The following is a 1,153,433-nucleotide window of genomic DNA, read 5'->3' as shown; positions in this document are numbered from 1 at the left end:
TGAACCACCATGATGCTTCAAGAAGCTTCATTTGGCCATCACTGCTCCATTGGAGGAGACAGTGAACCTCAGCTACCACCTGCTGTCAGTACTGTTGTCTAACATGCCTCTTGGCATGCATTGAAGCGCTACAAATGTAAATAATCAAAATTCATGTTCTGTGCTAATTATTCAATTACTGTTCCAGTTGTTTCATTAACTGCTAGTTTTGGTATTTGGTAACATTTTATATGACAGTGGCACCATTGGACTGTCATGAGCATTAATGAATGCCTATAACAGATGTCATTTAGTGTTATATGGCAAATTACCTCACTTTTGAATGCATGTAAAAGATCCAAGCTGGACATAAATGGAGTTAGTGACATAATTTGTCGGTTGACACTTAATGACATCTGTCATAAGCATTCAATAATGCCTATGATAGTTATGAAATTATGACAGTCTTATGACGCCGCTGTCAAATAAAGTGTTACCTCTTAACCCTAATAAATCAACAAATAAGCCACACTGGACTATAAAACACAGGATTCAAAATGAAGGAAAAAAGTAGTGTAGTCCAAAAATTACGGTAATAACATTGGAAAATTATGTTCCGACATACATCCAACAAGACTACGTCATGACATCCTGTATCTTTATTCCATTTATTGAATTCCCTCCTACGTACCGGAAATAACAACTAAAGATGAAATGTAATCAAATTACATCAAAGCTTTAACGGATCTTTGGATTTGCAAAATGCCGTACCCTTGGAATGTCATTCAGTGGAAGATTGAATGAACCTACTGATTGGCGAATGACCCCCGTGTTGTGACGTAACTGCAAGTAGGTTGATCCAGTGCCGATTCTGGCCAATGGTGAGGAAGGCTGCCTCGACGCTCGCCAATCGGCCGACACAGATACCGGAAGTAGGTGGAGCCTTCCCCTACTCCGGCCACAGACGCTGCGGTGAACTTTACCGGTGCTGAACTGCCCCCTCCCCTGGAACCAATCCTTTATCGTGAGTAAACTGAACGTCAAATTCCACCATATCCGCCATAATTTAAGTTATTTCTTCTTGTGCGAGTGGAAGCAATAACCGGTGTCGCCGGTGTTTGCACGTACAGGGCGAGAGGATCTCGTGGCCATCCACATGGCTTCGTCTCCGGCTAGCAAGTTAGCTTCTTAGCACAAGCATGCTAGCTAGCATCACCCACTTCGATTTACATGATAAATTACTCTTGTGTCTGACTTTGTCCGTAACGATAATTTGTGGGTACAAATACCTGCGTGTTCACGCGTTGTGTGCACTACATCTGTTTAGTTGGAAGGAATAGAAAAGTACCCAATTGGGCCTGAACTAGAAGCTGCTCCACTACATCTACTCAATTCCTTAGATGGCTAATTTACCCTTCGTTTACTGTAATTGTCATTGAGATACTGGACGTGTGTTATCGCCATTCTCATTCTCAATTCTAATATTCTTTGTATTTTCCTTTAAAAACAAACAAACAAATTTTACCATTACAGTAGTCATAATCTAGATACTGCAATACATCATTTACTAGTAGTCGTGATTTTAGAACTCTTTAGAACTCTCAAACTCTTTTTGGGTAAAATCACAACGCTTGTTTGTACAGTAAAAACTGCACTTAAGCACAATAATCCCAATTTCAAGTTAGTGTTTTTTGTGTGCAACCTACTACTTTATGAAAAGCTCACCTATTCACATTTTTAAGGCCACAAGAGGCATCTTGTGAGTTGAGTAGCTCTCATCTGAAGCCCATGCATGTAAAATACAACCCCTAGCAAAAAGTATGGAATCACCAGTCCTGGACGATCACTCACTCAGACATTTGATCATGTAGAACAAACTGTTGAAAAAGCTTGAAAAATAATGAATTAGTTCAAAAGTGCAACTCTTTAGCAGTCAGAAACACTAAAAGAAATGAATAAAAAACATTGTGGTGGTCAAAAAATTTTACTTTTATAGAGCAAGTGCACTCCATTCTCAGGAAAAAAAAAATGGAATCATGAGAAACAAAGAAATAACAAAACACATCTCTAGTATTTAGTAGCACCACATCTGGCTTTTAAGACAGCTTGTATTCTCTGAGGCATGGACTTGATGAGTATTTCTCATCAATTTGGTGCCTTGAAAGGTGGAAAAGCGCTATATAAGTATAACACCATTTACCAACTCTCTTTGATTGCAGTTGCCAGATCATCCTTGCAGGTCGGAGCCTTGCTGTGGACCATTTTTTTCAATTTCCACCACAAGTTCTCAATAGGGTTGAAATCTGGGCTATTTGCAGGCCATGACATTGACTGGATGAGTCTTTCTCCAAGGAATGCTTTAACAGTTTTAGCTCTGTGGCATGATGCATTGTCATCTTGGAAAACGACAAACATATTTTCAATTGAAGAGATAAGAAAGCTGTCTAAAATTTCAATGTAAACTTGTGCATTTATTGAAGATTTAACCACAGCCATCTCCCCAGTGCCTTTGCCTGACATGCAGCACCATATCATCGAGGACTGAGGGAATTTTGATGTTTTCTTCAGGCAGTCATCTTTGTAAATCTCACTGGAACAGCACCAAACCAAAGTTCCAGCATCATCACCTTGTCCAATGCAGATTCTTGACACTTTGTCCATTCATTATTCATTAATTAATTTTTCAAGCTTTTTATCTGAGTTTGTTCTACATGATAAAATGTCTGATTGAGTGCTCGCCCGAGACTAGTGATGCCATACTTTTCGCTAGGGGTTGTGCATTTGTAATATGCAATTTACAATAGAAAACAGTAGCGGCAATAGATGTCTATTGCTGTCAGTGGCAGCGAATGAGTGTGCGTGAGTTTGCTTTCAAGCGAGTTATTAATCAACCATACAATCTCTTCCAGTTTCTACCAACCTCAGAGCATGGGCAGTGTGCTAGCTGCCGCCTCCCCCACGTCCACCCCGGCTGCAGCTGGAGTGGGCCAAGGGGTGCCGGGGTTGGTTTCGGTGCCACCGGGTTTCACCATGCCCGCTGTGTCTCCCGTCTCTCCATCGTCAGAGCTGCAGATAACAGACGCCACGCAGCCGTCACCGCTCCCCAACCCGGGCACGTACGAGGAGTGCCATCGCAAATGTAAAGGTAATTCTTTAAAAAATTCATTCGATTTGGTCCAGTGACATTTTTGACTGACCGCCCCCTAAAAGCAACAGTTACGAACGTGAGAATAAATTGGAAATGAGAGGGGGAAAAAGCTTCTTCATTAAGTACTGATATTTCAGTAAGTGCTACTGAAACTTGATCACACACTTTTGATCACTTGGTTTTAAAGAGTAACCTTGTTTCTGTGGTTACCCCTTTTACAGAGGTGTTCCCTCTACAGATGGAAGGTGTGCGGTTAGTGGTGAACAAGGGCTTGAGTAACCACTTCCAGGTCAGTCACACCATCACGCTAAGCACGCTGGGAGACTCCGGATATCGTTTTGGCTCCACGTACGTCGGCAGTAAACAGACAGGACCTACCGAGGTTAGAACGGAAAGGACCATTGCTTTTCCTGTTCACCTTCGAAAAAAAAAAACTCAGTGTTGTTTAGTGCTGCAAAAAGCAATTACAGTGGTATCTCGACATGCAATCCTTTCGACATCCGACGTAAAATTTGGTCATTTGTCTCGACATAAGACGACATGCTCGAAACACGACAGGACGGCAGATTTTTTTGTGAGGAAAATCAAGACGGATTCCAAGTAGGTGGTGAAAAAAGGGAAGTTTACCATTTAAAGTAAGCTGGAAATTATGGAAAAATATGAGCGTGTTGCGCGCATCAGTGAACTGGCTCGGAATAAGTCAACAATCTCGGCGGTCCTCTGTTCGGCAGTGTTTATAAGTTAAGGTGACATTATTATTATTGAAATATCGGCAAGGAAATGACTAGCTTTGTCAGGTTGTTAATCATTTATGTCAGAACCTGTGCAACACAACACTGCTACTTTGTGCCGTAGCCAACGCCAACAACAACAGAACATTAAAAGCCGCACCTCTCTCACTCTCTTCAGTCTGTTCAGGAACAGCATGCAAAACAAAACTGCCACATTAAAACTCAATTCTTTACATTATTATTATAACATTATTCCGATTTGTATTTATAATTTATTTCTTTTGATATGTGTAATTGCCATTTGTAATGTTACCTGCAGTATTTATTTATAAAGGAGTTAGCGTAGGTTTTTGGGCTGTGGACTGAAATAATCTTATTATAATGTATTGTTAAGGGAAAATCACACTCAGCATACGATCATTTTAACTTACCAACCCGGGCTTGTAACTAATTAAATTCGTATGTAGAGGTACCACTGTATTTTGATAGTCGATTAATCAGCTTATAAATACAGTAAATCATGTTATTTCATGTTTTAAAATAAATATCTGAAAAATAAATTTGTTAGGAAAACAAAATTAAAAAAAAAAAAACCTTAATACTTCATAAATATAAAATTTTTAATATTTACTCTTAAGAGGCTCATTAAAGAAGATTTGGACAGTTATTAGCTCAATACGTCCAAACAACTGACTATCAAAATTTACACTGTTGGAAAAAAAAAACACAGGAAAACCTCATTCATTTTATTTAAACAATGTTAAAAGTGCTCTTTCTTTTAGTCTTTTCCCGTCATGGTTGGTGATATGGATAACACAGGCAGCCTCAACGCCCAAATCATCCACCAGCTTACCTCTGCCGTCCGCTCCAAAATAGCCCTCCAGGTAAGTTTCTCGCATGCAGTAAAACCTTTCGTTGAACCACACACACACACACACACACTGTATGTGGATGTCGTGTTTTCTTCCAGACCCAGCAGCACAAGTTCGTCAACTGGCAATGTGACCTGGAGTACCGCGGCGCTGACTTCACCACCGCACTGACGCTGGGAAACCCTGACGTCCTCGTCGGCTCCGGTATGACTTTTTGCATTCAGTGAACTGCTGCATATTGGTCTCTATAAGTGCACTTTTGGTTTTTTTTTTGTCAGGAATTGTCGTAGCTCATTATCTCCAGTCCATCACGCCCGCGCTCGCACTTGGTGGCGAACTCGTATACCACCGGCGACCGGGTGAGGAAGGAACGGTCACATCCTTCCTGGGAAGGTATACAGGTGGGAAAAAAACAAAGAAATTCTCAATCATTTGTGGCCACTCACTGAAGGAAACAAATAATACAATAGAATTTTCCAAGAAAAGGTGTTGTTTTGTGAGAAAGTTGCACTTTTTTTGTCATCAGGTGACAACTACGTGGCCACACTGACAATGGGAGGAGCCGGATGTCACGCTACATATTATCATAAAGCCAACGAGCAGGTAGAAGCACTAAATATTTTTTCCTTTTACTGTCCCAAACTTCAAAAAATGTCTATTGTTTATTTTAGTCTAGGGCTGCAGCTATCGAATATTTTAGTAATCGAGTAATCGACTGAAAATCCTATCGATTAATCGAGTAATCGGATAAAACAAATATTTTTTAGGTAAAGAGCAATTATAAATATACATGAGAAAACAAGACATTTAATCTAATATTGAACCAGTTATAGTCAATCAATGTCTTTATTTTTGATGTACATTGTTGAAAACTGCCAACAATTGCCTCTCAGATGTGACTAGAATAAAAAGACCAATTCACTGCTTTCACTCCAAAAACTTATAGATCTTATATAAAAAAAGATATATATATGTGTGTATAAATGCCATTACGCTTGATAACACACATCACTTAAAAGTTAGGTGTTTTCCCCATGTGTTTCAATTGAATTTCCATTTGTGTCAAGCCATTTTTAAGTTCTAGTTTTAAGTTAGTCTAAACTGTAAGTCCTGGTAGGATTTTGAGGTTTTGCAGTGTTCAAAACAAATGTATTGTAACATATCAGGTTATAATATGGCGGGGATATTTGCATGCGTTCCTGAATGCACCGCGTGACGTGCTGGGGTGAGGGAGGTGCGGGAGAGCGAGAGACGTGACTTCCTGTTGTTGTTCCACAAGTTCCTCAAAAAGAAATAATTGCAACCTAACGAAACCGGTGACTCATTGTCAACGTTACAGTATGATACCTGCTGTATTGGAGCACATTAGGGACCAGTGCTACTTGGTGTTTTATCCAGCAATGACTACTGAGCTAAATTTGACAGTTACCTTTATCATATTTTCATTTTACACCCTCATCACTATACAGCGCTATGTTTTCACAGATTAAATAAAGCCTGTATGTAAGACACGTTAGCTACGCATCGACAGTGTTCTTGATGAATAGAAACCTAGCCCTCCGCAGGGCTAACGGTACGTGAGCGAGTGACAGTAACGTTAATCTTATTTATTAGCGCTGAGAAGTGTACTGCTTTAAGATGGCAGCTGTTTACTAACACTGCTGACTCTGTCATTTCGCATCTAGTTTAACATACATGTGATATCTATGAGACGCATCAGATGCTACCTGCTACCACTGTAGCATCATACGGGCTAGTTTTTAGCAACGTTGGCATAGTTTGTAGCGGCTGTTGGCTGCAGAAAGGTTTTTTATAATTTTTAAAATCGCTTTTCTCTCTACGCACGTGACATCAGCGCGTTGTCCCGCATTAAAAGTAGTCTGTGCAAAACATGATGCTTAGAGCTGGCAAAATTAAACGATTCCTCGAGGTGAATAAAATTACTCGGATCAGTTTTTAAACTGGAGTTGCTCGAGTATTCGTTTCAGCTCTATTTTAGTCAACAAAAAATGTCAAATTCAACACACTGATTATTAGAGCTGGGAATCTTTGGGCACCTAACGATTCGATTACGATTCAGAGGCTCCGATTCGATTATAAAACGATTATTGATGCACCCCACTCCTTTTTTTAAATTTTTTATTTTATTTTTTTTTTATTTGTTTTGTACATTAGTTCCAAAATTGTTCAAAAATCCTCTCAGGCTAAACCAAACTACTATTTCGGTATCAAGTTAACATATAGCAGTAAACAAATATACAAAAATAACAGTAAATAAAAAGCTCCAGTCCCCATTCTATATCAGCAGCTTTAAACTACTTTCAATTAATTTAATGTTGTGAATCAACCGTTAAAGTTGTTAAAATTGCTCCTGTTATTCCATAATTTCTCTTTTGTCTACTTTCAACATGTAAAAGTTTTAAAACTATTTTAAAGATAGATTCAAGTCAATATTTTACCGATTTAGGAGTATTTTAGATAAAAAGTTAATTAGGTTCGCTTGGAGGGTTCGCAACAACAGCCTTGCAGGAAGTGTACTGCTTTAAGATGGCGGCCGTTACTAACGCCCGCATCTAGTTTTTTTGTAGATGTGCTGGTAACGATACCGAAGCTATAATGCAACTAGTCCTATATAAATGATATCTACCGCAACATAATGTGGCTTGTAGCAGCTTTTCGGTAGCAGTCAGGTATGTTTTTGTTTTTTTTTATATCTCGTGGCATGAGTTGAGCTAGAGCCGTGAGTTGAGCATTGGCGTTACCCGAGGGGCCGGGTAATGAGAAGCATGATGTTTAGCTACTCTCGCTCCGTCCCTAATTGCGTACCAAAGACCGCGCGGCGCGCTGAGTGTGTCGTACTTCTGCTTTACTTGGCATATTTCAATAATCGGAATTTGAATGTTTGTGAATCGTTCTCGAATCTTCCACGGCCGAATCGCGAATAATCTAAGAATCGGAAATTTTGCACACCTCTACTGATTATTAACATTTTTGATAAACATTTTTTCAATACAGCTTCAGTACAATGTAAAAAGGTTTACAATACTTAATGTTTTATCCAATGTTTACTTAATTTTAAATGTCTAAATATGTTTTTAAAGGGGACCATGGATATAAAGACTTGTAGTGCTTAAAAGACAAAATGTAGTATGAGTTAAAATAATTTGAAAAGCAAAATGAACAGGAAAGACTGGTTGAGTTGAGACAAGAATGGGACAAAACCGGGGTTCTGCCAAAATGTGCTACATAGGCGAAATGTCCTACAAGAGGCGAATTTGACACCCAAAGTACTACCGTGCGCTTTCAACTTGTTTTGTTTAGATGCATACAGGCAGAACATACTAAAGATGCCTTAAGAAAATACTTCAACGTAGTAATATCAAATAAGGGTGGTTTAAATACACTACATGACTAATGGGGGCAACATATCAGCAATCTGCTTTGTTGCAATGGATGTATGTCATACTCCCATGTGATACATTAAAACTGTTTAGATCAATCGGAGACTCAGATCTCCATTCTCCAAGCTGCTGAACAGGACATGTTTTAAAAAAAAAAAAAATCTGCTTTTAAGCTACTGCAAGTAAACACAATGCTTAAAAATATGAGCGGGAAACACATGCAAAAAGTATTTTGAGGCAGTAAAAAAGGTAATAAAAGACTCAATAAAAACACAAATAGTAAGTACTCGCTGCTTTTCCAGGTTTGAGCATGTGTTGGATGTCTCGCCGCGTAGGAAGGAATTGCAGAACACGGGTAGTGTTCGCCAAGTGACAATGACAGCTGTGGACTCCGCACTGTTGCTGCATGCAGAAAGCGTTCAAGACAAAAAATGAAAGCGTTCAAGACCACACTGTGTAGTAACATTAAGTAACCACAAGGACCATGTTTTGTTTTTCCACATCGATAGCATGTGTACTAGTATATTGTTTATCGATCTATTAGCTCTATTATCAGTAACTCAAGTCCTCAGATGAAAACCAATAAATCTGTTACGGTCCGTGAATGCGGAAGCAAGGTAGGACCCCAAATAGAGCTGTCCCGACTAGTCGACATAGTCGACGTCATCGATGACGTAAATCTGTTGACGAGCACAACATCCTGTCGACGGTTAATGAAGGGTTAAAAAAAATATATGCGTGGAAAGTTCAGAATGTCGGACGCTCTGTATGCAAGCGGGGAAAGCGGCACAAAGCCAAAAAAAGCGCACCAGTGTCCAAAACATCGACTTATTTCAAAGAAACAAAGGAGGGTACACTCTTTGTGTCCTGTCTGTTCAATGCCAAGCTTGGCTGCACGTCAGTCGTGAATAAACACCTAAAGCGCCGTCACCCAGTTTGTGAGTCCATCTAACTAACGACATGTTTTATTGAAGTTGCTAAGCCTGTCACGATATGTAATACAAACTCAGTCAGTCACACTCCAAACTCCACTATGGCCAAGACCAAAGAGCTGTCCAAGGACACCAGAGACAAAATTGTAGACCTGCAGCAGGCTGGGAAGACTGAATCTGCAATAGGTAAAACGCTTGGTGTAAAGAAATCAACTGTGGGAGCAATTATTAGAAAATGGAAGACAAACAAGACCACTGATAATCTCCCTCGATCTGGGACTCCATGCAAGATCTCACCGCGTGGTGTCAAAATGATAACAAGAACGGTGAAAAAAAAATCCCAGAACAACACAGGGGACCTAGTGAATGACCTACAGAGAGCTGGGATTACAGTAAAAAAAACCTACTATCAGTAACACAATGCGCCACCAGGGACTCAAATCCTGCACTGCCAGACGTGTCCCGTTGCTGAAGAAAGTACACCTCCAGGCCCGTCTGCGGTTCGCTAGAGAGCATTTGGATGATCCAGAAGAGGACTGGGAGAATGTGTAATGGTTAGATGAAACCAAAATAGAACTTTTTGGTAGAAACACAGGTTCTCGTGTTTGGAGGAGAAAGAATACTGAATTGCATCCGAAGAACACCATACCCACTATGAAGCATGGGGGTGGAAACATCATGCTTTGGGGCTGTTTTTTTGCAAAGGGACTAGGACGACGGATCTGTGTAAAGGAAAGAATGAATGGGGCCATGTATTGAGAGATTTTGAGTGAAAATCTCCTTCCATCTGCAAGGGCATTGAAGATGAGACGTGGCTGGGTCTTTCAGCATGACAATGATTCCAAACACACAGCCAGGGCAACAAAGGAGTGGCTTCGTAAGAAGCATTTCAAGGTCCTGGAGTGGCCTAGCCAGTCTCCAGATCTCAACCCCATAGAAAATCTGTGGAGGGAGTTGAAAGTCCGTGTTGCCCAACGACAGCCCCAAAACATCACTAATCTAGAGGAGATCTACATGGCGCAATGGGCCAAAATACCAGCAACAGTGTGTGAAAAGCTTGTGAAGAGTTACAGAAAACGTTTAGCCTCCGTTATTGCCAACAAAGGGTACATAACAAAGTATTGAGATGAACTTTTGGTATTGACCAAATACTTATTTTCCATCATGATTTGCAAACAAATTCTTTGAAAATCCCACAATGTGATTTTCATCCCCCCCCCCCACATTCTGTCTCTCATGGATGAGGTTTACCCATGTTGACAATTACAGGCCTCTCTAATATTTTCAAATGGGAGAACTTGCACAATTAGTGGTTGACGAAATACTTATTTTATCCCCACTGGATATCAATTTATTCCTGAAAACATATTCAGCACTCAAGTATTTTTTGTTGTTGTTGTTGAACAACATGTTTGAACAATGTATGGCTTTCATATATTATTTTCTCTTTTTTAGTCCCAACCTCCAAACCTGTTTAAATGCAGGATTCTAAATAATCCATGCCTCTGTTTTTGCAGTCAAAGCCAAAATGAGCCCAAATTTCAGATTTATAAAAGGACTAATCCGAGAAACCGCTAGAAGGCAACATACACAAATCTCTACTCGGATTAGTCTAATGTTGTTGTTACTTCAGCAGACTGCAAGGCAATGCTGCTGCGCGCTGCCAGCTACTGGACGGGAGTAGAAGTGCAGCCACTGAATTATTTCCAGATAAAAAACACTTGTAAGGATCGATAAAAGGATTTTGAATCGATACGAGAATTGCGTGATGTAATGTCAGGAAATATATCTCAGAATCGATTTTTTTAACACAAGTAAAAACACATAATCATTGAATTTAAAAAAATGTTGAATGCATGTAGTGACATTTCTACTTTATTGATAATCTTTTTTTAATTTGCAACAGTTGCAGGTAGGTGTGGAGTTTGAAGCCAGCACGCGAATGAAAGAGACCACGACATCTTTGGGTTACCAGCTGGATGTGCCCAAAGCCAACTTGCTCTTTAAAGGTGAACTGACTTGGACTCCATTTTGGATGAAGCACATACGTACGGTAGTTCATAGTCTGCCGCTCTCTTCCAGGTACCGTGGACAGCAACTGGGTGGTAGGTGCCACGCTAGAGAAAAAACTGCCTCCCCTGCCGCTCACCATGGCGCTCGGAGCGTTCCTCAACCACCGCAAAAACAAGTTCCAGTGCGGCTTTAGCGTTATTATCGGTTAGAGGGGCCCGTAGCCGCTGCCCTCAACGACCCGGCTCGCGGGGCGCCGCTCGGACCGACAAGGAGACACACATCATATACACACAAAGGAACTCGGACTGAGTTTTTCCCATTAAATTCAGAGACGCTCTTTTTACTACTGTGATTTCTGGGGGGAAGACGCCACAGAGAAGACCACCAATAAGCCGGGACTGGCCGAGCCGCGCCTGCGTGGTGTTGCACACTCTTATTTACTTCGGGAGGAACGTCGACGACGTGGTTGTCGTGTGAAAATCAAACCAAGTCTGTGCTTAGACGTAATATATGGTGATGTGTTATGGACGCAAATAAATGTCACTACTTTTTCTAAACATGCCTGCGGCCTGTCTCGATGAAACAAGACTTTATGACAAAAAAACAATTCATATAATGAAAAAATGTGTGCTAATGTTGTGCATACTATGGTCGGCTTTCAAACTAGGGTTAAGGTTCCAAAGTAGGGATTAGAACCCAAGTTAGGTATTTAAAAGTAATTGGACGACCATAGTAGTCCAAATGCACTGACACAAGATCCGTATCTGCAGAAACCCTCCACCAGACAATATTATTCTATTGGTTTCCAAATGTTCTTTGTACAAAAAAAGGAATTGTTTTCCCCCACCCAATTTTTTTTTTAATTATAAAAAAAGTTTTATTTGTAGAGGCAACTCTTCACTAATGTCTAACTAATCATCAAAATACTATTATTAACTGCTAAGTATTATATGAAATTTATATAGTGAACTATTGAGCCACGGGTCTAGGCCAAACAAACAAAAAAAACAACCGGAAGACTAAACTCCCTATTCCTGGGGTTAAGGTTAGGGTATAATTTTGGGTAAACCATCCAAAGTATTTTTTTTCTTCCGTTTTAAGATTAGGCCCACCCCCCCATCCTAATTTAATTAAAATTAGGGCCCCCACCCTTAACCTTATATTTAGGGTACCAATTGGGTCTACTGGACCCAAATCTACCGCAAAAAAAAAAAAAAAAAATTGAACTAACTTAGCATTGAAGTGCTCAAAATATTAAAGGGCAGCTGAAGAGCTTTTCGGATTTCCGTGTAATTTTACGAATAAAAACTTTGGACGAGTTCATCAAAAGAACCATATCATAATTAATGCGTAACTGCGAGGATGATTTGCGTTTTTTTTTTTTTTTGCACTCCCTTAATTGTCCCTTCCCAAACCCAGAAGTCTGACGTAAATTCCTGAACGCAACAGAAGACTACACAGCGAGCATAGCAGTAGCAGCAGCGATATCAGTGCTATTTCCACTGAAAGTAGCCATTCAGGATCACTAACGATGGCAAGGGCTCCCAGGAAAAATGATCTACAATGAATCCCTTCATGTTTGAACCTGAGGCGTCAATTGACGACGATTTACTCGGCACTTTTGAGCGTAGACAATTTTTTTACTTTCGTGTAAGGGGGTGCTTATGCGTTTTTTTTTTTAATTTAAAAAATGTTCAAAAAACACTTTTGGGCCAGGGAGTGCAGGGAAAAGTTACAAAAACCAGTCAGGACTCATGGCGCAGCCCAAATATGCCAAAGAAGTGTACTTTTGGGCGTTGTTATTTTTTGACTTTTTTGTAAGGGGGGTGCTTAAGCATTTTTATAAAATTTCAAAAAGGTCAAAAAACACTTTTGGGCCAGGGAGCACCGGGAAACGTTCCAAAAACTCATCAACACTCTTGGCACAGCCCAAATATGCCAAAATAGTGTACTTTTGGACGTAGTAAATTTTTGACTTTTTTGTAAGGGGGGGGGGGGGGGGTTGCTTACGCATTTTTTCAAAATTTCAAAAACTGTCAAATAACACTTATGGGCCAGGGAGTGCAGGGAAATGTTAGAAAAACCCGTCAGGACTCATGGCATAGCCCAAATATGCCAAAGAAGTGTACTTTTGGGCGTTGTTATTTTTTGACTTTTTTGTAAGGGGGGTGCTTACGCATTTATATAAAATTTCAAAAAGGTCAAAAAACATTTTTGGGCCAGGGAGTGCCGGGAAAAGTTCCAAAAACTCATCAAGACTCTTGGCACAGCCCAAATATGCCAAAAAAGTGAACATTTGGGGCGAGTCAATTTTTTTACTTTTTTGAAAGGGCGGTGCTTACACATTTTTTCAAAATTTCGAAAACGGTCAAAAAAACACTTTTTGGCCAAGGAGCGCCAGGAAACTTTCCAAAAACCCGTCAGGACTCTCGGCACTGCCCAAATATGCCAAAAGGTGTACTTTTGGGGGAAGGCAATTTTTGAGTTTTTTGTAAGGTCCAGGGCTTAGCCATTTTTTCAAAATTTCAAAAATGGTCAAAAACACTTTGAGGCTAGCGACCCGTGGCTGCATCCAAATGGGCTTTCTCCCGCTGTCCTCTGTAATTCCAGCGCCAATAGCGTATCTTATAGTTGCTGCAGTGAAAAATCTCATAGTTAGATCTCGGGATCGAGCTGATGGTCCGCTGCGAGGCGAGCCCCCGTCCGTCCCAGCCTCAGCCTCTCGGCCGCCCCCGGGTAGAACGCACGTAGTCTCGATATACAGTATGTCCATCAATGTACAGTAAGTGTTGTTGTGAGACACATCAACTTGTCTTCCCTTGCCCGGTGCTTTTCACCTGTAAACAAGCGAACAAAAAACTTGCATTTACGCGTTGACATAATTGTGCCATCCTACACGTACTGCTTATCAACAGGCTAGCAGCAGATAGCATATGTTGCAGCCACAGCAGTACAGTCATTGTAAATAAAATTAAAGATCATCATAATTACAACCATCATCGTAAAAACAATATCAAAGGCATCAAGTCGTTTAATGCCCAAGATTTTAGCTTTAGTACTTTTTGAGCACCGGAAACATGAAAATGCAGGCATAGGAAGAATATACCTTCCATAACACAGAGGCAACATGGCTACAAAAACACCCGATCTTTGCGGTGGCACAAGCTTAGTTCCACATCTGCCTTCATGAACATGTTGTCCTTCCATGTCGTGATTATGGCTGAGATTAATGCGGTATTTCCAAATTGTCTTTTTAAGGGATTTTGATGAGTAATGTTACTCAAACCCCAATGTTGTTTTGGGTGTAGAAAATGTAAAACAGAAGTCGTAAGCAGAAATGCGGAAGTACCTTGGAAAGTTGCCTATAGCCCACATGCAAAAAACCTTTTTGCACTTTTAGTAAATAACCACTAGATGGCAATACATCTTTTTAATTGCCAACTTCACAAGCACTTCAACATGTTTTCTCAATTCACATCTAGCTTTTAGAATTGAAAAGCAAACTATACATTTACATGAAGAAAAATTTCTAAAACTTGTATAGCCTACTTTCTATTTTGTATTGCGCTAACACACAGACAAGATAAAAACCCTCACTGTGCAGTATATGCTATAACAGAAACAGCTGCTTTATAGGCCCTACTCACCTATGTCACAAAATGACGTGTCGCTGTATCCGGCCGCCATATTGTCCGTCATTTTTAAGCCCTAGTCTCAATGGTTTCAATTAGTCGTGCAATTTATAGAGCAATTCATGGAAGCCCCGGAGTTATCTGACACTGGAAACTCATTGGATGCGTTGCATAAAAGGCATTATGTGGAATAGCTTCAGTTTATCCATTCGCCAGATCCATATTTGATGCCTAAATCGATGTTTTTCGACCCGCTGTCTTCGTCGTCTCTGCCTGACATCTGCTACCCTGATATTTACAACTATCATGTCCACACAAAATCAGCCTATTCTCACGAAAGTTTGAAAAACTTTAAGAGCTTGGAGGCATATAAATACTTCGTTGCTGGTTGGGTGAAACAGGTCCTCGTCCACGAAAATTCGGCAGGAATCTATCTTGGGTGAGTTACGAAATTTTCAATTCAAAATCTTTTGTTCTTGCTAACATCCACTGTCAAGTCTAATGTATTTGATGTCATTTGTCAATGGAGCTAGGGCTTTTAATGTTTATATGGTTTAGCGATAGCACTCTCACTACATACATACAGTGCCTTGCAAAAGTATTCGGCCCCCTTGAATCTTGCAACCTTTCGCCACATTTCAGGCTTCAAACATAAAGATATGAAATTTAATTTTTTTGTCAAGAATCAACAACAAGTGGGACACAATCGTGAAGTGGAACAACATTTATTGGATAATTTAAACTTTTTTAACAAATAAAAAACTGAAAAGTGGGGCGTGCAATATTATTCGGCCCCTTTACTTTCAGTGCAGCAAACTCACTGCAGAAGTTCAGTGAGGATCTCTGAATGATCCAATGTTGTCCTAAATGACCGATGATGATAAATAGAATCCACCTGTGTGTAATCAAGTCTCCGTATAAATGCACCTGCTCTGTGATAGTCTCAGGGTTCTGTTTAAAGTGCAGAGAGCATTATGAAAACCAAGGAACACACCAGGCAGGTCCGAGATGCTGTTGTGGAGAAGTTTAAAGCCGGATTTGGATACAAAAAGATTTCCCAAGCTTTAAACATCCCAAGGAGCACTGTGCAAGCCATCATATTGAAATGGAAGGAGCATCAGACCACTGCAAATCTACCAAGACCCAGCCGTCCTTCCAAACTTTCTTCTCAAACAAGGAGAAAACTGATCAGAGATGCAGCCAAGAGGCCCATGATCACTCTGGATGAACTGCAGAGATCTACAGCTGAGGTGGGAGAGTCTGTCCATAGGACAACAATCAGTCGTACACTGCACAAATCTGGCCTTTATGGAAGAATGGCAAGAAGAAAGCCATTTCTCAAAGATATCCATAAAAAGTCTCGTTTAAAGTTTGCAACAAGCCACCTGGGAGACACACCAAACATGTGGAAGAAGGTGCTCTGGTCAGATGAAAGCAAAATTGAACTTTTTGGCCACAATGCAAAACAATATGTTTGGCGTAAAAGCAACACAGCTCATCACCCTGAACACACCATCCCCACTGTCAAACATGGTGGTGGCAGCATCATGGTTTGGGCCTGCTTTTCTTCAGCAGGGACAGGGAAGATGGTTAAAATTGACGGGAAGATGGATGCAGCCAAATACAGGAACATTCTGGAAGAAAACCTGTTGGTATCTGCAGAAGACTTGAGACTGGGACGGAGATTTATCTTCCAACAGGACAATGATCCAAAACATAAAGCCAAATCTACAATGGAATGGTTCAAAAATAAATGTATCCAGGTGTTAGAATGGCCAAGTCAAAGTCCAGACCTGAATCCAATTGAGAATCTGTGGAAAGAGCTGAAGACTGCTGTTCACAAACACTCTCCATCCAACCTCACTGAGCTCGAGCTGTTTTGCAAGGAAGAATGGGCAAGAATGTCTGTCTCTCGATGTGCAAAACTGATAGAAACATACCCCAAGCGACTTGCAGCTGTAATTGGAGCAAAAGGTGGCGCTACAAAGTATTAACGCAAGGGGGCCGAATAATATTGCACGCCCCACTTTTCAGTTTTTTATTTGTTAAAAAAGTTTAAATTATCCAATAAATGTTGTTGATTCTTGACAAAAAATTAAAATTTTATATCTTTATGCTTGAAGCCTGAAATGTGGCGAAAGGTTGCAAGGTTCAAGGGGGCCGAATACTTTTGCAAGGCACTGTATATAATATGTAATAAATATGAAGTGCGATAGCACTACTCCAGATTGTCCCTAGTTGAATTTATTTTTTGGCTTTTGACCTCAATAGTGAAATTGTAAATTAATTGTATGACAACTGTCTTATTATCCCCTTATAATTATATGTTTTCAGGTAGTTCATTCACAACGTCTGAGTGTATGTTGTCGGCGATTAGCCGAGCAATGATCTTAATTGTGGTTGTCAGCCCAAAACCCTCTAAATATATATATTAAATGCATCTTACCAGATATAAAATGACTACTACATAATCTGTGGTAATCGTTGGGTAGTTTTCTCGTCGAATTGCAGCAGTCCATCTCGCTCTCCTCACCGGGTCTCTCGGAATACGGTAGAACTTCAAGTCTCTCCGTCTATCTTCTCTGTTATTGCAACCGACCGCCACACACGCCTTCACCATTTTGATTATTAATGTTAACGAGCAGAAAAACACGCCATAATAGGAGGAATTTACGTAGCGGTAATGCGTCAACACGACGAGTTGACGGACAATATGGCGCGGGGGCGTGGTTGTGACGTCATGTGAGTAGGGTCTTTACCCAGGGATGCACATAAGTGGTCCGCATGCGTACCGGACGTAGACAAACGCGCTGGTCCTCAACGGCTTCCATACGCTTTTGCGTACCGATGGCTGACCACTGTATTTGCGGCGGACACGAGAAAATAACTTCTCAAAATGTCGAAGAGGCAGGCCACACTGAGTAATTACTTCTGTGTTCCCCCATCCCCGTCAAAAGACAGACAGATGACAGAGACGTCACCGGAGCTACCAAAAAAAAGGACTTTTGCTGAAAAGTGGCTACAGGAGGCTAGAAGCAAATGATGCTCGCACGGAAATGCGGTACAAAATGTGCCGTGAGAATTCCAATGTCGCCAATAAGAGCAGCGCATTTTATGTAGGGTCAAAGAATTTCAGCCATCCAAACTTTGAAAAGCACAAAAAAACCATGTGGCAATTAAGCAAACTATCGATGTCAAACAGGACCCCACTCGCCCTATGGACAAGTGGCGGAAAAGGGCGGAATAAAGGTAATGAACAGCGACATGCACTGACAAACGTGTTTTTGCTCGCATTTTACAAAGCTAAACATGCACGTTCAATGAGGTCTTATGAGGAGGACATCCCACTTTTAAAAAGGCTTGGAGTTAATGTGGGAGCCGCATAATGCCCTTTATTTTGAATTGGTGCTTTTTATTTCTTTACATTTCACTTCAAAGTAATGGCAATTTTGTTGTGCCAGTTGATGTTAATCCAGCATTAATTGTTGATATAATTAATTAAAGTTAATTGGCTCTAAGTAAAGCTTGTCATAAATTTATCGCATCAGGCGGGTCGGCTCTCAAGCTCAATGAGGACCAAGTCACATCTCCAGGTCCTCCTCTGAGAACCTGGGCAAAAAAATTATGTGCACCCCTGTTTATACCACATAAACAGCTATACTACGATTTATACAAAAACATTAACAACTAAACCAAAAACTTACTGCTAACAAACCATGTACTTAATACACAACAAGTAAGATGTAATAACAACTACAGCAACAACAATACAAACAACTAATCAAAAGTTATATAAAAATCTAGACCAAGAAATGTGCTAGTCACGGAAGATACAAAATCAAAATACAAAAAAATATAGGCAAACTATTACAATTTCTCTATATAACAAGTTACAAGTTATCTATATAACTTAAAGAGCAGCTGAAGAGCTTTTCAGATTTTGGTATTATTTTACAAATATAAACTCTGGACGAGTTCGTCATAACAACTGTCATTATCAAGCGCAACTGTGAGGATAATTTATGTTTTTTGTTGTTTTTTTTTTTGCACTCAGTTAACTCATTTGCTCCCAAAAACGTATGAAGACGTTCTATTTTTAATTGTTTCAGTGTCCCAAAGACGTCTTTATAGACCCTACCCACGTGACGTCACAACTCCGCTCTCCTGACTGGTGCCGCCCACTTGTCCGTCAACACATCGTGTTGACCTGTTACGGCTACGTACATTCCTCCTATTTACGGCGTGTTTTTCTGCTCGTTAACATTAATAATCAAAATGGTGAAGGCGTGTGTGGCGGTCGGTTGCAATAACAGAGAAGATAGACGTAGAGACTTGAAGTTCTACCGGATTCCGAGAGACACGGAGAGGAGAGAGCGAGGTGGGCTGCTGCAATTCGACGAGAAAACTGGGCTCCAAACGATTACCACAGATTATGTAGTAGTCATTTTATATCTGGTAAGATGCATTTAATATATATTTAGAGGGTTTTGGGCTGACAACCACAATTAAGATCATTGCTAGGCTAATCGCCGACAACATACACGTATGTATGTATTGAGAGTGCTATCGCTAATCCATATAAACATTAAAAGCCCTAGCTCCATTGACAAATGACATGAAATACATTAGACTTGACAGTGGATGTTAGCAAGAACAAAAGATTTTGAATTGAAAATTTCGTAACTCACCTTCCGAGCACAAGATTCCTGCCGAATTTTCGTGTACGAGGACCTGTTTCACCCAACCAGCAACGTAGCATTTATAAGCCTCCAAGCTCTTAAAGTTTTTCAAACTTTCGTGAGAATAGTCTGATTTTGTGTGGACAAGATAGTTGTAAATATCAGGGTCAGGCAGAGACGGCGAAGGCAGCTGGTCAAAAATCATCGATTTAGGCATCAAATATGGATCTGGCGACTGTATAGAACGAAGCTTTTCCACATAACGCCTCCAGTGAGTTTACGGCATCCGAAAGCACCGGGTCTTCCATGAAATGCATTTTAAATTCCTCGATCAATTGAAACCAATGCTAATACAGAGTCAAAATGACGGACAAGTGGGCGGAACCATACAGCGAGCACGTGGTTTTGTGACGTTGGTGGGTAGGGTCTACACATCTTTTACGTTGTTTTTACATGAGACATCTCTGGGTTCTGATTCAATTTAGCTCCAAAGCACAAAGCTGAAAATCCATTTTAAAGCAATAAAACTAGCCACTGGATGGCAGTAGCGCATTTGGTAAGACCCGTAACCCGATTCAACAGCAACGAACGGCCTGGGTGCACGGCCGGGGCGCCGGCGGAAGACGACCGAATGGAGAACAACCTGGATGACGCCCGGAATGCCAGGCGCTGGACGAGACGCAGAACGACCGGGACCATCAGTGCAGCGGACGATGCCGTTGAGTCAGTGCCGCTCGCCGAGCAGACCCCGCAGAGACAAAAAAAAAAAATCCATCTTTATGAGACAGGCAGCGATGAGGGAAAAGTTTACCCGGCTGTCACGGCGACAACAACTTTTATTCTCACTTTATTTATTGCCTCTTGGTTCTGTTTTTAGAAAACATGGTGTTTCATTTCATTTGTATGCTGATGACTGTCAGATCTATTTTCCATTGGCGCAGAATGGCACTTTCTGTCAACTTATTGAATGCCTCAACAATATAAAGTCGTGGTTCTCATGTAATTTTTTAAGTTTGAATGACAGTAAGTCTGAAGTCATGTTGTTCAAACCGAGTAGCCAGGCCTCCCTGAATGTTGACCTCGGTTTATTGTCTCCGTTTCTTAAGAATTATGTCAAAAATCTAGGGGTCCAATTTGATGCTGATTTTAAATTTGAGAAGCAGATTTCTTGTGTTGTTCAGGACTGTTTTTATCAGCTTCGCCAGATTGCTAAGGTGAAATCTATTGTTTCACGCTCTGATATGGAAAAATTGATTCATGCTTTTGTCACAACTCGGCTGGATTACGGTAATTCTTTGTATGCAGGTGTCGGTCAGGCGGCACTGGCCCGTCTGCAACTTGTACAAAACTCTGCTGCTCGACTCCTAACTAGAACCCGCAGGCGTGAACATATCACCCCAATTTTAGCATCTCTTCACTGGCTCCCGGTACATTACCGAATACATTTTAAGATATTATTATTTGTTTTTAAATGTTTGAATAATCTTGCGCCGCCATATTTGTCAGAACTGCTTCAGCCTTACAGTCCAACCAGAACCCTCAGATCAGCTGATCACCTGCTTCTAGTAGTCCCAAGATCAAGGCTGAAGCTTAGGGGTGACCGTGCATTTGCGGTGATGGCGCCCAGGCTGTGGAACCAATTACCACTTACTATTAGACAGGCCCCCTCACTTACGGATTTTAAATCACGTCTTAAAACATTTTATTTTTCTTCAGCTTTTAATGTGCAATGACAGTTTATGACCTCGTCTTCTATTTATTTTATTTTATGTGTTTGTTTTATCTTTCAAAGTTGACTTATTTTGCTGTGTTTTGCTATGTAAAGCACTTTGGTCTCCTTGGCGGATTTTTAAATGTGCTATACAAATAAAGTTGATTGATTGATTGATTGATTGAACAGCGTCATCTCCCAGTTAGTTATGTGTAAATAATTTGTTGCTTTTTAATCAAAAGTTCTATTTGTCTTGTTGTTTATGTTATTTTGTAAAAGGAATACATTATTCAGATGTTTGGGATGTAACTAAAGCAAAAAATAGCTGTGTTAAAGTCAAAATTATGTTTGAAATGTATGCTTTGACAGAAAGCTCAATTTCTCAGTTTTTTCATCAGGAAAAAATAGCTCAAACTAAGCTATTTTCTAATGCTGATTTGTAAAGAATGGAAAATATTATGAACTAACTTTTTTTTCCTGCTGAAAGAAGAAAGTCCAATCTTTCTTTTGGTGGGTTCCATGTTTATATAGCAATAGAACCGAATTTTCTGTGACCCTTGCAAAATCAGTCAAAATCCAGTAAAACGGCCGGGAGCGAAGGGCCATGCTCAGGTGAAAATGGCTGGGAGTGAATAAGTTAATAGTCCCTTCCCCAAACCCGGAAGTGTGACGTACATTACCCAATGCAACAGAAGACTACCCACAGGAAGTGTAACAGCAGCAACAATATCAGTGCTATTTCCACTGAAAGTAACCATTCAGGATCGTTACAAATAATCCCTACATGTTGGAACCTGGGGCATCAGATGACGACGATTTAAGGCTGAGTTATGCTTCTGCGGCAGACCTACGCTGCCAAGGCAGACCCGATTTACAACCCATCGCCGTAGCATGACACGCATTTCCACGTCAAGTCAACGCATGGAAACGTGACGCAAATGGACTGTGATTGGTCCGCTCAGACTGTTGTTTCCGGTTCAGTGCGAAATCACCAGCATTTTCAAACATTGTTGTGCTCAGTGTTGTTAATCTTACTTTTAAAAAGATTACTTCTTAATTACAGTTACAAATTACTTCTCCCAAAAAGTAATTGCATTAGTAACTCAGTTACCTGAATGTAAGAGTAATTAGTTACTTGGCAAAGTAACTGGTCAAACACAAAAAAAACAACAACAAAAAAACAGGTCACACAATGTGAAGTTTAAAGGGTTTTTGGGACATTTGCCCTAGCCCAATTCTTTACTCTAAACTTAACTAGACACAGGGGTATTGCGGATATTGCGATAACTAGATAGTGCCCTTTCCTAAGTGTGGAAGTCATTTAATATTGTGAATCAACCGTTAAAGTTGTTAAAATTGCTCCCGTGATTGCATTAGTTCCCTTCTGTCTTCTTTTGACATGTGTAAGGGGCCAGTGACTCTCCAAGAATACGAAAAATGTCAAATTTGCATTCGCGTCTCCATTCGAACAATGTCGCAATTCCGCATGAAAACGATGTAGTATTCATGCCAGGCCCTGGGGGGCAGTGCAAATTTACAGGGTGACAGCGAATGATGCACTTTGACCCCACCAAGCTCCCTCAGCCCGGAAAAAAATATGCCCGCCATCTCGAAGCAATGGCATTTTTCTTTTGTTCAAAAAGGCACAAAAATGGAAACATTCAACACATTTAATTTGTAAATATTATTAAAACTGTAAATTGAAGCTGACATTCCGCCATATTTGCTGTTTTTAATGTTTAGTAGCACCGCTGCGCACGGCCAATGTGACGTGTACGAGTGCTTACGTTATCGGTGCGGTCTCGCGCCGCGGGAGCCTTTGAAATGCATGCAAAGGAAGCCCCCCCCTCAATCCCCCGCAATTGGATTCTTCCACTTCAGAGGCAGGATTCAGAATTTCTCGTCTTCGCCGACACCACATGCACTCGAGGCGAGTCCGCTACTCAGTCATTGCGTCTTTGTGTCACAGAGTCGCCATGTAAACTGCCCCTAAGTTTTAAAACTGTTTCATCATTTAAAGATAGATTTAGGTCAAGGTTTTGCCGATTTAGGAGCATTTTAGATAAAAAGTTACTTAGGTTCGCTAGGAAGCTACAACAGAGCCTTTCTTTATGATGGCGGCTGTTTAATAACGCATCTAGTTCTTTATACATGTTGCGAATGCCGCCGTGTCTGTTATTTGCATCTAGTTCTAAGATATGTGATATCTACCGTAGCATCATGTGGGTGTAGTTTTGAAGGCTATCGGCTACAGTCAGGTATTATTGGAGCCACCTAGCATCGCGTTTGCAATGGCATCACAACTCCCTTGCCTCCTCACCACTCCTGCTCTGCTCTCTCGTCTCCGTGAGTCCGCCTCTCTCAGACTTTTCTCGCGTCATTCAACCAACATAGTAACGCACACCTTTCCTGTCTCAGTAACGGTAACGACGTTGCCAAGATGAGAAAAGTAATTAATTAGATTACTCACTACTGAAAAAAATAACGCCGTTAGTAACGCCGTTATATTCTAACGCCGTTATTAACAACACTGGTTGTGCTACACGCAAAAATGGACCAAGCCGATGAGAGTATCATCGAAGAGGTCTGCAAGTACTACAACCTCTACAATGTCTCGTCAAGACATTATAAAGATTGCCGAATGGCAAACAAAAAAACTCAGTTGGCATTGTTGTGTAACCAGAAGAAAACTAGAGGAAGTCGACAAGTCCCCCAAAACTGTACAAACACAACGCGACAACCCTCTAGTGGCTTGGCGGTGAGTTACAGAGCAACGCCTTGCCGCAGAACTATCGAATGCTCATTGACGCCGATTGACAGCTCGACACTTCACGAATGAGAGAGTGGTAAGCCTATGTCCAGCATCGTGATTTTTGTATGAGCCTTTCTTCCACCAGTAATTCTGTGATATAATTAGTAGAGGTGCACGATAATTATCGGTCCGATAATAGGAATTATGACGTCATCCCAATAAATCCGATAACATTACATATTATCGGGGTTATTAACAATATTTTGGGCACGGTGTCGGATTGGGATGTGTGCGTTTCTTTCCACTCCTGTTTTGCCAGTATGCAAAGTTTTGTTACTGTTCTAGAGGCCGTATTTTTCCTTCGCTGAGAACCTTACTATGGCAGTTAGCAAATGTTTGCATTTTACATGTTTACTAGTTCTTGAGAGGCATTTTGGTAATTAATAAGCTAGTTCTATAATTGCCAGGTTAAGAAAATTGTTTCATGGACCAAGATAACAAAAGTCCCCTCTCCTGTTGCACCAAATGTTTTATCTGCTGACAAAGCACAATACCTGTTGGGTTTATGTTTGTTTTTTATCAGTGTTCATTGTTCAGGGGAACACATAGTCAATAATGTTGGCTGATTGATTGTGATTGACTCAAATTATATTTATTTGAAAAAATGTATACGGGCACTTTATTTGAAGTCAAAACTGTTATTGTCTTTGTTTTGTTCATTATAATAATGTTCATGTTATCATGAAAAGGCAAATCTATGCTGAATCAACCACTAGCAGTTTTGACCTACAGGTGCTCAAAAACTCAGGTGAATATACATTGAAAATTTATATATATATATATATATATATATATATATATATATATATATATATATATATATATATATATATATATATATATATATATATATATATATATATACTAGGGCTGTCAAACGATTAAAATTTTTAATCGAGTTAATTACAGCTTAAAAATTAATTAATCGTAATTAATCGCAATTCAAACCATCTATAAAATATGCCATATTTTTCTGTAAATTATATATATATATTCTGTAAAATAAATTGTTGGAATGGAAAGATAAGACACTATGGATATATACATTCAACATACGGTACATAAGGACTGTAGTGGGCATTTCACTCTACTGTCATTTAAATCTGTCTATGCTGTCCTCACTCCGAAGCGTCTACTTTTTCCAAAGCTAGACAGCTAGTGAACGACGCCTTAATAATTAGACTTCTTCCTTTTTCATCTGATTTATTAATAAAATGGCCTCAAACCATTGTCCTCTTTAGACCGTCGTAAAACTACAAAATAAAAGTACACAAGCATTGCATTAGCAACAACGTTAGCTTAGCACGCTGTACAGGTTCACTAAACATAAACAAAAAGCGTCTCATACAAAAAATATAACATTTCGCTTACTAACATAATATGTACATTCTTTACAACAACCATACTTACGGACAAATCTTGTCCAAGGATCATATAAGCACAACATTATCAGCCCGAGACATCGTGCAGCCATAATGAAGAAAGAAAAGAAGAAAATAATAAACCATGTCGCAAAGCGACCACAAGAGTTCGCTGTTGGACAGCGCAAAAAGCCTTGCTGTAAAACTATATATATATATAATATCTGTTATTGTATCAGTATCGGCCTTGAGGAGCAGGAAGTTATTGATATCGGTGTCGGTTTCAAAAAATGGATCGTGCACCCCTAATAATTAGCTGTAACTGCAAATACAGACGATTAGTTATGGCAACCCAAAGCCCAAAATCATAACCAACCAAACTCAGTAATGAACAACACATCAAACTCAATACACATTCACTGTGATTAGAGAGAATGCGATTGATTGCATGGTTGTTGTTGTTTTTTTTCCCATGCTCTCCACATTGCTGAAACTGGATATTAGTTTATGGGACAGCTCCAACCCATCTAAATATGGTAAAGCTTGCCCAAATATGGCTAAATAAATGTTTTATTTATGGTAGTGATTTTAATCTTCGAAATAAATGACAAAACAATTTTATTTTCCAGGTGTAGCTGTAAACTGACAAGTAATTACCCTTCCAAGAGAATGCCTGTGTTTACAGGAGATCCCAGATGTGAGAGTTAAATTTGAGGAGGCTGAAGCACTGACAGGGGCATGAATTACATTAAAAAAATAAAACCATAATTTGTAAACAATATTGTCATTTTTGGATGACTTTATTCTCTTGGTATGTAAAATATTGTAATTGTATTACATTCTGAAACAATATTCAATAGGCCACAATAATAACAATGATAACAGATTTATGTTGAATCAGCATCAGCTTTCACTGTCAGACTGTGAAACAACATAGAAAGCTAAGATATACCAGGCAAACAATGGCACACATTAAGAACATAAATCTAGTCAGCAGCACAAAGTTAGGATAGCAACGGACTAGCGCAACATTAAAAAATGATAATAGCAAAACGCTGAGTAGCAGTTTAAAGTGGAAAAAATGTATTTACGCTTTTGTCTGTAGCACTGAGTGTCTTCTGGATGGAATCAGCTTCCAGCTAATATTAAAGAAGCCGAGACAGTTTGCACATTTAAGATGAGATTAAAAACGTTCCTATTCGACAAAGCTTATGGTCAGGCTAGTTGAAGTCACAGTAGACTCACAGTTTTTCTCACTCTACCTACCACTTGTCTTACTTTATTTCTATTTTCCAACGTTAATATCTAGTTGTCTAGTCTCTTCATCACTAGTCACCCGGTGTCCCCTTTCCCCCCTCCCCTCTGGGGAGGGGCTATTTTTCAGCTGCAGCCTCCTGACTGTCCGGACCCCTGGCTGGATGGACGTCCTCGTTGCTACCCCCGTCTCATCTGGCTAGATGGACCTCTTCTTGTTCCTTTACTCCACTGCATCTTTATGGACTGTAATTTCGCCTGCTAATTCCCATTAGCAGTCCTGGTGCTTCTTGTCTATCCGTCCTGGGAGTGGATCCCTACTGACTGTGGTACTCCCCAAGGTTTCTCATTTTTCCCAAAGACTCTGGAGTTTTTGGAGTTTTTCCTGGCAGACGTGGAGGGTCTAAGGATGGGGGATGCCCAGGACTTGAACTTTATTTATTCATCTTTGTTGCTTCATTTGCTGTTTCTGATTGTGTATCATATTGCCTCTGCAAAGCCTTTTGAGACAACCTTGTTGTGATTTAGGGATATACAAACAAAATTGAATTGAATTCTCTATACAAAGATAAATCATTATAATTATTAATGTATGAAGGTAATTAGATTTTTCTTTTCAAAATATGTATATATGACTAATTTATGAAATTTGCTAAATTTATTTCTCCCAAGTCCTCATCATCTGATGTCGCAGAGGGAAGAAATTCAGCATCTGAGGCCTTAGGCTCTCTTCCGTCGTTATCGCCAAACCCCGCATCACTTGTGTCATCATCTGACCCACTCTCTTGATTTCGGGAAACTGGGTGGCGACTGACTTGCAAGACTATTTTCGTCGTGTTGAGTGTTTCCGTCGCGTTATCTTTAACGTTTGACATCCCGAAAAAAAAAAAAAAATCACAGTAGCATGAAAATATAGGATGAAATCCCAATTTTGCTTTAATAATTAATTTTTAATAATACTTTCTTGGTGATGAAATAATAATGCCCCAGACAAAGCAGCATCTATTTCACGCGATCGTTTCCTCTTCAAATAGGCAGACCTCGGTGTTGAGGCTGTAGTACAATAGTCATTGTTTTACTGAGATGTATTTGGTACATCAGGGCCTGGCAGGTGGATTGTTGGCACTGAATTAGCCTTCAGGTGGCGCCTCGATATGAATAACAAAGGAATATAGGGCATCATAGGCTAGTAGACTTTATATTTACCCTGTAATAGGCCAACAAATAACTAGCCAAGGACCTATTTGGTGCTGGGGACATTTTAATTTACATAATACCTATAGCTCTAAAAAAAAAAAAAAAATGTATCAAAGTCACATGAAGAGACGACCTGTCAGCTAACCTATCTACTTATAACAGGCCAGCAACAACAGAAAAAAAAACATGTCTCAGTTCAATGAACAGGCAGTAGGATTTCCCCTCGTTTATCAACAGAAGTGCATCAAATTTTAGAATTAGTAAAGCCAGTAGGGGTCTACTTAAGTCTTTGTAAAACCAATGTTGTATTGTTGTAGGTTTTCAAAGCTGTCGTCGCTGAAATGATGAAAACAAAGAGCCGATCGAGGAGCTGTATGCATGGTCACAAAAACGGTCCAAATCTTTGCAGAAGAGTTTTTTTTGGGCCACTGATAGAGTCTCGAGCCTTCCTGTGAGCAATTCATTGCTACACATCAAGATGGCATGACGAATCTAGCGAGTAAAACCCAGATATTTTTTGCAAAATATATCGAGGGTAGCGTGGTGTTATATCGCCGTGAGTGCTGGCGAGGCCCCCTGGTAATTACGTCATCAGGTAGCGGTCGGCAGCGAGGCGCGTCTCTCGTTGCTAAGGTGTTGCTATGGCAGTAACTCAAAAACTGCGAGGTCAATTGTTTTTTTTATGAGTTTTGAGACAGCAAATGATGCATTTAATACAATTCAACCGAGTAAAACGCTGAAGAACAAAATCCGAAAAGCTCTTCAGCTGCCCTTTAAATGCTGGTATGGTGACTGCTCTTGATACATAAACATACAACAACACAAACTGCAGTATAAAAAGCAACCACACAAACAATACAAAAAATATAGCCATAGATAATAAAAGTGTCATTAAATCATCTTAATATCAACAAACAATTTGAACTACAATCAAACCAATTTGATTCACAAATTCTATAATATTTGTGTTTCATTTTGACACGTCAGCCTGGCCTTGGGACTTGGGAGGTCTATGGAAAAGTGAAATGGTCCGTGACTGGGGGAATAAACATTCGACAAGAGTATCTGTCATCATCTCCTGGAACAGTCCAGGCCAGGCCAGGTCACCCTCTTATCTGCATCCCAACAATGTGAGCGGAGCAAAAATCACAACAACAAGACCTGTCTTGTTCGAAGACGGGCAAACATCCGCCTGGGTTGCTTGCAGGGGGGCAGCACCCATGGCCTTTTTCAATATTGTTGTCAAACCAACAGTTCATGTCAGCGCTTGTTGACGGCAGATCAGATCTCTCACTGACTCGGAGGCGCAACACTACTTACAAGCCATTATTCCACTCTTAAGTAATAATGTTCGGTTCAGTGTGATCCTTCGTGAGTATGTCTAGAAACAAGGCTAACCTGCTATAGAACAAAATCTATCACCTAATTTCAGGGCGTGATTAAAAACCTTGACTTTAACTTGCAACCTTAACTTGAAGCCCAAAATGTGACCACTTTTTTAAGGTTTCAAAAGGGTAAAATCAAAACCCTAACTAACTTCAATCATAAAAAAGAGTAATCCAGCCAGCGAGTGAATCCTTGGCCAATGTTCTGTATATCCTGGTAGACTCCCTTTCTTTTTCCTCCTCAGACAAAACTTATTGTCTCGTTTTAGACATTTATCGTGATGTGTTGTTTTCATTTCTTTTCTCAATGTTATTGTATAATACTTTCCTTCCTTTTATTTATTATTAACTATTCTGTTGTTGTAAAGTTGCTGAACTCCAGACTCACTGCTGTACCAGCGATAGAGTCTGGCGACCGTTGCGCAGATCAAATTCAAGGGCGGAGCAAGCTACAGCAAACAGACAGCGGAGTGGACCAATCTGCGATGGGCAAACGTGACGTTGGTAAAGCGACAAGAAATTCTAGTGCGTCGAAATAAACATACGAGGAGAGCGGAGAAGTTTGTTCAACATGGGTAGCGCGAGACTGTTGGTTTTAGCGACTCAATGTGTTTTTGGTCATTTTAAACTGAATTTACAGCGGATTGGAACGTATTTATGGCTCTCCCGTTCGCCATCTGTGTTGTTGTGGAGATGACTTAAGTGTTAAGAACACGTCACGCAAATAATGGAATCTGATTTCACGGATGATTTCGTTCAGGCTCGCTAGGACAATTAAGGAGCTGGGTCCCAGACACTTCTCACGGTGTTTGAAAAATACAGGGAGAACAGTTTGGCCGTGCCAAGCAAGTTGTAAAGCACTTTGCGGAAACTTTCAGGTTTTTGTAAAGGGTTGTATAAATAAATTTGATTTGATGCTCTGCCATCCTTGCAGAATTTGCGCAAAAGCGTTAGCAGTGACTTCAGTCTTTATAATGATTGGGGAAAGTTGACGTGACGTATGCCGTAAAGCAGTCAGCACATTTGTAGTGTTTTTTTGTTTGGCAGGGTTCCCGCCACCCTCCTCAAAGTTAATTAGTGCCGGTGAAAGCGATACAGACCCCCTCAAGGTATAAAAGAGGTGTCATTCAACTAGTTGTCAGTTGACATATCATCACAAAATATTTCATAAAGGTTGAAGTTATCTAGTGTTGCGTTAAAGTTTCCAGTTAGCTAAATAATAACCATAACTTGAAAACCTAATTTAAAACACTAATCTGAGACGTAACCTAAAAGTGTAATCTGAATTTGAGACCCTAATTTGAAACCACAACCATAGACTTCATAATGGTATTGACGGGTCAGATCGGTCATGCACTGCGCTTCACATTCAAGTAGGGGGCTGCCCACATCAAGAGGAACTATTAACAAACGCATGCACACAGCGATCTAACGCCGGATTTCTGTTGAAAAAGTACGAAAGCTGTACCGCATACAAGCAGGAAGTATTGTGTCAGGAGTGATTTGTTCGAGGATTCATGGTAATTATTATATTTTTCGTACCATGCATACATTTTGAAACGTTATTAGCCGTTGCGAATTAGCCGCCACTGCATTGGCATCATAGTTCGCAATATTTACGTAAAATAAATGCTAACTGCACGTTTTTTTTTTTTTTTTGCTTTTAACCAAGAATCAAGACTGTTTTACATCCACATCTATAAAGAATTCGGAGATTTAAGCATTTATTCACAAGAATTTTCTCCGGAAAAGCCCTGTTTACATAAGGCGGCCGCTAGCTACATTCAATAACAGACTACCATTGTACTTTGACATACAGTATTTATGTAAAATAAATGCTAACTGCACGTTTTTTTGTTGTTGTTGCTTTTAACCAAGAATCGAGACTGTTTTACGCCCATATCTATAAAGAATAAGGGGATTTAAGCTTTTATTCACAAGAATTTTCACCCGAAAAGCTCTGTTTACATAAGGCGGCCGCTAGCTACATTTACGAACAGACTAACATTGTACTTTGACATATTTACATCAAATAAATGCTAACTGCATGTTTTTTTTTTTTTTTGCTTTTAACAAAGAATCGAGACTTTTTTATGTCAGTATCTAAAAAGAATTCAGGGATTTAAGCATTTATTCACAAGAATTTTCAACAAAAAAATCTCTTTGTCTGTGATTCCACTCGGTCAGTTTTGATGGCCTCGCCAACAATGTAGGCCCCCTATTTATCGCACCCGCGCCCTGTCAATACTTTATGAAGTCTATGCCCCAACTCTAAAGATACATATTTTCCACAAATTAACAGTTTTAGTTAAGTACCCTGTCATTACATAGTGTATATGAGCCCTATGTTTAACATAACCCTATACGTTCAGATTAAATATTCATCAAAATTTAATTGGTATTAGGGCTACAGCTATCGATTATTTTAGTAGTCGATTAATTGATAAACCATTAGTTCGAATAATTGAGTAATCGTATCCGATTACTCAATTATTCGAACATGATAAAATTAAATTAACTGAGCTGAGCCTCAAACGGTATAAAAAAAATAATAAATGAGGACCTATGTACAACAAAAGAACAACTGGCTAACTTACATCTCAAAAGTCCGCGAGTTCAAATGCTATAAAATGCTAAAACTTTTTTACAATGCTCTTAACAAATGGTTCAGACACACAATCCCACAAAAATAGGCTAAATATACCTATAAAATAAATTAACAAATGCATTAAAAAAAATTTCCTCAAACAAAATTTTGCTTATGTTGGTCTTAACAGGGAGCACCTGGATTCAGCCATGTGAATTGAGGCCGAATAGAAGGCAGTGTATCCACCCTTATCAATAAAACTAAATTCAAGCACTTTCAAAATACACCATTACAACGTCACTTTAATTAAACGAATACTCGAATCAGCAAAATTTAATTCGAATATTTTTTTCTAATCGAATACTCGAGTTAATCGATTAATCGTTGCAGCTCTAATTGGTACTATTACACACTTATAAAGAAAGGTTTTTAAACTTTATACAACAATCTAGAACTTCAAAAACAAAGAAAAAAATATGCTCAAGCGTGATTAAAAAGAAAAAAATCACTTGAAGGATTGAACTCTGCCCCTCCACGCTGGAGGCTTACTGAGTCATCACAGGTCAAACGTGGTGTGTTTATGACTTTTTTTTCATTCAATCACAACTTGAAACCGAAATAGGATTATAAAATGGCTTTAATTATAACAACAAGTCCACCTGCCACTAAATTTAAAAAAGGTCACTGAAATTTAAATAGGTTTGGTATTTCAAATTAGTGTTCCAGATAAGGGTATCAGGTCAGAGTTAGACTTTATAAAGGGAAAAAAAAGAATAGTTGGATGACCTCACATTTTCAATGCTTGGTAAGTTCCGTATTGGTGAAAGTTGGCTTTACCGCATTCCACAACAAAGAAATGAGTTTCCAGAATTGTTGCCCCTAAATCATAATTGACAATATAAAGTAAAAACAACCAGGTCAAAATATTTAGCAGCAAAAATCTCGCTTGCTTTGTGCTGTTAACTAGTTTTGCCTTATTAACACAGATTTTAAAGTTTTTGCAACTTAAATGACTAATTTAGGTCAAAATACAAGTTGTTTTTTTTTTCCTCATCAGCAAATTAGGGTTTGAAATTAGGCTTAAAAAATGCATTGGTTAGCATCTGCTGAACACAACATTTAGAGTTACACATCGATGTTTGCGAAACGCAGCTTGACTGCATGCCGTGACACGCTTCAGAAAAAACAATGTCGTGCCTGTGGCCGGAATGGCAGACCAAGCAGTTGTGTCATCCCAACATGTCGAGACGAGGACACGACCATCAAGTCAAAATAAGACTTCATGCCTACTGGCAACAACACACCCACACATCTCATTGACAAAAGAGCATAAGAATTGCACAAAAATGGACAAGCACATATTAAAATGTGTTTTGTTTTGTGTGGACATCATGTATACAGTAATCATTTTAAGATATTAATGCAACAAACTAGGGTTGTTCCGATCATGTTTTTTTGCTCCTGATCCGATCCTGATCGTTTTAGTTTGAGTATCTGCCGATCCCGATATTTCCCGATCCGATTGCTTTTTTTTTTTTTTTGCTCCCGATTCAATTCCAATCATTCCTGATAATTTTTCCCGATCATATACATTTTGGCAATGCATTAAGAAAAAAATGAATAAAACTCGGACGAATATATACGTTCAACATACAGTATATAAGTACTGTATTTGTTTATTATGACAATAAATCCTCAAGATGGCATTTACATTATTAACATTCTTTCTGTGAGAGGGATCCACGGATAGAAAGACTTGTAATTCTTAAAGGACAAATGTGACTTTGTATATTGTGACTAAATATTGCAATCTAGTGGACTTTTATGAGCTTTCAGTAAATGATAATTCAGCCAATTAACCTTTGCCCAAATGCATGTTAGGAAGTGCAACCATGACTGTGCGTAATGGTACCAATTGATATATCTTCTCAGCGTTGGGAAATATAACAGGGTGTTAAGAAAAAGATCAACTACTACCTTTCTTCCCCACATTGCTTCCCGCGATATTTCTCGTGGGATCGTTGTGAGAGGGATTGTAAGGCTTTAGCCAATTAAAAAAAGGCTTCAAAGGCTGCCAAAATTCTCTCTACTTACATTGCCTTTAGTTCAATGAATACGTAATACGGTGCCATTATAGATTGAACGTGACATTGCGTGAGTGGGTAGTGCAGTGCATGCGTTAATTGCGTTAAATATTTTAATGTTATTACCACTGATGACGCGATAAATTTGACAGCCCCACTTTAAGCCAAAACTAAAGACTCTGGATGAGTGTAAGACATTGTGTCTGCAACGTTAAATACAATTAGAAAACGATTTAATAATAAAAAAATATTAAAAAAGGTATGTCCTATATTTTTTTGCCGATTCCGATACTTTGAAAATGACGTGATCGGACCCGATCGATCGGGACATCTCAACAACAAACCATGTTTGATGACGATTGTGTTTATTTTGCTTTAAAAAATATCAGTGACAGAGTTAAAAACAATAAATATTTGTTGAGCAATTGATCTTCAAAATAAATACAAATTGGATTTCAGCAACAGTGCAATTGGGAAGACATTTTCAGGAGAATCTCGCATTCTTGAGTTTGGATTAATTGCTGTTTACCAAGGAGTCATATTTGGCCATAATCTGTTGTTGGATGTCAGTAGCAAAATGGTCAAGCTTTTCTTTAAAGTCTTCGGCATAGGGGGCCACCATGCGTTGCACCTCTCTGCTTCTGAAGCTCAGCTCGTCCTGGACCCTGTGGGTGACGGGGCCGATGTTGCGTTTGAAGGCCATCAGGTGGTCGTCAACCTGCCTCATGAGATCGTCAGTGTAGGGGCCCAGCTTGCTCTCGATGTCGGTGATGCTGCGCTGCAGGCTGGACATCAGTTCCTCGCTGTTCTGCAAAATGGTGGCTCTCAGGGTGTCTGAATCTACATTGTCAGTGTAGGTGCTGAGGTCCTGCTTCAGCTGCTCTACTTTCTCCTCGATCTGAGCCTTCAGGGTGCCGGAGTACAGCTCAAACTGCTCACTGACTAAGCTCAGGTCCCGGCTCAGAACGTTCCTCAAGACGTCGGCCTCAGTGCTGATCTTGTTCATCAGGCCCTTGGCCGCCAAGGGAAGCTTTTCCTTCAGGTTGCTGGCATACTTGCTAGCCACGTGGGCGGTCTCAGCCAGGTGGGCGCTATGAAAGAAAACCAGAAAATCAGATCACAATCTTGATTCAGCATAAAAATGTATGTCAGTACAATCTTATTGTGAACTGACTTACTTGATTTCCTCTCCAAACTGCGATTTCATCACCATCTCCAGTGTGTCGTCAGCGGTCTTGCTGGCCTTGGCGATGTAGTCCCAGAAAGCATCGGTCAGAACCTCCATCGGAGGCTTGGGTGCATCAGCGTGGAAGAAGTTGGCATTGCAGCCTGTTTAGTGAAGACAGATTGGAGACGGCTTTCTATCATTCATGACCTTTTGCCAGTGAATCAACAGTAAACAAAAACATCAATAAAGGAACTGTGGATATACAATTATAACTCTATCTATCTATTTCTATAGTCCTCCTTCACATTATAGTCACCACTTACCAGAAACCACCGCCAAAGCGAGCAAAACAAAGACCCTCATGATTGCTGCAAACATAAAGAGGATTTCAATTGAAATTCAACAACACGTGACACTGATATTTAAAAAAAAAACAAAAAAAATGCCTGCGAAATCCTCACCTGCTCTTGTGTGAGTGTGTCTCTCTTTGTCAAATGTGTCTGGCTGCAGCTCGTTCTTCCTATTTATACTGAAGAAGCATGACAGTTGTACCTGAGGAGGCAAAGTCCAGGAGTCCCTGCCATGTTGTCACAAACTGGTCACATGACTTAGCCAAGTGAAGCTAACAAATTGATTTGCAAATGATTTTAAAGAAGGACTGAGGCCTTTTTGGTTTAGGGTAGTTTTCACCAAGTAGTAACACTGAAACACACATCCTGAAGTGAACTGAGGTCTATCTTTGCCACAAATGGTGTCTAGATAAAAGAAGATAAACGTCAGGGTGATGATGACGGTGAACTTTGTAACAGGGTCACACCAGGTGTGTCTGACTTACATTTTCATTGATTCATATTTTTCGGACTTCAAGGTTCACTTAAAATACCGTATTTTCCGCACTATAAGGCGCAAATTCAATGAATATTCTATTTTAAAACAGTTTATTTATTATTATTTTTTTTAAATATAGGCCACGCCGCATTATATGGTGCAGTAGTAGTAGTAGTAGTAGTAATGGGTGGGGCTGTGTTATGCATCCAGTAGATGGAGCTATGCTAATGGGAATGTCATCCCATGATTAACCAATATTGATCCATATATAAGGGGCATCGAATTATATGGCTCATTGTCGGCTTTTGAGTAAATTGAAAGCTTTTAGGTGTGCCTTATAGTGTGGAAGATATAGTACTTAATTTTTTCTCAAAAAGTAATTGTGCACTAGGGCTGGGTGATATGGCTTTAAGAGCTTATCACGGTAAATTGAGCAGATTTACCTCGATAATGATAAATGACGATAAATTCGCCCAAGCGGACTGTTATATAATTTGAAAATCTGAATCAATGTATGAAATACAAATTACCCATTTCTCGTTGATTTATTTACCAGCTTTCAATTTAACATAATTTAACAATTGCACATGAAGTGTAAAAATTACGTATATAGAAATATCTTGTAAACAATGAGCATTCAAGTATGAACATTTATAAGCGCTTGTATGACTTGAACAATGTACAACATTATAAATATCAATATGGCCACTGTGTTAAAATGTTATTGTAAGACAAATGACTTCGAGCAAGAGGGGCTTGAATGGTAAACTTCAGACAACTTTTTGTCAATGGTTGCTGTGACATGAATACTCAAAACAAGTGTTTACGTCAATGTTTTAGTTTTTTTTTTAATTCCCCAGAGCACTTTCTGAATTACATGCACGCACCCCCCCACACACACATTACTTTAAGTAAGCTATACTGCTCTAACTCTTATGCAAATGAAACATTTAAGATTTTATTATGGTAGTAATGACACAGAATAAAGCAAGCACATGCAGAAAAATAGCTGTGGCCTTTTAAAGGTCATAATATAGGCTACACTTTTGGATTATACTTTATGCTAAATGCTGTACCACCCTTTCCCGCTTGGGCCCATTCACCGGACTGACGCACAGGACAGAACGAGTCCTTGCGCCCGCCCGCCTCGCGACGTCACCGGTCGGGCCACATCATAAAAGTTATCAGAGAAATCACACACACACCAGATACAAAATAACGTGACATACTGATTGCTAGGTGCAGTACGTGGCCAATCCACTGTCACAGTTGTTTATGGCGACTTACTTGGCACCACACTATGAGCGTCGACTTTAATGCTATTCTCGAAATGGCATGGCTACCAGTAGCCATTTCACTATTATCTGACTCCATCATGCTCATTTGTCGCGTTAGCCGCTCGCGTTAGCGTGCTGGGCTTCTGTTAGTTTTATTTCCTGATAGCCACGTGACATCGCACGTATGCACACTGGCTGCTCTCTTAAAGGGGAATGAGCATAGCCGAACAACACAGTCAAAGCGGGCTGAAATGACTATTTTTTCGTTTCACTAAAATACCGAATTTACCGACATGGTCAAAATTACGTCGGCCATCGTGGACCATCTCAGTAGCGTTAAATTTTCGTTAAACCGCCCGGTCTATTGTGCACCTTATAATCTAATGCACCTCATACATGAATTCTGCTTGTTCTGAATCACCTCAAAAACATTTTTGGCACCATAATTGTAATAACTGCTCCAATAAAATGCTTAAGACATTCATTCATTCATTCATTTTCCATGCCGCTTCTTCCTCACGAGGGTCGCGGAGGTGCATATACAGTGTATATTAATTATTCATCAAACCAATAAATAAAACATAACAAACTGATTTATAAATAAAACAATCGTTACAAGGTTAAAAGATAAAGAACAAATGAAGAACATTGAAGTACATAAGTATACCATATAATCAGATGCACCTTATGTGTGAAAAAAATCTAGGGGGAGGGGGACTAATTGATGGTGCACCTTATAACCTGATGCGTCTTATAGTCTGAAAAATACCATAATCCTAAATATAGAAAAAAAAACAACCAATCCTTAAAATGTTCGGTAACAAGATGGCACGCTCCAATCCCGCAAAAACAGCTTCAACTAGAAATTGTAATTTGGCAAGTGTCCAACTTAGAGTATAACTTCCATGTGTCATCATAGACAAAAAACCTGTGTCGGAGGGGGTGGACTTTTGTAACTCCCCAGGCGACGCTACTGAATGATCTATGAAGGGTCGTGTGGTGAAGTCCTGCTACATTGTTTGTAAAAAGTTTATCGTTCGCACTGCATTACAGTTTTGTGCCACATCATGCCAGGCAAAAATGAGGTCTACTGAAAAAGAGAAGAGGAATACAGCAACCCGTTTTGGTGTTTTAATACCATTTGTAATTCCCATAGAGCAGAGCAGAGCAGAGCCGATACAGAATGTTCTAATGTAATCTGTTTGTCTATGTTGCCGCCCGTTGTGTATTAAAAGTTTGTAAGTATAATACATTTGTTTCACATTTTTAATATGTTGGTATCAAGAGATATGACACTTTTTGACTAATCTAAATGGTTTGAATAAACATTTTGTTGCTTTAAACTAACAGTTTTTAATTATCTTGTTTTATGTGTCAATTTGCTGTTAATTTCAACAAGGAGTGACAAATAACAGCTTCAGCAAGCATGCTCTGCATTGTATTTGGAGACCTGTGCGAGTGAGAGGATGAGAGCAGGTGCTATGAAATATTTAAAAAACAGCGTTTTTTATATGGTAGGGTATGTTGCAAATCATATACTGTACATTTGTTTGAACACCCAAGTAATCTGTTAACTTTAGTTGAATATTTTTCACCACCAATTCTTGACCAATACCTAATTGTGCAGACTCTCTAAGCATCAATCTGACCATTTTCTCAACAACTTGTCCTTACTAGGGTCAGATGTGAACTGAGGCCTATCACAGTGCACTTCAGGCACAACACAGACAACACCCTAGATCGGTCGCTAGCTAATCAGACACATAATGAGATAGATGGCCACTCAAAATCACATAGTCATTGTCACTCAGAGGAAACGGAAGCCACACTTCCAAAACCTAACCCAGACGAAAAAAATATGTCCAAATATTTTATTATATTTTTTTAGTTTTATAACTTGTAACTAGGAAGCTGATTAACTCAAAATGTGAAATGAAATAATTCTATGAGTGTATGTTGTTTTAATACCGGAGTTTTAATAGATCTGTAAATACTTGAGGATAGTAGTGTTTCCATTTTTTTCCTCAAGGAATTCAAAGACTGTAGTCTGTTTTTACTGGTTAATGTTTTTGGAGCAAAGTCTAAATTTTCTTATTTTCCCTTTAAAGCACTGTTTCTTTTTTTAATGTATCCATTATATTGTAATACTGAATGAATTAAGCATTCCAACCCTTAAGTCTGGATGCCCTTAAGATCTGGAAACAAGTAGTAGAATTAACATGATTTTGTATAATAAGTACAGAAGTACAGAATCAAAAACAGAAGTGGTGATGATGACTGATTAGAGTGACGCTTGTCTACATTGTTTGTAAATGACTTAGACGTTGTGGTCAATCAATCATTCTAAGACCCTGCGGCGATGACCTCACTTTACATCTTTTGATGTCATATTACTTTCAGGGCCAACACCTCAAGAGGCTGACGATGGCGCAGTCTGCTGACCCTTGGTCAGGACTGACTCAGTGCAGCTGTCATGGGAACTTTGACCCAGAAAATGAAGGTATGTGTGTTGAGCAGGCACGTTGTATAACGAACAGTGGGCATTTTCCTCCAGCAGCTATCTAATCAGCTATACCTCAGTGCCTATAGATAAAAGTTCATTTCGAGTTGAAAATCATGGAAAAGAACATAAAATATAGTGATTCATTCCCAAAAGGTTATGTTCTTAGGAAGCGTGCTTTTGCTTAGGACATCATTGCAGATAGTGAGTGACAGCAAGGCACACGCGGCCTGGACTTTGGGATCATTACCGTCTGCTGTACTATAAAAGCTGCTGCACAGCATCAGTTGAGCAGAAGCACTGCAGAGTTTTAACTGGCAGATACTCTCACAGGTAAGAAATACCAGATCATCTCAGTGCCTTCATTTTGCTTTATTAACTATCCTGCTGTGGCACAATGTACATTGCAAATCCAAATGGTGTCTCTTTTCACTCTAGATCCAACAACCATGAAGGTCATCGCTGTTCTGGTTCTGGCTGTTTTCACTGGTGAGTACAAAGCTCAGTGGTCTTAGAGAGCGAATTGAGGGGTTATATTGGTGTCTTGAAGAATACAGTGTTTTCAGACAAAGATAATCAAGTGGAACTTGTTCAAACGCTGTCAGATAATTTATCCATATGCTGACCTCAAACTGAGAATTTTCTCTAAAGGAGGATGCATGGGGTTAGCTTTGGGATTTTTTGCAACCATTAAAGCGCTATAATGTTCTTCTCTGAAGACCGCTTGTTGAGGCTCTTGGTTCTTTTGAAAGAGACTTTGCAAACATAGGTGAAAACCCTAAAAAAAAAAAAAAAATCATTCTAAGTTAATTTTGTTAAATGAGCTTTCATGAGGTACGCTTCAATTTCGAGACAGTGAGACCTTGTTAGTACAGTAGTAGTAGCATAAGCTGGCAACCACTAAACTTTAAAATTTACTTCTCTCAAAACCTCCAAACGCTGATTATTGCTGGGAAAAAATGCTTCACATCAACCTGAAAAATAAATTTACACAACTAAATTGACATATACAATGAGTCAAACTTAAATTTTGTCAGTGACACTCACAGTGCTGTGCCAACCAACGATGAGTATTTGCCAAATTCCAAAATAATATGACTTTTATGAAACCAACCCTAGACAGTTAATTATTCAGATCAATTAATTAGGCCGTAGATTACCGATCAAAGTAATTAGTTAAGATCCTTAAAGAGGAGAATAGAGGAAGAATTTGGTTCGATTGTCAGACCAAAACTGTTCTCTTTCTATGCTTTAGGCTGCAATGCCAACCTCTTCCATGCTGATGCGCCCAAGCCCCAGCTGGAGGTGCTGACTGATGCCTTCTGGGACTACGTCGCAAAGGCAACTCAGACCGCTGATGACACGATCCAGATGATCAAGAAGTCTCAGTTGGGACAGGAGATCAGGTATGCCCGCATACCCTTTAGTAACCATCTGTAGCGAATGCTGTTGTCTCACAGTCCTGTGTCCTGCAATTTTACAGCGCCCGGTTGACCGATGGCACTGACATGGCCAACCAGTACGCCGTCACCCTGCACGAACAGCTCCCACCCGCAGCCAAGGAGCTGATTGCCAAGGTGAGCACCGAGGCCGACAAGCTGAAGGAGCGCGTGACCCAGGAGCTGAACACCGTCCGTGAGAAGGTGGAGCCTTACGCTAACAACGTGAAGGAACAGTTCAACGAGAGAATGTTGCAGCTTCAGTCAGAGATCAACCAACTTCTCGCCATGGATTCCGAGACCCTGAAGACCGAGCTCGTGAGGAGAAGCGAAGAGATCAAGGCCAGCCTTGAGCAGAGCGTGGCTGATCTGCAAGCTCAGCTTGAGCCCCACACCGGTGAACTGATGCAGAAGGTGGACCAGCACCTGCAGACCTTCAAGGACAGCATCTCCCCAGTGGCAGAGAAAGTTCAGGTTGAGCTGGCCCAGAGAGCCCAGCAGATGAGAGATCTGGCCACCCCTTACATCGGAGAGCTGAAGGATAACCTGGACCCCTACGCCCAGGATCTCCAGGCCCGTCTCCTTGCCCTCTATGAGGCCTACATCAAAGCCAACTAAGTCAACTGCTGCATTTACAACAATAAACTGAAAATGAGTATAAGGTTCCTTTAGTGACATGCTCAGTATCTCATAAGAGTGGCTACACAAGTTCATCAGTACCTCCAAATGTTCAAGCTTTACAGTCATAGTCGGTGTTGGTCTGTTCCATGCAGTCTTCCATAAAAATTAAAATAAAGCCTTTCAAAAAAAAAAAAAAAAAAAAGAGCCCACTTGTGACTTACTGTTATGTGAGAGGTTGTGTTTGGATCACAATTTGTTGCTACATACACAGAATTGTGCAAAAAGTCAAAGACAAAACAATCCATTATTCATTGATTCCTATCCCATTAGGGATTACAATAGGGCGAGAGGAGTATACCCCTGCATCAATTAACTCTTTCTCCACCCTAAAAAAAAAGAAGTAGCCAGCTAATTTGTGCCAATGGCAACAACAATACCCCCCCCCCCCCTCCCATTTTTGTCAACAGTTGATAATAGGGTTATATTAGATGTTACCCACAAAAGCAGTATTGGTAGTCTTGAGTTATGATGTGAAAAATAATCATCTTAGACAAATAAAGCATTAGTGGCTGTATTTCTAATCAGACAATCAAAGACGATTTGGACAAAGATTGGGTTTCATACAGTCTGGGAAGAATCTGATTTTTGAGATTTCCCCTCGAAGCCTACATTTACACCAGTTAATGTTTATTGTCTCACTGGAATAAATGTGAAGCATATCAAGCTGCCTCTGAAGGAAAACAACAATGTTAAAGCTGAGATGAAAAACGCAATTAATCAAATCCACTGATCAAATATTTGCCACGAGTCATACAACCATTTCATCCAGTAGAGGCTCGTTTCTCCTGTCTCGGCCTTGTAGTCAGAACTATAGAGGTATGAGTACAGGATGGACTGTTCCCCCCCAAAAAATGCAAGGACTGGTTAAAAGAGTTATGGACCGATGAGCAGTGTTGTTAATAACGGCATTAGAATAGAACGGCATTACTAACGGCGTTATTTTTTTCAGTAGAGAGTAATCTAATTAATTATTTTTCTCATCTTGGCAACGCCGTTACCGTTACTGAGGCGGGAAAGGCGTGTGTCACTGTTAGAGGTGGGAATCTTTGGGCACCTAACGATTTGATTACGATTCAGAGACTCCGATTCGATTATAAATCGATTATTGATGCCCCCAACCCCCCCCTTTTTTTTTTTTTAATGTTTTGTATATTTGTTCCAAAATTGTTCAAAAATCCTCTCAGGCTAAATAAACCAAACTACTATTTTAGTATCAAGTTACCGGTTAAAAACAGTAAATAAAATACTCAAGTCCCTATTCTGTATCAGCAGCTTTAAACTACATTCAATCAATTTAATGTTGTGAATCAACCGTTAAAGTTGTTAAAATTGCGCCCGTTATTCCATAATTTCCCTCATGTCTACTTTCAACATGTGAAAGTTTTAAGACTGTTTCATGATTTAAAGATAGATTCAAGTCAAGATTTTGCCGATTTAGGGGTATTTTAGATAAAAAGTAATTAGGTTCTCTACAACAGAGCCTTCTAGAGAAGTCTACTGCTTTAAAATGGCGCCTGTTTACTAGCGCGGGAAAGTCTGTCATTTCACAACTAGTCAAGATATATGTGATATCTACCATAGCTGTATGTTGCCGTATGTTTGTAGCAACTAGCAACTGGGCGCTGTTTGTAGCGGCTGACGGCCGCAGTCAGGTATTATTGTTTTTTTTTTTACCTAGCGTCATTAGCTGCACATGATATTTACTCTCGGTCCGTTCCTCATTGCGTCCCGAAGACCGCGCTGACTGCGTTTTATTTCCGCTTTACCTGGTATAATTCAATAATCGGAATTTGGATGTTTGTGAATTGTTCTCGAATCTTCCACGGCCGAATCGCGAATAATCTAAGAATTGGAAATTTTGCACGCCTCTAGTCACTTTGCATTACTATGTTGGTTGAAAGACACAAGAAAAGTCTGAGAAAGACGGACTAATGGAGACGAGAGAGCAGAGCAGGAGTGGGGAGGAGGCAAGGGAGTTGTGACGCCGTTGCAAACGCGATGCTAGGTGGCTCCAATAATACCTGACTGTAGCCGATAGCCTACAAACTACGCCCACATGATGCTACGGTAGATATCACATAAAATAGAACTACATGCAAATGACAGACACGGCGGCATTAGCAACATGTATAAAAAACTAGATGCGTTAGTAAACAGCCGCCATCTTAAAGCAGTAGACCTCTCAGAATGGCTCTGTTGTAGAGAAATTTCCTCGCGAACCTAAGTGTTTTTATCTAAAATGCTCCTGAATTGGTAAAATCTTGACATAAATCTATCTTTAAATGATGAAACAGTTTTAAAACTTACACATGTCGAAAGTAGACAGAAGGGAACTAATGCAATAACGGGAGCAATTTTAACAACTTAAACAGTTGATTCACAACATTAAATGACTTCCACACATAGCAGAGGTTACTATCTAGTTATCGCAATATCCGCAATACCTCTGTGTCTAGTTAAGTTTAGGTTAAAGAATTTGGCTAGGGCCAATTGTCCCAAAAACCCTTTAAACTTCACATTGTGTGACCTGTTTTTTTTTGTTTGTTTGTTTGTTTGAGGAAAAATAAAACATGAAAATTATCACCAGTTACTTTGCCAAGTAACTAATTACTGTTACATTCAGGTAACTGAGTTACAAACGCAATTACTTTTTGGGAGAAGTAATTTGTAACTGTAATTAATTACTTTTTTAAAGTAAGATTAACAACAACACTGCTTGCCGATGAAATTAAAGTTTTAAGATTCACCAAAGCGATGAAAAGACTAGTTTGGAGAAAGAAATTATCTGGTCATGTTCTCAAATGATGGAGGTAGAAAAGTTTTTGTCCTTCACAGCTGGAACTGACTGAACATAATGACAGACTGAATTTAATAAATTAAAAACAGTTCGCAATTGTTCCAATCAATCACAAGCTACTGGAAAACTTCACATGCGAATGAAGCCAGGCATGTTCAGGCTTTATTTGTGTCAAGAGTTGCAACACCACGAAGAGACTGGACTGGACATGTTGGGTTACTTGAAGTTCATGAACACATCCTGTTTGCACTGTTTTGTGCCACCATCCCTGCTGGCTGATTGCACACACGCTGTGCTACAGTGGCAAACAACATTCCTCTGTTCTGCCTCCAGCTGCTTCTGAACAAGATTAACCCTTAACATTGTGTTTGGGCTCTTTTCTTCGAGTACATGTTGTTTTTCAATGCACTTTAATGAAATAACACTGTATTTCTACTAGTTCTATGGATGCAATAATCACATACCGTTAGGCATACTGGGCTTACTTGTAAAATATTAAAATGTGAACTTAATCTGAGTTTTGATAAAATTCTCTAAAGGTTGCCATCATGGAGAAATATATTTTTTGTATACATTTTCCAATAATTGACTCTTAAATATATAATTATCTAAATGTACATCTTCAAAACTCACACATGCCAATGCAGAAATTATTTACATAAAGTCACACCACAACATACAGTGGGGCAAATAAGTATTTAGTCAAACCACTAATTGTGCAAGTTCTCCCACTTGAAAATATTAGAGAGGCCTGTAATTGTCAACATGGGTAAACCTCGACCATGAGAGACAGAATGTGGGGGGAAAAAAAACTAAATCACATTGTTTGATTTTTAAAGAATTTATTTGCAAATCATGGTGGAAAACAAGTATTTGGTCAATACCAAAAGTTCATCTCAATACTTTGTTATGTGCCCTTTGTTGGCAATAACGGAGGCCAAACGTTTTTTGTAACTCTTCACAAGCTTTTCACACACTTTAACTGGTATTTTGGCCCATTCCTCCATGCAGATCTCCTCTAGAGCAGTGATGTTTTGGGGCTGTCGCTGGGCAACACGGACTTTCAACTCCCTCCACAGATTTTCTATGGGGTTGAGATCTGGAGACTGGCTAGGCCACTCCAGGACCTTGAAATGCTTCTTACGAAGCCACTTCTTTGTTGCCCTGGCTGTGTGTTTGGGATCATTGTCATGCTGAAAGACCCAGCCACGTCTCATCTTCAATGCCCTTGCTGATGGAAGGAGATTTTCACTCAAAATCTCTCGACACATTGCCCCATTAATTTTTTCCTTTACACGGATCAGTCATCCTGGTCCCTTTGCAGAAAAACAGCCCCAAAGCATGATGTTTCCACCCCCATGCTTCACAGTGGGTATGGTGTTCTTCGGATTCAATTTAGTATTCTTTCTCATCCAAACACGAGAACCTGTGTTTCTACCAAAAACTACTACTATTTTGGTTTCATCTGACTATAACACATTCTCCCTGTCCTCTTCTGGCTCATCCAAATGCTCTCTAGTGAACCGCAGACGGGCCTGGACGTGTACTGGCTTCAGCAGGGGGACACGTCTGGCAGTGCATGATTTGAGTCCCTGGCGGCGCATTGTGTTACTGATTGTAGCCTTTGTTACTGTGGTCCCAGCTTTTTGACGCCACGGGGTGAGATCTTGCATGGAGCCCCAGATTGAGGGAGATTATCAGTGGTCTTGTATGTCTTCCATTTTCTAATAATTGCTCCCACAGTTGATTTCTTTACACTAAGTGTTTTACCTATTGTAGATTCAGTCTTCCCAGCCTGGTGCAGGTCTTCAATTTTGTCTGGTGTCCTTCGACAGCTCTTTGGTCTTGGCCATAGTGGAGTTTGGAGTGTGACTGACTGAGGTTGTGGACAGGTGTCTTTTATACCGATAATGAGTTAAAACAGGTGCTATTAATGCAGGTAATGAGTGGAGCCTCGTTAGACCTGGTTAGAAGACCTCTTTGACAACCAGAAATCTTGCTTGTTTGTAGGTGACCAAATACTTATTTTCCACTCGAATTTGGAAATAAATTCTTTTAAAAATCAAACAATGTGATTTTCTGGTTGTTTTTTCCACAATCTGTCTCTCATTGTTGAGGTTTACCCATGTTGACGATTACAGGCCTCTCTAATCTTTTCACGCAGGACAACTTGCACAATTGGTGGTTGACTAAATACTTATTTGACCCACTGTACTGGTCTGGCATCACATAGGAATGTGTGAACAGGACTCATTTTGCAAACTAAGTTTGTGCAACTTTGATCATTGTTTTTCAAAACAGATGAAGAAAGTGTAGACATCTGAGAAAATCAGCTGATGTCTAGCTGCCAACATCCTTGCTGACTTGTCCGAAATAACAGGCCTGTCGGCATAGTGACTTCATTCTGTGTTAGCTCAGACGACCGTTTACATAGTCCCCTCTTACTTTTTGTTTTTCCACTTTGTCAGACCTTTTACTGTAGCTTCTCATCACTCTCACTTCCTTTTCATCCTCCATTTGGTCTGACGAAACACCTTTTGTTTCAATTCCTCTCTAAGATAACACAATAATGAAAAAAACACCCACTTTGCACAACTCATCCATGTTAACCACTGCCATCGTGGCCATGACTATGAGTCAGAGGGCAGCGTTTAGTCAACAATACTGTACAGTTACCGTAGAATACAAGACATTTCTGCACACACAAAAGCAAGAAGTAAACCTCAATGCGGTGTGTTTACAACCTAAAAAGATGTAAAAGTGGTCGCCAGGACACTTGAGAGTAGTTAGCTCCCCACCATTACACTCCCACGTCCTCATGCTAGGTTATGTGTTATCACAACCAGGTCCTAATTACTTGAACAAGCCAACTCAACTAATCTTTCGTTGTGTGCATGATTATCTCAAAGTCCCAAAGGGCAAGGACCATGACACACGACACGCATGACGCTTATGTCTTAGGGGCCGTTTACATGGTGACTCTCCGAGAATACGAAAATGTTCAAATTTGCATTTATATGGGCCCGTCTCCATTCGAACAATGTCGCAATTCCACTGTAAATGGTTCATGCCAGACCCTAGGGGGCAGTGCAGATTTACAAGGCGACAGCGAATGATGCACTTTGACCCCACCAAAGTTCCTCAGCCCGGAAAAAATATGCCCACCCACTTGAAGCAATGGCATTTTTCATTTGTTCAAAAAGGCACAAAAATGGAAACATTCAACATATTAAAACAGTAAATTAAAGCCGACATTCCGCCATATTTGCTGTAATGTTTAGTAGCACCGCTGCGCATGCCCAATGTGACGTGTGCGAGTGCTGACGTTATCAGTGCGGTCTCGCGCCGCGGGAGCCTTTGGTATGCATGCCGAGGAAGCCCCACACAATCCCTCGCAATCGAATTCTTCCACTTTGGAGGCAGGATTCAGAATTTTTTGTCTTCGCATTCCGTCTTCGCCGACATGATATGCACGCAAGGCAACACAGTCATTGCGTCGCCATGTAAACTGCCCCTTAGACAAAAAAAAAAAAAAAAAAAAAAAAAAAAATCTAACATTTCATTTGTGTTAACAATACAGTTTGCAACAAACACATAGAAGCATTGATATTTTTAATGGTTCTTAGAAACCCCAAATTAAAGCTTTGGTGGTTGTCTTGGGTACTTGAGTCTTTTTGTGGCCTAATTATTGTTTTATCAATCAAATTTTTAAAACAAAAATGTTAAATGTCAAAACAAAATGTTTTATCAGACTTTTTGTGTGGCCTCAACTCACAATGCTATGAGAATTTTTTTTTAGTTATTTATTTGGCTCAATGGAAAAACTTCATCAAATTACATGAAAATAATTTTAAACCAGACATGTTCAAAGTCCGGTCCGGGGGCCAAATTCGGCCCCTGGTGAAATTTCATCCGGCCCCCAGCCTCTGTCATAAAATGTCTGGCCCGCACACACTTAATAAATTGGTCAGCAGTACTGCAATCAGCATATGAAGTAGCTTACACACTAAATGCTGCTCCTCATTTAGCCACTAAAAGGCAGCAGCACTCTAAGCAACATTACCGCTTGTGACCCTTTACTTACATTTTTTTAAAATGGCGACAATCAACAAAAAAAAGTTGACTGCGACGGCCAACGCTTCAAGGATAGGTGGATATTGGACCATTTCTTCACTAAAATACGCAACAACTGTGTCTGCCTCATTTGCAAAGAGACAGTCACTTTTTGAAAAAGTTTAATGTGAGGCGATATTGCCAAACAAGACACGCTGACATGTACGACACGATTACAGGGAAGATATGCAGCGAGAAACTGAAGCAATTTTAAGCTAATTTAATTTTACAGTAGCAGTATTTTGCAAGAGCCCGACAGTCGAAAGAGAGCGCTACAAAGGCGAGTTGCGAGATTGTTGAAATTATTAATTAAAAAAATAATAAAGCAAATGTGACACACAGAATGGCTTGCTTAAATTTTGCTTAAATATATTGTTCTGCGTAAAGGACGTCACCCACAATTTTACCACACCAAATCTGGCCCCCTTTGCAAAAAGTTTGGACACCCCTGTTTTAAACCATGGTTCTCAATTGCAAATGGTGCTGGTCTTTATCCACAGAGCGGTATAAAATAGCCAATAGCAAAATAAAGTAGTGAAAAAATTCAGCTCACTGGATTCACAATACATTCAATAAATCAGTAGATGTTTTTTTAGTAGGGAAAAATGTAACCTCCAGGACCGTCACTCATGGCCTGCCCATCACAGAGAATGACACAAAACAAAAACTCATCTGAGTCTAATATAAGTACATAAGACATTGCCTTAGTGTCACTTACAGCCTTGACCACCATGCATACAACTAACCAGCGATATTAACCTCCACAGCTAATCAAATCAGCACACTGGCAGCTTAAAAAAGGCTTTTACAAAAACAACAACTCTTTCTTGCTTCCTGTGTGTCACAAGTAATTGAGTGATACAATTGTATTTGTTATACCGGTCTCATACTGCTGCAGAGAGCATTCAATTTGGACCCCAAATTGCAGGAAGGGTGTGTCTGTGTTTCTGGGCCAGACTGCCTAAATGACAATGATGGCATTTGCATGAAAAAGCTCACATGAGAGGCCGACTTGACATCCTGCTGCTACATGGTGTTTATATTCACATGGGGCCACTTGGTAATGCTGATCAAAATGTCGTGGAGATTCAACACCTGCTGAGTGTCAAAATAGGCCATTTTGTAAACTGGGGGTGGGGGAGAAATTAAGATGGACTTTATGCATACGGTAAAGCAAAATATGTTAATATAAAATATGTTACAACGTGTATATTTAAAAGCAATGGTACAGATAGCCATCAAAGCAAAGACATTATTTTGTATTAACGTAAATTTGACAATGAGAAGCTAAACTTTAAAGTTGGAATACTAATACGTGTATAATTGGATGATATGTGAAATGAGATGAAGAAAAAAACACATGAAACGTTTGCTTACTAAATTCTTCTTGTAGTGCATAATTTATGCACATAGCAACAAGTAAAACGCAAATAGAATTAAATAAATCTTATGGAAATGCTTTCCATATGCCAACTTTTATACCAACATTTTACATGCTGTATTAAAATTTGCTCAAAAAGTGAATTTTGATTTTATTTTTTGTTATCTGCAAGGTGTAATTGTCAAAATTGTGAATGCATTACCGTATTTTTCGGACCATAAGTTGCAGCTTTTTTCATAGTTTGGCTGGGGGTGCGACTTATACTCTGGAGCGTCTTATGTGTGAAATTATTAACATATTATAATATCATTTCACATGTTATTTTGCTGTTTTGGAGTGACACTGAAGGTTTGGTAAACTTGTTAGCATGTACTTTATCCTACTAGTATAGTTATCTGAATAACTTCTAATAGCTATGTTACGTGAACATACTGGCCACGTTCACATTTCGTTGTTCATGCATCATGTAACATTATCATACTGTACACTTATTCAGCATGTTGTCCTCTATTGTATTTTTATTTTAACTTGCCTTTCAAGATGACATATCTGTTCTATGTGTTGGATTTTATCAAGTAAATTTCCCCCAAAAATGCGACCTATACTTCGGTGCGACTTATGTATGTTTTTTTCTTCTTCGTTGGGCATTTTATGGCTGGTGCGACTTATACTCAGGTGCGACTTATAGTCCAAAAAATACGGTATGTACCCTTATCTTTACAGTGAATGCCTTTTAATTTTTCAACTGAAATTTGGAAATGAATAAACTTTTCTATTATATTAAAATGATTGATACATTAAAAGTGTCTGTATGGTTATATTAATCATGATTTAGACAATTTCATCGTAGTACAAAGCCGTTACCAAAGAAACTAACCAGGGTAAGAGTCATAAATGCTGTCCAGTTATGCAAATGTAATTATCAAGGTCACAGGAGATATGATATCACAGCTTTTTTATTTTGGAATAATCAATGATGTCATCACATTGATAGAAATGTACAAAATACTGTTGTGAGGCATCAACAAAGACAAACAAAAACAATGTTCCTTATGGATCTTACTGATCTGGGTCGATTTGTGAATTACATTTCATTTCTAGGGTTGTTGCTTTTGCTGCTGGGCTTCTTTCAGAGAAAATTGAAACTAAAATAGTTTTAAAAAATGAAATCGATTTACAATAAGCCTATTAAATGGACGATACTCATCCATGTTTTTTTTTTCTTTTATGATTTGCTGCAATTATGACATTTATTTACCATTATTATATATTACCTCTGTGTCAGGCTGGCAACCAGTTCAGGGTGTACCCTGCGTCCAGCCCATAGTTAGCTGGGGAAATATATTTGCCAAATACAGATTAATAGATTAAAAAGCACACAATCATGGATTTGTAAATGATACATAAAATGTGCAAGTCTTTTTTTTTTTTATTATTAATCTATAAGACTTTTTAAATATGGTTAAGAAATACAGCTACAGAACTAAATGTCATATTATATAAAAGTAAAATAGAGAAATTATTCTTTCTATATTGTCCATGAGACCATGAACTTTTTTTTTTTTTTTTTTTAACCTCCACAGTCCACGCTGGCCGCCACGTTGCCTAAATGGCGTGGAGGAAGAACTGTAAAAAAAATGGACGCACACACCGAGGTTGAGAACTTCGGACGCGCCGCTGCTTGTTGTTGTAGGGAACAAGTAGGAGGTGGGAGGCCTGAACACGTGCTAACTCCTCCCGCCCTCCCCCAGCCTCCTATATAACAGCGAGACACCGGTAACCTCAACACGGAAGAAACTCAACAGTTTCAGGTGAGACCAAAAAAAGTTAATCTTGAATTGATCAAACTCTTAATCTTTTTGTTTCTAATTAAATTGTTTTTTTTTTTGTTTCATTTTTCCAGGTGTATCTGTCAGCAACTGATCATGAAGGCTGTAGCTCTCGTTCTTGCTTTGGCAGTCATCACTGGTATGTTTTATTATGCTTTTCATAACGCATGATTTAAAAGTATTATTTCTCAAACTTTGAATCAAGGCACCCAATCTATATTTAAATAAATTCTTGCATCTCTAAACATTTTCGCAAAAAGGATGTTTAGTGCATATAATGAAGATATTGTTCTTCTGTTTGTCACTGTCTGTAGCTGACATAGCTGAGAGTTGAAGACAGTTTTACTCCTTAGCTTCCATCGACGGCAATAGATGTCCAATCTATTTTGACTTGGGGGAATGGCAGCTAACTACCATAGCACATAGTTTTTAAGTACTATATATATACCTGGGCTGGCAGTGATTAAAAAATCTCAATCGTCTATTGGCGGAAATATAATTGCTATTACAGCATGTTTCAATTGGCACCCTGTGATTGGCTGGCATACACTGCATCTTGTTCAAAGCTGTGATAGGCTTAGGCTAAGCGCTATAGGAAATTGATAAATGTCAATTTGATTCAATATAAACAAAAAAGCATTATCTATAGTAATTATTTTGTTTGGGTAATTTCCTACACCACGCATGATGATCTCTCATGGTACAATAATGAAATCTATATAAGATGTGTATACAATATTAAATCCGTACCATCTCCTTTTTTAGTCAGCAATGCCCGTGTGGTACCCCAGGCCGATGCCACTGCAGACCGCTGGGTGGAGACCGTGGACCGCTTCTGGCAGTACGTCTCCGAGCTGAACCAGAAGGCCGATGGAGTCGTGCAAACCATCAAGACCTCGCAGCTCAACCGGGAGCTTGAGTAAGTTGCTTCATATATCAACACAGAGAAAGAATGGGTGGGCTGGGGTTCATCGCATCTGTCTAAGACTATCAAAGATGAACACGCTTAAATATTTAGTTGTAATTTTCTGTTAACAACAAGTACAAACTTAATAATAACAAGGTAACAACTCTGAGAGTATATAGAATAAACTGCCACAAACATCTAAAAATCCCCAAATAATAGAGCTCCTCCAAAAATGGAATTCAAATTGCATATAGTTACCACATGATGGCGGATAAGCACTTAAAATGCTTCAACATGCAGAACAGAAGCTTGAAAAATACGAAACTGTTCAATTTTTACTGTTTATTTTATCAACCCCTTGTGTTTTTAGATGGTCTAATATCATGGACAGCTATTTAAAAACAAAGGTTTTTTTTTTTGCTTGTGTATTTTTGCAATTAATTAAAGGCCTCATTTCAATTGGTTAAGCTAATTACCGTATGGCCAGAATATAAGATTGTAAGACCCCCCCCCCCCTCTTTTTCAAGACTCAAGTTTGAAAAAAGACTTTTTGAACACCAAAATAATTTTTTATACAGAAAATAATTACAATACGTCCGAAACAAATGATTATAACAATATATTTGAGAGAAAAAGCATGTTATTTTGCCTCATTCAAATCTTAATATCTGAACATTTTAAATATGTAAACTAAAGTGCAATCACATTCGTAAATGAATGGCTTCTGGTTTTTTAAATGTAAATAAACCAATCTATTGTGATAAAACTACTAAATTGCAATAACTGCATTAACCATCAAAGTGAAGTCTAACTGTAACCGTAGTCTTGAAACAAATCTGAATAAGGAAAAACATTGCAATAAAATAATGCAAACTGGTTAAACTTGAGAGTAGCTGAGATCTTTCATGACAGAACATTGCTTCAATGATATCTGGCGCTATCTAGCGTCGTGAATGGGTATAATGTCTAGACCTCGAATATAAGATGACCCCCTCTTTTTCAGTCTTATTTCAATGCAAAAAACACTGTCTTATATTTGGGCCAATACAGTAGTTATAAGTGATCAGCGTTATGAGCATGGAACAAATGAAACTCCTAAATTAAGGTACCGATCCACAGAAAAGCAGACGATTCAGTGTCAAAATGAGATTTGACACCCTCTACTGGCAAGCTGTGTATACCAAAACATTTTGTATTAAATCTCAAATCAGATATAGAATGTTTGTTTCCTAAAGCTGTCTGAGTGTGCTTTGCCTGTTTAATATGCAGCTGTCACATATCAGCTGCTAAATTCAATAGCTAGTTGCACTTTTCCATTGCTTTATTTGGAAAGCTCCTATAGAAGTGCATTTAGAAATACTGATCTCATTTTATTCAATTCTTAAACCAAGCGCCTGTTCCAGTGGAACGGTTCACACACTTAGCGATAACCATGAGAGCTCTGTTACCTTCTGACAAGCCACCTCCTCTTTGCTCGCAGCACCCTGATCACAGACACCATGGCAGAACTGAATACGTACAAAGAAGACATCCAAACCAAGCTGACTCCATTCGCAACAGACTCCACAGGCCAGCTGACCGCTGACCTGCAGCTGCTGGGCAACCGACTCCAAAAGGACATGCTGGATGCCAAGGAACGCAGCACCGTCTACCTGGGTGAGCTCAAGGCCATGATGGATCAGAACTCTGGCGATGTGCGTGGCCGCATCAACGCCTACACCAACAAGCTGAGGAAGCGCCTCAGCAAGGACACCGATGACATTCGCAAGTAAGTTGAAGCGTGGGTTTTGAGAGACCCAATGCAGCATGGGTTTTGAGAGACCCAATGCTGGGAAAAAATGTCCATTTTAGCACAATTCCCACTCTGTGCCACACTAATGTTCTTAATAAGAACATTGTCTTTTTCTTCCTGTAAACAAGCACCGTGGCCACCTACCTAAGTGAACTCCAGTCCCGTACCTCCCAGAACATGGACACCGTGAGGCAGCAAGTGCAGCCCTACATCCAGCAGGCTGGCGATAGCGCTTCCAAGAAGATAATCGACCTCTCTACCGTGCTGAAGACCCAGGCTGAAGGTCTCGGCCAGCAGCTGGAGACCCAGGCCGAGGGCCTCAAGACCCAGCTGGAAGCCACTGCCGAGGAGCTCCGTACCTCCTTGGAGGGCAAGATCGACGAGCTGACCGAGCTCTTTGCCCCGCTCGCCACCCAGATCCGTGAGAAGTTCGACACCATTGTCGAAACGGTCAAGGAGGCTGCCACGGCCTAATGAGTGACACTTTAAGGGAAAGAAGAGAGGTGGTTTCCAAGGCCTTGGTAGAAAAGGAGGAGGAAATTGAGAGTTACTGATTCCATCTTCACTTTTGATGCTCTCCAGTGTCAAGTTCAGAAGAGAGTGTTTCTCATTCTTGTAAATAAATATTCACTGAGTGGGCCTTACTCTAATGCAACAAAATGTCTTTCGTTTCAAGTCTTTCATTTCAATAAACACTTTTTCCTCACCCACTCGAAGTCTCTATGACTATGGGATGCAATAATGACAATCAGCCACTAGGTAGCGCTGCCTTGCTTGTTTGTGCTATGTAACTTTTCCAGCAAGTCACATTGTATAACGGCTTCTGCTCTGTGGCCAGTAAATAAAGTCAGAAAATTGCTTTTGTGCTTGTTTTTTCTCCCCACCATCACACAAGATTCGCAATATTATGTACAATACTGTAGTGTATCATATGGGATTTTTCATCATGTAGACAACAGTTCAAAAGTTTGGGGTCGCATAGACCCCAAACTTTTGAACCCCAAACGTTTGAACGGTAGTGTACACTAAACATGTTAAGAACATTACATAATGCTTTTGAACGTATATTTAGTAAGAAATTTTGGGGTTGTTTCAAGTTTTTACAACAGTTCATGTGAATGATCATTTTTGTCTGTTTGTTTTTGGTCCATCCACCCACTGCTGAGGCCTATATAAACTGTGGGCCAGTGTGGGGAAAAACACAGAGGAACTTCCACAGCTTCAGGTGAGACAAATAGGGATGAAAATCTATTAATCCAATTTTAATTTTCAACATGGAACATGAATAGGTTTTATTACTGATGTAAGGCAGTTAGCACGTCCGAAGGTTCTGACGGCCCCGTGTAGAGTTTCCCAGTTTGGGCTTCCTCCGACATTCCAAAAAAAGACTGATTTCTACTTTATATATTACATATTATTAATAGTATTATTACATAATATTAATAATACTATATTACATGTCTGAATGTGAGCGCGAATCTTGGTTATCAATAAGTGACCAGTGACTGGCTAGTGATGCATCCAGTGTATTTCACCCAAAGCCAGCTACTACTGAATAGGCAATAACTCACCTGCCACTACTAGACAAGTGCAAAGGGATGGATTCAATGTGTTAATTTTTTCCCCCCACCTTCCAGATGTTTCCACTGTATGTAATGACCATGAAGGCTGTAGCACTCATCCTTTCCCTGGTGTTCCTCACTGGTATGTTTGTAAGTACAGTACAGTACATAACCACATGAACAAAATGGAATTAAATATGTATATACTGTACATTTTTGCAATACAGGCAGCACTGCCAATGTGCAGCAGCTGAGGCGGCAGCAGCAGCAGCAGCAGCCGCCGCCGCCGCCGCCGCAGCACCAACAGCAGCAGCAGCAGGCCAGCAACACCCCGAACAAATGGGAGGAGACCGTGCAAGAGTTCTGGCAGTACTTCGCAAAGCTGGGCGAGGGGGATGTGCAGGCAATGGATTCGGACATTAAACTTGAGTAAATCCAATTTACATAATCACATTGCTGGTGGTGAGCTGTAAAAAAACAAAAAAAAGTATGCAATGGTAGTACTACCCTACAATAACAGACACTAATAGTAGTTAATTAGCAATGAAATCTAGAAATGTGTTGCAGCATTAAGATCATTATCTGTTATCTTATATTGATTTTTTGAGGGGTCAATCCTGCTATTTTCTGAAAAACATTTTATTAGCTGTTTTTGTGCTCAGGCCAAAGCCCTGCGTATTATAACTGGATTCTTATGCTTTTTCTAATTTATCACCTATTTATTTGCTCTTTTGCCCACTATTCATTCATTCAAGTCTGTATATACTGTATAACGATTGCAGGATACTCAGTTAGCTTCTTACATACAACTTTCTGTCTGCTCATAGCTCCTTGATCACTGCTAGTATGTCTGAGCTGACGATGTACATAGATCGTATCTCCAATGGTCAACTTAGCTCCGACCGCAGAATACAGAACCTATTAAGCAGACTGAAGGGGGATTTGCAGAGCGCCAAGGAGCACACCATCCTTTCCCAGGGTCAGCAGAACAGCCAAGAAGCACAGAACAACATCAGAGCATTCAGTATTGGGTTGAGGGTCCTCCTCGACAAGGACATCAATGACATCCGCAAGTAAGTTGAAGTTGGATAATCGGTCTTTAAGAACTATATTATATTATATTATATTATATATTAACACTCAGGTGACTTGAAGTTTTGCTCCAAGACCCCCAATTTAGCCAAATTTCAAAATTGTCCGATATGCATGTGTGATACATCATTGGAAATCTTAAAATCTCTATTTTCTGGGAGAAGAAAAATTTTGAACAGGAGGGCATTTAAAAAAAAAAAAAAAAAAAAGTTTTTTAAACAGCAAAACCCCATCTGGAGCAGAGGTTGCGCTAGACTTTTTTGTTGTCTGTCATTTTGACTGACAGTGTCATAAAAATCCGGTCATAATATATTTCTACCCGTCACTTACATTTTTAAAATGATAATAATGACATTCAATAGTATTTACTTTTCATTCATTTTTAATTAATATTCTGTCCGAACAAGCTTAACAAGAGGCAAACAGACAGCGGAGTGCACCAATCAGCGATGGGCAGACGTGCCGTTAGCAAAGCGACGAGGGCAGGAAGAGGGACTTGCGCGCGGAAGTAAACATACGAGGAGAACAGAGTTTATTCAACATGGCTAGCGCGAGACAGACTGTTGTCAATGTCTCGTGTCGATGTGTTTTAGCTCATTTAAAACTGAATTTACCGCGGATTGGAACATATTCTCGGCTCTCCCGCCATCCGTGTTGTTGTAGAGACGACTTTCGGCGCGCAAGAGTGACGTTGCTCGTGAAGAACACGTCACGCAAATAAACAAATCTGATTTGTCGATTGATTTTGTACCTACTCGAGAGGCTGTGTCCCAGACTTTTCTCTCAGTGTTTGAAAAATACAGGGAGAAAAGTCTGGCCGTGCCAGGCAAACACTCAGTTGCCTTGGCATTTTTCCGAGTAAGGCAAATGACGTCATGCATCAAGAGAGACAATAGCTAATTAATATGCTCACTCGCCACCCTGTGGTCTGGGGTGTGAATTGCAACCTGTCAAAATGATGGATGGACTTCAGTTTTTTCCGTCACCGTTTTAAAAAACCGGTCAACGACGGAAAATATTCAGTTAACGCGACCCCTGATCTGGAGGTGAGAGCACGCGAGAGCAGAATTACAGACGCCATGACTTTAACGAGATATTATCACGTACTTACCTTGTTTCGATCCCAAAACTCCATGTAGCATGCATTACTGAGTGTCAAGACACAGCTGTGAATGGCCACAGCCGGATTTTTGGGGGATTTTATGGGTGAAACATGGTGATATAACAAGGGTCGCGATGCAGAAATCACAGACATCAAGGAGTGGTCGAGATTTTCTTTTCCATATGTTTACCCTTTTAAACGTTTTTTTTCCCATATTTTTTTTAGTTTGGATCGATATCATCTAACATATCAGAGAAAATGTGACAGTAACAAAAAAAAAATACAATTAAGCGATAGTTATGAGGTAGATATCCGTGACTTTTTTACAGACGCCATTTTTTTCATAAATATGTGAGTGAAAACATTTTTAAAGTCGATTTTTTAAAAACGAAATATGAGACATCAATTAATGATTCTAAGCTAAAAACGACAGACACTTTAAATAATAAATATAATCAATTGCCTTCGTTTTATGGCTGGGTTGAAGCAAAAGCGGTTGCGCGACGTCTGTAAATGGGGGTTTTCAGGGTAAAATGGACAAATTAAAAATAGTTTGGGGGCTGAATACACCATAAATCTGCTATGGCAGCATATAGACATGTTGTTCTATCAAACACAACGGTTGTTTTGGCTTAAAATACAGCAGTTTCTTTTAAAGAGGAGCGCAAGAGCAGAAACTGCTTTTTCAGTCTTGTCTGTGTTTTCCGCGATATACGTGGTATATATACACTATGTACTATGTATGTATATAACAATCAACATCTCCTTCCAAATCAGCTTCATATCCATCTACCTGAGTGAGCACCAGCAATCCCAGGACCAGGACACAGTGGATCCCTTTTCCCAGCAGAGCTCCCAGAGCCAAGCTGAGCTTCTGCACCAGCAGCATTCGCAACAGCACCAACAACAGACATTGAATCTGGACCAGCAACAGCAGCAGCAGCATAGGCCCCCCATAGTGGATCTGGGCCAGCAGCAGCAGCAGCAGCAGCAGCAGCAGCAGCAGCAGCAGCAGGATAGGCCCCCCATACTGGATCTGGGCCAGAACCAACAGGGTACAGTGTTGGAGTCTACTGTTCAGTGATTGCTTCGTTACATCACTAATTGCAATCATTTCTGCGCATTTTGCAGACCAAATATGATTACCTCAGCAAAAATACTGGCTAACCGACTTAGTACTTTACGCTCGCACACTCTTTCTCTGTTTATCTGTTGCTTAATTGCCGTCTGGCTGCTATAAAGCAATAAAACAATCTTAAGAAACGGCTTGGTGTGTTCCTGCCTCAGACCATGTAGACCTATGCAAGACAGCATTATGTACGATGCAGCAATTGACTTCACCATATTTACTTGAGAATCAAATTAAATCCCTATAAGTCATTGGTTATAGAATTACAGAAAGTACTCCCCCCATAAAAACACTTAAAAAGGTGAGTTTTTTTTTTTTTTTCCTTCAAACAAATAGGTCCAGAAGTACACCACAGGAAAAAATGCAAAAAAGTGGACTGCTGGCAAGAAAACAACAAATAGATGGGTTACACTTCAAAGGCAGGCTGAAACAATGACTTTGAATGACAACAGGTACAAACATTAATCGTACCTTGTACTATTGATTGAAAGGGCACTACACAAGACATATTACTTCATGAAAATAAATAAATAAATAAATAAAATAAAATTAATGGATGGATTAAAAGAAAAAAAGTATTTGTATATTTATTTCCCTTCTCAACTTTCTCCACATTTGGTTCGGCCCCTGAACAATTTAATTTAAAAAAATTTTTATCTTTATTTTTTTCAATAGTGTTATTTATTTCCTGGCTTTTTTCTGTGAAGAACCCAGAGAGGGTTATTTGGTTATTATTTATTTAATTAATAGTGTTATTATAATATAATATAATATAATATAATATAATATAATATAATATAATATAATATAATATAATATAATATAATATAATATAATATAATATAATATAATATAATAAAATATAATATAATTAGGGCTGTCAAAATTATCGCGTTAACGCGCGGTAATTATTTTTTAAAAATTAATCACGTTAAAATATTTGACGCAATTAACGCACATGTCCTGCTCAGAAAGTATTCTGCCTTTTGGTACGTTTTCAGCAAGGCTTTTTGTGCTGTCCAACAGCGAACTCTTGTGGTCGCTTTGCAACATGGTTTATCGTTTTCTTGCCAGTTCATTATGGCTGCACAACGTCTCGGGCTGATAATGTTGTGCTTATATGATCCTTGGACAAGATTTGTCCGTAAGTATGGTTGTTGTAAAGAATGTACATATTATGTTAGTAAGTGAAATGTTATATTTTTTGTATGAGATGCTTTTTGTTTATGTTTAGTGAACCTGTATAGCGTGCTAAGCTAACGTTGTTGCTAATGCAATGCTTGTGTACTTTTATTTTGTAGTTTTACGACGGTCTAAAGAGGACAATGGTTTGAGGCCATTTTATTAATAAATCAGATGAAAAAGGAAGAAGTCTAATTATTAAGGCGTCTTTCACTAGCTGTCTAGCTTTGGAAAAAGTAGACGCTTCGGAGTGAGGACAGCATAGACAGATTTAAATGACAGTAGAGTGAAATGCCCACTACAGTCCTTATGTACCGTATGTTGAATGTATATATCCATCTTGTGTCTTATCTTTCCATTCCAACAATTTATTTTACAGTTTGACTTCCGGTGGAGAGGAGAATGGAGTAGGACGCATGTGCTAAACGCTCCCGCTCCGATTTGAAATCTCAATTACTTTTGTATCCGGTGCCTGGTCAAAAACCGAGTAAGCAACAGCTATCACTTTTTGACGTACCTGATGGCAACCGGGACCAGACAAGCGAGGGAAAAAGACGCGAGGAAGGAGGATCCATCCACTGCTAGCCACATTACCATGACGGCGTTGACAAGCCTGTTGGAAGAGCATCGACAATCCATAGCGGCGGCGATGTCGGCAGAACTCAAGTCTGCATTCTCCTCCCTCGAAGCCAAACTAGACTCCTTACAGTCAACTGTGACCGACTTTGGCGAGCGAATTACGAGCCTGGAGACCAATTTTAGCTTAGCCGTGGAACGCATCCACACTTTGGAAGTTTCATGCTCCTCGCTAGCTGACACTTGTGCGAAACTTAAAACCCGGAACGCAGATTTGGAGGCACGAAGCAGGCGAAATAATCTTCGGATCATCGGTCTGCCAGAGTCAGTGGAAGGTCCAAAACCAACTGAGTTCATCGCCGAGGCACTGAAGGAGATTTTCGGTGTACAGCTGCTGCCGTCCTCGCCGGAATTGGACCGGGCCCATCGCAGCTTCGCTCCCAAGCCGAAACCAGGGGATAGACCGAGACCAGTGATCGTGAGCTTCCTTCGATACCAGACAAAGGAGCTGATCGTTCGCGAGGCCCGTCGGCGGAGGAACATGCTGAACTACCGGGACTCGCCGATTCGGATTTATGAAGACTACTCGCCCGACGTCTTGGAGCAACGATCGGCCTACCGAGTAATAATGGCGAAACTATACGACTTGGGCCTCAGGCCAGCTCTGCTCTACCCGGCGAAGCTACAGATCACCAAGAAAGACGGTAATAAACGGCGATTTTCCTCTCTCGATGAGGCTACTGCCTTCCTAAACTCTTTGACTTCTGCCTAAATTTATTTTTCCACCTCTTTTTCTGACTGGACGGCCTTTATTAGGCTTGGACTATTAGTGAGATGGTTTTTTTTTTTTTTTTTTAGTACTGGTGGCTAGTGACCAGTTAACTTTGGGGTTAACTACTAAGAACTGTTTACACTCAATGTTTTTTGTTTTGTTGTTCTCACACTCCGTGGGAAGTAACTATAGAGTGTTTTTTTTCTCTCTCTTTCTCTCTCCTTCCCTCGCTCTCGTTTTATGAAATTCTGTACAGGGTTCAACTTTTGTGGACTGGTTCTTGTTTAGTTTTTGTGCTCACTCTCGAGATTTTTTTTTTTTTTTTTTCCCTCGCACTCTCCAATCCTCTCAAATGCAGAGGAACCAAACGAATTCTTATATTTCAGTGCTTTTTTTGTGTTTCAATGGTCCCACATGTTTCTTTCATTCAGTTTTTCTTTTGTCTGCCTCTCACTTGTGTTTGTTGGTTTGTTTTAACGCTCGGTTAATACACTTGCTATCAAGTATTGTTTGTATGCCTGACCTATTAGATAGGGGCCATTTTTCTTGTGTGGGATTTTCATTGAGTATTTAAAGATGTATTATTATTATTATATTTATAATAATATATATTAATATTATATATATATATATATATCTTTCCTCTCCCAACCATTTTCCGATCCTTTAAAAAGAAAGAGGGGGGAAAAGGGTACATTTCTTTAAAAACTCTTACTGAGGGAGTGCTCCTTGTTGAGAACCTGGGCTAACTTTACGTAGAGCGGGAGCGATGTTGGTATGGGAATCAATGCGTATGGTAGAAACTGGAGGCTATAGAGATGTATGTACGACGTTTGTTGTTGTAGTTATTATTATGTTTTTGTATTGTTTTGTTTTGGGTTTTGTTATGCCTCGTTTTGTTTTGTTTTTTTCTTTTATTAGTTTTGTGTGTTTTCCCCCTCCTTCCCAACTGTGCAGGGCAATGTTGCTGTGTCTATTTCTATAACATAAGCATGTCCATCATTTCTACATATAAAAGTAAAGGCTGCAGGTTTGTGTCCTGGAACGTTAGAGGAATTAACAACACAATAAAAAGGGGCAAAGTTCTATCACATTTAAAACAGCTCTGTGGAGATATTTACTTTATTCAAGAAACTCATCTTAAAACATCCGAGGTTTCCCTTCTTAAGAAACCCTGGATGAAGCATGTGTATCATTCAAAGTTTTCAGTGAGGTCAAGAGGTGCAGCCATTATCATAGGCAAAAATACACCCTTTGAGCCTATAAAGTCAATTGAAGATCCAAATGGTCGATTTGTTGCTGTTTATGGCAGGTTGTTAGATATCCTGGTAGTTTTAGTGAGCGTTTACGCCCCAGTATGGGACGATGCCCAGTTCATTACACGTCTGTTTTCCTCCCTGCCTGATATAGAGTCTTGCTACCCCATTATAGGCGGCGATTTCAACCTTATCCAGGATCCTGTTCTGGATAGGTCCTCATCCAGACCCTTTACTCTATCCAACTCCGCTACTACATTAAAAGCTTTTGCAGATCAGCTGGGACTCAGCGACCCTTGGAGACATCTCAATCAATCCGACAAGGTTTTTTCTTTTTTTTCCCACGTCCATCACACTTATTCTAGAATTGACTTTTTTTTAATAGACAATAGATTGTTGGACTGGGTAACTCTGAGTGAATATCACAGTATAGTTGTTTCAGATCACGCTCCTGTTTCACTGGATATATATTTTCCCAATTACATACCTCCATGCATTCAATGGAAACTCTCCTATTTTTTGTTAAATAACTTCGAATTCAAACAGTTTTTTCAGAAAGAAATCATAACTTTTTTTCAGATTAATGATACTCCTGAGGTCTCCAGAGGCAATCTATGGGAAGCCTGCAAGGCATATTTGAGGGGACAAGCTATTTCTTTTGCATCCTACCAGAAAAAGGCAGAAGCGGCTAGGATGACTTGGCTCGCTAATCAGATTTTAAAAATAGACGCACAATATTCTGTTACCCCCACTAATGCTCTATATGACGAACGTCTTAAACTCCAAGCTGAGTATGATTTACTGTCGACCTCAAAGGTAGAAATTAAATTGTTACACTCAAGACAGCGTTACTTTGAGCAGGGCGATAAGGCAGGTAACCTACTCGCTCATCAAGCTAGATCAGTTGCTCTTTCAAAATTGATACCAAGAATAAAATCAACCTCTGGGACAATAGTGTCAGAACCCAACCTTGTGAACAGAACTTTTTTAAAATTTTATTCCGATCTGTACACGTCTGACTCCCCACCAGAGGTCTGGGAGGGGGATAACCCGCTGGAGAGCCTTACTTACCCTAGAATTAGCACTGAGTTAGTTTGCGGAATGGGTGGTCCGGTTTTACTATCGGAAGTACAAGAAGCACTTAGTAAACTACAGAATGGGAAATCCCCAGGCCCTGACGGATTTGGGGTGGAATTCTACAAAGCCTACTCAGATGTTATTTGTCCACAGCTGGTCAAGGTCTACAACGAGGCCTTCTTTACTGGTAGATTACCTTCAACTTTCTATGAGGCCAACATTTCTCTTTTATTAAAGAGGGAAAAAGACCCAGCTGAGTGTGGGAGTTATAGGCCTATCAGCCTTTTAAATGTTGATCAGAAGATACTTGCTAAGGTTCTAGCAACACGTCTACAGCAAGCCCTACCTACTCTTATCGCGGCTGACCAGACAGGGTTCATGGCCGGCCGAGACTCGTCGTTTAACACAAGAAGACTTATTAACATCATTGGCTCTCCTAGTTCTGAGGTACCTGAAGTGGTGATCTCATTAGATGCTGAAAAAGCATTTGATATGGTTGAATGGAAGTATTTGTTTTATATTTTAGCAAAGTTTGGCTTTAGTGACGATTTTATTAAATGGATCAAAATGCTTTATCAGTCTCCAACTGCTCAGGTCCTTACAAATGGGGTACGGTCAGCTTCATTCCCCCTTCACAGGGGTACTAGGCAGGGCTGCCCCCTTTCTCCACTTCTGTTCACCCTGGCAGTGGAACCACTGGCTATATGGCTTCGTGAGGAGGCACGAGTAGTGGGCATCTCCAGGAATGAAGTAACCCATAAATTATCTCTTTACGCAGACGATTTGTTGTTGTATTTGTCAAACCCAGTCTCATCCATCCCGATTGTCATTGACATTTTAACTCAGTTTGGCAAATATTCTGGTTATAAATTAAATATTGGAAAAAGTGAACTTCTGCCCATCAACACCTTATCAAGAATGATACCAGCATCCTCGTTTCCATTCAAAGTTACAGCTAAAGGGTTTCGATACCTGGGTATTTTCATCCCTGCTTCTTTCGCGGACCTTTTTAAGAGTAACTTTCATCCGTTAATTGATAAATGTAAGCTTGACATGACACGCTGGTCAGTGCTTCCACTCTCATTGACAGGCAGAGTTAATTTGGTTAAAATGGTTTTACTCCCTAAATTTCTCTACCTGTTTCAACACATTCCGATTTTTTTAAGGAAATCCTTTTTTCACAATCTAGATAAATTAATCTCTGCATTTCTATGGCAGGACAAGCACCCCCGTATTAACAAAACAATACAGCGGTTGCCTAAGAATCAGGGAGGCCTTGCTCTTCCGAATTTTATTCTTTACTACTGGGCATGTAATATTGTCAAAATAAATAATTGGCTGTTGGAAGACACAGACTTGTGTCCCTCATGGGCCCAGCTCGAGTTAAGATCCTCTAGGCTGTCGCTGAAGTCTCTACTAACTGCAAAGCTTCCTTTAAAGATTCGCCGTATTTCCCAAAACCTTGTTGCCATTAATTCATTAAATATTTGGATTCAGTTTCGTAAAAACTATGGTCTGGTAGGTCCTTCAATTCTTGCACCAATAGCAAAAAATCATTTATTCCCTCCGTCTAACCTCGATCCCACCTTTTGGAATTGGCGCAACAGAGGCCTGATAAATATTCGAGACCTATACGTCGACGGCCGCTTTATGAATTTCGAAGAGCTATCGCAGAAATTCAACCTACCTCAATCCCACTTCTACCGTTTTTTACAAATTAGGCACTTCGTCCAATCTACCTATCCAAATTTTCCCAATCAGCCACCAACCTCTTTGATTGATTCTTTGCTTAACCTCGACCATGCCCATAGACAAACCATTTCATTCATCTATAATTCCTCTGACTGTCAGAGTCATCTATATACTCACTCTTTAAAACAGAAGTGGGAGGACGAGATCGGGACTGCAATATCTGACAACCGTTGGAAGCAGATTTGTAAGCTGGTCCATTCCTCCTCCATTTGTGCCAGACATGGTCTATTGCAATGCAAAGTAGTTTTTAGAGTACACTACACTAATGCTCGACTCGCAAAAATTTACCCCACTACCCCTGACTGCTGCAATAGATGTAAACAATCACCTGCCGATCATACACATATGTTTTGGTCCTGTCCCAGTCTCACTGGTTTCTGGCGGCAGATCTTTGATACTTTGGAAACCGTGTCTGGCACAAACCTGGGGAACGACCCATACATAGCACTTTTTGGTTGCCCTCCTCTATCACTTGTTTTATCTGCACCGACACGCCATGTAATTGCTTTTACGACCCTATTAGCGAGACGGCTCATTTTATTCAAGTGGAAACATGTACATCCCCCATCTTATAACTGTTGGCTCAAAGAAGTTCTGACTCATTTTAAGCTAGAGAAGATGAGATTTTCACTCAATGGTAGGGGAAGTATCTTCCACAAAACCTGGCAGCCCTTTAAGGACTATCTAGATGGACTCACACTCTCTCAAGAAAGTGACTAGAAGCCCTGCCCCCCCCCCCCCCCCCCCACTTCCCTTTTTTAATTTTTTTTTTTTTTTTTTGGTCAAATTTAGTTAGTTTAGTTAATAGTTAATTTAACTTTTATTTTGAATTTTTATTTATTTCTTTAAAATTTTTTTTGTTATTATATCACTGCTACCAATTGTATTATCAAACTTCATGTGTTTTGTTTCTTGGTTATTATTCTTTCATTTATTTATGGTTAAACTTATTTCCATTTATTTTTGTGTAGGTGTGTGTGTCGTTTCCCTGTGTTTGTTTTTTTTTGTTTTTTTTTTCGTGATGTATATGTGGTTTGTGTAAAAAAAGGACCTGTTTATGACACAGCCAAACACAACTTTGGAATTAAAACAAAGACCAAGCGTTTACCTTTCCGCTGTTACCAAACGGACCATGAATAAGATTATTCTGTTACTTTCGTTTTGGCTGAGATGTTCTGAACTCTGTTAAAAAACTCAAATAAAAAGATGTAAACAAAAAAAAAAAATTATTTTACAGAATATATATATAATTTAAAGAAAAATATGGCATATTTTATAGATGGTTTGAATTGCGATTAATTGCGATTAATTAATTTTTAAGCTGTAATTAACTCGATTAAAAATTTTAATCGTTTGACAGCCCTAAATATAATATAATATAATAATATTATATTATATTATTATTTTTTAAATTTTATTTACTTTTGTTCCGTGAAGAATTCAGAAAGGGTTATTTGATTGTGGCTTTCTGAAAAACAATAATTTTTTAAACATTTAAGCACTCCTGCAATCGTCACACCTTTTCTGTTACAAACTGACCTCGGCCCCTCATCAGTGAAGGGAAAAGTCATGTGGACCTCACAGGAAAAAGTTTGGGGACCCCTGGCTTAAACAGTCTAACTACCGGTAGAGCTGGTAAAAGCATTCACACTTGCAGAAGTTAAGACACTTGTGTAATAAAACACTCTAGGAAATGGAGAAGCACTGATTCAATTCCTGGAATTGAGTAAAATAAAATTACACAGAATCAGAATATATACTTCATTTCAAAAGTAAAAGTATAAAAAATTTTACTGTACTGTCAATTAAATACTATATAGCCCAGTTTGAGTGCTTACTATTGTCACCTACAAAACAAAATTTGTAAAATCAAAAAAATATATACAGTATATTTTGCGGAGGGGACACGCCTCTCCCTGTGCGAGGGAGAGGCGTGTGCGCCTTTTTGGGGTTTCAAAAGGTTTCCATTCACCGGTGGGTATTGGCCAAAAAAAAGCCCTACTACTGTGGGACCACGGGACTTATGAGGAAGTGAGTAAACATTGTGTTTTGTATTATGTCAAATATTAAATAATTTTAATATGTAGGTGGCTTGCATTTTGTGGCTGACGTGCTTGTCGCACATCCCCCCGCTGGGAGAACACTATACTCGGCTTATTGCCCTCTTCATGTGCCCAGTGTTCTGTCAAATTTTCCTACTGATCAGAAATGGCAACTTTGTGTTAAAAATAGCCACAAAAACAGCGATTACAAAGAAAACACTCCAAACTTTCTTTAAATAAAGGACTACAGTGGTACCTCTACATACGAAGTTAATCCGTTCCAGGACCTTGTTTGTAAGTCGAAATGGTCGTATGTCGAGCAGGATTTTCCCATAGGAATACATTATAATTCCATTAATTCGTTCCACAGCCCAAAAACCTGCACTAAATCCTTAAAAAATACTGCTGGTGCTATTACAAATGGCAATTACACCTAGCAAAACAAATAAATTATAAATCAAAATTGGAATAATGTAATAAAAAGAATAATAATAATTCCTGTAATAGTGTAACGAATCGGGTTCTAATAAGGCGGACGTTTTTTTGTGTACCTGAACGCACCGCGGGGCTCACGTGCCAGAGACAGACCGGTGAGCTTGAGTTTCACTTTCACTTTGAATGTTCTCTTGAGAACACCATCAATTGCGGCAGACAGCAGGCGTTTTGTGTTGAATAAGTTGTAAAAGAAATGATGAAAACGTGGCGAAGCTGGCGATTTCTTTGGAGACAATAAGAATTGTCAGCTTAATTTATAAAGACTGGCGAACGATGGTCGGAGGAGGACCGTGGAGATGTATTGTTGAGCCATTTCACGGATGCCCACCCCACGCTCATATTTTTCTGTCATTTGCATCTTCATTTCGAAGGTAAGCATCAACTTTTTCCTTGTTTCACCACCTGTACCAACCTTTTCTGAAACCTGTGTTGATTTGTCACACAAGAAAATCCGCCGTGCATTCGTCTGCGGTGCTGCCATTGTCGTCGTATTTCGAGCATGTCGTCGGATGTAGAAACAAATGGCGAGTCAAATTTTACGTCGGATGTCGAAAAGTTCGTGTGTCGAAGCGATCGTATGTAGAGGTACCACTGTACTTATGTTTGATCATCGATGGGCATGTAAAAAGCTCTCCTCATACACGTATTGTCATGTTAGCTGCATAACAACTGGAACCGCCCTCCTGAGTCTTTCGCTGTTTACGACTTTGCAGTATAGTAAAGCATTATTTTGCCATATTCGTGTTAACCATTTGGCAGCTACACGCTCTGCCGACGTCGGACGGTTTGTCCGGCGGTCATTGTTCAGCTGCTTCCCCGCAAACGAGCCCTCTGCCCTCAGCAGGGGAACGATGAGCTGTAACTTGTTCGCCACCATGCGGGTCGAAGACAATCGACAAGCCAGTCGTCATGTGAAATGATCCGAGCTAGATATGTGTGATTTTCCGCTTCAAAGACTTTGAAACATCACTCGGTTCGGGTTAGCATGTTGGCCAGCTGTCACGCCTCTTGGTTTGTTTACATTCTCTGAAGCCGTGGGAGGGAAATGACATAAGCCCGATTTAGGTGGCATAAAATATCGTTCGGGAGGTGGGACAGTAAAGGTGAAGTTGACAGTTTTGACCATTATGGAGTAATTTTGCCATGTCGTCTTGAATAAATGCATTTTTACTATTTCATATTCCATTTAGCACAAGACTATTATTTGTCATGACCATGCCATTTATTTAGCTATTGGGGAAAAATATTGGATAAAAAGACTATCCTGTAAAAATATTGGAGTAGTGAGACTGAAACAATGACATTTCGCGGCTCTCTTCGTCGCGTTTTTCTCCTTCTGAATAATCCCCCCTCATTGGGCGCATACTAAATCAGATGAAATCGTTACTCCGCTGACGTCATCCACCTGTTCGGGACGCTAGAGCCCTATAATGGTAGGCGTGGCTAACCGGCAAATTAAAAGACTAATTTCTCGTCTCTTGCGCTTTGCTAAATTGTTGTATATAGTCGAATCGTCTCAAAATATGATTGTAATTCACATAATAATGCTTCTTTTTTTCTCCAGTTGTACGCACTTTAAATCTACAGCCCCTTCTATAGGACACAATGGTCCTTGACCCCTAATGCAAAACCCAACCTTAAAACTGGACAAACAGTACCATGCCATCTGCAAAAACATAAGCACTCTGCATATAAAGCAATTGAATGAAAACATGCGTCCTGCAGGACTGACACAGACAGCTGTGTTTTCTCTGAGCTCAGCACGGGGCCAAGCACATTGTGACATCTGCACAGCTGTTTGAGACGCATAAGGAGAACACACCAGAAGCAGATAAAGCCTACTCAAAATGAAGAAATGAATAAAACTAATGCATGCATTACGATATCGAGGATGTTTCCTTTTGGTGCTCTGCTGGCAGCTACTCTTCTGATTGTGCCAGGTGGGAAAGTGATCGCTGGGACGGTCCTTATGAGGTGGTCTGAAGGACCCAGCGACGCCAGTCCCTCCAGGCCATGAGTCCACAACCGGAATGGCAATGCAACCTACTACGAAGCTGCGCAACCTTGAGATGAATGTTCGTCGGGAGTCAGCAAGGAATGAAAACTGCGACGAGGATTAAGTCGACAAAAGGAGGGTGGCGGACACGGCCTACCGTCGGTCCTCAGCTATTCTTTATCTTCTGGATCGAATCAACTGAATAAACTAACTTCTGAATTATGATCTAATCTACTGGATCTAATCAACATAACGAGCACATTGCCACGATCGACAATGGACTATTGGGAAAATGAACAATCACAGGGGATGGTTATTGTATTAAAAAAAAAAAAAAACCTTAAAAAAAAACCTTGAAACCTCTATGAAATCTGAATGTCAAAAACCGATATTTGATATATTCTGCGTCCTATATGGTATACTGGGGACGGGTTTCAATAAGCTTCGGCTTCTCCCGTCAGCCCTTTTCTTTTCAGGTTGAATTAATTGTAAACATATATAAATGCTGTATGTTTGTTTGGATTTGTCATGCCTGAAGGGCAAATAAATAAATAAATCAAATCAAATGCATTACAAACAAAGTGTGTTGAATACATGAGAAAAAATAGCCAAACAAATTTATTTAAAAAAAAAAAAAAAAAAAAGTATGCTCGGGTCCAAAGTCTTCCATCCATAGACATAAAAAAATAAAAATAAAAATAAACAAATGACCCTTTCTTCTATTAGAGGTGAGGTTTTTAGCTATTTGAGCTGATTGTGTTTTACGAAACAATTTCATGACAGCAACATGACATATCTGTGCATGCGTGGGTGAAGTGAAGAAGCGTGAGAGGCAATTGTTTCTCATTCCTTGATTTTGGGGAAAGAGTTTTTTTCGTTACTTAAAGGTATTGTGCAAAACAACACATTACTTGCTCAGCATGTCTACAGTACTCCATCTGTGCTGTGATTATATAATTTGAAATGTCCAGAAATTAACAGGTGCTTGACTGCTAGTAACCTCTCCCCCAAAATATAACCCTGCAGAGATGTTACTTCCTACTAAAAATATCGTCAATTCCCTCCCCCTCTATCACAAAAGGGCCCACTTTTGTAAACTTGTTAATACCAGTATGGACTTGCACTTTCACACTCTGTGCCTCGTACAATTATTCAAGCTTACATGCACGCAAGCACCCAACACAAAAGAGATGGAGATTAACTCGTCAAAAGCTGTGGGGACTCCAATGCGGCCTTTTCAATCTGAGCCATGTCTGCCAAACAAAATGGTCACTTAACCCTTTAACACCTAAGCCTATTTTGGCCGAATTTGCATGCATTTGATGTTGCCTTTATATTTCAAAGAAAAAATGGTTTACAATGGCCAAATTGGGTCCCTTTTTTCAGGACACCTTGAACTTCATGTCTAAACTGTTGTTTTCTTCACTGACCAATTATAATCCACATGTTGGACCCAAAAAGACAAAAAAATCCCAAAATCTTTTTTCAAAATTTGTAATGTTGACGTCCCATTGACAACCAAACATGCTCGACCAACCGTTTTGAAGCTTAATAATATTTATTCAACTTGTTAGGATAAACATTCAATAGAAAAAAATAAGATTAAATAGTTTTATGTTTGACAATTCAACACAAACAGCAGGTATGGTCAAAGGCGTTTTTGGCCTTTACACATACTATGGTCAAAACAGTCTATATAGTGTGCAAAATAGTGAGAAAAAAATTTACATATATCATCTAACACAAAAAGGGTTAGGAAGATATCTCTTTGTGAAGTTAGGTGTTGTACCCATCACCTTATCAAAAGTATATACGTACATGCAATCAAGCTTCTCGCACACACATCTACATAAAAATTGAAAAGATTACAGTGAAGAAAAAATATATATAACATTGAAAAAAAGTATTTTAAAAAATATTGACAAGTAGTCCAATTCAAATTTTTCAGGCATGCGACCCAATAAAGTTTTTTTTTTTTTTTTGCGCACTCAATAAAGCTTCTTGAACAGGTCACGGAGCTGCGTCACACACAACGTCACACAGCCTACTCTTTCGCCATTTGCGCTCTACTGTCACTTCTACTCGCCGAGACGCCGATTCATCAGAGGAAAACAACGACAAATACGATTCATCTTCTTCCTTGAGTTAATGAAATAATGCATTAGCTTGTGCTAAATGTAGTTTTAGATTCATTCTGCACGTTTCAAAGTCGCTCGCTCAAACCAACCGGTGTTGTGCATTTTTCGGCACGACACCGCTGCTTGCTTCGCATGTCTCCCTTTCAATAGTTGGCGCCTCGCTTGGAAATTTATTAAAAATGATCACATTCGGTTCGTCCTTCCTGACATCACAACGACTCTTGGGATAAGTAGTCTTTTGTGCTGCTTTCGCTTTTGAAAAAGGACAAGAAATGATGGAAATATGGAGATGGATACATGGTCCATGCAGCGTTTTAATGCATATTTATGAGTGCAATAAAACTATAAAACTCAAATGACATTATCTCCCGTTTTTCTTGGCCGATTGACTTCAAATAAAAACTGGTGTGGACATCAACTTCCGCACTTTCAAACGAGACCAACCAGCAGCACGTGGGTGATGTAATTACAGCGTGACGAAGCTTCAAAGATGATATGCGTAAACGCGTCGCTGCCGACACGTTCGGTGTTAAAGGGTTAAGGGCTTACTTGTGTAAAAGCAAAAATGTGTAAAACAGCAAATAAGACGGTCGTCTTGGATACTGCTTTGAATGCATTTGCAAAGGGGAGAGGAGATAGTGGGTTAAGGAAGTTCAGATGCCACTATTAGGTTAGTCTGGTTTATTTCCCTCCTGCAGTAAAAGAGGAACGTCTGTGTGACAATGGAAGTGAGGCAATCCAATCCCTTTGCTGCTATTTTCTTTTTTTGTACCAAAACAACACAGAGAAGTACGGATTGGCTGTGTGCTGAATGTGGCAAGGCACGGATCAATGAAATATAGGTCAAAGAGGTACTGGATTTAAAGTCTAAGAGGTGAAATAAACAAAATAAAAGCACAATCATTCATCTCACGAGGGTCGTGGTGGTATTGGAGCCTATACCAGCTAGCCCTGGTCAGGAGGTGAGCTACACCTTGGAACTGGTTGCCAGGCAATCGCATGGCACATATAGACAAACAACCATTCACACACACACTCATTCCTACGGACAATTTGAAGTGTTCGATCAGCCTACCCTGCATGATTTTTGGGATGTGGGAGGAGGGCAGTGCACCCAGAGAAAACCCACACATGTACGAGGAGTACATGTAAACTCCACAAAGGAAGGTTTAGGCTACATCTACACAAGGAAGGATACTTTTTTTTTTTTTGCCTTGTAATTCAGACAATATTTATACCTGTCTGCACTACTTTTAATTTGTAGGCGTTGTTCGATGTCCAATTCTCCGGACACGTTCATGCGTAAAAATTACAAGCTCTTTCATTTGTAAAAAGAAAAGCAGAAAAGCCACGTCTGTACCATACGCCTCCATTCTTTACGATGCTGTAATGCAACACAAAAAAATTAGGATGACGCGTCTCATGACGCAATTTCTGTTGGCTCCGATTTTACACGGTTAGCCGGCGGCTACACTAGACAGGGTGTCCGGCATTTAACAAATTAGCTGGCTCTCCAGCCCGTGTTATAAAACATCTGGACAAGAGGTAAATTAGTGTAGCCAACATGACGTATAGTATAATACTTTAAATGGTTAAGGCGATTATCGGTCCTAGTGTAGATGTACAGTGGGGCAAATAAGTATTTAGTCACCCACTAATTGTGCAAGTTCGCCTACTTGAAAAGATTAGAGAGGCCTGTATTTGTCAACATGGGTAAACCTCAACCATGAGATACAGAATGTCGGTGGGAAAAAAAAAAACAAAAAACAGAAAATCACATTGTTTGATTTTTAAAGATTTCCAAATTAGAGTGGAAAATAAGTATTTGGTCACCTACAAACAAGCAAGATTTCTGGCTGTCAAAGAAGTCTAACTTCTTCTAACGAGGTCTAACGAGGCTCCACTCGTTACCTGTATTCATGGCATCTGTTTTAACTCATTCACTCGTTACCTGTATTCATGGCACCTGTTTTAACTCATTATTGGTATAAAAGACACCTGTCCACATACTCAGTCAGTCACACTCCAAACTCCACTATGGCCAAGACCAAAGAGCTGTCGAAGGACACCAGAGACAAAATTGTAGACCTGCACCAGGCTGGGAAGACTGAATCTGCAATAGGTAAAACGCTTGGTGTAAAGAAATCAACCGTGGGAGCAATTATTAGAAAATGGAAGACATACAAGACCACTGATAATCTCCCTCGATCTGCGGTTCCATGCAAGCTCTCACCCTGCGGTGTCAAAATGATAACAAGAACGGTGAACAAAAATCCCAGAACCACACGGGGGGACCTAGTGAATGACCTACAGAGAGCTGGGACCACAGTAACAAAGGCTACTATCAGTAACACAATGCGCTGCAAGGGACTCAAATCCTGCATTGCCGGACGTGTCCCCCTGCTGAAGCCAGTACATGTCCAGGCCCGTCTGCGGTTCGCTAGAGAGCATTTGGATGATCCAGAAGAGGACTGGGAGAATGTGTTATGGTCAGATGAAACCAAAATAGAACTTTTTGGTAGAAACACAGGTTCTCGTGTTTGGAGGAGAAAGAATACTGAATTGCATCCGAAGAACACCAAACCCACTGTGAAGCATGTGGGTGGAAACATCATGCTTTGGGGCTGTTTTTTTTCTGCAAAGGGGCCAGGACGACTGTTCTGTGTGAAGGAAAGAATGAATGGGGCCATGTACTGAGAGATTTTGAGTGAAAATCAATTTCAATCACCAAAGGCATTGAAGATGAGACGTGGCTGGGTCTTTCAGCATGACAATGATCCCAAACACACAGCCAGGGCAACAAAGGAGTAGCTTCGTAAGAAGCATTTCAAGGTCCTGGAGTGGCCTAGCCAGTCTCCAGATCTCAACCCCCATTGAAAATCTGTGGAGGGAAGTTGAAAGTCCGTGTTGCCCAATGACAGCCCCAAAACATCACTGCTCTAGAGATCTGCATGGAGGAATGGGCCTAAATACCAGCAACAGTGTGTGAAAAGCTTGTGAAGAGTTAAAGAAAACGTTTGGCCTCCGTTATTGCGAACAAAGGGTACATAACAAAGTATTGAGAGATGAACATTTAGTATTGACCAAATACTTATTTTCAACCATGATTTGCAAATAAATTCTTTAAAAATCAAACAATGTGATTGTTTTTTTTTCCACATCCTGTCTCTCATGGTTGAGGTTTACCCATGTTGACAATTACAGCCCTCTCTAATATTTTCAAGTGGGAGAACTTGCACAATTAGTGGTTGACTAAATACTTATTTGCCCCACTGTATGTAGCCTCAGTGATTGAATTGAACCCCCTATCTCAGAACTGTGAGGCAGACGTGCTAACTACTCTTCCATCGTGCCTCCAGTACGAAAACACAATAAAATTAAATTCAAAAAAGGCTAGCATACCAAAACAAAACAAAAAAGCACTACCAAAAAATAACACATTAAAAAAATAAAAAAAAAACTATACAGCAATGGTTTCAAGATTCACTGATAGCGATACGATCCCACCAATACCGTACACACGATATGTACTTTTTCATTTTAAACAATATTTGATAGTTTGTGTACTGTTAGAAGTTATATTTTCTTAGAGTAAGATTTCTTTCATGCTGTAGATTGTGAATTTTCTTTTCTACATCTGACAATCAATTTGTAAATCTTTCAGGGGTAAATGATTTTTTTTTCTTCAATATTTTTTGGGTTCAAACTCTTAATAAAGTCAATGAGAAACATGAATGTGGGTAGGATTGTGTCCATGTGAGATTGATGGTGGTAAATCAATTAAATAATTCTTCCCACGCAAAGAAACTTTGAACTCTGGAGTGATCGTGTCAGAACACTCAGTGCAATCACAAATACTTGATTACATGCATTTTGGCTGAGCTGTCACTTTGGGTCCAAAGGAGTATCCGAGGAGCTCATTTAAATTGATTGTTATGCAATCAGCAGTGAACTAGGTCATGGTATCTTACTAATCAATGAACTCCACTCTGACTGAAGGTCACCCTGAGTAACTTTCGAAATTGATTTGGATCTTTACTTGTGAGGTCTACCGCAACAAGGGCACAATAAAATAAAAAGGTGTTCAAATGTTACAAAAAAAAAAGGTAAATAAATAAAATAAATCAGGAAATAATATAAATTTGAGTGTTTGGCCATTCGAGAAAACACAAAAAAAATTCAAATGATTTACAGAATAAAATGAAATGTAAAACACAGTAGAACAGCAGCGAACAGAAAAATGCAAACAATATCACAGTGACGAAAACAACCATCCATGGTCGACTGACACCAAACAATCCATTTGTCAGTCAACTTCTGATTTGCTTCACCGTAAATTGATTACTGAGGGGAAAGACAAAACAAAATCACTCAGGTGACAGCTCTGAACCTTGAAAATATCCTAAATCAGCTTATTATGATCTGTTTCGACTCAACTAGGTTTGGGGAAATACTCTAGCAAAATGGCAAAAATTTAGGGTAAAGTGAATGGGGTGAATGAACTATGCTGGTCACTTGGTTGATGTCAACACAAGAGGGCGGCTTTATCTCAAGGTTGCTACATTGATGTGTTTGTTTAATCCAGAGTGCATCACCCCAGTGGGCACACAGATCACAACAAGTATGTCTGTTTTGTCCTAACCCATGATGGCAATAGACACCCAATCCACTTGAACTGGGAGGTTTGGCAGTGAATGATCATACTTGAGTACCATTGGCGGTTGGAGACAGCTGGTAGTGACTAATCACTGCCAGTGCTCCCAGTTAAAATGGACCGACTACTACTGCTGCCATTGGCAGTCAATAAGTTAAGGACACCAAACAGGATCTCATTTTTGACGCAAACGATAACCGTGGAAAATAGGTTCAACTAAGTCCAGCAATGGAATCAAATTAGTGTGGAGAGGACATAGTATGACATTTCGTCAGAGGATTGAGATATTTTTCTTTCTGCCCATCCCCACCCCCATCCACCCACGCTAATCAGCAGCGGCACATATAATCTGCTCACTTGGCACCGCTGGCACAACAAGCAGTAACATTCATCTCTTCAGGCGTTACACTAGGAGAAAATTAAATTAAACGAAAACTTTGAAATCTATTCCTGGTGAGTTGCAGAATGCTAGACTGGCGGTTAGCACATCTGTCTCATAGTTTTGAGTTAGCGGAGACGAATCTCTATTCCAGTCTTCCTGTCTAAAATGTAGTGCCTTCAGATTCCCACATTCATAAACACAAAAGTCTGGGTTCAATGAAGACTCAAATGCAGCGAGGAGCGTTTGTCTGTGTAAATGTGCAATGTTGACCGGCTGAGGTCAAGTTCACGTGTCTAATCCAACTTCAACTGGTAACTCCTGTTCACCTGTGACTGATTCAATGTGCTGTACTGTTTTTTTTCTTCTTTCCAGGTCTAGCTGTCTGCATTGACCATGATGATCATTACTCTCTCCCTTTCCCTGGCAGACTTCTAAGTATACTTGTTTGCAGTGTTGTTAATTTACTTTAAATAAGTAATTAATTACAGTTACAAATTACTTCTCCCAAAAAGTAATTGTGTTAGTAACTCAGTTACCTGAATGTAAAAGTAATTAGTTACTTGGCACAGTAACTGGTGATAATTTTCATGTTTTTTTTCCCTCCCAAAATAATAAAAATAAAACGTAAACAACAATAATAAACTAAAAAAAAAAACAGGTCACACAATGTGAAGTTTAAAGGGTTTTTGGGACAACTGGCCCTATCCAAATCCTTTACCCTCAACTTAAGACACAGGGGTATTGCAGATATTGCGATAACTAGATAGTAACCTTTGCTATGTGTGGAAGTCATTTAATGTTGTGAATTAAAGATAGATTTAAGTTAAGTTTTGCCGATTAAGGAGCATTTTCGATAAAAAGTTACCTACGCTCGCTAGGAAGGTTCTGTACAACAGAGCCTTCCTGAGAAGTCTACTGCTTTAAGATGGCGGCTGTTTACTAACGCATCTAGTTCTTTATACATGTTGCTAACGCCGCCGGGTATGTCATTTGCATCTAGTCCTGTATATATGTGATATCTACTATAGCATCATGTGGGCATAGTTTGTAGGCTATCACCTACAATGAGGTATTATTGGAGCCACCTAGCATAGTAGCATCGCGTTTGCAACGGCGTCACACTCCCTTGCCTCCTCCCCACTCCTGCTCTGCTCTCTCGTCTCCATGAGTCTATCTTTCTCAGACTTTTCTCGCGTCAGTCAACCCACATAGTAATGCATAGTAACGCACGTGTTTTCCCGCCTCAGTAACGGTAATGGCGTTGCCAAGATGAGACAAGTAATTAATTAAATTACTCACTACTGAAGAAAATAACGCCGTTAGTAACGCCTTTATTAACAACACTGCCTGTTTGTAAATATAAAACCTTACAAACATAGTGGAAGTGCATTTGACCTCCCTTCTAACATACTGTAGAATTCAATGCCACTGTGGTGTTACTATAACTAGTGGAGCTGGGAATCTTTGGGCACCTAACGATTCGATTACGATTCAGAGGCTCCGATTCGATTATAAAACGAGTATTGATGCACCCCCCTCTTTTTTTTTTTTTTTTAAATGTTTTGTACATTAGTTCCAAATTTGTTCAAAAATCCTCTCAGGCTAATCCAAACTACTATTTCAGTATCAAGTTAACATATAACAGTAAACAAATGTACAAAAATAACAGTAAATAAAAAACTCCAGTCCCCATTCTGAATCAGCAGCTTTAAACTACATTCAATTAATTTAATGTCGTGAATCAACTGTTACAGTTGTTAAAATTGCTCCCATTGTTCCATAATTTCCCTTCTGTCTACTTTTGTCAAAGTTTTAAAACTATTTAATCAAGATTCTGCCGATTTACGAGTATTTTAGATAAAAAGTTAATTAAGTTTGCTATAACAGAGCCTTCTAGAGAGGTCTACTGCTTTAAGATGGCGGCTGTTTACTTATGCCGGAAAGTCTGTCATTTCGATCTCTGTTCAATAATACATCTTCTAACACCGACGTCGTCTGTCATATTGCATCTAGTTCTACATATATATGATATCTATTGTAGCCGTATGTTTGTAGCAACTAGCAAGTGGGCGTTGTTTGTAGCGGCTGTCGGCCGCAGTCAGGTATGATTGTTTTTTTATCTAGCGGCATGAGTTGAACATGATATTTACTCTCGGTCTGTTCCTCATTGCGTCCCAAAGACCGCGCTGACTGTGTTTTACTTCCGCTTTACCTGGTATAATTCAATAATCGGAATTTGGGATGTTTGTGAATCGTTCTCGAATCTTCCACAGCCGAATCGCGAATAATCTAAGAATTGGAAATTTCTCACGCCTCTAATAACTAGTCTGCATATTTTTGTGCCCGGCTGCTATTAAGGGCTTTTGTTTGTAAAGTATTAGATACAGGTGGCCATCTGCTGGTTTGATAGCACACAGCAGTGTGAGGAAAGATTCCAGTAAAGGTATTCAGGCAGGAGAAGATCCTTGCAAGGTGGTAAACATCTCAACAGAGTAGGTTCAGATTGCTCTGGGCATTGCTGGAAGTAAAGCATGAAACATCTGATTACAGCTTGTTGCTCAGTGCAAGATACAGATAAGTGTTCATACAAGTTTTCTGTGATACACAGTACGTATTTAGTAAGTAAGTATTCATGTAAGAAAGTAACTGGTATTTTTACAGGCTGCATAATGGTGATATTTCAGGTGCATTTTTCCAGAACAAAACTATGTGATCCATATAATTTGAGGGGTAATAAAAAAAAACAACAACAAAAAACGTGCTTGTCAAATTAAAGTGTCCTCAGGTATGGCACAAACACACACACACAAAAACCTTCTACCACTTCTGACATTATCAATCAAAACTGATCTGATTTTGTTTTTCTGGCTGCATTTAGCCTGAACTGACTTACTGATGTGGCATTGGTGACAAGGTCAATAAAAAGAAAAGAGGGGGGCACCACGTGTGCTTGTTTGAGTCCAGCCTTCGTCACATTTCTGCAAGGCAGCAGGCATATAAAGGGAGAGAGACACACACACACCTACACAGATAAAAACACACAAACAGAGCAGTTTTATCCACAAGAAGAAGACCAACAACAGGTATGAGACATTTGATGTCATGTCAGTGAGCGAACTGATTTAAAACAAATACTAATTTTAACTCAGTAATATTCTAGGGGTCTTTTTTCTCTTTCCATTTTAAAAATATAGCATTTTTGTGTTTATTTTATACATTTTCAAATGCATTTTTTTTTTTCCTTTCACAGTCAAACGATGAAACTGTACCTCGCAGTTGCTGTGGTCCTGCTGGCTCTGATAGCCTACGCAGGTGAGTATTGAGTCCACTGTACCCAGTTTAAACGATGGATTTAATTATGACTTTATAAATAATTTATCTAATAGACATTTATTTATGTATTCAATTATTTTTGTACACAAATAGATGCTCAGGATGAGACCTTTGAGGAGAAATTGAGCAGGTATGGCGATCAGATATCCGATGTATTTAACAACTTGGCGACGCAAACCAAACAGTCATTTGACAAGCTGAGCAACAGTGAATTCGCCACAGGCATCAAGTATGTTCAAAATATCTCTTGCACCACCAACACACAGACACCCACCCACCCACCCCCCACCCCCCCCCCACACACACACACACACCCACACACACACTTTTAATAATGTAATCTGTGCATTTCTTCTCAAACAGGAAATGGTTTAAGGACCAGTTTGGCTCTGACTAGGACCATCAAGTGTGAATCATTGGTCTGAACATCCTCATCATCACACTATGTTCTGCTGACTTGCTAAAATGGTTTATTTTCTCTTTGTATGCTATAATTATACCTTATGCTTCTTGGAAGACATGTTACATTAAGTGAAATTAAAAGGCTTTGTTAAAAAAAAAACATTTGAACATGTTTTCAAATATGTCCAATAAATGCAACCTAATTGTCAAAAGTGTGTTGAATATGTGAATAAATGATCTGTTCTGCTGGGGAAATACATAACATTTAGTGCAATTTGTTGCAATACAAGCATTCTTTCAACTGTCAGGGTTAGATTCTCCGTATTAAACGGTTTTCGTTGTCATGTAAATTACCAAGTTGCCATTTTTTCAATTAGAGCCAAACTATATATTTATTCTTCCAAATGATCCATCTGTAGCTCGTTGAAAATTAATACAAAGATATTTATTGTGAATACAGAGAAAGGAGCTCTTCAATAAATAAATAAATAAATAAATAAAACAACTCAAAAACATTTCAGGAATCCACTACATGTCTGAGAATGTATTAAAGGGGAGCTTGCATGAACACTCCCAATTTCACTGTTTATACATTGTTTAATACAAATGAGTGAAGCAAAAAAACAAAGAGAGCCCCAAGTGTCTATTTAAATAACATTTCTGTACATAGAATTGCAATATTTGTAGAACTGAGGATGCAAATAGCATTAAACAGTGGTGGCCAGCCTTATTTTGATTATGATTTAGACAAATGTTGTTTTTTAAGGGGGGGGGGGGGGGGGGTCAAAAAGGTACTGTTATAATTAGATAACAAACACACACAAAAATATGATGGCTAATGTTAGCCAACTTAGTGTGGCTAACTAGCATAATCACTAACATTCAAATTTCAAAAAGCATTCCCAGATCCAGTACCAATTGTGTTTCAAATCAACTTTTTAAAGAACTTCTGTAACTTTATAAAAGACAAAAAAAAAAAAACCCAAAAACAAACAAACTTACAGCTCATGCTCTCAAATGATCCTATGTAGGAATAGCTTCATGTTTTTGTTTTTGTTAATATTTTTTGCGTGTTTCAGTGATATCCTCCTTTGACATAGCCTAAACTAAATAATTGCTCAAACAGTATATGTATTTTGTATTACTGTATGGCAGGGAATTAAAGTTTATGATTAAATGTTTGCGCATCATTGTGTATATGTGTCAAAAGACAACTGGAACAAAGGTGAACTACCAACATGACTGCTCATCTTCCAAACAGTTTCACAAGAGCTTGACTAAAGTTTATGGCGATTAATGATCCACCAGGGGCTGCATTGCTTCTTTGAAGGCTGATGCGTGGAAGAGCAGCTGACCACAGATTATCATCATTAGCAGAACTAGGAAATATCTTAGAGAAAATAATTTTAAAAAATAAATAAAGGTTTAAAGCAACACGAGGAAACTGCTTTTCATTTAATAGGTGAATTGATAAATAACAACTACTTCTGCCATATTAACCCCCGATCACAAACTGTAGCGGTCAACTATGTCGCTGGAACAGCATGACTACCTCTTGTGTTCTTAGGGCAAACAAATATTGATCAGGCTAAATTTGAGTAGTGGCCTGATTGTTGGATGTCAGGGTGTAAAATGGTGTTCAGAGATTTTTCTTCTCAAATGTACTGTAATGGGAAAATGGTTAATGACCATCGTAAAAGTGTTGATCACAGATACAGTGGGGAAAATAAGTATTTAGTCAACCACTAATTATGAAAGCTCTCCCAATTGAAAATATTAGAGAGGTCTGTAATTGTCAACATGGGTAGACCTCAAACATGAGCATCATGTGGAAAACCCCCTCCAGAAAATCACATTGTTTGATTTTTAAAGAATTTATTTGCAAATCATGGTGGAAAATAAGTATTTGGTCACCTACAAACACGCAAGATTTCTGGCTGTCAAAGAGGTCTAACGAGGCTCCACTCGTTACCTGTATTAATGGCACCTGTTTCAACTCATTATCGGTATAAAACACACCTGTCCGCAATCTCAGTCAGTCACACTCCAAACTCCACTACGGCCAAGACCAAAGAGCTGTCGAAGGACACCAGAGACAAAATTGTAGACCTGCACCAGGCTGGGAAGACTGAATCTGCAATAGGTAAAACACTTGGTGTAAAGAAATCAACTGTGGGAGCAATTATTAGAAAATGGAAGACATACAAGACCACTGATAATCTCCCTCGATCTGTGGCTCCATGCAAGATCTCACCCCGTGGCGTCAAAATGATAACAAGAACGGTGAGCAAAAATCCCAGAAGCACACGGGGCGACCTAGTGAATGACCTACAGAGAGATGGGACCACAGTAACAAAGGTCAGTAACATAATGCGTCACCAGGGACTCAAATCCTGCACTGCCAGACGTGTCCCCCTGCTGAAGAAAGTACACGTCCAGGGTCGTCTGCGGTTAGCTAGAGAGCATTTGTAAGATCCAGAAGAGGACTGGGAGAATATGTTATGGTCAGATGAAACCAAAATAGAACTTTTTGGTAGAAAAACACGTTCTCGTGTTTAGAGGAGAAAGAATACTGAATTGCATCCGAAGAACACCATACCCACTGTGAAGCATGGGGGTGGAAACATCATGCTTTGGGGCTGTTTTTTCTGCAAAAGGACCAGGACGACTGATCTGTGTAAAGGAAAGAATAAATGGGGCCATGTATCAAGAGATTTTGGGTGAAAATCTCCTTCCATCAGCAAGGGTATTGAAGGGGCCGGATCTTTCAGCATGACAATGATCCCAAACACACAGCCAGGGCTACAAAGGAGTGGCTTTGTAAAAAGCATTTTAAGGTCCTGGAGTGGCCTAGCCAGTCTCCAGATCTCAACTCCATAGAAAATCTGTGGAGGGAGTTGAAAGTCCGTGTTGCCCAATGACAGCTCGAAAACATCACTGCTCTAGAGGAGATCTGCATGGAGGAATGGGCCAAAATACCAGCAACAGTCTGTGAAAAGCTTGTGAAGAGTTACAGAAAACGTTTGGCCCCCGTTATTGCCAACAAAGGGTACATAAAGTATTGCGATGAACTTTTGGTATTGACCAAATACTTATTTTCCACCATGATTTGCAAATAAATTCTTTAAAAATCAAACAATTTGATTTTCAGTTTTTTTTTCTTCCACATTCTGTCTTTCATGGTTCAGGTTTACCCATATTGACAATTACAGGCCTCTCTAATATTTTCAAGTGGGAGAACATGCACAATTCGTGGTTGACTAAATACTTATTTGTCCCACTGAATAACCTAATCAACCTGTGAGAGGCACAGTTGTGCTACAGGGCACAGTACAATGTTATAGTTATGGTTGGATAACTGACTGCTTATCTGGTCATGAAATTGGGGTGACAAACACAAACAACACTTAAAGTGAGCTTAAGAATCTGCTATCATAAATAATAATGCAAGTATAACACTTTTGAAGACGATCACAGAGGAAAAGTAACTTTTAACCCACCCCTAGGCAATCATCTTTTTGTTGACTTCTACAGAAAAGACTAAAAAGATGCTTGAGTTTAACCATTTTTTAATGCCTGACATTAGTTTTAACAATTTTACACATCCATAAAAATATAATCTCCCTGACTGATGATAACTGTCCCTTAGCAGGGAAGGTGACCCTTTAGGGTGTTCTTTAGATACTTTTTTGGAGGGGGAGGGGGGGCTTGGGACAAACAGTCTTCACCCTTGTGTGTGTTTAGACAGCTGTGGGATCAGGACTGTTGCTTCAGAGATCAAATAGATTTTTTTTGCCATGGACTCTGTCCACGGAAAAGCCGAACATGTTTATCACATGGGCTCTTTTCTAAAACTCCTAGCCAGTCGCGCAAGATCTGAGACTTTGACTAGTCGGCAAACACATCAACGTCTGCAAAATGGGCTCCAAAGGGCACTTGGATGGTTGTCTAAGACTGCAGATGTAGGCCCCGACCACTAATAAAGAATCTTTGAGGTTAATTAGTGTATTAGAATTATTAGGGTGAACACAGTATACAGAAATTTAAGGGCAGTGCCCTAAACTATCATATGACAGTTTCTAAAACAAACAATAAAAACATTTAGAAAAAAAACTTCTACATGGAACTCAAACAAAAAGTCATGCCATTGGGACCAATGTACAACCTGTTGCCTTATATAAATAAAACGGCTCAATAACACTTGTTTCATTCAACTTGTGTCTGCTGGAGTGGCTGCGCAAAAACAAATAAAAAAAGGTACAAAATGGTTACAATTTCCCTACTTAAGGTTGATTTTTGATGAGGTTCAGTTTTGTTTGAATAATGTTAAAAGTGACCATCGCAACAGGTTCCTAGGACAGAATGGACCCGCGAATAATAATAATAATAAGGAAAAGATGAATAAAGTTGTTTTTGTCTGATGGCAGATGAAATTTTTCATCGTTGCTCTCATTTTACTCATTCAAGGTATGTTTTTTTCCCCCTCTCGTTTTCATTTCCTTCTCTTTTTGAAAAATTTCCATTGACAAGATTTCGCCTCCATTTTCCAGCATGTGGCCCACTTTGGGCACAAACGCCAGCCCCAGGGCCACCAGATTCTCCGGGAATGCTGACAAGACTGTTTGACAAGGCCCGGTATTGCTTCTACATACACAACCAAGCACATGCAAGCGAACACACAAAAATCATAAACACATTCTAACAAATGAACACTCAAACTGCAAACAAAAATTAACACTTACTCACATATGACCACACAGAAACACACACAAGTAAACACAAAAACATGGAACCACATAAATTCTATTATACATAGAACACTTTTTAATCATCGTGCTGAACAGATGAATTAAAATGAGCACAAATTTAGAATGCAATGAGCACACTAGGCACGTGCCGGTATGATATTCTGAATGTAAGATAACTTTAAGCCAAAATATCGCGATTTCACGGTATTGCTATTACAGCTCTAAAATGTGTGGATAAAAATAAATAAATAAATAAATAAAAAATGTTTGCCATTTAACAGGATTTTTATTTTTCTAAAAGCCGCATGGAAAATGAATGAATGAATGAATAAACATATTAACATATAACATAAGTAAAAATTAAAATTAAAAAAAAATATTAACGTATTCTAAAATTAAAATAAATTCAGTCCTTTAGGTGAGCCTAAACCCACAGCCACAGCGCAACATTATTAACATCAGAACAAAAATAATTGAATTATTTTCCATAAAAAGTACGTGTGTATGACTCGTATCATGTTTACTTTATACACACAATCTCTTTCTTAACACAGACAGTTGCCAGAGAGAAAAAAAACACTATGTTTGACCACCACTAGACACACTAAACACACTGGAGTTAACTCTCGTAGCTGGTGGGAAACTTTCATGACAGTATTTACCAACCTTTAATTTTGTATAAATGCGAAATCATATTGGAGGTGTTGCCTCCTCGGCAGCCACCCTCCTCAACCATGTTTTACATGTCGGTTGGCTTGCCTCCTCTGAGCCGGGGCATTCTGTAACCTTTCTGCAGCTGAATTATTCCCATACCGGCGATTTTGTTTTTTTCAATGGGGAAACAGAGTTCAGCAGTTTCACCTCCTCCAGCCATCGTGTAGCACAGCTGACTCACTGACACTGAGCAACAACCGGCAGAGGAGGGTTGAGCCTTGCAGCTGCAAACAAGGGATTTCTTCATGCATTTTTGGGACATAAAAAATAGCTAATACCTTGGGGACGGTATGATGAAACATTTTTGCGGTTTTGAAAACTTGACATTTTCATACCATGGTATATACCTTGAAACTGGTAATCGGCACATGTATAGAGCACACACAAATATACAGACAGTATATAGAGTATCTATCCAACTAACATGCCCGTTCTTTCACGATTGTAAGCCTTTCAGTGGTGTTGAATATTGACTTTCTCTGCTTCGGAATGTTTGCACCTTCCTATTCATGCTTTGTACTTATGCACATGTATCACACAGTGCAGCCAAAGAGAATGTCGAGACTGCGTTGGATGTGGTGATCGATTTTGCGGGCGAGTACTATGGCGAGCACATCCAACCTGTGGTGGACAACTATAGGAACTGGGCAGCTGGCATGAGGACATCTGCAAGGGAGAAGATGCACTACTACTTGCCATTATTTATGCCAAATACAACTGATGGCTGAATTTAAGAGAAGAGTTGCTAGCTGTCTTTTTGTTCGTCCACAGCAAATAACCACAGATATCATTAAAGCAACAATACGCAGATGTCATCAAATGAGAGTTTTTATATTATGTAGACGATTGACTTGCAATAAGGGGAAGTTTGTTTCATTTGAGCCAGGCCATTTTTCATGTTGTTAGTTTTAATGTCCAGTGATGTCAATCCTGAATGCTATGTTCAATCACTAACGTCAACATTTTAAATCAAGTTATTTTATAATGCATCATTGACAATTATTTATTCGACTCTAAGCTTCGTCTCTTAGGCCCCTTTTACACTGCCTGTATACATTTTTCCAATGCCACCATTTTGTATAAATGGCACCAAGATTGAAGTGAAAGGATGGAACTGATTTGATAGTTTTACCACAATGCAGTTTCTATAGACAAAAAAAAAAAATCTTCAGATTTTGATTCAGAATATTCATTATACCCTTGAGTAAATTCAGTTTACAGGGAGTGAGCCACATTGTATTATAAAAACAAAAACTGAATAAAAGACAGAACCAGACAAAGTGAGTATGTACATGTATTGCAGCCTTCTTTGATTTTAAATTTCTTTGATTAAATATGTTACTGTGTAAGGATAGTGAAAATGTTTGTCCATTGTGGCAGTAGTCGTATTGCTAGTCACTGGATGAAGCTCTCCACCAAATGACCCACATCCATCTATTTGTCTTTAAATGGCCAGAATTCTATATTAATTATGGATGTTTGACTTTATGCCACACTGTCGAAACAAGAGCAAAATCTGTAGTTGCCCCAAAGGTTAAAAAAGAAAATCCTCAAGATAAAAAGCTGCAAGTACCTTGATGCAATTGTCTGCTACTTCAAATGGAGTACCGGTATTTCAAGTCATTTTCCGGCTACCACCTTTGATCACTAACACAGTAGTGCAATCTAAATTAAAGGAAATAGTTGTGCATTGACTTCATAATGGTATTGACGAGTCAGATCGGTCATGCACTGCACCTCACATTCAAGTAGGGGGGCGCCAACATGAAGAGGAGCTATTTACAAACACGCGCACGCAGCATCTAACGCCGGATTTCTGTTTAAAAAGTAGGAAAGCCGTACCGCATACAAACAAAAAGGATTGTCTTGGTAATTATTATATTTTTCATACCATGCATGCATTTTGAAACGTTGTGGAAAAAATCAATGGGAGAAATTAGCCGCTACTGCATTGGCATCATAGTTCGCAATATTTACGTAAAATAAATGCTAACTGCACGTTTTTCTTTTCTTTTAACCAAGAATCGAGAATGTTATATGCCCATATCTGTAAAGAATTTGGGGATTTAGGCATTTATTCACAAGAATTTTCACCGGAAAAGCTGTTTACATCAGGCGGCCGCTAGCTACATTCACTAACAGACTAGCATTGTACTTCGACATATTTACTAAAAATAAATGCTGCAAGTTTTTTTTTTGCTTTTAACCGAGAATCAATACTATTTTACGTCCATATCTATAAATAATTCAGGGATTTAAACATTCATTCACAAGAATTTTCAACGAAAAAGCTCTTTGTCTTTGATTCCACTCTGTCAGCTTTGACGGTCTTGCCAACAATGCAGGCCCCCTATTTATCGGCCCCGCGCCCCCTCAATACATTATGAGGTCATGATTTGTGTTAAAAGCACTTGTACCACATAAATCTGCAAAACGATAAAGAAAAAAAAAAAAAAAATCAGCCAAACAGCAGTAAATGAACGTTTTCTAAGGCTAGGTTCATACTACAGGTCTTAATGCCAGGGCCGGCCCAGCCTATACGCAGACTATGCATCTGCTTAGGGCCCCTGACCACTAGGGGGCCCCCAATCTGGCAATTGTTTAATTAATATTCTATTTTGTTGACTACAGTTTGCTTTATTTGATTTTTGTGAGTTTTTTGATTACAAGCTTAAAAAAAATAAAAGTTCTTCTTTAACTTCTTTCTTTCCTCTTTTAGAAAAAGTTTTGGCGCTATCTACTGTAAGTACTGACAATCATTTGGGGTTAGAAGTTTGAAATATGCAGTGCAACAAAATGTGATTAATATAAAAAATATGGACATATGGCTTGGATTGCATGTATGGGTTTCACACTACAATGTGATGAAATGGTGGGCCAAAGTTATGGGCCCCTTTGCATTATTTTGCTTAGGGCCCCCAAATGGCCTGGGCCAGCCCTGCTTAATGCACAAATCCGATTTTTTGTCGTATCTGTTTTTTGGCGTGCCCGTTCAGACTGCCTTTGTCCATTGAGACCATTCAAGTATTACGCATGCGCACTAATTCGAAGTCCGACACGCGCTGAGCAAGACAACCCGCATGCGCAGAAGCATCAAAACAAATGACCACACATGCTGGCTGTCATCCGTCATTCCAGGGATATCATATTTTGCTTTTTAAAAAGAGGACACAAATAACAGACATAAATAATCCCAGTTTATGTCAGGGACGCGGGCAGGCAGGCAGGTTGTGTGGACCCAATTGCAGGGATACAAAAAGCGAGGCAGAAAGGGCGGCGCAAAAAATGATTTAATTAAGGCCGACAGAAAAAACAAGGTACAAACCAAAACTGAGGTGATCCCAAAAACACAGCAGCAAAGAAAACTCAGGTTACTAACAAAAGGCTGGGTATCAAAAAACTTACTTGGAACACGAGGGCTAGGATAGACATCAACTCTGGCACTGACATAGACAATGACGCAACAAGGAGTGACAAGAAACTGGGTCATTATATACGCAGACAAGGGGTAACGAGACGAGGAACAGCTGGGTAAAACAGGTGGATGCAGATTGCAGGATACACTGGGAAAACACACACAGGTGAGAGCAATGGGTAATCACAGGGACAAGTCACACAAGGAGAAACCAAACACAAAACCTAACAGTACCCCCCCCTCAAGGGACGGATCCCAGACGTCCCGAGGAAACAAAAAGTCAGAAGGTTGCTCGGAGAAGGGAGCAACACCAGCCCGTCACGGCCAGTCAGGCGAGCGTCCAGGACGCCAGACGTGGGCCGATCGCACGGGTCGATCGGGAGGGCGCCCGGGGCGCCAGACATTGGGTGACCGCACGGGCAGATCAGGCGGGCGTCCCAGACGAGGTAGTGCTCGGTCGTCCATACCGCCACGTTGTGGCAGGGAACGGGGAGCAGCATCGTCGGGGCGAGGGTCAGGAACAGAGTCGGAGTCGTCGTGCAAACCAGGAACAGAGTCGGAGTCGTCGTGCGGACAAGGAACGGAGTCGGGGTCGTCGTGCGGACCAGGAACAGAGTCGGGGTCGTCGTGCGGACCAGGAACAGAGTCGGGGTCGTCGTGCGGACCAGGAACAGAGTCGGGGTCGTCGTGCGGACCAGGAACAGAGTCGGAGTAGTCTGCTGGCGGAACAGCTTTTGGGTCGTCTGCTGGCGTGACAGCAGCGGAGTCGTCGTCGTCTGCTGGCGTGACAGCGCCTGAGTCGTCGTCGTCTGCTGGCGTGACAGCGCCTGAGTCGTCGTCGTCTGCTGGCGTGACAGCGCCTGAGTCGTCGTCGTCTGCTGGCGTGACAGCAGCGGAGTCGTCGTCGTCTGCTGGCGTGACAGCAGCGGAGTCGTCGTCTGCTGGCGTGACAGCAGCGGAGTCGTCGTCGTCGTCGTCTGCTGGCGGGACAGCAGCGGAGTCGCAGGAGTCTGCTGGCGTGACAGCAGCGGAGTCGCAGGAGTCTGCTGGCGGGACAGCAGCGGAGTCGCAGGAGTCTGCTGGCAGGACAGCAGCGGAGTCGCAGGAGTCTGCTGGCGGGACAGCAGCGGAGTCGCAGGAGTCTGCTGGCGGGACAGCAGCGGAGTCGCAGGAGACTGCTGGCGGGACAGCAGCGGAGTCGCAGGAGACTGCTGGCGGGACAGCAGCGGAGTCGCAGGAGACTGCTGGCGGGACAGCAGCGGAGTCGCAGGAGACTGCTGGCGGGACAGCAGCGGAGTCGCAGGAGACTGCTGGCGGGACAGCAGCGGAGTTGAGGAGACTGCTGGCGGAACAGCAGCGGAGTCGCAGGAGACTGCTGGCGGGTGGCACTTGACTGCGGGGAGTCGGCGCGGGTGGCACTTGACTGCGGGGAGTCGGCGCGGGTGGCACTTGACTGCGGGGAGTCGGCGCGGGGGGCACTTGACTGCGGGGAGTCGGCGCGGGGGGCACTTGACTGCGGGGAGTCGGCGCGGGGGGCACTTGACTGCGGGGAGTCGGCGCGGGTGGCACTTGACTGCGGGGAGTCGGCGCGGGAGCCACTTGACTGCGGGGAGTCGGCGCTGGAGCCACTTGACTGCGGGGAGTCGGCGCGGGAGCCACTTGACTGCGGGGAGTCGGCGCGGGAGCCACTTGACTGCGGGGAGTCGGCGCGGGAGCCACTTGACTGCGGGGAGCCGGCGCGGGAGGAACTTGACTGCGGGGAGCCGGCGCGGGAGGAACTTGACTGCGGGGAGTCGGCGCTGGAGGAACTTGACTGCGGGGAGTCGGCGCTGGAGGAACTTGACTGCGGGGAGCCGGCGTTGGAGGAACTTGAATGCGGGGAAAAGGCGCTGGAGGAACTTGACTGCGGGGAGCCGGCGCTGGAGGAACTTGACTGCGGGGAGCCGGCGCGGGAAGAACTGCCGCACGCCGTCGGCGTTGGTGACCACGCCGAGGCCTTTGGTGAGCGCCTTCAGGTGGCAGGGGCGGCAGAACAGCCTCATTAGGCCGCCTTGAGCCTGGGCGACCCCGTAGACCACCTCGGGGGGGGTCCCCGATAGATGGCCCAACGGGATCCCAGGTAGGAGTCCTTGGCTATGAGCTCCGAACGGGACACAGAGTGCGGAGGGTGGAAAAAAAAATATTCAGGGGAGACAGAGGGCATGAAATCAAAATCAGAATCGGAGAGAAGATCATATAAATTATGATCTTCCTCAAAATCAGAAAAATCTGAATCCAAAAAAATGTGTCGAGGAAAAACATAATCAGACGAATGGGCGGATGGTCGTCGGCGTGCTCGCCGTTGGCGAATTTTTCCCGCTGGGTCCACAAGTGGTTGCGTCATTTTGTCAGGGACGCGGGCAGGCAGGCAGGTTGTGTGGACCCAATTGCAGGGAAACAAAAAGCGAGGCAGAAAGGGCGGTGCAAAAAATGATTTAATTAAGGCCGACAGAAAAAACAAGGTACAAACCAAAACTGAGGTGATCCCAAAAACACAGCAGCAAAGAAAACTCAGGTTACTAACAAAAGGCTGGGTATCAAAAGACTTACTTGGAACACGAGGGCTAGGATAGACATCGACTCTGGCACTGACATAGACAATGACGCAACAAGGAGTGACAAGAAACTGGGTCATTATATACGCAGACAAGGGGTAACGAGACGAGGAACAGCTGGGTAACACAGGTGGATGCAGATTGCAGGATACACTGGGAAAACACACACAGGTGAGAGCAATGGGTAATCACAGGGACAAGTCACACAAGGAGAAACCAAACACAAAACCTAACAGTTTAGGCTTATATTCAAACTATATGGATCGATAGCATGCACGCACTGTCCGTGCATGTCACATGCACATACGGGCAGTTTGCCCCGACTCTCGGCCGTGTAAGCAATGTTGAACTATTGCTTATATGGAGCAGACAGAAAACCGATCATTCTCAGGCTTATCCTCAACCCATTTTTATTTTTTTATGACTGTTGTCAAGTCCGACCCTTCCTTATAAGCCGCGTTCAAGGCAAGCTAGGCGCTAATGACGCACAGCTGCACCGCTACCGTAGTGTCTCTCTCGCTTTTTGATGACGTAATTGCTGCATGAATTCCAATTTGAGAGACTGGACAGTACAGACCGCCACGACAGTCTGGAAAAATGTGGCCCAGGTCGGATTTGAACCACATACGAAAGTGACCCAGATCGGATTTGAAATGGTCCAGTTTTATGCGACTTGTCCCGTTCAGACCGTCAGGTTAATGCCTCACTCGAGTCGGAAAAACACGAAAAAATCAGATTCGTGCATTAAGACCTGTAGTATGAACGTAGCCTAATTCTCTCGCCACTGTGCCAAGTAGTTCCTTACACACCGTTTGCAATGTTGAAAGCCATAGGTCAGAACCATCACAGAGGACCCTTCCATTAAACGAGTTTAGTTGAAGACAAAAATGCTTGGTGGCAATAGACAGGAAAATGTTTTTACAGAGTAAACATTTTTTTTTGTTTTATCTGTAATGCCACAAAAAGATTTCTATGAAACTGCAGAGGCGAACTGAGTGTGGGCTAAGCCAGAAAGTGTTAAATTTTGGTTTTACGTATGCAAAGCAATAGTATTTCTCAGTGATATAAAACAGGAATCTAATTGATCAAATTCACTCATCATCATTAGCATTAGGATTATCATTTGGTCATCATTCAAACTAGGATTCTTGGGTTCATATTGAGGGACATGCTGCATTATCTAATTAAAGAAATAAAAAAGTTACTAACAGGCACGTGATGCATATGAAAAGGTATTAAAAAAAATCATCTGCAAAACGACATTGACTGCATGTAAGAGGTCAGCGAGGTAGCATCCAGACTGGCGCTTCTGGCCTTGCTCGAAACAGAAAAACTGATGCCGAGCTCAAGATAATCTAATCAACGGGGAGTTTTATGAGCAAACTGTAGATTAAGACATACGTGCGCAGCAACATGTGTGCTATCAGGAGGGTCTCTGGGTGCATTATGAATATACAGCCCCAAAGATGCTGTAAATCGAGGTGCATTTCGCAAGACTCAGTTGGGTTTTGAAGCGAATACCATGTACACTGGACTTTGTTTAGGTGATGTGTGTGCGCGCGTGCCCTTGTGCATGTGTGTCCTGATTAGATGACGTGTGCTAGCAGTCCCCCCTATATCATCTGGTCCAGATGTGCGCTTCCAGTTGCAGACAACTCACTTTCAGAGCAGACTGTCACTTCTGGGATCCAGACACAATCAATAGCAGGTATGCGTTTCAACTACTTAATTTTCCAGACAAAAGTGTTAAACTTTATTACATTCAAGGATCACAGGAGCATGTGTTTTAAGATGTATTGGTCATCTGTATGGGAAAAAAGTGCAGAAGTATTGATTAATGCAGTAATTTCTTCACCTTTCAGACATGAACGCAAAATACGCCATCGCCTTGATCCTGGCTCTGCAGGGTGAGAAAAACCATTCTTGATCTGAAACTTCAATAAGACTTTATGACACAAATTATAAACTTTTTATGGAAGACAGATGATTCTGGATTCTTCAGTATAATATAACAAAAACTTGCCAATGGCTTCACGTGCAAACCTCATCTTTTTCTGCTCAATATAAAAAATTAGAAGGATTTTTTGAAATGGGAAAAAGTAACAAAATCTTGTCAACGTTTCAATGTAAAGTGCTTCAGATGTTCTCTGATTCATTGCAGTTTCCATGAGCCTGTGCGAAGTTCCTGCACCAGACCAGGAGCTTGTGGATAAAGTAATCGACATGAGGACTACCTTCCTCAAGCGCCTGGTCAATTTTTACGGCAAGATGCAGTCTGTTGCTGCCCCCGTCATTGAAAAACTGGGGGAAGGAGACAACGGCAAGGCAGTCAAAGAGTTCTTTGAAGGTCTTCAGACCAAACCAGAGCTTCAGGCCATCGCCAAGGTTTCCGGGTGAGCATTTGAAAAAGCAATGGTGCTATGCTTTGAACTTTAACTGCAATCTTGAACTTATGCACGTTGTCTGCTGTGCAGGGGTATTGCTGAAGAGATCACCCCCCTTGTGGACAAGGCCCGTTTAAGCATTCTGGGCCTGTACGGACACTACGCGCGCCCATACGTTGGCCAGTTCCTGAGCGACCAGATCGACATTACTAAGAAGTTCCTTGACATTTTCTTGCCTGCAGAGTAAATGGCGATGTCGGCTTTTCCCAGAAACTTGATGGAGACCGCACAGTGCTTCAACCAAAAAAGAGCACAGAGCATTATTTCACGTCATCAAAAACTCTCCAACCCCATCCACACCAGTTGTACTCAGAGTTTGCAAGATGTTTGTGTTCGTTACACCAACAGTAGTCTTTGAATGAATGTGAATGTTTGTTTCTGTGAGTGTGTGCAATAAAAGGAACAGGAACAAAAAAAACGGTGGAAAAGGTGCTTTTTGGGGAATATGTTCATTTTATATCATGTTTGATCAGAAATATTATTACTAACTGATGTGTACAAAATTTTTCAGAAGACTAATTTACAGTGTTTAAACAACCACCATCAGTTGTAAGTTCTTCGGAATATTTGTTCATAAATGAAATGAATAGAACTATTCATTCTTTGAAAAAACTTCATCACACAAGTCCTCAAGTACCTTTCTTTAAACTATAACCAGTAACACAAACATTATTACAGAAACAATTCCAAAAGTGTTGTATTTTTATTTTTTCCCACTAAAATATGCATTTTTGATAGCTGAGACAGAAAACCGCAAAATCTATAGGGGAAAAAAACTCAAATCGTTACAGCATGGTAACAAAACAGCATGGTAACAAAAAGACTCACAGAAACAGTATTTTGGACAATAGGATGTTGTGCAAGACACACAGAGAGTGCATTGTATTTTTTGTGGTGGGAAAGATGTTAGAGGTGCTATTTTGTGTTAATGCATTGAAAAGAACAATAAAGATGAGTTGAAAAGGTGGATAGACCGTAGTAGAGGACCGCTAACACTTTCTCACCAAAAATACAATGCTCTCTGCCATACCGCTGTAGGGCTCTCAAGTGAAGTGAGTTCAGAGTGAGATTTTACTGGCGACAGTGGGAATTTGGTTGAGGTAGGGATCGATGTCAATTTAAATGAGGCATGAGTTCATTTGAACACAAAAATTCATAGACATACACATGTGATTTTAAGTGATGTGTTGTTGCATTTCTGTGATTAGAATTTAAATGAATATAGCATTGTCACGGACACCAGGAAAAATAATTTTTACTTTGGTAAGCATTTAGGGATCCATAGTAAAGGAGAAAGATGTACTGCGCATGTCCATATGTGACCCAGAGATGTGAATTAATTTTTGTTAAATTTTATTATCTACCTCTACCTTGCATGACACACTGTTTCATTTAGGGTTGTCCTGATCATATATTTTTGCAGCAGAGTACAATTCCGAGTCATCAAATTTGGAGAATCTGATAATACTAATAGTCCCAATCCGATACAGAAAAAAAAAAAAAATATATATATATATATATATATATATACAGTATATATGGTGGAAAACAGAAAAGCCTGAAAAAGAAGTTTCTGCTCTTGCATTCCTCCTTAAATGAAACTGCTGTATTTTAAGCCAAAACAACTGTTGTGTTTGATAGAACAATATATCTATATGCTGCCATAGCAGATACATGGCGCATTAAGCCCCTAAACTATTTTTAATGTGTCCGTTTTACACTGGAAACCCACATTTATAGATGTCGCGCAACCGCTTTTGTTTCAAACCAGCCGTAAAACTAAGGTAATTATTTATTATTCAAAATGTCTGTCATTTTTAGCTTAGAATCATTAATTGATGTCTAATATTTCGTTTAAAAAAAAAAAAAAAAATGTTAGATGATAATCGATCCAAACAAAGAAAAATTGGAAAAAAAAGAAGAAAAAAAAAACGTTTAAAAGGGTAAATATATGAAAAAGAAAATCTCGACCACTCCTTGATGTCTGCGATTTCTGCATCGCGGCCTTTGTTATATTACCGTGTTTCACCCATAAAATCCCCCAAAAATCCGGCTGTGGCCATTCACAGCTGTGTTTTGACACACAGTGATACATGCAACATGGAGTTTTTGGACCGAAACAAGGTATATATGCGATAATATCTCCTTAAAGTCATGGCGTCTGTAATTCTGCTCTCACGTGCTCTCACCTCCAGATCGGGTTTTTCTGTGTGAATTTTTTTTTTTTTTTAAATGCCCTCCTGTTCAAAATGTTTATTCCCCCAGAAAATTGAGATTTTAAGCTTTCCAATGATGTATCACACATGCATATCGGACAATTTTGAAAGTTGGCCAAATTGGGGGTCTCAGAGCGGAACTTCAAGTCACCTGAGTGTTAATCCGCCATATATTTATTTGTGTACCGTATTTTTCGGACTACAAATCGCTCCTGAGTATAAGTCGATCCAGCCATAAAATGCCCAACGAAGAGAAAAAAAACATATACAAGTCGCACCGGAGTATAAGTCGAATTTTGGGGGGAAATTTACTTGATAAAATCCAACACATAGAACAGACATGTCATCTTGAAAGGCAATTTAATATAAAAATACAACAGAGAACAACATGCTAAATAAATATACAGTGTACAGTGCATGAACAACGAAATGGGAATATACTGTCCTACGCTACAGCTCGGTCCTGGCTGTACAGCGAACTCCCAAAAGACAATGCTGGACGTCCGTATAATTTGCTGAATCAATTTGGTCCTCGATAGAAAACAGGTTCGCATCAACGTAAATAAATGATAATTAGGTACTATTAGTAATAAGTAACAGGTTAGCATGCGTTCGCTATCATTAGCACATCGTTCAAACAACCACACAACTGGCTCTAAGTGTCCGATCGCGGGTGGAAAACACACAACAACAACAGAAAAGATGATACACGCAGGCGTTGCCTCTGCAGAGATGATTTTAAAGCATAAACAATGAAAGTAGGCTAGCAGCCATCTATTCTCTCTCGCTGTAACTCGCCCACTCACTGACTCACTCACTCAGAGCTACGTAGCTGTCCGTCTTCTTCTGGTGTGTGAGCACTCTTCTCCACGTAAACAAGTGCGAGTGCGCCCTCACGTGGGCATGAAAGCGCCACAAACTAAATGCATCCATTTCAAGATAAAAAAGTCAATAATACAATTGAACATACACTGCCAAAGGCAGAACGCGAACGTGGCCATAGCTATAAAGAGTTATTCAGATAACTATAGCATAAGAACATGCTAACAACTTTACAAAACCATCAGTGTCACTGCAAAACACCAAAATAACATGTGAAATTATATCATAATGTGTTAATAATTCCACAAATAAGTCGCTCCTGAGTATAAGTCGCACCCCCAGCCAAAATATGAAAAAAAACGCGACTTATAGTCCGAAAAATACGGTATATGTTTTTATTTGAACAAAAGTTCCAAACATGTTACAGTACTTTACTTTTTAATATAGTGATACCTCGAAGTTAATTCGTTCCAGGATCTTGTTTGTGTCATGTCATTGTTTGTGTCATGTCATGTCATTTCCTGTTTTATTTTGAAGGCTTCACCCTCCTCGTATCTGTGTACTTGTCCTCGTGTCGCCTAATCGCCTATTGTTTCCATCTGTTCCCCATTACAATGATGTGTATATATATTGCCTGAGTTTCCCTTGTCTTGTGCAGAAGTGTCTTACTACCCATGTTGAGCACGTCAGCCTTGTTTAGTAGCAATTATGGTTGTCTAGCTATTATCTTACATTTGGAGTGCTTTGTGTTTGAATTTTTGATCGTAGTTGTCTTGGCTTATTCCTCCATTTGGAGCGTTTTATGTTTGTACTTTTCCTCATCCACACATGCCAGCGGACGAACCTTTATTTCTTAATAACGTTTTTGTTGCAAGAACTCCGCACCTGAGTCCGCCTCGTTATAACTAAATCCTTAATAAATACTGCTGGTACTATTGCAAATAGGAATTACACAAAGCAAAACCAATAAATTATGAATAAAAATAGGAATAATATTCATTCATTCATTCATTTTCCATGCCGCTTTTCCTCACGAGGGTCGCGGAGGTGCTGGAGCCTATCCCAGCTAACTCGGGGCAGTAGGCAGGGGACACCCTGAACTGGTTGCCAGCCAATTGCAGGGCACAAGGAGACATACAACCATTCACGCACACACTCATACCTACGGGCAATTTAGAGTGTTCAATCAGCCTACCATGCATGTTTTTGGGATGTGGGAGGAAACCGGAGTTCCCGGAGGAAACCCACGCAGGCACGGGGAGAACATGCAAACTCCACACAGGAAGGCCGAAGCCCGGGATTGAACCCTTGATCTTAGAACTGTGAGGCAGACGTGCTAACCACTCAGCCACCGTGCCGAATAATAATATAATAATAATAATAATACCTGTAATAATGTAACAAATTGGGTTCTAATGTGTCCAATGTGTTTTGCGTGGTGTACCTGAACGCACCGTGTGGCCTGACGTGACAGAACGCACCGTGTGGCCTGACGTGACAGCGTGAGAAAGTACTTTTTACTTTCACTTTTCATCTTCAGCTGCAGCGGACAGTAGGCATGTTGTGTAGCACAAGTTCTGAAATAAATTATTAAAAACCTGACGAAGCCGACGATTTTTTGCAGTGTTACAATCATAATTATTGTCACCTTAACTTATAAAGACTGGCGAACGGAGGTCGGAGGAGTAGGAGTTCATGGACGCGCACCCACGCTCATATTTTTTTATCAGTTCCATCTTCATTTCATTGGTGTGCCTCAGTTTTTCTCTTTTTTCACCACCTGCGCTAACATGCTTGGAACCGATGTTGAGTTCTCTCACAAGAAAATCTGCCATGCGTCCGTCTTGCGAGAAAACAAACTGCGACGCTGTCATAAATTGTCGTATTTCGAGCATGTTGTCGGATGTAGAAACAAATAGCGAGTCAAATTTTACGTTGGATGTCGAAATGATCGTGTGTCGAAGCGATCGTATGTCTAGGTACCACTGTACTTCCTCTTCCAATGTTTCCATGAGTGGAGTGTAAAATTTATATATGTTTGTATCTTTTGGCAATGCCATTGTATTTCTGGATTATTTTGTTACTTTTTATCCCTTAAAAAGTAAAAAAAAAAACATTCATCCTGAATGATATTTGAAAAAATAACTCCACATTTAATTTTTGGATTTGGTTGCACCTACTTTTTTTCTTCAGGTGCACTAACACGAAATGTCGGCACACAGAACTGAGTGGTGGACGAGCTAACCACTGTCCCACCGTGCTGCCTTCATGATGTGAATTATTTTAAAAGAAGAATAACGTTAAATGCTTCATTGAGTGAGACGATATGACGATTTATATCGTCACAACAGTATAAAATGGCATATCATCAGGATCTATGGCATATCATCATGAGGATCCTATATCGCCAATATCAAGATATGTTAGGCATTAGGCATGTGGTGGTATGAGATTCTGACGGAATGATAACCTTAAGCCAAAATATCACGGTTTCATGGTATTGCAATTACAGCTCTAAAATGTGTAACTTTGAGACATCTGGGTTAAAAAAAACAAAACTTTTTTCCATTGAACTGGTATTTTTTTCTTTTTCAAAACATATTTCCAAATTGAAGTATAATGTTAAAATAAATATTAAAAAAATAAAACTGAAATATTCTAAATACAATTTAAATAAATGAGGTCCTTTAGACACACTAAAAACTTTCGTAGGTGGTGGAAAACATTCATGCCAGTATTTACTAACCTTTAATTTCTTATAAATGCGAAATCATATTGTAGGTATTGCCACCTCTTCAGTCACCCTCTGCAAACATGTTTTACATGTTGGTTGGCCCTCCTCTAAGCGGCGGCTGTCTGTAACTTTTCCATAGCCGAAGTTTTCCTATACCAGTAATTTCATTTTCTTCAATGAGGGAAAAAGAGTTTCACCTCCTCCAGCCATTGTGTAGCACAGCTGACTCACTGACACTGAGCAACAACCGGTGGGGGAGGGTTGAGCCGTGCAGCTGCAAGCGAAGGATTTCTCCCTGCATTTTTGGGACATAAAAAATAGCTTATGCCGTAGGAACGGTATGATGGGAAAATTTTGGAGGTTTTCAAACCATGACATTTTCACACCATGGTATACTGTACCTTGAAACCGGTAATCGGCACATGTCTATTGGGTAGAAAGTGCAAGCCTGCAGCCTTTTGCACTTACTGCTCACTTACTGGAACATCAGCTACGCTTTAAGTGACCTCTATGTGTCAGTCTGTTTAATATATAAATATACTGTATATGTATATTTTAATTTCATTTCATTCCAGCCAGTTACATTTATTTTTATCGTTACAGTTCTTCTGCTTTCAACTGGTCACGTAAGAAGTAACAAAACTAACATAACGAAACAGAAGAGAAGTACATCAGTCTGTGAAGACCTGGACCGTTTATTAACCACCACTAAATAAATTGGTCTTACATTGTGTATGTAAATGCATAAGCTTACATTTACCTCATATCAACCAATAACAGCAGGTCATTAAATCAAATGTCATTCAAACTCATGCTTTTAAACGAAGCTAAAATGATTACATAAAAAAAAAAAAAAAAGCATGACCAGCAAGTAACGAAAAAGCTGTATCGGCTGGATGTTGCCTGCTACGGTGGGGGACCCTGGGCTTGGTGGGCCGCTGGGGGCCCCGTGGCATGCTGTGTCGGCTGGGGGGCTGCGGCGGTGGCTTGTGGCCCGGGTGGGCGGATGGGCGTGGGGTTGGTGGTGCGTCCCCTCTTGCCATCCCCGAGGGCCGGTAGATGGGCCGGGAGACCACCCTGGATTGCAGGGGGGGGGGGGGGGGGGGGGGGGGTACGATGGCTCCTTTGCTGGGCTGCGGGAGGAGGGATGGACTGCGCTGCCCCCCGCCCGGAGGCCACCCTCCCTCCCCGGGCTGGCTGGGTGGGGGTCGTGGCCCTGTGTCGGCGCCCACGTGGAGTCTCCGCTCGACTGCTTGACTGCTGCGCCCCTGGCGGGGCTCGCGTGCGGCTGGATGTCATTGGGCGCGCTCGGGCAGGGCGTCCCGTGCTGGGATTGGCGATGGGGCGGCGTAGGGTCGGTCGCCAACGGGCTTATACTCACAAGGGATTCTAACGATTACTGGGTGCTGGATCACAGAGATGATTTGTGTACACTCTACCCCTTTCTATCACTTAGCTTATAGACTCCCCCACCTTCTTCCCGCTCTTTCCCTGATCAACAGGCCCCCCACCTGGTGTCAACCGGAAATACATTTAGCTGACGATAGCACCAACATATTAGTAGTTAGTGTAGTTAGGCGTTCAATGTATTTCTTGTTGTTGTTTGTGTTTCTTCTCTTTCTTCTCTTGTGTTTCTTTTCTTCTGTTCCCCCATAACCCCTTCCTGTTCGCTGTTTTGTCATAATAAATGAGGTATGCTGAATGATCACAAAGGGAGTATGTCAGACTCTCAATGTGAAACATTAAAACTGTTCAGACTATCCGGGCACTTAAGACTTCCATTCTCCGTGTCAAACAGCTGAACAGGACAGGTTTAAAAAAAAAAAAAAAAGTAACAAAAAAGCTGGAATAATGACTAAATAAATAATTATCACAGGGCATGAACTTTGAACTTTAGTTATGTTTGTAGCAATGCATGCTGGGAGGCATGAGGAACAAAGCACCAATATACTGGACTATCAAACAAATGACATTTATAGCGTTCCTCACATAAGAGGGTCTGAAAATCATTTGGATTTCTTCAGGGGCTTGGAAAGCCTGACGTAAGTATTGCTGGCCAAATAAAGCTTCTTGAAGCAATTAAGCTTTGAAGCCTATTTGCACATGGCTCAAAGTTTCATGGTGTATCATTGGATAAATGGCGCCATCAAGTGGTTCTAAAGGCAAAGAGGTCAACAGTCTTCAGAATTCTATGTCAATTTGTTTAAGAAAATAATATGAATATGCTTGATTTACAATTGAATAAAGTGCTATAAGAATAATTTGTCTGTGAATGGCTGTGTTTATCTGCAACCGTGAAATATCAAAAACTACCTGGATACAGCCATTCTACTTTACGATTGACTGTTTGGTATAGCTTCCTGTATTTGATTGACTTGTGTGTGGGACGCAACGTCTGAACTCTCAGGGAAATTCACGATTCCCGTCCTTAGAGTTTGTTTAGGTGAATCAAATCATTAAAATTCCAACGGTCTTTTTCACGTCAAACATAATATTCTTCGTGAAACTTGGTGGACATCACCGTAAAATTTCAATGTGTGAGAAATACAATGTCTAGCCTGAGATTTGAAACCACTGCTGCAAACACTCTGATCCTAAGAAGGTTCCACAAGACAATTAGCTACCTTTCTGTGATGTCATTAGGCTACTGGTCAAATGTGTCCCTCCAAATGAACAGAATAGATTATCTTTGCACTACTGAGTAAACAATGGTCAATTACACCCCTAGAATTCTTTGTATGAGTGTCAAATCTAATCTACTTTACCTTAATCTTTCATAACCTAAAGTGGCCCGGGTGACGTGTTCATCACCCTCTCGACTATGGTCCATCTTCACAAGACCTCTTGTTACACATCATGAATGCAACATAGCCTTTATGTAAGTCATGAGAAGAAGGGGTAAGAGCAGGTCAATTAAGACATGAAGGGTTGTAAATCACTAATTTGATTCAATTCAAAGGGCCTTTCTTCAATTTAATACAATATTATGTACACATTTAACACAGTCACGTTTACCTAAGCAATGAAATGAAGGCAATTTCGATGTTTTTAATTATTTTGTTACTGAAACATTTCAGACATTTGAATGAAAACCATCCTTTTCAACAAAACAGCATATCTTAAAATGGATGGTTTGGATTGAATGTTTGCGATTTGATTGGATCATTACTCCACCAATCAATGTATAAATGAATCCAGATCAATCCAAAGATGTATCGTTACACCCCAAGTATGAAATCAATAATTGCTTGGAACCGGGGGAAAAAAATGATTACGGACACTTCAAACCAGACTGATGTCGTTTCAGAAAACCTGTTGTACCAAACACTTCTCAGAAGCCTCCTCCGTGTGTTCACACAGATTGTGTGTTTCAATCAACACATAATGCCACGCAGCACAGACTAAAAATCACGGGTTGGGTGATGACAACAACGCAGTTTTATCTCCCAAAGAGTGCACTTTGGCTCCCCGAGCGACAAGTCAACACATTGCTACCTCTATATATATGCAGCAGGCCGGCTGAGGAGTTGATCCGTTTTTCCTCATCACACTTCCGGAAGGGAATACAGTGAGTACTCTGACATTTATTTTAGCAAATAATATGTGTGGGTAATATCAAATTCACTAATTGAAACAGTTTTTGGACGCCTGAGCACAAAGACAACAGGAGAGGGACAATGTTGCACCCTAGTGGATAACGAGTAGAAATGTTTACTCTGTTTGCAGATCCACCATCATGAACAAGCTCTTGGTTTTTACTGTGCTCCTTGCACTGCTAGCTGTCAGTAAGTAGCCACTCTTTAGCCATGCAAAGAAAGAAAAACAAGCAGTGGAGCCTCTAAAGTTATAGTGGAAGTTCTAAACTCCATCCTCTAAATAAAAATTAAAACGATCATAACGTTAAACTGAAAATTATCTAAACAAGTAGAACATTTAAAATGTCATTACATATTTTGTTTATTTTATTCATGCACCGGTCCCCAAATGAATAAAATGTTTTCAATAATTTTGTGGACCCCACAACAATAGCTGTCAAACTTCTAGAAAACCAGGGTGTCTCGTTCCAGAACCACTGACATAATTAACCATTTTACAAGTAATTCACAATCTTCACAAGGTTTTGAGGTTACAACCTGCTCATAAAACTTGTGATGTGTGAGGGAGAAGCACTATACCCACAGTTAGTTTTTGTTGCTGCCCGGTTACTGCTTTTGTTTTTAGTGTTTTAATTAGAATATTTAATACTTTGAAGAAGTGATTTTAATACAAATCTTTATTGTAATGACATTAGCACAGGGGTGAAAGTGGGCCAGAACGATCAGGAACGCAGTTCCGGTATAAGATTCAGGGCCGGAATGCTGTTCCGGTATAAGATGCAGGGCCAAGATTCAGGGCCGAAATTCTGTTCCAGGACACGGTGCTTTGATTCCGAAAATCAGACAGCAACTGTCAAAACGCTATTACAAAAAAAATGCTAAGCTGCCACACATGCATTTCAGTTCCAGGAAGAAAACAATTTACCAACATCAGATTTACATACACAAGTGTTAGCAACAAGCATAAAGTGCTTGTGTAGCGTAATCCGTTTCCACCGATATTTATTATTGATTTTATTGATTTTATTCCTTGGAGGTTTCCCCAGCTGCTGCAGTTATCAGAGTCTGACGATGATGAGTCACATCAATGTGCGAATGCTCGCAGCAAAGCAAAATGCCTGGACTCATTTATCCATTCAATTGGCTGACATACAGACATGTGATCAGCAGAGATGGTTAGCTCTGATTGGTTCAAATGTGCATGTTTTCTGGAAGAGCATAAATTAAAAAAAAAAAAGCTTGTTGAATAGATGCGACAAAAAAAGAGCAATGCAACATAAAAAGGATCAAATCTTTAAGAGCGACGAAAGAGTTGAGGAGGCTTATTTATCATATTTAGTTTTATTTGCTCTGATGAGGAGGTTCAGAACATCTTAGCTGTCAATGTGCACTTTGGACTTATATTTCTTCATTTATGTTAGGCTACTTATTCATTTCCTTATGATTTAAAAAGTCAATGTTTGCGCGATCTTCAAAATATATTCCATTTCACTCTGCATAATATAAGTCATTTGTACTTATTTTTCTGAATGTATGTTACTTATATCTTTATTATTAAAAAAAAAAGTAAATGTTTACATGAACTTGAATTTTAATATTGAGATTTGGCATTTAGTATGTGAGGAAATGAGAAAGAATATAAATTAGAAAAACTTTTTTTTGCAAATCATTGAAAAAATACAATTTTGAATGAAAAATAAATAAATAAAATTTCTGGCTCCGTGGCAACCTTCACGTCGGGGAGTTTCCACAAGAAATTCTAGCCACTTTCACCCCTACATTAGAATACAGAAACACAGCTTTAAATCCAGTCGTAAAACACAATTCATTTTTTGTGTGTGATTTTTTTTTCCCCAAATGAATGTAGAACTTTACAAAGTTCCACTGCCTACTTGATGTATTGATGCCCCCCAAACCCCTGGTAACCCCTTTCCTGTTGTCACACAGGCACGGAAGGCTTGCGAATGCCGAGGCAGGTTGACGATGAGGCGCAAGGTCCCCTCACCATGATCTCCGAAACAATCAAGTCCTACTACAGCAATGCGGTGGACAAAGTTAACGACTATATAGACACTATCAAGGGCTTGAAGATAGAAGAGAAAGTCACGTAAGCTGTCAAATAGCGGCGTCAAAATGCAAATAAACAATAGCAAACCTCTGTTGTTTCTGCAGGAATCTTTACGCGGAAACCACCACTATTTTGGGCACCTACATTGGCATCTTTCAGGATCAGCTCTATCACCGGTTTTACACTCAGCAGTAACAAGGAACTAATATGACTAAATACCCACCGACTACAGCCATTGCTGAAATGAAAACAGACCAAACACCTTAAACAAAGTGGACTTCCAGGACAACAGGAGCAAGAAAACACTTTTTACAGCTGCTTTAGATGATTCATAGGAAAATCGTCAAGTGAACCTTCAAGCCACTCAGGCCCACCACACATATTGACCACAACTACATGTCTTCAAATATTAAAATTATTTATACAAAACTGCCATACGTGTTTGATAAATTGTTCGGGTGTGTTCTGTATGAACAAGAACCATGGATGACAGGTTTCTGTTTGTATCAAATATTAAATGCAATGATACAAGTTCAGTTTCAGTGCAAATGAACAAACAACTGCAACAAGTATGGTTTGCACTCCATGCATCTAACAATTTTTCAACAACCCTCACCTAACAAAAAGGTCTACCGTAATTTTTGGACTATACATAAGTCGCTACTTTTTTCCTTCATTTTGAATCCTTCGGCTTATAGTGCAGTGTGGCTTATTTGTTAATTTATTTAGGTTAATAAGTAACACTTTATTTGAGAGCGGCGTCATAACTGTCATAAGACCATCATAATTATGACATGACACTATCATGGGCATTACTGATTGCTTATGACAGATGTCATCAAGTGTCTCATCTGGCAAATTATGTCAGTAACTCTATTTATGTCCAGCTCGGATCTTTTACATTCATTCAAAAGTGAGAATTTTCCGGATAACACTACATGACATATGTTATAAGCATGCATTAATGCTTATAACAGTGTTATGTTATAGTAATGATTGTCTAAGGACATTCTTTTGGCGCCACTGTCAAGTAAAGTGTTACCAAAAACCATAACTAGCAATTAATGAAACAACTGGAAGAGTAACTGAAGAAATAATTAGCACAGAACATAAATTTTGATTGTTATTTACATCTATATTACTGCAATGCATGCTAGAAGGCATGTTGGACAACAACAGTATTGACAGCAGGTGGCAGCAGAGGATGACTGTCTCAGTTATGACAGTTATGGCCAAATGAAGCTTCTTGAAGCAATGACGTTTTGCAGCCAATTGGTTCAAAGTTTCATGGTGGTTCATTTGGTCTTATGACAGACACTTGTAATGCAGTGTGGACAGCTGTGGATTATAGTCCAGTGTGGTTTATCTATGAACAAATGCCGTTTTCCTGTCAAATTTGGTGGGTGGCGGCTTATAGTCAGGTGCACCTTATAGTGTGCAAGTTATGGGTAATCATAAATCTGTCAACATGCCATCTTTTCTACTTTTTTTCTCAGCCAAGTCACGACAAAAGAGAAAAATATCCAACAGTGAAGAAAAATGCTACAAAACTACATTTTATACTGTCTCACCTAAATTTACTTAGAATTTGACTTGTGCCTGTTTAGTTGAACAAGTAGCTTTTATTTATAGCTGTCAAAATTATCAGCGGTAATTAATTGTTAAAAAATTAATCACGTTAAAATATTTTACGCAATTAACGCACATGCCCAGCTCAAACAGATTAAAATGACAGCAATGTAATCTCCATTTGTTACCTGTGTTTTTTGGAGTTTTCTCGCCCTCTGCTGGCACTTGGGTGCGACCCATGAGCATTGTGTACTTATTGACATCAATCAATGGCGAGCTACTAGTTTATTTTTTGATTGAAAGTTTTATAAATTTTATTAAAACGAAAACATTAAGAGGGGTTTTAATATAAAATTTCTAGAACTTGTACTAACATTTATCTTTTAAGAGCTACAAGTCTTTCTATCCATAGATCGCTTTACCAGAATGTTATTAATGTTAATGCCATCTTGTTGATTTATTGTTATAATAAACAAATACAGTACTTATGTAAGGTATGTTGAATGTATATATCCGTCTTGTGTCTTATCTTTCCATTCCAACAATAATTTACAGAAAAATATGGCATATTTTATAGATAGTTTGAATTGAGATTAATTCCGATTAATTAATTTTTAAGCTGTAATTAACTCGATTAAAAACTTTAATCGTTTGACAGCCCTACTTTTATTCTGTTGAATCAAACTCACAATACCATGCTGGAATAGATAAATAAACAAAGGTACATTATTTGTTGTAATTAAACAGCGATATTCTGATCAATTAAGAGAAATAGTGGAGCAGTAGTTGAAAGTCACTCATCTATGACACCTGGTTTCCTCTGGGGCTCAGCTAAACAAATTCCCCAGTGGAAATCTGTCAAAGTATGACCCCTGAATTTTAATAAAAATCGATGCTTAAAAAATATCCCTGCTAAATTTCATACATTGCAGACTTTGTGCAGCATGTGACAACAGACAAACACACAAAATTTCTTGCCAATCAGAGATAATGATGTTGGGGTTCATTTTGTCTGACTTTCCTAGGGCCCTGCAATGAGGCCACATGTTGAGGTAAAAATTATTAATTTAGTTTCAATTTACAATGGATACAAAAAATCTGTACAACACTCTTTAGGACCAGGATTTTGTAGTACAAAGAGATTTAAAAAAAAAAAAAAAAAAACATAAATCTTGTCCAGTGAAACCATGGACAGAAAAGCACCCGTGTTGTATTTATAGCATGGTTTCAGTAGAGTAAAGTAACTAGGCTTTCAGATTGTTTTGATCATTTCTGGTTGACACTGCATGGTATTTTACGGTGAACACTATTACAGTCAGATATAGTATCTTTGAACCATCATTATACTTTGTTCCACTTACGTTCAGCAGCTCTCAAAAAAATTGAGATTTGCCATGGCCAGTTTCAAGTCTGCTCAGTACACATTTTTAAGTGTATATGTGACGTATTACAGAAGACTTTTCATTCGCGTGAATCGACTTGCCATGTTCATTTTGATAAACATTCTCTTGTATAAATGTGTATATGTTGTTCCCCAATTGCCCCAATTTGGTTTTGCTTATCGGCAGGATGCTGTAGAGACCAGCAAATATTTGGCCCTTCAAGGCCTGACTATTTGTGTAATCAGGGATACTTGATTAAAGAACATGCGGGGGTGAGGTACAATGGTAAAATATTAACTTCAAATCTAACAGTTATTATGCAACAAATGATTTGCTCATGATGCCAGATATGTGCCCTGTAACCTTGACTGGACAGGGATGGGCATAGTAGTAGTATGGAGCTAGCATACAATGTATGACCCGCTATTTGACATTATTAAGATTCCCGTAACTATCAAGCATTTATAACTCAAGGTTGTTGAAAATAATGGATTCCCAAGAGTATATGTGTTCAACTAAAACGGCCCAGATTTCCCAGGAAGTAAAATTTGCAACTATGTCATGTTATGTCAGTATACTAGTTAGGGGGGTGCGAAATTTCCGATTCTTAGATTATTCGCGATTCGGCCGTGGAAGACTCGAGAACGATTCACAAATATCCAAATTCCGATTATCACCAGGTAAAGTGGAAATAAAACACAGTCAGCGCGGTCTTTGGGACCCAATGAGGAACGAACCGAGAGTAAATATTATGTTCAACTCATGCCGCTAGATAAAAAAACAATCATACCTGACTGCGGCCGACAGCCGCTACAAACAACGCCCAGTTGCTACAAACATACGGCTACAGTAGATATCATACATATGTAGAACTAGATGCAAAATGACAGACGACGTCAGCGTTAACATGTATTATTGAACAGAGATGCGAAATTACAGACTTTCCGGCGTAAGTAAACAACCGCCATCTTAAAGCAGTAGACCTCTGTAGAAGGCTCTGTTGTAGCGAACCTAATTAACTTTTTATCTAAAATACTCCTAAATCGGCAGAATCTTGTCTTGAATCTTTAAATGATGAAATAGTTTTAAAACTTTGACAAAAGTAGACAGAAGGGAAATTATGGAATAACGGGAGTAATTTTAACAACTGTAACAGTTGATTCACAACATTAAATTAACTGAATGTTGTTTAAAGCTGCTGATACAGAATGGAGACTGGAGTTTTTTTAAATATACTGTTATTTTTGTATATTTGTTTACTGTTATATGTTAACTCGATACTGAAATAGTAGTTTGGTTTAGCCTGAGAGGATTTTTGAACAATTTTGGAATTAATGTACAAAACATTAAAAAAATAAAAATAAAATAAAATAAGGGGGGTGCATCAATAATCGTTTTGTAATCGAATCGGAGCCTCAGAATCGTAATCGTAATTGAATCGTTAAGTGCCCAAAGATTCCCAGCTCTAACACTAGTATATATTATTTATAGTCAAACTATGATAAGGGTGTACATCTGAATAACAGTTGGGAAATACAGTCTAGAAATGTTTCCTTGGGTAGGAGAAAGAACATAACTGGAAACAAGGTGTGATCTTCCAACTATTAGTGGCATTACAAAGGTCACGACATGATCGGAAGTAATGGGAAAATACAGTTCCTCCTTTACTTCTTATATAAGGAGGAGACCGTGTGACCTGAGAAATAGGACTCAACCTCACAAATACAACATCATGGAGCTTCTACTTCTGCTGCTTGCTTGGGGACTCACAGGTACACGACCGCTGAAATAAACACTTGGAGCTTGAGCCTCATTGGGGTTTATGATAAATTGTTATTAACAGGAGCGTTCCCACTGGAGGACACCAAGCTGTGCCCACTTCACTCCCAACCCTGGCAAGTGTCCCTGCACAGTCAAGGGACGACGTGTAGCGGCGTCCTCATAAACAAGTGGTGGCTGGTGACATCATTTGCCTGCGCGCCCAGGTAAGCAATACAATGACAATAAGAGTTGTCTGATATTGGCCAATAAAAGCATTTTAAAATGATATTGGACAATGTCGATATCGAATTTTCATTATAGGCTTTGGGCTAATATGCATGTTGCCTTCAAAGTGAATGTAGAAGCCTCAAGGGCTGTTCACAGCTTAGAACAGCAGTTACGCTTATTGACCATCAGATGTTTATGAACTAAGATTCTTGGGATTTGTTATGCGAGTAGACCATCTGCATTCATGGTGCAAAAATTAAATTAACAATAAATGATTGAAAAATAATGAATTATAAACTCATTCCATATCACTGCTGTGTTACCAGAAAGAAATATTTCCTATAAAACTATAAAAGTAATAAAATACAAAAATCTGTGCAAAAGCCCAGCAGTATGAATCTTTGGAATTGTCATTGCATTGTCATGTCCTGCCTGCCTGTATTTGTAACGCTTTGGTAGCCCCTTAATGGCTCTTTGGGGTAACTACTGTAAACATGATTTAATTGTGAATGGTTCCTTTTATTTAATTATAGATATTTTGGGCTCATTTCAATTTAAATGATTTATATGGGACAGTTATTTTCTATAACTTCAGTTGAAGTTGTTCTCTTATTTTTCACAGAATGTTTATTTTATTCGGAGAACCTCAAAGTTGTTACATTTATCATTATTAAAACACCCAGTGGGGCATCACAATAGAATTAGCAGTAATACGTTAGATGCACAACCACATACATCAGCATCGGATTCTTGGAGTTCGATAATCGATCAGGATATCGATTATCTGTTAAAAAGTCATTATTGGACAACTCTAATGACAATGAAGGCAAACTTTCAACAACTTAAACATTGCTGAGACAAAAGCCTGGACCACAAGTGTGCAGGTACTCAAATCCCTGAAGCTAGATCCGGTCCGCATCATCATTTTACGGTACATTAATGCAATTAAAATGCATCTAAGTCATGTTTCTTGTTAAATGGTAGCATTGTGCTCAAGACTACAACAGTGCAACCCCACCAAAACTTGCCCGACATCAGGAAACACCATGATTAAATTAAAACATTTGAGAGTCAAGGCCAAGAAACAGGTTATTCGATGCATACAGAATATTCATAGGGGTGGTTTAGTCTTTTTTTCCATTTGATGAGTAGTAAGACACCACAGAGCTAATTATCGGAAGAGAATTCAAATGTCATTTTTCCTTAACACACCTTGTGTGCACCTCAGTTTTTCAATTTATTTTTGTCCTTGCCCTGTGTCACCACCAAGAGCAGTAAAATAAGAATAAATAACTTTAAGAACGGTATAATTGAAAGAAAAAAAACAAATACAAAAAAACACCAGCAAAGAGGTACAGTATGCTAAATCTTACATAAAGAAGTTGATGCAATGACTAACCATTTTCCTCATGGCACTCAATTGGCCATGACAGAACTCAGAGGCACTCATTTTTTTCAAGAATCGATTTAAGGTGCAGCCACTAATAAAACATATTCTGATTAATATTACGTTCTAGAGCTGGGAATCTTTGGGCACCTAACGATTCGATTACGATTACGATTCAGAGGCTCCGATTCGATTTTAAAACGATCATTGATGCACCCCCCTCCTTTTTTTTAAATTTTTTTATTTTTTTAATGTTTTGTACATTAGTTCCAAAATTGTTCAAAAATACTCTCAGGCTAAACCAAACTACTATTTCAGTATCAAGTTAACATATAGCAGTAAACAAATATACAAAAATAACAGTAAATAAAAAAACTCCAGTCCCCATTCTGTATCAGCAGCTTTAAACTACATTCAATTAATTTAATGTTGTGAATCAACCGTTAAAGTTGTTAAAATTGCTCCCGTTAATCCATAATTTCCCTTTTGTCTACTTTCGATATGTGAAAGTTTTAAAACTATTTTAAAGATAGATTCAAGTCAATATTTTACCGATTTAGGAGTATTTTAGATAAAAAGTTAATTAGGTTTGCTTGGAAGGTTCGCTACAACAGCCTTGCAGGGAAGTGTACTGCTTTAAAATGGCGGCCGTTTACTACGTCCGCATCTAGCTTTTTGTAGATGTGCTGCTAACGCTACCGCTATCGTTGTGCATCTAGTCCTATATAAATGATATCTACCGTAACATTTTGTGGATGACGTACTTTGTAGCAGCTTTTCAGCAGGACTCAGGTATGTTGTTGTGTTTTTTTTATCTCGTGGCATGAGTTGAGCTAGAGCCGTGAGTTGAGCATTGGCATTACCCGAGGGGCCGGGTAATGAGAAGCATGATGTTTTTGCTACTCTCGCTCCGTTGCTCATTGACCGCGCGGCGCGCTGAGTGTGTTGTACTTCGCTTTACTTGGCATATTTCAATAATCGGAATTTGGATGTTTGTGAATCGTTCTCGAATCTTCCACGGCCGAATCGCGAATAATCTAAGAATCGGAAATTTTGCACACCTCTATTACGTTCATGGAATAACAAATAGATGATTACATTCATCGCAGCAGTCTGCATTTTTTCCCCCAACACAAGTCATTGTCATTGACCAATATTAATGTCACAATGCCAGTGGACGTGAAAGTATACAGTAGGGCTGCAGCTATTGATTATTTTAGTAGTAGATTAATCGATTAACTAGTTAGTACGAATAATCGAGTAATCGGATAAGGAACATAAAAAATTAAAATACCTGAGCTGAGCCTAAAACGATATTTAAAAAAAAAAAAAAAAAAAAAAAAAAGAGGATCTATGTACAACAAAAGAACATTTAACTAGCTTAAATAGCAACAGGCCGCTATCTTCAATGCTATAAAACGTTAACTTTTAAATTTTTTTTTACAATGTTCTTAAAAAAATAGTTCAGACATATTCTCACAAAAAACGGCACAATATAACCATGAACTACTTTACGAATGCATTAAAAAAATTTGCTAAAACAAAAACTTAGCTTATATTGGTCTTAACAAGGAGCAGCTGGATTCAGTCACGTGAAATGAGGCAGACTAGAGGGCGGTGTATCCACCCAAATCAATAAAACTAAATGCAAACACTTTCAAAACAAACCATTGGAATGCCACTTTAATTAAACGAATACTCGAAGCAGCAAAATTTAATTCAAATATTTTTTCTAATCGAATACTCGAGTTAATCGATGAATCGTTGCAGCACTAGTATAAAGTATGACCAAAGCTGGAAACCGGATGCACCATCTGAGATGACAAACATTTATGAGCTGATGATACTGTATTAAGTCTGAAACAAAATACAAAAACATATATATGGCAAGAGGGAAAACTTAAGGGTTCACATGGCTATAGAAGGTACTTCCTGAATTAGGAGATAGTTGTTTACCTTTCTATTCTGACCAGCGCTGACTTCCCCATGCTGAACTCTAGATCCACCAGCGTCATCGCGTCACTTGGGGAACAAGATGTGACAGTGGATGAGGGAACTGAGCAGCACATTCCTGTGGCTGACGTCATCTACCATGACCCGTATCGGTCGCCCCTCCACAGCTTGGTCATGGTGCGCCTGGTTGAGCCAGCCCGTTTGAACCAGTACGTCCAACCTATAGGTCTGCCGGGTCGCTGCCCTCAGCCTGGAGATAGTTGCAGTGTCAGTGGCTGGGGTTCCACTGTGCCACAGCAATGTAAGTGGCAACTGTTGATTGTGATACTGAAGGATTTATTGTAGTATTATTGCAAAAGGGGTTGCCTGTTCTTCACAAAATTGTTTTATTCTTGTGTTTGTACCATTTTAATATAGCCAACGTTAACACGCGATACAAAACAGGCTAAATACAGAACTACCTTTTTCATTAAAACCAAGTATGCCAAACTACGAGTGCATTTCCTCTACCGACAATAGCGGTATGGAACTACAACTAAATACTCGTGAAATGTTCATGTTTTCCACAGCTTTTATGATGAATTGTACAATTGTTTGTTATAAACTTGGAACAGCAGAAATAGCACCACAGTAGTCTGAAGCCTCCGCATTTCATTGCCTCATCTTAAATGAATGCCTCAAGAGAAGAGGAAAAAAAGGAATCTTACCCTTATTTTTTTAACAGATGAGTCTCCTAAGTTGCTAAAGTGTTTGACTGTGACCGTTGTGGAGGATCAAACTTGTATGAGCACCTTCCCTGACTACATATTTTGGAGCATAGGCATGGTGTGCGCTGGTGGGGCCAATGAGACCAACTGTTTGGTAAGCTCAAATCACCGACAATACCTACCAAGCCACTTGTTCCTTTTTTATTAAACATTAAATCTAACTAATCTTGTTTTTTTTCTTAACGTAATCCCATACCACCCACACAGCATGATAATGGAGCAGTGCTGGTATGTGACGGGCAGCTGCAGGGTGTGCAATGGTTCAGTCACGGCTGTGAAAACGAGGAGCACCCGAGCGTCTACACCAAGCTTTGTATGTACAATGACTGGATGCGCAGAGTGATGGACAACTACATACCAACTACAACCAAAGCATGGTCTACAACCTCGTTATGAGGGGGCGTAAAACACAGGAGAAAACAATACCTTGGGCATTCTTGTTTAATTCAACTGCTGCCTTATGACTCATGTGAACTAGCAGATTAATGAACAACCTTACCACAACATACCTCAAACTAGAAGTCAGAGGGTATGCATTCATTTGCACCTGCAAGGCTAGCTAAAAAAATACCTTAATAATTACCACCTGAAATTAAGTTGATCACGTTTAAACATATTCTTAATACCTAAAAACTAGGGGTGTACGGTACACAAAAATCTCGGTTCGGTACGTACCTCGGTTTTGAGGTCACAGTTCGGTTCATTTTCGGTACAGTAAGAAAACAAAATGCAAAATATAAATGTGGTAGTTGTTTATAACACACCTTTGTGCTTTCAACAATAGGAACATTAGCCTATACAAAGCAAGAATTCTGCTCAAAAAGTAGCGGGTATTTAAAGATAATCCAACAACAATTTGCCTTTCAGACCCCACGTATTGGTAAGCTTTCTTTATGAAAGAAAGAAGAAAAAAGAGGTCCTGTGCTAAAGAGAAAAGCAATCCCAATGACAAAGATTTTAAAATGTATTTTACAAATGAAATGCCTCAATGAATCTTTTTTTTTCATGAACGGTTTTCAAAAGCTTTACTGGTGGATTTTCTCAAGTTAAAGCGCCACACAGAAATGAATAAATGTACTTGTGTAAGCAGGATCTGTGTATTATTGTTATTATTTAATTACAGGTGTTTTAGTTCATTTCAATTTATTTTATTTAAATGGGCTATTATTTATTTTATTATGTGTTTATATTTTACAAATGTGATGTAGTATTCATTTATATTGTATATTTTATGTTGTGTAACTTTAGTTCCTATGTGAATATTAGTTCCTACTTGTTTTGTTGTGGTAGGAGGGTTTTGTATTGAACACGGGGCCGTGTTGGTTATTATTAAAGCAGAGAAGACATCAGTAAATCAACAAAGACAAGTCAACTGTGCCCCAATCTGCCACTCAAGAGATCTGATGGACTCAAAAAGTGGGTTACGATTGCATATTAGTTTGAAAATCCACCGGATCCACAGTATTTTTACACAAGTGACTTCCGGCCTGCCTGATCCTAGCTACCGGTAGTAGTATTGACGCAGGAGGGTCGCGTCTCGCGTCAAATAATAAACTCTGCTGTTCTTTTCGCGTGCGTCGTGTTGAGCCGCTTCTGGGACGCGTCTAACACGCGACCGCACTGCGACTGGTGTGCATTGGCTGATTGACTTTAACGCCCACGTTTCACTGCGTTCTCATGGCGGTCGCGTTGTCGCGCCGTTGACGTTTCTGGGTTATACTGTCCTACCGTGTTGGTCCTCATTATAGTAGAGAAGTCGGAGTAAATATAATCTACACAAAGAAACTGTAACCCGATTGACTCCTCGGCAGCCTCGAAAAGTAAGGGTTACATTACGTCAGAAACTCGTTCGGTATGCCTCCGTTCTCAACAGATTACCACGTACCGAAACGGTTCAATATACACACACAAAAACACACAAAAGTTGTCTTTGAGTACTCACGTAAATGTCTCCTCTTATTTCTGCATAACCAATACAATGAGAATATTTTATCAAATGATTTTGTAATAAATCTTTAAATTAATAATCTGTGTACACATATCCTGGAATGAGATCACATTTCCACTCACTTGTGTGTGCTGCATCAGAACAACAACCACCAGAGGGCAACCTAACTCAGTATTAAACTCTCTCAAAAGATAGGTAGGATGAAAGTATTTCCTCTGCTTCCACCCAAGACTGAATTCTTCACCATCTTTTGTGTAGTAGACTATGATATGAGATCAGTACTTTGTGCAGTGACAGAAACACACTCGTGCCAAAAAGTCAGGGATATAGCAATATTGAGTAGCCTATACAAAGGTGGACACACATGTGCGCATACACAGATCCAGAGAGACAGCTGTCTCCATAATCAGCCAAGACTGTGGAAGGAGGAGGCCATTGTGCCATCTGTTGTCAGCACTGCTACCCTTCCCACTCATGGTACTTCTCCCCGGTGGGAGGCCCAATATCAAACTGAGCGGAGAGACGTTGCAGAAGCCACTGTGATGTTAATTGCTGTGTTGTCACAAGCGCTGTGTTTGATTGGTCTCTCAGGCATAATCTATCAATTTGACTGGCACTAATTTAATGTAGGCCAAGGTGTGTGTGTATGTGTTGCCGAGGTGTGTTTGGTGTAATTTGGTAATGTGCTTTGCCCTTAATGTTTGGAGTTATTTTGATTTTTTTGGAGACTCCTCCTCTCACAAAATAAATGCTGACATGTTTGAATTTTTAATCTTTGCATTGGCGTGATGTGAAGGCTTGTTTGTCTTTATGTGCTGGTGATTAGCATGCATGAGAAGTCCAGGATGTACCCTGCTCCTCAACACAGGTAGTTGATTGGTTTTAGATCACCTGTGGCCTTGATGAAAATGATCGTTATAGAAAATTCAAGTGCAAGTTTAGAACAATTAGGAATTCCAATGCCATAGAATGGATAGTGCTCAATTTGAAAGTTCTAATGCATATGGCGGAAAACACAGACATGACTGAAAAAGCAGTTTCTGCTCTTGCACTCCTCAAGAAACTGCTGTATTTTAAGCCAAAAAAAAAAAAAACTTGTGTTTGACAGAACAATATGTCTATATGCTGCCATAGCAGATTCATGGCGCATTAAGCCCCTGAACTATTTTTAATTTGTCCCTTTTATCCTGGAAACCCCAGTTTACAGACGTCGCGCAACCGCTTTTGTTTCAACCCATCCATTAAAAGGTAAGTAATTAGATTATTCAAAGTTTGTGTCATTTTTAGCTTTGAATCATTAACTGATGTCTAATATTTCGTTTCGTTGTTAGTCGCATTTTCTCCAATGTTAGATGATAAATAACCGATCCAAACAACGAAAAGTGAAAAAAAAATGCTTAAAAAGGGTAAATATATGAAAAAGAAAATCTCGACCACTCCTTGATGTCTGCGATTTCTGCATCGCGACCCTTGTTATATTACCATGTTTCACCCATAAAATCCCCCAAAAATCCAGCTTTGGCCATTCACAGTTGTGTCTTGACACTCAGTGATACATGCTACATGGAGTTTTTGGGATCGAAACACGGTAAGTACGCGATATTATCTCGTTAAAGTCATGGCGCCTGTAATTCTGCTCTCGCGGGCTCTCACTTCCAGATAGGGTTTTGCTGTTTATTTTCCTTTTTTTTTTTTTAAAGCCCTCCTGTTTTTCTTCCCCCAGAAAATTGAGATTTTAAGCTTTCCAATGCTGTATCACACATGCATAAAGGAGAGTTTTGAAATTTAGCCAAATTGGGGGTCTCCGAGCAGAACTTCAAGTCACCTGAGTGTTTTCTGCCATATACTTATAACAAATGTAAAAATTGACTAGAATTATGTCTCAAACTGATTCTTGAATAATATGCACAAACCCATTGAGAGGAAAAAACATGTTTTTGGTTTCTTGAAGATCATCTAGCTTCGAAGTATTTATTCTTTATGCCCCCTCTTTTTCTGCTATCTCCAAATAAGGGGGTGATTTATTCGGAATTGGACACTTTGTGGGCGGAAGAGGCTGAACTTTCCCTCCGATTTGGCGCGCCAGCTGATGACCCTTCTGAGCTCCCGCTCACACTTTAATGGAGCGCCATAATCACAAGTCGCAAAGATAAGACGACCTTGGTGGCCGGAGGGATTTCAGCAGCCCGATAGAACTCCGGAGACTAGTCCGACTCCCACTCAGTGCAATCATTCTTTCTGTCCTTCAGTCTTTTATGATCACATAGCGGAAGAAATATGCATTTGTTTTTGTTACTAGCCCTATTTATGAGCACATTTCCTTTTAAAATCTTGGAAGAGATCTGGTCTGAACATGTCTGAATGTTTATCCACTGGCTTGCCAGTCCTCCAAATTCCATGACACTTGAATAGAAAATTACTAGATATTAGGTATTAGACTACAAGATTTAGTATGATAAACGTTATTACAAATAAGCATTTCAAATTACCAGCTCAAATTGGGCTTTCAAATTAAGAAAAATGCTTATAATTGAGGTTTCCAGTTTAGGTATGAGGGCAGAACCATGGTTCTACAGTTGTGGTGTAAACATTTACACTTCACAATTCTGAGGTCGGGGGTTCTAACTTCAGTCACCACTTTCATACTTGGAGTTTGTATGCTCTTTTGGTTTGGAGAAATTGTGGGGTGAGAGTGCATGGTTGTTTGTCTGCAAAAAGTGTGCTTTGTGATTGACAGGCCTCTCGCCCAAGAACAGCTAGGATAAACTCGATCAGCCAAATAGCAGATGTGAAATGTTTCATAATTCATACAAGGAATTGACTTTTTGTATGACTTTTTATGGTCGGTGAACATAAGACGATGTACACTCCTTCCTCCCTGCTTCAATCACTCGTCACCATCTTACACATTCCCAGCATTCCAGAGTGACATGCGACTCCCAAACGTGGAGTGAACAATGTGCAATTCGAACGAGCATTCACAAACACACCACTTTCCATTGTAGCTGCCAGCTCTTTTCATTGCAAAAGTACATCGAAAGGCGGCCATTGTTAACACGTGTATACCGACGGCCGACTAATGGCTCTGCCAGATCATCCTGGGCCACGTCAATCACGCCGAGTCTCTTCCACGCTGTCCCACCGAGACCTGTGGCTCATCAGGACAAGATAATTAGCCTGAAAAGCTTTTATGACACTGGCCTAATAGCAACCAGAGCGGATGAAGAGGCCCCGAGTGGGGATGAGGATAATGTGTGAGCTTATTAGGTAATGAATACAGAGGTGATGGTTGCATTCATATACAGCAAGATATTGTATTAAAAGTCAAATTAGGAGTCAGTGTACACAGGAGAGCATCCAAACACTATATGAATATAGTGTGTTAAATAGAGGTGTGACAAAATATCGTGATACTTTGTATTCCAAAAGGTTATCGACATACTCTTGCCAAGAATCGAGAATGTTTTAAAAAGGTGTCAATGTCGAAAAAAATAATAAATAAAAAGGAACCAACAAGGTGCTACCAAAATCTTCCACCATAATGGTGTCTCAGTTAACTCTACGGCTGCATTGACGGTGCACGACGCCCAATCTATTTAGAGAGGGAACGTTCGTTCATTCGAAACCAGGGTATTCACAGTCATTCTGTCCGATTTTCAGGGCATTTACAGATCACTTGCGGTTCATTTTAGGGCATTTACAGGTCATTTCCTGTTGAGTTTGAGTCACTGCCTATTCATTTGGGTGATTCCCAGGTCACTTCCTGTTCTGGAACTCAAAATAAACAGGAAGTCACCCATAAAATACCACAAAATCAACAGGAAGTAACTGAACATCAACATGTAAATGACCTTAAATGGCCCAAAATTACCTCATTGCCTGGCATTGGCTGCCACTGATGGCCATAAGACATTGAATCAGTTTGAAGTGGGAAGGATGGCAGCGAATGAATTCGTTCATTCGCTGCCACCCTCCCAGTTCAAATGGATTGGAGGTCTACTAGTGATGTACTCATTCCAATTCACAGCGGAAGCTTGTTTTTCTGTTTATTAGTTGTTGGTAGAATATTCTAGAATGATTTCCTGACCAGTTTATCAATAATCGTTGTCTCGCCATATGGTTAGATCATCGTTATCGTGAGCTTTGTATCGCAAATCGTATCGTGAGGTACCAAGAGGTTCCCACTCCTAGTGTTAAAGCATTACAAATGTAAACAGCTGATTTTGTGTGAACGCAATCATTTTCTAACAACATATACTGTATAAAGAAAACCATGCGCTGGTTTACTGTACTTCATTTTAGTGAAATATATTATACTGTACTAATTTTGAGGCATTAAGTGCAAACTTTGAAAATTATTTTGTTAAAAGGTTGATCAAAAAGAGAAATAAATAAGGTACATGGCTGCAATGAGACATGAGATAGGATTAAGAATGCGGAGGAAAGTATACTAGTCCTTCTAAAAAAATTTGCATATTGTGATAAAGTTCATTCTCTGTAATGTACTGATAAACATTAGACATTCATACAGTTCAGATTCATAACACACAACTGAAGCAGTTCAAGCATTTTATTGCTTTGATATTGATGATTTTGGCAAAAAAGTCAACAAAAAACAAAAATCCCTATCACAAAATATTAGCATGTTTCATCCGACCAATACAAAAAAAGTGTTTTTAATACATATAAAGTCAACCTTCAAATAATTATATCAGCTATGCACTCAATACTGGGTCGGGAGTCCTTTTGCAGGAATGACTGCTTCAATGCGGCGTGGCATGGAGGCAATGAACCTGTGGCACTGCTGAGGTGTTATGGAGGCCCAGGATGCTTCGATAGCGGCCTTAAGCTCATCCACAGTGTTGTGCCTGGTGTGTCTCTCAACTTCCTCTTCACAATATCCCACAGATTATCTATGGGGTTCAGGTCAGGAAGAGTTGGCAGGCCAAGTGAGCACAGTAATGCCATAGTCAGTAAACCATTTATCAGTGGTTTTGGCACTGTGAGCAGGTGCCAGGTCGAGCTGAAAAATGAAATCTTCATCTCCATAAAGCTTTTCAGCAGATGGAAGCATGAAGTGCTTCAATATCTCCTGATAGCTTGCTGCATTGACCCTGCCCTTGATAAAACACAGTAGACCAACACCAGCAGCTGACATGGCACCCCAGACCATCACTGGCTGTGGGTACTTGACACTGGACTTTAGGCATTTTGGCATTTCTTTCTCCCCAGTCTTCCTCCAAACTCTGGCACCTTGATTTCTGAATGACGTGCAAAATTTGCTTTCATCTGAAAAAAGTACTTTGGACCACTGAGCAACAGTCCAGTGCCGCTTCTCTGTAGCCCAGGTCAGGCGCTTCTGCCGCTGTTTCAGGTTCATAAGTGGCTTGACCTGGGGAATGCGGCACCTGTAGGCCATTTCCAGCACACGCCTGTGCACGGTGGCTCTGGATGTTTCTACTCCAGACTTAGTCCACTGCTTCTGCAGGTCCCCCAAGGTCTGGAATCGGCCCTTCTCCACAATTTTTCTCAGGGTGCAGTCTCCTCTTCTGGTTGTGCAGCGTTTCCTGCCACACTTTTTTCCTTCCCACAAACTTTCCACTGAGGTGCTTTGATAAAACACTCTGGGAACAGCCTATTCACTCAGAAATTTCTTTCTGTGTCTTAGTCTCTTGTTTGAGGGTGTCAATGATGGCCTTCTGGACAGCAGTCAGGTCGGCAGTCTTGCCCATGATTGCGGTTTTGAGTAATGAACCAGGCTGGGAGTTTTTAAAAGCCTCAGGAATCTTTCGCAGGGGTTTTGAGTTCATTCGTTAATTCAAATTATTAGGTTAGTAGCTTCTTTAGAGTACCTTTTCATGATATGCTAATTTTTTTAGATAGGAATTTTTGGTTTTTCTTGACTTTTTTGCCAAAATCTTCAATATTAAAACAATAAAAGGCTTGAATTACTTCAGTTGTGTGTAATGAATCTAAAATATACAAAAGTCTAATGTTTATGAGTACATTACAGAAAATAAGGAACTTCATCACAATATGCTTATTTTTTTAGAAGGACCAGTACAGTAAATGCACAGGCTCTGTGCACGTGGTACAAGCAGCAAACACATTGTTTTCTTTGACCTGAGTTACACCTGAATTCTACCAAAAGACTCACAGTCATTGCCCCACATGAGCTGCACTTCATCATACAGTCGATAATGCATTTGTATCGCTAGTCAGGTAAATATGCCGTTATTGCTTTCTGTAAAAAGGGGCCACAATCAGAGGTAAACTCAACAGGGAATCAATTTGCTTTCACGGGCACTCAACACACACTTCACACAAAAAAAATCGGTTTCCATGGCGATGCACCGCTTCATTCCTCCCTTACAAATGTGCCATTTTTTTTTTCTCCTGTAAGCCCCCTCGGGTTGGTTAAAGCTCTGGCTACATACCAAAACATGTTGTTTTCCGTATGTAAGGATGTGTCACTATGTGGAATGCAGGAAGAAATCTTCACCCGAGGGGGAAAAGAAAAAGCCTCCCGATGATCTAGGAAACAAAAACACTGTGTAGTGCTTTTAACTGAAATGAAGCAGCAGCATGGAGCGTACTGGTCCTCTTGTTATTTTCTGTAACTTGGGCTAAGGTAAAGTAGCCTTGTGTCACCTGGTAAAACTTGCTACCTGCAGCAACATATCTACAACACAGAATGTTCTATAACCAAAGTAAAAACCAAAAATTGACCAAATAACACTCTAGATTTAAAAAATTAAAAAAAATTGAGGTGTTTACTGCAGTCCTGGCAAAAGCCTGGATTGAAGTACAACTGATGTTCTGAGTGAAAAAGTGAGCACTTTTAACATGATGACTTCTATAAATAAAGACAAAGTGGAGTAAAGCCTGCAGGGAAGACATGGTGTAAATCAAACATCAGATTTGCAGGAGATTAGACAGACTAATGTTTAATTCTTGCCTTTATTTCTCTAAAACAAGGATTTCAGACGGCAGCTCCTTTGCTGTCAAGGCTTAAAATCTCAACGCAGGAAGATCAAGATTACAAATGATCCCTGTCAATCAATATTTACTTTCTGCCAAAATTCCCTTCCTATGGTAGTGACGCAAAGTAATTCAAGGTAAATATTTCTATGAAAAAAGACTAATGCCATCAATATCAAATCAACAAATGAAAACACCAAGTGTTCCCGTAACCGTGAATGGCTGTGTATACCATGTGATGATGTAGCCTTATGCCAAAGTGTAAACTAGTGCATGACATGTTCAGAGTGTAAACTTTAAACGAGGTCCTGCATCCCATACAAATATTTTAGCTCATGACATATTCCTGCATTAATAGTTGTATTTTCTTCATAGTTTCAGTACCTGCTCCAATGCACACTATTATATACTATTTTTTAAGAATATGGCAAAAAAAAAAACCACACACACAAAAAAAAAAAATAAATAAATAATTGCATGAAGCATGGCCATGTCTTAACTAATCCCTCATGACTGGATGCCACTTCCTCAATCTATATGCAAATAAACATTGATTATGCATGCAAATGCAATAACTGGAGTTACTCACAATTAATTAAAATAAAAAAAAACACAAGGTAATTGGGTCTAGTGCTTGGCATATCACGTATATACAATCCACTATGACTTTTTCACGGTGGAAAAATTGTAAAGTAGGGGGTGATGGTTCTGATTACAAACTACTTAATATTGTCCAAATAAATTTAAGAAGACATCCTCAAAAATCATGAATTGGTTCAATATTGGGTAGAAAATGCACGCTGTAAAGATAAGAATTTGGTATCCAACTGGGCATCCTCCATTGGTACAGTGGGGCAAATAAGTATTTTGTCAACCACTAATTGTGCAAGTTCTCCCACTTGAAAATATGAGAGGCCTGTAATTGTCAACATGGGTAAACCTCAACTATGAGAGACAGAATGTGAAAAAAAACCCAGCAAACCATATTGTTTGATTTTTAAAGAATTTATTTGCAAATCATTGTGGAAAATAAGTACTTGGTCAATACCAAAAGTTCATCTCAATACTTTGTTATGTACCCTTTGTTGGCAATAACGGTGGCCAAACGTTTTCTGTAACTCTTCACAAGCTTTTCACACACTGTTGCTGGTATTTTGGCCCATTCCTCCACGCAGATCTCCTCTAGAGCAGTGATGTTTTGGGGCTGTCGTTGGGCAACACGGACTTTCAACTCCCTCCACAGATTTTCTATGGGGTTGAGATCTGGAGACTGGCTAGGCCACTCCAGAACCTTCAAATGCTTCTTACGAAGCCACTCCTTTGTTGCCCTGGCTGTGTGTTTGGGATCATTGTCATGCTGAAAGACCCAGCCACGTCTCATCTTCAATGCCCTTGCTGATGGAAGGAGATTTTCACTCAAAATCTCTCGACACATTGCCCCATTCATTCTTTCCTTTACACAGATCAGTCGTCCTGGTCCCTTTGCAGAAAAACAGCCCCAAAGCATGATGTTTCAACCCCCATGCTTCACAGTGGGTATGGTGTTCTTCGGGTGCAATTCAGTATTCTTTCTCCTCCAAACACGAGAACCTGTGTTTCTACCAAATATTTCTATTTTGGTTTCATCTGACCATAACACATTCTCCCAGCCCTTTTCTGGATCATGCAAATGCTCTCTAGCGAACCGCAGATGGGCCTGGACGTGTACTTTCTTCAGCAGGGGGACACGTCTGGCAGTGCAGGATTTGAGACTATTCTCGCAGTGCTTGAAAAATACAGGGAGAACAGTCTGGCCGTGCTAGGCAACTCGGTCCCCCCGTGTGGTTCTGGGATTTTTGCTCACCGTTCTTGTTATCATTTTGACGCCACGGGGTGAGATCTTGCATGGAGCCCCAGATCGAGGGAGATTATCAGTGGCCTTGTATGTCTTCCATTTTCTAATACAGTAGTTGCTCCCACAGTTGATTTATTTACACCAAGCGTTTTACCTATTGCAGATTCTGTCTTCCCAGCCTGGTGCAGGTCTGCATTTACCATTTACAATTTTGTCTCTGGTGTCCTTCGACAGCTCTTTGGTCTTGGCTATAGTGTAGTTTGGAGTGTGACTGACAGATTTTGGACAGGTGTCTTTTATACCGATAATGAGTTAAAACAGGTGCCATTAATAAAGGTAACGAGTGGAGCCTCGTTAGACGTTAGACTTCTTTGACAGCCAGAAATCTTGCTTGTTTGTAGAAGACCAAATACTTATTTTCCACTCTAATTTGCAAATAAATTCTTTCAAAATCAAACAATGTGATTTTCTGTTTTTTTCCCCCCCCACATTCTGTCTCTCAGAGGTTGAGGTTTAATCATGTTGACAATTACAGGCATCTTTAATATTTTCAAGTGGGAGAACTTGCACAATTAGTGATTGACTAAGTACTTATTTGCCTCACTGTATATGGTGCTGTAAACAGTACGAGTGTTGTAGTTATATGAAAGTAAACACTTAGGTGCCAGTGAGGTCAGCTCAACAATAAAATGTATTTGGAAAGACTTTTGAGCTCATGTTAAGATCTCAAGTAGGCAATTGTTACACACAGCGACACACAGAAAGAAGGCAACCTGCATACACGCAATTAGGTAGGAATGCTAGCCTTTCTAGCCCAACCGCTTGCTCTGGCCCTCGCACGGTAAATCACAACGGGGGTCAAGATGACTGAACTAGAAATCTTCATGACACTTAAAATATTTCAATAAGGTCTAAGGTCAAAATTATGGCCAACACTTACATTCAATAATATATGTGTTTGGGGCTTACATACTGTGGTGGTAAGCATCACATAGAACCAATCCATCTGAACTCATATGCTCTTATAAGAAGTAAACTTGATATCAGCTGCGCTCAATTAATGACGGTGTTATGGTTGCAAGGCAATCACCATCCAAATTTAAGCCTAGTAAGGACAAAGGAGAATAGGCTTCAATGAACCTCATATGCATGTTGGGTGAAGGCAGTACTTCTCAAATAGTGGGGCACGCGCCTCCAGGGGGGTGCAGAGCGATGCCGGGGGTGGCGCATGTGACCTCAGGGACCATACTTTTTGCCTCACTAGAATAAAGTGTACTCAGTGGGTGGCAGTGCCGCTCTCACTTTCAGAGTGTGCGCAGTATTTTTTTTAACCAAACAAGAGCACAGTAGTAGCACACAGCAAAGAGATATGAAGAGCTGTCCGCCGTTTTCGGGCCGAGCTCACGCTGCGTCTTTTCCGGTTCACACGTGTGCGCCCAAGAAGCGCCATGTTCGGCTTAGGAGCGTCACGACGACTGCCCTCACCTCTGGTTCTCCCCCGGCCGCCAAGAATTCGCTGTTTTCGGGCCGTTTGGCTTCGACTTTTAATACTGTGGGAGATGAGGAAAGACCACCCTGTTTACTGTGTCTAAAAAATGTTTGAAGTGGACAGCGGGAAGCCAAATCAATTAAGACATCACTTAAAGACATTAGATCGCAATCTCATTGATAAGCCGCTCAAATGTTTTTCTTCGAAAACGTGCCGAATATTGCCAACAATCGTCCTGCTTTGTCAGTGTTATATCAATAAACCAGAGAGCACTGTTTAGCATGCTCAGTGCTAAATAGCCCATACCATTGCAAAGGAGCGGATACTGCGAGCAGCAAAAATAAAAACTATCCCTCTGTCCAATGAGACTGTCGTTTTTGTTCTATTCATTTGTTTTTCGGTCAAATTGTTTTGCATATTGTCCTCATGAGTTAATACAGCTAATCAATTTTGATTTTATTATTATTTATTCATTTTATTAAATTTTATTTTTCAGTATCAAATGGTCAAAAATGTACTTTGAGTGTCTTTAGTTTGGACATGACTTCTTTTATTCAGGCAAATTGTCTTCTCTGTTACATGCAATGTTAATAAAGTTATACATTATTGTAAGCTGATTTATGTTACTTTTTTTCTTTAGTACACTGTAAATGCAAAAATTGTCCTGACTCAAGATTAAATAGTTCATATCACTTAATTCATACTAGTTTTTAAAGTTTACTTTCTCATATTGAGTTGTCTGCACTTTTTACCTGCTTACTTGTTTTATTAAGTTGTATGAACTTGAATCTACGAAGTGAGTAGCATGGTTTGTGGAATGAGAGCTGCGCACCTGTAGTGCGCATGTCCATTTCCGGGTGGCGCGAATCTACCACTGGAGGAAAATTCGAGAAAGCGGTCAGAACAGAACCATTGCGCCAACTGAATGTTGCCCTGACTTGGTTTCGGTAAGTAAATCTTTTGTTTCTAACTTTGTCAATATCATTTAATGTTTAAAATGAGAATTGTTGGAAGGAAGTCCACTCTTAGACTTCGTGTTGGCATGGTCGCCTGTGTGTGTCTGCCTGCGGGTTCATAGACCAGTCGGTGTAGCCGTAAGCTACGTGTTGTGCTAACATGTCTCCGCCGGCCGGTCCTGTCTGTTGTTAGCTGTTTGCGTGATGCTTCTGAGTTAACTAGTTAGCTCAGTGTAACAAGCTGCAATGTCGGGTGAGAAGTGTGTGTGGACGCGGGGGTGTGGGTGTGTGTGCGCGCGCGTGCGTGTTTGAAGGGGGGGTCATGCTAGTGCTGGGATGTAAACGTGTGTAACGTCATTTATGTTACATTTATAGGCGCCTTTTCTCTGAATCAGTACATGTCCAAAAAGTTGTTAAAGTTAAAATTGGGATATCGTCCGACACAATATCTTGAGAAGTGCACCAAATGCGAAAAAAGTTATATGGGTGAGTGAAATGATGTGTTTTACTTAAAAAATAAGGTGTCAAATGATAAAAAAGTGATATGAGTGAGTTAAATGTTGTTTTACCAAAATGCAAAGGAAAAAATATACTTTTTCCAATTTAAGTGGGGATGTCACAAAAAGTGACATATTCTGAATCAGTTGGGAGTTACAAATTTGATGTCCCACATTTGATTTTTTTTTTTTTTTTTTGGTAACCTTTTTGTGCAGGTTTAATGACGAAATGTAGCCATTTCCACCTGCTCGTAATCTAAAGAGCTCTCTAAGACAGTATTAGAGTTTTGGTTTGTTCTGTGATTTTGTGCAGGCACTTCAATCATCAAAGTGAACACACTATAATATGTGTGTGATGTCGTACCATCTTAATTGAATTTATTTGTGTTTTTTATTTAAATGCAGGATTCAGACTCTTCCGATGACTTTGTCCAAGTTCCTGTTGGGGTTCTGCAAGTCATACCGGAGGACATGCCACTAACGCCATGCAGCATTGCGATCATCCTTGAAGGGAACCTTGTTATGGATGAGGTTCCCACAATGTCGAAAGCAATTTGTCTTGTTTTTGCTTTAATTTTTGCACTGCATCTTGAATACCCAAAAACTATGAAAAACATTTTTGAGTTTTTTCAGAAGGTTTTGTTGAACCTGGGACACCAAAAGCTAAGCCCAAAACTGCAAACATTAAAGAATGTACTTTTGGCCTAGTGTTTGCAGCTCGCAGCTCTAGGCCGTAGATGTTCTGGCAAGGAATATGTGTAATGGGAAATGATGTGTTCTGAATGTTAGTTTTTATTTATCAGTTTGTATTTTTATTTTTATAGACTAAATGTTGCCAAACCGTTTTGTTGCGAAGTCTGTTTTTTCCTGTGTTGTCATATTGTTTGGAAATACTAAAGTTAAAAAAATAAAATAAAATAAAAAATGTTCGTAATGCTATTTTGTGAATTCTTATTTTAAAGTTGGCGAAACTAGATATGTTATAGAAACTGCAATTTCTGGAGAAATTACTCTGGACTTTGCTGTGTGAACATGAAGATCTTAACCCCGCCCACGTTGGTTTATGGACATTTCAGAGACCATATCTGGCCAGTTCCTGCTGATTTGGGGTCATTTCTGGGACATGTCATGGTCATATTAGGTCACTTCCTGTTGATTTGGGGACATTTGGGGGACATGTCCTGGTCCTATCAGGTCACTTCCTGTTGATTGGGGCGACATGTCCCGGTAATATCAGGTCATGTGGGGACATTTGGGTGGCGTGTCCTGGTCATATCAGGTCATTTTGGGACATTTAGGGGGCTTGACCTGGTCATTTTGGGACATTTAAGGGGCGTGTCCTGGACATACTGTATCACGTCATTTGGGGGACATGTCCTATTGATATTTGGTAATTTCCTGTTGATTTGGGGACATTTGTTTTTTTTGCCATTGAAAATGAATGTAGGCAAAGACCAGACAATTTAAGTACTGCCCACTTACTTCAGCATAGTATATTGTTATTGTTACTAATCTTTATTGAGTTCATGTCAACTTTATTGAAGTGGATTACACTAAAATACCTCAAGTAAAATAATACAAATTTCAAGTAAAGCCCACTTCTTTTGGCACAATATATTAAAGTTCATTAGACTCAAAGTAATTGAGTTGTAACAACTTGATTTGAATTAACTTTACTAAGATACATTAAGTTCTCACAACTTAAAAAAAAGTACCACTCACTCAAATTTGATAATTCCACACTACTTAACACAATAAGTTTGTTTACTTACTTTTCCCAAGGTATTCGGTTTCCTCAATTTATTTAAGTAAACTTAACTTGTTAGAATTTACAGTGTAGAAGAAAAGGCCACAATATTAGGCAGAGGTGTACTTATAATGATAATAACTTTACAGAAATATCATACTATTTACAATGGCAGCAGAGAGTTGGGGGGCCACGAAACATTTACATCTTCCTGAGGTGGGCGTAACAGAAAATAATTGAGAAGCACTGGGTTAAGAGGGGGGCGTAACAGAAGATAATTGAGAAGCACTGGGTTAAGGCCACTGTGTTGCCCTATTATAAATCGCTGTTGAAAAAAATATTAAAAATCCTAGAACACTGGTGCAAACACTTATAATGTCTTGATATTTTGCCATGTAAAAAAAAGATCTGCTTACTCTAGTTTCCCTTTTGGAATGGTAGGTAACGTTAAATACACCAGTTGAAAAGGGGACATTGAAAATGGAAAAGAAGATGAAAATGGAAAAGCAGCTATGAAACACTTGAAAGACATTGATTCGATGTGAACACTAGGTAAAGCATTGGTACACGACTAGGGCAGATTATTGAGTAAAACTTTCACCATAATTTATTCCATATTCCTTACACACCAAGTCAGGCAACAAAGTCAAGTGGTTTAAGTACCTAAATCGCCTAATTGCTAACACAACAATACATTGCTCAAATTCAGAGCTATTTTTAGCTAAACAGTACTCACCAGCTTCCTGGCTGACATCAGGGGCTGGGCGGGGTCAAGGACTCACATAAAAAAAAAAAAAAAACCTGGAAAAAAGGAACGGACCATTTCAAACATTAACGAGGGCTCGGGACTGCTCAAGATGTAATTTCACACTGGATTTAGCATTTAGTAGCATACTGTGCGTTATTGATCCAGCCAAGTCTATGTTATTTTCTCAAGAGTATTTTTTTACTCCATTGTGTTGGAAGCAATGTAGATATTGACGATGTGGCCCACCTGAATAGTGTAATCCATGTAATCAACGAAGGCTGGAACTGCAGCGTTTTTGCAGAAATTGCAGAAATTACGGTATTTAATTATATTTTTTCATGGGACAACACTGAAGATATGACTCTCACACAAGTAGTCAGTGTACAGCCTATGTAGCAGCGTAAATTTATTGTTCCCTCAAAATAACTCTAAAAGCAGCCATTATAATTATTATTATTATTGGAATTGTTATCAAGTATTAATAAACATTGTTTGGGGAAAAAAATCCACAAAACACATCACATATCCAAACTGTCATAAATAGGTCGCAAATCAAAGCATGAAGATTTAGCTTGTGCATGTAGTACGCAAGCGCCAGTCACATCCTGTCGGTACTCACATTGAGTTACAACAGGATCTACAAGCTATTGATTTGCCTTGAAACAAACAAAGAACACAACACCCTTCTCTTTGTGTCAACAATATTCCATTCAAATCTACGCCACACATTTGCCTGGCAGATTTATATGACAATTATAGATGCAATCAAAGATACCAGAGCCACCTAGTACCACCATGTTGTAAAACACACAAAAAATACGCCAGCGTGCGAGCACACAAACTCCAACACAGGATATGAAATTGCACAACTAGAGGAAATAAAGACAAACCAAGCGCTCCCTCATTCTTCTCTCCTTTATCTTCTTAGAGCTCACATTTGTTTCAATCACAGTCCAAAATCCAGATTTATGACATCATAAGCTTCCACTTTCCTCTCTGTGACTGCGGCCCTTTTTGTATCCATCCGTCGATTATCGTCGCGACTCCCTTCCCTGCCTACGGTCTCGTCGCACCATCTCTGCCTACTTCCAGTAAAGCTGAAATTGACTGAACTCGTCGAAATTGAGTTGGAGGCCCGTCGGTTCCGACATAATGGTTTTCATTTCTCACCAAAATTGACATTAATAAGTCATTCTAGTGAAGGCCGCAATAAAACTTCCAGTGGGTGTGTGAGGAAAGCAAGGATAGTTGACTCATTCTGAAGGCTTAGTTATGCTTCTGCGCAGAGGCGTCGCATCCTATTAGGCAAACCAGGCAATTGCCTAGGGCCCCCAGCCAGCAGGGGCCCCCAGAGGGCGAACAGATTTAGCACACGCAGTTTTACTGCACTGTCGCAGTGACAGGTGTAGGGAGTATTTTAATACCATGGAACCAATTGGCAGACTAACGATTCTGTTATCAATCCCAATCAGCACTAACCATGTCACATACATTATACATGTTTAAAGTCCAATCAGCTATTAATACCACATGATTGTTTTAAGAGTGACTCACCAAGTTCTCTCTGGAAAATCCTTGCCGAGTTGTTTTGCATTGATTTTCACAGGCCACCTCATTATTCAGGTGACTACTTAAAGAAATGGTGATTTTTCCCAAAAAAGTCTATTAATGGGTCTTTCGTATTCCTTGTCGAATACTCTATAAGAAAAATATAACATATATGCATCTAAAATAATCTTAAATAATTTTATTAGCAAATTTAATACTCATTTCGGTCAGTAGCCCACCAATCAGTGGTTTTTACGGAATAATTTGAATTTGGTGGGTCGTAGGGCCAATCTGACTACTGATTTCACACAAAGGTATATACCTCCGCATCTAATGGTGGTATTTTTGTGTTGCTACAAGTCCAACTTGCAAATGCTCGAAGGGGCCCATGTTGCTTGTTGCCTGTGGCCCCCGGGGACCCTTGCTATGCCTCTGCTTCTGCGGCAGACCTACGCCACAAAGGCAGACCCGATTTACGACCCTTTGGCGTAGCCTGACGTGCATCTCCACAATTTTCTGACTTCGCGTCACGTCTCCACGCGTTGACGTGGACTGTGATGGGTCCGCTCAGACTGTTGTTTGTGGTTCAGCGTGAAATCACCGCCATTTTCAAAAATAATTGTGCTACACACTAAGCCTGAACGATATATCCTTTAAACATCGCCATCGCGATGTGCGCATGTGCGATAGTCCCATCTCAAGGACGCGCGTTTTTTTTTCCCCAATCCACAAACCTTTGATTTGCTTCATTCGCTCACACAGCCTATCTCACCCCCTTTCCCAGCTCTCAGTCAATGCGGCACTTGCTTATTAAAGTTAACGAAGGCTTTGATCTGGTCAAAGAAGCCGGGCGGCAATCTGTCAATCATCGTTTAACTTGTTAAACAGTTTCTGCAAAGAAGCGCGGGCTGGAAATAATGTGTGTGTCTGTGGGGGAAGAATGTGGAGACATTCGAGACATATAATATAAACGCCAGAAGTGATTATGAGGAGTTTGTAATTTCTACATGTCACTCCAAGAGTCGCAGCCATGTTAGGTAAACAGAAGCATTTAATAAAGCCAAGCATTTTTCTACTACAGTACTTTATTCTTGTTTAAAAATGATTCAGTGGGACAGTTATGTTTAAAACTGATCATAATTATTACATTTGAAGTACTTAAAAAGCATTTATTAAAATATATACACACTTTTAAAAATCATACTTAGGGGGAAAAAAGTGAGAAAAAAACATGTCTTATATGTATCTCTTTCCAGTGCTAGATCTGAATAAATACATTGAGCGCACACACACACACACACACACACACACACACACAAATGGGAGGGGGGGTATGCGCTACTTCGCGGTTTTTCACATATCGCAGCGGGTTCTTGTCCCTATTAACCGCGAAAAACGATGGAATACTGTACACTGTGGTCATGATGAGTCATCTTAAGTCTTTCCAAACAGCTATTCAAGTCATCTAGTAAAAATATATTTTTAAAAAGATATACATATACATATATATATATATAATATGTATATATATATATATTTCTTTTTAACCCTTTAAGGTCTGGGCCTATTTTGTCTGATTTTGCATGCCTTTGAAGTTGCCTTTAAATTTCAAAGAAAGAATTGTTTACGATGGCCTGGTTTGGTCCCTTTTTTTGTGACACCTTGAACTTCATGTCCAAACTGTTGTTTTCTTCACTGACCAATTATAAATCATCATTTTGAGCCCAAAAAGACCAAAAATTCCAAAATCGTTCTGTCAAAATTTTTAATATTGATGTCCAATTGACAACCAAACATGCGTAACGAACCGTTTTGAAACTTTGTAATATTTATTCAACATGTTAGGATGAACATTCAACCAAAAAAATTTAGAATAAATAGTCTTATATTTGACAATTCAACATAAACAACAGGTATAGCCATAGGCGTTTTTTGCCTTTATACATGCTCTAGTCCAGTACTTCTCAAATGGTGGGGCGCGCCCCCCCAGGGGGGCGCAAAGCGATGCCAGGGGGGGCGCGAGTGACCTCGGGGAACATGCTTTTTTTTTTTCTTTTTTTTGCCGTACTAGAATAAAGTGTACTTGCACATCCACTCCGTGGGTGGCAGTGGCGCTCTCATTTTCAAAGTGCGTGCAGTATTTTTGAAGTAAGCAAGAGCACACGGAAGAGACTCATGCAGAGCTGGACTCACTTAGCGACCCACTGTCTTCTTCGGTTCTCACGTGTCCCGCCGAGAAGTGCCGTTTTCGGCTTGGGATCGTCACGACCACCGCCCTCACCTACGGTTCTCCCTCGGCCGCCGAGAATGCGCTTTTTTCGGGCCGTTTGCCTTTGACTTTTAATATAGTGGGAAATGAGGAAAGACCACTGTTTACTGAGTCTAAAAATGATTATAGCGGAGAAGCCAAATCAGTTAAGACGCCACTTAAAGACATTAGACCTCAATCTCATTGATAAGCCGCTTGATTGTTTTTCAGCGAAAATGTGCCGAATATTGCCAATTGTCACAATCGTCCCGCTTTGTCAGTGTTATATCAGTAAACCAGTGAGCACTGTGGTGAATCAGCGAAAATAAAAACTTTCCTTCTGTCCAAAGACTCCACCCCCCCCCCCCCCCCCTTCTATTCAGTTTTGTTTTTTTTTCGGTCAAATTTTTTGGCATGTTGTCCTGAAGAGTAAATGTTTCTAATCAATTTGAATTTGTTATTATTTACTGATTTTATTACATTTTATTTTTCAGTATCAAATGGTCAAAAATGTTCCTTGAGTGTATTTTTACAGTTTGGATGTGACTTTTTTTTTTTTTTTTAACTTCAGGCAAATTGATGCGCGTTAAGTCTTTTCTGTTACAAGCAACACAATGTTAAAAAAGTTATACTTTATTATAAGTTGATCTATGTTACTTTTTTTCTTTAATAGAAAAAAAAGGACAAAATGTTAGGCTGAGGCGTACTTATAATAGTAATATAGACGAATGATACTATTTACAGTGGCGGCAGAGAGTTGGGGGGGGGCGCGAAACATTTACGTCTTCCTTGGGGGGGCGTAACAGAAAATAATTGAGAAGCACTGCTCTAGTCAAAACAGGTTATATACAGCAGACCGAACAGTGAAAAAATATATACCATCTAACACAAAAAGTGTTTAGAGGCCATCTCTTTATGAGTTTAGGTATTGCGGCCCATCACCTGATGAAAACTATGTACACACAATCAAGCTTCTTGAACACACATTTATATACACAAATTGAGAAGACTGATTGTGGGGGGGAAAAAAAAAAAATATATATATATATAACATTGGGGAAAAAAAGTATTTTCAAAAATATTTACAATAAACAAGTTAAATTTTTTTCAGGCATGCCACTCCGAAAAGCAGCTTCGTCCTGGAATTAGACACAGGGCGACATCACACAGCCCACACTTCCATGGGGTGCCGGTCCTCTTTCCACCCTTCCATTTTCATTTCACTTTACTTTCATTGTCACTATAAATGTACATGAAAAAAGTCAGTATTTATGAAAATAATAAAGTATAAAATAAAAATATATACAGCAATAAATAATAATGGAAATCTATATGTATGACCATAGAAAGAATACCATAGCTGAATATGTGCTACATCCCTAATCTTCATATAGAAAGAAGAACACCACAATTATAAATTCCTGCCTTGGATACACACAGTGCACGTACGACTTTGATCTGATATGCACATTTTATTATTAAATACACAAACACACACTTATATTGCATCATAATTAACTTTGTCTTGCAATATCAAAAGAAACTTTCAAAAGAAACTTTTTCAGCATAAAAAAAAAAAAAAAAAAAAAAAAACAGTTTGCTTACCTCTGCTCGTCGATGGCGTCACCCACGTGTTCAAATCCGTCACTATCTTCACTCGAGGACTCTTCCGAAGAAGACGATGATGACGAATTTGGACCATCCTCTTCCTCAAGTTGATCAAAAAGCACAATTGCGTGCGCTAAATTTAGTTTTCCGTTCATTCTCAAAGTCACACAAAGTCGCTGCTCGATCCAAACGGCCGTCGCTCGCCACCTCGCTGCTTCAGAACACTCCTCCCTCTCGTTCGGTGGAACCTCGCACGGCAGTTATATTTATTAAAAAAAAAACGCATTTTGTGCTTCCACTGTGACTTCGAAAGGGTTCGTTTGATTTGTGTTTTTTTCATGGAGCTTCCATTTTGAAAAAGGACAAGAAATGATGGAAATATAGACATAAACAAATGATCCATGCAGCGTTTTAATGTTTTTTTGAGAGGACAATAAAACCATAAAACTTAAATGACAATATCTCACGTTTTAGTTGGTCGATTGACTTCAAATAATGAGAGTAAACCGCAACTTCCGCACTTTAAAACGAGACCAACCAACGGCATGTGGGTGACGTAATTAAAACATGAGGGCGCTTCAAAGACGACGTGCGCTGAGGACGCGCCGGCGCGTCCTTCGACTCTCAAGGGTTAATATCGCAATATAATATCGCAATATATCGCAAACCCCTCAAAAATCGCAGCAATAGTTTTTTCCAATATCGTTCAGGCCTACTACACACAAACAGGGACCAAGGCGACGAGAGTATCATCGAAGAGCAAGTACGAGAACAATGTCTCGTCAAGGCATTATAAAGATTGCCAAATGGCAAGGTCAGCGATTGCATAAAAATATGGAAAAACCTCTAAGACAAGTATGTGTGCGTTCGGAAGTGATTGGCCACACAAAGCGGTGACCCAGTCAGCCAAAAACTGCTAGCTTTTTATCACTTTACGTCGTATTTTGTTGGTGACCTTTATCATTTATTGAGTATATATGTTTGCTGAGAGTCGGTGACTTTACATTTTACACTTGAAGTATATGAAGAATAAAGCACAGGTTTGGTGTCAAAAAGAGTTGTGTTGATGTTTAATTTTTCAACAACAGTTCACACACTTGATACATCACCACTGATTGAGAGTGACTCGGTGCTTTTATGATAACGTGTTTACCATCAAGGCTTCCAACACAGTTTGGGAAGTTCCATAGCTGCCAGAAATCTGCTATGGCTTGCCACTGGCTGGTTGTAGGACACAACAAAGAAATCGGACGGACTACCTCCGCAACAGTCTTCTGCGTCACCTGCGCCTCAACATTTGCATTGTAATAGCCCCAGATGGGGTCGAAGAAGGAGAGGAGTTGATGATGGCTTACCCATTTTATTGTGGCAACATGAGACCGCTAACTTTCACTTTCTCCCGTTCTTTCCACTCACTTCGCACTACGTCACCGGTCCCCAGTCTGATCGCCTCTTAAAGGACCCGCGCTTAGTTACGGACATTACACTATGATCAACATTTGTTGTTCAATGTTGATGAGCTGTAGAACCACATTCAAGCGTTCCATCTCCACTGGCATTTTTGTGTAACTGGAAAAAAAATTAGAGGAAATCGACAAGAGTCCCTTCAAACCGTACAAACACAACGCCACACCCATCTAGTGGCTTGGCGGTGAACTAAAGAGCAACGCGTTCCCTTGCCGCAGAACCATCGAATGCTCATTGTGGCCGTAGTCGCTACGCTGTCACCGCAACGCAGAAGCATAACTCAGGCTTTAGTCGTATTTCAGACAATTGCCAATGGAAGTTTCTAAATCGCCGTCATTCATCAGTCAAAATGGAGTAAGGTTAACAAATTACACCTAACATCCACGTTTAGCACCCTGGTTGGTTTTGGCTAATTGAAATTAGCTACCGCTTAGCCCAACCCTGTGTTCTCATTGAAACTGTCAAATGTGCTTTTGTTATGTTGATGAGCGGAGGTGAAGGTCGCCCAAAATATGAGCAAAAATTGCCACATTCAATAATGGAGGCAGCACTCAAATTGACCTTGATAACACTGTGCTTATGAGTTGGCTTTTGTAACCCCTGATACGAGATGACGGGGTTCGGCTGTAAGTGCAACTGTATTTGGGCAGAGAACTAGGTTCTCGGAGATTACAATGAGGAAAATAATGTTTAGTAACTGAAATAACTGGAGTCAAGATGAGTAACAAATTATATTAATACAAGAAACTATTTACAAATTTAAGCCGGCAGTCTACATACACAAATATATACAATCTAATATACAAAAATTAAAACCAGACAGTTTGTCTAAATTCCAATCAGTTGGTTTCCGGGCATAGGCTCGCCATCTTCATTCATTGAAAAAGTCTTTATACAGTTTCGAATTCTTCATCAACATCCAATGAAAGGAATGAAAGGAGGAAACAAAAAAACCCAGCCAGCATAACAATAACTAAATTATTGTATACAACCTTTTATCAATAATTGAATCTTTTCAGTAGCTATAGTTTTTTCTCGTTGTCTAAATATTACATTTTATCAGTAATATTCACATGTTTCAGAAACATCCAAATCAAAGTTACTGCTTATGCATCTGCCATTCAAATGCAACATAACATCATCATCTTAATCAATACAACACAATGGTCACATCGTTTTGTACTACAACACAACAATTCTTCATTGAATGAAAATGGTAAATGGTGTTATACTTATATAGCGCTTTTCCACCTTTTAAGGCGCTCAATGTAAAGTTTGTTCCCCCCTTGCTAACGTTGGAGTCGCGCTAGTTTAGCGTTAGCTTCACGTTAGCATCGCGATTAGCATTAGCATTTCGCTAGCTTCGCGACTAGCATTTAGCCAACTCACTGAGAACAAGACAACTCACCAAGAGTTTTGCTTCTAATGTGAACTTGGGTGGATGCAGGCTCCAATCCTCCGGTTCACATACACACTACAAGTTTAAAATGACATTCTCAAATTAGCAATGATGAATGTATGCACCACTTTCCCTCATTTTGTCAACACTCACCGAGGAAATGTAATTTCCTTCTTATAAGTTGTTCAAACGGCCTTATTTCAGCGTTCACTATTACCTTCCTTTCCTCCTTGGTATCCAAGCGGAACAGAACGGTAAATAAAGAACCTTCGAGACATGTCTCAAGAGGGCGGGATCATGTTAATCAGACCAATTAAAAAAAAAAAAATCCTCACATGTGAATGCACAGGAAGTAAAGTGTCAAAAAAACAACAACTATTTCCTTTTCAATATAATTGCACTTTCAAAATAAAATGGCTTCATAATTTCTGTACTGGGTTACACTTTGGTCTGACCATGATTCTGTGTAGTTGCTTGTAAATGGTGGATCTTGGTGATATCAGTGTCAGACTATGTGTGGAGGTAATATTACAGGAAATGGACTTGGGTTTGTTGAGATGCTGGGTTCAAGATCAAAAAGGCTTCGAACAATCAACTGACAGACCGGCAGACAAACCAATGTGATTTCAATCAAAATGGCAGAAGGATTGGATATAGTGATTGTGAAACCACTTATACACGAATAGAATCTGCACATGCATGCAGAATATCACTAGAAATGGATATAATCAGTTTTCTCTCACTGTCTTTGTTACTTTGAACAGATGTCGGTTGCTGATTGATAGCTGCTTTGATGGCGAGACACGTCTAATCTGCTAATGGATAGATTGCCAATTGCATGTGAGAGAGATGATGATTCTGCCAACAGTGGCATATACAGAACTGACACATTTTCACACTTTCTTGATTGGCTATTTTTTTTTCCGATTTCAATTCGATCTATTGTAATGAGTTTGATGTGTCATCCGGGTTACTGCTATTTGTGATCTGTGCGCAGCTGTCTGATGATGATTGATTGCTCAGTTAATATGGTTCAAAAGTAATTTTGCTTTGTGTCAGAACAAATCAAGGAAGGAGGGTTTCTACAGTTTGTAGGCAAGTTTTTTTTTTTTTACCCTGTCTAAGGTGTTTGCCATCACAAATTATACATGAGCAAGTGGATTTTGTTTTTTTGCGTGTTTAAAAAAACAGTTCGAAGCTAGCTCAAAGGAATACTTTTAAGGACTGGACTGGAGTAGGTGTAAAAGTTTTTTTTAATATGGTTTCAATTGGTTTGGAATGTTTCTTCTAGGGTCCTTGTTCTGACCAAATCTAGAAAATGTAACTAAAAACACTTCAATACATGAAACCTGTGATGTTTACATTGGAATAAAAACAAAAAACAATGTTTTTTTCCATTATAAATTTTAAACAGCTCAAACGAAATACAAAAAAGATACATCACACCACAAGAGCGTACCACAAAATATACAGTTTACAGTAGAGAGAAGCAACACACGAAGAAAGTCATCCAAATAATAATCATTAAAGACAACTTAGTAGTCCCAAACGTGACCAAAAAAGCAATTAACAAGCACATTATTTTATATCAAACAGTGAGTAAAACAAAACAGATGGTCCAAGTTTAAACCTGCCGTGACAGGTTTTCTAACAGTCAAGATCAGTAGACACACATTGAAATACAGAAATCAGATAGTGGTTTGAAGTGACCCTTTTTGTTTAGATCTTGTAAAACTCAAGGCCATTAGTTCCAGTGTACAACAAAAGTCAAAGGCCACATCAAGCCTCTATCGGCAAGGACAGGAGATAATCAATACCCCCCAAAATCAGACCCCAACATGAACCTATTCCTAATTTGTTGATGTGACATTTTATAGTAAATGGTAAACAGGTAAAAAAAAAAAAAGACATTTCACCCTTTCCCTTCATCAAACTGACGGGCCTAAGCACCTCAAACCACTGCTCAAGTGATCCATGATTGTCCCCAACATCATCCACCCTTTCACACCTGCAATTTCACCTCTTATTGACTAAAATTGGGCTTTTAAATTATTTGATCCTGCTAAGATAATGGCCACAGCTCAGACCCTTCAGTGATCAGTTTTGGATTTACAGTTTTAAAAAAAGAGGGTAAAATGGACGTACCTAAATTATACATCTATAAATGTGCTGCTTGTGTGCTGCAAATGGCTCACCTGGCCCTTGACCCCCGGAAAAAATAAATATAGTAAAATAATAGTGAGGAATCATTCTACAAAAAATCTAGAGGGATCTCCCATGAGAATTCTATGCCAAATAAATGATCGTTTTGATGTGGTTTTCTTGGAAGCCAGTTTAAAAGGTAATCTACAAATACTTCCCTGTAAGAAAGGCCAGAAGAAGAAAGGAAAGTCCTACATTTTGGTGTCTAGTGGCTATTTTCCAAAGTCTTGAAGACAAACCTGCCCTAGAGATCATTGTCTACATGCTGTCAAATTGGATCCAATCATACAAGGACAAACAATTCCAAAATGTTGCGTCTTTGTTAAACATTTGGGTGCAAATTTTGACTGATCCCATCATCCAGTTTGATTTTAAAGTTAGATTTGGCCTGGAATCTTGTGGTTTGAACACAACCTCTAATTTAATACCCACCCCTTTGTAAAGCGTCTTCCTAACACAATCCATGCTACACAAAAAAAAAAAAAAAAAAAAAAAAAAAAAACACGACATTTTCTTACAAGTTTAGACTGGATTTACACTGCACGATTCAAGTGACAGAATTCAGATTTTTTGTTCTCAAGTGGCACTTTTATGACAATTTAAAATATTCATCCTGAAATTAGAGCTCTTCTTGTTATGGTCATATGGATTTTTAAAAAATGATGCATACGGATTATCTGCCAATGTAATTGATGTCATCGAAATACACGGATCAGTCACGTATGCACACACCCGTGTCTGACCAAATACTACCAAAAAAAATAAATAAATAAAGCCCCGCTGAAAATCTAAAGTACACCAATAGACTAGACATAAAAATATAGTCTTAAAAAAAATGCTATATTAACGGTGTGTCCACACTAAAAAAAAAAAAAAAAAAAAAAAAATTGCAGGTGGCGATCAGGAGAGTGATGTCAAGGTTACAACCTTCTTTTGAATCAATAGTGAAATGAGTCAGCAAGTACATGCTGAAAGTTTCACATTTGAATTATTAATTATTGACTTAATTCAGTTACAGGAATTTTTTTTTTTTTTTATGTCTGTCTGAAATGTAAGTGGAGTCAGACAGTCCAAAAATATTGGAAATCGCATCAAATCAGAATTGGGCACTGGAATACATAGTGTGAATCCAGCCTCAGTCAGTTGTTCTAATACCTTAGACCATACAGTCTAGCGTACATACTGTATACAAGATGCCGAAATGTAACATGGGGTGCTGGATTTAAAAGCAGACAGGTGGGAAAAAACAAGCGTCCCCAAATTTCACACACATAAGAAAATGATTGGATTTAAGTGCAGACACCAAAGCAGAGTCGTAGTGTGAAACTTGAATGCACAAGGTCAAAGGGGCATAATGATTTTTAATTTGGGATTAATTCGAATTTCTTTTTCTTTCAAATCATCTGTTTTTGAGGCACACTTTTGCAGTACTCTGCCAGGAAGTCAAATCCCAAAGAAGTAATAAGTTGTTAAAAGCGTCTTTCAGTGATGTAGCACTTACGGGTAGGGGTTTGGCCCACCTCACCTCACACCTCTTTTCAAAGCATAGTAAAATACAAATCAGTCCTGTTTTTTTCTTCATAACTGCCGAGCGAGCGCTCTTCCCTTGGTCCCTCTGCCGATTTTCTTCCATCACTGCAGGAGTCGAGCACATAGAAAAAAAAGACAAGCATAAACGCCAAAAAGTAACATCCCTAAACTGACAGCGTGGCATCGAGGTGGACATACTGATGGTATTTCATTTAGACTTTTTTTGTGAGAAAAAAATACATTCTGCTCAGATTCAAGACAAGATGCTAAAGGGAGCGTGTCAGTTGGCTGTCAGTCATAAAAGACCAGCTGTCATAGCTTTGATGAAACATCTTACATGCGCGATGGCATTCCGGATGGGAGTTGTCACACCCACTGAGCTGTTGGGAACGACATTTTCAATCTGCCTGAGTTGACTGACGAGACTGAACGGCAAGAAATTTGCAAGTAAATACGGCCACCCAAAACGGTTTGCAATTGCCCTCATATGCCAAAAGATGGCTGCAAAGCAATATTCTTAAAATGGACATTTTTCTGAGCATAAAACAGCAAATATTTGAGTTTTTCCACACCACAATTGAGGAGGGGTTTCCACAACAAATCAAAGAAAAACTCAATAATCTGCAGTCTCTTGACCATAATTGAGGAGGGGTTTCCACAACAAATCAAAGAATAACTCAATAATCTGCAGTCTCTTGACCATTAAAAAAATATATATAAAAGCTAACAATGAGATGTAGGGTTGTTCCGATCATGTTTTTTTGTTCCCGATCCGATCCCGATCGTTTTGAGTATCTGCCAAACCCGATATTTCCCGATGCGATTGCTTTTTTTTTTTTGCTCCCGATTCAATTCCAATAATTCCTGATAATTTTTCCCGATCATATATATTTTGGCAATGCATTAAGAAAAAAAATGAATAAAACTCGGACGAATATATACATTCAACATACAGTACATAAGTACTGTTTTTGTTTATTATGACAATAAATCCTCAAGATGGCATTTACATTATTAACATTCTTTCTGTGAGAGGGATCCACGGATAGAATGACTTGTAATTCTTAAAGGATAAATGTGACTTTGTATATTGTGCCTAAATATTGCCATCTAGTGTATTTGTTGAGCTTTCAGTAAATGATACTGTAGCCATTTAACTGTTCTGACCAAATGCATGATGGGAAGTGCAACCATGACTGTGCGTAGTCGTACCAATTGATATATCTTCTCTGCGTTGGGAAATAACATAGGGTGTTAAGAAAAAGATCAATTACTACCTTTCTTCCCCACATTGCTTCCCTCGATATTTCTAATCGTAGGGAGAGGGATTGTAAGGCTTTAGCCAATTAAAAAAAGGCTCCAAAGGCTGCCAAAATTCACTCTACACTTCATGGCGCATTAAGCCCCGAACTATTTTTAATTTGCCCGTTTTACCCTGGAAACCCCCGTTTACAGACGTCTTGCAACCGTTTCTTTTAAACCAGCCATGAAAACAAGGTATGCAATTAGCGTATATTTATTATTCAAAATGTCTGTCATTTTTAGCATAAAATCATTCATTGGTCTAATATTTTGTTAAAAAAAAAAAAAAAAAAACTTTAAAAAATTATTCACTCAACTTTTAAACAAATTACGTAACAATGAAAAAAATGGTGTCTGTAAAAAACGTCACGGATATCTACCTCATAACTATCGCTAAATTGTATTTTTTTTATTATTGTCGCGTTGTTAGATGATAAATAATTGATCCACACAAAGAAAATAAATAAATAAATAAACGTTTAAAAGGGTAAATATGAAAAAGAAAATCTGGACCACTCCTTGATGTCTGCTATTTCTGCATCGTGACCCTTGTTAGATTACAATGTTTCACCCATAAAAATCCCCCAAAAATCTAGCTGTGGCCATTCACAGCTGTGTCTTGACACTCAGTGATACATGCGACATGGAGTTTTCTGATCGAAACAAGGTAAGTACGCGATAATACCTCGTTAAAGTCATGGCGTCTGTAACTCTGCTCTCACGTGCTCTCACCTCCAGATAGGGTTTTGCTGTTTAAAAAACATTTTTAAAAAAGCCCTCTTGTCCAAAATGTTTCTTCCCCGAGAAAATTGAGATTTTAAGCTTTCCAATGATGTATCACACATGCATATCGGACAATTTTGAAATTTGGCCAATTTGGGGGTCTCAGAGCGGAACTTCAAGTCACCTGAGTGTTTTCCGCCATATATAGATATAGTTTTCAACATGCAGGCTAGGCTCTGAATCTTCTGCCTCTCCTGTCTTTAGTTGTTTTGATTACAAAAAAAAACCCCCAAAAAAACATCACACAAGGTTCATGGATACACCATTCAAGAAAAGTTCAGGGGAAATGACTATTTTTGGTAATAATCATGAAAATTATTATATTGTAGCATCTACAAGGACAACGCCAATTTGGTTATGATAATACACACTCAGCAGGAAAATAGTCTATTATTTTCAAATCATTGTACCCGCATGGACACCACGAACTGTATGTAAAAAAAAAAAGTTTCCCAAGATTTTAAGATGATGCTCGACGCTTGCCACTGTAAATGCTAATGCTAACCTATCACCATTGCATTTGCAACGGCGTCACCAGCCATTTCCCGCCTCCTCCCTCGTGCTCTGCGCTCTCCTGAGTAGGCAGGCGGATGTGTGACAAAATCAGACAACTTGCACTTTATTCAACCAAATTGTAGTAACGCGCCCCTTCACATCCGCAGTAACGGTAACGGCGTTGCAAATATGGGAAACGTAATTATTAGATTACTCACTACTGAAAAATATAACACCGTTAGAAACGCCTTAATACTCTAACACCGGTATTAACAACACTGGCCATAGATTTGTTCATTCATTTCATTACTGATAATTTTTCAAAAATTAGTTTGTGAGCAAATCCTCCTGATTATTGCTGAATTGCAATTTAGAAGGAACAAGACAACTTGAAGTTTTTTATATTGTGAAAGTAAAATATTGCATGACAAACATCTAAAAACTAGCACACATATTGGTGAACTTCATAGCACATTAGCTCACCTGTTCTGCGGGCGGTCTCTTGTTGAGAAGACCAGCCTCTTCATTGGCCTTGTCCGTCTTCATCTCCACTACAATGTCATTGTTTACATCTCTGTTGGCCCTGTAGGGAGAAAACATGAAAAATCTTGACATTTCAGGACAACAGTATATACAGTGCCTTGCAAAAGTATTCGGCCCCCTTGAATCTTGCAACCTTTCGCCACATTTCAGGCTTCAAACATAAAGATATGAAATTTAATTTTTTTTGTCAAGACTCAACAACAAGTGGGACACAATCGTGAAGTGGAACAACATTTATTGGATAATTTAAACTTTTTTAACAAATAAAAAACTGAAAAGTGGGGCGTGCAATATTATTCGACCCCTTTACTTTCAGTGCAGCAAACTCACTCCAGAAGTTCAGTGAGGATCTCTGAATGATCCAATGTTGTCCTAAATGACCGATGATGATAAATAGAATCCACCTGTGTGTAATCAAGTCTCCGTATAAATGCACCTGCTCTGTGATAGTCTCAGGGTTCTGTTTAAAGTGCAGAGAGCATTATGAAAACCAAGGAACATACCAGGCAGGTCCGAGATACTGTTGTGGAGAAGTTTAAAGCCGGATTTGGATACAAAAAGAATTCCCAAGCTTTAAACATCTCAAGGAGCACTGTGCAAGCCATCATATTGAAATGGAAGGAGCATCAGACCACTGCAAATCTACCAAGACCCGGCCGTCCTTCCAAACGTTTTTCTCAAAAAAGGAGAAAACTGATCAGAGATGCAGCCAAGAGGCCCATGATCACTCTGGATGAACTGCAGAGATCTACAGCTGAGGTGGGAGAGTCTGTCCATAGGAAAACAATCAGTCGTACACCACACAAACCTGGCCTTTATGGAAGAGTGGCAAGAAGAAAGCCATTTCTCAAAGATATCCATAAAAAGTCTCATTTAAAGTTTGCCACAAGCCACCTGGGAGACACACCAAACATGTGGAAGAAGGTGCTCTGGTCAGATGAAACCAAAATTGAACTTTTTGGCAACAATGCAAAACGATATGTTTGGCGCAAAAGCAACACAGCTCATCACCCTGAACACACCATCCCCACTGTCAAACATGGTGGTGGCAGCATCATGGTTTGGGCCTGCTTTTCTTCAGCAGGGACAGGGAAGATGGTTAAAATTGACGGGAAGATGGATGCAGCCAAATACAGGAACATTCTGGAAGAAAACCTATTGGTATCTGCACAAGACCTGAGACTGGGACGGAGATTTATCTTCCAACAGGACAATGATCCAAAACATAAAGCCAATTCTACAATGGAATGGTTCAAAAATAAACGTATCCAGGTGTTAGAATGGCCAAGTCAAAGTCCAGACCTGAATCCAATCGAGAATCTGTGGAAAGAGCTGAAGACTGCTGTTCACAAACACTCTCCATCCAACCACACTGAGCTCGAGCTGTTTTGCAAGGAAGAATGGGCAAGAATGTCAGTCTCTCGATGTGCAAAACTGATAGAAACATATCCCAAGCGACTTGCAGCTGTAATTGGAGCAAAAGGTGGCGCTACAAAGTATTAACGCAAGGGGGCCGAATAATATTGCACGCCCCACTTTTCAGTTTTTTTTTGTTAAAAAAGTTTAAATTATCCAATAAATTTTGTTCCACTTCACGATTGTGTCCCACTTGTTGTTGATTCTTGACAAAAAATTAAAATTTTATATCTTTATGTTTGAAGCCTGAAATGTGGCGAAAGGTTGCAAGGTTCAAGGGGGCCGAATACTTTTGCAAGGCACTATACACACAATTAATAGCTTTCCACCGTGTCCTACTTTTTGGTTAGCAACAGATTTTAAGGGAACATACTTATACTCACACTTCCTTCTTGTCTTTCTTGCCACAGGGAAGCTTGCTCCTCTTGTTCAGGAAGTAAATAAGGGCCACCAGCAGTAGGAGCAGCAGCACGCACACCACCACAGCTATCACAACTCCACTGGAACCGCCCTGCTGCTGGTCAGCTACAGCGCCGCAATGATGGAGTGGGTGAGGATGGGGACGGGTGAGGGTTCAGGCAAAGGTTGAGGGAGATCAGATGGAGGTGGAAATGTGTCGTGGTGAATTTGGAGGGAAAGGGGGTGTTATTGATTTTGGAAAGGGGTAATCATGTGATGAGGGGTTGATTCATGTGGGAGCATTTGGAGGAAGAGGATTTTATTTCAGGTGGCAGGGTAGAATGAATGAGGATGAAGATGGGAAGAGGGAGGGGATGACAGGTGGGGGTCCAAATAGGGGCATGTAGGGGAGGGGGTTGGGGGGAAGTGGGATGTGAAGTTAGTCTTGAATGTAAAAGACTGAAATGTGATGGGACCCAAATAAACGGGACCTGCTTATTTACAACAATTAAGCTGCTGACCAGCCACAACACAATAACCACATTACAAAACCCCCAACCCACTCACACTTGTATTACTGGACTTGTGGAGACGTGATAATACTATTCCATTACGATATTAAAACCAGCCCTGTCACGATTAATTGATTAATTAGAGTAATTCAATTAGAAAAAGCTTCGAATCAATTCAAATTTAGCTGCTTCGAGGATTCGCTTAATTAGAGTAACGTTGTAGTGGTTTGTTTTAAAAGTGTTGCATTTAGTTTCATTGATTTGGGTGGATAAACTGGCCTCAAGAGGCAACAGAGAATATGCCATAACTCCTGTAACATGGCTGAATCCAGCTGCTCCCTATTAAGACCAACATAAGGTATGTTTTTTTTTTTTTTTTTTTTTTTAGCTAATTGTTGTTTATGCATTCGTTATTTCGTTTAAAAGTATATTTAGCAGTGTTTTGTTGGAATTTGTGTTTGAACGATTTGCTATGAACACAGAAAGAAGAAAACATTTTCTAGCATTTAAGCTAACTGAATTTTGCTTTGCAAGTTAGCCAATTGTTCTTTTGTTGTATTTAGATCCACATTTATTAATTTTTTTCATATCATTTGAGGCTAAGCTCAGGTACTTTAATTCATTTTTATTTCTTGCTCTTGTAAAATGAAAGTGGATTTCTGCACAGTTAAAGAAACGCCCAGGAATTTTATTTTGTATTCGCATTTCATTGTCTTTTGAAAGTGTAATCTTAGCAAGCCAAAATAAATATTATTGCAAGCATAAACCACTTTTTACATATTGTGAAAGAATATATTTCATTTATGCTTATAAAACACATTACTGGTGTGATACTATATTCATTTGTTAGACTGTATTCATCCATGTTCATGTGTGTATTTCTTTGAACATAATACAAAGAGGTTCAGTTGACTGTGTTATCAAATTTTCCCTCCCTTTTGGTGCCAGCCACGGCTGTGTTCTCAAGGTCGTAAGCTGTGGAAAATCACCAGAGTTGATACTTCAGTTTCATTCTCGTTTTCATAGGTATCGTTTCACAGTAAGCATCCAGTTTTGATAAACAACACCAAATAAGGCACTTCCTAAACTGTTGCTATTCTGAACTAACCAATCACTGCACGCCATGTACTCACTTTCTGCATATTCATGTGTTACCATGTATTATCATGTGATTTTTGCCAAATAAAAGGGCGTGCACGACAGAGGAGAGTCGGAGATCGTCCCCGTGCACGTAAGCTGAAACTCGAGTGACTCCTGATCTGGATGTGAGCTTTCCCGGTTCCTTGTGACTGTCTTTAGAATAGAATACTGGTTGTGTTTTATTTCCTGACACAAATTTACTCTGCAACGTATTAAATGTTCATAATCTGATTACTCGATTATTCAAACTAATTGATAGATTAATCGATAGCTACAGCCCTAATTAAAACAGAATGTAAACAACTACTTTGCGAATTTTAGCATTATGTTATATTCCATGTTAAAATAGAGGATAAAAGTCCAGGAAGGTTACATTTACAACAGTGTTCCTGTCCTACGATGGAAATATTTACTACCTCAAGCTATAATTTGCATGATGTATGGATGATTGTATGACATTTTCCGACCATTTTGACTTGTTGTCTTAATTTATAGTCATTTTCAAGTAATTTTTTAAAATTCAAACTACAGTATGAAATACAATAAATAAACATGCTCCTGAAAAGCATTCCATTGAAAAGCATGTAATGTTGAATGTTTTTTGTTTTTTTTAACCTAAATATGACATTTGTCTGCTAAATGTTGCTGTTTGGTGCAAGAAAAATAACTCGTGCATCTCCATGAAATACTGTATAACAACAAAATGTATTTAAGATTCATTATTCGAACGTGTGCTGTTGTGTGCTGTGTTTCTTTACCTGCATACATACTTCAATGATTTCAAGTCAACGGGAATTGCAAAAATTTGGATTGTCCCTGTCCAATGAAAAGTATGTACATTGGGTCCAGGGTTTATGACTGAGATCTGTTCAGAAACAGACTAAACCTGAAATTAAAAGTCAGAACGTGCTGTAGTCTATCACCATCTTAAGATAAAAGCTGTAAACTTGAAGGTCTGACAATGTTTTGGATCTATACGCAAGACGTCTGTTCCCACAACGGCAGTAATACAAGCATGGAAAGACGAGCAGCTCGTCAAAACACAACAACATTACGTCATATGCGCACAGAAAAGTCAAAACACACATATAGGAGGACAAAGAGTATGTGACTTTTAAGTTAGCAGTTACAGACCTGACTCAAGCATAGGGTTTCCAGAGAGCAGCACTTTGAAAGAAAGAAAGTAGCTCAGTCCAGTTGCTTAGCAAGCGAACCACCACAACGCACACATAAAAGGACACAAACGGCGAAGAAAAGAGGACAAGCGTGCAACTAAAAGCTGATAGGAGACACACAAAGTGGAAAGGAAGGTAAAGAATATAATAGAATCCTTTATTGTTCCCCTGAGGGCCACCAAAACATCGCAGCATCCACAAAATATCTGACAGACATTACAAAGGTGACAAGAAAAGAAGAACAATATACAATATCCACAGTGTTTGGTAGCAAGAAGGCAAATGTACAAGAGTGCAGTGCAGTGGTGTAAGTAGAGTTGTGTGAGTGTGTGTGTGTGTTTGCATGTGTACTGTCGGGAAGGTGTAAATGGAGGCGGGTGAAGGAGGAAGGATTTGGGAGGGTGTACTAAAACGACAGGGTCTATACAACAAAGAGTCCTGAGAGCAGGAGGGACAAGAGGAGGAGGAGGAGGGAGAAGGCTCTACCTCTGTTGGCGGAGTTTTCATTAGCTGCAAAAAGGAGTAGAAGAAGAAACAAGTGATGGTGGTGCAGGAAAACAGAAGAAAAGCATCAAGATTGTGCGCTTTCACTATGATTTAGTTGGATCGTTAACTAAAAAAAATAGAATGCGGTGAAATTAGCAGAAAGGCAGCCCAAAAAATGCATGAGTTGCTTTGAAAAAAGGTTGATTTTGAGTGAAAAATAACGCATTGAAATGTACAGAGTGTCAACTATACAGTATTCAAAAAAAAAAAAAAAAAGTTTTTTTTAAGGAAGATTAACTGTACAGATGTTTACTTATTTTATACAGGGGTCGTGTTAACCGAATATTACCCTCGTTGACCGGTTTTTTAAAACGGTGACGGAAAAAGCTGAAGTCCATCTGTCATTTTGACAGGTTGCAATTCACACCCCAGACCACAGGGTGGCGAGTGAGCATATTAATTAGCTATTGTCTTTCTTGATGCATGACGTCGTTGGCTTTACTCGGAAAAATGTCTAGGCAACTGAGTGTCCGAAGTTTCTTCAAAAAGCCCCAAAACGACGACGGTGTTGATAAAAGAGGTGAAAAAAGAGGGACTGATGCAGTGGAGGATGAAGGATGACAACGAATCAAGTGAATCGCCGGTTCACTCCTCACTGCGGATAGCAGTTGAAAACGCCGCCAATTACCAAGAAGGGCAGAATTGGTAACACGGTGAAAGCGGCATAAAGCCAAAAAAGCAAACCAGACTAGCCATAGCCTGAAATTATTTCAAGGAAAATATGGAGGGTGCCACCGCTGTGTGTATTCTTTTTGCTAAGCTGAGCTCGCATACCACGGTAGCACGTCGGCTATGAACGAACACTTGACGCGCCGTCACCCAGGTGTATTTCGGAAGACAACAGGAAACAACAAGCTAGGGGATTGTAAGTCCATACAACTTTCTAACGATTTTTTTAAAAATTGAAGTTTCCTTTATGTGCGTCGTATCAACGTGCCTGAGCAAGAAGACCCGCATGCGCAGAAGCATCAAAATAAATGACACACGTCATCCGCCATTCCAGGGATATTATATTTTGCTTTTCAAAAAGAGGGCACAAATAACAGACATAAATAATCCCCGTTAAGGCTTATAGTCAAAGTTTATATGGATCGATAGCATGTACGCACCGTCCGTGCATGTCACACACATACGGGCAGTTTGCCCCGACTCTCGGCCGTGTAAGCAATGTTAAAATATTGCTCACATAGAGCAGAGAGAAAACCGATTATTCTCAGGCTTATCCTCAACCCATTTTTATTTTTTATGACTGATGTCAAGCCCGGCCATTCCCCAAAAAGCCGTGTTCACTGCAAGCTAGGCGCTAATAATGCACAGCTGCACCGTTACCTTAGCGTCTCTCTCGCTATTTGATGACGTAATTGCTGCATGAATTCCGATTTGAAAGACTGGACAGTACAGACCGCTGCGACAGTCTGGAAAAATGTGGCTCGGATCGGATTTGAACCACATAAGAAAGTGACCCAGATCGGATTTGATATGGTCCAGTTCTATGCGACTTGTCACGTTCAGACCATCAAGTTAATGCCTCACTCGAGTCGGAAAAACACGAAAAAATCGGATTCGTGCAAGACCTGTAGTATGAACGTAGCCATAGATTTTTGGGCCGCGAGAATTCAGGTGGATTTTGTACTAAAACTAAGGCATTCTCATATATTTTGCCTTAAATGCATGGCCCTTCCTTTTCTGTAAATTGGAGATTGAAGACTCACTTTGACCTGCAACTTGAGAGCAGAGTTAAATGTTGGGAACATATGTTGAGGGAGATATGAGGGGAAAAAAAGCCTTAATTTTAATGTAAACACGAGCGAGTTACTGTTGTTTGACTTGCATTTTATTTGCTAAACTCAAACAAATTTACATAAATTTTTGTGCTGACCTAATACAATTACCAAAAAAAGCACATAAAAATTGTTTAATTTAACACTAGAACAGCATTAAATTTGGTTTTAGATTAAGAAAATGCATTTGTGAAGAAAACTAGTAGAAACTGATGAATGAGGATGAATGAAAACATTACTTCACTGGCATGAAGCTTGGAAACCTTTGATAGAGATAAAGAAGAAATGGTATCTGACCTCTTTTGAGCGATACGGTGAAAGTCTTGCTATCTGTGCCGTGTTCATTGGCCACCTCGCAGGTCACGCCATCCTTCATTATGGCCGCAGTGGCCGGCATGATGATGGTGCTCACCACCTTGTTGCCCTCCACTGTCACTGACTGTAGGATGGACACAGAGGACAATGTTATATTCAAGTTAACCTCATCTTTAAACAGTTACACATTTTGCTGTTGTACTTGCGTATGTAATTATTAGTTTTTCTTTTGGTTTTTTTTAAATTGGAAAAACTCCAATCCGAATTCTCTTTTCAAGTTTTAATACTGCAGCCATCAGCATTTGCAGATGAAACAGTGCGGTTTAAAGGAGGATTCATTATAGTTTTATCCTGTTTTATTATTTCACTTGATGTCACGCCAAGCTGCCTTCTGCCTACAGGGGCTTTTCTTTTCAACTGTAGCACATTAGTAGAAAAATAGCGCAAGCAAAATACAACTTTCCATCCCTGCTCAAGCACACTAAACCTCTCTGAAGTTGTAAACTTAATTCCGCAATAGCTTATAAAAATGTTGATAACATATTTATAAAACCACATAAAAAAAACGTATAGATACGTTTCAAGAAGAAATGTGCAATGTGCCAGTAATTGTCCACACTGCCTGTCTGCTACATCATGGCCATGGGTGAGCTTGTGTCTAACTGACTTAGGGCAAAACATTGCCTGGTGATTAGACCAGGGCCTATTCATTTAGTCAGCAGACAATCTCTTAGGAAAATAACACCTTTTCTTAAAAAGTAAAGTCATACTTTTCAAAGAAATAGCCTGTAATAGGGTGACCAAACATCCTCTTTTGCCCGGACATGTCCAACTTTCACGTTGTGTCCTCTTCATCCGGCCGGGTTTTATAAATTCATGAAAATGTCCGGTTTTTATGATTTTTCACGGGACCAATTTGAGGAGAATCCCTCCGGCCGCTGGGGGACAGCGCTTGCCTGCGTTGTCGTGGCTCATACTAATAGGGGCGGGAGAAAGGAGTACAGTTTACCCCCTGTATTATGGGGGCATTACTGCCATCTACTGGGCTGACAGTTTGGCAAGAGAACAGGCAGTTACAGACTACAATAAGGAGTAGTTTTAAGAGACGTTTATAGTGCTCCGTACACCTTTCTGTAAGTTTATCTTCTGTTAATGTCGCTCATGTGTCTTCTGTTATATATTATACAATATATGGGTACAAAGAGATGCAGTATGTTGTATTAGTCTTGTATTAATTGTTCTGCGTTCGTGTATTTGGTTGAATGTTAGTATTATATTCTATGTGGGAGCGCCTGCACAGTTGTTAAGTTTTTTACGATAAATACGTATATAATGGCAACTGTTGACTTCTGTCAGAGTTTTGTACTGCGTGAACTGTAAAATCCCGTTTGGTGTCGCATCGTTGTGCTACAGATGATTGTAAACTTATATAGCAAAGTTTGATTTTGCCTCGTCTCCCGGTACTCACTAACAGGGTAGCTATCAGTGAGCTAACTAAGCCGCACTAGGCATTATGGGAAACGTAGTTTTGAACTGCTGCGTTTGGAAACATGCCGGTTGAATAGTTTGTCAGTTTATTTTAGTTATTGTTTGCGTGCAATCTAGTCATTGAATGAGAATAAAAATTGAATGGAAATAACAATTTCTCAACGACAATTGTTGTGATAACAATTTATAAAAATGTTTGTGTGGCACAAGCCTACTGTGTGTCTGTATTGACTGTACTATATTTCCACGGGTCTGCATATTTTTTTGGTCATTATTTAAATTTTTTTTGGGCGTTTTTTTTTTTTTGGGGGGGATTATTTTTTACTAAAAATAAAGCCTGTTGAGTAAAAAACTTACTTCCATATAGTATATAATATTTACTATATGGATTGTTTTCTTTTTTTTTTTTTTTTTAATAAAACTGAATTTTTCTGTCCAGACGGAGGAGGCACACTTTGAATATATTAAAGCGATATAGGCATCTTTGAGTGAACTTCGAGTAAAATTCAAGTATCTCGAGGCCGGGCAAAGTGTCCTCTTTTTTGGAAATCAAAATATGGTCACCCTACCCTGTAATATGAGAATGAAGTTATAATTGTCTGCAGGGTTGTGAAGAAAGGTTATTAAAGGAACAGTTTGTCACCCTCTAAAGGCTGAGTTATGCTTCTGAGGCAGACCTATGCCGCCAAGGAAGACCCAAACCCTAACCCTACCACCCTTTGCTGTAGCCTGACGTGCATCTAACAATTTTCTGACTAGTCACCACGTCAACGTGTGATGACATGGCGCAAATGGACTGTGATTGGTCCGCTCACACTGTTGTTTCCGGTTCAGCACAAAATCACCACCATTTTCAAACATTGTTTTGCTACACGCAAAAATGGACCAAGCCGACGAGAGTATCAAAGAGTAAGTACGACAACTTCTACTACTTCTATCTTCAACTCAGCGATTGCATAAAAAATGGAAGAAACAACGAGACAAGTATGTCTGTGTTCTGAAGCGAATGGCCAACCGAAGCGGTGACCTAGTTAGCCAAACACTGCCAGCTTTTTATCACTTTATGTCGTATTTTTGGTTGGTGCACTTAATCATTTATTCTGTACATACTATATGTTTGCTGTGAGTCTGACTTATTTACATTTCACACTTCAAGTATATGAAGAATAAAGCACGGGTTTGGTGTCAAAAGAGTTGTTTTGATGTTTAATTTTTCAACAACAATTCACACACTTGATACATCATCACTGATTGAGAGTGCCTCGGTGCTTTTATGATAACGGATGGTAAATGGTGTTATACTTATATAGTGCTTTTCCACCTTTCAAGGCGCTCAAAGCGCTTTACACTATCTCGCCATCCACCTACTGGTGATGCAGCACTAGGAGCAACGTGGGGTTCAGTATCTTGCTCAAGGACACTTAGGCGAGTTCATCAGGGCGGAGAATTGAACCCACAACCTCTGGGTTGGGGGACAACTACTCTACCACTGAGCCACGCCACCCCGGATGGGCGTATGAAGGAGAGGAGTCAATGATGGCTTTCCCCACTTTATTGTGGCAACAATATAATGAATTAAATAACAGCGTGCTGCCACAACATGCGACTGCTAAGTTTCACTTTCTCCCGTTTTTTTCCACTCGCTTCCCGTTACATCACCGCTCCCCAGTCTGATCACCTATTAAAGGGCCCGCGCATAGTTACGGACATTACAGTATGATCAACATGTGTTGCTCAATGTTGATGAGCTGAAGATCCACATTCAAGCGTTCCATCTCCGTTGGCATTATTGCATAACTGGAAGAAAACTAGAGGAAGTCGACAAGAGTCCCCCCAAACCGTACAAACACAACGGCACACCCCTCTAGTTGCTTGGCGGTGAATTACAGAGCAACGCGTTCCTTTGCCGCAGAAGTATCGAATGCTCATTGATGCCGTAGTAGCTTCGCTGTCACCACAACGCAGAAGCATAACTCAGGCTTAAGACATTGACCAACTTTGTGTGATCTTCAGTGGCTGCTGTCAGGCATTTCAATCCCTATTTATGCTGTTTAACAAATACTTAACAAAGACTGACTGACACCTTTACCTGTTTTCCTGAGGGCTTCCAGGTAAACTGAGGTGCGGGTGAACCGTAGGCGGAGCACCTCAGGGATACTGAATCTCCTTCCTTGGACACCTCACCACCAACTGGTGTCTCGATCATAGGTTTCCCTGCAGGGGAGGGAAAAGGCGTAAAATGGTTCCATCCCGTGTTGGGCGTTAACCTAAAGAGGTGGGAAGCGACACCCTCGCTATGCTGCTTCCTTCAACTGTGCTGTGTCCTTCCTGACAAACACATAGCCAGCTACAACCCATTGTGAGCATCCTGTTGGTACGGAAAAATAGCTTTCGATTGTTGCAAAAGATTAAAGAGCCCAGTTTAGGAGAGAGGTGGGATGCATCATGGACTAGTGCCAGTCACTCAAATGGTATACGCACTCTGTTAAAGGGATCCTTGGACTTAAAGACTTGTAGGCTCTAAAAAGCCACAATTGTTCTCTTTTGCTAAAATACGGTATTAGAAACACATATATATTATTGCTATTGATTTAAAAATCTATAATATTCAAAACATGTTTTGACCTACGGAGGGCGCTAAGTTTTACATGCGCAATGCATGCTGGGGGTCATGATGCGGTTGGCCTGGACTGGGAGAAAAGCTGTGCTAGCTAGCAAGCTAAGCTAGTATAACGACTGGCATGATTTTGTCACATTCTGCTGTTCGTCAGATTGTTTTGTTACAGAGATGTGGGACAAGTTTCTAACATCGTACCTGCATCCAATTCCAACTCATCAGCAGTGTCTTTGAACCAATCCTAGGCGGCTTGTATTTACTTGCTGCCATTTGACAGTTTGTATATCCCTTAGTTGTTAGCGGCATCATTGCCTTGTTTTTTTTTTCATTTGTCTGCCACTCACCGCGATTTCCCCCCCCCTTTTTTTTTTTTTAACTCGATCCGACCTACTGTCACAGATCGTTTTGTGTCTCCCTTTTTGCGATTGCATGTTTTTTTTTGTGTGTGTTCAATAAACCCTTTTACGCAATCCCTATATTCTTGTTGTCTCCTTGCTGTCTGAAGTGAGCCGCGTTTTTAAATTCCGTGGTCAAGCCAGCCGCACTTTTCAGTTGTGTTTCCTTTTCAGGTTTTACCGCACAGACAGACAGCGCATGTGGGTTGTGATTGCTTTATAAGGAAAATGATGGCTCCAACATCACGTGGAAGTATAGTCCTATGGTCTAGGTGCTTGCCTGTTGCATGGGAAGCGTGGTTTCGAATCCCACTGGAGACTTTCATTTAATTGCTTTTGCTGCTCGTATTGTGAAATACAGTGCTGTACTGCTCATTACTTTTCCGTTCAGGCTCAAATTGAAAGGGTTGAACCGACGACATGTTTATGTAGCTAACGAGTGACACTGTGGAAGTACAGCAGAGCTGCCCAGTAACATCACTGCATTGTGTCGTCAACAACAATGGCGACCTACTACTGTAGATAAGTAATTTTTTTTTTTTTTTTTAAACGAAAACATTGAGAGGGGTTTGAATATCAAATTATTATAACTCATACTAACATTTATATTTTATGAACACAAGTCTTTCTGTCCGTGGTTCCCTTTAAAACATAATTTAGTCTTTAATTGACACAAGAAATTGAGTTTAGGAATGTGAAGAGAACCCGGCCTACTCTGAAAAACCCAAATAAGCGCAGGGCAAACATTTAAGCTCCACAGAGGAAGGATAATTCAAAAAAAAAAAATCTATTGTGAAGACATGCTCAAGTCAGTGTGGTACCTTTGATAGTGAGGACAGCGCTAGCCTGGCCTGTCAGTCCTGGCACAGACGGCACGGCACCGACACACATGTACTCTCCGTCTTTTTCGTAGGTGTCAGCTGTTATCGACAGGGTCCCATCCTGAGAGAGAACCTCTGAACCCTGTAAGGATGACAACCCAAACAACAAAGCTAAAATTACATTCGGAGAAATCAATACATCCAATTTCTATAGAGTTTTTCTAACGAGGAGCACACGTGAGTCAGAGGCTATGCCAACTGATTTTGGGTTGTTTGAAGCTATTTTTATTTTCTTGAGTAAAAAAAAGGACATTTCCTGAAAAAAATGTTTTTTCCTCAAAAACACGAGTTTACTGTAAAAAAAAAAACATGTCTGTATGAATCAGATTTTTAATCGCCCATCTTAACATGTGAACTGCTAGCGTATGATCATGTACTGTATTTTGATGTGCGAATAAATTGAAACTGAAAAAAACAAAAAAACAAAACTTGATTAAAAATGTTTTATTTACCAATAAATAATCTATTTAAAAAATTAATAATACTAGATTTTTTTTTTAAATGTAATTTTTCCAAGAAAAAAACTAATGATTGTGTTAGTCCAGTACTTCTCAAATGGTGGGGCGCGCCCCCCCAGGGGGGCGCAGAGCGATGCCAGGGGGCGCGCGAGTGACCTCGGGGAACATGCTTTTTTTTTTTTTTTTTTTTTTTTTGCCGTACTAGAATAAAGTGTACTTGCACATCCACTCCGTGGGTGGCAGTGGCGCTCTCATTTTCAAAGTGCGTGCAGTATTTTTGAAGTAAGCAAGAGCACACGGAAGAGACTCATGCAGAGCTGGACTCACGCAGCGACCCACTGTCTTCTTCGGTTCTCACGTGTCCGGCCGAGAAGTGCCGTTTTCGGCTTGGGATCGTCACGACCACCGCCCTCACCTACGGTTCTCCCTCGGCCGCCGAGAATGCGCTTTTTTCGGGCCGTTTGCCTTTGACTTTTAATATAGTGGGAAATGAGGAAAGACCACTGTTTACTGAGTCTAAAAATGATTATAGCGGAGAAGCCAAATCAGTTAAGACGCCACTTAAAGACATTAGACCTCAATCTCATTGATAAGCCGCTTGATTGTTTTTCAGCGAAAATGTGCCGAATATTGCCAATTGTCACCATCGTCCCGCTTTGTCAGTGTTATATCAGTAAACCAGTGAGCACTGTGGTGAATCAGCGAAAATAAAAACTTTCCTTCTGTCCAAAGACCCCCCCTTCTATTCAGTTTTGTTTTTTTTCGGTCAAATTTTTTGGCATGTTGTCCTGAAGAGTAAATGTTTCTAATCAATTTGAATTTGTTATTATTTACTGATTTTATTACATTTTATTTTTCAGTATCAAATGGTCAAAAATGTACCTTGAGTGTATTTTTACAGTTTGGATGTGACTTTTTTTTTTTTTTTTTTTTTTTTTTACTTCAGGCAAATTGATGCGCGTTGTCTTTTCTGTTGTTACAAGCAACACAATGTTAAAAAAGTTATACTTTATTATAAGTTGATCTATGTTACTTTTTTTTCTTTAATAGAAAAAAAAGGACACAATGTTAGGCTGAGGCGTACTTATAATAGTAATATAGACGAATGATACTATTTACAGTGGCGGCAGAGAGTTGGGGGGGGGCGCGAAACATTTACGTCTTCCTTGGGGGGGCGTAACAGAAAATAATTGAGAAGCACTGTGTTAGTCTTAGGAAAATTAACCTTTAACAATTAAAGGAGAGGAATTTCAAGCACCGTTCTTTTTAAATTTGTCTCCAGACTTGGAATTAAAAGTAGAAAAGTGTTAGATATTACTACACCCTGCCGTTTGCAAAATAAAGGGAAAAGATTTGTTTTAAAAAATAAAATAAAATAAACGCACGCATTATGTCTTTTTTTTTTTTTTTTTTTTTTTACTGTGGTTACGGTACATAATGCATCACACTGAGTTGTTTCTCTCATTTTTTTGTTTATTTATCAAACACATACTATTGAGAATCACAGTCGACTGTGCAGGTGTACTCAATGTTGTGGCCTGTAAGTATATGGGAAAGCAAAAGTGCAGTTTTCACACACGCAAACAAATAGTGATAACAAATAACAATCCGTTGGCTGACAATTTTCTCATGGCGATATTGCCATACAGCAAACAACATTGAAGGTTTTCTTCCTCAAAAGCAGGAGCGTATGCCAAGCAGACACAACAAAAGATATAAAAGGTATGACAACAATGGAGTAAAATTCTTTACATTACTAAGTGGAAGATGTCCCAATGTGTCAAGCAGTAAATTGTAAATCGACACGCGGAGTTTGATAGAATAAGATTACATTTGTTTTGAAACGGGAAAAAAATTGGTTTCAAATAGTTTTTCCCAGAAATGTTTTCATCTTATTTAGGAATTGAAAATACTGTAAAATCCTTCTTTCAATTAAAAAAAACAAAAACAAAAACACCATATAATGTGCATGGATATACATTTAGGGAGGAATTGTTTTCAAGAAAAAAAATCCCAATATATGGAGATTCGTTCCACTTTTTGTACTACTTGTCCTTCATAACAAAAAAAAAAAACAAACAAACATGCAAACTTGTATGAGTGATGAAATTGGATATTAATAGACAATAATTAAGTTTTTGTTTAATAATATCTAAAAGTAGAAATGTTTTCTAATTTCAGGCTTTGGTTGCTGATACTTTTGTTTTGCAACTCTACCCATGATAGAGATGCCAGACATGGAATTTCTTTTGCTATGTGAAACAGGCTTTTGTGGGCTGATTAAGGGGGAGGGGAAAAAAAAAAAAAAAAGAAAAAGGGACTGATCCAATTTTCAAGGGTCACTCCTGCTTTCCACCAGGTGCCTGGGCCCCAAAATGAAATGTCACATGAAATAATCCTCCAAATGTCAAACTATCACCTCTCTGGTATTAAGTCGCTGTGGAGGGGAAAAGTAAAGAAAAAGGCATGGCTCACCTTTTTCCATTGCACTGTATGTGGGGCAGAAGCTTTAGTCTTGCATTGCCACTCCACACTGTCTCCAAACATGACAACCTGAGGCTTCACCGGAGTCACACTCATTGGATCAATGTCTGACATGGAGAAAAAGAAAAAAAAATCAATTAAGAGCGTTGGCAAGCATTTAATAAAGCTCTTAAGAGGGTTATACAAATTGGAATATTTGGAAGAACAAAGCTAATGCTTTTCTGTGAAGTTAAGCCCACTTTATGCTAAGCCTGTTCCACACCATTTTGAGGTTATCTCCGCTTAATGTTTGTGATGAGCTCAATTTAGGATGACTTAAAAGGGACGCCTGGACCGTGAACAATCCAATCGGACAGTCGGATCCTTTCGTCCTTTCCACAATTAAGCGGAATTCACACTTACTGATAATTTGGCATAGTATTTTTCCTCTCTTCTGTTTAAAGTTGGTGAAAGCCTAATTATACAATGTGTCAAAAAGATTATCCTGAGTGATTATCCTTTGGTGAGGGATGTGGGCCGTTTTCATCCTCAATCTTCTCAGTATTGAGTCCGATAGACAATAATGACTGATATTTTGTCAGGAGAAGAGACTTGCTATGTGTCTCGTGAGTGCTTTTGGTCATCTCAAGTTCACTATTGAGAGTAGTAAAAACGCACTTGCTGATTTATTCCTCTCAGCAGGTAATCCCATGTTTGACAAAACTGGTTAAGATGTTAAAAAAAATGTGTGTACGCTTTAACCCTTTACTTACAGTTCACAGTGAGAGTAACATCGCCCGTCAGTTCGGCATCGAGGTTGTCGAAATCAATGGCCTTGCATGTGTAAAGACCAGCATCAGTGCGCTTGGCAGATTTCAATATTAATAGGCCACCTTGGCCGTTGATGGGCTTGCCCTGAAGAGTGAGAGAAACTGTTTTAGATCCCCTTTAAAAGGAGTAACAATACTTGACAATTTTATATATTTTTTTTTATTTATACTTTATTCACACAACGGATGATACACTCATGGACGAAATTATCGGCACCCCTAAAATATTTCCAGAAAATTCAGCATTTCTCACAGAAATTAATGCAGTTACAAATGTTTTCAGTATGAATGTGTTTATTTCTTGGATGTGCATTGGAAAAACATGAAAAAGCTGAAGAGAAAAGCCAAAATGTACACAATTTTACACAGAATGCACCCATGACTGGCCCAAAACATTTTGATAGTCTCCATATTTCATGACTCCTTGCACACCGTCAAGGCACCCAGTGCCAGAAAAAAGAATGAGGCCTACAGAGAAAAGAACACCGTGCCTATCATCAAACATGATGGAGGTCCAATGATGTTTTGGGGTAGTTTTGCTGCCTCTGGCACTGGGTGTCTTGACAGTGTGCAAGGAGTCATGAAATAAGGAGACTATCAAAATGTTTTGGGCCACAATGTAGGAAGTAGTGTCAGAAAACTGGGTCTGCGTCAGAGGCCATGGGTGATCCAGCAGGACAATGACCTCAAAAATATCTCAAATAGGACCAAGAAATGCTTGGAAAGAAAAGCGCTGGAGAATTCTGAGGTGGCCATCGATGAGTTCGGATCTAAATCATATTGATCACTATGGAGAGATCTCAAAATTGCTGTTGCAAAAAAAAGCACCCTTCAAATCTGAGAGACCTGGAACAGTTCGCAAAAGAAGAGTGGTCCAAAATTCCATTTGAGAGGTGCATGAAACTTGTTGATGGTTATAGGAAGCAATTGCCTTATTTCTTCTAAAAAATGCGCAACCAAATATTGATTTGAGGGTGCCAGCAATTTTGTCCAGCCCATTTTTTGCATTCTGTGTAAAATTGTGTACATTTTGGCTTTTCTCTTCAGCTTTTTTTTTTTGTGTTTTTCCAATGCACATCCAAGAAATAAACACATTCATACTGAAAACATTTGTAATTGCATTAATTTCTGTGAGAAATGACGTATTTTCTGGAAATATTCTTCAGGTGCCAATAATTTCATCCATGAGGGTTTAACCTATGTGTAGAAGACAAATTGAAAAATTACAAAGCATTCAGGAAATGCACAGATTGAGATTTTTGTTCGCTAACAACGTGACTGTTTTCGTTTGAGTTGTAATAATACATGTTCCTATTGTTGTTCTTGTTCATGGGAAGGACACTATATAAAATTGCTACTCCTCCCTTAATTGAGGTTGGATCAGAATGAAATTTGGGAGGTAATGGATGGATGGTAGGGGTGTAACGGTACACAAAAATCTCGGTTCGGTACGTACCTCGTTTTTGAGGTCACGGTTCGGTTCATTTTCGGTACAGTAATAAAACAAAATTCAAAATATAAATGTGCTAGTTGTTTATTACACACCTTTGTGCTTTCAACAATAGGAACATTAACCTATACAAAGCTAGAATTCTGCTCAAAAAGTAGCAGGTATTTAAAGATAATCCAACAACAATTTGCCTTTCAGACCCCGTGTATTGGTCAGCTTTATTTCTGAAAGAAAGAAGAAAAAAGAAGTCCTGTGCTAAAGAGAAAAGCAATCCCAATGACAAAGATTTTAACATGTATTTTAAAAATGAAATGCATCAATGAAACATTTTTTTCTTATGAACAGTTTTCAAAACTTTATTGGTGGATTTTCTCAAGTTAAAGCGCCACACAGAAATTAATAAATTTAATTGTGTAAGCAGGATCTGTGTATTATTCTTATTATTTAATTACAGGTGTTTTAACTCATTTCAATGTATTTTATTTAAATGGGCTATTATTTATTTTATTATGTGTTTATATTTGACAAATGTGATGTAGTATTCATTTATATTGTATATTTTATGTTGTATAACTTTAGTTCCTATGTGAATATTAGTTCCTACTTGTTTTGTTGTGGTAGGAGGGTTTTGTATTGAACACGGAGACGTGTTGGTTATTATTATAGCAGAGAAGACAGCAGTAAATCAACAAAGACAAGTCAACTGTGCCCCGATCCACCACTCAAGAGATCTTATGGAGTCAAAAAGTGGGTTATGATTGCATATTAGTTTGAAAATCGTCCGGATCCACCATAATTTTACACGGGTGACTTCCGGTCTGCCGGATCCTAGCTACCGGTAGTAGTATAGACGCAGGAGGGTCGCATCTCGCGTCAAATAATAAACTCTGCCATTCTTTTTGCGTGCGTCGTGTTGAGCCGCTTCTGGGACGCGTCTAACACGCGGCCGCACTGCGACTGGTGTGCATTGGCTGATTGACTTTAACGCCTGCGTTTCACTGCATTCTAGCGGCGGCCACATTTTCGCACCGTTGACGTTTCTGGGTTAAACTGTCCTACCGTGTTGGTCCTCATTATAGTAGAGAAGACGGAGTAAATATAATCTACACAAAGAAACTGTAACCCGATCGACTCACAGCCTCGAAAAGTAAGGTTTACATTACGTCAGAAACTCGTTCGGTACGCCTCCGTTCCGAACCGAGCACCACGTACCGAAACAGTTCAATACAAATACAGTACATGTACCGTTACACCCTTAATGGATGGTTATTCAAATTTACATGAATTGATTGCAGAATTCATATTGCTACTCCACTATTATTTGCTGACGGATCAGAATGAAATTTGGTAGGTATATTATACAAGGGATGTATACGTATCAATCCTTAGAGATGATTAATTAGATAATAAATTGTGCAGTTAAAATTGCTACTCCTTCATTCATCATTCAAAGAAAGGCGCAAGATAAAATTTGGTAGGTATATTCTAGGGATGGATATTCATTGAACCTTAGAACCCAATGTCAGATTTTTTGTCTCAAACGTGATAAATTATATTCATTAATTGTGGACTTATTGTTGCCTTGTTGTTCTAAAAAGCCCCATCCCCAAAAACTATTTTCTTGCCATTTTGGATGAAATGAAAGTTCAGTTTTATAAAACAATGTTTTAGACCATACATCTTTGGTGAAGTCAAACTCGGGCTGTGGGTTTCCATCGGTCTCGCACTTCATAGTGACTTCGTCGCCTTCTTTGATACCGCCTTTGTTGAGCAGGGTAAACGTCGCTGTCTCCGAGGGGTCTAGATGGACATGGACAGACATTGGGAGAAAACAGGTGAGAATTCCTCCGTTGGGTGAGTTTCTACTGCCATACTATATGTCATCAATAAGAGCTGTACAAAGCATTCCACAAGCACTTTCCCAGTGACTCCTCTTTCCTCGCCTCATTCTCCACATTCTCCCTCCTCTGTGGTGGCATATGAACCATGACGACACCAAAGAATCAGCTAAATTACATTTACTTAAGAGCAAAAAAGGTACAAAGGCGTTCTGACTGTCACAGTGACAGTTTGCTCAAACTACAGTTGGAAAGTGAGCGCTGTAATGTCACTGCCATAACACCGGCTATACATACTTACTTTTATAGTCGTTTAATGTAAAACAACAGTTAAATAGTATATAAATAAACAACATTTATCCATCCTTCTATTTTCTCATCCTTAATAAAATATGGTTCTTTTTACGTTAATGTTAATTTGACAATGAACATTTTATATTTTTCGTGTTTTATATCTTATCATTATTTAGGCCTCTTTGTAACAGAATAGGGACAATTTATTGTCACACACAGGAAGACAGATGTTAGTTGTTGTTGGCAGAGGTGCCTACAAGTTGACAACATATCAGATGTTAGGGAGAAATAGCACTTTCCTAAGTGCTTAACATTGCGTACCTGCACTGAAAAAAATAACTGGTGGATTTACTTGATAAAATCATTGTAACAATTTGCACTTACTTTTATTAAGTAAATTTTACTGCTTGCTTTTACTTTTAGTAAGTGCATTTGACAAAGTAATTGCAAATTGTTACAATGATTTTATCAAATAAATCCAAAGGTTATTTTTTTCAGTATGTAATTGCACTCAAAACAGCGAGCATTTGCAAACACAGTGGATTGTGTTGCATTCAGGTGTAACTCCAAAAAGCTAAGCTGGACAGAATGCAGGACCATTTGAATAAAGTACTATTCTGCATTAAGCAGGACGTATGACAGCCCTATTTCAAATGCGTATCAAACTTCCATTGGAGCAAACACATTTCCCCTTCCATCAAGTAAAGGATGGTGTCCTTCTTATATTCAGTGGGGCAGATAAGTATTTGGTCAACCACCAATTGTGCAAGTTCTACTTGAAAAGATTAGGCCTGTAATTGTCAACATGGGTAAACCTCAACCGTGAGAGACAGAATGTGGGGGGAAAAAAAACAGAAAATCACATTGTTTGATTTTCAAAGAATTTATTTCCACATTATAGTGGAAAATAAGTATTTGGTCACCTACAAACAAGCAAGATTTCTGGCTGTAAAAGAGGTCTTCTTCTAACGAGGTCTAACGAGGCTTCACTCGTTACCTGTATTAATGGCACCTGTTTTAACTCATTATTGGCATAAAAGACACATGTCCACAACCCTCAGTCAGTCACACTCCAAACTTCCCTATGGCAAAGACCAAAGGGCTGTCGAAGTACACCAGAGGACACAAAAATTGTAGACCTGCACCAGGCTGGGAAGACTGAATCTGCAATAGGTAAAACACTTGGTGTTAAGAAATCAACTGTGGGAGCAATTATTAGAAAATGGAAGACATACAAGACCACTGATAATCTCCCTCGATCTGGGGCTCCATGCAAGATCTCACCCCGTGGCGTCAAAATGATAACAAGAACGGTGAGCAAAAATCCCAGAACCACACGGGGGACATAGTGAATGACCCACAGAGAGCTGGGACCACAGTAACAAAGGCTACAATCAGTAACACAATGCACCGCCAGGGACTCAAATCCGGCACTACCAGACATGTCCCCCTGCTGATGAAAGTACACGTCCAGGCCCGTCTGCGGTTCGCTAGAGAGCATTTGGATGATCCAGAAGAGGACTGGGAGAATGTGTTATAGTCAGATGAAACCAAAATAGAACTTTTTGGTAGAAACACAGGTTCTCGTGTTTGGAGGAGAAAGAATACTGAATTGCATCCGAAGAACACCATACCCACTGTGAAGCATTGGGGTGGAAACATTATGCTTTGGGGCTGTTTTTCGGCAAAGGGACCAGGACGACTGATCTGTGTAAAGGAAAGAATGACTGGGGCCCTGTATCGAGAGATTTTGAGTGAAAATCTCCTTCCATCAGCAAGGGCATTGAAGATGAGAAGTGGCTGGGTCTTTCAGCATGACAATGATCCCAAACACACAGCCAGTGACACAAAGGAGTGGCTTCGTAAGAAGCATTTCAAGGTCCTGGAGTGGCCTAGCCAGTCTCCACATCTCAACCCCATAGAAAATCTGTGGCGGGAGTTGAAAGTCCATGTTGCCCAACGACAGCCCCAAAACATCACTGCTCTAGAGGAGATCTGCATGGAGGAATGGGCCAAAATACCAATAACAGTGTGTGAAAAGCTTGTCAAGAGTTACAGAAAACGTTTGGCCTCCGTTATTGCCAACAAAGGGTAGACAACAAGGTATTGAGATAAACTTTTGGTATTGACCAAATACTTATTTTCCACCATGATTTTCAAATAAATTCTTTAAAAATCAAACAATGTGATTTTCTGGTTTTTATTTCCACATTCTGTCTCTCGCGGTTGAGGTTTACCCATGTTGACAATTACAGGCCTCTCTAATATTTTCAAGTGGGAGAACTTGCACAATTAGTGGTTGACTAAATACTTATCTGCCCCACTGTAGCCCTTAAAGAGTTACATAGAAGCTTGTGCACTTAACATACTAGTGCATCAAATTAGCCACATAGCATCTGGAGCTAGAATGACAAATCTTTGACTTTTCTTGTTTTATATCTTAGGTTAGTTTGCTCTGGCATGGTTCACCTTTACTCTTGATGGTTAGAGAGGGCAGCATGTACAGTTGGCTAGATAACGTGCTAGTTGTTGATAAAAGACGTAAGATAGCAGGAAAAATAACAACAAGAGCCAAGCAAATCAGAGACATTTTTGAAGGAGGCCTATGATTCCGTTCACTCACAGTTCAGGTTAAGGTTGATCGTGTCAGACTTCTTTTGCAAGATCTGGTCTCCTGGCAGGCTGTACTCGACTGTGCACTGGAACACCGAGTCCTTGTCGGCTTTGGTGGGTTGCATGTACAGAGTGCTCTTGATTGTGAACAAGCCTGATGCTTCCTTCACCAGAGAGGGCACCATGAAGGTCTCTTTACGAACAAGAGTGAAAATTTAGTTTTTTTTGGTCAAAGTAACTTTAAAAATGATATATACATACTTTCTTTCCTGTCCTTGACCTCGGCAAGGGGCTGACCATCTTTAAACCAGATGATCCTTGGTTGCGGGTGTCCATTCATTGTCACACATGTACCAATCTGATTGGCAGGACCAAAAGGTGGCAAATAAATAGGTACTTTACCAAAACAGCAGTACCTTGACTTTGAATTTAATATGTCCAAGGACCAAACTTGTAATTTTTTTCATTCACATCTCAATCGCAATTTTCTGATCCAATTCATTGTGCAAGTAAGTGCACTTAAAGAAATGTCCACTACAGAACAAAGATACATAGCAACTACATTGCAAACACACCTCTGAGCTGCTTGACTGTCCCACAGAAATGGCTTGGGTAGATGCCTGTGTGAGGGTGGGCTTCTCTGGAGGAACTGAGGGAGCGATAAAGGCAGAAGAAGATGAGTGTGGTGATAAATGATCATATCATTATGATTCACAGGAAGCAACACCCGCACCTTTAACCTCGAGACACAAACACACATAAAACACTGCGGCCATCCCACACTGGTTCCTGACCTTGTTAATTCACTTGAGCAGTAAATATCCTGCTCGGCGTTATTCCAACCATGACCCGCTTCACATGAGCCGATAAGGGTCGAATCACACACAAGCACATACACACACACAGCAATGAAAAAAAGAAGGAAAAAAAAACCTCTTCACAGCTTGTAAAAACAATAGCACAGGTGTAAGATCCCCGTATATTGGCTGACTTCTTTCTCCTACTTGCATGCAAAGTCAATTTATCATCCAAAGCTGTCCAATTCTTAGAAAAACAAACAGTCCTTTAAGGGAAAAAAAAAACATCTAGGATTATACATACTGTTTAAAAGGAAAAAGTTCCAATTGTGTTGGAGTTGAAAGTGTAGCGGGAAAAAAAGTATAACAACCAGAACTAAGTCAAGGCATGATAAACTTAGGTAATGTCTATGGACACAGTAAGTATACACATTTTATTCAAGAGGGCTAAGGGCTGCTTGCAGCACAGTGGAGCTAGTGTGTATTGAATCTACAGAATACTCGTGCCTTGGAGGAGACCCGGGCTCAACTAAGGCTTTTTTTCTACTGAAACGCTAACTTCTACGTAAGATTGTTAGAAGCAGGGAAGAGCAAAAACCACACCTCATTAAAGGCATCAATTGGAAGGAGATACTAACATGTGGGACAACGTGCATGGGTGTTTTTAAACAACATCCAAATGAATGAGGCTCTCCTCTACTTATGGTGGTTACACGAAATTTATCCAAGATAAGACAAAGGGGATGCTGGAGCATCCATTCTTGTTATCTAAAGTCCCTGTGAAGGGAAAATATACCTAGCAAATGAATGAAATGAATGAATGAAATGTTTATTGTCATCGTCATCGATATCATTGACAGTTACAAAATGTGGAATAATTTGACCAAAGAAAGGGAGAATCATTGACAGTCACAAAATATGGAATAATTTGCCCGAAGAGACCGATGACAGACAAAGGCAGATGGGAAAAAGCATATGCTTATCAATACCCGTCCCCCCACAGCCCGAGACGCACAGTCTAGCATGGTAGATTTGCATCACATTACATGAGCTTTTATTTTCCGTTTTTATTTTTATTTTTGTCCTTTTTCACTTGTATATCTTCCCATAAGTCATTGATTGCCATGGCACTACGCAATATTGTCAATTAGAGTAGGTTCATTGGATAGGTTGATTTTCAAGTTCGTGTAGGGAGGGATGGCCGGGGGTGTCATGGAGGCCCACGTCCGCTGCAATCCGCTCAGGAAGATTAGTCGTCATCCGCCCTAGCCCGGTTCACGCAAGCGAGCCTTTCTTGATCCCGGATCTTCGTAATGATTTTCGTGACCTTTTGAGCGGCGGTATCACTTAACGCTGCTTGTTCCTTCTTCACCTGGGACAATTTGTTGCCGATATTACGAGCAATCTCCATTGCCTCTTTGTGTTGCCGCATCATTCTCACCGAGAATCGGTGTATCCAGAGGGCACCAATAAGCAGCGGGAGGGCGAGCACCATCAGTGAGCCGAAGATAAAGAAGTCTTCGACGTCCTCAATCTGGAGAGACATTAAGCATATGGGCCTCCATTTTCTCCAGGCATCCTCCGCATATCCAGACGTGAAGGTGTTGGCCGGACATGGCCGTTGGTTTGGTGTAGGTCGCATTGTAGAGAAAATTCTGTCCAATGAGCTTAGCGTCAGTTGTAATCCAGAGATGATGAGATCATTTGCGCGTCTACCTTGGTCAAGATCATCAACTAGAATTTCCATCCTTTTGATGCGAACCTCCTTCTCCTCAACCGCTTGCTTGAGTTTCTCGTTTTCAGCGCGCATTAGCTGTAGTTCTTTCATGACTTCTCGATTCTGGCTTTGAGCTTCAGGCTGGCCCTGAGCGCTTATCGGCACAGATAAAAAATCCGTGGGAGCTCAGGAGAGTGCGTCTGTGCACAGCAAGAGCTGAAGCAAGAATCCGACACATTAGAGGAAAACGGTTCTTAAAAATCAGCCAGATTTAAAAGGTCAAAAAGATTAAAAAGTATAGACAAATTTCCGAGGTACTTTCGCATTTCTGCAAGCGACTTCTGTTTTTAAATTTTTTACCATTGACTTCAATGGCACTGGAGTGGCATCACTCACTAAAACCCCTAAAAAAACACGATTTGGAAATACTGCATTTTTCATTCATCTCGACATGGGAAGACAACATTAAGAAATAGCCGAGGGTGACCACAAGTAAAATATTATCGTATTTTATTGACTATGGCAGTGGATGGAAATGCCATCAGGAACCTGATAAGCTCTGAGGCATTCCAGTACCTGCACCTGTGTCCGGTGCTGAAAAAATACTAACGCTAAAATCTTGTGCATGTAACGACTTGTTGCCTTTGATATTGTTCTTACAATGATGATTGTAATTATGATGATTTTTAATATTATTTACTACAACTACTGTATCTGCTGCTAGCCTGTTGCTAATCAGTACGTGTAGTTGGCACAATTATGTCAACGCAGAAATGCGAGTGTTGCAAGTTTTTTGTTTGTTTCTTTACAAGTGGAAAACACTGTTAGGCAAGGGAAGATAAGTTGATGTGCTTCACAGGAACAGTTACTGTACATTGATGGGCATATATTGAGACTACGTTGTTCTATCCAGGGGTGGCCGACAGGCTGGGGCTGGAGGCGGTGGCTCGCCTCGCGGCAGACCGTCAACTCAATCCCGAGATACAACTAAGAGCTCTTCAACTTCAGCAACTTTAAGATACGCTATTGGAGCTGGAATTACCGAGGACAGCGGGAGAAAGCCTGTCTGGAGGCCGTAATGTCGGGTGAAAGTTGGCGAGGCTCCGGAGCTCTGGTGTCTGATATCACATTCTCGTATGGTATTTTTCCTATAATTTTATAACTAGTTATTTATTGACCTGTTTTGCACATGCACCAATCGTTTTAAATAAAACAAGAAATGGAATCATGTTGTCCTAATGTTTTATTGCGATCAGTATCTGCAATAAAAAAGAACGACATACAATTTTTGTTTACATGTACTGTACACACCTTGTAGTATTTCCTTGTAACAACAAAATCAATGTCAGCCCTTCTGTATTCGGCAAATGTAATATAATTTGTAATTTCACCTCATTTTGGTCACTCAAGTGGCCGGCGTATCAAACTATACCTGACGTCAACACAGGCTGACAGGTTGTTATAATTTTGTCCACGAATGATCAACGAAGTGATAAGAACAATCATACAATCTCATCTACGTCTCATCTACGTTGTGCTGAATCCATTCTTGGATATTCTGTCGGTTCCTCCGGCTTGATTTTGCAGTTTTAACTTTGTCAACACACTGCTTACTTCAACCGCAACTCATGAGGTTTTTCCTAAACCCAAAGTTCGAAGCAGAAATTTTCCAAGATGGCGCTGCCCATGTTTTGCTCAGGAAACTTGTCTATAAAAGTGTCCAAATTTTGAAAAATTAAGTGTTTTTTTTCTTTTGAGCTTGTGTAAAAAATGTACCGAAACAACATTGTGGCCATGCAGGACCCGGTTTGTGTCACAGGGCCCTGTTCTGACCAAACACCAAAAAACATTAAAACTTAATTGTAGCCAACGGTTTTTGCAACATTTTATCTTCAAACTAGAGCTGTCAAAATTAACGCGTTAACGGGCGGTAATTAATTTTTAAAATTAATCACGTTAAAATATTTAACGCAATTAACGCATGCGCGGAACGACCCACTCAAGCATTGCTGCGAACAGAAGACAATGGCGCCGTTTGAAGTATATTGAGAGCTAAGGGCAGAGACAAGCAAGTGGAGTGGACGCAGGTGTTACCGGCACCCGCCAAGGGGGCCGCTGTTATTTTCAATGTGACCGGCATTGTCAGATTGAGCAGTGAGGAAGAAAGTGGTCGAGCGAGAGAGGGAGCGAGAGAGTAGAGTAAGTGCGCAATTAGCGCAGGCCCGAGTGCTGCGTTTCCCACATGCTTTTGTTTTGTTAATAAAAGTATTCATAAAAAGCCATCTGACGCCTCTCGGTGTTTAAATGTTCACCACCGTCTTCCTCAGGAGGTAATCGGACAAACCGAGCCATCTGACGACAATGAGCCAACATGATTCACCGGTCCAATGGCGTCCATAGCACTACCAATTTCCTAGCAGGATGAATTGGTAACTAAGACATTTATTGGAGCCGCGCTATTTAATGGGTTACGCGGTAACATCTCTTCCACAAATGTTATAATTATTGTGGCAAGGAACACGATCTTATACTTAACACCATGTATTGTACTCAACGCAGAGAAGATATATCCTTTGCAGCAACCACTGTGACTCGTGGTTGCTCAAATTCCCATCATGCATTTGGGCAGTTAAGAACATTTAAATCGCTACAGTATCATTTAGTGAAAGCACAACAAAAATAATATTCCTATCTCTCAAAAATAAAATAATGTTCACAAAAAGAAAAGCGCTCAATGCAAAGAGATCTGGCGTTCCCAATCAAAATAGCTATGCAAAATAATATGCTATTCAAACATTAAGTTTAGCTAAAAAAAAATACACTAGATGGCAATATTTAATCACAATATAAAAACTATCAAAATTACTTTAACTTGTACTCACATTTATCTTTTATGAATTAAAAGACTATCCGTGGATCCCTTTCACAGAAAGAATGTTAATGTTAATGCCGTCTTGTGGATTTATTGTTAAAATAAACAAACACAGTACTTATGTACAGTATGTTGAATGTATATATCCGTCTTATCTTTCCATTCCAACAATAATTTACAGAAAAATATGGCATATTTTAGAGATGGTTTGAATTGCGATTAATTACGATTAATTAATTTCTAAGCTGTAATTAACTCGATTAAAAATTTTAATCGTTTGACAGCCCTACTTCAAACATAATAATGAATTTAGAAAAATCCACTTTTCAGGGTCTTTAATTATATCTCTCTATCACCAGTCATTTGCTCTCAATTGCAAAACCTAAAAAAATAGCACAGCTCAGCTTTCAGTAAAACATTAAAATATGGCAGACATTATATAATTTATCCTCCCCTCTTGTAGGCTCCGTTTGCCAAATGTGACCAATGAATAACTGTAGACTGTTTTCTTCCGCTAAGTGCTTAAAACTAAATGGTCAAACAGCACTTCATTGCGGTATTGCCCAACGCCCCACTTTTAATAAAAGTCGCCTACTCACCACTGACGAAACTTCATTTCTTTACCTTTTGACAAGTACATTACAGTTAATGGATACTATTTTAGCACTGTTTTTCAGTATAGGCTAGAATACTAAAACCTATGTTTTGCTGCACTTTCAACGTTAAAAAGTTTTGAGTTGTCAAATGTGACAGATTCTAAAACTTGATACAATTATTCCCATAGCAAATTTGATACAAAATGAATTTAGGCAGAATGATAAGGATTTTGCATCATGCCCAACAAGTAAAATGTCAAAAGGATAATAAAACATGTTTTTTTTGTTATTTATAGGCTAATACACAGTTTGAAGGAAGCTGTTATTTGTCAGGATTGTGCAAATAAAAATATCTCCTTGTGACGAGTGCCATCCACAAGTACACAGCAATTCCCTTTAATAAGTTAAAGGGGAGTAATTAACCGCAAGCTAATCATTCATGACACAAGTTCAATCACACCTGTCATGTCTCATACATCTCACCTAAATAACACTTAAGTGCAGGACTTGTACGCCCACAAACTCTGTGTGTGTCCTTGGACCACCCACAACCACCCCTGATTAAACACCCTTCATAGTTTAACATGCATCACACCAGAGTTAGCGCAATTTATTTGTTGCGGAACTCACAACATAGAGATGCACAAACCGAGCTGGGATACACAGGCCTGTTTTCAAGTAAGAAAATGCAGGCGTTTGTGTGATAAAATCTGATAAAATCACCATCAAATGTGATCTGATCTTTGTCAAAATCACACAGATGAAAAAACTGTTTGCTTTAACTAAAACCCCCAAACATTTAAAGGTTTTCATATTTTAATGAGGATAGTATGCAAACAATGACAGAAGGAAAAAAGGAAAAAATAAGTGAACAGTCACATTTAATATTTTGTGCGCCCCCCCGTTTGGCAGCAATAACTTTAACCAGATGCTTCCTGTAGCTGCAGATCATTCTGGCACATCGATGAGGACTAATCTTGACCCATTCTTCTCCACAAAACTGTTATAGTTAGGTCCGATTCCTGGGATGTCTGGCATGAATCACTGTCTTTATGTCATGCCACAGCATATCAATGGGGTTCAAGTCTGGACCTTGACTTGGCTGCTCCAGAACATTTATTTTGTTCTTTTGAAACCATTCTGAAGTTCATTTACTTCTGTGTTTTGGATCATTGTCTTGTTGCAGCATCCATTCTCTTTTTAGCTTCAACTGTCTGACAGACGGCCTCAGGTTTTCCTGCAAAACATCCTGATAAACTTTTGAATTCATTCTTCCATTAATGACTGCAAGTTGCCCAGGCCCTGAGGCAGCAAAACGGCCCAAAATCATGGTGTTCCCTCCACCATGCTTCACGGTGGGGATGAGGTGTTGATGTTGGTGAGCTGTTCCAGTTTTCCTCTACACATGACGTTGTGTGTTACTCCCAAACAATTCAACTTTGGTTTGATCAGTCCACAAAATATTTTGCCAAAACCTCTATGGAGTGTACAAGTGCCTTTCTGCGAACATTAAACGAGCAACAATGTTTTTTACACAGCAGTGGCTTCCTCCGTGGAGTCCTCCCATGAACACCATTCTTGGCCATAGTTTAACATATAGTTGATGTGCGCACAGAGATATTGGACTGTGCCAGACATTGTTTTTAAATCAGTGTGATCATATTTGATGGTGATTTTATGCAAAAATGTGAGAAATTCAGAAAGGTTCAAATACTTTTTCATACCAACCATGTTAGCCCTCACATCAGAAATGCCTAATTGCTGGAAATATTAAAAAAACAACAACAACTTAAAACTCACCTGTTTAACCTATCTTTCATTGTCTAGTGCCCTCTTCTTTGTGTTTGTGTGTGTCTAACTTTCTGTGAAGCATATTAAGAGTCTGAAACTTGCTACAAATCCAAGACATTATGAATTATTATTATTAGTCTTGTTATGCAGTCCTAGAAATACAAACATAGTATCAACCTGGAGTAGGATATCAGGATGCAATATTCTACTTCTAGTTATCTACTTATCTCAATGGGCCCTTAGCCGAGCAGGTGCTCGTGCTCGTTCCTGGCTTGTGCTTAGGTTTCTGTTTCCCCAAACCAAGTGTTTGCTCCAGAGACTGAAAATGGGGGCTTCGCAGGCCCAAAATCGTGCAGGTCCTTACTATGTCAGGGGGTGTGAGGAGGCAGAGGTGTGGACTCTGTGGAGCTCGTGTGAGCAGCAGTCGAATGGCAACAGGAGATGAACGTTATTACTCCATGTCACATAAGCCTTCGTGACTGCTGAGGGCTAACGATTTACGGCTTGGCTCACAGTAAGGGCCGTCGTCAAAATCCTGGTTCTTAGCCTAAGTTTAATTCTGAGTCAAAAAGCCCAAAGTGAAGCCCAGTGAGGCTTACTGACTGTCGCTCACCCACCAGGCCACTTGGTGCAACCCTTGTGGAGGCATTTACAAGCATTTTCGGAAGAAAATACATTTCTGAGCCTTCACAAACGACATCCTGACTTTTGTTAACGCTGAAGTTACAATATTTTTGGCTTTCCTCACGCAAATTCTGCTTACGCCTCAACAATTACGGTAACAGTAGCAGGACTAAATGCATTACACCGTTCCGTACTGCTTAGAGGAGTTGCAAAAAATCGATTATTACATGCATCGCGATTCGACACGTGACGATTCGATTACGATTCATAGAGGTTGAAAAACGATGTTTTTCCCTCATAGCTTTATGGCAGCCGTTCGTAGCAGAACGAAATTCAAGACAAGTCTGCCCCCGGGCACCGTTAACGGGCACGCACGCGCATGTTATGATGGATGCTGCCGGTTACTGAGAGAGAGATTTACTCCTTTTTAAAAGATTGGAAAATAAATTTGTGTATTAGACAGACAGGAACAGAAGCGCGATTGTGCGCAAGTTATTTTTTTTGGAGCAAGAGGGGAAGAGAGAGAGAGAGTTGTTCCTTGTCATTTAGATGTCCAGCAGTAGTTTTAAGGCATTTCAAATGAAAAATGTCCTGAGTGTGTTGCTCAGACCCGTGTGCATCTAAAAGAGGTGAGTACACGAACCCTCTTGGACTGTTTAGCCTTTATTGTTGTTGTTTTTGACATGTTAATAGTTAGCGCCGAGCGCTAAGCTAATTAGCTAATTCGCTAACGTGTATTTCATATGCTGAACGTGTAAAACCACGATTAAGTACAGCGGTAACACTACAAACATGCGAAATAGTACAGAATTCTGTAAAAAAGTATATTGGTTAAAAGAAGTCTTATTTCTATAGAGACCTTGTTTCCAGAAAATGTGAAATTCATTCCACCTGTGTAAATTTTATTGTATTGTTGAGAGAAATAAGTACTCCCTTTAAAATGGTTAATGTTTTTGCACTTTCTTGTAAAAAATAAATAAATAAAAAAGCAGCTTAAAGAGCATACGACAGGAGAGAAAAAGTCTTAAAAAGCATTATTATGTGAATTAGAATCATATTTTGAGACGATTCGACTATATACAACAATTTAGCAAAGCGCAGATGACGAGAAATTAGTCTTTTAATCTGCCGGTTAGCCACGCCTACCGTTATAGGGCTTGAGCGTCCCCAACAGGTGGATGACGTCAGCGGGAGACTTGGCTCATCGGTTTTACTATTCAGCCCATTGAGGGGGAATTATTCAGAACGAGGAAAACGTGACGAAGAGAGACGCAAAATGTCATTGTTTCAGTCTCTCTACTCCAATATTTTTACAGGATATTCTTTTTATCCAAGTATTTTTCCACAATAGCTAAGTAAATGGCTTGAGAAGGACCAGTCAGCCCGTCGAGGGGGAAGTATTCACAACGAGGAAAACGCGACGAAAAGAGCTGCAAAATGTCATTGTTTCTGTCTCTTAACTTCAACATTTTACAGGATATTCTTTTTATCCAAGTATTTTCCCCAATTGCTAAATAAATAGTATGGTCATGACCAGTGTTGTTAATAACGGCGTTACAATATAACGGCGTTACTAACGGCGTTATTTTTTTCACTAGTGGGTAATCTAATTAATTACTTTTCTCATCTTGGCAACGCCGTTACCGTTACTGAGGACGGAAAGGCATGCGTTACTATGCGTTACTATATTGGTCGAAAAGTCTGAGGGAGACGGACTCACCGAGACGACAGAGCAGAGCAGGAGTGTGGAGGAGGCAAGAAAGTTGTGACGCCGAGCAAACGCGATGCTAGGTAGCTCCAATAATACATGTTGTAGCCGATAGCCTGCAAACTACGCCCGCATGTTATGGTAGATATGGTAGACATGGTAGATATCACATGTACTGTATATAGATATAACTAGATGCAAAATGACAGACATGGCACTAAATGCGTTAGTAGACAGCCGCCATCTTGAAGCAGTAGACTTTTTAGGACGGCTCTGTTGTAGAGAACCTTCCTAGCGAACCTAAGTAACTTTTTATATAAAATACTTCTAAATCGGCAAAATCTTGACTTGAATGTATCTTTAAATGATGAAACAGTTTTAAAACTTTCATATGTCGAAAGTAGAGAGAAGGGAACTAATGCAATAATGGGAGCAATTGTAACTTTTAACAGTTGATTCAGGGTAAAGAGTAAATTAGGGTAAAGAATTGGGCTCGGGCCAATTGTACCAAAAACCTTCACAAAAAACTTCACATAGTGTAGTCAATGTTTTGTTTTGTTTTTTTTTTTAATTGAGGGGGAAAAAAAAAAAGTAATTATCACCAATTACTTTGCCAAGTAACTAATTACTCTTACATTCAGGTAATTGAGTTACTAACGCAATTACTTTTTGGGAGAAGTAATTTGTAACTATAATTAATTACTTTTTTTCAGTAAGATTAACAACACTGGTCATGACAAATAACAGTCTTGTGCTAAATGGAATGTGAAATCATAAAAATGCACTTATTCAGGACGACATGGCAAAATTACTCCATAACGGTCAAAACTGTCGACTTCACCTTTAATGTCGCACCTCCCGAACAATATTTTATGACACCTAAATCGGACATATGTCATTTCCCTTCCCCGGCTTTGGATATTGTAAACAAACCAAGAGGCGTGACAGCTAGCTGACATGCTAACCCAAACCGAGTGATGTTTCAAAGTCTTCGAAGCGGAAAATCACACATAACTAGCCCGGTTTATTTGACATGACGACTGGGTTGTCGATTGTCTTCGCGGACCGGCAAACCGCCCGGCTGAGAGCAATTTACAGCTCGTTCCCCAGAGGAGGGCGGCTGCAGCTAACGTGCAGCTAATGTGCATGAGGAGAGCTTTTTACATGCCTATCAATGATCAAACGTAAGTAGTCCTTTATTTAAAGAAAGTCTGTAGTGTTTACTTTGTAATCGCTGTATTCGTATTTGACATAATACAAAACAAGATGTTTACTCACTTCCTTGTAAGTCCAATGGTCCTACAGTAGTCGGGCTTGTTTTGGCCAATATCCACGATGAATGGGAACCTTTTGAAACTCTAAAAAGGCACACACGCCTCTCCCTCATACAGCATGATTTTTCTGCAGCCGTTTGGCTGGCGTGATGCGAAAAATAAATGTATTAATCCGCAAAATCAGCTGAATCCTTAGTCCTCATACACAACAGTACGGCTGGAAAGTGAAGAGGAAGCCTTCAACCGTACACGTCACAGCGCCCTCCTCCTCAATGCAAGACCGAAGCCGGAAGTCACTCATTTTCATGGCGCGGTATTCAAAAAACTAAATAAATATGGCCATCGCTTCCACACACATCCAAGCGGTCCATATCATTCAGGAGCATAAAATAACGTGTGTATTATGAAATAAACATGCTTTTTCGTGTCACTTGCACTTTAAGGGCAGCTTTTAGTTGTATGGGTATGTTTCCATCGTTCCTATTGAATCATTAAGATATTTAAAATAAATAATGGATATAAATTTGTTTGGCTACTGTATTAAGTAGTAATGCACGATGCATCGATAATCGTGATAATCCCGATTATCATCCATACAGCGATCATCGTTCAATAATCGGATTTTAGCACCCTGAATCGTAATCGAATCGAATCATGGAGTGCCTAAGATGGCACACCACTAGTACTGCTTATGTAATGATGTACTGACGTTTTACAGTGACACAGTGACGTGACTCCCACTTTGCTTCTTGCCGATGGAATACCAAAACTGTTCTCGAGAAGAATCTTATTAGAACCTACAAGCACTACTATGAAAATCCTACTTCATTTGGTGGAAAGGAGGGAACTATAAACTTTAGAAGTGAGGCATTTTAGGTGGACTCACAGAAGACTTTGAGCATTGTGGAGGCTTCTCCATTGCCAGCGGGTCCGGCAGTGACTGAACAGAAGAAGACAAGGCCATCGGTGGGCTGGACCGATGTGATGGTCAAGCTGAAGTCGTCGCCAATGCTGACGCGGCCGCTCAGTGGGGTGCCCTTGTCGCTTTTAGATTCACCGTCCTGCGTGCGGTAAGCCACGCGCTTCCTGTTTCCCTGCATCTCCTGAAAAAAAAAAAAAAAACAAAGCCACCAGTGATAAGACAACATACAGTATAATACAATACTTATGGCAACAAAAGTCAAAGGTCAAAAAGCTGGGGGTTACTTACGATGTGCCACTCTACAAGGGTGTTGCTGGACGACGGTGACACGGTGTACGTGCATGGCAGCGTGGCTGTCATGTCTTTCAACACCTCCACTTTTGGAGCCACATTGACCGTCACTGACGCCTGGCACACTGCGGTGACAAAGAAACACAGTTGGGCATACTTAGCACAAGTGAGTTTACACAAGTATCTCCCTAACCCAGCAACGCAGCGCGTGAATAATAAATGAACCATGTCGTCAATTTCTCAGCTACAAAATCCACACATGAATAATTGATTCGTTGTGAGAAAGCTAGAGAAAGCGGGAAGGAAAGGAAAGGAGTAGGACAAAGTCTAGTCGGGGGGACTGTCCTAATAACAGGGCGAAGACAGATGAAAGCGAGTTTTCTGTCTGCAGTGATATAAGAGGAGATGAGTGGACAACCTGGGAGGAAAGATGCAGGGCAACAAGGAGGGAGGGTAACAGAGGTGCGAGAACCATGAGGAGACAAATAGGGTGACCAAAAAAATCTGCATCAATCTGCCTAAAAGCATTATTGGTATACAGCATAAGGCACTGTAGCATATTGTTAGCATTTTCCCATTAGGCTACTGTACATACTGTGTCTGAATATTTATCAGGACTACTACTGTACCTTGGTACGAATCAATTTTGTGTGTATCAATAATGACACACACCTCACATTTGGCTCCATTCACCCATCTGATTACAATTACTTAAGCCTAATGTTCTCAGTTTGCTTGGAGGATCCTCATGTAATGTGGTTGCCAACGCAAACGGCCAGCCAAAAAAGCAGCAAAGCATCCAAGAGTAAATGAAACTGCACACCCATTAGGTTTTAAGAGCAAATACTCTACAGCAGCTAAGTGGTGCTTGGGAAAAACACATATAGTAGAGCATATTAGATCAAGTGACTCACTGGCACATGTAGAAAGAGACAGAATGTAACACACTTAGTCCACATGTTTGAAAACACGCAGACTTAATTTGCATCTAGGACAGCGTCTGTGTGTTGCAGCTTGTGGGAATGTGTGGTTCTAGGACTGATAGATTGGAAACAAACAATAATTAAATAACTGCAATTTGCTCAAAATGCTGAGGCTTTGAAAAATGAATGGCACCAGAGTCATGTATTTTAGAAACACAAACAAAAAAACAACAACAACAAAAAAGCAACGAAAAAAAAAAAAAAAAAAATCTTTATGATTAAAAAATATTACACATGTTCTCCCACAATTTAAGAGCTCCCAAGTGTCTCAATCAAATTGTATGTCTTGGACAGACTAATCAAAATACCTGAAGGAACAAGAGTTCAAAAAATTCAGGTCTCATTAGCGAACATGTTTTCTGCAATAAGCAGCTCATCAAAGATTCCCTTAATTGTATGATTTCAAACTTGGCAGGTGACCAGGCACTTCATAGACCTGCCAATTTGTATTAGCGATCGACCGATATAGGTTTTTCAGGACCGAAAACAATTATTAGTAGTTAGATGGGCCGATAACCGATTTTTGGAGCCAATATTCATTTGCAGTAAAAGTGTAAAAATTGGTGTAAAAAATGAATAATGCAAACACTGAACTTAATTGAAATGCCTACAGCATGTTTATTGCATTACACAAATAGAAAATAATAGCTCCAGAAGTGCCTAAGTTTGAGTTTCTACCCGGAGCTTCTAACACAAGAAAACTTTTCCTCTCACTCTCCAGTGTGTGTGAGGACAGCTTCTTCAGAGGCTCTGCCTCTACCGCTTTGGGGGGGGCGTGGTTCAGTGGTAGAGTAGTTGTGCGCCAACCTAGAGGTTGTGGATTCAATTCTCTGCCCTGAAGACCTCGTTTAAGGGATATAGTGTGAAGCGCCTTAGGGGCCTTAAAAAGGTGATATTTCGACATTCGATCTGTTCAACATGCATCGTAAAATTTGACTCGACATTTCTTTCTGCATCTGACGACATGCTAGAAATATGAAAATTTATGACAGCGCCGCAGTTTTTTTGTGTTGCCGCAAGACAGTTGCAGGCGGATTTTCTTGTGAGAGAAATCAACAAGGGTTCCAAGGAGGTTAGTGCAGGTGATGAAAAAAAAGGAAAAAGGTGACGATTCCCATTGAAATGAAGATGAAAATGATAGAAAAATATGAGCGTAATGTGCGTATCCGTGAACTGGCTTGACTAAACAGCCGTAGAATGTCTATGATCTCGACGGTCCTCCTCCGACCTTCGTTCGCCAGTCTTTATAAGTTAAGGTGACAATTATTATTGTGGTAACATTGCCAAAGAAATCGCCAGCTTCGTCAGGTTTTTAATCATTTATTTCAGAACTTGTGCAACACAACACGCTTACTGTACACCGCAGTTGACACCACCAACAACAGAACATTAAAAGAGAAAGTAAAATCTCTACCGCACCTTTCTCACTCTGTTACGTCAGCCACACGGTGCGTTCAGATACACCACGCAAAACATGTCCACCACATTAGAACCCGATTCATTTCATTTTTATAGGAATTATTATTTATCATTATATTATTATTCCGATTTTTATACATAATGTATTTGTTTTGCTATGTGTAATTGCCATTTGTAATAGTACCAGCATTATTTATTAACTCATTCACTCCCAGCCATTTTCACCGGAGCAACCCGCTTCGCTCCCGGTGGTTTTACTGGATTTTTACTGATTTTGCAAGGCCCACAGAAAACTCTGTTCTATTGCTTTATAAACTTCCTACACATGGCGTCCTGGACGTCCTCCTGGTCGTCCGTTTGGTCATCTTCCACTGGCGCCCCGGCCGTGCGGCCCGACCGTTCGTTCCGTTAAATCGAGTTGTGCCTGGCGTCCTGTGTGGGTGGATTCTGGGGGGGGACCTGTGTGGTGACTGCTGCCTCATGGCAGAGTTCACCTGGGGAGCTTGTGTGGGGCATGTTGTGTTCCTGGGGGGGAACTGGTTTGCCCGTACGCGTTTCCGACTGGGTCGTTCTCCACATTTTTCTCACGCTTCTTGCTTCGCCCGACTTCCGTTTCCTGACATATGACTTCTTACCAAATGCGCTACTGCCCTCCAGTGGCCAGTTTTATTGCTTCAAGAGGAATTTTGACCATTGTGCTTTGGAGCGAAGTTGCATCAGAACCTAGAGCTGTCTCTTGTGACACAGAAACAATTAAAAATAGAATGTATTTATACGTTTTTGGGAGCAACTGAGTTAAAGAGGTAGTGTAGGTTTTCGGGCAGTGGAACCAATTAATGGAATAATTTATTCTTATGGGAAAATTCTACTCGACCATTTCGGCTTACAAACAAGGTCCTGGAAGGAATTACCTCCCTATGAAGAGGCAACCCCGGTCCAGCCTGCAGGAAAGAGTGGCATGGCTGCATCTGAGCCAAAATAATCCAGTTTTAAATATATTTTCTTCATATCGGCCGGTCGGATTTAAAAAAAAAAAAAAAAAAAAAGGGCCGTTACAGATATAGTCAAATTTCCAAATATCGGTGCCGATAATTGGCCTGGCCAATAAATTGGTCTATCTCTAATTTGTATACAAGCTACTGTGTGCGGTGAAATGTTGACTAGTGTACAAGAAAGTTATAGTAAAACACCTATAGACCCTACCCACCGACGTCACAAAACCACGTGCTCGCTGTATGGTTCCGCCCACTTGTCCGTCATTTTGTCTCTGTATTAGCATTGGTTTCAATTGATCGAGGAATTTAAAATGAATTTCATGGAAGACCCGGTGCTTTCTGATGCCGTAAACTCACTGGATGTGTTGCATAAAAGGCGTTATGTGGAAAAGCTTCGTTCTATACAGTCGCCAGATCCATATTTGATGCCCAAATCGATGTTTTTCGACCCACTGTCTTCGCCCTGTCTGCCTGACATCTGCTACGCTGATATTTACAATTATCTTGTCCACACAAAATCAGCCTATTCTCACGAAAATTTGAAAAACTTCAAGAGCTTGGAGGCTTATAAATACTTCGTTGCTGGTTGGGTGAAACAGATCCTCGTCCACGAAAATTCGGCAGGAATCTATCTTGTGCTTGGAAAGGTGAGTTACGAAATTTTCAATTCAAAATCTTTTGTTATTGCTAACATCCACTGTCAAGTCTAATGTATTTCATGTCGTTTGTCAATGGAGTTAAGGCTTTTAATGTTTATATGGTTTAGCGATAGCACTCTCCCTACATACATACGTGTATGTTGTCGGCGATTAGCCTAGCAATGATCTTAATTGTGGTTATTTGTTAGCCCAAAACCCTCTAAGTATATCTTAAATGCATCTTACCGGATATAAAATGACTACTACATAGTCTGTGGTGATTTTTTGGTGCCCAGTTTTCACGTCGAATTGCAGCCGTCCATTTCGCTCTTCTCTTTGGATCCCTCGGAATACGGTAAAACTTCAAGTCTCTCCTTCCATCTTCTCTGTTAGTGCAACCAACAGCCACACACGCCTTCACCATTTTGATTATTAATGTTAAGGAGAAGAAAAACACGCCGTAAATAGGAGGAATGTACGTAGCCGTAACAGGTTAACACAATGTTTTGACGGACAATTGGGCGGTACCATTCAGGAGAGCGGAGTTGTGACGTCACGTGGGTAGGGTCTATAGTAGGAAACCAATTTTTTATTCCTAAATTATTCCTAAAATCAATTTAGGCACAGAGGAACACTTCTGCGACCTTGGTGGCTATAGTTATACAGTGTAGTTGTTTTATTAAAAATTACTGTCAGTGTTTTCTAAACAGGAATCATGCTCAACACCTCGCCACTTTATCCCGACATACGGACATGTACACCCAAACACACGTCAATTCACAATGTTTGGTGCTTCAATGATCAATCTGCTTAATACACCTGGCAGCTGGACAGACAGAGCTAGGCAATTACAGCATAATTAGGGAGTCCTCAGCCCAGTGTGCCCCTCCAGCCAAGTGTGTGCATTTAAGTGTGTGTGTCTGTGGAGAGTGGACAGGAGGAGTGCAGCATGGGTGAGGTTGCGGGTAAATGGAGGGGATTGCTACATGGGGGTCTCGTTAGCTGATGCAGGCCAGATAATCCGATTTACGTGAAAAGAGGGAAAGTGTGTGTATTGGTTTGATGGGGTGCATGACTGGGCAGTGAGACAGATGGGAACGAGACGGTCAGACTTTGATGTGGACACACAAACAAGCATACACACGCAGACACACCCCTGCATACATTTGATCAATTATTAAGGGAAGTTTTATGAGCAGCTGAAAAATGGTTAAAATTTACAGTTAAGTACTGTGCGTGTGCAGTTGGGTGTGTACGTGTGTTTGTGTCACACTGTCAAAAGAGTCAATCCATGGCAGCATAGTGCAGACGACCCACAGAAGCAGTATCGGTCCCACGTCTCCTGAAAAGTTAATGCAGAGCCATCTTCAATGCTTTCGCTCTCGTCTTTTATGCACTTTGCTTCAGCTCATCTCAGTGTGGCTGCACACACACACACACATCCATATACACCCCTTCCTTCTCATTACCAAAAGAAGCCAACTGGATACTCTCCTCTCCTTTTCACCTTCAGTTGTATTCCGGACATCAAAACCAAGACTTGTTTCATGCTCCTTTTTCAAACAGCATTGTTTAAAACATAGCACACATACATGCACACTGTTGAGAGGAATAGCAAAAAAGCAGATTTTAAAACTGCACATTTTTCTTCTTGCTAACCCAAACACTGCTTACTAGTACACTGTACACTTACAAAAAAAGAGCTGGTGCATGCATCATGGCCTCCGTGTCTTGGTGTACCTGCATGAGTGTGTGGTCCAAAACAACCTTGGTGATTAAGTGGATTATTGTGTGTTGGACTGTTGGCAAAGCAAACAGACTGTTCTGGTGCAGGAGGGAAAAGCAAGGACTGAGTCACCTACAGTAGGGCAGAAGGTCACAATAGGCTTGATTTACATTGCAAGTCCAAAATTTGCGAACTAATAACGATGTGATTCTACTAGAGCTGAAACAAATACTCAAGTAACTTGAGTTTAAAAACTGATCTGAGTAATTTAGTTCACCTCGAGGAATCGTTTAATTTTGCCAGCTCTAAGCATCACGTTTTGCCCGGGTTACTTGCGGAACAACGCGCTGATGTAACGTGCTGTATAGGGAGAATCAATTAAAAAAAAAAATAAATAAATAAATAAACCTTACTGCAGCCGACAGCCGCTACAAACTACGCCGACGTTGCTAAAAACTAGCCCGCATGATGCTACGGTTGTAGCAGGTAGCGTCTGATGCGTCTCAAAGATATCACATGTATGTTGAACTAGAAGCGAAATGAGACAGTCAGCAGCATTAGTAAACAGCCGCCATCTTAAAGCAGTAGACTTCTCAGCGCCAATAAATAAGATTAACGTTACTGTCACATGCTCACATAACGTTAGCCTTATGGAGGGCTAGGTTTCTATACATTATGACCACTGTGGATGCGTGGCTAACGTGTCTTACATACAGGCTTTATTTAATCTGTGAAAACATAGCGATGTAGAGCGATGAGGGTGTAAAATAAAAACTTAATAATGCTAACTGTCAATTTTAGCTCAGTAGTCATTGCTGGATAAAACACCAAGCAGCACTGGTCCCTAATGTGCTCCAATACAGCAGGTATCATACTGTAACGTTGAGAAAGAGACACCCGCTTCGTTAGGCTGCGATTATTTATTTTTGGGGAAATTGTGGAACAACCAACACACGACTGCTGTCTGCCACAGCTGACACACACGCACCTGCCATAACGACAACAACAGGAAGGCACGTCTCTCGCTCACCCACACGTCACGCGGTGCATTCAGGAACGCATGCAAATATCCCCACTATATTATAACTTGATATGTTACAATACATTTATTTTGAACACTGCAAAAACTCAAAATCTTATCAGGACTTACAGTTTAGACTAACTTAAAACAAATGGAAATTCAATTGAAACATGTAGGGAAAAACGCCTAACTTTTAAGTGATGTGTGTTATCAAGCATAAAGAAATTTTTTAGGTAAGAAATAAGATTTTTATTATAAGATCTAGAAGTTTTTTGAGTGAAAGATGTGAATTAGTCTTTTTTTTTTTTTTCTTTAATTCTAGTCACATCTGAGATGCAATTGTTGGCTGTTTTCATCAATGTACAGTACATCGAAAATAAAAACATTGATTGACTGAAAATGGTTCAATATTAGATGAAATGTCTTGTTTTCTCATGTATATCTATAATTGCTCTTTACCTAAAAAAAAATTGTTTTATCCGATTACTCGATAAAATTTTCAGTCAATTACTCGATTACTAAAATATTCGATAGCTGCAGCCCTAGATTCTACCATGCATGTAAAGTTAAAAGCACTGTCGTATTTGTTGCATCAATCCAGCTGTTTTCCATGAAAACATACAATATAATTAAAATGCATATATTTGATACATATAACATATACAGTTTTCTCATACTTTTAAATATCAAATTAAATTGATTGAGTTTACCAATCAGTTTGACTGTTCACTCTCTTCGATAAATGGCTGGAGTGAATTGCTAACTTTTGCCCTTACTTTTTTAACTTCACTTGAGCATCAGAATATCTAAAGCCCACTCATAAGTACAATGTTCACAAGTTAAAAAACAAAAACAAACAAACAAACAAAACCTGAACAAGAAAAAGCTTGTAACTTGAGAAAATTGCAAGTCACAGAACACTTAAGTAAAGCCCCAATACAGTTTTTTTGTCTTTTTGTTTTTTTGCATATATTACCATTTTGGCTGCCATTCCCATTCACTTCTGTATAAAAAGTATGTATGCATGAACAGTTGTCATTCACATCTGCATATATTGTACTTCTTATCAATGCACAGTTGACGCATTTGCTCTTATTACGTTCCGTCTATTGTCCTGATGTTGTCAATATTATTCATACTCTGATTCGCTTTGCTCTTTTAAGAATTCAGTTCCCTCACCACGGGACTAATAAAGCTGTATTCCATTCTATTCTCTTAAAAATCCTTTCACACTGTGCATTTTGCTTCATCTGATGTCCGCTATTAGCATTATCACAAAAGCTTTGTCCTCGACTACACAGGATGAGCCACTATTCGCTTTGTGATAATACAACATAATGGTCGACTAATGCAAAAATTACATTTCCTGGGCTCTTTTAGTTTTTCTCTTGTGACAGTCATTCAAAGATAGGACGACGCTGCAGTAAATTTGTGATAAATGGGTTTCATTTTGCCAAACGAAGCCACCATCGTTGGAAATCCTCCGAGAGGAAATAAAAGAATTATGTTGTTGTCCGTAATTATAACTTTGACACAAGATCTGCTTTTGCATGGTTGGTGAGATTTATGTGCTTATTGTGTAGCCTGTATATCCATTATTTTACAAGGGCTGTCCTGAGTCCGAGTACATTTTGAGAATCGGCTGATATCAACTGCAGATCCGATACCTAAAAAAACATTTAACACTATTGTACTGTTTACAGTACTGACTCTTCCGCTTTTTACGGGAGTGTTGGAGTATAAAACATATATATTTTTATTTCTTTAGGCAATGCCTTATATTTTCGGATTATTTTGCTACGTTTTAGCCCTGGAAAACTTAAAAAAAAAAAAAAAATTTTTTTTACAAATTAAAAACCCGAATTTTTTCACCCAATTCTGATCCGCTAAAAAACTGGCCTGATCGATCCGTTTTCCTATCACCTGATCGGATCGGGGACCTCCTTTGTTTTTACTAGAGATCGTCCGATTTTTTCCGAAGTTTTTCAGGACCGATACTGATTTTTAGTAGTTAGAGGGGCCGATAACCGATTTTTGGAGCAGATATTCATTTGCAGTAAAAGTGTGAAAGTCGGCGCAAAAAACTGAATAATGCAAACACTGAACTTCATTGAAATGACTAAAGCATGTTTAATGAATCACACAAATAAAAAAAAAAATAGAAATAGCTCCAGAAGTGCCTGAATTTCCCAGACTCAGAAACATTTCTTATAAAGTTGAATAAAAGTTTAAATTAGTAGCTCAAGGGAAGAAAATTGTTTCAAAAAGTTTTAATTCAATTCAATTCAATTCAATTCAATTTTATTTGTATAGCCCTCAATCACAACATTTAAACATGTTACTATCCCACAGTGTCGCCTTCATAATGCGAATTATTTTTAAACAAGAATAACGTATAAAAATGCTTGTCTTTATTAAATATAATATTAAAAAATATAAACAGACGCACACACACACACACACACACACACACACACACACGCACACACGCAATGATTTGCCACAGAATGTGTTTAACCAGCTAAACAATGTGACACATTCGGAGTCTTTGAAGGTAGCGCTGCCAAGCTTCTCTGGCACGATCAAATCTGCAACGTTTGTCAATCATCGTTAACGTTAACATGCAAAACTCGAAGTGCACTGCTGACCAACAAAAGCAGCAGGAGGGAGAGCGAGGCTGTACGAGCATGAAACAGAAAAACATTTCTTTAAAAAAAAAAAAAAACGGATCCTTTTCACCCAATTCCAATCCTCTGAAAAATGGCGCGATCCCTAGTGCCTGCCCCTAAAATTAAAATTGTCCCTATATTTAAACGGACTTTTTCATATTTAAAAAAAAAAAAAAAAAGGCTGATATCGATACACATCAAAATTCCAAATATCGGCCGATCGGTCTCTATAGTTTTTACAGTGCTTGTTTTCATTAGGCTTGTGGATGAGTTGGCGTTTATTACGACCGAGTTGGGGTACACCTCAGCCTGGGCGCCAGTCAATCCTACCCAGGACTGTGAGGTAGCTGTGATGACCACGATGCCTGTTTGGGTAATCCCAATTCGGCCAAATAGCAGAGCTTTCATTTGATTTGCGTGTTGCACAATTTTTAATGGTACAGTAGATTCAGTGCATACAGTATGTATGAGGGATGATAATGGAGGGTCAGAGAATGGGGAGACCCCATGAAAAGCCCTGCAGTCTTTCAACGTTGGGCTGATGAGAGCAGAACAGGTGCAGGGCAGCTGCTGCCACACACAAACACACTCTCTCATACACTCAGAAAGCCAACAATGGCCGTCAAAAAGCGAGGTTGAGTGTGAAAGGCGATAGTGGCGACACACATCCGAGAGGGAGGCGGCGTGGTATATATAGGTGAAAGAGGAAGTTGAATATAGTAGAGCTACTGTAAACAGAAAAAAAATGTTCCACTGGAATCCTAATGGATGAAAAATGGACTAATTAATTGCTTGTATACAACAACAGTGATCTACTAAAGGCATAATGGATTCACCAGGTCTTGTCTGCAAGCTAACTTCAGCAATTAAAAAAGATCATTCTTTTTAAACTATGCTATAATAGCTTATGGCATTTTGATGGAAGCGGCATTTGGGAACTGTTATAAATTGTGAAAAAGAAAATGTGCAGTATATGTATTTGAAGTGTTACGCTACAAGCGTTGAGCTGTGCACTGCTTCGTAACTGCATGCCCAATTGGCATAAATATACATAAGCAGCTTGCGGGAAAGATGTCAGGAAAAAGAAAAATCACCATTCCCAAGACACAAACTGCAAAAAAAGAGCAATATCTCTCAATACCAGGATCTATTTAAGGCCTGATACAAGCTTAAACAAAATACGTTTAAAATAAATAAATAAATAAGTTTAACTTTTATGAAAGTTAAACAAAGCTAACTTTTTGGTGTAATACTTTTATTTCTTACAATTGCCACCTTAGCTACTAGAGCTGGGAATCTTTGGGCACCTAACGATTTGATTACGATTACGATTACGATTCAGAGGCTCCGATTCGATTATAAAACGATTATTGATGCACCCCACTCCTTTTTTTTTTTTTTTACATTTGTTTTGTACATTAGTTCCAAAATTGTTCAAAAATCCTCTCAGGCTAAACCAAACTACTATTTCAATATCAAGTTAACATATAGCAGTAAACAAATATACAAAAATAACAGTAAATAAAAAAACTCCAGTCCCCATTCTATATCAGCAGCTTTAAACTACTTTCAATTAATTTAATGTTGTGAATCAACCGTTAAAGTTGTTAAAATTGCTCCTGTTATTCCATAATTTCTCTTTTGTCTACTTTCAACATGTAAAAGTTTTAAAACTATTTTAAAGATAGATTCAAGTCAATATTTTACTGATTTAGGAGTATTTTAGATTAAAAAGTTCATTAGGTTCGCTTGGAAGGTTCGCAACAACAGCCTTGCAGGGAAGTGTACTGCTTTAAAATGGCGGCCGTTACTAACTTTGATTAAAAAGCTATTTATTTCAAATTACAACCACACATTATTCAGTTTATGGAAGACCATTCACCAGAGTTTCAGCTATTTCTGTCAATTTTTAGTCAATTTATGGCTTTCCCAAGATGTGTTCCAAATGTCCACCATTCCGTTGCAAGCAAACCTGTACTCGTCTGACAAAGTTGTCAATCACTTTTACACACTCCTCTTTCGGGATGGCTCTTCAAAGACAATGTATACCAGGGAAATCCACAAACAATTGAGGAACTGAAAACTGCCATCACAGCAAAAAATAAGAGCCATCCCGAAAGAGGAGTGTGTAAAAGTGATTGACAACTTTGTCAGACGAGTACAGGTTTGCTTGCAACGGAATGGTGGACATTTGGAACACATCTTGGGAAAGCCATAAATTGACTAAAAGTTGACAGAAATAGCTGAAACTCTGGTGAATGGTCTTCCATAAACTGAATAATGTGTGGTTGTAATTTGAAATGAATAGCTTTTTAATCAAAGTCACAATTGAAATTTTTATGGGTACGCATCTTTTTGGGTCACCCTGTAAATGATATCTACCATAACATAATGTGGCTTGTAGCAGCTTTTCGGCAGCAGTGTGTTGTGTTTTTTTTTTATCTCGTGGCATGAGTTGAGCTAGAGCCGTGAGTTGAGCATTGGCGTTACCCGAGGGGCCGGGTAATGAGAAGCATGATGTTTAGCTACTCTCGCTCCGTCCCTAATTGCGTACCGAAGACCGCGCGGCGCGCTGAGTGTGTCGTACTTCTGCTTTACTTGGCATATTTCAATAATCGGAATTTGGATGTTTGTGAATCGTTCTCGAATCTTCCACGGCCGAATCACGAATAATCTAAGAATCGGAAATTCTGCACACCTCTATTAGCTACAGTACATTATATTGAACGGAGCAGCCAGAACAGACAACAATGAATTCCATTTCAGTTGAACTTTTAAGAGGAACAACATTGTGAAGCTGATGTCTGAGCCTTTAATTATCACCCATCTTTCATATCTTGAGGATAATATGAGCACGCACCCTCAATTTATGAGATATCCACAGTTGTTGTGTGACATGTTTTCCTGTGCATTTAACAGGGCAGGCTGCTGATTAAAGACCAGATTAGTGCCAAAGAGGAAACAGTGATATTACTGAGTCACTGCACTGCAATTATAGGAAATAGGAGCCTTTAGTCCACTCTGTTTAAACTTGTAAACGCTGTCCAACTCAGCAAGTAAAAATCACACCTGGAACCCCTGTGGCTACACATAAACACAGTAAAACACATGCTGGGGTCGCAGTTGGTGGTCGAGATCTTCTCACTCTGTTGCTCGTTTAGTGGTGTTGAACCAACAGCGCAATAAGATCGGCAAGCTTTTTTTTCCTTCTATATTCTACATCGTTTGATACCAAATCATCTTTATTATCTTTTTGAGCAGCACAGCACTGTTTGTATTTAAAACTGGCCTACCTTCATCTGCATTCAGGAGTTGCACTCAAGAAGAAGGGGAGGCACAGGACATCAGGGGGACACGGCAAAGGACGAGTATGTCTGACTCTGATGTTCCCACAAACTTATGCTGACGTAATGGGGCAGAGCGAAACGTGAGGCTGCTAAGTGATTAGTCTATCCATACGTGCCTACCTTGCAGGAACATAAATATAACAATATCCCTAATTTTGCATGCACAGTTTGATTGCGCCATCACTTTACGACTTTTAAATTGGATTGGCGTCGTCCAAGAATAAATAAACACGAGACGGGAAAGATTCATTGTGTGACCAGTTTGATGTATTACAGCACCAAATAAGACTACTAAATTTTGCCATTCAGCTCCTTCTACAAGAACAGATATACGATGAACTCAGGTTAAATCGCGGGAATCAAGTAGGTAGACCAATTTGGAAATCAAAAAAATTCCGGGACGGTGAGGGGCATAAAAGTTGTATACAGAATTTGGAAAAAATTTATGGTTCCTCGGAAATATGCCAAAACTTGCATGGATGCAACGTTCAAATTTCCCATTGACCTTCAATGGATTATCCAGCATTTATGCCATTGACGGCCGTGTATGTCGAATCTATTGATGTCAATGTACTTGGATTCCATTGACATATATGCAAGTCGATGCCAATGACAGCCATGGACATCCAAAATTTTCCCATTCATTTTTAATGGCAAAAAAAACAATGTCCCCAAATCAAAAGGAAATGATTAGATGTCAATAGGACGTGCCCCCCAAGAGTCCCCGATTCCATTGACGCTTATGGAGGGTGCTTCCATTGACGGCCATGGACGTCCAAATTTCCCATTCATTTCTAGAGGTGTGCAAAATTTCCGATTCTTAGATTATTCGCGATTCAGCCGTGGAAGATTCGAGAACGATTCACAAACATCCAAAATCCGATTATTGAAATATGTCAAGTAAAGCGGAAGTAAAACACACTCAGCACGCCGCGCGGTCTTCGGGACGCAATGAGGAACGGAGCGAGAGTAGCTAAACATCATGCTTGTCATTATCCGGCCCCTCGGGTAATGCCAATGCTCAACTCACGGCTCTAGCTCAACTCATGCCGCGAGATTAAAAAAAACAACAACATACCTGACTGCTGCCGAAAGCTGCTACAAAGTACGTCCACAATACATAATGTTAAGGTAGATATCATATGTATATAGGAATAGATGAAGAATAGACTCTGTGGTGATAGCAGCACATCAATAATCGATTTATAATTGAATCGTAGCCTCTGAATCGTAATCGAATCGTTAGGTGCCCAAAGATTCCCACCTCTATTCATTTCTAATGGCATTTACTTTGTTTAATGGCATTGTCGGGCATGTTTGTCCATTCTATTGCTGCCGATATACTTGGATTCCATGATGCCGATGTAAGTCGATGCCATTGACGGACATGGACGTCTGCATTTTTTCCAATTCATTTTCAATGGCAAAAAAAACAATGTCCCCAAATCAACAGGAACTGACCAGATATCAATAGGACGTGTCCCCCCAAACATCCACGATTCCATTGACGCTTATGAAGGGTACTTCCATTGACGGCCATGGATGTCCAAATTTCCCATTCATTTCTAATCGCATTTACTTTGTTTAATGCCATTGACAGGCATGTTTGTCCATTTTATTGACATATCACAATCTGTATCCCCACACAGCAAAGACCCAGAGTAATTTCTCAAGAAATTGCAGTTTCTAGTTTCTAGCTTGCTAAGATTAGAGAAGGTCGGATTAAGATCATCAAATAGAGTCATGTGGATCTAAACCACATGTTTATATCCTACCTACCACTATATTTATTTATTTATTATTAAAGGACTATACAGAGTTTGTTTTTTTTATAAAAAAAAGTTAGTAGCAAGACTTAGAGGAGTCGGAAAAGTGTTTTGCCAAGCGGAGACTAAGTGGCGGCTCTGTGAGACACTGCTGTTGCCACGGGGACGCTCGTGGACATGCATAGGTGCGTGATCACCCAAAATGGTAGACCTGAACCCTAGAAATGTTTTTTTGGGACAGTCTCAGTTAAAATGCCAGGACTGTGTACACGTCAAGGCATTGGGGGAGCATGCATGGAGTAGAAAAGTATTTTAAATTAACTCTAAAAATCCTGTATAGTCCCTTTATAGTGGACACATTATAGAAATGTCATTGTGTAAAAATGAAGTCTGAAGTGCCTGCCCACCCATGAAATGTAGACATTAAAAAGTTTTCCCCCCTGCCGAATTCTGAAAAAGTGTCTGTTAGTGAGACACTCTATATTTGGTCAAACATCATAATCCAGTATAAATGATGTGTCAATGTGCCACATACACACGCAGTTTTGTATAAAGTCCTGCCTCAATGAGTGAAAATTGTTTTGTTGTTCAGGGTGCTTGATTTTTTTTCACATTACAGTCAGCAGTATACTGTATTAAGTACATGGTTCCCTTGACTAGTCGCAATTTTAAAAATTTAATCTAATTCTGGATTTTAAAACTTGGAACAGCTTTCTCTAACTGTACACTACCTTAAAAACATTGAATTCATACATCAATTTCCTACAACCTTTACTGGTGTACACCACGGATTGGTCGCGAGCCACTGGCAGCATAGGTTAACAACCTGAGGACAATTTAGGAATATAAATGAACCTAACATGCATGTGTTTGTAATAAAGTCTGCAAAATTTCCGATTCTTAGATTATTCGCGATTCGGCCATGGAAGATTTGAGAACGATTCACAAACGTCCAAATTCCGATTATTGAAATATGCCAAGTAAAGTGGAACTAAAACACAGTCAGTGCGGAGTAAACATCATGCTCAACTCACGGCTCTAGCTCAACTCATGCCGCTAGAATAAAAAATACAAAAAAACAAAACAATAATACCTGACTGTGGTCGACAGCCGCTACAAACTACGCCCACATAATGCTACGGTAAATATCACATGTATAAAGAACTAGAAGCGAAATGACAGACTCGGCGGGAATAGCACATGTATAGAAAACTAGATGCGAAATGATAGCCTCGCTAGCGTTAGTAAACACCCGCCATCTTAAAGCAGTAGACTTCTCTGGAAGGCTGTTGCAGCAAACCTTCCAAGCAAACTTAATTCTTTTTATCTGAAATATTCCTAAATTGGCAAAATCTTGACTGAAATCTATCTTTCAATTTTAAAATTTCCCCTGTTGAAAGTAGACAGAAGGGGAATTATGGCATAACGGAGCAGTTTTAACAACTTTAACGGTTGATTCACAACATTAAATTAACTGAATGTAGTTGCTGCTGATACAGAATGGGGACTTGAGTATTTTATTTACCGTTTTGAACTGGTAACTTGATACTGAAATAGTAGTCTATTTAAGCCTGACAGGATTTTTGTACAATTTTTGTAACTAATGTACGAAACATTATAAGCAGCTAATAGCTGGGGGAGGGGGGGCAGGGTGCATCAATAATCGATTAATAATCAAATCGTAGCTTCTGAATCGTAATCGAATCGTTAGGTGCCCTAAGATTCCCATCTCTAGTTTGTAATGTAGAGAAAACCCACACGGGAAAATATACAAAGTCTACATATGAAGGTCAACAGACTCTGAACTATGAGGAAGATGTGCTAACCACTGTGTCACCATGGCTTATTTCGGCAGACTGAAAAATCTTATGTAAAATGTGCTAAAATCTAGAAGAGAATAGAATAAATTTGCACAGGACGGTGCAAAAGCACTCAAGACACAACTCATCAAACCGACTAATCAGCAGGTGTTGTCTGCCGGCTGGGCTGCATATGCGCATTCCTCACTGGCGCACACATGACACTAAAGTGGCAGCATGTGCAGTTGTAACTGATAAATCACACTCTTTCTGGTGTGTATGTGTGTGTGCATTGTGTCACCCCGCGTGCCCCTTTTTAAGGGGACAAACAGTGTTGGAGTGGGCAACAAGGTCCATCTCTCAGACACTCTTTTGTCTGACAAGAGATTCCCTCCGTCGTCCCAGCGACGGTGTTGGTGATAAAAGTCTAGCACATTCAAAGGGCGTATTTTAGGGCGGTCTGGTCAACAAGTGCTTTTTGTCCGACAAGAGGAGTAGGATAAATGTATAAAAGAGGTAGCAGAAGAGAAAAAAGGACAAGGGAAAGCCGGACTGAGCAAAGTGTACTACTTGGCAGCCAATCTCACAATCAAGTCAGTTAGTGTCCAAAAAAGGCAACAGCATGATGTCATCCTTTTGAAAGTGAGCTGCAGCCACTGCTTTGGTATACATGATGCATAGAGAGCAGAGTATAAATAGCAGCACCAACCATGATTCCAGAAAACCTTGACATAATTCCAAACTTATTTTAAATTACTCAATACATACTAAATCACAGAATACTTTAGTTTTGGGAAAACTCTACATTATGGGGCGCAGTTTGTAAAGCAGCACATGCTTAAAATTACGACATTTTCTCACATTTAGCACCACACAGTGTTTAAAACATGGTGTGAAATTTTTAGAGTCACTTTTTTTTGTACATTTACAACATTATTTAGCAACTTAAATATTTATTTTTAAATAAGAAGTTTTGGACCTGATTGTTTAAATCCAGAACTAAATATTTAATTTAAATCCTAAATTTATATCCGATATCCTAAATGCTAAATCTGGAAACGGTTGGAACTAAACATTTAGCTTAATATGCAAATTCACATGACTGGAGACATGAAGTAACAAAATAAAACCTGGAGCACAAAAAATACTCTTTAAATAGTTTCTCCTAAATATGTATTTTACCTATATATTGTTATTATCACAATGACTCATGTCCAAGAGCGGACTGCCACCGTTGAGTAGGTTTTATTTATTTTCAAGCAACGTAAACAGACAGTCTGAGCTGCTCCACCAGCTTTTATTTTGTTACTTCCGGTCTCCAGTCATGTGAATTTGCATATTAAGCTAAATATTTAGTTCCAACCATTTCCTGATTTAACAGTTAGGATATAGGATATAAGTTTAAGATTTAAATTAAATACTCAGTTCTGGATTTGAACAATCAGGTCCAAAACTTCTTATTTAAAAATAAATATTTAAGTTGCTAAATAATGTTGTAAATGGGCAAAAAAAAAAAAAGTGACTCTAAAAATTTCACAGCATTTTAAACACTGTGTGGCGCTAAATGTGAGAAAATGTTGTCCAAAATCTTTACCAGTCAAAATTTCTCACTTGAGCATACTTCCTTTGCCACCTTGTGGCTTCAGTTTCAGAGAGAGCTAGAAAAAAATGTGAATAGCTTTACAGCAAATAGCTTAGTATGATTTCTTAAATGTCGTGAATCTTCTGATAAAATTGGTTAGCATGGCAAAAGTTTAACCACTTGATGGTGTTAATAATAGACACTTCTATATTTCATAGCAATGAATATGAATAAATAGAATCTCATTACTTTTCAGTCAAATCCCACAAATTGAAGAGTGTATTAGTAAGTTAGCATGCTAGGCTAGGTCTCCTCCCCGCTTACCCTTCATAGCCCTCCCTTAATTCAAACTAAATTGAAAAAAGAAGCGTGAGACGGACTGCGAGAGAAAAAAGGCAATCAGTAGGGTGTCACCAAGGGGCCAGAGATGAGAGAGGATGTTAATATTTAATGTTTGGGTCCGCCACCCACATCACCCCACACCCGTCCCCCAAGAAATATTGGCCTCCTTCTACCTTGCAGGGCTTCCAATTAACACAATGCTGTCCTCTCCTTCCCCTTGTTGCCCCGCTATTCCCTCATCTACAGCCGCTGGCTAGATATGAAATTGGGGAAGAGATGGTAAAAACATACGAGAAGGAGTAAAAGTGAGAGCACATGGAGTAAGATAAATTGACAGCATAATGGAGTCCCCTGTGTGTCTTCGCCACCTATTTATCTGAGTAAATGACTTAATGGTTAGAAATGATATGCAGAGTTTGGTTGAGAGATGCAATCTGCCTGCATATGCAGTCATTCGTAATGGCTTTTCCTAATGAGGCACATTCAGTGAAGAGAGCAGTAGGCCCAGGCAAGAGTGATGCAAGAGTAAGGAATAATGGTTTTGTTTTGCCCCTCGATTGCTGGTTAGACTGCAAAAGTTCAGACACACACACACAAAAATAAAAAGGTGGTGAAATGTTGGGTGACCAAACGTCCCCTTTTGCCCCGACAAGTCCACTTTTCACGTCCTCTCCATAGTGTCCGGCCGGGTTTTATAAATTCAAGAAAATGTCTGGTTTTCATGATTTTTCATAGGACCAATTTGAAGAGAATCCCTCCAGCCACTGGGGGGGCAACGTCTGCCTGCGTTGACGTGGCTCCTGCTAGTAGGGGGAGAAGGAGTAGTTCTTGTTTTTTGTTGACAGTTTACCCCTTGTATCATGGGGCATTACCACCATCTACTGGGTTGATGGTTTGGCAAGGGATCAGGCAGTTACAGACTACAATAAGGAGTAGTTCTAAGAGATGCTTATGCTGTTGTAATTTATAAAAATGTTTAGTTGGCACATAGCCTACTGTGTGTGTGTGTCTTTACTGGACTACATTTCCATGCGTCTGCATTATATATATATATATATATATATATATATATATATATATATATATATATATATATATATATATATATATATATATTTTTTTTTTTTTATCATTATTTAATTCGGTTTTTTTATTTGTTTTTGTTTTTACCTGTAACCTGTTAAGTACAAAAAATATTTCCATATAGTATATAATATATTCTATATGGCAATATATATTATATATAAAACTGAATTTTTCAATCCAGACGGAGGAGGCACAGTTTAAATATATTAAAGTGATATAGGCATCTTTGAGTGAACTTCAAGTAAAATTTAAGTGTCTCGAGGCTGGGCCGAGTATCCTCTTTTTTTGGAAATCAAAATACGCTCACCCTATGAAATGTGTATTAGGCTAGTGCTAATAAAGAGGTCATCACATCCTAGTGTCCTGTCAGATTTTTTTAAAAAAGCAATTCATTGTCCTTCTTCTTTCTAAATATTTATAACTCACTGGCTGCCACTGACGGAGATAGACATCCGATCCATTTTAACTGGGATGACTGGCAGTATCACTACTGTAGCACCCCTGACTGCGCGTAGTGTCACCTAATGTGTATACCTAATCTGCAGCTCTACCTAAATAGCAGAAATTGTGGTTACAGTTTTACAGGTTTTACATATTTACTAGGGCTGTCAAACGATTAAAATTTTTAATCGAGTTAATTACAGCTTAAAAATTAATTAATCGTAATTAATTGCAGTTAATTGCAATTCAAACCATCCATAAAATATGCCATATTTTTCTGTAAATTATTGTTGGAATGGAAAGATAAGACAAGATGGATATACAGTATATATTCAACATGCGGTACATAAGGACTGTATTTGTTATAACAATAAATCAACAAGACGGCATTAACATTATTAACATTCTGGTAAAGCGATCCATGGATAGAAAGACTTGTAGTTCTTAAAAGATAAATGTTAGTACAAGTTATAGAAATGTTATATTAAAACCCCTCTTAATGTTTTCGTTTTAATAAAATTTGTAAAATTTTCAATCATAAAATAAACTAGTAGCCCGCCATTGTTGATGTCAATAATTACTTACACAATGCTCATGGGTGCTGAAGCATATAAAATCAGTCGCACCCAAGCGTCAGCAGAGGGCAGCAAAACTCCACAAAACACAATTAACAAGTGGGCATTTGACCGTACTGTCATTTAAATCTTTCTGAGCGGGGTATGTGCGTTAATTGCGTCAAATATTTTAACGTGATTAATTTTAAAAATTAATTAACGCCCGCTAACGCGATAATCTTGACAGCCCCAATATTTACATATTTTAACATATAACCTGGTGCAATCAAAGAACAATCAATATCTTCAGATACATCATGATTACTAAAATTTAACAGTGACTTTTGTTATAATTGTATGGAGCACTTTTGGCAATTTCTATCATGTCTTTTGATGGCTGCACTTAATGGCACTTTAGCTCGCAATTCAATTTAACCTGAAGGTAGTTTGTTAGTGTTTTTTTTTTTTCTTCATTTTTTCAAAACAAACAAACAAAAAAACCTTTGCTATGTTTGGAAGTCATTTAATGTTGTGAATCAACCGTTAAAGTTGTTAAAATTGCTCCAGTTTGTGCAATTGTTCCCTTCTGTCTACTTTCGACATGTGAAAGTTTTAAAACTGTTTCATCATTTAAAGATAGATTCAAGTCAAGATTCTGCCGATTTAGGGAGTATTTTAAATAAAAAGTTAATTAGGTTTGCTAGGAAGGTTCACTACAACATTCCTTTCTAGGAAGTCTACTGCTTTAAAATGGCGGCTATTTACCAACGCTGCCGAGTCATTTCGCATGTAGTTCTATATGCATGTGATATCTAGGCGTAGATTGTAGGCTGTCGGCTACAGTCAGGAAATATTGGAGCCACCTAGCCTAGCATTGCGTTTGCTACAGCGTCACAGGACACACTAGTCTCTCTACGTGTCTCTGACTTTTCTCGCGTCATTCAACCAACGTAGTAACGCACACCTTTTCGGTGCATTGTCTCGTTGCCGAAACGGTGACAAAATCCGAACAGAGAAAAACATAATGCACGAAAAACATACCGATTTTGAACGTAACGTACGGCGTACACATTTAAAAATCAGTGCTCACTTGTACAAATTACGCCGAATCCGTACAACTTGACAGTTATGTTAATGTTATAGTCCCAAAGAAATTATAGAATATTAGTTACTGGCTATCCGGAACCAGCAAGTCTACAAAGAGGTTATATAATTTTCAGCCATTGGTTGGCCCTAGATTCAGTTCAAGGGGTTGGGTTTTGTTTTTTCACAGAGTAGGCGCTTTGTGGTCACTGTACATTATGTATCTTTTCAGAAACTAAAGAAAACAATCTGTATTCTGTCAAAGCAAAACAGGAGGGACGAGAAGGCTGACTCGGTATAAATAAAAATGGAAAGACATTAAGGCTGCAGCTAATCTCACTAAAAGGCTCGGGATAAAGTGCTGCCGCCTGGGCTGTTTCGTCTCGCTCTCTGTCACTTCCCCTTGAATCAATTCATCCTCAAAGTCATTTCCAAGCATGCTGCGCAGATAAATACTCAGCCCATTTACTGTAATGCAATTCTGCGGATGTATGCGTGCAGAGTTAGGAACACATGCAGGTTTAGCACAGTTAGAGGGGAAAGGAGATAAGTACAAATGCACATACAGTATCTAAAGTATGCTGTAGATGATAACCTGCGGTCCAGCTCCAGCGCAGCTTGTAGCATTTCTTGTGGAAGTCGTCCGCAAGCAAGCCTTCTTGATCTTTGGCAATGATTCCATTCTTTATACATTTCCTGCTGTCAAGGTATTTTATTTTATTTTATTTATTTATTTATTTTTTTTACTCACGCCCGCAACAGCTGGATTTTAGCACCCGAGCGTTGTGTTGGCCAAACACAAAGGTTCACACAACATCCACAAACAACGAGGGTAAATAACACAGACGTGCCAGGGTACTATGCTTCTTTATTTCACGTTTCAGGAACTTTTTAAAAAAAAAATTATGTCACTTTGGAAATTATAGTAATTTCAAAACCACAGAATTGTTAACAGTGACGACAAAGAAGAGGAATTATGATAAAAAACTGGACAAAGAAAATAGAAGTTATTGCAAATAAGATCAAGTCTGGTATGTATGTAAGTATGGTTAAACCATATCTTTAAAAACATACAACAGATGTAAAATAATTTTGGAAAGTTTAAACATTATTGGGAAAGTTTTACATTCGACAAAAAAAAGTTTGACTCATACATTCAAATTCGTCTCTTATTTGGAACATTTCCAATGCTATTAATAAAGATTTTCTTGAAGGTGGCAGTTCAAACCAGGAACAAATGGATTTAATTCCATCTGGTCTGAATGTGAAAAATTGCTTTGAATTTAGAAGTCAACTACAGTGGGGCAAATAAGTATTTAGTCAACCACCAATTGTGCAAGTTCTCCTACTTGAAAATATTAGAGAGGCCTGTAATTGTCAACATGGGTAAACCTCAACCATGAGAGACAGAATGTGGGGGAAAAAAACATAAAATCACACTGTTTGATTTTTAAAGAATTTATTACCAAATTAGAGTGGAAAATAATATTTGGTCACCTACAAACAAGCAAGATTCCTGGCAATCAAAGAGGTCTAACTTCTTCTAACGAGGTCTAACGAGGCTCCACTCATTTTCGGTATAAAAGACACCTGTCCAAAATCTCAGTCAGTCACTCTCCAAACTCCACTATGGCCACGATCAAAGAGCTGTCCAAGGACACCAGAGACAAATTTGTAGCCCTGCACCAGGCTGGGAAGACTGAATCTGCAATAGGTAAAACGCTTGGTGTAAAGAAATCAACTGTGGGAGCAATTATTAGAAAATGGAAGACATACAAGACCACTGATAAACTCCCTCGATCTGGGGATCCATGCAAGATCTCACCCCGTGGCGTCAAAATGATAACAAGAATGGTGAGCAAAAATCCCAGAAACACACGGGGGAACCTAGTGAATGACCTGCAGAGAGCTGGGACCACAGTAACAAAGGCTACTAGCAGTAACACATTGCGCCGCCAGGGACTCAAATCCTGCACTGCCAGATGTGTCCCCCTGCTGAAGCCAGTACACGTCCAGGCCCGTCTGCGGTTCGCTAGAGAGCATTTGGATGATCCAGAAGAGGACAGGGAGAATGTGTTATAGTCAGATGAAACCAAAATAGAACGTTTGGTCGAAGCACAGGTTCTCGTGTTTGGAGGAGAAAGAATACTGAAGAACACCATACCCACTGTGAAGCATGGGGGTGGAAACATCATGCTTTGGGGCTGTTTTTCTGCAAAGGGACCAGGAAGACTGATCTGTGTAAAGGAAAGAATGAATGGGGCCATGTATCGATTTATTTGTATGCTGATGACTGTCAGATCTATTTTCAAATGGCAAAAAATGGCACTTTCTGTCAACTCATTGAATGCCTCAACGACATAAAGTCATGGCTTTCACTTAATTTTTTAAGTTTGAATGACAGCAAGACTGAAGTCATGGTGTTTAGACCAAGTAGCCAGGCCTCCCTGAATGTTGACCTCGGTTCATTGTCTCCATTTCTTAAGAACTGTGTCAAAAATCAAGGAGTCCAATTTGATTCTGATTTTAAATTTGAGAAGCAGATTTTTTGCGTTGTCCGTGACTGTTTTTATCAGCTTCGCCAGATTGCTAAGGTGAAATCTATTGTTTCATGCTCTGATTTGGAGAAATTGATCCATGCTTTTGTCATAACTCTGCTGGATTATGGTAATTTTTTGTATGCAGGCGTCGGTCAGGCTGCACTGGCCCGTCTACAACTTGTGCAAAACTCTGCTGCTCGACTCCTAACTACAACCCGCAGGTGTGAACATATCACCCCAATTTTAGCATCTCTTCACTGGCTCCCAGTACATTACCGAATACATTTTAAGATATTGTTTTTAAATGTTTGAATAATCTTGCGCCGCCATATCTGTCAGAACTGCTTCAGCCTTGCAGTCCAACCAGAACCCTCAGATCCGCTGACCACCTGCTTCTAGAAGTCCCAAGATCAAGGCTGAAGCTTAGGGGTGACCCTGCATTTGCAGTGATGGCACCCAGGCTGTGGAACCAATTACCACTTACTATTAAACAGGCCCCTTCACTTACAGATTTTAAATCACGCCTTAAAACATTTTATTTTTCTTCAGCTTTTAATGTGCAATGACTTTTTGTTTATTTTTATTTTTATGTGTTTGTTTTATCTTTGAAAGTTAACTTATTTTGCTGTTTTATGGTATGTAAAGCACTTTGGACTCCTAGGGGGATTTTTTAAATGTGCTATACAAATAAAGTTGATTGATTGATCGAGTGATTTTGAGTGAAAATCTCCTTCCATCAGCAAGGGCATTGAAGATGAGACGTGGCTGGGTTTTTCAGCATGACAATGATCCCAAACACACGGCCAAGGCAACAAAGGAGTGGCTTCGTAAGAAGCATTTCAAGGTCCTGGAGTGGCCTAGTCAGCCTCCAGATCTCAACCCCATTGAAAATCTGTGGCGGGAGTTGAAAGTCTGTGTTGCCCAACAACAGCGCCAAAACATCACTGCTCTAGAGGAGATCTGCATGGAGAAATGGGCCAAAATACCAGCAACAGTGCGTGAAAAGCTTGTGAAGAGTTACAGAAAACGTTTGGCCTCCGTTATTGCCAACAAAGGGTACATAACATATTGAGATGAACCTTTGGTATTGACCAAATACTTATTTTCCACCATGATTTGAAAATAAGTTCTTAAAAAAATCAAACAATGTGATTTTCAGTTTTTTCCCCCACATTCTGTCTCTCATGGTTGAGGTTTACCCATGTTGACAATTACAGGCCTCTCTAATATTTTCAAGTGGGAGAACCTGCACAATTAGTGGTTGACTAAATACTTATTCGCCCCACTGTATGTCTGATCAGGAAAATAGGTCTTTGATTCTGGCCAGGCACTCACACAAACAGTCTATTTTCCTAAGTGCCTCCTTCACTGACTGTCTCTCTGCTGGAGCAATAAGCACAAATCTCCATTCCAACCACTCCTTCATGGAGCCTCTTTTTGGCACTGGTAGCCAGAGCATCTCCACCACTTCAGCCTCACCCTCTCAAAAAACTCCTCTAATGTTCACAAGGCATGGCAAAATGGAACGGATGCTAATGCTGGATCAAATGAATGAACTCTATCTCTAAAAGTAATGCACAGCATATATTCTTCCACTGCACTTTGACTTGTGTTTCCAACCTTAGTGTTGGGGTGAATCATTATCGAAGCAAAACAGATTGGTTTTAATAAAGCGCTAATCAATCTAATCATCAATCTGCACCTCTATCTAATTTGCAGAGGATGATTAAAGCACCTTGCATCCTGGCAGGATTTCATAATCCTTATGGGGATTTTTTGTATTTCCTTTTCCATAGATCATTATAAAATAACACATTGAAGGATTTCAACAGTGACAAGCCAGTCTTGCTGTAATGAGATAACAGACCGCTAAAGTACACGTTTTTTTAGATTATTCCTCCTTTCTTAACTTTCTCCTCATCACACTTCCATCCAGCACGCTCAATAGAGTGGCTAAACCCTCCGCCTGAATGTGCGGCACTGATAGAGGGATATAGAGGCTGAGGCGTAAACATGCTACACGCCTGATAGGACGAAAGAGAAAGGGAAAAGAAACGGACAGGGAGGGCCTGGTGTAATGAAAGGCAGCAGAGACAGGGTGTAGCGCACAATACGGGTCACTGGCTTACCTCCACACTCCCTCTTACAGCACTCAAATTAGCCCCCCAGCTGACCCCTACGCCTCCGCTCTCCCGTCCGCCTCCTCCCTCACGGGCAAATGGCGTTATACAGTCACGACAAAGGCGATGCACAGCAAGAGTGCAGCAAGGTCCGAGGAAGCCCTGCTGAAGCGTGAACTCCAGCATTGTGCCGGGAAAACCAACGCCGACGCATGACCTTCAAATGACCTCCATGTGTCCTCCATTGCCTACTTGTCTTTCACACCTCGTCATGCAACCACGCAGAGAATACTGTACGACTGCGTCTAGTTGAGTGTAGGGTTGAAGTACAAAAGGTTTTTGAAGCTGACAAAAAATGTGATGAAAGTAAGTCGGCTAATCTATGATCTCTTTGATATTTTGTCAGTTCATTAACGTTGGTACAGCGCAGCTATACTGAAGAACACATGATGTCAAAATGAATTAATCCCTGACCAGTGTGACCATACAACGAAAATGCTATACTAATATACAGTATACTATAAATCCTTTGGTATTCACCCATTTCTGGACAGTGAGTGAAGCTTCACACCAGAGGTGGGTAGAGTAGCCAAAATGTTTACTCAAGTATGAGTAATGTTACTTTAAAATAATTTTACTCAAGTAAAAGTAGTAGTATTACATATTATTTAGAACACACTTTACATTTGAAAAACTAATCTCAAAGTGCAATGCACTCAAGTACAACTAAAAAAGTATTTGGTGAAAAGAATACTCAAGTAATGAGTAACATTGTGAGTAACTGCTTATGATATACATTTCTTTTACTATGATATTTTTTCCCTCTCAGCACAAACTTATCTATATGAACTGGTGTTATAATGATACTGTATAATAACCCATTACGTTACCACATTAAGTCTCTGCGTCTCTGTTCTAACATTTATTTTAATCTCCTCGAGTTGGCAGAAAAATTAAACACAAGTTTTCTCAATGATGAAATAGTCTACATGATCATTATAAATGCATTTACACAACAAAATAACGCTGGAAAATTTTTGATAAATATATTTCTCGTATGAGACCAAAGCGACACATTCGTTTACATTCAGCGAAGATTTGACGCGATTTCTTTTGACGCGCAGATTTCTGTATAGCAATTTGAATCCTTTCCATATCCCATTCCTACCGCAGTTGTTTGCTTTTCAATTCCCCTATCTTTAATTTTTTTTTTCACTCCTATGCTGCTCCATATCAAAAAAGAAATACCACTGCGTTCAAATGCGAAGGCATGCACAGCGCCTTCTCTGTTTTATCCAAATTAATTATTTTATTTAACATCCATTCATCGTTTAAATATATGAATATATATTTAATTTTAAAAAATTTAGCGAGAGAGAAGTCGGCCCGACCCGACCGTAAATAATCACACATAAGTCGCTCCAGAGTATAAGACGTCTGCCAAACTATGAAAAAAAACTGCGACTTATAGTCCGAAAAATACGGTTAAAAAACATTTTTTAAAGGGCTAAAAAATATCCAGAAATACAATGGCATTGCCATAATAAAATTGTTGTACGTTTTATACTCCGCAACACTCTCGGAAAAAGCGTAAGAGGAAATACTGTAAACTAGAGATGTCCCGATCACGTCATTTTCAAAGTATCGGAATCGGCAAAAAAATACTGGCCATGCCTTTTTTTAATATGTATATATTTTTTAATTAAATTGTTTTCTAATTGTATTTAACGTTACAGACATAATATGTTACACTCATCCAGAGTCTTTCGTTTAGGCTTAAGGTAGGGTTGTCAAATTTATTCCGATAACGGCGGTAATTAATTTTTTAAAAAATGTATCACGTTAAAATATTTAACGCAATTAATGCATGCGCTGGACGACCCACTCACGCATTGTCGCGCTCAATCTGTAATGGCGCAGTTTTACCTATATAGAGAGATAAAAGGCAGCTTTAAATGTGTAGAGTGAATTTTGGCAGCCTTTCGAGCCTTTTTTTAATTGGCTAAAGCCTTACAATCCCTATTCCCACGATTAGAAATATCATGGGAAGCAATGTGGGGAAGCAAGGTAGCAATTGATCTTTTTCTTAACACCTTATGTTATTTCCCAACGCAGAGAAGATATATCAATTGATAGCACTACGCACAGTCATGGTTCCACTTCCCATCATGCATTTAGGCATGGCTACAGTATCATTTACTGAAAGCTCAACAAATACACTAGATGGCAATATTTAGTCACAATATACAAAGTCACAAGTCTTTCCATCCGTGGATCCCTCTCACAGAAAGAATGTTAATAATGTAAATGCCATCTTGAGGATTTATTGTCATAATGAACAAATACAGTACTTATGTACTGTATGTTGAATGTATATACAGTGGGGAGACCAAATATTTGATTGTATTGAAGTATTGCTGTATTCGTCCGAGTTTTATTCATTTTTTTCTTAATGCATTGCCAAAATGTATATGATCGGGAAAAATTATCGGGAATGATTGGAATTGAATCGGGAGGAAAAAAAAGCAATCGGATAGGGAAATATCGGGATCGGCAGATACTCAAACTAAAACGATCGGGATCGGATCGGGAGCAAAAAAACATGATCGGAACAACCCTACTGTAAACAGTAAAGTACTTTGGAACTTTTGTTATAATAAAAAAAAAAAAAAAAACTTTTTTTCCCCCCGATATCAGATCAGGACTCGGTATCGGCAGATTCTCAAAATCAGTTGACTCGGACCCAGACTCGGGTGAAAAGTATGCAATCAGGTCATCCCTAATTTTGTTTAGTTTAGTGTACGTTATAAACATATTTGTTTTGCTTTGATCTGCGATTGTGTTGTGTATTCAAAATGGGCCTGACTGAAATCCATTGTTTTAGATATTGAAATGCTCGTTTAGAACACGTGCTGTGTATACCGTATCGCTACTGATTCTTCATTTATGGTCCACTTCAAAGAAACATGAGCATTGAAGACACAAGGACACACATTTCCTTCCTTGTGTATCTCGATTAGGACTTTCTCAATGTATTTGTGTGGATTTATTGTCACATGGTCTTAAGATTTTATCGTCTGCTGTCCCCAAACACAACATAAGCCAATGATTTAGTCTGACTCAAAATCATAAGCCTTTTGCTTGTCAAACCACACACACACACTTGGAAAAACTTTTTCACTCCTCGACTACCTCTACCCCCACCACCATCGCTCACTTTCGGGTCTTTTTTGCCTATTATGGTGGATTAACTTTCGAATGCTTGGATGAACTCCAGTAAGTGGGGGGTACAGAGTCACACATCAGTACACTGGCAATCTCTGGTTAGCTGGCAGGCAGATATGGTCACAAGCCCGCTGGCGCAGACAAATGAAGTCTTCTGTAGCGAGATACAGGAGGCAGACTCCCATGATGCATCTGAGCAAGGGGTGCAAAATCCCGACCAAAGACCCCCTATTAATCCCGCTTTATCCCTGCGAGATATTCAGAGTTAATTACTATTCTCGCGCATTCTTTCCTTTCTTCCAGTTGATTTCTAAATCCGTTGAAGTCCCGCTGTGCCTCAGATACCCGTGTGCCTTTGTTTTTTTTAAAAATAAACATTGCAGTTTCATACGCCGCGGTTTCCACTTTGCTGCAGCACAAATGCAGCATAATCATGCACAAATTATGCTAACCTAAATAATGATTATTTTCTTAATTGTTTTTTAAACTTTGTAGATTCGATCAGAAAAAATTCCCTAGATTTTGATGAAATTAGTCTCCTTAAAGCAGGAATGCTCATTACGTGGATCACGATCTCCCAGGCGATCGCAACACTAGTGTGGATAGACTGCTGCATCCCAAAAAATAATGTTATTTTCTAAGGCCGAAAAATGCTCAGTTATGTTTTGGTGTGCAATATACTTCATCCCACATGTAATTCAAGAATTTAGAATTAATCCCGATTCTCCTGAATTCTTCACTTTCCTTTAGCTGACTTGTGAACCTGTGAAATCATTGCCGCAAAACCACAGATATGTTGCATTTCTTTGTCTGCTCTCTACATGTACTCCAGAGTGGCAGAGTTAAAAGAGTAGGCAAACATGGTTATGAGCTTCTGCAGACAGTGGCACTCACTGACACGGTGCAGTCTGGCGTCAAGGTTTAGGGAGCAGGGTGAGTTTAATTAGAGAGGAGAGAGAGGCTGCATGGCTGACTTGTTGTTGTGTGACGACGTACAGGCTCACTAACAACCGCGACTAGCAAACTCTCGCGACAATACAGCATAACACGCAGACGGACGCCTCAAATATCTCCTTCCAGTCTCTGAACTGATGCCGCCTTCCACACAGATAGTCTCATTAAAAGGAGATAAAAGTAAGCCTATCGTTGAACGCGGCCTTCATCACACCTGATGTGGCACCGCTTTATCTTATGGATGTCTGCGTTGCTCAAGTGTGTATTTGACACAAGGCAATGGCACAAAGTAAGTTCTATTTTTGCAGCGACACCTCAAGACAGGCTGGAAGATAAGCCAGCAGACAAGGAGATAGCGAGCATCTGCTCATACATATATACATGGACTATATGTGGCTATAGGGTACGCGAAAGACGAGAATGCAAGAGACTGCTAATGCAATTATTGACTTCATGAGGTCCCAGGTTCACGAACCTATGCTACCATAGTATTAGGGGTGTAACAGTACACAAAAATCTCGGTTCAGTACATACCTCGGTTTTGAGGTCACGGTTCGGTTCATTTTCGGTACAGTAAGAAAACAAAATGCAAAATATAAATGTTGTAGTTGTTTATTACACACCTTTGTGCTTTCAACAACAGAAACATTAGCCTATACAAAGCTAGAATTCTGCTCAAAAAGTAGCGGGTATTTAAAAATAATCCAACAACAATTTGCCTTTCACATCCCGCGTATTGGTCAGCTTTCTTTCTGAAAGAAAGAAGAAAAATTAAGTCCTGTGCTAAAGAGAAAAGCAATCCCAATGACAAAGATTTTAAAAAGTATTTTACAAATGAAATGCCTCAATGAAACGTTTTTTTTCTGACGAACAGTTTCCAAAAGCTTTATTGGTGGATTTTCTCAAGTTAAAGCACCACACAGATATTAGTCAATTTAATTGTGTAAGCAGGATGTGTGTATTATTCTTATTATTTAATTACAGGTGTTTTAGCTCATTTTAATTTATTTTATTTAAATGGGATATTATTATTATGTGTTTATATTTTACAAATGTGATGTAGTATTCATTTATATTGTATATTTTATGTTGTATAACTTTAGTTCCTATGTGAATATTAGTTCCTACTTGTTTTGTTGTGGTAGGAGGGTTTTGTATTGAACACGAGGCCGTGTTGGTTATTATTATAGCAGAGAAGACAGCAGTAAATCAACAAAGACAAGACAACTGTGCCCCGATCTACCACTCAAGAGATCTGATGGACTCAAAAAGTAGGTTAGGATTGCATATTAGTTTGAAAATCGACCGGAACCACCGTATTTTTACACGAGTGACTTCTGGCCCGATCCTCGCTACCGGTAGTAGTATTGGTGCAGGGGGGCCGCGTCTCGCGTCAAATAATAAACTCTGCCGTTCTTTTCGCGTCCGTCGCGTTGAGCCGCTTCTGGGACGCATCTAACACGCGGCCGCACTGCAACTGGTGTGCATTGGCTGATTGACTCTAATGCCCGCATTTCACTGCGTTCTCGCGGCGGCCACGTTGTCGCACCGTTGACATTTCTGGGTTATACTGTCCTACCGTGTTGGTCCTCATTATAGTAGAGAAGACTGAGTAAATATAATCTACACAAAGAAACTATAACCCGATCGACTCACAGCCTCGAAAAGTAAGGGTTATATTACGTCAGAAACTCGTTCGGTACGCGTCCGTTACGAAGCGAGCACCACTTACAGAAACGGTTCAATACTATTACATGTTACACCCGTTACACCCTTACATAGTAGACAATTCAAAATTAAAATAAACATTGCCAACTAAATTGCACAGTCTCCACTATGCTGCAGCAGCACTGAAACACCTTTTGGATAAGTAATCATTTTACTAGGTAAATAGTAGAGGAGTTCCAAAAAAATCCATTATTACATGCATAGTGATCCGACACGTGACGATTCGATTACAATTCTTAAAGGCTCAAAAACAATGATTTTCTCCTCATACTTTATGACAGCCACTCGTAGCGGAATGAAATTCAGGACACATCTGCTGCCCGGACACCTTTAACGGACACACGCACGTTATAATGGATGCTGCCTGTAACTGAGTGAGAGATTTACTCTTTTTCAAAAGACTGGAAAATAAAATAGTGTATGAGACAGCCTGTGTGCACGTTATTTTTTAGAGCAAGAGAGGAAGAGAGAGAGTTCGTTGCTCTTTGTCTTTCAGATGTTCAGCTGTAGTTTGAAGTCATGTCAATTGAAAAATATCCTGAGTGCGTCGTTAGACCCGTGTGCGTCTATAGAGGTGAGTACACGAACCCTCTTGTACTGTTTAGCCTTTATTGTTGTTGTTTTTGACATGTTAATAGTTAGCGCCAAGCGCTAAGCTAATTAGCTAATTCGCTAACGTGTATTTCATATGCAGAACGTGTAAAACCACGATTAAGTACGGCAGTAACACTACAAACATGCGAAATAGTACAGAATTCTGTGAAAACAAAGTATATTGGTTAAAAGAAGGCTTATTTCTAAAGACACTTTGTTTCCAGAAAATGTGGAATTCATTCCACCTGTGTAAATGTTATTGTATTGTTGAGTGAAATAAGTACTCCATTTTAAAATGGTTAATATTTTTGCAGTTTCTTGTAAAAATAAATAAATAAAAAAGCAGCTTAAGGGCAGGTTTTTGTTGTATGGGCATGTTTCCATCATTCCTGTTGAATCATCAGGATATTTTAAATAAATAATACTGGTGCACGATAATTATTGGTCCGATAATTATCGGTCGGATAATAGGAATTATAACATCATCCCGATAAATCCAATAACATTATTAATAAAACCGATAATATGTACTGTGCTGGCTTTACAGTTTACACACTAGTATGGAAAAGCAGTTGACCATTTGCGAGGCATTGCTCCCACCTGCTGGTCAGAATAATTCGCTGCATCTATTTTTTGTTACAGTAGTTTGGTTCACATTACAAGCTCATTCACATACACATTGCGGTATCTAGCGGTAGCACTGACAATCGTGAATGCTTTCTGTTACGTTTCCGCCTCGGAAATATAAGTATTTTATGTTTACTATAACATGTGGATGTGCAACATGTTTACTTCTGTGGTGAAGGGTCATATGTACAGAACTTAATAAGTTGTTGTGTTGTCGAAGCCAGCCAATGTTTTAATAGCCCAAGCTAGTGTGCTATGCTATAGCTACATATAATAGATGTGTATATACGCGTATTGTGCAGTTTGTTGTATATTGAGTATTGTATGTGTATTTTTCTGTTGTACTTTCACAATATTAAGACTAGGGCTGCTGCTATCGAATATTTTAGTAGTCGATTAACCGATGGACTAGTTAGTTCGAATAATCGAGTAATCGGATGAGGAACATGAAAAATTAAAACACTGATAGCTGAGCCTCAAATGGGAATTTTTTTTTTTTTTAAATGAGGATCCATGTACGACAAAAGAACAATTGGCTAACTTACATAGAAAAAGTACGCAAGTTTAAATGCTATAAAATGCTAAAGTTTTTTTTTTTTTTTTTTTTTTACAATGCTCTTAACAAATGGTTTCAGACACATATTCCCACAAAAATAGCTAAATATACCTATAAACTAAGTTATTAATGCATTAAAAAACATTAGCTCAAACAAAAACTTAGCTTACGTTGGTCTTATCAGGGAGCAGTTGGATTCAGCCATGTGAAAAGAGGCAGACCAGACAGCAGTGTATCCACGCCACTTTAATTAAACAAATACTCCAAGCAACAAAATTTAATTTGAATATTTTTTCCTAATTGAATACTCGAGTTAATCGATTAATCGTTGCAGCACTAATTCAGACGAGTGTCTTCCCATAAAATCAAGAAAGGACCCAGCCTTGTGGTTTATGGAAGTGCGTTCATTTTTAGCTGGCTGTCTGGCAGTGCACTGTTTTGTTCATGTCATTATGAAAAATCTGGTGAGATCAAAGGCAAATCTATGTTGAATTCATCACTAGTTTTTTTTTGTTTTTGTTTTTTGAAACCTCCAGGTGTTCAAAAACTCAGGTTATAAATTTAAAAAATTATATATTTATTATCGGTTATCGATATCGGTATCAGCTTTGAGGAGCAGGAAGTTATCGATATCGGTTTCAAAAAATGGATATCGTGCACCCCTAATAAATAATGGACACAAATGTGTTTGTCTACTACATTAATTAGTAATGAACGATGCATCGATAATCGTGATAACCGTCAATACCGTTCAAGAATCGAATCGTAGCTTCCTGAATCGTAATCTTAATCGAATCGAATCGTGGGGTGCCTAAGATGGCACACCCCTAGTAAATAGACATAGACACATTTACAATGACACAAATACTGAAGAGAGATGTCCTGAAATTTGATTTTTCCAATCTTGTTGAGCCGTAGTCTGCAAACATCCAACCATTCCAAATTTCGGTACACCACAGTCACCACCTTGGTGCTGCTGCCCTTACTCTTCTATCACATAAATATTCACATGTTCGATTTCAAATGTTCATGTTCCATATTTACATGACCACAATCTTGGTGACAGGTTCCCCCAAGTTTCATGGTTTCACTTCATGCAGGTGTACCAACCAAGCGTCCCTTTACTTGTGCCTAAACAAACAAAGTTGGCATAAATGTGTGCATTAACCTTCCGCAAATGCCAACTAATCTTCTGCATAATAGCCCACCTGTCGTCTCCCATCATCTCCGCAGGGATACAGTAGGGCCATACAAAAGGGGGGGATCTAGGGGATGTTCATTTACTATAATCATGAGCAAACAGCTGATCTATCTCCTTCTTTTAATGCCCTCAATTTTCATTTATATTCCTCTCTTCTGTTAGCTGCTGCAGTGCTGCCATAATTGCATATTTTCCTCAAACAAGAGATTTGCTCACACTTTGGGGGGCATTATGTTGCCACGGTTACAGACATACAGTCTGTTTTATCGCAGCAAGACAGGCATTATTGGTAAAAAGAAGGAAAGGACGGGGCACGCGAGGGTCTTTGGGGGTCACACGTTGGAGCAACGCGGGCCGGGGGGTGAATAGAGAAACGCAGCGGGCAGGCCCAGAGTGGACAGTGAGGTCATGTGATTATTGATTGGCAGACATTATGCCGACGGCGGGAGAGTGTAAAGAGAGACGGGACGAATACATTGTGGCACAACATCAAAGCCTGACTGCTGACATGGAGTCCACGGGAGATGTGATATGCCAAAGGGTGCATTACAAAGCGGGTTGGGGGATAGAGACCCCAAAGGAGCAGACTAACCTCCATTATATGGTGTAAGGGGAAAACACAATAAAACAGGAGGAACACCCCCCCCCCCCCCCAAAAAAACTAAATATCGATTAAACTACTATGCAGCCATTGATTCATTCAGAACTACTGTAGTTTAAGACAATATGACAAAAGCTGCATGGAAACAGGCTCATAAAATATTCGCGTTACAAGGGTTAATTTCCAGTGTGGTCACAGAATTTAAACTCATACACTGCTGGCCAAAAGTATTGGCACCCCTGCAATTCTGTCAGATAATGTTCTATTTCTCCCAGAAAATGATTCCAATTACAAATGTTTTGGTAGTAATATCTTCATTGATTTTGATTGCAATGAAAAAACAAAAGAGAATGGGAGAAAAAAATTAATCATTTTCATTTTACAAAAAACTCCAAAAATGAGCTGGACAAAAGTATTGGCACCCTTTTAAAAATTATGTGAAGCTTCTCTAATTTGTGTAATTAACAGCACCTGTTACTTACCTGTGGCACATAACAGGTGGTGGCAATAACTAAATCACACTTGCAGCCAGTTAAAATGGATTGAAGTTGACAACCTCTGTCCTGTGTCCTTGTGTGTACCACATTGAGGATGGAGAAAAGTAAGACCAAAGAACTGTCTGGGGACTTGAGAAGAAAAATTGTGAGGAAGGGCCAAAACACACTTCAAAAAGCACTAGAAAATCGTTTGAGAGAAAGCACTGGAGACTTCTAAAGTGGACAGCAATGAGTCCAGACCTGAATCCCATAGAACACCTGTGGATAAATCTGAAAATGGCAGTTTGGAGAAGTCACGCTTCAAATCTCAGAGACCTGGAGCAGTTGGCCAAAGAAGAAAGGTCTAAAATTCCAGTAGAGCATTGTAAGAAACTCATTGATGGATGCCGGAAGCGGTTGTTCGCAGTTATTTTGTCTAAAGGTTGAGCTAACAAGTATTAGGCTGAAGGTGCCAATACTTTTGATTTAATTTTTTTTTTCTTTTTTTTTTTTGTGTTTTTTCATTGCAAGCAAAATAAAGGAAGATATTACTACCAACACATTTGTAATTTAAATCATTTTCTGGGAGAAATTGAGCATTATCTGACAGAATTGCAGGGGTGCCAATACTTTTGGCCAGCAGTGTATCTGAAGGCGCGACCTCACAATTGTGCAAACTCTTTTAAACCGACACAATTTTTTGAGTGTTCCAAAATAAAAGAAAATACAAGTCATAAATTAGAAGAATATAAGTCCACTCTCTGCCGGGATATTCTTCAACTACACTGGTTAAGTCTTCCGATTAGTATTCATAGCTTGAATGATGAAGTGATTAGCTATGAAATTGGAAGCAAGAGATTCAATAATAAGGGTTGTGATTTCAATATCCATTAACATTTTGAGGGATTCCACATATCTGCATAGCACAATTAGCTTGGAAAAAAGATGTGTTGAGCGCCATCAGTCAAAGTCACGCCAAATAACTCCCTGATTACTATCAGCTAAAGTTAGCCGGAGCTGCTTGATAACCATCGCGGAATGCGCTGAAGCCGAGAGAGACAAAACAACGACGTGTCTTGACCTGCACGCGGCTCCGCCTCCAGGTTGATGTAGATCGCACAGATAACTAGTGGTCGACGTGCCGGACACTAAAGAAGAAACCGCGAAACCCACTGGTGTCAACACTTCCTTCTTTCACATCCGCTTTCCATGAGAACTGGTAAAAAGACCTGCGTGGCAAACTACATGGTCATTTTGAATTAGAAGGACAATCACCGAAGTTATCCAGTTGTCAACAATGCTGAACAAAAAGCCATGGATTGTCAAAATATTTAAACTTGAAAATGTCTTTTATTAAATGATTTTATTACTTTTATTGGGATGGTAGAATTTTCCACTGAATTTTCTTCCATTGCATATAATAATGCAACAAGCCCAATACAGTAAGGCAAATAAGTATTTAGTCAACCACTAATTGTGCAAGTTCTCCCACTTGAAAATATTAGAGAGGCCTGTAATTGTCAACATGAGTAAACCTCAACCATGAGAGACAGAAGGTGGAAAAAAAAAAAAAAATCGCATTGTTAGATTTTTAAAGAATTTATTTGCAAATCATGGTGGAAAATAAGTATTTGGTCAATACCAAAAGTTCATCTCAATACTTTGTTATGTACCCTTTGTTGGCAATAATGGAGGCCAAACGTTTTCTGTAACTCTTCACAAGCTTTTCACACACTGTTGCTGCTATTTTGGTCCATTCCTCCATGCAGATCTCCTCTAGAGCAGTAATGTTTTGGGGCTGTCGTTGGGCAACACAGACTTTCAACTCTCTCCACAGATTTTCTATGCGGTTGAGATCTGGAGACTGGTTTGGCCACTCCAGGACCTTGAAATGCTTCTTACGAAGCCACTCCTTTGTTGCCCTGGCTGTGTGTTTGGGATCATTGTCATGCTGAAAGACCCAGCCACGTCTCATCTTCAATGCCCTTGCTGATGGAAGGAGATTTTCACTCAAAATCTCTCGATACATGGCCCCATTCATTCTTTCCTTTACACAGATCCGTCGTCCTGGTTAGGGATGTCCCCATCCAGGTTTTTGCACTTCCGATCCGATACCGATATTGTTTTGCACTTCCGATCCGATACCGATACTGGCCGATACCGATACCGGCCTATCTGAGCATGTATTAAAGTTTTAAGTAATTTAGCCTTCTTACTTAGTTGTCAGACTCATGTTGAAAAGGGTTTTAGTACTCTTGATAACAACTAGCCAGCTGAATTAGGTGAGTTTGAATAACACACAATGGTTGGTAACAAGAAACTGACCTGTTTATTCAGTGACAAACACAAAAGATTATAAATAACAAACAGAAATGGCATAGTCAGTCAGTAAAACCTGCAAATAATATTGTAAACTGCCAGTGGAAAATCCCACAAATCCCCCAAGCTATTAGATGCTTTTAATGTTTCGTGCATTAGTTACAAAAATTGTATAAAAAGCCTCTCAGGTTTAAATAAACGACTATTTCGGTTTCAAGTTAACATTTTAAAACAGTAAATAAACTACTCAAGTCCCCATTCTGTATCAGCAGCTTTAAACTACATTCAATTAATTTTGCGAATCAATTGTTAAAGTTGTTAAAATTGCTCCCGTTATTCCATAATTTCCCTTCTGTCTACTTTTGACATGCGAGTTTTAAAACTGTTTTGAAGATAGATTCAAGTCTATCTAAAAAGTTAATTAGGTTCGCTTGGAGGGTTCACTACAACAGCCTACAACGGAAGTCTCCTGCTTTAAGATGGCGGCTGTTTACTAACGCACCTAGTTTTCAATCCATGTGTTGCTAACGCTCTTGAGTCTGTCATTGTGCATCTAGCTCTACATACATATGATATCTATTAGACAAGCATGATGGACCGCATTGCGTCCCGAAAACCCCGCTGTGTATTAGTTCCGCTTTACTTTACTACTATTTGATCGCTTATAGGAAGGCAGGTTCGCTGGAGGTCAAAATGTCTTTGGATGGCCAAAATAAAAAACACTTTGTCGCGATCAGCCATCTTTGTTGTTTACATTTGCTTGAAACGCTTTGAGGTCGGAACTGGTACCATCCGAGTGGGACAGCCGGCTTCCTACTTCTCTGGAATGCAGCATAATGTGTTGGATGGTGCATCTTTACTCACGGGAGATAATGCCTCGTCATCCAGAATGAATTCTTGATTCTTCTTCTTGCAATGACTCTTGTTATTCCCTGGGCTTTGGGACTGTCGAATGCCAGTTTGTCACGCATAGCAAACGTTTCTGCCAGTGCTAGTTGCGTAGGACCTTTCTTTTTGTCTTCGGTTTTCTTAACATACTCGTTATATTGTTTGTGGTGGTATGTCGCTAAATGCTTGATTAGGTTGGTTGTATTAAAACTTCTTACAGCTTTACCACCATGTTTGACTTTGTGGCATATGTTGCACTCTGCCTCTTCGTCTTTGTCGTCCTGTAAGGTGAAATGATCCCTGGGATTTTTGCTCACCGTTCTTGTTATCATTTTGACGCCACAGGGTGAGATCTTGCATGGGACAATGTCATAGACAATGACATACCACAAAAAGAGTAAGAATTGTTTTGACTCCTGTTAAAGAGGTGAAGTCTCAGTGTTTCCGTTTACATTTTTTTTTTTTTTGCACTAGTTAATGCCAGCAGCATTTGACGTCATTGTTTGTGATTTATTATTGATATTTATGTTATTTATTTATACGTTAATAAAGAGTTTAGGTGTTCCAAAATGCTTTTTGTTAATTAATAAGCTTCAACAAAAATGTAATTCATAAAGTAGTTTAAAAAATATATATATATATATATATATATATATTAGATTAGTTGACTAATCATAAAAATAGTCGGCTGACTAATCGGGAGGAAATTAGTCATTCGGGACAGCCCTAGTCTTGTATGTCTTCCATTTTCTAATAATTGCTCCCACAGTTGATTTCTTTACACCAAGCATTTTACCTATTGCAGATTCAGTCTTCCCAGCCTGGTGCAGGTCTACAATTTTGTCTCTGGTGTCCTTCGACAGCTCTTTGGTCTTGGCCATAGTGGAGTTTGGAGTGTGACTGACTGAGAGTTGTGGACAGGTGTGTTTTATACCGATAATGAGTTAAAACAGGTGCCATTAATACAGGTAACGAGTGGAGTCTTGTTAGACCTCGTTAGAAGAAGTTAGACCTCTTTGACAGCCAGAAACCTTGTTTGTAGGTGACCAAATACTTATTTTCCACACTAATTTGAAAATAAATTCTTTAAAAATCAAACAATGTGATTTTTTTCCCCCACATTCTGTCTCTCATGGTTGAGGTTTACCCATGTTGACAATTACAGGCCTCCCTAATCTTTTCAAGTAGGAGAACTTGCACAATTGGTGGTTGACTAAATACTTATTTGCCCCACTGTATAGTTCACCTCAGGGTTATCAGAGAGTGAAGATGTTTCTCTTTGTGGGAAAAACATACACAAAGAAGTATTTTAGGAAGGTATTTCTAACTCAAGATAAACTCTATTATTAAAGGAGGCACACTACTGTAAATCACTAACCCTTGTCAGCCTTTTTGGCATGGCATCATTCAAGAAGTACGTGAACACGCTCTTTTTATAAACTTAGGTCATCTTTTGATCCTTCAACCATTACGGCTTCTTTATAGGTTTGCCAAATTCCCACTTTTTTCCCCCCAAAGAACACATTTGGATGTTTGATCTGGGTCAAGTTAATGGCCTTTCTTAACAGCAGTAAACAAGAGAATTTTATTATTTGATTTTTGTTCGTAGATGATTTTTGTCTTTGTCTTTGAAAACGTTTTGGGGGGGAGTGTTAACGCCGAACCCTCAGCGCCTTGACAAACCTGGCACCGTCACCCCCTCCTCCTTGTCCCACTGCCAGGCATCTTGAGCAAATAAAGGCAAGGAGGTAGAGGAGGAGAAAGACGGGTGAGATGGGTGGGTTTAATAAAAAGAGGTTTTTGAGCATCAATATTTTGATGACACAAAAGATGAAAACAAATCAGTCCTTATGGATTTTTTGTTTTAAACTAAAAGCCTTGCACGTGGATATAAAAAAAGGTTGAAGTGCAATTAAATGCATCCAATGTATCACTGGACATGTGTTGATGTTCATTCAGAAACTAAGTGTGGGAGACAGAGAAGGAAAAGGAAATGGAGATGAAAGCCGTGCTGACTCGTTTGAACTTGTTTCATTGAGACGAGAACTTCAAAAGCTCCAAATCGGCATCCTTTATTATGTCCGGCAGTGAGATTACTTTTTATCCGCATTTTATTTTTCAGAATGAGCAGCAAAGTGAAGAGAAACTTAAAATTTATTGATTTTTTTTTTTTTTACGACAAACTTTCACAACAATTTTTTAGAGGACAATGCTCTGAATATCAACAGTTTACTAAGCACAGGGGATTTTTTCAAATAATACGTGCTATCATCACCTCAATGTGATTCTCCTATACTCAAGTGTCCACCCTGTCTGCTATGAATGTCACAAAAGCGTAAGTCGGGAAATGTCATCGGAGAACACTGCACTTTTGAATGCATGTAGAGGTTAGAATTACACACATTCCAGCTTTAGATTGGATGCCCAAGGGCAGATTTTGACATTTATAGAGAGACAGAGATGCATGCTCAAAAGCTTGTCAATGCAGGTGGAAGTGGCTTGCGAAGTAGAGCGAGTTGGTATAGTGAGGTGGAGACCGGAAAGAGGGGGTTACTGTCAAACACAGGAAGAGGTGAGAACTACTGTGAACAGAGGAATGTTAAGGGGGTGAGATTGTTGATGGACAGGAGATGTAGTGGCAGCCTTTCATCAGTGCAGCTCTAAAATTTTCCATGACTGTAGTCTTCCATTATGGAGAAGCAATAGAAGGGTGATGATTCAACTACTTGGTATGGGGACATCTGCAGGTATGGGTGTATGGGTCTGTACTAGAGCTGAAACGAATACTCGAGTAACTCGAGTTTAACAACGGATCCGAGTAATTTTATTCACCTCGAGTAATCGCTTAATTATGACAGCTCTAAGCATCACGTTTTGCCCGGACTACTTTTAATGTGGGACAACACGCTGATGTCACGTGCGTGGAGGAAGAAGCAATTTAAGAAAAAAAAAAAAAAAACTTACTGCAGCCGACAGCCGCTACAAACGACGCTGACGTTTCTAAAAACTAGCTCGCATGATGCTACGGTGATAGCAGGTAGCGTCTGATGCGTCTCATAGAGATCACATGTATGTTAAACTAGACACAAAATGACAGAGTCAGCGGCGTTAGTGAACAGCCGCCATCGTAAAGCAGTAGACTTCGAAGCGCTAATAAATAAGATTAACGTTACCCCCTGCGGAGGGCTAGGTTTCTATTAATTATGACCACTGTCGATGCGTGGCTAACGTGTCTTACATACAGGCTTTAAAATAACGTAGCGCTATGGATTGATGAGGGTGTAAAATAAAAACTTAATAATGCTGTCAATTTTAGCTCAGTAGTCATTGCTGGATAAAACACCAAGTAGCAGTGGTCCCTAATGTGCTCCAATACAGCATGTACTGTATCATACATTTATTTTGAACACTGCAAAAACGCAAAATCCCATCAGGACTTGTGTTTAGACTAACTTAAAACTTAACTAGAACTTAAAAATTGCTTGACACAAATAGAAATTCAATTGAAACGCGTGGGAAAAACACTTAACTTTTAAGTGATGTGTGTTATCAAGCGTAATGCATTTTTAGGTAAGATATATATATATAAGATCTAAAAGTTTTTTGAGTGAAAGCAGTGAATTAAGTCTTTTTTTTTAAATTCTAGTTACATCTGAAATGCAATTGTTGGCTGTTTTCAACAATGTACATCGAAAATAAAGACATTGATTTACTGAAAATGGTTCAATATTAGATGAAATGTCTTGTTTTCCCATGTATATTTATAATTGCTCTTCACCTGAAAATATACAGTACGTTTTATCCGATTACTCGATTAATCGATAGAATTTTCAGTCGATTACTCGATTACTAAAATATTTGATAGCTGCAGCCCTAGTCTGTACATTTTCCTGTAGAACTCCACACACACATACAATATAAACTAGTGGTTTGATCTTCTACTTTGTTGTGAGTTGGATGAATAATTTCTTCTACACTCCTCCAAGTACTCCTCCTGAATGATTAAAAATCAATAAGGTGACAAAATGTTGGCTTCCATATCACGAGAAATGAGTCATCAATTAACAAAAAGGCACCCACAGGCGGTAAAACCAGAGGCGTAAATCCCACCAACGGTTTGCTCCATTCAAAACACTCCACCACGTATGGGCCCACATATTTTCTATTGGAAAAAGAAGTCATTGCAATATATATATAGTATAGTCAACCAAAATAAAACAATCAGGCCAACTAGGACAATGGTACTGTGGATTTATGACATACAGAGTGGCACCTGTTCTAATTGATAATCATGCGAGAAAAGCTATTTCAAAAGAACACGACAAAAAACTGGTATGGTAATATTCAAATTCATTCACTGACTCCTTCTTTCGATTGATTTACACTTTTTTTTTTTTTTCTTCGTCATACGATGCCAGCGAGAGCAGCTGAGCAAAGAGTGCTATCAGCTACCAATTCCTGCTGCCTCGCTGCTTTTGCCAAGTGCAACACGTCTTGCAAACTGATTTGTCTTCCTTTTCACTCATTCTCATTTTTAGTTGACAATATGAATTTGCCACTCACTGGGCAAAGTAAAAAATGACTTCTTGTTTGGCTGCGTTATATGCAGTATAACACACAAAAAAACCTCATAGTTGAACCAAATTTCTTAAAAAAGTATAATAAAAGAAATATAATACAGCAATAGCTCTCCCACCTTATAATTACTTGTAATAATAATTTTAACAATAAATTTACTACAAACTATGATAGAAACTCGTTTATATCATTTCATACTCATAGTAACAGATGACCAGAGCACCCTCTGCAAACAAACTGCAACAATGCCTGATACTGTAGCTTCTGTATTTATCTGATACTTCATTTTACGAGCAAATATAAGCGCAATTCGTCCCCCCCACTTGTTGTGTTTCTAACCGGGTCTGGCTCAGTCTGATATGACTGCTTGTTTCTACAATGTGCGGATCATTTGGATAATGTCTCCTGTTTATACAGGAGGATCTGGCCGCCCCCTCTGTGGGTAAACAGTTTGGTGATCTACTGGCTATGTGAGCTCTGATCACTTTAGCGCTTTTGCTAAACCTACAGAATGCGTAGCTATGTATCCATTTCAGCATAGTTGATAAGCACATTCTGCCACCACATGTCTAAGAATCCAGTCTGGGACCTTCATCATTCACACTCAAATCATTTGCTCGTGGTCCGCCCCTGCGGCAGGTTCATGTCGACTCCAACATAGCCAGTTTTTAATATTTTTGTATACAATAGGTGTACCCATTAGGGATGTCCCGATCCAGGTTATTGCACTTCTGATCAGATACCGATATTGTTTTGCACTTCCGATCCGATACTGATACTGGCCGATACCAATACCGGCCTATCTGAGCATGTATTAAAGTTAAAAGTTATCTAGCCTCCTTACTTAGTTGTCAGACTCATGTTGAAAAGGGTTTTAGTACTCATGATAACAACTAGCCAGCTGAATTAGGTGAGTTTGAATAACACACAATGGTTGGTAACAAGAAAGTGTCCTGTTTATTCAGTGATAAACACAAAACATAAATAACATAACATAAATATAGTACCGGACTTCAAAAAACTGGATCGGGAGTCTGGATCGGAATTTTTCCGTGTCGGCCGATCCAATACCGATGCGCATTTTTTTGCGCATATCGGCGCTCGATCCGATCCAAATTTCAGATCGGGACAAACCTAGTACCCATGAAAGCCATGACCACAAAATTTGATCTTGCAAGAAGAAACGTGGATGAATCAAAAAAAGAAATCCAATGGCTGTTTCAAGGCAAATTCACGAATATCAAACAAAGGATCTACAGGTAGTCCCCACGTTACAAATGAGTTCCGTTCCTGCGCCAGCGACGTAACCCGAATTTCCGCACAAGTCGGAAAAAACCCTTTAAGTATTACTAAAAAGCTAAAAAGAAAAAAAAGTAGGCTACCCCGAAATCTCAAAATAACTATGCAAAAACATGCATTATATGTCATATTATTAAAATAAAGTAAATAACTAAGATACTGTGAGGTACATTGTGTTAAACCCCGTTATATTTAATGACCATTCGGGCGAGTCACCGTGCTGAGAGAAAAGGACACTGTTGGAAGAAGGGAGGAGGGGGGATATCATGGCCGTTCAGGTCACCAGCGTCGCCTCACTCAACGCGAGCCCGCTGTCTGAACTCAAAAAAGCGGATCAGGACTCACAAGAGGAGCCAGCGCCGGGGGAACAGCAGCAGCAGCCCGAAGAAAACAAGGAAATGGGATCTGAAGGCAGATCTCCCAGTATAAAGCAAATGCAGGACGGCGGCGACCCTGCTTCGGGGAGGAGGGGATCCTGACATGATGAACGGCAATGGGAACTAGGTAGGTCTCTAGGTCTCTCTGGCAGCGTAAAGTCAAAATCACGTACAACCTGGGGATTACCGGTACAGATATGTACAAATGATACATACATACATACATACATGATACAAATATGGCCCAATGTATTGATAAATATTGTATTTGATATAATATATATTAAATATTGATAATATAAACAATGTTAGTTGCTACTAGACATGTGCCATGTGACTGGTTTCAAGGTATACCATGGAATGAAAACATCACGGTTTTAAAACCGCGAAAATTTTCCGTCATACCGTCCCTAAGGTATTTTCTATTTTTTATATCCCAAAATGCAGGGAGAAATCCTTCGCTTTCAGCTGCAAGGTTCAACCCCTCCCCCACCGGTTGTTGCTAAGTGTCAGTGAGTTAGCTGTGCTACACGATTGCTGGAGGAGGTGAAACTCCTCAACTTTTTTTCCCCCATCGAAGAAAACAAAATCGCTAGTATGGGAATACTTTGGCTACAGAAAAGGTAGAGAGCTGCGGTTTAGAGGAGAAAGGACAGCCAACATGTAAAGCATGTTTGTGGAGGGTAGCTGGTAGGACTGTCCCAAACGACTAATTTTCTCCCGATTAATCAGCCGACTATTTTTACGATTAGTGAACTAATCTTTTAATTTAAAAAAAATATATTTATTTTTTTTTTTTTACTAATTTTGCAATGAAATTTATGTTGACGCTTATCAATTCACAAAAACATTTTTTTTTTTTTTTTTTTTACTAATTTAGCAATGAAATTTTTGTTGACGCTTATCAATTCACAAAAACATTTTGGAACACTTAAATTCTTTATTAAAGTACAAATAAACAGATAAATAACAATAATAAATCACAAACAATGAGTTCAAATGCTGAGAGAATTAACTTGTGCAAAAGAATGGAATGTAAACAGATTCAGAACACTGACTTCACCTTTCAAACATGATTCAAAACAATTCTTAAAAAAATACCTAGCATTAATATTATAGTATACTGTAGTACTATATATAATAGTAGAGCTGGGAATCTTTGGCCACCTAACGATTCGATTACAATTACGATTCAGAGGCTCCGATTCGATTATAAAATGATTATTGATGCACCCCCCTCCTTTTTTTTTTTTTTTTTTTTTTTTTAATGTTTTGTACATTAGTTCCAAAATTGTTCAAAAATACTCTCAGGCTAAATCAAACTACTATTTCAGTATCAAGTTAACATGTAACAGTAAATAAAAAAACTCCAGTCCCCATTCTGTAACAGCAGCTTTAATCTACATTCAATTAATTTAATGTTGTGAATCAACCGTTAAAGTTGTTAAAATTGCTCTTGTTATTCCATAATTTCCCTTTTGTCTACTTTCGACATGTGAAAGTTTTAAAACTATTTTAAAGATAGATTCAAGTCAATATTTTACCGATTTAGGAGTATTTTAGATAAAAAGTTAATTAGGTTTGCTTGGAAGGTTCGCTACAACAGCCTTGCAGGGAAGTGTACTGCTTTAAGATGGCGGCCGTTTACTAACGCCCGCATCTAGCTTTTTGTAGGTGTGCTGCTAACGCTACCGAATCTATATTGCATCTAGTCCTATATAAATGATATCTACCGTAACATTATGTGGATGTACTTGTAGCAGCTTTTCGGCAGCAGTCAGGTATGTTGTTGGCATTACCCGAGGGGCCGGGTAATGAGAAGCATGATGTTTAGCTACTCTCGCTCCGTTCCTCATTGACCGCGCGGCGCACTGAGTGTGTTGTACTTCCAGCTTTACTTGGCATATTTCAATAATCGGAATTTGGATGTTTGTGAATCGTTCTCGAATCTTTCACGGCCGAATCGCGAATAATCTAAGAATCGGAAATTTTGCACACCTCTATATATTAGTATTATAATAATTATTCATTACCAATCAGACTTTTCATAAAGGGTGTCATTTTAATGGTATTCTTAGTGTAGAATCTGAAGTGTGTGGGATTAACTCCAGAAATTGTTATTTATATGACGAACATGACATGCTTTTATTTTTAAATGTTCACCGGAAGTACGCTCGCTAAACCGCTAACTTATGCTTTACATTCCGCAAAAAAAAAAAAAAAAACACTTTTTGTCATCGCATGTGTTGTCAGTAATAGATTTTTTTTCCTTTTGCAAATGCTGTTAACCAGCGATTTTTCATGTTTGAAGTGTCACCTTTTAACTGCAAGTTTTGGACAAGGCTGCCTGTTTTATAGCCGGCTAAAGTAGGTCGTCTTTTTCCCCATTCACCTCAATGTAGCAATACTAACGTATATAGTGTTTAATATGGATGTGTTTTCTTATTTTGTATGTCTGAACTTTAATTCTACAGCGTGTTGATGACAGAAAAGAACTGGAGTCTCATATGCTATCAGCACGCACGCGCGCGCAGCGATAAAACACAGCCGTGAAAATGACCGCCCTCATTTTTATTTACCATGCGATAAATGGAATCATAGCGTATCGCGACAGGCTTAGCAACTTCAATAAAACATATCATTAGTTAGTTAGATGGACTTACAATCTCCTGTCGTTATCATTCACGGCCGACGTGCAGCCAAGCTTGGCATTGTAGAGACAGGACACAACAGTGTACCCTCCTTTGTTTTTTTAAAAAATAAGTCAATGTTTTGGACTCTCTGGTGCGCTTTTTTGGCTTTGTGCCGATTTCCCCGCTTGCATACCAAGCGTCCGACATTCTGAACTTTGCACGCATATATTTTTTTAACCCTTCATTAACCGTCGACGGGATGTTGTGCTCGTTGACGGATTTACGTCATCGATGACGTCGACAATGTCGACTAGTCGGGACAGCTCTAGTAGCTGCCGAGGAGGCAACACCTCCAGTATGATTTCGCATTTATACAAAATTAAAGGTTATTCAACACTAGAGGTGTGCGAAATTTCCGATTCTTAGATTATTCGCGATTCGGCCGTGGAAGATTCCAGAACGATTCACAAACATCCAAATTCCGATTATTGAAATATGTCAAGTAAAGCGGAAGTAAAACACACTCAGCGCGCCGCACGGTCTTCGGGATGCAATGAGGAACAGAGCGAGAGTAGCCAAACATCATGCTTGTCATTACCCGGCCCCTCAGGTAATGCTAATGCTCAACTCACGGCTCTAGGTCAACTCATGCCGCGAGATAAAAAAAACAACAACATACCTGACTGCTGCCGACAGCTGCTACAAAGTACGTCCACATAATGTTACGGTAGATATCATATTTATATAGGACTAGATGCAAAATAGACTCGGTGGTGTTAGCAGCACATGTACAGAAAGCTAGATGCTCTCGTTAGTAAACGGCCGCCATCTTAAAGCAGTAGACTTCCCTGCAAGGCTGTTGTAGCGAACCTTCCATGCGAACCTAATTAACTTTTTATCTAAAATACTCCTAAATCGGCAAGATATTGACTTGAATCCATCTTTAAAATAGTTTTAAAACTTTCACATGTCGAAAGTAGACAAAAGGGAAATTATGGAATAACGGGAGCAATTTTAACAACTTTAACAGTTGATTCACAACATTAAATTAATTGAATGTAGTTTAAGGCTGCTGATACTGAATGGGGATTTGCGTATATTATTTATTGGTTTTAACTGTTAACTTGATACTGAAATAGTCGTTTATTTAAGCCTGCAAGGCTTTTTTTTTAAAACAGTATTTATAACTAATGTACAAAACATTAAAAGCAGCTAATAGCGGGAGGGCCGGGGGGTGGGGGTGGGGGGGGGGGATGTCATCAATAATCGATTTATAATCGAATCGTAGCCTCTGAATCGTAATTGTAATCGTAATCGAATCGTTAGGTGCCTAAAGATTCACACCTCTATTCAACACTGTCATGAACGTTTCCCACCAGCTGCGAGACTTTGCATAATGCAAAGCTACCAACAGTAATCCTCAGACACTAAAGAAACCTCAGATATATATTCAATACTATTGCATCATACAAGTTGTTTATTTTAGTATGGCTCTAGAAAAATAAGAAATGGCCCTTTCTATGAAAAATGTGTTATAACCAGTAGATTCTAGTCCTGTGAATTCTAATTATTCTTGCCTGTGCCAACTGCCCTGAACCGCCCTCGAACACATTATAAACAAACAGATGGACTGAGGAGTGGGGATCCGGTGTTGTGTGGGTGAGGGCTGTGCAGAAAAGAACGCAGGAGTCTGAGCTCTCTGCCAAGGAGGCGCAAGGTCTAACTGCAACAGCCTGGCTGACACACTTCCCCCAATTGACAAGACGGTTTCCACATAATGCAGACAAGGCAAGAACTAATCGATGCGTTGAGGAAAAAAAAGAGTGTAGAAAACAGAAAAAGAACGGTCGACAAAATGTGAGGGCCAGTGCAGAGCTTTGGGTCAGATCGCCAGCTGGTACTGCCGTTCATGTGGACACCCCACACATGCACACGCCTATTCATAACCTTGCTTAAATCCTAGTAACATTCACATGTGCTGATTAGCTCCAAGTGATGGATGCCCACACACATGGTAGAGTCATGTCCTCCTTAATCCCTGATGCACACGATGGCGTTAATGCAGTTGAAGTGAAACACTCGTCGCACATGATAGGCTCAGACTTTTGCTGAAATGTTTTCTTACAGGAGAGTGCAGATGCATTGTCGCTCTCTGTTTCCTTCCCATTCCTTTTCACTTGTCTGCCGGGTGTGTGTGTGTGCTTAGTCCATTATTAATACCTGAATTCCAACAGCCCGAAGGAATGTCTTAACAATGTGGCCTTGTTCAGGTACCCCACTGAAAAATGCATGAAAATACACTGCTTCACCTTTTCTAATGAAATGAAACCATTTAGAACCTATAGAACACTTAAAAAAGAAATGATAGAATGACTATTCATGTAGCACATTTTAAAGTTTTAAGCTTTATTTTGTATTTGTGCACAAGGGTTTCGTTTGGCAAGCTCAATTCTCCCCTTCTCTTGTTGGCTCTAATTACTGCACAGCATGTAGCAAGTACACAGATTGCAGGTTCTTGGGTTTGAGTTGACTCAGTCAAGATGAGTAAAAATATCTATATAATTTGTTAGACTTCAATAGGGCTGCAGCTATCGAATATTTTGGAAATCGAGTAATCGACTGAAAATTTTATCGATTAATCGAGTAATCGGAAAAAAAACTTTTTTTTTTTTAGGTAAAGAGCAACTATAAATATACATGAGAAAAAAACATTTAATCCAATATTGAACAATTTTCAGTCAATCAATGTCTTTATTTTCGATGTACATTGTTGAAAACAGCCAACAATTGCATCTCAGATGTGACTTTAAAAAAATTCACTGCTTTCACTCAAAAAACTTCTAGATCTTATTAAAAAAAATATTTCTTACCTAAACATGTAATTACGCTTGATAACACATATCACTTGAAAGCTATGTGTTTTTCTCACGTGTTTCAATTGAATTTCCATTTGTGTCAAGCTATTTTTAAGTTCTAGTTAAGTTTTAAGTTAGTCTAAATTGTAAGTACTAATAGGATTCTGAGTTTTTGAAGTTTTCAAAATAAATGTATGATACCTGCTGTATTGGAGCACATTAGGGACCAGTGCTACTTGGTGTTTTATTCAGCAATGACTACTGAGCTAAAACTGACAGTTAGCTTTATTATGTTTTAATTTTACACCCTCATCACTCTACAGCGCTGTGTTTTGTGTTTTTTCGGATTCCTTGTTACCAACTGCGCAAAATGCATCTTCGTTCCAGGTCCGGCAAAAAATAGCGCCGGAGCCAATCGTTTCCATTATATCCTATTGTTCAATGTATACCGGCCGCGTCAGTGCTTCGGATTGACTGCGGACAATCCCCGGCACGCCGGTGTTGTTGACGTGTGGGCGCTCCCGTCAGGGGTGACATTTCACGCGGGGCGGCTATTTTTCGGCACACCGCCAGATATTTACAACGAAGTCCGCCAAAACATTGTTACCGACTTGGCTGCTACGAACAACCTCGCTTTGACAACGGACAGCTGAATGGAAAATGATGAACATTGAGTGGAAAATTAATAGCGCTGTGCTTCAAACTCGTCCTGTTTATGAAAGTCGATTGTCATATGCTGGTGTTGTGCAGTAATGAGCAGACTTGACTTCAGCGGCGTTTGCTAACTTTTTTAATGCGCGCGCACACACTAGATATCATGAAATAGCAAACTAGATGTGCTACGTCCCATGCCATTGGCAACGTGAGCCCAGAGTGATTATGGGACACGTAGTCCATAATGTACATCGATTAATTCTAAACTGTCATGACTGAATGGATGTTAAGAAGGCCAAATCAATCCGTACCAGTGACTATAGATAATGTTGTTGTAAATATTGTTAATTCAGTACGTGACACAGATTGATTCGGACCACAAATAGGATGTCTCGCTCATGTAGTAAACCTAGCTGCTAAGAGAGCTGTAGCAATCAACTTTTATACAAAAAATTTTCAGATCAGTAAGAAGTAAGCACATAAATATTATTCACTAAAATGCATGTTTATATGATGGCAATTTATTGAATTGGATCGAAAATCGTGACCCCCGTTTCGAAAATCGTACCGAACCAAGACTTAACTGTATCGTTGCATCCCTATGGAACACCATTGCAGAAGCTATGAGGGGAAAAGTTAGTTAGTTCATTTGCCTAAATGCTAAAGTTATTAAGTGCAATTTTATTATTTTTTTCTTGAAAAACACTTTTTATTTATGCTGTGTTTCTGTGCGGTATTAATATTGTTGTCTTTTACTTAAGAGGCACGGCCAATGTTTTTTAGTTGTGATTTCTTAAAAAGTATTTTTGAATTTAAGAGTAAATATTTATTGCGTTTAACTGGGTGTACTTGATCTATTAATATATACTGTATTCTCACTGTGTTATTGTAAATTGGTTTAAAAAAAAAAATTGGGGGCGTAATAATATCGCATATTGCAATAATTTATGAGCTAAATTATCACACACTAAAATTTGTTATCGCGACAGGCTTACTGAGAAGTCTACTGCTTAAAGATGGCGGCAGTTAACTAACGCTGCCCAGACACGGCCGAGTCTGTCATTTCGCATCTTGTTCTAAATGCATGCGATATCTATGAGATGGACACTACCTGCTACCACACTAGCATCATGCGGGCGTAGTTTTTAGCAACGTTGGCATAGTTTGTAGCAACTGTCGGCTGCAGTAAGTTTTTTTTTTTTTTTTTTTTTTTTTTTAATTGCTTCTTCCTCTACGCACGTGACATCAGCACGTTGTCCCGCATTAAAAGTAGTCCGGGCAAAATGTGATGCTTAGAGCTGGCAAAATTAAACGATTCCTCAAGGTGAATAAAATTACTCGGATCAGTTTTTAAACTCGAGTTACTCAAGTTGCGCGAGTATTCGTTTCAGCTCTAGTCTTCAATAAAGTACACTGTAATAGTAGCACTCTAATAACTGCATTACTCAATTGATAAAGAATTATCTGCTTCAAATAAATCAGTGCCTTATCCTAAATAGTCACTGCCCTTTCCAAGTACTCTATGTCAGTGTTTGAGTGTCTTTTAGTTTTCAGAAATTACCTTTAAATAATATGCATTTATTAATATTATGAAAAACCCTTATATGTGCCTGGTCCTCTATGCAGTTAGGTAAATTAACCAATGGAAAAGGAATAAAGGGGTATTTTTTGGTTCAGGATGTAAAGGCCATCCTGGGCTGAAAAGGAGTAACCCACTTAAATAGCCCATCATCCTTCCTCCATACCTCCCTCTCCCTGTTCTCTTTTGTCAGGCCTTATTATTGAACATGTGTCCTCTGTGCCCCGGCCATTAACCAAGCTCATACACTACCCTTACACACGGCTTTCAATCGACACACACACATAATGCATAGCACACACTTTGGGGCTGCTAATTGACAAGAGGAGAGTCGGCACATCTTTCATCATTATCCACAGAGACAAATCTTCAAGTGTGTGATGTGAGTGGGGAATGGGATCAAAAGGGGCTGAGCATGGGCGGGGTGCGTGTATGTTTGGAGGGTGGGGAGTGTACGTTATGCAGCTTGTCCTGCACCTCTTTGCTTTCCAGCCAACTGTGCGGTAAAAACCAAATATTCCCTTGTGCCCTTCATAATAACAACATCATTTAGCTGGAATAAACATTAACAAAGTTTGAAAATGTTAAGAGAGACTCTCAAGGCAAGATGGCTGGATTGTAATTACTTTAGCCCATTTTAATAACAACAGGCTAAATCGGTTAACCACTCTGTAAGTCTGACATTACCCGACAATAACAATTTGTCAATGTTGCTGCTCTGCACAATGTACAGACACGGAATTGGGAATCATTTAGCCTGATGGAGTTGTAACCCAATTGCAAGCTATTGATTTAGGATTAAATATTCATAGAAAAGTAGGGGCAGCCTGGTTGCCTTTTCCTGCTGATGATGAATCAAAACAGTGAAACTGAGAGCGCTCGTTTACCGCTACAGGCTAATGCGAGCTGAAAACAAGACAACTCAACTGAGTATTCAAGAAGGATTTTTGCAAGAGAAAGCTTTCTAACCAATGCCTCATATTCCAACTATTGATGACAACACTGGTAATATAAGGCTGGAGAACTTTAAGCCAATAGATAAGTCATAAAATTGTGAAAATTCCAAGGAGAAACGTAACCTGCAAAGCATCAACTCAGGTAAAGCACAGGATGAGACTTGTGCAGCATTAACACTCAGCGCATGCAAATTGTACTCTTTCCGCACAAAGTCAAGTTCACACAAGCAAAGAAGAGCAAAGACAACTTCCGTCCCATGGTAGTTGCCTCACAGGAGTTCCTTGTAAGCAAAACCCTCAATAAAAAGACAAGCAATGTCCTTGAGGCAGCTGCCTGGGTGACTGACTGCAATGCCGCGGAAATTGACACCTATTTTTGTGACGATACTACCGGCCCAGCGCTCAGGTGACATCCCCCTTTCCCACACACGTAGACATGAAGTCATGCTTGCCGAAGATCATTTCAAACTTCCGCCAAGCATTAGCAATTTGGATGGCACACCAATGCAAACCCAAATTCCAAGGCCTTACCCAAGCTCTGAATACTGAGCCCTAAGACCAACCCATGACCCTATACCCTTACCCCAACGAGAACCCATTAATCACTTCTCTGCAAAACATTCTGAAAATTATTCAAATTGTTTTTATACTCCCAAAACAAAAACCCTCCCACTAATTGCAAACTATCTTGAGTTTGACAAGCAACAACCAGCAACCAGAACACATAGCCAACCTAATATCTGCATACATTTTTTTCAGTAAGTCCTCTGCATAAATCTCCAACAAATAATGAGTAAAGGCACCTCCCCTGCAGCAATCCAACGGAATGAAAAAAGTAATAATTCTGATCAAATATTTTATCAAGTGGGCCTTATCTAACCCCTCTATTAAAAAAATTGTGATTTATGCATAATTATTAAGGGTGTAATGGTACATGTATTTGTATTGAACCGTTTCGGTACGTATTGCTCGGTTCAGAACGGAGGCGTACCGATCGAGTTTCTGACGTAATGTAACCCTTACTTTTCGAGGCAGTGAGTCGATTGGGTTACAGTTTCTTTGTGTAGATTATATTTCCTCCGTCTTCTCTACTATAATGAGGACCAACACGGTATGACAGTATAACCCAGAAACGTCAACGGCGCGACAACATGGCCGCCGCGAGAACGCAGTCTTCTCTGCTATAATAATAACCAACACGGCCTTGTGTTCAATACAAAACCCTCCTACCACAACAAATAAGTAGGAACTAATATTCACATACGAACTAAAGTTATACAACATAAAATATACAATATAAATGAATACTACATCACATTTGTAAAATATAAACACATAAAAAATGAATAATAGCTTATTTAAATAAAATAAATTGAAATGAGCTAAAACACCTGTAATTAAATAAAAAGTATAATACACAGATCCTGCTTACACAATTACATTTATTAATTTCTGTGTGGCGCTTTAACTTGAGAAAATCCACCAATAATGCTTTTGAAAACCGTTCATAAGAAAAAAAATTATTCACTGAGGCATTTCATTTGTAAAATACATGTTAAAATCTTTGGGATTGCTTTTCTCTTTAGCACAGGACTTATTTTTTCTTCTTTCTTTCAGAAAAAAAAGCTGACAAATACGCGGGATCTGAAAGGCAAATTGTTTTTGGATTATCTTTAAATACCCACTACTTTTTGAGCAGAATTCCAGCTTTGTATAGGCTAATGTTCCTATTGTTGAAAGCACAAAAGTGTGTAATAAACAACTAGCACATTTATATTTTGCATTTTGTTTTCTTACTGTACCGAAAATGAACCGAACCGTGACCTCAAAACCGAGGTACGTAACGAACTGAGATTTTTCTGTACCGTTACACCCCTAATAATTATACTAAGCACTTTTGTATAACTCCAACAAGGCCCTCAAAAAATCCCAGGATTACAAGGAACTTGCACACCTTCTAAATAACCATAAAAGCATATGGATGGCATGCCTGGGAAATTGATTTTTTTTCAGTCTTGGCTTTAGAACTACTTTTTCTGAAAGTTTCATGAGAAACCGTTTTCGAGCCAATATACGGCAATAAAAATAATTCCACCTTAGCATATGCAACAGATAAAAATGGGCAGAAACGTCATTAAACACCAACTCTTACAGTTCTTAACCAAAGAAAACCTCCGAGGTCAGACCATCACTCCTCCATCTTGTGATCCTCGGGCACAGAGGATTTATGTCTCTACTCTTGTCTCACAGGTCCCCACGGCCCAGTTAAAAGCAATAAGATCTCATTGTCAAACAGTGACCAGCCTCACTGGAGAGGTTAAACACCGCTGCTTAACCATTAACTAGATTAAATTCACAGGGCCGCAGGAATGTTCTCGCGCCGATGCGAATCGAGATTGGACATGAGAAGTGGCTCAAGTGATAGTGTGATCTCCGCGGTCTTGGCCTTCGCTTTAGTCATGGCGGCTTTATGAATTTGCACACATGTATTTACACACATACACTATACTCGTAGCTAAACATAATCCTTTCAAAGTACAGTGAACTTTCAGTCACCCTCGTGGTCAATATACCACCAAGATAAGCACAAGAAAGAATTCCTCAGGAATTCACTGTCACAATTCTTCGACCACTCCTTCAAATATGTACTCTATGATTACAGCAGTAGCTGGTCCTTACCTGGAGGTTTTCCAGTCAGATTATCAGGGGAAACTAATGGTGGCAGAAATAACTTGACTGGCTGGTTAGCTCTAGCATATCAGAACTGAGACCAGAAATGTAAGCAAGTGAAGCGGCAAACAAGTTTTCTTATCTGATCATCCAATACATTACCCAAATATTTTTTAAAGATATGGCGGTGTGTGTTGAGGAAATCATTCATCACGCTTGAGAGGGAATGGAAAGGGAAGTAACTTGAATTATGGCTTGTGGTGGGGAAAGATATTTCCTTGGTTTGTGGCACTTGTTTATAGTTAATATCGGTACATATTGCTGTACAGATCCACACTGGTGAAATTCACACTAGACCACTCGGTTTCTTTTCTTCTGGGATTTAATATGTGCCTTTCATGCAATTGTTCCCAGGGATGAACCACACAGAGGCATGAGGATATCATGCAAGCTGCACAACTGTGCCACCAAGCCAGCAGGGTGGATCACCACAAGGTGGTAATTGAACCCAAAGTGTGAGGGAAAGGGGGTCGGTGGTTTTTTTTTTTTTTTTTTTTTTTTTTTTTTTTTTTTGAAGGGGTGCATTAGACAACTGCTGCTGAGGCAACTGTTGAGGTCTGAAAAAGCAACAGCTTGCGGGACTCCCAGAGGACGCCCTGCCAGCCAACAGTCAGATGGTGGGTTTGGGGTTTGGAGGGGTTAGGATTACTTCCGTGCTGCCAAAAAAAAAAAAAACTATCTAGTCCACGGTTCAACTTTTATTTTTTTCAGACTCCCCTTTTAATTGGTATTCTTCACTGCAGGTACAGTTTTTTCTTAACAGCAACTATCACGTGTGATCGTTTCATCTGTTTTACTAAAAAAAAAACTTGACTACAGGCAAAAAAAGCACTTTTTGGTTCTCCAAGAGACTGCTCAGATGGGCGTATTCTTCATTTGGTGGTGCCATAACAAATCATGTTTCCTTACTTACCGAAAACAATAAATACATTTTGAAATAAAGCTTGTTATTCGTATCTTGCTGCTGCCCTCTCTTGCTAAAAGGATTGGATGCACTTAACCTCGCTTCCCTACATGAGTGAGCTTTGTGAATTTTCAATTTTGCTCCATCCTATGAATTGCAACCCCTCTCTATGTCGTTATCACTACCAGCATCGAACGTAGGGACACAAGGACACACATGCAGACCCACTGAGCCTATTTTCATTTCAAGGCCATGTTTTTAAAATTGCTCATCACCGACATCGTCCTCCCCGGAGAGAGGAACAACAAGACTCCACAGTGGCAACACAATAGTCAGCTTTTTAATCATCTTCCATCCCATGCCTTCATCTGGGCTACCCTTCCTTCCTTCCTCCTTCCTTTACAGCTCCCACTGATGACAAGGAAGCTCATCTATAAAGCAAAAGCCTTTAACCAAATCAAAAGATTTACCAAGCTTCTCTCTTCCCTTTAGTCTTCATACATGATTAGACTATATGCACTATAGACTATATTCATCTTGCAACCAATGAAATGCTGTGGATTGCAACAGAAATTGTAGGAGATGAGACACCATGAGTGCTTTGGATAGTTGATAATGCTGCCAAGTGTGTGTGTATGCGTTGGGGGATGGGGGGGTGCTTGAAAAAACTGTAAATAGCGGTGATAAATTTCCTGCGGTAAGGCTACACTGATGACATAAAAAGCTAACGCAGCCATTTCCCTACACTAAAACACACCAGGCAATCTCCCTGATGTTACATGGGGTCATTAACTAGAAATTGTACACAATAGCACAGAAGCTTTGAAAGTGTGGTACATCACAGCTAGCAAACACACGCAAAATACCACTGGATGCTAGGGGTAACGCAACTTCAAAAAGGATCTCAACCAACCAGTGAAGAATAGCATTAATAACTGATGGATATACCAGAATTCAAAAATTTAGTTTGGGGGAGCAATTGGATATAACTGTCGGTGTACAGTTTTCTTGCGTGTAATTCTGCAGTACCAAGAAGAGACTTTCCAGTCACAAATGCCTTGCTTAAAGGAATAGTGTGTGTGGGTCAATACTAGGGGTGTAACGGTACACAAAAATCTCGGTTCGGTACGTACCTCGGTTTTGAGGTCACGGTTCGGTTCATTTTTGGTACAGTAAGAAAACAAAATGCAAAATATAAATGTGCTAGTTGTTTATTACACACTTTTTTGCTTTCAACAATAGGAACATTAGCCTATACAAAGCTAGAATTCTGCTCAAAAAGTAGCGGGTATTTAAAGATAATAATCCAACAAAATTCTACTTTCAGACCTCGCATATTGGTCAGCTTTCTTTCTGAAGGAAAGAAGAAAAAAGAAGTCCTGTGCTAAAGAGAAAAACAATCCCAATGACAAAGATTTTAACATGTATTTTACAAGTGAAATGCCTCAATCAATCATTTTTTTATGAATGGTTTTCAAAAGCTTTATTTGTGGATTTTCTCAGGTTAAAGCGCCACACAGAAATGAATAAATTTAATTGTGTAAGCAGGATCCGTCTATTATTACTATTTAATTACAGGTGTTTTAGCTCATTTCAATTTATTTTATTTAAATGGGCTATTATTTATTTTAATATGTGTTTATATTTTTCAAATGTGATGTAGTATTCATTTATATTGTATATTTTATGCTGTATAACGTTAGTTCCTATATGAATATTAGTTCCTACTTTTTTTGTTGTGGTAGGAGGGTTTTGTATTGAACACGGGGCCGTGTTCGTTATTATTATAGCAGAGAAGACAGCAGTAAATCAACATAGACAAGTCAACTGTGCCCCGATCTACCACTCAAGAGATCTGATGGACTCAAAAAGTGGGTTACGATTGCATATTAGTTTGAAAATCGACCGGATCCCCCGTATTTTTACACGAGTGACTTCCGGTCTGCCCGATCCTAGCTACCGATAGTAGTATTGACGCAGGAGGGTCGCATCTCGCATCAAATAATTAACTCTGCCGTTCTTTTCACGTGCGTCGCGTTGAGCCGCTTCTGGGATGCGTCTAACACGCGGCCGCACTGCGACTGGTGTGCATTGGCTGATTTACTTTAACGCCAGCGTTTCACTGCGTTCTTGCGGCGGCCACGTTGTCGCGCCATTGACTTTTCTGGGTTATACTGTCCTACCGTGTTGGTCCTCATTATAGTAGAGAAGACGGAGTAAATATAATCTACACAAAGAAACTGTAACCCGATCGACTCACAGCCTCGAAATGTAAGGGTTACATTACGTCAGAAACCGAACCGAGCACCACGTACCAAAACGGTTCAATACAAATACATGTACCGTCACACCCTTAGTCAATACTATAATTCCGATATTACTGTTAAATCCATTCATAAAAACTCTCCTACGCTCTTCGCCATTCATGCATACCTGAGGCCTCAGATGCCCTAGTGTTGCCGACTGCCAAATTATCAAGGTCTGAACAGGGCTACTCTGAGTTTCATGTGTCATTTACCACAAACGTAAACAGCAAAAGGTGGTTTGTCAAAGGTTGGGTAATTGAAACCTGTATTATTTCCCAGCTCAAAGGACATCCTTGGTTGGGAAACAAGAACCAGTCCTTTAGTCAAATGAGTGATGGTCCCAGTTTGTCTCCTGAATATTCGGTGAAGCAGAACTTACAAAACAATAAATGTGACCTCAGTGTGAGCTTACGTTGCACCTCTGCAAATCTCTGCCAGCACACTGTTAGTCTGTTTGTTTGTAAACGGATTATTGATGGTGAGAGGGGGGCTTAAGAGAAAGAAAGGAAGTTCTTTTTCCGTGGAATGCAAAGAGACGAGTAAATGCAAACTTTACAGAGCGCGCTACGACACGTCCGGGAAAATGCCACTAATTCCATCTCAGGACTCTGTTACTGTCAGGAAAACATACACTCACCCACCTGTCAACCTTCTGAGGGGTGTGAATCACCTCAATAATTACAGCCCTGACATTCCTAGACCTACAGATGCCTGAATGACAAGGGGGCAAACATAGACTTGCTCTTCCCAAAGCATCTGTCACTCAGGACTACACAACCCAAAGATTCCAGCTTAACCTCAACGCCAAGACATTTGAAAAGTGGGGGTTCCTGCTGGCTTTTATCGCCTTAAAGCTAAATGACCCTTTTTCTGGCCTAATACCATAATAATTACAAATGGCTGCAGGGGGTTCTTGCTTCCAGGGTAAGGCGGGGGGTATAGAAATTAAAAGTGAGGAAATTAATGCCAGAATGAAAGCGGCTATAGACAAAGAAGTGACACTTCTGACTCGGTCGACGCTTGTCGCTACGATTCCTTCCACTTGGTGCTACTACTTTGGGGTCACCCACAGTTTGCCTAATACTTCTTTTACTGGTTTATTTAACATCAATTTGTTATTTTCCCTTAGAAGACTTCCAATTCTGCAAAGCCCTTCCATCTTAGCATGTTCCCAAGCCAGAGTATCCCTGTCGCAGTTGGAACGGGAAACTTTCAACGACAAAAGTGGAGTGGGTCATAGGGCAAAAGCATGAGAACATGCATCAAATGCTCTTGAGATAGCAAGCATGCCGTAAGACTGATATGTGTCCCATGATGCTGTTTAGTGCATTTACAATTTTTGTGCGTGTGCGTGTGACAGGGCAGTAACTGAGAATGCGGGTCCCACTGAGACCCTACAAGTATTGCTATTATTAGACCACAAGCATGCTAGATACAGATGGGAAAAAACTAAAGGCATTTGGTCAACAATGTTTTATGGACAAGTTGAAAAGATGACTTTCCCACAACTGAGACAGTGCACTCAACTTCAGGGATGGAAGGGGCAGGGTAGTGCTTAGTCTTTAAATCAATGAATCACTGTTGCCAAAGAGTAGCGAGATGTGTCATCTGCACTGCGTTCTTCAATTATAAGCTTTTCCCAGGTTTTAGTTTAAAGGTATCTGATAAAATGCTCCGTAAAAGGGAAGTAGACAATGTAGTACACACGGAAAGGTGGGACAAGAGGAGCGCTGAAAAATCTGGTACTTATGAGTCAACAATGGATTGACACAGTGAATACACTCTTTAAACCAGGGGTCCCCAACCTTTTTTGCACCACGGACCGGTGTGATTTGGGTCTTTTTTTCACGGACCGGTGTTTTGAAATATTTTGCAACCCATCAAAAACTGCAACTATGCGGTTCTGCGCATGCGCGTAACATTAAAAACGGTCGCGAATGCAGCGATTCCAAAGTAAACACTACAAACTTTCTTTAAAGAAAGGAATATTAACTTACGTTTGATTGTGGATGGACAAAAGTTCTCCTCAGACCCATCCTGCCATGTTAACTGCACACCGCTAGCTCACCGTTAACGCCTTCGCCGTGTCGTTTAGCATTAATTAAGAAGCGATGTTGAAAATTGTAGCAAGGTTTTCAGTGTTCTCGTAGCGCTGGTAGGATATTCCGGAATGACTTTAATTGTCTCAAATGTACATTTAAGGTCGCCGACATTTGCGATCTCTACAAGCTGATCCTTCTGTTGCACAGACATGCTCGAATCACTCGGTTTATTCACAAACGGGTCACGAATGCACTCCTTCGTAGTTCGTGGCTCTTCGAGGTTATAGGCTCATCTTCTGGCTCGTCAGGTGCCCTTTTTCACCGTAAAAAATATCTCCAAAGACGTCTGTTTTCCAGTCATTTTCGCTAGTGTGGTTGGGGAACAAATGTGCTGCGCCCGGGGCTTAGTCATACGTTACTATGGAGGAAAAGCGCCCATAGATATAGTTTAACTATATATACAAAACAGGATGTACTGCTTGCAGTCCAATCAATGGATTTCTATGACGACATTCTAATCTATACTGTAGTATTATGTCTAGAGGAGACAGGGATATTGATGTGTTAAGCAGAGGCACAGGCCATAGTTAATTCGGGCAGAATGCGGTCGTTAATAAAATATTATTTCTGTGCGCCCCGGTAGCAAATGCGCCAAGGACCGGTACCGGTCCGCGGCCCGGCGGATGGGGACCCCTGCTTTAAACATATTGATCATACAATCCAGACTGAGAAACTGGAGGGACTCTAGATCTCGAAAGACATTTTAGGACCGCTGTAATCTGCACACAGCAATTAAACAGTGACCCGGACCTGGAACAGTTTGGATCGGAAATGTTTAAGAAGTCAAAACAAGCATCTGTGTATCAAACACGTGAAGGCAGGAGTTGTACCAATGGACCATGAGAGTTAGGTGCTTCCATGATGGAATACTTTGAGGGAGAGGGGAGCCCATTACAATGGCACTATGGTATATAAGTTTATATTTTTTATGAATTCTTGCCCCAAAACATGATGCCCCAAAAGCGACCGCCACCCTCCAAACTTCCCTAAGCCAGACGCAAACATCATAACGAGGCACCAGAATGATGGACAAGTGGAGGAGGGGGTGCGCGGTGAACAGTTGCCAATGTGTCATTAGTCTTTTTGATCTTTTTTAAACATTGAGCGTGTCCTGAAATGCCCAAGGGCAAACACCCCTTTGTGATCCTCCCCCATGGTGCCTGGTACACATTTACTTTTTTATTTCATCCTTTGAAATTTTGCTCTCTGCAAAAATAAGCACACTGCCACCCAACGCTGGCCAGAAATTAAAGTGCTGTGGCAGACCTTTTAAAGAGGTAGAGGCAAGTTGTTTCAAATGTGTAATTGAATATTTTTCCTTCTTTGTAAATGCTGCAGTCTTCCAAAATTTAAAGCCCCACAGTCACTTCCCCCCCATGATGCACATGCATGTTAACTTCACGGCTGTTACCAACATAATAGACAGTGACAGGAAGCAGGAGTAAGGCTGTTACGACTTTTTCTTGTGCTCCAAAAATTGTTACTTCTCAAAATTTAGTAACCAAGGGGAACCATCTCCCTCATTCACACCCTAACAGTATGTCACTGCAGCGACAGACCAGGACTCTAACAGGTAGTGAAGGGATGAATGACACCTTAAATGTATTTTTTTTCTTCATTCGAAATGTTGCCCCCTAAAATTTGGTATTCCAGGGCAACCACAGTTCTTCGACACAACCACCATCCCCCATGCTATTCCGGAAACCTCTAGATGGGTGCGGTCATGATGGACAGATACTCTTTACCAGGTATAGGGGTGAGGTCCTTGAATAAGTACTAATGCAGTAATTTTCTTTTTTTGAAAAGTTACACTTTCAAACTCTCGTTGAACCTTCTCCCATATAATGCTTGAAACCATATAGCAGACAGTAGATGGTTTAATTACCTGAACATGGGAGCATTGGGGCAATCTTAAAATGTTGAAATGTATAGATATATACATACACAGTGTTTAAAAGGACAACTGAATTGAATGAACTGAATTAGAGGGAATTGACTTTTTGACTACAGTATTTTTTAATGGGAGTCTGTTGGGTTTCTTTTTTATGTTTTTGTGTGCACTGTGATTGCAATTCAAATGAATGAATTGAAATTCAAAGTGTCTTATAGCTCTATTATTTACTGTTTTGTGTATGCATTTATTTATTTATTAACAATAATTATTACTATTTTTTGGCATTGATTGCGCAAACTAGAGTGAGGCTGCAGCGTTTTCCAAAAGAGAAGAAAATGAGTTTGAGGGAGGTGTGCGCCAACAAGTGCAATGAAGTGTGGACAAGGGGGACTTCCCTGCCTGCACGGCTTCAGAGGACTGCCACTAGATTTAAGCGGACCGTACCGGACTGGAACATTCTCATGTGGAAGTTTGCACTTGTTGTACAGATGTCGGAATCAATCCCACACGTGTTGTTTTGCCAAACCACCACATGAAAAGTGTGATAAGTTACTGATGTGGAACACAACGGCAACCAAAAAAAGTTTCAAACTAAAAAAAAAAAAAAAACAGCCTGAGGGTGTAAAAAAAGCTGAAGAAATCAAGAGGACTTACGTTGGAAAGCGCAGAGAAGCAGCAAGGTGCACTCAAGCCACACGGGTCCGAACTTTATCCCTTCCATGATTAAAGCCACTTTTCTTCTTCTTTTTCACAAGTTTGCACCTTTCAGTTATGTGCGAGCAGCTAGTGTGAGCCTTGTGTCTTCTTTTTGGAATTGAAAATCTCTCTCTCTCTCGCTCTCTCTCTCTCTCTCTCTCTGAGTAATCTGACGCGGGTGGTACTCTTCTTATTTGCACAAAAGGTGCCCCCCTCAAACCCCTCCTTACTTCTTTCTCCCGCACTCTCCGCTATCTGGCTCTTTAAACTAACCCCCCACCTCACTCACTGGCACAGAGGAAGGAGGGATCTGCTTGACTGAGCTTTCCAGAAACGGAAGTAAAAAGGAATGATTTTAATCAAAAGTCAGGTGAACGACACAACTACATTTCTATTTTATGACTTGGATTTTTTTTAATTTTATTTTGGAACACTCAAAAAATTGTGTTGGTTTAAAAGAGTTTGCACAATTATGAGATGGCGCCTTCAGATACACTGCTGGCCAAAAGTATTGGCACCATAGGCGGAGTTTGACTTTTGGGCCGGGGGGTGGTGGGGGGGGGGGACGACAACGATGTTGATGACCCCTAAACGCAGTGTCAGCAATAAAATTAACTTACAAGAATATTGATAATAATAAGCTGACAATAAGTGTTTTTTGTTTCCCATCATTCTTGAAGGGAATTCTAAATCAGGCCGCTTCGGCAATACTTTTCACCAAGATCGTCATCCATTGAATATGGTACGCCCGCCGGTGTCGTGCCAATGTAGTTACCCCAGTCAAAAATTGTATCCCCTGGGCGGAGCCATATGGAGGTATATTTTTGTCTTTATAATTCAATCAAAAAAAGTTGCTTCAATAAAAAAAAAAAGTTGCTTCGATCAAATTATATATTTCCGACAAAAAAAAAGTTGCTTCAATCAAAAAAAAAAAAAAAAAAATGTGTTCCAATGCAAAAATAAATTTGAAACTCAAAAAACAAAAAATGCATTTGAAAGCTATGTTTCTTTGATTTTTTTTTTTTTTAATTATTTTTTATTGAAGCAACTTTTTTGATTGAAGTAATGTTGATTTGTGTTTGGGCCACATTTTGGCTAGGACATTTTTGTCTTTATTATTCAATCAAAAAAAAAAGTTGCTTCAAAAAAATATATAATTTCAAAAAGAAAAAATCAATCAAAAAAACGAAAAATTTCAATCATAGAAAAAGTTTTTGATTGCGAAAAAATATATTAGATTGAAAAATTTGCATTTGAACACTTAATTTTTCATTGAAAAAGTTTTCTTTGGTGCAAGCAATCCTTTTTTTGTTTTGATCATATTATAGGTAAGAAGTTTGTGTCTAAATTAGTCAATTCCCAAAAAAGTTGCTTCAGTCAAAAAAAAATATGTTCAATCAAAGAAAAAAATCATTTGAAAAAAAAAATTTGCCCTCCCCGAATTTTTAAAAAAATTATATGCAAAGCAAATGACTGTCTAAGATGCTAGTCACATGCTCTGTTTAAAAAATAATTTTGACCCATTATAAAAATATTTTTTGTTAATTTCATTCATTTTTGTAGCAGTTTTATTGCTTTACAACTTATATATATATATATATATAAATAGGAAAGTCAATTACGTGCAATGGCACTTTTCGGGACCAGGGGGGCCCTAGCCCCCCTTAAAATCCGCTTATGTTGGAACCCCTGCAATTCTGTCAGATAATGCTCAATTTCTTACAGAAAATGATTGCATTTACAAATGCGTTGGAAGTAATATCTTCATTTATTTTGCTTGCAATGAAAAAACACAAAAGAGAATGAAAAAAAAATGATGTCATTATAATTTTACACAGAACTCCAAAAATGGGTCGGACAAAAGTATTGACAACCTCAACTTAATACTTGGTAGCACGACCTTTAGATAAAATAACTGTGAACAACCACTTCTGGTATCCATCAATAAGTGTCTTAGAATGCTCTGCTGGAATTTTAGACCATTCTTCTTTGGCCAACTGCTCCAGGTCTCAGATTTGAAGGGTGCCTTCTCCAAATTGCCATTTTCAAATCTCTCCACAGGTGTTCTATGGGAATCAGGTATGGACTCATTGCTGGCCAGTAAGTCTCCAGTGCTTTCTCTCAAACCATTTTCTAGTACTTTTTGAAGTGTGTTTTGGGTCATTGTCCTGCTGGAAGACCCATGACCTCTGAGAGAGACCCAGCTTTCTCACATTGGCCCCTACATTATGCTGCAAAATTTGTTGGTAGTCTTCAGACTTCATAATGCCATGCACACGGTCAAGCAGTCCAGTGCCAGAGGCAGCAAAGCAACCCCAAAACATCAGGGAACCTCCACCATGTTTGACTGTGGGGACAGTGTTCTTTTCTTTGAGGGCGTTGTTTTTTTCCCCTGTAAAGTCTAGGTTGGTGCAATTTCCCAAAAAGTTCTACTTTTGTCTCATCTGACCAGAAAACATTCTTCCAAAACGTTTTTGGCTTTCTCAGGTAAGTTTTGGCAAACTCAAGCCTGGCTTTTTTATGTCTCTGGGTCAGAAATGGGGTCTTCCTGGGTATCCTACCATAGAGCCCCTTTTCATTCAGATGCCGACGGATAGTACGGGTTGACACTGTTTTACCCTCGGACTGGAGGACAGGATGAACTTGTCAGGATGTTAGTCGAAGTACTTTATCCATCATCCGCACAATCTTTCGTTGAAATCGCTCATCATTTTTTCTTTTCCGTCCACATACAGGAAGGTTAGCCACTGTGCCATGGGCTTTACACTTATTGATGACACGGCGCACGGTAGACACAGGAAGATTCAAGTCTTTGGAGATTGAATTGTAGCCTTGAGATTGTCCATGCTTCCTCACAATTTTGCTTCTCAAGTCCTCAGACAGTTCTTTGGTCTTTTCCCCATGCTCATTGTGGTACACACAAGGACACAGGACAGAGGTTGAGTCAACTATAATCCATTTTAACTGGCCGTACGTGTGATTTAGTTATTGCCACAACCTGTTATGTGCCACAGGTAAGTAACAGGTGCTGTTAATTATACAAATTAGAGAAGCATCACATGATTTTTCAAAGGGCGGCAATACTTTTGTCGGGCCCATTTTTGGAGTTTTGTGTAAAGTGATGATTATTTAAATTTTTTTTCCCATTCTCTTTTGTGTTTTTTTTAATGCAAGCAAATTAAATGATTATATTACTAACAAAGCATTTGCAATTGCAATAATCTTCTAGGAGAAATCGAGAATTAATTGACAGAATTGCAGGGGTGTCAAAACCTTTGGACAACAGTGTATGCACTCTTTTGGTACCTGTGATAGCAAAAAGAAAAAGTGCAACAATATCAATAGGACAAGAAATTGGACCTATTGTTACCTAATGGCAGAGTTGGAAGGATTACATTGAACGTGTACAAATTACGATGGAAAATTGCACTGTTGTGCAGTTAATAGTTGCCTAAAATTGTTTTAAAAAAATTATAATTGGATTACATTTGAATTACTTCATTCATTTAGAATAAATGCTCTCAAATTATTGAAAAGATAGTTGCATTATGTTTGATACTTGATATCATATCGCAACATAGATAAGTGATGGCATTACTGCACCATAAAAAGTCTTGAATCAAAGCTGAAAGTGTCAATTCTTGTGTTAAAATTTTCAATTACTCATTGGAATTTCCAAAAGAAATTGCAATCCATTGCATTTTTTTTCACCTGTCCTGTTCAGCTGTTTGACACGGAGAATGGGAATCTGAGTGTCCGATTGGTCTATTACCGATTTCAAGGTATACATATGAAAACGTCACGGTTTCAAAAGCGCAAAAATTTTCTGTCATACTGTCCCTAACGTATTAGCTATTTTTTATGTCCCAAAAATGCAGGGAGAAATCCCTCGCTTGCAGCTGCAAGGTTCAACCCTCCCCCCACCGGTTGTTGCTCAGTATCAGCAAGTCAGCTGTGCTACACGATGGCTGGAGGAAGAAATACTCCTGAACTTTTTCCCCTATTGAAGAAAATGAAATGTAAAACATGTTGGCGGAGGGTGGCTGCCAAGGAGGCAATACCTCCAATATGATTTTGCATTTATACAAAATTAAAGATAGGAAACACTGTCATGAACATTTCCCACCAGCTACGAGAGTTAAGGCAAGGCAAGGCAAATTTATTCATATAGCACAACTCAACACAAGGCCATTCGAAGTGCTTAACTCCAGCGTGTTTAGTCTGTCTAGCGGAGGTTAAACATGAGGTGTTTTTTTTCTCTCTCTGGCAACAGTGTTGAGAAAGAGTGTATATAATGTAAAAATGATACGAGTCATACACACGTGCTTTTTATGGAAAATAATTCAATTATTTTTGTTCTGATGGTAATAATGTTAAGCTGTGGCTTTAGGCTCACCTAAAGGACTACATTTATCTAAATTTTATTTAGAATATTTTTTTTTTTTTTTTTTTTTAAACTTAACTTTACACTTTTGTTCCAATTTGCTAATATGTTTTGAAAATAAAAATCCTGTCCGATGGAAACCCCCTTTTTTTTTTTTTTTTTTTTTTTTTTTAACTCAGATAACTCAATGTAACAAATTTTAGAGTTATAATAGCAATACCGTGAAACCATGATATTTTGGCTAAAGGTTCTCATGCCATCAGAATCTCATACAGACACATGCCTACATTAGATTATGACATATCCCATTGTGAACATTCAACGTGCCTCCTTTATTTATCATTATACATTTTCTCCCAGTAATATAACTTATTCAAATAACATGCATTTTGTAATTTGATCTCATTGTCTTGCTAGTTGTAATTTGTTATTCCCCTACCCTGCATCTAGCATAGGCTAGCAAGCGACTGTCCTGGCATTGTTCAACATACTTGGCTCACTTAAAAACAGATTTCCTTCCCCTGGATAAAGGAATGACTATGCAATCAGGATTTTTCCGGTGATCTGCAGAAAGGTTGCCAGTGATGACTGAGGCAAATTGTAATAAAAAAACTATACAGCCAGAAATGGAGGTAATAAATTTCAAAAGAGCATTTGGGTGGCAGAAAAACTCTTAGTCACTGAGTAAAACATCACATTGATTAAAAACTTTTAAGAACTATTTTCTTTCCCCCAAGAAAAACATAGCATTATTTTCGAACAAATAAATTAACTGGAAAAAGTTAATTGCTCAGAAATCAAAACTTTTTACATGTTTTTTTTTTTTTTGAAAAAGAAAACCCACAGCTTTATTGTCACAGTTTTTCAAAATTACACTGCTACTTAAAAAAAAAAAAAAAACACACACTTCGTCCCACGATAGAACCTTTAGGGGGAATTTTATGACTATTTCACGAAAGTATATACAGTAGAAGTCCGTTTGCACCAGTAAACACTAAATCATAATTATGTTATGCTATATTTTAATTATGGCTTAGATTAACCAAAACCGATTCCAATCATTCCCGATAATTTTTCCCGATCATATACATTTTGGCAATGCATTAAGAAAAAAATGAATAAAACTCGGACGAATATATACATTCAACATACAGTACATAAGTACTGTATTTGTTTATTATGACAATAAATCCTCAAGATGGCATTTACATTAATAACATTCTGTTAGAGGGATCCATAGGTGGAAAGACTTGTAATTCTTAAAGGATAAATTTGACTTTGTATATTGTGACTAAATATTGCCATCTAGTGTATTTGTTTAGCTTTCAGTAAATGATACTGTAGCCATTTAACTGTTCTGCCCAAATGCATGATGGGAAGTGCAACCATGACTGTGCGTAGTGGTACCAATTGATATATCTTCTCTGCATTGGGAAATAACATAGGGTGTTAAGAAAAAGATCAATTACTACCTTTCTTCCCAACATTGCTTCCCACGATATTTCTAATCGTAGGGAGAGGGATTGTAAGGCTTTGGCCAATTAAAAAAAGGCTCCAAAGGCTGCCAAAATTCACTCTACTCCTTTTACGCGGCCTTTTAGCTCTATTTATAGGTAAAACGGCGCCATTACAGATTGAACGTGACAATGCGTGAGTGGGTCGTGCAGCGCATGCGCTAATTGCGTTAAATATTTTAACGTGATAAATTTAAAAAAAAAAAAAATTACTGCCGATAACGGGATAAATTTGATAACCCTACATTAAGCCTGAACTAAAGACTCTGGATGAGTGCAACATATTATGTCTGTAATGTTAAATACAATTAGAAAACGATTTAATTAAAAAATATATATATAATAAAAAAAAAGGCATGTCCGATATTTTTTTGCCGATTCCGATACTTTGAAAATGAGGCGATTGGACCCGATCGATCGGGACATCTCTAACACATAGTAAATTAATAGTTTAAAATGCAAAGGTTTTATGTATTTACGAGCTATTATAGCCCATTTCTCTCCTTTGCTGCTTAGCCTTTGTAAAATAGCGCTAGGCTGGTGTGACTTGGAGAATGATAACTACTATGGTTAGTCCGGCTGGAACTATTGTGATGCCAGTCCCGAAATAACCAGACCAAACTTGCTCTTCACAACAATTGCTTTATATACTAGTATGTTTCTATGAAGTTTCTACAAATACAAATAGACAGAAAAACAATAAGTCGCACTGTACTTACAGTACTTCGTCTGTGCTATGCTAATCAGGCTAATAACGCAGCTATACATAAAAAGTTACAAATATAACTGCAGGTGCTCGTATATATACATATGAACAACTTAAATCTTTCAAACAATTGACATATTATTGTACATACTTGCGAATGCTTGCACAGACAACATTTAGATGATGAGAAGCTTGAACATTGTTTCTCAATAAACATAGGTCTTAGCTTTTGGTGGCCATAAAGATGCCTAAACAGAACAAATAACAAAAGGTAACTTGCCACCAGGGGGATTCAAAATCACAAAACATGCAAACAACCTGGCATTTTTAACTGCCTGTTTGCAAAGATGACCAAGATGCATGATGCTGCGTTTAATACACTAGTAAAATATGAATGCGGTTAAACGATTAAACGACTAGCCGCGCACATCCCTAGTCTAGACAACCTTATCAAGTTTCATTTAATAGTCACTATCTGTGTCATAGCCAGGATCATTATGCAAAGGTGTTCCTTGGCAACTATTCCAACTCCAATGAATTTGGAGGCGGAATCTTTCAAAAATTGAAATCACAGCATCAGCCAAGCCTCAGCCCCAATGAAGGAAAAGTGAATTTTGGTATGAACAAGCTATGGTTATCTACAATCACTTGATGAAGAGCTCAAAACAATGATCAGCATCCTCCAGCTGCCTTGTGGCATAATATGACCAAGTTCCAGCCTCGTGCCGTCGACCCTCACCCTCATCCAGAATGCAAACATGCTTTTCATTTTCAAAGCAAGTGGGACCAATTTGTTGGGAGTGGGTTAAGCTGTCTGTTACGACCAGACATACCATTCATTCCGAGACAAGAAATCCCCTTGCAATCTGTTTGGGTATTTACAGGCTATACTTCAGGCACACTGTTATTGTCGAGGGGTGAAGTGGATTTTGACGAAAGTGGTCTGCAAAATGGTTCAAACTGAAACTGATGACTTGACTCAGGTAAACCATAAATTCAGCTTGATCGATGTAATCGTCATTATTTTGTGCTTTGATCCCCAAAATTTTTCAATCGAGTTAATCACAGCTTAAAAATTAATTAATCGTAACTAATCACAATTCAAACCATCTATAAAATATGCCATATTTTTCTGTAAATTATTGTTGGAATGGAAAGATAAGACAAGACGGATATATACATTCAATATACTGTACATAAGTACTGTATTTGTTTATTCTAACAATAAATCAACAAGATGGCATTAACATTATTAACATTCTGTTTAAGCGATCCACGGATAGAAACACTTGTAGTTCTTAAAAGATAAATGTTAGTACAAGTTATAGAAATTTTATATTAAAACCCCTCTTAATATTTTCGTTTTAATAAAATTTGTACAATTTTCAAACAAAAAATAAACTAGCAGCTCGCCGTTGTTGATGTCAATAATTACACAATGCTCATTCATGGTGCTGAAACCCATAAAATCAGTCGCACACAAGCGCCAGCAGAGGGTGACAAAACACCAAAAAAACACAAGTAACAGATGGACATAACACTGTGCTGTCATTTTAATCTGTTTGAGCGGGGCATCTGCGTTAAATGCGTCAAATATTTTAACGTGATCAATTTAAAAAATTAATTACCGCCCATTAACGTGATAATTTTGACACCCCTACTACTACCCACCAATACTAAAAAACCTAATCCAGAAATAAGAAAACAGTAAAGAATCCAAAACAACAAAAATAGTAAACAGGGTCACTCGTAAGTCAATGTATTTTTGCTAAATTGTGGTTCGGTGGTGTGCTGTGAGTTTTTTTTTTTCTCCGTTTGCCTCTGCTTATATTCTGGGGTTGATGGTGGCTAGCATAGCAGCACCATATAATGGGCACATCTTGCAGGAACAGTTGACACACATTCCAAACGCGGTTGGCTCTCGAAACAGCTGGCTAATATTTTTTCAGGCCTGTTGGAAGAGGTGAGGTGATACTCCCAACCTGCTGCTCGGCGCACCCCCTCCACCCACTTTGTGTAGAGCTCTGATATCAACCCACAGCTGTTCTATACATAGCGCGCCTGCTACGAAATGGGCTGCAGTTGATTCACGCTACTGAGGCTACCAGTTGCCCTTTCACATCTTCCCCGAATTCTCCTTTTTCTATTCTAGAACTTCTCAGCAGGAGAATGGAGTAGGCTTTACCACTGATTAACATCAATACACCCACTCATCCCTCGTATTGAACCTTTAACAGTCATGGATCTGCGTGGTTGAGGCAGACGAGCTAAGAACACATCCTCTTAGTTTGGTGTAACCTTCACATCTCCTTACATAAGTCCAACGTCATGCCGCATAGCCTTGTTTTACATGCTGATGTAGTCGAGCAAGGGCATTCTTACGTAACGACTGTAGTCATAGATAGTGTGATTTACTGTATTGGTTCATTACCTAATGGAGCTGCAGAAGAGTAGTAAAGGGGCGGAGGATGGAAGAGGATGAATAACAGAGGTGACCGGTAATGAGGAAAGCAAAGTAAAGGGAGAATATGGATGAATCAAAGCTGTAATGTAAGTGATTGTAGCCCTTTTTACATAGTTTTTCTACAAAATTGTATCACAGACATAACAGGAGATCCATCCTATATATCTGTTCATAAATTCCTGGATTGTGTTCCATTGCTTTAATAATATATGACCCAAAACTTGCTTTTAGGATCCTGTCTTAGCTGAGCTCAGCTTAAATATCCCCTCTCACCTGGGAAGGCCTGCAGCTAAGGCCAGAAATTTGATCCCCTGTGCCTACGGTTATCCTCTGAGATGGATGCACTTGGAATACCTTGACAGTTTGAGTGCATTAAGGAATCCCTTAGACTGCTTTTTAAAATGAACAATCCAGATGTTTCAACCTTTTAACACTGAGTGGAGATCGACTGGCAAATTGGCAGCCAGGTACAATTTGTTAGCCATAGCACAATGTCCAATGAACACTGGCACATGGGCACAATTCCCACATGGTTTCAGCCAGACACGATCCTACTCTCACGCCAGATAAGATAATCAGGTAAGGGCCTGGGGGATCATCAGTGTCCACCTCCACAAAACGCATGTCAGCTGACTACTTCCATTTCCATTCAACAGTGAGCCCATTTATCTAATCAGAATTCCTGATGAACATATGGGATAGCCCGGTAATTGGTGCACACAACCTGGTTCCCCCCTGATTTTTAAATAAGGACTGAATTTCCATCTGCCAGGAGGTTGACTTTAACTATCTGATCAGACCTTTGTAGTTCCTTTCACACGGACTGCAAAAGCCAGCATTTTCTCCATTTTTATTTTCTATATCTACCTAAATGATTTGAGGTGATACATTAAATATATATTTATATATTAATGTGTAATAATATATTGAATTTTATGTGTATGTGTGTGTATATATATATATTATATTATCATATATATTATTGTGGGGTGGCGTAGCTCAGTGGTAGAGTAATTGTACCCTAGCCCAGAGGTTGTGGGTTCAATTCTCCGCCCTGATGAACACGTCTAAGTGTCCTTGAGCAAGACACTGAACCCCACGTTGCTCCTGGTGCTGTGTCACCAGTAGGTGGATGGTGAGATAGTGTAAAGCGCTTTGAGCGCCTAGAAAGGTGGAAAAGCGCTATATAAGTGTAACACCATTTACCATATATTAGGGCTGTCAAAATTACGGCGTTAACAGGTGGTAATCATTTTTAAAAATTACTCGCATTAAAATATTTGACGCAATTAACGCACATGCCCCGCTCAAAAAGATTAGATTGACAGTGCAGGGTCATGTGCACTTGTTACATTTTTGGAGTTTTTTCACCCTTTGCTGGCGCTTGCGTGCGACTGATTTTATGACCATGAGAATTGTGTAATTATTGACATCAACAATGGCGACCTACTAGTTTATTTTTTGATTGAAAATTTTACAAATTTTATTAAAACGAAACATGAAGAGGGGTTTTAATATAACATTTCTATAACTTGTACTAACATTTATCTTTTAAGAACTACAAGTGTTTCTATCCATGGATCGCTTTAACAGAATGTTAATAATGTTAATGCAATCTTGTTGATTTATTGTTATAATAAACAAATACAGTACTTATGTACAGTATGTTGAATGTATATATCCGTCTTGTGTCTTATCTTTCCATTTCAACAATAATTTACAGAAAAATATGTCATATTTTATAGATGGTTTGAATTGCGATTAATCGCGATTAATTAATTTTTAAGCTGTGATTAACTCGATTAAAAATTGTAATCATTTGACAGCCCTAATTATATATACAGTATCAATTCTACTTTATTATTTACAATAAATAAATCAGTTATTTGACGAGATACATTTTATACAACAAAAAGAAAAATAACTTAATAAAACACATTTCATGGGAAAAAAAGGTTAGAGCAACACTTTGTAGATTTTGTTTGGTCAATTTTAGCGATGCCGGTGGACAAAAGTGGTAGTGTTTTGCCTTAAAAAGTGCGTACGACAGGATTAAAAAAAATGTCTTAAATAGCATTATTATGTAAATTAAGATCATATTTTGAGACGATTTGACTACCTTATACAACAATTTGGCAAAAGATGACGAGAAATTTGTGTTTTAATCCGCCGTCTAGCCACGGCTATCATTATAGGGCTCTAGCGTCCCCAACAGGTGGATGACGTCAGCGGGAGATGGGTTTCATCTTATTTACTATTCAGCCCATTGACGGGGAATTATTCATAATGAGGAAAATGCGACAAAGAGAGCCGCAAAATGTCATTGTTTCAGTCTCTCTACTCCAATATTTTTAAAGGATATTCTTTTTATCCAAGTATTTTCCCAATTGCTAAATAAATGATATGGTCATGACAAATAACAATCTTGTGCTAAATGGAATATGAAATATTAAAAATGCATTTATTCAGTACAACATAGCAAAATTATTCCATCATGGTCAAAACTGTCGACTTCACCTTTACTGTCGAACCTCCCGAAAGCTATATTATGCCGCCGTAGTTAGTCAGCCTTTTGACATTTCCCTGCCCCCTGGCTTCGGAGAATGTAAACAAACCAAGAGGCGTGACAGATAGCTGACAGGCTAACTCGAACCAAGTGACGTCTCAAAGTCTTACTTTCGCTTTTCCAAGCGAAAAATCACACAAAACTAGCCCGGATCATGTCACGCTGCTGCGGGGTTGTCAATTGTGTTTGCCGATCGGCAACCCGCCCGGTGGAGACCAAGTTACAGCTCGTTCCCCTGCTACTACGGCCAGGAGAGTTCACTGGGGAAGCAGCTGGAGAGTACCGACGGACAAACCGGCCGACGTCGGAGGAACGGATAGCTGCCACATAGTCAACATGAATACAATGAAAAATATGCTTTACTACACGGCAACGACGTTAACAAACAGCGGCGTGCAGTTGTTGTGCAGCTAACATGACAGACAGAATGTATCTTAGGAGATCTTTTCTACCTGCCCATCCATGATGAAAGTTAAGTAAATAGTCCTTTATTTAAAGAAAGTTTGTAGTGTTTACTTTGTAATCGCTGTATTCGTGGCTATTTTCAACACAAAGTTGCCATTTCTGATCGGTTGGGAAATTTGACAGAACACCGGGCACATGAAGAGGGCAATAAACTGAGTATAGTGCTCTCCTCGCGGGGGAATGTGTGACAAGCCGCCGGTGGCGTTGGGAGAGTGGAGGAGCAGCAGGTCAGCCACAAAATGCAAGCCACCTACGTATTAAAATGATGCCAGTATTTGACATAATACAATACACGATGTTTACTCACGTCCTCTTAAGTCCCATGGTCCCACAGTAGTAGGGCTTGTTTTGGCCAATATCCACCGGTGAATGGGAACCTTTTGAAACCCCAAAAAGGCTCACACCTCTCCCTGGTGCAGCAACATTTTTCTGCAGCCGTTTAGCTGGCGTGATGCAAAGAATAAATGAATCCGCAAAATAAACTGAATCCTTAGTCCTTCCCATACAACAGTACGGCTGGATAGTGAGAGGGCTCCTTCTACCATACATGTCACAGCGCTCACTTTCTCAACTCGAGACTGGAGCCGGAAGTCACTCATTTTCATGGCGTGGAATTAAAAAAACTAAATAAATATAGCGATCGCTTCCACACAAATCCAAGTGGTCCATTTCATTCAGGAGCATAAAATACCCCGGAAAATATGAAAAAAAAACCCATGTTTTTTGCTGTCATAGGCACTTTAAGGTTGACTGCATTTCCCATGACGACCAGCGCACACCCGAACAGTGTCGTAAAATCATCAATGAATCAAAAATCAATTTCACGGTCGCCTGCAGATGTATTAAACATTTCTGTTTCCAGCAGCTGTGTGAAAGACGAATAGTAACAATGTAATTAATTCAGCTGTGGCTAAACAATAGCATATGGCGGTTAGCAACCGTGTCGCTTAGTGTGGCTAACTCTCCCACCCTTGAGAGGGGTGGGGCATCACGCCAGTGAAAGAAAGCCATGCCAATGTTTATCTGTATATCCTGCTAGCCTCTTTTTTTTCCTCCTCAGACAAAACTTTTTGTCTCTTGTTGCTCTGGCATCTTTGCAGCATTCGCATCGACTTCCGTCTTTATAATCAATGGGGAAAGGGGGAAGTGACGTGTGCTGTAAAGCAGTCAGCACATTTGTATTTTTTTTTTTTTTTTGTGGGTAAGGTTCCTACCACCCTCCTCAAAGTTAATTAGTGCAGGTGAAAGCTATGCAGACCCCCTCAAGATTAAAAAAAAGGGGTCATTAACCTAGTTGTCAGTCAACATATTATCACAAATGTTTTGGAAATATTTTTCAAAGGTTGAAAAGTTACCTAGTGTTGCTTTAAATCACCACAATGAGTATTACAGTACAGGAATCTTGATAATTAATGTCACTGTAGATGGCCATGGTGAAAGACTTCACCTCAAAGAGTTACCAATAGTCTGGACATTAACGCTACGAGGTTCAGATGAAACAGCAATTGGGGATAATGATCAATTATCTTTAAAAAAATGATAAAATCAAACCAAGCATGCAGGCAATGAACAAAGCAAGACTAGTCAGCATTTTTTACATTTCAAGGGTGTCACGAGCATACAGAGATGTGGCTCTTGATAAAAGGTCCACAAAAGCAGAACTGGCAGACCTTGCGAAAAAACATGAACGATCTGGCGTCACGTTAAAATCACTTGTTCTATGTGACATGCAACCCCTCCGCCTACCTCTTTTACTCTATGTCAAAAACCGTAGAGAGAATATTTAACACATCAGCCCGCAGCCAAGAGTTTCAGTGAAACAGACGCAGAGGCACTACAAAGGCAGGATACGTGTGATGAAAGAATAATGAAGAGAGCAGATTAAACGTGGAAGGGGGAGGAAGGGAGAACTTTAATTCCAAAAGTAAGGGGATGAGTAACATGTAGCCCAAAGGAATAACTACAAGGGAATAGGGGGTAAAAAGAAGGGGAAGATTGAAAGTGAAGGTAGAAATAATCTGACGGGATGTCGCATTGCAGGGAAGGATGAAAGACAGACACGAAGACCATAACACAGTTTCCCACGTGTTTGTGAGCGTTTGTTATGGTCTGTAAAAAACTACTGGACTGAAATGAGTTATCACTAGCCACGTTTACATGCTGACTTTTATTCATACCGATTCAAATCATTCCGAATGGAAATTTCACATCAGCTCTTTACATGTCACTTCATCTATTCCGATCCAGCGTTTACATGTGACTGCCTTTATTCCGAAAGGACGTTTGACAACTGCCGTCTGACATGTGCAGATTAATCAAAACAAAGCGTCACGTTGCAAAACATGGAGATCGATCGTCAGATCAGCTGCTGTTTTAACTTTTCGAGTGGAAACAAAACTTCAGAATGATACGCCGTTCATCTAAAAAGTTGTGTGGGTGCGCTGTGCGTGTGCTTGGAAGCCATGTTGCAAGTGACATTACTTACGTCACCAAGTGACGTCACCACGTCAGTACGGAGCATGCGCAGAACGAACGCAACCAGACACCATTCCGCTTCCCTGTTTACATGATATAATTTTACTTCTAATCGGTTTGGGAAAAGGAATATTCCACCCCTGTGAATCGGAATGAAATTCCATTCGGTTTGGGCCTGTTCATTCCGAATGAGGTGTTTATATGGAACACATTTATTCGGTTTGAACAAATATTCCGATTGTAATTGGAATATTTGGCTCCATGTAAACGTGGCAATTGTCTCAGCTTTATACTAAAAACCTGACATTTGAACAGGGGTGTGTAGACTTTTTTATATCCACTTTATGTGTTTGGTCATCATTTCTGACGACTTTTTAATTGTTTAAAATCTTTATTAACTCCTCTTCAGCCCTATTACGGTCACTATTGTCCACCACAATCATGAACAGCTCCGTTACCCCAGCATTATTACATTATTAGTCACCTTGCAGTGAAATTGCTGGGAATTCCACATGTATCATGTGAGGATGTGATCAATAGAGCAAGCAACTGTGTCGGTAAAATGACTCATTTATTGTGATTCATCTCAACAGGACTTTTTGTTGTTTATCTTTTTCTACTTTCACTGCTTCACAGACTAATGACAGCATCGTTTGCTAAGATGATAGATGCTTACAAATTATTCAGGATGTCGATTAGGACAGAGGAAAATGAGCTCCTGCTGTTTCTTTGGAAGACTTCCCAAATGTTGAGCTCAATGTTGGTTGCTCGCCAGAAGGACTGCCATTAACAGCATTGATCCATTTCAACCCAAAAGTTCTTTTTCAAGATGTTAGTCACAGTCAGGGAAAAAAACTTATTTTGATACACAATTAAAGGATACTACCTATTCCTTATCCTAAGTTACAGAGACGGATAGAAAAAAAATGATTGGACCTTTGATACTAAAATTTGAACACAGCTTGTCAGCAAACTCAGTGGACACGACGACGCAGTCCGACTGCTAGAGGAGGAGTGAGGGCTCTAATTTTAATAATTTTGGAGCCTTATTTCATATCAATATATTCTAAAAAAATTTCATTTTCAATTTGCAGGGACTAGAATGGAATATCTTAACATTTAACGAGTAGCTCCCAGTCAAAACAAATATCCGAAGTCACTCCACAGAATTTTTAAAAGTACGTTTGATGAAAGAGAAAAAAAACTTTTAAATGGGAAAGAAATGGCAAAAAAACTGGCTTTCCAAGCACACAATTAGGTTAATAGCACGTACAGCACAATACTTATTTTTTTAATTTGGCTTTTTAATTTTTTACATCTTTCCCATAGCCAGATATTGACCCTGGCCCACATAAACTCAATTTCCCCAAATACAATGTGCTTAAAGTGCCTATGACATCAAAAACATGTTTATTCCATAATTCACGCGGTATTGTATGCTCCTGAATGAAATGGACCGCTTGGATGTGTGTGGAAGCGATTGTTTTATTTATTCAATTTTTTTAATCCCACGCCATGAAAATGGATAACTTCCTGGTTTGAGGAGGAATGCGAATGTGACGTCACCCAGGTCAGCAACTCACAATACAGCATTGGTTTATAGCATGCAGATGGACTGTGGATTCAGCTGATTTTGCGGATTAATCAATTTTTCGCATAACACCAGCCAAATGTGCTGCATGGATTTGTTGCTGCACCAGGGGGAGGCATGTGAGCCTTTTTGAGTTTCAAAAAGTTCCCGTTCACCCTCGGAGAATGGCCAAAACAAATGTGGGACCATTGGACTTACGAGGAAGTGAGTAAACATCGTATTTTTATTACGTCAACCACTGGGATCATGGCACGCGTTTTAATAAGGAGGTGGCTTGCATTTTGTGACTGAATGTCCACCGAGAATTCCACTCGGCCGACGACTGGCGGCTTGTCGCCCACCCCCCTCGGTCCTTCGCGTGCCCGCCGGGAGAGTGCTATATTCGGCTTATTGCCCTCTTCGTGTGCCCGGTGTTCTGTCTGTTTCTCTGTGTTAAAAATTACAAAGTAAACACTACCAACTTTCTTTAAAGGACTATTTACTTACTTTTGATCATGGACGGACATGTAGAAAAGTTCTCCTCAGACACATCCTGCCAACAACTGCACGCCACTCTCCCACTGTTTACTTCTTCGCCGTGTAGTTAAGCATTAATTTACGCTATATTCGTGTTGACAATGTGGCAGCTATGCGCTCCTCCGACATCGGCCGGTTTGTCCTGTGGTCATTCTCCAGCTCCTTCCCTGGCAAACGAGCTCTCCTACCCGCAGCAGGGAAACGACAAGCTGCAAATTGCTCGCCGCCGGGCAGGTTGCTGATCGGCGAAGACAATACACAACCCCACTGCCGTGTGACATGATGCAGAGTAGTTTTGTGTAATTTTTCGATTCGAAGACTTTGAAACATCACTCGGTTCAGGTTAGCATAACGGCTAGCTGTCACGCCCCCTGGTTTGTTTACGCTCTCCGAAGCCGGGAAAGGGAAATGACAAAAGCCGGACTAACTCCGGTGATATAAAATATCGTTCGGGAAAGTGTAAGTAGACAATTTTGAATATTAGGGAGTAATTTTGTCATGTCGTACTGAATAAATGCAGTTTTAATATTTCATATTCCATTTAGCACAAGACTGTTATTTGTCATGACCATACCATTAATTTAGCAATTAGGGAAAAATACTAGATCAAAAGAATATCCTGTAAAAATATTAGAGTAGAGTGATTGAACAATGACATTTGGTGGCTCTCTTCATCGCATTTTCCTCGTTCTGAATAATTCCCCCTCAATGAGCCGTATTCTAAATCAGATGAAACCATGACCCTGCCGACGTCATCCTCCTGTTGGGGACGCTAGAGCACTATAATGACAGGCAGGGGCTAAATGGAAGATTAGACTAATTTCTTGTCATCTGCGCTTTGTAAAATTGTTGTATATTGTCAAATCGTCTCAAAATATGATTCTAATTCACATAATAATGCTATTTAAGACTGTTTTTACCCTGTCATAGGCACTTTAACCTTCTGGTTCACAGATTATTGTTCATCTCGAATGCAAAAACACTTTAAATGCTTTCTAATTGTCAATTCTAGTATCACTGCAGTGGAACAAAATGAGCATCCTGTAATGTAATGCAAAGTAAAATAAACTGCATGTTCCAGTACAATAATAGGATGCAAATGGAATTACAACTATGGTCACCAGGTCAAGTTGTAAAATATAGAGCAATTTAATGGGGGTGTAAAAAGTTACAAATATGAATTTCTCGCTGTAATTCATTTTAGTCAGTCGCTTTCTTTACTTTGAACCCCTCTTGGCTTCTGTTCAGATACCACGTCTTGTGTTAAGCATGTAAATTCAGTATTCGGATCATAATTAATTAAGGAGTCAGCTCTTTGCCTTCAAAGTCTTAACGTCTGCGCTCTGCACTTTCTCGCAAACAAACCCGTTTGCTATCTACCATTGCCCGGCGGGCGTAGGTATGGTGTGCATGGACTCCCTCATGTACCATGCCTACGCAACTCAAGGTTGGCGTTGTCTCTGCACTCGTGCGTCAACAGATATGCGCGCACACCACACCCGAGGGTTTGAATTAAAATACATAAACAGTTCTGTGGAATATTAACTTTCAACAAACCTTTTGCAGCAATTTTTGGTGTCCACCCGCTTGAGAGTAAATAATTCTTACTATAGTGTGAGCACCTTCTTTAAACTACATATCATACATTTACAGATACAGTGGTGCTTTGAGATTGAGTTTTATTAATTTAGTGATCACTCGTCACTCAATACGCTTGTATCTTTACAGATGAAAAGTAATTCCTGACACTGTATGAGAAAAATAACCTCCTGTACGAGGAAAATAACCTATTTTTGTTCATTCAAAAAATAAAAAATAAAATGCAACCATCTATTCAGTCGTGAAACAACAACATGATGGATGCATGAGCCCCGCCTCCATTTGTCAACCTCTTTGCAACTGTCGTATCTGTCCTCCCCACCTGCATGTGTGTCCACTGTACAGTACATAAATTGAGGGACCCATCTGTGTGTGGCTGATGAAGCATGAACCATTACATCTCTACTAATGCGGGGGCCCCCATGACAGGGGCCAGAAGAAAGGCATCCTCTGAGACACCCACACCCAGCCTACATCTCTCTCTCCCTCTGCATCACACACACACACACAATGCACAAATTTGATGCAATATGCTAATAGGCTCTTTTCACACATTGTCAAAGCACAGGTGGAAATGTTAACACTAATGACAGCTCCATGCTGCAGAATAAGCACTAGAGATAGCAACGCATCTGGACAAACGGAAATAGATGCAGCATTCATTAATTCGGTCGTTACTTTTAACTCCCTGCTTCGACTCTTCCTGGAAGTTTAAACACATGTCCACTCTCATTTGGGTATATTGTCCTCCTGCTTTTCCTCTTTTGGCCAACAATGTCGACCTCCACATCTCCTGCCACACACAAAAATACTCTCTATGGTCTGTTGAGACGTAATGGGGAAGGGTAATTACAGCATTAGAGCTACAATGACAGTGCGGCGGGGGGGCTGGGCAAGTGTGACACACGCTCATGTGGCCAAGTTCAAGTGCTGCCATCAATACCCTCCTCTGTGACTCTGCAGGGGGCAAAGCTGGAGGCAGAGTGGAAGGAAAAACGAGGGGAATAATAGGAATTAAATGAGCGGTGCCTGTGTCAACACAATTTCAAAATGTGACAGACCCCACATGCATATGACGAGAAAAGGTAATGGCTTTCATGTGTTCTTGGGGTGACCAAAACAACACACCATGCATGTACGACATTGTCATTGACAATAGTAAGTCTTCTACCCTCACTAGTTGTCTGCTTACAAAAAGAAAAGCAAAAAATGTAACATGAAGTTCATCTTTCAGAGGTTCACTTAGCTTAAATATCAAGTATGAGACAAGTAGCATTTACCCCCCATTTACTGTCAAATAGAAAAAAATTGAACAAACCTGAATACTAAGGTTTTCCCAGCAAACAATAGAGTATTGATCCGCCCACCCTCAAAACAAACAAATAAAACATATGACAATATTATATGACAATACACCATGATATTGGATAATGCTGGTACAAATTTAGATAATAAATACTCCAATTTTTGCCTCTTAATGGAAAATAGTCAAGTTTAAAGTGTCTATGACAGCAAAAAGAATGTTTATTTCATATTTCACGCAATATTTTATCCTCCTGAATGAAATGGACCGCTTGAATGTGTGTGGAAGCAATCAATTTATATATTCAATTTTCTGAATCCCTCGCCATGAAAATGAGTGACTTCCTGGATTGAGGAGGAATGCGAATGTGACGTCACCCTAGCCTGGTACTCCAGACTCACCGCTGTTCCAGCTATTGAGTCTGGCCACCATTTATCGGATAAAATTTCCAGAGCGGAGCAAGCCACAGCAAACAGACAGCGGAGTGGACCAATCAGCGACGGGTGGGATGAGGGACTTGCGCGCGGCAGTAAACATACGAGGAAAGCGGAGTTTATTCAACATGGCTAGCGCGAGACAGACTGTTGTCAATGACTTGTGTCGATGTGTTTTTAATAATTTAAAACTGATTTTACCGTGGATTGGAACATATTCTCGGCTCTCCTGTTCGCCATCCGTGTTGTTGCGGAGACGACTTCCGACGCGGAAGAGTGACGTTGCTCATTAAGAACAAGTCACGCAAATAAACAAATCTGATTTGTCGATTGATTTTGTACTTGCTCGAGAGGCCGTTAATGGGGTGGGTCCCAGACTACACTCTCAGTGTTTGAAAAACACAGGGAGAACAGTCTGGCCGTGCCAGGCAAACGTCACCCGGGTCAGCATCTCACAATCAGGGTTGTTAATCTTACTTTAAAAAAGTAATTAATTACAGTTACAAAATACTTCTGCCAAAAAGTAATTGCATTAGTAACTCAGTTACCTGAATGTAAGAGTAATTAGTTACTTGGCAAAGTAACTGGTAGTATCCCCCCCCCCCCCCCCCCCAAAAAAAAAAAAAAACGGTCACACAACATGAAGTTTAAAGGGTTTTTTGGGACAATTGGCCCTAGCCCAATTCTTTACCCTAAACTTAACTAGACACAGGGGTATTGCGGATATTGCGATAACTAGATAGTAACCTTTGCTATGTGTGGAAGTCATTTAATGTTGTGAATCAACTGCTAAATTGTTAAAATTGCTCCCGTTATTGCATTAGTTCTCTTCTGTTTACTTTTGACATTCGTAAGTTTTAAAACTATTTCATCGTTTAAAGACAGATTTAAGTCAAGATTTTGCCGATTTAGGAGCATTTTAGATAAAAAGTTACTTAGGTTTGCTAGGAAGGTTCTCTACAACAGAGCCTTCCTGAGAAGGCTACTGCTTTAAGATGGCGGCTGTTTACTTACGCATCTAGTTCTTTATTATACATGTTGCTAATGCAGCCGTGTCTGTCATTTGCATCTAGTTCTGTATATACACTGTATGTGATATCTAGTTTATAGGCTATCGGCTACAGTCAGGTATTATTGGAGCCACCTAGCATAGTAGCATCGCGTTTGCAACGGTGTCACCTCCCTTGCCTCCTCCCCAATCCTGCTCTGCTCTCTCGTCTCCGTGAGTCCGTCATTCTCAGACTTTTCTCGCGTCAGTCAACCAACATAGTCACGCACGCCTTTCCCGACTCGGTAACGGCATTGCCAGGATGAGAAAAGTAATTAATTAGATTACTCACTACTGAAGAAAATAACGCCGTTGGTAACGCCTTTATATTCAAACGCCGTTATTAACAACACTGCTCACAATACAGCATTGCTTTATAACATGCAGATGGACTACGGATTCAGCTGATTTTGCGGAATAATTCGTTTATTTTTCGCATCACGCCAGCCAAATGTGCTACAGGGTTTTGTTGCTGCACCAGGGAGAGGCATGAGAGCCTTTTTGGGTTTCAAAAAGTTCCCGTTCACAACAGAGATTTGCCAAAACAAGTCTGACAACTGTGGGACGATTGGACTTACGAGGAAGTGAGTAAACATCTTGTTTTGAATTTTGCACACGTTTTAATAAGGAGGTGGCTTGCATTTTGTGGCTGACAATGGTCCTTGTCGACCGAGAAGGCCACTCGGCCGACGACCGGCGGCTTGTCATACACCCCCCTCGGTCTTCTTTGCGTTCCCGCCAGGAGAGCGCTATACTCGGCTTACGCTCGTGCAGGCCCCTGCTCTCGGTTGCCGTTCTCCATATCGTCCAGACGTCCAGCCCCCTCTGCCCTCTTCGTGTGCCCGGCAATAGGCCACTATTCTCGGGTTGGGCTCGGGCTGCTACGCGCTCCTCCAACGTTGGCCGGTTTGTCCGGCGGTCATTCTCCAGCTGCTTCCACGGCAACGACCACTCCTGCCCGTGGCAGGGGAACGACTAGCTGTAACCTGCTCGCCGCTGGGGGGCTTGCCGATCGGTGAAGACAATCGACAACCCTGCCGCCGTGTGATATGATCAGGGGTAGTTATGTGTGATTTTTTATTTTCGAAAGGCGAAAAAGATTGGAACAGCTGTTCGGTTCGGGTTAGCATGTCGGCTAGCTGTCACGCCTCCTGGTTTGTTTACACTCTCCGAAGCCGGGGCAGGGAAATGACAAAAGCTGGTGGCATAAAAATATCGTTCAGGAGGTACAAGAAGTCAGCAGTTTTGACCATTATGGAGTAATTTTGCCCTGTCGTATTGAATAAATGCATTTTTAATCTTTCATATTCCATTTAGCACAAGACTGTTACTTGTCATGACCATACCATTTATTTAGCAGCTGGGGAAAAAATAAATCAATATCCAGTAAAAATATTGTAGTAAAGCAATTGAAACAATCATGACATTTTGATGCTGTCTCATTTTCCTCGTTCTGAATAATTCTTCCTCAATGGGCTGAATTCTAAATCAGATGAAATATTAACCATGCCGACGTCATCCTCCAGCTGAGGATGCTAGAGCGCTATAATGACGGGCGAGGCTCAACGGCAGATTAAAAGACTAATTTCTCGTCATCTGCGCTTTGCCAAATTGTTGTAGATAGTCGAATCGTCTCAAAATATGATTGTAATTCACATAATAATGCTATTTAAGATGTTTTCATGCTTTCACAGGCACTTTAAGCATGACTAAATCCTCATGATGGCAAATTAATTGTGAATAAAACTAATTAATGCATAGACAAAGATCTTTTATCGGTTCCTTGTTTGTGGGCAAATTGCATTCATTTTAAATAAAACATTAGGGACAACGATACAAAAGCAGGAGTGCCTGGTGACAACGCTATTAAAGATTTAATACGTAGATTAAATGGCCAACACATTTTCTCCCACCTCATTGACTCACTATGGGCAAATTACTTTTGCTGCTGCGTTTGCCCATTCAAATCAATATCTGTTATTATAATCAATTGGCAGCAGATGTTTTTTCGCCATAAATGGGATTCACTTGCAACCTGAGTGCCCGGCTTCACGGCCGATTGCATTAGGGGCCTCCCACCACAATAACGTCAATTAGTATGAGTGTGTTTGTATCGCTGATATGCATGATGGCAGCAGCGGGCTCAAGCTCAAGCGTACCATTTCCCGAACCCCCCGAAAACAACCGTCCGCATTCACTGGAAGAACGTGACTCAGTCGTGACTGCTTCACAGAACTCTGACGCCATAAACACGAGTCGGGCCGCTAAAATCATGAGCACGCTCATGGACTCGCGCTTTGTCATCAAAGAGAACCTGAGCGAATTTGAGAAAGTGTTGGACCTCGGCCAAAGATGAACAGAGACCAACTATGAGCAGACTGAGTCATGAAGCACACGGCAAGGATTTGAAACCAAACACTACAACTGAGTGTGCAAGGAATCTACAGCTCATTTGTGATGCTTTATCCTCTAAAGAATTTGATCTAATAACAAAATTGTGATAGATTTGCTGACAAACAATTCATTATAAAACAATTTATGGTGCAGCTGATGACTTGACAGTTTGGACCTGAATTTGTTGAAATGTACAAACTATCATGTCATCAACCCACAGCATACACCAAGGGCGTAGGTTTGCATAGGGATCGTAGGGACATAACACTACCAACTTTTCAGGATGCTCAAATTGTCCCTACCAACTTTTAAGCCATCTTATTTGCATTATACAATGAGTTCAGTTATATGCGTAATTTTGATTGTCTTCCCATATGTTGTAAATATCGAATAGACCCTACCATTATTAAGTGAATATTTTCATTATATTCAGACTTACATGTATCCCTTTTCACTTGGTGAATGTGCCAGTACCTTTTTCCCCCCACAAACACAAATTTGATTGGCTGATGACTTAACCCCCCACCCCCTACTCCCGCCACACAGACACACATGCACACTCACACAACCTCTCCAACAGAAATACAACATTCCGCCTCCAAATATCCCTCCTCTTTGAAGGGGGTGGAGAAGTTTTTTTTTCGGCCAGCAAAAGCCACTGTAGGTAATGTAAAAAGACATCAATGTTGCGGAGGTATGGGAAACACCGCTAATTTTGTAACTAAAAGTCCGACCTGCATCCGAGTTAGCATAGCATTAATCTGTGTGAACTTGATAACCTGCAAAACTACTGCGGTCAGGCCAGCCTCCACAAGAAACAATAGAGTCAAGCTAGCCGACCCTCATTTGAATCATTGTTTGCAATATGTGCATTACCGTAATGCAACGCAATGGCTTCAGAGTGCAAGTCCTGAGAATGAGGGACACTGATATGAACTGACATGAAAAAAGGTGAAATGAAATCACACATCAGAATTTCATGAGAGTACTTTGGATGCCTCAGATGTAGATTGGTCCTTGGATTTATCTTAATGATTTTTGTTCCTCTAATCACTTTTATATTAAAATACTTTAGTTTGAGTCTAGGGTTGCGCCAGTGTCCCCCAGAAGTGGACTCATTCTTGGATAACTCCATGTTTTATTTTAATAAAGGGACTTACACTTCAAAATGTTGTAGTTTTTTAAAACAAAGGTTTGAATCAAGTGTTTTATCATGTGAACCAATACACATACAAGTTAGTATAAGTCAATACATATTTATTTTGTTTTGATCATTTCACCTATCAATTAATCAGGTTCATATTCATGAGTAATGTGGCCGTGACCCCCGTTCAATAATCTGTTTAGTCTTATTAGTGTCCCGTCCACACCAAAAAGTGTACATGCAGGTTATGCTGTTATATCGTCCCTACCAATGTTGAGACCAAACCAACGCCCTTGGCATACACAGAAACTCAAGTGACGTTTGTAACGTACGATAATGGTTGTCATGTTAATTTTGGTTGCCAGGAGAGGGTAACATTGGCCAAATGGTGGTCCCCTGAAACTGATGATGTGGTTGCTTGAGTGTCTCATAACTAGAGATGTAGCTACAGTGTATCACAAAAGTGAGTACAGCACTCGCATTTCTGAAGATATTTAAGTACTGTATTGGCCCAGAATATAAGACGGTGTTTTTTGCATTGAAATAACACTGAAGAGGGGGTTGTCTTATATTCGCGGTCTAGATATTATACCCATTCACGACGCTAGATGGCGCCAGATATCATTGAAGCAATGTTTTGTCATGACAGATCTCAGCTACTCTCCCCATTCACGACGCTAGATGGCGCCAGATATCATTGAAACGATGTTCTGTCATGAGAGATCTCAGCTACTCTTTTAATTTTAACCAGTTTGCATTATATTGTTGCAATGTTTTTCCTTATTCAGATTTGTTTCAAGACTACTGTTACAGTTAGACTTCACTTTGATGGATAATGCAGTTGTTTTATCACAATAGATTGGTTTATTTACATTTCAAAAACCAGAAGCCATTCATTTACGAATGTGATTGCACTTTAGTTTACATATTTAAATGTCCAGATATTAAGATTTGAATGAGGCCAAATAACATGCTTTTTCTCTAAAATATATTGTTTTAATCATTTGTTTCAGATGTACTGTAATTATTTTCTGTATAAAAATTAATTTGGTGTTCAAAAAGTATTTTTTCAAACTTGAGTCTTGAAAAAGAGGGGGTCATATTATAATCAGGGCCGTCTTATATTTGGGCCAATATGGTATATCTTTTCATGAGACAACACGGACAAAATGACACTTTGACACAATAAAGAGTCTGTGTGAAGCTTATATAAGAGTTAATTTATTTTCCCTTCAAAATAACAAAATATAGCCATTAATATCTAAACCCCAGGCAACAAAACTGAGTACACCCCTATGAAAAAATGCACATTCCTAAGTACATCCCTAAATGTCTAAATTGAGTACTGCTTGTCATTTTCCCTCCAAAATGTCATTTGACTCATTACAGGAGTGCTGTCAGCATTGCCTGCAGAGATTGAAGAGGTGGAGGGTCAGCCTGTTAATGCTCAGACCATACGCCGCAAACTACATCAAATTGGTGTGCATGGCTGTCACCCCAAGAGGAAGCCTCTTCTGAAGACCGTACACAAGAATGCCCGCCCGTCTCATCAGACCATAGGACATAGTTCCAGTAAACCATGTGCTTTGTTGACATGTCTTCAGCAAACTGTTTGCAGGCTTTCTTGTGTACCGTCTTCAGAAGAGGCTTCCTCTTGGGGTGACAGCCATGCACACCAATTTGATGTAGAGTGCGGCGTATGGTCTGAGCACTAACAGGCTGGCCCCCCACCTCTTCAATCTCTGCAGTAATGCTGAAAGCACTCCTGTAACGAGTCACATGACATTTTGGAGGGAAATGACAAGCAGTACTCAATTTGGACATCTAGGGATGTACTTAGTTTCTAAGGGGTGTACTCACTTTTGTTACCAGGGGTTTAGATATTAATGGCTATATTTTGAGTTATTTTGAACGGAAAATAAATTAAGTGTTATATAAGCTTCACACAGACTACTTTTCATTGTGTCAGAGTCATTCTGTCAGTGTTGTCCCATGAAAAGATATAAATATCTGCAGAAATGCGAGGGGAGTACTCACCTTTGTGATGCACTGTATGTGTATAATTGACCAATCACATTCAAACAAATGAAAATGGGAGTCAGCACCCAACTGCTGTCAGTGAAATTGCCTCAGATTAACCACAAACACAGTTCTGGTGTCATTCTTGGAAATACATCTTTTAGCACAAGTCATGGCCTGAAAGAGCTTCCACGGCATCAGGTGAATCACATTGTTAAAACCCTAACGCTCTAATAGAATTTCCCGGATATTAAATATAAAAAGGAGCACAGCGAAGACAGTCATGTAGAGAAACTATAGCACAATAGCAGCATAACCAAGAACTAAATGGCTCTCCAAAATGGCGTACCGCACGCAGGCTATTTTTAGACCGTGACGTCGCATCGTAGAGCGGAAGTATAGCCGAAGTGGGACATTATAGACCCGCCCTCGCATAGACGCAACGTAATTTGAGCTACTTTTCTCCGGTAATCTTTCAAAAACGAACATGCCGATCACGCATTGCTTTTTTGGAACTTGTAAAAAAGACTCTAGACATTACGACACATGAAGGATGTTTTCTTCATACGTTTCCGGAAACCAAAAACTTGGGAGGAAAAAATGTGAAGACCGAATCAACTTGCGCGGACTTTAACACCAGCTCGGTGAATCCATTCACATTTTATATGCAGTAAACATTATGCTGGGTTGGCATGGTCTTTCAATGGACAAAGAGGTAAGCCATTTTATATTTTTAACTTATTTTTTTAGCTTAACGTTGTGCCGTACTACTTCTGTCTGACAATGAATGACCTGAAAAGAATTACAATAGTATCTGACTGCCACTGTTACCGTTTCTGTTATATATATAAAAAAACAACTTTCGTAAGGGGGAAGTGTAAATAAATTATAAAATTAAGATGTGTTATCAATGAAAAAATTAAAGTGTTCGTTGGCTTTCACTGAGTAGCATTTGCGATCGCTACACAAAGCTAACTAAATTACCCTCAAGAACGGTAAGAGACGTAGGACAACCAGAGGATATATAAGAAAGACAGGGCTGATGGTAAAGGATAGCTTGTTGAAACAGGAGAATGTCATTGTCAGTCACGTTGATAAAAAAGGTAAGCTATGCTTAGGTCGGCTCGTTTTTTTCGTCTTTTTCAGCCTTCGACACTCAAGCCATCTCTTTAACTGAACATTTTTATGTTCTTCCACATCTTTGCCAGTGGATTTGGCACCTGGCACATCATTTTCGGAGAGAATTGGTAGATTTAGCTCTGTAAACATCTCCTTCGTACACGATTTCCATTCATTTCCTATTAGGGACAAACGGTGGCTTGTCCCGACTTAGCAACAGTAGCTAATGTCATGAATATTAATGAGCGGAAGTGACGTGTTGCTTGCGGTACGCCATTGATGAAAAGAAATGAAAACTGGTCAAAGAAGCTGCCAAGAGACCAACGTAAACATTGAAGGATCTGCAGAGATTTCTGGCAAGCACTGGCTGTTTAGTGATAACAATCACCTATAAAATTTCCTTAGGCTCTCATGCCAAGCTTATTTCAAAGTATGGAAAAGTAAAGAGCAAGAGTCCAATATAATTTTAAATTAGTGTCCTTGTTTTGATGCTTCTGCCCTTATTGACTTCTCCTGTTTGATCCATAGTTTTTCTCTCCTTGTCGGTCTGTTTTGCTTCCCGTGTCGAATGCACTGACCCAAAACAACATTTGCAATCGTCCTCCATGCACTCTGTATCAGACTGAATAGTAATGAAGTGGAATTGAACGATTTCCACCCGTTAGCAACAGTTGCTTTGCATCACAGCATAATCTGTCACTCTCCAGCCTCCCAGTCTTTCCTGCCTGTCTCTTTATGGAGAAAAGTGGCCCGTGCTCATCTGCATGCACAGCAGCCTAGGTTCCAGCTGTGAACGCGTGATTGAAATGGAAATCCAAAAGGGGGAGAAAGAACAGATTACGCGCTTGAATCGTGTGTAGGGCCTGCTGGCTGGCCCACCAGCTGAGTAGAGAAAGTGAGGCGGCCAAAAAGAAACATGGCTGCTTGGTTGATGGGGGCTAAAAGCAGGGAGCTTAAGTGGGAAGCATGATTAGAAAGCAACAGAGGAGCTTTTTTAAGACATACACTGAAATCCGGTAATGTTCCGGTCTTTACTCTGGTGTCGCTCATCTCTGAAAGCAATTTCCCGGAAATTTACCGCGTCGCGACCTAGTGTCACAACCTAGTCAAATGTCGGGAACTTTCCAGCAGTGTTATGCCTGAATGTATCAGTTTGTTTCGCATCAGAGCGCAGAGACACAGCTATCAAATGACTATACTACATATCCTTATTTTCTTCAGTGAAAGATGAAACAACATTTGACAAACAGTAAACACATAACTTATTAGCTAATTTTTTAACAAACTAGACTTAGCAACTGTTCGCTTATCTGGTTTTAGGAAGAGACAACTTTGAATGGGCTGTGGCTGAGCAAAGGCAACACGAATGTTCATAGCGTATTTTTTTCATATTTATTTTCATTAAAAAAAAATAAACGCTGTGGTTGAGGACGTGTCGTTTTCAGTGTGATCTCGTACAAATGAATGGTTCAAATCAGCACAGCAAATTCATTTTATTTCTACAGCTTAACCAAAAAAAAAAAAAGGAAACAGGCATGACGTCATGCCTGAGACTTAAGCTGCATGGGAAAACTGTCGAGCTCTGGGTACTACTATATTTCCTCATGAAAGCCATGACGCGAGTAGGTAGCAGGTTACAGTACATTACTGGCAAAAGTGATGAGGGCGAGAGTGGAAGAAGCGTGGAAGAATGAAGAGAGAGAAGGGAAGTCACCTATTCAAGTCTTCCTCTTCAGTCAGGCTTGATTTGTCTGCCGTATTTCTCAGAATATGAAAATGATCATTTTCGTGTAAAAATGGTCAATATACTGTATGTCTAAAATTTAGTATTCCATTTTGTTATTTAGATAACAATTATTTTGCACTTCTTTTCCTCACGTTAAAATCGATTTTCAAATTAAGCATGAATTTTTCAAAATTTAGTTCTCCTCAAATTTTGTTTAATCTTGCCTAATTAAAAATCTACATCAATTATTTTACATAATTCTTGTGATTCTTCTTTGACCTAATCAACTTTTCTCCCAATTCGTTTTGAAATAGGCAAAATAACATGCACAATTTCTTTTTGTATTGTTGTAACATATTTTGGTCTTATACCCCCACCCAAATTATTGTTTTCCATTAGATTTAGAAGGATCTAGGTTTTTACGCTTTTCATCGCAGATTTAGTATAAACCAAGTATATTTTCACAACTTCTGTTTTCTTTTTTTTATTGAAACATATTTTTGCTGGATTTTCGTCCATCTGATCGTTCGTCCATCCACCCATCCCCTTTCAATTTAGGGTAGTAAGCATTAAATTTGCTCATGTACTGTATATTAAAAATATGTCATAATTTATACATTTTTTCCCCTCAAAAACATGATAGTTTATTTTGATCAAGTTATGTACCTATTTAGCAAAAAATGCAGTTTTATTTGCTCTAATTTTGCATACAGTATGAATCCATTTATCAGTAAACAAGAATCAGACATGTGTACATCCACAGAGATTTACACATGCCCACACTCACCCATACGTGTGACCTACCTGCTTGACAGTAAATCTGCAACCTAAAAGTTGGATGGCTTTTTGGGGGGAATATTTAAAAAAGCTGCAAGACAGACAGCGACAGAGGTAATTAACTATGTAACACTTAACATTGTGCGACACAAAAGAGAGACAGCAACACATGATAACACACAAGGCTGTTGGGTGCGATAACAGCAAGGTTCAGGCATACTGGCTGCATTGTACAGGGGCATTCAAGATCATGATTTATACGGGAAAATGGTGGGGGGGGAAAATTGAAACTTCAATGTAACAGCATACAGTACACTATTTGAAGACATCTGTATGACTATACTGAAGGTAAGTGGCAAAACCTAAGCCCCTTTTAGACATATGCTGAACTCCAGTTAAATCCCGGGATTTAAACAGGTAGCCTTTTTGAATGAAAGCAATTTCGCGGGTTTACTGACACGGAAATTAACCAGGTCGTGTCCTAGTGTAATCTCCGGGATTTACTCCGGACGTGGCATGTGTGAAAGCAGCCGTTTGATTCTGCAGTCACAGCACAAAAGCTGATGACGTAAATATTATGATCGTCATTTCCTCTTTCTTTGCAGTATGATGAAAAGCAGTAAACAAACATCCCAATTATCAACATTGCAAACTGGAGGGATAGGGAAACATAACAAAATTAAATTGCTACTGGATATTAATGCCGTGAAAGAGACAGTCCATCATCCATCTTTGGAAATGTATAGTTTATTTTGCTCAAGGGCGTAGGTTTGGTGTCAATATTGGTAGGGACGATATAAAAGCATAACCTGCATGTACACTTTTTGCTAGGGGCGGGACATTAATATGACCAGATTGGGTGAATAGGTGTCAAGGCTACATTTCTCACTAATATGAACCTAATTAATTGATAGGCTAAATGATTAATGCAAAATAAATCTGTATTGACTTATACTAACTTTTACACTGCAAGTTTATAACATCTTAATCTGATCATTTTTCTTAAATCTAGTCGAATCATTTTCTCCATCTTGTTTTGAGTGTTAAAGGCTAGTTAACAGATGAATTCATCTGATTCTTCCACTTACTTTAAACTAATATTCCTACCTACCAAAACTTGGTCATTTTTCACCTATATCAAGAAAAAATGCTTTCAAATGTTTTGAACAATATCTGTTCTTGAATTAAAACCATTTCTGACAAACTTTTTTATTTTTTATACAAACGTTTTGCTTAAAATAAGTCTTTTAAGCTTATTGTCAGCTAGCTATCTTTCAAGAAATCTGAGTAAAATTTACTTGAATCATTGGCAGATAATTTCACTTATTTTTTAAAAATAGATTTACACAGAAAACAAGGGAATCTAAGTTTTTTTTTTTTTTTTTTTTTTTTTTACAATTTTAAAGAGGCGGGTTTTTGCAGTGCATATGTATTGGTTCAGGAGATACACCATTCAATTAAAATCTATGTTTTTTTTTAAAACTACAAAAGAAACATTATGAAAGCTCCCAGAATGAATGTCTGGGTTTTATTTAATTTAAATTGCAATATTCTAACACAAATTATATTGAAATACACAAGAAATACAAACTTGTAAATCATCTCTTAATTATTCAGGAAAAAATAAACATGCAATAAAAATAAACATTTGTCTTGATACCACTCAAAATTGTCTGCCCAAGTCGGGTCCTCGAGAGCCCCTATCCAGCTTGTTTTCAATGTCTCCCTCCTTGAACACACCTGAATCAAATGATCAGCTCATCAGCAAGCTCAGCAGGAGCCTGATAATGATCCTGATGATTTGAGTCAGGTGTGTTGGAGGAGGGAGAAATGAAAAACAAGCTGGATAGGGGCTCTCGAGGACTGGATTTGGGCACCCCTGGTCTAAATGAATTAAATATGACGAAAAAAAAACTTCTTAGTCAGGGAATAACAAAAAGAAATAAAAATAGAGCCTCCTTCAGGTAAAAACACTACTGCTTTTATCCACAAGCACAGCCAAACTCAACAAAAAAATGAAAGCTCCTTAATTTGGGCTGCTTTAAGACCACATGAATAAAATAAAAATCAAAAGTGGGGAGAAGAGGGTAAACCTTGGTTCACTACATTTCTAACAGTTTAATGAACGTTAACGAAAACATACACGAGGATATTTCTCTCAAAGCAGCTTCTTCCCTAGACTTCGAGAAATTCGCACGAATAAATGTTATGGTAACGCTGATGCAGGTCGAAAAATCAGTTGCAAAATTAGTGGTGTGTTGCCCGCCTTCACAACATTGATGTCTCTTTACATTAATTACAGTGGCTGCTGCTGTTGGAAAAAGTGTCTAATATCCCTCATCTTCGAAGGGGGCAGAGGAGGCGGCACGTTGTATCTCTGTCGGGCTGTGAATGCGTGTGTATTTCAAGCCAATCAAACGTGCGTTTGAGGGGGAAAATGAACTGGCACATTCAGCCAGTGAAAAGGGGTCAATGTAAAAGTCTGAACATAATAAAAGTACTGTAATTCACCTAATAATGGTAGGGTCAGTTCTATCCTTACAACATATGGGAAGACAATGAATCTATATTACCTATATAACAGAAGTCATTATATAATGCAAATAAGGTTGCTTAAAAGTTGGTGGGGACAATTTGAAAATCCTGAAAAGTGTTATGTCCCTATCGTCCCTATGCAAACCTACGCCCTTGGAATACCGTACAAAAAAAACAAAACAAAACGTAATAACAGGGTTACAACCCCCCCCCCCCCCCCCACACCCACCCACCCTCGGACAGAGATGACCAAGTCGCCAACACAGGACAAGTGTGAAAGTGTCCGACCCAGGTAAATCCCGGTACATTTCCCCATGTCTGAAAGCCATGACACTGATAAATCCCGCGTCCCCATACACGGGAATTTAACGGGATATAAGTCTGAAAGGGGCTTTAGAAGACTATCAGGAGTGGGGAAAGTGGGCTTTCACAATAAATTAAAAAAAAAATGTATTGATAGTTTTAGGTAGCAGCATGACGGCCATATTATCGTGCTGGGCTATTGGCGTTCTCAGGAATTAACATTTATAAATGTGCTGAAAAATTATGAACATGTGAGCTGGCAAGCTATCATGGCACAAGCAGTTGATTGACGGTCTATCAGAAAGTTAAGCAGGGCAGTGTTTTGAGAGAGTTCCATAGGTAAGCCTACAAAAGTCAGAAAAAAAAACAAACAAACAAAAAACGGAGCCTCTTTTTAAATACTTAAGGAAGTCTTTTTCTGTCAAATTTGACAGACTTTTTTGAATGCCCTACAGTACAGATCAGTGCACATGACCAAACTCTACCTTGTACTCTACATTCGACAAAATAAAACATTTTATGTCATTCAGAACAAAGTAAGTATAATAAGAAAAATCATGATGGTAAGACAGACACCCTATATTTTACACCATTTAAAGTATGGAAAAAGTAATACACACTAGAAGTCGTATATGGACACTGGCAATCAAAACATTGAAATGAACTTCACTTTTGCAATCCATTTTGTCTGGCAGTATAAGACATTTTCTATTCATGAGATGTGTGCACGCAGATGGGTGGCTGTTGACCTCGGCTGTGGAAGACAGCTGCGACAAACGAGTGCATGAGGGAAAGGTTGAGCGGAGTCTCCACAACGGAAAATGAGAAATATAAAATAATGAGAAGAGAAAAGGAGGCAGAGTGAGACCGGGAGACCAATTTCTCTATCTGGAAACCACACAAGTGCGTCCATGTGGTCTACCGGGTCCTAAGGCCAGAACGAAATGCTATCTGATGGAGTGAACCAAGCCATAGCTTGCATAAACAGGCCTCACGAGAATTATTTTTGTGCTTCAGGGTCCTGTGAGGGGAGGAACATTTTCTTTGAGGCAATTAGATTAGCCGCTCCAAAGTGGTTGATCAAAGTTGTCCCATGCAGACAGCAAATGGATCAGGAAAGCTACATACATACGACTGGTATTAAAACCACACTAAAGTCTCTCCTATGTTGGAAGTTGCGATTATGATAACTCTAAAAATATGTGCACCAATGACTTTTACCAGTCAGGAGTATCTTGGATGAGAGTTTAAACATTAGTCAAACACACTGTGGGTTGCCAAAAGTCTAGTCGTTGAATTGTGTCTGGTAACACAGTCACTTGTAGATTCTGTTGTAAAAGTAATAAAGATCAATCGATATGAATTTATTAGGTCTGTGACCACACCCATTTTGAGTAACGGGTGTGGTCACAGAGCAAATGCGCTTGAGTGATTTTTTTTTTTTTTAAACCCGGCTTGTTCAGCTGCTTGACGCGGAGAATGGAGATCTGAGTGTCCGATTAGTCTGAACAGTTTTAATGTATCACATGGGAGTATGACATACTTCCATTGTGATTATTCATCGTACCTCATAGGAGAAAGCAGCAAACAGGAAGGGGTTATGGGGGAACAGAAGACAAGAAAGAGAGACAGAAGAAGTGCAAACAACAACAAGAAATACATTGCACGCCTACACTAAAGCCTGAGTTATACTCCCGCGTTGCGGTGACGGCGCAACGACTACGGCGTCATTCGACATTCGAAAGTTCTGCGGTGAGGGAACGCGTTGCTCTGTAATTCACCGCCGAGCCACTAGAGGGGTGTAGCGTTATGTTTGTACGGTTTTGGGGCATGCTTGTTGACTTCCGCTAATCTAGTTTAAGTGAGAAAAAATAAACAATGAAAGATGGAACTCTTGAAAGTAAATATTCTGCTCATCAACATCAAATAAAAATGTTGAGGGGCAGGCGACGCAGAATACGGTTTCGAGGCGGTCTGGCCGACTTTTGATGCCACACAGAGAGTTTTAGACTCGGGTGGAGAGAGCTAGCTGTGGCGGCTAGCTTCAAACTGGCGCACTGCGTTCAAGGTTTGCAAAGCCCTCCAGCCCGATTTGTTTGCAGTGTCCTAGAACCAGCCAGTGGGAATCCATAGCAGATTTCTGGCATCTATGGAACTTCCCAAACTGCGTTGGGAGCCTCGATTTTAACGTTATCATAAAAAGCACCGAGGCACTCTCAATCAGTGATGATGTATCGTGTGTGAACTGTCAGTTATTGAAAATTAAAGATCAAAACAACTCTTTTGACACCATATCTGTGCTTTATTCTTCATATACTTGAAGTGTGACACGTAAATAAGTCACAGACTCACAGCAAACATATGTACACAATAAATGATGAAGTGCACCAACCAAAAATACGACGTAAAGTGATAAAAAGTTGGCAGTTTTTGGCCGACTGGGTTGCCGCTTCGTGTGGCCACTCGATTCCGAACACACACGTCTCGGTGGTTCTTCCATTTTTTTTTTTTCCCCCCAATCGCCGACCTTGCCATTTGGCAATCACAATAATGTCTTGACGAGACTTGCTCTTCGATGATACTCGCGTCGGCTTGGTCCATTTTTGCGTGTAGAAAATAATGTTTGATTCTATTCTACAATGGCGGTGATCTCGCGCTGAACCGGAAACAACAGTCTGAGCGGACCAATCACAGTCCATTTCTGCCACGTCATACGCGTCTACGCGATGCGAAGTTTAGAAAATTCGAGAGGAGCGCGTCAGGCTACGGCGCAGGGTCGTAACTCGGGTCTTCCTTGACGGCGCAGGTCTGACGCAGAAGTATAACTCAGCCTTAACTATGACTGTGTTGGTGCTATCGTTAGCTAGTTGTAGTTCCGGTTGACACGATGTGGGGGCCTGATAACCAAAGAAAGAGGGAAGGGGGAGGGGGTGTCTGAGAGATAAGTGATTGGGAAGGGTGGTGTGTACACAAATTAGCCATGTGGTCTAGAACCCAGTATTTGTGTGAATCCCTTGTGAATGTATGTCGGCATCCTATTCTATGCTGTCTCATCGCTAATCCTGACACCGAGGTTTTTTACTTGAGTGTATCTAATTTCACCAAGTCATGCGTGACTATGAGCTTGAGCAATTGAAATCATTGGTTTTGCCATTGATCCGTTCCAGCCTCTCCAAAGATAAGAAAATGTCGTTGTCTATTAAGCAGAAAAAAACTATGGCAAGCGAGGGCAGAATAATACAGATAGAAAAACACGCTGAAGAATTTCTTGTCTGACTCAAAATTCTGACCTCACTGTGTACAGCTACGTCTGATGGATGATTTCAAAATACTTCCAGGGAATGTGTTAAAATAAAAAAAAATAAAAAAACATGTTTATTTAAACCAAAGTTTGTTACTGTGACTAGTAGAGCACCAAACACACCTCTCATAATGCAGTAGCCATTATTTTCCCATCCTTTGATGTCTTGACAACATAAAAATGGACCGTAAGCAAACCCAACTTCAGCGACGTGCATTTACAACCACATCCTGTTTACTCCCCATATAAGCCAACCGAGGATAGACGCAATGTTGATGTCTTTTTTTTGAAGCGGGAACCTTTGAACGCAGTTGCCCTTAATTAGATTTCCCCCACACAGCCTCACCTCTGTCTCATTGTGATTGCAGATAGGCGCCGACAGGAAATGTTCGCCGTTTTCACTCCCACACAAAACCGCTCGCTGACCAGGTTTGCGTTCTACCCAACGCGTGCACACTGGGCAAACAGTAGGCCATTGAAACGGTAAATGATAACTAAAAGCATATCTCTTCACATACAAAAGCCCATTGAAAAAGCCCAAGGTCTCCAGTTTCAAGATCAATATCAATATAAAAATACAGGAGAAAAAAAAGAACAAGTCTTAATTTTGAATGTTCAGTTGAAAGCTAAATGGATGTGCTTTGGAAAACAACATGCACTCCATTGACAGAGGTTATAAACAGTTGAAGAAACCTGATTTGGTTTGAAATCTACAAACTTCTTCCTGTGGTAAGGTTTAAATTTTCAAGATTACTTCAAAAGTTACGTACTCCACGACAATAATAATTTACTTAAAAGAGACTATAAGTATAAAAAGACTACAGCCCTTCCTGCGACCTGCAATTGGTTGACAAACAGTCTTACAACAAATTCTCAGAGGTGACCATAAAGAGGACAATCACAATAGAAAATGGATAGATGGCCTTCTTGTAAACACCAAAGCGTTAAGCTTATGGAAAAATTGACATAAATGTCTTCAGGTTGGTGAATTCATCGTACACGCAAAGTTTGTACTAGAGTTGTTCGCCCACCTGGGCAATATAATAATTGCAAAATATGTCTAATTAACCTCACCATATCAAAGGAGACTTAACAGCTGAAATTTGGTGCAGCGAAAGCAGAGACAGCAACGTCCTTCAACATACAGTGGTATGAAAAAGTATCTAAACCTTTTGGAATTTCTCACATTTATGCATAAAATCACCATCAACTGCAATAGCTATTTGTCAAAATCACACAGATGAAAAGTCAGTGTCTGCTTTAACTAAAACCACCCAAACATTTATGGGTTTTCATATTTTAATAAGAATAACATGCAAACAATGACAGAAGAGGGGGAAAAAATTAATGAACCCTCTGCCTAAGGAGACAAAGAAAACTTAATGTGATGTTTCACTTACTTATTTTCCCCCTTCCGTCATTGTTTGGGTATTTTTAGTTAAAGCAGACATTGTATTTTCATCTGTGTGATTTTGACAAAGATCAGATCACATTTGATGGAGATTTTATGCAGAAATGTGAAAAATTCCAAAAGGTTTAGATACTTTTTCATACCTCTGTAGATGAGGGGGATAACCCACCACTCTCTCACTGTCAAGTAGTCAATCTAAAGGACGTGAATATATGAATTAGTCTCAAATCATCAAAATCTCCACTTGCCTTGTACTCCAGATACAATATTCTGTGTTGTACCTCTGTGTTTGATTGATAATTCAAAATATACAGGTTACTAGGAAACTTTTCAGCCTTTATAAAATATTTTCATAAAATTTGTGTTGTTATGTCAACTGACAACTAAGGTAATTGAATGATGCCTGTGTTGTATCTTCATGGGGTCTTTATCACTTTAACTGGCACTAATCACCTTTGAGGAGGGTCGCAGGAACCCTTATGGTGAATATGGTACAAAATCAAACGTCTCTATTTTCAGCATCATCATATACTATAGTTTAGCCAGAACTGGATTCATTACCTGATTACTATTTATCCTCCACACAGCCGCCGGAAACAAAAATGTTGTTTAATCCATCTGCAGGCGACCAGTTGATCAGGATTTTACGACACAATGCGGTAGTCCTCATGGGAAACGTAGTCTTCCTTAACCCTTTAAGGTCTGGGCCTATTTTGTCTGATTTTGCATGCCTTTGAAGTTGCCTTTATATTTCAAAGAAAGAATTGTTTACGATGGCCTGGTTTGGTCCCTTTTTTTGTGACACCTTGAACTTCATGTCCAAACTGTTGTTTCCTTCACTGACCAATTATAAATCATCATTTTGGGCCCAAAAAGACCAAAAATTCCAAAATCGTTTTGTCACAATTTTTAATATTTATGTCCAATTGACAACCAAACATGCGTAACGAACCGTTTTGAAATTTTGTAATATTTATTCAACATGTTAGGATGAACATTCAACCAAAAAAATTTAGAATAAATAGTCTTATATTTGACAATTCAGCATAAACAACAGGTATAGCCATAGGCGTTTTTTGCCTTTATACATGCTCTAGTCAAAACAGGTTATATACAGCAGACCAAACAGTGAAGAACAGTGAAAAAATATATACCATCTAACACAAAAAGTGTTTAGAGGCCATCTCTTTATGAGTTTAGGTATTGCGGCCCATCACCTGATGAAAACTATGTACACACAATCAAGCTTCTTGAACACACATTTATATACACAAATTGAGAAGACTGATTGTGGGGAAAAAAAAAAAAAAACATTGGGAAAAAAAGTATTTTCAAAAATATTTACAATAAACAAGTTAAAAAAAAATTCTGGCATGCCACTCCGAAAAGCAGTTTCATCCTGGAATTAGACACAGGGCTACATCACACAGACCACACTTCCATGGGGTGTCGGTCCTCTTTCCACCCTTCCATTTTCATTTCACTTTACTTTCATTGTCACTATAAATGTACATGAAAAAAAGTTTGTATTTATGAAAATAATAAAGTATAAAATAAAAATATATACAGCAATAAATAATAATGGAAAACTATATGTATGACAATAGAAAGAATACCATAGCTGAATATGTGCTACATCCCTAATCTTCATGTAGAAAGAAGAACACCACAAATGATAAATTCCCGCCTGGGATACACACAGTGCACGTACGACTTTGATCTGATATGCACATTATTATATACACAAACACACACTTATATTGCATCAAAATTAACTTTGTCTTGCAATATCAAAAGAAACTTTCAAAATAAACTTTTTCAGCATAAAAAAAAAAAAAAAGTGAGTTGGCTTACCTCTGCTCGTCGATGGCGTCACCCACGTGTTCAAATCCGTCACTATCTTCACTCGAGGACTCTTCCGAAGAAGACGATGATGACGAATTTGGACCGTTCTCTTCCTCAAGTTGATCAAAAAGCACAATTGCTTGCGCTAAATTTAGTTTTCCGTTCATTCTAAAAGTCACACAAAGTCGCTGCTCGATCCAAACGGCCGTCGCTCGCCACCTCGCTGCTTCAGAACACTCCTCCCTCTCATTCGGTGGAACCTCGCACGGCAGTTATATTTATAAAAAAAGACGCATTTTGTGCTTCCACTGTGACTTCGAAAGGGTTCGTTTGATTTGTGTTTTTTTCATGGAGCTTCCGTTTTGAAAAAGGACAAGAAATGATGGAAATATAGACATAAACAAATGATCCATGCAGCGTTTTAATGTTTTTTTGAGAGGACAATAAAACTATAAAACTTAAATGACAACATCTCACGTTTTAGTTGGTCGATTGACTTCAAATAATAACGAGAGTAAACCGCAACTTCCGCACTTTAAAACGAGACCAACCAACGGCATGTGGGTGACGAAATTAAAACGTGAGGGCGCTTCAAAGACGACGTGCGCTGAGCACGCGCCGGCGCGTCTTTCGACTCTCAAGAGTTAAGGTAAAACACTATCGCTTTTGCCCACCGGCTTCGCTAAAATCGACCAAAACTGAAAAGTTACCTATCGTTGCTTTAAACTAATGTTTTAGTATTTACATTTTTTAAAAAGTTCATTTTTACCTTGATTCTTTACTAATTGGTTGTAAAGACGAGTAAGAGGTACTGAATTGAACGAAGAAATGACTGCATAACTAAAGGTAACAACACTTTCATAGCATACCTCCCTATCATAACATCCTTACCCCAAAGGCACTTTCACCAAGTTACATTAAATATTGTATGTATGTCTAGCATAAGTACAGTATATCCACAAAAAGGTCTGAAGAACCCATGCCCATACTGTGAAGAGAAATGTACATTTCCACCACGATAACGGCAAATAATAATAGTAATACTAAAGCAAACTATGTGGTTGGTTTAAATCAGGCACAATAGTGAGCTGCAGTGAGTGAGTCAATGTGCACTGCAACTGGGTCAGGTATCCGCATATTCCCTGCAGCCAATAGAATGCATTGCAAGAGTGAAAGCGTTGAATTGAGTGCTCTCCTCCCCCGTTACCAACGGTAACTAAACTCAATTATGAAGCATGTTAGGAGGTCACAAGATAATCACACCAAAGCTTAACTGTACATTTACAGGCAGATGTGAATACCGACTAGCCACCCAAGTCAGAAGAACTAGAAATCTTCAAAACCTGAACTTTTAAATCATTGAAATCCATACAGGTTTAACAGATATAAACTATTGAGTCCCAACACACTGAAAAAAAAACAGATTAAACAAAACACGTTTAAATTAAAAGTTAAAAGTCAAATGTAATTAGGTTGACTTACATTCTCAAATATATATTTTGTGTTGCTGCATATACAGCGGAGCAAATAAGTATTTAGTCAACCACCAATTGTGCAAGTTCTCCTACTTGAAAGATTAGAGAGGCCTGTAATTGTCAACATGGGTAAACCTCAACCATGAGAGACAGAATTCGAAAACAAACCAAAACAGAAAATAACATTTTTTGATTTTTAAATAATTTATTTCCAAATTAGAGTGGAAAATAAGTATTTGGTCACCTACAAACAAGCAAGATTTCTGGCTGTCAGAGGTCTAAGTTCTTCTAACGAGGTCTAACGAGGCTCTACTAGTTACCTGTATTAATGGCACCTGTTTTAACTCATTATCGGTATAAAAGACACCTGTCCACAACCCTCAGTCAGTCACACTCCAAACTCCACTATGGGCAAGACCAAAAAGCTGTCGAAGGACACCAGAGAGAAAATTGTAGACCTGCACCAGGCTGGGAAGACTGAATCTGCAATAGGTAAAACGCTTGGTGTAAAGAAATCAACTGTGGGAGCAATTATTAGAAAATGGAAGACATACAAAACCACTGTTAATCACCCTCGATCTGGGACTCCATGGAAGATCCCCTGGCGTCAAAATGATAACAAGACCGGTAAGCAAAAATCCCAGAACCACACGGGGGGACCTAGTGAATGACCTACAGAGAGCTGGGACCACAGTAACACAATGCGCCGCCAGGGACTCAAATCCTGCACTGCCAGGCGTGTCCCCTGCTGAAGAAAGTACACGTCCAGGCCCGTCTGCGGTTCGCTAGAGAGCATTTGGATGATCCAGAAGAAGACTGGGAGAATGTTATATGGTCAGATGAAACCAAAATAGAACTTTTTGGTAGAAATACAGGTTCTCGTGTTTGGAGGAGAAAGAATTCTGAATTGCATCCGAAGAACACCATACTCACTGTGAAGCATGGGGGTGGAAACATTGCGCTTTGGGGCTGTTTTTCTGCAAAGGGACCAGGACGACTGATCTGTGCAAAGGAAAGAATGAATGGGGCCAATTATCGAGAGATTTTGAGTGAAAATCTCCTTCCATCAGCAAGGACATTGAAGATGAGACGAGGCTGGGTCTTTTAGCATGACAATGATCCCAAACACTCAGCCAGGGCAACAAAGGAGTGGCTTCATAAGAAGCATTTCAAGGTCCTGGAGTGGCCTAGCCAGTTTCCAGATCTCAACCCCATAGAAAATCTGTGGAGGGAGTTGAAAGTTCGTGTTGCCCAATGACAGCCCCAAAACATCACTGCTCTCGAGGAGATCTGCATGGAGGAATGGGCCAAAATACCAGCAACAGTGTGTGAAAAGCTTGTGAAGAGTTACAGAAAACGTTTGGCCTCTGTTATTGCCAACAAAGGGTACATAACAAAGTATTGAGATGAACTTTTGATATTGACCAAATACTCATTTTCCACCATGATTTGCAAATATATTCTTTAAAAATCCAAGAATGTGATTTTCTGTTTTTTTGTTTTTCCAACATTCTGTCTCTCATGGTTGAGGTTTACCCATGTTGACAATTACAGGCCTCTCTAATATTTTCAAGTGGGAGAACTTGCACGATTAGTGGTTGACTAAATACTTATTTGCCCCACTGTACATATGAATTTATTTGATCTTAAAAAAAGCGTTGCATTTTAAGGACTCCAGTTGTCAAATTCTTGTCTGAAACAGACTACAAAATATATATATATATATATATATTGTTAGGAAATTAATCTTCCCTGAAATCTTAAGATTTTGATCAGTTCATGGATAGGATAATGATGTTTCCACATACCCACATGGGCTATCATCTATTCTGTTATCAAATGATACCCCTAAAACATGACATTCATTATATGCCTTTCCGTAGTTATGGTCATTTTCTACAAGTTCAGCATCCGCCTAAATCCTTTAAAAAAGAAAAAACTGCAGTAAGGATAAAACACCTGAACTTGGCTATGATGTTTTATTGATGACATGGAAGCTTTGCAGCAGAGGCAAAGCGCAATGCTGAGAGCCGAGGGCTTTTAGTTTTGATGAGCTGCTCAGTCTTGCAAAGGGGCTAAAGTCTGCAAAAACTGAGGAATGAACATGGATAATAGTGATACAACGAAGCAGGTAAGTGGGTACACAGTCTAAAATAACCGAGGACAAATCTGGAAGCTGGTTAAGTGGGTAAAGAGTGTAAAGTGTGAGGCTCTTGCAAAGGTCCATCATAATTTGTGGGTGCCAACAGTTGCGCACAGGAGGACTTAATTAACTTTACTCACTATTTCATGCATCAAGCATATTTAATGTAATCACTGACTTTACTACCAGGGTGTTAGGGGAATGATGAATGAGAACCGATGGGTGACACCCACAATATTATTATACTTCACAAAATAAGTTTGTTTTTTTTAGGACACCTGAATATTGCTGAAATGAACCTAAAATGGCCTAACAATATTTAATCAAAAATGACTAATTTCGTAGTCTATTTTGGTTTGGTTGTTAGTTTTTCCCAATTGCTTTAGTACGTTTCTCTGCTCAGACGTGAAATTCTCAAAACTACTTGTTCAATCCTCACAACATTGTATCACTAGTGCACATCAAAAAGCAGTTTCTCTTTTTTAAAAAAAAAAAAAAAAAGCCGCAGATGTTTTCGTACATCCATGGAAATGATTTGTACAATTTTCTGCTGTTTCCTACATTATCAGCTGCATTTGTCATGATGGTCGAAATAGATTATCATGGGTCACTATTGAATAGTCTCCCCGCCCACAACATTTAGTCATTAGTTTATGGCATAAGCCTTTACATGCAAAATGGATTAACATGTCAGAATATGTCAACATGTACGTATGTGCTCATTTCTAAGCATTTTAATTCCTTATTTTACGTAATTTATGTTAACCTGCCAAAATTTGTAATAGTTTGGGATAATGCCAGATTACACCACACCAAAATAATCAGGGAATGGTTGGCCTCGCACAACAGAAATGGTAATGTTCCTCCCACCATACTTCCCATTTCTCAATTCCATAGAAGAGTCAGTCGCCAGTCTCACACTCAGATGACACTCCTGGATGCCATGAATGCAGCATGCAGTGACATCACAGCAGATGCCTGCAGAGGCCGGATAAGTCATTGAAGAAGACTCTTTCCACACTGAATAGCGAGTTGTGATGTGGATGAAAATTCAAGATGTGTAGAAAGATTGGGGGGGGGATCCCGACAGCACTTGAAGTTTAGTTGTCCAGATTGTCTTATGTTCACATTTCTAATTTTGCTTTTATGTTGTTTTTTTTTCAATGTGATGCTCAGTGCTGTCTTTTGCTCTCTGTTTCACAATGACATGGTCTGTAAAGACATTGTCAAAACAGTAAAAGTGTAAACTCTTGGATTCTTGTCCAATCCCTTGCAATCAATCTCAATCTCACAAAGGTGTCATTTACAATTTTCATCAAAACTTATGTAAACCATCTTCAGCATCAGAGCCTTCCACTAGAGTTACTGTTATATTGAAAGCATGACAAAGCAATTTGACTGTCTTGTCTGCACACAATGTAACAAAAACTTGTCATTCTGACAGCACTAACATGTTTATTGACACAGAAATTTAATTTTGAGTGAAAGAAAGAATTTTGCACAAAAAACTGGCTTTTGGAGGTAATCCATTTTGTTTTGCTACTTGTTTTGAGAAATGCACAAACTGTGTTGAGAACTTCATTTCTGATCTGAGAATTGTACTAAAGCAATTGACAAAAACTAAGAGCGCTCAGATCAAAAGTTAGCATCTGTGATGGAATGGGGTTGCATGAGTGCATGTGGCATGGGCAGCTTGCACATCAAGGTCAATGCAAAAACGGTATATTCAGGTTTTGAAGAAAAAAACATACGCTGGCATCCAAACAACATCTTTTTCACGGATGCACGCACCAACTTATTTCAGTGGCAAGACAATATAAAACCATATTCTGCAGGTGTTAAAACAGCATGGCTTAAAATAAATAAATAAATAAATAAATAAATAAATAAATATAAATAAATAGAATGCAGGGAGTAGACTGGCCTGTCTACAGTCCAGACCTGTCTCCTATTGAAAATGTGTAGTGCATAACGGAGCGTAAAATATAACAATGGAGACCGCGGACTGTTGAATAGCTGAAGCTGTACATCAAACGAGAATGGGAAAGAATTCCAACTACAACGCTTCAACAATTAGCTCCTTCAATTCCCAAACATTTATTGAATATTGTTAACAGAAAAGCTGATGTAACACAGTAGTAAACATGACCCTGTCGCTAGTTCTTTTAGAACGTATTGCAGCCACAAAATTCTAAATTCAATAATTATTTACTAAAAACAATTAACATTTATCAGTTTGAACATTAAATATCTTCGTCTGCCTAGCGCATTTAAATACAGATTGAACATGATTTGATGTTTCACACAGCATCTAAAGATCCACAAAACATCACTACCCAGTAACAATGTTAGTCACTCACCACGGCGATTAATTTAGGTAAACACGATGTACAGTATTTTAAATGGACACATGAAAGTCTTGTCGACCAATGGCTTACAGCAACATTAGGTAACTTAAGTTTTGGTCGATTTTAGCGACGCCGGTGGGCAAACGCGGTAGTGTTTTGCCTTAAAGAAGACTGTGCTTCCCATGAGGACCAGTGCACAGAGTTGTAAAATCATGATCTCCCGGTCGCCTGCAGATGGATTAAACGACATTTCTGTTTCCAGCGGCTGTGTGAAGGATGAATTGTAATGATGTAATGAATCCAGTTGTGGCTAAACAATAGCATATGACGATGACAATAAGAAACGTACGTTTCATTTTGCACCGTATTCCCCCACCGGCCCTCCAACCCTAACCCGCCCACCACCTCCCGAACTTGTCAGCGCTTTTGAGTTCGGTTGAGCGGGGGTTCACGCCAGCGACTGAAAGCCGGGCCTATGTTTATTCTTGAGTGCCCTTTTATCCTGGTAGCACTTTTCTTTTTTGTCTCCTTGGACAAAACTTTTTGTCTCTTTTGTTGCTCTGCCATCTCTGCATAAAGCGTTCGCATCGACTTACGCCCTTATAGCAAATGGAGAGAGGGGGAAGTGACGTATGTTTTGAAGTAGTCGGCACATTTGTATTTTTTTTTGTAGCAGGGTTCCTGCCACCCTCCTCAAAATTAATTAGTGGCGGTGAAAGAGCGACAGACCCGATTCACGATATAAAAGAGGTGTCATTTAACTAGTTGTCAGTCGACATATCAATTGTTATGAAAATATTTTATAAGGGTTGAAAAGTTACCTAATGTTGCTTTAAATTGAACAGAAGGTCAGCCCGTTTGGGCAGAATCTAGTGCTATGTGAGCAAATCTGCCAAGGCCCAATGTTGACAACAATTAGCAATGTTCTATGTTTGCTCACTCCATTGTACGTATGTGGATGCTCATACAATCGGCAATAAAAATTCTGATCAGAAGGGCTGTTTATCACCTGAGAGAGAACAACCACAGATCAACATAAAAACATACTTCCTCTTAGACTGTCAACCACATTCACCGTTACAATGTGTGGTACTTGGGTCTCTCTTCTTTGTTGACCCTTTTGTTATGCATTGAAAACCGCTAAAGGCGCCGCATCAAAGTCGGAACAACATGAAAGCTCTGATCTGAGAGTGAGTGTGCACGCCATGCAGAAGAAATAAGCATTTGTGCACAAACACACACATACACACTGTGCCGAGTGTGGTTGGCTTTGAGGACTGCATCTGTTCCGTGCCCTGTCACCCTCCTCCTCTTAACAGGTGGATAGGATTCGGAATAAAGGCAGACGCACGCACAGGAAGCCTAAAAGTCACTGACACATGGTATTTTTCCTACACACAAACACACACACCTGCTGTGTAGCAGTGGTGCAGGACACTGTGGTGCCGGGCTGGCGCAAGCGGCGTGGAGCATTTTGACACCACCTGCTACCAAGCCAAAGACAGGATGAGGGATTAAAGACTGTCTCAAATATTACCATAATTTTAATTTTGTTTTAACATATCCTGAACATTTACAACTTTATTTTAAAGCAACACTAGGTAACTTCAGTTTTGGTAGATTTTAGCGACGCAGGTGGACAAAAGCGGTATAGGAAGACTTTCGCACGAGGACCAGCGCACGGTGTCGTAAAATCATCGTCGCTTGCAGATGGATTAAATGGCATTTCTGTTTCAAGCGGCTCTGAGGAGGATGAATAGTAATATAGTGAGGTAATGAATCCAGTTGTGGCTAAACAATAGAATATGGCGATGTTGATAATAGGAAACTGTTGTCATGCCAGCAAGTGACAGCCGGGCAAATGTTTATCCATTAGTGTGCTTCTAGCCCTGTAGCCTCCCTTTTTCTTTTGTCTACTCGGACTAAACTTCTTGTCTCCTTTGTTGCTGTGTCAACTTTGCAGAATTCACACAAAACAGTTCGCATCGACTTCTGTCTTTTTAAGGAATAAGGAAAGAGGGAAGTGACGTATCCCGTAAAGCAGTCAGCACATTTGTCGTTTTTAGTGTGGGAGGGTTCCTGTCACCCTCCTCAAAGTTAATTAGTGGCGGTGAAAGTGTTTCAGACAGTTTTGGTCCATTTTAGCACCACAGGTGGACAAAAGCGGTAGTGTTTTGCCCTAAGGAAGACTGCGTTTCCCATTAGGGCCTTTCCCATTAGGACCAGAGCACAGTGTCGTAAAATCATGATTTCCCGGTCGCCTGCAGATGGATTAAACAGCATTTCTTTTTACAGCGGCTGTGAGAAGGATGAAGTCATGAGGTAATGAATCCAATTGTGGCTAAACAATAGCATATGACGATGTTGATAATACGAAAACGTCATGCCAGCAAGTGAAAGTTTGGCCAATGGTTTTACCTTATTGTCTTTTTATCCCTGTAGCCTCCCTTTTTCTTTGGTCTCCTCGGACAAAACTTCTTGTCTCCTTTGTTGCTCTGCCGTCTTTGCAGAATACACGCGAACCCGTGCACATCGACTTCCGTGTTTATAACGAATGGAGAAAGGGAGAAGTGACGTATGCCGTAAAGCATATTTGTAGTTTTTTGTGTGGCAGGGTTCCTGCCACCCTCCTCAATGTTAATTCGTGCGATACAGACCCCCTCAAGATAGAAAGAGGTGTCATTCAACTAGTTGTCAGTCGATATATCACAAATGTTATGAAAATATGACAAAGTTTGAAAAGTTACCTAGTGTTGCTTTAACACCATCAAGAACAAAATGGGCATCTGCTAAAGCCACAAAATAATGCCTGACAGTCTTTCTGGGGGTGGGGGTGGGGGGTGTAATAAACGGCATACTGTCAACATACCACTTCATTGTGTATGTGGTGAGGGGGCGGTAAGCGCAAAGGAGAGTTTCGAGGCGTTCTGTGCAGCGGCGGAGAAAGAGTACATTTGAGATTCACAAGTCACAGCCTAAGGATAACGGAGGGAGGAGGTTCTTGATAAATGTGCATTTTTGAGTTTGTGGCTTTAAAACTCTCTCTGCTCAGCCTAAATTACACAGTGGGTGTGGAAAATATTCAGACCCCTTGAATTTTTTCACTCCTTGTCATTGGAGCCATTTGCCAAAATCAAAAAAAGGTCAGTTTTATTTCTCATGTAGCCTATTTATTTTAAAGTTTCTTATTTCTCATTAACATACACAGAAGCCCATCGTGACAGAAAAAAAAACATATTTGCAAATTTATTAAAATTATATATATGATCCTAAGTATTAAGATCCTGTGCTCAGTATTGAGTAGAAGAACCCTTTTGAGCTAGTACAACAGTTTTCTTTGGAATGATGCAACATGATTTACTCCACCTGGATTTGGGGATAATCTGCCATTCTTCTTTGCAGATCCTCTCCAGTTCTGTCAGGTTGGATGGTATACGTTGGTGGACAGCCATTTTCAGGTCTCTCCAGAGACGCTCAATCAGGTTTAGGTCAGGGCTCTTGCTAGGCCAGTCAAGGACAGTCACAGAGTTGTTCTGAAGCCGCTCTTTTGTTATTTTAGCTTTGTGTTCCGGTGTTCTACCTGGTCAGTCTGAGGTCCTGAGCACTCTGGAAGAGATTTTCCTCTAGAACTTGGTCACATTCATCTTTCTTTCAATTGCAACCAGTCACCCCGTCCCTGTAGTTGAAAAACATTCCCACGATATGGTGCTCCCAACACATTTCACTGTAGGGACTGTATTGAGCAGTGCCTGGTTTTCTCCACACAGCTTAGAATAACCACGAAAAAGTTTGTTCCTCGTCTCATCAGACCAGGGAATCTTATTTCTCAGTCTGGGAGCCCTTCATGTGTTTTTGGGCAAACTATGCAGGTTTCGTGTTTTGCAGAGGAGAGGCTTCCGTTTGGCCACTGCCATAAAGCCCTGTTTGGGGGAGGGCTGCAGTGATACTTGAATTTGTGAGACTTTCTCCCATCTTTCTACTGCATCTCTGGAGCTCAGCCACAGGGATGTTTCTTCTTTACCTCTCTCACCAATGCTCTTCTCTCATGATTGCTCAGTTTGGCTGGAAGGCCAGGTCTAGGAAGAGTAGTGGTACACACTTCTTCCATTCGAGGATTATGGAAGCCACTGTGCTCTGAGGAACTTTGAGTGCTGCAGATTTTTTTGTAAACTTGGCCAGATTGATGCCTTGCTCCAATTCTGTTTCTGAGCTCCTTGGGCAGTTCCTTCAACCTCATGACTCTCATTTGCTCTGACATGCACTGTGAGCAGTAAGGTCTTATATAGACAGGTGTGTGCCTTTCCTAATCACGTCCAATCAGTTTAATTAAACACAGCTGGACTCAAATAAAGGAGCAGAACCCTCTGAAGGAGTATCAGAAGAAATGGAAAGCATGTGAGTTAAATATGGAGGTCGCTGCAAAGGATCTGAATACCTTTATAACCATAAAATTCTTTCATTTATTTCTAAGTTTATACATTTTTCTCCTGTCAAGATAGGGTTCTGTGTATACATCAATGAGTCATAAAATGAAGTTTTTTCATTAGGGCAAATGGCTGCAATGGCACAGAGTGAAAATTTTCAAAGGTTCTGGATATTCTCCAGACACACTGTATCTTGAAGTGGTTTGGGTGAAAATGTAACTCATGAATGAGAGTAAACTCTACAATCCCAGCGAAAGAACTTTTAACAGCTGTTACACCCCCCCTCCTCCTTAAAATGAGCAAAACTGGCTTTCTTGTGCTGGAATGAAAAAAATATCGTTTTATTGTGCAGACCATAATTCTCGCTTACGAAGCCTTGCTTTTTACTCACTTAAATGTTGCCAAATCAACACTTCTGAATGTGGTCATGTTGGCAAATGGTGTGCCTCCTTTGAGAGAAAACAAAAACTCATTTTAACGTGTAGACATGGAGAAAAAAAAAAAAAATCAACAATTGCCAATATTCCCAAGCCAAATAGCCGTTGTCAGATATTTTCAAGAGCCAGTACGATTTTAGCCAATCAAATTAGAGTATTTCCAATTGTCTACTACAACTCATCAGGCACTTTTAGCACATCTATTGAGGAAACAACCCTAGTGACACGAGCTTCGCCCAAGTCCTACACAGAGAATGGAGACAGACACATATTGCACATGTACAGGAACTAAATTTGATAGTTGTCACATTAGTGTCGACTGGCCTCTGATCAGCACAAAACTGTAAAACGGGTTTAAATTGGAGCAATACCACATTTACCTGTCGCCTGTATGTTTTGTTGGGTTAGGGTTAGGTAGACAAGACATGGAAACCAATTTAAATTCAGAGCTTGTGTGAAACGTGATTGGGTGATCTCTGGCAAGTGAAATTATCAGGTAGTCCCACACTGGATTCAAGAAAAGCAGTAGGAGACGGTGGGAAAACTTTGGTAAGGTACACCTTGTCCCAAATGGAAAATATGCCACAGGGCATGAAGCCGTGGGTTGATGAAAAGTGTGTGCATGTAGGAGCTCCCCCGATAACAGTTCTATTTTGGAGGGACTTGAGCTGTAGAAGCATTTCTTCACTATCTGCCGTTTGCAGCCGAGAGGAGGTGAGAGGCAGGCCTGCATCCATTCCATTTGCAGTTTGTTCAAGCCCAGAATCAAAACGACAAAAGTAAAACACTCAGACACGCATCTGTGCTTTTTGAAGTGGAACTTGTTCCCGGGAAGCCTGTACAGACAAGCACAACCACCAATCTCTTAACATTGAGTGGCAGATGCCATACATTTCTATCCAACACTGAAGGTCATGTTTACCCTTTCTGGCAAATTACAGGGTGTGGGTAAAGGGTGGTTTTGGCAAGATGGGCTCAGGTCTAACGAAACAGCTGGTCGCCACTAAATAAGAGGGAGCGGGTGGATGGGTAAGCAGGGGTCAAGGCCCAAAAGGTTGTTTACAAGTGAGGTGGGCATAAAAATGGCTGGGTTGATGGGTAAAAACAAAATTATCAGTATCTTTCATCTGTAAACGACAGGTATGAGTCAGAATGTGGTGAGTGCAACTTTAACACATGAAATGGAAAAAGGTCACAGAGGCAAATCTACACCCACTCTTTTTGTTTGTAGTGAAAGATTAACACATTGCTGGTACAAAGTGATTATGTTTGGATCCATTTACATTGAAAACAATTCAAATAACTGTACTTGCTGCCCAAAACTAATGTACTGTACTCCAAAAACGCAAAAATAGTTGCCTTTCCAAAAGGGTTTCAAAACATTTCTGGCTACGTTTGGTCATTTGGCGCCCTCTGCAGGGTGTTTGGAATCACCAGGTTTTCTTTGTACTTTTAGCACGCAATACTCAAAACTGCGACGTGATTACCAACCTTATAGACCTGTCGCACACTTTGCTCCAGTGTTCAAAACCCAGCAATTGTCATTTCTATAAAGTGTAATTCATTGTATGCCCAGGTATCTGAAATGGATTGAAACTAAAACTTCAAATTTGGGACAATTGTTCATACATTGAAATGACAGTACTATATGTGTATACCAAAATTACATTTATTATATCCCACTCAAGATTTTCTCCAAATATATATGCTGCTAGTTGATGCTGGTGACAGCTGCAGTATTTTTATGTTCTACAGATGGCAGTCAAGTTGCAGTGTGTCAGTTTTTTTGCATGCATTACATTGCATCATTTTGACAGCTACTTCTGACCCTCTCTGAGAGGTAGAAAATGTCAATTACCTGTTAATAGAATGGTCTTTATTGTTATTGTATAGGGAATAAAACTTAAGTGGCTTCTCATTATTTGCATCAAAACAAATCAGCATCCAGCTGGTCAAGTTGCAAATTATCTTAATAAAGCAAAATGTTCAGACATGAAGTGAAAATGTAGCACTGTTTGCTTGTTTCTTATACAAGAGAGAAAAAAAACAGAACAGTAATTCATTTCTCCAAAAGATTTATTTAAACAGTTTTCTTGTTTGCAGCCGCAACCTGTTGGGAAGAGGAAAAAGCGTCAAGCATCTTTGTAATATGAAGCCTACAGCAGGAGGTGGTGGTTGTGCATGTTAAACATCACGTCTGCAAATTAAAATGCATTGACTTCCTGGGGGAAGTGCCTTAACGGCTTTATTCAGCTGATCAAATGAAGTCTCCCGGCTCTTTCACATTCTATTTACACGCATTTATCCCACTTGATGACCGAGCATAATAGTGCATTCCAAACAGAGAATGTTTGAAAACAATGCTACGAGATCTTGACTATTTACTGCCAAACGCAGTGTCTAGTGTGCTGACAGATGAGTGAAAAGGCACCACATAGTACAATACACATGGGGAGGTGGGGGCAAACACGTTTCCTGCCAATTTGTGTGGTGGGAAGGATGTGTGCGTGCTGCTCGTCTGCTTACTGCTCATTAGCATTGGTAAACAAGGAGAACGCGCCATAAGGACGTCTTGCCAAGCATGAAATTCCTTCCTAATGTTTACCCCCTTTACCCTTGGATTATTACACTGCCCCCTCCTGATTCTTGACAAGACCCAAGGGTTGTGTTTTGGGGAATGTAAGGTAGACACGCAACAACTCACTAGGCTGACAGGTAACATTTGTCCAAGGACAAGGGCTCTCATGATGGAGTTTGATTTGATCCAAGATGTGATGACTCCGATACTTTGAGAAAGTGGAGTATGACGTATCGCTAAACCGAAGATGCTATATTTAGCCGCTAAGGAGGCTGTTAAGAGGTTTTGGTCCACATTGACCTGACAAATCTAAATAGGTATGTCTTTAAGCGCCATTGACGATTGTAGACTTCCATTCGTTTTGCTCTTTTCATCCTGCTGTGAATTTAAATTAGTTCAGTAGATAACATCTAGTCTATTTGAGCTGGGAGGGTTGGCAGTGAATGAACATTTGTTCATTTGCTGCCAGACCTACCAGTTTAAATGGATTGGCTGTCTATTGCTGTCAATGGCAGCTCCTGAATTAAGATGGACACACAAGCACACTGATAGAAATTAGGAGTGGGAACCTCACGATACGATACGATTTGCGAAACAAAGCTTACGATAACGATCTGACGATACAACGATTATCGATACAGTGGTCAGTAATCATTCTAGGATATTCTACAAACAACTAATGGACAGAAAAACAAGCTTCTGCTGTGAATTGGAATGAGTTTATCACTAGTAGACGTCCAATCCATTTAAATTGGGAGGGTGGGCACACTCCCAGTTCAAATGGATTGAACGTCTATATGGCCGTCAGTGGCAGCCAATGCCAGGCAATGAGGTAATTTTGGTCCTTTCAAAGTCATTTACCTGTTGATGATTTTCAGTTACTTCCCATTTATTTTGAGTTACAGAACAGGATGTGACCTGGAAATCACCCAAATAAATAGGCAGTGACTCAAACTCAACAGGAAATGACCTGTAAATTCCCTTAAATGAACAACAAGTAACCTGTAAAATGCCATGAACATCAGACAGAATGACTGAATGCTCTGGTCTCGAATGAACGAATGCTCCCAGTCTAAATGGATTGGGCTTTGAACACCGTCAATGGCAGCCTTAGAGTTAACTGAGACACGATTATGGTGGAAGGTTTTGGTAGTAACTTGTTGGTTCCTTTTTTAAAATTATTTTTTAAAACATTGACACCTTTTTAAAACGATATCTCGATTCTTGGCAAGAGCATATCGATAACCTTTTGGGATACAAAGTATCACGATATATCACTATTTCGATATTTTGTCACACCCCTAGTGGATCATCAGTCTTTGAAACAGTCCTACAAATACAAAACGCCAATATTCAGATGAATGTACAATTGAAGCGCATTTCAGGTCAGTCAGGATTACCCAAATTATTTTGTTAAATGTCACAATACAGAATTTCTTCTAGGTCACATTTTCATATATTTCCTTTGAACTGCAAGACTTGGGTCAGATGTTTTGGGTAACCTTCAACATGCCGACGTAATTTTGGGTAATTTAATAAAACAAGAAAATATAATCTTTTCATCCTGCTTTGACTGTGTTGTTCGGCTATGTTCATTCCACTTTAAGAACGCAGTCAGTGTGCTTGCGTATGAAGTCACGTGGAACTCAAACAGAAGCCCAATGCTACAAGCAAACGTGATGGGAGCCTGGCTTAAGGGAGCTTCGACAAAATTTCACCCGACATTAACTCATTTGCTCCCAGAAACGTATAAATAGGTTCTATTTTAAATGCTTCATTGTCCCCAAAACGTATTTATACGTCTTTTGCGTTTTTTTTTTTTTTTAAACAAAAAGCATATACAGGCTGCCGCTCTATCTGAGAAACACAGAAGCTCCAAACCCATTTTAAAGCAATAAAACTGGCCACTGGAGGGCAGTAGCGCATAATGTAAGACCAGGCAACCCGATTCAACAGCAATGAACGGCTGGGCACCACGGCTGGAGCGCTGGCGGCATGATGCCAGGCGGCGCTCCGACCGAACAAAATAACCGGGAGGACGCCTGGGAGGCCAGGCGCTGGACGACCAAGCAAAACGAGAGGGACCCCCAGTGCAGCGGCTCGCCGAGCAGACCCCGCAGAAACGCAAAAATAATTCATCTTTGTGAGACAGACAACGATGAGGGAAAAGTTTACACGGCTGACGCGGCGACAAGGGCGTTATCTCGGCGACAAACCGTCATCTCTCAGTAGTCAGGTGTGAATAAATTGTTACTTTGCTATCAAAAGCTCTATTTGTCTGGTTGTTCATTGTATTTTGTAAAAGGATAACATTCAGATTTTTGGGATGTACAGTAACTAATGCAAAAAATAGATTTGTTAAAGTCAAAGTTATGTTTGAAATGTATGTGTTTACAAAAAGCTCATTTTCTCCGTTTTTTCATCAGAAATTAGAAAATGGCTCAAACTACGCTATTTTCTAATGCTGATTTCTAAAGAATAGAAAAAGGTATGAACTTTTTTTTCTGCTGAAAGAAGAGAGTAATCTTTCTTTTGGTGGGTTCCATGTTTATATAGAAATAGAACAGAATTTTCTGTGGGCCTTGCAAAATCAGTCAAAATCCAGAAAAACGGCCGGGAGCGAAGGGACTCTTGTGAAAATGGCTGGGAGTGAATGAGTTAAGTGGACCCTTGGCAGGCTTTGGTCTGGCTTTCACCCGCTTTCCTCCCTGGTTCTCACGATTTCAAAAGAGTGTGCTTTCAGTGCTTTCTACTGGTAGCCAGGCAACAGGCTAGCGCTAGCGGCTAACAGCAGCTACAAATAAACGTGATGAGTCTAATAGCGGCAACACTTGCCACCCGTCCTTTGAAATAACGAATCGTTCTGAATTAGGAATTAAAAGTTGCGTTCCGTATTAAATCAATACGGAATATATATGTAAATAGATACATTTCCATGCATTTTAGGAGTTTTGGGGATGTCACCTGTATGGCTTTGGGCGTGAGACCGGCGTCCCTTATTTCTGAAAGGTGGCAACCCTACTAGCGGCTCTAACCTTGTCGAAACGGCTGAATTTAATGAGTGGATTGGGCACGGACTGCATCTAACAATTAGTATGTCGCGTTATTTTGTATCTCTGCATGTGTGTGATCTCGTTGATATCTTTTATGATGGTACAGTAAATAAATTATAATCAACAGTGACCTTTTAATGGCCACAGCAATTTCTGTATGTGCTTGCCTTATTCTGTGTCTGTGTGGGGGTGCATGTATAAACACTTGTGTTGAGTAATCATGTAACAGAAGCCATTAACAATAAGTCGTGTTTGAAGTGTACTGTTCAAGCTGTAAGTCATTTGTGTTACAATGACATGTTTGCACAGTCGTCGTATTGATTTTTACAATTTTGTACATTGTTCAAGTCATAAAAGCGGTTATAAATGTTCATAAATCTTAATGTTTACAAGAATTTTTTTATACTTAATGTTTAGACTGCATGTGCAATTGTTAAATGTTAAATTGAAAGCTGGTAAATATATCAACGAGAAACGGTTAAATTGTATTTCATGCATTGATTCAGATTTTCAAATAAAAACAGTACGCTTGAGCGAACTTATCGTCATTTATCGTCATTAAGGTAAATCTGCTCAATTTACCGTGATATGTACTTAAGGCCATATCGCCCAGCCCTAATACAGGCCCAGGTGTAAAGATGCAACAATGCTCGGTTTTATATTGAACCGTTTGATATGCACTGTTCAATCCAATATGCAAAAACATCCCATCCAAGCGAAAACGCTCCCAAAATTAATTTCCGAATTTATATTTGTCGTCTCTCTCGCTAAAATGTCCGGCGGAGCTTCCACTTAAAAAAAACTAACTCTGCACTCTGCAGCTCGCAGCCCTCCTCCTCCACTCCTCCCCCTAACTGCCTGTAAGGTGGGAGCTGATGAGCACGAGGATCATTGCTCTTGAGGAAAGAAACTTGAGACGGCGGCTTGCCGGTTTCGAACGTCGTACAGATCCGTTGTTTGGCAGCATTTAGAGTGATCTGATATGCTATTCCCACTCGTTCATATTCAACAAAGATGGTCTTTACAGATACATACAACGAAGTCCGCCAATATATAGTGTCCTACTTGGCTGCTATGAATAACCTCGCATGGGGTTATCAATTATCGATTTATAATCGAATCGGAGCCCCTGAATCGTAATCAAATCGTTAGGTGCCCAAAGATTCCCACCACTAGTAAACATACCTGCTGAGAGCAGTCGCAATCAACAGTGTGCCACACCTCACTTTACGGTCAAAGATTGTTCTCAGCGTTTGTATACACAATTTCTTCAGGTCAGTAAGTAAGCACGTAAATATTATGCACTATAATCAGGGGTGCACATAATTTTTTTTGTCCAGGTTCTCAGAGGAGGACCTGGAGATGTGACTTGGTCCTCATTGAGCTTGAGAGCCGACCCGCCTGATGCGATAAATTTATGACAAGCTTTACTTAGAGCCAATTAACTTTAATTATATTAACAATTAATGCTTGATTAACATCAACTGGCACAACAAAATTGCCATTACTTTGAAGTGAAATGTAAAGAAATAAACATAAAAGCACCAATTCAAAATAAAGGGCATTATGCGGCTCCCACATTAACTCCAAGCCTTTTTAAAAGTGGGATGTCCTCCTAATAAGACCTCATTGAACGTGCATGTTTAGCTTTGTAAAATGCGAGCAAAAACACGTTTGTCAGTGCACGTCGCTGTTCATTACCTTTATTCCGCCACATGTCCATAGGGCGAGTGGTGTCCTGTTTGACATCGATAGTTTGCTTAATTGCCACATGCTCTCTGTTTTTTTCGTGCTTTTCAAAGTTTGGATGGCTGAAATTCTTTGACCCTACATAAAATGCGCTGCTCTTATCGGCGACATTGGGATTCTCACGGCACATTCTGTACCGCATTTCCGTGTGAGCATCATTTGCTTCTAGCCATGATACCTCCCGTAGCCACTTTTCAGCAAAAGTCCTTTTTTTTTCGGTAGCTCCGGTGATGTCTCTGTCGTCTGTCTGTCTTTTGACGGGGGTGGGGGAACACGGAAGTAATTACTCAGTGTGGCCTGCCTCTTCGACATTTTGAGAAGTTATTTTCTCGTGTCCGTCACAAATACATTGGTCAGCCATTGGTACACAAAAGCGTATGGAAGTCGTTGAGGGACAGCGCGTTTGTCTACGTCCAGTACGCATGCGCATGACCACTTATGTGCACCCCTGACTATAATGCATGTTTATATGAGGGCATTTCTATTTTTGCTTGTTCGCAAAAAAAAAAAAAAAAAAAAAAAAAAAAAAAAAAAAAAGACTTGTATTATTTTGTTTTAGAGCATTAAATGTATTGAATCTAATCGAAAACCGTGTCCCTCGTATGGAAAATCGTACCGAACCGTGACTATCGTTGCATCCTTACCCGGGTGTGCCATCAATTAACACACGTTATCAGTGAATCTACCAGGAGCCATGAAAACATCTCTGGACTTCATGTTTTTTGAAGAAATTGTTTTTTGTACATGTAAACTTTTGCCATAAAGAAAATATAAAATACTGGAAAAAAAAAATATTTCTTATCCTTAAATTCTTATTGTGGTATTTAAAAAAAATAATGTCTGTATTCCTGACTGACCAGAAACAAGCGAGGTTTGGTCCGATTTCACTTCAGACAATGAGAAAAAAATGCATAAATAAATAAAATGTATGTTTTTGCAGTGTATGTAAATTTCTGGCTCCAACTGTAAGCTACCTCAGGGAGGCTCATTTTTAGTTCACAAAGGAAGTGGTTGCTCACCTGGCCGGCAATTCTATCCAGGTCTCTGGTTCCCTGGGAGGTTAGTCTGCGACCACTGGAGGAGAAAGAAAAACAAATAAGATCAAAATGCTAACAATATCAATCTTAAACAATTTACCTAAGACGCTGAAGCACAAATGTAGACTAATGAGCTGCCAATTAGCCATACAAAAAACAGTAAGACAGAGGCTACAACAGATTGAGAATTTGAGACACTAACCCACTGGGGTCCCTCTCAATCATCTTGAGTGCCTCAAGGGCCTGCAGCACTTTGCGGGCTACGTTCTTGGATCCGACACTGTAGTGAGCTGGACACACGCCGTTCCTATTGCGACCTCCATAGATTTTGGTCATAGAGCCCACACCAGCTCCTCCACGAAGGTATAGGTGGCGAACTGTGGAGGCTGGTGAGCAGAGGGAAAAATATATTACACATATATATGGTGGAAAACACTCAGGTGACTTGAAGTTCTGCTCTGACACCCCCAATTTGGCCAACTTTCAAAATTGTCTGATATGCATGTGCGATACATCATTGGAAAGCTTAAAATCTCAATTTTCTGGGGGAAGAAAATTTTTGAACAGGAGGGCATTTAAAAAAAATGTATACTGCGAAACCCTATCTGGAGGTGAGAGCATGAAAGAGCAGAATTTAAGAAGCCATGACTAACGAGATATCGCGTACTAACCTTGTTTCGATCCAAAAACTATGTAGCATGTACAACTGAGTGTCAAGACAGTTGTGAATGGCCACAGCTGGATTTTTGGGGGATTTTATGGATGAGACATGGTAATACAACAAGGGTCGCGATGCAGAGATCGCAGACATCAAGGAGTGGTCGAGATTTTCTTTTTCATATATTTACCCTTTTAAACTTTTTTTTCTTCAATTTTTCTTTGCTTTGATTGATTATTTATCATCTAACATATCAGAGAAAATGTGACAGTAACAAAAAAATATATATAATTAAGCGATAGTTATGACAACATCCAATCAGAAAATTTGCTATTAACCGGACATCCAGATCCAGCAACAACAGAAGAATGTGTGATGTACTCCACCTACCAGCTCTGATGTAGAACCAGTTCTCATCACAGGGAGCCAACTCCTTATGTTTGCCCAGCTTGACAAGGTCAACCCAGTCAGGCACTTTCAGCTTTCCTGACCTAGGGGAAAAACAAATATAACCACAACATATTAATGTACAAAGTTAATTCTTCACATCAACATTGGTGATGTGAACTGTTGACGACCTCGCCCCCTCTGATTTTGAGTTACATGGACCAAATAGCAATAGCGTACCGCACGAATGCCATTTTTAGACCGCAAAGCTACGTGAGATCAACATCGTAAACCGGAAGGGGGTCACCATAGAAGCACGCTCGCATACAACCCATGCAAGTACCGCTTGTTTTCTGCCGGTAATCTTCCAAAAAAGAACAAGCCGAGTAAACACTGCTGCTATGAAACACATAAACGCCTCTAGACATTATGACCGTCCACATATAAAGGATGTTTTCTTCATATGTTTCCCCGAGTCAAAAACTCAGAGGGGGGAAAAATGTGAACAATGGATCAACTTGTGCGGATGCCCAAAAGACCAGTTTAACGCCAGCTAGGTGAAGCCATTCACTTACATATGCAGTAAACATTTTGTTAGGGGACCATGGTCCTATAGATGACAATCCCGATCCATTGCCTGCCACGAAGAGGTAACCCATTTTGATATTTTTACTTTTATTTTTGGCTAGGCATTTTGTCGTGCAGCTTCTCTTTGACAATGACCCGGAAAAAAATTAAAATTTTATTACTGTAATCACAGCAGTCATGTAGGCCTATTTTTCTAAAATACAGATATTTAAATTAGCCATGTTTGGCCTCAACCTTTTTGTAGCAAGCCTGTTCATACCTACAGGTAGGGTCTAGATTTAACAGCTTTACCTTTTCTGTTGTAAAAATATCTTAGTAAGGGGGAAGTGTAAATAAATTAATAGAATTAAGATTTGTTATTAATGAAAAAATTAAAAGTGTTCGATGGCTGTCACCGAGTTGCATTTGCGATCGCTTAACAAAAATAGCAATATATATTACCCCCAAGAACGGTCGTAGAGAGACGCAAGACAAAAAGAGGATATAAAATATAAGAAATACGGGGCATATGGTGGTAAAAGATAGCTTGATGAAAGGAGACTGTCAGTGGCGTAAGGCAATGCTCACAAGAAAAAGGTATGAACAAAAAAAGCTACCTTTGGATCAGGTGGGCACTTCTTCCAGTCTTTTCAGCCCTCGCACTCAAGCCATCTCCTTAACTAAACATTTGTAATTTCTTCCACATCTGTACCAGTGAATATGGCACCAGGGACATAATTTTCAGACAGAATTGGTAGTAAACATCTCGTTCCTACACTATTGACATGCATCTTGCATGAGGGACAAATGCGAGTTTGACCCCCCAAGCAATAGTTGCCAACATATTAACGAGCAAAGGAGACGCGTTACGTGCCGTACGCTATTCTCGCAGTCGGACATCCGGGCATTAATGACGTCACTAGCCACAACAAAGTGTCGCCATATTGAAATGGGGGCAAAACACGAGTCACGAGCAGTTGCTCTGTCGTGAATTGTAGTACAAACGCATTGGACTTTTGTCTTATTTGGGGTCTTTGTTTTCCGTCGGAATGACTAACAGTTGCAAAGTTGTGGGTTGTAACACAAGGAAGAATTCGGAGCCGCATTTGAAGTTCTTCATTCATCCTCGTGAGAAGAAAAGGACAAGCAAATGGCTGAAAGCAACTGATCGAGGAACAGTAAAAAGACTGCTCGGTGGACCATTCTCGCCAGTGGGAAGCTAAATCCAGGCACATTTACGTTTGCAGCCGACATTACTGGTGAGTAAACTTTAACCGATTTTTTTTGTTGTTGCCCCAATTAGCAGCTAGGATTCAATAGGCTAGGCAGTGGTTATTATTAACGTAACCGACAACTCGCAAAGCGTTATTTTTCTTTTACCCTGAACTGCTCTGATTGGTCAATCAGTATATTATTGGCCTGGTGGGAATTGGTTATTTTGCTGTGACGTGACTCGTGCACTGCGTTCTTGCCTCGTGACACCCCATTTATTTGTACTACCACGGTTCACGGCTAAATAATGCTTGGAGGCGAATTACCGGTTACGGCAGAAATAATGACTCCTATATACTACCAGTTTTCTTTGTTCCACACAGTACATATTCCACGTAATTGATAAAGGTCAACTTACTGGGTGACTTTATGAGTAGTTGTAGATGTTTCCGAACTCCACTACAGGCAATTCCTTTGGAATGTTTATACAGCCATCAGCTGCGACTTTGTATGGGCAGATTTGCAAACCAATACATGCTAATTTTAAGTTGTATCGTCTCCTCGTGCGTGTCGCCAGTGACTCGTGACAATAATAAGTCATGTTTAAGATGTTTTTATGAAAAAAAGACGCAAACATAGCTGAAATATAATAATTTCAGACGTTTGTCTACGGATGTTTACCTCTGCGTGCCCCCATCTCAAATGGCGACACGCTGCTATGCGAAATGACGTCATTGTGACATCACACCGACTGTGAGAATTGTAGCTGAACTACAAGTAGAAATGAGGGAACAGTGTTTTTCTTACAAATGCAGTGATTTTTCGCGAGCATGTTTTGTGAACAAGTATTTTGGCTGCAGTTCATATGCGGGTGTATTTATGAACTGACCTTCTACTGTAACCCATGAAATTGGTAATAAGTTAACAGCCCAAATTGCAAGACTAATTAAACAGTCATAGGAATTTTTGCCTCGCTTCAGGCATCGCTTACTTCTTCAGGAAGGCAGCCAGGGCTGTGACGAACTCCTGCTGGTTGACGTCTTTTACCGTGACACCTGGCATCTTAAAAAGGAGAAAAAAAGACTTTAAGGAACCAATTCAAAGACATGCGTGGGCAAGGCGTTTGACAGTATATCAACTACAGCTAACAATTCCAAGTAGACGCTCATGCTTCCGTTATATACTCATTTGGTATAAATTTACTCGTAGGCTATAGCTAATTCCTCTTACAATGATTACATACTAGTAGAATAGAACGCAAAGCCTAGATGTGAAAGGTAGTCATGCCGGCGTTATCTCACATTATGCTCACAGTTAGCCAAGCTATTACTTTCAATGGCACGACACTAAATTTAAAGCGCCGCGAAACGATACTGCCCATTTCCTCCGACCACACTCGGCATAGCGATCTCATACACCCAAACATACACATTGAAACAAGTACGGGGATACGACTTTATTCAAACACAGAGAAGGGCTAGTAGGCCACAACGAGGCGGCATGGGAGCAGCCATTACTGCCAAAGCGACAGCAGAGCGATGCACTCCAACTACAAACCTCTTCAAGTCAATTACGCTTATGGTTGCCATGATAAACACTGAGGTTTAAAAATAATTGCGTATTTCGGAAGTCCATATGCAAGCTATGACGCTTACAGACGTTATATTTGAATACAATAACCGTGTTGTAATCAGAAAATAAGACGCGCGCTTACCTTGCTTGTGCACAGCGAAGGGAAAGAGGGTGGAAAGGGGTTTACCACGCGTGATAACACGGGCAAATCTCGCCAAATCACGCGAGAACATCGCAAAGTTGAAGTCAGGATGAGATGCACAGACAGACGTGGATTTGATTAAATTTCGTTAACAATTGATATTAAAGGAATACCTTTTGAAAATTGCAATTGAAGTTAAAATATTTAGCACATTCAAATATACATAATTTGGAAACTGGTTCTTGGACTATTCTCAGGTGCTGAAAAGGTTGGAGGGAACAATGAACGGTTAAATTTTTAAAGAATAATTATTGAGGTGCACAATGATAAAGGTTAAAGTTATACAGTATCTTTTACTGCAATTTGTCGTTTAAGTCTTTAAACAGGGATACTGGTATCTTTCTTAGCACTGGTTAAGTCCAAATTTAGAACCAAATGATTTAAATCAAATGAACCTGTAAAGATGCAATGAATAAATAATTATTACGACCCCCCCCCCCCCCCCCCCAAAAAATCAAAGTTTACCAATTTCTCATAATCAGATAACTCCCCTTTTCTCAATGAATGGTATAATATTATGCTATTCTAAGCGTTCAGAAATCCCAGAACTCATTCTTATGCCCTAAAGAATGGTTTAAAAAATATAACCCATTATTTTATTTGCAAACAAAACAGGTAACTATGGCTACTTCCCCTTGGAGACAAAAACCATCAATACCTAATATAATAAATCATTCAGATAAATAAATCTAAAACGTCATTAAAATCTGAACTATTTCTGATATCAATATCTAGACTGTTAGCCATTTAGAGCGACAGAGATAGATAAATAAATAAATAAATACATGTAACTGTCACTTTATGCTTAGCTATTATGAGCTTTTAGCTTAGCTTTACAGCACACAGTAATGGAGAGTATACCTTTATACAATGCAGGATAAATTATTCAGATAGCCTGAACCTCGAGGATTTGGTTCATGGAATGTTTTAGAACTTGTGTTACTGTGTTTGTGAGTGCATAACTACTGGGGGGCCCGATAGTCACAGGAACTAAGTACCCAAGTTCCTGTAGGGTGCAAAAAGTGCCTCATGTCTCACCCGATCGTGCAAGGGCGCACTATAGGCACTAAAGCACAGAGGGAAGACGATACAGAGTTCATCCTATACTGTGTTGAGTGGACTTGTGATTGAACGGTAAGCCATTAAATATGGATCCAACACAGACGAGGAAGTTTGTGTAGAATTTTTGACATAAAGAACCAAGGGAGCACACCAGAACACATGAGAAAAATACAAACAAAAAGAGGCATGAACCGAGTCGGTGTGAGAACCAAGGGAAATTTGTCGATGGCCAGAAAAGGTCCAAACAAAAATGCTAGCACAAAAACAAAATGTACCACGAATACAAACGCAAGTAGGCGGGAGACTTGAAATGACGCTCACAACGGTAAGCAAGCAATAGTCCGACACTCACAGGTGGTGACAGGAGCCTTTAAATGTTGAGCGCTCCAAATGTGCTACAGGTGTGTTGCACGGCCTCGCCCATCCAGTTGATTCAGGTGCAGGAATGGGGAAAAAAAAGGACTGAGAAGGCACACACTCACACATGTCAGGACTAAACCATTTTCAAAGAAGGGAGGGGTGGGGAAAAGATTTTAATATTTAAATAGCACATAATTGTGCAACTAAATTGAGAACTAAATAGAAAATTTTCTATTAAAACTTTGAATTAAGTCTACAGATTCAAAGCACTTATCGTGTCCCAAATTATTGGGGGGACAGCTTAGTTGAGCAGGGGGACGATGCCCCCCCCCTTCCGGGATATCTGCCTTTGCATGACTTATACCTGCCATGGAGAGTAAAACATTTCTGCTCTCATCCGTGGATGAGGTAGAAATAAAATAATAGATAAAACATCTGTGGCCCTTATAAATATGTCGTATTTTCCCCTGTTGGGGTATTAATTTTTTTCTAGCTCTTTTGGGGCTTCAGATCAGTGGATCATCTGTGAGCCTGTGAAGCCCTTTGAGGCATTTTTTTTGTGATGTAGGGCTATATAAAAAAAATTGACTTGACTTAAAATGCAATAAAATTCGACAGGTACTCCGGTTTTCTCCCACATCCCAAAAAACATGCATCCATGGTTGATCGATCACACCAAATTGTCCCTAAATGAATTGTTTTTCTCACTGTGCCCTGTAACCAGTTCAGGGTGTACCCCACCTGCAGCCCTTCGTCAACTGGGATAGGCTTCAGCGCACCCGGATTTCTCATGAGAATAAAGCATTACAGATGACTGAATAAAAAAAAACTTTGGTGCATTGAAACTAGTTTGCTTTAGAAATGTATATGTTGAGTGTGGTCCTTGAGGGCTATCTTCTACCTGCAGAGACCAATTTTTTTGTGATCAGAGCTTGAAACTTCTGGAGGTGCGAATTTTTTTATTTTTTATTTTTTTTTAAATTACTGTTTTTTTGGGGGAAAATGTGCTGGATTAATGTGCCAAATATTGCTGGAGATGAGATTGACAGAAGAACGGAGCTGGCAAATCTTTACCAATCCTGATTAAACTACTATACACTTAAACCAATGATCACATTCAGTTAAAAAAGAGCAAAATACTCATTGTTGTTTTGACACTTTTTCATTCTGTTTTCTTGTATTAGCCAAACAGCTCTTCATTTTTTTCATGTGAAATATATATATATTATTTTTTTGAACACCAAAATATCCCACAGGAATCAGCAAAATCCTATTATGTATTCTGGATTGGCTTTTTACCATTAAGATGCCTGGGGCTGGACCCTTCTAGCATGTAAACGGGAGAATAAATTTGACACAAATTCCCCTTCTTCAGTGAATCTTCTGAGCCAGAAACAGTCAGCCCTCAAGTTCATTAAAAACAATCTGCATATTAGAATAAAAACAACACAGTAACGGTTCATAAGTGCTTGGCGCAAAACTCTCCTCTCAGCTCATTTTCATTTTTTTCCTGCACGCTTTAGCTCTCAATTGCCGCATTTTGATTTCTTGCCTTTGTGTCGCACATGTTATCTATTATTGAACGAGCCATCTAAGATCACATGAAATAATGTGGATGGTGTAAAGTGAAAGCCCAGGGGTAGCCTACATTCTTCAGTGAGGGCATGCATATTCCCTTTGGTTCTGTGCACGATGCGTCGGTCTCATGCTCGGTTACAACAGTGGCCTTTTGATATTCTTCATCACCTTTATCAGCTCCAAGTCAGACACATTTCTAAAAGCACTTCACTAGTTGATAACAGTTAGCTTTTACAATCTTTTGTGTATGTGTGTGTGTGTCTGATTTACATTTTTCGCTTGCTGGCAGTGGTGCTGGCATTGCCCTTTGCACACCTTTGACAGAAAGGGCATCCGTGATACAACATTTACACAATTGATATGTTTGCATAGACACGGGCAGAGAGATACGAGTCAGCTGGAGGTTTATAAATCAGGTTTCATCCATCACACAGTTTTAGAGGTGTGAGCTAGAGAGGGGGATATAAATGCAGTCATAAAAGGGACACATCGTAGATTGAAGTCAACCACTTTTTTCCCAGCACCAGGTAACTCGCATCTTTTTCAATCATGGTGTAATAATTTTTCACCTAAGAACTAACAAAAATCAATTGATCTTAATTGACTCTTCTAGCCAATTGTTCATGCACAGTGGGAGGTTAAAATTGAAGAGACTTCACTTTTTAATGTGTTAGTTTCTCAAAGCCGTTTAACTGTTAAACAGTTGCAGAGCTAATTTTATCTGGATTTTTAATAAGGGAGAGTGACTGGCAACACTAAGCGCCAGAGAAAGGTCAAGTAATTACTTTATATGAGAGTGGACAGGTGGCATACAGGCAACTCCAATACTGGGCTGTTTATGAGGTTGCTATTTGAGCATATGTAGGAATTATGTGTCAATCATTATCTAACATGATTTGCAGTCAAAGAGGAGAGAATTTGCTCTTGTTACCCACGTTAATTATAATAGAATCCACTATTCAGAGTATTTGATGGGAAACTGAGGATCAATGGTCAAAAGTGTGCAGCTGACTGTTGCGTGTTTGTATGGCGCTCATATTCTCAGTGGAGCACTTCTGTGACCTGTTCTCTAGCTTTGTTTCCAGCATCTTGTTCAACCCACCAAAGATGTCTCCCCACATACATCTAGTTTTTACAGTTCTATATAGGGACTAGGCACAGCCAATGACTATTCCGAACAATTACAACTCCCTCATTCATAAAAACTAGGCTGTCAAGCTATGCCAACAAGTTACCCCTTGCTGCCCAAATATATCTTCCCTTAGGTGTTTCTGTCCTTTATGTTATTTGGGTTCTGTGTAAAAACTCACGGAAACAGCCAGCCGGCTATTTTGCATCGGTGCTTGCGAGCCACGACCCAATGTAGGAGGAGAAAAAAAATTGACCACCACCAGGGAAACCCCAGATGAGGGTCAAATGCCTAGTTAGCAGTGGCCAACACTGGGTCTATCAGTCGGCTACAGTTCCGCCAGCAGCACAGCACTTAGTGTTAAATTTTGGAGAAAGGGAACAATAGTGTTCCCTGTGGTGTGTTAAATTTACAATACATATTTTTTGTTACTTTACAAGATCTTACACATATTGATTTTAGTGTCCGTAGTGTGCTCTGACCATTTCAATAAATCACACCACACAAAGTTTCTGATCCATCTCCAAATTGAAATTTGCTGAAATCTTGATGTAATTTACAGTTTGTGATTTCAGAGACCATTTTTCAGCATATGTTTCATCATTGCAAATCGTACGACCCATTGTCTTAAAATGTCCTACCTTCTTGCCAGCCGTCTCTGAATCCGTATTCATGATAGTCTTTTAAGCCTTGAGAGAGAATGTATACGGCGGAAAACACTCAAGTGACTAAGAGTTCCGCTCTGATACCCCCAATTTGGCCACATTTCAAAATGGTCAGATATGCATGTGTGATACATCATTTGAAAGCATAAAATCTCAATTTTCTGGGGGAAAAAATTTTTCGAACAGGAGGGCATTTAAAAAAAAAAAAATTAAACAGCAAAACCCTAACTGGAGGTGAGAACACACAAGAGCAGAATTAAAGATGCCATGATTTCAACGCGATACTAAGGCGTACTTAACATGTTTCGATCCAAAAACTCCATGTAGCATGTATCACCGAGTGTCTAGACACAGCTGTGAATGGCCACAGCTGGATTTTTTTGGGATTTTACGGGTGAAACATGGTAATATAACAAACTTCGCGATGCAGAAATCGCAGACATAAAGGAGTGGTCGAGATTTTCATTTTCATATATTTACCCTTTTAAATGTTTTTTTTTTTCTCAATTTTTCTTTGTTTGGATCGATTATTTATTATCTAAAATATTGAGGAAAACGTGACAGTAACGAAAAAAATACAATTAAGCAATAGTTATGAGGTAGATATCTGTGACTTTTTTACAGACGCCAATTTTTTCATTTGACAGTAAAGAAAAAAATACAATTAAGCAATAGTTATGAGGTAGATATCTGTGACTTTTTTACAGACGCCAATTTTTTCATTGTGACATAATTTGTTTAAAAGTTTAAAATATGGGAGTGAATAGTTTTTTTAAGTCGTTTTTTTTTTTTTTTAAACTAAATATTAGACATCAATTTAGGATTCAAAGCTAAAAATGACAGACGTTTCGAATAATAAATATGATTACTTACCTTTTTCTAATGGCTAGGTTGGAACAAAAGCGTTTGCGCGACATCTGTAAACGCTGGTTTCCAAGGTAAAACGGACAAATTAAAAATAGTTTGGGGGCTTAATGCGCCATGAATCTGCTATGGCAGCATATAGACATATTGTTCTGTCAAACACAACAGTTCTTTCGATTTAAAATACAGCAGTTTATTTTAGAGAGGGGTGCAAGAGCAGAAACTGCTTTTTCAGTCTTGTCTGTGTTTTCCGCCATAGGTATTTACATAAGGATCAATAAACCTTTAAGTTCTTCAGCATCCTTGTTAAATCCTCTTGGTTTTATCCCTCCAGGCATGGAGTTTTTGTGGCTGTACTCTCTTTGCCAGTGCATCGTCTCAGTGGCCGTGATAGTGGTGAGCGTGAGGTTATGTATGGCGGTAGGGGGTACAGCAACTGACGGCCACGGTGGGAGCCAGGGTGCAAGACCCAAGCACGGGAGTGTGTCCTGCTGTCTTTGCCTGTGCCTGGGCTGGGTGGGCGCCATAGGCGGTGCACTAGAGATTCCCGTCGTTGTCTTCCTCAATTTGAGGACACCGCAGTGCTTGTACACCTGTATCACCTTGGTGTGCTGCCCCCTGCTTGTGAGGCAGTTTACCATGTGCCTGTTTGTGCTGATCACATTGGATCGCCACCTACAGCATCACTGGCCCAGCAGGTGAGTTCAGGTTTACAAACACAGAAGTAGCCATTATGGCACCTCTAAATCAACTTTCCTACAAACACATACTGTTAATTAAGCGATAAACACCATTAATTAGTGCTTGTGTAGACCTATACGTGTGACAACAGAGGAGTCAGCGTGTGGGAGGTTGGAGTTGACAAATACACTCTCAAGCTGCTCTCTGCAATAAATGGAGAAAATCAATCTAAAACTAAAAGAAAAAGGCCTGTAAACATGCCAAGATTTGCCATATGGGACTCTGTTATATCAAAACAGACTGCACACTGCTTTTGCTGCACACTTTGCTCAATATGCAAACAAAGATAAAAGGTAAGTATATTTGAATAGGCTGAAAGATATTTGATTGACAGCCATTTTTGGTAGAAGGTAATTGGTGTTTTGTTGTTGTTGTGTCAACGAGTTATTTTTTAAAACTACAGTGGGGCAAATAAGTATTTAGTCAATCACCAATTGTGCAAGTTTTCCTAATTGAAAAGATTAGAGAGCCCTGTAATTGTCAACATGGGTAAACCTCAACCATGAGAGACAGAATTTCGAAAAAAAAAAAAAAAAAAAAAAAAAAAAAAACAGAAAATCACATTGTTTGATTTTTAAAGAATTTATTTGCAAATCATGGTGGAAAATAAGTATTTGGTCAATACCAAAAGTTCATCTCAATACTTTGTTATGTACCCTTTGTTGGCAATAACGGAGGCCAAACATTTTCTGTAACTCTTCACTCTTCGCTTGGTGTAAAGAAATCAACAGTGGGAGCAATTATTAGAAAATGGAAGACATACAAGACCACTGATAATCTCCCTCAATCTGGGGCTCCATGCAAGATCTCACCCCGTGGCGTCAAAATGATAACAAGAAAGGTGATCAAAAATCCCAGAACCACACGGGGGTACCTAGTGAACAACCTACAGAGAGCTGGGACCACAGTAACAAAGGCTGCTATCAGTAACACAATGCGCCGCCAGGGACTCAAATCCTGCACGGCCAGACGTGCCCCCCTCCCAAAGCCAGTACACGTCCAGGCCCGTCTGTGGTTCGCTAGAGAGCATTTGGATGATCCAGAAGAGGACTGGGAGAATGCGTTATGGTCAGATGAAACCAAAATGGAACTTTTTGTAGAAACACAGGTTCTCGTGTTTGGAGGAGAAAGAATACTCAATTGCACCATACCCACTGTGAAGCATAGGGGTGGAAACATCATGCTTTGGGGCTGTTTTTCTGCAAAGGGACCAGGACGACTGATCTGTGTAAAGGAAAGAATGAATGGGGCCATGTATCGAGAGATTTTGAGTGAAAATCTCAATCCATCAGCAAGGGCATTGAAGATGAGACGTGGCTGGGTCTTTCAGCATGACAATGATCCCAAACACACAGCCAGGGCAACAAAGGAGTGGCTTAGTAAGAAGCATTTCAAGGTCCTGGAGTGGCCTAGCCAGTCCCCAGATCTCAACCCCATAAATACCAGCAACGGTGTGTGAAAAGGTTGTGAAGAGTTACAGAAAACGTTTGGCCTCCGTTATTGCCAACAAAGGGTACATGACAAAGTACTGAGATGAACTTTTGGTATTGACCAAATACTTATTTTTCACCATGATTTGCAAATAAATTCTTTAAACATCAAACAATGTGATTTTCTGTTTTTTTTTCGACATTGTGTCTCTCATGGTTGAGGTTTACCCATGTTGACAATAACAGGCCTCTCTAATATTTTCAAGTGGGAGAACTAGCACAATTAGTGGTTGACTAAATAATTATTTGCCCCACTGTAGTTTAAAAAAGGAAGTTAAATAAAAAAGGTGTTTCTCAAGTGAGCAAGAAGACAATTCAGCAACATTATTATTTGAATAGTTTTGAATGATAACTCGCATTCAGCTCGTTCCCTGTCTGAACGGCACAAAAACTAAACTAACAAGGACGCCTGCACATTGCGCTGCACACAGTTTGACACAACACCATGAAATGTCAACAATGGAATTGTAAATAACCTTTCATCTGTCAAAATTATTTGGGGCTCGTCACATGCCCAACCTCAGAATGTAAGACTATGAGATACCACAAAAGGTATGCGCGTATAGAACTGAACAAAACTATAACGCCGTAGGGGGTGGAGGTCAGAAAAGAAGAAGTGACAAAGACACAACCAATGTCCAAGGATGCATTCATGCACAATAGCATTTGTATAGCTTGGTGTATAGCTGTTCACCAACTGTCAAAGAACCTGGAAATATGCAAGTTGTTTAGGTAACACCTCATAAAACTCGCCTGGATGTGGTAAAGTCCTGGTTCTGAAATGCTTAGGGATTTCTCTCAAACTACAATTTGTCATTCGTAAACTTTTGCTGACTTCAGTAGCTATGCGCGTCATGCATGAAATAATTAGGTACAATGCGTTGTCACGGATTTAAAATATGCTCTTTGCAAAAGAGTGGTTTGATTTACAAAATCGATTGCCATTAAATCCCAAACCACATAGAAGGCAAACTTTAATCCAGGTAACACTCATTTTGACATTATGCATGAAGCAGTAGAAAATAGTGGAATTCCAAAGACGTTGGTTGGTTTGAAGCACACATTTTTTTGTGCCTTTTTTTGTGTAAACCAGGTACTCCTGTTTGGTGACCCGTCAGCGAGCCTTATGTGTCGTCCTTCTGTGCTGGATGGCCTCTGTTCTGACCTCTTTCGGCCAGTTCATCAGCTCCGATGTCCTTGACAGGTGGGGTAAGATGGGCCTAGATCAAGACACAGCTGACCCTGAGTTGGATGGCAACTGGACCACACCTTCACCTAATCTGACCCCTCCCCCTCAATATCCACACGAGCGCATGGTTATTGGAAAGCACCTTCCGTATGGAGGTTTTTTGTCGAAGTTTTACATGGAGGATTTGCGCAATTTCACCTATGCAGAAATCCACAGTAGCCACTGGGGTATTTGTGCTCCCGATTTAGTGCTGAGCCCCCAATTCCTGGTCTATGTACATGGGACGGCTGTGTTCATGCTCCCATTGCTTTTCCTGCTATTTCTTTACCTCGATCTTCAGTGCAAAAAACCCAAGCATTTTAGTTTGTCAGATATGCCAAAATATGACTCCTGGAGGCTCCGCTCTTTGGCTCTCTCTGTGTCCTTCTTAGTTTTGCTGTGCCTGCCGATGCAAATCATCCATGCCGTCTTGCTCTTCACCCCCAGCAAAACCCTCCCATCCTGGGTTCACGCCATGGCTGTGTTCTTCTTCCAGTTGTACGGTCTTGTACCCCAGGTTCTCTTCACTCCTCCTGGGAAACAAGAGAGTGATGAGAGGGCAGCATTTGCTCTCTCTACTCCTCCCCTGGGGGTTTTGCCACCCTCTGGGATGTCTGCCCATAAGGCCTTGTGTGAGGCAGCGCGTGCGGCTCCATGGGCCTCGGCCAAAAGCTCTCTCAAAGTCAAAGTGTGCCCAGAGGTCTGAAATCCAAAGGTTCCTAAAATTTCCCTTCCAACAAAGTGTGGCCAGAGGTCTAAAAATAAAAGTTCCCGCTGTCGATAGGAACATAGGTGATTTAAAATATATGTACTTACCATATTTTTCGGACTATACAGTACATTTAACCCCCCACCCCGAATTTACAGTGCACCTCATGTATGAATTCTGGTTGTGCTTAATGACCAGTGTTGTCACAGGTTACCATATTGGCCCGAATATAAGATGGCCCTGATTATAAGACGACTCCCTCATTTTCAAGACTCAAGTTTGAAAGAAGACTTTTTGAACACCAAATACATTTTTATACAGAAAATAATTACAGTACATCCGAAACAAATGATTATAACAATACATTTGAGAGAAAAAGCATGTTATTTTGCCTCATTCAGATCTTAATATTTGAACATTTAAATGTGTAAACCAAAGTGCAATCACATTCGTAAATGAATGTCTTCTGTTTTTTGAAATGTAAATAAACCAATCTATTGTGATAAAACAACAAAATTGCAATAACTGCATTAACCATCTAACTGTAACTCATGTCTTGAAACAAATCTGAATAAGGAAAAACATTACAATAAAATAATGCAAACTGGTTTAACTTGAGAGTAGCTGAGATCTGTCATGACAGAACATCACTTCAATGATATCTGGCGCAATCCAGCGTCGTGAATGGGTATAATGTCTGAACCGCAAATATAAGACGACCCCCTCTTTTTCAGTCTTATTTCAATGCAAGAAAAACTGTCTTCTATTCAGGCCAACACGGTACTTGAAAAAGTAATTTAATTACTGGTTACTGATGACATCTCAAAAAAGTAACCTAGTTACTTTACTGCTTACTTTATCACCAAAGTAACAAAGTTACTTTAAAAGTAATTTATCCGTTTCTTTTTACCAATTTTTCTCCCTTTGCTTACAAAAAACTTACAACACCCCAAAGATGCTAAACGAATGCGTCTCCTCACGGCATAAATGTGCAACACGAATATGATGTAAACAATGCTCGCCGACTGCTGTGATTACTACCCGCCGTTGCAACGGCAAAGCTACGAAACGGCCCCTCAACTTATCGCTGGAACCCTCCAGAATGAAGGAAAAAGACGTACATTCATGGACGCACACAGATCAACATTCCCTCGCACATCTCAACAGGTGGCTGCACTCGGCTCGAATGTGCACACGCGATCCTCACACCTTTCTCAGTCCCAAAACACTTAGCGCGTGTGACTCGAGACCAAAACAGGAAGCAACTATGAACTGTTACCATGAAAACTAACGCGAAGTAGGAACCTTTTCTCACATTTTATATTCAAAATGCTCTTCGTAGATGCCTATAATATTCTTCATTCTACATACGTTTTGAAGCAATAACAAAATAGCAACGCATAGACACAAAGGACATTAACTTTACTGGATTGGAAAAATGAACGCGTTAGATTGCTCATCACCCACGACCCTCAATTAACCTATTCTACTGGAGCATATCTGTATTGTACTGCATAAATAAAATGCTCAAAACACACATTAATCATTTATTGAACCTATAAAAAACAAATACATTGATTGAATATAAATCAATAATAACAATGTTGAAAGCTTAAGACCAAATGACAAATGGAGTAAATTATGTAATAATATGCCTTATAATTAGATGTATAAGAACAAACTTGTTCATCAGTGGTGTGCTTTATAGTTCGAAAAAAATACGGTAATCCAACAATGACTCGGTTTTATTGCTGTTTGTTTGCCAAAATATCTACAACCAGTGTGCTGTGTGCCCTAGAAAAACCCAATAAATATGGATGAAAATCTGTCCTCAGCACAATTGGAATCACGTACTGCATTATTTTAATCATTTTGTTTGGGTAATTTATTTTTTTCTGCTTAAGCCTTGATGAAATTATTTCCCCTGCCTTATAATAGAAATATTAGACTCCTGTATTGATAAATGTTAAATAATCACTTGATGGTTTATAATTTTGCAATTTTTGAATTGATTAAAAAACAACACAATTAAAGTCACAATGGAACAAATATTGTCCTAGAGTCCTATCCATCAATTCCTAAGGTCAGCACCAAAAAGTAGCTTGGTCACTCACAAATGAACAGAGTGTGAGTGGCAGAGGCTTTTTAAAAATATGATGAAGGTTACACAGCCGGTTTTCCTACTGCAGAGTCCCAAGATGAGTTGATAAACACAACACAAAAGTTGTCGCAAAAATTTCACATTAATTGTAAGTACTGATGCACCGCTACTGATGCCAGTATCAGCGTTTGGGGCGTTCCGGCCCAAAAGGGTGGTATCGGCAAGTGCCAACAAACAGGGCGCTGATACCATTTACTGGTCCGGTAACTCTGAACGCAGCCTTTTTTCTCCTGACACTCACTACACTCTGCTATGTGATCACACGTGATTACTTTCCATGCCAAGCAGCTATCGCTATTGACCTGCTCCAGACCAATGAGACAGGCCAGTAGTTGCTCTTAACCAATGCCGGGGCAGCTTTTTCATATGGAGGAAAAACAAACTAGGAGAAGAAATTGTCGGCGGTTTCAGAATATTTCAGCGTCGAGTACAATGGCTGGGGATGGACCGCAGCAACAAGCCCTGGGCAAGAAGAAGAGAAGATTGAAACAGGAAGACAGATGTCTGAAAAAAACCCGAAATGACTGTTGTCTGTAACCTGCTCCTTGCCTTTGTTGAAAGCATGGGAATCCTGCTTTTTATGGCTCACGCATGACCTAAGTATTAGGTCCCAAGTTGCAAATACATTAAGGAGCCAACTATCCTGCACAAAAAAAAGTAACGAAACATGTTTCAGAAAAGCTGGAGAAGGCAGGGACCATAAGCTTTTCAACCGGCGTCTGGAGCAGCCAAGTCTCCAAACTTTTCCTGCTTAGCTTGACAGCCGACTGGAAAGCTTAGTACTTCATGTGAATGAATTCAAGGGCTCACACACACCGGCCAAGCTATTGCTGCTCTGCTGGAACATCCCGAAGTCAAAGGTACTTTACTTTTCCTGTCTTTTGCTGTAAGAAATGCCGCAGTAATTTGACACCTGTTTCAAAAGTGCTGTCGAAGTAAGCAAAGTAAGCTAAGCTAAGTGGCTACGCTGTATGTCTGTGTGTGCATGCTTTTTGCATTTGTGCGTTGCTATAGATGGAGTTGAGTTATGTTGCTGCTGGAGACAAGATGCTGTTGTCAATTATTACTTATATACATATACTTATTACTTATAATTTCATGAAAGTTGCACTTCATGAAAGTTGCACTGTTTGGCCTTTGAGGGGTTTAAAAAAATTTATTCGGTTCATTCAGAGTTTATTATTATGAATGTATTTTTACTTTCTTACTGTTGTGCTAGTATTATACATGTTTTAATTTCACGAATTTAGCACTATTTTGCCCTTTGACTCCTGGCTCCCCCTTGATTTTAATGCATCACACACCAAGGTTGTGGTATGGATGGGACCTGTTGGGGGGGAGGAGGTGACATCACGTTTACCTCCTCACGGTAGGCCCCGCCATTCCCGCACCTTTTTTTAACGCACCACACACATCATATTTCATGGGGGAGCTCCAGCAAAGGGCGGTGGGATGGGTGGCTGGGTAGAAATTCCATGCAGCGGTCCCACTGCCCCATCCCTGAGGGCCGGTTGATGGGGGCGTGGGTGGCCCGGGGGACCACCCTGGACCCTGGATCCCGGGGGCGGGACGATGGCTGCGGGAGGAGGGATTTGCTGCGCTGCCTCCCCCCCACCGTGGCCCTGGGGTGGCGCCTGCGCAGCGTCCCCGCTCGTCTGCGTGGCTGTCGCATATTTGATGGAGCTCGCGCACGGCTGGGTGTGATTGGGCGTGCTCGGGTGGGGGGGGCCTCGGTGCCGAGATTGGTAATGGGGCAGCGTAAGGTCAGTTGCCAATGGCCTTACACTCACAAGGAATTCACACGATTACTGGTTTCTAGATCACAGAGCTGATTTGTGTATACTCCACCCCTCCCAATCACTTATCTTATAGACCCCCCCCTTCTTTCCCTGGTCAACAGGCCCCCCACATGGTGTCAACCGGAAATACATCTAGCTGACGATAGCACCAACATATTTATAGTTAGTGTAGGCGTTCAATGTATTTCTTGTTGTTTGTGTTTCTTTTCTTTTCTCCTGTTCCCCCACATCCCCTTCCTGTTCGCTGCCTTGTCTTAATAAACAAGCTTTGTTGAATACTCACAATGGGAATATGTCATACTCTCAATGTGAAACATTAAAACTGTTCAGACCAACTGGACACAAAAGCCTGAGTTATGCTCCCGCATTGCGGTGAGGGCGCAGCGACTACGGCGTCATGCGACATTCGATGGTTCTCCGGCCAGGTGACGCGTTGCTCTGTAATTCACCGCCAAGCCACTAGAGGGCTGTGGTGTTATATTTGTACGGTTTTCGGGCATGCTTGTTGACTTCCTTTTGTCTAGTTTAACGAAGAAAAAAATAAAGAATGCAAGATGGAACACTTGAATGTGGCTCTTCAGCTCATCAACATTAAATAAATGTTGATCATACAAATGTTGAGGCACAGGCGACGCAGAAGACGGTTTCGAGGCGGTCTGTCCAACTTTTTATGCCGCTTAGAGAGTTTTGGCCTCGGGTGAAAACCAACTAGCTGTGGCGGCTAGCTTCAAACTGGCGTCAAGCACTGCGTCCAGCGTTTTGTCCGAGGTCTGCAAAGCCCACCAGTCTGATTTGTTTGCCGTATTCTACAAACAGCCAAGTGGAAGCCATAGCAGATTTCTGGCGTCTATGGAACTTCCCAAATTGCGTTGGAAGCCTTGATGTTAACTTTATGATAAAAGCACCGAGGCACTCTCTATCAGTGATGATGTATCGCGTGTGAACTGTCTTTTGTTGAAAATGAAACATCAAAACAACTCTTTTGACGCCAAACCTGTGCTTTATTCTTCATATACTTGAAGTGTGACACGTAAATAAGTCACAGACTCACAGCAAATAGATGTACACAATAAATGATGAAGGGCACCAACCAAGAATATGACAAAGTGATAAAAAGCTGGCAGTTTTTGGCCGACTGGGTCACCGCTTCGTGTGGCCACTCGATTCTGAACACACACGTCTCGGTGGTCCTTCCATTTTATTTATTCAATCACTGACCTTTCCATTTGGCAATCTTAATGATGTCTTGACGAGACTTGCTCTTCGATGATACTCCAGTCGGCTTGGTCCATTTTTGCGTGTACAATGGCGGTGATTTCGATCTGAACCGGAAACAACAGTCTGAGCGGACCAATCACAGTCCTTTTCCAGGATTGGGGTTTGAAAAATCAATAGGACCGCGTCAGGCTACGTCGCAGGGTCATAAATCGGGTCTTCCTTGACGGCGCAGGTCTGACGCGGAAGTATAACTTGGCCTTTAGACTTCCTGTTAGGTCTAAACTCACTTTTGTAATTAATTAAAGACCCAGAGAGGGACCTGAGAAGGATCAGACCAGGAACGGAGATACGTTTTTATGCTGACGGCCGTCAGGAGGAAGGTTGATGCGGAGCGAGTGGCTCACAACAAGCTTCTCTAACTTTCCCCCTGAGGAGCGCAGCCTTTTATTGACAAAGTGAGAGAGTTTCAACATACATGTTTGAGTTTCACATCTTGAGAAATAGCTGTTATCTTGAGAGATCGGTGCGGGCAGTTATTTGTCTTGTCTCATTGTGTTGAAACTTTATGGTCAGCAATAGAAACCTAAAACAGGAAATCTGCCCCTCTGGTCATGCTGGCATCTGTCCTTCAGTTGAATGTGACCTTCCGCGACACATTCTTTCTTTTGTAAGGCCTTAAGACTGTAGTTATAACTATTAGTTTTAAACACACATTATTAACCTTAGCACGCAAAAGCATTAAAGCACATCTTACACGTCCCATTATCCATGTCAAACAGCTGAACAGGACAGGTAAAAGAAAAAAAACAAAAAAAAAAAAAACAAAAAAAAAGGTACGGGCCGAAACTGCACAGCCAGGACTCTGTATAAGGGCCAAAAAATGTTATCTGCAACACTAATTGTAAGTATCGTACGTAAAAATACAGTTGAACCTTGACTACTTAAAAAATGTCAATCTAAATTTGAAATAGGAATCATCACCACAGCCCACCAGGCTACTTGGTAGACCTCATTTCAGTCAGTCTCTTAATACTCATGTGCTGCTGTATTTGTCTTTTCCTTTGGTCAAAACATTTTGATCAAAGGATGACAGTCCTACAATAATTCTTATTGTTGTAAACAGCTTCTGTGACTCAGAAAATTGCTCTGTTTATTCTTTGTAAGACCACAATCCTTCTACTACTGCAGTCTGTGGCTTTTAAACTTATGAATCATTAACCTCATACACAGATGCTTGGAGGAACTTGCAAATGAAAAGGCCACTTCATTATTGTCTCCCACGCCAAATGTCAGCAAGAAAATTAAGTCTCCCAATGATGACAGCAATCCTGATCACAGATGTCACTTTTGCCACCATGCCCCATCCTTTGTTTTGCTTTTTTCAAGTTTCTGCCAAGCCAGCCACCCATAATGTGCATATGAGTGGCAGCGTTTAATTAAACATTCACTAATAACATTACAGTCCAGAGTGGATGCTGCATTGTAAAGCGGGGAACATAATTAACCTGGTTTTGACACAATCTTCAGTGGTTGTTTTGATTACACTTGAAAATACAATGCAGTGCTCTCTTGTAATGAAAAAAAAAAAAACAGAGGGGAATGCCTCACATTAATTGGATTGTTCATCTCGAACAGCCATTGAAGTGTCGGCGAAACATGAAAGAGAATATTATTCTTCAGTTGTTCCGCTTGTGATGTTCCCCTCCCCCACACCCACTACATCATGTACCTCTTTTGTGTTGAAATTGTTAAATTCAGTTTTGTTGTTGTTGTTTTAAGCATTATGCATTTACATTTACTGGCTGCCTTATTAGTCAAACCTACAAGATAACGAGACTAAATACAAAATATATTTCAAGAGACAGACATTTCATGGTTGTTTGGTTATTTCCATCTGTTCTCGTCACCCCTTTTTCTTGATTCAACCATTCAGCTTTCTCTAGCCCAGTGATGTCAAAAGTAGGCTGGAAGTGGCCCGCCAAGGGGTCCAATTTCATAGGGGTTGTTTGGCCTGACAGGAACATTTTAAATATTTGCAAGGTGTGATCAGTCAACTAGATGTTGTCAAGATTTGGATGTCGAAGATGAAATCATAAAGGATGGATCCAGCAAAAGTATGATACCCTGGGATCTGTAATTTGCACAAACTTGTCATGTAAATGACAACACTGTTTCATCGTCATAATAAAATTCAAAAGTGAATATAGATTTACAGAACGATAGCAGATATTCAGTGAATTTATTTGCAAAATGGGTGGGGTAAATTGTTATTTTCAACTTATTTGGCCAAAAAGTAAACTTGGTCTGGTCCACTTGAGATCTAATTGCTGTGAATGTGGCCCGCGAACCATAATGAATCTGACATCCATCTTGCCCCTTGTGTCTTTTCCAGGTATGCCTTCATATCTTGTCAATATATCTATATTTAGTTCCCTTCTTTCCTTCAGTCTGTTGGTTCATTGTTGCCTTCAGTGAGTGACACAATTTCCCCCATCATATTAAGTGTTGTTTCTTCGGTTTCTCGGTTTAAAGTAGGGTTGGGAATCTCTGGCATGAAGCCGATTCGATATGTATCTAGATACACAGGTTACGATTCGATTAAAAAAACAATACATTTTCAAGGCCGAGCGATTGGTACGATTTGATACAGTTTAAGAACGATACGGTTCGATACAGAGTGAGAACGATACGATAGTAAACATTTGTTGTGTGTGTTCGTACAGTATTTTAAACATATAAAAAAAGATTAAAGATTAAATTAAACAACAAAATTTCATACCAACCATACCTCTCTTGAGTTTCCAGTTATTTCTACAACTCTGATTTTTCTCCGATAGAGTGATTGGAACATATACTTCTTTGTCACAAAAAAACATTCATGAAGTTTGGTTCTTTTATGACTTTATTATGGGTTAACAGAAAAAGTGATCAAATCTGCTGGGTCAAAAATATACATACATGGATCTGAAAAAGCGAATCATTGACTTGAACAAATCAGGAAAGTCACTTGGAGCCATTTCAAAGCAGCTGCAGGTCCCAAGAGCAACAGTGCAAACAATTGTTTGTAAGTATAAAGTGCATGGCACTGTTTTGTCACTGCCATGATCAGGAAGAAAACGCAAGCTATCACCTGCTGCTGAGAGAAAATTGGTCAGGAGGGTGAAGATTCAACCAAGAATCACCAAAAAGCAGATCTGCCAACAATTTGAAGCTGCTGGAACACAGGTGTCATTGTCCACAGTCAAGCGTGTTTTGCATCTCCATGGACTGAGAGGCTGCCGTGCAAGAAGGAAGCCCTTGCTCCAAAAACGGCACCTTAAGGCTCGACTGAAGTTTGCTGCTGATCACATGGACAAAGATAAGACCTTCTGGAGGAAAGTTCTGTGGTCAGACGAAACAAAAATCGAGCTGTTTGGCCACAATGCCCAGCAATATGTTTGGAGGAGAAAAGGTGAGGCCTTTAACCCCAAGTACACCATGCCTACCGTCAAGCACGGTGGTGGTAGTATTATGCTGTGGGGCTGTTTTGCTGCCAATGGAACTAGTGCTTTACAGAGAGTAAATGGGATAATGAAGAAGGAGGATTACCTTCAAATTCTTCAAGATAACCTAACGTCATCAGCCCGAAGATTGCGTCTTGGGCGCAGTTGGGTGTTGCAACAGGACAATGACCCCAAACACACATCAAAAGTGGTAATGGAATGGCTAAATCAGGCTAGAATTAAGGTTTTCGAATGGCCTTCCCAAAGTCCTGACTTAAACCCCATTGAGAACTTGTGGACAATGCTGAAGAAACAAGTCCATGTCAGAAAGCCATCAAATTTAACTGAACTGCACCAATTCTGTCAAGAGGAGTGGTCAAAGATTCAACCAGAAGCTTGCCAGAAGCTTGTGGATGGCTACCAAAAGCACCTAATTGAAGTGAAAATGGCCAAGGGACATGTTACCAAATATTAGCGCTGCTGTATGTATATTTTTGACCCAGCAGATTTGATCACTTTTTTCTGTTCACCCATGATAAAGTCATAAAAGAACCAAACTTCATGATTGTTTTTTGTGACAAAGAAGTATCTGTTCCAATCACTCTATCAGAGAAAAATCAGAGTTGTAGAAATAACTGGAAACTCAAAAGAGCCATGACATTATGTTCTTCACAAGTGTATGTAAACTTTTGACCACAACTGTATATGACCGTCATTTTGTTGGATGGGATTGATAATAAAATAAAACTCCAGTGACAGACAACAATAAAGTGCAGTAATTTAATTACTGTATTTCCTGGTGTTTTGAACACAATAGGTAATTAATTTAAGTGCAAACTTTCAACGTAAACATCTTACAAGCAAAAAATATTAATTATATGCAGCAGCTCTAGAAAAAAAAATTAAACCTGCTGGTGTTATCAGAAATAAATAATAAATTATGCTTTACCACTGGTATAACTGGGGGGGAAAACATGGCATTTTAGACAGGCAGGTCTATAATGATTACTTTAACCTTATACACAGCAAAGTCATTCACTTATGCCTATGCTTCCACATTTTTTTTAAATTCCTCATCACCGTCTATATCTTTTTTGAAGGGCAGATTTTTCTTGAGGAAGATCAATTGATCCACATGTTCATGTTTAAGGTGACTGTGTTTCGTGGAAACAATATGCCGCCCTTTCCACCATTGTAGTGGGTAATTTTTAAGGGTTAAAAACTCACGATCTCTGTACCGCTTCACACTTCACACTAGCTCTGTCCCATGCGAACAGATCTGGCTGCCTTCGTCACTTCAAAGTCCGACTTTTGTTTTCCGGGGTGTGTTGAAAATCAATCGCTGCACGTTGCTGGCGTGGTGCGCAAACCGTCCATTGTTTTAGCATGATGCTTCGTTGCCACTACTAGTTTCGTTTTGGGCGGTGAAGAAAACGCTACGGCCCGTGCGGTACAGTGGTTTTGTTAGCTATCGCATTGTTATGACACGCTCGTGATGATCGGGTAATGACGGCGACTACTAGCGGTTCTGCCGAAATGAATGGGAAGTTGAGGCAACCACGACGGCGGTCTCAATCTAAGTGCGCTGCGTGGTGAATGACACAAGCGCAGCATGTGAGGTAAAAGCTATATTATTATCATATTAAACAGTGCATTGAACTAGGCATTAGAAGCCGATTCTTGTGCTCGCGATAGCCGAATTCTATCCCTACCATCGGTTCATTGAATATTTAATGGCTAATTACTGTCGAATGATAACTTTACGATCGATACAGCTGTATCTCTCACCTGTAAAACCGAATATCTGGTCATATCGGTTTATCGTTCTCAAGCTTAGTTTAAAGATTGTTCAAAACTATTTTTTTCCCAATTTTGTTGGCCAACGTCTTTGGAATATTTCCTTTCACAACCTCCTGAATGCCTGTCTTGGGTCCCATCTTCCCTGTGTTTTGGCCTCGCATAAACTCCACCTTACAAACCGGCATCTCTAACCATTAGAACATTGCACACTGCAGTATATATAATTTCTGCCAGCGTCAAAAGATACACTTTTGCCTTTTCCTTTGACATAAAGCATATCTTATCTTAAAATTATTTTTAATAAATATTTTTAGCAGAGCTGAGTCAGAAAATAGCTTGTGGTTCATGGTGCTAATGTGTATTTATGGCTCCACTGCATCATGCTACTAGCCAATGATTCTGGACTGCAGATGAAAATCGGCTATCTGCTAATTCTGATGTAAACATCTTTCAGTGTTCTTGTTGTAGACTCTCTAATAAAATATGTGGCCATACAACTAATTAGAAACAAATAAACAACAGAAATTTGGCTTACCTTCTATTTTCTGTACTGATTGTCTTCATTAAATTGGTAGGTGAGCCGGTGCCTACTCCTGCTGATGTCGAGTGCACAGCTGGGTAATTCTGAACTGGTTGCCAACCCCAGGGTGTATAGACAAAACAACTTTTCAAATTCACATCTAAGAATAACATAAAATAAAAATAACAGTTTGTGGAGATGTTGGGAGAACCAGCAAACTACAAACAAAGGGCTGGAACTCAAATTTCAATCCAAAACGGAGTTCTAGGGTATCATGCTGCTGACTTTGGGTCAAATAATTCACAATAGGAAAAGTAGTTTAAATGTTTTAAAGTTTTTTATTTTTTTATAAGCGCATTAGTCACAGACTGGATAATGATTCAAGGTAATACTATATATTTATGACTCTAATGCATCATACTGAGAGCTTACTGAATGTTTCGATCACCTTATTCAGCTAAAGCTCCTACATTGGATCTCATTAGGCCATGCCGGTATACCGAATAAGTGCAAAATACTAAGTTCTCCCTTATATTTTATCACTTACAACTGCCAAGACATACTTTTTAAAGCTAAACCTGTGAAAGTGAAAGGGGATAAAACTATAGATTGTTCTTGCTTCACCATTCAATTGTTCTGTCTGCTTTCAAAGCTCTCGACTTCCTGATTATGCTTCAACACACTCAAGTCGATGCCACTTTAAACACATCTCACCAGGCCCACGTCGCTTAAATCAGACAGCCTGCACTTTCCACAATATCCTACTTAAATGTACGGATAGGTACACATCAATGATGTAAAGACATTGAGATTGGCCGTTGCATCATGTTTACGACAACTCATACAAATGAAATACGATGGTCGTAAATGGGAGCCTTTCGCAATTGGCTCCAACAATTGCTCACAGAAGTGAATGAGGCGTTCATCGACTTGACGTTGTCATTATCGCCCGCATTATGTCCTGCTCACCGGATGCCATAAACTCAAGGAGGAATATGCGTTCGCTTCTAGTCAGGCTCTCTCATGTCTATCGATTAGACTCGTCGATGACTGGGCTTGCTGTGGTTCAATCACATCTAAAAGCTTAATGCTTGTTGTTTTCAAAGGCCCATGAATGACCCGTTTGTCGGAAATGCTCGAGAAGACGTCATATGGTACTGGTAAACTTTAAAAGGCCAGGTGCAGAGGACATCCGTACAGTGCTGGCCAAACATATTCGCACCCCTGCAATTCTGTCAGATAATGCTAAATTTCTTCCAGAAAATGATTGCAATTACAAATGTAATAGTAATATCTTCATTTATTTTGCTTGCAATAAAAAAAAAACACAAAAAAGAATGGGTTCAAAATAAATCATTATCATTTTACACAAAACTCCAAAAATGGGCTGAGAAAAGTATTGGCACCCTTTGAAAAATCATGTAATGCTTCTCTAATTTGTGTAATTAACAACACCTGTTACTTACCTGTGGCACATAACAGGTGATGACAGTAACTAAATCACAGTTGCAGCCCGTTAAAATGGATTCAAGTTGACTCAACCTCTGTCCTTTGTCCTTGTGTGTACAACATTGAGCATGGCGAAAAGAAAGAAGACCCAAGAACTGTCTGAGGACTTGAGAAGCAAAATCGTGAGGAAGCATAGGAAATCTCAAGAATACAAGTCCATCTCCAAAGACCTGAATGTTCCTGTGTCTACCATGGGCAGTGTCATCAATAAGTGTAAAGCCCATGGCACTGTGGCTAACCTCCCAAGATGTGGACGGAAAAGAAAAATTGATGAGAGATTTCAACAAAAGATTATGCAGGATAAAGAACCTTGACTAACATCCTAACAAGTTCAAGCTGTCCTGCAGTCCGAGGGTACAACAGTGTCAACCCGAACTATCCGTCGGCGTCTGAATGAAAAGGGGCTCTAGGGTAGGATACCCAGGAAGACCCCACTTCTGACCCAGAGACATAGAAAAAAAGCCAGGCTGGAGTTTGCCAAAACTTACCTGGGAAAGCCAAAAATGTTTTGAAAGTATTTTCTGGTCAGATGGGACAAAAGTAGAGCTTTTTGGGAAAAGGCATTAACATAGAGTTTACAGGGAGAAAAACGAGGCCTTCAAAGAAAAGAACACGGTCCCCACAGTCAAACATGGCAGAGGTTTCCTGATGTTTTGGGGTTACTTTGCTACCTCTGGCACTGGACTGCTTGACCGTGTGCATGGCATTATGAAGTCTGAAAGTTTGAAGTCTGTGTTTTTTCATTGCAAGCAAAATAAATGAAGATATCACTACCAAAGCATTTGTAATTGCAATCATTTTCTGGAAGAAATTGAGCATTATCTGACAGAATTGCAGGGGCCCCAATACTTTTGGCCATCACTGTAAATTCAGTTCCGCACTTGTTTTTAAAACGTTGCCTAGTTGTGAATTTCTGTAACATGGTAAAAAAAAATTGTATCTTTTTCTTTCAAAAATTGAATGCTTGGCAGTACAACTGTCAAAAAATATCAAACTACTTGCTGTCTGTTTGAACTAAACCTCTGTAGCAGAAGACAGGTTTTTTTGTGAGTACGTAGGTGGAATATCAAAACAAAAACTAACATTGACCGTGTTGGATTTGTGAATGAGACTCAGCAGGTGGGAGATACTATAAACGCAGTTCCCATCTTAGTTTTGTTTGTGGTCTTTTTTCTTTTTCCGAAGTGATGGAGGTACCAAGAACTGGATTACGTCACTTCTTACGAAGGGCCCACGTCCCAAATGAACCTCCCACCACTGAATAATTATTTTGACAACTTTGTCATTTTTCTCGACTTTTGCGGTGTTTATACCGTTTTTTGAGTCCAAATTGTCACATGGTGAAGCCCACTGGGAAATAGATGAAGGACACTTGAGGCTTGAAGACAAATAAAGGGGCCATATCAGACCTTTTATTAGCTATCCATCACGCTAGTCCTGATAGGATTGGCTACCTTCAAATAACATCATAATAAACTGCAGACATGTCTGCTGTTGTGCTGTCAACTCATGTCGCCAGCTGCCTTGCGAGTCCATTACTTTGATTGCTGCTTGACAATCTTTCTTTATGACAGGCCAGCATGGAGGCCTTCCATTGATCCGTCACCCTAGCGACCTCCGCCCGCTTTCAAATTTAGCTCTGCGTACAGATGGACGTGTTGAGTGCTTGACGACAAAATCGAGTAACGATCGGGCGCGAATTTAACAGTAGCTATTTTTGCTCCTTGCCTTCTTTTATCAGCTTTATGATTCATTAGCAGCGCCACGCTTCCGTCGGCTTTGTTTACTCGCAATTGACAAGCTCCACCGCCTTCCACGTCTTTATCTTCAGCCTTGAGCGCATACGACTTGAAAATTCCCCATCGATTCAATCACGTGCACCGTCGTCTCCTGTTGCGTTTTCTCGGCTTGGAAAACAGCACCTGCTAATTACAATATAAAAAAAAAAGAACACCACACAGATCAGTTATATATATGGAGTCTTTTTTTATTTTCTCGTGCTTTGTAGCTTTCCCCTATAAAGAAATAGCTATACTGTATATCAACCATGACACATGGACACCGAAATTAACAATGAAAGAGAAGGAGAGGCAACATCTAGGCACAGGAGAAGAAGAGGGAGAGAAAGAGAACTACCTTGAAGAGCGCAGGAAAAGTCATGGGATAAAAAGAAGACAGCAACTGTTCTACATTAGAATTAAAAACAAAGCATAAGAAGTGTACAATTCTTTTAACATTTACAATTTTCATAATAACAACGTCAATAATAATAACAGTAACAACAATCATATTCAAACAAGAATAATTAATTTAGAAAAAAAATCGATAAGACCTCTGGTTTTTACACAGGAGTATTAGGGCCACACTCGAATGAAGAAAAAATAAATAAAACAGTCATAAAAATCCATGCAATATGCCATTATGCTGTTGGAAAACTTTTTGGGGGAGAAACTGGAAAAATGCAATATGAGGGAAATCTTTTTTTTTTTTTTTTTGGCAGGAAATTTCAATTGCGAAACTAAAAAGCTCTCTACCTAACATTTTGGTAAAAGGATTTAGAAAAAAATAAAAAACTGTATATCTGAGCATGAAAAAAATTACAGAACGTGTTATTACGTAACAGTCTGATACCAGCAGTTACCATATTTTTCTCTAAAGATCATTATTACTGTATTTTTTTTACTATAAACAACTACTTTACCCCCGTTTTGAAACCAGCTGTTTATAATCCAATGCATTTTATGGATTTTTACAATCTGGTGAGCTGCATGTCAGCTGGTGTAAATATCCCATAACACACTGTGCAAGCCTGCAGTTTATAGTTCCGTGTGGTTAACACTTATGTGAAAAAATTAGGACACCCTGTGAAATATTCAGTTTTTTTATTAAGAAATGTTCACATATCAATGTCTGATCATGTTTTTCTTTATCGCTGGAAAAGAAAGTGATTTAATTGCAGGTAAACAAGAAAAATTAACGTTTCTTTACTCATTAAACAAAATATATCAACAAAAATGTATATTCTAACTGAGGAAAAAGTTAGGACACCCTACCAACTAATACCTAGTGTTACCCCCTTTGGCTGAAATAACTTTAGTGAGACACTTTTTGAAGCCGTCTACCAGTCTTTGACATAAGTCTGAAGAAAGTTTGCCCCACTCAATGCAGAATACTTTCAACAGTGACTGACTGTTGAAGTGAGAGAAAACAGCATGGTGAGATCAAAGGAGCTGTCTGAGGCCGTCAGAAAGAAGATTGTAGACACATATGAGTCTGGTAAAGGATTTCAAAAGATCTCAAAATAATATAAATTCCGCTTTTCCATTGTCCGAAAAAAAGTGTACAAGTGGAGGACATTCAAAACAACTGCCAACAGCAGTCCATAAGATGCTAAAAGAAGTCACCAAAAACCCTAAAATGTAATCATGGGACCTACAGCAGGCTCTCGCTACTGTTGATATGAAACTGCATGCCTCTACAATCAGTAAGTCACACAAATTTAACATTCATGGGAGGTGTGCAAGGAAGAAACTTTACTCTCCAAGAAAGGCCAGACTGAAGTTTGCCAGAGTGAATGGAGACAAAGACCAAGACTTCTTGAATAATGTTCTTTGGACAGATTAATCTAAAATTAAATTATTTGGACACCAGAACAGAGGACATGTTTGGCGTAAACCCAATACAGTATTTTAGGAAAAAAACCTCATACCAACTGTGAAGCATGGAGGTGGAAGTGTCATGGTTTGGGGATGCTTGGCTACAGCAGGACCTGGCCAGCTCACCATCATAGAATCCACCATGAATTCTATCATGTATCAGAGAGTGCTTGAGGAACATGTGAGATCACCTGTGAAAAATTTAAAGCTGAAATGAAACTGGACCCTGCAACATGACAATGAGCCAAAACATACCAGTGAATCCACCAAAGACTGGCTGAAAAGTAATGGAGAGTCCTGGAATGGCTGAGTCAAAGCCCAGATCTTAATCCCATTGAGATGCTGTGGGGTGACTTGAAACGGTGTGTACATGCCTGAAACCCCTCAAACATCTCACTGTTGAAAGTATCCTGCGTTGAGGAGTGGGGCAAACTTTCTTCAGATCGATGTCAAAGACTGGTAGATGGCCACAAAAAGCATCTCACTCAGGGGCGTTACCGGGGAGGGGCAGGGGTGGTCAGCGCCCACCCACGGACACGCTCTACCCACTCAAAGAAAACAGGATGTAGTACTAACGGCAGTCTGGGCACCGCGTATGGTATCTCATTCATATAGTACTGATGTGTTCTAAGTTTTAACTTTGCGTTGTTACCTCCTCTTTCACCTTAAAAAAAATGAAAATGAAATGAAATGCTGGTTTTGTTCCCAGGGGGCGCAACACACATTTACACATATTTTGAATGTTTTTTTTTTTTTTTTTTTTTTTTTTTTTTACATTTTATCAAAGTTTTCACCAGTGTTCACCTGGCTGTTGAGTTTTGAAGCATTTTGGGGGGGGGTCTAAGTAGGGCTCAAAGCGTCTGCGGGAAAAAGAATGACTGCGGGGGGGGGGGGGGGGCGCTTGGCACGACATAGTGTATTTGGAATTTGTCTTTACACTGTATCAAAGATTGCACCTGTCTTGACCTGCCTGCCGATTTTGGTGCATTTTGAAGCATTCTAAGAGGGTCAAATTGAGCTCAAAGTGGCTGCGGAACAAAAAAAAAAAGTGTCACCTGCATGTTTCTACTGTTCAGTTATGGATGTGTTCTAAGTCAAATAAAATCAAATCAACTTTTAATTGTTTAGACCAAATCAAAACAACAGTTATCTCAAGGAGAAAACAAAACATGTTTTAATGTGCAGTAGCCCTAAGCTGGATTTCGACCTACTTGGGCATTGTAGTCCCCCCCCTCAGGTAAGACTAATGCCCACCCACACCTGGCATCCTGGTAACACCACGGATCTCACTGAAGTTATTTCAGCCAAAGGCGGTAAGACTGGCTATTAGGTGGTAGTGTGTCCTAACTGTTAATGCATTTTTTGATATATTTGGTTTAATGAGTATAACAATGTTGTTTTTGTTGTTTACCTGCAATTAAATCATTTTCTTTTCCAGTGATACAGAAAAACAAGATCAGATGTTGAAATGTGAACATTTCTTAATAAAGAACTGAATATTTTATGGGGTGTTTTTTCACATGACTGTATATATGTTAATCTGTTAAATTTGGTGGGTGTGGTATATAGTCAAGTGTGCCTTATAGTCCAAAAATTACGGAACACATTATTTCAGATTAAATAACAAACTCATTGTGACTTTCTAGTACTGTAACATTATATATTTTTATCTTTTCAGTGCGACCCTAATACACCTTAGTAGGTTTCTGATAAAGACATTTTTTTGTTTGTTTTTTTCTTTTTTTTTCTTTAAAGATCACTGGACAGTAGTTTGTTCGGCTTTGCGCCTCTATAGGCTAATATTCTGTTAGTATAGTATAGTTTCATAATGCAATAGTAAACAGTTTGTTCTCTCTTAAAAGTTTAATTTACGCATCTGTCACTTTTTTTTATACAAATAAGGAATTCAGAGATATGTATACTCGTTTTGTCAACATGTTTACATATGAGTGAATGTTTGCGTGTGTGTGTGTTGTAGCATTCAAAGAGCTGTTTTTTTTTGGTCTCATCCAGTGTTTTGCCTTCCCCTTTTTCTTGACCTTCCCATTAAGATTTCTAAACCCTTTTTATCCCCTTAATGACATTCAAAAATAATTAAGCCTTTCTTTAATGTCATTGTGAGTCATATTCCTTTTCGTCTCCGTCAGGAACGCGGCTGGACGCTAATCCTTTCATTCTAGGGAGTTGAAAAAAGCGGAGACGACAAGAAGGCTGGGGAGATAGAATGGACGGAATAACAGAGGCAGGGAACTCAAAAGAAAGACAACTGCCTTTCCCTGATGTGTTGAAGAAAAGAAATCACTTAACCCCCCAGCAGGAGAGTCAAACAAGTCAAAAAGTATTGGTATAGAGACTTCAAATCGTGAAATAGACATGCAGCAGTCCGTTCACAAGTTAGTTTAATTCGTTCCATGACCACGCTAAACATTATCTCAAATTATCTTTTCCCATTGCAATGAATCTCACAAAATGACCAAAAATCTAAATGTGTTTTTTGATAAGAAAATCAGAATGTAAAGAATTCAATATCTCTTGCTGGAAAGGGTACATTATACGTTAACATTAAGTATTAAGTTAGCTGGAGGCAAACTTGTGTAGTTGTTTTTTAATACACCAAATGAATTTCTCTTTGTCATATGTTCAGTTTTACAGTAAACTTCAACTGGGAATTTCTATTTTGAAGAAGCAAGAAAGAATTTCTTACTATGTAAACTTGTTTCAGTAGAGTTAAGTTCACTGCCCCCACAGCAGGGGTCCCCAACCGCCGGGCCGCAGACCAGTACTGGTCCGTGGTGCATCTGCTACCGGGCTGCACAGAAATAATAATTTATTAACGACTGCATTCTGGCCAAATTAACTTTGGCGTGTGCCCCTTAACACACCAATATCCTTGACTTAAAAAGCAATTTCTGCTCTTGCACTCCTCTTGTATGTGGCGGAAAACACAGACAAGACTGAAAAAGCAGTTTCTGCTCTTGCACTCCTCTTTAAAAGAAACTGTTGTATTTTATGCCAAAACAGCTGTTGTGTTTGATAGAACAATATGTCTATATGCTGCCATAGCAGATTCATGGCGAATTACGCCCCCAAACTATGATTAATTTGTCCGTTTTACCCTGCAAACCCCTGTTTACATACGCCGCACAACCGTTTTTGTTTCAACCCAGCCATGAAAACAAGGTAATTATATTTATTATTCAAAATGTCTGCCATATTTAGCTTATTTAGCTATCATTAATTGATGTCTTATATTTTGATTTAAAAAAAAAAAAAAAAAAAAAAAAAAATTATTCACTCGCATATTTTTAACTTTTAAACAAATTACGTCACAGTGAAAAAAATGGCGTCTGTAAAAAAGTCACGGATATCTACTTCATAACTATCGCTAAATTGTATTTTTTTGTCACTGTCGCATTTTCCCTGATATCTTAGATGATAAATAATCGATCCAAACAAAGAAAAATTGAAGAAAAAAAAAAACAAAACGTTTAAAAGGGTAAATATATGAAAATCTTGATTACTCCTTGATGTCTGCGATTTCTGCATTACGACCATTGTTATATTACCATGTTTCACCCATAAAATCCCCCCAAAATCCAGCTGTGGCCATTCAAAGCTGTGTCTTGACACTGAGTGATACATGCGACATGGAGTTTTTGGATCGAAACAAGGTAAGTACGCGATATTATCTCGTTAAATTCGTGGCGTCTGTAATTCTGCTCTCGCGTGCTCTCACCTCCAGATAGGGTTTTGCTGTTTAAAAAACATTAAAAAAAAAAAAAAAATGCCCAAAAATGTTCTTCCCCAGAAAATTTTAAGCTTTCCAATGATGTATCACACGTGCATATCGGACAGTGATGAAAATTGGGGGTCTCAGAGCGGAACTTCAAGTCACCTGAGTGTTTTCCGCCATATCTATGTGCGCTTGTCCTCGATAATGATGTATGACGTAGGGCGGGCGCATCACATTTGTTCCCGGAAATAATTAGCCCCCACACTAGAATGACTGAAAAACAGACGTCTTTGGACAGATTTTTTACGGGGAAAAGGGCACCTGACGAGCCAGAAGATGAGCCTACAACCTCGAAGAAAACAGAATCTATGGTACTTCCCAATCACTAAAGACCCACGAACTGCGAAGGACTGGATTCGTAACCCGTATGTGAATAACCCGAGTGATTCGAACATGTCTGTGCAACAGGAATATCAGCTTGTAGAGATCACAAATCACGGCGACCTTAAACGTACATTTGAGACAACAACTCTACCGAGGTTCTGGATTAAAGTCATTTCGGAAAATTCTGACATCGCTAGGAGAGCATTGAAAACTGTGCTCCAATTTCCAACATCGTATCTTTGTGAAGCGGGCTTCTCTCACTCTCCCATTTCAGGACCATCTCGTCTAAACGAAACAAGCTCAGGCCTCCCACTAATTCAGTGGGTGAGTTGTATTTTCCCTGCACTTAACACGACGGGGCTAAAAACAAATGTTATTTTATATTTGCTGTATTTTTCTGCTGCACATTGCCGGTGTTCTGACAGATTTGGCATGCGCGTAAGGTTAAAAATGACCACGAATGCAGTGATTCCAAAGTACACACTACAAACTTTCTTTAAAGAAAGGAATATTAACTTACGTTTGCCATGTTAGCCGCACACAACAACTGCACGAAGCTCTCTCACTTAACGACTTCGTCGTGTCGTTAAGCATTAATTTACGCCATTTTCGTGCTGCACATGTATGTTGATGTATGATAGAGGGCTTTTTTTCACCGCCACAAAAGCTTTAGGAGCAAAATTTTATAAGGGTGCAAAATTTGATAGAACACCGGTCCGTGAAAAAATGACCCCAATCACACCGCTCCTTGGTGCAAAAAAGGTTGGGGACCCCTGCCCTACAGTGCTCACATCTTGAATTTTTGCTCGAACAACGGCTTGTATCTTCCAAAACCTGAAAGTTGGCTCACTCCTAACTCAAGGCACCACTGAATTAGGATTTTTTTTTCCCCTCCCACAATTTACAACACTTCCGTTGTGTCGATCTAAGTCAAAAGACTCACTTCTTGGTTAGCAACCCAATGTTAAATAACACACAATAGGGATGCTTTTAAAATTGGCTGCGAAATTACTGCCATTATCTGCCACTTATTATTCAGCCCTGCGCTTCTTGAAAGTATCTTTGTGAAAGAACACCAAACCATTTACTATTGTTAGACTCCTTTTACCATCTCGGATGTACAGAAAGCATTTTGTGTAGCCTCAAATGGCTCTCTACGGTCTCATTCTATTTAAAATGTGGGTTGGCTTTTGTGTATATAGTTAATTTCCAAAGTGTGTGCGCGTGTATGTATGTACTGTATGTATATATGATGTGGGATTTGGGGGGGGGGGGGGGGGGGGGCACAGGGATGAGGTCAGAGAATGACGAGAGGGCTACAGTAGGTACTCCTTCTTGCCCTGGCTGGCATCATTGCCGTTGAGGAAGGCCTCCTGCACTTCGCCGTGTTCGTCCAAGCCGCTGGCCTCGTGGGTAAGGTAGGAGCCTGGGTGAAGAGAAAGAGACAAGAGGTGGGGGGTGGGATATCGGGGGAGGAGAGGGACGGTTAAGCGGTGAAGCGTCATGATCATAGCCCATGCAGCATTATACCAAAATCTAACCACAGCTCCTGCTGTTGACGAATTTGTACCTGATGGGTTAATTCATTAGTTTTAGTGGTTTGGGTCAGTACCAGGCAAGAATGGGCTCTCGGGTGCGGTACGAGCCTACCAAATTAAAAGCAAGGGTGTATGTAAGAGGAGTTAAATAGCGGTCGGAAATAGGCAGGAGAAGGGAGGGGGAATAAAAGACAAGAGGAGACAGGTAGAGAAGATGGAGTGGGAAGGTTAAGTGTTGTATCACCTACAAACACATTTAAAAGGAAACATACTGTATGTACATTATTTGAAGTTTTTCCATATTTGATGAAAGGTCACTAGCATTGTTCAGTCAGACAACTCAAAATATAAAGAGTGACAAGACACTTTAAGGCCACTACGCTAGAAAACCCTGGTGATTATGTCTCATGCAAATGTAGAGACAAATACAGTACATATATGATATAGTGGCAGTCAACAATTAAGCAAGTTGCAAAAAAGAAGGACATGGACGAAAATAAAAGTGAGGAAGAAGATAAAAGGTGGCTTAAATTACTCAGATGCTTTCTGGTGAGACGTTTTGCAGTTTTATACTCTAACTGATATACTGTATATGGAATTATAAATATAGTTCAGTAACGTGATTCATGGCCAGCCTTCACAGTCAATTAGGAGTGGACGTTCATCACGTCAATGGCAATGAAGGAGATGAATATGGTTATTCAACTTTGGGCAGTTTACATGGCGACTCTGCCACACAAAGACGCAATGACTGAGTTGCGGACTCGCCTCGCGTGCATATCGTGTCGGCGAAGACGAAAAATTCTGAATCCTGCCTCCAAAGTGGAAGAATCTGATTGCAGGGGGTTGAGGGGGGCTTCCTCGGCATGCATATCAAAGGCTCCTGCGGCGCGAGACCGCGTCGTTAACGTCAGCACTCGTACACGTCACATTGGGCGTGCGCAGCGGTGCTACTAAACATTTAAAACAGCAAATATGGTGGAATGTCAGCTTTAATTTACTGTTTTAATAATATTTTTAAATTAAATATGTTGAACGTTTCAATTTTTGCGCCTTTTTGAGCAAAAGAAAAATGACATTGCTTCGAGTGGGCGGGCATATATTTTTGTTTCTTTGTGGGATCAAAGTGCATCATTCTTTGTGGCCCAGTAAATCTGCACTGCCCCCTAGGGCCTGGCATGAATACTACATCGTTTTCATGCGGAATCGCGACATTGTTCAAATGGAGACGCAAATGCAAATTTGACATTTTTCGTATTCTCGGAGAGTCACCATGTAAACGGCCCCTCTATGTGTCTTGTATTTGTATGGTTTTGTGGCAGCTGGTTCACTTAAGTAAGGCTTAAAAACTCATAAATGTTTTATGCTAATTTGACAAAATATAACATGGTAATTTATCAAAATTGAGACGACCAGATGTTCAGCAGGAATTGACATTATTTTTTCTTCCCTTCCAAATCTATCCTTTTTTTGTTTTTCTTTTCTGTGAAAACCATGAAATAAAAAGTACAAAAAGTAACCTGACAATGCCTCACTCACAGACAGCTTTGCAGCTCAGAAAAAACAACATTCACATGGTTGTGTAATTGCACACTTGAAGGGTGGGCTGGCACGCAAGAGACCCAATTATTTGTATACAAGCTATTAAAAAGTCATTTTTTCATAATATGTCTCCTTTAATAACTAGTTTCAACATGTGCACAAACACATGTGCACATGCAAGCACACACATCACCTCCTTTGTATCAACATTCTTAGTGGACGGGGCTGATAGTCAGAACAAAAGCCATGATGGCACTCACCATGTCCCTAAATTGATTGGTCGTTATGATGGGGACCTACATTGATTGGCAGTGGAGAAGAACAGAACATTAACTGGCAGCTTGTCTGGCTCTCGAACAGCCTGATCATTTCTTACTTGGCAACTGCCAAGCATAGTTAAAGGCTGCCAACAGTGGGGAGGAGAGAGGTGGGCACTTAAAAAGATGGGGAGGTTTATTTTAATGGATGAGCCTTAATATACTAGCATATAGTCATAAAACACAGGGACCACACTTACGTTCCTCATCTCATTCTGTCATGCACTATCCTCTGCAAGGTTATCCATCAATAGCCTGTGCCAAGAGCCTCTCATCAAAATAAAAGAACTTAGATGGAGGTGGGTTTAAATATATATATTTCATAGTATGTCAAAATAATACTACAAGATTATTGTGTGTATAGTATTTCTGCAGCTAGCGTTATGGTTTCAAGGGTAAGATTATGCTATTATGCTCCACTTAGTGACTTTTATAGTGAATGGGCAAATGTATTTACTGTCATTGTGTGCATGTAAATGACCAGAGAGATTTTTCACAATAACTCTTACGTATGTGGGTAAATGAAGAGACAATTGCATCAGAGTAGGGGACAGACATACTCAAATAGTATCGTGTATGCGTGCGTTCATGAATCGGCAGATGTTTGGGTTTTATGTGTGCGCAAATGGAAAAACAGTTTTGAACTTTCTGCTTGTGTGTGAGACGATAGGCAGTTGAGTGTGGTATGCTTTTCTGTGAATGGTCAGGCATGGTTGCAATGTTATGTTTGTGGTGTGTGAGTTGATGGACATACAGTGAGGAGAATAAGTATTTGAACACTCTGAGATTTTGCAAGTTGCGAAGTTGTCCTACTTAGAAATGATGGGCGAGTTTGCAATTTTCATAGTAGGTGCTTGTCCACTGTGAGAGACAATCTAAAAAAATCCAGAAATCACTGTTTATACTTTTGTAACAATGTATTTGTATTATACTGCTGCAAATAAGTATTTGAACACCTGATAAAATCAAAGTTAATATTTGGTACAATAGCCTTTGATTACAATTACAGAGGTCAAACATGTCCTGTAACTTTTCACCAGTTTTGCACAGACTGCAGCAGGGATTTTGCACCACTGCTCCACACAGATCTTCTCTAGATCAATCAGGTTTCTGTGCTGTAACAGAGAAACACAGAGTTTGAGGTTCCTCCAATGAATTTCTATTGGGTCTACTGGTTGTATGCTTCAGGGCATTGTCATGTTGGAAGACCCAGTTACGAACCATTTTCAATGCTCTAACTGAGGGAAGGTGGTTATTCCCCCAAATCTCACAATACATGGCCCTGGGCATCCTCTCCTTAATAAAGTGCAGTGTTGAGTCCCATGTGCAGAAAAACACCCCCAAAGCATAATGCTACCACCCCCATGCTTCACAATAGGGATAGTGTTCTTGGGATGGTACTCATCATTCTTCTTCCTCCAAACACTGTGAGTGGAATTAAGACCAAAAAGTTCAATTTTGTTCTCATACAGTATGACCACATGTCTTTATCCTATGACTCCTCCGCATCATCCAAATGGTCACTGGCAAACTTAAAATAGGCCTGGACATGTGCTGGGTTAAGCAGGGGAACCTTGAGTGCCATGCATGATTTTAAACCATGACGTCTTAGATTAATACCAAAAGTAACCTTGGACATGGTGGTCCCAGCTTCTTTTAGGTCATTGATCATCTCCTCCTGCGTAGTTCTTGGCAGATTCCTCACCATTCCTACAATCACTGAGACCCTACGAGGTTGATCTTGCATCGAGCCCCAGTTGGAGGGAGAGTCATGTTTATCTTCTTCCATTTTCTACCAATTGCTCCAACGGTGGATCTTATGTCACCAAGCTGCTTGGCAATTGTCCCGTAACCCTGTCCAGCCTTTTAGAGGTCTACAATTCTGTCTCTGGACAGCGCTTTAGTCTTGACCATGTTAAGAATTGGAGTCTTCTTGATTGTATAGGGTAGACAGGTGTTTATATCCAGCTAACCGCCTCAAACAGGTCAAAATGTCAAACTCAAAAAGTCTTACCTCCACTCCATTTATCATAAAAAAATCATACACTGTGATGTCTGGATTTTTGTTTTCTTTAGATTGTCTCTTACACTGGACAAGCATCTACCATGAAAAATTCAAACCTGCCCATCATTTCTAAGTGGGAGAACTTGCAAAATTGCAGGGTGTTCAAATACTTATTTTCTTTACTGTATCTTTGTGTATTTACAGAAAACATATTCAAATACAATGGTACCTCTACATACGAAGTTAATTCGTTCCAGGAGCTTGTTTGTAAGTTGAAATAGTCGTATGTCGAGCAGGATTTTCCCATAAGAATATAATTCCATTAATTCATTCCACAGCCCAAAAACCTATACTAAATCCTTAATAAATACTGCTGTTACTATAGCATATAGCAATTACAAAGAGCAAAACAGATAAATTATCACTAAAAATGAGAATAACAATAATATAATAATAGCAATAATAATAATACCTGTAATAATGTAACGAATCGGGTTCTAATTTGGCAGACTTTTTTTTGGTGTACCTGAACGCACCGCGGGGCTGACTTTACTTTCTGTTTCGATCCTGGTGTCAACAGCAGTGGACTCGAGGCGAGTTGATGGAATGAATGATTAGAAACCTGATGAAGCTGGCGATTTCTTTGGTGATGTTACCACAATAAGAATTGTCACTAGAGTTGTTCCGATCATGTTTTTTGGTCCCGATCCGATCCCGATCGTTTTAGTTTGAGTATCTGCCGATCCCGATATTTCCCGATCCGATTGCTTTTTTTTTTGTGCTCCCGATTCAATTCCAGTCATTCCCGATAAATTTTCCTGATCATATACATTTTGGCAATGCATTAAGAAAAAAACAATAAAACTCGGACGAATATATACATTCAACATACAGTACATAAGTACTATATTTGTTTATTATGACAATAAATCCTCAAGATGGCATTTACATTATTAACATTCTTTCTGTGAGAGGGATCCACGGATAGAAAGACTTGTAATTCTTAGAGGATAAATGTGACTTTGTATATTGTGACTAAATATTGCTATCTAGTGTATTTGTTGAGCTTTCAGTAAATGATACTGTAGCCATCTTTTCTGCCCAAATGCATGATGGGAAGTGCACCCATGACTGTGCGTAGTTGTACCAATTGATATATCTTCTCTGCGTTGGGAAGTAACATAGAGTGTTAAGAAAAAGATCAATTACTACCTTTCTTCCCCACATTGCTTCCCACGATGTTTCTAATTGTAGGGAGAGGGATTGTAAGGCTTTAGCCAATTAAAATAAGGTTCCAAAGGCTGCCAAAATGCACTCTACTCATGTTACACTGCCTTTTAGCGTTATATATAGGTAAAACGGCGCCATTACAGATTGAACGCGACAATGCGTGAGTGGGCCGTGCAGCGCATGTATTAATTGCGTTAAAATATACGTGATAAATTTGAAAAAAAATTAATTACCGCCGTTAACGGGATAAATTTGATAAGCCTACCTTAAACCTAAACTAAAGACTCTGGATGTGTGTAACATATTATGTCTGTAACGTTAAATACAATTAGAAAACGATTTATTTAAAAAATATATATATATTACAAAAAGGCATGTCCGATATTTTTTTGCCAATTCCGATACTTTGAAAATGACGTGATCGGACCCGATCGATCGACATCTTTAATTGTCACCCTAACTCATAAACTGGCGAATGGAGGAGGACTGCCGGCAGAGATCGACATTCTACGGCACTATTGTCGACGCAGTTCATGGATGCACATACCATGCTTATATTTTGCTATCATTCACAGCTTCATTTCAATAGTAAGTGTCACCTTTTCTTTTTTTCTCCACCTGCACTAACTTTTTTGGATCCAATGCTGATTTCTCTCACAAGAAAATCAGCCGTGCGTCTGACTTCCGGCAAAACAAACTGCGGAGTTGTCAAAAATCGTCGTATTTCGAGCATGTTTTTACGTCAATTTTAAGTCGGATGTCGCAAAGATCATGTGTCGAAGCGATCGTATGTCGAGGTACCACTGTATTTTGTTATTGAAGGGACGTCTGTGCGCGTTAGTGTGTATGTGTACCAGAATCAATATTATTGTAAATGTATTTAAATTATTTTGTTTCGTGTGTATGTGCTTGACATTGGACAGAATGTTTAAAAGTGAGTGGACAGAAAAATGTGTGCATTATGTGTGCATGAAAGGACTGACAAATTTGCATTACGTGTGTGGGTCTGTTTGTGTATGTGAATGTAGACATATTTTAGTTATGCATATGTTGGGAAAACAAAGTTATGTGATTGTACTGATGGATGCTTGTGCTGTATGTGTGTGAATGTACAGACAGATGCTTGTTTTACATGTGTGAACATGAATAGGTAGACAGATGTTTGTTCGATGTGTGTTTGTGAATGAGAATATAGATAGTCTAACAACAAAATTTAACGTGGTGGTAGTTGTCGACAGAAATGTATCCCTTTAGAGTCAATGCTGGATGTTACGTGTTTATTGGTTAATAACATTAAAATCAAACATATGCTCATTTGGCATCAGGTACACGTGTTCTTTTGCTTTACCTTTTTGGCGCACAGAGCACCAGATGGTCACGATGAGCACGCAAATTACGGTGAAAACCAGTAGAGCCAGAACGCCTCCGATCACCGCGTAGGGTACGGCGCTATGAGTCTCCACCACTGCACCGGGATCTATGAAGACACAAAAGATGTGAGAGGGAGCGGTTTATATTAATTAGCTTTAATATTAGTGGTATGTAAGATTTACAGTATTAGGGCTGTCAAACGATTAAAACTTTTTATCGAGTTAATTACAGCTTAAAAATTAATTAATCGTAATTAATCGCAATTCAAACCATCTATAAAATATGCCATATTTTTCTGTAAATTATTGTTGGAATGGAAAGATAAGACACAAGATGGATATATACATTCAACATACGGTACATACCGTATTTTTCGGACTATAAGTCGCACCTGAGTATAAGTCGCACCAGCCATAAAATGCCCAACGAAGAGGAAAAAAAACTATAGAAGTCGCATTTTTGGGGAATATTTACTTGATAAAATCCAACATTTAGAACAGATATGTAATGTTGAAAGGCAATTTAAATTGAAAATACAATACAGAACAATATGCTGAATAAGTGTACAGCATGATAATGTTACATGATGCATGAATAACGAAATGCAAACGTGGCCGGTATGTTAACGTAACATAGCTATTAAGAGTTACTAAGATAACTATAGCTTAAAGAACATGCTAACAAGTTTACCAAACCGTCAGTGTCACTCCAAAACACCAAAATAACGTATGAAATGATATAATAATGTGTTAATAATTTCACACATAAGTCGCTCCTGAGTATAAGTTGCACCCCCAGCCAAACTATGAAAAAAACTGCGACTGAAAGTCTGAAAAATGAAGTACTGTATTTGTTTATTATAACAATAAATCAACAAGATGGCATTAACATTATTAACATTCTATTAAAGTGATCCATGGATAGAAAGACTTGTAGTTCTTAAAAGATAAATGTTAGTACAAGTTATAGAAATTTTATATTAAAACCCCTCTTAATGTTTTCGTTTTAATAAAATTTCTAAAATTTTCAATCAAAAAATAAACTAGTAGCTCGCCATTGCTGGTGACAATACTGTAACTGTACACAATTCTCATGGTGCTGAAACCCATAAAATCAGTCGCACCCAAGCGCCAGCAGAGGGCGACAAAACACCAAAAAACACAAGTAACAAGTGGACATTACACTGTGCTGTCATTTTAATCTGTTTGAGCGGGGCAAGTGTGTTAAATGCTTCAAATATTTTAACGTGATTAATTTAATAAAAAAATCACCGCCCGTTAACGCAATAATTTTGACAGCCCTAAGATTGATATATTATACTTATAAATATTTGTATTTATTTGCTCTTTAATGGAGGAATAAAACCTGTGAGGAGTGGAGAAAAGTAAAGAAGTGATAGAATAGAGGGATGGGAAAGTGGTTGAAAAAAAAAGGGAAGAAAAAAAGCACCCAGGGGTGAGGAGACTGGAGATAAAAAGTCAATATCTTCCACCCAAGTTACATTATCACCTCTCATCACTCCCCAACTCGAACGGCGCACTGACAGAATGGGTGAGAAATAAGGACAGTGAATAAAGCAAAGGCTACGTTGGGCCTTTAAAAACCATTCCAGTCGAGCACCTGTGAAGAGAGTGCAATGCATTTTGAATGAAGGAAATTTTTAAGGTGTTTTTCAACCTCCCCCCCTATCGTGGCCGCCCGCCTGGGAAATGGAATCATCCACTCAAGATGAGTGAGGGAAGATAAAGAAGTAAAGAGCAAGTTGAATCTTGCGGCATTTTGTTACATCGCTCATGCTGACCTTTTTAGAACATTCAGCGTATTGGGGATTGAAAAATAGTAGCAGCATAAACTGATTTTAAACCCACCAATTTGGAACCCATCTTCCAAAATATAAGGAACACCTATCTTCTTATGTGATCGGATAGATTATTACGATAGCTACCAGTGCTAAAGAGCGTAATTTAAATGGCAAACATCCCTTTGCCACAGCACATTGTGCGTTTTAATAAAAAGCACCACAATGTTAAATAAGACAACGAAAAGACAGTACTTTTTCGGTTGGGTTGGTCAGTTGTGAGCATCTAATTTTGATTTTGTGTGTTAAAAAAATAAACTATGATTACACGTTTTGCCACTTCCAATCTCGGCAGGGATCTACATTACAATTGGTCCCTTTTCTTTTTACTTCACAGTCAAGTAGTTAAACCTTGGTCTAAACTCCAATTTTGGCTCATAACACAAAGCTGCAAAACAACAATACAAGTTTGCAGAAATTAAGGTGCATCTTGGACTTCAAAATTGTAATAACGGGTCACATCCATCAGCCACTGCACAACGCTTTCAAGTAGGGGCTGTCCTACAGTCCGCTTCAGTTATTCGCAGTCGGTCGCATTAAGTCAACACATGCAGGGATCCAATGACGGATTTAGGTTGAAAAAGTACAAAAGCTGAACCGCATACAAACAGGAAGGATTGTCTCAGGAGTGATTTGTTCAAGGATTCAAGGTAATTATTGTATTTTTTATTTTTGACAACGATAAGAAAGTACTTTTTAGGTTGGGTTGGTCAATTGTGGGCATCTACTGTAATTGGGATTTTGTGTGTTTGACTGGTCATCCCATTAAAAAAATAAAAATAAACTATGGTTACTCGTTTTGCCACTTCCAATCTCCGCAGGGATCTACATTAGAATAGGTCTTTTTTCTTTTTACTTCACAGTCTAGTAGTTAAACCTGGGTCTAAACTCCAATTTTGGCTCATAACACAAAGCTACATAACAACAATAAAAGTTTGCAGAAATTAAGGTGCATCTTGGACTTCATAATTGTAATAATGGGTCACATCCATCAGCCACCGCGCAACGCCTTCAAGAAGGGGGCTGTCCTATTGTCCGCTTCAGTTATTCGCAGTCGGTCGCAGTTAGTCAACACATGCAGGGATCCAACGACGGATTTAGGTTGAAAAAGTACGAAAGCTGCATCACATACAAACAGGAAGGATTGTCTCAGGAGTGATTTGTTCGAGGATTCAAGGTAATTATTGTATTTTTTGTACCATGCATGCATTTTGAAACGTTGTGAAAAAAATTAATGGGCGAAATTAGCCGCTACAGCATTGGCATTATACTTTGCAATATTTATGTAAAATAACTGCTAACAGCACATTTTTTTTTTTTTTTTGCTTTTAACCAAGAATCGAGACTGATTTACGTCCATATCTATAAAGAATTCAGGGATTTAAGCATTTATTCACAAGAATTTTGAAAGGAAAAAGCTAAATAAATGCTAACTGCACGTTTTGTTTTTTTTTGCTTTTAACCAAGAATCGAAGCTGTTTTACGCCCATATCTATAAAGAATTCAGGGATTTAAGCATTTATTGACTGTTTTACATCCATATCTATAAAGAATTCAGGGATTTAAGCATTTATTGACAAGAATTTTCACCACAAAAGCTCTTTGTTTACGTATGGCGGCCGCCACATGGACTGACTAGCATTGTACGTCAACATATTAATGTAAAATAAATGCTAACTGCACATTTTTTTTTTTTTTTTTCTTTAACCAAGACTCGAGACTGTTTTACATTCATATCTGTAAAGAATTCAGGGATTTAAGCATTTTTTCACAAGAATTTTCACTGGAAAAGCTCTGTTTACATATGGCGGCTGCCACATTGACTGACAAGCTACAGTAGCATCGTACTTTGATATATTTACGTAAAATAAATATTAGCTGCATGTTCTTTAAATTTTTTTTTTTGCTTTTAACCAAGAAGCGAGACTGTTTTACGTCCATAACTATAAAGAATTCAGGGATTTAAGCATATATTCATAAGAATTTTCAACAAAAAAAAGCTCTTTGTCTGTGATTTCACTCGGTCAGCTTTGACGGCCACGCCACAATGCAGGCCCCCTATTAATCGGCCCCGCGCCCCGTGTCCCTTCAATACATTATGAAGTCCATGGTTGGACTGGACTTGCTTCCTTGTTACCACCGTGGGCATAGAAGTAGGGGGAAACATGAACCTGATTACCCTTTCATTTTATGGTTATTTTGTTTTTCGTTTCAAATTAATTGGGACTTCAAATTAATTGCTTTCATAATCTATTTCAAATATATTGACAAACATAAATCTAGAGAACGGACTTAAAAATCACATTTGCGCAGTATGGAAAAATTCTTTAGTCCTCCAACACCAACAGCCGACAAGTGAATCAGCCGCTATTTTTATTTCGTGTCAGTCAAAGATAATATTGGAGCGGCTGAAAAAACACCAAATGTCCGCTGTGGGTTTCTTGAGCTTTATTTGTAGAGCATGATGCAACATGGCTATTATGGGCCATACCGACACCAAAACAACCAAACGAGCTAGTGTGCTAACCTGAGCCACGTGATGTATTTAGGGACAACACGGAAAAGTCAGTGTTTAAAGAATTCGACCAGTGACCAGCAGAACACATGCAACTTACTTCATCCATTTTTTGTTCACACTTCTCATGCACTTGCATTGATAGGGGCCCACTGACCGGAATTTGGTCTTACCAGCTAACATCTTGTATTGCACAATGCTCCAAGGAAGAAACATTTGGCGTAAGGAATCAACATTTTCTGGAGGTTTTGACAGTACTTGGCAGAGTCCTCATTTGAGTGTTGTAAGGTTCATTCTTTTTTGGTTGTCACTTGATGTAAAAAGTCTAACATTTATCGCAATAGCTAATTTTCCAACATTACTTCCTTTACTCGATTCTATTTTAATCCACCGCCTAGGTTCTAAGATCTGCTGTCGATGCCCATCATAAAGGAAACGTGTTCATTTTCTCAAGTGCCAGCATCGACTAAGCGGATGCGATCACACGGCAGCTTCATTCCCTGTGACTCTCTTTTGACATTTACACACATATACACAAAGCAAGCCAATAGGATCTCACTGCAAAAGAAGGTGGCTTCCTCTAAAGAATGACATCCACGCTCTCTCTTTCTGCCTTTAGTTTCCTTTTAGGTGAAAAGAAAGTACAAATGAGTTTGAATGCCTAAATAGATGACTTGTGTACAGTATTGTGAACACGCACAGCATATTGCAATGTTGCAATTTATATAGAAATATACCTTGTATAATTAACCAGCTGTGTTTTCAATCATACATGCTCAGATTGTACAGGGGAAGAACATTTGGGTGGAAAATTGAGACTAGCTCATCATTATCAGTACTTTTAATAAATGTACTATATTTCAGTGATGTGCCAGAGATTGTTTTCTAATGTGAAAAGTGTGTCTAGCTTCAATTAAAGTGGCTGTGACACGAAAAAAGCATGTTTATTTTATAATGCACGCGGTATTTTATGCTCCTGAATGAAACGGACCACTTGGATGTGTAAAGAGGCGATCGATATATTTATTCGATTTTTTAAATCCCACACTACGTAAATGAGAGACTTCGGCTTAGGTCTTGCATGGAGGAAGAGGGTGCTGTGACATGTACGGGAGAAGGAGTCCTTTTCAGTATACAGTTGTACTGTTGTACGAGAAGGACTAAGGATTCAGCTGATTTTGCGGATAAATTTGTTTCTTTTTCGCATCACGCCAGCCAAACGGCTGCAGAAAAATCTTGCTGTAGGAGGGAGAGGCGTGTAAGCCTTTTTGGGGTTTCAAAAGGTTCCCATTCACCGGTGGATACTGGCAAAAACAAGCCCTACTACTGTGGGACCATGGGATTTATGAGGAAGTGAGTAAACATCGTGTTTTGTATTATGTCAAATACTAGGATCATTTTAATATGTAGGTGGCTTGCAATTTGTGGCTGACATGCTCCTTGGCCACTCGGCCGACGACTATCGGCTTGTCGCAATTCCCCCCGCCGGGAGAGCACTATACTTGGCTTATTGCCCTCTTCATGTGCCGGGTGTTCCTTCAAATTTTCCAATCGATCAGAAATTGTTACTTTATGTTAAAAATAGTCGCAAATACAGTGATTACAAAGTAAACACTACAAACTTTCTTTAAATAAAGGACTACGTACGTTTGATCATGGATGGGCATGTAAAAAGCTCTCCTCATACACATATTGCTAGCACATGTACGCTGCATAACAACTGCAGCCGCCCTCCTATGAGTCTCTCGCTGTTTATGACTTTGCCGTGTAGTAAAGCATTATTTTGCCGTATTTGTGTTGACCATCTGGCAGCTACACGCTCCACCGACGTCAGCCGGTTTGTCCGGCTGTCATTGTCCAGCTGCATCCCCGCAAACTAACCCTCTGCCCTCAGCAGGGGAACGACGAGCTCTAACTTGACAACCTCGTCGTCATGTGAAATGTTCCGGGCTAGTTATGTGTGATTTTCCGCTCCGAAGACTTTGAAACATCACTCGGTCCGGGTTAGCATGTCGGCTAGCTGTCACGCCTCTTGGTTTGTTTACATTCTCCGAAGCCTGGGAAGGGAAATGACATAAGCCTGACTTAGGTGGCATAAAATATCGTTCGGAAGTTGCGACGGTAAAGGTGAAGTCGACAGTTCTGACCATTATGGAGTAATTTTGCCATGTCGGCCTGAATAAATGCATTTTTATTAATTCATATTCCATTTAGCACAAGACTGTTATTTGTCATGACCATGCCATTTATTTACTGTATCTATTGGGGAAAAAAATACTTGGATAAAAAGAATATCCTGTAAAAATATTGGAGTAGAGCGACTGAAACAATGACATTTTGCGGCTTTCTTCGTCGCTTTTTCCTCGTTCTGAATAATTCCCCCTCAATGGGCTGAATTGTAAAACCGGTGAGCCCGTTCTCCTGCTGACGTCACCCACCTGTTGGGGATGCTAGAGCCCTATAATGGTAGGCGTGGCTAACCGGCAGATTAAAAGACTAATTTCTCGTCATCTGCGCTTTGCTAAATTGTTGTATATAGTCGAATCGTCTCAAATATGATTCCAGTTCACATAATAATGCTATTTAAGACTTTTTTTCTCCTGTCGTAGGCACTTTAAGCTTGGCATACACTGATATACCAGGGTCCCCCCAGGATTGATAAATCTAAATTCAAGACTTTTAAGACCTTTTTCAATGCCATTTCAACTGAAAATTAATACTTTTCTCGCACCCATTATTTAGATCATATTGAATCATATTAAATAAATAAAGCACTGAACATCAAATTTACCCTCAATTACTAAGTGTGTTTGACAAAAGAATGCACATATATTGACGATACAATTAAAACACATTTAAAGTAACATTATAAAGTTTGTCAGAATTTTTTTAAACACACACACACGCACACAATAATTATGGACAAACAGAGGAGGAGGACAGGACTTAGACCAGCCATCTTCTGTAACAAGGTAGCCGCTAGTGCACCTGCCAAGACCCCAGTGAACATGGCTAACTCTCGAGTTAAAACAGCGAAATTCACATTCATTCGAAAGGCAAACCGAAATGTTTAAGCAGGTCCACTGCCTTCGCATGACCCATAAACTGCAACCTAAAGTATCTGGATGTAACTTGAGCCCCTATCACATACTCCAAAACAACGGGAATATCGCGGGACTTAACCGTGCAGCAGTTGTGTGTGAAAACAATTTCCCGTGTTGACTGACATGGGAAGCAGTGTGCGTGAAAGCAGGCGTTAAATTCCCGGTTCACAGCAGATGGCTGGTGACTTAAATATCATAGCGGCGGCCGATGTAACTTCCTCGCTCTTCGCAGTAAGAGGAAAAGCTGGAAACAGCTATATTAAACTGAAAACATGACCAAAATTAAAATGTCAATTATTACGTCGGGCCGGGCCAGGGTTCTTTCTCGCTAACTTTTTGAAATAACTATATATTAACGATGTATGAATGATAAACTAAGGAAAACTTGTTATAAAATAAATAATTTGGATTAAAAAAAAAGAAGGCACTGTATGTTCATTGCAGAGCCAGAGCGTGCCTATACGCCCTTTTTAATCTTCCCCTCTGCGAGTCCGCAAAACCGCAAATGTTTATTTATATTTAACAAACGTTTCCAGCGTTATTTCGTTGTGTATATAAATTTATAATTATCATAAAAATATGTAGTCTATTTAAACATTAAGAAAATGTGCGTTTTTTTTCCTGCCAACTGAGAATTCGTTATAAAAGACAGGCTTTTATGCAGACATCGTCACAAATGTTATCACACAAAACGCGGGTCGGGCTTTAATACCCGCGGACCAGTTCGGGTCGGGCTGGACTTTTTAGGCCCGATTTTACCTCTAAAAGTCTTGATGAGCTTAAATTGGCTGCAGTTACGAAGTCGGGAATGCTCCCTCCGGGAAAAAAAAAAAAAAAAACACGATTTGAGCAACATTATGGTTAACAAACTTTTCCAGGGTTATTTCATTGTGTAAATGAATTTATAATGGCCATAAAAATATATAGACTATTTAAACATTAAGAAAATGTGTGTTTTTTTTCTGCCAACTGCAAAATTCGTTACAAAAGACAGTTAAGACATCGGGAATGCTCCCTCTGGAACAAAATGCAACATGACTGACCAACATTGTGACAGCCGATGCCGACCAAAAATGACGTAATATCCGAAACAGATCACCAATGGACTCATTTGAAGTACATGAATGGTGGTCTGTTTTGGTGTTCAGAATCCACAATACTTCTGCCTGCAGGGTTTTCATTCCACCGACAAACGGACGCATTCCCGATGCAGAGGTGGATGGATTCTCCGTTTTGCCGGTTGTGGTGGTTTGCACTGCACTACAAATCGAAATGCAACTCGTGCGTTCCATAGTAAAAATTCGATGCGTCATCTTCGTTATGGATTAAACAAAACAAAACAAAAAAAAAACTTCGTCACGGATATAATTTAGGTTGCACTGAGATGTTCTTGAAAATCAAGACCACGGTGAAAAAATTCCAGACTTATAACAGCTAATTTAATACTTTTAATACCTTTAATAATGGAAAACTAAATTCAATGCTTTTTTTAATACTTTTAATAACCCGCGGGTACCCTGTATACATTGGTGACTTGAGATATATAGTTACAATTTCTTCAAGATACCAACTACAAACAAATATGTGTCATACATGTATTGTTCGCAACGGATGAAGTCGATGATTTGAGATTTGTCACAGAGGTGATGGAATGAATTGCACTCGCAACTCAAAGCACCGCTGCATTGTATGAACAGTCAGTGAAGTGCCTAGCTTATTCTACAGCTGTCACACGTTTGTGTTATAATCCGATCAGACATCCACCTGGACCGTTCATCCGTCTTTTCACTTGTGCATGTTTGTTCGCTGCATCTTCTCACAGGAGGCTTTTAAACCGTACCATTTGTGCATATGGTGCACGAGGCACCTTGCGATCCACACACACGTGCACCCACGTGCGCTTTATATGCACAAATGCTGAGTGGGTAAAATGTGCGGGCAGTGATAAGAATGAAAGCGGGAGCAGGCGATTGTGTGCGGCGCACAGCCGAGCATTAGCAGGTACGAGCTTGTGTAAATACAGGACAAAGGAAGGTTGCAGCACAACAAAGGGTGCAATTGTGTGTGTGTGTCCAGATGAGACAGAAGAGGAAGACACCAAAGGAAAACTAGGATGGAGATGAAGGTCAACAGTGAAAAAAAAAAGTGCTCGTGCGTTACCTTTCAGGTCCAATGGGAGGGATGGGGTGACGATGGGATGGGAAGTTGGGGGGGAAGGGGCCATGCTTGGGAATGTCACATTATCTACATGGGACACACAAGGAATGGGAACACACACAGACAAAATGTTACATGACTCCATATACAACATGCGCTGACCTTTAGTAAATGGGTTAGGGCTAAACCACAAATTGTGCTTCAAGATTAATTCGGATTGAATATCTTCAAAATACTTCAATCAATAAAGAGTTTGTGTTATTTAGAACAAAATACCTAAAACACCGGTCATATAGTAGCATTCCTGGCTCACTATAGAAGAGGCAATTTTATTGCCACTTATTAATAATTGTATATTTTGTAATTTATTGTTCAATATTTTTACAGCATTGTTCTGATATTATTTGCTATCTGTGTAATTTATATATTATTTATCATATCGCTTGTTTATTAACGATTAATAAACCGTGCAACTCTTTTCATGATACAACATTGTCCAATAAGTCATTTTTAAATCACATTAGATCAAGTCTGGTCATTGACGTTTTTGATAATTATTCATTAAAATTTTTTTATTTCCAAATAATTAATGCTAAATAATTTATTCTATGCGAGATGTTTATTACAATTTCACTTTGTAATTAAAACAAACAAAAAAAACGGTTTCATATTTATTAGATGATTTGTTTTTTTAAATGAGAGGTTCCACACAATAAAAAAACAAAACAAAAAACAAATCTATAGTTCTTTCTTATCCTTGTGGCCAAACATATCATATTTACCACATTAATGGTAAGCAATGCGATTTTTTTGTTTATGTAAAAAAAAACTGATGTGGTCCATAAATATGATACAAATTTATGAAAAATTATATTCAATATGTTTTCTTTTACTTTGATCTGAGGGACCATTAAAGGCGCAAAGTTTGAAGAATTTACTTTTTTATATGTATTTATTTTTTGTGATTTGGGCTTGAAAGGGTTATTTCTTTAAATATACACAGCTGGCCAAAGGTATTGGCACCCTTGCAATTCTGTCAGATAATGCTCAATTTCTCCCAGAAAATGATTGCAATTAACAAATGCTTTGGGGGTAATATCTTCATTTACTTTGCTTGTAATAAAAAAAAAAAAAAAACACACACACAAAAGACAATGGGGAAAAAAAAATCATTATTATTTTACACAAAACTCCAAAAATGGGCCGGACAAAAGTATTGGCACCCTTTGAAAAATCATGTGATGCTTCTCTAATTTGTGTAATTAACAGCACCTGTTACTTACCTGTGGCACATAACAGGTTGTGGCACTAACTAAATCACACGTGCGGCCAGTTAAAATGGATTAAAGTCGACTCAAACTCTGTCTTGTGTACTTGTGTGTACCACATTGAGCATGGGGAAAAAATAAGACCAAATAACTGTCTGAGGACTTGAGAAGCAAAATTGTGAGGAAGCATAGGCAATCTCAAGGCTACAAGTCCATCTCCAAAGACCTGAATGTTCCTGTGTCTACCGTGCGCAGTGTCATCTATAAGTGTAAAGCCCATGGCACTGTGGCTAACCTCCTTAGATGATGACGGAAAAGAAAAATTGACGAGAGATTTCAACGAAGGATTGTGCAGATGTTGGAAAAAGAACCTCGACTATCATCCGAACAAGTTCAAGCTGTCCTGCAGTCCGAGGTTACAACAGTGTCAACCTGGACTATCTGTCGGCATCTGAATGAAAAGCGACTCTATGGTAGGATACCCAGGAAGACTACACTTCTGACCCGGAGACATAAAAAAGCCAGGCTAGAGTTTGCCGAAACTTTGGAAAAATGTTCTCTGGTCAAATGAGAAAAGGCGACAACATAGAGTTTACAAGGGGAAAAAAACGAGGCTTTCAAAGAAAAGAACACGGTCCCCACAGTCAACCTTTGTGGAGGTTTCCTGATGTTTTGGGGTTTCTTTGCTCCCTCTGGCACTGGACTGCTTGACTGTGTACGTGGCATTATGAAGTCTGAAGACTACCAACAAATTTTGCAGTATAATGTCGGGCCCAATGTGAGAAAGATGGGTCTCCCTCAGAGGTCATGAGTCTTCCAGCAGGACAATGACCCAAAACACACTTCAAAAAGCACTAGAAAACTGTTTGAGCGAAAGCACTGGAGACTTCTAAAGTGGCCAGCAATGAGTCCAGACCAGAATCCCACAGAATACCTGTGGAGAGATCTAAAAATGGCAGTTTAGAGAAGGCACCCTTCAAATCTCAGCGACCTGGAGCAGTTGGCCAAAGAATAATGGTCTAAAATTCCAGCAGAGCATTGTAAGAAACTCACTGATGGATACCAGAAGCGGTTGTTCACAGGTATTTTGTGTAAAGGCAGTGCTACCAAGTATCAGGCTGAGGGTGCCAATACTTTTGTCCTGCCCATTTTGGAGTTTTGTTTAAAATGATAAGGATTCAATTTTTTTTCATTCTCTTTTGTGTTTTTTTTTTCATTGCAAGCAAAATAAATGAAGATATTACTACCAAAGCATTTGTAATTGCAATCATTTTGTGGGAGAAATTGAGCATTGTCTGAGAGAATTGCAGGGGAGCCAATACTTTTGGCCAGCAGTGTAAATAAGATTGAGTCTCGAAAAAGACTTGTGAAGATGAGATTGGTGTTCTAAAGCGAGATGCTAAAATGGGAGGTCATGCATCAAAGCCGGTACTGAGGAGGGCGATACACATCTACAAGGTAACTGGACAGCATAGCGACACCTTCTATCAAGCCGACACAGTCGCTACATTGCTACAAAGGCGGGAGAGATGGAAGCATTGTCCGTGACAGATGCACTTCCAATGGAAACAACGGCACACAGAGATTGTCTCATTTCAAGGCAAACAATACGCTTGGCGAATCGATGATAGCGGCACAATGCGAGTCAGAGTGAGAGGTATGAAAGTCAATGTTAGCGTTTACAGACAAAAACAATAGCTGACACTAAATAAAAAGACGGATAAGGTGGGTGGTCTCTTCTCTCCGGGATCATCCGCCTCAATCCTGACGCTTCTTCACTGTGAATCACAAGTTTAATAGCAATTTTAATGTACAGCTCACAACCGCCAGCATCTGCACCATTTTTGATGAGATCAGCAGTTTGTCTACACAAAAGATTTCTGTGTGAAATTGATATGTTTTGATAAAACCAACCCATGTTTAACTGCTATTTACCCAGGCATGAAAATGGGTCAAGGGTTAAAAAGGTGAGAAGGGTGTGGAGGAAATATGTTCCGGTACACTGTACAACTAGGGCTGTCCCAAACGAATAATTTTCTCCTGATTAGCCAGCAGACTATTTTTACTAACCGTAACCCTAAACCCTAACCCTTTCCCGTTTTTTTATTTTATTTTATTTGTTTTATTTTTTTACTAATTCAGCAATTAAATTTTTGATGACGCCTATTAATTCACAAAAAAATGTTTTGGAACACTTAAATTCTTTATTAAAGTACAAATAAACACGTAAATAACAACAATCACAAATAATCAATGAGGTCAAATGCTGATACCGTTAACTAGTGCAAAAGAATGGAATGTAAACAGATTCAGAACACTGACTTCGCCTTTCCAACATGATTCAAAACAATTCTTAAAAAAATATCTAGCATTAATATTATAGTATACTACTATACAGTGGGGCAAATAAGTATTTAGTCAACCACTAATTGTGTAAGTTCTCCCACTTGAAAATATTAGAGAGGCCTGTAGTTGTCATCATGGGTAAACCTCAACCATGAGAGACAGAATGTGGAAAAAAACCCAGAAAATCACATTGTTTGATTTTTAAAGAATTTATTTGCAAATCATGGTGGAAAATAAGTATTTGGTCAGTACCAAAAGTTAATCTCAATACTTTGTTATGTACCCTTTGTTGGCAATAACGGAGGCCAAACGTTTTCTGTAAATCTTCGCAAGCTTTTCACACACTGTTGCTGGTATTTTGGCCCATTCCTCCACGCAGATCTCCTCTAGAGCAATGATGTTTTGGGTCTGTCGTTGGGCAACACGGACTTTCAACTCCCTCCAAAGATTTTCTATGGGGTTGAGATCTGGAGACTGGCTAGGCTACTCCAGGACCTTGAAATGCTTCTTACGAATCCACTACTTTGGTGCCCTGGCTGTGTGTTTGGGATCATTGTCATGCTGAAAGACCCAGCCACGTCTCATCTTCAATGCCCTTGCTGATGGAAAGAGATATTCACTCAAAATCTCTCAATACATGGCCCCATTCATTCTTTCCTTTTCACGGATCAGTTGTCCTGGTCCCTTTGCAGAAAAACAGCCACAAAGCATGATGTTTCCACCCCCATGCTTCACAGTGGGTATGCTGTTCTTCTGATGCAATTCAGTATTCTTTCTCCTCCAAACATGAGAGCCTGTGTTTCTACCAAAAAGTTCTATTTTGGTTTCATCTGACCATAACACATTCTCCCAGTACTCTTCTGGATCATCCAAATGCTCTCTAGCGAACCACAGACAGGCCTGGACCTGTACTGGCTTCAGCAGGGGGACACGTCTGGCAGTGCAGGATTTGAGTCCCTGGCGGCGCACTGTGTTACTGATAGTAGCCTTTTTTACTGTGGTCCCAGCTCTCTGTAGGTCATTCACTAGGTCCACCTGTGTGGTTCTGAGATTTTTGCTGACCGTTCTTGTTATCATTTTGATGCCACGGGGCAGGATCTTGCATGGAGCCCCAGATCCAGGGAGATTATCAGTGGTCTTTTACGTCTTCCATTTTCTAATAATTGCTCCCACAGTTAATTTCTTTACACCAAGCGTTTTTCCTATTGCAGATTCAGTCTTCCCAGCCTGGTGCAGGTCTACAATTTTGTCTCTGGTGTCCTTCGACAGCTCTTTGGTCTGGCCATTGTGGAGTTTGGAGTGTGACTGACTGAGGATGTCGACAGGTGTCTTTTATACCGATAATGAGTTAAAACAGGTGCCATTAATACAGGTAACGATTGGAGCCTCGTTAGACCTTGTTAGAAGAAGTTAGACCTCTTTGACAGCTAGAAATCTTGCTTATTTGTTGGTGACCAAATACTTATTTCCACTCTAATTTGTAAATAAAGTCTTTATAAATCAAACAATGTGATTTTCTGGTTTTTTTCTCCACATTCTGTCTCTCATGGTTGAGGTTTACCCATGTTGACAATTACAGGCCTCTCTAATCTTTTCAAGTCAGAGAACTTGCACAATTGGTGGTTGACTAAATACTTATTTGCCCCACTGTATATAATGGTAGTAAAATCATAGCCAATTAGATTTTTCATAAAAAGGGTGTCATTTTAAAGCTATTCTTAGTGTAGAATCCGAATTCTGAAGTATGTGGCATTAACTCCAGAAATCGTTATTTATATGACAAACATAATGTGCTTTTATTTTGAAATGTTCACCGGAAGTACGTTCGCTAAACCGCGAACAGTACTTTACACTCCACAAAAAACAACAACTCTTTTTGTCATTGCACGTGGTGTCAGATATCAATTTTTTTGGTTTGCAAATGCTGTTAACCAGCGATTCTGAACTTTAATTCTACGGCGTGTTGATGACCAATAAACATCCGTCAAAGAAACTGGAGTCTCACATGCCATCAACACGCACGAGTACACGGACGCACAGATAGACGCACGCATGCACGCGACGATAAAACGCAGCCGTGAAAATAACCATCCTCATTTTTATTTACCGTGCAATAAATGGACTAGTTGCATATTTCAACAGGCTTAGCAACTTCAATACAACATGTCGTTAGTTAGTTAGTTAGTTAGCAGTGTTGTTAATCTTACTGAAAAAAAGTAATTAATTATAGTTACAAATTACTTCTCCCAAAAAGTAATTGCGTTAGTAACTCAATTACCTGAATGTAAGAGTAATTAGTTACTTGGCAAAGTAATTGGTGATAATTACTTTTTTTTTTTCCCTCAATTAAAAAAAAAAAAAAAAAAAAACATTGACTACACTATGTGAAGTTTTTTGTGAAGGTTTTTGGTACAATTGGCCCGAGCCCAATTCTTTACCCTAATTTACTCTTTACCCTGAATCAACTGTTAAAAGTTGTTAGAATTGCTCCCATTATTGCATTAGTTTCCTTCTCTCTACTTTCGACATATGAAAGTTTTAAAACTGTTTCATCATTTAAAGATAGATTCAAGTCAAGATTTTGCCGATTTAGAAGTATTTTATATAAAAAGTTACTTAGGTTCGCTAGGAAGGTTCTCTACAACAGAGCCGTCCTAAAAAGTCTACTGCTTCAAGATGGCGGCTGTCTACTAACGCATTTAGTGCCATGTCTGTCATTTTGCATCTAGTTACATCTATATACAGTACATGTGTTATCTACCATGTCTACCATATCTACCATAACATGCGGGCGTAGTTTGCAGGCTATCGGCTACAACATGTATTATTGGAGCTACCTAGCATCGCGTTTGCTCGGCGTCACAACTTTCTTGCCTCCTCCACACTCCTGCTCTGCTCTGTCGTCTCGGTGAGTCCGTCTCCCTCAGACTTTTCGACCAATATAGTAACGCATAGTAACGCATGCCTTTCCGTCCTCAGTAACGGTAACGGCGTTGCCAAGATGAGAAAAGTAATTAATTAGATTACCCACTACTGAAAAAAATAACGCCGTTAGTAACGCCGTTATATTGTAACGCCGTTATTAACAACACTGTTAGTTAGTTAGTTAGTTAGTTAGTTAGTTAGTTAGTTAGTTAGTTAGTTAGTTAGATGGACTCCTGTCGTCTTCCAAAATAACAACTGGGTGACGGCGCTTTTGGTGTTCATTCACGGCTGACGTGCAGCCAAGCTTGGCATTGAAGAGACAGGACACAACAGTGTACCCTCCTTTGTTTTGTTAGAAATACGTCAATGTTTTGGCCACTCTGGTGCGCTTTTTTGGCTTTGTGCCGCTTTCCCCGCTTGCATACCGAGCGTCCGACATTAGAAAAACTTCCCGAACCCCCCCCCCCCCCCCCCTTAAAAATTTTCTCCTCGGATCTACACAATTCATGTAGGTCACCCTTTTTGTCTGCAAATTTCGACGAAAGGTGAGAGATTTTAATGCCTGTTTACTAAAATACCATAATTTCCCGAATATAAGGCGCACCCGTGTATAACGCGCACCCCAAATTTACTTGTAAAATCTAGGGAAAATTATTGTACCCATGTATAATGCGCACCCTAATTTTAGCACCAATAAATACAAGAATACAAGAAAACAGAGCTTGTGTACAGATACAGAAATGTCATTTTACTGACTGGTGAAACACAGCACAAGCATAGCACATTGCTAGTTCAAAACATTACCGTAAACTGACAATATGTACGGTAATAATATAATCTGATAACTTCTTGAACTTATCAGAATCCAGGAGAAAACAAAACAGATGTGACTTTTCTTTTAAAGGCTGCTGTATAACTTGCTCGTTTCATCATGATGAATAAATGTTTCTTCCATGGATTGATATGGTAAAATAAAAGTGGGGACTGAAGTCGCAAAACGGAAAGAGCGCATCGCTGTGTGTAACAAGAGAAACTAGGCCTGCAAGCAGGACTGAACGGGCCCTCGCAATCTAGCGCAACTCGGACGTCACGCAACTCGGACTGTGTGCAGGTCAGGGTGGTGGCAGATCCTCCTCTCTAATCATCTCATTAGAACCTAACATGCTCGAAAGTCGCCTCTTACATTACCACCAGTGTTTCCCACCAATGAACGAGACTGTGGCGGCCCACCACAGTCTCGTTTGGGCCCGCCACAGTCTCGTTTGCCCCCCCCCCCCAACGCCGGGAAAAAAAAAAAAAAAAAAACTAATCAGATGCGTCAGTCAGCCGATTAGACAGCTGTAGCCCACTCCACTCTACTACCCGCGCGAGCGAGAGCAGCATTTTAGAGTAGTATTTTATTTATTTATTTAAGAGACGCAAGGGGAACGAGTAGGAAGAATGGGAGAACGAGCGAGATAGCGAGAGATAGCGGTCGCATGTCTTAGCAGCCCGCTGTTATTTTGTTATTGTTTTTCTTTATTATTGTTACCACAATCAAGTGGGTAAGCAAATACAGACTTCTCTCCTTCTTCCCCATATCCGGGGCATTACAATAGTTTGGATCGGACTTTTCGGCGAAAGTGAGCGGTGGACGGCCGTCTTGGACGGAAAGCAAACTTTGATTGAACTTGCGCGGAGAGGCGGGGCCCAAAATAAAGCCTTGCTCTATTTTCAGAGCGTTGGTCACAGTAAAGTATTTATTAGTTCAAGCAGAGTAAAATGATACATATTCACGGTACAAGAACGTCGTTTCCGTGTCCATCGATTGGTAAGAAAAGGCTGTTTGTACGAGTGACGTGTGGGCGCTCCCGTCGGGGGGACATTTCGCGTGGAGTGGCTATTTTTCGGCACAACACCGACGCGCCAACTTCAGACAGGAGTTGGATAAATGCGCCCCCCCCCAATTTCGCGAGCTCTGGGACACTCGAAAAATGACTCTCATACCTCTCCTTGCTAAGTTAATGGTGCCTCGATGTGCGTTTGTGTGGAAATTTAGTTCACGAACAACGGGGAAAAAACTATTCACCTTCTCACCGAATCAAGAAAAACTCTTTACACGGCCATTAGAATTCCCCCAGTCCTGTAAATGGGTCAGTTGACAGAAGGACTGTTATTGTTGTGGTAATGTAGTACTTATGAGGGTCAAATAAAAAGGAAAAAGGAGGGCTACGACGGCGGTCTGAAACCAGCGGCTCTTGGGCCGCATGCGGCTCTTTAGTGCTGCTTCGGAGCTTTTTTTTTTTTTTTTTTTTTTTTAATGGAAAAAGATGGGGGAGGGAAATATATTTTTTGTTTTAATAGGATTTCTAGGAGGACAAACATGATACATTCTTTCAATTCATTAATATTGTAATGAAGTTAAACTTGTGGTGTCATCGTACAACAGAGTAGTCACGTGGTGCGCTATGGCATCCACTGCAGGGAAAATAAACATTTAATCATGAAAGCTAATTATGTATTTCTAGCCAACTTAGTCATTTTTATAGTAGGCTAATATAGCTAGTATTGATAATTATAAGGCTTGTACAAGGCTTTTAATTTTTTGCTGCTCCAGACATATTGTATCAGTTGTTTTTTTTTTTGGGGGGGGGGGGGGGGGGGGGGTCAAATATGGCTCTTTCAACAGTTTGGGTTGCCAACCCTGAGTCACTACGAGATGTAAGTTGTACTATTGCTACGAGAAAAAAAGTTGCATTATTACATTGGGTAACGTAGCTGTAATCAGCAACGCATTTTACATACATGTACCATAGCTGAGAGCTATAACATTAGCCTAGCTAATGAAATATTTCAAATATATCTTTGTTATGGTTCTTCTTGGGGGGCAAAAAATAATGAAAAAAAAAAAAATTGCCGTGGCACGACATGGTGTGGCTGTCCGACTCCGATGCAGCCCACCACCACAGTTTCAAAAAATCCTATGGTCAGAGACCCTCCCACCACAGTCTCCTAAAATCCTGTGGGAAACACTGACCACACCCAAGAGATAAAAACCCCTATTGGAGAGAGTACTACAAAAAAGGAGCCACTACTGAGCTGTGCAGCCAAGCCCTTATTCAAAACCAAAATTAATCTTCTAACTGGGCCAATTTGACAAAGTGTGCCAAATATTGTGGCTCTATAAGCTGCCTGAGTCTCTGGAAAAAAAATATTTCCTTTAAATGGCGAACAAAGGGTCGTCACGGCAACAGACAGAGACACGTGGACATGGGCCGTAAATAAGTATTTTAATAGGTCTTGAAACTACAATGACTAAACTGAAAAGAACTGGACATGTATTGGAAAAACGAGTGACTTTCTATTGCCACTAGTTGGCGCTGTAGGGTTGATGCAAATGACCCCTACAAGGCCCTTCAGGGTATGACTCTCAACAAGCACGGGAAGTTTGGCGCAGATATGTTGTATATCTGCCGAGTTATGACTGTTCAAAGTTTTTAGCGAGACAAATTGTTGACGGTCATTTTCACTTTCCTGTTTGGACCCCTCCGCTTCAACGAAACCTCAATATTTTTCATCAGGCACCTGAACACAGGTCTTAAGGCTTCCCTTATGCAGGTTTGAGGTAGATTGTTTTTTTCCCTTTAGAGGAGGTGTGTGTCCCGTAAAAAAGGGCTTTTCCTGTCCTGTTCCCACTAGGAGGCGCCAGGCACAAATGGTAAATTTTCAATCCAGTCCTGCTCAGGCTGGTATACCTCACACACATGCCAGCTTTAAAATAGATTGAATGTGTATGAGGGAGTTATCAGTAATTTTCCGAATTCGGTGTTTTGCCGAAAAAATGGCCGACTTTGGCACCCCGCCCAGGTCAGGCCCGTGAATGAAAACACACCATTTTGATAAATTAAGATTTCATATGCCTCATGAACAGTCTCGCCAATTTTGAGAATGATCAAACTAATTCCCTAGGTGCCAAGGTGTAAAATGTGCACACTGTAAATCGATAAAAATTTCACATTCAATCCAAAATACCCGATTTCCTGTTGGGTTTGGAATACGCATGCATGAGACTTTTTGGAGCAGTTTTGTACAAGGTATCCACTCTCCGAATTTCATCCCTCTACGTTGAAAAAACCTAAATGGAGAGGCCTTTTTGAAAATTTCAAGGGGGCGCCACTGAGCCATTTTGTGACATGTTTTCGTAACGTTGCAAGATTATTGAACGTTACGCAAAGCTGCATGTATGTCCAAATTTTTGTGAGTTTTCGTGCATGTTGAAGCCTCCAAATGTAAACTCCAACTGTGAACCGATAAAAATTTCACATTCGATCCAAAACACCCGATTTCCTGTTGGATTTGGAATATGGGTGCAAGAGACTTTTTGGAGCAGTTTTGCATAAGGTATCTACTCCCCAAATTTCCTCGCTCTATGTTGAAAAAAACCCAATAGGAAAGGCCTTTTTTAACTTTTAACTTTTGTTCAAAGTTTTTGGCGAGACAAATTGTTGACGGTCATTTTCACTTCCAGTTTGGACCTCTCCGCTTCAACGAAACCTCAATATTTTTCATCAGGCACCTGAACACATGTCTTGAGACTCCCCTGAAACAGGTTTGAGGTCAATAGTTTTTTTTCCCTTGGAGGAGGATCCTCTCTCGTAAAGAATGCTATTTCCTGTTCCCACTAGGGGGCGCCAGGCCTAATGGGTAATATTTCAATGCAGTCGTGTTCAGGCTGGGATATCTCATATACATGCTAGAAATGAAAAAGATTGAACGTTGTATCACGGAGTTTTTAATCATTTTCTGAATTTGGTGTTTTGCCCAAAAATGGCCGACTTTGGGACCCCGCCCAGGTCAGACCCTTGAATGAAAACTCACCATTTTGAAAACTTAAGATCTCATATGTCTCCTGAATAGTCTGACCAATTTTGAAGACGATCCAACTTTATCCTTCAGCGACAAGGTCTCAAATGTAAATCGATAAAATTTCACATTTGATCCAAAATTTCCGGCTTCCTGTTGGGTTTGGAATATGGGTGCAAGAGACTTTTTGGAGCAGTTTTGCACAATGTATCAACTCGCCAAATTTCATCGTTCTACGTTGAAAAAACCTAATAGGAGAGGCCTTTTTGAAAATTTCAAGGGGGCGCCACTGAGCGATTTTGTTAAATTTTTTCGTAGATTATCAAAACTTATGCAAAGTTATATGTATGTGCAAATTTTGGTGAGTTTTTGTGCATGTTCAGGCCTCCAAATTTAAACTCCAACTGTGAACCGATAAAAATTTCACATTTGATCCAAAATACCCGATTTCCTGTTGGATTTGGAATATGGGTGCAAGAGGCTTTTTTGAACAGTTAGGCATAAGGTATCTACTCCCCAAATTTCATTGCTCTACGTTGAAAACCTGAGAGGAGAGGCCTTTTTGAAAATTTTAAGGGTCAAGGGGGCGCCACTGAGCCATTTTTTGACATTTTTTCTAAACGACGCAAGATTATCGAAATTTACGCGAAGCCGCACGTATGTGCAAATTTTGGTGACTTTTCATGCATGTTCAGGCCTCCAAATTGGCCATTTTCATTTGCCCTGAAAAAAGAATAATAAATAGGCCTGCAAGCAGGACTGAACGGGCCCTCGCAATCTAGCGCAACTCGGACGTCACGCAACTCGGACAGTGTGCAGGTCAGGGTGGTGGCAGATCGTCCTCTCTAATCATCTCATTAGAACCTAACATGCGCGAAAGTTGCCTCTTTACATTCACACACCTAAGAGATAAAAAACCCTATTGGACAGAGGACTACAAAAAAGGAGCGAATATAGGGTCATCACGGCAACAGACAGAGACATGTGGACATGGGCCGTAAAATAAGTATTTTAAAAGGTCTTGAAACTACAATGACCAACCTGAAAAGAACTGGACATATATTTAAAAAAATGAGTGACTTTCTATTGCCACTAGTTGGCACTGTAGGGTTGATGCAGATGACCCCTACAGGACCCTTCAGACTATGACTCAACAAGCACGATATGTTTGGCGCAGATATGTTGTAGAAGTTATGACTGTTCAAAACTTGTGGTGAGACGAAATGGCTTCAGTCATTTTTACTTCTCCTGTTGGACCCTTCTGCTTCAACCAAACCTCAGTATTTTTCATCAGGCACCTGAACACATGTCTTAAATCTCCCCTGATGCAGGTTTGAGGTGAATAGATTTTTTTTCCTTGGAGGGGGAGCCTGTTTCGTAAAAAAGGCATTTCCTGTTCCCACTAGGGGGCGCTAGGCCTAATGAGTAATATTTCAATGCACTCGTGTTAAGGGTGGGATCCCGCACATACATGCCGGATATGAAAAAGATTGAACGTTGTTTCAAGGAGCTATTAGTCCTTTACTGAATTTGTCATTTTGCCGAAAAAATGGCCGACTTTGGCACCACGCCCAGGTCAGACCCATGAATGAAAACACACCATTTTGAAAATGTTAGATTTCCTATGTCTCCTGAATTGTCTAACCAATTTTGAAGATGATCCAACTAATTCCCTCTGTGACAAGGTCTCAAATGTGCACCTTGTTAATTGATAAAAATTTCACATTTGATCCAAAATACCCGATTTCCTGTTGGGTTTGGAATATGGGTGCAAGGGACTTTTTGGAGCAGTTTTGCACAAGGTATCGACTCCCCAAATTTCATTGCTTTACGTTAAAAAAACCTAATAGGAAACGCCTTTTTGAAAAATTCAAGGGGGCGCCACTGAGCCATTTTGTTACATTTTTTTGTAACGTTGCAAAATTATCGAAATCCACACAAAGCCGCATGTATGTGCAAAATTTGGTGAGTTTTCGTGCATGTCCAGGCCTCCAAATGTAAACTGTACTAGAAATGGACAGAAATTTCACATTCGATCCAAAATACCCGATTTTCTGTTGGATTTGGAATATGGGTGAAAGAGGCTTTTTTGAGCAGTTAGGCATAAGGTATCTACTCCCCAAATTTCATTGCTCTACGTTGAAAAAAAACCCAATAGGAAAGGCCTTTTTTAAAACTCCTTTCTGTCGCCACTAGTTGGCACTGTAGAGTTGATGCAAATGACCCCTACAGGACCCTTCAGGGTATGACTCTCAACAAGCATGGGAAGTTTGGCGCAGATATGTTGTATATCTGCTGAGTTATGACTGTTCAAAGTATTTTGCGAGACAAATTGTTGACGATCATTTTCACTTTCATGTTTGGACCCCTCCGCTTCAACGAAACCTCAATATTTTTCATCAGGCACCTGAACACAGGTCTTAAGGCTCCCCGATGCAGGTTTGAGGTCAACAGATTTTTTTCCCTTGGAGGAGGAACATGTCTCGTAAAAAAAGGCATTTCCTGTTCTCACTAGGGGGCGCTAGGCCTAATGGGTAATATTTCAATGCAGTCGTGTTCAGGCTGGGATACCGCATATACATGGCAGATATGAAAAAGATTGAAAGTTGTGTCAAGGAATTATTAGCCATTTACTGAATTCGGTGTTTTGCCGAAAAAATGGCCGACTTTCGCACCACGCCCAGGTCAGACCCGGGAATGAAAACACACCATTTTAGAAACTTAAGATCTCATATGTCTCCTGAACAGTCTCACCAATTTTGAAGATGATCCAACTAACTCCCTCGGCGAAAAGGTCTCAAATGTGCACCCTGTAAATCGATAAAAATTTCATATTCGATCCAAAATAACCGATTTCCTGTTGGGTTTGGAATATGGGTGCCAATGCTTTTTTGAAGCGGTTTTAGACAAGGTATAGACTCCCCAAATTTCATTGCTCTACGCTGACAAACCCTAATGTTATAGGCCAATTTTAAAATTTCAAGGGGGCGCCACTGAGCCATTTTGTTACATTTTTTTGCAACGTTGTTAAATTATCGAAATTTACAATTTTCCGCACGTATGTGCAAATTTTGGTGACTTTTCGCGCATGTTCAGGCCTCCAAATTGGCCGTTTTCATTTGCCCTGAAAAAAAAAAAAAAAAAAAAAAAAAATCCTTTGCAAAACAATAGGGCCTTCGCACGCCTAGTGCTCGGGCCCTAATAATCCTTTGCAAAACAATAGGGCCTTCGCACGCCTAGTGCTCGGGCCCTAACTATTGTTATTTGGGTTTGAGTTTTTGAGGGACAGATATAGTTGATGGACACAGGAAGTCTGTGTTGTGTTACGTTTCTTATTGTCCGAGTTGCCGAGTTGCAATAAACGTTGACTCAAATGAGTTCAAGAAACTAAATTCTGTGCTTTATGAAGAGTGAAATAAGCAGAATTTAACACGGACGAAATCATTCGGCGGATCAGAGTGAAATATTACCAAAACAAAATGGTGACGTCACGTACCGTAATGGTCGGCAACGGATCGCCGCATACGTTTCATCATGATGAATAAATGTTTCCTCCATGGATTGATAAGGTAAAATGAAAGAGAGAACGTAAGTCGGAAATCCGAGAGAGCTCATCGCTGTCGACACGACAGTAACAATAGGAACTATTGTTATTTGGGTTTGAGTTTCCCGAGGGACAGATATAGTTGACGGACACAGGAAGTCTGTGTTGTGTTATGTTTGTTATGGTCCGAGTTGCGGAGCTGCAATAAACGTTGACTCAAATGAGTTCAAGAAACAAAATTCTGTGCTTTATGAAGAGTGAAATAAGCAGAATTTAACACGGACGAAATCATTCGGCCGATCAGAGTGAAGTATTACCAAAACAAAATGGTGACGTCACGTACCGTAATGGTCGGCAACGGATCGCTGCATACGTTTCTTCAACATATGGCCGTGTCAATAAAAAAAATAATCGTTTTTTATATATATATAATATATATATATATATATATTTCTGTCTCCATCCATGTACCTGTGTATAATGCGCACCGTGATTTTACAAGTTGATTTTGGGGGGGGGGGGGAAGCGCGTTATATTCGGGAAATTACGGTAAGAAGAAAAGGGGAAAATACACTTCTTTCCAGGTGAAAAAAAGAAAAAAAAGTTTTTTATCTGGTTGTACACATAGCCTAATAATAGAACACAATAATCTGTGGATCTTGAAAAATAAGTCAAAATGTTCTAAAATGGCTAGAAATATCTACACAAAAATTGCAAACAAGTAAATTCAGTGACGTGTATTTCCATTGGGGAAAAAAACGTATCCAAACTGAAACAGATTGTGTTACACCTTCCTAGCTTCGACTGTGTCGCGCAACGCATGTCCCAACATGCTGCATTGCAACACACACCAGTGGGCTTTCTCGTCATGAGTTAATTTATTGGTAAGTACTCCGCTGTCTCTCCTCTCTTTCTCCCACCGGCCCTGAGATCATCAATCTCTTTCTGCACTCCTATCTTGTCAGCACTAACACTTCTATCCGTCCTCCCTCCTCATTCTCCTCCCTCACTATTTCATTCTTAAAAAGAAATGTACACTTTGTCATGCGGATGCAAAAGTGTTTTATGTGGAAATGAAAGCGTAATCCCTGAAGTGAAGACTAGATAAGTAAACAGAGTTTGCAAGTCAATGTATGTATGTGTGTGAGTTTGACACACCAGTGTGAAGGCCGAGGATTAATGATCAAGGTTGTAGCGCTAATTAACTGGACGCTGATTAATTCCTCTTAGCACCAGTGACCTCATCATTTTTCTTTCTCACAATTTACAGTGTTTTTTTTTTTTTTAACTTGCTTCATCCTTTGACGTTCCCTCCCCGTCTCTCTTTGGCTTAATTAAGGAGAATGCTCGGCAAGCTGTCGTCCTCTTGGCCGCCGGCACGCTGCCTCGTATTGTTATCCGTTAAGGCTGCATGGCTGCCAATCAGGCACGCAGCCCATGTTATATTTCCACCGATGGATGTGGTGGCACTTGCGATAATGACGTCTCTCTCAGTATCGCCTCCTTGCAGGAGTGTGCCCGAGGATACTGGCTTGACATTTTGGATCAGGTGCGCTGGATGGTACACGTCTGCAGCAGTTTTTTACCCAAACAGTCTCTATTTTTTTGCACCTTTTATTTTTGTTGCTTGCAGACTCCATTGGCGTTAACTAAATTTTCTGCATTTAGTACATATTCTGTTGCTCAGGGGTGTCAAATTAATTTATGTCGCTGGCCACATCGTTTCCCTTAGAGGGCCACTATGACTGTGAACCCATGGAAATGTATGATTACCTCAGAATAATTTATGCACACAACAAATGAAATGATACCCAGTTTTAAAATCAGAAGACAGTAAAAACTGTTTATTAAACAATTATTTCATTTTATTTAAAAAGGGACTGGTAACAGGAAAACGCCTGCAAAATCTCACTGGCTGATATAGGTTTTTTTTTAAATTATAGCAAGAAACACAAAGTCAGCGCACATGATTTGCTTTTGCGGGCCACACAAAATGATGTGGAGTGCCAGATTTGGTCCCCGTGCCTTAAAGTGCGTATGACACCAAAAAGCATGTTTATTTAATATTTCACATGGTGTTTTATGCTCCTGAATGAAATGGACGGCTTGGATGTGAGTGGAAGCGATTGTTTTTTAAATTCAATTCTTGAATCCTGCGCCATGAAAATGAGTAGCTTCCGGCTCCAGTCTCAGGTATCGGACGAGTGCGAATGTGACGTCACCTGGGTCAGCATCTCACAATACAGCATTGCTTTATAGCATGCAGATGGACTGCGGATTCAGCTGATTTTGCGGATTAATTTGTTTATTTTTCACATCACGCCAGCCAAATGTGGTGCAGAAAATTGTTGCTGCACCAGGGAGAGGCGTGTGAGCCTTTTTGGGTTTCAAAAGGTTCCCATTCACTGCGGATATTGGCCAAAACAAGCCCTACTACTGTGGGACCAATGGACTTAAGAGGAAGAGAGTAAACATCATATTTTATTATTTATTCTATTATTATGTCAAATACTGGGATCATGGCACACGTTTTAATACGCAGGTGGCTTGCATTTTGTGACTGATTGTCCACCAAGAATGCCACTTGGCCGAGGACCGGCGGCTTGTCGCACCCCCCCCCCCCCCCCCCCCTTGGTCCTTCGCGTGCCCGCCAAGACAGCGCTATACTCGGCTTATTGCCCTCTTCGTGTGCCAGTGTTATGTCAAATTTTCAACCCCATCAGAAATTGCAACTGTGTTAAAAATGGCTGCGAATACAGCGATTGCAAAGTAAACACTACAAACTTTCTTTAAACAAAGGACTACTTACTTACGTTTGATCATGGACTGACATCTAGAAAAGTTCTCCTCAGACACATTGCCATGTTAGCTGCACAACAACTGCACGCCGCTCTCTCATTGTTTACATCGTTGCCGTGTAGTAAAGCATTATTTTACGCCATATTCGTGTTGACCATGTGGCAGCTACGCGCTCCTCCGACGTCGGCCGGTTGTTGCCCTGGCAAACGAGCTCTCCTGCCCGCAGTGGGGGAACGAGTCCGACGAGCTGTAACTTGCTCGCCGCCGGGTGGGTTTCTGATCAGCAAAGACAATTGACAACCCTGCCGCCGTGTGATATGATCCTGGGTAGTTTTATGTGATTTTTCGCTTCGAGAGCCGAGAAAAAGACTTTGAAACATCACTCAGTTCGGGTTAGCATGTCGGCTTGCTGTCATGCCTCCTGGTTTGTTTATGCTCTCCGAAGCCAGTGCAGGGAAATGACAAAAGCCGACTAACTCCAGTGGCATAAAATATTGTTTGGGAGGTGCAAGAGGTGGACAGTTTTCACCATTATGGACAGGGGTGCACATAAGTGGTCCGCATGCGCGCATGCGTACTGGACGTAGACAAACGCGCTGGCCCTCAACTGCTTCCATACGCTTTTGTGTACCGATGGCTGACCACTGTATTTGCGGCGGACACGAGAAAATAACTTCTCAAAATGTCGAAGAGACAGGCCACACTGAGTAATTACTTCCGTGTTCCCCCACCCCCGTCAAAAGACAGACAGACGACAGAGACGTCACCTGAGCTACCGAAAAAACGGACTTTTGCTGAAAAGTGGCTACAGGAGGTACCATGGCTAGAAGCAAATGATGCTCGCACGGAAATGCGGTACAAAATGTGCCGTGAGAATCCCAATGTCGCCGATAAGAGCAGCGCATTTTATGTAGGGTCAAAGAATTTCAGCCATCCAAACTTTGAAAAGCACAAAAAAAAACAGAGAGTATGTGGCAATTAACCCTTGAGAGTCGAAGGACGCGCCGGCGCGTCCTCAGCGCACGTCGTCTTTGAAGCACCCTCGCGTTTTAATTACGTCACCCACATGCCGTTGGTTGGTCTCGTTTTAAAGTGCGGAAGTTGCGGTTTACTCTCGTTGTTATTTGAAGTCAATCGACCAACTAAAACATGAGATATTGTCATTTAAGTTTTATAGTTTTATTGTCCTCTCAAAAAAACATTAAAACGCTGCATGGATCATTTGTTTATGTCTATATTTCCATCATGTCCTTTTTCAAAACGGAAGCTCCATGAAAAAAACACAAATCAAACGAACCCTTTCGAAGTCACAGTGGAAGCACAAAATGCGTTTTTTTTTTTTATAAATATAACTGCCGTGCGAGGTTCCACCGAACGAAAGGCAGGAGTGTTCTGAAGCAGCGAGGGGCGAGCGACGGCCGTTTGAATCAAGCAAGCGAGCGAGCGACTTTGTGTGACTTTGAGGATGAACGGAAAACTAAATTTAGCGCAAGCAATTGTGCTTTTTGATCAACTTGAGGAAGAGGGTGGTCCAAATTCGTCATCATCGTCTTCTTCGGAAGAGTCCTCGAGTGAAGATAGTGACGGATTTGAACACGTGGGTGACGCCATCGACGAGCAGAGGTAAGCCAACTCGCTTTTTTTTTTTTTTTTTTTTTTTAATGCTGTAAAAGTTTCTTTTGATATTGCAAGACAAAGTTAATTTTGATGCAATATAAGTGCGTGTTTGTGTATGTAATAATAAAATGTGCATATCAGATCAAAGTATAATTTGTGGTCTTCTTTCTATATGAAGATTAGGGATGTAGCACATATTCAGCTACGGTATTCTTTCTATTGTCATACATATAGATTTCCATTATTATTTATTGCTGTATGTATTTTTATTTTATACTTTATTATTTTCATAAATACTGACTTTTGTTTCATGTACATTTATAGTGACAATGAAAGTAAAGTGAAATGAAAATGGAAGGGTGGAAAGAGGACCGACACCCCATGGAAGTGTGGGCTGTGATGTAGCCCTGTGTCTAATTCCAGGACGAAACTGCTTTTCGGAGTGGCATGCCTGAAAAAAATTTAACTTGTTTATTGTAAATATTTTTGAAAATACTTTTTTCCCCAATGTTATATATATATATTTTTTTCCCACAATCAGTCTTCTCAATTTGTGTATATAAATGTGTGTTCAAGAAGCTTGATTGTGTGTACATAGTTTTCATCAGGTGATGGGCCGCAATACCTAAACTCATAAAGAGATGGCCTCTAAACACTTTTTGTGTTAGATGGTATATTTTTTCACTGTTCTTCACTGTTTGGTCTGCTGTATATAACCTGTTTTGACTAGAGCATGTATAAATGCAAAAAACGCCTATGGCTATACCTGTTGTTTATGTTGAATTGTCAAATAAAAGACTATTTATTCTAAATTTTTTTTGGTTGAATGTTCATCCTAACATGTTGAATAAATATTACAAAGACTGATCATGAGCTGATGCTTGTGCGACCTTGGTGGAAGGGGGACGAGTCCCGATAAGCTTTGGCTTTTTTCCGTTCCCTTTGTCATGTCTCTTTTCATCGTCTTGGATAAACAAATATTCCCCTTTCTTTCTTCCTCTTTCCTTCTTTTTTCTTTTTTTTATGTTGATTTTAATGCTGCTGATGATGATGATGATGTTGATGATGATGATGACAAATGACAATAAATTCAATAAATTCAAGTTTCAAAACGGTTCGTTACGCATGTTTGGTTGTCAATTGGACATCAATATTAAAAATTTTGACAAAACGATTTTGGAATTTTTGGTCTTTTTGGGCCCAAAATTATGATTTATAATTGGTCAGTAAAGGAAACAACAGTTTGGACATGAAGTTCAAGGTGTCACAAAAAAAGGGACCAAACCAGGCCATCGTAAACAATTCTGTCTTTGAAATATAAAGGCAACTTCAAGGGCATGCAAAATCAGACAAAATAGGCCCAGACCTTAAAGGGTTAAGCAAACTATTGATGTCAAACAGGACCCCACTCGCCCTATGGACAAGTGGCGGAATAGGGCGGAATAAAGGTAATGAACAGCGACATGCACTGACAAACGTGTTTTTGCTCGCATTTTACAAAGCTAAACATGCACGTTCAATGAAGTCTTATGAGGAGGACATCCCACTTTTAAAAAGGCTTGGAGTTAATGTGGGAGCCGCATAATGCCCTTTATTTTGAATTGGTGCTTTTTATTTCTTTACATTTCACTTCAAAGTAATGGCAATTTTGTCGTGCCAGTTGATGTTAATCAAGCATTAATTGTTAATATAATTAATTAAAGTTAATTGGCTCTAAGTAAAGCTTGTCATAAATTTATCGCATCAGGCGGATTGGCTCTCAAGCTCAATGAGGACCAAGTCACATCTCCAGGTCCTCCTCTGAGAACCTGGGCAAAAAAATTATGTGCACCCCTGATTATGGAGTAATTTTGCCATGTCGCACTGAATAAATGCATTTTTAATATTTCTTATTCCATTTAGCACAAGAAAAATCGGGCAAAATACTTGCTTAAAAAGAAAATCCTGTAAAAATATTAGAGTAGAGAGACTGAAACAATGACATTTTGCGGCTCTCTTCATTGCTTTTCCCTCATTCTGAATAATTCCCCCTCAATAGGCTGAAGTATAAATCAGATGAAACCATGACCCTGCCGACGTCATCCTCCTGTTGGGGATGCTAGAGCCCTATGATGACAGGCAGGGCTAAACGGCAGATAAAAAAAGACTAATTTCTCGCCATCTGCGCTTTGCCAAATTGTTGTTTATAGTCGAATCGTCTCAAAATATGATTCTAATTCACATAATAATGCTAATTGAGACTTTTTTTTTATCCTCTCGTAGGCACTTAAAAGTTTGACACCTTATAAGTGATAGCATTAATCAGGCACCTCACACTCAAACAGAATATGCACAGTATTAGGATGGTATAAACAGAGCAGAGGTTTCGGGAGGTAATTGTGAGAATTTAATGACTTTCATGGACTTATGATCAACCTGAGGCATGAGGTGAGTCAGTGTTGTTCATTATGCGTTTTATAGTTATATTCATGAATAAATTACTCTTTGCCACCAAATGTCTGTTTTTGTTGTTTGACCGAATGAGGTGTCACAAAGCAACCAATATTAATGTATAATTCACTGTTGTGCATAAGAAGCTAAATTTTGCTTCTTAGTCCTCTTAGGTCAAATTGATTTGACGTCCATTGCTGTCAATGACAGTGAAAGAGTTCATGTTAAACAAATTTGTGTAAAAAAGGAAGATCATTTGTAAACGGTGTTGTTAATCTTACTTTAACAAAGTAATTAATTACAGTTACAAATTACTTCTCCCCAAAAGTAATTGTGTAACTCATTTACCTGAATGTAAGAGTAATTAGTTACTTGGCAAAGTAACTGGTGATAATTTTCATGTTTTTTTTTTTTCCCCCTCAAAAAAAAAAAAAAAAAAAAAAAAAAAAAAGGATCACACAATGTGAAGTTTAAAGGGTTTTTGAGGACAATTGGCCCTAGCCCAATTCTTTACCCTAAACTTAACTAGACACAGGGGTATTGCGGATATTGCGTTAACTAGATAGTAACCATGGCTACGTGTGGAAGTCATGTAATGTTGTGAATCAAGCTTTAAAGTTGTTAAAATTGCTCCCTTTATTGAATTAGTTCCCTTCTGTCTACTTTTCACATGCGTAAGTTTTAAAACTATTTCATCAATTAAAGATAGATTTAATTCAAGATTTTGCCGATTTAGGAGCATTTTAGATAAAAAGTTACTTAGGTTTGCTTGGAAGGTTCTCTACAACAGAGCCTTCCTGAGAAGGCTACTGCTTTAAGATGGCGGCTGTTTACTAACGCATCTAGTTCTTTATTATACGTGTTGCTGATGCAGCCGTGTCTGTCATTTGCATCTAGTTCTGTATATATGTGATATCTACCGAAGCATCATGTGGGCGGTTTGTAGGCTATCGGCTACAGTCAGGTATTATTGGAGCCACCTAGCATAGTAGCATCACGTTTGGAACGGCGTCACACTCCCTTGCCTCCTCCCCACTCCTGCTCTGCTCTCTCGTCTCCGTGAGTCCGTCTTTTTCAGACTTTTATCGCGTCAGTCAGCCAACATCGCAACGCATAGTAACGCACGCCTTTCCCGCCTCAGTAACGGTAACGGCGTTGCCAAGATGAGAAAAGTAATTAATTAGATTACTCACTACTGAAGAAAATAACGCCATTAGTAACGCCGTTATTAACAACACTGTTTGTAAATAAAATAAATTGTTATATAAATAAAAATTAAAGAATGACACTGTAAAACATTTGTGTTATTTTTGCTGGAAATGATAGTTATCAATAGGATAAACATCATACGTATTAAAAACAATCATGTAATCATCTTCAGAAAAAGAATTTTCACTCAAGGCAAAGGTAAAGACATTTGGCATTATAAAAATGTGAAAAAAAATCACTTTAGAACACCCACCCACCAATGATTATGATTATTATTGATATTAAAGTGAAATTCGTTGGGAAATGTCTTTGGTAAATGAAAGTCAATGTCCATTTTTGATACTTGTATTCTCTCTCATGTTTTCTGTTTCCAACAGTTACAGGTGTGATAAAACGTGTTTCCCGACTGTTGCGAACAGCCATAGGCCAAGAATTCCATGATCGTTTGGTATCGTGTCTTATTCTGATACGTTCAATGAAATAAGCTAGTTACGGTTTGAGGTAGGCGCATTCTAATTAGGAAACCTTGGTATGACAAAATGTCGTAATCAATTGCTGATGCTATTAAGTTCTGCCAGCGGCCATCAAGGATTTTTCATGAAATTGTATTTTTTTCCCCCTTCCCAATCCAATTATCTCGTTGGCTCATTACTATTGGCCAAAGAGACCTAAACTAATCCCAGTTCACGTTGTATTCCTTGTCATCTTTTAACACTCTAACATTGCACCCATCTCCAAATAGCCTTTTCTGAATCTCCACAGTCTCCGAGGAACTCGTGTCAAATTAAAATACATAAAAGTAATGCATGCATGGTGACTCCCTGGATGACAACGCTTCAATTCAGAGGGCATGAAAGGTCAGTAAACATGTTGACGAGCATGGAGACAATCTCAGTTTTTTTATGCCTGTGGGATATCTTAACGATGTTGCTCATAACAACACCAAATGAGGGAGTAGTCTTTGTAAAAATAGTGGTGATTTCCTCTAGAAGCCGAATTGGAAAACCAAATCGAAGAAGAACAAAATGCAACCTCTGTCTTAGTACAGAATGCTCGCATAATCGTACACATGCAGATGAATGCACGTTGCATACAGTACGTCTATATAATGGCTCGCATCTTTCCATTCTCCTTCCTTCTCTCTCTCGCAATTCCATTCTAATGGCTTTTTATTGGCTTGGCGATTCATCTGAGTGCAGCAGCACTGTTCAATTACATAAAGGAGCCCTTCGGGCTTTCGTCACACAATCAGCACATTCTTCGGTGGGCAGCACACAAACATGCAGCTTCCTATTGAACGCATAAACATAAAGAGTCCAATTTTGTCCTTAACAACAGTTGCACACAACAAAATAACAATTGGTGGTTCGGTCTACGCCGCACTCCGTAAATGTGTCTGCTAGCTTTGTGTGTGTGTGTGTGTATCTGTGTGATTTTTTTTTTTTTTTTTTTTTTAAATAAGTATTTGTCGACCAGTGTCAGTGAGTGTATATGCTCACTAGAAGCTTCATTAGGTACACAGGCAGAAACTAATGAGGTCAAATACAGGGCACTCTCTGAAAGTCAGCCTTCAACATTAATTTAAAAATATGTTTATTACCACAGTTGCAATTTGCAGTGGCATAGAACTGTGCTGCATCATGGGAGTGTTCCTAGTCGTTTGGCTACCTAATTTAGTGAAATAAAATGATAAAAATGGTTTATATTACCATTATCCTTGGTAGATAATGAACATAAGTGTTTTGTTGGCTAGAGAAACGGCGTAAACTACTCCACATTGAACTCATTAGTCTAGACAAGATATGCTAACAAAAACAACAGAGGAAAACTAGTATCTGAATTTAATAACTTTAATCATTGCCTGCCACTGATGGCGGGAGACAGCCAATCCATTTTGACTTGGGGCGAGCAGCGACGGAACGATGTGAGAACCTGAGAGGAATGTCATAAAACTCATTGTGAAATTGGTGTTGGTGTTCAGGTGCGTAAGGATGCATGACGAACCAGGAATTACAAAAAAATATGTTTTGCTTATTTCCCTACAAAATGCTAGAGGTTTACAGAGTACCGTTGCAGTAACGTGACCACTGTCAAGTATAATACTGTAGCGTCCAGAGAAAAAGCACAATGACAAGGTAAAACAATAGTTTTTGCACTTATTTCAGTCATTTTGAGTCATGTGTTGGCTTGGTTATAAGTTAGTTTTTCATTTTAGTAACAAGAACCAAAACAAAGAAAATCTAGATTGAAGGAGATACTACTTTTTCTCATAGGCACCGTCTAACTGTTTACATTATTCTAACACACTTAATACAATCAATCAGGGAATAGTATCTTTTCTCATATTTACCGATCGACTGTTTGTATTACTCTAACACAGTTAATAAGAATCAATCAGGGAATAGTATTGTTTCTAGGTTTTACTGTTTGACTGTTTGTATTACTCTAACACACCCAATATAAAATAAATAGCACTTATACCATAGTTTAAGGGGGGGAAAAAAAGCAGAATATAGGCCTAAAAGATACATGAAGCCTTCTTTTCGCGGAAGCCCAACTTGTGCGTCATGCAACTGACTAAGCAAGATTGACGCTGAGAAGCCCACGTCCGCACTACCAACTCTCGTAATCAGTTCTCCCGGACAGTCCAGAACAAATGGCGGGGCGCCCTGTCCCAACACAAGGAACACCGAAGAATGCCCGATAACAAGACTGATAAGACTCCAAGAGCCCCTTTGACAATGAAGTGGCAAAATCCACAACCTTCGTTTCCCTGACAACAGTAACTCCTGAATCCTCCTGCCCAATCCACAAAAACACAATAATCCTAAACAACGCCCACAGCCCGCCCCGCAAGAGTCTTAAAAAATGAATGTTTAACTAATCGTTGTCATTTTTTGATATGGTGACCCTGAATCCTCGCCTGGGTCCCTCTGTACTGTATGATAGCTGTCGACCTGAATAAATTGTCAACTTGTGCTTCGAAACTTTTTTTTAGCTTTCAAAATGGAGTCAGTACGAGGGTTTAAGACTAAGGTGAACACGCGGAGTTTGGCCTTTTGGCTTGGTTGTCGAGTTTCGCCGGCCCAGGTCGTTGGAGCTGCGCCAGCGCGGGTCCGGCTGTTCGGCTGGCGTGATTCCGTCAATCTGGCTAAAGGGTCAGATTCCTTCAACATAAAGTTTTAATTTGGGTATTTCTAGACCGGTATATGTTTAGCATTCGATTTGGGTTCAATATTAAGAGCAATACGGTTCTCCTTTTCCCCATTCGAAGACATTAAAGTAAGTACATGTTAAAACAAGCATGAAAAATGATAATAAACTACAGTAAACCATTTGTCAGTTATTATACAATCACACCTTCCTTTCCATCTATACTGGGGACCAGTCTTGTAAAACTCGCTTGCTTCCAATGCACCTCTCTTACTCTCCAAGCTCAGTTCAGCATGGCTCACCTTTTCTTCTCCTTTTGCAAGATTTAATCCCCCATCTTCCCCTCATAAGGTGACAGCGCCGCAGGCAGCAACCTATAAATTGGCTGGCGCTTTTCACCTACAGTTTAGCACTCTCTGCAGACGGCCACTATTTCACTTTCTCTATGGCATTCTCTCTACGTTTGACATAAAAAATGAGAACAGAGGGAGATAAGAACGAACACCCGCAGCCTCCTTGCACCTGCAAAGAGAGTATTTCCCCTTTTCTTCAATTCACCAGTGAACAAACTTCCTTCGGGTGCAAACCCTCTCTTCTTCTCTAGCACCCCCCCAGGGTTTCCTTTAGGGATTCCACTCGAATGACATGTGTTAACTTACGTTTGACCTTTGTCGTCCCTTCTCCTGCTTCGCGTTTTATCCCCTCTACTTTGCAAGCCCCCCACTCCCTGTGCTCGCCCGCCTTCTTCCTAGAGAGCTTGCCGCCAATGCTAAAGGGATTGAACTGCAGGTGAACCAAGAACAGGGGGGGCAGACTGCCGGCGAGGTGATAAACGCTTGAAAGGCTGTGGGAGGAGTCACGAGAGGAGGGGAAAGTGGACGGGAAGGTGAAAATGAGGTGAAAAGACACGGGTGGCGGGGTGGTAGACAGAGGGTTTGACTTGACGTTTAAAATGAAAATGTATCATCCCTACAACTCTAATGCTCTTTAGGAAGCTGTAAAGAACTCTTTCTGTCACACTCACTTACCAGAGAGCTTTTTACTTGGAATAGAATAAAGGGACATCAACCCTATTCCAGGAAAACTACAATATTAGGAACTTTGTATGTAATAAAATGGAAAGTTGACTTTGTAAATATACACAAATGTAGTGGTGACTTGAGATTCGACTAACCCAACTTAGGGTGCTTTCAGACTTCCGGTCCGTTTCTTCGCCCATTGTTTCCTTTCCTTTTTGCAGATGGGACACCCAACTCTACATTTCTGTGTCCCCGCATGATTATAGTCCCTTAGTCTCCCTGAGTAAATGCATTCATGAAATACGTGAATGGATGTGCCAGAATTTTCTCCATCTAAATGGGGGGAAGACAGAAGTGATCATTTTTGGGCCAAAAAACGAAAGGTCAAAGATCAGCATGCACCTTGGCACAATGTTACTTACAAATCAAGTCAGAAATCTTGGCGTAATTATTGACTCAGGCCTAAAATTTGACAGCCATCTAAAGCTCGTCAGAAAGTCTGTCTATTACCACCTAAAAAATATAGCCAGAATTAAGGGGCTTCTCACTAAACAAGTCATAGAAAAGCCTATACATGCATTCATTTTTAGTAGATTTGACTATTGTAATAGTATATTTACTGGTCTTATATAAAATCAGTCAGGAAGCTGCAGCTAGTACAGAATGCTGCTGCCAGAGTCCTTACAAATACAAGGAAATAGGACCATTTTACACCAGGTATGAAATCGTTACACCGGCTTCTACTGAGTCAAGGGATAGGCTTTAAAACACTATTGCTCGTCTAGAAAACACTTAATGGCCTTTGACCAAAATACATGAGTGATTTGTTCGATCCCTATGAATCCTCTAGACCAGTGGTTCTTAACCAGGGTTCGATCGAACCCTAGGGGTTCGGTGATTCAGTCCAAGGGGTTTGGTGAAGGTTAGGACCCGCTGGGCCCTATTTTATGGACACTGACTAAATGTAGGCAAAGTGGTGTTTTAGACCAGGTTTTGGATAATGGTTCGTCTCCAATTTACAAGCTATATTCCAATTTTTTCAACTGCTAGTCCTCTATTTGATGGGAGGAGACACTGGTTTGCTCAGTGGAAGGTTGACTCTCACTTGGTATGAGGAAGTACAACAGACCTACGGGTAACGTGCACTGCGTTTACGTAAAAAAAACAAACAAACAAAAAAAAACCCAAAAACATTTGCGTCAGATTTTAAGTCGTGAAAATAGTATGTGAGGTGAGGAGGTGATAGAAGATAAAAATAAAGATAAAGACATACATTTTGGCCTGTTTAAAAACATGCTGTCTAAATGAGAAGAAATTTGAATGGAAATTAACTTTGCTTGCTAGCTTAGATATATCGATTTTGAATTTGAATGAAAAAAAAAAAAAAAAAAAAAAAAGGTTTTCCTCATTCTAAAGGGTTCGGTTAATGCACGTGTAAAACTCATGGGGTTCGGTACCTTTAGCAAGGATAAGAAGCATTGATCTAGAGCCCTAAGGTCATCTGGACCGGTTATCTGGAACCGGTCTGCTGTATGTTCCAAGAACAAAAGCCAAGCAGGGTGATGCAGCATTTAGTTACTTTGCTCCTCACCTCTGGAAAAAGTTACCTGAAGGTCTGAAGTTTGCTCAAACTGTTAGCTCCTTTAAATCAGGGCTAAAACGCTATTGTTTACCACAGCATATTCATAACTCTTGATATACAGCTGTGGTCAAAAGTTTACATCCACTTGTGAAGAACATAATGTCATGGCTCACTTGAGTTTCCAGTTATTTCTACAACTCTGATTTTTCTCCGATAGAGTGATTGGAACAGATACTTCTTTGTCACAAAAAACATTCATGAAGTTTGGTTCTTTTATGACTTTATTATGGGTTAACAGAAAAAGTGATCAAATCTTCTGGGTCAAAAATATACATACATGGCTCTGAAAAAGCGAATCATTGACTTGAACAAGTCAGGAAAGTCACTTGGAGCCATTTCAAAGCAGCTGCAGGTCCCAAGAGCAACAGTGCAAACAATTGTTTGTAAGTATAAAGTGCATGGCACTGTTTTGTCACTGCCACGATCAGGAAGAAAACGCAAGCTATCACCTGCTGCTGAGAGAAAATTGGTCAGGAGGGTGAAGATTCAACCGAGAATCACCAAAAAGCAGATCTGCCAAGAATTAGAAGCTGCTGGAACACTGGTGTCAGTGTCCGCAGTCAAGCGTGTTTTGCATCTCCATGGACTGAGAGGCTGCCGTGCAAGAAGGAAGCCCTTGCTCCAAAAGCGGCACCTTACGGCTCGACTGAAGTTTGCTGCTGATCACATGGACAAAGATAAGACCTTCTGCAGGAAAGTTCTGTGGTCAGACGAAACAAAAATCAAGCTGTTTGGCCACAATGCCCTGCAATATGTTTGGAGGAGAAAAGGTGAGGCCTTTAAACCCAAGTACACCATGCCTACCGTCAAGCACGGTGGTGGTAGTATTATGCTGTGGGGCTGTTTTGCTGCCAATGGAACTGGTGCTTTACAGAGAGTAAATGGGATAATGAAGAAGGAGGATTACCTTCAATTTTTTCAAGATAACCTAACGTCATCAGCCCGAAGATTGGGTCTTGGGCGCAGTTGGGTGTTCCGACAGGACAATGACCCCAAACACACATCAAAAGTGGTAATGGAATGGCTAAATCAGGCTAGAATTAAGGTTTTCGAATGGCCTTCCCAAAGTCCTGACTTAAACCCCATTGAGAACTTGTGGACAATGCTGAAGAAACAAGTCCATGTCAGAAAGCCATCAAATTTAACTGAACTGCACCAATTCTGTCAAGAGGAGTGGTCAAAGATTCAACCAGAAGCTTGTGGATGGCTACCAAAAGCGCCTAATTGAAGTGAAAATGGCCAAGGGACATGTTACCAAATATTAGCGCTGCTGTATGTATATTTTTGACCCAGCAGATTTGATCACTTTTTTCTGTTCACCCATAATAAAGTCATAAAAGAACCAAACTTCATGAATGTTTTTTGTGACAAAGAAGTATCTGTTCCAATCACTCTATCAGAGAAAAATCAGAGTTGTAGAAATAACTGGAAACTCGAGAGCCATGACATTATGTTCTTCACAAGTGTATGTAAACTTTTGACCACAACTGTATTTCAAATTTCAAGCTATTTGCTATTTATTCATTTTTTGTTTTATTTCAATTTCAGATCCAATTATTTTTTAAAATTCTCAGCATAGATGTCATTACCTAGGTTATGAAGTCTATGTTCTCAGATGATTTAATGAAATTTTTATGTATAATTTTATTTGCTGTTTCAATTGTCTTTGTTATCTTTTTTCCTACTTTTTACTTTTTCTTTCCTTCCTTTTTTATTTAATGTGATTTGTACGGATCATTTTATTTCTGCTTGTGGATCTTCATGTGATGTAAAGCACTTTGAATATGCCTTGTATTGAATTGTGCTATACAAATAAATTTGCCTTGCCTTTACTGTTTGGGGCATTTGTGTTCACAAGGCAACTGTTTGCACTGGGTTAAAATGAAAGCAAAGGCATGGTGCATAACAACTGCAGTCTGACTGGTCAGGAATTACTCCGGAAGGTGTTCCCTTCAATGGGTAAAAGTTGGCCTGATGTTCAAAATTCGCTTAACATTCATTTCTTATACCCGTGTAAGCTGCCTTGAATCTACATTTGTGACTATGAGGCTGTATTGGGACCATGGAAAAAGTGCTTAGAAAATGGATTTTGTTCCACTCAAGTGGATCTACATGAACCCTGCTTTATAATATATATATACGTTGCTAATTAGTACCCCAAAAAGGTTTCTACTCACGGTTTCTTGTAATTTTTTTTTAATAGTTAGCCTTTTTGTGTCGGTCTTTCTTTTTTTTTTTTTTTTTTACTGTGGCGCAGTGATATTGAGACGGCGGAGTAGAATAGTCAGTGGGAAGTGGTTTTAGGTCACGTGCACCAATAGGAGACGACTATTGTTGCCATGGTTTCAAAAACACACAACATAGCGTCAACCACATCCAGCTCCGACACGAGCGAAGATGAACAAAAGGCAAGTAAAAGTCCGTCAAAAGACATTGAATTGATACTAAATGCATCTCTTCTCTGTTCAGGGCGAAGATGTGCAGGAATTTTCGCAAAAACCGTGGGAAACGTACAGAGCCTGCGTCAGGCTTCCGGAATCATGGCATCAATCCTCGTCTACTATTGGTGCATGTGACCTAAAACCACTTCACACACTGACTATTCAACTCCCCTATCTCAATGTTCACTGCGGCACAGTAAAAAAAAAAAAAAAAAATAAATAAAAGACCGACACAAAAACGCTAATTATTAAAAAATGACTGGAAACCGTGAGTAGAAACCTTTTTTGGGTACTAATTAGCAACGTATATATATATTTTAAAGCAGAGTTCATGTAGATCCATTGGAGTGGAACGAACCAACATGATCTCGCTCAGCCAGTACTGCTTATATATTACAATTTTACTCCAATTGCATAAACGGTCACTCAAAATACTGTGGCTGTATTTATTGTCGCTACAGATTTATATGCAAAAACAGCGCTAAATGCCATCTGTGTTAGGGACCGTTCAGAAGTTACAAATTCCTAAATGTCTCAAACTGACGGATATGGTGAGAATTTGAGCTGTGTTAATAATTAATGTCCTCCTATAGCCAATTATTAAAGAAATATGAATAAGAAAGGGTGCTACATGTGGATGGTTCCTTAAACACTGTCAAACTAAACACAAAGACAATCGTTTCGAATACAAACGAACGAACGAACGAACGAACGAACAAACAAACACTTGACTTCATTTTAAATCTGCTTGCATAATGCTAACACAAAATGGGAACTGGCATAGACCTAGCCCTTCAACAAACACATGCTAAATCTATCATGACATTCTTCCGCCGAATAAATTTTTCTAAATTGTCAATGCCACACCATAAAACAAGCCACAAATCGATACCAAGTCTTTTTTTCCCCCCTCTGAAGTCAAGTATTATAAAACGTGCCAATGTTTGTTGCATTATAGATTTGCCCTTTAAACACTTCTGGAACACTGGAAAGGAATAATTACATTTTCATTCATTTTGAAGTGGAAGGACAATTTGAAATAGTATTTTGAGTAAGTACTTAAAATGTGTATTTTAAAGGGGAAGTTCAGGATTTTTGACATCTTTGAGTTAGCGAGGGTTTAATTCGTCGATGGAGTTAATTTCAACAAATTCCGTGTAGTTTGTTAGTTATTCGTTAGTTACCAGAGTGGCTAAACTAGCGTGAATCAATTGGGCCATCTTAGCACACCAATAAAAAACAACAACATATGCACACATGAAAATCATTAATGCCCCATGCAATCAATAGTGTTGTGTGTTTTCAGAATAAAGGTATTAAAACTTACCATTGCATGTCAATACTTGCAGTATGAACAGCAACATTTGTAATCCAGAAACACTGCAGAGGAGCAGGGCGGAGTGATATCACATCATTTTTTTTCACCGCTGATTTTTTATGTTGTAGCCAGCGCAAGTAACCAGTTTATATTGTTCCTCATTCTTCATAGAGAATTTGTGGTAACTTTCCTTTGCAAATTTCTTCTGTCTGTTTCCACAACCCTATAATTGCACATTTTGCCATGTTGCCGGCCATCAGTTAACTCAGCAGACTGGTGCTGCATTCGAAGAAGGTGGGAAGTCAGAGTTTCCACCCTCCGATCTGAAAAAATACTTCTTATAAATTTCATAATGATATTGATGGGACACATTCCCCGGACACTGCGCCATGCCTTCAAGTAGGGGGCCGTCCCACACCTCGCTTCAGTCGGTCGCAGTTTTTCTCAAACACATGTAGCCATCCAACGCCGGATTTAGGTTGAAAGAGTACGGAAGCTGTACCGCATACAAACAGGAAAGTAGGATTGTCTCAATAGTGATTTGTTCGAGGATTCAAGGTAATTATTATATTTTTTGTACCATGCATGCATTTTGAAGCATTGTCAAAAAAATAAATGGGAGAAATTAACCGCTACGGCATTGGCGTCATAATTACCAATATTTACATAAAATAAATTTTAACTGCCCGTTTTTTTTGCTTTTAACCAAGAATCAAGACTGTTTTACGTTCCTATCCATAAAGAATTCAGGGATTTAAGCATTTATTCACAAGAATTTTTAACATAAAAAGCTCTTTGTGGTGATAAGGCGGCGCCACAATGGCTTAAAGACTAGCAGCACATTCGACATATTTACGTAAAATAAATGCTAACTGCCCGGTTCTTTGCTCTTTCAACAAAGAATTGAGACTATTTTACTTCCATATCTTTTAAGAATTTATGGATTTACGCATTTATTGACAAGAATTTTCAACGTAAAAAGCTCTTTGAGGTGATAAGGCGCCATAGTGGCTTAAAGACTAGCAGCACATCAGACATATTTACGTAAAATAAATGCTAACTGCCCGTTTGTTTTTTTGTTGTTGCTTTTAACCAAGAATCGAGACTGTTTTACGTCCATATCTATAAAGAATTCAGGGATTTAAGCATTTATTCACAAGAATTTTCAACATAAAAAGCTCTTTGTGGTGATAACGCAGCACCACAGTGGCTTAAAGACTAGCAGCACATTTGACATATTTATGTAAAATAAATGCTAAATACCCGGTTCATTGCTCTTTTAACCAAGAATCGAGACTGTTTTACGTCCATATCTATAAAGGATTCAGGGACTTAAGCATTTATTCACAAGTATTTGCAACGTCAAAAATTCTGTCTGTTTCCACTCTGTCAGCTTTGACAGAGATAGGCCCTCTATTAATCGGCCCCACGCTCTGTGTCCCGTCAATATATTATGAAGTCTATGCACTTCTCTCTATTGTCGTTGTATTACGCATACAAAAAAAAAATAGTCCGCAGAATTAAAAGAGTTACAGCAGTTTGGTGTGACATTGTCTTGGCTGCATGGGCGTTTTGGAACAATGATCTGTGTTTTGAATTTATTAGCATACTAAGTTGGGCCCATTGACTTGCGCTAGCTTAGCCACTCCAGAGCCCTCAAACTAACAAATCTTGCAAACTGCACGGAATTTGTTGAAATCAACTCCAACAACTAATTAAACTCTCGCTAACTCGAAGATTAAGCCTAATGTCAAAAATTCTGAACTACTGCTTTAAAGTCAAGAGCAATGTCCTGAAACAAACTCATATCTCAAGGCACCAATGTATAGTTGGGTCTCTGGCGTGCTTGTCAAAACATGGGCTAGGTTCATACTACAGGTCTTAATGCACAAATCCGATTTTTTGTCATATCTGTTTTTTTGGCATGACTGTTCAGACCGCCTTTGTCCATTGAGAACATTTTAGAATTATGCATACGCAATAATTTGCAGACTGACACGCGCTGACCAAGAAGACTCGCATGCGCAGAAGCATCGAAACAAATGACCACACATGCTGGCGGTTATCTGTCATGAATGCACGAATTCCGATTCGGAAGACTTGACAGTACAGACCGCCGCGACATTCTGGAAAAATGTGGCCCTGATCGGATTTTAACTACATACGAAAGTGACACCAGATCGGATCTGAAATGGTCCAGTTCTATGCGACTTGTCACATTCAGACCGTCAAGTTAATGCCTTACTCGAGTCGGAAAAACACAAAAAAATCAGATTCATGCACTAAGACCTGTAATATGAATGTAGCCATGATGTGCAAAATTACAAGGAACTAATTCTAATCTTAAATCAAAACATCGGCGTATTTTTGTTGCACACGTAAGCTTTGGATCTTTCCAGCAACTACTGCCCTCTCTGGACACGGAGGAGTAAATATTACCTTCTCTACAGTAGGTCTCAGGTTCTCCTAAAGTCAAATCCTGTAATCTTTTGCACGTTTATTTTTTTTCTTGCAAGAAGGATTTTGACAAGAGTGTTATTGTGCTGTGAGGCTATTTTCAAACTGCATTGAACTTATTCTGGTAGTTTTTTGTTAATTGACAATGTCATCATTACTCTGCATTTCATTAAGAAAACACATTTCAGGAAAACATCAAAATACTTGCCCTTTATGCAGACTCTCCACAGTGAGCTTGCAGGTATTTTTTTTCTCTGCACTCTGGCTGATTTCTTGTTTATGCTCCCATAAATGATGAGCAGTGGCTCCTGGTTGTGTGTAAATCTCACCCTTTAATTTACAGCTATTGGACTCTGTAGGCTATAGCTATCTTATTTCACACTTTTATGACTTTTCGAACACAGAGTCCTCTTGGGCCGTCTCAACCAGGCAGAAGAGGACCAGAGGGATTTGGGCAAAGAGTCGTAACTTTTCACACAGCATCCAATAGGAGAACCCTTCATTCAGTGCACCTTGTTAACACCTTCTGTGTTTTTCAGCCCCATACCTGCTCCCTTGAGGCCCGGAGGCTTCTGATTTTTTTTTCCTTTTTCTTCTTGTTCTTCTTTTTTTTAATTTTATTTTTTTACGGCAGATGGTCTCAGTCTTTACAAGTGCGGGATAAAACTGCTCATCTCGAACCCATTTGATTCCCGCTTCGGCGCCCTCAGCCAAGGACAAGAAACGGCAAAGACGCACCAGCCAGACGTTGTAAAATGAACACCTCCCCCTTGCCCTCCTGAAAGGAGCTTTTAGAATGTGGAGGGCTACCTTGGCCAAGAGAGATGCTCTTTCTACTTTACAGGGATTCAATTTCAGGATATTTGGTTTTTACTAAATCATGCTACGCATGAACAAGGCCTCAGTGCCATATCCTGTAAATAAAGCTGAGGGGAGAGAAATGTGAAATGTGAAAAATATGAGGAAAAAAAGCATTCCCGTGTGGTGAATGGATTAGTTTTACTTTCAATGTTGAGTGATGATATTTAGCACCAGAGGCTACAGGACTTCACATTCAATGATTTGTGGTATTCGTATATTAATTTCTATAAATTTATTTGACCATTTCTGGCACATTACCTGTTCTGACATGCAGGAAAATCGAGAGCGACTTTTCAGTCTTGCTCAGATTTATACCGCGGCTCTATCAAGCTGTTAGAGATGAGGTATGATGAACAATGTGCCTATTGGCGATACTTCTAAAATGGAGAAAAGCAGAAGGCTGACCAGAGCTGGAGGAATTGCAGCTTATATCTTTTATTTGAAAATATGGCGGAGGAATTTGGGAATCAAATTAATGAACTGTATGGAGCTCTCACATGGAGAATGATGAAATTGAGGGGGAGGAAAAAGAAGAAAAAGAGGGAGTCAGTGTCGCGGATCAAAGCTCAACATGTCTAACCTTCTCGGGTGAGGGAAGAGAGGTTAGCGTGAAAGTGGGTTGAGGCAGCACCTTTCATCTTGCCACTGTTGCCCCCCTCGACACCAGTGGAAGTCCTTTATTACGTGTGCCGTTTGATGACGAACAAGAGTGTATTGAATCTGTGTGTCGATGTGTATGTGAGCATGATAGGTAGAACAGTAGAGGGAGTCAACCTGAAGGTGTTACTCAGACTCTTGTGCATTTACACCTATATTTCAACTGCTCTGAATGCGTGTCGTGTTGCAAAGGCTGCGGTGACACTACTAGCCAGCAGGGGGCAGTGCATCTGAAAAAGGGCAAACCCCCATTGAGTAGCAGCAGAGACCTGCCACTGCGCAAATGTGTGCCCTTTGTTGCGAGGCAGATTTTGCAGGCGTCAATCAATCACAACTACCTCACAGGCAAAAAATAAGAACAAAAAATTGGGTGTAACATGATGTCAGACAGAAAAACACATAAACAGCACAACATATAGCTAAAGTGAGACTTCAGTGTGCAGGCATGAAAATGGGTCTGGGGTTAAAAAGGTGAGAAGGGTGTGGAGGAAATATGTTCCAGTACACTGTATTGTACACCCCAACAAAATATTGAGCTCTGTCGACCCACACTGTGTTTCAGCAGGGCCATGCAGAGACCGGTGGAGGGGTGGGTGCTCGTAGATCAAAAGGGGCACATGAACAAGTATTTAATACACCTTAAAACAACATAACTTAAATTTTAACCAGCTTTAGATAATAATTGGCTGCGACTGTGACATACTTTAATTGGGAGGGGGCAACAGTGAATAGAAATCAAAACTGTCATCAACACTTTCTGGCTGTGACTCAGTCAGTCTGCCTCTTTTCTTCCTTCAACGTCTGCATCAAAACTTCCTTCCTCAACTTGTTCATCTGAGAACAAACCACATCAGATGGTCACTGAGCCACCAACAGCACAGTTTTCTTAAAACTATTATTTCATTATTATCCATACTTAACAACTCTAGCACCTAATGATTAATAAAGCAATGGCATAAAAATCTTATAGAAAAATAACATTGTAATTGTGTTTATAATTGGATTTAATACCCGACTATCCTTGCAAACTTGTTCTTACCAGGTCTGCTATTCACCCAGCTGATGAGGTATCCACTGCCTTTAGCAGCCTCATCTAATTCCTTTGTTTATCCCTCAATCTCCCTCCCCAACGACGCATGTCTATGTAATGAAATATAAATATTAAAAAAAACAGACTCCCCGGTGGCTTTTAGTTTTAAAGCTTTCTTAATTTCTTTCTCACTCAATAATGATGGAGTTAGATTTGTGTTTTTATTATTCAATCAAAAAACAAAGTTACTTCTATCAAAAACAAAGTTGCTTCAATCAAAATACAGTATATACTTTTAATCCAAAACAGTAGCTTCAATAAAAAAAAAAAGTTTTTGATTGCAATAATAAATTTGAGACAAAAAAAGCATTTGAAAACAATTTTTTTTGATTGAAACAAATTTTTCCATTTAAGTAATGTTTTGCGTTTGGGCCACATTTTGGCTAGGACATTTGTGTCTTTATTATTCAGTCAAATAAGTTGCTTCAAACAAAAATATATATATAAAAAGGGGCGCTACTTCGCGGTTTTCACTTATTGCGGCGGGTTCTGGTCCCCATTAACCGCGAAAAACGAGGGATCCCTGTATTTCTGAAAAGGTTTAAGAAGCAGGACTCATTCCCACCACTCGTCGGGCCGCTGTTGTGCCGACACCGGCAGTCAGCTCAAATCCAAACCGAAAATAACGCGTCTCCGGCGGACGACGGGAGCGATGTGAGGCGCCCCCTCCATCCGAGAGAATGCCGCTTAATTTGACTCAACAGTGTGTTTCTTCGTTTATATTAACGCTAAATACACAAGCTTGACGCCAATTTAACGGGAGCTATTTTTTTTCATTGGAGATTTGGCTAGCTCTGGCAGTGTTCAACGCAATCTGCAACGAATGGCAGTAACTTTTTTATATCGCAAAACGTGAAAACGATTGAAACCATTACTCACCAAATGCAATCTGCTGGCAAATACAGGCAAGTGTGTATGCTGCGCTCTGGTCTGCCCCGATGTGGATAAGGCCTGCTTTTTGTTTTCGCTGCTTTGCAATGCAACCGAATGCTCTCCGAGCACTCCATGTACACGCGTAAGGAGTGCGCGCGTTTGGAATAATGGAACGCAGCTTGGGCCGATGATTGGTTCTCGTCAGCGAAGCATCTAGAAGGATTTGCTGTGTTCTTAAGTGCTCAGTTTACATACTAAATAAAACCTCCCGACCCCCCCCCCCCCCCCTCCCAAAAAGAATTTCTCCTCGGATCTACGCAATTCACGTAGGTCGCCCTTTTTGACTTCAAAACGGCGAATTTCGCCGAAAGGTGAGAGATTTTCATGCCTGGTGTGTTTTTTTTTCTTGTTTTGGGGTTGAGGTGAAACAACAGAGAATGATACGGAAAGTTTGAAGTCAATTTTAAACCTGGAAGGACACAAATAAATAATTATAAAACATCAATAGCGAAACACACTTAGCATTTCAGTAGCGTCACTGCAGAAAACCATTATAGGAGGGACATTTTGCTGAATGCTTTTAAATGGGGAAAGTCATTTGGCGAGGGATTAAATAAAACTAAAGCCTCAAAATAGAGATTATGGTCAAAATTTTAATGCTTTTCAAAGACACGAAGTAAAAATGCGTCTGTTTTTAAGTAGCGCTGATAATTAATTTCGCAACAGTGAAGACAATGACAGGTTTTTTTGTACTTAAATAAATTCGGAAATTCATATTTTGATATATTTTGGGCAAGAACCTAACCGCCATTATTAACTGAAAAACTCACCCATTTGCTGTTTGTGCATTTAGGCCAAAGACAAAAAGGAATTGCATTGCTGCCATTGAGTTATGCCGTGCAACAAAAATTGTATTTTGGCACTATCTTTTGAAATCTTGGCAACTACAGTGATACCTTGTTTTTCGTGGTTAATGGGGACCAGACCCCAACACCATAAGCGAAAAACCGCAACCCAACCCCCCAATGTTTTTGTGTGTGTTCAGTGTATTTATTCAGATTTAGAATTAGAAAGAGATACAGTACATATATGACATGTTTTTTCACTTTTAACCAAAAGTATAAAAAAAAAAAAACAAAAAAAAAAACATATATATATATATATATATATATATATATATATTAGGGCTGTCAAAATTATCGCGTTAACGCGCGGTAATTAATTTTTTAAATTAATCACGTTAAAATATTTGATGCAATTAACGCACATGTCCCGCTCAGACAGTATTCTGCCTTTTGGTAAGTTTTACAGCAAGGTTTTTTGTGCTGTCTAACAGCGAACTCTTGTGGTCGCTTTGCGACATGGTTTATTGCTTTCTTGCCAGTTCAATATGGCTGCACGACGTCTCGGGCTGACGCCTACATTGTAATGTTGTGCTTATATGATCCTTGGACAAGATTTGTCCGTAAGTATGGTTGTTGTAAAGAATGCACATATTATGTTAGTAAGCGAAATGTTCTATTTTTTGTATGAGACGCTTTTTGTTTATGTTTAGTGAACCTGTATAGCGTGCTAAACTAACGTTGTTGCTTATGCAATGCTTGTGTACTTTTTTTTTGGTAGTTTCACTACGGTCTAAAGAGGACAGTGGTTTGAGGCCATTTTATTAATAAATCAGATGAAAGAGGAAGAAGTCTGATTATTAAGGCGTCGTTCACTAGCTGTCTAGCTTTGGAAAAAGTAGACGCTTCGGAGTGAGGACAGCATAGACAGATTTAAATGATAGTAAAGTGAAATGCCCACTACAGTCCTTATGTACCGTATGTTGAATGTATATATCCATCTTGTGTCTTATCTTTCCATTCCAACAAATTATTTTACAGAATATATATATATATAATTTACAGAAAAATATGGCATATTTTATAGCTGGTTTGAATTGCGATTAATTGCGATTAATTACGATTAATAAATTTTTAAGCTGTAATTAACTCGATTAAAAATTTTAATCGTTTGACAGCCCTAATATATATATATATATAGATATATAGATATGTATAAATAAATAAATATGTTGAAAGATGAGTTGCTACCAAGTAACATTAATGAGCCACAAACTCATGCCTGTTAAACTAGGGTTAACTGTTGCTGTTTTTTTCTAAAAATCCAAAACAGCTTACTCACTTGTTTCTACTTTTTCACCCTACAGGTAAGCACATTAAAAGTCACAAGACACCCACTCTCTTTCTTGAATAACAAGAAAACGACAGGCAATGCTGCACGCGTCAACATCATCTTCCCCGTTAAGCGCCACCGCCACGCAGGCAATTCAGGTCGGCCCTCATGAAGAATTTAGTCAGCGGTGAGTCTTTGAAAACTTCTCAAAACTTAGCCTCCAAAATCAGCTTCCTCTCTGTGAGCCCCCACTCAAACAGATGTTTTGTTGCTGTCATTACACAAAATGTAACAGACTTGCTAATGCGTACCCATTTTTCCACTTTTTCTTGTCTGTTGATTCCTGTGTGTTGCCTTTGCTATGTATAAAAAGAAACAACTAAGTCACAAAGTAAGACTGGAAAAATGATTTTCTTGTATGTTATTTGTTGATTATGTTCAGTAGGAGAACATGCTGTGGGACAAATTGAGAAACGCAAATAAGACTGAAATACAGCATCAGGATTTTGATGTGTCTTGCGTCAGGAAAAAAACAATGTGATAATGCTGGTGAGAAAGGATCAATAAAAAGACCTTTAAAACACACTGATGGGAAAAAGCAAAAGAAAAGACACAAATTGTACAGACAGTAGCAATTCCTGAACTGAGATTGAACATACAAGCACCGGAAAATGGCAGACTCACCGTAGACCAGCAGGGTGTAGTGATCAGCAGCTCGCCCGTAGTTGTTTTGCGCCTGACACAGGTATGTGCCGTTATGAGACTGGCTCAGGCGGGAAATCTGGAAGGTGGGCCCGGAGATCTCGGCCCGCTCGGGTAAGGTGTCATTGATCTTGGACCAATGGATGGACCTAGGTCTGCAGGGGAGAAGAGGAGACTGAATGTTTACGGTTTGCTTCAGTTTGGAAATAAATGGATTGGCAGCATTTGAATGCTGCCTTCGAAGTGGTCATAGTGTGCACACGCTCAAGGCTACTCTTTTTATAAATTAACTACAGGGTACAATGTTGAGAGAATTTCTCATATTTTTCTAATACTTATCTTTGTCTCTTTGTTAATCACTAGTTATTGAGGAAGATTTTCAAAGGAATAGGAATGTTCACTGGAAAATGAAAAAAATTCCCAAGGGTGTCTTTATCATCCTTGCTGGAGCTGTTTTTTCTTAGTTCAATTATATATATTACTTTCCAAAAATACCCTAATTTAATATATTCTGGAAAAACTGAACAGATGAAATGTTTCTCAATTAGTTTTCCGTATTTACCGATATATCCGGACTATAGAGCACACCTGACTATAAACAGTAAGGTACACATTTCACAAAATTAAGAAAAATTACATATATGTATATACACATTTTTGCAAATGGCCATCAGCGTTAGCCCTAGCATCACAGCCTTTTTCACTGTGTCCTCTTTAAATCAAAACAAAGTTAAAACGGCTAGCCTTAAAATGTTCTTCTGTAATAGGGTAACACCTCGAATGGCGCTTTCCTTGGCAATAAAGTCTTTAGACTAGATTGTTCTTCTGTTGTGGCAGCAAGGGTCTTTTCTTGACAAATATTTGGAATGTTCCGTATTTTTCGGACAATAAGTCGCATTTTTTTTTTTTTTTTTTCATATTTTGGCTGGGGGTGCGACTTATACTTAGGAGCGACTTATGTGTGAAATTATTAACACATTATGATATCATTTCACATGTTATTTTGGTGTTTTGGAGTGACACTGATGGTTTGGTAAACTTGTTAGCATGTTCTTTATGCTATAGTTATCTGAATAACTCTTAATAGCTATGGCCACGTTTGCGTTCTACCTTTGGCAATGTGTGTTCAATTGTATTATTGACTTTTTTATATTGAAATGCATGCTTTTAGTTTGTGGCACGTTCACGCCCACGTGTGGGCACACTCGCACTTGTTTACGTGAAGAGCGCTCATATGCCAGAAGAAGACTGACAGCTACGTAGCTCTGAGTGAGTGGGTGAGTTAGCGAGAGAGAAACACGGCTGCGAACCTACGTTCATTGTTTATGCTTTTAATATATATTATATATATATATATATATATATATATATATATATATATATATATATATATATATATTATATTATATATTATATTATATATTAATATATATATATATAATATAACATAATATATATATTTAATATATCTCTACAGGGACAACGCCTGTGTGTATCATCTTTTCTGTTGTTGTTGTGAGTTTTCGATCCGGGGTCGGACACTCAGAGCCAGTTGTGTGGGTGTTTGAAAGATGTGCTAATGCTAGTGAACGCATGCTAACCATTTATGTCATTGCTGTAAAACAACCTAATTATCATTTATTGATGCGAACCTCTTTGGTATCGAAGACCAAATTGATTCAGCAAATTATACGGACGTCCAGCATCGTCATTTGGGACTTCGCTGTATAGCCAGGACCGAGCCGTAGCGTCCTGGTGAGGACAGTATATTCGCATTTCGTTGTTCATGCACTGTACACTGTACATTTATTCAACATGTTGTTCTCTATTGTATTTTTATATTAAATTGCCTTTCAAGATGACATATCTGTTCTATGTGTTGGATTTTATCCCCCAAAAATGCGACTTATACTCCGGTGCGACTTATATATGTTTTTTTTTCTCTTCGTTGGGCATTTTATGGCTGGTGCGACTTATACCCAGGTGCGACTTGTAGTCCGAAAAATACGGTACCTGATTTTGACTACTTTTCGCACAAACAGAGCCAATGAATCTATCACATTCAAAGTGTGTGTTTGGAGAACAGCATACAAACTAAGCGCGTATGGACACCTACGGGAACTCAAGAGTGTTATATTAATGGAACACTTGCCCTAGTCGGTATAAATATTATTCGCTTTGAAAATATGTTTTAGTTTGTCAAAAAAAAAAAATCATAGATATGGCGCTTCATTATAAAAGTCGCAGGGTACAAACGGAGACAAAAAAGTATATATAATATATATATATATATATATATATATATATATATATATATATATATATATATATATATATATATATATATATATATATATATATATACAGTATATATGTACATATACTGATAGTCAGGAGTGGAAGTGATTCGGAACAGGCCGTAACTCCAAACTGGCATGAGTTTCGGGTCTGGAACGCTGTTCCGCCAAACGGTGATTTTATTCCGAAAATATGTCAGATTCACAAACACTAGCCTTATAAAGTGCTTGTGTAGTGCAACCCGTTTCTGTTTCCAACGGCTGTGTGAAGGATGAATATTAATAAGGTAATGAATCCAGGTGTGGCTAAACAATAGCATATGACGGTTAGCAACCGTGTGGCTTCGGGTGTGTAGCCCCCCCCATTCCACCCGAACTCGTCAGCGATGACGAGTTCGATTGGGGGGGTGGGGGGTCGTCACGCCAGCAAGTGAAAGCTTGGTCGATGTTTATTCTGTATATCTTGATCACCTCCCTTTTGTTCCTCATCAGACAAAACTTTTTTTCTCTTTTGTACTGCCGTCTTTGCAGAATTCGCGCGAAAGCATTCACATCGACTTCCGTCTTTATAATGAATGGTGAAAAGGAGAAGTAAGGTATGCCGTAAAGCAGTCAGCACATTTTTAGGTCGTTTTTTTTTTGTGTGTGGCAGAGTTCCTGTCACCCTCCTCAAAGTTAATTAATGCAGTGAAAGTGACACAGACCCCCTAAAGGTATAAAAGAGGTGTCTTTCAACTACCGTAATATCCCGAATATAATGCACACTTTTTTTTCTCGCAAAATCAACTTGTAAAATCATGGGTGCGCATTATACACGGGAACATGGATGGAGACAGAAATATATATATATTATGTACTGTATATCTAAAGACAGATTTTTTTTTATTGACGCGGCCATGTTGTGTTACAGAAAACGTATGCGCCGATCCGTTGCTGACCATTACGGTACATGACGTCACCATTTTGTTTCGGTAATACTTGTTTCGGTAATACCACTCTGATTGGTCGAATGGTTTCGTCTGTGTTAAATTCTGCTTTTTTCACTCTTCATAAAGCACAGAATTTAGTTTCTTGAACTCATTTGAGTCAATGTTTATTGCAATTCGGCAACTCGGACAATAAGAAACGTAACACAACACAGACTTCCTGTGTCCGTCAACTATATCTGTCCCTCAAAAACTCAAACCCAAATAACAATAGTTTCTCTTGTTACACACAGCGATGCGCTCTTTCCGTTTTGCGACTTCAGTCCCCACTTTTATTTTACCATATCAATTCATGGAAGAAACATTTATTCATCATGATGAAACGAGCAAGTTATACAGCAGCCTTTAAAAGAAAAGTCACATCTGTTTTGTTTTCTTCTGGATTCTGGTAAGTTGGAGAAGTTGTCAAATCATATTATTACCTTACATATTGTCAGTTTACGGTAATGTTTTGAACTACCAATGTGCTATGCTTGTGCTGTGTTTCATCAGTCAGTAAAATGACATTTCTGTATCTGTACACGAGCTCTGTTTTCTTGTATTCTTCTATTTATTGATGCTAAAATTAGGGTGCGCGTTATAAACGGGTACAATAATTTCCCCTAGATTTTACAAGTAAATTTGGGGTGCGCGTTATACACGGGTGCGCCTTATATTCGGGAAATTACGGTAGTTGTCAGTCAACATATTATCACAAATGTTATGAAAATATTTTATGAAGGTTGAAAAGTTACGTAGTGTTGCTTTAAACCTTAAAAAGTGAACTGTTTAGCTCATTTTAACTCAACTGCCAACCAAAAAAGCAGCACTTAAATTGTCTCTCAGATTAATTGCACTAAAGATGATCACACATTGCTGGCTGGGTTGCATGTGAAAGGCACAGTCGGATAAAAGTTGGCCTTTATGGCTCAGCTCAGACAGGTAGACACATATACATGGACACGGAAATAGATCTAAACACACATACATATGTACACACAGGAGGTGTGAGGATTACAGTGACACCCCACTGAACAAAGCTGTGCCTGGCTGTGTGTCATGGCTTGTGCTTGCAAGCACAGATTCCAGCCACGACTCATCCAAAGCTTCAGTCCCTGGCAAAGTTTAATTAAACTTTCTCATTTGGGCATAGAACCACACACAAGGGAAAAAAACTTTTACTTCTAATCATTCTTGTCATCAGAATGGCACAGCCCGAGTCTGGTCACCAAGAGACTTGTCTGTAATACAATCCCACTTACACTAAAGGAAAAGGAAGCAAAATAACATTGCTGTCCTCTTCTAATTCCTCTACTCCTAATTGGTCTTTAAAGCTTGATAGCTATTGAACACGGTGTCACTGAAGACTGAAACGTGTGCGTACGTGACTGTGTGACAGGAGTCCACAGGGACCGGCTGGGCCATCACACAGAGCGAGTGTCCCTGACCATGCGTTACAAAGCTTTAGAAGAGGCTTTAGTCAATATGCCTCTCACAGCCAGACCGCTCATTGCAGGCTTCGCAAATGGTGGTGTGCCCTGGAGGCGCACGTGTAAGCGTCTCCTTTAGATATTGAGAGTATCTCAATAGGATCGGTGGGTAGAATAATTGCACAATCACAGTCAAATCTGGTTAAAAACTGGAAAATCGACAAGTTGGTTGAGGAATCACTTTTCAAATGGAGTGCTGCCCATCGCTGGAGATGTGTTAAGTCATGGTTCAACAGGCCTCCAACAAGCAGTCCACTCAGCGTGGGTGTCACAAAAGCAAATGGCTCTCAAATGGCAGTCTGCCTATCCAGGGAGCATCTTCTGCCCAAGATTTAAAGTGTAATCTGTTGTGCTGTAATGATTACCACTTTTCAGGCAGTGTTGCCAGGAATGCAATCTGATTCGGTATAAAAAAGACATTTACAGCCCAAATTGGCTTAAAAGCGGGAAGAGGAATCTGCTTTCCAGTGGGGTATGCCATCTTTGTCGGGATCTTGAAGGTGACGCATGGTTAGTTGTTAGTAGAGGAGTGCGAAATTTCCGATTCTTAGATTATTCGCGATTCGGCCGTGGAAGATTCGAGAACGATTCACAAACATCCAAATGCCGATTACTGGATTATACCAGGTAAAGTGGAAATAAAACACAGTCAGCGCGGTCTTCAGGACGCAATGAGGAACGGACCGAGAGTAAATATCATGCTCAACTCATGCCGCTGGATTAAAAAACAAAAAACAATAATACCTGACTGTGGCCGTCAGCCGCTACAAATAGCGCCCAGTTGCTAGTTGCTACAAACATACGGCAACAGAGGCGTTGCATCCTATTAGGCAAACCAGGCAATTGCCTAGGGCCTCCAGCCAGCAGGGGGCCCCAGAGGGCCAACAGATTTAACACATGCAGCTTTACTGCACTGTTGCAGCGACAAGTGTAGGGAGTGTTTCAATAGCATGGAATCATTTGGCAGATTTTCTAATGATTCTGTTATCAATCCCAATCAGCACTAACCATGTCACGCTGATTATACATGTTTAAGAAAGTCCAATCAGCTATTAATACCACATGATTGTTTAAAGAGTGACCCACCAAGTACTCTCTGGAAAGTCCTTGCCGAGTTGTTTTACGCTGATTTTCACAGGCCACCTCATTATTCATGTGACTACTTAAACAAATGATGATTTATCCCAAAAAGTCTATTAATGGGTCTATCGTATTCCTCGTCGAATACTCTATAACAAAGATATAACATATATGCATCCAAAATAATCCTAAACAATTTTATTAGCAAATTTAATACTCATATTGGTCGGTAGTCCACCAATCAGTGGTTTTTACAGAATAATTTGAATTTGGTGGGTTGTAGGGCCAATCTGACTGCTACTCTTCCTTCTATTGCTCCAAGTCCAACTTACTTGCACACGCTCGAAGGGCCCCATGTTGCTTGTTGCCTGGGGCCCCCGGGGACCCTTGCTACGCCTCTGTACGGCAACATACGGCTATGGTAGATATCACATATATCTAGAACTAGATGTGAAATGACAGACGACGGCCTTGTTAGATCATATACCAAGAACTAGATGCGAAAATGACACTTTCACGCGCTAGTAAACAGTTGCCATCTTAAAGCAGTACACTTCTCTAGAAAGGCTCTGTTGTAGCGAACCTAATTACTTTTTATCTAAAAAAAAATAAAAATAAAAAAATAAATTATGGAATAATGGGAGCAATTTTAACAACTTTAACGGTTGATTCACAACATTAAATTAATTGAATGTAGTTTAAAGCTGCCGATACAGAATGGGGACTTGAGTATTTTATTACTGTTTTTTACGGTTAACTTGATACTGAAATAGTACTGAGGATTTTTGAACAATTTGGAAGTAGTGTACAATAAATTAAAAGTGTGGGGGGGGGGGGGGCATTGTGGTGCATCAATAATTGATTTAAAATCGAATCGGAGCCTCTGAATCGTAACCGTAATCGAATCGTTAGGTGTCCAAAGTTTCCCACCTCTTGTTGTAAGTCAATTTGCTCTTTACAGCCACTCATCTCAGTGTGGTTGTCTTAAAAGAAAGGTTTTATAAAAGGTAAGAGTTTCAAATTCAAGGTAAGATGAAGATCAAATAAAGCCTGTCTACTTACTGTCAATTAATTAGCTTTTTTATAACTGGGAGAAAATCTGTACTAACAGCAACTTCACTGTATTTACTTTTTTTTTTTTTGTACAGAAATTTCAAGCATTCCATCGTGAATCGAACATTGAACCGGATATTTGGTTTGTTGTCATTTTTGCTGCACAAATATATTGTTTGTAATAACAATAAAATTACATGTACATGATGAGGTGATTATATATTTATAAGGTTCTCAAAGCGGCTCTCAGAGAAAATCCTTAACTACTGTCGTGGAAATAAACACAGCACAGATCGGCTGTGGGATTGAGGAATCAACTTGTTTACTCAACACGCTGTTTATGTATCTTCAAGTGGTGTCTTATCTCACGGTACAAGGGTGTTAATCGTCCTTGAGGCAGTTGATACAGACACGTCTCTTAAACAGTCGTACAAAGTTGTTCATCTTGACCTCACCCTCATCTAAAAAAAACTCCCCAAATAAGACGGGATATAGGATATGGCCCATGATAAAAATGAGTTTGACACACCTGCTCTAGGGGGATTCCAAGATTAAAAAAGTAATCCGTTCTAGCATGAAAAATTACATGCAGCAAATACTTACAAAAATAGGAAATCGAGAGACAGAATTCAAGCAGGGTGCGCCTGACTCTATTGGGATATTGAAGTTGGTGCGTGATTAGGCATTAGTCAGTTTGCCTCTCACAATCAGTTCACTCAGTGTGGGTGTTAGATAAACCAGGAATTCACAAATAGAGCTTGCACCTTGGGCTTGATATAATAATGACGCATTGTGTACCGGAACATGCAGAAAATAATGATAATAATGATAAAAAAAAAAAAAAAAACATTAACAAGAAGACAAATAATTTGCTTTTCAGTGGATTGTACCTACTCAGTGAGAATGTTGAAGGAGGTACGAGGTTGGACATGAATAAGAACGCCTCCAACCCAGTTCATTAAGTGTGGGTGTCACAAAAGCAGGGAATCTAAACAGTGGTGCACAGGTTCTTTAGTTTCTTTCAAGATACTAATATTTACAGTAAATACTAGCAAAAAAAAAACCCACTGTGAAATAAATAAATAGAATCAGGAATTTACTTTATGTGCAATGTGCAAGTTCTGTTTGGATTCTGAATCCCCACTTGCGGTTGATGGAGACGGCATTCAAGTGTACTGTCGGGGTAAATTACAACACACATTTTTTGTAATAAAAATGGGGCAAAATAGCTAAAACACTGGAATTGAAAGGTCTAACTTTAAACTAAGTGTGCCAGTTCTGAAAGGTGTGTGTCTTAAAAAGTTTGGGAAATGAATAGTTATCAAACAAAAATATACATTGGCTTCCTAGAGCTTTGGGGAGGCACTAGAGTGGATCAGCAGCCCAGAGAGTGGGACCATCAACTGGGGAGCCTTAAGAGCTTTAAATACCAATACTTGTTCCCTACACAGCGGGAAATGAGCTTTGTTTGGAATGTGACAAGACTGTTATTTTTGTTATTATTTTGTCTCAGACACGGGCACGATCTTATTACATCTTTATTTACACTAAAACACCACTTTTTTTCTTTTCTTTTCTTTTTTTTCTTCTTTTTTTTTTACCACCGCCTTTGCTGAAGGTCATAAACTCTATTCATCACCTATGTCATGTCAACACTAGACGTGGCGATTGCTGGTTTCAAGGTATACCGTGGTATGAAAACGTCACGGTTTAAAAAATGCAAAAATTTTCCGTCATACCGATATTACTCAAGTAAAAGTAAAAGTAGTCATTCAAAAAATGTATTGAAGTTCAAGAAAAAAAAAATCATTCAGCGAAAAAAATACTCAATGAGTAACACTGTAACTGCTTTTTTTTTTTTTTCTAAACAATGGCATTTTTTTTTCTCTCAGCACAAACTTATCTATATAAACTTTTGTTGTAACGATACTGTACAATAACCCATTACAGAAATATTACACACACACACACACAAAAATCACTGAATTCCGGCGAGAGAAAACAAAAAGACACAAATGAAGCATCATCTTCCAAAGAGTATGAGTGCCCTCTGGTGGAGAAAATAGTTGCTCAATAATCTACTCAAGTAAAAGTAAAAAGTATGGCTTAGTAAATCTTCTCTTAGAAGTACATTTTTCTCAAAAAGTTACTCAAGTAAATGTAACAGAGTAAATGTAACGCGTTATCACCCACCTCTGGGTATTAGATATTTTTTATGTCCCAAAAATGCAGGCAAGGCTCAATCCTCCCCCACCGGCTGTTGCTCAGTGTCAGTAAGCAAACATGTCAGAATCCACAAACATGTAAAACATGTTTGAGGAGGGTGGCTTTTGAGGAAGCAATATCTCCAATATGATTTCACATTTATACAAAATTAAATGTTAATGAACACTGCCGTTTCCCACCAGCTACGTGTTAACTCCAGCGTGTTTAGTTGGTCTAGCGGTGGTAAAACGTGGTGTGTGTGTTTTTTTTTTTCTTGCAACTGTCTGTGTTGAGAATGAGAGTGTGTGTGTAATGTAAACATGATAAGAGTCATACGCACATGCTTTTTATGGAAAATAATTCAATTATTTTTGTTCTGATGATAATAATGTTAAGCTGTGTCTCTGGGTATAGGCTCACTTAAAGGACTGAAATTATATTTTATTTAGAATATATATATATATATATATATATATATATATATATATAATTTTTTCTTTTTTTTTTAAACTGATTTTAACTTAACATTATAATAATGTTCCAATTCGTTAATATGTTTTCGGGAAAAAAATCCTATTCAATGGAAAAACGTTTTTTTTTTTTTTTTTTTTTTTTTACCTAGATATCTCAAAGTAACACATTTTAGACTCTGCTTACTCCCCTCTTCGTGTGCCCAGTGTTCTGTCAAATTTTCTGACCCATCTGAAATTGCAACTTTGAGTTAAAAATAGCCGCGAATACAGCGATTACAAAGTAAACACTACAAACTTTCTTTAAATAAAGGACTACTTATGTTTGAGCATGGATGGGGATGTAAAAAGCTCTCCTCATTAGCTGCACATGTTAGCTGCACAACAACTGCAGCCGCCTTCCTCCACTGAGTCTCTCGCTGTTTACGACTTCGCCGTGTAGTAAAGCATTATTTTGCCATATTCACGTTGACCATTTGGCAGCTAGCCGGTTTGTTCAGCGGTCATTGTCCAGCTGCTTCCCAGGCGAGCTCTGCTGTCTGTAGTAGCAGGGCAACGAGCTGTAAATTGCTCTCCGCCGTGCGGTTTGCCGATCAGCGAAGATAATCGACAACCCGGTCGTCATGTGAAATAGTCGACAGTCGACAGTCTTGACCATTATGGAGTAATTTTGCCATGTCGTCTTGAATAAATGCATTTTTATTATTTCATATTCCATTTAGCACAAGACTGTTATTTGTCATGACCATGTCATTTATTTAGCTATTGTGGAAAAATATTTGGATAAAAAGAATATCCTGTAAAAATATTGGAGTAAAGAGACTGAAACAATGACATTTTGTGGCTCTTTTCGTCACGTTTTCCTCGTTGTGAATAATTCTCCCCTCAATGGGCTGCATACTAAATCAGATGATATCGTGACTCCGCTGATGTCATCCAACTGTTGGGGACGCTAGAGCCCCATAATGGTAGGCGTTGCTAACCGGCAGATTAAAAGACTAATTTCTCGTCATCTGCGCTTTGCTAAATATTTGTATATAGTCGAATCGTCTCAAAATATAATTCTAATTCACATAATAATCCTATTTAAGACTTTTTTTCTCCTGTCGTACACACTTTAAAGTTGGGAGAGAACAAATTATATTTTTGTGTGTGCGGTGGAGAAACTGTCGCTGATAATTTCTGCAAATCAATATGATAAATGCAGACTTGCGCACACGGGAGAATATGGCCCGAAATGAGTATATCAATATCTAACATAAATGTGTGATATTTGAGCAGTATCACGCATAGGCACCGATGTTCGGTCATTTAATTATGTCGTTTATCACATAATAGCCTTGGACGTGTTGAACGCAAGTCAAGTAACACTAAATGTAATTAGTGAGCAATTAAAATGCATGAAATATAAAGGAGCCTTGATCGTATTTTCTCAGTGAATTAATCTTTACTGGTTATAATTATACATGAGGGTAATTAGAGATGTTAAAGGTCAGCAATTACTTAGTCGGACCATTTTTTATTTGCAGTATTTTGTGAAAATATGTCAAATACATATTGTACATATATTAAAAACCAATCCATTCGTAACACTACCTATATCATTCAAGTTCATTGGGAGCAGGATTCTATCTCAGCAGACCAAGGCTATAACCCAGATTGATTTAGAATTTTAAATGTCAATATGTATATTTTATATCTTTATGTATACAGTGGTATGAAAAAGTATCTGAGCCTTTTGGAATTTCTCACATTTCTGCATAAAATCATCAAATGTGATCTGATCTTTGTCAAAATCACACAGATGAAAAAAACTGTCTGCTTTAACTAAAAATACCCAAACATTTGTATGTTGTCATATTTTAATGAGGATAGTATGCAAACAATGACAAAAGGGGGAAAAATAAGTAAGTGAACAATCACATTTAATATTTTCTCAATTTTTTCTCCACACATGGCGTTGCGTGTTACTCCCAAACAATTCATCTTTGGTTTCATCAGTCCACAAAATATTTTGCCAAAACTTCTGTGGAGTGTCCTAGTGCCTTTTTGCTAACATTAAACGAGCAACAATGTTTTTTTAAACAGCAATGGCTTCCTCCGTGGAGTCCTACCATGAACACCATTCTTGGCCATAATTTTACATATAGTTGATGTATGCACAGAGATATTGGACTGTGCCAGTGAGTTCTGTAAGTCTTTAACACACACTCAAGGGTTCTTTTTTACCTCTCTGAGTATTCTGCGCTGAACTCTTGGCGTCATCTTGTGTGGATGACCACTCCTTGGGAGAGAAGCAACAGTGCCAATCTCTGTGCCATTTCTAGACAACTTCTCTGACCGTTGATTGATGAACATTCAGACTTTTAGAGATGGTTTTGTATCCTTTCCCAGCTTTATACAAATCAACAATCCTTGATCGCCGGTCTTCAGACGGCGCTTTTTACCGAGCCATGATGCACATCAGCCAATGGTTCTCATCAAGACAATTCTTACCAGGTGTGTTTTATAGTGGGCAGGACAGCTTTAAACCACTCATCAGTGATTGGGCACACACCTGACTTGAAATGTTTGGTAAAAATTGGTTTCAATTGCTCTTTAAGTCTCCTTAGGCAGAGGGTTCACTTACTTATTTTTCCCCCTTCTGTCATTGTTTGCATGCTATCCTCATCAAAATATTAAAACCCATAAATGTTTGGGTGGTACTAGTTAAAGCAGACACTGTATTTTCATCTGTGTGATTTCGACAAAGATCAAATCACATTTGATGGTGATTTTATGCAGAAATGTGAGAAATTCCAAAAGGTTCAGATACTTTTTCATACCACTGTACATCTAAAGGAATTTAGCAGGTTCCTCTCCCTCGCCTATAAATGGCACACTGGGCACTAACTCCACATGAAACTCAATGTTGTAAGGTACATTGTATGCAGTTCAGTACACTTTGGAGTAACGCAACACAAAGAGGACTTACAGAGGGTTGGCGACGACAGAGCAAGACAGGATCAGCGAGTCGCCTTCTCGCAAAATGCCAGGAGGAGGGATGATCCTCACGGTTGGTGCAACTGTGACCAAAGAGCGAAAGAGAAAACAAATTCACAGAAGTGAGAACAAGGCGGAGAAAAAAAAATGTGGCTTGTGTAGTCTTTGGACATCAGTTTTCAAGGCGATGACTTGACAAGAAACATGCAGAGATGCTGTTGTATGTTCAGTCAGTGTGATCTACAACCATGATTTAACATAAAGCAACTCAACTGTTTGTGAAATTCTGAAAATACATACACTGGCAAATAATTACTTAGATAAAACATTACCTCCAGAGGTGATGGTGTCAAACTGCACTGCTTTGTACTGTGTCTAATAAAGGCCTATGTAAGCATATTTCCTCAAATCCTATTTTCTTCCAAAGTGTTGCTTAACTAGCCAAGCCACGTACTGTACATTAGAAAAATCTCTTAGAAAACCACTGCATGCAATCTCACAAAAATGTAAAAAAAAACAAACAAACAAACAAACAAATACAGATGGACTTGTCTCCAACTCATATCGGCAGTTCAGTTTGCTTTTTCTGAAAATTGCAACATTGCACACAGAGATGCCTTGTTATCTTCTTCTCAGTTTCTTTTTACCATTCATTCATTCATCTTCTTAAAGGGGAAATGTGAACTAAGGTTGGCCAACCATGTTTTTGAATAATATTAATGGCTGAACAATTATAAGCATATTTTCATTATTTTTTTTTAACGCAACCCTTCCAGATTCTTTGTTTAACCCATAGCAACGCCCTTGACAACGAAAATGCTTTTCTTCGGCAATCTTCGGAAATTACGTCACACCGGGAAGTGCGAGGGAAGTCCGCCATAGAACAGTATTGTTTGTTGCATTGCTTCTCGGTAAGATGCCACGGCGGTGTGTGGCAATGTTTCGTTCTCACTCAAACGAAAAGTTGTATGAGTGGCCAAAGGATAGCAGGGCACGTAAATGGACATCTTTCATTCGCACGAAGCGAATGAATTTCACGCCATCATCGAGTAGTCTTCTCTGCTGCAAACACTTTGAAGATGCCTGCTTCCTTAACCGGTCTGCTTATGATCAAGGATTTGCCAAAAAGTAAGTATGATTTTTGGATAGATGACTGATGACTTTGTCAAAGCAGAGCTGCCAACTGTTGTGGAATGTACAGTAGAAGCTAGCGACGTTAGCCGAAAGCCAACTCGTGGCAATAGTCGTGGCATAGTTGTTGTTGTGTTCGCTAGTGTTACGTCCCAAGGACGGCTCGCGAAGGGCGTAACATAAAACGAGCCACACAATTTCACAAGTGGCACAAATTTGACACAACAATCGAACTCGCAATGAATATGTACAAAATGTGGATGAAGCGCGGCTTCAGGGTAAGCCAAGGCCAAAACAACAAACAAAAGGAATCTACACTCGAACCCCACCCGCTAACTAAACCCTGATCATGAAAAAGAACAACGAAAAGACTGCCACTAACCTAGCTTCTTACGCTAAACAAAACAAGAGAAAACGGGTTGAACAGAAATGGCGACTTACACCTATTGCTTCAGTGCTCTTATTTACAGTGGTGAACAAAAACGATCCAATAACGAATAAACACAAAAGACCTCACCGAAAAAGTGGGAGTGTATCAGATTAGCGATCAAATGCAAACGAGCATGAATGGCGAGCAAACAGCTGGCGATGAGGACCGCGGCAGAATGCTGTGAAATGCGACCTCCCAGAGCGTTGACAGCAGCAGGTTTACACCGCCGGTGAGTTTGTGCACATTTATTTGTATTTGTTTTATATATTTCCACCTTCATGCTTCAAGCATTGCATTGCATTTGTAGCGGCGTTTCTTTCACGGTGATCGCTTGATAGCCTTCTAGTTTATGTTTCGCGAGAGCCGCTGACAGGTGACAGCGAGCGTGTTGGCATTAAGTCAATCTCACAGCGAATCAGAGAGCGGCTCAAGTCACGCAGTGAATCATGGGAAATGTAGTCTCGGGACAACACTGAAGTGGTGCTTTGTAATCCGTTCGCTTGTGTGAAAAAACTACACTTCCTCACGCCATTAGACGCCACTTACTGCCGAAAGCCCCAGCTACTGTTAGCTCCATGTGTTAATAAAGAAACAAAGTTGTAAGCACGTCGTGTGTTCGATACCTTTGTCAACAAAACGCTCATAACAAGACACTATGCATGGTCCGTTTAAGAGACGCTGGGACTGGAAGTAGTAGTAGCTGGTAGTACGAGGCGAAGCGGAGATGAGCGAGAAGCAAAACTTCGCAGTCGAATGTGGCAGCAGTCCGCTATTATTTTGTTTTCTTATTGTTGCCACAATAAAGTGGAGAAAGCCATCAACGACTCATCTCCTTCTCCCCCGCCAACGTTTTTATATTATTATTTCATATGCATGAGCGCTGCCGGATCTGCCAAAATGAACATGCAGTCTGATTATTATTTTTTTTAAACAATGTCATCAGATAGACAAAAACATAAAATTATGTGCAAATGCCTGCATCTTCAAATCATGAAAATAATAACAGCCTATATCTTACCAATCTTGTAATCTCGATGGGTCTTGTCTCCTTTCCATGTCAGGTACAGTAGTCTGGGCACATTGTTTGCATCCTGATTAGCGTCTGGCTAATACATGTACGATCCAACATAAAATTCCAACCTCCTCCTCTTCCTCCAACTCTTCAAAAACTTGGGTCTCCTCACTTGCGCTTGATCTATCACTTATATCGCTGTTTGAAGCATTGTTTGAAGGGCTTTGTAGGGCGGCCGTATGGAGCGCTCCCATCGCTGTTCTCGGTGTGACGTATCACTTCCGGGTTCGTCCCCTTTCAGGCTCGAACTTCGGAAATTATTTTGTCAAATATACAACATATAAATTATTTTTTTCATGCTTTATTTGTTGGACAATGTTTAATTACTTTAATTGTGACCCTATTTGGCATGTTATGAAATTACTTCACATTACAGCTTTAACTGCCTATCTTCCCGAGGGTCACGGGCGTACTGGAACCTATCCCAGCTAACAACAGGCAGGAGGCAGGGTACACCTTGAACTGGTTGCCAGCCAGTCGCAGTCCTCACCAATTTTACAAAAATAATCGTAAATCACAATAAATCTGGCATGTCAACAGTGGCTGCTGACATACCAATATGACAATAAATGTCAAGCAAGAAAAACGTCGAAGAGCATCTCATGAAAACGAATTAACTTCTTTTTTTGTCTAGCATTCAGGATTTGTGAACACAGATATAGAATTTGTCTTGATATAATGAGAGTGTCAGTGATTATTCAAGGGCAATTATTGATTGCATCAAGTTATCAGTCTCAACCACAGGGGAAATGGCGCATCACACTAACCACTGGACCGGGCGCCCCGACCGGGCCGCAGGCTGTCTGCTTGACAACATTTGTACGTATTGGCTTTTAATGAGGGCGGCTTCAGCGCTGAATATCAGTCAGCTCAAATCCTGCACGGCGTATAAACAGCCTCCATTGTAACAATGAAAAACGAGGCTTCCACTTCTTGACACAAATTACTGCCGGTGCTAAAACGCTACAACGCGCTGTGCTGTCGTAGTGTTACAAATGGAATAATCTATGTTTTTAAATCATTCAGGACGAGGAAATAATGATAATGACTCATGTTTGAGTTCGGAACTTTGAGTAATACGTAGGTGTGTGTGTGTGTATGTGTAAATGCTTTGTTCTCAGGAAACAAAACTTGTCGAAACATGAACAGTTTTATTGTGTAAAAGAGCATGAAGGGGAAATTAATCCTCAATTCCCAGCCCTAATAACTATTATTTAATCAATGTATGCATAACAATAGCTCTGATACCCACAGAACACATCCAGGCGGTAGTGTCTGATCCTCTTTAGGTTGCCCAGCGCCGGGTGGAACGCTTCGCAGCTCAATGCTGCTCCGTTGTCCTTCCTCTCGACAGGGATGCGGATGGTGCTCGATACGCTGACGGTCTTGCCATTGTCCTGCTGGGAGACGACACCTGCCCGAATGAGGGAAGAAAGAGATGAGGTTAAAAAAGAAGAAGAAGCATAAGTATTTGGAGTGAGGGATGAGTTCTGAAGGAGAGCAGCAGGTCGCAACAGTAGAGTGGTTGAGCACTAGTGGACTGATGAAACAGAGCAAGATGAGCAAGGTTTGAGCATTTATATTTCATGGAAATTATGAATATTAGTATTCATATTATAAATCATTGGAACACATATGCGTCAGAGAGGCTCAGATGCATGAATGAAGGGGTGGTATGGTATGCCCAAGTCAAATACATTTTTCAAAATCTATAGGATCTGGAACATCTGGTACCAAGCAATAGTTTGAAGATTAGCTAAAGTGTGTTCTGTAGTCAGGTGACGAGACGTGCGGATTACCGGTTGCAAGGTATACCGTGGTATGAAAACGTCAAAGTTTCAAAACCGCAAAAATGTGTGTTATACCGTACCTTTGGTATTAGGGGTGTACCGGTAAACAAAAATCTCGGTTTGGTACGTAGCTCGGTTTTGAGGTCACGGTTCGGTTCATTTTAGGTACAATAAGAAAATAAAATGCAAAACATAAATGTGCTAGTTGTTTATTACACACCTTTGTGCTTTCAACAATAGGAACATTAGCCTATACAAAGCTAGAATTCTGCTCATAAAGTAGCGGGTATTTAAAGATAATTCAACAACAATTTGCCTTTCAGCACCCGCGTATTGGTCAGCTTTCTTTCTGAAAGAAAGAAGAATAAAGAAGTCCTGTGCTAAAGAAAAAAGCAATCCCAATGACAAAGATTTTATTATGTATTTTACAAATGAAATGCCTAAATGAATCATTTTTTCCTTATGAACGGTTTTCAAAAGCTTTATTGGTGGATTTTCAAAAGTTAAAGCGCCACACAGAAATTAATCAATTTAATTGTGTAAGCAGGATCTGTGTATTATTCTTATTATTTAATTACAGGTGTTTTAGCTCATTTCAATTTAGTTTATTTAAATGGGCTATTATTTATTTCATTATGTGTTTATATTTTACAAATGTGATGTAGTATTCATTTATATTGTATATTTTATGTTGTATAACTTTAGTTCCTATGTGAATATTAGTTCCTACTTGTTTTGTTATGGTAGGCGGGTTTTGTATTGAACACGGGGCTGTGTTGGTTATTATAATAGCAGAGAAGATGGCAGTAAATAAAAAAAGACAAGTCAACTGTGCCCCGATCTATCACTCAAGAGATCTGATGGACTCAAAAAGTGGGTTACGATTGCATATTTAGTTTTTACACGAGTGACTCCCGGTCTGCCCGATCCTAGCTACCGGTAGTAGTATTGACGCAGGAGGATCGCGTCTCGCGTCAAATAATAAACTCTGCCGTTCTTTTCGCGTGCGTCGCGTTGAGCCGCTTCTGGGACGTGTCTAACACGCGGCCGCACTGCGACTGGTGTGCATTGGCTGATTGACTTTAACGCCAGCGTTTCACTGAGTTGTCGCGGCGGCCACGTTGTCGCGCCATTGACGTTTCTGGGTTATACCGTTGTACCGTGTTGGTCCTCATTATAGTAGAGAAGATGGAGTAAATATAATCAACACAAAGAAACTGTAACCCGATCGACTCACAGCCTGGTAAAGTAAGGGTTACATTACGTCAGAAACTCGTTCGGTATGCCTCCGTTCCGAACAGAGCACCATGTACCGAAACAGTTCAATACAAACACATGTACCGTTACACCCTTAGTATTAGCTATTTTTTATGTCCCAAAAATGCAGGGAGAAATCCCTCGCTTGCAGCTGCAAGGCTCAACCCTCCCCCACCAGTTATTGCTCAGTGACAGCTGTTCTACAAGATGGCTGAAGGAGGTGAAACTCCTGAACTTTTCCCCCCATTGAAGAAAACGAAATCGCTGGTTTGGGAATACTTCGGCTAAAGAAAAGTTACAGACAGCCGCGGCTTAGAGGAAGAGGGCCAACCGGCATGTAAAACATGTTCGTGGAGGTTGGCTGCCGAGGAGGCAATACCTCCAATATGATTTCCTATTCATACAAAACTAAAGGTTAGTAAACACTGTCATGAACGTTTTCCACCAGCTACGACAGTTAACGACAGCGTGTTTAGCATGTCTAGCGGTGATAAAACGTGTTTTTTTCTCTCTGGTAACTGTCTGTGTTGAGAAAGAGAGAGTGTGTATAATGTAAACATGATAAGAGTCATACAAACGTGATTTTTATGGGAAATAACTAAATTATTTTTGTTCTGATGGTAATAATGTTGAGCTGTGGGTGTAGGTTTAGGCCCACCTAAAGGACTGCATTTGCATTTATTTGAATTTTATTTAGAATATTTTGTTATTTTTAAAATTTATTTTAACTTAACATAATATTATGTTCCAATTTGCTAATATGTTTTGAAAAACAAAAATCCTGTTCAATGTAAAATAGTTTTTTATTTATTTATTTTTTTTAAACCCAGATATCTCAAAGTAACATATTTTAGAGCTATAATTGCAATACCGTGAAACCGTGATATTTTGGCTTAAGGTTCATACCGTCAGAATCCCATACCAGCATATGCCTACCGGTGACGTAGTACTTTTATAAATTCCTATTTTTTTTCCCACTAACTAAAATACATATACTGAATAGGATAGAAAGCAGCAGAACCATACTGAATAGGATAGAAAGCAGCATAACCCAAAGTAGCGTAACAATAGGTTGCACAATGCAGAGGAGTGCGATGCAAAGTATCCCCAGGCAAAGTAGCTCTACGCAAAGAAGCCCAACAAAAAGCAGAGTAACATCAAACGACCTATGACAAGGTAACCTAACAATAAGTAACAGCCTAACGCAACAAAAAGTAGTTAAAAAATGCATCACACACATCTTTGGGTTGCATAATGCAACATACTAACGTACAATAGTGCCACACAATGAAACCCTGCACAGTAAAATGGAACGCAACATAATGCGACAACGTAAAGCAATATAACATGACACAAGATAAAGTAAGCCAGCATAACACAACATAAAGGAATGTAGACTGGACTTAGGAAACGTAATCATATTTATATTAAGAGTATGTTAGCCTCCCTAAAATTCTAACTATCCATCTGAGCATTTGTGGCACCATCACTGTACCTGGAATCTCTCGGCCATTGCGCATCCAACGCAGGGTGGCGGCAGGCTTGCTGCGCTGCGACACGCAGCTGAGCTCCGCTTCGGCACCCTCAACGGCCTCCTGCTTGACCTCCACAACGGGCGTCTCCGGAGGAACCAGGACGGCCAACGTGGCCACCTGGTGGTGCGTGGCGTCCGTGTAGAGCTGGCAGAAATAGCCGCCCTCGTCCGAGACGCTCACATTGGTCAGCGTGATGCGGACCAGTCGCTGCGTGAAAAGGACCATCTGGAAGCGGTCATCCTTCAGGGCTGGAGGTGAAGAAGGAGGAAACAATCAGTATTATTATTGTTAGTGTCAATTTTACTTTACTACTGAAGGCGCCAAACTGATTAATGTTATGTGCAGGGGTGAAAGTGGTTAGAATTTCTTGCCGGAACCCCCCGACATGAAGGTTTTTATTTAATTTTATTTATTTATTTATTTTGTCATATTTGGGGGTGGGGGTGTCAAAACTACTGAAATGCAAAGAAAACTGTTTTGGCCAGTTATTTCTATAACACATACAAAAACTGATTTCCATTCATAGTTGTATTTTTTCAGTGATTTTCAATATAATAGAACACCGTAGAATAGAATAAAATAAAATAGAACGCAACACATAGAATGGATTGAAAAATATGTACAATCTCCAATATGCAAAACAATGAAAAAAAAATCAGTGGGGAGTCAATGACTTCTAATAGTGATACTCTTGTTGTATAGGTATGGTGAAATTTGATAGCAGCATTCAGTAATAAACCTTTATTAACGGTGCAAAAAAAAAAAAAAAAAAAAACAGATTTCAGTTTACAGTATGCGTCCATTTGTAGACCGCTTACTATATGTTCCTCACATATTAAATGCCAACTGTTAACTACTTAAGAACATAGGATGTGTATTAAAATTGAAGTTAATGTAAACCTTTATTTTTGTTGTGTTTTTTAATAATAAAGATATAAGTAACATACATTCAGAAAAATAAGTACAAATGACGTATATTATGCAGAGTGAAATGGAATATATTTTGAAGATCGCGCAAACATTGACTTTTTTAAATCAAACGGAAATGAATAAGTAGCCTAACATAAATGAACAAATATAAGTCCAAAGTGCATATTGTGCACAGATGTTCTGAACCTCCCCATCAGAGCAAATAAAACTAAATATGATAAATAAGCCTCCCAACTCTTGCCTTGCTCTTAAAGATTTGATCTATTTTCTGTTGCATTGCCCATTTTTGTCGCATCAATTCAACAAACTTCTTTTTTTTTTGCTGTTTCAGAAAACATGCTCATTTGAACCAATCTGAGCTAACTATCTCTGGTGATCACATGTCAGTATGTCAGCCAATTGAATGGATAAATGAGTCCAGGCGATTTGCTTTGCTGCCTGCATTAGCACATTGATGTGACTCGTCATCGTCAGACTCAGATAACTGCTGCAGCTGGGGAAATCTCCATGCCGTCCGTGGAATAAAATAAATACCGTATTGGCCCGAATATAAGACGGTGTTTTTTGCATTGAAGTAACACTGAAAAAGAGGTGGTCGTCTTATATTCGTGGTCTAGACATTATACCCATTCACGACGCTAGATGGCGCCAGATATCATTGAAGCGATGTTCTGTCATGACAGATCTCAGCTACCCTCCCCATTCGCAATGCTAGATGGCGCCAGATATCATTGAAGCGATGTTCTGTCATGACAGATCTCAGCTACTCTTTTTAGTTTAACCAGTTTGCATTTAGTTTAACCAGTTTGCATTATTTTATTGCATTGTTTTTCCTTATTCAGATTTGTTTCAAGACTACAGTTACAGTTAGACTTCACTTTATTGGTTAATGCAGTTATTGCAATTTTGTTATTTTATCACAATAGATTGGTTTATTTCCATTTCAAAAACCAGAAGCCATTCATTTACGAATGTGATTGCACTTTAGTTTACATATTTAAATGTTCAGATATTAAGATTTGAATGAGGCAAAATAACATGCTTTTTCTCTCAAATATATTGTTGTAATCATTTGTTTCGGATGTACTGTAATTATTTTCTGTACATAAATTAATTTGGTGTTCAAAAAGTCTTTTTTCAAACTTGAGTCTTGAAAAACAGGGGGTCGTCTTATAATCAGGGCCGTCTATATTCGGGCCAATACGGTAATAAATATTGGTGGAAACTGATTGCGCTGCACAAGCCCTTTATTATGCTTGTTGTTAACACTTGTGAATGTAAATCTGATGTTGGTAAATTGTTTTCTTTTTGAAGATGAAATGCATGTGTGGCAGTTTTGTATTTTTTTTTTTTACATAGCGTTTTGACAGTTGTCGTCATATTGCCAGAATCAAAGCACCGTATACCGGAACAGCGTTCCTGCCCTGAATCTTATACCGGAACTGCGTTCCTGACCTGAATCTTATACCGGAACTGCGTTCCTGACCGTTCTGGCCAACCTTCACCCCTGGTTAAGTGTATCATCTAAGTGGCATCACATTACAAATAATAAAAAAAAAAAATTCGATTCTGAGTTGGCAGATTAAATTCCTCGTCTTCTTATCAGTAACCTCTCGTCAAAGTTTTGTAGTGTTGTGAAAAGCTGGGCAAGTAGTTCTTAAAATGAGCCTACCGGTATTATGTTACAGTAAAAGTTTACACAAATTATTCCCATTCATCCATTCTTTATCCAAGAACGTGTAATTAGCGTCTTCTTTGATATTTTTTGTTTGGAGTCGATATTTTTGGTGAAGAATTGTGCAACTTTTCTAGGAGAATAAACACCTTTTCATGAAGTTAGAAGCAAGTTAACCGACACCATTGAACGCCGCACAATAGATGACGCTGAAAAGATGAAGCAGCAACAAAAGAAAATTAGAGACAGCAAATACGCAACAATTTTCTTTTTGTTAGCCGAAACGACAAGAAAGGTGGCGAATAACAAAGGCAACCCAACAATACAGCACCGGCTCGATGTCTATAGATTTTTAAATACCCCGGGGAAGGACTCAATATTGACGCCTCTATTTTGCCGCCTTTTCTTTGTTTCGGCTTTGTCGCCCGGGGGGACAGCGTCTCCTGATGCACCGCTGGCAGGCCTTCTTGCAGCCTCATTCGTCACGACACTGCAATGTAGATATTGGTTTTTGTGTGCGCGGGAGAGGCTAGCGGATAAACTAATAAAGCTATGTAATGTGGCAGGTGAGGGGGTGGAAACTAATAGAGAAACGGAGGAAACTGAGGAGGCGGAGGGGATGGATGTTTTAGGCCCAATTTCCACAAAGCAGTACAGTTCGGTTTGGTATGCAGTTTCCATTCTCAGAAGTTACATTGCAGTAGTACATTGCCCGCTCATTTGTTCTATGCTGCGTTGCACTCATACATGCTGATTATTTCATGATACAACCAACTGCATTACTTTCTGGCTCTTTTTTCCCCTCTCGTAACAGGTGGAGCTACTGTGCCAACCTTCTTTGGTTACGGTTTTTTTTATTCTCCCAAATGATAGACGATGACGACACACAATCTTGGAGCAGCAAGGAAAACTGTCAACACCTAAGCTAAACACATTTATTAAGAAATGAACAATTACAATGCAGGCCTGGACCTCAGTTCCCAAGTGCACGATGATGCCTTCGAGAAGATTCAGTCCCGACCTCCGGCAATCATACACTTTTTATAATGCATATGTAAATAGAAAGGCTGGTGTCAGCCCACAAGTTAACCCCACGATGGAACCTGTGAGACTCACCCTAGTGGAAAATAGCTGTGTACCACAACAACAACAACAACAAAATCAGCAACAATGGCCTTGCTGCAGGAATGGAGCTGAGAAGCTCTCATTCATTTCTAGCTTAAATGTTTAGCCACAATATATACTCCAAGCAAATATGCCAAGCAATATGAAAATGAATAAAACCAGGTAAAATGAACAAATATGTGTGATTGTATTAGGGGTTTGCCATCTTGGGCACCCCACGATTCGATTCGATTACAATTCAGGGTACTACGATTCGATTATTGAACGGTGATCACAATTAGCGATGCATCATACATTGCTAATTGTTAAAGTAGACAAACCATTATTTACCATTATTTACTTACAATATCCTAAGGCAGGGGTCGGGAACCTTTTTGGCTGAGAGGGTCATAAACACCACATTTTTAAAAATGTAATTCCGTGAAAGCCATACAATATGTTTAAAACTTAAAATACGAGTAATGTGTGCATTTTATGTAATTTCAACATTTTTAAAGTACAATAAGTTTCTGAATTCTTTTTAATAACATTGTTATGCTGTTGCTAATCAATGATGAGTATTCTTACCATTAATGTGACTTCTGGTGCTGCATGGTTTTGCTGATGGCTTTGTAGTCTGGTTGATACTTGATGAAGTTAAGCGTCATGCAGGTATTGAGAAACTTAGGATACGTCTCTTTTCATGTTCACCAAGAAACGACACAAATCCTCCATTTTTTCCAACCATACATGGAGCACCATCAGTGCACACCGAAAGAAGTTTGTCCATAGGGATTTTTTCTTCAGCGAACTCAATGAAGGACTCAAATAAATCCTCCCCTCTTGTTGTCCCTTGCATAGCCAAAACTGCCACTTTCCTCATGTAGTGTGTCACCGACAACATACCTTGCGATCACGCTGAACTGTGATATATTGCTTACGTCCGTTGACTCATTCAAAGCAAGTGAAAAAATGGAGCCGAATTTATGTCCTTCATGCGTTGCCTCAGTTTGATTTGACATCATGATTGTACGATCGTGAACAGTTCTTGCTCACAGGGACATGTCTTTTATCCGTTTAATAATCTTGTCTTTATCCGAAAAGTTGTCAAAAAATTCATTCGCAACATCAAGGATGAATGCTTTGGCGTACTCCCCATCTGTGAATGGCTTCCCGTTTCTCACAATTGCTAAAGCGCCAGCAAAGCTAGCCGAATTACAGTCACCTTGTTTGGTCCAAACACGGAGTTGCTACCGACTAGCTTGCACTCTTGTAAGAAGCTCTTGACATGCTTTCTTCCTTTTGTCCCCCGCCGGATATTTCGATGCAAATGTAGTATGGCGGGTGTCGAAGTGCGGGGCAAACTGCCCGTATGTGTGTGTGACATGCACGAACAGTGCGTGCATGCTATCGATCCATATACTTTGAATATAAGCCTAAACGGGGATTATATATGCCTGTTATTTGTGTCCTCTTTTTAACAGCAACAAGCCTATGGCTACGTTCATACTACAGGTCTTAATGCACGAATCCGATTTTTTGTCATATCTGCGCACTAATTCGCAGTCCGACATGCGCTGAGCAAGACGACTCGCATGCACAGAAGCATCAAAACAAATGACCATACAATCACACATGCTGGCTGTCATCCGTCATTCCAGGGATATTCTATTTTGCTTATTAAAAAGAGGACACAAATAACAGGCATGAATAATCCCTGTACAGGTTTATATTCAAAGTATATGGATCGATAGCATGCACGCACTGTTCGTGCATGTCACACACACATACGAGCAGTTTGACCCGACTCTCGGCCGTGTAAGCAATGTTGAAATATTGCTTATATGGAGCAGAGAAAAAAACGATCATTCTCAGGCTTATCCTCAAACCTATTTTTATTTTTTTATGACTGTTGTCAAGTCCGACCCTTCCTAAAAAGCCGTGTTCAACGCAAGCTAGGCGCTAATAACGCACAGCTGCTTGATGTGTGATGGCACGGTGTGGATTCTCTGTTAACCTTGTTTGGACAGAATATTAATTAAAGATGAATGAAAACTAAATACTATTGAATATGTCATTATTAACATTTTAAAAATTTAAGTGACGGGTAAAAATAGATAATGACCGGATTTTTATGACCCTGTCAGTCAAAATGACAGACAACGAAAAAGTCTAGCGCAACCTCTGGTTCATATCTATAAAAATTCTGTGATTTACGCATTTATAAATAATAATTTTCAACTTAAAAAGCTCTTTGTATTGTGATGGCCGCCGTGTTGGATTTTGTAACCACACACAATAGCGTAACTTTACATTCAAATAATCAGGCAATTTTCGGCCAACTGCCTGTTTTTTGGGTTAAAAAAAAAAAAAAAAAAAAAAAAAAAAAAACTTGTAATTTAGACATCACTGCGTCCATACAAAAAAATTCGGTTACATATTTTATTTTATTAACATTTCAATCTAAAAACGACAAGGGCCAAATAGCAAGCAAGTGGTGCTGAGTCAGTAGTGACATTTGGATTCAACGTAAATAAGTTGCGATTGTATATATAAAAATGCAAAACTTGATTTTTTTTTTTTTTTTTTTTGGAGTAAAATTAAGACGATTCTGCATCCTATCCTCAAATATTAAGTTTCTGATGTTAAAATTGAGTGATTTATTAGCTGTTAAAAACATGTCGAAATTGCACTAAATAAAAAAAAAAAATGAAGTGACTATTTCGGGCAGAAACTTAATGATATGTTAAATATTGCTACTGATCCAAAAATATAGGTGATTATCTCTGCATTTGACGATTTTTGTGCATCTAGCGTAAAATCTGAGAATATTATAGCCATTTTAATTTTTTTTTATACTTATATAAAAAAATAATTAAATCAGGATCATATTATGGAACGACTTTAAATTTAATGCCGCTGCTCATGGAGACACATATATGCCTAAGGGAGGTGTCTGTTTTGGTTTTAGGTCGCTAGCGGCTTTGGTTTTGAAAATATTTAATTTTAAGTTTTTGAAAATAGGCCCCTACAGAACGGCCCTGCCCCCCGTTTCCCGTCAACTGATAGTGAAGTTTATGGATTGGTAAATTTTACTTACAAAATGAAATATGACAGAAGGAACACACAGGCTTGTTTTACTGCCCTAGTTAGCCAAATGGCAAATGCATCGAAACTAATGTGGCGGGCACCTCATTCGGCATCCTCCCTACATTCTTCACAGTGTAGACACAAGTCAGATAAGGGGTTAACATTTTTCTTCCAGTGTGGCTTCAACTTGATGGCTTGGTGGACACATGGCAGTTGTTAGAGAACAGCCCTCATCTTTATAGTAAATGGCAACTAAAATGTCACATTCCTGCCCGAGTCCAAGTTAGTCTTTATGGTCCGGCCTCATTTGCATGCTGAGTAGCGTCCATTTGGTCAGCTCCACCACTCATGGCAGCTATCTGCTCGCCTTTCTCGTAAAAAAGGGAGAAAAAATCCAATCACCATGGCCACTGGTTGGTGGCTTGCTTGTAAAATAGGAGGTCTAATTTAATGTTCGTATTTGGACAGTTAAATGCACTCAGCGGCTCGCAGGGTAACGCGGCAGATGGACGGGTGGCAGAGTCTAACAGTGAGTGATGGACTAGTTCATCTTAACAGATGTCGTTCACGTCGCCAGCAAACATCCCCAATGAGGCTCGTACACGCTCATGTATAACCTAAACATCAGGATCATTTTTCCGTCCCTCCCTCGTTATCCATTCCTTCGTGTCACTTGACTGACCTGCAGTTCTTGTCTTAAGTCCTTTACGACCCTTCCTTGCTCTGATTAGGCTTCACCCTTCATCCAATCTCCCCAAAGGTTACAAGTCCACACCCCATTTAAGGTGCAAGTACCTCAACTCTCTTTAAATACTTAATGGTACTCAGCAATCAGCTGAGTGTAGTGAACTTGAGGTTTCCCCCAAAACTGCCTCAGTTTGGAGTGACGAAATAGATGTCGTACCGTGAAAATGGGACGCCACCTATTAAATAGTCAAAGCCACTCTTCCAACACGTGTAATCGTTCAAGATTACCGGAGGCGAGGAATGTCCATTTAAGCCCTCTTCATCAGAGGGTTTAATGTCTGGCATTTGTGTTCTCGTGTGGAGAGTATTCACGATTAATTCACTTAACCGCCGCATTACCGTCGAGGGTGTCTATCTACTTAGTAGAAAGAACACACTACAAATACTTGAATGAGACAGAAAGCGAGGGACGATGAATATTCAAGCGGTCTGAGAGGTAATGTAATGCAATTCATTAAAAACTGATGTACTTTTAATGGTTAAAAACCAGCAGTATATATAGTATGTTAGCATATTGTTCATAGTTATTATTTTTGCAGTCATGTAGCTGGAAAATAGTCCGGAACCAATGCAAATGAAAACAAATACAATTTCACACCAAATTACTTCCAATTTAAATTACGGCCTGTACGTTGCTGGGTGTAACCCACCTCTTGCCTAAAGTCTGTTAATATAGGTTGCAGCTATTCCATAAATTGGCTACATATTCCAACATATCAATCTGGGAAAGATCCAATCGAGACCTGTTTCGTGGGAGGAACCTTTAAAGAGGTCAATACTTTGCCCACTGTTATTTTCTATGTATATTATGACTTGCCAAAATCATGTGTAAATGTTGAATTTCAAATGTACACTGATGATGATGTCATCTTCAGTAGTGCAAAAAATATCAAGACGCAGCCTCTGCTCTCACATTAGCGATTGTTCCTATCAATGAATGGCTTTACAAATCTTGCCTCCTACTAAACTAGAGCTGAAACGAATACTCGAGTAACTCAAGTTTAAAAATTGATTGAAATTGATTGAAATTTTGTTCGCCTCGAGGAATCGTTTAATTTTGTCAGCTCTAAGCATCACGTTTTGCCTAGACTACTTTTAATGCGGGACAACGTGCTGACGTATTGGAAGAAAACAGCGATGGCAGATATATTTGATTTCAACCATGCATGGATATAGAGATAACGATGAAGAAGCCGACAAAAGCCAAGAGAAATGCACCGAGAAAAAGCAGCTGGAGACCAAGGCGAACACTGTTTCATGTATTCACTTTAATACAGCGCTTACATAACAATACTGCCGCCCGGCAAATGAAGTTAACGTAGCACTATTAAATAAGTTACTGTACCTTACTAACGTAACGTTAGCCCTGTGGAGGGCTAGGTTTCTATTAATCATGACTATTGTCGAGGTGTGGCTAATGTTCCTTTCATACAGGCTTTATTTAATCTGCAAAAAAAAGACAAAAAACATGGCGCTGTATAATGATGAGGGTGTAAAATAAAACATAAAGAAGATAACTGAGATGCTGTCAATTTAAGCTCAATAGTTATTGATTGATAAAACAAGTACCAGTGGTGCCTAATGTGCAGGTATACAACAGGTATTATAAATTTATTTTGAACACTGCAAAACTCAAAATCCTATGATGACTATTTAGACTTAAAACGTAACTACAACTTAAAAATAGCTAGACACAAATGGAAATTGAAACACATGGGAAAAACACCTAACTTTTACGTAACCTGTGTTATCAAGTGTAATGACATTTTTTGGTAAGAAAAAAGAAAAAAGATTTCTTTCTTTTTTATTTATTTATTTATTTTATCATAAGATCAAGTTTTTTGAGTGTAAGCAGTGAATTTTTTTTTTTTTTCCTGGTCCCATCTGAGATGTTGTTGGCCGTTTTCAACAATGTACATGGACAGTAAAGACATTGATTGTCTGAAAATGGTTCAATATTAGGTGAAATGTTTTGTTTCCTCATGTATACTTACAGTGCCTTGCAAAAGTATTCGGCCCCCTTGAACCTTGCAACCTTTCGCCACATTTCAGGCTTCAAACATAAAGATATAAAATTTTAATTTTTTGGCAAGAATCAACAACAAGTGGGACACAATCGTGAAGTGGAACAAAATTTATCGGATAATTTAAACTTTTTTAACAAATAAAAAACTGAAAAGTGGGGCGTGCAATATTATTCGGCCCCCTTGTGTTAATACTTTGTAGCGCCACCTTTTGCTCCAATTACAGCTGCAAGTCGCTTGGGGTATGTTTCTATCAGTTTTGCACATCGAGAGACTGACATTCTTGCCCATTCTTCCTTGCAAAACAGCTCGAGCTCAGTGAAGTTGGATGGAGAGTGTTTGTGAACAGCAGTCTTCAGCTCTTTCCACAGATTCTCGATTGGATTCAGGTCTGGACTTTGACTTGGCCATTCTAACACCTGGATACGTTTATTTTTGAGCCATTCCTTTGTAGATTTGGCTTTATGTTTTGGATCATTGTCCTGTTGGAAGATAAATCTCCGTCCCAGTCTCAGGTCTTGTGCAGATACTAACAGGTTTTCTTCCAGAATGTTCCTGTATTTGGCTGCATCCATCTTCCCGTCAATTTTAACCATCTTCCCTGTCCCTGCTGAAGAAAAGCAGGCCCAAACCATGATGCTGCCACCACCATGTTTGACAGTGGGGATGGTGTGTTCAGGGTGATGAGCTGTGTTGCTTTTACGCCAAACATATCGTTTTGCATTGTGGCCAAAAAGTTCAATTTTGGTTTCATTTGACCAGAGCACCTTCTTCCACATGTTTGGTGTGTCTCCCAGGTGGCTTGTGGCAAACTTTAAACGAGACTTTTTATGGATATCTTTGAGGAATGGCTTTCTTCTTGCCACTCTTCCATAAAGGCCAGATTTGTGCAGTGTACGACTGATTGTTGTCCTATGGACAGACTCTCCCACCTCAGCTGTAGATCTCTGCAGTTCATCCAGAGTGATCATGGGCCTCTTGGCTGCATCTCTGATCAGTTTTCTCCTTGTTTGAGAAGAAAGTTTGGAAGGACGGCCGGGTCTTGGTAGATTTGCAGTGGTCTGATGCTCCTTCCATTTCAATATAATGGCTTGCACAGTGCTCCTTGAGATGTTTAAAGCTTGAGAAATCTTTTTGTATCCAAATCCGGCTTTAAACTTCTCCACAACAGTATCTCGGACCTGCCTGGTGTGTTCCTTGGTTTTCATAATGCTCTCTGCACTTTAAACAGAACCCTGAGACTATCAGAGAGCAGGTGCATTTATACGGAGACTTGATTACACACAAATGGATTCTATTTATCATCATCGGTCATTTAGGACAACATTGGATCATTCAGAGATCCTCACTGAACTTCTGGAGCGAGTTTGCTGCACTGAAAGTAAAGGGGCCGAATAATATTGCACGCCCCACTTTTCAGTTTTTTATTTGTTAAAAAAGTTTAAATTATCCAATGAATGTTGTTCCACTTCACGATTGTGTCCCACTTGTTGTTGATTCTTGACAAAAAAATTAAATTTCATATCTTTATGTTTGAAGCCTGAAATGTGGCGAAAGGTTGCAAGATTCAAGGGGGCCGAATACTTTTGCAAGGCACTGTATAATTGCTCTTTACTTAAAAAGAAAAAAAAAATGTTTTATCCGATTACTCGATTAATCGAGAGAATTTTATGTCGAATACTCGATTACTAAAATATTCGATAGCTGGAGTCACATACTAAACACAACTAAAACTGTTTGTATGATGTTCACAAAGTGACCTTTGGACATTAAACATTCCGGTGTATTTTTGGGAGGACAGAAACTACAAATTGTCTCTGAATTTAAGTACCTTGTAGTGACACTTGATTCCACACTGTCTTTTAAGAGCCCCATTAAATGAATATGTAATACAGTAAAATTCAGCCCAAACAAATTTAAATACGACCTTTCTTAACACTTGGGGCTGCTAGAATGTTTGTGCATTCAATGATTTTATCTCACATTGCATATTGCATTACATGTTGGCAAGTGGCAGGTGTAAATACATGCAATACCACAGAATTGCTCTATAATAAATCATTCAATGTCTTTGCCAGAAAACCAATTTTTGTAACATTTTAAAAACGTATAATTTTTTTAGCCTTAAGAATTAAAAAAAAGGTTCTTCTGATGTACAAGGTATTACATGAACTCGCCCCACTTCCCATGTCGGACTTATCAGGGCGTGTACTTCATTACAAACATTCAAAACTCACCTCATGCAGTGGTTGAGAGTAAACCAGTCCTGTAACAACTAACTTTTAGCTTTTTAGTAATTTATTGTAGTATGCCGTGTTTTATTGTAACGACTTGTTCGTTCTTATGTCTTGTTGTGTCTTTCTGGTCCATTACCTGCTGAGGGACTGCAGATGTAAATTAGCATTTTTGCTATAATCTATTATATCTATTATATCTAAAATATTTACCAGTGCTGTCAAATTTATCGCATTAACGGGCGGTAATTATTTTTTTCTAATTAATCACGTTAAAATATTTGAAGCATTTAAGGCATGCGCGGAATGACCCGCTCATGCATTGCCTCAAACAGATAACAATGACGCCGTTTTTTGCACATTGACAGCTAAGAGGCAGAGAAAGGCGAGTGGACATAGGCGTTCATTGGACAGCGCAGTTTATTGGCATAAGCTTTGGAAACTCCTTCACAACAAACATAACTATTATTTAGTGAAAGGACAGTAAAAATAATATTCCTATTTCTCAAAAAAGAAAAGCGCTTCAGTCTGTATTAATGAGGCTCAGACTCTGGACAAACTATTCAATCATTTCGTTTAGCTAAAATACACTGGACGGCAATATTTAGTCACAATATACAAACTATCAGAGGTCTCGTACGTTGTGAAGCCAGCACTCAATTGACCGTCAAGTACAATGGACGGACAAGAAAACAGGGAACTACGGCGTCAGTTGAGGGACAAAACACACTCATTGGCTTGATTTCTAAGCAATTTTAAAACTCGTCATTGACACCTTGTAGTGTATTTCAATCACTACCTTACGTAGTTAAAGACACTGTGGAAGAACGGCAGGGAGCCCATGTGACGTCACCACTTGGTGACGTCAACAATGATGAGCTACAAATTTATTTTTTTGGTTGAAAAATTTTACAAATTTTATTAAAACGAAAACATTAAGAGGAATCTTAATATAATATATTAAAATTCTATAACTTGTACTATCATTTATCTTTTAAGAACTACAAGCCTTTCTATCCGTGGATCACTTTAACAGAAAGAATGTTAATAATGTTACTGCCATGTTGTGGTTTTATTGTTATAATAAACAAATGCAGTACTTATGTAGAGTATGTTGAATGTATATATCCGTTTTGTGTCTTATCTTTCCATTCCAACAATAATTTACAGAAAAATATGGCATATTTTAGAGACGGTACGGATTGCAATTAATTACAATTAAATAATTTTTAAGCGGTGATTAACTCGATTAAAAATTTTAATCGTTTGACAGCCCTAATATTTACATCTTTTAGATGTGCCTAAATAGATGTTTCTTAATGTTCACTTTCCCTATTAAAAAAAAATATATATAAATATATTCGGCTGTTGATTGAACAATGGCTCTTCTCGTCACGATCACAAAAACATTGCTTCCCGACAAAAAAAGCTTTCAGCAAAATTCTTTGCTCCACTTTTAATAATGTATATAATAATTCTGTCCTCGTCTTTTAATGAGAAAATTAAGTAGTTCTGACAAAATTTCAGAAGTTAAACTATCTGCAAGAATTGCTTTGCACGCAGACATTGTGCATCTGCTGCAGACGTGGGCCTCTATGATACCCCCGGCCATCCCTCCCTACACCAACTTGGAAATCAACCTATCCAATGAACCTACCCAAATTGACAATATTGCGAAATGCCATGGCAATCAATGACTTTTGGAAAGATACATGAGTAAAAAACATAATAAAAATGGACTATTTAACACAAACATGCTAGACTGTGCGTCCCGGGCTGTTGGGGGATGGGTATCGATAAGCATTTGCTTTTTTCCCGTCTTCCTTTGTCTGTCATCGTCTTTTTCGGGCAAATTATTCCATAGTCTGTGTCAATGTTTCTCCTTTCTGGCCAAACTATCCCACACTCTGTAACTGTCAATGATTCTGATGATGATGACAATGACAATAAATTCATTCATTCATTCATTCATTGTATTCAAGCAGATGGTTGCTCCCTGGTCATGTCTGCATCCCCAGTCTCATTCTCCTGATTGCCTTGATCATCAGATGTCTAGGGAAGTGGTTGAACAATTGAAGTTTGCAAGACGTTACTGCATTATTATAAATCATTGAATCAGGAAGTACTGTCTCGCTTGCAAGCCTAGGTACCAGCCCACCCATTACGCTAATAGGGACAACCACTAAAGACAATGTATAAACTAATGCCTTTACCACTACTTATTTTACACTACATTCTATTATAAATGTTTAAATAGTTTAACATGATGTACCACACCGTGGTAATCTCAATGACCTTCCCAATGACTAACAATGATGTCAATATTTCTCCCTTTAATGAAAATAAAAAAAAGCAAATGACAATGACGAAGGTGACAATAAAAAGCGATGCACTGTGTACTTTGTCCAATACAAAATATTGAAAAAAATGAATCTCGTTTTGAACAACAGCTGCTACCAACATTAAAGTGGAGCAGTGTGAGAATAAATTACTGTGCGACACCGAGTCTTTAAAAACATTCAACTTAAAGCCTACAATTACCTTGCCTTCAACTGGGCTCCTTCCCTATCATATGCGAAAAGAAATAATTCAAATAAATTGCCCATTGTTATTGCCTTCTGTGAGACTCACTTTGTTTTCAATAGTCTTACAAACATACTTTGAAGTGGGTTGTTTGTTGCTCATTGTGTGACGCGAGTTTTGTTAGACAATGGAGACAGATACCATTTTAGTAAACTACTGCTATTACTAAGCTTTGACTTCTTCCTATCTCTTAAACACTATTCACATTTATTTGTTTTTTTTCTTTGAGGTATTTAGCTTTTTTCTTTTTTGTTCTTGTTCGTGTATTGTCTTTTAAAATTAACACCATTAACATGAAGGCCAAATTCATAATCTTATTATTAATTCATATTGGCGTATGTCAACCGTAATATTGTGTCGCTGAAACAACATCGAATAACATTATGTAAAGCAGTATAAGATAACAACATACAGTATTTGTAGAATAATGCAACATTTTGCAGTTCAGCACAACATAATTGTGCGAAAAAGGATAGATGTTACTTTCCATTTTTGGACAAAACATCAATTAATTAAGCCAAATTTACACTTAAGCATTCAATTTCTAATGCAATTACAACTCTGTTTTAAACATTAAAAACATATTTGGTGGTCAACATGACATTTGTATTAAACTTCGCCTTAGGTTAAAAAAACTGACTGCCACAAATGGCTATACAAATGTAGTCACTTTTGACTTCAGAGATTAATTTGATAAAAGCAATATTCCAAATGGATTTTAATGTTAACCAGTTAGCTCTCCAGGCTTTGAGTTTTTATCATAATTTTTTCCTTGTACGCATTACATAGAGAATACATTAGCTTGCTGAGAGGAAGTGATTAAAGAGGAAAAGCGATGTTTACCTAGCCCTAGGCTGTTGAATGAGTCTAACAGTGGTCACATAACAATTTTAGCACAGCAGCAAGGCCATGAGCTAATAAAGAGCTGCAGCGCGTCATCCACTCATCATTGGGGTTAACGGTGCAGGAAGTGTCCTTTTAAAAGCAGTCACACAGTTTGGGTGGGAAATAAAATAGTCACCTCAATTAACTCTTTGGTTATCTTTTTAATGAGGAAATGCTCAAATGGCAAAGTGATGCTATTTGCATCTAGATGTGCACCCAGTGGAGCGCAGACCAACGTCAATTTTGTACTGTTAACAAAAGTGGAAAAAAAGAAAAGCCTTGGATTGGAAAAAACAAAGATTGTACTAGTTTAATTTCTGGGACGGCGGAAACTTCAGTTCAAAAAGGAACAAAAGAAAACAAAACTGGAGGCTTCTTTCTAGTTCATTGAGAATTTTGTAAGTCATGATTAATTTATGGCTACAATTCCATCATTTGTGATGAGCTAAAAGCTGATGTTTCATATATCTTGAAGAATGAGTGCATGCCACAATGTAATCACAATATATCATACGAGAACACATTGAAGAGAATAGTATCTTTTCTCGGATTTACTGTTTGACTGTTTGTATTACTCTAACTTACTTAATATAATCAATCAGGGAATAGTATCTTTTCTTGTATTTACTGTTTAACTGTTTGTATTACTCTAACACACCCAATATTGATAAATAGCATTAATATCATAGTTTAACAAAAACAAGCAGATTTAAGTGATATTATGAGCAGTTGGACTTTGTGATTATAACTTGCACTGCCAAGACAACGGGCAGATGAGGACAGAAAGATACAGGGCGCCTTCTGACCACGGAAGCCCAACATGGGCGTCATGCAGCTGACTGAGCAAGATTGACTCTGACAACCAGGTGATAGGCAAGACATCTACAAGCCCACGTCTGCACCACCAAATCCTGCAATCAGCTCTTCCGGAACAGTCCAGAACAAATGGCGGGACATGTTGTCTTTCCACATGGAGCATCTGATACGGAGGAACTTGCGATCGAAAAGTGAACACTCAGCACTCACGTGGCGCTGAGGATGGCAAAATCCTTAACTCTCCTTGCCCTGACAACAGTAATGTCCGAATCCTCCTGTCCAATCCACAAACAGACAATAATCCTAAACAACACCCAAACACACCCTTCTTCCGGACCACAGCCCACCTCCCCTGAGCCTTTAACCAATCTGATTTAAAGGTCAGAATCCTTCAACATGTAATAATAATACTAGGGCTGGAAAATTATCGCGTTGACGGGCGGTAATTAATTTTTTAAATTAATCACGTTAAAATATTTGACGCAATTAACGCGCATGCCCCGCTCAAACAGATAAAAATGACAACACAGTGCAATGCCCACTTGTTACTTGTGTTTTTTTTGGAGTTTTGTCGCCCTCTGCTGGCGCTTGGGTGTGACTGAATTTATGGGTGAGCATTGTGTAATTATTGACATCAACAATGGCGACAACAATGGTTTATTTTTTTATTGAAAATTTTACAAATTTTATTAAAACGAAAACATTAAGAGGGGTTTTAATATAAAATTTTTATTACTTGTACTAACCTTTATCTTTTAAGAACTACAAGTCTTTCTATCCATGGATTGCTTTAACAGATTGCTAATAATGTTATGTTAATCTTGTTGATTTATTGTTATAATAAACAAATACAGTACTTATGTACCGTATGTTGAATGTACTGTATATATCCATCTTGTGTCTTATCTTTCCATTCCAACAATAATTTACGGAAAAATTTGGCATATTTTATAGATGGTTTGAATTGCGATTAATTAGGATTAATTCATTTTCAAGCTGTAATTAACTCAATTAAAAATTTTAATCGTTTGACAGCCCTAAATAATACATTATATTTCAAAGTGCCTTTCACGACACTCAAGGACACTTTACAACCAAATATACAAAAGATAAAAATAAAGTAAATAAAAATTTAAAAGTCGGCGTGGATCAAAACAAATCATAACACAAAACAACAAAGGATCAGGATGGACATGATAATTTAAACAGATATGTATTGAGTCTGAATTTGAAAAGTGAGAAAGAGGTACCATATGACAACCAAATGTCACCCAATGAAACAAAACCCAAAAGAACGGGAGTGGTCCGTCTACCCAAAAGTTTGTTTGTAGGATCCTCTTTGCCCTCCAAGACCAAGTGTCCCTGAGAAGGATACTGAACCATACTTTACCATACATAATTTGACGCTGTGCAAATCTACATGACAACAAGACTTAAGACGATGTAATATTAGATAATCAGGGTTTCTACAGTTATCAGATTCAGAATATTTATTGTCATTGTTGCAAAAGCACAACGAAACGTTGTTTGGAGCATCCGTACCGCTAAGTTGATAAAATGCGAAACCCATATATGTAATACATACCCTTAAGTACCAAGTGTAAACACTGACACAGTATTGGACATAGGTAGAACAAAGATTCAACAGCAGTGTAAAGTCATGTCAATGCTAGAGTGCCGAGCAAAACATACCTGATAAGAACAGTTATAAATCAGTGCAAAAACCAGATCAGTTAATCAAGTATAATCAAGTATACTGGTCGTCAACCAATGGGCAAGGGTCAGGGAGGAGGAGTAGTGGGTAGTGACATACTGCAACAATGCAAACCAGTTCAGAGTTATTGTTGTTGGTGGATGTGGATTAATGTCTGCAAGAGGGGGGCAGAGAGGGAGGAGGGGCAGAATTCAGTAGCCCCACAGCCTTTGGATACAGACTGTTGGCCAATCTTGATGTTCTGTCCTGTATGGACCTGTACCTTCTCCCTGAGGGCTGCAGGTGGAAAAGGTGGTGAGCAGGATGGTGCTGGTCCCACAGGATGTTGTGCACTCTTCATAAACAGCGAGTGGAGTAGACGGTGCTGATTTCAGGGAGAGTCATTCCAATGATTCTCCCAGCAGCTTATACCACGCGCTGGAGCGCCTGCTGGTCAGCCTTAGTGCAGCTTGAAAATCACACTAAAAATCCATATGTCAGAACACTGCTGATGGCACAGTTGTAAAAATTCACCCTCAGAGGTCTGGGGATGTGAGTGCTCCTCAGCTTCCTCAAGTAGTAGAGGCGTTGTTATGCTTGCCCACCGCTGGGTAAATGTGATCCCCACAGGACAGGTTCTCAGTCACCGTTACCCCCAAGAATTTGAAGCTTCTCACCCTCTCCACCACATCGCTGCCGAAAGAGAGAGGCTGATGTGACTCCCCTTACGGAAATCCACCACGATCTCCTTGGTCTTTTTGGGTGTTTAAAGCCAAGTTGTTGTTCCACCACGACTCCAGATGTTGCACCTCTAAGCCAATCTCATTTAATGCTTTTAACGACACTTTTAATGCCACTTTAAACTAATTCAATGCTCAAATGCAGATATTTTCACACACACTAAATCTAGGTAGAGTTGTCTGATAACGAGTTTTTAATTGATATCCCAATAATGTCCAAAAGCAAAAATCTGATACTGATATCAAACTGATACTAATATATGCGGTCAGAGACTTAACATATGGCCAATTTGGTTGTGACATTCCAATGGATACTTTAATTATGATAAATGTAACAACTTCAAAGTTTTCCAATAAACATTTTGTGAAAAATAAGGGAACAACTTCAACTGAAGTCATGCTCCCATCAATGCAAGATATATGAAGGTAAATATAAATATAGCCTATATGTTATCCATATACAAGAGCATAATAACATACCAAATCAAGCTCAGGGGATGTTTCAGGTACAAAGAATTGTGACGAAGGCTCTTCTGGGATCTTATATTCAGTTTGTGGAGGTCCCCTGCAGCATGCTGTTTTACACCTCTGTGAGACACTGCAAAAATTTTCCTGCCTGCCTTGCATTTCGCTTTATAATCATCATCAGTGACTCTATCGAGCCACGGGTTACCCTAATCCCACTCCAGTCTATTTTTTGGAGACGTTTCCACTTTTGAGGATAAGGTGGGGTGTCGTTAGCGTCTGGAGTTGAAGACATCTTTGTTTTGATCGCGCGGGTCCCCCATGGGACAATTGTGAAATACGGAATAAACTGCGTTCCGTATTGAACCAATACGGAACACAACTTTTAATTCCCAATTACGGAACGATTCCGTATTTCAAGGGACGGATGGCAAGCCTAGTCTACGGCATACTAGCAACTTTACATGAGAGTAGAGAATCCATTTCTCAGCAAAATGGGTAGCCTCACGGCTCTCATCAAGGAGGAAAAACTTTGTTGTTTGATGGTATTCTCATCCCTTTGGTGTTTATTGGCCGAATAAGACAAATGTTTGTACTTGTGAATATAGCAATTAGTAGTTCGTCCACCAAGTTTTTCCACAGGAGTTGAGGAGTCCTCTCCACTCTCTCCACTCGCTCCTGCCAATAGCAGCTTGTACGCCATGTGTCTCCGCGCGGGATCGTCCTCGTGGTTAAAAATTCCAGCAGGTACGCTGTGTAGAAATCTCACGCGTTCGTGGGCTGCGATGAAAGGCATGGTCGCTGAGATTACGACATTTTTCTGTGTGAAGCCGTGCAGACTGCGCTGATACGTCAGGTATAAACCAGCCTTTAGGCAGCGCCACCTTAGGGAACGTAACATTCCCCTCAGCAACGTGTAATGACATTAGATTTACTTAGGAGAGTCGCTGAAACGACACTTTACGACACCTACAATAACTTTACGCAGCACAACTTGATGTAAAGCAAATTGCCCTAATACGGCATGTAGTGCATCATTATAAAATTTGGGTTTATGTGACCTCACATAACTTGACTTTACATGAGTTTATGTAATGCGTCCTCATGTAGAGGTTATTTCTTGTAAGGCAAGCCCACATGAAGCATTTGTGTGTGTGTTAATCCTGAAGACTGCTTCAACGCAGATAGTGCTGTGTGACAAACGTGCAAATACACACCGCGCGTTCCATTGAAGAAGAGCGTCTGCCGGCGAGGGTTTTGGATGACCACAATGGATCCGTCGTAGTTCTGCAGCCGACAGGAAATCTGGGCCGTGCCACCCTCCAAGACGGTGACATTTTCTGCCTGCACTGCCTGACAACAAGCTGGAAGAAGATAGAAAAGAACAGAGAACATTAACTTAACATTTTTTTTTCAATGGAACCTTGAAAAAAAGAAAAACGCTGCCTTTTTCATCTCACAAGCTATTCATCATACAGACCCAAGCTGAGAGGAATGGCAAGATAGCTCCAAAGTAATTTGCATTAAAGTAATACGGGCCATACTGCAAATAGCGTCAAAATCTGACAAATTGCCCCCCCCCCCCAAATTTTAATAATCACCCATTTTAATATGTTTATAACATCAATATGTGTTTTGTAGGAGAGTTTTTCAGTGATTAGCTACCCCCCCCCCCAAAAAAAAAACAATTATGTGTGGAAAAGTAGTGAACCAGTAATAGGCACACACAAGCACAACGCTCATCAGACTTGTAAACTGCACTAACCAGGCAGTTGCTAAGCAGCCAATTAATGACAAAAGTACACACCGTTATCGAAATGCCAGGAATTAATCACACCTGTATACTTACAAAGCTATTCCAGCAAAAACATATTCAACCCTCACCTCACTCCCACAAAAACACATCCTCAAATATTCCTTGTTTCCCAATAAACTACAAAGTCCAAATCTTTTCAGACCACAACACGGTGCCTCTTTGATGCCGAGAGTCGTGTAACGAGGACACCGATTAATTAGTTTGATCATAGCATGCAGCACGTTTGTTGCTGAGGGCACGCAGAACCCGACCCTCCCCTCAACTTCCACCCATCACAATAAATACAGACCCAGCAGTTGGACTTCAAAAGACATGCACAGTAATTTGTTCTGCATTACTCAACTTCCTGAAATTGGTTTTATTCCAGCTACAAGAAGTTGTCAAAAGAAATGCACAGTCACTATAAAAAAACCCCTCATATTTCACAATTTTGTGTATTCTTGCTTTTAATTGATTGTCATTTCAAATCCTTAACAAAACACTCATGAATTTTAAAAATGTGGTAGAACGCAAGAACAGTTCAGCAACTGCATTACATTCAAGAGAAAAACGAGAACAGTGTAGACTGTCTTAACATTTGACACTTATTGTAATCATGATAGAGTCTATCCCATGCATCAATTTTGTGATTTATATCAGGTGGCGTCACATTTCCGTTCCAATTATTGTTCTAATTGCTGTTATTAGTCATCGACCGCGTACTTAAAAGTTGGGCCACCATTGTTTGAACCAAAAATTAAAGCTGCATGCTCAGTGTCTTGACAAGTTCCACGCTGTGTGCTCTCTCCTATTAGTGACTTGTCACAACTCAGAAGGTTTTGATTGGAAGAGTAACTGTATATGTATGTATAACTCATATATATATATATATATATATATATATATATATATATATATATATATATATATATATATATATATATATATATATATATTTATATATATGTATACAGTGCATATATATGTTATATGTGACAATTATTTGTCAATTTTTGTGTTTTTGCAGTTTTGCCACTTTAATATTTAAGATCATTAACAAATCAAAACACCAGGAATAAACATACGATGCAGCATTTGAATGGTGATTTCTTTCAGCAAGGAAGGAAAAAAATCATTTAAAACTACATACGTACATTGGTATGAAAAAGTACCTGAATCTTGTTGAACTTCTCACATTTCTGCATAAAATCACCATCAAATGTGATCTGATCTTTGTCAAAATCACACAGATGAAAAAACTGACTGCTTTAACTAAAACTACCCAAACATTTATAGGTTTTCATATTTTAATGAGGATAGTATGCAAACAATGACAGAAGGGGGGAAAATAAGTAAGTGAACCATCACATTTAACTCATTCACTCCCAGCCATTTTCACCGGAGCAAGGCCCTTCGCTCCCAGCCCTTTTACTGGATTTTGACTGGTTTTGCAAGGCTCACGGAAATTCTGTTCTATTGCTATATAAACATGGAACCCACCAAAAGAAAGAATAGACTCTCTTCTTTCAGCAGAATAAAAAGTTAATATGTTTTCCTATTTTTTTTAGAAATCAGAATTAGAAAATAGCTTAGTTTGAGCAATTTTCCAATTTCTGATGAAAAAAAACGGAGAAATAGAGCTTTTTGTAAAAGCATACGTTTCAAACATAACTTTGACTTATACACAGCTATTTTCTGCTTTAGTTACATCCCAAACATCTGAATAATGTTTTCTTTTTACAAAATAAGATAAACAACAAGACAAATAGAGCTTTTGATTGCAAAGTAACAATTTATTTACACATAAATAACTGAAAGATGATGCTGTTCTGGCTGCGAAAGCCAGTTAAACTTTTCCCTCACGCCGTCTGTCCAATAAAGATGAATTTTTTTGAGTCTCTGCGGGCTCTGCTTGCGAGCAGCATGGACTCAAAGACATTGTCCGCTGCACTAGAGGTCCCGGTCGTTCTGCTCGGTCGTCCAGGTTCTGGCATCCTGTGCATCCTACCGGTTGTTCTGCTCAGTTGTCCGCCGCCTGGCATCCATTCGGTCATCTTCCGCCGGCACCCGGCCGTGCGGCTTGGCCGTTCGTTGCCGTTGAATTGGGTTGTGGGTCTTACCAAATGTGCTACTGCCCTCCAGTGGCCAGTTTTATTGCTTTAAAATGGATTTTCAGATTTTGTGCTTTGGAGCTAAATTGAATCACGACCCAGAGATGTCTTTTTGAAAAAAAGAAAAAAAAGAAAAAGAAAATGTAAAAGACGTATAAATACGTCTTTGGGATACTGAAACAATTAAAAATAGAACGTATTTATATGTTTTTGGGAGCAAAAGAGTTAATATTTTGTGCCCCCCCCCCACTTTGGCAGCAATAACTTCAACCAGACGCTCCCTGTAGCTGCAGATCAGTATGGCACATCGATCAGGACTAATCTTTGCCCATTCTTCTCTAAAAAACTGCTGTAGTTCAGTCAGATTCCTGGGATGTCTTGCATGAATCACTGTCTTTAGGTTATGCCACAGCATCTCAACGGGGTTCAAGTCTGGACTTTGACTTGGCCGCTCCAGAACGTGTATTTTGTTCTTCTGAAACAATTCTGAAGTTGATTTACTTCTGTGTTTTGGATCATTGTCTTGTTGCAGCATCCATCCTCTTTTTAGCTTCAACTGTCTGACATACGGCCTTAGGTTTTCCTGCAAAACATCCTAATAAACTTTTGAATTTATTCTTCCATTAATGATTGCAAGTTGTTCAGGCCCTGAGGCAGAAAACAGCCCCAAATCATGATGCTCCCTCCACCATGCTTTACGGTGGGGATGAGGTTTGATGTTGGTGAGCTGTTCCATTTTTCCTCCACACATGACGTTGTGTGTTACTCCCAAAGAATCAAATTTTGGTTTGATCAGTCCACAAAATATTTTGCCAAAATTTCTGTGGAGTGTCCAAGTTCCTTTTTGCCAACATTAAACGAGCAAAACTGTTTTTTTTTTCTTAGACAGCAGTGGATTGCTCCGTGAAGTCCTCCCATGAACACCATTCTTGGCCATAGTTTTACATAAAGTTGACGTGTGCACAGAGATATTGGACTGTGCAAGTGATTTCTGTAAATCTTTAGCAGCCATTGTAGTTTTTTTTTTCTTCTTTTTACCTCTCTGAGTATTCTGCGCTGAACTCTTGGCGTCATATTTGGTGGACGGCCACTCCTTGGGAGAGAAGCAACAGTGCCAAATCCTCTCCATTTGTAGACAACTTCTCTGACTGTCGATTGATAAACATCCAGACTTTTAGAGATGGTTTTGTATCCTTTCCCAGCTTTATACAAATCAACAATCCTTGATCTCCGGGTCTTCAGACAGCTCTTTTGACCGAGCCATGATGCACATCAGACAATGCTTCTCATCAAGACAATTTTTACCAGGTGTGTGTTTTATAATTATAATTATAATAATAATAACAGGGCAGCTTTAAACCACTAATCAGTGATTTGGCACACACCTGACTTAAGTTGTTTGGTAAAAATAGTTTTTACCTGATAGTTTTTAGTTCTGTGCTTTACAGCAAATCAATAATCAATTGATTATTATTCAATTGCTCGTTAGGTCTCCTTACGCAAAGGGTTCACTTACTTATTTTCAACCCTTCTGTCATTATTTGCATGCTATCCTCCTTAAAATATGAAAACTTATAAATCTTGGGGTGGTTTTAGTTAACGCAGACACTGTTTTTACATCTGTGTGATTTTGACAAAGATCCAATCACATTTGATCTTTGATTTTATGCAGAAATGTGAGAAATTCCAAAAGGTTCAGATACTTTTTCATACCACTGGAGTAGCTATGTCTGCTCAAAACAGAATAAATACACAAATCAATCATCAAATTAAAACTAGAATCCTGTTTTTGTCTAATCTTACCAGGTCAAAGAAAAATAACTTCAAAAGTGCTGCTCTCTTTTAGATACAGTACATAATATTTAAAATATGGCAAGCTGTTGTGGCTCTGCCCTGCTTGCTCTAAAATGGGCACTCACCACTCTTCTAGTCAACACTATACCTGACAGCTATCATTACTTCGAACACAATTTGAAGAACCGCAAAACCCCCGCAAAAAGTGACAAACAAAAAAGTTGGATCTCACAAACACAGGTGGCGCTACATGCATTTCTCTTACAAGGAACCAAAATCAGTGAGCTAGAAGGTGAGAAGTAGGGGTACAATAATGCAGCTGGTGGTGTTGGGAGGGAAGCGGAATAATATACAAGTGTGATGACGCACACTGGAGTGGCTGAAAGCAGCTGGTGCAGCACTTAACTTTTACAGGCAGCGGTTCCAAATCAAACATCAAGAGTTTGTGATTAGTGACACAATGAGAGATGGAGAGCAAGAGAAGAGAAAAGAAAAGATGCAGGGAACCAATCCGTATGACACGAGCTATTAATCTGACCTCCGATGAAATGCACGCCCCTCGTAAAATACTGCAAAAGCCGCAACACAAAAGAAGAATGTGGAGAGGCATCAATACGCCAAGCACAGTGCTCCGTCAATAACTTCTCCCTCCAGCCAAGTGGGGGCAGTATTTCACACACACACCCATCTGTAACCCTGCCAAAAATGCAGTTATTTGCTGCAGCAATCCAGATAAATCCTTTTTAAACACAAGGTAATGCACCTTTACTGCGGATGGCATTCAAGGCCAAAGAATTCAATCAGCATCATGATCAGCACACAATACATTCTGTCAGGTTGAAAGATGTATTTCATTTAAAGTCACATATTATTCACAACCTAATAAAGAAAATGTACCCACAAAGTAATACAATGTGACATTTCTATTAAGAACAGTGAATATATCTATCATAATAAGGATAAAACTAAATTGGAAGAATGAATGTCATTTTATGTTTAAACCCCCAAATTTTAGTGCTTAATCAAATAACACAATGATGGGCAAGAATAGAATTTTTGAAATTCACCCAGCAACTAATCAATATTCTCAACCAGGGAAGCAGTACATATTGGTGTTAATGTGATGTTTTCCCTCAAATGTCAATTCAAAGTACTTCTGAGCCATTTCACTGAAAACGTACACTTGGGCCCAGAATGACAACCCTTATCGTGCTTTAGGCTACGTCTACACTAGGACATATAACTTTCTGCAGGGTATTTTGACGACTATTTTTATACCTGTCCACACTTATGTTTAAGGTGCGTTTAAGCCCCCCCGCTTCTGCAAGGTATGCCTGCATTTGCGCAAACTACGCATGCACAGAAAGGAGCAGCCTCATATATTAGTATTACATCATCGCCCGCGCGGTTCACCTCTGAATCGGAAACTCATTACTCGCCAGCAGGAATTTTCGAAATTCCTACGCTCTCTAGACTGTCATTATTTTGTCATCACTGTTTTTTTTCATGAACGCAACTGAACGCATTACCCAGGAGCGAGAGTGGAGGGAGAGCACGCTCGGTTTTACGAGCAGTCGCCGAGTTGTGATTGAAATAAATCTTTAGAAAATAACGAAAGCCCAACATCGATGCTCAGTTGCGCTCTAACCACTTGAAAGTAACAAATAGAAGCATATGGTGTGGCGCTGTGTATATTTCATGGAAGCCGCAACCAGGAGTGCTTGTGCATAACAGTGGTGATCCTGGAAGTGGGGACAGTTTTGACAGGCAGAAATGTCATGAAAAAAAACTGATCGCGCGCCTCATTGACTAGGGGTACTACGCAGGTCACTATTCGGGGTTTAATTTTCCTTTACGCATTTTTATATACTCATGTTCGGTCGGCATTGAGTTGGGAGGGGCCAGCCCCACAGCTGAGTGATCGAAGACAACGCTGGAGATGAGTGCTGTAAAAAACGCTCATCTTTGCGTCATCTGAGATGGGAGGACCACAAATGGGCACTGAATTGAAGCATATTATTGCGACATAATTTGAAGGTTGAAAAAAAATGAGTGGAAAAGATAAGAGGAGCAGGAATGCCACGTCGTGATCGTCCGCCTCCATTGTTTACGATGCCGTCATGCCGCACTAAAAGTGGCGACGGCATGACGTCACTTCCTTAGTATCCGATTGTTGTACGGAGACAGCAGTCCATATTAAGACTGCATTATCCGTCTAACACTAATCCAGATAATAGGCATACTAGTGTAGCAGACATGCCATATAGTCCAACTAATTACCCGTTTAAGGTAGGGCTGTCAAAATTATTGTGTTAACGGGCGGTAATTAATTTTTTAAATTAATCACGTTAAAATATCTGACGCAATTAACGCACATGCCCTGTTCAGATTAAAATGACAGCAGTGTAATGTCCGCTTGTTACTTGTTTTTTAGTGTTTGGCACCCTCTGCTGGCGCTTGGGTCCAAATGATTTTATTTTACAATGAGTGGGCATGGTGTAATTATTGACATTAACAATGGCGAGCTACTAGTTTATTTTTTGATTGAAAATTTTACAAATTTTATTAAAACGAAAACATTAAGAGGGGTTTTAATATAAAATTTCTATAACTTGTACTATCATTTATCTTTTAAGAACTACAAGTCTTTCTATCCATGGATCGCTTTAAGAGAATGTTAATAATGTAAATGCCATCTTGTTGATTTATTGTTATAGTAAACAAATACAGTACTTATGTACCGTATGTTGAATGTATATATCCGTCTTGTGTCTTATCTTTCCATTCCAACAATAATTTACAGAAAAATATGGCATATTTTATAGATGGTTTGAATTGCGATTGATTACGATTACTTAATTTTTAAGCTGTAATTAACTCGATTAAAAATTTTAATCGTTTGACAGCCCTCGTTCAAGGCCATTATCCGTCCTAGTGTAGACATAGCCTTAGATAAGCCATAAGATGAAATCTGATTAGAATTGGCAACAATCACTGTTTTATCTGCTAAAAATAATAGTAATAATTTAAAAAAAAAAAAAAAAAAAAAGGCCTGAAGAAGCCATGAGGTATATGTGAGTATTTCAAAAGTCCAAAAGTTTTTTTTTTTTTTTAAATCTAGACTTCTGACTCAAATTTACTACTACTCTACCGCTTGCATTTAGGAATTTCTGTCTCTAAACATGACGATAACCGCTCAAAACAGGCAATTTTAGGGTTATTTTATTAGTTTTCTCGTGTTTTGGATGGGTCTGCCTATGGAAGTAGGCTCAAAACAACCACACTGGGAACTCAAAGCACTCAATATTTCTAAATCATCTTTTCCCATTGAAATGAATAGAAATGTCATTAATCAATTCCAAAATCGAACTGAAAAAAATCAGAAAACATTGAAAAGTGTTTGGAACTCTGTTATACTGTTCTATATAAAAACACAGAATTGACATAGTGATAATGAATGTAAAGAATTATAATGTTTTTGCTGCTTTTTTTGGGTTGTGTGAACCATGGTCACTTCGATTCAGTATAATGCAGCCACAGCTGCACATAACTATTTTACAACTGCTTTTGTGAGGTGATGTGACATTTGTTATTTTGGGAAATGGCTACAAAATAAATGTCTGTGAGCATTGTTAAATTGTTTGTCTACGTGTGTTTCTCCAATGTTTGTGCTCGATATCCATTGCTTAAAATGTTAGCATTGCAAAACTAGTGCTGTTTGTTAGAATGAAGCTACACATGCATAAAGCTATTTTTTTCAACATGTAATTCTCTTTGTTTTTTAACGCTGAGTCACTTTGTCTTTAGGCAGCACTGTAGAGTGTATGAATCTCTATTTTTGTTTATTTGCTGGGTGAAACTTGCATTTCTGCTGGGATATAGTTTTCTAACACAGTTCTTCCTGGATAAAAGTCGACTATATAACAGTTATTTATATTGGTAGTATTTGTGCACAGCTATTTTGCCCGATCATTCTCCCCGATGCGGTGCTATATTGTATTCATAATATACCGCTTGCTTACATTTTTTATATTCTTATTTTCTTATTCGAGGCTATGCATCTTAACAACCTCATTTCGTCACGGTGGTAGTCAAATATATTACAGGAACACTAAAGGCTAAATCAAATGCATTCTATTTTCCTTAGCCTCCTTGGTCCAGGCGGTAATAAATTATTGGTACGCAGGTGTCTCGAGATGATGCTGCATTCCAGAAACTGGGGAAATGTTCAACTCTCAATAATACCAATAATATCAGGTTACCGTGACAGCATGATACATTATGATGTTTATGTCACACAAAAAAGATAAAAACATAAAAACATAAGCTTTGTTGAAAATACAGATTGTCATTAAGTGTTAATGGTTGGACATTGTAGAGCTATGATATGATACACTAACATTCAGTTACTGGGTTTGATTATAATGTCCATAATGATTATAGAGTAACTCATGGTGACCCAAAAGGTATGCACCAAAATTATTATGGATTTATTAAAATTTACAAGCATTGTAATGGATTGAATGAGTGGTCAATGGAGAAGGGTGAAGTTATCAAAGTTTGACTGCGTGTGAATGTCGCCGCTGTGGTTACGTACTCCTCTGAGGCCGTCCAATTGTCCCAAGAAAAAGGAAAAACGGTGCAGCATGCTTTAAAAAAAAAAAAAAAAAAAAATTCAATATTAATCCATCCCATCCTGGAAGCATTTGTCAGTGGGTTAGTCAGTTTAAAGAAACTGGATGTCTGTGTAAAGGAAAGTCTTGGAAGACCACATGTTGGTGAAAAGCAAGTTGAGAGGTTTACACGATGCATTTGAGGTGATCTTATGTAAATCTACACGTCAAGCAAGTCGTCAGCTTGCAATCCCTCAAAGAACTGTCTGGTGTGTGTTAAAAAAAAAAGGATTGCATGTGAAACCTTACAAACTAAGCCGTGTCTTAGCACTTACTAATAACAACAAGGAGAAGAGAAAAAGATTTTGTGAGTCAACGCTTGAGAAAATTATAAAATCTTTTCTCATCTAGTTTTTTGTGATGAAGCGACTTTTCATTTGTGTGTCAACCATAGTCAATCATCACAATAGTACAAGGATTCATGGACTCACTGAATAATCTCTATAATACACAGTATCAGCAAAAATATATCCCAACTTTGAAACCCTATCCTTATTCTGAAACCAAACCTTGAAAAGCTAACCTTGGTTTTCAACCCATATTTTCAACCCTAACTTGAATTTGGAACATGGAATCCTAAATAGTGTTTTAAACCCTACTTTAGAATCTTAACCTTATTTTAAAACCCTTCTCTGGAAGAGAAACCTGAGTTTAAAATCCTATGTTGAAACAATAACTTGGGCCTTAAACCCTTCTTTGGAACCCTAGCTATTACTTGAAACCCTACTTTGAAACCCAAACACTACTTTGAAACCTGAACATTAGTTCGAAAAGCTGCTCTGAAACGTTACTCTGGCACCCTAACCCTAGTTTGAAAACTTTGGAGCCCAAACCTTGGTTTTGAAACCCAAATGTTAGTTTGAAAAGCTAATTTGAAACATTCCCCCTGTTTAAAACCCTACTTTGGAACCCTAACTGCAGTTTAAAACCCTAATTTGAAACCTTAATCTACGTTTTAAAACAAACTTTGCCCCCCTACCCATAGTTTGAAACCTTACATTGGAACTCTAACCCTAGTTTGAAACGTTACTTTGGAACCTAAACCTTGATTTTAAACTCAAATTTGAAACCCCCTTACTCAGATTATAAACTTTACTGAGGAACCCTAACCTTGGTTTTGACTGTAATTCGAAACCCTAGTTTTAAACCTTAATTTCATCTCATTTTACTTTAGTAATGATACCAGTGATATCGGTACCATTTGGAGAGAATGTGTGAAGATCAATCAAAAAACATAAATATATATATATATATATATATATATATATATATATATATATATATATATATATATATATATATATATTAGGGCTGTCAAACGATTAAAAATTTAGATAGAAAGACTTGTAGTTCTTTATGAAAAATGTTAGTACAAGTTATAGAAATTGTATATTAAAACCCCTCTTAATGTTTTCGTTTCAATAAAATTTGTAAAATTTTCAATCAAAAAATAAACTTGTAGCCCGCCATTGTTGATGGCAATACTGTAATTACTTACACTATAAAATCAGTCGCACCCAAGCGCCAGCAGAGGGCAGCAAAACTCCGCAAAACACAATTAACAAGTGGGCCTTTCACTCCTCTGTCATTTAAATCTGTCTGAGCTGGGCCAAGTGCGTTAATTGCGTCAAATATTTTAACGGGATTAATTTAAAAATTTAATTAACGCCCGTTAACGCGATAATTTTGACAGCCCTAATATATATATATATATATACTGTATATACATATATACAGTATATATACATACATGTACAGTATATCGCGGAAAACACAGACAAGACTGAAAAAGCAGTTTCTGCTCTTGCACCCCTCTTTAAAATAAACTGCTGTATTTTAAGCCAAAATAACTGTTGTTTTTGATAGAACAATATGTCTATATGCTGCCAAAGCAGATTCATAGCGCATTAAGCCCCCGAACTATTTAAAATTTTTCCGTTTTACCCTGGAGAACCCCGTTTACAGACGTCGCGCAACCGCTTTTGTTTCAACCCAGCCATAAAAAGAAGGTAAGTAATTATATTTATTATTCGAAATGTCTGTCATTTTTAGCTTACAATCATTAATTGATGTCAAATATTTAGTTTAAAAGAAAAAACGACTTTTAAAAAATGATTCACTCGCACATTTTAAACTTTTAAACAAATTACGACACAATAAAAAAAAAAAAGTGTCTATAAATAAGTCACGGATATCTACCTCATAACTATCCCTGAATTGTATTTTTTTTTTGTTACTGTCGCATTTTCCCCAATATTTTAGATAAAAAATAATCGATCCAAACGAAGAAAAATTGGGGGGGGAAAAAAAAAAACGTTTAAAAGGGTAAATATATGAAAAAGAAAATCTCGACCACTCCTTGATGTCTGCGATTTCTGACACGCGACCCTTGTTATATTACCATGTTTCACCACTAAATTCCCCCCAAAAACACGGTTGTGGCCATTCACAGCTGTGTCTTCACTCTCAGTGATACATGCTACATGGAGTTTTTGGATCGAAACAAGGTAGGTACGCAATAATATCTCGTTAAAATCATGGCGTCTTTAATTATGCTCTCTCATGCTCAGAGGCGTCGCGTCCCATTAGGCAAACCAGGCAATTGCCTAGGCCCCCCAGCCAGCAGGGGCCCCCAGACGGCCAACAGATTTAGCACATGCAGCTTTACTGCGACCATGGCATTGAAAGCCTTGTGTCTGAGTTCCCTGAAGGGGCCCTTTCACTCGCTCTACACCCCCGCCCTCCCAGTGAGCGGCGATTTGGCTTTTTTTTTTTTAATTGGCGTATATCCAAAATGAAGAGAAATCATCCTTCTGGAAGCGACAAACGAGAGAAAAAAAAGCAGAAGAGGATAAAAGGAAGCAAGACAGCGGTGAGTGTACTATGTTAATGTCGTTTTATGTCCCAATGTAGTAGAGGCCCGGCACTTTGAGTGTCCTAAAAAGCGCTCTATGAGACCGAGTCGTTATTATACTTTTATTAAATATGCTATTGCTCCAAGTCCAACTGTCCCCCTTACTTGCACACGCATGTCGCTTGTTGCCTGGAGCCCCCGGGGACCCTTGCTTTGCCTCTGCTCATGCTCTCACCTCAAGTTAGGGTTCTGCTGATTATTATTATTATTATTTTTTTTTTTTTTAAATGCCCTCCTATTTTAACATTTTTATTCACCCCCAAAAATTGAGATTTTAAGCTTTCCAATGATGTATCACACATGAATAGGACAATTTTGAAATTTGCCCAAATTGGGGCTCTCAGAGCGGAACTTCACGTCACCTCAGTGTTTTCCGACATATACATACATATACATATATACATATATATATATATATACATATATGTATACATATATAATCAAGTATTAATAAAGCAATAATAAAAATGGCATGAGTCTGAACTGATAGTTGGTTCTGCTCTGTATCGCACAAAACAGTGAAAAGTTTAAAAATGTTATCGAATAATGGTTGATATGTTCGGAAAATCAAAGTCAGGTTGTTGAATACATGAATTAGAAAAAGATTTATATATTTTTTAAAGCTGATTGGAAGAACACCATTATACTGATTTTGGTGCTTGTGAATCGATAATTGCAAGCGTCACAGAAAACAATGTGATTGCAATATCTATGATTAGTTCTGATTAACTAATAACTAATATCATGCCCATCCCTAGTTTTGAATGTCTCCTCACATCAGTTGGTTACAAAATGATTATGGCTTGGGATTAGGGGAAGATGTGGAAGAGGCTTGGCGGCGTGGAGGTTGGCATTTGGGAGACAGCCAGCTGGACCGCTCAGTGTCGGTAAATTCTAGAAGCGTCTCTTGAGTTAGCCTGCTGAGTGACCACCTCACTCCATCCTAGAAAGTGCATCAACATAAGAGATGTGCTGTGTCAGAGTGCCCCAAATGTGCATCCTTGAAGAAGAGTAGTGGGGGGGAAGGGGAAGTAACCCCCCCACTACAACCTCTCTATTCATTACCTCTCATTATCTTTCCACTGGAGGTGAGCCAGGAGCTCGTGTTGTCTCTGCGGGCGGGCGGGGGATTTACAAGAGAATCGATGCAGAGGGGACGACAATGCGCAGCCCTTTGCGTTATTACCTCTTTTAATTTCAAACAATAACAGCGGCTCATCGGTCTCAGGGGAGCAGGTCACCCATCGGCGATCGCTCCATCTCTTTCAATCCACACGTCTAATTTCCCCATCATCCCTTGAGTCAGCAAAGCGTACAAATCTTCTGCAGCATGCACAGGTTTTTTTTTTGTGTACTGTCGGGAGCACAAAATGAACACTTGCTCCAGGTTAATGACAGTTTATGTCTCCTTTTCCATGCAGACGGTACATCCACAGCCAAATCTCCTGTCTAAAATTATCATGCCATCTTTCAACTCTCCTTCTTTCCTTTGGCGAGAGCCTGCCAATCAAATGCAGAGCAAAGAAAAATGAAGAAAAAAGCTCCCTCTATAAATAAAACATCATCCTTAAATCTTCCATCCTTTTATCGTCGTCTCCTCGGCTCACCTCACTGCCACCCATTCCACTAACATGAATCACAATTCCGCCGCATAATTTACTCCATTTAAAACTCCATGGACCACTTTTTGGACAAAGGTACCTGACTCTGAAGGAGAACTTAGTAAGCCTTTTCCAACTCATTATTTTTTTTCCAATATCAAAAGGTCAACTATTAAAGGTAAAAAAGCAGAGGTGGCACCCTAGAATAAAGCAAGTTGTTTACAAAAGTTAGTTAGTCGAGCAATTTGGGAGCCACTAAAGCTTCCATTGTTCTGCAAAGGCCATCATCAGGATTTTGGATGGGTGTCACATTCATCCAGAGAGGAAAGTTCTAGCGCTGCAGCGATTAATCAATTAAGTCGAGTAATTTGATTTGGAAAAAAAGCTTCGAATCAAATTTTGCTGCTTCGAGTATTTGTTTAATTATGAGTGGCTTTGTAGTGGTTTGTTTTGAAAGTGTTTGCATTTAGATTTATTGATTTGGTTGGATACACTGACTTCTAGTGGCAACAGTGAAGATGACATAACTCATTTAACATGGCTAAATCCAGCTTGCCCCTGTTAAGACCAACATAAGGCAAGTTTGAGCTCATGTTTTTTATGCATTTGTAATTCAGTTTATATGTATATTTAGCAGTTTTTGTTGTTATTGTTGTTGTAATATTTGTTTGAACGATTTGTTAAGAGCATTGTTAAAAAACAAAATGTTAGCATTTTATAGCATTTAAGCTAGCGGACTTTTGCCATGCAAGTTAGCCAATTGTTCTGTCGTTGTGCTGTTTTTTTACCATTTCAGGATCAACTCAGGTATTGTCAATTCTGCATAGTTTAAAACACTAGGGAGTTTTATTTTGATGCTCTTTAATGCTCTTTTGAAAGTGCAATCTTAGCAAGCCTTTGTTTTGCATCTCTTAAAATTTATTTTGCAATGCATTAAACGTTCCTAGATTATTCGAACTAACTAGTTGATAAATTAATCGACTAAAATAATCGATAGCTGCAGCCCTACGTAGTTCCATTTAAAAAACGTGGCTAAGTATTTGGAAAAAAGCATTGGGGACATTAGGTTATGACACTCACAGATAGGGTTGGTTATGGTTTGGATGTTATTCAATACAGTTCCGGTGCTCAAATGATACTTCCCTCAAAAAACAACATAAAAAACACCACCCCAAGTGGCACGAAAGATGAATAAGCGACGTCACGTTTTTTAACAGAACATGCGGGCAGGGTAAAACAAAAAAACTCTGTCATCAAAGTGTATGTTTTTATCCGGTCAGGTAACACCAGTTTTTTCAGAAACTGTACCAAATAAATTGTATCGATAGGATTAAATACCTACCCTCCAAAATATTAAAATTAGGAGAAAATACGAAATTAGGTTCTCCTTTGTGAGCTATATAAACTTGAATTCTTATATAGATTGTATTTTTGGACAAAGTCACACCTGCACTGAAGTTGCAGTCCCAACCAAACTATTAAATCAAGTGCGTCTTCCAGAAAATACAATATTTAAAAAACGTTTCCTCCATTCATCCAGACAAACCTTCAAGAAGCTTTTGTACGGGTGACACATTCATCCAGCAAGGAAAATTAAAGCTTTTTTGTGGTGATATCTGAAGAAAGGCATTGGTACACAATGTTTAGACACGTTCCTAAGTTCTCTTCTTCTGGAAAGACCTTCTAGAAAATTTAAAGTAGACGCCCAATAGAAAATAATAAGTAACAGGAACATTTTCCAGGTGTAAAATGTAACTCCTCTATTCTATATCTTCCATGTGAATTATTTATATCAGTCATCGTGGGGTTGTAAAATAGTTGCAAACCACACCCTCATTATCCAAACCACATTTGCTTTGGCACCAAAGCTTCCCTTTCCGCATGCACTCTCCTTCTGCCTTGCTCTGTTTTTTGGGGGGCAAACTGGAGGACCAAGTGGGAATCATTCTCTGCCTTGTACTTTCCCCACGCTTCTGCTAAATGTGATTTGTTCTGCAGCTCAAGTCTGCAGCATAATCGCACGGCTTCCACAGCGAGCCGGGTGAGCGGAAGGAAGGAGCGCAAGAGGAGCAAGCAGTACAAGAGGACGGAACAAAACGAAGGGAGAGTGGATATCTTGCTGCTTTTTCCTCCCCACCCCGTCCTGCTTTCATCTCCTGCTCTAGTTTGGCCTATTTTAATTGGCAGGAGCTCAGTCTTTCCCTCTCCATTGCTCTATCATCTTGCTTGTTTTTACTTCTTCTTTCCCTTTCTTAATCTGCCACAAGCACAACCTCTATCAACTCTGCAACTCGAGGAGGATGGCAAAGCTAATCAGCTGAATCAGCATCAAATTGTTTCTGCTCACCCGTGACCTCTCATTAAAAGCATTATTTTTTTCATTTGGTCTAATATTTCTCATAGTTCTACCCCCACAGCAGCATTCGACTTTTCACCTTCATCTCTTAAATTGCCAATTTACCTTACCCCAATTGCCATCCACCTATCAGATTTCCATGTTGACCATACACCCAGCCCCCTCCCTTTTCCTCTGACCTTCCACCCGTCGCTTAGTCACGTTCCCAAAAAAGATAATTAAAAAATAGCTCGTGGTTGGAGCTGCACAGAAATATGTACATCTGCTTTCTTTGTTGCTGTAGGGCTAGAAAACAAATATGAATTAAATTTGAATTAAATTTAATTTATGTTGCTGTAAAATGTTCCTATCAGATAAAAAAAAAAAAAAAAAAGTATGAATCCAAGTACAGGTAGTCCCCGGCATACGAACGAGTTCCATTCCCGAATTTCCGCGCAAGTCGGAATTACCCTTTGAGTACCCCTAAATATCTCCTAAATCTCAAAATAACTATCCACAAACATGTATTATACGTCATTGTACTGTCTTTGCCAAGACGTTGGCGTGAAGTCCTCGCTAGACAGTGAGCTAAGGTCCGAAATGACGATGTCAGACGTTCATGTGGTTTACTGACTTTATTCAGCTGTTCATGACACTTGCAGATTTTAACTAAAATAAAATTGAAATTAAATCTCTTTCATCCTCAATATCAGCAATTCAAATTATCGTTTATAACTAAATGCTGATACAGCAATAACTATCTACACAAACGACTAGAATCTATCAGCCAGTGCCCGCACATCATCAAAAACAATTCCATAAACTATACCCAAGTACTACCTGCTCTAAGCTTCCTGCGCCAAGTTAAAAACATGCATCACAAAACTAAAGTCAACATTATAATTAATAAATGAATAAATAAATAAACCAGACTCCGGCGTTGTAATGTCGAAATCATGTAAATCAGTTACGTCGTAATAATTGCCACCGCAATGCAAAAACTTTTTCAGAGAGCCCTTTCTTTTACATGACGACAGCGTTTTAGGGTGCTGAAAACGCAAAAAATTAGAAATGCCCTTCAGAGTGGAAATCTTGTAGGCACTTCCCCTGTCAACGTCAGTGTTGTTAATAACGGCGTTAGAGTATAACGGCGTTACTAACGTCGTTATTTTTTTCCAGTAGTGAGCAATCTAATTGATTACTTTTCTCATCTTTGCAATGCCGGTACCGTTACTGAGGATGTAAAGGCGTGCGTTACTATGCGTTACTACGTTGGTTGAATGACGCGAGAAAAGTCTAAGAGACACGGACTCACGGAGAGACGAGAGAGCAGAGGAGTGGGGAGGAGGGAAGGGAGTTGTGACGCCATTGCAAACGCGATGTTAGGTGGCTCCAATAATACCTGACTGTAGCCGATAGCTTATAAACTATGCCCACGTGATGCTACGGTAGATATCACATGTATATAGAACTAGATGCGAAATGATAAGCGCCGGCGTTAGTAAACAGCCGCCATCTTAGAGCAGTGGATTTCTCTGGAAGGCTCTGTTGTAGAGCCTAAGTAACTTTATATCTAAAATACTCCAAAACTTGACTTGAATCTATCTTTAAATAATGAAACAGTTTTAAAACTTTCACATGCCAAAAGTAGACAGAAGGCAACTAATGCAATAATAGGAGCAATTGTAACAACTTTAAAGGTTGATTCACAACATTAAAAGACTTCCAAACATAGAAAAGGTTACTATCTAGTTATTGCAATATCTGCAATAACTCTGTCTAGTTAAGCTTAGGGTAAAGAATTGGGCTAGGGCCAATTGTCCTAAAACCTCTTTGAATTTCACATAGTTACCTGTTTTTTTTTTTTTTTTAAAACTCATTTGCTCCCAAAAACGTATAAATATGTTCTATTTTTAATTGTTTCACTGTCCGAAAAAAGTATTTATACATCTTTTATGGTTTTTTTTTCAGAAGAGACATCTTTAGGTTCTGATGCAACTTTTCTCCAAAGCACAACGCTGAAAATCCATTTTAAAGCAATAAAACTGGCCACTGGAGGGCAGTAGCGCATTTGCTAAGAAAGACCCGCAATGCAATACAACGGAACGAATGGCCGGGCCGCACGGCCGGGGTGCCGGCGGAAGACCACTGAATGGACGACCAGCACGCCAGGCGCGGGAAGTCCGAGCAAGACGACCGGGAGGACGTCCGGTACGCTAGGCGACGAACGACCGAGTGTGACGACCAGGAGGACGTCCAGGATGGCAGGCGGTGGACGACCGAGCAGAACGACCGGGACCACCAGTGCATCGGACGATGCCGTTGAGTCCGTGCTGCTCGCCGAGCAGAGCCCGCGCCGCCGTGCTCGGCCGCTCGCGTCCCCCGCACCCTCTAGTGTCCCGCGACTCAGCCGGAAACGCGCACGGCCAAACCAGTTGCCCCCCCAGGAACCCTAAGCCTAACCCCACACAAGTTCCGCAGGCGAACTCCGCGACGAGGCAGTGGTCACCACAAAAGAAAGACTAAAAAAAATCCATCTTGATGAGATACTACAGGCGGTGATGAGGGAAAAGCCCATCCCGTCCGCCGAGACAGCCGCAGCGGCCACAACAGCACCATCTCCCGGCCCAACAGTCCAGCCATGGTTTCATGCGCTTTCACGCGTGCACACTTCTGTGCGCACCCAGTTATCCCAACATATAATGATTGTGTAAACGTGGAATTAAAACAACAGCAAAACACCACTTTTGCGTTATTGCGTAAGATTGTTGTCGTGTAAATGTGGCCTAAGAGGAGCATTAAAAAAAAAAAAAAAAAAAAAAATCCTCAGATAAATTGACTGCACCTCCAAGGTAGTAATTTTAAAAATGAACAGTAAAACATGTATCTGTCCAACTGAACTTTGTTGCTTCACCTCTTGGATGAATTAACTAATGAGTACTCCACACCACCATTCCACAAACACCGATCAGATCCTGCCATGGAGGAAAAAAGGTAATGCTAATTATCTAACTAATAAGTTGGAGTTAATTTATGGGCCCATTTGAGCTCTGATGTTACCAAAAGACCAACACCAAGGCATCTAAACTCATCCCTCAGATGAATTGACTAATAAGTCCTCTGAACATTCCTTACATAGACATCCATCAGATCCCACTCAGAAAAAAAAGGTTTTACACTAATTATCTCAGTTCATGGAGTTCATTGATGAGCCTATTTGAGCTCGGTAGTTAACCAAACCAAAACAGCAGCACCATGAATGTGAGCACATTGCAGATGGAAACAGCACAGGAGTGCACTGCATAGTAATCACAATCTTAGCTTATGCGGAAGCTGTGTCTTTACTTTAATGTTTATTTTTTTCATGTAATTGCCCCTCTGTGGTCTGTGAGTCAATCTATATGTTGTTTGGAGTTGCTTGATTTATTAGCTCTTTCCTAGTCTGAATCGGTTCTTCCTGTTTTCCTGCATTTCTCCATAAGTCTAATTTAATGTATTTTTTCTGCTTTAGTTTCAGTTCTTGTAACTGTATCTGCCTGAAAGTCAAATGGAACAAGGATCGGATTTTTCTTTTTTTTTTTTGCATTGCTTCTCCCTTCTGTTTAATTAGAGTGGCCAAACGTCCTCTTTTGCCCGGACAAGACCTACTTTCACGTAGTATCCTTGTCGTCCGGGTGGGTTTTATAAATTCATAAAAATGTCCAGTTTTTATGATTTTCTCACGACCAAATTGAAGAGAATCCCTCCGGCCGCTGGGTAGCAGCGCCTGCCAGCACTAACATGGCTCCTAGTCGTAGGAAGGGAAGGAGTAGTTGTTCTTGTTTTTGTTGGCAGTTTACCCCTATCATGAGGCATTACCGCCATCTACTGGGTTGATGATTTGGCCACAACGCCTGCCCAGTTGTTAAGTTTTGTACGATAAATACGTACCGTATATAATGGTAACTGCTGACTTCTGTTGGAACTTACTTACTTACTTTGACTGTAAAATCCCATTTAGTGTCGCATCGTTGCGCTGCCGATTATTGTAAACTTTTATAGCAAAGTTTGATTTTTGCCTCAGCTAGCTATCAGTAAGCTAAACCACGCTAGGCATTATGGGAAACATAGTTTTTGATCTGCTACGTTTGGAAACATGCTGGTTGAATAGTTTGTCAGTTTATTTCGGTTATTGTTTGTGTGCAATCTAGAACATTGAATGAGAATATCAATTGAATGGGAATAACAATTTGTCAAGGACAATTGTAGTGTTAGTAATTTATAAAAATGTTTAGTTGGCACATAGCCTACTGTGTGTAAGTGTATTGACTGGACTACATTTCCATGGGTCTGCGTGTATATATATATATATATATATATATATATATATATATATATATATATATATGTATATAAGGGGTGTCAAACGATTAAAAATTTTAATCGAGTTAATTACAGCTTAAAAATTAATTAATTGTAATTAATTGCAATTAATCGCAATTCAAACCATCTATAAAATATGCCATATTTTTCTGTAAATTATTGTTGGAATGGAAAGATGAGACACAAGATGGATATATACATTCAACATACGGTACATAAGTACTGTATTTGTTTATTATAACAATAAATCAACAAGATGGGATTACCATTATTAACATTCTGTTAAAGCGATCCATGTATCGAAAGACTTGTAAATCTTAAAAGATAAATGTTAGTACAAGTTATAGAAATTTCATATTAAAACCCCTCTTAATGTTTTCGTTTTATTAAAATTTGTAAAATTTTTAATCAAAAATTAAAGTAGTAGCCCGCCATTGTTGATGCCAAAAATTACTTACACAGTGCTCATGGGTGCTGAAGCCTATAAAATCAGTCGCACCCAAGTGCCAGCAGAGGGCGACAAAACTCCGAAAAACACAACAAGCACACATTTCACTGTGCTGTCATATTAATGTTTGAGCGGGGCATGTGCGTTAATTGCGTCAAATATTTTAACGTGATTAATTTAAAAAAATAATTACGGCCCATACATATATATATATATATATATATATATATATATATATCAAAATTATCGTGTTAACGGGCGGTAATTTTAAAAAAAAAATTTAATACAGTATTTTTTAGTCATTATTTATTTATTTTTTAAACTGCATTTTCCATCCAGAGTGAGGGGGCACACTTTAAATATGTTAAAGTGATATAGGCATCTTTGAGTGAACTTACATGAACAATAAATTAACACAATAAATTGCCATAGCTGTGAATCAGTGACTGTCTATATATGCCCTGCAATTGACAGGCGACTAGTTCAGTCTGTAACCCGCCATTCTGGAGAAAATCCAGCTCATTCAACACCTAGAAGCTGATAAGCAATAGTAACCAGATGGTTGTGTGGACTCCAGTTCCACTTGGCATGTATTGTAACATAGTGCTGATATAGTTTAATACTATTCCAAAAACGCCTTTGTAGAAATACAAGTTCTGTTTCCAAAAGCACCTTTGAAGGGCAGACACAAACTGCCATTTTGGCAACAAGTGAACACTTCACCCAAGAGACTGCCAAGACGTTGTAGCAGCCAACCCCTGACATCACTCCTCCCATTAGACAATGTCCCTTTGTTGATTGTATTTGCAAAAAAGACAAAACACTGGACTCTGTGGAAAACCCGTGTGGGTGACAGTCACGTTAATTTTCCCGTGGGGTTGTGCTACCTTAATGGTGTACAGTAAATATTGAGAGCAGATTTTAACAGCATCTCAGAACGCCATTACTCACTTCTGTCTCATGCAAAAACTTCGATACGCAGAGCCCCCTTCCTCCTTTGTCTCTGTTTCCTATCATTTCTTCTCAGCTGACATGCTCTCCATTTGACTAGAAAAGTGTCTTCTGTCACATATTATATTATCTTTTTCTCAGTTTTCATTTTTGATTGCCCCTCTCCTCCGTTTGCCTCGCTCGCCACATGGTCTCCTTTCACCCCTTCAGGGCATATGCTGCTGTCTTAATATTCTCTCTTTTCTTAATCCCAGTTGAAGCGTAATTACTGGCAGCTTGAACATTTCAGACGAGACTCATATTTCATCACTATCGTGCTCCGCCCTGGATCTTTTTTTATTTTATTTGACTATGCAGTGCTATTAGCTTATACCAGACATTTTCCAACCATTACATTACAAAAATTGCATGGCACTTATACACTATATCAGTGGTCCCCAACCTTTTTTGTACCATAGACTGGTGTGATTTGGGCCTTTTTTCACAGACTGGCAATGTGTGGCAGAAAATGACAGCAAACATAAAATAACACGGTGGGGCTAAAAATGAACATTAAGTGCAGGGAAAATGGCCTAAAACGGCAAATATCCTTGATCGCAGGCATTATGAGTTCTTCTCCAATCGTGAAAGGTTTCTTTTCTTTAGCAATACAGTTCGACATGAGGTATGATGATCTCAGTGCATTCGCTTTTGTTACCTCGTCTGCTAGCTTTTAGCCATATATCATGCAGAATTGACTTGTTTGTAGGCTCCTTTTCTGGCTCAGCAAGTGGCATTTTCCCCATATAAAAGCTGTCTAAAGATGTCTGTTTTTCAGTCATCTTCACTAACATGTGTGCTTTTATTTCTGGGAACAAATATAATGCACCTACGTCATTATCAAAGACAACGCACATGGATATAAAAAATGGATGCTCCAATGGATTTCAATAACGACTTCCTATCCAGTTTTATTATTACATCTATTGACTTATCCGATCAAGACGACCGGGAAGTACCCGTCCACCATTGCTCAGGTGTGCCGCCTGCAGCATACAGCGCGTAGCTAACGTTACTGTTTACATTGACTGTTGCTGGGCTGCTGTAAGTGTGGAAACACTCCAGGAATGGCGACTTGGTTGTAGGCTCCTTTTCTGGCTCAGCAGATAGCCTTTTCTCTGTGAAAAAGCTGTCCAAAGAAGTGTTTTCCAGTCATCTTCGCTAATGAGTGGGCTTGTTATTTCCGGGAACAAATATGATGCACCTACTTCATTATCGAGGACAAGTGCACATGGATAGCTAATTCGAGCAAAATGACCTGTACTAACCCGTTCGCCATTGCTGAGGTGTGCCGCCCGCAGCACACAGTCAACAGCAGATAACGTTAGTGTTTACATTGATAGAGGCTGGGCTGCTATAGGTGTGCAAAAACCCCATTAATGGCGGCAAACCACTAGTCACCAGTGTAGACAGGCATTTTGATGTGTCAAGAGGCACAGGCCAGATTGCGGTCGTTAACAAATTATTCATTTTTTTCTCTGCAGCCCAGGGTTTAGCAAATGCTCCACGGACCAGTACCGGTCCCCGGCCTGGTGGCTGGGGATCCCTGTAATATATAATCGACTATACTATACACTATAAATAAACAGTCATTCAGATCTGGACTGAGGAGCTGTTGCAACACTTGTGGTCAATCAAAACAGAGCATCCCATCCCCTTTAAAGGCGGTGCACTCATAGCTCACAGAGAGAAATATTTGGCAGACTTGGGCAGCAATCCATGCATGACTAGAATGTAGTTATTTTATTTTTTTGTGATCAATCTGAACAATAAAGTTCCAACTTTGACTGCCCTGAGTGCGTCTACTGTATATACACATACAGGCTCTAAGTAAGCTACTGTAAAATTAGCTGTTTTTTTAGCAGAGGATGAAAAATATATAGGCCTGGAAGTTGAAGATAAATATTCGACAGCGAATATTGCACACTGACATTTAAATTGAAAGTGCAAACTGCTCACCCATTGGGCAAGTTTAGGGAACCCAGGAATTAAACAAAATGTGTGAAAACATGAAGAGAATAAAATAACAATGTAATATTGGAAGAAATATAACAAGTAAAATAGTCTAAAGAGATAAATTAAGAAAGTCGATATGCTCCATTCTACATGATTTGAGAGAGACAGTATGTTTTGAATCTTATTTATAAACTTTCCTTGATGGGTAATTTATCATCACTGCGTAGAGCACAGTATTGTCTGTGGGCAATATACTAGTATATGTTGTTCCATTCATTTAAGAACCCTTTAATATTTTTTTTTACTTAGGATAGCCCCCCCCACCCCCAAATATTATTATTTTACACAATTTTACAGATAATCATTTTTAATATATTATTAAATAAACACTTAATAAACTACACAGAAATGTATTATGAGTAATACAATCATATATACAAGTTCGCGCAGGAATTTTACCATCCCATTCTGTGTTTTCTGGAAATATATATGGCGGAAAACACTAAAGTGACTTGAAGTTCCGCTCTGAAACCCCCAATTTGGCCAAATTTAAAAAGTGTCTTATATGCATGTGTGATACATCATTGGAAAGCTTAAAATCTCAATTTTCTGGGGGAACAAAAATTTTGAACAGGAGGGCATTTAAAAAAAAATAATAATAATTTTTAAACAGCAAAACCCTAGTTGGAGGCGAGAGCACGCGAGAGCAGAATTAAAGACGCCATGATTTTAAGGAGATATTATCACGTACTCACCTTGTTTCGATCCAAAAACTCCATGTAGTATGTATCACTGAGTGTCAAGACACAGCTGTGAATGGCCACAGCCAGATTTTAAAAAAAATTTTATGGGTGAAACATGGTGATATAACAAGAGTCGCGATGCAGAAATCGCAGACAACAAGGAGTGGTTGAGATTTTCTTTTTCATATAGTTACACTTTTAAATGTATTTTTCAATTTTTTGTTTTGTTTGGATCGATTATTTATCATCTAACATATCGGGGTAAATGCGATAGTAACAAAAAAAAAAAAAAATACAATTAAGCGATTGTTATGAAGTAGATATCGGTGACTTTTTTACAGACGCCAAATTTTTCATTGTGACGTAATTCGTTTAAAGTTTAAAATATGCGAGTGAATAACTCTTTAAAGTTGTTGTTTTTTTTTTTTTTTTACTAAATATTAGACATCAATAAATGATTCTAAGCTAAAAATGACAGACATTTTGAATAGTGAATATAATTACTTAGCTTCTTTTTATGGCTAGGTTGAAACAAAAGCGGTTGCGCGACGTCTGTAAACGGGGGTTTTCAGGGTAAAACAGACAAATTAAAAATAGTTCAGAGGCTTAGTGCGCCATGAATCTGCTATGGCAGCATATAGACATATTGTTTCATCAAACACAACAGTTGTTTTGGCTTAAAATACAGCAGCTTCTTTTAAAGAGGAGTGCAAGAGCAGAAACGGCTTTTTCAGTCTTGTATGTGTTTTCCGCCAAATATATAAAACTTTGCCCATTTGTCAGTTTTAAAACACCAAAAAGTGCTCTAAAGCATAAAGGTTTGCCTGATTTAGACTCTTGCTCAACATAATTGGAACAATACCAATCCATCTGGAAAAAAAATCTTATCGATGAGCTGTATCAATAACGGTAGAAGAGAAGTTGCACACGAACATTCACACAAAAGCAAACAAAAGCTTCACGCTGGCTGTAATTACACATTCTCCCCTCTAATACAATCAGTACTTTAATATGGATCCAACATGTACGTGTGAGCGTTATGTTTCTTCCTCTGGCCTGTTTGCCGCATAATGACTCCCTCTGGAATCAATAGCGCACGTCTCCTCTAATAGGGATGCATGTGTGTGCGTGTGCGACTTACGAGCAAAGCCCAGAAGGAGCGGGACCAGGACCAGGCTGCGTAGGACCAGCGAGAGGGGATTCGGGGGGCAGCGGCGCCGTCTGAAGACAGAGCTCCGAGCGGGCCTCATTGTGTATTGATGTGCACTTTAGAATCAATGGTTCCTCTGTGACCCTGACTGCTCTGCTGTAGACTAACAAGTTGACACACAAAAAAATGCACACTAATTCGCACTTAACAGCACTGCTGCCTGCATGTGCACGGCTGGGCTTCTGAAACTAGCTCAGCAGGAGGTAAACATGAGCTATAATGACAAGGTTGTGCTACGTCAGAACAATGTATAAAGTTAGCCAGACAATAATAACAGCTGAGCCGACTTAGAAATTTTCTTTTTCTTTTTTTTTTTTTTTTTTTTTAAATAAGGGACATACGACTTAAACAACTTTCTATGCCATTAAAAGGAACTCTGACTGTAAACTTCGGTCCAACCTGTACTGAGCTAGTTCGGTACAAACATCAAGAAATATTCCAGCAGAGGCAGGTTTTTATCTACGTAGACGTTGCCTGAATGCAAACTTTCGAACTGCAGATGAATGCATCGCAGCGCCCCGGAGGACTGAAGAATCTGGGGCAACAATGAACACGCCCCGTTTTTCCAATCGGCAGGGATGATTCTGCAGGAACAAGTCTGCGTTCCTTTCAGACACTAACCCAAACGGCCGTGTCTCTGGAGACACGGTGTCTCACTGCAGCTCATCTGCAGAGAGCACGAGGTTAAATAAAATCAGATTCGGGGTGGAAGAGCAAAAGCCTCTTGGGGAGTCTTTTGCGAATTTGTGCAAATCTAAAAGACTAAACAGTAGACTGAATAAACACAAACCGTCAGATGTATTTGACCTAGAAGCCTGCTCTTCTATATGCCTGACAGTGCAAAGCTTAAACTTTTTCTACCCTGTGAGCGCAACTGCACAACTCACTGAGCATTACCCGTCATGGCATAAAGCGTTAGTACCCTGAACACGGCCCGCATCTTCCTGCTCTGCATGCCGCAGCAAACACAATGAGCTCTAACAGCCAACAACAGTCAAAGAGTAAAATACACCGAGTGGATAGCCACCGATCTACCCTCTACAGCGCTGACTAGGTACAAAAAAAAAGTCTCTTCAAATTGATCTCCTCATACAGTTTATCCGCTCTTCCTTCCAATCCGCTGTTTGATCCGAGGAGTCGCTTCTTCTCCACAAACTTTCAGATGACGTCTTTGCCAGCTAATCTTTAAACACGGTGATAATCCCAAAGAGGTGTCAGTGTTAATCGCATCCGACTGTCCGTTATCTGTCTTGCGACTTGTTTATATAACCCCGGCCAGCCGCCACGTGCTTGAATCTGTGTGCCAGTGTGGGATCAGCATCTGCATATTTTGCATACTATTTTCTGAAGGTTAAAGGGTTGGTGGTGTGTGTGTGCGTACTGATGTGACAATGCTTGTCTTTCAGGTCTGCAAACAGTGGTGGCGTGTGTGTGTGAATGTGCCCGACTGTCCAGTGTTGACTGAAGCAGGGTGCGAATTGGGCAGTGTTTGACCCTTTCATTGTCGCCTCTTCGTTAATGTATCCATGCAGGCGCCCGCAGAGGCGTAACAGTGCCTCTTTATATTAAAAGCTAGCAGCGATGGGCTCTGCGGCCAGTTGACAATAAATGGGCTTACGGTTTTGCTTGGGCTTTTACTTGTATAGCGCTTTTACACCTTCAAGGCACTCAAAGTGCTTTGGCACTGTTGCCTCATTCACCTACTGATGACACTACATCAGAAGCAACATAGGGTTCAGTATCTTGCTCAAGGATGCTTTGACATGGTCAACAAGGAAGGGGTTTGAGCCAATAACCTTTGGGTTGGGAGACAACTAATCTACTACCAATCTATGCCACCCTGAAGAATAAATGAAAGCTTGGATTCACAGGAGAATCGCAACAATTAATCGATTAAGCGAAAATGAAGGCGCAGACTAATTAATAGCTTGGCGATGTTTTGGTTTAAAATTCTCAAAATCCTCTGAATTCCAGCCTCTCTAATTTCTCTAGTCTTCCATGAAGGCAGTTTTGAATTGAAATATGGCATTTTTCACATGTATTTTAGAAGCATGATCAACATTTTTGCAATTTAAAAAAAAAATTGATCTGAATCATTAAAATTATGTTGGTGCAATTTCTGCACTATCATTTGGGAAAATAGTTCGGGTTTTTTTTGTTTTGTTTTTTTAAAATAAAGAGATGTATTTAAAAAAACCAAAACTGATCCATCCATTAATGGGAAAAATATAATACAAAGGTAAATTGATTACTAAAACGATTGTTAGTGTGTCTGACACAGCTGATCACTCCTACAAATAAAACCTCTACAGTTTTCGAGATATGCAAAAAAAACTGTTCGCAATTGAGGTATCAACAATATTTCTCTTCATTACATTAATTAAAGATAATTTTAAATGAGAGGGAAAAAATGTTCTTCTTTGATTTGTAAAAGGTATCACATGAATTGTTCACTAGAAATTGCTTTAAAAATGTCCGCTCGAGAGTTCACTACAGATTGCCTTTGTTTAGGTTATAAATTTGGACATTTACTGAGTGCAAGGTTGGATTTGTTCCTGTGGATGGAGAACCACAAAATGAAAATTAGGATAATAATAATCAAATTACAGTAGCACCTCGACATACGATCGCTTCGAGATCCCGCGTAAAATTTGACTCGCCATTTGTTTCTACATCGACGACATGTTAGAAATACAAAGATTTACGACAGCGCCACAGTTTCTTTGTTTTGCTGCAAGACGGACACATGGCGGATTTTCTTGTGAGAGAAATCAACAAGGGTTCCAAGAAGGTTAGTGCAGATGGTGAAAAATGGAAAAAGGTGACCCTAAACATTGAAATGAAGATGGAAATTATAGAAAAATATGAGTTGAGCTGGAGGTCCCAAAGCTGGGGAACCGGGCTCGGCCCGCCCCGCCGCGGCGGCTAGCCGGACCGGCCAGAGCGGCGGGCTCCGTCGGAAGACTGCTACTTGCCAACTATTGGTCTCCCGTCGTGCCAGTGTTTAGCCTGAGATGCGAGTTTACCACCGCCTTGGCTGCATTCCCAAACAACCCGACTCTGTATTGTCACAAGCCCTGTAGTTTAACTTAGTTTGTGTTTACAATAGCTTTAGCATTACAGCTAGCAGCCGCCTCGTATTCGTTCCAAAAATCTTTGTGATGCAGTTTTAAATGGCTGCTGGGTTAGTGGTTTTGAATGAGGACGCTTTCTTTCTGCCTTGTGGAACTTCTGCGGTGCATGTTTCGCTGATGGGGAGAGCATCGTTTTTTAGGAACAGCCGCCATAATATACAACTACTTCTTGTCGTGTAACTCCGCCTCCTCAACCCCTCCTCCCTCAGGGGCTTCAGAGAGGGGAGGGGTTGAGGAGGTGGCGTGCTGACTTCTTCAGTTGCGCACATTTGAAGGCTAAATCAAGTATATAATTATCGGATTGCATTATCGGTTGAATTTTTTTATTATCTGGATTATCTGTGTGACGTCATAATTACCATTATCGGCTGATAATTATCGGTGACCGATATTATCGTGTATCTTTACTGCCTAGTGAAAACCTGTACTTCCAATATAGGCAGGAGGGAAATAAAGGGAGTGAAGTTCACCAGACTCACAAAGTTAGTCCATCCAATTGTGCTTTTTCATATTTGGTTGGTATATTTTTCATCTATTCATCCATAATGCATTTCCTTTGTTCTACCTCCTATGCGCAATCATCACTGTGATTGGCAATGAAAGCCGTGGTACAAAGCCAATGATGGATGTGAGCCACACTGAGCTCCATGACTTTCATTGTCCTGTTAAAAGCCAAAGACAACACAGTTCCGCTGTTACAACGACACCTCTCATTGTTCCTTATCCACTGATCGATCTTCTAACACTTCTATGCACAGTACAATCAAGTCCAGCACAGTAAAATGTTTTTAGCGGGTGGCTCTTAAATAAAGCGGAGCAACCACTTGTAATTGCAGAGGAGAGGAGGAACACATTAAAAATCCTTGCACGACTGGCTTAGAATGTACTTGTCTAGATTGAGATCTCGGGGTTTTTAGAACAAGGACAGCAGTGACATGGAGGAACATGAAACACGAAGTATTAACAACGATGTCAACACATTTGGACATGCTTTTGTTCATTTTGGATTGTTTGGTATATTTTGCTACAAGAAAAAAACTGAGGTAAATGTGTTGTGTCATGCCATTCTAAAACTACATCATGCTAGTTTTCAAAGTTTTTTTTTTTTTTTTTTTGCTGAATCTGAAAACACGTACAGTGATACTTCACTTCAACGGAGTCATAAGATGAAGCCAAAAGAATGTTTCCTTCATTTTGAATCATGTGGTTTATAGTGGCTTATAGTGCAGTGCGGCTTATTTGTTGATCTATTTGGGTTAATAGATGACACTTTTATTTGAAAGCGGCCTCATATGACTGTAATAACACAGTCATAATTATGACATGACACTATCATGGGCATTACTGATTGCTTATGACAGATGTCATTAAGTGTCATCTGGCAAATTCTGTAACTAACTCCATTCATGTCCAGCTCGGATCTTTTACATCCATTCAAAAGTGAGATAATTTGCCGGATAACACAAAATGAAATTTGTTATAAGCATTCATTAATGGTCATGACAGTGTCATGTCATAATTAGGATTGTCTAATAATAGTCTTTGGCGCCACCAGGGATGGGAATTGATATGATTTTTACGATTTTGATTCCCATTATCGCTATATTACACCGATTCGATTCTGTATCGATTCTTTTATTGATTCTAATTTGGGGCAAAAGAAGAACAAACGTTTTGATTGGCATCGAGTTTGTTTAATCAGAAGTCACAACCTTACAAACTCACAACGAGGTCATAAGAAGCCCAAGGTCTCAATGTTAACTGTTGAAATAAGTGGAAAATACACAAGAATGTGTAACATTTTACTGAAACATTTTTCTAAAAGAAATTTAAAAAATAGTATATATTGACATTTAGGTCGTTGTTCTGCCTTTGGAAATATGTGTTAAAGTGTATTATTTACCATTATATTGAAATGCATGCCTTTTAGTTTTTAGTGTGCTTTCAGCCGCAAGTGGGGGCGCCCTTGCGCATCCTCACGCGAAGAAGAACGCGCTCACATGAAGAAGAGCGCACTTACACGCGAAGAAGAAAAGCAGCTACAAAGCATCCAAGCGAGTGAGCGAGTTAGTGAGACAGGGAAACACTGCTACGAGCCTACGTTCTTTGTTCATGTTTGTAAAATACAGAGGCAACGCCTGTATGTATCATCTTTAGTGTTGTTGTTGTATGTTTCCACTCGTTATTGGACACTCAAATCCACTTGCGTAGTGGTTTGACGATGTGCTAATGCTACCGAAAGCATGCTAACCGTTTGTGTTATTACTGTATTAGCAGCTAATCATCGCTGATTTACGCTGATGCGAACCTGTTTGCTATTGGGGACGAAATTGATTTGTTTCATTTCTACTTTTAGTTTCACTCTTCAAGTGATGGTGTCATAAAGTAGGCTGAATAAAGTCAGCATATTATACCAACATCTTCTGCATCGTCATTTGGGAGTTTAGCTCGCTGTATAGCCAGGACTGAGCCTTTGCATCTCGGTGAGGATAGCACAGTCGTATTCCCTCCCGATGCAGTTATTTCCACCTTGCAATGACTGCAAGTTGCTTTGTTGTAATTTTTCCACGTGAAGTGAAGACACACTTTCGAGCGTTTGAACCTACGTGCTGTCATTGTTATGTTTATGGCTGCAATGCTCGTGCTAAACCATCGTAACCTTTCATTTTCACCCACTTTCCTGGTGAAGTGTAGCCAAACTTTGGAAGGAGTGGTTCTTGGCGGCATGTTAGTTTGATGCGTCTGGACAACAAGACACGTCACGTCACGTGACGACGCAATAAGCGTCTTTAGGAATCGTTAAAGGGATCGTTAAGGCTCTTTCATTGTGATGTCGAGGCCTCGAAACACTAGGAACCGGTTTGGAATTGGAATCGGATTTCGATTTCCATCCCTAGGCGCCACTGTCAAATAAAGTGTTACCAAATAATAGAGATGTCCCGATCGATCGGGTCCGATCACGTCATTTTCAAAGTATCGGGATCGGCAAAAAAATATCGGCCATGCCTTTTTTTAATATATATATATTTTTTAATTAAATCGTTTTCTAATTGTATTTAACGTTACAGACATAATATGTTACACTCATCCAAAGTCTTTAGTTTAGGCTTAAGGTAGGGTTATCAAATTTATCCCAATAACGGCGGTAATTAATTTTTTAAAAATGTATCACGTTAAAATATTTAACGCAATTAATGCATGCGTTGCACGAGCCACTCATGCATTGTCGAGCTCAATCTGTAATGGCGTCGTTTCACCTATATAGTGAGATAAAAGGCAGCGTAAAATGAGTAGAGTGAATTTTGGCAGCCTTTGGAGCCTTTTATTAATTGGCTAAAGCCTTACAATCCCTCTCCCTATGATTAGGAATATCAAGGGAAGCAATGTGGGGAAACAAGGTAGCAATTAATCTTTTTCTCAACACCTTATGTTATTTCCCAACACAGAGAAGATATATCAATTGGTAGCACTACACACAGTCATGGTTCCACTTCTCATCATGCATTGGGGCATGGCAACAGTATAATTTACGGAAAGCTCAACAAATACACTAGATGGCAATATTTAGTCACAATATACAAAGTCACAAGTCTTTCTATCCGTGGATCCCTCTCACAGAAAGAATGTTAATAATGTAAATGCCATCTTGAGGATTTATTGTCATAATAAACAAATACAGTACTTATGTACTGTATGTTGAATGTATATATTCGTCCGAGTTTTATTCATTTTTTTCTTAATGCATTGCCAAAATGTATATGATCGGGAGAAATTATCGGGAATGATTGGAATTGAATCGGGAGCAAAGAAAAGCAATCGGATCGGGAAATATCGGGATCGGCAGATACTCAAACTAAAACGATCGGGATCGGATCGGGAGCAAAAAAAACATGATCGGAACAACCCTACCAAATACCATAGCTAGCAATTAATGAAACAACTGGAATAGTAACTGAAGAAATAATTAGCACAGAATATGAATTTTAATTGTTATTTACATCTGTAGTGCTGCAATACATGCTAAGAGGCGTGTTGGACAACAGCAGTGTTAACAACAGGTGGAGGCAGAGGTTGACGGTCTCCCCTGGCCAAATGAAACTTCTTGAAGCAATGAAGTTTTGCAGCCAATTGGTTCAAAGCTTCAGTCTGGTTCATTTTGTCTCATGACAGACCCATATAATACAGTGAGGACAGCTGCGGCTTTCAGTCCAGTGCGGCTTATCTATTCAAAAAATGCTGTTTTCGTGTCAAATTTGGTGGGTGGCGGCTTATAGTCAGGTGCACCTTATAGTGCGAAAAATACAGTACCTTTTTAGATTGACATGATAACAAACACAAATATATATGATATATATATTTTTAATGCAAATAATGGAAGTTAGACCACAAAAAGTAAGACTATGTGGAAGTGTGGTGGTGTTGGGAGCATTTATCAATCTGAGGATCTTACAAAGCAAAGAAAGTCAGGGGCAATGACAAATTGCGTCCCCTGTCGCACTCCCTTCTTGCCATCCTCTTTCTTTCTTCCCTGCGCCCTCTCATTCAAATCAAACTTTTAATGGGCTCCATCGGTGCCACGGCGGAATAAGTGTTGCCAAAGCACTTAAGGGGCTTAAGTCGGCTGCGTGCGCAAAATATGAAGAGCTCCAGCAGCCTTACGAGGATCCCTGCCTGCTTGTGCTTGGCGAAGAGGTCACGCTGGTGTTTAATAGCAATGCTATTAAAGCACACGACCAGGGAGAGAGAGCGTGAATATAGATATTTACAGTGCGGACCACCACGGGGACAGATGGAGGATAATGGTAAGGAAAGGGGATGTAAGAATGAGTCAAGCAGAGGGAGGCAGGAAAAAGGGTGTTATTGGAAAGGTGGAAGGGAAAGTTGCCAAGGTATGTGAGCAAGTATGATGGGCTAGCTGTGTAGCAGAAGCAGGGCACTAATGTGGAGATTCTATCTGAGTGGAGGTAGTGGTAGGGGGGCTTATCCAAGATTAAATTTCTTTTTGTCCTGAAGGCGCTTCTTGGGTAGTGTTGAATCCCTTTCCCTCTAGGATGTAGTGTGTGTGCGCGTGTAATTCTTGAGGGTTTATTAGCTGGAAAACGGTGAAGGAGGCCATGTGTTGTGGCTAGATGAAAAATAAATCAAAGACTCCTCCCCAAGGACGTCGCTGCAGCATTTGAGTATTATCGTGGTTATAACCGATGTACAGTAGCGATGTGAACCCCCACTGATTTAACAATCCCCCCACTTCTCTTCCCCAATCTGATTGGATAATGGACTATTAAAATGGTTGCAGGTTGGCATGTCCTTTGAAAATACCAAGCCATCATGTAACCTCAAGGTAAAAGTTGGTCACGGTATAGGGATTTTATAGCAGCATGAGCACAAATAAATGTGAATATTTTAAATGGATTTATTTTATGAATAATTATGAAATGTAAAGGTTATTATAAGAAATAAGTATTTTAGTTTTTTAGTTCAGAAACTATAGAATTATATAATCATGTGCATGATGCAAAAAAAAAGAAAGAAAATAAACTAACCAAGTTGAAAAACACTATTATGTTTACTTATTTATTTATTTACTTATTTATTTTTTAAACCTGTCCCGTTTAGCTACTTCAGCCCAGAGTAGGGTTGTTCCGCTCATGTTTTTTTTGCTCCCGATCCGATCCCGATCGTTTTAGTTTGAGTATCTGCCGATCCCGATATTTCCCGATCCGATGCTTTTTTTTGCTCCCAATTCAATTCCAATCATTCCTGATAATTTTTCCCGATCATATACATTTTGGCAATGCATTAAGAAAAAAATGATTAAACTCGGACGAATATATACATTCAACATACAGTACATAAGTACTGTATTTGTTTATTATGACAATAAATCCTCAAGATGGCATTTACATTATTAACATTCTTTCTGTGAGAGGGATCCACGGATAGAAAGACTTGTGACTTTGTATATTGTGACTAAATATTGCCATCTAGTGTATTTGTTGACCTTTCAGTAAATGATACTGTGGCCATCCCAAATGCATGATGGGAAGTGGAACCATGACTGTGCAAAGTGCTACCAATTGTTATATCTTCTCTGCGTTGGGAAATAACATAAGGTATTAAGACAATGATCAATTGCCACCTTGCTTCCCCACATTGCTTCCCATGATATTTCTAATCATAGGGAGAGGGATTGTAAGGCTTTAGCCAATTAATAAAAGGCTCCAAAGGCTGCCAAGGTTCACTCTACTCATTTTACGCTGCCTTTTATCTCTCTATAAAGGTAAAACGGTGTCATTACAGATTGAGCGCAACAATGAGTGAGAGGGTCATGCAGCGCATGCATTAATTACGCTAAATATTTTAACGTGACACATTTAAAAAAAAATTAATTACCGCCGTTATCGGGATAAATTTGATAGCCCTCCCTTAAGCCTAAACTAAAGACTCTGGATGAGTGTAACATATTATGTCTGTGACGTTAAATACAATTAGAAAACGATTTAATTAAAAATAATATACTGCATATATATTAAAAAAAAGGCATGGCCGATATTTTTTTGCCGATTCCGATACTTTGAAAATGACGTGATCGGACCCGATCCATCCCGATCGATCGGGACATCTCTAGCCCAGAGAATGGGAATCTTAATGTATTTATAGGCTGAACAGTTTGAACGTGCCACACACATGCCATTCACTCCCATTGTGGTTGTTTATACTGTGTTGTTTATTCAGAGAACTCAGCTGATATGGAAATGTCTAAGGGAGGAACAGAGAAAAGAAGAACTGACAGAAGAATAAAAAAAATGTCATTGTATATAAATATATGCTACTTAAAAGAAGTAGTGTGCTGTCTCTATGTCTCTTCTTACACAGGGGACACCATGAAAAAAGGGAAAAGGGAAGATTGGTCAGATAAAAGTGTGAATGATTAAGGGTGAGTGCACAAACACTGGGGAACCTAGCATTACGTCAAATCACCAGTAATTAATCAATTGACATCCACAATGTTTCACAGGCACCTAGTCATGTGTAAGCCCATTCTAAACGTGCGTGTTAATCATGCGGAGAATGAGACTGCTGCTCAAGAGTTGACGGGCAGGCCAGAACCCCCCCAGCCCAGGAGGGAGCAAACTCGACACGCTCCACCACCCTTGCCCATAGCCAATGGAGCATTGCACGCGCCCAAGGAACTAAAACGGTCCCCCAGCCAACCAGAGTCACCCCCAACCAGCCTTTGGAATCAGCAAGGTAGCGCGCACCGCCTGACACCCCTTACCACCCGCCACCCCACAAGCCCTGCCACCACCCTATCATCCACAGCTAAGGCCCAGCGTAGGACGGACCACCACCTAGGAGAGCGATGGAGCACCTACTCAGTGCAGGGTGCCATGCCAGCCACCACTGGGGCCCACTTAGGCCGCCGGGACAGAGGAGACAAAGACGTGCAAAAGAAAGAGAAGACATAACCACAAGACAGAGGGCGGGGAAAGTCTAAAAACAGGTCTCTAACCCCACCACCCTGTTCTCAGGGGTCAGCAAGCATTTTACCGCATTTTTATACTGCGTGCGACTTACCACAACAGTTAGCAGCAAACGATAAACAGCAAAAATATTGGAACTTTCAAGAAACACATAGTCCATTGAGGTACAATGTGCCTTTACCCTCTGACAAAGTACGATAAACATGTAAGGTAAAATAATACCTGTGTGTCTGAAGAGGAAAAAAAAATACCATATACAGGTAGAAAAAGATAATATACCTGCAAGCCTGCACACCCATTTGTTGCATAATTTTTTGTACAACACCTTTTGTACTGTTTATTGAGCGTTTTCAATTGTGGTAAAATACTTGGGGCGAGGTTATATGATTGTTTTTGATGAATGTGTGGACGCGAACTGATACATGCTAATTGTTTGTGTGGATTGTTATTGCTGTGTCAGCAGCTAGTTATAAACGCAACTTTGAATTGCTTCTATTTTAGTAGAGCTTGGAATCTTTGGGCACCTAACGATTCGATTACGATTACGATTCAGAGGCTCCGATTCGATTATAAAACGATTATTGATGCACCCCCTCCTTTTTTTGTTTTGTTCATTAGTTCCAAAATTGTTCAAACATCCTCTCAGGCTAAACCAAACTACTATTTCAGTATCAAGTTAACATATAACAGTAAAAAAATATACAAAAATAACAGTAAATAAAAAAAACTCCAGTCCTCATTCTGTATCAGCAGCTTTAAACTACATTCAATTAATTTAATGTTGTGAATCAACTGTTACAGTTGTTAAAATTGCTCCCGTTATTCCATAATTTCCCTTCTGTCTACTTTTGTCAAAGTTTTAAAACTATTTCATCATTTAAAGATAGAGTCAAGACAAGATTCTGCCGATTTAGGAGTATTTTAGATAAAAAGTTAATTAGGTTCGCTACAACAGAGCCTTCTAGAGAGGTCTACTGCTTTAAGATGGCGGCTGTTTACTTACACCGGAAAGTCTGTCATTTCGCATCTCTGTTCAATAATACATGTTCTAACACCGACGTCGTCTGTCATTTTGCATCTAGTTCTACATATATATGATATCTACTGTAGCCATATGTTTGTAGCAACTAGCAACAGGGCGTTGTTTGTAGCGGCTGTCGGCCGCAGTCAGGTACGATTGTTTTTTTTTTTTTATCTAGCGGCAGGAGTTGAACATGATATTTACTCTCGGTCCGTTCCACATTGCGTCCCAAAGACCGCGCTGACTGTGTTTTACTTCCGCTTTACCTGGTATAATTCAATCATCGGAATTTGGATATTTGTGAATCGTTCTCAAATCTTCCACGGCCGAATCGCGAATAATCTAAGAATCGGAAATTTCGCACACCTCTATATTTTAGTGAAACTGATTTTTAATTTTTTATTATGCTTCATTCTGCAACTGTCGATGCCGTGAGCTGCTGAACAGTGTTGGGCACGTTACATCAAAAAAGTAATTAGTTATAGTTACTCACTACTTCTTCAAAAAGTAACTGAGTTAGTAATTGAATTACTCTATAGTAAAAGTAACTAGTTACCAGAGAATGTAACTATTGTATTTGCGTTACTTTAAAAAGAAGTTGTTGTATGTCAAAGAAATTGAAATTTTCTGAGCAGTATTCGAATCAGTTGAATAGAGAAGAACAGACATGTAGTTGTGTTATAGAACCTTGTAATATTTATTGCACCTCACCAGCAACAGATTTATCCTACACTTGAAGTGCAACAAAAATATACAGATTTGAATTGCTTACCACAGATGTCGACATTAGCTTTGTCCCGGGACATAAATTACACTTTACATGCACGTTCTCTCCTTTAATTTCAACCAACTTGAAATAGTGTTTATATCCCCACCTCGTAAAGGACAAATTTTCCACTGAATGCTCTGCCATCATATCCCTCTGCATCTGTTTTGCGTGTGTGTTTGCCGCACGCGCTGTTCCGGTTTGTGTGTGAAAACACCGGCTCTGAAGTACGTGCGCTATTAGGCTCGAGCGTTTACGTCACAGAATGGGAGATCACGTGAGATTTGACAACAACGCAGCCATATTGGAAGCAGGTCTGGCTCGCGGGACATTAAACTTTAACTTTGCCAGTTCGATAAAGAGACAAACTCGTTACTAAGGCGAAGAACAGATATGTGATAAAACGTAAGGATGTGAACAATGTTGACCCTTACGAGCAAGCCGAAGACAAATGGAGTAAGGTGTCGACGTGCTTTCGCAATTATGCAAAATGGACATTGTGCTGTATTTATTGTTTGGTGTATGTTACTAAACTCATCAGCGATTCCAAAATTACAAATCGCTACAAAGCTACGAACAGTATTAATGCGGATAGGTGCAGGACCTGCACATTATGACCATATCAAACGGCAACTCCATCGTTCTTGCAAAGGTAGGCTATGTGTATTTACTATTTTCATTGCCATGAACCTGAATGCACCCCAAGTCTTGGATGACAAATAAACAGAGCAGAGTAGACTGGCTACGGCTGGTAGTTTCTTCAATTTATTCAACGTAAGTAACGCACAGCTTTTGACCGTCAGTAACGGTAACGGCGAAAAAAATAATTAGTTAGATTACCCCGTTACCGAAAAAAATAACGCCGTTACAGTATGTATCGGGGTTATTTATAATGGCGTTATTCCCAACACTGCTGCTGAATAAATTCAACAAACCACACGGACGTCTGACATCATCATTTCGGAGCTTAGCTCGCTGCCTAGCTAGGACTTAGTGCCAACGTCCTGGCGAGGACAGTACAATGACGTATCATACATGCTTTTAGATAGTTATTTTGAGATTTAGGGGGTATTTAGTGGTACTTAAATGAGTGCCACGTCTAATTTCGTTGTTCACAATATTCTGTTGTTGACAATGACAATAAAGACCTATTCTATTCTATTCTATTCTATTCTATTAATTCCGACTTACGCGAAAATTCAGGTGACGTCGCCAGCATAGGAACGGAACTCATTCGTAACCCGGGGACTACTTGTAGTTTCATAGAGAATCCTAGTAAATTCTATTGAGCAGTGAGCACTACCTCTTTCTCCTGTTAAATCACTTTTAAATAAGGAAACATTTTAGTCAACATTTTGAGCCCCTCTGGGTTCACACGAGGGCTGGTCTTCTCAGCCCATACCCGTCCATCCCCATCTTTTGCTCATTTTGGGGGGGATTTGCAGCAGACTCGGTGTTAATCACCACCCTAGAGCCGAGCTAATCCGAGAGGATTTGCTCTGAACTCACTAATTAGAAAAGTCACAGCTTTTTGGTGGTGAGGGCTAATTCCTGGTCGCGGTGATCGATATGTTTGAGCATATTTGGGCGGACATTTCATGTGATTTGTGTCTTATTTTATGCTTACGTCTTCTGACCGGATATTAGGAATTTCAACTTGAGCGTACAGGTAATCATCCTAGTTTTCATCGAGCTTTGATTCACCTTCTTTTGTGTGTCTACAATAAAGCAGGAGATTAAACTCTCTCCTTGGAACTCGGAGGGCTTGGCAAAGGCCTTGCTCCGGTTCTGCAGAGCGGAAGAAAGGCATAAAGAATTGTCGGTAGCCCATTGTGTGAGTAACCTATTATTAGTCTCATTCCGTCATACATCAGTCTTTACTATTACAGCAGAGGGGGAGACAATTTTAGCTCAATCCTTCCGAGGCTGGCAGAGAGCCGGTGCAACTTCTAAGAAGCAAACACTTTTTTTGTGACAAGTTGTGAAGATTGACTGATTCTGTCACTTTAAACTTCTTGCACTTTAAATGATTGCCTTTTGTTCGGTTCATTTAAGAGCAGCTATTAAACAAACAGGGATGAAAAACCTTGATGAGAGCGCAGCCTTTCACGCGTAAAATCCAATACAGCTTCTCCTGTAGGCGCCACAAGACCTGAGCAAGATCTACACTGTGATTTATCTGCGCAACTAATTCAGCACAATCTTCTTCACTGCCAACGTGGAGTGAAAAATTAAGATATTTGGAACTGTTTTTCCTGGTATGCTGCTGCATATTTAATTTTGCTGGAGTTAACACTTGGGGGAAAAAAACATTACAGCTGTGAGAAGCCATGTCAGACCCCTTATTTCAGCACAATGATGATCAAACTGCTTTAGCACAAAATCTTTTACGATTTGTATAGGCAACGCTGGGTAGAGTAGCCAAGAATTTTACTCAAATAAGAGTAGTGTTACTTCAAAATTATATTACTCATGTAAAACTAAACATATATAAAAAATGTACTCAAGTAAAAAAAAAAGTATTCGATGAAATAACTACTCAGGTAATGAGTAACACAGAGAGTAACTGCTTATGATGTTTGATTTTTCTTAAACAATTTTTTTTTCTCAGCACAAAGTTATCTATATGAACTGTTATTAGTATACTGTACTGTAACACAGTAAGCCAAAGAATTACGCGCACACACACACACACACAAAAAAAAAAAAGTCATTGAATTGAAGAGAAAAAAATCTACTGAACTGAAGCAGCATTTGTCCAAAGAGCATGAGTTCCCTCTAGTGAAGAAAACATATTTCCTTTTATGAAACTAAAAGGATCATATCTCCGGTTTTCCATGGTCAATCGGTGCCAAATAATGGTAAATGGTCTTATACTTGTATAGCGCTTTTCCACCTTTCAAGGTGCTCAAAGCACTTTACACTACATTGCCATCTACCTACTGGTGACGCAGCATCAGGAGCAATGTGGGGTTCAGTATCTTGCTCTAGGATACTTAGGCAAGTTCATCAGGGCAAAGAATCGAACCCACAACCTCTGGGTTGGGGGACAACTACTCTACCACTGAGCCACGCCACCCCAAATAAAAACAGAGAGAGGTTAAAATCCGCGCTTTCTAGTCATGTTGACGACAGCGCGCTATGTCAAATACTTATTTTTACAGTGCTTTAAAGACGCCACGTGATTGAAAAGAACGGCGTGATCATAGAACGGCAAGCTTGAGTCTGATTGGCATAGAGTCATGTGATTATTGTTGCGACGTCTCATTGGTGAAACTGGTAGAGCCACTGTTGGGATCTGTAGCCCAAAAAGTGTGAAATCTAATATGTAGAATAAAGAGGAAAAATGTAACGACTAGTGTTGGCCAAAGTAGCGGAGTAAGAGTAGCATTTCTTCTTCACAAATCTACTCAAGTAAAAGTATGGCTTAATAAAAGTACTCTTAAGGCCGAGTTATGCTTCCGCGTCAGACCTGCTCCATCAAGGAAGACCCGATTTAGGACCCTCCGCCGTAGCCTCTCTTGCTCCTTCTCAATTTTCTGACTTCGCGTCGCGTCAATGTGTGTGACATGGCGGAAATTAACTGTGATTGGTCCGCCTCCGACTGTTGTTTCCGGTTCAGCGCGAAATCACCGCCATTGTCAAACATGATTTTGCAACACGCAAAAATGGACCAAGCCGACGATAGCATCAACAAAGACAAAGTACGACAACTTCTACAATGTCTCCTCAAGACATTATGAAGATTGACAAATGGCAAGCAATCCGTGGGAGGAGATTGCTGAAAATACGGGGCTGGAGGTCAGCCAGCGATTGAATAAAAAAATGGACGAACCACTGAGACCAGTATGTGTGTGTTCGGACTCGAATGGCCACACGAAGCGGTGACCCAGTCGGCCAAAAACTGCCAGCTTTTTATCTCTTTATGTCGTATTTTTGGGTGGTGCACTTCATCATTTATTGTGTACATATGTTTGCCGTGAGTCTGTGACTTATTTACATCTCACACTTCAACTTCAAGTATAGGACGAATAAAGCACAGTTTTGGTGTCAAAAGAGTTGCTTTGATGTTTAATTTTCATCAACAGACAGTTCACACTCGATACATCATCACTGATTGAGAGTGCCTCGGTGCTTTTATGATAACGTTAACATCAAGGCTTCCAATGCAGTTTGGGACGTTCCATAGCCGCCAGAAATCTGCTATGGCTTCCCACTGGCAGATTGTAGGACACGGCAAACAAATCAGGCTGGAAGGCTTTGCAGATCTCGGACAAAACGCTGCACACAGTGCTCGACGCCATTGTGAAGCTAGCCGCCACAGCTTGCTGGTTTCCACCCGAGGCTAGAAGTCTCTGTGCGGAAGCAAAAGTCGGACAGACTGCCTCCAGTCTTCTGCGTCGCCTGCGCCTCAACATTTGTATGATCAACATTTATTCAATGTTGATGAGCTGAAGATCCACATTCAAGCATTCCATCTTGCATTGTTTATTTATTTATTTTTCTCCGTTAAACTAGACTAGAGGAAGTCAACAAGCATGCCCCAAAACCGTACAAACATAACGCCACAACCGTCTAGTGGCTTGGCGGTTGATTCCAGAGCAACGCATTCCCTCACCGCAGAACTATCGAATGATAATTGACGCGGTAGCCACTTCGCCGTCACCGCAATGCAGGAGCATAACTGAAGTACAGTTTTCCCAAAAAGTTCCGCAACTAAATGTATCGGAGTAAATGTAAAACCTTATACCCACATTAGAGTTCCTTTTCAGAAAATGGCCAACTTTCTGTTACTGTATATCGTGGGCCCTCATCAAATATTTGCATGTTCTGTTATGATACACATTTTCTCAATTTCAAACTGATTTGTTCAACTGCTCTAATGGACAAGACATTTAAATTTTCCAGGAGACACATATGATTGAGCTTTCAAGTGTTGTGATAGGGACCTCAAAAATGATGACATTCAGACAGTTTTTTTTTTTTTTTTACTCTTCTGTTGAGGATATTGTAAGCAATCAATCAAATCTTCTGGACAAGTTACACTTTGAAAGAGCGTTAGGGGTGGCCATCAACATGCGTAGTGCCTGAGACTTTTTGAGGGTTTAACTGTGAAATCAAATCCTGGATGCAAGCAAACTATCTTTATTTTAACAGTAACAAATCAGAAATAATCATCATCGACCCTGCAGCTCACATCAAAGACAATTTTCCCTCACAATTAACAACAGCACCATGCCTCTCTCAACACATTCCCACAACCTAGGTAGCATTTTTGACAATAAACTAAGATTCGACCAGCTCATCAACCACATCACCAGAACTGACTGCTTCCACCTCAAAAACATAACCCGTTTTCACCCCTTCCTCACCTTCTCTGCTGCAGAAACCCTTATCCATGCGTACATCACCTATAACTTGATTACTGTAACAGCATTCTTTTCGGTTCTCCATCCAAACTCCTCAATAAACTACAATATATCAAAAACTTGCTGCACGCCTTCTCACCCGTGTCCCCTATAGGAATCACATTACCTCTGTCCTCAACAAACTGCACTGGCTTCCCATTTCGCACAGCATACAGTTCAAAATCATCCTCCTCACATACTGGACAAAGCACTGAATAACTTGGCCCCTCCTTACGTCACAGTCCTCTGTCCCCACACCCCATCCCATCACCTCCGCTCATCTAATGGAAACATTCTCATGGTTGCCCAACTTCCCATCATGCATTTGGGCGGAACAGTTAAGTCGCTACAGTATTATTTAGTGAAAGCACATCAAAAACAATATTACTATTTCTCACAGGAGACGACTTTTTTCTTAACACGCTTAATTGAATACAACGCAGAACATACTGTATACCATTTGTAGCCACCACTGACGGTTATGGTTGCCCAACGTCCCATCATGCATTTGGGCGGAACAGTTAAGTCGCTACAGTATCATTTAGTGAAAGCACAACAAAAATAATATTCCTATCTCTCATAAAAATAATGTTCACAAAAAGAAAAGCGCTCAATGCAAAGAGAACTGGCATTCCCAATCAAAATAGCAATGCAAAATACACATAAAACTTACTCAGACTTTGCCTTGGCTAGATCTCTAATTAATTTAAAACTCGACATTGACACCATGTGGTGTATTTCAATCACTACCTTACGTAGTTCAAGACACTGTGGAAGAACGGCAGGGAGCCAGATGTGACGTCACCGCTCGGCCACATCAACAATGGTGAACTATTAGTTAATTTTTTGGATTGAAAATTTTACAAATTTTATCAAAACGAAAACATTAAGAGGGTTTTTTACTCTAAAATTACTATAACTTGTACTCAAATATATCTTTTAAGAACTACAAGTCTTTCTATCCGTGGATCCCTTTAACAGAAAGAATGTTAATAATGTTAATGCCATCTTATGGATTTATTGTTATAATAAACAAGTACAGTACTTATGTACAGTATGTTGAATGTTTATGTCCGTCTTGTGTCTTATCATTCCATTCCAACATTAATTTACAGAAAAATAGGGCATATTTTAGAGATGGTTTGAATTGTGATTAATTACGATTAATTAATTTTTAAGCTGTGATTAACTCAATTAAAAATTTTAATCGTTTGACAACCCTATTAAAAATTGTAAAAATGTAGAATATAATAATATAACTCTTTTCCCTATTGTTTTGTTCTGCTCACGTTTTTTGATGCATTTCTTTGTTTCAACTGTAAAGCGTCTTTGAGCATCGGTAAAAGCACTCTATAAATATAATGTATTATTATTATTATCTTATTACTGCTAAACTCACCTACCAAATTTCATGATGCTAAGTGAAGTTGGCTTTGGAGACAGTTTTTCAATCATACATTCAATTAGTATCCCCAAAGTGAGGCACTTTATAAATTTTGTTGAAGCATGGATTGTTTAGACTCTTCTTTTTGGGTAAAGATATGCTCACAATAGACACACCTAGTACATTGAATTTATTTTTTAAAATTTTCAGGGAAACCGGTAACAATCTCCTCACGACACTGACTCATATTTGGGGGTTCAGACACATTAACTTTATCAAATATTTTGCTCTAGATTTATATTTCTCTTTTTCTTTCTTTTTATTTTTTCAAATCAATTCCAATGAGATCTAATAATGATAATACATTTGATTAGTTCAATGCTTTCCCAAGTATAAAAGTCTAGGTGGCAGACTGGATTTGATTGTTTTGACTTTTTAGTAGGGCTGTCAAACGATTAAAATTTTTAATCGAGTTAATTACAGCTTAAAAATTGATTAATTGTAATTAATCGCAATTCAAACCATTTATAAAATATGCCATATTTTTCTGTAAATTATATATATATTCTGTAAAATAAATTGTTGGAATGGAAAGATAAGACACAAGATGGATATATACATTCAACGTACGGTACATAAGGACTGTAGTGGGCATTTCACTCTACTGTCATTTAAATCTGTCTATGCTGTCCTCACTCCGAAGCGTCTACTTTTTCCAAAGCTAGACAGCTAGTGAATGACGCCATAATAATCAGACTTCTTTCTTTTTCATCTGATTTATTAATAAAATGGCCTCAAACCATTGTCCTCTTTAGACCGTCGTAAAACTACAAAAAAAAGTCTGATTTATTAATAAAATGGCCTCAAACCATTGTCCTCTTTAGACCGTCGTAAAACTACAAAAAAAAAGTACACAAGCATTGCATTAGCAACAACGTTAGCTTAGCACGCTATACAGGTTCACAAAACATAAACAAAAAGCGTCTCATACAAAAAATATAACATTTCGCTTACTAACATAATATGTGCATTATTTACAACAACCATACTTACGGACAAATCTTAGTCCAAGGATCATATAAGCACAACATTACAACGTAGGCGTCAGCCCGAGACGTCCTGCAGCCATATTGAACTGGCAAGACAACAATAAACCATGTCGCAAAGCGACCACAAGAGTTCGCTGTTAGACAGCACAAAAAGCCTTGCTGTAAAACTTACCAAAAGGCAGAATACTGTCTGAGCGGGACATGTGCGTTAATTGCGTCAAATATTTGAACGTGATTAATTAAAAAAATTAATTACCGCGCGTTAACGTGATAATTTTGACAGCCCTACTTTTTAGATACATTTTTCAGGCAATCCGTAGAAGCAGAAAAATTAATTTGTTTCTATTCAAGAGATGACAACAGCACTATTAGGGAAAGTCAGAATAAAAAACAACTAAACAAGCCAAAAACATCTGTTTGTGCATACAACTTTAGAGTTTTCCATTATTTAATGAAGATGTTTTTTTTTTCTTGTTGTTGCTGTTTTTAACAGGATTTTTTCCCCTCAGTTTGAGCCCATTTCTTGCAGCGTGTAAAAGCTGGCGTATATTGACTGTAAAACAGCAAAAATGACAACTCCTGCCACTTGTTTACAGTATATCTGGAGTGTTGGCAAAATCAAAGTAATTGGCCCAAAGCAGCTTGCTGGCATCCAACAGATTTATATTCATCCTAGTACCACTGGGCCAGCGAGCATCTGCTGGTACGCCTCCTACACATTATTTTTTAAATTTCATATAGTATTTAATAAACGACACTGACAATGAACCAGGAGCCTGATTGAGCTGTTAATCACGTTTGCTTGCTTCCAATGAAACAAGATTTCCTGCACTGGGAAAAACAGCCAGCACAGCAACTGAACAGCAATGTCAATATATGCAATGATATAATGAGCTAACAAGTTACCTCTGTCACCATGTCAGTCAAGCTTTCAGAGCCAACATGTCGGTTCTGCTTGGTTCACCCCCTAGATTAAAAATCATTTGGGGAAGGAAAAATGTTCTTCTTTAAACTGTTTTACTTTTTAATTAATATTAGAACCTACTGTCTATCAGCAGTGTTGGGCACGTTACTTTAAAAAAGTAATTAGTTATAGTTAGTCACTACTTCTTCCAAAAAGTAACTGAGTTAGTAACTGAATTACTCTATAGTAAAAGTAACTAGTTACCAGGGAAAGTAACTATTTCCGTTTCTTTAAAAAGAAGTTGTATGTCAAAGAATTTGAAATTTTCTGTGCAGTATTCGAGTTGGTTGAATAGAGAAGAACAGACAGGTATTTGTGTTATAGAACCTTGTAATATTTATTGCACCTCACCAGCAACAGATTTATCCTACACTTGACGTGCAACAAAAATAAACAGATTTGAATTGCTTACCACAGATGTCGACAAAAGCTTTGCCCCGGAACATAAATTACACTTTACATGCACGTTCTTTCCTTTAATTTCGACTAACTTGAAATAGTGTTTATATCTCCACCTCGTAAAGCACAAATTTTCCTCTGAATGCTCTGCCATCATATCCCTTTGCATCTGTTTTGCGTGTGTGTGTTTGCTGCACGCGCTGTTCTAGTTTGTGTGTGAAAACGCCGGCTCTGAAGTTTTTTTTTGTTTTTTTTAAACAAACTTTATTAACATCAAATACACATATACGTGCGCTATTTGGCGCGAGCGTTTACGTCACAGAATGGGGGAACACGTAAGATTTGACAACAACGCAGCCATATTGGAAGCAGGTCTGGCTCGCGGGACATTAAACTTTAACTTGCCAGTTCGATAGAGAGACAAACTCGTTACTAAGGCGAAGAAGAGATATGTGATCAAACTTAAGGATGTGAACAATGTTGACCCTTACGAGCCAGCCAAAGACAAATGGAGTAAAGATGTCGACAGGCTTCCACAATTACGCGAAATGGACATTCTGCTGTATTTATTGTTTGGTGTATGTTACTAAACTCATCAGCGATTCCGAAATTACAAATCGCTACAAAGCCACGAACAGTTTTGCTGCGGATGGGTGCAGGACCTGCACATTATGACCGTATCAAACGGCAACTCCATTGTTCTTGCAAAGGTAGGCTATGTGTGTTTACTATTTTCATTGCCATGAACCTGAACGCACCCCAAGTCTTGGATGACAAATAAACAGAGCAGAGTAGACTCGCTATGGCTGGTGGTTTTTTTTTCAAATTATTCAAAGTAAGTAACGCGCCGCTTTTGACCGTCAGTAACAGTAACGCGTTGTAACGGCGGGACAAAATAATTAGTTAGATTACCCCCGTTACTGAAAAAATAATGCTGTAACAGCGTTATTTATAACGGCGTATTCCCAACACTGTCTATCAGTAATGCAAATTCAGTTCATTTCGACCAGAAGGAACTGGCAGTGAATAATCACTGAAATGTCTCCCAGCCAAAATGGATTGGACATCTTTCACTGTCAATGGCGGCAAACGAGGTAAGGAACAAATTGACTTCTACACAAACATTTCAGCGATGAGAAGTTAGCTCAATGGATGCAAACTTGGCCTTGAGTTAGTTGCGTAAACTGCTGGCAGTGAATGAGTTAAGACTGGGAGCCTATTTAAATTGTGAACCAAATCCATAATACAGTATGTCTTCTTTCAATGTCTCGTTTGATTAAATATTCCGCACCTTTGTTGGCAGATTTCCGACTATAGATTAAACCTTAATTTTCTACATAGGGCCTTTATGCACTTTTCTGCTAAGCAATTTATGACTCGTCAACGTATACCTTGAAGAAGTGACCTTATTTAATAGCCGTGTGCTTGTTCTAGGTCGGGGCGGGTGCAGTAATCCTTGTGAACAATATAAATGAGTGCAAATGCATTCAAGGCTGCCGCAGGTTTCCTTGTTTGCTCAAATGAAGAAAGCCGCAGGCGGACACCGTACACACTTAAACACAATTCGCACATGCTCTGAATACGTTGAAATGTGTATTAATAAAAGCATACATGGGTTTCAATTGGGAGGTAGCGCCATATTTTATGCATTACGCGACAACTCTTGGGAGGTGAGAGACGGCTACGTTTGGGTATCGCATTTTCACGGGATGAAAGAAACCCGTATTCCCTGCTGTGTTGCGCCCCCCGGCATTGCCTAACAACGATTTCGGCGCGCACTGTTATCCTGCACCGCCGCGTGCCGGGAGGGACTGTCATTTACTCGTTTGGCATTTCACCTCTAGGGGACCAGTGATATGAATGTGTTTTTCAAATCAGATACATTTATGTTGAGGAACTGACACATTAGGCAATGTAAAAAAAAAATTGATTGAATTTTGTCATTTATTTTTCATTAGGCTTTAAATATATGCAAAAATACAACTGCGGTCAAAAGTTTTGAGACACTTTCTCATTCTACTGAATAGTGAAGTGTCTCAAAGCTTTTGAACGTGGATGAAGTGCTATTTTAAATAAAAAGCAAATATAGAAATAAGATTTCATATTTATAGTATGTCAGTGATTCTCAACTTTTGATATGCATATAGTAAGTAGTACAGTGGGGCAAATAAGTATTTAGTCAACCACCAATTGTACAAGTTCTCCTACTTGAAAAGATTAGAGAGGCCTGTAATTGTCAACATAGGTAAACCTTAACCATGAAAGACAGAATGTGGGAAAAATACTGAAAATTACATTGTTTGATTTTTAAAGAATTTATTTCCACATTAGAGTGGAAAATAAGTATTTGGTCACCTACAAACAAGCAAGATTTCTGACTGTCAAAGAGGTCTTTTTCTAACGAGGTCTAACGAGGCTCCACTTGTTACCAGTATTAATGGCATCTGTTTTAACTCGTTATCGGTATAAAAGACACCTGTCCACAATCTTAGTCAGTCACACTCCAAATTCCACTATGGCCAAGACCAAAGAGCTGTCGAAGGACACCAGAGACAAAATTGTAGACCTGGACCAGGCTGGGAAGACTGAATCTGCAATACGTAAAACGCTTGGTGTAAAGAAATCAACTGTGGGAGCAATTATTAGAAAATGGAAGACATACAAGACTACTGATAATCTCCCTCGATCTGGGGCTCCATGCAAGATCTCACCCCGTGGCATCAAAATGAAAACAAGAACGGTGGGCAAAATACCCAGAATAACACAAGGGGACCTAGTGAATGAAGCTGAATGAAGCTGGGACCACAGTAACAAAGGCTACTATCAGAAACACAATGCACGGCCAGGGACTCAAATCCTGCACTGCCAGACGTGTCCCCCTGCTGAAGAAAGTACACGTCTAGGTCTGTCTGCAGTTCGCTGGAGACCATTTGGATGATCCAGAAGAGGACTGGGAGAATGTGTTATGGTCAGATGAAACCAAAATAGAACTTTTTGGTAGAAACACAGGTTCTTGTGTTTGGAGGAGAAAGAATACAGAATTGCATCCGAAGAACACCATACCCACTGTGAAGCATGGGGGTTGAAACATCATGTTTTGGGGCTGTTTTTCGGCAAAGGGACCAGGACGACTGATCTGTGTAAAGGAAAGAACGAATGGGGCCATGTATCGAGAGATTTTGAGTGAAAATCTCCTTTTATCAGCAAGGGTATTGAAGATGAGATGTGGCTGGGTCTTTCAGCATGACAATGATCCCAAACACACAGCCAGGGCAACAAAGGAGTGGCTTCGTAAGAAGCATTTCAAGGTCCTGGAGTGACCTAGCCAGTCTCCAGATCTCAACCCCATAGAAAATCTGTGGAGGGAGTTGAAAGTCCGTGTTGCCCAACGACAGCCCTAAAACATCACTGCTCTAGAGGAGATCTGCTTGGAGGAATGGGCCAAAATACCAGCAACAGTGTGTGAAAAGCTTGTGAGTTACAGGAAATGTTTGGCCTCCGTAATTGCCAACAAAGGGTACATAACGAAGTATTGAAATGAACTTTTGGTATTGACCAAATACATTTTTTCCATCATGATTTGCAAATACATTCTTTAAAAATCAAACAATGTGATTTTCTGTTTTGTTTTTTCCACATTCTGTCTCTCATGGTTGACAATTACAAGCCTCTCCAATATTTTACAGTGGGAGAACTTGCACAAATAGTGGTTGACTAAATACTTATTTGCCCCACTGTAAGTGAATGTCCTCCAGTGATATGCCAAAGAAAAACCAAGGTTTTTTTATTTCTTTACCTTAAATGCCTTTTAAGCAGCACTAGGTAACTTTCCAACCTTTATAAAATATTTTCATAACATTTGTGATAATATGTCGACTGACAACTAGTTTAATGACACCTCTTTTATATCTTGAGAGGGTCTGTATCGCTTTCACTGACACAAATTAGCTTTGAGGAGTGTGGCAGGAACCCTGCCACACACACACACACACACACACACACACACACACACACACACACACACACACACACACACACACACACACACACACACACACACACACACACAAATTACAAATGTGCTGACTGCTTTACGACATACTTCAATTCCCCCTTTCCCCATTCATTATAAAGACAGAAGTCGATGCGAACGCTTTCACGCAAATGCTGCATAGATGGCAGAGCAACAAAAGAGTATTATCCGAGGGGAAAAAAAGAGAGGCTACCAGAATATGCAGAATAAACATTGGCCTGGCTTTCACTAGACTTTCGAAGAGTTCCGGTGGGGTGGGCCACACTAAGCCACACGGTTACTAACCGTTATATGCTGTTGTTTGGTCACAACTGGATTCATTACCTTATTACTATTCGTCCTTCACACAGCCACTGGAAACAGAAATATTTAATCCATCTGCAGGCGATCGGGAGATTGATTTTTGATTAACTGGGGTTTTTATGACACTGTTCGGGCGTGCGCTGGTCCTCATTGGAAACGCAGTCTTCCTTAAGGCTAAACACTATCGCTTTTGTCCACCGGCGTCGCTAAAATCGACCAAAACTGAAAAGCTACCAAGTGTTGCTTTAAATCAGTTCTTCTCAATTGCTTTGTGTTATGCCCGCCACAGGAAGACGTAAACGTTTCGTGCCCCCCCAACTCTCTGCCGCCACTATAAATATACTGTAGTATCATTTCTATAAAAATTCTTATGATTATAAGTAAACCTCTGCATAACATTGTGTTCTTTTTAATATTGAAAGAAAAAAAGTAATATAAATCAATTTACAATAAAGTGTAAAAAAACAAAAACAAAAAAACACATCCATACTCTAAAAATACACTCAATACATTTTTGACCTTTTGATACTGAAAATTAAAATTTAATAAAATCAATAAATAATAACCAATTCAAAATGATCAGCAACATTAACTCATTAAGATAATATGCCAAACAATTAGACCGTAAAAACAAAAATTAATAGAACAAAAACGACAGTATCATTGGACGAAGGGACAATTTTTATTTTTGCTGCAGGCAGTATCAGCTCCTTTGCTATGGTTTGGGGTTATTTTGCACTGAGCAACTAGGTATGCCACCTTACTGTATATGATGCTGACAGTGCTTGCTGGTTTACTTATGTAATACTGACTAAGCGTGAGGATTGTTGGCAATATACGGCGCGTTTTCGCAGAAAAAAATCATTCCCACTGTCCGCTGCGAAAATTTTTAGTAAAGTAAACAGACTGGTCTTTCCCCGTCCCCCACTGTACTAAAAGTCAAAGCCAAATGCTACGTACATACGCTTCATCATATTTCCTTTTCTTAGCTTTTCATATCACTGGTGCTCTTTGCTGTGTGCTCTTGTTTAGTTCAAAAATACTCCGCACACACTGAAAATGAGTGGCCCTGCCACCCACTGTGTGGATGTGCAATTACATTTTAATCTAGTGTGGCAAAAAAGTATGTTCCCCAAGGTCACATGCGCCACCCCCAGCATTGCGCTGTGCCCTCCTGGAGGGGCCCGTCCAACTATTTGAGAAGTACTACTTTAAATCAACAATACTGGTAAGTTGCTTATATATTTGATTGATTAGTTCTCAGGTAAGCCAAAATAAGGGAATGAAAAGATAATAATAAGAAAAAAATTACACAGTCTTTTCATGATTTGCACTGTTACTTGTTTTTCTTTCACTTTTCCAGTATTGTAAAAAAAAACATTAAATATACACAAAAGTAAGCAGGTCAAGAGGAGGATGAGTGTGTTGTATTTTCTTTCTCTAATCCTCCCATTATCCAAAGCAAAATTATTGTTTTTATTTTGCCAGAAAATGAGTGTGATTAAATATTTTCTGTATGGATCATGTTATTGAAAAGTCCATGCCATTACATTTGAACCTCACCATTATGTCAAAACATAATTGCCTACCAAAAAAAGTGGTAATTTCTCTCTCATGTGATGTATTCAGCGAGAGCCTCCACGGACATCTTTAAAAAATAACAATTATCCAACCTTGCTTTCCTTCACCTACCGAAGTCTATTCCTCCTTTTATTCTTCTCCTAATCTGCTCCTCGCCGGCTTTGACCTTACAGAGGGCCTTTGCACTCTCGTTTCCCCCTCTCTCTCTTTCTCTGGAGCCAAACGGCAGACTCATCAGTTTGCTGCTGCTGTTTCGAGGGTTTGCAAGGAGAATATTAACTCGCTTTCCCTCACCCAATTAACACCTGAAGCTCATAACGATCTTTTATGCCCGAGCGCACACACACGAAGGAATGTGGGAGAAAAAAAGAAGCGTACAGGAAAAATATGCTGGCAGATACATCTAATGACAACTTTATGGAGTATAAACAAATGGTGTCGCACACAGTGTTCACAGAACTCCATCTACAAACCCACTCACTCACCCAAACATATACGTATATGTATATTAAATGGAGGTGGGGATCTGATGGTTGGCTGCCCAAAGAGTGATCAATTGAATATAGATGTCATAAGCCTGTGGGAAAGCACTATTCTATTATTAGATCGGGTGATGGCCTGTGGACATAAACTCTCCATTGGCAACTTTAATGAATGGAAATGGCACAAAAAGCGACATTTTTATGAGACAGGGCTTCGGTCTTTGCACAAAAAAGCAAATACTTTTTCGTATTCCAGGTTCCAAAAAACAAATCTGCAAATAGGTTCATTTAAAAGTATCCAATCGCAACTACGCGGGGAAACACTGCATTGTAAAGTGGCTTGGATTAGGGCACATTAGTATGACCGTAACATTCAATTAAAAAATGATTGTTAATTTTCCTGATCAGTGACTGAGAACATTTCTTGTTTTAGCGCAGACAGAGCATGTCGGTCCAAGTGTTGTCGAAAGGCTAAAATGACTAGGAATGGGAAACCAGAAATAAAATTGCGGGAGACCTAGAAAAACAGCAAATGTTAGACTCACAATATGTTTAATTTTGATTTTATAGGTTAAATGACAAAAAAAAAAAAAAATCAGTAAGTAGCCTCCTGCTTTCCCTGCTCATTTGGAGATAATGTCAGTGTTCCAGAGCTTGGGTCACTTGACACTGAGCGTGTTATTCTGTCTGTAATGATATGTCGATTTTTTGAGCACAAGAATATTGATATCAATCAAATCGTAGAACATCGATTAATATCATCATCCTTTAGATATGCCATTTTGTTGAAAGGAATGGCTTCTATTAAATTGCCTGAAATGTTTCAGCAAAAATATCGTCAAAAACAGTAAACTTGCACTGTATTTTGTATTGCTGTTGGATAAAATGGAACTTATTATGCTAAATGTGTACACAATATTGTACTAAATCATTCAAAGACCCATGAATCGAATCGTGGTAAACTTAGTAATATCGGCAAATATCGTATCGTTGTCTAAATAATCGTATCCTAGTGAAAATGGTGATTTCTAGGGCTACAGCTAGCGATTATTTTAGTAGTCTATTGATCTATCCACTAGTTAGTTCGAATAAGTGAGAGTAATCGGATTAGGAACAGCTAATGCGTTGCAGAATTTATTTTAGGAGATGTAAAACAAAGGCTTGTTAAGATTGCACTTCCAAAACAGCATTACATGCAATTACAAAATAAAATTCCAGATTGTTTCTTCAAACTATGCAGAATTGACAATACCTAAACCCTTCATTTAAAAATAAATTAAAATACCTGAGCTTAGCCTCAAACGGTATAAAAAAATAAATGAGGATTAAAGTACAACAAAAGAACAATTGGCCAACTTGGATAGCAAAAGTCCGCTAGCTTAAATGCTATAAAACGCGAATGTTTTTTTTTTGTTTGTTTGTTTTTTTTTGTTTTTTTACAATGCTCGTAACATATCGGTTCAAACACATATTCCCCCCCAAAAATGGCTAAATGTAACTATAAACTAAATTACAAATGTATGGAAAAAAAAAAAAACATTAGCTCAAACAAAACCTTACCTTATGTTGGTCTTAACAGGAGTCAGCTGATTTCTGCCTTTTAAATGAGTTATGTCATATTCACTGTTGCCACTAGAGGGCAGAGTACCTATCCAAATCAATAAAACTAAATGCAAACACTTTCAAAACCACGACAACACTACTCTGATTAAACGAATACTCGAAGCAGCAAAATTTCATTCGAAGCTTTTTCATAATCGAATTACTCGAGTTTATTGATTAATCGTTTCAGCACTAGTGATTTCCAACCCTACTCATGACATTGCAATAATGACCGATTCCTACATTCATACAAAAAAATCTCTTGCCACTTTCAATTAGAAAATCACTCCACTATCACGCCTCCGATCCCGTTTGCCAATGTGTCGTCACGGTGTGACCTTGGTGGCAGACCACGTGTGCCGTCGCCTCCACGGCACGGTGCTGCTGTTCTGCCGTGGCAGCACATACACAATGAGTGGGTTGGTTGACAGCACAGTGCTCTGCATTGACTGCAGTGTGAATGGGCCTTAAAACAGAGCAAGGGCATGAGCATAGGACCTTTGAGCGCACTCTGGTTTGGTGGGCACACATCTCGTCATGCATAAAACATGGCAGGAGACGATGAGAGTTAGAGGAGGAGAGAAAAGGAGATAGGCAGAACAAGTGGATTGAAAAAAAAGCAGTATGGTAATGACCCGGATAACGCAAAGCGGCCACGATGGGGAGGAGGGTCACACCAAGCAGGGCGGGGGAGAGCGATAACGGCAAGGACGGGAAAACTTTCCTCACGGCCCGCTGCTCCCACATTGTACATAGCATGAAAAATGGAGATGAAATAATTAGACGGGCTGACTTGAAACGCTCATCTAAATATGTAAATGCACTTAATTTTACTTTGATTTGCTCCAGCGCGCCTGCTATCTTCCCAACTCTTTCCCATTCTTTCCCTCTCATCGGCTCCCAATGAATCCTACTTCCTCTCAATTTCTTACTCTTTGGCTCTCGCTGCATATTAAACACACTGCAGGTAACACTGGCTCTGTATTAACCGCTTTATGAGGTCTTTATGAGTGTTTTATTAGCCTGTTAGCGCTGCGGTGACTTTCCTGCTTTGTTTATAATGTCAAAGTTGTCAACAAACACAAAGTTATAGGCTTTTAAGAGCGAATAATCTCACTCCCTGCTTTCCGGAAGATAGCCTACCTGCTCCATCTTCACCTTAGTTGTGGAATTCATGCTGGCATCATCATCAACATTAAAATTTTAATTGCCCAAATCTTGCCTGCTTTAGATGCATTTTTGGATGGATAAATGAGGCGCAAGCAGGCTGTCTACATGCTATTTAGCAAACATTATGCGTTACGAAAAATAAATGAAATGAGACAGAATGCATCCCTGCTGTAATTGGGTTTCTAAACACTTGCATATGTAATTATTTTTTTGATTTTAGTTTAGTGCTCAAGTTAAGATTCGGGTTTAGGCTCTTAAAATATACAAGATGCATGTGCATTCCGTGCGCTGTCACGTCAGTACAATTTTATGTGATTCCCCTGAGCACCGGGTCGTTTCAGTAGATGGTAGGTTACAGTTCTCATTTTTGTTGCTGTCACATTTCCCGGGCGGGCAGGCGAGGTGGACCCATATGCAGGGCAAGCACCGAGGCGAGGCAGACAGGCGTAGTTTAAACAAAGTTTTAATAGGTTTACAAAAAAAAAAAAAAAAAAAAAAAAAAAACAGTATGAACAAAAGACTGTGGGATCCCAAAACTCAAAGTCAAACAAAATTCAGGGTAATAACAAAAGACTGGTTATCAAAAGTTACGTAGGCAGGGGAACACAAAGGCTTGGATGCAGAAATAGACACGAACAATGTCGCAACAAGGACTGAACAAAAACGTGGAGCTTATATACACAAACAAGTGGTAACGCGAGGATGAGGCACAGGTGGGTGACATGAGAGGAAGCAGATTGGTATATACACAATGAGCAGGGACAACAGATGAAATCAATGGGCAATCACGGGGACAAGTCACCCTCGAAGGAAACCAGTGTTGTTTTTCGTCTTAGTCTTTTGGATGAAAATACTTATTAGTCTTAGTCATATTTTAGTAATTTCAAAATGTGTTAGTCTTTGTCTAGTTTCAGTCAATGAAAACTCAACCATCCTCAAAATGTTTTCATCTCTAAACACCAAAAGTGTCCATGAATAAATAAATACTGTAAATAAAAGCTTTCCAACAATTTCGAAGGAACATGACAAGGTTATTACCATTTTCATGATGCTAATACACACTCTGCAGGAAAACAGCACATTATTTGCAATTAGTTAAACGCACCTGGACACCATGAACTGTATGTAAAATGTTTTCCAAGAGTTTAAGAAGACACCGAGTCACCGTGCTAAATGCTAATGCTAACAAGACCACTATGCTAATGCTACAAGTTAGTTTAGTGTGTGATGATTACTCAGCACAGACCTTTAAAGGCTAAAGCAACATGGCATATCTAGCCAAGATAAGAGAGCAAAATTTACCAAGCAGCACCTGACACGTTTCAAAAAAGAAGCCTGGAATGGGCACAGTCTTACTCAAAGGCCGATGAGTAAGCACGTGTGTTGGGCGAGGCGGTCGGGGGTGGTGACGCAGCACGTCACATGAGTGACACGATCAAACACTGCTAAATGCGTGCTAACTACACATTCAATAAAAAAATATCACACATTGTGAATGTATGACTGAAATTAAGGCGAATTTCCATCTCGTTGTCGTGTCTTCAGACGACAAACGGCATCCATCTCGTTAAGTTTTAGTCTCCTAATACACGTTTCAGCGCGTCATCGTCATGAAAAAATTGTTAGTTAACAAAATATTTTTTGATTGTCATCGTTGATGGAAACAAAACTGGAGGAAACAAACACAAACCCTAATGGTTGCAATGTAAATTTACAAATCTGAATAAGTACTGGCTAAGGTTGGTGAATATTAATAGTGGACCTCTCTGACTCCGCCAATACACAAAACAATGCATTTTTATTGTACCCATATTTAGAATATGTCCTACATATTTACTTTGACCAGGTGACAGTTCTAATTTTTGTGGTACTGTAAATCCACAATTCTGAATAAAATCTGGCCAAGGTGGGTGAATATTAGTAGTAGACCTTTCTGACTACTCACGTACTCAAAACTGCATCTTTAGTCTACCAAAATGTTGAAGTTTTTAATTAAAAGTCCTACCAGCATACTTTGATCAGATTACTAGCAGTGTTGTTAATAACTGCGTTAGAATATAACAGTGTTACTAACGGCGTTATTTTCTTCAGTAATCTAATTAATTACTTTTCTCATCTTGGCAACGCTGTCACCGTTACTGAGGCGGGAAAGGCGTGTGTTACTATGTTGGTTGACTGACGCGAGAAAAGTCTGAGGAAGACGGACTCACGGAGATGAGAGAGCAGAGCAGAAGTGGGGAGGAGGCAAGGGTGGGTGACGCTGTTGCAAACGCGATGCAACTATGCTTGGTGGCTCCAATAATACCTGACTGTAGCCGATAGCCTACAAACTACGCCCACATGATGCTTTGGTAGATATCACATATATACAGAACTAGATGCAAATGAAAGACACGGCTGCATTAGCAACATTTATAATAAAGAACTAGATGCGTTAGTAAACAGCCGCCATATTAAAGCAGTAGCCTTCTCAGGAAGGCTCTGTTGTAGAGAACCTTCCTAGTGAACATAAGTAACTTTTTATCTAAAATGCTCCTAAATCGGCAAAATCTTGACTTAAATCTATCTTTAAATGATGAAATAGTTTTAAAACTTACACATGTCAAAAGTAGACAGAAGGGAACTAATGCAATAACGGGAGCAATTTTAACAACTTTAACGGTTGATTCACAACATTTAATGACTTCCACACATAGCAAAGGTTACTATCTTGTTATCGCAATATCTGCATTACCCTTGTGTCTAGTTAGGTTTAGGGTAAAGAATTGGGCTAGGGCCAATTATCCCCCAAAAACCCTTTAAACTTCAAATTGTGTGACCTTTTTTTTTTTTTTTTTTTTTTTTTTTTTTGAGGGAAAAAAAAAGAAAATTATCACCAGTTACTTTGCCAAGTAAGTAATTACACTTACATTCAGGTAACTGAGTTACTAACGCAATTACTTTTTGGGAGAAGTAATTTGTAACTGTTAATAATTACTTTTTTAAAGTAAGATTAACAACACTGGTTACAGACAGTTCTGAATAAGTTCTAGCCAAGGTTAGTGAGTATTAATAGAGGACTTCTCTGTGCTGAGGCTGGATGGCTTCAAATACCGTCCATGATGTGGGCCGGTCTTTCACTCCCGGGTCACTCCAACTCCCCCAGTCCGCCCCCAATTTCAGGTATCAGATAATTTTGATCAATTATTGACTGATCTTCTACAGTATGTCAGTATTAAATATGTAATTGTTCTGTTGCTACACTGCAATGGCGACATATTGTTAAACTACATTATGTCATTGTGATACCTTGTCGGATTTCACATTAGTTATGAATATCGTTAGGGCCTTAAGATTACGGAATTAATAACTTTTTGTCCCCAAGGCTCCTCGTGTAGTTCCCTTATTTCTCCTATTTTTAGGTCCAGTAATTATGGTGACGGCTTGCCGAAGCTGTTATAATTAAATGCACCGTGTCTGCACACCACTGTGAAATTAACGCCTTGTGCCCTTTATAAATTTCATAGTTTTCCATCACTTAACTAAAACGTGTTATTGGATTGACTTTTTAAATCACATTCCTGGAAGTTGTTCTTGAAGAAAGACCTCAATAATTACATTTGAATAATAGATTGATTGGCACAGCACCTTTAAAGAGGAAAAGAGTTTTAAGCATAATATTATGTAAGTATCCAACAAACTAACCAACCACTAATGATCCGTGAATGATAACTGTCTTAGTTGGAATGGATTGGACATTCTAGTGCCTTAAATGGCATCGAATGCTTAGCAAACTAAACACGTAGATACGATATATTTTCATTACACAGACAAGCATATTTGAGCAATAAAAGACTAAAGCGAGCATGATTTGTTGTCAAGTAAGTGCATCACCTCTTGTCAGGCTTTTTGTTTTTCTCAAGAGAGGGAGAGAGGGAGAGAAAAGAGGAAGGACACTCTTTTATCCCATTTTCATGACTGACGCCAGAAAAAAGGCCCACACTTGCGCGTCAACATTCATCAGTATGGAACAGCAGATGGTGCGTTCAAGGTAGCAACAGAGTGACCCTGACATGGATCTGTTTTTATCCACTATGACCTTTCTTCCTTCTCCTCAGTCTACGCTTTCTCTTCTTCTTGACGATGTCTGGCTCCTTCTACCCGCAGGCTGTTTACTTAGCGAGAGCGATGTCACCACTGCTTTGGGAAAACACGCTTTAGTGCTCCTTTGCATACTGAGGACGACACTAGACAAAGCCTGACTGGACTTTTTTTAAAATTATGAATTGTAACTAATCATTCATTATAGGGTTTTAGTTATCTTGCTCATTGCCAGACATCGCAAAGAATAGTTCACCATATTATCAGCCATATTAAAACGGACCCTTCAAGACCCCAAATACACAGTTCTGAGACTCTCTTCCACTATTAAAAGTTTTTTTCAAACTTTTCCTGTTGTTAACTAATAAACAGTAACATATTAAAACAGATTTTTGAATTAGAATTAACATAAGTTTGGAATGATCACAATTGTCAGGAGCGTAAAATTGTCTTTGTCACTGGCCTCATCGTAGTTACAGTATGGTTTCCTTCAGAGAGCCATTATGTCTGCCAACGAGCACAGCCACAATTTATCAACTAATAATTTAATTAAATTTATTAACAACTACTTTAAAGCAACACCAGGCAACTTTTCAACCTTTATAAAATATTTTCATAACATTTGTGATAATATGTCGACTGACAACTAGTTGAATGACACCTCTTCTATATCTTGAGGGAGTCTGTATTAGAGCATAGAGCTTCAGCCCGAACCAAATCCCGAACCTGACACAACCTGACCCGTGTTTTGGACCGGGTCCGGCCCAAAATGTCAATTATTACGTTCGGATCAGGTCGGGTTGGGCCGACTTCTCTCTTGCTAACTTTTTAAAAAATAAATATATATTCATATATTTATACTAGGCCTGTCAAATGATTAAAATTTTTTAATCAAGTTAATTACAGCTTAAAAATTAATTAATCGAATTAATCGCAATTCAAACTTTCTATAAAATATGCCATATTTTTCTGTAAATTATTGTTGGAATGGAAAGATAAGACAAGACGGATACATACATTCAACATACGGTACATAAGTACTGTATTTGTTTATTATAACAATAAATCAACAAGATGGCATTAACATTATTAACAATCTGTTAAAGCGATCCATGGATAGAAAGACTTGTAGTTCTTAAAAGATAAATGTTAGTACAAGTTATAGAAATTTTATATTAAAACCCCTCGTAATGTTTTCGTTTTAAAAAAATTTGTAAAATTTTCAATCAAAAAATAAACTAGTAGCTCGCCATTGTTTATGTCAATAATTACACAATGCTCATGTGGTGCTGAAACCCATAATATCAGTCGCATCCAAGCGCCAGCAGAGGGCGACAAAACACCTCGTAAATTTTTCGTTTTAAAAAAATTTGTAAAATTTTCAATCAAAAAATAACTAGTAGCTCGCCATTGTTGATGTCAATAATTACACAATGCTCATGTGGTGCTGAAACCCATAAAATCAGTCGCATCCAAGCGCCAGCAGAGGGCGACAAAACACCGAAAAACACAAGTAACAAGTGGACATCACACTGTGCTGTCATTTTAATCTGTTTGAGTGGGGCATGTGCCTTAAATGCGTCAAATATTTTAACGTGATTGATTTAAAAAATTAATTACCGCCCATTAATTACCAGCGCGATAATTTTGACAGCCCTAATTTATACTAAAACGATGTATGGATGTTAAACTAAGGAATAATTGTCATAAAATAAATAATTTGGATAAAACAGAGAAGGCGCTGTGCATGCCTGCGCACGTGAACGCCGTGGCCCCGTCCTCTTTTTAATCTCCCCCCCCGAGCTGGCGCCCTTCCCAAGTCCACATCTTAGTATTTCCGTTTCGATTTGAAGCAGCAAGAAGTGAAAAACAGCCTAAAGACGGGGGAATTGAAAAGGCACCGGTAGGAGTGGGATATGGAGACACTTCAAATTGATTGTTGAAGATGCTATACAGAAACCTGTGTCGGCTTTGCTGAATGAAAACGAATGCTGTGCTTTGCTCTCATAAGAGAAATATATTTAACAAACTTTTCCAGCATTATTTTGTTGTGTAAATGCATTTATAATGATCATAAAAATATGTAGACAGTTTAAAAATTGAGAAAACTTTTTTTTCCTGCCAACTCCAAGAGATTAAAATAAATGTCAAATCCACTATCCGCCTGATGGAACAGACACACAAATATAAAAGATATACATGTTTATTTACTATCCATCTTACAGTCTTGTTTAACTTAACAATCTTGTTCGTTTGGGCGAAAAAAAGACAGGCTTTAATTTGGTATCATTATGCACAGGCATCGTCACAAATGTTATCACACAAAACGCAACGACGCATCGCATCGCATCCCCGTATTTTCTCCTTTTGAGTCCTCATAAAGAAAACATAACATTTCAGGTTCTTTTTTCCGGGCTCGCGCCTACATATAAAATATAACATTTCGGGATTTTCGTGCTCAGGCTTGCAAATCAAGTTAATTGATCGGGCTTGGGCCGGGTCGAGCTTAAATACCCGTGGGTCTGGTCGGGCTGGATTTTTTAGGCCCGATCTAACCTCTTGTAGTCTGTATGGCTTTCACCGGCACTACAGTAATTAACTTTAAGGAGGGTGGCAGGAACCCTGCCACACAAAGAAAGACAACAAATGTGCTGACTGCTTAATGACATACGTCACTTCCCCCTTTCCCTATTCATTATAAAGACGGAAGTCGATGCTTTTGTGCGAATGCTGCAAGGATGGCAGAGTAACAAGAGATAAAACGTTTTGTCTGAGGAGGAAAAAACAGGTTACCAGGATATACAGAATAAACATTGGCCCGGCTTTCATTCGCTGGCTGACCACCCCCTCAACCGAACTCCTATGGGGGGGTTAGCCACACTAAGCCACACGGTTGCTTACCGTCATATGCTATTATTTAGCCACAACTGGATTCATTACCTTATTGCTATTCATCCTTTACACAGCCGTTGGAAACAGAAATGTTGCTCAATCCATCTGCAGGCGACCGGGAGATTGATTTTTGATTCACTAATGATTTTACGACACTGTCCGGGTGCTTCCTTAAGGCAAAACACTACCTCTTTTGTCCACTAGTGTCACTAAAAGAGACCAAACTGAAAAGTGTTGCTTTAATAGTTAATGCTTGACCTCAAAATGGTCAAATCCAACTTTATGAGCCTATTAATACCACATATTCTCTTATGTTTTTTCAACAAAATATTGTTAGTTTAAATTAACAAATGTTTAATTACTTATTTTACATTAAATATAGTACATAACTTAAACAGTCTTTTTTTCTTGGTTTTAGATCTTTCATTGAGAACTACATAAATTGTATTTGAAACAGGAAGCCGACACACGATTTACTTTTGCGAATCACATAAAATGATGCAGTGGACCAGATCTGGGCCCCGGGCCGCTAGTTTGACACCCGTGCATGTATAGTAAAGTGGCAGTCATCACATCCTACAGTGACTGTATGGTATAACTCTGGACTTTAGAATCATTATTTCTAGTTGCTCTGCTTATTTCTAATGTGAGAGGTGCCAGTTATCAAGGAATGATCAGTACCGGTAATTGCACACCATGACACACTACTTGCTCCCTCCCTCCCACCTTCTGTTCCTGGTTTGATCACAGTTCATCTAACTGGCTGCTTTCTGGGCGTGATTTCCTGATGGGCGGTTGCTATGCGACAGATGCTAATATGGGAAACCATCGATGGAGGTGGCCCCAGCTGTGGCCTGTGATTCTATGTAACCGTCGGTGAGTGATGTTTCTAGCTTCTTTTTTGCTGCGTGGGTGACTGTCCAAATAACTCTGTGACTGAACAGCATGTGTTAGTTTGGGAGACGTGCATGGCTATTTTTGTGCGTGTCTGTCAGTCGAATAGCCCCCTGCAGGCACAGTAGTGTAATAACTATCATTACGAAAGGATTAAATGAAGCTGTCATTTAAAAACTAAAATGAGAATTGAAGGAGTGTTCTTGTCATTACAAGTGTGTGTCTGTGTGTGTGCAAGTGATGGCTTCAGATACAGTGGGGCAAATAAGTATTTAGTCAATCACTAATTGTGCAAGTTCTCCCACTTGAAAATATTAGAGAGGCCTGTAATTGTCAACATGAGACCTCAACCATGAGAGACAGAATGTGGAAAAAATAAAACAGAAAATCACATTGTTTGATTTTTAAACAATTTATTTGCAAATCATGGTGGAAAATAAGTATTTGGTCAATACCAAAAGTTCACCTCAATACTTTGTTATGTACCCTTTGTTGGCAATAACGGAGGTCAAACGTTTTTTGTGACTCTTCACAAGCTTTTCACACACTCTTGCTGGTATTTTGGCCCATTCCTCCATGCAGATCTCCTCTAGAGCAGTGATGTTTTTGGGCTGTCGTTGGGCAACACGGCCTTTCAACTCCCTCCACAATTTTTCTAAGGGATTGAGATCTGGAGGCTGGCTAGGCCACTCCAGGACCTTGAAATGCTCCTTACGTAGCCACTCCTTTGTTTTCCTGGCTGTGTGTTTGGGATCATTGTCTTGATGAAAGACCCAGCCACGTCTCATCTTCAATGCCCTTGCTGATGGAAGGAGATCTTCACTCAAAATCTCTCGATACATGGCCCCATTCATTCTTTCCTTTACACAGATCAGTCGTCCTGGTCCCTTTGCAGAAAAACAGCCCCAAAGCATGATGTTTCCACCCCCAAGCTTCACAGTGGGTATGGTGTTCTTCGGATGCAATTCAGTATTCTTTCTCCTCCAAACACAAGAACCTGTGTTTCTACTAAAAAGTTCTATTTTGGTTTCATCTGACCATAACACATTCTCCCAGTCCTCTTCTGGATATTCAAAATGCTCTCTAGCGAACTGCAGACGGGCCTGGACGTGTACTGGCTTCAACAGGGAGACACGTCTGGCAGTACAGGATTTGAGTCCCTGGCGGCACATTGTGTTACTGATAGTAGCCTTTGTTACTGTGGTCCCAGCTCTCTGTAGGTCATTCACTAGGTCCCCCCGTGTGGTTCTGGGGTTTTTGCTCACCGTTCTTATCATTTTGATGCCACGGGGGGCATGGAGCCCCAGATCGAGGGAGATTATCAATGGTCTTGTATGTCTTCCATTTTTCTAATAATTGCTCCTACAGTTCATTTCTTTACACCAAGCGTTTTACCTATTGCAGATTCAGTCTTCCCAGCCTGGTGCAGGTCTACAATTTTGTCTCTGGTGTTCTTCGACAGCTTTTTGGTCTTGGCCATAGTGGAGTTTGGAGTGTGACTGACTGAGTTTGTGGACAGGTGTCTTTTATACCGATAATGAGTTAAAACAGGTGCCATTAATACAGGTAACAAGTGGAGCCTCGTTAGACCTCGTTAGAAGTTAGACCTCTTTGACAGTCAGAAATCTTGCTTGTTTGTAGGTGACCAAATACTTATTTTCCACTCTAATTTGGAAATAAATTCTTTAAAAATCAAACAATGTGATTTTCTGTTTTTTATTTTTCCAACTTCTGTCTCTCATGGTTGAGGTTTACCCATGTTGACAATTACAGGCCTCTTGTATCTTTTCAAGTAGGAGAACTTGCACAATTGGTGGTTGACTAAATACTTATTTGCCCCACTGTAAGGTGTACACAAGTTAAAAGATAATAGCACACAAACATGCATGAAGTATATCACAGAAATTCTGTATTCTCTTTAACCATGAATGCACATTGCAGTTTATAGCCAACAAGCAACACCGGATGTCATGCTCAGGAAGATAATAAAGAAAACAATGGGCTATCACTTTTTGATGCCTGATTGAGGAGCTGAATGCACGTGGAGTTAGGCAGATGGAAGTCGCATAATTGCCTCATGCAGGAGATGAGAGAAAGACAAAAGAGGAAAAGAGAATATGACTACTCGGCAGGACATGGGGATGTGACAAACAGATAGGAAGCAGCGTAATGAAACTAAGGAGGACGTGAAAGCAAAGTGTCGTTGACTGGAGCGGGGTAATCTATTGACCAAGAAATATGGGGGGCTTTGGAGGGGGACTGGCAAGATGGGAAAAGGAGACTTGTGAAGCAATGGGGCGATAAACCGTTACACGCCAGGGAGGGATGAAGATGATGGAAGGATCAAGGCTGATGCACAGCAGTCGAGAGAATAAGAGAAAAGGAAGAAGAGAGGAGACGAACAGAAGGGTACAAAATTTTTGTAAAAGCAGTTTAACAGGTGCAGGAGTTCTTTACACTTTTCACGTCTAAATATTTAATTATCATGAGGGACATTGTGGAAAGAGGAGTTTCTATTACACAGTTCATGAAAAGGATGCGTAGCCCAAACACCTCTAAATTGTGATTCAGAAATGTATTCTCAGGTTTCTGAGCCAACAAACTAACAAATAACCCAACAAATAATTACGTAAGTAATAGTAAATGAGCACGAAACTAGTTAACTGGGTGACAGCGTTTAGCTAGTTGAGCAACAAACAAACTCACCAACAAAAGAACTTTACCAAACCTATCGTAAAAATACTATACAGTGGTACATCTACATATGAATTATATTCATTCCTGGACCTGGTTTTCAATTCAAAGTGATTATATGTCGAGTGGGATTTTGCCATAGGAATACATTATTATTCGAGTAATTCATTCCGCAGCCCAAAAACCTATGCTAAATCCTTAATAAATGCTGCAGATGCAATTTCAAATCGCAATTTCACATAGCAAAATCAATCAATCTTATACACAATTCAGAATAATAATAATACAAATTTAAAACAACAACAACAAAAAAAGCGTTTTTATTGTCACCTAAATTTATAGAGACTGGCGTCCGGAGGTTGGAAAAGACTGTGTGTGGAGGTCTCTTTATCCTTAATCAATATCAGCAAAAGGTGTTCCATCTCCTCTGAATTAGACCTGTGACGTTTATAGAGGATATTCGTCCCCTTGGATGCTTTGACCATTTTGATTGCTTCCATCTGCTTGAGAACCGTCGAGATGGTGGACATATTCAGGCCGTATTGTACGGTGGCCAAGAGGTGTCAGTCGAAATGCAAAGTCCAAACACTATGCAAATAGAAACAAGCGCGAATGCAAACTGGCACAACACAATCCCAAATTCCTAAAGCGCGACTGCAAATTGGCAAAAGCACAAACCCCTATTGCAAACGCTTTGCAAAAGAAAAAAGCACAAATGCAAACTGCCCCAAAACGATCCCCAATTCCTAAAGCACGATTGCAAATTGGCAAAAGCACGAACCCCAATTGCCACAACACGACAGAAAATGGCTCGCAGCACGACAGCAAAAGGCTCGCAGCACAAACGCAAAATCACGCAACACAACAGCAAAATCACGCAGCACAATGGCAAGAGGATGATCCAGAAGTTAAAAAAAAAAAGAAAAAAAAAAGGACGTCACTTTGTATATTGCTATAGTTGCTTTGTGACCATCTCTACGGACCTCCGTAAAATTACCCCCCCCACACCCCCATCAGATGCAAATTTATATAAAATGATGTCCATCGTTTGTGCTGTAAAAATTTTGTTTGTGCTGCTTTTAGAGAATTTACAATTCTTTAATTAATTTCGAGTGGTGACGTCCCTCGTAGCTTTTCCTTAGCTTAGTTCCCGCGGCTAATGGAGCGTACCGAATCGGTCGATAACAGAGGGGTGTCATCAACAGTAGCAAGAGTCTGCTGTAGGTCCAGTAATGACATGTCAGGGTTTTTTGGAGACTTCTTTTAGCATCTTGCGGTCTGCTCTCGGGGTGAACTTGCTTGGATGACCAGACCTGGGCATGTTGGCAGTTGTTTTAAATATCCTCCACTTGTAGACTACTTTCCGGACAGTGGAATGGCTGATTTTATATTCTTTTGAGATCTTTTAAAATCCCTTACCAGACTCAGAAGCGTTGACAGTCCTTTCAGACAGCTCCTTTGATCTCACCATGGTGTTTTCTCTTACTTCAACAGTCAGGGGCACATAGAACTAAATGTGAGGTTTAAATAAGGCAAGCCTCCTTCAAAACACTGGGTAATGATGTTCTAATCATGTGCACCTACTGTAATATGATACCTCTGTGTGTGATTTAGCCATTTCAGCGTTGTGCATGCCATATTCTGTTCAAGTTTTAAATGTGATGAATGTGTGGCTTAAGTACTGTACCCGAGAAGAACTCAAATGTCATATTTCATATACAATGACAATAAACTAATTCAATTCAATATTAACAATAATATGTCAGCCAGGAATCAGTGCAAAGACCAACATTCCATCAGGTCAACATCATTCATCCTCATTGCTAGCAACTAAATTTCGCATTTTAGTGTCACAGATAATTAAATACTTTCCGAATTTGCAGATCTTGAATTCCCTGACTTGTGCTCACCGCCACCATTATTTATTTGAGTCCCTAAGCCTGTGTTGTCTCGTGACGAACGCAGACAAAATGTCAACAAACTGAACTTCTTATTCTTTTGTAGGTTATTAGCTTGTTGTTTAATAGATCATTCGGAAGACTCTTTCATGACGTAATAGATTTTTCCTTGTCATTGGTCCAACCTATCAAATGGTTATTTCAGATCATTGACAGTTAAAAACGGTTTTATTTTGTACTTTCAAAAATCTGCACTTTTACATAAGTACAAAAAATTAATGTAGCTCTACTTTTACTTAAGTACCTAATGTCAGTACCTTTCCAACCTCTTCCATTTACTAGAATAAATTGGCATTTTCCTTTAAATGAAATAGTTTGCCCAAAAGTTGTTTTCTACATAAGTTTTTCTATTCAACAACTTTTCTAAAATCGCTTATGACAGAAAATCCATCACGTCAAAAAAATAAAAAATAAAAAATAAACAAAAACAAGGCCTTGATTTGTTCGTGGTACACTTTGTGTTTCATCACTATCTCATTGTGCCCCGAGAGTTCCCAGGTGGAGTGTTTTTATACTGTGCCGCTTCGCTTCATATACTTTTGCTCCACTTTGTGTCAAAGACCTGACAGCTTACTGCGGGGGAATGAAACTCTTGCAAGACGTAATCCCCCTCTAAACATGCTGAATTACAAACACTATCTAAACTATCATCACAGGCATGTCTTCTTTTAGCCAGACATCTTTATAGAAATGAACTATGTCTGACAAAGGGAAAACAGTTGAAAACAATAGTGAGAGGAAATTCACTAAATATTTTGGAAGCTTATGTGACACAATTCTTTGCTCCAACCTCTCCCATTAAAATTTGAAGCCACCATTTGTTACAAATTCCAGGCCTCATACTTTGACAGACACCAACTATGGTGCAATTGGCATTACAGTGATCCCTCATTTTTTGCGGTTAATGGGGACCAGAACCCGCCGCATTAAGTGAAAAACCGTGAAGTATCACACCCCCTCCACCTCCCCCCCAAAGATAAAAAAACGTTTGTGTGTGTGTTCAATGTACAGGACTGTCTCATAAAATTAGAATACACAATATTCTAATTTCCTGAGACAGTCCAGTATGTATATATATATATATATATTATTTATATATTATATTAAGACATGTTTTTCAACCACTTCAAATTTCATAATTATGATAGGTTTTACACATGTTACTATCCCACCATATTATTTTTAAACAAGAATAAAGTAGCAGAAAAATGCTTGGCTTTATTAACCCTTTAACACCTAAGCCGAATTTGCATGCCTATAATGTTGCCTTTATATTTCAAAGAAATAATTGTTCACAATGGCCTGGTTGGGTCCCTTTTTTCAGGACACCATAATCTTTATGTCCAAACTGTTGTTTTCTTCACTGACCAATTATAGTCAACATTTTGGACCCAAAAAGACAAAAAAGATCTAAAAAAAAATATTTTGTGGAAATTTGTAATGTTGATGTCCCATTGAACACCAAACATGCTCGACCAACTCTTGGGTTATGTAGTCTTTAGCGGTGCTATCAGTTTTGAAAAAAGGACAAGAAATAATGGAAATATGGACGTAAACACATGGTCCATGCAGCGTTTTAATGCTCATTTCTGAGTGCAATAAAACTATGAGACTCAAATGACAATATCTCCTTTTTTCTTGGTCGATTGACTTGAAGTAAAAACTGGCGTGGGCCTCAACTTCCGCACTTTCAAATGAGAATAGGCAGTGGCACTTGGGTGACGTAGCTACAGCGTGACGAGGCTTCAAAGATGATATGGGTGAACATGTTGCAGCCGACACATTCGGTGTTAAAGGGTTAAATGCTTCATTGAGTGAGTCCACGCCAATGCTCTGAAGCTGCTCACTTACAGACGATGAGTTGCCACAGCAACTGTTAAACAGGTTAAACGATGATCGACGCATGCAGCGCTTTGAAGCTTTGTCTTACAAGCATCTATGGCAAGATCAAACACAAACATCTGTCAACATCGTGAACTTTAATAAGCAACTCTAGTGCAGTCCCTGAAGAACAAAGAGCAGGGAGAGAGAAGGAGCAAGAGGCTCAGGTGAACTCATCTTTTTTTTTTTTTTTTTTAACTGAAAAAAACATCCGCGATGGACTGAGGGCGCTAAGTTTTGAAGCGCGAAGTAGCGAGGGATCACTGAATTGGTATTCTGGCTGAATGTCAGATTTGCAAAGCGCTTTGGGCCCCTTGATGTCTTAGATAAAGTAAAAGCACACACCTTTTTTAAATGTGGGTGGATCATGGCATTAAAGTGAAAGAAATGGCCTTGAGGGCTCTACTTGCTTTAATTTGAATTGTATTTTTCCACATAAAAACCTGCCAAGTTGCACCGGAACTGGAGCCAGAACAACACAGCCACACATCTCTGACAGACTGCTTCAATATCCGTTCCTGTGATGCTAAGCAAGATTAAAACTATCCATTTATCTGGGAGGTTTTTCTTAACCTCATATTTTGGAACCTCATACTTGGAAGCGACAGCAGAAACCGCAGCGTCCATAAATTGAACAAATACGTTTTGGGGCCTGGGCGAATCAAATTGGATAGCGAGCCTGCCAAAATCATCAGTACAGGAATCTAGTGAGACAGTAGAAGAAGCTCACAGCAATTAAAACAAGCCACATTGAAGGTTTCGAGTTTCGCTACAAGTTTGAATTGGTCCCAAACAAGTGTGGCTGACACTTGTGACTTGACGCTTTTAAGCGTTGGTATTTTTAAGGCCCCCATGCACCTGTTGATTATTCTAATGATGACAATGACGGTCTCAGCAGGGGACTAAGTGCAGCAACAGCCTCAAGCAGGCCTAATCTGGCTCTGTGAGAGGACCTGAAGAAAGTGAAAGAACATTCTCAGTGTTTTGGTACAGCACAACACATACAGTGGGGCAAATAAGTATTTAGTCAACCACCAATTGTGCAAATTCTCATACTTGAAAATATTACAGGGGCCTGTAATTGTCAACATGGGTAAACCTCAACCATGAGAGATAGAATGTGGAAAAAAAACAAAATCACATTATCACATTGTTTGATTTTTAAAGAATTTATTTCCAAATTAGAGCGGAAAATAAGTATTTGGTCACCTACAACCAAGCAAGATTTCTGGCTGTCAAAGAGGTCTAACTTCTTCGAGGTCTAACGAGGCTCCACTTGTTACCTGTATTAATGGCACCTGTTTTAACGTTTTTTTATCGGTAATAAAGACACCTGTCCACAACTTCAGTCAGTCACACTCAAAACTCCACTATGGCCAAGACCAAAGAGCTGTCGAAGAACACCAGAGACAAAATTGTAGACCTGCACCAGGCTGGGAAGACTGAATCTGCAATAGGTAAAACGCTTGGTGTAAAGAAATCAACTGTGGGAACAATTATTAGAAAATGGAAGACATACAAGACCACTGATAAACTCCCTCGATCTGGGGCTCCATGCAAGATCTCACCCCGTGGTGTCAAAATGATAACAAGAACAGTGAGCAAAAATCCCAGAACCACACGGGGGGACCTAGTGAATGACCTACAGAGAGCTGGGACCACAGTAACAAAGGCTACTATCAGTAACACAATGTGCCGCCAGGGACTCAAATCCTGTACTGCCAGACGTGTCTCCCTGCTGAAGCCAGTACACGTCCAGGCCTGTCTGCGGTTCGCTAGAGAGCATTTGGATGATCCAGAAGAGGACTGGGAGAATGTGTTATGGTCAGATGAAACCAAAATAGAACTTTTTAGTAGAAACACAGGTTCTCGTGTTTGGAGGAGAAAGAATACTGAATTGCATCCGAAGAACACCATACCCACTGTGAAGCATGGGGGTGGAAACATCATGCTTTGGGGCTGTTTTTCTGCAAAGGGACCAGGACGACTGATCTGTGTAAAGGAAAGAATGAATGGGGCCATGTATCGAGAGACTGAGTGAAAATCTCCTTCCATCAGCAAGGGCATTGAAGATGAGACGTGGCTGGGTCTTTCAGCATGACATTGATCCCAAACACACAGCCACGGCAACAAAGGAGTGGCTTCGTAAGAAGCATTTCAAGGTCCTGGAGTGGCCTAGCCAGTCTCCAGATCTCAACCCCATAGAAAATCTGTGGAGGGAGTTGAAAGTCCGTGTTGCCAAACGACAGCCCCAAAACATCACTGCTCTAGAGGATATCTGTATGGAGGAATGGGCCAAAATACCAGCAACGGTGTTTGAAAAGCTTGTGAAGATTTACAGAAAAACGTTTGGCCTCCGTTAATGCAAATAAAGGGTAGATAACAAAGTATTGAGATGAACTTTTGGTATTGACCAAATACTTATTTTCCACCATGATTTGCAAATACATTCTTTAAAAATCAAACAATGTGATTTTCTGTTTTTTTTTCCCCACTTTCTCTCTCTCATGGTTGAGGTTTACCCATGCTGACAATTACAGGCCTCTCTAATATTTTCAAGTGGGACAACTTGCACAATTAGTAGTTGACTAAATACTTATTTTCCCCACTGTATGTCCAACAGTTCATGGCGAGGACAAGTGTCAGTACAAACATGTGTATTACACATGGAGTAGTTTGAATGGCTTTAGACCTTGAATGCATAGACCAGGGGTGGGCAAACTATTCCACAAAGGGCCGCAGTGGGTGCGGGTTTTTGTTCATACCCATCATGAGGACAGCCTTTCACCAATCCGGTTTCTTACAAGTGCAATCAGTAGATTTCAGTCAGGTGCTTCTTGTTTCCACTGATACCTCATTGGCTAAACTGTCTGTGCTGAATAAGTTTGAACAAAGACCAGGACCCACTGCAGCCCTTGAGGACCGGTTTGCCCACCCCTGGCATAGACAATTACTGAGCATGAGGACATCATGCACTTTATATGTAGATGTAACACGGCGTAGATTAGACACATACACACAAATGTAAGATTACAATATCTATGAGTGTAATTTCACAGTGTCAGAGTGTGCTGAAAAGCTTCCTTAAGGCGCCCTATGTCACAATCTTAAAAACCTGTGTGATTATACTTGTGTGTGTGCATGTATGGTGTGCCGGCGCCACCCATGGCGACAAGACAAGCTCCGCCTTGACACCCCTCAGCTCAGGATGAAGGGTTGGAGGGGAAAATGATGAGGATGCAGAGATAAAGGGAAGGGGGTTAGATGAGGGTGGAAGAATGTTGGGAGGAGGGAAGGATAGATGGCTGATGTAAAAGGGGTGAGAGATGGATCCTGTAGGTACAGATCATCCATTTTACAACAAAAGAGGCATTGGGGTGAGGGAGGTAAAGAAAGGGGATAGGTAGGAAGGAGGATAGGTTGGAAAGAAGTAAAAATGATGAAGGAAGGACAGATGTCAATGGAGGGAATGACAATGATTGGGAAAGAAGGCAGGGACAAGGAATATAAGATAGAAAAAAAAGGAAAAGACAGGAGGAAGAAAAGAAAAATGAAAGAAGGAGGGCGGTATGGGGAGGGACAGAAAAGATGATTTGGATGGAAGGAGCATCAAAATGAAGGAGGGAAGCCAGTACGGGAAGAAGGAGGACTTGTTGTGAGATGGTGAGGACAGGAGTGTGGGTCAACTGATGGGCAAATGACAAAAAAACATGGCAGGCAGGAAGGCTGGTGCAAGAGGAGGGAAGGTAAAGAAGTATCATGAGGAAGTGTCAAGGAATGAAGGAGGAAAGTGGGTGCTAATGTAAAGAACCAAAAAAAGTAAGGAGGGAAGAAATGAAAGAAGGATGGAAGAAAGCAAGGACAGAAGAAAGAACTTGAGAGGATGGAAAGAGGCAAGGAATGACACAAGACAGGATAGAAAAAATAGAAAAAAGGGAAGATATAAAAATGCATGGATAGAATGATGGAGAGAATAATAATGAGAAGAAAATGTAGGAAGAACAGAGGCATGAAAGCATATGAATGGAAATAGATTACTGGTACAGGATTGAGACAGAGACAAAAAATGGGAAAGGAGGTAGAGAAAGAGAATTTGAGAAGAGGGGGGGTGTACTTCAGATGTGATTTGCTATGACAAAGGGCGAGAATGCAAACAAAGCACCGCATGGAAGGAGAAGAAGCAGCGGAGATATGCTGCATGATTGATAAAACCACGGCAGAGATGAAAGGCACCAGAGAGGGGGAAATGCTCATCAGACATCAAGCAGGAAAGCATTAGCATTAGTGGGCGCCCTGAGGACGGAGAAATCAAAAGAAAAAGTGAAAATGCGTAAAGTAAGATGAGACAAAAGCCTCCTTGTGAAGCTTCTTGGACTCTAGCCTGTGTTCACTCATCACTTACCTATTGCTCAGGGTGAAGTGCTTGGCTAACTACGCTCCATTTAACAATCTGCACATTGCTTTGAACGCAACTCTGCTTAAAAGGGGTATGACGGCCCTCTTTCATTGGACTGAGGGCCATTGTTGCCCGTAGGTTAGCTAAAGTGTCAACTTCTAAGGTCACATTAGTGACATTGTATCACTTTTGCAAAAAGAAATAAATGCCCATAAGAACTAAGCAAAATAAAATAGTACGTAATATACATAACAATCTCAGGTTTATTGTCATTGTCTCCTGTTATCTTTCTTAATTCGACACCTTGGAGGACAATGTGCGAGACTATAAAAAAAAAAAAAAAAAAAAAAAGCACAATTTGCCACATGCTCTCATTCTCAGTCAACACAGGATCGAGAAACAACACTTGGCTATTAAAGTGACCATAAACAGAACAACAAAAACAACCCAGTAAAAAAAATAATTAAATAAATAAAAGTTTCTCCATCGGGCTTGTTAAAAGTTTCACATACTCATTGCCCGAGCCATCCAAATAAATTTGTAAAACCTATGTGAAACTTTCAAAGTGTGAGGACTTAAGGCAATTTTGAGTGGGTTGGGGTCACTTTTTAGTTCTAAGTTTGATGTAGGTTTGATATTTAAAAGCAAAGCTGGGACTCCACCGTCTGTCTGTGTAATACACTGTAGTATTTTCCAATCTTGAAGAAACATTTTACAGCACATCACCAAACAAACATTTCCAGAAAAACAAACATACAAACAATAAACAAGGGTTACAGTATGTACACACATTATGTACACATACAGAGCCTTGCAAAAGTATTCGGCCCCCTTGAACCTTGCAACCTTTTGCCACATTTCAGGCTTCAAACATAAAGATATAAAATTTTAATTTTTTTGTCAAGAATCAACAACAAGTGGGACACAATCGTGAAGTGGAACAAAATTTATTGGATAATTTAAACTTTTTTAACAAATAAAAAACTGAAAAGTGGGGCGTGCAATGTTATTCGGCCCCCTTGCGTTAATACTTTGTAGTGCCACCTTTTGCTCCAATTACAGCTGCAAGTCGCTTGGGGTATGTTTCTATCAGTTTTGCACATCGATAGACTCACATTCTTGCCCATTCTTCCTTGCAGAACAGCTCGAGCTCAGTGAGGTTGGATGGAGAGTGTTTGTGAACAGCAGTCTTCAGCTCTTTCCACAGATTCTCGATTGGATTCAGGTCTGGACTTTGACTTGGCCATTCTAACACCTGGATACGTTTATTTTTTAACCATTCCACTGTAGATTTGGCTTTATGTTTTGGATCATTGGCCTGTTGGAAGATAAATCTCCGTCCCAGTCTCAGGTCTTGTGCAGATACCAACAGGTTTTCTTCCAGAATGTTCCTGTATTTGGCTGCATCCATCTTCCCGTCAATTTTAACCATCTTCCCTGTCCCTGCTGAAGAAAAGCAGGCCCAAACCATAATGCTGCCACCACCATGTTTGACAGTGGGGATGGTGTGTTCAGGGTGATGAGCTGTGTTGCTTTTACGCCAAACATATCGTTTTGCATTGTGGCCAAAAAGTTCAATTTTGGTTTCATCTGATCAGAGCACCTTCTTCCACATATTTGGTGTGTCTCCCAGGTGGCTTGTGGCAAACTTTAAACGAGACTTTTTATGGATATCTTTGAGAAATGGCTTTCTTCTTGCCACTCTTCTATAAAGGCCAGATTTGTGCAGTGCACGACTGATTGTTGTCCTATGGACAGACTCTCCCACCTCAGCTGTAGATCTCTGCAGTTCATCCAGAGTGATCATGGGCCTCTTGGCTGCATCTCTGATCAGTTTTCTCCTTGTTTGAGAAGAAAGTTTGGAAGGACGGCCGGGTCTCGGTAGATTTGCAGTGGTCTGATGCTCCTTCCATTTCAATATGATGGCTTGCACAGTGCTCCTTGAGATGTTTAAAGCTTGGGAAATCTTTTTGTATCCAAATCCGGCTTTAAACTTCTCCACAACAGTATCTCGGACCTGCCTGGTGTGTTCCTTGGTTTTCATAATGCTCTCTGCACTTTAAACAGAACCCTGAGACTATCACAGAGCAGGTGTATTTATACGGAGACTTGATTACACACAGTTGGATTGTATTTATCATCATCGGTCATTTAGGACAACATTGGATCATTCAGAGATCCTTACTGAACTTCTGGAGTGAGTTTGCTGCACTGAAAGTAAAGGGGCCGAATAATATTGCACGCCCCACTTTTCAGTTTTTTATTTGTTAAAAAAGTTTAAATTATCCAATAAATGTTGTTCCACTTCACGATTGTGTCCCACTTGTTGTTGATTCTTGACAAAAAAATTAAATTTCATATCTTTATGTTTGAAGCCTGAAATGTGGCGAAAGGTTGCAAGATTCAAGGGGGCCGAATACTTTTGCAAGGCACTGTATATGTTCAGTTGCTATGAAAACTAGGGTTGGCCTTTATGGCCATAAAAGGGTGACAATACGGTCCTTCTCAAAAAATTTGCATATCGTGATAAAGTTCATTATTTTCTGTAATGTACTGATAAACATTAGACTTTCATATATTTATATTCATTACACATAACTGAAGTAGTTCAAGCCTTTTATTTTTTTTAATATTGATGATTTTGGCAAAAAAGTCCAGAAAAACCAAAAATTCCTATCATGAAAAGGTCCTCTAAAGAAGCTACTTACCTAATCATCTGAATCCACGAATTAACTCAAAACGCCTGCGAGAGATTCCTGAGGCTTTTAAAAACTTCCAGCCTGGTTCATTACTCAAAACCGCGGTCATGGGCAAGACTGCCAACCTGACTGCTGTCCAGAAGGCTATCATTGACACCCTCTAGCAAGAGGCTAAGACACAGAAAGACATTTCTGAACGAATAGGTTGTTCCCATAGTGCTGTATCAAGGCACCTCAGTGGGAAGTCTGTGGGAAGGAAAAAGGGTGGCAGGAAACGCTGCACAACCAGAAAAGGTGACCGCACCCTGAGAAAGTGGAGTGGAGAAGGGCCGATTCCAGACCTTGGGGGACCTGCAGAAACAGTGGACTGAGTCTGGAGTAGAAACATCCAGAGCCACCGTGCACAGGGGTGTGCTGGAAATGAGATACAGGTGCTGCATTTCCCAGGTCAAGCCACTTTTGAACCTGGAACAGGGACAGAAGCGCCTGACCTGGGCTACAGAGAAGCAGCACTGGACTGTTGTTCAGTGGTCCAAAGTACTTTTTTCAGATGAAAGCAAATTTTGCATGTCATTCGGAAATCAAGGTGCCAGAGTTTGGAGGAAGACTGGGGAGAAGGAAATGCCAAAATGCCTGAAGTCCGGTGTCAAGTACCCACAGTCAGTGATATTCTGGGGTGCCATGTCAGCTGCTGGTGTTGGTCTACTGTGTTTTATTAAGGGCAGGGTCAATGCAGCAAGCTATCAGGAGAATTTGGAGCACTTCATGCTTCCATTAACTGAAAAGCTTTATGGAGAATGAGATTTCATTTTTCAGCACGACCTGGCACCTGCTCACAGTGCCAAAACCACTGGTAAATGGTTTACTGACCATGGCATTACTGTGCTCAATTGGCCTGCCAACTCTCCTGACCTGAACCCCATAGAGAATCTGTGGGATATTGTGAAGAGGAAGTTGAGAGACACCAGACCCAACACTGTGGATGAGCTTAAGGCCGCTATCGAAGCATCCTGGGCCTCCATAACACCTCAGCAGTGCCACAGGCTGATTGCCTCCATGCCATGACCCATTGAAGCAGTCATTTCTGCAAAAGGATTCCCGACCAAGTATTGAGTGCATAGCTGATATAATTAATTGAAGGTTGACTTTTTTTGTATTATAAAACACTTTTTTGTATTAGTCAGATGAAATATGCTAATTTTTTGAGATTTTTGCCAAAATCATCATTATTAAAACAATAAAAAGCTGGAACTACTTCAGTTGTGTGTAATGAATCTAAAATATATGAAAGTCTAATGTTTATCGGTACATTACAGAAAATAATGAACTTTATCACAATATGCCAATTTTTTGAGAAGGACTAGTATATATGTATATATTTAAATATTGCCTTTTTAAACTAGTTGGACTTTATTAACTTTTGTTCACTATCTGTTAAACTAGTCAGGCTACATTTCCTCTACATTTGATTAATTAAATTTTTTTTACAAATTAATAAAAAGCTCATTTGAAAAACAGAACAATATGGCTGCAGTTCTAATGAGGTTTTTTTTTTTTTTGGTATTTCCAGCTATTCTTCAATCGACACAGTGACAAAAACTCAACACACCACCATACACATGTTGTACTGTAAATGGTACACGTAAATACACTTGTACAGCGCCTTTCAGGTACTCAAAGCGCTTAGACACTATCATCTTTTACATGCTGATGACGCAGCATCAGGAGCAACGTGGGGTTCAGTATCTTCCTCAAGGATACTTAGACGAGGTCACCTGGGCAGGGACTTGAAACATCCTCTGGGTTGGGGAAAAAACTACAGTGGTACCTCAACATACGATCACGTCGACATCACATCTTTTCGACATCCGACGTAAAAATGGACACGCCATTTGTTTCTATATCCGACGACAAGCTCGAAATACGATGATGTATGACAGCACCGCAATTTTTTTTCCCGCAAGATGGACGCAAGGCGGATTTTCTTGTGGGAGAAATCAACATGGGTTTCAAGAAAGTTAGTGCAGGTGGTGAAAAAAAAGGAACAAGGTGAAATGAAGATGGGAATGATAGAAAAATATGAGCGTGGTGTGCGCATCCGTAAACTGGCGTGACAATACGGCCGTTGAATGTCTACGATCTCAAAGGTCCTCCTCCGACCTTCGTTCGTCAGTCTATAAAAGTTAAGGGGACAATTATTATTATTGTAACAGTGCCAAAGAAATTGCCAGCTTCTCAAGGTTTTCATAATTTATTTCAGAACTTGTGCAACACAACACGCCTACTGTCCACTGCAGCTGATGCTAACAACAGAACACTAAAAGAGAAAGTAAAATCTCTACCGCACCTATCTCACTCTGTCATGTCAGCCACGTGGTGCATTCAGATACAGCATGCAAAACACATCCACCACATTAAAATCCGATTCATTAAATTATTACAAGTATTATGATTTATTATCATTATCATCTCATTCCGATTTTTATTTAGAATTTATCTTTTTTTCCATGTGTAATTGCCATTTGTAATCGTACCAGCAGTATTTATTAAGGATTTAGTGCAGGTTTTCGGACAGTGGAACAAATTAATGGAATTATAAAGTATTCTATTGGGAAAATCCTGCTCGACATACGAACATTTTGACTTACAAACAAGGTCCTGGAACGAATTTAATTCGTATGTAGAGGTAACACTGTATCTTACCTCTGAGCTATGCCACCTTAAAGTATATATACTACAGTATATACAGTAAGATCCGCGAAGACAGGTAGTATAACACTTTGTTTGACCTCAGATACGTTGAGCATGCAAAATGGACAAATCACAGAAGTATCTTTCTCCAGAATTGGGAAATCATCTTTAAATGTTCACAGGAAATGTGAAAAACAGCAGAGACAACAGCCTTCTATGGATGTGCTGGATTGAGCCCAAAACGTAATGCAGCTCCACCTCAGAGCTGAGCCTGCCACACATTTTCTGAATGAACATGACAAGTAAATTAACTCAAACACGAGCAAAGACCGACAACAAACATTTACACCCACGACAAGAATCAATCACTGTCTTTTAGAAAATGAAGTCATGTCTTGCAGATGTAGTTTCTGCCAAGGATAGAAAGCGAGTAGGAAAAAATGAGGGTTGAGCTTGCGATTATTCACCAGAGAGCATTTTAAATTGTAAGGGGATTATAAGATCACGGGACCCTTGGGCTTGCGGATGTCAAAACCTCTTTCCCTTTCTTCAGCACTGTGCAGTGGACGGACTTGTAAAAAAGTATAGACGTAGGAAGTAAATGCTAATGATAGAACCCCAAGGGGATAAAGGACGTCAACCATAAACACTCTTAAAGCGGAATTAAAGAAACAGGCAACCTTCCTTAATAAGCCTTTTTATGGCTACCATATAAACACAGCAAAGTTATCTCTAGATGGAAACACAATTTCAACGCAAATTCCAATGAGACTGCACATTCCTCACACTAAATTGTACACCTCTATAAAGACATGTCTCCTGCATAAGCCAGAATCTTTCCCATTGATATTCATGCATAATTCACTGAAAAATGAAACTAAAACACTCAAGCTCCCAGTAATAAATATGCGTTTGACATTTAATTACATTTTAAAGTGGGCAGCATTTTAACTTGAACATTACTTTTTTTTTGCATTTTAACTTGAACATTACTTTTTTTTTTTTTAGATGGCCCCATAGTGTCACCCAAGAAAGTTATTTTTTTCCTCACATTATGTATTTTCAATTTCAAGAATAATGTACTCCATTATAGATATTCATACTTTAATAAAATGACATAAACTTAGTAAAATCACGTTATCAGAAATCGGGCCAATCGCACCATTTTTTAGAGGATTGGGTGAAAAGGATCGTTTTTTTACCGTACTTTCCCGAATATAAGGCGCACCCGTGTATAACGCGAACACCAAATTTATTTGTAAAATCTAGGGAAAATTATTGTACCCGTGTATAACGCGCACCCTAATTTTAGCACCAATAAATAGAAGATTACAAGAAAACAGAACTCCTGTACAGATACAGAAATGTTATTTTACTGACTGGTGAAACACAGCACCAGTATAGCACATTGGTAGTTCAAAACATTACCGTAAACTGACAATATGTAACGTAAGAATATGATCTGACAACTTCTTTAACTTACCAGAATCCAGGAGAAAACAAAACAGATGTGACTTTTCTTTTAAAGGCTGCTATATAACTTGTTAGTTTCATACTGATGAATAAATGTTTCTTCCATTGATTAATACGGTAAAATAAAAGTGAGGATTTACATCGGAAATCGGAATGCGCATTGCTGTACACTAGACTGTAACAATAGGAACTATTGTTATTTGGGTTTGAGTTTCCCGAGGGACCGATACAGTTGACGGACACAGGAAGTCTGTGTTGTGTTACGTTTGTTATGTTCCGAAGTTGCGGAGCTGCAATAAACGTTGACATAAATGAGTTCAAGAAACTAAATTCTGTGCTTTATGAAGAGTGAAAAAAGCAGAATTTAACACAGACGAAATCATTCGACCAATCAAAGTGAAGTATTACCAAAACAAAATGGTGACTTCACGTACCATAATGGTCGGCAACGGATCACCACATATGTTTCTTCAACACAACATGGCCATGTCAATAAAAAAAAAAAAAAATCGGTCTTTATATATTTCTGTCTCCATCCCTATACCTGTGTATAATGCGCACCATGATTTTACAAATTGATTTGGGGGAAAAAACTGCGCGTTATATTCAGGAAATTATGGCAATTTAAAAAAATATATGTTTTTCTGCTTCATGCTCGTACAGTGTCTCACTCTCCCTCCTGCTGCTTTTCTTGGTCAGCAGTGCAGTGGAGTTTGCTTGTTAAAGTTAACGATGGTTGACAGGTTTGTAGATTTGATCTTGCTAGAGAAGCTTGGTAGCTCTACGATCAGAGGCGCAAATCTGTCAATCTTCGTTTAGCTTGTTACACACTAGCCGCATGTGCTGTGGCAATTCATTGTGTAAGTGAGAAGCTGTTTACAGCAGCGTGAGTAGATTAGATTGGACTCAATGAAGCAGTAAAGACAAGCATTTTCTACGTTATTCTTGTTTAAAATTAATTCTAATCATTAAGGTGGGTGGCATGGTGGGACAGTAACATGTTTAAAACAACTCTTAGAAAAAAAAAATCAGTTTTGCATCAGGACTCTGTATTGGCAGATTCTCGAAATCGGGTCACACGGACTTGTTAGGCTTTGTGTTTCTCCTAATGTGACTTGTCCCTGTGATTGCCTATTGATTTCACCTGATGTCCCTTCTCCTAGTGTATCCTCCTGTGATCACCTGTTCCTTGTTGTCTCGTTACCCCTTGTCTGCGTGTGTGTATATAAGCTCCCATTTTCTTTTCACTCCTTGTTGCGTCATTGTCAAAGTCTGTCGACGTCCATGTCCAAGTTCTGGTCAGCATTCTCGCATCTCTCCAAGCCCTCGTGTTCCCCTCAGTAAGTTTTGATACCTAGCCTTTTGTCAGTAACCTGAGTTTTGTTTGCCGCTGTGTTTTTTGGAATCTCGTCATTATTTGTTGGTACTTTGTTTTTTGCTTGCCATAATTAAATCATTTTGCACCGTCAATCTGCCTCGTCTCCTTTCCCTGCATTTGGGTCCACACACCACCTGCTTTCCCGCGTTCCCCTGACAGGACTCGAGTGAAAAATTATGCTATCGGGAAATCCCTAGTTTCTTTACATGTAAAAAATAAAAGGATTCAAACATTCAGTAATCTGCAATGAAACAGGGAACATTGTCCTTTTTTTTTTTTTTTTTTTTTTTTAATTATTCCTCTTGAACTAAATTCACATTATCAAAAAATGTTTAAACTGCCTAAAGTCAACTGTGATAGATATTACTCAAATGAGGACAAATATAGAAAATGAATGGACGGATCAACAGTCAGCCCTTGAGTGTGCTCCATTGTGTCTCAATTGCTAAATAGATTCCCCTCAATAATTAACAAGTTATTATGCCCATTTCTAATCCCAAACACAATCCATTCACACAAACATTTAACATATAAAAGCAACAAAAGGACAAGGAGGATAAATCATGGCTTATTTTGCTTCATGTAGAGATTCCTTGGTGGGTGAGGCCTGCTGAGTCAAGACTTGCCACCGAGCATTGAGCCACTCCAGGAGGACATATCATTTTCCACACACACAAGCACACAGGCTGGTTCTGTACCCTCCCAGCGTTGCACCGCTAACCGCAGCAGCAACAACAACATCAATAGAGGTTGCGCCCGTGAATCGAAGATGATGTGACAGTCGCGGGGGCCTCCTGCTTCTTCCCGTGGTTGTGTTTTGTTACGTCAGCCTGTCATCAGCCTTTATTGACCCTCGTGCACGCGCGCACAGCGGTACAAACAGAATGCCGAAGACCCGAGAGACAGGCGAGCAAGAAAAGCCTCTCCTCTAAAATTGCTCATGTATTCAGCCTCGCTCCCCCCGGTGGAGCTGCCCCATATTGACAAAGTAGAATGGCAAAGTCCCTGGAAAACAGTCGGGAGATGAACATCGTGACACAGTTCCCACAGTACGAGGGTGAAACTAAATAGTACATCACCTGTTTTCACTCCACCTCCTTTGTTACCCACTCCTTTGTGGCTACAACGCATTGTGTCTGAGGTCAGTGAGAAGCTACTCTTACTACTCAGGGAGGATAAATACTGACATAATGGATTTGGCTATCATTTGGAGGTAGCCCACAAGGGGGAAGCAAGATTAAAAAAGTGCAATGGTGGGCTGAAAACCGATAGGTGAGACACACAAAGATCATCACAAAGTCACAAAGGGAAACTGATAAAAGAGTGGCAAGTCACTGAAAAAGAAGAATGCGGTGACAAGTTGATGAAAAGTTGGTAGCAGTTTTATCAAGAATTGTTGTTTTTGCTTTGAATCTGAGAAACGAGCAATTTCCTCAGGTTACAGCAGAAGAAAATATGGTGGCCGTCTGATGCCAACCATGTATGACACATTGACACAATAAAAAAAACTTATATTGTGAAGTATTTCACAAAAACATGCCACAAAAGACCATAACTAAAAAGCTTTATTGCCAGGAATGTAAAGCCCCCCCCAGCACCACTCTGTGTAATATATTTTTTGCAAAAGTGTATGAGTATGCCATAAATCACTTTCTATGAAATATGTAGTTCATTCAATGAAATATTTTATTTATAACGGACGTAATATTGTGTTTACTTTAATAATTAAACAACAGTAACACAAGATGATGATGGTCCAATTCCAGTGTTGTTAATAACAGTGTTGTTAATAACGGCGTTAGAGTATAAGGGTGTTACTAATGGCGTTAGTTTTTTCCGTAGTGAGTAATCTAATTAATTACTTTTCTCATCTTTGCAAAACCGTTACCGTTACTGAGGATGTAAAGGCGTGCGTTACTATGCGTTACTACGTTGTTTGAATGAGGCGAGAAAAGTCTGAGAGAAACGGGCTCACGGAGACGAGAGAGCAGAGTGGGAGTGGGGAGGGGGCAAGGGAGTTGTTACGCCATTGCAAACGCGATGCTAGGTGGCTACAATAATACCTGACTGTAGCCGATAACCTACAAACTATGCCCCCATGATGCTAAGGTAGATAACGCATGTATATAGAACTAGATGGGAAATGACAGGCACGGCAGCGTGAGCACATGTATAGAGAACTAGATGCGAAATGATAGTCTCGTCGGCATTGGTAAACAGCCGCCATCTTAAATCAGTAGACTTCTCAGGAAGGCTCTGTTGTAGAGAGCCTTCCTAGCCAACCTAAGTAACTTTCTTTTTAATCTAAAATTATCCTAAATCGGCAAAATCTTGACTTGAATCTATCTTTAAATAATGAAACAGTTTAAAACTTTCACATGTCGAAAGTAGACAGACGGGAACTAATACAATAATGGGAACAATTTTAACAACTTTAACGGTTGATTCACAACATTAAATGACTTCCAAACACAGCAAAGGTTACTATCTATTTACCGCAACATATAATAGAAAAAAAAAAAAACATGAAAAGTAACACCAGTTATTTTGCCAAGTAACTAATTGCAATTACATTCAGGTAATTGAGTTACTAACTCAATTACGTTTTAGGAAAAGTAATTTGTAACTGTAATTAATTACTTTCTGAAACTACGATTAACAACACTGGTAAGTAATGGCGTTAGAGTATAGCGTCGTTTCTAACGATGTTTTTTTTTCCGGTAGTTAATTAATTACTTTTACATTCTTTGCAACACCGTTACCTTTACTGAGGATGTAAAGGGGCACGTTACTACAATTTGGTTGAATGAAGCGCGAGTTTTCCACAGTTGATTTTACACATTAGCTGCCTCCTGTCCTGTCTGCCATTGCAAACGCGATGATGATTGGCTAGATGTGCGGATCATGCCTTGCTTAGTACTGGTGTTCTGTCGATTTGAACTCCATCGTCAAAGTAAACTCCCAGTTTTTGAGTTACTAACTCAATTACGTTTTAGGAAAAGTAATTTGTAACTGTAATTAATTACTTTCTGAAACTACGATTAACAACACTGGTAAGTAATGGCGTTAGAGTATAGCATCGTTTCTAACGATGTTTTTTTTTTTCGGTAGTTAATTAATTACTTTTACATTCTTTGCAACACCGTTACCTTTACTGAGGATGTAAAGGGGCATGTTACTACAATTTGGTTGAATGAAGCGCGAGTTGTCCACAGTTGATTTTACACATTAGCTGCCTCCTGTCCTGTCTGCCATTGCAAACGCGATGATGATTGGCTAGATGTGCGGATCATGCCTTGCTTAGTACTGGTGTCCTGTCGATTTGAACTCCATCGTCAAAGTAAACTCCCAGTTTTTGACAACAGCTTAACTCAACGGCGGGGACTATCGATGGAAGCTGTCCCGTTAAACAAAACTACCTTACGTTTTGATACACGTATATTAGATACTTCCAAAGTTGAAACACTAACATTATGGGTAGCGGTGGGACAGTTTATCAGGCATTTAACATCTTGTATACAATATTGCAGTAGCATCGGTACTGTATAGTGTATTTCAACAGGCTTATAACGTCCTTTAAGTAAGACTGTTACTAGAAGTAGCATATTTTAGCAGGCTTATAAGTTACTTTAAATAAGGGCACTTTCACACTAGCACTGTTTGGTCTGTGTTTAAACGGACGAGAGTTCTTTTTCTCAGCTAGTCCACTTCGTTTTGTAAATTTGGACGCGCATCCGAACTCCGCAAAAAAATCATAGATCGCGGTCTGCTTTAAACACACCCTGCTTCGCTTTTAAATGCAACCGGAGCAGGGTGTGCTTTTGCTACTTTACGTGCAGCGTCACAGTGTGGCGCTGTGATGCTCCAGGCTGTGACGCTCCACGCAGTGCATCCTTGGAAGCGGAACTACAGCGCGCACGCTATTCAAAATCAACAATGGCAAGAGTGCAGATGATTAACCATGTCCAAATGTTGTGCTGCACTTAGCAGTTGCATTTGTTACACAGAATCGGGTTCTAATGTGGCGGATGTGTTATGTATGCTGTTCCTGAACATGGAAATGTGTGCGTTTCCTTTTTTTTTTTTTTTTTATGTTCTGTTGTTGTTGGCAGCACCAACGGTGGACAGCAGTCGTGTTGTGTAGCACAAGTTCTAAAATATTAAGATAAAAAAGCTGACGACTTCTTTGTTGTTGTTACAGTATTAAGGAAACAAACGCCTGCACCGGAGACTCCATTTTGTGCCCCCAAACCCCACACACACCTTTTTCCGGCAGGGATGGGGGGCAGGTAGTTCGGTTGGCACAGTGTGAATGCTGAACCTTTTCAACAAGTTATTTGTAAGTGTTGTTGTGAGGTAGCTAGGTTACTATGATTAGCATTTTTAATAGGCTCAGTGGTCAAAGGCACATTTGACCTGTGATAACCCTTGGGGTGTGTGGTTGCCATGCTCATGCTCAGTAGCACATTGGATATCAATTCAACGGGGAGACCAAATCGGCAGGACACCGGTACTACTTCTCGCTAATTGTAATTAAAGGCAAGAATAAGTTTTTTACCCAAGTTTACTTTACTGGGTATTGGTTTTTGTACTTGAATTATTTTCAGTATTTAAGGCCTGAGCACCATTAGGCGCGAAGGCGCTATTGTAATGCAAAGGATTATTATATTATTTCTTTTTCATAGCAAATGAAAATGCTGCCCATTTGGAGGTCTTAACATGCTCAAAAATTTGCACATACATGCGGCTTCGCTTAAATTTCGATTATTTTGCAACGTTGCCAAAAAATGTGACAAAATGTCTCACTCGCGCCCCCTTGATTTTTTAAAGAAGGCCTCTCCATTTAGGGTTTTTCAACTTAGAGGGATGACATTTGGGGAGTTGATACGTTGTGCAAAAATTCTTAAAAAAGTTTTTTGCACCCATATTCCAAACCCAACAGGAAATCCGATATTTTGGATTGAATGTTGAAAAACATGCCATTTTAGTCGAAAACAGCACGCACGTTTGAGACAATTGCGCCGAGGCAGTGAGTTGGATCCTCCTCAAAAGTGGTGAGACTCTTCATGAGACATATGATATGTTAAGTTATGAAGTTTTATGAGTTTTCATTCACGGGCCTGACCTGTGCCGGATACCAAAGTCGGGCATTATTTGGGGTTTAGGGCAAGGGTTTAGGCTTAGGACTGACCATGCTCGAAAAGTCAACAAAATTTGCACATACATATGGAGAGCGATGAAATTTGGGGAATCGATACATTGTGCGAGGGCCCATTCAGTCCTGCTTGCAGGACTAGTTAATATTGTTACTTCACGGAATATTTAAGGATAGTGTTCTGCTTATTGTGCAGTAGGCCTAACATACAGTTTCAGAGATTTGCACTGGTTAATGGTCAGTTTGCATTTGTGTTATCTTGTAAGACTAATAAATTTAACCGAAATAAATACCAAAAGTTCTAAATTACTGTATATAGTATTCTCTAGTCAGTTAATATAAACATATTTGATGTGAAAGATGTTATACAATGTATAACGTAATAACGTGTAGAACATGAAAAGCAACATCACCTAGGTTGCTGAGTAACTAATTACTCCTACAATGAGGTAACTAAGTTACAAACTCAATTACTTTTTGAGAAAGGTAATTCGTAACTGTAAGTAGTTACTTTTTTAAAGCAAGATTAAACAACACTGTCCAATTCTATGTTTGTTCTGGAATTGCTCTAGTAATGATAGTTTATTTACAACAAATGATGCATCGTTGTTCTTCTATCCATCAAAATTCTTTTTTATTAGATGTGAGAAGGTAAATACGGTAATAAAATTGCATCCACCGGTTTCCAACAGAATAGGTCATGGCTTTATGCGAGTACACTGTCTCAATAACATTATACTGAGCAAGGTAACAAGCCATTTCACAAAAAAACAGATGGTTTTTTTATTGTGACAATGAGATATGACGCTCTATTGTCTAGAAGCAGTTTGCAACTTTTAGTTTTGCCTTAATATGATAAGGTTACACTTAGACTTTTATTTTGAGTTAGTGTTTTACTAAGCAAAACCATCAATAGCATTGTGAGAATGTCAATATAAATATATATATATATTAAATGTTGCCTAGATATGAGCGGCTTGTATCGCAGATTTTAAGCTCTTCCCTTTAAAATTTGACGGAGAAACTGTGACTATTTTGCCAATTCTAATTGAATTTCAAACATCCTTGCAGTTTTCAAAAGTTTGGCCAAAAACACAACATTGTTGACCCAAATGTTTGGTTTTGGTTTGAGTGTTTTGAGGACTGCCAATGTAACATTACCAGTGATATCATATTGATCTACATGTCTACTCCACTCAATCGTTTCTAAAAGTTGCCTAATTTCATGGAGTCATTACTCTGCAATAAGGCCCGTGATCGGTCCCGTTTCTGCTATCAAATGTTGTGACACTGCCTCAAGCAAAGTAAGCCAATATACTGTAGTTCAAATGTTGTTCATTCCCTCTAGAATGATCCAGGCAAAACAACACAGCTTCTTTGATTGAATAAAACATGATTTATAGGAAACAGGGCCCTGGAGCTAATTGTGCACATTGTATCAAATGTAAACAGCTGCCATTAAGTTCATTCAGAAAGCTGACACGTTTGTACATTACCTCCAGGTGTTTTGGACGTAAGTAGCTGGAAATTGAAATTATTTTAGAATGGAGGAGGCATTATGATTCATTCATTATTATTATTTTTTTGACTCAAAATGTGGCATATGCATGCTGAATAGCAGTTTTTATTGCTGATTTTCTGAAAGTGACATTTTTGTTTTGAGCTAATGTTTTTAAAATAATATGTACTTGCCTGTCAAATGAAGGTAAAATGAGTTAAAAAAGTACATATACCGTATTTTTCGGACTATAAGTCGCACCAGCCATAAAATACCCAATGAAGAGGAAAAAGAAACATATATAAGTCGCGCTGGAGTATAAGTCGCATTTTTGGGGGGAAATTTACTTGATAAAATCCAACACATAGAACAGATATGTCATCTTGAAAGGCAATTTAAAATAGCAATACAATAGAGAACAACATGCTGAAATAAGTGTACAGTATGACACTGTTAGATGATGCATGAACAACGAAATGCGAACGTGGCCGGTATGTTAATGCAACATACATAGCTATTAAGAGTTAGTCAGATAACTATAGCATAAAGAACATGCTAACAAGTTTACCAAACCCTCAGTGTCACTCCAAAACACAAAGATAACATGTGAAATAATATAATAATGTGTTAATAATTTCACACATAAGTCGCTACAGAGTATAAGTCGCACCATATATATATATATATATACTAGGGCTGTCAAACGATTAAAATTTTTAATCGAGTTAATTACAGCTTAAAAATTAATTAATCGTAATTAATCGCAATTAATCGCAATTCAAACCATTTCTAAAATATGCCATATTTTTCTGTAAATATATTGTTGGAATGGAAAGATAAGACACACGACAGATATATACATACAACATAGTTTACATAAGTACTGTATTTGTTTATTGTAACAATAAATCCACAAATGCCATTATTAACATTCTTTTTGTTAAAGTGATCCACGGATAAAAAGACTTGTAGTTCTTAAAAGATAATTGTTATAGTTACAAGTTATAGTAATTTCATATTAAAACCCCTCTTCATGTTTTTGTTTTAATAAAATTTGTAAAAATTTCAATCAAAAGTAGAGTTAATATAATAATAATAATAAATAAGAATAAAAATAACAATAATAAAAATAGATACTTATGTTTGTTGTGAAGGAGAAGCTTATGCCAATAAACGGCGCGGTCCAAAGAATGCCTGTGTCCACTCGTCTTTACTGTATAACATATATCTGTACATATTTTACCCAAAATACAACAAGAGACACATAATTGCCACTAAAAGAAAGAAAACTTACCGAAATATGTGTGGAGCACAAATAGCAATTTGCATTGCATTGTGAATACAGCATAAACGTCTCACAACTACTAATTCTCCCACGTTTAGAAGAAATAACATGAGTATGGAACGGCGCTGCCCCCAAGCGGCCGGTGGCATTCTCTTCACTCTTAATGTCCATAAACGGCCTCATTGTAATCTGTTTGAGGCAATGTGCGAGCGGGTCATTTAGTACATGCGCTAATTGCGTCAAATATTTTAACGTGATTAATTTAAAAAATTAATTAACGCCCGTTAACGCGATAATTTTGACAGCCCTAATATATGTATATATATATATATATATATATATATATATATATATATATATATATATATATATATAGTATATGATAGTATATGTATATATACTATATGTTTGAAGCAGAAATTCTAGTCAATATTCGCTGGCTCTTTGAATTACCATCCACCCACCAAATATTTAAAACAAACCTCCAAGCAAATATTGCTTATTTCTGGAAATATCTTTGCGAACAAACCATTTTAAAATTTGTTGACATGGGAAACGTTTTGGCTAATTTACATAATAAGGCTGCAACAACAAATCGTTTAAATTGTTAGAATCGATTAATAAATTAGTTGCCAACAAATTTGATAATCAATTTTTGCCGGTAACTATGTGCAGTCCCGTTTGGGTCCTTGTTCGTATTTAATGTGAGATTGTGCGCATGCCCCAGAGATTAGAGCTAGAGTGAGGAAGTTCATTGCTACAGTTAGGTTCGGTTGCTGAATCAATAATATTACCACGTGTCGAGAGTTAGATTGTCTTTTGTGTTGTTAGAGCCAGTGTGCCTCCATCAGAGGCGAGTAAATGAAGCCAATTGTATTGCTTGTATTCTTTGTTGATGAGATGTTACTACTTAGCATGGAGCTCTAGGCTAGTTAGCAATTATGCTAATCAGTGCCTTAAGTTGCCCGTTTGTATTGTGTTTTGGAAAAGCATATTAGCACTCGAGTTATTGTTAGATAAAGTCTCATTTCTTTTTATAAAGAAATCACACACATAAACCCATTCATATAGCAGCTTGGAGTCTCCTTTCAACACAAACTCCCATTCAAACAGTAAATTGTCGTACAAGAGAATGTGTTTTGAAATTGGATTGTATTTATGAAAAACTGCTTCATAAAGAAAACATTCATGACAGCCTGCTTCCTCCTTATTCGATTTTTTTGTTTAGTCTTTTTTTTTTTTTTAATGAAAATAAATTAGTCAATGACAAAGTTTATTTCAGCGTTTTGCCCACAAGAGAAAAAAATGTCAATCAGATGCACTTTTTTTGTTTTGTTTTTAACGACCAGGACTTTTGTCTGATTTGTGTAGTGAGATTTTTTTTTTATTTTATACTCAGGACCTTTATTAAAAACTTTAACACGTTTGATGTACTTAAAACAGTACAGTTGTAAACTACAGTTAAGTCAGGAAGGTGTAATAAAATACTTTAGAAGGAAATAGTCATCCATTTTGTCCTCATTATTTACAACACACCTCGAATAACTTAGAGTTAAATTGTGAAGGTAATTGATCAATCGATTAATCGTTTAATGAATCGTCTGATTAATCGATTTTATAAAAAAACCATCCGTTGCAGCCCTATTACATAACATTGCCTACTCACTGTTCCAGCAATGACTTCACTTGATGATCAAGCATGGTCAAGCAGTCAAACAACAACGAAGCGCAGTTTCCTCAAAGTCATAAGGTAAATAGAACTTCAGTTATTAGCAACAGAAAAAAATGCTATCAGTGGTAGCATCTGATAACAGGCACACTCGAATGACCTTCGAAGTTGTTGACATGGCAGTACTTGGGTGTGATTGTATGAGCTACACTAATTCACATAATGTATATCAGTGGGTGGTTGACTCCACTAGAGGAAATACTTTAAAACAAAAGATTTATGGGTACTCTCCTTATGGAATGGGATTATGGTTAAATTAAGTAGTTGTAGCTTTGCGCAAGCTCCATTTATTTGACATCTGGGTACTGATAGAAAATATCCCTCCCTTTAGAGGGATTAAAAAAAAAAAAAAGTTTGCTGCTAGTTGCTAGTACTAAATAGCTGTTGGAAAACTCACTAAATGGACAATGTCATTTCATAGCTCTTCCTAGTCGTCATGATAAGAAAAGCTGTGCTCGCAATCATTTACAAGTTTTACAAAAATAATGATGTTATTTATATTAATTATAAAAATTTGAATTGTTGTTTGATTAGAAATAGATGTTATAACCAGGGGTGAAAGTGGGCCAGAACGGTCAGGAACGCAGTTCCGGTATAAGATTCAGGGGCTGAATGCTGTTCCGGTACACGGTGCTTTGATTCTGAAAATATGACAGCAACTGTCAAAACGCTATGTAACCAAAAAAAAAAAAAAAAAAAAAAAAAAATGCTAAGCTGCCACACATGCATTTCAGCTCCAAGAAGAAAACAATCTTCCAACATCAGATTTACATACACAAGTGTTCACAACAAGCATAATAAAGTGCTTGTGTACCGTAATCCGTTTCCACCATTTATTTATTATTGATTTCATTACACGGACGGCATGGAGGTTTCCCCAGCTGCTGCAGTTATCTAAGTCTGACGATGATGAGTCACGTCAATGTGCGAATGCACGCAGCAAAGCAAAACGCCTGGACTCATTTATCCGTTCAATTGGCTGACATACTGACATCTGACATGTGATCAGCAGAGATGGTTAGCTCTAATTGGTTCAAATGTGCATGTTTTCTGGAACAGCAAAAAAAAAAAAAAAAAGCTTGTTGAATTGATGCGACAAAAAAAGGGCAATGCAACATAAAATGGATCGAATCTTTAAGAGCGACGAAAGAGTTGAGGAGGCTTATTTATCAGATTTAATTTTATTCGCTCTGATGGGGAGGTTCAGATCATCTTAGCTGTCAATGTGCACTTTGGACTTATATTTGTTCATTTATGTTAGGCTATGTCTAGGCGCAGCCGAAGCGTTGAGGGGGTCCGGTTTGGTGACCTCAGCATTGAATCTCTGCTTTTTGCAGATGATTTAGTGCTGTTGGCTTCATCAAGCCGTGACCTCCAACTCTCACTGGAGCGGTTCGCAGCTGAGTGTGAAGCAGTTGGGATGAAGATCAGCACCTCCAAATCCGAAACCATGGTCCTCAGTCGGAAAAGGGTGGAGTGCCCTCTCCGGGTCGGGGATGAGATCCTGCCCCAAGTGGAGGAGTTCAAGTATCTTGGGGTCTTGTTCACGAGTGACGGTAGGAGGGAGCGGGAGATCGACAGGCGAATCGGTGCAGCGTCTGCAGTAATGCGGACTCTGCACCGGTCCGTAGTGGTGAAGAAGGAGCTGAGCCGAAAGGCAAAGCTCTCGATTTACCAGTCGATCTACGTTCCTACCCTCACCTATGGTCACGAGCTTTGGGTCGTGACCGAAAGAACAAGATCCCGGATACAAGCGGCCGAAATGAGTTTCCTCCGCAGGGTGTCCGGGCTCTCCCTTAGAGATAGGGTGAGAAGCTCGGTCATCCGGGAGGGACTCGGCGTCGAGCCGCTACTCCTCCGCGTAGAGAGGAGCCAGCTGAGGTGGCTCGGGCATCTGGTTCGGATGCCTCCCGGACGCCTCCCTGGAGAGGTGTTCCGGGCATGTCCCACCGGCGGGAGACCCCGGGGACGACCCAGGACACGCTGGAGAGACTATGTCTCTCGGCTGGCCTGGGAACGCCTTGGGATCCCGCCGGAGGAGCTTGTTGAAGTGGCTGGGGAGAGGGAAGTCTGGGCTTCCCTGTTAAAGCTGCTGCCCCCGCGACCCGACCCCGGAACAAGCGGAAGATAATGGATGGATGGATGGATGTTAGGCTACTTATTCATTTCCTCATGATTTAAAAAAGTCAATGCGCAATCTTTAAAATATATTCCATTTCACTCTGCATAATATAAGTTCATTTGTACTTTTTTTTCCTGAATGTATGTTACATATATATTTATTATTAAAAAAAAGTAAATGTTTACATTAACTTCAATTTTAATAGATATTCTATGTTCTTAAGGTGTTAAAATTTAGATTTGGCATTTAGTATGTGAGGAAATGAGGTAAAATAAAAATTAGGAGATGGAGGTTGGTGTTATTGCTGTTTTTGTTAACTTTTATTTTGCAAATCATTAAAAAATACAAATTTGAACCAAAAAAATAAATAGATAAAATTTCTGGCTCCGTGGCGATCTTCACGTCGGGGAGTTCCGGCAAGAAATTGTAGCCACTTTCACCCCTGGTTATAACATAAATTGAATATTCATGAACTATTTATATTTTTATTTCCTGGGAGAAAAGAAAATACATGTTCTTGCACAATTATTAAATCGGACCACTAATACACTTTTAGTTAGCACTTGAGTATCCCCAAAAGTGTCCACTCATCTAATGACATCCATTACAAGAAGTTTTAAAAATCTGTCAATCATCCGATTGCGGTTGATGATCGCGATATTATTACAACACCAAGAAATGCATTTCTACATGCAATTTATGGATATGCAAATCCATAAAAGAACTCAGCATTTTCACCAACAGGAAATTATTTCCATGTAAGGAAATTGGTTGGAGTAATCCTATTTTCCACTTTGTAGAACAAGTTCCTGGACATGGATGGATGGATATTTGCACAAAATTAAGCTAAAACTCAAACAAACAAACAGACGGTAGATTAAAATAAGCCTTATGGTTGTACAAATAATCTCAGGAATTAGTTTTGTGGCTATTAAATGTGGTATAACACAAGCACAATTAGGATTAATAAGATATGTTTTAGCCTTAAATGACATGGGAGGGGAATTGCCTTAGAGGAGGGTAAGCTTTATCTCTGCGCTTTAAGTCTCCGTCCTCATTTGAGTTGATGGCCGTGAGTGAGGCCACCGAGGCCGTGAAATGAGACGCTGGAAGGACAACGTAGTGATGCTGGTGAGGAAGAAGAGGGTTGAAGAGGCGGTCCAGCATTTATGGGAATTTAACGATGCTGTCTATCTATGGCGCGTGCAGCTGGAGGAGGAGGATTCAAGGCGGAAAGATGGGGAGAGGGCAGGGCCGCAGGGAGGACGAGCAGCAGCTGGTATCTTCTGGGGGATTAAAAGGAAGTGTGGTTTTAAGATGGTTGGTCATTGGGGCTGCGCGGTGAATTAGCATTTGGCACAAACCACAGACACACACAAAAAAAGACTGAAAAAAGTTGAACGCAAGATAATAAAATGTAAGGTCACCCAACCAAGCTTACTCACTTGTGCCTCGTACGCGTGGAAAAGCTGTATAAAAGTGGCACGCCCAGTTTTCACTTGGAGTAAGTAATTGTGTGAGTAAATTGAAAGGACATCAGAGACAAAGACAAGACCGAGCAATTGATAAAGAATACCTCACCATTGCAAGGCTTCAAACAAGGTGTTCTAAGAGGGAAGTTGCCACTGAGCTTTGTGTCAGGGAGTGTTACCAGCATTGCAACCGAGATACAGAGAGATGGCGAGGGTCCTCGAAACGAATAGAAGTGAACATCATTAGAAATTAAGAAAAAAAAAAACAAACCTGTAGTGAATTGCTTCATTCAGGTCATTGTGAGAGAAGTTGTGTAAGTACTGAAACAGTGAAAATTACAAAAATTTAGAGAAAGTCAAGGTCAAATTAAGATAGTATATTGGATATCTCACTGCATGATATTTTCTCAAAAAACAAGAATGAACAAAGGCGTGTTCACAACAGATGTTTTAAGCCTGAGTTATGCTCCTGTGTTGTGGTGACGGCGAAGTGACTACGGCGTCAATGAGCATTCGATAATTTGATAATTCTGCGGTGGGGGAACACGTTGCTCTGTAATTCACCGCCAAGCCACTAGAGGGGTGTCGCGTTACGTTTGTACGGTTTTGAGGCATGCTTGTTGACTTCCTCTCGTCTAGTTTAACAGGGAAACAAATAAAAAAATAAGGCATGATGGTCTCTTCTCTAGTTTAACGGAGATAAAATAAACAAAGCAAAATGGAACGCTTGAATGTGGATCTTCAGCTCAACAACATTGAATAAATGTTGATCATACAAATGGTGAGGCACAGGCGACGCAGAAGACAGTTTCGAGGCGGTCTGTCCGACTTTTGATGCCGCATAGAGAGTTCTAGCCTCGGGTGGAAACCAGCTAGCTGTGGCGGCTAGCTTCAAACTGGCGTCCAGCACTGCGTCCAGTGTTTTGTCCGAGGTCTGCAAAGCCCTCCAGCCCGATTTTTTGCCATGTCCTACAACCAGCCAGTGGGAAGCCATAGCAGATTTCTGGTGGCTATGGAACTTCCCAATCTGCGTTGGAAGCCTTGATAGTAAACACGTGATCATAAAAGCACCGAGGCTGTATCAATCAGTGATGATGTATCGAGTGTGAACTGTCTGTTGTTGAAAATTAAACATCAAAACAACTCTTTTGACAACAAACCTGTGCTCTATTCTTGATATACTTGAAGTGTGACACGTAAATAAGTCACAGACTCACACCAAACATATGTACACAATAAATTATGAAGTGCACCAACCAAAATACAACAAAGTGATAAAAAGCTGGCAGTTTTTGCCCAACTGGGTCACCGCTTCGTGTGGCTAATCGATTCAGATCACACACATACTTGTCTCGATGACTCTTCCATTTTTTTATTCAATCGCTGGCTGACCTCAAGCCCCGTATTATGACTAATCTCCTCCCACGACTTGCTTGCAATTTGGCAATCTTCATAATGTCTTGACGAGACATTGTAGAAGTTGTTGTACTTGCTCTTCGTTGATACTCTCATTGGCTTGGTCCATTTTTGCGTGTAGAAAAATGATTTTTGACAATGGCGGGGATTTCACGCTGAACCGGAAACAACAGTCTGAGCAGACCAATCACAGTCGATTTCCACCACGTCACGCGTTGACGCGACGCAAAGTCAGAAAATTGAGAAGGAGCAAGAGAGGCTACAGCGGAGGGTCGTAAATCGGGTCTTCCTTGAAGCCGCAGGTCTGATGTGGAAGCATAACTCGGCCTTTAGAGGTAGCGGCTTTGTGTCATGCAAACGAGCCACTGCCAACAGGAATACAGCTTTGTTATACAATCACAGATAGAATAGGAAGTAACTGAATGCTCACAATTGTTTCTTTTTGGATGTTGGCACATAGGTAAAGTTGATAGACATTTTTCTGACTATTTCACATACATTTCTGATCTGTGTTTACAATGAGACCTATGCAGATCTCTCTGGTCATCTGGGACATGTCTGTGTCTCTTTTTCTCCCCTATTTAGAAATAAACATGGAGCGCAAGTGTTCAGTTTTTATCTATCACAAAATGTCCTTCGAACCAACTAAGCCTCCCCCAATAAAAAAAATCAGGTTTGCTCCAATTCTCCGTTTTCTCAAATCAAAACGGAAGACCTTTCTGGTTGCTTCTGCCTTTTACTAAATTAAATTTAGTAATCTTGAACTGTAACTTCTATTTTCTTGTCATACCTAATCACTGTATCTCCTGCAATAATGTTTGCTTTTGTGTTTGAGTTTGGGACTTTGAATGGAAAGTCTTTCTTTTAAATTGCTTTGACATTTTGTATTGATGTATTTTGCCTTGTCCACAAGGTACCTTGAATTGCCTTGTTGCAAATGACATTTAAATGAAGCTAATTATGCGCAAGGTCAAACCAAGGCTATGTCTACACATAGCGGGCTATTTGGCAAAAAGAGGAACTTTTTCTATGACTTGGTCTATCATCCACACGCGCATGTAAACGAGGGTTCAAAATAACTGCGTCCAAAGTGAAGATGTGCGAATTCTGTGGCGCCATCATGTGGACAGGGATAACCAAAGATTTGATTGTGGTAACGTCACTGACTGCGACAAACTTTGTTCCTACGTCACACATAAGACCAATGTTCACATTTTGAGTAAATTAAACAGGTGCTTTTTTGCTTCCATTTATTTACAAACTTTTGCAGTGCTTCATATTGAAGAACACATGCGATGGATGGGGGTATTATGGACAATTATTTTTCGCGCAATGTTATGAATGTACTTAAAAATGAATGAATGCGATTGGCTGTGGAAGCTTTTTTTTTTTCCGACAAACGTGCTGGTGTGGACGTAATTATTTTTCCCCAACGTATTAGGGCAGGATCCTCGGTTTACAAAAAAAAAAAAAAAAAAACCCTGCTAGGTGTAGTGTCGTGGTGTAATCTGAAATCAATGGAACAAAGTCAAGCTCAAGATTTTTGGGAGTCAAGTTCGAGACCAGACTAAGGTTGCGTTCACACTGCAACTCATTTCTGATTTCTTTGCCCATATGTGGCATATGATATTTTTCACATGCAGTGTGAACAGTCCAATTTCATTTTTTTTTCTAAATCTTATCTGGGCTCATTTGTAAGTGGATAAGAATGGATATCTATGAGACACCTCTGCAGTATAAACGCATCTCTCTATGAATGCAACCTGTCCATCAGCCTTAAAATACATCACCACTGTTTGACAAAACATACAGCAGACACAAACAAGCAACAAAGTCACAGAAAATAACCTGGTCATGTTGATTCCAGACATGAAACTGTCAGGTTTAAAAAATGCTGTCTCCAATAGAATAAAATCCTCAAAATTGCCACAAAACTGTGACGGCGGACTGCTCAGCGTAGCTCCATAAACACTGCAACAGTGATTGTGACAGTGTTAAGGCCGAGTTATACTTCCGCGTCAGACCTGCGCCGTCAAGGAAGACCCGATTTAAGACCCTGCGCCATAGCTGACGCGGTCCTATTGATTTTTCAAACCCTAGCGTCATGTCAATGTATATGACGTGGCGGAAATGAACTGTGATTGGTTCGCTCAGACTGTTGTTTCCGGTTCAGCGCGAAATCACCACCATTGTAAAACATTATTTTTCTAGACGCAAAAATGGACCAAGCCGACGGGAGTATCATCGAAGAGCAAGTCTCGTGAAGACATCATAAAGTTTGCCAAATGGCAAGGTCAGGGATTGAATAAAAAAAATGGAAGAACCACCGAGACGTGTGTGTTCGGAATCGAGTGGCCACACGAAGCGATGACCCAGTCGGCCAAAAACTGCCAGCTTTTTAATCACTTTATAACATATTTTTGGTTGGTGCACTTCATCATTTATTGTGTACATACTGTATGTTTGCTGTGAGTCTGACTTATTTTTTGTGTCACACTTCAAGTATATGAAGGATAAAGGACAGGTTTGGTGTCAAAAGAGTTGTTTTGATCTTTAATTTTCAATAACAAAACAGTTCACACACGATACATCATCACTGATTGAGAGTGCCTCGGTGCTTTTATGATAACGTTAACGTCAAGGCTTCCAACGCAGTTTGGGAAGTTCCATAGACGCCAGAAATCTTCTATGGCTTCCCACTGGCTGGTTGTAGGACACGGCAAACAAATCGGGCTGGAGGGCTTTGCAAACCTTGGACAAAACGCTGGACGCAGTGCTCGACGACAGTTTGAAGCTAGCCGCCACAGCTAGCTGGTTTTCACCCGAGGCTAGAAGAACTCTATGCGGCATCAAAAGTTGGATAGACCTCCTCGAAACAGTCTTCTGCGTTGCCTGCGCCTCAACCTTTGTATGATCAACATTTATTCAGTGTTGATGAGCTGAAGATCCACATTCAAGTGTTCTATCTTGCATTGTTTATTTTTTTCTCCGTTACACTAGACAAGAGGAAGTCAACAAGCATACCCCAAAACCGTACAAAGATAACACAACACCCCTCCAGTGGCTTGGCGGTGAATTACAGAGCAACGTGTCACTTGGCTGGAGAACCATCGAATGTCGAATGACTCCATAGTCGCTGCGCCGTCACCGCAACGCGGGAGCATAACTCAGGCTTTACACTGCGCATGCACGCGACGTCAGGGACGCGTTCCTGTCACACCGCGAGTCACATACTGTTTGCATCATAAAAAAATTGAACAAAAAATGCAAATAGGGTATCACACTCTGCTGTGTGAGCGTAGCCTAAGACTTTCGAAATGTATTCATGAACCGAGGCTCTTCCTGAGTATACAACACTAATTTAAAGTAGTACTCTAAACCACTTCTCTGCAGTGCCATCCTCATTTAATGGTGTACATATGGCAACAATTTCCTTTTGTGAATCCGAATCTCTGTTTTCTTTGTGTGTAACTTTTCAGAAGTGCCAAGAGAAGCACTTTTCTTTTTTTACTGAGCTGCTGTCATACCCTTCAGTTTTTAAATTCCTTCTCGCTGGAGGCTCTGACCATCCCTTTCTGATTGTGAGGAACCATTACCATCGCCATCCAATTACACTGTGCAACAGCCCCGAACAAAACAGCACATTAGAAACCCACATTTTGTTGAGGAACTATCAATATTCCCCACATTGTTATTGTTACATGAAAAAGATGATCATTTTATTGATGCATGTTATCAATTAACAAGAAATAGTGAGATAAGATTTTTGTTCCACTCCACTAGTGGTGTTTCGAAGGCTCATTGTTCCATGTCAGATAAAGGTCCCTGTTGAATTGTAAATACATCAGGAATGTGAAGCGTGAATTGTAATGTAGAGAATTACTGTAGTAGCAAAGGTACTTGTGGTAAAATACATATGATTATCAGTCAGGACAATTCTAAAGAAATTCATTGATCATGCTTTTGCTGACTTTAATCAAAAGAAGAGAACGAGAGGCTCCAATTAACTCTGTTATTAAATATTATTGATTTTAGATGGTATCTAATCCAAGACATTTGATGTTGTAGCTGAAGTAAAAACTTTCATCATAATTTTCATCTATAAAAACCAAAGAAGTTTTTTTTTTTCCAAAGACAAGCATCAATTTCTGAATAATTTCACACTTGAAATTTGCTACATTTTCACGTTTGCTAATTTTCTAATCGATTCTATTTCCAAATAAGTCATCGTTCCGTGTTTTCCATCAGGTTAACATCTCTTCCCTTCCCTCTCTTCTGCTTAACTCAACTTACTTTCTGCTTTCTTACATGTGATTCCTCATTTGCATCCCTCTCTTTTTCTCCTTGCCTGTTTACCGCCTCTTCTGCTATTCTTCCGCGTTATTACTTTGACCTCCTTTTTTGCCATCCGTCGCCTCCTCTGCTGTGTTCTCATTTCCTTCTCTTCCATTTCCCGTTTTCCCTCATGACTCCTTTCAGGACCTCAGTATTGCAACATGTAATTAAAAGTTGATTCAAGTATCACAATGTGATGATGCACAGGACTCTAGGTGGATTTCCACTCGAATGCTTGATAAACTGTGACTATTCCCAAATGGGAGCAGTTGGGGAGTTTTGTGCCATCTTTTGTGACTGTCAATCAAAGTTTTGTTTTATAACGTGGTTGAGGAGCTATAATTATAGAATATAGGGATATTCTAAAGGCTGCTTCCTCTGGTACACATCAGTTTGTGAAAGGGCTGTCAAAATTATCGCGTTAACCGGCGGTAATTAATTTTTTAAATTAATCACGTTAAAATATTTGACACTTTTAACGCACATGCCCCGCTCAAACAGATTAAAATGACAGCAAAGTGTCATGTCCACTTGTTACTTGTGTTTTTTGGTGTTTTGTCGCCCTCTGCTGGCGCTTGGGTGCGACTGATTTTATGGATTTCAGCACCATGAGCATTGTGTAATTATTGACATCAACAAAGGCGAGCTACTAGTTTATTTTTTGATTGAAAATGTTAGATATTTTTATAACGAAAACATTAAGAGGGGTTTTAACATAAACTTTCTATAACTTGTACTAAAATTTATCTTTTAAAAACTACAAGTCTTTCTATATATGGATCGCTTTAACAGAATGTTAATAATGTTAATGCCATCTTGTTGATTTATTTTATAATGAACAAATACAGTACTTATGTACAGTATGTTGAATGTACATATCCGTCTTGTGTCTTATCTTTCCATTCCAACAATAATTTACAGAAAAATATGGCATATTTTATAGATGGTTTGAATTGCGATTAATTACGATTAATTAATTTTTAAGCTGTGATTAACTGGGTTAAAAATTTTAATCGTTTGACAGCCCTAGTTTGTAAACAATATCTCGGTTCCCTATGGTTTGTGTCCACATAGTCAAAAATTCCAATACGCAGATTGCTCCAAACCATTTTCAGTGTCTATTATTCACATGAATGTAAGGCAAATAAAGCAACACAAATACAATTTTACTGATAAATTTAATAATTTTCTGAACAATCTTGTAAACTGTAATACCAGGAAATAGCCAAGTGCACTTTAAGCTAATACCCACAAGTCAGCAGTATGTTAAAACGTAACCTGCAGTTGTGTTTGTGTGATGAACTGTACAAGTATATCAACAACATCTCTTCTACTTACACTATCACTAATGTTGTTTCGCTTTTTCAAATAGAGTTCAATTAAAGTGGACTGAAGCCAAAGCTAAACTAAAAAAAAAAAATCGATTTTTCAACAATTGCTTTGAAATGCCGCCACTAATCAAAACACTATTCATATCGGTTGATATTACGTTTGTGGAATAACAAGATAATTTTTTCAATCTTCATTTGTCTTTGGTTGCAATGCTCTGATGCAGGGACGTGAATGTCACGCCAGCAAGCCAAAAAACACATAGCTATCAATAAAATGTCTTATGTCTTGACATTTATTCATTCATTTGTCTTCCGAGCCAGTTTTCCATACAAGGGTCGCGGGGGTGCTGGAGCCTTCCCAGCTTAATATGGGCAGTAGGCAGGGTACTGCATTTCCAAAGTAGAGGATAATTTCCAGTGTCACTCCCTATATGTATAGCAAAGAGTGTCTCAATACTTTTGTCTATATTGCGTGATTGTAGTTTAACCAATCCAGCCATCAAGGAGCTTTTTCAAATAATCCAGTCTCCTCTATTAAATGTGTTCTGGCCTTCTGCAGCATTCATAATTACTCACCACAAATTGGTGATTTCTAACCTTTCTGGTCCATCCATACTTGAGTAAACTAAATCAATAACAAATGCATGTGTGCACACGTGAATTCCAATTGGAATTATTGCCATGACGACGTCAATGCGAAAACCACCACACCTTTCATTTTGCTGCTTGTTTGCATGATGTTTGCATGTTTCCAGAGTAACTTTGGCAGTCGCGGAGGAACTGGCATGACATTTCTACTGAGTGTTTGTCGCCTTATCTGTCCACACAATTGATTATGTTACAATCTTTTCCTGCTTTTGTCATTTCCAACTAGTGCCTGTCAAAGTACCTCTTTCTTGTATATTCACATTCCTACAAATTACAATTATTGTAATGCAACAATTTCCACCACAACGAATATTAGGTAAGGCACATGTCGTATGACTGTGTTATTCTCCAAAGAATTGTACATGTACCACAAGTACTCACTCTAATGGCATATGAAAGAATCACAATAACACTGTCTTGTAAGTATAATTGTTAAAACTTCTGTTTAATTTTTCTGCTATCAGGCCTGGGTAAATGCTCATTGCTCAATGTATCAAATACAGTAGTACTTAATCATAAGGGTTTATCAAGTACTAATTCTCACAAATACACACTCATATAATGACCTTATCTAACAAGGGGCATAATGAATACAATAAATAACTAATAATAAATGAATAAATATGTGTGTAATCAAGTCTAGGCACACAAAAGAACCTCTGAAGACATCCAAGACAAACATGGAAGAACAAACAAATGTTATTTACAATGTTGCATCCAGTCCGACATCCCAAGCAAGTGTAAAATTCAACAGTATTTGGAAATTCACCACGTTGACCAATCCTATGAGTGTTTGGCCGGATTTAAAACACCAACATTTTTGTTTTTCTATTTCTTTTTTCTCCCCACTGCACATCACAAGGATTTTCAATTATACTAACTCTTTTGGCGGGAGATTAGCATCATTAATTTGCTTCCTCCACTTCACCGCACCACAAATTGCAAACACAAACACTTTAAATACAATCTTCTACAGTACGCTGTATGTAATGAATTTCTCTATGCACCTGTGTGGCATGGTGGAATGTAAAGAGGACACTCATGGAAAAGGGCTTACACGATTAATGGACTAATCGATAACAACTTATCAAATTAATCGACAACTACTGCAGTAATAGATTCATTGTTTAGCTAAAAAGTGTCCTTTTCTTTTAGCCTCTTACCAGTGAATATTTTCTCGTTGTATTCTTTCATGAAAGCAGACTGATTACCTTTGTTAATATTCAAATAGAATATGTGCAAACATCAATTTTTGCTTTGAACATGACATTCAAATCTAACAGACTTATGTTTAAAATGTTAAGCCCGGGAATGCATACTAGTAAATACCATGATTTATACATTAGCTGATTAGTTGACTAATCCTAAAAAGAATTGGTGATTAGTCGACTAACAAGATTGCAGGCAGTCCCTGCGTTACGACGTACTCGACGCGATTTCGACTTTACAACGCCAGAGTCTCGTCCGCTACTTTGTCTCCAGTCTTTTTTTTTTTTTTTTTTTGGTCGCACAAACAGTACCTAGTAGTTGTACCTCACAGTATCTTATTTTTTACTTTACTTCATTAACATGACTTTTGAAACGTCAAACGTGAAGTAGTTCAGCTTGACAAACAGCAAACAAAGCAATTGTGCTTTTTAAGCTTTTTACTTCCTTCTTTTTTGACAATTTGTAAAGCTGTAACACACATAAGTACACGTCTGTTTAAAACCACAGGCATTTTAAAAATAAAACACTTGACACAAAACGATTGGTGTTCAAACGTCCATCTAGTATGATCAGTATGTAAATTTAGTGGATTAAATTAGTAGAGCTGGGAATCTTTGGGCACCTAACGATTCGATTACGATTACGATTCAGAGGCTCCGATTCGATTATAAAACGATTATTGATGCACCCTCCTCCTTTTTGTTCTCTTTTTTTTTTAATGTTTTGTACATTAGTTCCAAAATTGTTCAAAAATACTCTCAGGCTAAACCACACTACTATTTCAGTATCAAGTTAACATATAGCAGTAAACAAATATACAAAAATAACATTAAATAAAAAACTCCAGTCCCCATTCTGTATCAGCAGCTTTAAACTACATTCAATTAATTTAATGTTGTGAATCAACCATTAAATTTGTTAAAATTGCTCCCGTTATTCCATAATTTCCCTTTTGTCTACTTTCGACATGTGAAAGTTTTAAAACTATTGTAAAGATAGATTCAATTCAATATTTTACCGATTTAGGAGTAGTTTAGATAAAAAGTTAATTAGGTTTGCTTGGAAGGTTCGCTACAACAGCCTTGCAGGGAAGTGTACTGCTTTAAGATGGCGGCCGTTTATAACTCCCGCATCTAGCTTTTTGTAGATGTGCTGCTAACACTACCAAATCTGTAATGCATCTAGTCCTATATAAATGATATCCACCGTAACATTATACGGATGTACTTTTCTAGCAGCTTTTCGGCAGCAGTCAGGTATGTTGTTGTGTTTTTTTATCTCGTTGCATGAGTTGAGCTAGAGCCGTGAGTTGAGCATTGGCATTACCCGAGGGGCCGGGTAATGGGAAGCATGATGTTTAGCTACTCTCGCTCCGTTCCGCCCGAAGACCGCGCGGCGCGCTGAGTGTTGTGTAGTTCCGCTTTACTTCGCATATTTTAATAATCGGAATTTTGATGTTTGTGAATCGTTCTCGAATCTTCCACGGCCGAATCGCGAATAATCTAAGAATCGGAAATTTTGCACACCTCTATAAATTAGCCTAATTTGCTTCACAAAAGTCCGCTAGCTTAAATGATATGAATCCTAACGTATTCATAATCTCATAGCAAGTCGGTCACACGTAACTCCACAAACTGTAGCTCTAAACCTAATTACAAATGCATACACAAACATACATTAGCTGAAGCAACTTACAACCTTACGTGGGTGAAACCAGAGTGCAGCTGTCCTTTATCCATGTGAGACGTCTGAGTGCTCCTGTATGGAAGCATTATTGAACAACAGTCCAGCCAGACCCAATGTTGCCACCAGAGGGCAGTGTGTCCTCAAACATGAATCAAAATACAATACTTTTTGGACTTTTTGGATATTTTGAATTTAAAGGGTTAATTCCGACCTATGCTAAAATTTGGGTGACGTCGCCAGCATAGGAACATAATTCGTTCATAACCCGGAGACAACGTGTATTTATTATCATTTGTTTGTGAAAAACAGCTCGATTATGAAACAGGCACTTTTAAAAAAATATACTGTAGATAAATGTACATTGGATCGTGTAGATGTAAGGTACTGGTGTCAACAATAATCGATGCGGCGATGCATCCCGATGCGGGCCATGGACGATGCGATTCGATGCGGGCAACAAGCCGAATGGATTCAGCACATATTAAAATAATATAATAATAATATAAGTCCGTTCTAAAATCTTCCAGTGATGCAATGGATTTGGTTTCCCCATTTGTATTATTATTCTCATGTTTACCTGTAGAGGGAGCTACTGTACAAGAAATGCAGGGGGGACGAGGAACCCAAATCTGCTTCCTCACGGGAGTAACGTCACAGACATGTGCAATTGCGCAGTGCCAATCGAGAAAGCAGAGAGATAAGACTTAACAACAATGGCTGAAGCGGAGAAAGAGGGAGCGCGAAAGATTATTGACGCACCAAAGACATTGAAAGCAGGCATATGGAGACATTTTGGCTTCTATGAGGTTGGTGGGAAACTTGACCAAACCTATGCGATGTGTAAAAAATGAAAGGCTGCTACTGTGTGTAAAAAAAAAAAAAAAAGAAAGCCCTGGTCTCATTCAAAGCACTAATTAAATGCTGTGATGTTTTTATTTTTATTTTTATATATTACTATTTTCATTTGACTACAACCAGGAATGACACAAGAACCTATAAAAAGTTGTTTAATGTCTGACCGCTTGTGTTGCCTCATGATTCACGAAAAATATGCTTTGCTCTAGCATTTTAATGCATCCCAGGCTTTAATGCATCGTGAATCGAACCGAATCGAATCGTGGCCCTCTGAATCGAATCGAATCGAATCGTGGCCCTCCGAATCGTAATCGAATCGAATCGAATCGTGAGGGCAGTGCCGATGCACACCTCTAATGTAAGGTGTGCTTTCTAATCAAGTTGATGGGAGGGAAGTGCATTTTATGCATTTTCTATAGTGCTCGTCTTCAATAATACCTTAAGTATGTGGAAATCTTAAAGGCAGTGTACACCTATACTAGATTTCAGTTGAACAAGTACAATCCATCATGAAAAGCTATTAATTTCAGGCATTTCAAAAGAGCATCATGTGGGCAACTGTGGAATAAGTATAAATACTGGATATAAATGTGTGTGTGTATGGCAAACCTAAGTCACAGACGAACCATTACAGCCAAACCACATATCAAAAATAATGGATGTCTCTTAGAGACGATGGCTAAAAGCTGTTTGTGTGTTGCTTAAGGCACTAAAAGGGACATTGTGGACGTTTAATAAAAAAATAAAAAAATAAATAAATAAAAAATGATGGGGGGTGGCAAATAGGAGGGGGGGGGGACAGCACAGCACTCTGCCTCTTGCTTGACATTTAAAAAGTCAGTCGACAGAAAACACAAAAAGTTTTATGTTGAACTATCCAGCAGTGATGACAGTTCGGGACACACAAACACACACATTGAGAGAGAGAGAGAGAAACAGACTGGTTGAGAGGGGTGGGCGAGGGTTTTCAAAGAGAGTGACGCCGCGGGAGGTAAAAGTATTCAGAGAAGGATGGAGAACTGCACCAAGAGGAAGGGCATGAGCACTTGCATTGATTTGAATCAGTAGGAGACAAGACAGTGGGTGGGATGGTGTGGAGTAGCGGAAACAGAAGGTCTACTGTCGGCAAAAGGTTTTTTCTTTAAGAACAGCCAAGACATGGAGTTTCTTAAAAGGCCCACATTAAAAAGTATTTTAGGCCTGACTACCATAGGCAAAAAAGTTTTATCCAACATTGCGCTTGAAAATTTGTTACTTAATAATGCAACTTTGTCACAAAATTTAAGTTGGTCAGGTTTGTTTTGAACTCCAGCATCGGGAATTGCAATTGTGAGTATTGGACAGGTTTCTACAGACCCGAAATTAAATAAAATAAAATAAAGACACTTAATTGGACCTTTGTTGAATTTGTTGGAGGCAATCAGGCTGATTTCAAGTCTGATTATCCAAATATGTGCACCAACACAGTGGTACCTCTACATACGAAGTTAATCCGTTCCAGGACCTTGTTTGTAAGTTGAAATGGTCGTATGTCGAGTAGGATTTTCCTATAGGAATACATTATAATTCCATTAATTCGTTCCACAGCCCCAAAACGTACACAAAATCCTTAATAAATAAATAAATTAATTAATTAATTAGAAAACAAATTAGTTATAAATAAAAATCGGAATAATATAATAATAATAATTATTATTAATAATTATTCCTGTAAATAATGTAACGAATCAGATTCTAATGTTGCGGACACTTTTTGCTGTACTTGAGCGCACCGCGGGGCTGACGTCACAGTGAGATAGGTCGGTGCGGTCGAGATAATACTTTCGTTTTCTTGAGAGCACAGTCAACTGCAGAGGACAATGGGCATTTTGTGTTGGATAAGTTCTTAAATAAATGATAAAAACGTGACGAAGCTGGCGATTTCCTTGGCATTGTTACCACAATAATAATTGTCACCTTAACTTATAAAGAATGGCGAACGGTGGTCGGAAGAGGACTGTGGAGCTGTATTGTTGAGCCAGTTTACGGATGCGCACCAGACGCTTATATTTTTCTATAATTTGCATCTTCATTATAAAGGTAAGCATCACTTTTTTCCTTGTTTCATCAACTATACAAACTTTTTTTGAAACCTGTGTTGATTTCTCACACAAGAAAATCCGCTGTGCATTCGTTTGCGTTGGTGTCATGTGACTCGTCGTCATATTTCAAGCATGTCGTCGGACGTAGAAAGAAATGGCGAGTCAAATGTTACGTCGGATGTCGAAAAGATCGTATGGCGAAGCAATCGTATGTCGAGGTACCACTGTATCACATGTTTGGGATATTCTTTAAGATAACTTAATGGTCATGCAAACCATCTACAGTGTATCACAAAAGTAAGTACCCCCCGCCCCTTCGCATTTCTGCAGATATTTAAGTATATCTTTTCATGGGACAACACTGACAAAATGAAACTTTGACACAATAAAAAGTTGTCCGTGTGCAGATTATATAATAGAGTTTATTTTTTTTCCCCTCAAAATAACACATACTATAGCCATTAATATCCAAACCCCTGCCAACAAAAGTGAGTACTCCCCTATGAAAAAATGCACATCCCTAAATGTCCAAATTGAGTACTGCCTGTCATTTTCCCTCCAAAATGTCATGTGACTCGTTACAGGAATGCTGTCAGCATTGCTGCAGAGATTGAAGAGGTGGGGGGTCAGTCTGTTAGTGCTCAGTCCATACGACGTACTCTACATCAAAATTTGATGTAGAGTCATGTAGAGTACTTGTCAGAAGTGCTGTCAGCATTGCTGCAGAGACTGAAGAGGTGGGGGGTCAGCCTGTTAGTGCTCAGACGATACGCCATACTCTACATCAAATTTGATGTACGCCGTACTCTTCAATCTCTGCAGCAATGCTGACAGCACTTCTGTAACGAGTCACATGACATTTTGGAGGAAAATGACAAGCAGTACTCTATTTGGACATTTAGGGATGTGCATTTTTTCATAGAGGTGTACTCACTTTTGTTGCCAAGGGTTTAGATATTGATGGCTATATTTTGTGTTATTTTGAGGGGAAAATAAATAAAGTATTATATAAGCTGCACACAGACTACTTTTCATTGTGTCAAAGTTTTGTTTTGTCAGTGTTGTCCCATGAAAAGATATACTTAAATATGTGCAGAAATGCGAGGGGTGTACTCACTTTTGTGATACACTGTAGGTCTGCACATTTTCAATCAGTTTCTCACATCTTTCTCCTCAACGATTTACAACGACTGGGCCTCTGACCTGGACCTCTCCTGATTCTCATTCTATCCCTCCTGCCGCAAACACCATGAGGGTCACACTTCCAACCCCACCCGAGTACGCCACAGTGTACGTCAAGGTTCGTTGCTCACCTCTTCGCTGTTTATCTACTTACACTTAGAGAACTAATATGCCACCACATGCCTAACTTCCACACCTATACTGATGGCACCCAACTATATCCCTCACCAGGCCTTAGTCAACTGCCTTCGTGATATAAAAACCTGGATTTCTGAATCAACAGTAACAAGACTGAGCTCATGGTTGCAGCTCCTATGGTAGTGCTTGAGAGGGTTGGAAATCTTATCTTCAACATTGATTACTGTTCCATTTCACCACCCTACTAAATCTGGGTGTCATCATGTATTCCTTCCTTCTTTCATTCCAACATCCAAACCATCGTTATCCACCTGGACAGGTTCCAGTATGTCCAGAATTCAGCCGACAGGGTTCTCACTTGCACCAAGCCATGGCCCCACATCACCTCTATAATCAACCACCGCAAATGTCTGTTAACCTAATCCTGCATCACCTACAAAATGATACTTTTGATACGCATTTGTCCCCATGCATCTGTTAGACCACTTCTACTCATACACCCCACCCCGAGAACTGAAGTCTCCTCTCTATACCCGCCTGCGGACTTTTGGGGGCCAGAGCCATCAGAGTTGTTACCTCCACCTTCTGGAACTCACTTTTCCCCCTGAAATCTGTATTACCCTGACCGGAGGTCTTTAAGCAACAGCTTAAAACTCACTAATTTATCTTTTTAATGTCTAGCGTGCTTTTCTTTTTGTTTGCATCTGCCTAGTTATATGTGAAGCAGCCTTGGGTTCTATGAAAGGTACTACACAAATCTAAGGTATTATTATTATTTTACTAGTATTAAACGTTTAATGCGCATTAATGTGTGGACTGCCACACATGCATAAGGTATTTAAAAACATACTTTTTACTGATTAAAAATAAGTGAAAAGGGATATTAGACTGAAAATTGAGTTGATGCTGCGGTGGACAATGCCAAGTGTCAACTATGTGTTGGGCTTCCATCTCTCATAGCTTCTAATTAATGTTCCATAACTACTAAAAGTAGTTTTGCTGGCAAAGACACTTGTGTTTGCCCCCAGAAGAATAACTAAACTTTTCAATAATGCCTTCCTTCGTGCTTCACAACAACAGGACGGAAATTAATTGGCGTGCTGTGCCACGTATTTGCATTCTTTATAGAGAGCTCACTTGCTGCTAATCCGACATGAAGTGCCAGCAAACTGTCTCACTGCGATTTAAACTGATTAAATGTTCTATACGGCTGGCAGTGGTCTATATGTGACTGTCAGCAAATTTCAAGACGTCGTCCAAAAACGACAATAAATGGATTGGCTCTGCCCACAGACAGGCTGAGTTTTAACTGTGTTAACTATTCAAAAATAACAGAGCCAAGGATGATGGAATTAGAATCGGACACCTTAGTTTAATTCACACTGATCCCGAACATGGTTTGTAGTTGCCAAGACAACATAAAGAATTTGTGAACATGCCCGAGCCGTGACCACTAATGCGCAATTTTGCAGCTCTATCGTGTTCAGAGTAGGTTCCTGGAGTCAATCTAAGGTAAAGTCATGATGGTTTGATTCATGTGACCATGCTATACTAACCTTAAAGACAATTTTCCCGTATTATACCAGTCATGGTCAGAAGTGAGCTCATGTAGAAGCACATAACGCAGTTTCATGCTACTCAATCATTTTATGCATTTATCCCACACTGTGGCCTTCCACTCCAAACAAAACCAAATTTAATGCAATTTAAAAGTTGTATTTCTTCACTGCTTTATTCTATTTACTGCTGCTAGCAGGAGCTTCACTGCCAAGAGTAAAAGTGTTCACATCCGTGCTCATTTAAAGTACAAGTCATGTTTTCCCCCCCTTTCTTTTTTGTATTAATACCTATTTCCGTCACAGTCTTGCGTCAAGAACGTATGTTGGTCAAGCTCTTCATAGTTTAGTTTAGCCACATTTGTTGTTGCAAAGCATGGGACTGTAGCATTATTGTGTTTTTAATTGATCCAAATCTCTTAAACTACCGTAATTTCCGGACTACTAGCCGCTACTTTTTTCCCCCATTTTGGGTCCTGCGGCATGTGCAATGATGCGGCCAATTTGTGCATTTTTCTGGCGGCCGCCAGGGGCGCTCGAGCATGGAATGCGGGAGTGAGACACGTGGAATATATGCGTCGAGGAAGACGCTAGTTTGCACTATTACCGGTGGTTTAACTTTGTGCGTTGTGCATGAATAGAGGTGGCTGACCCTAGTCTTTGTGCATCGTCTATGTGCATGAGCAGAATTGGCAGACCCGCATCATGGAAAATGCTCGAAGAAATTAAATTGGCCATCCGAGTTGTATGGAAGCTTAGATGACTAGCGGCGAGAGATCGTTTGCCAAGACTTGCCGCATGCGAAGAGCAGCTTTTGCACAGGTATGCCGGGGGAGCCTAGCAGCGTGAAGCGGTGTACTGTGAAAGAAGTCCGCCATCACCAACAGGTTTCGAGGGGCCAGTCTGCTGCATGGCGAGGAGGATGGCATGGGCTCAGGAGTGAATTTGCCTCATTATGGGAGACATTGAAGATGACAACGACGGAGGGACTGAGTAGGTGCGTGGCGAAGTGTATTTGAGCGTCTTCATATCCGACACTGAGGGTGAAGACTTCCATGGTTTGAGTGCACAGGAGGAAAAGGAAGATGAAGATAGCTAACAAAGATTTTTATGTTTTTAATAACCAGCCCACTTAGTGCTGTTATCGCCGTGTTGATGCTATGTAACTTCCGTGCCGCCGCTATATAAATGCCGTGTTTGCTGGCGCTGTTTGGAACGAAAAGTTAAGGTGTGTTATTAAAATTTTGAAAACTCTGTGTATTTCTTTGTCAATATCTCATGTTACTATGTGGGCACACACGAGGGCAGGAGAGGCTTATGTATGTACAAAATGGTTTTTCCTTTAAAAATGTACTGGGTGAGGCTTGTCATCAGGGGCGCCCAATAGGCCAGAAATTACGGTACATCTATAATCATTGTTGTTGTAGTCTTCTCTATGATCCTTGTATTTTAATTTGCTTTTGTGAGTTGGACTATTTTTTCCTGTTCACCGAATGGTTGAAAGTGCATTGGTTACTTCTTGTCTCCCTTCAAGCCCAACATCATTTTACATTTTGAAAACACAGGCTCATAAATTGAAGGAGAAAAAAAAACCTGAATGCTCAAGAGAAGCCAGTTGATCCAAATCTGACATTCCATGACTTGCTACAGACAAAGGTGTTTTGGGAATTTCTAACAGGTGGAAGACCACCATGGATGGTGCCAAATCACTTTGAGATATTACACAGCCTGGTAACTCTCACCATAGGGAATGGCTTGTCGGTCGGATCATTAGATGGACTGTTGAAAGGATGTTTGGACTGGGCAGACATGACTGCAAACTTTGAGTCCAATTAAAGGATGGGTCCTGATAATGAGATGCGTGCATGTTATTAATCACTGGTCATGGGTTTAATCAGTTTTCCTAAAACTACTTCCTTTAAAACTGTCATATCTGTATGCCTTCTCAGTTGTTTTTTCTTTCCAGCATCTGATTCAGCTGGATGGGCGGGGCCGTGGCCGCACACCTGTGGCGCATTAGGAGCGCTCACTATTTAAGGATTCCTGTCACCGTCTGCGAGTGTCGGACTATTGCATATGCTTGTTCCTGCCTTGCTTACCGCTGTGTGCTCATCGTCATCCTCGGTGCCTTCCGACGTTCTTCGGTCGTGTTCTGGTTTGATCTTATTTACTTTTGTGCTCTTCTGGTTTTTGTAGTTAGGATTTTGTACTCTGTTATATTCACGCCATCTTGGGTGCTCTTTTAGTTATACTTGTTATATCCGCGTTTTCTAGCGTGCGTCCTAAGTTGTACTTGTTATATCCGCGTTTTCTAGCGTGCGTCCTAAGTTGTACTTGTTATATCCGCGTTTTCTAGCGTGCGTCCTCAGTTGTACTTGTTATATCCGCGTTTTCTAGCGTGCGTCCTCAGTTGTACTTGTTATATCCGCGTTTTCTAGCGTGCGTCCTCAGTTGTACTTGTTATATCCGCGTTTTCTAGCGTGCGCCCTTTGTTATACTAATTAAACACAAACAATTGTTCTATTGATCTCCTGGTCTGTGTTTTTGGATCCACATTAACGGCTTGCCGTCATAACAGAATAGTCCGACCATGGATCCCACAGACTCTGAGGGTATTCGCCACGCGCTTGCCGGTCATGGTCATATGATCAGCAAGCATGAACAATCTTTAAATGAACTAGTGAACGTGATCACCGCGCTAACCACTAGAATTGAAAATATGGCCCCACCTGCACAGTCCGGTGGCGTAGGTAACGCTGCCGCGGCGCCCGGTCACTCCGCCCCGTCTCCGGTTGTTCCACCGGCTGCTTTCCGGGAGCCAGTGTTGCCACACCCCCATCGTTACGAGGGAGAACCCGGCGCATGTCGACAATTTCTGCACCAGTGCTCCCTTGTATTTGACCAGCAGCCATATACGTTCGCGAGTGACAGGTCCCGTGTAGCGTATACCATGAGTCTCCTCGCCGGTAAAGCGGCCACTTGGGCAATGGCGGTAAGCAACGCTAATCCCGCAATCCGTCAGTCATTCGAGACTTTTAAAACAGAGTTTGTGAGAGTGTTTGATCACCCGGTTAGAGGCAAGGAGGCAGGCAGCCGCCTGCTGGATTTTTTTCAAGGCGAGCTTAGCGTGGCGGACTACTCCATCCAATTCCGCATTTTGGCCGCGGAGTGCGGTTACGATGAGGCGGCGCTGTGTGGAATTTTTCGGAGGGGGCTGTCGTCTGCGGTGAAGGACGAGTTGGCGGCCCGGGAGGATTCTTCGGGCCTGGAAGACCTTATCTCCTTGTCCGTGAAGTTGGACAATCGACTGAAGGAGCGCGAGAGGGAACGAGCCTTGGAGCAGCGGGGCCGTCGTGGGTCGTCATCGCGGTACAGTCCGGCAACGTTACGTGCAGACGGCTTCGTCGAATCACCATCCACCTCTACGCCGACGCGGAGTCCGGTCCTGGCGGGGGAGGAGCCAATGCAACTCGGCAGCGGTCGTCTTTCTACGGAGGAGCGGCGGAGACGGATGAGGGCGGGCTTATGTCTTTACTGTGGCTTGCCGGGACACCACGTTGCCGCCTGTGACGCGATCTCTTCACGTCGTCCTGGATCTTCGGCCCCTGGGGTTCCTCTCGCCAGAGGGGGGACCAGGTTCGTACATTATGGCAATCAGTCTAATGATTTGCCTCGCAACGAGTCGATTGAACTAAAACAAACTCGAGGTGAAATGAGACTGCAATTGCCGGGAGAGGTTTCGCATGGGGGGGTTAATTTTAGGTTCACTGCTTTAGTAGATTCAGGGGCAGATGAATGTTTTATAGACCAGAGTGTTGTTGATGCTCTTAAATGCCCATTAATAAGACTCTCTACTCCTAAAAAGGTTCTAGATCTCGATGGGCGACCCCTGGCGGACGTAAGGTTTATAACGCCCCCGCTTAAAACAAAGCTGTCCGGGAACCATTTTGAGGTTCGTAGCTTCTTGGTTATGCCATGTAAATCGGCTTCGGTTGTGCTAGGGCTCCCCTGGCTAAAGATGCATAACCCTAATATTGACTGGACTAAAACACAAGTAGTGACTTGGAGTTCCTTCTGTTACGCGCACTGCTTACGCTCGGCGTGCCTGCTTCCGGATCAAGCCCAAACAGTTGCCGAGCCTGTAAATTTAGTAAATGTTCCTGCCGAGTACCATGATCTCGAACAGGTTTTTAGTATAGACCAGGCTAAGACCCTGCCTCCGCACCGCCCTTACGACTGCGCCATTGACTTGCAGCCCAATGCCCCACTACCTAGCTCGAGGTTATATCAAATTTCTAAACCTGAGCAGGAGGCTATGAGAGATTATATAACCTCTTCCTTGGCAACTGGCCTAATTCGCCCTTCGTCCTCACCGTTGGGAGCGGGGTTTTTTTTCGTTGGCAAAAAAGATGGGGGTCTTCGGCCGTGCATTGACTACCGGGGTCTTAATGAGATTACTGTTAAAAACAAATATCCGCTGCCATTATTAGATTCGGCCTTCGCACCGTTAAAGTCAGCCACCATATATACCAAGTTAGACTTGCGCAGCGCTTACCACTTGGTTAGGATTCGGGATGGAGATGAGTGGAAAACCGCTTTCAAAACCCCGCTCGGACATTTTGAATACCTAGTCATGCCTTTTGGTCTGACTAATGCACCCGCTGTTTTCCAGAGCCTCATAAATGATGTGCTTCGTGACATGCTAAATGTCTTCTGTTTTGTTTATTTAGATGACATCTTAATATTTTCTAGAAACTTGCAGGAACACCGCCAACATGTCCGCATGGTCCTCCAAAGGCTTCTGGAAAATAGGCTGTTTGTCAAGGCCGAGAAGTGCGAGTTCCACCGCGGGTCAATGCAATTTCTTGGTTTCATCGTCGAAAAAGGGCAATTACGGCCTGACCCAGCCAAAATTCAGGCAGTTGCAGATTGGCCAACCCCCACTTCACGTAAGCAGTTACAAAGGTTCCTCGGGTTTGCCAATTTTTATAGGCGTTTTATTCGGAACTATAGTATGAGGGCCGAGCCCCTTACCAGGTTGACCTCTAATAAACGCCCGTTTGTGTGGTCCTCTGTGGCGGAAGCCGCTTTTGTAGGTCTTAAAAGGGCATTCACTAGCTCACCTGTCCTTGTTCACCCTGACTCAGATCTTCCTTTTGTGGTCGAGGTTGATGCGTCGAGTTCCGGAGTGGGGGCCATCCTATCCCAGAGGTCTGCAGTCGACCAGAGACTACACCCCTGCGCATTCTACTCCCGCCGCCTCACCCCCGCGGAGGCAAATTATGACGTCGGCAACAGGGAGCTGCTCGCTATAGTTCAGGCTTTACAGGAATGGAGGCACTGGTTGGAGGGGACGGAGGTGCCGTTCCAAATACTCACCGACCATAAGAATTTGGAGTACCTCCGGGCTGCCAAGCGCCTCAACACACGCCAGGCCCGTTGGGCGCTGTTCCTGACACGTTTCAACTATGTGATTACTTACCGTCCGGGATCACGCAACGGGAAGCCCGATGCCTTGTCAAGAATTCATGAACCGGTGGAGGAAATGTCTTCAGAGGAGCCTGTTGTTCCAGAGAACCTGATCATCGGCGCACTCCGATGGGAGGTTGAGCGGCTAGTGGAAGACTCTCTACGGGGTGTTAGGGTTCCCGGAGGCTGCCCTGCTGGCAAACTTTTTGTTCCGGACGCTCAGCGTGCAGGTGTGCTAAAGTGGGGGCACACCTCGAAGTTTGCCTGCCACCCGGGTGTGTCCCGCACGTTCTTCCTCATTTCCCAGAGGTTTTGGTGGCCGGGTATGCGAAAGGACGTCATGGACTACATTTCTGCGTGTTCCATCTGCGCTCGGGGCAAATCGGCCCATCAAGCTCCAGCAGGACTTCTGCGTCCGTTGCCTGTTCCATCTCGTCCTTGGTCCCATGTTGCACTCGATTTTATTACTGGCCTTCCACGCTCAAGGGGATATTCCGTCATCTTGACAGTGATTGACCGATTCTCCAAGATGGCGCACTTCGTCGCTCTCCCCAAGTTGCCTTCAGCTCTGGAGACCGCTGACCTGCTGGTAACACACGTTTTTCGAACCCATGGCATTCCGTCTGACCTAGTTTCTGACAGGGGACCCCAGTTTGTGTCTCGGGTTTGGAGAGCATTCTGCAAAGCTCTGGGGGCCACGTCAAGTATGTCTTCCGGCTACCACCCACAGTCCAACGGACAGACAGAACGGGTCAACCAGGAGCTGGAGGCTGCCCTCCGTTGCGTTTGCCAACTGCATCCGGCCTCCTGGGCCTCACACCTGCCTTGGGTGGAATATGCCCACAACACCCTCATTAGCTCAGCCACTGGGAGGTCGCCTTTTATGTCGGCATACGGGTTCCAACCACCACTGTTCCCTTCTCAGGAAGCCGAGGTCGTCGTGCCGTCCGTCCAAGTGCACCTGCGGAGGGCCCATAGAGTCTGGAGGGACGCTAGGGCTGCACTAGTCCGCACTGCAGCCCGCAACCGCCTGATTGCTGACCGCCACAGAAGACCCGCTCCGGTCTATCGTCCGGGCCAGATGGTCTGGTTATCAACGCGGGATTTGAACCTTGCTGGGACTTCCAAGAAGTTGGGCCCTAGGTTCGTGGGCCCTTTTGCTGTGGACTCTGTGGTGAACCCCGTCGCGGTCAGGCTACAGCTTCCCGGTTCAATGAAGATCCACCCAGTCTTCCACGTGTCTCTGCTCAAGCCGGTCTCCACTAGCCCCCTGAACCCTCCACCAGTGCCTCCTCCTGCCCCTCGCGTGGTTGACGGTGGGCCGGTATATACGGTGCGTACTATTCTCGATTCTAGGAGGCGGGGAAGGGGGGTGCAGTACCTGGTCGACTGGGAAGGTTATGGCCCTGAGGAGCGCCAATGGGTCCCCCGCTCCTGGATCCTCGATCCATCGCTTTTGCGGGATTTCCACTCCCTTCATCCCTCTAAACCAGGTGGTCCGCCAGGGGGCGTCCGTTGAGGGGGGGGTTCTGTCATATCTGTATGCCTTCTCAGTTGTTTTTTCTTTCCAGCATCTGATTCAGCTGGATGGGCGGGGCCGTGGCCGCACACCTGTGGCGCATTAGGAGCGCTCACTATTTAAGGATTCCTGTCACCGTCTGCGAGTGTCGGACTATTGCATATGCTTGTTCCTGCCTTGCTTACCGCTGTGTGCTCATCGTCATCCTCGGTGCCTTCCGACGTTCTTCGGTCGTGTTCTGGTTTGATCTTATTTACTTTTGTGCTCTTCTGGTTTTTGTAGTTAGGATTTTGTACTCTGTTATATTCACGCCATCTTGGGTGCTCTTTTAGTTATACAGTGATACCTCGGCTCACGAACGCTTAAGCTCACGAACTTTTCGCCTCAAGAACATTAAATTCGCGAGCATATAGTCTCTGCTGGCGAACTAGTTTTCGGCGGACGAACCAAGCCACGCGGTCGGACAGCGCCACGAGAAGCTGACGCACGCTCACGGCGTCCCAGTTCGTCCCCTCCCTTTCGTTGAGTGCGGACGTGGTTTGTGTTTGATAGACATTTTGGACCATATTGAGTGTACTTTTGCTATTATGGGACCGAAAAAGAGTTACATACAGTCCTTATGGAAGGTGACTCGTGTTACCAATTCGCCCTCGACTGGTAATTGGCGGTGCTTTCAGCTTCCCACCGTCGTGAGAAGTGGACCGGCGAGTCACGTTGGCTCGTTGTCGTCGGTTGTCTTCGGTGCGCCCGATGGCGGCTTGCATACAAACACCCAGAGGTGTCGGATGGCTTTTTGTGGGCACTTTTATTAACAACCAAAAGCATGCGGGGGGCACAGCAGTGGAGTCTACGCTAACTGCGCACTTTGCCGGTAACACTCTCCTTCCAAACAGTAACTCCCTCCCTCCTCCTCCCACTCCTCCCACTCCCATACCATCGCAAAGGTAAATAAAACAACTTTATTATACAGTACAGTTTATTTCTTTAATTATAATACAATAGCACACTTATTATACATAAAATAAGGTATATTTTTGTGTAGTTTTAAGGCTTATTTAGTAGAAAATTATGTTTTATGGGGACCTGGGAACGGATTATTCTCATTTTAATGGTTTCTTATGGGAAATAAATGTTCGGAAGACGAACTTTTCGCCTCACGCACACTTTCTGGGAACCAATTATGTTCGTGAGCTGAGGTATCACTGTACTTGTTATATCCGCGTTTTCTAGCGTGCGTCCTAAGTTGTACTTGTTATATCCGCGTTTTCTAGCGTGCGTCCTAAGTTGTACTTGTTATATCCGCGTTTTCTAGCGTGCGTCCTCAGTTGTACTTGTTATATCCGCGTTTTCTAGCGTGCGTCCTCAGTTGTACTTGTTATATCCGCGTTTTCTAGCGTGCGTCCTCAGTTGTACTTGTTATATCCGCGTTTTCTAGCGTGCGCCCTTTGTTATACTAATTAAACACAAACAATTGTTCTATTGATCTCCTGGTCTGTGTTTTTGGATCCACATTAACGGCTTGCCGTCATAACAAAAACAAAGAAATGTGTGAAGTAATGAGAAAAGAACGCAATCTCTTCTTCGACTGATAGTGAGGATGAGATGAACAGATCTATAATGTTGACCTTGTTTCTAGGGGTGTGCCATTTTAGGCACCCAACGATTTGATTCGATTACGATCAGTGACGTGCGGTCAGGGGAGGCAGAGCCTCACCTGTCATCATGACAAAAAAATAATTATAGCATCAAATTTATATTAATATTTGTCCATTGCTCTTTATGTATGACTCATTTCAAACATTTTTTATAGTCAAAATCGCAGAATTTGCCTATTTCCTGTTCAAATAAAGAAATGAAACGAGAGGTGCGGCAGCAACAAGTAAAGCCTCACCTCTGAATGCGCAATCCATAACAAACTGGGTTGATACATGGAATTGGAGCGTGCTGGTTGCCGTACATCTGCATGTCGCCATTATAATGTTTCCGGATACGTTTATTTGACCTGATTTTCCACAATCTGGCTAATGTCTTTAACCCTTAAAGTTTAATGTTTGTTAGCGACATATTTAGTTTTGCTGATGGAAAATAAAACCGCAGTGAAAAGGCACCGGTTGTGGCAGATAGTACTCTGCCGCACTGAAAGGGGGCGAAACTGGACTTTCCGTCAAAAGTGGACGCGATTAACACAACACCGGAGCTAAAAGGTTTGCTTCAAACTACGGGACAGAAGATAACTCGCGCTTTTCAAACGGACTGGTACACCCGAAAAGACTGGCTATGTGGCTGTCCTTCGAAAAATGGCCTTTGCTGCTTTCCCTGCCTTTTCTTCTCAACTTGTGCCAATGTCTGGACTAACACGAGATATTGTGACATTAAAAAACTACCACGAAGCCTCAGCAAACATGAGAGCTCAACCACTCACATTCAAAGCCTGATTGCTTTAAAAACTTTTGGAAGCTCAAGGATCGAGTCGGCTTTGACGAACAGCGGAAGCTCAATGGTAGCATCCACAATGCTAAGGTAAAGGAAAACTGAAAGAGTTTGAAAGACCTCATTAATGCAACCTGCATCCTAGCTAAACAGGAGTTAACATTTCGTGGTAACGATGAGCGTGTAAGCTCTTCTAAACGTGGCATATATGTAGAACGATTACATGGTTTTGCTGAGAAAGATGAAAGGTTAGCTAGACATTTGGACACATCCACTGTGTTTTCTGGCTTGTCAAATAGAACACAGAATGATCTAATTGAAGCAATCCTCTCCATTGAAGCGGAGAGATTTTTTAAAGTAAAGGAAAATAAGGAGGACTTTTACAAAAAGGGCGTAGGTTTGCATAAGGGATGGTAGGGACATAACACTACCAACTTTTCAGGATGCTAAAATTGTCCCCACCAACTTTTGAGCAACCTTACCTTTTTTGCATGGTATAATGTTCAGTTATATAGAGAATTTAGATCTTTCAATAGTTCCATATGTTGTAAGGATAGAATTGACCCTACCATTATTAACGGAATTATTTTCATTATGTTTATGTTTGCTAATAAAAACCAGACATTTATTCAGGAAGTTTTCAAAATGTTTCTTTAGTATTTTTTGAAAACAAAGGTTTGAATCGAACAGTGTATCATCTGAACCAATGCACGTAAAAGTTATTATCAGTAGATAAGGATTTATTTTCCATTGATCATTTTGCCTATTAATTAATTATGTTCATATACACGGGAAATGTGGCCCTTTGCCCCCTTCATCCAATCTGTTTGGTCTTATTAATGTCCCGTCCCCAGCAAAAAGTGTACCTACATGCAGGTTATGCTGTTATATCGTCCCTACGAATGTTGAGACCAAACCTATGCCCTTCCAAAGTAACGGCGGTTTTTGTGGTGAAGGACAGGCGCAAGATCACAAACAGTTTTCATTTTAATCTTATAAAAAAAAAAAAAAAAAAAGAGCTTAGACTAAGAAAAATACAATAGAATATTTAAAAACTAAATTTTGGCCTTAAATAAAATATACTTTGCTTTTCTTTTCACACTTTTTGTTTAGCAATCTGTAATAAATTGATTAAAATATCAGAATTAAAAGTTTTAAAAACAACTGAATATTTCACTAAAGGTCAGAACTGAATTCTGTGGTTTTGTACACCACTCTTTACTGTCATTTATGTTGCATGAATTATAGAATTGCGACGGCCAACACATTGAGGGTGTAGAGCAAATGCATGTTATTTTCTTACTTTTACATATCGATAATATGTACCGTGTGTGCGTGTTTTGTGAAGAATGCTGATGAGATATGAAATAACCAGTAGCCAATTGAATAAGCTACCCTTTTTGGTTTATATATTTGGAAATCTGACACTAAAGGAGTCAGTGCCTCACCAAACATGAACCTCACCGCACGTCACTGATTACGATTCAGGGTACTACGATTCGACTGTTTCGATTCGATTGATCATAGTATTGATGGTCACAATTACTGATGTGTCATACATTACTAATTAATAAAGTAGCCAAACACATTTATATCCATTATTTATCTAAAATATCCTAATAATTCAACAGGAACGATGGAAACATGCCCATAAAACAAAAAGCTACCCTTAAGATTTTTTTCCTTTTTTTTTTTTAAACAAGAAAGTACAAAAACATTTAAAGGCAGTACTTATTTCTCAAGATGCCTACACAGCACAAAGCTGACCTGGAGATGCTCTTTTTCAAACGAAGGTGCAAAAATATTAGTTGTTTCAAAGGCAGTACTTATTTCTCTCAACAATAAAATAAAATTTACACAGGTTTACACATTTTCTGGAAACAAACAAAATGTCTTTAGAAATAAGACGTCTTTTAACAAATATGCTTTGTTTTCACAGATTTCTGTACTATTTCGCATGTTTGTAGTGTTACCGCTGTACTTTATCATGGTTTTACACGTTCTGCATATGGTGTAACTTTTGTACACCAACAAACAAGGACCAAATGGACATGGAAATACAACTTAGCTTAGGGTGACCATATTTTTTATTTCCAAAAAAGAGGACACTCGGCCCGGTCTTGAGTTACTTGAATTTTACTCGAAGTCCACTCAAAGATGCCTATATAACTTTAATATATTTAAAGTGTGCCTCCTCCGTCTGGTTAGAAAAACTCAGTATTTAGTATATATTATACACTATATGGAAATATTTTTTACTCAACAGGCTTTATTCTTCCTAAAAAAATAATCAAACCTAAAAGAAAAAAAAAAAAGAATATTGATAAAAAAAAAAAAAAAAAAAATATATATATATATATATATATATATATATATATAAAATACAGACCCATGGAAATGTAGTCCAGTCAATACGCACACACAGTAGGCTATGTGCCAACTCAACATTTTTAGAAATTACTATCACGACAATTGTCGTGATATTGTTATTCCCACTCAATTTTATTCTATTCAGTGTTCGCAAACTATAACTGAAATAAAACGACAAGCTATTCAACCAGCATGTTTCCAAACGCAGCAGTTCAAAACTACATTGCCCATAATGCTTAGCGCGACTGAGCGCACTGATAGCAACCGTTAGTGACTACCGGGCGAGGCAAAATCAAACTTTGCTATATAAGTTTACAATCATCGGCAGTGCAACGATGCGACACCAAACAGGATTTAAATCTCCGACAGAAGTCAACAATTGCCATTATATACGTATTTATCGTAAAAAACTCTCAATTGGGCAGGCGCTCCTATTCAAAATATACTAACATTCAACCAAATACACGAACACAGAACAATTAATACAAGACTAATACAATATACTGCATCTCTGTTTACACATATAACCCAATATTCAACACACGTGATCGACATTAACAGGAGAAAAACCTACAGAAAGGTGTATGGAGCCACGTCTTAAAACTCCTTGCTGTAGTCTGATTTCTTGCCAAACTGTCAACCGTCGTTAGATGGTGGTAATTCCACATGAAACAAAGGGTAAACTGCCAACAAAAAACAAGAAGAAGATGTACTCCTTCTCCCGCCCCTACTAGTCGGAGCCACATCAACGCAGGTACGCGCTGCCTCCTAGCGGCCGGAGGGATTCACTTCAAATTGGTCCCGTGAAAAATCATAAAAAACGGGCATTTTCATAAATTTATGAAACCCGGCCGGACCCTCCGAAGAGCACGTAATAAGACGACATGTCCTGGCAAAAGAGGACGTTTGGTCACCCTAACTTAGCTAATTAGCTTAGCGCTCGGCGCTGACTGTTAACATCTCAAAAAAACAACAGCAATAAAGACCAAACAGTACAAGAGGGTTCGTGTACTCACCTCTTATAGACGCACATGGCACTTAGCAACACACTCCGGACATTTTTCAATTGACATGATTTGACACTACTGCTGGACAACTGAAAGACAAGGAGCAACGAACTATCTCTCTTCCCCTCTCGCTCTAAAAAATACCTGCCTGCCTGTTTCATACACAAATTTATTTTCGAATCTTTTGAACAGGAGTAAATTTCTCGCTCAGTAACTTCAGCTGCATCCAACATAACATTGTGCCTGCGTCCGTTAAAGGTGTCCGGGCGGCAGACGTGTCTTCAATTTCGTTTCTCAACAAGCGGCTGTCATAATGTCATTAGGGAAAATCATCGTTTTTGAATATTTATGAATCTTAATCGAATTGTCACGTGTCGAATCTCGATGCATCTAATAGATTTTTTTTGGCACATCACTATTTGTTAGTTGTTTGTTATATGTTTCTCATTGCCTCTTTATTAAGGCTACTAAAATTTTTGATACAAAGCGGCTACCATCTGACACTTAAACCAACAAGTGGTGATGGAGGATGTCGACACAAAAGACAGAATTAGAGGTCAGGAGATTAGAAGATAAGCTCATAGCAGGCGGCAAGCAAGCCGGTCCCGCTGTTGACCGGGACCCTCAGTGACCCCGTCACAATGTGACTAATGGCCAGAGGAGCTCGAATGGACGTTGATGAGCAGCTGCAAGCCTGAACAAAGAATGAAAATTGGCAGAAGAAAAATAGTAGGACTTGAGCTTCTGATTCACAAAAAAATGTAAACACACATTCATTATGGTCTTTTTATCATTTTGTCAGGATTATTGCCATTTTCATGGGTTACGTCTGAATCAACTCTTTTTTTGGAATTCATCAGGAGGTCCGTCACATGCGCATTCGATTTCATAATCTAACTGATGGATAAGTTCAGTTGTGTCATTGTCTTTTTATTAAAAATAATATGGTTACAAATTACAATTAAAATATGTTACGTAGAAAAACAGTTGCAAAATGTGAATACAAGGGTTAGGGTTAAAAAACTTTTAAACTTTAAAAACAAACAGCACTTTCACAGACATTGAACAAACTTTTCCCGAACAAGGAAGGCTTCAAGCTGTTATTTGAAACTCCCAGTTGAAGTTCACTGTCAAATTAACATCCAACCTTCTGCAACCAACTTTTATGTAGGCATTATAACACTTCAAGCAGATTTCTGCATGCAAACATTGCACCCAGAAATGAAGACAGACAATACAATAATACACACAGGCATAATATCTTTATCCTCTGCAAACAAAAGGAACTAATATTCATGCCTTACGTTGTCTACCTTTAATTCCATGTATAACCTTTTGATGGTAGAGGAGACTCACACTCCTTTCACATGTTCTTTTTATATCACTGCATTCGAGATTCCAAATTTTACCATAATACAACATAGCAGCATTCAAGCGAAATGGTCTGAAATTTGCCTGCATGTTAAACATACATTTTTTTAGCCTCTCTTAGTGTCTCCACCTTCCTTCATCAATTAATGCTGCATTGGGGTGTGAAAATACAGCCGTGTGAGATTAGGCTCCATGTGTTAAGTAATGAGATATAAGAAAAATGAATAGATTACTTGCTATAAGTTTACGCAACACTTGCTGGCAAGGGAAGAATGAAGAAGGAGCAATGTGTGTGAGTTGGGATTTAATCTATGGAAAGATGGGGGACAGCATTGAGATGAATAGAATGATTGATTGCCAGAGACATGTGTGGCCTACTTTTCATCATCGTCATCATCATCATCCTCGCCCTCATTGAATTTCATTGCGGTGTCTGTCCTCGCTGCTATCTTTTCAATCTGCGTCGTCTGGCGAGCGGCCTGTCTGCCATCTCGCGCTCTTGTTTGTCTCACTTTGTCACCCCTTCGCTCTCGCTTCACGTCAGACTACCGACATCTCCTGAGCTGCTATCGCATCCTGACACGGTAGGGTGTGCGTGTGTGTATTTGGTACTCCTGCTGCTCCGACGCCATGCTGTCACTCCAATGTTACGGTCCTGTCAGCGTCAGTTAGCGACGCCTGACGACTTGCAAACACACCCTTGACGAAAGCCAGTGTGCGACTTGGAAAATGTCGACATTTCACACAGCACGATAGTGAGCACTCCACTAACTTCTAAAATGGACTTCTTACTGTATAATGTGCTTTTTATTTGGGTTCTATTGCAGTACTAAACTAAATGAAACATAAATGAAGCAAAATGTTAACTACAGTACAGTGGTGCCCTGGACTTTAATTGGTCGGTGACCCAGCTAGAAACTTAATTTACTCTTATGACAAATCAATTCTCCCCATTGAAATGAATTGAAATCCCATTAATCCACTTTTTAAGACAGAAACATACAGTAAATGATGAGTATCATCATGTAAAATGTGTTTTTATTTCAAATGTCTAGAGCAGGGGTGTCCAAACTTTTTGCAAAGGGGGCCAGATTTGGTGTGGTATAAATGTAGGGGGCCGACCTTGGATGACGTCCTTTACGTAGAACAATACTGTATATTTAAGCAAATTTTAGCAAGCCATTCTGTGTGTCCCATTTTCTTTATTATTTTTTTTCATTGATAATTTCAACAATCTCGCAACTAGCCTTTGTGGCGTTCTCTTTTGACTCTCGGGCTCTTGAGAAATACTGCTGCTGTGAAATTAAACTAGCTTCAAGTTGCTTCAATTTCTCGCTGCGTATCTTCCCTATAATCTTGTCGTACATGTCAGCGTGTCTTGTTTGGTATTATTGCCTCACATTGAACTTTTTAAAACAGCTACTGTCTCTTTGCAAATGAGGCAGACCCAGTTGTTGCATATTTTAGTGAAGAAATAGTCCAATTTCCACCTATCCTTGAAGCGTCGGCCGTCACAGTCAACTTTTTTGTTGTTGTTGTTGATTGTCGCCATTTTAGAAAATTGGAAGTGAAGGGTCACAAGGGGTAATGTTGCTTAGAGTGCTGCTGCCTTTTAGTGGGTAAATGAGGAGCAGCATTTAGTGTGTAAGCTACTTCATATGCTGGTAGCAGCACTGCTGACCAATTTACCGTATTAGCCTGAATATAAGACGGCCCTGATTAAAAGACGACCCCCTCTTTTTCAAGACTCAAGTTTGAAAAAAGACTTTTTGAATACCAAATTAATTTTTATTCAGAAAATAATTACAGTACATCTGAAACAAATGATTATAATAATATATTTGAGAGAAAAAGCATGTTATTTTGCCTCATTCAAATCTTAATATCTGGACATTTAAATGTGTAAACTAAAGTGCAATCACATTTGTAAATGAATGGCTTCTGGTTTTTGAAATGTAAATAAACCAATCTATTGTGATAAAACAACAAAATTGCAATAACTGCATTAACCATCAAAGTGAAGTCTAACTGTAACTGTAGTCTTGAAACAAATCTGAATAAGGAAAAACACTGTAATAAAATAATGCAAACTGGTTAAACTTGAAAGTAGCTGAGATCTGTCATGACAGAACATCGCTTCAATGATATCTGGCGCCATCTAGCATCGTAAATGGGTATAATGTCTAGACCGCGAATATAAGACGACCCCCACTTTTTCAGTCTTATTTCAATGCAAAAAACACCGTCTTATATTCTGACCAATACGGTGTGCGGGCCAGATGTAATTGATTCTATGACAGAGGCTGGGGGCCAGATGAAATTTGACCGCGGGCCGCATTTGGCCCCCGGGCCGGACTTTGGACATGTCTGGTCTAGAGCATACTTTAGCTTTCTGCTGCAAAAATGACATCCACCATCACATGGACGTGTTCAATGTCAAAGTGCAGGTAATTACATCTAGGAGGCTCCTTTGTGGTGCTCTAATTATGTGGAACCTGGATTTATTAAACTAAAAGCAACATTTTGAGGATATTTGGTAAAGAAATAAATATAATGACAAGTAGATCTCACAGGTGCTTTGCACCTCACTCCAAATGCATCTGGGTGGCGGGCTCAGGTGTCATATGGCTCCCGGCGTCCAATCATTTCTTTTAACTTCTTCACGGTTCACTTTGCAAACGGCTCATCAGCTCAAGCAGCTCCCTCCTCCATCCTTTTGTCATCCTCCAAATTCTCTCCAGGGAGCCAATTATTGTTTTCCCCTGGACTCTAACTAATTAGCGTTAAAAATCCCACAAACAAATAAAAGACTGAGTTGAGCGTCTGCTCTATACAACACCTATGTGCCCGCGCTTGCAGAGTAAATGAGTGGAAAATTAAAGAGGAATTTATAAATATTAATGCGGCACAGATTCAGCCGAGGCTAGAATTCTGTTGAAGTACGCTTATTCTTTGAGTGTCATTCGCGCCGTTCCGTCAAACTTGAAAGGAGCACACACAAGCGTGCCTATATAATCACACAAAAAATAGTCAACATTTGTTCATTGACTGACAGCTCATTATGCAACTGCCTGATCAACATTCATTCGTGTGTGATCAAATCACAGCCACGCACATTTTTTTTTTTTAAATCAGTGACAAAAGGAGCTCTAATCAAGGAACGGATGTAGACCTAAGGATAAATGATGCCCACGTAGAAAAGGGGTATTTGGCACCTGACAGAGTAATTAATGACAGTACAGTGGTACCTCTACATACGAAGTTAATTCGTTCCAGCATCTTGTTTGTATGTCGAAATGGTCGTATGTCAAGCAGGATTTTCCCATAGGAATACATTATAATTCCATTAATTTGTTCCACAACCCAAAAACCTACACTAAATCCTTAATACTGCTGGTTCTTTTACAAATGGCAATTACAAATAGCAAAACAAATAAGTTAAAAATCGAATAATATAATAGTAATAATTACTGTAATAATGTAACGAATCGGGTTTTAATGTGGCGGACGTTTTTTGCTGTATTTGAACGCACCGCGCCCAAGAGCGGTGAGCTTGAGAGTTACACTTTCACTTTCAATGTTTTCTTCAGAACACAGTCAACTGCGGAGGTCAGGAGGCGTTTTGTGTTGAATAAGTTGTGAAATAAATGATTAAAAACGTGACGAAGCTGGCGATTTCTTTTGTGATGTTACCACAATAATAATAGTCAGCTTAACTTATAAAGACTGGCGAACGGTGGTCGGACGAGGACCGTGAAGATGTATTGTGGAGCCAGTTCACGGATGCGCACCCCACGTTCACATTTTTCTATAATTTGCATCTTCGTTTAGAAGGTAAGCGTCACCTTTTTCCTTGTTTCACCACCTGTACCAATCTTTTTGAAACCTGTGTTGATTTCTCACACAAGAAAATCTGCCGTGCCTTCATCTGCGGTGCTGTCATGTCGTCGTATTTCGAGCATGTAGTCGGATGTAGAAACAAATGCCTGGTCAAATTTTAAGTAGGATGTCAAAAAGATCGTGTGTTGAAGCGATCTTATGTCGAGGTACCACTGTATGTCGAAGTGTACTCACTTTTTGGTGTGTGGTCACTTTCGAAATATCGTCGACGTACAAATACAATCACACATACATTCTGCACAATGACACACATTTGCATGCGCAAACTTAGCAGACACATTCTTCTTCTTCTTCTGTTGAATTCCGGCAGACTCGATGCCTACTGGCACATTGCTGCCTTTCTCAATGGGGCCAAATCACATAATGACATTTATATCCATCTCAGCACGGTGGCAACTAGAAAGTCCACCAAAGCTCTTATCGCTCTATCCAGCCCACTCGGCAGACACAGATGCATATTATACTTAAAGTACTTCCCCATCAAGTGCAAATACACTCATGAGGAGCTGTACACAGCCCCAAAAAAATTACTCAAACCAGTGTTGTTTTCATCAACGATGACAATAACGAAAATATTTCGTTGACGAACAATTGACCATTAAAATCATGTCACTCACCAAATATCTCACACCCAAACCCTACCCGTTCATGATAAATGTCATTCTCAAAAATAAATAAATAAATAAATTAAAAAACAATAAATAAAATAAACCATTAAAAACAACTCTTCCACAACTTTCACTAGCATCCATTGGAGTTTTTGTGCATGTGAGAGGTAAATTATTTTAGTCAAATATACCACCATACATCATACAAACACAGCTGAAGTTCCATATGCATTGAAACATACACCGCCTGTGTGTATGCAAACACATGTAGGGATGGGAATCGAAATCCGATTCCAATTCGGAACCGGTTCCGAGTGTTTCGAGGCCTCGTCATCACAATGAAAAAGCCTTAACGATCCCTTTAATGATCCCTAAAGACGCATATTGCGTCGTGACATGTCTTGTTGTCCAGACGCATCAAACTAGCATGGCGCCAAGAACCACTCGCTCCAAAGTTTGGCTACACTTCACCAGGAAAAAAGGTGAAAATGAAAGGTTACGATAGTTTAGCACGAGCATTGCCGCTGTAAACATAACAATGACAGCACGTAGGTTCGAACGCTCGAAAGTGTGTCTTCACTTCACGAGGAAAAATTACAACAAAGCGACTTGCAGTCATTGCGAGATGGAAATAACTGCATCGGGAGGGAATAAACTGCACTGTCCTCACCGAGACGCTAAGGCTCAGTCCTGGCTATACAGCTAGCTAAACTCCCAAATGACGATGCAGAAGACGTTGGTATAATTTGCTGACTTTATTCAACCATCACTTGAAACTAAAAATAGAAATGAAACAAATCAATTTCGTCCCCAATAACAAACAGGTTCGCATCAACGTAAATCAGCGATTATTAGCTGCTAACACCGCAATAACAAACAGTTAGCATGCATTCGCTAGCATTAGCACATCGTTTAAACCACTACACAGCTGGATTTAAGTGTCCGATCGCGAGTGGAAACACACAACAACAACACAGAAGATGATACATACAGGCGTTGGCTCTGTAGATATTTTACAAACATTAACAAAGAACGTAGGCTCGTGGCAGTGTTTCCCTTTCTCACTAACTCGCTCACTCACTTGGATGCGGCATTTCTTCTTCTTCGTGTGTAAGCGCGCTCTTCTTCACGTGAGCGTGCTCTTCTTCGCGTGACGAAGCGCAAGGGCGCCACCACTTGAGCGTGAAAGCGCCATAAAAACTAATAGGCATGCATTTCAATATACTGGTAAATAAAAGCAGGGGTCCCCAAACTACGGCCCGCCGCTCCATATTTGGTCCGGCCCCCTGAACAATTCCAGAGAGCATTTTGAATTTTTTTTGTTTTTTTCTCCCTCAGTAGTGTTATTTATTTCCTGGCCTTTTTCAGTGAATAACTCAGAGAGGTTTATTTGGTTATTATCTATTTAATTAATAGTGCTATTATTATTTATTATTATTATATTATATTATTATTTTTATTTTATTTACTTTTGCTCCGTGAAGAATCCACAGAGGGTTATTTGATTGTGGCTTTCTGAAAAACAATATTTTTTTACATTTACGCACTCCTGCAATCGTCACACTTTTTCTGTTACAAACTGACCCCGGCCTTAAAAGTTATTTGGCCCTCACAGGAAAAAGTTTGGGGACGTTGCCAAAGGCAGAACAACGACCTATATGCCAAAATATACCAATATTTTTTATTTCTATTAGAAAAATGTTTCAGTAAAATGTTACACATTCTTGTGCATTTGCCACTTATTGCCACAGTTAACATTGAGGCTTTGGGCCTCTTTTGACCTCGTTGTGAGTTTGTAAGGTTGTGACTTCTGATTAAACAAACTTGATGCCAATCAAAATGTTTGTTCTTTTTCCCGAAATTGGAATCGATAAGAGAATCGATAAAGAATCGAATCATTAAGCAACATCGATAATGGAATCGGAATCGTAAAAATCGTATCAATTCCCATCCCTAAACACATGTGAACTACATGCAAATGATACGTCTTGCATATGCACACACCAATAAATCCAGTCTATTGCACGCAAATATGAATGTACACATTCCAAGCATTCGATGAGAGAAACAGCCAAAATATCTTGTTAAAAATCTTGTGTTAAAATGAGCAAATTTCAAAAAAGCTAAAACACACACAAGGCTGCACGCATACATACTTTTACAGCATGAAAGGGAAAATTTGACACTGGCAAAGACACACACATGCACACACACACTTCATTTATCCTCCAAAGAGACACTGGGTGACTGAGTAATAGTAATGTCTCTCGGCAGCCAAAACGAGCATCAGACATGTACACACACACGCATGTGTGCACGCACACACTTGCAGCCCCCTGGTGGCAACGTGGAAGTGTGTTCCATTTTTTAATCACCAAAAAAGCTCTGGGGAGCTGTGTGTTTTGATAGTTAAATGACACTTACAGGCTGACGTGCTGTCGACACGGTGGCAGAAAATAACAGGCTGCCAGGCAGGAAATGGGCTGAGGGCTGGCAAGGAGCACAGCGGATGTGTGCATAGTTATGCACAACCATGAGCAGTTGGGGGATGTAACTAAGTACAAATACTACTTAAGTAGGGACATTGCTATGATAGTTAGGTAATAAAAGAGGGGAATAGTTTTGTGCTCATCCTTAAAGTTTTGTTTGCACTAGGGATGTCCTGATTGCCTATTTTTGCACTGGAGTCCGAGGCACCTGAGTTTGAGAATCCACTGATACCGAGTCCCGATACGATACTGTGAAAAAAAAGTATTGTTTGCCCTATAGCTCCAGATATTATACATTAACCTAAACAAATTTCTATCCTTTCCACCGCGCGATATGCTCACTTTGCATACATTGCAAATCGATGTTGCATCTCCTTGTTCAATGGTAAACTATTTCCACACAGCCAGTGTTGTTAATTTTACTTTAAAATAGTAATTAATTACAGTTACAAATTACTTCTCCCAAAAAGTAATTGCGTTAGTAACTCAGTTACCTGAATGTAAGAGTAATTAGTTACTTGGCAAAGTAACTAGTGATAATTTTTTTTTTTCTCAAAAAAAAAAAAAAAAAAAAAACAAGAAACAAAAAAAACAAAAAACAACAAAAAAAAAAAAACAGGTCACACAATGTGAAGTTTAAAGGATTTGGGGGACAATTGGCCCTAGCCCCTTTACCCTCCACTTAACTAGACACAAGGGTATTGCGATAACTAGCTAGTAACCTTTGCTATGTGTGGAAGTCATTTAAAGTTGTGAATCAACCGTTAAAGTTGTTAAAATTGCTCCCGTTATTGCATTAGTTCCCTTCTGTCTACTTTAAACATGTGTAAGTTTTAAAACTGTTTCATCATTTAAAGATAGATTTAAGTTAAGATTTTGCCGATTTAGAAGCATTTTAGATTTAAAAAAAAAAAAAAAAAAAGTTACTTAGGTTCGCTAGGAAGGATCTCTACATCAGGGCCTTCCTGAGAGGTCTACTGCTTTAAGATGGCGGCTGTTTACTAACGCATGTAGTCCTTAAAACATGTTGGCAATGCAGCTGTGTCAGTTTTTGCATCTAGTTCTATAATATGATATCTACCGTGTCATGTGGGCGTAGTTTGTTGGCTATGGCTACAGTCAGGTATTATTGGAGCCACCTAGCATCGCGGTTGCAACGGCGTCTTCCCCACTGCTGCTCTGCTCTCGTCCCCGTGAGTCCGTTTCTCTCAGACTTTTTTTATTCAACCAACTTAGTAACGCATAGTAACGCACGCCTTTCCCGCCTCAGTAACGGTAACGGCGTTGCCAAGATGAGAAAAGTAATTAATTAGATTACTCATTGCTGAAAAAAATAACGCCGTTAGTAACGCAGTTATATTGTAACGCCGTTATTAACAACACTGCACACAGCACACATTACCACGCTGGCAGTTACCCATTGAGTTCCCACATTAGCTTCCAGAACGTTCTCCTATTGGAGCTGTTTACAGTACTTCCTCTTCTGCTTCTACTAGGTGTGTTGAGGTGAATAAAAAATACTTTTTTTTTTTTTTTTTTGGCAAAGCCATTGCATTTCTGGATAATTTTGTTACTTTTCAGCCCTTGCAAAATAAAGTTTTTTTTAATTGATTAATTTTATTTTTCTTTTAATTAAAAACCCAATTCCAACCCTCTGAAAAATGACCTGTTTTCACCTCCTTAACGGCCTCTCGAGCCAATACGAAATGATCCGTCCAATCATAGTTGTTTATTTGCGTGACGTGTTTTTAACGAGCAACGTCACTCTTCCGCGTCGGAAGTCGTCTCCACTACAACACAGATGACGAACAGGAGAGCCGAATATATGTTCCAATCCATAGTAAAATCAGTTTTAAATGACCAAAAACACATCGACACAAGTCATTGACAACAGTCTGTCTCGCGCTAGCCATGTTAAATAAACATCTCCGTTCTCCGCTTGCGCTGCCCAAGAGTTGTCGCTTTACCAACGTCACGTCTGCCCGTCTCTGATTGGTCCACTCCGCTGTCTGTTTGCTGTGACTTGCTCCGCCCTGGAAATTTGATCCGCTCAATGGTCGCCAGACTCTATAGCCGGAACAGCGGTGAGTCTGGTGTACCTGGCTAACTTCACCCCAATTGCCCCTGGTGGGTCTGTCAGCACCTTGCATGGCAGCAGCAGCCTATTAGTGTAGCATGAATAGGTGAGTGAACATGAACACATATGTAAAGTGCTTTGAGACGCCTATCTGTAAAAAGGCACTATATATACTGTATATACAGTGGTACCTCTACATATGAAGTTAATTCGTTCCAGGACCTTGTTTGTAAGTTGAAATGGTCGGATGTCGAGCAGGATTTTCCCATAAGAATACATTATAATTCCATTAATTCGTTCCACAGCCTGAAAACCTACACTAAATTCTTAATAAATACTGATGTTACTATTGCAAATATCAATTACAAAGAGCAAAACAAATAAGTGATGAATAAAAATTGGGAATAATAATATTATAAAAGCAATAATAATGCCTGTAATAATGTAACAAAGCGGGTTCTAATGTAGCAAATGTGTTTGCGTGGTGTACCTGAACGCATCGCGTGGCTGATTGGACAGAATGAGCCTCTTTACTTTCATTTCGTTTACTTGCTGCAGGAGACAGTAGGCGTGTTGTGTTGCACATGCTGATGGAATAAATGATTAGAAACCTGACCAAGCTGGCAATTTCTTTGGCGATGTTACAACAATAACTGCCATGTTACCTTCTTAAGACTGGCGAATGGAGGAGGACTGCCGAGATAGACAATCTACGGCTGTATTGTTGAGCCATATAACGGATGCGCATCCCACACTCATATTTTTCTATCATATCCATCTTCATGTCAATGGTAAACATCACCTTTTTCCTTTTTTTTCCCCAACTGCACTAACATTGTTGCAACCCATGTTGATTTCTCTCACAACAAAATGTGCTGTGCGTCCATCTTGCAGGAAAATAAAGAAACTGCGGTGCTGTCATAGATCGTCGTATTTAGAGCATGTCGTCGGATGTAGAAAGAAATGGCGAGTCAAATTTCACGTCGGATGTCGAAAAGATCGTGTGTCGAAGCGATCGTATGTCGAGGTACCACTGTAGTTGCTTTGCTTTGAACAGTTACAGTACATCCCTTGATTATTTAGTTGTTTATATATTTTTACATCATAAAGTGCCATGTATGCATGGGAAAGCAAGATCTCTAGCCTTTAAAGTGCATGTGACACGAAAAAGCATGTTTATTTCATAATACACGCGGTATTTTATGCTCCTGAATGATATGGACCGCTTGGATGTCTGTGGAAGCGATCGCTGTATTTATTTAGTTTTTTGAATCCCGCGCCATGAAAACGAGTGACTTCCGGCTTCTGTCTTGCATTGAGGAGGAGGGCGCTGTGACGTGTACGGGAGAAGGACTCCTCTTCACTATACAGCCTACTGTTGTGTATGAGGACTAAGGATTCAGCTGATTTTGCGGATTAATACGTTTATTTTTCGCATCACGCCAGCCAAACGGCTGCAGAAAAATCTTGCTTTATGAGGGAGAGGCATGTGCGACTTTTTGGAGTTTCAAAAGGTTCCCATTCACCGTGGATATTGGCTAAGCCCTACTACTGTGGGACCATTGGATTTACGAGGAATTGAGTAAACATCTTGTTTTGTATTATGTCAAATACGAATACAGGGATTACAAAGTAAACACTACAAACTTTCTTGAAATAAAGGACTACTTACGTTTGATCATTGATAGGCATGTAAAAAGCTCTACTCATGCAGATTAGCTGCACGTTAGCTGCACAACAGCTGTAGGCGCCCTCCTCCGGGGAACGAACTGTAAATTGCTCTCCACCGGGCGGTTTGCCAATCCGCGAGGACAATCGACAACCCAGTCGTCATTTCAAATAATCCGGGCTAGTTTTGTGTGATTTTCCGCTTCGAAGACTTTGAAACATCACTCGGTTCGGGTTAGCATGTCGGCTAGCTGTCACGCCTCTTGGTTTGTTTACATTCTCCGAAGCTGGGGAAGGGAAATGACATATGTCCGATTTAGGTGTCATAAAATATCGTTCGGGAGGTGCGACAGTAAAGCTGAAGTGGACAGTTTTGACCATTATGGAGTAATTATGCTATGTCGTCCTGAATAAGTGCATTTTTATTATTTCATATTCCATTTAGCACAAGACTGTTATTTGTTATGACCATGCCATTTATTTGGCAAAATCGGGAAAATACTTGGATAAAAAGAATATCCTGTAAAAATATTGAAGTAAAGAGACAGAAACAATGACATTTTGCAGCTCTCTTCGTCACGTTTTCCTCGTTGTGAATAGTTCCCCCTCGACGGGCTGACTGGTCCTTCTCAAGCCATTCATTTAGCTATTGGGGAAAATATTCGGATAAAAAGAATATCCTGTAAAAATGTTGGAGTAGAGAGACTGAAACAATGACATTTTGCGGCTCTCTTCATCGCATTTTCCTCGTTTTGAATAATTCCCCCTCAATGGGCTGAATAGTAAAACCGATGAGCCCAGTCTCCCGCTGATGTCATCCACCTGCTGGGGACGCTCGAGCCCTATAACGGTAGGCGTGGCTAACCGGCAGATTAAAAGACTAATTTCTCGTCATCTGCGCTTTGCTAAATTGTTGTATATGGTCGAATCGTCTCAAAATATATCTAAGGCCAATTCTGTGAAAGCCCCATTGACTTTTTTTTTTTTTTTTTTTTTTTTAATATGTCAAATCGAGCATCTTACTGAATATGAACCAACTAAAAGTTTTAGGGAATTAATTGAATAAAAATAACCTATGGGTAATGCATTATAACACTTCAATGGACAAATCTACGATTTCTTTAGTCTCATGCAAGAGAGCCTGATTTCATCCTACAACAAAAAAACATATTTAGTGATCCATGCCATATTAGGGCTTCTAAAGCATGTGAGAAACACTGCAGCCCATAAAGAAACAGAACACATGCTGGCTAACAATGGCACAGAAAGGCCTCCGAGCGCCATGTCACATTGCTACTACATGCTGCGTGTGTTTGTTTGTCTCATGGTGTTTGTGTTACTGTCCAGAAAACACTGACAACACATGAAAAATTGTGTAGCAGTATGTGATGGCACTACAGGGAAGGAGATTAGAAGAATAAAAACTAGATAGTGCATGTGCATGTAGGTTCGTGTCTTTGACTAGGCTAATATAGGTAGTCTATACCTCAATGGAACTTCAATAGAACCATGTTCGCCTGCGACATGAACAGTCTGGTGTGCTTTTGATCAGGCATCAACGGTCGTAGCACCCACCAAGTTAGTAAACATTCGACAGGTTTGCTGTGTAGAATGTTTGTTCACGGGAGATGCCTGGGCAAGTTTGTTAACAGTTGAACGTCTTTCATGCATCATGTTTTCTGAGAAGGTAGCCATGGCAGGTCATTCAGTCATCTTTAAGGCTCTTTTTTTTCCACTGTTGATAAAGATGGAGTAACAGATAATCATACCACTATAGTGCAAGCAAGCAAACACCATTTAGTGCCTGTCATAGACAGGGATCACAAAGCGCTTTACATGTGTTTATTGCCACGCACACATTCAGACACCAATTGGGCTACTGCCCTGCAAGGCGCCGTGAACCCACTGGAAGCAAAATAAGGTTCAGATTCTTGCCCAAAGACAACAACAACAACAGTGGGTAGTTATAGACAGGATTCGAACCGCTGGTCCCTCAACAACTTGTGCTTCCAACTGCACCATTGTCTCCCGAAGTTGATCACTTTCGCAAAATGTTTCTTGTACTACTTACCGAGCCCTGTGCTCAACTCTATATCCATCATTGAGTTTTGCAGAAGTCTAAAAGACAGTTATCATTAGAGGTGTGCGAAATTTTCAATTCCTAGATTATTCGCGATTCGGCCGTGGAAGATTCGAGAACAATTCACAAACATCCAAATTCCGATTATTGAAATACGCCAAGTAAAGCGGAAGTAAAACATAGTCAGCGATTGTGTTACCAGCATCCCCAAGGGGCCGATGTCCTTTTCAGTATGACCGGCATTGTCAGTTTAGTGTAGAAGAAGAAGTGGACGAGCGAGGGCTGAGGGGGAGAGAGAGGCAGGCATTGAGAGAGTTGAACACCGCGGGAGCCCTGTGTCCCCCGCTGGTTTGTTGTGTTTGTTAATAAAGTCTCCACTGCAAAAGCCATCCGAAGCATCCAGTTGTTTTTATACAATCCGCCACCTCCCTGAAGTAAGAGCCGGATGTAGGAGCGACGAACGAGCCACGGAAATCGCTGGTCCACTCCCTACCACGGTTTGCAGTTGAGAGCTCTGCAATTGCCAAAAAGTTAAGATTGGTAACAGCAGTCTTCGGGACGCAATGAGGAACGGACCGAGAGTAAACATCATGCTCAACTAATGCCGTGGGATTAAAAAAAAAAAAACAATAATACCTGACTGCGGCCGAAAGCCGCTACAGACTACACCCACATAATGCAACAGTAGATATGACATGGTAAACGGAGATTACTTATATAGCGCTTTATCTACATTGTTACAATGCCCAAAGCGCTTTACATTAGCACACATTTACCCTTTCACGCACGCATTCACACACCAATGGTGCTGCTGCCATGCAGGCGCTGCCAACCCATTGGGGGCAAATTAGGGTTCAGTGCCTTGCCCAAGGGCACTTCGACAGTAGGCAGTCATAGCCGGGAATCGAACCGCTGACCCTTTGGACCCAGGACAACTCAAGCTACCAACTGCGCCACGGTCGCCCGGCATTAACATGTACAGTGGGGCAAATAAGTGCTTAGTCAACCACCAATTGTGCAAGTTCTCCTACTTGAAAAGATTAGAGAGGCCTGTAATTGTCAACATGGGTAAACCTCAACCATGAGAGACAGAATGTGAAAAAAAAAACAGAAAATCACATTGTTTGATTTTTAAAGAATTTACTTCCAAATTGGAGTGGAAAATAAGTATTTGGTCACCTACACACAAGCAAGATTTCTGGCTGTCAAAGAGGTCTAACTTCTTCTAACGAGGTCTAACGAGGCTTCACTCGTTACCTGTATTAATGGCATCTGTTTTAACTCATTATCGGTATAAAAGACACCTGTCCACAACCTCAGTCAGTCAAACTCCAAACTATATTATGGCCAAGACTAAAGAACTGTCGAAGGACACCAGAGACAAAATTGTAGCCCTGCACCAGGCTGGGAAGAATGAATCTGCAATAGGTAAAACACTTGGTGTAAAGAAATCAACTGTGGGAGAAATTATTAGAAACCAAATACTTATTTTCCACCATGATTTGCAAATACATTCTTTAAAAATCAAACAATGTGATTTAGTTTTTCTTCCCACATTCTGTCTCTCATGGTTGACGTTTACCCATGTTGACAATTACAGGCCTCTCTAATCTTTTCAAGTGGGAGAATTTGCACAATTAGTGGTTTACTAAATACTTATTTGCCCCACTGTATATAGAAGTTGATGCGAATTGACAGACTCGGCGGCGTTGGCACATGTGTAGAAAACGTAGATGCGAAATGACAGACTCGCCGGCGTTAGTAAACAGCCTCCATCTTACAGCAGTAGACTTCTCTGGAAGGTTGTTGTACCGAGCCTTCTGAGCGAACCAAATGAACTTTTTATCTAAAATACTCCTAAATTGGCAAAATCTTGACTTGAATCTACCTTTAAATGATGAAACATTTTTAAAACTTTCCTATGTTGAAAATAGACGGAAGGGAAATTGTGGAAAAACGGGAGCAATTTTAATAACTTTAACAGTTAATCCACAACACTAAATTATTTGAAGGTAGTTTAAAGCTGCTGATACAGAATGGGGACTTGAGTATTTTATTTACTGTTTTAAACTGTTAACTTGATACTGAAATAGTCGTTTATTTAAGCCTGAGAGAATTTTTGTAAAATTTTTGTAACTAATGTATGAAATATTAAAAGCAGCTAATAGCTGGGGGGTTGCATCAATAATTGATTTATAATCGAATCGTAGCCTCTGAATTGCCCCAAGATTCCCCACCTCTAGTTATCATAAGTAAATGTTGACTTTAACACATGCCCAGTCCCATTTATGTGGCATAAATCTTGATCACCCTTTGATCTTTCAAGCCCATCCGCATATTAGAGATTCACTGAAACCCACATTGGGGCCTATTTTGTACAATTTGCAATTTAGATTTCGTGATGGGAGTCCAATACATGGACAATTGACTCATTGCGTCAAAAAGGCACCACTGATAGAGTCCCGCTGTGCTGCAGGATTCTGCCTTATACTGCACTGCCTTGAAAATGGGAGCATTGAAACGGTGAAGCTCAATGAATTTTCTTATTATATATTCAATTTTTAAATCTAGAGGTGGCATGGCAACTGATGAGCACACACGCCTCACAGTTATGAGGTTGCATGTTTGATTCTATGCACTGGCCTCCTGATGCTCAATTTGCATGTTCTTTGCATATGCTTGTGCGTGTTTTCCAAGGTAAAGACATGTATGTTAAGTAAACTGGAGTGTGTTTGGGTATGACTATGAGTGTGAATCGTTTTTTGTAAAACCGTCCCATGTGAGTAGCTGCCACTCCACAAAAGACAGCTCATGAGAGGTGAATGGTTGTAAAAATAAGTTCTCTTGGCGATTGATGAAACTAAGCTTTTCCAGTAGTGCCCACAATTAAAACGACAAGGCAAAGAAGGCCCCAAACACATTTCTTGAAAAACGTCTTTGCATTTACATTGTGATGTAGATTTCTAGCTCCATGTAATTCATCAAGAGCAGTGTTATACAAAATGGATGGATGGAGAACAAATCAATCATTGCCAGCCAAACTTAAAACAAAACAAAAAATGTAAGACTGACCTAAAACACACACTTACATGACGCCATCTTAATCAACAATGGTAGTCATCCAAGTGTGCGAATGTAATTACATTGCCTTGAAAAAAAATACTTTTAATGCAGCCATGTGCAGACAGACACACAATAATGTTGCCTCATGTCAGTGCTTTGCAATTATTTTCTATTATGCATCCCACCCCCACCAGGAAGACGTAAACGTCCCCCCCCCCCCCCCCTCTGTAAACTGTAAAAATACACTCAAGGTACATTTTTTGACCATTTGATACAGAAAAATAAAATTTAATGAAATAAATCATTAATAATAAATTGAAATTGATTAGCAACATTAACTTACGAAGACAATATGCCAAACAATTTGACAGACAAAACAAATAGAACAAAATGGACAGTGTCATTGGACAGAAGGACAATTTTCATTTTTGCTGCAGGCAGTATCAGCTCCTTTGCTATGGTGTGGGGTTATTTTGCACTGAGCATGCTAACACTGCTCGCTGGTTTACTGATGTAACACTAACAAAGAAGGATAATTTTTGGCAATATTTGGGACGTTTTCGCTAAAAAACAATCAAGCAAACCGGTCTTTCCACATCTCTGAATGTATTAAAAGTCAAAGCCAAAAGCCAAATGCTACATACGCTTCATCATATATCCTCGTCTAGCTCTTCATATCTCCAGTGCGCTTTGCTGTGTGCTCTTGTTTGGTTAAAAATACTGCGCGCTCTCTGAAAATGAGAGTGCCACTGCCCCCCACTGAGTTGGTGTGCAAGTACACTGTATTCTTGTACAGCAAAAAAGTATGTTTCCCCCTAGGGGGTGTGCGCCCCACTATTTGAGAAGTACTGCCTAATGTTAATGTAATGGTATTTTCCTTTAAATAATATCTTTGCCTGATTCATTTGGACCATAAAATTGAATGAACATGTGCTTGCATGTCATGTGACATGGCAAATAAACATACACACATGCAAAGTGTAGCCCATAACCTTATTGTCATTCTCTTCCAGGGTTGGCCCGACCCCCATCATATCCATCTCCATGGAGACAGCCGCCTGGCAACAGCTGGAGGAGAGCCCGTTGCCGCGGTGACACTAATGCCCGGCGCCCCCTCCGCCGCCAGGAAGAACGACGTCGCTAAATGGCCACTCACAGGCCCGGGGCCGAGGCGGGCGATGACCACGTCGGGCATCTTGTCCTTTATCGCTGCCATCCATCAGCCGTCGCAACCCTTCAGCCCACGGCTCCCCTCTGCTCTTCATCTTCATTAGAGGTGTTTGCGCGCAGCGTTCATCACGCGCTCGCCATGTGCTTCGTCCGCTCTCTTCATCAGTCTTCGTCGCTCTCCGTGCAGCATGCCTTTGTTAAACTGTCATTTATTTAGTTAACTTATGGAGGATAATCACACATACACAGCACACATTAGCTTTATAGATCTCCGCTTAGAACTAAACAGACGAGAAGTGCGCGCCATTACACCAGCACGAGCAAGTTTCCTCAACTAATTCCTTACAGGATTATAAGGATTAAGAGATATACAATGTTTGCACAGAGGTATGTGGGTTTATAAGTATGGTTTAATTCCGTGAACAAGTTCATCACTAAATGTACTCCTGTATCAAATCAATTTTCCAGGACTTGGTCAAGTAAGTAACATCTGGACCTGGAGTCAGAATGGCTCAGTTAGTTTCATTACAGTAGTCTGTGTGTAGGCGCCAGGATGTGATTTGTGACCTACAGCAGCATAAAGTGATAGCATTTTGTATTTATGTAATTGACTGTTCAAGCAATGTTGAATAATAAACATTCAACATTCTGTTTAATAATCTAATGTGGTGTTCCTTTGTTTTTTCACTTCAATACATTGGCAGCAGATTGTCAATCAGTAGTGGCACGTCTATACATGGGTGCCAAGGCAACACCCTCATCAAATTTTTGAGAAAAACTATAAACATCATTAATACAAATCAAGTAACAAAAGTAACTAGGCCTGCAAGCAGGACTGAACGGGCCCTCGCAATCTTGCGCAACTCGGACTGTGTGCAGGTCAGGGTGGTGGCAGATCGTCCTCTCTAATCATCCCATTACAACCTCACATGCTCGAAAGTCGCCTCTTTAAATTCACTCACCTAATAGATAAAAACCCCTATTGGAAAGAGTACTACAAAAAAGGAGGCGCTACTGAGCTGTGCAGCCAAGCCCTTATTCAAAACCAAAATGAATCTTCTAACTGGGCCAATTCGACCAAGTGTGCCAAATTCTGTGGCTCTATAAGCTGCCTGAGTCTCTGAAAAAAAATATTTCCTTTTAATGGCGAACAAAGGGTCATCACGGCAACAGACAGAGACATGTGGACATGGGCCGTGAAATAAGTATTACAAAAGGTCTTGAAATTACAATGACCAACCTGAAAAGAAATGGACATATATTAGAAAAAAATAGTGACTTTCTATTGCCACTAGTTGGCGCAGTAGGGTTGATGCAAATGACCCCTACAGGACCCTTCAGAGTATGACTCAACAAGCACGAGATGTTTGGCGCAGATGTGTTGTAGAAGTTATGACTGTTCAAAACTTTTGGTGAGACGAAATGGGTTCAGTCATTTTTACTTCTCCTGTTGGACCCTTCTGCTTCACCCAAACCTCAGTATTTTTCATCAGGCACCTGAACACATGTCTTAAGGCTCCCCTCTTGCAGGTTTGAGGTGAATAGATTTTTTTTCCTTGGAGGAGGAGCCTGTTTCGTAAAAAAAGGCATTTCCTGTTCCCACTAGGTGGCGCTAGGCCTAATGGGTAATATTTCAATGCACTCTTGTTAAGGGTGGGATCCCGCACATACATGCCAGATATGAAAAAGATTGAACGTTGTTTCAAGGAGCTATTAGTCATTTACTGAATTTGTCATTTTGCCGAAAAAATGGCTTACTTTGGCACCACGCCCAGGTCAGACCCATGAATGAAAACGCACCATTTTGAAAATTTTAGATCTCCTATGTCTCCTGAATAGTCTAACCAATTTTGAAGATGATCCAACTAATTCCCTCTGTGACAAGGTCTGAAATGTGCACCCTGTTAATTTATATACATTTCACATTTGATCCAAAATACCCGATTTCCTGTTGGGTTTGGAATATGGGTTCAAGAGACTTTTTGGAGCAGTTTTGCACAAGGTATCGAATCCCCAAATTTCATAACTCTACGTTAAAAAAACCTAATAGGAAACGCCTTTTTGAAAAATTCAAGGGGGCGCCACTGAGCCATTTTGTTACATTTTTTTGTAACGCCGCAAGATTATCGAAATCCACGCAAAGCCGCATGTATGTGCACAATTTGGTGAGTTTTCGTGCATGTTCAGGCCTCCAAATGTAAACTTTACTACAAATGGATAAAAAATTCACATTCCATCCAAAATAACCGATTTTCTGTTGGATTTGGAAAATGGGTGCAAGAGACTTTTTGGAGCAGTTTTGCATAAGGTATGGACTCCCCAAATTTCATTGCTCTACGTTGAAAAAACCCAATAGGAAAGGCCTTTTTTAAAACTCCTTTCTGTCGCCACTAGTTGGCACTGTAGAGTTGATGCAAATGACCCCTACCAGACCCTTCAGAGTATGACTCTCAACAAGCACGGGAAGTTTGGCGCAGATATGTTGTATATCTGCCGAGTTATGACTGTTCAAAGTCTTTTGCGAGACAAATTGTTGACGGTCATTTTCACTTTCCTGTTTGGACCCCTCCGCTTCAACGAAACCTCAATATTTTTCATCCGGCACCTGAACACAGGTCTTAAGGCTCCCCTGATGCAGGTTTGAGGTCAACAGATTTTTTTTCCTTGGAGGAGGAACCTGTCTCGTAAAAATAGGCATTTCCTGTTCTCACTAGGGGGCGCTAGGCCTAATGGGTAATATTTCAATGCACTCGTGTTAAGGGTGGGATGTCGCACATACATGCCAGATATGAAAAAGATTGAACATTGTGTGAAGGAACTATTAGTCATTTACTGAATTTGTCATTTTGCCGAAAAAATGGCCGACTTTGGCACTACGCCCAGGTCAGACCCGTGAATGAAAACGCACCATTTTAAAAACTTAAGACCTCATATGTCTCCTGAACAGTCTTACCAATTTTGAAGATGATCCAACTAACTCCGTCGGCGAAAAGGCCTCAAATGTGCACCCTATAAATCGATAAAAATTTCATATTCGATCCAAAATAACCGATTTCCTGTTGGGTTTGGAATATGGGTGCCAATGCTTTTTTGGAGCGGTTTTGGACAAGGTATAGACTCCCCAAATTTCATTGCTCTACGTTGACGGACCCTAATGTTATAGGCCAATTTTAAAATTTCAAGGGGGCACCACTGAGCCATTTTATTACATTTTTTTTCAACGTTGCAAAATTATCCAAATTTACAATTTTCCGCACGTATGTGCAAATTTTGGTGACTTTTCATGCATGTTCAGGCCTCCAAATTGGCCGTTTTCATTTGCCCTGAAAAATAATAATAATAATCCTTTGCAAAACAATAGGGCCTTCGCACGCCTAGTGCTCGGGCCCTAATTAAAACAACTTTTCAACACTCACTTATAGAATGGATCTAATTTTCAAATAATTAATTAACAATATTTGGGCTGGTTTTATACGTCTCAATGTATATATCTTTGATTTTGGTGAACTTTTGACTTATTGCTGGTCTTTTATTTGCTAATTGAAGATCCTACCTGGGGCGCAGAGAGCTGCGCCCAAGGGAATCAACTAGGGCTGTCAAATGATTAAAATTTTTAATCGAGTTAATCACAGCTTTAAAATTATTTAATCGTAATTAATCGCAATTCAAACAATCTATAAAATATGCCGTATTTTTCTGTAAATTATCGTTGGAATTGAAAGATCAGACACAAGACGGATATATACATTCAACATACTGTAAATAAGTACTGTATTTGTTTACTATAACAATAAATCAAGATGGCATTAACATTAACATTCTGTTAAAGCGATCCATGGATAGAAAGACTTGTAGTTCTTAAAAGATAGATGTTCGTACAAGTTATAGAAATTTAATATTAAAACCCCTCTTAATGTTTTCGTTTTAATAAAATTGGTAAAATTTTCGATCAAAAAATAAACTAGTAGCTCGCCATTGTCGATGTCAGTAATTACACAATGGTGCTGAAACCCATAAAATCAGTCGCACCCAAGTGCCAGCAGAGGGTGACAAAACACCAAAAAACCCAAGTATCAAGTGGACATGACTCTGTACTGTCATTTTAATCTGTTTGAGCTGGGCATGTGCGTTAACTGCGTCAAATATTTTAACGTGATTAATTTAAAAAATTAATTACCGCCCGTTAACGCGATAATTTGACAGCCCTAGAATCAACACATTAGGGCTATTTTTTTCCTCCATCCTGATTGATTACTACACCTGAAAAACTGAGACATACCTGTCACTCATAAAGCGGCAGCTAACAAACCCAGTGGGGAGATGGCTGGGTGAGTTCTACAAGCCTGGAACTCCAGACTCACCGCTGTTCTCGCTATAGAGCAGCGGTCTCAAACCGACTCCACAAAGGGCCGCAGTGGGTCCTGGTTTTTGTTCCAACAGATCCAGCACAAACAGTTCAACCAATGAGGTTTCTACTAACATAAGCAGCACCTGATTGCAATCAACTGATTACACTTGTAAGAAACCAGATTGGTGAAAAGGTATTTGTCTCGTTTGGTTGGAATGAAATCCAGTACCCCCTGCGGCCCTTTGAGGACCGGTTTGAGACCACTGCTATAGAGTCTTGGACCCAGCTCCTTACTGGCCTCTCAAGCCCGAACGAAATCGTCCATGCAATCAGATTCGTTTATTTACATGATGTGTTCTTAACAAGCAACGTCACTGTTGCGCGTGGGAAGTCGTCTCCACAACAACACAGATGACGAATGGGAGAGCCGAGAATATGTTCCTATCAGCGATAAATTTAGTTTTAAATGACCAAAAACATATTGAGTTGCTAAAACCAACAGTCCGTCTCGCGCTAGCCATGTTGAATAAACGTCTCCGCTCTCCTCGTATGTTTACGTCCTCGCGCTAGAGTTTCTTGTCACTTTACCAGTGTCACGTCCGCCCATCGCTGATTAGTCCACTCCGCTGTCTGTTTGCTGTGGCTTGTCCGCCCTGGGAATTTGATCCGCTGAACAGTCGCCAGTAGATGTGTGAATCTTTGGGTACCTAACGATTCGATTATAATTCAAAGGCTCCGATTCAATTATAAATCGATTATTGATGTCACCCAAACCCTCCGCTTTTAATGTTTTGTACATTAGTTCCCAAATAGTTAAATAATCATCTTAGGCTAAACCAAACTAATATTTCAGTATCAAGGTAACAGTTCAATTCAATTAATTTAATGATGTGAATCAACCGTTAAAGTTGATAAAATTGCTCCCGTTATTCCATAATTTCCCTTCTGTCTACACTTACAACATGTCAAAGTTTTAAAACTGTTTCATCATTTAAAGATAGATTCAAGTCAAGATTTTGCCGATTTGGGAGTATTTCAGATAAAAAGTTAATTAGGTTCGCTACAACAGAGCCTTCTAGAGAAGTCTACGGCTTTAAGATGGTGGCTGTTTACAACGCGGCAACTATTAAATGGCAAGTCTGTCATTTCGCATCTAATTCTCTTTACATGTTCTAACACCGCCGTCATCTGTCATTTACCATTTAGTTCTGCATATATGTGATATCTACTATAGCCGTGAGTGGCCGTATGTTTGTAGCAACTAGCAACTGGGCGTTGTTTGATCCAGCTGTCAGCCGCAGTGAGGTATTTTTGTTTTTTTATCTAGCAGCATGAGTTGAACATGATATTTGCTCTCGGTCTTTTCCTCATTGCGTCCCAAAGACCGCGCTAAATGTGTTTTAGTTCTGCTGAATAATCTAAGAATCAGAAATTTCACATGGCTCTAGTACTCGCCAGACTCTATAGCTGAAACAGCGGTGAGTCTGGAGTTCCAGGCAAGAGTTCTCCATAGTGCCCCGTCTTGGCATTAACAATCAAATACTATTAGTCATTCATCTCCTTCTATACAGATTTTCAGCATATAAATCCCGCCTCGTGATTTTCTGTTACTTACTTACTCACCGGACAGGCATACATGCTTTTGGATATGTTATGGAGAGGTGGAAAAGGTCAGTAGCCTATCAAATTCAGAAACAAGTTTTTTGTTTTGTTATTTATGGGTTGTTTAACGGGTTACATTTTTCTTTTATTGAATGCTACTTCATTTTCTGCCTTAGGCTTTTTAGAAGTAACTACCGAGCAGAGATCGTTGTATGACGTTAGCAGCTAACATTTGGCAGTCAGGCGGATGTTAGCTGACTATTTTGTACGGGATAACGTGTGAGGCGGTAGCGCTGTACTTATGTCTACTTCCGTTCTTTTTATTGTTGTTGTTGTCCTTATAGCTTCATATCGATTGGTGTTGGTGTTTTCGTGTCTACTTCTGCTGTAAAAGTCAATTGTCAGCAATCGTATTGTGAAAATTGGCATTCTTTTTCATGTCGACCTCTGTCGTCGTTTTGCGTTCATGTTGTGGCAATTTGCTTTTTTTTTTTTTTCTCATTTGCGAAGCGTTCTGAAAATGCAATTTGACTTCTCGGCCACTTAATAGTACTGCCTGCAAGTGTGCCCCTCTGTGCTTTTTATTTATTTATTTATTTATTTTTTAAATCAACAGCCACCACTGTGGTTAATTACAGCTCAAAGCACAAAGCAAACTATATTGAGACTTTATCATTCAAGTTAAACTGAATTTTTGTTTCTATAACATTAATAGTAGCTAACTTTTTGTTACAGTTGTATGACCAAAATGTGAAGAATTATCATAGTCAAAACATTAGTACTGTGTGGTATTGTGTCATGGGGCAGGAAGCTTGAAAGTATAGTTTTATTTCTAAATCCTATTTCTAATACACCTTTCGTTTAAAAAAGTGATCTTTTCTAAAACCTGGTTGTATTATTTTTTTGTTTTATATTTCCCCTGTGGGACAAATGTGTCACTCAGCAAGATGCAAATGAAAACCGGTGGGCATCTGCCCCCCACAAAGTTTTTCCATCTCAGCCCAAAACACAATCCCTGACGTAGTAAAAACTATGATCAATTATAATAACCTACAACGACCCACATGGGTACCGCTATGATGAAATAAGCCATTTTTCTTCACTGCTTTATCCCTGATCATAAAAACACACACAAAATCCGACTATACAATAAAACTGCTTACTAGCTGCCCATCCCTCAACGTTCCCATCAAAGCCTCTTCTCTTTACGCCCTGAAGGCAACACCGGCACATGCTTAGTTGGATGTTTTACACTCCGAAAGATGCACAAAGGAGACTGTAACCTTTTATTAACCCTCACCGAACCCTTGTCTTAACCCCGAGTTAATCCAAAGCTCCGTAACAGGCTCCTTAAAAGGGCATGGACCTGAGAAAAGAGGCCCCAGCTCTTGTCATGGTTGGCCAGTGACCCCTGGACAAAATGAGTCTCGACAAGAAGAAACCATCGGAGGAGAGAGAGGCATGTAAGAGGAGAAGTTGGGTAGAGGAGATGGAGATTAGGGGGCAACAAGGCAAGACTGAGTGGTCTTGCTTCACTTTGTACGCTAACTTGATCTAAAAAACCACGCGCTCTGCAAAGCCCACTTAGTTAGCAGGGCGGGTCCATGTCCGTTCGTAGCGATAATGCTAAAACGTAATGAAGAAATGAACTGGCTTGCAAATGGCTGGTGCTAGAGTGCTAAAAGAGGCAATTTGTCCTCGACTTACTTTGTCTGTGTCACACAGCTCGAATCAGAGAAGAGGTAAACATAGAGGGGGAAAAAGGCTAGTTTTTCTTTCTAATTACGGAGTCTTGACATCATTCGTGCGCTTGTGCAGTCAGAAAGAATTAACTGAAAATAGCAAATGAATAAATGAATCCATTTGTCACGCTCCATGAAAGTGTGCAAAAATCAAAACGAGTTCAAACCAGTAATGACTCTGCCGCATCAGATGTTACTGTTGCTTTTCTTTCCATAGAGTTTATGTTACTGGTATGAGGCAGTGATTCCAAATTGCAAATAATGCTACTTTTTCATGTCCAAGTCCCATTTCTGTCAACAATTGAATTCACAATATTTTTCGTACATCATTATCTTAATTTACGAGCCGCGACAATTAGCAGTTGATTTTTTATTTTTATTTTTTTTTTGCTTTGTGCTACAAGGCACACATCCAACGCACGGATACTAGTAAATGCTGTTTTTACACTTTATATTGATGTAGTAGAATCTCGAGCTACGGGTTTAGTTTAGAAAGATTCAGAACTTGTAAATCAACTACAACTGTACAAGGCAGATCATTTGCATCACCGCAAATGATTTCCGACTCTGGCACTTCATCCTATTTACTCCCTTTGGCCTAATCCACTTCCTTCGCTACCTCTTCCATTCCATTTGTTCTCTTGCCCTTTGTTTAGCTCCTTCCTCCCGTCCTTCCCGCTTGCCATCTCCATCCTTGCTTGGATGCATTAGGACTGCAAACAACCCGGCATAAATTAACTGAACCAACTGCCTCTCCCTACCTTCCTGAGTGTAGTCAATACATACACCGCATATTCAGCTGTATCTTTCAGTCCTGAACGTTTCTAATGAAAATCCTGCACAATTGATTGTTTTCAATCACTATAATTGGTTTAACCTAAGATAAGGGCGCAGGGATAGACAGATAACACACACAAGCATGCATAAATTCAACATATTATAGAGTATGTACATACACGGGGCGTCCAAACAGTCATCACTATAAAAGGTCAAGATTTCAGTAACTTTTGAGACTGACAAATGCAAACAGGTGATTTGAGCAGTTATGACAGGGAGAGCGAATTTCTGTACTGAAACAGAATAAAATAATTCAGTTCTTGGAACAGAATAAAGAAAGGTTATTTAAGCTTATTAACCAACTAGTAAACGGTTAACACAATAAAAAATAAAAAACACAAACAAAAAAACTCACAATTAGGGCTGCAGCTAGCGATTATGTTAGTCGATTAATTGATGAAGTACTTAGTTTGAATAATCAAGTATTCGGATAAGGAACATTAAAAAAAAAATAAAAATACCTGAACTGAGCCTAAAACGGTATATAAATAAATAAATAAATGAGGATCTAAGTACAACAAAAGAACAATTGGCTAACTAACATAGCAGAAGTCTGCTAGCTTCAATGCAATAAAACGCTAACATTTTTTTTTTTTTTTTTTACAATGCTCTTAACAAATGGTTCAAACATATACTCCCACATAAAACGGCGAAATATACCCATAAACTAAATTACGAATGCATTAAAAAAAACTAACTCAAACAAAAACTTAGCTTATGTTGGTCTTAACTGGGAGCAGTTGGATTCAGCCATGTGAAATTAGTTATGGCATATTCACTGTTTGCCACTAGAAGGGAGGGTACCCGGCTAAATGTTCCTATAAACTAAATTACAAATGCATTAAAAAAAAAAAAAAAAACATTAACTCAAACAAAAACTTAGCATATGTTGGTCTTAACAGGGAGAAGCTGGATTCAGCCATGTGATATTAGTAGGGCTGTCAAAATTATGGCGTTAACGGGCAGTAATTATTTTTTTAAAAAATAATCACGTAAAAATATTTGATTGATATGAATTAACACACATGCCCTGCTCAAACAGATTAATATGACAGCACAGTGTGATAGCCACTTGTTACTTGTGTTTTTTGTCTCCCTCTGCTGGCGCTTTGGTGCGACTGATTTTATAGGTTTAAGCACAATGAGCATTGTGTAATTATTGACATCAACAATGGCGAGCTACTAGTTTTTTGATTGAAAATTTTACAATTTTTAATAAATTGAAAACATTAAGAGGGGTTTTAATATAAAATTTCTATAACTTGTACTAACATTTATCTTTTAGGAACTACAAGTCTTTCTATCCATGGATCGCTTTAACAGAATGTTAATGTTAATGCCATGTTGTTGATTTATTGTAATAATAAAATAAAAATACAGTACTTATGTACAGCATGATGAATGTATATATCTGTCTTGTGTTTTATCTTTCCATTCCAACAATAATTTACAGAAAAATATGGCATATTTTATAGATGGTTTGAATTGCGATTAATTTTTAAGCTGTAATTAACTCGATTAAAAATTTTAATGGTATGACAGCCCTGGATATGTTATGTCATATTCACTTTTGCCACTAGAAGGCAGTGTACCCACCCAAATCGATAAAACTAAATGCAAACACTTTCAAAACAAACCATTACAACGTCACTTTAATTAAACGAATACTCGAAGCAGCAAAATTTGATATGAATATTTTTTTATAATCAAATTACTCGATTTAATCGATTAATCGTTGCAGCACTACTCACAAACAATCAATAACACACAACACTCGAAAATTTTATTGTGGTCCAGTTATTGGATTGCCCAAACAGCTGCACGACATAAAATGCACGACACTTTTAAAGCAGAGATGAATTAAAGTCCTTTCCTTACAAAATGCGATGTCTGCAAGTCCAATCAAGCAAGGAAGTACACATTGAGCAAAATAAGATGGCACAAACCATCACTTGAGAGAAAGAAAACTACTGCTCACTCAGTCATTAACATGACTTGTGGTTCTCCCTGTGTCTAGGAGTCCATTATTGAGTCTTATTTTTTACCCTGTCGGGCCACCATAGTTCTTAGGAGTCCTTTAGAAAGAGTCAGAGAAGAAGTGTGTCTGTGTGCACTTTGAGCTCGTTAACTCAGAAGAGGCAGCAAAGGCTTGAAGAGCTCATTAGTGCATTCGTGCCAATCTGACGGCATCTCTGAAAAGATGTTTGACTCCTTGCTCAACTCTGTGTGTATGTGGCTGTGTGCATATGCATGTATATCAATATGTGTTTTTGTGATGCATATTTCTACATTCCTGCAGGGACTCATTTAAAAAAGCACAGCATATGCTTCCTGTGTGGAAATAATATTTATCAATTGGTTGACGGATTACGATATTGAAATCTTGACAACTAATTTCTCTAATATTTGAAGTGTTGTGAATGTTTTCCTAGGATGATGTTAGGAATAAAGATTAATTTCAATTTTATTTCTGAAATGAACTGTCCACATCTGAATGCATAAACAAAAACAAGCTCTGTAAATGGCTTGGTCATCAGTAAATTGAAATGAAGGGATCATACTTAGCTCAGGACCACTCAAATAAATTCTGTGTTACTAGGGTCCGTGCTCTTATAAGCATGATGATAAACAGCAATTACATGTGGTCTTGAGGTGTAAATAATAAGAAAAGTAATATCTTTTTGACAAATATTTTTGATTTCTTCCTTTAAAAACACACGGAAAAGTCCCACAAGTTAAATTGGCAACCTGAATATTAACAAGGCACCCGAGCCAAGAGTAGCTAGAAAGGCAATGAACCCCTAATTGCTCTCAGCTAGCAATTTGGTGCCTTTCGTGACGGCAGCTCTCCATCACGGCAATTGTGTTCGAAAGAATAGATGACATTAAGTTGGAAGTGCGTTATTTAATGGAAGTCCATTTACCCCATTAGATATTTTAAATTACAACACCGGCTATATTTATTAAACTGTGATATGTATTAAGATGCATCTTAATCAATACATGAATCAATCGGGGGTTGTGTAAGACCCATTAGTTCCCTCTAAATCTCAATTTGTGGACATTTTGGTCAATTAAAGGAAAAAACATTTCTTCAATTGACCAAAATGTCTCCACTCTTCCTAGTGGGTCATCCTTTGCACACCTCTTATAGTGTCTATTCTTATAACTGATAGTTAAGAATGGATACTTCTAGTTCACGCATTACATGCTGTAAAATACCAGGATTCAAAGGGGGACAGGCAGGTGAAGGTTGTTCCACGATGGGAAGTCGTAGCCCGCTTTTATTTACCAAAGAACAAAAATTAGGAAAATCAACAAAGCAAAACGAACCAAAACTTCCGTGATCGGGGATCACGGCCACGCTATGGAATGCCTCGCTCGTCTCTCTTCTCTCTAGTCTCTTTGCACCTCTCCCATCTTATATAATAAAAGAGAACAGCTTGATGACAATCGCCTCATCAGGTGTTAACCAATGAGGCAATTGCCTGCAGGTGGGGTGGTCACTTCCCAGGGGTGTCACTATCCATGGTGCTGAACCACTGTGGCGAGCCCTGTGGCATTGGGATGCCACAACGTCCAGACACATACATTCTAGCTGACATAAGCCCATTTCAAAATGATATCCCGGTAAATTCCTGTGTAAGGTGCCGCAGGATTTACCCGTGTAATGGCTTTCAGACATGGGGAGATGTTCTAGGAATAACCCGGGTTGGACACTTTAAGACTTGACGCTCTCTGTGCAGGTAAGGAGGGATGCGGGGTTCGGGGGGCTGGGATTTTATAACCCGGAGATTACGTCATTTTTGGTTGGCATCGGCAACAAAATAAACCAGACTGTAAGGGTAGTGAAGGCTTCTCAATGATGAACAAGACGCTCGCTTTTGAACTTTAACATTTACTGCTAAAAAATGCTGCAGAATAACATAAAACAAAGGCATTTGGCCATAACACAGGCTCATTCAGCATAGCTTGCTTTTTTTTTTTTTTTTCCTTCTTCTTCCCCATCCAGGAAACACAAAACACAACAGCTCCCTCTGTCTCACTTCAAAATAAAAGCACTTCCTGTCAAATCTCTAGCAGTATATTAACTGTTCAAGAAATTATAATCATAATAATTTTAGCAGTGTATTTATCACTTTTCAATGTAAATAGAAACGTTTTACATTTTAACTATACCTTTAAGCTGGTTTTAAACTGAACTATTATTCACTATGAATTCAATTATGCATTTTAACCAAACATTTCACAACACAGACATTTCCAAAAATGGACAATGAACTGTCTCTTCCTCGGCTGTTAAATTTAGTTGCAATTTAATCCTGTTATGTTTCTAGTTAAATTTAGCTATTTTCATGTTGCCATGTTGATGATTGTGATGTTTGTTTACTGCCTTTCGTCTTACTGCAATGAAAGAGGAAATGATAACCCGCTCACCATGATATTTACGTCATCAGCCTTCGCGCTGACACGCGGGAATTAACTCATTCACTCCCAGCCATTTTCACCAGAGCAAGGCCCTTCGCTCCCGGCCGTTTTTCTGGATTTTGACTGATTTTGCAAGGCCCACAGAAAATTCTGTTCTATTGCTATCAGGGGTCGCGTTAACCGGATATTTTCCATCGTTGACCGGTTTTTTAAAACGGTGACAGAAAAAAATGAAGTCCATCCGTCATTTTGACAGGTTGCAATTCACACCCCAGACCACAGGGTGGCGAGTTAGCATATTAATTAGCTATTGTCTCTCTTAATGCATGACGTCGTTGGCTCTTCTGTCAGAATATTGTAGCGTCACCGGGGTCTGGCGGCTGCACCGTGATTGACACATCAACGCGAGGTTCTTATTGGTGCACCCGGTGTGCCAGCGTCACATGACGTCACAATTCCGCCCCCCTGACTGGAGCCGCCATATTGTGCGTCAGCTCGTCATGTTTACACATTACCGCTACGTACATGCCTCCTATTACGGCGTGTTTTTCTGCTCGTTAATATTAATAATCAAAATGGTGAAGGCGTGTGTGGCGGTTGGTTGCTGTAACAGAGAAGATAGACGGAGAGACTTGAAGTTCTGCCGTATTCTGAGAGACCCGAAGATGAGAGCGAGATGGACTGCTGTAATTCGACAAGAAATCTGGGCACCAAACGATCACCACAGACTATGTAGTAGTCATTTTATATCTGGTAAGATGCATTTAATATATATTTAGAAGATTTTGGGCTGACAACCACAATTAAGATCATTGTGTGACATTGGTGATTGGGGTCTATATCGTTGCCTCTTTTTCTTTGGGGGCGGAGTTGTTGGCGGTAAGCAGAGTAATAAGGGAGAAAAATACCACGACTTCCGTGTCTAATTTTTCGCCGCCAAGCAAGCGTTACAATATTAATTAAAAATGAATGAAAACTAAATACTATTGAATATGTCATCATTATCATTTTAAAAATTTAAGTGACGGGTAAAAATAGACTATGACCGGGTTTTTATGACTGTCAGTCAAAATGACAGACAACGAAAATGTCGAGCGCAACCTCTGATTGCTATATAAACATGGAACCCACCAAAAGAAAGATTACTCTCTTCTTTCAGCAGAAAAAAAGTATGTTCATATCTTTTTCCATTCTTTAGAAATCAGCATTAGAAAATAGCTTAGTTTGAGCAATTAACCAATTTCTGATGAAAAAACTGAGAAAATGAGCTTTTTGTAAACGCATACATTTCAAACATAACTTTTATTTTAACAAAGCTATTTTTTGCATTAGTTACATCCCAAACATCTGAATAATGTTTTTCTTTTACAAAATACCATGAACAACCAGACAAATAGAGCTTTTGATAGATGAGTAACAATTCATTTACACATGACTACTGAGAGATGACGCTTTGGCGCTGAGATGATGCCGTTATCGCCACGTCAGCCGTGTAAACTTTTCCCTCATCGTTGTCCGTCTCACAAAGATGGATCATTTTTGCGTCTCTGCGGCGTCTGCTCGGCGAGCCGCTGCACTGGGGGTCCCAATCGTTTTGCTCGGTTGTCCAGCGCCTGGCCTCCCAGGCGTCCTCATGTTTGTTTTGTTCGGTCGGAGCGCCAGCGCTCTGACCGTTCATTGCTGTTGAATCGGGTTGCGGGTCTTATAAAGTGTGCTACTGCCCTCCAGTGGCCAGTTTTATTGATTTAAAATGGCTTTGGAGCCTTGTTTTTTGTTTTTCAGATAGATCGCAAGCTATAGATGCTTCTTGTAAAAAAAAAAAACACACAAAAGACGTACAAATACGTTTTTGGGACACTGAAGCATTTAAAAATAGAACGTATTTATACGTTTCTGGGAGAAAATGAGTTAAAATGGCTGCTTTCACACATGCCGCGTCCCGGGTAAATCCCGGACATTATACTACGATGTAGACCTGCACAATATATCATTTGAATATTGCCGTCGCGATGTATCAGAATCGAGAATCGTTCAGAACCGGAATTGAAACATGGAATCTGAATCATAACCGGAATTGTTCAATTTCAAACCATGCCCAACCCTAAAAATTAGCAGTAGAAAATAAGTTGGTTTTATCAAAATGCTGTCGTCTTTCATGTGGACTCACAAAGTGGGCTCATCTCATATCTTTTCTAATGGCTGACATCTGCTGGCAATTGTACGGACCTATAAATTGTTTTTTCAAGTCTGGGATTCAAGTTGCAACAGCGGTAAACCCTTCCCACTTCAGTAACTGTTGAAATATAGCCTGGTACACCAGACTGACGCTGTTCCAGCTATAGAGTCTGGCGACCAATGAGCGGATCAAATTTCCAGGGCGGAACAAGCCACAGCAAACAGACAGCGGAGTGGACCAATACGCGGCGGGCAGACGTGGCGTTGGTAAAGCGACAACTCTCTCACGGCGCGAGCGGAGAACGGAGAAGTTTATTTAACATGGCTAGGGCGAGACGGACTGTTGTCAATGACTTGTGTCAATGTGTTTTTGGTCATTTAAAACTGAGGGGCAGTTTACATGGCGACTCTGCAACACGAATACGCAATGAAGGTGTTGCGGAGAGGCCTCGCGTGCATATGGTGTCGGCAAAGACGAAAAATTCTGAATCCTGCCTCCAAAGTGGAAGAATCCAATTGCGGGGGATTGAGGGGGGCTTTCTCGGCATGCATATCAAAGGCTCCCGCGGTGCGAGACCACGCCGATAACGTCAGCACTCGTACACGTCACATTGGGCGTGCGCAGCGGTGCTACTAAACATTAAAAACAGCAAATATGGCGGAATGTCGGCTTTAATTTACTGTTTTAATAATATTTTAAAATTAAATATGTTGAATGTTTCCAAATGTCATTGCTTCAAGTGGGCGGGCTTATTTTTTTCCGGGCTGAGGGAGCTTGGTGGGGTCAAAGTGCATCATTCTCTGTCACCCTGTAAATCTGCACTGCCCCTTAGGGCCTGGCATGAATACTACATCGTTTTCATGCGGAATTGCGACAATGTTTGAATGGAGACGCAAATGCAAATTTGAAATTTTTCGTATTCTCGGAGAGTCACCATGTAAACGGCCCCTGAATTTACTGCGGATTGGAGCATATTCTCGGCTCTCCCGTTCGCCATCTGTGTTGTTGTGGAGATGACTTCCGGCGCCCAAGAGTGACGTTGCTCGTTAAGAACACGTCATGCAAATAAACGAATCTGATTGGACGGATGATTCTGTTCTTGCTCGAGAGGCCGTTAATGGGCTGGGTCCCAGACTATTCTCACAGTGTTTGAAAAATACAGGGAGAACAGTCTGGCCGCGCCAGGCAAGTTGAAATACCCGCTTGACAAGTATACTTGTAATGCTTAATTAACCAATTTTAGTGAAATTAAAACAATCGATATGTAGTTAAAGCAAATGGGAGGAGTTCAAAAGAGGTTCAAAAACATTAATACATGTCAAACAACAGGATTACACAATACAGTATATGCACTTTTATAATGATGGCTTTACTTAGCATGATGCCATAAATATATTGTTTTAACTGTAAAGCGCCTTTGAGCATTGGTAAAAGCGCTCTACAAATAAAACATTATTATTATTATAAAATCACAAAAAAAAACCTGTGTTGTAACTAAAAATGTATGAATTAGACATCAGATTAATGTCTAAGTGAGCATTACCTGCTTGGCTGAGTTGCCATCTAGTCATTTATCCAGGATATAAGCCTTGGAATGCATTATTAAGCATTATCCAGTAACTCAAGAACTCAGCATACAGTGTCAAACCTGGGATGTTGCAGAACTAATTCATATGGACCACTGGGGAGGGAGATAATGTATAACCTCTATTCCTGCAGGAGGCAAAATTCCACAACCAAGGTGCAGCAAAAAAGACCACTCTAAAAAGATCATAAGGACCACTGGTAGGTCCCTAAACCGTATTCTGGGACACCTTCTCAGCAGTGTGATGAATGAGTCTTCCGGAGTATGACGCATGTAACAATATCTGAAGGCTTCACTCGTTTGAAACAGTTCCATCTTATAGCTCCGACTTATATGCTATTAAACTTGAAGATGTGATACATTGAAGCGCATCCACAAATGTTGGCAGGGAACATCAGCGGGCTGCCTGAAACTATTCTTTCAGTCAAACAGATGCTTAGATCACTTGATTTCCACATCGCTTCTTCCACTAGTGTGACTGAAAGGCCGACGTATCTACAGTGACAGTCAAGCCCGCACATTTCAAAGGCCACACACGCAAACACACAGCGAGCAGCTGGAGATGTACAAATAGTGTATTTTCATTTAATAGAAGTCGGAGGTAAATAAAGCAGTAGACAAGGAACATAAACAAGCACTCTCACATGTGTAAACTAAGGTTGTGGCCAGTCTAAAGGTGCAGGCTGAACCCTGGTGGGCTGCAAGTGCATATGTGTGTGTAGGCTTTTACAAAATTTGACAGCTCGATAAAAGCACTAGCGGACTGAACAACTCTCATCAGACATGGACAAACGAATGGTGCATACCACCTCCGCTCATAATGCAACTGATTTATAAGCACTAATGAGGGTGGAAAAAAAATGTTGCAAGCGTGGTGAAAACTTTGTTCAAAGGCTTGATGTTTCAACAACTTCTATTGAGTTGACTTTGCTTTCACTTTGTTAGAAGGATACAAAGTTAAAAGGGTCATATGAAGGAAATTTGACTTTTTAATGACTTGTATACAAATATTCTCCGCTGCGTAAGCCACCCATCAAGTGTGAAATTAGGCATCCAAGTAAATCTGTTTGTTATGCTGATTCCTAAAAATTTGGCTGTGACTAAGCAGTTTTACGCTTATGCCCCACTGTTATGCAACAGAGGTGGATTTACATAATAATTGCCCCCAGACTGAGTTTTTCTACCCGTGATTTTGGGGAGGAGCTGTACAGTATGGTTCAAGTCAACATTCATTTGCAGTCTGGATGTCTCTAGAACATCTTAAAATGTCAATAGATAGCACTTTTTGAGAGCAATAGCCACGGAAAATGTAACCAAATATTGAGCCTGATTTTCCAAGATTTTAGAAAAAAGTGGCATAATTGTTAGTTGGCAACGGGTGTAAAGTAATGAGAGTCTGAATTAATTGATTTGGAAGTGTAAGTGGAAGAAAAACATGCATATTACAAAGCTGAAGAAATCTATTGATCTGAGCCAACAACTGCATTGAAAAAATGTTTTTTTTTCCTTTTTTTGCTGGATACCACTGTATTTAAAACTAAGAACAGTACACCTGAGAAAGTACTCTGTGATAACCCACTATATAAAGTGAACAACTGGATTGAATGATTTCAAACTTCTCGGAAAACGGCACTCTCCCAAATTCATTTATACTTTTTCATAACCCCTTGCTGTATGAAATTACCTTTAGCAAATTTGCATGAACAGTCAGTGGAGGAATACATATGTACAGTACTACCTCTACATACGAAGTTAATTCGTTCCAGGACCTTGTTTGTAAGTCGAAATGGTTGTATGTCGAGCAGGATTTTCCCATAAGAATACATTGTAATTTCATTAATTCCTTTCACAGCCCGAAAACCTGCACTAAGGCCTTAATAAATTCTGCTGGAACCATTACAAATGGCAATTACACAGGGTAAAACACATAAAATCATTAATAAAAACCGGAATAATAAAATGATAATTATAATAATAATTCCTGTAATAATGTGACAAATCGGGTTCTAATGTGGCGGACATGTTTTGCAGTACCTGAACGCACCGCATGGCTGACGTGACTGTGAGATAGACAGTGTGGGTCAATTTTACTTTCTTTTAATGTTTTGTTGTTGCTATCAACTGGAGCGGACAGTAGGCGTGTTGTGTTGCACATGTTCTGACTTTCGGGCTGGCTCTTCAGCAGTTAGAAGGCACGCGGCTTCTTCCCCAGCCTCAGGGTTTCGTCGCTGTGAGGACCCTTTGGGTAAGCGTCACCTTTTTCCCTTCCCCACCTGCACTAACGTTCTTGGAACCTTTGTTGATTTATTTCACAAGACAATCCGATGTGCACCAGTCTGCTGCGCTGTCATGTCGTCGAATTTTGAGCACGTCGTCGGATGTAGAAACAAATGGTGAGTCAAATTTAACGTCGGATGTCGAAAAGATTGTGTGTCGAAGCGATCATATGTCAAGGTACCACTGTACATCTATATTTCCACATTAAATTTGATTTTAAAAAAAAAAACAACAACATAATTTACCATCTTCAAAGCACTCCAAATGGAAATCGATTTGTGACAAATTTGGGACAATAAGTGTTAAAAATGCAGAAACAATCTGTATGAAGATTTTGCAAAACAGCATATGACTCATTACTAAAGATTTTATAATCTCTGTCCCAACTGTCAGCTAATGTTTGTACAATAATGCACAAGAAAATAACAATTCTAAAACAGCAAGTAGGAGAGGGATAAAATAAATTATTTGTCAGGTAACTAATAACGATAAAACAAAACTTTAAGAAAAATGTGTTGGTGTATGTAGGTGTGTGTGCGTGGTTGAGTGTTTGCCTGTGCCTTTGACAATGCACGGTCAAAGAAAGCAGTATGCCATATTAAAGTTAGAAAGACTTTAATCTGCTTGTGTTTTATGCTTAGCAGGTTGACAGCTGGTACAAGAATTTAAGGGGAAAAATGATGCTGACGGTCCGCAGAGATATGATGAGACATGTGGTTAAAAGAAAAAAAATGCAATGCGTACATTTATTACCTGCACTGATGTCAGAGTTTGCTGTGCTCAGCAGAAAAGGAGGTGGAGGAAAAACAGCAATTTCTGGGCACAGTGAGCTTCCAAAGGGCATTATGTTCTACTATAAAACCCCAAGCTCAGTGATGGACTTTAGCTGTTATTGGCTTGTATAAAGTGTATTCATCAGGAAGAATATGACCTGCCAAGTCACCATCCATCCATTCTCCTCTGCATAGTTAGTTGTGCATACAACAAAAACCTCTATACTACTTTCACATATAAATACAGAATTAGGTTAAGACAAAACAAGTTTTGATCACGCGCACACCAGCGGAAAGTATTGTTTTTAACAATTTGAATAAAAACCCAAAGAATTGAATTTTTATTATTTGTCATAGTGGAGAAAAACACCAGTAAAAATCAATATTTCCAGAAAGTGGGCAAAATTGTTTTTTTCATACATTTTAAAATACCAGTACCATTTTAACCAATTAAATGCGAATATTTCAAGTTGTCCCGCCTACTTGTCACGAATTGGCTACCCACTGTATTATACTTGTCTGTTGTACAAACAAGCTTTACTTGCTCCAGGAAATCAAATGAGATTTGCCTGAGTCTCACATGGAGAATAGAGAAAGACAGAGACATACAGTGGGGCAAATAAGTATTTACTCAACCACCAATTGTGCAAGTTCTCTTACTTGAAAAGATTAGAGAGGCCTGTAATTGTCAACATGGGTAAACGTCAACCATGAGAGACAGAATGTGGAAAAAAAACCCAGAAAATCACATTGTTTGATTTTTAAAGAATGTTATTTGCAAATCATGGTGGAAAGTCACTATTTGGTCAATACCAAAAGTTCATCTCAATACTTTGTTATATACCCTTTGTTGGCAATAACGGAGGCCAAACGTTTTCTGTAACTCTTCACTCTTCGCTTGGTGTAAAGAAATCAACTGTGGGAGCAATTATTAGAAAATGGAAGACATACAAGACCACTGATAATCTCCCTCGATCTGGGGCTCTATGGAAGATCTCACCCCGTGGCGTCAAAATGATAAGAACGGTGAGCAAAAATCCCAGAACCACACGGGGGGACCTAGTGAATGACCTACACAGAGCTGGGACCACAGTAACAAAGGCTACTATCAATACCACAATGCAGGACTCAAGGGACTCAAATCCTGCACTGCCAGACGTGTCCCCCTGCTGAAGCCAGTACATGTCCAGGCCCATCTGCGGTTCGCTAGAGAGCATTTGGATGATGGAGAAGAGGACTGGTAGAATGTGTTATGGCCAGATGAAACCAAAATAGGACTTTTTGGTAGAAACACAAGTTCTCGTGTTTGGAGAAAAAAAGAATACTGAATTGCATCCGAAGAACGCCATACCCACTATAAAGCATGGGGGTGGAATCATCATGCTTTGGAGCTGTTTTTTCTGTAAATGGACCAGGACGACTGATCTGCGTAAAGGAAAGAATGAATGGAGCCATGTATCGAGAGATTTTGAGTGAAAATCTCCTTCCATCAGTAAGGGCATTGAAGATGAGACGTGGCTGGGTCTTTCAGCATGACAATAATCCCAAACACACAGCCAGGGCAACAAAGGCGTGGCTTCGTGAGAAGCATTTCAAGGTCCTGGAGTGGCCTAGCCCAGGGGTTTTCAACCCAGTCCTCAAGGCACACTGTGGGTCCTGGTTTTTGTTCCAGCCGATCCAGCAGAGACAGTTGAACCAATGAGGCTTCTGCTAAAACAAGCCACACCTGACTGCAATCAACTGATTGCACTTGTAAAACACCAGATTGGGGAAAAAGTGTTGTCATCTTGTTTGGTAAGAATGAAATCCTGCACCCACAGTGTGCCTTAGTGGAATAGGTTGGGAACCCCTGGCCTAGCCAGTCTCCAGATCTCAACCCAATAGAAAATCTGTGGAGGGAGTTGAAAGTCCGTGTTGCCCAACGACAGCCCCAAAACATCACTGTTCTGGAGGAGATCTGCATGGAGGAATTGGCCAAAATACCAGCAATAGTGTGTGAAAAGCTTGTGAAGAGTTACAGAAAACGTTTGGCCTCCGTTATTGCCAACAAAGCGTACATAACAAAGTATTGAGATTAACTTTTGGTATTGACCAAATACTTATTTTCCACCATGATTTGCAAATAAATTCTTTAAACATCAAACAATGTGATTTTCAGGTTTTTTTCCCCCCACATTCTGTCTCTCATGGTTGAGGTTTACCCATGTTGACAATTACAGGCCTCTCTAATATTTTCAAGTGGGAGAACTTGCACAATTAGTGGTTGACTAAATACTTATTTGCCCCACTGTACTGCAAAGGTACAGAAACTCTAAAGTGTGTGAGCCTATTTTTGCCGCCACTTTTTACCCGGTGTCTTGAAAAACTGAAATCGGGTGGCTTCCTAACTACTCTTACTGTCTCCCTCGGGGCGACAGTTTGAGTCTTGTTGTTCCAAAGGGTACAGTTTGTCATATTAAAACCTAATGCCTTCAGATGATGAGGGTTTCGCCAACCAATAATGAATGTTATTTTCCCTTCCTTTCTTTTCTCTCCAGTTTCCTCCTACACTTGCGCCTCTGCAAAAAAATCAGCCCTGGGCAGCTATACATGTTGCCCATATCGAAAACTGCCAATAGTCGGGTCACCCATTACACTAGGCAGTACTGTGTTGAAATGCTTCAATTAAAGTGTATTGAACTTAAAATTATACATAAGTATATAAAAGATTAACTTAAAAGTTGAGAACAACTTTGGTTATCACTGCCAAATTACATACCATGCGGAACATAGTGTCAAGTTTTAAGGATTAACCTCTCTTGAGATTCAATGAGTTCAAGCTAGTGATGGTGAAATGCCACACAGCACTCACCACCTACATACACACATGCTTACAAACTCATCACAAGAGCTAATAACTCATACATAGGGGTGCATCCACCTACATCATTATACAGTGTTTCCTCCATCCACTAGGCGTAACGCTGCAGTAGCCTCCAATTCCATTTTATAGGCACGCCCAGACCTCCCCCCATTTTAGCTCTCACAACCTGCCACTTACTTTCTATATTTTTCCAGTTCAATAGCAGTTTGTTAACGCCTCGCTCGCTCGCTTACTGCATGTTCTCCCCCACTGAAAATCAGTTTTGCCACGCACGGCTCAGCACGGATGATAGTCATCGTATGGCAAGCTTTTATTGATCTTCAAAATAATTCCTGGAAAGTGTACAGTCTGCAAAATTACAAGAGAGACTAAATTCAGTACCCAATTTTAAGCAATTTTGGACTAATATTTTATTTCATTTTCATCTTGTTGTTTGGGAAGGCACAACAGCAGCAGCATTAAAAGTAATAAATCCTCAAATTGACTCATTTAACAAATTCAACAACGGAGCCCCTTCAATTGATTCATCAACATAATAGGGTTCAAACTGATTCCATAAAGGGTCGCAGTGGGCCTTGGTCTTTGTTCCAACAGATCCAGCACTGACAGTTTAACCAATGAGGTTTCTGCTAAAACAAGCAGCACCTTAGTACAATCCACTGATCATCTCGTTTCACTGGAATGAAATCCAGCACCGGTTTGACACCCCTGATCTACATCTTTGACACCAATGATCATACATTACTAAAAATGAGATATACCTTAGTTGGTTTTTTTCCTCACACCTTTCACTGGCTTGATAATTACAATCCTCAAACAACACATTGAGCACAGGCAGATGGTTTCATAGCCATTAATTTCACTGTAAAAAAATGGTGTTCCTCAGGCTTCAATCCTTGAACCAATCCACTTTATAATCAAAATTAATTACAATGACTGATATATCTTAAAGGCAAATTTCCACTTCCATACAGACGTTTCGATGATCAAGAGTTCTGTACCTGACCTCGCATGAGCCCTACTCAGCTGCAGCAAGCTTTTAACATTAATCACACTTATATTACCTAAAAGTGAATTTGAATTCAGACAAAACTCATATTTATCATCTATCTTAACCCTTAAAAACCTGACCCTATTTTGTACGAATTTACATGCCATTGACTTGGCCTTTCTATTCCAAAGAAAAAATTGTTCAAAATGTCCTGGTTGGGTCCCTTTTTTCAGGACACCATAACCTTCATGTCCAAACTGTTTTTTCTTCACTGACCAATTATAATCAACGTTTTGGAACCAAAAAGACAAAAAATCTCAAGATCTTTTGTAAAAATTTGTAATCTTGATGTCCCATTGACAACTAAACATAAACATGTTCGACCAACCGTTCTGAAGGTTGATAATATTTATTCAACTTGTTAGGATAAACATTCAACAGAAAACAATAAGACTGAATAGTTTTATATTTGACAATTTAACACAAACAGCAGGTATGGTCATGGGCGTTTTTGGCCTTTACACATACAGTACTTTGGTCAAAACAGGTTATATACAGTAGACCAAAAGTGCAAAATAGTGAAAAAAAAAAAAATACATATATCATCTAACACCAAAAGGGTTTGGAGGATGTCTCTGTGATGTTAGGTATTGTACCCATCACCTTATCAAAAATATGTACATGCAATCAATCTTCTCAAACACACACTGAAAAAAAAAAAAATCAAACATTCATGAAAAGTCTTTCCAGAAATATTGACAATACAGTAGTTAAATTTTTTCAGGCATGCCACTCAGTTCCCCATTGAACAGGACAAAAGGCCACGTCATACACTACATCACACAGCCCACTCTTCCGGCGTTTGCGCTGTCAGCCTGTCACTCTTCCCAACTCGCCGACTCATCCGAAGAAAAACAATGACAAACCTGGTCCATTCCATTCCTCTAGTTGATGAAATAATGCATTAGCGATCGCTCAATCCAACCAGCCTTCGCGCTCTACCTCGCCTCCCTCTCCTCAGGTGGTGCCTCACTCGGCAATTTATTAGAAATATTCACATTAAGTCCGTCCTTCTTGACATCACAATGGCTCCTGGGATATTTAGTCTTTCGTGGTGCTTTCAGTTTTGAAAAAGGGCAAGAAATGATGGAAATATGGACATAAACACATGGTCCATGCAACATTTTAACGCTTATTTACGAGGGAAATAATACTATAAAACTCAAATGACACGGTCTCTCATTTTATTTGGTCGACTGACTAAGTAAAAACATGCATGGTACTCAATTTCCGCATTTTCAAATGAGACCAACCAGTGGCATGTGAGTGAGGTAATTACAGCGTGACGAGGCTTCAAAGATGATATGCATAATTTTGTCGCCGCCGACACGTTCGATGTTAAAGGATTAATCTTTTATAACCTGCTATCAACTAGCAAGTTCGTTCACAGAAAAAGTCTGCACCTCAGTATGAAGATATGGGGGGAGTTAATGGATGACTGGTGATAAGGCCAAAGTTGAATGTGGGATTTTATTACTTCCAGTAGTAGGTGAAACCAACAGAAGGCAGAGGCTATGTATTTTGTTCTGTATGCCTGTATGTTTGCGTTCAAGATAACGAATAACAGGATTATTATCAAACTTGTGCACAAAATGTGAAATGAAATGGAAGATGATTAAATTTTGGAGGTAATAAGGTCAAAGGTATAAGGTCACAAAGGTCAGAAATATGCTATCGCTTTGAATTTGGATGCTTAATCTTTAGTCTTCTCTTTCAGAATACTCCTCAAATTTCAGAATAATGGCTAATCTTTAGTCTTCTCTTTCAGAATACTCCTCAAATTTCAGAATAATGGCAGGTCTATCCTTTTGAAGCAAAGCAGAGACTAGTTGCTTCCATGTGGAAGTCAGTCCAGTACGGGATTATGGTTATGTGCTTCTACAAAGAACCTGAGTGTACTGCTCACAATTTATTATGCCATTCTGCATTTCATCACCAACCCCTTCATGCAATTGCGGAATGGTCAGACTTTTTTTTCCCCACAAAGTGACATTTATAAAACCATTTTGGGATTGCTCCCCTCCAACATGAAGTGATACAACTGTTGGAAAAATTCTGCAAGAATTCTGCTAGTTATGTCGACTCGATCCCAAGATTTTGTTTTGTGCATGCAGTTTCTTCCTCATGGAACGATCTTCAACAACAGATAAAACTGAAAGGCCTTGTCTCACTGACTTTCAAATGACTTAAGCAGCGAGGCGGCTGAAAAATCAGTCTGCCAATTTGGTTTTACAGAAATTGGATGATGTTAAGAAAACTGCTGATTGTTGTGTATGAATGATGCCTGTTGTGACCAGGGCAAACTGGAAAATGAGTTATTCAATCTTTTTTTTTTTTTTTTTTCCCCACAACTAAGTAAAAAAAACAAAAAAAATTAACACTGACTTTAGAAATGCTGGTCGAACTTTAACATGACCGTGGGGCTGTTCAACATCCATATTTGGATTCATATGTTAAGAGGTACACAAAGTATATTGTATAAATCAACAAATATATATGATACCCATTAAATCAGCCCAGATATCCTTCATTCTTCATTCATTCTATTAACAAAAGGCATCACAGTCACCCGACGCCACATCGGTTCATCATATTGCCGTCACAGCAGACAGGATAATTAGTCAGACACTGCTAGATTAAAAATGAAGAGGTCTGTGCTCTTAATAAACATGATGCACTTTGTTTAATAAGGCAGTGGCATTTTTTCCCCTCATTCTTCATACGACTTGAGTCGCATTTGCGAGGCAATTACCTGATAGCTTTAATACTTCTGACAAGGTACCAGTCACGTTGATACAGTGAAGACCCGCGGTATTGCACTCCATCGTTCTTGCTAATGCGTCTGCAACACCAAAGATTTAAGCAATTGTTTTTATGCTTCTTTTTATGATTATTTACTACTAATGAACACATATTTATTGCTTTGGTGCTGCACAAATGTTATTCTGATGTTCCCTTATTAGGCTGAAAGCAAGAAGGCAATCAACAACATTGCTATTCTGCCCTAAAAGACCTTGCAATTACAAATATGGTGTACTTTAATAATGCATTCCCATCTTGAAAACGGCATTCAATTCTCCAAATGCAATAAATCCCCTTCATGCAAGCAACACAAACTACGGAATGAGCGTATATTGTGAGCTGCTCTCAATTGTCCATGACAATCTCCCAGACTTTTTGCTTCGTCTTTTAATTACACTATTTAATTACCGTTGATCCATTTAGACTTGTTGCCTGAGTGCTTCATCTTTTATGTGACCAAAAAAAGAATGAAATAAAGTCATTTTCAAACGCATTGGCAGTAAAAGAGGAAAGAGCAATTAACTCTTATTTGGATTGGTTTCATTCCACTGATGCCATCAACATACCAAGACTGGAGAGTTGTGAAAGAGTCAACAACGAGGAAAAGAGAATACACAGCTGAATGGCACTCAAAACACCTGACCCCAAATAAATGAAAACCGCGTAATAAGCGCAAACAGGTCAAACCAAAATAATATGACACGGCAGAAAGAGGGCAGCCAATAAGTCAATAACAATAACACGGATAATGCAATAAAAAAAATGGGGGCAAATAAAGATAGCAAGTTCGATGAAGGTAGTTGTGTGCGGGTTTGTGTGTGTACTCTTTCCTCGCCCCCTATTCCCGTAAGCCAGATAAACTCCAGTGTGTCCTGTCAAGAAATCCTCTGCTGTTTCACCTAATGAAATTGAGCGAGTAGTTCCATGTCAGCCTCTCTGTACTGTGATTGGCTAGTTATTCTCTCTCACTCAACCTTTGATTGGGTGATGAATTAAGCCCAACATTATTTAATGTGGTGTGTGATGGTAAAGGGCAGAAGCGTAGCCATAGACTTCATAATGATATTGACGGGTCAGATTCAACCTTCACTGCGCCACACCTTCAAGTAGGGGGCCATCCCACAATCCGCTTCAGTTTTTCACAGTCGGTGGCAGCGACACATGCAGCAATCCAACGCTGGATTTATGTTGAAAAAGTACAAAAGCTGTACTGCATATAAACAGGAAGGATTGTCTCAGGAGTGATTTGTTTGAGGATTCAAGGTAATTGTTATATTTTTCGTTTTTTCACAAAATATTCAGCGTAAAAAAGATCTTTGTTGCGAGGCTGCCGCCACATTGTCTCACAGACTAGCATCATTCTTCGACATATTTACGTAAAATAAATGCAAACTGCCCGTTTTTTTTTTTTTTTTGCTTTTCAGATCGAAACTGTTTTATGTCCATATTTATAAAGAATTCAGGGATTTAAGCATTTATTCACAAAAATTTTCACAGGAAAAGCTCTGTTTACATAAGGCGGTTGCCACATCGACTAACTGTCTAGCATCGTACCTCGAGATATTAACGTAAAATAAATGCGAACTGCACGTTTTTTTTTTGTTTTTGGTTTTTTTTTTTTGCTTTGAACCAAAAATCGAGACTGTTTTACGTTCTTATCGGGGTGGCGTGGCTCAGTGGTAGAGTAGCTGTCCCCCAACCCAGAGGTTGTGGGTTCAATTCTCCGCCCTGATGAAATCATCTAAGTGTCCTTGAGCAAGACACTGAACCCCACGTTGCTCCTGGTGCTGTGTCACCAGTAGGTGGATAGCGAGATAGTGTAAAGCGCTTTGAGTACCTTAAAAAGTGGAAAAGCTTTATATAAGTATAACACCATTTCCCATTTACCATATCTATCAAGAATTCAGGGATTTAAGCACTTATCCACAACAATTTTCACGGAAAAAGCTCTGTTTACATATGGCGGCTGCCACATTGACTGACAGAGTAGCATTGTATTTTGACATATTTACGGAAAATAAATGCTAACTGCATATATTTTTTGCTTTTAACCAAGAATCGAGACTGTTTTACGTCCATATCTATAAAGAATTCAGGGAATCAAGCATTTATTCACAAGAATTTTCAACGAAAAAAGCTCTTTGTCTGTGATTCCACTCGTCAGCTTTGACGGGCACGGCAACAATGCAGGCCTCCTATTAATCAGCCCCGCGCCCCGTGTCCTATCAATATTATTATGAAGTCTATAGCATAGCATGTGCCGCAAGCACCTCACGGCAACAAAAAGTTTGCTGACCCTTTAACCCGCGTTTGGTTTTGTAACTGTAATGGCCAAATCCACAAGATTTAAATTGCCTTTGATTATTAGTTGGCCCATTAGTAGTGTATTAGTGGTTAACTTAAATTCTCTGACGTTATGACAGCACTGACATGAAACAAACGAAGCATAATCACCCACAAATGTCTTTTTCGGATATCCCAGCACAAAAAAACAAATAGAAAAGCAGACACCTGCATATAGACTTTGGAAAAATTCGAAACTCACCTCCCAGCATAATATTGAAACGTTCCCCTCAGTTTCTATTGCAAACATATTATACTGTGCAAGATTTTATTGAATCCATCACGAGCTTCCATGTAAAAACACGGTTTGGAACGCTGGCCAAAAAAATCCATCACAATCCACATAGCAAAAAGCTGTTAAATAACTCCAAGATAGGATATCAATTTCTATTGTGTGAGGCGGTGGTGGTGGTGGTATCATCAATAACTGGCTGAAGGGAAAACTGCATGACAGAGAGTGTGGAGGCCTTTTTTTTTTTTTTTTTTTTTTTTACTTTGGATTATTTCAAGTATTTATGTTCATTTCTATTGAGCAAGCTGGTGGTTAACATGGATGAACTGGAAGAAGAGATCACATCACGCACCCATGCATAACTAAGTGTGCTTTAGACTTTTTACTACTAATCGGTAGGGTTGGGCATCATTTGAAATTGAACGATTCCGATGCCATGTTTCGATTCCAGTTCCGAACGATTCTCGATTCCGATTCTTTTAAGAGGCAGGGTCAAAAAATAAATTAATTAAAAAATAAAAATAAAAAGGCAGGGTCATAAAATCTATATTTTAATTCATCTATAGTTTATCTATATCATATATTATATTAATCTATATTAACAGTATCTATAGTTGTATTTATTAGTTTATATTAATGTCTTAACTTTTCAATGTTTTAAAAATTATATGATTTTTTAAAATTATAATTATTATTTATATGAATTTAAAATGTATTATTATTATTTTTATTATAATTAATATGAAATTTATAAATTATATGAACTTTTCACAGGGTTACTTTTAACCTGTATATAAATATCAGCCTTTAAACTCAAATGTGATGAAGTTTCTTTCCACAGGAGTGCACTTTCACAAAGATGTTTATTTTTCAAAAGCTCACGGAGAAAGCATTTACTTATATTGTATCGGCATACATGTACAATAGCTGGGAGCTACAGGGAAGCATTAGCATAAATTCTTCTATTGATTATAACTTGATGTACAGTAGATGAGGCAAAAATAATAAGGTTTCCTTATTTGTAAAACCGATTCTGTTGTGTTTATATACACATGCAATGTTTACGTTGTGACAATACCAGTTATGCCAGTGAGTGGCGCTGTAGGAGTGTGTACGTATAATGCGGAGAAGAAGAGATGAGAGTGTCTGGCTAAGATGCATTATAATGTGATGTTATGTTTTCACTGCTACGAGTTCATTAAAAAAGTAATCGAATGCTTCATATGGCTGCTTCTTTCTAAATAAGCAACACAATAGATTCCAAAACAAAAATACTTTTAATACTGTTGATTTTAACGGAGGCGTCTACTGCTTTAAGATGGCGCTAGCGAGTCTGTCATTTCGCATCTATTTCTCTTTATATGGTCTAACACCGCCGAGTCTGTCATTTTGCATCTAGTTCTATAAACATGATATCGACTACAGCCCGACGTAAGAATACGACCTATTCTCGAACTATTTTCCATCCATCCATCATCTACTGCTTAATCTGTGGTCGCAGAAGACAGACGTAATGTATTGTTTTACTTACCTGGTTCTGACGACGCAGTGTGTCAACTACGTAGCACTCATCTAGCTTTGCACTTGGCACTTAGGCTGTATTCCATGAAACAAGTCGTGCATAATTGGTTGTGCAGCCACCTTTGCATGATATAGATGTGTGGCAAATGTTGCACTGAGCTGAATGTTTTTTTTTTTTTTTTTTTGTAAAGTCAAGCCAAAATTTGAGCACCGCCGCACCATGTCCATGGTTGTAATCTTGTTGCAATGCACAAACACGCGCTTCTTGTGGCTTCTTGTTCGTTGTTTTTGGCAGATTTTTTTTTCCCGCTCGGCGGTCAAGACATCGAAACATGGAATTGAAATTTTAAAATTCAAACGGTTCCGGGACAACTGGAGCGTTACAACCGTGCCCCATTGATGCTAAATGCTCAATTCCCAACCCTACTAATCGTTTTGTTTAATTCAGTATTCTGTGCATTTCTATAAGTGTTAAACATGTCTCAATTGCTTGAATGCACAACATCTGAGTAGAATGCGTTTAGACGCTATCAGCAAAGTGAGGCAGACACATTGGTTTCTTACTTTGGCCATTTCCTGAATGCACGTCACTGGGCCGATAAAGACGACGCATTGCAGTAAGCATTGCATACTCTTCCACAGCCGGCGCATAGTAAAGTGTTAAAACTCACAGGTGGGCCGTATGTATTTAAGGGCTTGATTAAAAAATAGAATCATTACTTCCAATACTGTAGTAAAATGTATCTGCAAACTATTATACTTTGCTTTTTTCCATAGGCAACTGCTTACATACAAATGCGATGCTTACCTGCTTAATAAGCCCGTCGGGCTCCATTGCGTTGTCTATAGAGGTCCCACGGGGGAGCTACCGCTTCACACTAGTCGACGCAAGAATAAGCAGACACTTGGAAAAGTTCCTTCAGCCTGCAAAAAAACTCATGCTGCGCATTTCCATAATATTCTCCATCACTGCATGAATAAGTGAGGCCTGATTACGAGCAGTGGAGCAGGAGAATTCTACTACAATGTTAGGCAGAGGTCAAAGTTGCAGTGACCCCACAAACTATATCAAGAAAAAAAGGAATAAAATAATAACACTCTTGTCATCTTAAGAGGGAAACTGAATAACAGAGAAGGTGGAAAAGGTCAGGACATGAAACAGGAAGGCGGCATCAGCGACTAATAAATTAAAGATTCGTATCTGTAATCTTGCAGTTGAGAAGGGGAAAGAGGAGACTGCACTTTTACAAAAATAAATAAAGTGAGAAGAGGAGGATTTATGAAGACTGGTGGGGAAAAAAACATTTTTGATAGCTAGAATGACAGATAAATAAAATGTTGAAGATAAATAAAAAAAAAAAAAAAGTGTGAGAAAAGGAGAAACTTATCTCGTTACCTTGCTATATATTTTTACACACTTCACATGAGAAGGAGTAGGCTAGAACTAAATTTAACGCTGGAAAAGCTCGATGGGTTGTCACTAGGAGTCTCACGATACAGTGATTGTGATATTTTGGTGGAAAATCCACCTACAATAATGTTGCGCAGAAAATAATACATCAAAAGGACATCAGATAGTTATAATGTTGAGACTTCACCCTAGTACGTAGATACTGCATTGTAAACTAACCAGATACAGCACAATGTGTTTTGGGTGAGGGAAAATAGTATTAACATCAACATGTATTGTTTTCTTAACTCTTTGTGTGAGGTAAGGGCCAAGCTATGTATATGATACAGGTAACAAATGATTTACAGATCATTTGATTATGCTTATGAATTGCCACTAGGCACGGGGAAAACATTCACAAAACAAAAACCATACGTTCTGCTAAACTTCGCTTTTCCCATACAAAGACAATCATTACATCAACATCCTTCCTTAATAAAAAATGTCTACTTTCATAAGCAGACAATTGAAGTAATGTCAAATTTAAAACTAAACAGAAAAAGTGCATTGTTGTTTAGAGTGACCATATTTTGATTTCCAGAAAAGACTATACTCGGCCCAGTCTCGAGATACTTGAATTTAACCCGAAGTTCACTGAAAGATGCTTTTATCACTTTGATATATTTAAAGTGTACCTCCTCCATCTGAAAAAAATGGGGAAAAAATATAGCCATAGAGTATATACTGTAGCCAAAGACACAAATTCACATCTCAGAGGTTACTCAAAAGGCTTTATTATTCCTAGAAAATAATCAAACAATAAAAATGGGAAAAAAAAAATAAAATAAAAAGAAATGTAATAAAAATATAATGCAGACCCATGGAAACATAGTCCAGTGAATACACACAGTAGGCTATGTGCCAACCAAACGTTTTTATAAATTACCGTACTATCACGACAATTGTCGTTGACAAATTGTTATTCCCACTCAATTGTTATTCTCATTCAGTGTTCTAGATTGCACGCAAACAATAACCGAAAAAAACTGACAAACAATTCAACCAGCACGTTTCCAAATGCAGCAGTTTAAAACTACATTTCCCATAATGCCTAGCATGGCTTAGCTAACAGACAGCTACCCTATTAGCTAGCACCGGTAGCCAAGGCAAAATCAAACATTACTATAAAAGTTTACAATCGTTGGCAGAGCAACGATGCGACACCAAAAGGGATTTTACAGATCACAGCAGTACAAAGGTCTGACAGCAGTCAACAGTTGCCGAAAGTATGTTTAGCACGTGTACATACCGATAGCATGTGAGCTCCTGCCATGACGAAGGTTTGTTTGAGAATGCGAATTGACAGTTGATGCCATGATAAAGCCAGTCTGTGACTGCGCACGCATCCGCAAACTTGTATCCAAAGTAGAATAAAGGTATTGTTGTCTTAATTAGTCTTTTAGGTACATGAGCATTTGATTATATATGTATTGATTGTAACAAAAGTCTGAACAACTGGGCAGGCTATCTGTGAACATGTCACAGGCAGCAAATTACTGTAGTATTCTGTGCAATGCGCCAGTCAATTTCAACACACGCGAATTGGTCCCGTGAAAAATAATGTATACCGGACATTTTCATGTATTTATAAAACCCCGCCGGACGCCCCGGACAGGATGTGAAAAGTGGACATGTCTTGGCAAAAGGGGACATTCGGTCCCTATTGTTGTTGTTGGAGTAAAATTATCAAGTTACTTCACTGTTTAATGTCACATGTATAATTGTGTGTAGTTACACCATGCTGAGAGCTGCTGTAGATGTCTTAAAATGGCTTTTTACTCATTTTCAGTCAGTTTTATTTGACTCTCACCTGCACACTACTCATTCCTGGATTTGTCATCGATTTAAAATAACTTTAGGCACTTTATGAGCATAAACAACAAGTGTTTCTTCACACTTGACATGACTGCAGCAGTCTTGGCTCCGAAAACTGCTTAAAAAGATTGCTGCATGTCATGGGGTTGTAATTGCTGGACTACCAATAATTTCTGAGGCATTGTTGTTATCATGACGTTCATGAGCATCAAGCTAGGTGCTCCTGCAAGCTAACAAGCTAACCTACTGGCCCTGGAGCCCACCAGCTACACCACAGTTGTCGAACACATCAACTGATGTTGAACGACTTGGAAAAGTTAACTTCTTTCTACAATAGATATTTTCAAAAAGGCACACAGCTGAACAAGAGAGTTCATTGCCGTGATCTTTTAGCTCAACTTCATGAATACTTAGCCGGGGGGCAACCAAGAGCCCACAAAGCTCTCCTGTGCTTGTTAATGACTGACTTTGTGGGATAGGTCCAAAGGTGCAACAAGGTACTTGGGATTCAGGTCAGCGTCATTTGACCTTGATGGAGCATCCGACTTGAAAAGTTGCGGTAATAAGCACAGGGGATGAGCAGGGAGACGTCTCTCTGAGAGACAGTATTTTTATCCCACTCCTTCTTTCCAAGTCACGTCCTCTGCCACCTCTGACGTCCCGTCCTCGATCATTTATTCCTCTCCCTCTTTTCCTGTGCTCCGTATGTTATCTCATTAGCGCTCCGTCTGTTTTGCGCCTCGCAGGTGACGGCGCTAACATGCCTCCTCGACTTTGTCACCACTTCTCTCCGTCAATTTATTTCCACACACCGGTCTGTGTTTCATTTTGCCTCTCGTCTCTCTCAATCAACTTGGAGCCCCTGTGACATTGTTTCTCATCTACCTTCTCTTGTTCACTTTCGAGGGGACAATGCAAAAGACACCCCTGCACTGAAGATTAATGGGAAAAGTCATATTTTTCATTCAAGTAGTGAACACCCCGTCTACACTCACCTACGAGAGCTTAAAATCCACAACGCAATTCAACTGTGTAACATAACTTTTACATATTGAGATATAGTTTCACCTCTCTTGCCCACGTATTTAAACATACACAAGCAAAACTGCTAGCATAAACGCTATGTGAAATACTCTATGTATCGGCCATCATGTGGAAACTCCTGGCAATTCTTAAACCAATGGGAGGGGATTCAATTACCCGTGTCGCCCTTTCTCTGTGAATATCAAGAGAAACAGTTGTTTCGGCCGGTGTTTCCGGTGGACAGGGCCACGCCCGCAGGAGCCTGCCTCTTAACTCACGCACCGGTTGATGGGTGCGCGGGTGGCTGGGGGGAACCACCCTGGATCCCGGGGGGGTGCGATGGCTCCTTTGCTGGGCTGCGGGAGGAGGGACGGGATGCGCTGAATCCCGTCCGCCCACCCGCCCTCCCTGGGCTGGCTGGGTAGGGGTCGTGGCCCTGGGTTGGCGCCCGCGTGGCTGTCACGTGCCTGGTGGGGCTCGCGTGCGGCTGGATGTAATGGGGTACGCTCGGGTGGAGGGGGGTCCGGTGCCGGGGTTGGCGATTGGGCGGCATAGGGTCAGTCGCCAACAGGCTTACACTCACAAGGGATTCCCACGATTACTGGGTTCTGGGATCACAGAGCTGATTTGTGTACACTCTACCCCTTTCAATCACTTAGCTTATAGACTCCCCCACATGGTGTCAACCAGAAATACATCAAGCTGACGATAGCACCAACATATTAGTAGTTAGTGTAGACGTTCAATGTATTTCTTGTTGTAGTTTGTGTTTCTTTTCTTTCTTCTCTTATGTTTCTTTTCTTCTGTTCCCCCCTAACCCCTTCCTGTTCACTGCTTTGTCATAATAAACGAGGTCACAATGGGAGTATGTCAGAATCTCAGTGTGAAACATTAAAACTGTTCAGACCATCCGGGCACTTAGACTTCCATTCTCCGTGTCAAACAGCTGAACAGGACAGGTTAAAAAAAAAGAGAAACAGTTGTGCCTTCAGGTAAAAGTATCCCAACTAACATACTATTCAAGCCATCATAATCATCTGAATCATTAAATCATTAGTCAGCTGTGCTACACAATGGCTGGAAGAAGTGAAACTCCTGAACTTTTTACCCCCCATCGAAGAAAACTAAATCTCTGGTATGGTAATACATCAACTACGGAAAAGTTACAGATGGCTGCGGCTTAAAGGGGGTGGGGGGGGTGGGGGGGCAACCGACATGACCAACAAACAAGACATGTTTGCGGAGGGTTGCTGCCAAGGAGGTAACACCTCCAATATGATTTTGCATTTATACAAAATCAAAGGTTAGTAAACACTGTCATGAACGTTTCCCACCAGGTATGAGAGTTGACTCCAGCGTGTTAGTGTGTCTAGCGTTGGTAAAACGTGGCCTTTTTTGCTCCCTGAGACTGTCTGTGTTGAGAAAGAGAGTGTGTGTATAATGTAAACATGATAGGAGTCAAACACACGTGCTCTTTATGGAAAATAATTCAATTATTTTTTTGTTCTGATAGTAATATTGAGCTGTGGCTGTAGGATTAGGCTTAATTTGCTAATATGTTTTGAAAAATAAAAATCCTGTTCAATGGATATAATTTTTTTTTTTTTTTTTTTAATCCAGTTAATCAAGAAGTAACACATTTTAGAGCTGTAATTGAAATACCGTGATTCCATTGATATTTCGGTTTAAGGTTATCATACAGTCAGAATCAAATACCGGCACATGCCTTATATGCCTAAAAACTATTTTGGGTGTTGATGGGGAAATTGACTGATGGCGAATGCAATTATTTCAATTGGTAAAGATGATTTGAAAACAACAGTTTCCAGTTATGAGAAAAAAAAAACATCTCTCAAGGCACTACTGTATTACTGTAAAAACCCCGAAATAAGAATGTGGGCTTATGCAATATGACTTGGCATGTCATGGCAGACAAAGTAGACATATTTCACGAAAAATCCATGATATTGCGGAGGTTTGGGAGGTGAACCACCTTGCTGTAGAGGACTCTACACCTCACTAACACTTTAAATACACTTTTTTTTTTTGAGTCACTGCTTTCATACCCAATGTCCCGCTGTCTTCTTTGCTGCAGGGGATATGCCAGGTCTCATTAGAAAGCACTCGCTGACAGCTCTCTTGCTGGGATCACCTGCTGCCCCCAGTCTACTTCTTCTGTATCATATCCTGACCCCTCACCTGTCACAGCCAGTGGAAAACAATCTATTTTCTTACCACAATCTACACGGAAGCATGTGTACAAGGACACAAAAAACCCTAATGAGCCCAGCTCCAACAGGACCCCGCAGCTCTACCTGAACAAACACGATTGCTAAATTGAGCCCGAACCGACTGCTCTGCACCAAATGGCGGCATGGAGTTCTCGGCACCCTCGGGCACGGTCGGCGCAGCGCCGGCACTGCAAACTCGATCAATCACCAGTCACAATACCAAGAGCCTCTGCTTCTTTTTTCAAGCACTCCCAAAGCAAGCCGGTGACTTAGATTGAGAGCTTGCCAGCAGCAAGGTCGCTGAGCAAGTCAGGTTTCCACAGGGACAACTCAAACAACGACAAGTACAAAGCCAAGTCCTAAAGGTTTAGTTTTAGCTATGTACTGTATGTGTACATGGGTTTAACAGTCGGTAAACAAGTAAAGCATAAATAGTACATACTGTATGTAATATATAATGTAGGGCAGAGGTCAGTGTTTAGGTGTGAAGATTATAAAATGCAAATGATTGCTATGTGAACCGGTAAAAAGGTTGGTGAGAATGCAGGTTCATTATTTGTGAAAGAGAAACACAATTATCAGGCAGGATGGTTAGCAGTACAGCTAATTTTATACATATCTAGATACATAGGTTGCTATTTGAGTTTAAGAATAAATAAATAAATAAATAAATAAACTGTATATTTAAAGAAAACTGTTAAATTACAATATTATTTATTTAGGAAACAATCCAATTCAATTTGATCAGGAAATAAGCAGCAGAGTTCACTACAATGTTTTTTCACTACAATGTTTTTTTTCCACTACGGATCCCTTTTTGGTGACTGACAATATTTTGCCATCAATCTGCTTAACACCAAAATGCTTGCTAATGTAATCCTGCCAACCAGCGCCCCACGAGTGTTGCGATCTACTATAATTTCCGTGAAAAGTCATGCTAGCTGCTCCAACCATCTCTGAAACATAGTGACCTTCTTCAAAATAAAACCCCAGCAAGTAATGCATTATCATGGGATTTCATTTTGAACTTGACCTTCAGAAGCAATCACTTTACAGCTATAGGTGATCTAAATAATGCTGCTACTTGCTAGGACTAATAATCTGGACTGTTATGTGAGCGCCTATGATGTTTGTAAGTTGAAAAAAAAAAAAAAAAGTTGAATAGGCTGCTATCGATATGTATGTTTCCCTCACCTTTATGAACGAATATCCGGTCGAATCAGTTTTTGCCACATCTCTAGTTATCACCATATTGTAGGTATGAAGGCAGAAGGGTAGACAGGTTGGTGGGTATCTGCAGTGCTGGCCAATAGTATTGCCACGCCTGCAAATCTGTCCGATAATGCTCAATTTCCCCCAGAAAATGATTGCTATTACAAATGCTTTGGTGGTAATATTTTCATTTCTTTTGCTTGCAATGAAAAAGCTCAAAAGAGAATGAAAAAAAAAAAAAAACTTATAATCATTTTAAACAAAATTCCAAAAATGGGCCGGACAAAAGTATTGGCACCCTCAGCACAACCTTTAGACCGCTTCCGGTATCCATCCATGAGTTTCTTACACTGCTCCGCTGGAATTTTTGACCATTCTTCTTCGGCCAACTGCTCCAGGTCTCTTAGATTTGAAGGGTGCCTTTTCCAAACTGCAATTTTCATATCTCTCCACAGGTGTTCTGTGGAATTCAGGTCTGGGCTCATTGCTGGCTAATTTAGAAGTCTCCAGTGCTTTCTCTCAAACCATTTCCTAGTGCTTTTTGAAGGCAAGGCAACGCAAATTTATTTATATAGCACAATTCAACACAAGGCAATTCAAAGTGTTACATCACATGGAGATCATAAAAATCACATTAAAATCAATAGGACGTAAAAACAAACACAATCGAAATAGGAAAGAAATTATACATAAAAATCACATTTAATCATGAATAGAATTAAAAAAAATAAAAAATAAAGGGAAAAAATATATAATAATAATGCACAACAGGAATAGAAAGCAAATAGATTGAAATATATAGACAGTTATGGATATGAAGTGTGTTTTGGGTCATTGTCCTGCTGGAAGACCCATAACCTCTGAGGGAGACCCAGCTTTCTCACACTGGACCCTACATTATGCTGCAAAATTTGTTGGTAGTCCTCAGACTTCATAATGTTATGCGCACGGTCGAGCAGTCCAGTGCCAGAGGCAGCAAAGCAACCCCAAAACATCAGGGAACCTCCGCCATGTGTGACTTTAAGGACCGTGTTCTTTTCTGTGAAGGCCTCGGTTTTTTTCCTGTAAACTCTTTGTTGATGCATTTTCCCAAAAAGCTCTACTTTTGTCTCATCTGACCAGAGAACATTCTTCCAAAATGTTTTTGACTTTTTCAGGTAAGTTTTGATAAAATTCTGTCTGGCTTTTTTATGTCTCTGGGTCAGAAGCGGGGTCTTCCTGGGTATTTCCATAGAGTCCCTTTTCATTCAGACGCCGACGGATAGTACGGGTTGACACTGTTGTACCCTCTGACTGCAGGAGAACTTGAACTTGTTTGGATGTTAGTTGAGGTACTTTGTCCACCATCCGCACAATCTTACGTTAAAATCTCTCATCAATTTTTCTTTTCCGTCCACATCTAGGTAGGTTAGCCAGAGTGCCACGGGCTTTACACCTATTGTTTTATGTCATTGAATTATGTCAAAAATCTAGGGGTCCAATTTGATTCTGATTTTAAATTTGAGAAGCAGATTTCTTGTGTTGTACGGGACTGATTTTATCAGCTTCGCCAGAATGCTAAGGTGAAATCTATTGTTTCACGCTCTGATATGGAAAAATTGATTCATGCTTTTGTCATAACTCGGCTGGATTACGGTAATTCTTTGTATGCAGGTGTCGGTCAGGTGGCACTGGCCCGTCTGCAACTTGTACAAAACTCTGCTGCTCGACTCCTAACTAGAACCCGCAGGCGCGAACATATCACCCCGATTTTAGCATCTCTTCACTGGCTCCCGGTACATTATCGAATACATTTTAAGATATTATTTTTTGTTTTTAAATGTTTGACTAATCTTGCGCCGCCATATCTGTCAGAACTGCTTCAGCCTTACAGTCCAACCAGAACCCTCAGATCAGCCGACCACCTGCTTCTAGTAGTCCCAAGATCAAGGCTGAAGCTTAGAGGTGACCGTGCATTTGCGGTGATGGCGCCCAGGCTGTGGAACCATTTACCACTTACTATTAGACATGCCCCCTCTCTTACGGATTTTAAAACACGCCTTATAACATTTTATTTTTCTTCAGCTTTTAATGTGCAATGACAGTTTATGACCTCGTCTTTTATTTATTTTATTTTATGTGTTTGTTTTTTCAAAGTTGACTTATTTTGCTGTGTTATGCTATGTAAAGCACTTTGGTCTCCTTGGCGGATTTTTAAATGTGCTATACAAATAAAGTTGATTGATTGATTGTGTAAAATGATAATGATTTTTTTTCTCCATTCCCTTTTGTGTTTTGTCATTGCAAGCAAAATAAATGAAGCTATTACTACCAAAACATTTGTAATTGCAATCATTTTCTGGGAGAAATTGAGCATTATCTGACAGAATTGCAGCAGTGCCAATACTTTTCGCCAGCACTGTTGGATGCTAGTTAAAAAGTTAAGCAACTTGGGACTGAGATGGGCAGGCATCTTATAATGCGGAGGTGAACAGGTAAATTAGTGGATATGCATTATGTTAGCAAAACAGGAGCTACTGTAGGATTTATTAAAATGCAACTTGGTGCATCTTTGAAGCCGGGTCAGTTGTGTAAAGCAGTGTTCATCATGTCAAAAAAAAAGGTGAAAAGGTAAAAAAAAAAAAAAAAAAAAAAAAGTAAAGTACATTTTTTTGTGCTCTTTGTGCACTGAGCACGTATTATTTATTTGTTTATTTATTTTTGGTCCTCTAAATCCAATCGTTGGGTTGTCACACTGAGACAGTTCAATTTAAAAATGATGCTTTTGCCCTGCTGTGACAATTTCAGTCTATTTTTCTCCATTCCTATTATGAACCCATCACACAACTTACTTGACACTTGGTCACGCGAAACATAATGCACGTGGATGTTGGAAGCGTTTTTTGCACCTGCAGTGAATGGTTCTGCCCCCATACCAACTCCTTGATGCCTGGCTACATAATTCATCAGGCCCTTTATAATCTCTCCCTTTTGTCCCACTCTGGTCTGCTCTACTGGCAATGCCTCTCGCTACATGCTGGAACAAATGGAGATCAGTTGAAGTGATGTAAAGTTAGGTGCTGACAAGACTGCAGCATTACCGTTCTAGTTCGCTGATTTGCAAACTTACTGTCACTTAAAACAACCTAAAGTCCACTCTTGAGCTAAAAAAAAAATGTCACACACCCTAATAGGCACCAGCTATGTAAAAAACAAGATGGAAAGATGACTTATCAAAATTCCTACAGCCCAAAAGCTTATATGACACCTGTTACTTTGGCATACATTTGACAAGTCAGCAAACTTGAAACATTTTTCAAATAATTTGTATTTTAGTAAAATTGGTTTCAACTCTTTTTTATGGTTAGCCCTTGCATTCTAACACTTTCTAGAGCTACGGGGTGGCAGCATTATGCAGGAACAAACATCTTGTGAGAACATTTGGTGTGACTGCTTGCCATGTAACAGGATTTAACATGTTTAGCACCGCTAGCGCTGCTTTTTCTGTTTTTAAGTGGAAAATTGCGCCGCCTAAGATACACACACACACACACACACACACACACACCCATACATGCATTAAAACAGACATTCCAACATAATAACACGACTTACTCTTGTACTTCAATCAGCCAATTAACCTGGAGTAGTGTGAAACAACACATTTGGCATTTGGGCAGCAACCTTAGTGATAATTACTCTCCAACACACGTCCCCCCCCAACAAGCTTTTCTACTATCAGACAGCCAAGAAGAGAATAGTGGCAATATTTTCAGGCTACTGTAATCAATTATTTATCCCAATTGTACAGGGAGGCTGAAAATGTCGCCTTCACACAGGTGGACTGTTGTCAGTGTCAACACTTGTTCATTCCCTCCATGTAAACATGTCAAGAAATAACGTAATATAGCCAGAAGCGATGAACAGACAGCCATAGCCCCATGTTGGGACTTGGGAATCGTTTGCGATGGAGTTGGGACACATTACCCGAATTTGTATGTATGACTATCCTCCAATAGCAGAGTAAAATCACAGGAAATATCTACAGGGAAAAACACTTCTAGGTCATGAATATAAAAGGATTAAATGAAAAATAGTAAGTACAGCATGACTGAGCATTCCATCTTGTGCCGGGCTGCATTTTATCACGAGTCTACACTGTGGGATCTGCTATTGCTTTTGAAATGTCAAGATAAAACGTCTGGAAAGTGCTGCAGAAAACATGAAAGAACATTAAAGAATAGCAGAGAATGATTGAGGAAGGAAATATGGCCGATTACAGTAAATTGGCAAAGATGCTTTTCTTTGAGAGCGTGCAGGGAGGAAAGGCTGAGGCCGGCAAGCGTGGCAAACTGTCGATTTGATATAGGAGCTTTCTTCCTTTTGTCCCTTCTTCTCCTTGACAACCTTCCACGCACCAAAATCAACACTTTTTTTCTACACCTCTCTCCCTCTTTCTACTCCCACAGCTACATACAATCCTTTAAAAGGCAGACGTTTTATCCCTCGAGTCAGATACTGTACTGTATGTTTGACAAACTTCAACTAAATCATGACCATAGACTTCAGAACTGTATTGACGGGTCACAACCATCAGCCACTGCGCAACGCCTTCAAGTAGGGGGCTGTCCGACAGTCCGCTTCAGTTATTCGCATTCGGTCGCGGTTAGTCAACACATGCAGGGATCCAACGGCGGATTTAGGTTGAAAAAGTACGAAAGCGCTACCGCATACAAAAAGGAAGGATTGTCTCAAGACTGATTTGTTCGAGGATTCAAGGTAATTATTATATTTTTCGTACCAAGCATGCATTTTGAAATGTTGTGAAAAAAATCAATAGGAGAAATTAGCCGCTACAGCATTGGCATTATACTTCGCAATATTTACGTAAAATAACTGCTACCAGCACGTTTTTTTGCTTTTAACCACTATAAAGAATTCAGGGATTTAAGCATTATTCACAAGAATCTTCAACAGAAAAAGCTCTTTTTTGACATATGGCGGCTGCTAATTTCCTTACTGACTAGTCTCATAGTTCGAAATATTTACGTGAAATAAATGATACCTGCACTTTTTTTTTTTTTTTTGCTTTTACCAAGAATCGAGACTGTTTTACGTCCATATCTATAAATATTCAGGGATAAGCATTATTCACCAGCAGTGTTGTTAATCTTACTTTAAGAAAGTAATGAATTATAGTTACAAATTACTTCTCCCAAAAAGTAATTGCGTTAGTAACTCAGTTACCTGAATGTAATTAGTTACTTGGCAAAGTACCTGGTGATAATTTTCATGTTTTTTTTTTTTCCCCCTCAAAAAAAAAAAAAAAAAAAAAAAGTTTAAAAGGTTTATGGGACAAGTGGCCCTAGCCCAATTCTTTACCCTAATTTAACTATTACCCTGAATCAACCGTTAGAAGTTGTTAAAATTGCTCCCATTATTGCATTAGTTCCCTTCTGTCTACTTTGGACATGTGGAAGTTTTAAACCTGTTTCATCATTTAAAGATAGATTCAAGTCAAGATTTTGCCGATTTAGGAGTATTTTAGATAAAAGTTACTTAGGTTCGCTAGGAAGGTTCTCTACAACAGAGCCTTCCTAAGAAGTCTACTGCTTTAACATGGTGGCTGATTACAAACGCCTCTAGTTCCTATACTGTACATGTTGCTAACGCCACCGTGTCTGTCATTTCACATCTAGTTCTACATATATGTCATATCTACCGTGTCTACCATATCTACCGTATCATGTGGGCGTAGTTAGTAGGCTATCGGCTAAAGTCAGGTATTATTGGAGCCACCTAGCATCGCGTTTGCTTGGCGGCGTCACAACTTTTTGCCTCCTCCCCACTCCTGCTCTGCTCTGTCGTCTCGGTGAGTCCGTCTCAGTCAGACTTTTCTCGCGTCATCCAACCAATATAGTAACGCATAGTAACGCACGCCTTTCCATCCTCAGTAATGGTAACGGCGTTGCCAAGATGAGAAAAGTCATTGAGAGTACTCAGTACAGAAAAAATAACGCCGTTAGGCAGGCAGTTATATTCTAACGCAGTTATTAACAACACTGTTCACAAGAATTTTCAACAGAAAAAGCTCTTTGTTTACATATGGCGGCCGCTAATTTCCTTACTGACTAGCCTCATAGTTCGCAATATTTACGTAAGATAAATGCTACCTGCACGTTTTTTTTGTGTTTTTTTTTTGCTTGTCACCAAGGATCGAGGCTGTTTTACATCCATATCTGTAAAGAATTCAGGGATTTAAGTAAGCATTTATTCACAAGAATTTTCAACGGAAAAAGCTCTTTCCCTGAGTTTCCACTGGTCGGTTTTGACGGCGATAGGCCCCCTATGAATCGGCCCCCTTCCCTGTATCCCGTCAATATATTATGAAGTCTGTCATGACATAAAAAAGAAAGTTTGGGGCTCAGTGAATATAGCCTTAATTTTCCTAGATTTTCTTCACGTGACAGGAACTTTGATGGGAAATGGAGGAAAAAAAAAAAGAATAATAGATTCTTTCTTGTTATTTTGGAAAGGTAGAGAAAGATGAAGGTGGAAAGGATGGGCGGACGAGATGGAGATATTGTTGACGACTCAAAGGCGGATCAGAGAAAGATGTATGTGTCAAAACTGGAATAGATCAGCGGCAAGATGAAAACCAGCATTGGCTCTGCAAAGGACATGTGAAATGGCTTGTGATCGGCTGTCACTCGGGATCAGCGTGTGTGCACCTGGCCACACACACACATAGATGTAGACAGACTTATACAAAGTGAGGTGTTGTTAATCATTCCCAACGTGACTGTCACCCTCCATCTGAAAAGCTGTTTTTGATGGACTGGAGCTGACCCTCTGAGGCAAACAGATGCAAGCAACAAGCAAATAGGTTCTCAAAAGAATTTAGCGTGAAACAAAACAAAAACAGATCTCCCGTAGATCAGAGAATCCAGACTATATGCAGTTTACTCTCTCTACATGGTCCCAAAAGAAGCTGGAAACGGTTTTGATTGCTTGGTCGCCAATTATACATCCAGTGTTTGTCCTCAATAGAAGTATAGCCCAGGTGACTCTAGACAAGAGGTACGGTTATCCCCAACTGGTTGCCAGTTAATGCCAACGTCAAATTTATTGTTTTTTTTGTCAAGAAAATAATTTACATTATTTCAGAAAGGAGTGTGTGCATGTAAAATGTTAATCAATTTAAAATATTCTGTCTGAGGAATTTTGTCTGTATACTACATTCAAATAAAATTAACTGAAAAAATCCTGAGCATTTAATGTGCCTGTATCTATCCCATTAATGTGTAAGAATTCAATGAAAATATTTGAAAAACTATGGGGGTGGGGGTAACAGGAAAACACTAGCATCCATTTAATAAGAATCAATAGGGCAGTTGGTGTTATATTATTGGGGGTTGAAGAGGCCGTAAATGTTGGTAACGACTGGTAGTATTTTTTGAACTTATGCACCACTCCATTTGTGATATTTTAAGGAAAAAGTTTTTAAATATCTGCCCAAGAAATTATAGTTAATGACTGAAAACGTTTAATTCTCCACTGTGAACACTGGTAATTATTTTGCTTTTTAAAAAGAGTCCCCCCTGGAATCCGTGATTCTGCAATTGCGGAATTTACTGCAGATTTCCTGGGTAATCAAAACAGTCTGCAGACAACAGGGTGGGATGCAGAATATTTCTTTTACTTGTAGTCTTTCTCACAGCCACTAGCTGTTGTGATGATTTTCCAGATAAATGAATACAATTTATATGTACAATATTCATATTTACTGATAGTTGTTGATTTTTTTTTTTTTTTAATCAACAAAACATTTAAAATGAATGTCATTTAAAGCAACACTAGGTAACTTTTCAACCTTCATAAAATATTTTCATCAAATTTGTGATAATATGTCGATTGACAACTAGTTGAAAGACACCTCTTTTATATCTTGAGGGGTTCTGTATCGCTTTCAACGGCAGTAATTTACTTTGAGGAGGGTGGCCGGAACCCTGCCACAAACATTTTTTTTTTTACAAATGTGCTAACTGCTTTACGGCATACGTCACTTCCCCATTTTATTATGAGGCAGAAGTCGATGCGAATGCTTTTGTGCGAATTCTGCAAAGATGACAAAGCAACAAGAGACAAAAAGTTTTGTCTGAGGAGGGAAAAAAAAGGGAGGCTACCAGGATATACAGAATGAACATTGATTGGCCCGGGTTTCACTCGCTGGCGTGATGCCAGCCCCCTTAAACCGAACTCATCAGTGCTGATGAGTCGGTTGGGTTGGAGGGGTTAGCCACACTAAGCCACACGGTTGCTAACCATCATATGCTATTGTTTAGCCACAACAGATTCATCACCTTTCTACTATTCATCCTTCACATAGCCGCCGGAAACAGAAATATTGTTTAATCCATCTGCCGGCGACTGGGAGATTGATTTTTGATTGATTGATGATTTTACGACACTGCACGGGTGTGCGCTGGTCCGCATGGGAAACAATGTCTTCCTTAAGGCAAAACACTACCGCGTTCAGCCACCAGCGTCGCTAAAATCGACCAAAACTCAAAACATACCAAGTCTTGCTTTAAATAATACTATGAATCAGCGTGCAAATCAGTGTATTTATGATATATGGCACTAACATTATTTCGCACTCGTATTGGCACATTTGAAGATGCCTCATTCTAAAAATGAGCATTAGACTAGTTGCTGTTTTTTTATGAATTTGGTGTCAGGAGTCAATTTGATTTAGATCAAGAGTGTCCCTACTTTCCACAAAAGGCCACAGTGGGTGCAGGTTTTCATTCCAAACGATTAAGAGGACAACTTCTCACCAATCTGGTGTTTTACAAGTGTCATCAGTTGCTGTCAGGTGCTGCTTGTTTAAGGGGAAACCTCGTTGGTTAAACGGTCTATGCTGGATCGGTTGGAAGAAAAACATGTATCCACGGTGGCCTTTGAGGACTAGTTTTGACACACCTGATTCAGTTGCACAACGACCAGGGGTCGCGTTAACCGAATATTTTCCGTCGTTGACCGGTTTTTTAAAAACGGTGACGGAAAAAACTGAAGTCCGTCCGTCATTTTGACAGGTTGCAATTCACACCCCAGACCACAGGGTGACGAGTGAGCATATTAATTAGCTATTGTCTCTCTTAATGCATGACGTCGTTGGCTATTCTGTCAGAATATTGCAGCCTTACCGGGGTCTGGCGGCGGCACCGTGATTGACACATCAACGCGAGGTTCTTATTGGTGCACCCGGTGTGCCAGCGCGTTATCCGATTGGTGGACTAGATTGCCGCCTGTGTATAGACCCCAATCACATGACGTCACAACTCCGCCCCCCTGACTGGAGCCGCCATATTGTGTGTCAGCTCGTCGTGTTTGCACATTACCGCTACGTACATGCCTCCTATTACGGCGTGTTTTTCTGCTCGTTAACATTAATAATCAAAATGGTGAAGGCGTGTGTGGCGGTTGGTCGCAGTAACAGAGAAGATAGACGGAGAGACTTGAAGTTCTATCGTATTCTGAGAGACCCGAAGAGGAGAGCGAGATGGACTGCTGTAATTCGACAAGAAATCTGGGCACCAAACGATCACCACAGACTATGTAGTGGTCATTTTATATCTGGTATGATGCATTTAATATATATTTAGAAGATTTTGGGCTGACAACCACAATTAAGATCATTGCGTGACATTGGTGATTGGGGTCTATATAGTTGCCTCTTTTTCTTTGGGGGCGGAGTTGTTGTTTTGTTGGTGTTGTTGGCGGTAAGCAGAGTAAAAAGAAGGAGACAAATACCACGACTTCCGTGTCTAATTTTTCGCCGCCGAGCAAGCGTTACAATATTAATTAAAAATGAATGAAAACTAAATACTATTTACTATGTCATCATTATCATTTTAAAAATTTAAGTGATGGGTAAAAATAGATTATGACCGGATTTTTATGACCCTGTCAGTCAAAATGACAGACAACGAAAATGTCTAGCATAAACAAATTGGATTAATATACCAATATCATTATTTGACTACATCGGTCCAATGTCTTCAAGACCAGACACTAAAATTAGTAGAGTGACTTGACTAAGAAATTGAATTATTACAAGACTTGCGATAGTGTGACTTGACTTAAGGTAAAGACACATTTCTTGAGGGCCGAAAAAAAATCTGAATTGTGTTACTTTACCATGAGGTGTAAATCTAGCCAAAGTAAACAACAACATTAGAAAACAAAATATTCATACTGAGCTTTGCAAGCTTGTTAAAGCATATGCTACCTTCACTTCCCAACCCTCAGGGAGATATCAGAGGGAGCCCACACCAGGGGGCACATAGAAAAACACGCCTTGTCTAATGAGATGAGGATACAAGATAGGAAGTTAAACTATCGCACTACATTGGTGTTGCCTTTTACGGCGGGGAAAGTAGGCTGGTAAACAGGAAGGGAGAAAGTTGTACAAGAAGAGGAAGCAGTAGAAGCCTGAAGATGATGATATGAAATGAGGGATTAGAGGGGGAGAGGAGGGATAATGAGGGAAAATAAGAAACAAAGTTGCATGAGACAAGGTAGGCGACTAAGAGCTGGAAGGAAAACAGGAAGTAAGAGCAAGCCAGAAGTCATTCTGAAGGGGATCAAAGGATGTGTGGATGCGAACAGTCAGGACGATGTGCGTCGCTTCATCTCTTGCGAAATAAACCTCAGGATTTAAAGCATGAGCTTCATGTTCTCAAAGTGTTATGGAGGAACAGGTACGTGGATAAAGGCAAAGATTATGACATGAATGAGGGGGCGGCGAACGAATAAGCGGGGGAGAAAGAGATAGAGAATGAAATGTCAGAACGAAATCAGACCTCCGATGAAGCTTTCGGATTTGGCGTCTGAAAAATCATTGACTTAATAGCTACGATCAATGATCTTTTCTGCAAAACAGGAGAGTAAAGACAGTAAATCCCCAGGCAGAGTGACTTAAGGGAACAATAAGTATTAAGAATCACAGGAAATCCCATCTGATGAGGTATGACAGAGCTTTAAGCGGCTGAAAAACACATTGAGACTTTTTATGTCCAATAAAATGGATACACTGCTTAATTCAGGTTGAGATTGTTTGAGTTTTGACAATTGTTATTTGTGGGTAAGCGGAACGGAAGATAAATGAATGAATGAATAAAGTGAGACTAGATGATATGCTTTATTAATGAGACAGACAGTCACGCTTAGGTTCCCTACTTCACCCCTATTTAAAAATATTTTTATTTTTAAAGTAAATTAAAAACTGCAAAATGAAGTGAATGGATTGATGAATTTAGTGTCTGGTTCCATAATTCACAGAAAAAAAAATATTAAAAAAAAAAAATACAAAATTTGTCTGACAAATAGTTAGCAATTGTGATTGTCATTAGTACGTATAAGTCAACAGAGGCTGACTACCAATCAGCTCATTCAAAACGTCACATTATTTAAACATAACACAAAGAAGTGTGCCTTAAAAAAAAGAATTATCCATGAGAAAAGGAGGTCAGCTGGACTGTTAATGAACCTCCTGTTTCTGTCGTCTTGATTTTCGACACGCATGCACACTTTCCTAGGGTGACCATACATCCTCTTTGACCTGGACATGTCCACTTTTTACATCCTGTCCGGGGCGTCCGACAGGGTTTTATAAATTCAATGAAAATGTCCGGTTTTCATTATTTTTCATAGGACCAGCTTGCGTGTGTTAAAATTTACTAACGCTTTTCACAGAATACGACGGTACTGTGCGGCCTGCGACGTGTTCCTAGAGAGCCTGCCCAGTGGTTGGTTCTGCTGTGCTCAGTAACGGAGAAAAAAGATGTCGGAGGGGTGTTCCATTGTCCCCTAAAGTGCTAAAAGAAACACACACAAAAAACTGAAGACTAAAGTGACGTTTTTGTTGTTGAATTGTTGTGAGTAGGCCTGCACAATATATTGATTGAACACATTATTGTTCTCTTATTTCAAGAATAATAAAGCCTTTTGAGTAATCGCTGAGTGTTTGAATTGTGTCTTTGGTTATATACAGTGAGGCAAATAAGTATTTCGTCAACCACCAATTGTGCAAGTTCTCCTACTTGAAAAGATTAGAGAGGCCTGTAATTGTCAACATGGGTAAACCTCAACCATGAGAGACAGAATGTGGGGGGGGGGGAAATCACATTGTTTGATTTTTAAAGAATTTATTTCCAAATTAGAGTGAAAAATAAGTATTTGGTCTCCTACAATTTCTCCCAAAGACTCTAGAGTTTTTGGAGTTTTTCCTTGCCGACATGGAGGGTCTAAGGATGGGGGATACCCAGGACTTGAACTTTATTTATTCATCTTTGTTGCTTCATTTGCTGTTTCTGATTGTGTATCATATTGCCTCTGCAAAGCCCTTTGAGACAACCTTGTTGTGATCCAGGGCTATACAAATAAATTTGAATTGAATTGAATTGAATTACAAACAAGCAAGACTTCTGGCTGTCAAAGAGGTCTAACTTCTTCTAATGAGGTCTAACGAGACTCCGCTCGTTACCTGTATTAATGGCACCTGTTTAAACTCATTATCGGTTATTACTATCAGTAACACAATGCGCCGCCAGGGACTCAAATCCTGCACTGCCAGACGTGTCCCCCTGCTGAAGAAAGTACACGTCCAGGCCTGTCTGCGGTACGCTAGAGAGCATTTGGATGATCCAGAAGAAGACTGGGAGAATATGTTATGGCTCATTATCGGTATAAAAGACACCTGTCCACAATCTCAGTCAGTCACACTCCAAACTCGGAGTGAAAATCTCCTTCCATCTGCAAGGGCATTGAACATTAGACGTGGTTGGGTCCTTCAGCATGACAATGATCCCAAACACACAGCCAGGGCAACAAAGGAGTGGCTTCGTACGAAGCATTTCAAGGTCCTGGAGTGGCCTAGCCAGTCTCCAGATCTCAACCCCATAGAAAATCTGTGGAGGGAGTTGAAAGTCCGTGCTGCCCAACGACAGCCCCAAAACATCACTGCTCTAGAGGAGAGCACTGAGTCTAATAGTAGTCTTTCACCGCCTCAAGCATTTGGAAGTGTATAATTTTACTTCAGTTTCCTCAATTGAATAAAGATCCTACAGTGTCTTCAGGTATGAAAATGCTCTTTGTATAACTAAGTGTCACCTGCTAGGAAAGCTCAAGCAAATATTCAGAAGTTTAATATAACAGTCACCTATAGTTAAACATTGAGGAGTCATATTTGACTTGAATTAAACATTGAGCAGAAGATTGTCTTGACAGCGGGGTTAAGCATATGCGAGTGGCAAACAGCATCAAAATATGATGTTTGAAAAATTCAACAGTCGGCCGACCGTTAATCAGAGTGTTGGCGTTTAAATCCCCCGATCTTACTCCCCCTCTTCCTCCGCCACCCATGAGTGTCCTTGACTTGCATTGATGTGCATGTGAGAGAACAAGCAGCATATCATAAAGGCGCTGTTAGACCAGCCGCATGAGACAAAAAGCAGACGAGTTTATCCAAATCCTTTTTTATTGATCTTTACTGTATGTGATCACAGTTGGAGATCGTGGACACACACACAAAAGAACTTGTAGATATTTTGCCTCTAGGGGAGACGTATGTAATTTTCACTCTCAATTTTAAAAGTTTTCAGGTATGTTATAAAGTTCTCTAAAAGTTAAAAAACACAAAAGATACCAAATTAATATCACTCTTGTTTCCCAACCTTTATCAAGTCAAACCTCATATTACAATCATTTTTTTATTACCCTCCTAGAATTCTATCTAACATAACCTGGAGCTCTATAGAACAAAAAGAACGGTGGTTGTAACGGTGTGTTCCAAAAAGATTTATCAAACAGCAGTACTCTACGCTCACTTCATGTTCGCCCAAAAGCAACATTGACAAATAATCTCTGGTCATAAACTCAAAGTCACGGTGCCATAACAGAACTGAAATTAGCAAATAACAACAAATTAAATACAAATCTAGCGAATAAACAACTGAAACAGTAACTGAAGAAATAATTAGCACAGAACATGAACTTCATTTGCATCCCGAGCGCCACAATGCATGCTGGGAAGCATGAGTAAAATTCTATTGGTCTGTTACGCCAGCAAAGATTGTTGAGTAATTTGTTAGGGCATCATTACTGAGAGTTGTTCTGTTCACTAATGACCTGAACTGTGTGCAGTGTTCAGGATAGCGAAGTGTTCTTGGAATTGTGTGGTGTATGAGACTCAAGTAGTCTGTGAACATAAAGACCAGTGTCTCCATACATTATGCCTTATGTTGCTCACTACATTGTTTGCAGTTGCTCTCAAAATGCAATATATGTTCTTGGGGTCAGACATTATTGACTAAATTTCCCCATAAAAACTGCAGCTTATACCCCGGAGCGACTTATATTCTCAAAAATTTGGTACTATACTTTGTGATCCTGAAATAAACTGCAGTAGCTGTTGGTAACGAATAGGGTTGGGCATCGTTTGAAATTGAACAGTTCCGGTTCCAATTCCAGTTTTGATTCCGGTTCCTAACGTTTCTTGATTCTGATTCTTTTAAGAGGCAGAGTCCAAAAAAGAGGCAGGGTCAAAAAAATAGCATCGTTTATATTAATGGCTTAACTTCTCGATGATTTTTTAAAGTTATATGAACTTCTCGCAGGGCTATTTTTAACTTGTACGTATATATCAGTCTTTGAACTTGAATGTGATGAAGTTTCTTTCCACAGGAGTGCACTTTCACAAAGATGTTAATTAGAATAGAATAGAATAGAATAGAATAGAATAGAATAGAATAGAATAGAATAGAATAGAATAGAATAGAATAGAATAGAATATCCTTTTATTGTTACTATATAGTTGTACAATGAAATTCTGGAGCATCTTCCTTTACAGTGCAAGACAAGTAAAAATCGGAGAAAACATTTACACATATTCTTTTGCCATAACATGTACCTTAGCCGGGAGCTACGATGAAGCATTAGTATAAATTCTTCTATTGATCATAATTTGATAATCTTTTAATACTGTTGATTTTAACGGAGGCGGCAACGCGCTACGTAAAGTATGTAGCTGCTTATATAGACTGAGAAGTGTACTGCTTTAAGATGGCGGCTGTTTACTAACGCCAGCAAGTCTGTCATTTCGCATCTAGTTCTCTATACATGTGCTAACGCCGCCGACTCTGTCATTTCGCAGCTAGTTCTATATACATGTGATATCTACTGTAGACCGAGGACAGCAGAACACGGAGTGATTTATCGTTTTACTTACATGGTTCTGACTTGCCTGGCACTGCCAGACTTTTCTCCCTGTATTTTTCAAACACTGTGAGAAGAGTCTGGGACCCATCTCCTTACTGGCCTCTTGAGCCCGAATGAAATCATCCGCGCAATCAGATTTATTTATTTGCATCACGTCTTCTTAACAGGCAAGGTCACTCTTGCGCGTTGGAAGTCGTCTCCAAAACAACACAGGTGGTGAACAGGAGAGCCGAGAATATGTTGCAATCTGCGGTAAATTCAGTTTTAAATGACTAAAAAAACATCGAGTCGCAAAAAAAAAAAAAAAAACCCAGTCCGTCTCGCACTAGCCATGTTGAATAAACTTCTCCGTTCTCCGCTTTCCTCGTATGTTTATTCCCTCGTACTAGAGTTTCTGGTCGCTTTATTAAGTGCACGTCCGCCTGTCGCTGATTGATCCACTCCGCTGACTGTTTGCTGTGGCTTGCTCCGCCCTGGGAATTTGACCCGCCGAACGAACAGCGATGAGTGTGGTGTACCAGGCAAGGTTCTGACTGGTTAAAGGTCCGGCGCAGTGCGTCAAATACGCAGCACTCAGCTATGCACCACCTTTGTATTACATAGTTGTGTTGCAAATGTTGCACTGAGCTGTCTGGTCATTTTTTTTTTTTTTTGGTAAAGTTGAGTCAGACTTTTGAGCGCCGCTGCACCGTGTCCATGGTTGTAATCAAGTTGCATTGCACAGACACAAGCTTATTCTTCGTGGTTTTCGGCAGTAATTTTTTCCCACTCGGCGGTCAGGGCGTCAAAACAGGGATTCGGAATTTAAAAATTCGAACGGTTCCGGCAGCATCGGCGTGTTAGATCCCATCGATGCTCAATGCCCAGCCCTAGTAATGAATCAAATGTGCTTGCACCAAGTTACCGTTGGCAACTTTGGGGAATTTTAGTAATGAAATTAAAATGAATTTAAGTTAATTGAAAATAACACATTATAAATAAATCGATTGCTCATATCTCAAAAAACGTGTTAGTCGGATCACTTTTATTGCAAGGCAACTGTCTAACTTTCAATTTGAGCATTTTGTGTTGTTCCCCCCCTCATCACATTGTCTGAATATATCCATAATGTCAATTTTAATTTTTGCTTTGGGAGTTTGGTTTTTAGTGTCACCTGTTGCACCTTGTGAATGCATGCTTCTCTGTCCTTTCAGTGCTCACTCATAATGTGTGTGTGTGTTTTTATTTTTTTTAAACAATTCAAAGGCGTAAAATAACCCATTTTCATAATTTCATCTAATGACGAGTTGATATAATGAGAAAAATGATGGTGCAAGCTGTAGATTTGCAAATGGTACACAAGGGTCTTCTGGTTTTGGCAGAGGTTTCTAACCTCCACTTTGATTTTCCCGTGCTGATGATTAGTGTGAAGAGAGCTCTCAAGCTGCTGAACAGAACCTTTTTGGCTTGGAATGCATTTCAACCTGTGTATGTACCCGAGAAGTAAGACTGGAGGTCAGCCTTTTTGTCGCAAGGACACATGAGCACAAGCATCAACACTCCAATTCCCATCCGCGACACAACGATACAGCTTCCAAATCCGGCGTTTCCACTCTCCATTTGCTCCCACACAGTTAGCTCGTCTCCACCCTCTGAGAGACGGTCTTAGACAGAGGAAGAGCGGAGGTTAGACGGGGGTTAATTTACTCTTATAAAATGGGACAACAGAATGGATTACCGAGCTGGCAGGCCGAGAGGACACTTTCCGAATTAAAAAGGACACACCTCAACCCGAAACTAACAGCCCTCCCGCAACCCCTTCCTGTGGCACTGAAATCACTATGCAGATCATGATGCTGAGCACTAGCAAGGCCAAACTGGGGCCGCTTTGTTTCAGCAACAGACTCCAAACCCCCAGCCTGACACCCAGCTAAGGAAATACCTAACAAAATGGATGAGTTGGAGCCCTTTCACCATGAGAACAAGGAGGACACCAGGGAGGACGCTTGAAAGAATGGAGAGCCAGAGAAAGTAAAAAAAAAAAAAAAAAAAAAGTACAAAAGACACGTCACCAAGTCAAGATGAAAGAGGGCCAGACATAAGGGTGGAAATGATTGATTTCCGTGCCAATCTCATCCCTCTGGTGGCCTACACGATGTGAGGAAAGCAGAGCAGGTAGACAGCAGAAAGCAAGAAAACAATGAAGATAAACAAGAAAAAATGTAGAACCTGCACTGAATGTTGCCAAGATTCAATCAATGCACCTAAACTATTCTTGTTTGTTAAAGAGATTTAACCTTTCATCCAAAAGGCTTTTCTGGTTCTAAATTATATTAACTTACTGTGTGAGATTTTATTATGCACAGTTACAGGTAAACTTCTCCAAACTTTTGAATACTCACGCCAAACTGTTTTAGTTATGCACTTTGTACCAGGACAAACCTAAAAAGTTTAAAGCTTAAAAGTTTAAAAAGCTAATTTGTTCTCCGAAGAGAAAGAATATCCACATAAAGGCTTTTAAAGCCCTTGGAACATTTCATGGAAGTATTGTAAAATTTTCTATGATTTTGTTATTCGCGTCATTACAGTATTTACAGCAAGATATTGTACTAAGGTAACTTGACTTAACACTTTATTTCCTGATGCATGATCAAGCTCTTAATTAACAGATGTGAAAAATGTAAACGGCAACCACAGCATTTTCTGTCGCGTTTTTTTTTCAAAAGATGAACAGTGTTTTACTAAAAATTAGGGCTGTCAAAATTATCGCGTTAACGGGCGTTAATTATTTTTTTAAATTAATCCCGTTAAAAAAATTGACGCAATTAACGCAATTGGCCCAGCTCAGACAGATTTAAATGACAGAGGAGTGAAAGGCCCACTTGTTAATTGTGTTTTGCGGAGTTTTGCTGCCCTCTGCTGGCGCTTGGGTGCGACTGATTTTATAGTGTAAGTAATTATTGCCATCAACAATGGCGGGCTACAAGTTAATTTTTTGATTGAAAATTTTACAAATTTTATTAAAACGAAAAAATTAAGAGGGGTTTTAATATAAAATTTCTATAACTTGTACTAACATTTTTCATAAAGAACTACAAGTCTTTCTATCCATGGATCACTTTAACAGAATGTTAATAATGTTAATGCCATCTTGTTGATTTATTGTTATAATAAACTGATTTATTGTTATAATAAACAAATACAGTCCTTAAGTACCGCATGCTGAATATATATATATCCATCTTGCGTCTTATCTTTCCATTCCAACAATAATTTACAGAAAAATATAGCATATTATATAGATGGTTTGAATTGCGATTAATTGCGATTAATTACGATTAATTAATTTTTAAGCTGTAATTAACTCGATTAAAATTTTTAATCGTTTGACAGCCCTAATCTTAACGTTTTTAAATAAAATACTGTATTTATTTTAATAGGGAAAAAATCTGCGTTAGAATGAGGGCGCAAAGTTTGAAGCGCGATATAGAGAGGGATCATTGTAACTTGAAATTTGAAATATATATGCAGTTATGAATAGCATTTTTAGCCCTGATTTAAAGGAGCTGGGACCACAGTAACAAAGGCTACCATCAGTAACACAATGCGCCGCCAGGGACTCAAATCCTGCACTGCCAGACGTGTCCCCCTGCTGAAGAAAGTACACGTCCAGACCATAACACATTCTCCCAGTCCTCTTCTGGATCATCCAAATGCTTTCTAGTGAACCGCAGACAGGCCTGGACGTGTACTTTCTTCAGCAGGGGACATGTCTGGCAGTGCAGGATTTGAGTCCCTGGCGGCACATTGTGTTACTGATAGTAGCCTTTGTTACTGTGGTCCCAGCTCTCTGTAGGTCATTCACTAAGTCCCCCCATGTGGTTCTGGGATTTTTGCTCACCGTTCTTGTTATCATTTTGACACCACGGGGTGAGGAGGGAGTTGAAAGTCCGTGTTGCCCAACGACAGCCCCAAAACATCACTACTCTAGAGGAGATCTGCATGGAGGAATGGGCCAAAATACCAGCAACAGTGTGTGAAAAGCTTAAGAAGAGTTACAGAAAACATTTGGCCTCCGTTATTGCCAACAAAGGGTACATAACAAAGTATTGAGATGAACTATTGGTATTGACCAACTACTTATTTTCCACCATGATTTGCAAATACATTCTTTAAAAATCAAACAATGTGATTTTCTGTTTTTTTTTTTTCCACATTCTGTCTCTTATGGTTGAGGTTTACCCATGTTGACAATTACAGGCCTCTCTAATATTTTCAAGTGGGAGAACTTGCACAATTAGTGGTTGACTAAATACTTATTTGCCCCACTGTATATGCTGTCTCACCTTGCTTGGTTCTTGTTCTTAGATCATACAGCAGACCGGTTCCAGGCAACCTTTAGAGGTCTAGATGCTTCATAGGGGTCAAACAAATAAAGTATATATTTTGGTCTAAGGCCATTAAGTGTTTTGTAGACAAGCAGTAGTATTTTATAGTCTATTCTTTGACTCATTGGAAGCCAGTGTAACGATTTCATAACTGTTGTAATATGGTCCGGTTTCCTTGTAGTTGTAAGGACCTGGCAGCAGCATTCTGGACTAGCTGTGGCTTCCTGACTGATTTTTTGTTAAGACCTGTAAATATACCATTGCCTATTTATGCATATTGTTTTTAATCCAATCTACTAAAAATGAATGCATGAATAAAGTTATCCATGTCTCGTTTAGACAAAAGCCCCTTAATTCTGGCTATATTTTTTTAGGTGGTAATAGGCAGATTTAGGGACGAACTTTAGATGTCTGTCAAATTCTAGCTCCGAGTCAATAATTACGCCAAGATTTCTGGCTTGATTTGTAGCTGTAAGTGACATTGTGCCAAAGTGTTTGCTGATCTTTGACTTTTTCTTTTTTGGCCCATAAAAACGATCCCCCTAAGTCTTCCATACATTTAGCTGGAGAAAATTCTGGCACAACCATTCAATGATTTTAAATATATTCACTGCACATGCAGTATTTTTTATGGATTGGACGGCTGTCTGTAGGGGCATGACCCATTGTGAGTGACATCGGATGCCGCGCTCGCAAGTGTTCTCATTTATTCTTTGTGTGTTTGTCCGTTTCAATAGACAGCTGAAAATACTTCAGTGACTTTGGTTCTCCTTGCCCACATGAGGGCATTTCAGTAATAAATTGCTCATTTCTTTTCAAACAGCTTGTAACTCAAAGAACCTGTAAGCACCTGAAAATCAAATTGACATAGATTGAAGACATCAATTTGTCGAAATTCTTGATGCATATCTTCCTCCTGTTTTTTTTTTTCATAGGACAATACTGTACTACAAACATATGACATCATCAGTGACTAGTTGATGTTTACTTGATTTTCATCACATTAAAGCCAACATAAAAAGCTGAGGTAGTGCAACCCCCAGATGGAAAAAACACTTAAGAATTGACTTCATCAATTAAAAAAACTACATACAGACCCAGTATCTGGCATTACTGTGCAGCCTTAAGGCAAGATCTGTGCTCTATTGAGTGCCTTTCTAGCACAATCTGTTTCAAAGAAAGAGGGAAAGTAGAGAGCGAAAGGAACAGGAGTGCTTGAGAGCGTAGTGAAAAGTTCAGGGAAGGAGTGAAAGGGAGGGGGGGAGAACATCAGAGAATCTGAAGATCAACGGCGAGATTGGAACAGAGGTGTCTACATTTTTGTGTTTGTCCACCCATCACTGACAGCGCGAACAAAACAACAACAAGCACATGGCGAGACAGAGTCAGGTCGGCCTGGGCGGAGCTGGATGAAGGGCTTCGCGGCCGTGAATGTCATACTAATAAAGCTCGGTCGGATATTGAGGTTCAGCCTGTGAGGTGGTGGGGAGACGGGAAAAGGACGAAGGGAAGATAAAGGAGGCAAAGAGGCGAGCGAGACAGATGAAGGCGGTGGCGTAGGATGGGGAAAGAAAAATGTCATCGCTAAGGCTGACACATTCTCACAGGCACTAAAACTTCCCCTGGATATAGAAGAAGAGGCTCTTACAAAAGGGGACTGAGGGCACTGCCAATGTGGGGGAATGAATAATAGCCGCTTTTCCATTGTACTGTAGCACAAAACAAAACTGCCACGAAACTGTCTTGGCTCCTGTTGCTGCAGTGTTGCTCTCCACTGTTTCACTTCTGCTGCCCTATGTCTCCTCTCGAAGAAAATGTATTTCCTTCCCAGCAGCCACATTTAAAAAAGTAATTGTATTACTGCGTGCGGTGTCGTATTTATTAGGAGTGGGAACCTCTTGTTACCTCACGATACGATACAATTTGCGATACAAGGCTCACGATAACGATGATCTGACGATATGGCGATACAACGATTATCGATACTTTGGTCAGGAACTCATTCTAGGATATTCTACAAACAACTAATAAACAGAAAAACAAGCTTCTGCTGTGAATTGGAATGAGTTTATCACTAGTAGACGTCCAATCCATTTGAACTAGGAGGGTGGAACATTCGTTCATTCGCTGCCATCCCTCCCAATTCAAACGGATTGAACGTCTATGGCCATCATTGGCAGCCCATGCCAGGCAATGAGTAGTTTTGGGCCATTTAAGATCATTTACCTGTTGATTTTCAGTTACTTACTGTTGATTTGAGGGTATTTGGTGGGTCACTTCCTTTTTATTCTGAGTTGCAGAACAGGAAGTGACCTGAGAATCACCCGAATGAATAGGCAGTGGCTAAAATTCAACAAGAAATGACCTGTATATGAACAGCAAGTGACCTGTAAATGCCCTGAAAATCGGACAGAATGACTGTGAATGCTCTGGTTTCGAATTAGCGCTGCAACGATTAATCGATAAACTCGAGTATTCGATTAGAAAAAAAGATTCAAATTAAATTTTGCTGATCCGAGTATTCGTTTAATTAAAGTAGCGTTGTAAAGGTTTGTTTTGAAAGTGTTTGCATTTATTTTTTTATTGATTTGGGTGGATACACGGCCCTCTAGTCGACCTCATTTCACATGGCTGAATCCATCTTCTCCCTGTTAAGACCAGCATAAGCTAAGTTTTTGTTTGAGCTAATGATTTTTTTGAATGCATTCGTAATTTAGTTTAAAGGTATATTTAGCCATTTTTTGTGGGAATATGTGTCTGAGCCATTTGTTAAGAGTATTGCAAAAAGCGTTAGCATTTTATAGCATTTAAGCTAGCAGAAATTTGCTATGTAAGTTAGCCAGTTGTGAAAAGTGCTATATAAGTATAACACCATTTACCATTCTTGTAAATAGATCCTCTTTATATATATATATATATATATATATATATATATATATAGATATAGATATATATATATATAAATACCGTGGGAGGCTCAGCTCAGGTATTTTAATTTTTTTATGTTCCTTATCTGATTACTTGATTATTTGAACTAAATAGTTCAACGATTAATCAACTACTACTACTAAAATAAACGATAGCTGCAGCCCTATTTCGAATGAACGAACGTTGCCAGTTGAAATGGATTGGGCGTCGAGCACCGTCAATGGCCTCAGAGTTACCTGAGACACTATTACGGTGGAAGATTTTGGTAGCAACTTGACGGTCCCCTTTTTTTTTTTAAACATTGCCACCTTTTTAAAACGGTATCTCGATTCTTGGCAGGAGAGTATCGATAACCTTTTGGGATACAAAGTATCACGATATATCACCATTTCGATATTTTGTCACACCCCCAGTATTTATGCATTGAATATGTAACTCTCGGGGTGGCCTCTAGTGAGTGACGCCAGGAGATGATTTTTTGGAAAATTCTTCAATGCTTTTGGCAAGGGTTTTCATTTTATATTTGAGTGTTTGGCTGTTTGTTCTGGTCAATAAACGACTGAACAGTACCTTGTTACTCTACTTCGGTTGCCTCCACCGCCACACTCACACACTTTACTCAAGCCGCTGCTTATTCGGAATTCAGTCGGTACTGAGACTGAGGAGAGGGGGGAAGTTGACTAGGTTTTGTAAATCCACTATAAAAATAAGTCGACACAGTTAAAAAGATCTTTAAAAATTATGGTATGGGATGAGGAGTGGTTAATCAATGGTATAAATGTTAAAGATTCGATAGTGTTGGAACTCAAATTTTGGCTTGCAACACAAGAAAAAACCCAACTAGGTGACAACTCCTAAGTCAGTGGTTCTTAACCTGGGTTTTGAAGTCAGTATACATCTCCCCTAATGCAATCGTTTGATATGCTTGCAAGCATGACCAGTTGTTTTCCACTGAAACTGCTGTTAGTTTTGCATTAGATAATCATGGACTTTTAACTGCCAACACAACAAGGCTCATGACTTATTTTGCAAGATCCACAGGAAGAACTAATCCCCCAGCGTTTCAGTCACACCTCCTTATTTGTGTTTAAAGAAGGCCGGGTTTCTTGATTAGTCCGCATTTCCTATACAGCCTGTCTTGTAGCTAAGTGCACCCAGAAATTTCTGAAATTAAAACTGCACAGTAATGATCTCTTGCCTCCAGTCTTTACTCTGCAATCCAGTTTAGCCGTCTCACCTGAATTGAAAAAGAACACACGGAGGACCTGAAAGACCGCCTCCAACAGTTTGACTGAACCCCAGGGGTTTGGTGAGTAAGTCTAAGGGGTTCGGCAAAGGACCCGCAGGGCCCTATTGTCGTATGCTGACCAGATATAAGTAAAGTGAAGTGTTAGATTTGGTTTTTGACTGGCTTGCCCCCAATTTAAATGCTTTATTCAATTTCTTTCAACTGTTTGTCCTCTTTCTGATGGGAGGAGAAACTGTTTTGCTCAGTGGAAGGTTGACTCACACTTGGACTGAAGAAGTATAATAAACTGATGGGCAGTGAGGACTCAAATTTTGACCTGTTTAAAAACATGCTGTCAAAATGAGAAGAAATTTGAACTGGAATCCGTTTAGATATTAGGTAAGATATATTCGTTTTGAATTTGAGTTTTGATTTTTTTTGTTTTGTTTGTTTTTTAATTATCTAATTCCGGAAGGTTTCATGAATGCATATGTGGGGTTTGGTAGGACCCACTATCCTAAGTACTCTTACTCCTAAACCAAGGTACCACTGTACAGTGCAAGGGAACAGGGGCACAAGTGGTGGAAGAATAAAGTTACAAAACCAGAGAATAAAGTGAGACGTGGCTGGGGGAACGACAGAATCAAACGAGAGCTTGGCAAAATGAATGTTTGTTGAGATCCCATTTTCCGCAGAGGAGATGAAAGGGAGGAAGAGTGGATTAGAAAGGAGTGGGCAGAGAGGAGAAATGAGCTTACTGAATGACAAAATGAATGTGTGTGTACGTGGAGGGGAGGTTATGATGGAGTGGGGTTGGTGACCAGTAAAAGTGGGCAGGCGAGCGCTCGGCCTTGCCTAATCTCAAGCAAGAGGGATGGTTTGGTGACGTGGGAGCGTGTCGTTAGTGCTCTCTAAAAATAACATTGCCATCGAGTGGCGTGCGCTGTGAGAAATTGGGGGAATCGAGCGGAGGAAGCGGTAATTACAGCGGGCCTATTATCACGCACGGCGCCCTCATTAAATATTCATACAGGAAACTGGGAGCGCTTCTGGGCACGCGCCAGAGCAAGCCTGGCAGCCCATGTTTGGACCTGCAAAACAGCCACAAAAAAACCCAACAACAACAACAAAACAGGCCACAGATCCTCCGTTGTCTCTTTGTCTATTCGAGTGAGACGCAATCATGGAGGTAGCGATGCATTCATGCCCTCATGCCAGATTACACCACCCGATTTAGAGGACAAGCTTTAGTTTTTTTGTTGTTTTTTTTTTTTTTTAATGATCCCAATCACAGTAAACAAACAAGGCCATTTCCCTTGTGGTGCTGTGGTGGCACTAAAATGTGACTTTGTACTTCATCGTAATAAATACGGCGACACCAAGCGAGTTACCAAGGTAATTAAGGCCAATTGCGTAAAGCGGCAAGACACTGTGGGAGCATTCATTTGGACAACTTAAGACGCTTTCAGGTTTTCAAGTGCTGATAAGCATGCTGTTGAGGCAGCGATACATGAGTGCGATTGCTGCTGGAGGGAGGGCGACAAATGAGTACAATAAAACCCCTTGTATCGCAGGAGCTACACTGTATCACAAAAGTGAGTACACCCTCGCATTTCTGCAGATATTTAAGTATATCTTTTCATGGGACAACACTGACAAAATGACACTTTGACACGATGAAAAGTAGTCTGTGTGCAGCTTATATAATAGAGTTAATTTATTTTCCCTTCAAAATAACTCAAATTATAGCCATTAATATTGAAACCCCTGGCAACAAAAGTGAGTGCACCGCATGGGAACTACTTACATCTCTAAATGTCCAAATTGAGTACTGCTTGTCATTTTCCTTCCAAAATTTCATGTGACTCGTTACAGGAGTGCTGTCAGCATTGCTGCAGAGATTGAAGAGGTGGGGGGTCAGCCTGTTAGTGGTCAGACCATACGCCGGACTCAACATCAAATTGGTGTGCATGGCTGTCACCCTAGGAGGAAGCCTCTTCTGAAGACGGTAAACAAGAAAGCCCGCAAACAGTTTACTGAAGACATGTCAACAAACCACATGGATTACTGGAACCATGTCCTATGGTCTGATGAGACGAAGATTAATTTGTTTGGTTCCGATGGTCTCAAGCATGTCTGGCGGCGACCAGGTGAGGAGTACAAATATAAGTGTGTCATGCATAGAGTCAAGCATGGTGGTGGGAATGAACCCCCCCCCCCCACCACCACCACCACCTCTTCGATCTCTGCAGCAATGCCGACAGCACTCCTGTAACGAGTCTGATGAAATTTTGGAGGGAAAATGACAAGCAGTACTCAATTTGGACATTTAGGGATGTACAGTGCCTTGCAAAAGTATTCGGCCCCCTTGAACCTTGCAAACTTTCGCCACATTTCAGGCTTCAAACATAAAGATATAAAATTTTAATTTTTTGTCAAGAATCAGCAACAAGTGGGACAGAATCGTGAAGTGGAACAACATTTATTGGATAATTTAAAATTTTTTAACAAATAAAAAACTGAAAAGTGGGGCGTGCAATATTATTCGGCCCCCTTGCGTTAATACTTTGTAGCGCCACCTTTTGCTCCAATTACAGCTGCAAGTCGCTTGGGGTATGTTTCTATCAGTTTTGCACATCGAGAGACTGACATTCTTGCCCATTCTTCCTTGCAAAACAGCTCGAGCTCAGTGAGGTTGGATGGAGAGTGTTTGTGAACAGCAGTCTTCAGCTCTTTCCACAGATTCTCGATTGGATTCAGGTCTGGACTTTGACTTGGCCATTCTAACACCTGGATACGTTTATTTTTGAACCATTCCATTGTAGATTTGGCTTTATGTTTTGGATCATTGTCCTGTTGGAAGATAAATCTCAGTCCCAGTCTCAGGTCTTGTGCAGATACCAACAGGTTTTCTTCCAGAATGTTCCTGTATTTGGCTGCATCCATCTTCCCGTCAATTTTAACCATCTTCCCTGTCCCTGCTGAAGAAAAGCAGGCCCAAACCATGATGCTGCCACCACCATGTTTGACAGTGGGGATGGTGTGTTCAGGGTGATGAGCTGTGTTGCTTTTACGCCAAACATATCGTTTTGCATTGTGGCCAAAAAGTTCAATTTTGGTTTCATCTGACCAGAGCACCTTCTTCCACATGTTTGGTGTGTCTCCCAGGTGGCTTGTGGCAAATTTTAAACGAGACTTTTTATGGATATCTTTGAGAAATGGCTTTCGTCTTGCCACTCTTCCATAAAGGCCAGATTTGTGCAGTGTACGACTGATTGTTGTCCTATGGACAGACTCTCCCACCTCAGCTGTAGATCTCTGCAGTTCATCCAGAGTGATCATGGGCCTCTTGGCTGCATCTCTGATCAGTTTTCTCCTTGTTTGAGAAGAAAGTTTGGAAGGACGGCCGGGTCTTGGTAGATTTGCAGTGGTCTGATGCTCCTTCCATTTCAATATGATGGCTTGCACAGTGCTCCTTGAGATGTTTAAAGCTTGGGAAATCTTTTTGTATCCAAATCCGGCTTTAAACTTCTCCACAACAGTATCTCGGACCTGCCTGGTGTGTTCCTTGGTTTTCATAATGCTCTCTGCACTTTAAACAGAACCCTGAGACTATCACAGAGCAGGTGCATTTATACGGAGACTTGATTACACACATTTGGATTCTATTTATCATCATCGGTCATTTAGGACAACATTGGATCATTCAGAGATCCTCACTGAACTTCTGGAGTGAGTTTGCTGCACTGAAAGTAAAGGGGCCGAATAATATTGCACGCCCCACTTTTCAGTTTTTTATTTGTTAAAAAAGTTTAAATTATCAATAAATGTTGTTCCACTTCACGATTGTGTCGCACTTGTTGTTGATTCTTGACAAAAAAATTAAATTTCATATCTTTATGTTTGAAACCTGAAATGTGGCGAAAGGTTGCAAGATTCAAGGGGGCCGAATACTTTTGCAAGGCACTGTACGTAGTTCTCATGCGGTGTACTCACTTTTGTTGTCAGGGGTTTAGATATTAATGGCTAGATTTTGAGTTATTTTGGGGGGAAAATCAATTAACTATCATATAAACTGCACACAGACTACTTTTTATTGTGTCAAAGTGTCATTTTGTCAGTGTTGTCCCATGAAAAGATATACCTAAATATCTGCGGAAATGCAAGGGGTGTACTCACTTTTGTGATACACTGTATGTTTCAGACCTAGGAAGACTCAGGTAAAAAATATTAGCCTAAAACCTTTTCACACATCGTCAGCACACTTATATTTTGTAAAATGCATTTATTAGAATACTCCTACTGTTCTAATGATATATAAATTTAATCTAAATCAGTGATTCTTAAAAGTGTGGCAAGAATACAAACTGTGGTATAAGGTCTCCCCTAGTGGTACATGAAAGACTGACTGAAATTAATGTTAATTTATTGTTAATCCACTATAGTACATTAAGATTTATCAAGTAAAGTAATAATTTTACCAACAATTTTTAACATTTTATCAAATATTTAGGAACAACATCTAAGAGTTATACCATTTAATTCTTAAGTAAATTACAATTTTCCCCTGAAATCTAAGTGCACGGTTAATGTTCAAATGGCGACTTTTGAAGATTTTAAGAGGGGGTAAACTGCCTTTTTCCTGAATACTTTAGCCTGCTACACTACTGTATTTTAATGTTGACCATGATGGTAGTACTGTGAGAGTCAACCACTTCTTGAGGAGGTAACTGCTGTACCTGCTGTAAAATATTTGAGAACCACTGGTCTAAAACAAGTATTCTGCAGTTTGCCTTTATGTGGTTGTGCAAAAACATTGCCTTGTTTGTCATGTTTAATTTGCTGCTGTGAACCACCATTTATGCAAGCTGCCTTTCCCCCCCAATTAAAAAAAAAAAAAAAAAATAATAAGACACATTCTGACAGGTAGAGGCATTGCTCTTTATGTGCATGGAGACAGGAGCACTCCATCAGCTACCATGATCCAACACTTGCTAAGCCACTGACGTTCATCTCGGATTTGACAGATGCGATATATAAATAAACAGCAGCACCTCTGGCCTCAGCTTGTAAGAAACTGTGACAGTGCAGCCAATCCCCGATCCCATCATGTGCACCTTGAATGAAAAATGGCACAGCATGTCACGACATTCCCCCGAATCGAGCGTTCGCGCGTGGCATTTTAGCTGCAATCAGGGCAGGCTCATTTGCTGATAATGTCACAAAATCAGGCTTTTTTATTTTTAGCTTAAATCTGCGTCAATCGATAGTGTTAAAATAACAGTGGAAGCAATCATGCCAACTTTGCTGCTTTCTGAATACCGATAGTCTCTCAAAAGAGTGGAAAATTTTGCATTTATGGTATTTTGATTTAAGCATTTTACTTTGTGTGCTTGATTTGAAGATCAGCCTTCGGTTAGGCGCTTTGATAAGCTTGGATTTCTCAGTCTTGTTTGATGTGTTCAATCATGCAGATGAAATTGCACTTCGGGCTTAATAGAGTACAAAGCATCTACTTCTTTTGCTGAGAAGGTGCTTTTGTGAAGTATGAACAGAGGTGTCTCAAATTTGTTTTCCGAAAGTAAATATAGACCAACTAATAACAACATCTCTACAAGTACCTACGAGCCATCCAACCATGTTATTCATAGGGTGCATTCATATAGCGAATGTCTGTACTTCTTCAGTACTAATATACAGTATCAGTCTACTTGCATTACCGATCTACAAGAAAAATAGTCTGCATAAAGTGGATATAAAAACTGTATCATGTCAGGTCTAAATCAGTGTTTTTCAACCTTTTTTGAGCCATGGCACACTTTTTTCATTCAAAAAATCCCAAGGCAAAGCCACCAGCAAAATATGTAAAAATCAATTTCAGTACACTACATTAACTCATTTGCTCCCAAAAACGTATACATTCTATTTTTGATTGTTTCAGTGTCCCAAAGACATATTTATATGTCTTTTTATGTTGTTTTTTTTCCCCAAAAAAACATCTCTGAGTTCTGATTCAATTGAGCTCCAAAGCACAAAGCTGAAAATCCATTTTAAAGCAATAAAACTGGCCACTGGAGGGCAGTAGCGCATTTGGGAAGACTCGCAACCCTAGTCAACGGCAACGAGAGGCCAAGCCGCAAAGCCGGGGTGCCAGCGGAAGACCACCAAATGGATGCCAGGCGGCGGGACACTGAGCAGAACAACAGATAGGACGCCCGGAATGCCAGGCGCTGGACGACAGAGCAGAATGACCGGACCACTAGATGCCGTGGAGCCCGTGCTGCTCGCGAGCATAGTCCTCAGAGACTCAAAAAAATCATCTTTTTGAGACAGGCAACGATGAGGGAAGTTTACCCCAGCTGTCGCGGTCACAATAGCGTCATCTTTCAGTTAGTTATGTGTAAATAAATTGTTACTTTGCTATCAAAAGCTCTATTTGTCTTGTTGTTTCTGTTATTTTGTCAACGGAAAACATTATTCAAATGTTTGGGATGTCACATAAGCGAAAAATAGCTGTGTTAAAGTCAAAGTTATGTTTGAAATGTATGCTTTCACAAAAAGCTCAATTTCTCAGTTTTTTCATCAGAAATTGTAAAATTGCTCAAACTAAGCTATTTTCTAATGCTGATTTCTAAAGAATGAAAAAATATATGAAGTAACTTTTTTTCTGCTGAAAGAAGAGAGTCTAATCTTTCTTTTGGTGGGTTTCATGTTTACCGTATATAGCAATAGAACAGAATTTTCTGTGGGCCTTGCAAAATCCGTCAAAATCCAGTAAAACGGCCGGGAACAAAGGGCCTTGCTCCAGTGAAAATGGCTGGGAGTGAATGAGTTAACAACATAAAGTTGTGTATTGATTAGGAATCAAACAAACACAAAGAAAAACACATTTTATAATTATATATTTAATCACTTAGTGTGACACCTGGAGTAGGTATTGCTGCATTCTAGTTAAAAGTTAATCACGCTACGTTCAGTTGTTTACATTCTCCCATAAATTCCAATGAAAAATACAGTACCTTTTGCTAATTGCCTTACACCAGCGACTCTGCGCAAGGAAATGGTCTTTACTTCCTTTTGACCGCTATTCAATGAATTTTGTCCAGTTCTGAGTTAGCATTTTCCTTTTTAACCATCTTTTACCAGCACAGCCACTGTTATAGTTTTGCTAGCTAGCCGTTACAGCTAGCCCCAATGCCACTCTTACCTCTTACACATCACTAAACAAAGTAATTAGCTACCTATTGAAACCTATACTGATATGGAAGAGTATTTCATGATAACCGACCATTGGACAGCACCAGACACCAGATTTGGCGCATTTGAAGATATTTTTTTCAAAAACATTTTTACATCAATTAGGTGTGAAAGTGGATAATTTTCCATGGCACAGTTGTGTGCCGCGGCACAGTGGTTGAAAAACATTGGTCTAAATTACTTTGTATAACACCATGATAAATCTTTACTGTTCACATGCTTACCCTATGACCTGAACAAGACAACTGAAAAAATTACATCTTTCAAAATTGGGGAAGTAAGAACCGCATTACTGATAAAACGTGCTTGCACAAATATGCACACTATAATAAAATGGTGTTTGATAATTACCCTATCGCATTGAAACTAACATTAAATATGAGTCAGTAGCACATTTTCTTTGTATGCATTGGTTATGGGGTAGTTGGCCAGATGGAAGCCTTTTCTTATTAAGAAAAATGTACACTTGAAACGTGCCAAAAGGTGATTAAATGTTTTGTGATCTGATAAAATTAAGGTTGAAGTTTTGTCCACAGTTCGAAAAAGTAATTACCATAACAACTAGAGGTGGGAATCTTGGGGCACCTAACGATTCGATTACGATTCAGAGGCTACGGTTCGATTATAAATCGATTATTGATGCACCCCACCCCCTAGCTATTAGCTGCTTTTAATGTTTCGTACAGTAGTTACAAAAATTGTATAAAAATCCTCTCAGTATCAAGTTAACAGTTCAAAACAGTTAATAAAATACTCAAGTCCCCATTCTGTATCAGCAGCTTTAAATTACATTTAATTAATGTTGTGAATCAACCGTTAAAGTTGTTAAAATTACTCCCGTTATTTTATAATTTCCCTTCTGTCTACTTTCCACATGTGAAAGTTTTAAAACTGTTTCATCATTTAAAGATAATTCAAGTCAAGATTTTGCCGATTTAGGAGTGTTTTAGATAAAAATTTAATTAGGTTCGCCACACCAGCCTTCCAGAGAAGTCTACTGCTTAAAGATGGTGGCTGTTTACTAACGCCGGTGAATCTGTCATTTCGCATTTAGTTTTCAATACATGTGCTGCTAACACCGCTGAGTCTGTCATTTCGCATCTAGTTCTTTATACATGTGATATCTACCGTAGCATTATGTGGGCGTAGTTTGTAGCGGCTGTCGGCCACAGTCAGGTATTGTTGTTTTTATATCTAGCGGCATGAGTTTAGCCAGATCCATGAGTTGAGCATGATGTTTACTCTCGGTCCGTTATTCATTGTGTCTCGAAGATCACACTCACTGTGTTTTAGTGCCGCTTTACTTGGCATATTTCAACAATCGTAATTTGGATGTCTGTGGATCAATCTTGAATCTTCCACAGCCGAATCGCGAATAATCTAAGAATTGGAAATTTCGCACACCTCTATAAGAACATCGTATTTACAGTGAAGTATAGTGGTAGTAGCATAATACTTTGTGACCCACAAATGTAATTTAGGGGCAGTTTACATGGTGACTCTCCAAGAATACGAAAAATTTCAAATTTGCATTTATATGGGTCCGTCTCCATTCGAACAATGTCGCAATTCCGCATGAAAACGATGTAGTATTCATGCCAGGCCCTAGGGTGCAGTGCAGATTTACAAGGCGACAGCAAAGGATGCACTTTGACCCCACCAAGCTCCTCAGCCCAGTAAAAAAATATGCCCGTCCACTCAAAGCAATGGCATTTTTCTTTTGTTCAAAAGGCACAAAAATGGAAACATTCAACATATTTCATTTAAAAATATTATTAAAACAGTAAATTAAAGCAGACATTCCGTTATATTTGCTGTTTTTAATGTTTAGTAGCACCGCTGCGTACGCCCAATGTGACTTGTATGAGTGCTGACGTTATAGGCACGGTCTCGCGCTGCGGGAGCCTTTGATATGCATGCAGAGCAAGCCCCCCTCAATCCCTCGCAATCGAATTCTTCCACTTTGGAGGCAGGATTCAAAATTTTTCGTCTTCGCCGACACCATATGCACGCGAGGCCATTCCGCTACTCAGTCATTGCGTCTTTGTGTCGCAGAGTCGCCATGTAAACTGCGCCTTAACCTGTAAAAAATAAACCAAAAACACGTCCACAACTGAACACCAAGTACCTCTGTCACTGAGCTCTTTTAAATGCATCTTATGTCATTTTGCTTCCCAAAATAGTGATAATATTCATGGCCTGCGGCTTGCCTTTAACTTAAATGATAAATGATGGGTTTCCACTCCAACACAGAGCTCAGCTGTCCTATCTAGCCAATGTGCATGAAGTGATGAAACCTGCCCAGATGAGAGGCAAAACATCTTCTAAGACAACCAGGAAGTTTTAGTTGTTACCAGTTCAATGCCATGAGAAGCTAGAAACCTAGCAACCAACAACAAAGATTTATAGACTGGTGACATTGACAGAAGACTACAAACATGTTGTCAAGAACATGGCTCATGTGTTTAACTAGCCAAAGTCACAACCTGACAGTCGCAGACAACCCTCGTGAAGCTAACAAGTACAAACATGACCTAGCCTTGTCCCTGAGAAAAATCACACAACTCAGCTGGCAACCAGTGAAAAAGCTTTGTGCCAGGCAACGGTTGCATCACACACACAAAAGTACACACAAGTACACACAGAGTACCTGTCGCCACTAATACGCATAGTGCAGCTGGGAAATGAAGACTGGGATGACACGAGCGCGCACAAGCCAACAAGTCCAACAGGAAATGGCCTTCTTCGCTTGTGCTGACGCCTCGCTGCACACCCGCTGTTCAAATATCAAGGGCTCACAAAACAGAAATAACACAACTCTGTTGTTATTCTGGTCTACCACCTGCATCATAATATTCTCACTCCAAGCTATTTGTCTATGGACTGACTTTCACTGTGATGAATTGCTCCTTTAAGGGTTTATAATGAAGTTCTTGCAATACAGGGAGACATTTTACTTCGAGGTACAAGGGGTGTCTGGTTTTTGACGGCCCCGACATACTGTACGAGGTTTAGAGTGGGAAACACAAAAATTGAGTTCGTGTAATGTAGGGTGGGTAAAGACTCAAGGAACCCGTGGGTGTTATTTGTCCATTTTTTGTTTTTTTTCGTTTTTTTTCTGTGTTTAAAAGGAAAAAAAGCATATGAAAAAATACACTAGGGAGCTGATATTTCCTGCAGGATACTAAATCATGTAGAAGTTTGAAATTTCTAACTTATTGCAAACAGGCTGGGAAGATTTGCACTAAACTCTTGTTATTTTGCCATTTTTTGGCTCATTGACTCCCATTATAAATCATGATTTTTGATATGCTGTAAACCTGATGTGTTATAATGCATTTTCCGTGATTATTGATGCAATCGCTTCTTTGGCGAGTCAAAAACATGCAAAAAGAGGAATTTGTGTGTTGTCACCCAAAAGTCACTAGTTGGAGCCATAGGCCAATACATGAATTTGCTTGCGAAACTCAATACAGATTTGTAAAAAAAATAATGCGATAAAAACGGTTGGCATTACAAAAAAATTGGTGTTTATGTGTCTGAGCTCACTTTCAGTCTATTTGGGCATGCATATTTGCAATTTTGCACGTGTGCACGAGACAATAAACCGGTACTTCCCGGAAATGCAAAAAAAACCCAAAACAAAAAAACACGTGTTTATTGTTGTCGTTTGAATTTCAACTCTTATTGGTTGGGTGTTTGAATTTCTTTACTCTCATTGGTTCTGGGCATTTTTGGAGTCTTTGTTCTCGCGAGGATCACCTTCTTGCATTTCTTCCAACCCAACTGTGATCGATGGCGGCGAGAAGTATTTCACTGCAGAACACGATTCGGATGGTGTTAGAAAATCCTGATTCCGACGACGACCTTCGTTCGGACGCTTCTTCGGAGAGCCCAGAAGACATTGAAGAAATTCTTCCGGACTTTCGATGCCGGAGGAGGACGACTTTGATGACGAGAAATGGGAAATGGTTGACAACATAATGACGTAGATGAAAGCGGGGAGCAGAAGGCGGGGGCACGGACTTTACCACGTTGAGGCGAATGACGAAAATGACGCCGATCGAGGCCATGACGAAAGTGAGTAAGCACATGTTTTGCATATCAAGGTTTGTCTTGTAAAATCTGATCAAAGATCAAAGCTGTTATTGTTGTGCGTGCTTGTGATTTGCAGGCCTGTGCCACATACTCCTGCCGCCGGTGCGCACTCAGGTGGCCAATGTGTGAGTTTTTTCACATGATGGACATTTTGTCCTTCAGCGCATTTGTGCTGTTCACGGAGATCTACCCTGAGTGGAACGTGAAGAAAAGCTACAAGCGCCGACTATTTCTTGAGGAACTTGGCAAGGCTCTAATTCGGCCCGAAGTTCTAAAACGGGAACCACCGCCTTTTGCCGAAGGCTTGGGAGAGCAGCGAGCTGGACCCCCGTCCAAGCGCAAACAATGTGGCCTTTGCGCAAAGCCACTTCGGGCTTCGAACATAATAATAAATAATAATACATTTTATTTATAACGCACTTTACATTTGAAAAACAAATCTCAAAGTGCACATCATGAATTCTGTATATTGTTATTATGTTAACTGTTATATTGTATATATGTTTTGTAAAATTGTTAACATAAATTCTATCATCAAATCAGTTGTTGTCACTTTGTCACAGTCTTGTTCTTAAAAAATCTATTGTTACGACTTTTACTTATTCAATGATGTAATTATGTAATATAAAATACTTTAGTTTGATTTATGTATACCCTATATAGCATAGTTAGTTTTGCTATTAGGATAATGCTGCTATTATTGTCCATAGGAGGCAAAAAAAAAAAAAAAAAAAAAAAAAAAACTTTACATGTGTAGATAGGTCTGATGCCACTGAATATTGTGAGTGGTTGAAAGTGAAAAAATATTCAGAAATGACTTAGTTATCTCACTTCAAAGGAAAAGCCATTTTTTGGACAAAATCACAAGGGTTTAGTGTAAATGAGAAAACTGCAATTGTGTAAAAACTGGGCATGCATAAAAAATTTGGTTGTTACGACTTGTGGACTTATTCAAGCCTCTAACTATGTCATATGGAATATTCAAATTAGACTTTTGTTTTATATATATATATACAGCATAGTTACTTTTGCTATTAGGATAATGCTGCTATTATTGTCCATAGGAGGCAAAAAAAAAAAAAAAAAAAACTTTACATGTGTAGATAGGTCTGATGCCACTGAATATTGTGAGTGGTTGAAAGTGAAAAAATATTCAGAAATGACTTTGTTATCACATTTCAAAGAAAGCCATTTTTTGGACAAAATCAAAAGAGTTTAGTGTAAATGAGAAAACTGCAAATGTGTAAAAACTGGGCATGCATAAAAAATTTGGTTGTTACGACTTGTGGACTTATTCAAGCTTCTAACTATGTCATATGGAATATTCAAATTAGACTTTTGTTTTTTATATATATACAGCATAGTTACTTTTGCTATTAGGATAATGCTGCTATTATTGTCCATAGGGGGCATTAAAAAATAAAAAATATAAAAAACTATATGTGTAGATAGGTCTGATGCCACTGAACATTTTGAGTGGTTGAAAGTGAAAAAATATTCAGAAATGACTTAGTTATCACATTTCAAAGGAAAAGCCATTTTTTGGACAAAATCACAAGAGTTTAGAGTAAATGAGAAAACTGCAAATGTGTAAAAACTGGGCATGCATAAAAAAATCTGTTGTTACGACTTGTGGACTTATTCAAGCCTCTAACTATGTGATATGTAATATTCAAATTAGACTTTTGTTTTTTTATATATATACAGCATCATTAGTTTTGCTATTCGGATAATGCTACTATTATAGTCCGTAGGGGGCATTAAAAAAATTTAAAAAATTAAAAACTATATATGTGTGGATAGGTCTGATGCCACTGAACATTTTGAGTGGTTGAAAGTGAAAAAATATTCAGAAATGACTTGGTTATCACATTTCAAAGGAAAAGCCATTTTTTGGACAAAATCACAAGAGTTTAGTGTAAATGAGAAAACTGCAAATGTGTAAAAACTGGGCATGCATAAAAAAATCGGTTGTTATGACTTAAAGACTTATTCAAGCCTCTAACTATGTGATATGTAATATTCAAATTAGACTTTTGTTTTTTATATATATACAGCATAATTAGTTTTGCTATTCGGATAATGCTACTATTATTGTCCATAGGGGGCATTGAAAAAAAAAAAAAAAAAAAAAAAAAAACTTTATATGTGTAGATAGGTCTGATGGCACTGAACATTTTGAGTGGTTGAAAGTGAAAAAATATTCAGAAATGACTAAGTTATCACACTTCAAAGGAAAAGCCATTTTTTGGACAAAATCACAAGAATTTAGTCAAAATAAAATAACGCCCAAGGGTTAATGTTTTCATTTTAATAAAATTTCTAAAATTTTCAATCAAAAAAATAAACTAGTAGCCCGCCATTGTTGATGTCAATAATTACTTACACAATGCTCATGTCCATTCTAAAACCTGTAAAATCAGTTGCACCCAAGCGCCAGCAGAGGGCAGCAAAACTCCATAAAACACAACAAGTGAGCGTTTCACTGAACTGTCATTTAAATCTATCTGAGCGGGGCATCTGCGTTAATTGCGTCAAATATTTTAACGTGATTCATTTAAAAAATTAATGAACGCCCGTTAACGCGATAATTTTGACAGCCCTAGTTTTTAAATAAAAGCGCATTTCTGCATAGTTTGAAGAAACACTCAGGAATTTTATTTTATATTCCCATTTAATGCTCTTTTGAAATCGCAATGTTAGCAAGCCTTTGTTTTACAACTTTCAAAATTTTATTCTGCAACGCATTAGATGCTCCTAATCCGATTACACGATTATTTGAACCAACTAGTTGATAAATTAATCGACTACTAAATAATCAATGGCTGCGGCCCTAGAAATTTCACATGTACTGTCAGCCCCGTTGAACACATTTATCTATAAGTTTAGACCATGCAGGCCAGGTCTCTCTTGTCCTAAATAGGACAACAGATTAGCAACCCTGAGTAGAACACATCCACTGAACACCAACATCGGAGCGTCACATTGCAATTTCCTCATTAAAAAAAAAAAAAAAAAATCCAATTGGGCAGCAGGTCATTGGCCGAAAAAAAAAACCAGCAGATGTAGAAAAATATTGTAATATGTGAAGATACATAACCTTTCCCCTCAATTTAAGATTTGAGAATACCCGCAAAGGTCATACTTACTGTATATATTTGAAAAATGTTAAGCACATTCAACATGCCTTCGATTTTGAGACAAAGAAGAGATGGAAATGCGCATTTTGTTCGCTCAGACAAAAGAAATAGGCATCTTTTGCTCCAGGCATTCTTGCTGTTGCATACAATGGTTAACTCTACTTCTGATGGAATTATTCGGTCCATTTGTTGCATCTGGTCAGTTGGAGTAGCAAGGGTGTCCAGCCGATACAGTACGGGTAATGTAGCCCATTGCTGGTGGCCTATTGTTGATGAAATTTGTCATAGCCTTAAGATGAACTCGACAAATTCTGCAGCCGCGTTCATCCACCCACAATGTTTTGAAAATCCAGCCCCCGAAGCCAGTTTTACTTAGCAACAAGAACTTGGGTAGAGAATTCTCTCATGAGTAGAACCACACGAAAAAGTAGTGACTTGAAAATCACAGGAAGTTTGCCAAGAAGTTTGTGGTTTGATCCGGCCACTTTAGGGTCATTTTTTTCCCAGATATTTGTCAACCACAAAAACTGCAAGTTTTTGAAACTCATGTAAACATGAAACTCAGATAATCACGCTCCACAAGGGAAGGGCTTGATTAAGGTTCCACATGACATCACTGCACCTCACAACTCGAGTTTGATTAGAATCCAAATGCCACTCAATATTTTTTAATCATAATCCAATTTCCTGTAAACTTGTAGGTATTTCAACGAGTTGTATTGAAACATCACTCATGGTTGAGCGTAATCAGTGATATAGTTTGTGTGTACAGCAATGAGGGATTTGTAGAAATCAGGTGAGGTTGCACTTCATCGGTTTGTTTGTTTGTTTTTTTTGTGTTTGTTTGTACATTATAATGTCACAGATAACATAAGTAAGCTAAATCCCCTCACAACTGTTGCTCACCATGGTTTTCTTTGAATGACAATTAAATTATTTTAACCGATATGGGTACGTTTGCTGCTTTTTAAGTTTGTCGTGTTTTTGGTGACCAAAGCAGCACACCAAAGATACTATACAGTGGTATGAAAAAGTATCTGAACCTTTTGGAATTTTTCACATTTCTGCATAAAATCATTATCAAATTTGATCTGATCTTTGGCAAAATCATACGGATTTTAAAAAATGTCTGCTTTAACTAAAAACACGCAAATATTTAAAGGTTTTCATATTTTAACGAGGATAGTATGCAAACAATGACAGAAGGGGGAAAAATAGGTAAGTGAACCATCACATTTAATATTTTGTGGCCCCCCCTTTGGCAGCAATAACTTCAACCTGACGTTTCCTGTAGCTGCCGATCAGTCTGGCACATCAGTCAGAACTAATCTTAGCCAAATCTTCTCTACAAAATTGCTGTAGTTCAGTCAGATTCCTGGGATGTCTGGCATAAAATCGCTGTCTTTAGGTCATGCCACAGCATCTCAATGGGGTTCAAGTCTGGAATTTCACTTGGCCACTCTAGAATGTGGATTTTGTTCTTCTAAAACCATTCTGAAGTTGATTTACTTCTGTGTTTTGGATCATTGTCTTGTTGCAGCATCCATCCTCTTTTTAGCTTCAAGTGTCTGACAGACGGCCTCACATTTTCCTGCAAAACATCCTGATAAACTTTTGGTGAATTCATTCTTCCATTAATGATTGCAAGTGTTCAAGGCCCTGAGGCAGCAAATCAGCCCCAAATCATGATGCTCCCTCCACCATGTTCACAGTGTGGATGAGGTGTTGATGTTGGTGAGCTGTTCCAGTTTTCCTCCACACATGACGTTGCGTGTTACTCCCAAACAATTCAACTTTGATTTCATCAATCCACAAAATATTTTGCCAAAACTTCTGTGGAGTCTCCAAGTAACTTTTTGCAAACATTAAACGAGCAACAATGTTTTTTTTAGACAGCAGTGGCTTCCTCCGTGGAGTCCTCCTATGAACACCATTCTTGGCCATAGTTTTACATATAGTTGATGTGTGCACAGAGATATTGGACTGTGCCAGTGATTTCTGTAAGTCTTTAGCAGACACTCTAGGGTTCTTTTTTACCTCTCTGAGTATTCTCCGCTGAACTCTGAAGGCCACTCCTTGGGTGAGAAGCAAGAGTGCCAAACTCGCTCCATTTGTAGACAACTTCTCTGACTGTCATTGATGAACATCCAGACTTTTAGAGATGGTTTTGTATTCTTTCCCAGCTTTATACAAATCAACAATCCTTGATCGCAGGTCTTCAGACAGGTCTTTTAACCGAGCAATGATGCACATCAGACAATGCTTCTCATCAAGACCATTTTTACCAAGTGTGTGCTTTATAGTGGGCAGGGCAGCTTTAAACCACTCATTAGTGATTGGGCACACACCTGATTTTAATTGTTTGGTATAAAATGGCTTCAATTGCTCTTTAAGTCTCCTTAGGTAGAGGGTTCGCTTACTAATTTTTCCCCGCTTCTGTCATTGTTTGCATGCCATCCTCATTAAAATATGAAAACCTATACATGTTTGGGTGGTTTTAGTTAAATGAAGGCACTGTTTTTACATCTGTGTGATTTTGACAAAGATCAGATCACATTTGATGGTGATTTTATGCAGAAATGTGAGAAATTCCCAAAGGTTCAGATACTTTTTCATACCACAGTAGAAGACGCAAGGGTATCTGCTGGCTTATCTGGCTGCAAATTATTCTCCACAATATTTTTATTGTGATGATAACTTAGGAGTCATCAGAGCAAGACCATTTGCTTCTCAAGTTAGTTTAGAAATGGCTGTCATAATGTCAATGTCAATGGCTGACATGTCGTGTCACAATCAAAAAAATCTGTAGCTCGACTATACACGGTGTCAATCACACATGAGGATTTGCAAATGGAAACATTGACCGGTTTCCGATGAGATCAAGGAGGAAAAAATACTTATAACATACGCCATACCACAGGATTACTTGCTAGAAAATACCCGTTAGCTGGATTTCTGTTGTTTTTTCACTGCTTTTGCACCTGCACCAGCAAGACCAGCACCAAAACACAATCAATCCAGCATAGATTAACGGCTCAGGATAACCTTTTAAAGCCGTCCACAATTCAGAAAACTGAGTAACCTAAATTCCAGCTGATGCATCAGGTTCTGTGTGGCTATTGGCCTTATTGAAAAAAAAATCTCAATCACACCAGCACCCATTAACAACCCCCGCTGGGGGCAGAGAGAACGTAACCTTGGTGATGATTTATAGCGGTTGTGTCATTTCTGGGTACAATATTTCTATTACATCAACTGAAAAACACAAAAATGTTAGAAAATATATTTTCAGATACAGCACAAAGGCGACATCAGAGTTAAAAAAAAAAAAAGTACATCATCAGCATATGGTGGAACTGCTACTGACATAACGCATGCTGCAAATCCTCCTGCCACTAGTCAGACTCAACTTGCTTGTGTGCATTTTACAGCCGTGGGTTCACATTCAGGTCTTTGTCTCGTCTATTCATGAAAAAAGAATAAAAGAAACCAATGTTCAGTCTTCAAGAAGATACATTCACACAAGGTGTTGATTAGATGAACAGGACCTGACGGGTTTTGTAATACCCCAAATGTAACAGTTATCATATCTTGTCGCACAAAAGGCAAGGCTGTTGGCATCCCTTGTTATTCCGATAAAACCGCATGGTGTTGCAGCGGCCAGCGGTGTGGGCGAAAAAAAAAAAAAAAACTGAGAGCCACGCGGGAGGGAAGAAGGGTGAAAAAGCGAGACTGTGTGAGAAGCACCCTGATATAAAGAAAAGTGGTTGTGTTTGCGTGAGATAAGGCCAAGGAGCTAAATCACATAGTGAGCGTGGAGGTATGCTATTAAGCAGGACAAATATGCCTATTCAAACAGCAACTTTCACAGGCCAATCCAAAAGGACGTCGGGCTGGAGAGCAAGGGAGGACGGGTGAGGAAAAGAAAGCTGGGTGGGAAAGGGGGAGAAATAAGGGGCCGAGATGGAAGGAGCCGGAGATGGATGACGTGCCGCCGAGGGAGAGCAAAGAGAGATAAAACAGCGACGGCGCCATTTCATTTGTCTAATTATATTTATCTATCGCTCGCGCGCGAACAAACAAGAGAGACAAATGGAGCGATGGGGAATAAACCAAAGCGGAGAAAGGGGACAAACAAATAAAAACATATTAACCCAAGGCACGAGAGTGCTAGTGACAACAGAACTAATCCACCGGGGAAGAGAGGAAAAGAGTGGACTTGGGGACGAGACAATAGAAGCGACCAGATTGACAATGAAAAATTCATGTGCAATTGCAAAAGGGGATGCTGGTAGACGGATGGGTGAATGTTAAGGGAGAGAAAATATCGAGGCCCAGGCCTTGACAGATTTAAGGTTATGGCATGTTCGCTCGGCCGCGTACACCTTCTTTGTCAATCTGATTTCTCTCACTTTCATCCCTCTGCGTGCCTGAGAAGCGTTCGTCACACCAAAGGCTTCTCATCTTCCTCAATCTGATTGTGGTCAATTTTGGCTCGCTTTAGCGCAGTTCCTCCAATTTGCCATCTGCCCGGCGGGACCCTATGGACATTCGTTCGCGCTTCCATCACATTTACCTCCTGCCTTGTATCACCAACACCCAGCATCAAAGTATACTGTGTGCTTTTTGCTCTACTGTAGCTCCAAGTTCCCAATTCCAATTTTGTGCCTGTGGAAGATTTTGGGGGATTGTCGAATTCCTTGTAATTTCATGACCACGTGTCAGCCACATGTTTCTTACCAAAGCAAAACGCTGCCACAATCAGTGGACTAATCAACAACTAATTATCATTTTGGCCCACAACAACTATTTTAATAGTGGTTTAATCGTTTTGATACATTACTAACCTTAAGTTTATCCAAATCTTTTTTAACCTCTTAACAGTAAATGTCTGATTTCCACAGCCCTTTATAAAATCTTTGAACTTAATCAAAATAGATTATTTGCAAATACTTGCTTATGCCTGTTAAAAACAATGGTACAATTACGTGTTTTACTCCCAATACAAATTTTAAACTCAATGTAAGATGATCATGATGATCATGTATTTGACAACTATCAGAATAATCGTTTGTGGCAGCCGTAGTGTTTTTTTGTTTTATGATCCACTCTCTTTCAAAGCAGTAGCCATCATCGTATGGCATCTACAGGCAGTTAGGAAGGGATGTCAATTATAGCTATTCCCACTTGAATTGTGGGGGTTCACCGCGGTCACATTGGCAGATGTTAATTTATATCCGATTTCAATCATCATTTTAAAAAGTTTTGTTCTGCAAATATGCTGCTGGCTCTTCTGTGATGCATATTGGAATGGGTTCTTTGTAGCTCTGGGCATCATATTCATTCGGTTTGGGAAACTACTACAGAAGTATTTACAGGATAGAGTGAGCAGCTAATTATGAGGCTTTGCAAAAGATCAATTTCTTTAGTTCCTTAAAGCAACTCTAGGTAACGTTTCAGTTTTGGTCGATCTTAGTGACGCCGGTGGAAAAAAGTGGTAGTTTTTAGCCTTAATGAAGACTGCGTTTCCCATGATGACCAGCGCACAGTGTCTTGAAATCATGATTTCCCGGTCAACTGCAGATGGATTAAACGACATTTCTATTTCCAGCGACTGTGTAAAGGATGAATAGTAATATTGTAATGAATCCAGTCGAGCTAAACAATAGCATGTAACAGTTAGCAACGGTGGGAATGTCTTTTGTTTTAATCCAACTTCTTAGAACAGCATTAGCCCAACATTAGAAACGAGACATGTGTTGATTACCGGTTCCAAAGTATACCGTGGTATGAAAACCTCAAGGTTTCAAAACCGCAAAAATGTTCAGTCATACCATCCCTTAGATATTAGGTATTTTTTATGTCCCAAAAATGCATGGAGAAATCCATCGCTTGCAGCTGTAAGTCTCAACCCCTCCCCCCCCCCGGTTGTTGTTCAGTGTCAGTGAGTCAGTTGTGCTACACGACGGCTGGAGGAGGTGAAACTCCTGAACTTTTTCCCCAATTGAAGAAAAGAAATCGCTGGTATGGGAATACTTCGGCTACAGAAAAGTTACAGATGGCCGTGGCTTAGAGGAGGACCAACCGACATGTAAAACATGTTTAAAGAGGGTAGCTGCCCAGGAGGAAATACCTCCAATATGACTTCACATTTATACAAAATTAAAGGTTAGTAACCATTGTCATGAATGTTTCCCACCAGCTACGAGAGTTAACTCCAGGGTGTTTAGTGTGTCTAGCGGTGTTAAAACACGTGGTGCTTTTTCTCTCTGCCAACTGTCTTTGTTGAGAGTGTGTATAATGTAAACATGATACGAGTCATACATATGTGCTTTTTATGGAAAATAATTTTAAAAATTTTGTTGTGACGGTAATAATGTTGAACTGTGGGTTTAGGCTCACCTAAAGGACTGCATTTATTTTAATTGTATTTACAATATTTTGTTACTTTTTAAGTTTATTTTAATTTAACATGATACTTATGTTCCAATTTGCTAATATGTTTTGGAAAATAAAAATCCTGTTTAATGGAATTTTTTTTCAAGTTAAAGACATAGATCCCAGGACTGACAACTAATCTATATTTGGATTACAAAGATTTGATTGTAATAACTTTATTTGCTTCTACACAATAAATTGAGATAGACCTACTACTGTATATTATAGTAGCACTGCATTTACACTGTAAGCACTTGTTTATGGGTTATAAGAAGATGTCTGACTAAACATTAAAAAAAAAACAAAAAAAAAACAAGAACAGCATTTTGACACTTTGAGGAAAAAAAATTAGAAATGTTAATACTAACATTACTACAATAACACTTACCGTATTGGCCCAAATATAAGACGGTATTTTTTGCATTAAAATAAGACTGAAAAAGAGGGGGTCGTCTCATATTCGCGGTCATTGAAGCAAAGTTCTGTCATGACAGATTTCAGCTACTCTCTTCATTCACGACGCTAGGTGGCGCCAGCTATCATTGAAGCAATGTTCTGTCATGACAGATCTCAGCTACTCTCAAGTTTAACCAGTTTGCATTATTTATTGCAATGTTTTTCCTTATTAAGATTTGTTTCAAGACTACAGTTACAGTTAGACTTCACTTTGATGGTTAATGCAGTTGTTGCAATTTTGTTGTTTTATCACAATAGATTGGTTTATTTAAATTTCAAAAACCATAAGCCATTCATTTACGAATGTGATTGCACTTTAGTTTACATATTTAAATGTTCGGATATTAAGATGTGAATAAGGCAAAATAACATGCTTTTTCTCTCTCAAATATATTGTTATAATCATTTGTTTTGGATGTACTGTAATTATTTTCGGATAAAAATTAATTTGGTGTTCGAAAAGTCTTTTTTCAAACTTGAGTCTTGAAAAAGAGGGGGTCGTCTTACAATCAGGGCTGTCTTATATTCGGGCAAATACGGTAATTGGTCGACTGAGATTGCAACACTAATTGAATTGACCAAGCATGTTACTTTGTCGTGTTCTTTGTGGAATTCTTTAATAGAGCTTTCCTTTTGCCATTCCGCCAGCAGTAACCTCACTACCTCAGTTCTTCCATTATTCAAACCCCTAAAACACTTCCAATACATCCCTGTTTCCCTCCACACAATTCCTACATTGAGTTCCATTCCCTCAGGCTTCATCGGTCACACAAATCAAGAGAATGTGCGCTTGCGTGGTGATCACTAACCCAAATAGAAACGCGGGCATTACAGTGATTACCTGTCATAGCTCAGCTTAGCTCATCGCTGCAGCGTCCATTGCAGACGCTAAACTGAAAGCGAGTCATTAAGCAGAGAAAAATTCCCGAAAGAAGTGGAAGCGAATGGAGGGGGTGATGAAGGCGAAGAGAGATTCAAGTTTATTGCGCATTCTTCTTCAGCTTATCACCACCATTTTTCTTGCTGCTTTTTTGACACGCTGTCATTGTCTGCAGTGCGGCGTTTAATTGTGTTGTTGGAAGTCAGTGTGAAACGTGTGTTCCTTGTGAGTCCACAAGGAATACACACTCACTTTGGAATGCCATCAGCCAAACAGACTGCTGACAATCGTGTCAATCTGCAGCTGCAATCAGTCAACTGGGAAAGAATTGGATTTTTTTTAAAACGCTTTCTCCTCATTGTTTATACCAGGCAATGGCTTTGATAACCGGCAGCTGTTTGGGAAATAATGTGCTCAGTGGGGAATCCATCAAATTCATGCTTCTTCAGATGGATTGGTCGGCAGCGTAAACTCCAATTACAACACGACTCCTAATCTTTTTCTATTTTCAGTGTAGCGCTGGGATAGGTGGCTCCGGTGTTCAACTGCCAAACAATGAAGCACAACATGCCAGTGATAATACAATGGAATGTTAAACTAAAAAATACTGCAGTTTGATTAACTCACAGAGGGCCAGAAAACAACTGGCAGAAGGCTATATAAAAATATTATTTTTGCCTTTATGACATGTTATGAATATTCATGCATTTTAGGACCGCTTGCCACAGTGGTGTCAGAAGTGGTGGCTAAGTAGACAATTACCGTAATTTTTGCACTAAAAGCCTCAACCCACCAAATTTGACATAAGAATGGCATTTATTCATAGATAAGCAGCACTAGATTATAAGCCGCAGCTGTCCTTACTGTATTATCGGATATTCACGCCAAAAGATATCAACCGGTAACACTTTATGTGACAGTGTCATCATAAGACTGTCATAAGACAAAATGAACTTTGCTCTGCTGCCACCAGCTGTCAACACTGTTGTCATCTAACATGCCCCCTAGCATGCACTGCAGCGCTAGAGATGTAAATAACAAATCGAAATTCATGTTCTGTGCTAATTATTTCTTCAGTTACTGTTCTAGTTGTTTCATTAATTGCTAGTTATATAATTTGGTAAAACTTTATGTGACAGTGGTGCCACCAGACTGTCATAAGACCATCATAATTATGACATGACACTGCAATGAGCATTAATGAATGCTTATGACAGATGCCATTTTGTGTCATCCGGCGACTTATCTCTCTTTTGAATGGATGTAAAAGATCCGAGCTGGACATAGATGTAGTTAGTGACATAATTTGCCGGATGAATCTTAATGACATCTGTCATAAGCATTCATTAATGCCCATGATAATTTCATGACATAATTATGACGGTCTTATATGGCAGCCTTATGACGCTGCTGTCAAATAAAGTTACCAAATTCCATAACTAGCAATGAATGAAACAACTAGAACAGTAACTGAAGAAATAATTAGCACAGAACATGAATTTCGATTATCTACATCTCTAGCGCTGCAATGCATGCTAGAAGGCATGTTAAATGACAACAGTGTTGACAGCAGGTAGCCGCACTGGACTATAAGCCGCAGAATTCAAAATGAGGGGAAAAAGTAGCGGCTTATAGTCAGAAAATGTATGTATGTATTTCATAAGCCACCCAAATCCAGACATGCATATATTATCGATACTTGGAGGTGTGTGTGGGGGGGGGGGGGGGGGGGTTTCATTTAAAAAGGTAACATAACCTCATGGCGCGAATTATTGCTAGATTATTCTGCTAACTGAGAATCCGCTATTCCGTATATCTGATACATATAAAATCAAGTAGATTGTTATGTTTTATCCTTATACGCTCATTAGCATTGAGTCGACTCCCTCTAACATGAAGCCGCGTGGTTATTTGGAAAATTGAAGGTGCAAAAGTTTAATTCAACAAAATGAATCATGACTTTAACGTCAACCATCTGCACGTCTTATCATTTTTCTAACTACTGTATCATATACTTTAATTCAGGAATAAAATATTAAATGGGATGGAAATCTCATATTAGTTATTAAATACAATCCTGATGGAACAATGAGATACAATCTGACATTTGCTCCCCTAAGTTAATTTAATGTGGATCTTTTTTGTCACGTCTTTAAAAGTGTCCCTTAAACTTTATCGCTATTTACCGTTGTCCTTTGCTTTCTCTAATGATTCCTCCGCAATGCTTTTAAAGCTTTGTTTGCTGGGTTCAGTCATATTTATTTGCTGACATAAAGCCTGGCTGAAAGTACATCTAGGAAAGCAGTTTTACAAGCAGAGTGAAAAAGAAAAAAATCTCCTGTCATGATGCGAGCCAGTCTCCTTTCACTGTGCTGCAGCTGCCATAAAGCACAATGCAAGCAGCCAGGAGTGGCAGACGTGTCGTCACCATAAATCCGAGTTCCTCGGATTTGATGTAAGGTTGGGCGAGCGTGTCAAGGGCAGGAGGAGAGCCGTGCAAGGAGCCGTCAGACCCTGACCTAATGGCCGCCACGCACTCGACCTCCTCCACAGCCAATCGATGTATATGTGCAGGAGTGGTTCATCTTACTGTATATGCAGCTGCAGATCTTGTTTCAGTGCGTAAGAGACATGTTCAGTTTAATAAGACTTTGTACGTTATTGCTTTTAGAAATTATGAAAATAATTATTATTATACTACATTTTGAACAAGTGCATTGCAGCAGAAAAAAAAATCAACATTTAAAAAATAAGAATATAATAATCTTGGACAATATGAAATACTCGCGTTTGATTAGCTAATTTATTGATTTAGTTTGCTTTTTAGTGAAATTTGACTGAAATGTGTAAAAACTGGATAAATCAAAGGTCCTTGAATTGAATAAAATCCTTTCTGACTTTGCAATACAGGTAGTCCCTGGGTTACAAACAATTTCCGTTCCTACGCTGACGATATAACCCGAATTTCCGCATAAATCGAAATTAACCCTGTAAGTGCCCCTACAAATTAACTATTCAAAAAGTCCAAAAGTGTTGTATTTTGTTTAATGAGAGAGGATACACTGCCCTCTGGTGGCAGCTTTGGGTCTGGCTGGACTGTCGCTTTGTATGACTGAGAAGCAGACTCAGACGTACGACATGGATAAAGGATATCTGCGCTCTGGTTTGCACCACATAAGGCTGTAAGTTTTTTCAGCTAATATATGTTGTATATACAATGATATTGTTTCGTCGTGAAATTCATTTGCAACCCATCGATGCACACCTGCATAGACTTCACGATCAGTTGACAAGTCAGCTCCCACAGACTTTGCGCCACGCCTTCCCGTAGGAGGCCGACCCAGGCAGAACGTTGAGTTGGCTTTCACTGTGATAAACTCAAACACATGCTGCATTCTAACGCCAGATTTAGGAGGAAATAGGACGGTTTTACTGCATACAAGAAGGCAGGAGTGTCTCAAGAGTGGTTTGGTCACGGATTCAAGGTAATATTTATATTAAATAGCACCATGCATGCACTTTGAAACGTTGTGGGAAAAAAATGGATGAAATTAGTGTAACTAACTAGTGGCTTGAAATATTTACGTAAAATGAATGATAACTGCCCAATTTTTGCTTTTAACCAAGAATCTAGACTGTTTTACGTTCATATCTATAGAAATTCCGCGATTTAAACATTTATTTACATGAATTTTCAGCTTAAAAAGCTCTTTGTTTCGTGACGGCCGCCATGTTGGATTTTGCATCTCTACACAATAGCGGAATTTAACCTAAATAAGTTATTGTAGTATATAGAAAATGCTAATTTTGCTTTTGTTGGGTAAAATTAATATGATTCCGCATGCTTTCCTCAAGTATTAAGGTTCTGATGTGAAAATTGAGTGATTTTTTAGCTGTTGAAAACTTGCACTAAATTAAAAAAAAATTTAACTTGCTATTTTGGGCAAAAACGTATATGATCTGTTAAATATTGCTATCGAGCCTGAAAATATAGGTGATTATCTCTGCATTTGGGGATTTTTGTGCATCTAGTGAAAAATTTGAGAATTTCATAGCCATTTTAAGTTTTGTTATACTTGTATAAGAAAAAAAAATAATTGAGATTTTATTAGGGAACGACTTTGAATTTTTTGATATCGCTGCTCATGGAGACATATATGCCTAAGGGAGCAGCCTGTTTTGGTTTGACGTCGCTAGCGGCTTTGGTTTTGAAAATATTTGAATTTTAAGTTTTTGAAAATAGGCCCCCTACGGATTGGGCCGAGCCCCGTTTCCCGTCAACTGATAGTGAAGTCTGCACAAAGCTTGGCTCACTCGTAATATTATTGAAAAACAAAACATTACAAATACCAGTTTGCTGACTGGATTGAAAAAAAGTGTGCATTTACATCACAAGCATTAGTCTTATTAACATTGTTGTTTCACACAATATGCAATACAATATTTAAGCGAGTCCACTTATTTCATAAAATCCTGTGATCAGAGAAGAAAAAAGTAAAAGCATATCGCAATAAAAGCCACGAAAAAGCTACAGATAAGGGCAAACAGAATTTTGGACACCGGTGGAACATAGGATACGTGGCGTGATGGAAGTTTGGACTCAGGTTTTCTGTGGCTTTATCTGCATATTTTCTGACTTCAGAGTTGACGCAACAAACTACATGCATGGCAGCTTAAGAGCAGAAAACCTCATATCGCTACAGTTTTAAAAACAACCAACTAGCATTTGTATTCCGTTGTCTGGTGGAAGTTGTATAAATGGGTTTAGATTAGAATTCAATTGAGATTCATATCAGCATGTGCACCGGTTCTCATTCCATGTGCCTGAATTATATTGTTAAGATAAGCGCTTCGGTTTTGGTGCAATGAATCCAAGCGTGAAAATGTGTTCTATTCCAAACAAGACAATGAAGAGGACTAAAGGGAAAAGAATACCAAGCCAGCAACACAAAAGTCAGCTATTTTAACTACTACACGATAGTAATGGATACTTTTTCACTTCCAGTAGTTGTATAATCCTAATGTCTCAATACTTTTGAGGATATTTTAATGGACACTGAGGGTTTGTTATTGTTGCGATGCAAGCCAAGTGAGCAATCTCATTATTAGTTTGAATTTGACCCCCCTTTTGCTCTTTGTACCTGCTCAGTAGGTGGAATAAGTGGCAAAACATAGAAGATTAACGAAGAAATCTGAATGAATTCCATCAAGGATGTGAATAGGCTTGTCGAATAATGCAAATGAGTCAACAATTCCCTTTGCCAGGTAGCGAGATGAAGTCATTTGCACACTTTTTTGGAGTCAAATTAAATATCCACACTTGCCGATTCGAGACGCTGTACAAACATTTTCCCCGCTCCTTTCAAACAGACTCGCAGAAAAATTTGTTTCTTCAGAGATTCTTTGTTTGACAGTCTCGTCTATCTCCTTCTCGCTTTGCATAATGGTGGAAAAAACACTGATTTGGAAAAAGACACGGCTGCGCATCCGTGCCTCGATTTGTCAGCGGTGCATCGTAAAGTGCATTTGATTTGGAGAGCCGCGGCGAGCGGAGATAATCGCAAGCGCCTCCTGAGAAATGGAGAGGGGTTTTTTTCTCCTCACGATAAAGAAATTCTCTGCACACTCAAGGGAGTTTTGAGGTCAGCAAAAGGAGGCGCTAAATGCAAAAAATGGAAATAAAACATCAACTTCATCATACAATAATTCACACACATTATTGAACAACCAGAGCTTCACTCTCCTTTTCCACATATTTTATGTTCAAAAAGCCAAATTTATGACTAGTCAAACACATAATTCTTTGTTTTTACTGTCAGATTAGCTTCGGCCGTATAAATTTTGATCAAAGTCACTCCAAGTGTACGCAAATCGAGACGCCTCTAAAGTAAACCAAATCCCACCAGAGTTGCACCTGAGATGAGGAGGCTCATCTTTTAGCAGCAGTTACTATTTATAAGTCATATTTGCATTAATGCTGTCCGGCAGCGTCCTTATCCTATGCATAATGAACACACTCTTTGCAGCGGAGCTCACCTGGAATACAAAGAGTGCGTCGACAAAGTCTAGACAGCTATAAAGTCATTGCAATGAATATTGCATGTGCACACATTCCAGGAAAAAAATATTTCGGTATTTTTTGGTAGAGTGGAAGAGTAAGAGTCAGTCATCACATATTTGCATGGAGATTTAAAGAATTCAACAAGGCAAAGGGGTAACGTGCAGGAAGCGGTGCATTTAAAGTAGGCTTGCAGCTATTGAATTTTTTAGAATTGATTATTCCACTGTCGAGTTATCATGGTCACTATTTTAAATATCCATCCTAAATTATCTTGGACTTTGAATGTTTGTGGCCTGAAAAGGTAGGCCTCACCTGGTGAGTGATGTGGTAGTGAACAAATACCATATTGGCCCGAATATAAGACGGTCCTGATTATAAGACGACCCCCTCTTTTTCAAGACTCAAGTTTGAAAAAAAAAGACTTTTGAACAGGAAATTCATTTTTATACAGAAAATAATTACAGTACATCCAAAAAAAAAAAAAAGATTATAACATTATATTTGTGTGTTATTTTACTGTCTTGTGTTTTATGGTACCACAGAGTAGCTTTCCAATTTCGTTGTTTGATCGGCTTGCAATGACAATAAAGGAATTGAATTGAATTTGAGAGAAAAAGCATGCTATTTTGCCTCATTCAAATCTTAATATCTGAACATTTAAATATGTAAACTAAAGTGCAATCATATTCGTAAATGACTGGCTTCTGATTTTGAAATGTAAATAAACCAATCTATTGTGATAAAACAACAAAATTGCAATAACTGCATTAACCATCAAAGTGAAGTCTAACTGTAACAAGTCTTGAAACAAATCTGAATAAGGAAAAACATTGCAATAAAATAATGCAAACTTGAGAGTAGCTGAGATCTGTCCTGACAGAACATCGCTTCAATGATATATGGCGCCATCTAGCGTCGTGAATGGGTATAATGTCTAGACCGCGAATATGAGATGACCCCCTCTTTTTCAGTCTTATTTCAATGCAAAAAACACTGTGTTATATTCGGGCCAATACGGTACTAGTCAAGAGTAGGGCTGCAACTATCGACTAGTTAGTTTGAATAATCGAGTAATCGGATTACGAACATTTAATGAGTTGAAGAGTGAATTTTAGGAGATGTACAGTAAAACAAATCAACATGTGATTATGCCAGCAATAACATTTATTTTGGCTTGCTAAGATTGCACTTTCAATATCGCATCAAATGCGAATAAAAAATAAAATTCCTGAGCATTTCTATGACCTATGCAGAATTGCATTTCACAAGACCAATAAATGCATTTAAAACTGAATTAAAATACCTGCGCTTTCATACCTCAAGCGGTATGAAAATTTAATTAAATGAGGATCTAAGTACAACAAAAGAACAATTTGCTAACTTGCACAGCAAAAGTCAGCTAGCTTAAATGCTATAAAATGCTTACTTTTTTTTTTTTTTTTTTTACAAGGCTCTGAACAAATCATTCAAAAACATATTTACATTAAAAAAAAAAAAAAAACAAACACTAAATATACTTCTAAATGATGAATGCATAAACAAACATATTAGCTCAAACAAAAACATACCTACATTACCAACATACATTATGATTGTGCCATGTTAGACGAGTTATGGCATATTAACAGTTGCCACTAAAGGGCAGTGTATCCAAATCAATAAAACTAAATGCAACACTTTCAAAACAAACCATTACAATGCCCCTCTAATTCAACGAATCCTCAAAGCAGCAAAACTTGATTACAAGCTTTTTTCTATTTGAGTTACTCGAGTCAATCGATTCATCGTTGCAGCACTGGTCAAGAGTTAACAATCACTTTTTAACCCATGCGAACCTTGGCGACTGTTGTCTATCCTTTGCCATTTGTGGGGGGTGGTACAATACGTTCTGACAAGCCGTGGAGGTGAGTTCATATCGATTTAACTCACAGTCTTCACGGATGGGCGGCGGGATTTTATAACCCGGATATTAGGTCATTTTTGGTCTGCATCGGCAAAAAAAATAAACCACACATTTCCAAAGACTGCTTTCGCACATGCCGCGTCCCGGGTAAATCCCGGACATTATACTAGGACTCGACCCGGTTAATGTCAGTTTCTTCTCCGTGTCAGTCGACCCGGGAAATTGCTTTCAGACGTAAGGGCTACCCATTTAAATCCCGGGATTTAACCGGAGTTCAGCTTATGTCTGAAAGGGGCTTAATTTAGGACCTTATTTTTCTTTTATACACTTTTCCCTCCTAGCTTGCTTGCTGTAATCACGCCAACTTATTTCTCCTTTGGAGTGGTATGGAAGTCTAGAGGAACATTATTCAACTTTGATAGGAAGCTGTCCCTTCAAACACATAACAATTACGTCTCCTTTGCAAGAAAATAATGGTCTGTATGCTATAGACAGGCAACAGCCCATGAAAGGTCCCATCTCTGGCCAAAAGTCAGCGAGATGTGCTACAGCTCAGAAAATAGATTGAACTTGGAAAGCAAACAGCACTACATAATTGTTTGTGATCAAATTCAGGGGTTCTAGTGTAACATAACAAAAAACTAAAATAAAAAATAGCCTGGATATAAAACTCACTGAGGTTTTCTCGTTTCTCGCAAGACAAACTGGACAATGCCAGTCTGAAATTGGCTTTGAGCTGTTTACAGCAGATTTCACGATGCCTGGAGCAGCAGCAGAGGGAATATTTCCCAAGGCAGAGCAGCCGATCGATATTATCAAGGTCCATCTTCCAATGGAATCAATCACAGGTGACGCTTTTCCAATAGAGAAGCATGAAAGATATATGCCCACGTCCCCCTCGTAAGGAACAGATAAGAATCTTACTGGTCACTTATGTCCAGTTTTAGGTGACTAGTTTGGTTCTGTTGTTTTTTTGCGAAATACAAAAAATGTTGGGTCTGGGAAATTATGAGTAGATTTTCACTGTTGATCATTATAACTTAGGGATGTCCAAATCGCATATTTTTGCACCAGACTCCGAGTCACCAGGTTTTGATAGTCTGCCGATACAGAGTCCCAAACAGATACCGAGGAAAAGAAAAGAAAAAAAGGTTTTAAACATGTTACTGTCCCACTGTGCTGCCTTCATAATGTGAATTATTTTAAAACAAGAATAACATAGAAAAATGCCTGTCTTTCATAAATGCTTCACTGAGTGAGTCCACTCAATCCCACTCATGCTGCTGAGAACAGCCTCTCACTTACACAATGAGTGCAACAGCACACTACCGCTCGTGTTTAACAAGCTAAACGATTATTGACACATCTGGACCTTTAATGGTAGTAGGTATGTGCAGGTATGAGATTTTGACGGTACGATAACCTTGAGCAAAAATACCGCAGTTTCACGGTATTGCAATTATAGCTCCAAAATGTGTCATTTTGAAATGTATGGGTTAAAAAAAAAAAAAAATTCTGGGATTTTTTTATTTTTTATTTTTCAGAACATATTTGCAAATGAATGAATATATTGTTAAAATAAATAAACATTTACAAACAAAAAAATAACAAATATTTTAAATAAAATTAAAATCAATAGAACTTATAGACTTGACGTTTTCATACCACGGTAAACCTTGAAACCGGTAACCGGCACATGCCTAGATGGTAGAGCTGCCAAGCTTCTCCGGCGTGAACAAAGCTGGAAACTTGTCAATCATCGAACTTTAAATAGCTAACTCCAGGGCAATGCTGACCAAGAAAAGCAGCAGGAGGAAGAGTGAGAGGCTGTACGAGCATAAAAAAGAAAAACAAATACAGTGGTACCGCTACGTAGGAAGTTTATTCATTCCAGGACCTTGTTTGGAAGTCGAAATGGTCATATGTCAAGCAGGATTTTCCCATAAGAATACATTATAATTCCATTAATCCGTTCGACAGCCCAAAAACCTACAATAAATCCTTAATAAATACTGCTGTTACTATTGCAAAAAGCAATTACAAAGAACAAAACAAATAAATTATGAATAAAAATCAGAATAATATAATAATAGCAATAATAATAATACCTGTAATAATGTAACGAATAGGGTTCTTATGTGGCTGACTTTTTTTGCTGTACCTGAACGCACCGCGGCGCTGACATGACGGTGAGCAAGAGAGCGCGGTTCTCTTTTACCTCCTGTTTTAATGCTGGCGCCAGTGTTGCACAAGTTGATGGAATAAATGATTACAAACCTGACGAAGCAGGCGATTTCTATGGCGATGTTACCGCAATAAGAATTGTCACCGTCTAAAGACTGGCGAACGGAGGAGGACCGCCGGCCGAGATCTTTATTTTACGGCCCTATTGTCGACCCAGTTCATGGATGTACACACCATGCTTATATTTTGCTGGTATTTACAGTACATCTTCATTTCAATGGTAAGCGTCACCTTTTCTTTTGTTCTCCACCTGCACTAACCTTTTTGGATCCAGTATTGATTTCTCTCACAGGAAAATCAGCCGTGCGTTGGTCTTCCGGCAAAACAAAGAAACTGCGGCGCTGTCAAAAATCGTTGTATTTCGAGCATGTCGTCGGATGTAGAAACAAATGGAGAGTTTTATGTCGGATGTCCAAGAGATCGTGTGTCAAAGCGATCGTATGTCGAGGTACCACTGTATATTTTTTCAATTAAAAATCCGATCCTTTTCACTCGAGTCTGATCCTCTGTAAAATGGCGCTATCGGCCCTATTTCCGGTCACGTGATCGGATCGGGACATCCCTATTATAACTATAACCAAGTAAATATAGAGTCTGATTTGGATTCATTTATTCTAATGTAGCACCGTTGACTAGAAAGAAATGGTACATTAAAACAAATTGGGCTCTTTTACTTTAATCATTTCAAAGCATTTTATGTCTAATTCTATAGCCTGTAAGATAAGGCTGTAATGAACTGCCATAATTTTATATGGCTTGATGTAAAAAGGCTTGCTGTTAGCACCTTGGCTAATTCTTACTGACAGGTACTGACATTGCGTTTGTTCTTCAAACCATCACTCAAATCTTTTATGCCATTTTATTCCCCAAACCACTTTTTAGGCACCATGCAGCTTTCCAAGAAAGCATTTAACCAGTGGTCCGCAAGTCCGGTCCTAGAGAGCCGCGATCCAGCTTGTTTTCCATGCCTCCCTCCTTCAACACACCTGAATCAAATGATCAGCTCATCAACAAGCTCTGCAGGAGCCTGATAACGACCTGGATAATTTGATTCAGGTGTGTTAAAGTTTTGGTATTATGAAAAAAAGAACACATTAAAACATTAAATTAAGCCAAAACAAAACAGTAATGTAGCTTTTTTTTTTTAAGATATATTGCCAGTATTTTTTTGTGTTGTTTTGCCTACGGACTACAAATCCGTTTTAGCGATACTGTAACGACAACATTATTATTAAAATGGCTTTAAATAAGAATAGACCATCGCCAAGGCTGAACTGTTCTTAGCCCCCCTCCCCCCCATTAGAAAGCACATACTTCATCAATATTCTAACGAAAATTTAATGTTTTCCTTTTTAGTCCACCTTGTGTTTTCAATGTACATGTTAGGGTGTGCGACGAGGAGGGATCTAAGTGCAGACACACGGTGGTTGCGGTGAGTAATATTTATTTACAGACACCAGAGATAACGTGGCGGATGGGGGTTGCTTCGTGAGCCGGCGTGAGACGTGGGAGCTTGGGAGGAGACAGGCGTGGGAGCTCGGAAGGAGGCAGGCGTGGAAGCTCGGAAGGAGGCAGGCGTAGAATCCGACAAGGAGCGCGCAGAAGACAGGACCTGGGGCGAGAGCAAAGTAATCGTGAGCCGGGAATCAATGATATCATATAAAGAATGCGAGAAGCAACTGACGGCGAAACCAGACAAGTTGATCGGGCGACGAGGTGGAGCGTCTGCTTGGCTTTTAAAGCTGGCTGATGTTAATTGCCCTCAGGTGTGGCCGCTCCACTCGTCTGACCTGTAATCATTAAAAACATGCACACCTGCTGGAGGTGGGCATGTCTCAGAAGGAAGGGGAAGAGGACCTAACAGGACCTCCCCCCCTACGGGCGCCACCAGGCGCCCGACGGAGACGCCCCGGATGGGTGCGGTGGAAGTCCCGGATGAGCGCCCGCGACAGCACCCACCGGGCAGGGATCCAGGACCGCTCCTCCGGGCCATAGCCCTCCCAGTCAACAAGGTACTGGAGCCCACGGCCACGGCGGCGGACATCCAGAAGCCGCTCCACCCGGTAGGCCGGATCCCCGTCGACCGACAGAGGCGGCGGAGGGGGCGGAACAGGGGGGGCCAAAGGACTAGAGGACACCGGTTTGATGAGGGAGACGTGGAACGTGGGGTGGACCCTGTAATGCGCCGGGAGCCGGAGACGCACAGCGGCGGGGTTCACTATCTTCGTGATTTCGAAGGGCCCAACGAACCGCGGGGAAAGCTTCACCGACTCAGTCTTCAAAGGCAAGGACTTTGACGAGAGCCATACCTTTTGGCCGACAGTGTAAGCCGGCGCGGGCGAACGGTGACGGTCAGACTGGGCACGGGATCTCCCGGAGGCACGGAGGAGCGCTGCGCGTGCCTGTTCCCAGATTCCGGAGCAACGGTCGATATGGTCTTGGACAGACGGGACGGCGATGTCACTTTCCTGGGATGGGAATAATGGGGGCTGGTACCCCAAGGAGCACAGGAATGGTGACATACCTGAAGAGGCATTCGGCAGGGAGTTGTGCGCATATTCAATCCAGGGCAGTTGATCGCTCCAGGTGTTGGGGTGAGCTTGAGTGGTGCAGCGGAGGGCTGCTTCGAGCTGTTGGTTGGTACGCTCACACTGTCCATTCGTCTGGGGGTGGTAACCGGAGGAGAGGCTCACGCCAACGCCCAGGGCCGCACAGAAAGCCCTCCAGACCTGGGAAGTAAACTGGGGTCCCCTGTCGGAGACTATATCTGTCGGGATGCCATGCAAACGGAAGACATGGTTAGTGAGCAGGGTTGTAGTTTCCGTGGCTGACGGAAGTTTACGAAGGGGAATGAAATGAGCGGCTTTGGAGAATCTATCCACTATAGTGAGGATTACAGTGTTTCCTTTGGAAGGGGGCAAACCAGTGACGAAATCCAGGGCTATGTGGGACCAGGGTCGGCTTGGGACAGGTAGTGGGCGAAGGAGTCCAGAGCTGGGCTTGGTTGATGTTTTGCTGCGCGCACATACCGTACAGGCTAGGACATAGGATCTAGTATCTTCTGGCATGGAGGGCCACCAGAACCGCTGGCGTAGTACAGCCAATGTCCTACGGATGCCGGGGTGGCAGAACAGCCGGGATGAGTGAGCCCACTCCAAGACCTGGGAACGGAGACCCTGGGGCACAAACAGGCTAGACTGGGGACCGGCTCGAGGATCTGGGTGCTCACCATGGGAATCCTTTACTTTGCGTTCGATCTCCCATTCCACGGAGGCCAGGAAGCGGGTTTGAGGAATAATCGGCGCGGGTTCCTCCTTAGGTTCAATGCTTTGGAACTGACGAGACAGGGCGTCGGGCTTTGTGTTTTTGGAGCCTGGGATGTAAGAAAGAGCAAAGTCAAAACGGCAGAAAAACAAAGCCCACCTGGCCTGTCGTGGATTCAGTCTCCTAGCCGCCTTGAGGTACTCTAGGTTCTTATGGTCCGTGAGCACGAGGAATGGCTGTGGTGTGCCTTCCAGGTGGTGACGCCATTCTTCCAGAGCCAATTTTACTGCTAGGAGCTCTCTGTCCCCGATACTGTAATTGCGTTCAGCGGGTGAGAGCCTGCGGGAGAAAAAGGCACATGGGTGGATTTTGCCATCAGTGGGCTGGCGTTGGGAGAGCACCGCACCCACGCCCGACTCCGAGGCATCAACCTCCACAATGAACTGGAGTGACGGGTCGGGGTGGACCAGCACGGGGTCTGAGGTGAAACGACTCTTGAGTTCGCTGAAAGCGGCGTCTGCAACGTCGGACCAGAGGAACGGTTTTGCGGTGGAGGTGAGGGCCGTGAGGGGTGCTGCGATCCGGCTGTAATTGCGAATGAATCTCCTATAAAAGTTGGCGAAACCGAGAAAGCGTTGTAGTTGCTTCCTGTCAGAGGGGCGAGGCCAGTCCAGAACAGCAGTCACTTTTGCCGGGTCCATCCGCAGCTTCCCACGCCCCACAATGTAGCCAAGGAAGGCAGTTTCTGGAACATGAAACTCACATTTTTCAGCCTTTACATACAGTCTGTTCTCGAGGAGCCGCTGGAGCACTAGACGAACATGGTTCTCATGCTCGTGTGGTGTGGGAGAGAACACCAGAATATCGTCCAAGTAGACCACCACAAACTTATTAATCATGTCACCGAGTACATCATTAACCAAATTCTGGAAGACAGCAGGGGCATTTGTGAGCCCAAATGGCATAACCAAATATTCATAATGACCGATGGGTGTGTTGAAGGCAGTCTTCCACTCATCGCCCTCCTTAACACGGACGAGGTGGTAGGCACTACGTAGGTCTAGCTTCGTGAAAATCGTAGCGCCCTGGAGGGGGGTGAACGCAGAATCCATCAGCGGAAGAGGGTATTTGTTTTTAACGGTGATCTCATTCAGGCCACGGAAGTCTATGCAGGGTCTTAGGCCTCCATCTTTTTTACCCACAAAAAAGAACCCCGCACCAACGGGGGAGGAGGACGGGCGAATAATACCCGAGGCTAAGGACTCGGTGATGTACGACTTCATCGCCTCCCTCTCTGGAAGCGAGATGTTATAAAGACGACCCTTGGGGAGAGTCGCTCCAGGAAGAAGGTTGATGGCGCAGTCGTAAGGACGGTGGGGAGGAAGCGACAGCGCGTGATCCTTACTAAATACCTGCCCAAGGTCATGGTAGCACTCCGGCACCGCAGACAGGTCGGGCGGCCCCAATTCCCGGACCGGACCAGACAGCACTAGAGCAGATTTAAGACAGTGAGTATGGCAGTAGTCACTCCATGCAGTTACCTTAGGGTGTGTCCAGTCTATGGAGGGGTTATGAGTTTTAAGCCATGGGAGACCAAGGACGAGCGGTGTTCGAGGACTACTAAAAACCAAAAAGGAGCTCACCTCTCGGTGGTTGCCTGACAGGATGACGTCGACGGCCTCAGTCCGTCGGTTCACGTTAAACAGGGGCTGTCCGTCCAGTGCTGTGGTCCTTAACGGGGCAGGAAGTGGGTGCGTGCACAGCCCCAACTGGTTTGCCAGGCCTTCATCAATAAAATTTTCGTCCGAACCACAATCGACTAGGGCGGTGACTGTGTGAGACTGGCCCTTCCTGGAGAGGGTGGCTGTGAGCTGGAGTCTGCGTGAAGAATTGTGAGACATGTGGCTCACCAATAGTCCTTCCTCTATTGGCGAGCCATTTCCCGGACGCACCGGACAGCCACGAATAAAGTGCCCTCCCTCACCGCAGTAAATGCATAACTGAGCCTTATACCTGCGTGTGCGCTCCTCCAGGGACAGCCTTGTGCGGCCCAACTGCATTGGCTCAGTCTTGTCAGAAGGGGGCGACTTCGCCTGCACAGTGTCAGCTGCCTGGGCAGGAAGTGGCGGTAGTAGTGGAAGGGCAGGGAAGATTTTGCGTGTGGCGTCCAGCTCTTCTCTGCGTTGCCTTTCTCGCTCGCGTAAGCGATTGTCAATATTTATTGCCAAAAGAACCAGGTTTTCCAAGGAACTGGGCTCGTCCCGTGTGGCCAATTCATCCTTGAGGGATTCGTTCAAGGCGCGGGTGAACACTTCCTGGAGAGCCGCGTCATTAAACCGGCTTTCCGCGGCCAACGTCCGGAACTCAACCGAGAATTCGGCGACGCTCCGAGGCCCCTGGCGAATGGACATTAGCCGCTTGGCTGCCTCTTTGCCACGGACTGGATGATCGAAGATCTTGCGCATTTCCTTCGTGAAGCGGGAGTACGACACACACACGGAAGAACTCTGCTCCCATATTGAAGAGGCCCATTCCAAAGCCGCTCCGCGAAGGCAGCCGATGAGGTAAGCAATCTTTGTACGGTCCCCTTGATACATGGACGGCTGTAGTTCGAAAACAAGGCTGCATTGGACCAAAAAAGCCCGACACGTACCGAGGTTTCCATCGTAAGGTGCCGGTGCGGGAACGTGCGGCTCCCGGTCTGCAGCTGATGACACCAGGTTAGTTACGGGAACGTGGCTTGGCGAGGCGGCGGCGCGGCGAAGGGGAGGCGGGGAGAGTTGTGCTTGTATGGCCTGGAGTGAGTGGGAAATGTCCGTTACCTTATGGAAGAGGAAGTCAATGGCTTGGTGGTGGTCTCGGAGTGACGTGGGTGAGCCGGTGGGTTTGTCTGCGAGATCCATTATGGCCCGATCAAACTGTTAGGGTGTGCGACGAGGAGGGATCTAAGTGCAGACACACGGTGGTTGCGGTGAGTAATATTTATTTACAGACACCAGAGATAACGTGGCGGATGGGGGTTGCTTCGTGAGCCGGCGTGAGACGTGGGAGCTTGGGAGGAGACAGGCGTGGGAGCTCGGAAGGAGGCAGGCGTGGAAGCTCGGAAGGAGGCAGGCGTAGAATCCGACAAGGAGCGCGCAGAAGACAGGACCTGGGGCGAGAGCAAAGTAATCGTGAGCCGGGAATCAATGATATCATATAAAGAATGCGAGAAGCAACTGACGGCGAAACCAGACAAGTTGATCGGGCGACGAGGTGGAGCGTCTGCTTGGCTTTTAAAGCTGGCTGATGTTAATTGCCCTCAGGTGTGGCCGCTCCACTCGTCTGACCTGTAATCATTAAAAACATGCACACCTGCTGGAGGTGGGCATGTCTCAGAAGGAAGGGGAAGAGGACCTAACAGTACACAGCTAAATGGAACTCTTTTGTCAAATAAATACTTACTTGTTCATTGAGGACGTCGACAAACAGGCTATAGACTATAAGTCGCAGTTTTTTTTTATAGTTTGGCTGGGGAGTGACTTATGTGTGAAATTATTAACACATTATTATATCATTTCACATGTTATTTTGGCGTTTTGGAGTGACACTGATGGTTTGGTAAACTTGTTAGCATGTTCTTTATGCTATATTTATCTGAATAACTCTTAATAGCTATGTTTTGTTAACACACTGGCCATGTTCGCGTTTCGTTGTTCATGCATCATGAAACATCATCATACTGTACACTTATTTAGCATGTTGTTCTCTATTGTATTTTTTTTATTGCAATTCAAAATGACAAGTCTGTTCTATGTGTTGGATTTTATCGAGTAAATTTCCCCCCAAAATGCGACTTATATAAGTCGCACCGGAGTATATGTTTTTTTCCTCTTCGTTGGGCAGTTTTATGGCTTGTGCGACTTATACTCAGGTGCAACTTATTGTCCTAAAAATACGGTAATTGTTTTTGTTTTGATCATTTATTGTGACTCATTTTATTTGTGTTTTGAGATTTATATGTGACGTAAAGCACTTTGAGTTACCTTATGTTGAATTGTGCGATACAAATAAATTTGCATTGCCTTGCCATCAGTTCTTAAAAAATCTGCCACCAGCTGGCATGTTTGGTTTGCCGATACACCAGGAAAAAACTAACTAGCTATGAAATCATGCAGTTATTTGGCATGATAAGCAAATAAGGCAGATTAGATGGAGTTGTTATAGAGACAAAAATCACAAAGAGGGCTAAGTAAGAATCCACAACAATCTGGATGGAGCCTGAATGCACAAACCAGATTGTTTATTTCACCAAGCTGGTTTATATAGAAAGCAAACACAACTCATAATCTTAGCTTTTTATGTATTAAATAATATAAGTGCAACAGGAACAGTGAGTTGTTTTGAGCAAAGTAAAACTTTATTAAAGACATGTATCATTTTAGTCACATCTAAAGAACATGGAAGAATCTGTTTGTTGTGTTTGTATTTCAGGGGGTAAATGTGAAGTCTGACTGCAAGAAGCAGAGGTGCACTGTTGTTTTTGTTTTTTTTGTTTTTTTTTTTTAATTGACTAACGTTTGACCCACTACATTGCTTGTCCTTTGTGTGATACGTTGTGTTCTGTGTGGTAACTTTATAATAGTGGTATCATACTACTTGTAAACAAAAATTATTATTTCTAATAGCTAGGTTTTAACAAATGTGGCAAGGTTTTCAGGCCACATAAAAATGACATAGAAGTACAGGCTTTCTAATCTGACATTTGTGCTTCAAAAACACAGTCGGCCTCTTGAACATTTCACATAAAAAACACTGATTGTAATCGTTGAATCCTAAAAAGGCAGCATAGCTAGGACTGTGATTGCCGTCCCTTTGCCGCTGCAACAGATATGCACACATCCACCGACTACACACACCCCCACACACACCGAAGTCCGGATGAAACAACAGGCTTCCTAAATTGGCATCTAATGCGCCAGCAGGTGGCAAATGAGACATAGAGCCCAAAAGATGGCAGCTACACTGGTGCGGCTGTCAACTCACAGAGAGGCGGATCATCATTGGTGACGGCCATTGACCTGTTCTGTCTGCAGGGGGGGGGGGTGTATGTGCGTGTGTGTGTGCCAAGATTGTCTGACTCTTGATTGGAGTCGTGTTTGATGGCGGGAACATCACCAAATGAAGCCTTAACTCCCTCTCTTGTCATTACCCAACCATCCTTATCAGCCCCTCCTCACCGGCGCTCAGGGGTCCCCAGTGATGAGCTCTCTGGCCAACCAAGCATGAGCCTGTCGGACGAAAGCTCTCTGAAATTATGCATCGCAATGCGCTTTAAGTGTGCATGTGCAGGTGTGTGTGTGTGTGTGGGGAAAAAATGACATTTGGTTCATCAGTGAACCCGGCTCTCTAGGCGCCGCTGGAGACTCGGGGTTGTCTTGGGGGACCTTGATTGGCTCAGTAGGGAACATTGAGCTCTAGGCACATGCGGTTTGATATAAACTAAAAGTGACCTACAGTGCACTCACACACACATACTCATACACCTCCCATAATGAACTGATAAAAGCTCCACGGCTATGCTTTGATAGGAAATGTAATTTGTACTTAAATTAGACGATGCACTTCATTTGCGGGTGTAAAACAACACCATACGTTGGCTTGGAGTTCTACTGTTTGTATCCCCCAAGGCCCTGCTGCTTGTGTATGTGTCAGTTTGTGATGTTCATGTACTGCTTTTGTTCGTCCCGCTGTGTATGCGCTCGGCAGGTTCACAGCGCACTCCTACCTTTCTGCATCTGCGCCCGGTCCCATCGTGTATTTACACATTTATATGCATCAGCGTCTCAAATGACGCTCTTTGATGCTTATCCAACAAGCATTTCAATGTACACACAGCTCCCCATTTCATTTTTTTTTATTATGTCCGCATGATTGAATGAGATGGAATGCATGTTTTTGTCTTTCAAAAATAATAATGCTCAGTTTTGACACTGTCAAATGAAGGATTTTCATTTTACAGTGTGTTTATTGTGTGAAAACACAAACAGCATTCAACAGCTTCTTGCTGGCACTTCAGATAGAGCGAGAGTGATAACAAATGCCATTATTAATGTTTTTCTGACCGTTATTCCACCAAATCTCTGTATTTTAGTCCTTCCATATTCCACGTCACACTAAAATTGAATTCTGTTCATTTTCATTCAAGTGCTCAGTTCGGTTAATTTTCGGGAAAAAATACTCAAAATTCGAAATCTATTGGGTTTCATCCAATTCAAAATACAATTTGGGTAAATAAACCAAAGCCACACATTTGGGTGCCCTTTTAAATTAATTACACTGAGTTTTGAAAATTACAATAAATATTGAAAACAAATACTGGATACGTTGATTTTTTTCTTTTATCCCAGACAATAGTTATAGGCCGTTTTAATTACCTGACATGTTTTGGCGAACACTTCCGCCTTCATCAGAGAGTCACTGAACGTGTCCAAAGAGTCATGAAAAAATAACAACATAAACACACTGGTCAAACCACACACAACACTCTGCCAGATACTGGTCCATCCAAAGGACAAAATCCACCCAGATAACAAATGTAACTCCATATATGAAATTGCATTCAAATAAAGCAATAAATCATACATCAGGGAGATAGGGAGAAGCTTTATGACAAAAAAAAACAGAACACAAAAAGGAGTGTGAGAAGGAGACAACAATAAGACATACAAGGGCAATAAAAGAACAAGCACAACAGGAACATCACAAGTCAGCAATCACCGATCACTGCAAAAAGGAAAAACACATTATGTACTGGAAAAAGGCCAGAGTCATCCGCACCGAAGAAAACAAACATAAGCGCTGGATCAGGGAGGCCACTGAGATCCGCAAGCAGGGCCCAAGGACCATCACCAGGGTCGGGGGGCTTATTAGCTCTACTACCTGGACCAGCATCCTGGAAGATTGAATGGTCAGCAGAGAGCGTGAGTCGCCTGTCAATCTGACAGGTGAGTCACGCCTTCATTCATAAGCTGATGAAGACACGTCACACCAACACCAGTGACTCTCTGATGAAGGCGGAAGTGTCAAGTAATTAAAACAATCTATAACTATTGTCTATGATAAATGAAAAAATTCAACTAATCTGTAGTGTAGACAAAATGAACTCGATACAACTAAATAGTGGATACGTATCACATTTTAGCAATTATAAAATCTTAATAAAAGTATGAATAAACATAAAAACCTGTCAACTCTGAATTTTTAGCAGCAACGTCAATAACATGGCAAATTACCTGATCTACATTTTCTACAGAAAGCACATATCTGATTGCAGTGACAATATCAAACTGATTTTCTTAGATGAAAATAATTGTTGGATGATGCTGTTTTAAGTGCTACATATCGGACATGATTCCTGCAGCATTCGTGATCTCCTTGGAGTAATTTCAACACACGATTGCCTTTGTCCATTAGTAACTTTAACAGGTAAACCAAAAAGTGTTCTTCCCCGTGCTAGCACTGCCACGACCCAGGACCAGGGCTGAGAGATTAGAAGGGCTGTGGGCGGAGCCACCCGGAGCTGTACGCACCGCCAACCGCTCAAAGCAGACCAGACCAACAAGAGACTGTAGTTAAGTTTAGGAGGATGCTCTAGGATTAATCTTCTCGCACTTTTCGTAATGCCATTTTTCACTGCTGCAAGCTACTCAAACTGTTGCCCTCTTGCTTAGTAGTGTCTGACTCTTAATGTGTCATTGTGGAAACATCCCTAGGGCTTCGGTTAGAGAAGAAGAAGAAGAACCAAAATTGTTCGCATGTGAATCAAACCGAACATGCAAAACCAAAGCAGTTCAATACATCCACATGAACTATTACAGCACTAATGAATTGATTGACGTACTATTGGTCCCCAAAGGAAAGTTGATCTTGATCTGACGGCACACTCCATAGAAGAGCAGAAAAAAAACACAGAAGGACATTACACAACGCAGGGGTAAACATAATGAAAAAAACCTACAAGACAAGAAGGACGGATCAGCGAGGCCTGTTGTTCAAAGCAGTTACAGCTGCAGGGATCAGGTTGTTCCCGAAGCGAGCCCTTCTGAACTTAATGGCTCTGTACCTGCGCCCTGAGGGCATTTGGGAATGGAGGAGGTTGTTTTGTTGGTGTTATTATATTTGCTAAGTGGAAGATGGACCTATTGTTTTGACCCTATGCCACCCAACTGTCATGTACCGGTACATTTATGACCTCTTTAACTTTGCCTTTATGCCCCAAAATGTCGTACTCGTTCTCACCTACTCTGCAAATTTGTGTTAAACTGGCTAATCCATTAGCAATTAATCATGAAATTCCTTTCCTGAACTAATTTCCTTAAAATTTAATCACCTCTTCAGTTTCATATTAAAAACAGATTCTCCAAGTTTGATAATAATCCCTTTAAACAGAGAGAGAGAGACGTTCAGAACCAAATACAGTGGTACCTCGACATACGACCGCATCGATATACAAAGCATCCAAGGGAACAACTATGGTCTCTGAACGTCATCGTGCTATTTCGGAGGAGATGAAACACCTTTTACTGATATGGATTAAAGATAAGAAGCCTCCACCCGCAGTTTACTCTGACCTCCGTTCATCAGTCTCTATAAGTAAAGGTTGTAGGGCAGAACAAGGACAAGAGTCTGAGGCGGTGTGTCAAAATAAGCAGCCAAACTGCGATGCTTTATTGACATTCCAGCAGTAACGTTACACACCCCGGAAAATCATAACCATAACTAGTTCTGCGGGTGAATTATGTAAACACCACTACAAGGTGACGATAAAAACCTTTTTCCATTTCTGATTTATTATTATTATTATTGTTACGATTTATATTCATAATGCATTTGTTTTGCTAAGTGTAATTGCTATTTGTAATTGTACATGTAGTACTTATGAAGGATTAAGCGTAGGTTTTGGGGCTGTAGAACGAATTAGACCAATATTACTGTATTCTTATGGGAAAATCCTGCTCAACATACTGTACGACCATTTCGACTTACAAACCAGGTCCTCAACAATTAAATTCGTACCATAGGCTTCAAAACATATTGACGGGGCATGGGGCCGATTCATAGGGGGCCTATCTCCGTCAAAGCTGACCGAGTGGAAACACAGACAAAGAGCTTTTTCCGTTGAAAATTCTTGTGAATAAATGCTTAAATCCCCAAATTCTTTAGAGATATGTATGTAATAATGTCTTGATTCATTGTTGAGAGCAAAAAAACGGGCAGTTCCGCATTTTAAGTAAATATGTCGAAGTACGATGCTAGTCTGTTAGTCAATGTTGCGGCCGCCATTCCTAAACAGAGCTTTTCCAGTGAAAATTCTTGTAAATAAATACTTAAATCCCCGAATTCTTTATAGATATGAACGGAAAACAGTCTCGATTCTTTGTTAAAAGAGCGGGGGGAAAAAAACAGCAGTTCCGCATTTATTTTACGTAAATATGTTGAAGTATGACGCTAGTCTGTTAGTCAGTAGCCACGTTTACATGCTGACTTTTATTCATACCGATTCAAATCATTCCGAATGGAAATTTCACATCAGCTGTTTACATATCACTTCATCTATTCCGATCCAGCGTTTACATGTGTCTGCCTTTATTCCGAAAGGACGTTTGACAACTGCCGTCTGACATGCGCAGATTAATCAAAACAAAGCGTCACGTTGCAAAACATGGAGATCGATCGTCAGATCAGCTGCTGTTTTAACTTTTCGAGTGGAAACAAAACTTCAGAATGACACGCCGTTCATTTATAAAGTTGTGTGGGTGCGCTGTGCGTGTGCTTGGAAGCCATGTTGCAAGTGACGTTACTTACGTCACAAAGTCACGTCACCACGTCAGTACGGAGCATGCGCAGAAAGAATGCAACCAGACACCATTCCGCGTCCCTGTTTACATGATATAATTTTACTTCTAATCGGTTTGGGAAAAGGAATATTCCACCCCTGTGAATCGGAATGAAATTCCATTCGGTTTGGGCCTGTTCATTCCGAATGAGGTGTTTATATGGAACACATTTATTCGGTTTGAACAAATATTCTGATTGTAATTGGAATATTTGGCTCCATGTAAACGTGGCAAATGTCGCGTCCGCCATTTGTAAACAGAGCTTCTCCGGGGAAAAGTCTTGTGAATAAATGCTTAAATCCCCAAATTCTTTATAGATATGAACGTGAAACAGTCTTGATTCTTTGTGAAAAGAGCAAAAAAAAAAAAAAAAAAAAACAGCCAGTTACGCATTTATTTTACATATATATGTTGAAGAATAATGCCAATGCCGTAGCGGCTCCCATTCTCCCATTGATTTTTTTTTCACAACGTTTCAAAATGCTGGCATGGTACGAAAAATATAATAATTACCTTGAATCCTCGAACAAATCACTCCTGAGACAATCCTTCCTGTTTGTATGTGGTACAGCTTTCATACTTTTTAAATCTGCCGTGTTAAAATCCAGCATGTTTTTACTCGGCGACCGACTGGGAATAACTGAAGCAGACTTCAGGGCGGCCCCCCTCCTTAAAGGCGTTGCGCGGTGAAGGTCGATTCTGACCCGTCAATCAAAATGAAGTCTATGTTCGTACGTTGAGGTACCACATGAACCATATTTTTTGGACTACAATGCATACAGAATGATAAACTGTGACCAATGAACAGTTTTCTTTTCATACATAGGGCGCAGCTACAGTGGGGCAAATAAGTATTTAGTCAACCACCAACTGTGCAAGGTGTCCTCTAAGGCCTGTAACTGTCAACATGGGTAAACCTCAACCAAGAGAGACAGAATGTGGGTAAAAAACCGAAAATCACATTGTTTGATTTTTAAAGAATTTATTTCCAAATTAGAGTGAAAAATAAGTATTTGGTCACCTACAAACAAGCAAGATTTCTGGCTGTCAAAGAGGTCTAACTTCTTCTAACGAGGTCTAAGGAGTGTCCACTCGTTACCTGTATTAATGGCACCTGTTTTAACTCATTATTGGTATAAAAGACACCTGTCCACAATCTCCGTCAGTCACACCCCAAACTCCACTATGGCCAAGACCAAAGAGCTGTTGAAGGACACCAGAGACAAAATTGTAGACCTGCAATAGGTTGGGAAGAAGAAGAAAAAGAAGAATCTGCATTAGGTAAAACGCTTGGTGTAAAGAAATCAACTGTGGGAGCAATTATTAGAAAATGGAAGACATACAAGACCATTGATAATCTCCCTCAATCTGGGGCAACATGCAAGAACAGTGAGCAAAAATCCCAGAACCACACGGGGGGACGGAGTGACTGACCTACAGAGAGCTGGGACCACAGTAACAAAGGCTACTATCAGTAACACAATGCACCGCCAGGGACTCAAATCCTGCACTGCCAGACGTGTCCCCCTGCTGAAGAAGTACACGTCCAGGCCTGTCTGCGGTTCGCTAGAGAGCATTTGGATGATCCAGAAGAGGACTGGGAGAATGTGTTATGGTCAGATGAAACCAAAATAGAACTTTTTAGTAGAAACACAGGTTCTCGTGTTTGGAGGAGAAAGAATACTGAATTGCATCCGAAGAACAATATACCCACTGTGAAGCATGGGGGTGGAAACATCATGCTTTGGGGCTGTTTTTCTGCAAAGGGACCAGGACGACTGATCTGTGTAAAGGAAAATGAATGGGGCCATGTATCGAGAGATTTTGAGTGAAAATCACCTTCCACTAGCAAGGGCATTGAAGTTGAGATGTGGCTGGGTCTTTCAGCATGACAATGATCCCAAACACACAGCCAGCGCAACATAGAAGTGGCTTCGTAAGAAGCATTTCAAGGTCCTGGAGTGGCCTAGCCAGTCTCCAGATCTCAACCCCATAGAAAATCTGTGGAGGGAGTTGAAAGTCCGTGTTGCCCAATGACAGCCCCAAAACATCACTGCTCTAGAGGACATCTCCATGGAGGAATGGGCCAAAATACCAGCAACTGTGTGTGAAAAGCTTGTGAAGAGTTACAGAAAACGTTTGGCCTCCGTTATTGCCAACAAAGGGTACATAACAAAGTATTGAGATGAACTTTTGGTATTGACCAAATACTTATTTTCCACCATGATTTGCAAACAAATTCTTTAAAAATCAAACAATGTGATTTTCTGTTTTCTTTCCCCACATTCTGTCTCTCATGGTTGAGGTTTACCCATGTTGACAGTAATATTTTCAAGTGGGAGAACTTGCACAATTAGTGGTTGACTAAATACTTATTTGCCCCACTGTACTTATAAGGTGCATTGGTGCATCAACTTCATTTGCCACTTGTTCTTTATTCATTTTTTTTTTTTTTTAATTGGAATTATTGTTTAATTTGTTAATTCACTCATAATTTGTATTTTATTTATGGGTTTGATGAATGAGGACTGTATGTCTTGAGCACTTACAATATATGGAGCAGTATAATACAGGTATGCCAGAATACATACAGTACATAATGCAAATGAGATTGATTTAAAAAACAAACTTGAAAGATGGTTTAATTAACGGTAATATAAAGAATTAAGATAAACAAAAGAAAGGTTTAAGAAAACTCGGAAGCAACCAAGCGTAGATCAATAGATTTCACTCGAACACACGTTGGCAGCTAAACCTTCAGATCAAGGTGAAATGTCAAATAGTGAAATGTCAAGATTTTAACTTTATTTTTATTTCTCATCTTTTGTATTTAAAAATGTGATAAATAATATTCACCACCACCCTCCCCCACCCAAAAAAAAAAAAAAATGCATCACTGTCGCTACTAACAAGACGCTGGAATGACACGTCTGTTCCTGCACACGGCGCATGTAATGAAACCCGTTGCTTTGACAGTGGGGTCACGACATGGTGTCAACACAAACAGTGCCGGATTATTTTTATCTGGTCCATGACACCCTCTGGTTACTTCGGCAGTAGCAGTACGGATGCACAGTGTCATTTCTTCCATCTGCTGGTGTTAAACAGCAAATAGTGAGGAAAACAGGGATGATCTACAAGAGGCAGCAATACAGAAGCTTTTTCCTTGGAAGACTTGAAGTCAGAATGGAAGTAGGAGGTGATAAAACATGGCAAACCTTTGCACCTTATCATCTGTTTTACTGTAAAGCAGGTTTAACATGGAAAATTAACTTTTTTTAATGGCTTATATAGAAATAGTTGGGTCTAATTTGCAGAATAACCGCCACACATACACACATTGGAGGTGGGAATGGTCTGATTAATTTGTAATATGTGTAAATAGACCTTAGTCATGTCCAGAATTAAATTTAGTAAGTTAAGGCACCACTGTACAGTAGGTGTCCATTGAGGCCCTGAACCTGACATATTTAAAAATTGGTTTAAATACAACATAAGGAATTCAAGGCTTTAGGAATACATTTTCAACATATGGAGATTAGTTTTAGTGAAAGGCTATAAAGCTTTTTCCATTGCCAGAGTTTCTAAGACTAATATCCTAAAGGTGTGTGAAATTTCCGATTCTTAGATTATTCGCGATTCGGCCATGGAAGATTCGAGAAAAATTTAACAAACAACCAAAATTTCAATTATTTAAATATGCCAAATAAAGCGGAACTAAAACATCGTCAGTGCTGTCTTCTGGACGCTATGCGGAACAGACCAAGAGTAAACATCCACAACTCACGCATCCTAGATACAAATGCAACAAGCAAAGCTGACCTAACCAACCAACTTCTCGGTGAGATCAGACTTGCTCCCAAAATTTTTAAAGCAGACTTGTGGAATTATTTTGGATTCGACTAGAAAATCTTCTTCTAGAAAATAGGGGATTTCGAAAAATGTTGCAAGCAATAGAGCCGATGAAGGTCATCCCATTCCGAGGCAATTTCACTGACACGGCACACCGGCGCTGTACAAGCAGACAAAAAGTAGAAACCATGCCATCGCTGTCGAATGTACAGTAGACCAACTCGCCGTTACGTGCAACGCAACACGAGTGCTAATATGGCAGAGGTGCTAAGCGGTGCTGTAAATGAATGGAACATCGCAAAAAAAGAAGTTTTTGTAATTACAGACAAAGCAACTAATATTGTTGTCGCTGCCCAGCCTGTAACTTTAGCCATCTGATATGCTACACCCACACGCCAACCTTGTTTTTTCGATTGCAGGAGTCAATGTACAGCAGAGCACTTTCTTCTGAGTACGTCAATCAACTCTTGGGGGTTGTGCATCAATAATCGAATCGTTGCCTCTGAATTGTAATTACAATCGAATCGGGAGGTGCCCCAAGTTTCCACCTTTATAATATACCGTACTGGCCCGAATATAAGACAGTGATTTTTGCATTGTAATAAGACTGAAAAAGTGGAGGTCGTCTTATATTCGCGGTCTAGACATTATACCCATTCACGACGCTAGATGGCACCAAATATCATTGAAGCGATGTTCTGTCATGACAGAGCTCAGCTACTCTCAAGTTTTACCAGTTTGCACTATTTTATTGCAATGTTTTTCCTTATTCAGATTTGTTTCAAGACTACAGTTACAGTTAGGCTTCACTTTGATGGTTAATGCAGTTATTGCAATTTTTTTGTTTTATAACAATAGATTGGTTTATTTACTGTACATTTCAAAAACCAGAAGCTATTCATTTACGAATGTGATTGCACTTTAGTTTACATATTTAAATGTTCAGATATTAAGATTTGAATGAGGCAAAATAAAATGCCTTTTCTCTCAAATATACAGTTATAATCATTTGTTTTACATGTACTGTAATTATTTTCTGTATAAAAATTAATTTGGTGTTCAAAAAGTATTTTTTCCAACCTTAAGTCAAACTAGACAATATGTGCCCAATCCGCAAATCAAATACTGTGTTTAAATTGTTGTTGTTGGTTTTTTTGTTGTTGTTGTCTTTTTTAAATTATTATTATTTTTAATTTATTTATTTATTTATTTTTTACATTTGACTGCAACTTGAAGATGGCAATGCAATTTCACACTTTTTTTTTTTAACTGGCTTTAGGTTTCCTTGACAATCTGAGCTCTTCACACACTGACTGGTGAGATCATAAGATGCAGTCTGTGAGGATCATCAGGTTGGGAAAAAAAAAAAAAAAAATGTCAATGAGAGCTTGACATGCCTATGACCCAGCTGTACTGCAAATGGCTTGGGATGAAGGCTAGCTTAATTGCTTGTAGCTCAAAATGACTCATTTCTGCAAGTGTGTTGGGGGGTTGGCAAAAGTGTATCACAGAAATTAATACAACAAGGGTTTATAGTTCTATGTAACATACAAACTCCTTTCTCCTTTCTATACAATTATCTGGCACAATGCACGCACTGTACTACAACTTCATTAACAGTGAAAAATTGCATCAGTCTTCCTTGTTTTGTTCTCTTAATTGCAGACCCCTTGAATGGCTTCATCCATGACTGATGCACCGCTTATAGCTTCAGTTGAAAACACAGGGCATAAAAAAAGAAGGTTTATTATCATTAGGCATCCAATGCCGAAGTGTTCGCCTGACAGCGCTTCCGCTGACACGGCTATCAGCTTATAGTGTAAGAGATGTCTGCGCATGTAAATGAGGTATTCTGAAGATACACAAAGCACAAGGAGGAGTCTTTGTGTCTACTAAGAGGGCAATTAAAAAAAAAAGACCATATGAACCTTACATTATACTATACATGGACAGAAATTTTAAAATTATTTTTCTTTTTCTTTGAAGGCGCCACGGAGTGATTACGGTGAAAAAAGAAAAGTACTGATGCGTGCTCTGTATTGGAAGAGACATTGCGACGCTAATGTAAAGATGGTGAAGATACATATTTTATACATATACTGTAATAATAAAAATTGCAATAACGAGAGGTCACTATGTAAAAAAAAAAGAAAAAGAAACAACTAAATACAGTTCACCCTCAAAAAATATAATAAATAAAAATTGAGAGATCTGATGGTTCAGTCAGCCTATTTTCCACAATCCAACATAGTTTGCAATATTGGCAAACCCTAATTTCTAAAGACAACATTACAGAGCATTTGTGTCTGCTAAGTACAATTTTTTGCAGCTGGAAAACCCTTTGCCTCTTTTGGTTTGTCACTACACTACGCTACGCTACCCAAAGACGCCAGGCTTGATATATAGCTTGCCAATAACGTGAACGTTAAAATCCAGCAGCTAAAATCCAGCTCTGTGTGCACTCCTGCATCACTAACTCTGCTGAAAGAATGTTTACTCATCATCTTTGGGTGGAAAGCGCAGGGGTTTGAACCTCCCGGCAGGCGAGCAGTCCTATAGATTAGCATGCTCGCCACGCCCGCTTTGTTTCCAGCGTGACGGTAAGTGATAATTCCCCGTGACCCCCTGCCGCCAGCTCTTTCAGGGCTATTTGCCACCACGCTGTAATGCATGTTATTACAGTCGCCGCTCTGTCCAAACTACATCAATTATGGCCATGGGATGCTTGTTCTGCCAACATCTCACATTCAGTACATTACAGAGCGTCGGCACATCGCTTTTCACCAATGCTGCAATCACATCGGCAGAGGCAAGGAAAACACTTTTGTTTCTAGGGCTACACCTTTTCCAATTACAATTTTCCATTTAAATTATGTTCTTCTTATGTACTGGGGGAATCATATTTCCCCCTAAACACTAAAAAAAGCGAATTGTTGGAACTTGAATCATTTGTCAGTCGAACATCTCAGAATTCGAAACACATATTTTTAAAGCACCAATAAATCAAAATCTAATGGTGATAATACAACACTTTTTGTGATTATATAGTAATCTCATACATTTTTGGGGAGGAGGGGGGCGTTACTTCGCGGTTTTTCACTAATGGCGGCAGGTTCTGGTCTCTATTAACTGCGAAAAACGGGGGATTACTGTATACAGTATAAATATATATACACTCACCGGCCACTTTATTAGGTCCACCATGCTAGTAACTGGTTGGACCCCCTTTTGCCTTCAGAACTGCCTCAATTCTTCATGGCATGGATTCAACAAGGTGCTGGGAGCATTCCTCAGAGATTTTGGTCTATATTGACATGATGGCATCACACAATTGGTGCAGATTTGTCGGCTGCACATCCATGATGCGAATCTCCCGTTCCACCACATCCCAAAGATGCTCTATTGGATTGAGATCTGGTGACTGTGGAGGCCATTTGAGTACAGTGAACTCATTGTCATGTTCAAGAAACCAGTCTGAGATGATTCCAACTTTATGACATGGCGCATTATCCTGCTGAAAGTAGCCATCAGAAGTTGGGTACATTGTGGTCATAAAGGGATGGACATAGTCAGCAACAATACTCAGGTAGAATGTGGCGTACCAACGATGCTCGATTGGTACCAAGGGGCCCGAAGAGTGCCAAGAAAGTATTCCCCACACCATTACACCACCACCACCAGCCTGAAACGTTGATACAAGGCAGGATGGAGCCATGCTTTCATGTTGTTGACGCCAAATTCTGACCCTACCATCCAAATGTCGCAGCAGAAATCGAGACTTATCAGACCAGGCAACGTTTTTCCAATCTTCTATTGCCCAATTTCGAAGAGCTTGTGCAAACTGTAGCCTCAGTTTCCTGTTCTTAGCTGAAAGGAGTGGCACCCGGCGTGGTCTTCTGCTGCTGTAGCCCATCTGCCTCAAAGTTCGACGTACTCTGCGTTCAGAGATGCTCTTCTGCCTACCTTGGTTGTAACGGGTGGTTATTTGAGTCACTGTTGCCTTTCTATCAGCTTGAACCAGTCTGGCCATTCTCCTCTGACCTCTGGTATCAACAAGGCATTTCCGCTCACAGAACTGCCGCTCACTGGATATTTTTTCTTTTTCGGACCATTCTCTGTAAACCCTAGAGATGGTTGTGCGTGAAAATCCCAGTAGATCAGCAGTTTCTGAAATACTCAGACCAGCCTTTCTGGCACCAACAACCATGCCACGTTAAGAGTCACTCAAATCACCTTTCTTCGCCATACTGATGCTCGGTTTGAAATGCAGGAGATTGTCTTAAACCATGTCTACATGCCTAAATGCACTGAGTTGCCGCCATGTGAATGGCTGATTAGAAATTAAGTGTTAACGAGCAGTTGGACAGGTGTACCTAATAAAGTGGCCGGTGAGTGTATATTACATATATTAGGGTTGCAGATATCGAATATTTCAGTAATCGAGTATTCGACTGAAAATTCTATAGATTACTCGAGTAATTCGATAATTGGATTTTTTCTAGGTAAAGAGCAATTTAAACATACATGAGAAAACAAGATATTTCATCTAATATTGAACCATTTTCAATCAATGTCTTTATTTTTGATGTATATTGTTTAAAACAGCCTACAACTGCATCTCATATGTGACTAGAATAAAAAAAAAGATTAATCTACCGCTTTCACTGAAAAAATGTCTAGACCTTATAAAAAAAATAATAATAATAAAATAAAAAATTAAAAAAAAAACATATTTCTTGCCTAAAAATGGCATTACAATTGATAACACACATCACTTAAAAGGTAGGTGTTTTTCCCACGTGTTTCAAATGAATTTTCATTTGTGTCCAGCTATTTTTAAGTTCTAGTTAAGTTTTAAGTTAGTCCAAATTGTAAGTCCTGATAGAATTTGGAGTTTTTGCAGTGTTCAAAATAAATGTATGATACCTGTTGTATTGGAGCACATTACGGACCAGTGCTACTTGGTGTTTTATCCAGCAATTGCAACTGAGCTAAAATTGACAGTTAGCTTTATTAAGTTTTTATTTTACACCCTCATCACCCTACAGCGCTATGTTTTCCCCGATTAAATAAAGCCTGTATGTAAGAAACGTTAGCCACACATCGACAGTAGTCATAATTAATAGAAACCTAGCCCTCCGCAGGGCTAACGTTGCATGAGCGAGGGACAATAACGTTAATCTTATTTATTAGCGCTGAGAAGTGTACTTCTTTAAGATGGTGGCTGTTTACTAACGCCGCTGAGTCTGACATTTCCCATCTAGTTCTATATATATGTGATATCTATGAGATGCATCAGAGGCTACCTGCTACCACCGTAGCATCATGCGGGCATAGTTTTTAGCAACGTTGGCGTAGTTTGTAGTGGCTGTCGGCTCCAGTAAGGTAATATTACGCACGTGACGTCAGCCCGTTGTCCCGCATTAAAATTAGTCCGGGCAAAACGTAATGCTTAGAGCTGGCAAAATTAAACGATTCCTGGAGGTGAATAAAATTACTCGGATCAGTTTTTAAACTCGAGTTACTTGAGTTGCTCGAGTATTCGTTTTAAGCTCTAATACAGTATATATGATCCTAATCAACATTATAATGATCATAATCATCAAGCGATGTCTTTGTTGATGGACTTCACAGTCATAATTATCAACAGCTACTTAAGCCAAAAATGTGGTTTCTTTCTTGATAAAGGGTTCACCCTCTTCAAGCAACAACCACCAGATTGCTTTGAACTTCATGTGTCTATAGCTTAAAATATGGAGCTACAGGACTGCATTCCGCTGGTTTGTACTTCTTCTGGTGCTTTTGTTGATAAGCCCTAATTAAGTGTGCTCCGCTACATTGAGGCTGCGGCGATGGAAGTTTGTTGATAGCGGTGGGAGATTATCAGCAACAAATGCGAGTGGATGAACTTGCTTTCTACTTGAACCACCGGTCACAGCAAAGTGTGGAGCGGAGGAGTGAAGAAGACAGAGGTCAGGATGCTTGGAAGGAGTAAACAGACAATGAGAATGACACAGTTCAGAAGAGCAACAGGAGCATCAACCCTCTCAACCCTAGCAGGACACAGGAGATGGTAAAGAAAAAAATAAGTTTAGCGAACTGGGCTGACCAAGGCCTAAACGATATTGAAAAAACTATCATTGCATTTTGGGGGGTTTGCGATTACAAACATTGTGACATTAAAAGAAAAAGAATTACAAGTAGAAGAATTTTCACCAGATAAATTGAATAGCTCTGCTTGAGATAGGCCTGAATGATATTAGAAAAAATTAACATTGCGATATTTATTGCAAAGGCTCCACAATTACTTTTTGCATTTGTTGCACTCGTTTCACCCAACTTTTTTCTTCAGGTGCACCAGCACAAAATGTAGGCGCACCCACATTTTTCATTTCGTCACCTTTAATGGCATACTTTTAATCACTCTCCATAACATTCATATAATTTCATTCATTCATTCACCTTCTGAACCGTTTATCCTCACAAGGGTCACGGGGGTGCTGGAGCTTATCACAGCTAACTCCAGGCAGAAAGCAGGGTATACACTGAACAGGTTGCCAGCCAGTCACAGGGCACAAATAGACACACAACCATTCGTGCACAAACTCACACCTACGGACAATTTAAAGTGTACAATACGCATACCATACATTTTTTGAGGATGTGGCAGAAACCCGAAGAAAACCCACGCAGGCATGGCAATAACATGCCACCCACGATCCCAGAACTGTGAGGTGGACGTGCTAACCACTGTCCCACTGTGCCGCCTTCATTATGTGAATTATTTTTAAATATTTATTTTCAATGAAGAAACATGCTTATCTTTATTTAATCCTTCATTGAGTGAGTCCACTCAAATTCACTCACGCTTTGACGCTCACCCTGCAGAGAACAGCTTCTTCTTCTGCACACTGGGCTGCAAGTTTAACAATGATTAACACATTTGTACCTTTGATTGTAAAGCTGCATTGTAAGGCTTCTCTGGCCAGATCAAAGCTACAAACCTGTCAATCATCGTCAACGTTGAGTACCAAATGCCAGCTACACTGGTGACCAAGAAAAACAGTCTTTGTAAGTCTTTGTTTTTACGTTCTATTGATTTTAATGTGATTTTTATAATCTTTATGTGATGTAAAGCACTTTGAATTGCCTTGTGTTGAATTGCGCTATATAAATAAATTTGCCTTGCCTTGCTTAGCAGAAGGGATGGTGAGAAGCTGTGACGCTGCTTAGCAGAAGGGATGGTGAGAAGCTGTGGCGCTTTTTAATGAAAAATTAAATCAAAAACCCGATCCTTTTCACCAGATTCTGATCCTCTCTCTGAAAAATGGCAAGATTGGCCTGATTTCCTATCACGTGATCAGATCGGGATATCTCTAATTTATATAATGCCAATTAATCCAGGCTTGCTGTATATAAAAGGGATCCAGGATCTGCACACTTGCTGCTTTTATCAAGTAAAACAAAAGTTAACATGTTGAAAAAAACAATTGCACTTCCTGTGATGTGAATATTGCGCATGCGCGCATTGCAATGGCGATGTTTAAACGATATATTGTGCAGGCCTGTTAGCCTTTTAAATCCTTACAATAACCACCAGTTAAAATAGGCATAAAAACACATAGAGTTTTGCATTGTTTTTACCTACAGTATGCCTGGAAGTTACCTGGAAACTAATTAGCCAATCATTTATTAGATTGGAAGTACTTTACAAACTACAAGCCACTGGGTTTCGACTTTTTTTTTTTTCCCCTAAGTTTTGTCAAAAAAAGTGGGGTTGGTGGTGCGTCCCCTCTTCCCATTCCTGGAGGCCGGTTGTTGGGAGCGCGGGTGGCCCGGGGGACCACCCTGGATCCCAGAAGGGTGACTTTGCTGGGCTGCGGGAGGAGGGATGGGCTGACTGGGTGGGAGCCGTGGCCCTGGGTTGGCGCCCGCGGAGTGTTTCGGCTCTTTTGCTTGGCTGACACGTGTTTGGTTGGGCTCGCGTGCGGCTGGTTGTGATTGGGTGTGCTCGGGTCGGGGGTCCTGGAGCCGGGACTGGCAGCGGGGTGGCGTAGGATCGGTTGCCAACGGGCTTACAGTCACAAGGGATTCACACGATTACTGGGTTCTAGATCACAGTGCTGATTTGTGTACACTCTACCCCTCCCAATCACTTAGCTTATAGCCCCCCCTTCTTTCCCTGATCAACAGCCCCCCCCCCACATGGTCTCAACTGGAAATGCATCTAGCTGATGATAGCACCAACATATTATTAGTCAGTGTAGACATTCAACGTGTTTCTTGTTGTTGCTTTTCTTTCTTTTCTTGTGTTTCTTTTTTTTCTGTTACCCCATAACCCCTTCTCGTTCGCTGCTTTGTCATAATAAATGAGGTATGTTGAATGATCACAATGGGAATATGTCATACTCTCAACGTGAAACAATAAAACTGTTCAGACTAGGAGTGGGAACCTCTTGGTACCTCACGGTATAATACGTTTTGCGATACAATGCTCACAATAACGATGATCTGACGATATGGCGATACAACGATTATCGATACATTGGTCAGGAAATCATTCTAGGACATTCTACAAACAACTAATAAACAGAAAAGCAAGTTTCTGCTGTGAATTACAATGGCCATCAGTGGCAGCCAATGCCAGGCAATGAGGTAATTTTGGGCCATTTAAGGTCATTTACCTGTTGACTTTCAGTTACTTCTTGTTGATTTTGGTGTATTTTATGGGTCACTTCCTGTTTTGGTTTTTTTTTAGTTACAGAACAGGAAGTGACCTGGGAATCACCCAAATAAATAGACCCTACTCACCTACGTCACAAAATGACGTGTCGCTGTAACCGGCTGCCATATTGTCCGTCATTTTTAAGCCCTATTCTCAATGGTTTCAATTAGGCGTGCAATTTATAGAGCAATTCATGGAAGCCCCAGTGTTATCTGACGCTGTAAATTCATTGGATGCGTTGCATAAAAGGCATGTCGAAAAGCTTCAGTTTATCCATTCGCCAGATCCATATTTGATGCCTAAATCGATGTTTTTCGACCCGCTGTCTTTGCGGTCTCTGCCTGACATCTGCTACCCTGATATTTACAACTATCTTGTCCACACAAAATCAGCCTATTCTCACGAAAGTTTGAAAAACTTTAAGAGCTTGGAGGCTTATAAATACTTCGTTGCTGGTTGGGTGAAACAGGTCCTCGTCCACGAAAATTCGGCAGGAATCTATCTTGTGCTCGGGAAGGTGAGTTACGAAATTTTCAATTCAAAATCTTTTGTTCTTGCTAACAGCCACTGTCAAGTCTAATGTATTTCATGTCATTTGTCAATGGAGCTAAGGCTTTTAATGTTTATATGGTTTAGCAATAGCACTCTCACTACATACATATATAATATGTAATAAATATGAAGTGCGATAGCACTACTCCAGATTGTCCCTAGTTGAATTTATTTTTTGGCTTTTGACCTCAATAGTGAAATTGTAAATTAATTGTATGACAACTGTCTTATTATCCCTTTATAATTATATATTTTCAGGTAATTCATTCACAACGTCTGAGTGTATGTTGTCGGCGATTAGCCTAGCAATGATCTTAATTGTGGTTGTCAGCCCAAAACCCTCTAAATATATATTAAATGCATCTTACCAGATATAAAATGACTATTACATAATCTGTGTTAATCGTTTGGAGCCCAGTTTTCTCGTCGAATTGCAGCAGTCGATCTCGCTCTCCTCTCCGGGTCTCTCGGAATACGGTAGAACTTCAAGTCTCTCCGTCTATCTTTTCTCTGTTATTGCAACCAACCGCCACACACGCCTTCACCATTTTGATTATTAATGTTAACGAGCAGAAAAACACGCCATAATAGGAGGAATTTACGTAGCGGTAATGCGTCAACACGACAAGTAGACGGACAATATGGCGCGGAGGCGTGGTTGTGACGTCATGTGAGTAGGGTCTATAGGCAGTGACTCAAACAGGAAATGCCCTAAAATGAACAGCAAGTGACCTTTAAATGCCCTGAAAATCAGACTGACTGACTGTGAATGCTCTGGTTTTGAATGAACGAATATTCCCAGTCTAAATGGATTGGGCGTCGAGCACCATCAATGGCAGCCTTAGAGTTAACAGTTTTGTTTTGTTTTTTTACATTGACACCTTTTTAAAACGATATCTCGATTCTTGACAGGAGCATATCCATAACCTTTTGGGATACAAAGTATCACGACATATCACCATTTCGATATTTTGTCACACCCTTAGTTCAGACCAACCGGACACTTGTACCCCTTTCCCACTGGCCAAAAAACCCATGTCAACCCACTAACAATCAGCTTTTGGTGGCAGTGGGAAAGGTGCAGCGACCCGCCTCGACCCGTGTCAATCAACCCGCCAAGCGACCCGCGTTAAAATCACCTCGGCTCTGATCGTCATGCAGTGTGAAAGCTAAACCCAGGGTCAACAGTCAACACCCTAATCTACGTGGTGACGTAGGCTCTTACGTGATGCATCATAACAACGTGCTAGTCGCCTCCCATATAACACGCCACACAACCGTAGTTAGGTCGATGCGTATACGTCGATCAAACCAAAATTCCCGTTACCTACGTTGCCTCAGCACAAGCAGAGTAAAAAGCATGAAAACAGAGAACACAAACGGAAAGGAGGCTTCCATGTTGCTCTGCATTGTTTACTTCCTTGAACTGAATGAATTCGGTCGCACTTTTCGACGCGCATCTTAGCGTGGTGACGTCACGTAACCTTACGCACGGCTGAGGAGGGGTGGGGGGTTAGACGGGTGAAAAAAAAATAATAAAATACACGGCTTTATTTTTTTGTCAATGAGAAAGGTGCCAAATGCCAATTGCTAGTGGGTTGCATCGGCTTGGATAAAACGCAAAAACGCGCGTTGACACACTAGTTTCGGTGGGAAAGGGGCATTAGACTTCCATGCTCCGTGTCAAACAGCTGAACAGGACAGGTTAAAAAAACAACAACAACAGGTAAACTTTGACCCGATGTACCTCCAGCCTCAAGAGATCTGATGGACTCGAAGTAAGGGTTACGATTGCATATCGTTTTGAAAATCGACCAATGTATTTTTACACGACTGACTTCCGGTCTGCCCGATCCTACCTAGTAGTATTGACGCAGGAGGGTCGTGTCAAATAACAAACTCGGTTATTTTCGCGTGCAACGCGTTCAGCCGCTTGTAGGATCCGTCTAAAACTGCGACTGGTGTCTACCTGGGCTATGCCCTAGTGCAACGTACACACCAACAGCCTCAAAAAAGGGCGCTCTTGGCGAGCCCACTACTTCTAGAGTTGGCAGAGTTGCTCTAAAAGGATACAGAAGATGAAGATTTTAATATATTTGGTTGTGATTTGGAGTGCATTTGAGAGTTTGGCAAACAAGTTGCGTTTTTTAGGCTACATCTCTGACTAACTGTTAACACATTACGTGAATAGAAGCCCATGTTATCTAATTGTTCTGCATTTTATTGTGATCATTATAACGTAATTAATTGTAATTATAATATTTCTTTTTGGTCTCTGATAATTGTGCAATTTTAGGCTTGTGTGACTCATAGTCAGAAAATATGGAAATAATTATCTCCTCATCTAGTGTTTCCGCCGATGGCATAACCATTTAGGTGGAGCAAAGTTCATTTACAAATGAAACTGTCCAAAATTGTACACCACACAAGTTTTCAAAATGAAAACTGTCCCTAATATTTTGCCCTTCTCACATTGCTACTTTAAATGAAGCTAAACTGTTCTCATTACTGTCGGTCACCCCTTTGGAACAGAGGGAAGCTTGAGCAATGATGGGAGAATGGAGAACGACGCCTATCCTTTGGGTTTTTAGAAAGGCAGCGAGAGAGCGAGAGCTGCCGTCAGGCACTGAAGGAGAGAGCAATTAGATTTATCTGCTCATTAACAGAACGGATAATTGACTACATGAGTCTGCAGTAGATACGCTAGGAGAAGGCGAGTGGGGGGAAAATGAGCCGAGGAGAGCAGGTGCACGCGGGGCAAGGAGGGGATAATAGTCACGGAAAGCAAAATAAGTCAAGAGAAATAAACAAGGTAGAAGGTGAAAAATGAAACAAAAGGAGCAGGAGAGCGATGGACGGCGCCGTAAATCAGTCCGCCGAGGACAATGAAAAAGGGATTAGAGAAGAGGAGGCGGCGGGGCAGAAGGGAGGAAATTAGGATAAATGTGCGAGCGTGGGTTTTGTTCTTACAGCAGCATTTATGTTTTCAAGACCACCGAGCATAGTCGTCACAACCCTCATGAGGAGCATCTGTCAAACACAGGAGGGACCTGCGCCAAATGCCAACCTAAATGTTACCTTGGCAAGTAAAGGTTACGAGGAATGACTCTTGATGAAACTTGTTCAAGCCTTTAGGGGGCTCCCATAGGAAAATATGTACAAATACACAATCTTGAGACGACAACATTATCCCGCCGGGCATGTCGAACCCCAAGTACTGATTTAAACACTTGTAATTTAAATATGAAACATGAAAAAATATATATTACATATAAGGAATAGATAAGCATTGTTATGAGTACATCTGCCTTACAATCAAGAGTTCTTTAAATCTCTGATCACCCACATTGTAAAATGTAGAACTATTATAATGTATAAGTTGCATCTTCATCTTTTAATCAATAATTCAACGCAACTCAAAAACCTTCCGGCATTTACTGTCAAGTAACAGAACTAAACAAATATATATGACTGTTTTCAGTTGAACAACTTTAGATGTTCACTTTGATTACTTCTTATGTCTGCCCTGCGATTGACACGCAGCCCAAGAAAAGGCTCCAAATGAAACTACGAAATTGTTGTTGGGTATAAATGTCAGTTATAGCACTTTGTTGAACTTCTCACCCAATCAAATTTTATAGTGGTTTTTCCTGCAGTAGGAACGTACGAATTAGGGCTGCAGCTATCGAATATTTTAGTAATCAAGTATTCGACTGAAAATTCTATCAATTAATCGAGTAATCCGATTCAAAATTAGGTAGAGCAATTATACTGTTGAAAACAGCCAACAATTGCATCTCAGGTGCGACTAGAAAAAAAACCAACAACAACTTTGGCTTTCACTCAAAAAAACTTCTAGATCTTATAAAAAATATAAATATATATATTTCTTACCTAAAATGTCTTTTCACTTGATAACATACATCACTTAAAAGTTAGTTAAATCCAAACCCGAGGTTTTTCCTAGGTTTCAAATGAATTTCCATTTGTGTCTAGCTATTTTAAAGTTCTGGTTAAGTTTTAAATTAGTCTAAATTGTAAGTCCTGATAGGATTTTGAGTTTTTGCAGTGTTCAAAATAAATGCATGATACTTGCTGTATTGGAGCACATTAGGCACCAGTGCTACAAGGTGTTTTATTCAGCAATGACTACTGAGATAAAACTGACAGTTTTATTATGTTTTTATTTTACACCCTCATCACTCGCTGTGTTTTTACAGATTAAATAAAGCCTGTATGTAAGACACGTTAGCCACGCATCGACAGTGGTCGTAATTAATAGAAACCTAGCCCTCCGCAGGGCTAACGTTACATTAGTAAGGTACAGTGATTACCGTAATTTCCCGAATATGACGAGTACTTTTTTTCCCCCAAAATCAACTTGTAAAATCATGGTGCGCATTATAAACGGGTACATGGATGGAGACAGAAATATATATTTACTATATCTATATATAAACCTTTTTTTTATTATTATTATTATTATTATTATTATTATTGACACGGCCACGTTGTGTTGAAGAAACGTATGTGGCGATCCGTTGCCGACCATTACGGTACGTTTTGTTTCGGTAATACTTCACTCTGATCGGCCAAATGATTTCATCTGTGTTAAATTCAGCTTTTTTCACTCTTCATAAAGCACAGAATTTAGTTTCTTGAACTCATTTGAGTCAACGTTTATTGCAGCTCCGCAACTCTGACCACAACAAACGTAACAACACAGACTTCCTGTGTGTGTCCGTCAACTATATCTGTCCCTCGGGAAACTCAAACCCAAATAATAATAGTTCCTATTGTTACTGTCGTGTCGACAGCGATGAGCTTTTACGGATTTCCGACTTACGTTCTCACTTTCATTTTACCGTATCAATCCATGGAAGATACATTTATTCATCATGATGAAACGAGCAAGTTATACAGCAGCCTTTAAAAGAAAAGTCACATCTGTTTTGTTTTCTCCTAGATTCTGGTAAGTTGGAGAAGTTATCAGATCATATTATTACCGTAAATATTGTCAGTTTATGTTAATGTTTTGAACTACCAATATGGTATGCTTGTGCTGTGTTTCACCAGCCAGTAAAATGACATTTCTGTATCTGTACACGAGCTCTGTTTTCTTGTATGCTTCTATTTATTGGTGCTAAAATTAGGGTGCACGTTATAAACGGGTACAATAATTTTCCCTAGATTTGGGGTGCGCATTATACATGGGTGCGCCTTATATTCGGGAAATTACGGTACGTTAATCTTATCTATTAGGACTGAGGGAATTTTGATGTTTTCTTCAGGCAGTCATCTTTGTAAATCTGACTGGAACACCACCAAACCAAAGTTCCAGCATCATCACCTTGTCAAGAGTCAAAAATCCGCATTGGACAAGGTGATGATGCTGGAACTTTTGTTTAGACAAAAGTTTGTTTACAAAGATGACTGCCTGAAGAAAACATCAAAATTCCCTCCATCCTTGATGATATGGAGCTGCATGTCAGGCAAAGGCTGTGGGGAGATGGCTGTGGTTAAATCATCAATAAATGCACAAGTTTACATTGAACTTTTAGAAAGCTTTCTTATCCCTTCAATTGAAAATATGTTTGTCATTTTCGAAGACGACATGATGACACAGAGCTTAAACTGTTAAAGCATTCCTTGGAGAAAGACTCATCCATTCAATGCCATGGCCTGCAAATAGATCTCAACCCTATTGAAAACCTGCATTGGAAATTAAAAAAAAAAAAAGGTCCACAGCAAGGCTCCGACCTGCAAGGATGATCTGACAACTGCAATCAGAGAGTTGGTACCAAATTGATGAACAATAGTCATCAAGTCCATGCCTCAGAGACTACAAGCTGCCATAAAATCCAGAGGTGGTGATACTAAACACTAGAGATGTGTTTTGATTGTTGTTTCTTGGTATGTTTTTCATGATTCCAATTTTTTCCTCAGAATGGAGTGATTCCATATATAGTTCCCTGCACTTGATCTATAAAAGTAACATTTACTGACCACCACAATGTTTTTATTAATTTCTTTTACTGTTTCTAAATGCTAAAGAGTTGCACTTTTGAACTAATTCATTATTTTTTTCAAGCTTTTTATCTGAGCTTGTGCTACATGATAAAATGTCTGAGTGAGTGCTTTTACGAGACTGGTGATTCCATACTTTTTGCTAGGGGTTGTAGTTCCATATACATGTGATATCTATAAGACTCATCAGACTCTACCTGGTACCACCGCAGCATCATATGGGCGTAGTTTGTAGAAACGTTGGCATAGTTTGTAGCGACTGTCGGCTGAAATCAGGTATCATTGCTTGTTCCTCTACAAACGTGACGTCAGTGCGTTGTCCCGCATTAAAAGTAGTCCGGGCAAAACATGATGCTTACAGCTAGCAAAATTAAACGATTCCTCGAGGCAACTAAGTCTAGGTTCGTACCGCAGGTCTTGATGCACAAATCAGATTTTTTTTTTGTCATACCTGTTTTTTGGGCGTGCCTGTTCAGACTGCCTTTGTCCATTGAGCCCATTCAAGTATTACGGATGCGCACTAAATCGCAGTCCGACACGCGCTGAGCAAAAAGACCCGCATGGGCAGAAGCATCAAAACAAATGACTACACATGCTGGCTGTCATCCGTCATTCCAGGCAGTTCATATTTTGATTTCCAAAAAGAGGACACAAATAACAGACATAAATTATCCCCGTTTAGGCTTATATTCAAAGTTCATATGGATCGATAGCATGCACGCACTGTCTGTGCAAGACACACACACATACGACCAGTTTACCCTGACTCTCGGCCGTATATGCAATCGTGAAATATTGCTCATATAGAGCAGAGAGAAAACCGAGCATTCTCAGGCTTATCATCAACCCATTTTTATTTTTTTATGACTGTTGTCAAGCCCGACCCTTCCTCAAAAGCCGTGTTCATGAAAAGCTAGGCGCTAACGCACAGTCGCACTGCTACCGTAGCGCCCTGTCTCTCTCGCTCTTTGATTTAATTGCTGCATGAATTCCGATTTGGGAGACTTGACAGTTCAGGCCGCCGCGACATTCTGGAAAAATGTGGCACAGATCGGATTTAAACCACATACGAAAGTGACCGAGATCGGATTTGAAATGGTCCACTTCTATGCGATTTGTCCCGTTTAGACTGTCAAGTTAATGCCTCATTCAAGTCGGAAAAACACGAAAAAATCGGATTTGTGCATTATGCCCTGCAGTATGAACCTAGCCTAAAATTACTCAGATCATTTTTTAACTCGAGTATATTTAGCTCAGGTACGAATAATGCCTAAATTGAGAGTGAATGTGTTTTAAAGGGCAGATCTGCTTGGTTTTTAGTTGCAAATTTTAAAAAGCTGAACACAGCCAATGTCACACTCCCACAGGTTGATGCAACAGATTTGGCCCCATCACCATGCTGGGCAACAAAACGGTGAACAGGCTGCTTTGATTTTGGCGGCGCGCTTAATCCGGTGTTCTGTTGAGGCATTTGGTACCAAAAACTGTGTGAGGAAGCAATGTGGACTTGGTAAAACTGACAAAAGCCCTACAGATGGTGCATGTTTTGTGCCACCAATCTTTGGAAGAAACAGTCTTTTTGAAGAAGAAAAAAAAAAAAGACCACCAATTGAAAATACATACCGTACCGTACATGGATTGTTATTGGTAAAGTCCTCATTTTAATTAAGGTAAATCTTAGGATTAAAATCAAACAATGATGAAACCGGTGCAATCTAGGAAAGTTAGAGGTAATTAACAAAGCTTTTTTTTTAATATATATAATGATGAAAACAGTGAAAATTTCATGAAGTAGGATTGTACACATTGTGTCATTCTTGAGTTGAATTTGGGCCTTCAAAGGGTGTGACCAAGTGAGCATGTCGTAAATCCCTGCAATGCAATATTTGAGATTCACACTTTTGTTCACACCAGTGTTGTTTTCGTCAACGATGACGATAACGAACATATTTCGTCAACTCAACTCATGCCGCTAGATAAAAAAAACAATAATACCTGACTGCTGCCGACAGCCGCTACAAACTATGTCCATATCATGTTACGGTAGGTAATAGATATCATATGTATACAGAACTAGATACAAAATGACAGACTCAATGGCGTTAGCAGCACATGTATAGAAAACTAGATGTGAAATGATAGACTTGCCGGCGTTGGTAAACAGCCGCCATCTTAAAGCAGGAGACTTCTCTAGAAGGCTCTGTTGTAGCGAATTTAATTAACTTTTTATCTAAAATACTCCTAAATCGGTAAAATCTTAACTTGAAACTATCTTTAAAACAGTTTTAGAACTTTCACATGTCTAAAGTAGACAGAAGGGAATAACGGGAGCAATTTTAACAACTTTAACGGTTGATTCACAACAATAATAATATTAATTAAATGTAGTTTAAAGCTGCTGATACAGAATGGGGACTTGAATATTTTATTTACTGTTTTGAACTGTTAACTTGATACTGAAATAGTCGTTTATTTAAGCCTGAGAGGCTTTTTGTACAATTTTTGTAACTAATGTACGAAACGTTGAGCAGCTATTAACTTGGGGGGTTTGTGGGTGTCATCAATAGAGATGTCCCGATCCGATATCTGGATCGGATCGGACACCGATATGGGCAAAAAAATGCGTATCGGTATCGGATCGGCCGACACGGAAAAATTCCGATCCAGTTTTTTTTTTTTTAAGTCCGGTCCGGGTTTTCCAGTGCACCGACTTACATAATCTAATCAAGTATTTATGGAAATACCACCACAAACAATACAAGGAGTATGAGGAGTATATGAGGACTAAAAGGAGAAAACCGTAGACAGAAAGAAAGGTCATATACAACGAACACTGGCAGAAACTTTTGCTATGCGTGACAAACTGGCACTTGACAGTCCCAAAGCCCAGGGAAGAGTCAATGCCGAAGGAATCATTGTGGATGACGAGCCATTATCCCTCATGAGTAAAGTGGGATTTAGTCGCATCGGGCAGACTTTTTTCAAAAAATATATATTCATATATTTATACTAAAACAATGTATGTATGTACTTTTCCAGCGTTATTTCGCTGTGTAAATGCATTTATAATGATAAAAATATGAAGAGTATTTAAACATTGAGAAAACTTGCGTTAATTTTTTTTTCTGCCAACTCGAGGAGATTAAAATAAAGGTCAAATCCACTATCCACCTGTTAGAACACACATGCAAATATAAAATATATAAATGTTTATTGAATATCCATCTTACAGTCTTGTTTAACTGGGAGAATTTGTTACAAAAGACAGGCTATAATTTGTTATCATTATGCATATATGCACTGGCGTCACCAAACGTGATCACACAAAACGTAACCACGCATCGCTCCTGAGTCCTCACAAATAAAGCATAAAATTTTGTTTTTTTTGGGCTCGTGCCTACAAATAAAACATAAAATTTTGGGTTTTTTTTCGGGCTGGGCAAGCAAATCAAAGGGAGTGTGTAATAGTTAATAGTTTGAGGTTGTTTGTGTGTTTAGCTTTTTTTAAGACGGTTTACAATATTATTAGCATGTTTTACTGTCTGAATATGTCATTTCTGTTTGTTATTTATCATGTTTTGTGTATATCATTTAATAAACAGGTCAGTTTCTTGTTACCAACTATTATGTGTTATTCCAACTCACCTAATTCAGCTGGCAAGTTGTTATCAAGACTACTAAAACCCTTTTCAACATGAGTCTGACAACTAAGTAAGGAGGCTAAATAACTTTAAACTTTAATACATGCTCAGAGAGGCCGGTATCGGTATCGGCCAGTATCGGTATCGGATCAGAAGTGCAAAAACCTGGATCGGGACATCCCAAGTCATCAATAATCGATTTATAATCGAATCGTTGCCTCTGAATCGTAATCGTAATAAGAATCGTTAGGTGCCCAAAGATTCCCACCGCTACAGCTGAGTGTGTATTATCATCATGAAAATGGTGATGTCCTTGTCTACAGTTATGTGCTCGTCTGTCATGTTTGTTCGAAATTGTCAGAAACTTATTATATATATATATATATAGTATATATATATATATTCATGTAATAAAACTTTTGAAGTTTACAGACGAAAACATTTTGAGAATTGTCGACTAAAACCAGATGAAGACAAACACATTTTTAAATGACTAAGACTAATAAGTATTTTCGTCCAAAAGACTAAGAGGAAAATTAAAATGGCTGTCAAAAACAACAATGGTTCACAAAACAACAATGGTTCACACATATTGCCAAATACAGAAACAAAGCTGTCCTTCTGCTGTGGAGTCCATTTATATAGCGTAAATAATGACTAGAACGTGTTTTCAAGGTACCAAGCATGCCATCAGGAGTTCATAAGAGTTCAGAGCTCTTGCTTTAAGGACTCGTTAGAGGAGCTTTAAAAGTATATTCTTGCATGAGACAAGACAAAAGCCAATGTTACTCTTCAACTATTGTTTTATTTCCAACTACAGATTCCGTTGCCTTGAGTTGCATCAGCAAAATGGAGAGGATGGGAAAAAAATAGTGAAGGAATAACACTGGTGACCTCTCATCTTTCCTTACTGTTTAATTTACCAGTCGCAAGGAGATTAAACTTGAAGATGGGTACGGTTCTTGTTTGTCTGTTTTTTTCTGACATTTTTAGAATATTACTGTATTTAAATTCATCAATCCATTTTTAAACCACTAATCTTGTTCAGGGTCAACGGGTGCTGGAGCATACTCCAGATGACTTCAGGCAAAGGAACACAAGTGCACTAGTTCCTAATCAATAACAAAGCTTTTATTACAAAGTAAATTAAAATATAATGAAACTACTTCAGATCATTTTTTCCCTTTACAGAAAATGGATGACATCTCAACACTAATTATTAATGAGAAATTTAAAAAGTAAATAAAACAAAGGTTTGTTAGAACAGAACTAATTTATGTTCTGAAATTTATCTTTTCAGTTCAATTTTTTAATCTAATCTTTGAATTTATGTTGTGCTTGCTTGATCATGTTACATTTGCAGTCGATTGTCCTAAATCACTCTTGGTATTGCATTACTGTAGTGGGTTTAGAAAGTTACAAGAGCTACATTTTTATCCCTCAATGCAATTATTTATAGCCTTAATCAAGTGTTATTTCTGAGACATGCATTATTTAAAATAGACAGGATTATTTTCAGTTCACCAATTGGCAACGCTTCCATGTTTTCATATTTGACAGCTCTTTGTTTGGTTGTTTTAGAACAGTTTTAACACCCAGTGCGTTGACATGAAACATTCGAACAAGCTCTTGTGTGTTTGTTGAAGTCATTCATTTCTATTCATTTTGCAGCACAAAAGCGTATTCAGCCCACACAAATAATCCATCTGTCATTTTTTTTTTCAAGCTACCCTCTACGAGTGATGTAAGGCTTCATGTAGGGATAATTCGAGTCACTGTTCCACACACTCAAGGTCTTCCCATTTTGATTGTTTTTTTTTTTTTTTCCTATACTTCGTCAGAGCTTTCCACTAGTGCTTGCTTGTGGCCACAATTTCTACAAGGCAGTGCAAGTGCAGCAGACACCCAAAGGAGCTGACATTGAGCAGCCCTCCATCGGAGCACGAACGCGTACCTCCCCGCACAAGAGCACACCTCCATGCTTGACGGCCAGAGGAAATGACTTTTCTCCAGCTTTGGAGAGCCACAAACAAAACCATCCAGCAGGCCTTATTTCAGATAGTCTTTAAGAGGCCCCTCTGTCTATGAATATGGAGATGAGGATTTAGAAGGGAGGCTACATTCAAGAGTGGGAGAGATCAGAGAGGGAAAAAAATAGATTTGGCGTCTCCAGGGTACTTTTTCTTGCCTGCCTGCCTCTGCAGCCCTCGGCTGGATTTAGACGAGGCCGGTGTGTGTTTGTGTGGCCCACATGAGAGCAACTATGACAACGCTACTGGCGACAGGTCAGAGAGTAATTACACAGAAACACGCACAAGCCCGTGCACAAAAAACACATTCTAACCTTCTTTAGATCCACTGTCTACACCGGTTTTCTTTTTTATTTTCAACCAATTCCCACTCAACGCAACCATATGTCGGGTCCTCATCTCTCCTATTATTTATACAACGGCATCACATTCAGTAAACTCGTGTCTTGCTACGGTTTGCGTGTATAACGCGCACCCCAAATTTACTTGTAAAATCGAGGGGAAATTATTTTACCCGTGTATAACGTGCACCCTAATTTAGCACCACTAAATAGAAAATTACAAGAAAACAGAGCTCGTGTACAGATACAGAAATATCATTTTAATGACTGGTGAAACACAGCACAAGCATAGCACATTGGTAGTTCAAAACATTACCGTAAACTGACCATATGTATAATAATATGATCTGATAACTTCTTGAATTTACCAGAATCCAGGAGAAAACAAAACAGATGTGACTTTTCTTTTAAAGGCTGCTGTATAACTTGGTCGTTTCATCATGATGAATAAATGTTTCCTCCATGGATTGATACGGTAAAATGAAAGTGAGAACGTAAGTCGGAATTCCAAGAGAGCTCATCGCTGTCGACACGACAGTAACAATAGGAACTACTGTTATCTGGGTTTGAGTTTCCCGAGGGACAGATATAGTTGAGGGACACAGGAAGTCTGTTGTTACGTTTGTTATTGTCCCAGTTGCGGAGCTGCAATAAACGTTGACTCAAATGAGTTCAAGAAACTAAATTCTGTGCTTTATGAAGAGTGAGAAAAGCAGAATTTAACACAGACGAAATCATTCGGCCGATCAGAGTGAAGTATTACCGAAACAAAATGGTGACGTCACGTACCGTAATGGTCGGCAACGAATCGCCGCATACATTTCTTCAACACAATGTGGCCGTGTCAATAAAAAAAAATCGTTTTATATTACATATATATATATATATATATATATTTCTGTCTCCATCCATGTACCCATTTATAATGTGCACCATGATTTTACAAGTTGATTTTGGGGGGAAAAAGTGTGCATTATATTCTGGAAATTATGGTAGAAAAGCACAGAGGCATGTATCTCTGTTTAAACTAGATGCTGTCTGACATTTATTGTTTTTTTTTTGTTTTTTTTTAACAAAAGTGAATTAACTGTTGCAGCAACTGTCCCTGTGCAAAATAGAACACAAAAGTATTTAAAACACTTCACATTTTAAACCAAGTCCCGATCTGATAATGATTTTAATTATATAGTCGTTTTGAACATGTTACTGTCCCATTCAAATATTTTTTAAACAAGAATAATGTGGAAAAATGCTTGTCTTTTTGAAATGCTTCATTGAGGCTACGTCTACACTAGGACGGATGACAGCCTTAAACGTGTAATCAGTTGGACTAGACGGCATGTCGGCTACACTAGTATGCTTATAATCTGGATTAGTTGTTAGACGGATAATGTTGGCGAGTAATATTTCCCGCCGCTTAATATGGACTGCTGCCTCCGTACAACAATCGGATACTCAGGAAGTGACGTCATGCCGTCGCCATCTGTAGTGGGGCATGACGGCATCGTAAACAATGGAGGCGGATGATCACGACATGGCATTCCTGCTCCTCTTTATTTTTCCACACATTTCTTGAACCTTCAAACTACGTCGCATAATATGCATCAATTCAGTGCCCATTTGCGTTCCTCCCATCACAGATGGAGCAGAGATTAGCGTTTTTTTTTTTTTTTTTATAGAGCTTGTCTCCCGCGTTGTCTCAGATCAGCCAGCTGCGGGGCTGGCCCCTCCCAACTCAATGCCGTCCGAACTGGAGTATATAAAAATGCGTAGAAGAAAATTAAACCCCGGAAAGTTACCCGCATGGTACCCCCAGTCAAAGAGGCGCGTGATCAGTTTTTTTCCATGACATTTCTGCCTGTCAAAACTGTCGCCACTTCCAGGATCGCCACTGTTATGCATAAGCACTCCCGGTTGCGGCTTCAAGGAAATATACGTAGCACCACACCATATGCTTCTAATTGTGATTTTCCATGTGGTGAGAGCTCAACTGAGCATCGATTGTAACATCCCAAGTAACAATTTCAGGCTTTCGTTGTTATATGAAGATTTACTTCAATCACAACTCGGCGACTCCTCGTAAAAGACTGCTCTCCCTTTACTCTCGCTCCTGTGTGATGCGTTCAATTGCGATCACGAAAAAAACAGTGATCACAAAATAATGACGGTCTAGAATGTGTAGTCATTTAGAAATTTACCGCCAGGGAGTAATGAGTTTCCGGTTCAGAGGTAAACCGTGCGGGCGATGACGTAACATATGATGCATGCGTATTTTGCGCAAATGCAGGCGTACCTTGCAGAAGCAGGAGGGTCTTAAACGCACCTTCAATGTAAGTGTGGAAAGGTATAAAAATGGTCGACAAAATACCCTGGAGAAAATTATCTGTCCTAGTAAAGACGTAGCCAAAGTCAGTCCACTCAAATCCGCTAACACTGTTGAGAATACTTACACACACACACAATAAATGTGTATGGTACTCACACTACCGCTAACAAATTCAATGATGTGTCAATAATCGTTGAGCTTGTTAAACATGCGGCCTCTTTCAAGTATAGCGCTCCCAGGCTTCTCTGGCAACATCTAAGCCTGAACAGCTGTCACTCATTGATAACTTTAACAAGAGATCTCACAGCGCACTGCGACCAAGGCCATGTCTGCACGTAGGCAAAAAGAAACTTTTCTACGGTTTAGCCTACCCTCCATACGCACATGCACATTTTGGGCATTGTAAACGAGGGTTCTTAAAGCTCCATCCAAAGAGAAGACGTGCGAATTCCGCATTCATGGCGCCATCGTGGGGACACTGATAACCGATTTAACTGTGGAAACTTCGCTGACTGCGACAAACTTTGTTCCTACGTCACACATGAGACCAATGTTTACATCGTTTACATTTAGATCTAATTATTTGACGGGTGCTTTTTTTGTTTCAATTTATTTAAAAACGCACACATGCGAAGGATAGAGTTATTATGGACAATTATTTTTTGCGCAATGTGATGAATGTACTAAAAAAAAAAAAAAAAAATGAATGCGGTTGGCTGTGGAAGTTTTTTTTTGTTTTGTTTTTTTAACAAACTAGTTGGTTAGGACTTTTAAAAAATATATTTTTTCCAGACGTATGAGGGCAGGATCATTGGTTTTAAACAAAACCCTGCTAGGTGTAGACATGGCCCAAGAAAAGCAGCAGGAAGGAGGGGACATCTCTAGTTTGTTGGCTTGTGGCCGACGCTGCGTTGGGGCAGCACATGAGAAGTATCTAAAATATCGATACTCGGATCGTGACATAAAGGATCGTGCGCCAAACAAATTTTTTCCCAGCTCTAATATATATATTGTAGCCTGGTACACCAGTCCAGCGGTGAGTCTGGCCACCATTCCCGCGGATACAATTTCCAGGGCGGAGCAAGCCACAGCAAACAGACAGCGGAGTGGACCAATCAGCGACGGGCAGGGCAGACGTCACGTTATTAAAGCGACGAGGGCAGGACCAGGGACTTGCGCGCGGAAGTAAACGTACGAGGAGAGCGGCGTTTATTCAACATGGCTAGCGCGGGACAGACTTGTCAATGACTCGTGTCGATGTGTTTTTGGTAATTTAAAACTGATTTTACCTTGGATTGGAACATATTCTCGGCTCTCCTGTTCAGCTTTGTTGTGGAGACGACTTCCGACGCGCAAGAGTGACGTTGCTCGTTAAAAACACGTCACGCAAATAAACGAATCTGATTTGTCGATTGATTTTGTACCGGCTCGAAAAGGCTGTTAATGGGATGGTTCCCAGACTATTTCTCTCAGTGTTTGAAAAATACAGGGAGAAAAGTCTGGCAGAGCCAGGCAATATATATTATATACTGTATATATAAATTTCCTTTCACAAGCTTCGCATGATAATTTAAGAACCAACAATGTCTTTTCAAGCTGTCAAACAAGAATGTGAACAAACATAAGTGGTGGTGAGAGCGGTCCAATGGCCAGCTGTCAAAGAACCAGGAAACGTGCACAGAAAAGCCATGTATCATTTATAAAATAATGTTCTCAGAAAGAGCCTGAACACAGCATAATGCATATTCCAAAATGCTTAGGGATTTCTCCCAAAAGAAATTGAAGCCATTCACAAAGTGCAACCTCAAATTTGAGACAAAAGCATTCATTCATCTTCTGAACCGCTTATCCTCACAAGGTTTGTGGGGGTGCTGGAGCCTATCCCAGCTAACAACGGTCAGGAGGCAGAGTATACACCCTGAATTAGTTGCCAGCCTGTCGAAGGGTACATACGGGACAAAAATACATTCACACACCCACTCACACCTACGTAAAAACAATACACCAAAGCTCAAATCAGTCTCTTGGGCCAAAATTTAATTTCCATGTAAAACGCTTTTTTAACACAGTGAACTTCTACAAAGTATTATTGAGTGAGAATCACTAATCAGAAATTTTACAACCATGTAATAAACTTCAGAATGGAACTGATATGTAATAACCCACGTCAAAAATCTTTCACAGTGCCAGTTTGACACCCAGTAATTGGTCCACTAAGAAGTCGTTTTACTATATATTTACAGCAAATAATATTTACTGTTTATTTTGCTTCAATACAGAAACCCTGATAATGTACTTTACTATTGACCTCAGTCAGCCGTTATCCATTCGCTCATTCATCCAACTGACATCGCACCCCTCCTCCTCTTTACAACCCACTCGCTTTATTTGCATGCTGACCTCCAGCACAACAAACACTGTGGATGATAACGTCGTGACACTACATTTGAATAGTGTAGCATAGGAAAGTGTTGAAAGGAGGTCAGGTGGTGGTGGTGGGGGGGGGGGCTTACTCTCGTACCCAGGGCTCCTTGCAAATGATTGATGATGGAGGGCCTAGCAGCTCGTCATAATCAATGTTGTTAGCTGTGTTGTATACTAGATAAACACTTGTACTAGTAATGGAAGTGCATGGAGATGAAGATGCCTCCTCTTCGCAGGTCCACTTCACATCATCAGCATGTTGAGTGCATGTAGGATGCGGGGGGCTTCTGAAAGCGGGAATTCAATTACACACTCTCGGTTATGGTGTGACAAATTTGAGAGTAACAAGAAGAAAATGCGTGTCCGTGTGCAAAGAAGAGCCACAGTTGCCCACACATTTTTCAGCCATTTAGCACACTCCAGGACAAGACAACAGTGAAACAAACAAACGTCTAGATACTCCTGACAGACTCCACCCCTTTAAATGAATTATGAATAAACTCTCACCTCTGACACATTAACTTCAAGGAATTGCGTCATTAAATTATGTTTGAGTTTGCTTTTGTAAACAGACATCGACAACGTTTTTAAAAATCTTCCACCATTTTGCAGATACCAGTTGCTACATTAACCAGAGCGACAGTGGGGTGGCGCCAGTTTTCCATAAGTGATCAAAAAGAATCTCAGGTGTCCATTTTATTTGACTGCTAAGCTAAAGACTTGAAAGGCAAACACACTTCTTTGGCCATTTTGTCATATCTTACGATCTTGTTGCGATTTCCCTAAATTTGAAAGAGAAAAAAAATGTGGTAACTTTGCCAATTCTAACTGGGATTTCTTTGCAAATTTTGGAAAGATCATCAAACCAAAGACTAAACAATGTATTGACATGACACATTCCCTATTCACTGCGTCACGCCTTCCCAACGGGGGGCGTCCAACAGTCCGCTTCATTTATTAGCAGTCGGTCATATCTAACATCTAACGTCGGATTTAGGTTGAAAAAGTTCGAAAGCTGTACTGCATGCAAACAGGAAGGATTGTCTCAGGAGTGATTTGTTCAAGATTCAAGGTAATTAATTTTTTTTGTAACATGTATGCATTTTGAAACGTGAAAAAAAAAAAAAAAATGGGAGAAATTAGCCGCTACAGCATTGGCATTATACTTCGCGATATTTACGTTAAAAAAATGCTACCTGCACGATTTTTTTGCTTTTAACCAAGAATTGAGACGGTTTTACATCCATATCTATAAAGAATTCAGGGATGTAAGCATTTATTCTAGGGCTGTCAAACGATTAAAATTTTTAATCTAGTTAATTACAGCTTAAAAATTAATTAATCGTAATTAATCACAATTAATCATGATTCAAACCATCTATAAAATATGCCAGATTTTTCTGTAAATTATTGTTGGAATGGAAAGATAAGAAAAGATGGATATATACATTCAACATACGGTACATAAGGACTGTATTTGTTTATTATAACAATAAATCAACAAGATGGCATTAACATTATTAACATTCTGATAAAGTGATCCATGGATAGAAAGACTTGTAGTTCTTAAAAGATGAATATTAGTACAAGTTATAGAAATGTTATATTAAAACGCCTCTTAATGTTTTCGTTTTAATAAAATTTGTAAAATTTTCAATCAAAAAATAAACTAGTAGCCCTATTCTGTCCTCAATGTGTGTGAGTACACAAATTGACAGATAGCGAACATAAGTTCCAAAAAGAAATCAGACGGTGTGGCAAAGTTGCATGGGCTTTACTGAAGTCATCTCTTTTTGACAGGAGCAGGTTTCTTGTATTTTTGTAAAACTGAAAATAAATGGTAAATGGTAAATGGTGTTATGTGTCAATAACTTGCATAAATCACAAAATAACATAAAATGTACACACACGTCTCCATTTGAGCAGTAGCACTAGCCAATTAGCTCACAAGCATCTAACAGTGTAACTGCATTTCACCATATATGTGAACAAATTCAAATACACATCATCACAAATACACTATCTAATGCTCATGAATATAAACAAAGGAGGAATATAACTCACAAGCGATGCATGTATTAGACACAAACAGTGTGATGGGGCTATGAGAACTGCCACTGAATACTGGATGCGGACGTTAGCTGGTCTGAATAGCACTGTCTGTTAGTGTGATTTCGCGTCGACATATAATCACGTCAGAAAAGCGCGCCGAAACCCGAATAATCAGCTACACTGAATCGCCAGCAGAGGGCGACATTACGCCACATAACATATGCAAGTCACACCCAAGCGCCAGCAGAGGGCGGAAAAACTCCATAAATCACAATTAACAAGTTGGCCTTTCACTGTACTGACATTTAAATCTGTCTGAGCGGGCCTAGTGCGTTAATTGCGTCAAATATTTTAACGTGATTAATTTAAAAAATTAATTAACGCCCGTTAACGCGATAATTTTGACAGCCCTAATTTATTCACAAGAATTTTCAATGGAAAAAGCTCTTTGTCTGCATATGGCGGCCGCTAATTTCCTTACTGACTAGCCTCATTGTTCGCAATATCTACGTAAAATAAATGCTACTTGCACAGTTTTTTTTTTTTGCTTTTTACCAAGAATTGAGACTGTTTTACATCCATATCTATAAATAATTTGGTGGTTTAAGCATTTATTCACAAGAATTTTCCACGGAAAAAGCTCTTTGTGTTTCCACTCTGTCAGCTTTGACGGAGATAGGCCCCCTATGAATTGGCCCCACGCCCCGTGTCCCGTCAATACATTATGAAGTCTATGGTCAAACGCACAATGAGAACAGCTGCAATATTAATTTTTCAAATTTTGACTGAAAGCATTTAGTTATGGTGGAATGGCTCACATTTATTGCCCTCTGCGATTGGCTGGTAAACAGTTTAGATGTACGGCACCTCTTGTCCTAACTCAGCATGGAGAGGCTTGAGAGCCCCTGAAATCCAAATGAGAAATGCCATAGACTAGAGAACGGTTGGATGAGTCTGCTATGCAAATCCAAACATTTCAAGGTGCCAGACATTTTGCTTAGATATCCCTTTCAGCTGGACCTCTCCGAATTTTAAGTGAAGATCCCTGGAGTACTGTATTAGCCTTGACCCTCAGGGCTCTGATTCATACTATTGTTATCCAAGAAGTAAATGAAAAAGCCATTGCATCCTCATAGATAAGGCTTAACTGTCACATTTTGTGTTTTAAAATACTCTGAAAGAGCTGTGGGTGAAAACAATGAAAACAATACCAACCAAATCACTGCATATGATCCCTGCAGGATTAATGCGAACTTATCTTAACATGAAAAAGGTTTTTTTCCTCATCTATATTGCTTTGTTAGCAGAAAATCTACTTTTTTTATGCTATTGTCTGTCAGTCTCATTTCTCTCTTCCCTTTGATTGGTCATCTGTGACTGTTCATGATGTGTTCAATGGAAGCTCTGAAAAACCTGTTAAAATATGTCAAAATGACTTAATTTTTTGAGGAGTGGGGTGGTATTCATCTGAAAAAAAAAAAAAACAGTAAAAACAGTACTTCACAGGATTAGTTTTTAAAGAGGCAATCAATTCATCAAAATTTTTTTTAAAATGATTAAAAATTACGTTAAAAATTAATCCACAAAGAAAACAATATTTCATTTCAGCCACAAATACTTATTAGCACCTCTTTAATGTAGAAAGTATTTATTATGCAAGAGTTATATAAGACTGGCCTCCTTTCTCACTTGTGTGCATGGCCTCTATACAAGAAACATTGATTATTTGCCTACACACACAATTTCTGAGATCATGCACACACACACTCCACTAGTAATGTAAAAGTGTGCAGTGGAAACAAACGCCAGGGTGGTACTTTTTAATAACTTCCACTAACTTTTCTTTAAGCCTTTAACCCGCTGAACAGATGTTTCATCTAAGCACGTCGCGCGACGACTACCGGCGACATGCTCGTGACATTTATCATCATCATCTTCATTACAGTAATCATAATCCCAAGAATCATAATCAGCGTTAGCAACATCTTCATCCCTCCTCCCTGGAGGATGGCGGGCTTGCGGATGGTTCATCATCTTTTTCCTCTGCTTGTCAGGCCTCATTTCTTGCCGCATAATGAGCGCCACGGCCATTTTTGGCCGAACATCTCTTGTACCCATCCTTCACTCTCCCCCTCATCACATCGTCTCTATTTCAAACTCCTTTGTAATTACCCACCATTTGTTTGTCCCCCTATCCGTAGAAGTCATTAGAATGATTTACAGGCACCCTACACACTTCTCCTTCCTTGTCCCCCTACCTTTTATTTACTATATGTATACAATGCAGCCTCTAAAGTCAAAGCGGAGTTACTTCTACATCTTTATAGTTCACAAGATTTCATTTGATTGTGGGTATCACCTTGATCTTGAGGTGAGGTCTACTGACAAGTGTTTTACATTCAAAGGGCTACAAGGTAAAAAGTAAAACATTTAAATTACAAGCAATGTTGTTCACATGTGGTTGACGAGGCAGTTTTGATAGCAGAGTACAGCACATGGACCAAAGGTTACAGTTGCATTGGGTAACCTTTAGCTCATTTGCTAACTAACGCAGATGGACAAACAATCTCAAATTCAAAAAACTATGAATTATTTTCACTTGTATTAGTAGTTCAGCTTTGGTGGAGGTGCACAGAATACATAAGATCATGATAGACCTGCTAAAATGGCATCTTTCTGCGGCCTGAGACTTTAGAACAGTAAAGGATATACTGTACAGGGTTTCCCCTACATGTAAAAGATTGTGGCGCGCCGCCACGCCTTGCAAAGTAAATTTCTTTCTTTCAAGATTTAAAGATACATTCTAATATATAATTTTTTAATAATTTAACATGACGCCTAAATGGATATACAGTTTATAGCTCATTATTTACGCAATATATGCCACATATCATGTGAAATGGAACGTCAAATAGAAATTGTTCCTTTACACACTTCATTTTGAAATCACATCGGTTCTGCTGTTGTAAGCTTGCGCCCGACTACGTCAGCGTGGGGTTGTAAATCGGGGGAAACATCCACAGAAAGGTACTTCAAGGTAATGAATGTAATCCTAGTTTACGCCTGTGCAAACAACCTTAATATGGACATACACGTAACGTTTAAGTTCTTTATGGTGTGTCTTTAACCCAAATTGTCAAGTCCTAGCATAGCATTTGTTCGTTTGCTGACGTCACTGGTTGTAATTTCAGATGAGTACCTTTACATACGAAGTTAATTTGTTTCAAGCCTTGTTTGTTAGTCGAAATGGTCGTTTATCGAGCAGGATTTTCCCATAACAATACATAATAATAATTTAATGAATTCGTTCCACAGCCCTAAAACTTACAATACATCCTTAATAAATGCTGCTGGTACTATTGCAAACAGCAATTACCCAGAGCAAAACAAATAAATTATGAATAGAAGTCGGAATAATAAGATAATAGTAATAATAATCTGAAATAATGTAACGAATCGAGTTCTAATGTGGCGGATTTGTTTAGCGTGGTGTATCTGAACGCACAGTGTGGCTGACTTGACAAAGTGAGAGAGGACTTTTTACTTTCACTTTTCATGTTCAGCTGCGGCGGACAGTACGCATGTTGTGTTGCACAAGTTCCGAAATAAATGATTAAAAACCTGACAAAGCTGGCGATTTCTTTGGCGATGTTACAATAATAATAATTGTCAACTTTTATTTCATTTATTTTATTATTTTAAAGACTGGAAAACGGAGGTCGGAGGAGGACCGTCGAGATCGTAGACATTCTACGGCCGTACTGTTGAGCCAGTTCACGGATGCGCACACCACGCGCATATTTTTCGATCATTTCCATCTTCGTTTTAATAGTAAGCCTCACCGTTTTCCTTTTTTCACCACCTGCACTTACATTCTTGGAACCAATGTTGATTTCTCTCACAAGAAAATCCGCCGCGCGTCCATATTGTGGGAAAACAAAAAAACTGCAGTGCTGTCATAAATCGTCCTATTTCAAGCATGTCGTCGGCTGTAGAAACACATGGAGAGTCAACTTTTCCGTCGGATGTGAGAAAGATCGTGTGTTGAAGTGATTGTATGACGAAGTACCATTGTATTTTAGAAAGGGATGGAGGGTAAGGTAAAAAAAAAAAAACACTTATTGTTGTGGTGATTTAGACCGTGAAATATCTAATTAGCCTCTGAAGCTAATGAAACATTTCAAAACGTGAGTCTTTCGTGCCGAGGTTTCCTTCAGTTCTGATGGTATTTAGCCCTCATGTATAGAGGAGTAGAAATAACCAAATAGTTATGGCAAGCGTTGAATTTTAATCTTTAGATAACATTTTCAAAAACTTGGCATATTTCTTATACACAAAAAAAAAATCACAAAACACATGACGAATTTGCTTTGAAATAAGTATTTTTCATCTCATTGGAACATTTTTATATCAGTTTGCACTAGGAACAGACTTTAAAACAATCAGAAAAGTAACACCCACAAAGACACTTCAGTTTAATTTAAAATTGAATTGACTAAGGTAAACCGTGAAAACATGGGATTGAAACAGTGTAGTCCTAATGGCTAATCCATTTATGGCACTTTTTGGTATTTTGTTCCCTTTTTTTAACCAGGATTTCATTACTTAATGCCAAATGCTGAGCAGACATACTGTATCAGTTTGTTTTTTTGGTCAAATATGGCTCTTTCAACATTTTTGGCTGCCGACTCCTGTACTACGAGATGTACAGTAAGTCATACTATTGCTACGCATTTTGCGTACATGTACCATGGCTGAGAGCTACGACATTAGCCTGTCTAATGAAATATTTCAAATATATCTTTGTTATGGTCCTTGTTGGGGAAGAAAAAGACGTGAAAATTATTTTTTTTTGCCGTGGCACGACATCGTGAGGCTGTCCCACTCCGATGCAGCCCACCACCACAGCTTCAAAAAAATCCCAGGGGAAAAGTGGTTAGTGTTTTAATATCAATTATAAGAAATTAGATGTGGCTTTGTCAACTTTTTATAGCTGTTATATATTGTTACTTAGGTATATCCTTTTAAGGTACTTAATACAAGTCCAAATTTCGTATCAAGACAACCCTGCTGTGACTCTCAAGCACATAAACATATCACTCGAAGTAATTATGCTGTGTGAGAAAGTACACCGGTAATCATTTCCAATTTTATCTCCTTTTATATGCTTCTGCTCACACAAAGAAAGGGCTTTTTTTCTTTCAAACCTGCCATCTCATCCTTCTTCAAGTCTCTCTATGCCTTATCTTACCTGAAACCAGCACAGGAATACACACCCACCACCAGCAGCCCTGTTTCATAAAAGCCCCCCCAACCAAAAAAAAAAAAAAAAAACAGGATTAAAAACCAGCCTCAATGAATCCCTTATTCCCATTGCCTGCAACTCGAGCAACTTCTCCCTTTTATGCACTTTCCACACCGCTAAACTCATACTGCTAAAGCCTCTCGGCCTTGGGTTCAAATGTGTGTGGTAAATAAATAATGCAGATAAATATTTTCCCCGCACTCCCTGTTATCTCTCTTACCTGATTTTCGTTCACTGCTTTTAATTAACACTCTTTATGTAGCAGCTCTGTTGCTCCTGTATCGCTCCATCTCAGCCCGCTGGCACACAGGAGGTGGGCTGAGCTCTCACTCCCACCACGGCCTCTTTGTAATGTTTCAAAATAGAAAACGCCAACAAACACCAAGTCTTGCGCACGGTTGCACACATAGATAATACCCACACAAAAACACCTACGCACATCCCTTGAAACACATTAATACACTTGAATGAAAAAGCTCGAGTAAAGATGCACAGGCGGAACCATCCCTCATCTGATTTATTAGACAGAAATGGTAAAAGCTTCAGTATTCTAAGTCTATTTCTTTCTCGCTTTTCGCTTTTGGTATGATCACAGAGTCCTTTTAATAGTCCACGTGGTCAAGGTCCATTTTGCAGGCTGTCACTCGTCATCAGAATCAATTTGGCAACTGATATTCTAAAACTGTATATTATGCAAGAAACCATATTTGGTGATTTAAACAGGGGGTAGGTTATCTATGATAGCCACCAAATTGATGAATACAAATACACTAATAGATTAAAAAATAATAAATAAAACTAATGCTGCACTCGATTAACTCGAGTAATTTGATTTAAAAAAAGCTTCGAATCAAATTTTGCTGCTTTAGAGTATCCGTTTAATTAGAGTGGCATTGTAACGGTTCGTTTTGAAAGTGTTTGTGTTTAGTTTTATTGATTTGGGGGAAACACTGCCCTCTAGTGGCAACAGTGAATATGACATAACTCATTTAACATGGCTCAATCCAGCTGCTCTCTGTCAAGACCAACGTAAGGTAAGTTTTCGTTTGAGCAAACTTTTTTTTTTTTTTTTTTAATGCATTGGTAGTTTAGCTTATAGGCACATTTAGCAGGTTTTTTTGTGGGAATATGTGTTTGAAGAATTTGTTAAGAGCATTGTAAAAAAAAAAAACATAGCTAGCGGACTTTTGCTATGCAGGTTAGCCACTTGTTCTGTTGTACTTAGATCCTCATTGTTTTTTTTTTTTAATTGTAAAATGAAAGTGCAATTCTGCAAAGTTTGAAGAAACACTCATGAATTTTATTTTGTATTCGCATTTAATGCTCTTTCGAAATTGCAATCTTAGCTAGCCTTTGTTTTACATCTCCTAAAATTTATTCTGCAACCTATTAAATGCTCCTAATCCGATTACTCGATTATACAAACTAACTAGTTGATGGATTAATCGACTACTAAAATAATTGATAGCTGCAGCCCTATATAAAACTACAGTTAGCGGTTAACGGGGACCAGAACCTGCCGCGACAAGTGAAAATTTGCGAAACAGCGCCCCCCCCCCAAAAAAATGTTCAATGTATTTATTCAGATTTATCATTAGAAAGCGATACATACAACACGTTTTTCACCTTTTTCCCCAAAGTATAATTTAAAATATATATATATATAAATAGTTCTCAAGCACTTTAAAATTGAATTATTATGATAAGTTTTAAACATGTTACTGTCCCACAGAAGAAAAAAAGGAGCCCACTCAAATCCACTCCAGCTAGTCACTTACACACAATGAGTTAAACGATGATTGATGCATGTAGCGCTTTGAAGCTGAAGTCTCTGGCAAGATCAAAGCTTAACCATATGTCAATCACCATTTAATTTAATAAGCAACTCCAGTTCAATCTCTCGCGAACAAAGAGCAGGAAGAGGGATGGTAGAAGGGAGAGTTAGACTATGCGATCGGCTCGAGACAGCTCAGCTGTATTTTTTTTTTAATTGAAAAAAAATCCGCAATGGATTGAGGACGCGAAGTTTGAAGCACAAAGTAGCGAGGGATCACTGTATAATACCTGAAAGTCGGCCTGGAAATTTGCATTTCTTTTTGCTTAATAGTTGGATTAAATTCATCTTGTCTACACTTATAGATTAGTTGATTTTTTTCTTTTCCTTGTTTTAGGTTGTTTTATTTACCCGACATGTCATGTCGGGTAAAAAAAACAACCTAAAACAATTGTCTGTGATAAAAGAAAAAATAAACTAACCGTTTTGCTTAATGATTGTATAAATTTAGTGCCAATATGTAAGTACTACCTCGTCAGTGGCTGGTTTTGACATGAGTAACTAGGGCTTAGCGATATGGACCAAAAATTCATATTCAGGCTGAATAATATCAATATACGTAAGGTGCACTTTTGAAGTACATCGATATAGTCTACTTGCATTGCACGAGCAACAGGGGAGTATTAATGCGGGGATGCCAGCACAAGTTTAAAAAATTAAAAATCATTCTTGGATGGCTGTCAAGTTAAATTATGAAAAAACTGCACCCTCTGCTGGACAACACTGATGGGCGAAGCGTCATTTCGTCCAGGGTGTCATTTAAACTAGGACCACCACTGCTCACTAGTGATGTCCTCATCCATTCAGTCAAAACAGTTCCTCAAGCATCCAACTTGAAAGTATTTTTAAGAAATCGCCGGCTGCAGCGAGCCAAGCGGAAAGCTTTTTTACGCCAATCTGGCGACGAGAGCGATAGCATCGCGGCGGGAGCTCCAGCTTTGGGCGACGTCTGATTGGAGCCCTTTAATCTTTCTATCACATCACACACAGTGAGTGGGCCTTGGCGCAATCTCTGAAAAAGCTCCACATGACTTCACTAAATGCGTGTTAAAAAGTTGACCCGCTGCACGCACACACAGACACACATACCCGTTTCACTGCAAATGCATGGAAGCTGATTTAAGTGAGTGAGTGGTTCAAGATGACATTATTATTGATGAGTTGATAATTACGTGGAATTGATTGCTGACGCCAGCTGTGAGAAGATGAGCTACAGACGAACAGCAATAGTCCACAAATTACAACACTGGCATTGAGACAGGAATCAGTACATATATTATCAAGATGTACTGTAAGGTAACCCACCAAGTATAAATGTAGGGTACTCGCAAACAAAAATTCCTATTTATTCAATCTTTAAAAAAATAAAAAATAAAATAAATAAAAAAAGGGGCTTCAAACCATGTAACTGTGGATACAAATATTATTTCTTTTGCCCAAAATGTCAATCTTCAACAATATTGCTTACTAATTAACAAATTAAAAGTTAACTACTTAGGTGCAATTGATGGCGATAGATGTCCAAATCTTTTAGGGGTGTGACTCGATTAGAAAACATTTAATTAGAGGCTTTCTAATGAATAAATCGTTTTTTAATTACATAGCAATATTTATATGAAAAAGCTACCTTCTTTCCTTTTTTTTTAATTGAAAGGATTTTAGTTGATTGAAGAATCAAATAGTATACGCTTGAGAAAATGCAATTAATTATCTGGGCAAAAACTTAAATAATCTGAAGTTATAGTGCCTTTTTGGGACTTAATTTGCAGAATTGTCCATCCATGGACTTCATTATCAGCTGACGGGAAACGGGGCGCAAGGCCGCTCAGTAGGGGGCCTATTTTCAAAAATTAAAAATATTTTCAAAACCAAAGTCGCTAGCGACCTAAAGCCATTAGGCATATATGAGTCTCCATAAGCAGCGGCATCAAAAAATTCGAAGTCGTTCCCTAATAAAATCCCGATTCATTATATTTATAGAAGTATTACAAAACTAAAAATGGCTATAAAATTCTCAGATTTTGCGCTAGATGCACAAAAATAACCAAATGCAGACATAATCGCCTATATTTTCAGGATCAATAGCAATATTTAACATATCATATAATTTTTTGCAAAGCAAAGCAAATTTTGCATTTTTATATTAACAATCACAACTTATTTAGGTTGAATTCCGATGTCACTATCGCCTCAGCACGTCTTGCCGGCTGTCTGGCCCTCGTCATTTTTAGATTGAAGTGTTACATAAAATAAAATATGTAAAAGCCGTTTTTTTTTTTTTTTTGTATGGACGCAGAAATGTGTAAATTACAAAAAAAAAATTGCCAAAAAACAGCAGTTGGCTGCAAATTACCTGACTATTTGAATGTATAGTTATGATATTGTGTATGGATACAAATTCCAACACGGCGGCCAGCTTTTTAAGTTGAAATTCTTGTATATAAATGAGTAAATCCTGGAATTTCTATAGATATGAATGAAAAAAAAAAACGGGCAGTTATCATTCATTTTACGTAAATATTTCAAGCTAAATGTACGCAATTTTTTTCCATTCATTTAATTTTTTTCACGTTTCAAAGTGCATGCATGGTGCTTATTTCATATAATCATTACCTTGAATCCTGGACCAAATCACACTTGAGACACTCCTGCCTACTTGTATGCACTAAACCATTTGTGCTGTTTCCACCTAAATCCGGCTTTAAACTCAAACATACGCTGCGTTCTATCACAGTGAAAGCTTCACAATGCTCTGCCTGGCCCGGCCCCCTTTGGCAAGCCGTTGTCTGTAGGAGCTGTCTTATCAACTGATAGTGAAGTCTATAGCCCAGCATTCTTTCTTCATTTGGTGGAAAATAAACGGTTAACTGAGAGGCCATAAGAGTCAAATAACTGAAGCAGAGATTATATGGGTGAATTATATAAAGTTAAGCATATATATTTTTGCACAAACTCACTGTTTTATTGTATTTATTTGATTTGATTTGATTTTACTTTATTTTATTTTATTACCTAATCAACATTTGTATGTTTGTAATAGTCAACATTTTGGATGCACTTCTCATTAAAGTGTGCTAGTTAGTCTATGCTCAAATGGATATTTTTCTTTCTTGTGGCAATTTAACAGTCACTGTCACAAGTTCAGCATGTAGAAAAACTTTTAATTGGCAATGGGACATGAAGCCATTACCTTTAAAACAAGAGTCATTTTTGCTCAGTGTATCATCAGTGGCCTCCCTCTCCCTCCATTAAAGGGAAAAGCGCGAACAAGAGGCCATTTTTATTATTGCATTCCTTCCCGGGAAAGTGGTCTCTCCGGCATTTCACGCGATTTTTGAAGAGCGAAGCCGTCGTCGGTAGCTCCATGCTAGGAGACAAAAGCATGTAAATACGGCAGGAATGAACACTGAAGTCAAGGGTCACACAATAAAGCTCACTAAAAGAATTTGTCAAGTGTAATTACAGTGTCGGGTCGGTGAGTGAGCACTCGGGTCGTCCATTAGCGCTTCATCTTGTAGAGTGCTAAAAAGTATCATCATAGCTCCAGGTGTTTCGTACAGATGGACATAATACTTCTAAAGTGTTGGTGAATATGCAAAACGAGCATCACTTTTTTGTATTTGTAGAAATACAAGGTATGAGTGGACTCGGTACATCAGATCCTGCATTGCGAGTAAATGGAGATATTAACCAAGTGATTGAACAAATTCAACTCGCTGATGCCCACATTCAGTTGTTCGTGATTACGGACACTTTGAACAATTGAAATGAAGGAATTACTATCTTTTCCCCTATCTACTGTTTGACTGTTTGTATTACTCTAACACACCCAATATGAAATAAATAGCAACTAATCATAGTTCAGGAAAACAAGTAGACTATATTCAGAGTATAAATGATGTGAGAGGGCAAACAAAAGAGCCAGGATGTGCATGACAGAGAGTTGCGGGGTCAGCACAGCCTTATTATAACCGCAGAAGAAAAACATCAAGAATGTCACGCTAAAGAAGGGACTCTACGTGCGCATCATGCAGCAGACTGAGCAAGATTGACGCTGATGGAGCGAGACAAGCAGGGGATGGCCAAGACATTTGCACCACTGAATCTTACTATCAGCTCTTCTGGTAACCAAAAATGGACAGTCCAGAACAAGGAAAGGACACCCACTCCTCACACAAGGAACACCTGATAACTGAGGAACCCGCAACTGAGAAGTTGACAATCAGCACTCATGTGGCGCTGAGGCTAGCAAACTCAACTCTTGCCCTGACAACAGTAATGCCCGAACTCTCCTGCCCAACCAAAACAGACAATAACACTAAACAACACCCAAACACTCCAGTCTTCTGGACTAAAGCCCGCCACCCAACAGCCCTTAAAAGACTGAATGTTTCACTAATTGCTGTCATTCTTCTCAGGAATCTTACGTTAACCTGTTGATCGTTGACCCTAGAGCCAGCCTTCCTCCTCGTCTGGGTCTGTTTGCCGTTTTTGCTTTCTGTCTGATTGCTGTCGACTTGGAATAAATTGTCAAATTGTGTTTTGAAGCCTTTTTACAGCTTTTAAAATGGAGTCAGTACAAGGGGTACAAACTAAGGCCTTTTGGCCGGGTTGTTGGGTTTGCGCTGGCCCGGGTGGTTGGAATTGATTTGGCTGACGTAACTCAGACGTGGCTAAGAAGTCAAATTCAAACAGCAATAATAGAATCCACAGTCAAATAAAATTTAAAAAATGTTTTGCTTACTTATACGCCAGCACATGGGCAGTATGACAATTAAATTGCTGGTCTTTTTTTTTTTTTTTTTTTACTGAATGTGGGATGTGCAATGTACTCTTCAATAAAAAGTACATTTGGCAGAAAACACAGACAAGACTGAAAAAGCAGTTTCTGCTCTTGCACCCCTCTTTAAAATAAACTGCTGTATTATAAGCCAAAAGAATTGTGGTGTTTGATAGAACAATATGGCTATCTGTTGCCATAGCAGATTCATGGCGCACTAAGCCTCCGAACTATTTTTAATTTGTCCGTTTTACCCTGAAAACCCCCGTTTACAGACGTCGCGCAACCACTTTTGTTTCAACCTAGCCATAAAAAGAAGTAATTATACAGTATTATTCAAAATATCTGTCATTTTTAGCTTAGAATCACTAATGATTTTGATGATGATGATAATTTATGTCTAATATTTAGTTTAAAAAAAAAACGACTTTAAAAAAATAATTCACTCACATATTTTAAACTTTTAAACAAATTACGTCACAATGAAAAATTTGGCGTATGTAAGAAAGTCACAGATATCTACCTCATAATTATCGCATATTTGTTTTTTGTTTTTTTTGTCACTGTCGCATTTTCCCCGATATGTTAGATAAATAATCGATCCAAACAAAAAAAAAAAAAATTTGAAAAATAACGTTTAAAAGGGTAACTATAATGAAAAAGAAAATCTCAACCACTCCTTGTTGTCCGCGATTTCTACATCATGACCCTTGTTATATCACCATGTTTCACCCATAAAATCTTAAGAAAATCCAGCTGTGGCCATTCACAGCTGTGTCTTGACACTTGGTGATACATGCTACATGGACTTTTTGGATCAAAACATGGTTTGTGCGCATAATACCTCGTTAAAATCGTGGCGTCTTTAATTCTGCTCTCGCGTGCTCTCGCCTCCAGTAAGAGCTTTGCTGTTTAAAAAATGTTGTTGTTTTTTTTTAAAAATACCCTCCTGTTCAAAACTTTTCTTCCCCCAGAAAATTGAAATTTTAAGCTTTCCAATGATGTATCACACATGGATATCGGACAATTTTGAAAGTTGGCCAAATTGGGGGTCTCAGAGCGGAACTCCAAGTCACCTGAGTGTTTTCCGCCATTTGGAAGAAAAAAGCTCCTTTAGTCCCAACCGCCAGTCATGATAACTGCCACACTGCAAAATAGAAACTGAATGGCTACAAATGATCAAATATGGAGTGTTCTGCCAAATTCCAAATAACAATGTACCCGCTCTGCACTGGCACGAAAATCTACTTATGTCATTTTTTACGCCAGTACATAATGAAAACTGCCACCATATAAATGAAAGAGGACTAGAAATAATTCACAAAGTGTAGAGACGAAAAAAAAAAAAAACACAAACATTTTTAGTGTACTTGTCATATCATGCAATTGCTCCTCATGTCAAAAGAAGAACTAGAAATAATCCACAGTCATGAAAGTTGCAGTAATGCAGTGCTGTATGATGAAGCACAAACTTTTCCCATAAGATGGGTCCTTGCCCTCTAAATGTATTACATCTATAACTCTATTGACTGCACATAAAAAGAGCATTAGAAGAATCTGAAAGTGACAAGTCGTGCCAAGCGAACAAAAATGAGATTCGGCTACTCGCTTTTGTTCCATTCATCTCAATCTCGGTCGCCCTTGAGACGTCTTCATCGGGCACATCTCGACGTTTACACACTTTCATCCGGCAGATAGTCAAATGTCAGGTATTGCTGTGCTGTTTATATACGAGCAGCAATCTGTACTGTATTATTGCGGCGGCTGCATATGTCGACGATATAAAAAAAGATAAATCTAAAAAAACTCAGTGCGACCCAAAGAATAACTTTCCATCACGGGAGCAGCCACTGCAGTGCGGCGTTAAATCATCACTATGTGATATTACATCACATATCGATGATGAGACGTTAGAGGATTTTACAAGTAGGCCACGATCGCAAGTTAACTGAGGGGCCTCGCTTTAAGAAGACAGCTCCTTTCCTATCAGCTCTTTATTGTGTTGTAATGAATACACAGCCCATAAAAGAAAGTTGCTGCAGGGGAGAGCATGAGAGGTAAATGACAAACAAGAGCAAACGTGGGTCATTTATGGGCTCGCTGTAAAAGATTCCTCTCTTTTATTAGATCCAGTTTAGAATAATACGACTTTTTGTCACACTTTTGATTTGCGCCTGAGGCGGCAAATCTGTTTGCGGTCTGTGGACGACTGCAGGTGCCTTTAAATAAGCCTCATTAAAAAGGCAAGCAGCGGATAATAAAAGTGTCCACGCGTCAAGGTAGCTTCGTCCCAGCGCACAGTCGCCCCTCTTCACCTCGTATGATGTCCACTTAAGCCAGTTATTGATTTGGTGCTGTCAAGCCATTTCAGAATGCAAAGTTTGTTTTTGTATGAGCAATTAAAGTGACATTATGTAGATTTTTTTGTCTGCTTATGAGATCAGCATCAAAATCATATTCTTGGGTAATGTACAAAATGTACCTTCTTGTTTGGCTTTAGTTACTGCCCTTCCCTTTGCTTTACAACACCAAGTATCTACACTTGTATGACGGTCATTTTATAATTTTCTGGGCAGGTGTCTGGGTCATTGCAAAATTAGAGGACATTTCACATCTCACCCTACTAAAACATGCAATTTTCAAATACAGTATGTATTTGTAAGCCAAGTTCTGCTAAAATACAATTTCTTCGCTTGCTCAAGGTGAACTGGAATCCTAAATGAAACAGTAAAAATGGAACTGAAATGTAATTGTGGCGAACGACGTGGGGAAGAATGAAAGGAGACGATCTTTTTCTTGACAAGCTTAATTGAACACAACGCAGAACATACTGTATACCATTTGCAGCCACCACTGACAGTCATGGTTGCCCAACTTCCCATCATGCATTTGGGCGGAACAGTTAAGACGCTACAGTATCATTTAGTGAAAGTACAACAAAAATAATATTCCTATCTCTCAAAAAAATAATGTTTACAAAAAGAAAAGTGTTCAATGCAAAGAGAACTGGCATTCCCAATCAAAATAGCTATGCAAAATACACATAAAACTTACTCAGACTTTGCCTTGGCTAGATCTCTATTTAATTTAAAACTCGCCATTGACACCTTGTGGTGTATTTCAATCACTACCTTACGTAGTTAAAGACACAGTGGAAGAACGGCAGGGAGCCCATGTGACATCCCGCTCGGCGACGTCAACAATGGCGAGCAATTAGTTTATTTATTGATTGAAAATCTTACAAATTTTATTCTAATAAAAACATTAAGAGGGTTTTTTTTTTAATATAAACTTAATATAACTTGTACTCAAATTTATCTTTTAAGAACTACGAGTCTTTCTATCTGTGGATCCCTCTAACAGAAAGAATGTTAATAATGTTAATGCCAACTTGTGGCTTTATTGTTATAATAAACAAATGCAGTACTTATGTACAGTATGCTGAATATTTATGTCCGTCTTGTGTCTTATCTTTCCACTCCATAAATAATTTACAGAAAAATATAGCATATTTTACAGACCGTTTGAATTGCGATTAATTACCACTAATTAATTTTTAAGCTGTGATTAACTCGATTAAAAATTTTATTCTTTTGACAGCCCTAATCTAATCTAATCTCGGGAATCTTTTGTTGACTTGTGATATGGTGACCCTGGATCTTCGTCTGGGTCTGTTTGCAGTTTTGTCTCGCGCTCTGATTGCTGTCGGCTTGGAATAAATTATCAACTTGTGTTTTGAAGCCTTTTTCCAGCTTTTAAAATGGAGTCAGTACAAGGGGTTAAACGTAAGGTGAATGCGAGGAGTTTGGCCTTTTGGCCTGGTTGTTGAATTTGTGCCGGCCCAGGTCATTGGAATTGCGCTAGCGCGGTCCCAGTGGTTTGGCTGGCGTGATTCCGGCAATCTGGCTAAAATGTCAATTTCCAACAATATATATTATACTATACAAATATAAATATATGTTATGCCATGTAAATACCAAGTAAATAATGTTATAAATATATACAAAGGATCTGAAAGCTGATCTAATCAAGTGTTTGATAGTTACCTAATACCTATTAATGATTGATACATAGCAGATTTTTACTCTCCAAATCTGGAAAGACCCTTGAATATTGAGGGAAAGGGCATTCTTTCTGTTTTTTTCCCCCACAAGAAAATGATGATCAAGTATCATCCTCCTGCCAATCCTTTTGCCATCTTAAAGTTCAGACTCCAGAGACCAAAATCAAAAAGGGCAAAGGGACTTCAGCCCAAGACAACAACAACAACAAAAAAAGAAAGATTTCATAGCCAACACAGAACACAACGATTGAACAACACAAGACTGATAGGGGCTAAGAGGAACAGCACTAAAAGGACGCTGAGGGAAGGAACAAGGTGATAAATTCATAAGTGGACGAGATGGCGCGGCGGGGAAAAGGGAGGGAGTGACACTGGAGATATAGGGATGTGCTGAAGGGGACAAAAAGATGAATAAAAGATGGAGGAGCAGACGGATAGAATGAAAAGAAAGCAGAGGTGAGGGAGACAGCTGCTGAAACGATCCAAATCCCAATAGATGTGTGAGTGTGTGTGCTAAATTGCCTGCAGTGATCAAGTCCAGCTTCGTGCTATGACGTTAATGCGGCAACTCAATGCGTTCTCATGAGGATTTAGAAGGAAACTCACACTAAAAATTCAACGCTATATTACCTTCAGAACATTCACAAACAATTTCCTCGCAACATCCATGAGGTTCTAGTTATCTCAAAGGAAAATAGAATAAGTTATTGATTGATTGTTACAGACTTGGTCTATTGTGACAGTGTTTGCGGATTCACTCAATCCATAAGCCAACATACATTTTTTAATTTGACTGATTATAACATACAGTGGGGTAAATAAGTATTTAGTCAACCACCAATTATGCAAGTTCTCCTACTTGAAAAGATTAGAGAGGCCTGTAATTGTCAACATGGGTAAACCTCAACCATGAGAGACAGAATGTCGAGAAAAAAACCAGAAAATCACATTGTTTGATTTTTAAAGAATTTATTTCCAAATTAGAGTGGAAAATAAGTATTTGGTCACCTACAAACAAGCAAGATTTCTGGCTGTCAAAGAGGTCTAACTTCTTCTAACGAGGTCTAACGAGGCTCCACTCGTGTATTAATGGCACCTGTTTTAACTCATTATCCGTATAAAAGACACCTGTCCACATACTCAGTCAGTCACCCTCCAAACTCCACTATGGCCAAGACCAAAGAGCTGTCGAAGGACACCAGAGGCAAAATTGTAGACCTGCACCAGCCTGGGAAGGCTGAATCTGCAATAGGTAAAACGCTTGGTGTAAAGAAATCCACTGTGGGAGGAATTATTAGAAAATAGAAGACATACAAGACCACTGATAATCTCCCTCGATCTGGGTCTCCATGCAAGATCTCCCCCCGTGGTGTCAAAATGATAACAAGAACGATGAGCAAAAATCCCAGAACCACACGGGGGGACCTAGTGAATGACCTACAGAGAGCTGGGACCACAGTAACAAAGGCTACTATCAGTAACACAATGCGCCGCCAGGGACTCAAATCCTGCACTGCCAGACGTGTCCCCCTGCTGAAGAAAGTACACGTCCAGGCCCGTCTGTTGTTAGCTAGAGAGCATTTGGATGATCCAGAAAAGGACTGGGAGAATGTGTTATGGTCAGATGAAACCAAAATAGAACTTCTTGGTAGAAACAAACATTTTTGGAGGAGAAAGAATACTGAATTGGATCCAAAGAACACCATACCCACTGTGAAGCATGGGGGTGGAAACATGCTTTGGGGCTGTTTTTTCTGCAAAGCGACCAGGACGACTGATCTGAGTAAATGAAAGAATGAATGTGGCCATGTATCTAGAGATTTTGAGTGAAAATCCCCTTCCATCAGCAAAGGCATTGAAGACGAGACGTGGCTGGGTCAGGGCAACAAAGGAGTGGCTTCATAAGAAGCATTTCAAGGTCCTGGAGTGGACTAGCCAGTCTCCAGATCTCAACCCCATAGAAAATCTGTGGAGGAGTTGAAAGTCTGTGTTGCCCAACTACAGCCCCAAAACATCACTGCTCTAGAGGAGATCTGCATGGAGTTTGCAGAAAACGTTTGGCCTTCATTATTGCCAACAAAGTATTGAGATGAACTTTTGGTATTGACCAAATACTTATTTTCCACCATAATTTGCAAATAAATTCTATAAAAATCAAACAATGTGATTTTCTGGGGGTTTTTTTCCACATTCTGTCTCTCATGGTTGAGGTTTACCCATGTTGACAACTACAGGCCTCTCTAATATTTTCAAGTGGGAGAATTTGCACAATTAGTGGTTGACTAAATACTTATTTGCCCCACCGTACTTATGGTGTCAGAAATGGGGATCTATAGTGAAAAAGCCTAAAAATCTCTAATTTAACCCTGTTTCATTTTTGAAAGGAGACAGATTTTCAATGCCGCTTTTTACCAGTCCAACTCAATAAACTAATAAAAAAAAAAAATTGTGAGGTCAAAGTAAATGCAAACTGAGATATGTTGCATAATTGTTCCCACTCCCATAGTCAAAACTCATGCTAGAGGGACTTCAACACTCATTTTTTGGATTAACCCCAAATAAAGTTTGCTAATGTTATTTTCTGAAATTTGTTTTGGATCTAGTGGAGATTTGAAGGTTTTGTGCTAACACTGGCAGCAATTTGGAAGCATAATTCCCTCCATATTGAGAAAGGCCTAAATTCCAGCTGAAGGGATTGAGATTTATGATATGAGACTTGCAACTGATTTAAGTTTCTACGTGAGACTCTCCAGCTTCCTCCATGACTTATGCGTGACCATCGATCCACTATCATTTTCAGGAGGAGTTAGACGGAAGCATTTCGCTTGCCCAGGTTCTCTCTCCCCGCCATCCAGTATATTCATCCATCCATCGCCACTTCCCATTCCTTGCAACTTCAGAAGCAGTGGAGCAGAGGGGGGAAAAAAATAGCTTCAGCGGCCATCTACCTGGCACCGTGATCGACTGCGTAGTCATCGTGTCCGTATCTGCGCTGCTGTGTTTATGGCTTCTTTCACCTTCGCCGTAATTGAGTCCCTTCGCCGTGCCAAATATGCACCGTCAGAAAGGCGAGAGTGCGCTTGGACAAGTGTGTAGGTTTGATGGCGTGTGTGCGCTCGTGGTGCCTCACGGTTGACTGACTGGCTATACAACTCAATTCAGCAAATCTGGAAGGAACCAAGTGGTTTTTCTGTGTGTGCGTGTGTGTTATCACCTCTTGGGGTGGGCTATTGCCCTGTGGAATTTTACATATCTAGTCAAGAGGGATAATGATTTGGAGTATGTGCTGCTTATATTTCACTTTTTTAAGGTCAGTCTGTCATGGTTGTAGAAAAATAAAATGTATCCCAAAACAGATACTGAACACTTTTTCTTGAACCATCATTGTAAAAGTCAAACACACAAGCAGTATATTCATGAGTTTGTGTTCCTTTTAATTAGCGAGGCCGGGTGAAAGACATCACGAGTTGCAGTCACACAGTTAGTTCAGTTTTAGGCTCTGCTCCATGCTCCTAGAGTTTTTATTTTGTAGTTTTGCATTGCATATCTACACCAAATTAAAGTATAGCAAGATAGACTAACTTATAGCAGCACAAGGTGGACAAAATACATTTTCCCTTTTACATATTGTTTATGTTTGAGCACTTATATATACTAGTCCTTCTAAAAAAATAGCATATTGTGATAAAGTTAATTATTTTCTGTAATGTACTGATAAACATTCGACTTTCATATATTTTAGATTTATTACACACAACTGAAGTAGTTCAAGCCTTTTATTGTTTTAATATTGATGTTTTTTCTTGACTTTTTTGCCAAAATCAAAGATCCCAATCTAAAAAAAATAGCATATTTCCTTCGACCAAGACAAAAAAAGTGTTTTTGAATACAAAAAAAAGTCAACTTTCAATTAATTATATCAGTTATGCACTCAATAGCTGGTCGGTAATCATTTTGCAGAAATGACTGCTTCAATGCGGCGTGGCATGGAGGCAATCAGACACTGCTTAGGTGTTATGAAGGCCCAGGATGCTTCAATAGGATGCTTTGTCTCTCAGCTTCCTCTTCACAATATCCCACAGATTCTCTATCGGGTTCAGGTCAGGAGAGTCCATCACTGACTGTGGGTACTTGACACTGGACTTCAGGCATTTTGGCATTTTCTTCTCCCCAGTCTTCCTTCAAACTCTGGCACCTTGATTTCTGAATGACATGCAAAAATTTGCTTTCATCTGAAAAAAGTACTTTGGACCACTGCGCAATAGTCCAGTGCACCTGTAGCCCATTTGCAGCACACACCTGTGCACGGTGGCTCTGGATGTTTCTACTCCAGACTCAGTCCACTGTTTCTGCATGTCCTCCAAGGTCTGGAATCGGCCCTTCTCCACAATCTTTCTCAGGGTGCGGTCACCTCTTCTGGTTGTGTAGCGTTTCCTGCCAAACATTTTCCTTACCACAGACTTCCCACTGAGGTGCCTTGATACAGCACTCTGGGAACAGCCTATTCGCTCAGAAATTTACTTCTGTGTCTTAGCCTCTTGCTTGAGGGTGTCAGTGATGGCTTTCTGGACAGCAGTCAGGTCGGCAGTCTTGCCCATGATTGCGGTTTTGAGTAATGAAGGCTGGGAGTTTTTAAAATCCTCAGGAATCCTTTGCAGGGGTTTTGAGTTAATTTGTTGATTCAGATGATTAGGTTAGTAGCTTCTTTAGAGTACCTTTTCATGATATTCTAATTTTTTGTTTTTTTTCTTGACTTTTTTGCCAAAATCATCAATATTAAAACAATAAAAGGCTTGAACTACTTCACTTGTGTGTAATGAATCAAAGTTTAATGTTTATCAGTACATTATTGAAAATAATTAACTTTATCACAATATGCAATTTTTTTTGGGATGACTGTTTATATGTAGTCCCCAGGTTATGACGTACACGACTTTCGTGATTTCAACTTAAGGACTGAGTCTCGTCCGCCATTCTGTCTCCTGTCGTTTTTTTAAGTCGCATGAACAGTACCTAGTTCTTGCCATTCAGGATCCTCTACTCCCCCAGCAGCGCCACCAAAGTCCTCCAATTCCTGACGGTGAGAGGTGTAGGGTTGGGCATCAAGCATCGTTGTGATCTGGGACTAACACACAGATTCTCCCGGAACCGTTCATTTTTTAAAATTTCGCTTTCATGTTTCGGTGCCCTGACTGGCTATAAGAAAAAAATAGCTGCCGAACACCACGAAGAAGAAGCCACATGAAGCATGTGTTATTGCATTGCAACTTGATTTCAGCCATAGACACGGTGTGGCAGCGCTCAAAAGTTTGGCTAGACTTTACAAGGACAAATGTCCAGTCAGCTCAGTGCAACATTTGCAACACAGCTATATCATGCAAAGGTAGCTGCAAGACCAATATGATCTCCGGCTTCATGGAATACAAGTGCCGAGTGACGTATGCATAAGTGAATGCAGCGTATTTTACACGCTATGCCAGTCCTCTAACCAGCCAGAACCAGGTATGTTAAACAATAAATTACCTCTGTCTTCTGCTGTCCCCGCGACCCGACCCCAGACTAAGCAGTAAATGAAGGATGGATGGGTGGAATAGTACGAGAATAAGTCGTATTATTGCATCGGGCTAATGTGGCTATATAAGCAGCTATGTACTTCACGTAGCGAGTTGCCGCCTCTGTTAAAATCCACAGTATTAAAGGCATCTTTTGTTTTAGAATCTGTTTTGTTGCTTGTTTAGAAACCACAGTGCCCTTTTTTTCAGCAAGGCGACTCACTCACGAGTGAAGCCTGAGGGTTTTTTTTGTTTTTTTTTTTAAGCCCGAATAGTCATTGAATAAAACGGCGTTTAACACAATGTACCTCACAGTATCTTATTTTTTACTTTATCTTAATAATATGATGTATAATTAGGGTTGGGCATCGTTTGAAATTGAACGATTCCGGTTCCGATTCCGGTTCCGAACAATTCTCGATTCCGATTCTTTTAAGAGGAAGGGTAAAAAAATCTATAGTTTAAAAATGTATTAGTTTATATTATATTAGTTTTATTATATTATATCGATTAAAAAAAAAAAAAAAGAATTTCAAATTTATTATTATTTATATGAATTTCAAATGTATCATTATTATTATTAATAATACAATTAATATGACGTTTATAAATCATATGAGCTTCTCACAGGGTTATTTTTAACCTGTATATAAATATCAGTCTTTGAACTCGAATGTGATGAAGTTTCTTTCCACAGGAGTGCACTTTCACAAAGATGTTTATTTTTCAAAAGCTCGCGGAGAAAACATTTACTATTCTTTTGCCATACATGTACCTTAGCTGGGTGCTACAATGAAGCATTAGTATAAATTCTTGTATTGATTATAATTTGATATAGATGAGGCAAAATAATAAGGTTTCCTTATTTGTAAAACCGATTCTGTTGTGTTAACAAACACATGCAATGTTTATGTTGTGACAATACCAGTTAGGCCAGTGAGTGGCGCTGAAGGAGTGTGTACCTATAATGCGGAGAAGAAGAGATGAGAGCGTCTGGCTCGGATACTTTGTGATGTGATGTTATGTTTTCACTGCTAATGCTGTTCATTAAAAAAGTAATTGAATGATTCATATGGCTGCTTCTTTCTAAATGAGCAACAACAGATTCCAAAACTAAATCCTTTTAATACTGTTGATTTTAACGGAGGCGTCTACTGCTTTAAGATGGCGGCTGTTTACTAACACCAGTGAGTCTGTCATTTCGCATCTATTTCTCTTTATATGTTCTAACGGCGCTGAGTCTGTCATTTTGCATCTAGTTCTATATACATGATATCGACTATAGCCCGACGTAATAATAAGACTTATTCTCCTACTTTTTTCCGTCCATCCATCCATCATCTACTGCTTAATCCGGGGTCGGATCGCGGGAACAGCAGAAGACATACGTAGTGTATTGTTTTACTTACCTGGTTCCGACGGTGCAACATGTCAACTAAGTAGTACTTGGCTAGCTTTTCACTTGGCACTTTGGCTACAGTGAGGAGAACAAGTATTTGATACACTGCCGATTTTGCTGGTTTCCCCACTTGCAAGCCATGTAGAGGTCTGTAATTTGTATCATAAATTGTCTTCAACTGTGAGGGACGGAATCTAAAACAAAAATCCAGAAAATCACATTGTATAATTTTTAAATAATAAATTTGTATTTAACTGCATGAAATAGGTATTTGATACATAACCAACTAGTAAATATTTCGGCTCTTAGTTCTTTTTTAAGAACCCCTCCTGTTCTCCACTCATTACCGGAAGTAACTGCACCTGTTTGAACTTGTTACCTGTATAAAAGACACCTGTTCACATGCTCAAACAAACAAACTCCAACCTCTCCACAATGGCCAAAACCAAAGAGCTGTGTAAGGACATCAGGGACAGGGGTCGCGTTAACCGAATATTTTCCGTCGTTGACCAGTTTTTTTTAAAACGGTGACGGAAAAAACTGAAGTCCATCAGTCATTTTGACAGGTTGCAATTCACACCCCAGACCACAGGGTGGCGAGTGAGCATATTAATTAGCTATTGTCTCTCTTGATGCATGACGTCGTTGGCCTTACTCGGAAAAATGTCAAGGCAACTGAGTGTTTGCCTGGCACGGCCAGACTGTTCTCCCTGTGTTTTTCAAACACTGAGAGAAAAGTCTGGGACACAGCCTCTCGAGTAGGTACAAAATCAATCGACAAATCAGATTTGTTTATTTGCGTGACGTGTTCTTCACGAGCAACGTCACTCTTGCGTGCCGAAAGTAGTCTCTACATCAACACGGATGGCGACGGGAGAGCCGAGAATATGTTCCAATCCGCGGTAAATTCAGTTTTAAATGAGCTAAAACACATCGACACGAGTCATTGACAACAGTCTGTCTCGCGCTAGCCATGTTGAATAAACTCTGTTCTCCTCGGATGTTTACTTCCGCGCGCAAGTCCCTCGTCCTGCCCTCGTCGCTTTGCTAACGGCACGTCTGCCCGTCGCTGATTGGTGCACTCCGCTGTCTGTTTGCCTCTTGTTAAGCTTGTTCGGACGGAATATTAATTAAAAATGAATGAAAACTAAATACTATTGAATATGTCATGATTATCATTTTAAAAATGTAAGTGACGGGTAAAAATAGATTATGACCGGATTTTTATGACACTGTCAGTCAGAATGACAGACAACGACAAAGTCTAGCGCAACCTCTGATCAGGGATAAAATAATAGACCTGCACAAGGCTGGGATGGGCTACAGGAAAATAAGCAAGCAGCTTGGTGAGAAGGTAACAACTGTTAGAGCAGTACTTCTCAAATAGTGGGGCGCGCCCCCCTGGGGGGGCGCAGAGCAATGCCAGGGGGGGCGCATGTGACCTCGGGGAACATGTTTTTTTTTTTTTTGCCGTACTGGAATAAAGTGTACTTGCACATCCACTCAGTAGGTGGCAGTGGCGCTCTCATTTTCAGAGTGCGCGCAGTATTTTTGAACTAAGGAAGAGCACTCAGCACACACAGACAACAGATATGAGGAGCAGTGTGCCACCGCCGTTTTCGAAAGCCGTTTTCCGACCGGACTCACTCACGCAGCGACCCACTGTCTTGTCCGGTTCTCACGTCGCCGCCCGAGAAGTGCCATTTTCGGCTTGAGATCGTCACGACGACTGCCCTCACCTACGGTTATAACTCGGCCGCCGTGAATGCGCTTTTTTCGTGCCGTTTGCCTTTTAGCTTTGACTTTTAATACAGTGGGTGATGATGAAAGACCACTGTTTACTGTGTCTAAAAATAATTATAGCAGACAGCAAGAAGCCAAATCAATTAAGACGCCACTTAAAGACATTAGACCCCAATCTCATTGTTAAGCCGCTTGATTTTTTCAGTGAAAATGTGCCGAATATTGCCAACAATCGTCCTGCTTTGTCAGTGTTATATCAGTAAGCCAGTGAGCATTGTTAGCATGCTAATTGCAAAATAACTCCACACCATTGCAAAGGAGGTAAATACTGTGAGCAGCAAAAATAAAAACTGTCCTGTCCAAGGACACTTTTTTCCCCTTTTATTCAGATTTGTTTTTTCGGTCAAATTTTTTGGCACATTGTCCTCATGAGTGAATGTTTCTAATCAATTTTAATTTGGTATTATTTACTGATTTTATTACATTTTATTTTTCTGTATCAAATGGTCAAAAATGTACCTTGAGTGTATTTTTTAGTTTGGATGTGAATTTTTTTTTTTTTTTAATTCAGGCAAATTGATGCACGTCAAGTCTTCTCTGTTACAAACAAAACAATGTTAATAAAGTTATACTTTATTATAAATTGATCTATGTTACTTTTTTTCTTTATTAGAAAAAAAGGACACAATGTTAGGCAGATGCGTATTTATAATAGTAATTTTATAGACAAATGATACTATGTACAGTGGCGGCAGAGAGTTTGGGGGGGCGCGAAACATTTACGTCTTCCTTGGGGGGGCGTGACAGAAAATAATTGAGAAGCACTGTGTTAGAGCGATTATTAGAAAATGGATAAAGTTCAAGTTGACGGTCAATCTGCCTCGGCTGGGGCTCCATGCAAGATCTCACCTCGTGGGGCATCACTGATCATGAGGAAGGTGAGGGATCAGCCCAGACCAGGCAGGACCTGGTCAATGACCTGAAGAGAGCTGGAACCACAGTCTCGAAGAAAACCATGGGAAACACATTACGCCGTCATGGATTAAAATCCTACAGCGCACGCAAGGTCCCGCTGCTGAAGCCAGTGAATGTCCAGACACGTCTCAAATTTGCCACTGACCATCTGGATGATCCAGAGGAGCAATGGGAGAAGGTCATGTGGTCGACCAATTTTGAGACCAAAATTGAACTTTTTGGTCTAAACTCAGCTCGTCGTGTTTGGAGGAAAAAGAAGGATGAGTACAACCCCAAGAACACCACCCCAACTGTGAAACATTTTTTGGGGCTGCTTCTCTGCCAAGGGTACAGGACGACTGCACCGTATTGAGGGGAGGATTGATGGGGCTATGTCTCGCCAGATCTAGGCTGACAACCTCCTTCCTTCAGTGAGAGCCCTGAAGATTGGTCGTGGCTGGGTCTTCCAGCATGACAACGATCCAAAGCACACAGCCAAGGCAACTAAAGAGTGGCTCCGTAAGAAGCATCTTAAGTTCCTGGAGTGGCCTAGCCAGTCACCAGATCTGAACCAGATAGAAAATCTATGGAGGGAGCTGAAAGTCCGTGTTGCCCGGCAGCAGCCCCGAAACCTGAAGGCTCTGGAGAAGATCTGCATGGAGGAGTGGGCCAAAATCCCTGCTGCAGTGTGTGCAAACCTTGTCAAGGACTACAGGAAACGTTTGGTATCTGTAATAGCAAACAGAGGTTTTTGTACCAAATATTAAGTTCGATTTTTGTGATGTATCAAATACTTATTTCATCCAATTAAATGCAAATTTATTATTTAAAAATCATACAACGTGATTTTCGGGTTTTTTGTATTAGATTCCGTCCCTCACAGTTGAAGAGAACTTATGATACATATTACAGACCTCTACATGCTTTGCAAGTGGGAAAACCAGCAAAACCGGCAGTGTATCAAATACTTGTTCTCCCCACTATATATTCCATGAAGCCAGTCGTGCATAATTGGTCGTTCAGCCACGTTTGCATGATATAGTTGTGTTGCAAATGTTGCACTGAGCTGACTGGTGATTTTTTCTTGTAAATTCAAGCCAAACTTTTGAGCGCCACCGCACCGTGTCCATGTGTCCATGGTTGTAATCAAGTTGCAATGCACAAACGCGCGCTTCTTGTGGCTTCTTCGCGGTTTTCGGCAGCATTCTTTTTTCCGCTCGGCGGTCAGGGCATCAAAAAAATTGAATTGAAATTTTAAAATTCGAATGGTTCCGGGAGAACTGGAGTGTTAGAACCGGGTCCCATCGATGCTCAATGCTCGATGCCCAACCCTACGTATAATACATGTTTTTGGACAGCCAACTTGCGCAGCAATTCAAGTTATGTTGGCAGCCTAGGAACGGAACTCTTTAGTAACCCGGGGACTACCTGTGTAACACTATAAAAGTGACGACTTTCATGTAAATAATATTGCCATCGCAAAAGCTTTGGAGATCGTCGGTGTACTTGACGTCACAAGCGATGGCGGACTAATTGAAATACTCGCCTTTGATCGGTTAAAACACTTCCGGTATTTAAAAATGCTGCACACGACAATTTTGCCAACTTCATGTAAATATTGCTGTTTTGATATTTTCTTCTACTATTCAAAAACTAAAAAATAGTATCCTATTATTTTTCTTGAACTTTGCTGGGATGCACTAGGTCAAAAAGACTACAATTCCTTTCAGAGTATGACGAAAATTTCAGTTACTTAAAATTGTTCCTCCTACTGTTCAATGGAATCTATGAAGTTGAAGGCCTCTGAATCGCACTATTCAAAATGTGAACCATATCTCACTTGACTTGCGTAATGTGAATAACAGCATGAATTCAGCTTGTTTGTATCAAAAGAATTCCAGAAGAAAAAGCAGCTAGAGTTGAATTAAGCAGACTAGATTTTAAGGCGTTAAAACATCAGCGCTAACATACGCATCGTTATTGTGAAAAGTGAAGCTTTGTTATTTTTAACATCCCTGGATTAAGAATATAAAATCCCCTGTGTAGCATTATCTTGTAACTCTAAATTGATTCCTAAGAAACCATTATACCCAAACATAAAACAACCACTCAGGCACATCATGTGCCATACATTCAAAATTCTGCACATAGCATTCAAATTTAGCAGTATTAACACTGCAAACACTTAAATCAAACACAGTTATTAAAACCAAGATTAACTGTTAGACAATGTCACGGCAATTAAAACATTGCCTGTACCCTTTGTATAGTTTTTATTTTGGGAACAATTAAACCCTGAAACAGATTGCGTTTATTTCCTTTTATTCCTACGGGATTAAATTGTTGTGAAATAAGTTGTTGTTGTTTTTAATAGTTTTAGGTAGCACGTCGACTTCTTTAAATTGAGTGTATGTTAAGTGCCTCAAGGGTCGAGTATGCGAAGTGGAAAAAAGTGGAGGAGGAACAAGAAGTGAGATGTGGGAGATTGGGGAAGCATATGAGGGAATTAAAAGGGCCTATAAGAGAGATCAACTGCACTTTACTGCAAATAACACCAAATCAAAGTTATGCAGGAGACAACCCTAGAGCCAAGGGTGGAGGTGGTGAGGTGGTCACCAAAACACATGGACTGTAGTACTCACTGTAGAGCAGCCATGGGAGCAAAGGACTCTGGGTAGGAGAGAGTAGGTGAGGAGTGGCGATGCCTGGTCCCTCAAGTGCACACACACGCTCAAAAAGTAAGCCTAGCCTCCAGAATGTTGCAGCGAGGCATAAAAACGCACATGTCAGCATCCCTTTGCCGAAAGTAAAAAAGGCAATGAGATTTAAAAAAAAAAAAAAAAAAAAAAAAAAAACATTTAAAAAGGAAAAAAAGGAAATTGACTGAAAGGAAAGAAAGTTAAAGGATGACAAAAGGATGGACGGATGAAAGTAATATAGTAATAAAGTGCAAATTAACTTATCAGAGAGAGGTATGGGGATTAGAATTCAACCCAATTGGGTAGCTTAAATGATAGACCTCCATTGACGCCTATTATCTGATTGCATCCGAGTGGTAAGATTTGTCTTGAGCCGTCTTAATTTCTAAAATTTAAAAAAAAAAAAAAAAATCAAGCTCCCAATATTGTCCCAAAAGAGTGAAAAACAAACAAAACAACAACAACAAAAAATCACACACATATCAATACAACAAAAGCTAAACCTATCTCCCACTTGTTCTTCTGATTTATTCGGTACCACTTCAATCCTTGGACGCCGACAAACCAGAAAAATCTCCTCACCTCAGTAAAGAATTGAAACTCAACTGTGATAGTTCTCGCTGGTTGGCGTCATCCAGATATATTGTATCCCGGTGTCATAACATACCAAGATACTGATCGGATGGGCATACATCACACTTTTGCGCATGCGCAGAAGCAAATTGCACATGAACTTAGCGAAATGATGATTTAAAGATCAAATGTAAAGTAATTTCATAAAATGCCAAACAGGGTCACAATTAAAGTAATTAAACATTGTCCAACAAATAAAGCATGAAAAAATAATTTATTTGTTGTATATTTGACAAAACAATCAGGTTTCCGAAGTTCGAGCCTGAAAGGGGACGAACCCGGAAGTGACACGTCACCCCGAGAACAGCGATGACAGCGCTCCATACGGCCGCCATACAAAGCCCTTCAAACAATGATTCAAACAGCGATATAAGCGACAGATCGAGCGCAAGTGAGGAGATCCAAGTTTTTGAAGAGTTGGAGGAAGAGGAGAAGGTTGGAATTTTATGTTGGACCATACATGTATTAGCCAGACGCTAATCAGGATGCAAACAATGTGCCCAGACTACCTGACATGGAATGGAGACAAGACCCATCGAGATTACAAGATTGGTAAAATATAGGCTGTTAGCGACGTTAGCTTTTGTTTGCCTGGCATGTTTTGGTGAACACTTCCGCCTTCGGACCCTCTGAGGGGAGCGGAGGTGTTCGCCGAGGCATGTCAGGTGGATAAACCACCTACTATTGCCTGGAATAAAAGAAAAGTTTTGACGAATCCCCGATCGTGTTGTGGAATGAACGGTGGAGGCTAGCGACGTTAGCTTTTGTTTGCCTGACGTGTTTCGGCGAACACTTCTGCTTTCGGACCCTCTGACGAGGGCGGGGGTGATCGCCGAAGCATGTCAGGTAAATAAACCACCTACTATTGCCATGGATAAAAGAAAAGTTTTGACGAATTTATAAGTGTAGGCAAAATGAACTCAATACAACTTTTGGGGATTGCCACGAGTTTGCTTCTGCTGTTTATTCCACAACACGATCGGGGTTTTGCCCCGAGTTACCTTTCAGCTAGCGTCGCTACCTTCTGCTGTTCATTCCACAACAGTTGGCAGCTCTGCTTTGACAAAGTCATCAGTCATCTATCCAAAAATCACACTTACTTTTTTGCAAATCCTTGATCATAAGCAGAGTTGAGGAAGCAGGCATCTTTGAAGTGTTTGTAGCAGAGAACACTACTCGATGATGCCGTGAAATTCATTCGTTTCGTGCGAATGAAAGATGTCCATTTACGTGCCCTGCTATCCTTTGGCCACTCATACAACTTTTCTCTAAATTGAAAACAATACATCGCCACACACCGCTGTGGCATCTTACCGAGAAGCAATGCAACAATACTGTGTGTATGGCGGACTTCCCTCGCAGTTCTCGGTGTGACGTCATTTCCGGAGATTTCCGAAGATTGTCGAAGAAAAGCATTTTCGTTGTCAAGCGCGTTGCTATGGGTTAAACAAAGAATCTGGAAGGGTTGAGTTAAAAATAATAATAATAACGAAAATATGCTTATAATTGTTAAGCCATTGATATTATTCAAAAACATGGTTGGCCAACCTTACTTCACATTTGGTCTTTAACAGATGGTTTCATTCTACTTTATATTGCACACACGTTTTTTGATTTACCTATAATCATACCCAAAAGGAGCTATGCAATTTATTTGTTTTTAAAGAATTTGGATTGTAAATTCTGGTCATGTTCTGTGTTGCTACATTGATGTATTGACGTTTATGATATTATTCATCACATTGTTTAATTTAAATCATTTGATGATTATTGTAGTAGGTATACATAAGCTGTATCATGATGTAGAAATGTTCAAATCTGCATTTTGAGACGGAAAACGAAGTGTAGTTGTGACTTAGTATGCTCGCACGATAGCCATAGTTGTCAGACTGGCATACGGGCAGGCTGTTCTGACAAAGTATGCTGGTCTGGCAGAACACCTGCTCAAAAGGACCAAAAAAATGTTAGATCTAAAGCTAGGTTTATGTACACCTAGCTTGACCAAAAAGAACACTGAGAAAGTGTATGTAGTTTTTGTGGCGGTTGGTAGCTGCTCCCCCAGTTGCTGTAATAGCAACCTTCTTTATTCAGGGGAAGACAAAAGGATGGGAGTGGCAGGAAAGCAACATAGAACATAGACTACAATACATAGGCTACATGGGGGCCACATGGCCCAGGACAAAGAAAAGGCTGCATAGACATAAGTTATGCTATCTGGTGACGAACTATGATAGGGAAAGCATATATGTTAACTGTATTCACAATAATGCTAACAAAGTATTTACCGTATTTTTCGGACAATAAGTCGCAGTCTTTTTTGTTTTGTTTTTTCATAGTTTGGCTGGGGGTGTGACTTATACTCAGGAGCGACTTATGTGTGAAATTATTAACACATTATGATATCATTTCACATGTTATTTTGGTGTTTTGGAGTGACACTGATGGTTTGGTAAACTTGTTAGCATGTTCTTTATGCTATAGTTATCTGAATAACTCTTAATAGCTATGGCCACATTCGTGTTCTGCCTTTAGCAATGTGTTTTCAATTGTATTATTGACTTTTTTTATATTGAAATGCAGGCTTTTAGTCTGTGGCGCTTTTACTGCCAATTGGGGGTGCACTCGCACTTGATTACGCGAAGAAGAGCGAATAAGAGCGAATAAGAGCGAGAGCAAGAAAGAGAGAGAGAAACTCGTCGGCGAACCTACGTTCATCGTCTATGCTTGTAAAATATCTCTACAAAGGCAATGCCTGTGTGTGTCATCTTTTCTGTTGTTGTTGTTGTTGTTGTGTGTTTTCCACCCGCGATCGGACACTTAGAGCCAGTTGTGTGGTTGTTTGAACGATGTGCTAATGCTAGCGAACGCATGCTAACAGCTTGTGTCATTGCTGTAATAGCACCTAATTATCATTTATTTACGTTGATGCGAACCTGTTTGGTATCGAGGACGAAATTGATTCAGCAAATTATACGGACTTCCAGCATCGTCATTTGGGAGTTTAGCTCGCTGTATAGCCAGGACCGAGCCGTAGCGCCCTGGTGAGGACAGGATATTCGCATTTCGTTGTTCATGCATCATGTAACGTCATACCTGTACACTTATTCAGCATGTTGTTCTCTATTGTATTTTTATATTAAATTTCCTTTCAAGATGACATATCTTTTCTATGTGTTGGATTTCATCAAGTAAATTTCCCCCAAAAATGCAACTTATACTCCGGTACGACTTATATATGTTTTTTTCCTCTTCGTTGGGTATTTTATGGCTGGTGCGACTTATATTCAGGTGCGACTTATAGTCCGAAAAATATGGTACAGTATGTAACGATACACAAACTCATAATTTGAATCTATTAACACATTTTTTTTAATTGCAAACTGTTTTATTAAAACATTAAAATGTTAAATAAACAAATAACCTGAACATATACAATAGACGAAAAATAAATACATAACCAAACATATTGCATTTTCTGCTTTCAAGCAATGCTTTTGTAAAAGGAATGAATTGTGCCTTTTGCCAAAAATGACTTTAAAAACAAATACTTGGCAGCTTTTTACATCAAACCTGTTTGATTGATAGAAAAATATGTCTTTTTTGTATTCATAACATTCATAAACAAAGGGTACTGTTTTAAAACAAAAGGTACCTCTGTCCCTGAAAAGATCAACAAAGCACCTGCATCGAGTTCGTAGCACAAGTTGGTTACAAGATTTCGTGACATTTTCATTATGTTGTACAAGCTTTTCTACAACAATAGGCTTGACATTGAATACCTGGTAAAATACCATTTCTAAGAACACTATTTCAATGGAGCGGTGTTGCTGCTGTCAAGTGTAAAACTTCTAGACGCCTCATTGTAAAGCTGAAAGTAGACTCGTCATGGACTGTCACTTGACCATTGAAACAAACCACTGACAAGCAAAACAGATTAAATGTAAATGTTCAACTAATGTGCACTCGGGGTGTGACAAAATATCGAATTGGTGATATACCGTGATATTTTGTAACCCAGAAGGTTATCGATATGCTCATGCCAAAAATTGAAATATCATTTTAAAAATCTTCCACGATAATAGTGTCTCAGTTAACTCTACGGCTGCTGTTGACGGCGCTCAACACCCATTCCATTAAGACGGGGAAGGGAATCAAAGTTTGTTCGTTCAAAACCAGAGCAAGCAGTCACGTTTTCAGATTTTCGGGGCATTTACAGGTCACTTTCTGTTGAGTTTTAGTCACTGCCTATTCGTTCCACTTCTTGTTCTGTAATCCAAAATCAAGAAGAAGTGACTGAAAAGCAAGGTAATGACCTGAAATAGCACAAAATGACCTCATTGCCTAGCATTGGCTGCCAGTGACGGACATAAAAGTGGGAGGGAGCCATTTTTGAAGTGGGAGGGGTTAATTCGCTGCCACCCTCCTAGCTCAAATGGATTGGACGTCTACTAGTGATAAACTTAGAGCAGAAGGATGAAAATAGCTTGTTTTTCTGTTTATTAGTTGTTTTGTAGTGGTTCTGCAGTAATAAAACCTCTTCTAAAAAAACTAATCTGGATGCCTCAACCATTAGAAATTATAGGCCAATATCAAATCTGACATTCCTGGGTAAAATTATCAAGAGGGCTGGGTTCGAACAGATCCAGGTTGTTATGATACAAAACAATCTTTTTAACTAATTTCAGTCTGGATTTCGGCCACAACACAGCACCGAAACTGTGCTTACCAAAGTCCTAAATGTCGGAATACCGATGCTGGCAAATCATCTGTTCTGCTACAATTGAATCTCAGCGACGCATTCGACACGGTTGATCACGTCATACTACTCAGCAGATTGGAACAGTGGGTAGAGCTTACTGAGACTTTTCTTCAGTGGTTCACATCTTATTTACATGATAGGGATTTCTGTGTGTCAATCGGAACGTGTGGCGTCCCTCAAGGGTCCATTCTTGGACCACTGTTATTTAACATCTATATGCTTCCCCTAGCTCAGATTATGGAACAGTATGGCGTCTCCTATCACAGCTATGCAGATGACACACAACTCTACATTTCTGTGTCCCCACATGATTATAGTCCCTTAGTCTCCCTGAGTAAATGCATTCATCAAATCAATGAATAATATGTGGAGAAAACAGAATTGATCATTTTTGGGCCAAAAAAAAGGAAAGGTCAAAGATAAGCAGGCAACTTATCACAATGTCACTTACAGCTACAAATCAAGTCAGAAATTCTGGTGTAATTATTGACTCAGACCTCAAATTTGATAGCCATCTAAAGTCAGTCACTAAATCTGCTTATTACCATCTAAAAAATATAGCCATAATTAAGAGACTTCTGACTCAACAAGACATGGACAAACTAATGCATGCATTCATTTTCAGTAAATTGGACTGTTGCAACGGTATATTTACAGGTCTTGATAAAAAAAAAAATAATAATAATAAAAATAAAAAAACTCAGTCAGGAAGCTTCAGCTAGTACAGAATGTTGCAGCCAGAGTCCTCACAAATACAAGGAAACTGGACCACATTACACCGGTTTTGAAATCGTTACACTGGCTTCCAGTGAGTCAAAGGATAGATTATAAAATACTACTGCTCGTCTACAAAACACTTAATGGCCTTGGACCAAAATACATGTTTGATTTGTTAGATTCCTAACAAAAACAATCTAGACCCCTAAGGTCATCTGGAACTGGCCTTCTGTGTGTTCCAAGAACAACAAACAAAGCAGGGTGAGGCAGCATTTAGTTATTATGCTCCTCACCTAAGGAACAAGTTACCTGAAGGTCTGAAGTATGCTTCAACTGTTAGCTCCTTTAAATCAGGGCTAAAAACGGTTTTGTTTAGCACAGGATATCCATAAATATATTTGAAGCTATTTGCTTTCTATACCTCTTGTGCTTTATCTTCATTACTGATTTCAATTATTATTAGTAGAAGTAGTTTTTTTTTTCTTCTTAATTCTATTCGGGATTAAATGCGATTTTTATGCATAATTTTATTTCTTGTTTCAACTCGCTTTGTTTTTACGTTCTATTGATTTAATGTGATTTTTATCTTCATGTGATGTAAAGCACTTTGAATTGCACTATATAAATAAATGTGCCTTGCCTGATAGAACGAATTCTTGACCAATGCATCAATAGTCATTTTATCGCCATATCATGAGATCATCATTACATTGAGCTGGGTATCGCAAATCGTATTGTATCGTGAGGTACAAAGAGGTCCCCAACCCTAATGTGCACATTTTCAGGTTCATTTTTCAGAAAATGCCTCAATAGAGAACCGAAATTAATTTACATAATATAAACAATACGATACATAGTCAACTGACAATAGATACCTGTACAAAATGCAAGCTGCAGCCTTATTATGAGTAACATAATAACCTAACAACTTGTTTTTGATCGGGAATGGGGAGGTGTCTGTTTGAAGGAGGATTATTTGCCTTACGGGAAAAAGCCTTGTATATAAATTCCCAAAACACAAATATCTGCATTAATACAAAAAACCCTGTTGTAAGAACTACTGCAGTGAAACTGTGTTTGCAACAAAAACAACAGGATGAGAAAGAAAGATCTTAGTTTGCGTCCAGGGAGATTTAGCACAGAGCTTTGCTGGCATCCTTTACGAAAACCTGTCTTCCGGCCATGCAGTCTGATCAGCTAACCCAAACTAAGAGTCTTGGCAGATGCATGTGGGCGCATGCACCTGCATCTCCTATATTGGAGGCTGTGCACAGGCATGGGCCTTGGCGTTTAAGTAGCAATAAAGCCCTAAAAAGGACAAAGTCAGACAGCAGTGGTGGGGAGCTGGATGAGAATGACGAGGACAAGAAAAAGAACACCAAGCCACCGTTGGGGGCCCTTGATTTAGTGGCCCCTCACTGGGGATGGATTGAGAATCCGGCATTAGAGAGGCAGTGGGGAGACAGATGGCAAGTGAAGACTAGGATTTAAAAAACAGCTATTATTCGCAAATGAAAATGCAAAGATAAAAACTGAATTCAATAACACAGTTGTCTAGCCCAGGGGTTTTCAACCCAGTCCTCAAGGCACACTGTGGGTCCTGGTTTTTGTTCCAGCCGATCCAGCAGAGACAGTTGAACCAATGAGGCTTCTGCTAAAACAAGCCACACCTGACTGCAATCAACTGATTGCACTTGTAAAACACCAGATTGGGGAAAAAGTGTTGTCATCTTGTTTGGTAAGAATGAAATCCTGCACCCACAGTGTGCCTTAGTGGAATAGGTTGGGAACCCCTGGTCTAGCCTGTCCTGTTGCAGTGAATGCAAGCAAGCAATGCCCTCCTAAAAGGGATAGGAAAGCCACAGTTGTCAATGCACAGAGAACCACAAAACACAAGGACCGCAGCGCTAATCCAAAAGCACCAAGAATCAGCAACATGACACGCCACCCCAACAGACCCTGCCTCTTAAAGGCACTTGTTTATGCTATCAGTTTTCATCCGTTTAAAAAGGTTTAATGGCATTAAAATGTGTTGGTGGTTCTGAAGCAAAAAACGAAGTACTTTAAAATATTTTTTAAATTCCTTTCTCTCTATATGATGACCCATATCAGGGTTAACTGAACTGAACCTGAAAACTGCATTTGAGTATGCAAGAGGTCTCATTGAGTCTCCGGAGAGCTCCTAAATGCGTCCACATGCAAATTAATGTCGCCTACGCCACCGCACATTTTGTGCTCCTCCTGCAATAATAAGGCCCCGTGATTTATACATCAGTCATCTTTTGGGATCAACCTGCTTCCTAATTACCAATGTTTTATGTTTGTTTTTAATTCCACCCCCGCTAAGCTCGTAAATCGCTTCTCCCGCGGCACAATCCTGCTACCTGAGCCTTGTAAATGGATACTGTCACATAACTAAAACTCAGACAGGGAGAGATGCTGGAGAGAAGAAGGCAGGCTGAGGTCAAGCACAAGCCATTACAGGATGTTGGTCGACCTTGATTTTTTTTTTTTTTTTTTTTTCACAATTCTAAATAATTCCACCCTTAGGAAATCAATGACAGAAATAATCCTTCCAGGGTGAAACTCTTGACATCCAAACAGTGAAATGTTGACATCCACCTATCCTTTTTCTTATGCTTTAGAGCTGAAACGAGTACTCGAGCAACTCGAGTAACTCGAGTTTAAAAACTGATCCGAGTAATTTTATTCACCTCGAGTAATCGTTTATTTTGACAGCTCTACGCATCACGTTTTGCTCGGACTACTTTTAATGCGGGACAACGCGCTGTCACGTGCGGAGAGGAAGAAGGGAAAAAAAAAAAACTGACTGCAGCCGACAGCCGCCACAAACGAAGCCGACGTTGCTAAATACTAGCCCGCACGATGCTACGTTGGTACAGGTAGCGTCTGATGCGTCTCATAGAGATCACATGTATGTTGAACTAGATGCGAAATGACAGACTCGGCCGCGTCTGGGCAGCGTTAGTAAACAGCCGCCATCTTAAAGCAGTAGAGCGCTAAGCGCTAATAAAGAGCGCTAAGCGCTAATAAATAAGATTAACGTTACTGTCGCTACTAGCTCACGTAACGTTAGCCCTGCGGAGGGCTAGGTTTCAGTTAATTATGACCACTGTCGATGCGTGGCTAAAGTGTCTTACATACAGGCTTTAACATAACATAGCATTGTGGAGTGATGAGGGTGTAAAATAAAAACTTAATCATTCTAACTATCAATTTTAGCTCAGTAGTCATTGCTGGATAAAACACCAAGTAGCACTGGTCCCTAATGTGCTCCAATACAGCCTGTATCATACATTTATTTTGAACACTGCAAAAACTCAAAACCCTATCAGGACTTACAGTTTAGAGTAACTTAAAACTTAACTAGAACTTAAAAATGGCTTGACACAAAGAGAAATTCAATTGAAACACGTGGGAAAAAAATCCTAACTTTTAAGTGATGTGTGTTATCAAGCGTAACGCCATTTTTAGGTAAGATATATATATATATATATATATATATATATATATATATATATATATTTATTTTTATTTATTTATTTTTTTTAATAAAATCTAAAAGTTTTTTGAGTGAAAGCAGTGAATTAGTCTTTTTTTTTAATTCTTGTTACATCTGAGATGCAATTGTTGGCTGTTTTCAACAATATACATCGAAAATAAAGACATTGATTGACTGAAAATGGTTCAAGATTAGATGAAATGTCTTGTTTTCTCATGTATATTTATAATTGCTCTTCACCTAAAAATATATTTGTTTTATCCGATTAATCGATAGAATTTTCAGTCGATTACTCGATTACTAAAATATTCGATAGCTGCAGCCCTATTATGCTTACCCTAGCAAAAGTCACAATGGAAACGCAGACTTCCCATTCCCTCGCCACATCATCTAAGCTCTTTTGAAGAGATGTTGAGACAGAGGTTCTCTTGTCTATCAAGGGTCGTACCTGGGACTAGAGGCGTGCGAAATTTCCGATTCTTAGATTATTCTTGATTCGGCCGTGGAAGATTCAAGAGCGATTCACAAACATCCAAATACCGATTATTGAATTATACCAGGTAAAGCGGAACTAAAACACAGTCAGCGCGGTCTTCGGGACGCAATGAGGAATGGACTGAGAGTAAATATCATGTTCAACTCATGCCGCTAGATAAAAAAAAAATAATACCTGACTGCGGCCGACAGCCGCTACAAACTACACCCAGTTGCTAGTTGCTACAAACATACGCCCACATACGGCTACGGTAGATATCACATATGCGAACTGATGCGAAATGACAGACGACGGCGGCGTTAGAACATGTATTAGAGAACTAGATGCGAAATGACAGACTTACAAAAAATCTGAGTGAAATATACTTGAAGCGCTGGCAGATAATTTCACTCATTTTTAATAGATTTACACTAAAAACAAGGGAATTTAACTAGTTTTAAGGAGGTGTGTTTTTGCAGTGTAGTAATGTTATATGTTAGGAATGGCTTACTTTTAAAGGCTTTTTTTTGCAACTTGGGTATTTACTCTGTAAGTAATTGTTGCCAAAAGTTTACCATTACAAAATGTCAGACAATCTGCCTTTATTTAGATGTTGGAATTTACTAGTTGTTCACATTTGATGTTGAAAAAAAGAGCAATGAATTATATTTTTGCACATTTTTGCTTTTCTCTCGTGTATACTTACATTAAAATTTTACATTCATCTTTTAATAGAATTATAGGCTTAACATTTTCGATTATCGGTTGGAATAAGGAGGAAAATTATCGGTTAATGGTATCGGTTGAAAAATGTATTATCGTGCATCACCATTTTAAAATTGAATGATTCCAGTTGTGATTCCGGTTCCATGTTTTGATTTCGGTTCTGAAATATTCTTAATTCCGATTCTTATGACAGGCAGGGTAAAAAAATATATAGTTTAAGAATGTATTAGTTTATATTAATGTCTTAACTTAGATTTTATTTTTTTATTATATGACTTTAAAATTTATTATTAATTATTATTGTATTAATTTCATTATTATTTATTATTCATGCAATTAATATGAAATGTATAAGCTTCTCACGGAGCTATTTTTAACTTGTATATAAATATCAGTCTTTGAACTTGAATGTTGATAGTTTCTTTCCATAGGAGTGCACTTTCACCAAGATGTTCATTTTTCAAAAGCTCACGGAGAAAACGTTTACTCATATTCTTATGGCGGCTGTTTTCTAACGCTAGCGAGTCTGTCATTTCGCATCAAGTTCTCTTTGCATGAGCTCATGCTGCCAAATCTGTCATTTCACATCTAGTTCTATATACATGATATCGACCATAGCCCAACGTAATAATACGATTTATTCTCTATTCCATCCATCCATCCATCCATCCATCCATCATCTATTGCTTAACCCGGGATCAGGTCGCTGGGACAGCAGAAGACAGACGTAATGTACAGTATTGTTTTACTTGCCTGGTTCTGAAGGTGCAGCGTGTCAGATACGTAATTAAAGCCGGTCATGCATAATTGGTTGTGCAGCCACTTTTGCATGATATATTTGTGTTGCAAATGTTGCACTAAGCTGCCTGGTCATTTTTTTTTTGTTTTTTTTTATAAAGTTAAGCCTAACTTTTGAGCACCGCCGCATTGTGTCCATGGTTGTAATTAGGGTTGTTCCGATCATGTTTTTTGCTCCCGATCCGATCCCGTTCGTTTTAGTTTGAGTATCTGCCGATCCCGATATTTCCCGATCCGATTGCTTTTTTTTGCTCCCGATTCAATTTCAATCATTCCAGATAATTTTTCCCGATCATATACATTTTGGCAATGCATTAAGAAAAAAAATGAATAAAACTCGGACGAATATATACATTCAACATACAGTACATAAGTACTGTATTTGTTTATTATGACAATAAATCCTCAAGATGGCATTTACATTATTAACATTCTTCCTGTGAGAGGGATCCACGGATAGAAAGACTTGTGACTTTGTATATTGTGACTAAATATTGTCATGTAGTGTATTTGTTGAGCTTTCAGTAAATGATACTGTAGCCATGCCCAAATGCATGATGGGAAGTGGAACCATGACTGTGCGTAGTGCTACCAATTGATATATCTTCTGTGCATTGGGAAATAACATAAGGTGTTAAGAAAAAGATCAATTGCTACCTTGCTTCCCCACATTGCTTCCCATGATATTTCTAATCGTAGGGAGAGGGATTGTAAGGCTTTAGCCAATTAAAAAAAGGCTCCAAAGGCTGCCAAAATTCACTCTACTCATTTTACGCTGCCTTTTATCTCTCTATATAGGTATAACGGCGCCATTACAGATTGAGCGCGACAATGCGTGAGGGGGTCATGCAGTGCATGCATTAATTGCGTTAAATATTTTAACGTGATACATTTTTTTAAAAATTAATTACCGCCGTTATCGGGATAAATTTGATAACCCTACCTTAAGCCTAAACTATAGACTCTGGATGAGTGTAACATATTATGTCTGTAATGTTAAATACAATCAGAAAACGATTTAATTAAAATATATATATATATATATATATATATTAAAAAAAGGCATGGCCGATATTTTTTTGCCGATTCCGATACTTTGAAAATGTGATCGGACCCGATCGATTGGGACATCTCTAGTTGTAATCAAGTTGCAATACACAAACACGCGCTTCTTGTAGGTGCTTTTCTTCCGCTCGGCGGTCAGGGCATCGAAACATGAAATCGAAATTTTAAAATTCAAACGGTTTCGGGAGAATCGGGAGTGTTAGTCCCGGATCCCAACGATGCTCGATGCCCAACCCTACACCTGACACCGTCAGGAACTGGAGGACTTCGGCGGCGTTTCGGGAGAACCTGAGTGTTAGAACCAGGTCCCATCTCAATGATAAGCGTCACCATTTTCCTGTTTTCACCACCTGCACTAACCTTCTTGGGACTAGAGGTGGGAATCTTTGGGCACCTAACGATTCGATTATGATTACGGTTCAGAGGCTTCGATTCGATTATAAATCGATTATTGATGCACCACAACCCCCTCCCCCCATTCACCACCCCCGCTTTTAATTTTTTGTACACTAGTTCCAAAATTATTCAAAAATACTCTCAGGCTAAACAAACTACTATTTCAGTGTCAAGTTAACCGTTAAAAACAGTAACACTCAAGACCCCATTCTGTATCGGCAGCTTTAAACTACATTCAATTAATTTAATGTTGTGAATCAACCGTTAAAGTTGTTAAAATTGCTCCCATTATTCCATAATTTCCCTTCTGTCTACTTTCGACGTGAAAGTTTTAAAACTGTTTCATCATTTAAAGATCGATTCAAGTCAAGATTTTGCCGATTTGGGTTTGTTTGTTTTTTTAGATAAAAACTAATTAGGTTCGCTACAACAAAGCCTTCTAGAGAAGTCTACTGCTTTAAGATGTTTACTAGCGCGGGAAAGTCTGTCATTTCGCATCTAGTACTTGGTATATGATCTAACACGGCCGTCGTCTGTCATTTCACATCTAGTTCTAGATATATGTGATATCTACCATAGCCGTATGTTGCCGTATGTTTGTAGCAACTAGCAACTGAGCGCTGTTTGTAGCAGCTGACGGCCGCAGTCAGGTATTATTGTTTTTTTTTTTTGTTTTTTGTTTTTTGTTTTTTTTTTTTTAATCGAGCGGCATGAGTTGAACAAGATATTTACTCTTCGTTCCTCATTGCATCCTGAAGACCGCGCTGACTGTGTTTTATTTCCGCTTTACCTGGTATAATTCAATAATCAGAATTTGGATGTTTGCGAATCATTCTCGAATCTTCCACGGCCGAATCGCGAATAATCTAAGAATCGGAAATTTCGCACGCCTCTACTTGGGACCCATGTTTATTTCTCTCACAAGAAAATCCACCGTATGTCAGTTTTGCGTTTTGAAATTGCAATGCTGTCATAAATCGTCGTATTTGAAGAATGTCGTCATATTTCGAGACAACTGACGAGTCAAATTTTTACTTAGGATGTATGCCGATGTGATCGTATGTCGAGGTACTACAGTATAATGATATGAATGAAATGTCAGTTGCCAATGAATAATTCCCCTGATAAGTAACAGCCAAGTCATTATTTCTTTTGCAAGCACGATCGTTGCCGTTATTTAAACTTCAATTCATAATAACAATCTTAATCAAATATATTTTGACAGCTTTCGTGGCTTTTTTAAGCTGTTATAGTCAAAATGGACTAAATGTTTATCGCCATCAATGGCAGCCAATGAGTTAATGCCGAGTGTTTTTTGTGTGCCATTTCATGAAAGTGTTACAGTGTGAGCAGAGTTACTGTGATTCAGACACCCCATGGTAGCCGTCTTGACTCTGTAGATGACGGGGGAAGAAAAAGAAACTGTTCCCCCCCAGCGCTTGCTTTTATTAGCTTCTCCCGCAATATGTTTTTCTACTGCACACGCATCCAAGAGATGACGGCGTCCCGCCATGTGCACCATGGGACAACAACTTCACCATTATGCAGGACATAGGGAAAAAATACTTCATATCCTCCCATGCAAGCTTGACTGCAGAACTCCACTAGTCTCTGCAGCAACACACCAACCCTCCCTTCACACAGCTTAATTTACCAGCGTGGCCCGGCAACCGCGGCCTCCCTGCAAACTGTGCTCAAGGTGTCAAAGCAGTTCAGTATCCAGAGAGTGGCTTGGTCTTTCTGCGGGTTCACGATAACGTTATTACCCCTGACAGATGGAACTCGGCGATAGCAACGTAACTGCGGACTCCAGTCAAAACCATTCAGTCTGGTGCTCTGTTCAGAAGAGGTGGCATAGTGGAACCAAGTTGTTTGTACAAGTGTACTGTTGAAACAAAATAGCCTCATCGCCGCAATAATGCATTGGAGTGGATTAGCTCTCGTAAAACAGCATCAAATATCAATATTGTTGCAATTTAATGTCTAAGCGTCTGTACTTTATGATGATTTTCTATCACACTTGACATTGTGTCTCTTGCCAACCAATAAAAACCTTTTATAAGGTTGCATTTGTAACGATTGGTTGCTCACTTTGTTTCTATTAAGTGTAAACACCCAATGGATTAAGAGGTTATATCCATCCATTCTTTTTCTGTAAGACTTAAAGTGACCCCACTTGGACAATGGGAGGAGTGCCACATTCCTTTATTTTATTTCATTTATTTATTTTGTTTTAACCAATTCAAATTAGGGCTGCAAATATCGAGTATTTAGGTACCGCATTTTTCAGACTATACTTTGGACTTAGCACCAGACATAAAATGCCCAATGAAGAGGAAAAAAACATATATAAATCACACTGGAGTATAAGTCGCATTTTTGGGGGAAATTTACTTGATAAAATCCAACACGTAGAACAGATATGTCATCTTGAAAGCCAATTTCAAATAAAAATATAATAGAAAACAACATGCTGAATAAGTGTACAGTCTGATAATGTTACATGATGCATGAATGTGGTCAGTATGTTAACATAACATAGCTATTAAGACTAACTATAGCATAAAGAACATGCTTACAAGTTTACCAAACCATCAGTATCACTCCAAAACACCAAAATAACATAATTAGTGCTGTCAAATTTATCGCGTTAACAGACAGTAATTTTTAAAATAAATCACGTCAAATATTTGACGTATTTAACGCATGCGTAAAATGACCTGCTCATGCATTGCCTCAAACAGATTACAATGACGTCGTTTTTTGCACATAATAAGAGGCATAGACAGGGCAAGTGGACACAGGTGTTCATTGGCCCGCGGCGTTTATTGGCATAAGCTTCGGCAACTGCTTCACAACACACATAAGTATCATTTAGTGAAAGCACAACAAAAATAATATTCTTATCTCTCAAAAAAAAAAAATTAATGTTCACAAAAAGAAAAGCACTTCAATCTGTATTAATGAGGCCCTATTCTCACACAACAATGCAAAAGTGAACTGGCATTCCCAATCAAAATAGCTTTGCAAAATACACATAAAATTTACTCAGACTTTGGTCAAACTCTATTCAAACATTTCGTTTAGCTCAACAAATACACTGGATGGCAATATTTAGTCACAATATACAAACTATCAGAGGTCTCGTACGTTGTGAAGCCAACACTCAAATGAACGTAAGTTACAATGAACCTGGAAACTACGACGTCAGTCGAGGGGCAAAACGCACTCGTTGGCTAGATCCAGGGGTCGCGTTAACCGAATATTTTCCGTCGTTGACCGATTTTTTAAAACGGTGACGGAAAAAACTGAAGTCCATCCGTCATTTTGACCGGTTGCAATTCACACCCCAGACCACAGGGTGGCGAGTGAGCATATTAATTAGCTATTGTCTCTCTTGATGCATGACGTCGTTGGCCTTACTCTGAAAAATGTCAAGGCAACTGAGTGTCCGAAGTTTCTTCAAAAAGCCCCAAAACGACGATGGTGTTGATAAAAGAGGTGAAAAAACAGGGACTGCACAAGCGGGCACGCAATTCAAGTCCATGCGCACCAGGAGGAAAGTGTGAGACTACGTTCAGGCCACAGCAGGTGAACTGTTAATTTCATTGTTCCATATGCTACATATGGTAGGCTACCTAACTACTGGGGCCACAGTCAGATGTTTTTGTCACTGCGGAGAAAAAGTTACATATTCATCTGCTTGATGTGTGATGGCACGGTGTGGATTCTCTGTTAAGCTTGTTCGGACAGAATATTAATTTAAAATGAATGAAAACTAAATACTATTGAATATGTTGAAGTGGTATGCAATGTTAAGAGTCTTGTTAGCTGTAGGCGCACTATCCTAGACCCCTCACTATCAACTCGCGGGGGCCTGCGCTTGTCAGTGACGTTCCTTATTCTCGCTATATGATTAAACAACTTTAACATTTGTTAATAATATGCTCTGTGTGTAGTATCATCCATCGCTTTTCCTTTTTAAATGGGCACTTATAAGCGAACGCAAGAAGTAACGACAGGAACATTTTTAAACTGGCATTTCACGGGAGAGCATTTCGACTCTTCGGCCAATCATATAGCGAGAGCGAGTGGATAGTGAGGGGACCGCGCGCGGCTCTTAAGTGTCTCTGTCACGTGACTGTCGTAGCCGGTAACGCGCTCGGCCAAATGGACACACAAGTACGGAAGGTGAATTATGCCAAACAAAGGGTCACCACAATGTCATTATCATCATTTAAAAAATTTAAGTGACGGGTAAAAATAGATTATGACCGGATTTTTATGACCCTGTCAGTCAAAATGACAGACAACGAAAAAGTCTAGCGCAACCTTGGCTAGATCTCTAATTAATTTAAAACTCGCCACTGACACCTTTTGGTGTATTTCAATCACTACCTTACGTAGTTAAAGACACTGTGGAAGAGCGGCGACATCAACAATGGCGCTACTAGTTTATTTTTTTATTGAAAATTTTACAAATTTATTCAAATGAAAACATTAACAAGGGTTTTAATATAAAATTACTATAACTTGTACTAACATTTATCTTTTAAGAACTACAATTCTTTCTATCGGTGGATCCCTTTAACAGAAAGAATTAATATTGTTGATGCCATCTTGTGGATTTATTGTCATAATAAACAAATACAGTACTCATGTACAGTATGATGAATGTTTATGTCCGTCTTGTGTCTTATCTTTACATTCCAACAATAATTTATAGATAAATATGATTAATTACGATTAATTGATTTTTAAGCTGTGATTAACTCGATTAAAAATTTGAATCGTTTGACAGCACTACATAAAATATGATATAATAATGTCTTAACAATTTCACACATAAGTTGCTACAGAGTGTAAGTCGCACCCCCAGCCAAACTATGAAAAAAACTGTGACTTATAGTCCGAAAAATACGGTAATCCATTAATCTATCAAATAGTTAATTCGAATAATCGAGTAATAAGATTACGAACATTTAATGCGTTGCAGAATATATTTTAGGATATGCAAAACAGTGTCTATAGCTACAATAATATGTATTGTGGCTTGCTAAGATTACATTTTAAAAACCGCATTAAATGTGAATAAAAAATAAAATTCCTGAGTGTTTCTTCAAACTACGCAAGATTCACCTTCATTTTACAAGAGCAATAAATAAATGCATTTTAAAAAAAAAAATACCTGAGCTTAGCCTCAAATGACATTAAAACAAATAAATAAATTATCGAAATACAACAAAAGAACAATCTGCTATATTTACAAAGCAAACAATGCTTTTACAATGCTATTAACAAATCCTTCAAACACATACTCTCACAAAAAAACTGCTCAATATACTTCTAAATGAAATAGCGAATGCATAAAAGAACATATTAGCTCAAAAAAACATACCTTGCGTTGGTCTTAACTAGGGATGGGAATTGATACGATTTTTATGATTCCGATTCCATTATCGATATTGCTTAACGATTCGATTCTTTATCGATTCTCTTATCGATTCTAATTTCGGGAAAAAGAAGAACAAACATTTTGATTGGCATCAAGTTTGTTTAATCAGAAGTCACAACATTACAAACTCACAACGAGGTCAAAAGAGGCCCAAAGCCTCAATGTTAACTGTGGCAACAAGTGGCAAATGCACAAGAATGTGTAACATTTTACTGAAACATTTTTCTAATAGAAATAAAAAATACTGGTATATTTTGGCATATAGGTCGTTGTTCTGCCTTTGGCAATGTCCCCAAACTTTTTCCTGTGAGGGCCAAATAACTTTTCCCTTCTCTGATGAGAGGCTGGGGTCAGTTTGTAACAGAAAAAGTGTGACGATTGCAGGAGTGCGAAATGTAAAAAAAATTATTGTTTTTCAGAAAGCCACAATCAAATAACCCTCTGTGGATTCTTCACGGAACAAAAGTAAATAAAATAAAAATAATAATATAATATAATAATAATAAATAATAATAATAGCACTATTAATTAAATAGATAATAACCAAATAACCCTCTCTGAGTTATTCACTGAAAACGGCCAGGAAATAAATAACACTACTGAGGGAGAAAAAAACAAAAAAATTCAAAATGCTCCCTGGAATTGTTCAGGGGGCCGGACAAAATATGGAGCCACGGGCCGGTCGTTTCTGTAAAGGAATATTTCCAGTAGAAAATCAAATATTTACCAGAATGCCATAATGTATATAAATTAAAATCGCAATTTGAATGAGAAGATCAAAATTTTACAAAAACAGTCCTGTTGTTACTTTAAAAAAAAAAAAAAATACAATTTGAAAAGTAAAAATGCAAATTGCAACATAAGGAGTGATTTTAAGGTAGAATTGTTACACAGAGATCCCTCACTACTTCGCGCTTCAAACTTTGCACCTTCAGTCCATCACAGTTTTCAAATTAAAAAAATAGTATACTATTTTATTTAAAAATGTTAAGATACATGCATGTGTATATTTACAAATCGTTGTTTTCTTTTATATATCTAATTTATTTCATAATTATTACGTTTGCTCTGCTTAAAAAACATTTATAAAAAATATATGCATATACAGTGGTACCTCTACTTACAGAATTAATTGGTTCTGGAAGTAGTTTCTTAACTTCTTAACCTGAGTTTTTCCTTCAGAAAAGCAGCAAGTGTACCGAGACATGGCCTCTTAGATCCTTTTTATATACAGCAATCTTCATCATTTACAGATGAACCCCCTTAGCCTGGATTAAACGGTATTATACAGTATGAATACAATTTGGTCATGGTGAGTCAACCAAAGTCTTTTGTAAAAAGCTGTTCAAATCATCTGGTGAAATTCTTCTAGTTTTAATATCGCAATATATTGCAAAACCTCAAAAAGTCTAGCTCTAAGCGCTAAGTGCAACAACCCAAAACAGATCAATTAATTTAATAAATTGTGCAATTGGTATGAGTCACATTTTAGCACATCCAAAATAATTGGAGTCTATCTCACAAGTTTAAAAAAAACAGAAAAAGTAATTGATCATTAAAAAAAAAAAAAGATTTTTGTACTTACTACTTCAGTGCTACCACAATTAACCGATTAACTCGAGTATTTAGATTAGAAAAAAAAAAAAGACATTTTGCTGCTTCGAATATTCATTGAATTAAAAAGGCCGTTTGTTTTGAAAGTGTTTGCATTTAGTTTTATTGATTTGGGTGGATACACTGCACACTCTAGTGGCGACAGTGAAAATGACATAAATCATTTCACATGGCTGAATCCAGCGGCTCCCTCTTAAGACCAACATTTGCTGTTTTTGTTTGAGCTAATTTTTTTTTCTATTCGTTCATGATTTAGTTTATAGGTATATTTAGCCATTTTTGTGGGAATATGTGTTTGAACGATATGTTACGAGCATTGTAAAGAAAAAGATTTTTTTTAGATGAAATAAAATACATAAAAACATTCGCGTTTTATAGCATATAAGCTAGCGGACTTTTGCTATGCAAGTTGGCCAATTCTTCTTTTGTTGTACTTACATCCTCATTTATTTTTCAGGTATTTTAATTGTTTATGTTCTATACACGATTACTCGAACTAACTAGTTCATCGATTAATCGACTACTAAAATAATCATACAGTAGACATACAGTAGCTGATCAATACAATTACACAACCTGCAATAGAAACCCAAGAAAGAGCCGCCTGTACTAATCCAAACGTTACCAAAGCAAACAAAACAATTGTAAAACACGGTGGAAATTAGAGGAGTTCCAAAAAAATCGATTATTACATGCATGGCGATGATTCGATTACGATTCATAAAGGTGTAAAAACAATGATTTTCCCTCATAACTTTATGGCAGCCGCTCGTAGCAGAACGAAATTCAAGACACGTTTGCCACCCGGGCACCGTCAACGGGCGCCCGCACGTTATGATGAATGCTGCCGGTTACTGGGAGAGAAATTTACTCCTTTTTAAAAGACTGGAAAATAAATTATTGTATGAGACAGGCAGGTACATGGTCGCGCTTTTGTGCGCAAGTTATTTTTTAGAGCAAGAGGGGAAGAGAGATAGTTCGTTGCTCCTTGTCTTTTAGATGTCCAGCAGTAGTATTAAGGCATTTCAATTAAAAAATGTCCTGAGTGTCTTGCTAAGAACAGTGTGCATCTATAAGAGGTGAATACACGAACCCTCTTGTACTGTTTAGCCTTTATTGTCGTTGTTTTTGAGATGTTAACAGTTAGCGCCGAGCGCTAAGCTAATTAGCCAATTCGCTGACGTGTATTTCATATGCAGAACGTGTAAAACCATGATTAAGTACAGCGGTAACACTACAAACATGCGAAATAGTACAGAAATCTGTGAAAACAAAGTATATTGGTTAAAAGAAGTCTTAATTGTAAAGACACTTTGCTTCCAGAAAATGTGGAATTCATTCCACCTGTGTAAATTTGATTGTATTGTTGAGAGAAATAAGTACTCCCTTTAAAATGGTTATTGTTTTTGCACTTTTTTGTAAATAAATAAATAAATAAAAAAGCAGCTTGATGGCAGCTTTTTGTTGTATGGGCATGTTTCCATCGTTCCTGTTGAATCATTAGGATATTCTAAATTAAAAAAGGGATATAAATTTTAGGGGTGTCAAAAGATTAAAATTTTTAATCGAGTTAACTACAGCTTAAAAAATAATTAATCGTAATTAATCGCAATTCAAACCATCTATAAAATATGCCATATTTTTCTGTGAATTATTGTTAGAATGGAAAGATAAGACACAAGACGGATATATACATTCAACATACGGTACATAAGTACTTTGTTTGTTTATTATAACAATGAACCAACAAGATGGCATTAACATTATTAACATTCTCTTAAAGCGATCCATGGATAGAAAGAATTGTAGTTCTTAAAAGATAAATGTTAGTACAAGTTATAGAAATTTAATATTAAAGCCCCTCTTAATGTTTTCGTTTTATTAAAATTTGTAAAATTTTCCAATCAAAAAATAAACTAGTAGCTCGCCATTGTTGATGTCAATAATTACACCATGCTCACTCAAGGTACTAACCGATAAAATCAGTTGGACCCAAGCGCCAGCAGAGGGCGCCAAACACCACAAAACAAGTAACAAGCGGACATTACACTCTACTGTCATTTTAATCTGTGAGTGGGGCATGTGCGTTAATTGCATCAAATATTTTAACATGATTAATTCAAAAAATTAATTACCGCCCGTTAACGTGATAATTTTGACAGCCCTAATAAATTTGTTTGGCTACTGTATTAATTAGTCATGTACGATGCATCAATAATCGCGATAATCGTGATAACCGCGATCATCGTCAATGCCGTGATCATCGTTCAATAATTGAATCAGAGCACCCTTAATCGTAATCGAATCGAATCGTGGGGTGCCTAAGATGGCACATCCCGAGTGGAAATATCTTTATATGACAATCTATGACACAGCCCTGCTTGGCTCATTCAATCCTTCCCTCAAGTCCCAGCAGCGCAGCACAAACTGCATCCTGGAGGGAATGAGCCGACGCAGTCCCCCTCAAGGTCGTTGCCGTTTCTTGCCAACTGCGGCTCTCAGAGCAGAAACAATGTCAGCACTCCAATTTTTGTGTCTTTGCGGGCGCGTCATTTGTTTCCGCCTTCGTACGAGCTGAGCGTGAATTGATGACCTTGTGAATTTTCAATAAAAAGTGCAGTCAATCTCGAGTCGGGAGATAAAACAGCGTGACTGCAGGGGTTTTACCATTTTCTTTTTATACTCTTTGTCAGTCTTTCTTTCGTTCAGCGCTCGGGGGGGGTCTTTGAGAACTCAGTTTTTTGTTTTTTTCCTTTTTTTTAGCAGAGATTGTTTACATGGACTGCTAATTAATTGTCTCTAATTAATAGTTGTTTGGGGTCAGGTAATGAAGTGGAAGAAAGAGCACTTTTCCCCATGTCTCCAGAAAAGTTCAAGAAAGTGAGCATCGCGGGAAGTCAAATAAAAACTTCGACAATTGCCCGAAGCAGAATGAAATCCAAATCAAAGGACTTTCCTTCGATTATGGGTAAGGAAGAAACGGCTTCACCAAAATTAGTCTTGCTACAGTGTTTATCACATCTCAGTAGTTGTCTAGAAGCTTTTCTTCACAAGCCAAGAAAATAGCAATGGAAGTAGCGAGCCATAGAAGAAAAGTGACTCACACTAAATGTCACACATGTTATGAAATCATGAAGAGGACTTAATTAGCAGTGTGGGAGTATTTTGGTCTAATATGAGAGAAAAAAATTGAGTGACCGCTGCCAGCTCTCCCAGTCAAAAAAAGATTGGCCGTCTGTTGCTGTCAATTTCAGTTTTAAAAAATTCCCTACGGTTCACAGTAATTTTTCCTCCCAACACCATGAATGTCATATTACTAGTGCTGAAATGATTAGTCCGCTAGTTGAAATGATATCAAATTCAAACTTTTTGCTATTAATTAATCGTTCAAACACATATTCCCACAAAAAACTGCTGAATATACTTCTAAACAAAATAGCTAATGCATAAAAGAACATATTAGCTCAAAAAAACATACCTTGCGTTGGTCTTAACAGGGAGCAGCTGAATTCAGCCGTGTTGAACGAGTTATGGCATATTCTCTGTTGCCACTAGAGGGCAGTTTATCCGCCCAAAACAAACAACTACAACGAATAATAATTAAACGAATCCTCGACGCAGCAAAATTTGATTTGAAACTTTTTTCTACTCGAATTACTCAAGTTAATCGATTAATCGTTGCAGCACTAATTCAAATTAAATTTTTCTAAAGAGTCATTATATCAAGTGAAAGAAGCTCAAAGGTAAATTTTTGTAGAAAGATACCAAATGTTATAAAATACAGTATAAAAATATGACTTTTAAGACAACTTCAATTTGATGTAAAATAAAGTTGTATGATTCTAAAAAACTTCAGGTTAGGTTTCTGTAATGAAATATTTCCAGTAGAAAATAAAATATTTACCAGAATGTCATAATGTACATAAATCGTAATTTGAATGAGAAGATCAAAATTTCACAAAAACAGTCCTGTTGTTACTTAAAAAAAATAATATCATTTGAAAAGTAAAAATGTCATATTACTAGAGCTGAAATGATTACTCGAATAATTTGAGTAACTCAATTTTAAAAATTGATCGAGGCATTTTCTCTGCCTCGAGGAATCGTTTCATTTTGCCAGCTCTAAGCATGACGTTTTACCCAAAATACTTTTAATGTGGCACAACACGCTGACATCACGTACGTTGGGGAAGAAGGGAGAGGCGGCGGATATCTTTGATTTCAATCACGCATGAATATAGACATAACGACGAAGAAGCTGATGAAAGCCAAGAGAAAGGCACATGGAAAAATCAGAAAATGTCAAATGTGTGGGAGACCAAGGCAAACACTGTTTCATATATTGCCTGTAAGACAGCTGTTGCATAACACTACCCCCGCCCGGCCCCGGCCGGGGGTGCGGAGGCACCGGCGGCTGGACTCCGCGAACGATGACTGCCCCCGAAACCTGGGCCGGGCGCCACTGGGCGACCGCCCGCCTAATCCCCGCTTCACCGAAGGCACCACGATTACTCCAAGAGCGGACTTGCGATACTCGGGACAAGGAAAAAATATGTTAACGTAGCGCTAATAGATAAGATTAATGTTACTGTATCTTGCTAGTGTAACGTTAGCCCTAGGAAGGCTAGGTGTCTATTGATTATTACTAGTGTCTATGCATGACTAACGTGTGTTTCATTCAGGCTTTACTTAATCTGTGAAAACACAGCGCTGTAGAGTGATGAGGGTGTAAAAAAAAAAATAATAAAACTAACTGTCAATTTTAGCTCAGTAGTCATTGATGGATAAAACACCAAGTAGCACTGGTGCCTAATGTGCTCCAATACAGCAGGTATCATACATTTATTTTGAACACTGCAAAAACTCAAAATCCTATCAGGACTTACAATTTAGACTTAAAGCTTAACTAGAACTTAAAAATAGCTTGACACAAACGGAAATTCAATTGAAACACATGGGAAAATAGGGGTGTGACAAAATATCGAAATGGTGATATAGTCTCGTGATACATTGTATCCCAAAAGGTTATCGATATGCTCCTGCCAAGAATCGAGATATCGTTTTATAAAGGTGTCAATGTATTTAAAAAAAAAAAAAAAAAAAAAAAAAAAGGAACCAACAAGTTCCTACCAAAATCTTCCACCATAATGGTGTCTCAGTTAACTCTAAGGCTGCACTGACGGTGCTTGACGCCTAATCCATTTAGACTGGGAAGATTTGTTCATTCGAAACCACAGCATTCAGTAATTCTGTCCGATTTTCAGGGCATTTACAGGTCACTTGCTGTTCATTTTCATTTTAGGGCATTTACAGGTTGATCCCCAGGTCACTTCCTGTTCTGTAACTCAAAATAAACAGGAGGAGACCCATAAAATACCCCAAAATCAACAGGAAGTAACTGAAAATGAACAGGTAAATGACCTTAAACGGCCAAAAATTACCTAATTGCCTGGCATTGGCTGCCACTACCGGCAAAAGACGTTCAATCCGTTTGAAGTGGGAGGGATGGCATTCGTTCATTCGCTGCCACCCTCCCAGTTCAAATGGACTGGACATCTAATAATGATAAACTCATTCCAATTCACAGCAGAAGATTGTTTTTCTATTTATTAGTTGTTTGTAGAATATCCTAGAATGATTTCCTGACCAATGTATCGATAATCGTTGTATCGCCATATCGTCAGATCATCGATATCGTGAGCTTTGTATCGCAAATCGTATCATATCGTGAGGTAACAAGAGGTTCCCACTCCTATGGGAAAAACACCTAACTTTTAAGTGATGTGTGTTATCAAGTGGAATGACATTTTTAAGATCTTATAAAAAATTTTTAAAAAAATATTAAAGTTTATTTGAGTGAAAGCGGTCAGTTTGTTGTTGTTTTTTTCTAGTCATATCTGAGATGCAATTGTCGGCTGTTTTCAACAATGTACCTTTAAAACAGACATTGATTGTCTAAAAATGGTTCAATATTAGGTGAAATGTCTTGTTTTCTCATGTATACTTATAATTGCTCTTTACCTAAAAAAACAAAAAAAACAAAAAAATATCCGATTACTTGAAAACTCTGGACGATATAAGTGTAGCCTCCAGCACCACAGTTAAAAACCTAGGAGTTTTATTCGACCCTGACTTATCGTTTAAAGCTCACATTAAACAAACCTGCAGAACGGCCTTCTTTCACCGGCGCAACATAGCCAAAATTAGAAATATTTTATCTAAAAGCGACGCAGAAAAATTGATTCACGTGTTCGTTACATCGAGATTGGATTACTGTAACTCCCTACTTGCAGCTTGTCCTAAAAGTTCTCTCAAAGGTCTTCAGCTTGTCCAAAACACAGCAGCAAGACTTTTAACAGGAACCAATAGAAGAGAGCACATCACCCCTGTGCTCCAGGCCCTTCACTGGCTTCCAGTCGAGTTTAGAATTATATTTAAAATCCTCCTTCTTACATTTAAGACCATTAATGGGTTGGGGCCATCTTATCTCACCGATGCTCTGGTTCCATACCGCCCCAACAGAACACTCCGCTCTCAGAATGCAGGTCTACTGGTAGTTCCCAGGGTTTCTAAAAGTACTGTCGGAGCTAGAGCCTTTAGCCACCAAGCCCCTGTTTTATGGAATCAGCTTCCAGCTAATATTAAAGAAGCCGAGACAGTCTGCACATTTAAGATTAGATTAAAAACGTTCCTATTCGACAAAGCTTATGGTCAGGCTAGTTGAAGTCGGAGTAGACTCAAAGTTTAGTCTAAGCTGCACTAGAAGCTATAAAGCTGGGGGAAGTACAGCCACTGAGTTCTATCTCCTTTTTCTCACTCTACCTACCGCTTATCTTACTTTATTTCTATTTTCCAATGTTAATATCTAGTTGTGTAGTCTCTTCATCACTAGTCACCCGGTGTCCCCTCTCCCCCCTCCCCTCTGGGGAGGGGCTATTTTTCAGCTGCAGCCTCCTGACTGTCCGGGCCCTGGCTGGATGGACGTCCTCGTTGCTACCCCTGTCTCATCTGGCTAGATGGACCTCTTCTTGTTCCTTTACTCCACTGCATCTTTACGGACTGTAACTTCGCCAGCTAATTCCCATTAGCAGTCCTGGGGCTTCCTGTTTATCCGTCCTGGGAGTGGATTTCTCCTGACTGTAGTACTCCCCAAGGTTTCTCATTTTCTCCCAAAGACTCTGGAGTTTTTGGAGTTTTTCCTTGCCGACATGGAGGGACTAAGGATGGGGGATACCCAGGACTTGAATTTATTTATTCATCTTTGTTGCTTCATTTGCCGTTTCTGATAGGTTTCTGTGTATCATATTGCCTCTGCAAAGCCCTTTGAGACAATGTTGTTGTGATCCAGGGCTATACAAATAAAATGGAATTGAATTGATTAATCGATGGAATTTTCAGTAGAATACTCGATTACTAAAATATTTGATAGTTGCAGCCCTACATATTACTGATAACCTTGGAAATTTTGGTCACTCTAATGGTGAATGAAGGTTCAGATAGGTTAATAAATAATTATGTGATTTCCTTTTTCTGTCAACAAGGCGACACATAAAGCCAAAAGTATGATTGGAAAAAATATCCGTCATCATCTTCCATAAAAGAAAACCCACTTCAACGACTCTTACAACTCCAAATGTTTGAAATTACAGAGCAATAATAGTCTGATCACACTTAAGAACAGAGCGAAAAGTAATTCGAAAAATCAGAGCGAACGACATCAGCGCTTTATCTTCCTAAGACGCGTCGATGACTCAAATGAATTCAGCACTCAAGGGGAAAGACACTGAAGAGTATTTCTGAGATAGAAAACTGTTCAGAGACCTCTTTGCAGTTGTTGTGCTCACCTTGTGAAAAATATCCGCCTGATTTCCCTGAAGAAAGCATTTAGATATGACAGGCAGATTCCAGCCAGCGACAATCTCATCAAAGCCAAACTATTAATGTGATGATACGAGGAAGGATTCTAAATGGCAGCAAGAAATGGCCGCGCGTGCGTCCGCGGGTGTTAAACCGTCCGAGATGAAGTACTGCTGCGCTTCGCCCAGAAATTAGGTCGGAAATATATGGACCGTTTTCAAGGCAACATGAGCTACGTCCCTGCAGGGGCTTGGACCAGGACGACCACTGTGATACTATCAGGAAATGTTGCTGTGAGATGCTCTATAAAATGCAAACTTGCTTCAATGAAAATGCTACATTTTGTCGTAAAATTAAAATATTAGCCATTAGTTCAAAGCGGTTTAGCGTTCAGGCCATATTGTTGGTCGCATTAAGTGTGGAACCTGTTTTTTGCTTTTATTTATTTTTTGTTCACAAAATTAATATTATTTAAATATTTAATAGTAAATATTGTTTTGCTGCCATTTTTAGTGTTATTTAAACAGTTACCATGGTTAACAACTAATGTGAAATATGATTTTATTTCAGTTTTGCATTATTTTAATAGTCTTTCTATACATTTTTACAATATTTCTACAGATAGACCAAATATCAGCGAGTTACCATTTTAGGCACTTTGACGCAAACCTGCACCAGCCTCATTTTAAAATCATTTAAAATTATTAGGGCTGCAGCTATCGATTACTTTAGTAGTCGATTAATCTACCAACTAGTTAATTTGAATAATCAAATTATCGGACTAAGAACATTTAATGCATTGCAAATTACATTTCAGGAGATGTAAAACAAAGGCTTGCTAAGATTGCACTTTCAAAAGAGCATTACATCCGATAACAAAATAAAATTCCAGATTGTTTCTTCAAACTATGCAGAATTGCACTTTCATTTAAAAAATAGATTAAAATACCTGAGTTTAGCCTCAAACGGTATACAAAAAAAAAAAAAAAAATGAGGAATCGAAGTACAACAAAAGAACAATTGGCCAGCTTGCATAGCAAAAGTCCACTAGCTTAAATGCTATATAATGCTAAAAAAAAAAAATTTTTTTTTAATTACAATGGTCTTAATAAATTGTTCAAACACATATTCCCACGAAAAACGGCTAAATATACCTATATTACGAATGTGTAATAAAACATTAGCTCAAACAAAAACTTATGTCGGTCTTAACAGGGAGCAGATGAATTCTGCCATGTTAAATTAGTTATGTCATATTCACTATTGCCACTAGAGGGCAATGTATCCACCCAAATCATTAAAACTAAATGCTAACATTTTCAAAACCATTACAACACAACTCTCATTAAAAAAATTATGTTATTTTTGCTCTGATGATTTTGGGCAGCAATAGGCTCTCTAATGCAAAAGTTGGCTGCATTTTATAGTTTTGGTATTAAAAAGTAATACCAAAATAAAACATATCACCCCAAAACAATCATATTAGAAACTTTAGGCTTGTATTGGTACAAAACAATCCTGTTTGAAACTTTAGGCTTGTATTGGTCCACTCGTTTTAGTTTGAAATCCTAATATATTTAATGCTGACACTATTAAATACTCTAAATATCTGAGATGTAAGCAACACTGCCTATTTCAGAGTACAGAAATTGGAAAGATGAAGCAACACAGGAATTTAAACACCGAATGGAGTTTCTTGAGAGAAGCACGATACAGTCTATGAAGGCAATTTGGTGTCAAGACCTCTTCCAAGATATCTATTTGGCCGTCTCAATTTTGACAATTACTTGTACAGATTGTTCTACAACTGAATAGCATCATTGATCATGAATGCTAGTTTTATTTTCCTGTGCAAAAAAAAAATCCTAATGCAAGCTTGTTAGTGAAAAATGGACCATCTAACAGGCCCTTTAACATTTAAGTAAAGGCCCTATAAAGGTTCACTGTGTCTAAAGTTATGAATAAAATATCAACTTAATTTTCTTCAGACACTTGGGTTTTTATTTACCTCATGTTTCGATGGGGTCAATGGAGAAAACCGGTCATTTCTTTTATTAGTCTAGTATTGAAATGGCATTTTTTTTTCTACAAGTAAAAACCATGTATAGTTTTTAATGTTCCTGTCCAAACATGGAAAACCATTACGGTGCTCATTTGCTCATGTCTGAGCCAGAGTTGAGTGCGTCCTTTCAGACCCCATCCATCACGACCGGCTGTGACTACCAGAAGTGGTCCCGACTCTAACCTCACTCCATCTTCATCCTAGACCATCACCATCCATCTATCCACCTCCCATTCCTTTTCCTTCCATTGAGCACTTTTATTTTCCCTGTTTTTTTTCCATCTGGCAGCCCAAATGCCGCCATTGTTCACTCGTTTGTTGGACTCTCCTCCTGAGGTTTCGCAGGTTCCCGCTTCACTGGTCTGCGACGTCTGCCCCTCGGCGACTTTCACCCCCTCCGTTTCCTTGCTTGGCTCCTTTATACACTGTCCAGCCATCCGGTCCTGACCTCATCAGTGCCTGGCTGGTTCGGGCTACATGCCTGGTCACTCTTCATCAGCCGACCTCTACTGGACTCCCAGACCTCCCTCAGGGGCGAGGAAAGAAATTGGACTTTATTGGATCGCTCTACTTTCTGATCTCACCCTCTTCATTCCAGTTGACTTGAAGAGTACACAGATCTCAGCCCTTCAATTATCTGAACTTGGCCTTTTCAGCCCAATCAGCCTCCCATGTGCAGGCTGGGGGGTTGACGGGAGAGGGGTAATCACCTCGGTTACCAGCGCTACCGTAGGGCAGCTGTCTCGCCGTGTTAGTGACGCATCCTACGGGGTCTGCAGGCACAGGTGTCACAACAGTAAGGAAGGCTGTTAAATAATGGCAGGGAGGCCAAAACATTTACTCGAAACGTCACGGAAACGGCTCGGAATGCTCGGCCGCTGTGTTTAGAGTGAGTACACAAACCGTTTTTTATGCGTAAATCATTTTGCTTTTTCATTATTTTCTTAGTTGGCTGGGAGAAGGGTTTCGTATTGTCCCTGTGGTTTTTGAAGGTAGTCTAATTTATGACTTTTTAGTCTGCAATTATTATTTTTTCTTTAATGTAATATAATAATTAAAACTGTGAACCTATTTTCACAATATTTATTTGCAGCTATAAGATGAAAGTATGATATTATGAAAAATTGAATACACATATGGTATCTAACATTTGTACATGTGTATTCTATGCAATTTGTCTGTTGTTTTTTTTTTTTAAACTATTCGCTACATAAAATAATAACTGACATGTCTGAAGAGTAGACTTAGGCCGGATTCACATCTACCCTGTTTGGTTTGGACCAAATCAAAAAAGTTTGGTGTGCACCTTGTGGGCTGGTGTGAATACAAACCAGTGAACTCTGGTGCGGGCCAAACCGCCAGTCTGAGACCTCTCCGAAGACATGGTCTCAGTTTGCTTCCGAGCGGACCATGGGCGGTTCTCTATTGATGTGAAAGTGACCGCAACGTGGTCTGGACTATACCTAGAATCATATACTTTTCTGCACGTAACAGGTTTCCATAGCCAGGAAATGTTGTTTGGTAAGCATCACAGTCTGTGGTTAGCAGTATATCGGGGTTCAACGTGAAGCAATGAAGAGCAGAATGTCTACTGTCCTTGTAAAATAAACACAGCACAGAGGCCTCTGATGCTCAAAATTTTCTACAAATGCTTGTAATTTGATAAAACAAATCATTTTGATCACATTTGCAGTACTCGGGAGCTCTGTGTTTGTTTACTTCCTTATTTTTGCATGTTATCCCGCCCAGACCATTTTGTCCAATGACTGAGCGATTTTTGCAAGGGCTGTCAAAATTATCGCTTTAACGGGCGATAATGAATTTTTTAAATTAATCACGTTAAAATATTTGACGCAATTAACGCACATGCCCCGCTTAAACAGATTAAAATGACAGCACAATGTATTGTCCACTTGTTACTTGTGTTTTGGGGAGTTTTGTCGCCCTCTGCTGGCGCTTGGGTGCGACTGATTTTATGGGCTTCAGCACCCATGCGCATTGTGTAGTTATTGACATCAACAATGGCCTGGTACTAGTTTATTTTTTGCAAATTTTATTAAAAGGAAAACATTAAGAGGGGTTTTAATATAAAATTTCTATAACTTGTACTAACATTTATTTTTTTTAAGAACTACAAGTCTTTCTATTTATGGATCGCTTTAACAGAATGTTAATAATGTTAATGCCATCTTGTTGATTTATTGTTATAATAAACAAATAAAGTACTTATGTACCGTATGTTGAATGTATATATCCATCTTGTGTCTTATCTTTCCATTCCAACAATAATTTACAGAAAAATATGGCATATTTTATAGATGGTTTGAATTAAGATTAATTACGATTAATTAATTTTTAAGCTGTAAATAACTCGATTAAAAATTTTAATCGTTTGACAGCCCTAATTTTTGCACATGCGTAGGTTTGTCGTCAAATCTTGGGTTGCTTATTGAAATTGCAACCATGCCTGCACAAAAAGGAGCAGCCTCATGTGTGATGTCATCGTCCACGCTGGTGACCCCTAAACCAGAAGCTTATAATTTTTCGCCAACGTTCGATGTCTTCTCCGGACATGTTCAAGCGTAAAATTTAAAGCTCTTTCAGTTGTAAAAAGAGGAGCATGAAAGCCGCATCTGTACCATTCGCCTCCATCGTTTATAATGCTTTTATGCGTAATCGCGATGGCGCGCTCCGTGACTTTCTTTGTATCCGATTATTATTGGGATAGCCTGGCTATATTAGGCGGTTTAGAAATTATGTGGTGATGGTTGCGCTTCTCTAGCCCATGCAAAAAAATCTCTGGACAAGAGGTACATTAGTGTAGCTGACATGCCGTTTAGGCTAACCAATTACACATTTAAGGCCATTATTCAATCATAACCTAAGAACCTTGTTTACTACTCAGATTCGAAATAGCAGTTGCTAAATATGGGTTTGCTCTAAAATCTAACAGATTCACTGCTCTGTTGGTGGGTTCATTGCACTTTCATTCATTCATTCATTCATTTTCCATGCCACTTATTTACCAAAATTGCCTCTTTACTAACTCCAACAAACGGCGCTAGCCATTTGCACCAGGTATAAAAATGTTGGAGAATAGAGAAAATTTGCGAGAACATTGCAAGTGAAAAGAAGTTTAAAGTGATGGAATTAAGAAATTTTAGTGAGAGTGGCAAAAACAATGACATGTACAAAACATGTAAAAAGAACTAAATGCAAAGTGACAGACTTGCCGTTTAGTAGTTACCGCGTTGTTAACAGCCGCCATTTTAAAGCAGTAGACTTCTCGAGAAGGCTCTATTGTAGCGAACCTAATTAACTTTTTATCTAAAATAATCCTAAATCGGCAAAATCTTAACTTGAATCCATCTTTAAATGATGAAACAGTTTTAAAACTTTGACATGTCGAAAGTTGACAGAAGGGAAATTATGGATTAACGGGAGAATTTTGACAACTTTAACGATTGATTCACATCAAATGTAGTTTAAAGCTGCTGATACAGAATGGGACTTGAGTATTTTATTTACTGTTTTAAACTGTTAACATGATACTGAAATATTAGTTTGGTTTAGCCTGAGAGGATTTTTGAATAATTTTGAAACTAATGTACAAAACATTAAAAGCGCGGGGGGGGGGGGGGGGGTACATGGTGGTATTTTTCAATACTCTATTTATAATCGAATCGGAGCCTCTGAATCGTAATCGAATCGTTAGGTGCCAAAAGATTCCCACCTCTAATAGTTACACTAAATACCCGATCGGGCTGCCAATCGATCGGGTCCGATCACGTCATTTTCAAAGTATCGGAATCGGCAAAAAAATATTGGACATGCCTTTTTTTAATATGTATATATTTTTTAATTAAATCAGTTTCTAATTGTATTTAACATTACAGACATAATGTGTTACACTCTTCCAGAGTCTTTAGTTTAAGCTTAAGGTAGGGTTATCAAATTTATCGCGTTAATGGTGAGAATTTATATTTTTTACATTTATCGTGTTACAATATTTAACGCAATTAACGCATGCGCTGCACGACCCACTCACGCATTGTCGCGTTCAAGCTATAATGGCGCCATTTTACCCATACAGTATATAGAGCTAAAAGGCAGCGTGAAATGAGTAGAGTGAAATTTGGCAGCCTTTGGAGCCTTTTTTTAAATGGCTAAAGCCTTACAATCCCTCTCCCAACAATTAGAATAATCATGGGAAGCAATGTGGGGAAGAAAAATAGTAGTTGATCTTTTTCTTAACAACCTATATTATTTCCCAACGCAGAGAAGATATATCAATTGGTACCACGACGCACACTCATGGTTGCACTTCCCATCATGCATTTGGGCAGAAGTTAAATGGCTACAGTATCATTTACTGAAAGCTCAACAAATACACTACATGGCAATATTTAGTCACAATATACAAAGTCACATTTATCCTTTAAGAATTACAAGTCTTTCTATCCGTGGATCCCTCTCACAGAAAGAATGTTAATAATGTAAATGCCATCTTGAGGATTTATTGTCATAATAAACAAATACAGTACTTATGTACTGTATGTTGAATGTATATATTCGTCCGAGTTTTATTCAATTTTTTCTTAATGCATTGCCAAAATGTATAAGATCGGGAAAAATTATCGGGAATGATTGGAATTGAATCGGGAGCAAAAAAAAAAAAAAAAAGCAATCGGATCGGGAAATATCGGGATCGGCAGATACTCAAACTAAAACGATCGGGATCGGATCGGGAGCAAAAAAAACATCATCGGAACAACTCTACTAAATAACTTTGCTAATTTGGTGGAAGTCACTGGTTCCTGGGTTTAAGGAGATCAAATTGATCACAATTAAAGACTACTTTTATCAAACCTTACCCTCAATAAAAAGAATGCAGTGGAAAATAATGAGTTTTTCCACCATTTTTATTTCACTTTGTAAGTCTTATGAAAGATATTTGAAGAGCTTTTCAAAACATCAGCTAAATGTCATGACAACTCAAGAATCAGAGATGAAAGTCAGAGCAGAAGTGGCTGTTACACAAGCAATTGAAGAGACGGAGAGGCAAAAACATTGATTCTAAATGTAACAGAAACCATTCGGAACGTTTGTTTGTTATCAGGCTGAAGATCCAATATACCCCCTTCTCAGTCTGCATCCTCACTCCTCCATTCATCTCTGGCGGACCTTACACATCACTCAGTGTTGACCTCCAAATGAAGAAGGTGTGAAGTGGTGGAGGGATTAGATGTTTACTGATTTCTCCCCCCTTCGGTAAAGACAACACACAGGGTGATGGCTTGGAGGAAAGCTGCTTGCTCAGGGACATCAGGTCATGAGCGTGGAAGGTTGGAGTCGGTTGTGCTCTAAGCCCCAGGAAAAAAGGTTACTCCGCTGATTGGATGCCAGCGAAGCAAGCCAACGTCCTTGGCATGCTACTTGTACAAACTTGAGTCGGAAAGTTCGAGGGTAGGGTAAGTCATTTGTGACCAAAGAGCTGCACGGAGGGGGCGCCATCGATCAGCGTTACGATCACGATGAGCTGATCCATCAGGGGAATAGTAATGGCTAGGTGATGAGGTGGCAGCTATAAAGTATCTATCCACTTGAGCGACCGCCTGATTAACCCCATGCAAAATTTCGCCAATGCGCTATTAAATGAATGCCAAACAGGTGATGGCGGCCTTCAATTAACAGCTGATGTCTGTAAATTAATCTATCAATCACTCAATCTCTTATCTTCTGTTCTCCATTAGGATAGAATATGGAGTGGATTCATATAATGTGACCATGTAGCACAGTCCCAGTTTATTAAAGTGATCTGTATTTAGCCTTTTTCTAAGGAGATTTAACTCTTCAGAATTTTGTGATTAGCTAGTTTAGGTTAAAAACACAATTTTAAATAGTAATGGAAGTTAGGCTTTTAATAAGTGACAAAACACTTCAAAAACAGAACAACATTTTTTAAATTTGTAATTTTCTATTCAGAAAAACAACTGGTTAAAGCTTATAATAATCATTTTTATGCTATTTGCGTTTTTTTGTTACATGGCAGCGGCGTCTCACACTGGCACAAATGGCTTTACACCGCCTGCTGTGGCTCATCTAGACGCACTGTATTCCAACGCCCTCGCACAGGGGATAGCATGGGATGACAACAGTCTTATCATTGGTACAAGCGCTCCAAAAACAATTACAAATCACATCAGACGCTAGGGGGCAGATTAGGAGAGAATCCCGGAAAAACACATCAGCGGCACTAAATGCTGCAGTGAGGAACTTCAGCCTCGTCTGAGTAATAGAGCCATAAAATCCTCAAGGGGAATGAAAGTGATCCCACAATGAGCTGTGAGACACTCTCAGTCATGACTTTGCCCCAGTTGCAAAATGTTCCAATTTGTTTATGAGGCTCTTTTGGGCCAGCCTGTCAGAAGTCCTTAAGATGCCATCAGTTGATCCAAATGGTGGAATTCCAAAAGCCTGAACGTGCCCTACGATGATAATCCTTCACTGTCTTATATTAAGTTGACTGACATGCTAGAAAAGAAGAGGTTACCGATATGTACTGATTTTTTACATCTTTTGAATAATCCGAGTCCCGACATAAGACAAGGAAAAAATAGCCGTGTATGTTCTTATTTAACGTGTATGATGTATTCCAGATGACTAAGGGCTCTTTCACATTAGAGCAAGAGAACCAGGGTCCAGTTGGAGAGCTACACTTGCATGGAGCATGGAGGGTCACAGCGTGGTGCTGTGATGCTGCATGCAACGTATATTATATATATATATATATATATATACACACACACACACACATACATACACACACATATACATATATATACATATATATGTTTTTTTATTACCATCTTTTGCAACGATAATATAACCGTGCATCAAAAAGCAACCCAATTCACACAGGCGTGCAATCGCTCTCACTTTCGTGACTTTTTGGACTGTAAAATTGTCGCCACTTCCAGGAGAGCGAGACTCACAAAACGGTCGCCCCGAGAGGCTCCGCCTATCTCGGCCAGTCACTCTCACACGGTACGTTCAGCACCAGCATGCAAAAAGTCGCCACATTGGAACCCGATTCTGTAACTTTTTAACCCGGTAATCAACATCCAAATATTGTCCAACTCCAAAAATCCGATACCGATATGACACACTGTTACTGATACTGATATATGCTGTTGTGGTGGTGGTGTGTTTGGGTGGTGTAATTACATTTTAAATGTATCGACTTAAATCGAAAGGCTTCTATTATTTCTGTTGACAAAAATGTATTGGTATCGTTTAATCGTCCATGGTTACTTTGAATACCAAAACAGACCACACTTTGCAATCGTTTATATTGAAAAGATCATTGACAATTACAAAAAAAGCTGGTTTTCTGACCAGTAAATACAGAAAAATTACTCTAAAACACACCCATATTAGTGAATAATCTAGGGCTGCAGCTATCGAATATTTTAGTAATCGAGTAATCGACTGAAAATTCTATCGATTAATCGAGTAATCGGATAAAACAAATATATTTTTAGGTGAAGAGCAATTATACATATACATGAGAAAACAAGACATTTCATCTAATCTTGAACCATTTTCAGTCAATCAATGTCTTTATTTTTGATGTATATTGTTGAAAACAGCCAACAATTGCATCTCAGGTGTAACTAGAATTTAAAAAAAAGACTAATTCACTGCTTTCACTCAAAAAACTTTTAGATCTTATTAATATATATATATATATATCTTACCTAAAAATGCCGTTACGCTTGATAACACACATCACTTAAAAGTTAGGATTTTTTCCCCACGTGTTTCAATTGAATTTCTCTTTGTGTCAAGCCATTTTTAAGTTCTAGTTAAGTTTTAAGTTAGTCTAAACTGTAAGTCCTGATAGGATTTTGAGTTTTTGCAGTGTTCAAAATAAATGTATGATACAGGCTGTATTGGAGCACATTAGGGACCAGTGCTACTTGGTGTTTTATCCAGCAATGACTACTGAGCTAAAATTGATAGTTAGCATGATTAAGTTTTTATTTTACACCCTCATCACTCCACAATGCTATGTTATGTTAAAGCCTGTATGTAAGACACGTTAGCCACGCATCGACAGCGGTCATAATTAATTGAAACCTAGCCCTCCGCAGGGCTAACGTTCCGTGAGCTAGTAGCGACAGTAACGTTAATCTTATTTATTAGCGCTTAGCGCTCTTTATTAGCGCTCTTTATTAGCGCTTAGCGCTGTACTGCTTTAAGATGGCGGCTGTTTACAAACGCTGCCCAGACGCGGCCGAGTCTGTCATGCGCATCTAGTTCAACATACATGTGATCTCTATGAGACGCGCCAGACGCTGCCTGTTACCAATGTAGCATTGTGCGGGCTAGTATTTAGCAACGTCGGCGTCGTTTGTGGCGGCTGACGGCTGCGGTAAGTTTTTTTTTTTTTCCCCTTCTTCCTCTCCGCACGTGACAGCGCGTTGTCCCGCATTAAAAGTAGTCCTAGCAAAACGTGATGCTTAGAGCTGTCAAAATAAACGATTACTCGAGGTGAATAAAATTACTCGGATCGGTTTTTAAACTCGAGTTACTCGAGTTGCTCGAGTACTCGTTTCAGCTCTAGAATAATCTTTCAGTTTCTTGAGAAGTTGGAAGGGTGGCATTAAGCATGTGCCGGTTACCGGTTTCAAGGTTCACCGTTGTAGAAAAACGTCACGGTTTCAAAACCATTAAAATTTTCCGTCATACCGTAGTACAGTATTCGCTATTTTACATGTCCCAAAAATGCCGCCAGAAGTGTCCTGGAGCGGCAGCGCTCACCCCTCCCTCTCTGGTTGTTGCTGTGTGAGTCAGTGAGGCTATTCTGCTAGACAGCGAGCGAATCAAAAAAGAAACGCTCCACTCCAAACACAAATTTATGGACGTCTCAAATAATGGTAACTGAAATATACAAAATGAATACATTTAAAACATTGTATAATAGTATTTTCCACGTGTGAGTAGCTTCATTAGCACAAACACTACAGAATGTGAGGAAGTCATATCCATGAACACTATGAAAAAGTTCAACAAAAACAATAAACACATTTTTTTTTTTTTTATAATTCTAATTGTTTCTAATACTGGCAAACGATTAAAATTTTTAATCGAGTTAATCACAGCTTAAAAATCAATTAATCGTAATTAATCGCAATTCAAACCATCGCTAAAACATGCCATATTTTTCTGTAAATTATCGTTGGAATGGAAAGATATGACTGATATATACATTCAACATACTGTACATAAGTACTGTATTTGTTTATTATAACAATAAATCCGCAAGATGGCATTAACATTATTAACATTCTTTCTGTTAAAGGGATCCATGGATAGAAAGACTTGTAGTTCTTAAAACATAATTGTTAGCACAAGTTATACTTATTTTATATTAAAACACCTCTTAAAGTTTTCGTTTTAATAAAATGTGTTAAATTTTCAATCAAAAAATAAACTCGCCATTGTTGACGTAGCCGAGCAGTGACGTCACATGGGCTCCCGGCTGTTCTTCCACTGTGTCTTTAACTACGTAAGGTAGTGATTGAAATACACCACAAGGTGTCAATGGCGAGTTTTAAATTAACTTAGAAATCAAGCCAAATAGTGTTTTTTGTCCCTCGACTGACGCCATAATTCCCTGTTTACTGGTCCATCCATTGTAATTCACGTAATTTGAGTGCTTGCTTTACAACGTACGAGACCTCTGATAGTTTGTATATTGTGACTAAATATTGCCATCCAGTGTATTTGTTGAACTAAACGAAATGTTTGAATAGAGTTTGACCAAAGTCTGAGTAGGTTTTATGTGTATTTGCATTTTGTTTGGGAATGCCAGTTCTTTTTTCACTGCTGCTTAACTGTGTGAGAATAAGGCCTCATTAATACAAATTGAAGCACTTTACTTTTTGTGAACATTAAGTTGTTTTGTTTTTTTTTTAGAGATTTTTGTTGTCCTTTCACTAAATGATACTTATGTTTCTTGTGAAGGAGTTGCCTAAGCTTATGCCAATAAACGGCCCGGTCCAATGAACGCCTGTGTCCACTCGCCTTTTGTAATATTCTGATATAGAATTACCTGAGGCACCCTGAAGTGCACGTTGCGCCAATGTTGTTTACTCGCATGATACAGGAGTGAGTGAGTTAGAGTAAGTTGTGTTAATGTTGAAGCTGAATGTGATAATAAAGAAAGTGCCAGCACGTCGCATGTGGTATACCTTTGTTAAGAAAAAACACAAAACAAGACACCTTTCTCTGCTTCTTAGCTCTCAAGTGAGTCATTGTAGTAATCTGTTTCAGGAAATGCATGAGCGGGTCATTCCGCGCATCTGTTAAATGCGTCAAATATTTAAACATGATTAATGAAAAAAAAATAATTACCGCCCGTTAATGCGATAAATTTAACAGCACTAATTTTAACATTATATTCATGTTCCAATTTGCAAATATGTTCTGAAAAATGAAAAAACCCCAGAATTTGTTTTTTAACCCATACGTCTCAAAATATTTGAGCTATAATTGCAATACTGTGATACCGTGAAACCGCGGTATTTTTGCTCAAGGTTATCGTACCGTCAAAATCTCATACCGGCACATGCCTAGGTGACATCAAGTTACTTGACACCAGAAGAAAATCACACAGTGTTTTAGTAACATGTAGATAAAAATATTTTGGACACATCACACCACAGAATTATCGCAAAGGACCTTCCAGATAAGGAAGGAAAAAAATATATATATTCTTAACACACCCGACTCCGCAGATACCGTTTAAGATGTTTCATATGAGGGGAGGAATGATCAATCTGAAATCATCCAAAATCACAAAACCAGTCAAGAAGAGCTTTCTTCGTTCTCAAGACTAAGAAATGTTGGGCCCAACAGTTTACTTGTGTAGACGCCGCTTTAAAAAGGGAAAAAAACAACAATTGAGTATTCCTATCAGGTAATCGTATTAAGTTGTTGCCTTGAACCAGCAAACATAAGGGCAGAGAAGGCTCACAACCCAAGACGTCCTGCTCATTTTAATTATATTGTTGACAAGTTTATTTGTGGGTGAGTTATCCCTCCAAGGTTTGGATCAAAGGATAAACCTTGGCTCGTGCCGCAGACTGCCATGCAGAAGGAACAAAAGGCAGCGGCGAGGTAGTGGTGCAGTGGGGAAAGCAAAGGCCATTTTAACTCTTGTGATGCAATCTGACAAGCATCGAACGCTGTCCGCCTCTGACAATGTTGGTGTAAGCACTCCTCCGTGACGCTAAAGTAAATGCATCGAGCGTGTTCCTGAACATTCCATTATTTTTCCTCAAATAATGTTTGTGCCTTTTAAAAGCCTTCCTCGAATAAGCATGTGATGTTAAACCATTTACTCTCTTTATGTGATTTGAATTTGGACTGGTGGACTTGGTGTTTCCAGATAGACTTCCTCATAACCTGCATCTCATTTAACCTAACTCCCCCCCCTACCAGAATCAGTATCAAATTCGCACGTCATTTTACTCCGCTATGCCCTTTCAGTGAGCATGTTTGGTTGTCAATACGACATAAATATTACAAATTCTGACAAGGAAATTTAGGATTTTTTTGTCTTTACGGGCCCAAAATGTTGATATAATTGGTCAGAGTGAAGAAAACAACAGTTTGCAAATGAGGGTTATGTGGCCTGAAACCAGGGACTCAACCAGGCCATGGTCAATAATTCTTTCTTTGAAATATAATGGCAACATCAAAGGCATGCAAAATCGAACAAAACGGGCAAAGGGTTATGGCATTACTCCATTACGTCGATGTATATTTTTGCATATACAGTACTTTTTTTTTTGTCCAATAGTGCAAAACATATTGCATAAAACCCACAGTGCATCAATTAGTGGGAAAGGTCAGTCTACTCCCACAGGACAGCAAATGCGGCAAATCTTATTCTTAGTTTTATTGAATTATGACAGACATCTGCAGGCATGGAATCAGATAAGTTGAAATCGGGGCTGGCAATGCCGTTTGGGGTTGCTTGTAATCAGACATGCCAACAATGTTTACTTTCAAGACACATTTAAAATATTTGTAGCTTTAATTTACAGGTAGTTGGTTTCCTAAAAGGGTTCATTAAATGCATTTTCTTAATTGATAAGAAATGGCAGATTTGACATGTGTAAATTGACGCATTCCCAAGGGGGAAGTAAGCAAGCATGACATGTTTTATTTTTGTTGCCAAGGTGTATCGAGATGTGTTGTAGTTGATGTGGAACCACAGTCACTTTTCAATTTCAGAAGTCTGCTCAGCTTCAAACTGAGAGTCTCCAACCTCTTTTTCTGAAGACTAAAATTATTTTTTTCATGCTGCCGCGCCACAAAATTGTGTCCCATGTTTACCTGCCACTTGTTTTTTGATCATTTTTAATGGACCTGACTTGAATTGTGACATCTATCTATATTAATCAGCCACTATATTCGTGGACATTTAATGTATTTGTGACTGCTCAAATTCCTCCATATTAATGCATAAGTGTTGTGTATGGACACAGTGAATCTACCATAATTGGTATTCAAATCTCATCACACAGAAAGCAGAGTGCCAAAGCAAGGTCCAAACATAATGACACGTTGGGAGGAGGCGGTGGCGGGGGGGCATGCTCAAAACGGATGGTTCTCATTGCACGCATTCAAACAAACAAATGGAGGTGATTTAATGTGTACAGAGATATGCCAGGTCGTAATGGAGGCCCAAAATGGTGGTGGAGAGTTGAAGGAATACAGATGTGGATGTGGGCATGGGGGTGGAGTAAGCGATTAATTGCGAGTGAGCACATGTGGTGCGCCAGTGGCATTCATTTCTGTTTGGGGATGCAAAATTTTGGCCCAAGGCTTTTTTGTGTGTGCGGGGGGGTGTACGTGTGAGTGCGTGTGTGCCTCAGGCTTGCCCATCAGACACATTGCAAAGTCAGGGTGCTGTCTCCATTTTCAACAACAAAACTTTTTGCTTTCAATGTCATTCTACATAACTCTTTAAAAGACAGCTCTTAATCTGCTACTTAATCAATCAGGGCTTTGGACTAAACCCATTATTGTGAATTACTATCAACATATTGAACAAATACGCTTTTTTGTGAGGAACCAGTTGATAAAAAGTCCCTTGGAGTTCTGTGTGAATGAGCAATTGTGTACCATTTCTTATAATTTGCTAAACAACATAGCTTCTTTTCTTCTTGGGAGGACAAAATCAAGCATGTTGAGGGGCTTTGTCTAGACAAATATCGTGGTTTGCTGTCTTGTTGTGTCCATATTTAGGCAATTATAAGTCTTTCAAATGCTTTTGGATATACAGTACACTATAGGGAACAGCAATGGCCTGTCGCAATGCACAGATTCCACCCATAGCAAAAGATCTTGCCAAACTGGTGAGTTGTCGCAATGCCCAGATTCCACCCATAGCAAAAGATCTTGCCAAACTGGCGGTTCAAAAAAAAAAAAAAAAAAAAGCCTCGCTTACATACACATTTCTAAAAAAGATTTATAAGGTGGTTTAATTTCACAATTGATGGGTAGCCAGACAAAACAGAGAGCAAACTATTTGTATTCAAGCAATTAAAAAGCACATTTCCATAACACTGAATGTCCCCTGAAGCACCATTGTTATGAGCCCCGTTTCTTTTAATTTGCCAAACTAAAGGGAAATTTTTTAAATTATTATATGTAAGCCAATCCACTGAGACACGATGATATGATGCCTTGTAGTTATAATTAAAGATGTCCCGATTGATCGGCATCCCAACAATTAATATTTTTTACATTTATAACGTTATAATATTTAACCCACTCACGCATTGCCGCGTACAATCTATAATGGCGCCGTTTTACCCACACAGTATATAGAGCTAAAAGGCAGCGAATAATGAGTACAGTGAATTTTGGCAGCCTTTGGAGCCTTTTTTTAAATGGCTAAAGCCTTACAATCCCTCTCCCAACGATTAGAATAATCGTGGGCGGCAATGTGGGGAAGAAAGATAGTAGTTGATTTTTCTCTTAACACCCTATGTTATTACCCAACGCAGAGAAGATATATCAATTGGTACCACGACGCACAGTTACGGTTGCACTTCCCATCATGCATTTGGGCAGAAGTTAAATGGCTACACTATCATTTACTGAAAGCTCAACAAATACACTAGATGGCAATATTTAGTCACAATATACAAAGTCACATTTATCCTTTAAGAATTACAAGTCTTTCTATCCGTGGATCCCTCTCACAGAAAGAATGTTAATAATGTAAATGCCATCTTGAGGTTTTATTGTCATAATAAACAAATACAGTACTTATGTACTGTATGTTGAATGTATATATTCGTCCGAGTTTTATTCATTTTTTTTCTTAATGCATTTCCAAAATGTATATGATCGGGAAAATTATCGGGAATGATTGGAATTGAATCGGGAGGGGGGAAAAAAGCAATCGGATCGGGAAATATCGGGATCAACAGATACTCAAACTAAAACGATCGGGATCGGATCGGGAGCAAAAAAACATCATCGGAACAACCCTAGTTATAATATATGCACATTATTATTATTTTGTACAAATATTTTAAAACTTTCTTAAAAATAAACTCTAACCTCAGAAACTATATTATACTGACACATATCAACTGGGGGATGTATTTATTTTAGGGCTGTCAAAATGATCGCATTAACAGGCGGTAATCAATTTCTTTAATTAATCACGTAAAAATATTTGACGCAATTAACGCACATGCTCCCCTCAAACAGATTAAAATGACAGCACAGTGTCATGTGCATTTGTTACTTGTGTTTTTTTTGTCTCACTCAGCTGGCGCTTTGGTGAGACTGATTTTATGGGTTAAAGCACCATGAGAACTGTATAATTATTAACATCAACAATGGCGAGCTACTAGTTTATTTTTTGATTGAAATTTTTACAAATTTTATTAAAACGAAAACATTAAGAGGGGTTTTAACATAAAAATTCTATACCATGTACTAACATTAATCTTTTAAGAACTAAAAGTCTTCCTATCCATGGATCGCTTTAACAGAATGTTAATGTTAATGCCATCTTGTTGATTTATTGTTATAATAAACAAATACAGTACTTATGTAAAGTATGTTCAATGTATATATCTGTCTTGCGTCTTACCTTTCCATTTCAACAATAATTTACAGAAAAACAGTGCATAATTTATAGATGGTTTGAATTGCGATTAATTAATTTTTAAGCTGTGATTAACTGATTAAAAATTGTAATCGTTTGACAGCCCTAATTTATTTACAAAAACAGTAAGGAAATGAACGATTGTTATGCTATCCAGTAATTTGGAATCATTTTTGACGTCTCGGTTGAATACATTTGAAAAAATAAAGATTTTTTTTTTTTTTATGTTATGATCCTAGAACTTACTTGAGTTGTTTATGGGATATTTAATGAAGATAAATCAAGTTTTGAAAATCGTATTGAACCATTTTTTTACATTTTATCTCAGAATCTCTCTGCGTGACTTCCCACTCATTTTACTACACCAGGTCAGATTTCATTCCGCTTTTACACCTTGCAGGTTTAACTATATACAATATGAGTCGGCCCAAGCTGCCATCTATGCCAGCTCATATGCGCATCTCCAAGCTGCCATAACCAATACCTTCACCGTCATTCTGCAGCCTCTGCTCAAGATTGCTTCTACTGATTTCCGCTCACAAATACAGCCATCCCCGTACAATATAAATGCATATGATGCACAAAGAGTCGGCCTTTATGGTTCTTCCACCCCCTCCCTACCAATCCTTTCCATTCCCCCGTCAGTGGCTAGATTAATGACAGTGATCAGTGAGCATCCCCCCAGCAGTGGTTACCCGCATCTGACACGAAAGAGACACCACAGTAAGCGAGGCACAAGAACAGACACGGGCCGCATTTAAATGCTACACACGGGCAATTTCATAAAGAACACACATACCCATAAACACATACACTTCTTGCACGACACACATATGCCTCCACGCCGATGCGCATATCCTCACTGCATCGCTCCTGGGGGCTCACACACACAGGAGGGGATCAATCAATACACAAGGTATAATAGGGTGAGCTTGGCATCAGAGCAGCTGATGTTGGAGCAGTGTGGGTCTCCTCACTGCACAACAACAGTGTGACAAGAAGCAACCTTACACTTTTAACCGACTTGGCAAAGGAAAAACAAGCATCGAGGTCTGACGTTTTATTTCAGTCGGACCATATTTCCTCAAATAGTTGCTCTCGCAAATAAACATTTTTAACCCCACGGTGGCAGAAAAACTGTCAATCATCTTCCTACATGGAAGATAATCTTCGCATATGGACATGAACACTCTATTGCTAACCGAAACAGCAGCACCAAACAAAGCAAATAAACTCAGTCAGTGAGTAGACTGTCATGCAGTTGTTTTCCATTGTGGATCCAACTGCCCACAGCTTAAAAAGCGGGAACAGTTGTAATCATCTCAATTCATAGGCATATCTTTTCATTATAAACACAACAGCATTTACTTCTAAGCCCTGTGTTGAAATATTTTCCTCATTTGCAATGACACAAAAAGCTAATTTACTCACATATTACGATGAGGGGGAAGTCTGATATATAACAGCATGCATGCGATATTTGTAATTGATCAAACATACATCAACACAGTTGTAAAACTACAGTAAATATTTCTGTGAAAAACACTGCCATACCATAAATGTCCCCTCAATTATTTTATTTATAAACCCAAAATTCAAAGCCAGAACTTTTGCAATGAGAGGCGGCTGTACAGACTGCTTTTTATTATCCTTAGTATTAAAAACCCAACGTATGAGGCATTGATGATTTAAACCATTCGATTGTATGACAGACATCCAAAGCCAGATCTGGCTCTTTTGACAGATGCATCTGGCATGAAGACAAATCTTTAATTTGCTCCCAAAAACGTATAAATATGTTCTATTTTTAATTGTTTCAGTGTCCCAAAGACGTCTTTTACGTTTTTTTTTTTTTTTTTTTTTTTTTTTTTTTTTTTAACAAGAGACATCTCTGGGTTCTGATTCAATTTAGCTCCAAAGCACAAAGCTGAAAATCCATTTTAAAGCAATAAAACTGACCACTGAAGGGCAGTAGCGCATTTGGTAAGACCTGCAACCCGATTCAACGACAACGAACTGCCGGGCCACACAGCCAGGGCGCTGGCGGAAGACTGCCGAATGGAGAACAACCTAGAGGACGCCCGGGATGCACGGCGCTGGACGACCGAGCAGGACGACCGGGACCACCAGTGCAGCAGACGATGCTGTTGAATCCGTGCTGCTCGCCGAGCAGACCCCGCAGAGACTCAAAAAGATCCATCTTTATGAGACAGGCGGCGATGAGGGAAAAGTTTACCAGGCTGTCACGGCCACAACAGTGTCATCTCTCAGTTAGTTTAGTGTAAATAAATTGTTACTTTGTATCTTAAGCTCTATTTGTCTAGTTGTTTATGTTTTTTTATTAAAAGGAAAACATTATTCAAATGTTTGGGATACAACTAAAGCAAAAAATAGCTGTGTTAAAGTCAAAGTTATGATTGAAATGTATGCTTTCACAAAAAGCTCAATTTCTGGTTTTTCATCAGAAATTGGAAAATTGCTCAAACTAAGCTATTTTCTAATGCTGATTTCTAAAGAATGGAAAAAGATATGAACTTACTTTTTTTCCTGCTGAAAGAAGAGTCTAATCTTTCTTTTGGTGGGTTCCATGTTTATATAGCAATAGAACAGAATTTTCTGTGGGCCTTGCAAAATCAGTCAAAATCCAGTGAAACGGCCGGGAGTGAATGAGTTAATTATTAAAAAAAAAAAAAAAAGTTTCGTTATACTCCTTTGCACATTGCGGGAAATGGCGACGGTCACCGGTCATACGCTGGTGTTGTGCAGTAATGAGCAGATGTCCATTTTGCGATGTGTGTTAACTTTTTTAATGCTCCGACAACACTCGCGTACTTCGCACTAGATATCACCAAATAGCAACTTAGATGTGCTACGTTGGATCCCCCCAAGTCCCATGCTGTTGGCTGCGTGAGCCCGGGGCGATTATGAGACACGTAATCCATATACTACAACCGGCGACTTGAAACTCGGTTTGCGGTAATTTTAGCAGGAAAGTAGCAACATACATGTCGTTCTGTCTATCTATCTATATATAATCAATCAATCGCATAGGCAACACAGATAAAGCAGAGACACTGTTCAAGTGGGGTTGCCCTATTTTGCTATCAAAAATAGCGGCTGATGTGCGCGTGTGCGTGAGATCAGGGCGCGCGTGTGCGTGAGATCAGGAAGTAAACTTTCTTCGTTTTCAGTTTCGTTTTCCGAGTTGTCATCTAATTTTAGAAAGTTTTGAGAAGATGGCAAAAAGAAAAGATGAGGAGTATCGTACTTTTCAGCAGAACATAAGGACATAAATGCGGCACCATTTTTTATCTCGCTTTAGATGAGTCAACAGACGTAAACTATTTGTTCCAGTTCAGCATGATTGCAAGGTTTTGACTATGAAAGGGACAACAAGAGGGGATGATTTATTTAAGTCCTTCACTGAGTTCGCTAAAGAAAAAAAATTACTGACGGATAAACTTGTTTCGGTGTGCACTGATGGTGCTCCGTGAATAAGTTTCTCAACGCCTGCATGAAGCTTAAGCCCACCAGGTATCAACCAGACTACAAAGCCATCAGCAAAACCATGCAGCACCAGCATTAATGGTAAGAAATACTCATCAGTGATTCGCAACAGCATAAAAAATGTATTAAAAAAGAATTCAGAGACTTATTGTACTTTAAAATTGTTGAAATGCACACGTTACTTGTATTTTTAGTTTTAAACATATTGTATGGCTCTCACGGAATTACATTTAAAAATACGTGGTGTTCATGGCTCTCTCAGCCAAAAAGGTTCCCGTCCCGTACACTATACGATAAACACAGACATTAACTTATTTGCTGCCAGTGATGTCGGTGGACATCCAATCCAAAAAATTGTGAGGACTTGCAGTGAATGATCACTGCCAGAACTCCCAATTCAAATGGATTGGACATCTATAACAGTCAGTGGCATCCAATGAGTTAATGGAAAAGCAGTAAGTCGAATGCATTCTTGCCACATATGGCAACAAATTATTACACCAACCTCCAACAGCCATCGAGTTGGGACAGTCATAAATCGAGGACTTCCAACCCCCAGTTGTCAACTTCACATGTGTGCACAAATCAATGAGAGCTCATTCATGGTGCACTCATATACAAAGGGTTGCTGGTTTTACCAAGAAAAATGCATCCCAAAACAGTTAACGATCCCCAAAATACTTTAGCCAGCAATGCAAGTAATGAAACAAAAATACAAATAAAACAAATAACAAATAAAATATCAATGCATTTTCAGTGTATGTAACTGTGATCATTTACTGTACACGTTTAGTTTGAGGTTACTGCAGCAGAATACAGATTGTTTTTGTGTAGGCTAATTACTCACCACCATTCTATTAATCCCCAAGTATTTAAATACGGCCCTAAATATTATGCTGTATGTCGAAACCATCGCAAGCCGAGGAACGACCCCTAGGTAATTTTGCCTGCATGCACAAGCTAAGGGTGCCCATTCAAGGTGCACCTACAGTGCATCGGAATGGAACATCCAGCGTTCACTTTTCTCTTCCGAGTCATTTAAGAAGTGCAAGTGGCGACACAAAAACAGCGCAATACAGTACAAGTCCAATAAAAGTGCACGCGACAGCAAGTAAGTGTTTCTTAACGCTTCCGAGCAGCAAACTTGCACTGGGAACAAAAAAGCAGCGTCTTACCGGAGTGCGCCAGGCAAACCACGGCGATGGCGACGAGGGGGACGCGGTAGTTCCACACGGACGCGAGCGCCATGGTCGTTTATTCCTCTCTTCTTCCTCCTCGTTTACGTCTTCTTCCCGGGTTGCGTGCAGTGGTAATTCCTCTTGGCTTTTGCAGGACGGTTGTAGGAGTCACTCACGGTGACATGCGCTCGCTCCGGCTGGGCTAGCGCGCACTCGCTGCTTGTGCGTGCGCGTGCGTCTCTTCTTGTGGGTGCACATGCACACGCCCACGCCCACTTTCTCTCTACGGAAGTGTCAAACAACACACATGCGATGTCAGGTGGAAGCGGGACGGCTCGGGCCGGTTTTTCCTGGTGTAGAGGTAGAGGCGAGAAGGGATTTATTGGAATCAATGCGCCCCAGTGCCCAAAACGGGATTGATCGGCCAATGCTGAAGTTACGATGCAAATTAGTAATTTACTTCTAATTCGCAGGAAATGCTGTAGAGGGAATGAAACAGATTATCGGCGCAAAGGGGTCATTTTTCTTCATTTTCTTTTGCAAAATGTGCATTAATAGTGCTCAGTACTTGGAGAAACACAACAGTGACGTTAGGATTCTCACCCGTCAGTGATCATGCCCAATTAAGAACTTCAGCACAACGTGATGGTGCATGAAAATAAAACTGTTTTTCTCCGTCTGTATTTTTTATTTTTATTTTTTGCAATACTTTATGCAATACTTTTTAACTCAGCATGTTTTTAAAACTGCATCTTTGTCGCCCTCCACAGGCGACATTGTGAGGAGCGTGAGCTCTGAATTCCTTTCATTTGTCCTGTACGGACGCTTTTAACATACAGTGCAGTTTTTTCTTGATTTACAAGCAAGGGCGTAGGTTTGGTCTCAACCATTGCTTCTCAATTATTTTCTGTTACCCCCTCCCCCCAGGAAGACGTAAGCGTTTCGCGCCACCCCAACTCTCTGCCGCCTCTGTAAATTGTATCATTTGTCGATAAAAATATTATTACTATTATTATTATTAAAAGTACACCTCTGCATAACTTTGTATATTTTTTAATATTAAAGAAAAAAATAATAATATCTATCAACTTAAAATATAGTTTTATTAACATTGTTCTTTTTTTTTTTTTTTTTTTTTTCGAACAGAAAAGAAAAGACTTCAAGTGCATCACTTTGACTGAATTTAAAAAATAAAAAATTTTTTTTAAAAAACACATCCGAACAGTCAAAATAAACTGAAGGTACATTTTTTACCATTTAGTACTGAAAAAATAACATTTAATAAAGTCAATAAATAATAAAATTTAAATTGTTTAGCAACATTAATTAAAAAAAAAAGTAGAACAAAAACAAAACAAAACCAAAAACAGTGTTATTGGACTGCAGGACAGTTTTTATTTTTTTTATTTTTTTCACTGAGCAACTTGGTATGCCTCTTTATATGATGCTAACAGTACTCGCTGGTTTAATGATGTGACACTGACAAAGCAGGAATCAAAGCAGGACGATTGTTGTTAATATTCAGCATGTCTTTGCTAAAAAAAAAAAAAAAAAAAAAATCAGGCAGCTTATCAATGTGATTGGGGTCTAATGTTTTTAAGTTACGTCCTAATTGATTTGGCTTCCTGCTATCCGTTGCAAACAATTTTAGACACAGACTGGGCTTTCCTCGTCTCGCACTGTACTAAAAGTCAAAGCCAAAAGCCAAACATTACATATACGTCGTCATATTTCCTCATCTCTCTTCATGTCTCCAGTCCTCTTTGCTGTGTGCTCTTGTTTGGTTCAAAAATACTGCGCACACTCTAAAAAATGAGCGCGCCACTGCCACCCAGAGTGGGTGTGCAATTACACTTAATTCTAGTACAGCAAAAGAGTATGTTCCCCGAGGTCACATGCACCACCCCCGGCATCGCTCTGCGCCCCTTTGGTGGGGCCCGCCCCACTATTTGAGAAGTGCTGGTCTCAACATTGGTAAGGATGGTATAACAGCATAACCTGCATGTACACTTTTAGCTAGGGACGGGACATTAATAAGACCAAACAGATTGGGTGAACGGGGGTCAGGGCTACATTTCTCACGAATATGAGCCCAAATAATTGGTGGGCTAAATGATCAATGCAAAATAAATCTGTCAGACTCTCAATGTGAAACATTAAAACTGTTCAGGCTAGCCGGACACTCAGACTTCCATTCTCCGTGTCAAACAGCTGAACAGGACAGGTTTAAAAAACAAAACAAAACCTTTGAATCGAACGGTGAATTACTGACCAATACACATGAAAGTTAGTATTAGTCAATACATACTCCCATTTTGATCACTCAACATACCTCATTTATTATGACAAAGCAGCGGACAGGAAGGGTTTATGGGGGAATAGAGAACAGAAGAAAATAAACACAGGAGAAGAAAGAAAAACACAAACTACAACAAGAAATACATTGAAAATGTAGATCAATTACTAATATGTTGGTGCTATCGTCAGCTAGATGTATTTCCGGTTGACATCATGTAGGGGGCCTGTTGACCAGGGAAAGAGGGGGGCGGGGGTGGGGGAGTCTATAAGCTAAACGATTGAAAGGGGTAGAGTGAACGCAAATCAGCTCTGTGAACTAGAACCCAGTAATCGTGTGAATCCCTTGTGAGTGTAAGCCCGTTGGCGACCAACCCTACGCCGCCCCATCGCCAATCCCGGCACCCGGAACCCCCACCCGAGCGCGCCCTATCACATCCAGCCACACACGAGCCCCACCAGGCACGCTACAGCCACGCAGACGAGCGGAGATGCCACGCGGGCGCCAACCCAGGACCATGGCTCCCACCCAGCCAGCCCAGGGAGGGTGGGCGGGCGCTTGGGGGCCAAGCGCAGCCCATCCCTCCTCCCGCTGCCCAGATTCAAAGCTTTGCTTTCAAAAACTACTAAAGAAACATTTTGAAAACTTCCAAAATAAATTTTTGGATTTTATTAGCAAATTAAATTGCAATGTTTGAACATAAATTTTATTAACATACCTACATACATACTTTTTACCTCGACTATGATTAATGCATGATTATCTGAAAAAATGTCTGCATAGGCTGTATATAGACGTAGAAAATAGATACATTCTAAATAAATGGAAGTCATCCACCAAACATGCATTTGAGGGAAAAATGGACCGGCACATTCAGCAAGTGAAAAGAGGTCAATTGTTATGTACTCCCTTAATCTAAGTACATGTGAGCCCAAGACTTGAGTGGAACAATACTTCTTTATTCAGTGTGCTTTTCATCATATGTGCACAGGAATCATCCCTTTGATGTCTTTTTACTGGAATACCACACCTAAAGGGAGCGCATACCACACCCACAGGGAGTGCACAACCATGGCAGCAGCAGTGTGACATAAATACTGTATGTTACAGTACATCTCCTCCCTCCTTATATAACGTCCCAGAAAAAAAAAAACACAAAAGAACCTCCTGCTTTTCCCATCTTACTAATTACTTATAAATCCAATCTAGCAGGCCTGTCTTGTGTAGGATACCAATGTTCAACAGTCACTTCAGATGTTTCACTTGTGGAAACAGGTTCCGATACGGTTGCAGGTTCCATCTGTGCATTATTTGAATTAGACACAATTACAGCATGATTGTTTGGTTTTCACACATTCGGTAAGCTATATATTTCTGGTAGATCTACACTGCAATTATCCCAATCACTAGACAGTTCTGGAATAGTGCCCGGTGTTCCCAACAATTGATCCACATGGCAACACCAAACACCATCAGCTGAAGTGTGTAGGAAACAGGCACAGTTTGGTTTCACAGTTTCAAAAGGACCAACAGAGCCAATAAATCCCGCCATAGCACCTGGTTATACAGCACCTTCACGCTCCTTTTGAAATCTCCGCTCGTCCTCCTCCCCACGAAGTCACAACGCAAAGGCGGAGGTCAGCGCCGTCTATCCCCTGGAGTACCACGGCCCACAGCAAACAAAGTTGACGGAGGTCCAGACGTCCTCGTCGCCACTTTTTGTTATGTACTTCCTTAATCTAAGTACTGTACATGTAAGGCTGAGACTTGAGTGCAATGGCAGTGTGCTTCTCATCATATGTGCACACGAATCATCCCTTTGATGTCTTTTTACTGTAATACCACACCCACAGGGACTGCACAACTATGGCAACAGCAGTGTGACATAAAAATGAAAATAATTCACTTAATAATGGTCAGGTCAACTCTATCCTTACAGCATTTGGGAAGACAAAATTACTAGGGCTGTCAAACGATTAAAATTTTTAATTGAGTTCATCACAGCTTAAAAATTAATTAATCGTAATTAATCGCAATTAATCACAATTCAAACCATCTCTAAAAAATGCCATAGTTTTCTGTAAATTATTGTTGGAATGGAAAGAAAAGACAAGACGGATATATTCATTCAACATACTGTACAGAAGTACTGTATTTGTTTATTATAACAATAAATCCACAAGACGGCATTAACATTAACATTCTTTCTGTGAAAGAGATCCACAGATAGAAAGATTTGTAATTCTTAAATGATAAATGTGAGTACAAGCTATAGTAATTTTGATAGTTTGTATATTGTGACTAAATATTGCCATCTAGTGTATTTGTTGAGCTAAACTTAATGTTTGAATAGAGTATTATTTTGCATAGCTATTTTGATTGGGAATGCCAGATCTCTTTGCATTGAGTGTTTTTCTTTTTGTGAACGTTATTTTATTTTTGAGAGATAGGAATATTATTTTTGTTGTGCTTTCACTAAATGATACTGTAGCGACTTAAATGTTCTCAACTGCCCAAATGCATGATGGGAATTTTAGCAACCATGAATCATAGTGGTTGCTGCAAAGGGTATATCTTCTCTGCGTTGAGTACAATACATTGTGTTAAGAAAAAGGTCCAGTTATTCTTCCCGCTTGCCACAATAGTTTCAACAATTGTGGAGGAGATGCCACCGCTTATTTCATTAAATAGCGCGGCTCCAATAAATGCCTGCGTTACCAATCTGCCCTTCTTGGTAATTGGCGGTTCATGTAGGCTCATTGTCGTCGGTTGGCTCGGTTCGTCCGATTTCCTCCTGAGGAAGACGGCGGCGTACATATAAACACCGAGAGGCGTTGATGGCTTTTTGTGGGTACTTTTATTAACAAAACAAAAGCATGTGGGGGACGAAGCACTTGAGCCTGCGCTAACTGCGCACTTTCTCTACTCTCTTGCTCCCTCTCTCGCTCGACCATTTTCTTCCTCACTGCTCAATCTGACAATGCCGGTCACATTGAAAATAACAGCGGCCCCCTTGGCGGGTGCCGGTAACACCTGCGTCCACTCCACTTGCTTGTCTCTGCCCTTAGCTCTCAATATACTACAAACGGCACCATTGTAGTCTGTTCGCAGCAATGCTTGAGTGGGTTGTTCCGCACACGCGTTAATTGCGTTAAATATTTTAACGTGATTAATTTTAAAAATTAATTACCGCCCGTTAACGCGTTAATTTTGACAGCCCTAAAAATTACCTATGTGTATAACTGGACTTTGTGCTCTGTCCCTACCGTCCCTATGCAAACCTACACCCTTGTTTACAAGATTATACTTCCCACGTTGTAAAACATTATTATCGTACATCATATAAGTTACCTTGATTGGAATGAATTGAAATACGCCTCAAAAACATTTTTGTGTTATAAAGGAAGGAAAAATTGACCCATACAGAAATCAACTTAAGTATAATTATCAATGTCTATGCTGAATGTGTGCTTTTACGGGTGTCATCTATTCTAATGAGTGACGTCATAGGTTGGAGTCAGATCGGACAATAATAGTCTAACTAGTGTCAAACTCAAAGGCCCAGGGGCCAGATCAGGCCAGTCAGATTATTTTTGCACAACCCCCGAAAGCAAAAACATGTGCATTGACTTCATATTTCCGTCTAAAGTACCGAAATTTCAGATTGTCCTTCTTAAAACTTTGAGGTATCACATTTTTTGTTCGTCATCCCAAATTTAAAATAAATTGAATTTTTTTTTTTTACACAAAAGGCTACAGACAGGTGTCATTCAATATATTGTGCATTTTTTATGTTTAGAGCAGGGGTCCCCAAACTTTTTCCTGTGAGGGCCACATAACTTTTCCCTTCTCTGATGAGGGGCCCGGGGCAGTTTGTAACAGAAAAAGTGTGACGATTGCAGGAGTGCCTAAGTGTAAAAAAAATATTGTTTTTCAGAACGCCACAATCAAATAACCCTTTCTGGATTCTTCACGGAACAAAAGTAAATAAAATAAAAATAATATGATAATATAATATGATAATAATAAATAATAATAACACTATTAATTAAACAGACAATAACCAAATAACTTTTTCTGAGTTCTTCAAAGAAAAAGGCCAGGAAATAAATAACACTATTGAGAAAAAAATAAAATAAACAATTTTTTAAAATGCTCTCTGGTATTGTTCAGAGGGCCGGACCAAATGTGGAGGCGGGCCGTAGTTTGGGAACCCCTGGTTTAGAGACATTTATACATTTATATGGAATCACAATCATGATGGCCCTACAAAAGAAGTCATGCCTATGGAGTGGCCCTTGACAAAAATGAATTTGACACTCCAGTTCTCACCCCTTTTATTATGGTCGATACGTTCAATCACCTGCAATCCACAGAAATTATATCGTTTTAAATAGATGTATCCTTTGTCTGTACCCAGTTGCTCAAGAGTCCTCAAACTGTTCATCACCACATCCATGTACACATCCACATCCAAGTTTTACTGTCCAATTTAACATAAAACAAAGAGAATTATACGTTATTCATAACAACAACAAGACTTTGCGTTGACTCATCTTAGTTTAATGCTAACAAACATACAAATCACCACAGACAGGCCAATGTATAACATCTATGTGGCTGAACTGAGATTGGATCGTGTGACCTCTATTGACTTGGAAATACGTAACAGTATATGTAGTTCTCCTCTAGGGCATAGGTTTGGTCTCCACATTGGTAGGGACAATATTACCACAATGCACATATGCAAACAATGATCCAAATAAGGGACAGCTAGCTTGATTTCGTTATTCCTTGTGGAGGCTGGCCTGACCACAGTAGTTTTGCAGGTTAGCAAGTTTAATATTATGCTAACTCTGATGCAGGTCGGACTTTCAGTAGCAAAATTAGTGGTGTTTCCCCCACTTCCAAATCATTGACGTCTTTTTACATAACTTACAGTGGCTGCTAATGGACAAAAATAAGCTTCTAATATCCCTCCTCTCCGAGGGGGGCGGAGAAGGCCGCATGTTGTCAACATGAATCTGCTGGGGCTGTATGAGTATGTGTGTCCTTGTGGCGGGACGAGGGGGCTTGAACTCATCTGCCAACCAAACGTTTGTTTGGGGGGGGTGGGGGGGGGGGCGGTACATTCAGCAAGTGAAAAGGGATAAATGTAAGTCTGAATATAATGAAAATAATTCACTTAATAATGGTAGGGTGACCCAGAGGTTGCGCTAGACTTTTTCGTTGTCTGTCATTTTGACTGACAGTGTCATAAAAATCCGGTCATAATCTATTTTTACCCGTCACTTACATTTTTAAAATGATAATAATGACATATTCAATAGTATTTAGTTTTCCTTCATTTTTAATTAATATTCTGTCCGAACAAGCTTAAAAGAGGCAAACAGACAGCGGAGTGCACCAATCAGCGACTGGCAAACGTGATGTTAGCAAAGCGACGAGGGCAGGACGAGGGACTTGCGCGCGGAAGTAAACATACGAGGAAAGCGGAGTTTATTCAACATGGCTAGCGCGAGACAGACTGTTGTCAAGGACTCGTGTCGATGTGTTTTAGCTCATCTAAAACTGAATTTACCGCAGATTGGACCATATTCTCGGCTCTCCCGTTCGCCATCCTTGTTGTGGTGGAGACGACTTTCGGCGCGCAAGAGTGACGTTGCTCGTGAAGAACACGTCACGCAAATAAACAAATCTGATTTGTCGATTGATTTTGTACCTACTCGAGAGGCCGTTAATGGGCTGGGTCCCAGACTTTTCTCTCAGTGTTTGAAAAATACAGGGAGAACAGTCTGACCGCGCCAGGCAAACACTCAGTTGCCTTGACTTTTTTCTGAGTAAGGCCAACGACGTCATCCATCAAGAGAGACAATAGCTAATTAATATGCTCACTCGCCACCCTGTGGTCTGGGGTGTGAATTGCAACCTGTCAAAATGACAGATGGACTTCAATTTTTTCTGTCACCGTTTTAAAAAACCGGTCAACGACGGAAAATATTCGGTTAACGCGACCCCTGGTAGGGTCTATACATGAGAACATATGGGAAGACAATCTACATTACCGATATAACTCTTTATATAATCCAAATAAGGTTGCTCAAAAGTTGGTGGGGACAATTTCAGCATCCTCAAAAGTTGATAGTGTTATGTCCCTACCGTCCCTATGCAAACCAACGCCCTTGGTTCTCCTGTGTGTTCATGCAGGTCATCTTGGTTCAACTGTCATTCTATTGATCTTTGAGGTCCTTAAGCTAAACTCTCAAGAGACTTCCAATGGGAAATCTTTTCTTGTCACCACACCAGGAACCGTAACATCCGCCTACCCCTTAAAAAATAACCGATGCCATTCCTTTCCTCCTCGTCAGGCTCTCTGCGAGTGTTTGTTCCCTTTTTGGCAGGGAGTCGTTCCCCCCTCCAAACATCCTCCCCACCCGCAGCAGATGGGTCATTGTCAGAGAGTAATGACTGGCAAACACCTGCTTCTCCCCGCTAAACTCCTCTCCTTCATTCCCAGCCGTTTGACACAGCATATGCGGCCTACACATACAGAACAAAGTGACCGTGACCGAGGCGGCTTTGGCAACGAAGGAGTTCTGTTACGCGAGCCCAGAGTCTCCTGATGGGGTTCGATTCGGCACAACGGGCTGGAAAGTGGGCTACTTAGGCAAGGGTCCAGAAACCATGATGTCATCTCACTAGTCATACATGGTGGATTGTTTCAGTTGAGAAAGAGTGAACATCCCTCAAGAAAACCCGTTGGTTCGCTTCTTAGCGCCTGTTTAATGCCGTTGCTGACAGCAGTCTCTCTCATGCCTCAGGCAAATAATAAGTGGATCACATCATAGGAATGTCCTACCACATCCAGCAGATGGTGCTAAGTTGGAAAAAGCTTTTTTTTAAGCGTTTCCAAAATCAAAAGCGGAGTGTGAAATTCTAGTTTTTCTAACTTCCTGCTCTCATGTAAACTGCAACATGTGTGGTAATGCACTTTTTTTTTTTTTTTTTTTTTTTTCAAAGTCGATCTTTTTCTTCGGCTTCTGCTATGGAAAGATCCCTGAATTTGCTTTTTGATTAAAAAAAAAAAAAAAAAGTACATATATATTTAATATATGTAAAACGTACGTATATTAGCTGACATCATTGTTGTAATAAATCTAATTTTGAGTCACTGAATAATTCAGACTGGAGGCACATACTAAAAAAATATAACCCTTGCCAGAATTAAAACCACTTACAAAAGTTGCCTGGATTGGATTTGAAAATATCAGCTTCCGTGCAAATTGGCCGGTCACTCAAGTCAAATTAAGGCAAAAATATGCGATTTGGGTCACGTCAAGATGTGGCCTTAATGTAGCCAAAATGGCCATTTCATGTTGGCTTGGGGTAACAAATGCTTTATTGAAAATATACCAAGTAAAAGTGGTGTTCACAGCAAAATAAGGGGAAAAAAGAGAAAGAAAAAAGAAAGGTACAATAATAAAGACAAACAATATTAATATGATCAAATTTATAATACGTATAGTATGAATTGAGTATCAATTCTTCTATCTATACTTATATAAAATGGAACTTTATCTGTGTGTTTGTGTTTGGGTGTGTGTTCGTCCCCTATGGACTCTAAAACAGCAGGGCAGATTTTGACCAAATTTTACATAGCTGTACTTTATGTGTCTGGGAGTGTCCTTAGGCTAGGTTCATATTGCAGGTCTTACTGCACAATTCCGATTTTTTGTCATATCTGTTTTTTTGGCGTGCCCGTTCAGACTGCCTTTGTCCATTGAGCCCATTCAAGTATTACGCATGCACACTAATTAGCAGTCTGACACACGCTGAGCAAACGGACCAAATAACTACGCACTGTGCGTGCATGATACACACAAATAAGCCTTATGTGTGTGCGTCACTTTGCTGCAACTCGGCATGTAAGCAATACTGAAATATTGCTCATTTGGCGCGCATTATCAAGCTTATCCTTTTTCTTCATTGTATTTTTTTATGACTGCAGTGAAGCCCGCCTCCTGTGTAGTAAAAGCCGCGTTCAAGCTAGGCGCTAACGCTAATGAACAGCTACATCGCTGCAGTCTAGCGTGCTGCTCTCGCTCTTTCCTGACATAATTGCTGCATGAATTCCGATTTGGGAGACTTGACAGTTCAGACTGCTGACACATCCTAGAAAAATATGTCCCAGATCGGATTTAAACTACATACGAAAGTGACCCAGATCGGATTTGAAATGGTCCACTTCTATGCGACGTGTCCCGTTCAGACCGTCAAGTTAATGCCTCACTCGAGTCGGAAAAACACAAAAAAATCAGATTCGTGCATTAAGACCTGCAGTATGAACCTAGCCTTAGATGGGTTTGATCGCTATAGGCCTTTTAGTATGGAAAATTCATTCGAAACTCAAAAAAATAACATAGAAAATGCTAATTTTCCCTTTTTCAAGCGAGCAACGCCGGGCCGTACTACTCGATACATCCATCTAGCATACATTAAAAAAAAAAAAAAGATTGGGTAGCCCTGATTTCCAAGTTTTTTATGTCTTGATTTAACAATCATTGGCCCCAACAACCTAGCACAAGTAGTCTACCTAGCAAAGCCGGGCCATACTGCTAGTGAGGGATAAAAGTCATAATACAAAAAAGAAAAAGTTATTAGTTTTAGCCAAATAAAATAATAGCCATCGTAATCATGTACACTACGGATGTGGAAAATAATCAGGAATAATCGATGCGCATGTGCGCGATGCGAGTATCAGCTCATTCACTGGGTATGATTCCACAGATGGGTGAAATCTAGATTTATCTCGATGCGTTGGTGGGTATCTGGAAAATCCAATGCAAGCACTGTTTTATGCATTTAAAACTTCACCCATCTGCTGTTACCCAGATGCAATTAATGCACCATCAATATTTCCCGTTTTGTGTTGAATACCGACAGATGCGGTGAAGCACATACAATATACTAATAGTTACACAGCATGGATTGTCGGATGTTTGGAAACACTACAGATTCGCAAAGAAAGGTGGTACGCTCAACAAATTGTCAGTCATTTTCAAAGAATGCAGCGTTTAGAAGCCGTACAACAGCAGCACGACAAACACTCAGACCCACTTACCAACAAACAGTCTACCGCCTCCCCGTCTAGTTGCTCATCGGACACCGAGAAAACTCCAGCAAAGGATTAGAATAGTGTCACTTCTTATTAGGGGGATCCTCATGCAGCAAACTGTGACGACACAATGGCTATAACTAAAGCTGGTGCTTATGTCATATGCAACGACATCCAGCTTTATAGCGTGGTGGACAACGAGGGCTTCAGACAGCTTGTGCACGTTTTGGAAACCAAGGTACGAAATACCAGACAAGTCTGTCTTCCTTTACGTCTACACTAGGACGGATAATGGCCTTAAACGTGTAATTAGTTGGACTATACGCCATGTCGGTTACACTAGTATGCCTATTATATGGATTACTTGTTACACGGATAATGTAAGTGGGTAATATTACCCATCGCTTAATATGTACTGCTGTCTCCGTACAACAATCGGATACTAAGGAAGTGACTCCTATCTCCATTTTTAGTGTGGCGTGACAACATCATAAACAATGGAGGCGGACGATCACAATGTGGCATTAATGCTCCTCTTTTCCACACATTTTTCTTGAACCTTCAAGCTACGTCGCAATAATATGCTTCACTTCAGTGCCCATTTGTAGTCCTCTCATCGCGGATGACACGGAGATGAGCGTTTTTTACAGAGCTCATCTCCCGCATTGTCTCTCATCAGCCAGCTGCGGGGCTGGCCCCTCCCAGCTAAATGCTGCATGAGTATATACAAATGCATAGAGGAAAATTAAACCCGAAAAGTGACCTGCGTGGTACCCCCAGTCAAAGATGCACGCGATCGTTTTTTTTTCATGACATTTCTGCCTGTCAAAACTGTCGCCACTTCCAGGATCGCCACGGTTTTGCACAAGCACTCCTGGTTGCGATTTCCAGGAAATATACGCAGCACCACACCCTATGTTTGTATTTGTTATTTTCCAAGTGGTGACAGCGCAACTGAGCATCGATTGTAACATCCCAAGTAACGATTTCAGGCTTTCGTTGTTTTCTAAAGATTTATTTCAAAAACAACTCAGCGACTGCTCGTAAAAGCTGAGCGGGCTCTCTCTTTACTCTCGCTTCTGCGTGTTGCGTTCAATTGTGTTCACGAAAAAAACAAGGACCACAAAACTGAGTTCCCGACCCCTGGTCTAGAAGGTGTAGTAATTTTGAAATTTCCCGTTTCTGGTTCAGAGGCAGGGGCGCTACCAGGTATTTTGGGCCCCATGAAAAGATATCACTTTGGGCCCCACCACCAGTGCCGGGACACACACACACATTTAGAGTATCAACTACGTAATTTCCTGCATTCTGGTGAATATTTACACACTAATTTGTGCATTTTCTGCAATAATTTAAGAAGAAAATATATTTATGTAAACATACAGTGTATAGAGCAATAATGAATAGACTGATATCATCTATAAGAAATGTACTGAAGGCCATCTTTTACAATCTAAATATATTTTTATTAGAAATATTCTCAAAGCAAATACCATAATGAATGACTTAGAAAAAATGTTTTGTTTTAACTTAACTATACTACATTCAAGGGCATAGGTTTGCATAGGGACGGTTGGGACAAAACACTGCCAACTTTTCAGGTTGCTTAAATTGTCCCCACCAACTTTTAAGCAACCTTATTTGCGTTATGTAATGACTTCAGTTATATAGGTTATTTATATTGTCTTCCCATATTTTTTAATTGTTGTAATTGACCCCACCATTATTAAGTGATTTATTTTTATTATGTTTAGATTTACATGTACATCTTTTCACTTGCTGAATGTGCCAGTCCATATTTTCCTCCTAAACGCACATTTGATTGGCTGATGATTTTACGCACTTGTATACAGAATACATTACAGTATACAACTGTTTTAGTATGAAGAGATTGCTAAGGATTTGCCTGCGTTACTGATTAAATGTAAGCTAAAAGTGGAGCAAACACTAACTAGCACACAATTACAGTATTTCATTATGGAGTAGGCTTAGCCTCATCTGGAAACTCGCGATCTCCACTATAGGCTGCAGCTCCGAAGCGAGGTCCCTTGTTAACAAACTAAATTCAATTGATGACAAACGAAATTCAATAAATGCTTGACACACTGGATTCAAGCCGATTTTAAAAAAGAACATTTCCAAACCAACTTTCAACATCTGTAGGATACCAAAAAATGCCGTCATTATTTGGAATTCATGTTTTTGAATATATGCAATGTCACTCATTGAGGCCGGGAAAATCCCGTATTTCTTCCAGAGTGAGCAGGGATCTCGCTTTGGAGCTAAGATAACAGGTTTTTCACCACTACACTGACACAAGACACCAACCTTCCTTTGTGAAGTACTTTGTCACATCATGTTGGCCTTTTTTACCCATCTCCTGTTTTGCTTTCTTTTCTTTCCTCTTTTTGAAAACCCGATTTTTGTTTTGAAAACATTTCTGCACTACACACGCTCTGCGCGCTTCAAGTAATTGACTGGTGTAAGTGCGCACCACTCCTCCCCTTCTGAACGAAGGAAGGGCGGACCAAACGATTTAATGGAAATACGTGGGTTTAGGGGGTGTGGCTGGCAATACATATGCTCTCTGGGTGTTTACTTTTTACCAAAAACTAAACAAGAAAACAAAACCCTTCATTTTATTCCTATTAAAATTATAAAGATAAGTATTTACATTTGCAAATGATTACCTAATATTCTAATTTTCTTTGTGGGCCCCCATCAGGGCATGGGCCCTTAGAACCAGTCTCACTTTTCACCCCCATACAGCGCCCCTGTTCAGAGGTTAACTGTGCAGGCGATGACGTGACGTTTAGGTTTTGTGTTGGTTCCCTCCTATTGTGTTCCTGTGATTGCCGTTGATTTCACCTGTTGTACCTGCTCCTAGTGTATCCTCCAAACTACATCTTTCTGTGTCACCCACCTGTTCCTCGTTGTCTCGTTACCCCTTGTCTGTGTGTGTGTATATATAAGCTCCCAATTTCTTTTCACTCCTTGTTGCGTCATTGTCAATGTCAATGTGCATGTTCACGTCAGTTTCGATTCTTGCCCGTTCCAACGTCGTAGCACTCGTGTTCGTCAGCCTTAGTAAGCTTTTTGATACCAGTCATTTGTTATTACCCTGACTTTTGTTTCAGAGTTGTTGAATTCCCCGGCCGTTTTGTTTGTACGTTGCTTTTTTTGTTCGCTTTAATTAAATACGTTTTGCACGGTCTATCTGCCTCGCTTCCCTTTTCCTGCGTTTGGGTCCATACCACCTGCCTGACCGCAAATCCTGACAGTAACATATAAGGCTGCTTCTTTCTACACATGCGTAGTTTGCGCAGATGCATGCGTAACTTGCAGAAGACCTCTATCTTTATAACGAATGGGGAAAGGAGGATTTGACGTATGCCGTAAAGCAGTCAGCACATTTGTAGTTATTTTGTGTGGCAGGGTTCCTGCCACCCATCACGAATTGAACTAGTGCCTGTGAAAGTGATATAGACCCTCTCAGGCCATAACAGAGATGTCATTCAACTAATCATCATATCACAAATGATATGAAGATATTTTATAAAAGGTCTAAAGTTGCCTAGTGTTGCTTTAATATAAGGATGGGAGATGGTACTGTGCATTTAAAACAAAATATATGGAACAATAACAAACTCATTTTACTGTATTACAAGAACTTTATATTTGAAATGAAAATGTGGGAAATATTAAGTTATTATCATATTATGAGGAAGAAAATGTTTCAAAGAATTCCATCTTGGTGTTTTTATTCTTTCCATTGTCTCCTTTGTATTGCATATTATTGTAGTTTTATTTTACAAGTGGTTTTATTCTATATATTAATGATACCACCAATCATGACCGCAACCCCATTGAGGAAAGTTGTTGTTATGATTAAAACTGCATTGCACTATGAGAGAATTAAAAGCACTTCCTGAAATATGTAACCTAACCAAACAAATCCTTGCTGCCCTAACTTTTAAAACTTATTCCTACACAGATTTTTTCTGGTTATGAACTTCATAGGAAACAACAAGCTCTTTTTTTTTAAGATCCTGTAGAATAAGTTCATTTATCATTGCCTAAAGCGCTTGTCTCTGGGTTCATCCACCGGGCACCATCAAGGTTGAAAGGTCACTGTACGCGACGCATCATAAGCAATGTAGTGTAGCTGCAAGTTCCTTTCCTATGCATGAAGTCCCTCCAAAAAGTACTTTCTGACAGTCCACGGTTGAAACCTCTTGGGCCGGAAAGCTGACTTCTACGGGTAGCTTGAAATATACAACTCCTTAAGACTTTCTTGAATGCCCCTAAGCTATTAAGCTGCTACAAGTCTGTATATTGAGTGAAAATACATACCAGTGTGTAAAACATTCAGCAAAGCATGGCGGGCGCTTGAATAATCAGTTTAATAACATTATCCTGGCGGTGCGCAGACACACGGGCTGTTAATGAAGTGTCACTGTTAAACTGCCACTTCGCCCCGTTTATTAACGGTGGTCCACGGTCAGCCACGGACTGATAATAAAAGTGCATAAAAGCCAACATAACTTCAGCAGACAAGCGTGATGAAACGATCTGTACTGTGAGCACGCTCGTGTTGATAAGCGACGGAGGCAACGACGAGGCCTACGTGGAAAATTAAAAAGATGAACTTGTGGTCCGTGACGGTTATTTTTGGGTAGGAGGGGAGAATTGGAACAAACCTAATTTACTTTGGCTGCCTGCTCGCCTAATAAATGGGAGTATTTCAAGGGTACCTGGCTTTTCTACAAAGTCTTATTTGCACTGAGAGTATTTATGCGTGACTTTTTATCAGCGACACTTGCACACACATCTAATAGCGTCCAATACATGAGCTGTAAGAACAATTTGCCCTGTAAAAAATATATCTAGTCATGCTTACTTGTATGGAGCAAGAAGTACTGCTTGTTAGTATGCAAACAATCAGTCAGTAAGTTGGTTGGAATCCATTCCAAAATTAAGCGAGAACCAGGAAATAGCCATGGCCAGGAAGTAGACTGGTGAAGTAATTAAGGGATTGAAAAAAAAAAATGGGGTGCTTGGTGAATAGCATAATCATTACTGTACTTATTTTGAATTAGGAAGTATAATGCTAATAATGCAACAGATGGATAACCACCCATTGGTTATCTACTTCGGAAACAGCCTGCTACTGGCTGGAACCAGAAAGTATAGCTTGCCAGAGTAACCAACCCTACCCCTAGACAGATATACTAAAAGGTGGTCTTCTGCCAATAGCGAAATGTTGTAATTTATTTTATTTAAAGTTATATCACAATGTCATCCGTTTCCATCCTCTAAGAACGAAAAAGATGCCTGCTGACTAAAAACAGATCTACATATGAACATAAAACGCCACTTCACAATCTTCTATTCACTGCAAGTCAGTCAATTTTTTTTATTGTTTCTCCAATATTTTGAACCGATAGCAACATATTTGTATTATAATTTAATTGTGAGAGTGCTTTGACTTTACACTGTGCTTTATCCCACATATAAATTTATTGTATTAGAAGAAACACTTGGTAGCGTTTCAGTTTTGGTCGATTTTAGTGACGCCAGTGGACAAAAGCGGTAGTGTTTTGCCTAAAGGAAGACTCCGTTTCCCATGAGGACCAGCGCTGCGTTTCCTATGAGCACCAGCGCATACCTGCAGTGTCGTAAAATCATGAAATCAATTCAATCAAAAATCAATCTCCTGGTCGTCTGCAGATGGATTAAACAACATTTCTGTTTCCAGTGGCTGTGTGAAGGATGAATAGTAATAAGGTAATGAACCCAGTTGTGGCTAAACAATAGCGTGACAGTTAGCAACATTGTGGGTAACCTCCCAGCCTACTCGAACTCGTCAGCGCTGACAAGTTGGTTGAGGGGGGCGCATCACGCCAGTGAGTGAAAGCCGGGCCAATGTTTATTCTGTATATCCTGGTAGCCTGCCTTTTTTTTCCTCCTCTGACCAAACTTTTTGCCTCTTGTTGCGCTGCCAGCTTTGCAGAATTTGCGCGAAAGCGTTCGCATAGACTTGCGTCTTTATAATGAATGGGGCAAGGGGCAAGTGACGTATGCCGTAAAGCAGTCAGCACGTTTGTAGTTTTTTGTGTGGCAGGGTTCCTGCCACCTTCCTCAAAGCTAATTAGTGCCAGTTGTTAGGTCCTCTTCCCCTTCCTTCTGAGACCTGCCCACCTCCGGCAGGTGTGCATGTTTTTACTGATTGCAGGTTGGACGACAGACGGGTGGAGCGGCCACAGGTGCTGGCAATGCCAATCAGCCATCCATAAAAGCCAGTGGACGCTGCCACCTCGTCGCCCGATCAACTTGTCTGCTTCACACGTCAGTTGTATCTCGCCTTGTATTTGCTATCTTTTGATCTCCGGCTTACAACTACATTGCTTTCGTCCCAGGTCCTGCCTTCTGCGCGCCCCTCATCGGATTACACGCCTGCTTCTCGTCCGAGCCTCCTCATCCCACGTCAGCTCACCAACTCCGCTCCCAGCAAGCTACACCCGAGACAGCCTTGTGACCTACAATAAACGATTGCTCATTCTTTACCACTGTGTGTCCACACTGGGATCCCCTATTGCTCTCGCATCTTAACACCAGTGAAAGCTATATAGACCCCTCAAGATATAAAAGAGATGTCTTTCAACTAGGTTTCAGTTTGCGTATCATCACAAATCAGTCTACGTATTATCACAAATGTTATGAAAATATTTTATAAAGGTTGAAAAGTTTTAAGTCATTTCATCAATATCCTGAATTATTTATTTGGCTCGATTTAATTGAAGAACAAAGAATTTATGTTGTTTTCAACCATTTCTATCTTATTTTGTTCCTGGCATTTCCAGATAATGGTGTTCTTGTGGAAAAAGCTAAACATGAGATATGGTGAGCAAGAATAACAAGGGCTCAACATGTACAGCAAGTGTCTTGACAGCAAAGCATTTTATTTAACAAAAAAAACACACATTCACAGAGCTATGAAGGATTATTCGTATTTGATAACAACAGTGTGATCTCAAAATGAACTCCAAGATAGCTTATAAATTGTCACAATTCCCTGCCTACCTTGCATCTACACTTCCTAGGAAAAGAGTAAGGAATGGCACCCAGCAATCCGACTGGACACTCATGACATAATCGCTTTGCCATTCATCATTTTGCAATTAATTATTTTTAAAAAAGCCATTCTCTGGCTACCTTGCATCTGTGCCCCCTTGGAAAATAGTAAGGTATGCCATCCCAGCAATCCGACTGCGCACTCATGACATCATTGGTCGCTATTCATCATTTTGCGTTGAATTAAAAGAAAAAACAAGCCTGCAATGTAATTCAACCAACATTTTTGTCTAAATGCTGTGTGCCTTAAAGTGCCTATGACAGCAAAAAGCATGTTTTTTTTCATATTTTCCGCTGTATTTTATGCTCCTGAATGAAATCGACCGCTTGGATGTGTGTGGAAGCGATCGCTATATATATTTAGTTTTTTTAATCCCACGCCATGACTGAGTGACTTCCGGCTCCAGTCTCGAGTTGAGAAAGAGGGCGCTGTGACGTGTACGGTGGAAGGAGTCCTCTTTACTATCCAGCCGTACTGTTGTATGAGAAGGACTAAGGATTCAGCTGATTTTGCAGATTAATTCGTTTATTTTTCACATCACGCCAGCCAAACGGCTGCAGAAAAATTTTGCTGCACCAGGGAGAGGCGTGTGTGCCTTTCTGGGGTTTCAAAAGGTTCCCATTCACCAGTGGATATTGGCCAAAACAAGCCCTACTACTGTGGGACCACGAGGACGTGAGTAAACATCGTGTTTTGTATTACTGTATGTCAAATACTGGAATCATTTTAATACGTAAGTGGCTTGCATTTTGTGGCTGACATGCTCGTTGTCGACTCGGCAGACGACACCGGCGGCTTGTCGCACATTCCCCCACCGGGAGAGCACTATACTAGGTTTATTGCCCTCTTCATGTGCCCGGTGTTCTGTCAAATTTTCAACCCCATCAGAAATTGCAACTTTGTGTTAAAAATGAATACAGCGATTGCAGAGTAAACACTACAAACTTTCTTTAAATAAAGGACTATTTACTCACATTTCAGCATGGATGGGCAGGTAGAAAATATCTCCTAAGACACATTCTGTCTGTCATGTTAGCTGCACAACAACTGCACGCCGCTCTTTGTTTATGTCATCGCCGTGTAGTAAAGCATTATTTTTTATTATATTCATGTTGACCATGTGGCAGCTACGCGTTCCTCCGACGTCGGCTCTCCTGTCCATAGTAGCAATGGAACGAACTGTAACTTGCTCTCCGCCGGGTGGGTTGCCGATCGGCGAAGACAATCGACAACCCCGCAGCAGTGTGATATGATCCGGGCTAGTTTTGTGTGATTTTTTGCTTCGAAAGCGAAAATAAGACTTTGAGACGTCGATCGGTTCGGGTTAGCATGTCGGCTAGCTGTCACCCCTCTTGGTTTGTTTACATTCTCCGAAGCCGGGGGGCAGGGAAATGTCAAAAGCCTGACTAACTACGGCGGCAGAATATAGCGTTCGAGAGGTGCGACAGTAAAGGTGAAGTCGACAGTTTTGACCATTATGGAGTAATTTTGCCATGTCGTACTGAGTAAATGCATTTTTATTGTTTCATATTCCATTTAGCACAAGATTGTTTTTGTCATGGCCATACCATTTATGTAGCAATTGGGAAAAATACTTCAACAAAAAGAATATCCTTTAAAAATATTGGAGTAGATATATTCGTCGCATTTTCCTTGTTATGAATAATTCCCCCTCAATGGGCTGCATACTAAATCAGATAAAATCATTCTCCCGCTGATGTCATTCACCTGTTGGGGATGCTAGAGCCCTATAATGGTAGGTGTGGCTAGACGGCAGATTAAAACACTAATTTCTCGTCATCTGCGCTTTGCCAAATTGTTGTATATAGTTGAATCATCTCAAAATATGATTCTAATTCACATAATAATGCTATATAAAAGACTTTTTTATCTTGTCGTACGCACTTTAAGCATAACTCATGTTACCTCCGTTCAGTGAGCATCATTGGTCTTTTTGCGTTTTTGTGTGCATTTTCATTTAATATACAGTAAAGATAAAATATAAATATAATAAAGTTCGCACAATCAAACCCTCCAATGTCACCGTCACTGACTTGTAATGGCTTATTTACTCTTGTCACATTTTAGTTATGCTAAAAGTATTATCAATCGAAAAAGACCAAATAACAGCAAGTGACTTTTTTTAATATAATTTTATTATCTTGCAGTTTAGATACCCCATAATGTGTGGGGGAAAAAATTAAAGATTGTTGGAAAAACTGGGAACAGTTCACTGATGGAAGAGCAGGAGACGGACGAGAATGTACAATACTATACTACTACAATCTACTTTAGTTGCATGTATATGTGTTTCTGACTGAAACATCAGATGGATCTTTTCAGATCCGGATCAGGATTTTGACAGATTTGGTCTTGTCTGAAATTGTGTAGTCTTCAGCACTCACTCAGAAGCTGCTGTCAACCACAGTTCACGCCCAGATTTCACAGGCCATCACATCATTACCTGCCATTTTAAGGTAAATGTTGTACACTGTCCCACAACAATATGCGTATTATTTTCTATACATTTTATGATAGTTTTATGTTGTTGTTTTTTTGTTTGTTATATTTTTACTGGGGTGTAAGACATTTACATTGACTTTTAAATTTGGGGTTTCATGCAGCAAAAAGTTCTTCACCACATGGAGACCAAGCTGCAGACTCCCACTTATGATTCATTATGGTGATTATTTTTCATAATGCATTGAAATATGCACAAAATGTGGGCGGTCAGTAAAATGCTCTTTCATAAAATCAACAATACTCAGTCCAAAGGTTGCATAAAGCTGCTTCTAAAGGGTAATATGCTGTCATGGGAACCAGATGGAGATATCATGCAGAAATCAGCAAAGTCCAATCTTATCTTTGGATTCTAAATGCCCAAGAAAATGAGAGAAAAGATTTTAAAAGCGCACACACACAAAATGCATCCCAGGCTAAATATGCTACAAAGTGTATAGCTCATCACCTTCCACGCTGTAGAATGAAAAGGAAGAAAATTGCCCGCCTTTTGTCCATGGCCTCGCCCCCCCTGCAAATACCCACGAAGCAATCACGCCCCCCTTTCTTTTTCCTTTTTTGCAAGCTACTTATTTCGATTTCTTCCCTCCCTATAGCCTGGCCCTCATTTATAACCATCTGAGTCGCTCTTAAGTAGCCATCCGACGCCATCCGTCACTCTCTGCTCACGTACTCCATCTTCCTTCCATTCCATCCTCAGCGCGGCCGTCAGACGGCGACAAGGGGCTGTTTGTCTCCACAGTTTGAGTAGAGAGCGTCTGAGCTGTCCTTGTAGATAGGCTTGGTCTGTGACCTGTCGTCACTATGGGAGCGAAAAACAGAGGTGCATGGGCATTAGTAGGAGACTGAGAGTACCTGAAGGAACTTTATATGCTGTACATCTCTACAGTACTTTGTACCAGCATATAGGCTTAAATATACATAAATACAGTACATATAACTAGAGTACAAAAGGAACAACTTGCAGTGCCTTATAAATTTCATTCTTCTCTGCATGCCTAAATACTAACTGAGGCTTTGCCTTATAAAGTTTCTTCTTCTCTGCAGGCCTGTTAGGGCCTCCGCCCCTCCCTCCTGAGACCTGACCCACCTTGGGCAGCTGTGCATGTTTTTAGCTGATTGCAGGTCAGACGTGTGGAGCGGCCACAGCTGAGGGCAGTTAACATCAACCAGCTTTAAAAGCCCAGCAGACGCTCTATCTCGTCGCCCGATCAGCTCGTCTGCTTCAAACCTCAGTTGTAGCTCGTCTTCTACATCAGGGGTTCCCAACCTATTCCACTAAGGCACACTGTGGGTGCAGGATTTCATTCTTACCAAACAAGATGACAACACTTTTTCCCCAATCTGGTGTTTTACAAGTGCAATCAGTTGATTGCAGTCAGGTGTGGCTTGTTTTAGCAGAAGCCTCATTGGTTCAACTGTCTCTGCTGGATCGGCTGGAACAAAAACCAGGACCCACAGTGTGCCTTGAGGACTGGGTTGAAAACCCCTGTTCTACATGATATCTTTAATCACCGGCTTACAACTACATTGCTCTCGTCCCAGGTCCTGCTTTCTGCGCACCCCTCACCGGATTCCACGCCTGCCTCCCTTCCAAGCTTCCTCGTCCTACGTCAGCTCAACAACCCCGAGCCAAGCAATCTACACCCGCGGCAGTGTTGTGATCCACAATAAAAGACTTCACTGTTTTGTGGCAAAAGGTGGACTTTTCAGATGAATCTTCCATTGAATTACACTGCAGTCGCCGCAAATATTGCAGGAGACCTACTGGAGCCCGCATGGATCCGAGATTCACTCAGAAAACAGTGAAGTTTGGTGGTGGCAAAATCATGGTCTGGGGTTACATCCAGTATTGGGGTTTGCAAGAGATCTGCAGGGTGGAACAAAACATAAATAGTCTGAAATATCAACAAATCTTAGCTGCCTCTTACATTCCTAACCATAAAAAGGGACAAATTCTGCAGCAGGATGGTGCTCCATCGCACTTATATCTCTACCTCAAAGTTCCTCAAGGCAAAGAAATCAAGATCCTCCGGGACTAGCCAGCCCAGTCACCAGACATGAACATCATTGAGCATGTCTGGGGTAGAATGAAAGAGAAAGCATGGAAGACGAAACCCAAGAATGTTGATGATCTCTGGGAGGCATGCAAGACTGCTTTCTTTGATGTTCCTGATGACTTCATCAATAAATTGTATGAATCATTGCCGAACCGCATGGATGCAGTCCTTCAAGCCCATGGAAGTCATACAAGATATTAAATTTGGATCTCACAGCACCACTACTTAATTAGCTTATGTTATGTAACATATTTTTGTATTTGAAGTACATTTTTGTTCATTTTTCACACTACTTTGTGTAGGCGACAGAACTTTTGTCTTGCCAAAATTTGACCTTTATGTCTTCATTAAATGATAAATCTTTTTTCAGTGAAACAAATATATTCTTGTACATTCAACATCATTTGGGAGGATCTTAGCTTTCATACGAGCCATTTCTGAAACCATTTGAATAATTAAAAATCAGGTTATTAGCAATTGTTTCTACAAAATGGATAAGCAACAAGACTTTTGTCAGGGACTGTATAATATAAATACAACATCTAAGAACAGGGCATTAAAAGTAAGCAGCATAAAAAATTCTAAGGCTAATAATTGACTGGAAATTCTTTTAAGTGTAAAGGGTCAACAAGAAGGATTCATTTTCTTAAGAACCATAAATATGCATGAATCAGGAATATTCTTATGAAAATGCAAATTTTCTAGCACATATGGAGAAGAGGTCAATGAGCAAAGCAGCAGAGAGGGTCACGGTGCACATTAACATGCTGTCACTGGGCAACTTTGACGTGACTTCCATTAATGTTTCGCTGCTGGGGTGCTTTTTACACTTCAAATAGTACCAATGACTTAAAGCTGGTGTTAATAGGTCAGCAGTGGCAGGGCGCATAGAAGCGCAAATGCGAGGGCGGTCGGGTCGGATGGACCTGCTGAGATTCACTTTAATATTCAGCGCACACACAGAGACGCCACACAGAACCAGACTACACAAACAGGACGGATGAGGACAAGCACCAACATGCATTCTGCACAAACGTTTGTTTCTCTTCAAGACTGTCGGAGCATAAACACATATTTTCTTTCAGAACATTTCACAAAGTACAATAACAAGAATTTATAAAAATTATCAAACAAAAACATTACATTTATAGTCATACATTGGCAGCTGTGATGGCCAGAATTTTTCTTTTGACTGAAAATCATAGTAAAATATAATATTGTTACATTTTATTCTGTGATTGACAACCAGTTAAGCCAAATTAATCATGATAGTGAGAATGAATTTGGAAAAACAAGTGATGAACTAAAATGAACTACGACCGCCCGACTCTCTCTCCTTGCCAACTCAGAACCTACAGGGAACAATAAGTCCACAAATAGTTAATGAGCCTTGAGACAAAAATTTGAAATGGGGCTCTTAGAATCGATGTGTCTACATCCTTCGAATATAAATGCCAAATTACATTCTGATCTAGTAATGAGTTCATTTTGTCACTTTCTGTTCCAAATCCTCCATGAAGAAACCGAGCATGATGGCAGACAGTGGGTCTCTCATGGTGAGTCCTTCTTTTTGCCTGCATATGGTGTTTCTGAATTGGAAGTATGTGGAAGTGGCGATGAAATGAAGTAGCTGAGTGATGTTCTGTACTATTAAATTTTTGCGTTTTTTGAGTGTCCTGTCTGCAATTAGCCTGTCGTGCACTATATGTGTGGTGGCCTGTGTGGGTGTTTTTGTGAAGAGTGAAATGACATCATGTGATATGATCATTTCATATTTCTGTACTTTTATGTTTGTGAGTTCTGTGGCAAGTTTTTTTGAGTTGTTTTGAGATCCGCAGGCGGGGCCCGAGGACCATCAACAGGGACGAGCGGGCGTACATGCACTCTACTACCTGGACTAGCATCTTGGAAGAGTGAATGGTCAGCAGAGGGCGTGACTCGCCTGTCAATCTGACAGGTGAGTCACACCTTCATCCATCAGCTGATAAAGACGCGTCACACCAACACCAGTGACTCCCTGACGAAGGCGCAAGTCTTCGCCAAATCACAGTATGGTTTAGGTAATTAAAACAACCTAAAGCAATTGTCTTGGATAAAAGAAAAAAATCAACCAATAAATTCTGATCTGTCCACAAATAACAATAAGGAGTACCAACTTTGGTTAGTGTCCTCTCCAAGAAGAAGAAGAAGAAAGTAAGCGAGAGCTTGAGACCTACCTGCAGGCGGTTTAAATATGGGACTCTGAGGACAGTGTTGTCATGTTATGAAAGAAACGTTTAGACAAATAAACTGACAGATATATAAACAAGATTAAATAAGGCAATAATCTTAATCCTTACATGGGTGTTGTCTTGGCTTGCTTTTTCCTGCGGTAAATGCACACGCTCAACATTGCAATGAGCACTGAGAGAACGAAGGTCGCGATCATCAAGGTCATCAGAACAAGACGGCCAGTGTCAGTCTCAAACCAACTGACGTTCTCTGTGGATCAAAGGCAAATATTGTGAACTTTATTTATTTATTTTTTTAAAATCATTATTTTGTATTTTGATTTTACAGAAGAATGAAAAAGTATCTGAACCTTTTGGAATTTCACACATTTCTGCAAAAATCAACATCAAATGTGATCTGATCTTTGTCAAAATCACACAGAATAAAATCAGTGTCTGCTTTAACTAAAACCACCCAAACATTTATAGGTTTTCATATTTCAATGAGGTTAGTATGTAAACAATGACAGAAGGAGGAAAAATAAGTAAGTGAACCGTCACATTTAATATTTTGTGGCCCCCCCTTTAGCAGAAAGGACTTCAACCAGATGATTCCTGTAGCTGCGGATCAGTCTGGCACATCGATCAGGACTAATCCCCTTCTTCTCTACAAAACAGCTTCCTGGGATATCTGGCATGAATCGCTGTCTTTAGGTCATGCCACAGCATTTCAATGGGCTTCAAGTCTAAAATTTGACTTGGCCACTCCAGAACATGTATTTTATCTTCTGTTGATATACTTCTGTGTTTTGGATCATTGTCTTGTTGCAGCATCCATCCTCTATTTAGCTTCAACTGTCTGACAGACGGCCTCAGGTTTTCCTGTGAAACATACTGATAAACCTTTGAATTCATTCTTCCATTAAAGATAGCAAGTTGTCCAGGCCCTGAGGCAGCAAACAGCCCCAAATCATGATGCTCCCTCAACCATGCTTCACGATGGGGATGAGGTGTTGATGTTGGTGAGCTGTTCCATTTTTCCTCCACACGTGGTGTTGTGTGTTACCCCCAAAAACACCCACTTTGGTTTCATCGGTCCACAAAATAGTTTGCCAAAACTTCTGTGGAGTGTCCAAGTTCCTTTTAGCCAACATTAAACAAGCAACAATGTTTTGTTTTTGTTTTTTTTTTTTTGATAGCAGTGGCTTCCTCCGTGAAGTCCTCCCATGAACACCATTCTTGGCCATAGTTTTACCTTTACATAAAGTTTATGTGTGCAAAGAGATATTGGCCTGTGCCAGTGATTTCTGCATGTCTTTAGCAGACACTCTACGATTCTTTCTTTACCTCTCTGAGTATTCTGCGCTGAACTCTTGGCGTCATCTTTGGTGGATGGCCACTCTGTGGGAGAGAAGCAACAGTGCCAAACTCTCTCCATTTGTAGACAACTTCTCTGACTGTCGATTGATGAACATCCAGACTTTTAGAGATGGTTTTGTATCCTTTCCCAGCTTTATACAAATCAACAATCCTTGATCGCAGGTCTTCAGACAGCTCTTTTGACCGAGCCATGATGTACATCAGACAATGATAAAATTAAAATGTTTGGTAAAATTTGGTTTCAATTGCTCTTTAAGTCTCGTTAGGCAGGGGGCTCGCTTACTTATTTTCCCCCTTCTGCCATTGCTTGCATGCTATCCTCATTAAAATATGAAAACCTATAAATGTTTGGGTGGTTTTAGGTAAAGCAGACACTGTATTTTCATCTTTGTGATTTCGACAAAGATCAGATCTTATATTTTCAGATTTTAAGCAGAAATGTGAGAAATTCATACGCAGAAATGTGAGAAATTAATAAAGGTTCAGATACTTTTTCATAACACTGGATATGTAGGCGAGATTATATTGTACTTATTGTAATTTTTGTAATATTTTACAAAAATCACCAGCTTATGTGATTACATGTTATGTCAAAGTTTCTGCATTGACCTTGTCACTATACTACAAGATTACAACATCATTATACAGTATATTCATACTAGGACTTTTTTGTCCAACCCAAAACACTTTGTACGCCTGTTTAATCACCACCAAGAATTTTCGCTGAGGTTTCATTTTTACCGTGTACCTGGCGGTTTTCCAGCACAAGTGGCAACATGCGACATTTCAGGGTCCTTCAAGGATGAAAAATCATTATCAGCATCCCCAAGTGATTTCCTGTTTAATTAGCAGATGCGCTCCAGGGGATGCAAGCGGAGACACTTTGGCACGACGGCGACCTGGGAGTCAATTGCTGGAGTCGTACGATCTCCCCCATAATAAATAACGCACAGTAGCTTAATGACACTTTTACTGGGTGATAGAGGACAACGTTTTAAAAAGGGCAGCATATCCAAATGCTACAGTCCTCTCACAGGTCACTGATAAAGATGATGGAGACAGATGAGGCGTCCTAATTGGATTAGCCGGGAATGTTGTAATGAAATTAATGGCGGGGCTTGACTATTAGCGTTTGGTGAAAAATAAGACAGTTTGCCCATTGGGACAAAGACAAAGCGTCAGTCACACGGGACAGCGGCCGTCAAGACCGCCCGGGTTTCTAATTGAAGCGACTCGGACGACTTTCACATTTCATTACCCTCATACGGAATAAAGCTCTTCATCCCTCAGGAGAAGGCAGAAAGGGAGCATCTCAGGGACCATTCACGCCACACTGTTTTGAACTGAAAACAGATTACAAATAGATGTTTTTGTTCACAGTTGTGAGGAAACTTGGCAATGGATGAATTGATGCGACTGGCTTGCGATTGACCACATTGGGTACATAAGGTAATGACACAGAACTCCTTTTCCTCTTATTGTGTAAACAGGAAGAGATTTCACTTTCATACCCCCAATAGCGTTGTTGATGTACCGTTGTGAGTTTTTCTTACCAGGCAGCACAACCAGGCTAATATTCCGCATTTTATTGAGCAACATGGTGGGATGTTCCACATAGCACGTGTACACGCCAGTGTCCGTGGTTGTCACTTTCTTCAGTGTCATAATGGCCGAGGGCACCATCCAGTCACTATCCTGAAATTTGAGTTGAAGTTAGTTGAGTTAACTTAGAGTTGAAGAAAAAGTTGGCCCCAAACAATGCTGATTTTTGTGTTAATTCATAGTATTTAACTCACTGCCTGTGATCATTTGCTGCCAATCTCTCCCAGTCAAAATGGATTGGATGTCTAACACATAAGCGGATTTTAAGGGTGGCCAGGCCCCCCATGGTGGCCGAAAAGTGTCATTGCATGAAATTTACTTTCTTATATATATAAAAGTTGTAAAGCAATAAAACTGCAGCAAAAATGAATGAAATGAACAAAAAACATTTTTTTAATAATGGGTCAAAATTATTTTTCGAACAGATCAGCAACTTCGATGTTCATTTCCTTCACATAAAAAAAAAAAAAAAAAAAAATAGGGGAGGGCAAGTTTATTTTTCAAATATTTTTTTTCTTTGATTGAAAATATGTTTTTTTTTTTTTATTGAAGCAACTTTTTGGGGGGATTGAATGATTTAGACACAAATTTCCTACCCATAATATGGCCCAAACACAAACAGCATTGCTTCAATCAGGGAAAACTTTTTCCCAAAAAAATGAAGTGTTCAAATCCATTTTTCAATCTCAAATATTTTTCGCATTCAAAAACTTTTTCAATTATTAATTTTTTTTTTTTTTTTTAATTGAAGTGAGTTTTCTTTTGGAAAATATCTATATATTTTGTGAAGCATCTTATTTTTTGATTGAATAATAAAGACAAAAGTGTTCTAGCCAAAATGTAGCCCAAACACAAATCAACATTACTCCAATCAAAAAAGTTACTTCATTCAATCAAAAAAAAAAAAAAAAAAAAAAATCAAAGAAAAATAGCTTTCACATGCATTTTTTTGAGTTTCAAATTTATTTTTGCATTCAAATACTTTTTTTTTGATTGAAATGACTTTTTTTTTTTGGTTGAAAATATATATGTTGATTGAAGCAATTTTTTTATTGAATAATAAAATACACAAATCTACCTCCACATGGCTCCGCCCAGGGGATACAATTTTTGATTGGGGTAACTACATTGGCACGACACCGGCGGGCGTACCATATTCAATGGATGACGATCTTGGCGAAAAGTATTGCCTAGGCAGCCTGTTTTAGAATTCCCCTCAAGAATGATGGGAAACAAAAAACGCTCATTGTCAACTTATTATTATAAATATTCTTGTAAGTTAATTTTATTGGTGACACTGCGTTTCGGGGTCATTAAAATGTTGTGCCCCCCCTGCTCCAAACGTCAAACTTCTCCTATGGTCTACCACTGTCAATGGCAGCCAACGAGTTAAATGAGTCCCCCCGTATAGCTTTGAAAAAGAAAATATATGCATTGCATTTATCTACCTATCTAGCGCTTGTTTTCACAGTACTCCTGCGCAGTTCTCCAAATAAGAGGTACAGTGGGCTTGCTTGAAGTGTTTGTCACTACCAGTTTAATTTTACTGTGAAGCTGGCACATAAACGCACATTTGAATAACGTGAAAATGTTTCTGGATTTCATTCATTTGCACCAACTCTGGATATTTGAAACCACGGCACCAGTAAATACTCCTAATTCAGAACAACATAGTTCAGAGACTAGCATTACTGCGAGAAATTAAGTCTAAGTAAAAAAACAAAACAAAAAAAACAAACACTATATGCACACATTGACATAAGTCAATAACCTAGATAACGCCGCCTGCAGAGAGCGAGGCAACAGTAACAACAACATACACGGGCGACACGAGGCGTAATGAGACGACAAGGGAGCAACGGATGAATTCTGACACCGAAATAGCATCACTATTACGAGACGGCGCTCGAAACAAATAAGCTGGTAAACAAACGCGGAGGTGGCGCTAAGGAGCAACAAAACAACCCCCAAAAAAGACATTACACCATGCAAATGATTTGGCCCCTGGGAGCTGCAGCACCTGCCAAGAAAGACCATTTCAATTTGAATGGATCAGAATTAAGAGGATTCCACCCGCCCAACCCCTCAAAAACAGACCAGGTTTGGCCAAAGCAGCATTTTGTATGCAAATCTGAAGGTTGGCAAAGCGAGCGGCCCCGATTGTGTCTGTGTCCTGCTGTCATTACCGCCGGGCTGCTGCGCACATGAATTTGCTGTCTGTCAAAACGGGATGCTGGGATGGCGCTTCGCTGCCTGCCCTAAATCCACCACACAGATAACGTGTATTCATACATATACACACGAGAACACACCCAAACACTCCTCCCCGTCGCTTCCTTGACCGCGGGACTGACAGTCAGTGCCGCAAAGCTGTCACTCACACTGACAGGAAGCAAGGACGCTGGCAGGTACTGAATACTAGCAAGTAAGCACACACGCCATCATTCACATTACGCCGTTGGATTGATTGGAATAAAACCTTGCATAGGAGTGAAACCTTAAAAAGCAAATAAACAGAAAAGAGAAAAATGATGCAATGGCTTGTCTGGCCTTGTTCATGTGTGCAGTAAAGTGGGGTTATCAGTGACGTGCGGTCAGGGGAGGCAGGTGAGGCAGAGCCTCACCTGTTATCATGACAAAAAAAGAATTATAGCATCAAATTTATATTAATATTTGTCCATTGCTCTTTATTTATGACTCATTTCAAACATTTTTTATAGTCAAAATCGCTGAATTTGCCTATTTCCTGTTCAAATAAAGAAATGAAACGAGAGGTGCGGCAGCAACGAGTAAAGCCTCACCTCTGATTGCGCAATCCTTAACAAACTGGGTTGATACATAGAAATGGAGCGTGCTGGTTGCCGTACATCTGCATGTCGCCATTATAATGTTTCCAGATACGTTTATTTGACCTGATTTTCCTCAGTCTGGCTAATGTCTTTAACCCTTAAAGTTTAATGTTTGTTAGCGACATATTTAGTTTTGCTGATGGGAAATAAAACCGCAGTGAAAAGACACAGGCTGCGGCAGATAGTACTCTGCCGCACTGCAAACTGCGGTCAAGCCACCCTCCACTCGTTAAAACGAAGTCAAGCTAGCCACCCCTCATTTGGATCATTGTGTGCATTACGGTAATGCAACGCGCTGGCTTCCTAATGGTGCAACTTGCTGTATTCATAATGGAACGCGGTGGCTGCCCATTTCCGCTGTCATTTCGCCTGATTTCAAAAATTGATTAAAAAAAATCTGGCTGATATCCCGGGACGGTTCCACTTCTGAGGTATACTAGAGTACCCCAAGACTCGAACTAAAGTACTCTGATAAAATTCTGATGTATCATTTCAAAATAAAAGTACTTTGAAAATTGCCAATTTTTGCTGTCATTTCGCCTGATTTAAAAAATTAATTAAAAAAAATCTGGCTGATATCCCGAGACGGTTCCACTTCTGAGGTACACTACCCTACCCCAAGACTCGAACTAAAGTACTCTGATAAAATTCTGATGTATCATTTTAAAATAAAAGTACTTTGAAAAATGCCCATTTTTGCTGTCATTTCGCCTGATTTCAAAAATTGATTAAAAAAAATCTGGCTGATATCCCGAGACGGTTCCACTTCAGAGGTATACTAGACTACCCCAAGACTCGAACTAAAGTACTCTGATAAAATTCTGATGTATCATTTCAAAATAAAAGTACTTTGAAAATTGTCAATTTTTGCTGTCATTTCGCCTGATTTCAAAAATTAATTAAAAAAAATCTGGCTGATATCCCGAGACGGTTCCACTTCTGAGGTACACTACACTACCCCAAGACTCGAACTAAAGTACTCTGATAAAATTCTGATGTATCATTTTAAAATAAAAGTACTTTGAAAATTGTCAATTTTTGCTCTCATTTCGCCTGATTTCAAAAATTGATTAAAAAAAATCTGGCTGATATCCCGAGACGGTTCCACTTCTGAGGTATACTAGACTACCCCAAGACTCGAACTAAAGTACTCTGATAAAATTCTGATGTATCATTTCAAAATAAAAGTACTTTGAAAATTGTCAATTTTTGCTGTCATTTCGCCTGATTTCAAAAATTAATTTAAAAAAATCTGCCTGATATCCCGAGACGGTTCCACTTCAGAGGTATACTAGACTACCCCAAGACTCGAACTAAAGTACTCTGATAAAATTCTGATGTATCATTTCAAAATAAAAGTACTTTGAAAATTGCTTATTTTGGCTGTCATTTCGCCTGATTTCAAAATTTGATTAAAAAAAATCTGGCTGATATCCCGAGACGGTTCCACTTCAGAGGTATACTAGACTACCCCAAGACTCGAACTAAAGTACTCTGATAAAATTCTGATGTATCATTTCAAAATAAAAGTACTTTGAAAATTGCTTATTTTGGCTGTCATTTCGCCTGATTTAAAAAATTAATTTAAAAAAATCTGGCTGATATCCCGAGACGGTTCCACTTCTGAGGTACACTACCCTACCCCAAGACTCGAACTAAAGTACTCTGATAAAATTCTGATGTATCATTTCAAAATAAAAGTACTTTGAAAATTGCTTATTTTGGCTGTCATTTCGCCTGATTTCAAAAATTGATTTAAAAAAATCTGGCTGATATCCCGAGACGGTTCCACTTCAGAGGTATACTAGACTACCCCAAGACTCGAACTAAAGTACTCTGATAAAATTCTGATGTATCATTTCAAAATCATATCTGCCTCATAGTTCTGAGAACAAGGGTTGGTTCAAGTCATGGCTCCGGCCTTGCTGTATGACACTTCTAAAATACAGGATTGGTGAAAAGGTGTCTCCTTGTACAGTAGGAGTGAAATCCTCCACCCACTGCGGTCCTTTGTGGAATTAGTTTGGTGACCGCTGATCTAAAGTCCCTTTTGAAAAGCGAGGACATTACAGTTTGCATACTTTCTATGTTATCCGTGTGTGTGTTGTTTTTTATGGCCCTCTACGGTTTCCTTGCACGATCCTAAAAACAAACATGTAAGGCAAATTGAACACTCCAAATTGTACGTATGTTTGTTTAATAGTGCAAGTTCAGGGTATACCTTTCTTACTGTTAATGGTGAACTGACAAAGGCTCCATCACCCTGGCAGCCCTCGTAAGGATAACCAGCAAAGAGGATGAATGAATTAAAAAAAAAAAAAAAAAAACATGATATTACAGTTGTAAACAAGGGTGAAAGTGGCTAGAATTTCTTGCTGGAACTCCCCGACGTGAAGGTCGCTACGGAGCCAGAAATTTTATTTAATTTTTTTCTTTCATTTTATTTTATTTTATTTTATTTTTTTTTGGGGGGGGGGGGGGGGTGTCAAACCTCTTAAACTACTGAAATGCAAAGAAAACTGTTTTAGCACAGTTATTTGTATAACACATACAAAAACTGATTTTCATTCAAAATTGTATTTTTTCAATGATATGCAAAATAAAAGTTAACAAAAACAGCTAAAACCCCAACCTTCATCTTCTAATTTTTATTTTCCGTTATTTCCTCACATACTAAATGCCAAATCTCAATTTTAACTAGTAAAGAACATAGGAAACATTAAAATTGAAGTCAATATAAACAAATACTTATTTTTAAATGATAATAAAGATATAAGTAACATACATTCAGAAAAATAAGTACAAATGACTTATATTATGCAGAGTGAAATTAAATATAGTTTGAACATTGACTTTTTTAAATCATAATGAAATGAATGAATGAATAAATGAATCAGTAGCCTAAAATAAAAGAACAAATATAAGTCCAAAGGGCACATTGACAGCTAAGATGTTCTGTACCTCCCCATCAGAGCAAATAAAACTAAATATGATAAATAAGCCTCCTCAACTCTTTCGTTGCTCTTAAAGATTTGATCCATTTTATGTTGCATTGCCTTTTTTTTGTCGCATCAATTCAACGACTTTTTATTTTTTTTATTTTTTAATTGCTGTTCCAGAAAACATGCACATTTGTACCAATCAGAGCTAACTACCTCTGCTGATAACATGTCAGTATGTCAGCCAATTGAACGGATAAATGAGTACAGCCGTTTTGCTTTGCTGCGTGCATTTTCACATTGACGTGACTCATCATCGTCAGACTCGGATAACTACAGGAGCTGGGGAAACCTCCATGCCGTCCGCGGAATAAAACAAATTATAAATATTGGTGGAAACGAATTACGCTACACAAGCACTTTATTATGCTTGTTGTTAACACTTGTGTATGTAAATCTGATGTTGGTAGATTGTTTTCTTCTTGGCATGTGTGGCAGCTTAGCATTTTTTTTTTTTTTTTTTTTTTTACATAGCGTTTTGACAGTTGCCGTCATATTTTCGGAATCAAAGCAGAGTGTACCAGAACAGCATTCCGGCCCTGAATTTAATACCAGAACTGCGTTCTGGCCCTGAATCTTATACCGGAACTGTGTTCATGACCGTTCTGGCCCACTTTCACCCCTAGTTGTAAATGATGTTTTGAATTTTAATTTAAAAGTGTCACATATAAAAGACAGCAATTTATGAATTCATCCTTGTCTAAACTTCCCACCCAACATAACATGACACCCAATGATGTTTTTATTTTGACTGTTCTTTGATAGATCCAATGAATATATATACATACATATATATATATATATATATATATATATATATATATATATATATATATATATATATATATATATATATATATATATATATATATATATATATCAATGACACATAAAAAGCATGCTTATGCACAACATATAATGCATAATAATTGTTTCCTTTTGGCAATTTTCAACTCCTGTTCATTCGTTCCTAGGCGCTGTTAATGGTACCACTTATTGAAGCCATCCCCCTGGATCAAAGAGCAGTCAAAATAAAAACATCATTGGGTGTCATGTTATGTTGGGTGGGAACTTTAGACAAGGATATATGCATAAATTGCTGTCTTTTATATTTGAGGCTTTTAAATTAAAAATCAGAACATATCATTCACCACTGGAATTCATGTATTTTTATGTTATGTGTGATACACACACTCGGATAACATACAAAGTATGCAAATTATAGTGTCCTCGCTTTTCAAAAGGGACTTTAGACAGTGGCGCCTCCAGAAATTTTTGATAGGGGTGGCCAGATGGGGCCACTTAAAATCTTGGGGTGGCCAAAACTAAAAGCCATAATTTCAGGTTTTCATTATATTATTGCAGTACAAAGGTCAGGAGAAAACTATCAGAAAGACTTAAGGACACGGCTACTGATATACTTTGGTGTATTGTGTAATATTTGATGCTACTAATGATTTAATGTGCATTGTCCATAACTGGCCAGTCAACATTTTAAGTTCCACAACAATTCTGTTTTATTGTGTTATGTATATATTAGGCATAAGGTGTACATTTAACTAGGGCTGTCAAACGATTAAAATTTTTAATTGAGTTAATCACAGCTTAAAAAATAATTAATCGCAATTCAAACCACCTCTAAAATATGCCATATTTTTCTGTTGAAAATTGTTATTACTCCTATTTATTTTTTTATTACTATTGTTGAAATGGAAAGATAAGACAAGACGGCTACAGTGGGGAGAACAAGTATTTAATACACAGTCAATGGGAAAACCCATTGGCAGTGTATCAAATACTTGTTCTTCCCACTGTATATACATTCAACATACTGTACATAAGTACTGTATTTTTTTATTATAACAATAAATCCACCAGATGGCATTAACATTATGAACATTATTTCTGTGAAAGGGATCCACAGGTAGAAAGACTTGTAATTCTTAAAGGATAAATGTGAGTTTGTATATTGTGACTAAATATTGCCATCTAGTGTATTTGTTGAGCTTTCAGTAAATGTTACTGTAGCGACTTAACTGTCCTGCCCAAATGCATGATGGGAAGTGGTGCAACCATGACTGTGTGTGGTGCCTGCAAATGCTATATCTTCTCTGCGTAAGAAAAAGATCAACTCCTGTCATTCTTCCCCACGTTGCTTCCCACAATATTTATAGTTGCTGTGGGAGAGATGACTAAGCTTTTGGCAATTAAACGCACGGCCCCAATGAATGCTTGTATCTACTCCACTCACTTGACACTGCCTCTTTTCTCTGTATATAAGTAAAACGGCGCCATTGTAGGGTGTTTGCGGCAATGCTTGAATGAGTCCTACCGTAAATGCGTTAATTGCGATAAATACAGTATTTTCACGTGATTAATTAAATTAATTACCGCCCATTAACACGATAAATATGACAGCCCCACATTTAACAAAACAAAATAAAAGCATTCATTTGGGATGAAATGCATAACTGATGCGACAACAATTCAACGATATACTGGCAAGCGGGGTGGCCAGTGGGGTGGCCAACCAATTTATAGGGGTGGCTGTGGCCACCGCTGGCGGCGCACTGACTTCGGCGCACTGACTTTAGATCAGCGGTCACCAAACTAATTCCACAAAGGACCGCAGTGGGTGGAGGATTTCACTCCTACTGGACAAGGAGACACCTTTTCACCAATCCTGTGTTTTAGAAGTGTCATACAGCAAGGCCGGAGCCATGACTTGAACCTTGTTCTCAGAACTATGAGGCAGATATGATTTTGAAATGATACATCAGAATTTTATCAGAGTACTTTAGTTCAAGTCTTGGGGTTGTCTAGTATACTCCAGAAGTGGAACCGTCCCGGGATATCAGGCAGATTTTTTTGAATTAATTTTTGAAATCATGCGAAATGACAAGCAAAAATGTGCAATTTTCAAAGTACTTTTATTTTTAAATGATACATCAGAATTTTATCAGAATACTTTAGTTCGAGTCTTTGGGTAGTGTAGTATACCTCAGAAGTGGAACCGTCTCGGGATATCAGCCAGATTTTTGTTTATTAATTTTTGAAATCAGGCGAAATGAGAGCAAAAATTGACAATTTTCAAAGTACTTTTATTTTGAAATGATACATCAGAATTTTATCAGAGTACTTTAGTTCGAGTCTTGGGGTAGTCTAGTATACCTCAGAAGTGGAACCGTCTCGGGATATCAGGCAGATTTTTTTTAATCAATTTTTGAAATCAGGCGAAATGACAGCAAAAATGGGCATTTTTCAAAGTACTTTTATTTTAAAATGATACATCAGAATTTTATCAGAGTACTTTAGTTCGAGTCTTGGGGTAGTGTAGTGTACCTCAGAAGTGGAACCGTCTCGGGATATCAGCCAGATTTTTTTGAATTAATTTTTGAAATCAGGCGAAATGACAGCAAAAATAGGCATTTTTCAAAGTACTTTTATTTTGAAATGATACATCAGAATTTTATCAGAGTACTTTAGTTCGAGTCTTGGGGTAGTCTAGTATACCTCTGAAGTGGAACCGTCTCGGGATATCAGGCAGATTTTTTTAAATTAATTTTTGAAATCAGGCGAAATGACAGCAAAAATTGACAATTTTCAAAGTACTTTTATTTTGAAATGATACATCAGAATTTTATCAGAGTACTTTAGTTCGAGTCTTGGGGTAGTCTAGTATACCTCAGAAGTGGAACCGTCTCGGAATATCAGCCAGATTTTTTTTAATCAATTTTTGAAATCAGGCGAAATGAGAGCAAAAATTGACAATTTTCAAAGTACTTTTATTTTAAAATGATACATCAGAATTTTATCAGAGTACTTTAGTTCGAGTCTTGGGGTAGTGTAGTGTATCTCAGAAGTGGAATTGTCTCGGGATATCAGCCAGATTTTTTTTAATTAATTTTTGAAATCAGGCGAAATGACAGCAAAAATTGACAATTTTCAAAGTACTTTTATTTTGAAATGATACATCAGAATTTTATCAGAGTACTTTAGTTCGAGTCTTGGGGTAGTGTAGTATACCTCAGAAGTGGAATCGTCTCGGGATATCAGCCAGATTTTTTTTATTAATTTTTGAAATCAGGCGAAATGACAGCCAAAATAAGCAATTTTCAAAGTACTTTTATTTTGAAATGATACATCAGAATTTTATCAGAGTACTTTAGTTCGAGTCTTGGGGTAGTCTAGTATACCTCAGAAGTGGAACCGTCTCGGGATATCAGCCAGATTTTTTTTAATCAATTTTTGAAATCAGGCGAAATGAGAGCAAAAATTGACAATTTTCAAAGTACTTTTATTTTAAAATGATACATCAGAATTTTATCAGAGTACTTTAGTTCGAGTCTTGGGGTAGTGTAGTGTACCTCAGAAGTGGAACCGTCTCGGGATATCAGCCAGATTTTTTTAAATTAATTTTTGAAATCAGGCGAAATGACAGCAAAAATAGGCATTTTTCAAAGTACTTTTATTTTGAAATGATACATCAGAATTTTATCAGAGTACTTTAGTTCGAGTCTTGGGGTAGTGTAGTGTATCTCAGAAGTGGAATCGTCTCGGGATATCAGCCAGATTTTTTTAAATTAATTTTTGAAATCAGGCGAAATGACAGCAAAAATTGACAATTTTCAAAGTACTTTTATTTTGAAATGATACATCAGAATTTTATCAGAGTACTTTAGTTCGAGTCTTGGGGTAGTCTAGTATACCTCTGAAGTGGAACCGTCTCGGGATATCAGCCAGATTTTTTTTAATCAATTTTTGAAATCAGGCAAAATGAGAGCAAAAATTGACAATTTTCAAAGTACTTTTATTTTGAAATGATACATCAGAATTTTATCAGAGTACTTTAGTTCGAGTCTTGGGGTAGTCTAGTATACCTCAGAAGTGGAACCGTCTCGGGATATCAGCCAGATTTTTTTTAATCAATTTTTGAAATCAGGCGAAATGACAGCAAAAATGGGCATTTTTCAAAGTACTTTTATTTTAAAATGATACATCAGAATTTTATCAGAGTACTTTAGTTCGAGTCTTGGGGTAGTGTAGTGTACCTCAGAAGTGGAACCGTCTCGGGATATCAGCCAGATTTTTTTAAATTAATTTTTTAAATCAGGCGAAATGACAGCAAAAATGGGCATTTTTCAAAGTACTTTTATTTTGAAATGATACATCAGAATTTTATCAGAGTACTTTAGTTCGAGTCTTGGGGTAGTCTAGTATACCTCAGAAGTGGAACCGTCTCGGGATATCAGGCAGATTTTTTTAAATCAATTTTTGAAATCAGGCGAAATGACAGCAAAAATGGGCATTTTTCAAAGTACTTTTATTTTAAAATGATACATCAGAATTTTATCAGAGTACTTTAGTTCGAGTCTTGGGGTAGTGTAGTGTACCTCAGAAGTGGAACCGTCTCGGGATATCAGCCAGATTTTTTTAAATTAATTTTTTAAATCAGGCGAAATGACAGCAAAAATGGGCATTTTTCAAAGTACTTTTATTTTGAAATGATACATCAGAATTTTATCAGAGTACTTTAGTTCGAGTCTTGGGGTAGTCTAGTATACCTCAGAAGTGGAACCGTCTCGGGATATCAGGCAGATTTTTTTAAATCAATTTTTGAAATCAGGCGAAATGACAGCAAAAATGGGCATTTTTCAAAGTACTTTTATTTTAAAATGATACATCAGAATTTTATCAGAGTACTTTAGTTCGAGTCTTGGGGTAGGGTAGTGTACCTCAGAAGTGGAACCGTCTCGGGATATCAGCCAGATTTTTTTTAATTAATTTTTTAAATCAGGCGAAATGACAGCAAAAATTGGCAATTTTCAAAGTACTTTTATTTTGAAATGATACATCAGAATTTTATCAGAGTACTTTAGTTCGAGTCTTGGGGTACTCTAGTATACCTCAGAAGTGGAACCGTCCCGGGATATCAGCCAGATTTTTTTTAATCAATTTTTGAAATCAGGCGAAATGACAGCGGAAATGGGCAGCCACCGCGTTCCATTATGAATACAGCAAGTTGCACCATTAGGAAGCCAGCGCGTTGCATTACCGTAATGCACACAATGATCCAAATGAGGGGTGGCTAGCTTGACTTCGTTTTAACGAGTGGAGGGTGGCTTGACCGCAGTCACTGGGCAAGGGGGCGTACGTGAAACTGGACTTTCCGTTAAAAGTGGACGCGGTTAACACAACGCCGGTGTTGTCCGGAGCTAAAAGGTTTGCTTCAAACTACGGGACAGAGGATAACTCGCGCTTTTCAAACGGACTAGTACACCCGAAAAGACTGTCTATGTGGCTGTCCTTCGAAAAATCGCCTTTGCTGCTTTCCCTGCCTTTTCTTCTCAACTTGTGCCAATGTCTGGACTAACACGAGATATTGTGACATTAAAAAACTACCACGAAGCCTCAGCGAACATGAGAGCTCGACCACTCGCATTCAAAGCCTGTTTGCTTTAAAAACTTTTGGAAGCTCAAGGATCGATTTGGCTTTGACGAACAGCGGAAGCTCAACGGTAGCATCCTCAAAAGCTAAGGTAAAGAAAAGAGTTTGAAAGACCTCATTAATGCAACCTGCATCCTAGCTAAACAGGAGTTAACATTTCGTGGTAACGATGAGCGTGTAGCTCTTCTAAAAGTGGCATATATGTAGAACGATTACATGGTTTTGCTGAGAAAGATGAAAGGTTAGCTAGACATTTGGACACATCCACTGTGTTTTCTGGCTTGTCAAATAGAACACAGAACGATCTAATTGAAGCAATCCTCTCCATTGAGGCGGAGAGATTTTTTTTTTTTTTTAAAGTAAAGGAAAATAAGGAGGACTTTTACTAAAAGGGCGTAGGTTTGCATAGGGACGGTAGGGACATAACACTACCAACTTTTCAGCATGCTAAAATTGTCCCCACCAACTTTTAAGCAACCTTACCTTTTTTGCATGATAAAATGTTCAGTAATATAGAGAATTTAGATCTTTCAATAGTTCCATATGTTGTAAGGATAGAATTGGCCCTACCATTATTAAGTGAATTATTTTCACTATGTTTATGTTTGCTAATAAAAACCAGACATTTATTCAGGAAGTTTTCAAAATGTTTCTTTAGTATTTTTTGAAAACAAAGGTTTGAATTGAACAGTGTATCATCTAAACCAATGCACGTAAAAGTTATTATCAGTAGATAAGGATTTATTTTGCATTGATCATTTTGCCAATTAATTAATTAGGTTCATATACATTAGAAATGTGGCCCTTTGCCCCCTTCATCCAATCTGTTTGGTCTAATTAATGTCCCGTCCCCAGCAAAAAGTGTACCTACATGCAGGTTATGCTGTTATATCGTCCCTACGAATGTTGAGACAAAACCTATGCCCTTCCAAAGTAACGCCGGTTTTTGTGGTGAAGGACAGGCGCAAGACCACAAACAGTTTTCATTTCAATCTTATTAAAAAAAAAAAATAAAAATAAAAAAAAAAGAGCTTGGACCAAGAAAAATACAATAGAATATTTAAAAACTAAATTTTGGCCTTAAATAAAATATTATTTTTCTTTTCACACTTTTTGTTTAGCAATCTGTAATAAATTGATTAAAGTTTCAGAATTAAAAGTTTTAAAAACAACTGAATATTTCACTAAAGGTCAGAATTGAATTCTGTGGTTTTGTACACCACTCTTTACTCTCATTTATGTTGCATTAATTATAGAATGGTGACGGCCAACACATTGAGGGTGTAGAGCAAATGCATGTTATTTTCTTACTTTTACGTATCGATAATATGTACCGTGTGTGCCTGTTTTGTGAAGAATGCTGATGAGATATGAAATAACCAGTAGCCAATTGAATAAGCTACCCTTTTTGGTTTCTATATTTGGAAATCTGACACTAAAGGAGTCAGTGCCTCACCAACCATGAACCTCACCGCACGTCACTGGGTTATATACTGTATTATTTCTGTTTTAGAGTCAACTATTCAAGGAGGGATGGAGTTTTTGGAATCATTTCAGTATGATAATTAGTATTAATCTGGTCTATTATAATACATTTATTTTATTATTTTACTACATTTGTCATGCAAAATGTTTAATATAGTGTCTCTGATTTTTTGGGGTAAATGATTAATTGCATTTTTTCCTTTTTTGGCGGCACAGTGGGTTCTGTCTCAAAGATCTGAGATTAAAGATTGAATCCTGGGCTACGGTCTTACTTTGTGGGTACTCTGGTTACCTCTCATGTCCCCAAAACATGTGTTGTGGGTTGTTTGGACACTGTAAATTATCCCTAGAAAGGAGGTGTAAGCGTGAAAATTGTGGGTTCTTTTTACTTGTAGGTTACGATTTGCTGGCAATTTTGTTTTTTCAATTAATTGCATTTTTTAAATCATATTTTATGTATTATTGTACAATGTATTGTTTTTTTGTTTGATGTATTGTAAAAAAAAATATGAAATTTAAATACATTTTACATATAAACTTTTCTTATCACTATACCTGTTTTTTTTTTTTAATTTATATGAAATGTTTATGAAATGTCCTTTCTGAAAAGAAATGTTATTTTTTCTATTAGACCGAAAATGATAATGATCTTTTTAAAATATTATTCTTGATTACATATGTTTTTGTGTAAAAATTTTCTCCGCAGCATTCACAGAGTAATCGTTGTTTGAAGAAGACTTGAATGAGGATGTCGACACTGCTTTGACTTTTGACCCTCTTCAATAGCGCGCAAAATCAATACAGTTATTGATTTGACATTTTGTATTGTCTGCCTGGCCTGTGATGTTGACTTTGAAGCTGGCTCGCACCTGCCAATTCATCAACTTTTGCCTGCTTGGCACATTCACTGTCAAAGTGTGACATTCATTTCCCCCGAGCTGCGACTTGAGCACAGCAGTTGAATTATTCAATGTTTGTTTTGCCGAGCAGTCAAAAGAAAACATCATTACAAATCTACGCGCATCATTGCTTTGAGGTCGCCTTGCTCTTGTCCAGACCTCATTAGGCCACCCTTCTTTAAGTAGGCGAGCTTCACTCCCGCAGCGAGGGGTCAGTCAAGTGTGAAGACGGGAAAAATCAAAGAAGCAGCTTGACATGAGACACGACAGGAGAAATTGATGACACGGCTACAACAAAGACACTACAAAATAAAAGACTTCATATAAAAAGGACAATTCTCCACTCACCTCCTTGTACCAGAAGTAGTTGGGCTCCTCAGAAGCAGTGGCTGAGCACTTGAGCATTATGTCGTCTCCTTGCCTTACACGAAGCTCCTGTGACAGGCCCAGGAAGCTGATGGAGCCCTCCCTGGAGAGCTGCACGTCTCCTAGATCTAAAATCAAACATAAAATCAAGCAGACTGGTTTTATTTCAAGCGACATAGGTGTATTTATTTCGAGCAACATGGTTGTATTTTTATCTTCAAGTAGACATGTATGCATTTTTTTTCAAAATTTCAAGCAGTTTCAGATGTGTTAATAAAATCTCTGAGGCTCTCATCAACATACCCCAAGGATCACAAAAAAGCAAGGCAGTAAAAGTATTTTCACTTGCAGAAGCAGTAGTAGGTCTACGTACAGAGTGCGTATATGCATGCACTGAAACAAACTTTGCACAACGGAGGGAGAGAAAGAGAGAGAGACAGAGAGAGAGAAATGTCCAGTGACAGCAAAAAATCAAGAAATCGCTTTGGATTATTTTTTAAAATACCGTATTGGCCCGAATATAAGACGGTGTTGTTGCATTGAAATAAGACTGAAAAAGTGGGGGTCGCTTTATATTCGCGGTCTAGACGTTATACCCATTCACGACGCTAGATGGCGCCAGATATCATTGAAGCGATATTCTGTCATGACAGATCTCAGCTACTCTCAAGTTTAACCAGTTTGCATTATTATATTGCAATGTTTTTCCTTATTCAGATTTGTTTCAAGACTACAGTTACAGTTAGACTTCACTTTGATGGTTAATGCAGTTATTGCAATTTGTTGTTTTATCACAATAGATTGGTTAGGGTTTATTTACATTTCAAAAGCCAGAAGCCATTCATTTACGAATGTGATTACACTTTAGTTTACATATTTAATTGTTCAAATATTAAGATTTGAATGAGGCAAAATAACATACTTTTTTTGTCAAATACAGTGCCTTGCAAAAGTATTCGGCCCCCTTGAATCTTGCAACCTTTCGCCACATTTCAGGCTTCAAACATAAAGATATGAAAATTAATTTTTTTGTCAAGAATCAACAACAAGTGGGACACAATCGTGAAGTGGAACAACATTTATTGGATAATTTAAACTTTTTTAACAAATAAAAAACTGAAAAGTGGGGCGTGCAATATTATTCGGCCCCTTTACTTTCAGTGCAGCAAACTCACTCCAGAAGTTCAGTGAGGATCTCTGAATGATCCAATGTTGTCCTAAATGACCGATGATGATAAATAGAATCCACGTGTGTGTAATCAAGTCTCCGTATAAATGCACCTGCTTTGTGATAGTCTCAGGGTTCTGTTTAAAGTGCAGAGAGCATTATGAAAACCAAGGAACACACCAGGCAGGTCAGAGATACTGTTGTGGAGAAGTTTAAAGCCGGATTTGGATACAAAAAGATTTCCCAAGCTTTAAACATCTCAAGGAGCACTGTGCAAGCCATCATATTGAAATGGAAGGAGCATCAGACCACTGCAAATCTACCAAGACCCGGCCGTCCTTCCAAACTTTCTTCTCAAACAAGGAAAAAACTGATCAGAGATGCAGCCAAGAGGCCCATGATCACTCTGGATGAACTGCAGAGATCTACAGCTGAGGTGGGAGAGTCTGTCCATAGGACAACAATCAGTCGTACACTGCACAAATATGGCCTTTATGGAAGAGTGGCAAGAAGAAAGCCATTTCTCCAAGATATCCATAAAAAGTCTCGTTTAAAGTTTGCCACAAGCCACCTGGGAGACACACCAAACATGTGGAAGAAGGTGCTCTGGTCAGATGAAACCAAAATTGAACTTTTTGGCCACAATGCAAAACGATATGTTTGGCGTAAAAGCAACACAGCTCATCACCCTGAACACACCATCCCCACTGTCAAACATGGTGGTGGCAGCATCATGGTTTGGGCCTGCTTTTCTTCAGCAGGGACTGGGAAGATGGTTAAAATTGACGGGAAGATGGATGCAGCCAAATACAGGAACATTCTGGAAGAAAACCTGTTGGTATCTGCACAAGACCTGGGACTGGGACGGAGATTTATCTTCCAACAGGACAATGATCCAAAACATAAAGCCAAATCTACAATGGAATGGTTCAAAAATAAAACGTATCCAGGTGTTAGAATGGCCAAGTCAAAGTCCAGACCTGAATCCAATCGAGAATCTGTGGAAAGAGCTGAAGACTGCTGTTCACAAACACTCTCCATCCAACCTCACTGAGCTAGAGCTGTTTTGCAAGGAAGAATGGGCAAGAATGTCAGTCTCTCGATGTGCAAAACTGATAGAAACATACCCCAAGCGACTTGCAGCTGTAATTGGAGCAAAAGGTGGCGGCACAAAGTGTTAACGCAAGGGGGCCGAATAATATTGCACGCCCCACTTTTCAGTTTTTTATTTGTTAAAAAAGTTTAAATTATCCAATAAATTTTGTTCCACTTCACGATTCTGTCCCACTTGTTGCTGATTCTTGACAAAAAATTAAAATTTTATATCTTTATGTTTGAAGCCTGAAATGTGGCGAAAGGTTGCAAGGTTCAAGGGGGCCGAATACTTTTGCAAGGCACTGTATATTGTTATAATCATTCGTTTCAGATGTACTGTAATTATTTTCTGTATAAAAATTAATTTGGCGTTAAAAGTATTTTTTCAAACTCGAGTCTTGAAAAAGAAAAGAAGATCTTATAATCAGGGCCGTCTTATATTCGGGCCAATACTATAAATTTATTAATGTAAAACAAAATACTGAAATTCTACATTGATTTTAGCATGTCGAGTTTTGACCCCTGGGCTAATGGCGAGGCACTGTTTAAGTGACTAGTGTTAAAGCTGAGAAGTGCAAGAGAATGTAGGCTGAAATAAAGCTTCTTGTGCGGGGCAGGCCATATTCAATATTTTCATGAGTAAGTAAATACTACGCAGTGTAGGTGCTCACTGTACTTTAACTTTGCTGAATACAGATGTGACTTCACATGCAATGTTCAGTTTTCTTCATTCAACCCAAATTCTTTTTTGTTTTGTCAAACTTTTCACATTTTTACCTTAGACGAAACTTAAATTTCAGACTTCTACATTGTATTTACTATGATGTCGGTTTGCAACTAGAGGGAGAGCTCTCGAGCCGCATTTTTTAATCCCTTATTCTGAGTATGATTAACTCAAATAAGAAAACTTCTTGGTGACTCACAATCTGGAGAAATCAATAACTATGGTACAGTAATAGACTTTTTGAGAAGTGTTGTGAATTATGGCTCTTTTTCTCTTCCATCTCAATAGAAGGCCTTCGTCCTGACTGTCCTCTCACTGGGGTCTAATCTCAACTTCTTATTGATTCGTCCCATGGGGCTGAGGAGGCTATCGCACAGTGCTGCGGGTCGATTGGACGGCCACAGAGAAGATAGAGGACGCCGATAGTCCGAGCGGCTGTGCTATGGATGCCGTTAGACGCAAAGTGGGCTAATAAATTCGATCTCCAGCTGACGAGTGAAAGAGTTTAAATGGCAAAACAAAAAAAAATGACAATCATGCTGCTGCCTGTAAGTGCAGTACATGCACATTTCTTCGGTTATTAACTAATAATGTGTTTCAGTCTCGCTCGCTTGAGAGAGAGAGCAACATGACTGGGAGTGTTTGTTTGCCGCCTGCTGGGCAAGTGACTCCAGCCCAAAGTCAACCAAGGGGACAAACCCCAAAGTGTGACTGTTGTTTTCAAATGTGCTATGCAATCAGTTGGCGAGCAGTTGTTGGTGTACTTCGCCTCCCTCCACAGGCAGCTGGGATAGGCTCTTGTGACAAGGTGTGGGAACTGAAAACTGGTTGTTCATGAGAAACCAGTTTCCCTATTCCCTATGAATTGGCTGTTAGCTCATTAGCTAAGAGCGAGAAGAACAAAACAAGGGTCCCAAAACCTGTCATATCGTGGGGCTCACCTCCCTTGGGTGGTTCGCCCGATCGCCCACAAAGTTTTAGTTTCCAAAAGTGGATTTCACTAATCAAGTTGATGATATTTTGGACCTTTTTGTTTTTTTAGACTAACATTTTTTGTTGTATATCAGAATGATCCATTTCAGATTAACATCACTTCAAAACTGTAAATATTGGGTGACTGAAAAAAAACAGCAAGCTATTAATTGCTGTGTGCACACAGCAGCACTCACAGTGCACTTTCAAGGACAACTTCTTAGAAGCGTTGTTCGGCGCGGTCAAATTCTGGTCATCTGACATGCAGCGGAAGACACCTTCGGAGAAAAGTGCGATGTGGGGAATTTCTAGCACCATCTTGTCATCCTTTTGCTCCACATGCAACTTGTAGAAGCACCAAGAGCCTGGCCACACTGGCCGCCACATTTGGAGAAGCTGTGCCAGTCAAAGACAGTAGCAAACGTCAAGTCAAATATATAACAAACATCATGTTATGAAATTAATGAATGAATATAAATTATCAAAATAGTGCCTTCCTGTAGTAAATAGTGGCCAAGATCTAAAGCATGGCATCTCCATACATTTTTGTTGGATAAGAAGGTTTTGAGTCACCAGCATGGTTATGGCAAAAATTAACTCATGTCTCAAACCGCTGCTGTGGTTACCACAAGATGGCAACAAAAAAAAACAGTGCTCTATTAGACAGAGCAATGGCCTGATTAAATTAAGCCCCCTGTGCCCACCGTAGTTCCTTATCATCAAGGTGCCAGAAGATGGCACTAAAGCAGTACTTTTCAGCCAGTGCTTTTGCCTGGCCGATAACAGCAATGACAACTAGGTTAAAACAGCAAATAACAAAGGATAGAGCTTCAAAATTCATTGTGACAACAAGCAGGAAAACACTGTAATATGCATGAAAAGTTGTTTAGAAATACAACCCCCATCGCCCGCCCAAAAAAAAGGGAAATTGATGCAGTAAATATACGGTAGTGGTGGATGTACATACAGTGGGGCAAATAAGTATTTAGTCAACCACTAATTGTGCAAGTTCTCCCACTTCAAAATTTTAGAGAGGCCTGTAATTGTCAACATGGGTAACCTCAACCATGAGAGACAGACTGTGGAAAAAGAAACCAGAAAATGACATTGTTTGATTTTTAAAGAATTTATTTGCAAATCTTGGTGGAAAATAAGCATTTGGTCAATACCAAAAGTTCATTTCAGTACTATGATATGTACCCTTTGTTGGCAATAACGGAGACCAAACGTTTTCTGTAACTCTCTACAAGCTTTTCACACACTGTTGCTGGTATTTTGGCCCATTCCTCCATGCACATCTCCTCTAGAGCAGTGATGTTTTGGGGCTGTCGTTGGGCAACATGGACTTTCAACTCCCTCCACAGATTTTCTATGGGGTTGAGATCTGGAGACTGGCTAGGCCACTCCAGGACCTTGAAATGCTTCTTACGAAGCCACTCCTTTGTTGCCCTGGCTGTGTGTTTGGGATCATTGTCATGCTAAAAGACCCAGCCACGTCTCATCAAAATCTCTCGATACATGGCCCCATTCATTCTTTCCTTTACACAGATCTGTCGTCCTGGTCCCGTTGCAGAAAAACAGGCCCAAAGCATGATGTTACCATCTCCATACTTCACAGTGGGAATGGCTTTCTTCGGATGCAATTCAGTATTCTTTCCCTGCAAACACGAGAACCTGTGTTTCTACCAAAAAGTTATATTTTGGTTTTATCTGACCATAACACATTCACCCAGTCCTCTTCTGGATCATCCAAATGCTCTCTAGCAAACCGCAGACGGGCTTGGACGTGTACTTTCTTCAGCAGGGGGACACGTCTGGCAGTGCAGGATTTGAGTCCCTGGCAGCGCATTGTGTTACTGATAGTAGCCTTTGTTACTGTTGTCCCAGCTCTCTGTAGGTCATTCACTCGGTCCCCCTGTGTGGTTCTGGGATTTTTGCTCACCGTTTTTGTTATCATTTCGATGCCACGGGGTGAGATCTTGCATGGAGCACCAGATCAAGGGAGAGTATCAGTGGTCTTGTATGTCTTCCATTTTCTAATAATTGCTCCCACAGTTGATTTCTTTACACCAAGCGTTTTACGTATTGCAGATTCAGTTTTCCCAGCATGGCGCAGGTCAACAATTTTGTCTCTGGTATCCTTCGACAGCTCTTTAGTCTTGTGGCCATGGTGGAGTTTGGAGTGTGACTGACTGAGGTTGTGGGCAGGTGTCTTTTATACCGATAATGAGTTAAAACAGGTGCCATTAATACAAATAATGAGTGGAGCCTCGATAGACCTCATTAGAAGCAGTTAGACCTCTTTGACAGCCAGAAATCTTGCTTGTTTGTAGGTGACCAAATACTTATTTTCCACTCTAATTTGGAAATAAATTCTTCAAAAATCAAACAATGTGATTCTCTGTTTTTTTTTCACAATCTGTCTCTCGTGGTTGAGGTTTACCCATGTTGACAATTACAGGCCTCTCCAATCTTTTCAAGTAGGAGAACTTGCACATTTGGTGGTTGACTAAATACTTATTTGCCCCACTGTACATATGAGGAAAGTGGCTCAAATGATCCAGATGATAGCAGATGGAACTGTGATGAATCAAAATCACTTGGTATTTTTACATTAGAATTCAAATTTGATCTGGATAATGTCAGTGCCATATTCCACTTGTGTGCCTTTGAATGTGTTTCCTGCCTATGTATTTCCTTTTGAAAGAACTGAATTGAATTGAATGAATTGACTCAAATAGATTTTGGGCTCAATAAATTATGTGTGAATTAATGCTTGAGCTCACCTCGGAGTAACTTTCAAATCTTACGCGGCTGATGTTAAACCTATTGTCTGAGTAGAAGCACTTCAGTATGACACTGTCGCCTTCCATAACATTGTGGTTCGGGCCTTGAATGAGCAGTTCACCTGCAAACAGACACGGAAAACAGATGACGCCATTCTGCAAACGCTCTTGGGCATGATTCCAGTTTACAGTGGCAAAACAAGTTATTCCACTGGAACAGCGATAAACGCCTTAAACTTTACTTCTTAAGATTAGAAAAATGTATGTTTTTGCAAAATATATGATGTAGAGCGATAATATACATATTGATAATAAAAACCCAAATTATGACCTCAAGTTCCAGGAACATTAAGGTCATAGTACCTAATACAGAAAAACATTTAAAAAAGAACAACTGAAGATTTTGTTAAGCAAAACTATATTTACCATTTACTATGGAGGCCAGTCCAAGAAACAAAATGACAAATTTTGCGCCCATTGTCCTAGGTTCAGCTTGCCATTTATTTGTACGCACATGTGAGGAGTCAACCTGGATGCAGTTTGAAAACAAAACTAAAAAACTGTGTACTTAACACTTGTGAAGGTGTGGCTTACCAATGATGAAAGACGAGTCAAACTCCAGTCCTTTGTGAATCTTCTACCATATCGATGGTGTTTTATAGCCAACCCTCTGACCCACTCTTACACTCTTGATGCTAGAATTTGCTTATATGACAGTAAAATGATGCAGCGTGGCATGTCAGCGTTACACCTTCTGGTTTTCACTTGCACTTCTTTTTTGGTTACATGTTTACGGTTTCGTTTAGTCCTTAAAATGTCCTGACACAATGCTTTCAGTCATAATCTAGCGTATCCAAAGTATCATTAGCACTGGTGAAAAGTGGGGGGGAAAATTGTTATTATACTAATGTATATTTTATAGAGAACTGCACATCACTTAAGTACAGTAAAACTCTGCATATTCATGAGTCAGCATTTGCGAATTCTCATAATGAGTTTTTAAAACTGGGTCAACATATGGTAGCTTAGTACCTCGAGATACAAGTGGCCTGACTGGACTTTTTCAAGGCATGGTTCATTGTTCGGACAAATGCTTTGACTTGTGAGAAATTTTTTGCAATAACAGTGCAGTAGTGGCAGTGACGTTAATTCACTTAACAACCATGACCCCCCCCCCCCAGTGCCAGCGTAGGGAAAAAAATAAACATTATAGACAAGTTTTCTGAGCGAAACTTGGGTGGCGCCACCTTTAACATTTTCTGCTACAGACCTTCAAAGCGCCATTTTGGATCTACCTCACCATACGCCTTGAATCGAAACCAGCAGATTAAAGATTTTGTTCGCTGTTTTAACCCTAAAAGATCCACCTAAAACATTGTGTGTTTGTTCTTATGACTTCGTTTATTGTTCGTGGACAAAATTCGAACAATCTGTGCAGCTTGTGATAACATGGGGTGTAGATTGATACGCTGGCCACTTGAATGACCAAAATGAGGCGAAATTACAAATATTACAGTTGCAGAAGGGCTGACACAGATTTTGTTTTTACAAGTAAATACTATAAGGTAATGTTTTATCTAGTTAGGTTATAGTTATGGTGTTATGAGGTAATCGCACATGTACATATAAACACAAATAGTATGTCTTTTTTTTATTGCCAACTGATCGCAATAAAAACTTTGGACAACTTGATTCCATTTTTTGTTTTATTCAAAACAATTGCTGTATGTGCAAAACATGTCAATAATCACAATTTATAAAATTATTAGAAAAATACTAACGAAGGTGGAGCACAAATCAAGCTTTCTATCATCAAGGTAGAACGCACAGTCTCGATATATGTCCATAAACTTAAGTGTTGTTGTGAGGCACATCAAGTTGTCTTCCCTTATCTTACAGTGTTTTCCAACCGTACACAAACGAACAAAAAACGTGTAACACTTGAATTTATGCATTTGAGGTAAAAAGCCTGTGTAATTTGTTTTCCATTCTTTGTCGTTGAAGCAAATGTCTCAGCTGGGACGCAACACAGAATTATAGTAAAATTGAACATAAATGTACCTGTTATTGCTTTGTGGCGGCATTGTCTTGGTTCCACATCTGCCTCCATGAACACAAAATTACCATATTCATGTATTAGAACACATTCAACTGGATGCTTCAGAGCTTTTGAGGTACCTTATTGCGTTTCCATCCACTGCCATTAAATCAAAAAAGTACAAAACTTTTTGGGTTGTGGCAACTCTTAGCCATTTCTTGAAATCAATTCTGTACTCACAGTTAAGCAATACAGCATGTACCCACAATTTAGCATTCTTTGGCCACAAAGTAGTTAACTGTCGGTACACACGTAGGTACAAATTACCTATGAAAATAACCCCCCCACCCCCCACCCTGGCTCCAGAGATGATTTGTAAGTAGTTTTGGAAGAAAATTTTACTGTCAAACAACATGAAAGAACGAACAAAATACATATGTTGTTTTTTAAACTACATAGCTTCGCTTTAAAGTCTGGCAGGTTTATGATAACGCAAAATGACAGACGCCATCAAGTGTGCTCATGAATAGTTTGGCGCCAAACCATCATCTAAGCGTTACCCCTAAAAGTGACTATCTGTCAGAAATGACATTCATTGATTGGGATTATTTTAATTTTTATCACTTGATACTTCAGCATTCTGTGTTACGTAGTTTACGATGTTTACAAAGTTAGTAAAACACATAGGCTATTATTATAGCCGACAACCCCGGCTGTTACTTACTGTAGTTGTAATGACACAACCAAGCCTGCAAGTGGCGAAAGAGAGAGTATATTTCTACCGGAAGTAGACAAGAGTAACCGGAAGTAGTATCGTCGGGGAGGAAACGCGTAACTGGTTTTTCTGCACGCTCTTTCGAAGCAGAGCGAATGAGTGTTTTGTGTATTTATCCTACAATATTCCTTTTACAACATGGACAGATGATGTCTGCGTAGTTGGGTAAGAGGATCAGGTGCGTTGCGTTTTGTTGAAATGGCACGCCGTGTCTGATCGGATGCTAATGTTAGCTGCCTTAGCTTACGTCAAAGCTATTCAGTTGCTATTGTTTTTAGCATAAGATGCGATCTTGTTCACATAGTTAACACTGCAATTGACCCATTGTGTTATTTAGTTGTTTGATTTTAAGTCCGTCTCTACGTGGAGCTAAGTGAAGCTGATTTGCTTTTGTAACAGCGTAGGAGTCGTCTAAATATAATATTGTAGGAGGTAGGTCAATATTTCGAATTTGGATAGGTTGAATTAGTCATCAATTTATCTTTTAGTTGGGAATGCGTTGGTATCGGTTAAGGAACTAGGAAGCTAAAAACGTAAACGTTATTTAGAAAATGTGGGATTTTTTTTTTTTTCAATGAAATTAAGAGGTATACTAAATTTGTAAGCAGGAAACAAGATTGTTCGTATGAGAATTATATTTTGATAATAATACTGTTTAATGTTGGCATTTCTTAAAATGGCAAAAATATGTGATTTAATTCTGAATGTTGGGGAACACCTATTTCCTGAATGTTTGAAATATTGAATGGTTAGAATCAGTTTAGAAATGTGTTAGACATGTAGTTTAAAAAAAAAAAAAAAAAAAAAGGAGGAAAAATAATATTAAAATTTGATGCGATCACACATTGTTGCGTCAAGTGTACCTGATTTGTCGGACTGAGTACCCTTTTCTCCAGTTTTTCCACCTGTGATTATCCCCATTGTGGAATGGATAAAGGATATCTTATACGTTCCACAGATACATGGATGTGGTCCCACTTTGCACATAGCCCATCGTCATTTTTGCTCTGAAAGTGACCTAGCACTTAAACGTTCTGCATCCCACAACACTTCCTGGGGCCGCTGAAATGGCCAATAGCACCGCAACGGCAGGGAAGGTTATCGGAGCACCTGGACCTGCAGGCAGAAGTAGCCCCGAAGGATCTCAGGTCGGTACAACCAAAGTTGTACCTATCATATTCCACAGAATATAATTATGAGTTTAATAATGATCAAATATTGTACATATCAGGTGCTTAGCAAGAAGAAGCTTCAAGACCTGGTAAGAGAAATTGACCCCAACGAGCAGCTGGATGAGGACGTTGAGGAGGTCTGTTGTAACGTTCTTCTATACACTTTCCTAAGTTTTTGTTCCCTTAGTGACTTGTCATACAGTAAGCGGCATTTTCAAACACGTCTCCACAGATGCTGTTGCAAATTGCTGACGACTTCATTGAGAGTGTTGTCACGGCCGCTTGTCAGCTGGCGCGCCATCGCAAGTCCAACACCTTGGAGGTCAAGGATGTCCAATTACACCTCGGTTAGATTTTGTTCTCTACTTGTGAATTATTATAAAGATTGTTTCCTGTTAATCCTAAGACAGCTTTTAGTTTGTCAAAGCAATGGAGGAGCAACAAAAGTTAACATCCAATTGAAAATTACATGTAAATTTTCAAATTGATTTGGTGGATACACATCACAAAATATCTAATATTAATCAATATTCCTAGCATGTTTTTATTAGGTTTCAATTCTGCTTCAATTTTGTTATTCTTCTTCAGCGTGCCAGAAAGGGCATATTTAGTCATATTTTTAAAGTAATTATATATATTTTTTAAAGCTGTTGATGCATTTTATTCATCTGTTCTGAGCCATTTGTCCAAGTTTTGATTAATATATTTCTTGACAACCATAATCTAGTCATAAAACTGTAAAAAAAAAAAAAAAAAAAGTTTTTATTGTACGGCAAAAGTAAGCTTGATTTGATTACAGTAATCAAGGTGTCTGTTTAACGACTGTAATTGTTTATATCCAACTGTACATGTATTTGTTGTTTTTTGTCATGGAATGTTACTTAATTGTGTTGATATTTGTTTTTTAATTTAAAATAAAATTGCAAATGTTTTGTTTAAGAGCGTCAATGGAACATGTGGATCCCGGGTTATGGCTCAGATGAGATCAGGCCCTTTAAGAAAGCGTGCACAACAGAGGCTCACAAACAGGTATGGGGACATATTTCATAGTGCTGGTTATCATCCTAACTGAAGCAAACGAGCAACTCATATATTGTTTTTCTGTTTCAGAGGATGGCCCTGATTCGCAAGACAACCAAAAAGTAGCAGAACTAAATTTTCCTTATGTTAAACCCACCTTGTACTTTTTTTTTTTTGGGGGGGGGGGGGGGGGGGGGGTGTCATATACAGTATCATAGGTTGTGAACAGAGATTAGTAATTAGTATTTGATAGTCATGTCTTCCTAATTTTGCAGTGTATTTTCAAACTACATGTACTGATGTAACCCTGTCCTGTTTTTTGTTTCCTTTGTTTTGTTAACACGTTCATCTGTTCATGTCAATAAATACGATCACCTGTTTCGAATGTGACTGCCGCTGCTTTAATCAGTCGTATATGAATAACAATAACAATAGACAGTTTATTGTAATCTGTTTAAAATGAAGGTCCAATGTCAAACATAGCATGCATTTACAGCAAATTATCCATTTGATCCAACTGTATGAACTGTGTTGTCATACCTCAATTTAAACCCCACAAGGAGGACTTTCCAGAACTACCGTAATTATTTAGTCATGTCCTCTTAAAGGATAACTGGGGGAAAAAACGGTTAAGAAAATTTAACTTGTCATGTCAAAAGCCAACATGAGGGCTCTAGATCTGTCAACACCCTCAAAGATATCGAACAAAAAGCCACATTGAATTAATCCTACTTGTTTAAAGGGTATAATAATAAGTAAAGGTCATGAAGAAGGGCTTTCATCTGTAATTATTCCGGCAATGGCCATTTACAGGACATTATGAGAAGATAAATATGCATCAACATCTCACAAATCAGCACACAATTCCTTTTGCTAGTTGTCCATGCATGAATGTTAATGATAATATAATATTATAATATTTTCTCGTATGAGATTCACAACTTGGTGCTCATCCAAATGAGAGAACTAGAAAACCTGACAGTGGAAGTAAAAGTACAGTACTTGACAAATGTACAGTATTGTGTTTCATTGATGTTTGCGGTGACTTGTCAAGCGATCAAATGCCATGTAATCATTCAGCATACCCGTTAATTTACAGGGACACATCTTACACGCGCTGCGGTAACAATACAACTCTTGAGGGAAGATACCTTAGGAGGCAAAATAAATGGGCTGCAGGGACACGGTTGGCGCATTTGTCACACCGGGGGCGACAGTAATAGCCTTGATGACTTCTCGACATTGCTCAGTGCCGATATCCAAAGGCTTCCCGGGGCGTTCTTCTAATAATTGGCAACCTTGAGTGTGTGAAAACAAATCTGTTCACTCTTGGATGTTGAGCAATTAGATGGGATGCAGCAGAAGCTCCAAAATAGACTGGAGGCCGCCAACTGGACACTTTTTTAGGTATCCAACAGGATCATACAGGTGTAACTAGAAGATGCAATTTCTGGAGAACTTGCTTGGGAATGCTTTGCCCTCTCTCCCGTGGGTCACTTTCTTTTAATTTTGAGGAATTTTAGGTCACTCCAGACTCACCGCTGTTCTAGCTGGAACAGCGGTGAGTCTGGAGTTCCAGGCTACTAGATGTCCAGTCCATTCACTTCTCCCAGTTAAAATGGATTGGATGTCTTGCGCCATCAATGGTACTGAGAGATGAGCATTGACAGCTAGTCAATCTTTGTCAATGGTGGGAAATGAGTTAATCTTTGATTACTTCCTAGTTAAATTCAAGGCACTTACAGGTCATTTGCTGTTGATTTTGGGTCACTTTCTGCATATTTTTGGCCATTTTCTTAATATATATATATATATTTTTTTTTTTGCCTTTCTGGGTCACTTTCTGTAGACTTTGGGGCTTTTCGGATAACGTCTTGTTAATATGGGGTCATTTTTTTCCAGATTGGAAATGAATGGGGGCATTGGAAATAGATGTAATTTTGTTGGAACTGTACAGTATATTTTTGGGCAAAAACTGTATACACCTTTTGCCTCCCCTTATTTTGTTACATTTTTTATGTGTAAATTATGTAAAGAAAAAAAAAGATAACTGGAGGATGATAAACATTTTGAAATTTGAACATGAAAAGGGTTTTGACACTGGAAATGAATGGGACTTTATTTGTCAAAACAAAAAACATTTTTTGCTGCAATTGTGAACATTAGAGGCAAAATAAAAAAACAGCCTGTGTCGTATGAATTTTTGGAACAATTTGAAGTTGTAATGGAGAAACTCAACAAGTAAAAGCAATGAGACTTTTTGGGCAATTACTATTAACCAAAAACAGAAGCATTGTTACTTATGTTACTTGATACTGATTTAGTTGTTATGTTTGTGATGAAATACTGTATATACGAATTGCCTTAAAAAGCACTGTATTATCCTTTGCTTTAGTTTCGAACAACAAGCTTTGTGAGGCAGGATTTTCTGCAATGGCTGGTTGTAAGTAACACACTCAAAATCTCAACTGAAACCGAAATACAAAACAGACAGACAATGTTTAGGCACAGCATTTTGTTTTGTTCTTGCGTGCTGGGCCGGGCTGGGTCACGCTACGCCTGTGTCCTTGTAGAGCCAGTGGCGTGGCGCACTTAACCCCATCCCAGCCCTCATGCAGATCCAGCTCCCCACTCGTCAGGCCCTGGTAGATCCGGCGAGCCAGGAGCTCAAAGGTCTCCTTGACGTTGTGACCTGTCTTGGCTGAGGCCTCTATATACGGCACGCCCAAGATTTCAGCCAGCTTCTCGCCCTCATCCCTGCTCACAGCCCGCTTGCCCTTGTCATCACTCTTGTGGCCCACCAGTACGAATAGGACCTTGTGGGGCAGCACGTGCTCGCACACCTCGGCGTGCCAGTCCTGGATGTGCTCAAACGTTGCTCGTTTGGTCAGGTCGAACACAAGCAGGCCTCCAACGGAGTTGCGGTAGTATGAACGGGTCACCGACCTAAAAGAGTCCAGACGTCAGACTTTGCTCGTTTTGCCGCTGCAAAACAATCAGCTTTCTCTTTCTCTAAGAAGATTTATGGTTTAGTTTGTCTGGCTGGAATCCCATACTTTCACAATCTTATCAGCAAAACTTCTTGCAATGTAAGTCATCAAAAGTAGAAGAAACAGATGACACCTTTCCTACTTCTCCAATGTTTTATTTTTTTCAAATCCATCTAATTTGTCTCAGTGATGTCTTATCTCTCTCTCACTTTTATTTTTAGCTAATCTCTTGCTCTGAGGGGACCTTTAAGGGAATGACACAAATTATCATATTGGTCTCACACATTTGCTGCGGACTACCTGGCCAAATAATCTTTTCTAGTGCTACCGTAATAGCGTACCGCACGAATGCTATTTTTAGACCATTATGTCGCCATCGTAACGCAGAAGTGGGACATTTTAGACATGCCCTCGCATACAATCCATGTTATTTCTGCTTGTTTTCTCCAGTTAGCTTTCAAAAAAGAACATGCCGATCAAACACTGCTGCTATGGAACTTGTAGAAACGACCCTAGACATTATGACATATGAAGGATGTTTTCTTCATACGTTTCCCGAAACCAAAAACTGGGAGGAAAAAATGTGAAGAATGGATACACTTGCGCGGACGTGCAAAAGACCAGTTTAACGCCAGCAATGTGAAGCCATTCACATTTCATATGCGGTAAACATTTTGTTGGGGGCCATGGTCCTACAGAGGATGAAGAGGTTAGCCATTTTGATATTTTTACTTATTTTTTAGCGTGGTATTTTGCCGTGCTGCTTCTGTCTGACAATGTTAGACCTGGGAAAAAAAAAAAAAATGGTATCTGACTGCCACTGTTACCTTGTCTGTTGTAAAAACAACTTTAGTAAGGGGGAAGTGTGAATAAATTATAGAATAAAATTTATTATCAATGAAAAAATTAAAAGTGTTCGTTGGCTGTCACTGAGTAGCATTTGCGATTGCGACACAAAAATAGCAATGTAAATTGCCCCCAAGAACGGTGAGAGACGTAAGACAACCAGGGGATATAATATATAAGAAAGACACGGCATACGTTGGTAAAGGGAACATTGTTGAAACAGGAGAATGTCATTGTCACTGGCATAGGGCAATGCACACAAGAAAAAGGTGTCGATAAAAAAAGCTAACTCTGGATCAGGTCGGGTCTTTTTCAGCCCTTGACACTCAAGCCATCTCTTTAACTGAACATGTTTATGTTGTTTCACATCTTTACCTGTGAATTTGGCACCAGGGACATCATGTTCCGACAGAATTGGTAGCTTTAGCTCAGTCAACATCTCGTTCGTACACTATATCCATTCATTTACTATTAGGGACAAACGGGAAGTTGACCCGCCTGGCAACAATTGGTAACGTCATGCATATTAATGAGCAAAAGTGACGTGTTGCTTGCGGTCCGCCATTCAGAGGCAATATCTGATTTTCATTGGTTGACTCTCTCTCTATATATATATATGTATATACATTTTTTTTCCCCTCGCCGCTTCAAGTTAATACTGTGAGCCAAAGGCATAGGTTTGCATAGGGACGGTAGGGACAAAACACTAGCAACTTTTTAGGATGCTCACATTGTCCCCACCAACTTCCACCACTTACCATACGTTTTAGTTGCTGCAATAGACCCCACCATTATCAAGTGAATTATTTTCAACATGTTCAGACTTACGTGTACCTCTTTTCACTTGCTGAATGTGCTGGTCCATTTTTTCCTCCTAAACGCACATTTGACTGGCTAATGACTTGGGCCCCCCACAGACGCCCACACGTTAGATATTAAAGATATTAGTAAGTTTTTTTTCCCCAGCCAGCAGCAGCCACCGTAAGAAATGTAAAAACATGTCAATGTTATGGAAGTGGGGAACACTCCACTAATTTTGCTACTGAAAGTCTGACCTGCATCAGAATTAGCATAACATTAAACTGCGTGAACTTGCTAACCGGCAAAAGTCGAGTAGGTCGCTGCTATAGAGTCCTCCTTTGTGTGTTGTTTTTTACTGTTAACGTTAATTAAACTGTGAGAAATGTAGTAAACCGAGTTTTACACCTTTCTCTCCAATTTTACTTTTAATTTTATTAAAATGGTCTTAAAGCACCCCACAGGAGCTTTATTATTATTATTTTTTTAGTTTGGTTGTGCTTGTGGACAAAAGCAGTAGTTTCCCTGGAAAACGGCTCAATTTTTATTTTCATTTTTTTTGTTATTTCCTGACAAAGAAGATTTTCATTTATATTTTTTTATTTAGGCAATGTTGAGTGGTATTAAGACAATTGTTTAATTTGTTGCTTTCCTGGATAGTTAAGGGATGATTAACAAGTTTCTATTTATTGTGAATGTTAATATATGTTCAAATATTGCAAGTTAAATTTGCTCATAAAATCCGAAAAAAAATTCTGGAAGTTTTCAAAATGCTTCTTTAGCATTTTTTTTTTTTTTTTTTAAACGAAGGTTTGAATTGAACGGTGTAGGCTGAACCAATACACATAGAAGTTAGTATAAGTCAAAACATTTATTTTGCATTGATCATTAAGAATGTCCCGTCCACAGCAAAAAGTGTACATGAAGCAGAGGCGTAGCAAGGGTCCCCGGGGGCCCCAGGCAACAAGCAACATGGGGCCCTTTGAGCGTGTGCAAGTAAGGGGGACTGATGGACTTGGAGCAATAGCATATTTAATAAAAGTATAATAACGCCTCTGTCTCATAGAGCGCTTTTTAGGACACTCAAAGTGCCCAGCTTTTACTACATTAGGACATAAAACTACAGTAACATAGTACACTCACCGCTGTCCTGCTTCCTTTTCTCCTTTTTTTTTTCTTTTGTCGCTTCCAGAAGGATAACTTCTCTTCATTTTGGATATACGCCAATTAAAAAAAAGGCAAATCACTCACCACTCACTCTCACTCTGAGTCACGTGGAGGTGGGGAGGAGGGTGTAGAGCAAGTGAAGGGGCCCCTTCAGGGAACTCAGACACATGGCTTTCACTAGCACTGTCGCACTTGTCGCTGCGACAGTGCAGTAAAGCTAAATCTGTTGGCCCGTCTGGGGGCCCTAGGCAATTGCTTGGTTTGCCTAATGGGAAGCGACGCCTCTGCATACAGGTCATTTATGCCATATCGTCCCTACCAATTTTGAGACCAAACCTACGCCCTTGCTGTGAGCACACAGAGTTGTCTTTCAGAGGGGGATAAGAATATTAAGCATGTATTTGCAAGAGGACACATTAGTCCTGGGATGACCAAACTTTTCTCTGAGGGCCTCTTTCAGAAAAATCCTACAAGGGCAAACTTGAAATTCTTCCGCTGTCATTTGTTAAACAGAGGATCGCAAGGTTAAAAAGATTTTTTTTTAAAAATGTATTTATTTTGGGGGCGGGTTCGTTTTGGGCAGCGATCGTTCAGTTGCTGCGAGCACCCCAGTCGAATTGGATTGGACGTCCATCTCAGTAAATGGCACTGAGACAATCACTCAATGCCGTTGCATGCAATGCAATGTCGTTTTATTCACAAAGTAAAAAAAAAAAATAGTGTGTTGATTTTTTTGTGCCCTGTGACATCAGATTCTGACGAATGTCGGCACGTTGTAAACAAGTAACTTCCAAGTCCACAGCAGGACTATCCGTGGAGGTTTGACAGACATCTCATGTGACTCACCTGAAGCGCTCCTGGCCTGCGGTGTCCCAGAACTGCATCTTGACCCGGACGCCTGGCTCCACCTCTAAGAAGTGCACGTAGAAGTCCACTCCCACCGTCTCATTGATGGCCTCCAGGAAGTTGTCCTCTGTGTAGCGCTTGAGAAGAGACGACTTGCCAACCGTGGAGTCCCCTAGCATGATGATTCGGAACTGGTACTGCCACTGGGTCGGGTCCATGGTCGCTCAAGGGACTAAACAGGTGCTGGGACGCCTATTGAAGCGCCATATGTAGGAGAACAGGTTGTTGTTTCCATTTCTACCACCCAACACAGACGTGCGTCCGATTATCCAGGGTGGAGAAAACGCTCAAGTTGTGCAAATTTGCTTGTTCACGAAGGAGTACCAAAGGAGGGGCAGGACGTCATCGATGGGAGGGAGTGGGTGGTTCGAGTTCATGTACGTGTCACTTCATTAGGTACACTTAATACAAATAATGCAAAATTCCTTCAGCGCAATATGAGCGTGGGTGGCCAACAGAATAAATACTAGTAGTATTGATAGTAGCTCTTCCTTCCTCCATATTAAATCAGGGGTGTCCAAACTGCAGCCCGCAGCAAATTATGAAAATATTGATAATGCATACATTCTTCTCAGCTTTAACACTAGATAAGCTTGTCACTTAACTGGTGACTTGGCTCAGGAGTAAAAACCAGACATGTTGAAATCTATGTAAGAAACAGTTGAATTTCAAGTATTTTGTTTAACATAAATACTTTACATAAAAATCCTATTTGATGAATCTTCATTGTTTTTAAGTTTTCTCCTGAAAAATGTTTTTAAACATTTTTAAAGATTTACTATGAACTCACCCTGCCATTGACAACGATGCATCCAATACATTTAAACTGGGATGACTGGCTGTGATTGTTTCACTGCCATTGACGGGGGTAGACGTCCAATCCATTTTGATGGGAGAGGCAAATGATCACTGTCAGCCCTCTAAGCCAAAATCAAATGGTCGTATAAGTGCCGTCATTGTCAGCTAATGAGTTAAATGAATGTACGGAGAAGGGTTAAGACCTCTGAGAATGTGAGTAACCAATCATTTATCTTGGCAGGTTCATCCGCATAACGGAACCAATGCAAACCAAAAAGAGGAAGTCCGCAGTTTTAGATTCTTCTGGTAAAGGCCGTTCAGAAACCAACTGTACACCAAAGGTCACAGTACAGTATGTCAAAGTAAAAGCCATGTATTTTTGTTTTTAAAATTGTACTTGTTGTTCCTCAAAGCATTAGTGTAGCTTTAGTGATTTCTGACAAATTCATATTTTTCGAGCAATGAAGAGACTGTTGGTTTGGATCTTTTTTTTTTTTTTTTGTACGATAATTTGAAAATATTTCTACAGCGCTCATCTTTACTAGTGGGTAAGCAAAATGCTGCTGCTTCAAAATACAACCAAAACTGGAGGGCTGAAAATGCCCCTTTTTTAGGCTTAAAATAAAGCTCGTGAAAAGGTAATGAATAAAACATTATGCTGAGGCTGTTTATTTCATCAAGGCAGAAGTGATAAAACTAAACCTGATGTATTTTACGTGTTCATAACCGTGTCGCGAACGGCACACAGACTAACAAAAAGCATGTCAGTGATAATAAAAAACTGATAATAATCTATGTATATACACACTCCATGTCAGTGTAAAAACAGTTGCTATGTACATGAAACTGCATGAAAGAAAAAGTGGAGTAGTTTCCAGGAACACACACCAGTCTTTAACCTTGTACAATTTTTGTCAATGCAAAATAATTCATTTACAGTGAGGAACAGAAGTATTTGCACTCCTTGTGATTTTGCAAGTTCACCCACTTAATACGTAGAGGTCTGAAATTTCAATCATAAATGCCTTTCCATTTGTAGAGAATCTAAAAAAACAAACCCGGAACTCACATTGTATAATTTTTCAGTAATTTATTTGTAATTTACTGGGGTTCATAAGTATTTGTACACCTGAGAATCAACAATAGTTATGACACTCATAGAGTTGTCAGTCTACCTTTAAAAAAGTCCCATCTTTACCCCATGAGTAACCACCCACCACCCATTTGAGCTCATAATTGTCACCTGTGCACCCCACAGTCAGTCATAATCCAACTGCTACCATGGGCAAGATCAGAAAGCTTACGAAAGACACCAGAGAAAAAAATTCTTCAGCTCCACAAAGCTGTAAAAGGCTATGGGACAATTGGAAAGCAGCTTGGTGAGAATAAATCAACAGTTGCAGCAATTGTTAGAAAATGGAAAAGGCTAAACATGACTGATAATCTACCTTGGACAGGGGCTCGATGTAAAATCTCTCCTCGTGGGGCTACACTCATGATGAGAAAAGTAAGGGCTCAGCCTAGGACAACACGGCAGGAACGGGTCAATGACCTGAAGAGAAGTGGATGCAGTTTCAAAGGCTACTGTCAGTAGAACAATACGGTGGTTTAAAATCATGCATTGCTCAGAAGGTTCCCCTGTTGAAGCCATTACATTGAAAGCCCTTCTGAAGTTTGCCAGGGACCATCTGAATGATGCAGAGGGGGTCATGGGAGAAAGTCATATGGTCAGATTCGAGCAAAGTAGAACTTTTTGGTGCAAACTTCGCTCATCGTGTGTGGAGGAAACAGAAGGATGAGTACAATCCCAAAAACACCATCCCCACTGTGAAATATGGGGTGGAAACCTCATGCTTTGGGGCTGCTTTTTGGCAAAGGGGACAGGACGACTGTACTGTATAAAGCAGAAGATGAATGGTGAAATGTAACGTCAGATTTTGAGCCACAACCTCCTCCCCTCAGTCAGAGACTTGAAGACAAGTCGTGGCTAGATCTTCCAACATGACAATAATCCAACGCACACAGCGAAGCTGACCAAGGAGTGGCTGCGTAAAAAGTATATCAAGGTTCTGGAGTGGCCTTGCCGGTCTCCAGACCTCAATCCAAGAGAAAATCTTTGGATGGAGCTGAAATTGTGTTTCTCAACGACAGCCCCGAAACCAGACAGATCTAGAGAAGATTTGTGTGGAGGAATGGGCCAAAATCCCTGTTTCCATATGTGAAAACCTGGTGAAGAACTACAGAAAGCGTTTGACCTCTGTAATTGCAAACAAAGGCTTCTGCACTAAATACTAGCACTGATTTTCTCAGGGGTGCAAATACTTATGAACCCCAGTAAATTACAAATTATTTTTTAAAAAAATCATACAATGTGTGTTCCGAATTTTTCTAGATTATGTCTGTAAGTGGAACTGCATCTATGATTGAAATTTCAGACCTCTACCCATTTTCTAAGTGGGTGAAATACTTCTGCTCCTCACTGTATGTAAAACTTTTTTAAAGCTAATTGCATAATATAATACCATTCACTTTACTATTCCATCCCAGAGATAATACGTTATTGTACTTTTAATACCACATCTTTTACTGAAAAAAAAAATAATCTTTTTTTAGATCTCCCTCGAAGCTTTATACATTCCCCGAAGAGTATAAACAATCAACATTATATTTTACCCATTAGGCCGAAAAATCTCATTTTGAGTGGCACTTTGTCTAATAGTCGTCACAGGCCTTCATTTTCACGACAAGGACGGGAACTTGAGTTCGGCAATGTCAACATCGGGTGAGCTGTTTCCGCTGCGGTCGCTGTACGTGTCCCTGCAACGTGGGAAGATCGACATTATCACAGTCACACTAATGGAGATAAGTGGGCATTTAAGGTGGTTACCGTGGAGACAGGCGGCAGCCCTTGGCCAGGTAGCTCTGGAGTTTGCCGGCGGAAGCCAACAAGAGGCCAAAATAGGGTGGTGAAGGTTTGATGGGCCTGGAGGTGAATTCGGGATGATACTGCACTCCGATAAAGTAGCAATGTTCTGAAAAGAACAAAGAGCAACGTTATTAAAACATCTAGTCAAATCAAGTATTTTTTCCAATTATTTTTAAAATCACAAAATTTCATCATGCATCTCGTCAGTATAAGCAGTTTACTGTCACAAAGGGCCTTTATTTTTCCAAAATCATTTCAGGTTTACAACTTATCTAATAGACTTGATTTTCCATCTCCTTACCTCCACAATTAAATTTCCGCTACCTGTAGCCAGCTCACTTGAGCTCCAATGAGTTGTAAACTTAGATATTAAAGTGAGCACAAGCATTCAGTGCAGTCATTGTTTAATGCATAGTTGTACAGTAACAAGATCCACCTGAGCAACAAAACATACCAGGCGCATGTTCCAGTATTTTGTCAGCACATAAAAAACAGTAATTGCACTATCTAATAAAAAACTGTAAGAACAGAACAAAAAAAGTTGAGCAAGGAATGTCAAAGTCAGTATCTCAAATATTGGTATAAACACAAATATGAACATGCTCTAAATCCAAAACAAAACAAAAACAATGTATGAGGCAGCCTAATAAAACAAGTGACTAAAACTTTAATGTATCCCAGTGGGATGCAATAAAAAATATGACCAATAAAGAGCATAGCAAAAGCACAATAAAAGAGAAGAAATAATTGCAAAAGCAAACACTATGTGCACGCAATATATTTTAGATAAAGCAATAACCACATAATGAATAGTAGCCACCCTGTGCCTAACTTTAGTGTTTGAACTGGAGGCGTATGAGTGAATCTTTTAACAAGTCTCAGCGTGAGCCAAGGACAAAGCCATTAAGTGTTGTGGCACAAGCATTTAGCACAGTGAAAAACTGCTTTTTGTATTGGTGGCCTTGAGGGAAGTCTGCACTCTCACAACCTCATCTGATAACAAGGCGACCAATCACAACAAAGCTGGAGAGTGCTTTGGCAAGGGGTGAAAAACAAATTCAGTAGATTGGGCACATATAAGTTGGTATTAATCTTTCGTAGACATCAGCTAATATGGCCTTTGCTGTCTCTAATCAGGAGAGGGAAAAAAATACTCACTTACATAATTTGTATGTGTATCATAGAAATTGGTTCTTTCAAGTATAAAGACGATGCAGTACAACACAGTGGAGCGACGGGAGCTTCTGCACCTAACTCATGGTTACCTTACGGTTTACTACAAACAGTGCTCAAAAGTACGTGTACTATATGGACAAAATTTACCAAAACACACAATGCACCATCAGGTTTCTACTTCATAGAACAGTAGTGACTTGACTCAAATATTAGAAGGCACTGTGCACTGGAAATGGGGCGAGTCATAGTCCAATCTTGATTGATAAAACAATTATGAAGGGTGTGCCTTACAGTGATTGTGATTAACTCACCCTCTAATTGAATGATCTCCATCCGCTCCCCCTCGACGTCCTGGCCAACGAACTGGAGTCCTTTCTCTTCAAAGTGGTGCTTAAGCTCAGGGTTCACCTGGAGTGAGGGGAGATAAAATCATCTTTTAGAAGAGGAAGTTTAAAGGTTTGCCGTTCGATACACCCACAGATTGGATCTGGACCGAGAGATTAAAAAAGGTCTGATCAAAAAAGGCCACTGCATCTGAACATCTATTTATCTTTGAGTGCAAGTGTCTCACCTCGAATCTGTGCCTGTGCCGCTCGTCAACATGGTCCACGTCTCCGTAGAGTTTTCCTGCAAGGGTGATGAAACTAATTAATTAAACTCAAGTTCTAATTAAGTAGCTCTAAATAAATTCCACAGTAGTCCTAAATGTGCACGTACTCAACACACTGGTTTGGGATTTGAAAATAGTTCGCCGCTGGCCAAGCCTCATTGTGCCTCCCATCTGGCCCGGGTTGTGCTCAGGCATATCGATCACCTGCAGAGAACAGACAATTGCATTAAACAGAATCTTTGTACTGTACATTAAAACTTTGGTTTAGCTATGGGTGTTGTGAAATTGCTTATTCATAAATTAGGGATGTTCTAATCCGATCACGTGATCGGAAATCAGGCCGATAGCGCCATTTTTTAGAGGATCAGAATCTGGTGAAAAGGATCTGGTTTTTAATTAAAGAAATAGGCTTTTCTGCTTTAGCGACACAGCCTCTCACCCTCCCTCCTGCCAAGCAGTGCGACCAAACCGTCGTGTGCAACCGAGTTTGTTACTTAAATTTAACAATAATTGACAGGTTTGTAGCTTTGATCTTGCTTGAGAAACCCCCCCCCCCCGATGAACTCGTCTAAGTATGCTTGAGCAGGATACTGAACCCCACGTTGCTCCTGGTGTTGCCATCTACCAGTAGGTAGATGAGGAGACAGTGTAAAGTGCTTTTAGGGCCTTAAAAAAGGTAGAAAGGCACTATACAAGTGTAACACCATTTACCATTTACCTTTCAAGGGCTAAAAAGTAACAAAATAATCCAGAAATACAACGGCATTGCCAAAGGATACAAAAATATATACATATCATACGCCACAAAACTCACAGCAAAAACGAGCAAGTACGGTAAAAAGTATGATAAAATAGATATATAAGATATGATAAAAGTTCATGTTTGGAACATTGGTTCAAATAAAACAATCTTTTTTTTTCTCGGTATCGGATCTGGGGACTGGACTGTCTTGGCAGATTCTTAAAATCAGGGGACCCAGACTCGAGTGTGAAAATATGCGATCGGGACATCCTTAATATAAATTAATTTAAATTGCTAAAAATAACAAATTTTATAATAAAATAGTTTGGCTTGCCTTGTGTTTAGGAACTTCAAATTACCATCATACATATACTTGGGGGGGGGGGGGGGGGGGGGCGACATGTTTAGACCTCTCTAAAAGGGTTTGTTTATTTATTTATTTATTTTGGAAAGAATTCCAAAATGAGCAACAAACCTCCTGTATGGCGTTATATTTCTGCTACTATTCCGTGCGAGCAATAATGGATTTTGAGCACTGAAAATATAATTGAGCGAGTGGTTAGATTTTGAGGGAGCAATAATAGATTTTGAGCAAAGAAAATAATATCAAGAAAAAAAAAGAAAAAAAAAAATCTCTGTGCCACTCAATTCCCCCAATCCCGCTTTCGCTCAATCTCTCAACCCCTGCGCTTGCTGGTTTGTTTTCTCTGCGCGCTCACTTGAGCACACGTGTAGCAAAGGTGCCACATAGCCTACCAATCAGCGAGCTGGCGGAAGAACAACGGTTGGGTATTTCTGAAAAAGTCATCCTTTTCCTGTCCAACTCAGCCAATCAGTGTACTGCTGTCATCTCTCTGATTGGTCAGCTTCGTGGCACATTTGGAACGTGTGTGCTCAAGTGTGCGTGCAGAAAAGACAAACCGGGGAGCGTAGGGGTTGAGAGATTGAGCGAGAGCAGGGAATTGATCAGATGAAACCACAATTATGGAGCCCAGAGTAGATTATTTTTGCTCAAGATTATTTGATGTGCTCAAAATTTATGCTTTCTCGCTCACAATAGTGGCAGCAATATAAAGCTATACTCCTGGTGGTCAGATCCAATTACCCTTTTGTAGGGTTCTCATTTAACTAAGTGGCTGCCATTGACGGCGCAAGACGACATCCACTCCATTTTGACTGGGAGAGGCTGGGAGCAGTCAATGGCACTAAAACATGAGCATTCACATCTAGTCCTTCTGGTTTAAATGAATGGGACGTCTATCAATGTCAGTGACAGGCTATAAGTTAAAAATATTCTCTTTATTAAATGTGCCTTTTTCAGTTTTTGCCACATTAAAAATGTAATGTAAAATAAATGTTAATATTCTCTCCTTTTCTCATGAAAAATTACCGGTACTTCTTTTTGAGGCTAAGTTTTTTAAATGACCAATAACTTGCATCAAGAATGAAAAATACAATCTTTCGGACCATTTCAAAGCCACAACAATTTAGAAAACAAAAATGTGACCAGATTACAAATAGCTATTGGTGTCACCATTATTTTACATAGGCAAAGTTTATAGCACTAAATGGCACAAAGACAACCTACCACTGGGTACTTAGAATCCGGGTTGAATTCTGTTGAGTTGGCATCTGAGAAAAGCAAACCAAAATGAGTCAAATTTCCTGTCAACATGATGCCAAGTTAAAGGAATCAAATGTCAATGTTTCACAATTGCTCACCTTCCCAACCAAGAACATTGCGGGCGAACTCGCACACAGCCAGCTGCATGCCCAAACACACACCTACAAAGCAACAAGACACATGGCATTTTTGCTGTAGTTGTGCAATGCAATGCAATAAGACCCCCACCGCACCCAGTAATTCAGCATTTTTAGTGCTCTAAAAATCACAACACAAATATACGATTAGACACTTCGTTTACTATACTGACACAAATTAAGAATGGACAATCAAAAGACAATAACACTGTGATGATTGAAAGTCAAAGGAACTTTATCAATTCATTTGCTGCCATTGACGGCACTATTTGGCATATCCGTTTGAGATGGGAGGCCAGCCCCTCCCATTGCAAGTGGATTGGATGTACGTACTTTGCTGTCAATGGCAGCCAATAATTATAATAAATGAAATAAATAATGTAAAAAAAATTGGTGTAAGAAATCCTATAGTGGTAATTTGGGTTTGGATTAAGTATACGCACCTTAATATATATATATATGTATTTTTAAAAAAATCTTTAAATGGCTAAAGTTAGAGCTTAAAGCGCTGTCACAGCCACACCAAAGTGCGATTCACAGATAGAACATGTTTAAAACTGAATATAACAATTCAACTTAAGACAACGATAAGTCAAATGTGTACTAATTTTGAATTTCATTAACTTGTGCAACCGTGTTCGCTGGTGAGGATTTCTTACCCAGGAAGGGTTTATTCTGTTTTCTTGCCCAGTTTATGGCCAGCATCTTGCCTTCTGTTCCTCTCACACCAAAACCACCAGGAACCAATACGCCGCTGTGGTGAAAATTTCAGTTATCATCATAGTGTAACAGAGTATAAACACTACTAATGACTATTATAACATACTAGTACATACTGTATAAAAGCCATTACTATGCTAGTGAGATGGCCCTTTGCTGCCATCAGGTGGATATTAGTAGTAACTCACTTTGAGCTGCAGAGTTTTTGCCAGGCCTCATGATATTTTACTGGCTCTTCCTGCAAAGTGGCCGGTTCTAGGTCGGCCGAGTCTATGTACTAGAAAAAAGGCAGACATCGCATTTAAACAACCGGTCATCAAACATCATGACAGGCTGTTACGAGATATTTTCATACCTTGACCTCGAGCTTGTGACTGATGGCAAGTGCCGAGTGCTCCAGGGCTTTAATGACGGACGTGTAGGAGTCTGACAGCTTTGTGTACTTCCCCACTAGGGCGATGGAAACGTGCTCCAGCAGTCGGTCAGATCTAAAATGTGAATAAAGGGAAAAAGGATTAATGTACCCGTGGAGTCTAATCAGCATTCCAGTAGTTAATAACGATATTGTGACTTAAGTTTAACACAAAAAATGGAGCCTGCCTATCAGCCATCTCCTTCCACTTAAAGAGCATCTTTCTGGGCCTCATCTCAACAGGCAGGTTCAGTCTCTGGCAGAAGTAGCTGACAACACCCTGTTCTTCCAGCAGTAAAGGCACTCTGTAGACTGAAGACACATCATGCACACAGATTACCTGCAAGAGACATTTTGAAACTAATTAATTACCTGGTGATTCATGTTTATTTAACAGCTGGCAACAAAGTCTTGTTTTTCACCTGTGTTGGCTCCACATGACAAAACATAGATATTTTCTCTTTCACTGCTGTTTCCAAGGGTGTCGTACAGCGGCACATTATCTGAAGCACAAATCTGGCGTCAATGTGTATTCAGTACAACTATTTAAGTTGATTTTGTGGTTGTATCATGCCTCACCAAGTCAGGAGATAAGCCGAGACCTCTCAGCTCCCGCACGCTGTTTTGTGTGGGCTTAGTTTTCTGCTCTCCTGTAGTGTTCGGCTGGGGAAAAAAAACAAAAAACATACAGACATAAGAATAATTTAATTCAGGATTCATACTCATTTTCCAAAGTCAGAGCAAACACTCCATACATACAGCTGCATGAAATACTTTTGCAAATATATTCACAATCAAACTAATTAGTTTACTTTTTGAGATTAAACATAATTTTGGGGAAACGTATCATGAAAAAAAAAGTAATAATAATAGCACTTGCAGAAAGCGTTTTTCGAAAGGTTTGAAGCGAGGGGATCCCACCTGTGGTACAAGGCTGACGTGAATATTGCAGAAGTTGTCCCTCTTCACTTTGAATTGAAACTGTCTGAAGGCCTCGATAAAGGGCATGCTCTCGATGTCTCCCACCGTTCCCCCCAGCTGTGGACATAACACAATGGAGTGCAGGAACATGTGAGCCTCACATAACTGCACCAAAATCATAATGACTGGACACTGGTGTTGTATGGTTCAAAGAAATACCGGCACGTTTGCAGGCATGGTGATGCAAACTAGAGCAGGGCGGTAAACTGAAAATTTACAGTTACCAATATTTTTAACGATGACGACGTAATTTTGACCATGTCGCTAAATTCGGTAATTTAATAAAACAAGACAATATAGTATTTTCGTCCCGCTTTGACTGTGTTGTTCGGCTATGTTAATTTCCCTTTAAGAAAGCAGTCAGTGTGCTTACGAATGGAGACACATGGTTATCAGGAAGCCAAACAAACAGAAGCCCGGCAGGCTAACGTTAGCGGCTAATGCTAAAAGCAAACGTGATGGAGTGTGGCTTAAGGGAGGTTCGCCAAACTTCCACCCGACATTAAGTAAACTCTTGGCGGCATCCAGACGGTCTTTCACCCGCTGTCCTCCATTGTTCTCACGATTTCTGGAGAGGGTGCTTTCAGTGCTTTCTACTGGTAGCCAGGCCACAGGCACAAGTGAACGCGATGGAGTCGGACAGCGGCTCTAACCTTGTCTAAACGGCTGAACTGAGTGGATTTGGCACGGACTGTATCTAGCAATTAGTATGTCACGTTATTTTGCATCTCTGTGCGTGATTTCTCTGATAGCTTTTGTTTAGCTTTTGATTTTTTTTTTTCCTCAATAGTGTTATTTATTTCCTGACCTTTTTCAGTGAAAAACTCAGAGAGGTTTATTTCGTTATTATCTATTTCATTAATAGTGTTATTATCATTTATTATTATTATATTATATTATTACTTTTATTTTATTTACTTTTGTTCTGTGACGAATCCAGAAAGGGTTATTTAATTGTGGCTTTCTGATAAACAATACATTTTTACATTTAGGCACTCCTGCAATTGTCACACTTTTTCTGTTACAAACTGAACTCATCAGAGAAGGGAAAAGTTATGTGACCCTCACAGGAAAAAGTTTGGGGACCCCTGCCCTAATCCATTCCAAGCTCCCCAAATTTACACATAAATATTTTACAATGCATAAAAATGCATCAAAACATGTACCAAATACATGTTAGAATTTAGGGCTGCAGCTATCGAATATTTTTGTCGTCGATTGTCTATCAACAAGTTAGTTCGAATAATCAAATCATCGGATTAGGAACATTTAATGCGTTGCTGAATACATTTTAGGAGATGTAAAACAAAGGCCTGCTAAGATTGCACTTTTAAAAGATCATTAACCGCGAATACTATATAAAATTCCTGAGTGTTTCTTTAAACTATGCAGAATAGCACCTTCATTTAAAAATAAATTAAAATACCTGACCTTAGCCTCCAACGGCATAAAAAAATAAATGATCTAAGTACAACAAAAGAACAATTGGCTAACTTGCATAGCAAAGTCCGCTAGCTTAAATGCTATAAATTGCCAATTTTTGTTTTTTTACATTGCTCCTAATTAATCGTTCTAACATATATCCGCACACACACACAAAAAAAAAAAAAACGTCTCAGTATAGACCCTACTCACATGACGTCACAACCACGCCTCCGCGCCATATTGTCCGTCAACTCGTCGGGTTTAAGCATTACCGCTACGTAAATTCCTCCTATTATGGCGTGTTTTTCTGCTCGTTAACATTAATAATCAAAATGGTGAAGGCGTGTGTGACGGTTGCTTGCAGTAACAGAGAAGATTGACGGAGAGACTTGAAATTCTACCGTATTCCGAGAGACCCGGAGAAGAGAGCGAGATGGACTGCTGCAATTTGACGAGAAAACTGGGCACCAAACAATCACCACAGATTATGTAATAGTCATTTTATATCTGGTAAGATGCATTTAATATATATTTAGAGGGGTTTGGGCTGACAACAACATTAAGATCATTGCGAGGCTAGTCGCCAACAACATACAGTTTCAAATTCAAGATGCTTATTTCTTCCACCATCATTATATTTTGAATAATATTTAACTGGTACCAAGTGAAAGAAGCTGGCCTCGTCTACGGATCATCAGTTAAACAGGTGCGTCCAAACATTTGCAAAGGGGGCCAGATTTGGTGTGGTAAAAATGTGGGGGGCTACCTTGGCTGATTTACATAGAACAATATATTTAAACAAATTTTAGCAAGCCCTTCTGTGTGTCACATTTGCTTTATTATTTTTTTTTAATTCATAATTTCAACAATCTCGTCTTTGTGGTGTTCTCTTTTGACACTCGGGCTCTTGCGAAATACTGCTGCTGTGAAATTAAACTAGCTTCAAGTTGCTATAATTTCTCGCTGCATATCTTCCCTGTAATGTTGTCGTACATGTCAGCGTGTCTTGTTCGGTAATATCATTATCGCGTCACATCGAACTCTTTGAAAACAGCAACTGTCTCTTTGCAAATGAGGCAGACACAGTTGTTGCGTGTTTTATTGAAGAAATAGTCCAATATCCACCGATCCTTGAAGCGTCGGCCATCGCAGTCAAATTTTTTTTTTTATACATTGTCGCCATTTTAGGAAATTGGAAGTAAATGGTCACACGGGGTAATGTTGCTTAGAGTGCTGCTCTTAAAGTTTTTCAAACTTTCGTGAGAATACGCTGGTTTTGTGTGGACAAGATAGTTTTAGATATCAGGGTAGCAAATGTCAGGCTGAGAGGGCGAAGACAGCGGGTCGAAAAATATCGATTTAGGCATCAAATATGGATCAAGCGAATGGATAGACTGAAGCTTTTCCACATAACGCCTTTTATGCAACGCATCCAATGAGTTTACAGCATCTGAAAGCACCGGGGCTTCTATGAATTGCACTATAAATTGCACGACAAATTGAAACCATTGAGAATACGGATAAACAATGACGGACAATATGGCGGCCGGATACAGCGACAGGTCATTCTGTGACGTTGGTGAGTAGGGTCTATACCTATAAAATAAATTACGAATGCATAAAAAAAAAAAAAAAAAATTATCGCAAACAAAAACTTCCCTTATGTTGGTCTTAAAACTGAGCAGCTGGATTCAGCCATGTTAAATTAGTTATGTCATATTTGCTGATGCCACTACAAGATAGTGTATCCACCCAAATCCATAAAACTAAACGCAAACACTTCAAACCCAGCAATTAAAACACCACTCTAAATGAATACTTGAAGCAGCAAAATTTGATTCTAAGCTTTTTTTTCTAATTGAATTACTCAAGTTAATCGATTAATCGTTGCATCACTATTACAATGATATTATTACAAAATAAACCAAATCTGAGTTGTGCATAATGTAAAAAAAAAAAAAAAAAAAAAAAGAATAAAAAATAATAGTTAATACACTCATGTAAAGATATCGGAACACGAGGGGCAAATGAAGAGGACGATGGGATACACACATACAATAACAGGAGAGGTTCCTCTTATCTAAAAGCCAACCAAACTGACCTCAATAACACAAACTTGAGGCTCCACGCCATCACCATCTACTGAGACCTTGGCTTGATTCATCACCCACTCCTGGATGGCATCTGTGATGTGGGGAACGACTAGAAGGGGAAACAAGAATCACAAAAACTCAACTCATTCATACATTATCTATCCCGCCTGTCCTCACGAGGATCATGGGGGGGTGCTGAAGCCTATCCCAGATGACAATGGGAAGGAGGCGGTGTACACCCTGAACTGGTTGCAGGCCAATCAGGGCACAAAGTGATGATAATCAGACTCACTTTCCTACTTACTCAATTTTACCTATATTAAAAGCACTTTTACAACAGCTGCATTCTCGCAACAACTACAGTTGAAAGAGGAGGTTCAAGTCGAGCAATTTCTAAGCTTGACTGCTACAGCATCGTTATTGTGAAAAAAAAATTAAAGCCTAATTTCATACACTTACTATTTTTTTTCAAACTAAACTCTTCATTGATTTGTCATTCAAATTCGAAAGACATTGATTTTCAGTTTAAATAGACTTTAATGTGCAATAAGGACTCATCAAAGGAAATAATACACCAAAAAAGCTTAATACCTATAGTCTCTATCTTACCTTGCACCGTCTTGCCCAAGTAGTCTCCTCTCCTTTCCTTGTTAATGACTGACTGGTAAATCTTCCCTGTGGTAAGGTTGTTGTCCTTTGTCAGACGGATGTCCAGGAAACGCTCATAGTTACCCAAATCCAGATCCACCTCTCCGCCGTCATCTAACACAAAAACCTCCCCTATAAACACATTTGGTATTAATTAGTATCATCAGCGATGTACTGCCACTTTGGCAAATATTCATACAAAAAAATTATTTTAAAACTGACGCAAAAGGTAGCCAATACGTCCAGATTACTCACCATGTTCATAAGGTGAAAAAGTGCCAGCATCAATATTGATGTATGGATCTATTTTAATGGCTGTGACATGAAGGCCGCAAGATTTGAGGAGAGTGCCCACACTGCTGGCGATAATGCCCTTGCCGATACCCGAAATCACACCTCCAGTGACCAGAATGTACTTCATAGTGGCATAGGAGATCTGATAAGAAAGGAGAAGGTGGCATGAAAATTCAACATCAACATTTTTACTTGTAAGGATGCTAAAGTTACAGTGCATGTTTATTTTCAAGCATAGCTTGGTTGAGGTGTTACATACTGAGGCATATGCGTTTATCTACTGATAAAAGACTTTGATTTCAAGGGAACAATTGTGCTTTCACCCCAGGTTTAAAGGAGCTGACAACTTGAGCATACCTCGGATGCTCAGGTGGATTGTTCCACAGGTGAGGTGCATAATAACTGAATAATGCCTTGCCTGATTGGTTCTTGTTGTTGGAATGCACAACAAACCAGTTCCAGACGACCTCAGGGGTCTGGATTCTATGCAATTTTGGGACAATATTGAACCATGATATTTAGCATGATTACATCCCTAGTTACATTCTAAATAATCAATAAAAATGCCTGTTGAATGTTGAGATGTACATAATCACTCACTCTTCAAGCATTAATTTAAGTCATAAATACAATATTTATGAATAATGTATACAAAGGAAGGTGACTGTGCTTGTAGGAAAATGAAATAGAATTACTCTGCATTTTATGACACCAGACTGACAGTGACCAGAAAACCTTTTGTTTGTGGGCTTCTCTGGTCTTTTCCATGCTTTTCATTAGTCACCATGCCTTCAAATGCATGACATTTGCAGGCACTATTCACTTTTATCGATCATGTAATTGATATTATGTTGTTTAATGTTATGTTAGCCCTAGTCGTGACACGTGACAGTAAAATTGGATCCAAGTTCAACGCAGTTCATTTTCTACGGTGACGAGATACTCTAAAAAATACTTGGTAAATCGCATGTCATTGGTCATAATAAAATCGGGGATTAGGGAGGTAACTGAGCGTGTCGTCTTTTACCGGGTGACCATGTATTCTTCTGCAGAGTTGCAAACTCTCATTCTCATCATTGATAAGAAGAAATGTACGAAACCGGTCGTCAAATCGTTGTACGCTTTAGTTTTAACCCACGGATGAATCAAGTGAAATGGCGGGAGTTTGGCCTAGCTTAGCGATTGTTCCACAATTTGAAGTGGCACCGGGCAACCTGCGCATGTGCACTACTGAGTTTATAACTTAAAATGAACACATTATATTTTAGGTCGTGTGGTGTTCTAACACTGATACAAACACAGGTCACCTTAGCTTGCTACTGGGAAGTACTCGCAATGAACAACTGACAAGATTTCGAGCGTCAATAACAGTGCAAATAAAGGACTTACCAAGAGATTTTTTTTTTGAGAATTGGTGAAGTGTAACCGACCCTTTGTTTTTTCAAACTGTTGTTTATATCCGCTTGTGTGTTAACATCAATGTATCAACACGTGCAAAGCAGGCTGACTTTTTCAGCCTGACTTCTTTTACAGTCTTTTTGGATGATTAAAAAGACTCTTGGTACAATGCTGCCCCTCACAGGTTGGTATCGAACTGCAGGACCCAAAAGTAATTTCAACACCATGCCATTTTTGCTCCTAGCCGTGTAATAATATTCAGAATATATTCATTCTTTTATTTCACGCTGCATGTTTTACCACGGCTGATGTTATTAGCTTATGTATTTGGTGTTATGAATTATTCGTCCACTTTTCTTCCGCAGCTGCTGTCACGTGGTATTTAACAAAGCTATCCCATACAGTATTAAGCTAGATGCCTGACATCCGCTGTGAGCCAACGAGCACGGTCGTCGTCCCTTGTCGGCCATTTTGCCTCAGTACCATTCATTAACGTTACAGACAATAAAACACGTACTTTGAAATAGCTATAAATTGCCTTGCTAAAAAAAACCAAACTCTAAATTAACTTTGCTAAATTTAGTTATGCAACTATAAATAAATAGAAAACAAACAAGAGAACGTGGTGTGCCTCACATCAACACTTTCTGTTCGTTGATGGACACATATCGAGACTACTTGCATTCTACTTTGATAATGGAAGGCTCGACGTCTTCTCCACCTTCGTTAATATTTTTAGTAGTAATATTATAAACTGTGGTTTATTGACCTGTTTTGCACATGCTCCAATCGTTTTAAATAAAACAAGAAATGGTATTATGTTGTCCAAAAGTTTTATTGCGATCAATATCTGCAATAAAAAAAGAATGACATACTATTTGTGTTTATATGTAAATGTATGACTAGCTCATAATAGTAATCTAACCAGATGATCAATACCTTGTAGTATTTCCATGTAACAACAAAATCTGTGTCAGCCCTTCTGCATTCGGCAACTGTAATGTTATTTGTAATTTTGCCTCATTTTGGTCACTCAAGTGGCCGGCGTATCGATCTACACCTCATGTTAACACAGGCTGCACAGATCGTTAGAATTTTGTCCACGAACGATCAACAAAGTGATAAGAACAAACGCACAATACAGAAACATAACAGAAAGTCCCAGAGCGTCGTGCTGAATCCATTTTTGGAGATTCCGTGGGTTCCTCTGGTTCAATTTAGCATTTACAACTTTGTCTACACACTGCTTACTTCAACCACACTTCATGTTGTTCTGTCTAAACCGGAAGTCCGTAGCAGAAAATGTCAAAGATGGCGCCGCCCATGTTTCGCTCAGAACACTTGTCCTGGAGCAAGATGTCACACTATTTCTTTTACTTTCCTTTTTTCTAATGAATATTCAAAAAATATTTTTCCAACAGCAATGTCAGTGACTTACCCCTTGTGCCACTAGTCAATATGACAGAAGCGTAAATGTAGGGTTATCAGGTCAGTGTATATTCATCATTTGCGGTATATGTGACACATTTTCTTTTTTTTTTCATGTTTAGTTTCAAACACTCGATGTTCTTTGAAATTTGTATTTGTAGTTTTCAATCCAATGTTTACCACTAGATGGCGGAAAGCTTCCACGATACGTTACCTCAATTTGAGTTGCTGACCATGATGAGCCAACAGCAACCTGGTAAGATTATTAGCTTTTATAATTGAGGGGAAATAAGACATCAGTGTGACACCATTTTTTGTATGTGTGTCGATGTCAGGATATAATCTCTCAAGTCAAGTGATGCTTAATGTACTGTAATTCCCATTCTCAAAATGCCACACAGATTAAGACACAATGTGTTTCCCTTCATGTCTATACTGTGGTGCATGCTCCAGTTTTCTAATCCTGCACCACAGTCTTGATCTAATTAAAGGCCTCATCCTCGCCACCTCATTTTCAAAAGTCGCTCCCTTCAATTACTGATGACAAGTGAGCACCGACACACATTAACCTCCCACGTGAAGAGCTCCTTTGGCTGCCCACCATCTCTCTCTGCAATAACACCTCGGCAAATCCAAAGGCAATTCCACATCTTTGTTATTTGTTAATCACATTCAACCAAAGATGGTACACAGTGTTTTGTCACGGTATATTTTGCAATATGTTTTGGTCACGTGGTCCAGGGTTGGCACAGTCAGCTGTGAGGGCTCGTGCTTGGGTGTTAACTATTGTCTGTACATGTTTTTCATGTGATGTCTCTGACCTTCCTGGAAGAGAGAACAACACGACTGACTTAGCCCCCAGAAGTGGATGATGATCCACCTGAAATGACTGTGAGCTACGCGTCTCTCAAACGGGAGATGTGACCTAATTCTTGCACCTATTTCACATTGAAGCTCATATAAAATTGATTGACTTTGTGACTATTAAAACGGACACCAGGCCATCGTAATGTGATCGTCCTAGTGACGGCTATGCTCAGCGAGGTTTATGGAGATATTAAAATAGACCAAATTAAAAGTGAAATAGAATTTGTCTCCACACGGTCTGATGCAGAGTCGCTGCAGCGTAAATCTGAAGAAAATGGATGTTTGCTAATGTTCCATAGGGGGATTTATCTCCTAACTCTCTAACTTTAAGTGAAGTAGAGTACATACATACTGCACTAAAATGAGTATCGACCCCCCCCCCCCTTCCGATCAAAATCAGTGAAGGCCTGATTATCATGTCTATAGTCTAAATCAGTGGTCTCCAACCCGGTCCTCAAAGGCACGCTGTTGGTGCAGGATTTCATTCCAACCAAACAAAATGACTACACTTTTTCACCAATATGGTGTTTTACAAGTGCAGTTGATTGCCGTCTGGTGCTGCTTGTTTTAGCAGAAACCTCATTGGTTCAGCTATCTGTGCTGGATCGGCAGGAACAAAAACAATGACCCACAGCGGGCCTTTGAGGACTGGGTTGGAGACCACTGGTCTAAATTGTGATCCAGCGCAATTATCTTTTGCTCTGGGTCAAGCGAGTTATTTCCCACACCCCCATCTACTCAAAAAATGATCATGATTGACAATTTTAAACACTAAATATGTGAATGCCAGTCTCAGCCCGTCATAGGACATTTTATGTCCCACCCATCAAATTTTAAATAATCCACGAACAAAATACTCTTCCTCTGGCCAACACATATCCTAACAAAAGTAATATTAATAGTAATCATACCATCATTGTCCAAAAATAGCAGGCATTCTTATTACTGGGAAAATATTTAGGAAAGTTTAAAAAAAAAAAAGATTATCTGTTAATTAATATACCGTATTGGCCCGAATATAAGACAGCCCTGATTATAAGACGACCCCCTCTTTTTCAAGACTCAAGTTTGAAAAAAGACTTTTTGAACACTAAGTTAATTTTTATACAGAAATTACAGTACATCTGAAACAAATGATTATAACAATATATTTGAGAGAAAAAGCATGTTATTTTGCCTCATTCAAATCTTAACATCTGAACATTTAAATAGGTAAACTAAAGTGTAATCACATTCGTAAATGAATGGCTTCTGGTTTTTGAAATGTAAATAAACCAATCTATTGTAATAAAACAACAAAATTGCAATAACTGCATTAACCATCAAAGTGAAGTCTAACTGTAACCGTAGTCTTGAAACGAATCTGAATAAGGAAAAACATTGCAATAAAATAATGCAAACTGGTTAAACTTGAGAGTATCTGAGATCTGTCATGACAGAACATCGCTTCAATGATATCTGGCGTCATCTAGCGTCGTGAATGGGTATAACGTCTAGACCGCGAATATGAGACGACCCCCACTTTTTCAGTCTTATTTCAATGCAAAAAAACACCGTCTTATATTCGGGCCAATACAGTAATACTATGAAATAGGACAGTAGAAGTAAAATCAGCACAATATTTATTGGGACACACGTTCCCATTCACATGAATGCACTCATTAAATTTGGATTGATTGCCTTAATGAATATTGTAAGTTACTCAGTGTGTCACATTGCATCCAAACTCCAGAAATTGCCGAGTCCGAGTGGGATGGAAATGGAATTGGTAGCGATCTGACATCAGTGATTGTGAAGCCTAGTAATAGTAATGGGAAAAATGATTTTTCTCGTATTAATATGATATTTTAATTGATTATTAGACCAGTCCTTGACCAATTACTTAAAAAAACAAAATCAACTCATGCTTCTGCTGCTCAACAAGCACCCTCCCACCAGGTTCGCGACCGTGCAAGTTACAGTCTCTAAAAGCTGAACAGACAGATTTTTGCTAATAATAGTGTGATAATAATATAGTATATTAATATTTAAACCCAGCAGGATTTTGGGTCAGAGATTAACACTGTGATGAGCTAGGCAACTGTGGCCTCTAAGGGTACCCAACATAAATCTGCACCTCTTGCCATTTGTTAGTACAAATGGAACCTGCGTGTGTGCTGGTTTTAATGATGTGGTCTGATGAGTATAACCTAAACAGTGCATTCCCCAAGAACTAAAAAGCTAAAAGTAAAATTAAAGTTTTAATTCCTAAATGTTTGCCTTTGCTAGATAAGGCGGGGGTCAGATGTCAGGCACTGCATCATTCTCTTAAGACCTCATAGTGGGTTGGAGTGCTCCAACTCCCCAGCTCAAACAGACTAACACACACAAAAGAAACAGTACCCTGCAACCCCCTTGCCGCACACACATTATTTATGAATGGGAGTGGGACTTGCTGTCCCCTTTCAGTTTTGGAATGCGCAAGGTTGTGTATCGATCCAAGATGGGTTGGCTGCGTCGGGTCGAGGTTGGGCCCCAGATGGCTCTAAAAGGCCCTCATGCAGGACACCGACACTCAGAGGAAAAGTGAGCCCTTGCCCAATTAGTGTCATTATGGCTGCTCATGTGCTTGGTGGGCTGGATAAACAGTGACTGCGGCTTCTCTATGTGATGTGGGAAACATGCTTTTGATCAACAGCAGCAACATTCCTAACCACTATGTAATACACAAGCAAGCAAGACACCATTAGTTGATCATTGATTAAATGTCTTCCTTCATTATTCCATATGTGGAAAGCATATTCATTGAAAAGAAAGACAATCAAAGCCGGCTGTCTTATTTGCATAGCGTGATCATTGACACAAATATCCTTTTCCTAACCACGTAAGTGGGTGAAAACAATTTACCATAAAAAAAACAAACAAAAAAAGAAATGTAATTTCTCTCGCTGTCTGACATTCATTAAAAATGCCATTAGCTCTTTCTCCACTGTGCTAAACACAAAATAGTTCTGTATAATTCATTATTTAAGGAAAGCTAGCATACAGATATTTGTTCTGCTCTGATTCTGAAATCCTGGTCATTTTTGCATAGTCACTTGTTGCTAAGCAGAATTTATGGTGCACAAGAATTTATTCCCCAAAGGCAAACGACAATAATTTGCATATGCAGGCATGCCCTACTAGACTGCTGTTGAATCAGCAAAGTGGTACCTTGACTTGCGAGTTACGTTCCATGACCATGCTCATATTTAAATTTAATTGTACTGCAAATCAAAATTCCTACTTGAAGGGCTATATTATATGTTCGGTAATTATTCCTTTTTTACATGCCTTGGCCTGCATAATTTTCACCCATACAGATTCTCAAGTTTTTGACACACTCATCATGGGTCGTAACCCAGGAATTTTGGCATGTTTCATGATTCCCGAGACGTGTGAATGCCATTGATATCCATTTAAAACTTATAGCACACCTAAAAATGTAAAAAACATATGTGTTTTCACCAGTGGGGACAAGAGCGCCGCTATGTCTAGCACACTACACTTTGAAGTAGAGCACTTTTTGTCTTAACCATCATATAAATTGAATAAAAATAATGTAATAAGAATACTGTCCTCACTGATCTCATGCTTAGAGATCCAATCGATAGCTCAGCATATTTTATATATATATATATATATATATATATATATATATATATATATATATATATATATATATATATATATATATATACATACACATATATATACATATATACATATACATATATACATATGTATATATACATATACAGTGCCTTGCAAAAGTATTCGGCCCCCTTGAATCTTGCAACCTTTCGCCACATTTCAGGCTTCAAACATAAAGATATGAAATTTAATTTTTTTGTCAAGAATCAACAACAAGTGGGACACAATCGTGAAGTGGAACAACATTTATTGGATAATTTAAACTTTTTTAACAAATAAAAAACTGAAAAGTGGGGCGTGCAATATTATTCGGCCCCTTTACTTTCAGTGCAGCAAACTCACTCCAGAAGTTCAGTGAGGATCTCTGAATGATCCACTGTTGTCCTAAATGACCGATGATGATAAATAGAATCCACCTGTGTGTAATCAAGTCTCCGTATAAATGCACCTGCTCTGTGATAGTCTCAGGGTGCTGTTTAAAGTGCAGAGAGCATTATGAAAACCAAGGAACACACCAGGCAGGTCCGAGATACTGTTGTGGAGAAGTTTAAAGCCGGATTTGGATACAAAAAGATTTCCCAAGCTTTAAACATCTCAAGGAGCACTGTGCAAGCCATCATATTGAAATGGAAGGAGCATCAGACCACTGCAAATCTACCAAGACCCGGCCGTCCTTCCAAACTTTCTTCTCAAACAAGGAGAAAACTGATCGGAGATGCAGCCAAGAGGCCCATGATCACTCTGGATGAACTGCAGAGATCTACAGCTGAGGTGGGAGAGTCTGTCCATAGGACAACAATCAGTCGTACGCTGCACAAATCTGGCCTTTATGGAAGAGTGGCAAGAAGAAAGCCATTTCTCAAAGATATCCATAAAAAGTCTCGTTTAAAGTTTGCCACAAGCCACCTGGGAGACACACCAAACATGTGGAAGAAGGTGCTCTGGTCAGATGAAACCAAAATTGAACTTTTTGGCCACAATGCAAAACGATATGTTTGGCGTAAAAGCAACACAGCTCATCACCCTGAACACACCATCCCCACTGTCAAACATGGTGGTGGCAGCATCATGGTTTGGGCCTGCTTTTCTTCAGCAGGGACAGGGAAGATGGTTAAAATTGACGGGAAAATGGATGCAGCCAAATACAGGAACATTCTGGAAGAAAACCTGTTGGTATCTGCACAAGACCTGAGACTGGGACGGAGATTTATCTTCCAACAGGACAATGATCCAAAACATAAAGTCAAATCTACAATGGAATGGTTAAAAAATAAACGTATCCAGGTGTTAGTATGGCCAAGTCAAAGTCCAGACCTGAATCCAATCGAGAATCTGTGGAAAGAGCTGAAGACTGCTGTTCACAAACACTCTCCATCCAACCTCACTGAGCTCGCGCTGTTTTGCAAGGAAGAATGGGCAAGAATGTCAGTCTCTCGATGTGCAAAACTGATAGAAACATACCCCAAGCGACTTGCAGCTGTAATTGGAGCAAAAGGTGGCGCTACAAAGTATTAACGCAAGGGGGCCGAATAATATTGCACGCCCCACTTTTCAGTTTTTTATTTGTTAAAAAAGTTTAAATTATCCAATAAATTTTGTTCCACTTCACGACTGTGTCCCACTTGTTGTTGATTCTTGACAAAAAATTAAAATTGTATATCTTTATCTTTGAAGCCTGAAATGTGGCGAAAGGTTGCAAGGTTCAAGGGGGCCAAATACTTTTGCAAGGCACTGTATATATATACATATACACATATACATATACATATGTATATATATATATACATACATATGTATATATACATATATACATATATATACATATATACACATATATATACATATATACATATATACATACATATATACATATATATACATATATATATATTTATACATATATACATATCTATATATATACATATATATATATGTATTTGTAGTTTTCAATCCAATGTTTACCACTAGATGGCGGAAAGATATATATATATATATATATATATATATATATGGCTTTCTCGAAGGCTGAGCCCGGCTACTCTCCGAAGGAAACTCATTTCAGCCGCTTGTATCCGCGATCTTGTTCTTTTTTCGGTCATTACCCAAATTTCATGGCCATAGGTGAGGGTAGGAATGTAGATTGACCGGTAAATTGAGAGCTTCGCCTTCCGGCTCAGCTCCCTCTTCACCACGAGAGACTGGTTAAGCGCCCGCAACACTGCTGATGCTGCCCCAATTCGCCTGTCAATCTCACGTTCCAACCTACCCTCACTCGTGAACAAGATCCCGAGATACTTAAACTCCTCCACCTGGGGCAGGAACTCACCCCCGACCTGGAGCGAGCAATCCACCCTTTTCCGGCTGAGAACCATGGCCTCAGACTTGGAGGTGCTGATTCTCATCCCAGCCGCTTCACACTCGGCTGTGAACTGTTCCAGCGAGAGCTGGAGGTCGCTGTTTGATGGAGCCAGAAGGACCACATCATCCGCAAAAAGCAGAGATGAGATCCTCCCACCACCGAACTCGACCCCCTCCACCACCCGGCTGCGCCTAGAAATTCTGTCCATGAAAGTCACGAACAGAACCGGTGACAAAGGGCAGCCCTGGCGGAGTCCAACTCTCACCGGCAACTGGTCCGATTTATTGCCGGCCACACGGACCAGACTCATACTCCTGTGGTAGAGGGACTGGATGGCCCCTAGCAGAGGGCCGTCCACCCCATACTCCCGGAGTACCCCCCACAGGGCGCCCCTGGGGACACGGTCATACGCCTTCTCCAAATCCACAAAACACATGTGGACTGAATTGGCGAACTCCCATGCCCCCTCAAGCACCCTCGCGAGGGTAAAGAACTGGTCCGTGGTTCCACGGCCAGGACGAAAACCACATTGTTCCTCCTCGATCTGAGGTTCGACTATCGACCGGACCCTCCTTTCCAGTACCCTGGCATAGACTTTCCCGGGGAGGCTGAGGAGTGTGATCCCCCGATAGTTGGAACACACCCTCTGGTCGCCTTTCTTAAAGATAGGGACCACCACCCCGGTTTGCCATTCCAAAGGCACTGCCCCCGATGACCACGCACATGTTGCACAGGCGCGTCAACCAAGACAGCCCTGCAACATCCAAAGCCTTGAGATACCCAGGGCGGACTTCATCAATCCCTGGAGCTCCGCCGCCGTGTAGTAATTGCACTACCATGGCGACTTCTGCCCCAGTGATTGACCCGACCAACCCTAGGTCCCTCGGCTCCGTTTCCTCCATGGAATGCGTGTTAGTGGGATTAAGGAGGTCCTCAAAGTATTCCTTCCACCGCCCGACTATGTCCTCAGTTGAAGTTAGTAACTCCCCGCCCCCACTGTAAACAGTGTGGGCAAGATGCCGCCTTCCCCCTGAGGCGTCGGATGGTTTGCCAGAACCTTTTTGGAGCCGATCGATAGTCTTCCTCCATAGCCTCACCGAACTCCTCCCACGTCCGAGTTTTTGCCTCGGCGACTGCCAAAGCTGCACTCTGCTTGGCCCGCCGGTACCAGTCAGCTGTCTCAGGAGACCCACAGGCCAACCATGCCCTGTATGCCTCCTTCTTCAGCTTAATGGCCCCCCTCACCTCCGGTGTCCACCATCTGGTTCGAGGGTTACCACCACGACTGGTCCCAGCTACCTTGCGGCCACAGCTCTCAGCAGCCGCCTTGACAATGGCAGAGCGGAACAAAGCCCATTCAGACTCAATGTCCCCGACTGCCCCCGAAACGTGGTCAAAGCTCTGCCGGAGGTGCGAGTTGAAAATCAGTCTGACAGGTTCCTCCGCCAAGCGTTCCCAGCAGACCCTCACTATTCGTTTAGGCCTACCAGGTCTGCGTGGCTTCTTCCCCTGCCATCTGATCCAACTCACCACCAGGTGGTGGTCAGTTGACAGCTCTGCTCCTCTCTTCACCCGAGTGTCCAGAACATAAGGCCGCAGGTCTGATGATACGACTACAAAATCGATCATCGACCGGCGGCCTAAGGTGTCCTGGTGCCATGTGCACCGATAAACATCCTTATGTTCGAACATGGTGTTCGTTATGGCCAAACTGTACGTAGCACAGAAGTCCAACAACTGAACACCACTCGGGTTCAGATCAGGCAGGCCGTTCCTCCCAACCACTCCTCTCCAGGTCACACTGTCATTGCCCACGTGGGCGTTGAAGTCCCCCAGTAGGACAATGGAGTCCCCTCTCGGGGCACTTTCCAGTACCCTTCCAAGAGACTCCAAAAAGGGCGGGTAATCTGCACTATCATTCGGTGCATATGCACTGATAATAGTGAGAACCCGTTCCCCAACCCTAAGGCGCAGGGAAGCGACCCTTTCGTCCACTGGGGTAAACTCCAACACAGAGGCAGAGAGCCATGGGGCTATCAAAAGACCCACCCCAGCCTTCCGCCTCCCCCCCGGAGCAACTCCAGAAAAGGAGAGTGTCCAACCCCTCTCAAGGACCTGGGTTCCAGAGCCAGAGCTATGTGTTGAGGTGAGGCCGACTATATCTAGCCGGAATCGCTCAACCTCTTCAATAAACTCCCGTTCCTTCCCCGCCAGAGAGGTGACGTTCCATGTTCCAAATGCCAGTTTCCACAACCGGGGATCAGACCGCCAAGGTCCCTGCCTTGGTCTGCTACCCGATCCACATAGCACCGGACCCTGTGGATTCAACCTGTGGGTGGTGGGTCCACGGGACGACGAGCCCATGTATCCGGTTCGGGCTGTGCCCGGCCGGGCCCCATGGGCGAAGGCCCGACCACCAGGCGCTCGCACACGGGCCCCAACCCCAGGCCTGGCTCCAGGGCGGAGCCCCGGTACTCCTCCGGGCCGGGTACACGTACTCCTGTTTTTACCATCCATCAGGGTCTTTTGAACTGTTCTTTGTCTGACCCTTCGCCTAGGACCAATCTGTCATGTGAAACACTACCAGGGGCAAAAGCCCCCGACAGCATAGCTCCTAGGGTCATTAGGGCACTCAAACTCCCCCACCACGATAAGGTGACGGCTCACGGAGAAGACAATCCAGGTTGTTATTCTAATTTCCTGCTTAAGGTGTTTGCTGATTATTGTCCATGATGAGCAATTACATACATTATGTGAGCAGTATATTTCATTTATATTTAATGTTGATCGTGCTAATTTAGGTAGATATGTTTATACTAAGGGTATAGGTTTGCATAGGGACAGTAGGGACATAACACTACCAACTTTTCAGGATGCAAAAATTGTCCCAATGAAATTCTAAGCAACCTTATTTTTATTATATAACGAGTTCAGGAATTTAAATTGTTTTCCCATATGTTGTAAGGGGGTAAAATGATAGAATTGACCCAACAATTATTAAGTGAATTACTTTCATTATGTTTATGTTTGCTAATAAAAAACAGACATTTATTCTGGAAGTTTTCTAAATGTTTCTTTGGTAGTTTTTGAAAACAAAGGTTTGAATCGAATAGTGTATCACCTGAACCAATGCACGTAAAAGTTAGTATCAGTCGATACGGATTTATTTTTGCATTGATCATTTAGCCTATCAATTAATTAGGTTCATATTCATGAGAAATGTGGCCCTGATCCCTGTTCACTCAATCTGTTTGGTCTTATTAATGTCCCGTCCCCAGGAAAAAGTGTACATGCAGGTCGTGCTGTTATTTCGTCCATACCAATGTTAAGACCAAACCTAGGCCCTTGGTTTATACAGTATATGCGCGAGTGCATTATATAACTGACATGTTGCATATGGTTATACTGTATTGCAGAAAACCACACACACCCACCCTCATCATTTTCTTAAGTAAAACAAAAAAAAATCCTGAACAGCCTCTTTGGATCTCTGATCGGATTCACAATATCAGTGTCACCAGCCTTATTCCACGCCTCCATAGAGAGATCCCAATCTGAATTAGCTCTCTTTGTCAATCTAGACTATTTTAAATTCATATCTATTAAAAATTCAGGGATTTATGCATTTATTCAGAAGATTTTACAACTTAAAAAGCTCTTTGTTTTGCTACGTTAAAATATTTACGTACAATGAATTCTAACTGCCCTTTGTTTTGTTTTTTTAACCACCATGGGGAATGGGCAGCGCCCTGCCCGCCTCTTCGGGTTCTTCCCCAGGGACGTGCAGGCCGACCTGGACCTTGCCAAGTTAAAGGAGAAAGAGGATGAGGAGGAGATCTTGGCCGAGATTGCCAGGGAGCTGACCGACGAACGACGGCTACCTGGCCAGGAAGGTCCAGGCCAAGCAGGAGCTTGCCCAGCAGGAGAACATAGAGATCGCCTTGGAGCTCGAGAGGGGTGACCCGCCCTCCGTGATGTTCGATGCCCTGGTCAAGGTGGTGGACAGGGGAGAGCTGGAGACTGAAGAGCTGGGCTGTCCTCAAGCGGCCATCTCTCCCCGTGACCCATAGTAACATCGGAATTCAATAAATAATGAGTTGTGATTGTATATAGAATTTATAATTTATTTGAATATTATTTATAATTGATTCTGCATGCTTTCTTCAAGTATTACGTTTCTGATGTAAAAAATTGAATAATTTATTAGCGCTTGAAAACTTATTTCAAATTTGCACTAAATAAAAAAAATTAAGTTGCTATTTTGGGCAAAAACTTATATGATATGTTAAATATTGCTATTGATCCTGATAATATCGGTGATTATCTCTGCATTTGGTGATTTTTGTGCATCTAGTGTAAAATCTGAGAAATATAGCCATTTTAAGTTTTGTTATGCTTATATAAAAAATAATTAATCAGGATTTTATAAGGGAACGACTTTGAATTTTTTGAGGCCGCTGCTGATGGAGACTAATGTATGGCTGAGGTAGGTGCCTGTTTTGGTTTTAGGTCAGTAGCAGCTTTGGATTTGAAAATATTTAAATTGAAGTTTTTGAAAATTGACTGTTCAGATAAAAAATAGCCAGGTGTGACTGCCACAGGAATTGTATTATAGTGTTACCTTGCCTCTCTCAGTTACGTACTTGTTTTTTGTGTGTATGTTCGTTGTCAGGGAAACGCAGGAAGGCAGGTGGTGTGGACCCAGTTGCAGGGAAACAAAAAGCAGCAAGGCAGGTGGCGGTGAACTCAAAAAGCGTTTTAAAAACAACTAACCAAAAGCACAAAGTACAACCAAAACGACTGGTGATCAAAAAGGCAATGTTCAAACAAAAACTTACTTAATCGGAGGGACTGATACACGAGGGCTTGGACAAGACTTGAAATTGACATTGACATAGACAATGATGCAACAAGGAGTGAAAAGAAACTGGGAGCTTATATACACACACACACATAGACAAGGGGTAACGACACAACGAGGAACAGGTGAGCACAGGGGGATGCAGATTGGAGGATACACTAGGAGGCACAACAGGTGAAATCAATAGGCAATCACAGGGACAAGTCACACTAGGAGAAAACCAACACAAAACCTAACAGTTCGTAAAATAGAAGAAATCGCTTGTTCAGAGGGAACTCAATGTTCAAATACATTTTTTTTAAAAAATAAAAGTGGGAAAAAAACAAGACAATTGTGCATATTGTTGAAAGTGCTGCGACTCTGCCTCCTTGCTCATGATGCAGAGTAACAGTATGTATGAAAAAGTAAAAAAAAGTTTTAGACTCACACAGACACTAGTGAAGTCTTTCACGTGAGCAAAACAAAGTAAGGTGTGGTCATGAAGCGGCGCCTCAGGCAAACAATAGTCTGTGAGGAATCCGGCTAAGAGGAAAAGCAACACACGCCTGACTTCTTATCATTGTCTTTGAGATATGTACTTAAATGGGATGTTTACAGCCATTCACATGACCATTGAGTATTTAATGCTCGTTGATTGAGATATTTCGTATATACTATATACTTTGTTAGATTAGTCAGGTAAATTGTTTCGACGCAGCAGAAACATTGTTTTATGTAAGAGTTGTTTGTAGTTCGGTTCCTCCTTTAAAATTGCATTGTGCGTGTGTGTGAGAGAGAGAGACAGAGAGAGAGAGAGAGAGAGAGAGAGAGAGACGGGGGTAGAGAAAGACAGAGAAGCAAGCGATTGGCAGCCATTATTCTTAAAATCTCAATAATGCATGAGTTTTAATTAAATAAAACATGCAGAGGATGGGCATGCCGATCAGCTGATGAATGAATTGTTGAATAATCATGTCTTAATGAGATTGCCGCAAAATAGAGACTACTTGGCTCGAACACAGTTGACTTAGGCGAGAGATGGAATACACCCTTGGAATGACTGCCAGTTGATTGCATAAAATGATGAAGATTCAGTCAAGTTAGACTTGGGTCGCAACAGAAAGAGGACATAGGCCAGAACTACGGCTACGTTCACACCGACCACAGCTTGAAGTGACCCAAATTGGATCTTTTTGCCTATAACTGACTTGAGTGAGACTCTTTCTTAAACAGCTGTTTACCAAGCCTAACTCAGCATGTGTAGGCTGCGTGTGACATCTTTTGTTGTTATTTTTTTGAGCATCTGGGTCAGTTTTACTTCGCGCATGATGTGACACGTCTAGTTATTGATTTACACTTGTGTGTCACTTTAGGGCTGTTATGGACAGCATATTAAAACGGTGGTCTGAACGTCTATGGCAGGGGTTGGCAACCCAAAATGTTCAAAGAGCCACTTTGGACCAAAAAAAAAACAAAAAATAAATATGTCTGGAGCCGCAAAATATTAAACGCCTTAAATAAGCCCAATAATGAATGCAACACATGCTGTATGTATCTGAATTATCTATATTAGCCTACTATCAAAATGAGTAAGTCGGCTAAAAATACATAATGAGCCTTCATGAATTTTTATTTTCCCTGCAGTGCATCCAACGCTCTGTTGTATGATGCCACTTCAAGTTTAACTTCATTACAATATTAATGAATTGTTTCATTGCTTTTATGAAATTATAGAAATGCAATAAAGAAATCCGATTTCTGATGTTGTTTGAGGTTTCGTAAAACAAAATGGAACGTGCATAACATGCCTCTTATCTGGGCTTGTCTTTGATTTTCTTAATTATCTCGGTTTTGTTTTTGAAGTCTTCGCAGAAGCATATAAGCAAATGACCACACATGCTGGCTCAACGTCATTCAAAGGTGATCATATTTTGATTTCCAAAAAGAGGACACAAATAACAGACATAAATAATCCCAGTTTAGTCTTAGATTAAAAGTTTATATGGGTCGATAACATGCACGCACTGTCCGTGCATGACACACACACATACTACAGTTTGCGACTCTAGGCCGTGTAACCAATCTTGAAATATTGCTCATATGGAGCAGAAAGAAAACTGAGCATTCTCAGGCTTATCCTCAACCCATTTTATATTTTTATGATTGTTGTCGAGGTCAACCTTCCCCAAAAGTCGTGTTCAGAGCAAGCTAGGCGCTAACGCACAGCTGCACCGCTACCGTAGCGCCCAGACTCTCTCGCTCTTTGCTGACGTAATTTCTGCATGTATTCCAATTCGGGAGCCTTGACAGTTCAGACCGCCCGCCACATTCTGGAAAAATGTGGCGCAGATCGGATTTAAACCACATTCCAAAGTGACCGAGATCGGATTCGAAATGGTCCACTTCTATGTGACTTGTCCCGTTCAGACCGTCAAGTTAATGCCTCACTCGAGTCGGAAAAACACGAAAAAATCGGATTCGTGCATTAAGACCTGCGGTATGAACCTAGCCTACGTTCTTCAGAAGTAATGGAATCCCACTTTTTCTCTCACTCCTAACTGGGTACTCGGCTGCCAACAGGTGTTGTGGCTTGTTTACAATAGCCATCTGTCTGGCATCCCACCCTGCTGATAGAAACGTGTGTCGCAGGCTATGACACAAATCTTTGTTGACAGAAATGTTGACATTTAATATTTATTCTACACATTTTTACGGCAATGTTTGTGTCATTTTTGTCCTCCCACAGAAACCATATCAAACCAAAAAATATATTTCCCTCAATCATCTTGGTCCTTTTTCAAACATTTTTGAAAATGCTCCTGGGAGCCACCAGGGCCACGCTAAAGAGCCGCATCCAGCTTTCAAAACACGGGTTGCCGGCCCCCGGTCTATGGATATGATAAAAAGAATATTTGTGTATTAAGACCTAGAAATTAAGATAATATTTAAGGTCAATTCTCTCCTATTTACTAGGTGCAATATACAGTATGTGCTTTGAATATGCTCTCTGCTCTCTACCTGTGTCATATCATCTTGTTTTTTGGTTGACTGGCAATCCTATCCTATTTCCAAGTAACATGTCAACACTACCTCCATTATAGTCTGCTTTATTACAGTTTTGACTGCTCTGTATGTGTATTTGTATTCACCATGTCAGAGTGCGACACCCACCATTGTCTTGCCGTTGCATAAGCCACAAAGATATTGGGAAAACCAATGTCAGTTGAAAGGCGTTGCCTGTTTGTTGTGTGTGCTCTGACTTAAGTCTTTCTTTGCTCCACCCATTACTTGCGGCAAGTCTAATTTGATTACAAGCGCCGTGGAGAACAAGCATTGAGGGATGGAGTTGCTTCAATACATCATTGTGGGGAAGGGCCATGGATGACAATGACCAGAATTACAAATTGAGTGAGTTTAAGACAAATTGGGTAGGAAAGATAGAGTATAAGAGAGACTTACCCAAGGGGATATGGGTGAGACGCTTGATTTGGTGACTTGTACAGTGGTGCATACACAGAGGAGTAGCAAGGGTCTCGGGGGCCCCAGGCAACAAGCAACAAGGGGCCCTTCGAGCGTGTGCAAGTAAGGGGGGGCAGTTGGACTTGGAGCAATAGAAGAAAGAGTAGCGACACAAAATTACCACCATCGGACGCGGAGGTATATACCTTTGTGTGAAATCAGTAGTCAGACTGGCCCTACGACCCACCAAATTCAAATTATTCCGTAAAAACCACTGATTGGTGGACTACCGACCAAAATGAGTATTAAAGAGCATACGACAGGAGAAAAAATGTCTTAAATAGCATTATTATTTGAATTAGAATCCTATTTTGAGACGATTCGAATATATACAACAATTTAGCAAAGCGCAAATGACGAGAAATTAGTCTTTAATCTGCCGGTTAGCCACGCCTACCATTATAGGGCTCTAGCGTCCCCAACAGGTGGATGACGTCAGCGGGAGACTAGGCTCATCGGTTTTACTACTCAGCCCATCGAGGGAATTATTCAGAACGAGGAAAACGCGACGAAAAGAGCCGCAAAATGTCATTGTTTCAGTCTCTCTACTCCAATATTTTTACAGGATATTCTTTTTATCCAAGTATTTTTCCCCAATAGCTAAATAAATGGCTTGAGAAGGACCAGTCAGCCCGTCAAGGAGGAACTATTCACAACGAGGAAAACACGACGAGGACAGCTGCAAAATGTCATTGTTTCTGTCTCTTTACTTCAATATTTTTACAGGATATTCTTTTTATCCAAGTATTTTCCCCAATTGCTAAAAAAATGGCATGGTCATGACAAATAACAGTCTTGTGCTAAATGGAATATGAAATATTAAAAATGCACTTATTCAGGACGACATGTCAAATTTCTTTCCATAATGGTCAAAACTGTCGACTTCACCTTACTGTCGCACCTCCCGAACGATATTTTATGACTCCTGAATCGGACATATGTCATTTCCCTTCCCCGGCTTCGGAGAATGTAAATAAACCAAGAGGCGTGACAGCTAGCCGACATGCTAATCCGAACCGAGTGACGTTTCTAAATCTTCGAAGCGCAAAATCACACATAACTAGCCCAGATTATTTGACACGACGACTGGGTTGTCGACTGTCTTCGCGGATCGGCAAACCGCCCGGCTCGTTCCTCGGAGGAGGGTGGCTGCAGTTGTTGTGCAGCTAACGTGCAGCTAATGTGCATGAGGAGAGCTTTTTACCTGCCTATCAATGATCAAACGTAAGCAGTCCTTTATTTAAAGAAAGTCTGTAGTGTTTACTTTGTAATCGCTGTATTCGTATTTGACATAATACAAAACAAGATGTTTACTCAAGTCCAATGGTCCCACAGTAGTAGGGCTTGGGCAATATCCACGGTGAATGGGAACCTTTTGAAACTCCAAAAAGGCGCACACGCCTCTCGCTCATACAGCAAGATTTTTCTGCAGCCGTTTGGCTGGCGTGTGCGAAAAATAAATGTAATAATCGGCAAAATCCGCTGAATCCTTAGTCCTCATACACAACAGTACGGCCGTATAGTGAAGAGGACGCCTTCATCCGTACACGTCACAGCGCCCTCCTCCTCAATGCAAGACCGAAGCCGGAAGTCACTCATTTTCATGGCGCGGGATTAAAAAAACTAAATAAATGTAGCGATCGCTTCCACACACATCCAAGCAGTCCATATCATTCAGGAGAATAAAATACCGCGTGTATTATGAAATGAACATGCTTTTTCATGTCACATGCACTTTAAATTTGCTAATAAAATTGTTTAGGAATATTTTAGATGTATATATGCTATATTTTTCTTATAGAGTATTCGACGAGGAATACGATAGACCCATTAACACACTTTTTTGGAAAAATCACCATTTGTTTAAGTAGTCACATGAATAATGAGGCGGCCTGTGAAAATCAACATAAAACAACTCGGCAAAGACTTTCCAGAGAGTACTTGGTGAGTCACTCTTTAAACAATCATGTGGTATTAATAGCTAATTGGACTTTCTTAAACATGTATAATCTATGTGACATGGTTAGTGCTGATTGGGATTGTTGACAGAATCGTTAGATAGTCTGCCAAATGATTCCATGTTATTGAAACACTCCCTAAACTTGTTGCTGTGACAGTGCAGTAAAGCTGCGTGTGCTAAATCTGTTTGGCCTCTGGGGGCCCCTGCTGGCTGGGGGCCCTAGGCAATTGCCTGGTTTGCCTGGGACGCGACGCCTCTGTGCATACATACAGTATAGTCTAAATAATCCCATGCTATTGTAATCAAACTAATGCGTCGTATTTGTCTAATGCTTTTTTAAAAGCATTTTCCATCAACAGGCAAAAGTGACAAAAATTACAAAAGAGCATTGTAACTGTAAACAGAATAAATGCGTAGTTTTAGCTATTGGTCAACACAACAACATCATTTTGAAGCATGAAAAAGCATTGCTGCTGGGTTACAGTAACCTCCCAATTTCAGGCTCTTCCAGTTACACCATCAGATGTCATGAAATAGGAAAGTAGTATAGTAAGTGTTGCCAAGTGATACATCTTGTGTGTGAGACTGAAGTTTTGTTAGACTGAGTTGGCTGTGGAATATTCGAAGTATCTGTTGTGCATGCACATGCACCCTTTTGGTAAATTTGAGCAAAATCAAATGATCTGTACAACCTCATGCCGCCTGTCAGTGGCAGTGAGAAGTTGGGTTAAAATGGAGGCCGCCTGTCCAGTTCTTTTTTTTTTCCATCAATGATTTGTCATCTCAAGACCACCACACAAGATAAGAGCAATAAGATTATTATTTCATGGTCATGTAGGTTCTCATGACATTTTAAAAAAAAATCAAGATGTTTAAAACGACAGTATTTTTCGGACTATGAGGCGCATCGGATTATAAGGCACATCATTAATGAATTTATTTTCATACATAAAATGCTCCTGATTATGAGACGCGTTAGTGCATTGAAGTACTGGATTTGTCATTTGTTGTTATCTTTGAAGATTGTTATTGTTGTATTTATTATTTATTCTTTTATTGTTTTAATTAACCCTATATACAGTTATGCTCCAACTAAATAGCTTTGAGGTCATATATATATGAAATATCAATATATATTTAACTTTGGTGTGTGTGTCTTTGTGTGTGCATGTATGGGGGGGTTATCTCTTTTTCTTTCTTTCTTTCTTTCTTTCTTTCTTTCAATGAATAAATAAATACTTAGCAAATTTAAGTAAACAACTCTAAGATTAAAAACATTAGTTAAAATTAACTAGAAAAAAAACCTTTCCAATCACAATCATAAATGAGTCTTATTGTGGCACGAGAATACAGTAACTTCTTGAAACGCAAAGTCAGAGAATAGCAAAGATAAGGATGGATGCTGGTGACTTGTGGCCGTGTGCATCAGGGCTCGTCGACCACATGTCCTTCTCAAGTCAGATGTCAGGCCCGGCTGAACAAGTGGCCCTTTTATTGACAAATCTCGGCCTCTTCATGCACTGAATAATGCTCGCTTACACCACTCAACCGTGGCAGCGTCATTTACAGGCAGGAGCAAGTGGGAAATTTTTGATATGGAAATAATAAAATGAAAAAAAAAGACTTCTTATTGTGAAGTTCGGTGTTTTCTCATAATGCCTTAGCCCAACATTTTCCGAGTATTTTCCCCCCACAAATTCATAAATACAAGACAGTTATTTGCATTTTATTCACCTCAAGAACATTAGTATTTATAGTAATTATTTCAATTTTGAAATAATAATTTTGATGACAGTAAATGCAATATAATAGTTAAAGTATTTTGTTTAATTATTTCTAAGTTACAGGTATATTCAGGATTATATACAGTATATATATATATATATATATATATATATATATATATATATATATATACACACATATATATATATATATATATATATATATATATATATATATACACACATATATATATATATATATACACACATATATATATATACATATATATATATATATATACATATATATATATATATATATATATTTATATATATATATATATTACAGTTTTTTGAATGTGACACATTTTAAGTTAGCAATCAAATGCAAGAATAAATATTAATCCTCGAACGGCCAGATGATACTACTTTTTTTATGATTTCTTAATAAATACTTGCTTAACACAAATGAAATATTTGATTTAGGCTAATATTTTCAGAATATATTTTAAATTCAGTTTGCTTGTTCTACTCCCCTTTATTTATTTATTTTATTTTTTTAATTTTTTTTTTAAACCTGTCCTGTTCAGCTGTTTGACACAGAGAATGGAAGTCTAAGTGCCCGGATTCTGAACAGTTTTAATGTTTCACATGGAGAGTCTGACATACTCCCATTGTGATCATTCAAAATACCTTTTTATTATGACAAAGCAGCGAACAGGAAGGGATTATGGGGGGACAGAAGAAAAGAAATACAAGAGAAGAAAGAAAAGAAACACATACACAAACAACAACAAGAAATACATTGAACATCTAAACTAGTTACTAATATGCTGGTGCTATCGTCAGGGAGATGTATTTCCGGTTTACACCATGTGGGGGCCAATTGGCCAGTGAAAGAGGAGAATGGGGGTGGGGGTGTCTATAAGACTATAAGATAAGTGATTGAAAGGGGTAGAGTGTACACAAATCAGTTCTGTGATCTAGAACCCAGTAATCGTGTGAATCTCTTGTGAGTGTAAGCCCGTTGGCGACCAACCCTACGCCGCCTCATCGCCAATCCCGGCACCGGAACCCCCAACCCGAGCATGCCCTACCACATCCAGCAGCACGCAAGCCCCACCGGGCGCGCGACAGCCACGCAGACGGGCGGAGAGACCGCGCGGGCGCCAACCCAGGGCCACGGCCCCCACCCAGCCATCCCTCCTCCCACCGCCCAGCAAAGGAGCCACCGTCCCCCCCGGGACCCAGGGTGGTCCCCCGGGCCACCCGCGCGCCCATCAACCGGCCTTCAGGGATGGCAGGAGGGGACGCATCACCAACCCCACGCCTACACCCACCCCCGCCCGCCCACCCGGGCCATGAGCCACAGCCACAGCCCCCCAACCGGCACGGCACGCCACGGGACCCCCAGCGGCCCACCAAGCCCCAGGCAAGGCAGGGTCCCCCGCCGGTGCAGGCGACACCCCGCTGATACACCGGCGCCCAGCCAGCGACCCGCGACCTACTCCCCTTTAAATTAAGTCACATTCAACAATCCTAATTGCCATCGTTATTGTTAGTTAGTAAATGAGGTTGTACTGCTTTGAGGTCCTTGAATGTATATAGAAAAACAACAATGTATTGAGATAAGTGTTCATTATGTTGAGAGTCAAAGTAGTTTATTTCCTCTTAGAATGAATAGTGAACTGAATGAAGTGTGTTCTGGGAATGAGACAGTTGCATGGATTTGGTGCTCAAGGACACAAGCTTTTTTGATAATTTCTTCACTCATCTGCATCAAAAGAAAGCATTTACTCTGAGAAATTGACAACTTTGTGTTTTCTAAACGTTAGGTAGTGACAGTATAATCAAAGTAAATGTATTCAAAACATTGTCCACTCCAAGTGCAAAAATATTGACATATTTGAATTCCCATCCACTGGGTGTGCCAAAGTGTTATTATAATTATTAGTTCTGCATTGCATTGCAGTCTTGAACAATCTTGCAAAGTTCTCAATTTGAAACAGATTTTATTTTGGCACCAGGAACATCATAAGTCAAATGTCAGTGCATCATGTCCACAAAGAAGCTACAGTGTTATACAATGAAATGTCCTATTTTGGTGGCCTTATCAATAGGGTATCTGTTTCCCAGCTTCTCAGCCACGTCTTTGTCTGTGAGAAGTCCTCATGAAGGAGCCCAGGGGACAATGGGTGGCTTGATCGTAACGACATATCACTTTGGATCACATGTTCAGAAGAATGCAGCAGCATGACCAGCCAGAACCGATGCAGTATAGACCGTGAATGTCTGCAAACAAGCCAAACAAGTGTGATACCATCGAGAGCAAAGGTTCATCAAGGTTTTGTGTGAGCTTCAAAGCCTCCTGTGGTTAGGTGCAGGGGAAAAGGATGACTTGTTGCGAGGAGAAACAAAAAGCTATTGACCGTTAACCTTCCCTGCTACTGAGCCTGTGTCATGCTTCATGGCTTACGAACAGTGTATGTATACAGTTCCTCTCTTTAACATTCATTCTGCATGTCCGTGTACTGTCCTGAATTCAATCCTTTGCCTGCTGTGACTTTACTGAGGTCAAACGGGGTCTGAACGGCATACCTCTCAGTCAATGTTTATCAAGGAAGTCATGAGCACTCACACTGTGATGAAGCTTGAATTTGCACGGAAACGATCCACTTAAGGCTACTGACTTTGAGGACTCTCGGAGACTCAGCAGGCGCTCGCGAGTCAGAACCCCGACCCGCTTCCGTCCGCTTTACTAGGGTGGTGGAACAGGACCACCATTAAAGTGATAATCAGATGATCTCACCTCGTTCTTAATCCCTCCATACTCAGTGAGTTTGGAATGCACCATGCACGTGCGATCAACCCCCCAGTGGGACTCACCACTCGTGACGGGCAATTTTATGGCTTGCACAAGAGTGAGAGAAGCACACAACAAGACATGTAAAAAAAAAAAAAAAAAAAAAAAAAAAAAAAACATCAACATTGGGCAAGGCCACGGGGAGGGATTGCTATCCTCAGCTATTTGTTATGGAGAGTAAGGGGGAGGGGTGCCGGCAAAAAGAGATGCATGTGATTTTTCATTAATTGTGGGGGCGCGCTTAAATGTGTGTGACCACATAGGGTGGGATGTGGTGGTGGAATTTCTGAGAGCAGTGCAGATTTTTTTTTTCTCTTTACAAGCATGGCAGGGGTTTGTAAAGTCGTGTACGTGTGCAAGTCAGCACTGATGCATGTGCCTAGTAGAGTATGGGGCCCTCGGTGCTTATCAGGAATATGTGTATCTGTGCTGTTTGTGTGACACCTTGACACTTGACTCGGAGTAGAGAATGGAATCTTCAGAGTGTGATGTCAAATTTGCAAAGTCTTTAGAGCCAAAAATAAACTAGCAGTAATGTTTCAACAGCAATGTTATGGTACCAAACAAAAGCTTTATTCAGGGGTCCTCAAACTACGGCCTGCGGGCCAAATACGGCCCGCCTCCACATTTGGTCCGGCCCCCAAACTACGGCCCGCCTCCACATTTGGTCCGGCCCCCTGAACAATTTTTTTTTTTTTTTTTTTAACTTTTCTGACTTTTTCTGTGAAGAACCCAGAGAGGGTTATTTGGTTATTAATTATTTGATTAATAATGTTATAAAATAATATTATATTATATTATATTATATTATAATATATTATATTATATTTAGGGCTGTCAAACGATTATTTTATTTTTAATCAAGTTGATCACAGCTTAAAAATTAATTAATCGTAATTAATCACAATTCAAACCATCTATAAAATATGCCATATTTTTCTGTAAATTATTGTTGGAATGGAAAGAAAAAACACAAGACGGATATATATATATATTCAACATACTGTACATAAGTACTGTATTTGTTTATTATAAAATAAATCAACAAGATGGCATTAACATTATTAACATTCTGTTAAAGTGATCCATGGATAGAAAGACTTGTAGTTCTTAAAAGATAAATGTTAGTAAAAGTTATAGAAATTTTATATTAAAACCCCTCTTAATTTTTTCGTTTTAATAAAATTTGTAACATTTTCAAACAAAAAATAAACTAGTAGCTCGCCATTGTTGATGTCAGTAATTACACAATGCTCATGGTGCTGAAACCCATAAAATCAGTCGCACCCAAGCGCCAGCAAAGGGTAACAAAACACCAAAAAACACAAGTAACAAATAGGCATGACACTGTGCTGTCATTTTAATCTGTTTGAGCGGGGCATGTGCGTGATATCCGTCAAATATTTTAACGTGATTAATTAAAAAAATTAATTACCGCCCGTTAACGTGATAATTTTGACAGCCCTAGTTATATTATATTATATTATATTATATTATATTATATTATATAATATATATTTTTTAATATTTTTTTTTTATTTACTTTTGTTCCGTGACGAATCCAGCAAGGGTTATTTGATTGTGGCTTTCTGAAAAACAATAAATTTTTACATTTAGGCACTCCTGCAATCGTCACACTTTTTTTTGGTTAAAAACTGACCCCGGCCCCTCATCAAAGAAGGGAAAAGTTATGTGGCCCTCACAGGAAAAAGTTTGGGGACCCCTGGCTTTATTGCTTAACCCACCTCCAAAAAAAAAACCATATCAGTTGACATGTTTGCATTATAAATGAATGGAATCGCCGGTATTGAACATAGTCTTGGATGAAAGATTGGTTGGTTTCCTACTTGACCATATTTTCTTATGGGAAATCCATCCATGCCACCATTCAGTCTGAACTGAACCCAAATTACCTTTGCTGAAATCAGGCAAATGCGCCATTACACCATCATGTACAAATCAGCAAAACAATAAAATTTAAAAATGGGTGGGTCGGGGGTATTTAAAAAAAAAATCTCCAGTTCTCTCAAAGTTGGCAAGACCATTTTCAGTATTAATAACCAACTCCCGTCTTTACCTTATTGGTTTCATTGATTCAGCTTCAGCCATGAGGGATGTGTTTTTTTTTTTTTCAGTTTCTGAAACGTCTTAAAATGAAGTCATGAATACTTCTTTTTTTTTTGGCCTCTAATTATTTGTCCTGTGGTCATCTTGTTTCCTCATCTTTTTGTTGTTGTTCTTGTTGTTTTTTTTAATTATTATTTTGTATTTTTTCCTATTATAAATAATCTATGTGTGTGTATATATAGTATATTTATTTAAAACATCTATTCTTTCTTGTCTCTAAAACATCTATTTAAAAAAAAAAAATGCCATTCCTAACACTAAGTGCTGCTTCACCAGAGAAAGCATGAAGTCATTCCAGGAATCACAAGTCATAACCTAAGCCTGCCGGGTATTTTGAGAATGGAAATCAAACCATTACATTTGGACCTGTTTAAACTTAACATTTAGTGGTCTTGCTGTATCCATAGTTATCTTGCGCTTTGGCAAATGCCACTTGTCATCTTTCATTTAGGATCCCATCCAATGTAAAATATCCCCAACTTGGCACAACCTGTCAGCACTTTGCCTAAATCCATGTCTGCACTTGCATGGCATGGGTATTTTAAAATGTATGTTGTGGGCTTTCGTCCACAGTATTACCAGTTTTAGGTTACTAAAACTTTTTTTTTTTTTTTTTTTGTGGAACTCTTGCTTTCTGCATCTGCCAAATTTGATCATTGTCGATTTAGTTTTTTTTTTGCTTTTTTTTTTTAAATTAAGTTTACTGTTGAATGAGATTCTGTGAGTGAGTCCACACAAGTGATTGTCTTTGATTAGGGTTTAGTGAGTAAGAGCTTCCATTAGCTGGTAAAGTATTCAAAAACTGCAGAAGATTGGCATGGGTACCTTGAACTAGTGCTGGTCACGCTGATCTCATTAATCGGCCATGTCATATTTAATTAGCCATTTACATGTGCAGATGCAAACTATCAGATTTTGACAGTTCCTCAAAAAGAGTCCAATGATAATGGTTTTCAATCGGTTTATTAGGGCGCATTGACACTAGACCAAGAGGACCAGGGTCCGGTTGGAAACCTACCAGGCAGCAACACTTGCAAATGAGTTGTTGAAAAAGTTGAAAAGCATTCACACACCGAACTTTCCGAGTAGCATCACGTGGAGGAAGGGGGCACTCATTGATTGGACAAATAGAAGAGGAAATACCTCCCTCCTGGGAGTAGAGGGAGCGTGGAGCATGTAATGTACCATAGAATTATTTTTACATGTTAAACAGTACATATATATATATATATATATATATATTTTTTTTTAAACCTGTCCTGTTCAGCTGTTTGACACAGAGAATGGAAGTCTAAGTGCCCAGATTCTGAACAGTTTTAATGTTTCACATTGAGAGTCTGACATACTCCCATTGTGATAATTCAAAATACCTTTTTATTATGACAAAGCAGCGAACAGGAAGGGATTATGGGGGGGCAGAAGAAAAGAAATGCAAGAGAAGAAGGAAAAGAAACACATACACAAACAACAACTAGAAATACATTGAACATCTAAACTAGTTACTAATATGCTGGTGCTATCGTCAGCGAGATGTATTTCCGGTTTACACCATGTGGGGGCCTATTGGCCAGTGAAAGAGGAGAATGGGGGTGGGGGTGTCTATAAGCCTATAAGCTAAGTGATTGAAAGGGGTAGAGTGTACACAAATCAGTTCTGTGATCTAGAACCCAGTAATCGTGTGAATCTCTTATGAGTAAGCCCGTTGGCGACCAACCCTACGCCGCCGCATCGCCAATCCCGGCACCGGGACCCCCGACCCGAGAATGCCCTACCACATCCAGCAGCACGCAGGCCCCACCGGGCGCGCGACAGCCACGCAGACGGGCGGAGAAGCCGCGCGGGCGCCAACCCAGGGCCACAGCCCCCACCCAGCCAGCCCGGGGAGGGAGGGCGGGCGGGCGCGGGGGCGGGGGGCCATGCGCAGCCCATCCCTCCTCCCGCAGCCCAGCAAAGGAGCCATCGTCCCCCCCCCGGGACCCAGGGTGGTCCCCCGGGCCACCCGCGCACCCATCAACCGGCCTTCAGGGATGGCAGGAGGGGACGCACCACCAACCCCACGCCTACACCCACCCCCGCCCGCCCACCCGGGCCACGAGCCACAGCCACAGCCCCCCAACCGGCACGGCACGCCACGGGGCCCCCAGCGGCCCACCAAGCCCCAGGCAAGGCAGGGTCCCCCGCCGGTGCAGGCGACACCCCGCTGATACACCGGCGCCCAGTCAGCGACCCGCGACGGAGTGCAGGGCGGATGCCCAGCCAGAGAAGAGAGGGGAAGGCGGAGGCAGGAGAACGCCCAGGAACTGCCACGGGGCGATGCAAGATCGGAGACCCGACCCCCCAACCTACTCCCGCGGCCGGCAGCCGAGGCAGAGGGGAGGCCACACCCCAGGAGCCACGCCATATAAAAAAGTGTGGGACCCACCTACCACCCTATTACTGTGGCTGCCAGGTTCCCGACTGGCAGCCATCACCCAGCACCGTGATGGGGGTGTGAGGGGAGGGTAGTGCAATGTATGCATTAAAATAGGAGAGCTTGGCTTGGGGCAGTGGGACCGCAGCATGGAGCTTCTGCCCAGCTGCCCGTCCCACCGCCCTTTGCCAGAGCTCTCCTGTGGAGTATGATGTGTGGTGCATTTAAAAAGGGTGCAGAGATGGCGGGGCCTGTGGTGAGGAGGCAGCCGTGAGGTACCCCCACCCCCAACAGGTCCCAACCATCCCACAACCTTGGTGTGTGGTGCATTAAAAACAGGGGGGAGCCGGGCCGGGACTGTAAAGCCCCGTCACAACTCTCCCCGGAGGAATGTATGAGCATGTAAGTGCCAAGGTGAAAAATATTTACAGTGCCGAAGTGAGAAGTGCGTGAGTTAAGAGGCAGGCTCCCGCGGGCGTGGCCCCGTCCACCAGAACCACCGGCCGCAGGGCAGAAGAGGCGTCAGGGCCCCGATCAATCTCCGCCCCAGACCACCCACGGCGCCTCCGCGACCGCCCCCCCCCCACCCCCCACCGAGCACCCACCCCGCACTCCGAGCAGGCGCCACACCAAGCGCCGGCGACCAGGGGACGTCCACCCCACCGGCAAGGGACAGCAAGCCTCACCCAAGGCCCCGCGGGCCCCAAGAGGCCCCGCCAACGACCCCGCTGGCCGGGGGGCAGCAGCGGCCGCCGCGGCCCAGGGAGGCGGACAGGGCCGGAAGCAGACCAAGGGGACGGAAGCGCGCCCCCCACAACCCACCCCCGGGCCAGGAGGGGCGCGCGGCATGACACCAGAGGGCACCTCCCCGGCACCCGGTACAGGGAGACGCGGCTCCGGCCGGGCGGACCTGGGAGGGAACCATGGCTGCCGCATGCACCCCCCGGCCCCCACCCCAACTCCACCCCACCCCGGCCGGCCGGGGAAGGGCCGCGGCCCCGGACCGGCACCCGCGCGGCCCCCCCACCCGCCCACGACACCAGCACAGCCAGACGCAACCAGAAAAAAAAAATATTATATATACATTACATATATATACATATATATACATATATATATATATATATATATATATATATATATATATATATATATATATATATATATATATATATATATATGTAATGTATATATAATATATATTTTTTATATATTTTATATAATATTTATTTTTATATATTATATATTTTTTAATTAATTTATTTTGCTTTTTATTACTTTTACTTAGCAGCGATAATATAAATGTGCATGTGCGTATGTGTCAATTTTTTGTCAACGGAGCAGAAGTTTGTATGCATGTAAGTTTGAATTTAAAAAAAAAAAAAAGAAAAAAAAAAAAAAGAAAAAACATAATGTTACCCATCATAGCGAGTCGCTGCTCAAACAGCGGTGGGGTCGCTCCCAGCTGACTCAATACCGAGCGAACTGGAGTATATAAAAAAATGCATAGTGGAAAATTGAACCATTGCTCTCACTTTCGTGACTTTTTGGACTATCAAATTGTTGCCACTTCCAGGAGAGCGAGACTCACTAAACATCTGCCCCGACAGGCTCGCCTCTCTCAGGCAGTCACTCTCACACAGTATGTTCAGCAACAGCATGCAAAACATAATCGCCACATTCGAACCCGAGTCTGTGTAGCAAATGCAACTGCTTAGCGTAGCACAACGACATTTGGCCATGGCTAATCATCTGTCATCTTGCCATTGTTGATTTTGAATAGTGTCCACGCTGTACTTCCGGATCCAAGGGTGCCCTGCATGTACAGGCACAGCGTAAAGCATCACAGCTCCACGACGTGACGCTATAAAGTAACAAAGCGCACCCTGCTCCGGTTGCATTTACAAGCAAAGCATAATGCGCTTAAAGCCGAGCGAGACTCACGATTTTTGAGTGAACCAGAGCTCGACTGTTTGGGCCGAACTAGAGTTTGGTTGCGCATTCACATTAGTGGACTATCTGATAAACAGAACACTGGTCTGTTTAAAATGGACCAAACAGTGCTCTAGTGTGAAAGCACCCTTAGACTCCAGATGAGGTAAACTGTAAAGCTAAACACACACAACAACAAAAATTACACATATTGTGCACTAGAATACAAAATGCATTACATTTGACGAGCGCAGGCTAGCTAAGTGCTAATATACAATGGTAAACACCACTGTATGATAAACTAACATTTCAAAATACAACAACATATAAAACATGTTTTGATTGGATGATCTGGAAAGGAAAAAACATGATTCAGGGTGTACCCTGCCTACTGCGCGTAGTTGGCTGGGATAGGCTCCGCGAACCTCGTGAGGAAAAGCGGCATGGACAATGAATAAATGAATGATTTTTTTGTGCCAAATTGTCCAGCTCTACTTAGACCTTGTAAACATGTTATAGAATAGAATAGAACTTTGTCACTGTCAGCAAGAACGTTGTCAGCAACGAAATTTGACGTCGCACTCCAGTATAAAAATATGTATTAAAATAATTAATATATACTCCAGGGCTATAATACAGATCTTGAAAAATAAAATAAAGTTACAATCAAGAAATCTCTGTCCACTTTTTCCTCGTCACAGTCTGCTTGCATAAGAAGCCTAAGATCCAGCAGAACTATGTAAAAAGATTATGTGAAATTAACAACCACTAAAATGCTTGTTTCTAACATTTATAGCTATCTCATTAAAGTAAAGTGAAGTATGTGCAATGACTGACAGACAGGTAGGCTAACCAATGTCTGCACAAACACAGACAGGGGTGCCGTCTATAACGATTAGCATGTAATTCAAACAATGACTTCAACAACAGTGACTCGAAAACAAACCCATGACTGCATCAAGTCATTACATTTTAGGCCTGTGCAACAACCTAAGGCCAAAAGAGAATCTGGAGTCCCAAGGCAATGGAAGAATGCATATCAACTGACGTAATGGACAATAATGGAAAGAAGACATGTCGAGGAAAAGAAAACATCTGGTCACAATACAACCAGGATAAAATACATATGCAATAGTGGTTAGTTACTGCCTTACAGTTGAGAGGTTCTTGGTTTAAAATATCAAGTTTTCCTTGTACTGCTGAGTTTTCCCCAGCAGTGGCAGACGCTGGTCTTTCAAGGAGGGCAAGCTCAATTTCAGCCTACATCATAATGCACATCATTATTTATATGTAAATTCTACCCTCCGTCAGGGGTGAAAGTGGGCAGGAACAGTCAGGAACGCAGTTCCAGTATAAGATTCTGGGCCGGAATGCAGTTCCGGTATAAGATTCAGGGCCGGAACGCTGTTCCGGTATACGGTGCTTTGATTCCGACAATATATATCCGAGTCTGAGTCTGACGATAACGAGTCACGTTAATGTGCGAATGCAGGCAAAACGCCTGGGCTCATTTATCCGTTTAGTTGGCTTACATACTGACATGTGATCAACAGAGATAGTTAACTCTGATTGGTTCAAAAGTGCATATTTTCTGAAACAGCCTAAAAAAAAAAGAAAAAAAAAAAAAGGGCAATTCAACAGAAAATGGATCAAATCTTTAAGAGCAAGCAAAGAGTTAAGGTGGCTTATTTATCATATTTTGTTTTATTTGCTCTAATGGGGAGCTTTAGAACAGCTTAGCTGTCAATGTGCACTTTGGACTTATATTTGTTCATTTATGTTAGGCTACTTATTCATTTCCTTATGATTTAAAAAAGTTAATGTTTGCGCGATCTTCAAAATATATTCCATTTCACTCTGCATAATATGTCATTTGTACTTATTTTTCTGAATGTATGTTACTTATCTTTTTTATTAAAAAACACCATTTTTTTTTTACATTATCTTCAATTTTAATATACATCCTGTGTTCTTAAGTAGTTAAAATTGAGAGATGGCATTTAGTATGTGAGGAAATGAGGGAAAATAAAAATTAGGAGATTGAGGTTGGGGTTATAGCTGTTTTTGTTAACTTTTATTTTGCAAATCATTGAAAAAATACAATTTTGAATGAAAATCTGTTTTTGTATGTGTTATAGAAATAACTGACCAAAACAGTTTTCTTTCCATTTCAGTAGTTTTGACCCCCCCCCCCCCCAAAAAAAAATTAATAAATAAATAAAATTTCTGGTTTCGTGGCGACCTTCCCGCCAGGGAGTTCCGGCAAGAAATTCTAACCACTTTCACCCCTGCCCTCCGTTCCTTGTGACGTTGGAGGGGTTCAACGGCACCCACTGTTCGGAAGGGACAGAAACTGCAGAATGACAGAAGTCAGTATCCAAACACAAGCAGCTACATAAGAAAAAAACACCAGAAATAGAAGCTTGATGTTTTCCGCTAGTTGTTTTTAAGATAGAAAGTGTCGCTAGAATGATTAGGAAAGTCTCCAGTTCATCTTAGAACAACGGAATGAAAATTGAAAAATGCTTACGCAGACGTTTACACCACAAAATCTCTGATTTGTTCATTTTGTCGTCAATCAAAAAGAGTTTTGGATCATCCAATCATCATGCAGAGAAGCTGAGCGTCCAGGCCAGGCGGGCCCAACCCACTGCTACATAGACCCCAGAGATGCTGGGTGTATAATGGGCGGGAACAGCCCAGCATTTATCCAAAGACTTGTGTCGTTTCGCTGTAGTGGAACAACACACTCTCAACTCCGCAGACGCTCAGTGTCCACACTGTTTAAAGCACTGTGAAGTGGCGCAAATGAATGAAAAGAAAGCCGCATCGTAGCCAGTGATAAGTAGCTGATTTTGAACAAAAATTGAGCATGTTGTAACGCATATTTAGTCAATGACATGTACACACAACAGTATACATTTTACCACTTATTTATTTTGACATTTTAGGGGAAGCTGAGCTTCCCTTGCAGTCTTAGAGCAATCGCCACTGTGTTTTCTAGGTACGTCGGAAGCATCCATGTTAAATTAATTGAAGACTCAAAATTGTCTATACAGGTAGTCCCCCGGCTACGACGTACCTGACTTACGTGTGAAGTGTGATGACGTAATATCATGCCGGGCCGATTTCCATTTCCTCTTTCTTCGTAGTAAGATGAAAAGCAGTAAAGAAACATCACAATTATGAACATGACAAACTAGAAAGTGAAAAGATAAAGAAATTAAATTACAATGGGATCTTAGGCCCGAGGAAGAGACAGTCGATCATTGTAAGATAAGTTGTATGCCAAATATATTTTACCAGTTTGCTCTCCCACAGCTATTATACGCACACTCCCAAGCTATTTTGAAGAATACAGTTTTAGCCCATAATCATGTGCTTACCGGTGATTGCTCACATTCTGATGATAAGTAGATACACACATATATGTTGATTCATCACACAACGTCTCAGTACTTTTCCACCAAGCTACAGTACTTTGAGTGCAAATGTGTGTTCAAAACAAAGATATCTTGCCTGCTCAGGAGTGTGACTTTTAATTCAATCAAGACTGTGATTGCTCAATCAATGACTAGAATAAGGAACTTGCCCGCCACGTTGGACAACAGTATTGTAACTGTATTCCGCCCATCAACAAGCCCTCAATAAAAGTTAGCAGCGCGGGAGAGTTCAGAGAGAGACTCTAAGGAGACATTGGTCGCGGAACATGTCTCCTGGCTCTCCCAACCTGCAGGTTGAAAAATGTCAACTCTCTGACTCTGTCTCACCGTGCCCTGCCTTTTGTCAGCTTGCCCTGGGTAAATAACTAAGTTGATAAACAAGTTTTAGACCCAACAATCATTCATCTTTGGAAATGTGCTGTTTATTTTGTTGCCGATGCCGACCAAAAATTACGTAATAATAAACTTTTAAAATCCTGTCCCCCGCCCTCCCTGCACAGAGTCGCCAACACGGAACAAGTCTGAAAGTTTCCAACTCGGGTAATTCACGGTACATCTCCCTATGTCTGAAAGCTGTGACATGGGCTGATTCCGCGTCACATTACGTGAGAATTTAGTAGGATATAAGTCTGAAAGGGGCTTTAGTCGCTTGTCGTTTCTTTTTTTAAGTCGCGTAACAGTAACACCTCTCAGCATTGATAGTATGTACAGTATTATTATTATTTTCTTCATTTTATCAATGATGTATAATAAATGTTTTTGGATAGCTGTTTTGAGATTTAGGGGTAATTTAGAGGTACTTAACTCATTTGCTCTCAAAAACGTATAAATACGTTCTATTTTTAATTGCTTCAGTGTCCCAAAAACGTATTTATACGTCTTTTGCGTTTTTTTGTTGTTTTTGTTTTTTGTTGTTTTTTTTTGACAAGAGGCATCTATAGGTTCAGATCAATCTAAAATATAATGCACAACTCAAAACCCATTTTAAAGCAATAAAACAGGCCACTGGAGGTCAGTAGCGCATTTGGTAAGAACTCATCTCGGGCCAAAAAAGGAAGTGAAGAAAAATAGTCAGGAAACGGAAGTTGGAGGGATCTTGTGAAGATGCGTCGTGAGAATTTGAGAAAAATGTGGAGAATGATCGGGAGGGAAAAAAGGCAAACGACACAGCAGAGGAGTGTTTTGAAAAAAAAAAAAAAACGAAACCACGAAACCATCGTCAAAGAAGGATAAAAAATCTATCTTGATGAGACAGATGGTGACGTCCACAACAGCGTCAGGTTCCACACGCGTTCTGCGGAGCTCACATTGCGTAACTCCTTAGCCTGAGGTTGAAACCGACGATGAAGATGATGTAAAAAGTGAGACCGATCTTGAGCCAGACTCATCAAATTAGCTCCGGGAGCAGCCGAGAGACTTCCCCGTTGTTATGTGCGCAAATAGTTAACCAGTTCAATACTTTAGTTATGTGTAAATAAATTGTTACTTTGTGATCAAAAGCTCTATTTGTCTTGTTGTTTATCTAATTTTGTAAAAGGAAAACATTATTCAGATGTTTGGGATGTAACTAAAGCAAAAAATAGCTGTGTTAAAGTCAAAGTTATGTTTGAAATGTATGCTTTCACAAAAAGCTCAATTGGAAAATTGCTCAAACTAAGCTATTTTGTAATGCTGATTTCTAAAGAATGGAAAAAGATATGAACTAACTTTTTTTTCTGCTGAAAAAAGACAGCCTAATCTTTGTTTTGGTTGGTTCCATGTTTATATAGCAATGGAACAGAATTTTCTGTGGGCCTTGCAAAATCGGTCAATATCCAGTAAAACGGCCGGGAGCGAAGGGCCTTGCTTTGGTGAAAATGGCTGGGAGTGAATGAGTTAAAGGGTTAATTCTGATTTATGCGAACATTCGGGTTACGTCGGCAGCGTAGGATCAGAACTCGTTCGTAACCCGGGGATTACCTGTAGTTGGCAATATAAGTTTGGGAAATTTTGGGGATGTTATTCATTATTTTTTGGTCTACTTGTTCCTTGTGGTTGGTAGGCAATCAGTCCAGAGTGTATCCTGTCTCCCAAGTTAGGATAGGCCCTTGTTAACACGCGACAAGTGCTTTAGAAAACAAATAGTCCATTGTCCAGAATACTTTTCAACCAAACAATTGAATCAGACAGCAAATTATTTTGTTAATGGTTGAAATAGCCTCATACAAAGGGGTTGTAGCAGCGCCACCTGTTGATTTGACATGCACTTTATAGCATGTCACTGTTTTGTGAGTGACTTCAATCAGCATGGATACAGCTTAAATCAACTGCCTTGTGACCAAATTTGTTTGCCATCTCCCGCTGAGAAATAATGAAAGTCGATTCTAATTGATCGTCTTCTCACTTTGCTGAACCGCTGCAATGCTCGCCGTTCTTCTCTTCAGTCATCAGTCATCCACTTGCCCTTCCTTCACCCAGCAGTCTATCCAGACCAGAGGTGGAACCAAAATGCCCAGTCTGGCATGCATAATCCCCCAATGCTGACCTGAATTCCTATCTTTTTTTTCTGTCCTCAGTACTTCTGCTTCAGTGTTCATGTCAGTGGCATCCACCCACTTTCCATTTCCTCTCTTTCTCTCCCAATGCCCTTTTCTGACACATTATGTTACTTTTGTCACGTCGCTTAGTGTGAATTCGACACATTGCCTGCACGTCACCTGTTTATCAGGATTTCACTTTGTGCAAACACTTCGGTGTGCCTACATTTGTGTGTGTCTATGTGGGGAGGGTGTTTCCAAGGTTACCGCAGAGGCACTAAATAACTGTGACAGCTGTGGCTGGGGACTCTAGTCAAGCAAAACGATATTGCCATAGATACAGAGTACTAGTCAGCAGCAACACTTAATTCCCCTGTGATGTAAACATAAACAAATAGGCATTTGGATGTGAAGCCATTACCACAATTTGTCTGTCCTTCTTTAAGCAGGTCATTGAGCTGGTCATTTTATTTATCATTAGGAAATTGCAGGCCTGTTTAACATGATAGTCATAACATCAAAACATTTCTCGAGAGCCACTTTTAAGGAATACGAAAACAATAACAGTGCAACAAATCTGTAGTGAAATGATTTCTATGTTACTTAGTGGTTAGAGGGAACGGAGAATGCTTAGATTGTAATCTCCACAGTAGTTCGCCCGTGGCCATCTGTGCCGCAGCGATGGTTTGTGTGTTTGTGTGTGCGCCCATTGGCCTGCGTGACGTCTGTTCTAAGCCCGGTGCGGGTTGGTGCATGCATTCATCTCTCAGTCACCCAAAAGCAGATGTCACCAGGACGATGGGGAGCAGCAGATTGTGGTGGCAAGCGACCGGTGGCAGGTTGAAGGTGTCTCCGCCCCACGGTGCCCAGCAGATGGAAGCTTAGGTCATTATCTGCTCGCCATCTTCATCCACCTAAAAAAAACACCTTTACTCGGGCTCCTACTGAATCAATGATTACCTGAACATGACATGGAAAAAATAGTGTTGAGCCAAATTTGTGTTGTACATTAGTTACACATAAATACCTCTTCCCATTCTTCGTGTTCATTTTGTATCCATTCCTGTTTGCTAACAAAATTCAAACAGGATGCAAAACCACAAATGTCCACTATATCAGCACTGGTATTTCATTTTTTAAATCTTCTAAAACCAAGAAAGGCATTTGAAAACATTATCCCATTTATAGGCTAGCTGAAAACAGAACAAAAAGCATGGCAAAGATAAAAAAAAAAAAAAAAAGAATACTGGAAACTGGAACAAAGTATGTATGCCAAAGCAGAAAACAAAACATACAAAATGTTTGTGTTTTCCATTACTTTTGCTCACTCAAATATGACCTGAGAAAATAAGTAAATGTTATAAAAATATGCCTGGGGAGTATTTAAATCAGATATTTCCATTTCATGGATTTTCACTTACTGCATAGGGGCCTGGAACGTAAACCCTATGATGGAGGAGGGATTACTGTAGCATGAATACTGTAGTATTCATGATGGAATATTAGATGGAGGTAACTAAGCGTGCTTCTAGTGCAGCACAATCACATACATATTAGATATTACAGTAACAAACAGAGGACCCAGTACACACTACACAGTATTACCAAATGTAATTGTACCACTGGAAACGGTGGTGAGTGTTGCGATTGAAAACAAACGGTGCATGCCAATGACAATAAGTAACTGGACATGTTTTTATGAGTTTGTTTCACAGTCTGATATTACCTTCCTTGAAAAAGAACATAAGAAGTATCTTGTTTGCATTGTTTGTTGTCATACTTTACTGTCTTTCCTATTTACTGATCAAAAACCATTCCAACACAATAGCTACACAAAAGTGCAAAAACACACATCTTTTTTGTACATTCATGAAGCATAATGATCTTTTGCTTGACTAAAATAAACATCATATTCAACAGAACCTCACAATTTGATTAACATAAAAGTTGCATGATTGGTAAAACAATAAATTTTAATAAATATGACACGTGTTACTAACATTCTACCACCACTGTATATGATTGCAACTTTTAAAAATGTAAACATAAACATTTTAAGATGGATTTTTATGGTCTTGGTCTTGTCAGCATCTTTGTTTGTTGCGTTCTTGGTTTTGTCTCAGACTCAACTTGTCCCAGCATTGGTTTTGTCTCGGTCTCAACTCCCAAACGTCTTGGTCTCAGTGAGTTCTGATCTTGTTTTTTTTCTCAAACCCTGTCGTCATGAGGACAACACGAATAAACACTATTCTGGCATAATAGTGATTTCCTAAAGGTTCTGTATGTTGTGGGGCTGTCATGGCTGACACGCCTCTACAACATTGCTTGGACATCGGGGACAGTGCCTCTGGATTGGCTGACCGGGGTGGTGGTCCACCTTTTTAAGTTCAAAGTTTTTAAATTCTTTTTGTTCCAATTATAGAGGGATCACACTCCTCAGCCTCCCTTGTAAAGTCTATTCAGGAGTGCTGCAGAAAAGGGTCCTTAGGGAAAACGAATCCCAGATTCAGGAGGAGCAGTGTGGTTTCGTCCCGGCCGTGGAACAGTGGACCAGCCCTAAACCCTTTGCAGGTTCCTTGAGGGTGCATGAGAGTTCGCCCAACCGGTCTACATGTGTTTTGTGGATTTGGAGAGGGCGTTCGACTGTGTCCATTGGCTGAGTCCCATCTGGGGTGTTTCGGGGGTATGGGCTACTGAGCCTCTTGGCATGAGAGTTTGGTCCGCATTTCCGGCATAAGTCGGATTCGTTCGTAGTGAGGGTTGCACTCCGCCAAGTTTGCCATTTGTTACCGATTCTCTTCATAACTTTTATGGACAGAATTTCTAGGCGCAGCCGAAGCGTTGGTTTGGTGGATTCAGCATTGGAGCTCTGCTTTTTGCAGATGATGTGGTGCTGTTTGCTTCATCAAGCCGTGATCTCAAAATCTCACTCAAGCGGTTCGCAGCGGATTTTGAAGCGGTTGGGATGAAGATCAGCACCTCCAAATCCGAGACCATGGTCCTCAGTCGGGTAAGGGGGCGTGCCCTATCCGGGTCGGGGATGAGATCCTGCCCCAAATGGATTAGTTCAAGTAGGGTTATTTTCACGAGTGAGGGTAGGAGGGAGCGGGAGATCAACAGGCGGATCGGTGCAGCGTCTACAGTGATGGGGACTCGGTACCGGTCCATTGTAGTGAGGATAGAGCTGAGCCAAAAGGTAAAGCTCTCAATTTACCAGTTGATCTGCGTTCCAACCCTCACCTATAGTCACGAGTTGTGGGTCATGACCGAAAGAACAAGATTATACAATACAAGCATCCGAAATGAGTTTCCCCCGCAGCGTGTCCGAGCTCTCCCTTTGAAATATGGTGAGAAGCTCGGTCATCTGGGAGTGACTTAGGGTCGATTTGCTACTCTTCCGCATTGAGAGGTGCAAGCTGAGGTGGCTGTGGCATCTGATTCGGATGCCTCCTGGACGCCTCCCTGGAGAGGTTTTCCGGGCATGTCCCACTGACGGGAGGTCCCGGGGACAAACCAGGACACGCTGAAGGGACTATGGCTAGGTTGACACTGCAGGTCTTAATGCACGAATTCGATTTTTTTGTTTTCCGACTTGGGTGGACCATTAAGTTGACGGTCTGAACGTGACAAGTCGCATAGAAGTGGAACATTTCAAATCCGATCTGGGTCACTTACATGTGTGGTTTAAATTCGATCTGGGCCACATTTTTCCCGAATGTGGCGGCGGTCTGAACCGTCAAATCTCCCAAATCAGAATTCATGCAGCAATTACATCAGAAAAGAGCGAGAGAGACAGGTTCCTGAATGTGGCGGCGGTCTGAACTGCCAAATCTCCCAAATCGGAATTCATGCAGCAATTACGTCAGAAAAGAGCAAGAGAGACAGGGTGCTCCGGTAGCGGTGCAGCTGTGCATTACCGTTAGCTCTGAGTTTGAATGCAGCTTTTGGGGAAAGAGCGGGCTTGACTACTGTGTTAAAAAATAAAACATGCTGAGGATAAGCCTGAGAATGCTGGGTTTTCTCTCTGCTCCAAATGATCAATATTTCAAGATTGCTTCCGCAGCTGGGAGTTGGGGCAAACTGTCCGTATGTGTGTATGTGCGTCAAGTGTAGTCATTTGTTTTGATGCTCCTGCGCATAAGGGCCAGTTGCCCATCGCGTCTCGGACTGCGAATTTGTGCGCATGCGTGATACTTGAACAGGCTCAATGGACAAGGCAGTCTGAGCAGCCGTGCAAAAAAAAACAGATATGACAAAAAAATCGGAATTGTGCATTAAGACCTGTAGTATGAACCTAGCCTATGTCTCTCGGCTGGCTTGGCTTGGAATCCCGCCAGAAGAGCTGGTTGAAGATGCTGGGGAGAGGGAAGTCTGGGCTCCCTGCTAAAGCTGCTGCTCTCGAGACTCGACCCTGGATTAAGCGGTAGATAATGGAATGATGGATGAATGAATGGCATTATCCAAATTTAGTAAAGTCTCACTACTTTCATCCAGGAAGCACTTTTCTTGTAGACAAGAGACACAAGAACTTTTGTGGTGGGACAGCTAATACTGTGTGTGCTTGTAATCGTACACACCACCATTACTTACAGTACATGTGATTGTTATCAAATGTGTGCAATCACAGGGTTCACTTGCGCGAACACACTAAGCAACTTAATCTATTTGTTGTGTTACCGATGATTAAAACAAATCACCTCTGTCTTTGCTGATATCTTTCATTTGCACGTCTGACAAGCACATACAGTATTGGTCTGTTGCACATCCCCATGGGGTGGCGTGGCTCAGTGGTAGAGTAGTGGTCCGGGGTTTGTGGGTTCGATTTGCTGCTGTGATGAACTCGCCTAAGTGTTCTTGAGCAAGATACTGAACCCCACATTGCTCCTGGTGCTGCTTCACAAGTAAGTGGATGGCGATGTAGTGTAAAGCATTTTGAGAGCCTTGAAAGGTGGAAAAGCGCTATAGACCCTACTCACATGACGTCACAACCACGCCTCCGCGCCATATTGTCCGTCAACTCGTCGTGTTGATGCATTACCGCTACGTGAATTCCTCCTATTATGGCGTGTTTTTCTGCTCGTTAACATTAATAATCAAAATGGTGAAGGCATGTGTGGCGGTTGGTTACAATAACAGAGAAGATAGACGGAAAGACTTGAAGTTCTACCGTATTCCGAGAGACCCGGAGAGGAGAGCGAGATGGACTGCTGAAATTCGACGAGAAAACTGGGCTCCAAACGATTACCACAGATTATGTAGTAGTCATTTTATATCTGGTATGATGCATTCAATATATATTTAGAGGGTTTTGGGCTGACAACCACAATTAAGATCATTGCAAGGCTAATCGCCGACAACATACAGTTTCAAATTCAAGATGCATATTTCTTCCACCATCATTACATTTTGAATAATATTTAGCTGGTACCAAGTGAAAGAAGCTGGCCTCCTCTACGGATCATCAGTTAAATAGGTGTGTCCAAACCTTTTGCAAAGGGGGCCAGATTTGGTGTGGTAAAAATGCGGGGGGCTACCTTGGCTGATTTACATAGAACAATATATTTAAACAAATTTTAGCAAGCCCTTCTGTGTGTCACATTTGCTTTATTATTATTTTTAATTCATAATTTCAACAATCTCGTCTTTGTGGCGTTCTCTTTCGACACTCGGGCTCTTGCGAAATACTGCTGCTGTGAACTTAAACTAGCTTCAAGTTGCTATAATTTCTCGCTGCGTATCTTCCCTGTAATGTTGTCGTACATGTCAGCGTGTCTTGTTCGGTAATATCATTATCGCGTCACATCGAATTTTTTGAAAACAGCGACTGTCTCTTTGCAAATGAGGCAGACACAGTTGTTGCGTGTTTTATTGAAGAAATAGTCCAATATCCACCTATCCTTGAAGCGTCAGCCATCGCAGTCAACTTTTTTTTTATTGATTGTCACCATTTTAGAAAATTGGAAGGGTCACACGGGGTAATGTTGCTTAGAGTGCTGCTCTTAAAGTTTTTCAAACTTTCGTGAGAATAGGCTGATTTTGTGTGGACAAGATAGTTTTAGATATCAGGGTAGCAGATGTCAGGCAGAGACGGCCAAGACAGCAGGTCGAAAAATATCGATTTAGGCATCAAATATGCATCTGGCGAATGGCTAGACTGAAGCTTTTCCATATAATGCCTTTTGTGCAACGCATCAAATGAGTTTACAGCGTCTGAAAGCACTGGGGCTTCCATGAATTGCACTATAAATTGCACGACAAATTGAAACCATTGAGAATACGGATAAACAATGACGGACAATATGGCGGCCGGATACAGCGACACGTCATTCTGTGACGTTGGTGAGTAGGGTCTATACAAGTATAACACCATTTACCATGTGTAGGGCTACTTTCTCTCATAACCAGCAATATATACTAGTCCTTCTCAAAAAATAGCATATTGTGATAAAGTTCACAATTTTCTGTAATGTACTAATAAACATTAAACCTTCATATATTTTAGATTCATTACACACTCTTGAAATAGTTCAAGCCTTTTATTGTTTTAAAATATTGATGATTTTGGAAAAAAAGTCAAGAAAAAACAAAAATCCCTATCTCAAAAAAATAGCATATTTCATCCGACCAATATAAAAATGTGTTTTTTAATACAAAAAAAAGTCAACCTTTAATTAATTGTATCAGCTATGCAATCAATACTTGGTCAGAAAGCCTTTTGCAGAAATGATTTCTTCAATGCTTTGGTGTTATGGAGGCCCAGGATGCTTCGATCGCGGCCTCAAGGTCATCCACAGTGTTGAGTCTGGTGTCTCTCAACTTCCTCTTCACAATATCCCACAGATTCTCTATGGGGTTCAGGTCAGGAGAATTGGCAGGCCAATTGAGCACAGTAATGCCATGGTCAGTAAACCATTTACCAGTGGTTTTGGCACTGTGAGCAGGTGCCAGTTCCTGCTGAAAAATGAAATCTTCATTTCCATAAAGCTTTTTAGCAGATGGAAGCATGAAGTGCTCTGAAATATCCTAATAGCTAGCTGCATTGACCCTGTCCTAGATAAAACACAATAGACCAACACCAGCAGGTGACATGGCGCCCCAGACCATCATTGACTTTGGGTACTTGACACAGGATTCCGGCATTTTGGCATTTCCTTCTCCCCAGTCTTCCTCCAAACTCTGGCACCTTGATTTCCGAATGACATGCAAAATTTGCTTTCATCTGAAAAAAGTACTTTGGACCACTGAGCAACAGTCCAGTGCTGCTTTTCTGTAGTCCAGGTCAGGCGCTTCTGCCGCTGTTTCAGGTACAAAAGTGGCTTGACCTGGGCAATGCGGCACCTGTAACCCATTTCCAGGACACGCTTGTGCACGGTGGCTCTAGATGTTTCTACTCCAGACTCAGTCCACTGTTTCTGCAGGTCCCACAAGGTCTGGAATCGGCCCTTCTCCACAGTCTTTCTCAGGGTGCAGTCACCTCTTCTGGTTGTGCAGCGTTTCCTGCCACATTCTTTCCTTCCCACAGACTTCCCACTGAGGTGCCTTGATACAGCACTCTGGGAACAGCCTATTCACTCAGAAATTTCTTTCTGTGTCTTAGCCTCTTGCTTGAGGGTGTCAATGATGGCCTTCTGGACAGCAGTCAGGTTGGCAGTCTTGCCCATGATTGTGGTTTTGAGTAATGAACCAGGCTGGGAGTTTTTAAAAGCCTCAGTAATTTTTCACAGGTGTTTTGAGTTAATTCGTTGATTCAGATGATTTGTTAGTAGCTTCTTTGGAGTACCTTTTCATGATACGCTAATTTTTTTAAGATAGGGATTTTGGTTTTTTCTTGACTTTTTTGCTAAAATCATCAATATTTAACCCTTGAGAATCGAAGGACGCGCCGGCGTGTCCTCAGCGCACGTCGTCTTTGAAGCGCCCTCACGTTTTAATTACGTCACCCACATGCCGTTGGTTGGTCTTGTTTTAAAGTGCTGAACTTGCGGTTTACTCTCGTTATTATTTTAAGTCAATCGACCAACTAAAACGTGTGATATTGTCATTTAAGTTTTATAGTTTTATTGTCCTCTAAAAAAAAAAAGATCATTTGTTTATGTCTATATTTCCATCATTTCTTGTCCTTTTTCAAAACGGAAGCTCCATGAAAAAAACACAAATCAAACGAACCCTTTCGAAGTCACAGTGGAAGCACACGTTTTTTTTTTTTTTTTAATAAATATAACTGCCGTGCGAGGTTCCACCGAACGAGAGGGAGGAGTGTTCTGAAGCAGCGAGGTGGCGAGCGACGGCCGTTTGGTTCAAGCGAGCGACTTTGTGTGACTTTGAGAATGAACGGAAAACTAAATTTAGCGCAAGCAATTGTGCTTTTTGATCAACTTGAGGAAGAGGATGGTCCAAATTCGTCATCATCGTCTTCTTCGGAAGAGTCCACGAGTGAAGATAGCGACGGATTTGAACACGTGGGTGATGCCATCGACGAGCAGAGGTAAGCCAACTCACTTTTTTTTTTTTATGCTGAAAAGTTTCTTTTGAAAGTTTCTTTTGATATTGCAAGACAAAGTTAATTTTGATGCAATATAAGTGTGTGTTTGTGTATATAATGATAAAATGTGCATATCAGATCCAAGTCGTACGTGCACTGGTGTATCCCAGGCAGGAATTTATAATTTGTGGTGGTGGTCTTTCTATATGAAGATTAGGGATGTAGCACATATTCAGCTATGGTATTCTTTCTATTGTCATACATATAGATTTCCATTATTATTTATTGCTGTATATATTTTTATTTTATACTTTATTATTTTCATAAATACTGACTTTTTTTCATGTACATTTATAGTGACAATGAAAGTAAAGTGAAATGAAAATGGAAGGGTGGAAAGAGGACCGACACCCCATGGAAGTGTGGGCTGTGTGATGTAGCCCTGTGTCTAATTCCAGGACGAAACTGCTTTTCGGAGTGGCATGCCTGAAAAAAATTTAACATGTTTATTGTAAATATTTTTGAAAATACTTTTCCCCCTCCAATGTTATATATATATATTTTTTTTTCCCCACAATCAGTCTTCTCAATTTGTGTATATAAATGTGTGTTCAAGAAGCTTGATTGTGTGTACATAGTTTTCATCAGGTGATGGGCCGCAATACCTAAACTCATAAAGAGATGGCCTCTAAACACTTTTTGTGTTAGATGGTATATATTTTTTCACTGTTCTTCACTGTTTGGTCTGCTGTATATAACTTGTTTTGACTAGAGCATGTATAAAGGCAAAAAACGCCTATGGCTATACCTGTTGTTTATGTTGAATTGACAAATATAAGACTATTTATTCTAAATTTTTTTGCTTGAATGTTCATCCTAACATGTTGAATAAATATTACAAAGTTTCAAAACGGTTCGTTACGCATGTTTGGTTGTCAATTGGACATCAATATTAAAAAATTTGACAAAACGATTTTGGAATTTTTGGTCTTTTTGGGCCCAAGATGATGATTTATAATTGGTCAGTGAAGGAAACAACAGTTTGGACATGAAGTTCAAGGTGTCACAAAAAAATGGGACCAAACCAGGCCATCGTAAACAATTCTTTCTTTGAAATATAAAGGCAACTTCAAAGGCATGCAAAATCAGACAAAATAGGCCCAGACCTTAAAGGGTTAAACAACAAAAAGGCTTGAACTACTTCAGTTGTGTGTAATGAATCCAAAATATATGAAAATCTAATGTTTATCAGTACATTACAGAAAATAATAAACTTTATCACAATTTGCAATTTTTTTGAGAAGGACCTGTATATATATATATTGTAAAATAAAATAAAATAAAATAAAATAAAAAAGAGCAGCTATCAGTGGCCATTCAGAGTGAATATCCAAGTGATCAACTACATTTAGAAAGTAGGGCAACCTGGCAGAGTAGCACTGTGCCACAGTATGCATCCGTTGCTGCTTTATTGCATTGCTCAGATCCTTGAATAATAGGCCGAACATGCAGGATAGAGGACGCGAGTAAGTCCTTGTTTACATCTTGTCATGTCCTGTCGGTGTGTGCTCTGCCTAAGACAGCTGTCACTAACAGAGGGCCTTTCTCACTCTTTCACAATGCTGCATGGAGTAGCTACCTTGCAAGCCAGGGGGCTTAGCACTTATCCCTGCAGGCTACAGTAGCCTAAAGGGAGCAAATATCACTTTGCAAGTGTGTATGCACACGCATTTGTTTTTTTCCAAGCAGATACACGCTCCAGATGCGTGATTTGCATTATTGAGGGCAATGTTTGTGTAAGAGCGTGATGTTTTGCAGCTGAAGGGATGAGCCAAATGCGCAGTTATTTTTGTTTATTTGGTTTCTCGGTTAAAACTGCATTTTAGCTACATATGGGCACAGCCTCTCCAACTCAATGGAGGTGTTGGTTGTTAAACAGCTTCTTGTACACATGTGGCACACAGATGTTCTCGGAGGGCTCTCTCTAGGGCGTTGCAGTCTGGCTGTAAGCGTCATTTTATTGAGGTACCAAAGTGATGAAAGGTTGTGGTGGTTGCTTTCCGTATGTTTGTTTTCTACTGTTTGTCTTGTGTGAATGGAGAGCTAGTTTGGCAGTAGCGGAGATACAGCAATTTCCCCAGGGTTGGCTTATGCAGAAATAAAATGACTAGTTCGTTCAATGCACTGTTAGACCATATTTTAGACACGGTTTGTGTTGCCAACAAGAAGAAGGAGCTTTGGTGTTCTTACGTAAGTGCCATTGTGGGACGTTGGTTTGTCTTTGAATTGTTTCAAATATGTTTCCCCCATAGGAAATGGGTTAAAATGAGGTTAATCGATATACATGTTGAGTTTCTAAACACTGCACGCTTAGTTACAACTGTACTTCAACCGTTTATTTTCTCTCTCTCCATTAAATGATAGAATTCTGAATTGTTCAGCTTTAACGAAATTTGGCTATGAAAGTATTTCAAAATCAAAGTTATAGCTGATAAAGTCAGCATAATATGTAAAGCTGTGATAACTCCGCCAGAGATTACGTTTTTATGTAGTTTTATTATTGAAGGCCAGGATTATCTAAAAAACTATTTTCTCTACACTACTACAGTCCATTCATATTTTACTTTGGTCAACCCTACCACTGAAAGTGTCTGCGAGTGCATTAAAAAAAATCCTTAATAGCATTATTATATGAATTAGAATCATGTTTTGAGACAATTCGACTATATACAACAATTTGGTCAAAGCGCAGATGACGAGAAATTAGTCTTTTAATTTGCCGTTTAGCCCCTGCCCGTCATTATAGCGCTCTAGCGTCCCCAGCTGGAAGATGACTTCGGCAGGGTCACGATTTCATCTGATTTAGAATTGCAGCCCATTGAGGGGGAATTATTTAGAATGAGGAAAATGCGACGAAGAGAGCAGCAAAAAAGAAATTGTTTCAATCTGTCTACTCCAATATTTTTACAAGATTTTCTAAGAGTCTTAAGTATTTTTCCCCAATTGCTAAATAAATGGTATGAGCTTGACAAATAGCAGTCTTGTGCTAAACAGAATAAGAAATATTAAAAATGCATTTATTCAGTACGACATGGTCAAATTACTCCATAATGGTCAAAACTGTCGACTTCTTGCGCCTCCCGAACGATATTTTATGCCACCGGAGTTAGTCTGGCTTTTGTCATTTCCCTGCCCCGGCTTTGGAGAGTGTAAACCAGGGGTCCCCAAACTTTTTCCGGTGAGGGCCACATAACATTTCCCTTCTCTGATGAGGGGCCGGGGTGAGTTTGTAACAGAAAAGGTGTGACGATTGCAGGAGTGCCTAAATATAATAATTTATTGTTTTTCAGAAAGCCACAATCAAATAACCATTTCTGGATTCTTCATGGAACAAAAGTAAATATAATATAATATAATATAATATAATATAATATAATATAATATAATATAATATAATATAATATAATATAATAATAAATGTGGGTTCTTTACAGAAAAAAAGCCAGGAAATAGATAAAACTATTGGAAAAAAAAAAACAAAACATTTTTTTTGTTCAGGGGGCCGGACCAAATGTGGAGGCGGGCCGTATCCGTCCCGCGGGCTGTAGTTTAGGAACCCCTGGTGTAAACAAACCAGAAGGCGTGATAGCTAGCTGACATGCTGACCCGAACCGAGCAGCGTTTCCAAGTCTTATTCTCGTCTTTCGAATTGAAAACACAAAACTACCCCGGATTGTGACACACGGCTGCGGAGTTGTCAATTGTCTTCACGGATCGGCAACCGGCTGGTGGCGAGCAAGTTACAGTCGTTCCCCTGTTGCGGGCAGGAGAGCCCGGGAAGCAGCTGGCAAATGACTGTGGGACAAACCGGCCGATGTCGGAGGAGCGCGTAGCTACCCGAGCCCAACCCGAGGATAGTGGTCTATTGACAGGCACACGAACAGGGCAGAGGGGGCTGGAAATCTGGACGATACGGAGAACCGCACGAGCATAAGCCAGTAGAGCGCTCTCCCTGCGGTCACGCGAAGAGGACCAAGGGGGGTGTGCGACAAGCTGCCGGTCGACAGTTGAGTGGCATTCTCGGTGGACAAGGAGCATTGTCAGCCACAAAATGCAAGCCACCACCGTATTAAAACGTGTACCAGGATCCCAGTATTTGACATAATATAAAACACGATTTTTACTCACTTTCTCGTAAGTCCAATGGTCCCACAATCGTCGGACTTGTTTTGGCTGATCTCGGGGTGAAGAGAAACTTTTTGTAACCCAAAAAGGCTCACACGCCTCTCCATGGTGCAGCAACAAAACCCTGGGGCGTGATGTGAAAAATAAACGAACTAATCCGTAAAATCAGCTGAATCCGCAGTCCATCTGCATCCTATAAAGCAGTGCTGTACTGTGAGATGCTGACCCGGGTGACGTCACATTCGCATTCGTCCTCAACCCATGAATGGAGCCCAAAGCCACTCATTTTCATGGCGCGGGATAATTAATAATAATATAAATAAATAATAAATAAAACGATGGCTTAGACACACATCCAAGCGGTCCATTTAATTCAGGAGCATAAAATACCGTGTGAAATATGAAATAAACATGCTTTTTGCCGTCATAGGCACTTTAATCCTTATTATTGTTTCAAACATTTTCTGCAATTCGTCAAAGAATAACATTGAATGTGATTGTCAAACATCAGGCATCCTCACAACTTTATCTATGACAGTGTACTTATCCCAAACTAGGATTGTTTGCCTTGCCAAAGATCAGTGCTCCGAGTACCGTTCTAGTTCTTAGTTTATCCTCAAGTGCACAAAGTGGGCAAACATTTCTTGACCTGAATACCATCAGCAGATGTTTTGTCTGTGAGCAGCCAATGAGGAGCTCACAAGAGATTTTAAAAAATGTGTTTCAAAATAAACTCCTAACAAAGGGTAACTAGGAACCGTGACTACGGAATAAGACACATTTGTACTATATATAACAAATCTGTCTTTACTTTTCCCAAAAAGTTATATTTTCTGAACCTCAGTCTAACTGATCGGATTTGGCTCTTTGTGTCAGATTGTGGCCAATGTGGTTGCACATAATGTAGTTAATTAGACACTAGCACAACAAAAACAATTCTAAGCAGTTGTTTTTTCCTCAGAGACGCATACAGATACAACATAAAGTAATTTGAGTTTTGGAACGAGAGCTCAGAGTTCTACCAGAGCTGAAAGGAGATTTGTTGTTGTTGTTGACAATTTAAAACGGTCTCTCTTTGGGCAAAATACGTCAAAGGACAAACAATAACTGTACAGGACTCTCAAATCTGAATTCAGCATAGGTGAAGTTTGACTTATGGGGCAGGGGGGGCACAACATGTTGATCCAAAACGCAGTGTCAGCATTAAAATGAAATTATTAAATTACAAGAATACGTATTTAATAATAAGTTGAAAATGAGCGTTTTTTTGTTTCCCATCATTTGAGAGGCTATACTTTTCCCCAAGATCGTCATCAATTAAATATGGTATGCCCACCGGTGTCGTGCCAATGTAGTTACTCCAGTCAAAAATTGTATTGCCTGGGCGGAGCCATAGCGCTGCACCGATTTGCTAGATTTCTGGGTTTTGGTGATGTAGTTATCTACGAGGTTTTAAAACATGGCACATCCATAAGAAAAAAAAACAACTTTTTTTTCTGTCGTATAACGTAACATACGTACTGAACGTAAAATAGTCAATGTTTCACTGTTTTACTGGTAGGATGACCTATAACTGTTATTACTGTAATTCAAGTCCTGGATGGAGTTTCTCCAGTTTAATAAATGTCAAAAAATATATAACTGGTTCTTTTCTGGCTTCAATTAGTTGTTTAAGTCGAAATAACTCATAACACACAATTTTTGACGGGGGTAACTAGATTGGCAAGACACCGGTGGTGGCTCTGTTGTATAATTAGCGTCTTTAGTGGGGCAAATTGAAACTCTGCTCACCATTTTGACGGTGGTCTCTAGCGTTTCATAGTCCACATTTTCAATCTTCGGTTCTTGCTCAGTAGTTGTTGTCACTTTTGAAAGCTTAGGTTTGAAAAAAAACAAAACCTTATTACCTTACCTATCCTTGCCTCTTCGGTCCTCGAGTGGTTTTGGCTAAACAAAGCAAATGACTCTAAGTTGCTAGTTACATGATATGTTCGAAAAATAATTTTGACCCATTTCAAAAATATATTTTTTTGTTCATTTCATTCATTTTTGTTGTTTGTTTTATTGCTTTACAACTTTTATAGACAATATTTTACCGATTTTTTTTTCAATCATTTACTGTATAGAAAAGTCAATTACATGCAATTACACTTTCTGGCCACCCGGGGGGGCTGGCCCCCCTGGCCCCCCCTGAAAATCCGCTTATAGAATTCAGAGATTTTCTAAATACAAAATTCTCATGCAGAAAAAGAGCAGAGAGCGAGGAGGTGCAAAGAAAAGCCAACTTGACGGCAAGCAGGCACCAAATTATGGTTGTCCCAAGCATGAACATGACAACTGTTTCCTTGTAGTGTCAGAAGTGTGTCAAAAACATCAAGAGTATTAGGTGTATTTTCTTATAGAGTAATTTTTTTAGGCTTGATGCATGCTGGTTAAAAATTGTCTTTTTCTTTCAGTATGAAAAAAATTTAACGCGATCCCAATTAATTTTAGTTAAGAATCTATTACATCCAACAGTAGCACAGAGTTCTAATGTTCATACGCCAACAAACACATATATTTGAAGTGTACCGAATAGATTTTACCTTACTTTTACTCTCCATAGCACTGCCCACACAGTGACTTCCCATATCATCCATAAGTACGTAATTCAATTAGGGTGGAGACTGTTTGGTGACCAGACGGAAGCTAAAGCATTAACATAATTCCAGACTGTGAGGCACACTCTAGTCTGTAGTGAGCCTGCATGTGTCCTCCTCCATCTCACACACACACGCGCACACACCCCAAAACCAACAGAGCATCTCCGAGAATTTTATTATCATTTTTCAAGGGGCTCTTGTATCATTTTTGTAAGTAATCGTAGGGATTTACAGCTCCCAATCCTCCATTTACATGTCAAAACCTCCCTGGGCTCTGGATGTAAGGGACCCAATTTGGAATGACAAAGCTCAGCCAGACACAGCTGATCCACAAAAGAGGAGCTGGTTAAGTTCTTTTTCCCAGTCACCAGCTGCTCCACTGACCCATAGAACCCCTATTCAACACAATACACAGTAATGCTGCCACGTGCGCTCCATCTAAGGGCTTCACTCTCATCAATCTCATTTGCTACCATTGATTATGTTATCAGGACACTCATTTAGGAACATTGTGTTCCTATTCCCTTTTTATTCGCCCAATTTGCTACTTGATTGCATGCAAGTCTGACAGTATATTGCAAGGTTTTCCAAATGTTTTCCACTCAAGACCCAATTTACAATTAAAAAGGTCAGATAAAATACCATGATTGTCTCATGGTTATAGTGTCTGCCCCTCTCCTCTAAGGTTTTGAGATCAGATGTAATGCATGTTGGGTTTTCTCTTTATACTTTCGCCTTCATTCTCCCAAACTTTAAGGTAACAATGATTAAACACTCTAAGTGGCCGTTTACAGAATAACGGCAACATGGGTGACAACGCAAAAACTTTTCCAGATAGCCCTATCATTTACACGGCGACAGCATTTTTGGGGACTGAAAACTTGAACTTGAGGGGCCGTTTACATGGTGACTCTCCGAGAATACGGAAAATTTCAAATTTGCATTTATATGGGCCCGTCTCCATTCGAACAATGTCGCAATTCCGCATGAAAACGATGTAGTATTCATGCCAGGCCCGAGGGGGCAGAGCAGATTTACAAAGCGACAGCAAATGATGCACTTTGACCCCACCAAAGTTCCTCAGCCCGGAAAAAAATATGCCCGCCCACTCGAAGCAATGGCATTTTTCTTTTGTTCAAAAAGGCACAAAAATTAAAAATATTATTAAAACAGTAAATTAAAGCCGACATTCTGCCATATTTGCTGTTAATGTTTAGTAGCACCGCTGCGCACGCCCAATGTGACGTGTACGAGTGCTGACGTTATCGGCGCTTTGATATGCATACGGAGGAAGCCCCCCTCAATCCCCCGCAATTGATTTCTTCCACTTTGGAGGCAGGTTTCAGAATTGTTCGTCTTCGCCGACACCATATGCACGCGAGGCCACTCCGCAAAACAGTCCTTGCGTCTTAGTGTCGCAGAGTCGCCATGTAAACTGCCCCTGAAATTTGAAAACACCTTCCAGAGTGGAAAACTTGAAAACACTTCCCCCTGTTGTCACTGTCTACACAGTTGACAAAAGTGAGTTTTGGGTGACAACTGGCTTCCATACTCCGGAACAGTGAGGGACGATAATGCTCCACTATATTTGTCAGTGAACGGGGTGAAGATACTGATGACGTCAGTGCACGCGGACAGTCAGACAATGGAAAAAAACATGTGATGAAGTAGCAACTTTTTGTATGGCCTTGTGTTCAACATGATTCAAGAATATGGTCAACAATTCACTACTCTAATTACAGCCTGATGCTCTTCGCCAAGTTGTTATTTGACCAGGACGAAAGAGGAAACAGCAGAAGGGAAGGTGTTAGGACTCCCCTCTGTTATTGAAAGAGTTGGTACGCTCCGTCAGCCGTGGGAGTTAGAACACGGAAGTAATGCATTCTCATGCTTTCTTGATAAAGGCTTATGTAAGCAAAACACGTCTCCTGTGTCTTCCTTTCTGCACTTGTAACAAATAGAAGGGTTACACGCAGGAATCAAGTTTTGGAAATGCATACTACATCAGTAAATTGGAGGCTTCATGCACTTTTGCGCTTCCGTGTGCACGCTGTTTTCCCCACACATAATGGTCGCGTAAACGTGGAATTAAAATAAAATTACACTTTTGCGTTATTGCATGAGATTGTTGTCATGTAAACTTGGCCTAAATTACCCATAAGTGTGAATATGAGTTTAAAGTACAGTACCGTATTTTTCAAATTACAAGTCGCACCTGAGTATAAGTCGCACCAGCCATAAAATGCCCAACGAAGAGAAAAAAAACCATATATAAGTCACATCGGAGTATAAGTCGCATTTTTGGGGGAAATTTACTTGATAAAACAGATATATTATCTTGAAAGGCAATTTAATTAAAAAAAAATACGATAGAGAAGAACATGCTGAATAAGTGTACACGAGATGTGAATGTCCTCACCAGGACGCTACGGCTCGGTCCTGGCCAGTGTTGTTAATCTTACTGAAAAAAAGTAATTAATTATAGTTACAAATTACTTCTCCCAAAAAGTAATTGCGTTAGTAACTCAATTACCTGAATGTAAGAGTAATTAGTTACTTGGCAAAGTAATTGGTGATAATTACTTTTTTTTTTTCACTCAAAAAAAAAACAAAAACATTGGCCACACTATGTGAAGTTTTTTGTGAAGGTTTTTGGTACAATTGGCCCGAGCCCAATTCTTTACCCTAATTTACCCTTTACCCTGAATCAACTGTTAAAAGTTGTTAAAATTGCTCCCATTATTGCATTTGTTCCCTTCTCTCTACTTTCGACATATGAAAGTTTTAAAACTGTTTCATCATTTAAAGATAGATTCAAGTCAAGATTTTGCCGATTTAGAAGTATTTTAGATAAAAAGTTACTTAGGTTTGCTAGGAAGGTTCTCTACAACAGAGCCGTCCTAAAAAGTCTACTGCTTTAAGATGGCGGCTGTCTACTAACGCATTTAGTATTTACTTTAAAAAAGTAATTAATTACAGTTACAAATTACTTCTCCCAAAAAGTAATTGCGTTAGTAACTCAGTTACCTGAATGTAAGAGTAATTAGTTACTTGGCAAAGTAACTAGTGATATATATATTTTTTTCTCAAAAAAAAAAACAAAAAAAAAAAAAAAACACAGGTCACACAATGTGAAGCTTAAAGGGTTTGGGGGACAATTGGCCCTAGCCCAATTCTTTACCCTCCATTTAACTAGACACAAGGGTATTGCGATAACTAGCTACTAGCCTTTGCTATGTGTGGAAGTCATTTAAAGTTGTGAATCAATCGTTAAAGTTGTTAAAATTTCTCCCGTTATTGCATTAGTTCCCTTCTGTCTACTTTAAACATGTGTAAGTTTTAAAACTGTTTCATCATTTAAAGATAGATTTAAGTTAAGATTTTGCCGATTTAGGAGCATTTTAGATTTAAAAAAAATTACTTAGGTTCGCTAGGAAGGATCTCTACATCAGGGCCTTCCTGAGAGGTCTACTGCTTTAAGATGGCGGCTGTTTACAAACGCATGTAGTCCTTAAAACATGTTGGCAATGCAGCAGTGTCTGTCATTTGCATCTAGTTCTATAATATGATATCTACCGTGTCATGTGGGTGTAGTTTGTCGGCTATGGCTGCAGTCAGGTATTATTGGAGCCACCTAGCATCGCGGTTGCAACGGCGTCTTCCCCACTCCTGCTCTGCTCTCGTCCCCGTGAGTCCGTTTCTCTCAGACTTTTTTTTATTCAACCAACTTAGTAACGCATAGTAACGCACGCCTTTCCCGCCTCAGTAACGGTAACGGCGTTGCCAAGATGAGAAGAGTAATTAATTAGATTACTCATTACAGAAAAAAATAACGCTGTTAGTAACGCCGTTATATTGCAACGCCGTTATTAACAACACTGGTCCTGGCTATACAGCGAGCTAAACTCCCAAATGACGATGCTGGACGTCCGTATCTTATGCTGAATCAATTTCGTCCTCGATACCAAACAGTTTTGCATCAACGTAAATAAATGATAATTAGGTGCTATTACAGCAATGACACAAACGGTTAGCATGCGTTCGCTAGCATTAGAACATCGTTCAAACAACCACACAACTGGCTCTAAGTGTCCGATCGAGGGTGGAAAACACGCAACAACAACAGAAAAGATGATACACACAGGCCTTGCCGCTGTAGTTATTTTACAAGCATAAACAATGAACGTCGGTTCGCAGCCGTGTCTCTCTCTCTCTTCGCGTAAGCAAGTGCGAGTGCGCCCCCACGTGGGCGTGAAAGCGCCACAAACTAAAAGCATGCATTTCAATATAAAAAAGTCAATAATACAATTGAACACACATTGCCAAAGGCAGAACGCGAATGTGGCCATAGCTATTAAGAGTTATTCAGATAACTATAGCATAAAGAACATGCTAATAAGTTTACCAAACCATCAGTGTCACTCCAAAACACCAAAATAACATGTAAAATGATATCATAATGTGTTAATAATTTCATACATAAGTCGCTCCTGAGTTTAAGTCGCACCCAACCATGGGTCGCGTTAACCGAATATTTTCCATCGTTGAGCGTTTTTTTAAAACGGTGACGGAAAAAACTGAAGTCCATCCGTCATTTTGACAGGTTGCAATTCACACCCCAGACAACAGGGTGGCGAGTGAGCATATTAATTAGCTATTGTCTCTCTTGATGCATGACGTCGTTGGCCTTATTTGGAAAAATGTCAAGGCAACTGAATGTTTGCCTGGCACGGCCAGACTGTTCTCCCTGTATTTTTCAAACACTGAGAGAAAAGTCTGGGACACAGCCTCTCGAGTAGGTACAAAATCAATCGACAAATCAGATTTGTTTATTTGCGTGACGTGTTTTTCACGAGCAACGTCACTCTTGCGCGCCGAAAGTCGTCTCTACATCAACACGGATGGCGACGGGAGAGCCGAGAATATGTTCCAATCCGAGGTAAATTCATTTTTAAATGAGCTAAAACACATTGACACGAGTCATTGACAAGTCTGTCTCGCGCTAGCCATGTTGAATAAACTCCGTTCTCCTCGTATGTTTACTTCTGCGCGCAAGTCCCTCGTCCTGCCCTCGTCGCTTTGCTAACGGCTCGTCTGCCCGTCGCTGATTGGTGCACGCCGCTGTCTGTTTGCCTCTTGTTAAGCTTGTTCGGACGGAATATTAATTAAAAATGAAACTAAATACTATTGAATATGTCATTATTATCATTTTAAAAATGTAAGTGACGGGTAAAAATAGATTATGACCGGATTTTTATGACACTGTCAGTCAAACTGACAGACAACGAAAAAGTCTAGCGCAACCTCTGCACCCAACGTCAAACTATGAAAAAAACTGTGACTTATAGTCCGAAAAATACGCTACATGCTAAAGTTAGCTTACTTCGCTGCTATGCTTTAGCTCTAGACAAGTCAGAATTTTTTCCTATACATTCGCCATTTTGCGGCCCTGTCTAAAAAGACTCCCTTGCAAATAAATACTCATTCACCACTGTTGATGTTTTGTAATGTGCCTTCTGACTTGCAAGTTCAATGTGGATTAGTTTTAGACCAGCACTGTATATCAAAGGGTGACCTTATGCCAAATTCCAATTTTTTCCAATTATCATAAATAGAGATGTCCCGATCCGATATTTGGATCAGATCGGACGCTGATATGGGCAAAAAAATGCGGATCGGTATCGGATCGGCCGACATGGAAAAATTCCGATCCAGACTTCCGGTCCAGTTTTTTTGAAAATCCGGTCCGGGTTTTCCAGCGCACAAATATACATAATCCATTCCAGTTTTTGCTTCGGTTTCCCTAAAATCCGGTCCGCATTTTAAGGCACACCTTCATCACACTACATTACCGTCTCCCAATTTACCGAGAGACTTTATTTGTAAAAATGTCAGCTGTGTGGGATCATTTCACCTTAAAGGTCGACAAAGACGAAGAGGCAGAGTGCAACATATGCCACAATAAAGTCAAGCGTGGTGGTAAAGCTATAAGAAGTTTTAATACAACCAACCTAATCAAGCATTTAGCGACATACACATGCATTGAAAACTAGGTGCGTTAGTAAACAGCCGCCATCTTAAAGCAGGAGACTTCCCTTGTAGGCTGTTGTAGTGAACCTTCCAAGCGAACCTAATTAACTTTTTATCTAAAATACTCCTTGTTCTGCCCTTCATTTTGCGATTTACCATGTGCATTTTTCGTTCCTGCTGTTATTTTGACAGCCGTCCGACAGGAAAGAAGTAGCGCGGCGGCCATGTTTGTTGTCGTTTCGTCAGGCCGCCGTTTGACGAGAGCTGGGCAGCATTGTTTACTGTGCTCACGCTATCCTAAACTTGTCGTGTTGTTTGCGCCTTCGAAGGCATCGTCTGTAAGTACAACATTTTTTATGTATAGTATTTAGCGATTTATGTGCCATATTTGAAGCGTTTTGACCACTTTGTAAACTTTAGCACCTGCTGCATGCTTCATTTGTATATTAGAATATTGAGAGGCATTGTATGGGAATTGGCTTCGTATATATTTGACATATATAGCATATGGATAGTCAAACCTGTCAATCATCTTCGTTCTGTACATTCTATTTCTTTTAGTTTCACCTGGGTTCATTTTTGGATGTGACAGTGCTGCTAAATAAAAGCACCTGGAGCTTGGATGCTACTTCCTGACTCAAGCGTTCATTTTTGAATGGAGTTTGGCTTGCTGCGAACTTGTGTCCGCTTTCACACACAAGGGGAGCAGTATATTCCTAAATCGGCAAAATCTTGACTTGAATCTATCTTCAAAACAGTTTTAAAACTTTCACATGTCAATAGTAGACAGAAGGGAAATTATGGAAAAACGGGAACAATTTTAACAACTTAAACAGTTGATTCGCAAAATTGAATTAATTGAATGTAGTTCAAAGCTGCTGATACAGAATGGGGACTGGAGTATTTTATTTACTGTTTTAAAATGTAAATTTGATACTGAAATAGTCGTTTATTTAAACCTGAGAGGCTTTTTATACAATTTTTGTAACTAATGCATGAAACATTAAAAGCATCTAATAGCTTGGGGGGTTTGTGGGATTTCCCACTGACAGTTTACAATATTATTTGCACGTTTTACTGACTGACTATGCCATTTCTGTTTGTCATTTATAATGTTTTGTGTTTGTCACTGAATAAACAGGTCAGTTTCTTGTTACCAACCATTGTGTGTTCTTCAAACTCACCTAATTCAGCTGGCTAGTTGTTATCAAGAGTACTAAAACCCTTTTAAACATGAGTCTGACAACTAAGTAAGGAGGCTAAATAACTTTAAACTTTAATACATGCTCAGATAGGCCGGTATCGGTATCGGCCAGTATCGGTATCGGATCGGAAGTGCAAAACAATATCGGCATCGGATCGGAAGTGCAAAAACCTGGATCGGGACATCCCTAATCATAAATAAGATACATCAAAATAGGTGTGTGCCCTCATTGAAGTTTATCATCATGTAATTTGTGATTTGATTGCAATCCCTTTTGTACCTCAAAACGCTCTGCAAACAAGCAGATATCAAATCGGTCACAGATTGATGTCAAACTTCGCCTCATTATGCAAGTACCTTCCCATTTTGAGCTTTTTACACAACCCATTTGCCAAAGGCACGTGAGGTGTTTATAAATACTTGCCCATCCAAACATATCCATTCAATAATGGCCAATCGGAGCGAAGAGTTTAAATTTAAACATTAAATATTCACATTTAATCTAGTTGGCCCCATAATAATAAGAGTCCAGCTAAGCAGACGCAAGCAAAAACAATTAACTACAATAACTTGATAAAGAACATTTTTAACATGTTCAACACAAATTGTCCTGCAAACCTGATAAAATGTCATGGAAGATAGTTAACATTTTTATTGAGAATAAATAAAGGTCACCTTTAATAAGACATCACCTAAAATATTGTATTGAAACTAAGAATTACCCAATAAAATATCTTACATAATTTATTTTGGTTCTGACACTTTGTTTGGAAAATTGTTAATAAAGGAGTAAAGGAAGAAACAGGTTGTATAACAAGCTAATCCTCTCCCAGTTGCGTCTTTAGTATGATTATGTAAACTCCAAATGATGCAAACCTTCCCTTTCATGAACTTTGTTTATTTCATTCGTTGGGACAAGGTGAATGGCAGCGTCATTGATTTGTTTTAACACCAACGTGCTCAGCATCTGTCACACGGATGTGGGCTCTATTTGTGTCCGCCTCTTGACACAAAGTGGTTAAGGGATGTGTCACCTCGCTACATTGTGCACCGGAATGACAGTATCCAGGCTGGAGCTTTGTTTTGGGCATCACACCCCTTGGTTTCTTTTTTTGGGGATTATGCCATCATTTCCAAAGGGAATTGCACATCTACAACACTAGCTACTGTCAAAGAAAGTACATAACTATTTGCTGTATGTAAGACAAGTTAAACAACCATGGGGACCTAAGTCCAGATGGTCAGGTAGAGCTGACTCCTGTTGACGCAATGGGAAGGATTGCATAAGTAGATTTAAACCGGCAGAAACGGGGACGCGTTTCATTAGCGTAACCGGTGGCAGCTCTATATATGGAGCATGAGCCCACGGAAACAGACGTACAGGGATGAAAATAGCCTTTAATATCCCCGTTTGGGGAGCTTTATTCCATCCCACTCTGCTGCCACAAGGATAGTGACAGACGGTGCGCACTCCACTGAGAGCAGCTCTATTCACCCAATCACTGCTTTCCCTTGGCCCGAGAGGGAAGGAGTTGAGTGTGGGAAAACATTGGTCGGGTGAATGGAAAGAAGGGTGACAAGAATGTGCATGAAGCCATGTTTTCTTATAGGTCGCTCAGGAGTTATATAAATTGTATTGTAGTTCAGCGGTCGTGCTATTTACCTTACACAGTACCTGACAATTGATGAGACACCATTTTGTACATATTCAGTAACTAAATTATTTAAATAAACTATAGCTGGGCTTATCAAAGTCCTGTTGTGCACTGTAATTTACTGAATGGAATTTTATGAAACTTCACCAAATTCAGATCGTTAGACTGTTAGCAGGTTTCAGCAAAATCCCCAAAAAAACAATTTTGAAGCCTAAATCTCTTTTAAAACATTTTACTGAACATACTTTTATGTAGAGGGCACATACAGTATCTAAACTCCAATAAAATCCTCAAATGAGGTACAACCTACAGTTACATTACATTAATTACAGTGTCCTGTTGTACACTGTAATTCACTAAATAGAATTTTATGAAGCTTTACTAAATTCAGATCGTTAGACTGTTAGCAGGCTTCAGCAAAATACAAAAAAAAAAAAAAAAAAATTTGAAGACTAAATCTCTTTTAAAACATTTTACTGAACATACTTTTATGAAGAGGGTACATACTGTATCTAAGCTCCAATAAAATCCTCAATCAAAAGTCTATAGTCAACTTCCCTGCAACCAGCAACTATGTAGAACAATATTTATTCTGGAAGATTATGGAAGGTGAGTGCATCGCACCCAAGACACTCCAGCTCATCAAAACATACTATCAACAAGTTCGAACCGGACGCTGATTGGTGCAATTTGACAAACGATCTCGTGTTGGTCATTGTCTGTCATTGTCTGTCATTGTCTCCCACCCTGATCAACTATTGAACTGATATACAGTTGATTGTAAACCACCTGCACTGGAAGATGTAGTTTATATTAAAAGTCTCAACTCCTTGTTTGACTGTACATGACACTCTAGTGATCGATAAATTGGATCAACCTCGCCCTATCAACCCCGGCAAAGGAGCTCCTCAAGGATGAAAAGAAGGATCTACCAAGCCGTGATCTGCACCATCCTGTTGTACAGGTGTGGAACACGGCCGGGAGGAAAGCTAACCTTAGAAAACAAACTAAGCTTGGCAACAACTGTCTCTGTTGCATTCTTCACTACTGCCTTTTTGACCATCAGCAAACCTGCGCCAGCTCTGCCAACTTTGTGATTTCTCTGCTTTTTTTCTTCAAACCTCTGGTAAATTTATCACTGCTCACTGATGCCCTGGTGAACTTATCCGTGAGATCCTACAACTGACACCTACTTTAACCTGGTGAAGGCGGGTGGGTGGTAGCTGAAGACGCGACCAAACATTCAAGGATGATCGAGCAGGTGTCATCGGCACCCAAACCATTGGCTTCCTCCTTAGCTATCGCCTGTGGTATGTCACAAGATCACTTACTTGGACTACTTGCTGTCCAGGCCAAGGGAGACATCTGCTCAGCTTGGTTTGGGTGAATGCTGTCCTAGCCAGTGTTGTTAATAACGGCGTTAGAATATAACGGCGTTACTAATGGCGTTATTTTTTTCAGTAGTGAGTAATCTAATTAATTACTTTTCTCATCTTGGCAACGCCGTTACCGTTACTGAGGCGGGAAAGGCGTGTGTTACTCTGCGTTACTATGTTGGTTGAATGACGTGAGAAAAGTCTGAGAGAGACGGACTCACGGAGACGAGAGAGAAGAGCAGGAGTGGTGAGGAGGCAAGGGAGTTGTGACGCCGTTGCAAACGTGATGCTAGGTGGCTCCAATAATGCCTGACTGTAGCCGATAGCCTTCAAACTACGCCCACATGATGCCACGATAGATATCACATATTATAGAACTAGATGCAAGGGGCAGACACATGTATAACATGTATAAGAACTAGATGCGTTAGTAAACAGCCGCCATCTTATAGCAGTAGACCTCTCAAGGAGGCTCTGTTGTAGAGAACCTTCCTAGCGAACCTAAGTAACTTTTTATCTAAAATGCTCCTAAATCGGCAAAATCTTGACTTATATCTACTTAAACTTAAACAGATTTTAAAATTTACACATGTCGAAAGTTGACAGAAGGGAACCAATGCAATAACGGGAGCAATTTTAACAAGTTTAACGGTTGATTCACAACAATAAATGACTTCCACACATACCAAAGGTTACTATCTAGTGACCGCACTTTCCGCAACACCCCTGTGTCTAGATAAGTTTAGGGTAAAGAATTGGGCTAGGGCCAGTTGTCCCAAAAACCCTTTAAACTTCACATTGTGTGACCTGTTGTTTTTTTTTTGTTTTGTTTTTTTTGTTTGTTTTTGATTTTGAGAAACCATGAAAATTATCACCAGTTACTTTGCCAAGTAACTAATTACTCTTACATTCAGGTAACTGAGTTACTAAACCAATTACTTTTTGGGAGAAATAATTTGTAACTGTAATTAATTACTTTTTAAAAGTAAGATTAACAACACCGGTCCCAGCAACAAACAATCAATGGCACTATTTTATTAAATCAACATTTTATGTACCGTTAGTATCCACTTGTATTTCTTGATCAATTTTTAATCGGTGGCTGGCCGTGCTCTTTGGACATTGGCTGTCACCAATCAAGTTATAGTTGTATTGCCATGTGTGGTCAAATCTTATGATCAGGATTAAATAAGAGCCGATCCAAAACACAGTCATACAAATTAAAATGTCAACGTACTTCTGGTATTTCAAAGTTTTAAGTGATGGATAATTAAGCCACTTTCACATATGCCTCAACACTGTTAAAATCACTGGATTTAAACAGGCAGCCCTTGTATGTGAAAGAAATTTCCCAGGTCGAATGACACGGAGATTACGCGGACATTTCACGGGTCGCGTCTTAGGATAATGTCCGGGACTTTCCCGGGACGAGGCGTATGTGAAAGCAAGCATTAAATTCCCGGGTCACAGCACGATGGCTGATGATTTAAATAACATAGCGGGCCGATCGTCACCTCCTTTTTCTTCGCAGTAAGACGAAAAGAGGTAAACAAACATCAAAATTATCAACATAGCAAGCTGGATATAGCAAAATTAAAGTGAAAACATAACGAAATGAATTTCCTATTGGATCGTTGAGCCAGTCCATCGTCCATCTTTGGAAATGTCCGGTTTATTTTGTTGCCGATGTCAGGGTCGCGCAACTGCAGAAACAAGGTTGTACCTCAAAGCAGAGAGCAACGGAGGGAAGCGTTCAATACATTACAACATTATTTAATACAAACAAAAATATACGTGATCACGGAAAATGGGGAATAACACTATGGGTCCATGAGAGTAGATCGACAGGGATTAATAATACTAACCTAAGCCGTAGGCAGAGAGCCGATAAGACAACAAAATAAATACACTCAAATACCTGCACAACGTAAGGAATTTCAAAACAAGGGCGGCAGAGGTGTCGAATGGCGCCCAGCAAATTAAGGTCTTGGCACCCTTCTCTTGGATCGCGTAGGCTTAAATACAGTCTTGATGAGCTTGAATTGGCTGCAGGTACGACGTCGGGAACGCTCTCTCAACCGGCTCTGTAACAAAACAAGATCTGATCAACAGAATGTGACTGCCGATGCCGACCAAAAATGACGTAATGTTATAAAATCACGCCAGCATCCCTCCCCGCATAGAGAACACCAGTGGGCAACACGGGACAAGTCTGTGAAAGTGTCCAGCCCGCGTCATTCCTGGGATATAGACCCCAATCACCTGACGTCACAACTCCGCCCCCCTGACTGGTGCCGCCATATTGTCCGTCAGCTCATCATGTTTACATATTACCGCTACGTACATTCCTCCTATTACTGTGTGTTTTTCTGCTTGTCTAAGGAATCACCGCCTAGTAAAAAAACCCAAAAACCTTCCTGACAATCGTTAACATTGATTAATCAAAATGGTGAAGGCATGTGTGGCGGTTGGTTGCAGTAACAGAGAAGATAAACGGTCATTTTAGTAGTTGTTGTGTGCCCATTGTTAAAAGGGCAAATCTCTAAAGCAGCACGGTTTGTTTATCTCGGTCCATGATGCGTTTGTGTCGACAGCCGTTAGACAGTGGCGAAAACATCAATATGATGCCAACACGATCGCAGACATCATCAGACGGAGACTACGAAGCTCGTCGCCACGGTCGCGCAGCAAGAGGGTGAGCGCAACAACAGGTGTTGTGCCGAAAAATAGCTGCCCTGCGTGAAATGTCCCCCCTGACGGGAGCGCCCACACGGAAACGACTTTCTTGTACCGTGATTATGTATTATTTTATTCTGCTTCAACTAATAAATGTCATACCTGTGTGATTGTCGTTGGGATATGGTCGTGAAAACCTGTAGACTAATACATTTCTGTTCGAAGATGGTTATGTGGCCCAGTCCACGATTTGTTACTAAAATACAGTACTAATATTTTGTGTAATTTAATTATCTAAAACTGATCTTACAGTTAGTTGTAAATTCATTACTGTAATGTGTCTGTGAAAACATTTGATGTTTTCATGTCAATAAAGCGTTATAAATAAGCGCTCCCGTCAGGGGGGACATTTCAGCTATTATAATTCAGCTTTGGCACGTAACAGCGGGGCAGCTATTTTTCGGCGCACACCGGCCCGTTGTCGATCAAGTTTCATTTTACAATTGTGACAACGGGGACGCTCAGCTGACCAAATGTCGGTTTATATTCGGGCCGGTGCCGATTTTGGGTACCTGACTCCTCATCATGACATAAACTGGAGTATGATTGGAAATTTTGTGGTCTCAGGACGAGCTCTGACGCACGGAACGGGACCGGACGGGAGGAAACATCGGTTTGGGCATCAAATATGGATCTGGCGACTGGATCGACCGAAGCTTTTCCAAATAACGGCTTTTATGCAACTCATCCAATGAATTTACAGCGTCTGAAAGCACCGGGGCTTCCATAATTTGCAAGTGAATCCACCTTTAGAAACTACGATCATTGACAATACGGACACACAATGACGGACAATATGGCGGCACAATACAGTGATCACGTGATTGTGTGACGTTGGTGATTGGGGTCTATATCTACATGCGTGAAAGAAATGACGAGAGCAGGGGTTAATTTGAGCCGGAACATGTTCCGTCACCTCTTGATTTTGGACTTCACGTGTTCTGGGACTTATTTTCTCCGTTCCAGCACAGTATGTGTGATAATATTAAGGATAATATTTTGCCGGGCGACATGGAGGAGAATATGAGGTGATAAACTTATCATCGTCATCATCACTTGATAAAATAGTGCCCTCTACAGTTAATAACACCACTAATCACTGCGGTTTGCCAGAGAGAGCACACATTAGATCAAACTGGAAACCACCACTCTAAGTCATGGTTGCCCAAACTTTTCATCAAGCATTTGGGCTGAACAGAAAACAGTCGCTTTAAATTGTAAAAGCTTGGCAGCGAAAATAAAACAGGAACCTTGACGTTTTTTACCCCCTCATTTTATTCTTCTTTCCGCCACCCTAATGCAAAACAAACAACAAGTCACTGGCGGGCGGCTATGCAGTCCACCAATCGGAGTGTCGCGCTGACGCACCAATAGGAGCCCCGCGTTGACACATAAATTACCGTGCCGATACAGTCCCGGTGATGCTACAATATAAAAACGTTTTTAAAAAATGTCCGTCCATCCATCCGTCCATCCATCCGTCCATCCATCCATCCATCCATCCATCCATCCATCCATCCATCCATCCATCCATCCATCCATCCATCCACCCATCCATCCATCCATCCATCCATCCATCCATCATCTTCCGCTTGCTCTGGAGTCGTGTCGCGGGGATAAAATAATAAGATTCATAGATTCATTTACAGAACATATCACAAGAATTTCATGTTGTTTCCAATCTGCAATTTTGTTTAGTGGTGCTTTCAACTCCGAACCATAGTAAAAGTCAACACCGCGCTTCCTTTCTCTCCCCCATACGCTCACCCACTTCTTCTAGGTCAAATTGGCAATGCCGGTCACACTGAAATGGGACAGCGGCCCCTTGGAGATGCTGGTAACAATGTTGTTTTTAAAAATATTACGTCATTTGAAAGAGTCAGAGATTTGTTGATACGCTCAAAAGCTGCACCAACAAATCAGCCCCTGACATAAATTGGAAAAAACTTTAGGATCGAACGGTATTTCAACATGCCTAAAAGACAGACAAATGAGTCAGAAAAGCAACAATGACAACAAGGAATGTTTTGGACAACTAAATATGGTAAGCTAAATAGGCCGCCGTGCCAATCTTTTTTTATGTTTTACAAATTAGACCTGTTGAGAAACTAATTGCTGACTGTAAGTCCCACCTGTGGTTATGTGGACAATTGCCCATGCTGTGCAGAGTATAGCCTAAATATTTCTAAATTGTTGTCATAACATTCATACAATGGATATTATGCTTTTAATTTCTTTTATGATTGTTTTGCCGGTACTATGATTCCATCTCTCTTGTGAAACGTCTTTGTGTGGCTTGAAAAGCGCTCTAGAAATACAATGTATTATTATTATTATCTGAAATTGAGGCTTATATGTCCCACAGCATGGCAAGTGGGCATTTGCATGTTGTTTCAGCACCATTTCTGCTTATATTCCTGGACCTGTGTGGGTCTCGTCATCACTGCGCTGAAATATGTACTTTGCGTTCCGGCACCTTATGATTTACAAATTAAGTACTGGACGAGAGTAAATCCCGCGTCACCTTACACGAGAATTTACCGGGATATGTTTGTGAAAAGGGCTTAAGGGTAAATAATGAAGACTTAACAAGTCGTTCTAATCTCAACCAGCGAGGCTATATCAAAAGGCTTACTAGGTCTCAGGAGGGTACTCTGTGCACATTTAATTGTAACAGCTTTTTAAAAAAAATTTTTTTTTTTTTTATCCAGAGGTGTCTTTAGCGGGAAACACAGTGACAGTCAATGCTGCTGCTGCAGATGTGTTGGGGGTTGTGAAGTATTGAGGATGGAGGAAATGTGGGTGGTAGAAACCCAATCCCCTCATATTGGGTGTGCATTAGCCCCAGAGAGTATCCAAGAAACAGGAGGCCCAGCTGTCCTTAACAATGGACCTGCCCCTCACCAGCTAACACTCAAAAGGAGCAGGGGCTCATCGTGGCTTAACGGCTGCTTCCAGGGAGACTAGCAAGGATATGCTCATGTTCAACACAGACATGTCTATCACTGCTTTACCCGCGCTATGGTCAATTCCCATGGCTATGTTAATCTTGAATACAGTATACATACATACAAACATACAGTATATCATATTTTTTTTTTATTATCAGTGTTGTTGGCACCACCAAAACAATATTCACAATACATTGTTAAAAAAAAAAAAAAAATTAGCATTCAAAGTGAAAGTCATTATAAATCTGAGGAAAGCCAGACTAGTTCAAATACAACTACTTATATGTTCTAAAATGTGTCAAATTAACATGACCTTTACAAGTGTGTGCTGGATAATATTAAATTGACACTGCTTTTATAACACATCACTTATAGCCATAGTGTGCCACATTAATATTCAAACCATTTTTTTCGCTTCTCCTCCTTACCCCCCAGTTACGATTGGTTACTTTGTGAAATGTACGGGAAAAGTGCAGACTGAATGAGAGCTAATAATGAAAACAAATTGTCGCATGACTTTAGTGACAGTTGACTGCTAATGTTAGTTTGCGTTTGATGTAAGCCAAAATCTTGGAATCATTTGAGCTGGACGAGTGTTTTTATAAGTCTTTGAGTCAGAGGCTTTTCTTTTCTTTTGTTCAAGTACAATTTTCAAAGCCGCTGAGGTGAATAAAGTAAGCATAGAAGTTAGCCATTCAACATAAATCCTCATGCTACAGTGGCAAGAGGATATCTAACATTCGTTTTCTCTTCTATGAATTAACTGAACATATCCTTTTACTGCGTAATAGAGTGTCATTATTTATTTATTTAGGTGTAAAAACAACTACCAAACTTCAGTGTTTAACTGCTATTAAAAGCTGATTGTTTGATGTCTATTTAAGATAATCAAGCATTTATTTGACCCCCCCTTCCCCCAACATTATAGTTTCAGTCACAGGATTACATAACCAGAGCAACCATGGTGATAAAAGGAGTCATTTGGTCAGAAAAAAAGGAAAACTGAAATTATAGTGGCCAGCTTCTAACATTTAGCTTCCTTTTAGCAAAGGGGCATATGGAAAACTCATATTTGTATCTTGCTGTCTTGTTAGTTGTTATTGTTTTCCAAATTATCCGAAGAGCAAAAATATTGTCAATTAGCATATAATTTTAGCCTTACTTTACTGTGTAATTCACCACAAAAGAGATCTTATTGTTACCTAGCTGTAGTTTTGCGGCTCATCCCTAACTTCAAAGTCATATAGAGTGTTTTCCTAAAATATAATTTCTCTGAGCACTGTTGGTATAAACCTTTTCTTCTTCTTGTTTTGTGAGAATACAAATTTTCAAGCGCTCTTAGGGCGCTTTCACACTACCACTGTTTGATCCGTTTTAAACCGACCAGAGTTATTTTTCTCAGATAGTCCGCTTCGTTTTGTAAATTTGAATGCGCATCCGAACGAACAACCAAACTCTGTTCCACTCAAAAATCGTGGCTCTCGGTCCGCTTTAAGCGCACTCTGCTTTGCTTGTGAATGCAACCGGAGCAGGGAGCGCTTTTACTATTTTATGTACAGCGTCACAGTGTGGAGCTGTGATGCTCTAGGCTGTGATGGTGCACGGAGGGCATCCTTAGAAGCGGAAGTACAGCGTGGACGCAATTCAAAATCAACAATGGCAAGATGACAGACTATTAGCCATGGCCAAATGTTGTGCTGCGCTGAGCAGTTGCATTTGATACACAGAATCGGGTTCTAATGTGGCGATTTTGTTTTGCACGCTTTTGCTGAATGTATCGTGTCAGAGTGACTGGCTGAGACAGGCGGAGCCACTCAGGGCGGCCGTTTCGTGAGTCTCACTCTCCTGGAAGTGGTTACAATTTGACAGTCCAAAAAGTCGTGAAAGTGAGAGCGATCACATGCCTGTGTCGCTTGGGGTATCACGTCGTTCCCTTTCGTGTTTTAATTTTCCCCTATGCATTTTTTATATACTCCAGTTCGCTCGGCATTTAGTCAGCGAGGGAGTGACCCCGCAGGTGGTCGAGCGGCGACTTGCTATGCTATGTTACGATATGTTTTTTTTTTTCTCGAACTTATCTGCATATAAACTTCAGTTTCACAAAACAGTCAGTTGACAAAAGATTGACACATAAAGATGCACTGTTATATTGTCATTGCAAAATGAAAGTAATACATATATAAATATATATATATACATACACAGTGTATCATGTTAAAATAATGCTATGCTGCATTACGTCAGCATCACAGCACTACGCTGTGACGCGCCATGCTTCCTCCCCTCCCAGGAGGGAGGTATTTTCTCTTCTATATGTCCAATCAATGAGTGCGCCTTTCGTCCACGTGGTGCTACTCAGAAAGTTCAGTTGGCGCAGTGTGAATACTGAACTTTTCAATGACTTATTTGCCATTGTTGCTGCGAGGTAGCTCTCCAACCAGAACCTGGTCCTCTTGGTCTAGTTTGAAAGCACCCTTAATGGCCAAAAGCTAAGACTTTCAGGTACTCATGGAAAAACACAACAAAACAATGTATCGTCTAATACAAAGTTTGCCGTGCCGAGAAAAACAACTTGACTCACAGTTAGTGATAGGGATGTCCCGATCACATATTTTTGCACCCGAGTCACCTGATTTTGAGAATCTGCCGATACCGAGTCCTGATCCGATACTGAAAAAAGTTTGTTTTTCTTGTTTTTTTCTTTTTGAACAAAAGCTTCACACATACTGTCCCACCGTGCCGCCTTCATTATGTGAATTATTTAGAAACAAGAATAAAATATAAAATTGCTTGTCTTTATTAAATGCTTCATTGAGTCCACTCACGGTTTGACGCTCACGCAGCTGAAAACAGCCTCTCGCTTACACAATGAGTTGCCACAGCACACTTCTGCAAATTTAAAGAGCATACGACACGAGAAAAAAAATCTTAAGTGGCATTATTATGTGAATTAGAATCATATTTTGAGACGATTCGACTATATACAACAATTTAGCAAAGCACAGATGACGAGAAATTAGTCTTTTAATCTGCCGGTTAGCCACGCCTACCATTATAGGGCTTTAGCATCCCCAACAGGCGGATGATGTCAGCGGTAGACTGGGCTCATCGGTTTTACTATTCAGCCCATTGAGGGGGAATTATTCAGAACGAGGAAAACGCGACGAAGAGAGCCGCAGAATGTCATTGTTTCAGTCTCTCTACTCCAATATTTTTACAGGATATTGTTTTTATCCAAGTATTTTTTCCCCAATAGCTATATAAATGGCTTGAAAAGGACCAGTCAGCCTGTCAAGGGGGAACTATTCACAACAAGGAAAATGCGACGAAGAGAGCGGCAAAATGTCATTGTTTCTGTCTCTTTACTTCAATATTTTTACAGGATATTCTTTTTATCCAAGTATTTTCCCCAATTGCTAAATAAATGGCATGGTCATGACAAATAACAGTCTAGTGCTGAATGGAATATGAAATAATAAAAATGCATTTATTCAGGACGACATTGCAAAATTACTCCATAATGGTCAAAACTGTCGACTTCACCTTTACTGTCGCACCTCCCGAACGATATTTTATGACACCTAAATTTGACATATGTCATTTCCCTTCCCTTCCCTTCGGAGAATGTAAACAAACCAGAAGGCGTGACAGCTAGCCGACATGCTAACCCGGACCGAGTGATGTTTCAAAGTCTTCGAAGCAGAAAATCACACATAACTAGCCTGGATTATTTGACATGACGACCCGGTTGTCGATTGTCTTTGCGGATCGGCAAACCGCCCGGCGGAGAGCAATTTACACTTCGTTCCCGGAGGAGGGTGGCTGGAGTTGTTGTGCAGCTAACGTGCTGCTGCTAATGAGCATTAGGAGAGCTTTTTACATGCCTATCAATGATCAAACGTAAGTAGTCCTTTATTTAAAGGAAGTTTGTAGTGTTTACTTTGTAATCGCTGTATTCGTATTTGACATAATACAAAACAAGATGTTTACTCACTTCCTCGTAAGTCCAATGGTCCCACAGTAAATATCCACGGTGAATGGGAACCTTTTGAAACTCCAAAAAGGCGCATACGCCTCTCCCTCATACAGAATGATTTTTCTGCAGCCGTTTGGCTGGCGTGATGCGAAAAATAAACGTATTAATCCGCAAAATCAGCTGAACCCTTCGTCCTCATACACAACAGTACACTGTAGCGTGAAGTGGACGTCTTCTACCGAACACGTCACAGCGCCCTCTTCCTCAATGCAAGACCGAAGCCAGAAGTCACTCATTTTCATTTCATTCTTCTTCATTTTCATTTTCAAAAAAACTAAATAAAAATAGCGATCGCTTCCACACACATCCAAGCTGTCCATATCATTCAGGGGCATAAAATACCGCGTGTATTATGAAATAAACATGCTTTTTCGTGTCACAGGCACTTTAAGGATAACTGAAACATTTGTGCCTTTGGTCATAGAGATCCCAAGCTTCTCTGGCAAGATCAAAGTTACAAACCTGTCAATCATCGTTCATTTTAAGTACCAAACACAAGCTGGACAGTTTGGTCGCACTGCTTAGCAGAAGGGAGTGTGAGAGGCTGTGGCACTGTACGAGAATGAAGCAGAAAAACAAATATATTTTTAAAATGTAAACCTGATCCTTTTAACCCGATTCCGATCCTCTTAAAAAATGGCACGATCGGCAGGATTTCCGATCACGTGATTGGGACATGCCTATTTAGTGGCAGTTATCTAATGTTAGCTTTTCTTCAGCAAAATTCAAATTTAGCTTAAAATACAATATTGGAAAGATTGTAAACAATTACAGGTACATTCACTAATGTGTCACTTCTAACACCTTGCGAAAAACAATGTAATTTATTTGCAAATACTTGTTGATTGGCACCTGCTTTCCATATTTATGAATAGATTGCTTTTTCTTATAATCACCGCCATGAGCTGACAGTCATTATGGTGCGCTGGCTGCTGATTATTGATGAGAATGATTTGGCGATAAAGGTGTGTGTGAGATGGAGATTGTCGGGGCAGATTGAGAGACGTGGGTGAGACAAAGAGAGGCAAACGTTGTTGTGTGATGGTTTTTTTGTGTAGGTGAACGTCCCTCAGGTATTACAACCCCCCTACCCCCGCCAGCGAGGTCTTTTATACTGCGCAGCACAAACAGGCAAAAGTCCACCAGGGAAAGCAGCAGCCTGTCAGTTCTGAGGCTTATGTTGAAGGCTGCCCCTCCCCCCACAACACAACAATGATTCTCTCTCAAACACACTCACGCACGCACACACACACACACACACACACATGCAAGCTACACATCTGCTTGGAGGCATATGACACGCACACACACAAACACACAGAATGGGCGGCCTTTTTCTCCTTCACACACTCAATTGTCCTCTATGCCCTCCCTCTGTTTATTCATGGCGACCCCAGTGCTGATAATATCTAATTCTATCTCAATTACATCAGCGAACTCCTTATCCTTCTTACCAACAACTGTTTTCCTTTGGCCCCCTGTCCATCTAAATCAATCTCAGTTATGTGCCTTGATTATTATTAATAATGATATTGATAATAATCATAATAACACAGAAAACCATCTCCTAACTCATCTACTTATAGACAAGTTTCCTGAGCGAAACATGGGCGGCACCATCTTTGACATTTTCTGTTACTAACTTCTGGTTTAGAGAGAACAACATGAAGTGCGGTTGAAGTAAGCAGTGTGTATGACACAGTTAAAACCACAAAATCAAACCAGAGGAACCCACGGAATCTCCCAAAATGGATTTAGCACGACGTAGATGAGGCTCTGAGACTTTCTGTGCTGTGTGTTTGTTCTTATCACTTACTTGATCGTTCGTGGACAAAATTCTAACAATCTGTGCAGCCAGTGTTAACATGTAGTGTAGATTGGTACGCCGGCCACTTGATGACCAAAATGAGGCAAAATTACAAATATTACAGTTGCAGAATGCAGAAGGGCTGACACAGATTTTGTTGTTACCCGGAAATACTATCAGGAGCGTTACCAGGGCGGGGCAGGGATGGGCAGTACCCACCCACGAACAAGCTCTGTCCACCCAAAGAAAACTGGATGTAGTACTAACGGCAGTCTGGGCACCGCGTATGGTATCCCATTCATAAAGTGCTGATGTGTTCTAAGTTTTAACCTTTGCGTTGTTACCTCCTCTTTCACCTTAAAAAAAAAAAAAAAAAAAAATGTTTGTTTTGTTCCCTACACATCAGAGGTTGCGCTAGACTTTTTCGTTGTCTGTCATTATGACTGACAGGGTCATAAAAATCCGGTCATAATCTATTTTTACCTGTCACTTAAATTTTTAAAATGTTAATAATGACATATTCAATAGTATTTAGTTTTCATTCATCTTTAATTAATATTCTGTCCGAACAAGCTTAACAGAGAATCCACACCGCGCCATCACACATCAAGCAGCTGTGCTTTGTTAGCGCCTAGCTTGCCTTGAACACGGCTTTTTAGGAAGGGTCGGACTTGACAAGTCATAAAAAAAAAAAAAAAAAAAAAAAAAAAAAAAAAAGGGTTTGAGGATAAGCCTGAGAATGATCGGTTTTCTCTCTGCTCCATATAAGCAATATTTCAACATTGCTTACACCGCCGGGAGTTGGGGCAAACTGCTCGTATGTGTGTGTGACATGCACGAACAGTGCGTGCATGCTATCCATCCATATACTTTGAATATAAACCTGTACAGGGATTATTTATGCCTGTTATTTGTGTCCTCTTTTTAATAAGCAAAATATGATATCCCTGGAATGACGGATGACAGCCAGCATGTGTGATTGTATGGTCATTTGTTTTTACGCTTCTGCGCATGTGGGTCGTCTTGCTCAGCGCATGTCGGACTGCGAATTAGTGCGCAGATATGACAAAAAATCGGATTCGTGCATTAAGACCTGTAGTATGAACGTAGTCATAGGCTTGTTGCTGTTAAAAAGAGGACACATATAACAGGCGTATATAATTCCAGTTTAGGCTTATATTCAAAGTATATGGATCGATAGCATGCACGCACTGTTCGTGCATGTCACACACACATACGGGCAGTTTGCCCCGACTCTCGGCCGTGTAAGCAATGTTGAAATATTGCTTATATGGAGCAGAGAGAAAACCGAAAATTCTCAGGCTTATCCTTAAGCCTATTTTTATTTTTTTATGACTGTTGTCAAGTCCGACCCTTCCTAAAAAGCCGTGTTCAAGGCAAGCTAGGCGCTAATAACGCACTGCTGCATCGCTACCGTAGCTACTGTACCGTCTCTCGCTTTTTGATGACGTAATTGCTGCATTAAATCCAATTTGCGGGACTGGACAGTACAGACCGCCGCGACAGTCTGAAAAAATGTGGCCCAGATCGGATTTAGACCACATACGAAAGTGACCCAGATCGGATTTGAAATGGTCCCGTTCTATGCGACTTTTCACGTTCAGACTGTCAAGTTAATGCCTCACTCGAGACGGAAAAACACGAAAAAATCGGATTCGTGCATTAAGACCTGTAGTATGAACGTAGCCTTAGTTCGGACGCTCAGTTGCCTTGACATTTTTCCGAGTAAGGCCAACAACGTCATGCATCAAGAGAGACAATAGCTAATTAATATGCTCACTCGGCACCCTGTGGTCTGGGGTGTGAATTGCAACCTGCCAAAATGACGGATGGACTTCAGTTTTTTCCGTCACCGTTTTAAAAAAACTGGTCAACGACGGAAAATATTTGGTTAACGCGACCCCTGCTACACATATTTACGTATTACAAATTTTGATTTTTTTTTTTTTTTTGTACATTTTATCAAAGTTTTCACCAGTGTTCACCTGGCTGTTGAGTTTGGTGAGTTTTTAAGCATTCTGAGGGGGTCAAAGTAGGGCTCAAAGCGTCGGCGGGACGAAGAATGACTGCTGGGGCGCTACATAGTGTATTTGGAATTTGTCTTTACACGGTATCAAAGATTGCACCTGTCTTGACCTGCCTGCCGATTTTTGTGCATTTTGAAGCATTCTAAAGGGGTCAAATTGAGCTCGAAGGGGCTGCGGAACAAAGAATAACTATCATAATAATAATAAAACCAAGGAACCACAATAGGTTACCTAAAAAACATTGTCACCTGCATGTCCATACTGTTCAGTTATGGATGTGTTCTAAGTCAAATAAAATCAAATCAAATTTTATTTGTTTAGACCAAATCACAACAACAGTTATCTCAAGGAGTAAACAAAACATGTTTTAAGGTGCAGTAGCCCTACGCTGGATTTCGACCTACTTGAGCATTGTAGCTTTTTTTTCCCATGCCATTCTTTTTCATTGCAGACATTAATCGCAATAAAACTTTTTGACAACATTATTCCATTTCTTGTTTTATTCAAAACGATTGGTGCATGTGCAAAATAAGTCAGTAAATCACAATTTATAAAATTATTAGAAAAATATTAACGAATGTGGAGCATAAGTCGAGACTTCCATCATCAAAGTAGAATGCACATAGTCTCGATATATGTCCATCAACATACAGTAAATGTTGTTGTGAGGCACATCAAATTGTCTTCCCATGCCTAACAACATTTTCCACTCGTAAACAAGCAAACAAAAACATGTAAAACTTGCATTTATGCATGTAGGGTAAGAAGCCCATGTATGACCTGTAGCAGATGAGTTTCTTTTCCATTTATTTATCGTTCCATATATCTAATGATGTCGCAAGCACAGAATTGTAGTCAAATTGAACGTAATTGAGCCATTGAGAAACGTACTGATGAGCAATAGGCTAGCAGCAGATAGCATGTGTTGCAGCCACAGCATTACAGTACACAAACACCCGGTCTTTGTGGTGGCACGGGCTTGGTTCCACATCTGCCTTCATGAACATGTTGTCCTCCCATGTCGTGATGATGGCAGATGGATGCGGCATTTACAAATTCTTTTTTGAGGGATTTTTATGAGTAATGCCACACCAGCTCCATTGTTGTTTTGGTTAGAGAAAGTGTAAAAAATGGAAGTCATGAGCAGAAATGCGGAAGTAAAGCGGAAACTTGTCGATAAACGTTTCTGTAGAAATATCTGCTGAAAAACTTATCCATTCATAGAAATTTATAGATATTCAGAACATTTAAATTTTCAATCTCCCGTTTATTTGTATTGAATGATTTTAGCGAAACAAAAAAACAAAAACAAAAAAAACAAACAAAAAAAAGGGTTCACCACAAATCGACAATATGTAGAGATTGGAAATTGGACGTTACATTTTGTTGCAGCACCTAATCTTGCTTTGTTACACCAAATAATCAGGTGGTGGTTATAAACTTGTGAATTATGATGCAATGGAAGAGGGGAAAAGTGTTTCCGGTTTGATGTGATTTAGTGCTTTTTCTACCTGTTGGCAGTTGTGTTCTCCTCTAATTACCTTCCTAAATACCTTCCTTATAAAGTCAGAAAGCCCATACCTGTCCTTCCCCTGGCAGGTGAGCTATAAAGTGAATTGGTATCTGACTGAGCCGTAAATCATTCATATTTGATTTGTCTGACCTACACATCAGATGCCGCTTTTCAGCATCATTGTCATCTTTTTAATGAGATGCAGGTGTTTTGCTTCAGCAGTTTTGTCACATTGAACATTTCCTAGGAATCTCTTGTAGCATTACATCCTTATTTTATACACCCAAAAAAAGGCATCTTAATCCTGTCTAATCGCATCCCTGTTGGCTTTTACCGTGACTTAAAATCTCTGTTCCTTGTTCTCAGGTCAAATACTTTGCTTGCTTTCCTCACTTTTGGCTTTTTTTTTGTACAACACTTAATCGGCAAACACCCAGAGGATTGTCCCTACTGTTCCCATTACTTAAACTCACTGTTTAAATTACTTTAGTGACTTGGCGAGGCCAGGTCAGGAGCTTTTAATCGTGCTGCATGACTTTTCTTTTGGTACACTGTTAAAGAACATTTTGAAACCAGCCAATCCAATGTTTGGATTTTTACATTTGTTTGGAGTTTGTGGAAAATATGAAAAAATTTTGTAAACCTTACAACATAAGCAATCAGAAAAACAAAGTTTCCATTTACTGCGAGTCCAATATATGGCCATCATAAAAAAACAATTGTACATATAAGTAAACTGAAATTCTTCAATTAGTCAAGGACAGTGGTACTTCTACATACGAAGTTAATTCGTTCCAGGACTTTGTTTGTCGAAATGGTCGTATGTCGAGCAGGATTTTCCCATAAGAATACATTATAATTCCAATAATAAATACTGCTGGTACATTACACATGGCAATTACACATAGCAAAACAAACAAACAAAAATTAAATAAATAAAATCGGAATAATAATAATAATTCCTGTAATAATGTAGCGAATTGGGTTCTACTTTGGCGGATGTGTTTTGCATGGTGTACCTGAACGTACCCTGTTGGTGACGTGACAGTGAAATAGAGAGTGGGGTAGAGATTTTACTTTCTCTTTTAACCCTTTAAGGTCTGGGCCTATTTTGTCTGATTTTGCATGCCTTTGAAGTTGCCTTTATATTTCAAAGAAAGAATTGTTTACGATGGCCTGGTTTGGTCCCTTTCTTTGTGACACCTTGAACTTCATGTCCAAACTGTTGTTTCCTTCACTGACCAATTATAAATCATCATTTTGGGCCCAAAAAGACCAAAAATTCCAAAATCGTTTTGTCAAAATTTTTAATATTGATGTCCAATTGACAACCAAACATGCGTAACGAACCGTTTTGAAACTTTGTAATATTTATTCAACATGTTAGGATGAACATTCAAGCAAAAAAATTTAGAATAAATAGTCTTATATTTGACAATTCAACATAAACAACAGGTATAGCCATAGGCGTTTTTTGCCTTTATACATGCTCTAGTCAAAACAGGTTATATACAGCAGACCAAACAGTGAAGAACAGTGAAAAAATATACCATCTAACACAAAAAGTGTTAAGAGGCCATCTCTTTATGAGTTTAGGTATTGCGGCCCATCACCTGATGAAAACTATGTACACACAATCAAGCTTCTTGAACACACATTTATATACACAAATTGAGAAGACTGATTGTGGGAAAAAAAAATATATATAACATTGGGGAAAAAAGTATTTTCAAAAATATTTACAATAAACAAGTTAATTTTTTTTTCCAGGGATGCCACTCCGAAAAGCAGTTTCGTCCTGGAATTAGACACAGGGCTACATCACACAGCCCACACTTCCATGGGGTGTCGGTCCTCTTTCCACCCTTCCATTTTCATTTCACTTTACTTTCATTGTCACTATAAATGTACATGAAAAAAAGTCAGCATTTATGAAAATAATAAAGTATAAAATAAAAATATATACAGAAATAAATAATAATGGAAATCTATATGTATGACAATAGAAAGAATACCATAGCTGAATATGTGCTACATCCCTAATCTTCATATAGAAAGAAGACCACAAATTATACTTTGATCTGATATGCACATTTTATTATTATATACACAAACACACACTTATATTGCATCAAAATTAACTTTGTCTTGCAATATCAAAAGAAACTTTCAAAAGAAACTTTTTCACTATTAGAAAAAAAAAAGTGAGTTGGCTTACCTCTGCTTGTCGATGGCGTCACCCACGTGTTCAAATCCGTCACTATCTTCACTCGAGGACTCTTCCGAAGAAGACGATGATGACGAATTTGGACCATCCTCTTCCTCAAGTTGATCAAAAAGCACAATTGCTTGCGCTAAATTTAGTTATCCGTTTATTCTCAAAGTCACACAAAGTCGCTCGCTCGCTCGATTCAAACGGCCATCGGTCGCCACCTCGCTGCTTCAGAACACTCCTCCCTCTCGTTCGGTGGAACCTCGCACGGCAGTTATATTTATTTATAAAAAAAAAAAAAACGCATTTTGTGCTTCCACTGTGACTTCGAAAGGGTTCGTTTGATTTGTGTTTTTTTCATGGAGCTTATCCATGCAGCGTTTTAATGTTTTTTTGAGAGGACAATAAAACTATAAAACTTAAATGACAATATCTCACGTTTTATTTGGTCGATTGACTTCAAATAACAACGAGAGTAAACCGCAACTTCCGCACTTTAAAACGAGACCAACCATCGGCATTTGGGTGACGTAATTAAAACGCGAGGGCGCTTCAAAGACGATGTGCGCTGAGGACGCGCCGGCGCGTCCTTCGACTCTCAAGGGTTAATGTCCTGTTGTTGTGGCGTTAAATGCAGCGGGCAGTAGGTGTGTTGTGTTGCACAGGTCCTGAAATTAATGATTAAAAACCTCTCAAAGCTGGCGATTTCTTTGGCGATGTTACCACAATAATAATTGTTACCTTAACTGATGAAGACTGAGGTCGGAGGAGGACAGTCGAGACGGTTTTATCGAGCCAGTTCACAGACACGCACACCACGCTCATATTTTTCTATCATTTCCATCTTCATTTCAATGGTAAGCCTCACCTTTTTCCTTTTTTCCCCACCTGACTAACCTTCTTGGAAGCCATGTTGATTTCTCTCACAAGAAAATCTGCCTTGTGTCTGTCTTGCGGGAAAACAAACTGCGGTGCTGTCATAAATCGTCATATTTCGAGCATGTGGTCGGATGTAGAAACAAATGGTGAGTAAAATTTTACCTTGGATGTCGAAAACATCGTGTGTCGAAGCAATCATATGTCAAGGTACCACTTTATCTCAGAAAAAAAATGTATATATATGAAAATAATTAGACTTGGAACTTTAGACTTTTTTAAGACTTCCAATATGCAGAAAAACGTGACATTACATACCGCTTTTCCTAGTTGAGTCACATGCATTCATAGTATAATTCAGTGCTTCTCAATTATTTTCTGTTACGCCTCCCCAGGAAGACATAAATGTTTCGCAGCCCCCCCCCCCCCCCCCCCAAATCTCTGCCGTCACCGTAAATAGTATCATTTGTCAATAAAATTATTATTATAGGTACACCTCTGCATAACATTGTGTCCTTTTTAATATTAAAGACAGGAAAAGTAATATAGATCAGCTTACAATAAAGTATAACGTTATTAACATTGTTTTGTTGGGAACAGAAAAGATTTAAACGTATCACTTTGCCTGAATTTAAAAAAAAAAAAAAAAAAGTCACATCCAAACTAAAAATACACTCAAGGTACATTTTTTTACCATTTAATACTGAAAAATGAAATTTAACAAAATCAATTAATAATGACAAATTCAAATTTGATTAGCAACAATAACTCATGAGAACAATATGCCAAACCATTTGACCAAACCCCCCCAATTAATAGAACAAAAACAACAGTGTCATTGGACAGAGGGACAGTTTTTATTATTTTTGCTATTTTGCACTGAGCAACTTGTTATGCCTTATATGATGGTAACAGTACTCGCTGGTTTACTGAGGTAACACTGACAAAGCGGGACGGTTGTTGGCAATATTCGGCATGTCTTTGCTAAAAAAAAAACAAGCGGCTTATCAATGTGATTGGGGTCTAATCTTTTTAAGTGATATCTTAATAGATTTGGCTTCCTGCTGTCGGTTGCAAACATTTTTAGATACAGACCAGTCTTTCCTTGTCTCTCACAGTATTAAAAAGTCAAACCCAAATGCTACATACACGTCGTGATATTTCCTCGTCTTAGCTCTTCATATCTCCAGCGCTCTTTGCTGTTGGTCTTGTTTGGTTCTAAAATACTGTGCACACTCTGAAAATGAGAGCGCCACTGCCACCCGCTGAGTAGATGTGCAATTACACTTTATACTAGTACTGCAAAAAAAGATGTTCCCGAGGTCTCATGCGCCACCCCCGGCATCGCTCTGCTTCACCCTGGAGGGGCCCACCCCACTATTTGAGAAGTACTGCATTTTATTTAAAGCAGGAATAGTCACTATCTGGCCTTTAAAGGATGACTCAGAGTTGAACATAACGACTGTCTTAACTTCATTCTTTGTTTGGTAGTGTACAGTACATTGCTGCCATTTAAAGTGCCTGTAACACAAAAAAGCATGTTTATTTCATAATACACGCGGTATTTAATGCTCCTGAATGAAATGGACCACCTGGATGTGTGTGTAAGCGATCGCTATATTTATTTAGTTTTTTTTTAATCCCGCGCCATGAAAATGAGTGACTTCCGGCAACAGTCTCGAGTTGAGAAAGAGGGCGCTGTGACATGTACGGAGGAAGGAGTCCTCTTCACTATACAGCCGTACTGCTGTATGAGAAGGACTAAGGATTCAGCTGATTTTGTGGATTAATATGTTTATTCTTCGCATCACGCCAGCCAAACGGCTGCAGAAAAATCTTGCCGTATGAGGGAGAGGCGTGTGCGCCTTTTTGGGGTTTTAAAAGGTTCCCATTCAGCGGTGAATATTGGGCAAAACAAGCCCTACTACTGTGGGACCATGGGACTGACGAGGGAGTGAGTAAACATCGTGTTTTGTATTATGTCAAATACTGGGATAATTTTAATATGTAGGTGGCCTGCATTTTGTGGCTGACATGCTCCTTGTCCACTCGGCTGACGACCAGCGGCTCGTCGCACACCCCCACCCCACCCCGTCGGGAGAGCACTATACTCGGCTTATTCTGTCAAATTTTCCGACCGATCAGAAATTGCAACTTTGTGTTAAAAATAGCCGCGAATACAGTGATTACAAAGTAAACACTACAAACTTTCTTTGAATAAAGGACTACTTACGTTTGATCATGGATGGGCATGTAAAAAGCTCTCCTCATACCCATTAGCTGCACATGTCAGCTGCACAACAACTGCAGCCGCCCTCCTCCACTGAGTCTCTCGCTGTTTACGACTTCGCCGTGTAGTAAAGCATTATTTTGCCATATTCATGTTGACCATTTGGCAGCTACACGCTCTTCCGACGTCGGCCGATTTGTTCAGCGGTCATTGTCCAGCTGCTTCCCTGGCGAGCTCTCCTCTCCGTAGTAGCAGGGGAACGAGCTGTAAATTGCTCTCCGCCGAGCGGGTTGGCGATCGGCGAAGACAACCGACAACCCAGTCATCATGTGAAATGATCCGGGCTAGTTATGTGTGATTTTCACGCCTCTTGGTTTGTTTACATTCTCCGAAGCCGGGGAAGGGAAATGACATAAGCCCAATTTAGGTGGCATAAAATATCGTTCGGGAGGTGCGACAGTAAAAGTGAGGTCGACAGTTTTGACCATTATGGAGTAATTTTGCCATGTCGTCCTGAATAAATGCATTTTTATTATTTCATATTCCACTTAGCACAAGACTGTTATTTGTCATGACCATGCCATTTATTTAGCTATTGGGGAAAAATACTTGGATAAAAAGAATATCCTGTAAAAATATGGGAGTAGAGAGACTGAAACAATGACATTTTGCGGCTCTCTTCATCATGTTTTCCTCGTTCTGAATAATTCCCCCTCAATGGGCTGAATAGTAAAACCGATGAGCCTAGTCTCCCGCTGACGTCATCCATCTGTCGGGGACGCCAGGGCCTATAATGGTAAGCGTGGCTAACCGGCAGATTAAAAGACTAATTTCTCGTCATCTGCGCTTTGCTAAATTGTTGTATATAGTCGAATCGTCTCAAAATATGATTCTAATCCACATAATAATCCTATGTAAGACTTTTTTTTTCTCCTGTCGTAAGCACTTTAAAGGACTGGAGTACAACAACAACAACTATTATAACAGCGTGAGGTTGAACAATTTTACAACTTGAATGTCTTTTGCATACTTTTCTGCTTCCTGCTGCTTCTGGCTTACATACATTACATTAGTCACTGAACTAGCAAGGAAATTGACCATTATCTGACATTACGGCTCAACCTTGGCAGACATCTATGCTCGATTGAGTGCTCTTATTTTACCCGCTGTTTCTTGAGTGGTCATTTACGCTGATCCTCTGCAGAATGTGAGCACACAGAGAGAGGACATTTGACAGTGTGTCATTGAACTCCTACAGTGCAATGACCATCAAGTTCCTGTTCCAGACAATAACAGGAAGTGGTTAACAAGGTACCCAACAGCCATGTCCAATAGTGGAAATTCTACACATCCTTGCACAACAGCAACAACAACACGACGGTTTGAAGCTGATAGAAGATATAATTGAATTGACTAAATCAATTCACTGTGTTCATTTCGCCCGCCGAGAAACCAAAATGTGGCACAACAAAAATTAAAACAGTTCTTTGGGTGAAGTGAGAAGGTTTTAAATAATGTATGCATGCGTAAAAACTGCAGGGGCTGACATATTATATATTTCCAAAAGCAGTGACCTTTACCTTGCGCGCATACAAATGAAGCAAGTGCTTAGACACAGCCGTCATGTTTATGTGAATGTTAATCATGCTTGGCTTGCTCAGAGCGGGCGCTGCATTGGATAATCGAGGGAAAACAGGCGCATTTCCCTTTTTGCGGAACATATTGCTCCTCAGTGGACGAACAAATGCTAAAAAAAGAATAATGTTTTCATTTGTGGTTTGTGAGTTATGTTCTTTAGTTATTTCTGAGAGGCAATGTTTTATTGTGACTAATCAATGGAAAAAATGAGAAGAGATTGTTTTTTTTCCCTTTCTCTCTAGCATTGCTACAACAAATGATGATGCAATATTGCCAAAGGTCATGTTATGTTAGCGAAGAGACACTTTTCCTTTTTATGTGCTTGATTGTGCTTTCTTTTTTTTCAGCCTTTCTTCATCTGAATGCGTTTTATTGTCACACTGCCAAGGAGCAGATAAAGATCTACATGAGCAGGGCAAGCCAAGGGGGAATATTTCAATCAAATTACATCTACGGGATTGTTGGTAATGCCCCCAAAAGACAACATAAGCTGTGATCTATGAATTTTAAATGTCAGAGCCAATCACTTTCAATTGCACAATGATTTATCCTTATTGTGTCCAGCCTTCTGAATACCACTAAATGGTGACATGGTCACTATATTAACTGCCATCCTTTTGCAAACACGCACCCCTACTAGAAAGGATTTGCTACGTTTTTCCTTTCCCTCAGTCTGTAATTAATGTTCTTCAAGGGGGGATGTGTAAATATAGTTGCTCGGTCTTTTAGCCAATTACGCAGAACAAAGACAGCGGATGTCAGCAGAATCCTCAGCGCTCAGGGAGCTCCGAGCACCAGCAGGCCTGACCTTCAGGCTTTCACTTCTTTACCGCTCCTTATCTGCTTCACGTTACTTTCTTATTGGCGTCCTGATTCAATTTGCCGCAGTCTTCCAAGGACGGTTTATTTTTTTGAATGGAACACATGCAACAAGCACATTTTTTGGGACTGATTTTTCCAACAGAATTATCATACTAGGAATAATAGACGTTGGCCAAGGTTGAACAGTGCTAATATGTATGATCACCAAATTTAATCTGTTCATTGAGCCATCCACAACAAAATCTGATCTGGTTTATGTTTGACACATAGTCTATCTCTGTCAAAGATTTGTGAAAATGAATTTTGAAGTATTAGTTGTGTTTTCATCAGTTCTTTCAGGGCATAGTCAGGGCATACAAGACATTTGCTTTCCATATTGAAACTTTTTTTTTTTTTTTGGGGGGGGGGGGTAAGACTGAAAAAGTGGGGGTCGTCTTATAATCAGGGCCGTCTTATATTCGGGCCAATACGGTATAAACAATATTAACAAGGTTTTGTGGAAATTGACAGACTAGTATAGTTTTTGCCTAATTTTCTTAATTACCAGGGAGTCCTCAAGTTATGAACAAGTTCTGTGCCCAAATTTACGCGCCGGATTTCAGTGTCAAAGTTGAAATTTACGTCAAAATACTTCGTATAAAAAACTAAAATTCTATAATGAATCTAGTTGCATCTATTCTACAGGTTGATGTGTGGAGTATTGTGTTTTAAATACTGTCCCTACGGCTACGGCTCATAGTGTTCCCTGCTTTTGGTTGCACAGAAACCATTGAAAACAAATAAAATTGTCGCTGTAGTTGTTAATGCTACAATACTTAAAAATTTAAGAATAAGATGCTGTACTTCTTGTTACTGCTGAGGGGTGTATGATTAAGAGAGGAGGCTATGAGAGCTATTGCTGAGGAAGCATGTGCACCGATTATTGGTGACGTAAGGTCTGTGTCAACACAAAACAGCTTTTGGCAACGGGCATAGCGTGATCAAGGCGTTTAAACGTGACGGTTAACTTTGGTCTGAATGCAGCATATCTTTACCAATGTATGTCAGTGCCTCATTTAAAAAAAAAAATTGTTAAGCTTCGTTTCCACGGTAATTGCTTTTCTTTTGGCTGGACCAGCTTTGCCAGAGGACCAGACTTTTTTTCTTTGGGGCCATAATGTTCAGAAATGAGGGCAAAAAAGGCATATATACTCCCTGCGCACAAACACCGATAAGCACTATGTACTAGCTGGGGACTAAATGGCTGACGAGGCACGGGTGTCGAAAAGTTGAAACGTAGTAGGTCGAGGGCATCGTAACCCAAGGACTGCCTGTCTTTCCCAAAACAAACAAACAATCAAACAACTATGTATGTAAATTTAAATAAATAGGAAACAAAATGTTCAGGATCTTCATCAAATTTCATTACCCGACTCTATTGAAAGTGGCATGAAAGTTTCTAGGTTGGCTGAACAATGAAGAAATATTGCAAGGCTACCCAAACTAAAAGAAATTTCCACCAAACAAAAATAGGTTCTTTCCTGACCAATGTCACACACTTTACAAAGTTTCCTGGAAATTGTTGAATTCGTTGCTGAACATTCAAAAAAAAAAAAAAAAAAAAATTCAAAGAAAAAAATAACCTTGCAATGTCAACAACAGTTGAGAAAAATCCTTGAAAGATAAACGGTTTATTTATTGTCAGCCCTCCACACATTTTGTGAAAATTACCATTGTAGTGTCACATCTTCATGCGACAATATTAAAAGGTGCTCCAAGCACGATGACTTGATAAATGTAAGTATTTAATTTTAAAGACACTGTTATTCTCTTTAACTTTTAACTTGCATATAGTGTACACATTTTGTGAGTACCTTGTGCTATGTTTACCGGGATGCTGGATAACCTGATCTTTCTGGAAAGACTGGCTGTGCAAAGAGGAAGCCGGAGATGCTCCCACTGACTTGTACATACCCTGGAGCCAACACAATTTACTAGATAGTATTTGTGCTGGGTTCTCGTGCATCCATTGGTCGAGTCAAGTAGCCGTCTAGGCTGCGAAATGAGCAGTGCCACATTCATGAAATAGCGGTATTCTGTCCCATTTACATTTGAACTGAGTCTAGTCACTGTGTACTGCTGTAAAACGATGTTACATGAACACCCAACCTTATTTCATTAAGGACCCCTCACATTCAAAATGCAGGGACTACTTTAAATGAATTAATTTGACAGGTCCAAATACCCAATTATTGATTAAATTTTATGTTGCAACTTTTGGACTTTGTATTTCCACGCACATTGCAAGTGACACACAATGGGGCAAATAAGTATTTAGCCAACCACTAATTGTGCAAGTTCTCCCACTTGAAAATATTAGAGAGGCCTGTAATTGTCAACACGGGTAAACCTCAACCATGAGAGACAGAATGTGGAAAAATAAAAACAGAAAATCACATTGTTTGATTTTTAAAGAATGTATTTGCAAATCATGGTGGAAAATAAGTATTTGGTCAATACCAAAAGTTCATCTCAATACTTTGTTATGTACCCTTTGTTGGCAATAACGGAGGCCAAACGTTTTTCAGTTATCTTCGCTAATGTGTGGGCTTATTATTTCCGGGAAGAAATCTGATGTACCTACGTCATTATCGAGTACAAGTGCACATAGACAGCTAATCCGAGCAAAACGACCGGAAGTGCTGAAGTGTGCCACCCACAGCACACTCCAACAGCAGCTATTGTTAATGTTTATATTGACATACACTGGGCTGCTAATATTATGGAATCACAGGAGCGCCAGAAATAAATAAATAAATAAATAAATATAAAGAGAAATAAATGTCAATGACAAAAATTGTCATTATCTTTTTCGTTTGTGTTTTCCAATGAAAAAAAGTAAAAGTCGATGACAACATATATTATTTATTCATTTATTTATTTTAATTTTGGCACTCCTGTGATTCTAAATGCTATAGGGGTGCAAACACCCCAGTAATGGCGGCCAGCTGCTAGAGGGCGACGTACACAACTCTCTACTCGGATTAGTCAATAGAGTGTAGACCGGCATATTGATGTGTCAAGAAGCACAGACCAGATTGCGGTCGTTAACGAATTATATATTATTTCTCTACAGCCCGGCAGCTAGAGCCTTTAGCCACCAAGCCCCTGTTTTATGGAATCAGCTTCCAGCTAGTATTAAAGAAGCCGAGACAGTCTGCACATTTAAGATTAGATTAAAAACGTTCCTATTCGACAAAGCTTATGGTTAGGCTAGTTGAAGTCGGAGTAGACTCACAGTTTAGTTTAAGCTGCACTAGAAGCTATAATGCTGGGGGCAGTACAGCCGCTGAGTTCTATCTCCTTTTCTTACTCTACCTACCACTTGTCTTACTTTATTTCTATTTTCCATTGTTAATATCTAGTTGTCTAGTCTCTTCATCACTAGTCACCCGGTGTCCCCTTTCCCCCCTCCCCTCTGGGGAGGGGCTATTTTTCAGCTGCAGCCTCCTGACTATCCGGACCCCTGGCTGGATTGACGTCCTCGCTGCTACCCCCGTCTCATCTGACCAGAGGGACCTCTTCTTGCTCCTTTACTCCACTGTATTTTTACGGACTACAATTTCGCTTGCTAATTCCCATTAGCCGTTCTGGGGTTCCTGTCTATCCGTCCTGGGAGTGGATCTCTCCTGACTGTGGTACTCCCCAAGGTTTCTCATTTTTCTCCCAATTGACTCTGGAGTTTTTGGAGTTTTTCCTTGCCGGCATGGAGGGTCTTAGGATAGGGGATACCCAGGACTTGAACTGTATCTATTCATCTTTGTTGCTTCATTTCTAATTGTGTATCATATTGCCTCTGTAAAGCCCTTTGAGACCTCTGTTGTGATTGTGGGCTATACAAATAAAATTGAATTGAATTGAATTGAATTGAATTGAATTGAAATGCGCCACAGACCGGTACCATACTCAGATGCCAAAATCTATACAGTTTCTCAACAGTAGTAAACACTGGGTGTTGACAAAAAAAACGATAAATATGCAAAAATAATAGGAATTTACACAGCTTAGTTGGCATGCAGTGTTTCTTCCACTCTATTAACTATTTTAGCATCGTCATCTATTGCCGTCAATGGCAGTCAATAAGGTATGTCTTTGTTAAGTCTTTCCAATGTGACTGTGGTTATATTACAAAATAGGCAGCCACATAGTAAAATGAATGAGCTAACCATGATCCAGTTATCTTCTCAACTTTTATCTTAAACAAAACCTCATTTCAAGCCAGGAAGAAGTGACCCCGCCTTTAGTTAACCTTGGAGTGGATGTGTAAAGGTTTAAACACTTCATGTCTGACAGTGTCTCACCTCCGATAATTAAAAAAGAAAAAAAAATGCAAACACTGTAATCTGTTTGTTTATTGGCAGGAGCTGATTTATTTGAAAATCTAGCATCGAAAGTATGGCGTTTTCTTTCATTTGATAAATGATTTATGTTTAGACTCAATATTCTGCTAACTAAAGAGGTTCACATCTAAAGGAAATTAATCATAATTGGTTTTCTTTGGCCTTGGCTTAGGTGCAATTCTAGTGGTGTTTTTTTTTTTTCTTAATCTGTAGCATCTTGTCACAGACCATTTGCATTATTTACATGGCTTAATTGATTCCATTTGCATATATAAGGAACAGCCAGGTCTCATCTCAGCATAGAGCCTAAACATCTTGCCTACGGAGACTTGTTTATGCTGTAGTACTAGTGCTGCTAATCATACGTCTTATCTGAAAACACTACAGAAATTCATGAAATGTTAGCTATTGTATAGATTATAAATATAGATGTAGAGATTTTTTAAAAGTGTAAAAGTAAAAGAAAGAGGCTGGTTTTACATCGATCTCTGTGAAGAGGATATGGGGAACAATCACAACGGCTCTGTGCGCACTCGAGCTCCTTTGCTCCGTAGGATCTGCAAAAAGCGCTGTGACCTGTGGCAAAGACAGCCGGAGGTGTGGCTCATTGCCTACAGGATATCTTGGAAAAAATAGGTCACACGTGTGGGAGGACAGATCTGTCTGCACACACCAGGAGAAATCATATATTTCCTGACGGAGTGCCTTTATTATTAATTTTTGGGTGATGGGAGGTGCAGATTGATTGGTTATCAATTGAATTGGTTTAGTGGTGCTGGCAACCAGAGAAGAGCAAGAGGGATCATATGTAAACAAGGTGGATATTTATCAGTGTTGCCAATCATAGCTAACCTGATTAAGTTACCTATAGCCTGGGTTGCTTGTGTTACACCTAATACAGCTTTAGCCAAGTGCAGGTACTAGTGTAAATAAAGAAAACTGAAGCTATATATCTAACTTATTACACTTAAGTAAATTTGAAAATGGAACTAATTTTTTTTTAAAAACAGAAAAGATTTTTCTTGTCAATTATATACTAAAGGGGTTTTCATAAGCTGAACTGTTCTCTGCAAAAATAATAATTCAGTATCAGAGGCATTTTCAACGGATGTACGCTATTGTTGTGTAACTTGTACCTTGCATAATGTACAGTTTTTTTATGTATAGATTTGAGCGCACTGTAGTAATGATACTGTAGCTCCATTACCTTCACTTCTGAAATGTTAATGAAGCGTCTAAATCACTTCTTCTCAATTATTTTCTGATACGCCCCCCCAAGGAAGACGTGAATGTTTCGTCCCCCCCTCAAACTCCAACCCCATATTTGTCTATAAAATTACTATTATGCCTAACATTGTGTCCTTTTTTCTATTAAAGAAAAAAAGTAACATAGATCAACTTACAAAAAAGTGTGCCATTATTAACATGTTGTTTGTTACAGAAAAGACTTAAAGCGCATAAATTTTCCTAAATTAATTTAAAAAAAAGAAAGAAAGAAAAAATGTCACATCCACACTGTAAAGGTACACAGGCACAAATTTCTGACAATTTGATACTGAAAAATAAAATGTAATGAAATCAATAAATAATAATAAATTCAAATTGATTCACAAAATTAACTCATGAGGACAATATGCCCCAAAAAAAAAAAAAAAAACCTGAATAGAAGAAAAACGACTGTGTCATTGGACCAAGGGACAGTTTTTATTTGTGCTGCTCACAGTATCAGCTCCTTTGCAATGTTTGCAATGATGTGGGGTTATTTTGCACTGAGCATTCTAACAGAACAAAGCAGGACGATTGTTAGCAATATTGGGACGTTTTAGCGGAAAAACAATCAAGCGGCTTATCAATGAGATTGGGGTCTAATGTCTTTTTTTAATTGATTTGGCTTCCCGCTGTTTGCTACAAACATTTTTAGACACAGTAAACCCAGTGGTCTTTCCTCGTCTCCCTCTGTATTAAAAGTCAAAGCCAAAGAGCCCGAAAACAGTGCATTCTTGGTGGCCGGGGGAGAACCGCAGGTGAGGGCGGTCGACGTGATTATCCCAAGCCGAAAATGGCACTTCTCGGGCGGACACGTGTCACGTGAGAACCGGAGAAGACAGTGGGTGGCCGCGTGAGCCCGGTGTTCAGCGGCCAGAAAACGGCGCACAGCTCTTCATAGCTTTTTGCCCTTGTTTGGTTCAAAAATACTGCGCACACTTTGAGAATAAGAGCGCCGCTGCCACCCACTGAGTAGATGTGCAAGTACACTTTATTCTAGTACGGCAAAAAAAGTATGTTCCCCGAAGTCACATTCACCCCATCCCCCCCCCCCGGCATCGCTCTGCACCCCTGGGGGGGCGCCCCACTATTTGAGAAGTACTGGTCTAAATTGTATAGCATCTAAAATCCCTTGTCACTGAAAACATCAGAGCAAATGAACACTATAAAGCAGGGTTCACTAAATCCGCACCTCGATGCCACTTTTCCTGTCGTGTTTTCCACGTCTCTCTCCCCTAACACACCTGAATAAAATGATTATGTCATCAGCAACCTCTCCAGAAGCCTGATAACGATCCTGATTATTTTGATTCAGGTGTGTTGGAGGACGGAGACATGGAAAACACGACGGAAAAGTGTCACCGAGGTCCGGATTTAGTGAACCCTGCTTTAAAGGTTGAGTGTTTTTAGGTATGACCTATCAGATCATACTTGATCAAATGATTACAATTATATGACCGTTGTATAATAAAATAAAATTTAGTAGTCATCCCTGAAGAGGAACAAGCATGACATAATAGAAGGACAAATGCCGTTATGTTATAGCCTCAGATGCTACTTTATTGTGACAACAAAGCCAAACATTCTCCTCAAAATAAAAATGAAAACAAAAATAGATGGTAATATTGTATGATTGATCTTTTTATATTAGACTAACAAGTATGTCATAATCTCAAATAGTATAGTAGCCTGTATTAGCACCCCCATATTGTCTGATCGAGATAGTTTTCACAATTCACGAGCTTGATTTCTCTCAAAATTATCCTATATGCATGTGTGATACATCATTGGAAAGCTTAAAATCTCGAACTTTCTAGGGGAAGAAAATTTATGAGCTGGCATTTAAAAAAAATATTTAAACCCCTAAACCTTAACTCGAGGTGAGAGCATGAGAGAGCATAATTAAAGACACCATGTTTTTAACGAGATATTATCGCGTACTTACCTTGTTTCGATCCAAAAACTCCGTGTAGCATGTCTCACCGAGTGTCAAGACACAGCTTTGAATGGCCACACCCGGACTGTTTGGGGATTTTATGGGTGAAAGACGGTAATATAACAAGGGTCGCAATGCAGAAATCACAGACATCAAGGAGTGGTCGAGATTTTCGTTTTCAAATATTTACCCTTTTAAATGTTTGTTTTTTTTTCAATTATTCTATGTTTGGATCGATTATTTATCATCTAAAATCTTGGGGAAATTGCGGCAGTAACAAAAAAAAATATACAATTAAGTGCTAGTTGTGACACAGACACTATTTTTTTCATTGTGACATAATTTGTTTAAAAGTTTAAAATATGTGAGTGAATAAATTTTTGAAGTCTTTTTTTTTTTTTAAACTAAATATTAGACATCAATTAATGATTCTAAGCTGAAAATGTCAGACATTTCGAGTAATAAATATAATTACTTACCTTCTTTTTATGGCTAGGTTGAAACAAAAGCGGTTGCGCGACGTCTGTAAGCTGGGGTTTCCAGGGTAAAACGAACAAATTAAAAATAGTTCGGGGGCTTAATGCTCCATGAATCTGCTATGGCAGCATATAGACATATTTTTCTATCAAACACAATAGTTCTTTTGGCTTAAAATACAGCACTTTATTATAAAGAGGGGTGCAAGAGCAGAAGCTGTTTTTTCAGCCTTGTCTGTGTTTTCCGCCATATATTTACAACCCCTAGCACAAAGTATGGAATCACCAGTCTCGGACTAGCACTCACTCAGACATTTTATCATGTAGAACAAACTCGGATAAAGAGCTTGAAAAAATAATGAATTAGTTCAAAGTGCAACTCTTTACCATTCAGAATCACTAAAAGAAATGAATGAAAAACATTGTGGTGGTCAGTAAATTTTAGTTTTATAGAGCAAGTGCAGGGAAATATATATGGAATCACTCCATTCTGAGGAAAACATATGGAATCATGAGAAACAAACAAAGAAATCATAAACCACCAAACCAAAGTTCCAGCATCATCACCTTGTCCAATGCAGATTCTTGACTCTTGACAAGGTGATGATGCTGGAACTTTGGTTTGGTGGTTTATGATTTCTTTGTTTGTTTCTCATGATTCCATATGTTTTCCTCAGAATGGAGTGAAAGTTCCAGCATCATCACCTTGTCCAATGCAGATTCTTGACTCTTGACAAGGTGATGATGCTGGAACTTTGGTTTGGTGCTGTTCCAGTGAGATTTACAAAGATGACTGTCTGAAGAAAACATCAAAATTGCCTCAGTCCTTGATGATATGGGGCTGCATGTCAGGCAAAGGCACTGGGGAGATGGCTGTGGTTAAATCTTCAATAAATGCACAAGTTTATATTAAAATTTTAGACAGCTTTCTTATCCCTTCAATTGAAAATATGTCATTTTCCAAGATGACAATGCATTAGGTTAGATGATTAGGTTAGTACGTGGCTTCTTTAGAGTACCTATTCATGATATGCAAATTTTTTGAGATAGGGATTTTGTTTTTTTCTTGACTTTTTGCCAAAATCATCAATATTAAAACTGTAAAAGGGTTAAACTGCTTCAGTTGTGTGTAATGAATCTAAAATATACGAAAGTCTAATGTTTATCAGTACATTACAGAAAATAATGAACTTCGATATGCTAATTTTTTGAGAAGGACTAGTATTATATATATATATATATATATATATATATATATATATATATATATATATATATATATATATATATATATATACATACATATATATATATATATACAGTATGTATTTAGGTTAGAGGCCCTCTGTATTTATTATATAAAAGAAGCACTGCTGGTGTCAGGGTAAACATAGAGAGGGGGTCACAGGGGTGGCTGCTCAAAATCCCAAAGTATTCGCATTAGCATCTTCGTTTCACAATGACACTCATGGTACACTGTCATTTGAGTGTCATGACCACATACATGCAACAGCGGCAACCCGCCGAGCCACCGCCAACACCCTCTTATTAGCTGACATTAAACATTCTGTAACCCGGTGAGAAATATCTTGGTAAGGAGCACGCTTCTGACGCCAATTTACCACTTGCATTTAGACCCACTGGAGTATGTGTTCTTTACGTTAATGTGTGACAAAGGTCCGCATGCATTCAGGAAAGTCTTCTCCATTTCAAGGTTGTAGGATTTTGTGATTATGACATAAAAAGGAACGATAGCAAAGTAGGAAGCTTACACGACTGCAGGAAAAAAATAGCGGAGCAACTTGTTATCTTGTGTTCAACACAGTGAAGATGACAACCAGAAGAGTTTGCAACAGCATTGTAGACAGGAGTACCCATACCTGTCAACCCGAGGCTGTTGGCAATCTTACAAATAGTGACGTATGCCCTTACAAATCGGTGACTAATCTTACAACGTTGTATATAGCGTGCAATATGAAACAAAAATAAAACTCAATTTTTAAAATAATATGAATTTATTGGTAATTGTAACATATAACCTGGAGCAATCAAAGAACAATCAATATCTACAGCTATATCATGATTACTAAAATTAAAAGTGACTTTTGTTATAATTGTTTTGGCAATTTATATCACGTCTTAATGGCTGCACTTCTTGGCACTTCAGCTCGCAATTCAGTTTGAGTTGAGGGTAGTTCATTAGTGTGTCCAATTATAAATTAAAAAAGTTAATTGATTAAATTAACTCACCAATGCAATCTTTGAGTCAGGGAACATTTCTTTTGCTAATTCTGAGAAGTGATCAGCAATAGTTGCAGGCAAACTGTGTTCGGCAACAAATTGGCAGATAAAATCTCCGCTTTCGTCACTTTTCATTCTGCAGACTTCATTTTTATGACCAGTGTTGGTAATCTTACTTTTAAAAAGTAATTAATGAGTTAGAAATTACTTCTCCCAAAAACTAATTGAGTTAGTAACTTAGTTACCTGAATATAAGAGTAATTAGTTACTTGGCAAAGTAACTGGTATTACCTTTCATGTTTTTTTCTTTCATTTTTTCAAAAAACATAGTAACCTTTGCTATGTTTGGAAGCCATTTATTTATTATGTCATTTCGACGTGAAAGTTTTAAAACTCTTTCATCATTTAAAGATAGATTCAAGTCAAGATTTTGCTGATTTAGGAGTATTTTAGATAAAAAGTTACTTAGGTTCACTAGGAAGGTTCACTACAACTGAGCCTTTCTGAGACGTGTACTGCTCTAAAATGGCGGCTGTTCACTGACGCCACCGAGTCTGTAATTTCGCACGTAGTTCTATATGCATGAGATATCTAGGCGTAGATTGTAGGTTGTCGGCTCCAGTCAGGAAATATTTGAGCCAGCTAGCTTAGCATCGCGTTTGCAACAGCGTCACAACAAACACGTCGCTCTCAGTCTCTTTGACTTTTCTCGCGTCTCGGTGCCGAAACGGTAACAAAATCCAAACGGAGAAAAAAAAACGTAATGCACGAAAAACCTACAGATTTTGAGCGTACGGCGTACACATTTAAAAATCAGTGGTATGAGTACCGCACAAACTAACACTTAGCCCAGCTTCCATTGTTTCTTGTTCTACTTCTTCTTAACACAAACAATATTTAGGCAACCTGGATGCTCAATGACTCTAAGTTGCATCTCTCACGTCAGTCTTGGTGCTACTGCAGACATCTGGTTTGGGGGAGGACACTTGTGATTGTTGGTGGAAATAACATTTAGTGTGGGATGTGCTGCTCTGTTACACACTTGCAGATTTTCTTATCCATTATGTGGGGTTGTTCACATTTTTAATGTAAATTTAATGAAACTCTAGTAAAATTCGTCATGATTGTTGATACGTATCCATGTATCCTGCTTAAGCTGTCAAAGTCTTGGACGTTCAGTCAAATTGCTCACCTCATCATCTCCTTAGATAGTAATTCAGTGACCAACTGGCAAATCACAAAGTGTATTTCTTTATGCAATTAACCATCCATGCGGTACCATGGTTCAGTTGCTTTAATTTATGTGATGTAGCTGCATTTTAACCACAGGATCCATATGTTTTGAGTCTTACCCTAAAGCACAGTCGCATCATTAGATGGTAATTTTGGTCAACAGGAATTCTGTGAAACTTTTCCATCACAAGGCTCCATTCTCCTGGATGGTGACTCCAAGAATCCAATCAACTAGATCACTCTCAATTCATCTATCCATCAATCACATGAGTGAGACGGAAGTTTGGTTTCTAAAATGGTTTCTTGGAAGAAAAAAATAGATTCTTAAATGTGAGCTACTTGTGGAATATGTCTCGGGGGGATTTTTTCCTTTTTTGGAAGAGCCAAACCCAAACCAAATAGTCTGCTGCTTCGCCTCTGCCAGTTGTCTCAAGAGTAAACAGGATGTGTGCAGCGTATTAGAGGGGGGGGGGGGGGGGGGGGGGGGCGGTAGAGCATAAGCCTCAGAGGAAAGAGAAGCAAAGAAAGCTGTGTTGAGTGGCTATGCCTTTTTGACAGACAATGAGTGTTATGAGCAAAAACAAAACGACATGACCACACATCATTTTCCTGACAACATCTCAGGGTGTTTTTATTCTTTGGAGCACTGACTCATGACATTATAAAAACAAAACAAGCAGCTGATCACTTAGAGACAAATGGTGACTAATTGAGAAGAGGAATTGAAGGTGGAGTCAGACTGTCTATTCTTACATGCCTTTTGTTGAATCAACCAAACATCACAAGCCAGTTGGAATGCTCATGAGGAAGAGCCTCAGGTTTGTAGTTAAAATGTCATTGAACTATCTGTAACAAAAACTCACTGTTCTATATTGTGGTTTACTTGGGAAAAATGAAAAAATTACCACCACTTTTAAAGGTTTAATAACAAAAACAACTTTTTATCATATCAGTATACATGGCAGAAAACACAGACAAGACTGAAAAAGCAGTTTCTGCTCTTGCACCCCTCCTCAAAATAAACTGCTGTATTTTAAGCCAAAAGAGCTGTTGCGTTTGATAGAACAATATGTCTATATGCTGCCATAGCAGATTCATGGAGTGTTAACTCCCCGAGCTATTTTTAATTTGTCCGTTTTACCCTGGAAACCCCCATTTACAGACGTCGCGTAACCGCTTTTGTTTCAACCTAGCCATAAAAAGAAGGTAAGTAATTATATTTATTACTCGAAATGTCTGACATTTTTAGCTTAGAATCATTAATTGATGTCTAATATTTAGTTTAAAAAATAAAAAACGACTTTAAAAATTATTCACTCGCATATTTTAAACTTTTAAACAAATTACGTCACAATTAAAAAATTGGCGTCTGTAAAAAAGTCACGGATATCTACCTTATAACTATTGCTTAATTGTATTTTTTTCGTTACTGTCGCATTTTCGCTAATATTTTAGATGATAAATAATCGATCCAAACAAAGAGAAAAAAGAGAAAAAAAAAACGTTAAAAAGGGTAAATATATGAAAAAGAAAATCTCGACCACTCCTTGATGTCTGCGATTTCTGCATCGCGACCTTTGTTATATTACTATGTTTCACCCATAAAATCCCACAAAAATCCGGCTGTGGCCATTCACATCTGTGTCTTGACCAGGGGTCGCGTTAACCGAATATTTTCTGTCGTTGACTGGTTTTTTAAAACAGTGACGGAAAAAACTGAAGTCCATCTGTCATTTTGACAGGTTGGAATTCACACCCCAGACCACGGGTTGGCGAGTGAGCATATAAATTAGCTATTGTCTCTCTTGATGCATGACGTCGTTGGCCTTACTCGGAAAAATGTCAAGGCAACTGAGTGTTTGCCTGGCAGGGCCAGACTGTTCTCCCTGTATTTTTCAAACACTGAGAGAAAAGTCTGGGACACAGCCTCTCGAGTAGGTACAAAATCAATCGACAAATCAGATTTGTTTATTTGCGTGACGTGTTTTTCACGAGCAACGTCACTCTTGCGCGCCGAAAGTCGTCTCTACAACAACACGGATGGCGAACGGGAGAGCCGAGGATATGTTCCAATCCGCGGTAAATTCAGTTTTAAATGAGCTAAAACACATCGACATGAGTCATTGACAACGGTCTGTCTCGCGCTAGCCATGTTGAATAAACTCCGCTCTCCTCGTATGTTTACCGCGCGCAAGTCCCTCGTCCTGCCCTCGTCGCTTTGCTAACGGCACGTCTGCCCGTCGCTGATTGGTGCACTCCGCTGTATGTTTGCCTCTTGTTAAGCTTGTTCGGACAGAATATTAATTAAAAATGAATGAAAACTAAATACTATTGAATATGTCATTATGATCATTTTAAAAATGTAAGTGACGGGTAAAAATAGATTATGACCGGATTTTTATGACACTGTCAGTCAAAATGACAGACAACGAAAAAGTCTAGCGCAACCTCTGGTCTTGACACTCGGTGATACATGCTACATGGAGTTTTTGGATCGAAAAAAGGTATGTACGTGATAATATCTCGTTAAAATCGTGCCGTCTTTAATTCTGCTCTCGTGTGTTCTCACCTCCAAATAGGGTTTCGCTGTTTAAATTTTATTTTAGTTATTTATTCGTTTTAAATACCCTCCTGTTCAAAATTTTTCTTCCCCCAGAAAATTGAGATTTTAAGCTTTCCAATGATGTATCACACGTGCATATCGGACAATTTTGAAATTTGGCAAAATTGGGGGTCTCAGAGCGGAACTTCAAGTCACATGAGTGTTTTCCGCCAAATATATATATTTAATGATGAAATTATCTGTATTTGTTAATTCCAGAAACATGAGGATAGACTTCACTATCAGTTGACGAGACCGCTCCTACAGACATTGCGCCACGACTTCCCGTAGGAGGCCGGGCCAGGCGACGTGTATATTTCACTGCGATAAACTCAAACAAATGGTGCGTTCTAAAGCCGGATTTAGGTGGAAACAGGCTGGGAGTTTTAGTGCATACAAGAAGACTGGAGTGTCTCAAGAATGTTTTGGGCGATGATTCAAGGTAATTATTATATAAAATAGATGAAATGTTGTGGGAAAAAAATGACATAAATGTAAAAAATTAGCGTAACTTTAGCATTAAATGTTTATGTAAAATGAATGATAACTGCCTGGTGTTTTGCTTTAAACCAAGAATGTAGACTGTTTTATGTTCATATCTATAGAAATTCCGGGATTTACACATTTATTCACAAAAAATTTAAACTTAAAAAGGTCTTTGTTTTGTGATGGCCGCCATGTTAGATTTTATATCCATACATGGTAATTTTCGGCCAAATGCCCGTTTTTTTGTCTAAAAAACTAGTAATGAAGACATTTCTGCATCCATACAAAAAAAATCAGCTTTTACAGGTTTTATTATATGTAACATTTAAATCCTAAAAAAGACGAGAGCCAGACAGCTAGCAAGACGTGCTGAGGCAATAGTGACATTGGAATTCAACCTAAATAAGTTGTGATGTATAGAATAATGCAAAATTTGCTTTTTTAAATAAAATTAATTCAGCATGTTTTCCTCAAGTATTATGTTTCTGATGTGAGAATTGAGTGATTTATTAGCTGTTGAAAACTTATGTCAAAATTGCACGAAATTTAAAAAAATTAAGTCGCTATTTCGGGCAAAAACCTAACTTAAAACTTAAATAATGCAATTGATCCCGAAAATATAGATGTCTATCTCTGCATTTGGTTATTTTTGTGCAACTAGCGTAAAATCTGAGAACTTTGTAGCCATTTTAAGTTTTGTTTCCTTATGTAAAAAATAATTCTTCTGGATTTCATTAGGGAGCGACTGAATTTTTAATGCCATTGTTCATGCAGATCATATATACCTAAGGGAGGTGCCTGTTTTAGTTTTGGTCACAAGCGGCTTTAGTTGTGAAAATATTAGAATTTTAAGTTTTTGAAAATAGGCCCCCTACGGAGCCTCCCCGCGCCCCGTTTACAGTCAACTGATAGTGAAGTCTATGACATGAGCAAAAATAGGCTATGGTATCTTATAGGATACCTTAGACCCTGATGCCAGACATATTCAAGCGTAAAATTTACCAGCTCTTTCAGTTGTGAAAAGGGGAGCAGGAAAGCCGGGTCTGTACCATTCGCTTCCTTTGTTTACAATGCTATAATGCGTAATGACCATGTCGCACTCCGTGACGTCACTTCCTTTATCTGATTATTTTACAGATAGCTCCTCTAGCCCACGTAATAAAATCTACAAAGGTACAGTACATTAGTGTAGCCAACATGCCGTATAGTCTAACTAATTACACGTTTAACGCCATTTTGGCTAGGTTCATACTACAGGTTTTAATGCACAAATCCGATTTTTTGTCATACTGTATCTGTTTTTTGGGCGTGCCTGTTCAGACTGCCTTTGTCCATTGAGACCATTCAAGTATTACGCATGCGCACTAATTCGCAGTCCGACACGCGCTGAGTAAGAAGACCCGCATGCGCAGAAGCATCAAAACAAATGGCCACACATGCTTGCTGTCATCCGTCATTCCAGGGATATCATATTTTCCTTTTCAAAAAGAGGACACAAATAACAGACACAAATAATCTCCATTTAGGCTTGCATATATTCGATGTTTATATGGTTCGATAGCATGCATGCACTGTCCGTGCATGTCACACACACATATGGGCAGTTTGCCCCGACTCTCGGCCGTGTAAGCAATGTTGAAATATTGCTCATATAGAGCAGGGAGAAAACCGATCATTCTCAGGCTTATCCTCAACCTATTTTAATTTTTTTATGACCGTTGTCAAGCCCGGCCCTTCCCCAAAAGCCATGTTCAATGCAAGCTGGGCGCTAATAACGCACAGTTGCATCGCTACCGTAGCGTCGCTCTCGCTCTTTGATAACGTAATTGCTGCATGAATTCCGATTTGGGAGACTTGACAGTACAGACCGTCGCGACATTCTGGAAAATTGTGGCCCAAATCGGATTTGAACCACATACGAAAGTGACCCAGATCGGATTTGAAATAGTCCAGTTCTATTCGACTTGTCACGTTCAGACCGTCAAGTTAATGCCTCACTCGAGTCGGAAAAACACGAAAAAATCGGATTCGTGCATCAAGACCTGTAGTATGAACCTAGTCCTATGTGTCCTTGTGTAGACGTAGCCTGAAGATGCCATTCGTACAAACACGTTGATTCAACATTCAGATTTATCCGTTTTTTTGTTGTTGTTGTTGTTGTTGTTTTTATCAGTCAATTATGAAGTTCATGCACATTAATGCATAGTTTCCTGAAAATATTTTTTCTAGAAACTTTTCTTACGGATGTGAATTCATTCATATCCAGTTTTCATTGGAATAGATGGATGAAGTTAAAGTTGTTTTTCCTATTTTACTTCATATTAGTAAAGCTCTGTCAGATTGTGTAAAAATGAATAATCATTTGCCTTTTTGTGGCTTGCGACAGACTGGCAATCAGTTCAGGGTCCAGTCTGTCTTTCATGTGGAGTCAGCTAGGATAAGCTCCAGGTCAGTAAACATGATAATTAATATAGAAAATGGAAAGATGGAGTTTTTGAACAAAACTGTTGTCATATCGAAACAAACTTTTCGGTCACCTGTGCAAGGCAACAGTTGTACAGTGCAAACATGAGAAAATGTTCTCCAGGAAATACCATAGCACCCAGCACACAGATAAAAGAAGCACAAGATCATAAAACCATAAATAAAAACAGCACAGTCTTTGATAAAAGACAGTTAAGCCAATTTTAGGCATAACGTACGCTGAGGTCTGGTAATGTTCCAGGATTTACCCAGATCTTGCTCATGTCTGAAAACAATTACCCAACTCAAACATTACTCGCAAATTTACTGCATTGTTACTTGTGTGACTGTGTCCGGAAGTTTCAATGGGTAGTGTTGTGTTTGAATACAGCAGGTTATTTACAGTGGGGCAGATAAGTATTTAGTCAACCACCAATTGTGCAAGTTCTCCTACTTGAAAAGATTAGAGAGGCCTGTCATCGTCAACATGGGTGAACCTCAACCATGAGAGACAGAATGTGGGAAAAAAAACAGAAAATCACACTGTTTGATTTTTAAAGAATTTATTTCCAAATTAGAGTGGAAAGTAAGTATTTGGTCACCTACAAACAAGCAAGCATTTCTGGCTGTCAAAGAGGTCTAACTTCTTCAAACGAGTTCTAACGAGGGACCACAGTAACAAAGGCTACTATCAGTAACACAATGCGCCGCCAGGGACTGGAATCCTGCACTGCCAGATGTGTCCCCCTGCTGAAGAAAGTACACGTCCAGGCCCGTCTGCGGTTCGCTAGAGAGCATTTGGATGATCCAGAAGAGGACTGGGAGAATGTGTTATGGTCAGATGAAACCAAAATAGAACTTTTTGGTAGAAACACAGGTTCTCCTGTTTGGAAGAGAAAGAATACTGAATTGCATCCGAAGAACACCATACCCACTGTGAAGCATGGGGGTGGAAACATCATGCTTTGGGGCTGTTTTTCTTCAAAGGGACCAGACGACTGATCTGTGTAAAGGAAAGAATGAATGGGGGCATGTATCGAGAGATTTTGAGTGAAAATCTTCCATCAGCAAGGGCATTGAAGATGAGACATGGCTGGGTCTTTCAGCATGACAATGATCCCAAACACACAGCCAGAGCAACAAAGGAGTGACTTCGTAAGAAGCATTTCAAGGTGCTGGAGTGGCCTAGCCAGTCTCCAGATCTCAACCCCATAGAAAATCTGTGGAGGGAGTTGAAAGTCCGTGTTGCCCAACGACAGCCCCAAAACATCACTGCTCTACAGGAGATCTGCATGGAGGAATGAGCCAAAATACCAGCAACAGTGTGTGAAAAGCTGGTGAAGAGTTACAGAAAACGTTTGGCCTCCATTATTGCCAACAAAGGGTACATAACGAAGTATTGAGATGAACTTTTGGTATTGACCAAATACTTATTTTCCACCATGATTTGCAAATAAATTATTTAAAAATCAAACAATTTGATTTTCAGTTTTTTTTCCCCACATTCTGTCTCTCATGGTTGAGGTTTACGCATGTTGGCAATTACAGGCCTCTCTAATATTTTCAAGTGGGAGAACTTGCTCAATTAGTGGTTGACTAAATACTTATTTGCCCCACTGTATGTTCTCTGTCAGAGTGTAGAGGCTGATGACATAGATAACTTATGACGACACTACACATTTCCTCATTTTTCTTTACGCTAAAATGAAATAACAACATTAAAAACAAAACATAACGAACTACGTACGTAGATAGATTCTGAATTTTGACAATTTAAATCTAGAAGTTACCTCAAAATATTGGATAAATTCTCCAGCTTTGTTTCAGAAGGTGAAGTTTTCTGGCATACTTTTCTGAAAGATTATCCAAATGCTTGACTGATACGAGTTTGACATCTCGTGCAGCTTCAAAACCATGTTTTCCCAGGAATGCGCACTGAACTGTTTACCCTAGATTTCGTTGATGTAATAAGGGATTGTCCAGTTTGCTTTTACAGCTGATGAACGAAAGTATCAGATTGCCTCACTTAGTTTTAGTTTAATGGTATACATAGAGCTATAGAAGACAATCAGAGGGGGATTGCCCATAAGAATGGTCCATATGTTGTCTTTTGTCAGTGTTTCTAACAGTGTCAAGGACCAGCCATGTTGCTTTTTTATCATGCAACTTGTTTGCTTCTCCTCAGCAGTAAAGCCGACCAAACCGAGTGACGGCTGCCAAGCTCTCATCACTTGGCACAGGGTGCAACGGCATGTAAATTTCATGACCACAGCATGTCATCGCTGCCAATTCTTTGCCTGTGAGTGCGATTCACACGGACACACACAAAAGCCTGTAGCATTCATCTTTTATAATGCTGTTTTTGGTCCCGATGTGAAAGATTTACAGGGGAAGCTTAATCTCTCGGGTCGACTCAGGTAGACGGATACTGCACTTCAATAAGGCAGGCTGTTCGGGACAGAGGGAGGCAGGGTGCAGACTGACAAGCAGACAGACAAGCGTGGCTGCTAATGTAGCAGGCAGGGAGGCGCTGATGGCCTGTTGCCAAGGTGACACAGGCCAGCCGGGTTGTGTCTCATTTGCAGATGCAAACGAGACCTTGCAGCTCTTACCGATGCTGGCTAAGCCTCCTCTGGAGACGTAAACTAAACCCTCCCTCCACACGCTCACCATCCTCCCAGGAGATCAGCTCTTGCACACCTGATCTGAGGAAGGAAGGCATGCACAACTATTTGTTTGCTTTTCACGTTTTCCTGTGATCTGTCTCCTTTGTGTCCAGTGGGCTCCTTTTGAGAAGAAGGATTGCTAGTGGCTCCTAAGTGTCCAACAACCCCCACATTGACATCTTCCCTCCTTGTATCCTCCAAGCTTCCATTGATTCTCTCTGTTGAATTGGCCCTTTTCAGAGACAGGGGGTGGAGAGTGCAGGGGGGTGGCGGGAGGGGGCCGGCGGGCTGTTGAATAACAGCTCTCAGCCGATGCAGCACTCCATCCCGGCGACAACAAAAAGGCAGACTCCTTTGTTTAGCTAAAGGTAAACAGCTGGGAACAGATGACGCTGCCCGGGCTGATTTACGTGGCCAAAGCAACTGGGGTGACAAGGTTTCATTGTGGAGGAGATAAACAAATAACTTGAACGCGCGCCAATCAAGTTAGACAGAAAAGAAAAATGAAAACAACAATTCTTTTGTACTTGTGTGTCAAGATCAAAAAGTATCATTAGAGTGCATTTCCTCAACTACTTGAAAGATTAGATGACATTTTCAGACAAACAAACTGACAGTTTGTTATCAGAATGAGAAACTATTTGTGCTTTGCAACCTTAAATGTGAGCCTGTCTTTTTGATTAAGTAAAAAAAAAAAATTGCAAACGTCATTCTTCACTGATGTTGTTTTGTCTACAAAAACCTGGCAGACGTGTTTCAATGAAAACGCTTCATTTAGCCACAATCGCGCTACTTTTTTTTTTTTTAAAGGTTGATTTTAAAGTGAAGAACATAGAAAACAACAAAACACAAAACAAGTCCTTGTAGAAATGTGGACATGTGTTACATTCTTCTGTAAAAGTTCAATTTTGTTGCCATACTTAAGATCCAGCATAACATACAGTATGGATGGTTTACAAGTTAGACATCAATACTTAGAACTCCCACCTCTTCCCACTAGCCCAGAGGTGAAAGAACAAAACAAAGAAAACAAGAGCAACAACAACATATATTACAAATATTTTCTGCGGTAACTGTTACGTCAGTTATTTCCTATTACACTGGAGTTGCCAGACAAGCTAATATTTAGCCAATCTACTTCTATTTCTCTCTGTATTTTTAGTCAGTCTGGATGTAGTGTGACACCTCTTTCTCCTATGACAGACCTATGCGGCAAAGAGATATTATCGGTGGAGATATTGTCTGTGGTGAGCTATGTTAGACATCTTATGTAAACACACACTGATGATTTCCTGAATATGTGTGGCAACCCTTACCTATTAAAATAATAACCTATGATGTTGAAGATTGTCAAAGCCCCTTTCACATATACCTAAACACAGTTAAAATCCTGGGATGTAAACGGGTAGCCCTTATGTGTGAAAGCAATTTCCCGGGTCGACTGACAGGGAGATGACGCAAACATTTACCGAGTTGCATCTTAGTATAATGTCCGGGACTTTCCCGGGAAGCGGTATGTGTGAAAGTAGACGTTAAATTCCCAGGTCACATCACGATGGCTGATGATGTAAATATCATGGTGGGCTGATCGTCATTTCCTCTTTCTTCGCAGTAAGACAAAAAGCGGTAAACAAACATCGCGATTAGGGGTGTGTCAAAATATCGAAATACTTTGTATCCCAAAAGGTTATCGATATGCTCCTACCAAGAATCGAGATATCGTTTTGAAAAGGTATCAATGTCTAAAAAAAAAAGAAAAAAAAAAAGAACCAACATGTTGCTACCAAAATCTTCCAACATAATAGTGTCCCAGTTAACTCTATGGCTGCATTGACGGTGCTCGACGCCCAATCCATATTGACTGGGAATGTTCGTTCATTCAAAACCAGAGCATTCACAGTCATTCTGTCCGATTTTAAGGGCATTTCGGGTCACTTGCTGTTCATTTTAGGGCATTTACAGGTCATTTTCTGTTGAGTTTGAGTCACTGCCTATTTATTTGGATGATTCCCAGGTCATTTTTTGTTCTGTAACCCTAAATAAACAGGGAGAGACCCATAAAATACCCCAAAATCAACAGGAGGTAACTGAAAATCAACAGATAAATGACCTTAAATGGTTCAAAATTACCTCATTGCCTGGAATTGGCTACCACTACCGGTCATAGTCGCTGCCATCCCTCCCAGTTCAAACAGATTGGACGTCTACTAGTGATAAACTAATTCCAATTCACAGCAAAAGCTTGTTTTTCTGTTTATTAGTTGTTTGTAGAATATCCTAAAATGATTTCCTGACCAATGTATCGATAATCGTTGTATCGCCATATCGTCAGATCAGCGTTAACGTTAGCTTTGTATCGCAAATCGTATCGTGAGGTACCCACTCCTAATCGCGACTATCAACATAGCAAACTGGAAATAGAAAAATTAAACTGAAAACATAAGGAAAGGAAATTATCACTGGATCGTAGAGCCGTGGAAGAGAGTCCATCGTCCATCTTTGGGAATGTGTGGTTTATTTTGTTGCCGATGCAGACCAAAAATGCTGACATGTCCAGGTTATAAAATCATGCCTGCTGCCCTTCCCACAGAGTCGGCAACACGCGACAAGTCTGTGAAAGTTATAAAATCATGCCTGCTGCCCTTCCCGCACAGAGTCGGCAACACGCGACAAGTCTGTGAAAGTGTCCAACCCACGTTATTCCCAGGATATCTCTACATGTGTAAAAGCAATGACGCGGCTAAATCCCACGTCACCTTAAATGGGAGTTTACCAGGATAAAAGTCTGAAGTATTGTACACCTGACTTGAAGACCCTGAAGATAATTATTGAAAACATGCAAAGGTTGAGAACTTTGTAGTATTCAGCTGATGAAATATTGTTAAACTATTAGCCTTAATTTCTTGGGCGTATGTTACCCCTCCCTTACAATGTCAGAACTTGACCGCTTTTTTCATGCTAGCTGTTATCTCTTGCAGCTGTGACATGCAGGTAGCTAGCTGTACCTACGCCTAACATTTTAGGGCAATTTGTTGTCGGCTGTGAGTTCCTACAAGCGAAAAGTGAGAAGTGAAAACAAATAGTCTGATGCGGTAGCCAGCTTTTGGACATGGGCTTCAGGCTGCCCTGGCTGCTTCAGAAAGCCTCACTAGCCACGTTTACATGCTGACTTTTATTCATACCGATTCAAATCATTCCGAATGGAAATTTCACATCAGCTGTTTACATGTCACTTCATCTGTTCCGATCCAGCGTTTACATGTGACTGCCTTTATTCCGAAAGGACGTTTGACAACTGTCGTCTGACATGCGCAGATTAATCAAAACAAAGCGTCACGTTGCAAAACATGGAGATCGATCGTCAGATCAGCTGCTGTTTTAACTTTTCGAGTGGAAACAAAACTTCAGAATGATACGCCGTTCATTTAAAAAGTTGTGTGGTTGCGCTGTGCGTGTGCTTGGAAGCCATGTTGCAAGTGACGTTCCTTACGTCACCAAGTGATGTCACCACGTCAGTACGGAGCATGCGCTGAAAGAACGCAACCAGCCACCATTCCGCTTCCCTGTTTACATGATATAATTTTACTTCTAATCGGTTTGGGAAAAGGAATATTCCACCCCTGTGAATCGGAATGAAATTCCATTCGGTTTGGGCCTGTTCATTCCGAATGAGGTGTTTATATGGAATACATTTATTCGGTTTGAACAAATATTCCGATTGTAATTGGAATATTTGGCTCCATGTAAACGTGGCAATTGTCTAAATGTGGAAAAGACCCATTAAGACCTGAGATTCTGCCACCGAAGGCTTTAAACAGATATATTTTCATGGCTCACACATGTCTAGAGTAAAGATGCTAGAAATATTAGCATCCATTTTTAGCGTCCGTTTCCCCAAGTCATAGCAGTGGTATTAAAGGTTGACAGTTAACTGGGGCATGGTTTCTTGCATACAGTTGACACGCTCGCAGCATGGCGTGTAGTATTTCCCAGATAGCAAAATATAACTGGTGCGGACCTAGGCTAGATGTACTGCAAATTTCGGCCCAATTTTGAAAAACAGATCCGTCCCAGTGTCTTTTTGAATAATGGCCCAAACTCAGTAGGGAGTCACTTGCAGGATGAGCAACCAGTTTTGGGCAAGAACTGGTCCAAAGTAGCAGAAATCATTAATTCATTAGACATTAATTTTCTAATGAATTGACTTGGATATGGCACACCTGTTACCAAAATGAGCTCAGTATCACATGATTCTTTGTTGGCTGAAAGTTACGTAGATGAGTTGTTGATCTGATAATGATGTGATGCCAAGGACAGGTTTAAGTAACCTGCTGACGATGATCAGCGGCACCTGGTCCCAGGCTCGCCCATCTGTCTAATCAAGGCAGTGACACAAATACACAAACACAAGGAGGAAAGGTTTAGTTTGAATAATAGTATTTAAAGAGAAATGCTTTCTCCCTCCATATGTTTTCTTGCAACAAATTTTGAATTACTTAACTTGCAGACATGACTGATTACTTGAATACACTGGCCATTTTATTAACGCTTGATTGAATAACTTGTTTAGCAGTCAAGAAGTGACTTCAAAACGCAATTATGACTTTGAATAAAGCATTTACCATAAAAATTTCCGGACGCTGACAGGACATGTCCTGAATCCTGCGTGTTTTCCTGTTCAGTGTCGCAGCGGATGCCCGCCTTCAGGGTGCACGCTGTTGTGACGTCACACGTCGACCGTTAAATTTTCCATTTTTAGCGCATTCGGTCTGCACGGTCCACCCCGGACCAGTAACCAATCATTTGGACCGTCAGATTGATGATCCCGGCCGTATCTGGCGCACTGAGTCCTTCACAGACGTAATTGCTATGTGAACCTGGCGAGCTGACGCTGGATCTGGTGCACAGTCACCTGCTATCGTATTTAGACTGTCAGATTGATGATCCCTGCCGCATCTGGCACAGTCACCTGCTATCGAGGTTATTTTCACTTTACTGGGACTATAAGCTTTAACAAAATCTGATAGCCTCCTGATTTGTTTGGGTTGAGGAACAACGATAACAAGAAATTGCATAAGTTTCTGAGAGCCTCCATTGATTCCTAAATTGTACAACCGAATTGGCAATGTAACTGTATATTTAAACACATTTGCACGTACGCATTTTGAGATCAGGCCCTGCAAACACAGAATATAGATTCAAGAATATGTATTCAAAAACATCCTATCATTGTCAGCCTTGCGTGAAAAACATTTTCCCCCCTGAAATCCCAGCAAGTAATTAATGAGAGAGTAAATGCACTATTAGTTGCGATCATTTTGCAGTTGTGAGTACAAAACGAGCTCAAATGGAAGGGCCATTAACAAGTGAGGCTGACACACACTTATGAGAAATGCCACATATGCCGCGTCGACCAAATCCTGAATGGTTAAATGGTCATGAATAATTAGGGCATTCTCTCAGTGAGCAGATGTCTCTTTCTGCAGAGCGCCGCTCTTCGCAAGGATGAACGGGCTGTGAGATAAGCCTGGTAGAGGAGCTTGGGCGGGTGGAGGGAATGGGTGGTGGCGGGGGGGGGGGCAGTGTTTTTCTACTTCTTTTATGGATGCTAAACTCGGAAAGATTGGGCGAAGCAGCCTGTTGATACAATATAGCATTCAGACACTATCACACACTCCTCACCTATTTTGAGCCCCCTCTCTTTCTCTCAAACACACACGCACTGAAAACTGATCAATGTCTCCGGCCCATTGACCTTCCCCCAAAACACACACACTGCAAAACACCAGTTATTTATGAGCGTTCCCACTTGAAGCCCCTGAAGTCTGTAGACTCTCTGGTGGTAAGGACCCACTCTTGCTCTGCGGCGACTTGTGTCTGCAGACCCATAAATTTTAAACCATACCACTTTAATATTGATAATCGCTTGTCTTTTCTCAAGAGGGGGCACACTTTGTCTTTTAAGTAGCTCCAAGGACTGTTCCTTTTAATGTCTTGAACCTAGAGTTTCACAAGGCCCCAGTGGTCTTTTGACTGTGTACTTTTTAGGTTCTCAGTCAGCCTGTTCATTGGTGATCTGAATCCAAAATGTTGAATAAAGGAAAATTTTCTTGTATGTTGACGACCTTAAAGGGGAAGTTCAAATTTTTTTTTACGTTAGGCTTAATTTCCTTCCTTCCTTTAATTTTCCTTACTTCAGGTAAAACACAACTCCTTTTGTCCACAAGCACAGCCAAGCTCAACAAAAAAATGAAAGCTCCTTTGGGCTGCTGTAAGACTACATGAATAAGATAAAAAGGAAAATTGGGGAGACGGGGGGTAAACCTCGGTCCACTACATTTCTCACAGTTTAATTAATGTTAACAGTAGAAAACACATACAGGAGGACATTTCTCTTTAAGCAGCTTCTTACTCAAGTTTTGCAGGTTAGAAAATTCACACAGTTTAATGTTATGCTAACTCTGATGCAGGTTGGACTTTCAGTAGCAAAATTAGTGACGTGTTCCCCACCTCTTTTTACATTACTTACAGTGGCTGCTGCTGGCTGAAAAAAAACCCTGTAATATCCCTCCTCAGAGGGCGGAAGAGGCGGCATGTTGTATTTTTTGTCAGGGCTGTGAGTGCGTGTGTGTTTGTGTGTGGAGGGAAGGGGTCAAGCTTTCAGCCAATCAAACATGCATTTGAGGGGAAAAGATGGATTGGGACATTCACCAAGTGAAATGAGGTCAACGTAATTCTGAACATAATAAAAATATTTCATTTAAATAATGGTTGGGTCAATTCTATCCTTACAACATATGGGAAGATAATATACAGTGGAGCAAATAAGTATTTAGTCAACCACCAATTGTGCAAGTTCTCCTACTTGAAAAGATTGGAGAGGCCTGTATTTGTCAACATGGGTAAACCTCAACCATGAGAGACAGAATGTGGAAAAAAAACAGAAAATCACATTGTTTGATTTTTAAAGCATTTATTTCCCAATTAGAGTGGAAAATAAGTATTTGGTCATCTACAAACAAGCACGATTTCTGGCTGTCAAAGAGGTCTAACTTCTAACGAGGTCTAACGAGGTCTAACGAGGCTCCACTCGTTGCCTGTATTAACGGCACCTGTTTTAACTCATTATCGGTATAAAAGACACCTGTCCACAACCTCAGTCAGTCACACCCCAAACTCCACGACGGCCAAAGAGCTGTCGAAGGACACCAGAGACAAAATTGTAGACCTGCACCAGGCTGGGAAGACTGAATCTGCAATAGGTAAAACACTTGGTGTAAAGATATCAACTGTGGGAGCAATTATTAGAAAATGGAAGACATACAAGACCACTGATAATCTCCCTCGATCTGGGGCTCCATGCAAGATCTCACCCCATGGCGTCAAAATGATAACAAGAACAGTGAGCAAAAATCCCAGAACCACAAGGGGGGACCTAGTGAATGACCTACAGAGAGCTGGGACCACAGTAACAAAGGCTACTATCAGTAACACAATGCGCCGCCAGGGACTCAAATCCTGTACTGCCAGACGTGTCCCCTTGCTGAAGCCAGTACATATCCAGGCCTGTCTGCGGTTCGCTAGAGAGCATTTGAATGATCCAGAAGAGGACTGGGAGAATGTGTTATGGTCAGATGAAACCAAAATAGAACTTTTTGGTAGAAACACAGGTTCACGTGTTTGAAGGAGAAAGAATACTGAATTGCATCCGAAGAACACCATACCCACTGTGAATCAAAGGGGTGGAAACATCATGCTTTGGGGCTGTTTTTCTGCAAAGGGACCCACTGTAAATTACCTACATAAATGAAGTCATTATATAATGCAAATAAGGTTTCTTAATAAGTTGGTGGGGAGAATTTGAGCATCCTGAAAAGTTGGTAGTGTTATGTCCCCAACTTCGTATGTAGCGGTACCACTATATTTAGGTGTGGAGTCCCTCTACAGTACGTCTGTGATTGGCCAGCAATCAGTTCAGGGTTACCCTCCTGCCCATAGTTTCAATTCAATTCAATTCAATTTTATTTGTATAGCCCTCAATCACAACAGAAGTCTCAAAGGGCTTTATAGAGGCAATATGATACACAATTAGAAATGAAGCAACAAAGATGAATAGATACAGTTCAAGTCCTGGGTATCCCCTATCCTTAAGACCCTCCATGCCGGCAAGGAAAAACTCCAAAAACTCCAGAGTCAATTGGGAGAAAAATGAGAAACCTTGGGGAGTACCACAGTCAGGAGAGATCCACTCCCAGGACGGATAGACAGGAACCCCAGAACTGCTAATGGGAATTAGCAAGCGAAGTTATAGTCCGTAAAAATACAGTGGAGTAAAGGAGCAAGAAGAGGTCCCTCTAGTCAGATGAGACGGGGGTAGCAGCGAGGACGTCTATCCAGCCAGGGGTCCGGACAGTCAGGAGGCTGCAGCTGAAAAATAGCCCCTCCCCAGAGGGGAGGGGGAAAGGGGACACCGGGTGACTAGTGATGAAGAGACTAGACAACTAGATATTTACATTGGAAAATAGAAATAAAGTAAGACAAGTGGTAGGTAGAGTAAGAAAAGGAGCTAGAAGTCAGCGGCTGTACTGCCCCCAGCATTACAGCTTCTAGTGCAGCTTAGACTAAATTGTGAGTCTACTCCGACTTCAACTAGCCTAACCATAAGCTTTGTCGAATAGGAACTTTTTAAATCTAATCTTAAATGTGCAGACTGTCTCGGCTTCTTTAATACTAGCTGGAAGCTGATTCCATAAAACAGGGGCTTGGTAGCTAAAGGCTCTAGCGCCGACAGTACTTTTATAAACTCTGGGAACTACCAGTAGACCTGCATTCTGAGATCGGAGTGTTCTGTTGGGGCGGTATGGAACCAGAGCATCGGTGAGATAAGATGGCCCCAACCCATTAATGGTCTTAAATGTAAGAAGGAGTATTTTAAATTTAATTCTAAACTCGACTGGAAGCCAGTGAAGTGCCTGGAGCACAGGGGTGATGTGCTCTCTTCTATTGGTTCCTGTTAAAAGTCTTGCTGCTGCGTTTTGGACTAGCTGAAGACCTTTTAGGACAAGCTGCAAGTAGGGAGTTACAGTAATCCAATCTCGATATAACGAACACGTGAATTAATTTTTCTGCATCGCTTTTAGATAAAATATTTCTAATTTTGGCGATGTTGCGCAGGTGAAAGAAAGCCGTTCTACAGGTTTGTTTAATGTGTGCTTTAAACGATAAGTCAGGGTCAAATAAAACTCCTAGGTTTTTAACTGTGGCGCTGGAGGCTACACTTACATTGTCCAGAGTGACTATCTGGGCAGCTAAAGTCTCTCTCACACTTTTCGGGCCTATTATAAGGACTTCTGTCTTTTCAGGGTTAAGTAGAAGATAGTTGGTGCTATCTTGTTGGAATAGGCTCCAGCACCCCCGCAGCCCCCATGAGGATAAGTGCTATGGAAAATGAATGAATGAGTCTCTCTACTTATGTCTAGGTCAGGGTGTATCATCTGTGAGTGGTCAACAATTGATTGTTAATTGGTGGACACTTGTTGTTGAAGGAATGTCACTTCTTCTAGATGCGAAAAGACTTATTTCTCCTGTAAAACCACCAATCATTGGAGCTCCTTTTTAATTAGATTTTTTTTGGGGGGGGGGGATCTTAAAATGCAAATATCTTTTAGCTTACTTTAAAGCTAACTGGAATTTTCACGCTACCTTAGACGTTAACCATGAAGCTTCATAAAACTACAAATTTATACAAAACATGTAAAGTGTTGTTGTTCTGGTTTTGCATTGAAGAGGTACAGCATCATGTAGAAGATGATTATTATGCAAAACCAGAGGAACAGATAAGGGAGAAATTAAAAAAGATTCCACTCTGGGACCATGTTTTATTAGTTTGTATCAAGTAGAAGGCGAAGGAGAAGCCTTGGAGCAAAAGTATTATGAGAGGGATATAAAAACAAAAACAATGATGAAACAGAGATAACAAAATGAAAGAAAAACATCAAACACAAACTCAGAGAACGATGCGCGTCCTTTCCAAAAATAACAAAGTTCCATTTTGCATGGGATGGCCTTGGAATAGTCAGGTGATTCCCACGTCTAATTTGCCAATAATTTGAAACTTTCATTTGAAAAAAAAAACATCTGACACTCCGAACATCTCCGAAGATGTCAGCATAGTCTGTCACAGGATTAAAAAAAAATGTTCTCCTGATTATTTGCGCACGTCCTGTCTCAAAGATATTTATTTTTTCTGGTCACAAGAGTTTTGTTGATAGGCTTGCTGTCAGTTGTTTTTTTTTGCCGAGCAAACCGAGACAGCAAGACAATTCAAGGCGGCTCCAATGTCCGAACAGGATTTATATCTGCGCAGATCACGCACCACAAATTACAGTCTCCTCTCTGACACGTTCAATAAAAACAGAACCTAACAATCCCCTGGAGGCTGGGAGGATTTATGCCCGTATTATGCTCATCTACTGTATTTCCATTGGGGAGGGTCTTCAGGACCACTCTTTATATTAGCCCTCATAGGAATCAGTATACAAACCTACTCTAGATTTAACCTGTAGGTTTTAGTTTAAAATCCCAATTTAATGACTATTTCTTCAATTATAATTTGTCTACCCAGATAGCAAAATATAACTGGAGCGGACATGGTCCAGATGTACTGCAAATTTCGGCCCAACTTCGTGAAACGGATCCACCCCAGTGTCTTTTTGAACAATGGCCCAAACTCAATAAGGAGTCACTCGCCGGATCAGCAACCCGTTTTGGGCCAGAACTGGTCCAAAGTAGCAGACACTACATTAATGTATGGCCAGGATATGGCACACATGTTACCCAATCTGGGACAGATTTGTATCAAAACAGTTTTCAGTGTTAAACTTGGGGTCCATTTTGTTCAATGTATTATATTGTTATGTGTTTATATTGCAAATTAAATTTGTCTATTAAAAGCAATAATGACAACAATTCTTTTTCATGCCATTTATTCATGCTAACATATTAATGCAACATACAACATAACAATACAACGTTTCTATTTGAACAAGCAACTCCACATTGAAGATTACCCATTTTTAGACTGTAAACAACCAATTGTATTAGTTAAGGTTCTGAGGTAACAGGGGGCCTAGCTCATTGACAATGAGAGGAAGTGGTAGATAGTGTCCGAAGAATCTGGTGGGCAGTTTGGTGATAGAACAGGTGAACGGGCAGGCAGGCCTTTTGCCAGGCATGCAGTACAGGATCTAGGAGGGGAAAACACAAAAATGAGCTCAGTATTAGGATTACAAGATTCTTTATTAGCTGAAAGTCACATAACGATTGGTGAGTTGTTGATCTGGCGATCTGGCAGTTTAAGTAAGCTGCTGACGATGATCAGCGGCACCTAGTCCCAGGCTCACCCATCTGTGCAATCAAGGCAGTGACAGAAATATACAAACACAAGGTGGAGGGGCTCAGTTTCAATAATACTATTCAAACATTGAAATATTTACAGCCACACAGAGTAAATACCTTCTCCCGCCATATGTTTTTATGCAACAAATTTTGAATTACTTATCTTCTAGACATGACAGATCACTTGAATACACCGGCCATTTTATTAATGTTCCATTGAATAACTTCTTTAGCACTCAAGAAGTCATGTCAAAACAATTCAAGCAATTACGACTTTGAATAAACCACTTACCATAAAATTGCAGTACCCCGAGATGATGTGTCCTGAATCCTGCATGTTCTCCTGTTTAAGGCTGTTTCTGACGTGCACCTCAAAAAAAAAAAAAAAAAAAAAAAAAATCCTGACTACGCGTCATGTCAACACACTTGACGTAAACGTCGAGGGACTGCGATTGGTGTCAAGAGCCCGTCTTTGTCTGTATTCTGTATAATTGTGGCGCCTCCAGAAATTTTTCATAGGGGTGGCCAGATGGGGCTACTTAAAATCTTAGGGTGGCCAAAACTAAAAGCTATAATTTCAGGTTTTCATTATATTATTGCAGTAAAAAGGTCAGGGGAAAACTATCAGAAAGACTTAAGGACACGGCTACTGATACACTTTGGTGTATTGTGTAATATTTGATGTTACTAATGATTTAATGTGCACAGTCCTTAACTGTCCAGTCAACATTATGAGTTCCACAATAATTCTGTTTTATTGTGTTATGTATATATTAGGCATAAGGTGTACATTTAACTAGGGCTGTCAAACGATTAACATTTTTTATCGAGTTAATCACAGCTCAAAAATTAATGAATCGTAATTAATCACAATTCAAACCATCTCTAAAATATGCCATATTTTTCTGTAAATTATTGTTGAAATGGAAAGATAAGACAAGGCGGATATACTGTATACATTCAACATACTGTACATAAGTACTGTATTTATTTATTATAACAATAAATCCATAAGATGGCATTAACATTATTAACATTCTTTCTATGAAAGGGATCCACGGATAGAAAAACTTGTAATTCTTAAAGGATAAATGTGAGTTTGTATATTGTGACTTAATATTGCCATCTAGTGTATTTGTTGAGCTTTCAGTAAATGATACTGTAGCGACTTAACTGTTCTGCCCAAATGCATGATGGGAAGTGATGCAACCATGACTGTGTGTGGTGGCTGCAAATGCTACATCTTCTCTGTGTTGGGTACACTACAGGGTGTTAAGAAAAAGATCGACTCCTGTCATTCTTCCCCACGTCGCTTCCCACAATATTTATAGTTGCTGTGGGACACATGACAATGCTTTTGCCAAGTAAAAGCACAGCGCCAATGAACGCTTTTATCTACTCCACTCACTTGACACTGCCTCTTATCTCTGTATAGAAGTAAAACGACGCCATTGTAGGCTGTTTGCGGCAATGCGTGAATGAGTCGTACTGCGAATGCATTAATTGCGATATTTTCACATGATTAATTTAAAAAGAATAATTACCGCCCGTTAATGCGATAAATTTGACAGCCCTACATTTAACAAAACAAAATAAATGCATTCATTTGGGATGAAATGCATAACTGCTGCTACAACAATCTAACGATATACTGGCAAGTGGGGTGGCCAGTGGGGTGGCCAACCAATTTATAGGGGTGGCCGTGGCCACCCCTGGCCACCCCCTGGTGGCGCCACTGGCCATGTCGCAGCGGATGCCCGCCTTCAGGGTGCGCGCTGTTGTGACGTCACATGCCGAACTTTAAATTTCAGGTTTTTAGCGCATCCGGTCTGCATGGTCCGCCCCGGACCAGTGCGTAACCTATCATTTAGACTGCCAGAATGATGATACGGGCCTCATCTGGCAATGACGTTCAGTCAGTGGGTGTGATTGCTATCTGGATCTGGCAAACTGGATCTGGCCCGGAGTCAGCTGCTATTGGGGTATTTTCAATCATAATTTAAGAGACACATACCTGTTATGGCTGTGTTGACGGAACGCTTGCAACAATGCGCATGTGCGAATGCCCAAATTAAATATAAATACTGTTCCATCAAAAGCTTCAAGACACAGACAATAATAATCACACGTGAATCATAGGAAAACAATGGAACATGTAATTACAAGCTTGTGATTCAATTTACAGTGGTACCTCGACATACAAACGCATCGAGATATGATCCTTTCGATATCCCATGTAAAATTTGACTCGTCATTTGTCTTGACATATGACGACATGCTCGAAATTCGACAATTTACGACAGCGTTGCAATTTCATTGTTTCATGCAAGATGGCGTCACATTTTCTTGTGAGAGAAATCAACATGGGTCCCAAGAAGGTTAGTGCAGATGGTGGAAAAAGGAAAAAGGTGACGTTAACCATTGAATTTAAAAAGGAAATGATAGAAAATTATGAGCGTGGTGTGCACGTCAGTCAACTGGCTTGACAATACTGTCAGAAAATGTCTAGGATCTTGACGGTACTAAAGCAGATATATCCTCCTCTACTCCACCCGTCGTCTCCTCCGAACTCCTTCGCCTATCTCTATAAGTTAAGGTGACAATAAAAACATTATTATTATTATTTAATTTGTAACATCGGCAAGAAAGTCGCCAGCTTCGTCAGGTTTTTAATCATTTATTTCAAACTTATGCAACACAGCTACTGTCCACCGTTGCCAACAACATTAAAAGAGGAAGTACAAACTTCCCACTCTTCTTCACCTTTCTCACTCTCTTGTCAGTCACATGGTGCGTTCAGAAACAGCATGCAAAACACAACTGCCACCTTGGAAGCTGATTCATTACATTATTATTATTAATGTTTGTTTTCATAATTTATTTGTTTTGCTATGTGTAATTGCTATTTGCAATTGTACCTGCAGTATTTATTCAGGATTTAACGTTGGTTTTTGGGCTGTGGAACGAAATAATCAAATTATAATGTATTCTTATGGAAAAATCCAGCACAACAAACGACCATTTCGACTTACAAACCAGATCCTGGAATTAATTAAATTCGTATGTAGAGGGACCATTGTGTCTAAATTAGATATTTTTTTTTTTAAAAATGCTACTGTCCGATTGATCCTATCTTCGTATTTACACTGCATTTGCATACTGTACATTGTGTTATTAGTAAAGACCTCATTGTGATCCGAAGCTATTAGATTTCATGTTTTGTCTGCCCATGCTTCTATGGAGCATTTTTAAATTGTTAAGAAAATGATATCACTTGAACCATGAAGTGTAAATCCAGCCTACATGTCTAAGCATTTAGTTTATCTCATAAGTTGAGGTAGCCTTTGCCTTTCAATTAGCCATCCTCTGTGCTGAATGAAGCTCCGTCAGCCAGCCAGAGCTCGGCGGTTTTATGGTGTGTAAATGCAATATAATAAAAGTCTCTAAAGGTCATGTGGTGCCAGCCTCTATGAAGTGTATCTAGTGCAGTGATGTGACTTGACTGGCAAAAGTCTGCGGACAGCAATAACTGTCAGCGGCATGCAGTGACACGCGATCCAATCACCGAGTGTCGCGTTAAAGGTCGCCCAACGCAAACAAGCGAGCCGTCAATATATGCATTTATAGATTTGTTTCTTGGGGGGGTTGACACGGATAGGAGGCGACTTGAACTCTGGGATTTGAAGCAGGGGGGATGAAGTGGGCCGATGTTATTAAGGTGATTGAATTACACACATGCAGATTCAAGCAAATCGATGAGCAGCAAAACATGTTTAAGGGTTGAAACTCATTGATTGTGAACACGAAGCATGAATTTTTTTTCCTTTTAAGCTTGCCTGCCCTCAGTTATGACTGTACTGCACTGGGGACAAAGATATGACTCACAAGGAGACGATGACTTATTCCTCGGCTGAGCTGCTCGACAGCTTTTACTGTCCTATCTAGACATGTTGTAACCTTCAAGTTCCACTTCCCTTATTCACTCATCATCATGTACACCTGCACAATTGAATGACATCCAATACAAGAGCTGTAGAGACTTGAATTTTATGACTTAGAGAGAAGAATACACCAGAAAAAAATGGACATTGGGAATAGTGTTGGATGGTTTGAGTTTGGGTCTTGCTACCTTTGAGTGACTAGGGTGAATTGATTCCTTGTCAATGGATGCTCTCTCGAGTTGTTCTGATCTCTTTTTTCCGTGCCACCTTGGCACTGAATAACAAAATTCTGCCTGGAAGAGTTATATCACAGGGTGATATTGTGTCGAAAAAAACCCCCCAAAAAAACATGCGTCATACCAAGAATTGTCAAAATGTTTTTAATTGAACTTCGTCATAAACATGTATCCATTCATTTTTTTTACCACTCACCCTTTTTCATAAAAAATATTTTGATAACTACTGTATTGTTATATATCAATGGCTTCCCTAAAATTTGAGTAATTGTAAAAAATAAAGTAAAAGAAAAAGAGTAAAAGGCAAGTAATTTTGTTGGCTCTCTTCTAAATCATTATATGCTGTATTATGACGGACTGAAAGCCTGTCAAGTCACCACTGAAGTAGTAGTTGTTGTTTTCGTTCTTGTGGACTTCGAACGTTGGTTCACAAATACGGAGGAGTAGGGCTTCACTCATTTTGAAAAAATGGTACCCTAATAGCAGGCGACTGCGTGCCGGATTCGGCCTCAGCTCGCCAGATCCACATAGCAATTACACCTGCTTAACGTCAGTGCGCCAGATGCGGTCCGGATCAGCACTATGACAGTTCAAATGATAGGTTACGCACTGTTCGGGACGGACCTTGCAGACCGGACATGCTCAGACTCCCGCTTAACGTCAGTGCGCCAAATGCGGCCCGGATCAGCACTATGACAGTTTTGCTTTAATTGTCGCCTTGATTGCACAGATGGGTGAGCCTGGGACCAGATGCCGCTGATCATTGTCAGCAGCTTACTTAAACCGGTCCTTGGCCTCACATCATCGCCAGATCAACAACTCACCTACAGGTATGTGACTTTCAGCTAACAAAGAATCTTGTAATCCTGATACTGAGCTCATTTTTGTGTTTACTCCCCTAGATCCTGCACTGCTTGCCTGGCAAAACACTATCTAACACGCCCTCTCATCGTCAATGAATTAGGTCCCCTGTTACCCCAGAACCTTAACAAATACAATATGTTGTTCACAGTCTAAAAATGGGTCTTGAATCTATATGAATGAATGCATCTTTAGTGTGGAGTTGCTTGTTCCAATTAAAATATTTTGTGAAAATTACAATGTTATATTGTTATGTTGTTTTATGTAAATGGCATGAAAAAGAAGTGTTGTCATTATTGCTTTTAATAGACAAATTTAAATTGTACAATAACACATTACAGTATGATACATTGAACAAAATGGACTCAAAATTTAATACTGAAAACGGTTTTGATCCAAATCTGGCCCAGATTGGGTAACGTGTGCCGTATCTGGGCAATACATTAATGTCGTGTCTGCTACTTTGGACCAGTTCTGGCCCAAAACTGGTTGCTGATCCGGCAAGTGACTCCTTACTGATATTGGGGCATTGTTAAAGAAAGACATTGGGGTGGATCCGTTTTACGAAGGTGGACTGAAATTTGCAGTAAATCTGGCCCATGCCCGCTCCAGTTATATTTTGCTATCTGGGTTGTCATCTATCTAACCTGTGTCTAACATTCATCAGAGACCAATTTAAAAAATAAATAAATAAATTAATTAAAAACAATCGTATCAGGGATTATTAATTAATTGCTCATTTATCAATGCCTCTGTTGCCTTTAGGTTACGAGTTAGCCAGTAAGGGGCATGTGTGCACAGTCTTCATTCAGCCTGTAGTGCGCTTTTGCACACTTGTGTTTGTTAAAATAAGAAAAAAAAAACTTTATTAAAGGGGAAATTCAAGGAGTTACAACAGAACAAGGTAAAGCAGAAAAAAAACACATTGTTAAATTGGATAAAAATCCAATGACTAGAATAAAGATATTTAATGAAAACAGTTTAGATTTTAACATCATTTTAATACAATAAATTACCATAGTGATAAGGTGTTTTCTATCAACCAATAAATACATTTTCTGAGAAAACTGGAGCGTTTTTGCAAGTGCATGTGGCTTTGTGAACACTGGTCTTGGTATGAGTAAGTATTTATTGTGCCTGAACATGATCCCTCCCAACTCACTTCTAGCGCTGTAAAATTAGAGGGAAATTTATCCATTACATCAGTTTTACAGCTCAACACAAAATTTAGAAGACATGTCAGTCATAACTCGAGCCTGAAAAATCTCGAACACCCAATCACCAAACCAGGCAGGGAGTTAGCCATTTTGGTCTGAAAGCAAAGCAAGTTTTATTTATTTAATGCTTTCACAACAGGTGCAGCTGTACTATAAATGCGGCCCATTAAGATGCAATAACAACAAGCTCCCTGCAGCCGTCAACAGGGACTCCATAATAGCAGTTAAAATTGAGGCATCTATTCTGGGAAAATTTCATGGCTTGTACTTTGACAAACTCCCACTCTGTAAATGAGCCCTAATTGGAAGGAGGTATACTTCAGTCGAGAGATGGTGGAAATGTGACGTATTGCTGGAATAGTATAGTATCAAAATGTTATTTATTTATTTACTTATTGTTCATAGACTTCACTATCAGTTGAAGGGACATGGGGCTATTTTTAAAAACTTTAAAATTCAAATATTTTCAAAACCAAAGCTGCTAGCGACCTACAGGCACCTCCCTTAGGCATATATGAGTCTCCATGAGCAGTGAAACAAAAAAATTCAAAGTCGTTGCCTAATAAAATCCCGATTATTTTTTTTATACAAATATAACAAAACTTAAAATGGCTATAAAATTCTCAAATTTTATGCTAGATGCACAAAAATCACTAAATGCAGAGATAATCACCTATATTTTCAGGATCAAAAGCAATATTTAACATATCATATAGGTTTTTGCCCAAAACTACAATTAATTTTTTTAATATATACTGCAAGTTTTCAACAGCTAATAAGTCACTCAATTTTTACATTTACAATTAAATATTTTTAATATTTACTGCAAGTTTTCAACAGCTAATAAATCACTCAATTTTTACATCAGAAACTTAATACTTGAGGAAAGCCTGCAGAAGCATCTTAATTTTACTTAACAAAAGCAAAATTAACATTTTTCTATAAACAATCACAACTTATTTAGGTTGAATTCCGATGTTACTATTGCCTCAGCACGGAGGCACGTCTTGCCAGCTATCTGGCCCTCGTCCTTTTTGGATTGAAATGTTACATAAATCATGTAAAAGACGATTTTTTTTTTGTATGGACGCAGAAAATGTTTAAATTACTCCTTTTTTGCCCAAAAAAAACGGGCCGAAAATTACCTAATCATTTGAATGTAAACCTACGATACTGTTTATGAATGCAACATGGCGGCCATCACAAAACAGTTTTGTTAAGTTGAAGATTCTCGTAAATAAATGCGTACATCCCACAACTTTTATAGATATGAACATAGAACAGTCTAGATTCTTGGTTAAAAGCAAAAAATGGGCAGTTATCATTCATTTTACGTATATATTTTGAGCTAAAGTTACGCTAATTTTTTCCATGCATTTTTTTCCACAACGTTTCAAAGTGCATGCATGGGGGTAATTAATATAATGATTACCTTGAATCCTCGACCAAATCACTCTTGAGACACTCCTGCCTGCTTGTATGCAGTAAAACTTAATCCTTTTTCCACCTAAATCCGGTGTTTGAACGCAGCATGTGTTTGAGTTTATCTCAGTGAAAGCCAAATGCTCTGCCTGGGTCGGCCCCCAACGGGAAGGCGTGGCACAATGTTTGTGGGAGCTGTCTTGTCAACTGATGGTGAAGTCTATGTATTGTCTTTACTGTTAATAATGGTGTGTGTGGGCCCATTCACCACTTCTGCTGGAAGCCTATCTTACTAGAACAGGAAATCACTTCACACATACTAGTGGGGCAGTTGTTGTTGGATGTGCACATAAAGCATATAAAGAGTTTACCTAAAACTTTTCAACCACACCTACAAATTACAGCTACAAACATCACAGTGATACAGCTCATGCAATGCATCTGATTTAATTTTAAGGGTGCACCTAATTTTGTGACCGTTCTATGCACATACTGTATCTAACCACACAACTGTTTGCCTGTTAAAGTGACAGCGGTGTTCTATCTCGGGTCCTTCCGTTCTTGCACAGATACTAACTGTACTGATACATCTCAACATCACTATGAGACAAGGACAAGGCAGTTATTTTTTGCCGGCTATGCCTGTTTTTTTCGTTACACCAGTGAAATGGTACTTAGTAATAGCAGGGAGTGTGGTGGGGTGTAGGTGTTTTATTGTGTGTCGGCTTGGCTGAAGGTATTTGTGTGTGAAAGGAAGTGTGCGTGCCTGATCACCACATCAGCAGGAAGTCTCCATAGGAGGCCTGCTCGTGGCGCCTCACACGTAATTCAGTGTCCTTTTGGTGTGCTGTGCAACTGCCACACTGGTGCATGCTGATAATAATTAGGGATCAATTTAAAACTGGTCTATGTTGCCACTGATGCCACTCGTGCCTCTATAGTTAGCTATACAAGCAGTGATGCTGACCCTGTGAACTCATTACATTTTTTTGTTGGAAGCTAAACCAATAATAAATGAAAGATTAACATTTTAATTACTGTAATTTTCAAACTAAAAGCCACACCAGAATATAAGCTGCAAAGGTCCTCACTGTATTATGGGATATTTAAACCAAAAGATATTAAACGGTCACACTTTACTTGACAGCGGTGTCATAAGACTGTCATAACACTGTCATAATTATGTCATGACACTGTCTCGAGCATAATGAATGCTTATGGATGATGTCATTTAGTTTCATCCGGCAAATTATCTCCCTTTTGAATGGATGTAAAAGATCCGAGCTGGACATAAATGGAGTTAGTGGCTAAATTTACCAGATGATACTTAATGACATCTGTCATAAGCATTCATTAATGCCCATGACTTTGTTATGCCATAATTATGACTGTCTTATGATGCCGCTGTCAAATTAAGTGTTACCCAATAAGTCAAATAAATCAACAAATAAGCCGCATCGAAAATATAAGCTGCAGGAATCAAAATGAGGGAAAAAAGTAGCAGTTTATCGTCAGAAAATTATGTGATATTGAAATTTTGGACAACTGTACTTTAGAAAACTTTAGGTACCTATTTATGTGTTTACCCATGACACCTATTTATGTGCTTACATTTGTTTTTACAGTCACTACAATACATAACGCTTGCTGCTGTGCATAGGCGCCACCTGCACTTTTTGTTTGAATTTTGAAACAAAAAAGCCCCTTTCATACTCATATCCCGGTAAATTCCCGTGTAAGGTGACGCGATATTTATTCGCGTCATTGCTTTTACGCATGGAGAGGTATCCCGGGAATTACGCGGGTTGTCCACTTTCAAAGACTTGTTGCCCAGTCGGCGCTCTCTGTGTGGGGAGGGCTGCTGGCGCGATTTCATTTCCTGTACATTACGTCATTTTTGGTCGGTATCAGCTGTCACAAACTTGCCTGGCACTGCCAGACTGTTCTCCCTGTATTTTTCAAACACTGAGAGAAAAGTCTGGGACCATCCCCATTAACGGCCTCTCGAGCAGGTACAAAATCAATCGACAAATCAGATTCGTTTATTTGCGTGACGTGTTCTTAACGAGCAACGTCACTCTTGCGCGTCAGAAGTCGTCTCCACAACAACACAGATGGTGAACAGGAGAGCCGAGAATATGTTCCAATACACGGTAAAATCAGTTTTAAATTACCAAAAACACATCGACACGGGTCATTGACAACAGCCTGTCTCGCGCTAGCCATGTTGAATAAACTCCGCTCTCCTCGTATGTTTCCTTTCGCGCGCAAGTCCCTCGTCCTGCCCTCGTTGTTTTACTAACGTCACGTCTGCCCATCGCTGATTGGTCCACTCCGCTATCTGTTTGCTGTGGCTTGCTCCGCCCTGGAAATTGTATCCACTGAATGGTGGCCAGACTCAATAGCTGGAACAGCGGTGAGTCTGGTGTACCAGGCAAGTCACAAACTGTTGGTGAGATAGTGTTTTGTTACAGAGCGTTGTGGGAGCGTTCCCGACATCGTACATACAGCTAAATCAAGCTCATCAAGACTGTATTTGAGCCCAGGAGGTCCAAGAGAAGGGTGCCGTGATATTAACTTGCTGGGCGCCATTCGACACCTTGCATTCTCGAATTTCATGCATTTGGTAGCTTGTTCGTCTGCCGCCCTTGTTTTGAAATCCCCTATGTTGTGCTGGTATTTGAGTTTATTTGCTTTGTTGTTTCATCGGCTCTCTGCCTACCGCTGAGGTTAGTATTATTGAGCCCCGTTAACCTACTGTCATGGACCCATTGTGTTATTCCCCCTTTTCCGCGATTGCTTATATTTTTGTTTGTATTTAATTAGGGATGTCCCGATCCAGGTTTTTGCACTTCCGATCCGATACCGATATTGTTTTGCACTTCCGATCCGATATCAATACTGGCCGATACCGATACCGGTCTAAACATTTGTTAAAGTTTAAAGTTATTTAGCCTCCTTACTTAGTTGTCAGACTCATGTTGAAAAGAGTTTTAGTAGTCTTGATAACAACTAGCCAGCTGAATTAGGTGAGTTTGAATAACACAACTGTTGGTAACAAAAAACTGACCTGTTTATTCAGTGACAAACACAAAACATTATAAATAACAAACAGAAATGGAATAGTCAGTCAGTAAAACGTGCAAATAATATTTTAAACTGTCTTAAAAAAGCAAAACACACAAACAACCTCAGTGGAAAATCCCACAAACCCCCCAAGCTATTAGATGCTTTTAATGTTTCGTGCATTAGTTACAATGATTGTATAAAAAGCCTCTAAGGTTTAAATAAACGACTATTTCAGTATCAAGTTAACATTTTAAAACAGTAAATAAAATACTCAAGTCCCCATTCTGTATCAGCAGCTTTAAACTACATTCAGTTAATTTGATTTTGTGAATCAACTGTTAAAGTTGTTAAAATTGCTCCCGTTATTCCATAATTTCCCTTCTGTCTACTTTTGACATGTGAACATTTTAAAACTGTTTTGAAGATAGATTCAAGTCAAGATTTTGCCCATTTAGGAGTATTTTAGATAAAAAGTTAATTAGGTTTGCTTGGAAGGTTCACAACAGCCAAGGATGTAATGACGGCTGGGCATGTTGTACCGTGGTTCTAAGGGTTGGATGGTGCGTCTTTACTCACGAGAGATAATGGCTTGTCATCCAGAATGAATTCTTCAGCAATGACTCTTGTTATTCCCTGGGCTTTGGGACTGTCGAGTGCCAGTTTGTCACGCTTAGCAAAAGTTTCTGCCAGTGTTGGTTGCGTAGGACCTTTCTTTTTGTCTTCGGTTTTCTTAACATACTCCTCATATTGTTTGTGGTGGTATTTCGCTAAATGCTTGATTAGGTTGGTTGTATTAAAACTTCTTACAGCTTTACCACCACGCTTGACTTTATTGTGGCATATGTTGCACTCTGCCTCTTCGTCTTTGTCGTCCTTTAAGATGAAATGATCCCACACAGCTGACATTTTTAACGATAAAGTCTCTCGGTAAATTGGGAGACGGCAATGTAGTGTGTTGAAGGTGTGCCGTAAAATGCGGATCAGCTTTTAGGGAAACCGAAGCAAAAACTGAAATGGATTATGTAAATTGGTGCGTTGGAAAACCCGGACCGGACTTTCAAAAAACTGGATCGGAGGTCTGGATCGAAATTTTTCCGTGTCGGCCGATCCGATACGATTCACATTTTTTTGCCCATATCGGCATCCGATCCGAACTAAATATCGGATCGGGACATCTCTATATTTAATAAACCATTGAACGCTTCCCTCTGTTGTTTTCTGCTTTGTGGTACAAACTTGTTTCCACAGGTGCGGACCCTTACATCAGCAACACAATAAACCACATATTTGCAAAGATGGACGATGGACTCTCTTTCTCAGCTCTACAAACCAGTAGCCATTTAATTCTGTTTTCAGTTCAATTTAGCTATTTCCAGATTGCTATGTTGATAATTGTGATGTTTGTTCATCCGCTTTTTGTCTTACTGCGAAGAAAGAGGAAGTGACGATGATATTTACGTCATCAGCCACCGTGCTGTGACTCGTAAATTTAACGCCTGCTTTCACACACGCTGCTTCCCAGGAAAGTCCCGGACATTATACTAAGGCGCGACTCGGTAAATGTCTGCATCATCTCCGTGTCAGTCGACATGGGAAATTGCTTTCACATGTAAGGGCCGCCTGTTTAAATCCCGGGATTTAAACGGTGTTGAGGTGTTTGTGAAAGGGGCTTGAGATTGAAATTAAAAGAAAAAACCTTCAACATGTTGCCAATCATATCGTTGCAATATATCATTAGATCCCCAATTGTGGTGTGCACTATGCTTTGCTTGCTGATAGATGTGTTTGTGATAAAATTGCATAAAAGTATCGTGGATGCAGAAGGTGCTAAACTATGATGATTTTAAATTTGTTCCAACCCATCCGTTGTGCTTTGCTCCAAATGGTGAAATGGAGCATCACAACAAAGAGATTGTTTACTTCAGAGCTTGAACTTACTTATCTCCCATCCGCCGGGCAGAGTCTGGAAAACTGACCGAGTGCTTTTTATTCATTTATTTATTCTAAATAAACTTCACAGCTTTCTAAAATGCGAGTGGAGGCGCGGAGCTAATTCATCTTCTGCTCAAAATGTGGGTGCTGAGCCAACTGGCAGCGGAATTGGGAAAGGGGGTGAATTTGGAAGTAGCCGGTGGCTGGTGTGCTGCCCAGTCTGATTTTTTAAACATCACTAGAGATCAAGTCTGACCAACTAGAAGTGACATTGCTTCCCTTACTATAAATGTTTGTGTTCACAGTGTACCCTAAAAGGGGGAGAAACATTAGGGAACCAGTACCAGTGTCTGTAAAGAAAAATGGCAAAATAACCCTTTGAGGCTTACTGCCATACTTCCCTGAGAACGCCTGACCTCATCTGATCTGGGAAGCTAAAGAGGATTGGGCCTGGTTAGTTCTTGGGTGGAAGACCATCTGAGAGGAAGAGTGGTTAGGACATCCGCCTCACAGTTCTGAGATGGTGGGTTTAATACCAGCTCCCGCCTCCCAGTGTGGAGCGTGCATGCCTGCTTGGGTTTGCTCCAGGTACGCCAGTTTCCTTCCTCATCTTAAAAAGGTAGGCTGATTGAGCACTCCAAATTGTCCATAGGCTTGAGTGGTTGTTTGTCTCTATGTGCCCTGCGACTGGCCGGCAACCACCTCAGGGTGTACCCTGCCTCCTGCCCGTTGTTAGCTAGGATGGGCTTCAGTACGCTTGCAAGGCTAAGCAGTTTAGAAGATGAATGAATAACCCTTTTATTTTGTCATGGAAATCACTTCCCAATAAGATCATATTTAGAGTGACCAGACATCCTCTTAACTGGGCACGTGTTCATTTTTTGACCGGGGGTTGGGGGATATCCTAGTGTGTGGTCTGCATGTTATTCCCCTCTACATCGGCTACTTACAGTGGGGCAAATAATTATTTATTCAATCACCAATTGTGCAAGTTTTCCTACTTGAAAAGATTAGAGAGGCCTGTAATTGTTAACATGGGTAAACCTCAACACAGAGAGACAGAATGTGGAAAAAAACAACAGAAAAGCACAGTTTGATTTCTCAAAAATTTATTTCCATATTAGAGTCGAAAATAAGTAACTGGTCACCTACAAACAAGCAAGATTTCTGGCTGTCAAAGATGTATAACTATTTCTAACGAGGTCTAACAAGGCTCCACTTGTTACCTGTAATAATGGCACCCGTTTTAACTCATTATAGGTATAAAAGACACCTGTCCACAACCTCAGTCAGTCACACTCCAAACTCCACTATGCCCAAGACCAAAGAGCTGTCGAAGGACACCAGAGACAAAATTGTAGACCTGCACCAGGCTGGGAAGACCGAATCTGCAATAGGTAAAACGCTTGGTGTAAAGAAATCAACGGTGGGAGCAATTATTAGAAAATGGAAGACATACAAGACCCCTGATAATCTCCCTTGATCTGGGGCTCCATGCAAGATCTCACCCAGTTGCGTCAAAATGATAACAAGAACGGTGAGCAAAAATCCCACAACCACACGGGGGGACCTCGTGAATGACCTACAGAGAGCTGGGACCACAGTAACAAAGGCTACTATCAGTAACACAATGCGCCGTCAGGGACTGCTGAAGAAAGTACACATCCAAGCCCATCTGCGGTTCGCTAGAGAGCATTTGGATGATCCAGAAGAGGACTGGGAGAATGTGTTATGGTCAGATGAAACCAAAATAGAACTCTTTGGGAGAAACACAGGTTCTTGTGTTTGGAGGAGAAAGAATACTGAATTGCATCCAAAGAACACCATACCCACTGTGAAGCATGGGTGTGGAAACATCATGCTTTGAGGCTGTTTTTCTGCAAAGGGACCAGGACGACTGATCTGTGAAAAGGAAAGAATGAATGGGGCCATGTATCGAGAGATTTTGAGTGAAAATCTTCCATCACCAAGGGCATATAAGATGAGACGTGGCTGGGTCTTTCAGCATGACAATGATCCCAAACACACAGCCAGGGCAACAAAAGAGTGGCTTCGTAAGAAGCATTCCAAGGTCCTGTAGTGGCCTAGCCAGTCTCCAGATCGAAACCCCATAGAAAATCTGTGGAGGGAGCTGAAAGTCTGTGTTGCCCAACGACAGCCCCAAAACATCACTGCTCTAGAGGAGATCTGCATGGAGGAATGGGCCAAAATACCAGCAACAGTGTGTGAAAAGCTTGTGAAGAGTTACAGAAAACGTTTGGCCTCCGTTCTTACCAACAAAGGGTACATAACAAAGTATTGAGATGAACTTCTTGGTATTGACCAACTACTTATTGTCCACCATGATTTGCAAAAAATTCTTTAAAAATCAAACAATGTGATTTTCTGTTTGTTTTCTTTTTTTCACATTCTGTCTCTCATGGTTGAGGTTTACCCATGTTAACAATTACGGGCCTCTCTAATATTTTCAAGTGGGAAAACTTGCACAATTAGTGGTTGACTAAATAGTTATTTGCCCCATTGTATGTGTGATGGTTCGAAACCTCGAAATGCCGAGGGAGTTGAAAGTCTGTGTTGCCCAACGACAGCCCCAAAACGTCACTGCTCTAGAGGAGATCTGCATGGAGGAATGGGCCAAAATACCAGCAACAGTGTGTGAAAAGCTTGTGAAGAGTTACAGAAAACGTTTGGCTTCTGTTATTGCTAACAAAGGGTACATAACAAAGTATTGAGATGAACTTTTGGTATTGACCGAAAACTTATTTTCCACCATGATTTGTAAATAAATTCTTTAAAAATCAAACAATATGATTTTCTGTTTTTTTTCCACATTTTGTCTCTCATGGTTGAGTTTTACCCATCCTGACAATTACAGGCCTCTCTAATATTTTCAAGGGGGAGAACTTGCACGATTAGTGGTTGACTAAATACTTATTTGCCCCACTGTACGAATAAGTCTTAACCAGTCTACTGAATTATTATGCTATTCTTTTGAACCTTATACCAGGTTTTCAAGGTGTTTCACAAGACCTTCTTATTACACCACACAGAGTTATGGTGTAATTGTGCTATTTACAGAGATTAACATGTCACTCTAACTTCCCCCGCTGACAGTTTATCGGCATAACACTTTTACGTAGAACGGCTGCCCAGACATCCCCTATTTACGGTAATTGAGTGTCACATAAAGTGGGACCCCTGTGCACCATTGTGATATTTTATTGTAAAGTACACACAATATGGCCCTGCTTAAATGCCGTCGATCTAGTAATAATGGCAGTATTGATTCCAGCGGAGCACTTGACTGTGTACAGCTGCTCAATGACATCTGCGTGACGTCACGCCTTCACATGATAACGCAAGGAACAAAAGGCTTTTAAAGGAGGAAAAGCATCCGGAATTAATTGGATGGGGTTGGCACTATTTTGTGTTTAATCACGCTCATGGATTCGTCTGGAATCTCCCCAGAGGGGCCTTGCTCATTGACCAGCGCTTTAATTTCCCATGTGAAAATAAACACTGTTGTTAATTTACAGGACTTGTTCTGCCAATTTGACAAAACTTTTGTTGACAAACTTTGGAGGTAGCTACGGTACATACAATATAATGCTAATGTTTGTCACCTGAAACAATCAGGAGAGAAAACCCATGTAAATCCATTGTCACATGAGTAAAATGAGAAACAAATTTTAAAAAGCAAGCGTATCATTATCAAATGATGTGTATTTTGAGTCATATTAGTGTTTGGTCCCAACCCAATGACAAATATTCCAGAGCTCAACTCATGAATATAAGGCACACCCGCTCTATAAATCCATTTCTAATCTTGAAATCTTCACGTCACCATGCACAAGACCAAATAGCTGTCAGATGTAAGGGAGTACAGTATATTGTAGACCTTTAAAATGGCTTGGTGTCTTCTATTGGGACCATGATTGTATTGTTCAAAGAGCTGTAACACCTGATTTGCTGTGACATACAGTGTTTTGAAAAAGTATCTGAACCTTTTGGAATTTCTGACATTTCTGCATAAAATTACCATCAAATGTCATCTAAACTTTGTCAAAATCACACAGAAAAAAACAGTGTCTGCTTTACCTAAAATAACCCAAACATTTATTGGTTTTCATATTTTAATGAGGAACGCATGCAAAAAATGACGGGGGGGGGAATAAGTAAGTGAACCATCGCATTTAATATTTTGTGGCCCACCCTTTGGCAGCAATCACTTCAACCAGACGCTACCTGTAGCTGTAGATCAGTCTGACACATCGATCAGGACTAAGCTTGGCCCATTCTTCTCTATAAAACTGCTGTAGTTCAGTTCTGTCTGGCATGAATGGCTGTCTTTAGGTCATGCCACATCATCTCAATGGGGTTCAAGAGTGGACTTTGACTTGGCCACTCCAGAATGTGTATTTTGTTCTTCTGAAACCATTCTGACGTTGATTTAATTCTATGTTTTGGATCATTGTCTTGTTGCAGCATCCATTCTTTTCTTAGCTTCAACTGTCTGACAGACGGCCTCAGGCTTTCGTGCAAAACATCCTGATAAACGTTTGAATTCATTCTTCTATTAATGATTGCAAGTTTTCCAGGCTCTGAAGCAGGAAAACAGCCCCAAATCATAATGCGCCCTCCACCATGCTTCATGGTGGGGATGAGGTGCTGATGTTGGTAAGCTGTTCCATTTTTCTTCCACAAATGATGTTATGTGTTACTCCAAAACAATTCAAGTTTGGTTTCATCAGTCCACAAAATATTTTGCCAAAACTTCAGTGGAGTGTCCAAGTGTCTCCTCGCGAACATTAAACGAGCAACAATGTTTTTTTTTTTAGACAGCAGTGACTTTCTCCGTGGAGTCCTCCTATGAACACCATTCTTGGCCATTAATTTACATATATTTGATGTGTGCACAGAGATATTAGACTGTGCCAGTGATTTCTGTAAGTCTTTAGCGGACACTCTAGGGTTCTTTTTTTACCTCTTTGAGTATTCTGCGCTGAACTCTTGCTGTCATCTTTGGTGGACGGCCACTCTTTGGGAGAGAAGCAACAGTGTCAAACTCTCTATTTGTGGACAACTTCTCTGACTGTCGATTAATAAACATCCAGACTTTTAGAGATGGTTTTGAATCCTTTCCCAGCTTTATACAAATCAACAATCCTTGGTCATAGGTCTTCAGACAACTCTTTTGACCGAGCCATGCATATCAGACAATGCTTCTCATCAAGACGATTTTTACCCAGTGTGTGTTTTATAGTGGGCAGGGCAGCTTTAAACCACTCATCAGTGATTGGGCACACACCTGAGTTAAATTGTTTGGTAAAAATGGGTTACAATTGCTCTTTAAGTCTCCTTAGGTTAGGGTTCAGATACTTTTTCATACCACTGTACCATTGCACACTAATATAAACCCAACACCACCCAAAAATCATGTTCATTTGTTGATTTAATACACAAAAACAGACATATGTTACAGTGCTCTCATTGATTAATATTGTACAAGCGTGTCAAAGGTACAATTTTGGACAAAAGGGGTTTCCTGTACTTTCAAACAAGGGTTAGTTATGTTCTACTTTGGGTTCAAATACTTTTTTGACTCAATTAAATGCACATATTGTCAATTTGAAATAGTTACCTACATTGTTTGTTTGTTTGTTTGTGTTTGTTTGTTTAAACAAAAAATATTAAACTGATTCAGATTTTTTTTTTTTTTTTTGGTCCTGAAAAGTCGAATACAATAAACTGATTTAGGCGATATAATAATAACTTTAAAATGTTGACAATTCAGTTACTTTTTGTGTACACGGGCAAACAATTCCCTAAAATCACTTACTGTATTTGCTGGACATTGCATTGGATCACCCACTATGCTTACAGTCAAGAATCTACAACTCCACAAAATAATTTGATGTAACTGTGGAAGGAACACTGAAGGTTTTGTCCTCACTACTCACAGTGTTCGTAGCCACAACAACAGTAGATTGCCTTCTCTGTACAATCTTGTTAAAGAGGAGCATGAAGATAGACACACACACAAGCCCTTGAAAGGGATCATATGATCTGCTGAAATTGTGGGTAAAAACAACAACATGCTGTCGCTTACGTAAGCAGCTGTACATTCTTTCTCTATTCAAAACGCTGTCTGTCCTTTCCCATCAAGTCTATTACTCTACCCACTCGATTAGAAGTAAAATAGGCATTGAAGTGTGGTGTTATCTAAAATCCACATTAAAAAGATGAGAGCAGGCACTAAAATTTGACAAATCACCATCCACTAGGTGAAGTGATAAACATGTAAGCAATTGGTAATGAACCAAATGCCGACAATTTGTTTTGCGTTTTGAAGGTGACTAGTTTAAGTGCCTCTCTTATGCAATAGCGCTCTACTAAACTATTTGTTGTCTCAAGTGGAATGCTCTTGGAGCCGTTCTTAACAGTATTGTCTTGAACTTTTTTTTTTCCCAGTCCCATGCTGTTAGCTTTAACCGCCCAGCCCCCCATCCTCCACCTCATCTAAACACCATGCAACAGGGTGGAGGTCAAAACAGACTGCAGATAAGAAGGAAAAAGGAGGAGAAAGAGAGCAAGGGTGGAGGGGTAGATGACGGTGGGGTGTACTCCCTGACTGCAGAGCACAATGTCTTATCTTGTCCTCGCTGGTTATCAACTGCACATGGAGCATGTGTCTGCTGCCATCAGAAATTTTAATAATCATCAAGGGAAAAAGAAGAAGAAGCAGAGAAGGAGAAGAGCCAAGAGGTTGATTGTTTACTGCAGTGACACTTGATGTGATGGGGCACTCCAGTTTTTTAGAGTCCCTCTCAAAAATGGTTTCATCATCAATAACTTAAATGTCAAACTCAAGGCCTGCCACATTTTTTTATTGCGCTTACGAAAGGTTGCTGCAATTTTCCTTGGCTGTCCACGCAAAACTAATATGGATCATTCACATCCAATTTATATTGTAAAAGTCACCAATGGAAAAATGACTTATTATTTAGTTGTTTTTCAGTAGTCAAACAAGAAACAAACAAACAAACAAAAAAAAAAATATATATATATATATATATATATACATATTAAAGGGGGAAAGGGAAAGGGGGAAGTTCCAATTTTTTGACATTAAGCTTAATCTTCAAGTTAGCTGGCATTTAATTAGTCGGTGGAGTTGATTTCAACAAATTCTGTGCAGTTAGTTAGTTAGTTATTAGTTTCAGGGCTCCAGAGTGGCTAAGCTAGCACGAGTCAATGATCCCGTCCTAGCATGCCAATAAAAAACAACATATGCACGCATGAAATTCACCGATGACCCATCCACTCAATAGTGTTGGCTATGTTTTTAGGATGAAGTTATTAAAAGGGTGGATCAGTTGATACAAATCCCTTTTGTACCCAGAGAAGGGTCATCTGACTCTAATCAGTATATCTTTTGTGAGCATTGACTCATTAGTCATTCCCATTCACACTCGCAAAACCACAGGGTTGGATTGGGTAGGGCTGCCTTAACTTTGTCGGACAGTGGACCGTTCAGGCAGGCAATCAGGCGGACAACCTTTTTACCGTACAAGGGACGGTGTAATAAAAAGCTAAACAAAACATTTTTTATGTTGTGACATACTGTATGACACTTCGCCCTTTTCCCGGGGTTAGGGTTGTTGCTGAAGCAATTTTTCCTTCTGCATCTTCTTTGCGCCCACATGAGAGTGAGCCAATTCCTTTGCAAGACCCACCAAGAAGTCCACCCGTCTCTCTTGCCTTCCGGTGCATGCCTGATACAACACATATGCATTCAGTGCTGCCATGTCAGTCATATTGTAGAACACGCCGACTGGCCATCTCCGTGTTTGAGAAAGCCAAGGGAGCCCTGTATTTGCAAATATTCAAGATGCTACTTGCAGCTATCCGGTGTGAAACCCTTCTTTCGCACTTAGGCAGCGACTCCACAGGATTGTGTAGAGGGGTGGTCTGCTTGATTGCTTGTTTGGTATCGGGGTCATCTGGCGCCCTTCTGGTCTTTCTTTACAGCCAAAAAAACCCCGGGACTTTCAGTGTTAAAACTTACCATTCTTTGTCAATAACTGTAGTATGAACAGCAACATTTGTAATCCAGCAGCTCTTTAGGTAACAGGCTTCAGAGTGGACTGATATTTTTCCCACCTGTGTGTTTATGTCGTAGTCAGCAGTAAGTATACACCGTTTATATTGTACTTTGTTCTTCATAGGGATTTTCCGGAAACTCTCATTTGCCCATTTCTTCTGTCTGTTACCAGAGCCTAAAAATGCACGTTTCACTATTTGCTGTTCTTCAGTCAAGACTCTGTAGACTCATACTGCATTCGAGGAAGGTGGGAAAGCGGAGTTTTCCAACCTTCGCCTAGGATAAATATCATTGGAACACCACTTGAACTGGGGGGCCCTAGTCGCGAAGTCAGAAAAAAAAAGTACCCCGACTTCACGACTTCCTTCAGTCTGACATCACTCGATAAAATGCACTGCCTGTCGAAAATCAGACCGTCAATAGTTAAACCAAAGAAGGCAGTTTACAGTGTGGGCCTTAGCCGTCATTTTTGCTGTGCTATTTGATCACTTATGAGAAGCCATTGTTTGCTGGAGGTCATTTGATGGCCAAAATAAAAAATGCTTGGAAAGCTTTGAGGTCGCAACTGGTACCATTCAAGTAGGATAAGTCCGACATCCCACCTTCCTCGAACGCAGAATGAGCATGAGTGGCCGAAGAACTCCTCTCTATTGTGCTCGATTTACACATCTAAAAAAAAAATGGTCCCGCAGAGATAAATGAATTACGGCAGTTTGGTGTGACATTGTTTGGGCCGCATGGGCATTTTGAACAGCGATCTGCATTTTGAATTTATTTGACTATGTTAAATCTGTTAGTATCGTTTCTTTTTATTGGCATGCTAGGAAGGCACCATTGACTCGCACTAGCTAAGCCACTCCAGAGCCCTGAAATTAATAAATAACAAACAAACTGCACAGAATTTGTTGAAAACAACTCAACCGTCTAATTCAACCCCTGCTAACTTGTAGATTAAGCCTAATGAAAAAATTCTGAACTTCCACTTTAACAGCGTTTGGAAATTATAATTAAAAAGGGTAAATAATATGATTACCAAACATACTGGGTAAGGGACAAGAAGTGTAACTACAGGGGTCACGTTAACCGAATATTTTCCGTCGTTGACCGTTTTTTTAAAACGGTGACGGAAAAAACTGAAGTCCATCCGTCATTTTGACAGGCTGCAATTCACACCCCAGACCACAGGGTGGAGGGTGAGCATATTAATTAGCTATTGTCTCTCTTGATGCATGACGTGGTTGGCCTAACTCGGAAAAATGTCAAGGCAACTGAGTGTTTGCCTGGCACGGCCAGACTGTTCTCCCTGTATTTTTCAAACACTGAGAGAAAAGTCTGGGACACAGCCTCTCGAGTAGGTACAAAATCAGTCGATGAATCAGATTTGTTTATTTGCGTGACGTGTTCTTCACGAGCAACGTCACTCTTGCGCGCCGAAAGTCGTCTCCACAACAACACAGATGGCGGGAGAGCCGAGAATATGTTCCAATCCGCGGTAAATTCAGTTTTAAATGAGCTAAAACACATCGACACGAGACATTGACAACAGTCTGTCTCGCGCTAGCCATGTTGAATAAACTCCGTTCTCCTCGTATGTTTACTTCCGCGCGCAAGTCCCTCGTCCTGCCCTCGTCGCTTTGGTAACGGCACGTCTGCCCGTCGCTGATTGGTGCACTCCGCTGTCTGTTTGCCTCTTGTTAAGCTTGTTCGGACAGAATATTAATTAAAAATGAATGAAAACTAAATACAATTGAATATGTCATTATTATCATTTTAAAAATGTAAGTGACGGGTAAAAATAGATTATGACCGGATTTTTATGACACTGTCAGTCAAAATGACAGACAATGAAAAAGTCTAGCGCAACCTCTGTGTAACTACCAAGTTTTTTTTTTTGAGAATATCTTTGCGATTGTGTTCATTGAGCTGTGTATTCGCTGTTTTCCTCTATAGGCAAGTAGTAACACTACAGCCTAATGGTGCATTCAAACTGCCTGGGTTTTGTTCTCGACGCGCAATGGGTTCCCAAAAAAAGTCAATGTAATTGGGTATAGAAGGGCGTTAAGTATTCTGGCGAACAAGGATGCATGTCTGGCACGACGCAATGTCGCCAGCAGGGCCGGCCCAGGCCATTTGGGGGCCCCAAGCAAAATAATGCCAAGGGGCCCATATTGTTGGCCCACCATTTCGTCACAGTGTACTGTGAAACCCATACATGCAATCCAACCTATATGTCCATATTTTGTATATTGATCAGATTTTGTTGCACTGCATTCTTCAAACTTCTCACCCCAAATGATTGTCAGTACTTACAGTAGATAACGCCAAACCTTTTTCTAAAAGAGGAAAGAAAGAAGTTAAGGAAGAACTTTTATTTTTTAAGCTTGTAATCAAGTATCAAAACTCACAAAAGTCAAATAAAGCAAACTGTAGTAAACAAAATAGAATATAAATTAAACAATTGCCAGATTGCCCCCTATTGAGGCCCCCTAGTGGTCAGGGGCCCTAAGCAGCTGCATAGTCTGTGTATAGGCTGGGTCGGCCCTGGTCGCCAGTTCGACCCGATAGGCCACGCCCGCGATGTTGCACAATGGATTTTTGTGCTGCAAAGGAGATGGGTTGGTTGATCTTTTTGTGACAGATTAAAGTGATGAAAAAGACTAGCTATTCATTTTTTTTTTTTCACGTGACTCAGCATCCAATCAAAAAAAGGCCAAACAAAAAAGAAGAAAATACGACCGCAAGTATAGTTATAAAATTATGACAATGAAGTCTTACATTGTAATATTGCAAGATTAATGTTGTAATACTACAAGATAAAAATCTTTTTTTTTTCCCATTTATTTTTTGTTATGTTTACGTTACGTGAACCGAAAGTTGTTTCATTTCACAGGCTTCGACTCTATGATGTAAGGTCTGTCTGAACCAAGGGCGTAGGCTTGCATAGGGACGGTATGGACATAACACTACCATCTTTTCAAGATGCTCAAATTGTCCCCACCAACTTTTCAGCAACCTTGTTTGCATTTTGTAATGAGTTCAGTTGTATATGTAATTTAGATCGTCTTCCCATATGTTGTAAGGATAGAATTTACCCTACAATTTTTGAGCTAATTTTCATTATGTTCAGACTTACATTTATCCCTTTTTACTTGCTGAATGTGCGCATCCACCCCCCCCCCCCTCAAAACGCACGTTTGGTTGGCGGATGACTTGTCCCCGCCACACCCCAGACACACACGGCCCCGACAGATTCATGTCGACAACATGCCGCCTCCTCTGCCCCCTTCGAAGGGGAGGAATATTAGAAGTCAATGTTGTGGACGTGGGGGAAACACCACTAATTTTGCTACTGAAAGTCCAACCTGCATCAATGTTAGCATGACATCAAACTGTGTGAACCTGCTAACCTGCCACAAGGAATAACGAAGTCAAGCTAGCCGTCCCTCATTTGGATCATTGTTTGCATCATGTGCATTACGGTAATGCACCGTGGAGTCCAAGTCCTTTTATTTAACATGAACATTAAAGTGCATGTGACACGAAAAAGCATGTTTATTTCATAATACACGCGGTATTTTATGCCCCTGAATGATATGGACCGCTTGGATGTGTGTGGAAGCGATCGCTATATTTATTTATAGTTCTTTGAATCCCACGCCATAAAAATGAGTGACTTCCGGCTTCGGTCTTGCATTGAGGAGGAGGGCGCTGTGACGTGTACGGTAGAAGACGTCCTCTTCACTATAAAGTGTACTGTTGTGTATGAGGACGAAGGATTCAGCTGATTTTGCGGATTAATATGTTTATTTTTCACATCACGCCAGCCAAACGGCTGCAGAAAAATCATTCTGTATGAGGGAGAGGCGTATGCGCCTTTTTGGAGTTTCAAAAGGTTCCCATTCACCGTGGATATTTACTGTGGGACCATTGGACTTACGACGAAGTGAGTAAACATCTTGTTTTGTCTTATGTCAAATACAAATACAGCGATTACAAAGTAAACACTACAAACCTCCTTTAAATAAAGGACTACTTACGTTTGATCATTGATAGGCATGTAAAAAGCTCTCCTCATGCTCATTAGCAGTACGTTAGCTGCACAACAACTCCAGCCACCCTCCTCCGGGGAACGAACTGTATATTGCTCTCCGCCGGGCGGTTTGCCGATCCGCGAAGACAATCAACAACCGGGTCGTCATGTCAAATAATCCAGGTTAGTTATGTGTGTTTTTCCGCTTCGAAGACTTTGAAACATCACTCGGTTCGGGTTAGCATGTCGGCTAGCTGTCACGCCTTCTGGTTTGTTTACATTCTCCGAAATCGGGGAAGGGAAGTGACATATGTCCGATTTAGGTGTCATAAAATATTGTTCGGGAGGTGCGACAGTAAAGGTGAAGTCGACAGTTTTGACCATTATGGAGTAATTTTGCCATGTCGTCCTGAATAAATGCATTTTTATTATTTCATATTCCATTCAGCACAAGACTGTTATTTGTCATGACCATGCCATTTATTTAGCAATTGGGGAAAATACTTGGATAAAAAGAATATCCTGTAAAAATATTGAAGTAAAGAGACAGAAACAATGACATTTTGCCGCTGTCTTCGTCGCGTTTTCCTCGTTGAGAATAGTTCCCCCTCGACGGGCTGACTGGTCCTTCTCAAGCCATTTATATAGCTATTGGGGAAAAATACTTGGATAAAAAGAATATCCTGTAAAAATATTGGAGTAGAGAGACTGAAAAAATGACATTTTGCGGCTCTCTTCGTCTCGTTTTCCTCGTTCTGAATAATTCCCCCTCAATGGGCTGAATAGTAAAACGGATGAGCCCAGTCTACCGCTGACGTCATCCACCTGTTGGGGATGCTAAAGCCCTATAATGGTAGGCGTGGCTAACCAGCAGATTAAAAGACTAATTTCTCGTCATCTCCACTTTGCTAAATTGTTGTATATAGTCGAATCGTCTCAAAATATGATTTTAATTCACATAATAATGCCATTTAAGACTTTTTTTCTCGTGTCGTATGCTCTTTAACTGACACAAGAAAAAAATCTGTGAAATGAAATCACACATCAGAATTTCATGAGAGTACTTTGGTTCGAGTCTTGGTGAAGTCTAGTATGCCTCAGATGTAGATCAATGCTTGGATATCTTGATATGTTGTATCGTCCCTACGAATGTTGATACCAAACTTATGACCTTGGTCTGAACACAAAATGCTTTTGGCAACAGGCATAGCACAAGCAAGGTGCTTTCATGCTACGTTTTAACTTTGGCATGAACGCAGCATTAAACAAAGAGCCAAGTAGCATTTAGCCAAGCAGGACCTATGACGCGGAAAAGCAATCAAGCCATTTTTTTGTTGTTGCCAAGCAACTACCTGGATGATGGACGATGTCATTTTCATTTTGTGGTAAATTGTTCTGATCAACGCATTGAAGGGATCCTTTTAATCAGATTCAGAATATAATGGCTGGATCTCCCAATCAATTTAGGACATAGACAATGCTTTAAAGCCACATCCATACTTTGAATGATTAGTGTTCCTGATTATCCTACTTTTCGAATCTTACTTATATTAAGGAGTGAAAGTGGCTTGAATTTCTTGCTGGAACTCCCCGACGTGAAGGTCGCCACGGAGCCAGAAATTTGATTTATTTTTTTTTTTCTGTCCTTTTTTTTGGGGGGGGGGGCAAACCTCTTAAACTACTGAAATGCAAAGAAAACTGTTTTAGCACAGTTATTTCTATAACACATACAAAAACTGATCTTCATTCAAAATTATATTTTTTCAATGATTTGCAAAATAAAAGTTAACAAAAAGAGCAATAACCCCAACCTCCATCTCCTAAATTTTATTTTCCCTCCTTACCTCACATACTAAATGCCAAATCTCAATTTTAACTACTTAAGAACATAGGATGTATATTAAAATTGAAATTAATGTAAACATTTACATTTGTTTAAATAATAAAGATCCAGGTAACATACATTCAAAAAAATAAGTACAAATGACTTACATTATGCAGAGTGAAATGGAATATATTTTGAAGATTGCGCAAACATTGACTTTTTTAAATCATAAGGAAATGAATATGTAGCCTAACATAAATGAACAAATAAAATTCCAAAGTGCACAATGAAAGCTAAGATGCTCTGATCCTCCTCTTTACAGCAGATAAAACAAAATATGATAACTAAGCCTCCTCAACTCTTTCGTTGCTCTTAAAGATTTGATCCATTTTATGTTGCATTGCCCTTTTTTCGTCGCATCAATTCAACACTTTTTTTTTTTTTTGTGCTGTTCCAGAAAACATCCACATTTGACCCAATCAGAGCTATCTCTGCTGATCACTAGTCGGTATGTCAGCCAATTGATTGGATGAATGAGTCCAGGTATTTTGCTTTGCTACGTGCATTCGCACATTGACGTGACTCATCATCGTCAGACTAAGATAACTGCAGCAGCTGGGGAAACCTCAGTGCCGTCCGTGGAATAAAGTAAATAATGAATAGTGGTGGAAACAGATTACGCTATACAAGCACTTTATTATGCTTGTTGTTAACACTTGTGTATGTAAATCTGATGTTGGCCGATTGTTTTCTTCTTGGAGATGAAATGCATGTGTGGCAGCTTAGGTTTTTTTTTTTTTTTTTTTTTTTTTTTTTTTTTTTTTACATAGCGGCCGGCCCTGAATCGTATACCGGAACTGCGTTCTGGCGCTGAACTGTATACCGGAACTGCGCTCTGGCCCTGAATCTTATACCGGAACTGCGTTCCTGACCGTTCTAGCCCACTTTCACCCCTGCTTATATCATTTCAATCTAGCTTTGTTGTTGCCTCACCCTCCAGACATAAGTAATTGAGTTGCACTCAATTCAAGCTGTTACACAAATGTAACAGTTGAATTGAGAGTGGGTTGGTTGGTCAAGCCTGGAGAGTGGGTGTAATAATGAAGAAGAAATAAAGAGGTGGCTGTTATGTATAACCAGGCATCTTCTTTTTCCACATCTTTTCTGTATCATCCTGGTTTTCATAAATTCATTTAGTATCAATTCTTTCATTAATATGGCTCACTGTTGTCTTGCAACCATTGAATCAAAATGTTCATATAAAGCAGTGTTGTTTTTGGCAGTTCTTTTAATTTTTGTCTTTGTCTTAGTTTTAGTCGACGAAATCTCATACAAATTTTGTCTAGTTTTAGTAAACAGTTACTCCGAATCTTTTCGTCTGTCAAATTAAAATTCCAAAGTTTTAGTCCAGAAATAAATAAAGGTTTCCAACCATTTCGAACATGAACGTAGAGAGATGAGCATATATTCAAGCATCAACAAGGACAACTTTGTGCTAATAATACACACTCAGCAGGGAACACAGTACATTATTTTAAATTAAACCTACCTATAAGCCACGAACTGTATGCAAAAAAAAAAATACAAGTTGTCCGGGCTTTTAACATCCTCCAGATTTACTGATCAGAAAAGCCAAGTAGTTCTACTTTAGACTGGCCAGTCTTTTAAGAGGACGCTCACCATTCTGAAGCTAATGCTAACGCAAATGCTAAACTAATGCTAGGATTAGTACATGTAGCGTCTGATGATCACTCAGCACCGACCTTTAAAGTTTAAAGTGACATTGCATATTATCTCTTGCCAAGATAAGAAAACAAATCTTACCATGTTTCCAAACAAGCAAGATGGAGCGCAGCCTAGCTTAAGACCAGTGTTGGGCACGTTACTTTAAAAAGGAATTAGTTATAGTTACTCACTACTTCTTTCAAAAAGTAACTGAGTTAGTCACTGTATTGCTCTATAGTAAAAGTAACTAGTTACCAGGGAAAGAAAAGAAAAAGAAATTGTATGTCAAAGAATCTGAAAACTTCTGATCAGTATTCGAGTCAGTTGAATAGAGAAGAACAGACAGGTTGTAATATTTATTGCACCTCACCAGCAACAGATTTATTCTACACTTGAAGTGCAACAAAAATAAACAGTAAACAATATAATAAAATAACAATCAGCAGTAAACAATATAAAGTGAGTTTAATAAATTCAATCTAACTCTCACAACCTGAGACAACTGGTCAAGGAGACATAGCCTACTGTACTTCAAGTATTTTCACTTGAAATAGTGTTTATATCTCCACCTCTTAAAGGACAAATTTTCCTCTGAATGCTCTGCCATCATATCCCTCTGCATCTGTTTTGCGTGTGTGTGTTTGCCGCACGTGATGTTCCGGTTTGTGTGTGAAAACACCGGCTCTGATTGGCTTACCATGACACATGACTCTAACCCTCAGCCAATCACGATCACATCCATCACATCTATCCCGGGGGTGCATTCAGGTAGCCTCGTCCCCCTACTCCTCCCGTCACCCTCAAAGCATCTGCCGTCCTCAAGATGGAAGCAGCATTCTTGCTGGCTGACAGTGGGGGATGGGAACGAGGCTAGCATTCAGGTGTAGCAAACACACAAATGTTAGCAAGCTTTAGAAAGCATTGTCTAATTGAATGAGCAGGGACAAACAGCCTGGAGTCATAAGAAGTAGGTGCTGTAATATTCTGATACAGACAAAGTGAACACGGCGCCATTATTGTTTTGTAACATGATGCGGGAGTGAGTTAGAGACACGGCCTGCCGAGAGCCGTACGTTTGTGTTAATGTTGAAGTTAGATGTGACATTAAAGAAACAGAGTGCCAGCACGTCCTGTGTGGTATATCTTTGCTAAAAGCACAAAACAAAACACGTCCGCTATTCTCGAACCTGAATGCACCCCAATTCTTGGATGACATTTAAACAGAGCAAAGTAGACTCGCTACGGCTGGTAGTTTCTTCAATTTATTCAGAGTAAGTAACACACTGCTTTTGACCGTCAGTAACGGTAACGGCGTTGTAACAGCGGGAAAAAAATAATGAGTTCGATTACCCCGTTACTGAAAAAATAACGCCGTTATGTAACGGCGTTATTTATAACAGCATTATTCCCAACACTGCTTGAGACACATCCTAAACTCCAGTGAGGAGGTAGAGGCCCAGCACATCTCACATGAGTGACACGACCCAAACACTGCCACAATGCAAGCTTACGTACTCCACGTAAAATATGAAAATTTCACGCATTGTAAACATAAAACAGAAACAATGTCACATTTTCGTCTCGTTGTCGTCTTGTCAGACGAAAACTGGCATTCGGCACTCGTTATGTTCTAGTCTCTTAAGCCACATATTTATCTCGTTATCATCATAAAAACTTGTTCGTTGACGAAATATTTTCGTTATAGTCGTCGTTGACGTGAAACAGTACTGGTATAAAAAACTTAAATAGCAATCGTTTCATTCAGCACCTCTGTCCATCTAAATGCAAACATTTGTAATCTTGTAATGTTCTTTGTATCAACAGTTCAGCTCTACCTTTCAGAGTCCGAAAGTCAGAAACCATCAAGTTATTTGTTATTTTTCAGAATTTTAGGTTGTTTGTTTCTGATGTGTGGCAAAGGTCTTTGCAGAATTTTCTCTATCCTCTGTTCTTGAGTCATGGTTACGAACAGCAATATCCCAGGGATGAGCCCGGAGTGGATCTTGGATAAGCCGCTAGCCTCATGGCTTAGGTCCCCACCCCCATCCCTCTGGTGCTCGCTCCTTCCCGCTCCCGCCCTTTCTGCTCAATATACACTACACTTGCCAATTTAATAAAGAGAGACTTTGTCATGCGTATCTTTCCGACAGCTTCCTGGCCAGAGTGACAACAGTGTGGGGTTGAGCGGGAAAACAGGAAGACAGGCAGAACTGATCAAGGCTCAATGCAGACACTACAGTACAGAGTTTTATCTGAGCATAAAAACCTGCCATACACGTCCTAACCAGGATGTTGCTCAACATGTCAGACCGAGGGTGTCGCAACGCAGATACTGTAGGCTTCCCGGTCAGGAAGGAGAACTCGATGCTTCCTGTTGAAGGGCAACGTCGAACTGTCAGCGCCCGTGTAAGAGTAGAATTCTGTGGTCTCCATGGGAAAAGTGTCTAACGGGTGAAATGCAGTGTCTGATCGCTTCCCTTTTGGCCTATTCCTCTGTAGGTTGTGTGTGTGTTAAAATCTTAACACACATTTTGTATATTAGCATAGTGTCAGAGAAAACATGAATACTGAGTTTTACTAAATATGAATGCAATGACTAGCTGGCAACTAGTCTACGATGTACGCTACATCACACCCAAAGTTGGCTTGCCAAGTCTTTAGCTCATCAACGATGTCTAAGATAGCGAAAATATAAAACTGTTTTAAGCGGAGTACAGTCTTTGATTTTGGACTGTACGGTGACACCATTCCGTCATGACAGTTGTACAGGCGGGGATCAATGTTTTTTGTAACACAATCCTAAAGTTGTAATCTCCTTTTTTAAAAATGTCTTACTTTCGGGGCTACGTCCGCCCAACTGGGACAAACAACAGAGCTTTTCTGGCATAAGTTAACATTTCAAAAACAATTAAAATAAGAGATGTCTGAATCAATCGTTTCACGTCAAATTGTCAATTTGTACTGTACTGTACTGCCAGGCGGATGAGAGATTTGTACTTTTTGTAAAAAGTGATCAGACATAGACAGGAACTATCAAGTACATCTTCCATGTCAGCCAACGTGGCCGTAAAACATTGCGGCTGTCATGGCAGCGCCCTTAACAATGAAAAGTGGGAAACCAATGGAAGCTAAAGCTATGAGTGACTTTAGCCTTAATTTGTCCAGTTCTTTTTTATAGTCGATGGGTGTACCTTGCCTCAGACTTTAATTTAGATGGAACAAGCTCCAATGTGGTTGATCGGTTCAGAAAATGCATAGATGGATTGATGACTGTTGGTGCGAATGTTTGTTTTACTGTACAGAATGTACCGTGCAATTGGCTGGCAATCAGTCAAGGATGTACAAACAGGCTACTGCAAAATAGTTGCAGAGGCACACACTGTACTGTACAATGGGGCAAACAAGTTTTTAGTCGGCCATCAATTGTGCAAGTTCTCCTACTTGAAAAGATTAGAGAGGCCTGTAATTGTCAACATGGGTAAACCTCAGCCATAATAGACAGAATGTGGAAAAAACAAACAGAAAATCACATTGTTTGATTTTTAAAGAATTTATTTCCAAATTAGAGTGGAAAATAACTATTTGGTCACCTACAAACAAACAAGATTTCTGGCTGTCGAAGATGTTTAACTTCTTCTAACGAGATCTAACGAGGCTCCACTCGTTATTTGTATTAATGGAACCTGTTTTAACTCATTATCGGTATAAAAGACACCTGTCCAAAATCTCAGTCAGTCACACTCCAAACTCCACTATGGCCAAGATCAAAGAGCTGTCGAAGGACACCAGAGACAAAATTGTAGACCTGCACCAGGCTGGGAAGACTGAATCTGCAATAGGTAAAACGCTTGGTGTAAAGAAATCCACTGTGGGAGCAATTATTAGAAAATGGAAGACATACAAGACCACTGATAATCTCCCTCGATCTGGGGCTCCATGCAAGATCTCACCCCGTGGCGTAAAAATGATAACAAGAACGGAGAGCAAAAATCCCAGAACCACACAGGAGGACCTAGTGAATGACCCACAGAGAGCTGGGACCACAGTAACAAAGGCTACTATCAGTAACACAATGCCCCGCCAGGGACTCAAATCCTGCACTGCCAGACGTGTCCCCCTACTGAAGCCAATACACGTCCAGGCCCGTCTGCGGTTCACTAGAGAGCATTTGGATGATCCAGAAGAGGACTGGGAGAATGTGTTATGGTCGGATGAAACCAAAATAGAACTTTTTGGTAGAAACACAGGTTCTCGTGTTTGGAGGAGAAAGAATACTGAATTGCATCCGAAGAACACCATCTCCACTGTGAAGCATGGGGGTGGAAGCATCATGCTTTGGGGCTGTTTTTCTGCAAAGGGACCAAGGCGACTGATCTGTGTAAAGGAAAGAATGAATGGGGCCATGTATCGAGAGATTTTGAGTGAAAATCTCCTTCCATCAGCAAGGGCATTGAAGATGAGACGTGGCTGGGTCTTTCAGCATGACAATGATCCCAAACACACAGCCAGGGCAACAAAGGAGTGGCTTCATAAGAAGCATTCCTGGAGTGGCCTATCCATTCTCCAGATCGAAACCCCATAGAAAATCTGTGGAGGGAGCTGAAAGTCTGTGTTGCCCAACGACAGCCCCAAAACATCACTGCTATAGAGGAGATCTGCATGGAGGAATGGGCCAAAATACCAGCAACAATGTGTGATAAGCTTGTGAAGAGTTACAGAAAACGTTTGGCCACCGTTATTACCAACAAAGGGTACATAACAAAGTATTGAGATGAACTTCTGGTATTGACCAAATACTTATTTTCCACCATGATTTGCAAAAAAATCATTAAAAATCAAATAATGTGATTTTCTGTTTTTTTTTTTCTTCTTCACATTCTGTCTCTCATGGTAGAGGTTTACCCATGTTGACAATTACGGGCCTCTCTAATATTTTCAAGTGGGAAAACTTGCACAACTAGTGGTTGACTAAATACTTATTTGCCCCATTGTATGTGTGATGGTTCAAAACCTCGAATTGCCGAAATTTGATAACCTCGTTTCTTGGAATTACATGCGAGACAACATTTTATAAATGCAAAATTAGATAAAACTGTTCTGCATGTTTGTTTGAAATGTCTCAAAGGAGAATCGGTTAAAAACTATATTCTTACCATTTCTAACTAAATGCTAAAATCAAAGGTGTATGCAAATGTATTAAGAATTCTTTCTGGGAATAAAAATCAAAGGTGTATGCAAATGCATTAAGAGTTCTTTCTGGGAATGTACGAATCAAAACACTAATGACAGGTTCTTTGTGATGACATTGCCAACTACAGACAATGTCATCAGTCTTTTACCAGCACTGTTGTCTGAACCTGAAACTTTTTAAAAATGTTGAGAGTCCCCACTAGGTGACTGGTGACTAGGTGTCCTCAATGTTCAGCAAACGTTGCTCAACTAAAGTGCGCATTGAAGTATGAGTGTGCCTTTCAGCAAGAGGCTGCACTTTAACTCCGCACCTCCACCTCCCAGAGAGCAAAGGTGTTCTAATCTGCAGTTTTTTGTCTGCAGGGTTGCAGACCACCTCAAAAATCCGCCCCCCCACCCCCCACCCGTTACTCAATCCACGCACACTTCCTGATTATCCTGCTGCTGTAATAAAGCACTTGAGCACTAACTGAGTCCAAAGTGATTTCTGCTGTGAGTCATTTGGGTAAATATGGGGAATGACAGCACCGACTTTCAATTTGGGCTCAGCTGTTTAGCAGTCTAGTTGGAGCACACAAACGCGCTGACAGACGCACACGCAGCTGTCAGCGCTCTGGGTTTTTTCTTTTCTTTTCTTTTTTTTTATTGTTTTGCTTTGAGAAAATTGCTTTAATGCATAGATGTGGATGCTGAAGCGACAAGCATTTTGTGTTCTGTGGAGAGTCTCTCAGTGAAGGCCGATTGGTGTTTGAATGGCTGCAAATGCCATTGCAGCCATGTAACAGACCATTAGACCGGTTCAGTTTTGACAGCTCCCCAGATGGCAAACGGAAAATAATATTATTACGTCAAGAACAATATGGATTCGGCAGCACAACTGACAAGTGATTAGCACCTCTTTTAGTTACCATTTGGAAATGTTATACAAACACTCAAAAGAACCTCTACTTAATTAGTGTTTGAAAACTGGGAGTTTAAAGATGCACTAAAGTCATTTTCCAATATTTTGGATTGACAAATGGATAGGGAAATGGGAGTGTGCCCTCGTTGAACTGTGATATCTGTGTAAATGTTTTATTTGATTGCGTTCGCAAGTTAAATTGTTCTACAAACAGTACGTTTTGAAATTGCCCCAATAGCAGGTGACTGTGTGCTGGATCTGGCCTCAGCTCGCCAGATCCCCAGCGCAATCACGCTCGCTTAACGTCAGTGCGCCAGATGTGTCCCGGATCAGCACTATGACAGTCCAAATGATAGGTTACGCACTGTTCTGGGGCGGACTGTGCAGACCGGACGCGTTCAAAATCTGAAGTTTAACGGTTGACGTGTGACGTCACTCTCAGCGCGCATCTGAAAGGCAACTACACAGAAGAGCACGGAGGAGGAACTACACATCAGCGGATGACAAATTTGTATTCTAAGCGCTTTATTTAAAGTCATCATCACATTTTGAAGTCACTGCTTTACTATTAAAAAGCTTATTCAACCGAGCGTTAATAAAATGGCCGGTGTATTCAAGTTATCTGCCATGTCTGCAAGTTAAGTAATTCAAAATTTCTCGCATAACAATATATGGAGGGAAAAGGCATTTACTGTATGTTGATGTAAATGTTTCAATGTTTGAATACTATTATTCAAACTCAGCCCCTTCTCCTTGTGTTTGTGTATTTGTGTCACTTCCTTGATTGCACAGATGGTTGAACCTGGGACCAGGTGCTGCTGATCATCGTCGGCAGCTTACTTAAACCGGTCCTTGGCCTCACATCATCGCCAGATCAACGACTGACCGACGTGACTTTCAGCTAACAAAGAATCTTGTAATCCTGATATTGCGCTCACTTTTGTTTTTTTTCCCCCTTAGATCCTGTACTGGTTGCCTGCCAGTACGCCTACCTGCCCGTTCACCTGTTCTATCACCAAACTGCCCACCGGATTCTTCGGACACTATATGCCACTCCCTCTTATCGTCAATGAACTCTTTTTAACACTGCCAGTTTGCGTCTGACTCCTAAAAATAGGTCATCTTTAATGTGGATTTGTTTGTTCCAATTAAAATATCTTGTTAAAAAACAATGCATTGTTATGGTGCATTAATATGTTAGCATTAATAAATGGAATAAAAAAGAAGTGTCATAATTGCTTTCAATGGAAAAATATAAATTGCATTATAAATACAATACAGTATGATACATTGAACAAAATGGACCCCAAATTTAATACTGGAAACGGTTTTGATAAAAATCTGGCCCAGATTGGGTAACTTGTGCCACATCCGGGCCATACATTAATGTAGTGTCTGCTAATTTGGACCAGTTCTGGCCCAAAACTGGTTGCTGATCCGGCAAGTGACTCCAGATTGAGTTTGGGCCATTGTTCAAAAAGACACTGGGGCAGATCCGTTTTACGAAGTTTGGCCGAACACTGCAGTACATCTGGCCCATGTCTGCTCCAGTTATATTTTGCTGTCTGGGTCGTCACAGTGTGACGTGAGTGTGACCTTATTATGCAAGCATCTGCCCTCTTTGTTTTTTCCTCATGGCCACTAGTATGGGGCGTGTCAAGGAGCCAAGTGCAAGCTAGTCTCTGCGATCTCCACTCGAGTTGGCCCATACCTGGTTCTTAACTGAGCCGCACCTAACATACAATATATAAATAAGGGTTAGGATTAGGGTTATAATGCAATACTTAAATCTACACATGTGCATTTGCTTTGGTGTAGTACAAAACATTTGTTCCATGAGGAGTTCATATCTTTGTCACTTGAACGATGGTGAAATGCGAAAGTCATCGCCGTTGAGCTAAAAGCAGACACATAGGACGTTATACGACTGTAGCGCCAAGGGACAGAGACACGCATCACCCTCTGCCTGTGCTTCATCACTCGTCTCTGATTGGCTATGAATTTGGAGGACATTTCAAAATTTCTAGTCTTTTCTGAGCGCCAACATCTTGGCATACTGCTGCTTTTTTAATTATGTCCCGGAGATCATGCTGAGAGGTATCATAAAGTATGTGATGATCGCACGTATACTGCTAAAATGACAATCTCCTCCATGTTATCAAAGCTTTTTTTGTTTTTTAATGACAAGCAATGTTATACAGTCATTGAAACTTGGAAAGAACAGCAAACAGAGATTCAAGAGAAAATTATTTTTTGAATGATTTGTCGATCAATAAATCCGTTGCTGATCGGTTGTAGCGCCAGGCGACAACGACAGAAATGGAGGCATTTCCTATTTTCTTATATCGCGCTGCTGGTCCGCGTGAACTAATTACCGTAGGCACTGATTCGTTCTTAAGGAAGTTGGGACTTGCGTGGGAGGGCGTTGAACCAGGACCAATCGGTCGCTAGCCTCATCCTGACCAAGATTGCTGAGATGAATCATTCTGCAACGTAACTTATCTTCCCAGTCAAGCAGTGAATGATTCAAGACCTGAAGGGAAAGGGCTTTGTCACATATTCTTTAACGGTAACCACGGATTGAAAGACTTGTAGTTCTTAAAAGATAAATGTTAGAATGAGTTATAATGATAATAATAAGTCGCCATTGTTGTTGACTAAATGCACTGTGGGTGGTGATGTCATTGGGTTGTGCTGCCGAGCTTCCAGAGTATGACTCTAGCGACATAGACACTTCATCTGTTCAGCCCTTTCAATTTGAACCCGAGAGGCCCATTAATGAGCAGGACAGCACTGTCGATATTTCACAAAACAAGCAGCAAAAGCTAAATGAACAGGAAAGACGGAATGAGACAGGACGAGAGTAGGACAAAACCGGTAGCGTTCATGTGACAAGTTCGTCTTAGTGACAGTGACAGCTGTCAAGAACTTCAGTCTTTATTTGCAGATCTTCACGGTAAACTATTGGGTGATCAAACTTATTCCAATATAATTATGAAGATTCTTAGCATCCAGAGCTGTCGTGTGCTTTACATATGATTACGATATAGAGTGAAACACAGCAGTTTGATTGTTTTTGCAGATAGGCTGTGCATCACAGCACATGAAACTTTGATGCCATTTGCTTCAACCGAGACGTCTCATGGGCTCCGCTTCCTTGACCGAGAGAGTGCTGCACCAACCATCATATTTTTGTCACATAAGTCACGTAAATGCGCTGTCCAGATTGATGATCGTCCTGCTGGTGTTCTCAGATTTTGCACTCTTATCAGATGTTGCTCCCGAAGCTTTTGTGGCGGAGAATACGCACTCACTAAGCACTTTTACATTTAGTTGGACTCTCATTATCCAAAAGGTGCCAAATAAACATGTAACATCGTAAACATACATATGCAACATGAATATGGTGTAAATAAATGCTTAAGACTGATAAGCAACATGGAAAACGAATGAATAAATGTATTAAATTTAGTTTGATTGCTGGCTATTCATATAATTTTCTGCCCAACAGAATATAATGACGACTTGTTTTGCACATTGAGATATAAGAGGACTCGTGGACTTTATTTGTATTTAAAGCACGTTTTCTGCAAGCAGGTAGCGTTCAAGACCGCACTGGTTACTAACATTAACTAACACCACAAGGACCATATTATTTTTTTCTACATCAATAGTATGTGTATTATTTATCGATCTATTAGCTGCAATCAGTAACTCAAGTCCTTGGATGAAAACCAACAAATCTGTTAATGGTCAGTGAATGCGAAAGCAGAGAACAAAAACCAAGACAAGGATGCAACTAGCAACGAAGGGATCGTGAATACAAACTGTCAAAGGGCAGCAAGTCGATATCTCAGCAACCCGCCTAGGATCGGTTCAAAGACACTGCTGATGAGCTGGAATTGGATGCAGGTACGATGTCGGGAACTCATCTCACAGCTCTTTAAACAAAACAATCTGACCAGCAGCAGAATGTGACAAAATCGTGCCACTTGTGTAGCTATTCTCCCAGTCCAGCCCAACCGCATCATCACCCCCAGCGTGCATTGCGTGCATAAAACATGGCGCCCTCCGTAGGTCAAAACATGCACTAAATATTATAGATTTTTAAATCAATGGAAATAATTTACATGTTTCTAATAATATTTTAGTAAAACAATTGCCCTTTTTGTTGCGTTTGCATTGTCACACTGTAAAGGCGCGGCCAGTCCGCAACGTAATTGTTGATTGCTACGGCATCGTGTAAACTGCCCTTTAGATACTGAAAAGTTTGAACGATTCTTGATTTTTGTCCCCAACTATTTTCCCAGCAGATCAGAGAACTAAACTCATTCAGAGCACAGCCCACACTGGAAGAGACTCAGGATAATCTTTCAAAGACATATGACAATTTGACCTTAACTGACTTTGAATGTAGTTTTGATTGGTAAATGCTCGGAGCTAGGTTGTTTTTGGAAAATGCTCTAAGTAAGCTAGAATGTTGGCATTTGTGTAGTACACTTGAGTTTCCTGCAATACAGCTCAATAAACATAACTTTTAGCGATGTGGCCAAAGTCCTACGCCAGGAAAGGTAAACAGGCTGCAGGTACATGCTGGTGCACGTGCGAACTGGGTAGTGTGTCACAGAGCACTGCAGCACAACCACAAACTCGACTCCTGACATCTGTGAGTCAATTAGCTGAAAGAAGAGAAAACATCCCTACCCCCTCTCCCACACCCCTCCTCCTTCACAACATGCATCCCTTCCTCCACCAAACAACTCCCAACCAGTGCAGGACAGTGCAACCCAGGCAGCCGGCTTCGGCAGTGTTGCAAAGCCTGGCCCGTGCGGGTGCGAGGAACTTGTGGGGGGAGGGGCGTCATTCAGGGCCTTGGGTGTGAGGGTGGTGGGGTGATGAGGTTGGATGTCAAGAATGTGGCTCATGGTCGACTCTTTTGTGTGTTTTGTGCAAGATGAATAGACCCATGTCGGGGCTGGGGCACTCGCTGGGCTTCCCCGTTGACTCGTATGCTAGAAAGCCTTCAAGGCCTTGGCCTGCCTCTCCAAACGAGACAGTTGATAAACTTAATACGCCCACTACTTACAGGCATGCATTTCCCCTTCGTGTAGTCTAGCAAATCCTTTTAGGATTGGTCAGGGTAATCTTTCATTTCAGTGCTAAGAACATTTAATATTCATTTTGTTTATGTACACAAAAGAAATTAATAGCAATAGTACAAAAAAAGCACTGTAATTAAGAGAATAATTTAGGTGACTTAAATGACTTAAATGCACTGATTTTTAAATCTGTACGCCGTACATTCAAAATCTGTACGTTTTTCGTGGATTACGTTTATTTTCTCCGTTCGGATTTTGTCACAGTTTCGGCAACGAGACAATGTGCGTTACTACGCTGGTTGAATGACGCGAGAAAAGTCAGACACTAGAGCGAAGTGTTTGTTGTGACGCTGTTGCAAACGCGATGCTAGGCTAGGTGGCTCCAATATTTCCTGACTGTAGCCGACAGCCAACAATCTGCGCTTAGATATCTCATGCATATAGAACTACATGCGAAATGACAGAGTTGGTGGCGTTAATAAACAGCCGCCATTTTAAAAGAGTACACTTCTCAGAAAGACTCTGTTGTAGTGAACCTTCCTAGTGAACCTAAGTAACTTATTATAAAAAATACTCCTAAATCGGCAAAATCTTGACTTGTATATATCTTTAAATGATGAAACAGTTTTAAAACTTTCACATCAAAATGAAATAATAAATAAATCACTTCCAAACATAGCAAAGGTTTACCGTTTTTTTTTTTTTTTTTTTTTTTTAATATGAAAGGTTACACCAGTTACTTTGCCAAGCAACTAATTATTCTTACATTCAGGTAACTGGGTTACTAACTCAATTACTTTTTGGGAGAAGTAATATGTAACTAATTAATTACTTTTTAAAAGTAAGATTAACAACACTGGTCATAAAGATGATGTCACAGAATGTAAAGTGACGAAAGCGGAGATTTTATTCTGCCAATTTGTTGCCGAACACAATTTGCCTGCAACTATTGCTGATCACTTCTCAGAATTAGCAAAAGAAATGTTTCCCTGATTCAAAGATTGCATCGGTGAGTTAATTTGATCAATTGACCTTTTTAATTTATAATTGGACACACTAACGAACTACCTTCAAGTCAAACTGAATTGCGAGCTGAAGTGCCATGAAGTGCAGCCATCAAGCCATGACAGAAATAGCTAAAAGTGCTACATAAAATTATAACAAAAGTCACTTTTAATTTTAGTAATAATGATGTAGCTGTAGATATTGATTGTTCTTTGATTGCTACAGGTTATATGTTACAATATTACCAATAAATTCATATCATTTTAAAAATTGAGTTTTATTTTTGTTTCATATTGCACGTTATATACAACATTGTAAGATTAGTCACCTATTTGTAAGGGCATATGTCACTATTTGTAAGATTGCAAACGGCCTCGGGTTGATAGGTATGCTTAAAGGTACTCAATTTCTAATTAAATTAAGTAAAAGTTATTGTAATAAGAAGAAGATAACAATGTCACGCGCAAGGGTAAACAGACAAGGGAAAAGAAATAAGGCATTATTTTTGTTTGTCTGGACATTAGCACTTTCTAGTTGATAATGAATGATGCAAGACAAAACAGGAGAAAATATTATTTTTGCCATCCACTACTGAATTTGCAGATTCTCACTAATAAGCAGCTGACTGGATCTGTTGAATATATATATTTTAATAGTCAATATTTAAATTTCAACTCTTTGCTTTGATTGGGCATCGGTGGAGTGGATGAGAAGCTTAGGGGTTTAGCAATGCATGAAAATGCTTATGGGAAAATTAAACCACGAAAGGGAAAGACGTGGTATCCCAAGTCACACAGGCGCGGTCCCGCTCTTACTTTCGTGACTTTTTGGACTGTCAAATTATCGCCACTTCCAGGAGAGCGAGACTTGCCACCCCGAGAGGCTCCGCCTGTCTCGGCCCTTCACTCTCACATGGTACGTTCAGCAACAGCATGCAAAACACAATCACCATATCAGAACCATTTTCTGTGCATCAAATACAACTGCTTTGTGCAGCACAACAACATTTGGCCATGGCTAATCGTCTGTCATCTTGCCATTGTTGATTTTGAATAGCGTCCGCGCTGTACTTCCGCTTCCAAATATGCCTGGTACCGTCACAGCCTTGAGCATCACAGTTGCTGCACGCTGCAGACAAAGTAGCAAAAGCTACATTCACAAGCAAGCCAGGTGCTCATAAAGTGGACCGAGACCCACGATTTTTGAGCGGACCAGGGTTCGGTTGTTTGGTTCGAACTAGAGTTCTGATGCGAGTTCACGTTTACTAAACGAAGCGGACTATCTGAGAAAAATAACTCTGGTACGTTTAAAACGCCCTTAATGTGAGACAGTTTAGAACCAGGAAGAGATAACCACAAGACAGCTTTTCTCAATGATTAGCGCATCCCGATGTTGGTGGGCATGGAGGAATAACGAAGAGGGCAGATACTTGATAATAGGTTATGGTGTGATGTCACAATGGGCCAAATTCAAAGCCTACCATTTGCAGAATAAATTCACTTGTAAACTTAGTTACAATAATCCTTTGGGAAAAAAAAACTACACAGATAAGACACTTAAGCCTAAGTTATGCTCCCACGTTGCGGTGACGGCGCAGTGACTACGGCATCATTTGACATTCGAGGGTTCTCTGGCCAGATGACGTGTTGCTCTGTAATTCACCGCCAATTCACCGCTACTGGAGGGGTGTGGCGTTATGTTTGTACGGTTTTGGCGCCAGCTTGTTAACTTCCTCTTGTCTAGTTTAACGTAGAAAAAAAATAAACAATGCAAGATGGAACGCTTGAATGTGGATCTTCAGCTCATCAACATTGAATAAATGTTGATCATACAAATGTTGAGGCACAGGTGACGCAAAAGACGGTTTCGAGACGGTCTGTCCAACTTTTGATGCCGCATAGAGTTCTTCTAGCCTCGGGTGGAAACCAGCTAGCTGTAGTGGCTAGCTTCAAACCGGCGTTGTTTTCCGAAATTTCCAGGTTCGCGGTGAATCAGTAACAGGCACACTTTTGCTAAATAGACGATGTTTATTGATTATAAAATGCAGAATAAATGAGATTTATTGATTACAATCCCACAAGAGCAAGCAACAAGTATCAAAAACAAGCAAAAACAATGGTAACGTGACGCTAGATTTCAGTTTGTCAATCCCAGAATCCCCGCGTTATCGTTACAGCACAACTATGTTGTCCCTTAGCAATGAAAATCGCTTACCGTGACAAAATGAGTGGGAAGCCAGCAACACTCCAGTAAAGCGGCAAAAGGACAAAGCTGGGCGATCCGTGCGCTTAATCCACCAGCGGACTTCACGGGTCACCTGGAAATGTCGGCTTTTGTAAGGACGCACCCCTCGGAGGCAGAGAGGCCAACTTCCGCCCCCGAGCGGCACGGCCACGTCCAATGACAAACATTAAAGCTACTTTTGGTTCAGCCCCCTTGAAAAAGGACTTTTCACATGGGACAAATGAGCTGTGCTGCAACAGATGCAACAAATGGTAAATATCATGGGTGCAAAACAAGTTATCTCGTGAGATTCACTCTTAGCTATGGAACTCAGGCGCGTACTATGGTGCAAAACAAGTTATCTCGTGAGATTCCCTACTCAAGCGGGTCTCCTAACAATGGGAACAAGGTGAATAACAATAGATGTTACAATCTATGTCACAGAAGCAATCATACATCACAAAGGCATAATGTAATATTTTCCCCCATCAGGCGTCGAGCACTGCGTCCAGCGTTTTGTCCGAGGTCTGCAAAGCCCTCCAGCCCGATTTGTTTGCTGTGTCCTACAACCAGCCAGTGGGAAGCCATTGCAGATTTCTGACGTCTATGGAATTTCCCAAACTGCGTTGGAAGCATTGATGTTAACGTTATCATAAAAGCACCAAGGCACTCTCAATCAGTGATGATGTATCGTGTGTGAACTGTCTGTTGTTGAAAATTAAACATCAAAACAACTCGTTTGACACCAAACCTGTGCTTTACTCTTCATATATTTGAAGTGTGACACGTAATTAAGTCACAGACTCACAGCAATCATATGTGCACAATAGATGATGAAGTGCACCGACCAAAATACGACATTAAGTTATAAAAAGCTAGCAGTTTTTGGCCGACTGGGTCACCGCTTCGTGTGGCCATTCGATTCCGAACACACACATACTGTACTTGTCTCGGTGGTTCTTCCATTTTTTTTATTCAATCGCTGGCTGACCTCCAGCCCCGTATTTTCAGCAATCTCCTCCCACGAATTGCTTGCCATTTGGCAATCTTCATAATGTCTTGACGAGACATTGTAGAAGTTGTCGTACTTGCTCTTCATTGATACTCTCGTCGGCTTGGTCCATTTTTGCGTGTAGAAAAATAATGTTTGATTCTATTCTACAATGGCGGTGATTTCGCGCTGAACCGGAAACAACAGTCTGAGTGGACCAATCATAGTCCATTTCCACCACGTCACACGCGTTGACGCGACGCAAAGTCAGAAAAAAAAGAAGGACCCAGAGAGGCTACGGTGCAGGGTCGTAAATCGGGTCTTCCTTGACGGTGCAGGTCTGACGCGGAAGCATAACTCGGCCTTTAAACCACGATACATTCAATTTCTTATGCTTAACACATTTTAAAATATTGTAAAATGACTTTAGTGCCTCTTTAAAGATGATCTTACATTACATATGTGGCTAATGTGCTAGCCATTACGTCTACATGCTGCCCAATTTGCTTCCCTTTTGGTAAAATACATCAACTGATTTTCTACTGCCTAGTCTGATCAGGGCTTCAAAGGGGCCGATGCCTTTGGGGGTGAAATGCTTTCAGATGGGACCATGTGAACACTACCAATGCCTATTTTTCATAGCATTTCTCACCAAATTTCCACAAGAGCGTGTCCCCCTTCTTCCCATTTGTCCCCGATGCCCTCAACCCCCTCAGGCTACTGCGGTATGGAAATATGCTCCAGTCACATTGCTAATTATTTAAGACACGTTACCTCAGCACCGGAGAGATAATGAATGATTAATAGGTCACTGTTCTCGTCAATCGCCATATTCTCCCTCTCTCTCCTTACTTAACAAGTACCGGTTTGACATGTCGGATAGGCGGTTTTGGTGTCCGTTCAGTCCACTCTCTCCTGCGCCGTGTGCACATTCCTCGAGGTAACTGGAAACATCATCAGTGGCTGTAAGGCAGGAAGTGCAGTGGAGGGGACATGATTAGTGTGTGTGTCGACAATGATGCCCCAGGCTAGTAACACTGAAGAATGGTGTTGCCTGGATATAGAGGCAGTGGGGCTTGTGGTTGTGACTGTAAATGACCGACATTGCTCGGTAACCAGCACAAGATTGGATACATGAGCCTCAGTGGTGTTTGCATAGCTTGCATTAAGTCATCATCAGCGTGTGTGAACACCTGCAGGCACCGAGGTAACTTATCACGCCTCCAGCATCGAGATAAGGGAAAAAGGAATTCTCAGCTGTGGCGGAGAACGTTATTCTAGCGGTTATCTGACGCCTCAGACTTCCCTTCATGGGCTCAACTTTCACACAGCCGATAGAATAGCTTTAATGCGTCGCGACAACTCTTCCAGCAGCCTTTCAAGGGCTCCGAACGCTTCAGATACAAGGACTCAAACATGGTTTCAAACAGCTCCCATCTAAACATGCAACGATAGAGGAAATTGGAGGATGTAAGAGAAACGGGAGAAAAATAACTGAGTAACTTTGAACTGCCTCTCCTCTGAGGTGGCAATACCCTACAGACAAAGCTGTGTAAAAGATGGGAAAAGATTTAAGAAGGACATTTTCACACCTCTTCACACACAGAAACAGTTGCTATGTGATGGCTGGTAATGGGCTCATGTGAAACAATCTAAAGGATACTTCTGGTGTCTTTTTTTATATTGGCATTGGTTTGGATTAGGACACAGTGCTGTTGGAAGGAGTCCAATATCTTGCAGTAGTGCTTTAACTGACAACCACAGAACAGTTGCAAGAGGGAATTTCCGCCTCAGAGTAGATGGGGAGGAACAGGGGAAGTTTGAATGGAGACAGCAGTTTTGATATAAGTGACAGTTTGGATACACTCATAGCAATACAGTGAAAAAGAGCACACTTCTTTTACTCCGATGGCTTACCGATAAATTGCAAAAACAGAGGCATAACTATTACTTACCTTTGCAGCTCCATGCATTAAGATGAGTATTACATCAATGCAAAAGTGATGATTGCTTGCAAGACAACAATGCGCCTACACACTGGATACAGTATGTTCCGCCTCTGATACTTCCACAGAAAACAGCTAATTCAGTGATTGTTTGTAAACCCCACCCTTCATACTGTATCAATACCATACACACAGAATGTCAACTAGGTAATAAAGCGAGTAAAGCCAGCCTGATTGCAAGTAGCTATCGTGATTCGCAGCGGAAAATTCTGTCATGTGCTTGCAAGACAAGTTGGTGAAGTCGCTGTAGTGACACACAAAGTGAAACCACTACTTGGTCTCCTAAATGTGATGCAAAACTGTTCGTGTTTACCTACAGTTGCAGGGAAAAGTGTGGCTATGTCGCAATGTCAACTGCTACACACATAAAAATTAACAAAAAAATATGAATCGGGCATAACTCCTAGAAGTGGGCAGTGTTGTAATTCTTACTTTACAAAATACAAATGACTTCTCCCAAAAACGTAATCGAGTTAGTAACTCAGTTACCTCGTTGTAAGAGTAATTAGTTAGTCAGCAAAGTAACTGACGTTACTTTTAACTATCGTTCTACACATTATTCCATCATACATCTATAACATCTTTCACATCAAAGATGTTCATATTAACTGATTATATCATGTTTTTATTCTTCAAAGTATTTTAGAACATTTGTTATTCATTTAGATCAAATATATTAGTCTGTTAAAAAAACAAAATTGTTAACTGACGATTAACCAGTGCATATCTCTACAACTGTATGTTAGCCCTTCTGGAGCCAGGGCTGGAGGCGGGACACGAAAGAGAGGGTCCGATGGCCGGGCCTGTATCCATGAAGCCCGACCTGGCACAGCCCCAAAAGGCAACATGGGTTCCCCTTCCTATGGGCTCACACCTGTGGGAGTGGCCAAAGGGGTCGGGTGCGTATCGGGTTGGGCGGCAGCCAAAGGCAGTGGCCTTGGCGGTCCCACCCCCAGCTACGGAAGCTAACTCTTGGGACATAGAATGTGACCTCTCTGACAGGGATGGACCCCGAGCTGGTGTGTGAGGCAGAGAAATTCCGACTCCATATAGTCGGACTCGCCTCCACACACAGTTTGGGTTTCGGTACCAATCCTCTCGATAGGGTTTGGAATCTCTTCCAGTCTGGAGTTGCCCATGGTGAAAGGCGCGGAGTACTTGTGGGTATACTTAATGCCCCCCCTGCTTGGCACCTGTACATTGGGGTCTACCCCTTTAGACAAGAGGGTAGCCTCCCTCCGCCTGCGGGTGGGGGACGGGGCCTGACTGTTGTTTGTGCCTATGCACCAAACAGCAGCTCGGAATACCCACCCTTTTTGCCTTGCCTCGAGTCCTTGGAGGGTGTGCTGGAGTGCGCTCCCTCTGGGGACTCCCTCGTTCTGCTGGGGGACTTCAGCGCACACGTGGGCAATGACAGTGAGACCTGGAGGGGAGTGATTGGGAGGAACGGCCCACTTTGATCAGAAACCGCGGTGTTCTGTTATTGGACTTCTGTGCTCGTCACAGATGGTCCATAACGAACAACATGTTCAAACATGGGGTGTCCATATGTGCATTTGGCACGGGGGCACCCTAGGCCACAGTTCGATGATCGTAGTCCTGTCAAAGGATTTGTAGCCGTATGTTTTGGACACTCGGGCGAAGAGAGGGGCGGAGCTGTCAACTGATCACCACCCGGTGGTGTGTTGACTTCGATGGTGGGGGAAGATGCTGGCCAGAACCGTTAGACCCAAACATATTGCGAGGGTCTGCTGGGAACGTCTGGTAGAATCCCCTGTCAGAAAGAGCCACCCACCTCTGACACAACTTCTCCATTGTCCCGGGGAGGTGGGGGACATTGAGTTTGAGTGGGCCATGTTCCATGCCTCCGTTGTTGAGGCGGCCGATTGGAGCTGGTGTACTGCTGACCTCGACTGTGTACGTAATGAGTCGGTGGGGAGAATATTTTGAAGACCTCCTCAATTCCACTGACACACCTTCCTCTGAGGGAGCAGAGTCTGCGGACTCCGAGTTAGGCTCTCTTATCCCTGGGGTCGATGTCACTGAGGTGGTTGGAAAGCTCCTCAGTGGCAGGGCCCTGGGGGTGGATGAGATCCACCCAGAGTTCCTAAAGGGTCTGGATGTTGTAGGGCTGTCATGGCTGACACCCCTCTACAACATCGCTTGGACATCGGGGACAGTGCCTCTGGATTGGCAGAGCATAGTGGTGATCCACCTTTTTTAGAAGGGGACCGGAGTGTGTGTTTCAACTATATTGAGATCACACTCCTCAGCCTCTCTGGTAAAGTCTATTCAGGGGCGCTGGAGAGGAGGGTGCGTTGTGAAGTTGAATCTCGGATTCAGGAGGAGCAGTGTTTTTTTTTTTTTTTTGGAACAGTGGACCAGCTCTACACCCTCGGCTGGGTCCTCGAGGGTGCATGGGAGTTCGCCAAACCAGTCAACTTGTGTTTTGTAGATTTAGAGAAGCCATTCCACCATGTCCCACGGGGAGTCCAGTAGGAGATGCTTCGGGAGTACGGGGTACCGAGCCCCGTGGTAAGGGCTGTTTGGTCCGTGTACGACCGGTGTCAGAGTTTTGTCCGCATTGCTGGCAGTAAGTCGGATCCGTTCCCAGTAAGGGTTGGACTCTGCCAAGATTGCCGTTTGTCACTGATTCTGTTCATAACTTTTTATGGACAGAATTTCTCGGCGCAGCCAAAGCACTGCATCTCTGCTTTTTGCAGATGATATGTTGTTGTTGGCTTCATCAAGCCAATTTCCAACTCTCACTGGAACGGTTATCAGATGAGTGTGAAGTGTTTTAAATGAAGATTAGCACCTCCAAATCCGAGACCATGGTCCTCAGTTTTAAAAGTGTGGCGCGCCCTCTCCAGGTCCGTGATGAGATCCCACCCCAAACGGGGGAGTTCAAGTATTTTTTATAGGTATATTATTCACGAGTGAGGGCAGGAGGGAGCGAGAGATCGACAGGCAGATCGGTGCAGCGTCTGCAGTTATGTGGACTCTGATCATAAGAAAGATCACATTAGCTTTTCATCATACATGTATGCCATAATTGTTTTCATATTTGAGTGGCAACGTTGTCCCGAAAGTATGCTTTTGAGACCAGGTTTCAGGTTGTGAGGGGGCAAATGCAGAAAAAGTCCTGCATTATATAATTAAGTACATCATCTGGGTTTATGCTACAGATTAAAGAAGATTTCAAACCAATCTGTTGGTTTTTTGTGGTTATATATGTGGATGGCTTCCATTCAGTATTAGACAAATTCCCAGCATTTTCTGTCTTTAACTCATTTCAAACATGAAAAGACCAGATGAGGCCTGGTCATTAAAATGCCACAAATGTAGTGTACTTGAAGTAGTAGGTGGAAATGATGGTTGGGCACTCAGCAAAAGAAATTCCGGCTGGAGCACCGGTCACATAGCTGGAATGTTTGTAACATTTTGCCTGAACCATTTACTGCAATCTCAAAGCAAGTAATATAGTTTGTATATTGTGAGATTTTCTTTTTTTTGTTTTGGTTTTTTTGTTGTTGTTGTTGTTTTTTAGAAGAAGAAAATTGGATATTTTAAAATGTTGCCAATCAGAAGAGGTGTAGTGGATATTATGCTTCCTCAGTCATAAGAATAAGGCTAAGCTCTGGAAAATTTTGTTAAAAAGGCTTAAACCCTTAAAAATATTTCACCAGCAGTCCTCTAATAATTTATTAAGTTGTGGACTTTGTGCTGTTTGGATTACTTCCCGAATACATTTAAATCTAGATCACTCGTTTGTTTATCGTTGCATGACCCTGATAATGAGTTTATTTTTAGATGTGCTTTTGCTACACCATGCAAGTGAACTTATTGCACCTAGGTTAACCATGTGACTACAAACAAAACGTGACTCAGTTCCATTTAAAAGATCTTTATACCGAATGTCCAAAACAAAAAACAAATTGGTTTTATCTGAAGACCTTTAAGACATTTGACACATTAACTGAACTTGATGTTCAAATATGGGAAAATTAAGCATAAATAAATTAAAAATAATAATAATAAAATGAAACATTCTGTACCCACTGTAAAACATAAAGGAGACTTTTTTTTAATGTTCTGGGACTGTTTTGCTTCACAGACTGTCTTGAATCTGAGCTCACTGTGCTGGATACAAATATCAAGGCATTTTAGACCAAAACATTCTGGTAAGGGTCAGAACTCTCATCTTAGTTGCAGGTCCACCATTCTTACAACAGGATAGAGATCGAAAACACACATTTATAAACACCCAAGAATGAAGAAAATCAAATTATGGGACTGTCCTAATCAAAACCCAATTGAACATTTTTGGCAGGAGTTAAAATATGCAGTAAACAGATTCACTGGGAGAGATGGAGGTCATTTACAGCAAAAAGTAAATGTAGAGAAGATTCAAACTGTATATAATGCTGCTTTGTCTGTGTTCAAATTAGCAGTTATTTATATGGGAAAGACAAGTCCTTGATCATGTGCATCCCAGCGTAAAAACTTCAGTTTAATGAAGTCAAAGACAGATTTTCATTTTTTCAATGTGTAATAGGGGAGCTAAATAAATAAATAATAGTCAATATTTCCCAGAATACGGCAAATTACCTGTTGTCAGACAATTTTAAATGCTAGTACTAGTTTAGCCAATCAAATCTGACTATTGGCTACCAACTATAGTATGTCAGCTATTGGAGAAACATATTTTAATGGATCAAGAAAATGAAGCCAGCTCCATTATCAGATATTTGCATATTTAAATAGTTTGTGCAACCTTTTTTTCACGTGAGGTGTTGTTTATTGCTTTAAAGGTTTATGATTCCTGTAACCTGTGCTAACCTCATCATTAATTTGTATGTCAGCATTAAGAGAGCCAACTATTAGTGAAATTTTGTTTTAATATAGTCTCTTGAATGATTGGTTTGTCACATTTTATTGGGTGGGCTGGGGGGTATATGGGACATATTCCTGACAGTAATCAATGGTCCTCTCTTGTATTACAAAATATCCTACCCCACCCCCACATTAAAAAACAAAAAAAAGCAAAAACAAGCCAGGTGCTGCCCAGGCATGACTTATGACAGATACCCACATGTCATCATATCATTACCTGTGCACATATTTTGTTTTATTCACAGTGTGGAAAGTAGAAAATGACAACAGCATATAGGTAATGCTTAAAGTACCTACATGAAAAAGGAGATGAGTCAGCATTCATGTGGAACAAAAAGAAATGTGGCATTGGAAAGTACCTTCCTAAAGCGGTACATTCCACCACCCCCAACCTGGACGCCCCCCTAACCCCACTTTTTTTCCCCTTATATATATACTGTATACAGTATATAAATATATATATGTATTTTTTTATTACTTTCACTCAGCCCCCGACCTCATTGGTCCTACACAGTTCTGGACTCGTAGTACACAGCGTAGTATGCTTGACTCCGAATATGCCTCCCCCCCTCCAACGCCCCGGCAGCCTTGACTCAGGCTTATTGCCCTCGCTCAGCTGCTCAACTCCACGTTGTCTGTTGATTGGTGCTCAAGAGGAGAAGGAAGCCTTGGGAGTATTTATAGAGACTCTCGTTTACCAGAACAATAACAACCCCCCACCACCACCACCGCCACCGCCTCCAACCCTCACTCCCTTGAAGAGAAGAGGCCACATGACTTAGACATTTCACGTGGGACGTTTTGCATGTTGCTTACATGCAGTGATAACAATATCAGAACATTAACTTTTCCAAGACTTTCAGGAAATGACAGTAGGTTCCTTGACTCACATGGCATAAACAATTACAATGTGCCCTTTAAAAATAAATCTCCTGATAGTTCCTCTTGGAGTTGCCAAAGTATGTTGAAATGACAAAGAAGTATTAAACTTAAATTACCTTTCAGACAATAAGTCGTTGCTTTTTTTGTCTCCATTTTAACCCTGTGGCTTACTAGTATACCGCGATGTGACTTATTGATGGATTTTTTTCTGGGAAAATGAGCCTAATGCTTTTTTAATTAAAAATAAAAATTAACATAGTCACTCTTCCCATATCACTTAGGCTAAGTTCATACTGCAGGTCTTAATACACAATTCCGATTTTTTTGTCATTCTGTTTTTTTGGCGTGCCCATTCGTCTGCCTTTGTCCCTTGAGCCTGTTCAAGCATTACGCATGCGCACTAAATCGCAGTCTGACACGCACTGAGCAAACTGACCAGCATGCGCAAAAACATCAAAACAAATGACTACACATGCTGGCTCTACTTCATTCTAGGGTGATCATAATTTGATTTCCAAAGAGAGGACAAAAATAACAGACATAAATTATCCCCGTTTAGTCTTATATTCAAAGTTCATATGGATTGATAGGAAGCATACACGCACTTTGTGTGCATCACGCAAACAGATACGGTCAAGTTAGACCCGACTCTCGGCCATGACAGCAATATTGAAATCGAGTACTGCTCATATGGCGCACAGAAAGAAAACTGTACATTCTTAAGCTTGCCCCCACCTTTTATTTTTTTTTTTATGACTGTTGTCAAGCCTACCTCTTCCCAAAAAGCCAAGTTCAAGCTAGGCGCTAACGCTAATGTACAGCTCCTTAGCTGCCGTCCTCGTGCGTCTCGTTTTTTGCTGATGTAATTACTGCATGAATTCCGATTTGTGAGACTTGACAGTTCAGACAGCAGCCACATTCTGGAAAAAATATGGCTGCGGTCTGAAAAATATGGCCCAAATCGGATTTTAACCACATACGAAATTGACCTAGATCGGATTTGAAATGGTCCACTTTAATGCGACCTGTCCCGTTCAGACCGTCAAGTTAATGCTTCACTCGAGTCAGAAAAACACAAAAAAATCGGATTTGTGCATTTAGACCTTCGGTATGAACCTAGCCCTAGCGGCCCAGAGCATTCAAAGTCTCTACTGACTAGCACGAGTAGTTCTTCATTCAATAGAAACACAAGTTTCCGTGTGTATCTATTCATTCACTGATTGTTACTATTAGTTGCCAACTGTCCCTTGATAAATGGAATTGTCCCGTATTTAGAAACAAAAGTACATGTCCCGTATTGAGCTTACAAGGGAAACGTTTTTTTCCGTATAATCATGACACTCGAAAATAGTGTCTGATTTAAAGGACATCCCCGCTTCGAATCCCTGAAGGCCAATTGATGGGGCTGCGGGTGGCCCTGGGGAGCACACTGGATCCCGGTGGGGTGACGATGGCTCCTTTGCTGGGCTGCGGGATGAAGGATGGGCTGTGCTGCCCCGCCCCCGCCTACCCTCCCTCCTCGGGCTGGCTGGGTGGGGGCTGTGGCCCTGGGGTGGCCATGGGGGCGGAGTAGGGTCGGTAGCCGACGGGCTTACACTCACAAGAGATTCACACGATTACTGGTTTCTGGATATCAGAGCTGATTTGTGTACACTCCACCCCTCCCAATCACTTAGCTTATAGACTCCCCCCCCCCCTCCCCTTATTTACCTGGTCAACAGGCCCCCCACACAGTGTCAACCGGAAATACATCTAGCTGACGATAGCACCAGCATATTCATAGTTAGCGTAGGAGTTCAATGTATTTCTTGTTGTTGTTTGTCTTTCTTTTCTTGTGTTTCTTTTCTTTTCTTTTGTTCCCCCATAACTCCTTCCTGTTCCCTGCTTTGTCATAATAAACAAGGTATGTTGAATGATCTCAATGGGAGTAGTATGTCATACTCTCAATGTGAAACATTAAAACTGTTCAGACCAACTGGACACTTCAATTCTCTGTATTAAACAGCTGATTTTACATTAACCCTCACGAGTCCTATGATTAAATAAAAAAAAAATATTCATACAGCCCTTTACAAAACCTTAGAGATCTCCAAAATCTTTTACAACTAAGCAATGTATACCAATTGAGCCTGAGTGATTAATCATGTGGCGTCTTTAAAGCTTCCTAAAAAATGTCGTCAACATGACTGGAAAGTGGGGACTTCAAACTCTCTCCCAGTTCTTATTTGGCATCGTTGACGGCAAGCAGTCTCGCCGGCCCAGGCCAGTGTTGGCAAGCATCTGGTGGGAGTGCTCACCGAGGCCACAGCAGGGGAATGACAAGAGCCATAGTTGCCTCCTGCTGCGGCCTCGCCGACCACTCTCCGCCGAAAATTGCACATTCTCGGCGGGCACGTGAGAACTGGCGGTGATGGCGGAGACAGCATGACCCCAAGCCAAAAATAGCGCACTCTAGGCGGACCCTCAAGTACCGGTGGAGACGCTGTTGGAAAGGCGTGAGCCCAATGGAAAACGGCGCACTCTAGGCGGACACACGAGAAGCGATGGTGACTACAGGGAATGGTGCGATCCCAAGCTGAAGATAGAGCACTCTAGATGGACACACCATTCGACGTCCCGCGGCAAGCGAGCACGCGACTTTTTGTCACCCACGGCGAGCATTGTCAACCACAAAATGCAAGCCATCTCCTTAATTTAGTGCGGTTTTACTCAGGTGTTGTTCTTTTCTTTCATTTTTTAAATAAACATTTTATGTACAAATTACAGCTTTTTACAGTGAAAACTGTAACCTAAATGTTGGCTAGTTATTGACGATGACGCAAAAATGTTTTGAATTAAAATGAACTGAAATACTTTTAGAGTTTTTCTCAATTGCTTTAGTACGTTTGTCTGCTCAGACTTGAAATTCTCAAAACTACTTGTACAATCCGCACAACATTGTATCACTAGTGCATCAAAAAGTAGTTTCTCATTTCTGTGAATAAATTGCAGATGTTTTTGTACATCCATGCAAATTATTTGGACAATTCTCTGCTCTTTCCTATATTATCAGCTGAATCTGTCATGATTGTCAAAATGAATTATTATGGGTCTCTATTGAATAGTCTCTCCACCCACAACATTTAGTCATTACTTCATTGCATAAGTCTTTACATGCAAAGTGGATGAAAATGTTGTCAGATTATGTCAACGTGTGTGTGCTTTATTCTAAGTATATTCATTGCTTATTTTACGTTTACATTATTTTAATCTTCCAAAATTTGCTATAGTTTGGGACAATGTGAATTTCCACCACGCCATCATAATCAGGGAATGGTTTGCAACCCACAACAGAATGGTCATGGAGTTCCTCCCACCATACTCCCCATTCCTCAATCCAACTGAAGAATTTTTCTCCACATGAAGATGGCAAGTATGATTGCCAGCCTCACACTCTGATGACTCTTCTGGATGCCATGAATGCAGCATGCAGTGATATCACAGCAGATGCCTCCAGAGGTTGGATAAGGCATTCAAGAAGATCCTTTCCATGCTGTATAGCAAGAGGGGACATCTATTGTGACATGGATGAAAATTTGTAGTTCAACAGGGAAGAATGTCAACATGTGTAGAAAGAATGGGGAAAAAATCTCCAACACCACTCAAAGTTTAGTTGCGCCGATTGTCTTATGTTCACATTTCTAATTTTGCTTTTATGGTTTTTTTTTTTTGTGATACTCAGTGCTGTCTTTTGCTTTCTGTATCGCAATGACATAGTCTGTCAAGATATTGTAAAAACAGTAAAAGTGTAAACTGAATCTTTTCCAGTTTTTTTTTTTGCAATCAGTCTCCAACACACAAAGGTTTAACTTGCTATTTTCAACCAAATTTCGTAAAGCATCTTCAGCATCAGATCCTTCCACCCCAGTAACTGTTCAATTGAGAGCATGACTAAGCAATTTGACTGTCTTGTCTGTACACAATGAAACAAGGACTTGTCATTGTGACAGCATTGACACAGAAATTTTGAGCGAAAGACGAACTTTGCAAAAAAAAAAAAAAAGGCTTTTGCAGGTAATCCATGTTGTTTTGCTACTTGTGCGACATGTTTAGAGAAAGGCACAAACTGTTTTGAGAATTTCACTGATCTGAGAAACGTACCAAAGCAATTGAGAAATTTTTAATCCATTCAAGATCCCCCCAAAAATATTTTTCTTATGTGTTTTAAAATAATATTTCAATAAACTGTTTTTGTGAAGCCTAATTACTGTATATACTGTTGTATACTGTTGACTGTTAGACGCATGCCTTTAAGGGACATTGCTTTGTCATCACCATGTAGGGTCAGGACCTGGAGTTGACTGGGCCGGTTTGTCTGCATACATCGGAGCGTGACTCTTTCTTTAAAAAAAAAAAAAAAAAAAAAAAATCCTGTATGTAAATATGTTAGAACATTGTGTAGTCACTAAACTAGGCTAACCAAGTTGTAAATTCATAATGACAGTGAATATTGGATTTAAAAAAAAACTTTCTAAATCATAAAAATGAAACAATCAAATGAAAAACAGTAAAAATGTAAATAGCAATATATGAGAATATCTGCTTTCTAGTACCATGGGACAATGTATGATTATATATGAACTACGTAATTAATTGTGCGTCATTTGAAATGTAGAAATTGCAATATTAGAGTAAATCTTTTTATCAAAAGCATTATGAATGTAAAATAATCCTATGAAATGATCCAGCAAAAAAACAAAACAAAAAAAAAAACAGTTTCTTAGAAAGCAGGCGTTTTATCTGAACCACATGCGCATATATTGTTACGCTATTCACCATTCATAACCTCAAAATATGCAACATCAGCACCATTGTCAACCAAGACCCTCAGTTAAAGCCATTGAAACATCTACAGAGCCTCCAGAGCCGTTTTCAAATGTTTGTGTTTTCGGGCTCCAAAACACAGTAAAACAATAAATTATGTCAACCAAGCGCCATTGCAATACACCCAATGATGACGTATACACAAACACAGTTGTACTGTAATCAAAAATACAGCTAAAGTATGGCCCATTCGGGCTACATAAAACAAGTGATAAGGAAAATGACTGCCTACAGTGGTGTGCAATTTTGAGGTTACCTGCATGTACTTAGTTCCTGTTTGCTGACAGTGTTCAGTAAACAGTGATATTGAAAATGGGTCACTTAGAAATAAATCTACAGTAAATAGTTAAGAATAAAAAGAAACCGGGACTAAACAAGTCAATTCAGACTGTCATTAGACTAATTTCTGTGTGATTTAAACAGTTTTTCTAAATAAAGACAATATGCTTCTGTCCCTTGCTTAATTTGTATTTCTTTTCAAGAACAAAAAACATATCCTGCTTCTAAAGTCACGTTGGGACATTAAAGACACGGACTGTGTAGCAGCACATGTAATTATGGTTGCTTAATCATTAATTTGATGAAGCAGAGAATAAAACCAGTAGCTAAGGCGTAGCTTTTGTTAGATGTTTTTGGAATTTTAAACACGAACACGCCTAACGAACTCACAATTTTAATTGGTGCAATAATTTCCGGCACCGTGCTTTGTTTTTCATATGATGTCATACTATACTAATCACTGTCAGTTGTATAAATTGCCACCTCAATTTAGGGTTGAAGCGTATTGCGCAAAATGTCCATGTCGGTTGCAATGTAACAACAATGTAATCCTCACACCTTTGCAGTACTTACACAATGAATGGGTTCATCGACAATGTGCTTTGTGTTGCTAATTGCAGTGTAAAAAGGCCTTGTTGCGAAGAATACAATTGCTCTTTTTAAATAGGGTTTAGGAACTGGGCATTTATTGTTGTTTCCATAATGGAAAAGGTGATAGACGTAACTCAACATCCATCAAGCGGTACAGTACAGCTTGTTTTTGTTAAACAAGAACCTGGCTGTGTTTCTACGCACAGTGTGCATGCATAATGCCAGTAGCTGCATTTGAGATTCTTCCTGCAAACACTCTTATGATTAAACAAAGGAAATTAGCTCATCCTAGTAAAGTGCAGTATTTCTATAGCAGTTTCAATTGACCTAAAATTATAAGTACTCTAATTGTTTTTTTAATTTGGAATTGAACAGTAAAGTATAATGGTTCTGGCCAGATAAAGTATTTTGTTTACAATGGAAATGCATAGAATGGCTGTTGTATTGAGCTGAACCAAACATAACACTTTGTGGCAATAAGGCTAAATATATGGGTAACACTTTTTTTCTCCTAACAATTATACAATACTACAGTACATCATGTAAATGACAACTGGGATCTTAACTGAAGTGCTTTAAGGGATGGAGCCACTGACAGCAGAGAACAGCCACTTTGATATGGAAACCCAAAAGTGTCCAAATTAAATAAATAAAAGCAACATTTTGAAATAAATACCATTTTGATAAGTAGACAAATTGTGTAATTTGGCCCTTAAGTTGTAAAATAAGGTACTGTAATTTTCGGACTATAATGCACACCTAACTACAAGACGCCACCCACCAAATTTGACACAAAAACTTTTGTTCATAGATAAGCCCCACTGGGCTATAAGCCGCAGCTGTCCTCACTGCATTATGGGATAGTTACACCCAGAATATTAACTGATAACACTTTATTTGACAGCGGCATCATAAGACCGTAATAAGACCAAATTAACAACCATAAAGGTTTGAACCAGTTGGCTGCAAAGCTTCAAGAAGCTTCATTTGGCCATCGGTGCTCCCTTGGGGGAGACAGTCAACCTACTGCTGTCAACACTGTTGCCGTCCAACATACCTCCTAGCATGCATTGCAGCGCTACAGATGTAAATAACATTCAAAATGTATTCTCTGTGCTAATTATTTCCTCAGTTACTGTTCCAGTTGTTTCATTATTTGGTATTTGGTAACACTTTATTTGACAGTGGCGCAATAAGACAATCATAATTATGACATGACGTTGTCATGAGCATTATTGAATGCTTATCACAGATGTCATTTCGTGTCATCTGGTAAATTATCTCACTTTTAAATGGATGGTTGGACATAAATGGAGTTAGTGACATAATTTACCGTATAACACTGAATGACATCTGTTATAAGCATACAGTAATGCCCATTATAGTGTCATGTCATAATTCTGACGGGCTGATGACAGTCTTGTGATGTTGCTGTCAAATAAATTGTTATCTATTAAACCAAATAAATCAACAAATAAGTCTCACTGGACTATAAACCGCAGGATGCAAAATGAGGGGGGAAAGTAGCGGCTTATAGTCAGGAAATATTAATATAGTAATATTGTTATGGAAAAAGATTTTTCAAGACAAAAAGCATTTTTCACAAAATATTTTTTTTATGATATCTTTTTCCACAAAGGCCTTATTTTACGTAATGTTGTTTTCAGCACAATGAATTGTCTTCTGTCGATCAATTAGATAAGGCGGAGTCAGTTAAGTGATTGGCTGGATCGTGGAGTCTGGTTAGCTGAGTTAGCATTTGGTAGCGTCGATGACCTGTTAGGTAAATTTCCAGAAAGCATCTCATCAAATACACACTGCTGCTGAAATCCTTGCTAAGACTGAGGTAAAGGCCTTTCATTACTATCTCAAACCGACAGTGTTGGGCACGTTACTTTAAAAAAATAATTAATTATAGTTACTCACTACTTCTTCCAAAAAGTAACTGAGTTTGTAACTGAATTACTCTATAGTAAAAGTAACTAGTTACCAGGGAAAGTAACTATTTCCGTTACTTTAAAAAGAAGCTGTTGTATTTGAAATTTTATGATCAGTATTCAAGTCAGTTGAATAGAGAAGAACAGACAGGTAATTGTGTTATAGAACCTTGTAATATTTATTGCACCTCATCAGCAACAGATTTATCCTGCACTTGAAGTGAAACAGATTTGAATTGCTTACCACAGATGTCGACAAAAGCTTTGCCCCGGACATAAATTACACTTTACATGCACGTTCTTTCCTTTAATTTCGACCAACTTGAAATAGTGTATATATCTCCACCTTGTAAAGGACAAATTTTCCTCTGAATGCTCTGCCATCATATCCCTCTGCATCTGTTTTGCGTGTGTGTGTTTGCCGCACGCGCTGTTCCGGTTTGTGTGTGAAAATACTGGCTCTGAAGTACATGCGCTTAGGCTGGCGCATTTACCTCACAGAATGGGGGATCACGTGAGATTTGACAACAACGCTGCCATATTGGAAGCAGGTCTGGCTCGTGGGACATTAAACTTTAACTTTCCAGTTCGATAAAGAGACAAACTAAGGCGAAGAACGGATATGTGATCAAACTTAAGGATGTGAACAATGTTGACCCTTATGAGCAAGCCGAAGACAAATGGAGTAAAGATGTCGACGGGCTTCCACAATTACGCGAAATGGACATTCTACTGTATTTATTCTTTGGTGTATGTTACTAAACTCATCAGCGATTCCAAAATTACAAATTGCTACAAAGCTATGAACAGTTTTGCTGCGGATGGGTGCAGGACCTGCACATTATGACCGTATCAAACGGCAACTCCATCGTTCTTGCAAAGGTAGACTATGTGTGTTTACTATTTTCAATACCATGAACCTGAATGCACTCCAAGTCTTGGATGACAAATAAACAGAGCAGAGTAGACTCGCTACAGCTGGTTGTTTCTTCAATTTATTCAAAGTAAGAATTGCACCGCTTTTGACCGTCAGTAACGGTAACGGCGTTGTAACGGCGGAAAAAATAATTCGTTAAGATTACCCGTTACTCATAGAATAATGCCGTTATGTGATGGTGTTATTGATAACGGCGTTATTCCTAACACTGCACACCGATTCCCAACTTCTATGAGTAAATCTAAGAGCACTTTCAAACTAGCACTGTTTGATCCGTTTTAAATGGACCACAGTTATTTTTCTCAGAAAGTCGCTTGGTTTTGTAAATGTGAACGCGCATTCGAACTATAGTTCGGACCAAACAAACGAACTCTGGTCCTCTCAAAAATCGTGGGCCGTGGTCCGCTTTAAGTGCATCCTGCTTCGCTTGTGAACGCAACCAGAGCAGGGTGCGCTTTTGCTACTTTACGTGCAGCGTCACAGTGTGGAGCAGCGATGCTCCAGGCTGTGACGCTTGGAAGCGGATGTAGAGCGCGTACGCTGTTAAAAAGCAACAATGGCAAACGACAGACGATTAACCATGTCTAAATGTTGTGCTGCGCTAAAGCTGTTGCATTTGATGCACAGCATTGCGTTCTAAAGTGACAGTTGTGTTTTGCATGCTGTTCCTGAACACACCGTGTGAGAGTGCGGAAGCTTGGGGCGGAATACTTTGAAAACTTTGACTAATTTTGAAACTAATTTTGAAACTTCGAGGCCTCCAAATTTCCTTACTCATATTTCTTGGACCAACTTTTTATTTTTATTTTTTACTGAAATACAGTCGGTTGTCTTTTTCCCAGTTAATTAAATTAATTAATTGTCGGATAACATGATGCCCTCCTTAAATAGTCAAACTAATCAACTCAATATGTTTTTGCCTTTGAAGCCTTTGTCACCCAATATAACAAAGGTTCTAGGCACATTAGTACTAAGTCTTAAATCCCTGAATATCATTGTGGGAGGAATAAGATTTTCCATTTGCGCATCAGTCCCTGTCACTAAAGATGAGTCATCTATTCACTTTGAGTGAATTTATGAGAGCGTCATCGTCCTCATCGACTTCAAATATGCTGTGAGTGGGGTAGACCTGAAATGCATCCCTCGTGTTTTCTGTGTGCCTTCGTGACTCACGGTGTGGCAAAGGCTAGCAGTCCACGCAAATGAGAGTAGGAGTGCCACTTGCACCCTATTGTTTCTATTAACACTGTCACATGACCCCCAATCCCCCCGCCTCCTCCAGCAACTACACATGCACATTCGCTCACACATTAGAGATCAATAAATGGCTCAGGGCGTATGTACTGCATGTTGGCTCTGCCCACAAAATTATGGACTACAGTTGGTGGGAAGCATACATTTGTCAAATGTGAGGAGAAGCTTGTCACTGTTTCATGATTTTTGTAAATTCACTACGTCTGGCTGTACTACTATGTAAAGCCCGTTTCAGACTTATATCCTGGTAGATTCCCGTGTGAGGTGACGCGGGATTTACCCATGTCATGGCTTCCAGACATGGGGAGATATCCCGGGAATTACCAGGGTTGGACACTTTCAGACTTGTACTGTGTTGGCGACTCGACACTCTCTGTGCGCGGAGGGCGAGGGGCGGGGTTTTATAACAGGACATTATGTCATTTTTCATTGGCATTGGCAACAAAATAAACCTCACATTTTTAAACATGGATGATGGACTCTCTTCCGTGGCTCTAAGATCTAGGAGCAATTAAATTTTGTTATGTTACCCGTTTAATTTAGCTATTTCCAGTTTGTCATGTTGATAATTGTGATGTTTGTTTACCACTTTTCGTCTTACTGCGAAGAAAGAGGAAATGACGATCGGCCTGCCATGATATTTACGTCATCAAGCGTCGTGCTGTGACCCAGGAATTAAACAGCTGCTTTCACACATGCCACGTCCCAGGTAAGTCCCGGACATTATTCAAGGACGTGACCTGGTTAATGTCCATGTTAGTCGACCCGGGAAATTACTTTCAGACTAGGGCTGAGCGATATGGCCTTAAGTACTTATCACAGTAAATTGAGCAGATTTACCTCGATAATGATAAATGATAAATTTTTTAAACGTCTTGTATGAATTGAACAATGTACAACAGTATAAATATCAATATGGCCACTGCAAAAATGTCATTGTAATACCAATGACTGACAACAAAAGGGGCTTGAACAGTACACTTCAAACAGACAACTTATTGTTAATGGCTGCTGTGACATGATTACTCAACACAAGTGTTTACTTCAAGGTTTCAGTTTTTTTTTCCCCCAGACCATTTTCTGAAATACACGCACGCACACATGCACCCCCACCCACACACACATTAAGCTATACTGCTCTAACTCTTTTATGCCTATCAAACATTAAGATTTTGTGATGGCAGTAATGACGCAGAATAAAGCAAGCACATACAGAAAAATAGCTGTGGCCATTAAACGGTCATATTATAGGCTACACTGTTGGATTATATTTTATGCTGAATGCTGTACCCGGACGGACGCGTGGGAAGAATGGATCGACGTGCCCGCCCACCTCACACCGTCCACGGCCGGGCCTCATCATAAAAGCTATCAGATAAATCTCACACACAGAGATACAAAATAACACCATATACCGATTGCTAGATGCAGTCCGTGCCCAATACACTCATTAAGTTCCGCCGCTTCGACAAGAGCCAGTATCACAGGTGGTGATGTCGACTTTTCACTATTATCCGACTCCATCACGTTCACTTGTAGCGTTAATCGCTAGCGTTAGCATACTGGGCTAATGTTAACGTCTGTTTCTTTGATTTCCTGATAGCCATTTGACTTCACACATAAGCACATTGGCTGCTTTCTTAAAGGGGAATGAATATAGCCAAACAATACATAGTCAGAGCGGGGTGAAAAGACAATATTTTTGTTCCATTAAAAAAACGAATTTACAGAAATGTTCAAAACTACGTCACTCATCCTGAACCATCTCGGCAACAGTAAATTTTCTCTAAACCTCTATTTTAGACACAGGGGCTACCCGATTAAATCCTGAGATTAAGTGTTGGTTTCGTCAACGATGACTATAACGAAAATATTTTGTCGACGAACAATTTTTTTCTTGATAATGACGAGACGATAATGAGCTAAAACATGTCTTATCGATCGTCATTTCCACTTTCTCTGCAGTAAGACGAAAAGCGGTAAACAAACATCGCAATTATTAACATGAAAACTGGAAACGTCACGAAATTTCATTGCTACTGGATCTTAGCACCAATAAAGAGACAGTCCATCGTCCATCTTTGGAAATGTGTGGTTTATTTTGCTGCCGATGCCGACCAAAACTGACGTCATGTCCGGGTTATAAAACAACGCCTCCTGCCCTCCCCGCAAGGAGAGCGCCGAGTCGCCAACACGGGACAAGTCTGACAGTGTCCAACCCGGGTAATTCCTGGTACTTCTCCCTATGTCTGAAAGCCATGACACGGGTAAATCCTGCATCACCTTACACAGGAATTTTGTGGCATATAGGTTTGAAAGGGGCTTATTATTTCTTTTTGTCTGTGAAGCCCTTTGAGACCTTTTGGTGATTTAAGACTATGGGGCAGTTTACATGGCGACTCTGCGACACAAAGACGCTATGACTGAGTAGCAGAATGGCCTCGCGTGCATATGGTGTCGGCGAAGACGAAAAATTCTGAATCCTGCCTCCAAAGTGAAAATTTTGTTTGCGGTGGATTGAGGGGGGCTTGCTCCGCATGCATATCAAAGGCTCCCGCGGCGCGAGACCGCGCCGATAATGGCAGCACTCGTACACGTCACATTGGCAGTGCGCGACGGTTCTACTAAACATTAAAAACTGCAAGTATGGCGGAATGTCGGCTTTAATTTACTGTTTTAATAATATTTTTGAACTAAATATGTTGAATGTTTCCATTTTTGTGCCTTTTTGAACAAAAGAAAAATGCCATATCTTCAAGTGGGCGGGCATATTTTTTTCCGGATTGAGGAGCTTGGTGGGGTCAAAGTGCATCATTCGATGTCACCTTGTAAATCTGCACTGCCCCCTAGGGCTTGGTAGGAATACTTCATCGTTTTCATGCGGAATTGCGACATTGTTCGAATGGAAACGGGCCCATATAAACGCAAATTTGAAATTTTTCGTATTCTCGGAGAGTCACCATGTAAACGGCCTCTAAATGAATAAACCCGGTGTGACTTGAGTATTTATGGCCTTCGACTCTTTTTCATGATTGTTATTTTTCTTGTAATTATGACTGCCCTATTAATTTAGTGACTTTTGAACCAATTTGGGTGTTGACGCTGTCATAATGGAATTCCATTGTAAACAGAATGCAGTGCAATGTATATTTCATGCAGCTGTAGAGTCAAAAATAGTTCTGTCCCGTCATGTCACAAATGTTCAAGTGTTTTCAACCAGGAATCGACCTCCTTGGGGTTAGCGGTTCATCATTGCCTTGAGATTGCACTCTCCAGAGAACGTTTTTGAATTTTTTTTTTTTTTAATTCTTTCATCTATAATTTGGAAATAATAAACAAGCCTGAATAGTTTTTTTTTTTTTTTAAGTAGAGCATTGCCTGAGTCTGACTGTGATGTGAACAGTTTCAATGTGGCTCAACACAGCTCAGAAGAGCTACTGATGTTTATTCAGTTTTTTTTCTTTATTTGCACTGACAAACTGGCTGAGTGAGTTTTTCTGTGGAGAGTGCCCATCACCTGGGAGTGGCTTATTAATACTAGCTTAGTAAGTGGCCCGGACAATGTCAAACAATGACAAACGCTTTCCAACCGTTTGCCATTTACAGACAAATTCCCCTGACAATAGATTGTCTCCCTCACATATGCACACGCTAACTCAGGGGGGCTCGTTTCATTTGCAATAGCAGGCGAGAGGTCGTTGTCCTGAAGTGGGCAATCGGGAACATGTGCATCTGGCGGGTGCATCGATAGTCAGCACACGGTGCTCATCGGCGCACAGCTGTAGCTACATGGCTTAGAATAGCACATTCCTCTGTGCTCCCCTCCTCACAAGGACCCATTTGGTAGGTCACATGGACAAGAAGTAGATGTGCTCTAACAAACACAACACCCTTCTATAAAAACACATGTATGAATGTTATTTTAATGACCCCATTCCCACAATTGGATTCCCACTTATTCCTCATCCCCACACTTAAAGCAAGCTCATTTAATCACCTAAATGGCTGCTGCCTCCTCCACGGCCTCCTTTTGAGGCTTATGTTGCATCCTGTGTCTCTCGTGAATGCATGTCTCATGTCTCCTGAACATAAAAAAAAGGAGGTCAGCTGGCTGCAGGGTGTTTTCCTATTGGGCCCTACTCTCTCTCTCTTGAATAATCTGGTTGATGACATCACAGCGGCTACATTTACACTCAGGCAGCAAGGCTTTGGCATTAAGTCAATGGGAAGAATAAGACGCTGTCGTGTAAACTGCATTTTTGTGATGGCTTTTACCAGTTAGGTCAGTGTTGTAAAATTGTCCGGTTGAATCAAGGTTAAGAAGCAACAGCATAAGGTCAAGCTGAGAGTGAACAATAATTGTATTAGTTGAAGTCATGTAAATACATCACCGGCTCGATAATGTCGTATTCTCTCTTGACCATATCTATCTAATACACAGTTGGCACGTTTAACATCCGTTATTATCCATCATGCTTTTTGTGAAATACAACAGCATGCAAAAGTAGTGGCCAAACATTTTTGTTGAAGATCCGAATAAAGGTACAAATGTGACACTACACGCTATTTACATTTGTGTGAGTAACATGGAAATCACATTGTGAGTCATCGCAGGGAAAAGAGCTGTACAAATAACATTTACTTAAACAGCTGATGATGACTAACAATATGCTGTGAACATCTATTTACACAGCTAGTTGCCAAATAGATAGATGCGGCATTCACAAAAACATTCATTTTGAGTACCGTAATTTCCTGAATATAAGACGCACCCGTGTATAACGCGCACCCCAAATTTACTTGTAAAATCTAGGGAAAATTATTGTACCTGTTTATAACGCGCACCCTAAGTTTAGCACCAATGAATAGAAGAATACGAGAAAACAGAGCTTGTGTACAGATACAGAAATGTCATTTTACTGACTGGTGAAACACAGCACAAGCATAGCACATTGGTAGTTCATAACATTACCGTAAACTGACAATATGTACATAATAATATGATTTGACAACTTCTCCAACTTACCAGAATCCAGGAGAAAACAAAACAGATGTGGCTTTTCTTTTAAAGGCTGCTGTATAACTTGCTCGTTTCATCATGATGAATAAATGTTTTTTCTATGGACAGATATGGTAAAATAAAAGTGAGGCTAGGAGTCGGAAAACCGAAAGCATGCATCGCTTTAGACTAACAAGAGGAACTATTGTTTTTTGGGTTTGAGTTTCCCGAGGGACAGATATAGTTGACGGACACAGAAAGTCTGTGTTGTGTTACATTTGTTACGGTCCGAGTTGCGGAGCTGCAATAAACGTTCACTCAAATGAGTTCAAGAAACTAAATTATGTGCTTTATGAAGAGTGAAAAAAGCAGAATTTAACACAGACGAAATCATTCGACCAATCAGAGTGAAGTATTACAGTGTAATGAGTTATAACAGAATTTACTAGCGGAAATTATGTTGGGACGTTGTATAGTTCCCGGGGGGAGGTATTTTATTGAGGGAACAGCTGGAAAGATAGTTATATTTCACGGATTGCATGTGAGACAGACATTGCCACCGTATTTTGTTGCAGCCTAAATGTCAATAAAGCAACGCGGATTTGCTCCGTTGTTTGATACTCCGCCTCCGACTCCTTCCCTAGCTCGGCCCGACCGAAACAAAATTGTGACGTAAGGTACCGTAATGGTCGGCAACGGATCACCGCATACGTTTCTTCAACACAACATGGCCGTGTCAATAAAAAAAAATCGGTCGATATATATATATATATAATATATTTATATTTTTTTCTCCATCCCTGTACCCGTTTATAATGCGCACCATGATTTTACAAGTTGATTTTGGGGGAAAAAAAGAGCGCGTTATATTCGGGAAATTACGGTAAGTTTCCATTTAAAGCTCTATCTATCCATTTATTTGTCTGATACCACATGCTGCTATTTTACAGTACAAGTAGTCCCCGGGTTACGATGAGTTCCGTTCCTACGCTGGCATCGTAACCCTAATTTCCACGTAAATCGGGATTAACCCATTAAGTACCACTATATCTCAAAATAACAATTCAAAAAGACCAAAAGTACAGTGTTACCTCTACATGCAAAGTTAATTCATTCCAGGACCTTGTTTGTAAGTCGAAATGGTCGTATGTCGAGCAGGATTTTCCCATAAGAATGCTTTATACTTCCATTAATTCGTTCCACAGCCCGAAAACCTACACTAAATCCTTAATAAATACTGCCTGTACTATTGCAAATAGCAATTACAAAGAGCAAAACTGTAATAATGTAACAAATCGGGTTCCAATGTGGCAGATGTATTTTGCATGATGCACCTGAACGCACCGCGTGGCTGACGACAGAGTGAGAGAGAGTGCAGTTGAGATTTTACTTTCTCTTTTAACATCCTGTTGTTGGTGGCTCCAACTGAGATGGACAGTTGGCGTGTTGTGTTGCACAAGTTATGAAATAAATGATTAAAAACCTGACTAAGCTGACGATCTCTTTGGCGGTGTTACCACAATAATAATTGTCACCTTACCTTATTAAGACTGGCAAACGGAGGTCGGAGGAGTATTGTCAAGCAGTTCACAGACGCCCACGCTCATATTTTTGTATAATTTCCAGCTTCATCTCAATAGTAAGCCTCATCTTTTTTTCTGTTTTCAACACCTGCTTTAACATTCTTGGAACCCATGTTGATTTCTCTCACAAGAAAATCCGCAGTGCGTCCGTCTTGCGTGAAAACAAAGTAACTGCAGCACTTTCATAAATCGTCGTATTTCGAGCATGTCGTCGGATGTAGAAACAAAAGGTGAGTCAAATTCTACGTCAGATGTCAAAAAGATCGTGTGTCGAAGCGATCGTATGTCAAGGTACCACTGTATTGTATTTTGTTTACTGATGGAGGTAACGCTGCCCTCTGGTGGCAGCGTTGAGTCAGGCTGGACTGTCACCTTGTATGACTGAGGCGCAGACTTGTCTGGCATGGATAAAGGACAGCTGTGCTCTGGTTTGGCCCACATAAGGCGGAAAGCTCTTTCAGTTGATATATGTTTGTGTATGCATTTGTAATGAAGTTTAGAGCTACAGTTTTTGAAGTTGTGTGTGAATGATTTGCTCTGAGAATTGTAAATACGTTAACATTCATAGCATTTAAGCTCGCTGACTTTTGTTAAGCAAATTAGGCTAATTTAATCTACTAAATTATACATACATACATACATATTGATATTCATCAGACTAGATGGACCTTTTCAACGTTTTATTGTTAAAATGTGCATCGTTTTAAACATAAGTGTTCATATGTGGTTTACAGCTTTACAAATTGTCAAAACGGAAGGAAGTCAAAAGTTTCAAAAACCACAATTGCCTTGTTTGCTGTCTGTCAAGCTGAACAACTTCACGTTTAATGAGGAGAGAACACGTCATATTAATGAAGTAAACTAGAAAATAAGATACTGTGAGATACAAAAGGTAGCTGTGAGGTATACTGTGAGGTAAAAAAAAAAACAACAAAAAAATGACTGGAGAGTACGCCGTATCCCAGGGACTACCTGTATGTGTTTGTGTATATATATATATATATACATACACATATAAAAATATATATGTGTGTGAAACCCATTGGCAGTGTATCAAATACTTGTTCTCCCCACTGTATACAGTGATCCCTCAGTTATCGCTGTTAATAGGGACAAGGTCCGACTCCATTTAGTGAAAAAACACAATTCAATTCAATTCAGTTTTATTTGTATAGCCCTCAATCACAACAGAGGTCTCAAAGGGCTTTACAGAGGCAATATGATACACAATTAGAAATGAAGCAACAAAGATGAATAGATACAGTTCAAGTCCTGGGTATCCCCTATCCTTAAGACCCTCCATGCCGGCAAGGAAAAACTCCAAAAACTCCAGAGTCAATTGGGAGAAAAGTGAGAAACCTTGGGGAGTACCACAGTCAGGAGAGATCCACTCCCAGGACGGATAGACAGCAACCCCAGAACGGCTAATGGGAATTAGCAAGCGAAATTATAGTCCGTAAAAATACAGTGGAGTAAAGGAGCAAGAAGAGGTCCCTCTGGTCAGATGAGACGGGGGTAGCAGCGAGGACGTCAATCCAGCCAGGGGTCCGGACAGTCAGGAGGCTGCAGCTGAAAAATAGCCCCTCCCCAGAGGGGAGGGGGGAAAGGGGACACCGGGTGACTAGTGATGAAGAGACTAGACAACTAGATATTAACATTGGAAAATAGAAATAAAGTAAGACAAGTGGTAGGTAGAGTAAGAAAAGGAGATAGAACTCAGCGGCTGTACTGCCCCCAGCATTATAGCTTCTAGTGCAGCTTAGACTAAACTGTGAGTCTACTCCAACTTCAACTAGCCTAACCATAAGCTTTGTCGAATAGGAACGTTTTTAATCTAATCTTAAATGTGCAGACTGTCTCGGCTTCTTTAATACTAGCTGGAAGCTGATTCCATAAAACAGGGGCTTGGTGGCTAAAGGCTCTAGCTCCGACAGTACTTTTATAAACCCTGGGAACTACCAGTAGACCTGCATTCTGAGATCGGAGTGTTCTGTTGGGGCGGTATGGAACCAGAGCATCGGTGAGATAAGATGGCCCCAACCCATTAATGGTCTTAAATGTAAGAAGGAGTATTTTAAATTTAATTCTAAACTCGACTGGAAGCCAGTGAAGTGCCTGGAGCACAGGGGTGATGTGCTCTCTTCTATTGGTTCCTGTTAAAAGTCTTGCTGCTGCGTTTTGGACTAGCTGAAGACCTTTTAGAGAGCTTTTAGGACAAGCTGCAAGTAGGGAGTTACAGTAATCCAATCTCGATGTAACGAACGCGTGAATTAATTTTTCTGCATCGCTTTTAGATAAAATATTTCTAATTTTGGCAATGTTGCGCAGGTGAAAGAAAGCCGTTCTACAGGTTTGTTTAATGTGTGCTTTAAACGATAAGTCAGGGTCAAATAAAACTCCTAGGTTTTTAACTGTGGCGCTGGAGGCTACACTTACATTGTCCAGAGTGACTATCTGGGCAGATAAAGAGTCTCTAACACTTTTCGGGCCTATTATAAGGACTTCTGTCTTTTCAGGGTTAAGTAGAAGATAGTTAGTGATCATCCAGGTATTTATATCTCGGACCCAGGCGCTTAGTTTTTCTACTTGCCTGACCTGCTCAGGTTTAATTGATAAATACAGTTGTGTGTCGTCAGCGTAACAATGAAAGTTAATGCTATGTTTTCTGATGATATTACCTAGAGGAAGCATATACAGCATAAACAAGATGGGCCCGAGGACAGATCCTTGCGGCACACCATAACTAACTCTAGAGTACGTGTGGGTGTTACAGAGTAGTGTAACACCCACATGCATTTTTAATACATTTTTTGTGTACTTGTATATATATAATATCAATGAGCAAAGACTTCGTAATGTATTGACGGGACACGGGGCCGATAAAAAGGGGGCCAGCATTGTTGGTGAGGCCGTCAAAGCTGACCGAGTGGAATCACAGACAAAGAGCTTTTTTCGTTGAAAATTCTTGGGAATAAATGCTTAAATCCCTGAATTCTTTATAGATATGGATGTAAAACAGTCTTGATTCTTGGTTAAAACAAACAAAAAAAAACGTTCAGTTAGCATTTATTTTACGTAAATATGACGGAGTACAATGCTAGTCTGTTAGTAAATGTAACTATCAGCTGCCTTATGTAAACAGAGCTTTTCCAGTGAAAATTCTTGTGAATAAATGCTTAAATCCCTGAATTCTTTAAAGACATGGATGTAAAACAGTCTTAATTCTTGGTTAAAAGCAAATAAATAAATAAATATATATATATACATATTCTGTTTTATGGAATCAGCTCCCAGCTAATATTAAAGAAGCCGAGACAGTCAGCACATTTAAGATTAGATTAAAAACGTTCCTATTCAACAAAGCTTATGGTCAGGCTAGTTGAAGTTGGAGTAGACTCAAAGTTTAGTCTAAGCTGCACTAGAAGCTATAAAGCTGGGGGAAGTACATCCACTGAGTTCTATCTCCTTTTTCTCACTCTACCTACCACTTATCTTACTTTATTTTCTATTTTCCAATGTTAATATCTAGTTGTCTAGTCTCTTCATCACGAGTCACCTGGTGTCCCCTTTCCCCCCTCCCCTCTGGGGAGGGGCTATTTTTCATCTGCAGCCTCCTGACTGTCCGGACCCCTGGCTGGATGGACGGACGTCCTCGTTGCTACCCCCCTCTCATCTGGCTAGATGGACCCCTTCTTGTTCCTATACTCCACTGCATCTTTACGGACTGTAACTTCACCTGCTAATTCCAATTAGCAGTCCTGGGGCTTCCTGTCTATCCGTCCTAGGAGTGGATCTCTCCTGACTGTGGTACTCCCCAAGGTTTCTCATTTTCTCCCAAAGACTCTGGAGTTTTTGGAGTTTTTCCTTGCTGTCATGGAGGGTCTAAGGATGGGGGATACCCAGGACTTGAACTTTATTTATTCATCTTTGTTGCTTCATTTACTGTTTCTGATTGTGTATCATATTGCCTCTGCAAAGCCCTTTGAGACAACGTAGTTGTGATCCAGGGCTATACAAATAAAACTGAATTGAATTGAATATTTTACGTAAATATGTCAAAGTACAATGCTAGTCTGTTAGTAAATGTTGTGCATCAATAATTGATTTATAATCGAATCGGAGCCTCAGAATCGTAATCGAAATGTTAGCTGCCCAAAGATTCCCACCTCTAGTGGGGGGGGGGGGGGGTGTAAGTGCACATGCATATGTAGATGTAAATAAAGTGTACATGCATATAATTTTGGAACTCCTTTATATTATTATTATTATATTTTTAAAATCTGCAATGCTCTATCTATCTATCTATCTATCTATCTATCTATCTATCTATCTATCTATCTATCTATCTATCTATCTATCTATCTATCTATCTATCTATCTATCTATCTATCTATCTATCTATCTATCTATCTATCTATCTATCTATCTATCTATCTATCTGCTTATACAAACATGGTGCCTTTTTTTCTCTTTCCTAGGGGGTAGGGGGTAGGTTAGGAGTGAAACACAGCGGGGAAGAAGGTATTTAAATGACTATCCAGTGTCACAGCTCTCAAGACTGCCCTTTTCTCCGCTACGCCCCTGCACAATTACATTAATAGACCAATAGGAAGGGAGGAGGCGGGTCCCCGTGCCTCCGCCCCCTCCCCCTTCCTCCACGAAAAAGACCGCCTTCCTTCCTCGGGAGCTTTTTAGATGTGCATAATCCCCGAGTTGACCCAGAAAATAGGCAGTCGCTTCAAGATCTGATGCTGCAGTCTTTGTGCGCACCTCACCCGGCAATGACGCGCGGCCCCGCGGACTACAAGTACTGAGCGTCCCCTCCTTCCTACCTCCCTCCTTCCCTCCCTCTCCTTGCTCAACGCAGCGGACCACCGAACCGGACCGAGCCTTGAGCGGAGTAACTTTTTGTTTTTTTTGTTTTTCCTCCTCCGGTGGAGCTGAACACGGTACGTGATGCCCATTTTCTCTGTGTTTGTTTTGAACTGAAAGCGAGAATGTTCGGGTTTCCTTCCAGTGTGCGCGTGCATGTCTCCTCTACTCGTCGCTCCATTGTTTCCTCGTTTCTCTCAAACGCGCCCTTAAAAAGATAATTACGATGATTCCGCGGCCGGGGAGTCGTTGGAAAGGCTCCGAATTGAGACTCGCTGTGCTGTGCATGATGTCAGTGTTCTTTGTTGCAACCTTGCGTGTGTAAAAAGGTGTCCGTGTGTGTACGTGTCCCCCTCCTGCTGCTGTATTGCACTGAATTGGACACTGAAGCCATTTTAAAGGGAATTGAATCGGGTGTTGTTGTTCTTGTGACGTTAAAGTTGATGTTATTTCCACCTCGCGGGAAGGAAAACGACACTAGTTGAAATGCAACATAAATGGTGCAAGGTGAGGGGATGTTGTGCAAAGTGGCCATCTTCACTCTTAAGTCTGAACCCGTCATTGTCCACACAGGAGGCATGGCAGACCACCTCATGATGCCCATGAACCACGGTTCAGCCGGCGCCAGTCTCCACGGTTACCGGATGGGCATGAACGGCCTGCAGGCGGGCCACCCGCCGCACGGTCAGCAGACGTCGGCCATGAGGGCCATGCCCGGCAGTCAGATGATGCACTACGGAGGCGCCCAGGCCGGCATGGAGATGCGCCAGCGGCAGGGCATGGTGCCCCCCGGCGGGCCCATGGGCGGACAGATGAACGGTGCCCAAATGGGCCACCACCACCAGATGATGTACAACGGGCAGCAGCATCACATGCACCAAGCCCAACAACAACAGCAGCAGCACCAGGTCCAACAGCAGCAACATCAAGCCCAACAGAGCCAGTTCATGAATGGAGGCCTAACATCTCAGCAGCTCATGGCCAGCATGCAGCTCCAAAAACTCAACACGCAGTATCACGGACACCCGCTGGGCCCCATGGGTGGCGGCGGAGGGGGCGGCGTGGGCCACATGGGCGGCCCCGCCAACCAGTACCGCATGAACCCAGCACAGCTAGCTAACATGCAACACATGGCGGGCCCGGCGCTGGCGCTGAACGGCATGGATGCGGACATGATTGACGAGGAAACGCTCACATCGCTGGTCGTGGAGCTGGGCCTGGACCGGGTCCAGGAGCTGCCTGAACTCTTTCTGGGCCAGAACGAGTTTGACTTCATTTCGGACTTTGTTAGCAAACAGCAGCCCAGCACGGTTAGTTGCTGAGAGGACCCCACCTCTCCGAAAAAGAATCCCAAATGGCCCACCCAGCCAGGACCAATGGGACAAATCCATGGATGGTGTGCTGATCTCTTTTTTTAGGACCACCAAGTTGAGGAGTCATAGCGCCGGGTGCGTGTAAGGAGAACTCTGGCATTCCTCGTGGTCTACAGGTTGGGGGTGGGGGCTCGACTGGCCTTTGGAGGCCTCTTTTCTCCTCTCCTCTTCTTGGACATGAATGTAAAAAAAAAAAAAAAAAGTCACAAAGCCACTCAGAACAATGACACTGTGTCTCCTCCGAGGTGTATTTATTTATAATCGGACATAGAGAACTACCACCTACTGGGGCCAAGTGATTTTTCATGATTTTACTTTAATTTTAAAGTTCCCTTCCTCATCTTCCAGCTTGTTATTAAAGAAAAGCTCAGAAGGTCCAAAAAGGAGCCTTAATTCTACAAGGCGCTGTCCACTTTTTGATTTTTTTTTTTTTTTTTCTTTTTTTTTTTTAGATGTGCTGTTCTCAAAAATCAATTGCTTGTACTGTATGAAGCTGTATAACTCCAACATGTCCACACTGTTTTGTGTTCTCATGGAGACGTAGAACCGCCTTAATCACGCTGTTTCTTATTTATTATTATTGGTTGTTTATAGTCCCTTTTTTTGGTGGATGAGATTTTAAAAGGCGGGAGGGACGTTCTTTGTGAAAGGTTTCGAGGATCAATAAAGATGGCCTGGATAGAAATGTGGCCTGCTTTTCCATTCATTGCATAGCCTCTCACACCCCCATCTACCAACCACCTGCCGTCGCCCTCCCCTGGGCCGGGGCTAAATGCTGAGGTTTAACCTGCAGGTGAAGGGAAAGCTCGCTTTCTTCTGCCATGGAAATGTGATACAATATTTATACGCTTGACGTGTACGCTCCAAGTTGTGTAATTGTTCAACATAACCGGAAGAAGCCACGAGGAAACGTAGTTTTACTGATGTGGCTTTTTGTCTGTTTGTTTACAGATTTTAATGGGTTAAACTTCCTAAAATGGTGTTCTCAGTACTAGGGGTGTGACAAAATATTGAAATTGTGATATATCGTGATACTTTGTATCCCAAAAGGTTATCGATATGCTCTTTCCAAGAATTGAGATATCGTTTTATAGAGGTGTCAACGTTTAAAAAAAAAAAAAAAAAAAAAAAAAAAAGCAACCAACAAGTTGCTATCAAAATTTTCCACCATAATAGCGTCTTAGTTAACTCTAATGCTTTCACTGACGGTGCTCGACGCCCGATGCATTTAATCTGGGAACGTTCGTGCATTCACAGTCCCACGGTCCGATTTTCGGGGCATTTACAGGTCACTTGCTGTTCATTTTAGGGCATTTACAGGTCATTTCCTGTTGAGTTTGAGTCACTGCCTATTCAATTAGGTGATTCCCAGGTCACTTCCTGTTCTGTAACTCAAAATAAACACGAAGTCAGTGACCCATAAAATACCCTAAAATCAACAGGAAGTAACTGAAAATCAACAGTTAAATGATCTTAAATGGCCCAAAATTATCTCATTGCCGGGCATTGGATGCCACTGACAGCCATAAACGTTCAATCCGTTTGAAGTGGGAGGGATGGCAGCGAATGAACGAATGTTCATTCGCTGCCACCCTCCCAGTTCAAATGGATTGGACGTTTACTAGTGATGAACTCATTCCAATTCACAGCAGAAGCTTGTTATTCTGTTTATTAGTTGTTTGTAGAAAATCCTAGAATGATTTCCTGACCAATGCATCGATAATCGTTGTATCGCCATATCGTCAGATCATTGCTATTGTGAGTTTTGTATGAAAAATCGTATCGTTTCGTGAGGTACCAAGAGGTTCCCTCTCCTACTCAATACTGTGAATTCAGCATTTGGCAACACGTTTTTGGGCTAATTACATAAAACAACATTTAAGGAGTCATTAGCCTGTCAAGTGTAATCAATGTTATATATATTTTTGTGTTTTCTAAACTGGGGGCTCAACAGTAGTATTCGTGTATAAAGACAAATTTACCTTCCTAAAGGTTTTCAATTAATGTTGCTTTACAGCTAAAGATTACTTTGGAGATAATAACGAGCTGGTCTTGTCTGTGTTTTTCAAGTCAATCAGATTTGAGAGGGGCTGTCAAATTTTTGTGCCCTGATAAAAGTGACAATTATAAATCTGCAACCTTTAAAGTGAACTTCGGACTTAAAGACTTGTAGGCTCAGATAAGCTACCATTGTTCTCTTTTACGAAAATGTTATTAGAAACATAAAATATTGCCATTTATTTAAAAATCTATCATATTTAGTACATGTTTTGAAATACAGAGGGCACCATGCTTTATGCACGCAATGGACACTCGGAGTGATGACGTATTTTGTCACTCACTAGATGAACGCTACCAGTCTTCTGCAATTTCTATACGGCGTGACGTCCAACACATGCAGCGAGTACTTAGTATTTGTGTTTTTATTGAGTCTTTTATTACCTTTTGTTTGCCTCAAAATACTTTTTGAAAGTGTTTCCGCATTGTGTTTTCTTGTAGTAGCTTTAAAGCAGATTGTTCATCTGTTGACCACATTAGTCACGTAGCATATTTAAACCACCCTTATTTGATGTCACTAAGTTTTAAGTATTTTCTCAAGGTATCTGTAGTATATTCTGTCTGTATGCATCCAAACAAAACAAGCTGAAAGCGCACGGTAGTACTTTCAAATTCGCCAATGTAAGACGTTTCGCCGGTGTAGCACATTTCGGCAGAACACCGTTTTTTTTCCTACTCTTGTCTCGTCTCATTCAGTCTTTCCTGTTCATTTTGCTTTTGCTGCTCGTTTTGTGAAATATCGATAGTGCTGTCATGCTCAGTAATGTTCCCCTTGGGTTCAAATTGAAAGGGTTGAACAGATGACATGTATATGTGTCTAGAGCACAGGTGTCAAACCGATTCCAGAAAGGGCCTAGTGGGTGCTGGATTTTGCTCCAACCGATAACGCGCAGAGGGTTTAACCAATGAACTTCCTGCTGAAACAAGCAGCACCTGACAAAGTTTAACTGATTACACATGTAAAAAGGTGTCCTCTTCATTGGTTGGAAAGCAAACCTGCACCCACTAGGCCCTTTCTGGAATCGGTTTGACACCTGTGGTCTAGAGTCATACTCTGGAAGCCCGGCAGCGTAACTATGTGACGTCACCGCTCTGGGACCTACTAGTTAAACTACTGTATTGGCCCGAATATAAGACAGTGTTTTTTTTCCCATTGAAATAAGACTGAAAAAGAGGGGGTCGTCTTATATTCGCAGTCTAGACATTATACCCATTCACGACGCTAGATGGCACCAGATATCATTAAAGCGATGTTCTGTCATGACAGATCTCAGCTACTCTCCCCATTCATGACGCTATATGGCACCAGATATCATTGAAGCGATGTTCTGTCATGACGGATCTCAGCTACTTTCAAGTTTAACCAATTTGCTTTATTTTATTGCAATGTTTTTCCTTATTCAGATTTGTTTCAAGAATACAGTTACAGTTAGACTTCATTTTGATGGTTAATGCAGTTATTGCAATTTTGTTGTTTTATCCCAATAGATTGGTTTATTTACATTTCAAAAACCAGAAGCCATTCAGTTACGAATGTGATTGCACTTTAGTTTACATACGCATTTAAATGTTCAGATATTAAGATTTGAATGAGGCAAAATAACTTTTTAATTTTTCTCTCAAATATATTGTTATAATCATTTGTTTCAGATGTATGGTAATTATTTTCTGTATGAAAATTAATTTGGTGTTCAAAAAGTATTTTTTTTCCAAAGTTGAGTCTTCAAAAACAGGGGGTCATCTTATAACCAGGGCCGTCTTATATTCGAGCCAATACGGTAATTTTACAAATTGTATAAAAACAAAACATCAAGAGGGGTTTTCATATAAAAATTATTTTAACTCATAATAACGTTTATTAAGTACTACAAGTCTGTCTAACCGTGGATCCCTTTAAAGCAACTTCATCTAACATAGTGAGAGGCAATGTCTCTTGTTTTGCTGCTCAAATAACTGCCCCTTCTGGTACTTGGCTACAGTTCAAGTATCTATTTTATGTGTGGAAGGGGCCTCAAGTGTAAGAAATTTCAAATTAGACTGTTCTGGGTTGCCGCATTTATGAATGCTTATTATGATTTTTAAAAAACTAAGATTTGAACGCACTGCCATCATTTTGCAAAATGTTAATTACAAGTCTTGGGTCAATCAGATTTAATTGGTTGAGAGCCTTTGGAATTTTGAGGTTAGACAACAGCACTTCAATCTTGCAAATTTCTGTGAAGACAAAAGACGTTTTGTGTGTGTGTGTGCGTAAAACACTAAACTAGAACTGGTGAGAAATTCAAGTGAATCATGCTTACTGGGTAAAGTGCGTGACCTAGGACATTTTGCGGTTTAATAAAAACTGTTTCCACAGTGCAGAAATTTACCTGAATTGTGTGAGAGTTATATCAATTTCATTCAGCAAGTTTTGTTATCATGCCTCTTAATTACAACACCAGCATCTAGTCAAATGCGATGAACTAAACATTTTTTTGTACTTGGAATTTGACTGAGTGAGAAATTACAGTCCAGCATCTCTCAGTAAAATTTGAATCCAGATCATATCCAAAAGGCACATTATTGTACTTCCAATTAACCCGAGAGAAAGAAGTTATGCTACTTATTTGTAACGAGAATGCACAAATTAATCACTCTTGCAATTATCCATGGAAGAATGTTGACAATGTTGCTGCCTATGGGAGATATGTCATTGTCCGACTTAGTGGAGGTCAGCGATAACCCGAGTGTTAGATTTTGTAATAATTATGATGATTGAAGGTGAACCAACACTCATTGAGGTTACGGGTGTTTGATTCAAAATCAAGCTGTTAGACCAGAAACATAAATACAGTGGTAGGTAACTTTCAGTGTTTACTTTAAATAAAAACTAGCCACCAAATGGTAAGAGGCTTTGGAAACTAGTATTTAACTAACATTAGTTTCACTTACAGCACTGCAAACATTTGGTTCTTTACTCTCTCTGCATGTGTGAGTGTGTGTGTGGTGTTGGGGGAGGTGTGACTGGCTAAAGAATGCTTACCTTGATGGGGGTTTAACAGACTTAAAGCTTGTAAGCTGCGACTCACAAGAGGCCTGGTGCCTTTTCACGGCTCACACACAGTGGACGACAACAAGAATGGATGTTGAGGACTTTGAGTTCAAGAATTTTCAAGTCAAACATTGAGTGTGGTGTGTCGAGCTCTGCAGTAGAAATTTGACTGTAAAGGGTACCACAGATAGAACGACGTAGTTCTTAAAAGATAAATGTTAGTATGAGTTATAATAATTTGATATTAAAACCCCTCTTAATGTTTTCATTTTAATAACGTTTGAAAAATTTGTTCAACTAGTAGGTCGCCATTGTTGTTGACGACGCAATGCACTCTTGGTGGTGACATCACTGGGCCACGTTGCCGGGCTTCCACGGTGTCACTCTTTAACTACATAAACATGTCTTTGGTTCTGCCCTTCCAATTTGAACCCGAGCGGAACATTAATGAGCAGGACATGCTTTTCGATATTTCACAAATCGAGCTGCAAAAGCAAAATGAACAGAAAAGACGGGATGAGACGAGATGAGAGTAGGACAAAACCGGTAGCGCGCATGTGTCAAATTCGCTAGTGACAGCACTCTCCTGCTCTAATGACGGTGCAGGAGAGTGTTTGATGTCAAAAAATGTTTGAAAATCTTCACAGTAAACTATTGTGTGATCCAACTTATTCCAATATTTTATTATCGAGATAGTTAGCATCCAGATACACGTATGATTGATAATAGGGGTGTAACAGTACACAAAAATCTCGTTTCGTTACGTGCCTCGGTTTTGAGGTCACGGTTCGGTTCATTTTCGGTACAGTAAGAAAACAAATTGCAAAATATAAATGTGCTAGTTGTTTATTACACACCTGTGTGCTTTCAACAATAGGAACATTAGCCTATACAAAGCTAGAATTCTGCTAAAAAATTAGCGGGTATTTAAAGATAATAATCCAACAATTTGCCTTTCAGACCCCGCTTATTGGTCAGCTTTCTTTCTGAAAGAAAGAAGAAAAAAGAAGTCCTGTGCTAAAGAGAAAAGCAATCCCAATGACAAAGATTTTAACATGTATTTTACAAATGAAATGCCTCAATGAATCATTTTTTTTTTTTATTCTTATGAACGGTTTTCAAAAGCTTTATTGGTGGATTTTCTCAAGTTAAAGCGTCACACATAAATTAATAAATTTAATTGTGTAAGCAGGATCTGTGTATTATTTAATTACAGGTGTTTTAGCTCATTTCAATTTATTTTATTTAAATGGGCTATTATTTATTTTATTATGTGTTTATATTTTACAAATATGATGTAGTATTCATTTATATTGTATATTTTATGTTGTATAACTTTAGTTCCTATGTGAATATTAGTTCCTACTTGTTTTGTTATAGTAGGAGGGTTTTGTATTGAACACGGGGCCTTGTTGGTTATTATTATAGCAGAGAAGACAGCAGTAAATCAACAAAGACAAGTCAACTGTGCCCCGATCTACCACTCAAGAGATCTGATGGACTCAAAAAGTAGGTTACGATTGCATATTAGTTTGAACATCGACCGGATCCACCGTATTTTTACACGAGTGACTTTCGGTCCGATCCTAGCTACCGGTAGTAGTATTGACGCAGGAGGGTCGCGTCTCGTGTCAAATGATAAATTCTGCCATTCTTTTCGTGTGCGTCGTGTTGAGCCGTTTCTGGAACACGTCTAACACACGGCTGCACTGCGACTGGTGTGCATTGGCTGATTGAGTTAAACGCCCGCGTTTCACTGCATTCTCGCGGCGGCCACGTTGTCGCGCCGTTGAGGTTTCTGGGTTATACTGTCCTACCGTGTTGGTCCTCATTATAGTAGAGAAGACGGAGTAAATATAATTTACACAAAGAAACTGTAACCCGATTGACCCACAGCCTCGAAAAGTAAGGGTTACATTTCATCAGAAACTCGTTCGGTTTGCCTCCGTTCCGAACCAAGCACCACGTACCGAAACGGTTCAATACAAATACATGTAAAGTTACACCCTTATTGATATATGTATATATGTATATGGTACTTATGATTATGGTATACAGTGAAACACAACAGTTTGATTATTTTTGCAGATAGCCTGTGCATTACAGCACACGAACACGTTGATGCAGTTTTCCTGTGCCGAGACCTCTACCGTTAACGAGAGAATGCTGCCTTACCTTATTTTTGTCACATAAAAGTGCTGTCCAGATTGATGATCATCCTGCCGGTGTTCTCAGATTTACCAGACTTATCAGATGTTGGTCCCAAAGTTTTCGTGGCCGTAAATAGGTGACACGGAAAACGAATGAAAAAATGTAATGAACTTTGTTTGATTGCTGGCTATTCATACAATTTTCTTCCTAACAGATTATAATGACGCTTTATTTTGCACATTGTGACATAAGAGGACTGTCGTCTATTTATTTGTGCTTAAGATTCAGATTCAGAGGAAACGTGATTCTCTTTTTATTCAACTCCGCAATGTTGCTGCATTAAGGGAATGTTCAAGACCTCACTGTTTAGCAACATTAACATACACCACAAAGACATTGATAGTATATGTATTTTCTATTGATCTATTAGCTGCAATCGGTAACTCAACTCCTCAGATGAAAAGCAACAGATGGTCAGTGAATGCGGAAGCGAGGGCTTGACCACAAAGCAGACAATAATAGAAGAGGGATTGCGTACAAATGTTTATGGAACACACACTAAAAACACGGGATCGCGAAAAGAAGAGACAAAAAAAAGGTACATGACAGCAGGTTGGGATGAATAATAATAATTTTTTTTTTTTTTTTAAATGTAGAGGGAAAACCGGTGAAAGGCTGCAAAAGTGAGGAGAAAACAAATAATGCGCTCAAATACCTGCACATGGTAGAGTATTCCAAAAACCAGCGCGGCAGACAAATAAAAAGAAACCAAGGCAAGGATGCATAGTGTAACAAAGGAATTGAGTGTACAAACTGTCAAATGGCAGCGAGTCAATATCTCGGCAAGCTGCCTAGGATCGTTTTAAAGACACTGCTGATGAGCTGGAATTGGATGCAGGCATGACGTCGGGAACTCATCCCACAGCTCTGTAACAAAACAATCTGACCAGCAGCAGAATGTGACAAACTCATGCCAGTCGTCATACTAGCTACGTTTGCTTGCTAACACAGCAATTCTCCCAGTCCAGCCCAACCGCGTCATTACCCCCAGCGTGTATTGCGCGCGTAAAACATGGCGCCCTACGTAGGTTAAAACATGTACTAAGTATTATAAATTTTTAGATCCGACAGTGCTGTCCTGCTCTTCACTTTTCAGATCTGGTTCAAATAGGAAGGGTAGAACTGACGACATGTTGGGAAAGCTAACGAGTGACACGCTGGAATTTCGCCAATTGGACCGGTGACGTCACGCACTGCGACGTAACAAGAATGGCGACCTATCACTTAAAATAATTTTACAAACTTTATTAAAACAAAAACATTAAGAAGGGTTTTAATATCAAATTATTATAACTCACACCAACATTTATCTTTTAAGAATTACTTGTCTTAAAAATAGAGGATCCCTTTAAAAAGCATGGAATTCACTGTACAGCAACATTCCTAAACCTTCTTCGTGGAAAAAAAAAATGTAAAACACATTTAAAAAAAAAAAAAAAAAAAAAAAACACGCACACATCTTTGGCACTGAATTAGTCTGACATGTTCTCACAACCAAACATATTTTATTTTAGGCAAACGAGAAAAAATATCATGTAATGAGACTTTGTATTGGTGAAGTTTAATTTGTATTTCATTGTAGCTCAAATTTAGCAATAAAAGAATAGGTTATTTTTGTACAGTATTGTTATTTTATTAAAATAAGAAAATACTTGTTCACAACACCCGTTTCCATGCACAGAACATTGAACCGTGCTCACATGTGGGATATTTCAAGTGCTTTACACTTCTTGAAATGGTCAGCCTTTTACATTTTGCAGTGATGTTTCTCAGTAACAGGTCCCCAATCTCACAGAATGTGACAGCATTTATTTTTATTTTAGAGATTTGAAATTTAAACTTTAAAGCTAAAGTTTAAAGTTCTATCCCCACGTTTTTGGAAATATTAAAAAATGTTCAGCCTTCTGTTGTTTCTGTGTGTGTGTCATTCTGTGTGCTAATTAGCATAAAGGGTTAAGAATGTGTGTGAAGCAGTGCTAAAGTTTTGTTTAGCTTGTTGTGAGCCTGTAGGCGATGAGGCGTTTGATTCGAGGTCACATTGGGGGATATATCATCACCGGATTTAGCGTAACGCATTGTCAACAAAGACATCTTTAGCGGCAAGAGCGCTAATGAGGGGAAAACACGCGCTGCCCGGAATAGTCTCTGCTGCGACTGATTGCTCAATTTTTAGGCTTCTCATTTCTTCTTCACTTGTACAGCAATGTTGGATGTAATTGTGGTGACGATCGATGAGAAAATGTACTTGTTAAGAAACCAGAAAATTTTGGGCTAGATTTGTGTAGAAAAACATTTGAGCCATTAACACTAAATGGTGAGACTGGAATCTTTATTTTGACGATTAAAATTTAAAACAGCTTAACATTCAGATTAAGTCTATCGTGCAGTTGTTGAAATATTTGATTTGGATTCAATCACATTTCATGGGTGTGGATTATAGCCTTTAAAATTGGGACTAGACTAGACTGCTATGGCTAATTGTCATAATTTTGGTAGTAGGCCTATGAAGTGCACCGACTACAAGCCGCACCCACTAAATTTGACAAGAAAGTGTATTATTAGAGGCTCCAAACCATGAGCACGTTCATAATCTGCATCGCTGCAGAGAGTTTTGGTGTCAAGGCACATCGTACCACCAAGACCTGGACAGCAGTACCAATCCCAAACAGACGAGAGGTCAAGATTACTCAACTGCATAAAGAGCTGAAGACACTCAGGAGCCAGTGCAAAAGAGCAAACGAGGAGGAGAAGGTAGCTCTAGTAGACCTTAGGGAGGCTGTGAGGGAAAGACTGATCACCCTGTGTCGTGTGGAGTGGCACAGGCAGAGGGAAAGGAGAAGACTCGTAGGTGCAGTGCTTTCATTGCAAACCCTTTTGGGTTCACGAAGAAGCTGCTGGGAGAGAAACGCAGTGGTCAATGCTTATGTTCTGAGGAGGAGATCAACCACTACATCAGCAACACCTGCAGCGACGGCATGAGCGACCAAGGTCTTGGGCATTGTGCAGCCCTCATATGCCCACCTAAACCAAGCCTTCTTTAACATCAACGAACCCACCCTTAGGGAAGTCAAAAAGGTTATCAAATCTGAAAGTCCATCATCAGCACCAGGTATTAGTGGCGTTCCAGACAAGGTATTCAAACACTGCCCCCAGTTTCTTGAGCGCCTATGGAAGATCCTGAGAATCATCTGGAGAAGAGGGAAAGAAGTATCTCAGCAGTGAAGGCATGCAGAAGGTGTTTGGATTCCCAAGGAGAAGAATGCAATTAACATTGAGCAGTTTAGGACAATCTCCCTTCTCAGTGTTGAGTGCAAAATCTTCAAGATTGTGTCCAAATGGCTGATGGGATTTCTCCTGAAAAATACCATCATAGACACCTCAGTGCAGAAGGGAGGAGTCCCGAGGGTCTCACTTGAACATTGAACAAACAGGAGCGGTGACATACTGTAGCTGATAAGACGGGCACAAGAGAACAAAGGAGATTTGCGAGTGCTGTGGCTGGATCTTGCCTATGCTAGGGATTGACAACACACAAGCTGGTGGGAGTGACCATGAGCACATACCATGTTTCAGAGAAGATTTGGACTCTCATCCTTGACTACTATAATAACTTTAGTCTGAGGGTGTCGTCTGGAACTTCAACATCAGAATGTCATCATCTAGAGAAGGGCATTTTACTGGCTGCACAATCTCTGTGTCTCTGTTTGGTCTTGCCATGAACATGCTCGTGAAGTCTGCAGAAGTTGAGTGGAGAGGGCCACTGTCCAGATCTGGCACTCGACAATCACCGATTAGAGCTTTAATAGACAATCTCACAGTGACCACAACCTCAGTGCCTGGGTGCACGTGGCTTTTTCAAGGCCTCCAAAAGCTCATCACACGGGCAAGGATGAGCTTCAAGCCTGAGAAATCCAGATCCTTCGTCTTAAGGAAAGATAAAGTCTCTGATCAGTTCCGCTTCATACTGTGAGACACAAAAATCGCATGTGTTAGAAATGCCCGTGAAGAGCCTGGACAAATTTTTTACTGGCAACCTGAAGGACACCACTGCATGGCAGGGCACCAGCGATGATCTCGACACATGGCTTGCGGCTGTAGAAAAGTCAGGACCTCCTGGAAAGTTGTAGGCCTGGATTTTCCAGCGTGGCACCCTCCCTCATCTCCTCTAGCCACTGCTAATTTATGAAGTTCTGATTACTACCGGGGAGGGCTATGAGCGTAAGATCAGCCGATTTTTGTGCAGGTGGCTGGGCCTGCCATGAAGCATTAACATCATAGCTATCTTTGGCCATAACACCAAGCTAAACCGTTCAGCAGTCTGGCAGAGGAGTTCAAGGTCACCAGAGTGAAGGTCTGCTCAGCCGGGGTGGAGGTCAGAACAGGAAGGAAGTGGCGTGCAAAGGATGCAGTGGAGCTAACAGAGGCATGGTTGCAGTACAGCAGACCAATAGGCATGGTAGCTATTGGTCAGGCCAGGCTTGGGAGCAATCCTAAGCCATGCTATACCAAAGACAGGGGAAAGGAGGAGTGGACACTCATCCAGGATGCGGTCTGAGCTGAGGTGGAGGAAGCCCGCTTCAGTAGAGTGGCTTCAGGGAGTCTGGACCAAGTGGAAGAATATAGCAGGCCATAGGATCATGTGGGCGGATCTCTGGAAGGCGGGGCCACACCATTTCAAGTTGATGGTCCAGTCAGTGTATGACATCCAGCCAACCTGTTCAACTGGGGCCTGCTAGACTGGTGGGCTTGCCAAGTCTTCCAAAAGATGGGATCATTACAGCATATTCTCAGCAGCTGCTCAAAGGCCCTGGGAGACGGGTGTTATCGTTGGCGCCATGACCAGGTCCTGAAGGAAGTAGCAGGCACCTTCTGCTATGGCATCAGCAACACCCATCCAAGACAACAATTGCCTTCGTCCGAGCAGGTGAGAAGCCTCAACCATCCAAAAAGACACATGGGGGCCTGCTCATGACAGCAAGAGACTGGCAGCTTCTTGAGATTTCCGGATACCATAGCTGTTACATCACTTCGACCAGACTTGATGTCCGCTGTAAGCAAACACGTGGTGCTTCTTGAATTAACTGTGCCTTGGGAAGATCGGGTAGAGGAAGCTCAGGAGAGGAAGAGGGCCAAGTATGCAGACCTGGTAGTGGAGTTCTGGCAAAATGGATGGAAGGCCCGCTGTGAGCCTATTAAAGTGGAATGCAGGGGTTTTGCGGGTCATTCTCTGCACCGGGTTGTGGGACTCTTGGGGATTTGCTGAGTGCACAGGAGAAGAGCCATCAAGAACACCTTGGAAGCTGCCGAAAAGGCTTCACAGTGGCTCTGGCTAAGGAGGGGGGGACACATAGCGAAGTGCGCTACCTGAACACAAGGGCCTGATCACCTCCGGCTGGGTCTCCCAGGTGAGGGTATCTGATGTAAGACCTGAAACACCTTATGACCCCGGGTACATCACTGTCGATGTGTTTATGTTGCACCACAGGGTGTATTCACCAGGGGTCACGTTAACCAAATATTTTCTGTCGTTGACCGTTTTTTTTTTAAAAACGGTGACGGAAAAAACTGAAGTCCATCTGTCATTTTGACAGGTTGCAATTCACACCCCAGACCACAGGGTGGCGAGTGAGCATATTAATTAGCTATTGTCTCTCTCTTGATGCATGACGTCGTTGGCCTTACTCGGAAAAATGTCAAGGCAACTGAGTGTTCGAAGTTTCTTCAAAAAGCCCCATAACGACGATGGTATTGATAAAAGGTGAAAAAAGAGGGACTGACGCAGTGGAGGATGAAGGACAAACAAGCAATCAGCCCTCGGCAACTACTGAGCTAGCAAGCGCCAGCAAGGAGGTCAGGAGGGAGTACAAAGTTCAGTAGGAGCAGGAGTTCTCCTGGCTGAGGAGGGAGGATGGAAAAATGTTTTGCGACATATGTAAAGGCGTTCAGGCCACAGCAGGTGAACTGTTAATTTCATTGTTCCATATGTAGCCTACCTACTGGGGCCACAGTCAGCTGTTTTTGTCACTGCGGAGAAAAAGTTACATATTCATCTGCTTGATGTGTGATGGCACGGTGTGGATTCTCTGTTATGCTTGTTCGGACAGAATTAGAGCTGAAACGAATACTCGAGCAACTCGAGGAACTCGAGTTTAAAAACTGATCCGAATAATTTTATTCACCTCGAGTAATCATTTATTTTGACAGCTCTAAGCATCACGTTTTGCTCGGACTACTTTTAATGCGGGACAACGCACTGATGTCACGTGCGTAGAGGAAGAAGCAAAAAAAAAAACAAAAACAAAAAAAACACTGCAGCCGACAGCTGCTACAAACGACGCGACGTTGCTAAATACTAGCCCGCTAGCCTGGTACTCCAGACTCACCGCTGTTCCAGCTATTGAGTCTGGCCATCATTAATCGGATAAAATTTCCAGGGTGGAGCAAGCCACAGCAAACAGACAGCGGAGTGCACCAATCAGCGACGGGCGGGACGAGGGACTTGCGCGTGGAAGTAAACATACGAGGAGAGTGGACTTTATTCACCATGGCTAGCGCGAGACAGACTGTTGTCAATGACTTGTGTCGATGTGTTTTTGGTCATTTAAAACTGATTTTACCGTGGATTGGAACATATTCTCGGCTCTCCCGTTCGCCATCTGTGTTGTTGTGGAAACGACTTCCGACGCGGAAGAGTGACATTGCTCGTTAAGAACACGTCTCGCAAATAAACAAATCTGATTTGTCGATTGATTTTGTACTTGCTCGAGAAGCCGTTAATGGGCTGGGTCCCAGACTATTCTCTCAGTGTTTGAAAAACACAGGGACAACAGTCTGGCCGTGTCAGGCAACTAGCCCGCGCGATGCTACGTTGGTAGCAGGTAGTGTCTGATGAGTCTCAGAGATCACATGTATGTTGAACTAGATGCAAAATGACAGACTCGACCGCGTCTGGGCAGCGTTAGTAAACAGCCGCCATCTTAAAGCAGTAGAGCGCTAAGCGCTAATAAAGAGCGCTAAGCGCTAATAAATAAGATTAACGTTACTGTCACTAGCTCACGTGACGTTAGCCCTGCGGAGGGCTAGGTTTCTATTAATTATGACCACTTTCGATGCGTGGCTAACGTGTCTTACATACAGGCTTTAACATAACATAGCGTTGTGGAGTGATAAGGGTGTAAAATAAAACTCAATAATGCGAATTATCAATTTTAGCTCAGTAGTCATTGCTGGATAAAACACCAAGTAGCACTGGTCCCTAATGTGCTCCAATACAGCCTGTATCATACATTTATTTTGAACACTGCAAAAACTCAAAATCCTATCAGGACTTACAGTTTCGACTAACTTAAAACTTAACTAGAACATAAAAATGGCTTGACACAAATAGAAATTCAATTGAAACACGTGGGGAAAAAATCATAACTTTTAAGTGATGTGTGTTATGAAGCGTAACAGCATTTTTAGATATATACAGTATACTGTATATATATATAAATATATATATATATATATATATTTATATGCAATTGATGCAATTGTTGGCTGTTTTTAACAATATACATCGAAAATAAAGACATTGATTGACTGAAAATGGTTCAAGATTAGATGAAATGTCTTGTTTTCTCATGTATATTTATAATTGCTCTTCACCTAAAAATATATTTGTTTTATCCGATTACTCGATTAATCGATAGAATTTTCAGTCGATTACGCGATTACTAAAATATTCGATAGCTGCAGCCCTAGACAGAATATTAATTAAAAATGAATGAAAACTACATACTATTGAATATGTCATTATTATCATTTTAAAAATTTAAGTGACGGGTAAAAATAGATTATGACCGGATTTTTATGACCCTATCAGTCAAAATGACAGACAAAGAAAAAGTCTAGCGCAACCTCTGGTATTCACGTATCTATTTGTTCATATATTGGCCACACTGGACAACAAGTATCCGTGACATGCACCTGAATAGCCTATTAAAATCCATAAAATAACCACACTGGACTATCAAAGTGGAACTAGCAGCTAATAGTCCTAAAAATTAAGATAATATCAAGTCAAACTAATGTATACATTATTTTTCAGGATGAGAAAAAATTAAGCTGGGCTCGTGTGTGAGAAATTCCAAGTCATTTACACTTACTGCTTGAAGGGTGCCACCTTTTCAATTTTCTGAATTTGCTTGTTAAGAACAGTAGGTAATCTTTTACTCCGAGACAATACAACAACTTGCATGTGAGAGATTTCATGCCAATTTTTCTCAACTGTCGGAGACGAAAGACATAGTAATATACCCGTTAACCAATTAACACTCTGCGAATTTTCCTTGTTGAGAGAGAAGAGGGCGTAAAGTAGGCCATGGCACATCGCTTAGCAACGGCGCTCCTGCATGGCGTCGATCTGGTGAGATGGTCTGCTACTGTGTGTGTCCACAGATCACGTAACTACTAATTGCACGCTGTAATGTTGTGTCTCAATTAAAGCGGCAATACGTGGTCATTTTATCTTTAAAGAGGTAACTGAAGAAGCTATTTGGATGTTACGGTTGCTTTTTGTAATAAAGGATCAAATTATCACGACCACAGCACCCCCCTATCAATTATTTACATGTGTGTTATGATAGTGAACCTACCTGGAAACTTTCAGTGTTCTGTTAGCATTTTATCATGCACATTCATTTATTAAAAAAAAAAAATGTAATTGATTAGTCAGCATGTTTTCTCTACTTCTCCTTTTTGCATCAACTGTCTTCCTGTGTCAGCCTGCTGTGATCTCGTTTTATGTCAGCAGGCAAAAGCCACACAAGGCAAAGTGAAAGGCAAAAAAAACAAAACAAAAAAAACAAGGTGTACTGTAAGAAGTATTAGGATGATACAAACTCATTTTCTAAAGTGTTGCAGTGATCTTTGTTGAGGGGTTTTCCTAACAGGTGCCTTTATGATGCAGATGGGAAAACACCAAGTGTTTATGTCTTTTTATTATTCGTAGGCTTTCTTCCAGGCAAGAATGGGCGTCCATTTGCAACTGTCACACATGACCAGGCTTTTAAGTACACGCACACACTTGATCCGACATACAACGTGACAAACAAGCAAAAAGGTTGTTCAGCATAAACATGGATTTCTTATTGCTGGCCTGTGTTAACAGATGAGGCGGCATTTTGCACAATTCTTAGTACAATAAATGAATAATCAATAAAAATAGCAGGGGGCCTTCTGCCCTCTAGATTGTCATGCAAACAACCTTGTTTTTTGACGTGAGGATGGAATATGTATTTTTTTAGTGACTTTGTGTAGCAGTAATTGTTTAAATCTTTTTTTTTTTTTTAAAGTAACATAATTTCCTACACACTTCCGTCCATATATATTTTCAGGGTAAACTATTCAAGTTGGTGTACAACAGTTAAGTGCATATAATTCCGAAATTCGAAGTCATATTTGTTGAGCCGATAACTAGGGGTGCACGATATCTATTTTTTGACACCGATACCGATAACTTCCTGCTCCCCAAGGCCGATACCGACACGATAACCGATAATAGATATATAATTTTCCAATGTATATTTACCTGAGTTTTTGATCACCTGTAGGTAAAAAATACTAGCGGTTGATTCAGCATAGATTTGCCTTTGCCCAAACCAGAATTTTTATGACGACACGAACCTTATTATAATGAACAAAACAAAGACAAGAACTGTTTTGACTTCAAAAAAGTGCCCATATTTATTTTTTCAAATAAATATAATTTGAGTCAATCTCAATCAATCAGTCAATATCATTGACATTGTGTTGCCCTGAACAATGAGCACTGATCTAAAACAAACATAGACCCAACATGTACCGTGGGGCAAATAAGTATTTAGTCAACAACCAATTAGAGAAGTCTGTAATTGTCAACATGGGTAAACCTCAACCATAAGACACAGAATGTGGGGGGAAAAAAAACAGAAAATCACATTGTTTGATTTTTAAAGAATTTATTTCCAAATTAGAGTGAAAAATAAGTATTTGGTCACCGACAAACAAGCAAGATTTCTGGCTGTCAAAGAGGTCTAACTTCTTCTAACGAGGTCTAACGAGGCTCCACTCGTTACCTGTATTAATGGCACCTGTTTTAACTCATTATTGGTATAAAATACACCTGTCCACAAACTCAGTCAGTCACACTCCAAACTCCACTATGGCCAAGACCAAAGAGCTGTCGAAGGACACCAGAGACAAAATTGTAGACCTGCACCAGGCTAGGAAGACTGAATTTGCAATAGGTAAAACACTTGGTGTAGAGAAATCAACTGTGGGAGCAATTATTAGAAAATGGAAGACATACAAGACCACTGATAATCTCCCTCGAACTGGGGCTCCATGGCAGATTTCACCCCGTGGCGTCAAATTGATAACAAGAACGGTGAGCAAAAATCCCAGAACCACACGGGGGCACCTAGTGAATGAAGCTGAATGAAGCTGGGACCACAGTAGCAAAGGCTACTATCAGTAACACAATGCGCTGCCAGGGACTCAAATCCTGCACTGCCAGACATGTCCCCCTGCTAAAGAAAGTACACGTCCAGGTCCATCTGTGGTTCGCTGGAGAGCATTTGAATGATCCAGAAGAGGACTGGGAGAATGTGTTATGGTCAGATGAAACTAAAATAGAACTTTTTGGTAGAAACACAGGTTCTCGTGTTTGGAGGAGAAAGAACACTGAATTGCATCTGAAGAACACCTTACCCACTGTGAAGCATGGTGGTGGAAACATCATGCTTTGGGGCTGTTTTTCTGCAAAGGAACCAGGACGACTGATCTGTGTAAAGGAAAGAATGAACGGGGCCATGTATCGAGAGATTTTGAGTGAAAATCTCCTTCCATCAGCAAGGGCATTGAAGACGAGACGTGGCTGGGTCTTTCAGCATGACAATGATCCCAAACACACAGCCAGGGCAACAAAGGAGTGGCTTCGTAAGAAGCATTTCAAGGTCCTGGAGTGGCCTAGCCAGTCTCCAGAGCTCAACCCCATAAAAAATCTGTGGAGGGAGTTGAAAGTCTGTGTTGTCCAACGACAGCCCCAAAACATCACTGCTCTAGAGGAGATCTGCATGGAGGAATGGGCCAAAATACCAGCAACAGTGTGTGAAAAGCTTGTGAAGAGTTACAGAAAACGTTTGGCCTCCGTTATTGCCAACAAAGGGTACATAACAAAGTACTGAGATGAACTTGAGATTGACCAAATACTTATTTTCCACCATGATTTGCAAATAAATTCTTTAAAAATCAAACAATGTGATTTGGGGGGATTTCCCCCCCCCACACACATTGTCTCTCATGGTTGAGGTTTACCCATGGTGACAATTAGGCTACGTTCATACTACAGGTCTTAATGCACGAATCCGATTTTTTGTCATATCCGTTTTTTTGGCGTGCCCTTTCAGACTGCCTTTATCCATTGAGACCGTTCAAGTATTACGCATGCGCAATAATTCGCAGTCCGACACCCGCTAAGCAAGAAGACCCGCATGCGCAGAACCATCAAAACAAATGACAGACGTCATCCGTCATTCCAGGGATATCATATTTTGCTTTTCAAAAGGTGGACACAAATAACAGACATAAATAATCCCCGTTTAGGCAAATATTCAAAGTTTATATGGATCGATAGCATGCACGCACTGTCCGTGCACGTCACACACACATACGGGCAGTTTGTCCCGACTCTCGGCCGTGGAGGCAATGTTGAAATATTGCTCACTTGGAACAGAGAGAAAACTGAGCATTCTCAGGCTTATCCTCAACCCATTTTTAATTTTTATGACTGTTGTCAAGCTCAGCTCTTCCTCAAAAGCCGTGTTCATTGCAAGCTAGGCGCTAATAACGCACAGGTGCATCGCTACGGTAACGACTCTCTCGCTATTTGATGACGTAATTGCTGCATGAAATCCGATTTGCGGGACTGGACAGTACAGACCGCCGCAACAGCCTGGAAAAATGTGGCCCAGATCGGATTTAGACCACATACGAAAGTGACCCAGATCGGATTTGAAATGGTCCCGTTCTATGCGACTTGTCACGTTCAGACCGTCAAGTTAATGCCTCACTCGAGTCGGAAAAACACGAAAAAATCGGATTCGTGCATTAAGACCTGTAGTATGAACGTAGCCTTACAGGCCTCTCTAATATTTTCAAGTGGAAGAACTTGCACAATTAGCGGTTGACTAAATACTTATTTGCCCCACTGTAGTGTGCTTTGTCAGCAGAAAAAACATTTGGTGCCACAGGAGAGGAGACTTTTGTCGTCTTGGTCCATGAAACAACTTTCTTTACCTGGCAATTGTAGAACAGCAAGCCTATCAATAACCAAAAGGCCTCTCAAGAACTTCTAAACATAACACTGTAAAATGCAAGCATTTGCTAATTGCCATAGTAAGGTTTATAACTCATTGAAGGAAAAATACAGTCTCTAGAACACTAACAATACTTTGCATAGTGGCAAAACAGTAGGTGAAACAAACGCTCGCATCCCAATCCGACACCGCGCCAAAAATATTATTAATAGGCCCGATAATATATAATGTTAGTGGAGTTATTGGGATGATGTCATAATTCCTATTATCGGACCGATAATTATCGTGCACCTCTACCGATAATATATGTCCAATCCATTTGAACTGGGAAGTCTGACAGTGAATGAACACTACCGGCCCTCTGAGTTAAAATGGATCACTGTCAATAGCTGGCAATGAGTTAAAGACAGCTTTTTAAAGCCTTAATGAATATGTAATTTGCTCCATCTGGTAAATGTCCCATATTTTGAAAATCCATACATTATGTGTGGGGGATCTGGCTTCAAGTAATTTTGCAAAGATATTTTACATTTCTTTCCAAATTCCTACAAAATCTATTTTAAAAAGTATCAAAGACATCTTTCCAGAACATTTCCAGTGTAGGACATGACCAGAATTATGGTTGTGATTGGCAGTTGTAGTACTTAAGTTCCTCCAGCACGATTTGTCACATGCTGGTCCCATTTTAGCTGTTATGAGCCGTTCTAAAAAAAAAAAAATTGGATAATTATTATCCACTTCAACTTCCTCCACGTGTTTGACTCAGTGACAAGGTGTGCCTCAGCAAATACAGCCTGCCCTCTCAACTAAGTGTCTACTAATTGGTGTCGTCTCCTACTGCCATCTGTTTGGAGTTACAGTAAACATAGTAACAATTACCCATTACCACAATTACAATTACCGATTTTATTTCTTCCTTCTTTATTTCCTCATAGGGTTGCATCTCTGAAAACATCTCAGCAGTAAATATCTTTAAAAAAAAATGTCTTAGGGAGAGCATATAGAACATTCATTTTTCAATTCAAATTTTGAAAGATTGTCGTACTTGATTAGCTCATGTGGATAGCCAGGCCTATTTTTTGACCATTTCCTAGAGCTTGTATGTATTGTTCGGGGTGAAGGTCCGCTCCAGTCCAATGTTCGTCAACAGTGAAAGAATCTGTGGTAGTTTGAAGGCAAACTGTATTTTATTCCAAGTGTTTTTTTGTCTTTTCCTTTGCAGGGAAAGGTCACCTTTTCCAACGGCTCTGGGCAATCGACCTTTCTTAAGCATGCATGTTTGGGTGTCATTCTGAATTCAAAGTTGATTTTGGAATTACAATGGGCAGCATATGAAATAAACACAGTAGACTGAGTGGCCCAACTACACTATACGGATACTTAATCAGTTATTTTATTGTGATTTGAATCACACTGTATAGATGAATGAAATGAAATTTAATTACTGTGTAAAACTATCTGATTTCTACCATATTATTTTTAAACACACCAATTTTATTATCATGCAGATACAAACAAAGGTAACATAAAACGCCGTTTCCTATCTGGCCCTATTCTCGCAGTGGGACATCCAGGCATTAATGACGTCACCAGCCACAACAAAGCGTCGCCATATTGAAATATGGGGAAAAGATGAGTCACAAGCAGTTGCTCTGTCGTGCATTGTAATACAAACGTTTTGAACTTTCGTCTTATTTGCGGCCTTTTTTCCGTCGGAATGACTAAAAGTTGCTATGTTGCGGGTTGTCACACAAGGAAGAGTTCGGAGCCGCATTTGAAGTTCTCCATTCTTCCTCGTGAGAAGAAAAGGAGAAACAAATGGCTGAAAGCAATTAATCAAGGAACAGTAAAAGAAGACTTTTCCGTGGACAACTCTCACCTGTGGGAACCTAAATCCAAGCACATTTACGTTTGCAGCCGACATTTTATTACTGGTGAGTAAACTTTAATCAATTTTTTTTGTCCCAATTAGCTGCTCGGATTCAATAGACTAGGCAGTGGTTATTGTTACCGTAACCGGCAACTCCCAAAGCGTTATTTTTCTTTTGCCGTGAACTGCTCTGATCGGTCAATCGGTATATTATTGGCCTGGTGGGAATTGGTTATTTTGCCGTGACGTGTTCACGGCTAAATAACGCTTGGAGGCGAATTACCGGTTACGGCAGAAATAATCACTCCGTATATGCTACCAGTTTTCTTAGTTCCACATAATACATATTCCACATAATTGATAAAGGTCAACTTACTGGGTGGCATTATGTAGTTGTAGATGAACTCCACTGCAGGCCATTCCTTTGGTTTGTTCATCCAGCTATCAGCTGCGACTTTGTAGGGGCAGATTTGTAAGCCAATACACGGTAATTTTAAATTGTATCACCTCGTCGCGTCTATCGGCAGTGACTCGTGATAATAGTAAGCCATGTTTAAGACGTTTTTATGAAAAAAGACGCAAAACACACCTGAAATATATGAATTTCAGACGTTTGTCTACGGAATGTTTAGCTGTGCGTGCCCCCTTCTCAAAATGGCGACACGTTGCTAAGCGAAGTGACGTCATCGTGACATCACGCCGACTTCCTCTATATTGTATAAAAAGTAATTGCCAATCCCCACTTGTCAAATCAAAAAGTAACTGTTACTAATCAAAGTTATGGAAAAAGTGAGGTCCATTTCACTGGCCTCAACCAAACGTGATTGCCACCACATTTGTTGAATCACGAAATCACTTAAAGAGGCACTCTCCTCAGTTTGCAATATTTTATACTGATAGGTCGAAATGGAAGTGTGCCCTTGGTTGAAGTGTTTTTTTTATTTTATTTGATTGCAATCACGTTTGGAAGGTAAATCCTCTTGCAGGCACTAGGATTTGAAATTGTGCAGTGTGACGTAACACTGTGCCTAAATATGCCAGTACTCTCTTCGCTCATCTTTTACGCCTAGTATTATCAAGAATGCTCAGCACTGAGCTGTCTGCAGGTTGCCACTTCCTGCATATATGGCGGAAAACACAGACAAGGCTGAAAGAGCAGTTTCTGCTCTTGTATCCCTCTTTAAAATAAACTGCTGTATTTTAAGCCAAAAGAACTGTTGTGTTTGATAGAACAATATGTCTATATCCTGCCATGTCAGATTCATGGCGCAATAAGCCCTCAAACTATTTTTAATTAGTTCGTTTTACGCTGGAAACCCCTGTTTACAGACGTCGCGCAACCGCTTTTGTTTCAACCTTGCCATAAAAAGAATGTCATTTTTAGCTTAGCATCATTAATTGATGTCTAATATTTAGTTTAAAAAAACGACTTTAAAAAATTATTCACTATTTTACACACATATTTTAAAATTTTAAACAAATTACGTCACGATGAAAATTGGCGTCTGTAAAAAAGTCACGGATATCTACCTCATAACTATCGCTGAATTGTATTTTTTTCCGCTAGTCGCATTTTCGTCAATATTTTACATGATAAAAAATCGATCCAAAACAAAGAAAAATTGAAAAAAAAAAAACCTTTAAAAGGGTAAATATATGAAAATGAAAATATCAATTACTCCTTGATGTCTGCGATTTCTGCATCGTGACCCTTGTTATAGTACCATGTTTCACCCATAAAATCCCCCAAAAAATCCAACTGTGGCCATTCACGGTGATACATGCTATATGGAGTTTTTGATTCGCAAAGAGGTAAGTACGCAATAATATCTCGTTAAAATCATGGCGTCTTTATTTATGCTCTCGTGTGCTTTCACCTCCAGTTAAGGTTTTGCTGTTTATTTATTTATTTTTTTTAAATGCCGTTCTGTTAAAAAATTTTCTTCCCCCTAAAAATTGAGATTTTAAGCCTTCCAATGATGTATAACACATGCATACAGGACAATATTGAAGTTTGGTCAAATTGGAGGTCTCAGAGCAGAATTTCAAGTCCCCTGAGTGTTTTAATACATTATTCAAATCTATATACAATGATCCCTTGCTACTTCGCACTTACAACTTCCGCCCTTGGTCCATCGTGTATTTTTTTTCCCAATTACAATAAATAAATAAATACAGATGAGCTGTCCCGAGCCGATCACGTAGTCTCACTCTCCCTCCTGCTGCTCTTTGGTGATCAGGCAGTGCACTGGAGTCGCTTATTAAAGTTAACGATGATTGGCAGACGTTTTATGTTTGAGCTTGCCGCAGATGCTTGGAAGCCGAAGTTTCAAAGCGCCGCATGCGTCAGTCATCGCTTAACTAGTTAAACAGTTTCTGTCCAACTCATTGTGTGTAAGTAAGCAGCTTGAGCGGATTTGCATGCACTAACTCAATGAAGCATTTAATAAAGAAGTATTTTTCTACTTCATTCTTGTTTAAAAATAATTTGGTGGGACAGTAACAGGTTTAAAATTTATCATAATTATTACATTTGAAGTGCTTAAAACCCATTTATTAAAATACATTCATACATTACAATTTTTTTTAAATTATACTTTGAGAAAAAAAATTAAAAACCTGTCTTACATGTGTCTCTTTCCAATGCTAAATCTGAATAAATACATTGAACACACACACACAAAAATTGGGAATGGTGCTACCTCACGGTTTTTCTCTTATTGCGGCGGGTTCCTGTCCCCATTAACCGCAAAAAACGTGGGCTCAATGTATGTGCAATTGCTGTGGTTTAGTGCAATACTTTCATCACATGACCAATTCCTCTCTTTGTCCCCCCAACTCGTCAGGCCATCCATCCCACAACACTCTCTGCCATTTACCAGGCTGAGAGACACTTCTGCCGGCTTGTTCGCCGACAAAAGTCAGCCTCCTTATCTGGTTCTCGCGCGACAGTTTTTTTTCACCGCAACGCTCCTCGCCGTGTAGCCAGCCAAAACTCAGTTCCGCCGGCTTGTTCGCTGCCAAAAGTCGGCGTCCCCGTCTGATTGACTTTAAACCCCCCCAATCTCGTTGTCTCCCCACACTAGCAAGACTATGTTGAATTCCATGCAATATGTAAGGGTGTTGGCATCGAGTGAATGTTTTAGAAATAAGGAATTTGTAACCAGGACGTCATAGCAAAAGCTTGCCTCCTGAATGAAATACATGTCAGCGCACACACGTAAATAGAACCTCGGTGAAGCCAGGAGATTAAAGTACTAAGTACAGTAAGTACTTAGTGAATATTTCATTTTTATATAATAGTATAAATAGCGAAGCCTGGTGTATTTTTTTAGAAGACTGTGGTCCATTTCTTCGTGACGTGTAAGTCACCACATGCATTGCTAACACACCCTCTCCTCCGACGGGCAATCAGAGCAAGGAGAATGCAAATTAGCTCTAGTTAGCTGCATATTAATAAGAAACAGCATTTATGCAGAGGATCCAGAAAAAGAGCACTTAAAATGGCTTAGAAAATGACATCCTGGGTACCTGGTAAAATGACATCCAATGTTTTTAAAAATATTGTACAAAAATTACAAATTTACAAAAAAATTACAAAAATTGCTGCAAGATCTCAAGAATAAACACATCATGGCACGATACAAAGAAATTCAAGAAGAAATCAGGGGGAAAGTGACTACAATTTATCTAAAAAATGTTACAAAGCATTTCAAAGACTTTGGGACTGCAGAGAACCATTTCCAGAGCCATTTTTCACAAACAGAAAAAAATTGGGAAAGTGGTCAACAAACTAAAATGATTCTAAATGATAAGAAAGACAATGGCCAAAAATGGCAAATGTGGTTCCCCAGTGAAAACCACTGTTTTCAAAAACTGACACTGATGGTTTGGTAAACTTGTTAGCATGTTCTTTTTGCTATAGTTATCTGAATAACTCTTCATAGCTATGTTACGTTAACATACCGGCCACGTTCGCGTTCTGCCTTTGGCAATGTGTGTTCAATTGTATTATTGGCTTTTTTATATTGAAATGCATGCTTTTAGTTTGTGGCGCTTTCGCGCCCAACTGGGGGCACACTCGCACTTGTTTGCGCGAAGAAGAGCGCCAGAAGAAGACAGACAGCTACGCAGCTCTGAGCGAGTGGGCGAGTTAGCAAGAGAGAGAAAAACACGGCTGCGAGCCTACGTTCAATGTTTATGCTTATAAATATCTCTACAGAGGCAAGGTCTGTGTGTGTCATCTTTTCTGTTATTGTTGTTGTGTTTTCCACCCGCGATCAGACAATTAGAGCCAGTTGTGTGGTTGTTTGAACAATGTGCTAATGCTAGCGAACGCATGCTAACCGTTTGTGTCATTGCTATGATAGCAGCTAATTATTATTTATTTACGTTGATGCGAACCTGTTTGGTATCGAGGACGAAATGTATTTGTATTATTTCTATTTTTAGTTGAACTCTTCAAATGATGGTGTCATAACGACAGCCAAAATAAAGTCAGCAAATTATACGGACGTCCAGCATCATCATTTGGGGGTTGAGATCGCTGTATAGCCAGGACCGAACCGTAGTGTCCTGGTGAGGACAGTATATTCGCATTTCGTTGTTCATGCATCATGTAACATTATCATACTATACACTTATTCAGCATGTTGTTCTTTATTGTATTTTTATTTGAAATTGCCTTTCAAAATGACATATATGTTCTATGTGTTGGATTTTATCAAGTAAATTTCCCCCAAAATGCGACTTATACTCCGGTGCGACTTATATATGTTTTTTCCTCTTCGTTGGGCATTTAATGGCTGGTGCGACTTATAGTCCGAAAAATACGGGTACAATTCTCTGATGTTTCCTACATTATCAGCTGCATCTGTCATGATGGTCGAAATGGATTATCATGAATCTCTATTGAATAGTCTCACCAGCCACAACATTTAGTAATTAGTTCATTGTATAAGTCTTTATATGCAAAATGGATTAACATGTTGTCAGAATATGTCAACATGTGTGTGCTTTATTCAAGTATTTTCGTTGCTTATTTTTACGTTTACGTTATTCTAACCTGCCAAAATTCGCATTAGTTTCGGACAATGCGAGTTTCCACCACGCCAACATAATCAGGGAATGGTTTGCAACCCACAGCAGAACGCTAATGAAGTTCCTAACACCATACTCCCCATTCCTCAATCCCATAGAAGAATTTTTCTCCACATGAAGATGGCAAGTGTATGATAACCAGCCTCACACTCAGATGACTCTCCTGGATGCCATGAATGGAGCATGCAGTGACATCACAGCAGATGCCTGCAGAGGCTGGGTAAGGCATTCAAGAAGATTCTCTCCAGGCTGTGTAGCAAGAGAGGACATCCGTTGTGACATGGATGAAAACTTGTGGCCCAACAGAGAGGAACGTCAAGATGTGTAGAAAGAATGGGGGGAAAAAATCCCAATTGCTATGTTCTAATTTTGCTTTTGTTTTCTTTCTTTGTGATACTCAGTGCTGTCTTTTGCTCTCTGTAGCCACGTTTACATGCTGACTTTTATTCATACCGATTCAAATCATTCCGAATGGAAATTTCAGATCAGCTGTTTACATGTCACTTCATCTATTCCGATGCAGCGTTTACATGTGACTGCCTTTATTCCGAAAGGACGTTTGACAACTGCCGTCTGACATGCGCAGATTAATCAAAACAAAGTGTCACGTTGCAAAACATGGAGATCGATCGTCGGAGTGCTGCTGTTTTAACTTTAACCCACTTGTTGTGTTTGTGGGGTCGTATCCGCTTCTGCTGTTTTGCCTTGTAGTAGCCGGTTTTCCACCAGTTTCTAATCTGGTCAACGCTCCGGTCTATTCCGGCTTTGTGTAACCTCTCGTGAACTTTTTTAAATAGTTCACTGTTCCTCGTTTTACGCCCGTCTAAGTGAGCAATTATATTCAATTCTTTTAAAGTTTGAATTAAATACAATCTTCCCGCCGGACTCCAATTAGGTGCGCTGTGCTTGGAAGCCATGTTGCAAGTGACGTTACTTACGTCACCAAGTGACGTCACCACGTCAGTACGGAGCCTGTGCAGAAAGAACGCAACCAGACACCATTCCGCTTCCCTGTTTACATGTTATAATTTTACTTCTAATCGGTTTGGGAAAAGGAATATTCCACCCCTGTGAATCGGAATGAAATTCCATTCGGTTTGGGCCTGTTCATTCCGAATGAGGTGTTTATATGGAACACATTTATTTGGTTTGAACAAATATTCCGATTGTAATTGGAATATTTGGCTCCATGTAAACGTGGCATGTGTCACAATGACATGGTCTGTCAAGACATTGTAAAAGCAGTAAAAGTGTAAATTGAATCTTGTCCAGTCCCTCCCAATGAATCTCCCAGATACAAAGGTGTAACTTAAAGTGCATGTGACACGAAAAAGCATGTTTATTTCATAATACACGCGGTATTTTATGCCCCTGAATGATATGGACCGCTTGGATGTGTGTGGAAGCGATCGCTATATTTATTTAGTTTTTTGAATCCCACGCCATAAAAATTAGTGACTTCCGGCTTCGGTCTTGCATTGAGGAGGAGGGCGCTGTGACGTGTACGGTAGAAGACGTCCTCTTCACTATACAGTGTACTGTTGTGTATCAGGACGAAGGATTCAGCTGATTTTGCGGATTAATATGTTTATTTTTCACATCACGCCAGCCAAATGGCTGCAGAAAAATCATTCTGTATGAGGGAGAGGCGTATGTGCCTTTTTGGAGTTTCAAAAGGTTCCCATTCAACGTGGATATTTACTGTGGGACCATTGGACTTACGAGGAAGTGAGTAAACATCTTGTTTTGTATTATGTCAAATACAAATACAGCGATTACAAAGTAAACACTACAAACCTCCTTTAAATAAAGGACTACTTACGTTTGATCATTGATAGGCATGTAAAAAGCTCTCCTCATGCTCATTAGCAGTACGTTAGCTGCACAACAACTCCAGCCACCCTCCTCCGGGGAACGAACTGTAAATTGCTCTCCGCCGGGCGGTTTGCCGATCCGCGAAGACAATCAACAACCGGGTCGTCATGTCAAATAATCCAGGTTAGTTATGTGTGTTTTTCCGCTTCGAAGACTTTGAAACATCACTCGGTTCGGGTTAGCATGTCGGCTAGCTGTCACGCCTTCTGGTTTGTTTACATTCTCCGAAACCGGGGAAGGGAAGTGACATATGTCCGATTTAGGTGTCATAAAATATTGTTCGGGAGGTGCGACAGTAAAGGTGAAGTCGACAGTTTTGACCATTATGGAGTAATTTTGCCATGTCGTCCTGAATAAATGCATTTTTATTATTTCATATTCCATTTAGCACAAGACTGTTATTTGTCATGACCATGCCATTTATTTAGCAATTGGGGAAAATACTTGGATAGAAAGAATATCCTGTAAAAATATTGAAGTAAAGAGACAGAAACAATGACATTTTGCCGCTGTCTTCGTCGCATTTTCCTCGTTGTGAATAGTTCCCCCTCGACGGGCTGACTGGTACTTCTCAAGCCATTTATATAGCTATTGGGGAAAAATACTTGGATAAAAAGAATATCCTGTAAAAATATTGGAGTAGAGAGACTGAAAAAATGACATTTTGCGGCTCTCTTCGTCGCGTTTTCCTCGCTCTGAATAATTCCCCCTCAATGGGCTGAATAGTAAAACGGATGAGCCCAGTCTACCGCTGACGTCATCCACCTGTTGGGGACGCTAAAGCCCTATAATGGTAGGCGTGGCTAACCAGCAGATTAAAAGACTAATTTCTCGTCATCTGCGCTTTGCTAAATTGTTGTATATAGTCGAATCGTCTCAAAATATGATTTTAATTCACATAATAATGCCATTTAAGACTTTTTTTCTCGTGTCGTAAGCTCTTTAAATTTCCATCTAAACTTACCTAAACCATCTTTAGCATCAGAGCCTTTCACCAGAATAACTGTTATATTGAGAGCATGACAAAGCAATTTGACTGCCTTGTCTGCACACAATGAAACAAGGACTTGTCACTCTGACAGCACTGACATGTTCATTGAGACAGAAGTTTAATTTTGAGCGAAAGACTAAGAATTTTGCACAAAAAAAACTTGCTTTTGAAGCTAATCCATGTTGTTTTGCTACTTGTGTGACCTGTTTTGAGAAATGCAAAAACTGTTTTGAGGATTTCAAATTCTGATCTGGGAAATGTACTAATGCAATTGATAAAAATTGTAATAGGACTATGCCTTGAATGACTTGTGAGTTTTTTATTGACAAGCTTTTTTTTTCTTTTTGACAACAGAAGTTGGCACGTTGGAACAGCTTGATTGAACAAGAAAAAAAGCAAGTTTACTGAATGGAACAAATAATTGAACACATACACATGAAATGAGAACACTCATGAAGAGCTTCTCTATGTGTTTTTATATAGTTTTTATAGTCTTTGTTTAATGTTTTTTTTTTTTTTTAATTTAAATTTATTTTAATAGATTAATGCTATTTTGAAGCAGAAATCTGAGGTAAGACCAACGCTTCTTTGCTTGCGTCTAGCCTACCTACAGTAAGTGCTGGGTACCCGATATGATTTTTCTCCTTTCCAGTAAAAATGTAAGATGTTCAATGTGAGGAATGTTTGTAACCAGTAAGTGGAGAACTCAAGGAAGAAAGTGTAATATGACAAGACAACTTGAGTTATTTATTGACAACACAGATGTGCTACTCTCTGTTTGTTTGACTGTTTCCAAGGGTTGGAGTGGGGTATATGGAACATGCTTGAACTTGTCCAGCAGTCTCGAAGTTTTCATAACGATGGTGGTTTAGGTGTTTGCTGGCAGAAAAACAGCATATCCCTGTAGGGGGGTCAGGGTTCACTTTTATGGACTCCAGTGCACTTCCTGACACGTGTTTGCTGTTTTCATGCAACAGGCAGTGTTGTGTGTGTGTGTTGGGGCACCCTAATCACATCCACGATGCGTATTTTCCAGGAGACACTCAGTTCAGCTAATTGTTTTGTTTTCCGCATGTGAGCTGCTAAGGGGGCTTTAAAAGGCAGTCATGTATAGAGCGTGTGGAAACCTCTGCGACTAAGTGGATGATTTTGGCATGTCGAGACAGGTGACAGGTTGCCTGGCGACGGGTGACTCCTCCTTCTTGGCCCCCCTTCTTAAATCTGGGCTCGCATGATTTGCCAGCTCTTTGAAGTTAAAGCAGATAGTGTAAATAATTGATTTCGCCGCACACGGCTGACACCTTGCTGTCGCCCGAGCACGTTGAGATATCTGAAAGTACTAGATATTTAAAGGGCATGTGATTTACAAATGCTGTTTTTTTCCCCAATTTTGGGGGGGGAGGAAATTTTGACAGTCTCGCGCAGAATTAAACTGTTATGCTTTATTTGTTATCAGCCACTGGGTGACTACGCGATTTAAAAAAAAATAAAATACTTGGCCTAGCTAATGTGATTTGTCAACAACTGGCAAATGGATTGTAAGTTAAATTTAAAGCAGTGGTATTTTTGTTATTTTTTTTGCTCCAAGGCTCCACCTGCAGATTCCAAGTGTAAATAATTTTAGGCTGCTGTATTAAATACTAGAGGCATGCGAAATTTCCGATTCTGAGATTATTGGCGATTCGGCCATGGAAGATTCGAGAACGATTCACAAAAATCCCAAATTCCAATTATTGAATTATACCAGGTAAAGCAGACCTAAAACACAGTCAGCGCAGTCTTCGGGACGCAATGAGGAACGGACCGAGAGTAAATATCATGATCAACTCATGCCGCTAGATTAAAAAAAAAAAACAATAATACCTGACTGCGGCCGACAGCTGCTTCAAACAACGCCCAGTTGCTAGTTGCTACAAACATACGGACACATACGGCTATAGTAGATATCACATATATGTAGAACTCGATGCAAAATGACAGACGACGGCGCCGGTAGAACATGTAAAAAGAACCAGTTGCAAAATGACAGACTTGCCGTTTAGTGGTTGCCGCGTTAACAGTCGCCATCCTAAAGCAGTAGACTTCTCTAGAAGGCTCTATAGTAGCGAACCGAATTAACTTTTTATCTAGAATACTCCTAAATCGGCAAAATCTTAACTTGAATCCATCTTTAAATGATGAAACAGTTTTCAAACTTTGACATGTCGAAAGTAGACGGAAAGGAAATTATGGAATAACAGGAGAATTTTAACAACTTTAACGGTTGATTCACATCATTAAATTAATTGAATCTAGTTTCAAGCTGCTGATACAGAATGGGACTTAAGTATTTTATTTATTGTTTTAAACTGTTAAGATGATTCTGAAATATTAGTTTGGTTTAGCCTGAGAGGACTTTCGAACAATTTTGAAAGTAATGTATAAAACATTAAAAAGCACGCTGGGGGGGCGTTGTGTAACTTCAATAATCGATTTCTAATAGAATCGGAGCCTCTGAATCATAATCTTAATCGAATTGCTATTTGCCAATATATTCCCACCTCTATTAAATATTGTGGCTAACATCCCAAGACCGCAGGAGCTAGCTTATTCATTCGCTGCCATTGATGGCACAATACATCCATTTGCACCAAACAAACAATTTTACTTTTGCAAGAATTCACTGTACATGCAATTCTGAGTCAAATCCCTCTACTGTGATTAATCGCGCATGTGGAATAGGAATTTGATAGGTGAATTACAACTTCAGGAGAGTGTATTGAGGACAACATGCCAGTTGGAAGGTGCTGCTTCAGCACATTTGGATAATTATTTTTGTAAAAAATGGATTAGTAGGAAATGCAACTGAGTAAGGTTGTCACAGCATCAAAGGTTATGCAGATTATACTGTCTTCGTATTGATGTCCATCTACTATGGGCCGCTTGCAACCACGTTTGCTGTTAGCCACTAGCGCAATGGTGGTAAACTGGTGGCGTGTATGTAAGGTATCATATGAGGTAGGATACGAACTTGAACGAAGCGAAAACAGCCAAGTTGCAAATCAGCATAGATTCTGCTTGAAAGCGACAATGTGCTGTTTGACGCTGCTAAATATTTGATGACTGAATGGCTTTCGTAATAAATAAAGTTGGCAGGAAAAGGCTGAACCATGCCATGTTCTCATGACGTTGCCCTTTTGCGGGTGTGAAAACATGTAAAGACATCAAGCCGCTTCATCAAGTAGCTGAGATTTACATTTTTTTTTTTTTAGGAGAAATATGAAAAGTGATAAATACCGGTAAGTAGAATTTGAAATAGGAAGGCAGTTTCAAATATAGCTTTTTTTTTTTGTAGAACTCCAGTGCAATCTGTTCGCCCAGCATTAAACACAAATCAATATTGCAGGTGCTAGTTTCTAGGTCAACAAAAGAGATACAAACACATCTTTTTATTACAACCCGGTGGAGCATGAATAGGATTTGGCTACTCGTAGTTAAAACCCCAGGTTTTCCAGAGTGTCGCTTTAACAGCTGAATGTAAGAAGAACACAAATAATCCAACAGTGTTGACGGCCAAAATTGTTTTCATTTTTCAAAGGAGAAGCGTTGCAGTGTTCACGATGTAACATATTTCACAAGGCGATCAATAATGACTGAGGTCCAATTCTGCTGCGGGGGCCTTCACACTGAATTGCATTATGTTGCAAGGACTTCATATGATTCTATTTACACCGTGTATGTGCACCTTTTATACGACCCGAGTCCAATTTTTATGAAAGCAGGGGAGAAACATAGCCACGGACGGACAACTGGCGGGTTTGTAGGTTAGAAGGGAGGCGAACAGTATTAGGGCAGCCTGTGTTCTGTACACAGTGTCTTTATGAGCACGGCTTTAAAGCTATGTGCTAATCTGGTGACAGCGGCGAACACATGCTACTAAAGACAGACTATCTGTCTGTAAGTGTGGGGGTGGAATTAATACAAGGGCGAGCTTCTTGTCAGGCTTTACGTGGGGTTACTCTGATGATGAAGTAACAGGAATACAGTACAGATATCGCATTCATTTTCAACTGTATCCAAAAAAACTTGCTTGAAGTGGCACGTTTAATAGTCTTTTACAGGCAGAGTTTGACTTATGGGGCGGGAGGGCACAACATGTTGATGACCCCGAAACGCAGTGTCAGCAATAAAATTACCTTACAAGAATATTTATAATAATAAGTTGACAATTAGCATTTTTTGTTTCCCATCATTCTAGAGGGGAATTCTAAATCAGGCTGCTTAGGCAATACTTTTCGCCAAGATCGGCATCCATTGAATAGCCTATGGTGCACCTGCCGTGTCATGCCAATGTAGTTACCCCAGTCAAAAATTGTATCCCCTGGTTGGAGCAATATGGAGGTAGATTTGTGTCTTTATTATTTTAAAAAAAAGTTGCTTCAATCAAAATATATATTTTCAACCCAAAAAAGTTGCTTCAATCAAAAAAAAAAAAAAAAAAATGTTTGAATGCAAAAATTAATTTGAAACTCAAAAAAATGCATGTGAAAGCTATTGATTTTTTTTGGGGGGGGGGGGGTGATTGAAGTCCATTTTTTTTTTTTTTTTGATTGGAGCTTTTTCGTTGAAGCAACTTTTTTGATTAAAGTAATGTTGATTTGTGTTTGGGCCACATTTTTGTCTTTTTTACTCAATCAAAAAAAAAAGTTGCTTCATAAAAAATATATTTTCAAAAATAAAAATTACTTCAATCAAAAAAGAAAAATTTCAATCATAGAAATTTTTTTTGAATGCGTAAAAAATTTGCATTTGAACACTTAATTTTTCATTGAAAAAGTTTTCGTTGATTGAAGGAATCCTTTTTGTGTTTGGGTCATATTATGGGTAGGACATTTGTGTCTAAATCATCCAATCCCCCAAAAAGTTTTGAGTCAAAGAAAAAATTCATTTGGAAAAATAAAATTGCCCTCCCCTAATATTAAGGATGTAACGGTACATGTAATAGTATTTAACCATTTCGGTACGTGGTGCTCGGTTCGGAACGGACGCGTACTGAATGAGTTTCTGACGTAATATAACCCTTACTTTTCGAGGCTGGGAGTTGATCGGGTTACAGTTTCTTTGTGTAGATTATATTTACTCCGTCTTCTCTACTATAATGAGGACCAACACGGTAGGACAGTATAACCCAGAAACGTCAACGGCACGACAATGTAGCCGCCGCGAGAACGCAGTGAACCGCAGGCGTTAGAGTCAATCAGCCAATGCACACCAGTCGCAGTGCGGCCGCGTGTTAGATGCATCCCAGAAGTGGCTCAACGCGACGCATGCGAAAAGAATGGCAGAGTTTATTATTTGATGCGAGACGCGGCCCTCCTGTGTCAATACTACTACTGGTAGCTTGGATCGGGCCGGAAGTCACTCGTGTAAAAAAATGGTGGATCCGGTCGATATTCAAACTAATATGCAATCGTAACCTACTTTTTTGAAGCAGCGCCACTCACATAACATAGGATGGGATAACATGTGGATGTGCTATTGTACTCTCATGAAATTCTGATGTGCGATTTCATTTCAGATTTATTTTCAAGGTCATGTCAGTGTCCCTCTGAAGTGGACACTGGATAGCTCCCTTTTTTTTTTTTTTTTTTTTTCAAATTTAATGAAAGGATTCGCACTCTGAAGCCACCGCATTGCATTACTGTAATGCACACAATGCAAACAATGATGCAAGTGAGAGACGGCTAGACTTCGTTGTTCCTTGTGGAGGCTGGCCTGACCGCAGCAGTTTTGCAGGTTAGCAAGTTAATATTTTAATGTTATGCTAACTCTGACGCAGGTTGGACTTTCAGTAGCAAAATTAGTGGCTTTTCACCCACTTCCACAACATTGACGTCTTTTTACATTACTTACAGTGGCTGCTGCTGGCCGAACAAAATTTCTAATATCACTCCTCTTTGAAGGGGGCAGCACTTTGTCGACATGAATCTGTCAGGGCTGCGTAAGTGTGCGTCTGTGTGGTGGGAGGAGGGGTGGGTCTTAGTCATCAGTCAATCAAATGTGCGTTTGTTGGGGGAAAATGGACTGTCACACTGAGCAAGTGAAACGGGATAAATGTAAATCTGAATGTAATATAAATAATTCACTTAATAATGGTAGGGTCTATTCTATGCTTACAACATATGGGAAGACAATCCAAATTACCTATTTACTAACTGAACTCATTATAATAATGCAAATAAGGTTGCTTTAAAGTTGGTGGGGACAATTTGAGCATCCTGAAAAGTTGGTAGTGTTATGCTATACTGTCCCTACGCAAACCTACGCCCTTGATTTAAAATGTACCCTGTGCAGTGTCATATTTGTGACAGGCGTTCTCTGATAAATTAAACATGCTCTGATCCATTCCCAACCTATAAGAAATAGTATTACTTATTTCAAACTGTGCATTAACGTCAATTCTTAGATTGCCTGCGTAACTACCACTAGAGTGTACGTTGTTAGATTTTCTTAGTTCAATCATTTAAGCTTCTTTGTTTTTTATGTCATTGTAATCTACCCATGTCCTTCAGTCTCAAGCATGCTGGTTCATGACATAAACATGATCAGTGATGCCTGTTTTTCCACTCTTGGGATTGGTGCAGGCGAAGAGAGATGCTGACATTTTCCATGACTCTGATAGGATGAGCAAAATAGCTGGTGTTTAAATCCCAAATTTGATAACTATTCTACATTGATTTTTTTTTTTAAAAACCCAGATATATTTGCCGGCAATACAAAGTTTGACTAGATTCAATTCGATTCAGGGACCTTCAATCGATAAAATACAATAATATGACATATTAACAGTCAGTTGAATTCAATCAAACAATTAAAAAAAAGATATTTGACATTTTTTTCCTCAAAACATTTCCAACATTTTAATGAACATTTTAATGTCTAACCACTTTTTAACAAAACTACATCTAAAAGATTTTGATGTTTTGTATTTTGATCAATGATTCAATTGTACTCAATCGGATCGGTTAACTGTTTCGAGGGGGGGGGGGGGGGGGGCGAATGGCACATATTATTAAAAAAATAAGATCCAAGGTGGACCTTTAAAGGGCCCCATTCACTAAACTGCATACACTGTAAACTGTAGTTCTTCAATTTGTACTGTACATGAATATGTGTGTACTTTGCAAACACAATTTGAAGCCCTCAAACTACGGCATGTGTTCAGACAAATAATTTTCACTAAATTCCACAGCAAATTTCATTCTATCAACTACAAATCAGTTGTTTTTGGCAGCCCTTTTAACTTTTGTCTTAGTCTTTTGGACAAAAATACTTATTTGTCTTAGTTATATTTTAGTCATTTCAAAATGTGTTCATGTTAGTCTAGTTTTAGTCGACGAATTCTCTTACAAATTTCGTTTAGTTTTAGTCGACAGATTTTCAAAAGTTTTTGTCTGTAAAATTCAAAAGTTTTAGTAAAAAAATAAATAATAAAAATAAGGTTTCTAACAATTTCAAATGAACATAGACAGACGAGTACATAGGTAGCATCTACAAGGACAATCCCAACTTTTTGATGATACACACTCAGCAGGAAAATAAGTACATTATTTTCAATTAAACCCATTTAGAAGCCACGAACTGTATGTAAAAATAAAGTTGTCCGAGCGTTTAAGAGGTTGCTCGCCACACTAAAGTTGATGCTAATGCTAACTCGAATGCTATGCAAACACAACGAGTTACATTTAGTGTGTGATGATCACTCAGTACAGACCTTTAAAGCCTAAAGCAACATTTTATATATACATATTCTCTCTTTCCAAGAAAGGAAAACAAATCTTACCATGTGTTTCCAAACAAGCAAGACGGAGTGCAGCCTAGCTTGAAACACATCCTAAACTCCAGTGAGGAGAGTGAGAGCAAGGCGCAGCACATCCCACATGAGTGATACGACCCAAACACTGCTACGATGCGAGCTGACGTACTCCACGTACAATATGAAAATGTCACGCACTGTGAACATGACAGAAGTTGTCGCATTTTCGTCTCGTCATCTCGTCAGATGAAAACTGGCATTCATTTCGTTATGTTCTAGTCTGCCAAGCCACGTTTTTTCGTCATCGTCGCGTCATGAAAGAATTGTTTGTCGACAAAACATTTTCAATATCGTCATTGTTGATGAAACCAACAATGCTACAAATCTTTTTTTATGGTGCTAAATTTACTCGTGACTATCCAATTAAACAAGTTGTGCAGTGTTTGCTCAATTTTGGCTCAATGTGTGTTTTTTCTATGCATGTGTTCTGAGCAGTATCCTCTAAATTGACTTCAGAATTAATGAAAAACGATTGCCATCATTTTACGTTTTCAATTTCTGTGGATAGCAAGCTTTTCCTCAGGCTCAAGATTAAGAAATTTAGGAGCGTATTGCCATGACCTGTTGTGAATCTCATCCGAAGCGTCAATCGGACGTCCTTCAATATGGAAATAGGGTCGTGGTTTATATTGGCACAAGTTTGTTGTTTAGAATTTTGATTTGCAAACATATACACAGCGGTGAAAAGGAAATTGACTTCTCCATGTTTCATGAGTCTGACAGTGACTTTACGTATAAGGACAATTTGTATGTGGAGTAAGAACATTTCGGTAACACTTTTATTTGACCTGTGTGTCATAAGACAGTCATAATTATTACAGGACACTGTCTTGAACATTAATGAATGCTAATGACATATCATTGAGAGTCATAACCCTAACACAGTTCCTAAACTCTAATCTCAGCCCAAAGTCATGTCATCATTATGACAGTCTTATGACACAGAGTTCAAATAAAGTGTAATCAACATTTTTATGCATATATTCGTGAATGAGGCCCATCGTAAGTATAGGTCAAACAACAATGTTGCTGGCTAGCCTGTTTTAACCTAAAAAAAGATTTATTTGGCACTTCCAGGATAGCATATACTGTGAGTAGGGATGTCCCGATCCAGGTTTTTGCACTTCCGATCCGATACCGATATTGTTTTGCACTTCCGATCCGATACCAATATTGGCCGATACCGATACCGGCCTATCTGAGCATGTGTTAAAGTTATTTAGCCTCCTTACTTAGTTGTCAGACTCATGTTGAAAAAGGTTTTAGTACTCTTGATAACTAGGGTTGTTCCGATCATGTTTTTTTGCTCCCAATCCGATTCCGATAGTTTTAGTTTGAGTATCTGCCAATCCCGATATTTCCCGATCTGATTGCTTTTTTTTTTTGCTCCCGATTCAGTTCGAATCATTCCCGATAATTTTTCCCGATCATATACATTTTGGCAATGCATTAAGAAAAAAATGAATAAAACATACAGTAGATAAGTACTGTATTTGTTTATAATGACAATAAATCCTCAAGATGGCATTTACATTATTAACATTCTTTCTGTGAGAGGGATCCACGGATAGAAAGACTTGTAATTCTTAAAGGATAAATGTGACTTTGTATATTGTGACTAAATATTGCCATCTAGTGTATTTGTTGAGCTTTCAGTAAATGATACTGTAGCCATTTAACTGTTCTGCCCAAATGCATGATGGGAAGTGCAACCATGACTGTGCGTAGTGGTACCAATTGATATACAGTGCCTTGCAAAAGTATTCGGCCGCCTTGAATCTTGCAACCTTTCGCCACATTTCAGGCTTCAAACATAAAGATATGAAATTTAATTGTTTTGTCAAGAATCAACAACAAGTGGGACACAATCGTGAAGTGGAACAACATTTATTGGATAATTTAAACTTTTTTAACAAATAAAAAACTGAAAAGTGCAATATTAGTGCAATATTATTCGGCCCCTTTACTTTCAGTGCAGCAAACTCACTCTAGAAGTTCAGTGAGGATCTCTGAATGATCCAATGTTGTCCTAAATGACCGATGATGATAAATAGAATCCATCTGTGTGTAATCAAGTCTCTGTATAAATGCACCTGCTCTGTGATAGTCTCAGGGTTCTGTTTAAAGTGCAGAGAGCATTATGAAAACCAAGGAACACACAAGGCAGGTCCGCGATACTGTTGTGGAGAAGTTTAAAGCCGGATTTGGATACAAAAAGATTTCCCAAGCTTTAAACATCTCAAGGAGCACTGTGCAAGCCATCATATTGAAATGGAAGGAGCATCAGACCACTGCAAATCTACCAAGACCCGGCCGTCCTTCCAAACTTTCTTCTCAAACAAGGAGAAAACTGATCAGAGATGCAGCCAAGAGGCCCATGATCACTTTGGATGAACTGCAGAGATCTACAGCTGGGGTGGGAGAGTCTGTCCATAGGACAACAATCAGTCGTACACTGCACAAATCTGGCCTTCATGGAAGAGTGGCAAGAAGAAAGCCATTTCTCAAAGATATCCATAAAAAGTCTCGTTTAAAGTTTGCCACAAGCCACCTGGGAGACACACCAAACATGTGGAAGAAGGTGCTCTGGTCAGATGAAACCAAAATTGAACTTTTTGGCCACAATGCAAAACGATATGTTTGGCGTAAAAGCAACACAGCTCATCACCCTGAACACACCATCCCCACTGTCAAACATAGTGGTGGCAGCATCATAGTTTGGGCCTGCTTTTCTTCAGCAGGGACAGGGAAGATGGTTAAAATTGACGGGAAGATGGATGCAGCCAAATACAGGAACATTCTGGAAGAAAACCTGTTGGTATCTGCACAAGACCTGAGACTGGGACGGAGATTTATCTTCCAACAGGACAATGATCCAAAACATAAAGCCAAATCTACAATGGAATGGTTCAAAAATAAACGTATCCAGGTGTTAGAATGGCCAAGTCCAAGTCCAGACCTGAATCCAATCGAGAATCTGTGGAAATAGCTGAAGACTGCTGTTCACAAACACTCTCCATCCAACTTCACTGAGTTCGAGCTGTTTTGCAAGGAAGAATGGGCAAGAATGTCAGTCTCTCGATGTGCAAAACTGATAGAAACATACCCCAAGCGACTTGCAGCTGTAATTGGAGCAAAAGGTGGCGCTACAAAGTATTAACGCAAGGGGGCCGAATAATATTGCACGCCTCACTTTTCAGTTTTTTATTTGTTAAAAAAAGTTAAATTATCCAATAAATTTTGTTCCACTTCACGACTGTCCCACTTGTTGTTGATTCTTGACAAAAAATTAAAATTTTATATCTTTATGTTTGAAGCCTGAAATGTGGCGAAAGGTTGCAAGGTTCAAGGGGGCCGAATACTTTTGCAAGGCACTGTATCTTCCCTGCGTTGGGAAATAACATAGGGTGTTAAGAAAAAGATCAATTACTACCTTTCTTCCCCACATTGCTTCCCACAATATTTCTAATCGTAGGGAGAGGGATTGTAAGGCTTTAGCCAATTTAAAAAAAAGTCTCCAAAGACTGCCAAAATTCACTCTGCTCATATTACGCTGCCTTTTAGCTCAATATATAGGTAAACCGGCGCCATTACAGATTGAACGCGACAATGCGTGAGTGGGTTGTGCAGCGCATGCGTTAATTGCGTTAAATATTTTAACGTGATAAATTTAAAAAAAATAATAATTACCGCCGTTAACAGGATAAATTTGATAACCCTACCTTAAGCCTAAACTAAAGACTCTGGATGAGTGTAACATATTATGTCTGTAACGTTAAATACAATTAGAAAACAATTTAATTAAAAAAATATATATACCGTATATTAAAAAAAGGAATGTCCGATATTTTTTTGCCGATTCTGATACTTTGAAAATGACGACATCTCTATTGATAACAACTAGCCAGGTGAATTAGGTGAGTTTGAATAACACACAACGGTTGGTAACAAGAAACTGACCTGTTTATTCAGTGACAAACACAAAACATTATAAATAACAAACAGAAATGGCATAATCAGTCTGTAAAACGTGCAAATAATATTGTAAACTGTCTTAAAAAAGCAAAACACACAAACAACCTCAGTAGAAAATCCCACAAACCCCCCCAAGCTATTAGATGCTTTTAATGTTAAGTGCATTATTTACAAAAATTGTATAAAAAGCCTCTCAGGTTTAAATAAACGACTATTTCAGTATCAAGTTAACATTTTAAAACAGTAAATAAAATACTCAAGTCCCCATTCTGCATCAGCAGCTTTAAACTACATTCAATTCATTTAATTTTGCGAATCAACTGTTAAAGTTGTTAAAATTGCTCCCGTTATTCCGTAATTTCCCTTCTGTCTACTTTCGACATGTGAAAGTTTTAAAACTGTTTTGAAGATAGATCCAAATCACGATTTTGCCGATTTAGGAGTATTTTAGATAAAAAGTTAATTAGGTTCGCTTGGAAGTTACACAACAGCCTTCTAGGGAAGTCTCCTGCTTTAAGATGGCGGCTGTTTACTAACGCAACTAGTTTTCAATGCTTCAATGTTGCTAACGCCGCCGAGTCTGTCATTTTGCATCTAGTTCTATATACATATGATATCTATTATCTACAGTAAAAAGATGTTGACGTAGTTTGTAGCAGCTGTCAGCAGCAGTCAGGTATTCTTGTGTTTTTTATCCAGCGGCATGAGTTGAGCTAAATCCGTAAGTTGAGCATTGGCATTACCCGGGTCTATGACAAGCATGTTTACTCTCGGGACGCAATGTGGTCCGTTTCTCATTGCGTCCCGAAGACCGCGCTCTGTATTATTTCCGCTTTACTTGACATATTTCAATAATCGGAATTTAGATGTTTGTGAATCGTTCTCGAATCTTCCACGGCCGAATCGCTCAATGATGTAATGACGGCTGGGCATGTTGTACCGTGGTTCTAAGTGTTGGATGGTGCGTCTTTACTCACGAGAGATAATGGCTAGTCATCCAGAATGAATTCTTCGGCAATGACTCTTGTTATTCCCTGGGCTTTGGGACTGTCGAGTGCCAGTTTGTTACGCATAGCAAAAGTTTCTGCCAGTGTTAGTTGCGTAGGACCTTTCTTTTTGTCTTCGGTTTTCTTAACATACTTCTTATATTGTTTGTGGTGGTATTTCGCTAAATGCTTGATTAGGTTGGTTGTATTAAAACTTCTTACAGCTTTACCACCACGCTTGACTTTATTGTGGCATATGTTGCACTCTGCCTCTTCGTCTTTGTCGTCCTTTAAGGTGAAATGATCCCACACAGCTGACATATTTACCGATAAAGTCTCTCGGTAAATTGGGAGACGGTAATGTAAATGTAGTGTGTTGAAGGTGTGCCGTACAATGCGGACCGGATTTTAGGGAAACCGAAGCAAAAACTGGAATTGATTATGTAAATCAGTGCGCTGGAAAACCCGGACGGGACTTCAAAAAAAAAAAAAAACTGGATCGGAAGTCTGGATCGGAATTTTTCCATGTTGGCCGATCAGATACCGATGCGCATTTTTTTGCCCATATCGGCGTCCGATCCGATTCAAATATTGGATCAGGACATCTCTAACTGTGAGCGTAGCATTAAAAAGTTTTTAGACGCCTTGTTAGATAATTTTCATCAGTATAGCTCTGTATTAAGAGTAACATAAGAATATAATGCAGAGTTGTGTCTTTGTGTGAGTTATTTTTGGGAGCCCCGATAATCCCCTCCCATACCGTTTGTGCCTTAAATTTGTATTAAATATAAAAACAGCCGCAAATGCACAGTGGCCATGGCATTACAAGTCTGTGTTTGGATTCCCAGTTCGATATTATTACCCACGCTGACAGTAGCCTGACTAACGTTTCACCTTCTAGGACAAAAGCTGCCATGAGCTGGCCCACTCCATCTGTGGGCAGGAGGCAGTGGTGGGGTGCGGGGGTCTGTCAAGATTAGCTGATATTAAAGCCCCCACCCTCCCTCTATCAACAGCCTCACTCACTCAGAGCCCTGCAAGCAAAAAAGTAGGTCCGCTGCCTCTTTATAGTGGAAGCTAATGAATTTTAAATTTAGAATGACGCCACTGGCATAGCGTATGAAACCCTGAAGTATGATATGGTTGACAAAACTGACCTATTAGGTGTATGTACCACACCAATTCTAAGCACATTTCTTTTTTTTTTTTTTTTTTTTTAAGGAAGCTTGTCAAAAGCACAATAAGGACGTCAAAAAAAGCTAATTGAATGTATTTAATTAAAGACATTCATGTAGAAAAAACATTACTCCTCATTGCCCTTACATCTTTCTTTGCATAAAGTGCAAACACTCTTTGCTTATGAGGTGCTCGAGCCCCCCCCCCCCAAAATCAGAAAGACTGAAAAGGTGAAAAACTTTTTAAAGTGCGTATGACACCATAAAGCATGTTCATTTCATATTTCACGCGGTTTTTTATGCTCCTGAATGAAACGGGCCGATTGGATGTGTGTGGAAGCGATCGTTTTATGGATTTAATTTTTTAATCGCGCGCCATTAAAATGAGTGACTTCCGGCTACAGTCTCGGGTTTCGGACGAAAGCGAATGTGATGTCACCCGGGTCAGCATCTCACAATACAGCATTGCTTTACAGCATGCAAATGGACTGCGGATTCAGCTGAGTTTGCGGATTAATTTATTTTTCGCATCACAACAGCCAAATGGCTGCAGAAAATTGTTGCTGTACCAGGGAGAGGCGTGTTAGTCTTTTTGGGTTTCAAAAGGTTCGCGTTCACAGCAGATATTGGTCAAAACAAGCCCTACTACTGTGGGACCATTGGACTTACGAGGAAGTGAGTAGACATCGTATTTTGTATTATGTCAAATACTGGGATCATGGCACACGTTTTAATACGGAGGCGGCTTGCATTTTGTGGCTGACTGTCCACCAAAAATGCCACTCGGCCGACGACCGGTGGCCTGTCGCACTCCCCCCCCTTCTTTAAATAAAGAACTATTTACTTACGTTTGATCATGGAAGGGCATGGCATGTAGTTCTCCTCATACAAATCCTGCCATGTTAGCTGCACAACAACTGCACACCGCTCTCTGTTTACATCTTCGCCGTGTAGTAAAGCATTATTTTACGCCATATTCGTTTTGACTTTGTGGTAGCTACGCGCTCCTCTCCAGCTGCTTCCCCAGCGAGCTCTCCTGTCCGTAGCAAGCAGGGGAACGAGCTGTAACTTGTTCGCCGCCGGGCGGGCTGCCGATCACCAATGACAATCGACAACCCCTCCGCTGTGTGATATAATCCGGGCTAGTTTTGTGTGATTCTTCACTTCGAAAAGCGAAAATAAGACTTTGAGATGTCACTCGGTTCAGGTTAACATGTCGGCTAGCTGTCACGCCTCTTGGTTTGTTTACATTCTCTGAAGCTGGGGCAGGGAAATGACAAAAGCCTGACCAACTACGATGGCATAAAATATCGTTCGGGAGGTGCGACAGTAAAGGTGAAGTCGACAGTTATGACCATTATGGAGTAATTTTGCCATTTCGTACTGAATAAATGCATTTTTATCATTTCATATTCCATTTAGCAAAAGACTGTTATTAGTCATGACCATACCATTTATTTAGCATTTGGGGAAAAATACTTATATAAAAATAATATTCTGTAAAAATATTGGATTGTATTTATTGCTAAAATTGAGGACTACAGTTTCCAGTCATTATAAAGGACTGTAAAACCTTATAATGTCCCACCCATTACATACAACTAAATTAACTATGTTCTTTCCCCAACTATTTAAAAGTAGTGGCATGACATTATACTCTCAAAATAAAAACGCATATCTAACTTCCTCAAATAGTGGAAAAAAATCGAGCCAACAGATATCCTACAAAATGAAGAGAATACAATATTGGGACTAGGCATGTGACGGTATGATATTCTGACGGTATGATAAGCTTAAATCACGGTATTGCAAGTACAGCTCTAAAATGTGTTAGTTTGAGGTATTTGGGTTTTTAAAAAAACTACAACAACAACAAGAAACTTTTTTTTCCATTGACTAGGATTTTTATTTTTCAAACATATTAGAAAATTGGAACATAAGTATAATCTTAAAAAGAAAATAAATAAATATTCTAAATAAACTTACAATAAATGCAGTCCTTTAGGTGGGTCTGAATCCACATCTTAACATTATTACCATCTAGAGCTGAAACGAATACTCGAGCAACTCGAGTTTAAAAACTGATCCGAGTAATTTTATTCACCTCGAGTCATTTAATTTTGACAGCTCTAAGCATCACGTTTAGCCCGGACTACTTTTAATGTGGGACAACGCGCTGATGTCACGTGCGTAGAGGAGGAAACAACTTTTTTAAAAAAACAACAACTTACTGCAGCCGACAGCCGCTACAAAGGATGCCGACGCTAAAAACTAGCCCGCATGACGCTACGGAAGTAGCAGGTAGCGTCTGATGAGTCTCATAGAGTTCACATGTATGTTGAACTAGATGCGAAATGACAGAGTCAGCAGCGTTAGTAAACAGCCGCCATCTTATAGCAGTAGACTTCTAAGCGCTAATAAATAAGATTAATGTTACTGTCACTTGCTCACGTAAGGTTTTTCTGTAAATTATTGTTGGAAGGGAAAGATAAGACACAAGATGGATATATCCATTCAACATACGGTACATAAGTACTGTATTTCTTTATTATAACAATAAATCAACAAGATGGCATTACCATTATTAACATTCTGTTAAAGCGATTCATGGATAGAAAAACTTGTAGTTCTTAAAAGATAAACGTTAGTACAAGTTATAGAAATTTTATATTAAAACCCCTCTTCATGCTTTCGTTTTAATAAAATTTGTAAAATTTTCAATCCAAAAATAACTTAGTAGCCCGCCATTGTTGATGTCAATAAGTTCTTACACAATGCTCATGGGTGCTGAAGCCTATAAAATCAGTCGCACCGAAGCGCCAGCAGAGGGCGTCAAAACTCCGAAAAACACAAGTACACATTTCACTGAGCTGTCATTTTAATCTGTTTGAGCGGGGCATTTGTGCGTTAATTGCGTCAAATATTTTAACGTGATTAATTTTAAAAATTAATTACCGCTCGTTAACGCGATAATTTTGACAGCCCTATTAGGGCTCATGCCCCGCTCAAACAGATTAAAATGACAGTACAGTGTAATGTTTGCATGTTACTTGTTTTTTGGTGTTTGGCACCCTCTGCCGGCGCTTGGGTCCAACTGATTTTATGGGTTAGGACCATGAGTGAGCATGGTGTAATTATTGACATCAACAATGGCGAGCTACTAGTTTATTTTTTGATTGAAAATTTTACAAATTTTAATAAAACGAAAACATGAAGGGGGGTTTTAATATAAAATTTCTATAACTTGTACTAACATTTATCTTTTAAGGAATGCAAGTCTTTCTATCGATGGATCACTTTAAGAGAATGTTAATAATGTTAATGCCATCTTGTTGATTTGTTATAATAAATAAATACAGTACTTATGTACCATATGTTAAATGTATATATCTGTCTTGTGTCTTTTCTTTCCATTCCAATAATTTAAAGAAAAATATGGCATATTTTTTAGATGGTTTGAATTGCGATTAATTATTAGTTAATTTTTAAGCTGTAACTTGATTAAAAATTTTAAAGGTTTGACAGCCCTAATTTACATATATAAATATATATAATTTATAAGATTTAAAAGTTTTTTTTGAGTGAAAGCAGTGAATTAGTCTTTTTTTTTTTATTCTAGTTACATCTGAGATGGAATTGTTGGACGTTTTCAACAATGTACATCGAAAATAAAGACATTGATTTTACTGAAAATGGTTCAATATTAGATGAAATGTCTTGTTTTCACATGTATATTTATAATTGATCTTTACCTAAAAATATATGTTTTATCTGATTACTCGATTAATCGATAGAATTTTCAGTCAATTACTCGATTACTAAAATATTCGATAGCTGCAGCCCTATTACCATCAGAACAAAAATAACTGAATTATTTTCGATAAAAAGCATGTGTGTATGACTCGTGTAATGTTTACATTACACAGTTGCCAGAGAGAAAAAAAACAACACGTTTTACCACCGCTAGACATGCTGGAGTTAACTCTCCTAGTTGGTGGGAAAACTTCATTACAGTGTTTACTAACCTTTAATTTTGTATAAATGTGAAATCATATTGGAGGTATTCCTTCCTCGGCAGCCACCTTCCGCAAACATGTTTTACATGTCTGTTGGCCCTCGTCCTCTAAGCCGCGGCCATGTCTAAATTTTCTGTTGCTGTAGTATTCCCATAACAGCGATTTCATTTTCTTCGAGGGGGAAAAAGTTCAGGAGTTTCACCTCTTCCAGCCATCGTGTAGCACAGGTGTCTCACTGACACTGAGCAACAACCGGTGGGGGAGGGTTGAGCCTTGCTGCTGCAAGTGAGGGATTTCTTCATTATTTTTGGGATATTAAAAATAGCTAATACATTAGGGAGGGTAAATCATTGCGGTTTTGAAACCTTGACATTTATATACCAAGGTATACCTTGAAACCGGTAATCGGCACATGCCTAGTTGGGATAAATTAATAGAATTTCATGGAACAAACCTTGCTGACCTTTCCCCATTGGTTTTAAAAGACAGCATTTAACCCACTCGCACACTTTTTAGAGATGAACAAATTCATTCTTTTATCGTAATTCTTTTGGGGAAGTTTTTTTTTTTTTTTAAATATAGAAAAAGTAACCCAGTGCTTTCTTCTACACACTAAACACTATTCAATGTGTGATGTTCAGTGATTCAGTCAATCTTGCATGTAAACATCCAGGTCAAAGCAATGCGATCCATACCCTAACACGTGTCATTACAATACATCTTTAATGCTGTGTAAGAGGTGGACGCTTGGCAAGGCGGCACCTTCACAAACACGCAATATTGAGCACAAAGAGCTTTTATTTCCGGCTAAAAATAGCATAACTCACTGACAAGACACACACATGCAACACAACACCCTGGCTACCATCAACACAGGCATCGGGGCCCTGGCTTGTCACTAACAGTGTAGGTTCACAAACACACAGGCACGTCAGTTACAATCAGTGGGCTGGGTCACAGTTTTCCTGTTTGCACTCAGAGGATGCGGTTGAAGGTATTTTTTGCCAACGTCATACAATGCATGCAGACTAATATAAGCCCACTGGTGTGGTGACAAACAATGACAGTGAAGGCCATTGTTGTCATCAAAACACACAAATCGTGTGTCGGATGCGAGGTGTTGGCTAGAATAGAAAGAAAAAATAACACGGTAATGATGGTGCTAAGGGGAACAGATGGAGATGTGGCCCACCCATGGCACAACATGTCACAGTCCCAAGGAGAAACACCAAGGAGACTGAAAAAGGGAGGGGGGGACATGGATGGAAAGTGCGAGGGAGGTTGCTGAGTGAGACTTTGCTTCCCCCTGCAGGCTAACTTGTGTCTGTGCTATTAAACCAAAAGCACCTTTCTTATTCCCTTACAAAGCGACAAAGAGCCTACGCCGACATCATTTAATGTGTGTAAATGCCAAATGCTGTGTTTAAACATTTAAGTTTGGCCAGGCTTTGGCTAACATACAAAAAACACAATGCAAGTAATTAAAAGTTGCTTTATATATTTATTAAGTAGGGTTAACACATGATAGTTTGTCATGTGAGAACTCTAATTAGATAGTATCAAAACATAAAAAAAGAAAGTACAAATAACAAAGTTCAGACAATGTAAACAACATCCATAACAAGAACAATGACATTTTGTAATGGTAGAACTGTTATAGTTTTTCCTTTAGGAAAAGAAGGTAATATACAAGAACAATAAGATTTTGTCATTGCAGAACTATTATAGTTTTTCCATTAGGAATAAAAAGATAATTAATCTTGCTGTTGTTATTGTTGTGAGTGTCTCCATTTGTTAACAGCATTCCTAACTAATGGGACTGAATGTAGTGATTTTATCATTAAGCATTCTTTTAATAAAAGGGGAAATGCATTATTTTCAAAGTACAAAAGGCAAAATATACAATCAGGCCATTTAAACTGCCTGTAATGAACTTTAAGTCAAATAATAATATTAATAATGATTAAAAAAGAAAAACAACAACACAAAAACAGAAACTAATTATCCCATGCTGCCTTGGGGCTGGATTGTGCTACATAAAATACTGTAAAGCATCCTCATTGGATGAGGCGGACGTGGTTCCAAAGAATGCAGCCAATAATGTTTCGTGTCAAATAGTGCTCTTGGAATTAAGTAAAGACCTTTAAAAGGCGACCTCAGTACTTGCTGCTTGTCCTCTCCCTCAGGCGCGTTTCAGCTTGTCAATGTGGAAGGTGAGTTTGAGGGCGGGGCCCAGCTTCAGCCCCATGTACTTCATCATCATTTCGCTACGTAGCAGCAGCAGCGCCTTGCCGTCAATTTCCTGTGGTGGAAAACAGACTGTTACATCATTCCTTGTTCATGCTGTGTGCAAATAAAATCGAGCAAGCGATAACTAGAAAAACATTACCGTGAATTTCGGACTAAAAGATTTTTTTTTTTTCCCTTTATTTTGAATCTTGCGGCCTATTATTTGATTTACTTGGGTTAATAGATAACAGTCATCCGGCAAATTTTGTCACTAGCTCTATTTACGTCCATCTCAGATCTTTTACATCCATTCAAAGGTGAGTGTCAAGTCATAATTATGACAGTCTTATGACGCCGCTGTCAAATAAAGTGTTACCGGTTATTATCTTTTGGTGTAAATGTTCCATAATACAGTGAGGACAGCTGCGGCTTATAGCCTGGTATGGCATTTCTATGAATAGATGCCGTTTTCATGTCAAATTAGGTGGGTGGCGGCTTATAGTGAGGTTTTCCTTATAGTCCGAAAATTACGGTAATTGTGGGACCAGTGCAATGATATTGCCATATGCTTACGTGTTTTCTAAACAGGTCAGCATGTGGTGCAAGCATGGGGTCGATGTCTTTAATGTAGCGCATGACATCGCTAACGCTCCACAAGTTGGGATCCTGACCGCTTTCGCCAAAACACCCCAAACCTGAAAGGGCACAAACGAGGAATCATCACATGTACTGCATGTACGTATATCCGTGCCCAAGCGTGCGTGTACCTGATGAGCTTGTGTGACGCACACGACTGTCCGACTTTTGTGTCAACGAGCTCGGGGAGAGGGGACTTTTGTTTGAGTGCTCGAACGTTGCCGCCACAGCGCTGCTTTCCATGGATTCCCCTGCGTAACACAGAACATTCACTGATTTTAGCTTTATAGATACTATTCATCACACTCTCAATTCAAACTTTTTCATTCACCTTTACAGATTAAAAACGCTCACTCCAAATTTTACCTAAAACAATGTCGCTAGTCATTCAAGGCAGATAAGCACAATCACCAAGAGGTATTCTTACCATTGATGGACGGCCTAGAGATCTTGGCCGGTTTTGAGGGCAAGGGGCTTTTGTACGGGTCTTGAGGGAGCCTCTTGGTGCCTAGACTTGGACCTGTGGTCAAGTTGTCTGATGAACCTCTCGTGTCTGAAAACAAACACATGAAATGATGTACAGTAAACTCAGTTGGCCACTCACTATAGAGTAGTGCAGATGGTCTCAAAATGCGGTAAGGAGTACCATCAGTGGTATGTAGCCTCCCTCTGGTGGAGTATAAAAAAATGAATGAAATGAATATTCAAATGGACTTTTTATTTCACTGCAGTACATTTATCATGAACAGTTCAGTTGTAAATCCACATAAACTACAAAAGATTCATATTGAATGCTTTAAAACTGTACTTTAAAATGTAAATATATATAGAAATAACTTCTGAATGGAAAATATAACACAATCTTTAAGTGGGTCCCTTTTTTTGTGTTAAACTGCTTTTTTCCCCCCCCGGGAACATTTTGGCCTAGAACAGTAACATATTTTAACTCATTGGCTGCCACTGAAGGCGATAGGCGTCCAATTTATTTGAACTGGGAGGACTTGCAGTGAATGCTTAATGTTTCAGTACCATTGACGTCCATAGATGTCTAATCTGTTTTGACTGGGAGAGGCTGACAGCGATCAGTCACACTCTTAAAGTTGAAATCTTAAGGAAAAAAAATAGATGTATTTTGTCGAGATAAAAAGTTATAATCTTGCATGACGACAGATATATTTAAAGATGAAGTACCTGTAATCATACTTGTTATCAATGTGAGTTTTGCATTAAAAATTGAATGCCGGATAGGAAAAAAAAAAAAAAAAAAAAGATTTCAAAAAATAGAACTTGATTCTTTAGTTACATTTGTTTGAAAAGAGACCAAAAAAAAAAAACTTTGGTCTCTCAGGGAAGTCAAGATTTTTAGTTTTTTACTTTTTAACTCACTGAGAGAGCCTTGAACACCACATATTTTTCTATTCTATTTTTCTAATTCCGTGAGAGCCGTACAATATGTTTAAAACTAAAAACACAAGTAATGTGTGCAACACTTCTAAAAATTAGGGCTGTCAAACGATTAAAATTTTTAATCGAGTTAATTACAGCTTAAAAATTAATTTAATCGTAATTAATCGCAATTAATCGCAATTCAAACCATCTATGAAGTATGCCATATTTTTCTGTAAATTATATATATATTCTGTAAAATAAATTGTTGGAATGGAAAGATAAGACAAGATGGATATATACATTCAACATACGGTACATAAGGACTGTAGTGGGCATTTCACTCTACTGTCATTTAAATCTGTCTATGCTGTCCTCACTCCGAAGTGTCTACTTTTTCCAAAGCTAGACAGCTAGTGAACGACGCCTTAATGATCAGTCTTCTTCCTTTTTCATCTGATTTATTAATAAAATGGCCTCAAACCATTGTCCTCTTTAGACCGTCGTAAAACTACAAAAAAAAAAAAAAAAGTACACAAGCATTGCATTAGCAACAACGTTAGCTTAGCACACTATACAGGTTCACTAAACATAAACAAAAAGCGTCTCATACAAAAAATATAACATTTTGCTTACTAACATAATATGTACATTCTTTACAACAACCATACTTACGGACAAATCTTGTCCAAGGATCATATAAGCACAACATTACAACATAGGCGTCAGCCCGAGACGTCGTGCAGCCATATTGAACTGGCAAGAAAACAATAAACCATGTCGCAAAGCGACCACAAGAGTTCGCTGTTAGACAGCACAAAAAGCCTTGCTGTAAAACTTACCAAAAGGCAGAATACTGTCTGAGCGGGACATGTGCGTTAATTGCGTCAAATATTTTAACGTGATTAATTTAAAAAATTAATTACCGCGCGTTAACGCGATAATTTTGACAGCCCTACTAAAAATACAATCTCCAAATTCTTTTTACCAACATACAGTAGTTATGCTGTTACTTATCAATGATCAGTATTTTTTACCATTAATGCGACTTCTGGTGCTGCATGGTTTTGCTGATGGCTTTGTAGTCTGGTTGTTACTTGGTGGGGTTCATGCAGACGTTGAGAAACTTATGCAAGGAGCACCATCAGTACACACCGAAACAAGTTTACCCATCGATAGATTTTTTCTTTACCAATCTCAGTGGAATAAATCCTCCCCTCTTGTTGTCCCTCTCATAGTCAAAACCTTGCAATAACGCTGAACTGCAATAAATAGCTTACGTCTGTTGACTCATCCAAAGCGAGAGAAAAAAACGGTGCCGCATTTATGTCCTTATGTCCTGCTGAAAAGTATAATACTCAGTCTTTTTTTTCTTTTTGCCATCTTCTTAAAAGGGTCGCTAAAATTAGATAAAAACGCGGAAAATGAAACTGAAAACGAGGAAAGTTTACTTCCTGATCTCACGCACACATCAGCCGCTATTTTCACAGCAAAATACGGCAACCCCACTGCAACAGTGTCTCTGCCTCATTTGCGTTGCCTATGCGATTGATAGATAAATAGATAGACACACGACATGTACGTTTGCCACTTTCCCACCAAAATTACTGCGAACCGGCTTTCTAGTTGCCGGTTGTAGTATATGGACTACATGTCCCATGATCACCTCAGGCTCACGCAGCCAATGGCATGGGACTTTGGGGATCTAACGTAGCACATCTAGGTTGCTATTTGATGATATCTAGTGTGAAATTCGGGAGTATTGTCGGAGCATTAAAAAAGTTAACATATGCCGCAAAAGTTACGTCTGCTCATTACTGCACAACACCAGCGCATGACCAGTGACCGCTGCCGTTTCGCGCAATGCGCAAATGAGTATAGCAAAACTTTTCCTTTTTTTTCTTTTTCAATAATTAAAGATTTGTCTGCGAGCCAGATGCAGCTGTCAAAAGAGCCAGTTTTGGCTCGCGAGCTATAGGTTCCCAACCCCTGCGCTAGATGTTCAATCCAGCGATCACTGCTAGACTTCCTTGTCAAAATGGATTGGATGTCTAACACCATTAATGACAGGGAATGAGTTAATGCACTTATGGTGGTACTGAATATTCTCGTGACTTGTCTGTAATGTGATGTAAGAAAGCCCTTGATCTATGTGTACCTGTCGTAAAGGTACGTCCATCGTAGTGTAGGCTTTCTCTAGCCACAGGCTGACTACCAAACAGCAAGTCGCAGTGTAGGTTGTGGCAAAGCTTTTCTAGGAATCGGAGAACGTAAGTGACACTGCTAACGGTGGGCAGCGTCAGTGTGTGCTGCTGCTTCTCGAAGTAGGCTGTGAATATAACCACAAATAAAATCAATTAAATTTTTCGAGTGCTGTTAATTTTATATTTAAAAAAAAAAAAGCCTCACCTGAAATAACCTCACCCCCGTGACCAGGCTTGAGGCAGGTAAAAACGGTGGCCTGGTTGTGGGCGGAGTCCACGCAGGCCTGGACGCACTGCTGAAGCACCGACGCCGCCCGGCCGGGACCGAAGTGGTCTGGTAACTGCTGGATGCGGCGCTGGTCCAGGTGGGGCCCGACCTTGCCATACTTGTTCAAGTAGATGCACACTAAGGAGGCAATATGTTAATATTAATAACAATAGTAATAAAATGTTTGTGAAATTATTAAGATATTTGAGTACCTGTTGGGGCCTGTAGTGCAGATTTGGGGATAGTAGCGTTGTCAAGGGGGACAGTGCTGGTGTCGGGCTCTGGGGTACTGCTGGTTGGAGACGTGGGGGCTGGATTAGGTACCAGGCGAGGTTTTCTCTGGACAAAGAAGCATTGTAGCATTTATACCAGTCTTGAACGAGGGAAACATTTTGGTAGTTAGTGATCTAGAATAATTTTGCACAACTGAACAGACTCGTTACCCAAAAACAGCGTGGATCGTGATACTACTACTACTACGCTACTACGTGTCTGGTTCAACTGATTTTTTCCAAACACAACATACAAATGTGGTTCAAACCCACTTACACCTTCAGACAAACACTGGTCTATTCCAAGAGCAAAACCACAAGAAGCAAATTCAGCAATTTTCCTTTATATTTAAGACTAAGCTGCCAATGCACAGGTGCATGGCACAGCATAAATTTGCATATCAAGAAAAAAGGACATTGTTTGAGAATGACAACTTCCTAATTTAATGAAGAAAGGGCCTCCAGAGTAAAAAAAAAAAAAAAGGTGTCAAACAAGAAAAACGATGAGGAAGTTAGAAGCACTACCTATTGTATGCCGATAACAATGTCCTGACAACACTCTTTCTGGTTAGAAGCTATTCACGATATAGGTCATGTCTTGCTCAAAGTCATCTGGGATAGACTGCAATTCTCCCACAACCCTAATGGGGACAAGTGCTACAGAAACAAGGTTGGATAGATGGGCTCCCATCCCAATGTTGGCATTTCAGCTTTCCCTCACTTGTTTTTTCCCCCTCCAGCTAACTTTATAAGCTTTTTTTTTTTTTTTTGCATAGTTTTTATTGGTAAAAATGGTTGGCATTTGTTCAGAATACAGCATTTGTCTTTTAGGTTTCACAAGGGGAACAGCAGCTACAAAGTAAAGCTAAAAGACAACAAAAAAAAAATCTATGAAATATTGGCACACCAGACAGCATTGGCAGCTTCAATGAATCGCTAGTGGGTGGCTCTATAATTATTTGGGTCTGATAAGCATTCTTCTGATCTGCATTGCCAGCTTGCAGAGTGAAAGTGTCGCTCAAAAAAACAATCTGCTGCACTTGTCAAAAACGAACAAAACTACAACATCCTGTACCTTGCTGCCAGGCTTTGGCCCTCTCTTCTTCGGGATCTTGACAGGCATGTCCTGTGTCTGCGGCAAAGCTATCCTCTGTGCCCAGTTGCCCGGTAGTCTACCACGGGGTCGTCCTGGACCTGCCGTAGGCCGGCCAGGCATTGCGTCAGGCAAAAAGTCGGCTCTCTTGACCCAGCTCAGCTACACAGATTAAACATATGAGAGGGACAAATATATACATTTTGCAAATGCTATTCAGTGCTTCTTTGAATTCCTTGCTGGCTCCAACCCTTACACTATCATTGGCAAACCAACCCAAACTTTAAAAATCTCGGGCTTTCTGCAGCCTACCTTCCGTCCAGGCTTTGGTCCACGTTTCTTGGGAATATTGACAGCCTCCAAGCTTTTGGATGTCTGGATACTTGGTGGTCCTGAGGCTGAGGCCTTCTGACTCCAAGACTGCTTGCCTTTTCTGCGACCAGGTTTGCGCCCCCTTTGACCAGTGGGTTTGCTAACCACAGGTGGTGTGTGCATGGCCGAGCTCTCCACAGTGCTGTCTGTTAATGGCCCAATGCTCTTTGGAACCAGTGCTGCAAAATACACAGAGAGAATACAACTTAACAGGAAGGTTTTCGGGCTCATGCAAGAAGTTAAAATGAATAATCAAGTCTATTTATTATTTAAGAACTCATTTCAATGTGATGCTAATTCTGGAGTAATTCTTTGCAGAATATACTATGCAGTACAGTGATCCCTCGTTTTTCAGGGTTAATGGGGACCAGAACCCGCCGCGATAAGTAAAAAATCGCGAAGTAGCGCCCTCGCTCCCCCAAATATTTTGTGTGTGTGTGTGTGTACAATGTATTTATTCAGATTTAACATTGGAAAGTGATACATATAAGACATGTTTTTTCACTTTTTTCCCAAATTAAAAAAAAAAACATTTAAGCACTTCAAATGTAATAATTAGGATAGGTTTTAAACATGTTACTATCCCACCGAATCATTTTTAAACAAGTAGAAACATGCTTTGTCTTTATTAATTACTTCATTTAGTGCATTCAAATCCGCTCAATGTGCCAACTTACACACATTGAGGTGCCACAGCAACTGTTTAACAAGCAAAACGATGATTGATGCATGCGGCGCTTTGAAGTTTTGGCTACCAAGCATCTCTGGCATGATCAAACCTTAACGTCTCTCAATCATTGTTAAGTTTAATAAGCAACTCCAGTGCACTGCCCGATAAAGAAAAGCAGCAGGGGGGAGTGAGACCATGTGATCGCATCGGGACAGCTTGTCTGTATTTATTCATTCATTTTTTTAATTGAAACAAAAATCCGCGATGGACTTAGGGCGTGAAGTTTGAAGCGCGAAGTAGCGAGGGATCACTGTATACAGTATGCCTGTGAGTATTGTTATAGTCAGGGGTGCACATAAGTGGTCCGCATGCGCGCATGCGTACTGGACGTAGACAAACGCGCTGGCCCTCAATGGCTTCCATAAGCTTTTGCGTACCGATGGCTGACCAGTGTATTTGTGGCGGACACGAGAAAATAACTTGCTCAAAATGTCGAAGAGGCAGGCCCCACTGAGTAATTATTTCCGTGTTCCCCCACCCCCGTCAAAAAACAGACAGACGACAGAGACGTCACCGGAGCTACCGAAAAAAAGTACTTTTGCTGAAAAGTGGCTGCAGGAGGTACCATGGCTAGAAGCAAATGATGCTCGCACGGAAATGCGGTGCAAAATGTGCCACGAGAATCCCAATGTCGCTGATAAGAGCAGCGCACTTTATGTAGGGTCAAAGAATTTCAGCCATCCAAACTTTGAAAAGCACGAAAAAAACAGAGCACGTGGCATTTAAGCAAACTTTCGATGTCAGACAGGACCCCACTCACGCTATGGACAAGTGGCGGAATAAAGGTAATGAAGAACAGCGCCATGCACTTACAAACGTGTTTTTGCTCGCATTTTACAAAGCTAAACATGCACGTTCAATGAGGTCTTATGAGGAGGACATCCCACTTTTACAAAGGCTTGGAGTTAATGTGGGAGCCGCATAATGCCCTTTATTTTGAATTGGAGCTTTTATGTTTATTTCTTTACATTTCATGTCAAAGTAATGGCAATTTTGTTGTGCCAGTTGATGTTAATCAAGCATTAATTGTTAATATAATTAATTCAAGTTAATTGGCTCTAAGTAAAGCTTGTCATAATTTTATCACATCAGGCGGGTCGGCTCTCAAGCTCAATGAGGACCAAGTCACATCTCCAGGTCCTCCTCTGAGAACCTGGGCAATTAAAATATGTGCACCCCTGGTTATAGTACCCTTTTGCAGGTATTCCGCTAAGTGTTTAGATAGTCATTGCTTGAAGGCTAACAACATAACCAGATTAACAATTTTCATTAGTTGTTAGACTCTTTGCACTTCTGCTAGTTATGGAGTTCAGTCAGCTGCTGCCATAAATTATTCATATCTTTAAGTTTGCAAGCAAAAGCAATCAATATTCGAAGGATCGATTTAGAAAAACTCCAAAGTCAAGTCACTCATCTCATCGTACTATTGTATTGTATTAGTGATACACATTTTTGGTTCACACCTTTGCCTCTACCTACATATAATATGTTCTTACATAGGTGAAAGTTTGACTGAGCAAGTACATATTTCTATTTCCATCGTGTTCTTTTCCCCAATACCCAACCAAGCATCATTATCTAAAATGTTAAGATTTACCTTACATTTGTGACAAAGCAACAAAACCTTGATGCCTAATGTTGCCTTCTGTGGGTGGGAAAAAAAAAAAACTAGCTACAGATGGACGGTCACTCTGACAGTCAATCAAAAACCCCTTCAAAGGAAATGTGTGACAGGGAAAATTATTTCAAAGAAGCACAGTAGGAAAGAGAAATATCTTGTATAGTATACAGCCTGTGGGGACCCTTAATCAAATACACTTTCAAACAGGCATTCCGATCAATGCTGCACTGCAAGCTACGACAACTTTCCATTAGGGAGCCTCAAAAGAAAATAAAACACTAAATCTGATCGATGCACGAAGATTGGTTAAGTCTTTAGTAATACATTTAAAAGGCTTTTAGGACCTTTAGGTTACTTGTTCATTAAATGGTAGCAGAAGTGTTGATCGAGCAACATATTGTTTTCCTCCCCTTGAGAGCAGTTCACTGTGTTTATGCACGGAAATTGATCACCTTAAATGCATCTTTCTTATTCTTGCTGTTCTGCTCAGATAAAAGTAGGATTCAACATCTAATCTGATCCCTTATCCATTGATTAATTCTGTCGAGCTGCTAACTTTTCCTGCCTCCTCCTGACTCTTCTCTCCGTCTACCACAGGGGTGTCCAAACTTTTTGCAAAGGGGGCCAGATTTGGTGTGGTAAAAATGTGGGGGGCCGAACTTGGTTGACGTCCTTTACGTAGAACAATATATTTGAGCAAATTTTAGCAAGCCATTCTGTGTGTCACATTTGCTTTATTATTATTTTTTAAATAAATAATTTCAACAATCTCGCAACTAGTCTTTGTAGCGTTCTCTTTTAACTCTTGGGCTCTTGCGAAATACTGCTGCTGTGAAATTAAACTAGCTTCAAGTTGCTTCAATTTCTTGCTGCGAATCTTCCCTGTAATCTTGTCGTACATGTCAGCGTGTCTTGTTTGGTAATATCGCCTCTCATTGAACTCTTTAAAAACAGCGACTGTCTCTTTGCAATTGAGGCAGACACAGTTGCTGCGTATTTTAGTGAAGAAATAGTCCAATTTCCACCTATCCTTGAAGCGTCGGCCGTCGCAGTCAACTTCCTTTTTTTTTGTTGATTGTCGCTGTTTTAGAAAATTGGAAGTAAAAGGTCACACGGGGTAATGTTGCTTAGAGTGCTGCTGCCTTTTAGTGGGTAAATGAGGAGCAGCATTTAGTATGTAAACTACTTCATATGCTGGTAGTAGTACTGCTGACCAATTTATTAGGTCTGTGCGCGGGCCAGACGTTATTGATTTTATGACAGAGGCTGGGGGCCGGATGAAATTTGACCACGGGGCGCATTTGGCCCCCGGGCCGTACTTTGGACATGAATGGTCTACCAACTGCCAACGAGTCCATGTATAGAATATTGGTTAATATTTGTGTACAAATAGTTGCATATCTTGAGTGCCTACCTACTCATCAAGGGTGAAATTGAACAACTAAATAAATAACTAGCAAAAAATAGAGCTCTTTGGTTTAGAATTATTTTTTTTACTTCATTTGACCTTGCAACGTTTACAACTAAGCAGGCATTAATGGAATTTTATGGACAAACGAGCATTCTTTCTTATTAAAAAAATATATACAGTGCCTTGCAAAAGTATTCGGCCCCCTTGAACCTTGCAACCTTTCTCCACATTTCAGGCTTCAAACATAAAGATATAAAATTTAAATTTTTTGTCAAGAATCAACAACAAGTGGGACACAATCGTGAAGTGGAACAAAATTTATTGGATAATTTAAACTTTTTTAACAAATAAAAAACTGAAAAGTGGGGTGTGCAATATTATTCGGCCCCCTTGCGTTAATACTTTGTAGCGCCACCTTTTGCTCCAATTACAGCTGCAAGTCGCTTGGGGTATGTTTCTATCAGTTTTGCACATCGAGAGACTGACATTCTTGCCCATTCTTCCTTGCAAAACAGCTCGAGCTCAGTGAGGTTGGATGGAGAGTGTTTGTGAACAGCAGTCTTCAGCTCTTTCCACAGATTCTCGATTGGATTCAGGTCTGGACTTTGACTTGGCCATTCTAACACCTGGATACGTTTATTTTTGAACCATTCCATTGTAGATTTGGCTTTATGTTTTGGATCATTGTCCTGTTGGAAGATAAATCTCCGTCCCAGTCTCAGGTCTTGTGCAGATACCAACAGGTTTTCTTCCAGAATGTTCCTGTATTTGGCTGCATCCATCTTCCCGTCAATTTTAACCATCTTCCCTGTCCCTGATGAAGAAAAGCAGGCCCAAACCATGATGCTGCCACCACCATGTTTGACAGTGGGGATGGTGTGTTCAGGGTGATGAGCTGTGTTGCTTGTTTGAGAAGAAAGTTTGGAAGGACGGCCGGGTCTTGGTAGATTTGCAGTGGTCTGATGCTCCTTCCATTTCAATATGATGGCTTGCACAGTGCTCCTTGAGATGTTTAAAGCTTGGGAAATCTTTTTGTATCCAAATCCGGCTTTAAACTTCTCCACAACAGTATCTCGGACCTGCCTGGTGTGTTCCTTGGTTTTCATAATGCTCTCTGCACTTTAAACAGAACCCTGAGACTATCACAGAGCAGGTGCATTTATACGGAGACTTGATTACACACAGGTAGATTCTATTTATCATCATCGGTCATTTAGGACAACATTGGATCATTCAGAGATCCTCACTGAACTTCTGGAGTGAGTTTGCTGCACTGAAAGTAAAGGGGCCGAATAATATTGCACGCCCCACTTTTCAGTTTTTTATTTGTTAAAAAAGTTTAAATTATCCAATAAATGTTGTTCCACTTCACGATTGTGTCCCACTTGTTGTTGATTCTTGACAAAAAAATTAAATTTCATATCTTTATGTTTGAAGCCTGAAATGTGGCGAAAGGTTGCAAGATTCAAGGGGGCCGAATACTTTTGCAAGGCACTGCATATATATACATATATATTAGGTCTGTCAAAATTATCGCGTTAACAGGCGTTAATTAATTTTTAAAATTAATCACGTTAAATAATTTGACGCAATTAACGCACTAGGCCCGCTCAGACAGATTTAAATGTCAGTACAGTGAAAGGCCAACTTGTTAATTGTGTTTTATGGAGTTTTTTCGCCCTCTGCTGGCGCTTGGGTGTGACTTGCATATGTTATGTGGCGTAATGTCGCCCTCTGCTGGCAATTCAGTGCAGCTGATTATTTGGGTTTCGGCGCGCTTTTCTGACGTGATTATATGTCGACGCGAACTCACACTAATAGACAGTGCTATTCAGACTAGCTAACGTCCGCATCCAGTATTCAGTGGCAGTTCTCATAGTCCCATCACACTGTTTGTGTCTAATACATGCATCGCTTGTGAGTTATATTCCTCCTTTGTTTATATTCATGAGCATTAGATAGTTATTGACTATGTGTATTTGAATTTGTTCACATATATGGTGAAATGCAGTTACATTGTTAGATGCTTGTGAGCTAATTGGCTAGTGCTACTGCTCAAATGGACACGTGTGTGTACATTTTATGTTATTTTGTGATTTATGCAAGTTATTGACACACTGCCTTGTTATTTTCAGTTTTACAAAAATACAAGAAACGTGCTCCTGTCAAAAAGAGATGACTTCAGTAAAGCCCATGCAACTTTGCCACACCGTCTGATTTCTTTTTGGAACTTATGTTCGCTATCTGTCAATTTGTGTACTCACACACATTGAGGACAGAATAGGGCTACTAGTTTATTTTTTGATTGAAAATTTTACAAATTTTATTAAAACGAAAACATTAAGAGGCGTTTTAATATAACATTTCTATAACTTGTACTAATATTCATTTTTTAAGAACTACAAGTCTTTCTATCCATGTGTAACTGGTACACGCAAGTCCATGTGGAGCGTGGAAACCTCCCTGCCGATTCCTTCATGTAAGGACGCTAGCGGCTGTGCCATTGGCTCGAGCTTATTGGTGCAGTGGTTACCGATCTTGCCTGCCGAGTGGAAGCGTCGTTGGCGCGCGGGGTCGCGTCCCGGCCTAGTCAGAGGTGGGAGCGGAACGCGGGGCGGCGCTGACACAGGGGTTACAATGGTGTCGTGGACCCGGATCGGCAGCGAAGGTTTCGGGGGGGTGAGTGTAACGGGTACATGCAAGTCCATGTGGAGCGTGGAAACCTCCCTGCCGATTCCTTCATGTAAGGACGCTAGCGGCTGTGCCGTTGGCTTGAGCTTATTGGTGCAGTGGTTACCGATCTTGCCTGCCGAGTGGAAGCGTCGTTGGCGCGCGGGTTCGCGTCCCGGCCTAGTCAGAGGTGGGAGCGGAACGCGGGGCGGCGCTGACACAGGGGTTACACATGGATCACTTTAACAGAATGTTAATAATGTTAATGCCATCTTGTTGATTTATTGTTATAATAAACAAATACAGTCCTTATGTACTGTATGTTGAATGTATATATCCATCTTGTCTTATCTTTCCATTCCAACAATAATTTACAGAAAAATATGGCATATTTTATAGATGGTTTGAATTGCGATTAATTGCGATTAATTACGATTAATTAATTTTTAAGCTGTAATTAACTCGATTAAAAATTTTAATCGTTTGACAGCCCTAATATATATATATACATATATTTCATTCAATTTTGCTCCATAGCAAGAGAATACAGTGTTACATTGATGAATTTCCTGCACACACTTGTCAGAACATGACATGCCACCTTTCAACACTCATACCACAGCCAAAGTTTACATTTCATGTAAAAACACGTTGCATAAGAATTTGCACCTTTTGTTCCGGGTGGCTGCAGGTTATCCCCGGTAAGTGCACTCCAGCCGACAGGGAAGATGTCGCGCGAGTCATAACGGCAGTAGTAGTCGAACGCTCCCCGCCAGCCGTCGAAGGTGACCTGCACCTCCACGCCGCGTAATGCACCCACGGTTGCCGGGCAGATAAAGTGAGGGTTTTTGCGATCCACTGCCTCCAGCTTCATCCCTACTTGAAAGGAGTTCTGTTCTGGTGCAGGAGGCTCCTGCTGGAAATGATGCAAGAGAGAAAAAAAAAGGGTCACGATATGGAAGGTCCTGGCAAAATACACTTACAAATCAAGGTGGAAAAATGCAATCTATAATCCTTTATTCACTCATTAAAGTTTGGCTGGCACTGAAACATGAGCATTCACAGACAATTCTTGCAGTTTAAATGAATTGGACATCTTGGTATTAACCAAATGCTAATATTGCGTCCTACATGACCCAAAATGTGATGTCCACGCATCTGGATGGACGTCAAGACATGATGCGGTTAGTTTTTTTTTTTTTAATTACCAAAAATAGTCAAAGAATGTTTAAAAGAGGCTAACCAAATTATGCGCTGAATTAGGACACTGGCTAAGCCATTGTGGACTGCTATTTAGAGACCAGCATGTAAGTATTGTACCTTGTGAAAGATGCGTGGAGGCGCCATCTCAGCTCCATTTAGTGTCTTCAAGAGAAACAAAGGCCAGGAGGATGCATTGAGACGGAAACCTAATAGACAAATATTTAGTTGTAATTATTTTGCAATGTAGAAACATCTAAAAAAATCCAATAAGAAAACAAGAAAATCAATAAGGCCGGTGTCAGTGTGCATTCTTTACCAAGCGGTGGCTGCAGCATGCCGCCGCTTTTTTCGCAGTTGCCGATGGGCTGGATCTCGGACGAGTCCACCAAGCGCCAGAAGTCGTTCTTGTTGTCGGAGCCGTCCAGGCGCAGGCGGAGTCGCGACCCTGTCAGGCCCACAACTGTGGCGATGCAGGTGGACGTGGTGTTGCGCGGGTCCTGAGCTTCCAACTTCATACCCGCTTTGAACTCATTGACTGGCGGTGTAAGGCTCTAAATGTGTTATTTGACATGTGTTCGTGGGATGCTGCTCTGAGCTGCACTGACAGACATACTGCTTACCTGACGGAAGCATGAAGCCGGTGCTGCGCTGGCACCCGTATCTTTTAAGTACTTCTCCCAACTGAAATGTCCTGCAAATACAAATATTAGTAAGAACATCCAAGTGTGCAGGAATTACATTTACAGCACAACCTCTGAGGCAGCATTTTCTGAAGTCGTAAGATTTATAATTTTACTGTCTCATGCAGGAAAAATAAGCATTTGAGCTTAATTAAAAAAATAAAATTGCTTAATAAGGAGTATGGATAAAGAATGCATGAATGTTTTGTAAACAATTAATAAAAGACTTGAGAATGCTGATAGTTTGGTTTTGGAATGAAGCATTTTTATATGTTATGCCGCAGGGAAAATAAGTAACAATAATTACCTTGGAACAGGGAAGGCAGCCGGGAGGGCCGTCCACTCCGGGCATGTTTGATCCTTCTGGCATCTTTCCATTCTATAGCTAAAACGTTTGGAGAGTAAAATAAATTCATTTACAGGAGATCTTCCTCTCAGTCAATATCCAACAGTGTTAAAAATGGATATTACAGAACAAAAACATCTGGATTTACAAAAACAAAAAAAAACAAACAAACATGAAACCACATTGAAGATGTTACCTTTCTGCGGCACAGGCTTCCTCATGCTCCAATGATACCGACCAAGCCTCCAGCCCTACAATATTAAAAATAGTTATATGCAGCATTAAAGCATGCCTATTGTCTAGGCTTATGAATGACATGGTGTATCATAGGAAAAGTGTCAGGTGTATGATGACAACCTAAGTAGTCACTCTCCAACATTGAGGTATGAATTTTAAAATGTAATTGAGGTTGTCCAATGCACAGTTTAATACAAAGATACCACTTAACGTTGAGGAGGATGGGTAAACCCAGCAAGACAAACCAACGCTCATACTCACAAATTCAATTCTAATACTGTAAGGAAACCTACTAGCATGTTTTTGGACTGTGAGAGGAGCAACAATTCGAAGCCAAGACAAGCGAAAAGATGACAAGATGAAAACCTCACGCATCTTTAAAAAATAATGCATGTTCAATTCATTGACATCTCAAAATTGTCCAGTGTAAATTCCCAGCGATAAAAAGCATGTTTATTTCATATTTCACGCGGTATTTTATGCTCCTGAATGACATGGACTGCTTAGATATGCGTGTAGATGATCGTTTTATTTATTCAAATTTTTTTTAATACCATGCCATGAAAATAAATAACTTCCTGTTTTGAGGAGGAATGCGAATGTGACGTAACCCGGATCGGCATCTCACAATACAGCATTGCTTATTAAAACATGCAGATGGACTGCAGATTCAACTGATTTTGCGGATTAATTCTTTTTTTTTTTCGAATCACGCCAGCCAAATGTGCTGCAGGGTTTGCTTGCTGCACCAAGCAGAGGCAGGAGCCTTTTTGGGTTCCAAAAAAACCCACCCCAAGATTGGCCAAAACAAGTCCGACAACTGTGGGACCATTGGACTTACGAGGAAGTGAGGAAACCCCGTGTTTTGTAATATGTCAAATACTGGGATCATTGCACTGGCACACGATTTAACACACTTTGCTTGCATTTTGTGGCCGACAATGCTCCTTGTCCACTGAGAATGCCACTCGGCTAACGACTGGCGGCTTGTCACACACCCCCCTCGGTCATCTTCGCGTGCCCGCTGGGAGAGCGCTGTACTCGGCTTATTACCCTCTTCGTGTGCTCGGTGTTCTATCAAATTTTGCACCCCATCACAAATTGCAACTTTGTATTAAAAATGGCAGTGAATACAGTGATTACACAGTAAACACTACAAACTTCAAATAAAGGAATATTTGCTTACGTTTGCTCATAGACAGACATGTAGAAAAGTTCTACTAAGACACATCTTCCCATGTCAGCTGCACACAACTGCACACCGCTTTCCCACTGTTTACGTCTTCGCCGTGTAGTTGAGCATTAATTCACGCCATCTTCGTGTTAAACATGTATGCTTACGATGTTACTTGTTTATTTAGCACTTGTGGATAACATTGAGAGTCCAACTGAATGTACAAGAGGGCTTATTTACAGCCACAAAGTTTTGGAAGCAAAATATTATAAGGGTGCAAAACTTGGCAGGAAACCGGCAATAGACAACAATCCTCAGGTTGGGCTCGGGCAGCTACGCACTCCTCTGATTTCGGCCGGTTTGTCCGGCGGTCATTCTCCAGCTGCTTCCCCGGCAAACAAGCTCTCCTCTCCTGCCCGCAGTTGGGGAACGGCGAGCTGTCACTTGTCACTTGCTCGCCGCCGGGGGGTTGCCGATCGGCGAAGACAATAGACAACCCCGCCGCCGTGTGATATGATCCGGGACAGTTTTGTGTGATTCTTCACTTCGAAAGGTGAGAATAAGACCTGGAAACGCAGCTTGGTTCGGGTAGCGTGTCGGCTAGCTGTCACGCATCATGGTTTGTTTACGCTCTCCGAAGCCGGGGCAGGGAAATGACAAAATCCGGACTAACTCCGGTGGCATAAAATATCGTTCGGAAGGTGCAAGAAGTCAACAGTTTTGACCATTATGGAATAATTTTGCCATGTCTTACTGAATAAATGCATTTTTAATATTTCATATTCCATTTAGCACAAGACTTTTATTTGTCATGGCCATACCATTTATTTACCAATTGGGGAAAAATACTTAGATAAAAAGAATATCCTGTAAAAATATTGGAGTAGAGAGATTGCAACAATGACGACATTTTGCTGCTCTGTGTCGTATTTTCCTCGTTCTGAATCTTCCTTCTCAATGGGCTGAATTCTAAATCAGATGAAATCGTGACCCTGCCGACGTCATCCTCCAGTTGGGGACGCTAGAGCGCTATAATGACAGGCGTGGCTAAACGGCAGATTAAAAGACTAATTTGTCATCTGCGCTTTATCAAATTTTTGTATATACTCGAACAGTCTCAAATATGATTCTAATTTACATAATAATGCTATTTATGACTTTTTGTTATCCTGTCATAGGCACTTTAAGTGTTTGCTCAGTCAAGATTTAATGGCTACATCACACCTTGAAAAATTATTTCGCCGCGAATTTCCCTTGCACGCCACTATATGAAAAATACTTACCTTAGAACTTCATAACCATTTAGCCGCTTGCTTTTCCCAGCGGACGTGCTCCTTTTCAACAGAAGTGCGCCCTTTTCTTCCTCCAAACTTGGGAACGGCGTTCAAATCCAAGCGACCCGCCACCTTCTGAAGACCGCACGGACTACGTTATACGGGCTACAATAAAAAAAAAAAAAAAAAACACACATTAAGTGCATCTAATGCGGACACCGGTGAGTTGGTTTAGCGTGGGTCGTCCACAACAGTGACACGCAGATGCGCGGCGCCTTATTCAAACTACAAAAGCTCATTCCCTCTTCCTCAGACCCAAGTCGAGAATACCAGCCAGCTCCGCTTAATGGGCGGCGTTGGTAGTCAGAAGCTGGGCTAACTGCCATCCGTCGCATTGTAAAAGAAGCCGTTGTATGAAACTTAAAGGTACTTAACGTGTTATTATTAAAAGCGTTCATGCTAAGTAAGGTGAGCTAAGCTCCCTCAACAGAAGATGCTAATTAGCCTAGCATGCTAGATGCTAACTTGTTGACCTAATTTTTAACCATTTTACAGTAGTTCGTAAAATAAAAGCGTACCCGGCGCTCTCTGAGGCGGTCGCGTTTGCTTTTCCGTGCTCCGCGACGACGACGCGTCTTGAAAGACGACGCAATTCTCAGTCTTCTTTGTAGACGTGTGCTCGTTGAATGGCTTGTGTGTGTAACTAAGGAGTCAGCGCTTGTCCGCCATTTTTATTGTTGTGACTAGGAATGGTAGGGGTGGGTGGTTTGTGGGGTACGCGGGTTTGTCGTCAGACTGCACGATTTAAAGAATAGGTAATAGCGAAATCTTGTGGCCAGAAGGTAGCATTACAACAAGGACGTGCAAGAAACGATACTCAGTACCCAGTGACGGCCGTCACTAGACCTAATACATTACTGGGGCACAGCGGGGCACTGGAGAGCAAGCAAAGAATGTTTTTAGCATGTATTTTATTGTTATAAATCAGAAATAGCGCTTTAATCTTTATATAATTTAACCAAAATACAAGTTTCTGAAAAAATTACTAGAGATGCACGATAATATCGGTCACCGATAATTATCGGCCGATAATGGCAATTATGACGTCACACAGATAATCCAGATAAAACAAAATTCAACCGATAATGCAATCCGATAATTATATACTTGATTTAGCCTCCAAATGTGCGCAATCAACAGTTTTGTCCAATTCTGCTAGATTTAACGAGGTGTTTTTGCAGTGTAGGAATGTGATATATGTTAGGAATGGCTTACTTTTAAAGGCATTTTTGTGCAACTTGGGTGTTTACTCTCTAAGTAATTGTTGCCAAAAGTGTACCATTACACAATGTCATTGCCATTGTTTAGATGTTGGAATTTACTACTTGTTCACATTTGATGTGGGGGGAAAAATAGCACCAAATTACATTTCTGCACAGTAACATTTGATCTTTGTATATTTTAAAATTTTACATACATATTTGAATATAATTATCGGTGTGACATTATCGGTTATCGGGTGGAAGGGGCAGGAAATTATCGTTATCGATATCGGTTGAAAAATGTATTATCGTGCATCACTAAAAATTACTTTTTTGTTATTCAGCCATCAGTATTCAAAATCAAAATTGGGACGTCCCTTGTTGATTATCAGTTCACCCCTGCTCATGCTCATCAACTTCCATCTCTCCTATCTACATGATAGGGAATTCTTTGTGTCAATCGGAAACCATCAGTCAGAACGAACCAAATTCACGTGTGGAGTCCCTCAAGGGTCAATTCTTGGACCACTCTTATTTAACATCTATATGCTTCCGTTACCTCAGATAATGGAACAGTATGACATCTCCTATCACGCCTATGCAGATGACACACAACTGTACATTTCTGTGTCCCCACATGATTATAGTCCCTTAGTCTCCCTGAGTAAATGCATTCATCAAATCAATGAATGGATGTGCCAGAATTTTCTCCAGTTAAATGTGGAGAAGACAGAGGTGATCATTTTTGGGCCAAAAAAGGAAAGGTCAAAGATAAGCAGGCAACTTAGCACAATGTCACTTACAGCTACATATCAGGTCAGAAACCTTGGCGTAATTATTGACTCAGACCTAAAATTTGATAGCCATCTAAAGCTCGTCACTAAATCTGCTTATTACCACCTAAAAAATATAACCAGAATTAAGGGGCTTCTGACTCAACAAGACATGGAAAAACTTATGCATGCATTCATTTTCAGCAGATTGGACTATTGCAATGGTATATTTATGGGTCTTGATAAAAAATCAGTCAGGAAGCTGCAGCTAGTACAGAATGCTGCAGCCAGAGTCCTTACAAATACAAGGAAGCTGGACCACATTACACCGGTTTTGAAATCGCTACACTGGCTTCCAGTGAGTCAAAGGATAGACTATAAAATACTACTGCTCGTCTACAAAACAATTAATGGCCTTGGACCAAAATACATGCTTGACTTGTTAGATTCCTAGGAGACATCTAGACCCCTAAGGTCGTCTGGAACCGGTCTTCTGCATGTTCCAAGAACAAGAACCAAGCAGGGTGAGGCAGCATTTAGTTATTATGTTCCAATTTACCTGAATGTCTGAAGTATGCTCAAACTGTTAGCTCTAATAAATCAGGGCTAAAAACTCTTTTGTTTAGCACTGCATATCCATACCTGTCTATATATTTCAATCTACTTGCTTTCTATTCCTCTTGTGCTAATCTCCATTGCTGATTTCAATTATTATTAGTAGTAGTAGTTTTTGTTTTATTTTTATTTATTTATTTTTATTGTATTTGTGATTAAATGCAATCTGTATGTATAATTTTATTTCCGATTTTGATTGTCTTGGTTTTTTACGTTGTATTGATTTAAATGTGATTTTTATGATTTTCATGTGATGTAAAGCACTTTGAATTGCCTTGTGTTGAATTGTGCTATATAAATAAATTTGCCTTGCCTTGCCTCCTGTACTTCTTCCTATAATTTCCTTCTCTACTTTGTCTGGACAGAAATGGGGCTATATCACTGTAACTGTTATGCAATTGATAGTGTTTCTCAACTGGTAGGTTGTGACCCAAAAGTAGCTTATAATAGCCCAGGTGGGTTACCTAGCTTACCTCTCTCATACCCCGTATTAATCCTTTCTGCGAGCAAATAACTTTCTAATATCCATTTGCAAGAGGAATGCTGTTTGAGTCGGATCGATTTAAAAACTATTACATGTTGTTACAGATTACAGGGACTGCAGTAACAAATACAATGCTTGTAAAATAGCTGGAAATTATGATGAGCACACATACAAAATTGTTAGAGGTTATATCCCAAAGATAGTAATTAAGTCGTACAGTTTGATTCTATTTATTTTGGTCATATAAACAAATAGCAATAAATAGTAGCATCAGTACTGACACAGTTCAAACACCACATATCATCCTAACTCAAATATTAGACAAAGCTCTTGAGTGAGACCCTCTCACTCAAATCGCATTTAATTTTCATTGTATTCGTAGCCGCTTAGCTAAAGCAAGGCACTTAATCTGCTACTTCAATTTGCGACCAGAGTAGTTTACCACAATTAACTGCATGATATATGAAGAGTAAAGTTGAACCATTTAAATTCAAAATTCATGGGAATAGGCGACCAAGCAAACATCAACACGGAGGTAAAAATGAACAAGGATGTGCAATTTATTTGACGGCATGATTGGCACACGCATCGTGATATTGATGCTGCATTCATGTCTTGTTGGAGTAATTGAAAGAAAATAATTCTCTATTTCATGGCATATATAAAAAGCACCACACAGTCACTCAATTTATGATGAATCGTTGGAGCATTAAAATAGGCTACTCCTCTTTGTAGCAACCATGTTTTTAAGCCCACATTACGAGTTTACAACGCATCAGAATGATTTTCCAACTTGGCAACTCGGATCTCCTGACATACAGAAACGCAACATATCTCTCCAAGGTGCTTCGTGGAAGTGTCAACTCAAATGTCTATCGTAGCTAAAGTTACATGCATAAATTACCATATTAAGGAGCCATGTGCAGATTGTGTATATCAGACATGTCCAAAGTCCGGCCCGGGGGCCAAATGCATTCCGTGGTCAAATTTCATCCTGCCCCCAACCTCTGTCATAAAATCAATATCATCTGGCCCGCACACAGACCTAACAAATTGGTCAGCAGTACTGCCACCAGCATATGAAGTAGCTTATACACTAAATGCTGTTCCTCATTTACCCACTAAAAGGCAGCAGTACTCTAAGCAACATTACCCCGTGTGACCCTTTACTCCAAATTTTCTAAAATGGCGACAATCAGCAAAAAAAAGAAAACAGACTGCGACGGCCGACGCTTCAAGGATAGGTGGAAATTGGACTATTTCTTCACTAAAATACGCAACAACTGTGTCTGCCTCATTTCCAAAGAGACAGTCGCTGTTTTAAAAGAGTTCAATGTGAGGCGATATTACCAAACAAGAGATGCTGACATGTACAAGATTACAGGGAAGATATATAGCGAGAAATTGAAGCAACTTGAAGTTAGTTTAATTTTACAGAAGCAGTATTTCGCAAGAGCCCGAGAGATGAAAGAGAACGCCACAAAGGCTATTTGCGCGATTGTTGAAATTATTAATTGAAAAAAGATAGTAAAGCAAATGTGACACACAGAATGGTTTGCTAAAATTTGCTTAAATATATTGTTCTACGTAAAGGACATCAGTCACGATCAGCCCCCCACATTTTTACCACACCAAATTTGACCCCCTTTGCAAAAAGTTTGGACACCCCTGATGTATATAGAGTGAATAGAGTAATATGACCATATTAAATAGGCGCATTCTGTAGATTATGCTATGTAAACTTGAAACTGTGTGAGTGTTTTTTGTTGTTGTTGTTGGTTTTTTTAACCGGTGAAATTAATACTGGGCCACATGCCCCAGTGAAATATGCCTGGCACCGCCCATGCCCTGTGCAATACTGGGTTTTGTGTTTTTCGTTCCAAAATAAATCCAATTGAGTTCCACTTACCCAGTAGCATGAACAAAATACACACCTTTTTATCAAAATAACTACAAGGTAACTTGCACATACAGTAAATAATATGGAATAATTTTAATGAATTGACTGAGCTGTGAATTGTATTATTAGATTATAATAATCAATTATGATAATTAACTTTTCATGGTAAGGGTTTGGTGAAGAGAGAAGCTGAAGGTGGTGAAGTTACTGTCTGAAAGGGTTTTCTGCCATTGTACTTATGTCTTGAATTTTAATGGTAGTCACACACCACTATTTGCATTTTTTATAGATACAGTATTTTTGAGATTTTGTTTCCCCTTGTATTCATAATATACTTATTGAGCTGTAGCACTGAATTTTAAAACCGACATAAAAAGCATTCACAACAATTCATTTTGACATGCAAGGTGGTGCTTAGTGTCGCACATTCGTGAAGAGGGCAGCATTCTGGTAACAACCAAGTATCACTTTACTTAAATTAATCTGATGGGAAAAAAAAAAAAAAGGAAAAAAAGAAAAGTGGTTTTCCATCTTGCCGCTTAAGTGCAGATTGCTCTAGAGCAGGGGTCTCAAACCGGTCCTCAAAGGGCCGCAGTGGGTACTGGATTTCATTCCAACCAAACGAGAACAATCCCTTTTCACCAATCTGGTGTCTAACAAGTGTAATCAGTTAATTGCAGTCAGGTGCTGTTTACTTTAGCAGAAACCTCATTGGTTGAACTGTCTGTTTTGGATCTGTTGGAACAAAGACCAGGACCCACTGTGGCCCTTTGTGGAATCGGTTTGAGACCCCTGCTCTAGAGTCTCAAAACATTTTGATGAGATTATGAAATCCCGAATTTTTTTTTTTTAATTGTGCGTTGAGAAATGTAGTTCTGGACTACTTGCTCATGCAATTTTTCACAAAGTAGTGAACCTCACCATATCCTTGCTTGTGAGGAGCTCAGTCTCTTTGGGGCTCATCCAATCATGACACCCACTTGTTTTCAGATAACCTATTAACTTTTAGAATGGTCCACACTGTATTTATTCATTTATTTTTTTGGCATTTGTAAAATTTCTCATTCCTTAGTTCCCCTTGCCCCTGCTTCACTTTTTTTGCGGGCATCAAATTCAAAATTGGAGAAAATTTGCCAAAAACAAATCAAATCAATAAAGTTATCAGTGTGAATATTAGATATCTTGTTGTAGTCGTGTATTCAGTTGGATACGTATTTCAATCCAAAGATCCAAATTTTCTCGTGAACTTGGTATTCGTAGAAAAAGATAGCCAGTAAAGATGGGTACCGTACATTGATGACTACCTTCTAACGGTTGGTAAATAGCTACAAGGACAGGTAAATAATAAGATAAATAATAGGCACGTAATTAGATAAATGATAGGTAGACAGATGGATACATGTTTGGATTGGTGGATGAGCTACCGGAAGATAGGAAGATCAATATACTGTTTGATTTATGTGGCGATAGGTCAATTGATGGCCAGACAGACAGATCGAACACTGATACTTGTAGGTTTACAGAGGAAGGTTTATACATCAGTACGACGCTCATGCTGTTCATTGCTTACACACACTAATGACTTTGAGCCCAATTAAATGCAATTATCATACACTGTATAAAGAGAGTGTTAAAAAGTCATGATTGTTTTAAATGTTACTGCAGTATGGCACTGCAGTGCAATTTAAGTGCATTAAGATGTGATCTAGTTCCACAAAAAAAATATTTGCCATAAGCAAACCTGGCTTTATTTATAACTATTTGTTTCAGTAAAACTACAAATGGAGAATTTTAATATTTGATACTATGAATGTATTAGGTCTGGAATAAAGTCCAATATAACAGTGTTTCTAAAAAATGTTCAGTACATCTTTCCCATTGGTATAATGGAAGGTAGACCACTATTCTTTAAATCTGCAGCAACAATGGGCCTGCATGGTATTATTTTTTTCTTCATAAAATACAAGTGTTGCTTAGCTTATCTTCATTTGATTTTTGAGGGATCCCAAACAACAATAAACTTGAACTTGAAATTATATTCTTTGAATTCAGAGAGACAATGGATGTGTCAGTCTGTTTGGAATTGCATGGTGATTGATGAATCTGCGCTTAAGATTGTGTCAAAGCATAAGTTGACCTGAACCTCACGGTCATGGTTATAAATAATAGATACAAGTAGAAGAGTCGATAAAGAATCAACCATAAAGTGACTCATGGACCACTTGGGATTTCATCTTGACCACTCTTTGAGAAGAAAACACCGGAAACACTAGGATGAATTTTGCAGCAATCGTAGAAGACTGTATTCATTTGGATAAAGGGTGTAGGTGGAGAAGAATTAAAATGGCAGCAATGCCAATTATGGCCTGAGTGGCATATGCAGCTATGTAATTTGGAGAGAACACCTCCAGCACTCTGCTTGTGTGTGTGTGTGCAATGGTCACCTGGCAGTGCTGCTAATGCCCGCTTCATCCTACGCTGGGCAGGCCGTGGCCCCGTGGCACTCCCCCCTCGCAGCCCAGGCAATTATGTTTGGTTTCACACGGTGAAAAGGGTTAATTGGCAGTGCCCACGCGCCTGATTGGACCTGTTTCACGCCTGTCGGCCTTCATCCCGTCAAAGAAAGCCCCCCCATTCCACCGGGAGACCATTATTAGAACACTCACATAGTCACTCCTCATGGACATGCACACACAGTGTTTTTGAAATGTAATGTTCTTATCATAGCACACATGAGTGGGAGATACGAGCACACAAACAGCAGTGCACTCATTGGAGTATGCTCACGCTGGTGTGCTGGCTCCCGGTCTAGTGTTCACCACAAGGGGTCAGTGTTGCTTCAGTCATTGATCATTCTCACGCTTGCCTGTCCTTCCATCCTCTCCTACCTCTCCTCTCATTATACTCATCATCATCATGCTATCCTCTGAGGACCCACATGATCCATCACGCCACATTGTTCTGTCATTTCAAATCGCTCGTTAAATCCTAATAATGATCGTCTTCTTTCATTATGTAATATTTATGCCATCCTTTTCTCTCGCTCTTTCCTTTTTGAAGTCGATTTTGTCTTTGAGAATGGCTCATTGTCATGTTTCCTTCCAGTGTTATTGTGTGCTTGTCTCTCTGTAAATCCATGTGATCTTGGTTCTTTATTAATAAGGCATAACCCATGGAGCTGCTGGCACCGAACTCCATCTTAGCCGCCATACACGTTCGTTACAGCCAATTAACTGTGCGGACAAAAGGCCCTGCTTAGAGGGTATTGCTTCTGTGAAGCATACGCTTTAGAGATATATAATGGTTTTATAAGTCTTGCAAAGGTGCTTTTGAAAGCTCATGCAATGAACGAGGCTCTCAATATGGTCTACTTTCCTGAGAATTCAGTTGGATTTCATGATCATCCTTTTTCTATTACATTTACCTGGGGCCCAGCCTGGACAATTGACTGCTAATTAAAGTGCACATTTTGATATTCCCACCTAAGCACCAGTTCGTGTTTGGAGTTTAGGTAAAGAAGTATACATTTGGGACATGGGGGAAAAGCCAGCATTCCCAGATGAAAACCCCAGGGGATTAACCAGGGCTACTAACTCCAAATAGGATTTCATTATTAAAGTAATATACTAATGTACTAATAGGATAGTGATGTACTCTTAATAAAACACCTATTGTTGTCCAACCTCTAGTCTAGTTTCCTGAGAATCAAGTTGGATTTCATGATCATCCTTTTTCTATTACATTTACCTGGAGCCCAGCCTGGACAACTGACTGCTAATTAAAGTGCACATTTTGATATTCCCATCTAAGCACCAGTTCGTGTTTGGAGTTTAGGTAAAGAAGTATACATTTGGGATTCCCAGATGAAAACCCCAGGGGATTAACCAGGGCTACTAACTCCAAATAGGATTTCATTATTAAAGTAATATACTAATGTACAAATAGGATAGTGATGTACTCTTAATAAAACACTTAATATTGTTGTCCAACCTCGTATAATTTCCTCGTCTGTGATGGTTTTGTTGTTTATGTGTGGTTTCTAGCAGCGTTATTTTCCTATAAAAGCAGCATTACCATATATACTAAAGTAAATATATACATAGAAAACACTTATACAATCAATAAAATGAATAACATTATGCACAGCGGTAACTGAGTATGGTGAGTGGTGATGTATCCTGACTTTTAAATACTGTTTGAGGACTCGATTTTGTAGGACTTCCTACTTAATTATTGTGAGAACAAGGAACTGTAGTAGCGGAACTGTACACCGGGCAACAATTGCTCGGTGTGCAGCGAACATAACAATCCCCTTACTAACAGTCCTTCATCTCTTTGTTTTTCCTTTTTACGCAAAAAATTGAGCTTTCCGTTCTGTGTCATTGCTGTTAATTCAAAACAGCGACAAGAAAAAAGGCAGAGAAGTGCTGGCTTCAATATGCATTGTTAAAGGGGCGACTACTGTATGTGTGTTTGTGTGTCCTTCTGTTTTTACTTCACACTCAGCGGGTGCATTACTGGCGACCCGAAGAACCCCAGTGTCGAGTGTGAAGACGCTTGGACGTACAATCGCTTTCAATTTTTGGCTAAAATTTGTTTTTGCTCTCACTCTTTCACAGCCGCATGTTTCCATCTTTTTTGCCACAGCAGACCCCCGTCACAAGCTTTCAGCGCGTCTGCCGCCTCAAACTCTTTGTTTAGGACTCAAGGTAGCCAACTCTCCAAGTCACACAAAAGCAAAGCTGTAGTTATGCTTTTCATAACTGTCATTTATAAAGGCAAAAAAAATGACGGTTATTATGAGGGGATAAGTTGAGGTATTTTGTAATTCAAAATCATTTTTTCCACATCCAAATTTCACTCTATTTTTTTCGTCTTATAGTTGGGAGCGGCATATATGTGGATTTTTTTTCTTAAATTCTGTTAAATTTGGGCTGTGCGACTTGTAGTCAGGTGCATGTTGACATTACAGTAATAATTGTGCCCATCCCCATCTCATATGTCAAATTATGATCTTGCGTAAATGCAGATAAAAGGAATTCAGAAGATACATTTGCATAAGACTTGGACAGCCATAAGTAGTTCGTGCGCATTTTTACAGTGACATTGCCAACTAGTGGTCTTCCATGCGTAGAGAATCTTATTCAGTCGTTTTAACAGATCCAGGCAACATAAAGCAAATCAATTCTGTTTTTATGACAGTTTCCCCTTCAATGAGATTTCATTTTAGCCGAAAATCCGTACAAAAATGGAAGTTTCTCTTTACCTCTGGTAAAATTATAAGATTTCCTTTTTCTTTTACACTCACAAAAAGTTATTCATATGAATTTAACAATAATATTTATACTTTCTTTGCTATACTTTTATACTATCTTTTTCATGACTTCTGAGTTCTCATTCATATGTCATAATAAAACAAAGGAGCAGCTGAGTACACAACATGATGAGGTGATTACGCATTTATATTATTGGAGGAAATAACACTGTAAGGCAGTAGTTCTAAACTTTAGTACCCACATTTTACTTTATTTGCGAAGTCCTAACTCACTTTTAATGTAGTTGAGAACAATGGAGAACATTTTTTTTTTTCAAAAGTAGTCTATGACAACTATACTAGAATAGACAAGTTACGGAGGTACTTCTGCTTTACTTCTTTATGTCTGCCTACAACTTCCGTTTTCAATTTTTTTACCATTGACTTCAATGGTGCTGGAGAGGCATCATTCACTAAAAACCCAGAAGGACCACGATTTGGAAATACCGCATCCTTCTGCCATGTCTACATGGCAAGACAACATAAAGAAGTGGCTGAGGTTGACCACAAGTAAAATATCGTATTTTATTGACTCGATAGCAGTGGATGGAAATGCCATCAGGAAGCTCCAAGGCATTCCAGTACCTGCACAGCCACAGTTGGATGTGTCCTCATACATGAACACGGGAATTTTGTCTTCATGAAGGGGGGTGTAGAACCAAGCCAGTGCCTCAATGCTCCGTAGCACAAACCATGGGTGCTGGTAACACAGGAGGGAGACGTCGAAACTGCAGGCTGTACATGTATTGCGGGTCCCGGGCGTTTGTGTAATAACACTGCTGCTGTCTTATGGAAGGTACAGTATGTGCTCCAAAAATATGAAACCTAAAATCTGGCGCATGAAACAACTTTTTGCCTTTGCTATTGATTTTACGATAATGATTGAAATTATGATCTTTATATTATTTGCTACAACTATTGCTGCTAGCCTGTTGCTAATCAGTATGTGTTGGATGGCACCACATAAAAGCAAGTTTTACAAGTTTTTTGTTCGTTTGTTTACAGGTGGAAAAACGCTGTTAGACTAGGGAATATAAGTTAATGTGCCACACAGCAACACCTACTGTACGTTGGTGGACATATATTGAGACTACGTCGTTCTACCGGGGGGGGGGGGGGGGGTCTGAATGCCGCCGAGGGTCTCTTAATGTCGGGTGAAAGTTTGGCTCCCTTAAGTTCTGTCTGACAACACATTCCTCGTATGCTCAACATTCGTTAATATTTTTCTAATAATTTTATAAATTGTGATTTATTGACCTGTTTTGCACATGCACCAATCGTTTTAAATAAAACAAGAAAGGGAATCATGATGTCCAAATGTTTTTTATTGTGATATCTGCAATAAAAAAGAATGACATACTATTTTTGTTTATATGTACATACTTTGTAGTATTTCCTTGTAATAACAAAATCCCTGTCAGCGGGCGGCTGGGCAGAAATTTCATGCAGCGGTCCCACTGCCCCAAGCCGAGCGCTCCTATTTTAATGCATACATTGCGCTACCCTCCCCACACAATCCTATCACGGTGCTGGGTAATGGCCGCCAGTTTGGAACCTGGCAGCCACAGTAACAGGGTGGTAGGTGGGTCCCATACTTTTTCTCTATGGTGTGGCTCCCGGGGCGTGGCCTCCCCTCTGCCTGGAGTGCCGGCCGCGGGAGTTGGGGGAGGTCGGGGTTCCGATCTCGCGTTGCCTCGCGGCGGCTCCTCGGCGTTGTCCAGCTTCCAGTTTCTTCTCTGCCTGGGTATCCGCCCTGCGCTCCGCCGCGGCGTGCTGTGCCGGTTGGGGGGCTGTGGCTGTGGCTTGTGGGCCGGATAGGCGGACTGAGGTGGGGGCGGGCATGAGGTTGGAAGTGCGTCCCCTCTTCCCATCTCTGAGGGCCGGTTGATGAGAGCGCGGGTGGCCCGGGGGAACCAACCTGGATCCCGGGGGGGGGGGGGGGGGGGGGGGGTGACGATGGCTCCTTTGCTGGGCTGCGGGAGGAGGCATGCGCTGCGCCCCCACCCCCCGAGGGGCTGGCTGGGTGGGGGCCGTGGCCCTGGGTTGGCTCTTGCGCGGTGTCTCTGCTCGTCTGCGTGGCTGTCGCGTGATTGGTGGGGCTCGCGTGCGGCTAGATGGGATTGGGCACGCTCGGGTGGGGGGTCCTGGTGCCGGGACTGGTGGTGGAGCGGCTTAGGGTCGGTTGCCAACGGGATTCACATGATTGCTGGGTTCTAGATCACAGAGCTGATTTGTGTACACTCTACCCCTCCCAATCACTCTGGTTATAGACCTCCCCAACCTCCTCCCCTTCTTCCCCTTGTCAACAGGCCCCCCACAAGGTGTCAACCGGAAATACATCTAGCTAACGATAGCACCAACATATTAATAGTTAGTTCAATGTATTTCGTGTTGTTGTTTGTGTTTCTTTTCTTCTGTCCCCCCATAACCCATTCCTGTTCGTTGCTTTGTCATAATAAACGAGACATGTTGAATGATCACAATGGGAGTAAGTCATACTCTCAATGTGAAACATTAAAACTGTTCAGACCAACTGGACACTTAGACTTCCATTCTCCGTGTCAAACAGCTGAACAGGACAGGTTTAAAAAAAAAAAAAAAATAATAATAATAATAATTCCCTGTCAGCCCTTCGGCAAATGTAATATAATGTGTAATTTCATCTAATTTTGGTCACTCAAGTGGCCGGCATATCAATCTATACCTCACGCCAACACAGGCTGACAGGTTGTTATTATTTTGTCCACGAATGATCAACGAAGTGATAAGAACTATCATACAATCTCTTCTATGTCTCATGTACGTCGTGCTGAATCCATTTATGGAGATTCCGTGATTCTGCTTTAATTTTGCAGTTTTAACTTTGTCAAAACACTGCTTACTTTAACCGTAATTCATGTCGTTTTTTCTGAAACGGAAGTTCGAGGCAGACATTGTCCAAGATGGCGCCGCTCATATTTTGCTCAGGAAACTTGTCCATAGTAAGTTACATTTTCATAAACCGTTTCAAAAGCTATTATCACACTTTTGGGTTCCAAATTGAGACTCACTGCTCTTGAGGAAAGTATAACTATGATGTGGCTTATGAGGAACATAGGTTTGACATTGGCAAAATGTTTCAAACATGTAAAATAAAGATAAATAAGGTCATTGTTTTGTGTCTCTATGTATCAGTGTTACCATGCATCTTGACCCAATCCAATTTTTTTCTGTGACCCAATACAAGATAAAGTGGCATTACAAATACAGTGATACCTCGGCTCACGAACGCTTAAGCTCACGAACTTTTCGCCTCAAGAACATTAAATTCGCGAGCATATAGTCTCTGCTGGCGAACTAGTTTTCGGCGGACGAACCAAGCCACGCGGTCGGACAGCGCCACGAGAAGCTGACGCACGCTCACGGCGTCCCAGTTCGTCCCCTCCCTTTCGTTGAGTGCGGACGTGGTTTGTGTTTGATAGACATTTTGGACCATATTGAGTGTACTTTTGCTATTATGGGACCGAAAAAGAGTTACATACAGTCCTTATGGAAGGTGACTCGTGTTACCAATTCGCCCTCGTCTGGTAATTGGCGGTGCTTTCAGCTTCCCACCGTCGTGAGAAGTGGACCGGCGAGTCACGTTGGCTCGTTGTCGTCGGTTGTCTTCGGTTCGCCCGATTTCCTCTCCAGAAAGGAGGCGGCGTGCATACAAACACCCAGAGGCGTCGGATGGCTTTTTGTGGGCACTTTTATTAACAACCAAAAGCATGTGGGGGGCACAGCAGTGGAGTCTACGCTAACTGCGCACTTTGCCGGTAACACTCTCCTTCCAAACAGTAACTCCCTCCCTCCTCCTCCCACTCCTCCCACTCCCATACCATCGCAAAGGTAAATAAAACAACTTTATTATACAGTACAGTTTATTTCTTTAATTATAATACAATAGCACACTTATTATACATAAAATAAGGTATATTTTTGTGTAGTTTTAAGGCTTATTTAGTAGAAAATTATGTTTTATGGGGACCTGGGAACGGATTATTCTCATTTTAATGGTTTCTTATGGGAAATAAATGTTCGGAAGACGAACTTTTCGCCTCACGCACACTTTCTGGGAACCAATTATGTTCGTGAGCTGAGGTATCACTGTAGTTGATATACAGGACCAGTTTCTCTTTTTGGCAGCAGACTCAGTTTTGGGTCTGTTCCGAATGTCTTGCTTGCTCTTTTTCATTTTATCACACTAATTGAGTCTGGCTCTGCTCGCTGGCAATGTGTTTTTGGACTTCCAAACATGTTGCCGAAGGTGTTCGTTCGCCAATGGCTGGGCTCCATCATCGCGGCCTGTTTCTGCTCACACAGGCAAGACGGCGAGGATCTTTTCCCACCGTGCCTCCTTGTCACTTTCAGCACTCTGGCACGCTCCCACAAAGTCACCCCCACCCCTCCTTTATTCACACGGACACAAATATCCACATACACGCCGTCATTAGTACACACACGAGCGTGCACAAGTGTGTGCACTCGGTGAGAGTCAGATTGCGTGTGTTCCCTCCCAACTGTGCCTCAGAGGACTGTGAGCGTGTTGCACAGACGAGGACACACACAAATGCGAGTCCTGGTACACACTCCCCATTTCTGCTGGCATCCTGGGAGGGACGTGAGAGAGAGCGGGAGTGAGAGAGAGAGCACGAGCATATGTTGGATAGACGTTTGTCGGAGGGGGGATATTTCTCTTTGGATGTTGTCTCACAAGCTCTGACGGCGTGGCGCAGAAAGAAGGCATTTTTCCCCCGTCCAATTTATTAATCCTTTTAGGCGATGTTCTCTGTTCAGAAATGCAAATTGAATCAATCTGAGGCTGACTTTAAGACTTTTCAAGTGGGATTTAATTAGAAGCCAGGGCCTGCAGTTTTTAATGAGAGAGGGGGTGGAGAAAGAGAGAAAGAGGGGGGAGAAAAAGAGAGTCATGGGGAGGGAGAGTGGGTTTGCGGTTTTGATCTGGGGTCCTACTGGAGAAAGGAGACACAAACACCCACAACGAACACACACACACACACTTACAAACATTCACACATGCACGCAAATTCACCCTGTGTTTGGAGTTTTCCCTCATCCCTGTCTTCTGAGAGTTCAAGCAGACATTTTTTTTTTTTTAAACTCGAAATTCATCTCAAAATCTACCGCCCAAAACTACATAACCATCGACTGAATGAAACTTGACTTTGGACTTCAGTGTTGTTTTGAGGTGAAAAACTCAGGGTTGGAAACATGTTACAATAAAGATGCTTATGGGAGGAAAACCTTCACTTTTGAAAATATTGGGACAGCTCACTCAAAATATGAGATAATTAATACTGTGTATGTTTGCGAATCCTTACTTTATCCCCGAATGGATTGTATCAGTTTTAATGCAGGCCAATTCAACAAATTTACTTTGACATCATTTTAAAATCTAATTTAACATGTGTAGTAGCTTTAAAATTTGACAAATGGAGTAGACATCCTAATTAGATTTTTGATCACTTGAGTGGTATGCATCAAATCAAGACTTTAATGTTTTAGGCTGAAGATTGGTTGAACATATATATACTTATAAAATTGTGACTGACAGAATGCTGAAATGCCATGACCTGCCACCTCATCCACCTTGTGTTTAATAACCTCAACATTTTTCCTTCTGCTCTGTGAGAGACTGTGAGCATGAAAGGCTGAAGAGTGGTTGAAATTTCTCAGTGACATGACTTTGACCTAACTTAACAACTCCAAACTCTTAAAAGCATTCAAATTTATAGAATTATTGGTAAATGAGCTTCACTTGAAAAGCACCTTTCTAACTCAAGGTACTCAAAGCGCTTTTACAACAGTCATCATTCACCCTTCAATAACGCCGCGTCAGGAGAAACTGGAGTGTTAGTATCTTACGCAAGGAAATTGGTTTAGGACGAAACCCACAATCTACAGGTTAGGGGACGACCACTCTCTCACCTGATTGATGCCTCCTCTCTTGCTCTTTACCTTTGTAAAAAAAAAAAAAAAAATCAAAGTTTAAATGTCACTGACAAATTTCCCCAGATAGAATACTGGAATGTTCAAGATTGACCCTCTGCTAGTTGATTCATCTTATGTCAAATATCACTGAAAATCTACAGGCATCTGACTTAAATGCCAAGAATGTTTCCTAAAAGTGTAAAAAGATTGGTTGTAATTTTACAATGAACATAATTAGTGCCTCATTTCCCTTGCGAACAAATAAGAAAATGGATCCAAACTCTCATACGAAGCACATACTGTATACTTATCAACTGGAATTTTCCCAACAGCTACGTTTTGCGTAAGTATCCTA

The 1,153,433-nt window shown here is 39.8% G+C and overlaps 20 protein-coding genes, 1 long non-coding RNA gene and 1 pseudogene across 31 annotated transcripts; 13 read left to right on the top strand and 9 right to left on the bottom strand.

Annotated features, from left to right (window-relative positions):
* The first annotated feature begins 900 nt into the window (after nucleotides 1-900).
* tomm40 (translocase of outer mitochondrial membrane 40 homolog (yeast)) lies at nucleotides 901-11,642 on the top strand. The gene is made up of 9 exons (XM_057833212.1): nucleotides 901-1,003; nucleotides 2,889-3,124; nucleotides 3,349-3,509; nucleotides 4,641-4,742; nucleotides 4,829-4,934; nucleotides 5,009-5,131; nucleotides 5,257-5,333; nucleotides 10,970-11,072; nucleotides 11,146-11,642. The coding sequence occupies exons 2-9, from the start codon at nucleotides 2,908-2,910 to the stop codon at nucleotides 11,283-11,285; spliced, it is 1,029 nt and encodes a 342-aa protein (XP_057689195.1). The 5' UTR covers nucleotides 901-1,003; nucleotides 2,889-2,907; the 3' UTR covers nucleotides 11,286-11,642.
* A 21,399-nt stretch (nucleotides 11,643-33,041) lies between these two features.
* On the bottom strand, nucleotides 33,042-142,015 carry LOC130915314 (apolipoprotein Eb-like). Its single transcript, XM_057835271.1, has 6 exons — nucleotides 140,454-142,015; nucleotides 140,310-140,375; nucleotides 35,408-35,523; nucleotides 35,270-35,314; nucleotides 34,957-35,107; nucleotides 33,042-34,869 (listed from the first exon to the last, which is right to left on the bottom strand). Exons 4-6 carry the CDS (start codon nucleotides 35,307-35,309, stop codon nucleotides 34,293-34,295), a joined length of 768 nt encoding a protein of 255 aa, XP_057691254.1. The 5' UTR covers nucleotides 35,310-35,314; nucleotides 35,408-35,523; nucleotides 140,310-140,375; nucleotides 140,454-142,015; the 3' UTR covers nucleotides 33,042-34,292.
* apoa4b.2 (apolipoprotein A-IV b, tandem duplicate 2) lies at nucleotides 39,772-41,818 on the top strand. The gene is made up of 4 exons (XM_057835272.1): nucleotides 39,772-39,884; nucleotides 39,990-40,040; nucleotides 40,807-40,957; nucleotides 41,035-41,818. Exons 2-4 carry the CDS (start codon nucleotides 40,001-40,003, stop codon nucleotides 41,606-41,608), a joined length of 765 nt encoding a protein of 254 aa, XP_057691255.1. The 5' UTR covers nucleotides 39,772-39,884; nucleotides 39,990-40,000; the 3' UTR covers nucleotides 41,609-41,818.
* apoeb (apolipoprotein Eb) lies at nucleotides 51,676-55,348 on the top strand. The gene is made up of 5 exons (XM_057835269.1): nucleotides 51,676-51,773; nucleotides 51,866-51,930; nucleotides 52,557-52,710; nucleotides 54,179-54,466; nucleotides 54,619-55,348. Exons 2-5 carry the CDS (start codon nucleotides 51,888-51,890, stop codon nucleotides 54,962-54,964), a joined length of 831 nt encoding a protein of 276 aa, XP_057691252.1. The 5' UTR covers nucleotides 51,676-51,773; nucleotides 51,866-51,887; the 3' UTR covers nucleotides 54,965-55,348.
* On the top strand, nucleotides 55,701-59,509 carry LOC130915313 (GATA zinc finger domain-containing protein 10-like). Its single transcript, XM_057835270.1, has 5 exons — nucleotides 55,701-55,715; nucleotides 56,128-56,194; nucleotides 56,280-56,481; nucleotides 56,880-57,125; nucleotides 59,024-59,509. Exons 2-5 carry the CDS (start codon nucleotides 56,128-56,130, stop codon nucleotides 59,328-59,330), a joined length of 822 nt encoding a protein of 273 aa, XP_057691253.1. The 5' UTR covers nucleotides 55,701-55,715; the 3' UTR covers nucleotides 59,331-59,509.
* apoc4 (apolipoprotein C-IV) lies at nucleotides 85,641-87,714 on the top strand. Of its 2 annotated transcripts, none has more exons than XM_057835277.1 (4): nucleotides 85,641-85,689; nucleotides 85,860-85,899; nucleotides 85,983-86,067; nucleotides 87,436-87,714. In XM_057835277.1, the coding sequence occupies exons 2-4, from the start codon at nucleotides 85,860-85,862 to the stop codon at nucleotides 87,620-87,622; spliced, it is 312 nt and encodes a 103-aa protein (XP_057691260.1). In that variant the 5' UTR covers nucleotides 85,641-85,689; the 3' UTR covers nucleotides 87,623-87,714. The 2 variants fall into 2 exon arrangements, with proteins under 2 accessions (XP_057691260.1, XP_057691261.1); XM_057835278.1 differs by having other exon boundaries at nucleotides 85,671-85,689; nucleotides 85,781-85,899.
* apoa2 (apolipoprotein A-II) lies at nucleotides 94,456-95,765 on the top strand. The gene is made up of 4 exons (XM_057835274.1): nucleotides 94,456-94,611; nucleotides 94,766-94,810; nucleotides 95,065-95,296; nucleotides 95,378-95,765. The coding sequence occupies exons 1-4, from the start codon at nucleotides 94,494-94,496 to the stop codon at nucleotides 95,532-95,534; spliced, it is 552 nt and encodes a 183-aa protein (XP_057691257.1). The 5' UTR covers nucleotides 94,456-94,493; the 3' UTR covers nucleotides 95,535-95,765.
* apoc2 (apolipoprotein C-II) lies at nucleotides 104,527-107,216 on the top strand. Its single transcript, XM_057835275.1, has 4 exons — nucleotides 104,527-104,687; nucleotides 104,846-104,904; nucleotides 106,663-106,822; nucleotides 106,888-107,216. Exons 1-4 carry the CDS (start codon nucleotides 104,542-104,544, stop codon nucleotides 106,976-106,978), a joined length of 456 nt encoding a protein of 151 aa, XP_057691258.1. The 5' UTR covers nucleotides 104,527-104,541; the 3' UTR covers nucleotides 106,979-107,216.
* LOC130915317 (trypsinogen-like protein 3) lies at nucleotides 111,458-117,160 on the top strand. Its single transcript, XM_057835273.1, has 5 exons — nucleotides 111,458-111,506; nucleotides 111,578-111,719; nucleotides 115,111-115,364; nucleotides 115,788-115,924; nucleotides 116,038-117,160. Exons 1-5 carry the CDS (start codon nucleotides 111,467-111,469, stop codon nucleotides 116,224-116,226), a joined length of 762 nt encoding a protein of 253 aa, XP_057691256.1. The 5' UTR covers nucleotides 111,458-111,466; the 3' UTR covers nucleotides 116,227-117,160.
* Nucleotides 142,016-142,167: 152 nt separating the features above from the next.
* On the bottom strand, nucleotides 142,168-247,383 carry bcam (basal cell adhesion molecule (Lutheran blood group)). Of its 4 annotated transcripts, XM_057835265.1 has the most exons (17): nucleotides 247,160-247,383; nucleotides 182,356-182,483; nucleotides 182,032-182,248; nucleotides 170,342-170,415; nucleotides 170,028-170,124; nucleotides 169,777-169,959; nucleotides 166,700-166,821; nucleotides 163,515-163,656; nucleotides 162,754-162,869; nucleotides 159,761-159,902; nucleotides 158,017-158,141; nucleotides 154,422-154,563; nucleotides 152,284-152,307; nucleotides 151,757-151,789; nucleotides 148,955-149,096; nucleotides 147,096-147,195; nucleotides 142,168-144,137 (listed from the first exon to the last, which is right to left on the bottom strand). In XM_057835265.1, the coding sequence occupies exons 1-17, from the start codon at nucleotides 247,224-247,226 to the stop codon at nucleotides 144,135-144,137; spliced, it is 1,857 nt and encodes a 618-aa protein (XP_057691248.1). In that variant the 5' UTR covers nucleotides 247,227-247,383; the 3' UTR covers nucleotides 142,168-144,134. The 4 variants fall into 4 exon arrangements, with proteins under 4 accessions (XP_057691248.1, XP_057691249.1, XP_057691250.1 ...); XM_057835266.1 differs by lacking the exon at nucleotides 151,757-151,789 and having other exon boundaries at nucleotides 247,160-247,382; XM_057835267.1 differs by lacking the exons at nucleotides 151,757-151,789; nucleotides 152,284-152,307 and having other exon boundaries at nucleotides 247,160-247,382.
* Nucleotides 247,384-299,725: 52,342 nt separating this feature from the next.
* rps19 (ribosomal protein S19) lies at nucleotides 299,726-310,702 on the bottom strand. Its single transcript, XM_057835209.1, has 6 exons — nucleotides 310,623-310,702; nucleotides 309,900-309,970; nucleotides 307,133-307,233; nucleotides 306,287-306,470; nucleotides 306,067-306,121; nucleotides 299,726-299,777 (listed from the first exon to the last, which is right to left on the bottom strand). The coding sequence occupies exons 2-6, from the start codon at nucleotides 309,968-309,970 to the stop codon at nucleotides 299,748-299,750; spliced, it is 441 nt and encodes a 146-aa protein (XP_057691192.1). The 5' UTR covers nucleotides 310,623-310,702; the 3' UTR covers nucleotides 299,726-299,747.
* Nucleotides 310,703-316,676: 5,974 nt separating this feature from the next.
* LOC130915323 (adenosine receptor A1-like) lies at nucleotides 316,677-320,505 on the top strand. The gene is made up of 2 exons (XM_057835282.1): nucleotides 316,677-317,038; nucleotides 319,665-320,505. Exons 1-2 carry the CDS (start codon nucleotides 316,677-316,679, stop codon nucleotides 320,503-320,505), a joined length of 1,203 nt encoding a protein of 400 aa, XP_057691265.1.
* A 13,838-nt stretch (nucleotides 320,506-334,343) lies between these two features.
* On the bottom strand, nucleotides 334,344-803,101 carry cadm4 (cell adhesion molecule 4). 5 transcript variants are annotated; one of them, XM_057833339.1, is made up of 10 exons: nucleotides 465,382-468,250; nucleotides 439,736-439,882; nucleotides 419,493-419,780; nucleotides 416,203-416,364; nucleotides 412,310-412,400; nucleotides 399,758-399,930; nucleotides 358,411-358,494; nucleotides 348,751-348,879; nucleotides 342,341-342,416; nucleotides 334,344-342,196 (listed from the first exon to the last, which is right to left on the bottom strand). In XM_057833339.1, the coding sequence occupies exons 1-9, from the start codon at nucleotides 465,488-465,490 to the stop codon at nucleotides 342,376-342,378; spliced, it is 1,224 nt and encodes a 407-aa protein (XP_057689322.1). In that variant the 5' UTR covers nucleotides 465,491-468,250; the 3' UTR covers nucleotides 334,344-342,196; nucleotides 342,341-342,375. The 5 variants fall into 5 exon arrangements, with proteins under 5 accessions (XP_057689322.1, XP_057689324.1, XP_057689321.1 ...); XM_057833341.1 differs by lacking the exon at nucleotides 358,411-358,494 and having other exon boundaries at nucleotides 465,382-468,249; XM_057833338.1 differs by lacking the exons at nucleotides 342,341-342,416; nucleotides 465,382-468,250 and adding an exon at nucleotides 802,169-803,101 and having other exon boundaries at nucleotides 334,345-342,196.
* Nucleotides 803,102-820,511: 17,410 nt separating this feature from the next.
* Nucleotides 820,512-852,918, bottom strand: si:ch211-79k12.1 (uncharacterized protein LOC568891 homolog). Its single transcript, XM_057834163.1, has 8 exons — nucleotides 852,875-852,918; nucleotides 852,707-852,809; nucleotides 852,281-852,402; nucleotides 849,692-849,890; nucleotides 845,518-845,663; nucleotides 830,441-830,582; nucleotides 827,637-827,778; nucleotides 820,512-824,039 (listed from the first exon to the last, which is right to left on the bottom strand). Exons 2-8 carry the CDS (start codon nucleotides 852,756-852,758, stop codon nucleotides 823,946-823,948), a joined length of 897 nt encoding a protein of 298 aa, XP_057690146.1. The 5' UTR covers nucleotides 852,759-852,809; nucleotides 852,875-852,918; the 3' UTR covers nucleotides 820,512-823,945.
* A 2,173-nt stretch (nucleotides 852,919-855,091) lies between these two features.
* On the top strand, nucleotides 855,092-857,472 carry taf12 (TAF12 RNA polymerase II, TATA box binding protein (TBP)-associated factor). 2 transcript variants are annotated; one of them, XM_057834167.1, is made up of 6 exons: nucleotides 855,092-855,258; nucleotides 856,052-856,241; nucleotides 856,325-856,402; nucleotides 856,498-856,612; nucleotides 857,206-857,294; nucleotides 857,376-857,472. In XM_057834167.1, the coding sequence occupies exons 2-6, from the start codon at nucleotides 856,161-856,163 to the stop codon at nucleotides 857,409-857,411; spliced, it is 399 nt and encodes a 132-aa protein (XP_057690150.1). In that variant the 5' UTR covers nucleotides 855,092-855,258; nucleotides 856,052-856,160; the 3' UTR covers nucleotides 857,412-857,472. The 2 variants fall into 2 exon arrangements, with proteins under 2 accessions (XP_057690150.1, XP_057690148.1); XM_057834165.1 differs by having other exon boundaries at nucleotides 855,107-855,271.
* Nucleotides 857,473-857,633: 161 nt separating this feature from the next.
* Nucleotides 857,634-864,672, bottom strand: rab42b (RAB42, member RAS oncogene family). Its single transcript, XM_057834164.1, has 2 exons — nucleotides 863,933-864,672; nucleotides 857,634-860,231 (listed from the first exon to the last, which is right to left on the bottom strand). Exons 1-2 carry the CDS (start codon nucleotides 864,148-864,150, stop codon nucleotides 859,787-859,789), a joined length of 663 nt encoding a protein of 220 aa, XP_057690147.1. The 5' UTR covers nucleotides 864,151-864,672; the 3' UTR covers nucleotides 857,634-859,786.
* A 316-nt stretch (nucleotides 864,673-864,988) lies between these two features.
* Nucleotides 864,989-880,111, bottom strand: ctps1b (CTP synthase 1b). Of its 2 annotated transcripts, XM_057834161.1 has the most exons (18): nucleotides 879,968-880,111; nucleotides 878,540-878,720; nucleotides 878,246-878,416; nucleotides 877,645-877,745; nucleotides 874,059-874,175; nucleotides 873,717-873,800; nucleotides 873,560-873,640; nucleotides 873,326-873,477; nucleotides 873,081-873,213; nucleotides 872,914-873,002; nucleotides 872,665-872,759; nucleotides 871,967-872,029; nucleotides 871,833-871,876; nucleotides 869,610-869,706; nucleotides 869,464-869,519; nucleotides 869,204-869,300; nucleotides 867,678-867,822; nucleotides 864,990-867,607 (listed from the first exon to the last, which is right to left on the bottom strand). In XM_057834161.1, the coding sequence occupies exons 2-18, from the start codon at nucleotides 878,703-878,705 to the stop codon at nucleotides 867,529-867,531; spliced, it is 1,770 nt and encodes a 589-aa protein (XP_057690144.1). In that variant the 5' UTR covers nucleotides 878,706-878,720; nucleotides 879,968-880,111; the 3' UTR covers nucleotides 864,990-867,528. The 2 variants fall into 2 exon arrangements, with proteins under 2 accessions (XP_057690145.1, XP_057690144.1); XM_057834162.1 differs by lacking the exon at nucleotides 879,968-880,111 and having other exon boundaries at nucleotides 864,989-867,607; nucleotides 878,540-878,715.
* A 1,225-nt stretch (nucleotides 880,112-881,336) lies between these two features.
* Nucleotides 881,337-882,289, top strand: LOC130915359 (uncharacterized). The gene is made up of 3 exons (XR_009063077.1): nucleotides 881,337-881,464; nucleotides 881,591-881,660; nucleotides 882,237-882,289. It is a non-coding gene; the product is annotated as an uncharacterized LOC130915359 (long non-coding RNA).
* A 182,389-nt stretch (nucleotides 882,290-1,064,678) lies between these two features.
* LOC130915167 (uncharacterized) lies at nucleotides 1,064,679-1,065,913 on the bottom strand (the record flags this gene model as incomplete). Its single annotated transcript, XM_057834984.1, has 1 exon — nucleotides 1,064,679-1,065,913. A coding segment is annotated over one exon (894 nt), but the record flags the coding sequence as incomplete, so codon positions are not given.
* A 1,996-nt stretch (nucleotides 1,065,914-1,067,909) lies between these two features.
* On the top strand, nucleotides 1,067,910-1,070,483 carry cited4b (Cbp/p300-interacting transactivator, with Glu/Asp-rich carboxy-terminal domain, 4b). Its single transcript, XM_057835113.1, has 2 exons — nucleotides 1,067,910-1,068,171; nucleotides 1,068,668-1,070,483. Exon 2 carries the CDS (start codon nucleotides 1,068,673-1,068,675, stop codon nucleotides 1,069,414-1,069,416), a length of 744 nt encoding a protein of 247 aa, XP_057691096.1. The 5' UTR covers nucleotides 1,067,910-1,068,171; nucleotides 1,068,668-1,068,672; the 3' UTR covers nucleotides 1,069,417-1,070,483.
* Nucleotides 1,070,484-1,079,288: 8,805 nt separating this feature from the next.
* Nucleotides 1,079,289-1,084,200, top strand: LOC130915231 (uncharacterized; annotated as a pseudogene).
* Nucleotides 1,084,201-1,118,444: 34,244 nt separating this feature from the next.
* On the bottom strand, nucleotides 1,118,445-1,137,511 carry LOC130915285 (polycomb protein SCMH1-like). The gene is made up of 17 exons (XM_057835223.1): nucleotides 1,137,336-1,137,511; nucleotides 1,136,767-1,136,922; nucleotides 1,134,269-1,134,323; nucleotides 1,134,034-1,134,111; nucleotides 1,133,667-1,133,737; nucleotides 1,133,363-1,133,597; nucleotides 1,133,164-1,133,252; nucleotides 1,132,513-1,132,759; nucleotides 1,125,352-1,125,590; nucleotides 1,125,022-1,125,201; nucleotides 1,123,887-1,124,013; nucleotides 1,123,612-1,123,812; nucleotides 1,123,361-1,123,531; nucleotides 1,120,244-1,120,369; nucleotides 1,119,948-1,120,067; nucleotides 1,119,754-1,119,875; nucleotides 1,118,445-1,119,253 (listed from the first exon to the last, which is right to left on the bottom strand). Exons 3-17 carry the CDS (start codon nucleotides 1,134,291-1,134,293, stop codon nucleotides 1,119,134-1,119,136), a joined length of 2,151 nt encoding a protein of 716 aa, XP_057691206.1. The 5' UTR covers nucleotides 1,134,294-1,134,323; nucleotides 1,136,767-1,136,922; nucleotides 1,137,336-1,137,511; the 3' UTR covers nucleotides 1,118,445-1,119,133.
* Nucleotides 1,137,512-1,153,433: the final 15,922 nt, after the last annotated feature.

Source organism: Corythoichthys intestinalis, chromosome 4 (assembly GCF_030265065.1).
Source record: "Corythoichthys intestinalis isolate RoL2023-P3 chromosome 4, ASM3026506v1, whole genome shotgun sequence".
Classification (NCBI taxonomy): Eukaryota; Metazoa; Chordata; class Actinopteri; order Syngnathiformes; family Syngnathidae; genus Corythoichthys; species Corythoichthys intestinalis.
Note: the sequence above shows the minus strand (reverse complement) of the source record. Positions and strands in the feature narration are given on the sequence as shown.

Excerpts from the sequence above, each read along its gene's own strand:
- LOC130915317 (XM_057835273.1), top strand. The coding sequence starts at position 111,467 with ATGGAGCTTCTACTTCTGCTGCTTGCTTGGGGACTCACAG. Across the intron at positions 111,720-115,110 it reads TCATTTGCCTGCGCGCCCAG|ATCCACCAGCGTCATCGCGT; the intron begins GTAAGCAATACA and ends GCTGAACTCTAG. Across the intron at positions 115,925-116,037 it reads CCAATGAGACCAACTGTTTG|CATGATAATGGAGCAGTGCT; the intron begins GTAAGCTCAAAT and ends CCACCCACACAG.
- apoa2 (XM_057835274.1), top strand. The coding sequence starts at position 94,494 with ATGACGTGTGCTAGCAGTCCCCCCTATATCATCTGGTCCAGATGTGCG. Across the intron at positions 94,811-95,064 it reads CTTGATCCTGGCTCTGCAGG|TTTCCATGAGCCTGTGCGAA; the intron begins GTGAGAAAAACC and ends GATTCATTGCAG. Across the intron at positions 95,297-95,377 it reads GCCATCGCCAAGGTTTCCGG|GGGTATTGCTGAAGAGATCA; the intron begins GTGAGCATTTGA and ends TCTGCTGTGCAG.
- LOC130915323 (XM_057835282.1), top strand. The coding sequence starts at position 316,677 with ATGGAGTTTTTGTGGCTGTACTCTCTTTGCCAGTGCATCGTCTCAGTG. Across the intron at positions 317,039-319,664 it reads CAGCATCACTGGCCCAGCAG|GTACTCCTGTTTGGTGACCC; the intron begins GTGAGTTCAGGT and ends TGTGTAAACCAG.
- taf12 (XM_057834167.1), top strand. The coding sequence starts at position 856,161 with ATGGCCAATAGCACCGCAACGGCAGGGAAGGTTATCGGAGCACCTGGA. Across the intron at positions 856,242-856,324 it reads GTAGCCCCGAAGGATCTCAG|GTGCTTAGCAAGAAGAAGCT; the intron begins GTCGGTACAACC and ends TGTACATATCAG. Across the intron at positions 856,613-857,205 it reads GGATGTCCAATTACACCTCG|AGCGTCAATGGAACATGTGG; the intron begins GTTAGATTTTGT and ends GTTTTGTTTAAG.
- bcam (XM_057835265.1), bottom strand. The coding sequence starts at position 247,226 with ATGGAAGGGATAAAGTTCGGACCCGTGTGGCTTGAGTGCACCTTGCTG. Across the intron at positions 170,416-182,031 it reads CACAATGCTCAAAGTCTTCT|TTCCTCCAGAGAAGCCCACC; the intron begins GTGAGTCCACCT and ends TCGCTCCCTCAG. Across the intron at positions 149,097-151,756 it reads AAACCCTATGCTTGAGTCAG|CTGACCAGCAGCAGGGCGGT; the intron begins GTCTGTAACTGC and ends GCGGCGCTGTAG.
- rps19 (XM_057835209.1), bottom strand. The coding sequence starts at position 309,970 with ATGCCAGGTGTCACGGTAAAAGACGTCAACCAGCAGGAGTTCGTCACA. Across the intron at positions 307,234-309,899 it reads CTGGCTGCCTTCCTGAAGAA|GTCAGGAAAGCTGAAAGTGC; the intron begins GTAAGCGATGCC and ends TTTTTCCCCTAG. Across the intron at positions 299,778-306,066 it reads TGGATAGAATTGCCGGCCAG|GTTGCGGCTGCAAACAAGAA; the intron begins GTGAGCAACCAC and ends TCTTCCCAACAG.
- apoc4 (XM_057835277.1), top strand. The coding sequence starts at position 85,860 with ATGAAATTTTTCATCGTTGCTCTCATTTTACTCATTCAAG. Across the intron at positions 85,900-85,982 it reads TCTCATTTTACTCATTCAAG|CATGTGGCCCACTTTGGGCA; the intron begins GTATGTTTTTTT and ends TCCATTTTCCAG. Across the intron at positions 86,068-87,435 it reads AGACTGTTTGACAAGGCCCG|TGCAGCCAAAGAGAATGTCG; the intron begins GTATTGCTTCTA and ends TGTATCACACAG.
- apoc2 (XM_057835275.1), top strand. The coding sequence starts at position 104,542 with ATGACAACAACGCAGTTTTATCTCCCAAAGAGTGCACTTTGGCTCCCC. Across the intron at positions 104,688-104,845 it reads CACTTCCGGAAGGGAATACA|ATCCACCATCATGAACAAGC; the intron begins GTGAGTACTCTG and ends CTCTGTTTGCAG. Across the intron at positions 106,823-106,887 it reads AAGATAGAAGAGAAAGTCAC|GAATCTTTACGCGGAAACCA; the intron begins GTAAGCTGTCAA and ends TTGTTTCTGCAG.
- si:ch211-79k12.1 (XM_057834163.1), bottom strand. The coding sequence starts at position 852,758 with ATGGGCGCAAAATTTGTCATTTTGTTTCTTGGACTGGCCTCCATAGTA. Across the intron at positions 830,583-845,517 it reads ACTACTTCTGGTACAAGGAG|GATAGTGACTGGATGGTGCC; the intron begins GTGAGTGGAGAA and ends CTCAAATTTCAG. Across the intron at positions 827,779-830,440 it reads TAGCCTGGTTGTGCTGCCTG|AGAACGTCAGTTGGTTTGAG; the intron begins GTAAGAAAAACT and ends TTTGATCCACAG.
- cadm4 (XM_057833337.1), bottom strand. The coding sequence starts at position 465,490 with ATGAGGCCCGCTCGGAGCTCTGTCTTCAGACGGCGCCGCTGCCCCCCG. Across the intron at positions 439,883-465,381 it reads GCTCCTTCTGGGCTTTGCTC|CTTGTTGTCAGGCAGTGCAG; the intron begins GTAAGTCGCACA and ends ATCTTCTTCCAG. Across the intron at positions 412,401-416,202 it reads CTACCGCCTGGATGTGTTCT|TTGCACCAACCGTGAGGATC; the intron begins GTGGGTATCAGA and ends CTTTGGTCACAG.
- LOC130915314 (XM_057835271.1), bottom strand. The coding sequence starts at position 35,309 with ATGAGGGTCTTTGTTTTGCTCGCTTTGGCGGTGGTTTCTG. Across the intron at positions 35,108-35,269 it reads CGCTTTGGCGGTGGTTTCTG|GCTGCAATGCCAACTTCTTC; the intron begins GTAAGTGGTGAC and ends TTCACTAAACAG. Across the intron at positions 34,870-34,956 it reads CAGTTTGGAGAGGAAATCAA|CGCCCACCTGGCTGAGACCG; the intron begins GTAAGTCAGTTC and ends TTTCTTTCATAG.
- cited4b (XM_057835113.1), top strand. The coding sequence starts at position 1,068,673 with ATGGCAGACCACCTCATGATGCCCATGAACCACGGTTCAGCCGGCGCC.
- LOC130915313 (XM_057835270.1), top strand. The coding sequence starts at position 56,128 with ATGTTTCCACTGTATGTAATGACCATGAAGGCTGTAGCACTCATCCTT. Across the intron at positions 56,195-56,279 it reads TTCCCTGGTGTTCCTCACTG|GCAGCACTGCCAATGTGCAG; the intron begins GTATGTTTGTAA and ends TTTGCAATACAG. Across the intron at positions 56,482-56,879 it reads GATTCGGACATTAAACTTGA|CTCCTTGATCACTGCTAGTA; the intron begins GTAAATCCAATT and ends GTCTGCTCATAG.
- apoeb (XM_057835269.1), top strand. The coding sequence starts at position 51,888 with ATGAAGGCTGTAGCTCTCGTTCTTGCTTTGGCAGTCATCACTG. Across the intron at positions 52,711-54,178 it reads CAGCTCAACCGGGAGCTTGA|CACCCTGATCACAGACACCA; the intron begins GTAAGTTGCTTC and ends CTTTGCTCGCAG. Across the intron at positions 54,467-54,618 it reads GACACCGATGACATTCGCAA|CACCGTGGCCACCTACCTAA; the intron begins GTAAGTTGAAGC and ends CCTGTAAACAAG.
- tomm40 (XM_057833212.1), top strand. The coding sequence starts at position 2,908 with ATGGGCAGTGTGCTAGCTGCCGCCTCCCCCACGTCCACCCCGGCTGCA. Across the intron at positions 3,125-3,348 it reads GTGCCATCGCAAATGTAAAG|AGGTGTTCCCTCTACAGATG; the intron begins GTAATTCTTTAA and ends CCCCTTTTACAG. Across the intron at positions 11,073-11,145 it reads AGCCAACTTGCTCTTTAAAG|GTACCGTGGACAGCAACTGG; the intron begins GTGAACTGACTT and ends GCTCTCTTCCAG.
- apoa4b.2 (XM_057835272.1), top strand. The coding sequence starts at position 40,001 with ATGAAGGTCATCGCTGTTCTGGTTCTGGCTGTTTTCACTG. Across the intron at positions 40,041-40,806 it reads GGTTCTGGCTGTTTTCACTG|GCTGCAATGCCAACCTCTTC; the intron begins GTGAGTACAAAG and ends TCTATGCTTTAG. Across the intron at positions 40,958-41,034 it reads CAGTTGGGACAGGAGATCAG|CGCCCGGTTGACCGATGGCA; the intron begins GTATGCCCGCAT and ends GCAATTTTACAG.
- rab42b (XM_057834164.1), bottom strand. The coding sequence starts at position 864,150 with ATGGACCCGACCCAGTGGCAGTACCAGTTCCGAATCATCATGCTAGGG. Across the intron at positions 860,232-863,932 it reads GCAGGCCAGGAGCGCTTCAG|GTCGGTGACCCGTTCATACT; the intron begins GTGAGTCACATG and ends GGACTCTTTTAG.
- ctps1b (XM_057834161.1), bottom strand. The coding sequence starts at position 878,705 with ATGAAGTACATTCTGGTCACTGGAGGTGTGATTTCGGGTATCGGCAAG. Across the intron at positions 872,760-872,913 it reads CAAAAACTCTGCAGCTCAAA|CGGCGTATTGGTTCCTGGTG; the intron begins GTGAGTTACTAC and ends TTTTCACCACAG. Across the intron at positions 867,608-867,677 it reads GGCTGCCGCCTGTCTCCACG|GGACACGTACAGCGACCGCA; the intron begins GTAACCACCTTA and ends CCCACGTTGCAG.
- LOC130915285 (XM_057835223.1), bottom strand. The coding sequence starts at position 1,134,293 with ATGAGGAAGCCTGTGCCGCAGAAAG. Across the intron at positions 1,123,532-1,123,611 it reads CGGGGGTGAGGTTATTTCAG|CCTACTTCGAGAAGCAGCAG; the intron begins GTGAGGCTTTTT and ends TTATATTCACAG. Across the intron at positions 1,119,254-1,119,753 it reads CTGACCTGTTTAGAAAACAC|GAAATTGACGGCAAGGCGCT; the intron begins GTAAGCATATGG and ends TTTCCACCACAG.